Source organism: Rissa tridactyla, chromosome 1, assembly GCF_028500815.1.
Source record: "Rissa tridactyla isolate bRisTri1 chromosome 1, bRisTri1.patW.cur.20221130, whole genome shotgun sequence".
In the NCBI taxonomy this organism is placed as follows: domain Eukaryota; kingdom Metazoa; phylum Chordata; class Aves; order Charadriiformes; family Laridae; genus Rissa; species Rissa tridactyla.
The window spans coordinates 57,936,668-58,965,313 of NC_071466.1; the positions used below are offsets into that span (position 1 = coordinate 57,936,668).

A 1,028,646-nucleotide genomic window follows, 5' to 3' on the forward strand; every position below is an offset into this window, starting at 1 on the left:
CAGAGCAAGTTGCCCAAGGCCGAGTCCAGTCAGTATTTGAATGTCTCCAACAATGGAGACTCTACAGCCTCTTTGGGCAAAGCGTTCCAGTGCTTGAATATGCATTGCAAAAAAAATTTGTTCTTATGTTTAAATGTTATCTATTGCATTTCAGTTTGTGCCCATTGCCTGTTTTCCTGGCACTGGGCACCACTGAGAAGAGTTTGGCTCCATATTATTTACTCCCCTTATCAGGTATTTATACACATTGACAAGACCCCCCCTGCATCTTCTCCAGGCTGAATAGTCTCAGTAGTCTCTGCCTCTCCTATGCATGTATCCCTTAACAATCTTCATGACCCTTTGCAGGACTCTATCCTGTATATCCATGTCTCCCTTGTCCTTGCAAGCCCAGACCTGGACACAGCACTGCAGATATGGTCTCACCAGTGCTGAGAGTGCATTCTGTTGCATTGTCCAGGTCATTAATGAAGAAGTCAAACAGTATCAGCCCCTGGGGTAAACCAAGAGTAACTGCTCTCCATGTGGACTTTGTGCTGCTGTTCACAACCCCACATACAACTGGTAGCAACTAATGAAACTGTTGCTCAGCACTTTATGAGTTTTGCATTTAAAGTCCTGCCTTCCGAGTTGTGATCCCTGTAAAACAGAAAATGTTGAATTTGCCCTTCTCTCTTTCTTCAAAAAGTAAAAAAAAATCCACAGTGTAAACTCAGATAATTTTAGTAGGAATTACTTGTCATAGCTCAGAAAAACTACATATGAAATGCTGTGTATGTATATGCAGATATACATACAACTGCATTTTATCTAGACATAACATCAAGGTTAAGATTCAGTGTTGGATTAAGATATCTCAATCTATATGTCTACATACACATGTTTACCTATGTGCTATATGTCTATTACATATGTGTTATACATCTAAGCTGTCATGCAGTCAGTGGAAATACAGGGTTACATTCAATTGCTAAAATACCAGCAATGAGCGACAGTTGAGATGTTGCAAGAAAATCTACTTGGTGTCCAGCTACTGAAGGGATTCAGGTCTTTCTGTGGGCAAGTGGCCTGAGCCCTTTGTCAACACAGTTAATGAAACTCAGTAAGTTGTCCAGCTCATATGAAAACAGATACCTAAGAAAGCAACTCAGTCACCCAAAAGTAAGTATCTGATGCCACATAAGATTTCTTGGAGTATCCAAGACATCCTCATTGGATTGGCATATATGACACAGGCTTTATGGGAAATTCCAGAGGCTTACTTAAATGGGAACCATCCAGAGTGGCAGCTGGTAGCTAAGTGGGATATTCGTGTGTATCTCAAATAGATCTAGACATGCATATGTGGGCCCATGAATCAAACACCGGGTCTCCGTCATTAATACTGGGAGCTTAGATACCTAGTTAAAGTGGTGACGCATGAATGCAAATCCGAATCACAACATGAATCCCAGCTCAAGTTCTTATGCTTTATATGATGACGCAAGCTCAAGTGTTCCACAGTACTAGTGGTAAATTATATATTATTGTTATAAGGTTTTATTATCCTGTAATGACTAATTCCCATGTCATTTTAATCCAAAAGTATTTAAGAATATTTTGTATTTATTTCTCATTTACAGTCCTTTAAAAGCAAAAAAAAAGGTACAGTATTGTATGCACTCATACTTCACCTATAACTCTTCATAGACTTCAAAAAAAATACTGTAAATATTTGTATTCCCAAATGCATGCATTAGCTGTTAGTGCACACCGTATAACATAGAGGCAAACAGATATAAAATTTAAAAAAGCAACTGAACATTCCTAAGAGCAATTCCATGCCCAGATAAACATCATTAGTAGGCATGTGTGCAAGTGTGCACATTTTATTTGACCTCTTTTTTCTTTTGCAGGTTTTGTAAACCAGTCCTTCAAATTCACTTGTCTTGTTGTCTTAGCATACACTGAAATTACATTGGTAAATCAGGGAACAAAAATCTGATTTTGCTATTTTTCGTTTTCATACCAGCTCAAACCAGAAATTAATCAAGTCCAGCAATGTTTTTTTGAACAATGACCAGTATCAGTCACTTCAAGAAAAACAGACTACAGTTTTGAATAGGAGATTCAGAAATGGAGAAAAAAATCTTCCGATACCCATTACTTAGAATTTGATTTATATCACAAAGTACTTTGTTTTTATTCCTCACTTTTGGGTGTAGTTCAAGACCTTACTCATGGCACCTGGTAGTCAAGGAGATAACAGTTTATTCTATAGCAGCTTGGAAACATAATCCCCATTTTCAAATAGTGATAGTAATTAGGTCCTAAGGCCTCTTCAGATATATGTTAATTAGTCTGTGTTACTCCTCATTTTTTTCATGGCCTGTTCTTCTATTTTCTACACTGCACCTATGCCAAATTCCTTCTGGGGTGGAAAATCAGGTCTTTTCCTCACAGACACATATGAACAATCTAGGTTGAGGGGGCTGCTTCCACAGACAATATGAATACAAGAATGGCAGGTCTGGAGTTTCCTCACTCGCCCCTCAGCCACAAGACCTCATTCATGCTCCTGTCCCGTCCATCTCTAGGCACCTCCACACGCTCCACATCATTGTCTAGACTCATATGTCTGCTAGGCTAGGCTGCATTATGGTTCCTTCATCATGTCTAACATACTATAAAGAAATAGTCTTGTTTCTTAAAGAACTATAAAAAAAAAAACCATTAAAATGTCTCAGAGCAAGGAGACAATACTTGCCTCATAGGAAACCAAGGCTGTTTTGCAATTTGTCTCAAGGTTACTTTTCAAGGGAGGTACCCTTGCAAGAAACTGTGGAACATGGCAGGATGTTGAAGTGTAGCTCCAAGTTTGGCAGATGGAAAAAAGACTTCTCAAACATTGCCGGTATTAAAGCCAGCAATGAAATGAGGAATAGTACAGAGCAGAAAAATGCAGATAAGTTAGAGAAGCCAGGAGAAGAAAAAGAAAAAAGACCCTAAATTGGAAATCACGACAATACAGTGGAAAAACATCTGTATCCACATAAAATGATGGACCGTATGCAGCGTGTATGTGAGCCGCTCTGGGTCAATTGCCTTGGGCTGCAGAGGCTTTTCCCAACAGCGGGTCATACAGGCAGCACAGGGCTGACGCTGGGCTCCCCACATCACCTGAGACGTGGCACCTGGGTCTAGGTTGCTCCGAGTACTATCATTTGGTTTTACTCAGACTCTTTTAACAGTTTAAAACTTCTCTGTCTCTCACAAAACCGTTGTTGAATGCGATTTTTGTTCTGGTTTGTTTTGCTTTCTTTTAAATAAACTTTTTGTGTATAATAGCTGATATGGTTTAAAGTAGGTATGCTTTACTCAACATGTACCATTTTTCAGATGGACACTCATTCAAATGCTGTTTATACTAAAATCGCAATGGATATCACTATTAAAGTTGTGTAATGGTCTCAGCACAATTAAAAAATCAACAAGCATAAGGTGAGAGAGATTTGTAGGGAATAATTTATTAGAGGACAATGTTGTTACTTGTAAAACAATATTTTAGAAAAAAATAGTTCTAAAAATACAACATTTCAAAAATCCATTATATTTTTATTCAGTAAGATCGAGCTATTCTTCTTGAATGTCCATTTTTCATTTTCTGTAGACATACCTGTGTATTTAAATGTACCTTGTATCTCCTAGGAAAAAAAAAAGTACTTTTTCTCATAACTAATGTTCTAGCACTTCAAATAAATATTTTAAGGTGACAACTTTCCTTAGTGTAGCTGGGGAAAGAAAACAAAAAGCATTTTTTTCCTTTGGAAGCAGGTATCACTGTTCCTTTCATGACTAATAAAAGATGAAGCATAACTATAGCCACGGAACAAGTTATCTTTGTCTTTCTGTCTTTCTATAAATAGGTAGGTGCACATATACATTATTTCTCTATACCTGTATTTTTATATGTTTACCAAAATATTGTTCTTGTTCAGATTATAACAGGGTTTAGATTAATCTATCGAAGATTTCAGATTAACCTTAATATTTCCCTAGCATCTTCTCAGGAGCATGAATTAATATGAGGTACTGAAGCGCTCTGCTTTATTTTTTTTAAGTTCAGTTCTACTCTGAAATACTTGTGTAAACAAGAATCTTACTCAACAAATTATTCTTTTTCTTATGTGCTCTGAGTTACAAGTGATTATAATAGGAAGAAAAAAAAAAGTTGTTTCTAACTACATTAGATTAAAAAGCTAATGTAGCTCTAGTAAAATGCAGATTCTAGTCTTGCAAATCTCAGCAAGTTATTAGTAAAGCTTTAACTCTTAGTTCTTTCTTCCTGGTAATGCATGAACAAAAAATCTGGCTTGATAGATTTTGTCAGACAAAATTTGCATGTCTGGCAGTTGGATACTTCATCTTTTACTTTACTTTGGAACTTGTAAATGTGAAACTGTAGAGATAATATACCTGGTACCCTATGGAACTCTTTTACCAGCTCACATTGAAGAGGAATAATATGCTGAGCTTCTCTTGGATGGGAGGACTCAGTCGATGCATGTCATCACCCCTTACAGCGCAGAGGGCTGTGCTAAGATCACCTGCTGTGCATCCCTAATTTAGGTGTCACAACTATGTCGCTCCAGGTTTGTCAGGCAGTCTAAATCAATTGTTAGTCTCTTGAATTTAAGTAACATGGAGGATTTTCTCAGTGGCAGTTTCTGATTTTCCTGCTTCCCTCAATGTCACTGTCTCTCTCATTTGTACTAGTACAAGAGTTTACAGGACCATGCCACAAAACTCCTCAGGGTATTTCTGACCCAAAGGAACTCCTTGATCCAGATCACCTTGCATCACAGATGATGGCATCAGTAGAATGGACGGGGTGGCCATAGTGCTCGTGGCAGTTTAGTCACACATTTGCAGGAAGTGAACATAAGGTTAGGTACAACAAAACATTTTAATATAGTAAACACATCATGCAAAAATTGTTTTCACAGTTGCACCTTGTGCAAAGATTCATAGTTCTGTATCTAAAGCAGGATTCGTCCATTAGAAAACATCGTAGCAAAGTCTGATTTTTATGAAAGACTATAACATCTCTTTTGCCGATGGGCAAAACCATACTGCCTAATGCATACATCAGTATACCTTGCCCTGAGCTGTTTCCTTTTCTTTGTGCACTATAGATGTGTCTGTAGTGCATTGATATTGCATACTAGGAGAACGTGTTTTCCTGTTTACTTGTAGTTTATTTATATGTATAGCTAACACTTTTGTGCTGGCTGTTAAAAATATTTTTCATGTCTATGAAAACATTTCCATTTTTTGGCAGACATAGGTGTTTGTGAAATCCTTACATTTCACCTAATTATTTTCAAAAAGATACCAGGCCTTCAAAAAGGTAAAAAGCAACATAATTCTGAAGAATAAATGTTGCTTGTCATGTGTATCTTTAGTAAGCTATAAAAAATGCCCTACCTGAACTTTCAGAGCATTAGTAGGGCTGGTAATTAGTGCATGGGCCAGGTTCTTCTTTTAAACTTTTGTGATCCTGTGGAATTCAACAGATATAACTACAAACATAGATTGGCTTTGTATTATCTACGTGCAAAACTGAACTGATACATTTAATACAGTAAGATTGTTTTTAGAAAAGCATCACTACATTACAGGTAATAGCAATTTGTATTTCTCTGCTGTGTACCAGTTATATGTATACTATGACAAATAAAAATTTAATTTAGCAAATAAAAATTTATATTGTGAAATCTTACCTATATGAATCTAATGAAAAAATCATGTATTTTCCCATGAAATATATAACTTGATGTTAAAATTTTCAGCATTTTAGTAACCTAAACAGCAAGTGTAAGGGGAAACTACTTGTACTTAAATATCTAAGTAGACTTGCACACAAATACATGGTTAAATGAGAATTTTTGAAATACTGTCTTAATTTCTTTTATTTCAATCTTTTGCCCTGAAAATCCTTTTTCTCTATAACACTTTAGAAAACCACTAAGACTGAGGACAGCTGTTGGCAATGGAATTTCTATGGGAAATGTTGAGCTATACTCTTGACTAGCAAAAAGATTTCTAAACTGTATCACATTAGTTATGGTGTTTTATGAATAAAAAAACCCACAAAAGATCAGCTTTATGGAGGACTGTAAGTATCCATGCAATTCCAAATCCTAGGAAACACTGCAAACCCACTGATCAAAACAGTGATCAAACTGAACAACAGTTCAGTTGATCAAACTGAACAACATAAAGTAAAATTGCTTTAGACTGCTCTGTTTCTTTAGGCAAAGAGGAAAAGTAGTCTAAACTCATGAATCTAGAACTTAGATATGATCGTTTATTCTTTCACACCCCAGGATTCACTTTATTTAATTTTTATACATTTGCTAACACACTTTTATACATTTGCTCTTTCTTCATTCATCTGTTGCTCCTAATTACATCTGAATTTACTATACATAGTGCTATTTAAATATGTTTGATACTATCTCTTGGTTCTATTTTTTACCCTTAAAATGAGTTTTGTCCAGTTCCAGGTCTGCATTTCTTTAACTATTTAGAGCCCTGGGGTACCCAGTACCAACCCTGTGCCCTGTCCGTTACCATCCCATGCCTATGTTCCTCTACATCACAGCCTGTGTCTGCGCTTCTCAAGGCCTCTGCTATCGCACTAAGCCTGTATTTCTCTACATTGCATTATTGTGTTAAAGTCACAATTATCTCATTCCATGCAGAAAAACTGCTTGCTACTGCTATCTGTATAAAACTATGGTTGTCTCACGCAAAGGTAAATTAAAGTAAAGTAAATTTCCCATAGCCACCTGGTCAATTAGGAAAAAACCCAACGTGCTGCCACAGCTAAACCTAGTAAAACAAAGCTGCAGGCAGGTCAAGAAAAGTTCATATAGGGCAAGTGTAACAATCCTCAGTCTGGAGGACTTGAAAATTCAGTAAAAGCTGATGTCCAGCTCCTAGCCATGGCAATGCCATGTTACAAGTCTATGCAGTTACACCAGGACAGCCTGAGACACCCACCCCTTTCTGGTCCTGCAGGGAAGCGGTGGCCTTCTCAGCCATGTCTTGTGTCCTTTCTGCCAGCTGCTGGCAGATGCCTTAGGTCATCTCAAAAGGGATAAAGAGCTTCTGCGTGGCCAGCTGAACTGAGCCCTCTGGATCAATGGAGCACCTTAAAAGAGTGGTTCCTCTAGTGTGAGAAAGGTATGTAGGGTCACATAAGTCTCTTCTGGCAATGAAGAGATTGGTTCAAGGATATCTAATATTTAATATGTGAGGTTTCAAGAGATAAATCTCATTTTTAGCATGGGATTCAATCCTGCTAATTCCTTCCAGCTTCTTCTTTTAGAAGAAAAACACCTTCTAAAGTGTTACCTCTCTTCATTAGCTGCACAAGGAATTTGGATACTTACCCTAGCAGGACTGGTCCTCTATACTACCTGATATTCAGCCACTGACTGGACTTACCGCCTGGTCTTCTACTTCTATAGTAGCACACAACAGGCTGTTGCAGGGAAAGCCAGGGAGAGACACCATTTTTGGTGAATAAAGCCTGTATGTCAGCTCTTCCTAAAAGAAGAAGAGAACATGCACAGTATTGAGAGGTCTGAGCAGAACTGGAAGAGACAAGCAGAGAAGTTGCTGTGGGAGCAAGCAGAGGTAAAGGCAGTACAGGCCTGGCTATCCAAACATGGCCTTGGAGAGTCCTAGGCCAGAGAGGAACTGAGTTAGTTAGGTGGAAAGACTGATACGGAACTTACTGACAATATCTCACATCTAATGAACAGTTAACACTGATCATGTTAGCAAAAGCAGGTACGAGCTGTTCAGGCTGTTACCACCCATGAGATCTCTGCTCAGTGGGAAGACGGGCACAGTAGAAGCTGGTGATTGTAGCAGAGCCCTGTAAACCACCTATTTTAGTGGCAGCGATTGGACCCCTTTGCTTCATGGATGGACTTTGCTAAGAGGAACAGTTGGAGCACGAGGCTGGTCAATAAACTGTGAATAAGACAGAAATGGATTGAGAGAGTAGTGGCTGCCTTCCTTATCCACCATTTATGACTTTGCAAGCATACTTTGAAGAACAGTAACTTTGTCTTTCAAAGGTTTCTGAGGTTTGCCAAACTGATAGGTTATTTAGTTTTCATTTCTACCTCGACCTCATTAAAGTCCTACTTAAGTAAACTCTTTTATATAAGTTATTGCTCTCTAGCAGGCAAACATGGTTCACTGTGCACACAGACAATGCAAATGAGTTTATCATTCTCCCAGGTGGGTTTTTAGTCACACTTTCCTATGAGTTTAAGAAAGAGTACTATAAATTGAATCTGGACCTTTTTGCTTGGAATCTATTTCTGCCAGGATTAATATTGTTATAAACAACATGAGTGCTAAAAAAATTTCCTCCTATTTCACCACTAAATTTCATGTTCACCCCAGTTTCCTAAATATCGTCCTTAGCTAGTTTTGCATTTTGATGACCATCTTCACATCTTTTGCTCTTGAAACCTCATATATGACAGCTTTTGTTGTACAAATCACAGTTCAGTACTCACACAAATGCTTTCTGATGTGTTTTTCTTAAATGTCTTTTTCTCCTTCCAGCAATGATGGACGCCACACATACAGAGATAAAATACATCTAATCCCAGGCATTTACTGCATTAAGAATGAAGCTTTTCAGATACCACGTGCATGACAGCAGGAGGTAGAAAGGCGAACAACCCTATCAATAGAAAGCAAGAGAAAAACCTGCAGATTATTTTGTTCTCTTTTCATACCAAATTTTAAAATTAAGATGAAGTTAAGAAGATTTTGGAAAATAAACATATGGTATTGTTAACTCTACAAAATCTTTACAATTTTTGAGAAAATTTTAGTGGGGGAAAAAAGGCTCCTCCAGAAACAAAGTCATACAATGTATTTGTGACAAAGCTGTAAATCCCACAAAAGCCACCTACTTCTCTGTTTCTGGAAAAATACTGGAATTTCAGATCATATTATTTGAGAGTTTATAATCCCATTAACATAATTACTAATTTGAGCAATGATCATTCCTGTTTCAAATTTAGATAGTGAAATAATAAGGAAAATCAACCATGTCAAATTCTGTGGCATATCAAGTAAATGCAGATAAAATTTTGCTTCTGTCTACTGAGATTTTCTCTTCAGTTTTCCATTAATTTAATACAAAATCTTGAAGTCAAAGACTAAAAAAAAAAAAAAAAGAAAAAAGAGGCACAGCATGTAAGTAGTCCAATAGTTAGAAATCTGTAATGGAAGTCCTGAAAAATTTCATTCCTGTTCCCTAAGTGGTTTATGCATTTTAAATGTAATTGTTCCCAGATAAAATACCAACACAGTCCAGAGAGAACACAACAAGATTTCAGACTGTCTGTCAGTAAACCTTACTGTCTGTGAGCTCTGATGGTGGAGCAGCTTTTTTGTTATGTACCTCTAAAAGATGATGTTGTCCACCTAGAAGGTATCATGTCTCTTCCTGAGTTGCTACATACAGCCTAGCAATTTACAGAAACGCATTAGGGTCTAAATTGCTGCGACAAGGGCAAACGCTCATGTCACTGCTGAAAAGACAGTAATCTCCAGGAGAGAAGAACCAAGACCAGTAATAGTGTTTCCCTGGTCCTAGTAGAAATTGTCTGCTAATGGGAATCAGAATTCTGAGTGCTGAAACCCTAGCCAAGGACCACTTTCTGCAGAAATGAGAAAAGGAAATTTTTCTGCTAATTTACATTAATATATATAAGTATGCATCTGTACATAAACAAGCATGGGCTAATACATCAGCTAAGGATCACCAGCATTACCTTTTATTCTTTTTTTTTTTTTTTTTAACAGTTGTTGTTTCTTTTCGTTTAAGTCATAAGAGGATTTTGGAAGAGCATCTTTCCGTATTAAAAAAAAAAGGCAATATATAACTGAATGAACACTCAGAAAAGAAAGACAATGTAACCATTCACTTTCACATTTTGATCTCTACAGACATAATCATGCTTCATAGCTACCTCTATCAGGTGCCCATGTGCCAGTCTTCAATGAGAAACATTGGTTATCTGTGCATTAAAACATCTGGTTTCAGAGACCATAATTTGACTCTGAAAAAGATCAAATGTCATCAATATCCATTGTTCTTATTTTTCCCAGTTAAACTTAAACCACACTGGGCCAAAATAGTAACTAACATGCAAAACAATGTTACCCTAAATGCTTTCTAAATCCCTGCATAACTATAAACTCTGTCTAGTTGTCTGGCAATACAGATAAAAGCATAGATGTATAACCGTTGACTAGCACAGATAAAGTTCATCCCCACAATTGCATACCGATTTTGTCGTCTCATATTACACCCTGTCACTCCTTTTGCATGCTAAGTTTATTTAGTCTTTTGTATATTTGTCAATTTTAGCATTTTATTTCTAATTTGACTGATGACTTGCAGAGCAGATCTGTTTCTTTGTAGGTTTGTTCATGGCCCACTCAAGGGGAATCCCAATTTTATTCAGGTCTGTAGAGCCTCCTTCAAAAATTTATGCTTAAAAAATATTAATATGAGGCAAAGCCAAGATATCAGGTACGGGATATTAATGCTGGTATGCAAAATTCAGCCTTTGCTTCCAGACACGTACTTTTAATTTGGCATCTGTTCGTAATTTTAACAGACTTCAGGCCAGATATTAGAAGAATCCTCCAAATTCATAAAACTCTGAATTTATTCATCACATTTCCTGATGAGGCAAGTGGAAAAAATAACAAAACCTAAATCCCAAACTTCTTGCTTTTCAGATATGCCTGGATATTTTTAGGGAAGTAACTATGTGATTTGTGTTGCCTGAGATAATGGGTAACTGCATGGCATGAATCAAGAGCTCCCTCCCAGCCCTGTATTCACAGCTGCTTTTCACGCCATGATGCAGCATCCATTTTGCAATTTCTGATTCTCCTACAATGACTGTCGCAAGACATTTTGTTACTCATATGTGCTAAAGAAACTCCATAATTAAATAGGTATCAAACCCACGAGGGCAGGTCAAGTAAGGCCAAGGAATTCCAATGAGTTCAGACACTTTTCAGTCTCAGAAGAAAAATAACCTTTATTCATCCACTACTAAGTGGCTAGATAGATTACACTCTCCATATATCCATCATACATTTTTTTGTAGGCATGTTTGGCATTTCTGTTTATATACACATATATTCTATACATACATACACATTATCTTCTTCATCACAGTCATCTTTTCCACTTTCCCTCTACTTTCATTAATTAGGATGATAAGACATATCTTATCAGAGACCCTACCATCCAGAAGGACAAATTTACTTCTATGATAAGCCAGCCTTTTCCAGGGAATTTAGCCCAATTGTCACAGGAGCTGGATGAGACAAGCAACTGACAAGGTGCTTATGAGATGTTTCAGTTTTAGACTGGTTGTACAACTTTGGGCAAATTAGCAGCAACACCATTTGCTTTATTTGCTAGGGTTTTGCAGGACTGTATTGAAGAACGCTGCAGTTTTAGGCATGTTGCAATGAGTACATTTGATTGGCAGTTTCAGCAAAGAGGCTGAAGTTTGAACAAGCAGAAGGTGAACTGCACCAACCTCTGTCACTGATTCTTCCAAAATGGAGCTGAAGACAATGTTTTGACAAGGCAATGTCAGGAATCTTGCAGTGCTGCTGCGGGTGTTGTTTGTTCAGTGTCTAGATAAAAGATATTAGATTCTTGCGGTGTCACTCTGACACATTTCAGAAACACAAAAATGGCTTGTAAGAACGACCCATAAAGCTATCAAATGTGAAGGCAAAATTAAATCTACATCTCATGAAGGTTAGTAATTATCATTTCTCAAACATTGCTAGCTGGTTTAAATAAAATGTTCTTGAGGATTTGTGATCTATGGTGCATTGTACTGAAATAACTTTACATCAAAGCCTGACACTGGCTTTTCACCAAATTATATCTTTGCTACATGATGTATGTTCATGGACAGTCTCTTAAATTGTGAGGTTAAAAACAAAACTCTTGCTTGCAGACCTAGCTCTGCCCTTTATTTCTCTATCCTTCAGGCTGTATCATTTATCAGCCATTTATTCAAAAAGCTCCAAAACAGCAAGTATCTGAATTAAATAGAATTTCCCAAATTCAAATATCCCATCTAAATGTTGGACTACCCTTTATGACACAATAAGTACATTGGGAAATCTTATATTCTTTCTTTCATAGTGAGAATGAAACGACTCAAAATAGAACATCCATACCCCAGTGTAAGAAATGGCCAATTTCTTGTGCAGAGAACCTCTAGTAGATAAAAATTCCTAAAAGACTCTATCTTATACCCCTCTAAGAGAAAAAACTATCAGGTGTTCACTCTTTGATGTCATGCAGGTAGATGGTCCAGGTTTAGATGATGAAAAGACTTATTTCGGAAATTACTCCAAACAAGCATCCAGACCACACAGAATGTTATAGCAGATTTTTTTTCCACAGGTTGAAAATGGTTGTACCAAAAGCTTGCAATGCGTTGTATAAGGACCTATTAATTTCATGAAGTATGAAATTACTGAAATGTTACATGTGGGATCTGGGATTTTATTTAACTGATTTAGTCTTTAGACATAAGTATGTAATACTTGGTGTTTCCTCCTGTGGAAAGATTGAAAGTGTGTTATTTGTGCCTCTGAAGTGGAGACTGTATTTAATCCTTAAAACTGAGTGCATGTAGTCAGTGTTTGTACCACACATTGTGATCTGGTTTATGTTTCATTCTTTAATTAAATTTTTGAAAGTATGCTAAGGCTTCTCTCTACCTTTGCATACTAATTTACAATTCTGTTAGGACATTGTGAATGACTGACCACTTTAGAATATCAGATTATTCCCCTACTCCCAGCTTCAAGTAAGGTTTTTTTCTTGAATAAAAATAATTTTTAAAAAAAGGTTTATCCACTACTGCCTTTGAAAATAACTTTATAAATAACTTGCAGTAACAGAATCAATGTAAAAAGTTTCTGGTTTCCAGGCCTATGTGCACTAGATCATACTCTAAATCTTTCTAGATATTATTACATCTGAACTTTTCTCCAATGTACAAGGTGAAGCCCAGCTCACTCTGAACCTTCTGTCTGTTCTATCAGCAGTATATATAAATTATCAAAGGCATATGAGTTTCCACCAAAACACATGAAAAATGAATGAGTGAAAAGATACATAGTCACTAATAAGAAATGTGAACTTAAATGATAACTTTTTTCTGTCTTCTCTCCTTTTTCTCAAAGAAGGATTAATGCCCTAGCTAAAATTGAAGTTAAGAAGACTCTTAATTTTGAATTCCTAGGGGAAAAAGTCTCAACCTCTAGCACTGAAGAAATGCCTCTTTCTGGGACAATAAGCTCAAAAAAGATGGGGCATGGGAAATTAGGTAAAAGCTTTTAATTCTTCTAGCTAATCTTCATCATAAAAAAATGGAAATGGCCCGTGAATGAAACAAAGCCTATGTATCTCCAACTCCATGCAGTAGGAGACTGCTATGAACTGGAACATGTAACACTCACAGGCAAATCCCTAAGACTATATCAGAAGAAGTAAGCATAGATCTAGACATTCTTCTAATGTGTTTTCTCGAGTTGCTAAATCTTAATTTAAAGATGCAATCATAATACAAAAGGAATTATCTAATAAATGTAAGACGCAAAACAGACCGATACCAATATTCTATTGGAACCTTAAGGACTCACCTGTTGCACTTCAGCAAGTGCTGGCAGCTGTAAGTACCCACATAAAGGAAATAATGATTTATTTTCAATGACATATCTTCACCAAAAGTATACAGGAAAAGTAGCAACATTTGAGATCAAATTAAACATTTTGCCATCATTTCTAGAAGTAACAGCAGTCTCTGCTTCCCTTGCAGAGAAATTCTAGTGTAGAGATTCAAGCCTTTGTCATCTGTTCTGTCAAAAAACATCTGCAAGAAAGCAAACCTGACTAAATTTTATGAGATTTTCATCAAATAAAACTAAGTGGTATATTGAAATCTATTAGTATCTTGGAAGACAAGTACCATTCCCTGGACAGAAACTTTGAGCTATTGAACAAAAGCTTTGAGAAATCAATTCTAAAACGAAAAGCCATAGTTCTTTTCCACCAAATATCAAAGAAGGCGGTTTAGACTTTTTTTTTTAGGGTACACATATGCTCAAGGAAGCATACCAGTTCATGGAAAACTACCACAATAAACCTTGTATTTTTAAATCTTTGAATGAATACCTAGTCAAAAGACCTTGCTGAAAATGTAAAATAAGTTGAGTTTGTAGGCAGAAGAAGGAGAAGTCATCTATCCACGATCAGTCTTCTAAAAGAAAAAATGTTTAGTCCAAGCCTATGCAGCCACTGATCTGTGAGACATTTGCAGCAAATCTCATTTTAATATAAGTTTCTATGACAGGAAAAAATGAATTGCCCTCTGGAGATACACGTCTTCCTAAATTCTCTGTAAAAAAGAGCTTAGATGACTAAATTACATAAGGTACCTTAGCTTTCAGGTAGCAAATAACAAGACTCATCCTCACCTCAGATGCCCAGCAGGAATGAGATTGCCTTAATCAACTCTTTCCTTCAACTAAACGAGTTCTAAATACAGTTGTGATTCTGAAAATCTTTATTAGAACGCTGATTATTATTATCTAAGGACATTAAATGGAAATTAAATTGATGTGAAATACAAATGTGAAATACAGGTTACAAATTTTTATGCTTTTCCAAGGTTTAGAGACTAAATAAAAAGCATAACCTTAACTGCATCAATACAGCTATTTTTCCAGTGTGTTTATTCCAACCAACAACCACCGCAGCTATATCAACCCCATGGCAGGAATGAACTGGCAATAGGACTTTGGATTGGTTATAGTCATAGGGCCATGATTACACCAGGCAAAGAAAAAAAATCTTAGACAGCAGAAAGTATCATAGGCTGGCCTTTCATCTAATAATTACTATTACTACAAACTTACTTTGGCAGGAGCACATGTAAATTCAGCTTTCTGCCACTAGCTGTAAACTTCAAAAACAATAAAATCATTTCCCAGGGATATTAATGGAGATGGTCTGGACCTAAAAGGAAAGGTTGGTGCTTTTTAGATCTTTGCTAATGAAATCAATGAACAAAGCCGTAACGTCTAATGGATTAAATATTACATTAGCAGTCCATTTCCAAAGGATTGATGAGTTCCTTGTTTGTTTCAGATGATATTTAAAACTGACAAGTAAGATTGACTAGCAATCTGAAGATCTGAATGTCTCTGATTTTGTTTACCAAAATACCGTATGAAAAGCACCAACCACACCACAACCAACAACAACAACAAAACAGCAGTGAGAAAAGGCCTTTGTTGGTAAAGCTCTGGTTGAAGGCAAGACTGCAGAGTAATGTTGCCTCAGGATATGACCCAGTATCACAGATGCTTTATACAAAGGCTAATGAGCCTGTTATCGGTACTGAAAACATTATTTGCCAGTGGCAAAACTAACAGTAACTCTATATTACCACTAATTTGCTGGCTATTTTTCTTCATTCACTAGCTCATAAATTCCAACAATGTTCCTTCTAGGGAAATATCAATTGCTATGGAAAAGGCATGTAAATATGTCATAAGTCTAAGTGCTTTTGTGACAAGATTAATAATATTCACAATTCACATATATCACTGAAGATACGAAAATTAAACTTTTCTAAAATATCGAGTCAAGGAAATGTGTTTGCTTGGATTTAGAAATGAACAGTAAAGAGGACTAAATGGCAATAAACAATCCAAGACTGTCGTAATATCTTCAAGTGATTTCTAGTTTAGTTGCTTGAGAGGAAGAAAAGCTAATGGCTTGCCAACTTGTAAACACGAAGTTTTCCTGAAAGTACTGCTATACAAATATCCTCTAATAATGCTCAAAGGGTAAATAAAATATTTATTTCTGTGGGATGTATTTTTGTCAACAATTATTGTCTTTATTGATGTAGAAACCCTCTTAAAAATGAATATAAAAGTTAATGGCAGGAAGTTTTTACTATATCGAACAATTGTTATTTTACTATGAAGGAATAGAAGTGAGCAAAGGAAGGCTTGTAGTTGTTTGCATTATCTTGAGTTTTATCTCCAAAAATTTTTCTCTGAAAACCGTAAAGATCAGCTTGGATAACAAACATGATGTGAATTTAAGGATACCTAGTCAGGTATATTTTTTCTATTGAAGCAGCTTGTTTTAAGTCTAAATTTAGAAAACCAACTCTGGCAAAGAGTACACTTGACGATGTGATTTCTTCCTTATCATAAAAGTTACTACATCTCTAGGGAAATTTTCTTTGTAACATGTATTAATAGCTGTTGACAAATGAAGGGGGGATGGGAGGGAGCTGAGGGAAGGAGACATGGAGGGAGATGGAGAGAGAGGAAGATTTAGAGAAAGGATGGGGAGAGAATGAAAGAGGGAAAGGGAGGGATGGAGGGAAGGAAGCAAGAAAGGAATGAAGGGAGGAAAAGAGAAAGCAAAAAGAGAAAGAAAAAAGAGAGCGAAAAGAGAGAGAAAAAGAGAAAGAGAGAGAAAGACAAAGACAAAGAAAAAGAAAAAGAAAAAGAAAAAGAAAAAGAAAAAGAAAAAGAAAAAAAAAGAAAAAGAAAAAGAAAAAGAAAAAAAAGAAAAAGAAAAAGAAAAAGAAAAAGAACAAAATAAAAAAAAGAAAAAGAAAAAGAACAAAAGGAAAAAAGAAAAAGAAAAAGAAAAAGAAAAAGAAAAAAAAGAAAAAGAAAAAGAAAAAAGAAAAAGAAAAAGAAAAAGAAAAAGAAAAAGAAAAAGAAAAAGAAAAAGAAAAAGAAAAAGAAAAAGGAAAAGGAAAAGAAAAAGGAAAAGAAAAAGAAAAAGAAAAAGAAAAAGAAAAAGGAAAAGGAAAAGAAAAAGGAAAAGAAAAAGAAAAAGAAAAAGGAAAAGAAAAAGAAAAAGAAAAAGAAAAAGAAAAAGAAAAAGAAAAAGAAAAAGAAAAAGGGAAGGGAAGGGAAAAGGGAGAGAGATAGTGAGAAAGAAAGAAAGTGTAAAAGAAAGAAAGGGTAAAGAAAGAGGGAAAGAGAGAGAGACGGAAAGAAGGAGAGAAAGAAAGAAACAACACATTTATTTCCTCTTGACTCTGGACTTCAGAACTCTGAATATTGTTGTTCATATAAACATGAACTAACGTGGCTTACGTGACAAGACATCAAGCGGTATGGCATTGAGGGGAAATGTCGTAATAAAGTTATTTAAATAATACAAAATAAGTTCCAGCAGTTTGTAGACTGTATTTAATGTGGACTGTAAGACTGTATTTAATATTTTTGAGGATGAATTTATCATGTGTATTACAGGTCATATTCCAAACTCCTGTTTTTAGTAAAAAGCAACTATAAAATCCTATAGTTCCCTAATGAAAGGGAAGTACAAAACTCTGCCAGAAGTCACTGCAATAAAAGCATTTATCCCTGGATGATAGAAAGCTTTAATACGCAAAAAACAACTATATTCACTTATTTTCAGGTAAAAGAAAAATTTCTGATGAGTTGCCCAACACTTTAAACAATGTGTGCTTTGCCTATTTTCCATTTACTTGAATAATGGCTTTTAAAACCTTTGTAAATCCTTCTGTTTGGATTTCCTGCATGAAATATTTTGATACAAGCAAGCTGTGTTAGAAAACGTGATGAATCTTATAAATGCCCTCCATTTCTTTAAACCAAGATGTCTAGAGATTCCTCTAAACAGCAGGCTAAATGGAGATCACTGGTTTGATTGAAAGCATACTGGGTCAAAATGGACTACCTGGAAATGCATCACAAGTGACACTAGTGAAAAATACTGATGAAAGCAGTTCTTTCCCCTGGGTGGTATCAATTTTTCCACTAGTGCTGGTCAGCACACTTCAAGACATTCATCCACAGATCTGTGCTTCTTGGAAGAGCCAAGCTGCCATATGGCATATGAAAGATCTCAGTTAGTAAATCTAGCTAAGAAGACCCTTCCTTCAAATTGTTGGTTTGTTTGTTTTGTAATACAATTTCCTGATTTTGCAAATGTCTGGGTCTGACAATGAGGACAGTGTATGCATTTTGCAAAGAGATTCTGAATCTCTGTTATCTGCATCACTGACTTTCAGTGCTAAGAACTGTATTTTTCTGCTGATACATATCTGTCTTCATGAGAACCTGAAAAAATGAAATATAAACCAAAATGTGTTATTGGCAAGCAATGAAGGTATGTAATGTTTGTTTGCTTTTCTTCCTTTTTTGTTTTATTTGTTTTTTCTCTTTCAAGAGTCACTCATAAGGAAAAATTGCATTTGATTATAAAGGCAGAAGATAAAAGCAAGTGGCAAATTAAAAAGAAAAGGATTATTAGACGGATGTACACTAAGTCTTCCATCAAAACAAAAAACATATCATACTTAGGATTTCCAGGACAGCTGTCCTTTCATGTAACATCTGAAAAATGTTTTTATTTGACTTCAAATATTTTTTTATATGACTTCAAATTTGTCATATATTCAAATGATGTGCATGCACCTGTTTCATAAAACTAAATGGCCTCTAGGCAGTCATATAATGTCCATCTTGTGTAGATAAAACTATAGCTCAACACCTTTGTTGTTACAAGTAAACCTTTATTTCATTGGGATTTCAAAAATAAATGCTATCAATACAATATGAAAAATGAACACTATGTGATTTTATTCTTTAATAAAAGACACAAATCAAGCACAGTAAATCAAATAAAAATGATTTTTAAACAATAATGAAACACAAGGGTCTAGGGTAATAAGAATTCATGGGTCTGGTACAAATACTGCCACATATTTGTGTATCTTGATATTCATAGATTTCCCTACAGTCTGGTTCTGGGTGTCTCTGTTACAGTGTAAAAAAGAATCTCTATTCTCTGGCTTTTATTCACATATCAGAATACAGCAAGGTATACATTTCTGCAGATACTAATCAACTTCTGATGCACAAACATAAAAATCTCTGGATTTTTTTTCTCTGTATGGCTTCCATACTGAAAATTTTCAAGCTATGTGACACTACCTTTTATACTTGCCTCTATTTTCAGCAATACCAGTTGTCCCTGGTAACTATCCGTTCATACCACACGTGCTCCCTCATGTAGTTCTGTTACTCTTCAATAAAGAACAACACAAAATATTTTTGTTAAATATGTTCTTCAAAATACACCAACTTCTAGCATTTGCTTTGTTGTTTTATTTCTGGTTTACTACTTACCTCAGTTCTTCTTTTCTCATTTTCTTTCCCTACTTGTTCAACATGATAAAACATGACATGATCTCTCCCTGTCCCCACTGGCAATGAGGCTTCCTGGGTGCCTCAAGTCCATGTGGGACAGTGCTGTGCTGAGAGTGACAACCTCCCCCCATGTCTGTAACTGCACATTCCCACTGCCTCCTGCATTTCAGCTAACTGTGCAGTGAGGCAGATCAACTTGTCAATCCTGCTGGAAATTTATCCACGAAAAATCAACATTTGTTTTCAGCCTTGCTGCCAATTGGTCTAGCAGCAACTGCTTGCAGGAGCACCACTTCAGGTCAAGAAATGCTCAGGATCCTCATCTTAGAAGTGACTGTAACTTGAAAATTAGGGTGATGAGGATGCTCACCTAGATCTTAAGAAAAGTGAAATTGAACCCTCTTGGCCTGTAGGAATCTTTCACTGATCAGTCATTGTAACCACATCTCTGTCACGTAAGAGCGAACAGGTCTACCAACACCACAGGCTGTTTAGCCAGGTGGTACCCAAAATGCACCTATAATCTGTGGCTTATGAAGAGATAAAAGGGCGTACACACACACAAACGTGTATGCCTGCAGCCCTACCGGGTACTAGTATTTCTGATATATCTCTACCCTCATCATTCCTACCAGACAGTTCCCTGCACAGTGTGTGGGATCTGAGGTTTTCATGTATGGGGAAACTAGCTACTGAACAAAATCTGCAGTCTTAAATATCAGGCCTTATTGAGAACTTTTAAAGCCTTAATTGAGTATTTCACTCCCAGACTCAAGAACTTGGTGTTTTCTTGGACTTGTTTCATTTATTATTCTTCATATCAGTCCCTTACTAGAATGTGATTCGATTTTCTTTAAGAGTTCTTTCAAAACCTGAGGGAGGAAAACCCATCACAGCTAAAGCTTTCGAAGCTGTAGCTATTTTCTGTCTTAAGAATTGTAATCTTTTCATCAGTGCTTGTCTTTTGAAGTATGACATGTTGCCAGTAAAATTATCTTCTGTTTTATTGTTCAGAACTTGTTTTCTACCTTTCTGCAATCTGATCACTGACTCCCCTAATTTAATTTCAAGTTCACTTTCTTTAAAGGACTTTATAGCTCCACCTCTTTGCTATCTCTTATTTTGTTTCTTTCTATTAACAGTAGAAAATCTTCCTCCTGACACAATCTGCCATGTGCTTTTTATTAAATAACCCTCTGTGTTGCAAGAGAAAGCTGATAATCATCTGCTATATGACCTCCTTCTTTGTCAAATTGCTCCCTCAACCGCACTTACACTGTGAGAACTGTTCTCGCAGCTAAGTACATTGTTATGGGTTTCCATTGTCCATTACTTGCATTCATTGCAATGAATGTACCTTAATGTTGTACACAGCAGTACTGCAATAAAGACATTTTTTGCATTTCTTGGCTTTCTTCGTGGTCACTGAAGTCAGTACTTTTTCTTTTTCTTTTTTTTTTCCTCCAGGGATTTCAGTGCTTCAATGGGCTTTGAATTAGGACCCTATATTGAGTTTTCATGAACAGCATCTTTGTCTTTCAGCTGTGACATTTGCACTCAATGTGCTTTTAAACGCTGGTCATGTCACCAATGTAGTAGGGGTAGGTCATCTCAATAGAAGAGAAGGAAAGGGAATGGTTCTCTCCACATTTTGAAAGAAACCCTGTTAAAGAAATGGCTGAACTTGCAGGAGGTTTGTAAAGGTTTTAGAATATGAAAAAGTGCTGCAAGGTTAGTAAGAATGATTGATGATAAAATGTAATATCAGACAAGTTAACAGCAGCCACTTTAGAAGACAACAGTTTCTGTAAAAGTTAAGCATCTTATTGATATACCAGCCCAGTACCACCGGGTATTTTCAGCTGCTCGTTGAAATGATGCTATTATTTTCAGTGTTGGTACTGATGCTATTACTGTAAGTGCTACTGTTTGTAACATTACACCCTGCAAAAGTGAGATGTTCCATCAGGAGAAGACTGAAAGCAGAAAAGCACAGGAAGGGGAAAGAATAGTTATCTAGTGAAAATGTTAATAAATATTCAATAACTAAACAATTAAATTACTGATTTAATCATCATCATGTTCTTGGCTATAACAATTTCTGCATATGTCATCTAGTATTGTCTACAAAATACAGAGGAGTTGAGCCTGGTATCTATTCCTAGCATATACCCATCAATTTTTAATTTATAAATTCTTTTAAGTGCATTTTTGGGAAAGATTTATTTTATATTATGGTTTTGCTTGTTTTCATACACACATTTGAACAAGGCTTGGACTGGGACCTGGTAAACCTTCCTTCCTTGAAATCTTTCTTACTAGAATAAGTGATTTTGATTGATGTTATGTCAGAATATAATTTAAAGTAAACCCCCAAGTGAACTGTACTTAACTTCAGAGCAATTTAAATCAGGCTTACGCACTATCAATACGATAACACAGTTTCTTCCTCATTTACAACAGCAATCATTTATGTAATTGAGTGCAAAGTGAAATTTCTTGTACCATGTGTGCCTATAAGCAATCTCCAGTGAATATGATTTTTTTTATCCAAATCACTTTGTTTTCCTTGTCCATTTTATTTTACATTCTTTTGGAACATTATAGTGGAACAATTTTATTGGAGAGAGATCTAGTTGACATTTTATGAGACAGACAACTTTTAGAATTCCTTTCGAGGTTTGCTAAATTGAACATGTGAAAATAAAGTTTTCAGGTGTAAGAGCAGTGGAGCATTTTGCTAGTCTGGTCTGGAGGACAAAATCACATGGTGCTATCCTGAGAACACTGATTTTTAGGCACTGTGAAGTGCAGCATTATTATTCAGACTGATTGATCAAGGAAAGTATTCACTTCATTTAGATCAAGCAAAGCCACAACCAAATGTCACCACTTGATTATTTTGTACACAGTCAGGTATGTGCCATCTATCTCATCTAAACCAACCTAATACACTTTTCAATTTTGTTACAAAAAGTAGACTGGTTCCAGTAGCTGAGAAGTAGTAAGTGGAAGATAAATAACTCAATGATCGTCAGGCTATATGAGCAGAAGAGACTGAAACAATAAAAAAGAAAGACAACTTTAAAATCTTGTAAGTTACATGGAAGGAAGGACACATTTCAGTTGATTTTATTTGAAATAGTGTTGGTATCAGATAAATTAGATACACCTTCCGCCAAAATGTTCGCACAGTTTTGGAAGCAGATGGAGTATTTTTATATTGTCAGGCTGACTAGGTGAGAAATAGTCCACTCTGACTGTTTGTAAACAACTCTCATTCATTCCATTACTTTATTAGATAACTGTCAAGAAACTTAACATGTCGTGTAATTTGTTTTTGGTTGCGAAGAGGAAATTTCTGAGCTCCTGAAACACTGAAATTAGAGACAGTTGAACTTACAAACGTGCTTTTACAAAAATTTGTTTCATATGTTCTTCAGACTCGGTAAGAGTCTGAAGAGACTTCGGTAAGAAAAACAGATGTATTCTGAGATCTATAATGCTTTATCTTTCATGCTTCACAACAAAGTCTAATTTTCATTTATAGCATTTAAAACAAGGCTAAAATGTGATGATGCCAGTGAGAAAACTTCACCTGGTTGGCACTTGCACATGCATTCCCTGAACTCTGTTTAAAACTCTAGTTTTAAGCCAAAGGGGTAAAACGTAAATAAAACATTATCATTTGTTACATATTGACTCTGTCCTTAGCTATGCATGAAAGAGAGCACGATTCATGCTCTAAGAAGCTTGCATCAATGAGTTAAAGCAGATAATGACCAGAGCCAGTTTCTGAAGAAAAAGAATGCCTTTGTAGATCAATGTGAGATTTGATCCCAGACTTTCATCCACCTATGGCAAGAACAGTATTTGAACCGTTCTATTAGATCATGCAGCCTTTGCTCTTCTGCATCAGTAACTGATATTCCTACGCAGTACAAGGGAGACAGGACTCAACCCCACTTCTTCTTGCACCTCTTTAGGGTTCATCATGGATATTCCACATAAATAGACAATGATGACTCTCAGCTAATGTTTTTCAGTTCTGCATTTTGAGCCAGAGATTATAATATCCCAACTGACAGACTAATAATGAAACAACCACAGAAGTAAATCCTACCGGAAAGTAATTATCCTGTTTTCAGAACAAGATTTAAATAAGTAGTAAATAGGGTATAGGGCACACACTGAAGAACAGTGAGAGTAAAGCAAATTGTCACATGGGCCTTAGAGTTCTGTGGAAGGTTTGTTGCTGTTGCAGTTATACAATCTTGTTCTGACTGTGACAGCTGAGAGGAAATGCCAAGCACAATGAAACCTTTGTAGGTGCTTATCCACAGTGCTGGCATAAACACCTTTGTAAAAATGAGTTTCCTAGCCTAACTCATTAATTTGCTCTGAAAATGTGGTCAATAAAGAAGGATTAAAGGACAGTGATGAACTTTATAAGATTGGAGAAGTCAATCAAGAAATTTGAGGAGATTACTCTTTCTCTCAAACTTCAGTTTTATTCCACATCATCTGCCACCTCAACAACTGAAGTCAAGCCATGGTGGAGTTAGGAGTGCAAGGTTTATAAGCACAGAATAAAATTCAATCCAGAAAGCAACTGATTCTGAGTATCTTGGTCCTGCCTCCAAGGTTGATGTATATTTTATAGTAGACAGTCACTGAATACAACACAGTTATAGCTCAGAATCAAAGACCAAACCTCTGCCTGCCATGCGTGTCCACATTTCTCCAAATAATTTCAAGACCTACTACCTGAACATGAAGATTTGGGGATTTTTACTGTGATTTTGTATTGGAATTTGGGCACTAAATTACATTTTTAAATCCCTATATTTCATCTTAAGCATCTTTGTGAGCAGTAAATTTTCTGAACAGAAGACTCCCCGTATAATCCAACAGTTAAAGTATAAACCACAATTTAGAGGAGCAAATGATGATCCACAGGCAGCTTTAATTTAAACCATTTGTATCTTCTTGAGTTCTTGGTTTTGTAACTTCAGCATTCTTTTAACACAAACATGTAAAATATTTAAAATATGTATTTTTGAGTGGTAAATAAAATTACTAGAATTTAAAAAAAAAAAAAAAAAGATTATAGGAACTACATCCAAGAGGGATTTATTTGATAATCCCACTTTATTAATAAAGGATGGGTCTCTTTTATCCACCCATCATATTATCAATTCTCTTATTAGATAGGAATACAAAATAGTACAAAATAGGGATATTCAAGTCCCCTGTTATTGCAGGCAATTTGCTAGCATGATGGTTCAAAAGGAAACTTCCTAAATAGGTTATTTCTTCACAAAGATTAAGGAAAGTATACTCAATGAAGCAGAGAAATATAGTGAACATTGAGGATGGCAAAAAGACGGAAAGGATTTAGATCTTATAAGAAGGCTTAAAGTGAAAATATCTAGTAGAAATTACTTATGGGAGAAATTGGTAACATAACTTACATTTATGAAAACATGAAGGAATAAACATACATTTTCTCACATATATTTAAGGAAAGAAGGGCTTTTTCATGCTCCCCTGCTTGGTCAGGAATATTGAGAAAAGACTACCTCTGTTTCCACTGTGAGGAAGATGATGAGGGCTTGACAGGGAATGGACAGGAAGGGGTCAATAACCAACCTTATAAATGCTAGAAGATGTAGCTGGTACAACGTTCAGAGAAAGTTAACTAGTCCAGAAAAGGACAACCTCATTTATTCCTGCTCAAAACATCTGGGAAAACTGGGAAGAACAGTGAACAGTACTTTATTCTAGGCAGACAGTAAAGCTAAAATCTATAAACAAACGGCCTACCTGAACAATTAGTTCATGATTAGACAAGATTAGTCAAGAATAACTAGGTGACTGATTTTATTTACTTGTGATATAGTTGCTACCTTTTCCCAACATCAGCTACTGGTTGTGACCCGTACACATAATTAATTTATTTCTTCTAAGGATGTCCTTTAGTAAACCTCATGCCCTACAACTTATCTTAAAAAAAAACCAAAACAGAACAAAACACAAACCAAAAAACCCCCAAGACCAACACAAAAGCACATGTATATAACCTATGTAAAATGCCCCAAAATAAGTAGTTATACAAAACCGACCAAAGATAGACATGGCTTATAAGACATATTGTTTAAAGATTTACAGTCTTTCCACATTTAACATTTCATTTTATCTAGATGAATATGTAAATGACTTCTTGGATTATTTACGTTTTCTTGGTCCTCTGTCATGACATGACTATTGTTAGATATAGAGCTTCTATTAAAGGACTTTTTCATCAGGTTTATCATTTTGCACTTGATGCTGCAACTGTGAGCACTACCAGTGAACAGCGAAATTGAGAACGATACAGCTGATGGGTTTTACCCTTTATCAGCTTCATGCTAATTTAATGCAACACAGAATATTATTTGCATTACTTCGAAAGTAAAAAGATGCTTCCTGTGGGATTACATCACTGTTAGACATTTCTTACGCTATTATGTGTGAGTCAACGCAGCATTCAAAACGGGGTTTGTACAAACTTCATTTGTGATAATAAACTTAATGAGCAGCACTGAGAAATGTCTAAAGAACTGAATTATGATGGCATAGTATTTGCCAAATAGAGCTTTGTATTTTTGTGTGTATTGTTTCATTAAAGACACACTAGCTCTTTTGGCACGCAATTAAAAATGAAAATAGCAAAGTGCATTTTAAACATCTGCCATGCTGGGCAATCACTGGAAGGGAAACAATCTCCAAAGCACATATAAGATGTAAAATTTGAACACTCAAACTTGTTCCTTATGAAATAAGATGGTTATAGTGTTTTGTTATGTTTTCTGTTGCCAAAGCAGTAAAATTCCCCAGTTTTAGTGTACATCACTGACAGGGAAACGGAAGAGGGATCAATATACAAGACCAATTTCATTAAGAAATGCAATTATAGCATCCCAGTTTAGTATCAGAGAGAATGGCTGAAAATGGTGGTACACCAAGGAAAGTGAATGGCACCTAACTTGGTCATTGTATGCAACCACAGAAGAAAACAAAGGAAAAGTCTTGTAAGGCTTCATACCTACAGAATGGATTTTGCCTGGTACCCAATAACTCCTCTGGACCCAAACCTGAGGGGAAGCCTCTTTATTCACTAGCTTCCATGTCTGAGAAATTTAGTATCTGGAAGACACTGTTCTGAAGAGCTACTCTAAACAAAACTTACCCCAGGAAAGAAACACAACACAAACTCTAGAAATGAAAACAAAGGCTTCATAGGAAACAGATTTGCCTGAAAAGAAACATATCACCTTTTGCCCTATAGGTATCTGAGACTTCTATATGGGTGTAAGAGTTATGACAAAAGATCTACAGGAGACTCTTGTCCTTCCAAAGTAGCATTTAAGAGCAGGGAGATACTCCAGAGAATTATGAAAAAAATGAACTAAACTCTTCAATGTAAAATCATGTAGACGGGGGAAAAATAGACACAGAGGCAAGCTATATTAATTCTGCTGTGGACTGCAAGAGTTTCTATTATCTCTCTGGAAAATAATAATGGACATCAGGAACAAGAGAAAAAATAGGATAGATATGCCCCATATTTCAGAATTCATACTGAAACTATCTGAAATTGAAAATTTCAAAATACTTTTGCTGCTATTTTTCATAAATTGAAACATACTTTTAAAAAAAGTCCATTTGATGTTTGGTTTGCAACATGTTTTTTTTGTTTGTTTTGTTTACCATGTCTGACAGTCTTTCTTCTCTCATTTCATTTTCTGTTTTGATATTTTTCACCACTCTCTCGCTGTCCTCATCCTTTTGTTCCCATTTCTGTCAGTCTGCTCTCTATACACATAAGCACATCATCACCTATTTACTCTGAATGAAATAGCCAGCATGGTGGGCCTTGGGCATGTCAATAATTCATATTGCACAGCAAAGAGGATTTGAAAAATACTTGTGATCTCTGTAAATCACCTTGAAAACTGATTATATATAGGATGATAGAGATCAAAATGACCTGTGAAACACTGCATTTGGGGATAGAAAGGTGAGAAGACAGTTTTTCTAGTATGAAGGACAAATATTTATTTATTTATTTAGAAGAAATGTTGGTGCAATTTCACCTGATATGGCTTTTTTTTTCCAACTACTTCCCATGACCAATATTCTTCTATTTCTAAAATAGATTACCCAGTTCAAAAAAAAAAAAAAAAAAAGAAAAAGATAATATGATGGACAATTTCAGACACTTTTCACCTCGGATTTCATTGCTGGGTAGATAGATCTTCATTTTTTCTATTTATGCTACCTTTGCTCCACAGAACTTTGACAAGGCTGTACATGAAGAATCAGTGTCTCCTGTTTGATTCCATATGTTTCTGAAAACTACTTACTAGTTTTCCTTCATTTGTTAAATCCTTTAGGCAATTTTCTTTAAAAACATTGTTCAGTGTCATTTAGAATGTGCTGAAGATAAAAGATCCTTGAGTGGGATGCACACAAGATAGTCTTCTACTGAAACATAGAAGGTCGTAGCAGACATTTGATGGGGAAAACTGTAAAGAAGCAGTGGTTGTGAGTTAATGGAGCTGTGATCTGTATGATCTATAATGACGTTCTACAAAATCCAGAAAGAATATGTGTTATAAAATAACAATCACAATTGACACTATTGATGGTAATCACAAAAGAAAAGCTAAAAGCTAAACAGAATGATGGAATAATTTGGTAAGTTTACTTCTCTGATTCAAGGTTGAGATCATTTGGCAAATGCCCCTTGTTATTTGTATTGTAAATACCTCTGCCTATGTTATAGTGATAAAGGCCTTGAACTACAAATTTTTCATTTATTTCGTCAACAAATTCCATCTATGTCAAGCAAATAGAGGCCATGTGTACACTGCTGTACAAGACAGCTTTTCTGTGGTTCCTATGTCTTGGTGAATGCCAAGTCACATCCCAGCCACACATTAGGACAAGTTATCAGTATTTAATAGCCCTTTACTGTACTCCCAGTTACATAAGAGTGGGCCTTTGGAGCACAGGAGCCATCACTTTTGTTAAATGAGTAGAGGTCTGGATGTCTAGGATACGAGACCCAGGAATGAATCAACAACAAGGCTAGTGACAGCCATAGAAACCTAAAGACAATGCTGAAAAACACAAAGCTTGCTTTTTTTTTTTTTTTTGGATTTCCACACATATTTGAGTCTATTGTAAGAGAGAGTGAGAACAGGAGCTCTTCAAAACTCCAGGTTTAATTAGCTTCAGTCTGAAAATAAACAAGGAATGGATATAGGGTGACAAAGAGCAAAAGTTAATCTACATTACAATGCAGTCAACAACTGTGGGCCAAAGGTCGTCTAGTTAATAAACTGATAATTTAGATGCACTGTGTCAAGAATTTCGGTGGTATTTCTGTAGTGCAGATTTCTTTAGTGAATGTCTCCCAGATCCGTGAAAGTGGAAAATATTCAGATGCTTTTTGTTAAGTAAGAAACCATCTCAAAGAGGACTCACTGTGTATGAATGTCATACCTATACCATTAATTTTGCTGTAACGTGGTGAGCTGAAAAATAGTTGTGTCCTAATCCAAATTTGTCCTATTCAATGAAGTACGGTAGTCATCCTTTTTAACCAAATATTTATCAGCTGTTTAAAAAACATCGGCTGCCAAAATTCTGCTGTTACTTTTTTGTTCTCATATGCCTTGGATTTTATAGTGTTTATATAGAAAAAAATAGTAATTTTTCATCACTGCAGGAATCATGGAAGGAAGTTCCTGCTTGTGCCTAGCTTATTCTAGATTATTTAGGGACTTTCTTTTTATCCTTATAAAAAATCATGTTATTCCAAACACCACTTGTGGTTTAACCCCCGTAGGCAGCTAAGCCCCACAGATCCGCTTACCTACAGCAGGATGGGGGAGAGAATCAAAAGGCTAAAAGTGAGAAAACTCGTGGGTTGAGATAGAGACAGTTCAACAGGGAAAGAAAAATCTGTGTGTGCAAGCAACACAAAATAAAGAATTCGTTCACTTCTCCCCATCGTCAGGCAGACGTTTAGCCATTTGCAGGAAAGCAGGGCTCCATCACGTGTAGTGGTTACTTGTGAAGACAAACACCGTAACTCCGAACATCGTCCATTCCTCCTTCTTCCCCCAGCTTTTGTTGCTGAACACAATGTCATTATTGGACATCTCTTTGGTCAGTTGAGGTCAGCTGTTCCAGCTGTGTCCCCTCCCAACTTCTTGTGCACCCCCAGCCTACTCACTGTCAGGGTGGTGTGAGGACTATAAAAGGCCTAACACTGTGTAAGAACTGCTCCATAATACCTAAAACACCTGTGTGTTATCAACACTGTTTTCATCACAAATCCAAAACATAGCACCGTCTATGAAGAAAATCAACTCTAGCCAAACTTCATCAGCCAACACCAGTTCACCACTGTATGATACCAGTACACAACTGTTAATGATAAGCCCTCAGTGTTTAGGAGGGACCATTAAAATGCTGCATAATTAATAATTTTTACACTGTGCTTATGGACCATTGCTATAGTCTACCAGGAGCTAAGTATTTCAGACTATGTACAATTTATTAACTTCTTGGCCCATCTGCAAACCTGGTTAGGAAAAATATTTACAAGAAAATGTTGTATTGCTTTGCTGCAGTCCACACAGCTCTTTTGAAAGAGCTATTGCCTGTTTTGATGCTGCATTGTGGTGCTAGGAAAGGTGAAAGAGGAAGATGAAAACAAGCAAGGAGTCATAAATCACTTCGAATTAAGCCTGATCTTTTAAAAATGATGTGTAGAAGGGCTGTGAACGCACAGAAAGTTTAAATCTTGTTTGAAAAAATAAATAGGTAATGAAAAAAACTTAAAGGGGGGAAGAGAGAACGTATTTCAAACTACAGTAAAAGATTACGTCAGTAACTCCTGATAAGGTGTTTGAAAGAATCTTACTGAAATGGTATAAGAAATATCATAACAGAAATTTATTTTTCAAATAACTGTAATATCAGAGTTTTTAAATGGAGTGTCTCCCCAAAAAAAGTACAATCTTATTTTCTGCTATGAGTAGAAAATCTGCTATACAATGCTGCTATACAACTGATAAACAAAGGGGTTTTTTTCATGCATTAACATACGTAGAAGTATTTAGGTAATTCTGACATGAATTTTACAACCAAAATTAATGCTGATTTTTTTTTCATTCTTGGCTTTTGTTGAAATAATAATAAAAATTATACCCTGCAATCTTAATACTCAATGTATAAGTTTTTTCTTTCCGGCACATCAACCCATTTTTTGGCCCACAGAAGTATATGAAAACCAAGCTACACTGGCCCAGTACAATGCAATTCTGGGAAGTCATACAAATCTGGGAATGCTGTTTTATGATCAGTACATCAAAAATTGACAGATAACTGATCTCGTAGTCAAGTCAGAAAAGTATACAACCAAGGAGTTTGAAGATGAGGTTTTGTATTTTATAAAAAAAAAATGCAAGAGACTTTCCTGTTTCCTTACTAAGGGTGCCAGAGTTTGTACTCTTTGAAAGACCCTTTTCCATTTACAGTCGTTTTACTAACAGACGATATAGTTGAAATAACCTTTCATGCAGCCAAGATTTCTTCTATGCAAATATTAAAGATTTGCAGACAGAACCACTGCACAGAGTGGTGTTGTCTACTGTTTAAAAACTACCATAGCAAACCTGCAATTAAACAATGTCTCATTGCTTGCAAAACCTTTCCAGTCTAACAGTCTTTCTGCTTCAGTAGTTTACTGGTTTCCTCACCCTGGAATCTGAAGGTTATTTGAAAAGAAACAGACAATTTGTCTTTGCAGGAGGAGTAGATTAGGGAAACAGTTTAGAAAGGATGAACTCTGGAAGTAACAGAGCTGAGTGTCTAAAATAATATTGGAAATTGCTTTCCAGTGCTGTTTATGCTCTCTGGCTTCAAGAACATGCAGTGCGGTATGATGAGTGTCAGCTAATAAACATGACAACTCCAAGAGGGAGTCATGAAATGACAGCAAAAACACCTGGTAAGTACAACAGTACCCAGAAATCCCAGAACTTCAAAATCACAGATTTGTAACCGCTGTGGAAGGTAGCAAGATATTAAACGTGCAGCCATTCTTTCACAGGTCTGTAGCAGGTTACTTGCCATGGGAAATAACCTACAAGTCAGGCTTTCTTGCTGTTGGGCTTTCTGCCTTTGTAATTTGGGGGGCTTGTAGGATACCCAGAACACAGTCCCACGTTTCAGGTTACATTACCATTTATGGAGCCTTTGTCAAAGAATCACCTTAAATAATATACTTAGCTTTAGGTACAATGCACACTGATTGGCAATGGTTCTCTTAAAATATTCTCTTTAACCTTTAAGCTATTTTTTTACAATTAAATGGGTCATTTCAAGGGCAAAGTTCATTATTATATCAGGTGGAAGAAAATTCTTATTTAATCCTCTCAAGTAGAATTTGCTCAGTGCAGATCACCCAAAATGCTGTCAAAAGCTGAAATGCGCCACACAATTTTTATTATTTTTGCTAGACACTGAATTACAAAGTCCAGGCTTAATTACAGAAAATAAAGTCCTCCAGAAGTATAAAGCAGCGAAAGTCACAGGTCATTTATACTCAAATAGGTTGGAACTATAACTTGAGTATAATAAGCACACACACAAATAATTCAGAAAAAAATAACCTCCAATAAAGATAACATCTGAAGTCTTTCTTTGGAGAAGTTTAATAGAATAGCAAGGAACAAACCAGTTGGATGAACTTGATTCAAAACATCCTTCACTCCTTGTCATGGCATTTAAATTAAATTAAAATCAATTTCTGATCTCATCTTCCCATCACATTCTGTGCGGACATTTCGAACCTGAGGCTAAAACTGATGAAACCAATAATTTGTAGAACTTGCCTTACCTTTAAGAAGGCTCGTGCATATCAAAACAATACAAAAAATAGGGCTAGGGCCCCGGCCAGAAAAGAGAAAAGAGGCAGTGGGTCAAAAAGCTGTGTACTTTGCTGTTCTTCAGGAATGTTTTTTTTTTATATTAAATTTTATCTCCCAGAAATAAATGTCATTCAAAATACTGAAATGAGGGACAGATAATGGGAAACCACTCATTTAAAAATATAATATGACTAAAACAAAAGAGGTGAAGTGGGGCAAGGAAGGGAAAGGAAAAGGGAAAGGGAAAAGGGGAAGGGGACGAGGAAGAGGAAGGGGAAACTGGAGGGAAGGCATAGGGGAGGGAAGGGAGCAGGAAGGAAGAGGAAGAGGGAAGGAGATGGGGAGGGAAGGGAAGGGAAGGGAAGGGAAAGGAAGGGGAGGGGAGGGAAGGGGAGGGGAGGGAAGGGGAGGGATGTCTTTTCTAAGTGAGAACACCTATTGCTTTCTAATTCTACTTTGATTGAATTCTGCACGTAACAAGGTACATCTAACGAAGTCATTTCATGTACCGTTTGAGATGATACAAGACACTCTGACCTCATTAGAGAGGAAAAATCATGAATTAGACATCTGTGTGGTGAATTACAAGGTTGAAGAAAACTGTGGCAGATGCTATACAGCATAACACGGATGGAATATCATTTTAGCAATATAATTAAAACTGCAGATATTATAGCCAAACGGAAAATAAAATATGCCAGTTACAATTTAAAAGGGTCAGAAAGAAGCTGAACCTTAAAGACTTTATTTGCACTTTAATTTCTCAGTAGTTATCTATACACTGCAGGGGGTGTGCATGAATACAGGATTCTGAATCCTGTGTTATGAATCATTGCGTGTCCTGATAAGTAAGGTAGAGATGGTGACTAATTATTCTATATAAACACATATATCTTTTTTAGTAATGACAGAAGTAATAAAATGCATGTATTAGTGAAAACATAGGTTGTCATGTGGAAGATACATACATCACTAAAGATAAATGACAATGTAAGTTACAGTACAGAAGGAAGACATGACAAGGTATGTGTATCTCAGATATACACTGCAGAATGAAATAAGCAAGATAGCAACTGAACTGAATATGTTGATGGTAAAGAATATAAGCAACATCCCAGCTGCTACTTTTCATAGAGTCATAGAATCATTTAGGTTGCAAAGGACCTTTAAGATCATTGAATCTAACCATTAACCTACCACTGCCAAGTCCACCACTAAACCAGGTCCCTCAGCACTACATCTACACGTGTTTTAAATACCTCCAAGGGATGGTGACTCAACCACTTCCCTGGGCAGCCTGTTCCAATGCTTGATAACCTTTTCAGTGAGAAATTTTTCCTAATATCCAATCTAAATCTCCCCTGGCAGAACTTGTCCTATCACTTGTTACTTGGGAGAAGAGACTGACATTCATGTCGCTACAACCTCCCTTCCTTTTATGTCAAAATTCCTTTTTCTCTCCCTACCTCTTCCAAACTTGTCTTTATCAAACACTCATATGTATAGTTTCAAGATGCTGAAAGAAGAATTTCAAATTTTTCTTCTGGAAAGAACTTCAAGTTGTAATTACAGTAGTCTGGACTATTAATTTGTGTAAATTAGTGAATGTTCCTGATAAACAAAACAATTTTGTTGCATACTGTGTACTTTGCTGTTCTTCAGGATTTTATTTTTTTTTATATCAAATTTTATCTCCCAGAAATAAATGTTATTCAAAATACTGAAATGAGGGACAGGTGATGAGCAACTTTTCCATTTGAAAGAGCAATATGACTAAAGCAAAAGAGATAAGACCTCTTTTGGCAATTTTGTTGATTTACAGTACCTGAGAATCTGACCCAATATAGAAATTTTTGATCCTTTTGTTTGCATTTATTTGTGCTATGAAGAAAAAAGCATGGCAAACATATGAAAAAAAAATTACAGGCCATCCAGTCTCCCGTTTTCTCCAGATGTGATTCAGGAAGGCAGAAGACAAAGAGAAAGAAATGGTTTGTTAACAGAGGAAACAATTTACAAACAAAAGAGCCAAAACTGCCATTCCTATGTAATCCTGCTGCAGAAGTTTGGCCTGGATACAAACTTCCGAGTAATCTGAGAGTGAACAGTAATTTAGGAAATACAGAAATAAACATCAAAGTATACTTGAGGCCATAGTGTTAATCATGCTACAGATCTCATTTGTATTTGTCTGTTGAAAAGCTTTAATGGGACTGAAGTTATTATATTCTGAGAGACATTTTTTAGGAAATAGATTCAAAAGCAGCTGAGCTTACCAAAAGTCACTACAAAAATGTTTTCTCTTTTTCGGAATGCAGTTAGATTCAATGGGCATACTGTTCCCATGCCTTGAAAAGCATTACAATAACTAGTACTAGCAGACAGAAGGAAATGTGGCTACAGGCAGAAAAGGGAGCTGAATCACTTCTCTCAGTAGGAGCACTGTCTTAGTTCAGCATAAGCTATTTGTGAAACCAAATCCTAGGACAAGTGAGGAGAACTACCTTCTGAAAGTGCTTAAACCAGTCTATCAACTATGGAAGATACGTAAATGCCTAGGTCAAAATTATCTATTTCATGTTTCAGACAAGATTACCTGAGCAAAATTTGGTTTTCAGCCTCAAAATCAAGGCTTAAATGGTTCACAACTGAATTGCATTTTTCCTCTTTCTGTCCTGTTTGTCTTGTCCTCCACACCACAATAAGAGTTCAGAGAGCATTCACAACCCTGAAAAGAAAACAGTTTAAGACATATTATTCCATCAATATTTCCCACTAATTAGTTTGGGCTATACATTTAGCACTCTGGCTGCTGTAAATTTCAGTGCAGGTCACTGATAAAAATGCTCCTCTTTTAAAAACTTTCTTTCTGCTTATTAGAATGGGTTAATGTGATAAAAACTTAATGCAGTCCATTTCATGTTCCTGAGTTAAGTACTACCATACTTGATAAAATTATATTAGGGTAAGCCATGGCGATTCTGACAATCTAACTCTTCTGCCTAGCTCCCCACAGAGTCAATATGCAGAAAATATAGCTTTGATCCCTGACTGTTTTGGGAGCCTAAGCACCTAAGTTAGATTGCTCAAATAGAATGACCTGGATAAACACCTCTAATAAATTAAAAATCAGAAATCAAAAAGTTTATTAAAATCACAAACTGGAATAATGCATTTTGGTAAAAATAGTTTGCTCACTTCTTTATGCTTGCAAAAAAGATTCTTTCATATTACTCTGTAACTAAAGTATCAGCGAGGGACGTGATATTCCTTCATTAAAGGACTGCATCTTGCTCTCTTCCTGACGCTGAAATTTTTACATTTTGAGATACACAATTATGCTTCTTCAGTGCATGGCTTGTAAGGGATACTCTGTTGATTCTGTTGCTCTACAAACTGCTGGTCATGTCATCACCTGAGAAAACCTACATTGCAGTTGACTTGAGTACTTCTTAAAATGCCCCGCAGTGACAAGAGAATTTTCAGGCAGACCAGGCTATGCCTGAAGAGAAGACAGTCTGTATTGTTAGTTAGGGCTTAACCTTCTACATTTGACCTCAGTGCATTCAGAATTAAGTTGCCTGGATCCAGCCTACTGGAGTTAATCCATTTGATGCTGAAGCAATTGACAATTCAGAATTCTGCTAATCTGGAGTGGCTCTGAACATTTTTTAAGATCTCCAGCAACTTACAGGAAATCTGATTTGTATTCTTTATCTTTTGCGAAACTGGAAGGATGGTCAAAAGAGTAGTCAATGCCTCATTTTGGCCTGATATTTCTACAATACATTGTTTTCCTTACTTACCCAGTGCAATAGGAAAGGAAATAAAATTAAAGTCTCTCATGTCTCTGAAGGATTCTCCTTGTAATTAAGATAGAATCACAGACTCATATAGGTCAGAGAAGACCTCCATAGGTCATCTAGTCCAACCTCCTGCTCAGAGCACATCCAGTAGGTTGCTCAAGGCCATGTCCAGTTGATTTTTAAATATCTCTGAAGATCCAGGTTCCATAGGCTCTCTGGGCAGCATGTTACTGTGTTTGACCACCTTTACGGCTTTTTTTTTTTTTTTTTCCCTAAGTAGAAGGATTTTATTTCATTCCCTTATCCTGTATTCCAACTTATGTCTGTTACCTCTCACTTTCCACTCTGCACCTCTGAGAAGTTTGGCTCTGTCTTCTCTACTTTCTTGCATTCGGTGCTCATAGGTAGCAATAAGATCCCCCTTAGTTTCTCTTCTCTGGGCTAAACAAGCCCCATTCTTTCAACATTTCCTCACAGGACATATGGATCAGCCCCCTCAACAATCTCGGTATCCCCATGCTTATCTTGCTCCAAAATGTCTTTCCTTATGCCAGATCTTTGAACAGAACCTGGTATATACCATTGGCCCATTCTATGTGCGCGTCTGCTGTTCTCCTTTCTTAATTCAAGTAGAAAGAAAATATTCACTCTTCTCATATGCATCCTCGATTGTTTACCAGAAAGATACTCTGCTCAGCACTCCCTCAAACAGAAGAGAGGTCACACATGCTTGATTATTATACAATCAACAAATGTCACAGAAAGCTCTTGAAGCAATCGCCCCATAGAGTATTTTGAACAAAATGTGATGAATTAGTAACTTCTCTTAATATTGTATACTTTTAATCCTCCAGTTGCTAGATATATAGAGCAGAATATATTATTCCCTACATACATGCATATATGGATAACTTTAATTTGCATTTTCCTTTATTTCAAGTACAAGTAAGCCAGAATAGCTCAGACTCCTTGGAGCCAGAGTTTAATGAAGGGCTATAGCTTAGGCTATTCTGTTCATTAATTCTAAATTTAGACCTGGTATTAAACTAAACGCTGAAGCAATGGGGTTTTCTTATAACATCACATCTTAACTCTTACAAAATAAATTATTCGCACCAGTCTATTCAGAATGTAAAACAGAGAACAACTAAAAAAGGCTCTTTTTTACAAGTCAGAATTTATTGTAATGACGACATTTCTTTAAATCAAGACTCTACTCCCATTTTGTAACATTTCTGTATTGCAAATGCTTGGTATATTCACTGAGACTTCATAAATACACCTCCCACTAGACCAGGCTGGTCAAAGCCTAATCCAACCTGACCTTGAACGCTTCCAGGGATGGGGCATCCACAACTTCTCTGAGTAACGTGTCCAGTGTCTCACCACCATCATTGTGAGCCCAGCAGTGAGTCTCACTCATTGATAGCTCCCAGGTCCTCTTTTTTACCCTTTAAAAAAATGTGCCTGATATTCCCTTTTCTTCAGTCACTGGGGACTTCTCCGGACTGCCATGGCTTTTGGATTATGATGGAGAGTTGCTTGGCAACTACATCATTCAATTCCCTCAGGACCCTGGGATCCGTCTTGTTGGGTCCTATGAACCTGTGTATGTTTAGTTTCCTCAGGTGGTCTAAACCTGATCTTCTCCTACGATGGACTTCATTCCCCGGGTCCCTGCCTTGAGGTTCAAGGACTTGAGAGATGTGGGAAGAGAGGTTACCAGTGAAAACTGAGGCAAAATTTGTTGAGTACCTCAGCCTTCTCCACATCACTAGGTCTCCTCTCTTATTTATCAGGGTGGTGGGGGGGTTTATTTTCTTTATTCTTTCTTTTCTGAGCAATGTACCTGTAGAAGCCCTTATTATCATACTTCACATTCCTTGCCAAATTCAGCTCCAACTATGCCTTAGCTTTCCTTATCCCATCCCTACACATCTGGGCAGCACCCTTGTATTCTTCCCATGTCCCTGGTTCCACTGCCTATGCATTTCCTTCTTATGCTTTAGTTTGACCAAAAGGTCCTTACTCAGCCATGCTGGTCTCCTGCCTTCCTTACCTGCCTTCCCTACCTGATGATAAACATGTATGTTATTTTGCAACCAGACATTATTTAAAGGAAGAAAGGTCATAGGAAAAGAAGTTCAACAAAATAGAATTCACCAATACAGATAATGCAGTCATCTGTGGGACTGTGATTCTGAATATCAAAACACGGAGTATGCCCAAAATGCTCTTAATTTTAAATGGCAGATTGTTAAATGAAGGAAAAAGATTTCATCAAGCTCAGGAGATTATGTTTAAATTTATTGTATTTCAATATGTTTATAGGAATAATAAACTGATTTGATAGGAACTGAGAGGAAATTTTTTATAGCTCTTATGAGGCTACAAGTTCCATAAAAGTCCCTCTAGGTATTCATAAGATTTTTTAGAAGAAAAAAAGAAAAAGAGTACTGTAAACTCATGTGAAAATCTAATTTCTATTTTGATGACTAAGGATATGGTATGCACAAAATATTGTATTTCTACCCTAGCAGGCATTCTGGGTTAGATTCAGTTGCTTAAACACACGCACCTAGTGTCATCTGAGGTGTCACAGGTATGCAAGTTATGCGAGTAGGACTGGCAGCCAGGTTCATAGACTTCCCAGAGATCCATGCCTTGCTGGAATTGCTGCTGGAGACCAGGTGGGGTGCCTCACAGCCTCTAAAATAACAGGAGACACCTAAATGACTAAAACTCGTCTCCAGGCTTGTTTTCTACTTGCTCTCTTTTAAATATTTTATGTCCTCTTTGAATACATAAATACGTAAATTGCATTAAAAGTCATTCAGATGTTTAACACGTGCAGCGTTACAGGCTTCTAATATAGTTACTTCAGTTAAAGGCCTTAAAGTAAATGCAACGAATCTGACTCTTGCGTTTCTGTCTTTGACACATCTGTCTCTCTATTCACCCCTCTTATCATCTATTGTTCTCGTGACAATTTCAGTGAGTCATATACTTAAACACACACTTGTAAACAAACAGTCCTGTCATATAGTTCTCCTGTACACTTGTATAACTTTCCTACGAACAATATCACAGTTATCCATTACTCCAGTAAAATGCAGCAGGAAATTGAAGTTTTTATAAAATATATTTATATATATATAAAAATATATAATATATTTATTTTTTAAACCTATAGTTAGACTTTAGACTCACATTCATAATACTTTATTTTACTTCTACTGTACAGTTTCTGTTGAAGCTTTTATCTGCAATCTGTTGTGATCAATGTGTTACTGTCTAAAGTGAGGCTTAAAATTTGTTCTGAATTTGCAAGTCTGATCGTTTTTGTCTTTTAATTAACGAAATCTATTTTTTAATTATTATCTGCATGAAAGTTTTTTTTTTTTAAAAAGAACATTATCTTGTTAAAATCTCTTAGCTTTCTCTCAATGTATTAGACATTGTATCAGGCAATGAAGTAGTATCATCAATCCATGAGACCTTCATTGCAATTCTGTATTCCAGATGATACTACATTTTGATCACTGGTTATAATGTAAACCTCTAAGAACTGACTATGAATTAAATATTGTATTGATAATACTAAATGTATCATCTACCATAACAGAAGATCTTCAAGGAGTTCAGACAACTGCAGAAAAAACAAGAGTTTAATTTAGATCTTAGTATTAGTTGAGGGCGGGTATAAGGTTTTACTCCTCAGTAACAGGGAACACAAATGATTCATCAGCAAAATGAAATATTAAAAAAAAAATAAATGCTGAAAACATTGTTTACAAACTACAAAAAAAATTGTGTCTCCCTACCTGGTCAAGCTTTGAATAATCTATAGTGGCAGCATCTTCTTTTTTTTCTATGTTATATTCTTCACTGGACAGAAAGTTGAAGCACTGCCAAGTGAAAACTTGATCATTTTGTGCAAATGAAATATCTATCCAGTCATTCCAGATGGTTAGGCTGGGATACATCCCACCTAATTTTTAGGCAGATAATCAAGGTGTTTCCTCTTTAGTAGATGCTGATGCTTTTTATGACGATACATGAAGGAAGCACAAATCTAGCACAATTCTAACAGAAAATATTAACTAACTTCAGCTCTTCTTCAGTGGTCTAGACAGAGGTGGAGCCCAGAAGAATAAACCCACAACAGTATGGTTTGTAAACAAGATTTGGACAAGAGTGCTCAGGAGAGTTCACTTTCTAGAAAATTAATTTAGAAAAACAATATGAAAAGCAAAATTAAATGTAATGGAAGTCTAGAGACCTGGCAGAAGAGCTTGATGGTCTTGTATACCAAAGGACACCTCAACTCGTCTTCAAAAAATTGTTTCACGAGTATAGTTCAGATAATAAAAGCATGAATCTTCAAATGTTTTACTTGCTCTCAAGGTCAAAATGAAAAATCTCTAATTCAAAAACAAATACAGTATTTCATGAGACCAAGAAATGAAAGAAGGCATGATAATAAATAATGGAATAATTTGGGTACACAGCAGTTTCAAAGCAGTAATTCTCAGACGTGAGTCATAAATCCCTTTGAGAGAAGCAAAACTTTCATTCTTTTTACCACCTGGTTTTTCATGTCAGGTTTAGAAAGGACAAGTCATTAAGTACAGAAGGAAGACATTATATTGCAGCTACTCCATAGAGATTATATTGCAGCTACACCCACCAGAGAATTATCTAAAGCTAGTTGCACAGTACTAAATCTCAGCATTTAATCTTTGAAGACCTTAGTTAATTGAAGTCAATGAGGAAGCTGAATGCTTGATATAACTAAATATTAGGTTACTGAGTCATGGTTGAGCATATATATTTAGTTTGCCAAATACTGTGCACTATATATTATACCTATTAAAACTGTGATAACTGTTACTATGAAGGGGTTTAAATAATTAATATTCATACTGAAATGAGACAAAAAAAATTCCAAATTAATCAGACTGCTTTATTTATGAATAAACTCTTTGTGCTATTTCCACTGTAGTCCTATTTCAGAGATTTCATGGAATTTCAATACATTTTGGTTTATTGACAGGTGTATTTTCAGATATAAAAGTAAAAATAAAGAAAAGCATTTATGATGGCTGGTATTTTATGGAATGTTAATTTTATTTTGATATAATTATGTCAATTTTACTTGATAAAAAATATTTCTCAATGTTAGATCACTTTTTTTATTCTGCAGAAATTGACATCTTATAATTTGAGGAAAATATAAGTAAAGAGAGATAAGCACTAAGATGGAAATTTGTAAAAAGTGATTAGACAAAGGAAGTAGGTGTTTGTTTTTTATTCCTATTTCTGTTTCTGGAAATATCTATGTTTTTTCCAGAGCATTCTATCTCACTACACTACCTGCTTGCTCTTATTTTTCTCAGTCTTACAGTGAAGTAATCATATAGGACTGAAATATTATCTGCAAGGTGGCTATCATGGAACTTACTGTAGACTGCAAATAACACTGGTTAAAATGAGTTTTGTGGGAGGAACAAGAAGGCAGCTTCCTTAAGTATCATATGAACATATCGTCTTCCCATTTTCAGGATCTGTGTGAGACTCCCTAAGCAAATAAGTGTTTCCTAATTGAATACTGAAAACTTGCAAAATAAATCTCTCTATAACTTATCAACTGAAAGTTCATAATTTCAAATTAAATTAATTCAAATTACTTCTACGCAAATTCATGTAAATAGGTATTAGTCTGCAGATTCCATTTGAACAGGACTTTATAAGAATTTGATCCTCACTGACTTAAGTTTTGACAGGACAGAATCACTAAAAGAATATTTTTCCCCCTCAAATGAACATAAGTAGTTCATATAATATTGCTTCCTTTCATCCATTATAAGACCCATACTAAATTCAGTTTTATGATTATTTACTGTTGACGGTGTTGTTTTGTGTGATTTATTCTGTCTTTATTCTTTATTGCTGTCTCTGCAGCAATACCTGTTAAAAGACCAGGTCTGTCAGATCTCCAGAAAATTTGGGGTTTGCAATTGTACATAAAGATCCTGTGACTGGCAGGTAAGAAACCTGTGAATATAAAAGGCAGAATAAAGACAACAAATACTTCTGACTGAGTAAGCAGTCTAGTCATTCAAGCAGTTTATACTGAAGTAAAAAAGATAAAATAGAAATCTGATTTGCAAGCTTATATTTCTGGTTTACAAGGCCCAGTAATCAAAGAGGTCATATTTGAGCTATCTAGGAATGTGTATTGGAAGCCCCTGATGCCCTGTATTGATCACTACTCTAATGTTATAAAGTTCTCCTTTATTAAAACCTTCTAAAAGTTCAGAAGCCATTTCAGATTCTGCAAGAACAAAGCCCTATCAAAAACAGTTTCCAGCTAAAAAAAATCATAAAATGAAAAAGCTTGATTTCCCTCTCTTTTTTTCCTGCAGTGGATAGTAAAGGTGAAAAGAAAGCCTCTCTTTTGTCTGCCTGTTGTTACAAAGTCTCTTACAGTATGATAGTCTTGATGAAACCCTTTTATGCAGAAACATTTTGTGGAAAGGTGCAAAAGAAAATCCCTTCCCTCATTTTCAAGATTAAATATGGATTTGGACAAGAATTAAAAATAGAGATAATTCCTAGCAATCCACATCATTACTTCATTTGTTTCAGCATGTGGTCTATATGTTTTAATATAGCAGGAATTCCTGACACATTTTGTCTGATCTTCAGAGCTAGCTACCGCAAACGCAAAACCAGTGTTTCAGAAAGTTCCACCTTGCTCTGTGAATGAACCATTTCTGGTAACTTAGGAACACATGAACAGAATACAACACGATTAAATTTTGTCCATTAGATGCTGTGGCCAATTAAAAAAAAAAAAAAAGCCAAAAAAGGAAGTATTGGAAAGGAAAGATAGTCTTGTCCTACAAGTTATTTTTCTAATGGACTTTTGGAATAAAAGCATCAGTAACAATTTGGACATCTGCAGATGCATCAGTACATCAGCTCATTGCAAGGACCTCCTCACCTCCATAATGATGCAATCCAGGAGAAATCTCTATTCTACATTTTTACTTTTTAAAGAGCTGCACTAAAATGTATGTACTTATGTAAGAATATACTATATTTTACAGAGAATTTGCATAATGTATTGAAGGAAATGGAATGCTTTTAAATCATATGTCTCAGCAATGCATTCATTAATAGACCTAATTTTTAGAGAAAGTGGCATTACATACATACTCCATCTTTTAGCTATAGACTTGATTTTTTTTAGACTTTATTTCATCTAAGTGCTAAGAATATTTAGCTTGATTGTACGCCTCACTGTATTTCAGGTATAAAAAAAGTTATGCCTCACAGTAACTCCACCAGTAGGTTTTTCATTCTCCACATCTTTTAGGTTGGAAAATAAAAGTGATTTACTTCAGAGAGAACATCTCAAATTGGACTTTGAAGGCAAATTAGTATCTAAAGATTTCATATGTCTCATAGGTTTCTACAGGATGTTTCCTGGCTTTATACCCTTCTCTGTACACAGACCTCTGAACATCTGACACACCCTCCACTGAAACATCTTGATGTAGTTCCACTTCAGCAATACACTCTTATGAGAACTGTTAGCATTCTCATCAGCTTTACAGATAAGCCTGCATTTACTCACCCATCTGTGGTGATGGGGTATTATGTCCAATCATTTTTCCAAAAGGCTTGATTCAGCAAAATCTTGAATCACATGTGTAACTGCAAATATTCATCAATTCCAATTATGGAACTTTTTTTTTTTTTTAAGTTTCCCCAACTTACTGGTTTTTCTTGACATGCATTTTTGAAAGTACAAAAAAAAAAAAGGCATGCTATCCAAGTCACAAACTATCAATAAGTTTACAGCACTCTTACTGAGCACAAGTAAGCTATATTTATAGAAGACCATTTGCAAAAGAGACTAAAATAAAAGTTGGAGCGCCCTAAAAAGGAGATCATCTAAAACGTATTGGGATTTTTGGCTACGCACCAAACTGATATTGCTTGATTTTTTTTACCTTTTACTTCATTTCATTTCATTTATGAACTATGGTTGCAGAAGAAGAAAATGTGGACAACGAGGATAAGAAAATAAGGAAGAGGGAAGAGAAGCAAAGAGGAAAACAAAGAGGAACAGATCTTTGAGTCTCTTCTTTTTCTTAAAAGACACTGAGTACAGGTGAAAATTGAGAAAACAGAAAAAAGAAACATAATTATGGTGCACAAGGAAACGAGAAATACCAAACCATATTTCTTGTTGATCTTATTGACTGCTAATGTGAGCAGTTGCATCAGCATTAAGTGGATTTTCCACAGAATGCATTATTCTCAGCGTCAAGCATTTGTAAGATTGAATTCAGAAATTTCAGTTCCAAAATTTAGTTGCCATTTCACCTTACTGACCTGGTCTGCAGTCACATTTTGGAACTGGCCTTGTGAAGCAACTACTAATTGCAATATTCAATATATAGGTAGCACGATAGCAAGCGAACTAAAAATGCAGTGGAGAGAAACAGTGTCAGTCCTGGATTAGGCTGTAGGGAGATTGTGATTAATGAAGAACGGTGACTATTTTTCATTGCCTGATAAAACACACACTGGAAGCAACTCACCAAAAATTTTCTGTAAGATTTCTAATTGTCTCATCCCCAAGGGGTTTAAATTTTGCAGAATGTAGAGCATAGATACATAGTACACCATAAATTGTTTCTACCTTGTCTGTTTTATTAAAAATAAGTAAAACCTCAAATAACTATCAATACAGAGACCAATAGAAAAAAGGCTCACCACACTCTTAATTTCTTTACGTGCTTTCTACAGCATACCACAAATGTGACGTACTGGAAAATAATTCCCCAGTTCAAGGTCTAAACTGAAGAATCCTCTAAAGTTTGACTGTTATACTTTAAAAAGCAGTGTTGTGTTTAACAAGTATTGTGCATAAACCCCAATAAACATGGAAATACATCATTGTGCCTTGATACGGAAGTTGTGTGTTTCTAAACTATTTATCTTCTTAAATCAAAGGCTGTCAATTTTAATTCCATCTCTTTCCATTACCAAACTACGTTGTTTATATGTCAAACTCCCAACCAAAAAGACACTGGAGAAGAAAATGGGAACTGCATTTAACCTTGCTATAAATATTATGTCTTTTCTTATGCATTTTCACTTCTAATTCTCCACTTTTTTTTCCTTTACAGGAAAGGCATTTCATCTCTATTGTCTAATAGCTTTGGGCAAAAATTCTCCATTTATTCAAATTAAAAAAATTTTTAAAGAATCAGCTCTTAAATGTTTCTCCCTTCTGAAAGCGTCAAAGTCCTGAAATCATCTCAGTTTTACTTTTGACTTTTTCTACGACACATTTAATTTACTGATAAAACTTATTTTTTGTTTGAAAAACTGATTTGTTTGGAACACAAAAAAAATCAGAACACCAAAGCAAATTTTAAAATCCCAACGACATAAAAGAATTATGCAGACACTTTTTGCTTTGGAGGCTTATCAACAATTTGAGATTTTCACATTTGAATTTTCATGTCAACCACGAGTTGTGGTAACAGAAACAGCTGGGTCAGAGAGGAAGGCTGAGTTCAGCTACAGGATTTGACATTGAAAATGTGATTCCTTCACCTAAACACAAATATCTAATTGATTCCAGCAGGTCTTAATATGTTCATACATCCCTATATGGAGTACTTCTACAAGATAGCAGATACATTTATTATCAGACTATAAAAAATGAAGCAGAGAGTGATGTGAAATAGCGTTCTCATTATCTTGGGCAACTTGTAAAAGAATATTATTCACTGAAGAACCTGAAACTGAAGTTACTGCAAGTGAGGGGATTCTTCAGCCATCTGCAGGAATGCTTCAGGGTATCTGCTACACAGTGAGTAGTTTGAACCCGCCTGTTCAGGCTTGCTGAATTCAGCAGCCAAAAGAGGTGGCTGCTGCAGTTCCCTGTCCCCAGGTTCAACCACCAGTGGGGCGGAGTGTGGGTTCTCAACAGGCATGCCTGGATGGACACACAGACTGACACACAAAGTTCACACACACAAGGCCAGTCACCTCATGCTAACTTGGGTGGAAAATAGTGCCTTCAGCAGGACCCACATAAATTCAAACATATGAATAACATGAAAAGCATGATTCTATGCCTCTTCTCCAGCTGATTGGGATTGAAGTCCAGTACTGGACTACACGCACACGCACGCACACACACGCACATATTTATACATACTTATACGCACAAAGCAAAGCATGGATTGGTCCAGAAGCTGGTGTTAGACATTCAGTCTATTTAGCGGCTGGCCCTTGGATTCCCCAGTCTTCCCACTTTCTGGAACTTGGGCCTATGAGCCCCCACGGTTTTTTTGTCTCACTCACCTCTTATACGCTTGTTGGCTAATCCATCTTGAAGTTGGCTAGTGTTCACATATATGCAGTCAGAATAGAGAGCATACCCACACAGAACATAGTTAAAAATATGATTTGATGAGAATATGGGCTAGACTGCAGTGGTGAAGTGCAGGGTGCAGATGACCTGTTTACACTTTTACCATTTATCTCCATTTCTCTCTGTTTTCCCAGGCTTGTTTTATCCCTTTCCCTGCCTTTGGTCATTCCAATAAAGGTCCTGCAATAAGCCTTGTGCATTCTCATAGTCTCCTGAATATATTTCCCAATGAGTTTTAGACAGTCCTAAAATGCTCTTTCCCTGCATCCCATAATTAATCCTATACCCCTCTTCAGCAATATCCCCATTCACTCCACAAGGCATCTGGGGAGGAAGCTTCTTTCCTTGACTTACCTTGGGGGATGAACACCCAGACTCTTGAGCAGCCCTGGGGGAAGCAGAGTCTTCTTGCACTCATGGAGTTACTGGAGCCCTTGGCCTATCATTGTTCCCCTGCTCCTCACCAGGCCTTAGTGGCTGAAAAACGGAAAAATGCATAATATTTAGTACATACTCAGAAATCATGCCACTATTGTAACAAACGGATAAAGCATTTCTAATGGTGACCAGTGTTTCCTTATCCCAGCTGTTAAGGGCTATTTAGATCTTGTACACCAAGTTATTAGAAGTCCCGGGTCTCCTTCTTTGTCTGTATGTTTGGTTTACACCTGAAGAACGGCATGGGACAGTGCACTTTCTCCACGGTTTTCTCCAAGAACTTATGATGTGCTCTTCAGGAACTTAAAACTCTCTTGTACATGTAGTAACTAATCATGTGTCTCATCTTTGAGATATTTTTGGGAGCAAGTAACAGCCATAGTAAGGTTGGGCTCCAGTATTTATTTTTTTTTCTCTGTTAGTGAAAGGGAAAGGATAGGAGGCAAGATAATCTTTCTTCAAACCACAAGCTTGAGACACCAAGACTTTCAAAGGAATGATGGCAATTGTGATGTGTACTGTGAATACATAGACTTGTTTAAATGACTCACTTTCTGGCATGCTGAAAAAATTATTTCCTGTCAAGAAAGATCAAACAACTCGTTATAGGGAACTACAGAAGACAAATATAACAAACTGCCTTGCAAAGGCATATCAGGGAGTTCCTCTGTTCCTCTGCCCACAGTGGTTAGAAAAGCACAGCGGGAAGCCAGGAAGCAAGCGTCTGTTTTTAGGACAAAACCATTTTCTTTGGATAATTAAATAATTTAGTAATAATAATGGCATTCAAAAAATATCATGTTAGCAGTGTATATTTCACACCTACTACACTGAGATTTATGAGAAGCAGCTGACATCCAGGTTAATATAGCATATGCCAACTCAATGAGATAAAAGTTCCTTCTTTGCATTTCATAAAAGTACTGTATGTTGTGACATCTGAAAGAAATGTCATAAATAGAAATAGTCACAAATTTTCATGTGGAATTTTTCAATTTAAAAAGTCATGATTTATTGAAACAATCTCTTAGTAAGAGAGTATCACTGAATTTTCTGGGTAAAAATAAATTTATAACTGTCAAAGCGTTCATAGCTTTTTAAAATCTATTTTCTGATCTTCTGAAGAAAAAGACTTTTAATATTAAAATATAAATAAATTTATAAAGTGAAAAATAAAAGCCAAAACTGAGATTAAATATCTTAGAAATTACTGCAGCAGAATGTTTTATTAATCTTTACAGACTTTTTTCTTTCTCACATTTTCATTGAGATATATTTCTCCTATATTCAGTATTTCCTTCCAACTCAAAAAGAAGCAGTTTAGTTGCTTAAAAATGGGTGTCTAATGACATTATAGATGTTCTAATGTTTTTTCAGAGAGTCGTATGGATTTAGCACATCTGACAAAAATTATGGCAAGTCAGGGACAGCATATGGGTACCTCAGACCTCGTTTAGACAACCTAATCCTGCATTTTGTGACCTCGCAAGCCAAAATTATTTGGTGAACATATGTAAACACATCTTCACATTCAACTACGCTGCTTCTTTTGCTTTTTGTTTGCTTCTTGCCAGAAGCAAAGTGAAAAACTGCTATCCTTAAGTCTAATGCAAAATAAACAAGGGAATTTGAAAAAAAAGATTACCTACATCTACACTGATCATGTAAGTTACAAGGATATTTCAGCTGTTTGTTTGTTTCTAATAAGTTAATGTTATTGATCCCAGGTTTTGATGGGTAGAACTTGCAAATGGAAACTTTAACATCTCACAGTATTGTTCTTCTGAGTGTAAACAGGAATTAAGAAGAAAAAAGAAACTAAACTTTTCTGAAGAGCGTTGCTCTGATTTTATATTTCATATCTATCCATAATTTGATATTATTAAGCACGAAATTGGAATGCACAAGGAAATCAGCTGTTGGACTTTTCTTTGGTGTTTATAGGGAGAAAAAGCAGTAGAAATATTTGCACTGAATCAAGTAAAAAACCAAAATAACTGCCATTTTTTTGTTGAGTGGTTTGCGTTCTGGTATTTGGTTCATAAACTATATTTTCCTTATGAGTATCTGAAACTAAAATTAGGATATTTTCAAAAATTTTGATGTTATGCTTACATTCATACTTGATACCAATCAAGATTGCCTGAGACCAATACTCATATTTCAGCCTTAGCATAATAGAACATACCACAAATACAACAAAAACTGTAGAAATTTTTTTTAATTTTATCCTTAAAGCTACTTTGTTTCTACTAGCTTATCTTTTTAAAGTTTTATCTAAACCTATTTCTAAACATATTCTTTCTTCCTTCTTGGATATATATGTGTCTCAAATACAGGCATAGACACATATATACTGCCTCAGTAAAATATTTACAGCCAGTGCAATTAGAAAGAGTTACAACGGTATCCCCAGGGTATCTGGATCACTCAGAAGAACAATGCAGTTGCAGAGACCAGCACTATAGTGCCTTAGAGCTAGAGAAACTATGAAAACTGTGGACCAAATGTGAAGAATTCATTCATTTTTTTTCTTCTCACTCTTTGGGAAAAAAAAAAAACCAACTAATTTTTTGAACTTTTTTTTTTTTCCTGAGGATGTTCAGGAGATCCAGTGAATTATGCACTATAGATATAAATTTATATAGATATATAAATTCTATTTATAAATATATAAATTTACTTTCACTTTACATCGATTTGCAACATGACAACAGACTTTCTAATCTCCATCATGGTCCAACCCACAGTTCTATCTCAGCTCTTACCAGCTTTGGACACAACTTTGTAGGTCTAACTCCCTTTGCAAACTTTACAATAGAGATATATTCAAAGATCTTCACTAGTTTTCAACTAACAACAAAAAGAAAAACCCATTTTCCAAACAAATAAACTTTTTTTCAAATATAGACACTTTTCTGATCAAAAGAGCATAGTTTCAATCCTACTAGCAGTTGTGACAGTTTTTACGTATTAAAGAAAATAATGAAAAATCTTGACTGTGATCAATAAAAGGGTAAATGCTTGACAATATGCACAGTTACATCTGTTTAATGACACTATAATGACAAACAAATGTTCCTAAAAATGTACCGTAACTGAACTAACTTGTTGAAGGACTTGAAGGTCAGTTTGAGACAAGGGACTTGGTAAATGGAAGAAGTATGTTGCCCACAGAGCTGCCCTGTCATACGAAGTATTTGCTTCCAGAACTGACTCAAAGACATCTGCTTTCCAAGACAATGCATTCTTGATTTGTCAGGAGTGTGACATACTCTATTAAAAGTGTCTTCACAGAGCAAGTTCTTCTGAGCAGCCTGCAGAAGTGTCACATTTTGTTAGAGCTGCTACTGTGTCCTCGTGCCTCATTACGTGTGGACAACTATACTGGAGGGTACCACTTAATGAAATTAATGCTGAAAATGAAAAAAAAAACCCAAGATGACTGCATGACAATGACACAATACACCTGCCCACTTTAAAACATGTTAAAAAATAAAGGTGCAGCCTCACTATTTCGACTGGCTTCATTATGATTGTTTTTGATGTAATTGCAAATTATTTTAAATGGTTGCAGAAGGAACATATCACTTCTGTTGTTTAATTTATGCAAACATGTCTGAGTTTACTACTCTCCTTTCCCTCTCCCTTACATTACTCTGTCTTTTTAACCTCCTGTTATAGCTTGTTAGACACAGATTCCTTTGAGTGTTTGCCTTCCTTAACTTGTCTATGCTGGCTTGAATAATCCGAGTCTAAGGTGCATTGGAACCCACGAGCACTATTCACAATATACATAATAGATAACGACAGATAGCAACTAAGAAAATAATGCAAAATATAGGGATTAAGGGCCCATCGTGCAGTTCTATTGACACTAACGTTGTTTTACTTGAATATTCTACATGGCTATTACGAAGTCTTTCGTTCTGGAAAGAAGGATCTGTCACTGAGGCACCTGCTAGATCATACCTAAGACAACATTCATGCTGTCTTTAGTAAGTAATGCCAGAGTGTTATTAGAGTTCCTGAACAAAGTGGCATTCAGCAGCAATCGCTACTCTTCAGAGCATTTAGGCAAGGATGTGTCTTCCAGCATCTCTAACACAACTGGGATCCTGGAGGAGCATAAGGGAGTCCACTAGTCACACAAAATGGGTTGATTTGTACGGTCTTCCTAAATGGAAGTTCCTACTGCTCTTGGAGAAAAACACTGGGCTAGGCAAACCATTGGTTTGACCTGGGGGGGAATGTCTTGTGTTCTTGTGGTAGGGCGAAACCGAAATCCCCCCATGTAATTTCCTCTTTCCTCTACCCCACTCTTCATTTGGAAAGTTACATGGCAAGGGAAAGACAAGCATACAGAAGAGCTTCCTGTTGAAAACTCAGTGCTCAACCACTAAGTAGTAGAAGAGATTCACAAGATAAGAGGGATCTTGACTTCACAGTCTAGTGCCTAAAGCACTCCATCAGGCTGTGGAGTCCTGGATTATGCTCCCTGTTTTGTGTTTTACATTTAAGAGCCATTGATTTTAAAACACCCGTAGCAGTATAAAGGCTGATTCCCATCTGGGTTTCCTAGACACTAGGATAGTTAATAATGCTTTCGGCCTTTAGCTCTGAAAAGAGGCGATGAAGTATTCTGGGACTGTGGTTAAATAACAGTATAGATTCTTTAAGTTTTAAACTTGGATCCCACATGGTTCAGTCCTACAGAGATAACAATTTATGATAGTCATAATCTTTGTTATCATCATGCAATTCATTTCATTTTCCCCTTAGCTCAGCACTCATGATTATAACTTTTATAAAGTAATTTCAGTCAATATTCTGCAGGACCTTGATTCACAAGGGCATACAGGGATGGAGAAGAGGATGTAATGTATCACATAAAAAACTACAGATATTTTTTTATTATTATTATTTAGCTCACTTCCTTTTCTACTCAGTCAAGATATGCATTCTACTAGATTTTTTTTCTCTCTTTGTGTCAGGTAAAATAGAAGGGAAGTTATTTCACAGTGTACAACGCATTATCACCTGTTATTTCTCAGGTAATGAATTAAGTTATGCACATTTGGCATTTATTTAGCTTTCTCGTATGTTAGACTGTACATTCTTAAATAAATCATTATGCTCTTCACCCTCACGTAGATAAATTAGTACAGGTAAGGGAATCTGGGAGAGAGACATGGAACTGTCTAGGAGTTGCTATCATGTGAGCAGAGGTTATGAAACAAATCTGAACCTCTAGTAAACTAAACATGTAAAAATGGTGCAGAAATGCAAGATATTTCCCATAAAAGCTATACATTGAGGAATTCACAATATAAAGCTTTCAGGATGCAATTCTGAGATTAAAAGATGGCACTACAGAAACACTACACTATAATTATTAGACCAGTGCCTCACAACAACAGCCTTTTTCAATCAGAAAACAATCTACTCTTCTAAAAACGCAAAGGTTATCTTGTGCAGAATGTTGGCAGAATGGTTTTCATCTGCATCCTATTAAAAAACTAAACTAAGCATGGAATGCTCAGTTATTGTTTTTGTATTTTCCCATTTTGTTTATTTCCTTGCCTGTAAGTGAACAGGTATCATTTCATGAACCACTTGCTCAGATCCTACAGATCACTGATAATCCAGACATCACGAGTTGAGAATCAGACCTAGATTTGCCTGCTCCAAGGGCTTCTTTGATTAGTCCTTCTACTCAGATGAAGTGTCATGAGTAACACTAGCTGCTATAAATCTTTCAGAGTTAATTTGCTTTTTGCTAGAAGCTGTCTGAAAAGCAAGGGACCAAGATCGGTGTTATGTTACATCATTAATGTATATACTGTCCATCTTCACACACATACTCAAATACACATGCACATATGCCCATATTTTACAATGCTTTCTCTTGAGGTTTGATGGAAGTTGGTTAGTTGAAAAGGTGTTCTCTGTGTCTTGATCCTAAGATGTTTGTAGTCTCCCTGAAGGTGCTAAGGGCTTAAAAGTTGTAAACCACTTTCGTATTACATGACACCTGATCCTGTGTCTAGAAGTATACTACTGCAGACATGAAATCTGTGATTTTTCCTGCTGATTTCGTAGGAGACTGAACTGTATCTTTACATCGAAGTAAACAGGGTTAGCAGAAAGACTGACATTCATGTGAATTCATAGATGACTAGAAACTAATAATTATTTCATTCTGTATTCAATATATTATGAGATGGGGGTTTGTACTGTTTTAACTAGTATGAAAGAAATGGCACGATATGAGGAAAATATTCCCTGTTAAAATCCCCATGGAACTCATTATAAAGATGAATTGATTACAATACTGAAAAAAGTATGAAAAATTAGGCTGAAAACAAAAGTGGGTATCACATGGGTTTGGGCCTTATATTTTAGGGCTTTTTTTAATATGCTCTTGTTTCATTGCGTTTTGACATTTTTGTTACTTGGCCATCATTGAAAATTTATTTCTGGTGCCAGAGAGGATTTGGAAAACAGCAGAAAGGCTGAAAGAAGTGTAATAGAACTTAACAAGTTGAACTGATATTTTGGGGAAACAAAAGGATTTTCTTGTTGCTCCTTGGCAAAACTTTTATCCAGTAAGTCTAGAATATATGACCCTTATTTCAGCCACAATGTTGAAAAATGGGGAAAAAAATAAGAAAAAGAAATTAAAGGTCCTACAGAATTTTCAAAGCACAAAACTAACTCTCAGGTGATAAGGGTGAAGTATTTATAAGCTTTTTTTTTTTCTGTTTGTAACTTTGATTGGGAAATCTTGGGCAACTGGCTCTAGGTGACCCTCCTTGAGCAGAAGAGTTTCACTAGATGACCTTCAGAGGCCCCTTCCAATCTCACAACTACTCTGTGATGCTGCGATTCCGTGGTTAAAAACTTTATCGTCTGTGTTTAGCACAAGCCAATGAACTACAGAATAAAAAAAAAAATAAAATATTTCTGCCTGTCAACTGCATTAGAGATGGAGTTGGGTAGCATACAAGCATTGCATTTTCACTCTGGTGGAGTAGTGAAGTATTGTTCAGCAAAGTGAAATGGTTTATGAATGCTAGAATCTCCCTGCCCCACTCCTTTGCCTCAAACCCTTATAATGACTTTACATAAAGTGATTCTTGAGTTGCAGCAATGTAGGAGAGATGAAAAACAATCTTACAATGCATGTATGTGATCTTTGGAAGGCAAGCATAACCCTCATCTGCCGCCTTCTTCCTCTAAACTGGTGTCAACTTCTGTTGTCTCAACCAATCCACACACTGTGTTGCTGTTGTTAACATGATTTCTCAAGCTAATGTGATAGTGACTATTTATACTCAGTGCATTTATAACCATTTAATCAACATGTGAAAAAAAGTAAATGTTTTGACTCGAATGATGGGTTTTCTTCTTATGAAGATTACTTTCTCAAATCATCTGTAAGAATATTTTTCTTGATTTTAAATGATTTGTTAATTGCATATAAAATTGTATTTATTACATTGTGTTATATTTATGAAAGTTTTAATATGCTCAGCCATGTCTAAGTGTACTTTTTCTTTTTTATTTACTATAAAAATCAATTCCCTATAATCAACGGTACCAACAGTAAATAAGATCATTTCATACTAACATACTAAGAATACATTCTGTTTAATGTAGTAGAGTATTAACTCTTGTTCTAAATCCAGGTATTGAAAGATTTTATGTAAGTGCAAAACGCATAGTCTTAGGGTCAGATCCAGTTGACCAAACATAGATCTCAAGTGCCATCTGAGCTGCTTTGGGATATTCCTCCTGGTCTACAGCCACTTCTTTAAAAGAGCATGGGCTATCCATAGATCTCATATCAAGTAGCCCTGTGTAGATAGCTCAAATGTCCATGAGTATCCGCAATGGTACTTTGTGCCTATGTACAGGCACTCAAATCTTACTCCAAAGTTATTATTCATCTAAGTGCCTACCTTTCCATCGCAGTCAAATGAGAGCTGGCATTATCAGTTCATCAGTTGCTTCATTCTGTAGACTTTGTTGGCTACAAAGCAGTTGACAAGACATTGGTGACTTGCACCATTTGAAATACCATGTGTTATTCAATTCAGCCCGTACTCTTCCAGAAGGTCATGGGACTTCCATAGTGTAAGATCTGCCAATGTGTGACATCTCAAAAGGCAACAAAAGCCACATGAATCAACTCTAAAGTCTTCCACAAATACAGTGGCATCTTGGACGCTAGCTTAGAAGTGGACACATAAATGTAGGTGTCTAAATTGCTTTGCAACTTGTCCACATTGGCAACTGTTTTGCTTTCAGTATAAAGGAGAGCACACAAAACAGCTCTTTTAAAATTCAGGATATTACATTTAATTTCCCTACAGTGTATGGTGTTTGTGCTACTTTTGTGCAGTTATTGCCTACCAATACCCTCTGAAGTGAAAACAGAGCATCAGCTAACATTGCATGAAATTATCTACAGGGCAAAAATTATAGTAGTATCAAAAATAAAAGATAAACAAAGCTGCTAATAAAAGTATCTCTTTTGCAGAAGAAAGCTTCCTTGTAGTGCAATCTAAATTGAGATACTGTTGATTACAGATCTAAGATTACAAGAAGCATTAAACATAGAGACCTTCTCAATTACTTTGCATTAAACTTCTGAATTGCTTTTCCTTGAAGTCCCTATTTGTAGCTCATGGCATTTGTGCTTAACAATATCTTGTATCTACTGGATTAAAAGCAAAAATACTCGTTTCCTTTTTTATTTTAAATAATTAAAATATAAAATTCATCAATTCACATTTTAAATTTCTTGTGTAAGTGGAAGTAGATAGGAATCCACATTCTTTCTTTCATTATGCTAGACAGTCACCACTTTATATGCACCACAAAAGCTTAAGTATAGTAAGTACTTGCAGCTGGTTTGTAGCAGATGGCTGTAGTCAGCATCTGATTATTTTTTTTTACTGCTATTGAGTGCACAGCACTTGATTCAATGGCCCAACTAAAAAAAGAAAAAAACCACAAAAAAACCCCAACACCCAAAACCCCACTGACCATTTTAGAAGACACAACTTGTCTTTTCTCTCCTTTTGCTTTATAATTGCCATATAGCTTCATCATACTATTTCCTCAGCTTGGTTGAGATTTTTTGGGTTTGGTATTTTTCAAGACTCCTGCTTGATAGCTTTGGAATTAGCATTGTATTGTCATTGAACGCTCTGCAGAGATTCTCTCCTCTGAAGGAAACTTACGCTGATAGTCTCTTAAAACTTCATTTCACAGTTTCAATAAACTTACAAACATTTCAATCTTGTTTGGATCAGAGCTGGTAATCAGGAAGGTAATAATCAGGTGAGATTTTTCCAAGCATGCTATAAACCTAAAAATTATCCATCTGGGCTAAAAGGCCAGAAAATTAGACAAATTAGTCCAAGCTACCCTAGACAACTTCTAGACCATTCCTCTTGGAAAGGAGGAAGGACACAGAGGTTATGAGGGGTTGCTCTACAAATTTCTTAATCTATAGTCTGTAGTCCACTGCTGATCAGTAATGACATTTAAGGCAGATAATAACAATATTGTCCTCATAATTGCTTTTTTCTGCCAATGAAGTTTGATGCAGAACTGTCTATAAAAGTGTATATATTTACACACACATGCAAGTCATTAATAATCTTTAACTGGACAATAAATAACCCTCACACTAGACTGTATTTATTAATTTCTAGCTTCATAATGACCCTGATTTTTTATGTTAAAGCTATAGAGAAATATATTTTTGCTGAAGTTCCTTTATTGTTCTTTACTTAGGTTTTGTAGGCTCTTCATGGAGAAAACTGCTCGAGTCTGTCACTTTGAATTTCTAAAGCTTTGCTGAAGGTCAGTAATTTCTGCACTGCATTGAAGAAGGAACTGTTGGAGGCTTTGCATTCAGGAGTCATATCAACTAAAAGGAGACAACTACTTTTAAAAAGCTAAGTTCTGCCTCTGTAAATTTTAGTACCTTCATACGAGCAAAGTCAGTATATCCAAGGGGACATATTAGTGAATTCTTCATGCACCTCGGATAAACATATAGTTTCTGTTAATCAGAGTTTAGTTCATTGGATGTCCACTTGATTCTAGAATAATTCATTCTATGTTACAATTGAGAATTATCTAAGAAGTGTCTTAGAAGTATCTCAGAAAACATTCATACTTTGCAGGTCGATTGGCAGATACATTAGGCAGCCTTATGTATGGCTGTTGCCACCCTTGCAAACAGTATTTTCCCTTTTCCATTTATACTTTACAACTTGTTCTAATGCAGTCTAAGACAATGTTAGAGTCATGAGAAAGGACAACAAAGGGAGCAACTCCAAATGAAAATTCTACAGCTGTTTTATTCTAGTCTGTATTATACAGAAGTAGAAGGTCTGATAAACACAGAATTAAAAGTGGAAGAAAATCGTAAAAGAGAAGAAGTCATAAAAACTATAAACCATACTAAATAAAATATCAGGTGACGTGCTTGCTTTAATACCAGTTCTCCCATGCAGACTATTAAAGAGAATAATAACTTGATAGCTGGAACCCAAGGTATCTTAATTCTATCTCTCTAGTTTCAACAGCATCTTTTATAGCCATTTTAAAGTTGTTTGGAGAATTGAATTATTCCTCCTCTCTCCCACCCAACAGATGAACTAACCTAACATATGGAGAAATCAAGATCAGGACTCCCTTACGAAAGCTGCTGTAACATAATTTGGGAAGAGCTACTTTAAAAGACAGTTTTCATACTATCACTTTGGAAAACTTGGCCCTGCTTTGAGTAAGGTTTTGGAGAAGATGATTTCCAGAGGTCCCTCCCGAATAAATAATCCTATGAATCCGTGATTCTAAAGCCTGTTTTATCTTTCAGGGAGTTTGTGGCTTAATTGAAGACAGACCACAATAGCCCATCCTGGAAAGAAAGTAACGATCAGAGCAAAACAAAACATACTACCATACTACTATATCATGCAATGGTCCTCATGCAAATCAGGAAAAATGGTTACAAGGAAAGTGAGCTATAAGACTGATTTGTCCAACTGGAAAATTATGTCAATAACTGCCCCCTACTTAATTTAGGGCTTAGGCATAGTTGAAAGTAGTACAGACTTCAGTGCAACATCTTGTGACAGGACTACTGAGAGCAGTCATGATTGTTACTTCACTGATAAATCCACTCAAACACAAGACTACTGCTTCCAAATATGTAACTAGCCTGGTAGATGTCACTGCATTGACTGTCTTTGGTACAGGTTTTTAGTGCTTTCTTTGCTGTTTTGTGGGTTAGAAACCGAGCACAGCAAAGGGAGGTTTTCCCTTCTTTTCATACCTTTCTTTTGTCTTCTTTAATCAAAGGTAAACGGTTCAAAAGTACTTCAGACCCAGAAAGTAAGACCTGAGCTTACATTTTAGTCTGCCATTGGAATTTCAAAACATGATGAATGTAAAAGAATTTTTTGTTTCTTTGAAGTACCTATCGTAGTTATGCTGTTTCAATGTAAAGGACGTAGTTTACTATCTTGCCCAACAGCACTAAACCACACTGATCTGCTTGTATTGTATCTCCCCATCACTGTCTAGTTAAGAGTGCACCGAATAATTTCATTCTGTAGGAACAGACTGTTATTTGAACATGCTTCTCTGAAATTGTTATGGGTGCTTGAGTGATAACTGACTGGATGACCTACCTACACTCTAATAATGAACAGAATATAGAAAGTAATACAGCATATTAAATTGAGGATATAAATCTCTTTCTATTACTACTGTCTTCCACAACACTAATGGAAAGTTCAGCTTTTTATGGCAGCTTAAATAAGAACTGAAAATGATGAAGCAGGCCGGATTAATTGAATGCCCAGGAGACATCACTGTTGCTGGTCTGCCTCCTCTCTGTTGGTCTCCTGCACTCACCCTACAGTATATCTATGCATTCACCCTCCATTTAAATTGCTTATTTGTGACAGATTGGGTTTAAGAGGTTTTTTGCTTTGTTTGATGAGATTAATTTTCTGCAAACCACAGGGGCCATTCTTGTGTTGACGTTACATGTTTGTGCATAAAACTCAAAATTTCCACTTAGGATACTTGCCCGCTCTATAACTATGACAAATCAGTGGTGTCAGACCACAAGCCTTGTTGCTAAAAAGAAAAAGGTTGTGCTGGTTCTGTGTCCAATACAAAAGTGTGACTCAATCATTTCCCTTATCCTCAGGTATATAAAGTCTCTTTGAAACTTAATGTTCTTGGGTTTACCCTGCATAATATCCCATCTGATATGCAAATAAATTAAATTATCTCTGTTAAGAAAAAATCAACTTATGAAAATGAAAAGAAACAAATATATCTGATGTTGACAGTTTACTATTTTATAGAAGTCTTGCAGACCTGGGTTTTTTTTTTTTTTCAGAGTGAATTTGTCATTGGTAATAAGAAAGAGAGGTTTTGGTTGGCTTATTAAACTCTTTTGTCCAAGTATATTGACTTAGGGTTTAACACCAACAGTCAAGATAGAAGTTAATTACTATTCAGTACCTTTAATTGCAAGCTACAGTTCAAATACTTCAGGACAAGGTAAAGAAAATAACACTTGTCACCAGTAATTACAGCCAGTTTTCACCAACCTGCCTTGAAGGCACTGAGCTGCTCCTTTCTTAAGAGGTGACAAAAGATAAATGAGTGAAACGGAGATCACACTTCTAGAACATCTGAATAACAGTTCGAGAATTCTTTTCTTTATCCTCAAATATTGCTTGTGGTTCACTTTTAATGTTGTTTAGACACAAAAAATGCATTTAATTTCTATTATTTTGTTGTTAGCCTTTCCAGGAAGTCTCCATATCATTTACTTTTGCCTACTGTGTGATATTCACAAGGTCTGAGGTTAAGAATGAGTTAATGGTTGTGCTTTTTTTTTTTTAACAAACTCCCAGAAAGACTTAGTAGGCAAAGTACAACCTTGTAAGAAAAACGTGCAAGAGAAATATAAACAGAAAGCTCTATAAAAATGAAATGGTCAAAGGGAGACTGCGATTGCTTCTAAAATTCAGTTACCTCTTTTTCTCCTATGCAGCATGTGTGGAAAACATAAACAAGTAAATGGAAGAAGAAAATTTACATCAAGCTCTTTCTTAATTGAGCTCTAATGGATCCCCTTTGAGACCCATGATAACAGAGAAATTCATATGTAGTCTGATTTGCATTTGTGCATTGAGCTGGCTCACAGGTGTTTACCTTTGCTATCTAGCAATAACAGCCAGTTTTTAGGACTGGCATGTGATCTAAATCCTCCTCTCATCTCTTCTAAGCAGCACAGCCCAGAGCCTCCAAGTAAGTGTGCTGATAAGTCTTTGCGAAACTGTATTTCCCTTAAATACCAGCACCTAAGAAGTACTGTTTGTAACCTTGCCCCACAAAGTTTCTATGATATATCCATGAGTTGCGTAGTTGAGTAGAAGACAGAACGCATGAACCCAAAAAACATCTCTGCTAGACAGTCCTACCATCACCACCAACTTTAGCTGCTTTCTAGTGATTATAAATTGTCATTGGCAGGAGTGAGGTGAATGTGTGGTTTCAAGTCAGTGTCTTGTGAATAATGAAGTATTTCACAAAATTCTCATTTACAGTGTATTCATAATTTTCCTGCATACGTGGGTGTGCCTTCATTGCACACACAGTAATGTAGCCAATTCTCTGAAACCGATTGATCTGGACAATGTTCTGCCTGTTGAGAGGTGAAATACTACAAAGAGTTGAGTAAAGCTTGTACGGCCTGAAACTACTCTATGCCTAAAGAAACTTTTGTTTCGGGTGCTGAGCTTCACTCACTTAGTGACCACAAACTACGTGAACTGCCTGGAATTATTGGCACCTTCCTGTGAGATTCTTCACTGATTTTATTCAGACAACTCGAGTAAGTCATGGTCTGCTAGGATAGGCTTTAAACTGCTGCTGTACATAAAAGGGATCCTAGATTTTGGACTGGTCCTAGCTCATTCTCCTGGGTCGCTTTTTTCCTTGAACTTTCATTGGTCCCTACTGCTCAGCTGTAGTCAGAGAGGAGTTAGTTGCAAGCCAGGTCAATGGACACTTGTTTGTTTTCTTACTGGTCTCCAGAGGGAACTCTTCATGAAGCCTGTATATGCTAGCATGTATGGATTTAAGAGGAGTAACAGGAGAGATTGACAGCTTCAGCATCAAAATATGCTCTTCTTATACGGGATCTTTTGTGCGTTTTTCTTCAAAGTTCATCATCTAACTTTGTTTTGAGATTAATTGAGTACTTGAGATGTTCAAATATGCAGTTAATGCTTTGTTAGAAAGGAACTCATTTCAGTCAGATAAATAATCCCTATGTAAATCCTTTTGACACAAATGTAAATTGAATGTTCAGAAGAATTGCTATCCTCAAATTCATTTCATAAATGTAGGACTAGAGTTATGGTGATTTGAAGTTGTGGAGCTCATCAGATTAATAAATAAATATACATACGTACATATGTGTGTAATCTTATATACACCCTGTATGTATATTATTCTGATTTTATCAAAGTTTCCCATCAAAAAAGAAAAATCATGTACGATTGTCTGGGGACAAATTACGAGGGAAGAACACACATGAAAGTGTGGGGAGAAAGGGAATGTCTGTTTACCTTAGTAGGCATTTCAATTGTGTCATTTTGGGAAATGTGCAGATGATCAGATGCATACATGTCAAGCTTGAAGTATTCAAATGAATCAATTTATTAAAATAGTTGCCTTCAAATTAATTCTCAAAGGCAAATAATAATGTGTTTTAACTTCAGAGGATAATTGGCAGTCATAGTTTCCTGATATGCCTCAGGAACCCAAGTGCTGAATCCCATTAATAGTTTTCATTTAAGTAAAAAAAAAAGATCACAGAAATTGAGATACAAGACAGAAGTTCAGGAAGTAAATAAGGTGTCTGCAAGAATTTTGAGGTCATGTTTTTATCACTAATAAATGAAGGTGATGAAGGTGTTAACCCAAAATCCTAGCAGTAATCAAAGCAGAATGTGTTTTAGATACTGCTAAGGATGTATTATAATGCCTCTGCCAATTCACTGCTTCAATAAAGGCTGTCAGAGTCATTATTTTCCCAATGAGAAAAAGACAACTTTCACCTTCAATAATGTGTACCGTGAACATGCTTTAGAGACCTAAAGGTGTCTTGCATCCTTTCCATTTTCCTGACTTTTTATATAGAGACAATCACGCATAAATTGTCAAGTTCTGGACAATTATCAGATTAAGAGAACAAATAAATCATTGACAACTAAAGGCATTTAAGACGGCAAGCTAATTCAAGACTATGTCTTACTTCGCCTATATCAGTTTTTACACCCTGTAAGTTTCTGTGTGACACCTTAGCTGTGTGAGACTCCTCAGCACCCACAGCAGGGTAAAAACTTGGTGTGACAGTAGCAGTGCATCAAATGTGAGCAGACGACAGACATCTGCATCAAAAGAAGCACGGCCAGCAGGTCAAGGGAGGTGATTCTCCCCCTCTACTCTGCTCTCATGAGATCCTGCCTGGAATACTGTGTCCAGCTCTGGAACCCCCAACACAAGAAGGATATGGACCTGTTGGAGTGAGTCCAGAGAAGCGCCTTGAAGACGCTCGGAGGGTTAGAGCACCTCTCCTATGACACAGTTGGGGTTGTTCAGCCTGGAGAAGAGAAGGCTCCGAGGAGACCCTATAGCAGCCTTCCAGTACCTGAAGGGGGCCTATAAGAAAGCTGGAGAGGGACTTTTTACCAACGCATGTAGTGATAGGATGAGGGGTAATGGCTTCAGACTGGAAGAGAGTAGATTTAGATTAGACACCAGGAAGAAATTTTTCACTATGAACATGGTGAGACACTGGAACAGGTTGCCCAGAGAAGCTGTGGATGCCTCTTCCCTGGAGGTGTTCAAGGCCAGGCTGGATGGGGCTTTGAGCAGCCTGGTCTAGTGGGAGGTGTCCCTGCCCATGGCAGCAGGGTTGGACCTAGATGATCTTTAAGTTCCTTTCCAACCTAAACCATTCTATAATTCTATGATCAGCAAACCTGAGCTGATGTCTTCATCACTGGTTTGTTTATGCCAAGTGCTTTGTCAGCAGTGCCCCTAGTGTATATGCAGAACATGGCAGCAGAAAGTGTTTTTCTGACATTACAGTCTCACTAATTCTCTGAATGACATAAACTAAGTCTGACAAAGACTCTCCTCTATCAGCATAAATGTCTCTGCATAAGGTATTTTTCTGACATAACAATGTCAGCAAGGGGTGAGATTTTTTTCACACCCTTGGCTATGAGAGCTCAACTGATAAAAATTTTGAGTGTAATTTAGACTAAAACTGCAAAACTAGGAAATCAACATTAAAATCCCTAAGAGCCCTCTCTCCTTTACATCTGTGTGGAGGAAAAGCTGAGATGGCAGGAGCAGGATTTGTGAATCACAGAAGGATGACATCAGCATGAGTTTGATGTGGGGCTGTAAAATTAAGTGTTCATGTCACCCTCATTCAAAGATGGTGTCAAGGAGTTTGGGGAGAACTAAGTAGTGTTTGGGGACTGTAGCGATGTTAATCTGTGATGTGGTTATCAAGATGCCACTTTCAGTACAGCGATACACTGAAAAGATGTTTCCAGGAAACAGTCCATATCATGGAGGCTGTTTTCCTCTGCTTTCTATAGGATGCTGCTGGGCCTGTTGCTATTGCTCTTAGTCCAATGTCAGTGACAGTGCTCTGTAGTATAAACCAAATTTATTATAAATAGTGTCAGAAATTATAATATTTCATACCTTTCCCTTCTCAGTTACCAAAAATGTGCTACTCTGATGGATACATAAAAATATAGGCAAATAATGTGCATTATATACTATGCATATATGTACATACACACCTACATCTAGTATATACTGCTATACCATATATAGTATATGTAAACTTATACATATATATATTCATATGGTATCTAACCCATGCCTGGAGATGCAAAGTTTTAGCTGATTTTTTAGATTTATTTAGTGATGCATAAAATGCAATTTTACTGGAAAAGCCCTGATAGTCCACTCCCTCTTGTGCAAGATTCTGAGGCCATTAGATATACTGTAAGATCTGATCCACAGAATTTGTGCATGTCAATTAGTGAAATGTTTTTCATTACCATTATACCATTGTACACAGGTATACAGTCTTGTACATATTCAAGATAGTAGAATTTCTTTTTGAAGGCAAGGCCTACTTTCAGGCCAGCATCTTCTCATATAACTGTTTAATTTTAAACCTACAAGGTATCACTGGAATAATTCTAGCAACGTTCAAACATTTTGCCCTCATTGTTTGAAATTATATTTCATAATTAATGGTACTATTTTAAGGCATTGCTTTATTCATAGCATTCATTCCAAATTCCAATTCTCTTCACTGTTTACTTTTGACTTCAGGTGCCTCCTAGTAACTATTTGTATTTATTTAATTTGGCATGGCTGCTTTATCTGCAATTCACATACACTTTATTACTGCAAGTAGGTAACTGAATTTATGAACTTGAACTTACGATGTGGACAGTAAGTAACTGAGATTTTCTGGCTTGAATGTTTTTTTCTTTGAATGCTTTCTTCTGGACTGCATATTTATTGCCTGAGTAGTTGTTGTCTTCATTGCTATTGTCTTAGGAGTCTTCCATCTCATTCACAGGCAGACCTGGCTTCTGATTAGTGTTCACTAAGCACTCCTCACTTCAGGCAGTGCCCAGTTGTATGGAAGTTTTGTTTACTACTTCTGTTTGAATACCCCAGACAGACCATATAACCAGGTCTTCTCTCCTTGCTGTCCATCCCTCTGCCTCAATGTTTTTGGTATCCCTCTGCTTACACAGGGAAACACATGTTTTCAAAAGTGAAAAAGGAAAGTTCTTTCTCCAAAATACTCTAATACTTAGGGCACTGCCTTACGAGGTGAAAGAAGAAACTCAAACTCCTCTAGGGAAAGTTGTTATTCAAAAGTAGGAATTTAAAAACTTTGTAAGAGTTATTTCAGACACTTACTCTGAAGAGCAGGCCTAATTCTCTAGAGCATGAATGGTGACTTGGGATACTGAATCTGGGACAAGCCTGTGCTCTATCAGTCCTGTCTGTTGGGTATGGGATGCCCTTCCTCAGCTGGAGGGGTTCTAGCATCCTCTGGGGGAGGCTCCCTAGTCTCTCCCTTGACTGTAGATGGGAGCCTAAATACCAAAATTATGAGGTCTAAATCACCACCTAGTGACAGGTTCCTCATGCCTGTGTCTAGTTAGATAAATGAATCTCACCTTTGACTGATGATAGACTATACAATATAGTGTCATATAATGAGACTTAACTGTAGCATTCATGCAGTTAAATTAATATATTGTTGTCAAAAAATTACTGCCTTTCAGGAAAAATGTATGGTGTTAAATACAATACGTGGAAGTCTTGTGTAAAATTTTTATTTTACTGTAACAACTATTCAGTCTGTAACTTTCCTTACATTTTTTTTTCATATTGTATTCCTAGATTAAAAGACATGGCTTTATTATTTTTTTTAAGTTCACATCTATAATTAATTAGTGTAGAAGTGTATAGATGTTTTCCTTTTATTAGGTTTATCGATAATTTTAACATCAATAAAATCTCAAGTGCACGAAGACTAACATTAAGTTGCTGTGGCCTACATTCCAAGTCACAGAATCATAGAATCATAGAATTGTTAGGGTTGGAAGGGACCTTAAAGTTCATCTAGTTCCAACCCCCCTGCTGTGGGCAGGGACATCTCCCACTAGATCAGGTTGCTCAGAGCCCCATCCAGCCTGGCCTTCAAAACTTCCAGGGATGGGGCTTCCACCACCTCTCTGGGTAACCTGTTCCAGTGCCTCACCACCCTCACGGTGAAGAACTTTTTCCTAACATCCAGTCTGAATCATCCCATCTCTAGTTTTAATACATTGCCTCTAGTCCTACCATTACCCGATATCCTAAGAAGTCCCTCACCAGCTTTCTTGTAGGCCCCCTTCAGGTACTGGTAGGCCACTATAAGGTCTCCTCGGAGCCTTCTCTTCTCCAGACTGAACAACCCCAACTCTCTCAGTCTGTCCTTATAGGAGAGGTGCTCCAGCCCTCTGATCATCCTCATGGCCCTTCTCTGGACACGTTCCAGCACATCCATATCTCTTTTGTAGCAGGGGCTCCAGAATTGGACACAGTACTCCAGGTGGGGTCTCACGAGAGTGGAGTAGAGGGGGAGAATCACCTCCCTCGACCTGCTGGCCACGCTTCTCCCGATGCAGCCCAGGATACAATTGGCTTTCTGGGCTGCATGTGCACACTGATGGCTCATGTTGAGCCTCTCGTCTACCAGGACCCCCAAGTCCTTTTCTTCAGGGCTGCTCTCAAGCCAGTCACTGCCCAGCCTATATTGGTGCTTGGGATTGTCCTGACCCAGATGGAGGACCTTGCACTTGGTCTTGTTGAACTTCATGAGGTTGGCATGGGCCCACCTCTCCAGCCTGTCAAGGTCCCTCTGGATGGCATCCCTTCCCTCCAGCATGTCAGCCACCCCACACAGCTTGGTGTCATCAACAAACTTGCTGAGGGTGCACTCTATGCCACTGTCCATGTCGCTGACGAAGATGTTAAACAAGAGCGGTCCCAGTACTGATCCTTGAGGGACTCCACTTGTCACTGGCCTCCACTTGGACATGGAGCCATTGACAGCCACTCTTTGGGTGCGGCCGTCAAGCCAGTTCTTTATCCACTGAATTGTCAGTCCATCAAAGCCATATTTTATCAGCTTGGAGACCAGGATGTCATGCGGGACAGTGTCAAAGGCTTTGCTCAGGTCCAGGTAAATGACGTCAGTTGCTCTCCCCTTGTCTATTGATGTTGTGACCTTCTCATGGAAGGCCATCAGGTTTGTCAGCCACAATTTGCCCTTGGTGAAGCCGTGTTGATTGTACCCAGTCACCCCTTTGTTATTCTTCTGCCTCAGCAGTGCCTCCAGGAGGATCTGCTCCATAATCTTACCAGGCATGGACGTGAGACTGACTGGCCTATAGTTCCCTGGTTCCTCCTTCTTTCCCTTTTTGAAAATGGGGATTATGTTTCCCCTTTTCGAGTCAGCGGGGACTTCACCAGACTGCCATGACTTTTGGAATATAATAGAGAGCGGTTTAGTATCCTCATCCGCCAGTTCCTTCAGTACCCGTGGGTGTATCCTAGTTTTGAATTTACAGGAAAATTAGAGCAGGGTTGAGTTAGTCTTTTCAGAATCTGGGGACAGAAAGAATAGGGAAGGGCTGTTCTTAAATCAGGGGCTCCTAGTGTTTCAAGACTATGGACACTGCTGCTACAGTGTTTAAGCACATGAGCACAAAGGGCATATATTATATATTACTTATCCCCTGAAACAGAGCTGAACATGAGGGTCCTCCTGAAGAGCTCCCTACATGTGAAAATTTGTAATTTATATTTGGGCAGCGCAGCATAGTACAATGCCAGGCAGGGGCTGTGTCCCAGCTAGTTCTGAAACTGGAGGCTCCCTCACACTGTGCCTGTACCTGCCAGGGTTACCTTAGTGTGCTTATGTTGCTTTCAAACTCTAATGGGGCGTGAATTTGCAATTGTAGTATGGTACTGCACTGTGCAGTCACATTGCATCATTTAGAGCTAGCTGAGGTGTTTCTAACAGGCTGTTGTATTACTTCATGTAAGCATGTCCTTAAAGCCGTAAGAGCTTGGACTGAAATCAATTCATCTGAGATACTTGACACCTCTATTGGCTACAATGACAATGTTATGCTATAGTGATTATGATATTGCTGAATGCAATTTCTTCCTAGAAACCAGAAATGGCAGTTCTGTGGATGGACATTGCTCTTTGGTTTCCAAAGGAACATGTGCCACATTAAGATGAATCTTCAAAATCAAGGACTGTCAGTGCAAGAGTGGTTTCCAAAAAGTGCAAGAAGGATTTGAAAAGCAGAACTCAGCTAGTAGCTTCCCTATGACAAAGATAAGGCACATTTTTAAATGCATTTCAGTAATTTCTCAAGAATACATAGATTGTCTCCTCTTTTTGATGTCCCTGCAGCTCTGTGATGTCCATTCTATCAACATCTTTTTTGTTTCTTAAATCTTATAACTATATTAGATTCAGTTATCTATCTGTTCTGGCCGGTTACAATCTCAATATTGCAAGAGTATTTTGATTTGTTTCTTCTAATCACAGTTTTCTGGATGCTGTCCTTGTTACCATCTCTGTATATGAGACAGACAGTATTGTCTTGAATTGCAACAATAAAATTTCAGATCGTTCACTTTCAGTACTCTCTGTCAGGCATCATTTCTTATAACAATTACTTAAACAAAAGTGTTATTCAGTTTCTATAGTTATCTGTGTTTATTTTATTTATTTTCACCCTGATGGACTTTTGTTCTTGTTCCATTAGTATTGGAAACATATTTCATAGCTTTTAGCTCCAGCAGCTGGAATTTCTACATATAATCTAAGAATGTGATACTGATGGTCATGTAATAGATTTTTGTGTGCATAATTTCAGACCATAAATACTTTAGCAGCTACTAAAACCTTTATAAAAGTTTCCCAGTGTTTTCTCAGAATGCCATGCAGTACCATTTTTTAAATTAATGTTTTTCAAGAAGCTGAATCTGTTTCATTATGTCTAAAATTTGACAGCTACTAGCATTTGAGACTAGGTGAAACATTTTCACTGAGCTGGCAGACAGAAGGATGGGAAGGTAGAGGATGTACAGCAGATCTGTACCTCTCTGGAGTGGCAACAACAGGCTGGGCAGCATGTTTTAGGATTATAAACATGGCTCCAGACTCCTATCCTTAAGCACCTGAAACAGTCCCTAATTGAAGTTTTGTAATGCATATAAAATATTTCAATAACTGTAGTTTCCAAATAAGATTTAAAAGTTTCGGTCTCTCATAATCTCATGCATTCAAAAGCATTACCGTAAAAGAAATGTTATGGGCATTTTTTAGGCATTTAATGCTTATTTTTCCTACAGATTTTATTCAAATACGCAGGGCGATGTGTAGTAGGGTCTTGTGTGAGTATATGTGTTAGCCACTTCATGGAAAAACATGCACAGACTATTTCTGCAGAAAAAATATTACATCTGAAAGGACACAGAACTGAGGTCCCTTTGAAAATTAGAGATAAAAATAATGTATCAAACTTAGTAACCATTTAGGTCTGTGCAACTGCACTTGTACAGGGACAAATGAGAATAAAGTCTTTCCTGTGAATATTAGTCAGAAGGTGATGAGATGCATTATGGATTTAATAATTATAATTAAATTTTTCAATCAATTAAAAAGAAGCCTTCAGAACAACAAAATAAAAAAAAATAGTACGGTGGCGATCTTTTTTTTGCCTTTGCTGGCAAAGTACAGCTCTCAGCTCCAACAAGCAGAAATTCCTTGCCATAATAAATTCAGTATTTGATCTTGCTGTCCCAGTACTGAACTGAATTAAACTTATGGGTCACAGCACTTCTGAAATGTACACCATTTGTACCTGCAACAACTGCCTGTAATTAAACTATTCCGTGATCTCTATTATGTGCCTTACAGAAAGGTTCCGGAGAGTAATTAATACTCTTCACTACAGCAAAAAGTGTTATTAACCAACACTAAAATAAACACATGGAAACAATTGTAAATTAATGGCTTTGTAAATTAATAGGTTTGCAATGTGAAGATCAATAAAGTTTAGCAGCCGTTTGAGAACTTACTGTAGAAACAAAGCAGTATTTTTATGTTCCTAACAGCAAAGGTGAACTTTGTCTATCTTGTCTTAGGTAGATAGATAACCACTTCTGACCTAAAAATTTCAACGCAGAGGTGAACATCATTTTGAATTTGCCATCTGATTTGATAGCATTATCTCAGCTGTTTTATTTGCTAATACAGAGGATACTTTTTGAATGGTTCTTACACCTCTCAGTAGTCACATGGGATTTATAGTAATTTTGAACCCACCTATAAGTATAACTGTAGGTATGATGGATATATCAGAGTTCAACTTGTGTCTCGACATGTCAAATTTCTATTATAAAGTTCAATTTTTCAAGATCTTTTTATAAGATCATAGCATTTTTAATCTATGGATTTTTCCTGAGTTTTTTGATCGGGTTTTCTTGGAGATTTGATAGGATGAGGGCCAGAACGTACCTACTGGCCACTTAACTGGTGTTACGTGCCCTTCCTGTTCTTTAATGCTACCTGAAATCCATTTCCCCTTACAGGAATATGCCCCATTGTTTCATTAATGGCATTATTGGACAGAGGCCAACGTTGGCATCATGGGCCTGAATTCACACAGGGGCTCTACAGTCCCTGTCCCTCCTGGAGGTCAGGCTGTCTGCGCTCAATGCCAGTGTTCATGCCACTCTGCCACCTAACCTTGCAACTAACTGCTGGGAAAACAGCTTGGATGGCAAAAGATCTCATGGAGGCCCTGCTGGAGGCCTCTGTCCCATAGCTTTGAGGCTGCATTTATGCTTAGACCCACAGCCCTGGCCCTTGCCTGAGCTATGCTGTAGGTATGGCCATGCCCAACCTGATCCCAACCTGCTGACTCGACTTCTTGGCTTCACCTCAGACTTACTTGCTACTATAGACTTGCCTAGTGATTGCAGGACTCTTGGCTGATCATGGTGACCATCACTGGTCCTGCTCTGCTCTTTTTCTCGCATACTGCAGGGCGATGCCCTTCCAGACAAGAGGCTACTAGTCTGTCCACATCATTGTCACCTTCGGCACCGTGTTGGGAGAGTGGAGACAGTGACATTCAGAGGGAGCCACCACTACTGCTGATCTTCTTCAAGCAGGGCAGCATGGGCAGATCAGGATTCCTCTCCTAGAGCAAAGGGGCTCCTCAGCTGAAGGCTGGGTACAGGCACAACTGCAACATGGCACGGATGAAGAGCAAGGGCAAGAGCTTAAATGCAGCTTCTGAGCAAAGAAACAGGGAGTCCTTGATGGGTTACCTGGCATGTAGCTTATTCACTGTCCAAATCTGGGGATCCCCTTCTCTTTCCATAATGATTTACCAGAGCTACTACTTTTTCTTTTGACCCTTTCTTGAAGATTTGTGCTTGTTTTCTCAGCTTAGGGTGAAAGAATCAGTTATTATTGCTGATGGGAGTTGTCATCCACTGGCACTCAAAAACCATTGTGAATGACAAGATAAATTTCAAACCAGCTCTGTTAGTTCTCCTTTTGCCTTCAGTCTTCTCGACTTATGTATTCAAGCTTTTTTATCTAATAATTTTGTAATTTCATGTTTCTTTGCCTCTTTTTAATTAAAAGTTCACATTGTCAGGTAATGATACAGAAGTTAGGACGTACAAAAAGAAAACAATTGATTTTGTGAAATCTAGTGACTCTGAGCAATGGTTTCATGAGCTGTCGTGTGAACCAGGGTTGTTGGTATAGTGAGTTTGTAAAAATCCTCTACCCGCGGTCGTACAGTGCTTCCCTATCTCCTCTGTGTCATATTATTAACATTATGAACAAAAACCTGAGAAACCTTCAAAAATTATCTCTGAAGTGCTTGGCTCTCCTACATGCAGGCAAATGATTCCTTATGTCTCTGCAACTCATTTTGAAGCCAATTCATTTGAGTAGACCACATTCATGTAGACCAGCTGATGATGTTAGTACAAAGGAACTTATTTTTGCTTTCAACCTCACCTCATACATGAGGTAACAGCAGCTCTGCCAGCCAATACAAATGTATTGGAATGGAGTGTAAAGCTGGCAGTTTTTACAACAAAAGTTGCCTTAAAAATGTCCTTCTCTAAGCACAAAAAGATACACACAGAAATGAGACGTTAAATAGCTTCCATTACATTTATTTGAGCATACAATGTATCAGTTTTATCTCCCTGGAGCAGTATAAAAAGAAAATATAAAATGGTTTTAAAACTCAGGCAAACACTATAGGTATAATTACTCAACGTTGCGAACACTATTGTTATCCACGATGAACTTGTCATCCTGAACAAAGTGTTCACCCCTCATTTTCGTTTTTTATAATGAAGGCATACATACAGTAAATAGACTGATGTTTTCCTAATTGTGTTTTTATGAGAAAATAAATAGTTAAACTTTTACTTGATCATGAAGAGCTAGGAAAATTAATAGGGAAAGCAGCATGTCCCCCACAATATTTAGAAACTTCTCCCTTATCCTAAAAAACACCCAGCAAAAGCAACTGCAACTTTGCTCATTTGTTTGGGACTTTTTTACCAGTAACAGTAATCCAGCATCCTGCTTTGGGAGAGCTGGGTTCAAATATTCAAGCCACACAGGGAGTTCCACACCAAGTCCACACTGAGCAGGAGCTGGACTGAGAGAACGGCGGAGTTTCCCATTACGATCCACTGGTGCACTCATTTTCTGCAACACCATTACAGCGCGTGGCTGCATAAACATTCTCCCATCTTCTCCCCGCTGCATTTAGGTCAAGGCTATATCTGCCTACGTACTATTAAATAGCAGAAATTGAAGCCATATAGAAAGTCACAAAGGACCTATCGTTGATTAAAGGGCATAAATGCATGCAGAAAACAACAACAAAAAAATCAGCAGCTGTAATCCTAAAAAGTAAAGCATTACATATTCATGTGTGCAAATTATACGGATGAAAACAATGTGCCATGATTGAAAATAAAGTATTTGGATTGCCATGTATTCTTTCCATGATTTTTTATCACTGCAGTCCTTTCCAGGCAATACCAAATTTCCACAAACTGTTCCAGATCGCTGAATTTCCTGACCAGAATGGTTTGGGATTTTTTTAAAATGAGAAATAGAAGTCTCCTAGCCTGCTGCCTGTATACCTTTTTCTGAAGTGCAAAAGGTATTCCAGCAAAAGCTCAAAACTGTTTAATTGCTTTTTTTTTCTTTTTCTTCTTTTTTTTAAAAAAACTTTTGGTGTTTGATTTTTTTTTATTATTATTGGGGGGGGCTAGTTTGTTTTGTTGTTGTTGAAAGATCAAAAATAGCTGAATATCAGGGTTACTTATGAAATGTTATCTTTTTTTTTTCTTTACAGGAGATTTTCCATTTTCTAGAGAACTGTTTTTTATTGTATTTTAAACTCTTTTTTTTAATAGAAATTACCAAAAATTATATTATTTATATATAATATATTATATATTATATATATTAATAATATATAATAATATTATATATTATTACCAAAGCAATATAATACTGGTATGGCAGTGCAATTCAGAAAAGATTTGGATATTTATTTCAGATAATTAATGCTTGAACTCTTTTTTCCTTAATACAAACCCATGGTAAGACTCCTAACAAATGTAAATTTGATTTAAATATGAACCAGAAAATTTATGACCCTGTGACTTTTAAAAATGTAATCTTTATGACCAATACTCTTAGGTTTTTTGATCTCTTAAATTTATTTTTGTTACCAGAGAGGTTGCTTTGATATAATATAAAAGTTTAGAGGTAGTTTAATCTCTTATTTTACCTGGAAATCTTTAACGAATGACTCAATTTACCTCCTTACAAATCAGTCGATGACAATAGATACAAATTAAAACCATTAATCTCTGTATAGTGCATGCTGAGTTTGGACTGTATCCAGGAAGTGTGTTACTTAAATATACTGGTCAAGACAAAAATCTTTGAAAATTATTCTGGCTGCAGTTTGGATACAACAAAATAAGAAGCAGCTGTCCCATTTCTACAAGTTAATAGCAAAGATGGATCTTTCAAAAATCTTCATGTTGAAATGCAGGTACAATTATATAATTCCAATGTCTTTGAAATGTCTTTGCCCTGAAAAAAAACCTCTTTTATATAAAAGGGTAATGAGTAAACAGTTAAAATCAGTAGCAACATAGATACAGCAACATAGATGTAGCAACATAGATGATGTTAGGGTTTTGTTCTTATTTCTCTTGCAGCAGTCTAACTCAGACTTACTCCGGGAAATTTATACCTGCACTTGCAACTTTTCTTTCCTAACTAGTATTTTCTTTCTTCCTCCTTCCAAGTTTACTCCTGAAAAACTTACAGTTGATTTTTCATTCAGGAATGGTTATGATGCCTTTCCACAAGATCTTTCCGGTATATTGATCATTTTCTTGAATGCGAAGGAGTCTTGGAATTTCTATGAATCAATACCCTCAGTTCCTCAGCGCAGCGTCACTAATTCCCTAAATTCATTGAAATCTGACCACTTCAAACCAAGAACATTTGTTACAGAACTCCTTTATTTTTTAATGAATTTAAATTGAATGATTTAAGTTATTTCTATTAGATCTTTACAAGGATATCCCGATCAGTATAAACTTAGCACCACTTCTTGTTGATTCATAATGACTTAGCAGAGAAATCTGCCAGCTGTCACAAATCTGAATAGCTGAGGCTATTCAGTACTAATACCATTATTAGTCGCATTTGTTCTCCAACACTGTATTTAAGAAGTTAAATACTTCTGTAATGATACCGTTCCCAATTCGCCATCTGTTGAATGATGATTGGTCTTTATACAACACTTAGAGCAAAATTAATACTGAAGTCTTCTATGATGATTAAAAAATTACTGTTTCTTGAAACATCAGCTATACAGTTTCACAAATGTGTCTTCAGAAAGATAAGAGTGAGAAAACAGCCTGAAACCTTGAAGAAGATTGTAAACAAATTAAAGAGCACAACAAAAAAATGTAAATCAGGAAATGCTGGTGAAAAAAGCTACAAATGAAAACCCAAGAAATTGAGTAGGATCATCCAAAAGCCCAATCATAGAAAACTAGGAATTAAATTCTTATAACAGCAAATTGAAGACCTTAGCTTAGGTATGATAGAAAGGAAAAGAGAGACAGACAGCTTCCCAAGCTAGCTAAGAGACACTGAGGCATTTCAGGAAGTGCTTTAAGGATTATCTGCGTGTAAATTTTCTTGCCCTAAGATTTCTTTTGTAATGTTTTCCTTTAACATAATGATATTTTTTAGTTTTAACCCCTGTCAAGCAAAGATCCATTCTGGGGAGATCTGGCAACAATAACCGGGTAAATAAGGAAAGGTGGCTGCGTAAGCAGTGAACCTGCTTTCCAATATAGGACTGACACATGGCTTGAGAGTCTTCCCAATTTATTTCTTTCTGTGCTTGCAGGCTGACATGAGAAAGGCAGGTTCTAGAGACCTGGCCCATCTGCATACAGCTGCAAAGGCTTATTTTGGGGTGGGAACTCCCAAATGTCTAAGTTGTGGAGCATTTTGACTGCTGCTGTGACAGGCAAAAAGAGTACCAAAGTGACCGTGATGAGCGTGATTGTCATGTTGGTCATCATATCCAGACTGGGCTCAAGGGACAAGAGAAAACTCCCAAAACAAACCAGTAAAATCTCCTTCATTATTTTTTTCTCTTTTGTCCCCAGAAGATTGTCCACTGTCCACACCTTTAGTGTGCTGATATTTCCGTGGCAAGTAGGGTTCCTCCAAGAAAGTTTCTGATAGAAGGGAAAGAAATACTTAACAGAAGCATCAGTTGGAATGGGTGATAAAGGAAAGACCATATTTTCCCGAACTAAATATTTCAAGATTGAGATTCCTGAAGCAAGCTAATTTATCTTCAAGAGATGCATAAAACATAAACCTGTATCTATTTCAGGACTCAACCTCTGTGTCAGACATAGATTTCCCAACCTGCTGTGATAAAGCAATTACCTCAAGTTTTGAAGTCAGCTATAAGAGAAAATATTTAAGGATTCCATAGTCTGGTGGAGACATCTGGCTGGAAGACAGAAATTAGTGCAATTTTATTGCATTATGCGAAGACGCATTCCAGCCAACAGTCTCAACAAGGCATCTGATACTTTTTAAGACTGAAAATATATTTTAGAAAACAGAATGTCTGTAAATACAGTAGATGTTTAGGCCCTAAAAATAAATGAAACTATCCACTTCTTTTGAATTGGCTAGACCATCTTTCAGTGGCAACAAAGCCACTGAAACAAACTTAGTAGAATGTAAGTATTATTTTTTCATTTTAATTATCTTTTACCTGTAAGTAATTGTCTTGTCCTTCACAATTATTAAAAGCAGACCAAATTCTATTAATAACATAGGTGAAAATCCCCATGAAGTATTCAGATTTCCAGATCCCTAGATGGGATACATCATTCTGGATGACTTCTCTCTTTGCATCACTTATGAAAGTAAGCCTTCATATATATAGCTTAAAGGAAATGGATCATTTTCAGGGAGTTAAAACTGAGTGAGATGGATTGCACCTTTACTGATTAATTTGATGTGTGTAAATTTTGCAAGCTTTCCATTTGCATTGCCATTAACATTTTTCAAGATGCCTAAAACAATATGTCTTGATTGCTTTCTTTCAAAGAAAATTAAGAGTCAGATGATGCCATCTGTAAAGGGTAATTTTCAATTTAACCTGTAACTCCCTTACTTATTAAAAACAAATTTCAAACTGTTCAGAAGCACTAAAAAAAACCTAACAACAATCGAACAAAGAAAAACCCCAACAAATAAACCTAAACCAAAAAGAGCCCAAAATTATATTTCAGAAGAGCGAGCTTATACCCATTTACTTAACCTGCAAATACACTTATATGGGAAACTGAAAGGTATTCCTGTCTTCACGAGCACAGACATGAACTGTTTTATCTGAGCAAATGTATGGGAATGATGAGATTAGTAGATGTAACCTGCTGGATCTCCTCTTTCTCTTCAGATTTTGAATCTTCTCCAATCCTTAGCATAATCCTAAAATTATGTCCTTTTAACAGTCACTTTCCATGTATTTTTAACTTGACCCATTTTTTTTTCCTACCATGAATGACTCATAAAATAAATGTTACCTTTTTTTTCATTATCTAACCTGTTTCCCTTCTAAAGCTTCTAGTGACACTCAGTGATTGTGACAGGACTGTACTAGAGCCTTAAAAAAGATCATTTCCTTTGGGTGGTTACCTCTTCAGAAGTAGAATACCTAAATCTTTACTTTTTAATTTAGTGATTAACCTTAGGGTTTTAGATAGCAGGTTTTTTTTAAAGGTTAATTCAAAGTCCTGGAGTTTGTGTACTTCCAATGCACAGAAAATTATTCAGTCACACAGATCTGACAATTTTGATGGAAATTATTTTTTCTTCACACAAAAAATATATTAATTTAATTAAATATCATAATATTTATAAGGTGTGTGTTTAAAAAGTATATTTGGTATGATATACCACCTGGGTGATATTGATATGTTATAAGTGTGCTTCTTTCTTTCTGATAACAAATTATTTAATGAACTTTTCCACTGGAACTTTAGATTATCTATTTTTTTCCTTTGAGCTCCGTTTACATAGTCTTTGCTGTCACAGAGGGCAGTTGATGTGCAAGTTGTTGTTCATTTAGGGCACCTTGAACTTATCACCTTGCTATCTTAACAAGACTTAAACAATAGAATAAGAAAAAACTCAGGTTTTTCCTGCTGTTCATAACACTGGTAACAAGAGAGAAAAACACAATGTTACATCAGTTAAAGAATCCATTTTCAGAAGTGACTGTGTTGATATTGAGTCATGATGAATGGGCTTGATTTCTAAAGAGTGTTATGGACATTTAAAATAAATGTTAATCACTTCTGAATATCTATGCCTTATTAAGAAGAATCTAACGTGCCTTCTTGAAATTAAAACTTTTAATTCTCCACTCCTTTAATTTTCAACTGTGCGTGTATACTATGACTTCTATTACTCTAAGTGATTCAGATTCTACTACAAATAATCTAATATAGTTTGACCTTTCAAAAGCAAAATTCATTTTTAGATTAAGAAGAGTTAGGTATTTTTATCAACTGTAGAGGCAGCATGTTATAAAATTCTTTTGTAACAAAATTGTATTCCTCTGTTTCTGGGAAGACCAGAAATAAGGAACAGTGGTGAGGTACTCGGGCTAGCAAATTGACATGTGGTTTAAACTAAAACTATAGGGTTTAACTCCCCAGTAATTTCTGAAGAGAAACCTTATATAAACATTCTGTACTGACATTGTGGTTTAGTGTTTATATTTTCACTTCACCTGGCATCTAAATCCCGGCAGAAAAGAGTACCTGCTTTGACAATATAAATTGTATATTTACATTTTCATAAAATATGGAACAAGAACAAAGATAAAAATCTTCCCTCCGTTAACTTTTGGATATGATGAAAAATGAAAGCAGATAAAGAAATGGTCAAGGAGGCGAAACTAAGAAGGTTTAGTACTATAAGCTTGCTTACATCAACAGCTGATCCATGTTGTATGAAAATTCTTTTGCCACTATAATTAAGAAGGGGTTGTGAGGGCTAAGACAAGTGACTGAAATTTCCCCATACACACTTACTCTTTTTTTCCCTTAAATGTGGGGTTCTTTTCCCCCTTGATTTCCATAACTTTAAGTGGTACTCTCCAATGAAGAATAGGTGCCTTTTTTGTACTGAAAGGATGATTATGTACAATGATGACACAAGTGACAATGTTACTGTCTACATTGAGGTAATATCTCACAGCGTAAGAGATGAAAAGAGAAAAGCTTGAAGTATATATAAATACTGGAATCAGGGGAAGGTTTTGGACAAGACTCTCATGTATTTTACTGTGTGTTTGCTTTTGTTAAAAGGCAAGTCTTCAGGGAGTATCTCAATGGTGCTAATAAAGTCCCGTCCCTTGTATAATTGATTGAGAAAAAGGCACGATCCTGCCTTGAATCATTCTCTGGAAGAACCTAACTCTATTCACTAAATTAGCAGCTGAGAAGCCTTTGTCTTTCTCCATTGACTATTAAAGAAGCAAATGAAGATTAGCCTCTCTAAGCACAAATTAATCCTTAAGAAGACCTTTCACTTAATTGAATCATGCCTCTAGATGATGTCCCATCGCATCCATAGTTCTTCAATGGTTCCTTAATGCCGGCAGCCCTGGGCAATAGCTGGCTCTAGGGACAGAGCTGCAAAGGCGGAGGGTAAAGGGAGTAGTTGGCAAGCTATACCATAGACAGAAAGCAAGGGAAAAACACAGGATATTTCCAAGTGAGGAGAACAAGAGTTCTTTGGAACATTTATGGACTCATTTAGAAACACAGAAATTTTCTTGCTACAGATTGTCAGGCCTTTCTGCAATTTTATGCCACCTGTGTAGAGAGAAGCAAGACTGTGAAGATATTTTTTCTAAATGACCAGTATTGTACTGAAGAAATACTCAAATTCTATTTCCAATCAAATATAAATTAATTACATAGGCTTATGGACAATATTTGCAAGATAGCCAATACTCTTAAATTTGTGTTCAATAAGATTTTATGAATTTAGAGCTGTGTGGAGGTAGGTTTCTTTTCCCTACATGTTTGGAAAGTTTAAAAAGCTCGGCTTTGCAGGTTGTTTTCTTCTGAGACAGCTGGAATTGGATGCATTTCTAGTCAGTGATACAGGTATTTGTAAAGGAACTGAACATGTAATGCATTGCACAGAGAGGTGAAAGCTGCTTTCAGAGGGAAGCAATTTTTCTCCAGTGGCATGGGATTCTGCATTCATATGTGAATACAGGGGTAAATGCTTGATGTCTGTGACCGGTCTCCTTCATCATCTGTGCCAGAGATAGATACAAAATCTGTTATACATATTGTTCTCTGTTAGTATATCCTGTCAAGACACTCACTGACAACTTACTTTCAGAAAATAAGCGTTTCACTAATAGCAAGGTCACTTGCATAGAATTATCTGTATTTGGTTAGTCAGTGCTGCTGCAGGCAAGCTTTAAAGTAAAACCAATTCACCAGATCATTGTATCCATGATTCACCAACCAAAATGTCCTGTGGAACTGTATCATTACTGGCAAAATTTGGAAAGTTTTGCCTGCCATACAGATACACAAATACTAGGCTATGGCTTCTAGCCAGCCGCTGTGAGAAGCAGAAGAAAAATGTCAAGCCTGCAGCATTTGAGGATCCTGTTTTAGACTCATGGTTGTGCATCAGCTGGGATTCTCCACTCCCCAGAAGTGAGCTTCTCTTTCCGACTGGGAACAGGGTTGCGTTTTGACATCCTGAAGTGCTCCTATTGCTCTTTTCTGCTCAGCTCTATTAGCAATGTAACTTTGTGCCAAGAAAATAAACTCTTACAGTGTAAGTTGCATTCACAGCTATTTAGAACACATTTATACCTGTTTAAACTGTACTTTGGACAGGAGATATATACAGTACATAATGATGATTTATATACTTTTTGATATTAATTAACTAACAAAAGACCAAGTAAATCACACTTCAGTCTCAAAATGTGTAAAGGACATAACTAATGGTGCTAAAATTTAATTATGATTATTTCATCAGTATTTTTATTCACCAGTAGGACAAGCATTGTAGCAAACGAGAAAATTATGATTTTAAAATGAAAGTTGTGGCTGGAATTCAAAACCAGACATCACTGTGTTCTAAAACTGTTTTTTAAATGGGGGGCTGTGTGTGTCTGTGTGTGTCTTGTTTACCCAACATTAACATACTCCTACCACAAATGTCAAGTGAAAATTTCAGTATTAGTAATACTGTCCTGGTTTGAGGCAACGGGCCTTGTCATTGGCCAATCTGGCCCAAACCACAACAAATACTTACGCTTCTTATGGCAATATTGTGAACTTTCCCCATTAATGTCTCAATTTGACATCGATCAGTTGATTAGTTAACCCAAGTGTGTAACCATGGATAAAACTGGGAAGCCTTGCACATCAAAAAATAGTCATCCTCTTAACAGATAATGCTCATGATTAACTGATTAAGATCAATTCATTGAAATTTAGCACAACGACATTTTCTGAGTTTATTTATGGAGGTTGATTTGTTTATCTACTTCAAAAAATCTAATGACCACTCACTTAAGTGATTAAACAGTATTTGAATAAAGGAAGTAATTTTTAGGCTGTGAAATGGAAAACAGTGGGCTAAATTCCCATTTCCTGATAACAGAAGATACTCATTAAATCTGGATATGTTTGTATGAATGTAACTGGGAAAAATTATGACAATAAAGTTGAAAATAATGTACATAGAAAGGAGGAATACAATGTGATATTTGATTCTTGGCTACTTCATGAGATATACCCCTAAGCCAAAGTAAGAGCTGTGACAATGACCATATGAAAAGTAGCAGTCTGTCCCATTTGTAAATTCATCTGTTAACATTAGCATTACAGACAATCACTTTCTTTCTAAATATAAAATGGTTTATAGTATGTCTTTAACAAACTTTAAAAAGACTATATGTCAAAGGTCTTTCTGGACTATCTTCTCTTTTCACAGCAGACACAAAACACTTTTTAAGAATTTATGAGCACAAAAAAAAATAAAAATAAAGATATTAAAAACTGAGCATATCTCAGTGGAGATGAATAAAAGCTAAGCTAATACAACAAACATTACATTGAACTTAACTACAATTTCAAGCGGTCACATGTTGGAAACACTTGGAAATACACATGAGAAGTATTTCAGTCATAGTTCCATCTCTACTGAAATACCTTCAATAACGGCAAAAAGCTCACATTGGTATTACTGTAGGGTACAAATTCTCATAGAACTGGAGTCAAAATAATCAGGACTATTGCCGATATGAAGATAAACCATTTGCAAGCAGCCATTCACACATGCAGCAAGCAACAGAGTTCTTGTAAGGGAAGACAATAATGGCATGAATCTCTCTGTTCCCATCTCCAAGCCATGATTCAATTCATCCTAATACAAATGGCAAAACCATGTGAAGTGAATTCATTCTAAAAGTGTCCAGCTTGGACTTAGACATACAAAATTAGGACAGATGTTTCTCATCCTATTTGATTTTGAAACGAGTTCTGTTCAGGCTGTTCCTCTTGCTGAGTATCTACCAACAGGAACTTTTCCTCAGTAGTGAAACATTTTGGCCTCATGGGTAGGATACATCTCACTTAACTTTAGACAAGTACAATTGAACTAGTTTGCAATGCTCCCTTTAAAGTTAATAGAGATAAATAGGCATCTTGAATCAGACTCATTGTCTATGAAGACAGTCTGGACAACTAATCAAATATAGACATCCTAATTCACTTATTTGAATCCTAAAATACATTGCTAATTCTAGACACAATGTTTTCAGTGACAACCAAACGCATCTCTCCTTTTTCCTTTTTCTCTCCCTTCACAATTCTTATTCCTCAGTATATTATGAAGATACTTTACAGTCCTATTAAGAGTGATTAAATACTAGTTTAAGTAGATAATCAATGTCTGCTAAGACAGATCACCTTATTAAAGAGAAATTTAATTTTAGCTATCTCCAAAAACTGGGACATAGTATATAATAAAAACTCAGGGTAGTTCATCAAGGTCAGGTTCAGAAAGAAATGTATCCGATCAAGCAAGAGCAGAAATAACTACACACAAACAGTCAAACTAAAAGTAAAAATCACAGACATAGGGGTAATTTATGTCTCAACATAGGCAGAGCAAGACTATGTCTTATGAATCTCTTGCTTAACCTTAAATGACCTCCTGACTCTGCACTTAAATTGTCCAGAAAGAAAGTTTACTTCATTATAAGAGGGATTTATTTTGCTATGTTAAGGCCTAATGTTAAGGCTGATGATAAGGCCTGCACTGAGAAATAATCAGCTGTCTGCTTAAATTCCCAGTATTTTCTTCCCTTCTGACTAATGTAGGCTCCACTTCTCTTCCTTTTTTATGACTTCGTATATCGTCTGATCTATTCCTTTAATGATGCCAATTTGATGGGATGTTTTGCCACCTCTGATGTACAGGAGGCTTCGGAAGAAAACTTCCTAATGATCCCTAATCTGTATTTAAAAAGCACACAACAAATGATGGATAAGAATTGGTGCACCGTGAAACTGGACAAAACCTGAATTTCTTTTTGCTCATAATCATTGCGGGTATTAATAACACTACGAAAGGAGACCTCGAGCAGATAAAGAGTGGCTCTAGAGCCTATCATGGAAGGTATAGCTGCCCAAACAGCATCATTCTTGATCCTAATGGTCAAAAAGAAAGGATTGGATCACAGAGGATGCACGAGAAAGTCAACTCCCAGCTGCTCAGCTGAGAGTCACTAGCAGGTCTTTGTTTGCTCTGACCATTAATCCCTCTTCAAAGGATGAGAATTTCTGCAGAGAGGAGAGATAAATTCCACCCAAAGAGGGCAGGAGGTGAGATTATCTTTACCAGCAGGATTGCTGACCTAGCAAAAAGGACTTTAAACTAGACATGGTGGTGATGGAGACCAAAAAATCCCCAGAGAAATGGGGGAACAGGGACGAGTGAAGGTCACTGGGGACAGCATGATGGAAAAGGATCTCACACTGCCCTTGGGAGGGCAAGGTGGCTGTGAACTCATCTCAAGTGCCAGTAGCCTATGAAGTAAACAAAAGAAATCACAGCTGTACACAGCTGCTGACCTCTGATACAATTGGGAAGTGAGAGATGTGGCTGGATAGCTCCATCACCTGGAGCACAGCAATAAATGGACATGGACGGGCTCTTACATGAACATAGGTGGAAAAGACACGTCGTGCAGACTGCTCCAGACACAATGGAGCAACTATGGAGCACAGACATCTGCTATGGAGCAGCCTATTGAGAGCTTATGGTTCGGGATCAGAGAAGAGCCTGTACTGGGTCTACTGGGAAGGAATAACTTCTCTCCATAGCAGCCCTCATAATGCTGTGCTTTATATTTGTAGCCAGAACAGTGTTGATAGCACACCAATACTTTGGCTACTGCTGAGCAGTGCTGGCATAGCATCAAGGCTGTCTCTCCAACAGCCCCACGCCAAAGGCCAGTAGGCTGGGAGTGGTAAGAGACTAGGAGGGTACATAGACAGGAGAGCTGCCCCAAACTGACTAAAGAGAGAATCAGAGAATCATAGAATTGTTAGAGTTGGAAGGGACCTTAAAGATCACCTAGTTCCAACCCCCTGCCATGGGCAGGGACACCTCCCACTAGACCAGGTTGCTCAAAGGCTCATCCAACCTGGCCTTGAACACTTCCAGGGATGGGGCATCCACAGCTTCTCTGGGCAACCTGTTGCAGTGTTTCAGCATCCTCAGAGTAAAGAATTTTTTTCCTAAAATCTAATCTAAATCTACCCTCTTTCAGTTTAAAACTGTTACCGCTCATCCTATCTCTACACTCCCTCATAAAGAGTCCCTCCCCATCTTTCCTGTAGGCTCCCCTTAGGTCCTGGAAGGCTGAGCCCCAGAGAGTTGGACAATCTTCAAGGACAGTTTCCCCAGGGCACAAGAATGGTTTGCAAGCAGAAAGGAAGGCAAAGCAGAAAGCCAGGTTAGCTGACTAGGGAGTTCTTGTCTGAGCCCAAATCAGAGAGAATCCTAGAGGAGGGATGGGCTTCACAGGCAGAGGGTAACAGCATCACTTCTCCCATTTTCTGGGCTTAATAGTGACATCTATGCACAGAATTGAGTGTGCAATTGAACGTAGATGAAAAAATGCAGTACTTCCCATGTGGTATTCTTGTGTCTGCATTGTTTGGTTGCATCTGCCTTAGTAATCTAGCTCACAGTAAGAGTCTCTTTTGATGAAAACGCCCCTATGGCCTTTCTTACTGCAAGTTCAGAGCACTTACATGCACCTCAATGTGGAGAGGCACATTTCCCGTGTGTGTAATGAAGTCATAACTTGTGCATTTCAGTGCCATGTAGCTAGAAGTACTCCTGACAGGGACACAAGGTACAGAAACATGATTGTATCAGTGCTGAGATCCGCCAGCACTGTCTGATGGCACATGATTTTTCTACTGTTCCATAGGACTTAAGATTTTCAAAAGACTAGAAAGGCGATTAGTCTTTTGCCATTGTTTTGGTGAGAAAAAGCATTATATATATCTCTTACAGGTACTTTCTCTGGTTGTATTTTTGGAATTCAAGATCACGCTGCATTCAGCACTGACAAATTTCATTTCTCCAAATTCTCATCTCCTGTATACCTCAAAGCTTTGCAACTTCTGTATCTGCAATTAGATGTGGCAGCAAGTGAAAAAATGAAAATCAGGAGAGGCATTTCTGTGGTGCCATCCGGACAACACTTGAGATTCTCATGCCTGTAAACCCTTGCAAAGAGGGAGCGTTCAGGGGTAGCAGGAGAAGGGAACACAGCTCACAGGGCAGGATGCCAAAAATGCTGAACAACTGACTGCCACAGGTTACCTGGAGACCGACACTGCATAAAATTTAGAATTAAGAAGGCTGTTTTTCTAAAGACAAGGGATGGCATACATGACCAAAAAATTTTAGTCCACAACTTCGCCACATATTTTGGCATAGGTCACCACAGCCTCTGACATTTTTAAATGAACTGAGGCAAAGTCACCAAAAAGCCACCTTTTTATCTCTGACCTTCATATAATCAGTGTTGTCCTAGAACATGGGTAGAAACTTTTAAAAGGTAAGAGGTGGAATAGAAATGGGGTTTTTTTTGTACCTGTCTGCTGTTTCTATAACTTATTTCTATAAGGATATGTACCCTACCTGTGCTTCTACATGCAGAACTACCACCTTTACAAAAATTCCATGATACAGAGCTGTGTTAACTGGTGGACCCGTTTCCTTTCAATCTTACATACAGCTGGGCCAGAAACTTTATTTTGTAAGTTTCATGCTTGGCATAACAATATCTTGTTTGAATCACACCAGATTCACAAAATAACGTGGTCATATACGCACTAGAATACTGGCATCTCCTTCTTCCCCCTCTCCCTGCCCCCAACATGCCTAATTTATCGCTTTATGTCTGTATACATCAGTTATGTTGTCACCAAGAAGCAGACTGTGTCTGCTTTTAGTAGGCAGAGGATGGGATAGGCAGAAAAGACTCCATTTCTACAACAATCATTTTTCATAAAGTTACCAAAAGCAAATATTTGAACACATTTTAGTATCATTTATGAGCAAAAGCATGTTGAGCAATAGACAACTATGGTCTGTTGTCCAACAAGTGAATAAAATAGAAGCAGATGGCAATACATTTAACTCTAACGTGTTTATTCCAAGGCACCCAGTGCCAGCTGCGCTCACCAGAACTTCCCACTATAAACTTCCTCCTCCTTCATTGCCACATGCCACCTAGCGACTTAACGCTGCATCACAACTTAAAAGCTATTAATGACTGGGTGTTACAGCAGATCACGAGGAGAGTCTTGTTTCTCAATGTTTAAGGATGTAAAACTGGCCATGGAAACAGCGCAGCATGAAGCGTAGCTTTACTTCTGAGTGCAGTTTCTCTTGCAGACCTCCAAGGACAAAGCAGCAAAACAAAACAAAACAAATCATATGTCTGAATGATCCAAATTTTGCCTTCCATTATTTGTCTCCATGGAACTGAAATAATAAAAGAGACATCAGATCATTCAGATGCTAAAATAAAAAATAAAATTTTAAGACAGAACGTTTGCTAAAAGATCAACCAATAATTTCAGTTAACGTATACAAAAAACGAAACATTCCCTTCCTCTGACTTAGACTTCTTAAACATTTTTCTTTACTTTCTTATTTAACTCTGCATATTTTCAACTTTTTAAAAGTTATTCTTTTATTCATATGAGTTCTGGGCTTTTATTTTTTATTTTCTAAGAGCACACAGGATGTGGGAGAGAGTGCCTCTTTCTGACTGTGAGCTAAGGAATGTTACAGAAATGCTTCGGTTTTTGAACACAGCATCACATTTCTTACTCACATAGTGAGAGTATGGTCTTTGTCTCAGAAATTAGAGATCTGTAAGACATTATTTTAACAGCTTTACCAGTAACAGCAGCCCTAGAAACTCCCTAAATGATGTAATCATAATAACTTTTGTGCTTGACCAGGTATCTCTAAGAAGAAGAGATGTGGTGATATCTGAGGTTTCTTCCTGCTTAGGAAACAAACAAACAAACAAACAAACAAACAAAAACAGTGGGGTACTCATGATGCTTATCAAAATACTGTGTCTGCTTTCTCTCAAGTGTATTTTGATTGAACACTGTCTGAGAGGTTCTTCATTACACAGGCAGTCCAGATGCTAGAGATTCAGCATGACTTTATGTAATGTAGATCAGAAAGCATTTGATGGCAACTTAGTATTTGAAATGTAATGAATAATTCACTATGTGGATCCAGAACATCATTCTCTAACTTTCTACGTTAATAAAATTAAACTGCAAAGAAATATCGTCTCAAAACAAAACAGGATACCAGAGGAAATCAAAATGACATTTATCATACAAAACTGTTAACAGATCTTGTAAATGAATACTGCAATGTATTCTCCTTTGAGGGAGGGTTAGTGTGGGACTGGTAAGATAATAATTATGCCATCTTTGCCTATAGTATTTTTTTTAATCTGATAACTCTTGACCTGTTTCCCAGGAAGAAACTTCTCCTAATTTGCATCAGGGAAACTGAAGTCAAAAGAAACAAAGAATCTGTTAGTGATTTATCTGTTGCCTTATTCACCTGCAATTGTACAATATTCTACACAGCCTGTCTTTCAACAAGATTTAGGAATTCAAATCTGAAATATGTTTTCCTGCCCTGTGGATTTTTTTTTTAAATTCATACATAGCGTGACTCCACAGTTTTAACGGTACAAAGTATTCCCTTGCCCAGCAGTTGAATGCTCACAGAGATTGCAGGCCTTCAATCAGCAGCAGTATCTATGATTCTATCCTGTGTAAAGATCAAGCGTATGTGCATTTGAGAATTTAATCACTTGACCTGTTTGCACTGGATAGGACCAAACAAAATTTCTTTCATTATAGTATTTAAGCTCCAGTCTTCCTCACTTATAAAGTCTAAGATTTACAGTCATAATTCAGACATGTAATTCTGAGATTAACTGAGAAAGTCCCAAATGCCTAAACAGAGAGCATGTTTGTAATGCTGATCATTACATGAAAACAAACCTAGACTGGTGCTACAGACCTGGGGTAGTGCTTCATCAGTATTAGACAAAAGACAGACTGCAGGAAAGGTAGTTTTAGTAGGCTTAGGCACTCATAGCAAACGTTCAAAATGTTCATTTAATTCGAGGGCTAAGTATTCTTCTATGGCTGCGTTGGTTCTCCTTCAGCTTGTCATGGATATCAGCCTTGATAAATGGGAGGACGGGAGTGATTCATCCTTCCTAATGCTGTGCACTACAGCTGACCTCAGTCCCTCCTGAGAGTTCCCAGCGTCCGCTGAATTTATTGGTATAACCTATGGCTCATAACTGAAATTTTGAAATAATTGTTTACTGCAATTTAAATATATACGTATCTCAGTGAAGTGATACCAGAGACGGTAATGAGGGCAACATACACTGTGTTGCGAAGGGAATCTGCCTTTGAAAGGCTATGTCCTCATTTGGTGTTTAAAAACCGTCTGCTTCACGGGGAAGAAGGGAGAGCAGGCTGTCAGTGTTCTATTTATCAGACAAGGACAACGCCAGTCAAATTTTAACGATAACCTGTTCTGGTTGAACAGCTTCCTCCAGCTTCTTTGCAGGTGTGGCAGTTTGGTGAAAGTCTCTCAGGTTTTGACAAAGTAATAAAGTTGTTAATAGTGTCTTCCAGAAACCTCACAGTGGCAAGGAGAAAGAGGGAGAGAGAAGGAGGAAGAGAAAGAGGAATAGATAGGCTTTGTGATTTCATAGAATCATAGAATGGTTTGGGTTGGAAAAGAACTTAAAGATCATGTAGTTCCAACCCCCTGCCATGGGCAGGGACACCTCCCACTAGACCAGGCTGCTCAAAGCCCCATCCAGCCTGGCCTTGAACACTTCCAGGAATGGGGCATCCACAGCTTTAATGACCAACTCTGGCAACAGAGTAGGATCTGGAGCATCTTCAAGAATATATGCCCAAATATTGGAGAGTTTTTCCCAAATGGTAAAGCAACCGTGGCAGCTATTGCTTGGGATAGATTATTTTTTTGTTCATGACAGTAGCAGTTTGCTGCACTGAATCTGCTAAGCATTCCCTGTGCATCAAGTGTCACACTCTCAGAGGCATGAATGGTAATAATCCTTGTGGTAGTGAGAAAGTGTATGCTAAAGCTATCAAGTAATCACTATGTTGGCCTAAAAGGATTGCAGACCTCTATTCTCCTAAATCCTAAAGAAGAGCTGCATGTTGAGTCTACATTGCAAAACAAAAGGCTAGAGAGCAAAATCGAGCACTGGCCCTTGATTATCACACCACATAACTGTAACTCCCCCACCAGCTCACTATTCAACTGTCCCAGCTAGCTTTTTCCAAGATTAAACCTGAGCTGGATAAGGGATATAGTCGATTCCCAAAAGCATAAGGACAAGACTATACCAGGACTGCTTTCCTCCGCTCTCTGCGTCCTCCAACACAATCCAAGGGCATCTTGCAGTCTCAAACATACCTGAAGACCCTTATCCCTTCTCCAAGGCAGGCAACTAATACCCTTATTTTCACACTAAAACACCATTCCGGTGAGCTGCAACGTGGCCCTAAGTTATTTTAGACACTCCTAATGTAAACAGAAGCAGGGGCAGTGCAGACTGTATGTATAAACTGTAGGACCATATCTCATAGGACAGTCCAGTCTTCTCTTTCATAACACTACCCATGTCTGGAGCACTTAAAACAAATGAACACGCCGTCATGCCACACTTAAGAAAACGGGCTTGCTTGAGCTACGTTGCAGTTCAGTGGCGGAAGTGGAGGAGCCTAAATTACTCTCTAGACTCTGGTAGGGTAAAACTGGCAGACACAAATCACGTTCACACGAAGTCTAGCACAGCCAGGCAGCACAAAAGGCACCAGCGCCTCTGCCAGTCACTGAGTTAAAAGGGTCAGAGCAGCATGAGGAAGACACATCCTGAAGATCTAAACTTTGCTCTGGCAGCAAGCTTGGGGTTAAGGAATAGTTAATTCTACCACTAGTGACCTGCTATGTAGAACTCGTACATGGAACATTATCAGGCTATGCGCTAAAGAAAGAATAAATTGAAAATGCAGGTTGTGTACGATCTAAAGAGTATTAAATTAACTTCTTCTAACCTGACTCATTATTAATAATTAATGTTAAATCACTACCATGTATCATTCTTCATACACATTAGTAATCTAATACTAAACAAGATCAATAATATAAATCAGTTAAGAACTTTAAGTGAAATCAACATAACTCAATCATGAGTGTGTTTTTTTTAGTTTAATGCAGCTCAGCCAGAGAAAATTGAACACTAAAAAGTAAACGGAGAAATAGTCTATTAACTACACATTTACAAACTAAGATGCTTACTATATCAAAATACAGTAGATTTCAAAACACAGTAGATTTCAAAGCACAGTCTAGGGCTGATATAAATGAATAAGTCATTGTAGTGCAACAGCTTCACACACCTCAGCTGATTTGTGGCAGCTGCCTGTATACATGCTCGTAGCTTGTGGTAAAGTAATTTGAGACAGCTTAGCTTCTTTCATTAACTCCTTACCCTGTGGGAACTTTTTCATGTATTTAAACTCTCTGGCTGACACCTAACTTTCAGACTGATGCACAACACTGAAACATCACAGCCAGACTGGTAGGAAAGCCTGTCCAGATTTTGAAAATGTGACCATCATTTTAACCTACACTGTTGGAAAGAAGACTTCGTGGGATCACACAATGTTCTTTGCCTCTGCAGAATGTAATCAAGCCTTACGACAAAGAAACATCCAAAAGAAAATGAAAAAAAAATCAGATGCATGTACTGCACATATTTTGCCAAACCAAGGGATAGCTTAGCAAAAGCAGCGTTCTCTAACACTGTTAAAACTCTGTCACCTTATGAAGCTGTCTTTAAGGACATATCAGCTCTTAATCATTGTCTGTCTGACTGATCTATTGAGAACACTTTCCTTCTGATCCCTCCATAGCCTTTTGTCAAAAATGACTGAAAACAATAATAAACAAAATAATCACCTAAAAATATTCTTAACGTTAGAAGTGGGGAAAAAAAGACATCCTTTTCCCAAATGAACCCGATACCTCTAGTTATATTTGTATTCAATATTTTATACATATTTCTATTTTTTTTTTATATTCCCTCAGAATAACAGTTGTTTCCTGCTCATTTTGTCTCATTTTCAGGGATGACTTACCTATTTTTTCAAGTTTTATTCCTTTTATCCGGTTAATAGAAGAACTAGAAACTACCTCTTCTGAGTCTTGTTAAAGTTATTCACAGTTCTTCTCCACTGTGTGTCATGGGGCAACCAACTTTGGAAGGACTGAAAGCAGAAATGTACTTAGTGAGGAGAAATATCCCACTTTGAAGAATGAGGTGGATGTGCCTACGGGTCTTTATTTTATGAATATGGGTGGAAGATGTGGAGGGAGCAGTATCATTCTCACCTGACTATAGACATCCAAAATGTTATTTAAGTTTATCGTCATCAATTTTTATTGATAGTAGAGAGAAAGCAAGTTTATTGATGGTAGAGAGAAAGCAAGCTCCAAAGAATAATTTAGCTCACCCTAACATAGATGTCTAAGACAGGCCAGATTAATCTGAAGGTGCCTGTTTCTTTCCAAGATCAGCAAAAAGAATTTAGGATGACTACTTCTGACTTAGGTATCTAACTTTCAGACTTCTAAACTCTGAAACAGGCGAATGTTGCCTTTAGAATTATGCAGCCTTATTGAACTGATAATTTCATGCTGCTGAAATTAATGCAACCAAGAAAGAACCACTCCCCTTCATAAGCATTCTGTAATGTATATGCTCCCAGTGCTTTTACTGGGCTTTTTTTTTTCATAATTTATTTAGATAAGCCTCCCAGTTATCTTTTAGACTGATTTCTATAGCTTCCCTTTCTTGCTCCATAAATCCAGTCTTTTTTTTTTTCTACCAGAATACTACATCTGAAATACTTTTTGATATATAGCACCCTCCTCTTAGCATCCCTCAATTAAAATACAATCTGTCTTCATATCCTATTTGAAAAGGGCATTCGTTCTGCAATAATCTTAAACTGGCAAAGAAATTTGGAATTTTCCTATCATAGCTGAAGTATTATAAGATGTCAATTAGCACTAAGTCAACTACTTTAAATGCATATTATTTTAACTACCTCCTCTTATGATATCGAGAACTATTTTTCAAAGATAATAGTGTTTTAGTGTTACCTCTGTAGAACATTTCTGTAGCTGTTCCTTTAAGTAAAATGGACACTGGCCAAATCAAAATATTTATGTGTAAGCAGGACCTCACAAAAATACATATTATATATGACTAGGAAAGGAAAAATGAGCAGGGCTTGGAAGAATAACAGCAACAAGAGATATCACTATCAGAAATAAAATTAAATGTAGACAGGAACATCAAACAAGAATGTTGTATTCTAAATAACCATGTCCCTAACTGAAACCATAAATCAGACTTTACTTCTCTTTAATCTCTCTCTTGAGCATTGTAGATGTAGCTTCAGCCGCCTCACTACAGCCCTGACTGGCGTTCAGTCCCTGGGACAGTCCAGTCAGCCTTGAAGCAATGCATTCCACCTCACAGTAATCCATGACCTGGACCAGATTTAGGCTTCATTTCTACTCTAAGCCATATCTCTTCCCAGGCTGCTTTTGAATGGTTCACCTCAAGGAAAAATTTGGGAATATGGATTCTGTGCAATTCCTAGGCAATTGTCATGCAGGCAGCGTAACGCGCCCTGGCAGCAGCCCATTAAGGCTCCAGTCCTGCCTCCAAGGTCCATCCCTGCCTGTGTCTCGTCTTCAGCTCCCGCTTAGGCCCAACTGCCTCTGCCAGTTCCATGAGCTTTGAAGGTCACCTGGTCAAGAAAAAGATCAAAAGTGAATATTTTAAGACAGGTAAATGTCATGAAGTCTAAATGTACAAAAAGGCAGCGGAAGAAAGCAATGCAATTGTACTGCCGGAAATAAATGACACAACTTTTGCAAGAGAAGTGGATATAGCATCAGTTATGGCTAATAAATATATGACTGCCTTTATGACCTACAGATTTCTTATGCATAACATTTCTAAGTTAAAGCCTCTCCTATCCACCTGCAAAAGAAAACAAGTAAACAACTTGATTTCTTTTTTTTTCACCTATCACTTTGATTAATGGTCTTTTTTTGCCTTGAAAATTGCAATATTGGCCAAAAATATCCATTCAAAATGCTGTTGCAGAGATCATTCTCCTTGTGCTCAGTTTGAGGGACTGTCAGATAAGGGACTGTTTCTCTGAGTCCCTTATCTGACTCCCCGTTCTTAGCTCAACTATACCTACCCATCAATACATTCAGGCAACAGAGACTAAAGTTTTTAAGGGATTTTTGTTTGTTTTTTAACATCATTGAGATTTCAAACTGCTTACAACAATTAATTATTCTTGAAATGCAAAATTCAAAAATGAATAATAAAAACAAAGTAAAACTGAGAGGAGAAGAGGTTAGAAGGCAATATTGCTGAGGAAAAGTCATATCCAAAGATTTGAGCCCCTGTGATGCACTACCTACTATAAAAACAAACAACATCGACATGCCCTTTTTAGATGAAAAAAGTTGAATGCTGCACAACCTTTGGTGTAAAATTATTTGTACTAATTGCACCACAATTTTAATAGTAACAAATCTATAAATAACCACATTGAAATTACACCACAATAAATTAAATATGAAAAAATAATTCTGATTTATAAAGTTGAACTAGTGAACTGCTATAAAGTCATAGAATGGACATAAAGGTCAAGCCAAAAAATACGAACGAAGTAAGTTAGAATTTAAAAGAGAGGAAATCAAGATGAAAAAAGGATTAGATACACTATATCTAGGCTCATAAGTTTTTAATTTAAATTGACAAATATAACATGCATGGATTTGAAACCATAATTTTCCCCAGTAAAACAAAAAATAGTCAGCAAAATCTGGGTGCAAAAAGTAGTTACGTCTATCCTTTTTTAATGACTCCTCTCTACTGTCCCAGCTAATCTGCAACATCGTTGTGATGGGTGAGTCAACAGAAGGTAATATAAAATCAAGGTATTAGTTTTCGAGGAGTGTTGTAAGCAGAAGTCATACGAAGAGTGTGACATGTTGATGGAAGAATTTGAGAAACAAACATAAAGAAGAGTGGCAGTACTTAAAACCTTCAGAGCTTATAATGTTGCGGGACAAAGAAAACAGGATGTACAACACCACTTCAAATGCCTTAGTTTTGTCAGGCCAAGTGCTAATGAGAAAAATGAAACCATGATGGATGCATACTTCAGCTTCGTGTATCAAGAAAGAAATCTAGCAGCAAGATTACGCTGTGGTTTATCATGTGCTATGACCTTCAGGGATTCTATTTGATTTCATTCCAAAGTCAAGTTAGCCATTTGCTTTCCTAAATGAAGCTGTACATGTGTTGTGTGTGTCTTCCATACAACAGAAAAAAAGATGCTCTTTCCCAGTGTGTTCGATTATTCTTAATAACAAACATTTATTCAGTGATCAGTTTTCTGCAATTGTTACTAAAGCAACATAAAGAGAAAGGCTGTTAGTGATTAAAGTACTTCATTAATAGTTGGTTTGAAATAAATCAACACAGAAATAAGGCTTCCAGAACAAAAGCTGTTGATGCAACTGAATGCCCAGGGTTGGACACCATCTAAAAGTGAACTGAAAGAATTATTTCAGGAAATTAAGTGTCCATTAACGACCCTTTGACAGCAGGTATTTGGACGCTTGCTAAATATATAATTAAAATGGATCTTCACTTGTTGCACATTCTATGGAGCAGATGACTTTGTGCCGAAAGACTGAAGATTACATCCGTCACAATAAAATGACCGGTCATCTGCAGATATACTACTATCTTTCATAATTTTTTTTTTTTTTTGCATAAAACACAAGTAGAAAAATATAATCTTTTTTTTTTTTTTACTTTGCTTTATTAGTGCAAAGTCTTGTATTGCTATTTGAGACAACGAACATCAAGAATCTTTGAGCCAAACAAATTGCCACAACAGAGAACCGCATGAGAATTTAATCCCTTTATGAAAAAGCGTATGAAGAATTAAAGAAAGATTTGCACCAAGTTATTTGACAAGTGAACAGCAGTCAACTCCTGAACTTGGAACTCGAGCATTGTAGTTGCTGTCTGGGCCTTAACATCCATGACTGCTGAGTGCTCATTGAGTTCATTTCAGAAAATTCAGGACAAAAGACTAATTCAGTTCTCCTACAAGCACTTTTGACAGTTCAATAGGTTTTATTCTAACATAGACATTGAAATCCACTCAGAAAATTGAAAAGAAGAATGTTTTTGACTGTCATAGAGACAGTTGTTCTCTGATAGCTCCAATGCTAATTTGCAAACTTCCTTATTACAGTCATTCAGTTTCTTTACCATTTTATTTTTACGATTAATTAACAAACACATATGAAAATGAATAATTAATAAATGCATTGGATTTTATGTGACTGTAGGTACAAAATTTGAGGACAAAACCATAAGCTTATTGTAAATGTTATGGAACAAAAGGGTAAGCACATACTTAAATGTCAAAAATGATTCTCAGTGTGTCTCAAGGCAGTTTTAAATGCCTGCTTTTTTGTTAATGTGATTAATGTGCTGCCTTTGAAAAGATATTCACAGAAGAAAAGTGTGGCAATAAATTTGGTTACAAATAACCAGAAATCTTTCAGGTTTTGTTAAGAATTTTCATTGAAATATATGGCAGTTTCTATAAACTCTACCTATAATTCCTGACCAACATACGTCCTTTGAAATTTCCAGAATAGAGATTCTTTAGTCTCTTCAATGTTTAAATTGGGGTATTTTCATAATATATAAAATAAAACTTCCCTTTCTGAAATTAAACCCCACGTACAACTGTGTACTACCCCACATACAACTGTGTACTACCCCACATACACTGTGTGCTTTTTCTTCACATCTAGCATTCACAATTGTACCTTACCATGTTTTCATTGCATTACAGGAGGATTGCATTACACAAGCATTTCATCTGCAACCTTCTGGACACTCTCTAGCTGGTGTTTATGTACCCTGTATCGCAGGTGAAAGCATTTCAGCCAAGTCCGTATAAAAAGGAACTCTACCAAACAAAGCAGAAAGGGGTACATATTGTGTCTTTGAGACGGTGTTCCTATATATATATCCTGATAATAATGATAATAATGATAATTAATGTTTTTTTGCTATTGCATTACATTAATCACTGTTGTTTATCTTTGATCCTGATCCTTTTTCTTGGGTACTGCTACCCAGGCTATCATTCTTTGTGAAGTAATGCAAACCTTCGTAGTGTATTTGGAGAATTTCATCCTGTTCAGACTGAGGATCTTTTTTTAATATTATTTATCCAGTTTACCAAGACAATTTTGAATTTTAATCTTATCCAACAGTGTGCTTGGAGTACCAACTAGGTAATAAGATATATTCTCTTCTATCATCAAGTGTTTCAAGGTATTCTAATATAAACACTTAGGATTTAGAATTTATTTTTCCAAAATGAAATGTTCAGAGAAGATTCTCAATAACAGAGGTGGAAAATAGCTAAAAAGAACTTTGCTGAACTAAAGGATTATTGTGTTGATGTATGAATATTGACAGTGCTAAATGACGTTTTTTTCCAAAATGCTTAATTCAGCAGAAAGTGACATTTTGTAGTAATCAAAATAATTTGCATATTTAATTAAGAGTTTAAATAAAAATATTAAAAGATATATTTTGAGAATGAGTTGTTCTGTCTTCAAAATGAAAAATCATTTCTCTTTGATATTTTTAAATTAAACTCTTCAATATATTGTTTCTTTTGGATATTTATCTTCATTAAAACCAGAAAGGGCTTAATAACTTGGAAATGAAGCAAATATTTTCATATGACAAAAAGAAAGCGTTTGACATTAGTCAGATTGGCAGAGTTTTCATGTTTCAAAAAGAAAAGCGAGGAGGTGTGGTAGTATGACCCACAAGAAATGTGTTTCCCACAGCTATTTGGGGGAACTAATTGGTATTAAACAGAATTATTTTTTTTCGTATCTTATTCTACTTTAGTTGTCAGATCATAATGTTGAAATCACAATATTTCCTTTCACATTTTAAAAATACTAATAATTGTCAAATTAATCTTTTAATAGTTATTTATATACTTATGTTAAAAAATGTGTCAGATACTTTAAATAATATTTTAAATAATACAGTTTGATTCTAGGATCAAAGATTAAACCAGGCATAACTAAAATAATCCTTCATATTCTTCTCCTCAGCTCTCCCAATAAATATTCCACCACGGCTACTCCAGGATAAATGTCATTGTTAATCAAATAAATGTATAAGCAATTGTATTGGAATAAATTGAAAAAAATATAATAAATCAGCCCAGTGTGCAAACACTGCTACACCTTTTCTGGCAAGTCTTATTTAATTGTGGACTGACTATTCAACTCTGGACAGTGATAAACAACAACCAATTCACCACAGCAGTAGTTAATTCCTCTTCATTAGTTCCTTTCATTCCGTTTCCTCTGATCTGAGAACTTAACTGCCTGAACAACCAAACAACTATTTCTCCTTCCACGATCCCTGAGCAAGGGCTCTTTCGGCTGACAAATGACAACAGTGCTTTTCCCTCACCTAAGCACAGTCACACCAGTGACCCAGTCATGTAGGCTATGAACCCGCTGTGAGACCCAAGGGTCCAGCATCTTCCAACCGCATGTCTGGGAGAGAGTTAGGCGCGTCCGTAGTCCCTGGTCCCCACGGTTGCCATTGGAGGACCATCTTTTGCAACCACAGGTGCAAAAAAGAGACTTCAGTGTCCTCTAGCAGTTCTTTTGGAGAAAGACCAGGCCTGCAAAGGGAACTGGGGACCTATGCTACCAAACAGCTCAAAAGCAGTCACAGACTTTGGAGTTGGTCAATGCATTAATTTATGTATCTTAGTTGTATCATTTCAAGACAGCTTTTTGAAATTCCAGCCAAATTTGTCTACATGTAACAGGTTTCAGATGTTTGCAAGATGACTGCAATGTTTCTCTCTGGTGACAGTGAAGAGAGGAGGCTGTAGGAGGACCAGCCAGTACCGCTGCTATCGGCTAGAACTGAAAAATTTACCACAATTGGTTTACAAGAGCAAATGTTTACCAAGATTTTAGAGGACAAGTCCTCACATAACAGCTTGAGGAAAGGCCGCCACTGGAACAACACAGGCTGAGACTTGACCTGGGACTGTACAGTTACTGTATTATAAACAGTAATATTCCCAAGAGGAGCAGTGAGGGAGCTTGGAGACACACTGTACCACTGTGTGACAATAATTTATTCAGCTAGAGTCTTGTCTGAATTGATGTCCTGGGTTTTTTTTGAGTACTGCTGATACTAACTGCTTTAGGTCGTTGTCAGGAAAAAGAAAAAGGACCATTTATAGTTCACTAGTTATGGAAACGAGCATTGTGAAAACATGAATTTAGTTGCTGAATTCCTACATTTCACTTCTCAGATTTCAACAGCACCATCTTTTGAAGCTACCATGAGCTGTGTAAGAATTTGTAGCTATCATCAACAGATCTTATTCCCATATAAAAGGCAGAACTATCTCCCATTATGATTTCCTCCTGGAAATACTCCCTGCAGGAAGATAAACATATGGTAAATGTGAAAAAGTTAATTGGCTATATATTGGCTGTAAAAGTTAATTAGCTGCATAGTGTTCCATATATTGGTATTTTAACAATTTACCTTCAGATGTCAAAACCAGTCCTTTCATTTTCCTAGGTCGGTTACCTCAAAATTAGCTTTGAAAAAAGTTCAATGCAATAACCAGATCTTTCTGTCCAGAAACTGTGTGTACCTTGCAGAGTAGTGTTATACCCTTTTGTTAGTCATCACAGTGAAATGAAGTGCATCCTTGGGATTCTTGCCATCTGAATTTGTGAATGGCCAGTCAAAGGCTAACCTGGCAAATTCAGTGTCTGTCCACGCAAGCACAAGGTCTCAAAAAAAGAGGTAGGAAGATACTGTCAGACATGATTTGTGTGGCCTTAACCTGCCAAGAAACCACAGTTTAACTCTTGTTATATTCTGTCGCTATGACTACTCCACTTTTTAGCCTCCTGTGCTCAAATCTGTCTCATATTCGGGCTTTGAGCAAGCTTCAAAACATGGTGTGTGGGGGAGAGAGGGGAGTTTGAGCTCCAAAGACCCCTTAGGACAGTGCATCAAGGACCTGAGATGTACAGACACCTGGTAATGGCCATAACCATACTCTGTCTATTTCTACATTTCTCATACTGCCTACAAATGCAGTTATGGACGGCTCCAGTCAGCCGCTTCTAAAGCAAACTTGTTGTAGAGACAGATAGAACCAATTACTCTGGAGGCAAGACAGTCTGTGCCACTTGGTTTTGAGGTCCTCTTTAATTATTATAATAACTTATTATAATAATGTAATAATCACTTGTTTCTCTTTTACCTAGTAGAGACTCTGGACCTGACAGCGAGACCACTGAAATCTTCAGCTACCAAGAACTGGACAGCCTTAAGGAAGCCTGGTAAAATTAGATGTATAGGAAGGTTTTTTACTTTTCTGTCTTTTGGGCAAAGGAAAGGTGGCAAAGGGACTATGATTAAAAAATGAAATTATTTTTGCATTTACAGAGGGTCTTTTATGCAAGAACCTTATAGTATTTATGAATTTCATGTACTCATGCAACTTGCTCATGAAAGTTCACTATTCCAGGTGGCTAAGGGCTCAGAAGACAACTAGCTTGTCAGTGGCAGAATATGCACTACATCACCAAAACCACTCTCCCTGATGCCAGTTAATGAATTATTTCAGGAGGAAAAAAATCACTGGAAGGTACAAGTTCTTAATTTGGATTATGGTCTCAACTTTCATCAAAGCTGGAGCTACATTTGTAATAAAATTTGTAAAAATAATTAGAAATTCCCCTCATTATGTCTTCAACTCTTTTTCAACTTCGTGTGTGTCATTTCTTATGCCGCTGATAGATGCTTCTCCAGGTACTTTTCAAATAAAAACATCCTTCCATCTGAATCTGAATTCTCAAAGGCTGAGAATCTTTTTCTTTTCATTATATGTCTTATATGTCAGGAAACTGAGAAAAATAAATGACTATCAGTAAAAGACTACCAAAGACTACCCAGCTCTTCTCACCGTTGCCTCTAGTCTGACTTAATTGCCTAGCAATTCCATTATGAATGTATTTTTTCAGCTTTTAATTCCTTCTTTCTATGCAGATTATTCTCAAAGAAACAGTAGACTTTTCTAAAGCATGTTAACTCTGTTTATTTCTGAATATTTAAAACAATCTCACTGGATTTTATCTACAATTCCAGTAAGCTTTTAAATCCGAATTTACATAGCCCAGAAAATCTGCCTTTTTATGGCTCCATTGGCAAAACTGGAATAGTGTAAAATGATCTCGTGATGGTTAAACAAAGCATTGACCTGTTTGTTCAATCTGTGTTTGTCTTTGCAAAAAAAACCTGAGCTGCTAGACTGAAAACAGTTGAGTAAAAAGACAAATCTGGACCAGCTTCAAGAAAGGCTTATGCTTCTTAAGTCAGTATAAGGCAAATTTTAAATGGTCAGGTGCAAAACTAACAGACGGCCATCTCCACAAGCACTAAATCTGAGCACTTCTTTGTGTACATCAGATGGTTTCACCATCAAGTTTTTTGCAGCAGCAGCACTTTAGATCCCTGCATGCCTGATAAAGTAGGTGTGCTTTAAACACACCTAGCACACAGGCCTTACTAAAGGCAAATTCATTTTTATTTTTTTTTAAATACTGAGGATGAATATGTCCACTATTTTACCAAATAGACTCATAGAATAGTTTAGGTTGGAAAAGACCTTTAAGATCATTGACTCTAACCATTAACCTAGCACTGACAAGTCCACCACTAAACCATGTCACTAAGTGCCACATCTACATGTCTTAAACACCTCCAGGGATGGTGACTCAACCACTTCCCTGGGCAGCCTGTTCCAATGCTTGATAACCCTTTCAGTGAAGAAATTTTTCCTAATATCGAACCTAAACCTCCCCTGGTGCAACTTGAGGCAATTTTCTCTCGTCCTATCACCTGTCCTCGCTACAACCTCCTTTCAGGTAGTTGTAGAGAGTGATAAGGTGTTCCCTCACCCTCCTTTTCTTCAGGCTAAACAACCCCAGCTCCCTCAGTCAGTCCTCATAAGACTTGTGCTCAAGACTCCTCACCAGCTTCGTTGCCCTTCTTTGGACATGCTCCAGCACCTCAATGTCTTTCTTGTAGTGAGCGGCCCAAAAGTGAACCCAGATGTAGGTGGTCTAGATTCCTGTCCCTCTTTAGACTAAGGAGCCATAAATGCACATCTTAAGGCTACTATTAGAGCATCAAGATAGAAACTAGTTTCTTTTCTATGCAATGAGGCTGTGGCAACGTGTGAAAGAATATAAAGTTCCAGGGCCCAGAAAACAAGCAAATCAATGTGACCAATGGCAGATGAGGCTCTGATTTCATTCTAGCTGAGCAGGGAATAGAATCCAGGCTTTTTATTTTGTGGTTGTATGTTTTACTAATTTTCTAAACAAGTCCTGAAAAGTGGAAAGTGTGTCACTGCCATAGAATCACAGAATGGTTTGGGTTGGAAGGGAATTTAAAGATCATCTAGTTGCAACCCCCCTGCCATGGGCAGGCACACCTCCCACTAGACCAGGTTCCTCAAAGCCCCATCCAGCCTGGCCTTGAACACTTCCAGGGATGGGGCATTGACAACTTCCCTGGGCAACCTGTTCCAGTGCCTCACCACCATGTTCTCCTCATGTCCCTCCTCCATGTTCTCCTCATCCTTCACCAGCTCGCTTAAGTCTTTCAGTGCATAGTCATATATGTGGTTTCCAGGATCTGGATCACAAGTGGTGAAGGTGTTTGCACTATTTTCTCTTAATTTTATTTTCCTAAGAAAACAGCAATTCTAAAATAATTAAGATTTCAGGTATGGGTAGCTATTGGCTACCTTTCAGCCTGCCAGTGCATTAAACATTGATTTTTTTCTTCTTTTTTATTTTTCATGGAGTGGACTTTCTCCTCTCAACTGTATTAGGATTCCCCTTCTGAGTTCCTCTCTGTCAGATGAGAGAACAGGCCTTCATGGGGTTTGGCTTCCATCTCCAGGAATGATGAATTCAAGAAGTATTTAGTGTTAATACAGTACCTGAATGTATTACTAATACTCCATCTGAATGGAAGGGAACTTCCCTTTAGCTTGTCTCTGTAACCAATATGCATGTTAAAATCAGCAGGTCACTGCATGCATATCCTTCCCGGTCTGTGAGATTTGGAACCTCTTCCTAGTCCATCCCAGATATATCCTGACCTCATCTCAGACATGCACGCCATCTCCTTTCTCCACAGACTGTGATTATGGGAAGAAGGAGTTGCACTACATTCATGTCAGTCCTCTCATGGGCACAGGGATCAAAACTGTAGCATGCTCAGGGGGGTCATCTGCTTTACCCTCCTGACATAGGGACAAAGTCTGCCAACAGGGAGCCTAGTTAGGATCTTTATAAATCACTGATAAAATAAACAACAATCCAAAATGCAAGGCCCAATAGCCTGAGAATGTATACAATGCTGTATGTAAACACAAACACCCAAACTTTGAGTACAAGCTACCTACCCTACAGATGGGCTGAGAGATCCTGTATGTCACTTTCTTGTGAATCGCTCCTCACAAACCCACTTGGAGGAGTCTTCAAAATGCTAAAAGCTGCCTACAATATTTAGAAATCCTATATTTCTCCTGAATTAGATATCCAATATTTCTCTCACCATTGCTATCCTGAAGAACTGAGGGCTGGTTTTATCCTTCTGGTGAGTGATGTGAAAGATCTTGTGGGTTTGCCAAGTCAACCTGGCCATCTTCAATATAAAGGAAAGCTCTGCCTTTTCAGTCTGGGTGAAGCTCTCAGATACAGTTGTATAGATCTGTGACTGACACCAGGGACCCGAGAGAAGCTTTTTAACACCTCACACAGGTTGTTAGATTTTATCAATCTCTCCACAGCTGGTATACATTTACAGAGGGCAACTGAGCCTCATTACCAAATCAGGCAAGCAGGGCAGATAGCCTCAAGTCTAGCTAATAAGCCCGCTATCAAAACTGATAAAGGACACTAGGCTGGGCAGTAAGAGAAAAAGATGCAGATCAAAAACGTTGCCTGAAGAGGCCAGAAGCTGTTTCATGAGGGAGTTGTTGGTAGACATTTGTACATTGTTTGTTTTCCTGGAACAAAACTGAAGTTAGTAATGTTAGATACAGTTGGACTGGTGCTTGGAGACTTTGATACTGTGAACTTCAGAAAGCTGCCACTGGACGCTAGGTTTGCTATTTCTTTCCTTGCATGTAAGTCTGAGTATAACGTAGCTACTGATCCTTGTTGATTTTGATTATTATCGTGATAATATCAGGATAAACATGATCTTATAAACTTCAGTATGTTTGGCTTTGCTGTTTTTCCAGAGTGGAAGCTGATCTCTGCTGTTTAATGTCCTTTTGCTGTTTATACTTTATATGCTATATGAGTTGGACAATACAACCACATAGGGTTTAGGTTACAGAAAAGCAGTCAAATAGACTCATCCCAAGTCATCCAGATGTAAATCAGAACGTGTAATTTGCATTTATGCTGAGAAACACTTGTATGTTCTTGCATCTGAGAACTTCAATTGCTGAAGTATCATTACTTTTCACGTTTTCTTTTTAACTCCCATTTTTTTTTGTTTTATTGGTAGACACTAGTGAAATGGTTAGCAGTATTGAACAGTGGTTCCTAACGCCTACATCCCACAATCACTCAAAGAAACATATTTAGATTGAATTCTCTTTTTTACTGTCTTTTTGTCTACCTTCTTCAAGGCAGCCACCTTTTCCAAAGACATATATAAACATAATGGCAGTCATATTGATCCTCTGGTCCAAATGCTTAAATCCCATTGTCATTCTAAGAAACATGTTTAGATGGGAAAAGATCTCTGCAACCCCCTGTTTAGATTTGGGAGCAGGTAATCTGGGTTTTTTTCCCAGTTCAAGATGAAAAAAAATAATATTTGAAATATCAACATTTCATAGATGTCTAAATAAAGCACTCATTCTAAAAAAAGAATGTGCATATGCAGAGTGCACAAAAATGAAAGGAAAACATGATTTCAATTCTTGTTAGCTTGACACACCAAAAATAAGACACTCTCACGCAAAAATTGTTTATGTATTAGTTAGGAGTAAAATCAATGCAGAACTGTGAGTAGAAAAAAAAAAACCAGAAGCTCGGAACCAATTTCTTCTCCAGAGTTGAGGAAAATGGAAAACTGAAATAAGTGGTAGCTTATCATAGGCACAAACTTGCTTTTAATTTTTTTTATTTTTCTTTTGCTGGAATACACAACTCTTCCACTCTATTTTAAAGCTGCTGACCTCAGAAGCTCACAGAATTATTACAGCAGACTACTTTTTTTTACGGACACTTTTTGAAGTAACTTTTTGGACAAGAAAATGATTAGACAAGATTGGACAAGACAGTCAAACTAGGGCTGTATTTGGAAACAGAAAGCTGTCAAATGTAGGATTGAACAACTTCATTGTTGGTATACTGCTTTATCCTTCCTTCTGTTTATAGCTAAGTGAAAAATTCTATTTGCTCCTACAAAAATTAAAACAAAATTCCTCAGGCACACCTATGAGACTATATGTGGTTTTGGCCAAATCGGCCAATGACGAGGCAACAGATGCTCTCCCCCCCATCTCTTGCTCCAAGGAGAGGAGGAGGAGAGATAGAGAGATTTACAAGTCTAGAAGGTACTAAACTACTTTAATGAAATATTAATAATAAAATAAAAAGGGAATACTGAAATAGATACAATATATACAAAACCATATCAAGCTTCCAGTATGATGTCACCGGCAGGCACTGGGGAAGTCCCGGACTGAACTCAGTGACAGATGGGAATTGGATTTCGGATCTGGAGTCAGGAACACACCGATTGGTATCAAAGGTATCAAAACATTCAGTGTCCTCCTTGGATGTCGGCCATTGAAGAAAGAGGGCTGACCCTTTGATCCCTCAGCTTTTATACTGAGCATGGGGCAGTTGGGATGGAATACCCTGTTAGTCAATTTTGGGTCACCTGTCCTGTCTGCTCCTCCCCGCAGGCAGGACCCCTCTGCGTTTTTCTGTTTCTGACCCTCCAATGAGGCAAATAATGAAATTAACTGACCTTGGTTGTTATAGCAATAAGTATAAGCAAGAGCCTCTCTGTACACCATTCCTTGGCATTACCAGGTCTTATCACTCTGAGAATGAACAGTTTTCTGCACAACATGCTGTTAATTTCAGAGAGTTAGAAGAAGCCTAGCTAAGAAGTAAAATTGCTGAACAGAAAGTTGGTTCTGTTTTACCTCAAACCAGGACAATCTGAGATGAAGAGGATCAAGGTGTGTCTTGTACTTTTCTTGTTTAAGCATTTTGGAAATTCTCAGAGTTGGGATCAACACTTTTTCCAAAAAAACACAGAACTGATACTGGAACTCAAACTGAATTTTGCAAGTACTTGTGGCACACCGCTGATGCCAGTTTGGGTAGCATTTGGTTGCTTACTGTATTACATATTCTTTTTCATGGTGATTTTTTTTTTCCAGCTCTTTCAAATCATGATGTGATGTATTTACTCCTGTATATTTCATCCTTTTTTTTTTTTTTGGTAAATAAGGAGTTTCATAAAGATAAAATAATAGATATAAGGGAGTAGGACAGTAAGCTTGATTTTGAAAGTCAATCTTATAGTCATTTCAAGTTTCCATAATGTGTCTTGTTGAGTTTTTGATTCAAATCTTCAAAAGAATAAAACTTTAAAAATACTGATTTTCTACGTTCTGAAGTACAATATCAAAATTTTCCTGCATTTTAAAAAGTTCAAGATTCAGCAACTAAAATCATTACTCTATAAAAAATTTAACATGTATGCATAAAAAAATATATTTGAGTAAATTATTATCTCCTAGTTTTTCTGCACTTACAACTAAAGGCAATGCATGAGTAAACAAGCCTGACAAACTTCTGTGAATATTCCCTGATAATATGTTTGTTCTATTAAGCCAGGGATTTAGTTCAATATAGCTATTTTTTCATATTTTTCTTCAGGAAGGAGAATATTGCTACATACTGAACTCAGAGTTCTGATGAGTTTTAGCTGCTCTAAAGATCAGGTTTATTTTACTTAATACAGTAATATGTGTTCATCCCTTCAGAAGACAGGTTCTGTCAAAGAACTTGCATTGATTCATAACCAATTCCAAATGGGAGGAAAATGAAAATTTAAGGTGATGTTAAGATTCATTTTCTGTATATACTATTCCTACACGTTATAAAAGAAAAATAGAAAGTTTTCTCCTATTTTTTAATATACAGTCTTTTCTTTCAATGATTTTTTCTGCTTTCTGCAGATAGACTGAGGCTAATCATTTAGCTGAAGTTGAATTTATAATCTGGTTATATCCATTTTGCATATTTGGATACTATTTGCATAAACAATGCAGCTACTATTATCAGTTTTTCCCAAAAGATTACAAAAATACTAATTGATCTCATTTACATGAGGATAAAGATAGTTACCTGAGCTCATTTTCTATTATTTTTTTCCTTATTTTACCATGGTAAAATGCCCTTTTTTTTTTTTTTTTTTTTTAAGATTCACACTGTACCCTTATAGAACTGTGTCTTTATAAATATTGGTTTTCGAAGTTTTCCAAGACAGGGCTCAGTTCCCTCAAAATGGATTCTTCTGTGATTATATTCCCTGGATATCAACTGCATGATACCATGCACCCATTCAGCTCAAAATGAAATCTTGGAGTCTTGGGCACTCTCGGCACTATAAATAGCCTCTTCTTTACTCATATATTCTCACATGCGTGCTCACAAATGAGGACAGGTTAACCCCACTGCTGTGTTTGCCTTTGAATACTGAACTCCTCTTTTTTTTTTTTTTTTTTTTTTTTTTTTTTAAAATGCTTTGGGCTTCTAGATATCTCTATACTCATGTTTTCTTCTCCAAAAAAAAGAGATGCAAGGCTATTTTAAAATTTGTGTGAGAGGAAAAGCATTTGCTTAGTTGAGTGGCTAGCAGGGTTCGATAGATTTGAATCCCTAGATGATTGACAGGTACGTTCTTTGCACTCAGCATCATTGTAGTCGGTGAGCTAAAGGGTTTCAGAGAGAGTGAAAACAAAGATCATACCCAAAGGACTGCTTCTCCCAGTACCAGCAATAATAACCCTGAGTTTTATCCTTAGGCAGCACACATGAAAAAAAGGAGTACATAAATAATTTACAACTATTAAACATTAAAACAGAAAAGTTTTTTTTGGAGGGTATGATGTGTCAATAAAATAACACAACAGGGAAGTACAGCATACTTTGCTGTACTCTCCTATTGGTATCCAAAATGAAGGGAGGCTGGCAAGGTCAGAATTTCCACAGATTGGCTACAAGTAGTGACTTGAGTTATAAATGTGGGCATAAATTAATATAACTCAATTTTTCTATTTTCTGTGGTATAAATTTTTTCCATGTGGTACAACTTTTTTCCATGTGGTACACAGGTCACATTATCTTGTGGGTTTATGGGATTTGTCATTGCTTTCCTGGTATAGTAGAATTACTATGGCTGAATAAAGGAATTTTCCTGATTTTTTTTGCTATTGCTGCATGTCACAGGTATGCAGGAATCATGGTGTTTTATCACAATGTAGAGGTGGAACAGTTGCACGGGGCTAGCTGCATGCAGTACTATTTATGGTGGCACCAACTAAGCTTCCCTTGGTGTCAGGTTTCCTGCTTTTGCCTGCCAGGACAAAATCTGCCGATTCCCATACTTTTGGGTCAGACCTCGCATACCATCTCGTGTAGTGTACATCCCCATGGTTATCACCATGGTCCCAGTCTGGCACCTGGGATTCTGCAAGGATGCTGGAGCAGACTGATGAAGCAACTCTCCTAGTGCCAGTAGGAACAAGGTTTCCTAAGGTCATGAAAAGAAGGAAAAAGCTTAAAATATCAAAGTGCATGGCTATCTTATCTTCCCTTAAAGGTGAACTTCTTTCTTTAGACAGTGTTCTTGTTTGCCCAAACTAGTTCATGTGGCTTTCTGGGGAATTAAACGTGAATCTCCTCAGTCTTTGGCTTTTCCTTTGCCTTTAAATACATCAAATGTGTTTTCTTGTATGGCTTCCTTCAAGCCACAGCTTATAATTCCTGCTGCTTTCCTGAACTTTCTATGGACTCACTCCAATATCATGTGCAGTGCCACGGCATTTCAGTCTTGGTCCTTCAGAGGTGCTGCATTCTTCTACTTGTTCCCTCCCCTCCCTGACCCAAATCTTCCCAGACCCCTCCCTTTTGTTAGCATATTTTCCAGAAGGAAGGTGATGCAATTAGTTTTCAGTGGGAACAGGTCTCTTATTAAATAGGCATGCTGCATTATTTCTGGTGGACTAATGCACAAAGAGGTAGTAGGTGATGGAAGAATAATCAGGTTTTGGCAATTATGTTGCAAACAAACTAGTTTTCTAATTAATAATTTTTCCATGTGGCATTGTGGAGAATCTCCAGTTTATCAAGCAACTATTCTCTTGTCTTCTCGGTAATAATCATTAATGATTTTTCATTTAGTTTAATGTTGAATGAAAACAGCTAAAATTACTCTGTAGTAGAACAAATATAGGTAATTTAATTAGAATAAAAGCGCAGCAAGGATTTTGAGATGTTTTAAGACTGGATTTATTTATAAACAATGCCTTTTCATGCAACAGATATTTTAAGGTTTATGTGTTGTACACAGACTTATCTCCAAAATGTTATCTCTGCTTGCTTATTTGTCTGTCATTTTTGTGTCTTAAGTGCCTCTGTGAAGTTTCAGCCTGCACTACATGAAAAAACCGCATCATTTGAAGCCAAAACTTTCATAAAATATGAAGATAAATAATACATTGTCAAATACCAACAGGGCAGAATAAGATTCAGCTTCAATAAGATTCATTTTCTCCTGTTCTTTTTAACCATAATCTTCGTCATGCCTTAATTGATTACAGCTTTGAATTTTTGGACCTTTTCTACATTATATGCTAAAATGAAAGAGACAAAAGAAAGAACCCTATGCTTACCATGATTTTTAAATGGCATTATTTGAAAAAAAAAAAACAAACAAACAAACAAGCAAAAGAACCCTCCCATAGCTCCACAACTCTCTGGAGGACCTACAAATGTTGTACTCATGGAATTTTGGTGGGTTTTAATGTTAAATTATAATGCTTTCAGAGTTTTGCCTTCTTTTGAGCCTGAAGGTTGCTGCAGGATAGTGCAGAGCAGCACAGCAACCAAGGCAGGCCAGACCTTCAGCCTCTTCTCTAAAACTCTCCCTGACAATCCTGATGTTGTCAGACATTCCTGAGAACTTGTCATTATCCATGTCAGCTGGGCTGCAAATGCTCTCAAGGATGCATATACGTTACGCTAGCAAATAGCGCGCTGCTTTTGAACGTGGGCAGTACAGCCATGGCTGTCCCTGAGCAGCAGCTGCAAGGAGAATGACGAGAAGGCTTTGACACGCTGAAATTCCCAGGCATGAAACAGGTACTCTGTGGGCTGCAAGCCAGAGAAAATTATTATGGCCCCCGAATAAGAAGCTTAGTCAAAATTAATAAAGCAATAACGACAATGTTAATTATACATTTTATGCTGCCTTAATTTCCATTTCATTTATTTAAAAGAAGAAAAATGAACAAGTGAGAAAAGGTATGAAAACTCCAGATTCAAATGAATTATATAAAGCTTGAAGGCTGCTTAGGCCATGAGAAATGAGGCATATGTAACCTTTTCAAACGCATCTATTAAGTACTGTTTTAAGAGAGAAAGAATAAAGAAATACTGTTCGGTTTATGAATATCTTCTAGTCTTAAAAACATGAGGCACCCATTAGTGCCTCATTTACTGATTTCAGTGTGATAATTTCATGCACACAATGTCTGACTTGTACACATATATTTGCTTGGAAATCAGGCAGAAACCCTGTTGTCAACTGTTGTTGAGAAGTTATTTCTTACAACTCGGTATACGCTGAGGTGGCTGCAAGTTTGGCAGCCAAAGTGAACCTTGAGCCTTAGAGTAAAATCACTGGGATGTTTGATTTACAAAGTTTGAGTGGCTTTTCTTGGTATAATGAGATGATTTAATAATGATTTAATAATGTATGTTTGCAATAATAAGCATGAAAAACATCGCTCTGTGCTCACAGTTTTCCTACCTGTCCCGACGAAAAATCAAGTCCTTGGTTTTACTTACTACAGATCCTGTGTATTTTTACAGAATTTGCGTTATGCAAGTAGGTCACCAATAACCTCAAAGTTTCTGGGCTGTTTGAATGCTGTTGTGTGAATGTAAAATGGAATTGCATTTGAAGATACGCAATTTGCTAAAGGGGAGCAGAGAAAATTAAGAAATTATACTAAACTATTGTGCTATACTGCATCCTTTTTTTTTATACTCCTTGTCCCCTAGTGAATGAAGACCTTGAATGGTCAGCATGTTAAATTATCTGAATCAGATAATACTAAATTTCTGTTGATTAAAGTAATTTGTAACTTCATCTACTTATTTTTATTAAGGCGAGATGATATTTTTTAGTGTTGTTTGATTAATATTCTATCTCCCCACTTATTAAATCAACTCCAAACTGTTGGTAAAACGATGCATTTCAAAGTATTCTGGTTATATCTTTTATATCCCCCCAGTCTGTTTGTTTAACTGAATCCACAATGTATTTTATGTCAAGTGACAGTCTTTACAACCTCACAATACCGTCAAGGATAACAAGTTGCATGGGTATAAAGTAAATTGATTTGAAATATTGTTCTGTTACGGCAAAAATCAGTTACTAGTGTTTCTCTCAAGGGTTTGCTTCTGTGTGTTGCCATATGCTACTGATGTATTTTTACATTACGTACTGCCCAGTGAGCTGTTTTCTTTTCTGTTATCTTTTTATTACTGACTGAAACGTAGCAAGGGCTGAGTTAAAATTTTACCATGTCAGACTGGATCAGGTGAGTGAATAGTCTCTTTGTTGTTTTTGTTGTACTGGCCACATATTTGAGCCCAAAATGGTAAGAAAGAGGATAAAGAAATCCCGATATCAAAGAGTGTGGCATAAAGTCTGAAAACAGTATGGTCTCAAAAAAAGCAGAGAATCTGAGGCTGACAGGGTGGTTTGAATCTGTCTCTTCTCTGCAGACAAAAGGGAAGCAGTACTGTTTAAGATAATAAGAAGTAGGTGTAGAAAAAGTCTTCTGATTTAGGATTATTGGTCACTCTAAAAAAAAATCTTTCCTATAAATTTTTAATATACTATTACACTTCTGTTCAGCTACTGGATCTCTGTAAAACTATACTCCATGAACTAATTAATCTGACAAAATCTGTTTTGTAAAGGATTAAGTACTTTCTCTTTTAACCTGTTATCTTTAACTCTGTAGAGGTTAGTACATTAATATGTGACACATTAATACAATCTGATAGCACAAGCTGCAGCAGCTGAGGTTACAGCAGGGACAGATGCTGCCCTGTGGGGAACAGGTTAGGGAGGTAGGGCATCCGTGTCAAGAGCCCTTTGCCAGACCAGCCAGGGCAGGAGAGGGTAACGTGTGCTATAGAGCTTTGGGTGGGAAGAGGAATTATGCCCTCTCCCGCTATAATGACTACTGTCTATCATGCTTTCCTTCTGCTTGGCATTTGGTGACAAAAGAGGAGCTGAGGCCTCTTGCTGGCTACGTGGAAATCCAGCCTACATCCACTGCAGTGGGGTGTATGCAAGCCCCCATATTTTCAACCAAGGTTTCCTGGACAGAAAAATGGGATGCAGCCCCACCCTCTGCTATCTTAATAGCCCTTTTCCTTGCTCATGCATTGTTGAGTTGCAACCATTTCTTTTCCTAAAGGGTGGTCAACGTTTGGGTCATTTTACTTTTGGTTTGTGATGTTATGGAACTGGAGAAGGACATCAGCGGTGAGGGCAAGTTGTGCTGGTGAGCCACAGAGTGGAAAGAGCATGAGAACAAATGGGGTAGAAGTAATTAAAACTCCCTCTGTTAATCTTCACCTTGAGGAAGAGCGAACAATATGATTACATCATCAGGAAAGATGAAAAAGAGACACTTCAGCCAATATCTAGCAGAGTTTGACCAAGTTCTCTAAAGTGTACACACTTCGACGAAAATAAAAACCGCCTCTTCTAAAGGACACTAAAAAGTGGGACATCTCCCAGAATAAACACTCTGTCTCCCAGGCAAAAGCATGTGAACGGACATGGATTTTTTTTTTTTTTTTTTTTTTTGCATAACAGTTACTTTCATAGAATCACAGAATGGTTCGGGTTGGAAGGGACCTTCAATATCATCTAGTTCCAACTCCCCTGCCATGGGCAAGGACAACTTCCACTACACCAGGTTGCTCAAAGCCCCATCCAGCCTGGTCTTGAACACTTCCAGGGATGGGGCATCCACAGCTTCTCTGGGCAACCTGTTCCAGTGCCTCACCACCCTCACTGTAAAGAATTTCTTCCTAATATCTAATATAAATCTCCCCTCTTTCAGTTTGAAACTGTTACCCTGTGTCCTATCATTACACTCCCTGATAAAAAGTCCCTCCTCATCTCTCCTACAGGCCCCCTTTAGGTACTGGAAGGTCGTCATAAGGTCTCCCCGGAGCCTTCTCTTCTCCAGGCTGAACAACCCCAACTGTTTCAGCCTGTCTTCAGAGGAGAGGTGCTCCAGCTCTCGGATCATCTTCGTGGCCCTCCTCTGGACCCATTCCAACAGGTCCATGTCCTTCTTATGTTGGGACTCCAAAGCTGAACACAGTGCTCCAGGTGGGGTCTCAGGAGAGAGGAACAGAAGGGCAAGAGTGGAGTAGATGGGCGATGTGTCATGCTGGATTGAACAGGTACAAAAAACAATGTCAAGAGCCTTCTGCTGCTGGCAGCATGTTTCCAGTCACTGTTGCTCTCACCTGTTCACGGTGAGCACATCAGAAGACCTCACTGCCAGGAAGTAGATGCATCAGGGAAAGAGAATGGGTTAACATTCAACCTGGTGAATCACATGTATATGACAGATTATGTTTTCTGCATGTAAAGAGAACTGCTAGCTTCACTGACAGTTTCTGCCCTGGCTCAGTTATATGCAAATATATGGTTAAAAATAGGATACACGTTTAAATACCAACATACTGACCCCAGCTTAACCTCATAACTGCATAAGATCCCACCTAATAATCTCTGTATCCAGCCTATGACTTCTATCATATTTTTAAACATATACAACTGATTTAAAGATTTTCAGCGTAACCTCACCATAAAAGAAAAATCTATGCCCTCTGTTTTAGATTTATCCAGCTTCAGTTCCCTAGCACTGTACTTTGTAATGCCTTTGTCTCTTTGAGCAATCGATCTGAAATCTTTTCCTTTATGGGTATAGTTAGACTGTAATTCAACACTCTCTTAACTTTCTCTTAGGTAAACTGAAGAAACGGAGCTTCTAAAATCTCTTATTATGAGAGATTTTTTTTCATGTTCGCCCCGATCATTTAATGATTCCACAGGTATCCTGATGGGTTAATACTCAAATTGCAGATGGTGTTGCAACCAAAGTCACTATTGCCAATAACAGCTCCATTGCATAAGATATGTTTGTAAATGACTGGATCAAGCATTGTAATAAATTACCCTGCATGGTTAGAAAACACAAAAGTTGTTGCTGATGTTTGAAAACTGTAGCCTTGCAGTTCTTCTACAGTCTAGTCACTTTGTGAAAAAAGGCCTTAAAACTTGTGTTAACATATTTTGTATATATTTGCATACTGTCTTAGGGTTTGGGTTTTTTTCAATGCAGTAAAAGTAAGTAGGTGCAGGAGAGCAGGCATAGTGCAGCAAGTGTGGTTTCTGTTTAAATGAAGGATAAGGAATGATTTTCCTGAAAATAGGAATATTTATTTATGCCTTTAGAATCTTCTTCTTTTCCTTTTCTCTACTTTTTTCACGGATGACTTAGAAGACCTTTAAATAGTGGTTAAAGCAGGAAGAGTGATGCCACTGCACAATTTACATATTGTATCTCCTGTGTCACAGAGATGGCATACAATCTTTGAGACTTGTTCCTGTGTTAGAGTTCTAAAGGCTTTGTAAGCTGGGATTCAGTGCATTAAACCATCTCAGATAAGTAATAAAATTGAGATGATTAAATACTATGTACTTTTGTTGGCTTCTTTAAATAGGTAAATATTTGTCAGTAAAACTGTCCTTTCCAGCATCTGGAGAATTATGCTGTAACTCAAATGGCATTATTCTACCACCCACAGAATGTTTTTGCGCAGAGTTCATAGAGAGATTGAGATGATAAAAACATATTCTAGCAATGAATGCGTTAGAGGAACATTTCTATTGTAAGGATGCTAAAAGTTGAATCAAAAGAACATCTACTTTAAGCACGTTTTTTCAAAGAAGATTATTTCCTTCCTTGTTTTCTATAAAGCTGTAGTAAAGAAAAGGATTTATTCTTCCTGTGTAGTATTATTTTTGTGGAATAAATATTCTTTTTCCCATTTTCTTTCAGTTATTCAGGGCTTTGATCGCTTTCTGTGAATATTCATTGCATATATTTTCAATTGTAATATTAAAATGAATATTGCTATTACTCCGTCAACATTTCATTCTATCAGCATACTCCTTAATGAGAAACAGTGACTTGGGTGAATTCAAACCAGTTAGTTTTATAAGGGTTTTTCCTCCCTAAAACGAGCAGCTCACTTTGGTTTCTTTAAGTTGATGTGGATGAAATTTGTATCGGTGTGCTCTGTACCTTATGGTTTGTGGCATTCAGGGAATACTGTACATCGGAAAATCAGAAAGGAGAAAACACTAAGATGATGAGGGGTGGCCCCCAGGAGGAATATTAGTTCCACATATATTACATTCAGTCATTTCCTTCCCAAAGTAGCAGATGGGATAACCAATGCTGGGGGATTCATAGGCTGAAATGGTTTTCAGTTTTGTATTTTGTGTGATCTTTTAGCTGAAAATGTCTGGCTTCACTCATCAACTACAGTCGCCAACGTTCTGGATTTGCCCTTTTGGAGATTTAGATGTATTTAGTGGCTAAACAGATAAGGTAAAGCAGAAATATATGGGGTCACTGAATAGGTCACTAATGTTCTGTTAACAATCGTTTAAGCTGAGGTCACCATCTTTCTATTTAGAGACTTTGTAAACATCATCCTCCCCTGTTGAGCTTAAAGATTCTAGTTCCTTTGGGAAGTAACTATCTTGTAACATTCTCAGGTGTTAATACTTTGGCCAAGATTTGCTAGGTTCAAGAACATCTCGCCTACTGCTGAACTAACACCTCCATAAATATGTCCCTGGTACAGGTCTGATGGTTATTTTACACCGAGAATATTTTTGCAGTGATCACTGTCAGGAGAGGTAGGGTCTGATTAACACTGGTCACCTTTGCTAGCTGTGCCTTTGATCACGGACTCTGCAATAAACAAAGAACTGTAATCAATAAAACTACAGATATAATAAAGAAATATAGATGGGCACTAAAAGTCTATTGATGAAATCTCGTGATTATTTCCCACCAAGACTTTAGGCTGTTATCTTCTTCACCTGTAACACAACCCGGCAGAACTGAGTGGCCAATTATTAATAAACATTGCCAAGAAAAAAAAACACTGAAGGAGTTCCTCTCAGGTATGTTTCGTAGACCTTACTTTTATCTACTTGATGGATTTTTTTTCTTTAAGTATTTCTTACTATGTGATGATTTGGTAGGCAAATCCTTTATGCACACTAATTTGAAGTTTGCATCATTCCTCATTATAACTTTATTGTCACTTAACCTTTCAGGTAACCACATAACTTAAAGCAATTCTAAAAAGTGATCAAATATTTTCATTTAAAAAAAAGGATTACATCTTTTTTTTCTTTTCCAATAAATAGATAAAATTACTGTTATTCTGAATGTTACAATATATAACCTTTTCATAAAACCCCAATCCAACTCCCTTATGTTAAATAAAGCTCTTAAGCCTAATTTTTCTCTTTTTCCCATCATTTTTGGTGAAACTTGGAGGAAAAATACCCCAAACCCAAACAGCAACAGCAAAATCAAAAAAAACTCCCAAGAATTAAATGTGATAAATGAGATTTTGAGTTACAACTATTTTGTTTCTTTTTGTAGAAGTTGCATGCGACTGTCAAGGATCTTCAGGGAAAGAAAAGGGATATTTGTCTTAAGTTTGACGTCTTTATTAGCCATAAATTTAGTAATAAATCTGTCTATGTAACAAATGCCTAAATTTAGGTCATAATACAAAGTATATGTGCATCATATATAGAATACATGTTTGAGAACTCTAAACCTAAAACATCGTTTTAAAGAAGTATGTTTATCATTCGAATCTCCTTTCAAAGTAAGGAATGGCACCATTGCTCTTGGCGGTCAGGGAACAGATCCAATATTTTCTTGGTTTTTTTGATCAAATAGGGTAAAAGCATGATAAATATGTCTGCTATCTCATAAATTCATGATAAACTGTCATTCTTTTCCAAAAACAATTTATCATTGATAAATTTAAGCCAGCAATTTAAGCATACACTTCTTGAGGATGAGCATAGCTTCCATAAAGACACTTATATGCCTATTTAAAGTATTTGGTATCTTGTCATTAATTATCTTTTGAACATTAAACTAGGATAATGTTTTTAAAACCTTACATTCTGCAAGTACGAAGCAGTTTTCTTTCTCATGTTATCAGTGCGTACTTCTACATATACTTTGAAAAATATGAAATAAGTTGTGGTTTTCAAATTCAGATGATCTGCCACTTTTATGAGAGCACATAAACATATTTCTGGAAGCTTTGCAAAGGTATTTTGGGGCTGAACTCAAGATGACAATGGAGTTAGTGAGTGAAATCTTTCTTACCCATCACAGCAGAAAATGTACACTGCACTGTATTCATCCTGCTCTCTTTCACTCCAGTGATCACACTGTATGTCAAAATGCCAGTGTAACTTTATTACAAACTGACAAAAATGAGAAGATCATGTGATGCACAGACTGGATATGGGGTATGGAAATGTGCTCTTTGGCTAAATATTTGCATGTGCCTTACATGTCCCCTGCGTTAAGACTTAAATTATCAAGTCTCCTGCTTAATCCTTGCATTTTTGCAAGATGTGTGTGGTTTAGTATTCAAGTGGTGTTCAGACTTGTAGTTTACAGATACGATGCAGCAAAGCTCTGCCCCAAACTTCTCTGACAGGACTGTGGGAAGTTTTTAAGCTTGCATGCAGATTAAGTCCTTGGGTAGATGCAGAGAGAGGAATTGCTAGGACACGGACAAACAGAACTTCAGGGGCCCCCTTCACTTTTATTCTTCACATATTTTGTTCTACTGTCTGGTTAGATACCTAAGGTGCCTTAGTCCATTCTATACCTGTCAATTGTTCTGGTTGTTAGTATCTATTGTTTGGCAATATGTTTTTCTGTGTTATCAGTGACCTGAGTTGATTTTTCTGCTATTCATCTGCAATTTTTCAACCGCTAGAGTCATAAGACTCCAGTAAATCTAACCTGAAATCCAGACAAAAGGACTCTGCACGTGGATAAACTATGCATGTCTAAATGCAGTCTACTGCATGTGGCTAGGCGGACTATACAACATTTACCATACCCATTTAAACATAAGCAATCTGCATACACCTAGTAAGGTAGCAGCAGGGACAGTATGTGTGAAGAAATCAACTGCGATAGTTCTGCTGATATCAGAGTAATTTAATGTCTTTTTTTTTCTTTTTTGAAACTCATGGTCTTTGAAAGCACTTGGCTTAGTGTTTTGAGCTTTGCATTTAAAAATAAGTACATGATGTAGGAAAGGCATCGAGGGACTATTTTTGTAGCTTTTCTCTGGAAAAAAGGTAAATCAGATTTACAAAAGGATCTGCATAGTGTATGTGCCAAGATATCAATGATCACTTAAATTGACATTATGATACCTGTGGTTTCTAAGAAGGTCTCTAAAAGCACTCCAGGAATTGTGACTTTTATCAGATGTGTGTTTTGTAAATATTTATTGTGTTAGGATTTATACATGTTTTATCTTGAAAACAAGCAGCAGGAGGCCATTTTAGCTGGACAGAAGAATGTGCTAATTAAAGAAACACAGGAAGGGTATGAGCTAATGCTTATTCTTGAGCCAAGATCAGTCCAGTTGCTACACATGCAATGAAAGACAACAGAAGCCAATTAAAATGTCCAGGAAGCAAAGAACAGAGAAGATTGCATTCTAGGCATAGACATTGCAGAGTTGCTGTTCCAGTCAGCCTCAAAGAATTATGTCTCGGTTTCAGTCCTCCCAAGCCACCGTTGTTGTTCCATTTTGACAAGCAGCAAGAAAGGAGTCATGGCTGTCAACAGTCATGCTCATTACATCTATAGCTGAGATCTGTCCTATGGAACCACAAAGAAAGATGGAGCTTTCCACCAAGTTTTTTTCAGAGATGTTTTTGTTTTGTCTTTGTGTAACTTTATGTCTCACCCCAAAATCAGCATATCACGTAGAAGTCAGAGTCATAGAATAATTTATGTTAGAAGGGACCTCAGAAAGTCATCTGGTCCCACCAATACTGAAAATAGCAATATTAATGTGTAAGAATTCCAAGGTTTTTTTCTAGTAATCACAGAGAACAGTACAAATAGGCTTATAAATGACCTCCTGCATATTCAGTGATCTTCATATACAAAACTCCCGCTGGAACTGCAGATAACACAGAAAAGTGTCTTTTATGCTTCTTCTGTTTATTTGAAAGGATATCTGAGTGGATCTGATTCAGCAGAGAAACATATCTTCAAAGATTTGAGGCTGAAAGTGACTCCCTGGCCACTGATTTTCCAGGCTCTCTCTTACCTCAGCACTACCTCTCTTCCAGGGAAGGCAGGGCACAAGACCACTGTCTTCACAAAGACACCACCCTAAGACTTCACCAGAAAACAGAAATGTTTTAGCCAAATATTTGCAGCTTGCCAGGTTAGGAAAATGGTCTTTCAAAGCTGGCCACCTGCCATGCTGCCCTACATGCCCGTGGGATCATTGCTCCTTTGGTACCGCTGGGGAACAAGCCATGCATAAGGAGCAGGTAGATTGCTGGATCCTATATCTTCTGGGTTCCTATGGTCTCTCTCCTGTGTTTTATCTGCGTTGGAGCTGATTTATTTTTAAGGTTTGTAGTTGCTGCAGAGGAAACTGCAAAGTACTTGCAGGCGGAGAAGAAACTGCCCCGCTTATTTTTCTCTTGCTTTCTGCAAATAAACTCCTGCCATTCCTCCTCCTAGCACGTTTTGAAATCCTAACGTTCAGATTGAGCTTTGCAAAAAAAAAAAAAAGAAAGACGGTGATATGATTACACTAATGATAATTTTGCTGACAGAAGTAAAAAGTATCAAAGCAAGATACACTGAAGCATCTTGGTGAAGGGTTCATAAGGGGGTAACGAAAACAATCTCCAGGAGAAAGAGGCATTCTCCTGAAACCTGTGGGCCTGGAAATAAAAATAAAGCATCTGAGCTACTTAACAAATATACATTTTATAATTAAAGCCAGTTACTGTCTGAAGATGGGAGGGAGGCTGAATACGATACCTAACTTTCACAGAAGAGTTAAAGGTAATGCTGGGAACTACAAAGCAGTACTGAAGCAGTACAGGAAAAGCTAGCTGCTGCTAAATTAACCAACAAAGAACTGAGTAAGGACAGATCAATACCCACATCTGATTTTTCTGTATCAAAATTCTAAATCAACAGAACCCCCTGAACGTGAGTATTGACAAAAGAATACAGTCCTTTCTTATGTAATATCTGCAAAAATGTTCCTGAAGGAAGTGGGGTAAACTTCTGATGAAAAAAACTCACCCCCCCCCGCCCCACTCCGCCAAGCTTGGATTTGTAGCTTGCCGAACTTGAACATAAGGCTGAAGCAGACAGGTATTTATCTGAACAGTAGGCAAGTAAATACAGAAGAGAAATTCTGTGAGCTTTCCTCTCCCTGGGAGGAATGATTTTTTTATTCAATTAAATGTGTGGAATTCAGTGTCCTGAGGATAAAAAACCTAAGACTTTTACACTGATACTAATAAAATCTTAGCAGTTTTGCCATTTAAAGGTCAAATGGACATGAGCTGTGTTGAATCAAACTAGAAATTACTGCTGGGACTGAAAAAAACTTCCTTCCCATGGAATATCACCCAGTAGCAAGTCAGGGGGACTTACTGGAAGGGAAGGATGGGAGAGAGGGAGAGTCTGTGCATTCCCGTGAAGCAGAACATACTTTCAGAAGGAAGATTTTGTGTTTGTTCAGGCAGTGGTCTTGCAGAATACGGCAATTCCTGTCAACTGCCTTGACAGTGGGAAGTGGAAAAAAAGCCAGGTTTTGACAATCTCTGTACCACTTGCAGGCTGCGGTTGGTAACCCAGAGGTTTATGAGGGATTTACAAGGCATGCATGTTTATGGGGCATCTGCACTGCTTCCTGCTGGAGGTTTGAATCCATTGAATGCACTTTCAAAACAGTTATGTTTTTCCAAAGCACGTGGTGATGGAAAGTACAGGAAAGGACAAATATATAGACATAATCTGACACCTTGAGCAACTGGTTGCTCAAGTTATTCCTGAGCCAAAAGTCAACAGTAGTTAGTAGTTCTCAGCTAACTTCTTTTCTGTTAGTTGACTAGTTGCCTAGTCTCTCCATGAGCCCATGTAAATCTCTATTAAGTATCCATGGGAAAGAGACCCAATTATCCATTCTTTTACATGCTATACAATATTCTATTTTGATTATTAGGCATGCCACGTCCACCCCATGACAAGAAGACGATGACATCATTCCATGGAAAGTGCCAAGAAAAATGAAGTTATTTAACTGTGCCTGAGGTGTATTTTCCTTTAATCCTCACAAGAGATTTCTTGCTTATCTTTATCTAAGAACCTGGCCTTTCTTTTCTCACCCCCTTCCAGTACACAAGCATGTGCACAGAAATGAATACTCCATTGAAACCTCCTCCTGCACTTCATAGAATCTTAGAATTGTTAGAGTTGGAAGGGACCTTAAAGATCACTTAGTTCCAACCCCCCTGCCCTGGGCAGGGACACCTCCCACTAGATCAGGTTGCTCAGAGCCCCATCCAGCCTGGCCTTGAACACTTCCAGGGATGGGGCTTCCACCACCTTTCTTGGGCAACCTGTTCCAGTGTCTCACCACCCTCATGGTGAAGAACTTCTTCCTAATGTCCAGTCTGAATTGACCCATCTCTAGTTTTAATCCATTCCCTCTAGTCCTACCATTACCCGATATCCTAAGAAGTCCCTCACCAGCTTTCTTGTAGGCCCCCTTAAGATACTGGTAGGCCACTATAAGGTCTCCTCGGAGCCTTCCCTTCTCCAGGCTGAACAACCCCAACTCTCTCAGCCTATCTTCATAGGAGAGGTGCTCCAGCCCTCTGATTGTCCTCGTGGCCCTTCTCTGGACACGTTCCAGCACATCCATATCTCTCTTGTAGTAGGGGCTCCAGAACTGGATGCAGTACTCCAGGTGGGGTCTCACGAGAGTGGAGTAGAGGGGGAGAATCACCTCCCTCGACCTGCTGGCCACGCTTCTCCCGATGCAGCCCAGGATACGATTGGCTTTCTGGGCTGCTAGTGCACACTGACAGCTCATGTTGAGCCTCTCGTCCACCAGCACCTCCAAGTCCTTTTCTTCAGGGCTGCTCTCAAGCCAGTCACTGCCCAGCCTATATTGGTGCTTGGGATTGCCCCGACCCAGATGGAGGACCATGCACTTGGCCTGGTTGAACTTCATGAGGTTGGCATGGGCCCACCTCTCCAGCCTGTCAAGGTCCCTCTGGATGGCATCCCTTCCCTCCAGCATGTCAGCCGCCCCACACAGCTTGGTGTCATCAACAAACTTGCTGAGGGTGCACTCTATGCCACTGTCCATGTCGCTGACGAAGATGTTAAACAAGAGCGGTCCCGGTACTGATCCTTGAGGGACTCCACTTGTCACTGGCCTCCACTTGGACATGGAGCCATTGACAGCCACTCTTTGGGTGCGGCCGTCAAGCCAGTTCTTTATCCACTGAATTGTCAGTCCATCAAAGCCGTATTTTATCAGCTTGGAGACCAGGATGTCATGCGGGACAGTGTCAAAGGCTTTGCTCAGGTCCAGGTAAATGACGTCAGTTGCTCTCCCCTTGTCTGTTGATGTTGTGACTTTCTCATGGAAGGCCATCAGGTTTGTCAGCCACAATTTGCCCTTGGTGAAGCCGTGTTGATTGTACCCAGTCACCCCTTTGTTATTCTTCTGCCTCAGCAGTGCCTCCAGGAGGATCTGCTCCATAATCTTACCAGGCATGGAGGTGATACTGACTGGCCTATAGTTCCCTGGTTCCTCCTTCTTTTCCTTTTTGAAAATGGGGATTATGTTTCCCCTTTTCCAGTCAGCGGGGACTTCACCAGACTGCCATGACTTTTGGAATATAATAGAGAGCGGTTTAGCAACCTCATCCACCAGTTCCTTCAGTACCCGTGGGTGTATCCCATTGGGTCCCATGGACTTGTTCTCTTTCAGGTTCATCAGATGGTCATGAATCTGAGCTTCACCTACGATGGGCAGTTCTTTCCAACCCCTGCCATTGTCTTCTGTGACTCCGGGAGTGTGGCTGGAGCCCTTGCCAGTGAAGACTGAGGAGAAGTCGTTGAGAACCTCGGCCTTCTCCATATCACTTGTCACCAGCTCCCCCATTTCCTTTCTGAGGGGGCCCACACCCTACCTAGTCGTCTTCTAACCATTAATGTACCTATAGAAATTTTTGCTGTTTCCCTTGATCTCCTTGGCTAGATTTAATTCTAATTGAGCTTTAGGTTTTCTCACCAGGTCTCTTGCTGTTCGGACAGCTTCCTTATATGCACCCCATTCCAGCTGTCCTTTCTTCCACCCCTTGTAAGGTTTCTTTTTGTGTGACAGTGTGTCCAGGAGCTCCCTGTTCATCCAGGCAGGTCTCCTAGCATTCTTTCCTGTCTTCCTCTTTGTTGGTATAGTTTGCTCATTCACTGATATTCCTCAAAGATATTTTATTTTGGAAAACTAAAGCACCCAAGAAAGCTGACAAGGTGAGCATGCCAAGAAATGATAAGAAAATTTACTCTCCAATAAAATTTCGACTATTATCATAATGCACATTCCAAGTTGAGTGTAAGATGTTCTGTATTTTTGCTGAATGTATAAGCTTGTGTGATTCGTTAAGCTCCCATTCATTATGAAAATAGACTAGTAAATTACATCTCTTGCAAATGGAATCATTACAGCTGTAATTTACGAAATATATTAAGCCCTTTGATCTTTGTCAGAGAACATATCATATACTTTTAAACATATTTCTTGGAAATTGTAATTTAAAAACTATAAACCTTACATTCACAGCTTTAATGCAGATATTAGACTGTACTTTTCTACTGAAAATAACGTCCATATTCAGTCTATTGCATAACATTGCCTCAACTTTCAGCTGAACAGAAAAAAAAAAAAAAAGATAATGAAAATGGATAAGATATGAATGAAAATTGTCACCAATGGACACCTGTTGGCTTTGGCATTACTCAGGCCTATGATATAAAAAAACCTAGTCTTTTTAATGATAATCTGTTGCATATTGAATATTTTTTAGTCAATAATATTGCTACAATTTACCCTGTAGTTTGGTATCTGATATGTGCATGTCTAAAAATAAGTAATATTTCTCAAAAATATTAATCTACAGTCTAAATGTTGTTTGGAAATTAACATTTTTCTTTGACTTTCTATATGAAGTGCCTTTGTGTTTTAATTGTTACTTCCTAATGACAGTAAGACAGTGCAGGAAAACAAAAATAAAAAGATGCTTAGCCATTTTTAGGAATCTTTAAAGTAATCTCCTTCTACAGTCGAGAACCAGAACAGATGTTGCATCTTATCCATGGATTAACTACACAGCGGATCCATAAAAGTATATGTTTGGAAATGAACCTGATTTTGTACGTATTTATTCTTACGAAAATTGGCATTTGCTCTTGAAAGATCTAGTATAATGTCAAAATCTTGCCTGAGCTGGAGACCAGTCACTTAGAAGGACAACAGCACAAAAGAAGCAGTACCTAATATTTAAAATGCTATTCCCTGGTCAGTGTAAGATCTGCACAAATATATAAGTAGTTGGATTTTGGAGCTTTGCCAACATTTATTCAAGCTTTAAAAATGTTTTGAACTTCAGTGAAATTGAGCATAAGATTGGAACTCATCTATATACGTGCACTTCAGTCTGATGGTTTCATTGTTTATTGTAATGAAAAGTTATGGTTTTAAAAACCATTTCATTTTCCCCCTTTTTTTTTGGAACCAGCTTTTTCTAAGGAAATACAAACTGTAGGTGTTATACTTAAGAGAGAATGTCACTGTGGTCCATAGCTTTTATTAAAAATGGGTAGATCGAATGACACTACCTTAAATAAATAAGTAGAAAAATACAGGTTTTTTAAAAATTGTTATTATGAACAGCAGCCCTGGATTGTTTCCTGTAATCCTCACCTAAAAAGAGCAATGGTTCTGTCCAGCCTTTGCATACTGTTGCTGCAAAGCCCAGGCATTTTGACTTATCCATTCAGTTGCTATGCATAAACTTCTAGCATTTGTTCACAAAAGGTTTCATAAAATGAACAGCTAAAATAAAATGCTGCTATTTGCCCAAAATAGCATAGCCTGCAGATTTTGAGAGCAACCATTACTGCTTATAATTAATATGATATCACTGATTACCACTTATAAACCTTTTTTATGGGAGCTTAAGCCTCCTATATTATGCGTAACTGAGCATATGGAATCTTAGATCATTTTTTTACCTTCTGTCTCTGAAAATATTCAGAGGAGAGAAAGCTAGTTGTATTTCATTATTCTGTGTATTTAGCAGATCTGTTTTCTTGGCCATGAGTCTAAAAACCTTTTCTAAGAGGACTTATCTAGCAGCTGTGTTGCACTATTTTTGAGTGCAACTTCAAGAGCAAGATGAGTTCTTCACACCTGTGCCTCTAGAACTTACTTTTTGGAAAGAACTGGACTTTGCATTAATTTTGCAGCAAATACCTTACCGTGTAAAGAAAAAAAAAAAAGTTTACCCTTCTAGCATAGAATGATAAGGAAGAGCAGTTTGTGCTGTGTGGAGGAAGCTTTTCTATGAAGGCTTTGGACACAACATGAAAAACCAGTTAAAAGGGACCTTTTGGTGCTGCAATATATGCCTTCATTGAACTGGTCTTTGGAAAATTTTATTGGGACAAACTCATAGCTCAGTTTCATTCACAGAGTATCACCTCATTAACATACACTTAATGATTTCTGACCTTTCAAAGAACCACATTGACCTGGAGTGGGCACTGTGTACCTAGAACAAGAACATTTTCTTAATGTAATTTCTTCATATTTGCCCACGCAGTTTTATAGAAAAAGGACCACGTTCAGATTTCCCTGTTGGGATGTACAGCCAGGAGCGTAGTCCACTGTATCTACTTGGTCCTCAATAGCATGTAGTCTAAAAAAAATGCATTGGAAACCTGTGTGGGGATGGATCTTCCCCTAAGATGAAGGCAGGATCCTACCAGCCCTCCTTACTCCAGAAGCTTCAGGGCCTGGTGGTGCAGAGAGGGGCTAATTGCAGAGAAGCAGTCCCCCGCCTGCAGAACTAACTGAAACATCGGAGCTGCTTCACCACCAATAATCCTATTGGACATCTGAGAATCTCACTGATCACCGCCTCAACCCGTGAAACTTTCTTGCTAAAAATCCGTTATGTGAAAGCTGCAAATCTACGGAGCACATAGATTTAACTGTGAATCTAGAAGTCAGCTTCTTTTTAGGGGGGAAGAAGTTGAGTTATAGAGCGTTTTGACATTTGCCAAAGCTTTATTGTCAAGTCCAGTGAAAGATGCTTTTGTCTATGCAGTCCCCTTAATACCCGTGACATCAATGAGAGTTTTTTGATAATACCCGGAAATAAATCAGCATATCTTTCAACATAACATCATTTATCCTGTTTCTAAAGTGAAATAACTCAAAAACATGAAAAAAAATGAGCAAAACTTCCTTGTAAAATCTCAATCTCACACTTCTGTAGTACAAATTATAATGCTTAAAATCCATAATCATGTGTTTTTCCACCATGTCCTTGAATCGTTCAGAGCTCAAGAGGGTGGCTGCTTGGCAAATGCCGCAGCAATTCAATATTTATTTTTGTCCTTATTGTTTAGAGATTCCACAGCTCCTTTACTGCACACCATAAAACTGTCTCAGCCGTGTGGGGCAGAGTGTTCCAGTGGTTGGAGGAATTAATGCTGGCTGCTGCTCCACTTTGTATTGATGGTTCTATTATGATGGGGTGTGAATGATTATTTTTAATCCATTTTTTATAGAAGTGTCTGGAAAAAAGGGTTAAAAACTATTTGTCTTACATATTTTTGGCACAACTTTAGGGAAAAGTTTGCAAAAAAGTCAATCGGTAGAACTTGATACAAATGAACACCTTCTATTTGGAATAATTTGGGGGAAAAAAGCCTGCGTGTGGTAAACTTGGCCAGTATATGCATTGCAAAATTTTAATTTTAAGCAATCACCTATGTTACTGCATTGAATGAGTTTGGTGGAGGGGGCTCTCCAAGAGGGTAAATGATTGATTTTCAGTCTGACTGCCGAACAAGCAAAAATATTAAAAATAATTTTTTTTAAGTGCTATTATTTCTTTCCACAGAAGTGCAAAAGAAGCAAAAAAACATTCCCCAGTGATTAAAATGTTCAATTTAGCTGAAATAAAATGTTTCATTTTGGTGCTTATGCAAATGAATTGAATGTGTTGCTTCCCAAAATTAACGTAGGAAAAGCCAGCCTTTTACCCAACAACTTAGAAGTTTGAGCGCTCACTGATATGTGGCAACTCAGAATCAAGTCCACCTCTGCCAGAGAACACTTAAACCTGGAAGACACTAATCACATCAAGGAGGAGGAAGGAGGACTTTATTCACCATCTTATATACATTAATTTTTTTCTCATTCAGCAACCAGTGGTCTCTTGGGCCTCCTTCTGAGAGAACAACTTAAAGAGGTATTTTCATGAGTTGTGAAATACATGAGTTAACGTGGTTTTTTGGTGAGGTACAGCTGAAAAAGGATGGGCATGGGGTGACCACCTCAAATAGCCTAATAGTGTGGGTCCTGAAACAGGAGAGCTTTCAGCTCGTGCCTATGATGCGTCTGGCAGAAGCTGGTGTGTTTCTAAGGGATTGCTAAAGCCACTGGCTAAGAGCGCGTCCCGACCTGGGCTTTCTTTGGAGCTCTTCCACTTTGTACAAAATTAATTACATATGTACTGAGAACACACAACGATCCTCCCATGTGATGAGTAGGAGATTTGTTGAAGCGGTAGAAATACCTGTGTTTAAATGTGAGCTCTTGGGAGAGTAAGGTGTTCCTTCAACACGCACGACTGCAATGCAACTGGCTGTCTAAGGCCGTTTACATCTGAGGCAGGATTAAAGGGTGGAAATGAGCATGATTTTCCCATGGTTTCCCATGTTATACAAAGGTTACATCATGCTGTTGTCACCTTATGTAGAAGTGCTATCGTACTACCAATGGCATGAATTGAACTGGTATTTGCAAAAAATGCAGCGGTGTCTAAGCCCCATTTTTTTCTAGCAAATTTACAATTTCCTTGAAAAGCAATTACCTAGATGCGCTCCTGAGTTAATCACAGAATCCCTTTTGCTATTTCACAATGATTCCTGCACTTCAAACCAGTTTGCTGATTTTCTCATTTGCATCTTTGAATTCGTGTCAAATAACTTTCTTGTGCGTTGAAGAAACGTTGGAGAAGACTGGATTGTGGGGGAGTCTGTCATGCTTGATATGTGGGAAGCTAATTCTCTGCTTTGACCACAATGTAGAGGGAAGTTGGAGCAACCCAGAAGAAATGAGGTACGTGTAACATTCGTAACACCCTCCTGATCCTATCTTGGGGTGAACTGTATGTATCTTACATACAGTGAGATCTTACATACAGATCTGTCAAAACTTTTCCACACAGTAAAAATACAGACCTTGCCTAATTTTTCATTAATATGGGGTCACTAGCATATAGTAACAGCTTATTATTTGTAGTGGGCTAGTGACACATGGAGTTCTCTATTCATGGGTTGCTAAAGCAGTGACTTCCATCCAGGAGATGAGGCTGGATGGTAGCACTTTGACACTGTTATGATACCTACCCACCAACCTCCCAGTCTCCCAAAACCAGTGCTAGCAAGGATGGTGGTATATAACGAAACCTTTCAAACTAGCGACTCCATGGAGCTTTAAATGGCTTGTGGACTCGGGGAAAGGAAGGAAATCTCTCTCTTTTGCTAACCCCCTTCCCAAACCTTTGCTTTCCAGCGTGACCCCACTGGGGTCTGGCACCTGTCCCCTAGAGACATCTCACCTTAGGGGGAGGTTGTAGGGAGAAGTGCTAACCTCATCTTTCTGACCGGACTGTAGGATTCTTATAAAATCCACGGCTCACTCGCTCCTTCCTGGCCCTCCTTGGCCCTGCACACGCAGGAACTTTGTGAGGAAGAGGGATGACAAGGGCTGCACACACAACTGCTGTGTCCACGAGCAATGTCAGAGCATCATCACTCGGTTGGTGGGGAAAAGGGGAGGGAAGAAGAAGGAATGACAATGTGGGAGAGGAAAAATAGTAAGGGAGGCTAGAGGAACACGCAACGTCAGGTGGGACCAGGCTGCGTACGCTGGCCCAGTCCCAAGACTAACACTGGATTCAATGTGACACTGCAGCAGTATTGGCACCTAATAATTTTGGTCTAATTTGAATGCATCTTGAATTATGATAGTGTCATGATATTGCTCTATGGCTCCTCACTGACAAGTGAGTCTCCAAGTTGATGGTCGTTTATCTCTTCTGTTGGCCTTCTTCACTTCATCCTGGGCCTGACATCTCTGTCTGTATACTTTTGACAAAATATCACACTTCTCTACAGTACTCATAAAAAGCACTGCAATAAATCCTTTAAAACTGTAACTTTGGATTTTACTATCAAATTCTTAAGAACAGAGTATTTTTCTTTCTGCCTAAGGAGAGACTGAATTCACCTTGCAGGAATTTTCTGCACTTCCTTCTTTCAGTTCTTTGCAGATGCTCATTTACAGGAGGGAATTTATGGGTTTGTCCCCTGCTCTCCTTTCCTAGGGTGGCACAAATTACCTGGGTCAAGGACTGCCCTTCTTGTTTCCTTGTTTCCTCCTCATTCTTCTCTGTCTGATGCACAGAAACATCCTTCCCTCGCTCTCCTTTAGGCAATGGACTCTTCCTCATTCTAGCTCTTCAGCTCAGGTTTTTATGTGTGCAACAAATAATAATTAATGAAAAGGGGAAAAAAAAAAAAAAGTATTTACGGGGCTCACTCCAAACTTGTCATTCCAGAGAGCAATACCGCCGAAGAGTATCTTTTTTGACATCTCGCTAGCAGGCAGTTTGTAATTTTGGGGCTAGGAGCGGCTGGATTCGTGGAGAGGATGAAGTTTTCGGGGCTGTGGGTGCTTTTCCTTCCTTCTGCCAGCAAACAGCGATCCACGCCAGGATTTGCTTTCTGCTCCTGTATTTCGGCGATGCAATGTGTAGCACGTTTCCCTCTGTGTGTATATGTGTGTGTGTGTGTGTGTGTGCATGTGTGTGTGTGTGTGTGACACGGCTCTTCCTCGCCGTGTCTGCCTCCAGGATTTCTCCCTGCCTGGCTCCGGAGGCTGCTCCAGCTCTGCGCGGAGCAGAGGTTTCCCCGGATCCCGTAAATACAGGCACACGCATCCAGTGCAGTGCACCACACGCATGCACACACACGCACACCCCCCCCACACCCCCCACCACACACACACAGGCACCGAGGCGCGCACACAGCCGCTGTCCAGTCCATCCCCACGCCGGCTGCTTTTCCCACCACCTCCAGCCTCGCAGAGGCGGCGGGCGCAGCTCCGCGGCGGATCGCGCTGCCTCCCGCCCGGGACTCCGCTCGCAACAACGCGCCCGCGGTTCCAGTCTTCACAACCTACAGCCTGATTTTTACCCTCCCTTTTTTTTTTCCTTTTTCCTCTTTTTTTTTTTCTTTTTTTTTTTTTTTTTGGCGGGGGGCGACACCGCTTTACATTTGGAGAAGGAGCCGGGAGCGGGGTGACGAGGCTGCCGCTCTCCTGCCCCCCCCCCCCCTCCCGCCCCCCCACTCCCGCCTCCGCCGTGCGCGCATGTGTGTGCCTGCGCGCCCATCATCTCCCCCCCGCCTCGCAAAAGTTTGCCTGGGCGGCCGGGGGGCTCCCGAGCCGCCGCCCCCGCAGCCGGGGGGCGCGGCGGCGGCGCGGCGGGGCGGCGGCGGCGCGGGACTTGCGCGCCGCGCCATGCCGGCGGCGCAAGGGGCTGCGCGGCGCTGCGCCCCGGCGGGGCTACCGCTGCTGCTGCTGCTGCTGCTGCTGCCGCCACCAGCCGCGGCCGCGGGGGCCGAGGGCAAGGCGCGGAGCTGCGGCGAGGTGCGGCAGGCGTACAGCGCCAAGGGCTTCAGCCTGGCCAGCGTGCCCTACCAGGAGATCGCAGGTAAGGGGGCGAGCGGAGAGGGGCGGGGGGCCGCGGAGCGAGCGGGGGAGAGGGGGGCTGGGGGGCTGCGCGCCCGCCTGCGCGCACTCTCCGCGGGAGCGGGGCCAGGAAATCGCGGCGCTGTCTGGAGCGGCTCTGCCGGCACGGGTGGCACCCGGGGGCTTCCCGGTGCGGTCTCTGTGTGTGTGTGTGTGTGTGTAAATAGATGAATAGATAAACATAAAAACTAAGAAGGAGGATTAAAAAAAAAATAGGAAAAAAAAAAAAAAAAGGTTCTCAGCCGCGGTTCTGTTCGCCGGCAGAAACTTCTTGAGAGTTGGAGCCGGGCTGCGGGAGGCAGCGAGCGGTTCCGCAGTGGCTGCCGCCCCCGCTCTGCCGCCCTGCGCGGGGGAATAACTTTGCCCTCTGCCAGCGGGGACAGGGCGGAGGAGGAGGAGGAGGGTGGGGAAGGCGGTCCTGTCCCCCCCTCTTTCCCCCCCTAGGACCCCGCCGCTGCCGCGGGGGCCAGCCCAGCCGTGCACCCCCGGGGCCGGGCGGCTCGGCCATCGGAGGGGCAGCCGGGCGGCTCCGCTGCAGCCCAAACGGAGCAGAGGTGTGGGGTGCCGGGGAGAGAAACACACACACACACCCCCGAAACACACACACCCTCCGCGGCCCCGCTCCGCCGCCCCAGACGCCAGGCAGCCCGTTAGCGGGCTCTTCCTTCTGCTGAAACGTGCCTACAACAGGTTATTTCTCAATCTGCCCACGAAGGTGTTCGGGTTGTTGTTGTTTGTTGTGATTTTATTTCCCTGCTTTTCCTTACAACCTTATCCATATTGCGTCTTCGGGACTGAATGAATAAAAATATGTGCAGGGTGGATAATCCTTTAGCAATCAGAGAGCACGACAAAAAGAGAGAAATGAGGTGGGAAGGCATGAGCTTGGGCCACTTAAATTGGGCTGCTCGAGCCCTCGGGAAAGGTTTCTGCTTTGCCACTGGCACTTTGCTGTTAGGTTCTGGTGTTTGTAGAGTGAATTAGATGCCCCTCGGTTTGCTTGCTTCCTTTTTAAAGTTGGGAGCAGTAGATTTATCTTCCGTGAGGTGAAATAAAGCCACAGTTATTCACTGTGCAGTATTTAGCACTTTACATGAGGAATGATAAATGCGGAAAATCTCAGGACAGCGAGGAGGTAGTTTGCAAAAATACAGGGAAGGTTGTTCCACGTTGCCAATGCAGAACAGAGCAGACCTCTGCATAGCCACGTTGCTTCCTTCGGACAACATAGGTCTGAGCCACTGATGTGCTTTAGGACAAAGCAGGAGAGTAAAGGGCCTGTGAGTGTAACTGCTCCACAGGCACCGTCATCCCCCAGGCTCACCAACTCACTGCATCTCTGGTCTTTCTGTGCTCTTTTTTAAAAAAAAAAATCTCTTCAGGTTGCTCATCAGTTATATTAAATCATGAAATATGCCTTTGAATATGCCATCATGCTTTCCCTTCGCATACCGTTACTCCATCTGCTTTGAGACAGGGGGTAAAGATATGCCCTATCCCAGTTAAAAAAATAATGATAATAATTTCCAGGGAATTTCAGACTCCTAGTAACTTCGGGTAAACACTTGTTGCTTTCAGCTCACAGAGAAGTTTTATTGTCTTATTTAATTCTTTAATGTACACTGCAAAGTTGCCATGCATTTTTCAAGGAATCCCGGCATTTGCAACTTTCTGCTAACATGTATCAGTACAGAAAGACTCGTGATAGCTAAATATTTATCAGTAGTTAAATCCAAAGTTACTCTTCAGTTTCCTGCTAGGCTTCATAAGTAATATCTACTTTTACGGTTAAGAAGTGATTTATGCAGAGATGAGTTGTTTTTTCTGAGCTTCCTATTACAAGTTGCTTGTTTTCTTTGTGGTTTATCTGCCTTGTTACTAGTTGGTGCGTCAACTTCTGAGCAGTTCTGTGCGTAGCTATTCAAGCTACTCGGTTGTTGGAAAACTGGGGCTGCTTTAAGGTGTGCTTTGGGGTATGTTCTGCTCGTACGGTGCCAAGAGGCTGCGCAGTAACTGTGCTCTTGTTAATGTGAAAGCTACATATTTGCAACCTGGTGCAATGTTGGAAGTTTAATTAAAGAAATCAATGTGCACGTTTCAGAGTAGTTCTTTGGGGTTTTGTGTGTGTGTGTGTGTGTGGTTTTTTTTTTTCATTCTGCCTTTTTCCACCATACTGACTTGGTTAAGGAAGCAATTTGTTAGTGTTATGAAAGAAGTGTAAGCTGTCAAATGCCCCATGTTTTAAAGAGTTCAAATAACTTTAATTACAGTCATATTTCTGAACAAACATTGTGTCTTCAAAATATTTTGCATCAATGCCCTGATAATATGATGGAAAATAGTAGTACGCAGTATGGTTTATGTATTTTGATTTAGCAGTAGTTGTATGTTTTCATTTGTCACTTGTTTGAAAGCTGCTTTCTAGCTAGGACTGTTGAAACCTGATAAACTGAAGAGGTAGCGTGCACGTACTGATGCAAAGCGTGTATGTACTGATGCAAAGAGCTGAAGAATCTGTTTAAATTGGAGAGGCTATGGACACAGAGGTACCCTTCTGTTGAATTAGTCAGAATTAAGTCAGAATTGTTAGGTAATGTTTGTAAAATTATTTCTACTGGCACTCACTTTTGAATAGAGAAGGTAGAAGTTGCAGATTTAATAAGCTGTCTGGTTTTGCACTGTAAGGCAAGGTTTTCCCACAGCATTTTGTCGCACATGAGATGTGTTGAGGTTGGTAATAACATGATCACTGCTATTGTCTGCTGTGCATTTACAACAATGCTAAATTGAGGAGCGATTGAAGGAGCTGGGACTGTTTATTTTGAGGAAGAGGAGGCTGAGGGGAGACCTCATCACTCTCTACAACTACTTGAAAGGACATTGTAGAGAGGTTGGTGCTGGTCTCTTCTCACAGGTAATTAGCGATAGAACAAGAGGGAATGGGTTCAAGCTGCAACGGGGTAGGTTTAGGCTGGACATTAGGAACAAATTCTTCACAGAAAGAGTGGTCAGACACTGGAATAGGCTGCCCAGGGAGGTGGTGGAGTCACCATCCCTGAATGTGTTTAAGACTCGTTTAGATGTGGTGTTAGGGGATATGGTGTAAGGGAGAACTTTGTAGAGTGGGGCTGATGGTTGGACTCGATGATCCCAAGGGTCTTTTCCAACCTAAATGATTCTATGATTCTATGATTCTAAATTGTTCAATGCAATCGTATAGTACTTATTTGTACTCAGGCTGCTGCGCCTTATGTCTTGCCTGCTCACCGAATTCTGATGCTGTGACCTACATTAGAGTACAGCATATAAAGTTGGCTTCCAACATAGGTGGTCAAAGTAAGTCCTCAATAAAGGAACTTTGGGAATGAGGGAAGGAAGAAAAATTGAAGTACACATAAATACGCTGCCTTGGGCTTGATTCTATGCCCCAGTCACAGGCAGGGTGGGCAGCAGTAGCTTGTGGTGTGCGTTGGGCTGCCCTGGTAAAACCTGCCCTCTCGTAAAGCTGCTGTGGAGTGTCCTGCACGTGAAGAAGAGTTGAACCGTCGGACTCAGGCTGCTGTGCCCCAGCACTCCTGAGCACCGAGAGGAGCTCCTAAGGACTGTGCAGGAAGTGTTTTGGTGTAGGAAAATTTGTCACATGGCAGTCAATACCAAAGAGAAAAGTCACAGCGCTTATCTGTTAGCATCACTTGTTTAACTCCGACCCTGATTGCAATAACTTAACAGCCTCTTAGGGGAAGCCATGAAAATAAAACATCAAAGGTGGAGTGTGTCCTTGCCTCAAAGTTTTTGAATGAAAGTGAACCTCTGATTGTTTAAAACTAACAAAGTAGCAGATGTGTCTGATTTGTGCCTTTCCACTTCCAGTTGATCTAGAGGTTTTGAAAGGTGAAGGGTGTGGGTTTGTTGCGGGTTGTGGTTTTGTTTGCGTTTGGCTTTTTTTTTTTTTATTTTTTTTTACTAGATGCTGAATAATAGTGCATTAAAGAAAGACTAGAAATGTTCCGGTAAAGCATCCAACTGTAAAGATGTTGAATTCTAAATACTGCATAAGAAGTTAGTTAGCTTTGTTCTCCTGTGCAGATGATGAACGAGGTGAGATTCTGGCAACGCAGAGACACTGTAGTGAACGTAACTGAAATGAAAGCAGAAGCAAACCCTCCATTTTGAAGGTCAGGAGTCACTTGAAATTGTGATTTGATGAATGGGCTTCATACTGGCATAATACAGAGGTGTTGACTGAAGAAAGCTAGCAAACATAACACAGTTGCTTGTAGCTCTAAAGTGGCAATAATAATAATAATAAAAACCCCTCAGCAGTCACTCATACAATTGAGCTGTTAGTCCATGTCAGATGTTCCCAAGATACTCCTTCTGAATGTTTTGCTTTCCTTTAAGTAGCTCTAAAATGTAATGATAGATTGACAGCAGAACAGCGGAAAATCCTCCGGACTGAGTCTGTATCAAAGCACTTGTTAATTAATGTCTTCTTTTACTGTTTCTCTGCTGCTGTCACAGAGTTGTGTGAAGAAAATGCCTGTAGACCGGGAGGCAAATGGGGATTCACAGGCCCCTTGTGCAGTTGTCTCAGGAGTGTAAAGCAGGAATAGCCTTACTGAAATCAACAATATAATTGATGCGAATTTGTGAAATTTGAATTGGACTATTGGAGATTAATTCACTCCTGATCTCAGTAAGGGCAATGAAGAGGGACGCCAAATTTCGTGTAAACTTTGCGCTTCTCTTGTTTTGGTGCTGTAGTAGTAGTGCCCTCCACCCTGTGCATTCTTCCTCCTCACCTCTGCGATTTCAGTAACTGCAACATCCAGAGACTCTCTGGTCACCCTCCCTTACGGGCTCCCTTATTTTCCCGTTGTGAATGCATGGTGACGCTAATGAACCTGCGTGTGCATTTAGCTAGGAGTAAATACAGCTTTTCAAATACCTGGCTTTGCTGTCGCTTTTGTACGTATTTATTGGTTTGCATGTGACTGATGCCATTAAAAGGAGTACAACTTACATATGCACCTCTAAACCTAAAGGTGCACTTCGTAAGATCAGGGCCTTTGAAGGGAAATAGCATGTTTTTAATGCTTATAAATAACACATTTTTGACTGAGAATTTTAAATCCCGGCATCTGGAGTTTCCTGATGTGACTTTATGGTAGAGTATCGTGGAAAGAGGGACTTTAAAATAGAAAAGGCGATGCTTTAATAATTAGCGTACTGATGGATTTCAGTGTATTGTACTCTAATAATCTTTTTTCTTTTTGCCGTTGGTCTGATTTATTATCAAAAAGCATACCTAAAGCTATAATATTTTCTACACTTCCAAGTGCTAATGTGTTAAACTGTTCTAGTTCTGTATTAGTACTTATTTCATCATATGCTATTGTGAAATACTCCTGAGATTAGGTGGTGTTCAGACACCAGAGAGGTCAAGCACTATGTTAAAAGCTCAGGCCATTCTTTTTATATTACTGCAATAAAGAATATATTCATTTCATTTATATTACCACTTGGCTCTCATAAAAGGTCAGTTTCAGCTGAATGTACAATTACTTTCAAATGGCAAATCTTATAACAAGTGATCAACAATAAAAGCTTTTTGGGGTAATTTGTCTTTAAAATTACCACCTGCCGTTTCTTTTGAATGACTTGAGCATCTTGCAGTATCACTCGGCGATCTCTGTCTTATTCCCCACGATACATGTAAGAAAACTATGCATACTAATCTTCCTTTCTGCTTAGTAAAGTAAAAATGCGTAATTACATTAAAGTTTCTAGTTGAAATAACAAGCTTGGTGCTTAAAACTCCATTACGGTATCAACGTATCAGCACTCCCATTACTAGCAAAATGAAATTACATTTTCAGTGAACTATGACTGTATGCTCCCCTTCATACCTGGCTAATGGGTGCTATCTCCCTGGGAAGGGAACCTTCATTCTGTGGATTTGACTGTTCATACTACCAGGCGTAATTATTTTAGCAGCTTAAATACGTGTAAAAGAATTAACACTTCTCCACAAATTCCTAAGAACAGTATATAAAGGTTGGTGTTTAAAGGCAGAATAGTTGTTATGCTAAACAGAGAGAATACATTACAAGATGCAAAAGGAATTTAAAATGCGTTGCAGATGGCAGGAAAACATATGCCTGGTGAAATTCTTAGCACTTTATTCCTCCGTATGTAAAAACAGCCTAATACCTACTGAAACTAGGGTTTGCTTTCTTCACGACTCATAGCTACAGCGCTCCTGCGTGCATCCACAAAAGAAGCTTCCCTGAATAAGAACATTTTTAGCTCTCGTGGTAGCAAAACCCACCAGCTCTCTCCGATCAGCTTCTTTCGGCTAACGTGACCTTTTCCATCCAGCAAAGCGAAACAGCGGGACTTCATTCTGTCGGGCGACCGCAAAGCGCCCGACCCCGACAGCGTTTGAAGGCAGGTGCCTCCGCACCTCCCCCCGCGGGGGAGTTCGCCCCCCGGTTCCGCGGGGGCGGCAGCAACGCGGGACCCGCCGCTGCGCCCGGCGGAGCCGCTCTCCCGTCGGCCGGGTCCCGCGTTGTTCATTCGTAGCCCCGGGTTAGTCATAGCCCCCGGGGATGGCGGGGGGGGGTCTGTGGTCCCGCCAGCCCGCTGTAGAACCCCCGCTGCCCGGGAGGAGGCTCCACAGCGCAGCGCCAGCCCCGGGATGGAGACGGGACCCGCCGGCCTGACCCCCCTGGATGGATTTGGGACGAGGGACCGCTTGCGGTCCGTCAAAATGAAACAGCGGTGGGCCGATAGTCCGAACGCAAACAGCAAATTGCTCTCCGACTCGCCCAGCCTGCGAGGTCTGTCACCTTGAGCTTCTAATGGCCTTTTAACCGCATCTCCAGCTGAGCAGCAGATGTAAAGGGTACTGAACATCCCCGAGCTGGGCTTTTTTGAGTTTGTTTTTTTTTTTTTTGCCTCCTGAAAGAAGCATTTCTACAGACGCTCAGCTAAAACAGCGGAGCCTCGGACCTGCTCGCTGACCTGTTGGGTTTAAAATAGCAGGGCAAATCTCCAAAAATAAGTGGAAGTCTCGGCTGCTTTTAACAGGTGCCTTACAGGGCTGTTACATTAAATTAGGTACTCTTGCAGCATAGCACAGTCACATCTGTGCATGTGCACATGTGTGTGTGGGGGGGTAAAATCACAGCTTTTACCTGGAGTGGACACAAAGTTACATTTAAGCACTGAAAAAGCTAGAGAAGCTGCACGGTACCAGGATAGGTACTTGCAAACCAGGTTGAAACTTTGTTTTATGGGCCACATCTGAAAGACACATGTGCAAACACACATGGATGCAAACATATGCAGAATAAAAAGCCACACAAGGTTCAGTTCATACATGTCAGAAAGATCAAAGGCTAAGGCAGCCATGCTAATCCTACTGTTTGGGGAGTCTAATTAGTTCAAGCCTGATGCTTGTCTAAGCAGTAGGTAATACAACCTGCTCTCTAAGTCAAAAGCTAGACCTCTGTTGACAGAAACATATTCTTTGCCAGTCTCTGTAGCTGTAGCTCGTGCCCTGTCTATGATGGTAGCCACATGTTTCTCTGATATTTTTGGCTATGTCTCTCTGACTTATGTGTTGAGTTTCTAACATACTAGAGACTATGGGGACACCCGTCTGACTTTTGTCTGAGTTTGTCTTGGAGGGAAGTCAACGCATGGGATGAAGCTGTTGCACATCTGGGTATCAGACGGTAGTATGGGATAGCGTGAGGATGTGTGTGGGTACTGCCATGGTTGTGAGAACTATGGAGGTATGTAGAAGTACTCCAGATCTGGCAAAATATAGTCCGTGAATGCCTCACTACGGTTCTCAAGTCATATGTCTGTGGTTGGCTTTTGAGTTACGGTATCCCTTATGACCTCAGAGTTTTCCTTCGAGAGTCCATAAGCAGTAATTAATACAAGAAACTGGAATTGCTTTCTTAAACAGATTTTTTTTTTTTTTTTTTAAGAAGTAAAGCATAACATTAGGGAAAGGATCTTTATGCACAGTTATCCTACCAAGTGCTGATTGATGGTCACAGCCAGGGAGGCTCCCGACAGGTCCTGTGTACATCTCCTGTGTGCTCTTTTCAGTTCAGGATTCAGTATCCTCTCTTCAGGAAATGTTTCTCTTTGAGCTGCTCTTCTCTAAATTTCATTTTTCTGATTATATCCATCAAGTAATAGAGGTAACATTTTGGACAAAGTGTTGGTATTTATGGTTGCAGCATTTGAATCTGGAACAACCATTTCTCTTGCCCAGAAGATGCCACATTGGTCTGTGTTTTGGTTTTGGATAGTCTTTTGTGAACATAGCAGTTTGTGGCTTTGGAGTCCAAATATGCAGCTCTAGACAGAGGTAATGAGGCTAGCAAAAACCTGACTCAGGGAACTGGGAAGAGAATATAGGGTAGGATGATTTGTTGGAGAAGGGACTGTTACTGGAAGGTGAATGAAGTATGAATAGGAGTACTTCTTTCTCTCATTGATTGAGTCACTTCGCACTCATTGCATTCATTGTTAAGAGCTTTCATGCAGTTAAAGCCCTCGGAGAAGGGAAAAAGACTGGAAAAGTGCTTTCATGCTTTCATGCAAGTGTTTGGATGAATAGGATGCAAAGAAGGAGGAACAGAGCAGAGATGCTCCATTTCTTTTTTTATTTTTATTTTTATTTTTATTTTTATTTTTATTTTTATTTTTATTTTTATTTTTATTTTTATTTTTATTTTTATTTTTATTTTTATTTTATTTATGCCCCACTTGGTCTTGGTCCGTACAGTTCATAGATTTCTCCTTTTTCTTACCATCTGAGTAGTTCAACATCTCATCTCAAACAGATTGTGGTGACCTGACTGATCATGCTCCAAAATGGAAAAAGTTCTCATCAAGGTCCATTGGCCTTTCTATTGTTGAACAGTTTCTTCAGAGCTTGTTGCTCTGCTAAGTGGGCAGTTCTCAGTATTTCAAGCCCAGTATCTGATACATAATTGTCTTGTTGCAGAGAGAACAATGCAGCTTTTACATGTTTCTGTCTCTCATCGTAATTTTACGTAACTGTGCTCCATAGCCTGAGAGATCAGGCCGTAAGTTCCTGGCTTACACCTTTAAACCTGAACAATTTTATAAAAGGCTTGGGTCCAAACTATTGAAGCACGTTTTCATTTAAACCTCACCCCGTTGCATGGGAGCTAGCTGTCAGCAAAGTTGTGTGTTCCCCGGTCCTGCCTCTGCTTCCCTCGCATCAGGTCTGGCACACTGACCTGCACCAGCAAGCCGATCCCATACCTCACCCACCAAAAAGGGTCTTGAAGTTACTCAAGAGAGTATGTGGGAATGTGTGCCTGAAATCATGATGAGAAAGCGGGGCTCACCATTTGGTGGTGGCTTTCAGGTAGATGCTTCAGAGTTATCATGAAACTGCAAGAGGAAGGCTGTCCGTCTTCTCTCACGTGGCAGCAAAATGCAATGTGCCAGTGGCACAGCACTCTTGTGGTATAACTGAGAAGAAACTACCCGCAGCTGAGCATTCTTGGGTACTATCCCCACTTTTGCACTTGGCTTTCTAACTGCATCACCAAAACTTGCAAAGCCGTACTAGCAAAATCATCTGTTCTCCAAAGCGGAAGGAGCTGAACGTCTGCCTGGGATGAGGGATCACACTGAGAGTGCTTCACTACCTTAGGGAAAGAGTCTGCTTGTTATCATGGCGATGCATGATAGTTAACGGGGCCAGTTTAGCGAGTGTCTGCTGATTTTATTGCATGTTGAAAATTGGGGTTTATGAGGCAAATGGATCGGATTATTAGACCGCAGTTTTATATACTGCTATTTATTGTTGTTTTCATGTTCTCAATCTTTTCTACACCTGAGGGTACCCATTCCCAGCTATATGCAGCCTTGACATATAAAAAAAAAATCTGCACATAGTAGTGCTGAAATAAAAATTGTTAAAAGCAGTGGCAGGGCGCTTCTTTGCATGTCGTAAGTATCCAGTGGGCAGCCATCAGACCTAAGCTGTTGCACCATTTTTAAATATTTTTTTTAATTTCTGAGTACCCTCATTTTTAAACATGTGCTAGTCCCTAAGATATTTAAACAATGCAGTGACAAATCAAAGGCAAGGGATGATGACGCCCCGTATCCAGCGGCTACACCTGAAGTGCTTTCCATCATTTCTCTTAAACTGACATAAAGTTTCACAGAGAAAGGAACTGTAAGTACAAACAGTGACTGCATCTTATTTAGTTACACAAAATTTATTCACAGTGTAAACACATAATATTTATTTCTTTTATATTAGCTTTTGGCTTTACAACTATGAGATAATAGTGTACGAGCAATTTAGATTCCTTGGATGAAAATAGCTATGTATCATTTTGTCTGTCAGTATTATCTGTGTTGTAGTGCAATATGGAAGATACCTTTTGAACAGTTTCAGACTCAGACCACATTCTCGTTAATCCGTTAGAGTCATTGCAATTTACAGAATTCTTATCTCGTCTAAACTTTCCGTTACATGCATGTATTTAAAGCGGTTTCAAAAATGTAATAGAAGATACCAAAGCTGGGCCACAGTAAAAAATTCCGTAATAAAATCTTTTTTTTTAATTTATTTTGTGAAGTAGTCTGTCCTCTACTAGCAGTCCATCTGCAAAAAAAAAAAAAAAAAAGCAGGGAAGACAGATCATGCTGATCAAAATTACAAAGTAGGTTTTGTTGGCTCAACAGAGGTTTTGGTGTTTCTGAGCAGAGAATCAAAATCTAATTTAAAAATGAAGGTATTTAAAAGAATGGTGCAGGGGAGGTTTCTTTATTGAATTGGTGAAAAGCCAGGAGCAATATTCCTTGACTGCTGCTGTTCCAAGATAGTCCATCGTGTTGGCCATGGACTGGAAATGAGCACTGTTAATTGAATACCTGGAACATAACTAATATGAATTGATTAAATACAAACACCTGTCTTTGCAATGTAGCATGGCTGATGAAGTGAAAGGACTCCCAGAAACGGCTTCCTGAAATTGAACGTTGAAACACTGATTAACTTGTTCTTAAAGCTGATCTTCAGAAGTCCCATACCACTCTTTGAAGGAGAACTCCAAAGCCTCTTTCTTCTTTAATTACTGAGACAGCATACTAAAAGCCATGTATAAATTGACTGTAATCAGATTGGTTGTGGGGCACATGCACACTTCTGTTACAAGTTTTTTGAGCTACAGACCCCCAAACATGGTTTCTGCCTATCTCCACAGAATGCAGCTGAGGGCAGAATTTGATTGAGAACCAATTGCAGGTTTTTTTGCAAAAGTAAAGCAGTCAATGATCCAAATTCAAAATCACAATGTAATTGTGTGGAGCACTGAAGAAGTACAAAGAAGGGACAGACCCGTCTGCAAAGAGCTTCTATTTTATATTTATGTCAGTATTTCTTCATGAGATTCAACACAATCATCATGTCATAGTTATGTACATACTGTTTAAACCTTTTTCTGTTACATAAACAACAAATGTAGTCCAAATAAATACGCTGCTTAATTTTTTTAATTGTCCTTTTAAAGGACACCAGCTTCATATCTCACTGAGATTACTACAATAATTGAGGGATCCTTTGTGGAAGCATCTTTGTACCTTGTTAACTAGTAATTTAGAGTCTGAGTTTGCTTTTTAAAGCAACTCCAGCTGGACACTGTAAAATCATTGTTTAGGGCATAATCTATGCTCAGTACAGAAACTGGCCAAACCACAAACTCTTTGCACCTTGGGTACCAAAATCTGGTTGCTGGCAAATACTTGAATATATAAATACAGAGCATTGCTCAAGTGGAGTTTTTCCATATCTGATAAGTGGATTTAAACTGCTCTTCACTTGCATTTTGCCCAAGAGACTAATGCCTTCTCTTCAACTGAGAAGAATGCACAGGGGTATTATGTCCACAGTGTGTAGACAAATGTAAATACATTGTACCAGAACAGCCCCTTACATTCAAAGAACCTGCTGAAATTGTATTGTATACCAGACAGCTTTTTTCAAAGGTGTATTATAAAATTGTAGATAACTTTTGGATTATAAGTGAAGTCCAATTTTCCTTTCAATATTTGAGTAGTCTTCCTTTCATTATTAGTTTTCGCTTCTTTGAGTATCCGTGAGTTATTTCCGTTTTTCTGGTGGCAGGATGGTCATTGCCGTTACCTTCATGCCTCATGGACCTCTCAAGCTTTTGACAGAAGAGGAAACACTACATAATTTCCCTGTGCTTTTTAGCTGAAACACCAGCAAAAGTCAAACTCAAGATGAAGAAAATTATATAGAATCATAGAATGTGTTGGGTTGGAAGGGACCTTTAAAGGTCATCCAGTCCAACGCCCTTGCAGGAAGCAGGGACATCTTTAACTAGATCAGGTTGCTCAGAGCCTCATCAAGCCTGGCCTTGAATGTCTCCAGGGATGGGGCCTCCACCACCTCTCTGGGCAACCTGTTCCAGTGCCTCACCACCCTCATTGTAAAGAACTTCTTCCTAATGTCTAATCTAAACCTACCCTGCTCTGGTTTAAAACCACTGCCTCTTGTCCTATCGCTACATGCCCTTGCAAACAGTCCCTCCTCCTAGTTAAGAGCAGATTCGTCCATTTTAGTCTGTAATGCTGAACAAATCCGGAGCAGGTCCATGAACTCCAGTTGGGCTAAAGAATCATACCTGTAACTTCGCTACTGATTTATATACTTTTAGGATATTTTTTATAGTCCTTTCAACATCGTTGTTGCAGTTATTATACAGCACAGACAATAAACCTTTCTAGAAAGACTAATGGAGTTTGCAAATTAGGATCATCATCATCATTTAAATGGCTGATACATAAGTGCTAATCTTTTTGTTCTGTTCTGGGGCTTGCCTGATGTTGGGAGCTGATCAAACTGTTGCATGCAATGACTGTTCAGATGAGTCGTGTGGAAAGGACTGGTGTAGCAGAATAAAACTTCTCAAAATGGTACTTAGAGTTCCTACACCTTTGTGTTAATTCAATATAGAGATAAAGAGATACAATCTTAATTAGTTTAAATCAGCAAAAAATGAGATGAGTTATTCACGAGTTTCAACAATAAGCGTCTTGGGAAGATGATAGTAACAGCTAGCAGCCACATTTTCTGATTAATAGATATTTATATTTTTGACACTCTCATATGAAAAACAAATTTGTAAACATTACTAATATTTATTCCACAAATATTTGTCTCATTTTTCTTTCACCCTGCTGTGATCTGCAAGCGCTAATCATTTGGGCACCTTTGGAGCAAAGGTACTTGCTAAATTGTGTTAGATACAGCAGGAGCTTGATAGCCAAACAAATTTTTGTTGAAAAAATGTCTCGGTCAGTCTAATTTTACAAGAGAGCTGCACGCATGCCTTTCAACGGTGAGAAGTTAATTTGCAGAGGCAAGCTAAAGAATATATTCTGAATATTTTCTCAGTTGCGTATGGCAGACTCCTTCCTTTTCTTTCTGAATCATTCTTTTCTATTCTGCCCAGATTATTTCATGTTTATGCTACACAGACACGTACACACCTCCGTATTTCAAAAGAATTAAAAATAACAGATAATTCATTTTTCAACATTACTTGCGTTTGCTGGAACACGTATTGCTTCCACAAAGAGTTAGGCCATCGCTGTATTTACCGATACAGTCCCTTATTTTTAGGCAGCTTTCTGCCTTGCAGGGTAAAGTTTTCATAGGGGCCCTCAAGGCGGCAGGGTACAGTGCACGAGGAGAATTAGTCACAGCAACTGAGTAATCAACCAGTGAATCTAACCGGGGTGGTGGTGGGGAAATCCTGCGAGTGATGCTGATGAGTGAGAGGTTTGAGTCCTCACTCCTCACCTTTTGGGAGAACATCTTCAAGGCCCTTTCCGGGGCGATGCGTGCGAGCTTTCCCTTTGAAGCGATTCCACTGTGCACGTTCCCTAAGCCAGAGAGGGTGTTTGGTTTTGCGCCTGTTTGTTAGCACATTGGAGGATGCTGTTTTGTAAGAGATGAAACATTCTTTCAGCCACTGGTCCAATAAATGCATAAATATTTAGCTACTGGAAAACAGACCGAAACCAGAATCCTGGATCTGGAACCCCTCTGTGAGGTAAGGGCAGGCTGCACGCAGCTAGATAGTTTCTTCACTCTCATAATTATTGCATGCAAAGCAAGAGCGTTTTAATAGAAAAGATTGAGAGCAGGCTGTCAAAATTGTTTTTCTTTGCCAAGGAGAACCCTGTCTATAGTAAATCTATTTAAGCATAAGGTAACTTTGAAGTAGGCTGGCATTGCCATTTGATCTTGAAGCTTTTCTTAATAAAAAACTTAATCGACTTGAAAATTGGTCAGCATAAAAGGGTTTTTTTTCCTTTATTTTTTCCCTCTTGAGGAATATTTAAACAATTCCAATTTTCTTCCTGTGCTGATAATGTTACTTAAATTATTAGTAATCGAATGCTAGATTGCAAGCAGTCAGCAATAATATAAAAGATGTTTCACGAATGCATTAGTTTATGGCATAATCTTCCAAGGGATTTAATGGGAAACTCATTGCTTGGTCCGTTTTATCCTAAATTAGACAAAGTACAATGAATTGCGTGTTCCTGTCACCTCATTGTGGTTCGACAGTGGTGGTAGCAGGCCTTTTTTCTTTAAGTACTCCAAAGGAACAAATGACAGTGAAAAGAAGCATCTACACCTTCAACTGTGAGGTTCTGTAGGGGCCAGTTTGGATTAACCTGGTTGCCGGTGTAGGTGACTGCTGGCTCTTTGGCTTATGGATTCCCAGGTGACCCAAGCCCTTTTGATACGTCATATTTTCTCCGAGCAAGTGCACAGCCTCAGAAGGTACTTATGGCCTGCTCCCACTGGGCAGGATCCTCAAAAAGCGATGCTGAGTCAGTGTGAGAGCCTCCACAGAAATACTTTCTGTTTTCTGCAAGAGCGAGTCTTTTGTGAAAAAGCAGTAGGCGTAACTACTGGAAGTGCACATGAATAATGTTAAAGGTGAGTTTTGGGGGGGTTGTATTTCCAAACCTGGGTTGATTCTTCCCCACTCATGTGCATGAAGCAGAAAGCATTCTTGGAAAATGTTTTTATTTTCCTGTTAGTGGGAGTGGGTGGTGGTGCAGAGTGGTTCCTCGTGGACCCTCAATAAAGGGTTTAACATTTTGCATCCTATAAATGTGTTTTTTTAAGAATAACACTATAGAAACAAACAAAAAAAAATATTCCATGGAGAGTCAGTAGCAGAAATGTTAGTGTTCTGTGCTGAAGATGAAGCTATTCTCCTTTTAAGGTGTTCCACTAAGGTTAAGGTAGAAGAGAGAGGTCTTGAACATCCCGTGGGGTCTGTCTGTTTCCACTAGAACTTTTATTTGCTTTCTGAGCCTAGATACAAACTCAGCAGTGGGAAAAACAGCAGCTTAAAATTTTCTCCTGGGGAAATTGCTTGACTTCAGAAGCACCTTAGAAGGTTGCAAAGGTATCGCAGGCCAACAGGCACAAAATAATTTGATATAAAACTGAGCTCTAAGTTGCTGTTGGAAACCACCAAGATAATGAGTCAGTTTCAGAAAAAAAAATAGGTTCATTATTTTTTAATTGGGCTGCTTTTCAAGAAATCCAGGGGCTGCTCATCAAAATGCAAGAGGTGTTCCAAATATCATAAAGGTTAAGGAAATTAAGTTCTGATGAATGCTGTATACCTGACAAGATGGATCTATCGATTGTACACTGCTGACCTTCACTAGTGAGTTTTCCTGCGTCTTCAAAAGTCTTCTCATGTGAAAAACAACACAAACATCAATTTAAGCAATATATAAATATGAACTGAAGTAAGTACTTAAAATGAAACTTTAACAAGACCAAAAACATTTTGGCAAGATTATTTCAGGGAACAGTTAAAATAAATGAGAACAGCTTTCCTTTGTGATTAACATCATTATATTCTCATTCATTCAGGACATTATATTGATTCAGGACTTAGACAGCAATTTTCAGAGGCGTTTTTGTATCAACAAAATGAGAGAAGCAATAAAAGGCATAGAACTAATAGTATATTTGATTTTCAGAGGAAGCAGGATGCCGAGTGGGCTAGGAGGACCGGGGTACATCTTCACTCAGCTTGCTGCAGAACTGTGATGTAGGCAGATGTGGGAACTAAAGAAGCATTTCTTGTGCAGTTACATGTATAAAACCATGACTGAGGAGGTGGATATTTGGTGGAATGCTGAGGGGTTGACTTAAAAGACTTCCAGAGATATTTCTTTGTTTTCACTTTAAGTACGAATTCCCTCCCGATTGCCATCAGTCCCAAAAATAAAACTGGAATCCAACATTTGATGGAAGCTTAGATAATACTAAACTCAAAAATGAACATGGCATTTATCACCTGTCTTGGACTGTGTGTCCCTGAGTGACTAACAACTGCATCAGTCTCTTCCCTTAGTCTCTTCCCTTTCCCTTCCTTAAACATGCCGTAAGTTTTCGAGATCTCCACAGCCCCCTTACCACACCTCAAAATACTCGACACAGTCTCAAAAAGCTCTTCCCTCTGCACCCTTCCTATAAGGAGTCCTGTAGCGAGTTACCCTGTTTCATGGGCACAGCATGGGGGGGGAGAGAGTCTCTTTGCTTGACTGGGGGTTGGACTAGATGATCTCCAGAGGTCCCTTCCAACCCCTGTCGTTCTGTGATTGATTCTGTGTGACTTTTTTTTGGTTTCCTATTAGATGCGACAGTCTCATCAACCCATCATTCTCCTTGGGCAGTCATGGGAGCAGCTGACTCAGTGTCCTCTGGTTTGCACTGACTAGGTTTCTAGAGTTCCTTCACCTATATTGGTTTCGTGCTCCTTGCCAAGATTTTGTATTTAATTTGTGTTGCTTTTATTATAAAGATATATTAGAAAGATTATAAAGATAACCTGACACTAAATACTTCACATACAGTCTTTTGCCTTTTTTTTTTTTTTTTTTGGATAATCTTAATATTCTTCTTCTTCAACTCCAAACTGTAGTTTTACCTGCCAGTTACTCCAAAAGAGATATCACTGAGTGTGGTCTTCTTATATTCATGATTTAACCTCCTTTCAGTGCATTTTCTGTCAGCCTCTGTTGGGAGCACTTTTTTGCCTTGTCAGGCGCAAGTTTGGTTTTATCTGTATTTCAGGAATCATCTCTTCCTGTGAGAATACGATCAATCATTGCAGCTTTTCCCCACTGCTGGTTTTACCAAAGTCTATGTCTATGTCAAAACTCTGTTGGATTTTAGTAGGGCCAGGACTTCTTTCTTAGCCCAGAATTTTCTTTCCTGGACTGCTTGTTTTGGGAATTTTTAGTTATTTGCTCAATAGTTATAGCAATGTGCAACAAACTTTTTATCTTTGGGAAGGGGAATCCCTTCAGTCTTCGCAAAGGAGCGAAGTGTTGAGGAGCAAAAGCACGAGGCACAGAAATTTGCTTTTGAAGAGCTGTGTGAAAGTAGAGGAACACAGTCAAAGTTCAGCAATATATGCAAGAACAAAATAACCTGTAACTAAAGTAATCTTTCGTGACTTTAGTGTGTGTGTTACTATAGTGGTTTTGCTTACATTTTTACAGCACCAGAATCTTGTTTACAAACTCCGGTTTTATGACTGCTCTATACTTAGACCATGACACTTGAAACCAGTGAGTTCCCATCCTTTGTCAAAAGGGATGTGCCAAGCCCTGCAGCCCACTTGCAAATGATGTGGAGTGGCCCCGGCAGGGATGTCCCACCAGACCACGACCCCTAGGCTGGCCAACCTGGCATGCATGCATACATAAGCATGTTTCTGAACTTCAAAGAATGTCAGGAATTTAGCCTTAAAACACCCTTAAACACTCCACTGCAAAATATCTTTACTTAGGTTGAATAATAGCCCCTCTCGCCTTATGCGGTAGTTTGATATGTGAGGACAATAATGCTGTGCTGCGGCGTAGCAGAGGGTATTAGGATTGGCCTGAATTTGGATAGGATGTCAAATGAAAATGTTAGCAATGAGAGGTTTATTACATTATTTTCCTCACTTTTGAAGGAGGGGGAAGTATTAATAGCATCCAGCAGTACAGATGTATTTTTACTTCTCAATAAACAGCACTTCGGGGAGAATATAGACGAAAGACAAAACAAGAAAAAAGCATTAGCAGTGGCGGAATGTGTTAAAAAGGTGCTGCCTTTGTCATCCTGCTGTAGTCAGAAAAGTCAAAATGCACTTCAGAATACAGGAATAAAAAAGGGCAGTCTGCTAGACTGAAGCCTGATGAAATTGCCGTGAAAATAAGCTAGCTCCAAGCAAAACATTGCTCATCTACCATTTACCGTGATATTGACTCTTAAGATACAAAGTATGATACTGTATTTGGGGAGCAGAAAATTAATTTTTTCATTAGCATGACAATTTTTAATCCCATTATTTCATAATTACTCCACCAAGTTTGGAGCAGAGGCGTCTAGTGTTGCCAATAGCTTTTTCATCCTGTTGAATAACACTGAAAAATAATCAGCGTAATCAAATCCAAATGTGAAATTAATATGAAATTGCCATAGCTTTGACTTTTTATGTTCTAAACAGACACATAAGCTTTGAAAAAAGCTTCATTAAAAAAAAAAATAGAAGAAGTATAAATGCTCTCTTTTTGTTACCAAAAGGGAAAAGTGGAGCCTTTGACCCAAAGGAGACAGTTTCAGAATAATGTGTGAAATAAGCCATTGGTGCCTAAAAGTGTGGAACACCAAAGGCAAACCTCAGTCTAAATCAGGATGGTGCAAGCACATAGCGTGTGGCACCACAGGCCTAACTGCTCTGCTTACTGCTACTTTAATCTCGTCTCCTGGCCGGCGCATGGCTAACAGGCGTGAGCTTTATTTGGTGACTTTTTTTATGTTAACTGTGGTTTTAGTAACAGTGAATAAATCCAAATTTTAGGAGAGAAACACCAAAACAGTTTTTTAAAATGTCTTTTAAAGGTGTAAGAAAAAAAAAATAAAAAGACGTGTTTAACACGGTAGCATATTGTGATTATAACCTGAACCCATGTGAATATGAAACGTATTATATCAGCAAAATTACTCTTACAGTATTATATTCTAGGGTTAACATTAAATTGTGATGGTATTTTCCACCACCTTGTTTAACCGTGACTAGTTTGCCTTTATAATCATGATATAAAAGGTACGTGGTCAAGGTACAGCTATTTCACTAACCCAGGCAGAATAGCCTGGAGTTCTGCTTTTTGGAATCATGCTATGTGTCTGTAGAGCAAGGGAACAGTTTATTTAAAAACGAAAAATCCACTTACTTATTCCTTGCAGAAAGTTGTGAGTTATTACCGATTCAGATTCTGGGCACAAACGATACATATACACATACTGAACCAGGTACTGTGATTACTGTTGTTTAAAACTGTTTCTTACACTACAATTCATGAGCAGATATTGGTAGAAAAAAACTTTACTTTGAACAGAAACAGAGCTGGGGAAAAAAAAATGGAGAGGGAAGTCTGTGAATTGGTCTGAGATGATGGTTGAATTTGTGTTTCTGCGTGATGCTAGGGACAAGTAAAAGAGGCAGATCCAAAGACAAATATACTTGGAAGACCACTGGCGATAGGATCAAAAGGAAAGCAAATGGGAAATAAAGAGGATGGGGAAGGAGAGGAGGAGCTCCGCGACAACATGTAGCAGCACGTGAAGGGAAGCGGAAGTGATGGAAGTGGCATGTGGTACCTTCCCTTCAGATATGAGGTTTTAATTTGTTTTTGCATGTTTTGCACATGAATTCTGTAGGATTGTATTTGCTTTCAAAATCTCATCAGGCACAAGTGCTTGTTGGAGTATTTCTGACAGCATTCCTAGGCTCTGAACTTCATAGTTGTGATTAGTTCCTTCAACAAATCTTCCATGCAGTTGCTTTGATTCTCATAATTAATCATTCTTACTCGATCAAGTACATTTTTCAAAGACTGAAATTGTTAAACATAAATTGTTCATGATCCCATAAAGAAAAGGCAATTTTCAAAGTTTTGATTTTCAGTATATGTTCCTGCTATGAAGAGAACGTGACGACCTGAAAAAGAGCCATGTTCCCAGATACTCTCCATTTAAGGATAGTTTGGGGATTTATTTTTTTTTTAACACATTCTTAATGCGTTAAGATGCCAGTTAGTTTCCAAAAACTTGCAAAATCCTGGAATTGATTTAATAAACATGTAATTCTGTATCATATAGCTCTGTATAGGTGGTTAAAGCAAAGCTGTCCATTTGCCGACATTTGTGAAACAACATTTTTCTTACTATGCATGTATGCTCAGGGAGTCTCAGCAGATGAAATGATGTGTGATACTAGCAAACAGAAAAACAAGCAAAACGAAAGGTGGTGTTCCACCTGGAACCGAAGGCTGAAGTGGAGGATGTGCTCTAAATGTTTTATTGCATGCAAATCCCATAGTCCGCTTAGCAGGAACATATGCAGACCCCCTAAACTGTAACTTAAAAGGACTTTATGTGGAATTTTGATACCAAAATCTCAGCAGTTCAGGCAACTTCTTCTCAAGAACCCCATGACTTCTGTAAAAACCTAAAAAACCAGCCCCCCTGGCCCAAACAATTGCATTGTCTGTTTTGGGGCAGAAACTTCAATTTGCTATGTTTATCACCCAAAAAGAAACGTTTGGCACTTTGAATCCCAACTGGATTTCAGCATCTGCTTAATCAGGTTTATGTGCACTAGTGTGTCCAGTGTTTTGGCATATGGATACCTTGTAGTTTCCCTTGGAGATATATAGGTTTCTATGGTCTATACATTTTCTTTTTTCTTTATATAGTATATGAAAAGAAAATATAAAATATTTCTTTTTTTTTCTGTTACAGTTGTTTGTAGTCAATGGAGAAGGGAAGACTTCTAATTAAGATGTTCTGCATCATTCCCTGGAAGCATTCAGAGAATGTACCTGCATTAGCATTTTGGTATGATTTAGGAATGTGCTTTTGTAATAAAGCTCCCCATTGTCTCTACTTGCTGTGCTTGGATTCACATCACAGAGCGATTTTGGAGAACACAAGATGGACCTTTTTTTGGATAACCAGAAGATGTGCTCCAACCAGATATGCAAATCCACAGGCCCAGATCAGAATAGGTCCAAAGCCTTTAACAGGCTGTGTAGCGTGGATGTCAGGTTCTCATCACCAGTGTTTTACCCTAAGGATTTGCTCCTATTGCACTGCGCTGGTTGCTGATGTAGGTACAAGCACAGATTTCTTCAAAGCTTTCTCTCTTTTAGCTACAGGGCGAGTCGGGGTCCCCAGCACAGGCAGTCTGAATCGCTCTGCTGCAGCCAGGGGCCTAAATTAGAGGCACGGAAATGTTCACATTAGCTGTCTAAAAGTAGGTGATATAAATACAGTTCATGGCGTTTGCATCATAAAACAGAGCATGGCAGCGCAGGCAGCAGCTGTGTATCACTTCTTCCTTCAGTCCCCTTCAGCGAGTTATTCTCCCTGGGGGAGAATGCGATGAGGGTTGCACCCCGTCTGTGCTAATCCAGTTCTTGACTGCCTGTTGTTTGAGAGAGACATGATAATATTGCAAAAAAATATGAACCAATAGTTCTTGACTGTTTGTTGTTTGAGAGAGACATGATAATACTGCAAAAACGAATAGATAATAGGCAAAAACCCCCACCTATTTCTTTTGAGACACACCCTTGTAACCACCTGCATTTGGCTGCGTGTAATCACTTGGCTAGCGTGAAACAAATAGTTTGATCTTGTACTAAGGCTATTAAGTAAGTAAAACATCTAAATTGTTACTAGCGTTAACTCCTGTTTCCTAGCTTGTTCTCTCGAAAGCTATTTGGTAAATCTTGTTTCACTGTCGGTTTAGATATTGTTCCTCCCTCCCAGAACACAGACCTCTGAATTCATTCAAAGAATAGTTTACCAGTACACATTTCTCATGTCAAGGCCATAATAAATCAAGTACGGAATGGTACAGGCTTTAGTGATGTACTTTTCTATAACTTACTGATTCTCATAAGCATTTGTATCAAACACTTAAAAATACTACATTAGCTCATATGTAGGACCAAAAAGAAAAAGACAATGTGCTAGCGTATTTTTAGAAATTTGGATTGTAACATCAAGCATTAAAAATTTAGAGAATTAAGATTGTTGCAGGAGCTTCAGTTTAGCTCCCTTGTATGTATGAGTAAAGATAGTTCCAGCAGTATAATCATGCACAAATCCTTGTACACAATCAATGGTGCTTATACAATTAATTATTTTCTTTTTCTTATACTGGATTTTATTCAAAGTTTGTTCTGAAGACAAGACTTTACATATTCTCATAGCCTCTTCTCTTATAACTACCATATCTGGAAACTTAATGAAACCCCTTTTATATTTGCAATACTTTCTGAGATGTTATTTTCCTTTTACAGGTGAGAAAGAAACATATTTTTAAAATTTCAGATGCTCAGCTTGTGTTTTAAGAGTACTCAGCACTTTATATTTTCAGAGCATCACTAACACTTGTTTCAGCTGCAGTCTCGGAGTAGATCTTCTGCTTGTCAGGCTCCATTGTGTCTGGTTTTGGGCATCAGAAAGTGATTAATGTAAATGGGGAATCATTTGTGCAAGTTTGGCTGAGATGCAGGAAACTACAGCAAGAAGAATGGGACGGTGCAGTTCTCCATGGAACTGCTTTTGCCGTCATACTCATGGGATTATCCTTTCTGTAGCTGCAACTCCCATCTCCATTCACTAAACACTTTCCAAGTTTGGCAAAAAATAAAGACTTTTGTCCTACATACTGAATAATACCCAATCTCGCTCATTCTAAAACCAGTTTAGTCCTATGCCATTCACCATTGTGATGCATATGCACGCAGGACAGAAGGTAAAGTTTAATTGTCTGAATGTTTCATTTCCTGACTTTCATAATGATCTTTAAACGGGACCCCTCAGATGTGTATAAAAGTTACAGTGAAGGTGCTTGAATTTAGACTTTCTTACCACCATGTAGACTTTCTGTATAAAATTCACTCCGCATCTGTCTCCCTGCGGTCTTTGTTCTGCCCAAATCACATCTTTGTTCATTAAAAGAAAAGTCCTTTATAAACCCTTTGTGTTGTGATTAATTTCCCTGATATTCATATAGTAGTAGCTTAGCAAGAATTGTATTAAAACGGACAGGGAACAAGGTGACACGATGACATTCTTTGAAAAAGGTGAGATCAGACGCACACTGAAGTGTTCTGGGACTTTGGCCAGTTGATAAGATTAGGAGATTTGCTTCAAATGATACCCAAACCAGGACAACTGGATATACTATGGCACTCTTGCTTTAGAAAGGTTAGGAGGAACCTTAGAAGGACATTTAGGGGGAAAAAATAAACAGGTGGTGTACAACTTTATTCTTTTGAGTGTCTGAGTGGGATTCAGGTCCATACATGCAGGAAGAGGGCGGTCTGGGATTTGACTCACAGGTCCTCTTCTTTGTGATGCCTGTTCTGCTCCAAGACTGTCACCAGGGGACCGAGAGACAACTCATGAGAAAACAGATTTTGCAAGTGGAGCGGACATGTCGGCAGAAAGGCTGGGGAAGTTGAAGAATGAATGTTTGGTTTATGCCTGAGCTCTTCCAGAGACGGAAAACACAGTTTGTTCACATCAAGTGGCAACTGCTAAAGTGCTGCTTTAGCAGTGCTTTAAAGTACTGTTATTGAAGCACCAGGTTCATATGGGACACAAACTTAAACACTCCACAAATATGAGAACAGTTCTTCAAAGCTGAAAGCTAAAGCATTCATTTATTTCAGATGTTTCTCTTAGAATGATTTACTTTTAGTAGACTAGACTTTTCATTTACTATGGAGTAGTTTATTATTGTTTCTGTTTCCTTCTGAGAGTTGCTTTGGATATCGTAACACAAAGTTCAGGACCTCCCTGAAAAGTCCATGAGAGAGAGAAGCCTGGCTTATCTCCTCCTCCTCCTCTCTGGTTAGTGAGTTTACGGCTGCGATTGAATTACATGAGATGAGCAAGTGGCAAGGTTTAGGAGACGTTGTGGCACCCCTCATTCAATGCGTTTCACTTGGTTCAAGCCTCTCCTGTGCTATCAGACCACCACTTCTCCTGTTTCATGTTTCTGCCTTGAGGAGTTTGTTTCCTGTTGTTGTTTCAGCCTCGTGAAGATTTTGTTTTCATAGGTCTCGGGAACATTTTTCACTGTGCTGAAGCTTGCAGCACATAATCCAGCATCTATCTGCAGCCCCGTGACCTTGTACCAGCCAGCAGTATAGTGTCCCTCGTTGGCAAAGAATGCTCCTCCTTCTCCATAATTTTACCTGTCTCCACAGCAACTGACAGCTCAGATGGATTTCCCAGAAGCAGATCTTTCGTGTTGAAGGCTTAATTTCAAGGCTTAATTTTAAATTCTAATTATAAAATGTGTGTGCTGCCCACATCTAATTCCATTTGTGCCTTCCCTGTGTGCTGAAAAAATTTTGTCTTCTCTCTTCTCCCTCTCCTGTCTTCTGACATAATTGTAGTAGCTGGTGCCCTGGTAGATTTCAAGGATCATGCTAGAGGAAAAAACCCAAACAAACAAACAAAGCAAAACAAAAGCAAAAACCCTACCCTAATATGTTTTTTTTTTTTTCCTATTTAACTTCCATCTTCAATCCCTACAATCACATATAACTGAATATAGGCAGAGTCTGCATCATCATCCGGAAAAGGCAGGACTAAATCAGACAGAACTAGATGGTCTAGTCCAAGACACGCATACAGCAGACAGTATTCCTAAAATAAAATCTAAATCTATCTGGTTTTTTTTTTCAAATTAAAGTTTCTTAATCTCTTTAACCTTTTCAGAGATTAAGTACAGAAGCTTTTTCTTATGTTGATTCATTGTGGTCTTCCTTCTCTATACCTTTGCTAAGTATACCACCCTGTTGAAATCGTTCTGCAGATGCTGTGCATCGTAAGGTTGTATAGTAAGTCATTTTCTATTTTGGTCTTGTTTCCTGTTACTTAATAATTCCTAAAATTGCATTTTGTTTTTAACCGCTACTGGGCATGAAGAACCAAAGGGTTTAAATTGACTATTAATACTAATGAAAGTTTTGGGAGTCCATGATCATTTATCTGCAGCTAGGGCTCTCCCTTCTTGCCTTGCATGTGCAGTACTTTGCAAACAGCTACTTTGAATTTCATCTGTCATTTTTTTGCCAAGTGACTCAGTATTGTGAGATCCTTGTACAGCTCTTCAAAGGAAGCTTTCCTTCTTCCTGTTGGGGTTAATTTTCTATCATCAGACTTTCTCTTCACCGATCAACCTCTTTTGTCAAATGCTAAAAAAGGAAGTTCAGCGGCACAAGAACCTGAGAGAGGTTGTTGGGAACTCTTCCTTCTCTGATGTGAATACTGACTATTTCTTTCTAACTTGCTTCCTATCTGCTAAACAGTTATTAAGCCAGGAGAGACTCTTCCCTCTCCTCCCATGATAGTTGAGTGTAAGGCTCCTTGAAGGATGTTATCAGAAAGAAGGCTTTTGCAAATCCAACTATTCGTTGTAAATCAATTGCATCTTATACACACTTTGTTTATTCTTTCAGAGAACTAATAAGTTGTGAGACATAACTTTTCTTGTTATAATGCTTTCAACAATTTTCTATTAATTTGATTTGTTAGACAAACTTCCGTTGATACATCTGATACATAGGTTGGGATTTCTCTTTTGGTGTTTCTTAAATCCTGAGTGAGATAAAAAAACCCCCTCTGTTCCAACTGCAGCCTTCCTCTGGCACAGAGCTTGATTTAACTGACAAAACCAAGTGTGTTAGGGCTTTCCCATGTTCTAGACTAGTTTGGAGTGCAATGCCAGTTATAGGAAGGAGAGAACCAGAGATGCCTGATGAATTATGAAGCCACTGCTTTGTGGACTAACTGGCCATTACCAGAGGTCTCACTCTGCAAAGAGAATTTCTTCATTTAGAGCCATCTTACAGAATCACAGAATGGTAGGGTTGGAAGGGACCTTTGGAGATCATCCAGTCCAACCCCCCTGCCACAGCAGGGTCACCTAGAGCAGGTTGCACAGGAACATGTCCAGGTGGGTTTTGAATGTCTGCAGAGACGGAGACTCCACCACCTCCCTGGGCAGCCTGTTCCAGTGCTCTGCCACCCTCAGGGTAAAGAAGTTCCTCCTCATGTTTAGGTGGAGCTTCCTATGCTCAAGTTTGTGCCCATTACCTCTTGTCCTGTCCCCGGGCACCACTGAAAAGAGCCTGGCCCCATCCTCCTGTCACCCACCCTTTAAGTGTTTATAAGTGTTGATAAGGTCCCCCCTCAGCTGTCTTTTTTCCAGACTGAAGAGACACAAATCCCTCAGCCTTTCTTCATAAGAGAGGCGTTCCAGTCCCCTAATCATCTTGGTAGCCCTTTGCTGCACCCTCTCCAGCAGTTCCCTGTCCCTCTTGAACCGGGGAGCCCAGAACTGGACACAGTACTCCAGGTGCGGCCTCACCAAGGCAGAGCAGAGGGGGAGGATGACCTCCCTCGACCTGCTTGCCAGTTCGAAGAGGAAACTGAACTCATCCTAATAGGCAGTCCTAGAAAGGCAAACCCTTTATAGAAAACCCAGAACCATGCACTAATTGCCACGATAAAAAAACAGAAATGGTTTTTAGAAAACCAGTAAGAAGGGTGTGTTGTGGCTACCTGAGTTAGCACAAAAGCAGCAAGTGAAGTTGTTTTACTGTGTTATCAGCATATTCACAGAAAAGCCTCTTAACTAGAAATGCCAACATTCAGCTCTTTCTTAGAGTTACTTCTTTTATTTCAGACCAGAAAAGTTAAGACCTTGGAACATTATTCTTACAGACCCATGAAGATCAGAGAGAGAGAGCTTTCCAGAGATACCACTGTAAGGAGGCCTTTTTGACTAGAGAAGTATAACCACAATCTTCAAGCAAACATCTTTTTTGAAGCTGGAAACACTTACTGATAAGATATGGGATTGCATTATTAATTCAGACGAGTACTTGTTATAACTCACATAGCATTCATTTTCAAAGTAAATCCAAATAGCAATTCTTCCTTGCAGGTAGGCATCAGAGCTTTTAGAACGGTACTATCAATCTGAGGCAGAGAAGTCATGACTTCTATTTCGAGATCTATAAGAAGGAATGCATGGCTATCAGTACACAAAGGTACCATTTCTGCTATTGGTCATGCAAAGTAGAGGAAAATAAAAATTATATATAATATATAAGGTTTGTTTTGAATTTCCATATTTAGAGCACGGTCTTGCTTTCCAAGCAAGACAGATCTTTCCAAGCTCGTAACTGTGAAAAATTGCGCCGTAGTGGATTTATGGACCTTAATGTGATGGAAGGTAGAAAAGTGTAACCGTGCTTACCTGGAGGTTTCCTTTCTTCAGTGATAAAAGTCCTCAGATCAGAATATTCTAGAAATGCTGTGTAGAAATATGGAGATTTATGTCATTATGGTGAACTCTTTTCCTCTGCAGTACTATAAGTCTTTTTTTTTCCTTTTTGCTCAGTTCATTTGTTTGAAACAGTCTGTTACTTAGAAATGTAACATTGAATTAACTTGGTATGAAAGTTTGCTGATACAGATTGAAACTTCAGGGAAAGAGATGGGGTATCACTTGTTTGATTTTGCCGTCTTGTTGCAGGGACAAACCTGTACCGGTCTTAACAGACCGTGTGATCTTTGTAAGAATGGGAACTTTTAACAGTTTGCTGTGACTTAAGGTCACAAGGATGGGGATTTCTATTCTTTAACCCATTTATTGAAAGAAACCTCAGGTATATATGAGGACCATTAAATACCCCTAGAATATTTTGATTATTTTTTTTTTAAAGTGGCTGAAATTTTGGCACTAGAAGACATATGAAACTTTCAAACATACTTAGATCTGCTTTCTCTGTTCCCATTTCCCCTAACCCCACGCCCGCAACTCAGCTGAGGCGTTTTATTAACAATATCCAATTATGGTGTGTTTGGGTTGTTGAAGTTTTTATGATATGGTTTGCATATATGGTATTTTTTTCCCTGGACTTTCACCTTCTATCCTCACCCCATAATGCAATACGTTAAGCTGTGGGTTTTGTTAGCCAACATTAATGGTAGCCTGCTTTCAGTGTGTTTTTTGTGACCACAGTTGAAGTGCCAATAAAAAGTTATGAGTCCCACAAGATGAGGACATAAAAGATGCAAAATTCAATCTTCTACTTCATAGTCTTTTAACCACAATATTATTTGAATCAAGGACACTATCATTATGTGTTATAAACCCCAGTATTTTTAAAGAGTGTTTCCCAAAGTAATTCTGACAGATGGGACAGACGAATTCCTTTCACCTGGTCATCACCTACCAGGGGTTTTTAAATACCTATAAATGTTTTAAGAAAATAGTAAAAGGGGACTTATCACTGCAGATACTAGAACGACTAACATGGTCGTTTGGGCTCTAGATGAGCCTTCCTCAGGAGTACTTCAGCACAAACCAGTTGAAAAACTACCATGCTTACCAGAGATTGCTGAAAAGTGATAGCTGTGCCTTGCCTGTGTCCTAGTACAACAGTTGGGATGGGTCTTAGGCTAACCTGGAAAGATTTTTCTTGAAGGAGACTAGTTAAGGCAGTTTAAAATACTCTTGGAGCAAGATGCTACTGGTTAAACAGTGTGGACTGTGGTAGAATCTGGTGCTTGAGCTCATTACATGGCCCTCAATTTTTTTTTTTTTTTTTTTTCAATACCAATGTTCAATGCCAAATATTTAGAGAACACTATTAGGTGATTCAGTGGCCTTACCCAAGGTGTCAGCACTGAAAAATATCCTCCTTGCTCAACATCGTGATAATGCTCCCCCTCTATCCCCTGTGACAGTCAGCTGAGCACTCTCTCCCTGGGGAGGAATTCAGTCTCTGGGTTTGCTTCCTGTGGGTATCAGTATTATCTCTTCCCTTGAAGTCTCTTCTTTATTATCAGGTTTCTTTTCTGCCCTCCAGTAAAGATAACCTTCATCAGCATCCAACCAGCCCATTTCTATCGAGAGTTCTCTCAGTCCTCGGCAACTTCTTTAACATCAGCTTCTGACAGCAGCTCATTGTGCCTTCTTTGTAGTCTAAAATCAGTCTAAAATCACTTTCCAGGCACTGTGGAAGAGTTACCCTCATTTCCTCCATATTGTTAGGATAAAAAGGGTCTTGGGGTGGGACCAGATATCCCTAGTGAGTGGAAACTACACACTCACCCCAAACTTAGAGGGTCTTGGGACCACAAGACGGCCCTTGTATAAGCACTTGTCCTGAACCAAAATATCCTAGCCCTAGTCCTAGCTTGTAGGACCACATAACTCTATTGTTAAGATGCTCTGAGGCTTAGGCATAGGTATATATGTGTTTGCATCTGAATAGATAGATATAGCTATGTATATATATACAGAGAGAGGTATATACACCTATATATCTAAGTATATATACTATAGATATATACTTCACCAAAGGATTCTTCTGGCCACAGATCAGATGCATTAGGAAGGTCCCCATCACCAGGCTGAGAAAATAAATGGCTACAAACCATTTTTTTAAGGTAGTGACAGTGTCCCAAGAAATTCCTCATTCTTTCCTGGACCCTCTTTTCCCTAGCTAAACTTTCTTACACGGGGGACTAGTCTGCCTCTTTCTCTGATGCAAGTGCCTTGCAGCTCCTTTAGCAGGCAGTCACGGTTCCTCGCTGATTCCCAAAACCTGCAAACAGTTAGCTTTTGGATCAAAGCCGGCCCTTTCCCAGATTTCGTTGAGGGACGCATGTGCACCGCTGCACTGACCATTACTGAAAGCAAGTTAACTGTGAAGGCTGCAACGTTCTCAGTAATGAAATTACCAATTTTCAAGTACATAAATTCTTTGAGAAAAACCGTTTTAAGCTGCAGTGTTTTTGTGAGCAACATAATTCTTACATGTGATAGGGACTGTGCAGGCAGAGAGAATTTAGCTGCTCTCCGTGGAGCAGCGGGGACGCTACAGCTGGTGAGTATAGAAAAGTGTGAGATGGCGTGAAATGTTTGAGGTCAGGTAATGGGACTGAGGTCAGAAAAGTTAAATCTAGTTAGACCATTTATTATGTTGCTTGCCAAAAGGCTGGTCAGGATTTGAAATTCTTGGCTGGGAAAAAAAAAATGCTGTGAACCTCTCAGAATTTTATTAGTTTGTTTTGGTTTAATCCTTCTGTCATACACTAGCTTAGTTTTCAAGTATGCTCTTTACTGCTATGCAATGTGCCAGAGAGTTTTTCATTGCTATTGACGGGAAACCACTGGAAAATGCTTCTTCATTTCCTGTTGTTTGTTGTGCTTATTATTAAAATATCCCATTATGAAGAAATATATTTGTTATTCCCTGGATGCCCTAGAAATAATCTGTTGAGGGCCTGGGCACTTTTAAGTGTTTCAGTACCTGTGTTTAGAGATTTGCCATGTACTTTCATCAGGAATGTCTTCTTGTCTGTCAGGTCATCCAGGCAGCTTTCCCTGTTTAAGAACTAAATAGCATGTCTTTAAAAGATAAATGTGCGTTAATGGGACCTAAATACAGAATGGTACAACAACAGAATTAAGACTATGCTTAATAATAGTGACCTTCTTTGGCTGCACCAGCCTCTCTGAAAGGTTTCATCTCTCTTGCTTTTCTCTCAAGACAGACTCTCCCTCTATTAATTGAAGCTTGTCTGCAGACCCTTTTTAGTTTGCTTACGCTGAGGAAAATGTCTCCAAGAAAAAGCTAGCGCTTTCCTCCTCTGCCATCCCTGAGCTAGAGTGCTCCCGTATTTTTCCTCGTCATGTAAGAAAGGCCCTTCCTTTTTTCCCCTCTTTTCTGAGCACTCCTGGTGATGACTACCCCTGGCACTGAGGAAGAGCTGAAGGGATTACTTTACTTCCTCCCCAAGGTTCTCGGAGTAATGCTTCAGCCACTGCTTACTTCAAAGTGGTGAACAGAGCAGTGCCTGATGGAGACGTGTGTGCTTAATTCGTCTGAGAACCATTCCTAAGAAGACTTATAAGGATTTGTCTGGGATCAACGGACTTTATAATATGCCTCTCATTTACAGAAAATGTGAATTTTGTGCCTTTTCTTTTGTATTAGAAGTATAATGACTCAACAGGTGTTTCAGGCTTTGGGCGTAATATGTGATTTATATTTTTTAGGTCACTCGGAATATATAGCTTTAGCTTTTATTGCATCTCAGACAACAAAATGTTAAAGCAAGTGCAAAATCTCAGACTGAAAAAAACCAAAAAGTGTAATGTAACAAAAAAAAAGTCTGAAGCATAAAAAGTGTAAAGATTTGTGCAGTGTACACAAATGCAGAAGCAATTTTTAATCTTGGCAAACTGTCAGTGATGCAGGTATCGTATGCGCTGTTTTCCACACCTTATTTCTGAATATCGATAAATCATTTTAGCGATAGGGAACTCTCACCTTCAGCCGCTGTTTTGTTCCTGTGTATTGCTTGGGAGAGATTCAGTAAATGAGGTCATAAAAATTCGTCCATTTTTGTCTCTGGCAACTCTTCAGAAACAGCAAGTCCACAATCACAAGAATACGCGAGGGAGTCCCTGATCACTGATCTTACCAATTTAATTTGTGTCATAATAAGCCATTTAGGAAACCCACCTTGCATCCCCTGCTTATTTATTTAGGTTAGGCAGATGCTGGTATAGTTCAAGTTATCACGCTAGATGCAGAAGAATTGCATGATTGCTGTAAAGGTTTTCAGCCAGTGGGTGTCTAAATGGGAATGCCAGCAGACAAGCAATATTAAAACGAAAAAAACCAAACACTCTTCTCCACTAACAAAAACCATTTAGGAACATAGATTTCTCACAAAATAGGAGTGATGATCTAATGGTAGTTTTTACAAAAAGGCAGGAGATAAAACATACCCTAGAGGTACATTTAGATCCCTTTCAAAACCACTAGAGAGTATGTGTAATTTCAATAGTATTTTCTGCTATTGCTTGTTGGTGAGTAGACTGCACTTCCCTCTTCTAAAATGGGGAGAAACTCTGTCCCTTCATATACATGTGCAGTTCCCAAAGAAAGCGATGGCTCTACATAAAGCGGTTTCTTGAAAAGGTTTTCAGCTGCTAAGAGGCTTAGAAAGAAATGGTTGATGTACCGTCACTGGTGACCTAATGGCTGTACTTTCAGAATGGAGTTTTCTAAAGCCCTTATTGAGGACCTCCATAAAACTCCTGGGAACAACCAAAGATAATTCTGTGCTGTTTTGAAAATTTGCCCTAAACAGGTGAGCTTTCCAGGTGCTACATGAGAATGTGAATTGGGCTGTCCTGTCACCAGGAAAAGCCCCCATGATCACTACGGTGATTCTGTCATGGGGGCATTTCTGCATTCTACAGGCAGTGCAGAAATGGGAGTTGCCATAGCACCCAAGGACTGTCGTAAAATTAAAAACTCGCAATGGAATTCACATGGAATCAACTCCATTTTCCTTTATTTAGTTCAGTTATCTACTTCTGTCTAACAATAAAACATGCTATTCCTTCATGAGAATGTATTTCCACTGTAATTTCTTTAATTAAATGGTACTAGATAGATGCCGATATAGGATAAAACTGCTGCTAAATTAGACATTCAGGGGCATGCAGACATTCCAAAGAGCCTCGGGCAAAAGTTGAAATTGTGGTCTTTTCTAAATTGGGATTTATTATTAGTGTCGTCACACAAAGCTCACTGTGCCTACTGGAAATATTGCAAACTGTCTTTCCTGCTTCCTCAGCCTCATCTCCTGGGCAGCCCTGGGAGTATTTGAGAGATACTTTTTTTTTTACTTTTTTTTTTTTCCTATTTTAAACTCCTCAGAATCCTTTTTTCAAACTTGAAGTGTGGTCATTGCTATAGAGACAGCGGAGTACATAGTGGAATGGTCACTTGTGGTTGGATTTAATAATAACTGGGAGGACAATGTGAGGTCCAGTTATAAATTATAACAGCTTGAAATGCATTGTATGTAATAGCTTGGGAAATACAGCAGATGTACTGCCCAAGTTCAAGAGCAATTGATTAAAATACTATCAAGAGAGACATACTTAGGAGAGCGCAGTATCTCTGAGTCAGTGCTTAAATTCTGTTTTCCTGGCTGCTGGATCCAACTGCTGTCTCTTATTTTCTATACGCATCATAAAAGCTACACGTGTGTGTTACTGTTTCTCCCAGCCTGATGCAGCCCTGTGCCCTGATCAGTCACACTACGTTTTATCAAGATACAGATAATAAATGTTATTGCACAGTGGAAGGAGCAATTGGTAACTGTGGCATAGGTTTCATAGAGGTGGCATCACTTTCGGTGACAGTCAGCCCATTCATTTCGTTGCTAGACAATGCTTCGTGCTTATCTTCTAATTCTTTCTCACACTACCTGTAGTCTTTTATCTCCTGCATTATATATTGGGCTTAAAATACTATATTAATAAGTATTTAAATATTTTATAAAAATTCGAGCTTTACAGTTAATATTGTTCCTGCTGGTTTTGCTAGTTGACACATGTTGCTCATTCTTTCTAGATCTGAGGGCAGTCTGACTCTTAGGATTAGACACCTGGGCTCCAATGCTCAAATGGGATTCACAAAATGCAGAGGATGTTCCCTGGAGCTTAGTAAACCTGTTGCTTAATCCCAAGGAAAATGTAGTGGCTGTGGACATCCCATCGGCACCCATCTCTCACCTCTCCTGCCTTTCTAAGTAAGGTCAAATGGAGCGTGCCGTAAGTACGGTATCTTGCAAACCTCAGTCTCTGTAAAAACCCTGCCTGCAGATTCCTCTTTCGGATGCCATTGTCAATGTCGCCGCTTTTATATCCTTCCCACCCCTGCAAGTATATATTTCATTCCAAGCCTTCTGTACTTTTCATGACTGCTAATTTTGTCTCTCTTATAATGTTGTTATGTCATCTGTTTCTTTGGCTGGCCTTTTTAAGGAGGTTAGAACTAAAGTTGCTTTTGCAATCATGAGAAGAATTTAAAAAAACAAACAAACAAAAAAACCCTAATAAAAATAAGATTTAGCTACTGAATGCTGAGCATAGCCACTGACTAACCTTTAAATGCCCAAATTGGAAATTATGTTAGACATTGCAGCTCTTTATCTCATGCACGAGATATAGGAGATATATGTGCATGTATATATACATATATATAGGCTGCAAGGGTGAGAACCAGATGCGAGACAGCATAACTGCTGAGGGGCAAACAGGGAGTCAAGGGTTTCAAATCTGCCTAAGGAGTGGTCTAGTTCCTTACATTAACCAATTACTGAATAAATTTCATAAACAGCTATAACAGCAGGAACTGGAGCAGAGAGAACTGCTCTCTCACCTGGCTGTTCTGCCCTCGAAGCTACAGAATCATGCTCTTTGCTTCTTCTTTCTCCTCTTGACAAAGGAAATGGCTGGAGGAGGCTCTTCCCCAGACAGAATAATGTACAATGTACTTGTGAAGACACTTTCCGGGGAAGCTGGATGTTGGAGATAAAGCTCCAGCTCTTCCTCCTCAAACAAGCACTGAATCCATTTAGACAAGTGTATATAGGGGAACTGGAAATGTCAGGTGGATTTTTACCGGTGTTGCCTGAAGGAAAAGAATGATCCCAAGTACTTTTTTGAAAGAAGGTGTTTCTTCTTCTTCTTAGGGAAGATTTTAGCCTTGTATATCTCTGCAGAGATCTAGAGAGGGATAGCACTCAAGGTATATATGGGTCCGCTTTGCTAATTGCTGGCTACTTCCAGGCTAGCTTGAGCACTGTTCTCTGAAGTTAACTGGATCCTCCGTCAGCCTGGATTGAGTATCTCACTTCTGTGATAATACTGTACAGCACAAGGAGCTGTGCTGCTGCTACCCGATTTCGTACTCAAGTCACATAGCCGGATGCTTTGCATAACCTGCAGGGCAGTGGGAGACAGGGGCTTGACTTGCAGTAGACGAAGAAAGGGGCTGAGCCGTCGTCTCTTGAAAACATCCTGAGTACATCCTTGACCCACTGAATCAAGAGTCTGAATTTATATTTTTTTGATACTATTTCGGCTGATGTGTGTATCCGTAACAAACTTAAGTCTGTTGATGATAGATGTGCTGCTTTTGGTTATTTTTTATGTATTTTTTATGTCTGTTCTTGTCTAACTCCTGCAGACTACAAATTGAATATAGGTTAAGGTATGTCCAACTAGTGAAAAACAGGGAAAGCTAGCACTTTGTGTCAGGTTTTAAAAGTGCTGGTTAACACTGTAATTCGGAGGTGCTTGATCCTGGTCCAGTGCGTCACAGGAACATCTAATGAATTCAGTTTTTCATGGAAGCTAGGAAGGAGATTATCAACCTAATTTTTGTGTTTGGATTTAGCTAAATGCTGACTTCTCAGTATTGCCAAACATGGAGAAAATTTGTGCATATGCTAAAGGAAAATTTTAGGCACCTAGGAACTTTTCAAACAGTAAAAGTAGATTCCTTGAGTAAACCTTCATCTGAGTTCAGGTCTTCAGGATTACATTCTTGAATACAGGCATCTCTGTTTTTACTGAGCGTACTTTAAGTGCCCAATTTCCTTCTTTGCTTCTTTTAGGTTTTTCCATCTGGACCAACATGGATTAACCTTACAGTGTGCCTACAAATGAGTAGAGTTAATACCCAGGCTATGCTGCTAATGGCATTGCATTTACTGCTGAACTAGGAAGGAGAATAGATACCTTAGCATCTGGCTGGCTGTGATCTGGCACCAAGTTTAATTGGACAACAGCAGCTCCTTGAATTAACGAGTCCTAGTGGCAGCACGCACCTGATTTCCAGCATGAGCAGAGGGGATGCAAGGGAAAAAGGTATCTTACACTAGGAAGGAAAAAAAGAGAGAGGCATTGCCACAAAAATGAGTGAAAGCAAAGCTCATCTTTTAAACTTCTTTTCTTTTTTTTTTTTTTTTGAGAATTAACAGGTAGGGATCAAACATTGGTTATATTTCAGGAACTGCTAGCTGAGAAATACTTTCTAGATTTCTTTGAAATTTTTTGGCTGAGAGTTTCGACTTTGTATCTTCCGTCTTGAGAAATCTTGGAACAGAACAGTCTTATTTATAGTAAATATTGGCAGAATATTGGACATATAATGAAGAATTATGCTACTTCTTTGAGTAACAAATAACTTGTCATACCACTTCCCCTAGTCAAGGCATGCATTTCAACAATGAATCACTAAGTACTGGTGGTATTTTTTCCAAGTGTTTTGAACCAGGCAAGGAGAAATTATGGCACAGATTATTATGGTAGACCATCTCAAACCAATCACCAAAGAGCTGTAAAAATCCGCTTGGTGGGGGAATCTCTGTTCTTTAACTATTATGTTGCTGCTTGGATGTGGAATATAGGAAATGAAAAGAAAATTATTTTCAGCTTTACCTCATGTATCTGCCTGGAAAAGTTGGATCGTTCAACACTTTTAGTTGGTCACAGCTAAAAAGTGAAGCTTGCAATCTCCTATATGTTGGTGTGTGTCTGTGTTTGTGCATAGCAGTTCTGAGCCTGGTAAAATCAGAAAAGGATTTATACGTGCCTTAGTAACAAAACTGTCCATCCTTGTACTATAGTAGCTGATAAACTCCTTATACCACCTATTTACTCTTCTCTTTTGCTGCAGTATGGATTTTGTATGATGTTGGTTCTCATTTAAACTGGTCCTCCTATTTATTTGCTTCATTTTTTCCCCTCACCAACCTGCTGTCTCGGCTGTCTAGTTAAAAAAGAGAAGTGCTAAAAGAACCAGAACTGAAGAGGACCAGTTTCCTATGGATTTATGTCTCTTGGTTAATAATTGAATTATAGAGGTCTTCTTTTATCTCTGAATATGCATATATTCTGGTAATGATATGCAGGCTGCCACACTTGACAGCAGAAAGGGGCTGATAAGATTGTTAGCACCCTGCACGTTAATGCTAGGATCCTGGTCTCTCTTCTATCCAGCAGCTGCCGCTTTCAAAATTTATAAAAGCCTAACTATCTTTGAGATTTCTATCTTCTCAGTCACATTTGGTGGAAATTAGGCTACTTAGTTCAGAAATTAGAAGGAGAGGACACACAGACTGTATTGTATTATACTATTGTGTAGCCTCGTTTCCATAGGAAACCAGGCTAAAACCAGCCTGATAAAAGTCGACTTTATCTTTCGTAAAAACAAAAAACGCTCCCAATTTGTATGCTATAGACCCATAATATAGTTGAGGATACTCTGAAGCAATTACTTTTAAGGAAGATAGCGTGCTAAGCGCACATCTGGAAACGCCAAGTTCTCACCTTCTGTTAGAAAGAACCTTTTCACCTGAGCAGGTGTAGATATGAGTCACTCAACTACGGAGAGCCTTCTCTGCCCAAACCTTCCCCTGCTGTCTCCTTTGGATGAGGGTTGACATCTTGTTCCACCCGTCTGTGAGGAGAAAAAGTCGATGAAGGAACGGAGAAGAGAGAAGAGAGAAAGGTAAATTGTTGTTCCTTCCCTACTTGCTGGTGAAGATCCAGATAAATCTTTTCTTCTGCTTGTACTCCGTCTCTCTGTTCAAAGCTTCATTTCTCTACAGGTGTGCAGGGAACATTATAAAACTGATTGGAAGTACATTATGAAACAAGTTGGAGGTACAACCTTCCAGTTGTATATTGCAGCAAGAAGAAGCCGTGCTCGTAGAATTTAACTGATACATGACAAAGTGAAAGAAAGAATATTTGCCAAAATCGTAGAAGAACTATCAAAACCCAGTATCATGTAGATACATGTAGATACATGATTCAGAAAAGAGGAACTTTCAAGAATAGCTTCGCCTGAAAAAAATACCATATACAGAACACTATTGAATTGTTTAATAACATGACTTCACACATCTCAGAAAATATTACATTGTCGTGAAACAAAATGCCATTTTCCATGATAAAACGCTATTTCAATGATAAAAATTAAACTGTATTAAAGAACAGTCAGACTCTACTCACCAAGTACAACTAAATCAGTAAGTAAGAATAGCTTAACTTGAACACTGCAAAATTTGAAGAATTTTGGCTTGGCAGACTTGTCAGAAACTTAGCTATTTGCTAATTTGTTCTGTATGCTAAAACATTTAACACATATGACAAGGGAAAATATGTCAGCTCTGGACTATTCATGAATTATTGAGCCTTTGATGTAAGTACTGGTCACTCAAGTCTCTTAAAAGTAACAAACATTGTATGTCCAGTACACGTAACAGGCCAGGTATACATATACCAGCTGACTTCCTTCAAAAATATGTGCAAACTAGAGGCTTAGTCAATAGAAAGCATCTGTATATTTTTAGAAATACAAATAATGATTGCTTACATAGTAATATATTTGGAAGTGTAAAATTCTGGAAACGACCCAGTACATATAACTGAAAACTCTCTGAAATTGAATGCAGATAATCCATCTCATTTGTATTAGATGCGCAGAATACAGTAAGTTGTTTAAGATTTAAGCGTCAAGCCTTAAGTTAGTTAGTTCAGGTCCCTCTGTAGTCAGTGGAGAGGAAGGGGCATCTCCAGAGTGTGGTTCATCCCATGCTAAGTGTATAACTGTCATAAATAAAAGTGGGGAAAAATAAAGAAAGGAGATATTCTCATTCTGAAGATAAGGGGTGTTTAAAAAAATTGTCATTGATCTTAATCACAGCATGTCTTTCACCTTTAGAGCAGCACTTCAGGCACATGCTGATTTTTGTTGTGACATTTGCAGCACGTGGCATAAAAGCGTGTTTAGGCAGTGGCATAGGAACTGTGCCAGGTGAGGATTTTTTTTTCTACGGCATTTTGCAGATGGACCAAGGTTATGACAAGATGCAGGTAGGATATCCTTCCAGTTTGCTCAGAGATGCTTTGGCTTATTGAGTTCTAAAAATCCTTTTTTCTCTATTATTATTTAATCAGGCTTAGTACTAGCAAATATATTCAATAGCAGTTTTACCATCTGAGGAGCAGACTGTGATTGCAGATTCCCAGAGTAATGTATCCAAGATATGATGTTATGACAACCGCCATTTTTATTTCATTGATTGAGGACAGTAATGAGGTCAAAACCATACGTCTAAAACTGGTTCATTTAAGCCTCTAATGAGCTGTGTGATATGAAAGCTTTTTTCATGTCTTATAGTATAGACACAAACTGTGCAGTAGGAAAAATACAGAAAAGCAAAACATCTGAAAGAAGTATGTACTTTCTAAAGGCTACAGAAATAGCAAGATCAGAGTAATATGTTTTGGAGTTGTTAATCATTCTAGTAACTTAAAGGAAATTTATGGCCGATTAAGGAGTTGCAGTGCAGTAACTTGAGGCTGCAATGCCACGTTGGCTTGCAGACAGAAATTACTCGCCATCATCACTGGAGGAAGGTACGTACGCTAAAAACCATGTTTATGGAGTTTGTTGCTGCCCACAGGTTGCACCGTGTACGGTCAGGGGTCCGCTGTGTGAAGACCTGGGGAGATGCGGATCAGGAGAACAACACTGATTAGAGTTGCAGTCTAATTTAAAATGCAGTTGAAGAGGTAGGAAATACTGCTTGAAGGACAACTGAGAGCAGGAGGCTTACAGTTCCAGGAGAGCAAAGCCATGGAAACTAACTCTGCGCAACAGTCTCATGTGCATGTTTATATTCATTTATTTATCAGTGTTCTTCTGCCATTTTAAATTATTTTTCAAAATTTACTATAAAACCATAGGCACTTACTTGTTTGTATCCATTACAAGACAAGTATGTTCATATGCCAATACGTGCCGTACGTGTGTGACTTTTCAGGTATATCACTCGTCTTTTACAGGACTGCATTCCTTTGGTTTGCAGCTATCGATACTGTAGAACATACACTTTAGACTGTAGTAGTTTGCAATAGAATCACAGATCTGTGTTCCTGTCTTAAGCGCTTATCTTAAAACAACCCGTCTCATGGTACCGTGCTTCAAACCGCTGAATCTATGGGGTGGAAGACAGCTAAAAGAGCTGCAATTCAGTTTTATTGTGTAGGCCTGAGAAGAGGCCCAGGACGGGTAAGGATGAAGTTGAATGTGCTGGATATGGATGCTGATGGATGTGCTGAAGGAGCAGAGCTACTCAGGAGGCTCCCATGCATCAGTTACCCCCTTTCTTCTCCTTACCTACGTAACATAAGGCTCTTCATCGCTGCCCAATATGTTTAGTTTTCCTCCATCTTCCACTTGTCTTACCCAGTCTTCACGCTCTTTTTTCCACCTTTTTCTTAGGTGTGGTTTCCATTAATAAGCTATCCGTGTTGGCCCTGCATACCTTTCTTCCCTCCCACATCTCTCTCCAGCTTACCAGGTCCATGTCAGCTTTCTTCTAGACTTTCCACCCCAATATAATTTTCATTCCAAGATGAAAGCTGGGCTCAATGATGGATACTTGGATATTTCTTGCAGTGTTGGGCATCTCTCACATTTCTGGGAGGCTGAGTGTGTTCCCCAGAGGATCATAGAATAGTTTGGATTGGAAGGAAGCTTTAAAGGTCATCTCGTCCAACCCCCCTGCAATGAGCAGGGACATCTTCAACTAGATCAGGTTGCTCACAGCCCCATCCAACCTGACCTTGAATGCTTCCAGGGATGGGGCATCTACCACATCTCTGGGCAACCTGTTCCAGTGTTTCACCACCCCCACTGTAAAAAATTTCTTCCTTATATCTAGTCTGAATCCACCTTCTTTTAGTTTAAAACCATTACCTCTTGTCCTGTCACTACAGGGACAGCTAATGCCCTGCTTAACCATGGTAGCTTTGAACCAGGGCGCATTGAGGCACCAAGGGATTTCTTGGAGCATCTAGCTGCCAAATTAATTTCCACAGTGTATGTCAGGAGAGAAGTCTTTCAGAAGAGTTTGTGTTCTGTTCAGAGTCAGTACTTTTTTTCTGGGAACCACAAAAAGCAGCTTTGTTTACACATTTCAGTTTGCTGCTCCAAAGTGTGAAGTGAGAGGTTATCTGATGAGACTGGAGAAGGAATTTGTAAAGCTTTAGCAAAGCAAATCTTTCCCTACCTTCCCTGTCTAATACCCTGTCTGGAATGAAATATCTGAACGATGTTTTGCAAACTTAAACCTCAACCAGATAACAGGTGAAAGAATATCTTATTGAAAAATTATTGGCAAAGTTGGAAATTCCTGAAAGCAGGAAATGTCATAGAAATTTTGAGTAGTACAAGTGCTGAAACTTCCCATCTCCTGCAAATAGCTTCAAGGGTTAGCGTTTAGCAGTGTCTCTAGAAATAATGAGAAACAGAGCAGAAGATTAATGACAGTGCCATTATCATAATGCTGATTATAATTGGATACACATCATAATAGCTTCACACCGTGATTAGCTGTTCAGATTAGGATTATTTTAGGTTTAGAGGTTTTGAATTTTACAGAAATTTACCATGGTAGTTAGTTGCTATCTGTGACAGATTTTTTTATAGCTTTACCAAGATTTAACAGGGAGAATTGAAACAAAAAATGTTCTTCCCTTATGCAGACTGCTATTATTTGGTATTCTGTTTATATACTTATAATAGCGTTAGAGCAATAGACCAAGAAAAAAATCTTTTCTATCTTACATTTTAAAGACATTTGTAAAATTAGTGCATGCCAAATCCCTCTATGTACAAGGCATACCAAGACTATTACAAGGCTACTGTTAATGAGTAGTCCACCTTCCAGCTCCTTTGAACTCGCTTTTAACGTGTGGATGTGCATATAAATTGGCACTAGAAGGATCTTTCCTGTTTTCTAAGAATTGCTGGAGAGAGAGAGGGAATGAGAGAGACAGACAGGCAGGTGGACAGACAGGTGGCTCCAATATTGCACAGTTTATGCTTGAGAGTCACATACCCTCCAGCACGGATCTGGGATATAATTTTTTAATGCATTCAGCATAATAGAGAGTAGATGCTAGAGAGTAGATGCTGTTTAATACACATGGAAATGCTTTTTATGTCCTTTCCTCAGATGTTTTCTTGCGGAATTTTAATTTAGTTATTCATAATCCCCCGAGTTCTCTAGAAACCAGTATATTTTCAGCTCCCATTCATCTCTACCAGTTTGTCTTCAGATTCCTGTGTTTTTCAAGGGAAGTTCAAAAGTTTAGGTTTTTTTTTAGTTATGCTTTTTAAACAGCATAAAGTTTAACAGCCTTATTGAAAAACTAGTACTGTACAATACAATTAATTTTTACGTAGAGACATCTCTACCAAAGTGATTCTTCATATGAACAAGTATAATAAACTGGTAATTCTTTAGTGAGAAGACACCACGTTTCTCATGCAAAACCACTTTTAAATGACAATACAGTCCTTCACGGAGTTTTTGTTGTTAATAGTTTGTTGTAATTTAAAGGAATATAGGGAATGCAAATGGGGAGCAAAGATAATTTTAATCATTTGCTAAAAACACTATTTTACTAGATTATGCCTCCTGAATAGTCATGCCCAGTATCTACCATAGTCAGAAGATCTTGCAGTTCCTTTTGTAAATATACTCAATCATATTTTTTTAAAAAATGAGCGTGTTTTGCCCACTTATGATTTTTATCCTTCTTGCTTACCCCTTTCACCCGTGCATTGTTCCATTTTCACTTCATCTCTCATGGGTATCAGGCAAAAATATTCCAGACAGAGTGCATTACGAAATAGCACAGGCCCTTTTCTCTTTCTTTTCTGGATTTTTGCTCCATATACTTCTAGGATAGCACTGCACTCCCTTCTTGCTTTTTTTTTTTTTGGCTTCATCATCTTGTTGTCACCTCCTAATCTTCTGGGCTGGATTTCATAATGTCTAATCTGAGTCACCTAAAAGGTGAGCATCCAGTCTGAAATAGTTGTTGGAGTGGAGAGAAAAAGACAGGCATCTAGCATGTGTGATTCATCCCACCTAAGATATCAATTTTAGTTCAGTATGAATCATGAGCTAAAGATACTCTCCACTAGCCGCAGAGAAATTCTCGACGATTAGCTTAGACTAGACATCTTTTAGATGTCTGAACTGGGTAAGGTGAATGTGGTACTCTGTGATCGCTTGTACACAAAGACTTTTTCTTGCTTCTCCTGGTAACAAAGAGAGCTCCCTCGTGCCAGAAGGCAATAGACACGCTTGTGTAAAGCATACTGCCAAAGAAAAAGCTATGCATTTGCTATGCTAGTGGTGTCATTGCCTTTATTCTTCCATCTCTCTTCCCTTTTCACAAGGCCATGCGACACCAGCTATGCCGGAATTGTCAGTCCACTGAAAACACGATTACTGTCAGATTTTGAAGTAGTACACTGCTGTTCTAATAAAATGAATTATTCTGTCTACACGGTTTCCCTCCAAAATTAGTCTAGGGATAAAGTGGTGGATTTAACCTAAAATGACAGCCTGCAAGGAGCTACAATGGGAGGATCGAATACTTATATCTCAACAAATCTGAGATGGCAGACTTCTTACTAGGAGAGTTGTGAAGAAATATCAGAAAGAAGTTGTATTAGTAAATACAAAAAGCATAGTTAGAACCCTTCTTGGTATGCATGTTCTGAATAACTGAATTTATTAAGAAGAATCTACATCTAGAACTCTCCAATGGTTATCACATTTTTCAAATTTTTCACTCTTAGTAATACCTTGTGTTGCAGAAACATTGATGAAGTAAAAGCTTAATTTTTCCTAATGCTTTATGTAGTATTACCAACCTCAAATATAGTCTTTTAAACTAAAATAATTGTTAGAGTGTTTAAAATAAAGTTTAACATCAGTAACTATCGAGTAAATTACTGACAATTTTCTTTTTTTTTTACCATTGGAGAGCTCATCCTTGTCCTTATGAGCCTGGCAGCTTGCTTAAACATTGCCAGATGATTAACTAACTTCCCAATTAAAATGAGCATTTGATAGTTAAATGTTGATACCACAGTGATAACCAGATACAACTTGAAATGACCTTGCAGTTTTTATACATAAAACACCTTTCTTTGTACCTGATGATGGCATTATAAAGTATTGCCATTAAAAGCTGCAATATTTTAGAATTTGGGGGGAAGAGTTTCTATCTTAATATTTGAAACATTCTTTAGATGTAGCAAGAATTTCTTGTTGGATAATCCCCAACCATAAACATTCTTCATAATATTGAAGCTGTGAAGACTTCAGAGTTTGTGATACACACCAACAGGAATTACAGAGGGCAAAGTTGAAGTCAGTGCCTACTTTTGTGTTGTGGGGTGTATTATTACAAATAGAAACTGTAAGATTTGAATATAGAATATCATTCTTTGGGGTGATATGATGTACAGGTTATCTGAAAGTTGTACATATACAAATGACTACATCTTAAATGTCAGGTAGCCTTAGGGAAGCTCGTGATAAGGTAAGTTTAGAAGAGAAATCAGTAAAATTCTAATTTTTAGCTGGTTTTCTTGTCATTATATTTGTTATCCATTTTACCACTTACAAGCATCATCTTATTTCTTGCATAGCAGCCAAAGAAAGTCCTATTTACCATGTAGTAGGAAGAGATAATTGTGTGCTGGTATTTCCCTTTAATCCGGGAAATGCTGTCATTCCCAGATTAAAATACTTTCTTATCTATACTATTCTAAATTTCCACAGGTTTACAAATGCTCGCAGATAAGCACACAGCTTAAATAAACCATAGCCATGTTTCTTGAATTTTTTATGCTCAGATGATGACAGGAGATGAAGACACCAAAACTTTATGACTATTGCCTGTCAAACGAGCTATGGGAACTAACAATGACTCTGTAACCACAGCGATTTGCACTTGTGAAGTAAAATACATGAGCTTAAACCAGGGGTGCTCAAGGTTTCTAAATGGGTGGAAGATGCTTATTATAGGGCCCTAGTGACTTCTGTCAAGAAGCACCCATTGGGTGAACAGCATCAGTAGAAACTGGGACAGAAGAAGGCTGAAGTGCTGAAGGCGTCCTGATGGCCATAAAACGTGGTAAATTTTTTGATAAGCCAAGCGTTTGCTTAAATCCCCTTGGAGTAAGTGGTGTCAATTTTAGCTTTTGATACCTCAGTAAATTAATTTCTTCTGACTCCCCAGCAGTTTGCAGGTGCCAGCTTCTACCGCCAGACTTTTACGTGGTATCTTTTACTGTTCACTCAAAGAAATAGTAAAAGAGTCATGCAAACTTTAGTTTTACCAGCGCAGGTAAAATGTGATGGCATGAGTTTCAGTGTGTGCTGCGTGAGACCGGTGGGATCTCTACCTGCTGGGCTTTTCTGCCAGCGCCGATCTCATAGTTACCACGTCTTCACTGCTATTGCTACAGGGTCACCTGGATTAAAGTTAATGTGAGCGCGCCGTTGTCCCAGTTGTAAGTACAGTTTGTGTAGACTGCGTACAAATGCTCTGTTCCCAGTCGTGGGTCATCAGCTTGTCTTTCATAGTACTGTGGTGGGGACAATCGTATGAGTACCTGGTTAGTTGGTATTCATAGGATATGATCATAAACTGTTCTCCAGATTCTACGTCAGAAATTATGTATTTAACTTCTATGCGAGTTTAGATTTTTTCTGTTGTAACTGACCTTTGCCATGTGCAATTAAAAAGCTGTGCCTGTACCTTTTTTTGTTGTTGTTTTGTTTGTATTTTTTTTTTTTTGTAATTTCTTTTCAAAGTCCTAATTCCTTTCATGCTTAGGAAATGAACCGGTGTGTTTTATGTACTAGTGATCTTTTTTATTGTTATTATTTTCATTTTAGACCATGTCCTTAACATTTATTATTCAATAATGTTGTTTCATGGAAACGTGAGAGTACTCGCACTTTGAATTGTCACCTACTCAGTCATCACTCATGTTACACACAGTAAAAGAACTTGATTCAGTTGACTCTGCTTTTTTTTTTTTCTTTTCTTCTTAATCCATTTGAGCCCTTGGGTGAAGCTAGAACCTCCGTAAAGATATGTTGCATGTCTTTTTAGAAAGACGAATATTTAAGTACTGTTGGGACTTTTTCTTTTTAGAGAAAAAATGCAAATAGAACCACAAATTTGTTTACTTAAAAGGTCAGTGTTGGATGTTTTGGATCACCTAGAGTGTCTGCCCAGGTGACGGAGACTAGTCCCAGGAGACCTGTTTGGACCACTTCAAAAACTAACGAAGATGATGAATACTGTACTGATACAGAAAAATACAGAAACAAACCTATAAAGGAAAGTTCTGGACACTGACATTGGTGTAAATGCACATGGTACTTGTTTATGCTTTGCTACCAGTGGATTAGCAGGCAAATTACTGATAAGTGTGATATGGAACTGGGGACACATGGACAAATATAAAATAGTGGAGATCGTTCAGCATGACTTTTGTGAAAGGAACTTATGTCACTGACTGTTAAAAATCTTCTGAAAGAAGTAAAGGACCATATGGACGAAGGCGCAGGTAGTTAGTGTAGTCTGCCTGGATTTACAAAAATCTTTCAGCAAAATTCCTTACCAAGTCTTTAATTAAGCTTCCGTGGAATAAGAGGGAAGACCTTTCCATAGTTTAGTGTTAAAGGATAGGAAGGAAAGAGTAATAATGAAATTAAGGAATAAAAATGGTCAATATTTGCAATAGCAGCATAGTGGAATTCCACAGGTATTTATGCTGATATAGGGAGGTGATAAAATTTTCTAGTGATACTGAACTATTCAGGGTACTATACTCAGAAGTGAACACACGTTTTGATGAAATTCAGAAATGATAAATCCAAAGACAGGCGTGCTCAGGAAAACCAGTTTTACCTATTTGTATATAAGGATTGTCTCTAAAGTGACTGCTAAAACTGTGAAAATGCATTTTCAAGCTTGATAGTTCTATAAAACGTTGGAGAGGGATGACAGGCTTGATCATAGGTATGGAACTGTGTCTGGGCAAGTAGATCTAACTAGACTAAGGCTCCAGTAAGAAAAAAGACTAAAGATGAATAAGGGAGAAGTGTATGAAGTCATGCTGGGGTTGAGGAGAAAAATGATTAGTCACTTTTTCTCATAATTAACATGGATCATTAAATGAAATTATCAGGTAGCAGGTATAAAATGAGGAAAAGGAAATATTTTTCATATAGTGCATAATGAATTCATGGATTTCATTTCCATAGGAAGTTCTGGCACCTGAAAATACACAGAGGATCAAAGAGTGACTGAATTCGTGGAAGAAGATTCCCACAAGGAGTGTCAGACCCTAAGATGCAAAGTTTACAAAGTCCTGAAATCACACATTTCTGGGAAGTGGGAGCAGATGTTGTGGAATTCTTACTGTGGGATTGTTCTGCATTTAGTAGATTTGTAATGATGGTTATATTCATTATACTGTTTCAGGTACAGGATACCTTGAAGGATCTTTGTTCTGGCTCATAACTCCCGCTCATACAATCTTACAGCCTCATCAAGCTGCTTGTATTCCGTGCTTTTAAAAAGTGCGGTAACACTTGGGTACCGGATCAGACCCAGTGTCCACCTGCCCCCGTCTCTTGTGCCAAAAAAGCCCAGCAGGGAATGCTTAGAAAAGGGTTTCAGGTTTGCAGCAGCACACAGTTATCTTTCCACTCCTATACACTCTACAGTCTGCAATCTGTGGCTTGGAGATTTTCTAAACAGGAGCTTTTTTTTTTTTTATTGTTATTATTTTTAATACTACTGTTGGGTTTTCTTAATCTAAGTCCATCTAATGGTTTTTGAACTTACACTTTTGGCATCTATAACCTCATGTTGCTAAAAAAGTTCAACATTGCCCAGATGCTGAGAGAAGTATTTTCTTTTTCTTGTTTTGGGTGAATAACCTGATAATTTCATTTGTTATCCTTCTACTACTTATACTATAGTGCATAGTTCTTCAGGCACAGTGTTTCCTCTTCGCCATCTCTATGATGGTATTGATTTTATATTTTTCTTTTCCAGTTAAGTGTCTTTATTTATCTAATCTCCTCTCAAACAGAAGCTGATCTATACCTTCGCTTATCTTTGCCATCCCCATCTTTGCTGTACATTCCGCAGTTCTTCTGTACCTGCAGAGGCACTTCAGACAGATCTTATGATGGGTTAATATTAGACAAGTTTTTGCAATGCTGGTAATGAACAAAGAGAAGTTTCACAACGCGTCTTGTATCACTTGCAGGCAGGCCCATGGACTTCAGTAGGAGCTCTTCCAGAGCAAAGTAACTAAGTGATGTAAATTAAACCATGTAAAAATGCAGAGATGTCTTTCACTACTCTGGGCAGAGATAAACTGATACATATACAGTACTATCATCATGCCGAGCTTTGTATCAGCCGTAACAGAGAGGAATGCAGGAGGAGAATACAAATAGCTTATCTGTCTTCGTAAAAACACGTATTTTGAAATACTTTTTCTTTCAGTTTTTGCAGTTACTTCTGGTAATATAATTACCATGATTTGAAATGCAAAATGCACGTACAGGTTGATGGAGATAAGGGGCCAAGGAGTGTTCTCCTCTGTCTTCATATGGCAGTGTGCTGGCCAGCCATGGTTTCAGATTTTAGCGAGGTGCAAGTATAGCTGTGTTTTCGGTTCCATAGGCAAAAAGGCAATGGCTTCCAATGCAGCTGAAAGAGATACTGATGAGAAAAAAAAAAATTGATGGAAAAAAAAAAAAAAGAGATTGATGAAAGAGGTCACAGAGGTTTAAGGGCAGAGGTCTTCTACTCTTTTGGTAGCTGCATATGGGTGCCATGGGGAAGGTTACTGGGATCCCTTCTTCTCCACTCCACAGCAGAGAAGCTCCTGTCAGTTGAAGCAAATTCTAGCAGACCTGAGACCATAAATTCAGTGTTTCTCAATCTTAATGTTATAACATATATTAGGTCTTATACCATACCTGAGCTGAGATTAATCTTGGCCAACCTGAAAGATAATCATGTTCCTATCTTTCCAGTGCTCATCTGTATTGTTAACTGTACTTATCTTTATGGAAAAGTAGTATTCTTTCCTCATGTTTTTGTGCCTTCAAACCAGTATCTATGAGGAAAAAGTATTTCTCTTCCTTTACACTGTGCAGTGTCCTTTTCTCTTTAAATTACCTTCTTTAAATCCATTACAAGATTTTTAAGATCTTTCATTGCAACATTAATCCTTTCATGGTTTCTTTTTTTCTGATTTATTCTTCTTTACATTTTTGTATTTTCTTATATTGTAGGTTTGGGGATCAAATAATATAGCCAAAATTGTAAATCAGAATCCCCTAATGATGATTTTAGTAAAAACAACTTTAATGTTTGTAGTAGGCCTTTTTTATACTTGCTTCCTAACATTTTGGGTTTGTTTTTTTTCCTTATAATAAGAGTGGTTCTTTTTACAGAAGAAAGTTGAGCCTTGAATAATTGCGTTTAAATGGATATCTAAGGAAAATACTAAATAATGTAAGACTCCTGATGACACTATATAAGCTTAAACCACTTCTGATATTTCATGATCTGTTTGAAGTATATTTTACATTTGCACTCTGTATGTTCGCCTTATTTACATAACAGAATAAAAACAATGGATACAAGTGGAAGTTTAAGGTTTGCAGACAAGACTCTTCTCTTAATCAAGATCTTTTAAATTTGCGTATTCATAAGAATTCAGATAATGTAAAGATATTCAGCCACCTGAACAATGAAAAAGGGAAAGACCGGACTTCCTCTGTTAGACCAGATTTCCTGACTGACTTAAAATGCTGCTTGTGTATTTTGTCCCTCAAATGCTAGAATGCTTTGTCTTTTCATTTTTGTCCTTTGAGGATCAATGATGTTTATGGTATATAAGGTATACTGGAAAAAAGTAGGCATTTTGATCTGTTAAGGAAAGGGTTAAAGATCTGTTGGTACCAAAGGCCAGTGTTTTCTTAAAGGCTTCTTTGTTCCATATGTGTACTTTTACAGTAATAAGTAAATTCATTTTTGATATTATAAACGGAAGAAGCCAAGGTAAGATTTAAAATTTTAAATCGGTGATTTTCGGGCGTACCATCATCAATTTAATTTCAATAAATTACTGTGAGTATTTTTATATAGGTATAGCATACTTGCTAAAAATGTACTCTCATTATATGCCAGGCTAAATTTGGGATATTTTTGCATAAATAATGCTACTTATAGAAACTGTATACTTACTATATTACTGTAAAATTAAACTTTTTTCTTTTACATTTGATTTACTGCATTTACTCAAACTGACTAGGTACTTTAAGCATGTAATGAAACAGCTTTTTTTATCGTGTGCAATTTAAGCAAAATGTGGAATGACTCCCAGTCCTCTTTGGTAAATGTCTACAAATATTATTTTTTAAAGCATAAATTACAAATCTGAAAAAAATATTTTTTCAAAAGATTTCAAACCTGATATTATGTAGGTGTTATTGCTTTAAATCATATTATCGGTGAAAGCTGAACAAGTAAAATCCAGGAAATCCAGTGTCAAGACTGATGCCCTATATTTATATTTTTGTGGTATTTCCTATTCAATTATATGAAACTGAACTTTTCTTGGAGATTGTACTGATTTTCCAGGAATTTAGACTTCATTCTTTAAGAACCAATTACTCGGAAAGTATCAACCCATTGCACTGGTCCATGCCTTGGTGACCCTTCTATTTATTTTTACCTCAGACTCAATTTGACCTGAACAACACAAAACAGATTTTATGACATGATTAAGAGGAAATGACATTGGGAGAGGAGGAGGATTATATTACCTGGAGTGGTACCAAGGTAAATAAACACACTTCTGGTATTTCTTCCTTTTTTTTTCTCCCATTAGCTTTCACTGCTTCACGATTTGTGTCTTACAGTTTCCAAAACAAAAACCAACCAAACAAAAAAACCACACAAAAAAAACCCCTATCAAGAACAACAAAAAAGCCTATAACTGCAAGTTCAATTACTTTCATTGTGGACTACAATAACAGTAGTTATTGGTTATGGTTAATGCTCTCAGGGAGTACACAGTGATCTGCCAACATCTCTGTCTGTTTGATGTTACTTCAAGTAAGTGGAGGGAAATTAAAACTTCCCTTTCATAATTTCAGTCACTGTGAACTCTATGGAAGGAATTTAACCTCTAAAAAAACCCTTGTTTGGATTGGTTATATAAAAAGAAATTAAACAGTGATTTTCCTGAATTGCTTAAAGTTGTTGCAGCTTTGCCGTTTTCCCGACTGTGAAGAAACACACTTGTTGAAGTGGGCATTGTCCTTTGTGCACAGGGTTTCAAATCATTACGCTTAGCAAAATGATGCACCAAAATGCAGCGCCAAGATGATGTTTTGATGGCTGGTCTCATAAGGTTGGGATGGCTTTGGTGTATAGAAGATACTGAAGCCCACTAGAGGGCTTACAAAGTGAAGACACTGAGTTTTCCTATACTGCCTATTCTTTCCTGCAGGGCCTGGCAGTGGGCCTAGAAAGCACCTGCTAGCATCTGGAATGTAAGTGTAGTGAGTATAAGTAGAGAGCTCTTATATCGTTTTAAGGACTACTATTGTCTACAAATTCCCAATATCTTAGTGTATGTACCAAGCCTCTGTAGTACCCTTGTACAAATGGTGCTCCCTAAGAACCAGATTCTGCACATACTTATGCATATGTGCGTTTTCATTTGCCAGGAGCAGTTCAGTTTTCTACTCTGACTCCTAGCGCATGCTTGAAAATGCAATAAAGATTAGATACAGCTTCAGAATAAACATCTAAACATGTAAGTGTGAACTAGGGGTCCCATACAGACCACATAGGTTTAGGCAAATAAGTCAATGTGGCCAGGAGCACTATTGGGCCCACATTAAAGTTAACACATTGAATATGATTGAGGTGACTGTTAATGGTCACATTTGAGGTGCCCTGCTGGTTTACAGATGCTACTTCATCAAGTTACAGATGTCCTATCTGCCAACCCCATGGGAGTGCTTTGGATGTGCTCTAAAACCTCATATGGCACAAGGCTCCTGTGTAGGCAGCTAAATTAATCACCTTTGGTCAGCTGAGTAACTCTCATCCTAAGTTACAAATTTCTAGACCATTATGATTAGTAGAATGTCTATCTCAGTATGCCTACAGTTTTTAATGAAAGCCAAAGCAATTTCCAATAATTGATTTCTGCCCCCCTATTGCTTTCCACGGAGAATAAATGATACGCGTGCTTAATTTATATGTTTGGTATAATTCAGTCTTCGTGTATTATCAAAGCAAAAATTACTGCTGGTAGGGTTAGAGGACTGGAGCTCCTTATCCCACCTATGTTGGACCATCTTCCCCACAGGACCAGGATGAAGATTAGCAGTTCTTTGGAGAAGACTTACTATGTCATTCATGATGGCTATCCATACTACAGGTGCAGTGGGCTCATCAGGACTGACAATATCCTTGTACCCTTGCATTGTATATCAGCATAATTTGGCTCTCTTGACAAAGAACAAGCTTCTTTTGTAACCAGGAAAAAAAAATATTTTAAAACCAGTATTACCAGAATAAGTCAAGGTCACCAATAATCTTCTGCTTCCATCTGAAAAATTAATTATGAGTGTTTGGAAAAGCTATAAATGTTGATAATCATCTAAACCTTGCTGTATATAGCATCTCATAAGGAAAGGTACTACAAATACAAATATCAAAATGAGACACAATGAGCCATCATTAGTTTGATACTGATTTCATTTTTAAAGCATTTTTTTTTTCCAAGTGGCTACTGTGTACTTAGGAGGAAACACAGCCTACCTGTGTTTCTATATTTTCTCAATAATTTCCACTTGACGAAGGTTTTCCAAGCCCTGAAAAAACATTTTGAAGCACACAGCTCAAACTAGAATGAAGTCAGGGTAATCCTCTGTCCTTTATTATACATCAGGTCGGATTAGAGGATCACAGATATCTTTATGGCTTTATAATCTATGATTAATGTATTAATTTTTAACTATGTGCTTTGGTCCAGTTCTTTGCAACAATGCAGATAAGCATGTCTTTGTTTGGAGCAGGTGGAGCCGAAGCAAGGGGTTAAAATTAGGCAGCTATTGAAGTGCTTTGCAGGCTGGAGCTTGAGTTCTGACATCCTGGGTTCTCCTGGCTTTTCAGAAGGTTTGCAGTGAAATGTCTTTTTTTGGCATAGTAGTCTTCATGCCTTCCACTTTACTTAAAAAAAGAAAAAAAAGGTAAAAGTGTTAAGGTTATAGTACTTTTTCTTTGCCTAAAGAAACAATTTTATTAATTAAGAAATGCATTAAATTAAGTTTTATTTAGATGGAATAATCTGCTTTTCCCTAGATTTGATTTTTTAAAATTTTATGTTTTCATAGAATCATAGAACATCAGGTTGGAAGAGGCCTCAATGATCATCTTTTCCAACCTTTCATAGAATCATAGAATGGTCTTGGTTGGAAGGGACCTTAAAGATTATCTAGTTCCAGCCCCCCTGCCATGGGCAGGGACACCTCCCACTAGACCAAGTTGCTCAAAGCCCCATCCAACCTGGCCTTTCTTGGCAAAAGCATAGTCTAGCCAGGATGTCCCAGCATCCTGTCCAGCCGAATCTCAAAAGGGTCCAATGTTGGGGAATCCACCACTTCCCTGGGGAGGTTATTCCAATGGCTGATTGTTCTCATTGTGAAAAAATGTCCTCTTGTGCCCAATCAGAATCTCCCCAGGAGTAACTTGTACCCACTACCCCTCGTCTTTTCCATGTGACTCCTTGTAAAAAGGGAGTCTCCATCTTCTTTGTAGCCACCCTTTAAACACTGGAATGTGGTGATAAGGTCTCCCCTAAGCCTTCTTTTCTCAAGGCTGAACAAACCCAGTTCTCCCAGCCTTTCCTCATATGGCAGGCTTCCCTGTCCTTTGGTCATCTTTGTGGCCCTTCTCTGGACCCTCTCCAGCCTCTCCACATCTTTTTTGTATAGGAAGGACCAAAACTGAACACAGTATTCCAAGTGTGGCCTGACAATACTGAGTAGAGTGGGACAATGACTTCTTTATCTCTGCTGGTGCTGGCCTTGTTGATGCAACCCAGCATCCCATTGGCTTTCTTTGCTGCAGCAGCACACTGTTCACTCATATTGAGCTTGTTGTCCGCCAGGACAGTCAGGTCCCTTTCCACAGAGCTGCTCGCCAGCTGGGTAGATCCCAGCCTGTGCTGCACTCCTGGATTATGTTTTCCCAGGGGCAAGAACTTACATTTGTCCTTGTTGAACTTCATAAGGTTCTTGTTAGCCCACTCTTCCAGCCTATCCAGGTCTTCCTGCAGGGTGATTCTCCTTTCCAAAGCGTCCACTTCCCCACTTAGTTTGGTATCATCGTCAGACTTCATCAGGGTACACTTGATCCCATCATCCAGATCACTTATAGAGTTGGGCCCAATGCCGATCCCTGGGGGACCCCACATGTGACAGGTTGCCAGTTTGAATGGAAGCTTTTTACCACCACCCTCTGTGTGCAGCCTGTCAGCCAATTCCCCAGCCACCCACCACACAGACCACTTGTCTAGACCATAACACATCAGTTTCTCTAGGAGGAGGCTGTGGGGAGCCATATTGAAAGCCTTGGAGAAATCCAGGTAGACAATGTCCACCGCTTGCCCCTCATCAACTGAACAGATTACTTTGTCATAGAAGGCGAACAGGTTTGTCAAGCACAATTTGGCCTTGGTAAATCGATGCTGGCTTTTCCCAATCACGTGCTTCATTCGACTTCTGATAGCCCCCAGGAGGATTCGTTCCATAACTTTCCCAGGGACTGAAGTAAGACTGCTGGGTCTATAATTTCCTGCATCTTCTTGTAGATGGGGTGACATTAGCCTTCTTCCAGTCTTCTGGGACATCCCCCGATCTCCACAACTTTTCAAAGATTATGGAGTGTGGCCTTGCAATGACATTAGCCAGTTCTTTTAACACCCTCGGGTGGATGTTGTCACGGCCCATCAATTTGTAGGGGTCAAGTTCTTGTTTCTGTACCAACCCTTCACTCTCAGTGCATCTGTGTTTGCATCAACCTGGATTTTTGTTCCCAAGGCCTGGGGCCCAACAGTGCTCGTAAAGACAGAAGTGAAGGAAGCGTTGAGAACATCTGCCTTTTCAGCATTGTTATTGACCCTAATTCACCCTTCCTATTTAACAGTGGGCCAATATTTTCTGTTTCCCTCATTTTCAGACAAAATACATATATCACCTGTAGACATATTTTAAAAGTTCCATTTTTCTTGTGGAGGTACATTAAAATAAGTGTTGGAAAATTAACAGTATCAACCTGAATTCTGTACGTCAGGGTCTGAATTAAATCTATAAACAGTTATAACTGAACTAAATAATATATGTTACATTTCTAATAACCTGTTAAACTTTTGAAAAGTAATAAAACTGAGGATGTTAGTCAGGTTGATATCATTCTTAGTTAATTAAACATCAACAGTAACATTGAACTTAAATATACTGACCCCGAAAGAATATATCTTTGATGGTAGCAACACGAAGTAGCTGGCTTACAAAGTGCGACTAATTCTCCAAATATCTATTGAGGTCATTACTTCCATTATTAAGTGCCTGTGCCAGCAAAAATCAATAAATTTGTAGCAGTGTGGTACATCTTGAAAAGTATCGAGGAGAGAAATAATAAATACATATGCCTATAATAAAAAGGATCTACATCTTTCTGTAGGAGGGATTCATCTTTCCATCTTTCATCCCTGCTCCCTTTGGTACTGTAGTTTATGACTCTCCGAATGTTTCTATTACAAGTAGAGTTGCAAGTGTAATTCATAGACAATGATACGATCAACAAATTTCTTTCCATTCGCAAAGTTTCTGTCAAGTTTTCTTGTATTGACGTTATTCATACACCCAGTACTTCCAATAATGTTTTTGCATTGTCATCAGTGTTCAAGAATCTCAGATGTGTTGGGTTTACTGGTTCTCAGCCAGTTTTCAGCTGCCATTCTAGGCCCTGCCAGTTTTTCAGTTACCCAGATGCTACAAGTTTTGTTGGTAGGATAGCTGCATCTATTGTGTTTCACTGGTGAAATTCAAATGGTGAAATTCAAATGAGGAATTAGGAAAAACACTTGGCAGGTATGCCACACAATATTCTAACACTGCCCACCTGAATCAGCCAGTAGCTACTGGGAACAGTAGTAGTTGTACAATAGCACACCTAAGTAGCAATGGAATTATTTGTGTTGTGTGCCAAATATTTGAATTTGCAGCATATGCCTTGTTGGTGCTCCATCTTCCTTTTACAGTATTAAGTGCAAATATACTGAATAGCAGGGGATTGGTTGAAGGAGGTTGTCAGTGTCGTGAATGATGTATTAAGATCATAGCGGAAGCCCGAGGCTTCCAGTTATTGTCACCTAAATAGAGGTGTTTGCAAGTGAACTTTGTGAGTAAGGGTGGAATTGGAATCCTGTACCTCAGTTTAGGTGTCTAATGCTATTTGACATGTCTGAGCATTTGGCATATCTGAGACAGGCACATAGGGCTGGTGAATGTGACCCAGGCCCAGACGGAGATTGGAAACAGATTCTCCCCTGTGTCTTCAAGAACATCAGAGGCAGAATTTGTTTCCTGAGTGCCATTTGAGGTGGTCTAGTGTATCCTACTGATGGGAAATTAATAAATACCGATGAAGCTTACAGGTCTTACGTAGAGCCTGTGTTGTACCTGAGTTGTACCGTCTCCATGCATGTGTTAGGGGTACCTCACAGCTTCTCAAATGACTTTGTATGCCTGTATTGAAGTAATCAATGCTATGTGTAACTCTCTGTTTACAACAGTTGGGAACTCATTCATATTTAGGCACTTTGATGTATATCAATGAAGAACTGAGCATATCTCACCTTCAGCACTAAGATTCTGTTTCACTGAGAAAAACAGGGTGGCATTTTGTCATCGTGATGGATAACAAAATAGTAATATGGACGATAAAGATCAATGCAATAACAACATGTAAATAAAGGCAGCTTAGGAAAAATATTCTTGTACAAAGGAGAAATTAAGTTCGCGAGGGCTGTTTGATGAGCAGTAGATTCAGAGATAGAGTGGAAACCATACTTCAGTGGTTTCCTTTTAGCTTGCGCCTAATACGCTCATCTGGCTTTCATGTAATGCTTTCTTTTCCCATAATGCTTCTATACTGTTCTGTAATATCTCTAGTGGAAATGTTCTGACCCCGTTATTAAAGAGGGCAGAGCTGCGGTTAACATTGTTAAATCTTCTTTCTTTGATTTTTTAGAGACTTGGGGATATTTTAGTTCAGATTTTGACACTACCAGGTGACCCTGACTATGCATGAACTGGTGGGTTAACCTTGGCCAGCAGCCAGATGCCCATCCTGGCCTCTTGCCGCAGAGGCCACCCCTGCAGCCCCCTCCGTCTACCAAATCCTTGCCACCTACAGCCAATACAGTCAGAAGCACTACTTTCCTTTCTGTGCCAATGAAGGAAATATACATTCTTCCCTTCTACTGCCTGTAGTTGTTTGAAAAGAGTTGTGCTGTCCAGAATTAACCATTTTGCTGCTTTTTCTTATTATTTTATCTCTTCTTATTGTTTGACCTTCCTCTTTTGAGGTGGGGAAGTGTTGTGAGTAAGAAGGGTTTGATGAGCTAAACGAAAGACAGGGAAATTGGAGAGACCGAATGAGATCAGTGGTGATACAACATTTGCAAGAATGGAAGGGAAAGGGACGTCATCGTGACATGTACAGCCCACATAAAGAGGGTAATGAGAATATTCACCAAACAACAGTTAATGTACCTAGCGGTTTCACAGGCAAAAGTGAAAAAAAAAAAAAAATTCCAAGAATCGCACCATCAATTCACAAAAATCAAATCGAACAAAAGAGTTGTTCTTCATTGACAAGGAGGCATAGGAGTTACCCTCAATGGGACACAATTCAGATGAACCAGCAGGCAGATGATGCAATAGTTTCACTAACCCTCTTCTTCCTACAGGGTTTATAAACAGGGAAAAGAGCAAGCTGTATTCCTAGTGTCCTGTGACCCTCCTTACATCAAAAGACCTCCCAGTACTGCACCCCTGGGAAGTCCAGGGATTTTCCGCAGTGTTTTTTTTTTTTTTTTTTTTAAAGCAAAAAGACTAAGTCATAACAATAATTAATTTCAAAATGCTGTCTTTAGAGAGCTTCATGTGAAACGTATACAGTACACTGGAGGAAGTATAGTGAATAAATGGGATGAAATGGTAGTTAACAAGTACACTTCTTTCTCATCGGTGCTTATAAAACATAATTAAACCAATCTTATCTTACAAAACATCATCATTGATAATGCTTCCAATTTCACTTCTGGCAGAAGTTGCCTGACTATAGGCTTTTAGTATACGACAATGACCACATCACTAGATTTTATTACCCTACTTAAAACCCCTGTAACAAAAGATGAAGACAATCCTTACAAGATTCAACACTAGTGTTAAGAGCAAAATTATGTTCAAGTGAGGAAGGATTATAAACATATAACCTTGTAAAGCTACTGATGGGAAAATCCTGCTTGTGTGAAAAGTAAATGACTGAAGTTCCCTGTATTATCTCTGAGAGTATGGAGAAAATGCCAGCTATCACCTGAGACCATAGGCTACAGCCTCAGCTGGTGTAAATGACTCACATACTGATGCTGAAATGCTCTAGTGAAATAAGTAATAAAAAATACGTATTTTAAGGCACAACCATCAAGAATGCAATAGCTGTACTCACGTGTTGTGGTTTTTTTTTCCTCTGGATTCAAATCGAAGTTTTTTATCCCTTTTCCCACATGCACATAAACATACTGTTGTTCTCAGCAAGATAACTTAATGCAGTAAAGATGATTAAATATGAAAACTATCCTAGTACTGTGTTGCATACATATTCAAGTATCTGAAATTTCAAATTTTATACATCTGATTAAAAAAAAATCTAGATTTTTCTTAGTTCCTGGATAACAGCAAGTGTTTGCTAGTTAAAAAATCAGTACAGAAAACACTTGTAGATAATCCAAAGTTGTTGAGGACATAAAGCAATGAAAAAATAAGTCAACTATAAAGAAAACTCAGATTCCTTGGTAATGTGGAATATCTAGACCAGTGTGAATTTCAGAGGCTTAAATTCAAGGTTGCATCTCAAAACAGATAATACAGATTATACTCACACAACAGAAGAATTTCAATGGAAATCAGTAAGGTTGAGAAGGACTTAAGCGTAAATGACTAACTAAACATGTACATCAAATGGGATGCTGCAGGTAAGACAGCAAATATGACTTTTAGATTTATTAAGGCATACTTACAATATTACTGAAATGTTACACTAATTTTGATGTTCACATTTTGGAAAGTAGCTCAAAGTTCGTTTCTTTTTTTTTTTTAATTCAAAAGATTAAAGTTCAAGATTTTACATTCAAAAGTTTAAAGCTCTTTCAAAAGAGGTCATTAATAGTAATTGTTCCCTGCCACACAGGTAACAATACTGATAGAGCAGCATCATACTCTTCTCTCAATGCGAACCTGACTTATGGTTCACACTGCTGCTGAGGCAAGGGCTCAAGAAGACTTGCATTAAGGATATTCCTTGTTATGCTCTTGAGAATCCGAGATGGTTATTACAGCTTTAATTAAGAAGTAGGTTTTCAAAAATGCTGTATTTCTAAGACCCATCATTCTTGTTACCCTCTTTATATTCTACATTGTAAAGTTTGCAATGGAAGGTCTAAAATCCTCAGATAATGTGAAATTTTCTAGTGGGGATAAAAATATACTGGGGACTAACAGTAAAACGAAGCCCTGATGTTAATTTTCATAGCTTAATAAGTGGGTTAAATTTTTAATTCTATCTTTCCAAAATATTCCCAATGTGTTAGTGTTTATACAATGCTCTTCAGAAGTAGAAGAGCCTTTGCCAAAAGCTCACCTTGCATTGGCTAAGGTCTAATGATGACAAAGTAACAGGGACACAAAAAGAGCTCTTCTCACCTGGCTTTAGATGTCCGCATTGTAGATAAACAGGGCAATAACTGTAAACGCCATTTAATGGAAAGAAATGAACACTTCTGAAACACTACTAATCTGGTCAGCATTAGGATGAGATGCCTGCTTCTCTCCAATGATTAGAAAAAGTGCCTAGGATGAATTCCTTAGAGGTAGATGTCAATGGTATAAACATTGAGACAGATAAATTCCCATTCAGAACATCTGACATTTTACACTGATGAAAGCACGCCACTTCATTAATGCTAACTGATATTTTGCATAAATATAGGCAAATATACATAACCTACATTTTTTTGGTATCATTTAAGGAGACATTTTTCTTCTAACTAAAAATGCTATTTAAAGATGAGTGCTTCTGAAAATCAGTTTTAGGCTTGTTTATGGGAGGATTGATTGAGTTGAGCAGATTCTGCATTTAATGACAAAATAACGTAAAGATGTAATATTTTAATTCCAACGTAAGCTTACTTGGTAAAATATTTTAAATATGATTGGAATGCAGAAGGAAGATATTATTAAATGAAATGGAAATGTTTTAGTGACACAGAAGCACCAGTTACTAAGTGATTGAGCATATTTAGGGAACTAAACCAAGATACAAGCTGTTTTTCAGAATATGTAAAACATTACAAGCTCATAATTTCCAAACTTAAATATATTGAGTTAAATGCAGCATGAGTGTAAACAAATCAGCAAAGTTTATATGACTTGCATCTTCTGAAAACTTAAGGCCATATGTCAAGTATTTGCCAAGAAAATGACATATTTAACTTTGAATTTGAAAAATATGTCAGCAGATTGTGATTTGGTTTAAAATCACTTTTCTTTTTGATTATTTTTTTGAGATAAAGGAGCGTTTTGTATATGGAATAATTTTAATTCAGAATGTTTGAATCGAGTACAACAAATTAAATTTCACAATGCCATCTGATACTTACAGAAGGTAGCAATAATACTTTTCAAACAGGGACTATGAACTGAAAAACATGTTTTAGGAAAGCTATTATTCCAACTGATAAGGCCATTCATGTGTAGATAATAGATATCAAAGAGGTCACGTTTTTAAAGTAAGTTTAGTTTAATAGATATGTCCAACAATTTGCAAATTTTTCAATTTAATTTTTTGTTCAGAGTCAACAATTTCTAGAAAAGCAATTTTCAAAGGATCTTCTGGGTAAGTATGAAGTTATGGTGAATCCTCATATATATGAAAAATCATATGCTATTTATAGAATATCTCTATTCTTTCGAGAATAACCAGAACCCCTATTTGGAGGAAAAAAAGTGCACAGCTTCTCCCAGGCCTTTCTGGCTCTCCAGGATAAACAGGGTATGAACCAAAGGCTCTGGACATTACTAGAAGGATTCTCCTATACCTCAGCACCTTGGGTTTGACTTGCTGTCCCTTGACTCTTCTGAACTAGCTCTGTATTTTAATTATAATTTGTTCAACTGCAAGAAACCTTTCTGTGTGATGAAGAAGAGAAAGTAGTAGCATTACTTCTGCAGCAGGGCCTGCTTTGCTGTCCGAATCATACTAAGATATTCATCTTTCAGAAGCTATTTCCAAGCCAAGCAAAATGGTTGTAGTGCTGACAGAGGCATTGATTTTCTTGTCAGACTGTGACATGCATCTGGTTTTGGAAAAAGGGGATAATAGATGAATGTGGAGCCTTCCTTCTCTACTTCCTTTGGACTTTCCTTGGCCTTCTGGCAGCTGACTAGCTTCTGGGTTGGGAAGGAACACAGGCATCTCTTTCAAACCTGACATTGATGGTTTATGTTTGATTTTGTCTTTTTAGAAGCGCAGAATCATACAAAGGCCCAGGTTGGAAGGGATTTCAAAAGACCGCATCAGGTCCAACATTTTTATTAGAATCCCAGATTGCTCCACTTGGTTTCTGTAGACCTGCAATACTGATCCTTATCTAAAACACTGCTACTGACTGATATTTTCTTACCACTTGTTGAAAAGACTGAGGCTGCTTTCTAGGGCAACATCAAGGATCATTTCACAGTCACAGAATCACACCAGAATATGGAAACATGACCCTCTGAAGCCTGTGGTACCCAAGCTGACCCAACAAGAGTTGGTGGCATCATACAAGATTGTGTAGCAGCACGTGGCTGTACTACCTTGGATCTAAAGCCTTCATTGGGTTAGTTTTGTGGCCCAGCTGATGTTAGTTCTACCTTGTTAGTCTCAGCAGGCAGACTGTTGCAGTTGCAGTACTGCAGTAATAAAACCATGCTACTTCTGGCTCTGGACCTTGGGTAACTACTATGGCAGTTGGCTTGCGCTGGCTGCTGCATTTTCCCTGATAGCGGTGCTTTTAGTTCAGATTGTCTACAGCTTTTAGAGATCCCTGCTTTGTGGTATCCTCAAGCATGAGTCAGTCAGTCTGTCTGTCTGTCTGTCTGTCTATCTGTCTATTTATTTTAATTTGCATGTTTTCTTTACTACTGGTGGATGTATCATCTTCTAAGCCACAATTATTTTCATTAGCAATTATGTACTGTAAACTGGCAATTACATACATTGTAACAAGTAATTAGTTGCGAAATGTAACTACACATATTCTAACTTCCTTTAAACAGCACTGGTGGATAGAAATATTGTTTAATTTTAAATACAATGAGCAGAAGTAGGGAAAGATTCAGTGCTTTGTCCAAGATGACATGACACTGAAGGTCTCTGACAGCACTGTGTCTAGGATCCAGTTAACCCAGGAAACAGTTATAATGGATACCAGGTGAGTTTTCTGCTCAAGTGAAAGACCAGAGAAAAACTAAAAGATTTGAAATCCCTTGCTGTATATATATATTAAAGTAGATATAAAACCAAATTGTAGCTAACTATTCCTTTATGACATGCAAACTTTGAAATTATTAAGCTTATGTTTACAATAAAAGTGCAGGATGATGATATAGCAAAAGAAAGTCTGTAGGGTAAATAATGGTCTCTAATCGTGTGGTTTCATATGATTAATGTGACATCCTGTTGGCCATAGTAACTATATTATGTTCTGTACATTGTTTTGGGGAATATTTGTGTAAAATATGTAAAATGCAAAACAGTATCATATGGAAGTAGCTTTCAGAGATTATTCATGTTCTCGTTCTTACATATTGTATTTATTTTTGTGTGCTTTTATATATTGCATAAGAATAAATTTGCTCACATTTGAAAGTATAGTGTATCATTATGCAATCCAAATATTTCTGTAGAATGGATTACAGAATAATAACTAAAAGATAAAAGCAATTTTTTTTTGTTGTGACTAAGCAATGAATAAGAAAGGTGCATTTAACTGCATTGATTAAGTTGCAAATTGAACAATTATTTTAGATTATGAAAAATATCAGATCTTACCAGTATTGTTTACCTAGAAATCGTTGTGGAACACTTATGCCTGCTAAAAATAAAGTTCTCTAAATCCTTAGTACAAATAAAAATATTCAGCCACAAAACTGTATGGGAACTGAAATTAAAAGGCTGGTACTCTCTGATGGAGGAAAAATTTATAGAATATTAAATGTATGTTTACTTTTAATTTTCTTTCTTGATTATGTCATTAATGAAGAGAATACGAATAATATTTTCTTTATGCGGTCTGGGCTAGTGAATGAAAAATGTACCTGCTTAGAGATCATTCTCACACCCTCCTCCAACACCAATAAAAGACTGAACATTTTTTCTAGAGTTAGTATAGTTTTCAGTCAGATGTGCTCCTAATAACAGTCTGTGTGTAGTTATGCATTTTCTCACTTGGTTTGTTTGAAGGTTTCTAGCGTGGATCTTGTTCATATATGGCCTGACAATAAATTGGTTTAAGGAAGGAAAGGGGCATCTGATCTCATTGATAAGAGCTTGTTGGCTTTATTTCAGCCACTTCGGATGAACGCTGCCTTAATCCTTGGGCCATTTTACTAAAATGAATAGGCTTTCCTCCTGAAAGAAGATGACAAATATGTTAGAAGGCAGACCTTAATTTTGCCTAATGAGATGAAAATATATCATTTGTTTTATACTTATTACTCTGATTCTCCAAATGTTTTGTGAAATAGCAATAAGCCATACATCTTTTTACTGATTTTACTGGTGCATATATAAGCTTTGCATGTCTATTTGTGCAATTAGCTGCTGGCGGTGGGCAGTAAAATGGCCATTACATACTCTCTTTTCCATATGGGAATGAATTTCAGAATTAAACTTAGCTTATTACAGAAGAGGTGTGCTCATCCACCAGCAGAAGAATGTCATCTGTACCCGTGATGGTCTGCTCCTCGGGAGAGCCAGGACAGTGGCAATGCTGGCACCGGTGCCCAGCAGATGCTGGTGTGGCAGCCAGAAGCGATGCCTAGGAAACAGGAGGAAAAGGGTGGTCCAGGGAGCACAGAAACAGTATTTATTCCTTTCAAAGTAGTGTGTGTGTGTGTGTGTATGTGAGAGAGAGAGCGCGTGAGTGCTTAGCGTGGGATTTTTTTTAATTATGATTTCACTTCTGAGATCACACATGAGAAGAAAAGTTAAAACGTACTCGACCCTGAGGAGAAGGGAGAAGAGACTCCATTTAGTTGACACCAATCTACAAAGGGACTAGAAAATGGACTTCAAGGACAGCAAGCAGAACCTGCTGGCGTATCAGCATCCAGCCTTTGGTATTGTACAGGTCTCGAGTTCAGTGGCACTTACGAAAACCCATTCGCTTACCTTAATATTGAGTTAGCCTGTACTGCATAAATTTTGGCTATCAAAAGATTTTATACCTTTTTCTGATTGGAGGGAACCTCTCCTGTGACGACAGGCTGAGAGAGTTGGGTTGTTCAGCCTGGGGAAGAGAAGGCTCCAGGGAGACTTTATATTGGCCTTCCAGTACTTAGAGGGGGCTTATAAGAAAGATGGGGACAGAGTTTTTAGTAGGTCCTGTTGCAATAGGAAAGAGGGTAGATTTAGATGAGATTTTAGGAAGAAGTTCTTTACTGTGAGGGTGGTGAGGCACTGGAACAGGTTGCCCAGGGAAGCTGTGGATGCCCCATCCCTGGAAGTGTTCAAGGCCAGGCTGGATGGGGCTTTGAGCAGCCTGGTCTAGTGGGAGGTGTCCCTGCCCATGGCAGGGGGGTTGGAACTACCTGATCTTTAAGGTCCCTTCCAACCCAAACCATTCTATGATTCTGTAATACTCCAGTCTGGTTTGTCAAAAACAAGGTACAAGTTATGCCAGTAACTCCTAAAAAACTTTCCTCCATCAAGAGTCCTCAAGCCACTAACCTCCAGCACTGCTCTCCCTAAATTGAAGGAACTGCATTTCTGCAAATTCCCCATCTTCTTTTTCTTACAGGAATGCATTTGGAATAGGAAAATGTATGGTTTTTATTTGATGCTGGTCTAATGTTTAAGCTACTTCCACAGAAATTCTACATTGAAAAAAACCCATATCACAGTAATGACCAGACGAGATAAAGCACACCAGCTCCAACAATAGGGAGTTGGAGGCTAATCGTTTATTAGCCTTGCATAAGAAACTTGGTAGTGGTGTTATTTTTTTAAATTATGAGTTGAGCGTTTGTGATGACAGCGCTGACAATACTTGTAAGCAGAAATCCTGCTTTGATACATTCACCCAGACATAAGACTGAATGATTCACAGGATTAGAAATGGGATAAAGAACAGTGAGCTTTGCATTCCCAGTTCAGAAATGTTGTGTTACTAGTGCCTGTTAATTGATATCCTAGAATTTGGTCTTGTGGCTAATTTGCAGTAGAAACTATTTTTTATAATCAAATATTCATACCACAACTCATAAGTTTCTCAGAAAGCTGAGATCATTAAATCATGGAAATGTAAACCTTGAATTGACTTGAAGAGATGATCTAATTCATCACCTATACTGAAAGCAAGATCAAGTACATCCATATGTGACAGATGCTGGTGTATATTCTGTTCTTAAAGTGCGAAAGCTTTTCCTAAGATCAGACATAAATCTTCTTTGCTGCAAATGAAGATAATCTCTTCTTATCCGACATGGCCACAAGGAACAATTGATCACCGTGTTTTCTACGCTAGCTTCTGCCTACTTTAGCCAAACGCCTCTCCCCTTGCCCCTTCCCACTGCCGCTTCCTCTCGGCTGCACTTTGTGGACTCCTTTCAGCTTTCCTTCATTAAAATTACATGCTTCAGTCTTTTAGTATCCTCTTGTTTTCATATGGACTGTCTGATTTGTCTAGACTAACTTGCCCCAAAACGCTGACAGTTTGCTGGAAAAAGTCCACTAGTGCAAAGTTGTAGGAAGTAAATACTTCCAGTGTCTCATATAAAATATTTGTTTGTTAACAAATCCAAAGCGATATTGCTTTTTTCCTGCAGCAGGGTCGTGTACAGTTAGCGATGAGGCACATGTATTTAGGGATCCCTTATAAACCCCCAAATCCCTTCCATCGTACTGCCGAGTTTCCAGGCTGTTGGCATTTTTGGTATTATATTTGACCCCCTTTTATAAGTATCACACTTAAGTCTATATCAGTAGATTTCTTTGTCTCACCAGGTTCACGTGGCGTTATGGTTGGCTAGACAATTGTGTAGAAACTTTCCCAGTGATGCCATGCCCTGTGAGCGGTCTAAGCAAAATCTCTTCTGTACCGCACTGCAAACGCTGGGTGAAGCTGGGTCCAGGTCAAACTTTGGTGGAGTGATGGTTGCCCATTGTCCCACAGGTCATTAAAGGAACATCAGCAGCATTTTGTGTGTTATTTTTTCAACATGTTTTGCACCATCCGGGGCTCTCAACTCGCATGTCCTGTGTAGACGTTAGATCTGAGACATCCTGTGTTTCCTGCCTGGCCTCCAGCTGCTAGGTCTTGTGGTCCAGCAGGGTAGGGTGCTCCCAAAATGTCTGTGTCATATGTAAGAGGCTTGTGTCAGACATACATGTGCCTGTATACCTCCCTCGCTTATTCCCCATGGCTTTTCAGATGTTACTGTAGACTACTGCCTTATTCTTCCTTTTGCCTCTGACCTTATTTCAAAAACAAATCTTTGGTATGACCAGACCTTTGATTTCTGACAGTATCAAATTATGCATAAATATGTAAAATTTTCCTGCAGGCCCTTTTTACTGGATTTCTTCAGACCTAGCTGTAGCCTTCTTTATTGAGTTTGGGAGATTTGGCATGTTTTCTTATTTCCCTCAGAAGTGGACAGAGAAAGAATCCTCTGTTCCAGGTTTCTTTTCTTATGCCTTTTATTAAGACCCATCAGGAAAGATTTTCCAAAGACATTATTCCATTAATGTGTTAGAGTCACATTAAGTCAAAATAAAACCAATTTGTTCTAGCAATTAGAAATACACCTTCTATTTTTATCTCCTCAGCTGTAAAGGGAAATCATCGTGTCCAAAACATGACAGTATCCCAACTGGAATATCGTTAGACTGCAATGTCAATATGTTCAGCGATGTCATACATAATAAGTAAAAGATTGGAATCATTGATGTTATATAAATTTCTATTTTTCCAATTTTAATTTTTCTTTACCTTTACAAAGGATCAAGTGCTTTCAGAAGAGATCCTTTCAAACTACATATAAGCCGTGTGTAAAGACAGTCAGCAAAGCTGATAAGGATAATTTTAGAAATGAAGCTGAGTGGCTCAGTTTTTGCTATGAAAGAGATGTGTAACTTCAATAAATGAGAACATTTATATTTGGCTTGCGGGAGGAATCATTTGATTTAGTTGAGGCAGTGGTTGCTGATCTTACAGTTTCATTTTTTAATATAAATGGAAACATTTCCAGTAATGACATATATGTTGATATTAAAGCTTTCACTGAAGATAGTAATCATATTGATATAAATACATTGCACAAGGATAGTAACACTTGGAAGTCGAATATTTTATGTTAATCCAAAACAGATAGCTAGAAATAAGTTGAAAACCCTTCTTGTGTATCATTTTTCAACATTATTTGAAATAATGGGGTTTGTTTGAACCTTTTTTATCAGTATGGCTCCAGAATATATGCATTCATTTCAGTTCCCTTTGAAGATGATTGCCACAGGAAATTAGTCTTTATTATTACAATGGCCTTATGCAGCAGAATGAAGCTTGAAAAAACAAAGTTCAAAAAAGAAAAAAAGCACTTTGCTTACTACATCTTCATTTTTTTCTCCTTCATTTTTTTCAGTGGAAATCACTGGGTAACTTCTGGTTAAATTACTTCCTTCTCACTTGGCAGTGTTTCTAAATTATGTTTGGGATTAAACGAACTAGCTATAGATTGGGTAGATGCTACTGAGACTTAGAAGTTGGATATGGATTCTTTTAAACATTTAAATGGACTCCTGTTATTGAACCTGAGAAATCTTTGTCAAGCACTAGGATTTGCCGTCTTCATAAAGAAATTTTCTTTTGCATTCAAGAATTAAACCGCCATGTAAACTAAGAAAAACAAATCAGTGGAACATCCGAAGGTATTCCTTGGTATGTTTTAAGTGATGGTTGAATTTTGTTTGCAGTACCTTTATCTTTTCTGTTGAAAAATAAATGTTTACAGACATTTTAAAGCCCCTGTACAACAGACACAAACCAACACATCTAGATTGTTGTAAATTAGCAAATTCTGAGGACCTCTCCACAATGTGCCAGGAAAGCCTTCATGAAAAATAGAGGGAGACCAGGTGTAGTTCAAAGGACAACTTCTAGCTGCCTTGGCAGGCTCCAGTCCTGATTGGAACTCTCTGAGCTGCAGTGGAAAAGTGTGATTTATGACTGATGAAAATGGATTAATGCTGCTGTACCCAAGGGTATCCAACAAACATTTTGTCTGTGGAGATACTGGACTGCACAGTCAGACAGCTGCTTGTCGGAGGAGTGGTAGAGAGCTGCTGGGATGCATGTTGTCCTGATGGAGAGTTAAGAAGCCTCACAGGCTGCCTTCAAGTTGCTGGGTCCACCCTCACCCCCCTGTCATTCACTTTGACTTGTGTTCTCTATTCATTTATTTCCAGTAGCTGGCAAAATCCTTGCAAAATATCTAAAGCTGTATATGTATGAGAAAAAAAAACGTAAGTTCACATAATGCTTCCAAAAAAATCCCACTATATCTTGGCCTTATAGACCCTTTATTCTGGTTCTAGCATCAAAGTGAATATTCAGCTTTGCAAAGAAAATAAAACAACTTTTTATAGCAAAGGTAATTATGCATTTTAGGTATGGGTGCCTTAGCTACACATCTTTTGTGTGAGAGTGTGCCATAGAGATTATGTTTCAACAAAGATATTTCAATAGTAAAGTCTTCTTTCTGGTGTTTTACTGTTGGTTTAGGTTTCAGATGAAAGGTAGAAAATCAAGTTTTTCTTTGCCATAACAGGAACATTTTTGTGATTAATCTTTAACATACTAGCCTCTGGCAGGTAATGCAGTTGCCTGGAGGAAATTTCAAAAGGTTTTTAAAGTGCAGTGTTATCAGTAGATGCTTTGCAGTATCCCAGTTTCCCTTTTAAGACTGACTCCGAAACGTATAATGTTCAGTCATTATGCATAAGAATATATGCTAGTTTACCTCTAAAGCAAATGAGGTTATATAGAACGAGTTAAGCAAAAAATTGAAACAGACAACTAGGAACTTTGTAGAAGAGTTTGAAACAGAGAGGGAAAACGAGAATAAAGTAAGAGCAATTTTCTCATAATAGAAACAAACTCGATTAGTCTGAAACAAAGTTTTGTACAGTGAGTTGCAAATAATGGTAGCAAAAATTTCATTAGGTTTACAATTTTAATAGTTACCTGTACATTGAAAATTAGAAGCTGACGAATGTAACCTCCCGGTCTGTGGGGATGAGGACATTTCATGAACAACTTTTTGAATTATCCAAAGCGTAAATTTTCAGCTAATGGCATACTCCAGCCATCTGCTAGGAGAACAACACAGCAAGATGTGGAAGTACTTGCAGCAAAACGAGTATGGCAGCACGGTGATGCAGGGCAGGGAAGAGGCTGGGCTTTTCAGTGTCTTCCTTGTGCTGGATTTGTGCTGGCGAGGCTTATCTCAGGTCTATCAGCTGTAGGAGCAAAGTTTTTGGAGAAAGGTACTGTCCACCATACACAGGGATCAAGGTAAGGACTGTTCAGGCAAGCTGGACAGGCACAAATCCATGGTGGGCAGCTGGCTGATGTTACGGTGAGGTTGCTGTATTTTTGAAAGGTTACAGCAACTGGAGGACATCCCCATGAGAGAAAAGCAAACGTTGCATCCATTTAAGAAAAAAATAATAAGAAAGACTATCTAGGGAGTTATGCACCAGACAGCTTCACCTCAGTCCCTGGAGAAAATATGGGAAAGCCATTTTGGAAACCATTTACAGATACATGAAGACAAGAAGATGATTGGGAGCAGCCGGCATGAATTTGCCAAGCAAAAATCACAATAGATCAGCCTGATTGCCTTGTATGATGAAATAGCTGCCTCTGTGTACAAGAAGAGAGCTACAGTTGTCATTTACTTTAACTTTAGGAAGGCTATCTATGCATTAGCCAAATCAGGACATTGTGGACTGGAGTGGGGTGGGGGAAAATTGCCTGAACCATCAGGCTGCAAGGGCTGCAATTAGCAGTACCAAGTCCTGTCCGCTGTCTGAGGGGCATTTCTCAGGGTTGAGACTGGGGTTGACACAGGTTAACATCCTCATTGGCAGCAGTAGGAAGTGCATAGCCTGCTGGTGACAGGGACTGATCGATCCCTCTGCTTGACACTGGTCAAAATACATCTGGGAAACCGTGTCTGATTTTGGGCCCTACGGTAAGGAATACTGTCAAACTGGACAGTGCCCAGCAGAGGGCCGTTGAGACTGTTGGTAGGCTGGAGAATGATGTAGAAGGAGAAGTAGAGAGAAATCACAGAATCACAGAATGGTCGGGGTTGGAAGGGACCTCTGGAGATCATCCAGTCCAACCCCCCTGCCAGAGCAGGGTCACCTAGAGCAGGTTGCACAGGAACGCGTCCAGGCGGGTTTTGAATGTCTCCAGAGACGGAAGTGGTTTGTTCAGTCTGGACAAAAAAAAAATGCTGAGGGCAATGTAACTGCATTTTGCCACTAGCTGTAGGACATTATAGGGAAAATCGAGTTAGACTCTTTCAGAAGTGCATCAGGGAAGGACAACAACCAACAGTCACAAACTGCAATACAAACCATTTCAACTGAATATAAGGAATAACAATAATTTAGAGCAAAAGTGGTTTATCATAAGAAAAAACTGCCCAGAGAGGTGGTGGAATCAACTTCAACTTCATCCTTGGAGATTTTCAAAAATCCACTGGCTTGAAGCCCTGAGCAATCTGATCCAGCTTTGCAATTAGCCTTATCTTGAGCAGAACCTAGAACTAATTGCCTCCGGAGGGCCCTCCCAACCTCAGTTGCTCAGTGGTTCTTTGAAGGCAGCTAGCAGGAAGCGCCTAGGAAAAATGTGGTTGAAAATACAAAGGGGATTTACTCTCACTTTCTTTAACCTGCTTAGTGAGGACATAAAGTGATTTATTACATCAAGGATCAGAAAGTGCAGATCATAATAAACCCAGTAAATTATAAGAGAACAAACTAGTAGGTCTGATGAGTCAGATCTCATTGCAGATAAATCTAAGGGAAAAACATTTACAAGCACTGGCAGTTCCCCCTAGACATCATATTTAAGGGAAAAGCACAAACCATCTCAATACTTGTGAAGCCTAGGAAGTAGCTCCCTTAAGTAAGCCTTGACTTCGGTGGCCTAAGGCCCAAGAAAAAAAAAATTCTCAGAAAGTGGAAACTAGGTAAAATTACCAAATTAATGTAAATGAAGTAGCACTAATATGAAGGCAGACAAAATTGGAAAGGCCAAGGCACGTGGTGTAAAAAAAGGACATAAAAGGAAATTAAAAGTCATTTTATAAACACATTAACAATAAAAGCAAGAAAACAAAAACTTGATATGCTATCAAAAAGGAAAGGCAAGAAATTGAAAAATGGTATTAAGCCTTCAAAAATGTTTAATATCTTTTTCAGTTTTCCTTAACTGGAGCTACTGGGCTCAGTCAATGCAACTACTAAGCCTAAGAAAGGGCTAAAATGTCAAATTGAAATTATAAAAGAGCTTCTGAAAGAGCACATAGAGAAAATAGATATTTTTAAATGAGCTGGCTTTAATGAAGTTTATTGTACAGTATTTAAGTAACTAGGTGAAGCATTCTCAAGTTCTCTTGAAGAACTTGAAATGAAGCCGTTCTTCATTGTGGACAATGGAGAAAGTTTCAGATAACTCAAAAAGAGCTGACTCCATGCCTGCCTTTATAAAGGAGAGGAAGGAAGAGCTGGGCAATTATAGACCCATAAGCCCAATTTAAACTTCATTAAAAAAAATGCTGGAACAAATAATCAAATCAAATGAACTGTGAGCACATGCAGAGTAGCGGGGAGATGACTAATAGCCAAAATTAATTTATCAAGGAGAAATTGTGTAATACCAGTCTAATATCCTTTTGCAACGGAATAACAGTTCTTGAGAAGAGGATGAACCAGGAGATGTCATCTGTCTTGACAAATAAATCTTGTGACATTATCTCACATGACATTTTCATACGAAAGTATTAAAAAAAAAAAAAAGAAACTACACTACTCTTATGTGAGTGTATAATTAGTAGGGAAACTATGCAGAGTGTATTGTTCCCTGTCAAGCTGACGTGTGTTCTGTAGCAATATGTCTTCGATCTTGTACTATTGCACATTTTTAGTAATGACATGGACAACGGAATAAAGACTAGTCTAGTTAAATTTCCACCAAAATGGATGGGAGGGGAGAACAAGCCGAACCAGCAAGCAGGGTGAGAACTCAAAAATTGATAAGTTAAAAAAACCATCAAACAACACAATTCTGTGATGACAAAGGCAAATTCTTATTTTAGGTGAAGAAACTTCCTGATGCAAATACAAGGAAAAACATGTTTAGAATTGAACCTTAGATAACGTGGGTTTGTCCTTTATGGTCACTGATGTTATTTCCATGATTGTAATTATAATTCTTGGTCTAATTTTTTTAAGAAAAGTTTCAAATAAAGTAAATGAGATACTTTTATGTACATAGTTCATTATGAAGGTAAGTACGTGCAAATTTCATATAGATCTTCCAATATCCTTAACTTGATCTCTTGTTGCTAGAAAGAAGGGTAGAGCTTACACTTTTGAGTTTTAGGAAAACATATTTTACCTCTTTCCAAAACTTAGAATCCAGTACATTTTCATTCTACTTTCATCACTTCTTGATTTCTAGATAGTAATTATAATTTTTCACATGGTCCTCTGCAATAATTGTGCCTGGTTTATGGTCCATGGTCATGAGTTTAGACTACAATGTCATAATGAAATTTTTGGTAACTAATCAAAAAATCATGCAGCTCTTATAATGTTTTCATCCAAGAATTTTCTAATATGTATTCCTGAGAAATGTTACAGGCCCAGTATTTTTATGAAATCCTCACAGATGCCCTAGAAACTCTCTGTAGTGGATGCAAACCCAAATTTTAGGGCATGGATTTCCACCATTAGTAAAAGACTGCATGAGTTACAAACCCATTAGAAAGGAACCAGTATTGAAGTTGTTAAAATGATATTTGTATAGGTGTGGTTATTTTAGACTCTTTATTGTTTACATTCTTATTAACATTGCCTCAATTTTTCCATTTCTACACAGGTAATATCTTTGCACTTTTTTTTCCTAATTTTCATCGTATAACCATCTTCACCATAGGTTAAGAAAACGTATTTCCAAGAGGTGTCTCATGTAAAACTCAAAAGGAAGAGCAAAAATTTTGTATTAAGTTCATCTAGACTGAAAAATGTGCATCAAATAAAATGATACAATTTATTGTTGCTCTTAAATTTTATTGAAGCTAAGCTAACCTTACTGTAAGATCAGTAAACTAAGAAAAATTTCAAACTAAGAATTCTGTGATCTCTGCTCAAAATACAAAGGACTTAATGATAATTTTAGAAAAGAGGCATTATCTCCAGTTCATATTTGTTAGTTACATACCACTGTGTTCTTTAAGAGTAGAACAAAGGCAATAGAGTTCCAAATGCTTTATTTCAGACAAAGCATCCAGCTCTAAATGCTCCAGAGTCGAAGCTGGGCGGGGGGGGGGAGAAAAAAGCAAATTGAGTCAAGACATTTGCCTCTTACTTTACAGTTCCAGAACAAACGTACATACAGATAGTTTAAAATTTTATATCTTTGAGCGGGATATGCAGAGGATGAGGAAGGGAAAGAAGAAGCTCACCGCAGAAGTCAAGAAAAATTTTGCTAGATTAGTGACATTCAGGTTAGACTCTTGGGCCTGGATTTACCTCACCTAATTTTAGACATGTAGGTATCACACCTCATTTACATCAGGCTGTGTCACTGTTGCTGGAAAATACTTAAAGCTCTGGACTTCAGCTACTTCACCTAGATAAGATTCCATTCTTAACACAACTTTTCAGTCATAGAATCATAGAATGGTTTGGGTTGGAAGGGACCTTAAAGTTCAGGTAGTTCCAACCCCCCTGCCATGGGCAGGGACACCTCCCACTAGACCAGGCTGCTCAAAGCCCCATCCAGCCTGGCCTTGAACACCTCCAGGGATGGGGCATCCACAGCTTCCCTGGGCAACCTGTTCCAGTGCCTCACCACCCTCACAGTAAAGAACTTCTTCCTAAAATCTCATCTAAATCTACCCTCTTTCCTATTGCAACAGGACCTACTAAAAAGTCTGTCCCCATCTTTCTTATAAGCCCCCTCTAAGTACTGGAAGGCCAATATAAAGTCTCCCTGGAGCCTTCTCTTCCTCAGGCTGAACAACCCCAACTCTCTCAGCCTGTGTTCATAGGAGAGGTACCCTGGCCCTCTGATCAGAAAAAGGCATAAAACCTTTTGATAGCCAAGATTTATGCAGTATAGGCTAACTCAATATTAAGGTAAGTGAATGGGTTTTCGTATTAATCATGAGGTACTCATTTGGGATTAATGTGGATGAAGTACTTAAAGATCTTCAGTGTTTGTCGACTGTGATTTTGAAATATTCCTACATGAATTTTGAACTCGGGAGCATCACACACTGAAGACAACTTAGTTGCAAGGTAGTTGCAGAGCTACACAAGTATGTTATGTACCAGCGTGTGATTTAGGTTTGGGGATTGTTCTGCATCCTTATTGCACAAACTGAATACTGCATGTAGCATCTTTTGTGATTTGCTTTTGAGCTTTACAGCTAAATTGCCTACATTTTGGATAAATCATCAACCACTGGCTTTTGAATGTTGCTTTGCTTTTAATAACTTTATCTTGGAACTAAGCTGCATAACTTCAGTATAGATTTTTGAACCATTAAAATTGTGGCTTTGGTTCAGGACCAACTTCTTTCATACTGAGCTCTTGTCAATGGGCAGTAAAGTCAAATAATCTGAAATCAAAAGGAACAATGGCAGTAGTAGCTGCAAGTGGTTATCTTTATGGTTGCAGATTGGTTTTCTGCCTACCTCCTTGTTTTTATTATCTCTTTCTCAAAACCTTCTGAAACTATTATCTTTTGGACTGCCCAAATTTAGTTCTTCCTGAAAATATGTTTTCAGTTTCTGTTTTGGAAAATCTTCAGTGAAGTTTGAGGACTTCCTGGGAAGTGACACCTTTGACTCTGAGGTTATCATTCATCTTCTGTCTTTTACAATCTCTACTGAATTGGGAAATGCATGCTTCTGTTCTGAATTCTATCCATTTTTATAAGAATTGCTAAAGATAGATATACACTATGCAGCAGAATACAGAACAAAGGTTGCTAACCTTAGTCTGACTTGCATCTACCATGTGTCATAGTGCAGTACTCTACAGAAGCACTAGCTGGTGTCCCAAAATGCGTATTAACTGAAACAGTTAAAATAGCTACCCATTCTAACAGAGGTATTGAAAGAGAAATGAGTTTTCAAGAACTGATGTTGAAAAAGGGGAAAAAAACAAAATAATTCCCAAAATTCATGCCTGGCAAGTGATTAAGGGGATTGCTGGAGAGTGCTAGAGAAGTAAAGAGAAGAGGTTATCAACCATGTTACTCAAAAGCCAGAAAGGTTATGTGTTACCTCTCTCCATTGTTTGAAAGGAGGTCTACAGTTTGTGTGTGAGCGAGAATATGTATGGTATTCTACGTTTTTGGACTGAAGTAACAGAATTCTGCTTTTGTAAATTAAAAAATCAGAATGTAGACTAAAACCATAAAGCATTGTCATTATTTTGTTTTAAAACCTCTTGGTTTTAATCATGTCCTTTGTGATTGACAACTGAGAACAAACTTGAGCAAAATTCAGCACTTGCAATGTTGTATTTAAAAACAAAATCAGAAGCTGAAAATTACAGTTGCTCAAGTTTCCTCAGTTGTCAAAGTCCACAGGCAGAGCAGACTGACCTGTCCATTTTGACAATGGACAAAACAATAAATGCAAATCTAGTCCAAGTTGGCTAACTCAAGTTTAGAAATTTTAGACAAATAATTCAGGTCAGATATAGTATTAAAAAGAAAATTTCTTATGTTATTTCACTACAGTGTGAAATATTATCTAGGAAAGCAGAGAGAATTATTTATAGTTTTGCAGACTCCCTACTTTACTAATTTTGCTAAACTTCTCTACTGTAACATGCAGCAGTAAGTGTTTCTGGGTAGACTTTATGAAGAAATGAAGCGGTAAATTGCATTATGTTTTGTATTATCTCTGTCTGCTACTAAACAATGCAGCATCAAATTGAGCTCATATGTACAACAGCTTTTACGAGAAAAAACATCAGTTCTGATAAACTCATCATGTAAATAGCAAGTTTTCTCCCTCATGCAATCTCAAGTTGGGTTTTTTTTCTGCACTCTTGGAGTGTGTTGCACAGGATTGTGAGCCCAAGTTCATCGTTTCTTTGAGGTCTGCGAAGATCACAGAATCACAGAATGGTTTGGGTTGGAAGGGACCTTAAAGATCATCTAGTTCCAACACCCTGCCCGGGGTAGGGACACCTCCCACTGGTCATTCCAATTTATTTGGAAATCGTAACACAGCACTTCATTTGTGCTCCACTGCCAGTTCAGAAATAAGTATTTTTACTACACAATTCCAATACCTCAGCTGTTGTTTTACAGATCAAAGCTAACTCTGCTATTTTGTCATGTTTTTTCAGACTCAAGCACTATTTTTAAGAGTTTCAAGCCCAGCAAAGATGCCACAGCTGAGAGCACACATGGTAAATAAGTACCTGGATGTAAGACAAGGCATTACTGATTCAAAATACGCAGTTTTAAGTCTTGTGTATTCAATCAATACACTTCTTTTTAAAAATATTATCTTTCCACTCTTACACCTGTATTTAATACTATATATTATGTACCATGGACTACTCTAGACTTCTTAACCATGACTTTCCGTAGGTTTCCATCCCTCCTGTCCCTATACGTCTCCACTGCCTCCTCGAAACAAGGCTACTACATGTTAGTTCCTTGTCCGTACCTCTAAGATGACACACAGAAGACTCATGTCTCCATGCTGAACTCTTTACGAACGGCAAACAGACAGGAAGACCAATCTCCGTCACCTCTTTCTCACTAAAAAGCCCTTGTGCTTTGTTTTGTGATGCCCCTTTGCAAAAGCTTTCTCTAAAATTCATCCTGTTCTGTCTACCTCTTAAGATTAATTTCAACCATAAAAGCAAGGTATTTCATTTAGTCCGTCAAGGCAGTCATGTCCAATTCCTGGGAGCTGCCTGAGATGGGGAGGGAGGGAGGATGCTGTGGTCCAGCTGAATCGCGCTTGCTGTGGCACCCCACTGAATGCCCTCTTACATATGGGTCCCTCCGCAGCCCGTATATGCGGTGGGTAGCACACACGCGGTCTGGGCATCAGTGCTAACAGCTCCGGTACTGCACATATGCTGCATCCTTGGTCCTGTGTCAGGAAAGGGGCTATAACCCATGGTCCTCAGCTGCAGCTGATACATGGCTCTGAAAGTCAAACCAACTGAACGGCAAGTGAGAATTTAAAATGCATTACCTGGAGAATGCTAAGTCACTATCTGGATATTTTGGTAAATTAAGTGGTCTTTCTACACAAGAAACAGGTCTACATCTGTGTGGTCCCATGCACCCATGTATTTAATATGTATTAAAGATACACCCTTCGTCAACTGGCTTCAGGTCCCGTCTAGAAAAAAAATGTTTCTTGTGGAAAAGGAATGGTATAGAATATCAGACTGCTCAGTGATTTCTTTAAGCTCCTGCAAAGGTCAGAGCAATCATAAAGCAATTTTTTGGAGTTACTCATTTATCTGCCTCTGAGCAGGTCAGTCCCTTCAGAAGTTAAACTGCAGTGGTCATACTGATGGCAGTAAATCTTGAAGAAGATTAGGACATACTCTAGGCAAATAAATAAGAGGAGCTTGAATTAAATACCTGAATGTGATATACTGTTTAATATACAGTCTGTTCGCGGCGAGTCAGAAGTTAGAGCTGACCAATTCCAGTCATCACAGAGTTCATTATTCTTCATTACCACCCATTTAAAGATCATTACAGTGTGAGTAAAAGGCACTTTTGGAAACAAAGAGGGATGAATGAAACTTAAAACGGTAAGCAACCAGAGGTTTTTATGTTTCCCTGCTGGGTTCCACTTTTTAGTGGCACTTGTGGCACTTTTTCTTCCATTAAACAAATAACTTCTTAAAATTTGCTACATCTTTCACCTCTAAAAATGAAGATGCAGTGCTCTGTATCTCTTGGCTCACACAAGAGTACCTTGAAAGCTTTTTCTTGACAAAATTCCTTTCAATCTGTGGGAGAGGAAGAGTATGAGATGAAAATAAATGTTCTGTGTCATTGGTCTTCTGGAATTTGAAGGAAGCGTTCCTTTTTGGCTGACTTTTTGCTGTGTATTTCATTTCAACAACTTTATGCGTGTTTTAGAAACTTCTCTGCTTGAACTGTAAGGACTTTGAAGCTGATTTACTTCTTGTATTGTTTGCAGATAGTTTAAAAATTCTGGGTAAAGATGCCTATCAGAGCAAAAACATTGGCCAGTCATTGTGCAGATATTATTAAATATTATATACAGGATTTTAGAAATGAAAACCTTGTAGCAAAATTGTACTCTGGAAGCTGCAGTACTCGTGTAAAAAAAACCCTACTGATGTGAAACAGTTTAACTATAAAACAGCTGTGTGCTCTGATGGCTGAAGAAATTTCCATTTTAGTGTAATGGCTCATATTGTTGAAAAACTCCACTAAAGATGATGAAAAAAAAGAACAGTAAATGTTTTTTATTATAAAATATGATTAACTTTTCACATGATTGGGCCATATGAAAGAGATGGAAGAGGAAAAGGTAATTTAAAAAATAATTAAAATTGATATTTGGAAAAGGTTTATTACCTTGATTTTTATTAAGGTTTTCTGCTAGCTGCTCTACTCCCTGCTGCTCCAGATCTTTCTGCTAGAAATCAATCATAGATTTTAACAGTAATTCGCCTGTCACCAGGAATTTTAATTGTCAGTGTGATCATTTAGTAAAAACCAGAAGTTGATCTGCCCTCTGCTATGCAGCATGTATTTCCATAGATTCAAATTAAAGCAATTGTGCAAGCATGTGTTATACAATAGAAATAACACCGCAGGAAGAAAAACTGCTGCGTATAGGCAATTTTCTAGTGCTAATAATGCTGAAGGTGTTCAACTTCATAGAAGATACTACTGAGGGGTTTAGTTTTTTGGGCTGTGGTATACGCTAACTTGGAGGAACTTCTTTTGTAACAGTAGGGATAGACATTTGAAGTGTCTTTTCACCGAAGGAGCCTGTGCATTACGAAAAAGGGACTTTTAGAGAAACTGCCCTTCATCCCAGCCCTGCTGCAGGCAGCAATGGAGCAGGAGCTGGGTGGGGACAGCTGCTGCTGTCCTGGAGTGTAGGCGCTTGGGGTTGGAAATGAAAACACGTGATCCTGTCTAAGAGGCCACATGGTTAAATTTGCATAGGTCTTCATCAATAAATGCTGGAACTAAGATATTTTTGCAGCGAGGTAAAAAAGGGATACTCGTAATGAATGGTGAATCGAGATCTGCCTTTCAGGAGTTGTGGTTTCTAGTCTTGTTCTTTAACCATGGGAAAATATCGTTTCTCCTTTGTGTATACGAATTAATATTTAAAAATCTAATTTTGCTCTGAAACCTATATGCATAAAGAAACATGAGCTCTTAATTGTTGGCAACACAGGCCAGACTCATCCTTAACTTTACTTTAGGCACCTGCTTGAGGCACTGGAGCTGAAAGAGTAATTGGCTAAGAGCCCTCTACCATTAGAGCAGTATTAAGACCTGAACTGCTCTGAAGAAGAGTGTCTATAACCTTCTTCATTTGCTCTAGAGGGAACTTCAGGTCATTAAGTTTCAAAATTAAATATTTCAGATTTCATAAATGTTGGACATTGTAGCCACATTTGGGACACTGGACTATGTGGCCCTGTATTGAAACCTAGTCTTCTCTGACATTCCCTGCCTCTTTTCACAAAGTTTTCCTATATACTGATAGGTAATGTTCAGAGAACAAGGAAGAGAATAGAAAGATAAATAGGTGCAGAGGAATCTTATTTACTGATCTCAAGACTATCCATATTTATACACATTGATGACTTAACGAAAACTATGCAAGTAGTCCTGAGTACAAAGTGTCACTTTACTACCACATGAATGGAGAATATAGCATGTACATCCAGCCAAATAAAGACTGGGGTTGACTACGAAATTTGTGAGTCTGCGTATATTGCTGGGCCCCTTTTCACATTCTCCTTACAACAGTCTTACACTGATCTGGTTCTGATAAGCCAAATGAAATTTGGCTAAAGTGAAACTGCAACAGCACTCGTGTAATTCAACACAGTCCTTTGAAATCATACAAAGGTACTTCTTCAAGCAGGTCACTTTTTATTAAACATGCAAATAAACAGGCATCATGATTTAGTGACCAAGAATGGCTTGTTTTTTAGCATAGCTCTCTGCACCTGTGGATGTTGTAGCTTTCTCTGGAAAAGGGTTTCCTCTCACTTTGGGCTTGGAGTTCGTCCTGTGAGCCAGAAATCTGATAGGAGGATGATGCTGGATGTAAAGGATAAAAGCATTCCTGACAAGTTTTCAGAACTGTATATGCCAGGGACAAACAACCTAGACCAGAATTCATTGCATGCCTACGTTGTAAATATCTGGAAGTAGGAAATTACAGGGACAATGCAATGTTAAAGCAGAGATCTCTCTCAGATCTTCTAGGTATGGGAGAAGGCAAAGCTGCAGCCATGCCATCAGTGAGGACAGCTAGCATTCGAGGTCTTTCAACAGACAGGTTACGAAGGAGTTCCACCAGGAAGTTCTTTCAGAGGTTTGCGTTCATCAGAGATCTTCCATCTCTATCAGGGAGGATTACCTAGGCACTAAACTATAACTGCTGTATGAAATAGAGTAAAACTTATTCCCACGTCCTGCATTTACCAGGTTTTGGCTAGTGCGATATTTAAACGGGGGAGTTTAAACATCCCTCCAACAGAGATTTATGTTAGACCGGCAACACTGATACCCAAATAAAAAATACTGCCGTGCAGCATGATGTCTGGAGTCCGCAGAATGCAGAATGAGCGCAAAGAACCGAGGATGTAATTGTCTCTTCTCCTCTGGACACTAACCAGCTTTACATTTCCCTCTCTGTTGGTGGACACTCTTTTCTGTTGTTCTTTTTTATTCTTTTATGCCTCATTAAGGTTTTCTTGCAATGTTTACCGAGGCTGGGTTCCCACACACTTGGATGACTGCCAAAAATTCAGAATTTCACTTAGCACCAAAAATTAATCTAGTTGTGATCAGGAAAAACACTTTATTGATGGAAGTGATAGTCGGGTAAATTCTAAAAGGTAGTGTTTATTAAACCCTCTCCTTTTCAAAGGCTGGTTTTAGATTAAAAACAAACGATAATGTAATCTATTTTATTATTTGTATGGAACATCGCTTCAGTTAAAATTAAAAGGAAATGCTGTTAAAATAAGCAGTAGTCTAAGTCATTTTTATATGACTCCTAGCTCTTAATAAAAAGATAGCTGTTCGTGTAACTTAGTATAAAGCTGGATAGCAATAAAATGTCTTCCTTATTACAATCAATACCTATGAATAGCAAAGACCTGCAGTGTGCCACGGCCTTTCTCAACAGGCAGCCTCACTTGGTGGTAAGGAAAATTACTATCGTCTTGTATGAAACCATTTTAGCATCACCCTGAGCTTAATAGAGCAGTCTTTCATTGCCTGTTAACAAGCTGAGCTATTGCCAGAAAGTGTTTAAACTGACAAATGTTCTCAACTCTCTTTCCGCACAAAGGTCATTTTTTTGGGGTGCATTTAGCGTGTTAACATTTGTTTGAATTCTGTCGAAACATACGTTGATTATTTTATTTAACAAAGCAATCAGTGCATTAGTTCAGGGTGCAGCAAGTCTCTAAATAACAATAGCCAGATATCAACTTACCTGTGGTTGTGTTGGAGCCCGTATGCTTGCAGTTAATTTCATCATGGTTTCAGCTGTGTTTAAATGTGGGGCAGATACGAACATTAAAAGCTGTGGTGTGTAGCCCAACCTCTTGCTCAGTAGTCAGTCGTCATTCCTATGCAATATACAATGCTGTTATAGTGACAACCCACATATATCAAATGTGATGGAATGAGAAATGTCTCGTAAAGGCCAAACGTGCTGACATTCTACAGGCATTTATAGTCATATATGTACTTGCAGCTGTGTATGATGCATGCAAAAAATAGGACAAATGAAGGTACATGATTGTCATGGTTTCGACTGAGGTGGGGTTAACCTCCTTGCTAGGATTTGTGTAAGGTGAATGGTCACATGAAGAAATTCAAGAAAAGGAGCATTCTATTGCTCTGTATTCTGGGAAGGAAAAGTCGAAACCTAAAACTATCCAAGTTTGTTAACAGAAGAAGAATAAAACATGAAGGCTTTTTGGGAACATACATCAATTTTATGATTTCAGCAGTTGGGAGTGTAATAAAGATGCATTATTTGTGCTGCGGTGACTTTCAAATTACACAAATGGTCAAGCTGGCTTTGACGACCTGCCCTCCATCTTTGTAAAGCTTTCACGGGCAGTCAGAGACAGGACGAGGCAAGAGGACACGCTGAAGAAGGAGATGGGCTGGTGTACGCTGCTGTGGGCAGCTTCCTTCCTGCTTTATTTTATTACAACCTCATTTCCATAATTTACCACAAGATAACCCCCTTCATCCCCCATGGCACAAAGCTATACTGTAGCGTTGTACGTATTCAGCTGCCTACTTTGCTGAGTGCACTCCAGGTAGACCTGGTGGATAATATGTATTATTTTTTGAGTGTCATAGAACTAGGAGTGGTTTTGCTTATAAGCCTTATGGTTAGGATTTTACTTTTCAGTAAGCCTGATTGATAAAAGGAAGCCATAGTTTTTATTTTATACAGGAAATGTACTCAATTTATTCTCTGCGCCTCCCTGGGAGCCTGTAACTTCACCGGATTTCCTAGATTGTAAGTGGAGTTGGATGTGAAGGGGAAGGAAGATGCAATTGTTAGTCTGGACCCTCTAATTTCAACTGGCTTTCAGGAAATAATTATCAAATTAATTATGTCTCTTGATTTGAGCTGGAACAAACAGTTAATAGGCTCTGTGGATAAACTCTTCTTTTTTCATCCAATTCGTAAGTGACCAAAAAGACCCTTGAAATAAATTAAGGATCTGTCATTCAGAGTTATTTTTTCATCCCCTTCCTAATATAAACTAAGTTATAGCGTTTCTGCAACATGTGGTTAATGTGTGGGGAAAAGTAATTCTTTAAAGATAATTGTTTTTCTTTATGCTCTGACGAGTGGCTGGAATACTGTAGTGATTAAAAAGGAGGAAAAAAGAACTAATTAAATACCTTTCTTATTGTCAGCTGTGTGTTCAAATCCATATTTCTTGCTACTTTTCTCAAGACATGCAGACCTAGAAATAAGGCTTCAAAGCAAAAAAAAAAAAAGCGCAGCCATAAAGAGATATAGAATCTCACAAAGGGGGGAACTGTCTTCCTTTCATACTTGAAAAAATCACGCAGAGTCGAAAGGAGGACAGAGCAGTGCTATACAGTCCCCTGAGAAACAGTCCTCCTCTATATCCCGAAGAAGGAGGATTGTGCATCAAAATCAGGCTCACACTACAGCAAACCTCAATACAGGCACTGTATCAGTTGAGACAAGGGGAAAATGAGAGGAGGGAGCAATCAAAAGGGACAGATACAGGAAACTCCCACTTCATATAAAACACTGCCAAATTGCTACGTTCCTGAACTAGCGTTTGAGACAACTCTAAAACTTCATGCATTATAATTACATACAGCAAAATAAAATACAGGCTTCTCAAGAATCTGATCTCCGTTTTTCCTTTCCATGGCTGTGAAATGCCAGGGATGGTTGAATGTACAGCCCACTAGGTCGGGGGACTGAGTTAAACTGAGTGTTGTTACTGAATAACTCTGTTCTTTGTAAAATGTTCATTATGTTATGGGCCGGTGTTTTCCTGTTTCCCTGGGCTATGGGTTTTAGCACAGTTGTGTTAGTGCTGAGAATTTTATGCAAAACCCAGTAATTTCCAGTAGCTATGCTTCTGATATCATAGAGATACCAGAAGTTTTAACTAGCTTAACTTTGTGCAGTTTATGAACAAAACTTGGGCATACGTAATTTAATTTCTAGTTCTTCTTTCTAAGTGGTGTTTGAAAGGCACTTTCTAAAATGCCGACGGATTTGTTTTTTGGAAATAAAATATTTTTATTAGTTTGTTCATAACCTCTTAACTGCCATACCTCATTTTGAATGTATAAATGAAAAACGGTTCAAACCACACGATCAAAAATAGCGCCTATGGGTACATCAGGCAGAACAAAAGGTTAGTACACTGTAATAAGTTTGCATACAACTGGGGATGAGACCCAGATTTTTGTCATCTGGGCCTCATGACTATTTAAAAAAAAATGCAGGAAACATTTATATACAGTGTACCATAAAACAGTTTGGAAGCAGAAATCTTTTTCTTCACAATCACATAGTTATACTTCTGTTCCAAAATATGCTTATCCATACTTGGAAGTTTTGGAGTCTCGTTTGTTATAAGTTCTGAATTGGGCTTATAAACATTTACACTTACTTTGAGCAGATTTTAATTTTTGGAGAAGACTCTCAGTGCTAAACAGAAGCATTGAAGATTGCATCTGCTGTAAAGGAACAGCAAATGGGTGTTAATATCGGTGAAGATATTTGCACATGGGGTCTTTTATTGGTTTTTTTTGGTGAAATTTGCATGGAGTCTCTGGAACATTTCTCACCTTATCTTCCTGCACCAATACATTAAAGCCTTTCCAGAACAGCAGGGATACTTTCTTAGAGTTTGTATTGTGTTCATGAAATTATCAGATTCCTTTTGTTCGAGTAGCTCTCACATGATCTTTCTTTCTGAATAGCTACAGAAATAAAATCGAGCAGCTTGCTGGACGCAAAAGGAAAGGATTTCCTGGAAATGTAAGGGTGGCCCGCAAAGAGTAATGCTAAGGTGTCCAGATCCAGATCAAATAACAATCTCAAAAATGGGGGGAATAGGGACAAACACAGGAGCTCTGTCTTCTGAGGACTGGACCGAATCTCTTTATTATAGGCTGCCATGCTAATTGTTGAAGAAATCCTTGTTAGATTGCGTTTGGCTACATGCAGGTGCAACTTCATCATTTAAAAAAAACAAACAAAAAACGTCTGTTGCTGTTTCAGGTACCTGTGATCAGTCTGTGGTTTCTGCTGCTTTATGCATTAAACTATAAGCAGTGTAGTTGGCTGGAGAGAGGAGTATGCAAACAATCTTATGGTTTGGAAGCGGACGACTGAAATCTACAATACACATTTATTTTCCTGCTTCAGTCATTTGGTCTCTTTTGGAGAAATAATTTAACAGCGCTACTACAAGAAAATGTATGCACAATTTCATCTTAACCAAGGTAATGCTGAGGACTGCTAGGAAGGAAGAGGGTTTGTTTGGGCGTCTGTTTATAAAAATGTGCCCTAATTAATATCTCAGGATTGTGTCTGGAATTCGGTTTCCTGTTTTAACTCCCCATTTCACAGGAGCTGCCTGTGTGAGAGCTGCATCTCTCAAAAATGCTGACATTCATTTTTCAGCTTTAAATCCAATTTTGAGGGAAGGTTTTACTGTGGGGAGTTGAATTAGGGCCTGTAAACTGTATAGTATGTGATGACACACCAAAAAGATGCAGTAGATTTCTCTAATCAGGGCTTGTGTTTTCAAATACTTGACACTTTTTGAAGCTTTATAAATGCAGTCTCTTTTTCTAGTTGCCCTCTGAGTTCCTGCTACCCAATGCAAGCAGAATAAAGTTTGGATCCTCTCTCTATCTGGAAATATTGAATGGAAATAGAAGCCCGTGTTACTCATAGGTAAATGTCCAGGCTTTCAAACAGGTTTTGAGGAGAAGCTTAAGGCCCACCCTTGCGCCGACAGTTTAAATTTAGTGCTTTTAAGGAGCGTGCTATCTTGCTGCGTTGCATCTAGAAACAAGGTTGCACTAATAAGCCGCAAAACCTCCGCTGCTTTTCGGTTCATTTTTATCTAAGGATTGCGTTTCGTTGCTATCTCACAGTCTGTAGATTTTGGTTCTCAAGCAGATTTTTGCCCTTCATATAGGCTGCAGTTTAGCTGTGATAGTAGAAGTGTAAGTTAGTAATATGAATACGATACTGAGCAATGATCATGCTGGAAATCCTTGGTGGAGCTATGTGACTTCTGAATTTGCCATCTAAAACAAGAAATTCACAGCTAGTATCTTCAAGGTCAGACACTGTTTTTTTGTTGATGAAATATTGCAGCAGTAGTAGTACATAAACGATGATTAAGTGTTATTGACAGTCATTGGTAAATTATTGGCTTGCTTTTGCTGCTACTGCAAGAAAACTTCAATTTCTGCAGACTTCTTACAGCACAGGTAAGCAATTTTACATAAAAATGCAGTGATCACATAGGGAGCTGCTTACAAATATGTTAATAACAGTTAAATTGTGTGTCATTTATAAAATATGAAAAGGCAGTATTTTTGTGCTGTGAGAGTCATCCTTTTTTCTAGGGATTTGTGGAAATGAATTCACAATGCTATCAGATAGTTCGCTAAACATACCAACAAATATATAGTCTTATTTCAAGCCCAAAAATAAGTCATCCTTTGTCTTGGACAACTGCCTGGTCCAAAGCCTATTAAACTCAATGGGAGTAATTTTATTGACTCTTAACAAAATGGACTTTTGTTTCATGCCTTTTCAGCTTTCTTCCCCAAACCTTCTGCTTTCCAGGCATTACATACCTACCATGTATGCGCTGTGTCTTTGATGATTATGAACAGATTCACGTACTACATAATATAACAAAATATTCTCCACGCCTTTTCTGCCTGTCATCCACTCTTCTTCCGAAATTGTCCGTTTTCTGGTATTTTCTCGGCAGGTCGCATTTGTTCTGGCAGATGTGCTACATCTGTGCTACAAGTTGGTGTGTTGAATCACTTGCATGGTTCACCATGTTTCTTAAATGTAGATGGTGTCAGGAGAATTAAGCAGTCAGAAGTACCAGATATGTTCATTAAACCTATGATCATAGAAATGCAGTGAGCAGATCTTTATCCATCTGTCAAGAAAAAGATCTAAAACCAGTTCCTTGGGAATGCTTTGGATTCCCCAGTGCAAAGCTGTGTTTTATAGTCACCGAAAGACACGTCTTCATCCCTCAACCCTATCATTGAAAGCTCTGAAGCTGATCCAGGTATTTCCTAAAGAGAGAAAGGTTTTCTGCGCTTTGGATATTCTGGAAATTGTGCCAAGGAGATAAAGCACTTGTTAGCATGTCACAGTACTCATTTATAAACCTGCTAAGCAGTCCTGGATGAAAAATCCTGGCAATCACTCCTAGCTCAAATCTGTTGAAAATAAAAATGGAAAAAAAAATAAAAAAATTGTTACCATGCTGTTTCTTTTGCATGTTGGGAATGTTTCTAAAAACTGATCAATAAGTGAAAGAAAAGAAAGTTTTATTTTCTGACATCAGGATTAAAACTGAAAGGTCTCTCTATGGCTGTATGCATTACATAGAGGATTATACTTTCTACATGCCATTCAAGTTCATTTTGGGAAAGAACTGCTTCTTGGCGGGAGTGTTAGCTTTGTAACTAATCTCCTTTCTTGAATGTCAGTAGGACTTTGGACTTGTTCTCCTTCAGTTCTTTCTGCCTTATTAACTTCTACTTTTGTTAGGACTCTGTTCCTCCAACTGAAATAGACATTTTCTTAAGGGAACAAACGTAATGTTGATGGGTCAAGTATCAAGTCCTTCATTTGATGACCACCTCTGAGTGAATGAGGTATGGTGTTACACTGCCTTACTATCTGGTGACCTGCTGGGAAGTGTTTCTATCCAACAAACATCGACTTATGTCTTTTATCACACGCAAACAGGTATAGGAAATAATGTGTGCAGTCATTACTGAGCCAGGAGCGGGTCCTACACACAGTGGTAACTAACCACTTTGAGAAGACCAGGAATTTACAGCCTTGTCGATCTTCACCGTATTTTTTCTAAATATACCACTTCTGAATCCCATCAGCTAGTCATGAATCTAAAACCTATGAGAAAGCTATAAGGTTCGTAACACTGATGTGTGGGTCAGCACAACATATCGCACTTTCCGTACTGCTAATGTGAATAGCCGTAATTCAGTCTAAAGGTGTCACAAATGTTTAGACATGAAGTAAAGCCATAGTTTCACTTAGGTAGTAAAATCGCGAAAAAAAGATCTCTGTAACAAGATAGATGAGGCAGAGTAATGCTGAATGACAGCACAAAATACGGTAAGATTCAGCTGGAGGGTGAAAGAGATTACAGCATCTTTTGTTTCTACTGTCCCTTTTTGCCTTCTTCTCGGCCAGCCAGGTAAAATGGGAGCACCCACGCAGTGCACTGTGCAGCCCTGTATTTCCCACCCAATGCCCCACCCAGCCAGTCCTGTAGCTGGGTAAAATCTGCCGTCTGTAGTCATTCTTTCACGATCTGTTATATGGGAAATGCTGCATTCCAGCCAGTAAAGGCATAAAATTCTAATTAGTGACTTTACTGTTTGTGTTGACAAAATGACCCTCGGATTAATATTTTCAGTAAGATAAAAGTCTTACCAAGGCAAAATGAGATTTTGTATGCCCTCAGACTCCGAAAATGAAGACTACTTTTAAGTACAGTTTTTGAGAAGATAACCCTTAAATTTATTAGGGGTGAAATTTTCTCAAATTTTCCATCTGCTTCCTAACCTTTAGAAAAATTTCATTGGTCAAGAGACTATAATTAATGACCCTACATATGATTCTGAATCCTTGTAATGAGCAGATGGTAACTAATACTTATGTGTGGTAGTAAGTCAAGACTCTTATATTACACTGTTTAAATATATCAGAGAGAAAGTTTTTGGAACTGAAGTCTACTTTAAACTGATTTTCATTGTTTCTCTCTATATGGGTCTGTACCTTGCAATCTTGTGAAAAAAAAGCTTTTTAAAAGTTATGTCTTAACTACGTTGCTGGCATTAATTTTTCTGTAAGTGGTATGAGTGTTAGATCCGGTATTATTTCCATAGTGTTCTTCGATTTGGAGAGAATTTTTTTTGACTTAAGATGTTTTTATTCTATAGCGTGGTCTGTGCTTGGCAGTTGTCATCTGTGCCTCTGACTTTTTCCTGCCCAATACCACTTCTAATTTCATTAAAATGCTTCCTGAAAACAAAACAAACAAAAAAAAAAGCGGTTTGTGGTTCCAAGTTTCCTTCTCAATAAGTCGCCTATTAAATTTTGAGATATTTGGAAGTAGTATGAAACAAAATTGAAAGCATGCATAAAGATAATTGCTTATGTGTCATAAAGTAGTATCTCCAGGATCCAGGAGTTTAACATGGTACGTTCTCAATTAGCGATCAGTTCTGTTAACTGGAAATTGGATAAGGGTTTTGTCTGAAATGATGCAGCCAGTTTGGAATCCAAAATTTTTTTGCCACAGAAGACTACATTACAGAGAGCTGATAACAACTGAAATTAAATGTTTATTTTCTAGTATCATTATAAATAATTCATCAACCACAGCCACATTTTCAAAGTGTAAATATTTTACAATTTTATCTTCTGCTTTGGCCAAAAGATTTACATTCTTCGTGTTTCTCTGGGTTCTTTGTGTGTGTATGTTTTTATATGTTTGTTTTTAATTTTTGTTATTATCATTTTCTCCAGGCTTCTAATAAGCATGCTGAGGTAGATCTCATTTTCTTTCATTATTGTTGCATGTACAAGACACAGTATAAAAATGTGCGTTGATGCAAGGAAGGTAGATGGCTTCAAAGATGTTGAAAAGCAGATACAGAAATGCCATATCATAAAAATAAAAAAAAAGAATATTTTAATTAATAGAAAGGTTAAGAGTTAGTGACAATAATTAGTTAGACTGAATTTTTGGATCAATCTAATGCTTCAATTTAACATGGCTCAGTTGGTAAAATATGTGATAACACAGTTCTGTAAAAATACTCTCCCAACCAACTATGCAGCATCATTTTCCAGATGCCATAGTAACATAATTGTATTTCTAAGGACTCAAGTAACCAAAGAATGCATAACAATGAAGCTCCAATGACCTTGAAAAAGAGATGGTACGTCAGCAAAGTGACTGAAGAAAGATGAGGCTTCCCCAGTTATCTGGAGAATGGAAAAGTCTTACTCCTACTCCTTACTAGCACAGGAGTTAGGCAAGTGTATAGATTTTTTGAATAGTTATCTATCCTGTTTGAAAAGTTAGGTTATAAAAGAAACCGTGGTTGTTTTTTTTTTCACGGAACACTATCCTGTACCCATTCCTAAGTAGCAGATGTGAATTTAATTTGGATTTGCTGAGGGCAATTTGATTATTACCTGTGGGGACTGCAGTCAAAGATCACGTCTAACTACAAGTTTGGGAAGATACCCTTTGTCCTTTGCTACATCTGCATAACCTGGGAAGCTGGGAAGTGATTGAGCTATTCCACAACTAGTTGGAAATGTGATTGCTTCAAATTTATACATGAAAAGAGCAAGGAAGGAATAACACTTCAAGTGATCTGAGGGGGAAAAGTTCACTAAATTCTTAAAGTTAGTTTGAATTCTTATGAATGCCATCAGGTGCCCAAGTACTTAAATTGCATATTTTAGGAAGCCAGTCAATCACATTCCAGCAGTGCTTTCAATCTGTACTTTTCACTTTATGCTCTAAGTAGAGGAATGAAGTTGTACTTAAAGGAAGACTATAAACATTCTGATTGCCTGTAACGGGAGTCATAGATTTTATGTTGTACATCTTTTCAGAGAGTTTTCTCAAGGACCCTTCCCCTCCACAGTATTTTAGGATTTTATGGATAGATTACTAAAGCTAAAAAAAAAAAAAAGAAAAAAGTCTGTTTCAGGACCATTTTTGCTGCATCTTGCTCTTCTGTCAAATTGATATATGGACTTTAGTAAAAGGAACTTTTGAGAAAATGTGAAAAAGGGCTGTTCAGGCTCTTCCTTCCCTAGTGTAAGGTGCATACAATTATTTTAATATCTCTTTGCTTATTATAGAGAAGAGTGTTATATTATAGAGAAGTGAATAATCAGGTAAAACAACATTTATAAAGGATGCAGAAATGGATGATGCACCAGTGAAGACACAGGTTCAGCATGTGGGGAATGCACAGGCTGTGTATTGAAATATGAAAGGCTGTGTCTCTTAAAAGGTTTTCTGAAAGAGTCTGCAAGGTGGAGATATGTCCTGAATATAAGGAAGTGGAGCTACCACTTGGGATAAGTCTTAGGGTTTTCATCTGAGGAAGAGGATGGAATTATTCACAGACATATAGAAAAGAAAGAGTAAAGAGCTCTTAAGCTGAACAGTAAAATTTAGAGTTCTTCTTGAGCCATTATTATCTTAAGCCAATAGTTAAGAACTTCTTGAAACATATCAGAGTGTTATGTTAAAGCAAAATTAGAGAAGTAGGAATAAAAGCAGAAAGGAGTGATCTCAGAAGCTGAGAGATGACTATTTCAAGAAAAAACGTGTGTCAGAAGTATTTGAAAAATAGGAGGGTGAAAATTAAGTCCTGATTCTGTTTTTGGCTAAGAAAAATCATAGGGAATCTTTCTGGGAAAGTTGTGTCAATGGAATACAAGGACAGAAGTCATGCTGAAGCAGAGGAACTCTAGACACAAAGTATAACTAGAGAAAAATACGAACTCAGAGATAACTGTAAGATAACTTGTCTCACTTCCTTTCTAATGGTAGAAAATAGCTTATGAAGTCTTAGTTTTCATTATAGTAATATTGCAGCTCCGGGGCCAACAGCACTATTAAATACACCATTATTTAAAAAATAATAAAAAATATATATCACACCTTATCTGCAATAAGAACGTAAGAGTGGTAGTGCTGGATCAATCCAAAGAGACATGTAGTATAACACTGTACCTCTGAGAGCCACCTGTGTCAGATGCTGAAGGAAGAGTATGAGATCAAGGGAACGTACAGTCGTGTCCCTGACTACTTGCCTGGACTCCAGCAATTTATAGATTTTATGTCTGGTTTTTTTAATAGTTCTTAATTTAGTTTTCTTCTGTGATTTAGGCAACGTTGCATTTCACGTTACAATGAATTTGATGTTGGGGCATAGCCTGACATAATCCTTTCAGTCATTTCTGTATGGAAAAGATAGCTACAGGTAGTGGCTGACATCTACCTCAGTTGTGATCCTACCTAACCTCTCGTTGTAACACAGAACTTTCTCTTACCGATGCTTGACTCGGTTTCTTTTTGCATTATATCCTTGTATAAAATACTGTTCTTTTTTACTTACTATGATGTGCCACCATTAAAAAAGGCGGGAGGGATGATGAGATTGCAACGGGTGACAAAAGATTAGGATTTTGTGTTTTTGTCTTGTGAAAGGTGAGAAAGCAAGGGATAGTTCTTTTTGGAAAAGATTCTATCACCACAAGTTCTTTTTTTTTTATGGTCTTATAGCTTTGAAATTTAATAACTGTGTGGTTACACAGCTAAATATCTCTCAGATTTCAAGGATTTGGTCTGAGAATCAATATTTTAGTCCTGGACTTTCAAACCGATTTCTCAAATCTCGGGTCTTAGTATAAAACCCCTAAACGGTTGCATGACATAAGGCACATCATATTGCTCCTGTCTTGAAATGCTAAGAATCTTTTTTTTTCAAAAAAAAAAAAAAAAAGGATTTTGCTTGTGTCACTGTAACCTTTTTAGGTTTTTATTTAATTAGTTAGTTTTATTTTTGAAAAATCTGTTAAAACTTGAGCTGTGGCATTTCTCACAAGTGACTTTCTGAGTGTTTTTTACAAAAAGCAATGCCATTATTTCTTCTTCAACCGTCTTTCCAAGAATTGGTATTCTACTGTATGATATTCTAATATATAATGCATCTAATGTGTCTTCTGAGAACATGGCACTTGAATATCATGTGACAGCAAATTCTTCCTTCTGTCTTTGGTGCAGTTGATTTTTTTTGACAGGGAAATTCAATGTAGTTCATCGAATATATACTTTATATATTATTGAATATGTATATTGAATATATATATTATATGAATATATTTTTATGTATTTTATATATGTAGTAAAGACTAGGGGAGATGAAGAGTGACGCCTGCTCTTGGAAGTCTGCCGTGTCATCTTTGCTTTGTCATAAAAAGTATGTGTCCATTGCCTGCAAAGTCAGTATTTACTAACAGTCCGACTTAGTATCTTAAGGATTGCTCAGGATCTTCTGCATTTTGTCGCTGAAGGTTGTAGTGGGCTAAATGAAAAAAAGGGAAGTCCATAATACTGCTCAATCTCTTTTGGGCAAGATATGACAGAAACAGCAGTCATGCATGTCATTGATAGCAGATATGCCTGTACTTGAGTCAAGTTCAGACATTTCATTTTGGTATTGATAAACCTAGTCACATTGATTATGAAATATATTTGAAGCCATACACTTGCAATTTTGACTCTGCTCCCACTACTTCAAAGAATCAATATGGCTAATGCAATCAGAAGAAGATTGCATTGGTTTGCTATGGTTCGGTTTGAACTCCCTGAAATACTGATTCAGTCATGGAATAAGAGGGCTGACTTCAGCAGAGTTATACCCATGTATAGACTATTTGGCCCAAGTTAGCTGATGCAGAGAAACACCATGTTGAACTGTAACTCTATTTGAAAAAATAGACCTCTCAACATGCCAAGGACCAAAATGTCAGCTGTAATGTGGAACAGGGAGTCAGAATTAAAGACAAAAATATTACTAAGGCACAAAATCTTAAAATGCTGTGGGACTAATTCTTTTGTGAAAAACCTAAAACCTTCTTTCTGTAATTTTAGTTTAAGAATCTTTATTTCTGGTACAAATATTTCTTAACAGTAGAAGTAAGGAGAAAGCAAACGTAGTGGGGCATGCAGATACCTTAGGGACTAAGGATTACTATATGACTAACAAGACCTTCTTTAAGAGAGCATGAGAAATGTGACTTCCAAATTTTACACTCACTATAATAGGCTCTGTAGCTGCAAAAATACATTCCCAATAGCAGAAGTAAAAACCAGTGCCACAATCTAATGTAACAGTCATTGCAAAATAATTCTTGAAGCTGTCACAAACAAAGGAAGGATAATTTCTAACATGTGCATAAGTTACTTGAAGTGCCTCTAGTAAATGTTCGTACTTACAAGAAAAATGGAATTTGGGCCCATTTATTTCCATATATCTTAAGTTCATTCTTTAGTAATATTGAATCATTTTTCACTTTCACTATATTCAGCCTGTTTCAGGGCATTTTTGTGTTAGCTGCCAGGCAATATTTAAATTAGTTCATGCAATTTTATAATATTTGGTTGTATTTTATTTACAGAATATGATTGATTTATAAATAGCTTTGTTATGAACACTGTGGCAGAGAGACCCTGCATTTATGGTATTTTATTTTTTCTCTTTGAGTTATATTAAACAATTATTTTACTATGCTATGCACAGGATCTATAAAAGTACTAATGTACAATTTGATGAAATCCTGAAATCATTAGAAAACTCCTTGCAGGCATCAGAGAACCTGCCAAAGCCAGTGCAGAGTCTTACCACACCTGGAAGTCATTTCCTCAAGGCAGGCAGCCTTCCAGTTTGGTGAAAATGATCTGCAACTGTAATCGTGATTTAATGTTTGCTCATAACCCTTTTACAATATTTTATAACCTCTGGAGGCCGAAATGGTAATCCGTAGGAGAATACTAGGGTCCCTGGGACATGTTTGCAGACATTTTGCAGGTTCACTAAAAAAGATTTTTATTTTCTCCCCTCCCTCCCTCCCTCTTTCCTTCCGTCCTTCCTTCCTCTTATCTTGTCCCTATGAGAAACAGGGAGCACTGTTGGTGACTGAGTAATTTTCTTCCCTCTTACTTCCTGTTTGTCGATAACATTTTAATATGTACGTATATGTGTATATATATTTTGTACAAACACAACTATATATATGACATTTCATATGCTTGTATAAATAAACATAAACACAGGCATACACACATATATATAAAACATATGTATAAAATGATAAATATATATCCACAAAAAAGTCCTGACTTCAGGCTTCTTTCCCCCATAATTCGTCTTCTAAAAATGAAGTCAACACATTTTGTATACCATAACATGAGGAATATTAAACGTTGGAGCTAATTCCATGGACTTGCTGTGCCATGTGTAGTCTGTACGCTGGAGCCAGGGCAGGTAGGAAAGAGCAGTTAGGTGTGCAGTAACAAGATGCCCTCATCCAGCCATATTTGCGGTTAGTTCAGGAGCTCTTTCCGCAGACTCTAGGAACTACAGCAATCAGACAGGCTGGATGAAGACTGGATTGATTATAAACCGAAGGATAAGACATGGGACTAGGTGGAATCTCCTTCTGTACCATATGTTCAGACTACTATAATGAGAAGTTTTAAGATACCAGGAGTTCTCCTCCATTTTCTAGAATTCTTGGAAAACTCACCTCAAATTCTCTCTTAATGGAAAGTACTTAGTCTAAACTTTCTAGAGGTCATGCCACCATAATCATGGATATCATAAGCAATGATCTGTTTCTTTCCATTGATTGATGAATTTTAGCTTCTGAAATACAAAAAAATCTTCTAAGTAAGTGGTGAGTTCAGTTGCTTCTGTAGATTTGCTGAAAAGTGTAAAATCACATTACTAAAGAGTCAGAGAAGTGTTAGAAATTACTTACATTTCTATATTTCCATCCTAAACCAGAAGATACGCTTGGAGAAAATTCTCTGCCATCTTATAGTTTCTGTTTGAATTTATAAGGTGTGGAATAAATAAGAAAGGAGAAGCATTTAAAGCACTGAAAGTCTTTAAATAGGGATCTAGACAAGCCAAATTCATCTGACCTGCAGCTGTAAAAACTATCAAGTGCTACTAAAACAAATGATCTTAAAAAAATAAGGAAGTATAGGTATGGGACAGGAGACAAGGCATTGAAATTGTCTTGTGAGGTAACTTACTTGAGTTCTAATTTCCGTTAATAAAATGGAGTGATTATTACATTTCTACATATTCCGGAGTTGGTAAATATGTTTACGTATTTTTTCCCAAAGCCATGCAAGAATATCCAACTGAAAAGCATTTTATGCATACCCTCTTATATTCTAGATATAATTTCTTTTTGCTGGATTGATATCTTTAAGGTGAATTAATCAGAACTCAAATAGAAAAGTAAAATAGCTCTGCATTGGATTGGTTTAATAACTAGAATAGAAAAAAGAACTTTTTTTATTCCACTGTAGCTGTGCTGAAATAAATGTCCAGTTTTACAACATCTGCATATATTCACATTTTCTGAATATTTTAAAAGAAGTATATTTCTTGGAATTGCTATTAAGTTTTATTCAGTACAAGGAGCCATTTCAAAATGCAAAGTACTGGTTTAAAAATATTTGCATCAGAGATGAGAATAAGTATTACAGTACCTACAATTTTCATGTTTGTGTAGGTATTTAGATTACTTTAGGGATGTTGTTAGACATGTGCCTAAATTTTATTTCTAGCAATGCTGCTTTCTAATCCGACATGTAGAACACATTCTTAAAAACACTACAAAGATACAAGTCTACAGAAGAATACATTTAATACTATTGTGCATACATGATGAAGCAGATGGTATTTTCAGTAAGTTACTCATCAAGGGTATGCTTTGCATCACCCCTTGAAAGAATTAAGTATCTTGTTTGCTAGTCATATCCTGTTAAAATCTTTTTTCACCCTTTTGTTCTTCGTATAAGTGTCCAATGGGATAAAATTAATCCCCTCAACCATATGTGTTATGCAGCACAGAGATCATAATATGATTTTTTTTTACTTTTTCAAAATAACTTTTATGACTTTTTCTGTATATTATTCATTATTTAGTGATCATATGGTAGTTGAAGTCCTACAACTTTTGTTTTTGACTAGTTTTAAAATTAATGTCATCCTTTTGATCACCAAAAATCTGAGAGATTCTGAGACATATTTGAAAATGCCTTATTCCCTAGCAGTGTTTTCAAAAAAATGCTATAAATTAATTTCACATCTTCTGAACATATTGTTCAAGAGAGTAATATGATAAAGTGAGCTTTGTTGCTAACCTCAATATGTGACTTTTATCAGAAATAACAACAATCTGATGTGGACAGCTAAAGTACTATAGGTTAGGTAATGTGGTAATTTGAGAAAGCGACACTATCTGGGAGGTTTAGCTAAATAGGAACTTATTTTCATAGTTGAAAGAAAGTCTTAGAAAACTTTGGTTAGTGCCTTGGCCAGGTTGTCCTCTGGTTGTGAAGTCCATTAGGTTGCCTCCCACTGCATGAATGAACTCGGGGACTGGAGTGGTTTGCTACCTACAGGTCTATGCCAGAAGCAGATCTCAACCTGCAGGACCTATTACCTGCAGCAGTAACCTAACATAGTCATCATCATTTCCGAGCAGAAATAATGTGCCCTTTCCAGCTGTTTTATTTGGAATGGCAGGTTTCAAGCTCCGTGCCATCCTCCCTAATTAGGAGGCCTTGAAGATCTTAGCCCGGGGGTTGTTCAAGCAAAAGGTATTCTCCAGCACAAACATATTTTATCTCCTATATGAGTATGCTTTTGTGGTCTAACTGCAGTTAGTTATTATAGAGAAATACACAGTTAGCTTTGGGCAAACACTGTGAGCAGCATTTGTATTCAAGACAATAGGCACTCATCAGTGTAAATTCCTGTCTACTATGCAAGGGGCATCTTTTGATCTTTTAGAAAGAGCTGGAAAATTGGATGGTATTTGCAAAAGTCTTTCAGCTGAGAAATGTCAATAAAGTAATCGTGTTGAGACCAGTACATGGAATTGACTTCTTGGAGGGGCCACAGGGATGGTTACAGGTGCAGGAATGAATTGTGTAGCTTTTGATTACACAGACCGAAGTTCACAGATGAGAAATTGCGCACAGGCTCAACGTCTCCAGGCTGTACCACAGTCTCTCATTTGACGTGGCGAATTGGAGTGGAAATACCAGCATCCAGTTTTTCACCTTTTTTTATGCAGTGTGTATGGAAATGCTTTGTAAATACTTCGCCTTCAGCACATTAGTAAATAAATAAAGGCAACAATGAAGTGTGATTGCACTGCTATGGTTGGTGCATGTGAACAAATGGGAGCAAACGCGTAACGTAATTTCTTACTGAAATGTTCTTTCACAGTCTGGTTCCCCACAAACACTCTTCCTCTGCAGATTTTTGCAAATTTGCAGTGTTTAATGTGTCTCTCTGCAGGTCACTGCTCCCTATCCACACTACTTCCATAAATAAATAGAAATAATTGCCAGTAGTTTAAAATTATTATCATTCATCTATTACATGTGTTTGTTGTTAATTCATTAACTTGAAAACATTATTGTTGGTGGTTTTTAAATTTTTTTTTAAATACATCTGGAAGAAGCAGTCTAATGAGTATACGTAAGTCTTTTCTCCTCCTTCTTAGACATCGCTACTTTGAATGCACCATTCTTCAAAGTTTATTCTTTTAATAATCCTATAAAAACATCAGGATGCTTGTGAACTACAAATGCAAGTGCTGTACTCAGTGCAATATTGCAGGATTGCCAGGGTAAGCTGATGGTTCATTAAAAGGCTGGTTTTAATATAGGGGAGGAGTAGTCAAGCAGTGGAAATGAGAAAATAATCCAAATGGAAATACAAGGGAAGGGGGAAAAAAAAGGCTTACGGGAACATGTAATACCAGTGATTTCTTGCTGAGAAGGTGAGCATATCATACGTAGGAAGGAGAAAGTGGTAGACTGATGAGTAGTCCACTGCTAGAAATACAAAATATAGGTTTTCCTGATATCAAATTAAGATCCTTCAGTTTACTGATGTATATGGTGCATCTTTGCTGTTCCTGGAGTAGCCATCTGCATGTAGGAATTTTAACAGTGCTTACTTGAGCTGTGGAGGAGAAATTCAAAATAATCTCTCCGGTTTTTGCCCATTAATATCTTCCTATAATTTTCAGTAAAGTATTTCTCAGGAAAGGTTCCTTATTCAGTCGCCATAGAGGAGAGGAGCTGCTAATGCTACAGCTGCTGAAAATACTCATATCTAAAGATGACATCTTCTAATGCTTGTGACTGATTTTTTTTTTTTTTTGGTAGTACAGGGGGATCTTTTTAGCTATAGGAGGTACCCATTTGCTTTTCGAGATTTTCACATGTGAGTCCTGGAATAGAAATATTTCACATTTTTATTTTGCTTCCTGTAAGTATTAAGCAAAGATAATGGTTAAAAAATAGCAAAAACCAGAAGATATGTATTGTTTTACAGTACTTGGAGATTTCAACGCACAAGACAATGATATAAGAATATATGTAGGGGCATATCAGATTAGACCAAACATTCAGCCACTTTGTATCTTGACTAAAACAGATTAATAATAGGGTATTGACAGTGTAGGGAAAGTGACATCAACACTTTGTGTCACATCAACAAGTGACACAAGCACAGAATTTTTCCCAGGACTTCTTTCACCATAGTGGTAGGTTCGTATTTAATGATTCCCAGATGGGGTTTTTTTCCATTAATTTGTCCCGTCAGTTTTGGAACCTCTGTAAAAAATTTACAAGGAGTTCCTTGCCTTAATTTCATGGTACTTGAGACAAGTTATGTATGCCTGCCTTCCTCCCTTCCTCCCTTCCTCCCTTCCTCCCTCCCTTCCTTCCTTCCTTCCTTCCTTCCTTCCTTCCTTCCTTCCTTCCTTCCTTCCTTCCTTCCTTCCTTCCTTCCTTCCTTCCTTCCTTCCTTCCTTCCTTTTTTTGAGTTGTGGGGTTTTTTTGTCATCATTGTTGTTTGTTTTAATAGTAAGTCATTCCCTCACTCCCTGTATCAGAAAAGAGAATGAACAGTCTATATGCATCTTCTGCACATCACTGAGAATTTAATAGACCTCTATTATATCTCTTTCCTCTTTCCCTCATCCAGACTGGAGCATCCTTGACTGTTTCATAGTTCCAGATACCGAAAACCTGTAAAGAAGCCGAATATATTAAATGCAGTTTAATAACCCAAAAACCCAAACCGCATATTTTAAGCAGATGAATAGAAAGTGGTCTCTGTGGACTTCTAGTGTTCTTCCAGACATTAGCTGGTTTTTCTGATTTGAAGTTTACTCAATACTTTGTTGCTCATTTAGGAAGTGTATACATCTCTGAGGCTATCCTTTATAATTCTTCCTAGAAATATTGGATTGATAATAAGAAATAGCAAATCTAAATTATTTAAATGTGATCTTTGTGGTAATTTAAAATTCAAAAAAATCACAGTCCCTTAACAGTGGTCTTTGACATGCATATATCCAAATAGGGCAAGATCACCTTACATACACTGAAGCTTATTAACTGACATGGTACGCTATTACCAATGACACTTCCAAACCTGATGCTACTGACAGGGGCTTTATTAATTCAATTGTTCAGCCTTGAGTTTTGGAAACTTTTGTCTGAGTTTGTGTGAAAATGTTTGTGTGAAAAAAATGACTTTATTGGCTTTTAAGGTTTGAGGATTTTTTACAAGACAGAGTAAAGCAGAATTAGGGAGATTGCATTTCTTGACAGATGTCGCCCAGGTTTTACCATTTCCCAACTCCTAGCTTTGCGCTGAATCTTGTAGAACAAATACCAGTCAGCTCTCAGTTTGCAATTTTGAGCAGTATTTTAAATATGTTATTGCCAACTCTTTCTATATATGATCTTACAGTTTTATGGATTCTGTGGAAACCCAAACTATGGCAAGGTGAGAAATAGAGTTAGTCATTCTGCAGTTCCTGTGTGTGTGATTCCTTACCCCAACACTTCCTTCATGGGTGTGCAGTGGAAGAAACAGCATTAACAGCCTCCCCGAGGTGTTTGGAGAGCTTAGCCAGATCCACACATTCTCTGAATTATGCTTCTTTGATGCTAAGTAATTTTTGCATGAACAATTATGGACAGACTACTTGTTTAAAAAAACACAACACTTTGGACCTTGGCATATGGTAATACTTTTGTTGGGAATGAAATCACCCAAACAGTTAATTGCTGTCTGGATGGAAATGGGAATCTTCATTGCAAGGGTCTTTGTAATGGTATTGGTAGATTGGACAAGACTCCCTGAACTACTCTTTTACTGGCTTGTGGTGCTACTTGACCACTCCAGTGCATGCATAGTCCATTTTCAGGAGCTATCATAAATGACATAGAAAACATCTCCTAACCGTGATAAAAGTATGTGCAAAAGACTGTCCTACATGAACGTTTCTGCATCTATGGCAAGTTTCTACAGGCTATTTTCAAGGGGCTTACCTGGGTATGATTTGATCAGTTCCCCAGTAGGAGCTGACTGGGACTCTCTATGCAGGACACTAATCAAGACATTTAAGCTCATAAATTAAATGAGGCACAGCAGGAGCTGCCTAGAGGAATCTCTAGAACTCTCTGAAATTCCCACATGGAGAGCTCCTGTAACCGTAGCTCCTCGGTAAAATAATTAATCGTGATGGAAGGTGGCTCGAAGTTCAGCCAGTCACTTAGCTTCAAGCCTTCACTTAGCCTTGTCCCCAGCCAGTCCATTAGCTCATCTGTGCAGAGGACTGGCCCGGAAAGTCCTGGGCCACCCAGTAAATTCATTACTGGGTGTACACACAGGCACAGCCATGATATCCAGCTACACCACAGTTGCAACCGTGGACGAACTTGAGCTTCGTACTTGGAGCTTACCTTCTATAGCCCGTGCCACAGAAAAACAACAGGGGAGGTGTCTCAGCTGGAAGGGACATGGAAAGACGACAGTCATGGGCTTTCCTGCTCCCCCAAATTCTATTACCTCCTGCAAACTTTTACTGAATATTTGCAACCAAATTGCCCCTCCACCCACATAACCAAAATATTTTGCGTTATCCTACTTAATAATGTGACAGTGTTTCTATTCTTAGCGGCTGTAAAAAGTCTCAGTATTCCACCAAATTCTTGCTTTAGGACCCTGTGGCGTAAGGAAAAATTCTGGATACCCGATAATCTTTGCCCTGGCATTACTGGAGGTCTATCTCCAAGTTTAGGGGATTAATTAGGAAATGGCCTGTGGTTCTTTGTGCTAAATTATGGGAGTTTTGCCAGTTATCAGTAGTAGGAGTGGGCCTAGTAGATATAGAAAACTGTGGTATGAGAAACAGCAGTGAAGTCTTTTGCTACTATTAAGTCATTTAGAGCATGTTTTTTTCTTTAAAATAACATTGGGTTAAAATACCCACACAGCATCACTCAGAAAGCTTCATGGTGTACACCTCTTACTAGTGAGAGCTGACAGTGACACAGTTCTCGTGTCAATCACCAGTCTGTTTGTTTTGCTTTCATAAATTGAACATACCCCCAAAGAGCCCTACAACAGTTAGACCTACTCTTCTGTGTCCTCTTGTGTTAGTGAGGATACTTCAACCATCGAATGAAGCTTCGCTTTGAATCATCTGCTTGGACTGACAGCTTGACATCTAAAATGAAAAGTTGTCCAATCAGAATAAATATTTTAAAAATGTATCGTTCAGTTCGCTAATGTCATGATTTTGAAATTAAAGTCAGCACTGTTTCAGAGAGCACTTTCTTTTGCTTTGACTTTTACTAGTCCAGATAGGTCGGCACTAACATTGTCGTTATTATACTTTAGCAATACCGCTGCATGTTTCTTTCCCACCTCTACCATTCCTGAAATAAATAAGAAAATAAAAAAAAATTAAAAATCAGTTTTACTGAAGTGTTATACATTATTTTGTCCTTGCCTGTCAGTCTTTCAGTAATGCAAAAAATGTCAATGTGGCTTCCTTAAAGTTCTTGCGGAGGCAGTGCACTTTGAAATACATTCTTCCAGACAATTGTCTGTCTCCCTACTGAAATTCGAACCCTGTTTTATCTGGGATTTTATTAAAACCTCCAAATTCCCATTTCCTCGAGGATGCTACTTAAAATGACAGTTCTTTAGCTGTTAGATTGGTGACAAGATGCCAAAGATGGAATATTTGGTATCTCAAAAAATATTTTGTAAACCTTTTACCCATCTGGGAACATTAGCTCCTGTTTACCGCACTGAGCTTCAGAAACAGCTAGTAACATGCCACAGCTGAATTATCCTCAGACAGGAACGCTGGTTAAGTGCATGCCTTGCTGTCAACAATTTTAGTTGACACAGTAACTTTTTCTTTTTTTAATCTGAGCAAAATTTAAGTTTAACATAACCTGGAAAGTTGACCCCTTCCTAATTGGCAGATATGCTGTAGCTTGTATGCCAGAGAAAGAACACAAAGACTGCAAGTGGATATGAATACAAATTGATATGAACTACCACACATGTTTGCCTAGATTAAGAGTACGTCTGTGATATATTTAAGCAATTAACTGTGTCTCTCAGTTTCTGGTCCAAAGGCATTTATGGGTTTGTCTTTTTTGCTTTGTTTTCTCTTGTTTTGTCTGACCAGTCTCTCTTCCTATTTTTTTTTAAATAGATGATTCCAGTTTTGCTGCTGTGTCACTAATTGGTTTTGTTGCTGAAGTAGCATGATCTAAAAGTAAAACATTCTGTACTTGAAACAAGGACCTCTCACATATGCTTCACTATTGCTGGGGACATACTCTCTTACATTTTTTTAAACCTGTACAAACCTTTACTTTAATTGCCAAAACCTTTTGAATTAGTGCAAAATATATTCACTGGACTGGGCTTTTTCCATGATTGATTTTTGTCCGTGTGCTCCTAATGACTTGTGCTGTAGAGATACTAAATCTTGGTGGCCCAGTTATACAACATTTTATCCAAAATGTTTCTAGAGTGACCCACATTTCATAACTTGGCTCATAACTTTTCATAAGCAGGTTCAAGCTCACTGCCTGCAGCCAGAACTCCTTGCATTCATTTGCTCCCCTCCTCCTCCCCTACGCCATATCGCTGGGGCCCTCATGTGCCATCCTTCTAACTCACCAGTTTTTTATCCTGCAGAAGGGTTGCAACTGCTCATTTCCCACCTCTGCCTCCTACGTTGGTGGTGTACGTTCCTTCACCAAGGCAAGCAGCTCCATGTATGTATCCATCCCCACTGTGCTATTTAAACCCCTTCCCTTCCCTTTGATTTCCACCCTCCCCACCTCTTTTCAGGGCTCTCCGTTGCATATTGGAGTGTCCACAAAACTTGAATGTGCTTCCTTATGGCAGCTTTCCCTGACACAGATTCCTGAGTCTGCCTTACCCAGGACACCTGGAAATCCATTCCCCGCCTCCCTAGTGATGGTGGCCATGAAGGGTGGGCTTTCAGTGTTCATTCAACAAAAGGAAAAAGGGTTTTCTTCAGACAACTCCTTCTTTTCTGTCACTTTTCCCCTTTTTTTTTTCCCTTGGGAAGGGGAGACCAAACCCCGTGTTAGTTCCTTACAGTTTTAACTAAGACACTGTTTTGCTTACTGGACATAACTTTTTTCTCTAAGCAAAAATCATATACAAGAATCACATTATAGATACAAAATTTAAGATATAACTGATTAATCTATACAGTAACTTCTTAAAAGTCATGGAAATATCAGAAATGTGAGCAAAAATAAGAGCTTTATATTCTGGCTATGCATATTTTAGTTAAGCTATTTTCACTGACTAACATCATGTGAGTAATAATTGAATGAAATGGCGGTTGTTTTTCATAAAGAAATGGAGGAAGTCTGGTCTGGATTGAACAGCCAGAAGAAGAGACAGAATAGATTAAAACTGTATGAAGCAGAAATCCATATAGGGTGTATAGGAATTGATCAGACACTTATTGCCAGAAACATAAACATGAAAATGCCTCCCACAAACACATCTGTACTTGCAAATACACCAAAGCAAATATGTCAGCATATAGTACAGAACAAACTTTTTCTTTTTTTTTTTTTTTTAATGGGTGGAAGGGCAGTTGTTCAGAATACAGATTATCTGAAAGTGCAATAAAGACGTTTTTCCAAGGCTAATCTAATCTTGCCTTGACAGCCCTGTACAACTATACTGTATAATGGTAGCCACTGCAGAAACGCTGAAGCTGGCAACATCTCCCACTGACTCTGGAATCATGGAATATAACTTACAATTAAGTAATTTAGAAGCAATGCAACTGCATTGGTATGATGCCACATCCAAACTGTATTCCTGCTGAGAAATGTTCTCTCTTTGGTGTAATGTTGCATTTTTTGTAAGGTCATGTGTATCAGGCTGAAGTGCCTCATGCAGACGCAGAAGCTTGGTCAGCATTAGCTTCAGGACCTCGGTGATCTGCGGTGAGGTGGTAGGATGCCCTGTGGAGTCCCTGGCTTACACATAAGAAGAGTGCTTTCTCTGACTCTTTAGAAAAAGATGTGTTTATCGAGCGTACCACTGAGAAGTCTGCATGCTAATGACTTCCCTTTACTTTCATGTTTCTGATGAATTATAAGTTATCAATATTCTCAACAGTTAATTGTTGTAAAAAAATCTCTGGTTCATTTAAATCTGCAAAGAAACTTATTTTCTGTGCTCCAGCAGAACATTCATCTTTGGTCAGCAACATTTGGGCAAGACCTCTTGAAGCTGCAAATTGCAGTATTTTTCACTTACAGGATAATGTCCCACTGGGAGACATCAGCAACATAAATACTGTATTGGGGAAAAAAAAAAAGCATAATTGTTGCACCTCTAATGCTCTAATTCAAATTTCTGTGCCTTTCATCAAGCATACGATGTACAGAATCTTGTAACACAACTGGTACGTGAGTCGAGTTGTGCAGAGAGACGGGCTGTTATGCTGGGAGAGCGGTTCCTGAAGGACATACCGAATTGTGCTTTGCGCTTGTATGTAATTCTGCCGTGACTGGACAGATGGGTGGCTATAAATGAAGTATCTTCCTATTCCCTCTGAGACGTATGGGGTAATGTCCTTCTTTAGATGTTCTGTCATGGCAGTGCACACAATTAGCTACAGAATATTAGTTACTCTGCAGGATGCAAATCAACATCTTTCTGTAAGTGCAGTAAAGGCACAAACCTATCAAGTGGTATCAAGATACCAGGTTTTCACATATACCCAGCTTGTATTAGTAATTTGGTTGCACACCAGCTGAGTCAGGGGGAGAGAGTATAATGAATGGCCAGTCTTATGTTTATTTGTAATGAACGACAATTTAATGTTTTCATCTCCTTGCCCATTTAAATGCAAAAGAGCACATTTCACTTTGTAATGAACCACATACACTGATGTACAACTTCACTGAAATATCAATTTCTTACCAAGCTTCTCATTGAGATGTAATAGCTTCACAGTGGAGACTGACATTGCGGTTAAACACCAATAAGGATCTGAGACAGAAGTAGACTCTTCTTTCATGTCCTTTAGATAGAAAAGAGAAATACATCCTGCTGTTCCTGCCGTTAAATTTAATATTTTTTTAACCTGGAGGATTTCCCTGAAATTCTTTGTGACCTTAGCTACACCAATAGGTGTCTGGCTATTTGCTACGAGCTTGCTGGGTAGATTGCTTTAATTGAACAATAGATGGATTTGACTAAACACCTTATTCTGATACGTGCATATAAAGACCTGGTCTCTGCCAAGGATCATCAATAGACTGAAGATCTTTGGTTTTGTTCTTAGACATGAAGTCTAACTAATTTCTCTTGCAAAATCCTGCTTTGAATCTGGACACCCAGTGGGTGCCTTGCATCCCTGAAAAGCAAGCTCTAAACTGGGACCTGAAACCCCAGGACATGATGTAATTTTGGAAAGATGGAAGGCCTTCTATAGCCTCTGTAAAATACCTACCTTTCTCGGTCACTGTGGAAATACAGCAATTCTGTTCACACTTATTTTATTGTGAGCCATGTTGTGGAAAGATCTAGATCACTCTTCCTCAGCCAGTTCTATCTTGAGCAGTTAGTCATCTCACATTGCTCAGGCAGAATAAAATTAATAACCCTCTGGAGGAGCTAATTTCTCTCTATTGATTATAATGTAGCATAGGGATGACAGGCTAGACGAAGGTGTCTGAAAGCTTGTTGTGTAAATTAGTGTTCGATAACCTCATCCTTAAATACAGCAAACCTTTTAATGATTACAGTCTGTGTCTTCATAATCTACTTTCTGTTAGCATTTAACTCAACAGAAAAATACGTTTATTCTAAAGCTTGGGTATGGCTTTTGGAAGGACTAAGTCACCAGCAATTTTTAAATCATAATACAAGTTCATAACTTACTTTGTTCACGTACACTTTTTTCACTGCATTCAGGCAGTACCCATACCCATAAGCACAGCTTCCTGTCGCCTACTGCCAGGTAACAGTTCTGTATGTTCAGATCTGCTTTATTTTAAGCTTTCTCTTGATATGTAATGAAGCACCACAAATTTGCATACAAATCTTACAAGTTATCACATGTTAAGTCCTTAGAGAAGACAGACAATATTATGGCGTTAACAATCCCCTTCTTTCCTATTTCTGCAAGAACTTGCTGATGAGCCTTGATGATACTGTAAAAGTAGGAGAGAGAAAATATAACCATAGCATTTAAAAGGAAAAGGCCTTGGAGAAAATGAGTCTTCAGCATGATCTGCCAGGAATGATCTTGAGTGTTGGTGCAGTATTTCTGGAAAGCCAGAAAACCAATCTCCATATCAAAGTCAGATAGAGACCTTTTACAACAGTGCAAGCCAAATTTTAAGACACTTCAGGGAGTCTGAGAGTGGATTAAGCAACTCGTGTAGCTATCCCTACTATACTCTCTTGTCACAGTTGGAAATGTTTGATTCTGTTACTCACGGTAGACTTCAGAGTGACTGTGTTTCCCAAGTGTTTTTTAAAGTCATTTGCTAACAAAGCTATTAGAGTTTTGGGGGGAATTGTTTTGGTTTTGTTTATTTGTTTGTTTATTTCTTACCATCTTTGCAGCAAACTTGCATTTGTTTTGGAAGAATTTTCTGTTCTGCGATTGTTGAGACAGGTAACCACATCTTCAGAGCACAAATGTTCCTTTCAACGATGAATTATTTGTTCTTCTACTTAGGCCAGTGTTTATGGCTGTCCAGTGGGGGAACTATTGAAGGGTTAAGGCTTTAGCATTACCTTACTTGAAGTCAAGCCTGTTATATTACTGCAACACTGCAAAATTTCAGACCATCTGTTAAGTTCCTCCTGAGATTCATGACTCAAGAGAGTTCTTGAAAGGGAATAAAGCTCACCCTGGCCCCAAGCTTCTTCCAACATAGGTAACACTGAAAGCAGTTTAATAACTTAAGCGTTACCATCATCTTATGTTTGGTTTTCTTCTCTAAAAAAGAAAAAAGAACAGTCAAATCCACATTTTATTGTAAAGAACGGTTGATCATGTTTGGTTTTTTTTTTTTTCATTCTTGTACTTCTCTAGTACATTTGTTCAGCTCTAGAAGTGTCTCAAAAGCAGGAATGCTAAAACGGAAGCACATGCAAGAGTTCTCTTCAGGAATGAATTTTCTCTGCTGATAACAGAAGTGGTTTTTCACTCAGTCTGTGCAGAAATTGATGTAAGTATGGCAGACCCAAATATGCACTAGTATTGCACTAGAATCATAATAAAGCTCATCATTTCTTCAAGGATGCACTGGATCTAGTCATTTTGTATCACCTCAGTGTTCATTTTGTAAATGTAAAGTCAATGTGAGTTACTACTTGTAAACAAATTAGGTTTATTTCCATTCAATTTGAAGATGGGTAAATAGCCCCACATGATTTTTAAACATGTTGCTTCTAGTATAGCTAGTATACATTAGCTAATAACCAGACTAAAAGTAGCAAGTCATCCTGTAATTCTTTGTTAGTTCCTTAAAAGCACATAGGCTAGTAGTGGGCACGCTGAATTTGTCAGTACGGCCTTTGCATTTGTTTCTCTTCCCTGACAGCAGCTTCATTCTCTTGCTTGGGCTTTGGCCAGCTCAAATTAACCACTTAGACTGAAGCATGTATTACAAGGATTGTGCCAAATCTGCATAGTATTGGCAAGTTTTTGGAGAAAGCCTTGTGCCCCAGAGGTCTAACACGTCTAACCAATTTGGATTGACTATTAGGAACCCCATTCCTGTTCCCTACATCCGTTCATTCTGGTTGTAATTCAAAGAAAGATCTTCCTGGAAAAAGAAAAAAAAAAAAAAAAAGAATTTTTGAGTTGGAACAGCCTCATGTCTCTTCTTTTGAGTGTCAGTGTATTATGAATAGATGTCTTATATATATATAATCTGTTAAAGTCTTATGGCAAGCTCAATTTTGTATCCAGATGACTAACTTATACAGTGTTTGTGAAACATGATTTCTGAGCTTTTAACTTCAAGTTTTAGGTCACTTCCATTAGCAAATTCAGAACAAAAGTTTGACTAGCATTGGTTATTTCACAGAAAACTTTTGAAATTATGACAGGCAGGCTGCTGGACACTCCATTAGTTCCTCTGATGCTTTTCTACTGAAGCCTTTGATAACTGCTAATCCAACAAAGGTTTAACATTATTTTTAAAGTCAGCTTCTCGTTTTCTCAGAAACCACCAGATGCTGCTTTGATCCCCTTTTGCACCTCTTGTCTTTTTAGTCTTATTTAAAATTACTGTGTCCGTTTCGGAGTTTTTTTAAACATGCTCGCATCTGTTCTTTTGTGGTTCATCAAGAAAAACCTGCTCACAATTTTATCTTCTTAAAAATAAATTCTGTGTCTCCCACTGGCAATTTCTTTTCTTGATGTGAGAAGTTAGCTAGTAATTAGAGTCCTAAGGATCCTTTGTGTTCGAGGAGAATATGACAATGAGGTTGAATCCCTCTTTGTACTTCCCTTGTGAAATAAATAAGGTTGTGTCAAAGTACTGTTCCTGAAGAACAGTATGGTAAAGAGACGTGCTTTTATTCGCCGATTCAGTACTTCCACCTGGCTGCTTTGTTGCCTGCTGCCTCTGCTTCTCTCTGCATTTTTTTTAATCACTCTGCCTCAGAGATAGGCAGGCCTTTGTACAATTCAATGGAGCTTTCGAAACACCTTGCTCACGTCTGCCTGGTGCCAGCCTTTGTGCAGGGAAGTGGCCTGGGTTTGTTCTGCCCTGAAACTCCTCTTTCAGCAGTCTGCTTCCCTGGAGCTGCTCAGGGGCTGTCCCAGCCATCTGGGAAACGGAGCGTTGGCAACAGCCCCGACTTTCCAAGTCATTTAACCAAAGCATAACCTCTCCGAGAAACTATGTATGAAACACAGTTGGAGTAAGGCAAGATGACCTGAAGAGGTCCCTTCCAACCTCAACCAATCTGTGACTGATTCTGTACAGAAATTCCCAGATGGGAAATGTGGTGGCCCTCAGGTACCCACATAAAGAGAGGAACTAGGTAGGTACACATCTCCAGACAATGACCCACTGAAGATCTGATTGCTGTCTGCAAAATGCTGTCTTCCTCCTTGTTGAGGATAGTGGAAATGTCCCAACTGCCTTTCTCTGTTAACACTTCATTTAGGTTGCATGACACTCCCTTCATCTTCAGGTACAGATGTAGGTATTGGAGCAGAATGATTTGCATGAATTTGAAGGGACATCTGGTTTTAAAAGACACATGTCTGAAGGGTTACAGTTACATTGTGGAATGAAGAACCTTGAAGCTGTCTGTATTAATTCATCTTGTTTGATCTGATGACTAAATAAACATGTCTACATCCCCTCCTTCATAACTGAAATGTCATCTTTTCTGCTAGAACATTTGTTTTCTTCTTGTGTTATTCTACACATCTTTTGGTATTAAGAAATCAGTTTGAGGAACAAAATAAGAGGCAATTATTAAAATCTAAACTGTAGGATAAAGGTATGTTTTATCTTTAATAGACAATTTAGAGTATAAATTTATATAGAGTTAGGATGAACATTGGTAGCATGAATGTCTTTTTCATAATACTCTTATCTGAATAATTTGGGAATAGAAAACAGATTGTAAGTCATATATTTTTTTTTTGTATCTGTAGGCAATATTTAGGTCTTGAAAGCAAAGCAAGAAAGGAAAAAAAGTTTTCACTCTTACGGCACCTCTGGTATTTCAAAGCTTTTCCCAGTACTGTACTGGAGTAAAACCGGTATCCTTTGGGATGAAAACAAGAGTATAAAGATGAAGTTATATGTCTGAATCAGGGAGAACAGCAGTATCAACCTGTCTCTCAAATATCAGATATGAGTTTTGTGACTGCCCACCTATTGGATGTAGGTGTACATGTGCTCCGTTTCACAGATGATGACCAGTAATTCCATTTTTGCTGAAAGCAACACCGTAAGCTCTGTAAAGCTTCAATTCTGCAAGCCAAATGAGAAATTATTTTTGTCTGAAAAATCCAACCACTTTCATCTGCAATATTTGCCTTTGAAATACCAGCCTAATTTATCATAGAAAAATGGAGATCCATGCTTTTATTTTTTGCTGCTTTTAAGTACATTTTAGGTATCGGTTTCACATGTTACTACCTGAAAGAAACACAAAAACAAAAGTATCATCTTGTTCAAGTTCCCGTTTGTAACTGCTGCTCAGTCTTTCGGTATGTTTTTTAGTGAGTTATTCTGTTTCCATGGAGCTGTACGAATTAGTAGACATCTGGGTAGGGAAACAAGACAAAAAGGCACAAAACTAGACTGCATATCTTATCTGACATTTTCAGAAGAAAAACACTGTATTTTCTCTCACTATCAGGAATGTAAAAATGGGCACATTTTGAGTGTTTTGAAAGTTTCGGTTACTCTTCAGGCAGAAGTGTCATTATTGGAGCACTTCGGCAGAGCTCTTTTCTCCCCATTGAATTGCAAGCATTCAGCAGATTATGGCAGCTGCAACAGGGTTTAGATTTCATCCCTTCTTTTGTTGAGAGCAAAAGAATTCCCTTTCAGTGAAAATAGCATTAACAATACTCCTCTGTATTTGTGGGACTTTTGTCATCTTTTCATGGTTGAGGACACTGTTTGTAACACAAGATTTTCCTTATTGTTCAGGTATGCTGTGGCACAATCACATTGAAAAGATTCATCGATCAATCAGTCAATCAATCAATCTATCTCTGTATGCCTATACAATGACTCATCAGTTAATCAGTTTGCTAATTTAATTGCTACTTGCCCCTTGCCAGGTTAGTAAAGATGCCGTTGTGGTCCCCATAAATTAAAAATAGTACTGTGTTAATGTAATAGCAGTTGCAATTAATTATTCATAAATTCTTATTTATGTGATTATTCTTTTGACTGTGATGCAAATGATATTTAAACCCTAGGCTCTATTTTTGGAAAACTTAATAGCAAAGAAAGAATTGCCATTTAATCTGAGGTGAATGGAATCTCTAAAGAATAAAGAGAGAAAATAAAAGGGACTGTGATCCACATCCTATTCTTTTCTTCAGGTCCATGGACCATTACATAGTGAAAAGGTTAACAATTTGCCTGTCAAACAACAAGCTTCAGGTTGTTCTGCTTTAAAAACGCATTTGTTATCTTCTTGAGTGCTGGAAACTACCTAGACAACTTTTCTATCCTTATGGGCCTCAAATAATACTGAGACAATAGTACAAAAAGAAAAAAAAGGTGGGAGCTGTACACATTAAAAATGATTCGGGACAGAAATAACTAACTAGAGGTGACAAAGTAAGACTTTCTGTCTGTGGATGTTTGTACTTTGTGGTGATTTTCTGCTGACTCTTGTACTAGTATCCAGGCTCTCCCTGCTACCCCTACACTCCCACCCCCAGAGGATGCAAAGAGGCTCTGAGGTATTTCAATATTAACACATATATAAAGGAGGGACACATGATCTCTCTGTAATTCTTGGATTTTGGGCAATACCATCTGGCACACTAGAAGGTACCAGAGTTATTCAGGCTTAAAACTAATCAGGATCCTTTGTTAGAGTGGACGGTTTGGATGATTTCTTGAGCAGCCTGACCCTGAATCCCAAGCTGTAGTATAGCTCCTTCCAATTCCCTTCTCCTTTTTCATTATATTCTGCAAGGAAAAATGCCCAAATGTTTAGATAAAAATGTTGTGGCAGCTGCTCAAAGTGGTACGTTGTAATTGCACTCACTTCTTCGGTCTCTCTAGTTTCTTGAGAATTGTATCAGAAATCCAGGTTGGTGGAAAGCACAAGGGGCTTCAGCAGAAGTGTTGACATGATACAAGTAATACAGAAAAATAGCCACTAGATAACGGTAGCCCTAAAGGAGCTAAACAAAGGGAGACGGCAAAAGATTTCCATCTATACTAAATTCTGTTTTGCCAGCTCTCTTAAGATGACTATCCACAACGTTCTCACTACATTAAGATCAGTGAAGACCACATGGTCTGAACCCCAGGAAAATACTTTTTGTAAGAGCTGGCAAATATTCTAACCAATATAATAAAATGGAATCTCTTCAAGGGGAATCACCATACCTAGAATGGGTAAATTATTTTTGTGAAGAATCTGCAACATCCTATTTAATTCTGCTGCTTTGGGTTGCTATGATAAATACATGCTGGTTTTGAAAGAAAATTAGTAATGTAACCAGGTAATAGAAAAAATAGGATTTCACTTTTTGATTAAAAACAATACCTCACATTTGTCCTGCACTGTCCCGAAGTGCAATTACAGGCACTTCACACAGTCTTTTTTGGATTAGAAGCGCTACATCCCTTCCCATGAGCAACATGAGAACAGAGGGGTTTGGGGTTTTCTCCTTATAGCTGTTAAAAAGTGGACAAACTCTTCCCTAGCTGCAATTTAAGGGGAAAAAAATGAGGGATATAATGTAATTACCAGCACTGGAATCTTGCCAGGATGCTGGACCTTATTTCCCTGAATTCCTCAAAAAAAGTGTCATGGGACCCTTTAATTATAAGCAATCAGGACCACAGTTCCATATCTGACATGAAAGGCTCTGCCTCCAGCAACATAGAGCATCAGTCTGGGCATTTGCTCAGTACTGACTCAAAAATGCCATCTAATGACTCATAGTCATATTTTCTGTTGTTTTGGGGTTTTTTTTGTTTTTTTTTTTTAATTTTGCGATGTACTTAGGGCTTGTCACAATATCTTAATAGCCAACATATGTACATTTTACAACACTCTGTTCTACAGTCAGTAAAACAAGATCAGACAGTACATATAATCCAGTCTATACTCCTTAACACCATTTTGTAAGAGAAGTGTGTGGAAAATGTAAAGCAATATTTTTATCTTTGTTCATGTGATTTCATGTGATAGAAAGTAGGATGGAACTGGTATTTTAATAACAAAGAGTTTTAATAACATTTGTGTATGATAAAGAGTTACAAATTCAGCAGAAAAGAACTGTAAATTAGAAAGCAATGTTTCATCATACTATCCTGATCATAAAATATGTCGGAGACTCTTCTACAACTCACTGAGAAAAGATATATCCACACTCCAGTAATGACGCTGATCTACATCTACCAATGAAAAATATTACTTCATGTGAAATCTGAATTTCCTCAGAATGTTGATAAAACAAGTCCTGTTAGTCTTGTGCAAAAAGGAGTCACTGTTATTTTCGAAGAGGAGGATGATAAACTCAAAAAAAAAATGGAAGTGAAAAAGGAAATTTAATGGGCTTGCTCTCATAGAATTATTTTTACAACATACATCAAATAGTTGATGAAGATAGAATAAATGGGTTGTGGTTCAAGTGCCAGTTTAATGAAATAACTTTGTAAATTCCTTGAGTTGAGGTGTGTAGGTGGAAGAAAGCATGTATGTGTAAAAATCTTCCCATCCCAAACTATGAACAGCTCTAGTTTTTACTTTCATAAGGGAGAACCGGTAGTAGAATATCAGTTGTAGAAAGCATAGAAAATATCTTTATTCATATACTAACCACTTAGAAAAAAACCACAAAATTTATTAGGTAGAAAGTATATTTAACTTTTAATTTATCTCATTCCCGTTTATATGCAGAGGATGTGGTAAAATCAATGATCTGCATGGGTAAATGAAATCAACATCAACATGTTGACTTCATCAACATGAAAACAAAATCAACATCAGCGCTGCTTAGTGAAATCATTTTAGAAATTACTTTCATTTCTCAGGTTGTTTTCCACTTTAGAAATCATGCTACTTAGGCTTTCTTTTTCTAAAATTCAATTCAATCAAGCTGTTAACTTTGTAAAATAGAAAAATCCCAGCCAGTGGATGCCTGGAGAGAGGGAGGTGGGCATCGCCATTATTCTCCTGTCTCAAGGAGGAGTGTGCGTAAGGAGGTTTCTTTCTTCAGATGAGGACTCTGTAACGATTTAAAACCTGTATTTATTCTACTTCCTCTAGCACTGAGTTTAGCTTAAGCCTGGATTGTCTTTGATTTACAGTAAGTCAGCTCCTTTGCACTGTAAGGCAATAACAACATAAGGTCGTATAATAACAGTTTTATACAAGAGTTGCACCACTTTTGGACAACTGGTTGAAGTCAGCTGAGGTAAGAAATTGTTGCGTCCAGTGAGATTAAAGGCTGTGTGATTGCCTTGAATAACTCCTGGGTTTTTTGTCTGGTGCTCAGTGCAGTGAGAGCCTTTTTGAAGTGATGTTGAGGCGCAGTGGACATCAGTACCCTTAAAAACTGGTCACATAATCTTTGACCTCAGAAGCGAGGAGGATCAGGCCCCTAGCTTTATTACACACAAGTAACTTTGAAGAAGTTTACGCGTGTGAAAGTGGGATAGAACAAGACAAACTTTCATCCGAATTTCATAGTTATTTTTGACAGGAATTCACCTGTAGCAATGTGGTTATCTAGACAAATTCTTGTCTGTTTGTATCAACTAAATTTAGATTATACTGGTATAATCTATACAGCCCAGATGATCCAAGGGCTGGAGCACCTCTCCTATGAGGACAGGCTGGGAGACTTGGGGTTGTTCAGCCTGGAGAAGAGAAGGCTCCGAGGAGACCTTACAGTGGCCTTCCAGTACCTGAAGGGGGCCTATGAGAAAGCTGGGGAGGGGCTGTTTGCAAGGGCATGTAGAGATAGGACAAGAGGCAGTGGTTTTAAACTAAAGCAGGGTAGGTTTAGATTAGACATTAGGAAGAAGTTCTTTACAATGAGGGTGGTGAGGCACTGGAACAGGTTGCCCAGAAAAGCAGTGGAGGCCCCATCCCTGGAGACATTCGAGGCCAGGCTTGATGAGGCTCTGAGCAACCTGATCTAGTTAAAGATGTCCCTGCTTCCTGCAGGGGGGTTGGACTGGATGACCTTTAAAGGTCCCTTCCAACCCAACACATTCTATGATTCTATGATTCTATACTCCTCTTTGTGGGGATGTCAAGCTGAAAGCAGGTCAGGACAGATGTATTCGCAGATGTAATTGTCAAATTTCCATGATATATGTAGGTGGCCTCTTATGAGGGAGACCAAAATTTAACAAGCTAATAACAGATGAATAGGAAAAGTGGCATTTGACAGAAATACAATTATGTGTTGTGTGAAAAATGTAATAATCTGGAAAAAGAAACCCGAAGGCATGATGTTATAGAGATAGTAATACCAAGTGCCTCGGTAGGCTTACTTGAAGTAAGGGTTGTTGTTATTACCACTTTGCTAACTTTTAAACAAACAAACTATATCCCAGGTCTGGAACATTACCACAGTGGTGCTCCAGGGAATGATTTAAGTGGAATAAAGATATATTAGCCCGTTAATTGTTAGCGATTTAGTTGTAGTTGTGAGATATTACTTCGCTGGACGAGTAAAAGAAAAGGGCAAGTAATGAAAGACATACTTTCACTGGGAGGACCCACCTCCTCATTTAGTCAGTCAAGGGTTGTTATCCCTTTATTACGCTGTAATTTGAGGGCAAGTTCAGTGAACAACTGTGGAGGCCATTAGGAGCTGTCATGGAGAATTTATTTGCCTTTCAATGGAAGGTGGAAGCGGTATGGCAGAGGCTGTGCTGCTTCAAAGTGGATAATTCTCCTTTTGCAAGCTTTTTAATACTGTGTTTATTGTTTCCTAGTATGTCTCCCTAGACTGTTGTTTGTTGCCTTTGCTGCTCTTGTCAGGAATAAAATTTATAGAAGTGTGGCCCAGGAGAACCAATCTTATTTTGTGTAGTGACTACGCTAGCAGCGCACAGTGTGTCTTACTGTAAACTTGCAGAAAACAGTAAAATCCACACCTCTTCAGAAGCTAAGGTCTGGTGACTTTTTTTTTCTTCATTGCTGTAAAATACAGGTAGTTGTGCTAAAATAAACTCTGTCTTGCAGTGTTTTAACTCCAAAGCAAATCTCATCAAAGTTTATAAAAGTAAATTAGGTCAGTTAAGCTGTTACCTCCTAGTTAACGGTGCAAGCATCTCACTTGCTATGAAACCAGTTGTTGCTCTTGTGTTTCCTGAAGGGTAACAGACATCTTGAATACAAGAGCAAAATCCGGTACTGGCTTTAAATAATGCATTATATGAACTTAAAAAGGCATAAGAAGGTATGTTAATTTAGAGAAGAGGCTGACTGCAGTAAGTTCATCCAGTTGCAAAGGTAGGGGAATTTTAACCTGGAAGAACCGGTTCTAATCAAGAAGTGGAAACAACAATTTTGCTCTTAACTGTGTTTTTAGGGTAAGGATGAGAGAGAGGGAGATCCTTTTTTAACAGGCGCTGTATATTAGACATGAAGGATATCTGTAAGTAAAGATACAATTTCCAAAGCTCATGTCACCAGTACTTTATGTAATTCACATGTGGATGTGCTGTATTACAGGAATATTTAAGGAATGTATTTTTTTTATTCTAAATGAAATCAGTCTTTGGGTTTTGAGACACGTCATAGGTATGCGATTTCCTTACCAGGGTTCCTTTTGTAAATGTCTCAGAGAAAGAAAATTAAAAAAAACATAAATGGATATGAAAGATACAAAGTCAGATACAAAGTCAGCCAGTGCGTTCAAAGGCCTTAAATTCATGGTCTTCTAAGGCTAAGTTTGAGACCTGTGTATTTCTCTTCCCAGTTAATGTTGCTTTGGTTACCACTCAGTATTCAAAATGTATGGGTCTCATTCTGGCATTGATATCGTTTATTCAAGTAAACATAAATTGACGGTTGCAGTACGTCTGTGCAGATTTATATGGACTAATTTACCCGTTCTTCTTAATACTTTATCAAGACAGGGATTTTCGAATGGATGTCTGTGCATTCATTATCAGGCTTACTCGCTGATTTTAAACACTGTTTTGTTTTCCTGAAAAGTGCAGTGTTCTTGAAATACTACAGAATTAATCTAAATTCTCTAAAAACTGTAGTTAGTTTAAGTCTGCACTGTCACTCATCTGAAAAAAATGTTTATAGATGTGCAAAATAATTCCTGTTCATAGAGGCTTCCCAGGGAAGTGGTCACGGCACCAATCCTGTCAGACTTCAAGGAGCACCTGGATGACAGTCTTAGTCATATGGTTTAGTTTTAGGTAGTCCTCCAAGGAGCAGGGAGTTGGACTTGATGATCCTTATGGGTCCCTTCCAACTTGAGATAGCCTATGATTCTATCATCTATTTCCTGCCCAGTAATGCACCATAATTAGAGCATGAACTCTTAATAGTGTTGATATAACAAATCTTCTAGTCCAGATGGATGAACAGTCCCAAGTACTTTATTAACTGATCAGCTGCATCCAATTGATTACAAAGATTCTGGCACTGATTATTTTTTCCTCTTAGTTGCTTTATTAAGAAAAAATAATGAGTATGAACTTTTCAATTGGGCATTTCCATGAGGCATGGATTGCTTCCTTTTACAAATACGTAGATGTCATTTAAAGCATTTATTTCAACCACTGGCTTTTAAGGCATGCATTTTCACTCTGCTTTTCTTCTGCTTTTCTTTCCTTCTTTCATCATTTTAAAAAATTTCTAGAGACATTAGCAGGTGTTTCTTGTGATGTTATTGATAGCCTAAAGGGCATTTTATGGAATGGCAATAGTAGATACAAACTAAGGTAGAAAAAAGGTTGGTCCGAAGTTGAAGATGCTAAATATTTCAAAATTAAAATGACAAGATCTTCCAAAGGACAAGTAATAGTCATTTGCTAACCATCAGTTATTGGTGGAAAGGTTGTTTGGCGTTATTTTAATTCTATCCTAAACTCTCTGTAGCAAACAGCTGCAAAAATGTAGCTATGTACCTGTTATCCTCTGGCTTTAGTTCTGGTGAACAGCAATTCCTCAGTGAGCAACGCGCTCGCCTGCTGGTAAATGCTTAAATCAGTAATGGGAGAAGAAAAGAGAAACCTCTAAACGTATGAACAAGCAGTATCTAACACTCCCAAGTCATCACGAGTCTGGGGTTACCTTTTGCGTACTCATTTATTCAGCTGCTGTCATTTGTAGGCTACATCTACAAGGCTAAATGTGTGGGTTCCCGAAGCGTTCCCCGAATCCTGAGTGGAGCGATACAGGGTGTTCTGTCCCACCCTGGTCACGGCTTGCCTCCACCGAAGGGGAGCGATTGTGTGGTGTGACACAGCGCTTGGCTGTGGGGGGTCCTCAGAGCCCCACATAGTGCCTGTGCCATCCTGATATGTTGCTCTTACTGATGTGTGCACGTGGGTGGTGGGAGGGAGGCAAAAGCTCTTTTCAGTTCAAAGGATTATTTTGCATTCCAGTTTTTTCACAGCACGATATGGAAGGTACACCGTTCCCAAAGCCTGGGTTCCCTCTTGTTCCCCATGTTGAAAGTAGAATCCGGTTGCTCATGTGTTATTGCCCATCATGCAAGAGCCAGGAGTATGCTATATCCCTGTTAGAGGCACAGAGCTGCCTTCATGGTCTTTAAGTTTTTAAATAAACAGTACTGGACCTTCGCAGCCATACTTCCCAGTTAGGCTGCTATCCCCAGGGGAAGCAGTACTTTCCTCCCACCCGTCCTCACCGTACTCGCTCCCAGGGCTCACTGCTATCTAGCATGGTAAAGAGCAACAGGAGACTGCACTTCCTCAGTAAGTGTGAGCGGTGTTAGAAGAGCTGCCAGTTGTAGCTCACTTCCATCATTACCAGCAACCACAGCCTTAACTGCCGTGGCACCATTCCTCTGTCGCTGGCCCTGTCCTTAGCTGTGCAACCCTCTGCTCCTACCTTCACAGTTTACAGAACTGCCGGCACACCAGATGTATACTTACAGAACCGGTTCCTGCAGCTTCGGCGGAAAAGACACTTTGGGATGAGTTGGCAATGTCAAATAAATCAGCTGCTTTTTTGTGAAGGAGTAGATATGTTAGTTAATTCCCAGGCTCTCCGGTCAAGCAAACCAAAGTGTTGCCTCCCTCCAAGGTGAACCCAGCTGCAGTTCAGGAGATGCTTCATTCTGAGGACAAATCGTTCCTCATCCAGGACCATGCTAGGTTTGGTTTCTTCTGCCCTACAGTCCTCTACGCTCTCCCGAGGGGCCATGTACTTTCAAACACACCATATGTTCTGACGCCATATCCTTCATTCCCTCAGCAGCATGCTGCGTACACACCACTCCGCACTGACAGACTGCATGACAGCCTTCCGGTTATTCCAGGTATTTGAACTGAAACAACTTTAAAAAAATAATAATCAAACAATTATGTCTAACAGTCACAAAAACGCTATGTGAGGGAATGTGACTGGACCGCAGGCCACGGCCAGTCCGACTGAGAGAGAAGTTGTTCACTGCATGGCCTGGGGCCCAGGGATGATTAGCAGTATAGACATAGTTTTGTCCTTAACTGGCAGATGCAATTAATCTATCTGCTGCAGGATATTTACTTGCACAGTATAGCTGCATTAGCTGAATGACGCGAAAAAGCGTATCGTGTATCACAGGTAGAATAATAACCTTACAGTGGCTTCTTTTTTTCATCTGTCCACATTCCTGTGTAGGTGGCCAGTATCAGAAAGGTCTTCTTAGACCTCCTCACCTCCCTTATATCAGTGTGAAGAAGCAGGACTTGCAATCAAGACCTGAAAGAATAGCTGCTTTGAAGTCGCGCTCACACATTACGCATTTAATTGCCTGATTTTCACAGAATGGGTTGCTCTTGCATGTCCACAGGGCATACCAGTGTCACTTTATGGTGCATCATAGCTTCATAGTGCACTCAGAGGGAAAACCACTCATTAAAAAGATGAACAGTGCCTGCTTTTCAGTGCCTATTACTATCAAGACATGTCTGAAATATGCAATGCACATTCTTAATGGGTACTGACAAAGTACTTTTAAGCACGTTGATGTTTTAAATGTATATTTAGACTAATGAACAAGATGTAGCTGAAGATTAACCTTTTGAGTCTATCAAATCAGTGGGACAGCCTTCTCCACTCCTGAATCCCACTGTTTGCTTTCTTAATGTTTCATCCGTACAGTGATACATTCGGAAGATAGCAAGGCTCCAGCTCTCGTTGAAGCATCCCAGATAGTAGAGAGAAATACTGGTAATTCATCAGGGTAAAAAAGAACTGCATAGTAATGACATAAAGGACAGAGCACAGTCAAGATTATTGAAAGTATGATTTTGACCTCAGCAGTGACTTTGCAAAAATGGCACTGTAGACCTCCATATTTAATGCGTCTCAGATTTTTCAGCTAAAACTTGCTTAGTTGGAGAGTGAAGCAACGTTACTTTTCGAGACCTACCATCCCTACTGACCCTGCCTCAGCTCTAGTGTCACAGCCAAGCTTTCTGTGGAGTAAGCCACTTCAGCAGAAGAGTTCTTCTACTAGTCAACACCCACCCATGTGCAACTTTCATCTAAGCAATTTTCTGCGATTCCTGTGAAAGCCCACCGGAAGGCTATGACCATGCTCTCACTGTGTTTGATGGATAGGTATGAGACCAACAGGTTTTAGTCATGCCATGAGTAGTACTAGCAGGGTCCGGGAATGTATAGATTGAAGGGCAGCCTCAAGGTGATATTAATGGCAACACATGCCGTGAGCAATCTGTCTGGGATTCTTTCCTTCTCTGCAGGTTAGACTGAGGGCATCATTTGGTCTGACCTGGCTTGCAACCCATATGCATCCATTTAATTAGGAAAGAAAACAGAGCTTTGATTACTTGACAGTAAAAACAGGAAGAGACGGATATATTCCCATTCAATCTGGTTGCTGTAGCAGTCAATGTAAGAGCTCAGTGTTAGAGTAATTTTGTCTAAACCCTATTTGGGAAAGAATATTCTAGTTCCCTGATTTCTTTCCCTTGTTGTTGAATGCTCAGTTGTTTCTTGCTAGTTTCTAGATCATGCTTTCTGATACAGTTTGCACTTTCCTGTACTGCTATGTGCATTGTATGTTTGTAAAGTGTGTCATAATGGGACTTCCAGGCAACAGGTTCTAAGTCCTTTGATCACTTGTCATAACTGCAGGATCACCCACCAAGATAAAACAATGTGGGAAGCTCCCTAGATCACAAGTGGTATTGGAGTTCAGAATACCTAGAGATAAGCCTTGAAAATATGTGACTTGGTTTACTTACCTTTCTCCTCGTTTTATTATCTTAGTAGCAATTTTCGTCACACTTAGCTTTAGGAATATTCTTGATGTTCCTAAACTAGCAGGCTATTTGCTGTAGGCTTCCTTAATAATAGCTGAGGGAGACAGGCATTTCTAACCGACTGATCAGGCATCTAAGGTCTTCATGCTGAAATGTAAACATTGAATCTTGTATTTTCTTTTTCACTGCAGAGAAAGAAGTGGTTTTAGACTAAGTATCTATTAAAATGTGTGCCTCAGAGACTCTAATGCTAAGACTCTTTGTGCTGCATCATCTGTGTTTGAATTCCCAAAGACACAGAAATACGAGTCTTCTGACCTAGCTAGATCTCTCCGAATATTAGTAAAATAACTCATGATATAGGAATAGCTCCTTTAACAGTGTGGGGTTTTTACATTCACTGAGATAATGAAAAATAATCACTGTAGTTAAATACTGAAACTCAACATATACCTATATATGTGATGTTCTTAACCATTCTTTTTTTAAAAGTATGTAAACAGTAGGGGCTTCAGTAGCGTTGTATGCATGTTTGGAGCTTACTTGGTGTTTATAGCCAAAAAAAGCCACCTTAATGAACAGTTTTCCTTTATGTAAATTTAGTAAGAAGAAAATATTTATGCCTGCTGGTAATCTCTGTGTTCGTAAGCTTTCCAGACTTCAGCTGAACGTTTTGCGTGACAGCTTGATCTTGTAATAAATGGACCATTCAGCCCAGATTATTTCTTTCCACCTGAAACTATCTTTTTTTCCTTGTACCAATTTTCTACTTAATTACCTGTTTTTACCTTTTACTGTCAATTTTACCTTAGTTACCTGTACTTTTCCAGGTACATGTAGTTCCTCAAGAGTGTGGGATCCAGAAGACTAGAAGTAATGGCAGATACCTGCCCTTTATTTGATGCAGAGTTGATAGCTTCCATGACTGGAACGTCCTTCTGGGACATTCAATGCTTCAAGTTAACTCAATATGAAAGTCTGACAAAACCTTCTTAAAAGGACTTCATAAAAAAATGTGATTTTCCTAATGAAGTGCAGAAGAGAGAAGGGTTTGATTCCAACCCCATTTACCTTATCTTACACTGTTTAGATGAATAAGAACCAAAACAAGCTCCAGAGAAAAGGGACTCAGTGAGCACGAAAATTTCATTGCAATAAAATCCTATTGCAAACAATGTCAGTGAAAGACTTGTTAGTTAGTTACAAATTGGGAGACAAATCAATATGAAATTTGAATCTTTCGGATTTTTCTCTATTGCATTTTTGAAAAATTGTTGAGATCTGAAGTTCCACTGAAGAGTTTTGTATAATAAATAATCATATTATGTAACACTACTTTTCAGTTCCACGAAATAGCCTTTTCTTTTAAATTTACACATATTGTTTACTGATAAGCTTAATGCAAACTCTAGATAAATGTCCTATTTGAAACTAGAAGTCTTAGGCATTTTGTTCCTGATGCAAATGATCATTTGCTTTACCAGAAATTGATGTTTCTCATTCAGTCTCCTAACCTGTGCAAATCTATGTGAAGTTTACCATCTTCCATACTTCATTAACTGAAATGATGACCTGCAGGCTCCAACTATTTAGTCAACATTCTCTTCCAGTACACTAATGAATAGATCTACTTAGCATATTGACGTTAACTGTCTCTCTTTCAGAAAAGCAGTCTTTTATAGAGTATCTTGAGTTAACGTACCACAGGATATTTATCTATCTATCTATCTATCTATCTATCTATCTATCTATCTATCTATCTACTTATTTGATAAGTGACCCTCTCACAAGATTATTGTGATTTTTAATATTTTTTTTCCATGCTAGGCCATATTTTGTTTGCATCCCTCTTTAAAACGAAGCAGATGCTCCAATATGGATTGTATAGTCTACAGTACCGTATATACTGACTGCTACGGAAAAAGGATTTTTTTTCTGGTGCTGAATATATAGACAAAAAAGATTTTCAATGAAATGGGGCCATTAACCCATGGCATTTGCACATGTCAATAAATATGGTTTTGGTTTGGTTTGATTTTTTTTTTTTTTGCAACTGTAAGTGCAAGGACTGCTTTAATTTGGCCGAACGTACTGTTCTGGGAACTGTGGGCAATTGTCCTTTATACTCATGTTGCATGTTTCCATAATTTGTGGCTTCATGGCATAACTGAATATAGTGAATAACCTTTTTACAGAGCTATACAAGTATCTGATCTGCACTCAGTGATTTGCTGCACTTAGAATTCTCCGTAGAGATTTAAATTTCTAAGGATCAGTTCCTGAAAAATGCCTTTAGGAGAGCACGGCAACTCCTCTCTCCCTGTTTAAGACTGACAGGAAAAAAGAAAATTAGCCACTGTGCTTGTTAACTATCTTTTTTTAGTTAGTATTTCTCCTTTTGAATTGCATTTACCGTATTTTCCTAGGTGTAATTTAAAAAAAAAAAATACTTATTTTGTCATTAGTTTCCTTTGTTTGTCTTATTAATACAGTAATATGTGGTGCCCATTCTCTGTTCTCTCCATTGCTCTTGATGAAGCTGTACGTCTGTATACTTTTACTTTCTCCTTTCCACTCCAGGGATCAGTCCACTGATTTCAGTCAGTGCAATAATTTAAAGGTGAAGGAAGTTGGAAGAGTGGCCAGTTCTCCTTATTAAGGCAAGAGCAGAGTAAGGCAAAAGAAAGTGTAGTAGCTGCTGTCTTCATACTTCCATCTGTTTTTGAAGGCATCAGTTGGTTTGGGAAATAATTTCCTTTCATTGGAACGGTACATTCTCATACAATGGAAGAAACACTGAATGTGTACATATTTTGCAATTATTAACTTCCTAATGATCATCAGAAATCTTTAGATGGAAATTACAAGTCCATTGCGCTTATGTTATGAAACAAATTCCCGTGTGCTTTATTTGACTCGCTCCCCCGTTTTTTAGTTTGCAATTTCTATTTGGTGTGTCCTTTCTGGGATGGATAAAGGAGGGGAACTGTATGAAAAATATTGAACAGTTGAATGTCTTCAGCAGTTATTTCTTTCTCTAGCGCACCCCAGTACAATGCTGATCTGATCTGAGACACGCATTTGCATTTCTCAAGTTGATGGAAGTACTGCAGGTTGCACTAATGGTTCTTAGTCTCACCAGGGGAGCAGCCTTAAAACCCGCCTGGGACTACACAGGGATCTCACTTAGGCATGTAGGGAAGAGGCAGTAGGTTGAACCTTTTCTACCAACTCTGGTTCAGTCTCTTTTTGGACTTAGACAAGTCACTAATGGGGCTCATGTGCCTAACGCCTCGCACTGTCTCTCTATGAGAACTTTTGGCAGAGTTCCTGCTGCCAGGGGCCTTTGTTCTGCTGTCACAGAGATTGAAACCTGCCTATAAATGTGACAAATGTCTCCCAGGTGTAATTCCCCTGGCTTCAATAGCGTTACACAAGGGATGGTTTTGGACATTTTCAGCAGTACTTCGTGATTTTAGGACCTGTATGCATACAGTTTGGAGCACGTATTTAATCTGCACAAGCAATTTGATAGCTGTCCCAGAAAGATAAGTCACCTTTTGTCAGAATTATTGCTCCGTATATTCCACAGTTAAGAGTCTATTAAATCATTTACTCTAAAAGCTTAACATTCTCCAACTTTGAGACTTTTCTTTCTTCAAGGAAATATAATGTCTAGTCCAGGCTGATGCAAATTTTTTCCTGTTGTTTTTTAATAAATCCCTGAAGAACTAAATAATTAACAATGCTGCAGTTGGGTTAGGACCTAAGGCAAATACATTTTATTCGGCCAAAGACCAGAAATGTGAAAGCTCTTCTTTTTCTCTTGGAGTGCTGCATTTCCAGGGTATTTTTTAGACTGCAGCCTGACATCCACCGGTCTTGTGACTGAAACCAATTGCTGTATCAAGTCCTCTGTATGTGACCGGAGCCAGGAATGAACTAACAATTAAGCAATTAAGTGGGTGATGAGAGATCCCATGCTTGAGCTTTATCCTTGCCCTCTTTCAGTTTGCAGTATGGATATACTCAATTATTCAATCACAGAAGCTTTTAAGCTAATTGTAACTGGATACGGTCTGCATTTTTAGGTCTATGAGGCCAAATCTCAGGTTCAGAAATCCTTTTGGGGGCTCTTTCTAACTATCGTTGAATAGCACTGCCTCAGCTCTGAAAAATAATGTTTGATGCATCTTGGTACTCCAAGGGGTTGCAGCCAAGCTTCTGGTACTCTGGAAATCCAGTCTGCTTTATCCATTTGAAGGTGATAGGCAGTAAAACAAGGCTCAGCAAAGACCTACTCACCAGGAGTTTGTCCTTAAAACATCAGACACTTCAAAATATCCCATATCCTGCCAGCCCTTGCTTTTTTACACAGCTGTTGGGCACCTAGTAGTGGTTGGCTTCCATCGAGCAGAGGACCTGCCTTTACAGAAGACATCCCTCTTTATGACCATCGGCTTTATATTTGGGAACGTTCTTAACAGTTCCATTTGTAATCTTATCACTCCCCTATGCAGCCACCTATATAGCAGATGCTTTGTGTTGTTTTTTGGTGTTCTTTTCTCCAGGAAAGTTTTAGTAGAGGAAGAACAGTGGTAGCTTTTAAGCTATTCCATGGCCTTTCCATAAGCGACCAACAGGATTTCCAGGGTAGAGAAGGCACTTGAGGTTTCTTCAGGGTTGTGCACGCCTGTAGAGTCACAATGTCCCAACATTTCTAAACTCAGACACAAAAAGAGATTATAAGTCAATTGAGAAGATCTGTTCTGTAACAGGTGTTTCTCTCCATATCGGTGTTACAGCTTCTAAAGCGCTGTGAGCTGGTTGAAAAGTTGAAGGCGCTTCATCCGGATATGGGTGGTGACAAGTGGAAAAAAAATATTTTTTTATTTTATTTTGATATTAGGTCCTAGAAACATGAGAAAGCACTTAATGCACCAGGATGCTTACAAGAAGGCAAAGCTGCCTGAGCAGAAGTAAAGTTTTCGTTACCATCAGCAGCAGCAGTGCAAACTATTCATTAGAATTCTCTGACACACTGGTACACTGTATGAGAACAGTTCATTTTGTATTCTGGGTTTAATTACCACATTAGACCTTAGACCTTTCAGTGAACGAAAGCTTCCTGCCATTCTGACAGCTTATTTGATAGCAGTGATTGTTAACCTTGAAGGCACCTCAAATGACATTTGAATAGTGTTATGGATTTATACCGCACATCATGCTGTTTTGCTCGCTCTCCATTAAACCAAACAAGATGCCTCCAGAAGGCTGTATTGATTCTTGACCACAGATCCTGGCTCTGCAGGATACTAGTCTATTCTTCAGAAAGGTCGTGCTCTCTCAGAAATCTTTTTTTTTGCAGAAAACACATATTGCATTGCAGCCAAGAGCTGTGCAGATGACCACATAACCTAGTTTTAATGAAGGTTACTGCCCTTCTGCTCCTACTACATCAATAGTGCAATACCTTTTGCAAAATATATGCATACACTCTTTTTCAAAGTCAGCTTTATTAGTCTAACAAGTAGCAGACATACTAAACCCATCGTTGTTTTGTGTATGCTCCAGTGAGTTCTAACTGAATTTTAGGAATTGAAATGTCTCATTTGCTTTTAAGGTTTTTCTTCTGTTGCCTTTACCTCTGTCAGGTAATGCCTCCTTCTATGTCTGTAATCTTTTCCTGTTTATGTTCTATTTCTTTGCACGTGAGGAAACACCACACTCTGTTCACTCTTGACTCACCTTGAGCCCTACGTGTACCTTTATATCTTCTTTTGTACTTTGGAGAGGTCTGGAGACTTTTCTGCTTTAAATGGACCCTATAGACTTTTGCATCTAGCTTCCTTTAGACTTTATTTACAATTAGAGGGAAGTCTATGTTCAAGTAAGTGGTTTGCAGAACATGTTTTACCATACAGAAACCTGTAAAAGCAGACAAGGCAAAAGAAAACAGCCAATCAGATTAATGATAAATATCTCTCTGGGGTTTTTATTTCTCTATATTCAAACTACATGCATTTCAGCCTTGTAGCCTCCGACTTTGTTTCCTGTAAGAGGTACTGCATCACCCACTCAGACAGCTCCTAATGTATCATATTCAGTATAAAGCTAACCCCTTGTTTCTACAAAAAGATGTGATTTTGAATACCATTGTAAACTGTCCAGACCCTCCTGATGGACATTTCAAAAGACAGATTCATTTTTGGCTTTCTAGGCTATACTTACCAGTCAAGAAAATGATCTCTTGACTTGCACAGTGTAGATTCTGCTACAGATGTCTAGATAAGGCCATTTGCTAAATGATTTTATAATGCCATTGCAATAAACTAATGTAACTGAGACCTTCCGTCGAAACCAAATTAATATAATTTTCAAAAGAACATACTAGTCCTTGAAGGATTTGTCCTGATTGACTCTTCAAGTTGATGGTACTTGTTAGTTTGTATATATACTCCTGAATTGGGTTTGCAGTTGCTGGAATATTATCTAGATGATTAGAATTAGTAATTGTTACAGGAACATGGTAGTCTGATAAACAAAGACAGGTGAGAAGTGGACTGACTTTTGGTTACAAAGCCAAGGAGAAAAAAGCCACTGACTCTGCACTGCTGTTTAAAATAGGATCAGAGGATTAGTAGCAGTACCCAGGCCGTTAAAGGCTGATCTTCAGCATGATTGCTAACTCCTGACTTCTGCCAGTGTTTTTCATTAGGTATTATCAGTATTTTTAGTTATGATGTTAATGACAGTACTAAGCTAATGATTTGTGAAACACTTTATTTTCTTTAGTGATGTACCAGCAATTTTTCAACTACTAGGCAGCAGTGGGCTACAAGCTGTTGTGTTATATTTTTCTGAAAATTGTGGGTGGTCCTTTGCTAAAGGAATACCTTGGAAAAGCTCTCCTGTGGATGATGAGTGTTGTTTAATGTGGGATTTTAGAGCCATTGAGGACACATACATTTGTAGTTCTCTTGTGATAGCCAGTAATGACCTCTGGACTTTTTAATTGTGTTTATATAACTAAGTCACAGAATCACAGAATAGTAGGGCTGGAAGGGACCTCTGGAGATCATCCAGTCCAACCCCCCTGCCAGAGCAGGGTCACCTAGAGCAGGTTGCACAGGAACGCGTCCAGGCGGGTTTTGAATGTCTCCAGAGACGGAGACTCCACCACCTCTCTGGGCAGCCTGTTCCAGTGCTCTGCCACCCTCAGGGTAAAGAAGTGCCTCCTCATGTTTAGGTGGAACTTCCTATGCTCAAGTTTGTGCCTGTTACCTCTTGTCCTGTTGCTGGGCACCACTGAAAAAAGACTGGCCTGAAGTTTTGGTGTAAAACAGCTATTAAGAATGAAGGCAATGAACAGAAGCATGTGGGTGCTGATGCAGAGAACAAAAAGTTGTCTACTAGGCAAAAAAAAAAACAACAGAAGAGCATTTTGTAGAGCATGTTCAGATTAGTTTTCTTATATTGATGTTATAGTCAACAGAAAAACTAAAAAGATGCTTCATCTCTGAATACACAAGTTCATGAAGCTTAATGGAAAACAAAGCAAGAAACTAGAAACCTTCTAAGGTTACTTCTTCTTTAAAAAGATATTCCAAAGCAAATTATTTTTGGACTGCAGTCTTTATCTTTTGCATCTGCTATGCATTTAAATATGTGTTCTTTTGCTTTGATGCTAATGACATCATTTCCCTATTTATAATAATCTAACGTGATAAGTCTAGTGAATCACAGACTTTATTTCCCCAAGCTCTGGAGTCCTTTGTATGTAAACTGAAGCAGTTGCTGATATAAACAGAATAATCAAAGCTGCTAATCTGAACATCAGGCCTGAATTAAGGCCATTAAGTAAAACAATGACATTAGAGAGCTGAACTATAATTTACTTTAAATTAAATTAAATTGACAATGTTAGCATTATTATACTGTGAGAAATTAAATACTTCTACCTTCTAGACATGCACAAATACTGGTGAATTTTCCTAATTGGTTTTTATTGTTATTGTTTTAGGAAAAACGCAGTGCAACATGCATTATTTTTTGGCTCACTGAGTATAAAGGTTTCAAAAAGCAAACATTGGAAGTGACTTTCTACCAACTGAATAATGATATTATAAAAACATGTAAGAAATGGGGAATAGTATTAGATTACAAATTGTTTAAATAAAATATTCTTAGAATAAAAAGATAATTGACTGTATTCCTTTTCTACATAGTGCTACTAATTACTGCCTAACGCTAACCAGAGATCGTTAGAAAATCCATCTTTTCGTCCTCAATTTGAATTTTTTTGCATTTCTCAGATATCTCTTTGAGGGGTTTTATACTTCGGGGTTAAACTTCTAATTCTAATTTTATTAGCTGACTATTTGTAAAAGAAAAATATTTCCACGCAGAATTCAGAACCAGCCGTTTTACCACTAGTCCTTCCCAGGTTCTCCCTAGTGGTAGTGCCAGGGTAAGCCAGCCTTCCCTCCACCACTTCTGTGCTGAGAAAAATCAGCGTAACTGTCGTGTCAAAAGGACTGACCCTTCTGCCTCAGAATTTGGCCGTGCAGCGGACAAACTGTTTATGCGAGTTTGGGACAAAAATCTGTGGAGACTGTGTTAAAACAAAAGGACTATTCAGCTGCCATCACAGGCTGCTTCTGCCCTCCCACTGCTTTTCCTGCTGACAAATTTATTTGTTTGAGGCACCCAGTGGTTTATAAAATTCCTCTGGTCTCTTCTTGGCTCTTCACAGCTCTTTCCGAATACGCATGCAGACTCATTTACACGCTGAAGAGATGTCTGAGAATTACAAAACTACATTCATCCAGAAATATCCGTTTTGGGGGGGGGGGAAAAAGCTCACCTCTGTTCATGGAGTCTGTGGTAGTGCATAGAGACAGGGCTTGCACACTGCTCAGTTGAACGGCAAGTTAAGATTGAAGACACACGTACCGATTTTCCTCTCGTTGCTATCTTTACTGCAGTTTATGTAATGAGCCTACTTCCAATGTTTCAGAAACTGCTAGCATCATCATATTAAAAGGTACAGGTAATACTTATCTGGAAACACTGCGTATATATCATAAATGTGGTGGTTATATCCTGAAAGCAGATAAAGGCAAATTCGCTGAGCTGAGACAGTAGTTCATTGTTAACAAATGCCTTATTGAGTTGAATCTAAGTAAGGATATTTGCTCCTTTGTGTGAGGAAGGTATAATCAGTAAACGAAGTATCGACTTGCGATATTGAAGCTACCATGCGTTGGGTGTAATAAGTAGTAGATATAATGGTTAAAATGGTATACATAACAAAGAATAAGGAATAAGGAAGTATCTTATTCTAATATCTAAGCATCCAGGTATTCATTACTATGGTATACTATGTGTTTCTTAGAGGAAACTGAATTGTTCTGGCCAGTTAGAAATCAGTCCTCTGCTGGAAAAGAAACACAAAACCCACAACACCTTGTCTTAAAGAAGATTTCATTTATTTATTTATTTATTTATTTATTTATTCATTCATTACGTTGTTTATTACTCTTTCAAAGGAGGGAGGCAGCTATTGCTGCCATTGTCCGTGCTGGCTGAGCTCTCGCTCCCCATGCAGGGTCATGGTGCTCCACACACACCCTTCCCGCACACGCCTTGCACACCCAGTGGTCCCAGCTCATCTTTGGAACTGTTTGGAGTCGGTCTGGTTGCCTACCCGAAGTTTTTGGACTTCATGTGCAACACTTTGTAGTCCTGAAGATACAACTTGGACTTTTAGGGAAGTCTCTGGTGACATTAGAAGATCCAGCTCTTCTGGGATTAGTAGCTGGAGGCCATGAGGGGTTGGGTCGCTGGGACATCTCAGATGGTACCAGTCACATACTTGCAAGCAAGTACATTGAACACTTATTAATACTGAGGAAAAAGAAAGACCCGTGAGGCCTGGGAGTGCTCACCTTGTGGCCGACATGGCTTTGGGCAGGATGTTGGACCGGAGACCTCTGATGTTCCTTCCAAACTGAATTATCATGGGAACTTATGAAAATAAGTGAAACTTTGCTTTTGCACTGGTTTCTGATTACAAAATGTTTCTTGGCTGGAGATGCTCCTGAGATGTGGGTGTCAGTGTTGAGTTCAGATTCCTAGAGGAGACTGTCCTTCATCCTGACTGTCTTATTTTAGTACTCGTGTTTATGCATAAGTGAAATTAGTTACTCTGAGAGTATGCATGGATTCTACATCACTCATATCCACTCTTCTGGGAAACTGAAACGAAGGGTTGGTTCTTTTCCACTCAGATCAGAATTATGCATTACAATCCTTCCTGTCACTGTTGGAAAGCCCACCCAGGCACCATAGAAAATGCGAGCAAGACCTGCTGGTCAGCCAGTATGTTTTCCTCACAGTGCCATAGAAAGTTATCTCAGATAAGCAGCTTGCTAACTCAATTTCTTTTAAGTGTCTAGAGAAAGACTGCAGACACACAGCTGAAAAACTACTTGGAACAAAACCACAATAAACTGAATTGAACTGTGTTCCTATCGTGAAAAAGCAGCCAATATAAGCAGTCAAATATACTTGGATAATTAATCATCACTTGATGAATAGCATCCTTCTGTTCCTTTCTTTTTAGCTGAGCAATAACTTCATCAATAGAAGATTAATAATATCTCCGTGAAAAAAAATACCTCATATCACTACAAATAATTGAGCTAATAAAAGCAGCAAGAACGCTGCAACTGTAAAAATTGTTACACGAAGTAGCACATTGCGCAAGAAGGCAGTAAAAAGTCAGCAGAAACAAAGAGGCTATACTTAAGCGTTTACAGAGTAGAGATATTTCACACTCCTGGTCATTTCTTATGTCAGCGATTCAGACAAGACATGCACGGAAAGGCGGTATAGGGACTGCCATGCAAAGATCTCAGGAGGCTGAGAAGATGAGCTGGCGTCATTTTAATGCCATGGCTACTGCCTTCAGAGATTCCTTCTCATTTCTAGGGAATGATGAATTATGAAATAAATAATTGCCATCACCATTAAAACCAAACTTTAAAACAGTGTTATGGAAATCTGTGATTAGATTCTTGACTATTCATGTAGAGGAATGCCAAGAAAAATACAAGCTCTAAACCTCTGCTTGTTATATTTGAGATTATAGACCTTGATGAAAACATTCTCATAACTTGCAAGAAAAATTTAAAATATTTATTTAATTAAATAGACGTTCTCAGCTTTCAAATAATTTAGAGATAAATATTCCATTTTATTGGCAGTTCTTAAGGAACTGTATTAATAATTTGTGTTTTCGCAGTGGTGGCAGAACTACCTGTCCAGAATCATACAGCTTTACTACCGTATTCTAAAAGTTTAAGATAAGAGTGCAATATGATCCTCGTATAATATTTGCTACTCTAGGAAATTTCATGCAATGGTGTAAGACGAAAGACATTCATGTTGGAACACCCATAAAAAAATACAGAAAGTAACATACCCATTCTAGCAAATATTGACAATTTTTATTCATACCTTATTATTTATCAGGCACTTATTTTGAGCTTAGTTTTTGTTTTATTCTATCAAGTAAGCTTTCTCATTACATTAATGATAAGAATATGTCTGGGTTAATTTGAAATAGTTAATTGTTAATATAAACCTGTTCTCGTGTGCTTCAGGGTTTTGCTATACCATAAAAAATAGATTTAAACAGAAAATTATTTTAGTAAAGGTAAATAGTTATAATAGCTGAAGCGAAGCCAAACTTTCTTGGGTGGTAAAATCGTTTTTTTGCAATATGCAATTTTGAGCTCAATTAAAGGATTCATGGATTTGGGCCAAAACTGGTGAAGAGATAAAAACATAAAGGAAAATTAAAAAACCCTCTCTTTTTCTAGAGACACCTTGAATTCCCATATCAAAATACTTTGAGCCACTAACTAGCCACTAACTAAATAATCTTTACACAAAGCTTTTTAGGGAAATCGATTACAGCAGATGTTAATTGGAAATGAAATATGCGGGAAAGAATTTCAGCTGTGAAACTGAAGAAAAAGCTATCCCCATGCTGCAATGAAAATTAAACAACGCTTGTTTACCTTTTTTTTCCTAGTTTTAAAATCAGAATATTTAGTAACATTGAGCTCTTACGCAGAATGTTCAGTTAGCAGATCTCAAAGCATCTGGAGAGGATTTAATTGCAATTATATTCATTGCACCCAAGACCTTTGAAAATAATCAAGTATTAAAAATCTGAAAAGACAAAAGAAAGCAAGGAAATGTCTAATGAGACATTAGGTCTACCTCCTGAGGGAAATTTCTGCCTGTGACAAGTTTCGTGCAGAGCTTTTTTCAAAACTCTGTGAAGCAAAAAAAAAAAAAAAAAGTATTTTGTCTTTTTAAAACCTGTTTTATCCGTGTCTTCAGGAAAAAAAGCCTGTACACTAGAAGATCTGGGACCAGACATTTAGTCTTTAAGACGTTGATCTGATCAGAAGTTACATAGGTACCGTTAACCCACTGCCCACATTGCACTGCTGAATGTTCTCAGTTCTCTGCTGGAGATACTGCACAGTTTACTTTCCATACTTCTAAGTGTAAACTGTTATTCATCCTATTTCCAATTATACTTGATACTTGTAAATAAAAACTCTCATTTATCTTATCACTTAAGGCACTCTGCTTGACTATGTGGTCTGTCAGCACACCATGTTGGCAAAGGCGAGAGAGCAAATTGACTCCAAGAGTATAACACATACAAAATATTGCTGCAGGGTTAAAGAAACTTGTCACTTGTGTTCTACTACAAGAATAATTTGGATAAGCAAACTGTATTTCTGCTTGTAAATGTTGTTTCTAGAGATCTTTCATCCAACTGTCACGTAGGGGAGAAAACAATTAAATCATCTCCTCTGTTGTCATGTTCTGGACCATGGTAGTGAGTGAAGACTAAGGCAAATAAAGATAATGGGAAACATTCAGTTTATGGTTAATATTTATTTTTGTTTTAGGCCACCCAAAAGCTAACTTATGTTTATTCTTAAAGTTTTTTCTGACCCACATCTTTGAGTAATATCCACAGTGCACTATTTAGGTATTCAGGATAACTGTTGGGTGTTATTACACATCAGTGAGCTAATTTGTTCCTTTGTTTCACTACAAATAACAAAAAAATTGCAAATCAATATCTAGATAGAGATTCTTTCACAATATTCTTGGGATATTAGTACCAACAGTATTTTTTGTGTGTTAGAAGCCTCAGATAATCACCTTCAAAATACCTAACTCTGCGATGCATTTGTTGCTTCTTTGTAGTAAAATCGTGGTGGTTTTGTTTTAAGATAAGCTGATTTTAGAGAACTCTGAGCAGAGGTTTATGCAATCACACAGTCTTTCCACTTATGCCTGTTTGGAGCCCCTGGGCTAATTTTCATCCGAGCTTAAAGGACAGTAGAAATCTCACAGACAAATTCACAAACTTGGGGGAAAATCAGTGGTAAAGAAAAGAAGCAAACACAAAATCTATTTTCTTGATGCAACAGTCAAGAGAATTCAGCTTGGCAGTGTCTGGCTGTGTAATTTTGTGATCACCGCAGCACCAGTCTTCCTTGCTAGTGGACATAGAGAAGGAGGTGACGCTTACTGTGGTGAGGGAAAAAAGAAAAGAACAAATATTCTTTAGTTCCTAGTGCTTTCAGACAGCATGTTGCTCTTCCGCTGCTCTTTTTCAGATGTATCAGAGAGGTGAAGCAGGCACCTGTCTCTAATATTTATGTGGATTATGTTAACTGTATGATGTATGTGGAATGTTAACTGTATGATGGGCATAGAGCAGTCCCGATTGAAGAATGCATTTGGCAGAAGTTTATTACTTCAGGACTGGGCAATTCGGGAAGATCAATAGGTTCCTGACCGCGTCATTGATTGTGGGAGCACCAAAACACTATGTTCAAATACTATTTTTGTTATCATCTGCCAATTTTAACAGCCTCTCTGGGCAGTTGACTGAAGGCTTCTTTAAAAACAATGTATAGGTTGCATTCTGCAGGTCTTCCACAGGTGAGCATCAGCTAAAATCAATAGTAAGGACAGAAACACATTTCCTCCAAGGAAAAAAGGCTAATGAAGAAATGAGCAAGAAAATAAATGCATTTCTTTTACAGTGGTGTTTTATATGCAATAAAAACTGTGGCATGGCTGGGGATGAAACAACCTTCTTACACAAATATATCCACAATTGTTCCGATAGCTAGTTCATGTTATTTAATGTGCTGTAGAGGTAAGAAAACAATGAAGAAGTGCCTGTGCCTCTGTCGATTAGTGGAGATATACCTATTGTGCTATTCATAAAGCAAGCATTATTGGTGAAAGAGGTAGTCATATATTAGGGAGCTCATAGCCTGAAGACGTGGTGTAGAACTGTCATTAAAGTGAATACTAAATGAAGTTCATTCAGCTTAGTTTGTACATGATGCCGATGATTGATTTTCGCACTCAGGCTAATAGAGCAGCTTTCTTCAGTCCTGCAATTACATTACTGTTAGAGCGTTCTTAGGGTTTGTTTTTTTTTTTCCTCTGGTATTATGGTTTTAATAGAATTTTTGAGTCTCTTTTGTTGCTCATAAACTTAGATTTAATTGGATCTTGAAATCTCAATATTGAAAATTTCACCCTTTATTCTTCGGAATAAAAACTGCTTTTTTGTATTCCCACCCCCTCAACTGACTGACCTCAAAAGGATAATCAATGCTTTCATGGTGGCAGATATTTCAATAAAGAAAATGCATGGGTGGCTTAAACTCAGTGATATAATTTATCAATGGAAATTCTTTCTGAAGAAAAAATTAAGATAATATCTCTCTATCACTTAAAATGAGGTTAGAAGTCTGCATGTTTATATCACAATTTATAATGAGAACATATGTTGTCGTCTATTTAAGTGAACCACAGACATTGAACAAATAGTGTTTAACGGTTTTCCTGAAAAAGCTTTTCTTTTAAATAGCACAGTTCAGATTGGTCCCTAAAAGAAGGATACAAGAGTCCAAACAAAAAGAAATCATTTCAGACTGATTTAAAAAATAACAATGCTGCATGTGATGTTGTTAGCTCTGAAAAATCAGACATAGGCGAATGGCAAAAGAAGAGAGCAAGGCTGACCAGTCAATCATGTTGTATCATCAGGTACGTGCAGTTGGACAAGTGCTTGCGTATTTGCACACTGAAAAAGTGGCAGAAAACATTCTGATGTTACATAGCTATTTCATATATTGTATTCTTATTAAGACTCAGTCAATGCTGACAGCTTTTAATACTTTGTATTAAAAGAGTTCTCTAAGTGATGTGTAGTAATTAATTCACTAAAATAATATTGAAACAGCACTTTGATTTTCTTTTTCTGCTCCTACTTGAAGACCAATTCTAGGTGAAATTGAAGGCGTGTGGGTCAATGCATAGGCGTCGGGAAGCAAAGCCAGATCTAGAAGCACTATCTGTAATGTCATCACGATCCAAAGCACAATTGCTACACCCTGCATGGTGAAAGAACAGAGTGTCTCCTTTGGAGTTGCTTGATCTCTGTGGTTTATAATCCGTGAAAGCCAATAAAATGCTGAATGAGAGGGGAATATGAGTATGCATTGAAGACAAACTCTTCAGAGGGAATACAGATTATGGACTCATTTGTGCAAGAAGTACAAATGATCACCAAAGAAAAGATTTTCATATACTAAAGCAAAAGTCTTTTGTGCTTCACATTATTGACCCTGACACAATTAAGAAGGTAAAAACAAAACAAAACAAAAGATTGTGTTTTACATGGTAATTTTTACAATAGCTGGAAGTGGCTCCTATTTTCTTTTCAGGTGGTTGGACAGAAATAGATCCCAGGATGATTGTAAGAAGAAGCCATGTAAATACACTGGGGCATAGTTGGTATCATGTAAGTTATGTGCCTGGTGCAAAAGACTAATAATCAGATGCACATTTGCCAAAAGAAGCAGCATGACCTTTTCAAAAAGCATTTGGGGCTGCTCCCCAGCTGCTAAATCTCACAAGACCAACTTCGTGCATGTTTACACATTGTATTTGAAGGTGTTTAAAATTACAAGAAGGTCATTTTTTTGAAAATTAATTAAGGTAAAGGAATTCAATCTTTTAATGAAAAAAGTTGTATCTGCATGATGAAATTTCAGAAGGCTTAGTGTGAACAAAAAATATCAAAAGCAAAAAAGCCCATGCATTTTTTTAGTGATTGTGTGTCAGTCAAACCTAGAAATGATTGGGGTTCCTTGTCCAAAAAATATCTGTAAAGTGATGAGAGAGGGCACAGGAGTTCAACACGATAGGTAAAAGGGAAAGCACTTCTTAGCCTGTTTGTATTTTCTGTGAGTTCCCTTATAGCCCTCTCTCCATTTCTATGGATGTCTGGCCAAGGGATGCAGAGAGCCTTTGTGTGCGCACTGAGCGCGACCGGGAGGATTGTGTTACTGCTGCAGAAGGAGGAACTGCGCGCTGGAACCTCTGTCCTCTGGCGCCATGACTGTCGCATGGGTGTTTCGCAAAGTCCCTGAAATAAAGTGAGGGCTGAATAGCAGCCCAGCAAAGTGATATTTTCTTAGCAGGATGGTCAGCGTTGCCTTGCCTATCTTGGGATGTGGCCTGAGAAGGGCAGTGGTTCAAGGTCTGATGATACAATGTCAAAATGCAATCTATAAAGCGAGGGAGACGCAGCTCTACTTCCAAGAGGAAGCTCTCCGCCTAAGTGAAGAATACCAAGGATGGTGCCTGGGCTTTGGTTTTGGAGGGAGTTAGTTGGTTCGCTATAAAAATACAGAATACATTTAGACTGCTAATTACCACATGCGAAGAATCCAAAAGTGAATTGAAGAGTGAAATTATTTGACCCAGTGGATCCTCACAGTGCTTAGGACAGTGAGATCACCGTTAGTACTAAGTCATAATTTCACAGGTGATGTGTTGTGAAGGGCTCTAACACTTCAGTCTTCATCTCCCCTCTCTTTCTGTTTCTCTTATCTGATCTGGAAAATTTCCCTGCACCCCGGAAGAGGAGAATCTAAGAAGATTTTTCTTTATGAGGGCTTGTTTTTGCAAACTGATAAATATTTTGGGGGATCCAGCAAAAGTTCAAAGAATAATTTTAACATTAAATGCATGACATCATAGCATTACAGCTTATGCTAATCCCTAAAAACCATTCAGATTCAAATATAGACCATTAGTACAAGATGTTATTGTCAGACTCAGTGATTTATTATAAACCAATTACACAAAAATAATTTTGGGGGGGGGGGTCTGATTGAGATGGAGTGTGTGTGTCTGACATTTATGACCAATAAAGTTGAAAGAACAAAATGGAAATGTGTTTTGTAGTGCAAACTCTGGTTTTTATATTTCAAGACCGTAGAAAATCAGAGGCTAGTCTGAATTGCTTTTAAGGGCTTTGATAAATTTATATTTGGCAATGACACCTGAAATTATTCCAATTCCTGAAAGATTAATAAAAGTTTAATTTGATGCGTAGGAGGGAAGTTCCACATAAAACTACTTTAAAACATTGCCAATACGCATCCCTGGTTTTGTAATTATATTGAATTGTTAACCCCAGTGATGCTAGGATGCTGTCAGTTGACAATGTACAGGTCGGATTCACTTGAGCAAAATACTGTTATCATGAATGTCTGCTGTTTGCAGCAGAAAGAGGAGACATGAACTTGACACACTGATCCCAGTCAATAGCCTGTGGAATAAAGAGGAGCCGCCTGCTTCCCTTTCTTCTCAGCTGTATCTCTCTTCAGGTGTGTTGCCTGTTTAGATATTTTTTATGCGGCTCAATGTCACTGTTACTTCTGAGAACAGCGGATAGGTGATGGGTGATGAGCTGCTTTGCACTGACGAGAAATGCTGCTGTGCAGTGGCGCTGTGGGTATTTCTGAGGACACTGGACCAGGTGTGGCGTCCAGTTCTGCTCTGATGCTGATGAAAAACAAGAATGACTTCACCAGTTTATGTAAGTGCATTAATTTAAAATTTGGGCAAGTACATCATAGGCGGCCTTCCGAGTTTTCTATTATGCTTTTCTTAACAGTCTTCTTGATGTGCCAGGTGTGGACATTTGTGGTAGTAACATCTGAATATTCTAAAATGAGAAGGTATTTTTATATGCAAGGAAAAAATAGCACTGCAGGAGTTATAAGAGTTTTCAAGCAATCAGGTATTGTTTTTCGTAGTATGAGACAGATAACTCATTGATTTGCTGTCAGATACTTTATTATTCTTATGCCTACGCACTGCTAGAATATAATTCTCTCCCTTTTAGGATAAATATTCAATACAACAGTAAACCAACATTTGAACAACTGGGTGGATTTTTAAAAATTCAGTTAGTAAAACAATCAGACATTGTGTGTAGACAGTCTTTCAACTACATGAAATAACATCCGCCTGACTTCCTGACTAAGAATGGACGTCATAAACAACTCAGTGTGAGGTTCTAATCTATTCTGTAAGAAACCTTTTTAAAATAAATGGGCGCACATCACATTTTGTAGAAGGACCTTGCCTGTGTGTGTTGAATGTTAGTGATTGTAAAAAGCAAAACCAATCATGAAGCCAGACCAGGGCTACAAAGAAAATTCACACTTTAATTAAAAATGATCCAAACACCCACTGTTAAGAGCTTTTCTCAAAGGGAGCTCAGTGGGAGTTAAAGTCCTTGACATGCAAGTTATCTACCCTTAAATAGAATGAAGAACTATTTGTCATTTTTCACTTGTCAGTACTTTTTCTCCTTTGAGTTTTTAGCAGTCTAATAACTACAAGAATTATCGTCAGAACTTTTGAGATCAAATTTTATTTCCGTTAGTGAATCTTTCCATGACTCAGTCTCTTTGTCTCTAAAATGGAATTGGGATTTACCAAGCAAGGATAATAGAAATAAATTTACTTTTTTAAGCCCAGTAAGAATAAAATGCATTAGAATATGTAATCAGTATTTTGAACATTTTCTTACATTGCAGTAATATGCTCGATTTCCTCTGAAAATCTTCTTCAATATAATTTGAAAGTCCTATGGGTAATTTTGGGCATTCTGGGACCTTTAAACACTGATTACACCTAAACTGGCATAAATGATTTTGCATCGGTAAATGCCTGCAAGTTGGGTACCGCTGAGTATGTGGTCTTCAATGGGTACAACTTTGAAAAACAAGAAAGAAAGGAAAAAAAAGACAACGTGCTTCATCAGTGAGCCCAAAGTCTTGGTTCCTTGATATGTAACATCCTTGCAGCCCAGCTGTGGAAGAACTAAGTATTCACTGTCTCCAAGTGTACCCTGATTTTCTTAGAATCATAGAATCGTGTAGGTTGGAAGGGACCTTTAATATCATCGAGTCCAACTGTTAACCTAACGCTCCCAAAACCACCACTAAACCAAGTCTCTAAGCACCACGACTAACCGTCTTTTAAATGCCTCCAGGGACAGTGTCTCAACCACTTCCCTGGGCAGCCTGTTCCAATGTTTGATAACACTTTCAGTGAAGAAGTTTTTCCTAATATCCAACCTAAACCTCCCCTGGCGCAACTTGAGGATGTTTCCTCTTGTCCTATTGCTTGTTACCTGGGAGAAGAGCTTGACCCCTACCTCTCTACACCCTCCTTTCAGGTAGTTGTAGAGAGCGATAAGGTCTCCCCTCAGCCTCTTTTTCTCCAGGCTAAACTAGCCCAATTTCCTCAGCCTCTCCTTATAAGATTTGTGCTCTAGACCCCTCACCAGCTTTGTAGCCCTTCTCCGGGCTCACTCCAGCACCTCAATATATTTCTTGTAGCGAGGGTCCAAAACTGGACACAGTATACAAGATGTAGCCTCACCACTGCTGAGTACAGGGGGAAGATCACTTCCCTAATCCTGCTGGCCACGCTTTTCCTGTTACAGACCAGGATGCTGTTGGCCTTCTTGGCCACCTAGGCACACTGCTGGCTCTACAGAGGTCTGTGGCGTGTGGGAGTGAGGGAGTGGGGTGGGTGTCTGTCGGGGTGCCGCTGCTCCCTGTGGGACGCAGCGAGCCAGTAAGCGTGCAGCAGGGGGGTTCGTGGCACAGGCAGCGTGTGCCTCCAGCCTGTCTAGCTGCAAACAGGGTACTCACCCACCTTCATCCGATGTAAATTCTTCGTGAAGGCTAAACAGGCCTGTAATTTTTCTGTCAGCTGGCTAATGTAGTTAAGCCCTTGGCTTCTGTTGCTCCTTTCCCATATCAGAGGTTTCTGGCAGAGCTGAACATGCTCTTCTTGAAACATTACCATCCCTTGGCCGCTGTGGAGCCTACGTCCAGTTCTTTGGAGGATCCCAATCATCCTTCCTCCAGGAATGGAGGAAGGGAGATTCCACTGACTTCACTGGCAATAAGAGCCTCAGTGGAACTTAAAGATTTAAAAAAAAAAAAAAAAATCAAATAAAAGGTCAATATAAAAAAAATCATATAAAACATCAACAGAAAAAAAGAAAGAGGTTGTTTTTTGTGGATTACTTTATAACCTGTAAAACTGTTTCCAATAGGCCATTGTGGATACCAAAACTGTAGAGGCGTGCAAGGGGCAATCCCAAAAGTTAAAGAAATAATGCTATCAAGAGTTCCTAAATTCAGAGGTGTCATCCCTAAATCAGGAACTCTGTGTGCTGCAGAAACGCAAGGAATGACTGAGTGTTACAAGTGTGTCCCTATATGCTTGCCTTATTCATATATTTTGATTTTGCTCACTACTGGAAACAGGTTATAGGGCTAAATAGAGTGGTTTACGGTTTTGTGCTCAACAGAGCCTAGGGTTCCTCCTATGCCTTTTGGTTCTCCAGCTGAAAGTTCCCTGTGTTACCTGTGTTCATTATTTGCTGTCTTTAAGAGGAATTTACTCATCTACATCATCAAGAGGACGGTACCACAGTTATTATTTAGGAACAAAGGCAAGCCTGATGGCTGTAGTAAAAGGGGTACTCATTTTTCACTGGCAACGAAGAGGTGTTTAAATTAGTCAAAATATGCTTCTGCGGGGACTTAAGCAAGGAGCAGAAGCTGTGAAAGCAACAATTGGTCAGTAACAATTCTCATAAGCCTTTGGGGCGACATCAGTGAAAATCTGCTTTTGCCCGAGATAGAAAGAAAGTGTCGAGAAGAAGAGAGTTAAAGGGACAGGAATTGCACAGAACGTGGAACAAGAAGCAATCTTATTCTTTCTACTGAATTTCAAGAAATGTTGTCTCTGTATGTAATTTGTTTTAAATCAAGTGTTTCAAATGCAAGGTGAGAAGTACAGGACGTCCTTTAACTCAAAATATTTGCTAACGAACTTATATTTTATTTACATTCATTGTGGTAGTAGTTGTAGATTTAAATGGTACTTGTAGTTTTACATAATGATCAATAATGATTAAAATGTAAAAATGAAATAAGTTTATAGGTAAGACACGTTTGCAACAATAGACCTTTGGAAGGAATTTTTGAAGGTATTTTTGAAGCCATCTAAAAAGAAAGTTAAGATTAAAAAAAAAAAGACAAAGTACCTTATATCCATGAATTCTCAACTATCCTGAGTAATTACTATTTTCCATAACACTGTGGGAATATTATGAGTGCACAATGCACCTGAAAATCAAGTGTTTTATTCAAGACATAATTATTTTGAATTTTTTCAGCAAGGGACATGTACAGCTATTTATTTATTTATTTTTTAATGTGGCAGAACTCACTTCAGGAAGATTGGTGAAATAATTTTATTAAAAGTTTTCCATACTAGTTATGTACAGTTATGTATAAAAACATATCTAGATATGTTTTTATAGCTACAATTGGCCACTACAGCACCAATAAAATAATCATAACAGTCTTCCTACGTAAAATTCTTTGAAGTACTCCTGAGAGTTAAAGAAATCACGATGTAAGTGTAAAGTAATCCATATGGTCACAGTACAAACATTTTCAACAAACTGTGATAACAATTGACATTTCACGTGTCCACAATGGAAACATACAGTCTTGCTTTTTGAAGGCCTGTTCAAAAGTGGTAGTCATGGGAGCTGTGAAAACAATGGAGGAAAAAGAGAAAAAGAAACTTTCAGATTATAATTCCACGAATACGTTTCATGCAGCGGAGATTTCTGAGAAAGCTGCTTCACTAGAAACCAGAAGGTAGAAGATGATGGCAACAGACAACAAGATGAATAGACACAAGTAGCTGGGAGATAATAGATACAATTTACTGGGAGACAGTAAAGTGAGGGTATATGTGCAGTTTCCAGAGCATAACAGTAAACACCGAATAGGCTGTCGGGGGAGTACATGCTCTGAAAAACCTGAACCGAGAAGGGCTGGAACTAACTTTAATTTACTGCCTCACAAAATGCGCTGCTGCTTTGCTTTTAATATGAAGAGGATATAGTTATAGCTCACTTTAGGTAATGTAGATGTTCAGATAAATTAATATAATTTTATCGAAGCTTTACCAAAATGATAAACCATAGCGCTTTTGATGTAGCCGTTTATTTGTGTATTTAAAAGCAAAACATAGATGTATAAAGGGCAACTGATTATTGTGTAATTTAAATATAATAGCACATATTTATTTAGGAGAATTTTTTTTTTTTTTTTTTTTAAAACTGGCTTCTGAGAATACATTTCTAAGTACAGGTCAGGAGAGCTCTTTGCAAGCAACTCTGCCGAGCCTTTTAATCAGTTCCAGTCTTTGACTCTTTCTTAGGAGAAGCTGCATTTTTTTAATTTTTAATGTTGTTCTTCAGTAAATAATGAAAATGTGCATTTGAAAATGAGAAGATAGGGTGTGCAAGAAAGATGCTCTGAGGCAGTGGGACAGAGCACCAAAACTGGCTGTGCACGATTCCCTGTGCTGTCAAGTTTCACTGGCCATTGAAGCAATTTATCTAAGGTTGTTTTCATGTTTCCATTTTGCTTTATTTTGAGTAATATAATTTAAAATCCATCCAGATAGTTTTTCTCTGACATCAGAAGAGGAAAGGCTAGGTAATCATTTCATATAGCAGAGGCTGATATCATAAATTACCGGCTTTGGTGAGGTCAGATAAACCCCCTCACATTTAGACGCAGGTTTTGCATCTTCCTTCTGGCACTGCAATGCAGATGAATTTGGGATGTGCCTGCCTGAAAAAGACATAGAAGTTAGTGTATATGAAATGTCCATTTGTTCTTACAACATGTCAAACCCTCTGTTGGTGTCTCCCCAAACCGGGGTTTTCCCACCCAGCCTTATGAAGGCTCCAAAGGTGGAAAGTCTGTTGGGATGGAAAAGATCTCATGATACCAGTACATTAAGGTGTAGGCTTCACTTTTTCCCTTCCACCTTTGCTTTGGAGCAGTCATCTCTGTCCTTAAAGCCTGGCAGTTTGGATATTTTAGGTGAAATTGCTACTCATTTAGTGTTTTAAGGTAGTTAGTGAAGTTTCTTTGCTCATTCAGCAAGTGTTTGTTCAAAATCGTTGTTTTCTGGAAATTGTTATTCACAGAAGTCCAAGAAACCTTTTTTTCCTTCCTGAAAACCTGTTGGGAAACTTGACCTTGTTCTCTAAGACTATTTAATATAACATATTTGTTATCTGTATCTTCACAGTGCTAAATAGCATGAACTGAATGAACATCATGATCCAATTTTACTTGGTGCTGTAAAAACACAGATGGAAAGATAAGGTCCCCAAAACATGCAGAAGATAAGAACTACCAGATGGACAAATTTCAGTGGAGGAATACAGGGAATGAATTAGCCAATGCAAGTACATATTGCTGGCATTGGCTTCAGTGCACTCTTGGATTACACAGTTAATTCAGATGAAAGTTTGTTTCTAATCGGGAAGTGCAGTTGATTGGGTTTTGGTGAGTCTGAGGGTTAGCCCAGTGAATCTGGATGCAATTTTACTGTTCAAAGATTGTGCGTATGTGCTGTTTTTAAATTTCTGCTTTCTAAGTTCCTGTGGTCTTTCTAATTGTTTAAACAGGTCCCTTGCTCAAGTCTTTGTATTCAATTTACCACGTGGCAGGAATTAGTACTAAATAGAAGAAAGGTGCAGGTTGCCCGAGTATTCTGAAAGCAAAATGAAGTAGAAAATTAAAGATATTTATCTCCATTATTCTCTTCTAAACTTGTTATTAACAAATCCAAAACACAAAGAAAATGATAAATTATTATTCAGACTCTGAGAGCAATATATATTTTAATGGGAGGAAAAATAGCCTGCCGCTTGCATATTTTGCTCCTTCCTGTCTTTTCTGGAATAAATGAGGTTGCAACTGTTCTGTGGACATCCCTGCCTATTCTAAGCAGTTTTTAGATTATCTGATGTGCTTTCGTGGCAGACCGTACCAATTGGTACCAGTAGAGAGGTCAGTAATAACCAAAGCAGATTATCAGTGACAAGAAAACATGAATTGCATCTCAAGATCAAACATTCAATGGCGTTAAATTAATCCATAAATTTTTCAATATTGGTAAATGATAGATAAATTTTAAAGGAAAAAAGTCGGAGATACCTTAAAAATTACAGTCCTGAATGTGTGATATGTTGGATGTTATGCTTTTAGCTTGCATTCGGTGCTGCTTGTCTCGTAAGCTTCACTCGGTGAAGAGCTTTCTCTCATTCGGTTGCCAGCTTTTTCTCTGCCTCAGAAGAAAAGTTATAGGCCGTTTCTCTGAAATTTGTATCTTTAAGTCGCATTTGCTGGATAAGTTTTATAAACACATGCTACGCCAGCCGGCATACCAGCCTGTCCCCATACCCTGACACCCGGGCTGTCCTGGCAGGACCACCAGAGCCCTGGCGATGCCTCCAGTCCCGCAGGGAGGTCAGAGGGAGCTGGATGTTAGGGAGGAGCCTCCAGGGCATGAAAACAGGCCCCAAATCTCCTTTCTTGCACTTGCTGATTCCTGTTATTAACTGCAGCAGGATGCAGTATGTGGGCAAGTATTCGGTCCTCCAGTAATCCCCAGGAAAAAAGTTTTCCCTGAAGGATCGTAGTTATGTGGATTAGAAATGCTTTGAGCTCCCTGGGGGCAGGTAGCCACTCGACTCTCTTCTGTCTCCCTGGGCTGCACGCTACTCAAACAGGGAAACTGGAGTAAATAAATAAATATAACATAAATAACTGGAACTTAGTGCCATGTTTTACCAGCAGCAATGCTACTCCTTTCTCTGAAAAAGAGAATTAGTAGTAGCCGTCCTTAAAATAAACTTGCTTGTTGTCAGTTCAGCCGTCTCAGACGGCGTGCTTTTTTCAGTGATTACTGTACATCAACTGCCCGGCTGCAAACATTTATTTTTTTTTGTCAAAACAGCTGTAGGAGTAAGCCCTAAAAATTGCTTCAGCTCGTATTGTTCCCATTAGATTACTGCATATTGTATGTTTAAATGTTCTTTGCTAACCTCATTTGTAATGCTCCATATTGCTACTTTAAAAATATTCTAAACAAATTGTCGGTCGTCCAGGAACATTGGACTATCAGGTAATCCTGATGGATTAGCATGTTTGCTATAAGTGTAATGAAGTGTATTTTACCTGAAAAGGTTTTAATTAGGAAAGCATCAGAGATTTGTATAACACCAAACCATTAATCTGAAAATGGAATTATAGCAAAACCAGATGAACACACCTCATCAACTAAAAACAAATTTGCTATAATTATAGAAAATGACATAGTCTGTTTAATACATAAATTGCAAGATAATGAAATTAGGGGTCATGTAGTTGAATAATAGTGATTGTTTTTTGGAAAAAAAAAAAACAACACACTACTGCACATAATGGAGTGGAAAAAGGGTTATGATAAAAGCTTTCCAGACAGTCTCTTATAATGATTATAAGCTGAAAAAGACAAACGTGATCTTGAAGAATATTTCTAGAAACATGGGCATTAAATCATAACGATTTTATAATATACTGTTGTGCTCACAATTTGATATATTTAAGAAGTTTTGGTAATTCTGAGACAAAGAAATACTAAAAAAGGTCCCAAACTTCATATTCTGCAAATTTATTTGTGCTCTTTTTTAACTTATTTCCATTATAAAATGTATAATAGAAGGGCAAAAACATCCCTAACAGAAGGAGTGACTTAGTCGCAAAAGTAGCTCTATAAGTAACTGACTTTAAAAAGAGAAAGGCTGAATGTATTCATGATAACATGATAAGTCTGTCTGTTCTATAAACTCAGTATTGTTTACTTATTTAATGAAAACCATGTCTGTGAATATCCAAGTAGATCACAAAACAGTTACCATTATGTATAACCAAGAGAGTTCAAAAGATCTGAGATGATTTTTAACTTCGTATTATCAGGGCTTATCTGTTCATTAACTTTGTTTTGTAGTTTTCATACAACTTGTATTGGTTTCAGAAAACTTGGGGTATTTTTCCCCAAGCATCTAGCATAGATCTTTAAAAAGTAATAGCACATTTTATCACTTTTGCCTTGGTACAGTGTCCTAGGTAAGACAAATGATTCAGCTGATGGCCTCATACAAGGTTTTGGATCATCCAGCTATGGACTTTCGGTAATTCTGATGCAGACCCAGACTCTGAACCATCGTTTCCTTTTTGCACTAACCTAATGGTCAGTGCCCAAATCCAGATGTTCAACACCTTTACATCTGTTCTGCTAACATAATCAGATTTGTATTTTATTTTGGAGGATGAAAATAGAATATAGTATCTGTCACTGTGGACTAACTATTGTCAGCATTGCCTAAATTTGGCAGTTTAACAAAAAGCTTAGCAAGAAGCAAAGACTCTTACTAGGTTTTGGCCAGGTTAATGACAAATTCTGACTGTAGCTGTATTACCAGCTGGAATCCAGCTACATGATAAAGAAATGTGCAACACATTTGAGATCACTAAATATCTAATACTGATACTACATTCCTTTTATAAGTCATAAAGTGATACTGTAACAAGATATACAGCAAGCAAATCCTTGAAAAGAATAAATATAACTTGAAAGGTTTAGGTATCCTTTTATATTATGATAGATTGCTGGATCACCTTCTGAAAGCACATGTTGTTCATTAGGAAAAAAAAAAAACAAAAAGAGCAATGTGATATCAGAATTCAATCTTTATACAGAATTTTTTCCACTTTTAAAATACGTGAGAAATACACACACGCACATGCTTACCTAGATTAAGAAATACAACTCATGTAAGACTCATTAAATGGAAGGTGACATGTTTTGAGATCACAGTTGATTGATCAGGTAAAATACAAGCATGATGTAGGTTTCATGCTTATAGACATTGGGAAATGTTCTAACCTATGCAGTCCGGTTTCACAGAAATCACAGTATCTCTGCAAACTTAATTGCATTAAAATCCATTGATACAAAAAAACGCCATTTCAGCTATTAATATTTCTTTATGAAGACCTCTTGCCTTGTAGTATTGTTACAGAACTGCCGATGCAATATGTTCGTTGAAAACACCTTCCTTCGATATTTTGTGTGCCTCAGTGATTCATATTTCAAATGAAATTACATGCACATGCTGTGACATAACATCAAATATTGTGTTCATACAACTTTTTGTGACAATGAATGATTAACAATATTTCTTTTCAATCGCTAATATTTTTGCTTTCCTTGGTCTGTTCAAACCAAAAATTCAAGCTTAATTAACTAAACTAAAATGACTAATAGAAAGACACATTAAAATAATTCTATACATGTATAAAATATATAAATATTTTAATATGTGTAAAATATATACATATACATATGTATAAAATATACATATATAAGTATAATGTGTGTGTGTGTGTGTGTGTGTGTAAAAGATAGTTTGAATACTGCAGTAAATATCTCACAACATGCCAGGGTTAGAAATGTCTGGGTTTTGTTTATCAAAAAGGAAATCTCATAAGTAAAACTTGTGCGCACTGGAAACTGACAGACGTTTCTTGCCTTTGTCTTTGATAGAGCCAAAATATTATCCCAGAGTTCTGTTGGATAGATAGTTCCAATTCTAAACTGAAAAGAAACGGTAATCAAGAACTAAGTATTTTTTCTATGACAGACAGGAAACACAAACCTGTTTTGTTAGTACCTCTTTTTAAAGTGCTGCCTCTTTTTTTTTTTTTTTTAGATTTACTGAAATATTTACTTCTGACACAATTAATAAATGAAACCAACACAAAATTGGTTCCAAATTTAATCCTGTCACTGTAAAAATAAGATGAATGTGTTTTTGTTTTGGTTTGACCCTGGTAGGCAACTGAGCCCTGTGGAACCACTCTCTCGCTCCCCCGCAGTGGGAGAGAATTGGAAGGGTAAAGGTGCAAAAACTCGTGGGTTGAGATAAAGACAGTTTAACAGGGAAAGCAAAAGCTGCACACGCCAGCAAACCGAATTGCTTTGATGATGACCTGAGGTTGTTTAGATAACATTACAAAATTGTATGTCTTAATCTTTCTTTTTCGGGCTTAATGTGTTAGAAGTATTAATCACATGGCTACAAAGCCTAAGTTGCTTTTTTTATTTCCAAATATTTTAATAGTCATAGATATCATCAGTAAAGATCAGTATGAAAAAACATGTTTTCCAGCTACAGAAGTGGAGACATGAATCTCAGATATAAGTATATTAACTCACAGGCCTGTATCAGCCTTAACCTAGTTTCTTTCTGAGTCACGCTAATGTTATGTCCAGTTCAAACTACCAACGTCCAGTTCAAACTGCCATCGTAGATCTACTGTTGTTATAATGGCCCTTGGTATTGATGTATCCGTGATATATGTCATGTACATATCTAAACTGTAGCAGATACATAGGATTGCCTACATAAGCTGTACCAAAATATTATTTCTGCATGCTGTATTGATAAAATATGTACAATTTAGCAGCACTGTGTGTTCGTATCAAAGCAGAAAAAATATAACACCCACAAAGAATTCTAGTTTTCCCTTCAAGCGTTGTTATATTCCTGTATTAGAAACGGGGTTCCGAGACAGATCAGAGCTCCCTGTGTAGAGTTGTCGTCTTTGGAGTAAGCCGAATAGCTCTCCAGTCTCCTCCGAGTATGGTGATCAGTCGCCCAACTGAGCAGACAGTAGTCTAATGCCATTTTGATTTCCTGCGACATCACAGCTGGCCTCCAGCTGCCAGTCCAGAATGTCTCGGTGCTCACTTTGCACCTCTGTCATATTTGTGGCTGGCTCAGGTACTCCAGGGTCTCTATATTTAGGTAGATGAGTCAAACAGTAGGCTTTGTAAGCTGGAGCTGAATTGCACCCAAGATGGTATTAATTTGACACATACTGCATTAGTCTTTACCAGGAGCAGATCTGTGGTCAGGCTTTCTGCCTCAGGCAGAGATACAGTTTTATATTGGTTTTTCTGTATTGTTTGGATTGGTTTTTATATAACACGACTTTTCCCACAGTAATATGCGTGGTGTAAGGACTTAAGCAGGTAAGGAAAGGGAATACAGTTACATCGTGCTTGGGAAAACTAATAAAAAAATTGTAAGGCAGCTAATCTACAGAAACATTGAATAGACGCAACTGCTTTGAAAAGACATGGGGCTTCTTGTTACTCAACGGAGGAAACAGCTGCGTTCATTCAGGTTACCTATTTTAGGCCTGTAGTGATTATAACAGCTTTAGTTTACTTCATCCTGATGAGCCTGAGTTTTAAACATGAACAGTAATATTGTTTCTGTTTAGACGTTACTAATTGCAGCATCTGAGAGACAGAGGTGTTTAGCCTCACCATTGTGATTTTGGAGGAATTCTTATTCCTCCAGTCATTAACGGAAATATCAAGGAACCTCAAAGGTCACTGAAAACTGATCCAGAATATCCAGTTGCTGTCTTTTTTTTGTCTATTTAGGAAAATCAGGTACCTTTAAATAGTGATTCATTTCTCCTGAGTAACAAAAAATGGGCCAGCTAAGGTCATACAGAAAAAAATTCAGACATATATTGGTAAGGAAAAGAGACGGAAGTAATATTTAAATTATGTGAATTATGTGAATGTGAATTATCAGATTTTCTAAGAATATTTTTTCTTCCTTATAATAAATGGCATAAATATTAAAAGAACTCTTAAATGTAGAGAGCTGCTTCAGAACTTCACTGTGTGTTTGTCCCTAAGACCTTCTAGCCACAGTGTTAATCAAATGAACTAATGTTTATTGCTGCTTTAGGTTTTTCTCATCTCATTTATGTAAGGAGATGTCTACTGCTCGCTTGCGCAGTCTAGCACCTCTAGGCTAGTGACATGTTGGAGTCACTACAGAAGTGCAATAGAACATATGGGTCCACAACAGCTGGGTACTCTGGTATTAGACAAATTGATTTCATACTAATTTATTTTTTTTTTTTTCAAATCAGCCAGAGGTTGTTTATTTCATTATCTTTCCTTGAAAGTTACATAAACAGAGAGATTTTCAGTCTCAGCTCCCCAAAATGGGTCTGTCCTTTTCTTTTCTTTTTCCTTATTTTGTTTTATTCTAGACTATAATAAAAAAAAGGTTATTTTTAAAAAGTCTGTCTTGCTAGATGGTAATTCTATACTTCTCATCTTAGATGAAATTTGTATTTTTTATTCCTGTGTATTTCTGATGTTACTTTTTTTCATTAGAAGCAGGATTTTATGTTAACATTAGAGAAGACTACGCACCATGAACTATTGCATGATGAAAACTTTTGGGTCATCTTAATCTTGTCCTCGGCAATGACAAGCTTAGCACAGGTTGCAAAACTTGACTGAGAAGCGGGTAGACTCTTCATAATGCGCTGTGCATAACCTCATGTCATCATGGATAGATTTGAATACAAATGTGAGCTACACCTTGGACTGCAAACCGTATACCTTTATATTTCTTTACCACTCCATTCAGTTCCATTTTCAACCATCTGGAACTGTGTGCAAATTCATACCTTTTATGAGTTAAAATTTGACAGAAAACATTATCTCTGTTATGAGAGAAGTTTTGCGTACTATGCGCTGTTCCTCAATTAGCCTTCTGTACACCAGTTTCCTCCAGTAATTTGTTAGGGATTTGCGTATGTAAATGCCAGCCTCCAGTAAGGGCTACAAAAGCACTGTGCATGGGTCAACCGGATACGCATGCTCAGCTTTTCCCATCGATCAAATCTGGGATAACTGAAACCTCCAAATGCATGACTGAGTGCTTCATGGATGCCAATATTTGTTCATACCTTTTCTACCATAAAGTTAGTTGGTCTTCACAACAGTAATTGAAAACGTGTCCCAGGAACAGCAGCTAAAAAGAACACGTAATCAAATAGCAACATTTTAGAGTTTTCTCTCAAGCAAGAATATTCTCATGTCTTTAATCTTCTCCAAATGCCCTCCCCACTTTTTCCTTTCATGACATTTTGTGAAAGAGAACCAGACACAAAAAAAAGGGAGAAAAGAATCAGACAAAGCCTACATTCAAGGTCTTCAAATTTAAACCATTTGTGAATATGCATATAGAAAACTTCATAGCAAATGCAAAGGGTATAAAATACAGAACTGGATAATAATTAATATAACTGCTTACAGATATTACACAAAGTGAGGAATTTACGGCCCGTTTGAGGTCATTTTAGAGCACACCTTAATTACAGAGTAGCTATCAATCAAGAAAAACAGATGAAACAGCACAAATCTTTAAGCAGTCTAAAATTATACAGTATACATCAAAATGGGACACTCATCATCATTTATTTTGTTGTATTCATGGCCGTGGTTAAAGAAAAGAAAAACAGAGTTTATATTGACAAAAAAGATTTTATTTCTTCTTATTTCAGTGAGTAAAATATAAATAACAGCTCCAGCAATCCTAACCTTAAATCTCTTCATATATATGAAGTCTTTACATAATGGTGAAGTCTCAAAACTTTTGTTTATACATAGTATAGACTGATTTTATACTAAAATACACCAACACTAAGCGTTCATTGTTAAAGGAATGTAACGTGAGGCAAAATTTCACAGAACGGTTCTGTATAATATTAATAGTGAAATAAAATTATTCAGAATGACAGGATGAGGCTGGAAGGCATGAAAATTGCGTGCAGTCTGGTACGTAAAAATGTGAGTGTCCATAAATTTGTTTTTATTTTCTCCCCTGATGTTTTTCATTGAAGAACAGTTCTAAGATGCCTGAAGTGTTGTCAAATGTAACTCACAACATTTGAAAGGATCACCACATGCTATTTTTTTCACTTTGTCTCTTGAAGCTTCAGAAAATGCTATGGATGCCGGTAGACAACCATTATAATACTCTTCCATCCTGCAGGACTGAAATAAGCATAGTTACTAACAAGAGTAGACCACATGTAGTCATAATGATGCTTTGCTGCCAAAGGAAAGTGTAAGGGCAAAGGGAGCTGTTGGATACACAGACTTGGCAGTCTCCTGGATGTCAGCACTAGAAATATCTTTTGTGATGTATGTCAGGCCTTTCAGACTATCCTGAATATTCCAGATTAACTGAGAAGACATTTGGGTTTCACACTTTCACTGGAAGAGGTATTTTTAAAGTCTTATGCTAGCATTTTATTAAGGCTTTTTGTCTACTCACCTGAGCCTGGAGAAGTTCTCCAATCTGTCACTCATGAGACTCTACTCTGAAGGCATGATTAGATAGTGCCTAGAAATGAAAGATGTAAGCAGTGTCATAAATAACTACTGTCTCCCAAGACATCCTCATTTTGCCAGAGGAGTAGAATATTGCAACTGGACAAATGTGTTCTTGATTTCAACTGGGATGACTTACAAATACAGGGAATAGGTAAACATGCTGTGTCTGGAGGGCACATAAATATGACCTAGTAATAATGAGCAGCAAATCTCATTCACTATACCTCAGAAATACAGTTTTTCTTTATAAAAATTCATGGTGAGATAACAAGTGGTAAAATGCCTGTAGCATGCTTAAGGATGGTACAGTATTTTCTGGTTTTCCATTTGCTGGATCTACTAACACAGACTTCTAAATTTACAGATTTGCTGTGTCCTTGGTCAAAATTAGAGATCATATGGCCTGTAAACTATGATAATCGTTCATTAAATATTTTCTTTCTTCATTTCTCAAACACGTCACTTAAGTGACATTGTATCTTTTCCAAAATCAATGTAACTGCTAGAGATTAAAGATAAAGTCCCAGCCAACACAAAATTTTCAGTGACTTCAGTGCATCTAGGATTCACATCAACTCACTGAGTCTTTCTGTCGGGACGTAAGGGCAGATTCTGAAGCAATTCATAGAGCACTGCTAGATATTATAAAATTATTTATTGTTAGTACAAAACTTGAACGCTGTTAAATGCACCAGAGAGAAAAAACATTCAAATGTTACATTTCTCACCCTAGGTAACTTGAAGTATGGAGTTCTTTTTACCTTAGAGGTTTTTGTTGGTTTTTTTGTTTGTTTGTTTTGTTTACTTTTTAGCCTTTTATTTGAATGGATTCAGCACGTCTTTAACAATTCGGAGATCATGATTACTGTGTCTGTGATTACTGTTATGAAGAAAGGCTGAAGGGTTTGGGTCTCTTCAGTCTGGAAAAAAGACGGCTGAGGGGGGACCTTATCAACACTTATAAACACTTTAAGGGTGGGTGACAGGAGGATGGGGCCAGGCTCTTCTCAGTGGTGCCCCATGACAGGACAAGAGGTAATGGGCACAAACGTGAACATAGGAAGTTCCACCTAAACATGAGGAGGAACTTCTTTACTTTGAGGGTGGCAGAGCACTGGAACAGGCTGCCCAGGGAGGTGGTGGAGTCTCCCTCTCTGGAGACATTCAAAACCTGCCTGGATGTGTTCCTGTGCAACCTGCTCTAGGTGACCCTGCTCTGGCAGGGGCGTTGGACTAGATGATCTCCAGAGGTCCCTTCCAACCCTACCGTTCTGTGATTCTGTGATTCTGTGTCTGTTGCATTCAGCACTTAAAAGTAAGTTGCTTTAATGTCATTCAGATAGAATGGAAACCAAAGCAAGTTAATCATTCTGTAATAATATTCCTAGGAAATCTGTGACCTATCAAAAATACTGACATTGGACTCACTATAGCAGACAGATTCTGAAAACCATCAAGAAAGATTGTTTAACAGATAGTTTTAAGAGAGTGTCTTCTGACAAAATATGAGTAAGAAGCAACCGAGCCTTAAACAACGATAATTTGATTCTATAAAAAAATTATTTATACAGTTGATATTGTACTTTAATGGTTCATTTAAAAATCTCAGTTTGGTTCCTGTAGAAATACACTTGGAATTGAAATATAGTCTTGTTGGCTTCATAATATGAGAGAAGTCTATGAGGTTGAACACTTTTCTAGGAGCAAACATAGTATTTTCTAGTTTTATTTTTAAAATTGTAGTTGAATTTAACAGTTCTGAATTTCGAGAGATTAATAAATAGCACAGCCTTGAAATGGTCCTTCCAGATCTCCCCATCAGCTTTGACAGTGTTTCTGTAACTACTATTCTGAAGCGCTTTGGAGCGAAGACTGGTTATGGAAGTGGTAGTTTGTGTTCTGTGAAACTTAAATCAACCAGAGCACCATCAAAGGCATTTTTGCCTTTTTCCTCAAGGCCTAAATTTCTCATCCAGGAGGGTGAATCTGGTATTCTCACTCTGCGGGTCTCAGTTATAATGACAGGAGACCATTCAGTGGTGGAGATTCTGCTTCCTAATGGCTGGGTCCTCCTATGGAAGTTGAGGCTTTATATTGTTTTTTACTCAGCCACAGAAGTAAATAATCAAACTAGTTTTCTGTGTTGAAGGATGGGTAGAAAGAGATCTAAGAAGAACTGCGTATACATACAGTGCATGCAAGTGTCCTCACATGACAGTTACAGATATCAAAAAGTTTTAAGAGTTATAATTTTACTTGGAAAAAAAAAAATCACTGCAAATCCCATACAATTGCATACAGATGAAGAGACGTCAAATGAGAGAAGTTAGTCGATACACACATGAGGAAAATTACTCAGGACACTATCAGCTCAGAAAAATGAGCTAGACTTGGCTATTTACATGCTGAAGTCAAGTGTAAGTTTTTTAGCCAGTAGCCTCCAACCCATCTCTTGAACCAAATCACTCAGCAATATTTTGGGTTGGCATTTATTCCATCTTCCCTGCTTTTCTTATATTACTCTCTACTGAGAATAGAAAAGAACAAATATGGAACAGTTACTTTCCATAACACTGAACAGTTGATTTTTGCTCCATTTTCTATTATATTCTCTTTTTTCTACTATATTGACCACTATAGTGATATATAAATAAAAAATACTGTCTTCTAGCAAAGCCAGAATTTAAGAAAACAGTAAAGGAACTTCGCTCAAATGAATGATGAAAATGTCCTTTTTGTCTGTAGATTTTAATGCTAAATCTTCTTTCTCTTCTTCTTTCTCTGTTCTTTGACATTTAGCTGTTACATTCAATAGCTATCATTAGGACAAAGGTACTATTTCTGAAGAAGAATGTGACTCTTACTTTCCTTTTGCCTTAAAATTTGGCACTGGCATTATTTATACTTTTATCCAATAAAGAGAAGCTTTCTAGAAAGTGATTGATGTTCTGTCTGTTTAAAGAATGCAGAGGCATATACTCCATTCAAAGAAAAAAAAAGATTTTTAGGCCTTTTTTTATGTCATGTCTATCCTCTTTATATCATTTTAATGTTTCCTTCAGTTTTTATGGAATGGAGGCTTTATTGACTAGTCAGGCTAATATACAGTGGTAAATATTATATATGAGCTAAGTAAGTTGATTGTTATTTTGCCAGCTAGATGTCTGAAAAATATGAAACTCCCCATTGTGATCATCTAAAGAGAAAGCTCATTTAGTCTGGGAAGAAACTATAGCAATGTTACTTCTTGGTATTGTTTGCATTTATTGCCAGAAGTCAACTGAATAAGTAAAAAAAATTACATGTGGGGAGAAAAAGCAACATTTTAGGAAAAATATTTGTTACTTTGATTGAAATAATAGTTAATTCCTTCCACTTTGTAAGCAGTTTTTTAGATGACCCTTCCACCAGGAATCTGAAATAGACATTGGACTGCAGAAGGAAAATCCATTCTTCCTTAGTATACATCCTCATGGTGTAGCAAGAATTAATATTGACTGTTTCCATGTTGTTTTCCTTCTCCAAAAACATCCTTTATTTAAACCAGATAGCTACTTGCCAATGCTTAGGGAATAAAAGCAGCCTCCAGGTGCCTGACATGCTAAGTGTGTTCTAACCCTTAAACTGTATTTCTAGAGTCGTAACAACTGTAATTGCCCTTAGGACAGCACAGTGAGGAAGAGACTTTCCAACTAAGGAGGGGGAACTCATGATAAAAGACTGAAAGCTACTGTAAATAATTTTACCTGCAGATGGAAATTAGGTGCTCCTTATGTGCAGGAGGATATATTTTGAAATCTTTGAAGGTCTCGCTAGAAGAGTTTACAGCTGCAGTGTTCCAGTGTTGGTGAAACTTGGCTTCTGTCTCCACAATCAGAAATACCAGGAAAATAGTAAGATATTTGAAAGTTGCATCATTAAGAGAAATTTTTACTTATTAGGCATTTAAAATTCATGTTATCAAGTTTTGTATACAGTTGGGTTGACAGATCTTTTTTTCAAGGAAAGCTGTGCAGTGATTATGGAGTCACCTGACTGCATGTATCAGTGGGTCTAAGGAAAACATTAAATACTATAAAACTCCTGATAAACCCACAACAGCAACTGCCCTACAGCTGAGACTGTGAGGCTGGAGTTACATTGCTGCAAATAAGGATTATCAATCAAAATGATTTCCTGCGCCAGAACATGCCTTATTCTGCTGAAGAAGGAAAAATTGCACCCATTTGCAAGATAAAGGAATGGAGGGAGAGAGAAATGGCCAAAGTTCACATGAATACAGTAGCTTCTTTAGGAAATTACATTTGAGATTGGAAAGCACTTCTGGAGATAGTCTAGTCCAACCCCACTATTCAAACCAGAGTCAGCTACAGCAGGTTGCTCATGTCCATGTCCAGTTGTGTTCTGAATATCTCTGAGGATGAAGACACCAGTCCCATCATCATTTTTGTGGTCTTTTTCTGGCCTCACAGCTTTCAAACTGCTGTGTTTTTCAAGGGTTTTTTGTACAAATAATAGTCAGAGTTACTCTATAAACCCTCCCGTAATAGGAATAAGGCAAATTACAAGCACGCACTTCTTCAGAAATCAAATGATATCTTCATTAAGTTTTAAGGTACGAATAGATTTTGGGTGCTATTAACCAGTCTCATCACTTGGAAGACCAAAAGAATGACTGGGGGAAATTTGTCTGAGAATCTTTTGTCACTGGGATGACGAAAACAAGATCATTAACTCATCTGTTTAGTTACAAAAGAACGCAGGGTCCAGACTTACACGTTTGAAGCTATTTCAAATTAATTTTTCCTTCCTTTTTGAGTAGTACTGAATCTTCTTGCATCTTTTAAGGGCCTTGAGAAAGGTCAAGTTGAAGAATGACTGCATGCAATGTCTCAACAACAGGCACATCTATATTAGCATTTTATTTAGGATGAAAAGTACTATTTTGAAGGAGGTGTTCTGACCATCCCACCTATCACTGTTTTCATTACGATCATAGAAACAGCTGGAGCGGGGAAAGTGAAGGTTTTTTGGATGAAACTGAACCATATGCATTTCCACAAATCTCATATGCACCACAAGAATGAACTAGGATGAGCCTGTAGTAAAAAATCCCCAAAACTCAGCAGGAAGTACTTTGTTCCACAGAACCCCCTGTTGTGGTGCATTACTTGCTGACGTAAAGATAACTCACAATGCAAGCAGAGATACAAGCCCAGGAACTGATTTTCTTTCGGGAAAGACCCATCTTTTTAAGAGAGAAGTTGACAACATGAAGGATCATTTGTAGTAACAGCTTCTCCGTAGCTGAACCCATGCAAAGTGTTTAGATGAACTTTCCAAGTTGGAGTTCAGCCAGCACAGGAGCTACCTTCGCAGCATCTGGGCAGATGTTTGATTTCTTTCAGTGCTGGTTTTGTATGTATGGGGATATGATTTGTTTTCTTTGCAAATGTTGACAGGGTTAAACTAAAGATCTGAGCAAACTTATTGTGCCATATTTATGTGTATGTGTACACACTCACATGCACACACTAACACACACACGCGCACTGCATTTACTGTAGTGTTTGCAAAGCCCTGTGCTCTAACTGCCTTCCTTCAAGTTGTTTGTCACAGAAATCTTGCTGAAGGAACTTCTGAAAAAAATGTGTCTTCAAACAGCTGATTCTATGTAAAATACATTCATGCAGTTAATTAGTATTGACCTTTTAGAATATTCATCATGCCATTGCTTTATTATCCTGAAAGTTCACTTTAAAGGAGGTATAGCTGGTCCTGCAGGGAGAGGCTAAAATAAATCTCAGTTGGGTTTTATTTTTATGCTAATGTTAGAAAAAAGTATATGGTTTCTGCTGGGTAGCCTTAATTTGCAACATCGTTACACATACCATATTTATTTCATGTTATTTTAAACTTTCTTAGATTATAGTATTCATCAGATGATTACTTGGGTAGAACATGAAAGTTATTTGTACTGAAACTGCTTAATAGTCATGGCTTAGCCTATTTTGTTATGGAAAAAAAAAGTGTCTTTACCCAAATAAGCAAAGCATTAACAATGCCTCAAATACCATCACAAGTCTATTGGAGATTAATAATTGTGAGTAGTATTAGGGCTCTTTAAATACAGTATATGAATGACTCCTTATAAGTCTTCAGTCAGTTTCTGTAAAGATACATAAGATTATTGTTGTTTACTTGAGTTTCCGTGTTTTCTGGTAATATTTTTCTGGAGCTCTACAGCACAGACTTCATCTGCTGTTTTATGAAGAAACTCAAACATGATTTTTGATAGTAAGTGTATTAAAAAAAAGAGCTGGTGCAGGTCATAGCCATGGCTGGTTGTTTTTGTACTCCCCCATTTAGTCTTCCCACATCAAAAAGAAATAGCAATCTCTTGAGATAGAGTTTCTGTATCTTCAGTATCCAAGTTACACACACAGGTACCAAGAAACAAACTTAAAATCTACATGGCTTCTTATACACATATTATTGTTTTCAGAGTTTTCAGAGTGCTAAGACGTGCTTCCCACTGCACGTAAGGCTTGCACCTTGCAAAACTCTAGTCTGGATTTCTACAGTTCAGAATTTCTTTCAAATTCCCGCTGCTATATTTGGGTTATTCCCGTGTTTCTGACTTAACTAGGTGCTGGCACTACTGTATTTTCTAGTTTACAAGTTACTGTGGTACCTACCAAAGATAGGTTCAGGGGACAGTCACTCCAAAACAGCTGCCATCTCAGTGGGGTTAATGCAAGTGTTCGATATTTATCAGTGAGGCCATGTAATGAGCTAAACGCATTTATGTCATTTTCATATTAGTATCAAGTATATTTGATAATGTGCAAGTCACCATAAAAAATGCATCTGATTTTATAAACGGAGTCACTGAAGTTTCTGCTCTGACATTTTTACACAGGCTGGAAAAGGCTGAAAAAATCATAAATGAGAGAGATTGTAGTTGGTCAGCCAGCAGCAGTGCTTCCCTCTCTACAGCAGCAGCAGGACAACCTTCCTTCTGATGGGAGGGCTGTCTAAATCATCTCCCCAATAAGCCAAAGACGTAAATAAATTTGAGAATTGGGAAGAATTGAATGTGTGTATAACTCCCAGAGAGCACCTAAAGAAAGAGTCTATAAAACCCAGTATGTTTCAGTAGGAACAGATGCTCATTAAGGACGTGCAACAGGAATGCAGGACAGCAGGATTCCTGAGGGTATCTCTGGGAGCTGGATATATAGAGAAATCTTGTAGGTTTGATGTTCACACATCTAGTTTAAGTATAGATTACTATAAACATTTGCAAATGTTTTCTATTTTACGTTTTCTTTTAAGGGCTTTTTATTCTACTCTAACTGAGTTAAAGGAAATGTTAAGGTACATCAAAACACTCCTCACCCATTTAGTGGAGAAAGAAGGTTTGAATGCAAAACCTGGGAGAATACAAAACCTAGGGGAGAAAGAAGGCTTGCATACAAAATTGGACTGCTGGAGACACTTTTACAATCATCTAGCTTTGCAACACCTTATTTTCAGGCTTGACGCATAGAAGTAACTTGTCCCGGTCTGAAAGTTAGCCCACAGAAGCCAGGAAAGGCACTTTCCCATTCAAAGATGAGTGACATTTAGGAAGGCTCCTTAGGGTGAAAGTAGTAGAAAGTTCACATGAACATCCCAAGTCCCAAAGGCTTACAGTTGTACACACTTGAAAATAGAAACACAGCCCTTTACTAAGCATATTTTCAAAACTTACCACAGAGGGGCTGCACTTTGTCCCAAGTCTGTCCGTGCTGCTGTTCTGCTGTATAAAACCATTTCTGCTGGATCACACAAGAGTGACAGTGGGTGATTTGGGCAGAGCTAGGCTGGTAAATAACAGATGTACTGAGATACCTGCGTTCCCCTGGACTAGTTTGTTCTTCAGTGTCTGGTGGAGGTTCCAGGAGCAGGCATCCAATAAAGCATAATTAAAACTCCTAATATGATTTTTCCACTGCTGTTGTTTCTGCTGCTGCCATTCATATTGTCAAAGGACAATTACTCTCATTAGCCAAACAAAAGTACTGTTTAGGGGAATGCAAATTCAATGAATATTGCTCAGCGCTTGGCCTGTCATAAAGGTAAGCAATCTCTGACTGTCTGCTAAAACTTTACACTTCCCATGGGCAGTGAAGCGGTGAATTTTTAACCAGTGTCATGCTTCTTTCTATACCCGATGATTAATGTGCTGGTAAAAACTTTATGCACACTTAATCATTCATAACCAAACATATCTGATTCTGTGCTGCTAAAAGCTTCAGCATTTATAATTAAATGACATCAGCAGAAAGAAACCATCTAAATCTGGAACTAGGCAGTCTGAAAGCTTAATGATAATGTTTAAATCTTCCTCCATATTGCACTGTGGCATTTGAGGGGTATTCTTGGTGTTTTGTATCATGAGGGAAGGAAGAGATAATAGCAGCTTCTTCACAGTGTTTTCTTGGGTGAACTGTTTTCTTGGCAAGGGAGAAAAAAATTGGGCAGTGCAAGAGTAGCCTAAACATTTCTACAGGATTATATATTAAAAAGTATGTTTGAAGCCATGGGCATGAATTTTCAGCATGTAAGCTTGAAGAAAATACTCAAGACAACTGTTGGCTGTGAAGTTGCAAAGAAGAGGGGAGGGAAAGCCTTTGGATTCTACTTTCTCATCTAGGGACTCTCTTTCACTAAATCAGGATGTCCACCAGAAATAAATTAATGCCAAAATTACAAGACAGTCCCATCCGCTGTACCTTAACCTGCCTTCCCTTAGAAGAGAAGGAAATTGAACTTTAATCTCCCAGCCTGTCAGAGCGGGCTTGAACCTCTGAAGGACGGGGTAAAAGTTGCGGCATTCACGCCTCCATGTCAGGCTCTGCTTTTAATGGCAACCAGGGGCTGTGCAGCCAGAGGGGTGTGCATCGTCTCAGGTCACACCCTGAGTGCCAGCTCAGTTTAGAAATAACACAATTCATGAATTTTGACTAGATTTAAATTGAACTGTCATTTCTCATAGAGTAAATTCAGGAACACAGCCTCATAATTTCTCATATTGCTTCTTCCTACAATTTTTATGATTCATCATAACTCATCAAATTTACCATATCTTAGATTTTTTAAAAACGTGTTATATAAAACACATGTGTATATTTAAGACAAATTACCTGTGGATACTTATGGATTACTTTCCGTAACTGTTTGGAAGCAGATTTTTCTATTTTCATGTAATCCACTAAATAAATACATAAACAAACCCAATTTTAAATCCTTTTTTTTTAATTGGATTTTTCACTGTTTTTTCAGTTGGAAAGATGTTATATAATAATATGCTATAGTAAAGGAGAATAAATTACAAGATGAAATGTTTCCACCCTGTTCTTTTTTTTTTCTTTTTTTGTGGTCCCCCGAAGCAGGTGTAATAGTCAGATCAGTGGTCTAATTTATTAATTCCCTGAAGCTTGAAAGAGATATCTTAGGGCAAAAGAATGTTGAAGCTGTCTGAAGCAATGCAGTGTTAAATTATTTATTTGCCTTTCTCCTTAAAGACTGCTTCAGTTCCAGATCTTCACAGTTCTTCTATATAATTAATGGGAAGTATAAAACACAGCTCACAGAAACTTGGCTGGATCTGGAAGCACGTATGTATGTCATTTCTTTCAGTTGTCATAGGGGGTACATAGACACATGTGTGTAGTTTCTGCTTATTTGTTCAGCGGATACATGACACGTCATGTGTTTCATTATGTGCCAGAAGTGAAGACACCTGTTTTTCCAGACAGGTTACTTGTAATTATAATTTGCAGGAAGATATCTGCATAGATGTATAAACTGGATTTATAAATTTGTAAGTGGATGATTTACTTTTTTTTTAGGCCTAAACTGTTATTTTCACTTAGTAGTACTGAGATGCACAGAGCTCAGAAACCTACATATTCCTATTCATTTACTCACCATATATCATGTTTTACAACAGAAACAGAAATCTTCACTCTAAATTACAGAAGGGATTAGAGCACGTTCTTGGAAGCTAAAAGGTTTAGATATATTATTGTGACAGAGGAGAATACTGAACCCAGACCTTCCATTTAAAGGGTAGGCTCTAAGGTGAGAACCAGCACTGCATTCTTCAGCTGCTTCTTTGCTTCTGTTTCTTGAAAGAAAACTAAGAAAACAACGGATTGCCTCAAATGTGATGTGCAAAATGATTGCTATGTCATTGAGGAGATTCGAAATTGTTCATCCCAGTCCTTCATAAATCCCCAAATAGATTCCAGATCCTCTTCTGCTTTTGGTTTTTGTTAGCTTGGCATAATCAACCAGTCAACAGATGCCCTATTCCTAGACACTCTCTTTTCCCCACCAAGAGAAATGCCCAGATGGGAATAGATAGCTACCAGCTCCCACTGCCCAAGCTCTGAACCAACTTGGCATCAAACTCGTGAAACTAAAACTCAGAAATCAGGGGCTAGACTTTTAAAGGTATGTACGTGCCAAAGAGTATTTTAGATACCAGGCTTTGCACAGCTGAGGATCTGAAACTTCACTGTTTCGTGCCTGTGGAACTTTGGCACCTAAATACACAGGTGGTTTTGAAATCCATTGACTGCTACATCCATTCATCGCAGATAGTTGTTAGATTATAATAAAAATAAGCCTGGGTGTCAAGCAAGATTTTCAAGATATAACAAATGTGGCTTTGTTATTTTAAAGCTGATTTTTGAGACAGATAAATGGGATAAAGAATATTTCAAACATTATAATTAGATTCTTTACTCCTGGCTGTCACAATTATTATTAGCCATGTTGAGGAAAAGTGTGTGTGTGTATTAAAATAATGAGATGATTTGTAAAATAAGATTTCTGCAAGAAATATAAAAACTGAGTTATATAGTTGAACACAGGCTATGCTTTGTATTTGGATTCCCTGTGTAGTTTCTAGATAAATAAAATCCAGTAAGCATAGCATTTCACTACTGATGAAGTCTTCAGCTTCTAGAAATCACCCATTTCCAGTAACTGAAGACTGGCCAGTCTTGTTGGGGACACTTCTATATATTGTTTTCCACAACAAATATTTTAAAATGTAGCCCATACTTTTTTGCTTCTATCTCGAAACCTACGATATAAAAGAATGTGCCAATGGATAAATGCATTCTCTTTCAGTGCAGCCATCGCCCAGGTTTCTTAGACTGATCTGCATAACTCACAAGATTCTCTGTAAGGAGACAAATGTTCTATTGAACTCGCAAGCACCACTGTTTTCTTAAAATTCGGATCCTGTTTTACACTCTGATGTACTAATCTGAGCCTTTCAAAAGGAGAAAACGGATTCAAAAACCATACTATTAAGTGTGGTAAATATAGTGCTTTGTAGAATTCAGCCCTTGCAAGCTTTTTATACAGAGGTTAACAGAATTATTTATTTCTCTGTGTCTGGAGCTGATTTAGCACTAGAAACCTTAAAGACTGTTTGCCCTTGAATAGTGGTATAGTTTAGGAACTTAAGGCAGTTTCTTTATTTTGAAAACTGTGTGAGTTGTGTGGATAACAGGTTTCTTAATTTGCACACATTAAGTAGACCTTTCATGTTTTTCATGTTTAGTTTACAGTAACCCAGGTCATGGTGTGTGATGCTGGAAGCAGGGTGAATGAAAGCACAACCTTTCCCTCCCGGTTATGAGAAAAGAAAGAGTGGGGAGGAGGATAAGTGTCTTAACAGCTGTCATTGCCAAAGATTATTTAAAAGCTGTAAAAGCCTTCATTTGCCTTCAGGAGTTGTGACATATGGTCAGAAATGGTTTGAAGATTTATTGTCATCTTTGTTGGATGAGATTCAAAGTGTTCTTTAACAAGGATCTTGTCCCTCATCATCCTTGGAAAAATCCTTCAGAAACTGTAAAGCATACAGAAAGCAGACAGAGAATAACGAGCCTCAGATTTTTTTCATTTTTTTTTTCTTTTTTTGAAGGAAGGCAGTAAGGAGGGTTTCCAGACGAAATAAGCAAATATTCACCATAAAATTGTACCTTATTTTTTACTTGCAAGTTTTTTTACATGAAACCATTTCATCATATGCATCAATGACAGATTGTTCCTTATCCAATTAATTCAAATTTCAGGTGCAAACTGTGCACGCTACACATCACAGGGTGATAGAGTTGCGATTTGGAGGCATAAAGCTTCTCCATGAAATTACAGCTATCCAATTTATCTGGACCTCCCTCCCCCCGTAGTTAGCAGATGTGGATTTCACATTTTGAGGGCATGATGAGACCTTTCCACTCATAAAAGCCCATCAAAACTTGCGAGGCCAAGAAAGCGTCAGGAAGGTACCAAACGACAAGCTGCCTGATCAGGCAAAGTAAAGGCTAATGGCAAAGGGAAGACGGTTGCCTGAGCGTAGAAATGCTTAGAACCAAAAATAGCCCCAGCTGTGCATCTTAAAATGGTAATGGACGAATCTTCTCTGGCTTCATTTTCCAAGATGAAGCTACGTGGAAGAATACTGTGGCTGCTCTCACTCCCACTGACTGCTGCACCTGTGGGAATGTAGAATAAAGCCCACCGTGATGAATATTGAAAGGCACGTTGATCTCAAGGTATACGAGGTACCAGTGAGATATGGCAAAGGGCACCTTTCTTATCCCTCTTAAATTTTGCATAAGTCAGACTGATTTAAGCTTTAGCTGAATAGAATCCGCCAATTTTAGCAGGCTTGACAAGAATTTATTGTGTTCCAGTAAGAAAATAACACAGAAACATAATACTCCAATCATATTTTTAAAGGCAGCTTCACAGTATAAAGTTATGGCGCTTGCATGGTAGAATTATAGTTACTTTCAGATTCAGTGTCCTTGGTTGTTTCCTGAATAACAATAATATATCACATAAGTGGGAAATGAATCATGTACATATGTAGAATTTCTCACTGTCTCCTAGCTGGGTTTAGAGCAGAGGCATCGCAAGCAGGATGGGGACAGGAGGTGGCCGCCACGTTAGAGCTCCTCTGGCTTATGGTGGGAGGTGGCGAAAGGTGTTGTGCGAGCGCTGTACTTGAGGAAGGTGATCCAGCAGTTGTGACAGCCGGAGAAGTCCTGTAAATGCATTTTCACCCGGGCTTCTTGGAGCACAAGGAATCAAGTGACGAGCATTAAGGGGGAGACAGACTTTGCCAGTGAGTGTTATCACTCCCTTGACTTTGTTGCTGTTGTCACTGAAATTTTCTGCTCCTTTAGGGAGGAGGAAGAGTATCCAAATAACTTTCTGCTTCCAGGCTGGAGGAAAGCTCAGCCAGGGTTACATAATAATAAAACTACTTGTTCCAGCGTCTGTTTACCATCTGAGACAAAACAATAGCTACTTCATCAGACCTGCTGGAAGGTTCTGGCTACACAAGTGGTAGCAAACTGGACCTGTCCAGAGCCATCCTTTAATAGTGGGGCAGGGAGAACTGTCTTTACCTGTCTTTACCTCCAGGTGTTTCTCCATGCAGCATGCACAGTGGCTGCTATGTGCCACTCTTAACTGATTTTTTCCATACCTGCCACTGCAGGAAGGAAAATGGGCCATAACTCCCCCACTTCAGGGTTCTTCTTCTGATAATGTTTTTACCTGTTTTATTCTTTCTTCAAATGCCCCAAACTTTCTGCAGAGCATCATTCGTCCTGGTGGGAGCTTTGTTTTTCTGACAGCAAGACCTTCCTAACCCTCAGGTTGTCTTTTTAGTATTTGATTTGCATAAATTTGCATAAACCCACCAATACAGGGCCTCCCATCTGTTTGTACTATTATTGCTGAGTGATAGGAACAACACAAATGTTTGAAACAGAGCTGTCAAACCAGCTTGAGATGCTCTCCTCTGTCATAGAGGAGCTGCTGTGGTGCAGCAACTTGAAACCAAACTTCCAGGAGTGAACACCACCCAATGCAGTGAAAAACGCCCCCTTGCAGTCTATCCAAGGGTTCGGACTGGCAAATAACGTTCCTAGAGGAGCACAGAGGTGGTGGGAACGTCACTGGTGAGGAGAAGTCAAGCAGGATAGATCCTCACGTACTGCCCTGGTACTCCTAGTTGTGCCAGCAGGGAATCCTCTGCTGTTGGAGAGGCAGAGCTGTGCCAAATACTTGATCAGCAAAGCACCACTTCTGTGCCCCTGGAGAGGGCTCTCTTCCTGGTGGCCACCTCCATGTCAGGACTATGGAATGGAAATAAGAAAAGAGTGCATAAAACAGAGATGTCTGCTGAAGAGTGGAAGGGAAGCCAGCCTTGATAAGGAGGAAAAAAAGATATCCTTTTCTCTCCACACCTATATCCTGAATAACCAAGATGAGTTATCCAAGATGCTAGTGAAGCAGTCTTGGCCTTTTGTGAGAGATGAATCAATGCAGGCCCATGTATGGTGCCTCAGAAATTGCTCCAACAGGATACACTTCACACTATTATTCATAGTTTCTGAGATGCAGAACTAAGCCCTAACAGTTTTCTGAATCACTTGAGATTTGCTCCTTATTAATGCTAATTTAAATCTTCTTGAGGGAGTCAGTAGCAAATTTGTCACAGGCAGAAATTCTCCCTTTTTATTTTTATTTTTTAGAGAAGGAAAGATTATACTTGGAAGAAAATCTTAGTCATGTTCATTTGATTTTTACGTGAATCACTGAGGTACCGCTCCATGACTTATATTAACCTTGTAATACAGCTATATAGAAATTCACACTCTCCAGTGGCCTTTAATTCCTAGTCTTTCTTCAAGCACCTGTTTTTGAAGACAGAGCCAAGGTATATATATGACATATAAGGATGCAAATATATTACTAGGGACTTCAAATATCCTGTCCCATGGATACTTATTGTCTCACTAAATAACTTGTGAAAAGGAGTTTGAATTATCCACATTAAATGATAGCTGGGAGAACTGTGTTATGAATTCATAAGTTTATCCTAATCAAATGCTGTTTTCCAGATACAAATTCTTGACTGAGCCCTGGGCTAAGGACAGCTGAGTGGGAGGCTAATTATAGTGGTGCTACTCGTATGAAAAATACTTGCTTTCCCTTATGGGAAAGTTTCTGTAGACTACTAGGTCAAGAAAATGAAGCAGTGATCGGCAGTCTGGAAAACTGCAAATAACAGTTGCTTTTCTTGGAAGGCGATTTAGATGATTTTGATGAAATCTGTGAAATTCTGTGAAATACTTGCTATTGCTTTCAGAGAGTAATTACAGTGAGTAGGACAAATAGGTTACTGTACTTTATTTAAGATATTACATTACAGATGTCAGCATGCATGAGAATAACGCATCATGTGGGTGAAGGAACCATTGCTTCTAAAAAGAAATCAATATATAATAACCACTAATATCAAGCCTCTATTCAGTATAATAGGGGATAACATTTTCAAAGGGCCTGCAATATGCTTGCAAAGAACACTCACTTAGCATTCCAAGAACAGGTGCTATAACTGATCTTGCCATTCATGCATCATAGTACTCATTTGTCTCTAACATTTTTGGCTTTACACAGTGAGCTGTAACTGTAGATACAGAAGAAAGTGGAACTTTTTTTGCAGATGTACAAAAATAGACATTAATTTTACTGTTGTGCATACATTGCAAGAAAGGAGCAGAAAAACAGAGTTAGAATCTCTGGATCTAGGGTAATAAGCATGTTGGAGAAACCTGAATTATACAGATTACAGAATATTAGGACAGTCTGGCTTTTGGCTTAGGCTTTAACTGCTACGCAGCTATTAGCATGTTGCATACCAAGGTCAGGGAAGATTTTCTCTTACTTCTTTTTCTGGAATGAACACGTATATTTATGTGGTTTCAAAGGAGGAAGAGGCAAACAGATCTGTGTTTGAATTCTAAGGTATTGATTAAAGTCTCTGAGGCTGGGTTCTGAAATTATTTTGCATGTTTTTTGTCACCATTGCATCTAGTCTGGTTTTGTTTTAGTTTAGGGAATAGCTCAATATAGTGCTCTCAGTGAAGCATTTGTTTCCCATTAAACGTTTCCAGAATTTTCAATACAGAGTGTAAAGTTGAAAAATTACTGGTATGTGGTTTTCTAGCATCATTTCTAGCAGTTCATTGTAGTTCTGCAACTATGGTGTCTACACAGTGGATGAATGAATGTGCATGGTTTATAATGGGATTAGGTCACATGGATCTTTTTTAGCATCTTTTATATTAAAGCTCTACCCTTACCTCTAAGAAATTTAAGAAATCAATAAAAAACTGTGCAAAACCAGCATTAAACACTGTGGGAAAACAGCATTATCTTCCCAATATGCAAAAAGTATTGGAATATTCTTTCTTACTATTGGTTTGGTTCTGATAGAATCACTCATATTTATTTTTTTTATTACACCTTTTGTCATTAATAACTATTTCTTAGACCAAGTTCATAGAATCATAGAATGTGTTGGTTTGGAAGGGACCTTTAAAGATCATCCGGTCCAACCCCCTGCAGTAAGCAGGGACATCTTCAACTAGATCAGGTTGCTCAGAGCCTCATCAAGCCTGGTCTCGAATGTCTCCAGGGATGGGGCCTCCACTGCTTTTCTGGGCAACCTGTTCCAGTGCCTCACCACCCTCATTGTAAAGAACTTCTTCCTAATGTCTAATCTAAACCTACCCTGCTTTAGTTTAAAACCACTGCCTCTTGTCCTATCGCTACATGCCCTTGCAAACAGACCCTCCCCAGCTTTCTTATAGGTCCCCCTTCAGGTACTGGAAGGCCGCTATAAGGTCTCCCTGGAGCCTTCTCTTCTCCAGGCTGAACAACCCCAACTCTCCCAGCCTGTCCTCATAGGAGAGGTGCTCCAGCCCTCTGATCATCTTTGTGTCCCTCCTCTGGACCCGCTCCAACAGGTCCATGTCCTTCTTGTGCTGAGGGTTCCAGAGCTTCATACAGTACTCCAGGTGGGGTCTCACGAGAGCAGAGTAAAGGGGGAGAATCACCTCTCTCGCCCTGCTGGCCACAGTTCTTTTGATGCAGCCCAGGATGTGGTTGGCCTTCTGGGCTGCAAGCGCACACTGTTGGCTCATGTCCAGCTTTTCATCCACCAGTACACCGAAGAGCTTTTCCGCAGGGCTACTCTCTATCACGTCATCCCCAGCCTGTATTGATAACGAGGATTGTCCCTACCCAAGTGTAGGACCTTGCACGTGGCCTTGTTGAATTTCATAAGGTTTGCTCGGGCCCACCTCTCTAGCTCATCCAGGTCCCTCTGGATGACATCCCATCCCTCTGGCCTGTCAACCGCACCACTCAGCTAGGTGTCATCGGCAAACTTGATGAGGGTGCACTTGATCCCACTGTCTATATCATTGATGAAGATGTTGAACAGCACTGGTCCCAGTACAGATCTCTGAGGGACACCACTTGGCACCCCTCTCCATCTGGACATTGAGCCATTGACCGCTACCCTCTGGATGTCACCATCCAGCCAGTTCCTTATCCATAGAACAGTCCACCCATCAAATCCGTATCTCTCCAACTTAGAGAGAAGGATGTTGTGGGGGACCATGTCAAAGGCCTTGCAGAAGTCCAGGTAGCTGACATCCGTAGCTCTTCCCTTGTCCACTGATGCAGTCACTCCATTGTAGAAAGTCACCAGGTTGATCAGACAGGACCTGCCCCTGGTGAAGCCATGCTGGCTGTCTCTAATCACCTCCCTGTCCTCCATGTGCATAGCTTCTAGGAGGATCTGTTCCATGATCTTCCCAGGCACAGTGGTGAGGCTGACAGGGCAGTAGTTCCTAAGGTCCTCCTTTCTACCCTTTTTAAAAATGGGTGCGATGTTTCCCTTTTTCCAGTCACCAGGGACTTCACCTGACTGCCATGACTTTTCAAATATCATAAGAGAGTGGCTTGGCAACTACATCAGCCATTCCCTCAGGACTCTGGGGTGCATCTCATCAGGTCCTGTAGACTTGTATACGTTCAGGTTCCTCAGGTGGTCACGAACCCTGTCTTCACTTACAGTGGGAGGGACTTTGTCCTGCAGGTCCCTGTCTTGCAATCCTTCAAACTGGGAGACGTAAGCAGAGAGGCTGGCAGTGAAGACTGAGGCAAAGAAGTTGTTGAAAACCTCAGCCTTCTCCTCGTCTGTTGTTACTAGTTTGCCATTCTTGGTCATCAGGGAGGGTACACTTTCTTAAACCTTCCTTTTCTGGTTGACATACCTGTAGAAGCCCTTCCTGTTATTCTTAGCATCCCTTGCCAAGTTCAGCTCCAGCCACACCTTCGCCTTCCTGACCTCATCCCTACATAACTGGGTAGCATCCTTATACTCTTCCCAGGACACCTGATCCTGCTTGAACTGCCTGTGCAGTTCCTTTCTGACTTTTAGTTTGACCAGCAGGTCCCATCTCAGCCATGCTGTTCTCTTGCCTTTCTTGCTTGATTGCTTACACCTGGGTATTGAGAGCTCTTGTGCTCTATGGAAAGCATCCTTGGAGATCTGCCAGCTCTGTTCTGCCCCCTTGTCCCTGAGGATTGTTTCCCAGGGGGTCCCTTTGACTAAATCCTTGAAGAGCCGGAGGTTTGCTTTCCTAAAATTCAGGGTCCTGACTAGGCTTCTTGTCTGGCACGTATCCCTCAGGACCGTTAACTCCACCAGTGTGTGGTCACTGCAGCCCAGGCTGCCTCCAATCTTGACATCCCCGACAAGCTCACTCGCATTGGTGACTATGAGGTCCAGTATGGCATCCCCTCAGGTAGGGCTGTCTCTTTCCTGTCTTAGGAAGTTATGGTCAAGGCACTCCAGGAAGCTCTTGGATTGTCTACAGCTCGCAGTGTTACTTTTCCAGCATATGTCAGGGTGGTTGAAATCCTCCAGCAGGATGAGAGCCTTTAAGCGCGATGCTTCCTGTAGCTGGAGAAAGAAGGCTTCATCAGTAGCTTCCCCTTGATCAGGCGGCCTGTAGTAGACATGAACCACAAGGTTCCCCTTATTGCCTCGATCTCTAACTCCTAACCATAAGTTTTTGACTTCTTCTTGGCTGTTCTTTAGGGACATCTCTTCACACTCTATCCCTTCCTTAACATAGAGGGCAACACCTCCTTCCTCGCCTGTCCTTTCTGAACAGCCTGTAGCCATCGATAGCCACGTTCGAGTCGTAGGATTTGTCCCACCAGGTTTCAGTAATGGCCACTATGTCATAGCTTTCCAGCTGCACAGTAGCTTCCAGCTCCTCCTGTTTATTGCCCATGCTGCGTGCATTTGTGTAGAGGCACTTCAGCTGGGCTGTTGGCTGTGATGCCTTCTTAGAGGAGCACCCCTTGGGGTGTTTCACAGGTGTTTTTCTGTTGGCTTGGACTACCTCAGGAGCCCCTGGCTCATCTACGTAAGACTTTGGCTGTCATGTAGTATCCCAGCAAGCCTCGGGGAAACAGGTCAAAGGTCCTTATTAGCACCCCATCCCTCTATCCCTGACGTGTTGTCCCACTGCTTGTCACAGACAAGACTAATATTATCATCCCCCTCCCGCTTTGCATCTAGTTTAAAGCCCTGTCAATCAGCCCTGTAATCTCTTGGGCAAAGACTTTCTTCCTGCTTTGAGACAGGTGTTTCCCATTTGATGCTAATAAGCCCAGTGCCATGTAGGCCATCCCATTGTCAAGAAAACCAAAATTGTGGCAGCGACACCAGCCATGGAGCCACATATTAATGGACTGGATGCGTCCGTTCCTTCTAATGTCACTGCCTGCACTGGCATCCACATCCTCATTTGACCGGCCTTCCTCATCCAGTACCTCATATCTGTTGTTCAGAGGTACTGGGGGGGTGAGGTGTGCAAGGAGAGAGTTCGCCCGCTGCCCCGACTGTGACCTCGCCTCCTTTAGGCTTCTGCCTTCTGCCTGACAGGAGCAGGGGACAGCCCTTCATCCTGACTACTTTCTGCCAGGTGCTCCTGTTTCTGCATCAAGGAGAGCAGAGCCTGGCTCCACCAGTCTATTTCTTCTTCAGCCTCCCTGATGCTTCTTAGCCATTCAACTTCCTCTCTTCGCAACATACACAGCTGCCTCCCGTTGCCGGTGAAAGGCCCTGCCACTCTCTGCAGCCCACGGCCCGGACAGCTGCGTGTCTCTGTGGGAGCTCCATCCCACATCCATTCTGGCTGAGGCTGAGCACACAACCTCCTTCCAGGTGGATGCCATAGCTAAGCTCCTTGGCTCCTTAAAGAGTGGGATGACTACCCTTGTGATGCTCTCAGGCAACACCCGCTCGCTGCTTGTTTACTCAAGTGCTCCCGAAAGGCTCCTTTTATGGGGGGGGCGGGGAGGGGAATTTAGGCCTCGTTTAGATCTGCTGCCGGGGGTGCTGGCTCTTCCTGCGCCCCCTCAGCTGTCTCCGCCCCCCCTCCAGAAGTGCCGGGTACAGGCCCGGGCTGGCCGCTTTGCCCGGCTTCGAAAAGCCTCAAAAACGAGCGCCTTGCTGGCCTTTTTTTGCCGCTATTCCCTTCCCCAGTGCGGACTTACCCACACTGGAGTGGGTCTCCTCGGCGAGTTCTCTCACTTAACCTCTCTAATAATTATAGATGGCTTGAGAAGTTTTGACTTTCCTTTGTCTCACGAAACGTTGCAAAATTGGGCCTTTGGGATGTATGTATTTCTATCTCTTTTACTTATGGGAGGGTTTAAAGAGAAAAGGGCTGATAAAATATGAGGTTGATAAAATGCACAGGTTGGAATGAATGCTTTTCAGAATGCAATGCATAACCTGAAGTGCATATGAGGAGAAAAAATGCAACAACAATGGGAAACCACAAAAATACAGTGTACAATATTTATAATCTCAGATTCCCTGTTTTACCTTAAGAATGCTATGAATAGTAATTTTTTGCTTCTGTTTTTTAATCAATAAAACATTCCCAATCCTTACTAGGGACAGACAAAAATGTCAGGAAAAAATTATTAGTCTATTTACGCATATGTAAGTACGTATTTTCTACTATGATGGAAACATTGACAATGAAGTAATTTATGTTAGACATGAGGATAAAATAAAGAAAGGGTTGGTCTTTGTTTTAGTGTTGTTGAAAATATTCCTAAGACTTCGCGAAGCAGCTCTAAGGGTTTCTTTTTTTCTGCAAATTTTAGACCATATGCAATTTTGAAGAATTGATAATGGATTTAAATGCCAGTAAGGCCAGTGGTGATTTAGCATTTGACAGTCTAGTTTAAAGAAATTTGAAGGTAAGAGGTGTATGTTTTTTGTCCTTGGTGCCCAGGCATAGCTGTGATGAGCTTTGGAGATACTGAGTTTTGAAGCAAACCCATTTCCTTTCAAAAGTATGAAAAAAACCAAACTGATATGCAGGTCTCTACAGTATATGCAAGGGATGACTAACCCTGTCAGATTTACTCTTTCAGCATTCAGCAGACTACTTAAGGAAAGAGATATTAATTCATTTTTAATGTTAGGAAAATACAGTCATTAAAAAGCAGATAACATAAAATGCCAGAAATGCTTTTAACATTACACGAAGTGCACTACTTGCCTAAATAGCTTGCTACTTTTGGAGATCTAGATATGCTGAGGTATTAAATATTAAAATAGAGGTTGCTTTTTAAAATGCAGTGTTTCTTATCAGAAAAACAGTTTGAACAAGCAGCACTGTTGTATAATGCATGATGTTGCTAATAAGAGAGTCTCGGAAAATCATTTTTCACGCTATAAGAGTGACTAGTGTTTTGAATAAGAAAGATTCTCTCTCTGTTCATGTTCTCTTAACACACATATAACAGTGTTGTCAAGCTGTATGTGATTATGAATTTGCAATACATTCTGAGTCACCTGAGGTCCATTCTGGGCTTTTATCCTATTTTTGTATATTTACTGGTTATCAATTCTGTTAGCAGGCTACCCATAACCTTGATTAGAAAGTCATACTCAAAGAATAGTTATCAGAGCTTCAGTGTTGGTTTAGATGAATGTGTTGGAATGGTTCTGCGGGCTCTGTTCTATGTCTAGTGTTATTTAATATTCATGATATTGATTTGGATGAGACAATAGGAACAATGCTTATTCAGTTTTCCAATGACACTAACCTGTTCATGGCTGAACCTGCAACATTAAAGGAAAAGATTCTGATATGTCGGAGAAATCATTGGGAAGAAAATAGGGTGGATTTAAATGAAAAAGAAAAAAAAGGGAACCTGGGAGAAATAGCATTTTAAGTAAAGCCTAAGAAATGGCTGATTATGGAACATTTTAAAGAAAAACATTTCTATGTCCACAAGGCATCACAAACTGAGCAGAAGTCAAAAATGACAAAACAACCCCAAAGTATACAGCCAGATGGATGGGCAGGAGCATTTTCACAAATATATGTAAATACACTCTGTGCTGTCATGCAGGAGCATTTTGTCCAGGTTTGGACACAACTGAGAAAGAACAATTGCAGACAATCCGGCCACAGTAATAAGAATTAGAAGACAATATGACTCCTGAGAAAAGGTGGAGGAAACTGAAGTTTTCCAATTAAGAAAAAGCCTTGAAACTTGAAAAAAAGTAGCTGATAAAAAATAAAAATTAAATTATAAGTTCTCCAGATTTATGGAAAAAAAAAAAGAAATAGGTCTTTGACATCATAAAATTTCTAACACTAAGGCTATTGAAGCACTGGAATGAGAATTCAAAAGCAGATTAGACAAAAGTCTTTCAATGACGGCAGAGACATTAGAAGTGGGAGATGGGCAAGAGCTGTGTGTTTGGTTCTGGGAGATTTCCTCATCACAAAGAGCAGTTTTTGTCCAGTCCAGATACCATTTTTCAGCCTGCATAAGACAATAAACCATGGCCTCACTTCAGGATGGACTTGAGATTGATTAGAGCACCCAAACCTTTGACCTTATAAATCAGTGATATTTAAACTTTGCTATGATTTTTTCATGGTAGAAGTTATGTGTCGGTAAGAACTAAGTAGTGTAGCTGGGAGGGCTTTTGGAGCGTGACTTTGAATTTGTATTCAAATGAAGAGACTAACATACTTTTTATCTATGTAAGAATTTCTTCTATGCAAATTCCCAAGGCATTGGAAAAATTTCGCACCAAATAATTACGGATATGAAGCAGATGGGAATAACACATTTGTTGTTGTGTGGTCAAGACTATATGTGAAAGTGTGGTTTTTATTTGGTTGGTTTGGTTTGTCTCGGTGATAGCATGCAATACACGCAGTACAATAACATTTTCACTCAATATTAAATAATAAATGATCACTACTGTGGGAAAGTGAGAAACTTCAAATAAGGCCAAACGACAACTTGGAGCAAAATGATTTGAGAGCAAGGGACATAAGTCTGGAAGGACCTGGATTCAGTTTTTGCCCTTGACTTGCCACTGACTGAGCAAATCACTTTGTCTCTTCCTTCCTTTCCCCTTGGCCCCACTTGCCTTACCTAAGATAATTCTTTGGAAAGGAGTGCAGTGCATGCCTCTCACTGTGTGTTTAACAACACGGCCACCCTTGTTCCACTGGGTACTTTAAGGAACTATTATTATTTAATAACAACAACAATGTAAGACAGAAAAGGAAAGGTTCTAAGTGAGGTTCATATGCACAGCACACTTCTAGTCTGGTTAGAGACATGAGGCATTGCAGCGAGAGATTAGTACTATTCAGCCAGAATCTGCTTTGCTGCTTATTCCCTTTAAAATATTAATATTCATCACTTTCTGTGTTATTCACAGCAACAACAATAAAAGGAACTGGGTAAAAAATGTTAATAAATCACCCCAGTAGTCTGTGTATGTTCCTTGCTTCCAATCCTGTTGTCTCTCATCTCTTCTAGTATTATAAAAGGCTTTTTCAATAAGTACTTTAATTAAGAGATATACTTAACGCTATAAATATTAACATTGGACATTGTGTGTGATAGCTCAAAGAAGGTAGACATATTATGCCCAGACCATTTTATGCATACAGGTTTATACTTACATCTTGCATGCATTTTTGTTCTGAGTCAGAAGTGTTGATGTGGTAATTTTGTAACCCATTGATTTTAAAGTCTACAATTCATAATAAATGTAAACTTTCCAGCAATCCATTATTTGCAAGCACTGTAAGTGAAATTTTTGGCTGCCTGCGAAAGGGATTAGGTCCCTTGAGGCAATTTTTGGGTAGCAGAGTTCCCTCAGTGTCAGGTAGAATAGCTTTTCTGAATTATTTCAGTAAATTAATGCCTCCAACCTAATCAGTTTTGCTGATTTAAGTGGTCTACTCTGAAGCCTATTGTGAGTCACAGCCAGGATTTTCAGATTCAACAACACTATGACTTTATGGGAATCAAAAATATTCTGGATTCTGATGCATTCTTGACCAGTAGCTGGACTGAGGGTGGGGGATACAGCTAGGAGGACTCCAGAAGAATAAATTGTAACTTTCAGTACTTACTTGTAAATTATTCAGTCTGTTTTCATTTGTTTCAGTCCAAAAATTAATAATATTGATACATGGGATGATGATGAATGTAAAGCCTGAGATCTTTACTAACACTGGAATGAGTATTACTAGGGATAATACATCAGCACCTGGAGATCTAAAATCCTGTCTAGGCCTAGTTTCTGTCGCAATGTTCAGTCTGCTCATGACTTCTTATGAATAAGATAGGGGCTGACCTGCAAGTTTCATTTCAGCCTTAGACTGACTTTTTCGATATCAATGAAAAAAGCAGTGACTGAGGAAAGCCAGATTTGGCCGCCTTTGAGATACAGAGGAGCAGCATGTTCTCTAAACAGACCCATTGACACTGCATTCTGTTGGACTATATCAATGTGGTAACAAAGCAATGCCAGACTGAAAGACTTCAAAAATTGGCAGATTTTTTGAGGGGAAATGTATGAAATATATTTTTATAACATTTTGATCTACTTTTAAGATTTAAATGCTACTCATCTGATGTTTTTGTAGAACAGGCTCACTCAATGTTTTAGCCATTGATAATTTAAATTATTCTCAAACATTTTAATACATTTTTCTTTCTCAGAAAGATTTCTTGGTTACAATTCTAAAGATTAATGTTTACTTTCTGTGATAGCCATGTACTATAGACTGTTTCAACTTGGTACTTTTACATTCACATCGAGTATCAGTTGTTTGAACAGTCTTTTGTATCTTGCAGTCACCATGGGTAGTTTAAACCATAATTTAAGTAGTTGAAGCTTCAGTCTCCAAGCTTGAACTCCCAGTTTCCCTTTACTGTCAAGGAAGAGAGAGAGGTATTTCCAGACAGCAATTCATCTCATTCTGAAATAGGTATCTACATGGGTCAAAAAAATTTCCTTCTAGTGGAGTCTGGTTTTTCTCCACCATTGTATGTATCTAACACTTAGATTTAGACATTTAATTTTTAGATGTCTGAAATTAGAGGACATAAATCTTATCCCATTAGACAATCAGTACAGCACATAGAAAAATCTCTCTTTAACAGAAAAGTGTTACTTGGAATTACAAATGTTATTCTTGATTAATTTGATAACTCATTGGTTGAATTTCCAATGAGATGTGTTTATATTTGTCACATACTTTGTACTGGGAGCAGCCTGCAGTATTCAGCAGCTGAGAAACATTTTGATTTCCTGCTTTGAAGAATCTGAAGTCACCGGTTCCAAAGATGATATTGTATGCCCGTGTTGGTGAAAATCATACAGACATTTTTCACAGCCAATTTCTAAAGGTGAGAAATTCGTACTTTTGTTTCGTGTCAACAAAGGAAATAGGATTTGATTTTTGTACTGTCTTTCAATTGGTAATCATTTACATACATGCCAAGAACAAAACTTTAGCAAGTCAAAATAGTTGGCTTTATGTAATTGAGATCTGTCAAATCTCATGCGCTGAACATGAGATTCCTGCCCTTCTCCCCTTTTGATTCCTGTCTCACGCTTCTTTACCACTGCACTTGTATATTTGCTCTACAGTGCCATGGTCTCTCTCCTATTCCATGAATCCCTGGGCAAGAAGTGTTGCATTGCCTGGTCTGGGACCTGCTAACCGGCTGCGTATGCAATATGAAGTCAAGAAAAAAATAAAATATCAACAGTGCTGTACTGCTGCCAGGGCATTTCTTGTAGCCTGGTCTTGTTTCAAAGGACCAATAAGAAGGCATTTTCCATTTTTGCAGCTCTGTGTGCAGACGTGTAGCTGTTGTGATAACTAATAGAACACGCAATCAGAAGTTTTCTACGATAGTATGGGAGAATGCTAAGAGAGATGTACATTTGTCTTTACTGCAGAGATGAAAATGGCAACTAAAGGTATAAGACCCTTGTGACTCAGATCCAACTAATTTTCTGAGGTTCTAGGCAATACAGATATAAAGCAAATCCGAAGCAGAATTCTTTCATTCTCTAGGAAATAGCACATTCAATATATTTTGTGATATGTAAGTAGCAGTGTGTGGCTAAAAGGGGCAATGTGATCTATGACAATATAACAAAAAGAACTTGGTAAAGAGAAATTATTATGGCGTAATCCAAAGCGAAACTACTGTGTAATCACCCACGACCTGAAAACAAAACAGTAAGAAAGAGAAATCAGTGAAGCCATTGCCTATCTCTTTCAGGGAGTGAAATCTACCCGCAAGAAGCATTTCTTTTCCTGTATGTATGAAAAAGAAATAAATGAGACATTCAAATAATGGAAGAATCTGCATATTCATCACTTAGACGGAAATGAAATTTGCTATGCGGACATGATAAGAGTTGCATTTCAGTAGCATTGATAAGTGAATGTCAAAGCATACATTTTTAGGAGACAATCTGGTTACTTTGGCAACTCAAGCATTATTAGTCACTTCTGATAAGGCATCCTTCTTTCATTACCACCTGTGGCCTTTGCCGCTCTGTTTCCTAGTAACATCAAATTGTTTTGATAAAAAGTAATTAACATATTCAGTTGTAACAGGACTATACATAAATTTGATCACTCTTTATTGTTTCTTCTTGAGGCAGCATAACAAAATTTAAAAGTAAGCTTTGTTTCTTTCTCTTTTCTTTATTTCTAACTAAGCCTGAGAGAATTACGCTAAATTACTGAAGCATCTGTATATCCAAGCCCATTAAAATAATACAATTAGGTTTAAAAATGCCAGTTAGAATAGCTGCTTTATATCAGGGGATATTTGATTAGGGGAAAAAATAGACTTGAGTTATAATAAAACAGAAAATTATTATTGTGAGAGCGTTGAGAAAATTGCAACAATTCAGGGGTACAAAAAATAGTTAAAACCCCTTTCAAAATATGATTGTGAATGATTTCTGTTGTGAAGTACCTTGATTTATTTAACCACGTCTTAAAGTCCTGATAGTCCTGTCAGGAAAAACACTAACTTTTAAAAAGTTTTATACAAGGAATGTTGTTAGGTTTTATTCAGATGATTACTCATGTTAATATACAGAAAAAAATACATGTTCATATGTATGTATGCATGCAGGTGCTAGGGACTTTGTTTTTCAGGTTGTAAGATTCTTTTCTTGCTGATGCACTTACTATGACAAAGAAGGCAAGGCATGGAAACTATGCGGCTGGTGGCAGCAGCAATTCCCTGATTTAAACTACTGATTACTTCAATATATTACAGAATTGCAGAATGGTTGAGGTTGGAAGGAGTCTCTGAAGACCATCTAATCCAACCCCTCTGCCCAAATCAGAGTCAATGATAGCAAGATGCCAAGGATGGAGTCCAACTGGGTTTTGAATAACTCCAAAGTTGGAGTCTCCATAACCTCTCTGGGCAACCTCTGCCAGTGTTCAATCACCCTTACAGTAAAAAAGATTTTTCTTATGTTTAAATAGAATTTCCTGTGTATCAGTTTGTGTCCATTGCCTCTTGTCCTGCCACTGTACACCATTGAAAATGTCTGGCTCAAGCTTCTTTAATCTTATCAAGTACACACTGAGAAGATGACCCTGAGCCTTCTCCCATTGAACAGTCCTGGCTCTCTCAGCCTCTCCTCATACGAGAGATGCTACAGTGCCTTAATCATCTTTGTGGTCATTTGCTGGACTCTCTCTGGTATTTGCATGTGTCTCTTGTACTGGGTAGCCCAGAACTGGACACAGCACTCCAGGTGTGGCCTCACCAGTGCTGAGCAGAGGAAAAGGATCACCTCCCTCAGCCTGCTGGCAACACTGCTAAGGCAGCCCAGGAAGCTGTGGGGTTTTTGTGCTGCAATGGCACATTGCTGGTTCCCCTGGGTTGAGGAGGATGGAGTGAGGGATCAGTTAGGTCAATTAGATATTCACAAGTCCATGGGACCCAATGGGATGCACCCGAGAGTGCTGAGGGAGCTGGTGGAAGTCATTGCTGGGCCACTCTCCATCATCTTTGAAAGGTCCTGGAGAACAGGCGAGGTGCCTGAGGACTGGATGAAAGCAAATGTCACTCCAGTCTTCAAAAAAGGCAAGAAAGAGCAAGAAAGACTACAGGACGGTTAGCCTCACCTCCATCCCTGGAATGATGGAACAGCTCGTTCTGGGCGTCATCTCAAGGCATGTGGAGGAAAAGAAAGCTATCAGTAGTACTCAACATGGATTCACCAAGGGGAAATAATGTCTGACTAATCCAATAGCCTTCTATGATGGCATGACTGGATGGATAGATGAGGGGAGGGCGGTAGATGTGGTCTACCTTGACTTTAGCAAGGCGTTCGACATGGTCTGCTTCCTAAGCATCCTCATAGGGAAGCTTAGGAAGAGTGGGCTTGATGAATGGACAGTAAGGTGGATAGATAACTGGTTGAAAGACAGAGCTCAGAGGGTCGTGATTAGGGGCACAGAGTCTAGTTGTAGGTCAGTGACAAGTGGTGTTCCCCAGGGGTCAGTACTGCATCCAGTCCTCTTCAATATATTCATCAATGACCTGGATGAGGGGAGAGAGTGCACCCTCAGCAAGTTTGCTGATGACACAAAGCTGGGGGGGAGTGGCTGACACACCGGAAGGCTGTGCTGCCATACAGAGAGACCTGGACAGGTTGGAGATTTGGGCAGAGAGGGACCTTATGAAATTCAACAAGGGCAAGTGTAGGGTGCTGCACCTGGGGAGGAATAACCCCATGCACCAGTACAGGTTGGGGACTGACCTGCTGGAGAGCAGCTCAGCTGAAAGAGACCTGGGAGTCCTGGTGGACAACAGGATGACCATGAGCCAGCAGTGTGCCCTCGTTGCCAAGAAGGCCACTGGCATCCTGGGGTGCATCAAGAAGAATGTGGCCAGCAGGTCGAGGGAGGTCATCCTCCCCCTCTACTCTGCCTTGGTGAGGCCGCACCTGGAGTACTGTGTCCAGTTCGGGGCTCCCCAGTTCAAGAGGGACAGGGAACTGCTGGAGAGGGTGCAGCAAAGGGCTACCAAGATGATTAGGGGACTGGAACACCTCTCTTATGAAGACTGAGGGATTTGTGTCTCTTCAGTCTGGAAAAAGGACGGCTGAGGGGGATCTTATCAACACTTATAAATACTTAAAGGGTGGGTGTCAGGAGGATGGGGCCAGGATCTTTTCAGTGCTGCCCGGGGACAGGACAAGAGGTAATGGGCACAAACTTGAGCATAGAAAGTTTTGCCTAAACATGAGGAGGAACGTCTTTATTTTGAGGGTGGCAGAGCACTGGAACAGGCTGCCCAGGGAGGTGGTGGAGTCTCCGTCTCTGCAGACATTCAAAACTCACCTGGACGCGTTCCTGTGCAACCTGCTCTAGGTGACCCTGCTCTGGCAGGGGGGTTGGACTGGATGATCTCCAGAGGTCCCTTCCAACCCTATGATTCTATGATTCAACTTCTTGTCCACCAGGTCCTTGTCTGCAAAGCCGCTTTCTGGCCAGTCAGCCCCCAGGCTGGACTGGTGCATTCCAGATGCAGGAGGAATTCCTCCCCATTTCCCTTTGTTGAACTTCATGAGGTTCCTGTTAGTCCATTTCTCCATCCTGTTGAGGTCCCTCAGGATGGCAGAACAACACTCTGGTGTATCAGCCACTCCTTTCTGCTTTATATAATTTGCAAATTTGCTGAGGGTGCATTCTGTCCCATCATCCAGGTCATGCCTTTATTGAAGTCAAGATAAAATACATCCACTGTTCTTCCCTCATCTACCAAGCTAGTCATTCACAGTAGAAAGCTATTGGTTTGGTCAAGCATGCTTTCCCCTCCATAAATCCATGCTGACTACACCAAATCACCTTCTTGTCCTTCATACATTTAGAAATAACTTTCATGATTATTTGCTTTATCACCCTCCCAGGGACGGAGGTGAGTCTGATAGGCCTGTAGCTCCCTAGGTCCTTCTTGCACTTCTTGAAGATAGAAGTGACATTTGCTTTCTTTCAGGCCTCAGAAACCTCCCTGGCTTTCCATGACCTTTCAAAGATATTTGAAAGAGGCGTTGCAATGATGGCAGCTCCCTCAGCACCCATGGGTGCATCCCATGCAGATCCAGATTGTGTATGTCCATTTAGTTTCAATGCTCCCTAACCTGATCCTCCTCCACCGGGGTACAAGTATTCCTTGTTCCAGGCTGTCTCGCAGGTCTCAAGGCAGGGATTGCTGAAGGCTGGTCTTGCCAGTAAAGATCAAAGTGAGAAGGTGTTTAGCACCTCAGCCTTTTCCGTGTCTTATGTCACTAGGTCCACATTCCCATTCAGCAGCAGGCCCCCACTTTCCCTAGTTTTCCATTTGCTGTCGATATACTTGTAGAAGTCCTTCTTACTGCCTTTCCTGCCCGTTGCCAGATTCAGCTTCAGGTGGGCTTTGGCTTTCCTAGCCGAACATGCCTTAATTTTAGACCAGCTAAAATTTTTAGGGGAAAAAAAATCATGCAAACTCTGTTAGTGTACGTGTGGGTGTGTATTCATTTGTGTAGTAGTGTGTATATACATACGTGCCCGTATATATTTATGTTGGTAAATTCTATTGACCATTCTAACAGACTCAAAAGAAATGTGATCCTGTTCCGTATATGTAACAGATTTCAGGGGCCTAAAAGAAGAGAAACCCTAAAAAACAGTGCAGATAGCAGAACGAAGCATTTGGCTGCCTGCCATATTGCTGGAATAGCAAGAAGTAACCACTCCTTGTCCTCAAAATAGGACCTCCCTGCTCTTGAGAAATAGGTGTCATGGAGGGAGTTACTCATGGAATTAATTTTAAATTTTAATAGGTGTAATTCAATTTAGAATGTGGAAACAGCAACTCAGCAACTGATTAGTCAACACCTTATACAACATTACATACTATACTCATGAAACACACAATATAGAAAATTTGTGTCTGTATATGAGTGTGAGTTTGCACTCTGGAGTGGTTTGTGTTAGAGTGTTGGCAGTATCAATCCCATTGATTACGGTCTAATAGCACCAATAAAGAGCAATTTACAGAGAGATGAGAGGAATACATTTTCAATAGCTATAATTAAAGGCAGAGAAATTAGAGAATATTTTTTCTGTTGCAATGCAGACAGATATATTAAATATTTCCAGTTTGCAGGGTTTTCTGTTTTGTGAAAAGTGAGAAATTCTGAATATGTTCATTCACAAAATAAAGCACTCTCTTAAAACATTGTCAAAATATTTAGAATTTTACGATGTCCCATAAAGCTTTTTGTTTTTCTTTTTTCTTTTCTGTAGATATATATAGCTGCTAGAAGGTCCTGCGCATTGTGATCGTGGCATTTTCTGACTGACTCTCCTTTTTTTATTAACACTCTGTGATTTTATTTAAGTGTCGAGAAATGTGTCAGTAAGTTCCAAATGAGAATCAGCACTTGCTGAATATTGATATCGATTACTCTGGCATTTTTTTGGTGTGCAATCTAGTTCTCAAAGATTGCAAAAGTTTAGAAAACAACTTGGAGGATTCCTGTGACTATTCTATGTGAACTTCAGTCCTCTGTGAAGTTCTCTGCAAGACGATGGCATAGAGTAAAGTAAGAGTTGTTACAGAAATTGCCATCGAGTAGTATTCATTTTTAAGTACCATTTATTGCTTCACTTTCATGATGAAATAATTTTCAGAAGCCTGATTATGAATTTCTGTGACTTTGTACTATTTTTTTCTGATTAGCTTTGCAAACAAAACTCTCCATATTATTTGGAAGGAATGGAAGTAAACAGCTCATTTTATGTTATAATATAGGAATGAGAGGGTTGCTTGCCATTGTCAGATTTATTCCATGTTGTTAATAACTGGGAGTAGATTACAATCATATTTATAATATTTATTTTTAAATAACAAAACAAAAAACATTTTTTCTAACTAGATATTTCTCATATTGGACTATTGCCACAGCTGAATTGGAAAGAATCTTAATGTAAATTATGAATTGTGTACATGTGTTACATCGCATTTGCAGAAAACAAAAGAATGCAATTTTTATTTTTTTCACAAACTATTCCCTTCACTCATAAAATATAATGTAAAATTCTAGTTAAAATTTCCTCAAAACAGAAATACTAAAATATCAAATGAGTCACATTTTTTTCAGAGCACAAAGAAAAATGTATTATTAATTTTCTGTTGCTCAGTCTTGACTGTTACCTTTGAGAAGAGTCTGAAGTCTTCATGACCAGAGAAAAGGACAAAATTCATCAGATAAATTATTCATTAAAAATGATTGCCCATCTATAGTGACATCATGGAGAGTAATGGTCTCTTTTTACATTATACTGTTCAGGCCAAACTTAATCCACAAGTGCATTAATATTTGAATTTGGTATTCTGAACTAATTGAGTCAGCATTAGGAAGTTTAATGGAAACAACAATTTTAGACCTTTATATTGCTATCTTGTTCTTAGAAATAGGCTCTTTGCATTCCTCATACTAGATTCTTCCCAGCCTAAGTCACTACAGGAAAGATTGGTGAAAATTCAGAGTAATGTCGAAGCTGTGATAAACATGGGAACAACTTCCATGCAGCAATTGAATCCAAAATTATTATTTCATTTTACACAGTAAAAACCCACGGTTCAAATATCAGTGAGATCAGCTGAGGTCCTTAGTGTTTGTCGCAGTATTGAATTTGTGCCTGGACCTGTTGGGAATGATTCAAACACACACTAGAATATGTTCAAAAAGACATTTTTTTCTCAGCTTAGCTAGAAATGAGCACTAAAATACATCTTATCTAATTTCTAAGCCATTTAAATTAGACATTTCTTCTCAGTTGTCAGCTAGGATGTATTTGCAGGTAGGAGAGACAGTCAAGAATTTCTAGAAGGCAGCTAAATTAGCTCCATTAACTACAGAGAAATGACAGTGGTGAGTGCACATACATGTCCATCTGATAGAAGAGAAACAAGAGATGCAATCGAATGTGACTTGGAAGACCGGCAACGTTTCTTTCAGTAATGTCATGATCATATTTATTTTACCCCGTGTAGACTTCTCTACGTCAGATGAATCCCCCTCCCCACCGTCACTTATTAACTCCTCTGACTTTGAAAGTATCGTAGTTTAGGTGTAGATATGGCTAGCAGAAATGTAGACACCTACATCGTAACGAGATATATATACTTGGAGTAGATAAATCTTGCTTTCCTTGTCTCTGAAGTTGAATTGTATTTACAAGAAGGGCCACTGATTATGTTCTGGTAGAGTGAGTCAGAAGTTCGGTGCCGAGTTGCTTGACTGCCTGGTAGAAGGCACTTGATGCAAAATCTCTGGACTGTCAGCAGCTGGTTTTTCAGTCTCTCTAAATGGCAAGGGACATTTTACTGTGACTTTGCCTTGAAAAAGATATCTGCGATTATATTATAGAGAAATACTTGTTACTTTGGGGACAAGAAAAGCCAAAACCAGAATAAATTTTAGCTTAATTCTTGATCCTTTTTCAGCTCTTTCAGTTTTGAATAGTGTAGGAAATTAATTTACTCACTATCTTCTGAAACACTGCAGCTTTGTGGAATGAAAAAAGAACTGTAAGCTTATAAATGAATTTGCATATATATTTCTGTCTAAATCTTGACCTGAAAATCATATGTCCGCAGCCAAATCCTATATACAAATTATATATACTAACTATAACTGTACTCCCTTCCATATGAGATGTGTTGGAATTGAAGGGCTGTAGGCCTAGTGCAATTTTAGGGATATAATTATGGATTAGGACATATAACTGGAAGGAAAAATAAAACAAACTTGTTGAGCTCAAGCTCAATCTCAGTATTCAAAAGATGCTTAACAAGGAATTCCGTCCTTTTAGGCTGAGAGGTGTTGGAAAAATCTTTCTCTAACAGTTTTGTGTCAATAAATTCAGGTGCACTTTTAATCCAGAAAATAAATTACTTGGATAAAGTAGTAACTGCAGTGCCTCCCTTTCCAAGGTGTAAAGAGATGGGGACAGAACTGAATATTTATGTATGTGAGGGGGAGTGTTGCTAATATTCCATAATTTAATTTTGCTTTCTGTAACCTGAAGCCTGATTTTGGAGTTATGTCAATGTTAATAATTCCTATGTTTATCCATTTGAAAATGATAATTTCTACATGTTTCTACAGAGAGCTGATTAACTTATCTTGTATGTTTCTAAGTCATTTCTTTAAAGGAAGTCTGTTCAAATGCCGTTGTGTGTTGAGGTGGAAATTTGATTTAAATGCTACATCTACTAACAGTATTCGGATTTTCAGCACTAAAAATAGGTTATCAGAAAGAACTTTTATACTTTGAAATTATTTTTTTCTCTGTAACAATTTTTCATTTTTATTTGAAGCTTGTTTAAATAAGTGGAAGTATTTCAGAGACAACATTTCCATAATAAGAGCTGAAGGCAGTGGTGATACCAACATCACAAGAAAACAGTTGCAGTACAGTTAATGCAGCAATATCACCTTGAGATTGGGAAGCTGTGTTCAGGGGACAGCAGGATATTAGGAAACCTGAGCTATGACTATGAGCAGTTGTTTAGAAAGAATGAGGACTATGGTAGGAAAACAGATATTCAGCTTTATCCTCCTGTGTGCCTAGGAGTTGATGTAGTGGAACAGAGTACTCTGCTGGGATCAAGGAGAGATGGCATGGCCGTCATCAGTAAGATGAGATGCAGCTGACTCAAGAAATTCCCTTTGCAAATAAATCAGACTTCCAGCCTAAGAACAGGAAAATAATTTTGCTAATAGTACAGTACTGCAAGAACACAATGCTCCTGTCTCATCTGTGGGTATGATCAAACTCTTTGATGGGCAGGAAGTTCATTTAGCTCTACTGACTGATAAGCAGGTGGTTGCAGCTTCAAATAGAGGCCCAACAGATGAAAAAGAGCAAGGAAACAAGAAGTAAAAGGTGAATAAGCTTTATGTTTAGAATTGGATATATTATGGTTTTACTGCTTTCTGCATACTCTGCTTTGGAGTACTTCTCCACACAGTTTTGAAAAATACTCCAGAGGGAAATAAAACCAAAAGTGTGAGAACTTGAATTGCAACTGAGTGGTGACTTATTAAAAAAAAAAAAAAAAAGAAACGGAATGCAGGTAAAATAGAGCACAGGCAAAGCCAGTACTGGGCTAAATGACTCTCCATTTTATTTAATTTTACTGCTTTCTTTCTGGGGATGGAGTTGGAAGGAATTTCCTTTAAATGTATATGCCAGCAAAAAGTACTGTTAAAAATTAATAGCAATTGTATACCCTGTTGCTTAAATTTCCTCAGTTTCAGAGTAATGGGAGATGACAACTGCAAAATGACTCTTTAAAGGTGACCTTAAAAGACTGAGGGGAATATAGACTTGTTATAAAGGTGTTGAATATACTTGATTTTCAAAAAGAAACTTTACTCAGTCATTCTCAGGTTTTGTAGGTAGTAATAACTGTTTAAAGAATAGGAGACTAAAGTTAGGAATAAATGGTCAGTATCTCCAAAGGAGAAAGGTTCCGCTCAAGCGTGAGATGAAACTTGTGCTCTTTAACCTCTTTATGAATAACCTAAAGAAAAAAAAAGTAACAGAGGGGAGATAAAACTGAAGTGATTAAGTTCTTCATCCTATCAAATTCTTAAGGGCAATGAAATTAAAATAAACCTAACTAATCTATATTGTAGTTATAGCTGTAGGTAATAATAAGTATGTGGGTGCACAATGATGATCTATAAATTAGATGTTATTTTTCAGGAGAGTTCTTAGAGGGCAGTTATTAAATCTCACTTCTGAACAACTGTACAAAAGACAAATCAAACTTCAGGAGTTTTTAGAAATGGCCGGTGAAAAAGAAGCATTGTTATACTAATGTCCAAATAAATGTTTTGCCTTCGTCTTGACATTGCATTCAGTTCTGCTCACCTCTAACAGAAAAGATTAGAAGAGCCCGAAAATCTGCAAAGGATCATCAGAAATACAGACTTCCATGCAACCATAGGAAGGATTATTAAATAGACTAAGAGTGTTCAACAGTGAAAGGAGATGATTAATTGAAGTCAAAGGAGATGCTGGAGATCTCCATAACATATGGAGAAAATGTCCAGGTCATGATGGGTCACCATGTTTTATTGTACAAGGAAAACTTATTGGCATTCAATTAAATCGTCAGGAAGCAAGTTTAAGAGAAACATAATTAAGCACTTTTCTCACATGACCCACAATTATGGAACAAGTGTGGGACTTTCAGGACGTTGCTGTGGCCAGATGTATAAAAGCATTCAAAGAGCAATTGCATCAGTTATGAGCAAAAAGTCTGTTAAAGCTGTAGCAAGGCTGTTAAATGCAGTTTTACAGAGAGGATCAGGTTATCCTTAAACCACAGACTGCTGGCAGTTGGAAACATGTCGAAGGAAAAGTATCACAGTCCTATTCCCCTTTTCTCATACTTCCTCTCTAGGTATCTGCTATTTACTCTAATTGTTATATGGCAGAGGTCTATGGCCCTTAGAGTCTGGAGTTTAAGTAGCTCATGGACTTGCTCCTTTCCATTTTCGCATTAGCCCTTGCAGAGCAGACACAATCCCGTATTGTGTCATGGAAAAGTTCATTAGTGTATTCCTATTCTTTGTGCCAAAATCACTAATGAAAAGAGTCTGAAGGAATTCCATGAGTAACTTAGTTCCAGCAAAATATGTTGCCTTCTTCCCTTTTGTCTCCACCTCAATTATTGTACTAAAAAATGTTAAACATTTTTATCTAAACTAAAAACTTTTCAAGTGTTATCATATCTAATGTTAGGGGAAGTCTGAAAAAAAAAATATCCATGATACTTCATATTTTCTGAATAATTTATTTTCTAGATATAAAACTGGTCTGGCACCTATGTTTAGTGCATATCTTTGTATCATTTTCCCCCTATCAGCATTATTTTAAAATATTATTTCTTTCAAAAATTGCTCTAAAACATATATTTTTTTTAACATTCATCCTAAACGAATGTACATTTTTGTAAGTCTTGCTTTCTCTTCCTCATATGTTTTACATTTGCTAATGTCTAGTCATATGAAACCCCGTGAAAGACACTGATGTTTCTTGCTAGACAAGTGAGAGCATCACAGAAACCTAGACAATTACAAAGTACCTTTCTACAAAAAATGAGATTGGACAGGACGAAATCAGTGGGGCAGCTTGTCCCAGATAGCATCGACGAAAGGAGGCAAGTGTCCTCCCAGTCAGCAGACATGTCAGATCTGTTGAGGATACCTGGCTTGTTTTCACTTGCCTTGGAAGGCTGAGGACTATCCTGCCTCCTTTGAACCTGTGTGATGGATGCATCTATTTGCCAGACCTCAGAACAGATTTAGGGGAAAGAGAGAATATGAAGGAAGGTCTAGCTTTTCCCATGGATGCTTCCAAATATAGCATGGTAGTGTATTGTGGTTGCAGCTACACAGCTGCAGGGTACAAACTGTGACTGTACCCATCACGGAGAGATTGCAGGTACAACGGCCCTCACAAGGCGGGTAGAATCACAGAGGAGAAGAGAGGTGTTGTATAGCAAATTTGTGGTCTGGAGGGATGCCTGGGGTATCTTGCTGAAGCTCAACATCTGCAGTTTAACAGGATCTTGACCCACACTTGGCCAAACTAACTAGATTATTTGGCGTCCCGTATATAACATGGCTAAGCAGCAAAAACCATGGTGCAGGTGCAGGTATACTAGCAATAGCATTTTGTCCTTCATTAAATCAGTGTGAGTTTTACCGTTCAATTCAGCAGCTAAAAGATGGTGTGATTTTGAAAAACTCAAATATTAACACCTTCATTTTCTGAAACTATTAATCAAGAATCATTAAAAGGTGATGAATAGAAGATGTACGAAAGAATTACCTTGACCACACTTCCCATATGTCTTTATTCATTTTCACTTATAAAGAAAACCAGAAAAAATATCAAAACATTTTCCTGTGCCTAAAAGAGTGTTGTCTTGCTTTCCATTCAAACAAAATACTAGCTTATAACATTTACATTCAAACAGTGTTCAGATCAGTGAAGTGGAAGTAAAAGTAACAGGGTTGTTGGGTTCTTTTATAGCTGCGTGAAAGGAGCAATCACGTCACTTTATGAACAGCAAGTTCTTAGGTCAGGGAGCATTCAGAGACAAGCCATAAAATAAAGAATAATACAGTGAGGATATCAGTAAAATAGTAGAATCAGCACTTCTTCCTCTATTTAACTGGAAAAGGATAAGGCCTGCCATGGGAACTAATGCTTCTTAACAGTATTTGGGCAGAGGGCCAAAAGGAAAATGCATTTCAGAAAGAGAAAGACAGGCTGGTAGGACAGGTAATCACGGCAAGCCACCCTAAAGCAGCTAAATCCAGGATTTTAAATTGAGCATGAATCAGACCTTCAAGTCCTTGTGGGTGAAACTAGAAGTCAGTGGTGCATTTATCAAATTACTACTGAAACAGAAGCTTGAAGTTTAGATATTTCCTTACTGTCCAATCCAAATTTTAATTTATGTAAGCAACCTAACTGGTTACATAAATATGTTTTTATAAAAATACTGAGTTTGATATTCAGTTAGGTCTGCGTGGGCTTTGCAAGATGCAACTGGAAGATATATCACCTTGTGTCCATCTTTGAATAGTCCGTGTAGAGTTCCCAAAATCTAGTTTTTCAGTTTGTTACTGCTTAATTTTATTGTGTACTTCATTTATTTGAGATTTATTAGGAAGGACAATCAATTCAAATAGTCTAAATGCAAATGCAGACTACTGCCCCTTCATCCTTTTCTTCCTCAAGTTGCTTTCAACTTTAATCCAAGATTATAAGCGCTTTCATAAAAAGCAGCAAACATAACTCTTTAGGTATATACTAGGGATTTTATTTTTTTTTTTTTCTCAAAAGTAACCACATTCTCAAGTTCACATACATATGAAGAGCTGCTGGAACAGAAATCTGTTTTCATGTTGATGAAAAATCTTACTATAGTAGCAGTAAGTGCTCTTGTGATACGTAAATAGCACAGGTAAGACCTGAAAACTGCTATAGAAAGAGTGATAATTAAGGTAGAGATGATTTTGAATATTTATTTCCTTTTAAGAAATATTTGATGCTGCTTTTAATTTTACTCCTAAATAGTGTTAGGCATTAATTAGCTTTGGCATCAAGACCAATTTTGGCTCTGACAGGTTAGTCTTTTTAAGTAGAATATGTCTTGTATGTCCTTATGATTATTCATATGAATATTAGCAGCATACAGAAGAAGAAATCTAAGGGTCTGAGTATAAATCCATCCTAATATTATAAAGGTTAGCAACCTGCCAAACTTGTTAACTTTCATACCTTTCTGTCAACTAACAACCCCCCCCCAATCCGTTGCCCATTCCTCTTCAAAAACAGTTTAATGAGATTTTAGAAGTATACGATTTTGCTGTTTTGAGCCAAAAGATTTCTCTCACCATTGAAAAACTCTACATTTTTTTTTAAATATGATTTTTTAGACATTCAGGTTGTATTCATTTATCCTAAAAACATATAATTATAATTTTCTTCCACAGCAGGGTCGTAACAGTCCTTCAGTCTACTACCAATAGTTCTCTTGTCGGAGAGATACTCAGAAAAATACTGAATGCTGCATATCCCCCCCAGCACCCTGCAACCCCCTTAAAGCTCAAAACTGCATTGTATCTTATGATCTAATGTGCTACCAGACTATTATGGAATTTCTCATTTTGAAGAGAGAAAAAAACCCACAAAACCAGCAGCCAGCATTGAAAATTTCACAGCAACTATAATTTTTCTTCAGCACGAAGGTGCAGTTTTCCTTGTCATTGAAAGTGATCTTGTAACCATAGATGTCATGAATAACTAGAAATAAATAGGCATATCTGTCATCAGTTGGTCTTTAGAGTTGAAAGATTCACAATACTGAGAATTACTAGTGATGTTTTTAAATATAATAATCATTGAGTTTTGATTTTAGAACTTGTCCTTTGTTCATTTAAGTTGACAGCAATAGATATAGCAAAATATATGCAAGCAGACTTTCTTTTTTGAATAAGTTCTTGTGGGTACATTTTGTTCTTCTAGGATGGTAATTGCCATAGTAAATTGATTTTAATCTTTCTGCAACTTAATATCCGTCTTACCCAAGTCTAAACACTGTTCCTTCGATACCACTCTTGTGTGTAAACCTGCACAAGCAGGGAGAAGCTGACACACAGCTGTGTCAAATACATGTGGTCCATAATGGGGAAACTTAAATTTCTTACGGTTCTCTCTTATGAACGGTGGAGGCATTGTGCTCTTCAGTTTTCCCATAAGTAACCAAACAGAAAAACTGAGCAACTATCTGGGAATTTTCAGATCTAATGTAAAGATCTAATGTGAAAGTAGGGAATTACGACAGGATCTTTGTCCCTCTGCCCGCACTAAAAGAATCCTGAGTATTTTCTAATAAATATTCTGAAGGATTGAAAAAAATTTTAAGCACGTTATCCTCATATTTACTTTTATTTGTCTCATGGCTTATAAAGACTAACAAGACTTGAACTGTGCTTCGTTTTGGGAAAAGTATCAAAAAACCTGCTAATCCAGATCTTAAGGAAAGGTCTTAAGGGATAAATATACTTAACTCTTCTGATTTATATCGTAAGTATTCTATAACCTCTCTGCTGAGATCAACTCTTCTACAGGTTCATTTTTCATTCTTTTCCTAAGTAAACCAGTAATGAAGTAATTGATTATGAGAGAGTGTATAAACATAGTTAAATTTTGAACTTTTTTGCCACCACTTCAGATGAGTTGTGCATATTATGCTTCTAGAACAATACTGAAAAAGAACCAAGTTTAACAATCCTTTTTCCTCATTTTAGCAGCATCAAAATGAGTTATGTGGCTTAATTGCCAATGTTTCTTTTGCTTTTAAATTATTTTAAAGGATATCCAGTAGGCACAGCAGCAGCATGCAAAAATACAGTTATGTGTAAAAGGCAGAAATTGATTTCACAGCAATTTTTTGTATGCACCTGTGGAAGAAATAAAACAACACTTTGCACATGAGAGAAATTATGTGTATTGCCCATAAACACTTACTTAAACAAAAACTCTAATCTTCTAAAATTCTCTAAATATTTTCAAGTCAATAGCCTTTTCCCCATAGGATTGCCTGTGTATTATAAACGCACAATTGCTGAGGCAGCACAAATACTGATCTTCTAAACTATAGAATCATGCTGTCAGTATCCATCTTACGTAAGATATTTAAAATGTCTGATGTATCTTAAGCTATTCCAAAGAAAATGGAATAGTTGCAGGAGGAAAGACTGAATCAACTTTTGGCATTAAATACCCTGTCTGGAATTCATCTCACAAAACTTTGGGTGCTAAAGAACTATTAAAGATTTGATCTGAAGCAGGAATTTGCTTAAGAGAAAGAGTTAGGCGATGGGAAATAAAATGGAAATAGCCATAAGTTAAGTGACTCCATCCTAAAATGGTCATCAAGAATAGATTGCTGTTGTATGTACTGACACTGACAACTAATGACATTTATACAGCTAAATGTAGGTGACGTGTATCCAGAATGGAGTACCAGAGGAATTTGGACCAGGTTCCCTCAGGCATAGGTAGAGAATTGAACTTGGTTCTCTTTCATCTGGAGTAAAGTCTTTATCTAGTGAAATACTGGCAGAAAAACATGCCAGGCACCACAGCTCTTGCTCTTCCAAATTGTCTCTGCACCACATGAACCCCGACGTCTTTTAAAGCACCTACTTGCTTTAGTTATTTAAGGAAGATAAGTGGAGGAACACTCAGTTTGTGAGCCCAACAGTCGTTAGATGTGTGCCAGAAACCTGCCTGCTTACTTTGGTCAGTATGCATGCAGTCTGGGTGTGCTCAAAAAGGGAGACTTTGGTGCTGGGTCTACTACTACCTGTAGTAGTTTAGGTACCCTAGGAAATCACGTACTTCCAGTGTTAGACAACAGTGCTGTGGGGGTTTTGAGGAGCTTAATTTTCGATGTAGGCATCTGAAAATGGCAACTGAACACTTCCCATTGGGGAATTTAATGTAAATGAAATAAATCTGTTCTAGTTCTTTCCTAAGTCAAGTGGGAATACAAAGTCGTTGTTTTGCATATTATTTCTTATTTTCTTGGGGGGATTCTTGACGTAACTTACTGTGTTCCCAAAGAATGATCGTAAGAAACTATGCGCTTTAGTCCCTGGGAAAAAGAGGAAGTATATCCGTAGACTATGAGTATATTTACGTACATCCTTAGAAAAACCCACACGCAACAGGACAGCTCTTTGCTTTGGTCACTAAAAGCAACAATAGTGTTTTAGTCATCGAAATTGTGCTAATATATCTCATATACTGTATCCTTCTGTGTACTTTATGCAGTTACCTTTATGCTCTGAGGTATATAAGTGTTTCTGCATGGTACAGGAAACCTAAGATCCTAATTTTGGATGGTGCATTTGAATTAGTCACCTGAAAATTAGAACATATCAGCTTAACACTTACTATCGCACCTCTTATTCTTTAGTTCTTAGCGATAGTTTTGGAGAAGAGAGTCTTGGAACAGTTGTTTAACATAGATTCTCTATCATCAAATTTACAGAATGTCATAACAGCCTTATTAATGATCCATACCTTTTCTTCTCCCCTCAAATCATTTCATACCGAGTAGTCAGAAAGATAGAAATTCCCCAGCTGATTCTGATCTCTGACATTAATTTTGGTCTCTTTTGCCAAACCAAAGACTGTTTTCCTTGGCTACATTTTCTTTAGTCCTAGACCCTAGTAGCCAATAATAATAAAAAAGTACATATGGGAGGGTGAATGATAAAGAACAAAATAGCATACAGAAAACTAATATCTAGTGGAGCAGTTCAGATGTCAATATTTGATGCCATTATCTTCTCTCTCAGATCATTAAACAGCTGATGATACTGAAATGGAGCAGAGAACTGCTTTGGCAGTATTTTGCGTGTAACATTATGCTTCCCTTCCTAGGCTAACTATCTGCAGAAGCATTGGGTGGAGTTCTTATTTGCTCCAAGGAAAACTTCCTTTACAATTTCATCAATAGCTGCTGAATTAAATGCTCAATAATTTTCAAACTTTCTGGATATTTATGGGCTGAGTCATTTTTCTCAAAGCTTTACAAATGTACAGACATTTGAATAAAATACAGCTAGTCCCCTGTTTTTTCCATATTTTCTTCCAGAGGAGAGAGTAAATGGGAAGTAACAAATAAATACTCAATAAAGCATCTAACATTTAACTGGGAAATGTGAAAACACTAAAGTAAAATGGCAGTAACAAGAAAAGTAACACTATACCTGGTAACTGTAGTAGTACAATAACTAATTGAAACTCCATTTGTACAACTGTGATTTAATAAATAGACGTGAAAATATTTTAAAATGGGCTTTCAAAAGAGATCTGAGATACACAATATAAAATATTTTGCTACCTGTATGTTCCAGAAGGAGGAAGCAGAATTATGGCAGGAATTTAAATAACATGCCAGTGCATTTTGGGGTTGGATTTAGAACCGGTGCAGGGACGGATTATAAGTATGCAGCAAAGTCTTAGAATATAAGTAAGTGAGGTGAAAGGATGATAGGATTTCTGCCATACGAACATGGCGTTGTCATATAAATTTCTCAAACTGTCAGTGGGACTGCAATGGTTTTGTATTCTCATGTGTCCTTCCCATTTTCAGTAAATGATATCAGTTCCATCAAATTCTGCTCATCTCTTTCTCTGTCCCATAAGGTGCTTCAGAAAATATCAGCTACTTTGTTTCTTAGAGGCCTTTTATCCCAGTGCAAGCCACAGGTGATGCACTACATATTCTTCTAAGGCCATACTTACAGCCTTGAGACCGTACCAAACTGATGCTATCAGCAAGAAAGAAAATACTAATAAACTAAACTACCAGATAAAATTTGGAGTAAAAAAAAACCAAAACCAAAATCCTTTCAAAATTCAAAATAGGGAACTGATATTATAAAAGTGCAGGTCCTTACTTTCCAGCTGTTGGGCTGAAGAGATAAAGATCAAAAGAATCAGAAAAAGTCCTAGAAGGAACTTCAAAGGTTCATGTTCCCCATTTTGATCCAAGACAGAATCCTATAGCTACAGCATTGCAGATTTAACCTTTTATTGAGGATGACTATTTCACAGTTTCCACTGACAAACTATTTCTGTATTCAGTTAACTTTACTATTAGAGAATATTCATGTTTCTTAACTAAATTTTCCTTGTTGGAATGTAATACCCTTTTTGTTTTGTTTTGTTTTCTTATATACAGAGGGCAGGGAAAGTGGCTTATTTCCTTTCTCTTTACAACTGCTTCTTAATATTGGAGACCATTCTTATATTCCAGCTTCAGTCATTTTTCTCCTATGAACAATACATTTGGCTCTTTCTGTAGGTTATGATTATTAGACATCTGGTTGCTCCCCTGTAGGATCTCTCTAATTGACCAATTTTTCTTTGAAATGCAAGGCCCAAAACTAGACTCAGTAGACAGTGAAAGCTTCGCCAATCCCAAAGAATTATTTAATGTGGCTTGCAAAAAAATATTTCTCTTTATACATCTCAGTATGATAGCCTTTTTTCAGTCACCTGGCACTGACAGCTTACTATCAGCTGAGAATTCAACATATGCCTTAGACTTTTCCTTTTTGGCTGCCACCCTGCCAGTTGTTTCACACCTACTATTTTCTCAGCTGATTATTCTGCCTCGCTGAAGAACATTGTGGGTTGGGTTTTTTTCCATAATGAATCCCGTCCTGTTTCTTTCAGACCATTTTGTCAGTTTGTTGGTCCTGTTTTCTAAACCATTTTTTTTGGTTTGCTGTCTGTGAATTCAATAGATATAATCTCTGTCCTGTCAGCCAGGTTGTCAATGAAATATGAAGATTATTGATGTATTGCTGGATCTCCATCTATTGATTGTCAATATCCTTCCAGTCTTACAATGAACTATTGATAACTACTCCCTGAGTGCAGTTCTTAAACTAGTATTGTCTTAGAATAGTTTCATTTGTAACATTGCCCACTTATAATTTTTTTTTAAGTTAGTGTATCTTCTGCCACTCTGTTTTTCATAAGCCCTTACTCTTAGAAGAAAATGGAATTGGATTTGTTCTTGACAAATATATGTTTGCTGATATTCATCTTCATGTTATCTTTCAAGTTGCTGAAATTCTTAATTTCTTCCAGTATTGTTTCAGGAACTAAATGTAAGCAGAGCAGTTTATAATTCGTTGTCTCTTCCTTTTCCCACTTCCTAGAGATAAAGGTTGTGTTTGACCTTTTTAAATCTTCTGATATGTCATCATCCTCTCCAAATTCTGAAAGATAACCACGAATGCTTCTGACATTGTTGTAGTCAGTGTTTCATGTACTCTAAGGCAAATTTCCCGAGATCCAGTAGATTTGACAACATCTAATTAAGCCAGATATTCCCTCCTCAGTTCTTTCTCTGTTCTCACCTCTCTTCTTACCTCTCTTTTAAAAATGTTGGCTGCCTGATACCTGCCTGACAAATGCAGTAACGGCCCTCTGATTTCTCCAATACTAGTGAGATAGGCATGTGCTTAGGAAATCAATGCAGACCGATCATCAATATTCTTGTATCTTCTTAAACCAAATTTGAACCTCTGCTTACAGATACTTTTCATGCTCAGACAGAACTAATCCTTCTCCAGGCAGCCATCACAAAGTTTTCTACAGGCAGGCAGAAACTTTCGTATTATCCCTGATACGAAGAGTTGTTGGTTTTGTCGGGGTTTTTTCCTCTTCTTTTTTTACTGAAATTCCATCACAGAAATAGAACATAAATTGCCATCTTTGTAGGATTTGGACTGTTATTCAGACACCTCATTGTAGGGGCTCAACACACCTGTCTAAACATAAATGCTCAGGTCTTTCTGATAACACACTGTAATATCCAGAACATCCTTATGACACAGGGCTGGCACAACACGGTCTTTGTATGTAAGTTCAGTTCAGGTGTCTGGTACCATCTGAAATGTCCTACAACATCCTGCTTGACCTTCAGCTGCAAATTCAGAAGGTCACCTGTCTCCTGTGTGTCTTCTGCCTTATCTGATATCTCCTGGAGATATCCCAAGTGCACCAGAATGTCTGAGATGCAACTTGGCACCTATATTTAGGCAACTGATTCCACCCCACACCATTATATATATATATATGTCTATATATATATATAGAGAGAGACACCTATACACTATAAATCAGATGTCTCATGTACAACTAAATCCCACCCCAGATTTCAGAATAATAGAATTGTTACTGGTTGGAAATAATCCTGTTTCTCATGAGAAGTGCTTGCATGCTGTTTACTTCAGAAACAGTTCCGTGCTTATATGTATTTGATTCTTTTCCTGTATTCTTTAGTACTAGGGAAATTAAATGAGAATATCCCTCCCCCGGGCTGTTTCTAAGAGTTAATCTTCTTGCTGCTCTTCTGTATACTGAAGTCATAATCCTCTGATTGTGACACCAAAACTGGTTGCTGTAGAAATAATTGCACTGCTACCAAATCTGATTAAGAGTTCAGGTAGAGAAGCAGCTGGAGAAATAAACAAATTCTTAGAAATAAATTTTCTGCTTTAACATTAATATTTTTTTAATGCATAGAGTATTAAAGCAAAATTGTTTCTAAACAGAATTTTTTTCCAAAATTCTCCAAGATGTATGACTACTTTTTCAGCCATCATAAAAATTCTTTTTTTCCCTATATTTCTATGTAAAGATCTTTACTAAGAGAAAAAGAAACAAAACAGAGTGTATATATATAATACAGTGAACAAAAGTGTTTCTAATATATATTCTCAAGTGGCAGAAAAAAATCCATGAGGTACGGTTGCTGCTGGCATGCATTATTGCTGCTTCTCTTGCTGCAGATTAAAACATCCAAAAATATTTTTTCTCTTAATCCCTTTTTTCAGGTTAGCGACTTTTTTTTTTTTTTTTTTTTGAGAAAGCATATGGTTTTCATTCATGTATGATAAGCCTAAAATTAATCGGGGGTGAAGGGGGGGGAAGTGAAACAAAGTAAAACTAGATCATTTTAATAGAAAACTGCAATAGAGAAAAAGATTTCTTAAATAGCATCCCAAAAGCACTGCTTACTTCGGGGTAAAGTGAGTAATGTTGCTCATTTATCATCATATGTAAATAATATTGGCAAGCCTATCTCTTGTATGCTGAGAGCACCACTAAACATTCAGTCACAGAGGTTTACGCTAAAACACTTTGACAGCTTGCAGACATTTTTACCCAGAGACAAGTATCTCTGTGTGACCGCTAATGATTCCCATGCATGAAAAGCAACGATTGAGCTGAAACAGTAGGAGAAGGAGACAAAGCTACTAAATTAAATGTAACTATCAGATACTTGAAAGCATTGCTGATAGTTTCTGTAGTAGGTGTACATAATTGCGAAGCCCAAGATCCAGACTCCTAAGTGCATATGATTTATTTGTACTTATAAAGTAAATCACGTTGATGTTCCATGCATTACTTTGGCTAAATGGGTAAGTCAAGAGGAGATAAAAGTCTGAGGTTTTGTTTGATTCCATGTGCTTAGCAAACAAACGTTAGGGAATTACAGCTGGCAGTAACAATCTCCAACACTTAGCTGAACTGGCTGATCAAGTGTAATTAACATGTGTCATAGGTGGAGTACAGATTTAAACATATTGCATCCTCTAGCTGTAAAGCAATATTACATTTGTTATTTGAGAGATAACTATATTCATATCTCCACTGAACAGCAAAAGGAGTCTGTTCCTGACACGGAGGGATTTACATTGCGGTCAGGTTAACTTGTTCCCATGTCTTTGTTCCTTTCAGTTGTCAGTATCTTTGCTCCTCTGTACCGCTGTCACTGTCTCCCACTTCTATGTCAGTACCGCTCCAGCGGTACACAGGAGATGTTTTGCAGACACGCACAAAGAACGAGTCCCAGGGATCCGAGAATACAAAGAAAAAGCAAAACGTGAAGGCAGGGAAAAGAGACAGAATCTAAAAAGTGTGGAAGAAAGAGGGCTGTTATGAACCATCTGTATTTCATCTGTGTGAATTCATATTCTGGACAAGGCTTTAAAGACAAACTTCCCAAAATCATAGCAACTCTTAAGCCATGCTGGACTCCCTTCCCCGTTGCTGGCCGCACCGCAAGCACCAGGCTGTTGTTCTAGAATCCACCTGCAACAGAGTTTGAGTAGCAGCACCTAATCACTATAAATCTGCACCCTTAAGCCCAAATTATCTTAAAATATCTCTCCAAGTTCCAGTATAAATCATAAATTTTGTAGATTTATTTAGGAGGAATGAACCTCAGTGTTCCTATCTATGCACACCAGCAATGCAACATTTCTAAAAGTCAGGAAGCAATAGTGGCCAGTCTCCCGTCCTCAAACTTTGTAGCAGTGCCATGAAAACGTCTCTAATGGTGGCATGGAAGAACTCAAGTTTTAACAGGTTTCTGCGTGCAATTGATTAAGGAAGTTAAAATGTAGAACAAATTTCAGCCTATTGACTGCATTGGCAGTCAATATTGCCACACCTTTATTAGGACTGTGTTTTGACTGTGGAACACTTACAGAGAAGTAATAATCTTAACTCATTTTGATTTGAAAAGTGTAAAATCCTGAGCCCACAGTAGATCTTAACTTCTCACTTCCTGGTACAACAACATGAAATTTTTAGGTCAAACCTTAACACATATTGAAATGAATTAAATTGAATTTGTACAGATGAAATAAAATATTTTATTTTTAAAGTTCTACTCTAAACTTTCTTTAGAGTTAAGAAATGCTTGGTCATTCCAGCCAACTTGTTCGCACATACTTTAATTGCTCCCTGGAGATCCTGTAGGGTGTCTTTAATTTGCAATTGCTGGCCCTGACAGTCAGCAGAGCCTTTTAAATTTGTGACTTCTAGCACTGCCAAGAGAACATTTATCATTACCTTTCCTATCACTGCCTTCATTTTGAGCCTTCTGTTAGTTTCTCTTTTTTTTTCATTTAATTTTATCAAAGTCAAACTGAAACAAAACAGCTCATCAGTGATTGTGAAATAAGGGTTATGGCTAGGTTAGCAAATAGCGCAGTCCAGTAAAAGTAGATCTGTAGAGTGAAAGAGCTGCTGCTGAGGACGTGATGTCTGTATTATATGTATTTCAGGATGTTTGTTTCATTCTAGCTGTAATGGCCCTGTGGACTGTGTTTCTGTCAGATGCTGGGATACCTGAGGTAAAGTCCTGGAGTGCGTCTTTGCACTTGCTGCAGTTTAATTGGGAAGCAGCGCGGTTTGTGCCTGCTGCCTGAGACATGACATCAACCAAAGCACCGCAGGTGCAGCCACTGCAAGATTCACTTCAAAAAATCTCACTCCTGATCCAAACCAAAGTGCTAAAGCAGCACACTCAAGGATTAAATACATACAGGACCACTGTGAGGCAAAAATACATGGGGAAAATGTTCTTTTTTTTTTTTTCAGGAGACAAAATGTCCCATGATTCTTGATCAAACAGTAGCAACTCCAAAATGTCCAGCCTGTGTTCAAGGCGCCATTCAGCTGTGTGTGGAGGCACACAACAGTTCTGAGAAACTTGCTTAACTTGGTATTTGGTAGATGGTGTTTTGCCCTGCCTTGAGGTTATTAGTTGATGTTTGCTAGGCACCACCAGAAAGCCATCCTGCACGATATAGTTATTAAGCAAACCAAGCAACTAGGGAACTCTGAACGTCCAAGATCTATCGAAACTGAATTCAGGGTACTCAGCTTGAAATAGAAAATGACTTTGTGTTGTGCTTGACAAAAAAGGTACGATAATGTGACAGGCATGGAATGACCTGTCCACTGGTTTGATTTTCTGATAATCTGCGGTCTGGGTACTTTCTGAGCAGGAAATTGCATCTGTGTCAATATATTCTGTAGACATCTTATTTGTCCAGTAACTCCTGAACCCATTTAGGGTTTTACTACCCAAATGGAATATGTGGCAATGAGTCAAATGTTGAACAAAAGTCACTACTTGATTTGATTCCTTCAGGTTTTTGCAACATGGGATATGCCTACCGTAGCAAGTAATGCAGTGCTATGGAAGTGAACGTGTAGAATGAAACAGTTTGTGACCTGATAGCCTATAATATGTATTTGAAAGGTGTTTACTTCAAGCTAAATGCAGTCTGGTTCCATGAACACCTGTTAGTGGTTGGATCCTTCTAGGTGAGTATCTGGAGTGCATTTTTCGTTTGTTTTCCTTCTAAAGGAATCTATTTCATGTGTATGAAGCTGCTGCATAGTGTGAACCTAAGTATTGGGTGGGTTTTTTTGCTTCAGGTGTTCTCCAGATCGAAACAAAACACTGACGTGGATTCACATTGCTACTAAGGGTTCCCTACTCTTCTTTCCGCTATTCATCATTTTACAGATAGATCTCCTTCATTTTTCCTCAGTAATCTGTTTTCCTAGAGCCCTAGTTTATCTATTTCCTCCTTGTACAAAAGTATTCCATACTTTTTATCATCCATGTTGCCTTCTTAAGTTTATTATCTCCTTGGGAACTGAACTGCAAAATTCAAATCCTCCACTGCTAAGAGAGCTCTCTCACTCTGCTATAGCAGGGATAAATGAGGAAATTCCTCTGCCCTACTGCCCGGGGGTCAGTCCCTGGAACTGGGACTCATCATGTCATGGCTCATCATGTTCTTGTTCCTTAGGTTGGCATGGCCACTGTGAAGGGTAAGACTCATACAAATACGTGGACAAAGTTGAGGAGAAGTGGAAGGAGGCAGTCAGGAAACTGGCAATTTGCAGGACTAAAGAAATAAAAAAACTGGCAAGGTGAAATTTGAGTAAATTAAAAATAAGGGAAATGCAAAAGACAGAGCAGGGAGGTCTAAGTCACACCTTTCCTTCAGAATTTGGAGGAAAAGTCAGGATTCCTCTGCAAATATCTCTCAAATAGACTGGCAAAATAACATCCTGCTTGCACCACTGGTTCCGTCAGGTTGTGTCTACATTCATTGTACGCTTTGAGGCAGAGCTGAAGCTTTGTGCAGAGCCCTCAGATCATCCTCACTTGCTGCACATCAGAGAGGTGGGTCACAGAGCTGTCTGCATTTTCAGAGGAAACCGGTAAAATCTTCAAAACGTAACCCCCTCCAAAACACACTCTGACGCTTCATGGAGAGTTAAGGGCCCTTACCAATCACCGGTCCTTTGGATTAATCTGTTCCCACGTGCCTGGCAGGAACACTCAGTCCAGGGGACTCGGTTAAATCTCATCTGAGGTAAAGCTCCTGTACCAGATAACGTATACGTAGCCTGCAAAACTAACTGATAATTAGCTTGAACATCCAGTGCGTCTAACATTTAGTGCAGAGCTCATTACAGTTTCACAAAGAGTCTGTGACATTTACTTTCCTTTGTTTATATACAGCAAAAAAAGTGACTTTTGAAAGAGCGATAGACCCCCATAAACAGGTTCTGGAAAGGCCGCAAAGCCACATGTTCAAATGTTAGGAAATGTCAGCGTTATGGTTGCAGAGGTGCCCAGCAGTCACAACTGCAAGTCAAGTCAATTAGAGCAGTATGACATATATTAAGTGTTAATGCTATTAAAACTCGGGTTCTAGGTAGCTTTAAGAAAAATGTAGTGGATAATTTGCATGGTTTTCTGTTTAACAAAGTGGTTATTACTGTTAGGTCTTTAGCACTTCAGCAACAAGTCTGCTGTTGGGGCTGTGTGCATATACTGTGGCATAGACATATACGTATACCTCTATGAGTTTTACCATCTTAGTCACCCGTAACGTATACCGAATTGCAACCAGAGCGTTTTTGAATTACAGCCAAACTATTGCAGGACTGAAAATAGTCCTAAATAGAAAGCAAGCTCTACTGGCTGTCCTCCTGTGATGGTGTCTGCCTTTCAAACGGAGCGCTGCGCTAACAGCGGGAGCACATTGCTGCTGGGTCACGGTTTTGCTGTTCTTCTGCAGCACCGGACACAGACTCCGCTGGCACTTCCCACACCCAGGCTGTCATTTCTGTTTCAGTAAAAACACACCTTTTAGAGGGACTCACAAACTTTGTCTGTTATGTCCGTGCTTAAAAATGTGATCTTCCTTTCAGATGGATTTGTCTAATTTCATATTCTAGCTGGGACAAGGGGGAGAGAAGACAGGAATGGATATAGACCTTATATTCTCCGAATCACTCTTATGTCCTGATATTTTTTCCAGCAGTAATATTAGCTGAACTGACAGTATCATCATGTCAAGTTTTCAATCTGTGTTTACAGACATAACGTGGAATTCTTCTTAATGTTGCCTAGCACTGAGATTAAACATGGCTAAGTGAGTCAAAAGGTATTGGCTTGCAATTGTCCTGTTGTCAGTAATTTGCTATTTGCTCTAATGTTCCCGTGACTGACTGTGCTATAGTGAACACAAATTGAAAATATGCACACCCACATTTAACTAAGTACTTATTTGGCTCTAATGGCTTTTTGGGGTAGAAAAATACAATGTAAGTCAGGTTAGGAAAGGTCTTTTGATGAGAATTTTAAAACAGTGAAGAAAGATAATGTGCTTTTTCGGAGACACTTCTAAAAAGATTTTTATATAGATCTGCTTTTAGGTAGGTTTTACCTGTTTATGCAGTTTTGGAACAGAAATATAAATCAAATTATTCTGATTACCTTTGTAAGTCAAGTAAAAGACATCTAAATACTTTTTGTGTAGAGGAGATGCTTTCAAATATACAAGAAACGTCTGCTATCCCATCTTAATTTGCCTTAGTAAATTGACTCTTTTGTTATGTGTTTCTGGTTTGTATAGCAGTTATTTCTTCTCAAACTGTTCTCCACTTCTAAGGAGGTTTTGCAGCTCACATAAGCATATCGATTTTTTGATGATATAAACTGAATTCCTTTCAGAAAAAGGTAACTTAAAGATAACATTGTGGTAAACGCAGTCACAGTAAAATATCAGGTTTCTTTGGAAGATATAGCAGTCTTCATTGCCTTGTCATTGTGAATGTTCAGCTATAATCTTATAAAATGATATTTCGATTTTGGGGGTTTCTTCCCATTTTAATCCACTATGTGAATAAGTTCAGCAACGCATATTGAAGGCAATCAAATTCATAGAAAAATATGTTACATGTGTTGGCATAACAATACATAATACAAGTGTCAGATTGTATTGTAACGAGGGTACAAGAAGTTATCTCTAAAAAGAAATACTTGGTATGTCAAGAATTACACAAATATTCTTGGACAAGTGTTTTCTATCTTCTTTTTTGTTTGCTTTGAAATATTTCTTTATTTATTCGAAAGATACCTGATTAAAAATCTTCTATACATTCTCTTGCCAGTTTGGCTTTCACATAAATCTCAAGCCATGCCACCACAGTTTCATCAGTGACGCCAGTCCTAAAGCCCAGCTGCTCTTCTGTCACTTTTGTTGTTTCTTTGCATGCCTCTGCAAAGGCCCTGAATATGTTCCCAATGAAACACATCAAGTACAGCCATCTGCCTACGCTAACACAACAGGAAAACCTCTCTTGTCTTCTTGTCGCTTGAAGCAAATCTCCTACTAGATCACTGCTTCTTGGTTTGTGCAAAAAGTGAGTTGCAAAGGAACAAAATATCCCCAAGTTATGTCCTCCTAGCTTTTTTCAAACTTGTGCATTCTTGATTCAAAGATTTCATGTCCCCAGCGTGGAGAGTCCTCTTGCCACCAGGAACTACTCTGCCACTTGAATAGCAAATTATTATTACCTTGAGTGATTGTGTACTACGTGTAATTCTAAATCAACCTCTTAATCTTCACAACAGCTGTATATGCGAAAGTTTACCAACAGGCCCTGAAATAGGTGATGCGTATTATCCAAGTCACGTCATATTTTGGTGAGCGTTGCTTCTTCTCATACTCTCAAGATCAGTAACAACCAACCCATACCAATAAAACAAGTCATGTACTGTTATACAGTGGACAGAATCACCTGTATTTATGTTATAAAGACTCAGTAGTTCTCTAGTAGAATTAATTGAAGGACTATTATTATCTGAGACTGGGAAATCTCCCCAAAACAGAGAAGCGGGATGTCAAATTAGGCCCAAATAGGTAGCTATTCAGGAAGACAGAGCTCAGGAGGTAGACCTCATTTGTTTTCAATTTGTTTGTGGCTATGGAACATCTGGAAAAAATATATGTGTTAGGTAAGGAGAAAATTTAGATTTGAGGGAGCAGTAGGAGTAGATAGATGTCTTGGAGAAGATCTACAGAGGCACTAGCTATCCAGCTGCCACCAAGACATCCACAGCTGTCACCACTTTAGGATATAGAACAACTCACCATTAGGGACAGACCCCTTCAACAATGGACACAAGTTCACTGTCCAAAACTGGCACATAGAGAAGAGCAGTATTTGCTGTTGCAGTGCATAAATGTCCACATAACAGAGTGGCACGGAGACTAGGCCTTTGTCTGCCTTTGAAATGCATGCCTCAAGGGGGCCTGTTCGCAACAGCTGCCTTTGATCTCTGCTTTTGTAACCGGAAAAATCTACTTGTAATAGTCAGGCTATCGTCTTAGATGGATAGCTGGAGCATTTTGAGAGATAGGGTATGGCAACAGAGAAGGGGGTCAATGAGGGGATAGCCTGACTTCATCGGATCCAAAGAAGAAAAGTTCATGCTATGATGAAGGAATTATCTCACTGTATAAAAAAAATTCCATTAAATACATGCTACAGCATACATTCTATGTAAATCTTAAACTAACCGCTGAAACTATTCTTTTTCAAAAAGCAGTACAGTTTCAAATAAGTATTTCAATTTTTATTTTATTTTATCCAGTTTTCAGCATTAATCTATTTTTTTCCGTTTCTGATATTTTATATAGTCAATTGTATTACATCTAATTAAGTGTCAAGTGCCAGTAATCAGAGGAGTAGACCTTTTAATTAAAAAGTAATTAGAAAGTTATTGTGTTGTACAATTACATTATCATGCTCGTTAAAACTACCACACGGTGTATACGTAAGCAAAATTTCTTTTCAAGTTCAGTATTTCATAATTTCAAAATGCCAAGAATAATTAGTCTAAATTGTAGTTTTCATTGCCTTGGAAATACAAAACACTTACAAAATCTGGGTGTGAAACTATAGATGAGTGTAATTTTGATTTCCTACTGATTCTGTAAGCAGAAAGACCCTTGACGCAGCTTCAGTTTTTTTGTCTTTTTAAACTTCTGGGTTTATACAACTGTTTGAAAAATCTCTTTCAGGAGGGTCAAATTTGCAGCACAACTCGAAGCAATGCCAGTGCTCAAAATCATGACACAGTTTACTGTTACTATAGGATTTTATTTAGAAAAAAAGCTGCACCGAACTTCAAGACAAAGCGGAGTGATACATATCTGGTCGTTCACCCTTGCTTTGGAAGTGCAGGAATGCAATGCAATCCTCAGAGTAGGTGTAACCAGCAGCTTCAAAGAGCAGTTCCCAACCAGCCCACTACCAGATGGGCTTGTTGACTTGTTTTGCAGACAAACCTCAAATCCCTGCAGTCACATCTTGCTTTGTTCCTACTGACTACTATATTTCATACCATGATCACAGTTGACAAAAATTTACAGCAAGTGATTAGTGTTTGTGTATGTTTCTTACTCCCAATACTTTGTTGAACAGTCTTATTACATCTCCATTGTGGTGATTCAAGCAATCTTTTTAATTAAAGATTCAAAAGGAAATTATGATTTGGACTGAAATCTCCATTTTATAATACATACGAGATTTGAAACACACAGGGTTGTAACTTGTTCTAAATGTGTGAGCAGCAGAAAGTTGAAAATTTGATGATAATAGGTCTCTCAAAAATCTAAGATCTAAGCAATAACTAAAAGGATTTCTCAAACTCTAATCCAAACAGCCCCAATATAGCTGTAATTAGTAATGTTTTTAATTGTCACTGTAATTTACCTGTGATGAAAATCTCAGTTTAATTTTTCTGCTTGCTTTATTGATGGCAATTTTCAGAAGGGTACCCCTTCAGGTACCGTTTTAAATGAGTATTTCAGTACAAACCTCAGGGAACAGTCTCATTCCTTGAGACTTTCAGAGGGAGTTAACTTGCACGACGTATTGCGCGAAGAGATAAATCCCCTCGTTAAGGATAATAAACCCTATCACCATGTTCCTATTTCTCCGTATACCAATACAAACTTCTCATATAAGACCTGTGTTAGGAACCTTATAATTCGCAGATAGCTGGAGAAGAGTTATTGATGAGTTGTTGATCACTGGAAATGAAGAAAAAAATTTTTTAATGCATGCTCCTATGAATGAGATACGTAAAAATGAGCTGCGCCATACAAATACCACAATATTGATGTGACAGGACATCTATATTTCCTGTTTTCAGTGGCAAAGAACGACAAATGAAAGGTTCACAAGTGCCAAAGAGAGTCCACTGAAACTTAGGCTGGGTAACAATCTGTCCAACACCTAAATTACGATTATGATTATGATTATGATTATTGTTGTTGTCAAACATTTACTTCAGGAAAAGTAGATATGTATGTCAGAGCAAACTGTATGACAGATTTGATCTAAACTGGGAATCATTTCTGCTGTGAAAAAAAAAAAAAAAGAAAATTAGAGTGGTGAAATGAAGGAAGGAAGGAAAATTATTATTTTTCTCATTGGCTACCAAATAAAAAAATCCAGTGTTCCCACATTAAAGCATGATCTTTGATATATCTGATATACTTTAGACTGATATAATGGTAAACTCGCAGCAGCTTGTTTTTCCATTTAAATGGAATAAAGTCTGGTTGGGAACCTGCCCTGCAGAGTTTTCTGGTTAATATACTGCTAACGAGAAAGGGAGAGTAGATAGTTTGGCCTTTACCATTTTTGCATAACATGTTTCGTTCTTGAAGACAAAACTATTTCTTTCAGCAGTCTTACAATGGAAGTTCAAAGAACTAGGAAGGAGAGAAAAAGTGAAAGCAAATCCTTTATGTGAAAAAAAAAATAAATGCCATAGCAGAAATGTTTTGAGTAATTTGCTGGAGATGTCAGTCAAGAACTATAAAACAAACCAATCTGCACTAATTGTTTTCCACTACTTGAGAAATACATTATTTGGAAAAAACACAAAATTGCAATAGTGAAAGATGCTGCCAGTACCTTGGGAAGTTGTTTCTTCTGTGAAAAAGTTGAAAATGAAGGACCTATTTTTTTTAATTAGCAGACACCTTTTTTGTTCTATTTTGGCTGAAATCTTTTTAAATTTAAAGTTATTGAATCTCACTAAAGAAACAACCCAAAAGCTTTAATCAGTCTTTTGAAAGGTAAGCCACATTTCAATAGCATGAAACTTGGGTTTCATTTAGTTTGACAAAGCCCACTGACAGTTACAGCTGATAAGTTAAAGGGCAGATATTGTTTAAATTTTGCATTTTAAGATGAGGACTAAAATATTACCCGTAGAGATTTTTTTTGGGTAGGGAGATATATTTTGAGTAATAAGCAATCAAGTTCTTTTAAATATAGTTCATTTCGTTATGTTTGTCTCTTGGGTACTTTGAGTCTTCAATACTCTTACTAAATCTTTTTGATACTCAAAGTGCTGTAACTTAAATTGACTTTTGACAGTATAAATACAGAAAAATAATTGTTAACGTGCTTGAATGCTTTGTGGAATTGTATTTTATTCTTTTAGTAGTGTGTAAGAAACATATAATAAGAAAGTATTTTTTAGCGTGCTTATTATTGCCCTAATTAGACCTACAAACTTCTAATGGTGGAGATGAGAAATTGATGATTCCATGAACTGTTTAACCTTTGGAATCAGTGTTTAATGGACTGGTTTTGCTTCGGTTTTGTGCCTCCTTCTACTAGAAAACTTACTCATTTCAGACTGCCTTAAAACCCATGATTGCAGAATTCCCAGAAACTTAAGTATCAACGTCTACTTTAATGAGAGCGTATACCCATATACATGTGTACACACAGACATACAGACACAGAGGCTCACACACGCATATATGTACACACCCACACACCCCTCAACACACACATATAACTGTGATGAAAGAGGAAAAACATGAAGAATTTAGATTACATTTATGATAGCGCCACCAGCTGAAGTTGCATATTATAATAATGCAAATGAAATTGTGCTTACAGTATACAAACTGGTTTGGATATTGATGAAAGCAAAATTCCCATTTTTCGGAAGAGCACTTCATATTGAGGGGAAGAGTTAAATGACTGTGCCAATGTATTGGCTTTAGTTCAGCATCCTCAAAGCAGCAAGATGCATGTAGGAAAAATCTAATGGAAAATTTATAAATAAAGGCAAAACAATTAGCTCACAATCTATTAAATCCCTGAAATCCATATGAGGCACTCAGAAGTGAGATTTACTGTATAGTTCAAAGATGCCATAAAGTTGGAACACCATTAGCTCAACCTCTGCTAAACTCCCCCAAACCTCAAGGTTCCTCTTCTGCTTGCTAATATCAGGGTGGCAGATAATGATATTCCATAAATAAAGACTAGTCTTTTGCAATGGGGAATAAATTACACAGAAAAGTATTGTTGTTAAATACATTTTTAAAAGCTTAAAATATTGTGCAAGCTCTGTTTGTAGGCTCGGCCACAGTATGTGTGGAGCTCAGGTTGAAAACTAGATGAGAATTTCCTGGCTATGAATAAGAACAATAAATAAAGTTGAAGTCCACTGAATTTGCGTCAGTGGAGAATATACACATCACAGGTAGTGAGCGATCCATGTAAAAATGCATTTGAGCCGGCCTACACATTTTTGTGGCTCCTCCTTGACCTCTCCAGCCCAAAAGTGATGTGTGTTTTAAAAACACCATTAAAAACAGCAAACCCTAGCACTTGCAACTTCATGGATTTCTGAAGAGCGGAGATCAGGCTTGCAACTAAACTTCAATTGTCCTGCTCCTGGAGAAATGCTGAAAGCACGAGCAAAGCGTATTGGAGAAATATTAGCTGTTCATAGGTCCAATTAATAACTAGGGAAAGGTCTCTTAAAGACGGACACTGATTCTGCAATACCATTTTAAGGACATCAGCACAGATAGTGAGATTGCCAACAACGCTCCTGTTTTCTCTGTTTCAACTGATGCTGGCTGCTTCCCTGCTATTCATAAAAGGCTATCTTTATTTTCTTCATTTATAACTATTCCTGTGCCCTGTGCAATTAAAAAAAAAAAAGAAATTCTTTGAGTTGATAACTTATATCCTTCAATATAATGGAAACAAGAAAGGGAAAGTTGCACATAACTGCTACTTGCAGGTTTAGCTTGCTCTTGGGGTTCGGGGGGTTTTTGAAGAGACATCACTTGTGTCTTGATGAAAGCTGAGCACATCCGTGCACTAATTGCAGCTGGTATGGCAATTTTGGCGTTCCGAGGAAGAATCTATCTACATGCCATTATTCTCAGAAATATGTATCTAATGGGTCACAAAGATACAGAAAATAATCTGAAGAATCTGTTAAAGTGCACATGAGGCTTAATATGATAATCATGCATAAGTATTCTGCACCCTTGCCACAGACCATGGAGGAAAGCATTGTTCAGGTGTAGTTCCGAGAAGGGAATTTTTAATTTGTCCTGTTTCTACGTGCACTTAGAACTGGATGAGGAAAAGAAAAAAAGTATTTTGCAATTTGTTTGTTTGTTTGTTTGTTTTAGTGCCCCCATATGAAACTAATGGCACTATTTACTGGTGACTTCTATTTAAAACACAAAATTGGGCAAGTGTGAAATAGAGAGTTCAAATCCCAAGCATGTAGAACATTCTCTTTTAGCTGAAAAATCAAAGCAAAATCCTGATAGATGCAAAAATGGGCTTTCTATGTTTATGACACATAAAAAGACACTTAGTTAACTTTTTAAAGACAGCATAGATATGCATGCTTTATAAAGAGAAAATATCACATCGCAAAGACAGTATTAAATATGCAGATCCTAGAGACTGTTTCTGAGATAAGAGAAATATTTTATTTCCCAAGGTAAAAACCAGAGCCGCTTGATGACATATGTAGTAAAAGGTGTAAAATCCCAGTTTTTTATATTGTCCAAAGTACTTTTTTCCTCGCTCAATGGAGAATTAGTTTTATCTCGTATTCAACACAGACACATTTGGGAGTTTGCTTTTTTCTTTTTCTGCTCTTAAATCTCACAGTCTTTTTTTAAAACTCTTTTATCCTATGTTGCATTTCATGATTTTTTTGTAACTAATAAGCAATTATTAGGATGAACACTGTTGTGTGATACCTTTGGCTAACATGGATGTTATCTGAGTGCTTAGCAGGCAGAGGAGAAGGACGTTTTAGAAGGTAACTGATAGTTATATAAAAATAGCTTCAGAATGTGTGTAGAGTTTTTAGTTGTAAAATATTGTTGCAGTAACCTTGATATTTCACAAACTTTTTGATGACGAGTCCTCTAATTATTCAGAAGTCAATTGTACAGTTAGTCATAAATTTTCAAAGCATTCTGAGGAAAAAAAAAACAACAAAGTTCCTCTAGCATTTTGCAGAAAGTGTGGCTATGAAGCTCCATCATCTATACTCAAATCAAAGTCCTTATCTATTACACTGGGATCCAATGGCTTATGTTAGGATAGGACAAATTTATAGATAAGAACATTTAAACAATTAATATTCAATCAAGTACTGAGCACAGACTGCTCTGCACTGATCTAGCATAAGAACTTCTTATTATATATAAGAAAATACAGTTTTATTTATATATTTAGGTAGTACTGACAGGGAGATGCACTAACAAACTAAGAGAATTTTAACGTATCGTCATGCATACTACTTTAAGCCAGAGCTTAAAAAAAAGTAAAATTTTACATGGGGCTGTTTTTTCTCTGTGTAATACTGTGAGTACACATTTTATAGGTTGACATTTTTTACATAAATTAAGAGGGAGATGTTAAGGTTTGAAAAAGAAATGAGAAGTTTCATGGGGGAAAAATGACCGAGAAATTACAAAACATAAAGAATTTCAAATGGCTCACAACAGCTGCTTTCACATCTGTAAAAGAAATACAAGTTATTTAGAATAAATTAAATAATATCGATAAGAGATCTGCCTTTGGAGTAAGGTTGTACCAAGCAGAAGAAATTTTCCTACAAAAAAATCGAGGCAAACATAGAGATGTTTGATTTTTTTTTTTTTGCTGTAAAATCAGAGAGATAACTGTTGAAACCAGAAGACGGAATATACTCAGAAGATACAGGAAACCCAAGGAGAAAGCTATAGCACCTTTGAAACAAAGAGAAAGGTGTAATTCATAGGCCTAGTTTTAATAGGTTCCTTTAAAAATATCTGCAGCTGATCATAATACTGCTCTCTTATAGATGCATGCTGAACAAACTTGTCTTAATTGTTTTCCCTTCAGGCAATCTGAATTGTGAAGGTTTAGATTAATATTGAAAACTGCAATAAGTATATGGAGGCATGCATTCCTTAGGAATGATCACACAACATGAATATTTAAGGTTGGTGGTGACTAGCAGTAACTATTGCACAATTTGGCATGATCTGTAACTTGTAGTTGCTATTGTAACTACGTAGCGTGGTAGGCTTGAGTTACTGACCTGGGAGACAGTATCGTCATGTATCTGACAAACAGGTACTGCAGTCTGTAATTAAACATATGTATTGGAACAGTGTACGAGGGTCCAATATACCATCACAGTTATGGCTTTTCCTTCTGCTTTCTAATGAGAGGTAAAACAGAGGCAGGTACAGATGCACATATACTATGGGATAAAAGTAAGAAGTGCTGTTTAATATTGATTTTAACTATCTTAACTAACTTATTTAACCAGATTAACTAATTTAACAAAATAAATAAAACCACTTAAAATTATTTATAGTGAAACTTATAGCAGATGAGTGAAGGCAAAAAAAAATTCTCCCCTCATTTTTATGTCTCAAGAGGATTTGTTCACATTTCCATTGGTTTAGCAGACAGTAATAGGCGTCTGCCTTAAAATTATTTCTTTGGGAGGAATGATCTTTTTGGGTTTTTTCCCATGTGTCTTAATTTCCTTTCAGCATTTTCATTTATACAATTTATCCTATATTGTCAAAACAGTGAGTGCATCCTTCAGGACCAAAATATAAACATGTCAGTACAGTGCTATTTATCGCCACAAATATATTTGCCTTATGGCGTTATCTCTTTCCTTTTTTATCATCTACTGAATAAATGAATAAATAGATCTTTGGCCTTCCTTGTTTCTGTGCTCTTAGATGATGAGCCAGCTATGCACCACTGTGCCTAGGAAACGTCAGCAGTTTGCCACTGATAGAATTTTCTGTTCTTCTGAGCATTTCCAAGTTTGCATGTAAACACTTATGAACTGAAAGAAGAGCATATGTAGGTTTCTCCCAGCTGACAATTCTTTTCATTTGTAGTGCAAATTTACTCACATTAAATTTTGACCTTTGTAATGCTGTAGTCTTACAATGCCAATATAAATAAATGATGAACAATCACCTAATTTCTGAAAAAGCACGGCATAAATGTTACTATTTCGGTGTAACTCTTAACTGCAAGTTTATACTTTTCTACTAAACTTTAGATCAACATATTTAATTTACAGGGAGAAACAAATTAAAAGACGAATTTTGCCTAACTTTGAGATTTGTTACAAAATTGGTTGCCAGAATGACAACGCGAATGTATCTTTTCTCTATAGTCGCTGAGACAAAATTTAGTAATTAGGCAGTAACTGGTGATCTACAAGGATTCGTGTAGGGGGTTCCCAAAAGTACTCTCGCTGTTGTGCTTTGGGAGATGTTCTTGCTCATCTTGCAACTAGTAGAAGTTGCATCTGTTTGAGTCTAAGTTGAGAGTGTTCCTGGATGAAAATTGTAATTTAGCATGTCCCAGATTGCATAGGCTCCCAAACCACAGTGAAATGAATTCATAGACTTCTAAAGCAATGTGTATTCAAACTGTGCAATATATGTTTCTTTTGATACATATTTTAAATTAAGTAAAATGAATAGTCCCCCAACAAGCTTCCTTTTCGATAGCATGTTTCGCATTTTTAAAATTGAAGTTGGCATATATTTAGGGGCGTTTTTTTCCTACCGTTCCTTCCTTCCTGCTTTTTTATCTAACTCCTCCCACCAAGAAAGGAATTTGCATTAAATATGCAATAAAAAAACTTTATTATAATGCATTTAAGTGCCTGAAGGAAATTATATTGAAAAATTATGGGTTTTTTTTATTTTACAAAAAAAGAAGATCATTTAAATACTCATTTTATACACTGTGAACTGTAAATACTTTAGACTTTCTAATTATTTTTTTTAATTAAGTTTGGACGAGTATTAACCTGTACTCTCTTGCATTTCTGTCCTCGACATAAATGCTTTGATATGACTCTTTGCTCTTTGCTCTGCAGAGATGTAAGTCCTCACAGATGTAAATTTATAGTTTAAGACTGATTCCAGCAAAATGATTAGCCTTTTGTCTTCACATTTGTGAGGATTATCTGTCAAAAAATTGAAACCATACAGATCTTGTACTGTGTAGTAAATATGATACTGTATGTAGATAATATGTGAAAACTTCTTTCCAAGTACTGTGCTCTCTTTTCTTTGTTTTCAAGGACAGTGACATAACACAAAAACAATAAAATAATTTGCAACATCAAAACAAGTTTCTGAATATTTATAGGAGATGTAACATAGGGAGAGGTGAACCCAGTAGACTTTAATAGACAGTTTATTTTAGTCAGATGTAAAAAAGTTGAAAAAGAATTGAAAATGATCATATCTTCCTATTATTTAAGTGTATTACTTTTAGACTGAATTAAAGGCTGTTCCCAAGTGAATATACAAACTGTTGGCTATTTTCCGAACGAGAAGGGGAAGCAGCGGACTAGGAGTCAGAAAGACAGCTTTTCTAACATGCCATAAGAAGTAAAACGTATGTGGAAAATATTTGTACAGAAGAGTTTTCATAAAGTCATAGGTCTTGAAAACTGGTAAAAGAAAAAGATTTTCAGTCAGATGAATCATGCCAATCATTGTATCTGCCGCCTGTTCTACAGAATTGAACTGAAGATACAGACCAGAAAACCGTTTTCTTTCTGTTTGCATTAAATATTACTTAGTAAAAAAAGTCCATGTTCTGAGAAGAAAAATATCTTTTTATTTTCCCCTCATCAATCCATGAAGAAAAAGAAAAGCATCTCAGTTTATTTTGTGGGTGAAGCGTCCTAGGTAAATTTGTCCCTGGAAGGCATCTACAACAACATAATACACTCAGCATGTAAATCTTTGTATCTTGACAAGACACTATCCTGACCATGGTTTGACAATGAAAAATCTTGTCCTCATTTTAATTTCTTAAAGGTATAAGTTTATGATCATGGAAAAACATTTTTAGCTTGCAGCGGTATTTAAGTGTATTATTTTAAAATACTGTATGATGAACTGCAGTGTTTTTACCCACAGCTTTCACGAAGCCCTAGTTGCCTTAGTTTTAGTTTAACATCAGAGTTGCTTGGTTTTTTTGTTGTTTTATTGGTTTTTTTCCAAGTTTCTCTCTAAAACTGAACTTTAATTCATAGTTCTAAAGTTTCAGCCTGTTGCCCTTAGATAATTTATAATTTTAAAAGACTGATTGTCCCTGAACCTAGCCCACGTAGGTTTCAGTGAGACCAAATAGTCCGTTGTGAAGACTGAAGACATATTTGTGTAGGACCTTATGAATAAGGAAGAGTGTATACATGAAGACCTTGTATGTGTCGTGTATGTTTGGTTTTGTTCCTGTGGTACGCTGACAAATAGCAGTGTAGTTGTAAGTGCAACTTTAAGGCAGAAACATCAGTCAGTAAAGTAAAAAGATCTGAATGAGATTGTTTAAACAAATTCCAGGAGTCTGGAATGCTACAGAATGCATCTGGAAAAATAGCACCACATTTTTTACTTTTCAGTGTTTCAAAAAAAGGCTAAACTTCGTATAAAGAATTATATGCTAGCTCTTCTTCAATGATTTCACTTTTCTTTTTCACACTCCATATGTTTGATTTGTCACATATGAAAAAAATATGCTAATCAACATAACCTCCTCAAAGTTACTGTGGAAACAAGGGTTCTGTGAAAAGATATTAAGGTATTGCATTCACAGCAAAGCTATACAACATTGGGCAAAATCTTGAAAGCAGAACAGAATTACCAGCTGCAGTATGTGTGTTGCAGAGTGGACCTTCAGGAAGAATGACTGCTGCTTCCTGGAGACCAGCAACTGTAAAGGTTCCTCTAGATCCGAACCAGTCTGACACTGGATCTCGCTTTCTTAAGAACCATGTCTGAATTAGGAAGATGTAGAAGACCTGGAGATGCTTTCTGCTTGCAAGCCTGGCTTAACCAGAAAGCTGCTAACAGAAGGGGCTGATCTGTAGCCCCAAATGATATGGCATAGTGAAGCTCATACCTACATTGCCCTCCCTTTTTTGGAGCAGAAGCTACCTACCTGATCCCACGCTTCATTTTCCTCAACCTTGGGTTCTCCTATTCAACCTAAGGGATTCTCCTATGATCCCATAATAGGGTAATTCTGTGGCATTATTGGTACATTCATTCAGTTCAAAGCATATGAAATAATGTTAGGTTTTCTTCTGTATAAAGAGTTAGTGTGATTCGCTTTTATATTCTACTTTAGTTGAGTGGTTATGAAAATTAAAATAGCAATGACATGTTTCTTTCTGGACAAATGTTACATTATTTATACCCTCAATTATTAATATTCCCTGTCCGTCTCTCTCTCTCTCTTCTTTTCCCTTTCTTTCAGTCCCCCTTTCCTTCTCATATTTCATAAGCATTAAGCTTTTATTTGACAATTTAATTACACTATCTGAAATCAAACTGAGACTATACAAGGGTTGTGGTCTGATCCTGGGTCACAGCTGAGCCTCATAGTTATGCAAACTTATGCACTGAGTAAGCGGGTAAGTAAGGAAAATATGACAAGTTTGACTGAATTTCCTTTTTGAGGTTTGTGGGTTCATTCAAACTTGGAAAAGGGCAACCTAGGCAGATCAAACCTGAAGATGATATTGGCTTGACTCTGTGAAAGGAAATGGGTGAACTTTGTTCAGTTCTGAGCTGCAGAATTTAAAGTGTGAAACGATCATGCAATGCTCTGGGAGCATTTAATAACCGAAGATGTAGTCACTCGTGTGACAGCGTGATTCCGTTGTATTCCTTTGATCAATCACACTTTCACCTGTGTGGATGTCGCTCACTGTATTACTTCCATTTTTCATGTAATTAATCTGTTATGATGATATAGCCCCTTGTAAAGGAAATTCTGCACCGTTCAGGAATCTGATTTGCTCATAAAATAACTGACACAGTTTCAGTTTGATCATTTTGTACTTTGACTGTGTCTTGTCAAACAAGTCTTAGATGGTGTCTTGACTCTGAATGATGCATCAAATCAGCATTAAACCACTGCTTGCTGATTCTCTTTTCAAAGTCTGTACTCACAGATCTGCAGTTTGACATGAAGTATGCAGTATCTGCCTTCAAAAATGCAGGGAGCTCAGTTCATATCTTTACTCTAGAATTGATTCCTGAAGGAGACAGTTTGTCTGAAGCTTTGAATCTCTTTTTGTATTGCTTATTTAATCTTTGTAGCTATAGTAAACTGCAAATCAACTTAGACTAATTGTTGTGGGACCTTACAAGATTCTGTCAATAGCACACATGCATAAGTCTTATTACTATATGATTACTAACTTTTTAAACATTTTCACAGAATTTGATCTTAATGGTAAGAGTAATAATGGTTCCTGGTTATTATAGTATCTTAAACTCTTTATTGCAGAGTATTTCCAGATTCTTGCACTGGAAGCTTCCTTTAAGTATCACTGGAAAGAAAAGGAGAGTTCGGGTGCTTGATCTGGTGTTTGCTTGGATATCTAAGATAGCAGTAGATTAAGATTTTCTCGGCTGAATTTATCACCATATTATGTATAAATGGTCGTTTAAGTGTGACCACACATTTATAGGTTATAATAAGGAAAGAACTGAAGCAAGGATTTTGATAACATTCATACATGCATCATTCTAGTTAATTGTATCCCAAATAAAACTTTGCCTAAAAACCAGTCGGTTTGATTTATTTTAGATGCTGTTTGGCCAAACCTAAGGAGAGTCTCAGATTCTAACATGGATCACCCCTGGAGCTTCCTGTATTTCCTATTTATCAATACTATTTTCCTATATATCAATAAGTCATCAATAATAATTCAATTATAAATTTTAAACCCAGAGATCAATAAAAGTTATGCAATCCAGCAGCTTGTACTGATGAATTTTACTTCTGGCAGTATTTATGTATGAGTAACTTCAGATGTATAAGTCACCCCATAGAGCTTAGTGGAACTTTCAGGTGCAGAAACTATTGTAGAATAATAATAACCATCGTCATCATTTCAGAAGCTTATTTTGAATGTTGTGGGTAGCGTTTCACACTTTAGGAAGTGATGTTAACCTGGGGTAGACAGTTATTCTACGAGTTGTCAGATAATAGTGAATTGTGGAATGCCAGCAAGAAGTAGCCTAGATGGCTGTTTTATGACTTGGTTTGAATAGTTTTTGTGTAAAGTTTTAGAACTTTTTCATGAGAGTATGCAGTATTAATTTTGGATGATAACTCCATTAACCTACAATTTTAGCTTTAGATACTTTGTTTATAACCATATTGTGAAAAGGCTAAAGCTACTCAACCATGCTGTTGTTTTTAAAAAGCATGCTGTCCAAGGGGAAGGGGATTGAGAGTGTTCCTAAAGTGATGTTAAAAGAATGCAAGTAGTAATCTGATTCTCCCTTTAGGGCATTAATCTTTTAACAGTAGTATCAGCTAAAATTGGCATTGATAATTCACTCAAGAAGTGAATTTGCATTTGGCAGAAAACGGTTGGAAACATTTGCAACAAGTGCTCAAAACTGCCGTTCTGCTGCACGGATGTAGAAAATAGCCATAAACTTTCAGAGAATATTCACTAAACATAGTACTCGTTAAGCAATTTGTGAACTCCACCAAATTAATTACACTACTTAGAAGTCACCTCGAAATACAGACTTTTTTTCTTAGGAAAGAGTACACAAGGAAAACCTTTAACAAAATGCATTTGTATTTTCTATTTAATGAAAGACGTAAAGCATTTTCTTTTCCTTTTTTATGCATAGCTTTTAGTGAAGTTAATAGCACCTGCACTATAATGTTCCTCATTATAAACCTATAAATCTCTTTCAAAACCATAAAATGCAGTGAGAGCTATTAACCAGTAGTAGATTGTATTTATTAGGATCATGAATCCCTAATTTGTAATTTAGAAAAGTGCTAACTCAGTGAAGAGGTTATTTACTGGCAGGTGTGTATATTTTGTATAAGTCTTTTTCAGAAACCATTCTGACTTGTTTCGCTGGTGACTGAGTCTTAGCTTTTACAGAACATGATTTGTTGCCTTATCTCAAAACCCACTATAAGCAGACCAATCTTGATATTTTTCATCACAGAAGCAGCCAGACTTCGCTCCAGTTTTCCAGCGAATGGTTTTCAAGTGTTTCACGAGAAAAAAAAAAGGTTTTTTTTTCACGCCATGCATTTAATTACATATGTAGTTTTGTGCCAATGTTCATCATTTGTACATACTATTTCCAGAACGATTGTTTAAATCGACGCCCCAGAGCAAAGTCCCATCTCCTGGTATCTCCTTATTGGCAATAAATCAAACCAGGAAGGAGAGACTACAAAGGTTGACATTCAAGAGATGTGACAGAGCTGTGCAGTAACTTAAAGTCATATAGAAATAGAAGGGCCGTTCCTGTGACAGTCAGTGGAGACCTTCCTTTAGATGCTTTACACAGTTTACCAGATAACTTAGGCTTTTATTTTTTTTTTTTTTTTCTCTGTAATTACAGACGTTACCTTTACTTGCCAAGGAGACAGATACTCTGGAAAGACTGGAAAAGACAATTTAATGATGTTCACACACACAGTTTACTAGATGCATTCCTTGACTGAAACTTGTCAGTCATCTTTTATAGCTGTATTTGTGAAATACAAGGAAAATAAAATGTATATGGCCCCCTTTTGATATTCAGTAAAGACAGTAATAAGGAAAAGCATAATGTGAGTTTTATTAGGACATTTTCTATTAAAAATAATTTTAATGACAGTAAAAGTCAATACCGTTGACTGAAAATATCGACATTATTAGAATTTAGCTATTACTAGTAAATCATATTTAAAGAAAAACTTCAGGGGTATTGCCTAGTACTATTTTTTCTTCTTTTCAAGTTTTTTGCCAAGGTGAAAAAAGAAATATGTTCCAATCAAAAGATTTTAGGCATGCCTTAGTCCAACACAGCACCAGAAAGTACCATAATGTATTTACTATTGCTGCGGTTGGGCCCAGAGTAGAACTATATAATTCATCCAGAAAAAAGATAAATCCCAAAATATTACTCATTCCTAAATATATATGATTCATATTGGAATTATGTGCACGTTGACCTGGCTCTTATTTTACGGATTTATTCTTGCTTTTTGCAGAGATTTCTATAGGTAACCACAGTCATTCCCTGTTGCGGGTGTAAATGATCACTGCTTTAGCTTTAATGCTTTAGCTCGGAAAGCACTTCTACTTTGGGAAAGGGCCAGCAGCACACCGCTGCACAGCCCCACCTTGGTAGTGAGGGCCACAGGGCTCCCTCCAAGGACAGCCTGGCAGGAGCAGAGGGGAGGGAGGGCAGGAAAGCAGGCAAATTCACACTGTTTAACCCGAGGCACTCAGGGAAGGCGATAGGCACTTCCACAGGGAATGAAAAGCCCTTAGATTTAGACCTTCGGAGACAATAATAAAACCTGGAAGCACTGTAGCTGCATCTGCAGTGCAGTCTTGCACATTTTTAGGAGTTTTACAGCTGTTGATTTTTTGGAATTTTGGGGGTAAGGCGGGGAAAAATCATTTGAGCTTTGTACAGACATGCCCGGAGATTTCTTTAAATTTCTACCTGTCATTAAAGCGATACATCTTACTGTGGCACCATCCATGCAGCAGAGGCCAGGGAATACCTTTTTCTGAGAAGTTTCTGAGAGAAGGAACCAAGAGAGAAACGTATTCAATGGGCTTTGAATTTAGACAGGTGCCTTAGAGTCTTCCTTATCCTAAAGAGAATAAGCACAAACAACTATGACATAGTCTTTGCCGACTTTGTTCCTGGCTCCATCTGCTATAGATCTGCAGAGAGTTTCCTCCATGAGACAAATATTCTCTTTGGATGATATCTGTCCATATTATGTGAGCTGAAGTGCACAGAGTAAATAGGACTAGAAAGTCCCTTGCCATCTTTCTAGGAAATAGCCCGTTTAGCCGTAACGAAGAACGATTATCCAGCATCTTCAAGGAGAATGCAGTGCTTATCAGATCCTGAATATAGTGTTCTTTCAATAAATAACTAAAGAAAAAAATTGGTTATTGTTTTGTTTTTTTTTTCATAAAAGTCTGGGCTGCAACATATTCACAACAAGTTAACCAGAGGTCACTGTTATAAGCAGCCAGTCAAAAGCTGTGATCGTACTGGACAAATGTGCCAAAAAGGCATATTAATAAGGTAACTAATTCTCTAAAGAACTGATAGAACCTGTCTAGCTTATTACTGTATCCTTCTATATTTAAATGCTTTGATTAATTCTGTAAGAATGCACAGAAGCCTTTTATCTTTGCAGTCAAAAATGTCCGTTCAACAATATGGTTACATAAGAGAGGACTTCAGACACAGATAGCTTCCTTTCAGGCTGCTCTTTAATCATAAAGGTCAAACCTTTAACATTAAAACACTTGAAGGGCAAGAAACTCTGTTACATTCAGTTATTGATTTTGAAGACCCTGGCCCTTGCCAAGTATCACAGGCCACAGAGGGCACTGACAAAAGCACATTAATAAAAGGAGCTGAAAAACTGGTTGTCTTGTTTGTGTCTAAATCCAATAAAAAAAAACAAAGAAAAAAACCAAAGAAAAAACAATAAATCAAAACCAACCAAAAATAAAAAAAAAAAAAAAAAAACAAAAAAAAAAACCCCACACAAAACAAAACCCCACTGTGGAGGACTAACAATAGAGTCAGATCTGAAGCACTATTGGGAATATTGGAAATCTGAAATTTTTGCAGCTAAGCTACTATCCTCTTCTCTAAAAAGCTTTGCTTTTCCATTTGGCAGTGATTATTATGGCTGGCTGATATTATGGAAACATAGCTTCTGTTAATTAGAGTGAGATAAAAGTTTTCAGGTCAAACGCTGTTCTGTTAGAAAGTGTTGACTTAAAGAAATATCATGACAGGGGTTTGTCAGACTGCAGGACTGCCTGCACTCCCAAGCTTCCAGCATCAGCGGTGCAAGGCGCATCTGGCCTGTGTCCTCCTTCAAGCCAGGAGACCTCTTCAAGTCAAGGACAATGTCATGCCTGCTCTGCCAGGCTCCCCAAATCCAGAGCCCTCTGGTCTCTGAAAAATCTTGCTCTAATTGATTGTTAGAATCATAGAACTGTAGGATCATTTAGGTTGGAAGAGACCCTTAAGATCATCAAGTCCAACTGTTAACCTAGCACTGCGAAGTCCACCACCAAACCATGTCCCCAAGCACCACATCTATACATCTTTTACTTACCTCCAGGGATGGCGACCCAACCACTTCCCTGGGCAGCCTGTTCCAATGCTTGACAACACTTTTGGTGAAGAAATTTTTCCCAATATCCAGTCTAAACCTCCTCTGGCACAACATGAGGCTCTTTCCTCTTGTCCTATCACTTGTTACTTGGAAAAGAGACTGACCCCCACCTCCCTACAACCTCCTTTCAGCTAGTTGTAGAGAGTGATAATATCTGCTTTGAGCCTCCTTTTCCCCAGACTAAACAACCCCAGTTCCTTGAGCCCCTCCTCATAAGACTTGTTCTCAAGACCCTTCACCAGCTTCATTGTCCTTCTTTGGACACGGTCCAGCACCTCAATGTCCCTCCTGTAGTGAGGGGCCCAAAACTGAACATGGTATTTGAGGTGGGGCCTCACCAGTGCCAAGTACAGGGGACATGCACCTGGACACCCTAGCCTAGGCTCTAGGAGATCTGACAGCTGATCATTAAAACTGAGAATCTGATAGCAGCAATGAACAAAGGATTTCAAGAATGTCAGTCTGCATTGCTGAATCCTGAGATCCCTAGGGAAATATAGTTTATTGAAAATGTTTCAGAATTTCCTGATTATTCATCAAAAGTTTGTCTATCCATGGTGTTAATAATAGAATGTCTAGTCTCATGCTGTAGCTGACAATATCCACAGAGAAGCTTTAGATTCATATTGTTAATTAGAAGCCTTGCAATTCAGAATATTTTTATTCATACTTTAATGCATGGGTTTTTTTTTTCAGTTCATTGAAGCTATATTTGTCACGAAAGTGAATCAAAACAGCCTAAAAATAGTCAAAGAAAGTCAATAGAAGAAATATTGCATAAGAGAACTTTCCATTGGCACATTCTCCATGGAAATCTGTACCTACACTTCCTCCTGTGTCAGCTAGTATCCCCTGTCACTGAAGGAGAATCATTTCTGCAGCGTGAATTTTGGTAGGAGCAGGAAGAAAAAGGTCTGAGTTCCTTAACTACGTAAGATTTACTGTGGGAAGTCACAGAATATTCCCTTTTGCACCTTTAGGAAAGAACTAAATGCTTATTTCAGTAGTTCTATGGCCCTTCCACCAGAAGGAGATGCCACTGGCAATGAGCAACTTGCGGAAAAAAAGGCACCTCCCTTCTATGGTATCTTCTCCCACCTGGCCCATCAGGAGGAGCAGCTGGGGAAGTTTTTCCCCTAGCCCCTGGGATTCAACTCTCTCTTGAGTCAATGCAGAATATGCACAACTGCAGAATATGTACAAGAGAACAAAGCAGTCATTTCCTGGTTACTACACATGATAGAGAACTAGGACTAATGAGCTATAAGGCTAAGCAATAGAATGATTGCCATCAATGATAAGACACCCAATAATTCTCTGGTGCCCACACAGTCATCAGTCAGGTTTGGAATGGGCTGATCTTCCTTATTGCTGGGTTGCCAACATCCATTTTTTCACTTTTTTTCATAGACTTTTATACCTTCCTGTGTTGGTAGTTTTTCACTTGAATCCTTTAACTCTGACAATTCTGTAAGTGATTTTGCTTCCAGCAACTTACTTGGCTTTAGCATGGACCTTCTCACACTGTAAGAACAATGAGATCTTGTCGTGGTAAAATTACTGAACTGAAAATTGTTTCTCTTTTACCTCAAACCAGGACAGATCTGTAAAACCAGGATGCACAAACTTGCACCAAACTTGGCTTACAGATGGTGAAACTCCTTCACGGGGGTAACAGGACATTATTTTTTGCATGTCTCTGGGCTCTCTTGCATTGAGTGATTTATCTGTGTGTTTTACTTGTGGTCATATTCTTAGCACGCTTCTCAGGAAAAAAAGGAAGGGTTTTTTTTGCCCTAAAATTCAAAGACACACAAACTTGGAGAAAGCGTTTTGCTTTTTGCATTATGACTTGTGTCACAGTAAGGTTGATACTTAGGAGCTGGTAGGGGCAGTTTGTTCTTTACAGTGGTTGGTTCCAAACAGAATTGAAAGGACAGATACCAGCGCTTCTGGCCGTGAAATTTCATGGGTAGACCTTCTGCCAGTATGATAACAGGACTATGAGGTCTTCATAAATTGTAGCCTCCCTTTTTGTACCCTCTTTTCCTTAAGTGACTAGGAAGGGCATTAGGCTGAAGAGTATCTCAATAAAGAGCTTATGGCAGAAGCACCAAAATCTTACCACTGATGTTCCCATTATAGCCTTGATGTAAAGCCAACACAATGTATAACGGGATTGTCTTAGTGCGCTGTTCCTACAACTGGCATTGCAAGACAGCATGCCATTATCAATCGGAAGATGGGAAGGTAGATTCCTCTGTTTAATGGTAGCATGAAAAGGTTTCCTTGGACTGACTGAAGCCATGTGAATAAGACAAGAGCACCATGATTAAGGACTTTTAAACAGTTGTTCCTAAGTTTAGTATTTTAGAAACATGGATTTTATACGTAAGAATACAGTGATTGCAAGCAAGGGATCTGCACGGCTTTTAAGTGTGTTTGACAGTGCAATCAAATGGCACGATTATATCTCATGCAGTTTTAACTTTTGCTGCATGTATATTAGTAACGGTGTAACTATCTTAAGGACTTGTTTTGGCAGTATAGCATATCCAGTTAGCCCCAGGCAACTAGCTCCGCTCCATCCTATTGTGATTGTACTTCTGTGGGTACATGAACTAAGTGGTGTAAACCTGTCCCTGATGTATCGTGTGTTGCAATCACATTTTTGGATTTCAGTGTTATGTGACAAATGTTGATGAAAATCTTTATAAATGCATGAATGTGTGCAATCTCATCCTGTCATTTTAATAATAAAATTGTTCTGAGAGCAGCTGCAGTACAAAACCTTCTTGCACTGTGTTTTATGGTCATGGTAAAGGGATGTGCTGTCTGCATTCTGCTTCTCACTCTAATGCTATGTAAGATATTTCTGTTATTATAGTAGGGGACATAATAAATGGCAAAAATCAGTTGTGGGGGAGAAGTAGTTGGCTGCCGTTCCCAGGTGGAAGCATGCTTTGAAATCAGAAAATTGCAGCCATGTAGCCAGCGAGATGATGAAACTGTACGGTGCTGAATCACAGCCTTACCATTTGCTTTCCACAAGGCACTGAGCACAGCGCCAGTAGTACACCCCCCAAGAGGTAACTAAAGTTCCTTCTCACAAACTGTGCTATCAAAAACCGATTGTCTGACTGTGTATGCTTGGAAAATGAAATGAACCTTAGTGTTGGAGTAGCAGCACTGCTTCTAGTAGTTTAGTTAGGAAGACTCTAGGGACTTCAGCTCTTTCTTTAGCATCTGTGTAGTCCTAGTCTGAACAGGTTTGCCTTGGCCTCCGCTTCTGTAACTTATTACTGAGGTCTTCCCAAGGACAACAGGGTCGGGGCTCCTTGTAAATGAATGTTCCCTGTGGGACCCATAATGAAGAGACTGTTAACTAATTATGAGTCTGTTTGGAAGGCGTTCATTTTTTAATTGACCTCAAAGCACTCAAGGAACAAAAGGAATCTGAGAAAAGATGATTTGGGTACAAGGCAAACAAATGAGTCATTTTCTTTCATGAGGTAGTTGCACAGGTTTATTGGAGTCCACTGGACATACAAGTTATTCAAGTTCAATATTCCGTTGATTGAAATTTGGAGAGTTGTATCTAATGACATAGCTGTATGTTACAGACAGTTTTCCCCCCTTTCCTTCAGCTGTTGTTTTCTGTGCAAATATTGCTCCCACCACCACTTGTCAGGCCAATATTACAGTGGAATTCATTTAAAACGTAATCTGTTTCCTTTTAGTTTGAGTAGGAAAGTTCAATTCTGAGACTTGAATGTCAGGTGCAGTTTTACAGAGGCTGCTTGCAGGGTCGTTATACCCCACAGAGAAGATAATTACAAAGTCAGAAGGAGCCTTAGGACTTTTTGGTTAGCGAACAGGTTTTGTCCAACAAAATGATATTTTAATTTTCACTATGTGAGTATTGGATGAAATTATGAAACTCACATTTCTAATCTAGTTTTAACTGCTAAATAAGTCAATGATAAATAAGTTAATACTGCTATTTGGGATTTGTCTTGGTTTCAGCTGGGACAGGGTTATTTTTTTTGTCTAGTGGTTGTTGTGTTTCAGGTCTGGTATGAAAAGAATGTCAATAATACATATTGTTTTAGTTGTTGCCAGGCAATGTTGACAGTTTTCAAGGACTTTTTTTTCAGTTTCCCATCAAAGCTGAGACGAAACCTAGACAGAACAATGGAATGGCCAATGGAATATTCTGCACCATAGATGTCATGCTCAGTATATAAATGGATGTTGGCCAGGGGGTGGGTACTCGCAATCACTGCTCATGACAGTGCCAATTCACCAGGTGGTGAGAGTTACTTGTGTCATTATTATTATTGTTGTTATTATTATTATTATTTTCCTTTTCTGATATTGTTCTATTAAATTGTCTTTATCTCAGCCCATGAGGTTTTTTTTTCCTTTCCTCTCCTTTTCTGCCTCTTCTCCCTACCATTTTGGGGGGAAGGAGAAGGGGTGAGCAAGCAGCTGTGTGGTCTTAGCTGCTGGCTGGGGTTAAACCACACAACAGGGGTTTTTTTTAAGTTAAAGATGATTGTGAGGCAAATGCTTCTACAGCACTGTTTTCTCTTTGCCTATATGAGTGACAGAAGGGTGTAAGTGTATTGTAGGAGAACAGTTTTCTATAATAGAAAATTAATAATGTGATCATGAAGAGTTCTTCCGTTCTCCTGATTTCACCAATAGAGCACTTGAATTGAAAACTTCAAAAAGCAGATGTTCAGAAATACCAGCACCAATACAGAAAAATGATCCAAATCTCAAAATAGTAGGGAAGGGTTAAAGCTGAACGAGGTTTTTGTTTTAACTATATTCATGATAATTTTAAAATAATTTTAAATAATTTTTAAAATATAGAAAATTAGGTGGAAAATGTTAATTTAGAAGCAAAGCTCCATCTGTTCCAGTCCTGTAAAATTCTGAGAGGAAGGAAGCTCTGAAATGCCTAATTGCAGAACCATAGAACCGCCCAGGTTGGAAGGGACCCGACCCCAACAGATCATCTGGTCCAAGGCATAGTGGCAAAGGGAGCCTAAATGAGATTATCTAGCACCCTGTCCAATCGCATCTTGAAAACCTCCAGTGATGGAGGAACTACATCCCTGTGGGGGTTGTTCCAGTGATTGATTGTTCTCACTGTAAAAAATCTCTTTCTTGTGGTGAGATGAAACCTCTCCTGGTACAACTTCTAGTTGATGCCCCTTGTCTTCTTCATGTGGCTCCTTGTGAAGAGAGAGCCTTTGTCCTCTTTGTAGCTACTCTTTAAGTACTGGAATGTTGTGATGAGGTGCCCCTGAGCCTTCTCTTCTCCAGGGAGAAAAGACCTAACTCCTTCAGTCTTTCCCAATAGGGTACGTTCTCCAGCCCTTTGATCATCTTCATATCCCTCCTTTGGATCCTCTCCAGTCTGTCTGCATCTTTCTTGAATTGTGGGGACTAGAATGGGATACAGTGCTCCAAGTGCAGCATGACAAGCACTAAGTGGGATGATCATGTCTCTGTCTCTGCTAGTAATGCCCCTGCTGATGCAGCCCAGTATCTGATTTGCCCTTGCTGCTCCTGCAGTGCACTACTGATTCGTGTTCAGCTTATTGTCCACCAGGAGCCCAAGTGCTTTTCAGCAAGGCTGCTCCCCAGGCATGCAGATCCTAACCTGTACTGGGCTGTTTGGTTATTCCATCCCAGGTGCAGGACTTTGTTCTCGACTTTGTTAAACTGCATACTGTTATTAAACTACACTGCCTTCTCCACAAGCGGCTGAATATGAGCAGGTTTCAAGCAGGTATTTCTAATTTTAAAGAATATGGTTAAAGGCAAAGCCCAATCACATTAATCTAATCTGCAGGCTGAAGAATGCAGAGCTATCTTCTTTTCCTTTAGGCTCTGTTGATTAATACAGGCCGACCAAGTTTGAAAGCACACCTTGGATTTGCCCCTTTTATTTATTAATATTTATTCATTGCTTGATTTATGAAGCAGTGCGGTGACTGTACGTTCCTATTCTCACCAGTCATACAGTTAGTCCTACCATTCTGTCAACAGAACAATATCAGGTTTTTTTAATTTATGATTAGGATAGAAACTATAAAATATTGACTGCCTCAGAAAGAAATGTTTCTGAAATTGTTAAACTTGCAGCATGACTCATAAAAAATTCTGGCTATGTAAAATATTTTATGTGATCATGCTCCCAGTTCTAACAATGTGACCAATGCTGGCATCAGGCGTTCAGGAAATCTGACGGTGAAATTGTTAAGGGTAATGTTATATTCCATAGGATTTATTGCTCCTTCAGATTGTATCTTCTGTGAGTAGTTACAATGCTCAAATCAGTTCTGGCACTTTGATACACTGTAGAAGCATTTGTTCAGCTTGAGAGTTGCGAGTTGCAAATTTTTAAGGAATCTTGTGAGGTTTGTAGCATGTTACGGGGACACCAAACTGCAATATATCTGAATATAAAACAAGTGCCTTATAAATTGTTTTATCACACTTCAAAGCAACATGCTAGCAGGATTGCCAAATTTAACTGCAAAACTTGCCAATTTGGATCATGTGAAGGCAGGTGTGAGATTACAGCTGTAATAGAACTGAAACTGAATACTGGTAGCTGAATTTGTAGTAGGCAATTGATTTGATTTATATAACATGAGCCACATGAGGAGAGATATGTAGGTCAGCATCTTCAGCTGGAAATGGTGGTTAGAAGAGTTGTGGTAGGTCTCTGGGAACTGCTGAGTTAATACTCACTGGCAAAATGCTGGTGCAGCGTAACTACATTCTGTCAAACTTGTCTGGGGAGACACCATTTACAACAAGGAAAAACTAGTCAGTTATATCCAATGCTACTTGTGCCGTAAAAATCTTTGCTAAAATTAGCATAAGAACGTAGACCATATGGAGTTTCCCAGGGCAAGAATTGGTACATTAGCTGCGAACACATTTTCAGCCTGCAAAATACTGAAGGTGTGTAAATACACAAATCGGTGATTAAACTCCTTTTAGAGTAACAGAACAATATATTACAAAAAGCAAATGGTAAATGATCCTGTTCAGGGAAATAGAGGAAACACAATCAAATATAGCCTGCAGGGTTATTTCCAAGCAGTCTGTTATATCACAGATTTGCACAAAAGAAAAAAAAAAAAAAGACAAAAATAAAGTACACACCCCTTAATAATAATAATAATAATAATAATAATAATAATAATGATAATGATAATAATTAAAAAAAAAAGCCTCTACTTTCCCTTTAAGAAAGTCTTATCTGCTTTATTTGTCCAGGAGTGAACTAACGACCTGGCAATTCTAACATGAGTTGGAAGTTTAATAAGAACAAACACAACATGGTAATTGCTGCTTTTAAAACAGGAAATTAAGATTAAGCGTACAGAAATGACTGTTTGTCAGAGAGTTTCCATTCAGCATTCCCGGGAAAGGGCACAAGTGTTTGTCCAAGTTGTGAGCCTTTGGAGACTGCAGCCAGTCATGGCCATTACAAACATGCTAGGGCTTATGAGCCACAATTTCTAAAGACTTCATCTTTGCAAACTGTACTTGAACATTTTAGGCCTACAAACACTGCATTAGACTGGAGCAATGGAAAATGCTTTTACTTTATCTATAATCTGACCTGAGCCTCCAGTGCAGGAAAGAGGAGGAGGAAAAAAATCTTGACGCACAATATGACGAATAGCACAATATTTACATTATTATTTCTTTCTACCAAAAGGCAGGGGAAGAGAGAAGAACGAGAAATGTTGTTTTTAAAAAGCTGATTATAGTTTAGCAAAGTTTTTGTGATGAAGGTGGGTGGTTAGTATAGATGATTGAGGAAGATACATCGTTAGGAGAGGAAAGCAATGAGGTAGTGTAGAAGTTGTGAGCATTTCTGATAAAGGTAACTTTCATATTTCAGCAAAGAGCCTCATGAATGAATGAAGATCCAGTGCATTAAAAAGAAGAAACTTAATGAAAATACATGTATAAGAAATAAGTGCAGTAGGAATGTGAAAGAGTTTGTAGCAGCCGAGGTGGGAAGTTGTTTCTGTAGCAAAGAGAAAATAAGACCATAAATAAATAAGTGAAAGAAAAATTAATATTGCTACAAAAATGACTGCTATACTGAGTTCAATATGCTTTAATTTTTCAAAATACTCAGTATAACATAATGTCTTAAAAATATAAACCTGTGGCTGTTACTCACTAAGCACAGTGCCTTGATTGGCATGAAATGGTCAAGTTTTCAATTCGTAGCGATGTAAGGAGGGGGGTTAGCAAAACCTCCACCTTGGAATTCCGGAGGGCAGACTTTGACTTGTTCAGGACACTGGTTGAGACGGTCCCATGGGAGATAGTCCTGAAGGGCAAAGGGGTCCAGGAAGGCTGGATGCATTTCAAGAAGGAAATCTTAAAGGCCCAGGAGCAGGCTGTCCCCAAGTCTCACAAGTCTAAAGGGCAGTGAAAATGGCCAGTCTGGATGAATAAGGAACTTCTGATGGGATTTAGGAATAAAAGGAGGGTTTACCACCTTTGGAAGAAGGGACAGGCAACTCAGGAGGAGTACAGAGATCTCGTTAGGTTATAGAGAGAGAAAATTAGGAAGGCAAAAGCCCAGCTGGAGATCAACTTGGCCAGTAACATTAAAGACAACAAAAAAAGTTTTTACAAATACATCAACAAAAAGAGAGCCAGGGGGAATCTCCATCCCTTACTGGATGCTGGGGGGAAAGTTGCAACCAAGGACGAGGAGAAGGCTGCGATACTTAATGCCGCCTTTGCCTCCGTCTTCAATAGTCAGACCAGCTATCCCCAGGGTGTTCAGCCTCCTGAGCTGGAAGATAAGGATGGAGAGCAGAACAACCGACCCGTAATCCAGGAGGAAGCAGTCAATGATCTGCTTCTGCACCTAGACACACATAAGTCTATGGGGCTGAATGGGATTCACCCAAGAGTACTCAGGGAGCTGGCGGGAGAGCTCACCAAGCCTCTCTCCATCATTTATCAACAATCCTGGTCAACAGGGGAGGTGCCAGATGACTGGAGGGTGGCTAATGTGGCGTCCATCTAAAGAACAGTCGGAAGGAGGATCCGGGGAGCTACAGGCCTGTCACCCTGACCTTGGTACCAGGAAAGATCATGGAGAGGATCATCTTGAGCAAGCTCTCAGAGCAAGTGCAGGGCGGCCAAGGGATCAGGGCCAGCCAGCATGGGATTAGGAAAGGGAGGTCCTGCTTAACCAACCTGATCTCTTTCTGTGACCATGTGACCCACCTTCTGGATGTGGGGAAGGCTGTGGACGTTGTCTATCTGGACTTTGGTAAGGCCTTTGACACTGTCCCTGTCCCCCACAGCATTCTCCTGGAGAAGCTGGCAAATCATGGCATAGACAAGTGTACTCTTTGCTGGGTTAAAAACTGGCTGGGTGGCCGTGCCCAGAGAGTTGTGATTAATGGGGTGAAATCGTCTTGGCGGCCGGTCACCAGTGGTGTCCCTCAGGGCTCAGTTTTGGGGCCAGTTTTCTTTAATATCTTTATCAATGATCTGGATGAGGGGATTGAGTGCACCCTCAGTAAGTTTGCAGCTGACACCAAACTAGGTGGGACAGTTGATCTGCTTGAGGGTAGGAAGGCTCTACAGAGGGACCTGGACAGGCTGGATCGATGGGCCAAGGCCAACTGTGTGAGGTTTAATAAGGCCAAGTGCCGGGTCCTGCCTTTCGGTCAAAACAACCCCAAGCAACGCTACAGGCTTGGGGAAGAGTGGCTGGAAAGCTGCCCAGCAGAAAAGGACCTGGGGGTGCTGGTAGACAGACAGCTTAACAGGAGCCAGCAGTGTGTCCAGGTGGCCAAGGCGGCCAACAGTATTCTGGCTTATATCAGGAATAGCGTGGCCAGCAGGAGTAGGGAAGTCATCATGCCTCTGTACTCGGCACTGGTGAGGCCTCACCTCGAGTACTGTGTTCAGTCTGGGCTCCTCTGTACAAGAGGGACACTGAAGTGCTGGAGCGTGTCCAGAGGAGAGCTACCAGGCTGGTGAGGGGTCTGGAGAGCAGGTCATATGAGGAGAGGCTGAGGGAGCTGGGCATGTTTAGCTGGGAGAAGAGGAGGCTGAGGGGAGACCCCATTGTCCTCTACAGCTACCTGAAAGGAGGTTGGAGAGAGGTGGGTGTTGGCCTCTTCTCCCAGGTGAATAATGACAGGACCAGAGGAAATGGTCTGAAGTTGCATCAGGGGAGGTTTAGATTAGATATTAGGAAGAATTACTTTACTGAAAGAGTGGTCAGGCACTGGAACAGGCTGCCCAGGGAGGTGGTTGAGTCACCATCCCTAGAGGTATTTAAGAAACGTCTAGATGTGGCACTTCAGGGCATGCTCTATGTAGGGGTTTTTTTTGTGTGTGTATGGTTGGACTCGATGATCTCAAAGGCCCTTTCCAACCATGAAGATTCTATGATTCTATGATTCTATTAGTTCAGTTGATATCTGGCAATTACAAAAAAAAGAGCCAGACAGAAGAGAAAAAAAAACAAACTTGAAATTAACAGAGGAAGGAAAACTGAATTTTATAAAAATTCTCGACTGCAATAGCACTAGAGGACATTATCATTATTGAAAGCATAAAATACCACTGTAGCTGAAACTGGGACAGTAGCTCTACCCAGTGCTTTCCATTGAGCAAAACCCCGTGGGGTTTATTGAGGAAGGGGGTTACAAACTTTACGGACAGGGTATGGTTTTTTAATTTAATCAAGCACACAGCACTGCTTCTTATAACAGAATATGTCAGCTTTCCTTGTCTTTCTGACATCTAATAAAAACTCAGAACATTACTGTTACTAAAATAGTGTTTGCTGTGTTTTATTATGATACCTCCGCAGTCACGTTACCTGTTGAATAGTTTCAGTTTAATGTGACAGCGATGTAGAGGGTAAGGCAACAATTATTTTGCTGCTATCATTTATGTTTGACAGCAGCCGGCTCACCAGTCCCTGTATGTGTTGTTTATGGCTTAGATGCGCAATTTTGAGAATGGAGAGGAATTAATTTATTGTGTTGGGAGGGTGTAGTAGACACAGGAAACAATCCTTGCAATATTTTGATGGTCATGGGGCATGTCCTTTTCCAGGTTTATACAGTGTTTTATATCATGGTGGTTTTGGACATGACTGGGACTTGTAGGTAGTACTGCCTAAAAGTAACTGATAATAATGAAATGATCTTTCCTGGAGATGTATAGCTGTGAGCTTTTAGAAAGTCTTGAGACTGCTAAAAGAAATCTCACGGCATTATAGTTCACATATTATGAACTCTTGCAGAAATAACAAATTAAGATGAAGGTGACGGGTCAGGGTTGAAATTTCAAATTAAAAGACTTCATTCAAAAACTGAAACAAAAAATAGAATAAGAGGAGGGCAAACTGAGGACAATGTTTATTCTAAGCACGTGCAAACCTCTTTTTGATGCTGTTTTCAAAATGATGTAGCAGCTACATATATTATGCCCCTGGGAAGCATAAACCTTAGGGCCTGATTCTCCTCACTACATAATAAGAATGGTGAAAAGTAGCCTTAAAGTAGGTATAAATTGCATTTAAATCTTCTTTACGGCTCAGCAGTGGTAGAAAGGAGCCTCGGTATAAATGAGAATCAGGTCCCCAGTATTTATTTAACCCTTGGGCTTTGTATATCATTTTATTTGCACCTTTAAGAGATTTGCAGAGGGATTTTTAATCAGGATTCGGTGTACAGAAAGCTAACTGTTTTCATTGCCTTACAAGTAACTTCAATCACAGAGGCAGATCATTCTTTTTATTTCTCAAGAGGGGATGGTAGAATTTCCTGCCTTAGTACAAACTGAGCTAAATGTTTCTGACACTCATAGTACAGTGTCAATTGGAAATTCACATTTCATGTAATAACAGCCCATTTTAATTTCATGAGCTAAAGAATTGGTTTCCACTTGCAAATTGTACCGAAGAAAGCAATATTGTCAGAAGAACTGGCACAGTGCTTCAAGAGATAAATCTATTGAATTAAATAAGAGGCTTTCATTACCTTTTACATTGCATTTCCATATAACACAAGCATTAATTAAACTCTTCATTGCCTTCTCCTACTCAGCAGAGCACTTGCTCGGTCTGACAAGAAATGCTGCCCAAGAAAACATTGGGCACCCAAACACAGTCATTAAAATGCACTTACTCAAGCAGAAGGGAAGGAAGAGTAGAAGGGGAGAATGTTTTGGCGCATTTGGGAAAGTGGGACCTATCTACAGAAATACATAATTTGTGTATTTTGCGTTTTGACAGCAAGACAGCTCTGATAACTTGTAACAGGTCATCTCACTGGGTATTTGTCCAGGCATTTTGAAGACAAACAGAAAGCAAGCAATTGTCTTTGAATTTTTAAGTGTACGTCTGCTTATGAGGAAGGCTCTTTCAGCATGAGGAAACACTTTTGGTGTGAGACAGTTCCATTTTTTTGAAGTATCAAAACAACTCTGCAAAGTGCGTCTCCCCTCCTGTGTGAGGAATGCCCAGCTATGGCAAACTTGCTGATACAGATTCGAAGTCTTCACAATCAAGTAGTCAATCCTTAAAGAGCCCTTTGGGCAACCCACCTTCCTGATCTGAAAAGACATCACGTATATTTGATTCTGACACATTTCTCTCTGTGTTCGTATATTTCTAATTCCTTTTTTCTTGTGATTCCAGGGGAACATTTGAGAATCTGCCCTCAGGAATATACATGTTGCACCTCAGAAATGGAGGACAAGTTAAGCCAACAAAGCAAACTGGAGTTTGAAAACTTAGTGGAGGAGACAAGTCACTTTGTACGCACAACTTTTGTATCCCGGCACAAGAAGTTTGACGGTAGGCTGGATATAATTTACTTATTTTCAAGGTTATGGGATTTAAAAGTCAGTAATCCAAAATAAATTCCAATGTTCTTTTCTTTACAATTAGATACCACATTTGCAGTTGTCAGTTTGGCTAAGATAAGGGTTAACTTACAGCTGGTATGCTTATCAGCCTTGTGAGTATTGCCTTTAATTACAATGACATCAAGAATCCGACTGTTAAGCGCCTGCAGGCTTGGCTAATGTTGAAAAAAGAGATTAGATATGCACAGAGAGGTTTATAATTTTTGTCCCCTAGTTTCAAATGCAAAATTTAGGTTTGCAATTATGTTCACTGTTGCAAGATGAACTGTGTATCTCCCATGATTTTTGTTATTGCAAAGCAGGTTTTTTTGTAGTCTGCCTTCTTGTAGCCTTATAGCTGTAGTTTTTTCCTGTATGATTTTCTTGTGATGTACAGAGTCTCTTAGAGAGCTTCTGCCTTGCAAACACTAAGTCTTCAGTTGCATTTGAGAGAGATTGTCATGCAAGCCACTTAAGCAGTATTGAACACATCTTTTATACCTAGAAAGAATTGACAAGGACAGTTTGGGGTTTTTATTTGTTTCTAATCAGTACTCCAATCTCTTCTGGTCCTCAGCCTTTGAAAGATCTTTGTAAGATCAAGGGTTCATTGTCACAATTTGCTAAATGCTTGTCTTTAATAATGAACATTAAGCAGTTTTTATGCTTGTGTCTGTATTTAGGAGTCACACTGTATTGAGCTTTTCTCATAAACTGCAGATTAGCAAAGAGTAAAAGAGCTTCAGATTATTCAGGCATGGCTTTATCTAAATGCAAAATCTGTATTTGTGTTGAAAGTGTCCCCCTGAGCATTTCTGCATGTGTGTAAGGTGAAAAGGGTCTGGCATGAAGAGGTGTAAATCGGCATTGCAAAGAGGATTGCAGAGCCTCATCTTTGCATGTAGGTAGAAAGCCTGCAAACAGGTGCAGTAAAGCTGCCTGACCCCAGGTAACAGGGCACAATTCACACGTGTAGGAGAATGGTGAAAAGGTTATCCCTGACTTCTTTGGAAGCTTACTTCGAAACTCTGAGGTTGCATTCGGAAAAAAGTGAAGATGTCTCTTAACGCCTTAGGGTAATTCTGTATCATTTTCATTATCCAATTAAAGATTTTTTTTTTTTCTAATATTGATTCTTGCAATATGACAAAGAAGGGAAGATGATGTTAAGGGATATGGTGTAAGGGAGAACTTTGTAGAGTGGGGTTGATGGTTGGACTCGATGATCCCAGGGGTCTTTTCCAACCTACATGATTCTACGATTCTATGATTCTATGAATTATAAAAGGAAGGTAATGGGAGATGTATAATATGAAGAGGAACTGAAGAAAAGTCCCCAGCAGAAGATCAGATGCTGATATAATTTATAAAGTGTTAGTCCTTGGAAGCACTGCGCTGTGGCTGACTGTGTAGCGCTCTGCATTGTGATGGCTTCCCTTTTCAATGTGAATTTGGAACCTCTGTGTAGTGGACTTGAAAGACCTAAAAAAAAAAAATCCAGAAGTTGTGTGCAGTATTGCAAGATGAGTATGCAAGCAGAAATTTCAAAACATTTCAAACCATCTATGACACGTACAGGTTTTTTCTCTTTTTCTAGAAGGAAACCAGGATGATCACTGGTGTTCCGCGAGCAGCGCAGTTGACTGAAAACACTGGGCTCATTGACCACAGAGCTCAGGTGGCACCTTACTAATTCTTTGGCAACTTGAGGCCTTTTTCTATTGCGAAGAACTTAAGCACATTATGGCTTTTTCAGCAACCTGAAATTCTGCATCTTAATATTGATGGTAAGGGATATAGCTGAAAGTTACTGACCTGTTGCAAATGCTGCATTCTGGCATTCTTATGGATCTGCTCTGCAGGATGTTGGATTAAATGACTAAGTGGTTTCTTCTGGCTTATCATTGAGGTTTTAAAGGGAATTTGCAATGTGAAGTCCTGTCAGAGTGTTGTATGCTTTCAGTATTTTAATGCTATTCTAAAACTATTCAAAAGTTGTTAGCTTATATGGAAAAAACTGCTTAGTCTTTCTAGAAGGGCAAATAAACTAATGGAAAAATATATTCACCTAGTAGGCTGTCTTTCAGTATAAAACCAGCCAGATTTGTTGTCATTTAAAATGGGATGATGCTTTTCGGTATAAAGCAAGTATTGGATTGTTAGATTGTTAGTTTTAACTCTTTCAGAATAATCTTTTTGTTTTGTTTTGTTTTAATTTGGTACTTCGGTTGCACGAGGGAGTTCTGATACATGATTCTGCCATTTGATGCTAGTACAACACAAATAACAAAACAAATACAGCCAATTGTGGTGATTTTATGGAAGCTGTGTGCAGGACCTGCGTTTATCAAGAGCAGCATATCTAAGCAATAACAGAATGTATGAACACTTAAGTAATGTTGAGATAGAAAGTATACAAGCATTGCTCCCCTGAGGAGTTAATTTAAACTAGTGTTGCTGCCAGCCTCTTTGTTTGTGCAGACATTTATGTAATTTTGCAAACTCTTGAAAAGGGCATGGAAGGTCTTGTAGATTTTTTGCGATATTTTTTCTGCCGTACCAGGCATGTCTTAGGGTAATGCGACATTAGACTTTCTAGGGGTATGTGAACTCTTTGTTGAATTATGATCTGACCTTTATATGCCTTGCCATTCTTATCTTATTTGCTCTCTGTCCCACAACCGTACACTTAAGCATAGATGGAATGATTTTATGAGTTCCATTTTGGGAGGTAATTTGAGGCCTGTTTTCCTTTACAGGATTTTGCCCCAGATTCCTATTCATGATGTAATCTACAAGGAAACTCAATCTGCTGTAATTTAAAAATTGTTTCTTTAGCCTCTGGTAAGACACACATTCTTACACAGAATCACAGACTCAGAGTATGGCTGAGAAGTGAAAGCACCTCTGGAGATGGCCTAGTCATCCCCCCTGTTCAAAGCAGGGTCAGCTACCGCAGGTTGCCCAGGAGCGTATGCAGCCACAATTTAAATGTCTCCATGAGTGGAGACCACAGCCTCTTTGGGCAACTTGTGCCAGTGTTTGACCATCCTCACAGTAAAAAAGTGTTTTCTTGTGTTTAGGTGGAATTTCCTGGTCTTTTTTTTTAATTTGTGCCCATTGCTTCTTGTCCTGCCACTGGGCTCTATTGTGAAGAGCCTGGCTCCATATTTAGTCTCCCCAGCAGATATTTATACACATCATCGAGATCCCCCTGAGCCTTCTCTTCTCCGGGTTGAACAGTCCCAGCTCTCTCAGGTTCTGCTCACATGAGAGATGTGTCCTTACACACATGATGTAAGGTCCAGTCCTTACATCATTTTACTGCCCTTTGCTGGACTTGCACTGGTATGTCCCTCTCTCTCTTGTACTGGGAAGCCCAGACCTGAACCCAGCACTCCAAATGTGGCCTTACCAATGCTGAGCTGAGAGGAAGGGGAGCTGAGAGGAAGGTTCACCTCCCTCAGGCTACTGGCAGTGTTCCTACATCATTTCTATGTCAATTTTATATTTCATTTTACCTGAAGTGCAGTACTTTCCAAATCTCTACAAGAACTAATTTCTGTAATAACTGTAAGCAGGAGAAGCCAAATATGAAATTCATAACAGAGAACTTTAGAAATTATTAAACATATTTGAACCAGCTGTGATCAGAGGAAAAGATGCCTTCTTTTAACTGGCAATCAGTTCTTGCATCCTAAAGCACTGTACAACCTTACTCATTTCTTATTCGTTGGTCCTCCACATTTTTAAGGGTCTGTCACTGTGTTGGGACTTTTAACTTCTCCATTCTTCTAGATTCACTGTTTCCTAAGTGTTTTAATCCTCATAATATGTTAGGTTCAAAGATGTCTCAGAACCAGAGGTCTGACAGTAGTATTTTTTCATTTTGTTTCCGTATTCTAGACAATCACTGTGAATTAGCACGAGTCACTACACAACATAATACCAGCTGCCAGTTATTTCTTGGCTGAGCCTTATGTGCAGATGTTTACATCTGTATTGCCCCCATCTGTATATTTGCCATTGCATTGCCATACTGGCCGGTCATTTTTAAATATCAGTGTCTGGAATTTCACTAATGGGTGCGTGAGAATCCAGAGAATCTTCTCTTGAGAATCTTGCCTAAGAAAGCAAGCCTTAAAATGAGAAAAAATCCTTTGAAACAGTAGGTTCACAATGTTCCTAGCAAAGAATGCAATACCTGTTTCAGCAACGGGACTCACAAACCCTTCCAAAATCTAGGAAAAGGAATAAAAACCCCTTCCGGCAGACAGGAAAAACACAGGAAGTGAAGAGTTCCAGCAGATACAGATTTTTCTTTTAGTTCAAGGCTTTAGGTAGGACTAATCCAAATAAGCAGATGTGTAATGATCAGCTGTTTCCTGTTCCTAGCAATGGACAAGCTATCATACTTTAATACTTGGGCCCCCGCTGTATACCTCAAAGCAGCTTGAAATATATTATGCTCAGAGTGTAGCTGTTATAGTATCATCTTATTATCACCGATTCCCTTGCATAGTGGCATTGCTGAGCAGCTGTTTCACAGACAAGCCAATTTCTTTTAAGTATCGCTCCATCAGCAGCCGAAACCAGCCCTACCGGAAAGTTTTGTCATGAATGTTAATGAAGAGACAAGTAGCTGTTCCGTGACGTTTTCTCACTAATCCTGTGAATAACTATAGGAAAATTATATCAAATAATTTTAATTTAAGCTAAATAGGTCTGAACCTAACAAAAGGGACACTGTCTCCTCATTCTCATTAAAAAAGTACAGTAGTAGTCTTGGTAATGGTGTTGAAAATGAAAGAATGTCTAAGAATAGCTGTTATGAACTCGAATGGATGTGGATAGCCTTCAGCGGAATGTGTGAGGCATGATGCCTTTTAAGGAAAATAACCTGAGTAGCGTAAGAACCAATCTGCAGCTGCATTAATCTCTCTTACAGGGTCATCATTCCCCATGCTCCTTTTTTTCCAGTCTAGGAGAACAGTGATCCATACCCATTAGTGCTGCTTATATTTCTTACAGTCATTACCAGCAGTAGCAGCGTAAATTACAGGGCAGGGAAGAAAGTTTCAAAGATAATCCCCCGAAACAATACCTTCAAGAATAGCTAGCATCACAGACACCCTGTGTTCCCTTTTCTTTTCTCGCACAATTTATGAAAGAACTTGGAGAAAAATAGTGGTTTTGAATCGTTCCTTGGTATTAGAGCTGACAAAAATGTGTTTTGTGAAGCTGCTTTCCAGCAAAGTAAGAAGTCTTCAATGAGATGCACTCGTGTAGCCAGGTATATCTCATTAAACTTGGCAAAAAAAACCCCGTGGAAAGTGAAATAAGGGAGATGCTGGAAGTCAGAATGCACTGAGATTCAGTTGCATGGCCAGTGCAAGTCTTCTGCCCTCTGCTTTCCCCTCCTCCCACCCTTGCTGCCCAGCCTGATAGCCCAGCTGGAGCCCACAGCTCGTACCTGGAGCTGCACTGACCTCCGTGGACTTCTGCAGAAGAGGGGGAGTGCAACAGCAGAGGAGCCCATTTGCACACTGGTGCTGTCATGGGCAGCAGGTGAAGGATGGACTTTCAGCAGGATGTTTTTTTGTGTGTTTTGCTTACTTTGAATGTGAAAGGGCACGGTTTTCACAGCAAGATTTTTGTTCTGTTTCTTTGGTTTTCAGAAGCAGGGAATCAGAAAGGTCTGCCTTTTCCACAGAGCTGTTTGGGAGGCAGGAGGCTTCTAAGGAGTGTGAGAAAGTCAAACAGATACAGCATAATCTGTGTACCTTATGCAACTACTCATATTATTCTAGTGCTGCCATGTCTGTGACAGAACATAGGTTCCACTATAGGAAAACTATGATAACAGATATTTTGGGTTTTAGTTCTGGGCAAGGTGGTGGTGTCTTGTTTTGTTTTCTTTGTTTGTGTTACAAGATTTCAGTGTCACTTTGCAATGTGTTTCCCATCAAATGCAAAATCCGTTGCTGGACAGGTGGATTTTTAAAACTCCACAACTGTTCGGCTGTAACAGCGCTAGCAGGACCACAGTTTCCGTATAATTCATCTACTGTTTTAACACACTACGTAACTTCTGCACTTGCCGAAATACAGGCCTTAGAGCAGTTAGAAGCCTTAAAAAGAGGTAACATCTGCTGGCTTGTAGTATGTAACTGCTTGCAAGCCTTCATTGGACATCTGGTGCGAGTTTCTAAACTTTACAGAGTTTATTGACAAAAGATTCCTTACCTTACATTTGACAGGAAACATTAATTTGAAGACAAAATATTCTATACCTGCTCCACGTCCTATCAGAACTGATAATAGCCTAAGAGGAATCTCTACTGCCTACAAACTATTTCAGGGTCTAATCCCGTAAAATTTGCACTGAGATTACTGCTTATCATTGTTTCTCATATTATTTAAAAATTTTTTTGTAAATTACGTTAGATAAAAAATAAATTATTTTAAAAAAAAATAACCGAAAGAGGAGAAGCAGCAAGCCTACAAGCTTGGAAAGGAAGAGCTGGACGAGTAGTAAGAACAGTTTCCAGACAGAGGTGCAAATTCCTGTAACCTAGTCAAGTCCCGTACTGAAAGGCACCGCTGCGGGAACTGGTGTCTTCTGCACGCTCCCTGCAGCTGGAAGTGCACTTTGTACATTTGGATGGCTTGCTCTCTCTGCTCTTCCGTAGCTTCATTTTCTAAGTGCAGCTGGTCAGTGGAGCATGTAAACTTCTAACCAGCTGCATCAGGTTTATGAAGCTGCAAAGCAAAGGAGAAACTGCTACCGTGTGCTGGAACAGGTGGACACGACCCACTCTCAAATGAATCTCGTTGGAAAGCATGTTGTCCAGGTATAGCCAAATCCAAACAGGCTTTGAGGAAAGGCAGGGATCCAGTGTTTTTCCTTTTAAACAGAAAGCAGAATTTGCCTTGCTGAACTACGTGAAAGGGGGTTGTAAAGACGTGGAGGTCGGTCTCTTCTCCCACGTGATGAACGATAGGGCAAGAGGAAATGGCCTTAAGTTGTGCTAGGGGAGGTTTAGACTGGATATTAGGAAAAATTTTTACACTGAAAGGGTTATTAAGCATTGGAACAGGCTGCCCAGGGAAGCGGTTGGGTCACCATCCCTGGAGGTATTTAAAAGATGGGTAGACACAGTGCTTAGAGATATGGTTTAGTGATGGTTTTTGTCAGAGTTAGGTTGATGGCTGGACTCGATGATCTGAAAGGTCCCTTCCAACCTAGGTGATTCTATGAATTCTATGATTCTATGATTAGATTTCCACGGTGTAGGGCACTCCTGTATGTTCCCTTGGTAGCTGATAGGGAATGATAGGTGCAAGTCATGCTAGTCTAAAGTTTATACCTCAAATAGGTCAGGAAAAATCTCTCCCTGAAGTCCTTATTTCTCTATATTGATTAGAGAGGGTGTTTAGTTCAGACATAGATGCCTATACTGTGGACTTACTTAAACATTAGTTCGGATAAATTCCACCCCAAGGAAGGGAATAAAGGAGTGAAACATCTAAAATACGCTTGATGGCCTCTTTGTGCTTTATTTGTCTCCTTTGCAAAAGTTATCCTTTGTTTTTTTCTGTAGCATTTTGTTGGGAAAAAGACATTAAAAATATTAAGGCAAGTAAGCACTGTGATGCTTAGTTATTGTCTTATGCTGGTTGAAAAAAACACTGTCCTGTTGAATTCAAATGACATTTAATCTTCACTGAAGCTCTGAATAGTCCTTTTAATATTTTATGATGAAAATTGTTTTCTGAATGTAAGTGTCCAAGCCTTAAAAATACTAACCCATAAGTAAAATTACTGATTTACAAATACTAAAAATCCTGTGATTGCAGATGCTTATATGCATATGGACAAGAATAGGATTAATAAGGACTCAGTCTCAAGTCCATAACATTGATGAAAGACGTCAGTCTTCTGACGATCAGCTTTCAGAGGCTCTGTTACCCAAACCTGATTCTTACTGTGAAGGCAAGTGCTCACCTGACACAGAGCAAGGACAAAACCATGCTGTAAGAATCAACAATAGGGACTGTATTTAAAACCAAGCTACAAAACAAGGATATTCATGCGCAGTGTCAGCACCCTGGGAACTGTAGCCTTATCATTTCTCATTTGTTGTCCTCGACCCTCATTACATGCAGATATACTATTTTTTAGATTAATCTCTCGGCTGCAATACACAGGCATTGTTGTCTTTTTTGCTGCCCTTCTTTTCTTAGTTCTTTTGCCTGTGTGTCCGAACAACTGGCAAATTAAAAGCAAACTTAAAATAGTATATCATGAAAAGGATCCTGGAATATTTGAAAAATTATTTAGTGGATCTCTACTTACCTAAAAGAGTTTTTAGTTTCCTTTTTTCCTTTACCTCTGCTCTGTGGTTTATCATAAAAATATGGAAATTACTCTTCTGGGATGAATGTCACAGGAATGTCTCTCTTAGCAGTAGGATCTTTTAGGGAGAGAAGGGAACTATATGCCTACGTGCCATAAGAAAACTTTTAGAGATAGTTTAAAAATAGGCATATTAAGGTCAACTTGCACTATACTTAGTGGTAATTATGAACATTGCATATATAAATCAGAGCTACTTGATCTTCAGGGAGAAGATAGGAAAGATGTGGCACATGGGTATTGCTTCTGAAGTCTTCCCCGCTTGCTATACATTAGCTCTCATTCTACACCCGTAGCTGAGAGGTAAAAATAAAGACACGCTGCCCACACTCCCATAGTGCAATCTAGCTGCTTGTCTGTGTAGGTGTTGGGAGAAAGGAGTAGCAACTGGTGTCTGTGTGGGCAGCCCCACTTGATGCTGGTGAGGGATGACAAATGCTGTGCGGGCAAGCTGGTTAGAGTAACACCACGCTTGCAACCCAACTGTTGTTAGATGTGACACCGCTGTGACTAGTGCAGTTGCTGCTGGCCAAACTGCTACAGACGAAATAAAAGCAGACCCGCAAGCTGTAAGCCCTACTAGATTATGCGTATTGCAGGGTTTTTTGCTTGTTGGTACTGTGCATGAACATTCAGGTATCGTTTCTGAAATCTTGGGCTCAATAGGTAGAGGCACCTATATAATTGAAACGTTCCACTTTTCCTAAATATATTGGAACACTAAATTTCACTGATTCTCCATAAATGTTTTGATGGATTCTTTTTCTGCATATTACTGATACAGTTTCCACTCTTTCACTTCTTGGGATATTTACATAAATCGGGATCTTTATTTTCAACTTGCCCATCTTTTCCAAGTTAAACTGAAATGGTTTTGATTAATGTGTTTACTGTATATGCATCACATGCTCACTTTACTCTAGGGTACGTATAGATTAATTTATGAGTTTTATCAGAAATATACTCCCATCTTCTTCTAGTTGTAACCTGAGTGCTTTATGCATTTAGGATGATTTATCACTGAAATGTCAGCTGAATATTTCAGCAATGTGCAGGTCCGTTGCCTATCATTAGCAGCAGTGATATTGTAAGGGCAATGCATAAAGCAGGAGATTAGCTGAGAAAAGGAGAGAGAGGTAAGACCAAAAATACTGTGCCATCAGCTATCTCTTATATGACAATGATCATGTAAAGAACAGCATATGTCTTACAAGAGCGATCTTAGGTGGGTAACTTGGTGCACCTTTTGTGGAAGCTACTTTCACATAAGCGGAGAGACAGATGGTGGACACCATTGCTACTTGAAGTGTGCTTTGAAGGTATACCGACAATTTTAATAAAATTAACAACAAACCTTAAGGCCTGAAACATATCTTCTTTAATATATGTCAGGTTATTAATTTAACATCCTTTGGTGACATTTTTTACTGTGAATTGATACTTTTTTTGCGGTGTCATGGGAACATCTAGAAGCCATTTGCTATTTCTGAGTTAGAAAATTAATCAACACACAGCTAAAAGGCTGTCCTTGCTCTTGAAGAGCTACTCTTCCAGTGAAAAAATTAGACATATGTGAAGCAGGAAGGAGGTGAAAACAGCTCATTTCAGTAATGTAGGGTATTTTCAGTCAATGAAATCTCAGCAAAATCATGGCCAAAAAAAGGCAACAGGAGGTAGCTGTTGAGTACTAACTTCAGTGAGTGGGTACAATGTATGTGATTTTTTTTTTTTACTCTTATAAGAGCAACTTGACTAAGCCAGTACTAAAACTGCGCTGTGGAAATAAATTCGGTTGTTGTCTGCTTTTTCCTTCTTCTCACATGGAAGCATTTTCATAGGGGTGTGCAGCTTAAGCAAGGCATCAATTTTTACATTCTTGTATAAAAGTTGAATCAAAGTTTGGTAACATCAGGGAGTAACCATGGGAAGATGAGGTGATCTCTACTTGGTGTGAACTAGGTTTTGGAGCATGTAAAATCTCTAGAGAGGAGAAATATGACAAACTTGCATGTGAAGGAATACAGACTAGGAAATCTACTATTTCCTAAGGGCAATTAAGACTAAGCAAATAATGAATGTTTGGGTTGTTTAATTTTCAGAAACTGGGAGCGAATGCTTGAAGAAAACACTTTGTTTCAATCACCACACAAAGCAAGAAGCAAGACTTGAAGTTGAAATAGTAGAAAAGTAGTGTTTTTTTGGTGTCTACTTTTTATATCTCCATAACTTTCCTGGCACTTCTACAAGTAAATAACATATTCATTTAAGCTCTCATTAAATAACTTGCAGGGGGACCTGCCTCACCTCCTCTGGTTCCTAATGAAGTTTCAGTACTGGCTATGAGCTGAAGGTATTTCTAGGCTGTGAGGAGTGGATCCCGGAGTCTCAGACATCTCAGGATAGTTTTTGGGCTCTAGCCAAACCGAAGTAGCTGAGATCTACTGCCTGGTGAAAAGAGCTACAGCTAGTGGAGAGCTACAGCCGTGAAATTAGTCTTGCTTTCAGGGCGATGCCCAGAAGCCATCTTTTCCCTGTATGTAGTCTATCTTTGAGATTCAGCTTCCTATTTTGACAACAAAACATACATGATCCGATATTTTAAAAGGCCACTGTGCACCTGTAAGCATGTTGGTATTCAGCCCTAAAAGTTACGATTTATTTATTCACACATTGGATTTTAAGTCTAATTAAAGTTATACAGGCTTGATCATTCTCACATAATTTTTATCATCAGGAGAGGAGATTCTTTTTGTTTGTTTCTACTAGCTGGAAACTTGAACCAGTGAAAATCCCATGTTTAGTGAGATTCATCACATTATCACATGGTCCAGTTTTGCCACATTAACCCGGAATCTGATAATTCTTGGAGTTTACTTTTTAGATTCTTCTTCTAGCAATGCAATCAATGGGAATGGTGACATCCGAGATAGAGGCAACCTTCTGCTAAATCAACCAACCTTCTTAACTACTCTCCATTTGTATAGTGCACCCTATACCACATGTGGCATTTTTCTGTGCCAATGTGGAGCTTGAAGTGCCATGTGTGAAAAATCACAGCGTCATGAGAACCATTTGGAGATAGGAAAGATTAAATGGAGAGTTTAGTGACGCTAGTAACAGCTTTCCAAATAGGCTATTGAGGTATACCCAACATCACACATCCCTGTCTCTAGCATGCTTCCTGGGATTTGGTCTCGAAATGCCATTAAGAAATGGAATCCTCCAACACATCCCTCCTTAACCACTCTTCTAAAGTTTTGGCATAGCCATCATTTTATCAATGCCAATTATTAAGACATTGTAAAGATCCAATTTCATTCTATTCGTTCTATTGACTTAAAGACATTATTTATCAGATACACAGTTGTACTATTTAATTATCAATCAATCCATGCCTATGTCACACTGTTTACACTGATCATAGGTATATCTCCAAATGCCAATAAGTGGACTGAAACAAATAAATTAGTATTCTGTGGAAGCTTGCATCCAAACTGAAGTTATTTTAGTGTGCTACATTTTTTTTCAGCAGTCCACTGCCAGAGACTAGCTTCTCAAGCAAGCTGTATGGTGACATAATTAAAGATAGGGATAAAATAAAATGCCTTGCAGCATAGGGATCCCTACATGACAGCTTCTGTGTTAAATAAAAATGAGATGTTAAATATCAAGTGATCATTAAGGAAATTTAAATTAAGAATTTATACAGCTCTCATACTGGAAATCGCCCTACAACAGACTTTTCTTCCCCCCACAGTTTATAGTCATGATATCACACTTCTTGAATAACTACGGGCATATCTTTAGAATTTTTAGCAGTTTCAGTGTCATGCAATCTCTGTATAGATGTGATCATTGGATCAGGACCTGCCTTATTAAATCTGCATACCTTTGTATAAGTACTTCTTTCCATTCCAAAGCAAAATGTCAGGAAAATAGGAGAGGCTTTGGAAAGTGAAAGAGAAACAGAAAAAAGTTTTCAAATGGCCCTTTAATGATGCTTCTTGTGGAAGGAAAGTACTGCTGGTCTGAGGAGTCTGAGTATACCTGAATTTTATTTTTATTTGATTTTATATAGTTCTTTAAAAGGAAAAATATATTAGTGTTAGTTTAAAGTAATAATTGACCAGTTCTAACAACAGACCCAGAGAGACACTACTATTCTTGCCAGGATAATATCATGCTTAACTGTTCACAGGAAAGCCTAAAAGCATAGGGATTTATTTGGATTTTCTAGCATCTTACATTCCTACGTTCTCTTCCTTAATGTGACTGGTTTTTTGAACTCCTGTCTTTCATATGCACTGAAATCCATAACTGGAAAAATCCCTGTTCAATTCTTAGCCCAAGGATAAGTATGTGCTGGACCCAAATATACACAGGCTTAATGCCAGACCTTTGCATGGGGATCAATTGCATTTCCAGCTAATGCATAAGATAAAATGCGGCAAGCCAAAGCAACGTTGTGCCCACCACTTTTAAAAAAGCACTTGGAAATAAAACTCCTTATCCTCACCTTCACCTGGGCTACGCTCATGATTTATGTAGTTACATTGCTGAGAGATGTGTTTCTCTAGCGAGATCTGGTTTTCTACTTACGCATCAGTAGGTTGCTTGCTGAAACTTTGTCACTGTTGTAGCGGTGTGCCTAGGAGGAAATGGTTTTGTTCATCTGTTCCTAAATAAGTGCATGGAAGAGTGATGGGGAAGAGGAAGGGAAGATTAGAGGTGAGAGAAGGACAGATCAGAACTGACTACACTTTTATGGTGGCCTTAGTCCTATGAAAAGATGGGTAAGCATTGAAAACTGGTGGCCTGAGGAAAGACACCTCAGCAAAGGTCTCTCACTGGGCAACCGGCAGGGCTTTGTTGCCATTGCCGTCAATGGATTTATTTGTCAAATGTTGCAGGATCTGGTAAATCATCTCAAGGCATGAGCAGGAGAAGGCGGCTGTTACCTGAGGATTGTTTACCAGCAGGAAGTTTTTGTTGTTGTTGAGTATTATGTAGTATGTAAATCTGCCCTCCTCCTGGCACCAGCTTTTCCGCTTCAACTCCAAAGAGACTTCAGAATGCAAGGAGTATCTGTAATTAGGCCTTCAAATGCACAGCTTGAAAGGAAGCAATCTTAGCACAGCATAAAAACAATAGCATTTTTCCGGTTTGATTAAAATTTCTAAATGTCTTAATCTCTTTAATTAGCTTCTCTAATGCTACTTTTTACAAATTCCCTAAATAGAAAATGTGTTACTATGCAGACTCACAATGTCCTTATCAATAATCTATGTTGTATATATTTATTTTTACTACTTTAAGCATACCCAGAAAAAGTATAATCCATATTTAAGTTAGGACTAACAACAATGTGAGAGGCTTTTTATGTAATCTTTGGAATAAAAATGAAAGCAGCATTAGGAGGAAAAAGCACAGACCCAGTGACCGTTTGCAGGGATGATTTGTGCATCCCTAATGCAGCACTGTAGGGGTGCAAAAGGTATCCCTGGGCGTTCTATTGGCAGGTCTCAAACTGAGCCTCAGGTGATAATATTGCTTGTGAGTTTGTGCGGTGCTGTTCATGTCCATGTGAAATTAAAAAGTTAATGCTGTGGCCGTGTGTTATCAGTATGTTTGCTTGTGGCCTACAGAATTTATTTATTTTTTTAAATTTTTTATTTTTTTTACATAAGAAGATGAATATCGATCTTGCATTCTAAGTGTTGTATCATTGCTAGACATACTGGTAGCAAGATAATTTTCTGGTGGCTATAGGGTGCGCGGATAAAAAGGCAAAACAAGGTGTCTTTATAACAAGTACATTTTTAGATGAAAATATTAAAAATCAGTTCAAAGAATAAATTGACAATGAAAAGGGAAAAATTTAAATTTAAAATTTAAATGTGAATTACTTCTGCTTTCCTGAAGTTACTCATGTTTGAATGAGTGACCTTTGTTTCTCTTACATACAACTTGTATACAGGACCTTAATGTTCTTAGGTGTGGGTTCTTTCCTTCTATCTTTTCTAAAATCTCCTTTTGCTATTCAGACCTTACATATCCTTTTCACTTGAAATTTCCTTCATTAATATGATGAACATGTTTAGGCTGGTTGTAGTTAAACTTGTATTGTTCAAGAATTTTTGATGTCGAAGCTTAGGATCAACCACAAGGTCACCTTACTGTGGTAGTCATGCATAGCATCAGCCAACTTTAAACCAAGTAAACTGGTTTAGCGTGTTAAATCAGAAAAAATGTTCTGTGGTTTCTTCAGATGAAAAAAAAAGGAAGGGAGGGGTAGAAAGAGAGAGAGGTGAAAATTCAGTGGTCTGCCCATGTAGTATGGCAAGTAATTCTTGGAGATAAGAACAAAATACTGTCAAGAGAGTAACAAAATTAGGAAGTGGAAATTTTGAGGAAGAACTTAAAAATCTAGTGCTTAGCTGTCTCCTTGTTTTCAGCTGTGACATAAAAACATTCAAGTACCAATGCAGCTTTCAAACTCATAGGAAAGGGCCAGACCCTGCTCCCACCAATGCCTTACCACTTAGTCTATTTAAAAGACTTTATTAGACTACCCAGTGAAACAGCACACTATCAAATTCACTAATAGACCATCTACAAACAAGTTCAGCAAGTTCTGCAACAGCTAAAAGGTTTCTTCTCAGCTTCTGTTTGCAAAACATGCGTGAGTTAATGGAGTATCACATTTATATAGTGCTGGGGCATTGACCTGAAGTCCTTTCAGGAAATAGATCCACGTTTTACCTAGATGTACTGTGCTTTACAGTGGAAACAGCCCACGTTTTCTAATAATATGATAGTGTTATTTTTTCATTAAATGATAAAGGTGGATAGATAGTAAAGTATAGATGGTAAAGATTCAGGGAATCTTTCCACCCCTGAATCTTTACCACCTATACTTTACTATGTTGTTTCTTCTTGGACGGAAATTATCTTCCAAATAAGTCTCATTTCTCTGTGTTTGCCAACTTAATTATTAAGTAAACCAGGGCAGCTCAAAGTTTACAGTAATGATCCCAGTTTGTATTAGTAGGGGAAGGAAAATAATCTAGTTTCATTTCCAAGAGCTCAGTACCATTTTGGAAGGAATTTGGGGAACGGTTTAAAAATGTCTACAGAGTAGAGCACTTCTAAGGCCACATTCCTTGTTAAAGCATGATTCCGAGATTAGTCGCACAGATTATTAATAAATAGAACTATTTCTGATGCTGGTGTCAATCTATCTGTCATATTTAAACTGTTGAACATAGAACACGCTTAGGGATTGTCAGGCTTTCCTGTTAATGTTGATATCTCTTCTTAGGTAAGGCACGAAGAAAGGCTGAAAACAGATTTATCAATTAGAATTCAGTAGATAAATAAACATGGTATAAAAAATACCACCCTTATGCCATCCACTACCAAAAAAAAGACAATTATGAATTGCATATTCATTCTCCGAATTACAGGGCTTGTTTTCAAATCTGCATCTGCTTCAAACATTTCTGAAGTTAGACTTTGCTGAAAAGAAAATTTTGTAGTCAGATTTTGCAGAGTTGTCCTGCATTGTCATATTTTAACCAAATACATAATTCTAGCCACATGGAAAGACTTCACACATATTATTCACAGAGGGATGAATATGCAAAGGATCGTTGTCCCAAAATCACAGAGATGGAAATCGTAGGTGTTAAATGAGAATGTAAATCACATAATCCTAAACCTTTGAACCACAAGGATGCTAACTCCTTCTCTCAAGCAGTTTAACCTATCCAGTTCTTGATAGTTCTTCTGTATGTGAAAGTATCTCAGACATATTTTGTTTCTCATGCCATGTATTTTCATTCTACTATTTATATTTCCTCTTAATTTTTAAAAACAACTTAAATCAAGATTGGTTAATTGAAGTCTTGCAACTTACCTGTGAACTAAGAAAATATTCTTATAATATTCATATACCTATAAAGATGATGAAGAAACTGAGGCACATAAAGGCAATGTGACTTTCCTGAGGTCACAGAATTTGGTAGTGATAAAATTGCAGATGTAACAAAGGCTGCTTTTCATCTGCGTTGCCTCAGACTTTTAGGTATAACCTGACCTTTCTTGATACTAATGCCATAAAGTTTATAGAGAAAGTCACAGTTTTTCTTGATTTTCATTAATCCAAGCAAGGATTCTTTTGATTTTCTCTCATAAGTTTATTTTACTCTCATAGTCAGTTTTATTACTTTTTTGTAAATTTCTTTCAGTTCAGGTTTTTTGGTGTAGAAGTGTCCAGACCCATACATGATATTCAGTGAGTGCACCGTGTTGCCATAGAAGGGGTTTCTGGTTTACAATGTCCTTTGCCTTATGAAATGCAACTGATTTTTTTTCCTTGCTGCAACTCTCTGGTACACATTCACATTACATTTATTACCCACAGGTCATTTTTTTCCCCAGGTATTCCTGATAAATTTTTTCGTATTTGTCTTAAATGCATGCACTTGTTTTTTTCTAGATGGAACCTATTTCACTACTGACTGTCAATTTTTATTTTCAATCACTACAGGTTTTTTGTCTTACCTCTATATTAGTTGTTGCAGCACCTCCCATTTTGGAATTATCTGCAAATTTAATTAATGTGCTGTTTACTCCTTCTTCCAGGTGATTAATAGATGATTCATTTGAAAAGAACACCCATTCTTTATCTGACACAAGCTCTTGGGATATACTACTAATGTAACTAATTAAACTGCTGAAATTCTGCCATAACCTCCTCTCATCATTGATCTTTCAAAACAACAGTGCTCACATTGTATCGAATTTCTACAGTGCAACTTCATGCCAGTTCCCCACAGCTAGAGCGGATCATTGAACCTCACTTATTTATCAAACAAAGCAAGCCATTTTCTTCAGCTCTGTTACCAAATTGCGTCCTTCTTAGATTCAGTGTTCATAAAAATGGTTAAGTTTGGCTGGCACTAGAATTGTTTACATGGGTACCATTACTGCATTGACCACTCCATTTGCTGTGTCTCACTGGGTATTAAGGTGCCTAGTATCTCTCTGAAATATCAAATAACTACTCATCCTTGATTTCCTCAAATTGTCTGCAAAATGAAGAACAAATAAATATTAGGCCTGGCCGGGGTTTTGATTTTAGCCAGTAAATTCTGTCCAAGGCACCATTCTCTAGTGAGCTGACTATAAATTATGAATATAAACTTCAGCATATTTTGCGGCACTTCTTAGATGTTAAGCAGGACATCCTCACTATAGGCTCTGTAGGTAAGGACTTCAAATAGAATTTCATTATTAGAAATTTTGTTTCAGCTGCCAAATTCTTTATATTTACCATATTTCTATACAGAACTGGAGAACTAAAGTTATCCTCATGTCATACATAACAGTAAACAACCAGTCAGCTCAGTGATAACTACTTATTCCTCCTCTTAAAACATCTTCTTAAGATGTCTTCTTCGTAAAGGCACACAATGCTGCCTTTTAGACTGGAGAGAGATTTTATGCTGTTTTCTTCTGGCATGTGATGATTTCCAAGAGCCAGCTTTGCTCATAACTTCCAGAAGAGTAAGAAGGGTACTGCTTAAGAACACATGCATTTGATAAAGCGCAAATTCGTTTCGTGGCAGGTTCTGGCTTTTACTCTTTCTTCCTCCTCTCTGGCTATCCCACATTACTTGTCCTTCAGGAACATGTTATGATATCCCAGGTAGTGGAAAGTGGCAGCTGTTGCTAAATAATGGTGTTTGAATGAACTGGTAGAATTAACTAACTGTAGAACTAAGTACTACAATCACTGTTTACCTATTGTGATATAAATAGTTGTGACTTCATACCCAGAGTGTCAGCATACTGGTATAAAATAAACAAACAAAGAAAGAAACAAGCAAACAAAAATATGTAGAGGTAAAACACAATAGAAAAGGAGAAAGTAACCATTGCATCTCCTCAGGACCCAAAGGGAGTCCAGAGGTGAAAGCGCAGGTGTACCTAGCAGAGTCCTATGGTCAGAAGTATTTAGGAAGAAAAAATACAAACGACCAGAAAGCTGGCAAGAGATGTATTCGATGTCTTCAACAGATGACAAGATGACAGGAGATTTGTTTGCGTATACTACAAATACACTTAGATGTCCATTCCTTCAACTGACAGCGTACGACACATGTAATTAGTTTGCTGGCTGGCCCAGCACCCGCCTGCAACAGCACTTCGTTCTGAGCAACCCGGCATCTTAAAGCTCTGTTCTCAGACGACTGATGGGAATCAGGATGTCATCTTGAGCTTTTTTTCTTGAAATATCTGCGCAGAGAATGCCAAGCGAAATGCTCTTCTATTCCTTCTACAGCGATTGCTTGAAGATGGCTTATTAGTGAAATGATTGATTTATGCTTTGACCTTTACTGTTCGGTAACTGATCTGTTTGTCTTTGCCTCTGAAAGACAGAAATGCGTGTCTTATAAGGTAGCCCTGCCACCATTTCAAAACATGCTATTTTAAATGGAAACAATGAAACCTGGTATTTGTAAATGCTGCATGTGGAATATCCTAATAGAGATGATGGTATCAACAAAAATAGTAATTACTGTGAATATACCTTTATGTGACCTGAAAACCTGTCTAAGATGTATGTGTATTGTCTATAGCTGTACAACAGTGTAAACATGAATAGATGTTATCATGTATTCACAGAAGATTGCAGTAAAAAATGCTTTTAATCTGATGTCTCGTAACTAATGCTTAGAACATCTGAATGGCTCTGAAAACATTTTCTCTGTTTATTACTCAGTAGTTTCAAGTTAATTTGATTTAGTTTTAAGGCTTGATTTGGGAAATAAAAGACACCCCCAAAGAATGAGATGTAGAGGTATTTAGGAATTTAATATTTCTATTATTGCTTGTTAATTTGCAAGTATGATTTTACAGAGTCTATTGCCATCCCTAGAAACGGCGCTCTGAAAAAATGAATACAAATCTATGATGTCCTGAAGTGCAGCAGGTGCTGGCTGTGTCATTTCAACATCAGCTTGGGGTTCAACAGCCTTGCAGGACTGAGATTGTCGGTTTGCAGGTGTTAAAATTAAAAGACTGTGAGGCCAGCTGCATTCAGGCGCTGCAAGTGTTCACAGCAGGCATTCAAGGGCAAATCATGCTTGAACAACATGATTGCCTCTCCAACAAAATGACTGGCTCTGCAGATCAGAGAAGAGCCGTGGAGGTAATATACCTTGACTTTGGTAAGGCTTTTGACACCGTCTCCCACAGTGTTCTCATTTGGTAGCTGAGGAGCCCCCGGTTGCCTAATCTGACTGCTACGTGGGTAGAAAATTGTCTGAGCTGTCAGGCTCAAAGGGCAGTGATCAGTGGCTAGATGCCCAGCGGGCAGCTGCTGAAGAGAGCGTACCCAGCACCCTAGGGGACGAGTGCTGGGGCCCATCGTGTCCAGCATCATCGTCTGTGACCTCGATGGTGACACAGAACAAACTTTTTACACGGCATAAAGTCTGGGGAAATGGCTGAGGTGACGAATGTGAACTTTGGTCCAGAGGCTTATCAAGGCAAACCTGGACCGACTTGAGGACTGAGTCAACAGGAACCTCATGAAGTTCAATGAGGAGTAGGCAAAAGCTCTGCACCTAGGAATTACAAGCCACATGTAGACTGTAAAGCAATTGCCTGAGAATTAGCCCTACTGAAAAGACCTAGGGGTCAATGTGGATGCCCGGCTGAATATGAACCCTTTGCTTTTTGCCTTATTGCAACAAACACGCGTACTGGAATATATGAGGAGAAGCACAGTCAGCGTAGACAAAGTATAACCCTGCTTTGCTTGGTGCTTCTGAGGCCACAACTAGAATACTGCATGCATTTTAGGCTCACACTTCAAAAGAGGTGTGGGGAAACAGGAGACGATTGCGTAGAGGGTTACAGAATGGTCAGGGACCTATAGTACAAGTTATATAAAGGAAATCAGGGAGAATTTGGCTTGTTTAGTCTGACAAAGAGGAGAAAAAGGGGAGCTGGAGTAGCTGCTTATAATTCCTTTAAGGATATCTAGTACCAAACATAATAGAACTAAACTCTCTTCAGAAGTGCCAGATGATATAACAAAGGGCAATGGCCACAAATTGCAGCTTGAAAGCTTCAGGTAAGAAAAAAAATGTAATTCCCTAGGAGGCAGCACAAGCCTAGTGCAGGTTGCCCAGAGAGGCTGTGGGATTTCCATCCATGGTGGTTTTCCTGGTGTGGCTAGACAAAGCCCCAGTTGGCCATGCTTTGAGTGGGAGGTTGGGTTAAAGGACCTCAGAGATCCCTTACAACCAGCATTTCTGAGATTCTCTGGTTTGTCTTGTGGCAATATCTGGAGTAGGCAGAAGAACAAAAACTTCAGATATTTTAAAGATTTTAAAATCTTAAATAGGAGCAACAGCAAATGGTGTGCATATATTAAAAAGAAAGCAGGATATTCTCAAATAAATATGTAGCAGAGCTCTATGGGCCCAGAAGAGTTAGCCTTGCGTAGAAAGATGGGAAAGTTTTCCTTCTTGTTGTATTCTAGCTTCAGTGCTCTGTGCGCATTTCTTGCTTTCCTCAGGCTTGGTAATATAGTTATTCAGAGTATTTTCCTCTGTAATATCCAAGGTGATATTCATCACCTTGTTTTGTTCTGAATTACGTCCCAATGTCAATGTGGCCATACTTTTTCCACTAGCATTTCAAACACTTCCTATTGATTGAGATATTTATGTCGGTTGGTTGCTGTTTTTCCCAGTTCCTGATGATTCTCATTGTTTACATAGGACTTAACTGTTAAAGGTTAGTCACCCTCCTGATCCTAGGCCTTTTCCTTTTAGCTTGGTTCCTTGTGCTCTGCATCTTTGGTACTTCTCCCTCTCACTCTCTCTCTCTCCCTCTCTTTCTCTCTCCCTCTCTCTTTTTTGAATGGGGATGTCAGCCAGTGTGTGGATGACTTCATCTAAGCAAATTGTCTCAACTCCCTTGATAGTCAGTGGAAAGAAATAGGAACTCTCAGAGCACAACATATTTCCTACCTAAGAATAGGGTAGATGAATACATCTTATATGTGGCTCCTTTTCTCTATTGACTATACGAGAAATGAAGATTAAGCCTCTCAGGTGCATGTCACAGGTATCTAAAGTTAGGTAAGATGATATCACAATAAATCAGAGTGATCACAGGCAGAAAGAACAATGCTGCCACTATCCCATGGTAATAGGAGCTATTCCTTCTTCATCTTCTAAGCACTTGTCATTCCTTCTATGTTCAAATTCCTCTACCTAAATTTCTGTGCTGGCTTTTGCATTTCTCCATATTTTTAAGTTTTAATTTACAGACACAGCGTATGGAAACATTACTCTGCTCCTTTTTGTGCAGCATCTTGTGTGTGCACCTATCAGATTTTAGGCTCTCAAATTACTTTTCACACTCACAAAAATGATTCAAGGATCACAGTACTGGGTACCTCACTGTTTGATTTGCAGATGCAGATATTACCCAACAGAAACACAATAGATTAAGTACTTTTTTCAGTTATTTCTTTTCCATCTTTTACATTCCGGTTAACCTATTGGCCTCTGTTATGTTGAACACCATCAACGTTCCCCAGTCTGAGAAATATTATAATGTTACTGGCTGGCACAAAATGCTTCTGCTGTGTTTTAAGTATAGCAATATATGGCCAATGAGATTTTAATGGCTCTTTATCACAGCTGGGCTATAGTAATAAATGCATCAAGACTTCAGACGCTTACGTTCTCCTTATATGTGACTGAGGACATTGAGGAATCCAAATACATGGGAAATATAATTAGAATATTTTGATTTGCAATAAAGTAGCCAATGCTGTAGCACTGTGTTCAGTCTCCTCAGATTTAAACTTGGCTCACTTCAGATTTTAATGCAGCAGAAAATCAATATTAGCTAATTTTATAGACATAGCAGCAAACTTCCAAATTTTTTATTTCCAGATATTCGTGAAATCTCTGGTGACTCTTACAAGATGAGCTTTTCCAATCGCAAACGATAATGAAGCCATCTGCTTTAGAGATGTAAGATCATCAGGTATCAGGTTTCCTACTCTTCCAGACTTCATTAAAACTATGATTTAAAAGAGGAAAGGTTGACCTAAAATTTGTTTATTAATTCAGTGACCAAATTTTTTTTCTCCTTTCTTATTACAGGCATGTTTTAATCCTTTGATAACCCTTCTTGTAGCAAAAAATACAGTGCAAGCAATTTGCATGCGTATGTGAGCATAAACATGTATATTACTAAGTAATATGGTACAAATATGGACACATTTGTCTTTCATTTGTATAGAAAAGTATAGAATTGAAAAGGTAAACTTGGAGCAATTATTGTATGTTTTAGATTACTGAATGTTTATGCAAATTATAGCATGTCTTAGATCACTGAAATTAAAGTCACTTTCAGTGACAGTGTAAACAAAGCCAAATGTGAAGTCAAATGTGAAGGAGCAACTTTTATCTCTCTTCACACTGCATTTTACAAAACAGCCTGATAAAAGCAGGGTTTTTTCTGCTTTTTATGAATTTCATGTGAGCAGCACAGTCAGGAGCAATTGCAAGTCCAGGAAAACAAAAGACAATCTCCCGTAATGGAAAATTTCTCATCGTTTTTCGGAAATAACTTTACCTCTGAGACGACACCTTTCTCAATGTCCCATTCCTGTTTCTCTCACCGAGATATTAGGACTAAAGGGTCTGACGTTACTCATTCTGCCACAAGACTCCCTATTTCCCACTTGGTTACTTGATCAAAAAGTTTGAGTGTGACAGTGGAAAGAATGTAATACTGTAACGCTGCTCTAGCGTAATGCTGGATGAGCCATATTTGAACTGCATCTTTCTCAGGAGCAAAGATGCCATCGTATATTTGGGCTAGCACGGTATTTTGGTTTGGGATTGTCAGGAAGTGTCTACATTCATATTGTCTTTGATTTTCACTGCAGAGAAACATCCCTCTTCACTGAGTCCCTATCTGCAGCATGCATGCATGAATCCATGAACCCCTGTCCATCTCTCTTCTGCATGGCAGTGTTGTCTAGATTAATAATTTCTGAGTTGTGGGTTTTTTTGCATGTACAACTGGTTCTGTAAAATCCACAGAAAAAGCCTGTTTTATGGTATTTAAACTTTTCTGCTTCAGTCGAATGTGATGCCCCCAAGCAGTGGCGGTGGGAAGCGTTGCAGAGTTTAGACATTATTATTGTGGTTTCTCCAGCCCCCTCTGTCTAGGAGGGCTTCCTCGTTCATTATAAGGGTGGTCTGCATGGTGGTAATGGCAGGGCAATGCTGCGCGAGCTTTGTGCTCCAGAACAGACACTGAATATTTCAAAGTCCACATTATAGTAGACAAAGTAATAATGGAGTATTTTGTAATAGGCAAAGTGATAAGTCACTATTTATAACAAAGACATTATGACTTGAGTTAACTGAGATGTGGTTTCCTTACCATGTCTTAAATAGCTGAGGTGCTTTATATGACTAACACCCCAGTTTGAAGCCCATTTTCCCTTCCCTTTCTCACTATTAGAGACTGTTGTAGGCATTTTCACTAGAAGTTATTGCTTAACCACAGTCAGGTGTTCCTTCGCAGCACATGCAAATGCGGGGGTTGGCATATTTTTGAAAATGGTACTTTTGCCTCTTTCCCCTTGAAAAGCAGAAGGAAAAGTCTTGGCCCTGGTCTCTCAGCCCTCACTTTTTTCTTTTCAATATATAAAAATGTGATTAAAAACAAATCACTACGTTGTTTCTGCCTTCAGCCAAAATGCCTTTGCAGCATACTCACCATGGGTGGAGACGAGTTTGGTCGTTTCAAAAATATGTACTTGCAGGCCAAGCATCTGCTCTTAGATAGATTAGACTTTGCTGTGAACATATCCCGGTAACATCTCACAACAGTCAGTCGTAGTCTGCTTTACATGGCTCGTTATGGCATCACATGTGATTGTTCGCCTTCGAGAAGAATGATATGCTGATGAAGAATGAATTAAATTTATGAGGGAGCGAAATTTGCTTAAGGGCAGAGATAATATGTTTACCTATGATTATATTCACCACTTATTCCTTTGTGATTATGGGGTTAGAGGAGTTTATTGATTACCTCTCTTCTCCAAAATTAACATAACGAGTTTTTGTCCTAATAAAATTGAAAACAAGCGTATGCTATTTGAACTCATTTGAGCCTCAAAAATCCTTTTTTTTTTTTAAATTTTTATTAATACATTGGAAATGTAAGTTACTTGGCCTTAACGCAAAATTCTTGGGGTATTTTTATGGAAATGCGGATTTAGGAACTATACATTGTAATAACATTTTCGTGTCATCTGCTGTTTTGTGTTATTCTAAATGGTTATCAAAGTTAATCAAATCTGTTTAAACTATTTTGTTGACAAAAATGTGTCTGTGGTTAGCTTTTGTTCATTCAGACTCTCAGGGCGGTATTTCACCTCCAGATTGCACACACCAAATTACAAGAGTGGGATTGACTCACCTGAACATAGCCATGTTTGCAATTTGAGATGTTTTAGGGTTCCTAAGACGCATGCAGAATTTTGCCAAATATGATTCAGTGTGTGGGGGAGACCTGGAGGGGCAGCTGGGCGCCAGAAGGACCCATCTCCCAGTGTTCAAAATAATAGCACACCCTTTTATTTCAACAACTGATTCACATGCTGAATGCCTGCTTGTGAGCAACATTTCATCCTAAATACACCTAATGCCCTATGAAATGCCCCCAGTTGTCCTGTCGGGCCTTCTGCTGCCCCTTCAAAAGGGCATGGTTCATCCAGAGGTGGTATGCCGGCCTTGTTAGCTCTGTGAGGACATCTTGTGTACCCTAAACCACCTCAAATGGTACCAGATCCTTCTATGTGGATAACGGAAGTGAGCCACCAGCTTTTTCAAGTGCAGTATAAGGCATGGAGATAAGGACTGGAAACCTAGGAACGATGGTTTTCCTTAAGAGAAATGGAAAAGGCATAGTTTCTATGGTCAAATGAGAAAAGAAAAGACACAGCAGCTCCAAACACAGTAGAAAGGGTTTGTGAGTGTCCATGGAGCAGTTAGGTGTGTCAGGTCACTCTACCAGTGCATGGCAGACACAGCACCATAGAAGCTGATTGACGTTTATATTTCGAATTGTTGAGCGTGAAAGATGTGATAGTTTCGGCTGATGTCTGCTTATGTGAATACCAAGGAGGCAGGTGACGAGGATGTTACAGTGAATCAAAGCTGGAGTCATCTAGGCTACGGTTAAGAGCTGGGCAGCCAGGGACATTTCACCTCCTGCTATATTGTGGAGGATGGAGAGGGAAAAATTAGATACCATTTTTAAATATGGAGAGAGTAAAGTATGATCTCAAAGTCACAAACCTTAGAGGTCAGGAGGATACATGGCTTAGAGGAATAAGCAATAGTGATGAGACAGAGAGGTAGTCATGAGAAGACGACAATTTGGATGTTTTGAGGCTTTTTTGCATATCAGTTAAAAAATAACAATAAAAGAAATCCTCTTGAGAAGGTGGGGTTGCTCATCAGTAGGAATCGAATTCATGCTTGATTAGAGCTAGCGTTTTTTCTTCCTGAGACTTTTTTTTTAAAGCAATGTTTATTTCCTGCTCTTATTTCAAAGAATGCATTTTCACTGAGGTAAAAGTCAGAATCTGCATATAAATGGAAATCCTTCAACACCATCACAGGAAAATTTCATTTTCTTGTGCAGGGATAATATTGTTATATACAGTTCTTAATACCGAATGAGGTGTAAAACAGTATATTTTATTTAAATGTAAATTTTGAAAGATGAATGCAAGGGTATCCCTAACTTCATTCAGCATCAAAATGCTGTTATTGGGTAAAATGAATAAACACTTAAGCAAACTATACTTCAGCTTCTCTATATATATCTTTAATATAACATTTTTGAATGAGTCTGAAAGCAATGCTACCCAAGACAGTTTTATTTATGAAAAGTGAATTGTGACAGATAAGGCATAAGCCTGTAACTCTTTAGTTTGCTTCTGGTTTGTGTTTGGAAAAAAAAGCAAGAACTTTCACTGTCCTTCTCATATAAGATATTTACCAAGGAAATTGCTATTGCTGTGGCTGCCAGTATGGTTCAAGGACTCTCCTTGTCTTAATCCAAATTTCCCTCCAATTAAGTATTACTACATACTTTCCCTGTTCCAGACATCTGCTATTGTATACTTGCTGTTGGAGACAATACATTGACCTAGACAAACCTTTTCTGTTTGTTGGTTTGTTTTGTGGTTTTTTTCTTACATTTTTATTGAAAGAAAGAACTGCTCTGGCTTGTTGAATCCAGAAGAGGATTCGCCCAAGAGCAATAAAATAGTAGTGCCCCACACTCTTTTTTATTTCCCTTTGCCATAAAAAAAATATGATTCAATAATACGTTCTGGAATATTAAAATCAAAGTAAGGTTCTCTTTTCAGGATTCTGTCTTCCTGCATCCAAAGAAAAGCAATGAAGCTGGTGAAGAGTCTTGAGCACAAGTCTTATGAGGAGCGGCTGAGAAAACTGGGGTTTTTTAGCCTGGAGAAAAGGAGGCTGAGGGGAGACCTTATCGCTCTCTACAACTACCTGAAAGGAGGGTGTAGAGAGGTGGGGGTCGGTCTCTTCTCCCAAGTAATAAGCAATAGGACAAGAGGAAACAGCCTCAAGTTGTGCCAGGGGAGGTTTAGACTGGATATTAGGAAAAATTTCTTTACCGAAACGGTTATCAAACATTGGAAGAGGTTGCCCAGGGAAGTCACCATCCCTGGAGGTATGTAAAAGACATGTAGATGTGGTGCTAATGGACATGGTTTAGTGGTGGACTTGGCAGTGCTAGGTTGATGGTTGGACTTGATGATCTTATGGGTCTTTTCCAAATGTTTTTATGATTCTGTTCTTAGTAAAGATACACATTCAGTGTGATGTTCATGGTCATACCTGTCAGTTTCTATTTGCCATTTATAAATTGGGGTAGTATTTAGTAACTTTGTTAAGCTCATGACACACCTGGTCTGAAAGAGACTGCTAAGTATTGCCAATACCTTTTTCCTGGTTTTAGCAATTCAAAAAACACACTTTTTGATCACTACTGAGACCCAAGTTGCTAAAATGTGATATTTTACATCTGTAAACAGTAACTAAACATCTGTGAATAATTGTGCATTAACAGACTAGCATAGAATTTAAAAAATACAAAAGTGCCATTAAAACACAAACTGTAGCAATACACAATTATAAAATTCATCACTGTTGTAAAATAACAATAACTAAAACCAGCTGCCTTTCAGATGGATTAGTCTTGATGCCATTACAGCTTTCTCACTTTCTCTATTTGCAGTGACATATGATGTTCCACTCTCTTAAACTCTTCATTTATCTGCAGTACTGGAATCTGTCATACACCAAACTTGATTAATGCAAATCCTTTTAATGTAAAATCAGTAAATCACCAGGACAACCACCCATTCCTACAAGTAGAGACGCATTTTATTTAGGAAACAGAGCCTTCAATAGGTGGCTTTGAGAGCCTGGAGACTCTTTTGAGAGACACTTTTGAGAGACTGTAGTCTGAGAGCATCCTCCAGTTCTTCCATATTCTTCACAGGTAGGAGGATCAGCATTAGATATCTGAGAATATCCATTATTATACTTAGGTCCATTCTCTAGAGAGTCCTTGTGGAAGAAAGATGAATAAATGTCTCATTGGACCATGAGGGAAGTTTTACAAAACCAAAAAAATAAAGTTAGACAAACACAATGCCTAACATGGTGAATATTGTATGACAAATGTTCATCTTCTTACTAGCAATCTTTTGGAGAACTGCAGTGTCATACGGCTCCCTCCTTTTAATTTTTTTTCCTTTCCTTGTCTTTTCTTCCTTTTGAAAATCTAAAACAGGGTTTGGATCAAATAATGAACGAATATATTTGAATAGCACTATTTTCCTGACAACAATTTTCAAGTATCAGGTAGTCTTGACATATTACATTTCCTAGAAGCCTATTGTAACACAAAAAGTGAGCAGAAATTAACAGAAATAGCAAATCTGCAGTGAAAAAAATCATATAAATTGGCATTAATGGATGTCTTTGGATTTAAGTAGTCTTCTTGTTGAAAATTTGAGTCCAATAGTTTTACAGTCAACGGGAACCTTTCCACAGACTGCAGTGAGCTTTGATTTATTTCTTGCTATGCAGGTATGAAGATATAATATTAAAGACATCTATGCTTAGAAAGGTACCTTTCAAATCCACAGGTTTTGCTTTCAGATTATTGGGATAACACAGATTAATATTTTAGCCAATTGTAAACTGCTAACAGCATCCGTGTTATAAAAAGTTCGGCAATTTATTCTTGAAAAACTCCAAGCTTCATAAGCTCTACTTAGGGAGCTCCCCTTCTCCTGTTATAAATTACCAACTCCAGTATTATTGCAAATCCAAATAAACTCCCTGGTGATTACAGATTATAGTCACAAATCCAAAAGGCACAACACAATATACTTTTCTTAGCTAAATTAATTATTTCGGTTCTGGGCAACTCAATAGTAAGAACTGAACCACCAGCTGGCTAATATGTACAGTCAAAACATTTAGCAGCAGGTTTTTACATTAGTAACAGCAAGAATCCATTTCACGGAAGACAACAGAGAATAAATGATTCTCATTTTAAGAGTCCTTAAGGCTAAAGTGCTTTATCCTCCTTAAATGTTCTGACTAACTAGCTCCACATGATGTCATCAAGATTAATTTTATGTACGTAGTTTCTACTGCAGAAATACAGTAGAAATGTGTACAAGGCTATGGGAATTAGGGGAGACAGAGCAGAATAATTCATGTATAACAAAATTGTCCTGTTTCATAACCAAGTATAAGTCTTGGTTCTCTTTAGAGTGTGAGGGAATCTCCTTTTTCCAGTTGCTGATGTCGTGATTGTAAGCTCAAAGATGGACTGTACTAAACTTCTCCCTACTCTCAGAAGTTTTCTTTGCCATGAGGCAAGTGTAGGCTGTACTTTTTTTAGAGACTAATTTGCAAAGAAGTGGTGCCAACATTCTTCTGGAAAGCATGCAAAAGACAATATATCTAGGAATGTGCAATGTGCAATGTTAGTTTCTTGTTCAACTGGGCCAGCCAAGATGTATGGTAGGTTGGGATTTGGGGAGGCTTTTTGGTGTGGTTTTTTTTTCCTTCCTAAAAAACACTTTTTATCATGCAGTTTGAGGAAACTATGTTAGTTGTTAAAACACATCTTATTCAACAACACAACCAGTAGTGCTTTAGCTATCTAGATGGCTTCTGTTAACATCAAAGGAGGCACAAGTCAGTTATGTAAGCATCAGTGTCTGGTTTCACTGGAGAAAACCCAGAATACCCAAAATGTATCTAGCAGAATAGCAGGTATGACACAAGACTTGTTAGAGTCATTTATGAGTCTGCTTTGTTTTATGTTGGTCTTTTTCATGAGAACTCTGATCCAGGGTTGTTGCAATTGACAAGAATTTGTCCATTAATTGCAATAGAAAGATATGACACAGGACATTTTGGAGACCCACATTCTTCTGGTGTGACAGTTCGAGGCCAGGGAGATAACAGTAATGCATTTCAAATGACACTAGATGCCCATGATAAAGAAGTTGAACTGAGTGCTTGCAATCTAGCCAAAATCATCAGTGGATGCTGGCATTTCTTCAGGTATCCAGGAGAATAAACTGAGTAGCTCTCCAGAGCCACTGATTCATTTGCTTGAACATAGTTATCTAAGCACGCATACAAACATTAAACTATTATCTAGTTGCTTATGTCAAATTCTGTGAGATTACCTGTATGATCCAAGATGCATCCTCAGTTATCTCAATGGCATTAGTTTTTAGCAGCTGCTTTTCAGCAATTAAATTGAGACCCGTCAGCTTCCCAGATCTTCAGTCAATATAATAGGAGGCTTTCCCATTTCCAGAAGATGTTTCAGGTATGTTGTGATGTTTTCAATTAGACACTATACTAAACACTTGCTGTTGAGGCACCTATATTTAGACTTTGACTGTCTGAAGCTAATGCCTGGAGCGGGCACCGAGAAATGCATTTGGTGACCTAATCTAGGAACTTAATGCAGGACTTGATGTTCCCTAAAATTCAACATAGTTGGCAAGGAAAGTAGAATCTTTCAAAGGGAATTTCACTGTAGGAGCATTAAATAGATGTTTTTCCCTCCATGTTATGCAGGTAAACTACAGCTAGGATGGGCAAAATCAGTTGCCCATTTGGGCCATTTGAAATTCCCTGGATTTTCTGCCACGTCATCATGGGACTGGCAGACAAATCCCAGATACACTGGAGATAAACAGCATTCTGGCAAAGCAGATGGAAGCCAGGAATAATATTTTGAGACATCTCAAGGTGCTCCAGATGCTATGTCCAGGCATCATTTCTTCTTGTGTGGGAATATTCTGTTGTGCGCAGAGAGACTCAGCAAAGAACAACAGACACAGCTTACGAAGGCAAAGCAGTTATTTGCTCGCTAATACACACAACAGGTAACTGGGACTAATGAGCTAAGAGGCTAAACATTAATATGAAAGTGCAATGAGATACCCAAAACGTCTCAACTGGTTGACCACTCAACAGTCAGGTGAGGAACAAGCTGATGCTCAGTATTTCTGGGTTTCCATTTCTGCTTTTTTCCTTTGGGTTTTATACCTTCCTGTGTCAGTGTTCTTCTAGAATCCTTGATCTGCTAACCAACTGCCGAGCAATTGCTCAGCTGTCTCTGTTTTTGCTTTCCTCATATTGCATGATGTAGCTAACGGACTTTCTCACACCTTCATAACAATTTCCTCCATCAGACTGAGTCAAACCAACTTGGCTCACAGTGAGCAGACTGCCTGGCTGAGGGTTACAGAACTGAGCACAAGGTCTCCAGAAGACGTGCATCCTTCTGGGGAGGTAGCTGGAGGCCAGGAAGAACACCACGATGCCTGAAATAATGCTGAGTTTGGGCAACTAAGTCCACCACAGGTCAATATTTCTCCATATGCTAACTCCTTGATAAGTAAGTGCAGTCCTAGTGAAGTCACCAGAATTGTGTCCAGCCTAAAACTGAAATGGACAAATTGTGTCTAGAAATCCTAATTTTACAAGACATCAATAAATTAATTGTGCAGTTGTGCTTAGTGAAAATAGTTGCAGGAATGAATATTTTTTTTTCTTTTTTTTCTGAAGAATACTATGTATGTTTTAAAACCAAGAAGCGTCACAGTGAGAAACAGTGACAAAGAAGAAAATAGAAATATTTCGGTGGCACACAAATGCACAGACATCTGGAAGAGTATGTTAGAAACAATATTCTCAACATGTAACTCATGTTTCACATAACCCACATCCCTCTAACTATTCATGAAATATCTCTACAGATATTTTTTCTAGACAGGGGAGGAGTCTGCTTTGTCTGTTGAAAGAAAGGTCTGGGAAGATCCCACCAAATGCCAACATATAGGATTACATTCTTGCTAGGAATAGCAAGCACTAATATATTATCTGTTCATTTCTTATAAACTTGCCTGTGTATTACCTGCATATAAGCAGATTAAAAACACTGCCAAATTAGAAGTTTTCCCAAAAGTAACCCACTGGCTATGAAATTATAATAAATGAGTGTATTAAATAACTTTCATACGGAAAATTAGAACATTTTCAGAATCTGATGAAAGCATTTATTAAAATATTTTTCTGGCCTACTTCTTTAATGTTTTGATGCTCTTTTTTTTCTTTCATCGCTGGGAGAGGATATTCTTCCACTCCATAAAGAGTGGAAAGGAAATTAATAGAAATTTCATACTTTACCATAGTGGAAATAATTTTTAATATTATCATGATAGTGATGATATTATGATAATTCTTTTTTTGTTTGTTTGTTTGTAATCCACAGATATAGACTATTTTATATAGACATACAGACAGCCTTCAGAGTTGGGAAAATGAGGACGCTTAAAGATGTTTTGGTTTGCACAGGGACAAAAGGATCTAGGATTGAATGCATCTGTGTTTATTTCTTAAGCATGCACTTTTATCTCACCGGAATCAGTGAGATATAGAAAGGTGGTTGAAGTTAAAGTACTGCTTGAGTGCATTCCTTAAAGAGGAAAGATATAATTCTTGTCTTGTTCTGTCCTATTGTAATGAAGTTTATCATTTTCCTTTTATTTGAAAGTTGATTAGGCAAATCAGAATAGGTGAAGGGAGGATGTATCAGTTGAGCACACAGTATGTTTTCTGCCAATTTTTAATAAATCTGAGAATTGATAGCTTCAGAATGAAAAATTTGATGAAAATTAAACATTTTGTGGACAATTTGGGCACTTTAAAATGTTACAAATAGCATTTTAGAGAAATGACAAAGCACAAAGTAATCTCAACTTAAAAAAAAATCCCACTTCATCTGATTTTTTTTTCTTTCTGAATCAACTCTGTTACATTGCCTGAAATTCACAAAATGTTTTGGTTTGGGTGAACACTATAATTTTCACAAAAGAAGCTGAATCCAGTGTATGTATTTTGCCACTTTTAGACAGGGATATCAAGTAAGCAAACACTGAACTGGTTTGCTGATGGGTCAGTGTTTCAAATATCTCAGGTATTGAATCTCAGAGTCAATTTTCCAGATATTTGGGCAATAAGACATTGTGAAGGAAATTCTGAGTTTCTGGTAAAGAAACAAAAGTTAAAATGAGTGTTGTTGTTGCATGTAAAATATTTCCAAAAGTTGAAATAGAACACAGATGAGCACCAGAACAAGTTGGTGCAGAAAATTATAGGACAAAGAGGTTTAAAGCAAGAGAATAACAGTAATTGTATAGTCAATTTGCCCAATCATAGATGGTTTATTTGATATGATTTCTCATTTGCAGATAAATCAGCCATCAGAAACCCTGGCTGGAAAGAAAGATATAAAACAGTGAAGTATAATTCTAATAGCAAAAATAGTAGTGCCAAATATAAGGATATCTAACTATTTATATGGAAATTAATATGGGTGTTGAAATAATGTAATATAGATTCATCTTTGGAATATACAATTAGGAATACTTTGCAATTATAAAAATAATTAAAGGTAATCACCTTTTCCAATAACGATCATAGTTAAGGATCTGTTTTCAGTTTGTTTTGGTAGGGCAACATCTTAGTGGGTGTTTGAAAAAAACTTATGGAAGGATACCCTGTCTACCCCAAATCCTATGTGAACATCATTATTCTTTAAAAGTGAACTTACAGCCTTTCGCAGAATGGCAGCTCAGGGCTGTTATTACCTTTAAACATATGCAGTGTTGCATGCAAAATTTTCTTATGGTCAAAGAAGGAATACACCTTTTACACAAAGGCAAAAGTATATTGTGAGTGTAGTACAAATCTTACCAGTCTAATCAAATATTTTTGTTAGTCCAGGTCTAATTACAGAAAAGAACAGAATCATGGAAAAATGAGTAATACGTTAGTATTACAATAGTAATACAATCTAAAATGTCACACTCCCACACCCAGTATGTGTACGTGTGTAACTGTGCCTCTTTTCCCTGGGGTTATGCTCCCCGTTCCGCTGCTTCTCTGGTTCTTATTGCCATCAGCACTCATCTTCCTCAAGAAAGAGGTGGTGGAAGGAATGTTGTGAGGAGATCTCTGTACTAGCAGAAGGACACAGCTGATACTGGGCTATTCTTCTTTCCTGCTCCTGGCTTTGCTTGGAAGCATTTGCTTGCAGATTTTCCTAAATCTCCTGTCAAGTCTGCTTGCTAAGAGAACTAAGAGCAGATGTTGGAAAAAATGCTTTCAGAGATAGAGAGAGGTCTGTTTTTGGAGTTGGTCTTTACTAGATCAAGGTGGTGAAGTCAGAGCATGAAGTTAGATTGTTTTAAGGAAGACTTGAAAGAATATGACGATTTTGCCCTACACGTATCTTACATAAATACCGAAGATTTGTAGTTTGGCTTCTCTCTCCTTCATATAATTGGACTCAAGTCTTTTACATGATGAATATGTCTTTGTTTCTTGCTGTCATGTGGCCCTATGTGACACAATAAGATGATGATCACATGGCTTCCTACAAAAAGTAAAAAAGAAAATTGAAAAATTCTAAGTAAGTAAAACAAAATTAAACCGTATGGAGTAATTTTTAAAAATGCCACAGGGGTTGGTAGAGAAAAGTTTTTTTCTTAGAAAAAAATGGTTGAAGACAAAATGAGAAAGGCAAAGACATGCACTATTTCAGATACTGGATTTTGGTTCTTTTCCCATTACTTAACTCAAGTTTTTCATTATTTAGACTCACATTTGAACAGTCTCACTTTTGGATAAGAGTAGGAGGAAAGCATGGATTTAATATTGAGGAAATAAATTTCACAAACATACGAAGTTTACAAAGTAAAATACTTTAATCTCTTTCAAAGGGCCATAGTACTTCGAACTTCAAGAAGTTTAAGCTTTCGGATAGTTTTGACCTTTTGGTTGTATTTCTCCAGAGTGTTATCCCAATGTAGTTTGTTTTAAGAAGAATAAAGGAAAACAGGAACCTGACGTAGTTCAACAAATGGGAGTGCAAAGTCCTGCACCTGGGGAGGAACAACCCCAGGCACCGACTGTCTGGAAAACAGCTTTGCAGAAAAACACCTTGAAGTATAAGTCATGGGCATACTGGAACAAGTCCAGTGAAAAGTCACTAAAATGATTAAAGGACTGGAGCATTAGAGATGTGGGGAGAAGCTGAGAGGGCTGGGACTATTTGGCCTGGAGCAGGCAAGGCTCAGTCGGGGGCAGAGTGGGAGGATCTTACACACAAGTATAAATACCCAGAGGGATGCTGCAACGAGGATGGAACCGGGCTCTTCTCAGCAACAGGACAAGAGCCCATGGGCACAAACTGAAACACAGGAGATAGATACCCTCTCAACATCAGGAAACACTTTTTCATTGTGAGGGTGACCAAGCACTGACACAGGTTCCCCAGAGAGATTGTGGAGTCTTCATCCTTGGAGATATTCAAAAGCTGTCTGGACACAGTCCTGGACAACCTGCTCTAGGTGACCGTTCTTGAGCAGGGGGGGCTGGACCAATTGACCTCCAGAGGTCCCTTCCAGCCTTAACCATTCTCTGGTCTTGTGAAAAAAAAAAAAAACAAAAAAACCCACATAAGATTCAATAAAGTTCATGGTGCTTTGGTGTTGGTGATTTGTGCAACTGTTTAAGAACTGAAGAACAATTGGGAAGAATACTGAGATAACTCCATTTTTACTATCAACTAGGGCTTTAGGACAGTCTGCAGAACATCCGTTGACTTTAACTAGTCCTGTCTCTGCTATTGTTTCTTAATCTGGGGAGAGTAAAGTTCATAAATTGTAGACTAAAATAGTAATGAAGCGAAAGACAGCTGAATAAAGGGGAACGCCTCCCTCCCACAGATGAAACATTCTTATAATCACAGAACAGTACGTATAAAAGTAGGTTCACTTTAAATACTTAGTGAACCTGTTGTGAGAATATTAATGTAAATAATGTAAAATAGGTAAATGTGTGATTTATTTTCTAGTACTGCAATAAATCTATGTGAAAACCTTCTGTCTGACATCACTGAAGCAACCTCTTCCTTCATTTGAGAAAAAGCAGTAAAATTTCTGAAGAGTTTTCAAAAGGCTTTGTAAGAAGTCTTTGACAACTGTAGGCTCCTGATTTAGAATAAAATTCACACATCCAGGCAAGAAACTGGAAGGTATTTTGTGAGATAACTTTAAACATAAAATATTATTATCTCCACAAGTAAAACTTTTTGCTACTTGTTTACAAAAATGCTCTGTGATTGTGAAAGTAAGAAAAAAGTTTGCTGTAAGAGACACAAAATTCCAAGTATAGCTCTACACAGATGGGAGTGTGCAATCATCTAATGGCCTTTCAGTTCTTAGAAGACCAAGTGAGTTTCATCAGCATTTTCAATTTAAACAGGCAACTTAGGAAAATGCAGTTGTATGGATAGCAGAGAAAATTGCTGAGCACTATTTTGTAATACAATTGTCATTTTGTACTGTTGTTTTCTAATAGCTGAGATTTTTGTCCATTTAATTTGAATGAAATAGCTGTACTGGGTCAGAACAAGCAAAGTCAGAAACTGAACCAGGTCCCTTCCATCACACTGTGAAATACAGGTATTCTCTTTTATCTCGTGATTTAAATTCTTGTGAGAAAAATTCCAGGGAAGTAAGAAATAAATGTACTTCTACAGAAGTACAAAACAGGTACATTTAACTTTGAATGGCATGCAGCAAAAATGCTTTTCAGTGTGCCTTTCAATTCGTGCCAATTTGCATTAGAAAAGTGTCTAAGTAGTTAACATATTTAAATAAGAGCTTTGAAGAGAAGCTTTATATTCGGCATAAAAGATAGGTATTCAGCAGTGTTTACTGAATTTTTTAAAGCTTTGAGTGTTAAAGAGAGTATCTTTCAAAAAGAAAATCTATTTCTTCACGTACATGTTTGAAGGTTTTTTATGGAGACACTACGCTAAAAGCTCAAGTTTGAGTTGATAATTTACAGAGACAATCGAATGGCATAAAAGTAATTTTTTAAAAAGCTCATGTAATTAAGCTTGTCAAATGCAACCTCAGTAGTATTTGGGGTTATATTTGTAGTTGTGTAGTTGTGTTTATTCGTGGAAATGTTGCTGAGAAACTGCAAGTATTCTAGATTTTAAAATTAAATTATTAATCTGAACAGTTGTTGGAAGAATATCTCTGAGACACCAACTTGAATTTCAAAAAGATAATTAGCAGCACCCCACCAATGTATATAAAATATCTCTGTTACAGCATCTACTTTGAATCTAAATACTATTTTGAAGAAAAGCTTGCACACTATGAGTAAATGATATACACATGTTTGATTGTATCCTGTTGACCCCATTTTGACGGGACATTAACTTCCATTATGCAGTTCACTTGTATTTCACCTGATATGTCAAGCACAGTCTATAGTACAGACTCAAGGCTTCACAGAGTGTTCAGATAATATAGCCAAGATTTGCTGGGAGATCAAGACCAAGTATTTGCTCTAAAGCACATAGCAGAATGGTTTTAGTGTAAATAAAGTTGTGCAAGGAAGCATGAAATTGAGAGAGTTCTTGAAGCCGTTGGGAATGGAGGGAGCTAGTGCTTCTGCTACATTTGACACTCTTGGTTGGGTGATTTGTCTTCAAAATGGGGTGAAATGGGATAAGAAATCAAGAAGTGCCCATTACGCAGACCCTTTAACTTCTTAGAAGGTTATAATGTAGGGGGCCAGTAAAATGCATAACCAAGGGAGAAACTATTCTATCGGTAAAAGGTTATGGTGATGTGAAGTGAGTGTATTGAAAACTTTAGTTTTAACTGGTGGGGTTTTTTTTTTTATTTTTTTTAATAGATTAACTTCTATTACTAGCAAAATTCTTCACTATAGTTAGTGCTGCCTTGCCTTAATTATTTAAAGCAGCTCAAAAGTAGTACTTATAAATTGTTGTACAGAACTTTGAATAGGTTCCTTGCCTACTAGACATATCACTGCAGCTCAGCTAGAGCATGCAAGAAAATTAATTAACCCATGTTTTCTGAAAGAAGCAATTTTAGAGTGTCTGAACAAAATACATCCGTGTGAAATGATACAAGTTAGGAAATTGGCAGGGTGATAGTTGGAGAGAGCTCGTCCAACTGTAGATTTAATCTCAATAGGTGTTTACAATGAGGTCCTAACATTTCATTCAGAATGGATAATCAGTGATTGTAGATCAATTAATTTATAATAAATGGAGATTTTTGAGGTTCTGTATTTTGAGGTTTTGTGTTTTAATAAACTGAGCTTATATTCTTAAAGTAGTTTTGTCTGAAAGTATCAGATAGAGAAAATATTAATTTCTTTGCTAGTCTTCTCTATGGACTTTCTCTCTTTGGTTTGGAACCTTTGGCTTCTCAGCATTTAGCCATGTATGATTTAGGGGGCAGTTCTGTGATCACACTGAAAAAAAATTGTAGATGGCTTACTTAAAGTGCCTATATATAGTGCCATTTGAAATGCCATGGGGTACTGTTTTTGACCTCCAGCTGCCATTTCAGAAAAGCACAGGCCTTGATATATCCCATCCTCATGTCTTGAGTATCCTAGAACATCCCAAGTAACACTATATGTCTTTGTTTAGGCACTTGAATTTTCGACACCAAAGTTAGTTAGATCACACTCTTGGAGAAGGATACGGTTGCACATAGGTGCTTAATGTCATTCAAGGTGCATGGTACTGTATATACAAGGTCACTAGAAACTTATGTTTGAGGAAGAGTGTTCTCTGGATGAGACTCAGTTTGAAACTAGAATGGTTATGTATACTTGTATACTATGTAGGTGCTTACAAGTGAGTCAAGTGTCTAAATTCCTATCATAGTCACTGGAGGTCTAGTAAATACAGACAACGGAGTCTAACAACCTATTTATTGGTCTTAAATCAATGTCCGTGCTTGTCATCTCAGAAGGAAGTAGACACTGCTTAAGTAATTGAACAAAGATCAGAGATCAGCTCTCGAGGCCCTGACTGAATTGGCCAAGGACACTGTCTGGTTCCTGCACATAGGTGCTTAGTGCTGCCTGAGCCACTGCAGGCATTCTGGGACAATTTTCCAGGGCTGGCAGATATGAGACATCACATATGTCACATCTGAAGTAGCAGCTGAAGGGCAGGCAGGATACCCTAGAGAATGTCAAATGGTGTTAGATACTTACTTTCAGGCAAATGAACTAAAATTTGCATCCCTGATGATGACAGTGGTAGCCGAGGCATGAAAATAAATGTAGGTATCTTTACCTGAGAGTTGAATCGCATCCTTCACGTCTGGTTTTTTTTGCCCTAACATAGTTTTCTGTGCCATTTGAGGTGCCTGTAATATTCTGCCTGTCCTCTAGCCGTGAGCCCAGAAGGGCATGAATCTCTCATAGATCTTGCATCGCATCGACCAGGATCATGCCAATATCTCAGATAAAATAAGGCGTGTCAAAGGGCCCTAGACACTTTAGGTTAGGTAGCTGTGGGAAATCCTTAATATATATGTCAATGAAGTGATAGCAGTTCAAGAGCTTCAGAATCTGAAAGTGACCCTGAATTGAAGCATAATGGCAAGAAATTTATAAATGTAAGAAAGATTGTTAAGACCTCAGAGCATTTGGAAACAGGAGGGAAAAAAATAATATCAGTCTTACATATCTGTACATAAAAAATAATAATTAAAATTTTTTAAAGTGTTATCCTTACAATAGATTAGATAAGTCAGGTATCCCCTAAGATTTATTAAGATTTGCACAATGAAAATAGGCATACCATGTAAGATATGTGCAGTACACATAGTTGTTTATTATAAACCCACGATTTTATGGGATCCGGGAAACAATCAAGTCAAAACACTAAGGACCGAAAGGAAAGAATGTGCTATTCATCACAGAGATGCTACTATTTTAAAAGTTGAGTGATAATCTAGAATACTTAAAGAGGTTTCATCTCATCTCAAGGTGAGAAGTGGAAGAATAGGTAATTGTTTTCCCACCAGCTGAGGCGTCGAATGCTGCCAGCTTCATTCTCGGCTGTATTTGCTGTAGCATTCTCCATCAAATTAAGGAATGACTTGAATCTCCTCTGGGAACATATGAGAAATGAACCGTAACTTTCTTGGTAGGTATTAAAACTGAAGAGCATTGATACTATTAAGATTTATAGAGAAAAGAAAAGAACTTGTGTTTGTACTCAACACTGACACCCATGCATACTTTTTAGTGCACGTGCTTTTTTTTTTTCATGTGTTTCCTGTGATACGGTGTAGCCCTTGGAGTAGCATTATCAGTGGTATGGTGTCAACTAACCAAGAATAGCTCTTTTTTGCCAGTTAGAGAGGGCAAACAAACTGGCAAAGAGGTGCTTCTGGCTTTAAAAGTAGAAGAATAGATAGACCCTTTGTGGAAGGAGAAAAAAAAAAAACATCAGATGATGATCTGCATAAAAATAGATTAGAGTATAAGGACATTGGTCTGTTATGCTTCAGAGGTCTACATCTTTTACTTCGCAAATACTTGCTGCCATGAAGGACCAACAGGCTGCCACGCCTCTGGCAGCATCATTTCTAGCCTCAGATGCTCTTTTCCTTTTTTGCCTTGGGAAATTCTTGAGCACAACCTGTTACTCCCAGTAAGCCAGACAAGTCCTGTCCGATCTCTAGTCCTCTCTGCTGCTTGGAAGAGTCCACCGTTTCATTACATTCTAGTGTAGAGCTACTGGAATGCTTTTGTAACCTATCCATTACTCATCATTTCAAATTGCTGCCTATTTCACTGCAATTAACCTGGCACTAAGTGCCGTAGGTTCTCAACAGTCTCTTGCCTTTGCCATGCTTCTTGGCTTTGATTGATTTGCTAAATGTTTTTTGTAATCCCTTGTCCCTGTAAGTTTTGTTTCTTTGGGTCTGCTGTGTTCTTATGGACTGCCTCAGTAGTAATGATTTGGATTTTTTATTTTTATGGTCTGTCCTGAGGTTTCGGGCACTCGGCATTTACCTTGGTGCGACAGCTTGGTTCTAACTACGGCTGCCTCCATTATATAGATAGGATGCAGTTATACATAACTGCTTATCTGTAGGTGACTTTAGGCTCTGACTGACTGACATTCATAATCAACCATAAGCTGGAACAGAAAATTGCCTGGTTCTACAAACTGTACTTCTGTCTTTAGACAGAAATATCATTTTTATAATTAGATCACAACTCATATGCTTTAGTAATAGCAAAGTTTTGGTTATACAAATGAGCAAAAAGAAATACTGTATTTGACTACTGAGGGATGAAAATAAATCCACAGTGTTTGGCTCTGATCTGATAATTTTCTGGGTTTTTTGCTTTGTTTTGTTTTTATTCTCCTAAATTGGCTCCGTTTAATACTGAATTAATGTGCTGTCTCTCCCTCGGTCCTAATTTCTGCATCAGAAATGCTGCTTCTAATACCACAGCAGTTTGTATTTCCAAACTGCTGCTGTTCTGGGCAATGTGATTTGATACCATGTGTGAAGGACTTAGACCAAAGTAGACTTTTATTTATACAAGGCTAGGAGATTATATCCAGTGAGACCCAGAGGCTTATTCTTATTCATTTATTTTTAGTTAAAAAATTATGCTTTGATAAACATTCTTTGAGACCCTTTATTTTTAAGTGGGAATTTAGAAAGCCATGCCTAGGCAACTATGCATTACATGCATTTTCTGCTTTTTCTTTACCTATACTGCTTAGGAACAACCTATCACCCAGTTATTATAGATACTGGTTGTTCTAATAATAGAACAACCCTATTACCTATGGCTGTAGTCTCATTGTTTGGCGACTTCTGCTCCACTGCTACAGAAAGACTGATTCCTCCGTCCGCTAGTTTTCCATTACATGGATTCTCAGGAAGTATAAGCTGTGATTATACTTAACTTTCTTGAGCTCTTTCATGCAGGGGATGACTAAACAAAAGAGTATGTGAGCACCGGGAGATGACAGAAACCTGTAACCCCTTCCAGTAGGTTTAACTCTGTGGTAACACAATAGAGCTGCTGCTGAAGAGGGCCTGGTGGTCGTCTGCTAGCTCTGTGTCCTTTCGTAACTCACCTACACTTGAACGCACGGGTCTCGCAGTTTTAAGTACATGGGGATATCTATTCTAAGCTGTAACGAACTTCAAAACGTTACCTCTAATCCTTTACAATTGTTTTGCTTTGCTTTGTTTTGCTTTGCTTTGCTTTGAATGGTATTTTTTAAAGCGGTGCAACCCGGTTGCTTGCAAGGTAGAGAGACACAGATGGCTGTGAACTGATCTTGTTAGAGTTTGTTAAAACAAAATGACAGATGTACCTTAGAAATTGAATACAGGTGCTGCAGAGAGAAAGTTATTACTTCGTATCTGCCTTTGTCTGGAGACAGCTGGTGCTACATCGTTTTTTCTTTTTTTTTTTTTTTGATAATGGGGATGCAGTCATTTTATTTGTTCTCATCTGATATATCACTTTCAAAACATAGTTAAATGGTTCTAAAGATGACTACCAACTATAATAAATAAAGAAGGACTTGGTTTTCACAGTTGCCAAGTATCCACAACTCCCACAGATTTCAGCACGTTTTTTCAAACTGAGACCTTTAATCAAAAAAATTAAATTGAAATATTTTGTTTCAAATATATTTCTGTATTTGCACCTGAGTCCAGGCTAATCAATATAAACATAGTTTGGCATAGTGCCTACATGTTTTGCAAAGCAGTTGACTTTTGAGACATCAAAATACTGAAAATTAGGTAGTTCTGTACTTCCTGCACGGTACTTCACGTCATATCTTCAGCTCCCGTTTACTCTTTACTCTGAACAAAGATAACTGCAGGTCATACCTTATATTGTTAAATCAGGAAGATTCTTTGGGACTGCGTGTACATATATCATAAGAATTTACAAACCAGGAAAAAAAAAAGGAAATTATTGTCTTTTGACTGACTGAGCTGAAGAGAAACAGGCCACTAAAGCACATTGTTTAGATGTGGACCCGAAAGAGAAAAGTGAAAAATTAGCTACCGGTTAGAAACAGTTGTGTTTCACTCTGCTAATCAGTAAAGCAATTTGAGAGAAAAGGTTGGTTGGCAGTTGGTGAAAGAGGAGGATGTTAATAAAGCAGAGGTGGGAAGATCGTTATTCTGCACGGAGCTGACAGAAGCGGGTGGTGAATGCCTGTGAAATGTTCAGGGGTAGTTGGCAGGGTGTCACAGGGAAAAATGGAATGTGCAATATCTTTATTCAGTCCATAACTTCTACTGTCCAGTATAATAATGTGTTTTAGTTTCCAGGCTCTTCTGTTGAAGGTATTTTATAGGTCTCACTTGAGGCTTGGGATAGAGAGAACAGTGATAGAGAGACTGTTCTGTGAAAAATGGTTTCCTCTGACTACTGGATGTTTCTGTCCTCTGCCAATTGGCTTCTTTTTTTTTTTGAGATGCCGCATTCATTTGGTTTCAACTATGTGGCTTCTACTAGGACATTCTGTGCGGTGGGATAAATGGCTGTAGGACATGTAGCTTTTGATGATTTAGTTGTCCAACTAATTAACCATGATAACTGAGGAGAAAAATTGAAAAGTTTTACACTCGTTGGTCTCATGTCATTGAGGTTGGTTAATTTTGGGCAAATGTCCCTCTAATAATGTTAGGTGAAGTTAGAAGATGCTTTCTATGCTAGGAAAAAGCAGAGGGCCAGGAAATTTTCGTCTGTTAGGTGATCTTTTTTTCTGTATAGATTGCAACAGGTTAATTATTTTTGAAAAATAGATTTCAGAGTAGAATGATATGTAACACTAAAAATGCTCGGTTAAGCAAGGTTGGAAGGTCTTTTTTGTGGCAGGGGTCAGTGGTGTAATAAGGATACACAGAATTCATGTATAATTCATGTCTGTTCTAAGATACGATCCTGTTTTGCCAGAGTTCTGAGTGGAGGTCATCTTTCAGTTATTAAGGTAGTGTTCTCCTCAGATCAAATGCTCTTGTGTTTAAGAACCTAATTGTATGCTACTTTTTCTTTGATTTGTCTGTGTAGTTGCTGGTGCTATACATGCATAATACTCCGAGAGAGGCTTACAGGCATTCAGCTGGGCATTGAATTTTAGAAACTTTCAAACATCCTACTAATGCTGAAGAAAGTCTTCATGACACATACTTAATTTGGAGCCTTAAAATGAAGGCATTTAAAACCATAAGTCCTCTTTGAAACACAACAGCTTGGTCATCATTAATTTACACAATTTTTTTTAGAAATTAATTTATAGAAATGCAGTGTGAAATTATTCTTTCGTGTTCTAAATTTGCTTATATTTTATCCCTTGGGAGAAATCAACATTGCTTACATTACAAAATGAAATACCTTTTCTGTGAAATAGTAAAGTTTTTTAATAAGTAGACAAAATATATTCTGGTGTACTGATATATCTCTGATAATGATGCTGGCGGCTCAGTGCAAAATCATGCCTTCTGGATAGTACTGTGAATCACTGGGTATTTTGATTAACCACTGGAATAAGCAGAGCTCTTTGAAGCATCATTAATGCAATGCCTATATTCATATAGCCTGATAGATATAAAGACCCCAGAAATTATCTTCAATTTTCTACCTAGATTTTGTGTAAGTGGTACAGAGGAAGACATACTAGGATGGGAGGGTGCTGATCAGATGGATAATTTTTTTTTAAATTCGCAGTGATGCATTGGTAGTATCCAAAATCTGTAATTGTTAGGCATAAATACATGGCTTTTGACATTATTTAATTTAACCATATTTTTCCATCCTGATTCATATTTTTTATGCTAGGAATATTTCCAACTAGAACTACATACAAAAGTTTGCTTTGAAGTTTGTTACATTAGGCCCTCTGAATATTGTTGATTAGTTCTGCTTTTTGAAGTGATAGCATAAAATCTATTCCCCGTAAGGATTATAAGTAAAAAGAATGAAACTGATTTTTCAGTAGTCTTACACTGTACTTAGCATGTGTCTGAATTACACTGTATCAGCATCTGAAGATTTGCTCTGCTTCGCACTTGCTGTCATGTTTCCCACTGGCCACAACCGTTTTAAAGGATTTAAGGGACTGAATGAGTGTATTATTACCAAAAGCATGAAAAGTAGTTTAATTATTAAAAAATAATAATAAAAAAAAAAAAACACCACATATTTGGACCCTAAAATGAACACAACGAATATTTCAATATGACAAATCTACTATGGTAAAGGTGCTGGAAATGAAGAGAGAACCAATGCAATATTCAAAAGTAAGCAAATTAATGAGAAGCTGCAAGGCGTGCTCTAGGAGGTTACAGCCAGATGCATGTTCGGTAACTAGCAACCAGGGTACTTAAGGCACTGGGTCTCTGTAAACGATTGAATTGGTGATAAAGGCCCGATATAAGCCTTTGAAAATTATGATTATAATAATTCTTTAAACGCAATAGATAAATGGCTAGGGAAAAGGCAGGACTGCATAAAAAAGTATCTTGCATTTTTGAGTTTGTAAAATTGTAAAATTTTCAGCAGTTGAACTGCAGGTCAACAGCACCAGTTTAGTCATTCTAGTCCCAGGAAAGCTTAGCTAATTGAACAGGTATCACACTTTCCCTTCCTCTTACATTCTAGTACAAGGAGGGGTTTAACATTGCATTCTTGCCTCATGAACTGCATTTAAAAAAAAAAAGAGATTCTTATACTTGAAGAGAATTGTCCATAGCATTGAGATGATGCCGGTATCATTGTAACAGTTTATATCCTTCTCTTGTTTTATATGTATGTAATTTTCCTAGCTGGGAAAGTCCCTTCAGTTCCTTAATAACTGAGGCACTCCTGAGACTGTGGCTTCAGGACTCCCGAGGATGCTAGTTCCTACGGCTTGATCCAGAGTCCTCTGGAGTTACTGGAAGCCCATTGACTTCAGTGCAATTTCCACCTGACTTGTATGCAATTATGAGCCCCCGTGTAACAAAATTAGAACAAACAGTTATCTATCACTTTTGCAAGTGTAATGACTGTTGGCATGCTCAGCTTCATTATAAGGGAAGACTGCTTTGGTAGAGAGAGTTGAGAAAACCAGATGGATTTACTCAGGTATTGGCAAGGAGAAGTGGTCTTGAACGTTATTCTTTCCCTTCTTTAACTCAGCAAGAATCATTTATCATCTATTGCTCTGTCTTTCAGGAATATTATAGCATGACCATAATGCCAAAAACTCTGTTTGCGTACTGTTCCAGACCTTGACTGTTGGCAAATCCGTCTTGTTTCTGCAGAATTTGAAGATTACTTCGGAGGCAAATATGTCTTCACTCATACTTTTCAAAGTGTTTTCTTCCTTTTTCTTTTTCGTTTTCTTTTTTCTTTTTACCTTTTTCTTCCTCTGCTCTGTTATGCAGAGCCAGAAATTTTTTTTTTTTTTGGTCCCTTCATACTTCATTACTTGTGACAGAGTGTGCCTTGGGAGTCTGCATCACTCCAGGTAATTTCATCAGTGTCGAAATGGATGTTAGCCAGTGGCCTTGACACTGCAAGTTAGTCTTTTATGAAAAATTTAAACAGACAACAATAAGGTGTAGGGTGGTATCTTTAAACTAGACCGTGGAGAACTCAAATGTCAAAAGCATACAGTATTCTCTGTAGTGTTTTTCAAATTTTCTTGAAGGTTTTACGTTTGCAACAAGACACATACTTTGAAAAATCAAAGCAGTAGTGGTAATTTCAAATGAGTTGTCAAATTTACATTTCAGAATCTCTCTTTCTCTCCTCTTGCTGGGATGTAATAAAATGCCGTAAAGCCTGACAGTCACCCACATATACTAATATATTAAGTCCCTGTGAAATAAACCCACAAACTTTAAAGTGCTGACTTTTAGCTCCTGCAAGTGCTGGGTAGTAATCACACAAACACAGTATTTTATTTGTACAGTAAAAAAGTTAACTTAGTATATGGAATATGGCAATACTGAAAACAATTCTGAGTCTTTAAGATATTTAAACTGAAGTGTTGTTAAATTTTAATCAAGTTATCTCATTAATACACAGGATAAAAAGACTTCTACAACTGAGAAGCTTATGAGGTATGTTGTGGGTATTTTGTATTTCCCATTTTGTAATAAACATGAGTCCAATATTTGGCTTATTATGTAACAATTCAGAACATATTCAGTAATAATATGATTTTTTTTGCATGTACTGATTTTTTTTTGCATAATCAAACAAACAAATGATCAGAGAATTTCTTCTACACTAGAGTAATTTTGTTCCATTTGTGAAGTCATTTGTCCATTATAATTTCCATATAGTCCATTAATGATAAAATATCTGGGTGCATAAATAAGGACTTATGCAAGTTGATCTTGTTAAAAGCTGAAACTTCAATTTTTTTTTTCTTAAAAGGAGTTCCGAGTAATAAGTTAGTTTGCCTCTTTATTAGGGATCAGCAAATAAGGGGGATGCAGTCTTGCCTGATTAGGGCCGCAGATGCAGAAAAATAAGTTCAGGTAGATTCAGGAAAAGATTTTGATTAAGGAACAAATGCAGATTTTTGGTCTCCAAACGAGATTTTATTTGCACAACTTAACATTATATCAAGGACTAAGTTTGAAAATAGTAATTATAAACTAACAAATGATAGGAGAGCAGTCCAGATAAACAAAACCTATGTTACTTACACAATTGGTTTCTGAGAAGACTTCAGAAGAAGAGACAGCATGGTGGCTGAAGGGGCACATCTTCCAAAGTATCATCTTTTGTATCTGCTGTCTTACTTCATGTTTTGCCAACTTGTTTACTTAAAAAGAATTTTCTTTTTATCAGTTTTGATTATAAGCCTAACTTCATTTTAGGGTTGCTATTTTTGACAAGTTAATAATCCTCCATCTGTTAGAACTATTAATGTTACATTAGTTGGTTACCATGGAATTCTCTACAGTCTGGCTAGGCTTAAAGAGTAGTATGTGCCCATTTTTTATCTGAACAGATCCCTTCTTTGTATTCATTACCCACAGCACTCCATAACACTTGGAAGAATGCTGAGATCTTGCATTTTGTTATTTTGGTTATTTATCCAGTACTGGTTTCGGTTATTTACCCAGTAATTCTGTAGTTCCCTGTTACACGTTCATGTACAGTTATGCTATACTTATATTATTACTATTCTTACTGTAACATCATCTTTAGATAATTATATCAGTGTGAAGTGTATCAATGTCCAATGATTATCATCTCTTGTAAAAAGAACTTTTTTTGGTTTTGAAGGCCACAGAAAGAGAGCTTTAAAATGTGCCATATCTGCATCGAAAAGCAAAGCATACCTGTATTTAGCCCTTCCAACATCATGACTTGTACCAGAAGTGTGCAAGAATACAGCAAGTGACACACCACACTGAAACCCATATCAAACTCGTCCATTGAGCAATGGAGCCTGTTGACTGACAGACGAGTGACAGTAGTGAGCAGAGAGGCTTTGTGTAATCAAGCCGTTGCTGAGGAAATCTTTTCCTCTGTGAGTCTGTTTTATTATTAGAGCCACAAAAAAAAAATGGACCCAACAAGATGCTATCACAATCGCATCTTCCTTGGAATTACTTAATTTCTGATGCAGGCAGAGGCATATCACTTGTTAATATGTAATATGTATGCACTTACAGGCTGTTTCGTGTTCTTCTGGGTGAAAGACATGCCAGTTAAGCCCATCTCTGTATGAGTTGGTATAACAATATCAAGCATATATTAAAAATAATTAACAATTAAAAACAAGAAAAAGGGAAGAGGAAAAATCAGTAATTTAAAATTATATGGAGGTATCTGGAGATTTCCCTTAAGAGGAAGTTTTCAATTTACGCATTGCTGACACCACGTAGACCAAAAATGATTCTACCTTCCCATGAAGAGTGCCAGGCTCGTCAAGAAAGGGCTATCAAAGAAGGTTTTTCTCTACACTCCTTTTTTGCGTTTCTTATATTGGGCTCTTAACTTTTCATTGTTGTGATTTATCCATTTAGCATATTTGTGTGTGACAAGAGGACTCTCTCAGCCACTGGAAATATATAATATATTTACATTTTACATATATTGTAATGATGGAAAAATACAGGGAAAAAAGATACTCTAAGGATATATATGATTCAGCAGCAAAAATTGAAACACTTCCTTATGTTTTTAAACACAAACTCGGGGGGGGCGGGGAGGGACACCAAAAAAACCCCACCCAAACAAACCAAACTTGAAAAGAGAGATTAATCTGCTCAGCCTTGACACATCCAAAGCATAGATGTGTAAATCTCAACCATTTCCTTAGGCTTCTTTTAAAGTCAGCAGAGAGTAATTCATTCTACTCTTCTTAGATGCCTTTCTTAGCATGAGATTAATTTCCCTTCGTGGATTGTAAAGGGAGCCTAAAATAACTAGTTGAGATTTAAATGCCCAATCTGGAGATGCCTAAGCTAGGGCTGCCTAATCTGTCCCATCATTTAAGGCGGAAGGCACTGTTACACCATTTAGCCTGGATTTCTATGTAACACATTTCACCCGGTGGCTGAGTGCAGTATCTTCAGCTAAAGCTGACATGAAGCTGACCCGATAGTGAGGTCGGCTTTAGCTCATCTGTCGCAGAGGTTCTTGTCATCTCGTACCAATTTGAATTCCAAAACCCTATTGGAACACGCGCCTGTGCAAGAAAGCGGATGAGTGAACTCTCAGCCTCCTGTTTTTCCCTTTCTGATGCTGAGTTTCGACAAAATCTCTTTCCTCTGCAAGTGAGTTGGGTTTTCTAATTGTAAATGATGAATACAGAGAATTATTCTATTCCAGCTACTAAGACGCTGTTTCATTCTATTTGATTGTCTTGCCTACCTGTGGCCTGGTTCCAGACATGAAATAATTGTTGCAAATCATTGCTCTGCTTCAAACTGCTTTTTGTTCATTGCACATGCAGTAACTTTGTTCCCTCCCAGGCAATAACTTTCAATATCCTCTCAAAACACCATTTCCATGTATTAGGTGTAAAAAAGTCCCTGTGAATGCTATGGTTTCCAATCTATTTTTGCGAATCTGATGCTTGCTGTGTCTTAAGTTTCGTTTTCCCACCTTCAAAATATTGCCATATTGAGTCTCAGTTAATATCAAATACAGCAGCTTAAATCCTCTCTGATTCCAGTCTGTCTCATTACATTACACCTGTTCAAAAAATCTCTTTACTAACCTTCTATAAAATTTCTTATAGATTTCAAAGTGGCTTTTTTTTCCCCCCTTGCAAATGCTTCCACAATAGTGGTCCAGTATGCTGTGGCTCTCCGACCACATTTTATCACATATGTCAGTAGTTCTCCATCTAGGCGTGTATGCATCAGATTGTTATTTGAAATGTCCTCGTTATCAGCTGGATTTAGGCTTTGACAGCTATAGCTCTGACTGTAGAGTTAGCCTATGATCCAAATTCAGCAAACTGACACCATCCTGTCTTTCAAGTCCACATTTAAGGAACACAGGTATGCTGGAGATTTTTAATGAGTTTTTAGCCTGTCAAGCACATAGTGTCTACTGTGAAGAAAGCCCTTGATGTCTTTGATTTTAGTACTGAGAACATCTAGGATTTAATTTATGATGTAATAGTTAGCATTCACCAGAGGAAACCACATGCCATGTTTTGACATACAATATACTCCTGCTTTGCCTAACCGGGATTTACATGCACTTGTTTAACCTCCTCCTCCTCTGGCTTGCTCACCTTTCACAGAGCAGCTTAATCTTTCACAGCCTCATCAACCATCACTATCACACGTATACGAAATAATACAGTGGTGTTTACAGCCCTTTCACCCCTGGATGCTATCCCCCTTGATAGATATCAGCAGCTAAACACACTTGGAGTCACAGGGTTCATCACGGCTCAGATTTCTGCCAAACTTGAGCGCTGCAGATGATATTTATGTGAGTATTGCAGGACAAAAAGGAAACATTTAATGAAGAAAGCCCCCTCCTCTTCAACCTTTGCCATATTTTAATGCTAGTTATTGTTTTTTCCTCTTTGCCTTCAAGCTCTGGTCTATTTATTCTGACATAAAATAAGAATTACATCAGTCCATCAGCAGTCACATTAGCAACCTGTGCCGTGGGGGGAGAGGCAATTTCCCATGGCACCTGGGAGTAGAAGGTTCTCGACTTGGGCAGCAGTTCGTCCTTCCCACCAGCAGTGTCTGGGGCACCAGTGGAAAAAGTACATCCTTCCAAGTAAAAACTTCTCCATGGTTATGGAGAAGAAACATGGATCTGCAGATGACTTAATGAGAAATGTAGAAGTTTGAATCTACCAGGCCTTCAGAAGTCTAAGAAGTTCGAACAGCTACATATACAGCAGAATCACAAGTAAGCGGGGGAAGGTTGGGGTGGGGGGTAGCAAATAACGCATAAATTCAGGTGAAAGTTAGCAGGAGGTTGACTGTCAGCTCATCTAGTTAGTTCTTATTTATCAGAAATACAAGTACCTGGTACAAGCTGAAAGCCCGGTTATTTTCTTTGACACAGCAGTTCCCTGTTCCTACCAGTCAGTGTATTTTGACTTACTTTCTAGCTTAATTAATTTGCTATTTATCTACTTATATGAATTTGAAAGACAACGTGCTAGATACTAACCAAAGGGCATGACAATACTAAAATATATTTTAAAATATACTTTCAGATGATTCAGTGAGATTTGCTTATGTTCATAGCTAGACAATGTATAAATGAGAGTATAGGTGTATATATACTTTGTGATATATATGTTTTACATGTAAATATGCAAACACTTTTAAAAAAATATAGTAGGAGACATAACTGCATTTTTACTTAGAATACGTAGCATTAGGGAATGCTAAAATCAAGGTCTGCACACATGAGTGATAACATAGTCTTTGCTTTTATGATCACATGCATTTTTAACAGAAGCTTGAACCTAATGCCTCGTTCTCTCAGGCTGCACTGAAAGAAAACGCTGTCTGTAGGTTGCCTGATTCACTTGTTTGAAAATGTGTAATACCAGAGATGGAACTGATAGCTGTGAAACAGGATGACACCATCATTAATACAGCCACATTAAAAGTAGTATCTTTATAAGTGGAAAAATGAGCCAAGCTTTCAGGAACCTATGCTCTTTTTCCATTCTTAAATCGAAGCAACAGATTTCAAAGTTGAATACCCCTGTTGAGAACATTTACTCAGATATCTAACAGTTAGACCATCTCTGGTTGGAAGAGGTGGCCTACAGAGCAGAGAGCCACAAGAGGTGAAAGTGAGAGGTGATAGAATAGTTACCTCCTGGGGGAGAGCTGTAAAGCACGGTAGAGTCTGGAGGGAAGGAAAAGGAAATTCCTGGAACCTACACCTGAATTTCAAAAATATATCTTTCATCTAGTGCATGAAATACTCTTGTAACAATGTTTCTTACTTTCTGAATACACCGTGAAAAATGTGGGGTCAGACTTGCAGAACTGTTGTGTTTTCCGATTGTAAATAAAATCAATTAAGACTGCTCTGAATGAGGACAGTGTTATAAATTGGTGTATGAAGAAGTCAGGTCTCAAGCAATCAAACCTGCGTACCCAAAACCAGTGGGCATCTTAGTACAACTGTGATTAATTTTCAAACTGAAAAATGGCCGTAATAAATTGAATCTTATGCATTTTTATTTATGCAGTATTCATTCACTATAGCAAAACCACCATGGAAATGGTGATGAAGAAAAAAATTTTACGTTCAATACAAAGTTTGAATAATGTGTGCTAAATAAGGTATGGATCCAAACACTGAATGAGGAAAACAACAAAAAATACCACCTTGCATAACAATAAACACAACTAAAAGCTTTGAGGAAGAACTGTAATGAGTCAGGTAACTAAAATATTATGACGGATTTGTCAAAGGAGCTATAAAGTTGCATATGCATAGGTATTTTTTCTGACAAACTTCTGAGTGCTTGAATACGTAACCGTGACATTCTGCTCACAAAGAGGTGTGCGTACTCCAGATTAATAGGATTCTGCGTATTTCTAACTACTTAGAAAACAATCTGCTATAAGTGTGTTGATAATGAATTAGGGATCATCAGCATTTTTGCAATCAGTGCCATGAACTGCTTCAGCTTCAGGCAGTGGAGTAACAAGTAGCGGTAGCAGACTATGCATCATCTATGTACCAGCTGCTATGGATAACGCGACATAAGGAATCCAAAGTATAAAAATATTAAGGACTTTGAAGTTCAATTAGAATTTCTTTAAGGAAATGTAGCTTACTGATTAGAGGCACTTCTGCCCATGTAACATCAGCTAATCTAGCCCCTATTTCTATATGCCAGCATATCATTTATTCCCTGTCACGACTATTGCTTCTGCAGAGTATTCAGGCAATTGCCTCTACTCTCATTTCACATTTATGCCAGGGAGTTATGATAAATAATTTTAGATTAATAGCTGAGCTCCCAGCCACAGCCAGTCTTCTCATCGTGGAGCACCCTCAGGTTGGTCAGACACAACTCACCCTTGGTGATCCAGAGACGGCTGTTGCCAGACCCCTTCTTGTCCTTCGTGTACTTGGAAATGGCTTCCAGGAGGATTTGCTCCATAACCTCCTCAAATAATGAAAGACGCCGACCAGCCTGTTGTTTCCCAGGTACTCGCTGTTTTGGAAGGTAGATGTGGCACTTTCTGCCCTGTGGGTACTGCTTCTCTCCCACAGTGACACCTGAGAGCAAGCCTGGCCAATGGAAACTGACAAAAACAAGTCACTGAGTACCTTGATCTGTTCCATGTCTTTTGTCACTAGTTTTCCTGCTTCATTCAGATGTGGACCTCCATTTCCTTTAGCCTTCCTTTTGCTGCCACTATATGAATACAGACACCCTTCAACTCCAACTGAGCTCTGCCTTTCCTAACACCATCCTTTCATGCTTGGGCAGGGCCCTTGTGTTCTTCCTGCGTAGCCCATCCCCACTCGCACCTTCTCTGTATTTTGTTTTTTGCTTTTGAGCTTATTCAGATGTTTCCTGACCATCCATACTAGCCTTCTGCACATTGGAATGGACCATTCTTGTGCTCTGAGGAGGTTGTCCTTGAAGATGAACCAGCTGTCCTGAGCACTTTCTCAGATCCCTGAGCAAGACAAATTATTTTGAAGTTCAGTATTGTAATTATTTGTTTTGCTTACTCCTGTGATCATTTTAAGCTCTTCAATCTCATCGTTACTGCAGTCAAGGCTATCCTTGACCACCCCATCTTTAAGCATTTCCTGCTTGCTTTTGAGTATCCATTCCAATGGACCATCTTCCCTAGTCAGGTTGTCCATCACCTGTGTCAGAAGCTTGCCATCAGCACATTTCAGGAGTCTCAAGAGTCCACTTAATGTGCACAACTATTCTATTCTATTCTATTCTATTCTATTCTATTCTATTCTATTCTATTCTATTCTATTCTATTCTATTCCATTCCATTCCATTCCATTCCATTCCACTCCATATTTGTCTTTCCACCAAATATGAGAGCTGTTACATACCATATGTAAGGGGGCCTGTTATCATGAGGCTTCCTCCAGCTTTCTAAAGCTTCATCTGTTCCCTCTGCTCAGTCAGGTGGGCTGTAGCAGAAGCATACCATGGTGTCAGCTGTGTCAGGTCTGTCCTCTGATCTTTATCTGTAAGCTTTGGACCGGCTCATCACCAGTCCCAAGGCCAAGCTCTAGGCATTCAGTGCCCTCCTTTGCACAGAGCTCACCTCTCCTCCTCGCTTTCCCAGCTGGTCTTTCTGAGTAGCCTGTGTCCAACCATTGCAGCTCCCATCTGCTGGTACAAACTCCCCTGGCACCCGTCCTCGTTGCATGTGGTATCATTTCAGCGGCAATTCCAATAAATAACACAGCCTTTTCAGATTACTTTCGCAACTCAGTTGCTGTTAGGGTAGCCATGCAATCAAGGCCAGGCTTGCTGAGGCTCTGAACAATCTGACCTAGTTGATGTCCCTGCTTACTGCAGGGGGGTTGGACTAGGTGACCTTTAAAGGTACCTTCCAACCCAACACATTTTATGATTCTATGATTCTATGTTTCTATTTCCTGTAATGAAAAATTTACAGTACTCTGAGGAGTCAGCAGCCATTTGGGAAAGCCAGGGAGCGATGGGGACCTCAGTCAGTCTCTTAGTTTTCCAATTGATCAACAGTATAGGATTAAAGATTTGAACATTCTTAAAAGTGAGAACGCGCTTAATGGTAATTGAAAGCCTCTTTCTAAATAAATAAAAAATCAGTCTTCACATCTAATTAAAAAAACTCTAATGAATTAGCATATAACTAGTGGGGCAGAAGACTAGCTATAAATATTGGACCTCTGAGGTGCCATAAACACCCCCAACAAGGAAATTAACAGATAAGATTTAAACTGACATATTATTACTAGTATAAATTATGTTGAGTAGTATCTACTTTGTATGCAGCTTGAATGTATGTATTCATTCATTTTACTTCAAAATAGAGCATCTGTCAGTTAAATCACACACTATATTGTAACATGTTGTGAAGGCTGATAATATATATAATATGAGAAGCTTGCTATTAAAACTTTCCTAATATTATCACATAATACAACATAAATCTGTGGATTAAGGAAAATCAGAGGAGATAAGACCAAGAAAAAATTTGTCTCATCTGATAATTTATGTGTATTCTGCAGTTATACCATATAGATTTGGTGTATTTTTTCACTTAAGAGAAATATTTGCCAGACTCCATCCTAGTGGACACAGGAAGTAGGGGTGGTGAAGAAGAAAAAGAATTGGAATTTAGTATCTTTATGTAATCAAAAATTCTGAGATAGCAAGATCACAGAATCACAGAATCTTCATGGTTGGAAAGGACCCTTAAGATCACCGAGTCCAACCAAACAACCTACAATCTCTGCCCTTCAAAGCATGCCCTGAAGTGCCACATCTAGACGTTTCTTAAACACCTCTAGGGATGGTGACTCAACCACCTCCCTGGGCAGCCTGTTCCAGTGCCTGACCATTCTTTCAGTAAAGTAATTCTTCCTAATACCTAAACTAAACCTCCCCTGCCACAACTTCAGGCCATTTCGTCTGGTCCTGTCATTATTCACTTGGGAGAAGAGGCCAACATCCACCTCTCTCCAACCACCTTTCAGGTAGTTGTAGAGGGCAATGAGGTCTCCCCTCAGCCTCCTCTTCTCCAAACTAAACATGCCCAGCTCCCTCAGCCTCTCCTCATATGACCTGGTCTCCAGACCCCTCACCAGCCTGGTAGCTCTCCTCTGGACACGCTCCAGCCCTTCAATGTCCCTCTTGTACAGAGGGGCCCAGAACTGAACACAGTACTCGAGGTGAGGCCTCACCAGTGCCGAGTACAGAGACACGATCACTTCCCTACTCCTGCTGGCCACGCTATTCCTGATACAAGCCAGAATGCTGTTGGCCTTCTTGGCCACCAGGGCACACTGCTGGCTCCTGTTAAGCTGTCTGTCCACCAGCACCCCCAGGTCCTTTTCTGCTGGGCAGCTTTCCAGCCACTCTTCCCCAAGCCTGTAGCGTTGCTTGGGGTTGTTTTGACCGAAAGGCAGGACCCGGCACTTGGCCTTATTAAACCTCACACAGTTGGCCTTGGCCCATCGATCCAGCCTGTCCAGGTCCCTCTGTAGAGCCTTCCTACCCTCAAGCAGATCAACTGTCCCACCTAGTTTGGTGTCAGCTGCAAACTTATGGAGGGTGCACTCAATCCCCTCATCCAGATCATTGATAAAGATATTAAAGAAAACTGGCCCCAAAACTGAGCCCTGAGAGACACCACTGGTGACCGGCCGCCAAGACGATTTCACCCCATTAATCACAACTCTCTGGGCACGGCCATCCAGCCAGTTTTAACTCAGCGAAGAGTACACTTGTCTATGCCACGATTCGCCAGCTTCTCCAGGAGAATGCTGTGGGGGACAGGGACAGTGTCAAAGGCCTTACCAAAGTCCAGATAGACAACGTCCACAGATTTCCCCGCATCCAGAAGGTGGGTCACATGGTCACAGAAAGAGATCAGGTTGGTTAAGCAGGACCTCCCTTTCCTAATCCCATGCTGGCTGGCCCTGATCCCTTGGCCGCCCTGCACTTGCCATGAGAGCTCGCTCAAGATGATCCTCTCCATGATCTTTCCTGGTACCAAGGTCAGGGTGACAGGCCTGTAGTTCCCCGGATCCTCCTTCCGACTGTTCTTTAGATGGACGCCACATTAGCCACCCTCCAGTCATCTGGCACCTCCCCTGTTGACCAGGATTGTTGATAAATGATGGAGAGAGGCTTGGTGAGCTCTCCCGCCAGTTCCCTGAGTACTCTTGGGTGAATCCCATCCGGCCCCATAGACTTATGTACGTCTAGGTGCAGAAGCAGATCATCGACTACTTCCTCCTGGATTATGGGTGGGTTGTTCTGCTCTCCATCCTTATCTTCCAGCTCAGGAGGCTAAGCACCCTGGGGATAGCTGGTCTGACTATTGAAGACGGAGGCAAAGAAGGCTTTAAGTATCTCAGCCTTCTCCTCGTCCTTGGTTGCAACTTTCCCCCCAGCATCCAGGAAGGGATGGAGATTCTCCCTGGCTCTCTTTTTGTTGATGTATTTATAAAAGCTTTTTTTGTTGTCCTTAATGTTAGTGGCCAAGTTGAGCTCCAGCTGGGCTTTTGCCTTCCTAATTTTCTCTCTGTGTAACCTACAACCTATAACGATGTCATCATTTTCATGACCATTCTCTTACCTCAGGCTTAGCAATATGGTAGTTGATTAAAGCATATGAGAAAGTGCGGGAAGAGAAAATTAAGAAAGGTGTGTTCTGAATTCCATGTCATCATGGCAATGTCATCCTGTTTTGGTAACAAGAATAGTGTGTATCTGGGGCAGGGCATAAAAGTATTCCTAGGATTGTAATGGCATGCAGCTGCCCAGTCATCATATATGGCAGTATTCTTTTATCACTATCACAATTAAAGTCCGTTCATATTGGACAGTCAATTAAGATACCTTGAATTAGAATGCCATTTAGATCTTGGAAGCACTGTACTTTTTATCATAGTTTTATCATTGTTCCAAATGTCATCATTGCTTAGATGCATCAGAATAAAGACTGACCCACTGACAATATATGGTCCTTTATACCCTATAGAAAAAAAAAAAATTTATGCTTTTACCTTGTTGTGATACTCTTAAAAAAAAACAGTTGAAAGACAATGCATTGCTCAGAAACCGTGCTTTATTTTCCATTCTTTCATACTTCCCTTTTTAAAGAAATAGTTTATAAGTACTCAAAGCAACATTATAAATTCTTAAGTAATTTTAAAACTAACTACTGGTGATCCTGCAGGTTGTGTTGTGCCCATGTATTTCACACCTCTTGTCAACCAAAATCAGGTACTACATTGTGTTCATCCTGCTGAAACACCTGGTAGGCTAAATTATTGCTCTGAAGCCCTGATTTTTGACTCCTGAGTATGGGATATATTAGGATATTTCTGTTACTATTTATAAGTCTTGGAACACTGCACATTTTATTTTACATAATATTTAGTACTATCCAATTATTCTGGGAAATCTTTTTTTTTTTTTTTCCTTTTTAATCACAGAAACCATCTCTCTCTCTTCCCTTAATGCAGGAGATAAATATGGATTCATAAGCATTTTGTTTGGCTTGTTTTATGGGAGGAGGAAGTTGTACTCCATTAAGTTTCTTCCCACTCCCTTTAAATCCAATTTGCATTTGTTTCACTATATGTAAGCAGGGAATTTGTTAATGCATTTATTTTTTTACTCTGTGTGCTGAGCTGTATCCCCTATATGTTGAAATGTAAGTCTCAATAGAATCAAACAGAGACAGAATTTAATTCAGAGAGTTATTAAATATACCAAGTTGCCTAAAGTAATTCTCCAATTTTTGTCGTATTTGAGTTACATCTTCTGCAGTGATACACTCTTGATTCAGGGAGTTATTATAAGGAGGGAAAGTAACCAACAGGACTAAGATATCTGGAGGAAATATTACATAAAAAAATAAAAAAAAAAATTAGAGTAACTATATATTACAAATCCACTTTTAAAGCAACTGTTATGTCTTTCAATAACAAGGCAACATGTGAACATTAGTTAAGGGCTTCTTAACTGACTCCTACAATAGGTCTGTTTCCGTCAGCTTAGCAAAGGGCCACAAATCCCTAAAGTATCACAGAGCTTGAGCCCAGACAGCACAATACAATACACAATCTAGCCTCTAGGTCTTTGTCTTGGCAGTATCTGAGCCTTGAGCAGGTCTCAAGACCTCAAATGCCATGCAGATATTCATCTATAAAGCTATATGTGACGATATAATACCTATGCAAGACATCACTTAGGTAAAACCACTCGAACCTTAAGGAGACTTGGCAGCATGCCAGAGGAAGAAAACCGTGCAATCAGAAAGACAGCAAAAGAAGAAGATTATTTAGATGAGATGTGCCAGATTTGAGTGTGGCAAATCTTGCCTTTTGGAAAAAAGGGTGCAGAAAAAAAAATAATATCTGAATTCTTTGCCTAAAGAGGGGAAGAAATTCCTTCCAGACCCCAGATTAGCAATCAGTATGATCTTTAGTTTTTAGGGTGTTTATATGAAGTGTCAAGTATCCTATTTACGATAAGCCAGAAATACTCTATTGAATAACTCTTCCTTTGGCGATTGCTGATAACAGCCACCCAATATTTCCAAAAAGAACCTGAGGCCTCCCTCTGCGTACCTAGCATGAGGAGCAGGTGGTAGCAGGATGTTCCTGAATGTTGTACTGAAATGAACTTTGCATACATGCATTAAATCTGCACGCCTGCTCCGGACCTCCCATGCTGCATTCATTTTCGTGTACTGTTATGTTCTACTGGATGAAACTAGTCGTGTTAGGGACCATAGTTACTCAATAGGAGAGGGAATTTTAAAAATTAAGGAATTGCTCCTCCAGGTTAGAAAGTAACTGTTCAGGGAACTTGTGTGTGGTGGAGAATTAAACAAAGGAGGTTACATATGTGATTTCACACAGCTCTTCAGTACTTTTATGAACCTCTCATGTTTTCATTTAATTTCAGAACTGTAAAGTTGGGTAAGTCTGATGAGGTTTCAGGAAGGTTTCCAAACCCCTGACATTTACTGCTATGGTCTCTGAATCCAGGTGTAAATGTGCTAGGGTACGTTAGCTCATCTGGACTTTTGTCAAGGTCTGGGACTAATTCAGTGCCCCCTCCTATGTGTATTCTGGCAATGCCAGGGGGCTGGGCAGCCATATGCTTCTATATTAATTTTGGCAAGGCTAGCATTGCTTCAGTGCACATTCCACAACACATTCATAATGTAAAACCTACTGTTGTCCCAGTGGTGCTGCTGGTGACAATACTTTGAAATCCTAGAGGTAAGGTCAGGCAACAGGGTTTTTTTTTGTTGTTGGAAGAGGGGTTATGATTTTTATTATTTTTTTTTTTAGTTTTAAATGTTGCAAGTAAGCAAGGGAAAGATGTCACTTGTAAAATACTCCATATTTCTATAGGACATGAGAAATCAAAGTCTTAGTTTTGCCTTTCAGGGCAGTTGAAGCTAGACCTTGACAGTCTGAGACAGTTTAGAATGATATTAGTAAATTTCCTGTGTTTTAAGATAAAAATGGCTTAAAGTTTTAGCATTAATTCTTGTTCCTGATAAAGCTGAAACTCTTATTTTGCTTAAACACCCTTCAACACGAGACAGGCTTCTGTCCATGTACTTTTGCTAACTGAACTGAGTCAGCTGTTGTTCACATAAAATAATATGAATAAAATAGAAAAATGTATTTTTGATTTTTCATTATTTTACAACTAAAAAAGGTGTATGAACAGGTCAAACAGATCAAAATAAAATTTTTGATTGACAAAAAGCCGATATATAAATGAGACAGAAAGGTTCCTCGTCAAAGTATAATTTTGATTCTTTTGGCAAAATAAGAATAATTTATGAAAGCAAGCTATATGTCAGAGTAGGGATAAACATAATGGAATTTAAGTTCTTGCAGATTTCTACTTTTACTGAACAATGCATCATAAAAACAAATTCAGATTGACTGTGGGAACTGTGGTTTATGGCTTCTTGGTCTCTAGGTGTTCATAAAAAGTGTTTTAAGAGAGCACTTTATTTTAAAGGCATTTCATTCTTAGCATGTCTACTTGCAAGGCAGTTTCTATTTAAATGAGAACTGTCTATTTTATTTTATCATACATGCACTTAAGAAAAAGGTAGGGTTTTAATGCTGTATGACAAATAATGCTACTGAGAAGCTGAACATATAGTTGAAAAAATTATAAAAATCTAGTTACTGAATCATTATCATTTTACCTATTGTCTTGGCTTTTACTGGTATGTGAAGAAACCAGCAGCGCATCTTAAAACACTGTGGAGCAATAAGGGACGTTTTACAAGTTACTCTACTCTACAGATTCCCACTCTTTGCCAGAATTATATAACATTAATGTAAACATTTTCATGGCTGCCCTAGTCACTTCTTTCTCACTAATTCAAGTTACAGGACTGTAGCAATCAAGTTGGTCCACCAGTTAGTATGACCACCGTGGCAAAATGTAGACCATAGAGAAGAAGAAGCATATTCTTTCTGTTGAAGGAAGATATTCAATTACATGATTTAGTATCCAAAGCAGTGAAGAATATTTAAAGAATCTTTCTGAAGTTTCAGAAAAATAAAATCTACACTGCATTTTTTCAATATTCTTTGTTTATTTCTTCAACACAAAGCATTTGCTTTTAATTTATGCGTAATACCATGGAAGGAAATTCACTCATCAATCCTCTGTTGAAATTGATCCAAACTGTTTGATTCATGAATGGTTTGGAGACGAAAATCTACCTGATGTTTGTCTTTGCAAATTAATGCAAGTTTTAGTGTAGTCAGATAAAGTCCAGTTTCCATATATGCCTCATTAAACCAAGAGGAACTGTAGAACTATTTTCAAAAGTGTAAAAGTGTCAAAGCAGAAGTGTGGAACTGTTCAGAGAAGAATATATAGGTCTATCATCCATGAGAAATATCTGGGGTGTTATATTAATTTTCCTTCTTCAGAATTTTGCACCACAGACTTCCAGCTGATATTTCCTTGTATTCCTTAAGTTCTTGCTGTTAAATGTGTACTGGCTCAAGACCTCTAAGAAGTGAGGTTGAGAGGGTCATTGGATCTTCCATTTTGGGCACAACAGCTGGAGGTGTATGGTTAGTCTTTCTCTATTTCTTCCCTTGCAAAATCCCACATCTTTTGGTTGATCATTTTTGGTTTTCAACAAGTAGCAATGACAAGGACTAATGGCAAGTTCATTCAGAGGTATGTGCTAGGCTGGGTGAATATTTGCAAGAAAGGCTTTGGAATCAGAGCTAAACCAGTACTTTCCTATTATACTTGAATTTTGGTTTATATTATAAAGTAAATTTGCCACTGAGCATTGAAAATGAGGTTGCAGAGGAAAAAATTTGCTAAGATATATGTCTATTTTCACTGTAGTACTGAGAGCAAAATCAAGGTAAAACCTCTTCTCCATGGCTGGGTAGGACTGACCAATCTAAATGGGTTTGCAATTTACAAAGACAATCATGACACTGAGGAATGAAGAAATATAAAACATGTTATCACAAATCAAATGGAGTTCACCAAAGGAAGAACAGACTCCACAGAATTCTGTGACTTTACAGAGTGGAAAGGCAACGTCTAGGTGACAGTTGCTTGTCTGTAATGTTATATATATTATTCAGTAAGCTAAATCAGAACGGTACTCTGTAAATTGTGTTGAATGTGTATCTGGTGTGTAGCTTATGAAGAGTAAAATGCCCCACAGTCAGGCTTCTTGCAAATCATTTAAGGTTATTGTTGAATTGCCCAATTCCTAAATGTGAAGCAGTTTAAAAGGGAATATGTTAGATACAACATTCCCTTGACATTTTCTTTGTCATTGATTCTGTCCTTATAATGCTACTGTTGACATTCCTTCTTTGACATTTATTTCACTCCCTTCAGTAGTTTTGTAATTCTCTGAGAAATTAACAGATTAACAGATTCCCCTTCTTAATTTCATTCAGTATTATGTTTTTATTGGCAATACTGTTTATTATTTGGATGGAGTAATTTTATCTTGTTTCCTGACCAGAAAAGTGTTAAATGATGGAAACCCAGTGGGATAAGCTAGTCTAATTCTCAAATGTTTATATTAATCCAAACAGGTAAATTTGCTTAACCGCAGTGATGCATCCAAAGCCTTAAGTTAGGAAGAGTTTGGACCTTTCTCTAATGAACAATGACCTTAAATTTCTTTATGTTTAAAAATGGATTAAAGATAATGCAGCACTGCACTCAGTAAGACAGATTCTGTTCATGATAACTCAGAATAAAAATGAGGGTGATATATAATACATTTTTCTGTAGTTGGTTTAATAACATTGAACATACAGCTTTCACAACTTAATTGGGAGATCTGGAGTACATAAGACCATTTTTATTTCCAGAGGTTTGACTGAACTGGATTACCATTTTTTTGTTTTAAATAATATATGTGATTATATATGGACTGCCCCGTGGGCTTTTAATTTTAAAAAAATATTTGTTTTTCTTTATTTAATTTTGCTATGGTTTAATCTTAGCACTGATTTTTGGAAGGCATAATTTTTACTTCCAAACCTCAGCAGACGGGAAGGGAAGGGAAGGGAAGGGAAGGGAAGGGAAGGGAAAGGGAAGCCCTCTTATGGACTGTAAAATACAGATATTCTAGTATTTGCAAGAAGTTCAATAAAATATTTTTTATTTATGTTCAGTTTTCTCTATATCTTAATACATAAATACATCAATGGAAAGATTCATTTTTCCACAGTCACCCCAAAAAATTTAGAAAGTTATGCTCCTTTAGCTTAATTTCAAAGGAAGATGAGTTATTGGAAGATTTATTATCTTTCTGAGATCTACCTTCCTGAGAGATTCTGATGTTTTTGGTACCGTAGACATATGGGAGAGCTACTGATCAAATACAGCAAATTGAAGGAAACTCAGTGTCAGTGACCAGAAAGCCCTCTTTCAGCTTCCTGCCTAGTCTGAAACTGTTTAATCTGCTTCAGTTTCTTACAGCTTGTGTAGAGGTAGAACTTTGTAGGCACAGATCTCCACCATATCTACCTAGATCTGCTCCATAAATGCTGTCCACCTCTAGGTGTGATGTAGAAGAAAAACGTTTTTCAGACACTCTATACTCCTGCCCTTAGAAATTCTCAGCATATGTTTCAAACACAGATATGTATGATTAGTGAGGTATAATGTGTGGCAGCACCTTTTCTATAACATAGTGAAGTTTACCCAGGAATAAGAGTATCACAGGGTGTACAGTACTCAGGAGGGAACAAAAGGTGATGGGGATGTAGGCTGGAAGTGGAAATTTTCCACTCCTTCTCATAAAGTACTTCTATTGTATAAAAAATTTCTTCAAGTGTTGTTAAGCTAAAGAAAGTGTATAAAAGGAAATATGAACCTGTGACCCAGTAATTAAGGAATGCATCAATAAGAAGTGACCTTTAGTGGTGCCTGGTGCAAGGATTAACTTTTGTACTTTACATAAAACAGTCACAGGAAAAAATATAAAAAGGGATAACCTTTTCTGACTCATTTAAAAGAAAAATAAGTTCTCTGAAAGATTTGCCAAAGATATATCTGTAGACTGGTGGTAGCAAACGAACAGGCAGTTTTGCCTAAAGCCCCATGATATCTGAGTGCCATGTAGAAAAGGATGAGAAAGGATGGCAGAGATGCCCACTGCACAGTGTTTCCTACAGGCTGGCTCAGGTTGAGCTTCAGTATGCTGGTTGGTTTGGATCTCCTTGGCTCTTGCTACTCTAATAACAGGAATTAAAGCTCCTAAAATTCTCCTCTGGGAATAAGACATAATGACAGCTAATATATAGGTACCAAAATCTTCTGTTAGACTGTTATCATTCTTTGATACCTAACATTTCCTAGAGCACATGTCTAGAAAGTTCTGCCTGCAGACAAAAGAATCACTTTGTTAATTTCTCTTTGTGGAAGGGCCTCCAAAAGTCTGGAGATCAGAGGTTTACAAAAAAAGCCAAGAAAAAACAAAAAATAAGAAATAAATAGTGGAATTGGACCATAATCCTGGTGTCAGATTTTCATGGCTATGTAGATCCCCTTTTACTGACGCTGCTGCACAAACAATGATTTGGCACGTAAAAGGTGTCAACATATTTTTTAGATAAACAAAGTTTCTCCTTAATTAGACAAACTGTTCAAACGTAACAAAATAGATCTTAGTCCCATTGAAAATGACCATTCGAAAAATTAAAAAAATAATAAATGAATATGGTTATAAAGAGCCTGAAATGTTACCTAGTTCTTTAAAAAACAGGAGTCAGAAAGACTATGAGGCATAGCCTTAGTTCCCCTAAGAAGAAATTAGTGGTATTTCCACCAGATTAATTGAAGACTAATATACTTAACTGTTTATATTCATTTTGAATCTGTCATCTATATCTGGTCTCTCAAATACCACTCAAACCATCAGATGGGAAAAATGTCTCCTTTCCCTGAACTTGCGGGGGGGGAATGTTCTTCTAAAATTGTCTTGCCCTGACGGGTTTCATATGTGGAATCGGTGAGGACGAAGAATGCTTCCAGTTCTTTTTGCTGTTGAAGTGCCCTTCCTACATTTATGGGAGATTGAGGTCGCTGTGGCTTGTGGCTTCTTCCATGGCAGGAGAAGGTATTGCAGTAGCAGGACAGTTTCTGGGTGAAGATAGTACTCCTCCTAAAAAGGCAGCTTATTTTAAAAACCAACAACATTTTTTGTATTGATAAATTGTTGATTAGAAGTCAGATGACCGCGAAGTTACAAGTGGTGTATTATAAAATGAGACATGTGTGACTCTACAGTATTCAATACCTTTTACTAACCTGAAAGAAAATGAAACAGAAAAAAAAATAGAAAATACCAAAAAAAGGAGAAAAAAATAACCATAGAACGGTCGGTTATCTTTGATCTCTTAAAACTGCAGTTTAATTTGAGGAGTATCTGCTGTAGTACAGTTAACTATAAAAATATATTTATTGAAATTAACACTGAATGTACCTGCTAGACGTATCCTCAAGTGCTATGACACTGAAAAGGATCTTGAGGTCAAGGTTGAACATGAGTTATCTGTGCAGGTTTACAGATAACAGATGGACTGTACTAGGAGTGATTTCCAGTAACCGGGACAATAAACTGGACTCGGCAAGAAGTATTACTTAGTATGCAGCATCAGTGATATTGTTACTCAAGTACTGCATTCAGTTTTGGTGATGATGCTTTAAAGCTGTTGATGGAGATGAATTACTAGAGGAATAAAAGAATGGTTAAATTCAGATTTATCTCTCATATTATGAATTTAAAGTAGTTCTCTAGTTTAACAAGTAGAAAGCAAAGGGTGGCTCATTCTAAGGCTGCAAATGAATAAAGGATTTCTGGCAATAAACAGCTCTATAATATAGCAGAAGTAAAAATAACCTGTACATGGGAACTGAAACTAGATAAAAGATCAGCCTAGATGAAGGCACTATACTTTCATATATAGTCATTGGGAAAATGTGTTCAGTGATATGGTAGTTGCTCCGTGACTTTAAATTCAAGCCACTGCATTTCTCTCAGACACATATGATAACCCTAAAAGAAACGAAGGGCTTAATTCCTGAATTATTGCATGACTTTTTTATAGCCTGTGTTATGAAAAGACCAGATGACAGTAAGAGTTCCTTCTGGCCTTTAAATCTAAACCTCTGCAAAGAGGCCACTGAAAAAAGAGCTCACTGAAATTGGAGCTGACACTGGAATCTAAACCCCATGAAACAAAGTGAATGAAATATTGGTCCAGTGGAGAAGATGAACATTCCCTTGTATTAGCTAATTTTATCCCACATGCCCAAGCTTTTCAGTTTTACAAAGGCTGATTTTTGCTGATTGACAGAGAGTAGCAGTATGTAATATTGTCACCCAATTAAATCAGTTTCTAGATCTGCCTTTATTACTCGTGTTCATTACAAAAAATATTGGATTCATACTTGTAAGAAAATAGCATAACCAAAATTATCAGGTGTTAGATGTGTTTTGTTAAGTTGAATTAAATTATTTCGTGTTGAAAATTTCGAAGGAAGATGAGCTGGGATATTTGAAGGTTTCATCAGAAAGCCATAGCTGTCTGCTCAAACTTGCACTTTTCAGATGGTTTTGTGTGTCTAGCCATGGTTTGTCTAGGAACAATAATTAGATGTTTTAGAATTACGTTGCTCATGATCCATCCAAGCTGAAGTTAGATGCTGTGAATTGACAGTACTAGTTCTTATGTAAAAATAGACAAGCGCAGTAGTATTTATTTTGCTAATTTATATATATGACTAAGCTACATAAATACTTAAAGCATTAAGTAAGTCTTATGAAGATGAACTATAGCTCCTCCAGTAGCATCATAAGCACTGATGGAAACCAGGAGAGAGACTCCCATTTTATGTTAATTAAAAATCACTTTGACAACTGAAGAAATCCCTTTATAGACTTCTTAGAATTCATTTACATGTAATTAATCAAAATGTTATTTGAGAAGACTTAAATTCATTTCAAGGAAATGTACAAGTGTTATTTCCTGTTTTAAAAGTATATTTGAAGCATTGTATGAAATGCAAATTTTTTGCTAGTGACGCAGGTTTCCAAAAGTTCTTTGCTGTGAGCAAATGAAAAAATAGTAGGACATTTTTGTCAATGATTTTTTAAAAATCTTGCTAATTAATAGCTTTTTTTCTCTTTTATGAAATACTTTTAACATCTTTAAGGACAGAAACGAATGTACAGGACCATCCTAAAGATCATCCTATTTGGATGACCACACTTTAAAAGAACAATTAAAACTATTGTTTCCTACAACAGGAATTACGTTCTATGCCACTTGTTGTCTTTCCACAAGCCCACAATCCACAAGATTGCAAAATCTATTCAGAGTCACATGTGAGTGAACCCACTAGCCTTTAATGTGCAAAAATAGTCACCAGTCATTTTTCTAGCCCCTCTTTGTTCTAGTTTGACTCACCAACTGGGAGTGGAGGCTGCATGAGTATTATTATATATAGGATTACCTCTTTCAGTGGCTGAACCCCTTAATACTGCTCTGTGAAACCTGTGCAATACAAACCCTTTTGCAGTTTTACAGTTTCACATGTTCAAAGTAATTTGTGTCCATCCCAGCTTAATTGTGTGTGATAATCCAAGAAATTTTCATAAAGCCTAACTAATTTTTTTGTTGGATATAGAATTAGTCTTCTGTTGTTCTGTAGATGCAGTACGCATATCCCTTTATAAGCAAGGCAGGCTTCACTGTCATAAACAGTTTGCAAGTCTAAATCACAAAGGTGTAATATAAACAAATAAGACGAGTCAAGAAAGTGGGACTACAGCTTGTTGGAGAGAACATAATTTCACGTTCCCTTTAAGGTATCAAATGCATTAAAGAGAACATGAAATTATATTCTGTAGTGGGCCAAAGCAAAGCTCTACCTAGCAGTGGTCAACTGGATGTTCAGGGAAGAACACAAGTAGTCTTAAACTCTTTTAAATCAAGCTTTTGCAATACTGCTTATTGGTTTCCAATAACCCTGTGATCCATAATCAGGTACTTCGTGAGCCAGTGGTATTGTCTTTCCATTAAGTCGCTCGGTAGATTTTCATTTCCACTACTAGGGCCCTTTTTGTCCCTATGCATGTCATTCACAGCTTTCAGATGATAGAAAGGTAAAAAGAGGAAAATGGGTTTTAAAGGAGGTAGTGAGCATCAATTAGTGCAAATGAAGGAGAAGGATCTCTCGAGTGCAGGAAGCAGGATTTAGGAAAAATATATTAACAGTGCTTTGTATGTGTAGCCCTTCTGTATCTACACAACATTTATGAGCTCTCAAAATAAAGTAAACATATAAATATAACCATCTATAGTACCTTTCCTGAAATGCAGGTATTCCAGCAGCCCACGTTATCAGTAGAAAAGGATTAACATATTGAGCTGCAACCGAGTGTATTTTCAATTACCAAAGGGTAAATTTCTGTATTTGTCTAAGATAAAAGAATTGATGCCTTTAAATGAAAAGATGTAGTGGAATTTCACTAAGTAAGCTTGGCCAGGACTGGGATTGTATTTCACACCTGAAATATGATGTCCCCCGCATCACCATCCTGATGCCGCTTTCTGCATCTGACAGGTGTTTTGTCAAAACAGAGGAGCAGCCATACCGGCTGAGCGCAGAGGTCCGTCTAGCCCTAAATTTGTCCCTGACAGTTGCCAGTAATGGATGATTATAAAAGCGGGGCAAATAGTGATCAATCACTACCTTGTTTAGGTTTTAGCCTACCATAGAAAATAGCAGTACTGCAGACTAACGTGCTGCATTTTGACATATTTTAAAGCTAGCACTTCGTGATATTTAGAAACCACAGGTATTGCTTCAGCTGTTTTCTTGAGCGGAAGGAATGCTGACAGCAGCTGTACAATGACACCTGATATAAACCTTGTGCATTCCCCATATTTCATAGAATCATAAAATCACAGAATGGTTTGGGTCGGAAGGGACCTTAAAGATCATCTAGTTCCACCCCCCTGCCATGGGCAGGGACACCTCCCACTAGACCAGGCTGCTCAAAGCCCCATCCAGCCTGGCCTTGAACACTTCCAGGGATGGGGCATCCACAGCTTCTCTGGGCAACCTGTTCCAGTGTCTCACCACGCTCAGTGAAAAATTTCTTCCTAATATCTAATTTAAATCTCCGCTCTTTCAGTTTGAAACCAATCCCCCTCGTCCTATTGCTCCACTCCCTGATAAAGAGTCCCTTCCCATCTCTCCTGTAGGCCCCCTTTAGGTACTGGAAGGCCGCTATAAGGTCTCCCCGGAGCCTTCTCTTCTCCAGGCTGAACAACCCCAACTCTCTCAGCCTGTCCTTACAGGAGAAGTGCTCCAGCCTTCTGATCATCCTCGTGGTCCTATAGTTTGTTGAAGTGCTAGCTGCTGGTATTTAGGGACTCCTCATTTCTATTTATTTTTTATTCAAACTGCTTTTTTAAGTGGGCTAGTAATTTTCCCCCCACAGCTTCTGGTGATAAACAGCAGCTGTCAACAGTGAATGCAGTGACATGAGAAGCATACCATGATTTTCAAGACAAGGTCAAATGACAAGGTAGTTAAATAATGTAGAAAGGATAATCTTCTGAACAAGCAAAAATCTGAGGTTGGCGCAGTGTTTTTCACTAAATTTACAATCAGCAGATGGCAATGCAGAGGTCAAGCTCCCAGACAGAATATATCATGTACCTGAATAAATAATTTGTGTATAAATGATACTCTATGAAAACTAATTTTTGCTATTGAGATACCTACCTGACCTTGTGATGCTATTGTTAACACTCTTCAAATTGTTGTCTGAATTGCATTATGAGGTAGTGCTTGAAATCGTATGTTGCTACTATAGTCACATTTGTATTGTTATACACATATGTTTAAGGGTCTAATGATTATGAAAGCTTGAAGGTTGGATTTTCTGTGTTGCATAACCTGCTGTGTATCCTTAAAAGTGTCTTATGATGAGAACATGACAGAAATCATATTCTTCTGAATTTAAGCTAAACTTAGCTGGTTCTGGCATTTTGTCTAGTCAGTCTAGTGCCTTTCCTTGCATATTCCTTTTTCACGTATGTCTGGCTTCCTGTGTTTCATAGTGTCTCTTGAGAGACGTTCCTTTACATTGTCCAAAAGTCTACATTTAACTGTTATAAAATTAGCAAGGTGTTTTATACTACTTTCAGAGCTAAATTTCAACTCTCCCATAAGCAAGAGGTTCTCAGAATTTTTTTAAATTAAGAGCGTCACATGCGCTTATTATGCAAAAGTTAAAACTGAACTCAGTAAAGACCTTCTTGCTACGCTTTTAGAACAAAAACAGATTAATGTTTTTTTTAAAAAAAATGGGCCTCTTATGTACATTGAAAAAATGCAGTAAAGCGATAATCTAAAATCAGTATGTAACCATAGAACCCACAGTGAGCTGTCAAAGACATAATAATATAACACTAGTGGAAGATTTTTTAATGGAAATGTCAAATACAATTGTATTAATAGGAAGTTAGCTCCCTATGACAATGTAAGTACGGTTTCATTGTCAGTTGGGAGCTTAAAAGATTCCTTTCTTTTTCTATATTAAATTTTAATAAAGGAAATTAAAATATCAATCAAAATCTATGCTAAAATCATGTTAAAGGTTTTAAGGACCTAGGCAATGTAGGAAAATTCACAGATAAGGCTGCCACAATATCTAGAGATTAAAAGTAGTGAAACAGCCCCCAGGAATTGCTTGCCTTCCATGAATTGTCAGTTGATGATGAGCTGATAGCAAAGTGAAATATTTCTTCCCAGTGAGCTGAAGGTGTGATATTGACTTTTGAAGGTGCAAAGATAACTTGATTAGACTGAATTTATTCTGAATTTGCTTTCTAGTTTTAAAGAGACAATCTCCCTTTGAGTTAATGGAATACTAGGAAACAGAACCTCATACATTATATTGTTTATAACACCCAGGACATTCTCCAAAAGTAAAGAAGCATTTATAAATTAGTGCTATACACTGATTTTAAAGACCACAAAATCTTCTTTGACCATTGTGACAGAGAAGACAGTTTTGAAGATGGTATTTACAGCTACCCTACCTACTGTTCTGAAAAGAATCTTATGACCTTGGTTTTGAAAAAGAAGTTAATAAAGAAGAAGAAGGAGTGGGGGAATTTTTCTCAGTAACCAAAAAATAAACGATGCTGTGTTTTTTTCTCTCTGCAGTCACTTTGTGCTCATCACTTTCTATCACTGAGTCAAAGTGTCAATAAACTCTAGGGTTCATATCCAGCAAAACAAGAAAAAATGTTATTGACAGGTTGAAGATTATAAAACTTGCTAGCTATGAAAGTCAAGTGTTTATGTAGCTCAGAGGAAACCCTTTGCTAAAATGGCATTATACTCCGTGTCTACAAAACCTTTTTGCAACACCACTGTCAGTAGCCGCAATTTGTTCAAAGGCAATTAATTATTATTTTCCTTTTTATAACACTCAAATAAGAAGACCGAGATCCATCTCGCTGAAATAATAAGGATGAATTATATTGTAATATTACATACACCAGGAGAAGCACAGAGGATATCATCAGGTTCTAATATTGCTGTTTCTGGCATTTGAAGATGACCTCCATGGGTTTCGCACATGATATTTTTATGAGCATCTCTAGCTGGAAGCAGAGCAAAATTTTTAAACCAGTCTCTCTCTGGCTTAGCTGAGAAGGTGTGGGTCTTGGATTGGTGTTTTTGCTCTTTAATTCACACTTTTATTGTCTTTGAAGTTGTTGCACAATACTTAACAAGCTGACATTTCAAATAACCTAACAGCAGTATGATAATCATTTGGTACTGGACATGCATTTCCGCTGACAACATCGATGCTTTTGAAGGATCTGGTTATTAGCATAGGTTGGAAATTATTGAAAAGATTGAAAATCATAGCTGTTGTAGTGAGAAGAGGGTCTATCTGCAAGCAAGAGGGTTCGATGTAAATGTTAGTTCTCTTGGGATATTTTACCTTTTGTGATGTAAAATTACCAGCTGACACAACTTGTGCATCACTGACAAACCTGAGCTGGTAAAAAGCAGCTGAGAAGTGAACGAAGAGATTCAGGTTGTGTATTCCGTAACTTGACTTTCTGAATAGAAGGCATTTTTTAACTGTATATCCTCCACTGTTACATAAAATATGCTCAGATCACATTTTAAGCCCTAATAGAAGTAAGGAATCATTATCTTATTTTTTATCTGAGTCCTATGCATTCACATCTGTTCTCCGACTGAATTTAGCAGTGATTATTGAAACAAAGGACAGGAGATCAGGATGCATTTGTAGCTACATCAGAAGTGAAATTCACAGTGAATTTAATTACTGTGTGAGTATTCTCCCCCATTTACAAAATTTTGGTGAACGTGGTGCTCCTGAGGCCTTAAGTGATCGTCTTAAAGGATTAAGTCTTCTATTTAACTGCAAAATAGTTATAACACAGAAGCAAAAAACCACGTGATGCATAATTATTGAAAGTGTCTTTAAATAATGGAAGCAGGAGTTTCTCTTCATTGCAGTACCTGCTAGGAGCAGTGAGAGAAAGCAGTAATAAGGAACATTTAACACAACAGCATATCATGCTTAGTGTGGCTGAGTATAATTTCAGTTTGATGCAATGCATGCTTTTAGGAATTGTTAGCTTTTGTAAACCTTTCTTGTATAGAAAAGTGACTAGGGGGATACTTACCAGCAATTTTGCCAATTATGTTTTATATGAGGAACATTTCAGCGTCAGATTGTCATAGACATTTAATCAAGTGAATTGGTGGGGAAAGATCAAGAAAAGATTTTGATCTGAGATGTCAGGGAATTCTTCCAATCCCACTGCCTTAAAAATAAACACTAAATATTGTTAAAGCCTTTCTGTTGCTCCAAAACAGACTCTCTAATGCTGCCAATAGCATAAAATGTAGTGCAGGTGGGGTGCCATTACAGGAAACCATGGTTCTCCTGTCACCCAACTTATCCTTATCTTTCATCTATCCCACCAGAACTATGCCTTGGCCAATAGTCATTTTATATGATCCATAGCACAGTTTTATATAATTTTCTGATCATAATTTTTATCCATATCCATTGTATTTTTACTGACTTGTCTTCTGATCGAGTGTACTCTAGCATAAAAACAGTAATGTATATGTTTTAGAATTAAAGTACTCTAGAGGTGTCAGTCTTTCTCAGTTGACTGAAAATGGAGCCTATATGATCAGTTTTGGGTGACTACTGCCAGTCACAGGACAAGTATAATTAGCAAACATGAATCCAAACCTGTGGCGTTAATCAATGTGCAACAATGTGTTTCCTTTGAAAACTGAATCTCACGTGGAACTGAAGTTTTGAAAGGAGTGATTTATATCAGTATAAACATATCCAAATATGAGATCTTTAGTTAAGATATTATTAGAATATTTTACAGCTCTGTTTTTAAGGGTAATTTAATTATAGAGAATATTTATCTCCTACCATTTATGATAATGTTCATATTTGAGTTTCACCGAGGTTCTTTTAAGGTATTTTTTCTTTGGATTTTTTTTTTTCTTTCATAGAGCTACACATTTAGTTTGAACATAATGGTTCATTATCATTCTGTATATTGAAGAGGTAGCCTTCTACTGCTGTTTAAGCGTTTTGAGGTTTTACATCTTGCAAAAGAAGATCAGAGCAAGAAAAATATTTTACTGTTGCATGATGAGTTTAATAGCTATGTGACTTCCCGAATAATGAAGAACACAAAAATGTGAGTTCCAACCTGCTATACATAGGATGAATCTACAAAGAGCTAGGTTGTGTCCTGTCTTATCAGCTCAGAAATAGAAGATCACAAACAGCCAGTTTGACAGTGAAATCAGGCTGATTAACAAAGCTAAGGGTAACCAAAATAAAAATAGTAGTTTCATATGAAAAATGTCACATGAATCATGCGTAGGCAGGAAAAAGTGATGCGTTTCTAGATGTGCTTATTGGAAAAAATATTTTGCAAGATGAAATTAAAAAAGGAAAATATTTTTTATGGGTTTTGTTTCTTGTTATTAACACATATTCAAATGAAACTGAATATAAATTAACTTGAAAACAACTGAAAACCAACAACAAAACACCCATAAAAAGAACATACCCCAGAATCAAACAGTTTGGAAACAAAATCACAACACTCTTCTATAATCCTGTAATGCAGGAAAGGTGAATGAACCCAGTGGCATCATACTGAAGTTGGAAGGGAATGCTCAGTTCAAACTATAATACAGTAAAGCATACACTGGAGATTATCAGAAGAAGTCGTTCACCCTCAGAGAAGTGTTCTTTTACCATTTCACTGTTTTTCAGGAACAGCAATCCTGCCACAGTAATGATTCAGCTCTCAGAAATGTTTGCACTATGTGCTGGAAGGGATGTGGTCAAGGCTGCGCAGAAAGGCAGTGATTAGGATCACACTTCTTGTGTTTTCCACAGAAGGAGACACTGTACAGTCAAGCTACAGTTTCCATCTTCATTTTCCTCTATGGCAAAATCCCAAAGAAAATGGGGCTAGTATTTTACTTTATCTTTCACTCTGGGACTACTATTTGGAATGTAGGAGGTCGCATGGGAGGAGATGTACATAATTTGTGCCGGATATGATTCTGTATTTCAAGACAGTCTATAAGGAGAGACAAAAGGGTGCAAGGAGGAAGTCTCAACTCATTTCATACACAAAGCTCCTTCTTCTTCACATTTCTTCTTCAGAATAAAAAAGTTTTTATCTACTTTTCTACCTTTAGCACCAATTAGTGGTTAAACGTGCTAAAATTATAACACATGCATGAGCTCACCTCTGACTGAGTACATTCTGTTCAGCAAGCTGCCTTCACATCCTTTCCAGTCACATTTTTTCTATGCCTTAAGTGTTTTTAGTTGTGCATGGAGAACAAAGATATCCTTGTAAAATGGATAGCGCTGTCTTCTATTTTTATTCCTTTAAAACACTCTAAATATAAATACGTAAAAAATAGAAGTAAAAAGGCGCAAGGAGAAGAGAAAGCAAGTTAAAAATACTCCAGCACCAAAGAAGATATTCAGTCAGCAAAGTGGAAGTTATACTTCTTGTCATACTTCACTTTGAATCTTTGGAGAATACTCAGAAACCATCATGATGGGCATTAGTGTAAGAATATGAATATAATTGTTGTTAAAATGCATCAGTGTGGGCAGGACTCCATTTCACTTACATAGAGAACTATGGAATAACCCATGAGAAGTTTCTGGGGTGATAAGGATGTAAGAGAATAGAGAAAAACCTATTTCTGTCGGTCGGGATTGTAGTTGTTCGAGGCAACTGGGCGAAGACACACATTTTGTTCTCATTGACATTTGTAAATATGTAATTACACATTCTTTATATTGCAGTTGTTGGTGATATCCAGTTAATTAAATGGTGTATGCATCTGAGAAAATCAGAGCATCTAAGAGCATACTGGCTAAACAGTTACAAGAAGCTCGCAGGGCACAGATCTAGGATGTGATACAAGTGAAATGTATGATGAAAGTGTATAATCATATGTTATGAATCCAAAACAAAGTAATTGCCATCAGATATGTAAATCATAGCTTTCTTCATGTGATTTTTATATGTTCACATGGATTGCATGCAATTAGTGAAAGCCCTATACTTTACATGTTGGTTTGAATGTATTAGTCTGAAATTGAGTCACTGCCCCTGGTGCATTTACACTGCACAAAGCAGCATGTACCGGAAAAACTGCAAACTTTATCTAGGACGCCTTCAGGAAGTGATGAATGAGGTCAGTGATGGTGTAGCCCCAATTCTTTTCCCATGGGTGTGATTGGCTCCCTTGGAAACATTTGCTGGCTGGTTTTAGAATAAGCAAGGTTTTCTACTGAATATCTGCGGACTCATAGCTTTTATAGTGCTTCTGAAATGTTTCCTCGTCAATCAGGAGGGATCAGTGTTATGCAGCAGTGTACTGTTTTCAACAAGCTATGTAGTAATATATGTCATTAATAAAGGTGGAAAGAGTTGGTTTTCGATGTATGAATGTGTACAGACTCTCTCAACTATCAACTTTAAAAACTAGCATTTGCATTACAGTAAATCAGAAGTTTGACATTTGAATAATTTTTAAGCAGTCTGCTGTCCTGCCTCTCAGGACTTTTTAAAATACCAACTTTATGCTGGAATCAATCGAGATATGGTAAAAATCACAGAGAGTAACTGATACAGCAAATTCCCTGTAATGTTACCCAATGTACATTTTTCTCAGCTGTGAAAGGTAGCAATTAACTGTCATATTTTCTATTTGATTTGTGAATTCCCGTTTGATACCAAGAGGCTGTATTTGTGCAGTGGTATAGATGGACTACAGACTAATGTTAAATTAAGGTTTAGTTTGAATTTTGCCAATAGTCAGATCAGAGTTTAAAAGAACTAATAAGTGAGATTTTAGGACCTTAGGGCCTTAAATATAACGGTCCTTTGTTGTGGTGATCTCAGATCAGTGTAATTCTCTCAGTGAAATGGGTGCTTGTCTCCAGAAGAGGCCAGGAGATAAAGGACTCTGTTCTCTGACAAGTCCTAAATTGGACTAATGTATTTTGTATTAATACAATTTTCTTCCACATAATGTCTTTAAAAACCATCACTAGTGTATATAAACATAAGGAAAATATGTGATGTAGATGTATGTTCGCCTATACCAAACACATCTAAATTCTTGTGATACTCAGCTTTGCATTTACCGATGAATACTGATGCTCACTAATTGTGCCCTACTGCTAGGAACGTTTTTATGATTGCCAAAACCATTGCTTTACAAGAAGAAAAAACAAATCAGATGATAAAAAATTAATGCATTCATTATAGTGGCTTTTTTTTTCTCCCTACTGAAGAAATCCAGCACCTGTTAATAATACTTAGACAAAGAGGAAGAGGGAGAGAAAATGTAGTTTCACTGCACTATCCATTAACAGCAGCTTTTAGATCATCAGCAGAAAGATGATGGTATCCTTTGATTTCCTCCATGCCTATGGAGGAAACGTAAGAAGTTTACAGTGAAATCAATATCTCTGATTATATTGTGATGATCTAGTTTTTTAAAAGGAGGTACCCTTACCCACTTCACTCCAAATAAGAAAAAAAAAAAAAAACACCCAACAATACGAAGAAAACCCAATTAAACAAAATATGGAAGTCAAAAGTGATAAGAAAAAAAAGGACTTACTTTTAACAAGCTGGAAAAGGGCAAAAGTAAGTTGCTCTAAAGTTATGTCAAAAGGCACATTGCATTTTAGTTCCTACTTCCTTATTTTGTAAATTTTTTGCCTTGTAGAAAAGAATTAAAAAATAAGAAACAGGAGAAAGGAGGTAGAGATGGCTGACTGCAGGCCTGGGCTAAGTACTGTGTTTCGGAAGCCCTTCTGGCTTATTCTGCTCATTAATGACATGAATTCTCTGTCCAGATCACAGCTATCTTCAGCAGTTAAAAAACTAGCATTCTCTGGTAGTCTCATACTCTGTAATGCATAAGGCCAAGCGTGATCACACTGTTGTCAGTATCAGCGTCAGCAGATTTAGATGTTAAGTGCAAGAAGTACACTGAAGCCACAGCAGAGTAACAAGAGGTAGCAGCATCCTTTATCGATGCTCAAAGCCACATCTTACCACCAAGCTCTAGTAAATTCTGATCTACTATTCAAAATCATTAACAGCTTTTTTCCCCAACTCCCCTTCTGTCGGTCTCAGTTTCTTTTGTGAAAAAGTAATAACATGCCCTACGCTTACTTTACAGGAAGTTTTTAGGTCTTGGCGATGTCAAGACAACTTTCACGTTGGTCTGTGTTGTAAGAGATCTTAACATTACATATTCTGACAGCTAGAAAGATTTTCAGTTCCATTATTTGTTGCAGATGTGGCCTGATAATTTGAAATCACTCTTAACGTTTTTTCCTTCTAACTCTCTTTTTTTAATGTATCTCTCTCTCTCTTCCTGTACTCAGCCCTTTTGCACCAATAATCCCCTGAGTCAGAGAGAACCAACGTGACCTTCAGCACAGATCAACGCCGATGTAGTAAATTTACATAGTATCATGCAGTTTTCCTGGAAAATATATCACCTAGTGGAAAATGGGGACGTGCATATGCCTAGACAACATGAAATGAAGGATAGCTTTGACCAGAGGTCTTTGACATATTAAACTGTTCTTTATGAAAAATTAAAAACTTTACAACTTTTTTTTCCCCTCTGAAACTCTGAAATTAAAGGCAGTGGGTTGGTATACTGAAAAAGTGGTGCTGAGGGAGACTTAGTCACACAAGGAGGGACCACAGGGGTTTTGCGCATCTGTGTACTATTTGTCCCCATGAATTTAAAAATCAAGTGACTTAAAGCACTCCCTTCTTCCAATTCCTGCCGCTTTGCCCTTAGTCCAACATGCACACACCAGCTCCAAAATGTTTTTCATGTTTTTTTTTTTCATGTTCTCTTTAATTAGATGCAGCTCTTCTCTTTAATTAGATGCCTGCTGACCAAGAATGGCATCAGCAGACTGGCAGCATGGAGTGTGCTGGTGCCTACCAGTTGGGTGATAACAGTCCTTGTGAAACAAGCTATGAAAAACCCTACATATTTTCTGTGTTAACCCCACTACAGCGCGTGTCTTATATACGGTAGTCAGTATGGAATCTTGCTGGTGGCAGAGGTGTAAGAAGAAAACAAGTCTCTTCTGGCATCCCAGAAGTACCTCTGAAATCCACTTGTGTTTTGAAGGTTCAGATTGGTTGAGCTGACTGAAGTCTAACTGCTGTTAGTACTACTAGTAGCAAGTGTCAGGCCATGGAGATTTCCCGCATGGTCTGGTCCCCATAGTTCATCAGATGTCTGGGGAGAAGAAGAAAACCTGAAGGTGTGTGTTAGAAAATCTCACAGGTGGATGAACAGGGTTAGATGCCGCTGAATCAATTAAAGGAAGAATGCTAGCTCTAATGCAGTGCGGTTGTGTGTTACGCCAGTGCAATGAGTCAGTCAGTAGAAAGCGTAGTTGACAGAAGATAACAAAAATCAAACATCTACACTAGGTTTTTTATTCCTGTGCTTTGACTATAATGATAAGAAAACAGGAATAGGAAACTATTCAGTAGCTGAATTGTGTGCATGCTAAGCAACAGAGTTAAGCACTGACCTTCATTTTGGATGTCATTTTTTCCCCCTGTGGGCTGAATAGAGCCTATCATTTTGCAAAATGGAGTTTGGAAACTGTTCTTTATACTTCAGGTCTTAAAAAGTGAAAAGCTGGTATGTTAATGCTATAGGTCAGTGGATGCTGTCAAGATTTGTGAGAGCCAGTACCATTTACAGATATCTTGCTTCTGTCTTTGCATTGTTCTTTGCTATTCTTTTATACTATATTCCTGAAATACTAGGCAACCAAGCATAGTAGAGAGCTCAGACTTTTAGCCAACTGAGTTATATTTGCCTAGCAAGCATATTGATCTCTAGTAGGGTATTCCTGCAGGAGGCAAAGAAGATAAAAATTAATGTCCCTCTTGAAATAGAGTGGTACAGATGTTTCTGTGTTATAGCTACCTTCAAACACCAAATGCCAAACTCTTTTGAAGCCAACAAAAGACACAGTGAAAGTTTAAATACAATCTCCTCCTGGAATACGTAAGATTACTAAACGTTTCCTGAAAGCTTTATAGCCCTTGTTGTTGAAATTATATGTCAAGGAAATTGTACGCTGATGGAAGTAACATGACAAGAGTCTGGGGAATATTAACATACATGAAAAATCATCTCATGTTCCAACATATTTAACTGTGATGCAGTGTTGTGTTGGGCAATTTCTGAAGTAGATTAACTTGGCCTAGAAACACTGGGTTTTTTTTGAAAATATCCTCCATACTCAGTTTATCTTTAGCATTTGGAAACACAGGTAGGGGCTTGAAAAATACATTTAAAATGTTATGTAGGTTAACACTAAACGGCTATTTATTTGACACAGAGAATAAGTTGGTGCTGACTAATCAGATATGACCTATATATGTGGCATATGTTTATTTTAAACATGTAATCCTGTATTATTTTATAATCTGGTACTTTAAAATGGTTTATTCTGGTGACTGTATTGGATTAGTCTTTATTCGTTAAGGATCTGATCCAACGCCCATTGAAGAGAAGGATCAGGTACTAAAAGAAAACTGGTTAGCTCCCCCAGGACTCAATTTATGTAAGAAGCATCTGAAAAAATGAACCTGAATTTATGTTCATTGTTCCGAGGGAAAAAAAGTGCTTGGGAATTAAAAAAGAAGAAAAAAAGGAAATTTAATTTGTGTCTTATTAGAACTCTGCTGCAGAAAGAATTTAAAACAAGAATCCGTAACAATTCAAAGATTTCTAAACTTCATAGAGATATTGGAAATTGCTACTCTTTAGCAGTTTCATGAATTTTTCATGTTAATTAGTCCCTGTGATAGGTTCCTTTTCTGATGAGCTGTACCCGCTCTTCACATAACTATTACTCTTTACATAACTATTTTTCTAGTTTATTTATCTGCGAGCTGTTCTTTTTATTACAGTCACAGGCTTCTGAGGAGCTGAACTTCTATGGTAAACTAAGCTCTCATAGAGGCAATATACTTTTATATTTGTCTTTTTTTTTCCCTATCTAACGCAACTCTCCCCCTAGCATAAGAATTCTCCACACTTAACTAGAGAAACCTTTAAAACAGGCAGTGCTGGCCAAAGAGTTGTGGGGGTTTGTTTTTGACTTAAAAGCAAAGTGGTCATTTAGACAAAATTTATCTTCATCCTTAGGAAAGATGTGAAGACAGATCCGACAGGTTTCTTATTGCAGGTAATGACTGTATGAAGAACTCTGAGCTTCACTGCTGCTTGTAGTGGAGGAGAATAGGAGGAAGAGCCATTCTAGCAGCTTTATTCATTGGTTTCCAACAGTGAATCATACGTTCCCTCACAAGCTGTTTGGAAACATAAGTAATCCTGCACTGATGTCTTCTTAAAGCTGTAAAATGAAAACCAAATGAGAAGTTGGTCAACTTTCAGTCAAAGTCACACTGAGACCCTTCTACATCGGCCTCATGGCCATAACAACACGCCTCAGAGCCAGACCATGATGAGTAGTGCACTAGCGGGAAATGACAGGGTATGGGCCACCACCAGGTATCACCCTGTCCTGGGGAAGAGCTAGACTAGGCCTCATGGACAGGCCAATACTGCCAAATCAAAGAGGACCACTTTTTCAAGACATTGCTGTCTTGAAAAAATCTGTTTGTGGCAGCCCGAAATGGAATCAGAAAGTAGACTAACAATGGCAAGACAATGAGAAAATGGACCAGTGAAGCAGACCTGCTAGTTTCGTTTAAGGGAAAGAGAAAAGAAATCTGGTTATTACAAAGCAAAGGGAAATTTCTGCAACAAAGTCTGACACTGGGAGTATACATATGCTTATGGTCTACTATCCTTTTCTTTGAAAATACTTTAAATTGCACAAGACTGCATACATTAGTTCACATTAGTAGAACGTTAGTGACAAGAACCATTTTTGCGTTGAACGTTCTATCATGCTCTATCTGAGCATATTCTCATTCAGTATAATTCACTACCTTTCTATGTAGATATAATTTTTGACCTATGCTATTTACATATCTGATTGTCTGATATGTATACTATAAGATAAATCTTGTAGACTGCCTCTTCTCCATTTCCTGCAGCTACAAGTTTATGTATGTTCTCCGTTGTTGACAATGAGGGCCTGTATGAACACCTTGCTTTGCCTCACAGATTTTCTCAATCATCAATGGCAAAAAGATTACAATAAAGCATCAGGGCAGAATCAAGTGTTTCCATCTAGGAGAAATCTCATGATGTGGATCTGTCTGCAAAAGTACCTTCTGCAACTTCAGTAGCAACACTAGCCTTATTTTATTACCTCCAGCCACACACATGTAAAAAAAAAATTCCTCCCTCTACTACATCTCTTCCTCGGATACAGGAGATGAACTCTTAAGCTTTAAACATTGCCATTGCCCTTTATTCTTTTGTGTTGATAACATGTGCTCATCTTAGCAGTGAATGTACTGTGCTTGGAACAACATGCGCCCTAGGAAATTCTTGCAGGTAGCATCACTGTTCCTGATCTCTCCTTTGTAACCTGGGACAGAAAAGTCATGGTGCAGTTGATTAATCTGTGGGGTTTAGAGTCTCTCTTATGGACAGCTTTGTAGCTGTGAATGACACCAAAAGACCCTAGATATGGCCAAGGTAGAATTTTTTTGGGAAATCACAGCTGTGCAGTCAGAAAACCGGCCGGCATTCTTCCTGCCTATGGGGTAATGGTGGCATGTAGGGCAGTATGTATGACCAGAAACATCCAAGTTTCGGAGTCTTCATCTAAAGAGTCTTCAGTTTCATGAGGATTTCTGCAACTTAAGGGTTTACGCAACAGTCTATATTTCTTTTATGGGTACTGTAGCCAATTTGTGTTGGCTAGTAAATCAAGAAACTTCCAACAGTTCTCTCTTATTTCCATCCATTTCATTTTCCAGCACTGAGCTCATGTACCAGTAAAACCTCTCGCCCACGAAATCTGAACAAGTACATTTGTTTGCTTGTTGGTTTTTTGTGTTGGTTTTTTTTTCCTGAGAACTCAGTGAAAATACACTGAATGTTTTTAGGCAAACATAATAATGAGTATACATATAAATTAATTACATGATCTTTCTGAATAGGATACTACAAGATTAAAATGTAATTATGAAGTCAAATATAATTTTCAGTATATAGATCAAGCTTTAACTGCTAGACTAATTACAGAAAGACAAGAGACCTTTGAAATGATTTGACTGAACAATTTATCTAATGTAGGATTTGTATTTTTTCCTCTCCTCTCCCTGTTCCTTTGCAAGTAATACCAGTCTTCACGTAGTCATGTAATAAAAGCTTTTTATTTAGTCATTTAGAAGTTCAACTTCTAGGATAAGACCAATGAACCATTGCATTAATATGCTAATTGGTACTTGAAGGGGTCTGGAAATTATTAAAGTCTTAAAATATTTATTGCTGTTTTTCTTTCATCCAATGTAGGAAGTGAGCACACAGTCTAAGTTTAAAGATTTGTTTGTGAAACTATTCTAAAATGGAAAGGACTTTTAATAGTATTAAGAAAAATATTTCTGATTTGGATATTTCAGCCCCCTGAATTAACTGAAATAAGACATTCCCTGTTGGGTATAATTTCATTCTTTTGGGATGTTTTTTAAGCCAGATAAAATGTGAGACGGTGTCATTCAGCAGCTCAGACTTTTTCTCCAACTATGAAAAATAATACAGAATCTTAAGGAATGACAAGATCTATTCTAATAACAGACTTTTCCGTCATTCCAGGAATGAGGGTCTATGGGACTCTGCTACAACTCATGAACATTGTAGAGTATCAACATGTAACATTATACAGAAGGGTTTATAATAAAATTACAGAGATTAATTTGAACCTACGGTATTTTACAGCTACAGAAAAAGTAGCTGCCTTATAAAAATCAGGATTAAATTGAGTTTTGAACTTCTTAAAAAAGAGAAAAACAGATTTATTTTCTGATATATTTTCAATAATCTGTGACTTAATGGTATGTTCTCTAAAACAGGAAATAAGTATTTAAAATAGGCACTGTAGGATTCATTTTTATTAAAAGGTACAGTATAACGTCCACTAATCTGGTTACATAAAACTATCCCTACAGACCTGCGTGCTTTCTGAACCTGTTTGAAATAGTACACATAACACACAAGGAGCATGCTGCATCTCTCTGTGAAGGTGCTTTGCAGGAGGAGGTGTCTGGTTTTTTGGAAGGAAAAACAGGTGCGGTGATATTCAAAGAGGGAAATACAAGAGACAGATGTTGACTATGATAAGGAGATGATGATGTATATATGATTAATCTATCACTAAGTATGTTTTAGGACAGTTCTGTATGACCTCTTTATTCAGATTAAAAGCATGTGCTCTAAATAACAGTAGGCTTTTAATTTAATCAGCATTTGCCTTTATACTGCCAGGACTTATATGGAAATGTCATGGACATTTAGGTTGATGAGACCTTGCAGCTACTATATCATTCTTGTTAAGGACAGTAAATGACTACATATTTGACCTTTCCTGTTATATCCAGTTACACTGTAGATTGAAAAATTATAGGAGCTATAAATGTTGTCATTATGTGCTTTGCTAATACAGATCAAATCCCATTTCGTGAATACCCACCTCATTGTTATTCTTGAATACTATCATTTGTTGTTCACATGGAATCATAGCCCACCCTGGTTTCACAAGACTAAATTTAAATGTATATGAAATATATTGTTTAACATAAATGCTGCATACCAATTCTGAATAAAGCCACATATTAGAAGTTTGATATCACAATGACAGATTGTTCATAAATGCAGCAGAAATTCCATGCCTTGGAAATTAAATTCTATGACTGCAAATTAAAGCCTTGAGTTTTATTGAAACACAACATAAAAAGAAATCCAAAATATATGTTTTCCATCAGACTTTACCTTACCTCAAAACGCATATAAAAGCATGTTGTACAAAACTACATTTTGGGGTTATTTTTTTTTCTTATTCAAGGGTCATTCAAAATCTGTCTTGATAAGCAGGAAAAGTCCAGTGAACATTGTTATATGTTCTGTGAGTTGTATTATGTGATATTGATACATAATGTAAGGAAGAAAAATGCTTTTCAGAGGCAAAACATACTGATAGAGCTCTGTGCTCTAGTGGAAGGCAGCTCTGTAAGCACCTCTATGACAACACAGCCTGCTTTTAACAACCTGAATAACAACTTTGGCAGTCTTGCGATGAATCACTACCCTGGGCTGGATGGAGATGTCTAAAGGTAAATGCAAACGTTTGAATGAAGTGTCTAAATTGAGTCCTAGTTAATGAAAATCCAGGGTCAATTCAGTTGCCTAACCACAAGATCCAATGCCGCATGATTTGTCCTCTGATACCCACTCTCACACTGGATATCTCTCTGTGGTGTTTTTATAGATCTGTCATCATATCTACTAGTCCCATATGACTATTCCGGGCATGGCAGGGCTTCTCATACAGCCTCAGAAACCTGTGTGCTGCCTTTATAATCAAGAGAGTGACTCATCTGCTTGATAATGTGAGAAATGATCCCTGGAAATACTTCTAAAATCAATGGCAAGAGATGGGTAACGTACATGACAAGCCTACACACGGACCTACATTCTGGAAAGATCAAATTTGAGGAGGTGTATCCTATCCCTTTTGCTTTTTTCTCTGCCTTAAATATTTTCATAACAGTAGACAACATGACACTGACCTAATATTTGTTTTCCACCTAGTGTTACAGAAAAAATTATGATTCTTGAAAAAATTGAGTTCACGTCAAGTGAAATTTGTTATACAGATAAATAAGTAATACAATCATGATGCACTGTTGTGAAATTCCAATAAGAAAAAAAAAGTCAAAGGGAATTTAGAATTGGACCACCAACCATAAGACATTTAGCTACTGAGAATACAAACTGAATGATTGCAAAGAGAGAGAAGGGGACAAATCGCTTCTCTGAGCTAAGAGTTTCCCTTTTTCTGATCTAAAGTTCTTAGAGGTAAGAACAGGGGGGTGGTTTTCCCTGGCCTTTCTGCAAATAAAGATATTACTTTATTGGTAAAACACGCAATTTTAGCACTCAAACTATTTTCCTAAAGCAGGCTCTCCTAGGAGTCTTCTGGTCTGCTTTTTCTCTTGAGATGATGTACAAAGTCACTGAGGGTAAAGGGACTGTCAAGTGGCTGTGTGTCTGACAAATTAAAGTATAGGAAAATAGACTTACTCTTGAAATATCTGAATAAATTTAATAAAGTTTTCAAAAGAAACCAGAAAATATACGAGAAGTAATTGAAGCCTTTAAACAGTCTTATAATGAAGTTCATGCAGGCCTTAATTATATAATCCTTCTGTGAGTATTTCCAGGCTAAATACCCACTACAATAGGAGTTAGGTTTTTTAAAATGTAATGACATTTGGAAGAAAAATCTTTTTAATAAAATATAAAAGCATGTGTTTATGAATTTCAATTCATTTCTACTTGTCAAAATTATTTTGTGTTATTTATTCTGAGAAAATAGTCTTCCTAATTGCTCTGATGTATAGACTTTACAGTAGGTTTTAAGAGCACAGACCTCTCTGTAAATCTGCTTATGCAGAATGCTCAGTTCAAATTAAATTTGGAATTGTGTAATATAGAGAAAACTTCAGTGGTTTTGTCAAAATACAATAGAACAAATGCAATTTAGATACAGACCTGCTGTAAATCATGAAAATATTGTCTGAAAAGACAAAGAATACTATATAAGTCTGTATCAGCAATTTGAACTGAAGTTGTTCCTTTTAAAAAACCTCATTATAAGAACATCTTTCATTTTATTACTGTTTACAACATTTAGCTTTTCATTTACTGAGGGAAATCTCGTCATTTCTTTCTCATTCCATGCTTTTGAGTTGTGATAGACATGAGCATGAGTATGTGCCCTAGTGTGAAAAAGTGATTATCTGCATGAATAAGAGATAGGTCAGGCTTAGCATAGTAACGGCTGGCTTGTGTATGTTGTATCTGTATAGATGTAGAATGCATACATACCTTCATAATAATAAGTGAAGAGCAAAGCAGAGTAGCTACTCCCTTTCCCCTTACTCAAACCATGCCCTTTCCCTCTTCCGTGGCACATCCTATCTGACCCTTTGTCCTCCATCCATCCACAACTGAGCTTTCTAGAGCTATACCGTAATTCTATCAACTGATGGTTTCGTAATCACAGAATCACAGAATCACAGAATGGTAGGGTTGGAAGGGACCTCTGGAGATCATCTAGTCCAACCCCCCTGCCAGAGCAGGGTCACCTAGAATACATAATAACAATAATACAATAATAACATATAAAACCATAATAACATAATACAATAACAGAGGAATCATTTTTTCTCCCTTTTGGTTAACTTTCTTTAGACAGATCTCGACTCACAGCAATAGAAATTTTCTAGCTGAAGAACTTCCAGTTGAAAACGTGTTCTCTCAGTCATTTCCAAGATGAAATAACTATGGGAGATATAAAAGTATAGGACTACGATGTGCAAGTTTTTAGTTTAAGACCGTAGAAAGGTTTGATGAAAGTGGACTGTAGCATCTGAAATACTCGTCTGTTGCTAGGTTTCAGTGCAGCGAGACCTGTTTTGCTATGCCTGTCACTAAGCTTTCTTCTGCCATACAATTAAGTATGGAGCGGGGAACTGCAAAGTAGCACTGAACTCGTTCCACAACTGGAAGCAAAACAGACATACCAGTATGGAACTGAATTCGAACTCATCAAAACTCCTTCTAGGCAGCAAAGTTAATTAGGACCACACTAATGAATTTAGACTGCTTTTGAGACCTCAGGTGGTTGTTTTGGCCTGATGCTGCACCAACTTTATATAATCTGTTTCCTTTAGGGATGTTCTGCATGCTTCTATGCAATGCTCCATTGAAAAATACAGATATGTTAAAGAAAACTGTATGAATTGGGTGCTCACAAATATGTTTGTCATAGATTAGAATATCAATGCATGAGGAAATATTGCTTTAAGAAAAGTAACAAGAGCTCCCTCTCTTCATTAAATAAGACATGAAATGGTTTTGTCTGATTTATGCAGGTTTCTGGAATAATATCCAGATGTGTAAATATGTATGGGCACAATTTGTGGTTGAATTCATGTAACTGAACACAGATATCTAAAATATAGATGTCTTCATCTGACTTAATCATACTTACTTCCACTTATAATCAGTGAAGAACAGCAGAACTTCTAGAGTGTGATTCACTGCATCCTAAAATAGGCTTCTAAATCTGACTACAGGATTACAGTGCCTGTTTCTCCCCATTGACTATACAAGGATCCTGCAGTGACTAGCACAGATATAAACTACATTGCAGATATCTTAGGTCAGAAATTCCATGCTGAATGACCAAAATAAAATCTCTCTTAGCCCGTATTAAAAGGATCTGAGTTTCCCTGGAAATACCATGATAATGAATAATCAGTGTAGGCATTAAAATACTTAATTAACTCTATAATGATAACATCCCTACTGCATGTTTGTCAAAGTGCTTGTGAAAATGATAAATACTTTTCACATTTTCTTAAAATACATGGTAGGTTTTCTTCTAATTGTGTTAAGGAGTTTCAAAGCAAAATGGCTGCACCACGTTGCGTCAACATGTTGCTGCATTCAAAAAATTCCAGTGGCTCAGGTCAGGTGAATCTGAGTGGCTACAATGAAAATACTAATGATATTATAAAAAAGTAATAATAGATAATAAAATTAGAGGAATTGTTATACAAATGTGTGGTAATGGACTGCGCAATTTTTTCTATTTATCTGCTAAGTGGATGGACCAAAGGATGGCTTCTCTGTTAGCAAGAGAGATTTCTGGCTATACTAAAACAACGCAGCATTAGGCCATTTCCTATTCTTTTTTCAATGTTTTGTCTCTCACATACCTTTCTAGTCTTGAGGTGCTCAATTCAGGGGATCATCTTTATGAATAACGACACATTTTCATCAGAAGAGACCAAGGAAGACTCTCCCCAAATTACCTAATAGTGTTTATGACTGTACTGATCATTTTTCCAGTATGCAGAATTATCTGACTTGAAGGCACTGTTCCAAATTTGTGGGAGAATTAGGCTTTGGAAGAAAACTCGACGTCTACAGTCTCAATTCTTAACACCTGTTTCTGGTCCAAATAATATACAAGTACAATATGTAAGTACACACAAATATAAAATGTCCTGTAAAAAATGTGCTGCATAAGGGTGGTAGAGAGCAAGGCAGCCACTGTGTGGGGAGTGTTCAAGGGTATTTCTATAGATCCAACAGTAGCAGTCAGCAACCCGAACAGATGCCTGAGTGTTTGATGTCTGAACTTCAGCTAATGACCGTAAGTTTTAAGGTAGGCATCTCCGAAAGACTTCCACCGTTTGGACTCTGATTTTAGAATAAATTAATTGCCTTTTAGATCAATCTATTTGTCTTCAAAGACTATGAGGACAGTTGGGGTTACTAGTTCAGTTTCAAGTGGTTAGCTTACATGTCCCCGCATGTTGGAAATAGCATGCCCAGAATGGACTTCAGGTGCCTAAGGGCCACTCAATGAGTAGGAGTCAGGTCTGGACTCATTTTCAGATGTATTATCACTTTCCTCTCCAAAACTGAGTTGGGCCGCTGCAAAAATTGTGCCAAGAGCAAAGTGATCAGACCCATAGCAGTCACGGTTATAAATTAGCCAGAATAGAGCATGGGCTGACCCTTGAAGCTATTGCTGATATTAGAGAGTTCCTTCTGCTCCTCCATCATAGGATCGAGGCCTTATTCTTTCTTTCTCCTTTCTGTGCCCTTTTCAAGCTTAGAATTATCTGCCTACGTCTTGCTGTGAGCTACTTTCCTTTTGTTGTGCTGAGCGTAGTTATCATCATTTCCTGGGATCCTTTTCTGCGAAGGAAAATTACATTGCTATTCAATATACAGTCTAGTAGTGATTTTTTTACTTTTGAATTTAAATATCTTGATATCTTATATCACTGTCTGTCATGAGAATTTTTTGGTAGATAAAGCATAAATGGGAATTTTAAGCATTGCTCAACGTACTGGTGAAATCATTAACACTGAAAATATAAACAGGCTGTGGTGAATGTAAATCTCAGGGGGTTGAACGAGAACTACGACATGTTATCATAATCATTGCACAAAAGGGAAAGATTATAATAATGACGATAAAAGAAGCCTCTGGAATAAATAATAGCTGAAATGATTTTCATCTCTGATGTTAAGTACTCTCTCAAACCCTCTTTTTAACACTCTTTTCCATAAATTCTACACACCATATTGGTGCAGTGAGGCAAGAGCATTTTAAAAAAAGAATAAAAACCCTTCTGTTGTAACTGATAATGTAATAAACAGTGACAGAGATTTTCTCTTATTCCTGTCCAATCTCAAAATATAATATTTACATTGCTTAGTGCCCAAGCAGTGGGCATGTCAGTTCAGTGAATCTTCAGCAGAAACCAATAGCTGCTTATGTACACAAAGGTAAATATAAAGAGGTTACATATAAATAACCTGAGTACTAGGCATTATATGGTTGCTGGCTGCTTTTATTGTAGACAGAGCTGACACTGGTGCTAAAGGTTCCTATTACCATCAGTGTTTTCAGTAGGCTGTATAGCTGTGAGACATCAACAATTTGGTTTCTGCTAAAGGCAGATATAAGTCTTCGTAAAGTTTTATTCAGCTTTGTTTGTGGCACTTTCTAAGCCTTACATTCTTGAAGTATTACTCTCCTTATAAGAAGGTTGGCAGTTTTCTCATTTTGTATAGCAACATAATTCAATAAGCAGAAAAATACCTCGTTAGAGATAGCTATCAAAATATGTGCAATGTTTACCATACACTTTCCTACCGCAATACCTAGAAGACTCGCACACTTGATTTCAAAAGAAAAACAAAATAACAAAAATATTGTTATAAAGAAATTTGTAGTGTCAGAATATTTTGCTGTATTTTTTGGACTTTTTCATGAAGATTTGTGAAGTAGCATTGTTAAGACATTTAATCAAATGCAAAATTTTCACTTTTCTTACTAAAACCACTTGGTATACGTTGCACCTCTCTTGCACTCTCTTTAAATGCTTATCTTCGGTGTATAGAGTCTATGGACTTATTTAGATTTCTCTCCGTACATCAGGCTCTATCTTTGCAGCTTGGAAGGATGACTTTGCAAGTGGCACGCTGCATTGCTACTACCACTCACAGCCTTGGAAACCTCCTTCTCTAATATTGGGTTTTCATTATTTATTGTAGCTCATATATGACTGCATAATGATGCAGTAATAGAAATGCATAAATAGAAAGATCTTTTTTGCCCGGCAAGAGATGGAAATTTTGAAAGAAGTAAGGCTTGCCTTTTTGTGTTGGAATAAAATACCTTACTGCTTCACAAAAACGCCTGTAATTGTTATATGTGGTAGCATTTGAAGGATAAGAAGACATTTCTTCTGGATATTTTATCAAAGGGACTTTGCTGATATAGTAAGTGAAAAGGAAAGGAAAATTACAGTGAAATATTAGAAATGCTAAATTTATTCTGAGAAGTATAAAATCAGCTTACTCATCTAGTGTTACTTGTGGTTAACCTTGGGAAGAGAAACAAATTAACAAATAGCAAATTCTTCTGTAAACTGAAATGTCCCAGAAATAAGTACTTTCTTGTGGATAGATCTCATTCTTGCACTGGGAAGAGGGAAAGAACTAATTCTGTTGTATAGAGATGCCTTTTCTGCCTAAGGGGCCAGAGTATCATGTTTCTCTCGTTCACTCTTACCACTGTTCAGACATAATCCCTGCGCGAGGCACAGAAAATTAGGTAACCTATTTTCGAAATTTTATTTGTTCTTTCATTGTTTTTGTGATACCCTTCTGATTTCAACAGTCATACTAAGTACTGATTTTTTAGGGAATGAAGGAGAAATCAAACAGATTATCTTCTCATACCAACCACAGGCAAGCCAGACTAAAATATGAAGTGGTTTATGGAGCACTAAATTGAAAACATCTTGGTTAAAATACAGTCAAATGACAGTGCACAGGCGTGCTTTACTTTACTTCATTTCCAGCCTGTCAGGAAAAATTGGGGATATCAGTCCTCCTCTCTGTTTGATTATTCTATTATCGAAAGAATGGGGAGTGCCAGAAACATACATGTTGATTTAGTGTTGGGCTGATGAAACCATTCTGTTTGTGTGATGTGTCATTTTTCATTGCTTTCTTATCAAGGTGGTTCAGCTGCACCCAACCCAGGTCCTGTAATTGCTTCGGTTGCTTGTGGCAAAGTTATGTCAATGTCAATCGCTAAATAACTTTTGACTGCTTCATGTTGGATCAGTTAGAAAAGAAAGACAATGCAGAATGGACTTTTGCATACTGATGGTGTGTCACTCCGGATTGTAAAAGAACGCTTCCTACCAAAGAATGTGGCTGCTAGTAAATATATTAAAGTATTAAACACAAACCCCTGATATAGGGTTTAGAGGAGGGGAAAAATAAAAAAATACATTTATATTACAAAGAACTATAATGCCATTAGGAGATCGGATGAGACACCCATAAAATATCAAGTAGAAATCTAAAGGCAAACCCTGTTATCCATAAGAGGAGGTAAAGGTCCTGAATTTCAGCAAAAGATACATCCCCAGCTGAGAAGTATCTTTTGCTGAGACTCAGTGGACATGCAATACTCACCCAAAGGCAGAGATAACACCGCTTTGGGTACCATCCGCAGCCATTCCCGCATTTCATTGAGAAGAGGTGGTGGTGCGGTAAGGAAGCCTGTGCATCAGTGGTAATTAGCAGTTACTGGAATGTGGAAGCTTGTTCCTCCTGCTGAGTAGACAGCTGCTGAAGCAGATTCAGGAAGACACCACGATTTTTCCTGATGCCCATTAGGTATAGGACATGAGAATTTCAGATGCTTGTATCAGCCCTACATTTTTTTAATATCATATATCAAAATGAAAAAGGAGCAAGTCTGAAAACCAAATGTGCCATGTGTCAGAGGAATCACTGCAATGTAGTATTTCTCTCTTGAAATAGTCATCTTAACTATTTAACTTATTACAACACAGGGTCATATGTGCACAAGTAAAACATAAGAAAGAGACAGGCACAATGAGCTGTTTTGCTGTGTTACATGTTTGGAACAAAAAGTTAACCATCACATCTCAAATTGCATTTTTCAGTGACTCTATGTTAGAAAACCAACTGGAGCATATTTCTAAAAATAATACTACCTTTTTACCACTCTGAATTTTTCATATCTATGACATTCACAAACTGCTGTAGCTCAGGTAAGAACATGCTCAGCTTAAAGTAATTATGTTTAGGAGCCAAGAAGCTCTGACATGCCAGGAACCGGGATCTCAGGCTGTCGTGAAGACATGCAGCAGAAACAGATATAGGAAATCTCGGGGAAAAATATAGGAAAAAAAGGAAGGGGCAACGGCAGACTGGTTTTCAGTATCTGTCTTTGCTTTGAAGCTTTCAAAGTACCTTGGGTGGTCTGAAGTCAGAATAGGGTCCAGGCCAGAAAGAGAAACAGATTTGTTGACATGATGACCATTGGTGAGACCATCTAGCACCAATCAGTGACCTTTGCCTGTAACCATCCAGGCTTTCTCTACCTCCTTTTGGCATGTCTTAGGAATGAAAGACACTCAGTCTTTGTTTCAGAGAACCTGAGGACCGTGAAAGATAAATCACTGAGTTTCCAGGCTGATAAAAATAATAAAAAGATCTTAACGTAGGATTTCTAGGTGGCTTGAACAGGAGTGAGCTCCTATGTGATGGAACCTGCTTCCTGGCCTTCCTGAATACTACTCATCCGTGTGTTCTTCAGGTCTGCTGGGAGACATTACATTTACAAAATAGCTCTTGTGTCCTTATATTTGCTGTGAACTTTGGAACTGATTAAAGCAATATGACTCATTAACATGTGCAAGTGAGATCACAGCTAATATTTAAAGAGGAATAGAAAAGTGGTTTCCACTACACAAACTGGACAACACATTCTGGTAGAAGCAATATTTTTTGTCTCTGTTTTGTTCTCTGAGACTGAAATAACTTCAAGTGTTTAGTTTCGCAGAATCTGGTCTTTAACTCAAAAATAATGTTCTTCCTACACACACACACACACACACACACACACACAGAGAGGGCACTAGAATGGAGTCTACCTCCACCTGCTTGCCTATCTTCTGAGGGAGGCAATTATGAAGGTACTGTATCTACTCCATCAGGCTCTGTGATCCATCCTTTGATGGCACACACAAGAGCTATCTAGAGGTACTGCCTAGAGGAGAATAATTCCTATGACACAGACTTTCTTTCAGTCAGGTAAGGAACAGTAAAGATAGAGAATATAATTTTTTCCAGATAGGGTGCCTATATGAAGACATCAGTGCTCCCAAGCCATTCAAGTCCTCTGTCAATATGACAGCACTGCATTCTGTGTCTCTATTTAGCAGCCCAGTTCTGCTGCATAGGGCAGGACAAATGGCCTGATTTCAATTTCCTGACCCCACCAGACACGTATTCTTCTTGATTCCCCCAAATCGAGTTAAGCATCTTCCAGAATCCATTAGCTTTTTTTGTTGTTGTTGTCGTCATAAATTATTATTGCATATGTATTATACCATCCCCTAAAGTAAAACCAGTAAAGCAACTGAAGATACTAACATAAAGATTTTGATGGTATTCAAGATCCTTGGGTAAGGATCCATGTTTGTGCTCTTTTGAAAAAAAAAGGAAACATTCCAACTTCTCCACATTGGAACAACATTAGAGATCCAGTTGCTGTACAAAATAGTGACATTTACTACTTAGATGATTTGTATTTGCCAAATTCACATTAAAAGGGCCCAGAGTTTCTATTGCCAACTTGTCAGAAAGGTCGTCTCAACTTTAATCACAGGAAGACATTTCTAAATTCTTTTGAATCTTTTTTAAATTGTCCTGAATTATAGTTGTGTTATTTCGTTCCAGAGATGTGGTTTTAGAAAGGATATTCTTCAGGATTTAACTGAACAGAAAATAAGCATTTCAGGCCGCCTCCTTTGGCAGGATTTCATGTCTCTCTGTTCATTTAGCATTTCTTCTTAAGTCTTCAAAAGTCTGTCATTTCTGATCCACAAGATGAGCATAGAAACAAAGCAAGCTATGTCTCAGTTGGATCAAAGCAACAGAATATTTCCTTCTTGGTTTTCAAAGTTTCTGTTAAATAACGATATTCTTGTAGTCCCAGACTTTCATGATAACCCTTCTTTTCAGATTTTAGAGCATTTTGTATCTTTCAGTGACTTCCAGACTATTTTTGTGTGCTCTGTTTTCTTTTGATTGCTTTTGATACTTTTGTGTTCACTTAAGTCCAGCTAATTGCATTGATTTTTTGGGCCAACAATTTTAGAAGAACCCATTTTCAGTTCTTTGCCTGAATAGACTCTTTTTTTTTCCCCTGCTGATTTTTAAATGCTACCTTTACTATGATGTGCAAAAATTTGTGCACGCCCCAAGATGTTTATAAAGCTGTTGGGGACCAAGAGAAAATGGGAGGTATAAACATCTCTTTCTAATCTGTTACTGCTTCTAAGCTAAAGAAGCTGTCAGGACAATTTAATTAACCTTACAGGTTGTTTCTTAGTCACATTTCACTGTGCACTATCAGTAGTTTACACACACAGGCAGTGGAAACAGTTCAACGTTTCAAAAGTGTCGATAATATTTTATTTTCGTTGCCAGTCTTTTACTTAATACGCGCTGCTCAGCTGCTCAGAGTGGTTGCTGTGTATTTCCACGGCAGATGCCTGAATTCCTCTTCCCTTCTCCTGGTTACTCCACAGTTCCAGTTTGTCATTATCCTGCTCCCGAGATGGAAATGTTTAGAAAGGTGTAAAGTGCTTGACTACTGTGGACATTGATGTACCTTGAAGAACCATAACGGAAAGAATAAAACTCTGTTAGAAATTAAATATTAACACTCATTTACGAGATGGACGTCATCTATTGTTGTAACTATATTTATAGCAGCATATTTTTAAAAAAGGGCTAGTTAATTTTCAGATGTTGTGTCTATCACTATAGATTCTATAGGAGAGGATCTTGTAATTGTTGCAAACAGCAAGACAATGATAGCTAAACACATACTTATAATGCATATTCTAATGAAGTCTTGAGGAGAACTTTACACCATTTTAATTCTGATTGGAGTCACGCGTTACAGCCTTCCTTCGAGCTCGGACAGGAGTGATGTGTGATGAAAGTGTTATGCCACTTATGCCACTGTGTTATGCCAGTGCTATGGATTTATGCTGCTCTCGCAAAGGCTGCACCTACGCTGTCAGTTTGAATCATTCAATTTTTCAGTCCAGAAACCTGTTCTTCCTGATTGTTCGCACTTCATGCATGCAGAATCACCCCTGGAATCCCTTTTGGAGTGGACCAACTGTGTCTGCCTGCAGATAAGAGTCAGGAGGGGCTCGGTGCAGCCCGGTCCAAGGATTGCTCCAACAGGCGGGAAGGTTGCCATGCCTTTCAGCACACAGCACATGCTTTCATTTTCCTGCCATCGAGACAAAAACTTGACAGGCACCAAGGAAGCCATTTAGCTCGTCCGTTTCGTATAGAAATATTAATTTTTAAAGAATTGTAAAAATACTGCTACGATGCTTCATACCCTAAAATTAAAGTGACCTCCCTTAAGAACTTGATGAGAGCTGGTGTCACACGGTGAGAGAAATGCTACGTGTGGTGTGCTGAGGATGTTGAAGAGGCTTGTGAAATACCTATTACACCCAAATTATATATAGCCTGAAGTTGCATCCAGAATAATTTAGAAAGTGCAGAATGGGCTTGAATCATCCAGGACTCATTTAGGAAAGGGAAGCGGATCACAAAGACCACATAACGCAAATGTGTACATAAATCTATCTATATTGTATATGCATAGAGACAGAAAGGCAAAGTTTCATTTTGAAAATATAAAAATGTGGCCTAGATGCAGGCATGAGGCAGTGAATGGTTCTTTTTCTTTCAGTAGAACCGATGTGTCAGTTTTAGAGACATCTATAAAAGTCATAATAATCTAAATGTGAATTACCTTCTTAGAGAGCTTTAAGATACTTTCCCTTTTACCTGTGATTTTGCTGTTAATAGTGTTCATTTGCTTATCAAAGGTAACAGCGGAAGTTACACCAGAGTCATTAACTTAATTTATAATGACATACCTGTTTTATCTATGTAAGCTGGACCAGAACCAGCCCTCAGACATCTAGAGAGAAAATAGTCTCTCTGGGAATGAGAACATTGGACTCGTTATTGGATGTAGAATGTCAGGGTTGTGGCAAAATCTTCAAAATTCATGTAAAAATATACACTTCTTTTTAAGTAATGAAAGCTATCACTAGAGCTCCAGTGAAACTTAGAAGACTATTAGCGCTGCTCTTTAGAACACAGTGCGAAGCAACAGCACTGTGTATCATTTCTGCATAAGACAAAACTGTTTTAACATTCAGTACTAACAATTAAAAGCCATTGTATAGAAAAAACTTTTTAAAATTTGGAGGGAAACAATGAGGGGAAGGCTGCATAGACTTTCCTTAAAACGTGCCTGGGACAGTAGCTGCCTAGCTCTGATTGCAATATTATCTATTGGTGTATATCCTTATGTTACCACATATGTACTTATGCCTATCTTAGTGCCCTGACTGAAATGGCTTATTTATTGTCATTCTTTAAATTTCCCTAGGCAAAGCATGAGCTCACAAAATAAACATCTTCCTGAGCTTACTAACTGTAACACGGCGTATTCTTTTTCCTGTTTTATATGTATGCAGGTCTTTTCTATGTCAAAAAAGATTTCTTTCATAAAATTTTATATATGGACCATGTGGGTTTTTTCTGGGAACATTAGTGAATCTTAATTAAGCACCAGTCAAATAGCTGAAATGCTAATGGATAGCGAAAACAGGAAAAAGATTAACACTGTACTGTGGTGTGCTACCAGTAGTGTGTAGAGAAAAACAAAACCAAACATTCTCTCAATTCTTATTTAAAGGCCTTTAATAGATTAAAGTGGTGGGCGAAGAGAAACTTGATGGCATAATCCATTTTCACTTTGAAAGAGACTCCTGAAGTCCTTCACAAGTGGCTGTTAGCAGTAGGGTGTCAAGGACAAGATTCAGAAGTAAGCTCAGTGATGTCTGACTAGTAACTTAGAAGAAAAAATTCCATATTTGAAGGTGATACAAAATTATTCAGGTTATTCAAGAAAAAAATAAATGGGCAGAACCTCAAAGAAAGCTAGACAGATTAAGAAAATGGGATCATGGTTTCAGATAAATTCACTGTTGAGAAATACTAGGAAACCTATTTAAAGAATATGTGAGGTGTTTAACTGGCTCAGATTTAATTGCTTAGATTCAGGAGAAAGACGAGACCAAAAAGTCTTAATAACTTCTGTGAAGAAATCAGAGAGAATAATGGAATGGGCAAGAGCTGATAAAGCTGTAAAAAAAAAAAGAAAAAAAATTAATAAGACTTCTCACTTGAAACATATAAATGAAAGGATTAAAACTCTGCAAAGGGAAGGGGAGAAGATATAAAGACAGGCAGGATACAAAAAGTTGATCAGACACTGTGGAAAAGGTACAATGATCTGTCCTATACTTCAGAAGTTGCAAGCAAGAAAATAGTAACACTCAGTACAAGAAAAAGTAAAGATTATACCAACCTATAAGCTAGACAGGTGCGTTTTTTTTCAAGTTCTCCCAAGGAAGTCGAATTTGCAACTGCAAAAAAATGTGTGCAAATGCTTGCAGAAATCATCATACCAGAAGCGGTTTACCTAAATTCTTCTCTCTGCCTCTTTTGTTTGCCAGCCTGGGAACTGTAGCAATCTCTTGCCATGTTCATGATCAAACAAGGAGAAACAACAGCAGACTTTTGTTGCATGCCACAGAATCTAGTAGGCAGAGATATTTTTTTCCATAAATGTCCAAGAACATGATACATATGTCAGCTTAGAAAGATGAACTTTCTTTGCGGATAAATGCGAAGTGAAAGAGGAGTTACATTTGTTAAATAACTTGGGCATTTTTAAATGAGAAGACTGCAGTAACAGTAAATAACTTTCCTAGTACGTATTGACTGAAATTGCACATGAACTGAAAATATTTTTATATGAGTGGGAAATTGATAAAATTTCCTGCTTCACAATTATGGGTTTTATGTCTGTGCAGTTACCATATCATATTACCCTTCTTCTGTTTCTGTCTTCCCATGTCCACAGAGGAAGAAAGGCTTGAGCACACCATCAGTAAATGTGGAATGTGGTGATATTTTCTATCCTTATTTTAATAACTCTGAAGAAAAAAAATGTACCAAACAATGGTTATTGGTTCTTTGAATAATTCCTGGCTTTTATGTCACTTAAAAGAAAACCTTAAAGTATGTGCAAGAGCACAAGTAAATTTATAAATATCTAAAATCATACAAAGGAAGTTTGCATAAATCTGTATATCAGTTTATACTAATTGATTTATTTTTAAGTTTCCACTGGGACTTTAACAATAATAAGAATAAAGAAAGATAAAAAGTTGAGTCCACAGCTTTGCTTTTTACCCCCTACTTCAGTCATGCCTGAGTTGAATTGCTTTATTATTTCTGTTTTAGGAAGATGTACCAGTCTCTGTGATTGGTAAAGGACAAAAGACTGTATTTTTAAAAGTTCAAATAAGGAGTTAGGATAAAGTAGGTTTATTCTGTCTATGAACAGAAAAATGTTTATAGTTATGAATACCTTCATCAGGTTGTGTTTTAAGTTATTAGTTCCCTTTTCTTTTATACGTAAGCATGAAAACTGTTGCCATGATGCGCCCATTCTTTCTGTTGTCTTCCTCGTGAATCAGGATGGACTATAAGAATGTACTCACGAAGAAATACCCTCTTCCTGGTATATTATTTATTTGGGAGCACAGATTTACTTTCCTATTAAACACCTTGGACCCTGGAGGGGCGGCCTGGGGTGCAGTTTGCCCTTGTAGAACCAGCACCAAACACCCACCTCTTCACTCGAAATGGCATTTGCACCCTTTGCTGCTCCCTGTCAAGTTCCGTGCGCTAGTACAGAGCCAGCTGCCGGGGCACCCTGCATCCGCCCTGCAGCTGGGTATCATGGGGCCTCAGCCTGGCTTTCCACCAGCAGGGAAAACCCTTTAATAAATCAGGTTTGTGTGCAAGCATGCGCTGCAAGGCTATACACCACCTGCAGACACAAGGGAAATTTTTGCCAGAAATGAACTCTTCGTGTACCTTGTTCATAACCCCTAAAACCTTATTCATAACCCCTAACCCCTTCATAACCCCTGCAGTTCTGGGAGCAGAATCCAGCTATGAACTGGGATGCCATGTGTGATAATAATCTACCAGTAGAATTACAAAGTTTACTATATATAATGTAACCTCATTCAGATGGAGTTTATATGTTCTATGTACAGGTCCATGGTGCCTATCACTGGGCTGGGAATTTTGGATTTATACTCTAATCATATGAAGGGATATACAAAAGAAATACATTTTATATACAGAGATAGTCAGGTTTTTAAAGATTACAGTGTTCTGGTATTGTAATGTCTCTCCAGCTGGACTGAACTTTTATTTAGAAATGTTTATTTTGCATTGTTTCATTGTGGTTTAAGAACTGTAAAGCTAGATACAGAGTAACTTCTTTCTTTTTTTTTTTCAGAAAAAACTGGAAGACATTTACATTTTATTAATTTTAATGGGAGATGTGTTTAATTTTATGAGGGATGGATTTGTTTAAAATAAGCCTTTACAGATAGGAGGAACTAAAGCTAAGGTCATATCTGAAGATTTACACGTATTGTTCTCTACATTCATTTCGTAGAAATAACAGAAGACTTCATGTCTCACTGATTTATGTTCTGCAAATTTGCCTAACACACACCCTCTAAGCCTTTGATTTCCTCTTCATTGTAAGGCACAAAGTGGAGAAAAAGTCATAAGAAAGTGATAGAAAGATCACTGCAAACATCAAAAAGTTAGAGGTGTCAAAAGCCAGGTCCACATAGGGACCAAAAGTTTTTATGGAGAGAGAGATTTTTTTTAGGACAAAAAAGCTTAATATTTCTTTCTTGTGAAAAATAGGATTTAGAATTGATAGTTACACTGTCATAAAATTTCTTTTGTTATGATGAGGGCTTGTCTGAACCAAACTTGTGAGAGGCTGAACTAAAAATAACAGGGTTTTTTGTCGTTAGATATAGAACATTTACAGGTAAACGTTAATTAACAGAATAATTTCTCATGTAACACCAGTAAGAAATTCTTCAGCGTTTACCTCCACTTTAGACATCAGAAAAGCTAAGTATAATAAGGGTGGTTCACCGAATGTGGGAAAATGAGCTTTCATTATTGTTGTCTATAGTGTTTTTTTTCAAAACTGGACTACGTTTATTTTTAAAGAAAGGTCATCAATGCCTAGTAAACCCTATTTATGTTTAGTGTTTCCTTTAATTGTTCTGATTGGTTCAACATCTAATAATCTTTTTAACATTAAAATATTTCATTCCTACTGTATTTTCCAGGCTTTATACATGACATAGACTTCTTATGAATGACACTACTGGAATTGTATCTCATCAACAATTAAAAAAAACCCAAACACCTATTTTTCAAGAGTTTATTTGTTAGATAAATATTCGTTTACTGGGTCCATCTGCTGTATGCACCGTACAACACAAAGTTCTTTTTAGATTCATTACACAATTATTTTTCTTTATGCTGTAGATACTAGTGGTTTTGTGAACTACTTTATTAAAATAGGGAATGTCTAGGAAAAAAGCTTTCTTGTCATTATTAAAATTTATATTCAAAAATGTTAATCTTATGCTGTTAATATTCTAATAGCTGAGTCTGAGGTATTTTTGTCTGTGAAAATGTATTCAAAAGCATGCAGCGGTTTGCTGCTAGGCTTAGGGTAAAAGAGATTCTGAACATTCTGTAATTAGAATGTAATCCAGGAAAATTATTCATTCTTAAGCATAGGTTCCTTAATACAGTTTTGTAACCTACTGAATGTGGTGAGTGTACTTGAAAGGACAGAAATCATAATTTCCCAGAGATAAAAATGTTTCTCTGGCTGAGACTGGGAAAACTTTGAGTAATTGGAGATTAATGGAATAGATGGGAAAATCATAAACTCATCTTTTATACACAGCTTAATTTGCAGAATATGTTTATAAACTACCTGGAATAACTTTGTGAAAAGGACACATTTTAGAAGTTAAAAGTTTATATTAGCAGATGACCATTTTATATATGAGCTGGAAGCACCTTATTTATAAATACCCTGACATATGTCCTGATTAAGAAAAATATTCCCCCTGAAGAAAGCATATGCAAAGATGCTTAAAGTAGAGCTGACTCTGAAGTTCAATTAGAAGTCATTTAAGTGGAAGCATGTCAGTAAATTCTTTTCTGTTTTAGGGAAACATGTGCACTGCTGCTTTACACTCAAATATACCATTAAGTTCTTTCCCAAATAGCATATGTGAGCTGTCGTGTGTCTGAACAAGGGACTTCTGTCCATACACACACCATTGCATATGGCATTATACATATAAATTAACTAAATTTATTTTGCTGCTGTTTTTTAGGACTGAAACTACGCCTGAAAATGACCTAACTTTCCAAAAGGTGTAAAGGCCTCAGATGTGCCTTTCAACAGGGTAGCACTAAATTCAGTTCCAAACCATGTTATGCCATCAGAGACTCTATCATGATTTAAGGAGTGTTTCTCTTTTCCTTGATGAAACTTGTTCCATTTCCCTTTTCAGTCCTGAAGCTTGCCAAATGCTTCATGTTCAATTAGGTAATCCTACAAAAAAAGAAGTTACTACCTTATGGATTCTGGAAGGTCATTTGACTTTCATAAACGTTTATACCTTCAAATATTGCTCCCAAACGAGTACTCCCAAATATACTCCCAAATGGGGAGCTGTCCTGACAGCCATGAAAAAGTTTTGATAGAGATGATAGAACAAGTGATCCTCAGTTAAATCAAAGAGATTTTTTTCTTAGACCAGCTTTGAAGGTTACTGAGAAAACAAATTGTTGAAAGGTGAGAGATGTGCTCATCAAGCTGGCACACTCAGAATGTGACGTTTTATGTAGTTGATGCCGTGTCCACTGCCTTTGATTGTGCACATCAGATGGCTTACCTCTTTGCTGCTGAGTCAATATGAAGTGGCATTTGGGAGGCTTCTGGATCCATTTCTACTTTGTCATTTCAACCTTGATTTGAATTTAACAGTGCATTGTTTTGAAGCAAGCAATCAAGACAAGTATGAGGACATAGTAAAAGGTGATTGTTAACATTTAAGAGAGTATTTAACATCTCTGAAGTGCCACTACAAAGTCTTCTAAAAATTTATCTACCCAGCATAGCACTGGCACTATAAAGCTAATAAATAAACCTTAAATTTAAGGTATGATTAGAGAGAGTTGAACAGATAATTTATTTAGAGGCTTTGGGGATGGATAGATGACAGGCAGACAGACAGATAGGCAGAGAGGTGTGTATACACGTGCCTACATATGCAAGCCCATGAATTCTCCTTGGTGTCCACTTGTGTATTTCATCATGGCAGTTTGTGCATAGCTGTCACGTCCTCTTCATGTGTCAGGATCTTTTGGAGAAATTAACTGCATGGAGACCAAAGAAGCACCAGTATTTCCTGTTAGAAAAAGAAGTTTTTAAGCTGCTCTTGTCTTGAGAATTTGTACTTTCCGATTCTTCGGGGATTCCCATGCAAGGGGGTCTCTAAGCCTGCTGTTCACAGGTCTGTCGCTGATGGTAATAGAGAAGGGGACTGCTAAGGAAGCAGGTCAGCAATGCTTAAAGCTGAAAATAAGTGTAATCTTTAATATGTTATTTCTTCGTATTTTTTTGACTTTTAATATATTTAGGGTCTTGATTCTTCATATTTGAAAATATGCAGTCAATTTTGTTCCACATGCAAGATTCTTATTACTGTGTAAACTAGAAAAAATCAAAACAAACCAAAATCACACCAAAATGTAAAAAAAAAAAAAAAAAAAAAAAAAGTGCCCCATCTACTAGGATTTCCATTTAACCAAAAAGGGACAGTGGTTTCTAATCTCGTATCTGTTTCCAAATTTTTCAGGATGTCGTACAGGAAAAACATTGATATCAGACACTAACTTAACCAGCATCTTCAAGCAATAAAGACTGAGGATAGGACTGACACATTATTATAAAAAATAATAAAGTCTGATCCAAACCACTGTCTGCATTTCAAAACATTACAAATGCTAGGGATAGTGCACATGCGGACCTTGTGTCTTTTTCAAGTAAATGAGTTGGTCGCACACTTCTTTATTATGCATTCCACGTGTGAGGCTCTCACAGAAGAGATAAATTGATTTGGAGAGTCTTGATTAATGTTGTGAGTCGATTTATTGGCTTTGCATATGTTTTCCTAAATATGTCTGCCTTTTTATTTCATTCTTTGTCTTCATGCATCCCATATTTACTTGTTTCTCAGAAAAGTTCTAATTTCTTCCTGCTTTTCTTTTTCATTGAGCCATCAGATTTAGCCAGGTATCTATTTTTGACCCAGCCACTGGCTACGTTTGCACTGCTTAAAAAGCATGGCCATAGGGTGGGCTTGAGAACAGGAGTGTTGCTCATCCTTACCTCACATTCCTGGCATGGTTTTGGCCCATGCCACCTAGTCCTTTCTTTGCAAGACAGTGCCCAAGAGTTGTTGGTGGAGGATATCTGGGGGGCCGTTCCCAATATGGGATGTGGAAAGGACTGAACCAGCCTTGGCTGTCTGTAGCCTACAAAGTTCCTGAGCCCTACGGCAATGCCAGTAATCATAGAATCATATAACTGTAATGCTCTCATGCTTCCCTCATGCTGCCTTCTGGCACTTGTGGAAAAAAAATAAATTCCTCCATCTCGTGTTATCAAAATGTCACTCTAGTGGGCTGCGCCACAGTGCTATAGCAGACAGTTTGAAATGAAACAAACACACCCTACAAATAGCAGTAACGTATAAGGACCAGCAAGATAACAAGGAGATCCAAAGGAAACCAGTAACCTGAGCCACTCCTTTAATGGAATTAGTCTCAATCTACTGTAAAAGTCTAATTTGGATTAGCTGAAATCTGCTGTAGGAGGGGCTATTAGTTAAGTTTAGGTGAGATCAGTCCCCGTGCCAGGCGCTCCAGTTCTGTTGCTATACACTCTTTTGTGTTGTTTTGGGTTTTTTTTTTGGTGGGAGGTGAAATTCCTAGGGGCTTTTACACATAGTCTTTTACGATGGCTAGCTGCATCTCCCCTGTTGGGAGAACTGTGCTGGTTTGAGAGTGTTCCTTCTAACTGAGAGTCCGTTGGTGACTGTTGTATTTCAGTGTTTGTGCAGCAGAAGAGAGTTTGCCCTTGCTTGAGAAAGGGAAATTCAGCAAACAAATTTCAAATTGCACTGCCACAGGTGTTGAATCTTATCTTATTGGAACAAATGTACAGATAAACCCCTACAGTGTGATCTCAGGTTCAATAAACAGCTTAGTTATTAAGGTTAAACGGTGCTCCTGAGAGATATGCTAATGTCCACTTTATTTTTAACAAACATAGTTTGAATGGTTTTGCAGTCTGAAGGGACACTGGGTTGGAATGGCTCCACAGGGATAATTAACAACTGGATCTAGCACTGGAAAGTAGTAGCATCTTTTGAGAAATTATTTTTTTAAAATGGTTTATGTGGCAAATATCATTTAAGCAAATTGTTAAAAAACAACTGCATTTTACTTGATAATTAAAATATCTCTTATTTTTTTCTTAGTCTAAATAAATACTGAAAAATGTACAGCTTCATTTGAAGTGATTCTTTGCAAGGACTACATTTCCGACCAAAGAAAAAAGTAATTTTTCCTCTAGTATTGAAAATGTAATACAGTTAAATACTGGCATAAGTTCAAAGTATGATTGAATTAACAGTTAATGTATTTTAAATAATGCATTGATTTAAAATTGAAAAGATTTAAATACTGAATCTGTTGTAAAAAGTAAAGGTTTCCTAATGCTTCTGCTATGTCAGTGGTGGTGTATAAACCCAGAGTAAAACTATTGCAGCAGGTAAAAGACAAGCATTTAAAAGCTTTTAACATAATGTTATGGTGTACCTTATTATAGAAAACACATCAATACCCTTAACAAATATTCATAATTTCAATACTTAAATAGCATTCTTTCAAGTAGTAAATCTTTCTGTAAAATATTCTTGGCTAAAGGGAATAATATCGCAGATTTTTAATGTCTAATGAAGCAAGTCAGTCTTCTGGCCTGGAGAAATGGGAGAGTAAATCACTGAAGTGCAAACAAATCTTCAATTGTGTAAAGACTGGGTATATAAGTTGAAAAGTAGTTTGCAAAAACAGCATGAGGGGGTTCAGCAATCGCCATGTCTTGCTGCTTTTCTAGGCGAATTGGTCTTTTTGCATAAAAAAAAAAAAAAAAAAAAAAAGAGGTGACTTTGTAATTGTCAGATACCTGCAGAGTGAATCCAGGCTCTGGTCATCAAGGTGAACTGTCTTCCTGCCAAGCACCTGTTGCCAGAAGGCAGCAGAGCACTTGCACAAGTTTCACCAGGGACATGTGTTGAAGACAAGGGTTGCTTAGCTTAAAGTTAGGCATCATGAAACTGAAAATTCCCTCCTGCTGGAAAGATGGATGGGATGAAAAATGTCAGATTTGGTTCTTAGATCACACGGGAACCAGGGAATGAGGTAATATGCTGCATTTTCATTTGTAAACGGTGCAACTTTTCTGGAGAATGAGAAACCTCAATGTCCAGAAAGCAAGAGAAAGTTAATTTTAAGGTTCAAAACTCCATATAAGATTTGTGTCCCCAGAACCTGTCTTTAAATCTCAGTGCTCAGACCTGGGAAACATAATGAAACTGGTTCTCACTTGGTGTAAATCAAAGTGACAATATTGAAACCGATAAAGACAGAAGCATAAAGATAAGATTATGCTGTCTTATTTCAATTGATGATCATCCTTAGGTATCCACTTGTGCAAAGTGTATTTTGCCCTAAACGATCAGGCTGCTAAGCAGAGACATTAATTCATTTGTTCTGATGATGGTAACATCAGATCAAGGATGCAAGGATGCAACTGTAGCAGCAGCTCTTTCCAAATCTGTAAGTGGTGCTAGCATCGCTCTTAGGGGAGCAAGTATCCACCACATGCTACGCAAGATATCATGGCTTTGGAACTCTCACACCAATATAGACATGAACACTATAAATCAGAGTTATTTAAGGCTGTAATTCCACACAAAAAGACAAAACTAACAGAAAGAGTTGTTCAGATAACTTCAATATCCCGATATTCTGTCTTTTTACATGTATATTCTCTTACCATGTGTATTGGAATTTCATAAGGATGGATATTCCATACAGTTCAACATATTTAGGTTAGTTCTATAAATAATCTCACCATTCTGTGATTATTATTATCATTCTGTGAAGGTGTGACACTGTAGTTGTGGAAATAAGAAAATATTTTCTTGAAATAGAGGTTTACTATTCTGATTGTCAGTGTGAAATTTATAGCACGTATTTGTTTCCAAAGCACTTGAATACTTTATGAATGTAACTAAGTAAATTAAACGATATATTGCAGCAGCTTCTCTATAAATGATGTTAAACACAAGTAATAAACACAAAGTAAGCAAAGTGAGAATAATCCCAGTACAGATTTATACTTTGCTTATCAGAAGTTTCTTCCTAAATCCGTCAAGGTGATTTCTTTCTCCTCCCAGTGGAATGAGAAGAGTAGATACATCTTTTCTCTCCATTTGCAAACAATCATCATCTCAGAGCAGAGCTTTTCGTCTTTCTGTTTGCAACAATCAAGAAAGGACAAAGCTTTGGGTGTAAGGATGTGTATTGATGCATATATGTGTAAGAACAGGGTTTGTCTGTATGAATACAGCTTCTTTTTTTAACATGACAGTCACTGAAAATAGACAGAAAACACATAAGACACAAAATGCTTGAGATAGAGCAGGCAATGTTATATAATTTATGTATAAAGGAAAAAGAAACTATGAATCCTTCCCTTAAATTTAAAAAAGGCCAGAATTCTTTTGTAAAATGCCATCATCATGGAAAAATTTAGAGAATACAAATGTCCTGCACCCAGCTGGAAAATCTTGGGATGCTTTCATAATGAAGTCGACTGCTTTAATTAGGCCTGTAGACTCTAATTTCAGGAATTCAAAATGTTCATCATCTGATATTTTATTTAATGAATGGTATTTTTTGTTTGTTTTTAATTAAAAAATTATATACATAAGACCCTGATGTATGAAGGTAAAAGAGGATGAAAACTAAAACAACTGCGTACATGTTGGTTCTAATCACAACTTGTGTCCTGATTGTGTTTTCATTGATAAGTTCTTTTCTTTAGGTGGGTATGTGGTGATCCTTAGGTCCTCTGGCATGTCGCTTCAGATCCTGACTAATCCTTGAGAAGGCCTTCTTAGCTGCCCAGAATACCTTTATGCTTGTCTCTGACACTTCTAGAGGAATCAAAGTTTGACTACAGACTTTGTCTAAGAGTTTGAAGTGATTTACTTACAATTGCCCAGATCATTCGGGATTCTGAAGTCAGGAATTGAGGCTTTAAACTTTATTTCATAGATAAAATGAGGAAGGTACGAGAGATCTGTTTTATTGTTCTTGAGTAAATGACCGTGCTGGGTACATGACCTGCCACTTTTTCATTCTTGATGGATTTGCTTAAGTGATGGAGGCTGATGATGTCAGGTCATCATCTACCAAGAACAGAATCGGTTCTTCTCATCAATGAAGAGGACATTCTTCATTCATTTACAGCATCTTACCAATAAGTAGTCTAAGAGTTTTCCTAAACTGTGGATCAAGTTGACCAGTTGTGGACATGTGCTTTAAAAGAAAGGTAATGATTCTACAGCTAATTTCTTTCCCTACATCTTTCCTTGGCAGGTTTCTCACAGTGTGCATACCATTCTTTCCCTGATAACATGATCTTTTCCTTGGAGCTTTTGTTAATTTAATTCAGTCCCATAAGAAATGGGGCGCGGGGGTGTGGAGAAAGACTTTAAACTAAAAAGTACAGTTGAAGGTATATGACTCCTTAATCTCATAAAGTATTTATTTATGGTGCTTAGCTGTGCACTGGAACAAACCATGCGTTTTATCGATGCAGTTTTTAAGAATGCTTGAGAACAGCTACCAAATATTTGCAGAAGGAGTACACAGGTTTCAGAACAATATCTTAGCTTTGTATGCTTTGGGATGCTGAAAAGGACACCTGAGCAGGAAGGGCTGTTAGCTACTTCAGGGTAGCAGCCATATTTCCTTCAGGTTTATTCTATCAAAGGAGAACACTCATGCAGGCAAAGCTTAGAAGAAACACTTGTAGGAGAGATTAATGAAATAAATCAGTCAATAGCGTTAATTGGAATTTAAGAGAATGAACAGATGGTCTTTATGTGACTGGAAGTATCAGGATAAAAATCAGCACATGTGTTTGCTAAGACAGCTCTGCTCCAAGAAAACACACCTGTTTGCTTTTCTGATAACAAAAATATTGTTAATACAATTTTTATTTACAGTTATCTTTGCAGTTAAATTACTCTGTGGTGTTTTAGTCCCTTTTGTAATCAGACAGATAATCAGCTTTAAACTACTTAATATTATTCATCTAAGTGTTTTTCCCCATGGGTCCAATAACATTAATCATAACATCAAAATAGCAAGGTGATCTTTCCAGTTTCCTTAATCCTATTTACACCATATGGCAAACACAGTCCAACTAGAAATAGAACAAATGTTGTGTCCTCACAACTGGGAAGCAGAGTTTCTTCCAAGCAATAACAAATGAAATTCCAGATTTTGCTGGAATGTATTGATAGTAGATCTCCATATTGCTTATCTCCCTAACCGCATGGGAATCAACATGTAGCTACAGCAAACTTTTACCACATTGCCTAAAAAGAGAATGGGCATTTTTTTCCTCAACTTAGCCAAGACACAAGTGGTGCTGTGACAAAAGTGTTCACACTGCGTCACCCTTTGACTGCCCCTTCCTAAAAAGTGTCATCAAAGGATTTGCTATGGCAAGACCTCAAATCAGTTCTTGGAGTTTAGTGGAAAAGAAGACCCAATTCCAAGGATTCCCGAGATAATTTTGTTTCAGAAATCCAAGCGGTGTGGCTGCAACATGGCTTTATTTGGAATCTGAGGAAACAGGTTCCTTCTGTGTTCAGATGGCCTTGTGCACTCATTGAACAAATTTACTGAAGTGAAAACAAACTTGACTATAAAGCAAATATCTAAGTATTTAACTGCTAAGTTTGGAATGCAATCCTAAAGAGGAAAATAACATGAGTCTCTGTGTGTTCTCACTGAACTCAATGAAGATCTTCCTTTGCTGCTTTCACATTCCTGATACTTTTAAGAAAATTGGCACCTACAGGGTTTTCTGAAACTGCATTTTCTTACTGAAATTGTTCAGGATATAAACTTCTACTATCTTACGCATGACTTTTAAGAAATTTCTTCCCGTTCATCTTTATTCTATAATTCAATCAGAATTTAACATTACTAGACCAGACCTCTTAAATAAGTATAATTCAAAGTTTTCCCAACTCTGGGACTGGTCTTTAAAAGGGAAAATGCAAATGTATCATTCCCCTCTGACTAGGGAACTTCCTTGAAGGTACCTTTAATCATATCTCTTAATTAGCCTTTGCATGCTAAGCTGTGTTCATACTACTCAGTACATTTTCAAATGTAATAAAGAGCAAATAATAATAAATAATAAGTAATAATAGCAAAAATAAATAAATTGTATATTTTCATGAGTTTCCTGTACGTATTTCATAATAAAATAAAGTCCTAGTCATTAATGATGAGAATTAGATGAGAACGATATCTGGTAGCCATAGAATTAACCAATTAGGCATGAAAGCACTCTTTCCCTGCCTTCTTCCATCCCTTTTACTATTTTTAAAATCCCTAATGTCATGAGAAACACTTGTTGTCTTTTAGTCCAGCTCACTTAAATTCAGGGGCACTGTTTCTGCTTGCCAAAAGGATATACGTGATAGCTAGCTCTGGATATAAGATAGCTTGGCTGTGCAGCTCTACTTTTCGCCTTGTTAGTGATGAAGAGTCATTAATCACTTGTAAGCTTTCTTTTATATGTCATAATTTAAAAAAAAAACAAAAACAAAAACAATTAAGCACAATGTTTTTTAAAGTAAAAGATGGTGATGTACAGCTTCAGCTTTTAAATTTGCAACAGAGTGAGTGCTGGAGAAAAACAACTGGTACAAGTCCTACATTCATAACGATTCTCTGATTCAGGATCAATCAGAGACCTAATTCCGACCAAACCCAAAAATTATGTTCTTTGATCCAAAACTCAGTAGATAGCTCAAGGGACAGGGCTGGTTCTTATATTTTACATTTTAAATGACAGCCTTTGCAGGCATGGTAGCTGGCAATGACAAAAGGGAATGGCTCCAAAGGAAAACAATACCTGGTGAACCGTTAAGTAGCCTGTGAAATAAAAGGAATCATAGAATCATTTAGGTTGGAAAAGACCATTAAGATCATCAAGTCCAACAGTAAACCTAACACTGCCAAGTCCACCAAAACATTGTGTAATGTTGTTACTGGGTCTGACCGGTACTGAAAGATCTTAAAGAATCTCTGGGTCTCTAAGGTATTTTTATACTTGGCTTATCAATATTGTATTGAAATTCAGTAATTCAATTGATAAAATTCAATAAATAATGATATTAAAACCTTTTCATGCAGACTAGCTTTTACTACAAAGAACGTGCCAATGCACCTGTAGTCATTTTATTTTATTTATGATTGCATATGAATCATATAAAAAGCAAAGCTGATGATTATATGCAAAAGTAGTATGAAAATGGAATTTTAATTTTTTTTTAATGGCAATTTAATACTGAGAAATGAAAGAACAAAGCAACTGTCTACAGGATGCCCTGTAGACTAGGGATTTGAGAATCTACAATGCCCACAACCGGGATGCATTCTTGGTTCAGGTCTGAGCTCTTATGCACGTTACAATGAATGGAAGAAACTTGAATCGTAATACAAATTTTTTTTCTGAGATGGTGTATATTTTAAAAAAATTATGAAAACACAGTAGTTTCCAGCTGCTAGAAATTCTTCAGTAAGAAAGCAGTTAAAGCTAGTTTATAATTAGATAATAGCAATTAACACAGCAAAACTTCACGGTTTCTTGCATAGTTGTTCCCATTTCAGGTAAACAGTTCAGAAATCAGGTCAGAAGCAAATCAAAAATACATGTCATGCCCTCAAGCCAAGAAACATGTTGGCTATATCATTTACAAAACCTCATTAAGCTACTTACAAACCATGGGTAGCAAGTTATAGCAAAAAAAAGGTAGAATAGAACAAAAGTAATTAGAAGATAATTTAGCCCCACATATGCCCCACAGAGTTTAGCAGTTGGAGATCAGCCCACACTGTGAGTGAATTTCATTTAAGCTTCCTTGTCTTGCTTTGGAAATTAGAGAGTGACAAAAATATACCTTATTAATAGACATCAGACTACATTTCACCCCACTGAAAATTTTCCTTATCGTGTGCTAAATCTTATTATCCATATGGTTGTCATTTAGGCCACAGCTACCCCATTTATCTTTTATTGTTCTTTAATTTTATCTATAAATAACAGAATTTCAGAAAACTTAGTTCTTGTCATCTATCACTATATGTAACGAGCATAAAATTAACTAAAGACAACCATAGCTTTGCACAGATGGCCAAGTGCTGTCTGATAATGGCTCACATGACGTCTTTCATCACCACCTGGATATATATTGCTGCTTAAGTAAAATATACGTACATATACCCCTTCTCATTGAAATGTTCTTATCTGCCTGGCATGAAGCCTGATTCTAATACCCAGATCAGCTTCGTTTTATTCTCTACCATAACCACAGTTCTACAAGGCACTTAGGCCAGGGATAAAATTAACAATGTGAGCATCATTTGAGGCTATGGGATTCCATAAAGGCAGGTGGCAAAATATTTTCCAAATCAGAAGCTTTCCTTTGAAAGGGTTTGGATCTTAATATTAAAAATACCCTGAGCCTTTTGCTGAATCAGAGCTGCTTGGGAGAAGTTCAGAGGGTGAAGAAGTGATTACCTCCATCTTCTAAATTTGATATCATACCATTCTCTTCTACACAGCAATTGTGATGGCTTGAAGAAATTCTTGATAGATAGATAACCCATTTAATCAATTAAGTAGTTATCGCCTCATCACTCTTTGTTTCACTTAAGGTTCATTTTAGAAAAGAAGTTTGTATTTTCAGTCTCTTTAAATGCTTTTAGAAGTGCTCAAAAGATGTTCTTTAGCAATTTCCCATGGGAGTAATTTGTACTTTAGGTATTATTTCCATGGTAACTTCAGAGAACAGGAACAGGGTTGTATGCTGCGTTACATCCATCTTAATTTAGTTTAGGACATGTTGGGGTTTTTTTTCCAGGGTCAGTTTTTATTTAACAAAATATTAAACGGCCTGTAAAATGAAGATTGAGAAGGCAAATGTTCTTTAATATAATACTGTACTGAAGTCCTTTTTTCACAGTACATTAGTTTTCATCTTTGAATAAAATACCAGGGATCTTTTTATTATTATTATTTTTAGCAAAGCAGCAACTGAAAACTGTTGTTAAGTTTTCTGTGACAACAATGTGGAATTTATCCTGAATCACTTGGAAACTTGCTCCCTGACCTTGTCACTGTGCTGTTCCTAGTTAATGAAAGTACTACTCATGGACAGAGGCAAATTTTTCAAGTGAATCCAAGCAGTTGGTTGGTTTGATACATCCTCAGGAGACATCCTTAGGTGCTTCTGTCTTTGCTTCTTTTTAAATTACAGGGTTGAAGCACTTTTCTCCATTCCTACCTGGCTCCCCAGCCCACACATTCTGCCAGTGTAATTAACAATTTTTGCACTCTGTATCCTCTTTAAACCAACCAAACGTGCTTTGATTAACCACAACACTTTTTTAATCTTTTGGCTCTGAATTCTGTGAATAATTACTTATGAATATGTATATATGTATAAATATATATCTATATCTATCTCACTAAATGGGACTTTCTATTCAACTAGTGTTGGTACTTATATTGTTGCACAGGTAATGTAATTCTCTCCAGACTCAGACTTTTTTATTGGTTGTCTTCCTATTTATATCCTTTGGCCAAATATGTATCCATTTCTAAGTAGATTACATGAGAAGTACTGAGATAATGAAGGATCTGTAATAAATGAAGCTACGAGAAATGAAAACAGCAAGTACTACTGTTGGGGATAGTGGCGTGCTAGCAAGAGATGTTTCTTAAAAGATTAGGTTTCATTTCTCTATTTGCGCGTGTGTCCTCCTAAACGTTGAGAAATACTATGTAAGACACCATACAACTTCATCATGAAGCTGTCAGGGTGCAAAAGCACGCTTTCCAGATGCTGAAATATACTGGGTGGAAGGTATTTTTACAAAATATCAATAGAAAATATACTTCAGGGAACAGTTGTGCCGTGTAGAGACTGAATTACATTATAGTCGTCTCCATTAAGATGTCAGCAGTCACCAATTGATTCCGTGAAGTCATTTCCTGTTTGCAGCAGGGGGAATAGCGATCAGCTGTGTGATGGAAACAATTGCATTTAATTATACATAATGTTAACTTATCAGCAGTTTAATGACAATCACTGTATCTCAAGTACAACTTCAGAATATTTCCATGTTTACTTCACAGTGGGGGCATTTTTTCACTGGAAAACCTTGGGGGTCTTAATATAAAATAACTCTTCATTTTGAAATTCTAAGTGATTTAGACTAGAAATTTTCAAGAAGGGTAGAAAGGTGAAAAATGAAATAGCATTTCGACAAAATGTTTCAAAACTGAATGTTCCTACTCTTATTTTTCTAATTTCTGTAGGGAGACTGACTTGAATTTCATGTTTCGTTAATTCTTTTTTTTTTCCATCTTTGAAATGTTCCTAGATGTTTTGCATTCACTTCTGGTTTAGAACGCATTGATTTGGGCACATGGCTTCAAGTTTGTGAAAGAAATTGCGTGCATTAAGTTTTGGCGGAAGCAGATAGATAGAATTTTGTAGGAAGGGTATTCTGTAGCAAGTGACACCTTCATCTGCAAAGATACTTTTGGCTCTCCTCAGGTCCCTTCTCCTACTCCTCACAGCCTCTTCTCACTTCTTACGGTTGCTCCCACTGTTTGCTCAACTTGGTGCCCATAAGGGGACAATGAAAAGGCTTGAACACGTTTTTGCTCATTACTTGCCCTTTATTGTGTGTTGCCTTCTTATACTGTATTTGGGATTTAAAAAGGGATAGAAAACCACAGCTGACATCCTGGCTCGCTTTCCTATGGAAAAATGATCACTCCTGAGTAACTTTGAGAGAGGGCATTGAAAGCAAGGTCATTACATCTCTACTCTATAACTGTGTTTTCAAAAAAGGAGAGAAAATTGAGATAGTTGGTTACCACAGGAGGCACCAATTTCCTATATTGTGCATATATTGCAAATCCCACAGGACCCACAAGGTTTCGATGTTGTGGTAAAACAAAACTATTAATAACAAACACCGTAGCAGAATCTCAAGGGGTTTTATATCTTTTTCTGAATCCTTGTGAATAATTTTACTGTCTATCCAGAAATAATGTCTTCATTAACTAAAAGAAAACCTCAAATAAGACTGAAATTAACAGAAGGGTAATATTTTGGCTTTTTAAGTATAAAGTTTGACTTAGCTATTTCTTTGAAATTCATGTTTTGTTGTTCGAGTGCAGGCAGACCAAGAATCTAAGTTAACTTTCCTCAGTTTTGTGAAACACAATTTTTGTTTGTCTTGAGGGTTTTTTTGTGAAATCATTGTTAGATAATAATTATTAAATGTTAACAAAGGTGGCATTAAAGCAAAATGTAGGATCACATTTTGTTTGCAGTAAATGCAAGCTGAGTACAGACATCTGACAAAGATCATTTAATTGGACATAATTTTTGCCTGTCAAAATGAATACCTCACTCTTTTCTTTCAAAAAGTTGTTATATCAGAGGAGGCATCCTATCTCTTTTATCATAGAAACCCAGAATCATTTAGGTTGGAAAAGACCCTTGAGATCATCGAGTCCAACAATCTCGCACTTGGGATGTATGCCAAAAAGTAGCAAACCTGGGTTCTCTGCCCTGCTTATTCTATGGTCATTTAATTTCATACTTCACAGGTCCGGGGTAAATTCTTCTTGAAGCTGGGTCTTTGTATTGCCAGAAATGTAGGGCACATGGGGCCATGAAGTGAAGTCTCAGGAAGCCTGACTTGGTAGCACTGTATGCAGGTACCAAGATTGCCTTTCAGTCTGTGAACCTCCACAGAAAAGAAAAAGGGAAGCCTGCGGTGCAGATCATAACACAGCATGGCATTTCTCCATGGGACCCTTTCATTCTCATAGCTTATCCCTTTTGGTGCATGGGTTCTGTGAAAAATGGTGTGTCTGCACGTTTAGTCATTCTTGTAAAATGTAGAGGCAAACCTTAACCAGCATGTTACCACACGATTCAGAACATTAGGCAGAGGAGACCTCTGAAGTCAACCTGACCTACCCACAGCAACCCTGAACTTCAGCTGGAGAAAAAGCCCTGAGGAACTTTGCATGGTACCATGCCATTCTAGACAAAATCTTCTGAGAATTTAGGAGTCAAAACCTAAGCATCTGCTTAATATACGAGAAATGTAATTTTTCAAATCCCTCTAATTTTGACTGACTGGCTGTGGGCAGATGTGTGTTAGGAGTGACAGAAATTATGCACTGGCACAGAGGCTATGCTGATGACACTCCGTATTCTGCTTGCACTGGGTTGTGGAAGTGGGGTTAGTGTCTCAAGTTTCAATTTTTTCTTCTAACTTTTAAAATGATTTCTGCTCTTGAATATTTTGTGTTCTAAATCTGCTTTTGGGGCCATTCTTACCTGCAGTGCAGTGACTGTCTGCCAACTCTCATTAAGGTATATTTACTATCATTTGGAAAAGTAAAACTAGGCTATTAATCCTCCCTTATGAGTGTAACCTCATTGTATATTGAGATGGTGCTGCTGCTGCTGTTGCCAGTATCAGTGTTTTCCTCCTGAAGGTGACAAAATGCCTTGAAGACGCTAATGAAGTAGGAGTCCCAATACCCCTGCAAGATAATTAGGTAACTTTATTCTGCATTATAGATGCAAGAAATTCAGGTGCACAGAGGAGTGATGATTTTCTCCAACGGGCATGATATTTTGAGACATAATAATTTATAGGGCCAGACTTGAACTAAGGCTTCTGTATATTCACTCCTATCGTAAAAAGATATTACGGTGGTGTATTTTCAGTGTGAGAATGTTTGCTTTCTGCTTTTCCAGTCATCCCCTGCAAATTCAAATGTATTTCACAGAATCACAGAATCTTCATGATTGGAAAGGACCCTTAAGATCACCGAGTCCAACCAAACAACCTACAATCTCTGCCCTTCAAAGCATGCCCTGAAGCGCCACATCTAGACGTTTCTTAAACACCTCTAGGGATGGTGACTCAACCACCTCCCTGGGCAGGCTGTTCCAGTGCCTGACCACTCTTTCGGTAAAGTAATTCCTCCTAATATCTAACCTAAACCTCCCCTGCCACAACTTCAGACCGTTTCTTCTGGTCCTGTCATTATTCACTTGGGAGAAGAGGCCAACACCCACCTCTCTCCAACCTCCTTTCAGGTAGCTGTAGAGGACAATGAGGTCTCCCCTCAGCCTCCTCTTCTCCAAACTAAACATGCCCAGCTCCCTCAGCCTCTCCTCATATGACCTGGTCTCCAGACCCCTCACCAGCCTGGTAGCTCTCCTCTGGACACGCTCCAGCACTTCAATGTCCCTCTTGTACAGAGGAGCCCAGACTGAACACAGTACTCGAGGTGAGGCCTCACCAGTGCCGGGTACAGAGGCACGATCACTTCCCTGCTCCTGCTGGCCACGCTATTCCTGATACAAGCCAGAATGCTGTTGGCCGCCTTGGCCACCTGGACACACTGCTGGCTCCTGTTAAGCTGTCTGTCCACCAGCACCCCCAGGTCCTTTTCTGCTGGGCAGCTTTCCAGCCACTCTTCCCCAAGAAGGTGTTTTGAATTGTCAAAAAATTAAGCCTACTTCCATAATTCTTCTTGGGTCTAACTTAAAATTAAATGAATCTAGGTAGCATGTCATCTGTGCAGATTTTCAAAACCAGACTGGATAAAGCCCAGAGCCCAGAACTTTGCCTGACCTCATGGCTGACCCTGTTTTGAAAAGGAGGTTTAACTAGAGACTTCCTGAATTTCCCTGTACATCAACATTTTTATGCTGTTTACTGCTAGAAACTGCATGTCCGTGACATTGCATGCATGTATCATTAGCATATTATTGTGTGTTGGTACTGAATATTCAAAATAAGATTAATGGTGAATGCATTCTATTTATTGTAATGTAATACCATAACACGAGAAATTCTGAGCATTAAAGGAACGATGGCATCTTGTAGAACCTCTCCTGCATTAAATAAGCAAATGACTTAATTATAACTAAAACGCTTCCTAATAGAAACAGATAATAGTCATGGAAGATGGACGCAGAAGATGCAAAATGTAAATGGATCAGAAATTATTCTGGGTGACTGTAGTGCACATTTTCAAATTGATTTAAAAGATATTAAAAATCTGATATCAAATTATGATTCATCTATTGCTTACATAATAATTGTTAAATATGTTTTACCTGTGAAGTTACGCAAAGTTATGCATAACATTTATACAATGAGTGTAAATGAGTTTACACTGAGTATAAATTTATCATTAGCTTGCACCATCCAAGCCCTAGAAGCCTAGGGACCGCAGCCTAAATACCCTATCCTTTCTGCAGATTAATGCATTAATTGGCACACAGTGTACGTAAGCTTGTTTATTTAATGAAGTTCATGATGGTCTCTGTGGGTGAACGCACACATTAAAATATTGCAAAGCACGCCTAACACTTTTTCTTCCTTTAGTTCCTGGAACGTTTTTGTGTTAATTCATGATTATTTTCTAGACTCTTCAAGCTTAAGGCAGAGGTAATCTGTAATTAGGGAAATCTAGGGAACCCCTGAAATATGGGTTGTGCTCTCTGTCTCTCAGCTTGACTTGCACTGTGTCGATAGGGAACTGAGAAGAAGCTGTCGTGACGCTTGGTGGAGCTTTGGCAGACGAGAATGCTGCCCTTTGTATTTGAAAGATTATTTCACCTCCTGCCTGTGAAGGCAAGCTATCTTAAAAGTCGACCGTCCGAGGGTGAATAACTAGATCCAGGCTCTTTTGCAAAGTCTCTTCACAGACAGAAAGACAAAGAAAAAGACCTAATGCCCCCATTTGAATGTGCAGTTCAGAGTGCAAAAACTGCAGCCTGTCAATCTAGTAAGAAAATTCTGCCAGTGAAGGCTGCTACAGAAATCAGTACAAAGAGACTGCCAGAAAAGTGTTTTACTTCGGAAAGTAAGAATAAAGAAGAAATTAAAGAAACAAAAATGTTGCACTAAGACAAGCATTTGTTGCCAGCTGCAGTAGCACATTACTTGTAAAGCTTGATCCAGAGGTCAAATCCGTTTAGGGGTGACTGCCTATAGGTAGTGTCAGGCTCTGTTCTTCAGTGAATGACTGTAAGCACAGCATCTAAGAAGGCTTTTTAAGGGAAAAAATAGTTTGTCGCTGATATATCTGAACTTTATCATCTTTTCTCAATTGTCCAAATAAAACCACAGAGCACGATCTGATTTTGCTTCCACCAAAGACAATGTGTCTGGAAGAGGTAAAAGAGAATAACAGAATGCAAAACAACTGCCTCCTTTGATTTTACTTGCATGAAATATTTATAACTTGCGTTCACTTTTTCTTTTCCACTCATGTTGAAAGCATGCAACTTACTAGTCGTTTGGAAAGCATACATCTTAATATTTGACATCTTGTGAATAGACCACAGTAGCAATCTGAAATTTTACCTTCTGTCTGTTGTCTGGCTACTTAATTGGAGCTGCTGTGGGACAGCTCTGCATATGGAAAAATGCCTGAAGTACTCTGTTTTTCCCAGGTATTATGCATATTTGATTATTATAGTATAGGCAAGATTGTAAATACAGTGTATAAGCACAGTCCAGATCATGGCCATACAGCTATGGCCAACTGGAAGCTTCTTTTCCTAAAGGGAGACCTTTGGGTGCTATTCACTCCCCCGATCATCACATGCTTCGTGACAGAAGGGACACGGCGCTCAGGCAATACTTTGGCTGCCCAGCTCATGATACTGAGGTATCCTGTCCTGCTCATTAGCTATTCTCTGAGTACATCTGGACAATTATGGATATTAGACCTGCAAAGAGCACGTACATGTTTAACACTTAGCAGACTTTCAGGGTCAGCTCCAATTAACTTAAAACCATGGCAGCAGCTAGCGAGAAACCTGTGCTGGGGCATTGACTTCCACCATTGATAACACCAGTGGACCAGAACCAGAATCATCAAGGAAGGCTAATCTTAAAGAAATGGTCTATAAACATGACCTTGAAGCAGCTTGCCACACAGTGGGACTTACTGGTTTTTTTATTTTTTTATTTTTCAAGAAAAAGCAAGATAACAGGAGGTGAATACAATTACTGACAAAATTAATCTGTAGCGCAGATTCTCTTTCACATTTCTCCTGACACAGCTGCACTAGCCAAAAAACCTTTTTCTCCTGCCACCACTACTCTTGCTCAGCTCCCAGGTACAGCTCCGGCTACCGTGACCTTCTGCCTTCCCCAATTTACCTCTTTTGCCTTCCCCTGTGTGTGGGGAGCGCGCATAGCAAGTTGGGTCAGTCTGCTTGTCCCTTATTCCTAATTCCTTCAGAAGTGGCACCCTTGAAACAAATCATATAGTGGGCTTTTCTTCCTCTGAGTGATAATGGGAGCCCTCTTGGTTTGGATTATGCAGCCTGAGGACCTCCTGAGTCTTGGTTGTTTGCTAGGTCTTCAGAGAGCAGACCAAGAGGGAGCAAAAGGCAGCAGAAAGCTCCAGGCGTCGTACTTTCTTCTTGCAACGTATTTGGTCACCAGGCTTTGGTCATCCCCTCAGTCTTGGGGATTAGAGGATTTTGTCAGGATAGCCATGACTTAAGTCCCTTCACGGACCTGATGCGAAGGCTTTGCAAGTCACATGTGGGGATTCTGTGGCGGTGCCTGAATCTCTTGCTTTCTTTCTGTAGCAGCCAGCACTCTCAATACAGATCAATAAATTTCAATTAGCTACAGAGGCTTAAAATAACTAGGTTTAAAATCTGTAGAGCAGCTTTTAGCACTTTCCTTTGTCATTTTTTATCTTAAAAAACCAGTGAAAGTGAGGTAGGGGATATTAGTATCATGCAGTTAGATCAAAAATTTCTTCATTTGGGTTCTTTCAGTCTTTTTAACTGGTATGTTTTTGATTTAGCAAGACGCAAGTGAGTTCCTGTAGAAAAACAGAATGTGACAAGCAAGCTATTCTTTGCAAGCTGTTGGGCTTGGTGGGTGCTTTTTTGTTCTCTCTTGGGATTTAACTTGAGGTCAGCCCATATATGGGCTAAGCTGATCCTTCATATACAATACTCTTGGACTTTTTGCTATATGAAAAACAGCTGATAGGGAAGGTTTAGCAGGAAAATTGTGTATGTGTTTCTGAAAAAAAAAAAATCTAGAGAAAAAGAAAATAAGAAATAACCAAAGTCCAACATTTACTGATACTGTGGGTGACCTAAATTCAATTCTTTTATTTCCTGAATATTGGGAGCTTGTATTTATATTTCCCTATACCTGGTCATACCCCTGACTTTATGGACATTCTTATAAAAGACTCTCTCATTCCTCTTTTGGAAATATCTGTATTAATTATGAAGTATTTCTTAAAGCACCAATTTTGTAGCTGGGCCTCCTGCTTTTCATAAAACTTCCCTCACCGTGGGGAACTGTCTATCTAGGAACTCTCAAAGGACATAGGTTTCAGCACAATGGAGAAAAAGAACCTGGGGGGAGAGGGGGAAGTTGTTTTTTTGCTTTTCTGTAGGATGAGAAACTTTTCCTTCTCAGGATTTATCTTGAATGGGATCTTTCTTCATTGTTGGATATCCCACTTGAATTAGAAAGGCAGAAACTTAAATAACCTATAGTGGCAACACTATACTAAATGTTTCCATTCCTACTTTTTCCTCTTGAATATATTTCAAAGTTCATATAAGATTACCATTAGTCTAAGTAAATTTTGGTATATAGAACATTGGATCAGTTTCTCTCCCTTCCAAGTTCTCATTACGATCCTGTAAATTCAAAGGGAACCCTTGGATTGAGTATTTTTTGGCATACATAAAAAATAGGAACCAATTTGTCAACATGAAAGGAGTGCATTATACTGGTAAAACTTCCCATATTAGCTGGCATAATTTGACATCAGCAAGTCACACATCCATTCTGATCTCAGGTGGGTGGGAGAATATGGGTGACATGATGTCCTTTCCTATCTCCATTGCATATTTTCAATGGCTGTATCTATTAGTACTGTGGCACAATTTCTGTAGCATTGGTTTCAGTAACTTTAGTTTCAGTTTTTAATAACCCACGGTTAACTGAATCGCCAATCTGTCTTCTGATGCTCCCTGATCTTTGTTAAAAAACACGGACACTGATTTGCTATTTCTAGTATGCGCTAATATGTTATTTCTGAGATGCTTTGATTTCCCATGCTGGGTGAAGCGCCAATTGTTTAGAAAACAATCTCTGCCTCCCATTGCAAAAAACCACTCGCATAAAGAACTGCCTGCAGTGTGTGGATAGGTGAGCAGTGACCAAGACAGACTATACATCAAATTTATGTCTCAGGAACTTTACTATTAATAATTTTTACTGTCAACTTTTAATATCAAAGAAGAAAGTACAGCACAGTGTTTTAACACACTCCAGAACACTTTATTAAATAGCATAGCGGTATGTTGTTGTAAATTGAGGTCAGGAGGAAGGGTAGCAGTACTTTACAGGCTTAGGAACTCGATACTCTGGTATACCACTGGGATAAGAGTCTCTCTTCCAAGGCTGTTTGCAGCTGACAGTGCTATCAACAACTCCTGCTCATTAAGACAACAATAACAATAACAGGGTGGGGAAAAAAAAAAAAGAAGTAAGTATCAGAGATATAGGTTAAAACAATGATTTTGTTTATCTCAAGCAAAAAAGGCAACTAAAAGGGGCCCCTGGGACACCTGAGGGAAGAAACTGTAATGCTAATTGACGTGATTTAAAAAGATGACTCTGTTATTGCCAACAGTCTAATTTAGTCATTAGCTCCCCAGTGTTGAGGCAATCAAACCAGTTGTTATAATTTTAGTAGATGGATAACAAGGTATGCCTCAGTGTACAGATGTATATGCTAGAAGGTAGGCTAAAAGAGTGTGAAAAGAGCTTTCTAATAAATACATTTTGTATATCTTTTTATGAAACACCAGTCAATGTTATTTGTCTGCTGAATGAGGTTCATTAGAGTGCGTGCAAATATCTAGTATTAAGTTGTCGTGAGGCCACAGAAAAACAGCAAAACCATACAAAAGTATCTACATCTCCTTAATTTCACCATTTCTCAAATTAAAAGCTTTACATTTTTACATAAAAATAAATATTCGTTAGAGAGCAAATGTTTTGTGGGTTTTTTCCCTCCCTATGCTGTATGCTTGCTTTGCAGCAAATAGTCCTGTGTTAAAGATCTCTAGCATTTGCCTGGAAGTTGTCAAGGGTGTAAGAATTAAAAAGCAGTTGTATTTACCTCCATGGCAGATGTAACTGGCTATCTTAGCTCAAAGGCTTGCTGCAATACTGTCTTCATATCTGTTTCCTGAGTACACTTCCCACTCTGAAAGTGTCCTACCAATATCATGCATTTTTATTAAATGATGTGACAATGTCCTGTAATGGCTTACACCTGCTCTAAACAGGCTCTTTGCTAAATCATATGTGGTTCAAATGAAAAGTGAAGGGGGGGAAAAAGATATATATATAGAGAGAGATATATACGTATAAAGATATATATATAGAGAGAGAGAGATATAAAGATACATGTATATATAAAGATATATATGTCTCTTTTCAGTCCTCCCTGCTGCCCAGAAAAGCTCTCTGCGCCTGTCGTATAAAGTCATCGTCCTCTCTTGACTTTTCCCTTTAAACTTGCTATAAACTTTTACCTTTTTCTGTAAGCTTGCTGAAACACAAAATGCCTGGTTTTCTAAGAGCAGGCTTCGAGAGATGATGCTGATGCTTTGAAATCAAGACTCTGTCTCAGTAATGGGATTGTGTTAGTCAAGAAACAAGTGTCTGAGTGAGAAGGGGAGCAGCCAAAAGCTCCAAAGATAAGATGTCCTTATGCCATGTGCAGATAAGAGATTCAGTCTTTACTTTGAGTCAAGCAAGGTATGAACAAACAGAGGTACAAATCTCCCTGTTTCCAGATCCTTTAAATGTAAAATTTTGAAAGGTCTATTTCAGAAGTTCTGGGTGGTCTTTTTAAAGTAAAGGAAAAAAAATAAGTATAACCCTCAAAAAAGATGAAGTTTGAAACTAAATGTTTAACACCAATAACAGGTTATTTTTGCTTACACTTTGTTTTGGGGAGAGCAACATAAAAACACTGAACATGAGCTTTTGAAAAAAATTCCTTTGTTTGCTTAGCTGGTATCTGCCAAGAGTTCTAGCAAATTCGACAGAATTAATGACATTACTACACTTTATCCCTGGATGGTATAAATGGGCCTTAGAAAATGACACTGCCAGGAATGGATTAAGAGAATTAACTTGCATAAGGAGTCAAATCTCTGACCTCTACTTTGATTCACCTCTCATGAGTGAGTGCCGCAATCCACTGGGAGAAAGATGGAAGTGATAGCCTTTGCAGAGCAGAGCAGATGAGTGCTCTTGTAGGCAGAAGGGCTTTTGAGGAGTTGCATTGCGTGTGGGTCAGCCCCGTCACAATCTACCGCTGTCTAACGCTACGGCAATTTGCATAGGGGAGATTTTTATACAGCTTGTTAAAACAAGTGTAAGGGAATCATTGTCAGACAGGAGACTACACAACGGGAATATTAACAAGCCAGCAACCTGTCATTTCGGGTCTGATTTTTTTTTTTCCCCTAATAATATTTTAAAGTATAAACTAGTCACAACCTACAGCGTATAGAACGGGCAAGTGCCAGACGATCCCTCCTTCCACACAAATACCTCCAGCTGCGTTTGGGAAAAGAATAGCTTCACAGCAAAAAGGAGCCAGTATGGCAAAAGCCATGCCCAAACGGTAGTAGTTCTCCGCTTCACTAAGAACACTCGTGCCAGTGCGCTTTGCTGGTGCCTCCAAAGGGAGAAGGAGAAGGAGTAAGGACAGGAGGAGAGTTCTGCAACTGCAAGCACAGTCATGACTCAGGGTTGAATTTCTGTGGGGTTCGCAGTTCTGGAAGTGTAAAAACATGCACGATGTGGATGAAATGACAGTCATTTTAGCATGAGTTAAAAAGCAGCACAATTCACAACTGGATGTCAGCAAAGCATTTTTACCCCTGGATGTTAATATATTTTCTGTAGATGGCATGTGTGTAATGGAGGGCTGCAAGCAATTAAGCATATGCTTTCTGACATTTGAACCATGCAACACTGTGCCTGATAAGGGAAATGTGTCTGTACCTCAGGTAGAAGGAGATTTGTAAAGATTTCTCTTGTGTAAGGTTGTAATGAATTACAATTTTATTCAGTATTGAAAAGGAATTGAGCTAGGACTTGAATCTAACACTTCTGTTATTTGTAGTTGTATATCACAACCACAGCTGAATTTTGACTCCAGGAAACAGTTTCTCAGTTTATTCAGAACAGAAATCTGTGCTGCAGCGAGGAAACGTGTGTTCCCTAGGCAGGGGAAGGAGCCCTTGGTGGTGCTGCAAGTTACCAGCCAAGTGGACCCTTGGTGGCCCTAGAGCGCACCTACCCTGCTATAGTTTAGCTTATACACCTCCTATGTAGGAAAACGCTGTTGCTTTGGTGAGCTTGTTACTTTCTTTGTCTACTCAGAGCGGAGCAATTTTCACGTGTTAGTGCTGTCCCTGCTCACTGGCCCCATGGCTGGTGTTCCCAGCCCTAACCTCCGACTGATGCAATGCATGCCTTGGGCTACAAAAATAGCTGCACACACTTCTAAACCTAAATCAGCTAGCATTTACTATGAATGGCCACAATACAGAAATGAAACACTTCCCACCACCAAACAAATTTCTAAACTTGTGATTCAAAGCTAAGCCATCTTTGCACGTAAACTATGTCTTTTAGTAGCTCTCTTTCACTTAGAAAGGTGACAGAAAGGTCCCATAGATCAAGAATCTTGGGCTTGTTGAGAAAGGAAGGATATGAAACCACGTTAACTTGTAACTGTGAACTTTTTCAACAGCTTTCAGCTTTCTGGTATAGGCTGTACCATTCCTGTAGAGTATCACACATCTCACCAATTTCCTAGAAAATCAACACAGTTCTGCACTGCTTAGCACCTTTGTCTTTTCCTAATTGCGCTTTGGGATTTAAATATGATGTGCAAACACGGAGAACAGGTCACTCATTCACTTTTCATAAGTGATCTAATCCAATAAAGCCGCCATAATGAAACACCGGGTACACCAGTCCCATTATTGTCATACAGAGTTAGGGGATTGTATGAAAATATGACCTTCTATAAAAATCTGTCCAAATCATCTTCTGGGAGCTTGTATGGTATTACTGATGATGAAATAGGCGAAGGAGTGTTTTTGAGGCTTTTTTTTTTTCATAAGAGTGCTTAATCAGAAAAGAATTAGAGCTCATGCTTATGTTATTCTTTATTCGGTAAAGCCTGTAGGAAAACACTCATATCCTAGACCATAATTTTGAAGGAGAAAATTTCTTCAAAATAAGACTTTAGAAAACACTTTTTTCTGGGACTGATAATAAACAATAGAAATAGATCTTGCCTGTTTTTGATAAAGGGACGTATTTTAGCCACTACCAAGAAGACATCAGTGTTTAGTATAATTTAGTCCTCAAAGTCTCCAGTGATTTACATTTTAGCATAACATTTGTATATTTGTATAACGCCTTCAAAGTATGTGAGGGTCTATGTAGGCATGCAGTAATGATTCTGCCTTGGGAAGTTACAAATCCATCTGGACGGAACAAGGACAGAACAATACACTGCGCTCAAGGATGTAGGTACTTATATGTATTTTTACAATTTAAAGTTACAAAAATTTTAATACACTTTAAAGATCTTTAGTATACCTCTAAAATGATATTTCTTAGAATATATAAGCTAATACAATTAAGTCTCACAGATACAATACAGGTCTCCTTCTGAAAGAAGTCTACTTCTGACAGTGACCTAACCCTTAAATTAGGTTTTTTCTCAGCTACTAATATTTCAGCTGTCACCATTTGTACGGTGTCTAGAACAGTCAGGGCTCTTACTCCGTAGGTCTTTAAGCACCGCAAGAATTAACGTAATTAGTCATAATTATAGAAGGTGTATGCTGCTTAAACACAGTGCAACAATTGCACAACGTGTGACACGGGGACTGCTGGTGGTAAAGCAGTAAGCAAACAAATGGGGCAACAGCCTTGTTTTAATGTACTACATTACGAGATGAGAAAGATAAGCCTGAGTGCAAGTAGATAAACAATCCAATACTCCTGCGGGATGTTGTGGATCGGAGACAGAATACAGTGCGGATCCTCTGAGAGAAGAGTCATCTGATCATATTTCTTGACTCTCAGCAGAAAACAAAGAGCAGCACATATAAGCATGCAGATTGATATGCTGATTTTAGGAACTGGGATGAATGTCAGCAAGAAATGGGTAAGGTAGAAATATAAAAGTAGGGAAAACATGACATTCTTATGTTCTCCAACCCATGAGCATTAAGGTAGAAGAAAGTCTGACCCTATGGCTATATTCATCTGAGAAATGTGTTTATTAAGATAAAATGCAGTCTTCCGTATATGTGAAATTCTACAAATAATCACAGACCAACTGCACCATTTTAGTGTATGGTAAATTAAACCATATCTTTAATCATTAACATTTTCAAATATTTTATTTAAACAATGAATTGCAATACCATTTATGAGATATATTTGGGGGAAAAAAAAACCCACCAGTTATACCTTGGTAGGCCTTTGAATTCTTAGCTGAAATCTGTGCTAATGCAATACAACGGCAGAATGTTTCTATGGTTTGATGAAGTGCAAGGCAAAATGACAAAAGAAAGTAATGACATTTCTTCACATTTTCCTTGTCATTTCCTCCATAAGAGGAAATTTGTGACCATTAGCTGTTAAAGTGACCTACATATCTTTTTAGAACATCATCATATCCATAGGACCTGATACTTATTGCCAGTAAGACACTGCAGATTATTCTCACATAAAAGGTTAATCATGTGCATAAGTGTTTGCAGGAAGAAGCTATTAAAATGTGCACTGTACGTGCCCCCGTAGCAAGGCAAACCTTGAAGAAAAATGAGAGAGAAAAATTCCATTCTTTAGACCTTACTGCTTGTCTGGCAATTTTTAGCCTTCAACTGACAAAGACACAGTCTGGAGGAACATTAAGCAAAGGGAGAGAAATCAGCATTACAATTATTTGGAATATTTCATATCAAAGCTTATAAAATGACTAAGAAGCAATCAGGACCAATGTCTCACTGCTAATACTTTGAGTTGGCTTTTCAAGGTTGAACGCCCTTTACTCTCAGTGATATCAGAAACAGGATACTGAATTACCTGCCTTTTGCCATAGGTTTGGAGAACAATCGCTCTGCATCAGCTAATACACTGTTAACATTCTTGCATGCTAAAACCTTCAGATGCTGTTTTCAACCCACTGTCCAACAGAAGTGATCAGGCAGTCCATTCCCCCCTGCAACTAGCATTTCTCTCACCTTTATTCCCCTCCTAAAATGTTTTTAGAATCCTCAAACCCACCAAGCAAAATATCTTTCATTTTATATTTTGAAATTACATAGAGAAATTCAAAACCACGTGTAGAAGCATGAGCCACAAAAGCTAGGCACAGGTTGCCTTTAATTCTAGTAGGTATGACAGGATTTTATATAATAATAAACATGGTCGTTGCTGCTTTCCTTACAGTCAGATCATAAGTAGAGGCTGGACCCTATGTCCTACATTTCTACCCTTGGAGTTCTCATCTGAGGAATGCCACGATAGCAGGCCACAGTAGCATATGTCAGGCTAAAATGTTTGATTTCTTAATTGCTATGAAAAATCTGCCTCTCTTGGTACATTGTACACAAAGCATTCCAGCCTTCAAGTATTTTCTGAATACCTCTATGTCCTGGTTTTATTAGTTGGTTTGGTCTGGTTTGGCTTTGAAACCAGTCTCATGAAATATTTTTTTTTTCCGGATTAAGCTATGACTATCTCTCTCCACATCCATGCTTGACGGAGGAAGGTAAGCATGTTAGTTGATTTATATAATGAAATATCTAGGCAACACTGTGCAAATCTTTCAAAACACTTCTCGTGAATCTGCATTTGCCAGATGAGGTTTGCTTTCCCTTTTGGGTGCTCTGCCTGAAGCACCACACATACAGGAGCGCAACTCGTCTGTGGACTCCAGGCAGAAACTAGCCCAGGTGAGGCTGCAGGGTCTCACCATAAAAAGCCTAAGCCCAGCGCAGCCGGTGGGGATTTTCCTAAGCCATTTACAGTCCTCGTCGTGCTAATATGTTGCAGGACACTGAATAGCATTAGAGGCAGCACGCTTGTCTTTACACAGAGAGCAGAAGCCCCCAGTACAAGAGAAGAAGCCATAGACATTCCCCTGACAGCGGGAATGGGCTCAGCATCAAACTTTTTTTACACAGCTGTGCCCATGCAACTAAGCAGCTACGCACACTTCAGATTCAAATACCAAGACCCAAATCTGCGCGATAAGCTGCCACCATGGAAACCACCTTTTCCCTTTTATTAAACGTGCAAAAAAGGAAAGAAAAAAACTCAAGTGGCTGAAAAATGCACGATATTCAATACGTCTTACAAGTCTAATGACCTCAAGAGTTTCTAGAAAAAAAAAAACACAAACACATTTCTGCTCCACAGTTTTTTAGATGGCAATGCTGATAGCCATTCCTGGAAAAGGTTACCTGAGAAGGACTGCAACTTTCTCTGTCCTGTTTCCCTGAAGACAAAATAAATCAAACACATGCAGAAGTGAGAGGAACAGACAGCCAGAACAGAAAATTCAGCATCAGTGACAAGGGCTGAATTGCGCGTCGTTGCTTTTGAAAAAAAGACAGGTATTACACACAATCTAGTCAGCTAGTCTGACACTCAGCAAACTTGTGGCAGTGTCAAGCTGTTTGAGATGTTATCATTAGCTGCCTTTCTAGTGATAAGCTTATTGCAATCGAACAAAAATAGAACATTTTGAGCAGCCAAGGATAGCAGACTTGCAATGAAATGGATTAGAAGTCATAATCTGCTAAACACATCTGTTTTGACATTCCCTGGTAACAAAGTGTGACCACTCATCGTGTAGCTGCGGCAGCTGAAAAAGAGGTATTTCACCCATTAGCAAGAACCAAAACCTAATATGTTGAGTGTTTCTAGCCCCCAAGTCTATGAAGTAGATCCCTACTCTGGGGTACAGTTCATCACATCAATAAGTCACTGAGCTGGTGGAGGCAGTTGTACAAACACAGCTCTGGTCATCTGATCATCTCTATCTGCCTGTTTTACTTGCACTTAATTTTAGGTCTGTTTTCCACTGCAGTGTTTTTCATGTTGATAGAAAACACGTTTGGGGTCCCTGGCATGGCTCTGCAACTGGTTTGAAGAGCAGAAATATGAAGTGAATATGAAACGGATACCTCAAAGCAAGTGATTTTAGGAACATAAGTGTCACATTTCAAACAAAGCTTGAGATCTGACCGAGGCCAGGGAAAGTGACGGTATCCTCCATATGCCTTTTTTGTTTTGGACTGGCCAGGTCATTTCTAAGGGTCAGGATGAGGAAGAGTGGTGTTAGGTTGTGAGGGAGGAAAGAGAGGAGAAGCAACTCCAGGAGGTAGCATAGTCTGTGGGTAATTCTTATTCTATTACTGCCAGACTATGGATCCTGATGACTGGTACGCTCCCTCCTCCTTTTTATTGTGTTCACTAGTTAGATCCCATGATTTTATCAATTTAAAGTAAATAACTTGTGATCCATAGTATATGTGTTCCATAGTTACTAGGTGATAGATGTAGAAAATTTAGCTTTGAAATGTTCTGGTTTCGTATTGTAATTGCTGACTGACTTTATAAATCACTTTATGCAAGTGCATGAGTTGGATTTTTTGTTACCTTGGACAACTGAAATAATAAATTTACAAAAATGTGGTCTCCGTTAGCTCTCCGCTGTGAATTTCTCTACAGCTTCATTGGAGTACAGTTAGACTAGACACCATTTCCTCTGTAGCCTCTCAGAAAGACTCTGGGAAAGCAAATATAACTACTGGACAAAAGATAAGCTCAAGTTTAGCGTTAATTAGGTTAATGTAAAATTGACGCAAACCCAGCATAATGGCAGCCCCTAGATATTGAATTCAAGGTGGAGAAGTACGCCAACAGAAAAATGATTTGTAAAGCTGAGAGAAAGGGGAGAAGACAACTAGAAGAATATCCTGATTGTACTCCAAGGCACCTAGCCATCAAGTCCTGCAGTAGGTCTTGGTGTCTTGACAGGTGAAAAGCTCAGGAAAAAATGCTGCCATTACAATTCCCCTGCTGAACATACCAGTGAATTCTCCTCAAAGAAGGTGAGCGAAGACCCAATGTCAATGTATACTGATGAAAAAGAGTGCAACATCTCAACATCTTCCAGAGAAGTAAAAAAGCTAATAGAAATCTGTTAAGAGTTATAAAGAGACAATCAGATGGAGAATTATAATTGTAGTGTAGAAGAAGCAGGTTAATTGCTATTCCCTTCCAACTAATAGGCAATGAGAGGGACTGAAATTGAGCATCAACATGCTTAATTTATTTTTTTAAATTATTATGGCATTTTCACTATTACTTGTAAATGTTTAATGAAGTGGGTCTTGGGTATATGTTATTGTCCTAGTCATTATGTCAGTACATGTAATATTAAGAAAAGAAAAAAAGTCAATTATCCCTGGACACGACATTTCATGACCTGTCTAAGAACCTCTTAAGAGTAACAGTCTGACTGGATTAAATGTGGCTTTTACCTCTTCCCCAAACAGACCCTAGGCCTCTTCTGTTTCAAACCCCAGTTGAACAAATTCCTCTCTAGTCAAGCCTGAGGAATATACTTGCTTAGGAATATACCTGATCTTTCTCCTCTCCTTGATATTACATCTCCTAACTGCAAGCTGTATTCAATTCCCTTTTTAAAATCAATAATCATAAAGGAAGCATGCAAAATTCTATCGTCCAAGTTTCACTCCATTGAAGCACCCTATCCTTCTCTTTTCCTGTACTTTGCTGCCTTAAATCTCAACAACTTGAAGTGCCTTGTCATTACGGTACCTGACTCCTTCCTTTTTTTGAAGACATGTAAGATCTGTGAACAAAGAGATGAGATCTATAAGCAGAGAATTCTTCATATCAAAGTCCAAGAAATCTTTCTGTTAACAATGATAGATAGGGATTCTTAACTGTTTAAAAAAAAATGAATTGATGGGATTTTGAGAGAGAAAATTATCTCTATTAATGAAAAAAAAAGTTTGAGAATCCTCAAGGCTGAAAATTAAAGAGTCAGAAGTCAGGTCATAGAGAACAAGGTTTAGCATTAAATTGAATATTAATTCCAGATTTTCTAATCACGGAGAAATTAATGAAATAATTTAATCCCTACAAGTTTTGTTACCCCAGTAAACAGACAAAAGCAGACTTGGGGAAAAAAAGTAAAAATCGGTAATAGCTTGTTCCTATTTCTAGAAGAGCCACTGGAGAAGCTGTCAGTTCTGTGTCCACTAGTGAAAGGAATGTATAATTAATTTGCTCTTTTTGCGTGGAAGAGATCATCTCTTTCTGTGACAGTTTTGATCAGAACAAACCATCAGACCTCTAAATCACCTCCTGCTGTGAATGATTAACACTCAGAATTATAATACAGAAAAAAAATATTTAGCATATGTTTTTCATAGCTCTAGCTTAGCATACTAGCCTCAGCTTATGTCTTCTGTCATATGAAGGGCTATATTTTTACGCTTATAAGTGTCTCACAATTTTGACAGAATCATAACATCCGTAAGACATAATTTACTTTTCATTGTCAATTTTAAACACTTTGCAAAGGTGTCAAAGACTTATATTTGATCCCTGTTCAGTGTTATAAATAGATGGAAAATGAACCTCAACAATTTTAATGTTTCTATGATTTTTTCAAAACAATTGTATTGTGCATGATTGGTGTAAAGAGGTATCTAGTTGTATAAATGCACAACTACTCATAGTTAGCATAATGGCTTTTTGCTACTTTTTCTTTTTTTTTTTCTTTTTTTTTTTTGGAAGGATAGTATCTTGGTATTGACCTCATATCGCGAATACAAGTAATGTAAAAAAAGTCCGATATAAGAATACTGTGTCTGTAAGACCACTTTTTTTAAAAAAAGAAATCTTTCAAATCATACATTTTCAGTAGTTTTTTGTTATTTGTCAGTAATTTACAAACACTCATGTATTTGTGAATATTAAATTATTCTCAGCTGGGAGTTAGACTCATCAGAACTATGTTATTCTACTTCACTTTAGCAGCTAGACCAGTATTACCTTCTTTAAAATTCTATTAAATTTTTTGGGGCATTAAAAATTACACACATTTTGTCACTGAGATAAACCAAGACAAATAAATGTGCATTAACGGAAACTGACTCCCAATAGAGTCTATCCATATTGTTTCATTAATTGAATAAAGTATTAAAAACTGCAAATTGTGATGGATTTTAAAAGCTACCTTAAAATAGAAGTATTATATTGCAAATGGTGACATCTGTCCTTTGGACTTTAACTAATGTGTGTAATCTCTAATGCCCCAAAAAATTTAATTGAATTCAGATCAGCTACCCACACGTACAAATTCTGTATCGGCTGAAGTGCTTGCTGGATCAAACCGTTGTTTGGATTGAATTACATACCCAAATATTTGTCATTTTGTTGCCAATTCGTTTTCCCCAGTTCCTATCAAGGTACACCCCTGACATACCAACTTTATTTACAGGCCTCTTGCCATTTTGTCTATTTCACATAAAATAAAGTGTTGTTTACATGAGTGTACAATATTTGCACTCCTTGAAATTGAATTTTACCATATGATGTGACTTTCTAGAACTGCATGCAGTGAATAAAATTGTAATGCTCAAAGTTACGATAGCGTACATGAGGGTACTCCTAGCATGAGGCTTGGTGTTTGTTCTTGTAGAGGAATAACAGTAATTCTGTTTTCTAACTTGTGTTTGAGTCACTACTGTGACTATCAATAGGGAGCTTGTCTAATTATTCTCTGAATTGACACGAGGCTTGAGTTTCCATTATACAGCTGATGGAAATTCACTATGTTAGCATCGTAAAATAGAGGCGCTATTTCTAGTAATTAGTTCTAATCAGATGTTTGTTCCCTAAACCACATCTACCTGCTTCTTACAATATAGAATTCCAGTTTCTGAAAGACAAAATTCTGTTTGCTTTTGACTTGTTTACCTGGTCTCATCATCCTGATTTTTTGTAAATATTTGTGAACCAATGGATTCCTTGTTTATAGGCTGTCCTAGAGCTTGAGTGTAAATCTTCTTATGTGATTCAGATCTTCCGTAAATTATCACACATTATGATAAGCATAAAGAATTGACTAATGTTCATTTACACTGCAGTCATCTTACATTCTATCAGACATATATTAAAAATCTCACTTGGGCGCTCTTTGAGAAAGTCAAGGCTGTAAGGTCACAGATTTCATGTTGAACAAACCCCACGTTAGTCACAAAAGAGACGGCCTGTAGCTGTGCAAGATCTTGGGAGGGGTTCTTTTTGAGTAGACCAACCACTAACATACAGTATTTGCATCTTGAAACTTCATTCTAGCAATTGTATCTTAAGGTTAGTCTATACTGAAACTGAGTTTTCTTCAGCTAATTGATATTCAGTGAATGGCCTGACTTGCACTGCTGAAGAATTCCTAATAGAGTAGTTTTTTTCATTCCAAGTCTTGATGTTGTGAAAAAGAACCCATCAGTTTTGAAAAGGAATTTTAGGTTGTTTTCTCTCTCTTCTCAGGACCCATAATAGAAAGACTGGTTGTTCCCAATCCCATCAAGGACCACAACAATTACTGGCTAGATACACACTTGCAGTGCCACAGTTATTGGGGTAATGTTACCGCATGACTGAGCAACGTACCTGTCAAACGTACTTCTCAAGTTTGTGAATTAATGCTCAAATCAATTCAGCAAACTGTAATATATTAACTTGCAACTGGTCTTAATGTTAGAGGTGGAATTGGTCCAGGAGCTGTTTTGTGCATATTAGAAGTGGCCAAGAACTTCCTGACAATGTTTTGTTTGTTTTATTTTAGTTGGAAAATCCAATTAATTGAAACAGAAGCTCATTATTGGTTTGTGCCAGTATAAGATGGCTTTTGCTGGCAAAGCCTTCTCAGCTCCCTAATGGAGTTCCTGGCCAAAACCAGTAGTGAGAGAGAAATTGGATTTAGTGTGAAGGGTTGTGGTCACCAGCATGAGAGGAGAGTGCCATGATGAACAGGATATTCGGTATTCTAGATTGCCTTTTTTCAGGTTTTCCTGCTGGAGCTGTTCCACTTCATGTGACTAATTATATATTAATTGAAGAATCAGTTTCAGCAATGCCCCAAGTAACTCCCCTGTCTACTAAATTTACCCTAGATAACTTTATGCAAGGTAGAACTTCTTCAAAAAGGGATAGGCTTAATAAATAAGATGCAAATCCAGTAACTTCATCAAACGAAGCATCTGTGAATGGGGAAACAAAAATGGACACGAGCCAGCCAGAGCCCACAGGAAACGCTGGTTGAGCATGTTGAAGGCCGGACATCGCGCGTCCTCCAGTCGTCAAAGCAGTGATGGCAGTAGGACTGAAGCAGAAAAGTTAACTCAGTGGAGATAATACTGTATGACACCTGGGACAGCAAAGAATTAAACTCAACTCAATTTGACACTATCCAAAATTAGTCCATTTAGTAAGGATCCCTAGGCACCACCCTGCTAGCCTTCAGCGATCACTCCTCCACTGAGGCTTGCTGGATTGCTGGCGTGTATTAAGCCCCCAACTTTATTTCTCTTCCTTCCTTTCTCAAGATTTTGTGGAATTTTTGCTGCCATGCACTGATCAAGATTTTTACTCTGCTCTTATGCAACCAAATGCAAGAGAATTTGAATTTCTGGGAACTACAGCTCGAGGTAATCTGCTAAGTGGGCTTAGCAGAACAACTGCAGGATGCTGGCTGAGCTGCTTCCCCGAATAATGACTATAGATTAGATGTCATAATAACAGCTGTCAACAAGTAGCGTGCAAAAGAGTTTTTTTGAAGTCACAATTACTCGACAACCTCTGCTCCCCTCGCATACCAGGAGCGTGTTTGATGTGCCGTCTGTTGCCCCCCCACCCAGCGTTACCACTGCTTTGGGCACCGTACAAGATGAGTCACGCAGCTCAGCAAAGCGTACGCTTCAGCCGTGGAAAATGAATAAAAGTGACACCAGCATGCTGGCTACATAAGATGTACTTAAACCAGTGCCTTTTCAGTTCAGCGGGAAACTATTTCCCCTTGCATTTGGGATTGGTGTTGGCAGGAGGTTGGAAGTGCCCGCTCCGCGATAGCTTTTGTCTGTAATTGGCCTTTGCTATCTTGACAGAGTTGATCTCGGTGGGAAAAATTAATCTTTCACCCACTCAGGATATTGACTGGGTATTTGGAGCTTGGAGAGATCAGCTAGAATTGTTCTGAGTCACCAAAAAACTGGCACAGGGAGAGGCGGGATGAGGAAGGATAGAGGTCTTCTACAGTCACGAATGTAAGACCATGCAGGGAAAGAAAATAGTGCATTTCTTTGCTTTCCTTACAGAGTAGCCGATCAAAGTGTTTTCTAAATAACAATCTAAAATATTGGATTGATTAAGATCTACTCTATGGAGAAAAATACTATTTGTTGTGTTTAGAAGGCAGATATCTAATACTGAAAGGAGAAACATGATTTTCCTGCCTCAAAATTGATAAGATGGTTACCTAAAAATAGGTTCCCTGTAAGATGATTTTTAAAGAAAAATATACAGAACCTGTTACAGCTCCAGTAATGTATTTTTTTTGCTGTTGCTTCTCTCTGCATTTAAATTCCATCATTTCAAGTCTCCTAAATGGTATATAAATCAAGAAATCCAGTATTCTGAGAATGCCTAATCTGCATGAGGATACACATTTTGACAGTGCAGAAAGCAATATTGATTCAGCCAATTCTTCACAAAAAGCAAGTGCAAGAGGAAAAGTCTCTCAAGTGTTGTTTCTTGTGCTGCCCGTGTTTCAGTCTTACACGAGGAAAGCCATTTGGGGGTGCGGGAATTACTGTTTTGCCCCTGTTACAATTCCTCACATGCTGTAAGTAGCCAGAGGTGACTAAAAAGAGAAAAGGTGGGTCTTTTTTTAACCTTTAGCTACTGTTGTATCCCAAGGATGACGCTAACTACCCCTTCAAGCGTGCTCGTGGTGAGTGGCAGATCTTTTGCACTCTCTGAAAGTTTTAGGAGGATTTTGGAAATCAGACCCCCCATTCCTCTGTCCTGAGTGCATCAGGACACACTGTCCTGACCATCTTACGTTAAAATTCCCTTTAGCTCTTCATAAGCCAGTGGGACTTCCGTGCGGATTTAAATTCGTAGAATTTAAATGCATCCGTCAGTTCTGCTTGTGCCGACAGGAATTTGGACAGAAATTTAGTCAAATGTTTTCTAAACCAACCCTCCTGTCTGAGTAAATAGGATTTTCCACACATAGAGTCTCAGGACAAGCACTACAACCAATAAAATAACATAAAATAAATAATAAAATAAAAGTAAATATCATTCAGCCTATCATACATGGCAGAAAATGAATTGATTTAGTTCCCTTTTTTTGTAGATAATACACTATTAAATTGACTTAGAAGCTGAGGCTGGTCCTAAATTGTGAATTTTCATTTTAATGGTTTTCAGTTCTCTTTTCCAGATTATTTTTTATTTTAAATTTCTTTTATTTTTATTAACTGAAAATCTGGGGGGGGGGGGTTCCCAAATAAGATATTGCTTTCAACATGAATTTTTTTTTTTTTACTTGATTAAAAAGTCATAAAATATTTGGTCTAAACTGATTTTTCATTTTTTCCCATGATTTGCCACCAAAGCACAAAAATGTTGTTTGCCAGGTGTCGGCCACAAAATATTTAGTGCATCTTGCAGAAAGAGTACAATGTGATTTTTACTTTTTCATAAATTTGGTTCTGAATGCATTAATCTTTATATTTCCAGGGGTGCAGCTCCAGCAGCTTAAGTGCATGTAAAATACTCTTAAAAGGAATAGATATTTTTATCTTTTTTTTTCCCCTCATTCAAATTTCATGATCTTGCTAGCTGTTCTAATGCTAACAAATTAGCAGGCATTGATGGGTTGGGTTGGGGAGGCTGGGGGGAGGAGGAAAGGTTTGCTTCTCAGACCTTAGACACCTATACATTTAATATTTTTTTATTTTATTTTAAACAATTAAAAGATTATAGTTAGTGGAATGATCAAATGGTTAAACCTTCTGGATTAACTCTTTCAACAAGGCAAGTATGGATCACATATAGGGGCAGTCGCATAGTGGATTCATTTTCTATGTGAAAGCCTTACAGTCTTCATAAAGTAATAGGTGATCGTAAGGTAGCAGATAACAATAGGTAATTGTAAAAAAAATCGACTAAAGTCATAATGACAAAAGAAAATACAGTGGTATACAGAATTCAGTTATTTCAATTTATAGCATCTTCTTCTGTTCTACTTTTCTAAGTTCTGATTAATAGAGCTTCTAAAAAACATTGGACATTTTAAGACTGTCCTTCCACTAAGAAAAGACGTTTTGTTGAGAACTCAGAATTTGGCCAGGTTATCCAGGGTTCAGATGAAGTTCATGAAAGTAAAACTTGACCTCAGCTATTTTTTTTAAGTTTTAGCAACATCATTTCTTTGCCTTTTTTTTGTCTAAGCTTCCTTGGAGATCTTGTTAAAGTTTCACAACTTGCTCCTTCATCCCTGCTGAGGTTTATTATTTCTCTGTGCATTTAACAAACAAGGTTTTGAAACTTTGGGGTTTGGGATTTCTCTAGGGTATGAATTAAAGAAGTTGCATTTCTTTCCAAAATCTGCTTCATGGACTTCCGGCAACTCGTTGCTATTGCAGTTTCAGGTCTTCCTTTACTTTAAAAAGCAAAAATTTGAGTTTTATAGCTGCACACTATTAAGGTAAAGAAAAGAACGTGCTGGAAGATAAAAGTTAGAAAAGAGAAATGCCTTATGGCCATGTCAAAACTATTAAATCTCCATCATAAAATTGATCTTCTGCTATTTTTCCCCTGAAGCAATAGGCTGTGATCTCATTGTGCTTCATAAGGCAGGAAAGGTCAGGCCAGCCTCCTCAGTCTTTGGGCGAACAAAATCTTAAGACCTCTTCTGCACTTAGGATGATGCTGATTAAGTTAGTGCAGAGACAAACAAGATCTGGCTAGAACAGTTTGAATTTACTTTTCACAGCTGTTTATTGCCGCTTCTCTAGGTAATCATTACAGCCCCCGCAGCTGAGGCCCAATAACAGCTTGTGGGGGTCCTCCCACTCTGTTTCAGTGCAAACCAGCTGCATTAATTTAAGTCACTGTGGAAGACGGCTCAGGCTAACCCAAATGCTGACTTATTAGTGCAGCTCAATATGGGGATGATGAGGAACAACTGTTAATGCTAAGACCTAAAGCTACTATTGCTACCTTCAAAGTGAGTACTTTGTCGTTCTCTTAGTTGCACTGCTATGGAAAGGTGATGGTTGCAGGTTGTTTTGGGAGATACGTTTCTTATTTTTCAGAGCTTTGGACCTTTAAAACACCACGCTGGAGACTTGCTGTGTAGTTGATAGTGTCAGTCTCGAAGAATTTCAAGTAGTTTCATACTCTTCTTTGTGTTGTAAAAATGGGTTCTCTCTTTCTCTTGACTCCAAAAAAAAAAAATTAAGTGAAAAAGAAAACATTTTTCAAGTTAAATTAAAACTTCTTAATTCGTATTATATGGGATCGTTTGGTTTTTTTCTCCATGCAAGTGCAAAGCAATGCTGTTTAATAAAAATAAGGAACAGAGGTCATTTCTTTAAAAATAATTTAAGTTTCTCTTACATATTTTTTTTGTCTATGGCTAATGTTAATTTTATGGTCAGATTTGGACTAAAATACAGTTTGGTGGGTTTTTTTGGGGGGGAGAAATATCAACTTTCTATAAATGGGCAATATTATTTAGTATTTCTGTTCCACGCTACTGCATACTGTTGATAAATGCTGCTAGACATAGCCCTCCTGATCAAAGATAACAATGTTGTTAAATAAAAGAGACCCAGGAAATCAGCTTGAGTTTTCAACCCCTGCTCATCCACTTTTTAGGTCAGCCTTTCGATCTGTTTTGGAGCTAGCTCTCTCTGATAACCCTAAGCATTGTGAACACAAGCCTCATGGGCAAGAACTGGTTTCTTTTTCTTTTCTTTTTGAACACTGATTTTAGGATGTTAACTGATGGAAATTTATTAAACTATTTGTGCATCTGTTTACTAAAGTTCTGCTGTGCCCTGTCCTACAATTTCTAATCATCTCTTTTCCTGAAGTTCCCCGAAAATAATCTCTTTCCTGTGACATCTCTTGCATCTATATATGGAATTAATACTTATGGAGAACACAAAGGAGGAGGTAAAGCTCCATTTGTGTGGAATCAGGAACAGGTGACAGCTCTTTTGACTCTCATGGATGACTAAGTATATGCAGTCTTTGCAGTAATATCATTACTTGTTATTTATTACCTGAGAGAGGCAAGAATCCTCTGGGAAATGAGGGATTGAGTTGCTGCCAGTACCATCTTTCTGCTGGCCATTACTGAGGGACACAAAATATTTCCCCCCGGGCTATTTTTGTCGCTGCTTCCTATGCAAGGAAACCAGATATCAGGTATGTTTCTCCCATATGATCTCAAAGAGCCCTACAATGAGACCCTTGGAGAGATTCTTAATTCTGTTTATAATGACTGAATTGCAATTTCTGAATTACTAAATATATACATACATAACTGTGTGTATATATATACGCATATTCATATCCACGCATATATCAGACAAGCTGCGTTGATGCCAGGGAAATAAATTTTGTAATAGATACTGTCCGTTTTCTCCTAAACAAGTTTTAAAATAACTATCAACAGTAGCATATGATTAGCACTGCCATTTGATTAATGCTGCAGTTTAGAGACGGGTTTCCACTAAAACTGTGTTAATTTATTCTTATTTCTCCCAGACTGGGGAGAAGGCCTGCAACACTCTGTGGATCATTTTTTTACTTCAGTTTGGGGCACTGATGAACAGCAACTCCATGATCCACCCGCGTGGAAAGGACCATGCTAATTGTGATTCATAAATATCATCCCCCCTGTTGTGCTATTTTAGAGCAACACTCAATCCACGTAATTATGGTCCGTTGCCTCCTCTGCAAGCAGACACCATATAAATCCTTCAGCCAAGGTGGGCTTGTCAGGCTGAGAATAATGTGCAGGTCCTCAGAAAGGATTTATGTTCAAGGTCCATTTGGTAGGTGTGTTTCCCAGTTTTTCATTTCTCAGACCTGACAACGAGCTCAACTAGTTGGTTGTTCCCCACCGATGCTGTTCTAGTGATAGGATGATCGATAATCTGTGATTAATTTAGAGTCACTCATATGTTAGTACTAGGCGGTTTCGACAGCCTTACTTGAAGTATCGATTTCTTGTGCAATTTACAAAAGAGAGGCTTTGGCAATTGTTTGCATCCTTCTTGTAGACACACACACACGCGCACACACACACACCCCTCATCAGAAACCCAAAGTATAAAGTTTATTTCAGTCAAATAGTCTTACCCCTGTTCAGGAACAAACTTACGTTGTTTCCTCTGTCTTTCATTGATGATGGATTTTAATTCCGTTTATAAGTAAATAAATAAATAAATCTTTCAGCAGTTTATTAACAAGAGCCTGTACCAGCAATGTAATGTACTAGTCCCTTGTTACTGCATGTTTTCTGGTTTTACAAGGCTTTGCTGTCTCAAGGGCTGAGAGATCAAAGCATGTTTTACGTTGTTATCCTTTGAAACAAAAGCCCTTTTTGGTCAGCATAACTAAGAAGTACATAATGCCACTTGACAAAATAAATGCACATTGTGGTCATATTTTAGAAATAGTAGTGTTCTCTTTTCCTGGGAAAAGACAGTGTGTTCCATTCAGTTTTCTTTTTTAAAAAGTGCAATTTCCATTTAATTCACTAACATCATTATGGCTGAAAAAAGGTATATTGGTAGTACATCATGGTGTGCAGTTGGAAGACATGGAAGTTCATCTGATGAGAATGAAGGATAATAACAGTTGTAGTGGAAAATCCAGAATTTTTACCCAGTGAAACACCATTTTGGATAATACTTTATATTTGGAAACACCAAACAAACAGTTTGGAAGGTTTAATGAGGCCTAAGGCCTTTAGTACATGGAAAAAAAATAGTGAGACAGTTATAGCAAGAAAATGTTCTTCTCTGTTAATTGTGATAAATGACTGTTTTAATAGTGAGTTAATCTTCCCTGACATCTTGAAAACTGTGAAGATTTTTTTTAAGCAAACAGAATAGGTTTGTGGTGAAAATGAAACTAACTCACTTCCTTTTCTTACTACTGAAATCATCAAACTGTAAGATATGTTAATCATACAATCACAGAATTGTTAGGGTTGGAAGGGACCTTAAAGATCACCTAGTTCCAACCCCCCTGCCATGGGCAGGGACATCTCCCACTAGATCAGGTTGCTCAGAGCCCCATCCAGCCTGGCCTTGAACACTTCCAGGGATGGGACTTCCACCACCTCTCTGGGCAACCTGTTCCAGTGTCTCACCACCCTCGTGGTGAAGAACTTCTTCCTAACGTCCAGTTTGAATCGTCCCATCTCTAGTTTTAATCCATTCCCTCTAGTCCTACCATTACCGGATATCCTAAGAAGTCCCTCACCAGCTTTCTTGTAGGCCCCCTTAAGATACTGGTAGGCCACTAGAAGGTCTCCTCGGAGCCTTCTTTTCTCCAGGATGAAAAACCCCAACTCCCTCAGTCTGTCTTCATAGGAGAGGTGCTCCAGCCCTCTGATCATCCTTTTGGCCCTTCTCTGGGCACGTTCCAGCACGTCCATATCTCTCTTGTCGTAGGGGCTCCAGAATTGGATGCAGTACTCCAGGTGGGGTCTCACGAGAGTGGAGTAGAGGGGGAGAATCACCTTCCTCGACCTGCTGGCCACGCTTCTCTCGATGCAGCCCAGGATACAATTGGCTTTCTGGGCTGCTAGTGCACACTGACAGCTCATGTTGAGCCTCTCGTCCACCCGCACCCCCAAGTCCTTTTCTTCAGGGCTGCTCTCAAGCCAGTCACTGCCCAGCCTATATTGGTGCTTGGGATTGCCCCGACCCAGATGGAGGACCTTGCATTTGGTCTTGTTGAACTTCATGAAAGATGTTAAACAAGACCGGTCCCGGTACCAATCCTTGAGGGACTCCACTTGTCACTGGCCTCCACTTGGACATGGAGCCATTGACAGACACTCTTTGGGTGCGGCCGTCAAGCCAGTTCTTTATCCACTGAATTGTCAGTCCATCAAAGCCATATTTTATCAGCTTGGAGACCAGGATGTCATGTGGGACAGTGTCAAAGGCTTTGCTCAGGTCCAGGTAAATGACGCCAGTTGCTCTCCCCTTGTCTATTGATGCTGTGACCTTCTCATAGAAGGCCACCAGGTTTGTCAGGCACGATTTGCCCTTGGTGAAGCCGTGTTGATTGTACCCAGTCACCCCTTTGTTATTCTTCTGCCTCAGCAGTGCCTCCAGGAGGATCTGCTCCATAATCTTCCCAGGCATGGAGGTGAGACTGACTGGCCTATAGTTCCCCGGTTCCTCCTCCTTTCCCTTTTTGAAAATGGGGATTATGTTTCCCCTTTTCGAGTCAGCGGGGACTTCACCAGACTGCCATGACTTTTGGAATATAATAGAGAGTGGTTTAGCAACCTCGTCCGCCAGTTCCTTCAGTACCCGTGGGTGTATCCTATCAGGTCCCATGGACTTGTTCTCTTTCAGGTTCATCAGATGGTCACCCCTGGGGAAATTTGCTAAAATATAGTTATTTAATTATTCAATTTTATTTAAATAATGAAATTATTTATGTGAAATCAAATCATAACAAAGCAAAGACCCCTGTAACATTATATGAAAAAAATGGGCATGAGTTTAACTGAAGATCAAACAAATGTGCTGCTGATACTATTAAAAAGAATGAGTTAATTTTCTGGGGGTTTTTTGATCAACAAACTGTCCTGTGGGACATGAAAAGAATACAGGAATAAACTAGTTTAGGATTGGTTTGATTGTTGTTTGTTTGTCCAGGTTTTTTATCAGGCTGAATGCACTAGTACCTGTACCATGCTGTTTTGCTAATATGTGTCAAACTAGTTATATTCCATATAGGACAATGCACAATATCACACAAACAGCAGGTAAAAATGCAGCTGTATATACAAGATGAAATCAGAATGCAGTATGCAAAGCAGCCGTCCAAACCCATCGAGAGCAGAGACGTGTTTAACGTGACCTGTAGAGCTGGTATTTTCAGCAGGAAAAGTGGTACATTTTCAGCACAGATGCAGTATGTGCAAAAATACCCACCTCACGTTGGCTACACCTTGTGACTGGTTTTGATTAAATTTTCTGTTGCCCGCTCCTGACCAAACTGAAGGCATCAGCCGCTCAGCCTCGCTGAGAAGGCCTGCTGCCTGGTACGGAGGCTGCTGTATGTCGCTGCAGAAACAGAAAGGTCCCTCCATCAGCAGCTGGTGGCAGGAGGGTGGTAAGAGAGTTTACCATATAGTTTTGTGATTACGGTGCTCTCACGCGTACAGCAGGTTTAATTCTTTCCTAGGTAAGAATTTACCCTCTGCTCTGACAAACATGCGCATCTCGGGCTACCAAGGCTGTGCCTTGTGTCTGTCTTGTACGAAGCGGGCGCCCACGCGCGCACTCGAGTATTACTCGCTTCTTTTAAAAATACTGTGACATGAATTCCTGTGTTATAATGGTAAGTCAGGCCATCGCTTATGCACGTTTTGCTGTTCAATATGTATGATATCAACTCTAAGGCTCTGATCCCACCACCATTTGCTGTCTAACACAGCGATAATATAAAGCGGCACTGCAAGATATTACAAACAATATGGAAAGTTTTCAAAGTGCTTGTCTCGGGCCGTTATTTATTTTAGGACTTTACTAATAGGAATCCTTATCCTCTCCATTGTGGCACTGAAGCCTAGGATTATTCCACGTAATTTAGGCTTATGACCAAAATCTCTAAGTCAGAAAACATTTTCACTAGAATGCCACAAAGTCAACGAGGAAAAAGAGATGCATTTACAGAGATTCAGATCTTGAATTTCAACAGATTGCAGAAAACTCCATATTGTACAAGAAGTCTACAGAAGATATGCTCTTCATTTAAACTCCTAAAAGGAAGATACGTGAATCTGGTACCAGTGTACATTGATCTATTTTGAAGATCCATACTTGTATCACTTGCGATAACTGGAATAATTTGTAGGAATTAACCAAAGGAATTGTTATCTCGAAACACATTAAATGTAAGATTTGTGTCAAAATTCCGAAGAAGCAGGCATATTCCTATGCCCCACAAATTATCCTGCAGAAAGAAGATTAAACTCTCTTTTTAATTTACATGTGTGCTCAGCCAAGCAATGTACGGTGGCCTTGGTCTGCGAAACAGGCGTATGTCAAATTTTGCAGAACAAGTGGATTAAATTGTCAGTGAAGTTGTACTTTATGTTGTGGGAGGGTTCATGGAATTCATGAAGAAATGAGGGACCTGATTGTTGATTTATGTCACACACCTAATATTTTTCTAGTTATTATCTGCCACACTGGCAGCTGCCTTTGGCTTTCTTCACAGCCTGCTTCCGAGGGTTGTGCAGCTGCGTAAGGGATTTGCACAGGCAAAGGAAAGGAAGCTAAGGGTTATGGCAGCAACATTCAAAACCCGCCTGGACGTGTTCCTGTGCAACCTGCCTTGGGTGACCCTGCTCTGGCAGGGGGGTTGGACCAGATGATCTCCAGAGGTGCCTTCCAACCCCGACCATCCTGTGATTCTGTGATCATAACAGCGTGAACATCCCAGGCAGGGAATTTCATTATAATGTTAGATCATATTTAGTGCCATTCCAGAATGTTTTTATTTTAGTTATTCCTGCTTTTTTTCATCCTAAACCAGAGGGAGGCATGGGATTCGTTTGTTTATTTGTTGGTTTGCTTAGTCTGCAGAAAATACAGTTAGTGAAAGGGAAATGACAACATTTAAAAGGAAGATGGGAATGATGGGGAGGTTAAGGAGGCTTTTATCTTCAACGTGGGTCCAGCAGACAAGGTACTCATGGGTTAACACATTACCGGAGTATGCAAGTGGAAGTCCATCTGATGGCTCAGTAATGAAATGACATGCAATATTCTATGATTGCCCTCAATTACCCTATGCAAAGCAAGAATTAATTACTAGCATTGAAAAAGTTCACCTTTGTCCCTCATTTCAGGCTCTCATTTATACTGAGTGTTTCTTAGGCGATATTAATAGAGGTCCAAGTACTTGATAGCTGTTTTTTCTCTTCTTTTTTCTTGTAATGGGGCTGATCCTTTTACATGATAACTGTAGTCTAATCAGTCAATGGCTGGAGTAAGCATTAAAGTATATACAGAGCATTTTAAAAGTGCTGAACCCACCCGTGTACTGTTTGGCACTTTGTTGTCCAGAATTGTAGTACACGGGATGGTTAATTTGATCCATTTGTTTTGCAACAAAGACTGCCACCACCAAGTTATTTTAATGCAATGCTATAAATCAACTTGAAGGCTGCATAAAAAAAATAAATAAGCCAAATAAAAACACCTAGAGATTCGTCACATTTTGTCTGTTTTTCCTTGTCGAATCAAGAGATGCATTTCCAAAAGAAAAACAATGCTAAATGACGATTATCTTAGGCTCCCTTCGATTCCCAAGTTGCCGGTATGGTATTATATTGGTGGAATGAACTGGCTGCTTGCATGTGATTTTAGCATACCTTCTGTTTGTGTGTGTTTAGTACAAGTCTAGACATACATGCAGAGCCAGAACCAGAAATTTAAACAGAAATGATTAAAAAAAAATTAAGTTATGAGAATAGTCATATTCCCCCATGTCATGTTTATTTTATAGTGAGGTTGACCCTTTATTCAGGTCTAATTCAGCAGGTAGAAGTGATGCTGTAATAATAAAAGAGAGCGTAGTGATACAGGAGAATAGACACTAACATCTTTATTTGTTTCTAGGCATTTTCTTGCAAATAATAAAGGCTTAGGAGGTATGTATCCAGACAGTTATGGATGATACTGAGGTGCAGTAAGATTTTTTGCATACACTGGTATAACTTTCAGGTGCATGCTTAGGCTGAAGACAAGTCCTTGAAGAGTAAAGGTGTAGCGGACGAGAAATCAATTTCAGAGCCTCAGTAACTTTGAAAATCTACACTCCTCTGTGTCATCTGGGGAGAGCTGTAAGCGAACTGCTAGTGAAGTGAGAGCAGCTTCCGAAATCAGTTGTTCAAATTAACCTGCTTGACTCTGCTGTGAAAGGTACTGTAAATACTCATTCACTCAGGAACGAGTGGGAGGAAGTTTCAAAAGCCCTCTCTCTTCTTTCAGCAAAAATCCATGGAAGGAGGCCTCTCATCGCTGTAGACATCTATAGAGTGCTGGCAGTATCTGAAGTGGTCATTCAAGCTGCCTTTATAGGAAAATAATAGGCATTTCTAGACTGCCGTTTCCCTCGTTTCCTAGGTAGAGATCCGATACAGACCACTTGAATTGCTCTCTAAAAGTTCCTACTTCTCGTTGCCTCTAAAAAAGGAGCTCTAGAAAACGAAATCTGTTGTAGGTGTCTACAGAGATCTATAGCTGGATTAGATAAATCCCATCTCCAGTAGGTGACTTACGGGTGCTTCAGTCTCATTTGGTGCTAAGTCAAACTGCTTATTTTGTGTGGTAACAGAAGATTTAGGAAGCCGATCCTAGCCATTTCCAATAGTTAGAGGATTTCAACTGAAAACCATTTAAAATAAGCCGTTTGCCTTTCCACAGAAGGGGACTGGAATATATTACGCACCAGCTATAATCAAGAAATATTTCATAAAGCATCTCCCCTCGAGAAAGTGGTATTTGACTGTAACAGAGTGGGTGTGCATCCAGGTCAGTTTGGTATATTAACCAGCATATTGTGAAGGAGTTTGGGATAGACAGCCAAGTCACCTAATCATGTAAATGTATTCTTAATTGCTTTCTAAATAAACGGTAGCAACAGAGGTGCTCAGGCAACAGAGAAACATGATCAGACACTAGTCACAATAAAGGTTCACTCACTGAAGATTAGTTTCATTTTATATATGTACTGCACTTTATCTCTTCTTTAGCATTTTTTAGTTTGTTGGTAGCAAAAGATAACATAAAATTTTGAGGATTTTCTTTTTCCAATAACTCAATATTTTCTTCAAACTTTATCTTCTTCCCACTTTCTTATGTTCCAACTTAAGGAATTTTTTACAGGATTTTTTTGTGTGTGTGTGTGTGAAGAAGAATATTTATTTATTTATTTTTTAGAAAAGTTGAAGGGTATAAAACCAAAGGATTACAGAAGTTAGGCCACGGCTCTGGAGCTGAGGTTGCATTTTCACAGAAAGGAGGATTAAAACCCTTCTCTTTCACACATTACAAATTGAAGTAAGTTTTTAACCTAACCTGCAGCCTTCACAGAAACATGATCCAGCTGAAGAAAAAGACAAGCTCAGAAGTCACGCATGTATTTTTGTTGTTGTTGTTGTTGTCTGCCCTTGTTTTCTACCTGTATTACTACGAAGCTAAATGGAAAAATAAACACCCAAGGCTGCGTTAGTTGTTTTATTGAGCTGCAATCTCTGCAGTAACTGCACTGACCACCTTCACAGTTAGACACACTAGAAGCTTTGCTGATCTGCAGCATTTTCATTGAAGCACAGGCTCAGAAAAATAAAAAGATTAACAGAAAGAACTTAAATCCTTGGGGTTTGGATGCGTGTGACTGAATATCCCCAACGCAGTAAATTGTCAATCTCTACAAGAAAGTCATGGGTCTATGTTTTGTTCCTGACTTTACTTAATAGAGAAAATTTATAATAGCACTGCACTGGGCTTGGTGAGAGAAGCAGGCTGTCACACTGGTTGACTTAAGGATATGTGTAAGAGTAGTGCTAGCAAAGAGACTTCTAACAGAGGAGATAACAGCAGGTATCAGCAGAGCGTCGTGTAAGAACGCTGGTGCTGAATGAGTCAAAACCACAGTGTTTTTCCCACAGGAAATACATAGCGTTAAAAGCTTCTTGGGTAATCCGTAGAGCCAGGTGAGAGAAAGGAGTGAAAGGGGAGCAACTGCACGTATTCACAAAAGCACGTAAAATTTCTTAGCTCTTTTAAACATAGTAAATCTACAGTGTGGCACAGGAAGAAGTAATGTGGTTTGGCACATGTTCTTCAAGTGAGGCTACGGAAAGATTATGTTCTCCAGTAAGGGAAATAAAGGGGTTGCTAGTCTGTTGGATATTGCTTCTTTATTTCTCAAGGAACAGAGGACTGGTGCTCAGATATCAGTTTTTCTGTACCATACCCTCTGCCCCAGGTTCTGTATTTCACAAGACTTTATTTGACAAAGACGCAATCAATATCCCTAAATACAGAAATGTTTTGGAAAACGCCAACAAAAAAATGAGTTTGAGCTTTGTTTTTGAGTTGGCACCCTATCAAGAACATGTATATTAAACATTATCATGTACTATAAAAGGAAAGAGTGGTCCTAAAACTTCACAGAAAACAAAATGCTATTCACTGCAAATTTCACCAGTATTAAAATATCTTCCTTACAGTTCCCAAAAACTCACACACAAGAAAGTCTCTGAACTTTTACTTTTGTCAGAGTTCTGAAACTTGAGGCCTACTGTTTTAACAACTACTTTTTGAGTCGTTTATGGAAACACGTCTTTCCAAATGTCTTTTTTTTTAATAATTTCATTTTTTATAATTTAATTTTCGAGTTTGCTCAGCAGTCAACAAAATATAATTTGCATTATGCCTCTTCCTTCCCTTAAATCCCTGAAAGCTAACCCTTTCCTTTAAAAAAAAATCAATTTATATGTAAATTATCACATATCTTTTTATAGCCCTAAATATTTCTCCATGCAAATCTTTTCAGCACAGTTCCTCAGTGTACCTAAACCCACTCAGTGTGCATTGTTTTTGGTAATTCCAGTTTTCTTCCTTTCACCAATTGCAAGACTTCCTGAGGGAAACCAGTAAAGTTACCAAGGCAAAAAAAAAAACCACTCAACGTTTTCTCTTTAATGTGAAAACTGCTGAAATGCATGTACATAAAGAAGTGAAATGGACACTAAGCCCTTCTAGCTGTTGATACTAGAATCCTATGAAATAGGCAGCAGAAAAGGATCCCCAGTTGCACATCATATCCCATATCAAATGCTGAATGACAATCAAACTTGATAGCATGCCATCTAACCAAGTTATCCTGAAATGAGCTCCCATGGCAGTGTATCCGGAGATGCTCTCTTCTTTTACTGTGAGTAAAAGTGTTGATTTCTTTGACTGAAACTGTTCAGATTCTGGTTTCTAAGGATATTTGAAAACTTGCAGGGATAGAATGCTGAGTTGTGGTAAATCACTGAAAGTCCACTTCAAGATAAGATATAAGATTAGAATGATATGTTTTGTTAAAAATATCACCTGCAACAAGAGTACGACATTTACAAAAATACAAAATAATGAAGTACATTACAAAGAACATAATAATATAGATTTTCTTTAGTTCTGCTATACTTCAAGTAGCTCTTGAGACTGACTAATTTTGATTTTATGTGTTTTGTTATCTCATCTTTTGCTGAACTCTTGAAGCTTAAATGCTTCGCTCCTATTGCTCAGTTGTAGACACAACCACCCATAAGCAATTTCTACTTCTATCAGGAATCATTTTATTTTTCTGTTGGTATTTATCTGCCCCTAATTTAAGAATCATGGAATCATAGAATACCAGGTTGGAAGGGACCTCAAGGATCATCTGGTCCAACCTTTCTTGGCAAACTCGTGGTCTAGACAGGATGGTCCAGCACCCTGTCCATCTGACTCTTAAAAGTTTCCAACATTGGAGAATACATCACTTCCCTGGGGAGGTTATTCCAATGGCTGATTGTTCTCATTGTGAAAAATTGTCCTCTTGTGCCCAATCAGAATCTCCCCAGGAGTAACTTGTATCGATTACCACTCGTCTTTTCCATGTCACTCTTTAAAAATGGAGTCTCCATTTTCTTTGTAGCCGCCCTTTAAATACTGGAAAGTGATGATAAGGTTTCCCCTAAGCCGCCTTTTTTCAAGGCTGAAAAAACCCAGTTCTCCCAGCCTTTCCTCATATGGCAGGCTTCCCCGTCCTTTGATCATCTTTGTTGCCCTTCTCTGGACCCTGTTCAGCATCTCCACATCTTTTTTGTGTAGCGGGGACCAAAACTGAACACAGTATTCCAAGTGTGGCCTGACAAGTGCTGAGTAGAGTGGGACAATGACTTCTTTATCTCTGCTGGTGCTGGCCTTGTTGATGCAACCCAGCATCCCATTGGCTTTCTTTGCCGCAGCAGCACACTGTTCACTCATATTGAGCTTGTTGTCCGCCAGGACAGTCAGGTCCCTTTCCACAGAGCTGCTCGCCAGCTGGGTAGATCCCAGCCTGTGATGCACTCCTGGATTATGCTTTTCCAGATGCAGGAACTTAAATTTGTCCTTGTTGAATTTCATAAGGTTCTTGTGAGCCCACTCTTCCAGCCTATCCAGGTCTTCCTGCAGGGTGGCTCTCTCTTCCAAATGCATGACTGTAGCTGAACCACATACTATTTCATATTAGCTACTTACTACTGTAATTATGTACATGAATTATAGGTCACAGCTACTGTGCTATACATAGCTCTAGCTATTCTGTCACATCTGCCAATCTTGTAGGTACCCTAAGGCACCTCAAAAGGGTACAAATGGACAAGAAGGGCAACTGAATCAAGGTCCAGCTCTCTCCTGACTAAAATGGGGCCATAGATACAATATCACATCTAGACACCTACAGTCTGGGACTGAAGACTGTCACAAGAACATCTGAAACTGTCTCAAATTGCTCTAGGGTAGGGAAGGTCTCTTCTAGCTCATGTAAAGACTGTGCTACATACAGCTCAAGCAGTAAATGATGGTCAGAGTTGTGATGTCCATTAAGACCCTGAAGTCGCCACTGATATTTTTCTATTATTAATGTAATCAGTTAAGCTCAATTAGTCCCTTCCATCAATTATCTTGTTATTATTTGAAACATCTCTGTAAACCTGTGACACCCATCAAAAAAATACAAAGCTATCATTATTACATGAAAAAAAAAATCAGTGAAGATGCATATTATAACATGTGCTTATGAACTGTGTTCCTTTCCTTTCTTTTCACAAAGGCAGGCCCAACTTTTGTTTCCCTTAGTCATGATGATTATAGAGCAAAAGCCATAGACAGCAGTATCATTGATGCTAAAGGGATTTTGTAGGGAATAAGGTATTATTTTTCAAGTGCTCTGTGGTCTTCCTTTACTAAAGACACTATAGTAGTTATTAAAAAAAAAAGAAGGTCTATATTCTATGGTTTTCTTACTTAGGATTTCCTGCTTAGAAACCAACCTGATTTGCATTGTTCTTAAGTTGATCTCCGTTTTGATATAAGTCTCCACAATGCTTCAACCCCAAGTCTTCTCTCTTCTTTTAGACACATTTACAGAAGGTCTGGGCCAGCAATGATAATAATGCACAAATTCTGAACCCTTGATGCTGGTGGAGTAGCAAGTTATTTGAAATTTGTGTAAGCTGGGTGGTTAGGACTTGAGATAAACCCCCTGTTCTCACAGACCCAGCCATGCATTCCCAGCCTCAGGATTTCCCTGGGTGACAAGAGCCTCAGAAGAGGAGGAGTATCTCTTGGCTTCTGGTGGAGAGAAAGGAGATCAACGAAAAAAATCTAGGATGTGGTCATTTTGTATGCCCCTTTCAAAGAATTAGAATAAAGTATTTGTAAAAAGGGAGATGAGACATATACTGTTGCTCTTACCTTGTGGAAAGATTACGACTACGAAGGAGGAAAATTTGAAATTACCAGCACATGATCTTCGTCAGCTGGAGGTGAGTGGTCAGCCTAGCCTAAGACAGTAGTGTTCAGCACTAGAGTGCAAAGTTTAGAAAGAAATAGGAGTGAGACAGAAGTTGCTAAAGATGTTTCTATAACCTGAGAAACTGACTGATTTTCCATGCTACGTACACTCTTAAAAGAGCTGTCGCAACACAAAGTGCTAGCTCAGTTGCCAGAGTTTGCTGGTGCAGGCAGAAGAGCAAGAGAGGCAGAGCAAGGCACAGCCAACACACCAAGGAAAGTAGTGCAGGGCAGCATGAGGAACCACCAGGGACAACTCGTGGAGGGATGAGCAGTGCAAGGCATGGCAAGTGGGACCCACCAATGAACAGATGGGAAGGGCTAGCAAAACCAGATCACACCAAAACATCTATTTAGTTTAAACTGTGATTTGCTAATCAGCAAAACTGAAAAAATTTAAACTGTGAGTGAAGGTTGCAACGAGAAAGGGAATGCAACCAGCTAGCTCAGAGGGAAGGACTTAACAACTGTCACAGTTCTGCATTAAGGGCTAATTCTTGTTACCCTTTCTATTGATCTCATTAGATCTCCTTCTTTAATGAAAATATTGTCTTTTAAGCCACTTCGTTGATATTTCTGAGTGGGCAAAAGTATTTCATCTGTCACCAAGAAATTTATGGCTGCAAGCTGATGTTTTAAGGAGGTACTTGTCAATTCGAATGTTTCCCTCACCACTGTGAATCAAGCCTCAGCAGAGAGGAGTTCATAGATGCAAGATGCTTTGTACAGGCAAGAACTGATATAAGCTGCAAGAGCAACATCCATTTCTATTATATTAACATTAATGTTATGTGACATCCTGTTGTAAGTATATTAATTTAATGGGTTCAGTCTTGGATGTCATTGTGTTTGTCTGCCCTAGAGTATTCAAATAACTTAAATATTCCTCCTTGATACATGCTTGGCAACATTGGAAAACATTTATAATGCCAAAAGGTAAAGATACAGAACAATATTTCCTCTTTTCAAGGTTCAAACCAACTGTTCTAAAGGAGAACATGATAACAGAAAGTGCTTGGCAGTGACCTTTTTCAGTTCGCATCTTCATTTCATATTCGTCCCCTTAAAAATGAGGGGGAAGCACAGTGAAATGAACTTTGAAGAGATCCTTAAGAACAAAAGGAAGGTGTTTTATCCGGAAGCATTTCCTTGTACAGTCTTCCCTGTGATTGGTTCTTTACTATCGACATATAAAAAGGTTTTTAGCACCAAAGCTAGCGAGATCTACATCCAAAAGTAACACTGAGTTGCCTCTACCTTGAAAAATCTAAGCAATCAGCAGAATATCTCCAAGTCAACAGAGTTTTTCGTATGCTGATCGGTAAAGTGGACAAGAGAGGAAGAAATTATTTTTAGTAACAAGTTTTCACATCTGAATAAATATATGATGTTAAAACACAACACACTGAAATATTCAGAAATAGTATTCAAATTAAAGAATACTTCTTGTATGTTTATCGCGGCAAAGCATTTTTGAAAGATAAGAAAGGGTGCTAAATACTACTTTTGGTTACAGTGTGGTCAGGTTTCTCTCAGTACAAAGCAGGTTTATTTCTAGTGCCTTATTTGAAAAGGATGACAGCTATTCAGGTTCAAGTGTAATTAACTTTAAAATATACTTATCAAGCAGAAGCCACTACCCTTTCTCAAAAAAAAAAAAAAAAGCCTTTACAAGGATCCCCAATGTAGGCAAATTGATGATAATGGGCACTGCTGTTCTTTAGACCTGTGGAATATAGACGGAACTAAATAGAGGGTTTCCAGACCCAAGAGCTGGGTCCTGGAAGGTTTGTAGGGAGATCCAAAATCCAGCTACCCACAGTGGGAGAAGTCACACCTTTGCAAAATGTTATGCAAAATGCTATATAAGCGAGGGTCTGAGATACCTTACTCATTGTCAGATTAATCAGCGACAAATCCAATGGGCAGTATTTATCTGTTGTTTGAGACATCTGAGCCAAGTGCAGCAACTCGAGCACAAGAATTATGGAGACCAAGTGGGATATGTCACAGCACTAAAAATTACATGAAGAGCCTGTAGTTAGGCAAATGTTTCCCACTGTTGAAAACATTGAGGACCAAAGGCAGGCTGAAATTTCAGTCCTTTCTTGGACTTAGGCCCCCTATACATAGGTTCACCCTCTGACTCTTTGTAGCCATGCAGCTTCAAGAGGAGAAGCATCAGTACTCTGGTATTGAAACACCACTGTCCTCATGACCTAAGTGATCCAGAGCTGCACCCATGAGCCCAAAGCGGATACAGAAGCTAGGTTCTTCTGAGAGAGTGCTTCAGCTACAAACATCTACAGCAAGAGCACTGCTATGGCGACTACCACTGCTCCTGCCTTCCATAACATGAAAGGAAACAGAAATCACCATTGCATTTTGTGGGGAATCCCATTTTACAGGTTGTGTTAGGGATGCTCCACGAATAACCATTAGCTGCAACTTCTGGTGAGTTGGAGGAGTGCCTACACTTTGTGATTCTGACTTAGTCTATGCTATTCTGATGGTGCGGAAGTGCAAAAGTTTAAGGTCAGAAAGCAAGGTGCATGTGACAGGATCTCCATTTCTGCAAGTACAGGGCATTAAAATCATGCAAAACTTCAGAATCACAATTTTGCATGAACATGCTTAAATACTGTCCAAATGCTACTTGGGTCTTTTATTGGATCTTGCTTTAAAACAGGCAGCTTGAAATAACAACATCAAGACTTTGCATTCAGGGACTGTGGCAATTCATATCTTTTATAAGTAGGCACAGGACCATGGTCTAATGCACTTTCACCAGTGGGTTGGTGTCCTCAAGAGAAAATCACTTTGGCTTGCTCTCCTTATTTCATAAGACACCATCAGTTTCTAAAAAGGACTTGTGCAAAACAGTATTAAGAGAGTCTTCAAAAGGCATAGCTGTTATTCATGAGTGAAATTGTTTTTAGCAAACTTACGGAGCTTCTTATGCCTTTGAGACCCTCTTGACCTGTAGCACAGCCAGTGGAAATTTTAGCACAGGGATTAAATACAGTTTTGTATTTCAAAAGTCTGCTGCCAAACTCCAGCATCTTCTCTTTGTTCTCTTTTGGAATGGCTTTAACAGGCACTGCTTGTCTGCTCATACGCATTCCTGAAACACCACGTTCAGCACAGGAGATGAGACAATTTTTAATGAAAAATTAAAATCTAGCGACTTTTACGTTTAACAATATAATCTGTAGAATCTCTTTCCTCTATTAACAGGCCTGTCCAGCACCCTCTCCCACATCGTTGTAACCTATCCAAAGATTGAAATGAATACTTTAGTTTACATAAAGACTTCTATAATAGAAGAATCATTTTTATATGATCAGTTGTTATTTACAAATCTGAAAGCACCTTTCAGTACTTCCTAACAATGTACCACAGCGGGAAGTTGATTTGCTGAATTGAAAATATTTTACCTGGACTCAGTCCAAATGGCTCAGAGGCATTTCAGAGCCTGAGAAGATACACATTTCAGAAGCTATCCAGGATGAAAGCAATACTCTGCTTCTGCACAAAAGGTAGTTTTGAAATGCCACCCATGAACACCAAGTACGGGTAAGATTCCCTTCTGCATAAGCTGTTTCACCAGCTAACAGTTAATTGCTAGCTGCAGACTAATTCCTAGCTGTGATTCATACCCCAAACTGAGGGTTTAAATCCCTGAATTCTCATATGTGAAAATAATTTGCTACCTTGAAATGTTTTATGCATTTTCGTGCTTTACACTACACATAAGTGCAATATATATATGCATGTATGTATAAGTATAAAGTAACATATTTACTGTTTTATGGCTCTATAACTTTTCAGAGAGGGATGGAAAAGAACTATTTAAGCTTACGTTCCATATTGGCGCAAAACCAGGCTAGTATCAACTGGACATAAACCGATCTGGAAACAAAAACACAGTTAATAGCAAATGCAACCAAGGAGTGAGGTTCTGTAAGAGTCTTCCATCATTACTGGGAGTGGTGAAGGGAAGGGGACATCCTGCCAGCAGCTGCTGAAACAGCTGTTTGCTGGAGACTGTAGTTCAGGCCCTGGGCCTCAAGCTTTTGCCTGTCTTAGGATGTGGCCGTGAGAAGACAAGATGAATTCTTTTAGTAAATGTTCGTGTAGCAAGAAGTATTTTTCTTTTTAATTCAGTGGAAAATTTTCCTCCCACAGTGGAAAATATTAAGAAGCATTAACGAAAACTTGCAGTTCTTTGCTATCAGCATCAGTGTAGGGAAAAAAGCAACACTAAAATAATTTCCATTGTGGTCTAGTCGTGTCTTCTAGAGAAAAGAAGTGGCGTTTTTTTTTTTCCCTTACCATGGGAATACTCCCATACCATTCCTCACTAACTGGTTTTGAATTCCCGATAGAGCTACTGTTCTTTTGGCACTTAGAGCTCTCACTTAGTTTAGTTCTAAATAAAATAACACTGGCTTGTCTTTACCTCAATATTATACTTTGCATCTGATACGTGATAGTTACTCCACGACAGTGAAGCCCTAAATTATGTTTACAACCTCTTCTAGAAAGAATCTGAGTACGAAACTAGCCCTAAATGTCCTTTCCCACGAAATCAGTGGGATTTTGTAATGCAGCGGGATTTTCCATGCATTAAATGTGCTGTGTGTCTCAAGAATCACTACTGCTTTCTGCACAGGAAAAAATTCTCTCATTGAGATACAGCATTCCATGCTCAATTTTAGTTTTATTTTTTCCTTCTCTCACCTTCCTCAGAAATTCCTGAAGTCTAATTTCCTACAATTAAAAGTGAAGACTGAAAAATACTGACAGCATGTAATTTTGTCACGGCTCACATCTTAAGTCACTGATGCAAACGACAGGCTATTTTCATAGAAGCTAAACAGACATAGGAAAAGAGATGGCTCTGAGCAGCCAGATCCAAATTTGTTATTTGCGGTACGAAGATCAACCCAAAAGCTTCCTATCTTCCTATCTGTTTGAGTGGGATCTTTAAAAACACACTGTTCACATTATTCCCTCCCTTCCCTAGGAAGAAAAAAACAAAAACAAAAACAAACCCAAACGACTACTGCTGCCTTGGAAGGAACGTAACTGCTTCTCCTGAAAAATTAATCATTCATACAAAATTTTGCTTTCTGCCTTGATATCGGTTTGGTTTTTTTCCTTTGTTTCAGTCTTCTCTACATCCTGATCTACATCCTTTATGTACAGAACTCTTGTGTCAGTGATAAACAGACTATGCAAGCCTATTAACTGGAGGGATCCTGACTTTTCACTGAGAGGGTTGAATTTTTAATTCCTTCCTCTATCGTCACCCAAAGAATTTAAAAAACAAGTAATTACTCATTTTCTGGACAATTTCGTTTTTAATACTATGTTTTCAGCATCTTAGCTACTACGTCAAACAGTGAAAGTTGCCTGGACATAATGTAATTTTGCAATATTTGAAGAGCTGCTTTAACTGTCCCTTCCAAGTCAAAGGTCACCTCCAAAAGATGCCTCTGAAAGGAGATTCTGAAAGCTTCCTCTCAATTATTTCAAACTGAAATCGGAGAACTGGAAAGCAAAAGACTCTGTGGGTAACCTCAATGTGAAAAAGTTACTGTCTTTGCAGGTCAGAAAATCAATGTAGCCCACAATTTACTGCTCAGAGCTTTTACTCATTTAACTGTTTTGTGTTGAGATTGGACATTCATTAGCGATGTTTCACTGCATATAAAGGTTCCTGAAAACCAACAGAAAACAAATCTGTTCTTTCAGCAGCTCCTGGTTTTACTAGTTGTTTATGCAAAACATGTTCATTTACAGGTGAAATATAGTCAGATATTATCAGTGCTCTAACGACACATTTAATTTCTCCTTAAAGTTTCATCTTAGCGTCATCCTGAAGGGCAGAGAAACATTTATTGCTTACAGTTTCAGGACCAGACGTTAAATTTGCTCCTTATCCTGCAAACCATAACGATGCCATAACCAAAATAGGCAAAAACTTACTTCCCATTTGAATCCGACAAAGCCTCCTACCATTCCACCAGCATATACGGTCTTAAAAAAAAAGAATAATTCAGCACTAACATGATAAGATTTTCTGTGCAAGTTGCTGCTGGCTTCCACATTGCCGGACTCCTAGGCAGTGTGAAAGCAACCAAAAGGCTTCCACTGACCTACCACAGCAAGAGAGAGCTTTAAAAAAAAGCTCTCACTGCACCAATAACATTTCTCAGGCTTAACCACTAGGAAAAGCCTTTTCTCCCCTCCTTTGTCTCTCCTTAGAGTAATCATCTTGTTTCCAAATGGCAGTGATTAAGGATTTAGCGAATGCTGGGTGGCTTTTTGACCTGGCCAGAAGTTCAGTTCTCAGTGAACTGTTAAGTGCCTTCGAATGGGCATTGAGCAAATTTTGCTGCTTAATGATCGCTGAGAGCAAACGATGACTTCCCTCAAGGATTTTCTGTCCCACAAGGGAGGGAAGCAGAACCCAGCTCCAGCAAGCGAGGAGCGGCCAAGAAGCCCCTCTGCTGGCAGGCTCAGAGAAGATTACCCATCGCAGGGGTCTCGAGTGAAATGCACCAGCGAAGCTGCTTTGTCCGGGCCTTTTCTTCTTCACCTGAAAGGAGGGAGACAGCTCCGAAGCATCCCATGTCAATTAAGGGGTTAATGCCTATTTTTAAAAGAAATACTTTTAATATTTTGCTGACCTTTGTTACTAGGACTTAAATTTCCTGCAATTCTTGCTTCTTTTCGTCAACCTCTTTTCCTACATGGCATATCGCCCTTCCAGTTCTCTCCTTCTTCTCTCCTGCTGTCTCCCTCTCTCCTTCCTTTCTTTTTCATATCCTTCATATGATGCCCTCATGGGAAAGGCTTGATGCCTCTGCCTAGTAACTGGAGAACTTGAGCAAACAGCCAAAGTCAGATACCAAAATGGGAATGGGGGTAGTTTTCCCAGGTAATATCAACACAAGAAACCAGGTCCTGCTGCCTTCTGCCACCACTGCCCTGTCCAGAGAGAGGGCACCTTTTTTTTTTTTTTTTTACTGCTTCTTTTTTCTTTACTGCTGCTAGCCCATGTTTCAGTTCTTCACATCAATTTCTGGCCAGCAAGTACCAGAGAAGCACTTGGTTTTTTGCAAGACTGATCTGATCCATCACTGGAAGCAATATGATTCTCGCTAATGCTTGATAATAACCCAGTTCAGACGATCCTTGTAGATGGGTCTGCAGTTGGGCTCCCTAGCTCACCCCTTAAAACTTTATAGTTTCTTTCAACTTCACAATAACATTATAAGAATTTATTAGTGAAAACCTGGGACAGAACCTTACCCAGTATTTATACTCCTAAATCAGAAGGATTAATATTCTGCATATTTAAGAGCTAAGAGTTAGTGTTCAAATTGTACTTAAGAGGGAATCGGGCTGGGATCAGTTACCTATTCAAACTTGGAAGTGGAAGTAGGAATGCCCATTTTATACCAATCACGAGCTGTTTGCAACACAGTGCTTTTCAGAGGTGTTGGAAAGTCCTTGCAGGACAGTGTATTGATTTGGAAAATTATGTATTTTAAAACAGATTCACTCAGAAAAGGTAGTGCTAAGATCTAGCTAAGCTAGATAAGGCAACGTTTAGCAAGGACCAAAGAAAAAGATGAGAAAGACACTTTCAGGTGGAGATGGTGACAGGATAAAGGCACCTAGCTCCGTAAGCAAAGTGATTTTCTGTGCTTTTTGAGCCCTGTGGTGCTTGCAGAAGCTTCTGGGGTTTTGATAAATAAACAGGACTCTTGAAAGAAGCACTAGTTATGTCTTTCTTTTGCTAATGCAAACAATCCCCCCACCTCTGAGAGGCAGTTAACACCCTTTATTAAGAACAAAAGTCATAAATAACTGCTTTCAGCTTCTGATTTCTGAGTAGGAGTAGAATGAAAAAAATAAGATTCACTACCAAGACAGGGCTGTTATTTCCCCACAGTAATTTCAACTAGCATTTCAGAAAATACAGGGCTGAGTACTCTATTCTCCCTCAGTTATCTCACCTGAACCTTAGGATCCGTCTGTTATTGTTGTACACATCTAATTCCACGCAGGACAGCTTAAATTCCTAATTACTTGTTCAATTCTCAGTTTTTAATTGCACAAATAGCATGTAACGTTTCCCAGTGTGTAGCCACATAGGTCTTCCTGAACATGACAGGAATGAATACTTACGCAGACTGCTGATCTCAATGGCTACGCTGCAGATTTCATTTCCTCTCCCTCCTTCAAAGCTATGAAGTTTAGAATCACCGTTAAGGATAAGAGCTTTAAATCCTTTAAAATCAGGTCAAGCAACCAACACCTTGTAAAACTAAGATTAAACAGCAAGTGATAATGTTTAATCCAATTCTGTTAGATTTTGCATCAGAAGAGACAGGTGAGCAATATAAATGTCGTGCTGCCTTTTACTCCAGGGTCCAAATTTGTTTCCTGTTCCTTCCCCAAGCTATATTAAAAATATTAAAGTTTGGCTAAATTAAATGTTTGCTTCGTGCTTAACATTTATCTTTCTGAAATATACTTTATGATTTCTGTCACTATAATTTGTAAATACTCCATATATTGGTTGGGTATTGTCCCGGTTTCAGCTGGGAAAGAGTTAATTTTCTTTCTAATAATTGCTGTGAAAGGAAATTCAATAATACCTATTGTTTTTAGTTGACGTTAAATGATATTTACACTATTCAAGGACTTTTTTCAGCTTCACATAGAAGCATAGAAAGAACGATGGAATGGCCAAAGAAATATTCCATACCATAGATGTCATGCTCCATGTATAAATGAGGGTTAGCTGGGGGGCAGGAATCTGTGATCACTGCGTGGGACGCTGCCAATTCACTGGGCGGTGAGAGTGACCCATGCCATTATTATTACTGTTATTATTATTGTTATTTTTCCTTTTCTATTATTGTTTCTATTAAACTGTCTTTATCTCAGCCCACAAGTCTTTTTTTCTCCCTTTCCCCTCCCTTTTTTTTTTTTTTCCTCTTCCGCCCTCCCTTGGTGGGGAGAAAGAGGAGAGGTGATCTAGCAGCTGAGTGGTTTTAGTTGCTGGCTGGGGTTAAATCACAACAGGTATTTTGTTAAGGCTTTCAAATCCTCTCTGAGGCACGCGGCCTGATTAGCCCCATTTTTTCTGATGAGAAACTAAAGCATAGATTTATGTCTAGCTCTTGCAAGCAGACACCTCACTCCGCTGGACCTACAAATAACGTTCTTTGGTGGGTTCTTTAGGAAAAGTTAATGTAGTTCGCTTCTACTGCACCTGCTGAACCAGAAAGCAGACAGACATCACTTGACCCTGCTTGCAGGAGGTTGTGTGCTCCTATCTTTAAATAATCCCAACTGCAAAGAATATCAGAACGAGAGCTATGATTTCAGCCTTGAGCGCCCACATTTGAGGCTGCCACATGAACGTCTAACATTGTTTTTCTCTGATGTTTCTTAAAATGAGACAGGGGTATTTACTCCCTCCTGCACATGCCGTAGGACCAATTGTCGTTTAGTCCTGAGGGGCAGCAATGTGAAATGTTGCATATAATGGGATTCCCATAGCTATATCCATTGAAGAAATGCGTCGTGACTTTTCATGGTCAATACGTGCTCTGGAAGTGTGCAGAAACATCCTTTTCCTATCCAGCTACTGTGATTTCACTCACACTTGTAATGTAGCAAGTTACTGTCTTCTCCGAAGACAGTGACCCAATGGTAATTGAAATAACGTATGGAATTCCAGCATAAAAGGCCTTCCCATAGCTACAGCTTATTTCTCAGACAAAATCAGTAGTCATCACCATTTCCTTAAATTTTAAACTACCATTGCTTACATGGGCTGCCTAAGTGCTTCTGGTTTTAACCACACAGTCAGAGATCCGGGCTTTTTGGCTTCTCATGGTAGCACATCAGAGATATTTAGTAATGATAAAGAGGTATCTGTAACATGCATCACGAAGCTTAAAAATATATAAAAAGAGAGAAAATTTGTATAGTGTTAGACAGTTCTTGTGTTAAGCTTTGACTTTGCGCTGTAGAAGAAAAAAACATAAACCTCCAAAAAAATGTAGAATTCAGGAACTAATCCATGTTTCTTTTCCTTCTTGTTCATTGCTATTCTGTCTACATTTTGGTTCTGAGTAGCTTTTCTTTAGGGATGTATGTCTTTAGAAGAACCAGATGTTGCATCACAATTGCTGTTGATTTCTCGTAGGGTATCACACTGTTGTAAAATCCTAATTACACGTGGTTTTCACTGTTCCTGAAGCTAAATGATAATTTTTCCTACTGCAACTTCTTTGTATCTTTCTTTCTCGCATGCTGTGGTAACTTAGCATCTTCCAGCAAAAAATGTGCTTGAAATATACAAATTTAGTTGCATACCTAAAAAATGTAAAAGGCTGTTTTCTTGGCGGAGGTGCCATTACCAGTTGGAGCACATTGTCTATGCTTGCAGACAACATCTTCTGGTTTGGTTTCATTTCAAAGGAATCTAGTCGCACAGTCCAAGACCATCCTGCCGTGTGAAAGTTAAGCATGGATGAGTGCACCAAAAGTGCATGCCTGATCCAAACTAAAACGTCTAATGTAGATTCAGCCGTGAAAAGTAACGAATAGTGTCCCCCGACAGACAGAAACTTCCTCCTTGTGGAATTTGCTAGCTTATCAGAAGTATTAACTCTTACAAATAATGATGGGTTTGGATGGATGGAAAAGTAAGTGAGATCCCTAGGTCGCCTACCAGATATGGATGAGATCATTTGAGCGTGCTGTCGATATGCTCAGTGTTACGGCAGACGGTGCCTTAGCTAAACACTGTAGGGCAGAAAAGGAGGGGGTTCACCTGCAAAAGAGATTAGAAAAAAAAATGGTGATGATGCCTAATTGAAAAACTAATTGATACTGACACAGAATATTTTATGAAATGGTAAACTTTCTCAAGTACATTTTGCCTCGCTTATACTTACAAAAATGTGGGTTTATTTCTTTTAAGTTATTTTATCTGTAAACCAAAGATGTGAAATATGTTTTGTAAAATAAGGGCAATTCAGTGTAAATAAAATCTGTGTTAACATCATAAGTAACAAGTTAGAAAACTGGCTCCATTTTATTCTGTACCTATTTCTTGTCATAGAAAAATCTTCCATTTTTTATTTTTTTATAAATATTTACAGAAATATAAAAAATATTTTAGTGCTATCTGTTACAATTTAAGGAGTGAAAAAAAAATCTGTTTTTTCTGCTAGGGGTTCACTGTCTTCTACTAGCTCAAGGAAAGGTAACTGGACTCCAGAATAGCCTTTCTTGTGTGTGTGTAAGTTTTTAGTGTTGCCTGCATTTTCAAATCATCACAATACTAATGAGTGAGGACAATTTTTTGTAGTAATTTTTAATAGATTATTTTGTATAGATAATATTCCTCAATTTTCAATGTAAATCGAACGAGCGCAGATCTTCCATGTCTACATAGCATACTTATCTATTTAAAAGCCTTCCTCAGCTTTATTGCCCAGTTACCTTTTTTTGGAAATTTGTTGCAGAAACTCTGTTCTGTCTAACAGAAATCACCTCATTCCTAGACAGGCTGTATTAATGTCCTTTTTTTCTTATGCCTATTTTATCCGTCATCTTAAATAGCTCTCTTTTCTCCCTGGGGTTTAACACTCATGTACTAGAGAGTAATCATATCTGGCCCCGGCCCAACCTTCATAATCTTAGGTTAAGCATGCCAAGCTCTTTTAGTGTCGTGTGGTATGATGGGTTCTCTGTTCTTTTGATTATCCTAATGGCCACATTAAAATGACCAACAAATGTTGGTATGTTTGATTTGTTATTATATTTCTTGTCAAAGTGCTGAGAAGATAACCATAAATAAATGAAATCCGTTCATTGCATGTTCCTTCCAATGGTCCTTTCTGCCTGTCCTCATTTTAATAGAAAACCAGATTCCTTAACTAGCAAATAACCCCTAAACGCAATTACGACATTCGTAAGTGGTGGTTATAATCAAATGAACATCAGGAGACAGCTATGATTCACCAGCTTGTTGCTGCCCACTGGGACTCTTTTCTCTTTATCAGCCCTCAAATCAGCAATTACAAGAGTGGTTCAAACGAATGTAACTCAAATGCACTAAGTTCCACGTTATTTTAAGCCAGCCCCAGCACAACACTTGCTTGACAGGTTTTTTTTCCAAAATTGCTGTCATGCTTTTCCAGATGCAGGTCAACAAGGTCTGTTCCATGGAAAATCCCAAAACTAATAGTTACCCTGAGGTTAGAAGTAATGTTTCTGTTCCCTGGAGGGAATGGCTCACATCATAGAAGACGACTGGCTGGTCAATCAAACCAATTAGCAAGTGCCTTCTTGCCTTTCTCATCTCACAGGGTTTGCAGTCTGTCCTGTCATCTTTAGACATATTTACCAGGAATGTGATTGCCAAAATCAAACTGCAATGGTAATGGCATAAAAACAGAACTGCCAGAGCTACCGATTTGGGTTGGGTTGGTTTTTTGGTTTTTTTTTCCCTTTATAGAAACTCTTCAGAAGCTCACATAGTTGAAAATAGCTTATAAAGTTATTTAAGACCTCTGGATAAAGAACAGTAAATAAATGCAAAGTTGCTTTTCTTCAGGCTACCATCATGTATGAAAGTATTTTACTTATTTACGAGGTGGAGTAAGAACTTCAGTACAATACTCAGACTAAATATCATAGAAATACTGTGGGACTGAAATAGATGAGAAGAAATGACAATGTATGGAAAAAAACAGTGGTTTAGTAGCCCAATATTTTTTTTCTGCTCTAATTTATATAAATGGCATGAATCTCCAGAACCCTCTTAGAGGGGAAAATTTGGGAATTGGCCCCTTAATTGGCCACTTGGCCTCTTAACATCAGTCCAAGTTTTATCTGAGCAATCTGGGTAGATCAAATGATTAAAAGGGCTGAACAACCTAGCTGGATTAACTTTTCCAATAGGGAGAGCAAACACTGAGTGCAGTTCACGTGACGTTGTATGTTGTGGACATCTTCATCTGTATTAGTCACTCTTGATATTTTTATAGTCAATGAAGAGAAATAAGCACTTCAGGGTGCAGTTTATGTTATGCACTCCACATTATGTCAAACCAACAGTATTCTAAGAAGCACTAATCCTATTCCCTAACTAAAAAGGGACCCTACTGTGACCAATTTGGATGCAGTTATCAGCACTGACAGCATACAAAGCTGTGACATGAATCCAAACTTCTAAATAATTAAGTAATGAATCGAACTGGTTGGAGTGTTTGCTCCCCGGTTCAAGAAGGACAGGGAACTGCTGGAGAGGGTGCAGCAAAGGGCTACCAAGATGATTAGGGGACTGGAACACCTCTCTTATGAAGAAAGACTGAGGGACTTGGGTCTCTTCAGTCTGGAAAAAGGACGGCTGAGGGGCGACCTTATCAACACTTATAAGTACTTCAAGGGTCGGTGTCAGCAGGATGAGGCCAGGATCTTTTCAGTGGTGCCCTGTGACAGGACAAGAGGTAATGGGCACAAACTTGAGCATAGGAAGCTCCACCTAAACATGAGGAGGAACTTCTTTACCCTGAGGGTGGCAGAGCACTGGAACAGGCTGCCCAGGGAGGTGGTGGAGTCTCCGTCTCTGGAGACATTCAAAACCTGCCTGGACGCGTTCCTGTGCAACCTGCTCTAGGTGACCCTGCTGTGGCAGGGGGCTTGGACTGGATGATCTCCAGAGGTCCCTTCCAACCCTATGATTCTATGATTCTATGAGGCTGCTGCGTATCTGTCTCTGTTACCAAATCACTTTTTATCTTGCAGTATAAACATAGATTTGTGAGAGTACTCTATTAAGTGTGCTTCTGTGTCATGAATTGTGACAAAGTAGTGAAAACAGTATTTCCAGACCAGTCAGAGAGCAACCATGTCCTTAATGAGCTGTAAATTAGCACACGTATCACCCATCTTTATACCTTGTCAGTGAAGGGGTGCAAACATGCACACCCATGAAGACTTCTTTCCCATGCAGCACACTTTACACTAGCTGAACATGCCTGACCATGGGTAAATTCTACTATGAAAGGAAAAAAATAAGTTTTATCAGTAAAAAAGTATGGTTTACTAGTTTTTACCCGTACTTGCTTTATCAGGGTTTTTTCCTTGTTTACAAGCTGGTCATTGTAACCTGGATGCTTTTTAACGGTAATAGAGAGCAGTTTAGGGAAGTGCTCCACTCTATCACACTCATTAAGTATTTCTCCAGAGACAATTTAGAAGTGCTGTATTAGGGAAATAAACATTTAGAACAAAAAAGGAAAAGAGAGTCATAAGAGGTTAAGAACTCAATAAAAATGTAACATTCAGTCACTGACTATAAATATTTAAAGTGCCACCGATGGTGATGAATGAAGAAAAAATGGCTATCATGAAATAATGGATCAGTCAGAAATTCTGACTACGTGTTTGTAGAAATAAACATTTTCTTGCCAACTATGAACGTCTCTGGAAAGGAATGTATTTTTAAATTTTTTAGTCTATACAGTTAGAAGAGGTTTTACAATGCATATTATTTCACGGCAGTGAGTTTAAGTCAAGATTTTTGCCATTATTTTTATTGTGCCATGAATAGATTTGCACTTAAAGCTTACAAGTGTGAATCTAAGTAATGGTAGTCTTAAAAGATGGCAGTGAATCAGCAATCGTGTCTATTTGTAACAGTCATAGATTTATTGCTTTCTGAGTTTTTTATGAGAAAGATCTAGAAATATTCTGATTGATGCACAGTTCTGTATTTTATGCACACGTACTAAATATTGCTCTGGCTGAGTACATTAGTGTGTATGAAGATGTGTAATACTGACTTTAAGAGGTACATCTCTAGCACGTGCATAAACATGCATACAAGAGAGACAGCATAACATGGAAAGCATGTAATAATGTCAGGGTGGTCAGTAGCTTATTATCTGTTTTCCCCAAAGTTTTAGAGCCGCATGATCTTATACCACTGGCTTCTTTAATGGTGTGGTATGTCAGAAGTCATGCGGAGAGGGAAATGAGAAAGAATCAACTGTTTTGATTTCTATTACTCAATCTGCACAGTTCAGGTTGATCTGGATATCTTCCTCAGTTCCTGGTTTTTGTTTGGTTTTTTTGACATTTTTTGTGTGTGTGTGGAAAGGGTCAGTCATGCTTATTTAAAATACTAAGCATCATCCTTCTTACTTCATGATGATCTTCACTGTTTTGGACAGTGATGGGTGTAACCTCTCTGTCAAGGTTCCACACCTCCAGCTCCAAATGGACTGTATGAATTATCTTCTTGCTACAACTTGTTGTAAACATTTGCATTTTATTTTCTTTCTGCTTTCCTTTTTCCTCCGGTCTGTGCACATCTTGCACTGTAAATATTTTAGCAGACTTTCATGGAAAAGAAAACTGTGTGCTCTACACAAAATTGAGAGAATCTGATTTTTATATCACATTTGAAAGTGATCATGCTAGTAATACAAGCAGTTAAGAAAGTTTTACAAGAATTGCCTACTAAAGTATGTGTTTGTTCTCACCTTTCAGGCACTAACAAGCAGACACTGCCTTTAGAGCTTGCTGGAACAGGTTATAATAAATAGGAACAGGAAAGAGAATGATATTAGTTCTGTGAGGAGTCACAAGTTGCTAACACAATCCGACTTTTTTAAAAGGTTATCTATAGTGTGTATTATTACTTATATTTCATTAATGGCCCAATGTGAAAAACTAGTAAAACTGCTAAGAAAACTCAAGGTTGCGGATAAATGTATCCAAGTATTGGGTTTTGGTACTTTTTAAAATCTCTTTTGATGCGTGATGGGTTTTTTTATCCATAGGCTCAGTAAGTTCACCTTTTGGGACAGTTGATTCTCCCCACACTTTTGTTGACCTATGTCTTCAATGTGGAGTCTAATTAGATAACAAAAGGGTCAGCCTTTGATACCAACAGCTACATCCCCGGCCTATATCTGAGCAGTCATGCTTGCATTGCTACACTATATGCATATGTGGGTTACTGTGGCCTCAGTAATACCCATATAACTGTTCTGTCATTTCTGGTGAAGAAGCATAGGGAACTGAAACTTTGTCTTGCTAGGTATATGGAGAATACATCTTGGCAGAGGTCTATAATGGTTGTTTTGTGCCCACATGGCAAAGTGAAGAGACTGCTGAGGTTTTAGATTGTATTGCTGACCTTGTAGCATGTGCATTAAAGATAACAAAACTTAGGCCACGGGACTTCATGTGCAAATGAGAAGCAGAATGAGACAGCAGATGAGTAAGACCTGATAAATTCGAAGGGTAGGAAACATTTCTGGCACTTTCAAGTACCATCAGCTTCCTTTTTCCCTTCTGTGGTCCTTCAGAGCCTCCCTGTCCTCCCCAAACTAATCCTCAAGGTGCATTAGAGACAGTCTCCCACATCACATCATTAAGACTCATCTCAGGAATTTAAAAGCCTGTCATTAGCAGTTTCCTGAAATAGTGGATAAAAAATAAAATAAAAATCAATTGAACTGCCAAGGTCAATGCCTTCTTGGACAATGTAGGGAAGAAAAGAAAATAGTTTTCTGGATGCTTTTTTTTTTTTTCCCCAGAGAATGATATGACAGTTTACAATGGTGAAAGCACTCACGTAGTTTATTTTCCAAGCTTTCTAAACCTGTGTTTAAAATCCTCTTTAATAACAGCTGCTACACTTACTGGTTATCGTAATGAATTGTTGTCATTTTGTAGTTCAATCTAGGATAGACATATAATTTGAGGGGCAGCAATTTGTCATCAAATCCATGTTTGTTCATTTGTTTGCTTATTTTCTTAAATTATGCATTTACTAGTTTAAGAAATCTGTATTTGGTTCTTGGTATTGTTGATGCTATTTGAGCAGCCGAAGTTTTATCAGATGTGTGAGCCTAAGGTGATACATTCCTTAAGCACAGGTTTACTGCTAATGTGCATTTTGGTTCAGCAAAACTTTTTCCAGCATTTGCTCAAATGCCTGTGGCCAAACAAAAAATTGATGTCAGAATATTGTGCTAACAAGAAGCATTGCCAAATGATAAAATATTAATTCTTTTACTTTATATGCAGATATGAGAGAAGAAGCAATTACCCCTACTTTAATTGTTTCATAGATGAGTACAATTATGATGTTATTCATTCTGTTTGCAGACTGAATGTAAAAAATAACAACCACATCATATAGTCAGGGTTTCATTTTAAAGTAAACCTTACCAATGTTAGATATATTAAAGCAATAAACCAAGAGATTAAACTTTCATAAACAGTAAGAGCTCATTGTTTTGTAAATGGATGCACAGTTACGTCTTTGTAGCTCAAATGAAACCATAAAACTGACTGGGCGCTTTAGTCTTTCTGCAAACTTTTGATTTATCTTTTTAATCACTTGTTAGCTTTTTGTATGGCAATTAAACATTGAAAATGGGCTCCAGTCTTCTTGCCGCATTACTCTTCTCTTATTGAACTGCTGTCATTTCTTTATGATGACAAGCAATTTAGAGGTGCAGAAAAACAATTAAAGTGTATGTGGATCCCACTGCTACAGGTGTTTGTTACTAATGAATGAAGCGATAGCTGCTGTTGGAATGTGAGATTTATTTTTCTTTTTTTTTTTTTTTTTTTTTTTTTGTGACTTGTGCATCAGAGAGTGGGTGGGATACCTTTGAAAGGCTGGTATAAACAGCCCACAATCGCCGAAAGGCTGCAGCTGGAGTTTATATCCAGAATACCAGAGTTAATGTAAGGGCAAGGTTAACTAGATCAGTTAACTAGATTGTGATTCTGAAGCTTACTGTGGCTACATGTAAAAAAATGTATTACAACAGGTGTTATGGTCCATCCGTTACAGGTACCTGCTAGCGTTCCCAACACTTTTTTTTAAAAACCGAGCTAATACTTAGATATACATCATTATGAAAATGCAAAATCATGAATGATAAATACCGTAACTGTTCTAAAAGAATTAAACTCTCTATAAAACTGCTCGCACGTGTACTGTGACAGCCATTGGTAGCAGTAGCCATACCTAAGATTGGGAAGCAGTTTCTGGAAATGCCCGATTATTTTCAAGTTCTCCATGTCTTATGATCAACCATCTTCTTTTTTCTTTTTTCGTTTTTTTCTTTTTTTTTAAGAGAGAGAGGGAGACTGTTCATGCCTAACAAAAGATACTAGGGACCCTCTCTGCCCCCCTCTGTCATGTTATTGCTTCAGGGCTAACAGGACTAAAGAGTGCTAAGAACATATTTTGTCATTGAACAAATCTGTTGACTCAAACTGCCATTTTTTATGTGGCGACTTCTGAGAGTCAAACAGCACCCTAGAGAAAACTGCTCTCTGAAAGAAGAAAAGTAATAACAACAGCAGAAATTCACTTCTCATTTCCCACTGCCGGTCCAGCTACTTGGAAATATTATCCATCTTTGTACCCAGTCCACAGCGAGGAGAGAATTGTAACCTGGGAATGTTTCAGTGCTGATAGGATCGAGTCTATCATATTTTTAAAGGCTAAATGCCCTCAGTGACTTTTTGTTACTTCCTTTGCTTTTAATTTCCAACATCCTGTCTTCATATTTTTTATTAAAGCATTTATTGAATTTCACATTCATGTATTTAAAATGCATTATTCTAGTCTATCACATCAATTACTACCTGCATCCACTAATGATTTTTTCTGACAAATATAATCAGTGTGGCTCTGCAAATATGCCTGAACTAAAAATAAACTAGAGAATCAACATCTAGACATCAACATCTAGAGATCATGGAAGAAGGCAGTAAATCCTGAAATAGCATCGGCTTCCAATTCTGCCATTTTAGATGACTTTCCATCCACAACTCACGCCAGTCGGTCTGTGCGTTGCTAGGGTATCCCTGCTACATGGTATTCATTTAAATACTTTTAGTCGTGTGTTGTTTATGTAAAGTGGAGTGAACAAAGGAGAATTTCAGGGCTGAGTCTGAGATTTTTTCCTTTCATTTGTTTAAGCTACAGACACTATTTGCATGTAGCTTTTGTGGTATAATTGTTTGGGTTTAGTTCTGCTGACATTGTGGTGGGTTACCAGTGCAGATAATAACAGATGACAGTTCCTTTTGTGGAAGTTAAGAACTAGCTGATTAATTGTTATTATGTTACACTCTAGAGAAAACCTTGTAATTAAACCACAAAAAGCTGCATTAACATAATGTTAAGGGTCTGACTTAATCCCACGAAAGCAAGAAAATTCAAAGTTAACGATGAAGAGCGTAATGTTACGTGTTTTAGGCCAAGTGCTGTTCTTCGGAAAAGAGCTTAGTCTGACAGTTGTGGTTGTTTCTGTGTGTGATTAGGGCAGCTGCATTTAAATCAAATTAAGTCTTTTGACTTTTCTTTGTGTGTGCTTGCAGATCAGGCTTTATATGAAAGATTATTGAGTGCTCAGCCCAGCAGTTATATTTGGAGCTAGCTCTGATGCTGGACTTCATGCTTCCAGGTACCTAGTCTTGGCTTTAAACCAGAGGATGAGCTCCTCAGTAATTCTTTTATTTGCAAGTATATTTCCTGAAAGCCTACCAGACTAGTACCAGTATATTTACATGGCATATATTGATTTGCAGTAATATGCCGTTTCTTTACTCGTACAATTTGGAAGCAGCACCTGGTTTCTTTGAAGGGGTGCTTTTTTAGAAGCCGAAATCTTCCAGGTTTTTATACACACCTGTTCTGGAGACAATTTTAAGTTATTTCCATGGTCACACTTCCCTGTCTTGTTTCATGTTGTCTTCAGCTTTTTTATCTCATCTGTATATACTGACTGAAACCCTGTAGAAAAGTCTATGCAGACATACTATTGTGATGAAACGTACCACAAAAGTTTGTGTAGTTAAACGTTTGAGCTAAATTGGTGATTAATCTGATAGGCTGACCACAGTGACTGCTTCCCCACCTCTCCTTCCTCCATCCCAGCCCTTGACTCTTGGAGCATCTGCCTGCAGCCCGGGTTGTTAGTTGTCATAGCCTTCTCCAAGGCAGCTGATTGGGAGCTTTGATATTCATGAAAGGGCTTGATTTGATGCATTCCCTTTTTGTGTGAACAATTTAGGTAACACAGACCTTAATTCTCTGTTCTCTAGCCTGTACGATCCCGTGGCAATTTCACAGCCTGTTTTGCGTCTGTCATGGGTAGAAAATTACACATGGGTTGATAGAGCTGGCAGTGAAGTGGCAAAGACAGATGATTATCTGAAAAATTCACATCCTCTAACAAAAAGACTTAACTCCTCAGGTATGGGCATCCTCCCACCTTGTATGCCTAAAGATTACTTTCACACATATTTACAGAAAATTAATGTCCAGTGCTTAGTACTTAAAGCAGAGAAAGAAACAGAGAAGTGCAGAATTCCTGAATTTATCGCAAGTCAAGTGTAGCGAGTTATTTCTTGGCATTTTTAAAAACATGCACCATAAAATTAGTTCAAGAGCTTCTTACTATAAAGGACAATAACAACAAGTGAACTGTGTATATTAAAGCTTCATGAAAACAGAAACAGTTTTTGAAATATTAAGATCTTACTCAATTATGAAATTTAAACAATGTAAATGGACTCCAGAGGTATGATTGCAATTCTAGGAACAGACTAGTTCATGAGCTGTCACAGCTAAAACATTGAAAATGAGAATGTAGTTTTCATGTAATTCTAAGGCTTGCAAAACAGTTAAAAAATCTTTAACTTTACTTTCCAGTTTCCAGATTTCAGACTTAGTCCAGTACACATTTTAGGTGGATATTCCATCATTAGTTATCATGAGAACTCATCAACCACTGAATTTTAAATAAGATGTAGTCGCCCTTGTTTTGGGAAGCTAGAAGAACGCAATCTTACCTCCAAAGGGATTGTCATTCTGAACTCTCACTCCTATAAATACGCAAGAAGCAAGTTCTGTATAAGAAAGACAGGGTTGAATATTTCTAAGCAATTATTTTTTTTCACAATTTCTGGAGCATACTCTTTTTCAGCACTGTCTTGGATCTGAGCATACAACATCCCTCTGACTTTTTGTGAGCTTTCCTGGCTTCTTTTATATGTGCTTTTGAAGTGCTTCATTTGCTTTTTGTCCCCTCTCTCCCTCTTTCTCATGGAGAGGAGTCCAGCTGCTAGCATCCACGCACACAAGCCAGCCCCCAGCCTCCAGCCTCCTGGCTAACTCATGGAAGTGCCGTAGTTTGCGTGCAACTGATACACCTGCAGCTTTAGCTGTCTGGTTTATATGGCCTTTTAATTATTTTTACCCTTCCCCTAAATGAAGGCCAGACATTATATTCACTGGTTTAAATCATATTTGTACTTAAAGCAGGCTATGTATAATCATTTAACCTTGCTTTATTAAACCACAGAGCTAGGTCAATTGGTATTTTTTAATAGGTGCAAGCTACAACCTTAGAGGTTGCAGGAGATTTTACTTATTTTTTCCGCCTGGGATCCAAATTGATGTATATGACAACAAACACCGAAACTGTCATCTAGAGGAGTCTTCTTTCAGCACCTGTAAGAGCCTTATCTTCATGCTTGTAGATACCTGACTTAAATATTTGATTTGTAAACACTTTTGCATAGTTGTGCTTGGCAAGCACATTAAAAATGGTCGCTCATGAGCTACAAATCTCATAACTTACAGCTACTGCATATATTGCACAGCTGGCTGTCATGATGCTAGCAAGATTTTTGCTCCATGATCAAACAGGAGTTTAAAATTCAAAGCTTTCGAGACACTTATCATTATTGCCATTTCTATGCCTTCCTGAAAATTGCTAAGAAAAACTTTTCCACCACCCAAGCACCACCCACCTAAGATGCACTTTTAGCGAAGTTGCCAGCTCCACGCTGAATAAGTACCTTGCTATTTTCACTGAAGCTAGACCCTTGCCGAACTCTGCCTGTTGGGGCCCACTTAATTTGAAATAGTCGGAGCACTGCACAGAAGCCAGACGCAGAAGGACACAAAAACTACATTGGCAAATGATCTGTCAAGTGACCCATGAACAAAATCGAGATTGAGTTGCCCTTTGAAATAAACCTATTTGAATTTTATTATCTCTAGAGCACCTTGTGTCTCTAATCTTGTGAAAGGTTAGTATTCCATCCATCAGAGCAAGATTAGAGCTCTAGTTGATGCCTGTGCTTGATGATAACTGAATGCAGCAGTTGGGGCTGGAGGAAGGAGATTCATTACCATCAGCAGTTCAAGAAAGATTGGGTAAACAGACGCTCAGGGAAGCAGGTTCGCAATATAGACCACATATATTCCAGGTCAGGATAGCAGAAATCAAAGGAGCAGAATGTCAGCGAAGATTTAAACCTTTTAACAATAATCCAAGCAAAGCAACGTTACTTTATTCCCATCCTTTTATTTCGTGTCGCAGATTAGCAGACCCAAATGACTGCTGCCTACTAGGCTGAAATGCTAATCACTTCCTCGGTATAGCTATCAAGAAAAGGCTAATACTGAAGGGATAAATGAGAAAATAAATGAGAAAATAATAAAAGAAAAAAAATCTAGTACTCATAACCAGCTTAATATCCACCTGATATGCATAGACAGAAGCAAAGAATGCAAATTCTGTGATGTTAAAAATAATGCTCTGTTTTTATTAATTCAGAAGTTGTCCCTCTCCTACCTCAGGTAAAAATCATTTCTCCTGTGTTATGCCTTTTTAAAACTTACCTGACATTTTGAAAAAAGCTTTAGTGAGTGAACAGGCATCGTTTTTCCATGTCCTTGTTTGCCTGAACTTTCTAAATTTTATATTATGCTCTGAATTATATGTATGATTAAGTTAATAACAGTGATGACCTTACTTCTTGTTTTAAAAACAGGAAGATGATTAAGTTTTTCATTGTTCTGTGGCACTGTCAGCTCCAGCCCTATTCATTGCTTCAAGAATACAGAAGTAATCCAAAGGATTAAAATGTGTATATTTTTCTAATCCTTTAGTTCCTCCTGGTGGGTCTGGATTTGTGCCTCTGGCTTTTCCATCCGTCCAGAGCAGACCATGTATTTATGATCTCACATTTGGCTTTGAAGGATAACAAGAGGCCCTTCGGACCTGATGCCAATGTATCAGCCAGCAGCAAAATAACACGAGACTGATTTTTTTTTTTTTATTTGCTGCCAAACTTCATAACATCACAAAGGAAAAAGAAATAGAGGGTAGGTCTGAGTTTTTCCAGAGGCAAAGGTATGTAAAAGCAGTAGAAATGGTTGTATGCAAAGTAGGAATCTGTGTAGTTCTTAGATAGTACGCAGAGCGTAGTCACAAAATTAAAAAAAAATAAAAAAGCAACAAAAAAAACCAAAAAAAAACCCAAAAAAAAACCAAACAAAAAAACCCCCAAACCAGAGTAAAATAATGTCAAAATAAATTTCAGTTTGTAATAAATTATACTGCTGCTCAGAGTGTAAGAAATCATGACTTTCAGCTAAACCAGATTAAATCAGAGCCTGTGACAGAATGTGCAAACTTTGATGGCTCCTCAGAATAAGTAAAAATGTTTAGAAAAGACCAATTTTAAAGAAAAAAAGGGTAGTAACAACCACAACCAAATCCAGGGTATTTATGGAATATTATGAAATATTTCTGTACAACTTTTGATTCCAGAGGCAAAAGCTGCTGCTTCTGTGTAATGAACATACAAGATTTTTCAGTACTTTCTACAATTACATTTTCAGCTACTTAACTAATTTTTACTGTATTAAGGGACTAACACTACAAACTATACATGGGTGCGTAACACTAATTAAAGTGCTTAGTGACTAAATACATATTAGGTAGGCTTTATGGCACCTATTGCAATTATCATGACATTAAACATAAAAATTTCAATTGAAATGTATTATATATGCACATATTATGGGCAAATCTGAAGGAACATGTGGTCTTTACAAGAGAGGAACGTGTGACTAATAAAAAAATGCTTCTTCGGTGAACATGGAGAATATTTTCTAGATAATGGGTTGAATGAGCAATATAATTTAATGCTGAACCCTACTGTAAAAGTCACCTATTGGAAACACATTTCTAATTACGTGGTTTGTAAATGTGGAAGCACTTAAAGTATAAGGCCACCTAGGCTACATAAAATTATAATGTACTTATGAAGTTTGTTATTATGGAAAAGAAGCAGTGTAATTAATGTCACCTAATATGTAACATACCTAATGTTTCCATTTTTCAGAACTTATCACTGTTTTAGGATGGGTTTGAAAGTCTTCTCACAATTATTTAGGGCCTCATTCAAGGAAGTATATTGTCTCAATTAAAAAATGGAAGGTGTGTTCTCGCTTGTGTCCTTTTCAAAGAAATCCTTACTTTTTCTCGATGTACTGAGATATCTGCCCCTTATTGTGTCATATGTCTGAGTGTTTCTCTCAGATGACTATATATACATTTGAAAAACATAAATAACGAACTTACTGGATAAAAAAAAATTACAGTAATCTCTTAGAATATGTATTCATTTTACTTCCCTACCTCACCAGACTGCTGAAAACTTTATTCTTCCAGGTAATGCAGTAGTGGAAGCCCTAAAATCACCTTATCAAGCAATAATACATATACTCATATGTGTATTAAGTGAAAATACTAGCACTGTTCCAGTGGGGTCAATGTGAAGAGATAGGCTCCTGTAGGGTGTGAAAGGGAGCCCCCATTTTTGAGGCCAGGCCGGACTTTCTGATTTAAAGCCTTCGTTCTCTCCCCATGGACAATATAAAGGCAGAGCAAGAGCAAGGCTTCACGCCGAGGTTCCTTGGTCAGGAATCTGGAGTGAAGAAGTGTGTAGCCTGGACTGCAGGTCCTCCTGTGCTTGATAAGATATACAGTTTTCAGGACCCTTATTCTGCCCGTGTGTTCACAGGAGATGGTTTTAGTGGCATCAATAGACTGTATCTGAGGAACCGCTGGAAAACTGAAGTTTAGCTCTCTTCTTATCACTTTCTCCCTTTTGTTCAGCTGCCATTTCTCTGTTTTTCTATCTTCTCTCCAACTATTTTTGTCCTCTGTAGTTTTTGCTTTCCAGCTTCACCTGTACTGCCTCATTTACACTTGTTTATCCTCCCATAATTTAATGCTTCTGCAGTAGCATAGTGCAGGAAACAAATATAAGGCCTCTAGTCAGCATGGGTCATAGAATCATAGACTCATAGAATCATAGAATCATAGAATCATAGAATGTGTTGGGTTGGAAGGGACCTTCAAAGGTCATCTAGTCCAACACCCCTGCAGTAAGCGGGGACATCTTCAACTAGATCACCCTGGACCCTTCACTGCCTGCTGGTCAGTAAGAATGATCAGCTTTTCAGCTTGTTCCTCAAATCCCATCTCAGATGTTTGTCACTCTCAGATGGCAAAACTTATGTAAGAACAGTTAGTGAGAGTTTCATCTCAAACATGACACAGCATTAACGTTATAGCCAAAAAAGCTGGAGAAATACCATAATATTACACAAGGAGTCTAGCACTGAATTCTGGGCACTAGTGCTAGACCACCAAAAGTGACCCAGACTCTCCACTCCTCTAGTCTCGGGAGGAAGCATTGGGCACCAATGAGGAACACATGGCCTATGCCTATATTCCCCCATCAAGCTGTCAGATAAAAATAATGTAATGTGAGGAATCTAATATGTCTGAAAGAGCGGCTTGAAGATTGTATAATAGGGAGGGCAGACAATTGGGTCTCAAGATTGAAGAGAAGATGGAAGAAGCAGTAAATGGCAGAAAGCCTGGAAGTCCAGTGACTTCTGTGGGGCAAAAAAACCCAACCAGAACAACCAAAAAACAACAAACACACAAAATAAAACCCCATACAAAAATACAGACATGAGTTCTAGATCTCCTAGCTCCTACTGAGCCACACCACTTCATTTCATCTCAGGACCGTAGGAAGGAGTCAAAGCTATTGTTTGTTTGCTTGGAGCGTCAACAGCATGTGGGTTCATTGAAATATTCTTGTCAATATGTTCAATAGATTCAGTAACTAATCAGCAGACCAGCATAGAAGCACAAAACTTTGGTATCACTACATGACATATCCATTTAGATGGAAACATTATATGCAAAACAGCAGTTAATAAATGGGAACGATTCTCCAAATAAACTTGTCCTAGGAGTTTTAAAGCCACTCGTGTGTAGTTCCATCAATGAAAAATTAGATTATACTGTTTGAAATTTAATATAAGCCTAAATCTATACTAATCTTTCAAAGAGAGTTTTTCAGTTCATTGTACCGTATTTTACCTCTAAGTTTCCTTCCGAGTGAAAAACTTTCCCAGTAGACACACTCTTAGGAGAAAAAAAGGTTCCTGTTGAGAAGTTAGGTCAGGTAAAAATCAATCATGCAGCATCTTGATCCACTGAACTGATGTCTGCAGATGAAGATTTTTGTTGACTTTAAAGCTCTTCAAATACAAACTTTGTTTTTTAATCCCTGATCTTTGAAACATCCAGGTAGTAAAGTTTATTGACTTCACAAAGCCCCGCAGGGGACCCAAGCTCTTTCTACCAGCACATGAATGCAGATCCAGGATCTGAAAGACTGTTTTCTTCAAAAGTAATAGACCTTTTCCTGTATTTGTAGCTTCTTTGAAGCCAACTGTATTATCCTTAACTTTAATCCTTAACTTTATCCTTAATCTATGATTTTATGCATTGCCTTGTTTTAAGTCACTGATTGGCCAAGTCTGATCTCTAGGACCATTGTTGCTCCTTAACTTTCCTAGAACCTTAGAACCTTAGAACAAAAAAATTCATCCCTCTAACAAACTGAGAACATTTAAGTTGACTTCCTGACATTAAAGTTAACTTAGTTTGATGTCGCAAAAAAAAAAAAATGTTTGTCGCTCCAGTGAAGTTTGACTATGTAGCTCAATTTACAAGGAAGACATTCAATCATACCTCTGTATTATTACAGTAACAAATAGTACTATGCACAGTGTCCAAATAGTCAAGAAACAACTGGGAAACCAGCCTGGATTTAATACTGCTTGTCCTTAATGGTGCATGGGGTTCCTTTGAGTGTCGATGTAGGGAAATTGGATAGGTTCAAAAATAAGTAAATTATCTTGGAGGTAGTTTTATCTTTCTTGTTAGTGCTGTTAAACCATAACAGAAGTTATTAGCTGCATTCAAAAGTGTCTGGAAAACCCATCAACATGACTTCATTACCTCTTAAACTGCAGACTTATATACAAAATTGATTTTATGTATACAATAATTTCAATAGGAAATCAAACTTCAAACTGCTCTTACAGCAGGCTTCTGCCGGTTAGCTCAAATAGAAGTCTTTTCAGTTATTGCAGTAGTATCTGTCTCAGGTCTCACATCTTAGAGGGTTTGGAGTTTTTTTGATGTAATATACTGATTTCTTTAAAAATACTAAAATGAGCTTATTTCAGAGAGAGAAAGGTGAAATGAGATGGAAAACTGTAATGGATTTACAGCAGTTACATTAAATAAATACAACTGTGCAAATACGTCTTAGCTCTCTGCACTTGCAAATGTGATGTGAAAGTAGCTGCAGTCCTAATTTTAAACATATCTTCATGCACGCAGTCTGATCTGTTTGATGCCTGTCTTTCCACATTGGGATTCAGAAACTGTGCTTCCTACTGGGTACTTCTCCAAATGGATGTGATCCAGTAGGTGCTTCAGAAAACACCACCTTCTTGAAGCTGAATAGAGCCCAAGAACCGGTTTTCAAACTCCTCATTGACAGCTCTTCACATTAGTCTATTTTGTTTAAGATGGGAGGAAGAAACCAAAAAAAGGCACTATTCTAAAAGAGGCAAAGAAGCCCTCCTCAATCCCATACATGCCTGAATCCAGGTTGAGATTTCTGCCTCCGAAGCCCAGTTCCAAAGTGTCGCTACTGTCAGGTTGTGGTTAATCACCACGTTGTAAATAAGTCAGTGAAGATTTCAGTGGTTTTCTCTGGCCAGCCAGAGCCTCCTTCCAGATGAATGACTCCTGTCCTTAGCCAAGTCAAGCTGTCTACTCTGAGAACAGGCGTGAAGGTGTGCAGTGACTTCAGTGCCACATTCCTCCTCAGCACAACACCCGACCTTGGAACCCCACAGGACTGCATCTAATGGTAGCAAATACTGCCTCTTGTTTGGGACCTGCTTGTCAAAAAAATTGCCTACCTTCTTTTTTTTCTTCTTCAGACAGAATATATAATTTTTTCTGGCTTAAATCAATTTTATCTGGCTTGTAGCAAGGCAATTTGTTGTTAATTTCCCCCTCTGTCTTCTGGTCCACCTTATACTCCCTGTATTAGAAGACAACCAACTTTTAATATGTTTAAAAGATTGTTGTAGATTACAGGCATGGCAAAGAATTCTCATACAAAATGTTAGATGGTAAATCTCCTTAACTATTGAACTGGATATTTAATAGCCTCTAGTGATGCGTAGAGAAAAACAGAAGTGTCTCTATATTTCAAAACAATTGTTGCACTGAGTCCCATAGTTTATATATTGTTAATATCATTTTCATGAAAGCTTTAAATGTTTTTCAGAAGAAACTGTGGTGACTCATGAATTTTTCATGAGGCATTATGCATTTTTATGAACATATGATGTAAAATTCATCATTCTGAAATTCACAGAAACCCATGAAATGCTACATGTCTCTCCTTGGTCATGGATATTCATGACAGTACTACTGCTGTAAGCATTTAAATGACCATTCATAAATATTCTAGAATGTTGCCTTCTGATGCCATGTAACATTTTGCTTATGCTTTATGAGTGCTTCACTTGGGCATTTTCCACTTGATAATGAAAGTAAGACCTTCAGGGACAGTTATTAGTGTATATATAAGTTATGTGTAAAGCTATCTCATTGCTTTGCTTTTATTCCTAGCATTTTCTTTCTTGGTTATTGTTATGAGTTCAATGAGTTCTTTGAGGGGATTTTAGGAATTTCAGGTTTCATATTTATAATCAAGGATACATCATCAGTATAAAGTACCAGATGCTACAGAATATGAGCTGAGATTCTAGAGAGGAGTTAAGATTTCAAAAAGTATGTGTTAATATCTAATTTAGTAGTTCTCATGTGAAAGTGATGTGTTTCACCTAGTTGCAGGATTGTCTGTATAGAATCAATGTCAGGATCAAGTTTCCCTCTTAGACATACTGAAGTGTTAGTAAATGACCTTTTGCAGAGAAGAAACAGTAAGTTTAGCATTTAAAGGTTGCACCTGCATCCCCTGAAGTTGTTGATAATGTTTTCATTTTTTTCAGTGTTGCAGAACAAAGACTTATAGACCTTTGTCAATACATGTAATCAACTCTGAGTAGACGAGAAATCCTTTAACTCTATATTAATGTTCAATTGTGCAATAACTTCTTTGTACAACGGCATTAAATAATGCTTTAAATTCATTGTCAGATTAGGTTCCGAATGTGATGATGACATTTGATGCATAAATAACAGCCTACCTTTTTTTTTCATTTGCCTGCACCTGATCTAATCTGTCCAGCCCGAACATGATACACATGTTTGCGTTTCCTCCCCATCCTTATGCCCCCCTCAGTTTAGTGGTCTGTCTCCACTAAGGATGGAGCCTCAGTGGTCTCACCTTCCCCTGAGTCTCCTTCCATCCTTGCGACAGCCTGACCCATACAGGGGAAGAAGTCATGGCCTCTGGACAGGAGGCAGGGAAGACGGCGGCAGTGAATTGTCTTCTATTATCAGGTCTTGCAGTATGAGAAAGGGAGGCATTAAAAAGGGGAGAGAGACCCTCATCTTTACTCACAGCTTTTGAGACTGCATTAGCTTTTAAGAAACTTAGTCGCATCCAAAAGGTAGAGGACATTCTAGAAAGGTATTGATAACCATAAATAATTTTACCCATAGGTGATTTTACCTGAGGCAAAAGTAAAGGATGTAAATCACCTATTCTGAAATTTGTAATTATAGGACACATTTAATTATCTGACTTGCATTTCTTGGCTTTAAATGCAATGTGTATATATTCAAAATGAGTTAAAAAAGGAGAGCAATTTTCAACAGACCTCATCACACTTCAGCTTTTGTTGTTCCTAATGGGAGCTGAAATTCGTTTTCCAGTTGTGACTGTTGAGCATTTCTAGAGGTCAAAACTATAAGGGAATTTTAAAATTAGTTATTCAGGCTCACTAAAAAAGTAATACAAATGCACTGGTAGCCTTATGCATATGATTTGTTCACTCTTGAATATAAATACAAATGTAATGTCAAAAATAGGGGAAAAAAATCATCTCCTGTAAGTATTCTCCTTACAGCAATTTTTTCTCAATCAGGAAATTAAATTGAGTTCTTTTTGTTTTGTAAGGTTAGTTATTGTTAGAAGAAAGTCTCTGGAAGTCTTAAATAAAGTAGTTTGGAAATGGAAAAGCATAGAAACTACAGAGGTTAATTTCAGTTGAATTTCCTTGACATAAATCACAGCTTTCACTAATTGATACAATTGTGGAATAAAAAAAAAAAAAAAGAAAAAGAAAGAAAAAGAAGAAAAAAAAAAGCCTTTGCAAGAATCCTGCAAAAAAAGATGAAGAGTTCACCAAAACATGTTTTTTCATGAATGACTTCATGAACAAAGACAGACAGACAGAAATAGGGAAGTGGAAAAAAAAAAAAGGCTGCCATTGATGTATGACATGAATTTAAGTATCTGTACCTAAAGAACCCACAAAGAACCTTTCTGCCCAAAACCATAGCCAGCTTACATGAATTCTAATATTCTTCTTAATTTCAGCCTTATCCGGACTGGGAAGTTCAAAGATGTGAAGTTAGGTACCTAAAGTCCACATAGGATGTAGATGCATGCATATCTTCACAGGAAATGGTAGATCACTAGAATTTGTACGTCTAAATCCTCAGAGCTCTTTGAAAATCAATGCCCACAAGCAGGAAAGCAAGGCTATAATGGGAAACTGCCTGTATGTTTTGGATGGTGTTAGTCAATGAAGGATGGAATCCATATGCCCCCATGAACCAGAACCTCTGAAGAGCTCTGTGCATCTGTGCTGTTTTTTCTCCGATAGCAGTGAGAGCTGTGAGATTTTTCTCGGGTCCATGTCCAGTGTATCAGATGCACCATAGTACAACATTCAGATCACAGGTTGTGCTAAAAAGGAAAGCTGATGAGAATATATGGTAATTAAATTAAATTTCCTTTTGGTCTTTTCAGTCTTAAAGTTGTGGATATCTTTTTGGTTTTGGGAATCGGACAACAAACTGTGTCTACCTTCGCATCTTCTCCTACACTCAGATGTTGGTTTTACTTAAATTACAGGTGGAAAAGAAGTTAAAAGGGAGTTTATTAGGATGGGAATGATCATAGAACATCAGCTCCAACATAATAAAACTTTGCTTTCTCTAATAATTGCATCTAGATGGTTGTGATTATATTTTGTTGAAGGCAGTTATTACATCATGTTGTGCTGCCATATTATCCCCAATCCCGTTAGACTGACATATGGTGACAACGAGTCTTCATGTTGGAATTAGGCTAGCTCCCATCTTGAATACATTATGACTACCTGTGTTAAAATAGAGTGAGAAAGTCGGCTTTCAATTGATCAAGGTAGTGTGAGAGCTAACAAGACCTTATTTTTAATCTAGGAGCAGCACCTACCATTCAGTAAGAGATGCTAGCAATGCATTTTGTCCTTTCACTTTTTAACTGAGTTGTTTTACCATAGATAAAATGTTTAATAGCAATTCAGACTTCATTTGCAGAGACTGTTACTATCAATCTTGCATCCTAAATTTACAAATAATGTTTAAAAATGAAAACTAGCTTAAGTGTTCTCCATTGACTGGAAACCCATCATTTAAACCTACATAGAGCATGTGATGGTTTGAAATAGCAATCATCTTTCCCTCTTTTGGGTAGCTCAGTGTGCCTTAGACCATATCCTTTCCAACTACCTCATAGGAAGAACTGAACAGGCTTCCTGAGACCCTCTGGCTATATAAATGAAAGCTGTATAAAACCGTGCTTGCAACGTAAGACATACCCAGGACATATTCTGTCATATAAATGAATCACCACTTAAAATTAAGAAAAATTATTTCCAGCATTAACACTGCTCATGACAGCCTATTTTGGCAGCAAAAAAAATCACAAGACATGTATTTTAAAACACTGCACAGCTCTGTCTTATATAGCTTGTCCTCTCCCACCCTAGTACTTGAGGGCCTTCCAGAAGCACATTAAGCAACATGACTAATGTCTGTCTCATCTTCGGTCTTTAACTTTGAGCTGAAATATTACATTATTTTTCAAAAGCTACCTGCAAGTTGATGAAATATCATCTTTGCAATGAACATAAAATCTTTAAATTGCTGTGAAGACCGTGGAAAAAAATCAACCTTTGCCGAAGGAAGTACAGTTTCTCTTGATGTCACTGAACAAGTTATGCCAGGACACAGCTTCTGTACATAAGCATTGCAAAGCAGTCTATCTCCTCGATATATGGAAGATTTGCAGACTGAAAAAGCAAGTGATTCTTCACAGCAGCATTCATTTTGCGGGACAGGAGTTGATTGAGAATTTTTCTAATTATTACAACAGGGGAGATCTCTTTCTCTCTGGAACTGAAAAGATATCCAATTTTGTAGTTGTTGCTGCTTTAGTATCCTGATCCTGCCTAGGTTTACTGTCGCAGATAACTCTCTTAAACTAACTGTCTTTTGTATCAAAATGTGCAGAAAACCATCAGTCTAGGTTTTTAATGGCATGATAACTAACTCTAAGCAATAGCTTTCAAAGACTAGAGACCTATGAATTAGGTCTGAAATTAAGTCTGAAATGAATTAAGTCTGAAAATTAAATAAATGTACCGCTGTTTAGAGGACATGAGCTTTCCCACTGAATGCATATGTATGATGTCACGTTTGGACTAGCATGAAATTTAAGCTTGTGAAGTTACTGATAGTGTTTGTACCGCAGTATAACTAAAGGTTGCGACCAGCATGGACCACATGGTGCCAGATGCTGTACCAGCACGGCATAAATGTCTACCCCTCCCTGAAAAGTTTTGTTAGCTTCCAACAAATTGGCTGTGAGATTGCTACGTAATACCTCCGCACAAAGGAATAATAGTCTAGCAATCTCAGACGAGATTCTGTCAGCAGACTCGGCTATGCTTTGCTGTGACTGGCATGATCTTTTAAGATAAACAGTGGGATTCCCAGTATAGCTATGGATTGGGAGGAGCCAGCACGTGAATTGCTTACAGCAGCCCCCCAGCATACAGAGCCTTATGGGAAGAAGAATCCAGGGCCTGGATTCACTGCTTTCATGATTGTCTTTCCCAGTTGTCATTCCCAATTGCACCGGTCTGAAAGCCTGGCTTCAGCCTTAAAACAGATTTTAATTTGAGCCCCAAGTTCCCTGCCATTGTTTTGCCTTCCTAGATTGTGTGCCTAGAGAGCTAGATGTATTCAGCAGTACAGCCAGTATACATCAATTCTTAGAAGAAGAAATGCTGAGCGTATAAAATAGTAATCAGGATGATTCAGACATCAAGGATACCACCAGGTCATGGTTAGGGGTGAACAACAGCTTTGTTTTGCTTTTTTTCTAAAACCGCTTTGTCAGAATTAGTGGATGATTTGGAGAAACAACAGAGAAGACTGTGCGCTGCGGACACAAAGTTACTCTATTTGGCAACAAAGAATAACAAGGGTTTATTTTTGGTTGTGGGTGTTGTGTTGTGGTTTTTTTTGCTTTTCCCTACATAAGCTAATTGTCAAAAGCATATTCTTTTCCAGATGGAATTTATTCCATATGAAGAACTGTGGTTTTAATGACAGTTTAGACTTTGGTGCGTTTGTTAGAATATATTTTCCCCTTAATAAGTGCTTTGATGTAGCGAGTATGTTCTCGGTGTTCTGTGTATACATTTTCATTACAACCCCTTTGCAGTTATCTGGGAGATCAAAGACTCTAGCTCTGCACAATTTCTGCCAAAAAGAAGAGGCTCTTTATTACTGAGTCCTTGTAGACCGATCCACAGTGTTCAGTGGATCCTGCTTTGAGCTGATCACAGTTGCGAATCCTCAAATTTGGTGTAGATTTTTTCTTACATAGTCTTAGTTGCCATCCTGTCTTTAGCATTGCAGTGATTCTGCATTTTTATGAGTCACTGTAGCCACAGCAGGGCCCTATGTTAAAAGAGCGTGCCCATTATAGCGTTAGCCAAGACTGTAGGAAGGCAGCAGGTCCCTGCAGTTAGCACACGCAGATGCGTCTATGGGCAATGACCACATATTTAGAATATGGTATCCCAGAGCTGGCTGCGTGATGATTGCTGCATCAGTGCAAATCGTTTAATCGCAGCAAATATACGCGTTTTGCCAAAGGTGTTGCCATCTCCGCCTTGCTGTCTGCAATGCCCCATTTACAGGCCACAGTAGTCATTGAACTCTTTTCCAAAGGAGGTTTAAGAAGATTGGCAAGTGGACTCTGTAGGAAGATGGGATCTTCTAAAAACCATGAGAAGCTATGCCTGCTTTTGTCAGCTGTGTTTAAAGAAATACTGTACATGCTCAGTGAATATCTTGAGAAAATATAAGCATCATATGGGAGTTAAAGGATCTTAACAGAAGAGATGATTACGTGTTTCCACTGCGCTCGTTTTCCAGTAAGAACAAATTCCACAAGCCAAAATTACAAATAGGTCATGGTTTGGGTCTGGGTAGATAAAGGCACAGAAACAGTAAGTCTGAAACCATAGAATGGTTTGAGTTGGAAGGGACCTTAAAGACCATCTAGTTCCACCCCCCTGCCATGGGCAGGGACACCTCCCACTAGACCAGGCTGCTCAAAGCCCCATCCAGCCTGGTCTTGAACACTTCCAGGGTTGGGACATTGACAGCTTCTCTGTGCAAACTGTTCCAGTGTATCACCACTCTCAAAGTGAGAAATTTCTTCCTGCTATCTAACCTAAATCTACCCTTTTCTGGTTTGAAGCCATTACCTCGTCCTATCACTACATGCCCTTATAAAAAGTCCCTCTCCATCTTTCTTGTAGGCCCCAATCTTAGAAGAATTTTTTTATTTTAATCCTTTCAAAAAAGCATAAGGTCTGGTGTTTCAAAACCAACAACTAGCACAAACTGGCATTAATAGGCTGGCTGTGACGTGACTGGTGGAGGGTTTCTAGTACTGTTCTTCAGTGGAGTAGGAAATTATTGAAAATGCTAACATTTTCTTAGTATTAGACATGCAATACTTTTATGAGGGAATCTGCTCATTTCCACTCAGATCTCTTTCAAGTTCTCTTCAAAGATATTTGCAAACAAGTTTTCAGATTTATTTCCATGGTGTTCTTCTACATTTTAAAAACTTCAGCCAAATGGAACTTATCATTATCTAGCTATTCTAAAATCGTTAAATTTTCAGTTAAATCATCATATTAATAACTACTTTTAGCTCAGAAGATTTAGTATGCCGGCTATGGAGGCTATTGCAAAGGATAGGGATTGCTGTGTTCAAATAGTACATGAAGAAGTGGAACTACCCTCACTGAAGTTCTTTTAAATGGGTTTTTCATGTTCAGCTTTATAGGTCCTACATCTTTCTACCTTGTTGTGGAATTCAGGTTATACTCTATTTTTTCTTACCTCTAAATAAAGCTATTTCCTATACAAATAGATGAATTTCACTAGTACAGCGCTGGGGTAACAACATATTAAGACAAGCTTTACTAATGGTAACATAGGAATGCAATCAGAAAACCCTTCATACCCTACTAATATATCCATTAACAGCTGCTTGTTTTCCCTGCAGAATTTTTCCGAGAACTTCTGGAGAACGCAGAAAGATCCTTAAACGACATGTTTGTCCGGACGTATGGCATGCTGTACATGCAGAACTCGGAGGTGTTCCAGGACCTCTTCACAGAGCTGAAGCGGTATTACACAGGAGGCAACGTGAACTTGGAGGAAATGCTGAACGATTTCTGGGCTCGGCTGCTGGAGCGGATGTTCCAGCTCATAAACCCCCAGTACCATTTCACGGAGGACTACTTGGAGTGTGTAAGCAAGTACACAGACCAGCTGAAGCCATTTGGAGATGTACCCAGGAAGCTGAAGGTTCAAGTGACTAGAGCGTTCATTGCAGCACGGACCTTTGTTCAGGGGCTGACAGTAGGCAGAGAGGTTGCAAACAGAGTATCCAAGGTAATCTAAAACCAGGGGTTTTTTTAAGCTTGAATTTCTTTCAAACTTTCTAGGCAATCGAAATCTGATTGTGCCTTTTTTAATATGCTGGGAGGGGGCTTGTTTGGTTGGTTGTTTTTTGTGTCTACCGGTATACCCATCCTAAGATTATAAATAGGGGCAACAGTTGTTTTTAGTTCCTTCTGGAGATACTCAGTCGATACTGACTGGAAAGCATTTCTCTTTGCTTAGGACACAATGAAATACCGATATACATCAATGTTGTAGCATGGTAGTGATTGTCATTAGTACTTCAAAACTGGCTACATATATAAAAGATGATGATTATGATCAGAATTTAAATGTTTCAAGGAAATTTACACTGCTCTTCGTTAGGGCAGTACAGCCTTCACAGCATTCATTCATCATGCAACTGGGTGAAGGGTTTTGTTAGAAATGTCTAGTCACGCTTTTGATGAGAAAATAGATGAATAGTGACACCTCTGGAGCCCGAGCTTTCCCAAAGGATGGTTTGACTCGCATTTATTTTAGTTTAAATTATTTATCTACGAAAATATTTATGACAATTCTTATCCTTGAGGGCTGCACGTAATTAAAGCTATGTAAGAAAAAAAACAACAAACCAAAACCAAAACCAAACACACACAAAAATAAGCCATCTGGGTACTAGAAATGTGCCTGAATGACTTTCCCTTATACACTATTTCAAACTCAGGTGTACTTTTCTGAATTTCTGTTCCAACTAGATACTTGTCCTCTGATCTGGCTGTTTCTCAGTCCTGGTCTGTAGTGTATTTGGACCTTAACTACATTCTGAATTCTGAAGCGCTCTAGTGAGATCCACTGTGAAATGCCCCAATACTCGATATTCTGGACATTAAGGGTATGCTTGATTTTGATGCTTGCCCCTTGCTTAAGCCATTCCTCTTCATTAAGAGGACTGTCTCTCTCCCTTCATTTAAACCACAGCCAGAAGGTGAGGTAGAGGTACAGCTGATACAATGCACAGTAGACTGCAATTCAAGCACATGACAAGATGCAGCGTCCAAACCTTTCTTATCGCCTATCATGTGATATTTTGCAATTACGAATTCAGAAGCCATGAAGCCAGGGAGATAGTCAACAAGAAAGAGCCTGATTTTATGCCTAGAAGACTGCATGGGAGGAAAGGGTCATTTTGCGCTTAAAAGTCAGTGAATGTAATACACAATCCTGGTTACCCAGCTAAAAGCAAGGTCTCTTCCTCCTAAGTGCCTTCCTGGTCTACCAGGTTGCCTTCTCTTTTTTTCTGGCACTGTCAATTCTTGCAGTCCTTTCTGAACAGTGACAGGGCGTTGCCATGAAATGCCAGCCCTCCTAGTCTGGTTGGGGGCAGATACAGCTGTTTAACCCTCGAGTGTGCAGAACGCGTATATCTGCCGCCCCAAATTTCCTCTGAAGAGCGGTGATGTCCCCGTGAGTCAGGTTTCAAGTGAAAATGCTGAGCTCTGATGTCACTGATGCATTAGGTCTCATTGCATCGACTGGATCAGACTGCAGGGAGTACGTTATGTAATTCATGTAACAGATAGTAATTTGTGAATCCCGAACAGATTAAGGTATGAATTGTCTGCTGAGACGTCGCTTTCCCTGTGCATGTCCATGAATGTACAGAATGTGCAGGTGTCTCCCCTCTCACATACCTGTGAAATGTTTTCTTCTCACCTGCTGGGTTTTCGGCACATAAGCCCCTTCAAGAATAGGGCTTACCACAAGATCACTAAATGATCCTATGATCCTATAATGAGAACTACTAGCTCGGTAATCATAAAATGAGCCTTTTTGTAGTGTCACTTGAAGATGATAACAATAGCTCAATAACACTTCTGTTTTTTTTCTTTTAACATGAAGGCAACACTTTAAAATCTTTAAAAGTGCTTGGTGGTTGGTGCAAGGTATAGCACAGTTTCTTTGCTTTATATATACGTAAATAGTGACATGCTATTAGACTACATCTAAAACACCGTGTTCAGGTTTGGGACCTTCCCACACAAGAAAGACATAGGCAAATTGAAGTGAGTTCAATGGAGGCCAGCAGCGTGGTACAGGAGTACTTGCCCTGTGAGAAGAGACTGTGGGACTGGGGCTTGTTCAGCCTGGAGAAAAGGTGACTTCAGGAGCACCTAGCAGCAGCTCCTGGTGCCTGTAGGGAGGTCATTGAGGAGATGCAGCAAATCTCCTCACAGCGGGGCACGGTGAGATGTAATGGGCATGAGCTGAAACAGTTCAGACTAGATTTAAGGAGAACCTTCACCATAAGGACGACCAAGCAGTGGATTGGTTGCGCAGAGAGCCTGCACAGGCTCCATCCATGGCGGTCCTGGTTGTACAGAGCCCTTTGAGATGACCAGGTCATGCTAGTCTGAGTTCAGAGCTGAAGCAGGGTGGACTGGGGATTACCTGAGCACCCTTCCAACTCAAATTATCCTATGATCCTATTAAAAGATTAATGAAATGAACAATTTTACTTAAATGTAGAGTATGCTTTGATTGCAAGACTGACTTTGGTATGAAAATCTCAGTGGCTAAATTCGTACCCACAGCAAAAACGATTGCTGGTTTTAGGGACTTTGTGTCATCTGCAGCCTGGTGAGGCAGATGTGAAGAACCCCAAGAGACGCCAAATGTTCAAGATTAATAAGTATCCTGTGGAAAGGCTGTGATTACTCTGAGATCCAAGTTTTCGTGATCGTATCATTACTGTGGATTGTTATGCTGGTCTATCTACTGTAGAAAATGACAAACCCTTTTCTTTAAACATCATTTTAAAAGACTGCAACCATTCCTTAGAGTTAGCACATAACTTTGCAACCAAAAAGGAGGCAGGTAAATATTTTTTGTTGCTGTTTTGGAAGTCATCCAGATTCATCATGGATTTCATTTTCATTGTACTCTTAATATTGAGAGATTCTGTGATAAGAATGCCACATCTGGGTAAGTCAGCAGAAATGAAAAAAAGAGAAAATGGAAAGAAGACCTGTTGCAGTTCTTTTACAGAAATCTTTGTCCATTGTCTGCACTGGCTGGGAACAGGGGGGCATCTCCTATCTGCAACATCACAAGCTAAAAAGATTTTTTGCTTTCTATTTGTGGACCCATTATCTCACTGACCTGCCGCTGTCAAAGGCCACTCATGTAGCAAAAAGTTGAGCCTACACCTTAAACACCACGAGAAAGAGATTTATTAATGAGAAATTTGGTACCAACATCTCCTTTGGGCCTTTAATTCACTTTCTCAGCCTCTTCTGCCCCATTTCTGTAAAGGAGTTGGTGGGTCACACACTCAGAAGGATTTGTTCCCTATCTAACGTCAGGGGCACACCCTTTCTGAAGATTTCTCTTCAGAGAGGGTGCAATGTTCGTACTGACTGAAAATGATGCGGTCAGTGTATTCCTTGCAAAAGAGCTGTACTCCCCTCTTTTTCCAACAAAGTACACACTCAAGCACACTCAAAATAGGCAACACATACCATAAATATTTCCGTCGTACAATAGTATTTTGCTCGTTGCTTATGTCAGTGAGATTATAATTTGGATAAATCCCATTTAGATAAATAGGGAGGGAAGGCAGTTAGGACATGTCTTTTTTTGTAATTTTTCTAATTTTTCTAATATTATATTTCAATAGTTGGTTCGATCTACATGAAGTTGTGTAGTTTTAGCTGAACAGTGTTTTCATAATCTTAAAGTCCAATTACACTTTTTTAATTTTCAGAGATTTTAAAATAATTTTATTTCTCATACGAACGCATTAAAAATTTGTCAGTCTGTGTTTGCTAAGGGCTTGTTAAATCTCCACTCAATGCAGTGTATTTCCACTGGCTTGAGTAGACTTCAGCTCGCTAAATTCTGTATATGCTTTACAAAACTGCGTAGGCGTATGAACAAAATGTAATTACAGTCTTTCTTAAAGTGAGAAAATGAAAACTATTTATTCATTAATATAGAAGAATCATAGAGTCATAGACTATCTCAAGTTGGAAGGGATCCATAAGGATCATCGAGTCCAACTCCCTGCTCCTCGCAGGACTACCTAAAACTAAACCATATGACTAAGAGCGTTGACGAGACGCTCCTCAAACTCTGACCGGCTTGCTGCTGTGACCACTTCCCTGGGGAGCCTGTTCCAGTGACCAACCACCCTCAGTGAAGAACCTTTTCCTAATGTCCCATCTGAACTTCCCCTGACACAGCTTCGGTATGTAATATTCAATATATAACATAAGAACTGCCATTTTTGGCACAGCAAAGGTCTGTTTAGCTGATTTTTACCTCAGTGCCCAGTAGTTTAAAGGTCAGTACAGGAGCAGAGCTTCTCACCCAGTATACTTTCTTAACCTATAGCTAGTAGATGTTTATGGACAGGTGTTTCTACCACCTGTTTTTTTACTAATTTTTCAGATCCTAAAAGCCTGTACAATAGGCTTTTCTACTATGTTAACATTTTGTGGGGGAAAATTTGCTATTCTTTTCCTTTCCCCCATAAAAATATAACATATTTAAATGTCAATGTTTTTAAATGTCTTTATTTATTTTTTTCTCAACTTATTCCTGGAGAAATAACAAAAGAAAACAAAAACACAAAACCAAACTTCCTGAACAGCTGTGATCTTGTATTTAAGGTTAAACTGGAGAAACCACTGGAAATATTTCTGAATTGTTCTGGAGATTTTTTTTCATTAAATAAGGAACAGTTCTGTACCAAACACGGAATGTAGAAAATAGAACTAGTTCCCAAGAAAAGATTATGACTGAAACTAAGGATATTTCAAAAAGCAGTTTAAATCCCTAACTGGAACCAAAATTTGCCAAGAATACCATACTAGTTGGTACAGGCAGCACTGTTTCACTAACAGGGTGTTATCCCATCGGGATAGCGTTCCACCCAAAGAAAATTTTTCCTGGAAACATTTTCTTTCCATATACTTTTCATTGAAACTTACAGAAAACAAGAGAAAAAAAAAAAGCATTTTTTTTTTTTTTATGTTTCATGAGCATAGCTTCTCAAGCCTGACTTGTGCCGATTTCATGCTTTAACCTGGGTGAATTCACATTGAGAACGTATGAGTTTCGCAGAAAAAAATAAATAATGAACTATGACTGGTCGGTCCTACCCAAAAGCACAGTCGTTAGCCAGCTGTCATTACCCTACTGCTGCTCGGAGCTCTAATTTAATCCCAGGCAGACAGTTACATCTTCATTGGTTCTTGCACTGAATCTGGCTGACCAGGAACAGCGAGTGAGCGCGGAGTACTTTTATTCACAGAGATCTGTGTTTTTAGTTATTGTTTGCTAGTTTCGCTTTTCTCTAAGTTTGGCTGGTTTGTGAGAGTTTTTTTTTCCAGTGGGAGGTGTCCCCGCCTATGGCAGTGGGGATAGAACTAGATGATGTTTGGGGTCCCTTCTAACCCAAACCATTCTATGATTCTAAGATTCTGAATTTGACGACTTTCTTCCCATTATATACTGGGATAAGGACAAGAAAAATTTTTCTTAGTTTGATTTTGCCTTTCACACTTGCAAATTCATGCTACCGGCAATGAAAGTGGATTTTATACCAGGAGTAAAGTGAAGCTTAGCTCAGGGGCATCATTAGGAGCAGTTAGTGATTTTGTTAGTGGCATAAACATCAAAGATTCGTCACCCGGACACTAAGAACTTATTTCATTAATGTATTTAAATATTAATTATCATTTATTGCAAAATAAAAAAGGCTGTTACAATACTTTTCTCATTGCGTGGCATAGGCTATAAGTCTCCCTCTTTTTAAACCAATTAAAACCATTCTTCCCCTGAATATTATTAAATTATGTTAATATCAGACTTCTTATTAGGAACCTGATGATATATGGGCAAAGTGAAACAAATTCAGTAATACAATTATAAGGTTAAACCCAAGATTAGTAGTGAAAAGCAGTCTCTAGTAATTGCCTGTGATTACTTCTACTCAGAGAATGCCAGGCCATTGCTTTTCTAATACGCTGAATCAATATTCTTACAAACGCTACTTTTCATGGTTTATAAATAAACAGTTTGTGAGAGCCATAAATAAAGGTCAATATTGAATGTCACACTGATTCAGAATGTAATTATTGCAGGGAGGGGGGGAGAAATATGACATGCTGATAAGTCAGGTAATTAAAAGCCAAAACGAATAGTACTTTAATGCTGGAAAATGTGATTTGCAGGGTGTGACAGATAAAGAGCTACGTGACCTGTGTATTTTAACTTCATTGGCTGAAGAGATTTGGCTTGTTAAAGTCACAGAGGGAAAGGAGATCTAAAAAGGACTATGGTTCAGTAAACTTTAATCCTTAGTTCAAATTGTTAGTTTAGGAACAGCCCAGCTGAGTAAGCATAGCTTTTGTGGTCGCTTCTGTGTCTATTGTTCTAAGGTTTTTTCAATCATTTGTTCTTTGAGTTTTAATTGAATTAATATATCTCTCCAAGAACTGGATCATACCTTGCCATGCATGGGCCACATTCTTTTTTCCTCTTCTTGTCCCTTGGTGTTCCTGAGCCAGGGAGTCCAGGGATTATCCATCCAGTTCAAGGCTCAGAGATGTCTTTGGCATAGAAGCAAGAGCAAGGGGTATCTACACTGGAGTGCTTTGTGGGAAGTATCCTTTGAATTGGGGTTCTCCAGCTATGCGTGAAATCTTTCCTCCTTTCTTGGAAAGAAAAGGGACATCAACTGATCCAGTTAATTTGCAGACATTTCACGGGAAAATAGATCAGATGCCTTCCAGATATCCCAGACTTACTGCAGGTGCACTGATCTGTTTTCCACTTTGTGTGCACTGGATCATCAAATGTCCCGGAAGAGTAGCTCAGGAGAAAAGGCCTAAAATGAAACAGTGCCTCCAACAAAAGGAAAATGGAGGTAGGAGGTCTGCAAAAGCTGTGGTCCGTGTCCTGTCTATTAGAATTGTCAGATATAATCCAGCCCGGCCTCTCCATTTCTTAGGTCCTTAAATTTCATTCAGCTAGCTTTGTGCTGACCTTAATAACCCAAGTTTAACTGAGTCGTACTGCTCAGAAAGACATACAATCTTATTCAATATCCCTTAAGCAGGTCTACCAGTCTGGTTTGTTCCTACTCTGTACCACTTCGTATCACAAAATTTGCAGTAGTCGTCTCTTCCTGGATTCTTTGTACCATTCATATGCAAAGATCTTCTCATTATAGTACTTTTGCTCAGTACATGCTTTTTTTAAAATGCCTATGGCACAGAAAATACCCTTTAGTTCAACTTTACATGAGAGTTCTACCTATATATTAAGTGCCAAAATGAAAGTGTTTTAGTTTAATAATGTTATTAAACACTGTCATGAGACATTAGAAAAATAATTATTCAAATCAAGGTTTTCTTTAGGATTGCTGAAAAGCACATTTTACACACAGTCCTATGAAGTTTTCATACCAGTTGTATTTCTGACCTATAAAAGATGTTGAAATGGAACCTGCAGAATCTATGTAAAGAGAAAATGTAGAACTTTTTCAGAGGAATTCCTGGAACAAAGGATGTATCCTAATGCATGTCATGATACACAGCCAAGTCATGATAAAAATAACAGTGAAGAAGCATAGCTCACCTAGGAGCTTGCTGACCCTCTTAGATTTAGACCTTCTCTGTAATTAATCTTACAGCAGGTTTTACATTTGTGCTGTTTTAGCACAGGGGAGTAAAAGAAAATTCAGAAGAATCAAACGGAAATAAGAAGGAGATTAAAAAGTCTGAAGGTTAAGCAATGCAAGGAGATCTATAGCATCTTGCAACATTGCTGACTTTTTAGAATTACTCTTTTTACAGATTGTCTTCATCCTTTTTTGAAGGCAGCCTATGGAAGCACTGTTTTCCAATCACTATTTGATAAAAGCAATTAATTTTATTCTCATGTGAGCCAGAAGCACAAAAACTAATAGGTTCTTCTGCCTTCAGGTTTCTACAGAAAACATTAGTCAAGGAAATATCTGATTTACTTAAAACTCATCAGAAATACTGGAATTTAAATGCATATCTGCTTAAGCCTTATAGTCAACAAAGTCATCAGCAACACATTGAAAAAGTCAAATTTCTTTGAGACTTTAGAATAATGAAATCTGAAATCAACGATGTGGATCTAAGTTCAATTCTTAGTTATTCAGAGGTCAGTGACTGTTGGCTTCATTGTCTGCTGAAGTCTTGCATTTCAAAATATATCTCAAAAAAAAAGAAAGATAGTATGAACATAGGAATACAAAATGAAGCATTTCATTGTCAGGAAAACAACAGTTCTGGTCATCTGTAAAATTTTAAACTTATCCCCATCCTCCAGTGTCTGATTCTTTTTGTAGATTTTTTTTTTTTTTTGCCACAAGCTTGCTGAGTTTTTTCCATAATCTTTTCTGAAGAGAAAATGTCATTTTTCTTCAGTCCACCTCTAAGGTTATCATTGCTCTTTCTTCTTTGTCCCTTTTTTTTTTTTTTTTGTCCTTAGGAAGAATTCATTTCTTGAGTAAAAACTAAGTGTATCAGACAAAACAGAGGAAAAGTAGAGTTTTGAATAAGATCAGGAAGGTTTAGTTGACCTCAGCTACACACATCTGTCACCATTACATGGCCAAGAGCAGAAACTAAGCTTATACAGAGAGGATTTTAATCTAGAAGTGCCTGCCTGCTTATCCTTCATAATGGTTTGCCATCCTTTGGCAGCTGGTATACAAGATTTTGCCTTTCCCCAACAACTCAGCACAGTTTTAGCCTGCAAACAACTTCCCCATTCTTGAAAATGTGTTTTCTTTTAAAACTGACAGAAATGTTTTGAAGTTCAGGTTCTGTCCTGGCACTGTGCAAGTTTGACTTCTGGTCTTTGATTTCAGAATGTTTGTCAATTTTGCATGAACGCACCACTGGAGAAATTACTGGATTTGTTCAGGAAGCATGTACAGACTCCTCACGTCACCCCCCGCTGACGTGATTTTCAGTATCACCAAGCAACAGAATTGAATTACATCTACACTTGCCTTTTGTACTTTTCATCCATGATACTTTCATTCACGTCCATATGTTGGCATTATCCGTGGATCCAAAAGCGAATGTGTATAAGGCAATATCTGGCAAGCTGACAAAGCTAAGGAGGGATAGTACACTTAATTCACATTTCCTGAGTAAGTGCTCTGCATGCAGAGTTGTTATGCCGAAGCACCAGCCGTTGTCTCCACAACAGAAGACCCTGATCTAATTGTTCTATTTTAAATGGAGGTTTTATGCAGCCAGTTGGTAGAGGGAAGCCTGAGCCACCAAAGATAGGGATTTGCATTTCACATAAGTAGCCTTCAGTGTTTAAGGACAAGAAAGAGAGAAATTACAAACTGCATTCTTCTCTTCAGCAATTTGCTGGCTCAACGGTAGTGCCACTCACTGAAATGTGGTGGCACGCTGTGGCGGCTGTTATGAACCCTTTTATTCAGCCATGACCCAAAGCCAGTGAATACCTGTGTATCTAAGCACTTAGTCTTCTCTGTCTGGGGAATGCAATAATTGACTGACTTTGGTCTGTGGCATCTAAGCTGTATGAACTCAAACCAGCTCAGGCCTAGGAGCCATGGAAAGGCATAAGGAAAAGCTCCTCAGCTCAAGCACCGCCTTCTTTTAGCTCTATGGTCTTCAGTGTTGACGGAACAGGGAATTAGGTTAGAGCAAGTCTGACTTAATTTGTCACCCATACAGATGTTGTCATCAGTGCCTAACATTCCCCCTTCCTATGCTGGAAACCAAACCCATATTAGATGACAAACTCCTCCTTGTGAACTCCACACACAAAACTGGTATCCTCTTGCCATGTTTGCAATTTCCCCTGTCAGATCGCTATGTTCTTTTTATACCTGCCTGCAGTGCCTTTGTACTTGCCTATTTCCCAGTGGAATAGGGAACTGTTAGAGGCATTTATGCATCTAGTTTCTTCGTGCTAAATCTTTTCTTTTGTTGTTGTTGTTGTTGGCTTTGCCTGGTTATATCAGTATTAGAGTGCCAGTGAATTCATTGCTTATTTGAAACATCAATTTAATTTTGTACACTAGTGTGCAAAAGATAGTCTGAATGAAAAAAAAAAAACACATCAGTTTTCTTCCAATCTAAGTGTTAGTTTTGAATTTTCGCTGACGATTTCTTTGGATAAGGGGTGGCTATTTCAACAGTTAGCTTGAAATCCAGCATAAAGACAGCTCAAGTCACACTGCAGCCTTTAGTCCTGGAGATCTTAAGGTAAACTTCAAGGGAATAACCAGGTACCACATAGAGTATAGGAAGACAGAACCGAAAGATGTTTAGAAAGCTCCTGGCAACCTACCTGTCATGCGTAAGATGTAGTTTTGTAGGAGAGATAAGCACCTGTGTATCTTTCATCATCACACATCTGTTTGTAAAGAACAGTGCATGCTTGCTTTTCAAGAAAATCATATAGAAACCAAACCCCAGGAAAAACTGCCGTCAGAAACTTCCACACTGATCCTCGAAACTGAAGTTCTTCTGTGAGCCCTCGGGATGTTTCCTGGCCATAAGTATGAGGTTAAAGAAATCTCTTAATTCAATACAACTTTTTACCGTTACCTAATTCATTGTATGTAGCATACAGCATTCAAAAGTAAGACAGAATGTACCAACTAGAAACGAATGCAATTCAGGCTTTCACTTAAATCAGAGTTGAAATTTTGGGTGAAGAATGTTTGCAGATTAATTTATGCTCTGGAGTCTCCAAAGCTAACAGAGGAAGCTGGCTGCCAATCTCTACTACCATACTTTTCCCTCCATTTTATTTTACAGTCTTGTATATATAGTTACAGGAATATTTTAAAAGTGTCAAAAATGTGGAAAAAATAAATTATACAATAAAGTTTATTGAAAATTAATAAAAACAAAGAGGGGGCAGGGAGCAGGAGAGGTAAATTGTAAACCCAAAATGTTTTGACTGTCCTATTTTTACCCTGACCCCAAAGAAGCCAACCTATGGCCATATCTTATTTTCAGTCTGATTCCCCAAAACTGCTTCTTCCAGATGTCTTCCAGATTTAGCATAGTACTGAAGCACTGTGAATGAAAGTCTATCAGTACAGCGCACATTTTTATATATAAAAGTCAATTCTCTATTTAAGATTCAGTCTGTGCCTCCCTCTCCCTCCTCCCACTTTCCCTCTTGAATCAGTAAAAAGTACCTTAGCTATTGACTTCAATCTGAACTTGATTAGGGTCTGATTGTTCAGATCTGTATAAAATCAGGTAGAAAACGAAGTTTATTAAGGCAAAGGCCTTTACAAAGAGACTGAAGAACTTACTGATGGAGACTTATTGCTGAGGAAATTTGGGTCGAATAACAGATTTTCAATCAGGAAATGACCATTTAAAGGCGTAAGAACAGCACTATGAGTTAACATAGATAAAATGTTTGTAGGCTGTCAGTATATGTAGTTAAATTCACATAAAATCATCAGTAAAATTTCACTCATGGGATTTAATTTAAACATGCTGTAAAAGTTTAATACATTTCTGAGGCGTGTAGCATCACGTGTTCCAAACTGGGGAGCACAGTGTTTGCAGTCCCTAAGGGCAACTCCTGTGCCCTGTAGAAATTTATTACAAAAAGCAAAGCAGAAGAGATTACATACCTGAAGAAGAAATGAACAAAATTTATTTCTCCAACTGACTTGGTAAATTTTTGCTCACTCTAGTGAGTGAACTGGCTGCCAGGGTTTCTTTGCTACCTGAGGCTACCTGTACATGCACAGCATGTATACAAAGCACTGAAAAGTGTATATCTATGAAAATGGATTGAGATCCAACATCTTTTTTTTAATCCATCAATTATTTATTTGTAAGAAAGTTGTTTTTTTCTATGAGTTAAAATGTTCTATAAACCATTTTTGGAACAATAGCTATAGATTGAGAACAAAAAACACTATTCAAAAGAGGTGTTGGAAGAGAAAGCTCTGCTAGAGACTGAACTTTTTTAAAGTTTTGGACATTTGTCTTTTACCATCCCATTTGCAGAGATTCAGTGCTACAAGGACGTTCCCTTAGGCAATATCAATACAGTGTGGAGGTTTATGAGCCAAGATACACATCAAAAAGAATTTTAATAAGCCTTGACAGATATATTGTATTAATAGTGCTGATGTAGTGAGGTAGGACCTTCGCAGTGGGGTGTGTAAAACACTAAGGTATTCTCACTGCTGGCTAAGATATGACATAGAACGGACTGTCAATTGGTGGAAGAAAGAAATGTGTTAACTAAATGTATTGAATTATTTTCTTTTTTCACGATCAAAATTCTTTTCCTGATGACCATGCATTGCTCCTTAGTAGGAGGAGTAAGTACTTATCAAGGAAAGATTAGATTTCCATAAAGTGAATGAGCTTACTGCTTAACCAGCTGATGGTCCATTTCAACGTGTTTCTCTTTTGTCCTCTCTTCACACTCATTCATACACGCGTGCACACACAGACACACATACAGATTCACAGAGTGCCATGATGGCAATGAAAGTATTCGGAGAACTCAGTGTGTTAGATGAGAGGTGAATTGGACTGTCTTCCTTTGCACAAATTAACGGCTGTTGAGGCCCGCTCACCTGTGTTCATGCCTCACTCACCTGCGTTTCAGCATACAAATAGAAAGAGAGGACTAGAGAGTGTATATGCATATGGGCACACAATCTAACTGCAGGTAATAGCATACAAATTTTGCTATTTGGTATTGTAAGAGCTACGCGTTGTTAGCGTCCAATGGATATTTATTGCGCTGCGTGAAATGTTGATCTGTATGTACATAGATCACAGAAAGCACTCTTTGGTCCATTATCTTTGAAGGCAATCCGAATACAGAGGAAAGCACTCAGTCAACAAGTACAGAAAATTTCTTTAGGTTTTCTGTACTATGTAGATTTAATTTTTGTAGCTTTAGTTTTTTTTTCTTTTTGGGTGAAAGCTGAAGCAATGCTTTTCTTTTTCTTGCTCATTTTTATCAGTAAGAACTCGCATCTGCTATGCTGTCAAGTTGACATCCTTTAAAAACAGTCAGAATAAACAAATGCACTCTAATGGAGCCATTTTTCACTAACATGCTTTTACCTACATGTATTTGCAGCATGATCCAAAAAGCTTCACAAGTAAAATGTTTCCTAAATGCTGTAAGATACTCAAATATAATGCTATGTTTAATGTGAAAGTGGCAAATGGACAGGCGCGAGAAGAAGAATGGAAGTTTTGGCAGATGAAAATGCTTAGAAATGTGTTTATTAGCAAGAAAAGTTAAGGTCTTACAGTGCAGAGAATATTAAACAACGAGTCGAGAAGTTGTTAAGAAGCAGAATGCTTGATGTGGAAAAAGCAGAGGAAAGGTGTTCTTGGAAGCTAAGATCAAGACTGATATTTAATAACAAGAAATTTATATTGCCTAGGATAGGCACTTTCCTGAAGTAACTAAGTCAAAAATAGAGTGACCTGATGCTCTTTCTACAATCCCTGGAGAAAAATAGGCACCTCTAGGGGGTATTCACACGTTGTGCATGTTGAATTGTGTTCTAGAGCTGACAGTCTCTCTCCAGCAAAGGAGAGGGAAGAGAGAGAACCAGGAGTGGCCATTCAATGCATGGACCAGCCTGTAACTAGTCAAAGATAAAACTGCCTGATAATGGGAACATCCCATGAACTTAATGAAACTTCCTCTACACTCAAAGATGGGAATTACCTGAAGTGTTCTTGACAATATTTGTAATAAGTCTTACATTCTTTCCTTTTTGCTCAACTGCAGAAAACACACCTGTACATTTTGTTGGAATGTTTGGGGTTTTTTTAAATGAACTTCTAGTTCACATTTTTAAATGGCTTTTAAACTTGATATTTATTTATCATTGTTAGGATTTCAACAGAGAAGTCAAGAATAGTGATGGTGAGCCCAGAAGGTTAATTTTTGCCTCCATATAGATCTATACTAGTTATTTCTTACCAAAAAAAAAAAAAAAAATAATTAAACTCACACTTATAGTTTCTGCTTGTATAACCTGTATTCATCCTAATGTACAATATCCCAGTGATCAGAAGCTAATTTTGCAGATGATGGATAAAGATTAAAATAAGACAGAATCAACCTTAATTTCCTTTATATGTAAGATGTGGTGCTTCATAATTCATTTTCCTGAAGTTAGACTATAAAAAGTGGGACTGCTGTTGAATTGAAATGGAAAATGTCCTCTTTAGTCTGGTGCTCCAGGTGTAAGTAGATTATTCATTTTTAGACTAAGAAGACCCCGTAAATTAAAGAACAGGTGACAGGACAAAAGAGGAGAGGAAGTCTATGGCTTATAGAGCTCAGCTGCTATGCATACTTAGAATTGCAATTTGATTTTCTTAGCTATCATTAGGAAAAGAACCTTTAAATTAGCGACATTACAACATAACTACAAATGTATTAGGTAAGAAATTTACAGCTGGCGGTTAGTACCTTCTGAGACAAGAAATGCCTGATTATAGAAATTTCAGTCTGCCTGTTTAAATTTTTGTCAGCATTAATATTATTGACTTACTCTTTTCCCAAGATAGGAATCTAGATCCCAGTACAACTAATTTTGCTCTGATTGCTGTCAAAGGTATTTCCTGATTTTTTGGCATGAGGCAAAGGTGAGGGTTTTTGAGCAGTTACCTCAAATGAAATGGTGGTCAGAGAGCAATAAGGGGGGGGAAACAAGTGGAGTGGGTCAGAAGTAGACATTGGCAGGTACCAGGTGTAAAGCATCCAAGAACTGCTTCTGTCAATATTCAAATGGTAGGGTTTGCTGCTGGTGGGATCTGAAAAAAAAGGATCTGAAAATTCAGGAGAATAACGCTGAGCTATTTGTAAAAGAGGTTTTTTTCCTGAGTGTCAGATTATTTAAAGCAAATATCCCCACTAAAAAAAAAATGTGCAGATAAATGTGTTACTTGAATATCAATACAGTTCTGCCTTCAGATTTTGTAGTTCCCAAATAGTTAGGTTCCATTTAGCCAGGTAGATTTGCCTTTGAATATTATTAATTTGGAGAAGGGGAGCGGTTTTTTTTTTACACTGGGACCATAATTTTCATTAGGGCTTTTGGGGGGTGTTTTTTGGGGTTTTTTTTTTGGTTTTAGTTTTGTGGGGGGTTTTTTGAGAGTTGATAGATTGCTGGATTTTCCTGTTTGTTACAGAGCATGAAATGAACCTGGCAAAGGAGTTACTGCCTCAGTAAATATGAACAGCCATTTTCGGGATGTGCCTGAGCGTTTTAATGGGTCTCATCTCAAAGCATGTGGTTTAGCTAATGAGAGCATTGACTTCAGATTGTTCCATAAATTGTATTCTGGTGTAGTCAGAAAGGTATAAAGTGATTTACTGTGAGGGAAATCTCTTCTGCCTCAGGAAGCTGTGGAGATGGTAGGCTGCGTAATTTCAGCCCCGCTTTCACGAGGCTTAAAGGGGAGCTGTAGTTGGAAGTAGCAGCCTACACTAGCCTGGCCATACTGCGAGGGGAAAAGAGCTGTTTGATCATATACTCTCTTCTCTGCACCTTTATCAGTCACCCTACTTCATGACCTGGTGGTCTTAAGAGTACTTTAAAAAAGTTTTATCAGTCTGATAATACACAAGTCCAGTAAAAGAGTTTCAACCATGCAGCCAAGAGAATAAAACTTTAAGTTGTGTCAAAAATTACTTTCTGAGCTAGAGATAATTACACAAATTGAAAGATTTCTTACTTCTTTGTTTCCCTAACAGGAATAAAAATCCTGCATTCCTGTTTCTCTTATGCAAGTTTTCTACTCTTTGCACAAGTTTTAGTGTATATTTCTCGTCAGAGGAAAAACATCTCGGAAGCCTTACTAAACTAAGTTAAGAATCATAGATGAAAGCTGACCTTTACTAACTTATTTATTTTTATAGAGGTTTTATCAGAATCACATTTCTCCAAGCGTGCAGCCCCCTTGGATTAGCTCAGCTAGTCTGGTTCATTAAGCAAGGGAATGTTACTTTCTTCAATAGAATTTCAGATGATCATAACTTTAGGTTAACCAAGGTATGTAGGTTTGGAGTATATTTATCATAGTTGTCTTAAATAAGCAATGAAAAATGATAAACATCTCCAGAAATCAGTTCCATCCCTAATCGCAACAATTGACCTCAAGATGTGTCTTTCTTTACCAGTTGTAGAGGAGAAAATAACTCTTAAAAGTTCTATTTTCTTCCTTTAGATTTTTGTCCGCGTGCGTGACATTAGGTGGGAAAAAACCCAGCCTGTCTATATTAATATGTAATATAGTATTTTGTAACTATTAAGTTAGAGATTGTTAGGATTTTATCATGGATTCTTACATTTAGTTACTCCCTCTTAATTAAATAACTTAAATACAATTGTTATTGACATTTTATTCAGTATTTATTAGTTAGTCATTGCGGAAATTATTTCTGAAAGGAGAACAGACCAAGATAATGATTTTCTGTAAAAATCAGCTGGTTTAAAGGCAACAAATACACCATTTTAATGCAGTTCAGTGTTCTGATGCATTAGCAGAGTTGACTGAATATTAAGAAAATATATCATTGAATATGTTTGAGTAAAAGTAGACCAATTTTGCTGTATTGGAAGGAGTATTTGAAACCCTCCATTTTGTAAATTGTAAATGAATTAATCGCGGTATTTATGTGAGGGACCTGCTGTTAGTTGGTCAGCAGCTGAAGAATTTTGCTTTTAAATAAAGGATCTAAATAAATGGCTAACTAGTCAGGCATACAATTACCCAATTAAAATACACGGTCTGTAAATAAGTCAATGGTAAACATCATTTCTTAAACTGTGGTGTGCAAACACTATTGAATAATGAAAACATCAACATAAACAGAAATTGATCAGCATTAGAAAAACATCCTGAATCTCCTAACCTATACAACTCGCAATGATATTTCATCAGATATACTGATTGGGGTTATGACATAGAGTGCCTATGTGATTCTAGCCATGAAACTCATTGGGTAATGTATTTTCTGTTTTTAGCATGATCTGTATGTCACATTCTCCTTGTTTCTCCCCCACGTCCCAGATAACTGAAACATTGATTACTAAATTAAGCAGCTTTTTTTTTTTTTTTTTAATAAAGAACTTGTTGACTCCACCAAATTTAGATGGTTTATTGGCTAGGAGCTCAGTTACTTCCAATCAGCAGTGTAGATTATATAAAAAACATATATCAATGTTGGAGGAGCAGTTGCAAAAAAGTAATGAAACGGATCAAGCTCAAGACATGGGTTTATGCAGTATTACTGCAGTACCCCACTTGTTGATCACATTGGAGGTGCTGAGATTTTATTTGTCTTTTTACTGCTGGCTTTTGGTGTGTTCGTGGCTAACATCCTGCAATTAGTACAGAGGGCTCTGTAGCACTTACATTAAAAGCATAACATTAGCATGAGTGTTAAATATCCTGGGAATGCAATTCGTGTCCGTACAGCTTAAGAATTTGTATTGCTGGGAAGGTTTTTAAAACACAACTTTAAAGAGTTATATAAAAAGTTATGTAAGTACATAAAAGGATACATAACTTTGGTTGGCAGAAAAAGTCGTGACCAGCAGGAACTGGAAATATGACTACGGTCTGAATAAAGTACCTGTTGAAGTGGCTTTTTTTATGCCTAGTATCCCATAATCAGTCACAGCATATGCTTGGACTAACTCTTGCTGCATACCCTGGACACCTGTGTTCTTCATGGGCTGCCCAGGGTACCTACACCACTTCAACCTCTCTCTGGCAGAGTCCAGTGCCTGAAACCACCACGTCATCCTCTCTTCTGTGGTTCGTGTAGCTCATTTTGGCTTGGACATTTGGCACTGCTATGCCACTCTCTCAAAAAAACATTGCTCTTCGTGCAGATGGAATGGCCTTGGAAGTGCAATATACTCTCCCCACCTCAGCCCACAGTTGACTGGCAGCTGTGTCCCAGAAAACTGGCATATTACCTTGCAAGGGGCATATTGCCATCCATAGACAATCAGGAACCTCTGCAGCAAAATGATCACAAATGAATATCAGCTGTTAACGTTCAAGAGCTGATTCCAAGTCATTGGGGTTGGCTAGAAGCGTGAAGTCTTTATTCTCTTTATTGCTAAATGCAGAAGTCTCTACTGCACACAGCCTGCTGTCTTTCACATAAATAAGTCAAGATTGAAGAATAATTCTCCATACAATATTTGCAGCACAGATATCCGTGCTCTTTTACGAGTAGATGGAGATACGCAGTTTTCAGGAATATTTTAAATTGAAAAATCAGAAAATATGTTAAACATGTTTGCTTTGGTGTCTTATCTTACCCATGCTTCTGAGAAGTCGTCTGTGGTCAGTAGTGAAAATAGGCTGTTATCAGAGTTAATAAGTTAATGTTTCATACCACTGTCTTTTCAGAACAAAAGATAGGAAAGAAATCAGTGATCTGAATCTTTCCCATAGTCATGTGTGCAGACCATTCCTTCTTAATCAGGAAATCAAATAATGGAATAAAATAATGCAATAAAAAGCATATGTCAGGCAAATTTAGCTACCACTTAAAAACTTGATTTTCATCAGAAAAAAATATGTCTGGAGCCATTTTGAATTAATTTTTCCTCACACATTTTTTTATCATACTTAGTCCCCTTTAACAGATTTCTTTAAAAAAAAAAAAACCACAGAAGGAACTTTGAATTAGTAAACCTGAATGTTAAAATAGGCTCAGTTTGGCTCTTACAAGGTTTCACTGAGCCCTACATAGTTATGTTCTGTCTCCAGCCGGATGGGACATTCGTGCTGGGGAGTTGTGGAGACCCAGAAGCAAGAACAAAATTGAGTTCATTCTCCCATAATTCTGAGCACTTTATAGTGCTAAGAAGAGTGAAAAATATTGGTCTTTGATTTTTCTTACCAGACAAATATGATACTGGATGCATGAAGCTGGCTAGAATGTTAATAACATGATGACATTTTTGCATACTGTATTCTCAGGCTGGAAATTAATTTTGATTTATCTCACAGTTTTTAGGGCAATTTTATTTGACCTTTTCTAAATACTACTTGCATTTATCCCTGGGCAGCTGACAAAGTCTCTTTTTTCTGTGACACGGTATTTGTTAGAAAATATGAAAGTCAAGGTTGGTTTTAAATTACTGGCCTCACACATTTAGTTATATTATGAAAAATATGGCTCAGCCTCAGCCTTGTTAAGCAGGCTGATGAACTGCCCCCCCCCCCCCAATTTGTTCCAATATTGTTGGACTATTTTAATTACCTATCACTTTTCCCGGGTACTTTTAGCCAGTCAGCCCCAGCTACACAGATAGGGGACTGAACCCTGGCTTCGAGGTTAAGTGACACAGATTAATTCACAATTGCGTGCCTCTGCCACTGTGTAGAGTGAACGGTGTCTTCCACATTCATACACAAACTAAAATCCTTTTTTCTAACAGGGCGGAGTAAGCTTGCATCCTGGAGGGAAAAAAAAAAAAAAAAGGGAATGTTAAGTGCTGGTTTTCAGCATCTCTCCCTCCTTTCACAGGAAAGTGTGTTATCATGATCAGCGCATCAAGTTTCATCTGGGCTTTGTGCTGCAATTGCTGGCAGAGCAGTGATACAGAATAAGCTGGCTGCCAACTGGGCTGAGAAAACTCACAGCAGGGTGGGCAAGTACGCAAGAACCCCTCGTGGAAGGATGTATCCGAAACACGGCTCTGGTCCAGCCGCTCTGAGGGTCTCTGGAGCGCAGTCTCTCCAGCTGCAGGTTTCTCACAAACGCAGCGCAAACAGTATGAAATCCTTGGGCGTTCCAGCAAGTGACAAATTTACAGGAGGGAAAGAATATGCTGTCAGCACTTTGCTCACAGCCCATTGTAAGGTTATAAGAATTCAGCCTTAAATAGCGTGGAACCGGCATTTTCTGAAAATAACTGGAATGTCAGTAGGTAGAGGTGTCCGAGTTTATGCCCCTTTGTTTTATAAAGTCAGCCCACATTACTAAGCTGACAAGGTGAACTCGCTCTGAGAATTAGCATTCACTGTGTGCCGAGTTTTCCAGGCCTTTATTTCAGGGAGTGGAGATGGTGCTAATCGCAGGGAGGAGGCCACGCTCCCAGCACAGTGTGGGAGTGATATTATGCGCGGGTACCTATTCCACACACTAATGGCAAGCTTAAACTTTCTCTGCTCCCATCATGATGAATCCATGTCTGTCTGGGACACTGAGCGGCTCCTCCAAGAGAGACGGCAAGCCTATGAATAATTCTGGCAACATTTTAAAACAAATTAGAGTTTGGCTTTATGGTGTTTTCCACCCTGTCCTCACACAGAAAGGGCTGTAGGTGTCAATTATTTTATCTTTTAAAGTGAGATATGAGATTTTTCCCTACATTTCTTGATCCACTGCATAGATGGGAATGCCGTTACCATGAGTTTACAAGACCTCTAAGGCTGACTAACTGCACATAAAATAGTAATATGAGAGAGCGCATCCTGTTAAGAACAAAGAAACTATAAAATGATCCAGATGCAGCTGCATCTCAGAATTACTTCATATGCTGGCTGTTAAACATCTTGCAAATGCTGTTGACTCCTCTTGAATGCAGTTCTTGTTAAACTGTACACTAATCCTATTTGTATGCAGTGGCTATGTAAATTTCTTTTTATAAGGTTTTTTTTTTTCCCCTGGCAAATTGGACTTGTATACAAGAGATCTTGATGATGTTATGATTCATAGGAGGAACCAATATATTACACACAGAGAGGCATGACAATCAATGCGAAATAGTATTATGAATCTCAGGTGGATGTCTGAGACATTCTTCTAGCTTGGAAGAAACAGAAAAATTTCTTCATAAACTTTTTCTCTGACTATGAAATTCAGAAGCATCTTTTATTGCTCTGTCTAATGAGCATTCCATGTGCTTGTATTTGCTGCTCTGTTACTGTTGGTAACATATCTCAGTATGTTGACTTTGTACATTGGTCCTAGCCTGGCAAAAGACCCAAAAACATACTCAGCTTTAAATTTGAGGTACTAATTCAAAACTAAGGACATCACAAATACTCTTCTAAGTCAGGGCCATGAGCTCCACAAATAAAATGTAATACGAATATTAAATTTGGAGAAATGTCTTTTTCTCTTGTTAAAGTGAATAAGCTTTTTGATTTTGGCTACTATTCATGAGAAAAGATGTAGAAAGAATATGTCTTTTTTCTACAACAGTGATTCAAGGCTTATAGCACACCAGAACAAGATGACATCCTTATCAGAATTAATATTAAATAATTACTTATGAGAGAGTACTGTCACGGTCTTTCCTATGGCAGCATTAGTAGGGATTAAAGATAATTTTTTTTTTTTTTTAAAGAAAAAGAAAAAAAAAGATTGCTAAGGTTAAATCTTTCCTATTTTAAATACAACAATGGTTCTTTTTGAGACTAATATGCTCTAGAATTGGGACTCATATGATATTTACAATAAACTGATTGAAAAAAAGATGACTGAATTATGTAGACTTTTGTTTTGCTAAAATGAAATTATTATAATTTTTGAGAGAAGCTTGAATGTCTCTCATGCAAGTTGTTGCGCTTTCATTACAATCACTAAATTAAGATTCACTTTTGCATATTACATAGATGCCATTAAGGCTAAGAGTTTTAAAAGCAGCTAGAGATTTGGGGAGTTCAATCTGAGACACCACAGAAGGGAGATTCCCTGAATTCTGAACCTACTCAGCAGTTCCTAAAAATCTGGACTCTGAAATGTTCATTGTCTGGGCATCTGGATCTCCTAATTACTTTTCAAAATCTTGGTTTAATCTTTAATAGAAATCAGGCATCTCAGAAATTGCTCTAAATTACTAGCTTGAGAGAGAGGTGATTTTTTTTCCAGACTATTTAAATCTTGTTTCAGGAAACTCCAGGCTATCTAGAGCCTAGGCATGCCTAGACTTCTGATCTATATTTGTTTCACTAGGCTTTGCAAGCTGACCTAACAGTTTTGGGAAGTCCTCTTACTTCTTAATTTGAAAACATTTGCATGTTTACACATAACAGTCTCAGAGCATATGTTTTTTTCCAGAACAGTTTGGTAGCATGAGCACCAGGTTGGGGTGTTTTGAGAATCAGCAGCTTGGCGATTAGAAGGGGAGGATCTTAGAATAAAGCTTGTTTCTACTGATTTTTCCTTTCCGGTTTCTTCTTCTTTGTTTGTTTGGTTTTGTTTGGTTGGTTTTTTTCTCCTACATAAGCCCAAGCGAAAAACATTGAGTTATGATTGATTAATTATCAGTTTTCCTGTCTGTAAAAATTGGACTAGTGGCCTTAGAAGAAGAGAGTCACATCTCTCTAAAATAGAAATTTTGTGATACCGCAGACATAGTGCTAGTAACATGGCTTTTCAAATGGTTTTCTCTAAAACACAGGGGAAAATAAACAAGGAGCTTAGGGGACTCCTCTGAAACATACGAAAAGTGCAGAAATAAGTATTTTATTTCCAAAGAATAGCAGATAGCAACTTCCTGACTCAAAAAGGTTGCACTGGATGAAAAAGGATTGAATATTGACAAATAAACATGAATTGATCATAAAATGAAAGGCTCAAACGGCTCAGATTCAAATGCGTGTAACTGGGTTGTATTTAGTTCAATCTGAAAAAGATTTGACCACAGCTGGTTTTCAATTGAAAAAGCACTCCCGGTGTCCATGTGTGAACAGTTCAAGAAAGGCAGCGAAACAGTGATGAAGTCTCAGGACTGTCATAATAATATTTAGAAGTAATTAAAGTATACCCCTGTAGGAAGACACTGAAGGAGTGAAGTCTATTTCTTTAAGCAAAAAACTGTGTAAAAGGTGATTTAATCATGGCTTTTACACACATATGTGTAGAACAGCAGTTTGATAATCAAAGAGGCTTGCTTTTAATTGACTAAGATACATGAAGATCCTCTGGCTGGAAGCTGAAACCAGGCAAATTCAGGCTCTATTCAGTACACACATTTTTAATTGCGAGGGTAATTATCCATAGAAACAGCTATTCAAAGGTTATGATGGACTCCCTAGCACTTGAAATTTTGAATATTAAATTGGATCCTTTTTGAAATAGCTTTTTCAAAAAGCTCTGTTGCATTTTTAACCTAGTTATTTATTTGACTTGAAGTAGAAATTCATTCCAAGAAGACTTATTGGCTGTGTTTTGCTTGTCTTTAAAATAGATGACTGCAATGGCCCTTTCTGAGTTTAAAATGCTATCGATAAAAAGGGAAAGAACTGAACAGCACTGCTTTAGTAAGCTTATGTGAAAACTTAGCCTGATCACACTCATTTACCAAATATTGTGGCCGCACTTTGAGCACCCAGATAAGACAGTACAGAACAGGTTCAGTGAGGGAGACTTGCTTGAAGTAATTTTTGTAGTATTTTTATCCTACGCTCAAGGGAACTAAAAGACCCCCACATAATAGTTTAACAGTCTTTAATTTAGTGGAAGCTATGTGACCTGTGTGGGGTCCCCGATACTATTATTAATGCTGATAATAATAATAATTTGTAATTTTATCACATATACAAGCCCGCAATCGTTAGACTACAGACATCATGTGGTGGTTGCTATACAAGTGCAGATTTTCCTTTTACAAACTGTGTGCGTGAAGGGACAAATCTCCATCTTGCTTTGTCCACTTAACTATACCAGGACAAACCAAGTCTCTGCAAAGCAAAGCCCACGCCTCGTATTGTTTCTAATTCAGGGATGTTGTCTCCCATCCAGGCTAAGTGGATTTCATCAGCTGTGTCCAGGGTACGTGAAAGAGAAAATCCCTTCCTACTGCTTTTAATTTCATAATGTAAAGTAGATCACGGAGGGCACGATCTCCAGGACCTCATCTCCAGAATAAGCCCGGTGATAAAAGGTAGCGCCTTCTTGCTTACCAAACAGGAGCTGTGGAGATGTACCGCAGAGTCCGACCTAGATTATTGCAGCAGGATACGCTGTAGGAAGTTTCAAAGCATACACAAGTTTGGAAATAGGATTTGGGAAAGCATACCATCCAGGATGTGAGGCGTGCGAGGTACGCCTCTGTATTCACAAAGAAAGCATTAGAAAAAGAAGCTCTTCTTGACTTTGATATGACCTTTGCTTGAATGAAAGGTAGAACAACTTCTTCTCCTCTTACAGTTCATCTAAACCTTTTCAACAGTTTAATCAAATGGGAAATGTCTTTATTCAAATCCTAACACCCCTCTCCCCCCTTCCCCTTCAAGGAGACTATTTAATAACCTTTCTTTGGAAAAAAATCACCTTGCTACTTTAAAAAAAAACCTGTGTTGTCTAGGGAGGTACACATATTTCTTGTTCAGTGAGTTAGTCCTTGCAATGTTAGGTACACAAACGGCATGTTGGACTTAAAAAGGAGACGTTATTAAGGACTGAACTAAGCTAGAAAGATGTCCCCACGCAGCGCAGAGCAGTTTAAAAGGTATTTTAAATCTGCATTTAGCATTAGCAACTGGGCAAACACAGATACTGGAATCAGAGGAACAATTTGTTATTTATGAATGTCAGATTACATAAATAATTTGAATATCATTTATGACACTAAGATTTAAACAAACATCAACCTAAACATATGCCCAAAAGTCCTTATGATCATTTAAATAAATGACATCATCCTTGGTAGTTCAAAAAATCAGGTCAGTTATTTCAGCACCAATAATGATATAGGAGATTTGAGTGAGGCATTCGTTATTAAAAATCTTGCATAGGATATTAAAAATACTTATGTAAATGGCATTTGCAACTACATCTGGATATTAAAGCAATGTAATCCATACGGTACTGTGTGATCTTGTATCATGTTGAACATCTTGATGCATTTGCCTCTGAGTGGGAAGCATGTAAAACTTTCAGTCTTTGCTTATCCTTTTTAGCACAAAAGGTATATCATAATAAGCAATGATTGTATTTGGATTGTTTGCCAAGCAGCAGGATTTTTTTCATGTTGAAAGCAAGAGGAAGACAGAGACAAGTCTCTGTGGGAGACTGCAGACACTGAATTATCATATATTTGGAAATACCCAATAATCACTTGTGTGCAGGCTTCTATAAAGCTTTTGTGAATGCTCTAGGTGCAACACAAAACAGCATTTTCAGTTCTCTGCTCATTATATAAGGAATAAAAGGGTGAAATTGTTGAAAAACGTGCAGTCGGCTTCGTAGCAGTTACTCTTCCATGCATTTAAAAGCCAAGTGTTTGAAAAGTCATTAAATATTAGCAAAGTAAAAATTCAGCTGTTCCTTACAGGGCCTTTGTTAAGTAATCCAAAGAGAAACAAGATAAGAGAAAAAGGCAAATTGGTAACTATGTTTAAGTAAACAGATAAATTCAGAAGCGTTCATAGTTGTTGTATATGTATTTATTTTCTTCTGCATTTGTAAGCTGGAAAAATAGTGCTACTGAAATAAATGCTAATGCAGGGTACATTGCTGAGGGAAGAGACACTGGCTGATCTGATCTAAATCCCTCCCAGCTCTTTGTGATAAAGCTGACAATTTTGACCTGTACTTTTCACAGAGCCTGGGCTATTTCCAAGCTGTGGAAGCGCATGTTCAACACTAGCACCTTAAAAGGCAGAATTACAATGTGCTGTCATCTTGTCCACTGCAGGAAGAGGAAACGGTTATCAGATAACCTTTAGTACTGCAAGATGCGATTGCAGCCTTCCTTCACCGAGGCGCAGGCTGAACTTCTTATACGTGTTTGGGGCCCTCCACTCCCAAGCTGCCTCTGGACAGGAGCACCAATTTTGTTTCATTACCCTAATATGTGGCTCTGTTTACATCCTGCTTTTGAGCAAAGGTTCAGCTGTGGGCTGTGGCCCTACCAGGTGGAAACGCATCCAAAGTCAGCAGGGAGGCAGATGGCAGCAGATTCTCCAGGTTGTGGCAGCCATTAGTAACTGTCACTTTTCAGCCCAGACCTGCATAGTTTTCTGGTTCCAGATGGCTTCATTTAAGCATTTGGGTTGAGCTTTTATTCTTGATCACCGAGGTTGCTCGTTTGTTCTCAGGAGCAGTGTGGGAACCAGGGCTTTGCACAACGGGGTCAGCCTGGATGCTGTAAAGTGAGTTCCCAGCCGGGACAGGAGACAGATGACACTCGTTCTCTTCCTCTGCTTTGTGCCTGAAAGGCCCTTCTGTTTCAGCAATGGCCTCAGATTAGACAAGAGGCAACTAGCAATTGTCTCCCGTGAACAGAAAGGATGGAAAGTGCTCCTGTATCCACATCCTCTTTCTTCTGGGAAAGGACAGATGAGAGCTGGGACTTTCCACCCACCTTGTGCATCAGAGCTCAACACAGATGGCAGGCTTGCCTTGGTTGCTCCAGAGGTTTCAAAATAGATGTTTAAGAGCTTAGAATTGAACAGTGTCTATACTTAACAAATTAAGATTTAAATCCAAGATGTGGCCCACTGTAGATATATTATACTGTGGCAAATATTATAAAACTATACACATATATATGCATAATTACCCATATTATAACACTGCAACAGCCAGATAACATTTAGTTTTAAACCAAGAATTTTCTCCATTAGAACGTGATTTACTTTTTTTATTGCTACCCGCCCCCCATCCTTCACATTTTTAATTCCTCTTATGTGAGTTTTATGGGACATTGAATCCTCTAAGTTTTGCTTTTCCCTTACCCGACTTATCAACCACAACTCCAGCCTTATCTCCTGCTCTGGTTTTTTTACTAGTTTTGTTCATCTGTTATTTTCTCTGCCACTGCATTCTTCTCTCTCGACCTTAACTGCAAACCCTCTGTTTGCAAATGAAGAGGATTTTGGAAAGTAGCTTTCACACTTAGAATAAGCTGTCTTGCAAGAATTATTTTTCCAATTTAATGTCCTTTGACATTGGGATTATTTTATATACCTCGAGTGCTTCCTTGCCCAGGCCTCTGGTTCCTTTCTGCTATGATACCATCCCTCTTTAATTAAGATTTTATGCCCTTTATCCTGTTTGTTTCTTTCCATCTGGCATTTGATCATTGTTGCATTTATTCAAATAAATAACAGTGTGGCCTGTATGACAAGTAGGACATCCTAAAGTCCGTGACAGATTCTCTGATTTCTGTTCTTCCACTGTCTATACCATTGGCATCATCCTTAAATTAAAGTTTCCACATCCGATTAACAAGCTATGAATATTATTCTCTTTCCTGTTGTCTACATATACTTTCATTTTGAGAAGTTAGACTCTTAGTTCTTAGACTTCTCAGGAATTACCGTACTGTCAAGTGCTGGATTCTGCTCTTAGTTTCAAACACCAGAAATCACTTCAGAGTTCAAATCAGTATCACTTTTCTGTCCTCCACATGCATCCTCCTCGTACTGTAGAGACTGGCAGGGTGTCTTTAAAGAAATCATAAGCAATTGCTATTATCCATGGACACACTGTGCACTTCGCTTCTTTGAATTTCATCTGGTCAATTTGCAATAGATTCTCTTTCCAGAAAACTAGTTGTACAGTCCTCACTGATCATTTTGCGCAAGTGTTTTGAGAGGGGCTATTCTTCGCGGTTCTCCTGTGTTGAAAACCACTCCGCTATTTACGGGTTTCTTTCTAGTGTTATTTTAAGGTTGACAAAACTGGAGCTACTACATTTCAGTCAGAAGCATGGTGAAGATAATTTTTCTTAACTTCAAGATAAAACTGTTTGTACAGTATCAGTGTGAAACACTTTTGGTCCCACTTCATCATTTTCTGCCTTTCTTCGCTGGGAGAAAAGGCAAGTAACATAGTATTGCCATCCCATTGTTCCTTCCTCCTATGAAACATCTATTTCTACTGTAGGTGGCAGTTAATATTGTTTGTCCCACTTTATCTCGATTAAAGTAGTGGGAGGAAATCTTGTGTCCTGGGGAGCTGCTGTGTATATAGCCTCTTTCTCTATTAGGCTAGTGAGCGGGTTGCTCTCGAAGTTATAACATGTTTTCTTTCCTCCACTTGAAGGTCAATGGGACTGCCTGATTGTTAGATAATGTCTCTGTCCTCTACCCTCACGCAGGTCAAAATCCCACTTCTCAGAAGGAAAGAAAATCAGGGGCAATTGAGTCTGCTTGTCTTTTTTTTTTTTTTTTTGTCTGTGTTTTTGATGAAGAACAGTTAATTATTATAGTAAAATTCCGCCACTCTTAGTTAAACTATTAGTGCTACTTGCAAAGCATTTGACACTGTCCCACATTACATCCTCGTCTCTAAAATAGATGAACATCATCTATTAGATAGATAAGGTCGATAATGGCAGTGGCTCTTCCCTGGTCCACCAAGGCTGTGACGCCATTGTAGAAGGCTACCAAATTTGTCAGGCATGATTTGCCTTTAGTGAAGCCATGTTCTCTGTTACCTATCACCTCCTCATTTTCCATGTGCATTAGCAGAGTTTCTAGGAGGACCTGCTCCATGATCTTGAGAGGTATAGAGGTTAGACTGAGTGGCCTGTAGTTACCTGGGTCTTCCTTTTTTCCCTTTGTAAGAATGGCAGTTATATTTCCCCTTTTCCAGTCAGTGGTAATTTCAGCAGTTTGCCATGACTTTTCAAATATGATGGACAGCGGTTCGGCGGCTTCATCTGCCAGTTCCCTCGGGATCCTCAGATGCATCTCATCAAGCCCCATGGACCTGTGCACCTTCAGGTTCCTTAGATGGTCTCAAACCTGGTCCTTTCTTGCGGTGAGCCAGTCCCTGCCTTTGGATTCTTCGAGCTGGGTGGCTAGAGCACTTTCCAGTGAAGACCAAGGCAAAAATATTGTTGAGTCGACTTTGTTAACGTGCACAGTAGACATTAAATATCTCTAGGGATAGTTTCCTTCAACATATGTGTATTGTCACTCATATTTCTACTCACCGAATGTCAAACTTCTGCAGTCTGGGGTGGGGGGGATGGGGGAGAACGGAGGACAGGCGACAGACTCACTCACCAACTTCTAAAGAACATTTTGAAAATTTTTGCTGAAATAATGTGTTGATTGGATCCTGTGTTATGACATCTGGAACACTAGCCTCAGCTGTCTTTGGAACCAGTGTTCATGTGGCATCAAAATTAAGCAAAGCAAGCTTACTCATTTACATATTTTGCATATTTATAAAAACACCATTTTCCTGTATCAGTAAAAATCTGGGTGCAGAGACAAAGCATCCCAGCTCCATTGATTTTAAAGGACTTGATATGATTGACACCAGCTGAGATTTTGTCCTGCTGTGTTTAACTGTGTTTTACATTGAATCACATAAAGACAGGAAACATGATGTGGTGAATACGTAGAAGTGTTTTAAATCTTCTCCTGAGAAACTTCTGCACAACAGTACTAATTTTAAATCCATGAAACTTTACAAGCAAAAGAGCTGGGATAAAACAAAAGCAGCATTGGACCCATGCAGTAAGTCTGAAAATTATTTCTAGCAGCAAGTATTGGGATGTAACAAGTAAAAGTTGCCACAGTATCTGAAGTTAAGCTGCCGTGGCCACCACAGAGGTGGAATGGTACCTCCAAGATACATTTCAGCTGGAATATCATTTCTTGATTTACTTTTCAGCTTCCCCTGCAGCTGGAGATTCTCCCTCAGTTTTAATGAAAATAAAAACACAGCTGGGTAGAAACATCATCTCCTGGAAAACAATGAATACTTCACACTTCGCGAAATAACATAAATAAAGAAAATCCGCAGTAGGGTGTCAAAGATTACACAGAGGAGTCAGTGACTGGCATAAATAAAGGAAGGAGCTCCAGCTGAAAACACAATCTCGGGGAAACATGGTCTCCGGGGAGTGTTTTGCTGAGGAATAAGGGGCGGCTCCAAGCGCGGTTTGCCGGGGAGGGGATGAGGTGTACAACTGCAGCTGCACCGACGTGCAGGCTCACGTTGGTCTGGTCACCTGCAAAAGCCAGGACACACCTGCAGCATTTGAGAAAGCTGTTGGTAACCATATAATTAATCCTAATGGACTTTACTGCAGATGTTTCCCTATACCCACATGCATGTGTGTGCATGTACACATGTATTATGTACAAACATGCACGCGTGTATCCACTAAGATTATTGATATGATTACCAAAAGTTTAACGGTGTTATGTTAAATAGGTGGAAGTACGGTGCTACTGACACAACTGCTTGATATGTTAATAGATTTGAATATTGTTTTTATAGGAGGACATCATCAACTTGAAATCTCACTTGCATCTGAAAGTATTTTTGTTGTCTCAAGGCATACATAAAGTTATGAGAACTGTAAGCTAATAGAAGTTAAAGTATTTCACCTGTTGTTCTGTTTATTTAGCATGTTTGCCACCATTTCGCATATGGGTTTTCCCCAGCTAGTCGCTGTCACCTTTAGTTGTAGAGATCTTGTTGAAAACAAAGAGAAAAATCATTCTCAAGGGGAAAAATTTTCTGCCTTTCTCACTTTACTACCTGTCCCAGAAACAGGAATATTTTTAAACATGTCTCTAAAGGTAAGCATGAAAAAAGGCTGAGGAAAATGGTATTATTTGTGTGCTTCAAAAAAACCCCACTTCTGTAAATTTCTCCACTAGATCAGGCCCACTGCCAGGGTGGGCAGATGTAGTCCTTAAAACTACTTTTAACTCATCTATGAAACTGATTCAATTTTAATTTGATAATTTCCCTTTAATGGTGCTTATTGTACAGTCAGTGCTAGTTAATAAGAATATTCACTTCTTTGCCAGGAAGTGGTTTCATGTAAGGTATTTAATGGATATTTCAGACCTTGTGCCAGATATTATGGATACCTGAGAATTTATTATTACCTTCATATAAGCAGTAGTCCCTTGAATAATATCTTTGAAATTTGAAGAAATATCGCATTATTTTTCAAATATGTGGAGATGTCACAGGAGGAAATAGTGTCATCATTACAGATTTAACAATGCAGCTTACATTTCTTCCATTTTTACAGCTGAAAATGAGCCCTGTTCTGCGATTAGGATATCTTCTGATCCTTTTTATGTGGCAGAAGGGCGTGTTTACATTTTATCCATCATGATGAACTCAAAGTAAGCCTCAGGAAATGCTTGCATTTGCTAGAGACGACCTTTGGTTTACAGGCTTAGGTGCTCCAAGGATGGATTGCCTTTTGTAAGCGGGGCTGTCTCCATACAGCCGTGTGTGAGACCTGGTTTGAGCACGGTAATGATTAAAAAATGTAGAGGAAAGGAGGCAAGTGATTCTGAGAAGGAAATGGACTGAAGTTTATTTTTTCTTGAAGCAGTGTGAGATTTGGCTCTGCTCTGTACCTCCACAACAGAACCTTTATTATACTCTCAGGAATGGCGGTTTTACCATCAACTTCCCACACTTAGTTTTCCAGCAACATCTCTTGTTAGTTTTTGTCTTCTTTCTTATTTTTAATCACCCTTTAAAAGAAGACTGCCAATGCTTTCTAGTCGTATTTAAAATTGGCAGGTCAAGGAAACAGAAGAAATAATTTATTTTAATTTTATCTCTCATACTGAATTTTCGGCTCAGTTTAGGCAAAGTCTTCCCCAAATGATGGAATATTACTACCGTTACTTGTAAATGGAGCCATTGCAGTTTTTCAACCAATTAGTTGCAAGCAATTTGTTCCATAAGATTGTGGGAGGAATGACGAGGGAGTGAATGAGCTGCGCGGAAGAGAGCAGTGGCTGCAGTGGGAATGAGCTATGAATTACTTTGTTGTGAACAGAAAGGCTTCTGTTAATCTGTACAGAAAAAAGAGCAAAGCTGCCTGTTTGCGACTTCCTATATGGTTTATTTCCTTTTTTATTTGAGGCATAGTTCAGATCTCAGAGACTGTTTGCCCTCTTGGCTTTATTTAATGTCTGTCTCTATTTTATCTCCATTATTTAAATAATTTACAAGTCTGCAGAGTTCAGGATAGTTAGGAAGGGGCATGAATTGCTTCTTGGTTTCAGTTTGGTTTCAAAATAATAATAAAAAAGTGCAGTGTTTCATTAGTTACATAGCAAAGTACTGTCAGACAAAATAAGAACTTAGTGTACCAGCATCAACTTACATAATAAAAAAAAAAGGACAAAACAGGAAATACATATTTTATTAATTTGTTATTTAAATGGAACATCTTAAAAGGCTGCTTGCTTCAGTGGGTCCAAAATATAATTTATACATTATGTTCGCTTTATAGCATTAGGCTGCCTAAAGCAATAACACCCAACAGCTGAAGTAAAATGTGTTGTCAAGCAAATAGTGAAAGAGGGAATTAAGAGGAGCACCTGTGTCTTGTTATTAGAAATCATATCCATGCCGGACTTGTGATAGCCTAAATAATACAGATTTAGCTAGAAGTAACAAAGCAGATGGAAACATCTGTATATTGTATGCGGTGACAGTAATTGGATGGTAGAGTATCTGGCCCTGGTTTTCCCCTCACTAAACATTATTTGCGTAGTAGTTTTCATCCTTCACATCTTTAACCCTTGAAAAACTTTGATGTCTGGTGAAGATAGCATAGTTTATATTAGAAGTTAAGTACAGGGAGTCAGTCTGGTCCTGATATAAATACACAGGTACAGATGTAAGTCATGTAAATGTCTAGTACGTAAGTATAACGCACATACTGATTGATGTAAGTGGAAAATAAAACATTAAAACCTCCATTTTCTCAATAAGTGAAAAACTCAGAGGAAAAGGTGGTGTGATGTCCGCTATGACTGAGATAACAAACAGCACATCAAATGCAGCCAGATTGCCACATCATCATAAGTCAAGGCTTAAGTCAAAGGGATTTATCTCTTCAGGTGTCTACCCTGGAGGCACAGAGCATACAAGCAAGCTGTCCCATTTTAGTCATTGCGGTCAAAGGAACGGGGAAACCATTCAGCTGGGCAGGTGTCAGAATCTATTTCAGTGTGAGCTGAATATCTCTGCAGCCTCCATCAGCCGTATTGACTAGGTCCTCCTCTGACTGTCATAGGAGCTTGGACATTGATCTCGCTCACCAGACACTTAGGCTGTAAGACATCTTAAGCTGAGTGTCTGCAACCCAAAGCTGAATCCCACTTTTGCAGTTTCCTTACGCACAGGTTCCTTTCCCAACGTCACAGCATTGGCAGTACATCAGTCACCCTAACTCTGTCTTAACCTTTAAGAGCACTCTCTTAGACGCTGCCTGACCATGGTGGGAAAAGATTTTTTTCTGTTAGAGTCACACATTTTTGTATGTAATGTCTTCTTCAGCCAACATTTCCTTGCAGAATGGAAAGAAACCCAAAAGCAGCAATAACAACAATCCTATGCAATGTGTGAAGCATTCAGGACCTTAAAATGAAATATATGACGCTTTGTAAGATGAATTTGAGTGAAGATTCTGCAAAGGAGAATTCTTAATCTTTATAAAATACTAAAAGGAACCCAGTGTGATAAAACTCTTAGATCCAGATTTTCTTTTTCATCCTTCTAAGATATATAATTAAATATGAATTTCAGCTGGAAGATGTTCTGTACTTTGTCAGCAGGCTGAGATGGTTGCACACTTAGAGCCAGAATAGCTCTAAGATGATACAATGGCAGATGCTAAACCAAACCTTAAGGTATATGAAGTTAATAATACATAGGATGATGAAAAAAACTTTTCTGGGAGTGCTTAATGACATGCATTATGCTTTTTGAGACATGAAATTGTTCCAAGAGGATATATTTGGAGTGTGACTAAGAACTGACTTCTTGCCTATACGGACAAGTGAAGCTTCTAAACGGCTGTTCTGCTTTACTCTGTGGTTTACATCTAATGCTTCCAAAAAAATTGTTGCCCAATGCACCTATCTGATTGTGGAACTTCCTCTGACAAAAGAATTTCTTCCTCAGACCATCTATGCAATCCATGATTGCATTCATGTTTCTGAATCCATTTTTGTAACTTTTTGAAATAGGTATAATGGCTTTAGATGTTACTGTTGTTCGCATAAAAACAGAATCCTTTTTAAATTCTCCCAGTGTAGTTGTCTCAATGATTTCATACAGATGATCCACAGACGTCCCATTTTGCTTAACTTGATGGCTTTGATTTGCTTTCTGGGGATAGCTAGGGCTAAGTACACTCATTGTTAAGAGATTCTTCTGATGCAAAAAGAACAGTTGTCATAATTGCAGAAACAGTAATTTATTTTTCTCTAGCTTTTCCCTTCATTCCGCTGAATTTATTAGTAAGAAAGTAAGAGTCATGCACATTTCTATTCTTCATACAGCTATTGAGCATTTAATATAATAAAAAGGAAACATACTACTAATGAAATTACATTTCTTAATGTATTATTCACCAATCTCCAGGGTTTTAATGTTATTTTGTACTGCTAAACACTTACTATATTCATTATTTAACATGCAACAAAAATGCAGATAAACCAGGCCATTTGGGTGGTAGATCAGAAGGCAGAGAATGTGAATTAGCCAAGGAATGTCTTTTCATATCAAATCTTATTATGCTCTACCACCCAATTTTCAGAAACACTGCAAAGACCAAATCTCTATTTTTAAAAAATGCCCTGCAGACCAGCTTTCCGTAAAATAAAATTGATCTCTTGTATTCTCACCTGTTTATCTTCCTCCTTATTTGGAAGGCAGCCATGGCTCTGTCCCATCTTCTGGCTCAGAGACCACCTCGCTGTTTTCTGACCTTCCTTGCTCTGCATTTCCAAGATACTAAACACCTTCTTAGATCTCTTAGTCTCTACTTATGAATTGCCCGTACATATCAATGACAGTTGTTGTCTTGTTCTGTGGCATCATGCTGCCTGGTGTACTTTGTTTGCAGATTCTGCTTGTGAGACTTTGTGTACTGTTCTTTAAATCCTTGGTGGCAACCAACCTGGTAAAGCTGATGAAGGCAGGAGAACTATAGAAAAGGAAAGAGAATGAAGGGGAAAAAATAGTAGTGCTTTCTCTAATCCAGTGAAGTTGACTGTTTAAAAAGGGAAATTTAATGTCTTCTGTGTTTTGTGCCACTTATGTATGGCAGAACCCAGGTTTCATACCTCACATACTGCCTAAATGTCTCTGGTAATGACACTGTCCAGTTACCCCTTTTGTAGAAACTTGGGGTTTCGTCTAGGTCTTGTGCCACTGGTTATGGGTGGGCTTACTTATGGCTTTAATAACCAATCTTTGTATTTCAGTTAGGGTGTAGCATTCCTTTGAGGACTTTAGTCCTCCAAAGCTTCACGATACATTGAGACGTCCATGGTAACTCTTGTCCTAGACATTGGTATGATGTTTTTTATTCAGTCAAGATTCAAGATATTTCTTTATGAAGTCACTATAAAACCTAAAATTTTCCACCTGAAAACTCTTTCCACATGAAATGGTCTGGCTGAGGCTACCATGTTCCTTTGTCTTCGGAAAACCTCAGGGCAGAGTGCCATGCCATTCCTGTATCCACTTTCTTTCTGCCTCAGCTTGTGCCTCCATTATTTGTTCATGATCATGTTCCTATAGTGCTCTGAATTATATTTTACTCTGGTGTGTGCCCTTTCCTGAACTTGGTGTGTGCTCTAAAAATCTAGTGGTCATTGACCTGTGTGTCAGAATATTAGATTTCATCTAAAAATAATATATTTTTTAAATTTTTAATATAATAATATATTTTTATACATAGTTAATGGAGAGGAGGGAGGGAAAACAAAACTGTAGCCCACCTAAGCCTCAGAGACTCCCAAAGTTGAAGAGAAAGGCTCCAAAGCCATCAGTGTATTAGCCAAATGTGAAATTTAAAAAGCTGTTGAATAAAAATGAGCCTGATTTTGGAGGAGCAGAGTCATGATTGCTGAACGCTCCTGCCTGGCAAGGCAGCAGTGGGAGCACCTGCACTGGAGCCCCTGCTGTGGAGTTAGCCTCCTGCCAGCTCTTCCCCATGCGGTGGTAGCAGCAGAACCTGCAAATGTTCCACTGGGATCCCTGCTAGGTAAGTGTCAATGTATTTCATTTTACAGGTGAGCCCCAGAGCAAATTATACTAATGAGGATTCCCAAAATGGATATTTGGGAAGGACAGCATTAGAACATAATGATGGATATTGCAATGGATATGTTAATACTTAATTAGATAACCTCCTTACAGACATCTCTATAGCGCTCATTACCAGAGCAGCTGTGATCTGATTATATCAGCAATCTGAACTTTATCAAATCATTAACTTACGGCATTAACAGTTGGGAAGACAATCACAATGTGAAATGGCTGGCATTGCTGTTATTGTAATACTTGACATAGCACAGTTGCAACTGATAATTAACCGTGTGATCAATCCTTATTAAGATTAATACCTGTATGTTTGTCAACCATGGAGCATTATAGTTTTAAACAACACGATGCTAAGGATGTGATACTCTGGCTGAAATATAATCACAGAATCACACACTGAATCGTTCAGATTGAAAGGGACCTTAAAGATAACCCAGTTCTAACCCCCTGCCATGGCAGGGACACCTCCCACTAGACCAGGCTGCTCAACGCCCCATCCAGCCTGGCCTTGAACACTTCCAGGGATGGGACAGCCACGGCTTCCCTGGGCAACCTGTTCCACTGCCTCAGCATCCTCAGAGTGAAAAATTTCTTCCTGATATCTAATATAAATCTCCCCCCTTCCAGTCTGAAGCCATTACCCCTCATCCTATCACTACACTCCCTGGTAAAGAGTCCCTCCCCATCTCTCCTGTAGGCCCCCTTTAGGTACCGGAAGGCCGCTATAAGGTCTCCCCGGAGCCTTCTCTTCTCCAGGCTGAACAACCCCAACTCTCTCAGCCTGTCCTCATAGCAGAGGTGCTCCAGCCCTCTCATCATCTTTGTGGCCCTCCTCTGGACCCATTCCAACAGGTCCATGTCCTTCTTGTGCTGAGGACTCCAGAGCTGGAGGCAGTACTCCAGGTGAAGTGTCACCAGAGTGGAGTAGGGGGGCAGAATCCCCTCGCTCAACCTGCTGGCCACGCTGCTTTTGATGCAGCCCAGGATGCGGTTGGCTTTCTGGGCTGCAAGTCCACATTGCCTGCTCATGTTGAGCTTCTCATCCACCAGCACCCCCAAGTCCTTCTCCTCAGGGCTGCTCTTAAGCCATTCTCCACCCAGCCTGTACCTGTGCCTGGGATTGCCATGACCCAGGTGAGGACCTTGCACTTGGCCTGGTTGAACTTCATGAGGTCTGCACAGGCCCACCTCTCAAGCCTGTCCAGGTCCCTCTGGACGGCACCCCTTCCCTCCAGTGTGTCGACCGTGCCACACACCTTGATGTCATCAGCAAACTTGTGAAGAAGCTTTATAACTATGAGTAGCCTTACACTCTTTTGGAAGCAAAGTGCAGCGCATGTGCTACCCTGTACCTTGTGACACAGTTGCACGCTGTACATGAAATAACAGGGCCCCCGTCTGACAATGCCACCTGGAATAGGCGCCAGAAAATGCGTGCTTAGCAGTGTGTGAAAGAACTCACGCAAACCAGGCGGGACCCGAGCGTTCCTGAAAACAACTAAAACGTGTCCAACATTGCTATAATTTAGGAAGTGTGGAAAGATGTGGATTGAAAAACGCACTTCTTTCACCCTCTGTCAGCTGCTGTGAAGAACTCACTTTTTGCCGTGCTGACGGATAGTGCACTGGACTGGCACATTAGAAATCCCAGTTTGTACCTCCCTGCATCAGGTCCGGAGGGCAGCACTCACGTTAGGTAGAGCGGAAATCTGGATAGCGTTCGTTTTTCAAAATCAGTTGTGTAGTTATTCAAGAACATTTTTTTTCTCACTCACTAGAATGGCCTCATTTAGGGTTGCAGATTGAGTCAGCTTTCGGCTAACGTTCCTTGAGTGAAATGTCCTGCTTCTGAAAGGGTGTTAGACTGACAGCAGTAAAAGCTGAAGTCATTTGCTTATCCACAAAACAGGTTCTGTGGAACCAGTGCCACAACATGTTTGCTAACAAATATATCTAGTCATGGTTTGGTTTTGTTTTTTCTGTACATGGAAAGCGTGATGTCTAAAGTGAATGGAGTTTTTCAGCATGACCCAGAACCTGCTGGTCATTCAACTTTGAATCTGCAGCAGTCTGCACCTCTATTTTTTTTGTGTGTGAAACAAAAGAAGCTGATTCATTGAACTCAGACCATCAGCTCATGTTATTTATGCCCCCAAACAAGCCTTGCTCACAAATATCATGAGCGAACTAACACTGTGAAGGCATAAGTCACAACATTCTTTATTATTCTCTTTCAGCAGATCCAATATTTTTCATGTTGTTCTGTTTGTAACCTTTCCAAAAGAAGAATCTGAAAAGGACAGCATGATCGTTAACATATTCCCAATCTACATCCGGATTCAGCTCTTTTTTATTTCATCTTTAATATCTATCCTTTTAATCCAGAAAGAGACTGTCTTTCCTGTCTGCCCTTCCCAAAAGATATTAATTCAAAATCAAGTTAAGGTAAGGCCTCTATGTCACCCAACAGGAATAAAGCTACAAAATCCCAGTAGCTGCATTCTCTCTTCCCAGCACTGTTGTCCCCCACTGAAATGGAAAGAAAAGGACATCCCACTGGGTTCCCTTATACTGTGTTAACATTACAGAATCCCAAAGGCACAGGAGAATGTGATAAAACTGTAACATAAAACCTTTGTTTTATCTGTTCGTGAGAAACCCATAGGTGCCTGTGACTCTCGGGCTTTTATCCCATGCTCCAAAATACTTCTCTTCTTGGAAACCAGCACAATTCTGACCATCATTTGGATACCTCAGTATCCAGCTGAAAAGAAGACTTCCTTACATATCTCAGACTGACAGACCTTGGTTTGTGTGTGACCGTGCAAAAATGGTGTCATTTGTTATTTTCCTATCTGATATTTTTGTTTGGTAACATGTGGGGGGTTTGCAATTCTGTTATTTTGAGTGAGTGTTTTGTGATCATGCTTCGGTTTAAATGAACCAAAGGCAGTCACTGCTCAGTGGATGTTGTGCTGCTTGCAATGGCACTGGCAGGTTTTCGTGATTGGGTGGCATAAGCATGCATATTAATGAAAATCCTGCTGGTTCTGATCCAATAAAATGTTAATGGGAGTCTCATAGTAAGAGCCAACATTGTCTTACTGATTTCAGTAAGATACTGCAAAGATTCATTGTTTTCTGGATTGAGACTGCAGTGGATTGCTGCATTTGGCGCATAGATTGGACTGAGATACATTCTCCATACTTAACATTATTTAAAAAAAAAAATATTAACTTTTTTGTGTTCTTATCCGGGGAGCGAAGAACATTTCTAGATGCCTATGCAAAAATTTTGTTTTGCCTAAGATATTTTCTAAGAAAGGAAAAAAGATCAAAACTACCACACCCCAAATTAAATTTTCAGTTTTCATTCAAAAGATGAAAATGTATGATTTTGGTGCTTTTATCACTAAACTAAAAGCTAAGCCCTCCTCTGCCCTGTGAAAAAAACACTATCTCCTCATGTGAAGTAGGTGACTAAATCAATAAATGGGAGGAAAGCCATTCAAAAAAGAAGGAGGGTGGTAGATAGCCTGAGATCCAGATTCTTGGTTCCATTCAGCTGCTATAAACACAAAGAGAAAGAATATGGATCCTTAGGCAGAATATCTCTCAGTTTACACTCATAAAAGAGAGACCAGGTTCCTCTTTAAGAATTCATTTTCATTTAAAAACAGAGAAAGTCAACTTTTAGCACCACTAGGGACAGAGGTTTTGTTTTTTTGATGGTGTCCAACTCCAGGCTCAGTCCAGAGAATATTTTGTGCATTCTTTTATTCCCATTAGAAGGACTAAATGAGCTCTTTAAGTTGACGGGTTTAATACAATGCTAAGTAATTTATTAGTTCGAGTCAAAATGGAGAATGTCTGAGGAGCTCTTGAGCAGAATATAGGCAAGAAAGTTTTGTGGGCGCCCTGCCTCCCGTACATGTTCATGGCTCTGAGATCATTAAGGGACACCATAGAAGAAGTAACCATCCTAGGTATGTTTGAGCATTGATGTGGAGGCGTGCATGGAAACTCAACGCCCTTCTACGCTGATTGGCTTCAAATTCACTGTACTTTACAGCTATGATAGGAAGAGCACTCAACTCATACAGCCACAGCAACTGATTGGCTTAGTTTGTATTCTTTACTCCAAAGAATAAAGGAGATGAATCATCTTGGAGTAAAAATGACAGTTGAGGGGGTGAGCTCTCTATAAAGATGCCAAGATACATGGAACACTTTGCACCCTTACATGGCACCAGGCTTTGTGCGTTTGTTTTCCTTCTAGCACTTGCATTTGTGTTGTTAGTTTGCCATCCACCCCAGGTGCTGCTGCAGAAATGAGCAGTTTGTGAGTGAAGAAAAAAGAAAATTTACCATCAGGGAGATGGCACAGAAATCCAAAAATATGGAATGAAATAAATGGCAAAATCTTCTCTTTGTTTACATGCCAAATTCTAGCTAAAGAAAACTGCAGCTTGAAAAGGGTCCTGCCAGAATTTCTCTGCAATCAAATCAAAATTCAAACTTTGTCTTGGAGAACCTATGATTTTATTGCCACTCACGCGCATCCCAAGTAAGCCACCAGTGTCTAAACATTTCATACACTGGGCAATTTGTCAGATTCTGAAGATGACACCATAATTCCTACAGCATATTTTTGTACTGAGTAATGTTTTCTGCACCTTATTCAGAACCGTGTGTTCTGCATACAGATAAGCTCCAACATTAAATGCTTCAGTGAAGTGCTTTTCACATTATTTGTAAATAACTTCAGAACAATAGGGACAGATGGGGGTGAGTAAGGGAAATATCCTCTTTTTTCAGTAACTAACATAGGAAAAATGCAATAACCTTCAGGGTTTCTGCAGACAAACTTATTTCCTTTCCTGTTCACTGAATACCAGCTTTGAGCGATACTGGTGCTGGATGTTACAGAAGGCAAACCAGAAGCCCCCAAACAGTAGATAGGAGGAGACATACCCTCAAAGCTCTATGGGAAGTGTTTTCCTATACAGAGGAGGAACGGATGCATCTTAAACATCATAGCACTGCTATGTATTCATTCCTTTGATTGATTCTCAAGCTTTCATTCAATTGAAATACGGCCTTTAAAACAGCTCAGCGTTGATGTGAATGGAAGACAATTACAGCACCTTTTTGAGTCTGTTGCAGACATCTTTGGGTTTGGTGGGTTTTTTATATTTCTCCAATTAGGAACCAAGTTTTAGAAATACAAAGAGATTCATGAACAAGTCTGGTTTCATAATGACCTTCTTCAACATCTCTTTCAAAGGATGTCATAACTCTGAGTTACCTCTGTTAAAATGAAATGATTTAGCTTCCCAGCTGACCCACAAGATGGGTCTTTGCGTTTTATCATGTTTCCGGCAATTTACCCTTCCACCTTGGTGTGCGGCAGTTGCAGGACTCGCACACACCTACTTCCTCCTTCCTTTAAGTAAGTGGAGTAAAAGTTGCAATTTTTTCAGGACATAGAAGTAAATTGAGGAATTATTATTCTTTCAATTGTGGGTATGCTTACCTGCAAGACTACAATAAAATTGTAGGACGGAATGTAGTCTTCTGAAGTTTACAAAAATGCTTACTGGAATTGAATGAACTCAGATTTTCCTAAGCAAAATTGTTTTCCTGTATTCTTGTATCAGAAACTGCAAGGAGCTTTAGTTGCTAGGAACATACACATCTAGATATAGTATTCCAGTGTTATTTTGTGCCTTTAAAGAATGGAACATCCAAATATGGTTAGGTATTTGGTACGAAACAGCTGGCAGCCATCTTACAAACTTTTGCATTCCCTTGAAAAGTTATGGTCAATTTTGAAACAACTCTGCTCCAAACTTTGCACATGTAAGTAGAAATTAAAAACAGAGTACTTACAGAAAAACGCTTAGTGCAAAAATTGAAAAATATAAGGTTGATCTTGTTTCCATACGAGAAGGTTAAAAAGTGCTGAAGTTCGGTTGAGCAAAAATGTTCCATTTCTATTAACCTGCATATTTTAACAAAAAGTCCTCTAAGGACTGCAGTTTGGTAAATTGTATATAAAACTATTCACAATGAAAATTACCGTAGTATATGTTACTATGGCAATCACTTGAGGAAAGAGGTACAAAATTATAGCTTCTTTCTTTTAGGAATTGAAAAAATGGTTTTGAAAACCTTCAAAGGAATTTGTTCAATTGCAATATTTAAAAGAATAAAGTAACGGAAAACATGTATCTACTTATTCACAGAATTTCACAAAGTGAGGAGATCTTGACGAGTGAGTTATGTTTTTGTTGATGGGAAAAGTAGGCATCTTTTCTTTTTCTAGTTGAAATTGATGGGAGATACTGTTAGTCCACAGCAGTGGAGTATTCAAAAACAATTCATAGGGAGAGGTTTGCCAATCCAAATACCGCTTACAGGAAACTGTATCTGGGGCTATTTTCAAAGCTCATTTATTTGCTGGATATTTATGACTGCTATATGTATTCTGAGAAATTATTCTAAATGGAAAAACCCAGTTCAAATAGGACAGTAGTAGATACGCATTTTTTTTTAAGGGTGTTCTAAGTAAATAATTTGTAGGTTTAGTTTGTTCGTATTCAGTGGCAGGCTGCAAGTAGCATAAAGTTATGTCACTTTACATTTTAGTTTTCTCTTTAGGCATGGTAGAGAAATAACTCACTGTTCACTGGGAACAAAGTGTGGGAACCAGTGAGTGGTGTAACGAAGGGATACACATCTGAAATTAACACATGCCAATATGAAATGCAAAGGTGCGAGAAGGGAATTTGGAGCAAAAATAAAAGTAAAAAAGAGGAGTTAGAAGAAATTTATAAAAAGATGGAAGAGTGAAATCAAAAAAAAAGGCAAAGTAAAGGGAAAATAAAAGATACGGTTTTATTGAAAGCTATTTCAAGTCTTCACTTCTGCAACGATCATTTCTAGTCTTCTTTTGGCTTTGATGCTTTTTTCAATGGACTTTCTCTGTGCCTGTTCTCCTTCTTGACTGTTCAAATAGCTCAGAGATGCTTCTCTCCGTTTTTCTTATTCCCTTCACATTTGTCATTTCTTTTCTGAAGAAAAAATGTGGCTCCTGAGGGTATTTCTTCACTTGTTTTTCAGGATTCTGCTAATGAAAGGGTGGTTTCTTAGAAGCTCTGATAACCAAACTAATTGTTTCCGTGCCTAGTTTTCTACCCCATTTCCAAATGGGGTAGATACTTTTACTTTGGATGTTTTCTGGGGCCTCAGTTGGTGCCACTATGGCACATTTTTTTGTGTTCAGGCTAGTTTAAGGTTATAGTCTTTCCAATTCTACTGGTCTTAGCAATTTCAAAGAGTACTTAGGATAAGAGTACCAACCTTCCTTCTTTGGAAGCCACATACTGAAAAGGTTAAAGCCTGTCTTCTGGTTCAGACATAGTTAAAAACCATGGGCACAGCCTGCACAGGGCAGTTGGGCAGGGAAAAGAGGGCTCCAGAAGCATTTCTAAGCCAGGGAGGACAGTGATGCTCGTCTCATCATACCACGAAACCGCAACAGGGGCTGAGGGCTGAGCAGGGGCTCTTTGGTTCCCAGGTTGACCAACCCATAATGCCATCATTAGAAGCCCTCACTGTCTCCTGTTCTCCCACAGGTGTGACTGATTTTACCCAGCAGCACACAGCATAATGAGAGTATGGGGGCTACACTTCGACATCTTTGTGAGAAGGAAAGAAGAGCACCTATGAAAAGCTTTATACTTTGGCCAAAGTTTCATCAGTTTAAGATGCTTCTTGCCCACTTGGTAGTTCAACAGAGATGAATTAACCTTTACTCAAACCAAGCTTTGTATTTGCTAGGTATCAAGACTACACGCATGCACATGGGCGCGCGTGCACACACACATACACGCGTGCGCGCGCACGCTGAATGATAGTGATTCAGCTGAAAGAGCAATCTAATTTTCCTTATTTTAAAAGTCATTTATTTTGCATTAAGTTCAGCTTTTCCCTTGTCATAAATTGAAACAAATTCAGTTGAAGCCAAATTTATCCCCGTAGCTTCTTTGTTTATAATCTTTAATATAATTGGGGTAGTTCAGCTTTCTTCTGAGAACAAAATGGTAGTCAAAGAAAGAATGAATCCTGAGGCACTTGAGAGGGAAATAACTGAAACTATCTATCAAAAGCATAGAAAAGGAAATGCAGTGCAGATGAGTGAGGTACTTTACATTCAAAGGAGAGATGAAAGCATTGTGAATTTAAATTAGTATAATGACCTACAGAAACTACGGCAAGGTCTCCGAAATTATTCAGCCCCGGCAACCAGAACATGTTCAGGTTTTGTTTTATTTAGAGTTCAAGTTAAGCACAAGCACTGCTAGCAATCATTTCACCCTTTGCGTGGAGGAACCACTGCAGAGAACTTTGATTTTCTGAGCAGTGCCTGTTGCAGCACTCCACATTGCGGTGTTGGAAAATATTGTTGCTCTGGTTTTTCCTCTTTGTTTTTCCTTTTTTCCTTTTTCTTTCTTTTTTTTTCCCTTTTCCTCTCTCTTTCATCTTTCTTAGAATCATAGAATCAATCACAGAACCGCCCAGGTTGGAAGGGAACACAACAGATCATCTGGTCCAGACTTTTGCAGGAAAGGGAGCCTACATGAGATTGTCTAGCACCCTGTCCAGTCGCTTCTTGAAAGTCTCCAGTGATGGAGACTCTACCATGTCCCTCTGGAGGTTGTTCTGGTGAATGATTGTTCTCACTGTAAAAAATTTATTTCTTACGTTGAGATGAAACCACTCCTAGCGCAACTTGTACCTGTTGCCCCTTGTCTTCTCCATGTGCTCCGTGGGAAGAGAGAGCCTCTGTCCTCTTTGGAGTTGCCCTTTAAGTACTGGAATACTGTGATGAAGTCCCAAGTGACCATTCTCCACGGAGAACAGACCTAACTCCTTCAGTCTTTTCTCACAGGGCAGGTTCTCCACCCCTTTGATCATCTTTGTGGCCCTACTTTGGACCCTCTCCACATCTTTTTTGAATTGTGGGGACCAGAACCGGACACAGTGCTCCAGGTACACTCCTCTTTCTTCTTTCCTCTTTCCTTTTTCTTCATTTTATTACTTTATTAAAGAGCTCTGCTTAATTCTCATTCTTTAGTTTTATCTTCTGGTGCTTTTCTTAGTCTCCTCTTTTTTCTTTCTTTCTTTTCTTCTTTTTTTACAAAAAAGAGTGAAAACTTGAACTTTTAAGGCATCTGAAGGTGGATAATAAGTAAGGCCATCCACTCACTATTTCAGCAGTCTGTTGAAGTCTTGTTAAGAGTCTTGCTTTTTTTTTCATGAGAGTTGTGAGTCTTTGGAGCCTAGTTCACAAAGTTTAAATTGATAAGGTTGGCAATACTGGGAATCAAGTTTTTGAAATGTTTCAAAGAGGATGATTCTTCATTTCTTCATTTCTTAAGGTGTATCCTTCAAACAATAGGACAGATTTTTTTTCAAGATAAAGCAAAATGAATCAGACTGTTATGATAAAATAATTATACTTGCTTTTTTGTAAGCCTAAAAAGTACAAACACATTTTGCATTGAAACCGAAAAAGACATCTCGTCTGGGAAAAAGTTCAGGACTTAGATTTGCTTCTTTCCCAAGAAGATTGTATCGCTGGATAACCAACCCATAATTAACAGCATTAAGGGTCACAGTACCCAAATGAGTACATAAAAGCTGTTTAGAAATGACATTTACACTATTTGTACATGTGATTAAGTTCTGAATTAGCTATAATCTCTCAAGGGGGAAAAAAAAAAAAAGATATAAATGTCACCGTGGACAGTCCAATGAAGACATCTGTTCAGTGCACACCTGCAGCCAAAGGGAAAATGTTATGTGCCTTTTATTTCAGTGGAAGCCTTACACAAGAGAATGACAGGAGCGGACTCAGGGTGCTGAATGCCTGCTTGAGATGGCTTGTCTTTGGCCCTGAAAAGAGAGAGGATATGAGACTAGGTGACCCATTGTTTTGTCCCAGTATGACAATTTCTGTGTTCCCATAATGAAAGGAACAAAATCTTATGTGCAAGAAAGAACAGAGAGATCTGCAGATAATAGCCAATTAGTGGATCAAAGGCTAATTAGGTAAGTTCTAAAATAAAGTTTTGAAGGTGATACAGGCAGCTAAGCAGGGAATTGTCATAGGAGGGGATAATGATGCTCTCTGTACAGGAAAGGACAACCAAAGAGCTCAGTGATGCTTGAAATGGTAAGGAAAATAAATATGCTTAAATAAAAGTACCAAAAAGAAATTCCTTAAACGAGTTGTTCAGGAAGTCACTGGACCAAATGAATGATGAGACTGATGTATTCCATTTTCAAATATCTCATATTCTATTGTTTATTTCTTAGATTTGAGAAAAACCAACAAACAGTAGAACATGAGCTACTTTATCAATATACAGAGATAGATACGCACCCGTAGATACGTGCACATACTCACATACACACCTTGACTGTAGTTATTCTGAAGTAGATTATTTGAGACTGAAGGTGTAAGGCTGAGTTTGCTCCTGAATTAATAGTTAAGTGTTTCTATACCGTTTAGAGAGATGCTCCACTCAAACGGGAAGGTAACTTGCAGATTGATTTATTCAACTTTTACAGAATCTTACTAGTTTTATGATGATTTATCTACTGGAGGGTACGAATTTTGAAAGAAAGGAAAGAAAGAGGGATGATTATGCCATGTGCAACTGCAAGCGTTAAACATCCAGGCATGTATAAAAGTTGTTAGAGACAAGTAGTGCCTAAATCAATAACGAAGCTACAGAAAGGACTTCTGTATGTATGCATTGCCTTCTTTCATCTATGTAAGTACACCCTCTGCTAGCAAACGCTGGCATGCTTCTTTAGGGAGAACCAGTCCTCGCCACATGCCTTGGGCTGCCCTTCTCTCACTCCCTGGCTGCTCAAAGCCACTCGTGTTCCTCTCGGGTCCTGCTGCGTTAGTGGTAGCACTTGCGAGGCTGCACTGCGTGCCAGAGCAGGGAGCAGACCCACGTGAAAACCCAGCTTTTACGAGCTTTTCCACAGGACTGCTTTTCAGAGTAGCTCTGTGGTCATGCAGTCATGTCAGCTATGATGCCAGCACAAAGGAAATGATGGGAATCGGCCACCAAGGCAGGTGTTGCTTTCTGCTGGTGTATGAGTTGTCTTCAGCAAATCATTAAATGTCACTTCTGTGTGTTCCTCCTTCTTTAGTCTCCCAAATCTACAAACTGGTTGCTTTTGCATACTGTGATTCCTTTTCCCTAAATGCAGCCAATATTTGGGTTTCCATGTGGTAATCCCCTTTATAAGAAGCAAATAATGGGATATATAATATTTATGAGTTATTATAGTCTGGCTCCAGAAGTCACCATGTGAATTAATGTCCTCCCTGGATCAGTGCTACAGTCTAAACTACCAAACAGCTTAGCTGCTAACACGCATCAGCTTTCCATCAGACTAATAACCAGAGGTACCGAGCAAGATAAACCACATTCAAACAAGCGGAATGTTTCCCTCACTGGGTATTATCTTCTGAAAACTTCGGGTGTTCTAAGACTTTGCAAAATTGGGTTTGTGAATTTTCTCTTTGCTGCTGTGTTTTGTGGCTCACACCACTATTAAGCTCATTCCTTACTAAACAGCCTGTGACATTGCAGAGTGTGTGGAATCGCTCTTCTTTCTAGGCAAGGGAAAGACTTAGTAATGTGGTCCTGGGGTCACCAAGGACAGACAGTGCTTTCAAGATGTGACCCCCTGCATCTTGCCTGAAGGTCCTTGTGACTTGCAAAAAAAGCTGTTTAAAATATACTATGCAGATGGAGTCTTCCTACATGTGTTTTTTTTCACATTCAAACATAGGAAAATATTCAGCATTAGGGAAAATGTACTGTGTAAGCTCCATACTTGGCAAATTCGACATGCTCAGAAATATATCTGTCACCAACACAGTGTTTATTTTTATTGAAATTACCCAATTTCTATCACAAAGTGCAGGCTTCATCTCACTTAACTGTAGTAATCTAGAAATCAGGCATTTGGTTGGGTACGCTAGTTATCTATGCGTGCTGCCTCGGTGATCAGAGCAAGGTGGAACCTCCAAAAGGAGTTTGGTTAATCCTAGTACAGGTGTCTAACAAACAGAGGTGGAAAGAGTTGCTCTCTGGGACCGTGTGCCTCTCAGAGGGCTTACATTAATTGAGATGAAGCACACCACTCACAGTTAACTGTCTTTTCATGTGAAATGTTCTACGGTCAATGGAAAATAGTAAAAACAGGATTTATTTGGAAAAAAAAGGGAAAAGCTGTATACTTTTCACAATGAATTAAGGTATATTAAATAGGGATAGGACAATACCAATGAATCTGTTTTTCCTTTGTTTCATAAAAATGTTGACAGATTTTTTTTACATTTTAAATACAACCGGTGTGTGTTCATTGTATATGTATGTTGATTGTTAGTTTTTGCAGACCACTACACTAGTTCCTTAGACGTACTTTGTATTCTCTTAAGGGAGACAGAGGGAGACAGATGATTCATATTATCTAATTAACTAACATCTCTGGCATTTTTTTTTTATGTATTTTTTGCAAAATAAGCTCCGAGATGATGTCTGGAAAGCAGATATGTACTAGCGGTAGCTGAAAATGTTTTTTACTTTCTTGAAATCTAGATCCCTGAAAGTGTGGTTTAGGAGAAAACTTACGTGCTGTATGTCATACCACTGCAGGGATTCTTTCCATAAATTTTTATCCTACAAATTGCTCATGAACATAGCAAGTACATATTCAGGTGTGCATTCAGGAGACGTAGCCCAAAGTATATGAGCAAAGTTATTCATGTAAGATAAAGCCTAAAGGTGTTTAATGCTTTTCATTCTGTGCATGCTAAGAAACCCCCTAACATCTGTTTCCAGCTTTTTAAGGCGTAATAGAACTCCTCCATAACAAGTTCAGATGGTTCTAGCCTCATCCAGTAAAGCTAAAAATTATTTGTGTGCCCCTCTCAGAATGACGACAGCTGCACCACACTTGTTATCAGTTTTTCAAGGCCCTGGATGCTGCACACACTTTTGAAAGTGAATTCGTGCACTTTTGAAGATGACGGAACGGTGTGCACCAAGGTTGTATCGTAAAAGATGCCATTATCCTGAAAAGTAAGTCAGATGCATTTTCTTGTCATGAGAAAAAGAGATACGTGGCATTCTCAATGTGTTGCTCAATTCCAGTGATTTTCTGTGGCATTGCAACTGTTTCAGTGTAGTGCTTTTTCATTCTGAAATATTATTTTCTTCTTTATAAATACACCATTGATGGCCTTTCCACTGCCATCCTCTTTTCTGGACCAGCCATAATTACAACTCTCTTTTATGGAATGATTTCAACTATTATTGAGATGCTTTCATCTTTTAAAGCTGTTTCTCATTTTCTTAACCAAACGTTTAGCCCTCCTACTTTTATATGCACAGTTTGAGAAAAAATAGGGAAGTGACAACTCTTATTTAAAAGCAGATCTCTTCTCTTTTCTACTGTTCTGGGTTAAGCAGCTTCACCAGAAAAAAGACCAGAAACAAATACCCTGAAATCAAAATGAACATTTAAGAAGCTCAGGAAATATGGAAAAACTGAAGAAATTTTAGAGATAGAGATACTGTGCTAAGTTTATGTAGCAAAAAACAGCTTTTAAATTACTTAAAGGGGTCATGGTTTCCCTCAGTCTTCTACTTTAGAGAAAAAATAAAGGTGAGCTCTTACTTTTGATTTTTTTTTTTTTTTAATAAGAACATAAAGTCTGTTGTAAAGCTCTGTTGGCAGAGGGGAAAAATAAAAAAAAATTAAAAAAAGAGAATAATTATTTTTTTTTAAGACAGAAGACTGTTTAACTGAAATAGAGGAGAACAAGGCAATTTTGAATCTGCATCTTGGAGAAAAATCAGTGATGTAGCGGAGGTCAGTACTGAGTAACCTTTAGGCTAGTGATCTGGATGAGAAAGTAGCCAATGAGTCGGATGTTTATTAATAACAGTGCTGTAAATTGTTTTACTTAATTAACATGACTGGGCAATTAAAAAAAAAAAAAAAGCTGTACAGATGTAGACACCTCTGTCCCTGAGCAGCATGATGCCTATGAAATTCAACCAAGCTGAGTATAACGCTCATGGGTGAAAATAACTGAAATAACTGATTTTTTTTTATTTTTTTTTTAATCTGAAAGATGAGAAGTCATGAGAGGAGTATGGAGAGAATGGCTCTTCAAACGAAAAAGTTTTCTTGTGGGAGTTTTCTGTTTGACTTTATTTGTGCTGTTTGTGACAGTTTAGTGAAAAAATAACCCACTGAGGATCCTCTCAAATACAAAAATAAAAAAAAAGCCAGAAAGCGATAAAGTCATAATGACGACACTGTGAATCAAGTAAAGTTACTCTCTTGCTTCATTATGTCTTATACCTTTGATCCTATGACTTTAAGGCACAGGTTGCAAAGATGTATATGAAATAAACAGCATCACCTAGGAAGAATGTGGCTGTCTAATGAGGAGCTGTTATATAGCTAAAAAAAAAACAAACCAAAAACAAACCAAACCAAACCAAAACAAACAAAAAAACCCAAACAAAACAAAAAAAAAAAACAGAAAACAAAACCAATCAACCAACCAAAAAAGCCCCTCACATAATAAAAGCAGTCAGAGTTATGGAAAAGGAGGCGGGGGGGAAAGAATCTGTCTTGTCTTCTCGAGTGGGAGGTGGGGTTGTCACACTACTGAAAGAACAAGAAAGCCTTTGGTAAACTTGGCTGGGAAGACTAGGACGCACTGAAGGCTACAGAAGAAGACATGATGACAGTTTGACCCGGACTGTCCTCAGATCCTGCACTCATTGATATGAGCGGTTTTGATTTCTGTGAAATCAAGCATTTATGCATGAGGCACTTTGCGACACGTGTTTCCACAGCGGGAAAGAAGAGTCAAGTTGAATAAAGAACATGCGTCTGGTTTTACATATAAGTAATCCTGACCTGATATCCATTACTTCTCTAGTTAAAGAAGCGAAAGCAAAGTCATAATAAAATCTTAAGCTTCAGGGAGATAATCCATCACCTACGGAGGTCAGGAAGGAATTTTCTCTCCCCTACGAAGAATATTGCCTTGGGTGCACTAGGCATATTTTGTCTTGCTCAGGAGCATGAAGTGTTTGATCATTGCCAGTGGCAGGCAGGGCACTGTGATAGACCAGTTGTCTGATCCAGTCTGACAAATGCTGTGTTTCTAGCTTTAATTTATTCAGGTTTAAAGTTTACTTATGAAGTTGATAGGGGCATAGCAACTAGCAACACAATATCATTTAACTTGTCCTGGAGAAACAGTTACAGTTTCAGAACGCACAGCCTCTAATTAGAGTAAATTACTCCTGGTGGAATAAGCAATCTGCGAAAAGGGAGAAGAAAAAGTGAGTTTAATTTCTAATGCCACAGGGAGGTCTTGACTGTTCAAAAACTGTCTTTAAATCTTAGGAGGTCTGCTTTGAAGCAATAGCTAATAGCACTGGGCAGGAAATAAGCCTGATTAACATTTTGTTAGTAACTATGAGAACAAAAGATGTACTAACAACAATAGCCAAGACTTATCATCTTCAACTGAACTTGACATTTAAGAAAAAAGTAAATCGAAGCCATTAAGATGACATTAAATAAATTAGAATATTCATTTTGTACATTGCCTATCACTTTCTCATTTAAAACCATATGTTTGCAGATCTCCGGACCTAAGGGAGGAGGGTTAACACTGATTCAAATGGGTTATGACACATTTATATACATGTTATTCACCAGTTAACATTAATTCATATCACAACAATCTCTGCTGCCCTTTAATACAGCAAATCAATCAGCAATGTCTACAATAAAAAGACTGAGAGAGCTATATTACGTTTATTGCAAACAATTTACATCTGTAACCCTAAGGCCTTATTCCACAGGGTTGATTTGAATTGTTTTCGATACATGAGGCAGTAGTTATGGGGGGGGTTGCCCTACAGAGTAATTCAATGTAAAGCTTGGATGGGACACATCTTTTTCTCTTTGGATTCTCGTGGTACCATTACAGCTAGTAATTGTAAATGGATTTGGAAAGGGAAAGAAGTTTTCTTGTTGCTGTTGATTTGACTTTTGATTTCCATATTTTTAATGAAAGCATTTCAGAGCAATTGCTCTTCTGCTTGCATTTTTTGTGTTGTTGTTCAATATCTGTTAGCTCAATTTTGCGTGGAACAAAGAAGACAATTAGGGAAAGCTCATGATAGTGAAGGGAAGCAATATTTGCCCCTGCATACAGAACAGAACAATCCCTTCAAAACCTATAATCGGTATATCCAAAAGGCATACACTTTTTGTGAGCACACTGCTTAGTTATAGACCAAGGATTTTCAAACATTTGGGAAAAAAAGAGAGACAAAATTTAATTCAAGAATATACTTTGTAGACTTTGGTAGGTGACTCACTTTCCCGTAAAGAAAAAAAAAGGGGGGGTGAGTTGGGGAGGGGGGGCAGGAAATAAAATGAGGAAGTTGAGAAAGAGATGGAAATGAAAGTAAGTAAAAACTGTGGAGGTGGATGAATACAAAGTCATTCATCAGTGTGAGGTTTTCTTTCTGGGTGTTGTTTTTTTTCCTCACTGCTTTACAGTTTCTGTGGTTGTTTTGCTGTCACGTGGGGTTTGCTCTCAGGTGTTTTCAGTAGACTGAATGTGATTAGCAGGATCCCCTCAGCATCCCCAATTCCCCTGGCTGCCCTTGGACCATCCATTTCTGTCTGGAGGAGGCTTCTGTAGGCTGAGTGGCAGGAGCAAGAAGTCTGTTGTTGCACTCAGAAACAGGCAGCTACGTGCTGGTAACAACAGATACATATTCCTTTTTAACATGGATTTCACAAGTTTTATATTTTATTTCTACCTTTACATATAAGTACTAGCATATAAACTTCTCCAGGAATTTCTTTCCTAAGATTTGTTGTGGCTCAGGTGTGCAATGTGCTGACTCTGTTCAAGTCCTCTGTACCCCAGAGACAGGTTTGTTTAACCTAATCCTCCCGTGCTCAAACATGAGCTTTCCTAGCCAGATGTTCAAATCATTGGCTTGAAACACTTAGAGGACCTTAGAAACTCTTGTTTTTCTCCAAGTATTAGCATTCCTTTTATTTAAAATTAGTGCCAGGTGGTTTGTAAAAACACTGACTCCTTCTGTTTCAAGTCATTAATTATTCAAGTTTCATCCATTTACTTTATATTTCAGTCGAAAGGAGTTCTGATTCCTCAATGAGGAAAGGGACCACAGAAAAACAAAACTGTTGGTATAAACCCAGTAATTTTTAGTACTCAGTATTGCAATCTGTTCAGAGAAGTGCGTGCAACTGTGCAACCTTCCTCCTCCTAAAAGAATTCAGAAAGCATGCAGTGAGTTAACTGCTGAAATTTAACTTTTTGTGATTCAGTGTTTTTCAACACGGAAGAAATAACGTTCAGAAAGTACATATCTGGGGATATAATTAATAGCTTGCATGTGTACAGTATACGTGTGGTGCCCTAGGGCCAGTGAAAGTTTGGTCTGAGTCCCACAAGGATGCTTTTAAGTAAACTTTCCAACTGGTCTGTAGTCTCAGTCAATGTCAGTTTTGCTGTTATATTAAGAATTACCAGTATAAATAAGGATTTGCTCTACTTTCATATATCCTTATTTAAAAGATCAATATAGAGCTGGAAAGCCAATAAAATTGAGTCGTTTTGACTTGGTCATGGTCTAGAAAATTATACCTCCAGACATAGACCAAGGACTGTTTTCTTAGATGCCCAGTTTTAGATTTAACCTGACATATTGCTCCCTTGCCAAAAATAGCATGCTCATTCCCCAATATGCGAATAATTTCACACAGCGCTATATGTAAGGGCGTCTGTATGCAGACTCTAAAAGTTATATTAAGTTCTTAAGGGGAAATAAATCTTAAATTGTTCTAATGGATATCATCAAATCATGTGGGGTTTTATTGCGAAACAAACAATAATCCTGTATTCTGTCCTCGTCTTGAGACGCTTGAGATGCTTGAAGGGAATCAAATTTCTCCTTCTGACACTTCTCTTATCTCCAGATTCTGAAAAAATATTTTTCCTCAGAATATTTTGCCTCTTGCTCCCAGCTTAGTAATAAAAAGAAAATAAGACCATGATTGCAAACAGTCAAAGCTGACCCAGAATCTTCAAGAATGCTGGAAGTGTTATATTGTAGAATACCTGCAGCCTAACTTGAAGCTAAAACCTGCCCTGGATGAGATGATAGGCACTAGCTGTACCAGGGGAGCAGTGCGGATACAGCCTCTGCAGACTTTGGCCCCTGCATTAACATTACTTATTGCAAAGATTCTCTCTCTCTCTATGCCTGCCCCAAAAGGATGTACCATAGACCTCAGGGCAGATTAATTCACAGATTTTCTTCTTGGATCTCTGTACCCCAGGGCATGAAAATATATATCCATTGCAGGCAAAACATATTTTCTCTTTTCAGAAGGTATCTATTACACTACCCTACCCATAAAGGAAGAAATATCCCTCAAAAAAGAAAGTGTGCAGATGCAAGTTCAGCTTTAAACTGCAGCATTTAAATTCATACCTGGTGATACCACTGAATGAGTGATTCTCTCAATAATTTTAAATGCTCAAACAAGAGGATTCCTCTTTGGGGCTATTTGTAGACCCTTTGGATCAAGAATGCTTAAAGTTTTTTTCACAGAATCACAGAATTGTACACACTGGTCCTAATTTGCAGATATTCTCTCCGGTTCAGACGTGCCCTGGGGTCAGAGTAGAGTGAAGGGAATGGTTTTTTTCTAACACTTTAGAAAACTAGGAGCTGGATTTGTTTCTGAGTTTGACCTTTCAGAAAAAGAAATTGGCTGTCCTCGTTACTGACTGTAGGATTTTCTTAACAGACATGGATCAGTCAGGTGAAAAGGTGAGAGATACTGAGGCATATAGAACATGAATGAGAATCAAATACCATCATCGGCTGCTTTTCTCTGTTCTCTTGCCTTGAACAAAGAAATCAGTCAGCAGAGAGTCTCTGCAGTGCACAGAGCTGTCAAATTCTGGGGCTATGCCCTTTTTATTAAACCACGCATGGGAAATATGAGAGAACAGGGAATCCAGAATCACTTTAGTTGCTGTCTTGTTTTTCCATCTCAGACACAGTAGTGTCACCTAATATGTGCCTTAAATAGTTTAACCATTCTATTGTATCTGCTTGGATAGTCCATCACATTCCCAGATAAGCGAATTGTGATTATTTCTCTCATATATCAAAGTCAAAATATCTTTTCTCATGTATTGTAAATGCACTCTAGGATTGTGACTACCCTGTAAATTGTCTGGATTGGCTCTCTGGGTAAAGCAAGAAAGAGTAAAAGCAGGTGTTAAGTCCGCATCACGCGATGAAGCTTGAAGCAGAGTCCTGCAAGCTGGAGTCATCCGAGTTACCTCCAGAGCCAGGAGCTGCACAGATGTAGCTGCACCCCATTCTGAGGCAATTAACCTGAGAGAAAGGAGACCTTGTTGGAGAAGAAGGCATAGCATCAATTAGGGAAACTGCTGGGTTTGTTTGTGTCAGTGTCTCATATATACATATATATCTCTCTATATAATTTTCTCTATGTATAAGATATTGAAAGGGTATCTTTTTTTAACTTAGCCAGGCACTAATTTGTTAGTGCTTATATATGCAGTTCCACAAGGGCTGGAGTTGATTCCCCATTGTATTCTCTATATCATAGCTCCAGTAAAAGGTTTGGGAAAGCTTTTCTGTTCTGTTTGCCTCTCTTGGTGTTAATAAGATCGATATTTTCCTTACTCTCACTGCATCTCAACCGTTCGGTGAGCAGCAATAAGAGCAGGGAGAGAAAGAGGACAGTCTTAAAGGCATGGATCGTTTCCTTCACAGATGCCTGTGGACAGACAAGCTTTCTCTTGATGACCTGGAAGGTCTAATTACACTGGAGTACAGTGAACAAATGCAGAAGATACCAAAAAAATTTAAGAATTATCCTTAACACTCTGTCATTAAAAAAAATATCTTGTAATTCAAAACTAGTAGGGGTCTCCCTACTAAAAAGTTACTTCACTCTCCAATCACAAGCTAACAACTGATGCACCTTTCAGTGGAAGAAGAGGGTTCACAAATCCAATCTATGGAAGTGAGAAGCAGATTTCAAAGAAGTCGAGCAGGAAGTCTTCTATAACTGCTGTCACTAAACTATAACGCTACATTTGTAAGGATCTGTTTATGAAACAATTTATTCTTGTGAATGTTTGCACAAGCTTGTGTGGTAGTGAATAAGTGTCATGCCTAAACAACAAAACAATACAAAGATTAAATAATAATAATACTGCTCTATGAGTGGAGATTGAGGTTGCTTCCTCAAAGACTGCTGTTATTTGCAAGCTTTCATTTGCAAAATTTGCTCATAGGTAACTAAACAAAGTATACAATACTTAATAGGATTTTCAATTTTTAGTTTAGAATTTTCCATTTAAATTTCCTTATACTTCTGTCTTAGTAGTGTTTTCTATTTTATTTTTCTCTCTTATTGTTCCTCCTAAAAGGAAATCTCAGCACTGCGGTTTAGTTTGGATGATCTTATTTCACTTCTCTTGTTGACATACATCTACTGAGGGGATGCTACTTTTGCTAGAGGTATAAAAGCCAGATCATTTAACCTCCTATCCAATTGTAACACAAATCCAAGAGAAGCTCAAATGCTTTCTTACCTTCTTGAAGAAGCACATGGAGGGGATGCCAGAAATCTTTCCACTATTAGTCCTAGCCTGTATATGGTGGTCATACTGGAAGCTTCTAACTGGTCATTGACCCATTTATTGAACCCCTTGATCATGTCAGTGCTGACTTATATGTATCCAGTAAAGGTCATGTACCATCTGACAGGTTGCTCTGGATGAAAAAAGAAAAAAAAAAACCACAAAAGAACACTTTCATTTCCTCCCTGTCAAGCCAGCACTGATATGATCAGTGGCTAGACCAAGGAGATAAAAATAAAAGAGTTACAGTGCCTTTAAATTATTCACAAGCATTTTAGAGTGCCAATTAAAAAAATTTTTATAATTTTTTTTTGTATTGCAATTTATCCTTGAATAAAGAAAAACATATGAGTAGGAGTAAAGTGACTGGATCTAAAAGCAGTATTGAGTATACAAGATTAGTAGACAGTAAAGGATTTCTGCGTATTTTTGAAGTTTTTAATCTTCTTCACCATTGAAGATCACTTAGAAGACAAATTTGATTCTGAAGTTGCTTATGGTGTTATATTTTCTGTATCAGGCATACAAGGAAGAGTAGTTTGCCTGCTGATCACTTTTTAATCCATGAGTGCATAGCAGTAAATAAACATTTTTTTCACCTTTTTATGCATCTATTTCACCCAGCTATGTTTGTTCATATAAGAATGGTGTTTGTTCAAGCTCAAGAAGAGAGGGCTTTTCAGGGATCCTACTTCTCCCTACAAATGCCCGATGGGTGGCTGCAGGAGGGAGCCAAACTCTTCTTAAAGGTGCACAGTAGGACAAGAGGCAACAAACCACAGTTGCAACACTGGAAATTTTAATTAGATGTTAGGAGTTATTTTTTTTCCCCATGTGGGTGGTCAGGCACCAGGACAGGTTGCCTTGGGAGGCTGTGGAATCTCCAACCTTGGAAATCTTCAGAATTTTTTAAAAAATGATATTTCAATTGAATAATAATACCCTTAGTGACATAACAGCTGTTTCTTCAGTTCTCTGGGCAGTATTTTATAGCTGTCAGCTATATTTTTGGCACAGATTGTCCTACGTGAGATAGTTAAAGTAGCTGAATTTCAAAATTATCATTATATTAGTTGAGAAGGTGTGGAACTGAGCTAACTTAGGCTTTATTTAGAGGTGCTCTGGAAATCAAGTATTTTACCGGTTGCTGCTGGGTGATTATCTTCAGGCCACTGTAAATAAACAAACAGTACGCTGTGATTAAATCATACCTTTTATGCATTATCTCCTCTAGACTTCAAGTACTTAGTTTACAGAAAAGGTGAGGGACTGTAACTTGCCAGCAAAGTCAGGAGTCGTGGAGCATGCTCAGCAACTTTGCACATCACTAACAGAAGACCTAGTGCAATACAGCACAGACACTGTTAGTGGGGTTTCTCTGGATGCGTAATGCGAATTTTAAGGGGTCCTCATAACCTGATAGACAAGAAGCAGAGAGCTCCAACGGCAGCTCTGCTCTTTGTGCGGAAGTGAACTGAGCTTAAGAACTGGCATTATTTTATTGTTTCTCTGGCTGCTGCCTATTTTAAAACTGTGCCTGAAGTAACCAAGGAATTTTTGTTCTGTAATACCAATGGCACCGGTCTCAAACGCTTTGCTGAAGACTATCTCTGAGAATCCAAATCTGCTTGCTCTGGCCGGCAGATCCAGCAGACCTGACCCCGGTGTGTTACGCTTGCCCCTGTGTGGCTTGCGCTGATCCTGCATCGGTACTGACTGCAGGGGGTTCTGCAATGAAGTCTTTCAAACCTTTCCTCCTCTTCCCCTATGCCATCTGTCTGATCCTGAAGTAGGTGGTTCAAGCAGAAAACCATGCAGCGTCGCAGAGTTGCCTTGGACTTTCCGTTGACTAGTCCAGATGCAGACGTCTACAGTGGAGACATCAGAAATGAGGAGCGATGGCCTGGCAATCAAGGGAAACAAATAGATAAATGCTTAATCAACTCTAGAAACTGCAGTCAAATATTGCTGTGTCCAGCAGCCTGTTTCACTCCATGAAGCAAACCAAAAAGGGGTTGGAGGGAGAGGACAGGGGTAGGGGAGAACAGAATTAAAACTACAGGAGCAAAGAGTGAAAAGTGATATATATCACAAGCTCCACAGGCCACAAGCACGGACAAGTATTAAAAATAAGCTAGAAGAGGACTCAGATTTATATTTTACAATGCAAGGAAATACAAGCAGGCTGTAGAGCCATTCTGCACAAATCTTCGTAGCTGTCTCATATGTTTTAACCATATCTTATTTTGGAAAATGTTATGCCTTACATCCAAATAAAACCAACATTTATTTTTTTCTAATTAGCTACAATGACTTGACTTGAATGAGAACAGAAAGAACACAGGATGACTGCTGAAATGAATCATTCTGCCCAAACGCCTCCAGTAAGGTGCCGCTGGTGCACTTCAATCCGAAGGCAGTCTGCAGCTAAGCAGAGGCTGCCCCTAATGACGTGGTTTTCGTCTCTGCCGCAGAAAGCCCTGCAACAGTTGCCACATTTCAGGCAGCTACAGCGGAGAAAGAGCCTCCAAGGAATCGTTGCAAATCATCGTTATTTTCACGTTAAGGCAGGTAGAAGCAAAAGTGGCCCATCATTTTCAGCCGCACTTTGGCTGCGGCCCTGGGAGCGTGGGCTCCTGAGTGCCCGTGCCCTGAACAGACGCCCCATGAACACTTAGTCCTTAAGTATCCTTTCCTTTCGGTGAGACTCCTTTTCTTGAAATGTTCTTAATGCATTATACATTATCAGTGCTATTTTTGTTTAGGCACATCAGGAATCATCCCACAGCGATTAAAAATCATTATTCCATTAACTTTCCTGCCTAAAAAGAATTAATGACTCCATGAATCATAATTAAGGCTTCCACTTCTTTTGGCAAGCAGAAAGCCAGACATTCAACAGACCTTCTTGTTATCTATTTTGGCTGTTCTAATGCTTCATTTTTCATCTTGCTTTCACGCTAACTGAGATCTCCACGCTTTTCCTTCACGTTTCTTTACTGTGTTTGGTTGTAAAGTTGTTGAGCAGCAGAGCAAAACTGATGAAGGAAAAGCTGACCGTATGGATAGGCAGCACACTTTGGGTATTTTTCTAGTATTTACCAGGAAATCTTAGAAATGAAAGGTGTGGTTTGTGGGTTTCTGGGGATTCTGGTTGGTTGGTTGGTTTTTTGGGTTGTTTTTTTTCTGTTGTTGTTGGTTTGTTTGGGGGTTTTAGTTTTTTGGTTTTTTAATTTTATCTTTAAATGTTGAGTTGGGAAACGTTCACTGTATTTTCCCAAATGACAAAACTGGTAATTTGCCATACTGTTACCCTGCTGGTTTTCCCCAGCAATCTGCGTTTTATCAAATATATTCATTAGCAAGTTCATAGTTATGCCCAATGCAAAAAAAGGGCTACCGGTTGTGCATGAGCAGGTAACCAGTCATCTTAAAGCGGCCTTCAAGTTTATTGGCTTAAAATATTTGCAGGTGTTAATACATTCTTGTAAATTAATTAGGTGAATCGTCAATTAAATGTTAATCAAAAACTTTCTTGAAAATATTTTCAGGAAAATCAGCTATGGCCCAATGCCGTGACATGTTTGGAATTTCAGAGGAAAAAGCATGTATATTCTATCCAAAAAAAGTAAAGGGATATTTCTTTTTTTCATAACAGTCCAGGGAAAAGGCTAATAAATATCAACGTGTATAATTACTTAATTTGCCACAAATCGGATATTCTTGAGAAATGAATGTAACTTGTTGGCTTTCACACAGTCAACTCGTGCAATGACCTTTTGCTTTTGAAACCTGACCCTTCTTTCCTCTTCAGTCACTGTTGTGTTCACGTTCTGCATCTTCCTCCATTTTCTGGTAGTCCTGTGAGCCCAGCCGTGTCAGCCTTCTTTCGGGTAATCACTGGCGAAAATCAAGCACTAATAATGCAACGTCGACCACAAAGGAGGCCAAGATCTGTAGTTGCTTGTAAATAGTAGTGCTGTGCTTCTGAAACAATGGTAATAAACACAGAGCCTGAAACTGAAAGAGCTTCCACGCAGAGGAGGCACCAGGCTCCTACCCGCTGAAGATCAACTTGCAGTTGGATTTCTTGCATTTTCCAGTTGCAGTGTAGGGCTTTTTTTTTTTTTTTTTTTCCCCTAAAGCAATGTTAATTATAATGCACATGCATTTATAATTAAAATTATGTTTATGTAATATTTACCAAAAATGATTAGTTATAATAAGGCACTGGTTATCCTAGCAGAGGTGGGGTTTCTTCCTTGTGATTGTCAGGAATCACTCATTTATCTCAAGTAACACCTCTTGCTACGTTTTTTACCCAGCATAACAGACCAAGCCTTGCAGCACGGCAGAGCTACGCCACTGCCCTCTGCTTGCTAATTGTCTACTTCTTCCTCTTTTTAGCTCTTTTCTTTCACTATTTGAAAGAGGCTATTTTGAAGGTAGTCCTGCCTTCCTTGATTCGTTCGTCAGCTCTGTCGCTCTGGCAGCAAATAGTACCCCCAGTGTCACGGATCCTCATATCTGAGACTTTTTTTTTTTTTCAAACTGGCAACAGAAAGCGTCCTGTGAAGAGAATTCCTTGTGCTGAAGAAGGGTTTGCAGGTTAGCAGGACCTCCTCTTCGCTGCTGATACAAATCCAATTTCCACATTCATTCTGAAGGAGGAGGCTACTGAAAGAACTGTTTGTTAAAGAGTAGCTCTTTGTCATTGTTATTTTAGTTGGTGGTGAGGGAGGCTTTTTTCCCGCAGTGGTCTAAGATGCGAATACAAATGTTTTGTGTTCTTTTTCCCAGATGCCCAGTGAATTGACAGTAACAAAGTCACTTTGTCTGGTCAACCAGGAATTTACAGACCTACCTTTGCCGCACCATAGTGAGAGCTGTCCGTGTCCCGGGTGATGTTCAAAGATGTCTATAATTCTTAAAAGTCCAGTTGAGGGTTTTTACAGAGACATTCAACACCTCATCTGTGAGTCTTAGCTCCTGAGTGACAAAACACATAAAAGAGTTTGATTCGCTTACCAACTGAGAATACTTTTTATTGGCAAGCTAAACAAGCCTTGCCAAAATGTAGAAGAGATCAAACCACTCCAGTGTCTGGGTGGGGGTAAAGTCTGGTCACAATATGGTTTCCCAGGATGTTTGGATTTTGTCCTGTGCCCATTTGTCACTGGCAGCTTTTACCATTTTGGTGGGAAGCTGCCACAAGGCTTGGCATCTTCATCCCTATTCCTGTTTTTCTCAGACTTATAAAAAATGTTTATAGTGATGTTCACTGAAAATTTAGTGCCAAAATTTTCTGTAGACTTAGCGAGAGAAATCTAAATTTAAACAGAGATAAGAAACAATAATTTATTATGTCAAGTGTGGAAGCTAGTTGTTAGCATAGTCGAATATTTTGTTTATTATCTAGCGTTGCGGAGAGAACTTTTTTCAGCAGTAACTTGAATAAATATTATGAGCAGCAAGTTGCAGTCTCTTTCCCTTGGGGACAGAAAAATCGTGTAAAGAACCTACCATATGTATTCCTATAAGCTGCTATTCAGAAGGGAACAATACACTCTAAATTCTTTGGAAGATATAACAATGCCACAAAATAAAAACGAATAGTAGGACATTGAAAGATCCCCAACACCCCGCCTTTTCTCCCTCCCCCCGTAAAGCAGAACATTTTCTAAGTTTCATCACAGCAGCTTTCAGCAGAGATGATTTCTTGCCCAAAGGCACAGGAAGATTAACCAAGTATATCCAACTGCTCAACCAATAACTCATCTGAAAAAGAGTCTAAAGAGCAAATTGTAAGCTTCACAAATGCAATCAGTTTATCAAGGTCAGATAAGGACAAGAGCCTGAATAGATATGATTCAGGATAAAAATTGAATAGATACTGATACTGTATGATTAGAGCGAAAATGAGGCCACCTGCTGAATCGCAGGGGTGAAATATCACATTCTGCAAAAATGCACTGTCACTAGAGCATACACAGACTGAAATCCCTGCTGATGATGAGAAATTAGCTTTGTAGTCAACAAATTTATTGATGCTTTCGTTTTACAAATGTACAGTGGAATTAGAGGCGAGATTAGGAGGAAATTCGTAACGCATAAATGAAGAGCTTTTATGAGCATTTTCTACTGTGTCAGTGCAATGACAGTGAGCCTCTGACAATGACCTCTGGTATAATCATCATTAGTGATGGGGCACGATGGCATCTGCTGAGAGGCTGGCACCTGACAGGTGAAATATGGGTACCTTTTATGTAATTGAGGGCAATGTTTTAATGGAAAAATGCTGCATAAATAAAATAAAGCCAGCAAATCAAATTGCTGTACAATCTTGAATGTGTAAAACTGGGAAACAAGTGGCCTATTCTCCAGATGATGTGAAGGAAGAAAGTAAGTCAGAGGAGAGAGATTTGTCCCAGGATACAACCTCAGAAGAAAGACCTTCTTGTGGGAAATGTGCCATTCAGCAGCAGTAGAAAACAACAAACAGGCCAAGGCAAGTTAAAAATATTTCTAATCTTTGCAAATCTTACCAGTAGAAACCAACTGCTTCATTTTTGTTGTCACTTTTTAATTTACAACTGACAAGAATGGATGGCCTGTTATTTCCTGAATAAAGATCCTTATACTTAGATAATATTTGTGCTATAGAGTTGATAGTCCCTTGGGATAGTTGTGAATGAGCACTTAGGCTGTCAATTTACTGTGGTACCGTGTTCATACATGTGAGTCACTATGACTTCAGGGCTCAAATTGCTCATTTCTTGCCATCACAAAAAAAAAAAAAAATATCCCTAGGAATCTTTCCCTGAGAGTTTTTTTGTATTCTTGAACATGTGGGTGGATTGTAGAACTGCATGAGAGAAGCTGACTCAACATTTGAGTCAACATTGTCTTTCTTCCACCCTGCTGCCTGTGTGGATAACCACTTGTATTCCCCAAAGCGTTTCATGTTTTGGTGGGAGAACACAGCAGAAGTCATCTTTATGTGGTGGCATAAAGGTATCTTGTCCACAGATGTGAGACTTTGACACCACTGAGATTACTGTGAAAGAAACCTGTCGTCAGCCTCGTATTTTGGTTAAAGCTTACAGGGTTTTAAAAAGTAGAGGTGAGGTAACTGCTAGCCAGTGCCTCTTACTGTTTCACATTAGCACTGCCCACTCATATACAGACAAAAAATTACCATCTTAAGACTGTTTTAAAATAATGTAATATGTTCTTACTACTAAATCCTGAGAGCCAGCTGTCACTTTAGATGCCTATGTAGAGAGATAGACATTGAGTATGATCAACACCTTTTTTATTGCTTACCTACTAAGTTTCCCTAGTTTTCTGGAAGCACTGGTAGTAAACCTATGGTTAACTTTTCTGTTACAAGTTTGATCTTTCCATACAATGTGCTCTCAGTCTCCCAAAAAAAAAATTTGCTATATGAAACCATTCTTGAGTGCTCTTCAGCCAGAAACGTTTGTGTGTACGTATACATTGCACATACAGTACAGGGAGGCTGAGATTAGTCAGAGATTAGTTTGACAAAAGGTTGTAGAAATCAAAGGCATAGAAGAAAAATATTTCCTTTCAGCTGTTGTTTGGTTCACATGCTTGGTTTCCTTTCCCTGTTGGAAAAATGTAGGTGATTGCAACATTTTAGAAAGCATTCCTGTTTTCATTTATATATCAACTGCAGAAAATTTGATAGTTCTCCATTCACAATGAAGCATACCAATCTTACAAATACAACATTAAACCATGTGAAATATGTCTTTATTCTGTACCTCTTACTTGAGAAAAATGATAGCTTGCCAATGTGTAGATGCCCAGTCCACTGCGGTTCTTTGCAATGGTTCCTCCAACCACACCCTCCAGAAATAGTCCTGCTCCATCATAGAATCATGGAATGGTTAGAGTTGGAAGGGATCTTAAAGATCATGTAGTTCCAACCCCCCAGCCATGGGCAGGGACACCTCCCACTAGACCAGGCTGCTCAAAGCCCCATCCAACCTGGTCTTGAACATCTCCAGGGATGGGGCATCCATAACTTCCCTGGGCAACCTGTTCCAGTGTCTCACCACCCTCACAGTAAAGAATTTCTTCCTAATACCCAATCTAAATGTCCCCTCTTTCATTTTAAAACCGTTATGCCTCGTTCTATCATTACAGTCCCTGATAAAGAGTCCCTCCCCATCTCTCCTGTAGGCCCCCTTTAGGTACTGGAAGGCTGCTATAAGGTGTCCTCGGAGCCTTCTCTTCTCCAGGCTGAACAACCCCAGCTCTCTCAGCCTGTCCTCATAGGAGAGGTGCTCCAGCCCTCTCATCATCTTTGTGGCCCTTCTCTGGACCCATTCCAATGGGTCCATGTCCTTCCTGAGCTGAGGACTCTAAAGCTGGATACAGTACTCCAGGTAGGGTCTCATCAGAGCGGAGTAGAGGGGTAGAATCACCTCCCTCGACTTGTACTGTATTTATACACAAAATTGTCACTTAAGCAAAAAACCATAGTTAAACAAATACATAGAGCATTTGTTTGGGTGAAGCTTCTGTTGCTCTTATTCTACTAATGGATAAAATACAATGCCACAAGTGAAAAGAGTACACTGAATATGAGCAAACGAACAGACTTAGGATTTACCTATTTAATTTTTACCTATATACTTTTTACCTATAATTTTACAAATAAGTTTCAAATAGCTTTGTGCTTTTAGTGTACCCAAACATTTTCAAATACTTTGCTTTGTGTTTAAGAAGGATTAAAGGATAGTAAATGTCAATCAGTTAGTTTGCTCTTCATAAAACATAATAAGGACTGGAGCACATACAAAGTATGTAGAGACAGAAAACAAAATGTCAAACTTGGATTATATTGTTGCAAGAAAAAAAAACATAAACTGAGCTTAAAAGATCCAGAAGTAGAATTATATATCTGAACTCTGAGAAGACAGAAACAGTGAAAAATCAAATGTCATGATTTAAAAGTGGTTTGGTTTGGGTTTGTTTTTTTTCCCTAAAGTCCTGAAATAGTGCTGCAAATTATTTTTTGTGTCAGTCAAATATGGAATATGGAAGAAATCTCAAAAATGACTTTAGGAGAACACCAGGAAAAAGAACCGTATATGGAGTTTAAAATGAAAGAAATGAGATTCTCCAGCTCTTTACCAAAAGATACAGTCATAATGAGAAAGAAACTTTAACTTTAAAGACTGCATAGTTCAGTCAGAGGTTTGCAGGTATATCTCAGCTACATCTTGATAGCCTTCACATTTCAAAGTACTCTGAAAACTTCCTTGGAAGTGAGGTTGGTTCAAACACTTGATAACAGAAGTGGTATCAATGAGTAGTTGAATCAATGTAACCTACCACTGCTGTTAAGTTTTCATAGTTTGGCATGAGTCACTTTCTGACTAAACTTGATGATTTTTGGAAAAATACAAGGGCAATAGTTTCTTGTTCATTGGAGTCAAATACTTTCAAACGTGTACGGAAACTGTCATATCCATAAGTAAGTTAATTTTTCTGTTTAATTTTGTTTTGAAAATTCTAGTTTGACTAAATGAAACAAAGATAGATGTTTGGTTGGATGAAGATCTGGTGCTATAAACAAAATAATAGGAATGTATTATACCATAACGAACAAAAATTGTTAGAACAGAAATACACTACTTAAAAAAAAAAAAAAAAAAAAAACCCTACTTTTTAAAAAGATGCAAATGTTTGAATGTTTTTTCATTCATGTGGACCAACCCTTCAGCAGAACCAGGAATAGGAACACTGAAGCTTAGCAACAGGGGCAACGGTCGTGCCTTTTTTTTTCTTTTTGTACAGGTGCATATTGTGTATCAGGCAGAGATAAAAGCAGAACAGATATGACAGTTTCAGTTAAGAATAGAAGGTGATGCACAGTGGACTGATGCTGATATGGTGGTAATCAGGTGTCAGACTTGTGCTTTGCTAGTAAAATCATTGCAGTCCTGTATAAAAATGGTATATAATGAAAAAATAACGTATGAAACACACTCTAAGTGCATAAGACATTTGCAGGCACTGCAACAGCTGATGCTCATGGTGCTGTGCACAGCAAGGGTGCTTTGGGTGTGCAAAACAAATCAGATCAGTGCACCCAAAGCACACTTGTGTGAATTTTGTAGCAACAGCTGATCAGATAGTTTTTTTAAATAAAAGATATTAGTTTAACATAGATGTTGTTAAGACTTCTCTTTTTTTTTTTTTTCAGGATTTAAACTTTTTTCTTGCCCACAACAAACATTTCATCCTTCTGCCCTGTAGTCTTAGATGTAATATTCTTATATGAAGAGGAGAGGCAGGTAAAAAATACTGTGAAAGGTTTGTGGGGAGGTGGACCAATGGTGTAGAAACAGATAATGTAGCTATTAAGACCTGTGCTTAATCTGGTGGAAAAAAAAGAAAAATTTCTATTACCGAAAAGAAATGAACAGTCCTTGATCCTCTTCCCGTAGTTTAGTCAAAGCGAAGTCATGGAAGAGCATAAAAGAGGAGAGAACAATGACCTGAAGCCAGATTTACACAGATCTTTGTGATAGGATTTCTGCCTTAATTTGTGCATATAATTGCTCTGTGTCTAAATCCCCCTTCAAGTCAATTGAAGCTCCTTCCAGAGTTTGATTCATCATCTCTTAAAATAGATTGGATAAATTAGCAAGAAAGAGAGTGTAAGGTGACTCGCTCACACTTAGGTGTCTAATTTTTGACCAGTTAAACCTCACTTTGTGTTGCCAGTGAGGTAAGATCACAGAGTACACACTTTGCAATTGCCACGCTGAGCTATTTGCCAATTCTTTCCTGTAACCTCTAATCCCACTCTAATGAAACAGCCCTCATGAGAATGATCCTTCAGAGCTGAATTACACTACAAGGACTTTATTTTTACCTTCTTCTATCTTTTCCTCACTTTCAGCACCTCTGTCTTCTTCTTCTTGAAATCTTTTCAATCTCTGCTCCCAGGCCTCTGTTCTTTTCTGACTCTCTGCTTCTTTATTTCCCTTCCAATATACTAGTTTTAGCTGAAGGCCCTCTGGGGTCTGTCCTGGTGCATTCCCTCATTCCACTATGCCATACCTCGGGATAATCTCATCTAGCAGCAATCTAATTTACTATTTTTTTCTACTGGGAGGGTATGTAATTTACTATCAATACCAGTCCTGTTTCCTTCCTCTCAAGATAAAACCTTGTTTCTCTGATACCTCCAGGTTACCTGTTCTTAAATTTACCTGGAAAATCTTTCTCTATTGCCTTTCTCTGTAGCGTTTTGAACAGGAGCACCGTCTTTCCTACCAGAAGGTTTTGTATGAACTGCAGATTTTAGTCTCCATTTGGAATTTCCTCCAGATTACACCCAAGTATTGTAGAGTAATTGCACTTTATATCAAATATACTCCTTTTTCCTGCATTGACAGGCTTTTAGCTAGGCTCCCAGCATCATGTGTCATCCTTTTCTGGCCTTGACCAATGCAGTCTTGCTTTTGTTCAACAATCTTGCTAATGTTTCCAGAATGCTGTAAAGATTGTTCTTCCAACCTGTTGCTTTGTGGGTTGTTTTTTTTTGTTCTGTTTTGGCTTGGTTTGGTTTGGTTTGTTTTCATTTCCCTTTGCAGTCCTCCATTGGATCCCATTTTTTATTAAATTAAACATAAGCTTTCTGCTACCTTCACAGCTTATCCCCTCCTCTCATCAGGTCACATCAAACATGCAACTGGGTCACCACCAGCCTCCTTCATTGGTCTGCCCCTGATTCTTATTAGGAGTATCCTGCAGTAAAACTCTTTCAAATCCAGTGAAATGATGTCCACAAATTAACAGCAAAATTGGCATCATCTGTGCTATCTATGTGCTACATATTTCTATTGCCTATTATGCTTATCAATTTTTGGTTCACTCGTGAACAACAGTTTCTCTCCACTCTCCTATTACGGTCAGTCTGTATGCTTTCTTTTGTCCTGATTTTTTTCTCACAGCCTTTTTTCACAACAGGGTCTTCATTTATGGCTAGATTTCATGGTAGTAATAGTAATTAAAGAGAGAAAAATAAGGGACGACTGCAGGATTTGACGTAATATAAATCAATACATGGCTAACAGGGTACAACTTTTTGCAGGAAGTAATAAAAACCTAATTTGTATTTATTTTACATAATAACTTACAATGATGTACTTTTGATAGCCAAGGAATATTTAAATGATATTGCAATATTGTAGTTTCATTTTTCTCAATGAAATAATCTGTTGAAACATTTTACTGCCAGGAAAAACAAAATAATACAAAAATGAGTATATGCAGATCCATAATCTTGAAAATGAGCATACAAGGCTAGAAGTGATCATATGTTCCTTTGAACATGGTATTTTGATGGGCGCCAGAAATTTATCGTGTCCCTCATAGCTCCTGAAGGGGCAGTATCTACTGGTTTCACGATTTTCTTCTATACAGCTCAGCCGTATTCTGTTATATTATTAGTAACTAAGATTATAGGAGATCTTTGTGTGCATTAGTGTATCATGCAGCAAGAACTCCTTCAGTCAAGAAAAGAGTTATTTCTGAATTACCATTCTCCAATAACAGAATTCAGCAACCATGCTTATTAAATCAAAACTTTAGAAAAGAAAGCATAAAACCAATAGTCCATACAGATGAGAAATATGTTTCTGAAGATTTGAATTGCTCAGATGTGAAAATCAGTGCAAGCTATACAATCACTCTTATATTGTGCTTATAAAGGTATTTTCATAACAATATGATCTTACCAATTGCATGTTTTATTTCTTCAGGGTAACTGTACAGTCTAATTTCAAATCATTTGTAGAAGCTGAAGATATAAATCCAAAAATCTTACGTTGTGTGAAGCACTGGGAAGGACTGCATAACTGAAGCTGCTTTACAGCAATGGGCTAGTCTATCAAATTAGAGAGGGTTTTTTTCACCCCTCAAAATTTGGACAGGAAGACGTCAAACTAAATTGACGTTTTGGCACACAAGCCTGTGAGACTTAGATACCCAGATCATATTTTGATCATTGTTTGGAATGGACAAACTGTTTTTCTCTGCATCTGATTTAAAAGCATAATTCAACTTCCAATTGTCTTTTTTTTTTTTTCTAGTTTGAAAAAGGTAAATTCCTACAGATGACATCTCCTTGCTGTATTAGCTTTTGATTAGAATTCCTTCTTTCCCACTACTTTTTTTCCACAGACATTTTTAACACCCGTGAAAAGTCACTTTGCATTGGAGTCAAGTTGACAAACAAAAGAATTCAGATGGCCTTGAAAGAAGGCAACAAAAGCTAATTCCTTTTGCAAACTGCCTATGAACAATAATTCGAGCAGATGCAAACTGAAAGATCTAACGGGCTATGAAGGCAGGCAATTCTTGAAATCTAGGAATAAAGTAACTGATTTAGTCATGCTCTAAATAAAATCTTAAAAACGATTTTAAGCATTTGTTTTATTAAATCTTTTTTTATATACTACATTTAAGCTATAGGCTTGTTTACATAAAGCCATATCTCACAGTCAGAATATTGCAATGTCTAATTCAATATATTAGAAAGAGATGTCAATGAAATAACTCTTGTCATCTCCTTACTGCACTCTTTGGTAAATACAGCTGAATTCCGTGCTACGATCATGGTTTTTTGCCCATCTGAATATTTCTTTGCACTTCCCCCTCTCTGATATCTGAGGATTCTTTAAATAAAAACACATGCAGCTGCATTCTCTAGGGAAAAATTCGTATGCTAAAAATTAAAAGTCCTCATTGGTAGCGTATGTCCAATGTATGATTCTGGATTACCATTTCCTAACATATCTTCTCATTCCAAGCACTTTATAGCAATTAGAGTTAACTTGTCCACCTAAACGTTCAATAATGAGCTAGCAACACAATGCAAGGAAAAAGCGCGTGTGCTAAAGGCGATGTTCTTGCAGACGCCCCATTCCAGTGGGCCTCTTTCCTTCCTGCCTCCCCCAGCTCCCTGCCCTCAGTCTCCCCAGCTGCAGGCTGGGGTCCGCGAAAGATGCTCATCCTGAGAGAAGTCTTTGTCAGGGAGTTGGGAAGATAACTGCAGCTACTGGCCTTCTGGAAGATCAATCCTTAGCCTTCTTTTATTACACGAACCAGAGAGCTTGGGTGGCTCTGCTCTTGTGGCACAGCTGATCAGCTTTTCGGGGGCAGGGAACATTTTCAGTAAGCGTGTCGTGGCGTGAAGTGGAAATGGGGAGGGCAGATGAAGCGCTGAGAACTGCAGGGACAGCAGTTTTGCCCTGTTGGTGCATAAATAGCTTAAGAGGCTTCACATATACTCTATTTTTCGGCTGCTGTGGGCCTGTTAAACACCAGGAATATGACCTGTCCCCTCAATGACACATTAGCCTATTGCAAACAGTAACGAGCAAACATGTTGGGAGGAATACTCCAAGCAAATATAAAAATAGAGATCTTTCTTACAATTGGGGTAGGATCTTTGCTTTAGAGAAGCTTCAGGTTTAATTAATTCCGATACCCCGAAAGCAGGCAGGAAATCACAAAATATCGACTTTGGTATGTTTTGTGTATTTAGTCTGCCTGAGGCTTATGCCTAGGGTTTTTAAAGACGCATGGAAATGTTAAACCACAAACCAGCAAAAGCAGTGAAAAAATAATTTTAAAGAACATATGTGTTCTGTCTTTTTCTTTCCCAATGAGAGAGGTATTTTAAATTGAACTTTCTATACTTGAGTTCTGCAATTCCTACCATAACAACTAACCACTGCTAACAATACTGAATATTCAAGGACATTCCTCTGCTTTGAAGACTAGTTTTGGTAGTTATAAGCTTAGATTGTTCATATTTTATAGAACAAATGTTATAGGGAAAAAAATAAAGTAATGAAACCAAAAGAACAAAAACCCAGTCTTAATTCAAACCGATTCTTATTATGAATATCTTTTAGTTATAATTTTTCTTCTTTTAATTGAAAATGTTTCCTTTTTTTCAGTTAATTTAAAATGAGTTTCCAATCAAAAAACCCCATAAACACCCTATGCTAAAATGCAGAAGGGAACCCCAAATTCTGGAATTTTCTAAAATCTTTCCATATTGGACTATTGGTATTATTTACTAAATTGCATGCATAGAAATTATGAACCTACCTCCTAATGAAAAAGTAGGTTTTTGAATATTGTACAAAGGTATAAATAAAAGGAGGCTAATATGATGTTTCTGCCAGCTATCTTGCCCAGGGATCAAGCAATCATGGGAAGTGAAACCATTTTAAGGAGGAATTACCACAGTTGCTATATGTTCCATAAGAATAAGGACAACTGTCCCTTTCTGACATTGCCCTGCTGAGTGACAGAATATTACACGATCCTGAAATGCTGCTACTATTAAACTCTACAATCCTATTCTTACAGGTCACTGAAAACCCTTTGAGATGTTTTGTTATATTTCAGCCACAGATAAATGAAGCAGAAAATGATTGTGTAAGAGACTTGTCAATTAAAGAAGAAAAAAGTCTTCTTTGCCTTTTCTGCCCTTGTTTTGACAGATTTATATTTGTTTCTCTAATAGAGGATTATTTTTTTTTCTGAATTTAAAAGACTGAAGAAAAAGCTTGTATGTGGAAATGAAATCCTCAGTTTTGAACAAGGGAATAGAATTTCTGCTTAGTACAAGCATGTGACATTTGTTAAAATGTTTTTTCAGTCCTCTCAGCGGTAGTGTTTTACCTCTAAATTGCGTTGCCTGATGCATTAAGGAGTAAGGTACGTGTGCTCTGCACAGTTGCTTTGAAACTTTGACATACAAATAAGCATTTTAAACAATGTACCTTGGGCCATTATCTATCCACTGCTTATCTTATTGGGACATGCACAGCACTAAACTACAACCCATACATGAACTGCAAACCAAAAATATTTGTATACATGGAGAAAAATACTCCTCTCCCCTCCTCTCCCTTCCTCTCCCCTCCTCTCCCCTCCTCTCCCCTCCTCTCCCTTCCTCTCCTCTCCTCTCCTCTCCTCTCCTCTCCTCTCCTCTCCTCTCCTCTCCTCTCCTCTCCTCTCCTCTCCTCTCCTCTCCTCTCCTCTTTCAAAGTTTCCAAGTCACTAATTTTTAAAGCATTATAAGCTATTTTTAGTAAAAATACCCCAACAAAACAGATATTGCTAGTGTAACATATTCCCATGAACTCCACAAGTAGCTCACAGTTCATTATTCCTGAGGGAACTGGCAGATGAAGTTGCCAAACCACTATCCATCATATTTGAAAAGTTGTGGCAGTCTGGTGAAGTTCCCACTGACTGGAAAAAGGGAAATATAACCCCCATTTTCAAAAAGGGGAAAAAAGGAAGACTCAGGGTACTACAGACCAGTCAGTCTTACCTCTGTGTCCAGCAAGATCATGTAGAAGATCCTCCTGGAAACTCTGCTAAGGCACATGGAAAATAAAGAGGTGGCCAACATGGCTTCACTAAAGGCAAATCATACCTGACAAATTCGGTGGCCTTCTACAATGGGATTACAGTGTTTGTAGATAAGGGAAGAGCAGCTGACATCGTCTACCAGGACTTGTGCAAAGCATTTGACACTGTCCCACACGACTTCCCTGTCTCTAACTCGTAGAGACATGTATTTGATGGATGGACCACTCATTGAATAAGGAATTGGCTGAACGGCTGCACTGAAATGGTTGCAGTCAATGGCTCAATATCCAAGTGGTGAGCAGTGACAAGTGACGTTCCTCAGGGGTCAGTATTAGGACCAGTGCTGCTTAACATCTTTGTCCGCAACATGGACAGTGGGACTGAGTGCACCCTCAGCAAGTTTGCTGACTACACCAAGCTGTGTGGTGTGGTCAACACACTGGAGGCAAGGGATGCCATCCAGAGGGACCTTGACAGGCTTGAGAAGTGGGCCTGTGTTAACCTCATGAAGTTCAACCAGGCCAAGTGCAAGGTCCTGCACCTGGGTCATGGCAATCCCAAGCACAGGTACAGGCTGGGCAGAGAATGGCTTGAGAGCAGCCCTGAGGAGAAGGACTTGGTGGTGTTGGTGGATGAGAAGGTCAACATGAGCCAGCAATGTGCGCTCACAGCCCAGAAAGCCAACCACATCCTGGGCTGCATCAAAAGACATATTGCCAGCAGGGCAAGGGAAGTGATTCTCCCCCTCTACTCCACTCTGGTACCTCCACTATCCCACCTGGAGTACAGCGTGCAGCTCTGGAGTCCTCAACACAAGAAGGACATGGACCTGTTGGAACAGGTCCAGCGGAGGGCCACAAAGATGATGAGAGGGCTGGAGCACCTCTCCTATGAGGACAGGCTGAGAGAGTTGGGGTTGTTCAGCCTGGAGAAGAGAAGGCTCCGAGGACACCTTATAGCAGCCTTCCAGTACCTAAAGGGGGCCTACAGGAGAGACGGGGAGGGACTCTTTATCAGGGAGTGTAATGATAGGACAACGGGTAAGGTAACAGTTTCAAACTGAAGGAGAGTAGATTTAGATTGGGTATCAGGAAGAAATTCTTTACTGTGAGGGTGGTGAGACACTGGAACAGGTTGCCCAGGGAAGTTGTGGCTGCCCCATCCCTGGAAGTGTTCAAGGCCAGGCTGGATGGGGCTTTGAGCAATCTGATCTGATGGGAGATGTCCCTGCCCATGGCAGGGGGGTTGGAACTAGGTGATCTTTAAGGTCCCTTCCGACTCTAACCATTCTATGATTCTATTATTTATGAGAGTCATAGAATCTTCATGGTTGGAAAGGACCTTTGTTCTCTTGTTAATGTGTAAAACACCTAAGCTTTCCAGATTTCCAGCTTGGATGCATGGACTTGGTACATAAGACCTAATGACTGAGGTTAAGGTAGAACTTCCTTCCTGATGTTGAGCATGGGCTGAATATGATCTGTGTGATATCTTTACACTGCTAAGTGCCATGAGATCGGATGGTTTAGCGGTTCCCTTTAGAGTGAAGAGGATTTTTGGCCTCAAGTTCACTCTTACTTGCCATGTTTAAAGAATATTGCTGGAAGTATTTCTAAGTCATCTTCTCGCTAGATAATACTGCAGTCACACAACCATGTGCAAGAAATTTCGCACAAAAGCTTGGGGGATATTAAAAACAACTGCTCTAAGGTCAAATTTCCATAGTTGCCTACCTGCTCAGACGTCTATGGTGTGTGTCATGCACCAGTGCACCAAAACTCTGTCTAACAGGAACCTGTAGGATTCATCAAGAGGAAAAAGTATTCTTTTCCATGTCTGATCATGTGTATTTTCTTATATATGTTTGAAGATACTGTGATACTTTGCAGGATTTCAAGATGAAAGTCTCACTTGAGGAGTTCTACTGAAAACATGAAATACACATGACAGATTTTAGTCTATTTTCAAGAAATTGAAAATAACTATAAGCGAGAATTACATACAGTTTTCTGTTTTCTTTCAAAAACCAGAATGGCAGAAAGAAATTAAGTTTCTTGCAACAGGCAACTATCTGTTTCTCCTCACTTCAGCCCATTTCTGTCACACTGAGGTTATGCGGGCCCATTATCTATACATATTCTGTATAAAGATATCTGTGTTCTGCATGTTTTTCTATCAAAGAGTGAGGAAATCATTTAATAATACTGCCTAGAGCTTTCCATTTAAATTTTCATTGCACCTGGGAAAGCTGCTAAGTGAACGAACATTGACTTTCTGAGATAAAAATAAACCTATAGTGCTTTAATTTTTTTGGCAAAGAACCAGCGTTTCATAATTTCATCCCTTTGGTTTGTTATGGGCTATAACTCAACTTTAATGATCTGATTCAATGAAATGATAAAATCCCAGCTTCGCTTCAGCTTTTTTGCTTTTTAATAGCCAGATTTATTGGTTCATACACAGGTTTTCCCATCTGCAGGTCAGACACTGTCAAATTACTTAGACCCCGGTATATATTTGTTATTTGGGCACAAGTGAACACATAGATTTCTGCATTTGAATTATCAAAAGACCAATGATTGTATCACTAGTGACATAGCAAGGTTCATGATTTTGTCATTTGCAAAAGACAGCGATATGGTCATCTGACAGGGTTTTTATTTACTTACTTATTAGGTACTGACACCTATATGTTTAGCACAGAAGAAAACAGTTTTATCAGAACCAAAATTGACAGTCTGGGAGTGGTGTTTGAGGAACTGATGAACATTTACGCACATGTGAGGAAGGTGAAGGAGATAACTCATTGAATATTATAGCTAGCTTGAATTATGCTTGTTTAGTAAATGTGATAAAATAATAGAAATGCCTTATATTTCAATCCAATAGAAAAAACAGTAAAGAGAAAGGCAGAGAATAAACCTGTTTTGCACTCAGACTTCAGAGGGAAAGTGTCGTTGTCAAACTTTACTTGCTTCTTTGTTCATTTTTTTCCTTTTCATCAAATTAGGGATAGAGGGGAAGGGTAGGCTTAGAGGGGAAGGGTCACTTCCCTCATCCTGCTGGCAATGATCTTCCTAATGAAGCCCAGAATTCTGTTGGCCATCTTTGCCACAGGGGCACATTGCTGTCTCATGTCCAACTTAGTGTCCAGCAGAACCCCCAGAGTTGCCACTCGTTGCAACCCTTTGAGCCCAACAGTTCAGTCAGTTTTATTCCATTTCACCATCCGCTTATCTAGTCTTTACCTCTAATCTGTTTTTTCAAGCATAATCAAAAGTGGTGTCACAATTACATCGGCCAGCTCTCTCAGCACCCATGGGTGCAACCCATCAGGTCCCTTGGATTTGTGTAAATTGAGTTTATTTAAATGTTGCCTGTCCTGATCCTTCTCTGCTGCAGGTAAGTTCTTCCTTGCTCCAGATTTTCCCACTGATCTCAAAGGCCTGGGATCCCTTAAGGCTGCTCTTACCAGTAAAAACAATGCAAAAAAGCACTTTTCTAGGGCTTTTGTTTCCATCTCCCATTCCCATTCATCAGTGGTCACTCAGATTTCCTTTAGCTGCTGTAGACAACCTTTCTATTGCCCTTGACATCCCTTGCTGTGTTCAACTCCAGACGGGCTTCACCTTTCCTAACCTCATCCCTGCCTGCTCAGAGGTATATGCCTCCATATGCCTCCTGAATCATCTGTCTCTGCTTCTATTTTTTGAATGCTTTCCTTTGAGGTTTTGAGTATAGTCAGGAGCTCCTTGTTCAGCCATGCAGGCCCCCTGACACCTTTGCTTGACTTCCTGAACGTGGGAATGGACCAATCTTGAGCTCAGGGAAGGTGACCCTTGAAAATTTACCAGTTCTCCAGGATCCATCCTCTTTCCAAGTCTATATTCCCTGTGATTTTTCCAAGCAGGTCTCTAAACAGGCCAAAGTCTGCTACTCATCTAGTTGAAATTTCCTTTTTTTTGCAGCTTGTGTCCATTTTCTCCTTTCTTGTCATTATCCGTGTGCAAGAAGAGTCTGGTCCATCTTCTCTACAGTTTCCAATAGGTAGTTGTTGACCGCTCTCTCTTCTCCAGGCTGAACAAGCCCACTTCCCTCACCTCAGCCTTTCCTTGTACATTGTATAATTCAGCCCCCTCACCCTGTTGATGGCCTACCTCAGAGCTCACTCCAGTATGTCAATATCTTTCTTGTAGGGAGGAACACCAAACTGGACACAGCAGTCCAGATGTAGTCTCACAAGTGTCAAACAGAGAAGGAAAATCATCTACCTCAACCTGCAAGCTACACAGCCCCGTATGCACTTACCATTCCTTACTGCAAAGCAAAGTATGAAGGCAAGTGAAGCGGTCCACTCGGCAATATCCTTCCTCAGTAACTGCTGTTATTAATAGTGAAATAGGTAAAATAGTCAGGCTCCAAGTAGAGAAAATTACCCTTTTGCTTTAGTATTTTTAAACTAAGAGAGACCTAGACCATAGTTCCATGAGGGCAACATCAGACAGACCAAATGCTAATATCAGAGTGACATAACTGTAGTCAATTTGTCATAATGGGCTCTGGATCAGGAGCTGCTCATAGGTCTCTGATCAGGAAAGACTTGTATAAAACAAGGGCAGGGCATCCTGTATTCTGGCAGATCAGCTAAGGCTGTCATCAGGAAGAGGTTTGTGGTGACCTCCAATGGCCTGCAGCACGACTACACTTTGTCTCTCTGGGTGGAGAGTTTCCCAGTGTTTACCTTTCTGGATGTGTTCCCACATTAAGGCAACTGCTAACAACCAGTGTGGTTTGCCAACTTTTAGAGGCCGTTGGATGTGGTAGACATCAGGATGCAGGGGATTTCTCCGACATCAATCAATTAGAACTGACTCTGATGGTCTCCAAGGCACAGGGGGCAATTTGGGGTGTTTCAGACTAATTAGGCAAAAATGTGGTTGGTTGGTTGGTTGGTTGGTTGGTTGGTTGGTTGGATCATGCCTGGTCCAGACCTATGTTATGCTATCCTAGTGATTCAGCAACGCTCAGGCTTGGTATTAATGTGCACAGAACCATAACCTTAACCTCATCAGTGCTTCCCCTGACCCTTTCCAGTGGGAAAATCATCTTTCCTGGAGCTCTATGAGCTAAAAATGTTTGCTCCTAATAGACACTTCTCTTTAGGCTTATCACCTTGCTCCACCTATCTCATATGAAGAAACTCTTTTGTACTATGCTGAAGACTAATTCATCATATGTCAAGAGATCGGGTCATACTTGCATTCCCAAGGAAAAAAAAAAGCTATGAAAGAAAAAGCTTAATGCGACATTTTGTAATCATATAGTCAATACAGACAGGGGCTATGTTGCTTCTGTTCTTTCAGTGAAGCACTCCACTCTCCTGTAATTTTTGCTTCACAATATCCTGGTACTAAAAATTTCATAAACAAGGACTGACAGGTTTTGCCCTTGACCTGTAAGTAACCTTTCACCGGTGAGGTTGTCTGCAGGAGCAAGGACTGTACGCCATTGACTGTGTTCAATCTTCAGACGACAGAGTTAAATCCTAAAATCTATGTTTCTGCAGCCAGTGGAAATTATGCATTCAGCCCTGGCAGTCAGCACCTGCATTCTCAAAATTAGCAAACATTTTGAGATAGCTACACGGATATCAACAACTTGCGTGTCTAATATCTGTCTTTCATTGAGTGGTATTTTATTTTTAGCAGGCTATTCTTTTCTCTTTTCAGAAATAGAATTTCAACACAGAAGTCATAAAGAGTCCCCATCTGACAGGTGCAGACACCTGTGCACTTATGCATGAATGCATACATGCGCTTAACACACACTATGCACACAGCATACAGATTTTTGTCATTCAAATATGAAACAGAGAAGAACATCAGCAGGGATGTCTCTCAATAGTTAGCTATTATTGAACACAGTATTAGGCTTTCCCAGAGCTTGCTCATGGATAATTCTCATCTACTTTGCAAGTGTACAAGTTCCCCAGTAATTTCCCTCTATGTTTTCGTTGTTTAAAATACGGGAAGAAACCGGCTTTTTGGGGTCCATTTAGCAGATTCATATTTGAGGAATCAAGTGATTGCAAGTCAGAATGGTTGACAGGTTCAATTTCCATTTCAAATTCAAAATCAGCTTCATTCTTATTAAATAAGTATTGACTTTCTGCAGAGAAATTCTAATCAGAACGCTCCTGACAAAGGAAAGGAAATTGAATGCAGAAGAGAGACTGTGTGAAAGAAGATAGGATATTTAGTGCCTCCTCTTTTTCTGAGGAGGAATACGTGTTTTGGAGCTTTGAGCTTGATGCGCGAGACTCTCTTCAAAGCAATGTCTGTGAAAATAAACACTGAAATTTTGGACACTTTTCTAGCTATCTAGGTTTTGTAGTAGTGACATACTTCAAACTACAGTGACTATGATACCTGTTGGAGTCACAAATGCTTTTGTGAGATTTAAAGCCAATCCTTAAATCTAACTTTTTTCCAGGAGCTTTGCATAAGACCTGGAAGGTAACTGGGAATTCTTGTTTAATACTGGAAGAAGATATAGGCAATCCGCAGAGGTCAGAGTGAGAAGGGACCACTAAGATCAATGGGGTCTGGTCACGGAGTCAGGCTGGTGTAGATCTTGGACCTTGTGACAGACAGAGTCCTGATCAGCCTCAACCTATCTGCTTAGAGCAGGGCATTATTTCAGGTGACTTCCAGAGGTCTCTCCAAACCTAAATTTTTCCTTGATACTATGATAAGCAGTGTAAATAAATCTAGAGTACAGAAGTCAGCAGGTTCCAACTCGGCACACCTGGTCTGCATCCTGGCTCCATATCACGGTAAATTTTGTACATGCTTTACTCCTTCCTTCATTTCCTCCCTTTCCAGTTTCCATTTATAAAGACCTGGTGAAAGCAGCAGCGTGATCCAACAAGTTCCAGCTTGTCAGGAGCACAGAACTAAATGGTGTGTTTAGTAGAACCAGATTTGTCTGTTGACTGTTGCTTTAATGTAATATATTTCAGTCATTTTATCTAAAAAATAGGACAAATCACCTTCCCGGCGGAAAATACCATGGCTACGTGGTATTTGTAATCATGGTCAGCAGCAAAGAAGTTAAAAGACCAGAAAAATGCAAACTGTCACCCCACCTCCACCCCCCACCAGAGGGCTTTATGAATGGACTTTTATGAATGTTGTTAGCTTTCCAGCTACAAGACATTTTAAATGATGGATGAACAAAAGCATCATCTGTGCAAACACTGGGATGTTTGAACCCAGAGGAAGGTTCAGTAATTAGTCATGCAGAATATTAGTAACGCCCTTTGGTCATATTCCAAGTTCCTCCTGGATTACAACACAATGTCACAAATCATCAGCTGCTGCGACTGGTATTTCACAGAGGGAAAACTTCCTGGTGTTAGTACAGAACCTTGGAACAATATTTAACTCTGCTTCTTCCCTAAGACCTGATAGCATACAGTGAGCATTTTATTCAGCAAACAGCTTTTTCTGCTTATACCTCTGGAAAATTAACTATTTTTTTTTCCTCTTTCCTCTCAAATCCAGTCACCCCTACAGAACTGACTGTTGCAGTTGAAAGTGGGATAGTTTTCTACCTTTTATGTTATCAGTGTAACTATGAACAGTTAAATATGCAGTTCCCTCTCTGCTATAGCTTCAAATGAATACTAAGATGCACCTTTCCAGCCCCACTGCGGGCCCCAGGCTACATGGGGGGAGGTAAATGAGGGCAGGATTTGAAAGCAATGCTTTGCCTTTCCCAGTTGTACCCGAAGGAAGCATTTTGCCAGCAGAAAGGTTTTCGGTTGATATTGTGCACGGAAGAAACAGTATAGTTTACTTTCCAGACTCCAGGAAGGTTTGTAGAACAGATGCACAGATAAAAATGACATTTCAGTCAGCAAGCTAAGAAAATTTGTTCTGGAAATCATTGGGATACAACTAACGTGGAACTTCATGCTACCATTTTTTGCAAAAGCACTTTTAAAGTAGGACTGCACTTTGAGTCATTCAGTCTCAAATAGAATTGGACTGTAGGGACAGCGTGGAGATAGAGATTATGTAAAGAGCAGTAGAAAAAATAAAACACCTTTTTCTTCAGGTTTAAGGTTCTTCAGTAACTAGCAGATTTCGCAGTTATTGTTATTGACAGCAAAGGCCCGTATGGCATTAAAGACACCAACACACTGCTGCACAGTACTCAAAAAAAAAAAAAAATCCCGTTCACCGAACATTCTACCTTTAAACTGGCTCATTGTGCACTTAGTATCACTTCAAGATAAAAAAAGCAGTTTGGGCAGACAGGTTTAAAATGGAACGCAGTCAAGCACGCTTTCCTGGATAAATCAGGCTACCTTCAATGCGCACATAGCTGAAACCTCCTGTGATTAAATATTGGCTCTGTATGGCAAAGCACGCTGGCTGTGACTTCAATTGTCTGTTTTAAAACACAAGCCTCCTGCAGAAAAAAAGATTATTTAGTTAGCTAAATAAAGTGCTTGTTGAAAATCCAAAGAAATCATTTGTGTGATAAATAAGGTTGCTTATTACCAAGCTAGGATGATTATAGCTATTTTATGAAATTTTAATTACATTATGTGGCTGCTCAAATATTGGTTTTGAACATTAATCAAGTTACTTGGGAAGCATTTCACAGAAGGGAAAATAAAAATGAAATGGCTTATTTACTTATCCCAATGTATTAAAAACAAAATTCAGTGGGGAAATCATGAAAAAGCCATCAGGGAGAAAGTACTGCCTAAGAGTGTTCTCAGTCAATAGAACTCTGAAACAAATTTTCACTTGAATGATTCACCAGCACTGACTCGATAGTATCTCCATGCTCCAGACAACACAGTATACTTGAAAATCCATGTGTATAATTTTATAGGTAAATTTATAGCTTGAAGCATTCAGCTATTTCACATGTTTAGGAAACCATGAGATATTCTCATGTTACTAGATAAACAAGATGTCCACCAATTTTTGTATTCGAAATGTAAAGCTGTTTATGGGTTCTGAAAAGTCAATAAAAATTCTTGGTCAGAAAGAGAGTTTGCAGTGAGGAAAGGTGAATATAAGTCTGCATTAACTAGACAGATACGGATTGATGCTAAACTGATGTGACAGGTCCCATGTTTTGCCATCGCGTATGTTTCCCGTCTCAGTGATTTATTTCCTCTGGTAAATTGCACAGGACAGAGACATCACCAGAAGTCTGCTGCATTATTTCATTTTATGTTTTTATTAGCCTTCAGAAACGTTCCAGATTCGTATTAACATTGCTGTGTGGAATAGCAGTTCCAGGGCATTATCTGTGCATACGATTTTACTATGTACAGATCAGCACTGATGGTGGCAAAAGCCTCCTGGTGGTTCTTCGTCATTTACGTCCATGAACTCACAGCTGTACTCAACAGAGCCCACTAAAGAAAGGCAGGCAAGCATCCCTTCTGTACTGTGTGATGAAAGAGAGCGCTAAATCTGCAAATGGAATGACGTGGAAAAAAGAAGCCTTTTCCCTTCCTTTTCTCCCTCATAGAAGCTGAATGAAGAAGGCCCAGCAGACTTTTGCCCAGTCAGGCCAGGGGCTGGAGCTTACTGGTTTCCTCAGGCCCGGAAGGAACAGGGAAAGGACAAAAACAAGACAGCAGATGCTGTTTTGCATTTCTGTCCAGCTGCAAGAAAAAAACATGTCTTGCACCTTGAGGTGATGCTGTGGTACACATGGTATTCACTCATCAGAAGCCCCAAAAGCTGTTGCTTCACTCAGTTACCTTCACATCACAGCCTTGGACATCCTTTTCCAGCCCAGGACTCCATTTAGGAACTCTACAGTACGATATTGTTTATCCTAAAGGGATGGGATAATGCAAAGTGCAGTCAGAAACACAGCCAGTCACTTTACAGTATTTTGACTTTAACTTAAAAGGGCAGTGTTTAGCTTTCCTCTAACTAGTTACGCAAAGGTGATTGTGGGTCTCCAAAGATGATCAGAAAAATAATAATAATGCGGAAAACATCATAACTTTTCTTATGAAAAACATCATAACTTTTCTTAGAGAAAATAACTTTTCTTAGAGAAAATCTAAACTTTAAGAATATCAAAGTTATTTCTTAAGGCATATCTATAGTTTTATTTCAAAATAGTTGATATTTGTATGCATATAGCATGTTTCAGTAAAGAAATTATAGCACTACATTAGGTTGTTTGGCCATGAGAATTCCCCATTATTACAAGCACTGTTCTCAAGCCCTTTAAATGTAATTCAGTGTTCTTCCAAAAACATTTTACTTGTGTTGTACGCTATATGCCCTATGAAGATAAAATATTTCAATTTATTGATAGTAATTTGATATGATTTGTGGTATTTCTTTTCTCTTCTGACAAGACGAAATATCTGAGAAGAGAAAAAAAACAAAGTAGAACAATCTGGAGTTCAGATAATCAGATAAAATTTTGAATATGAATATTTTTCTTGCAACGAAGGATAAGATAGCATGAAAAACCAAGGGAGAAGCTAGGTACACTTAACATGCTTTACACAACCATTAAACCCAGAAAACCCTGACTATTTAATCTCTATCCAAAGGCTGACTGTCAGCTGTCTGTTTATGTAGATCAAAATATTGTTTAGATCACTTTGAAACTGCTGCCCAAGGTTGCATTTTCATTAAATATCATCTCAGATCTACTTTTCTGTTAAAGATAGTGGTATTCAGGATTGGACGTTTGTATCACCAAAGCATGAATATAGTCTAAATGTACAGCAGGGATAGCATATATATGACTCTCCAAAGACATAAATTAATTTTGCATCTAATTTATACAAATTGCCTTAAACTGATTTTGTGATCACAAATATTCATCCTTCCTAAGAAGCCTTACCTAGCTTTAGCAACAAAGAAAACCTATTTTGTACCCATCCGCGTAAGTCTGTCTCCTTAGTGGAATTCTAACTCCCAAAACGGAAGTTTTGATTCAGTGAGATCCAATAAAAACGTTCTTGCTTTTGTTGGTTTATTTTTAGTCTGAATTGATTACTTGGGTATATGTCAAGCAAACTTCCTATATTTACCTGAATTCTTAGCATCCATATTTTTGATTCCAAGAGGAGAAAAAGTTTTGAGTTATGTGTGTGTGTGTTTTTCGGCTTTTCAGCTACCTATTTAACCAAAATTAAACATGGTAAATCTTACAAGAAACACGGTAAAATAGAGTTGCTGAAGACTGCTGAAGGTTATGCAGCATTTCATAACTTCTGAAGACACCATTAGAGATCCTACTTGTTCCATTAAATATTACCCAGATATGTCTCAAATTAACTTTGAATACTGGAAGAGTTTGAGGGAAAAGAGAGACTTTCAAAGAAAATTAACTTTTCAGTGCAACGACCATCCAGGTCCAAGGACATCCACATTTCTGTCTTTTGCACTTTTTAAAGTTCAACTGAGTAAGAGTTGAGTAAGAATATTTTCTGTTCTTATAATTATGTAATTCTTTTGCTTTATAATACCTTTCATTCTAAAGAATTCCATGAAACTTCTATATCCCTGAAAAGGAACTGGGAGATATTTTGCTGAAGGATACCAGGGTATAGCTGGAGAGAAAATTGCTTTTTGTCAAGTCAAAATTTCAGGATTTAAAAAGCTGTTTCTCCAGGCTTTTCATCTCATTAGGATAGTGAGCAGTGAACTGATATGAATGAGAAAGGCTCTGTTTGATTCATGTTATGTGTACTTCAGCATAAATCTTCTTCATCCTAAAAAAATTCATAACCAAATGTTTATTTAGTACTCTGAGAGGAAAGGAGTTTGCAGCCTCCCCTGTTGGAACTATTCTACCTTGGATAAGTAGTGAACCTTTCCTTTGAAAAGGCACTTGAGCCTTTGCTTCCACTAGTAGCTCAGGACAAGGCTGTAGCTGCTGAGTTAGAATTAACGTATCTTATGCTTTCTCTGCACTATTGAGTGTTTAACTGTACATATTAACTAGAAAAAAAGTCAACAAGAGAGAGATTGCCAGAACTGATTGGAAAAGGAGGAATCCCTCGCTCCCTTCTCTTGCTCTTATTTTGATATAAAACCTAATCTTTGACTTCAAAATGGTCTTACTATAACTAGCTTATCCCTGTGGTGGGTTGATCCTGGCCAGCAAATAATCACCCACCCAGTCTCTCATCCACTTGACCCCAAACAGAATGGGGGAGACAGTCCAAAGAACAAAAGCAAGAAAACCTTTAGGTCGAGATAAAGACAAGTTAATAAGTGAAGGAAAGAGAAAAAACCCACAGAGGTTGAAAAGGCAATCACTCCCCACGCCCACAAGCAGAATGACGCCCAGCCAGTCTCTAAATACCTCTAAATACCCAGCTGTTCTGGCCGTGTCCCCTCCCACTCTCTTGCCCACCCCAAGCCTATTCTCTGGGGAGGCAGCATGGAAAACAGAGAAAGTCTCAAAGCTGTGCAGGCACTGTTCAGCAATAGCTGAAACTGGTGCGTTATCAACAGTGTTTTGGTCTCAAATCCAAAACACGGCACTATATGGGCCGCTGTGAAGGATGTTAACTCCATCCCAGACAGACCCTGTATAATCAGTTAAAGCAAGAGATTTCAATTTTGATAATTCAGCTTTTCCCAGTAGAAAAGCTGGTTTACTGGAGAAATTCTCAAATTCCAAACCATCTGTATACTAACACAACTGTTCTAAAAAGTTTCATGTACACGAGAACACACCTTGATTTCTTTCCAAGGAAACCACATAAAGTAAAGTGTGTGGAACTTAATTTATTTACTTTGAAGTGGCGAAATTGCTCAGTTGAGTTCACTTAGGTTGAAAATCATCATTCCCTAGAATATTGGTTTCCAAAATTTGTAGGCCATGCTGCTAAACTATGTCCTTCAGGATGTTTATCATAATGTATTCTCAATAAACGGACAGGAAAACTAAGAAAAAAATTAGGAAAATATAAAACCTCATATTTAGAAGAAATACATTTAAATTAATAGGTTTATCACCTTGCCAGGGTATTTTGATTATTTCCTATCCTTCTGTTATTTGTTGATATATTCTTCACTATATAACTCAGTGTTCTGCAGACTCAGTATGATCATCATGTTCTTTTAGTAGAAGTATCAGAGGAGAAAATATTTTTTTAAAGAAAACAAAAAAGAAAAAAAAAATCCCTCATGCACAAACACCTCTGGGAGGTTACAAAGGGAATATATTATAAATAAGAAATAAGCACCAGATGTAGAAATGAAGTTGGAAACAGCATTTTCAAATAAGTGATTTGGAGCTATGTACAGAGAGATAACGTACCACAATACCTAAACTGGAATTAAAATTGAAGGAGCTACAGTAACATTCAGAACTAGAAAAAGGTCAAATGTATAGCTGCTCTTTGGCCTGTGCTTAGGGGTTTGGAAGCAGGTAGAGTTACACTCTTGTAAAACCAATGTGAAAGGGAATCAAATTGCACAGAATATGTAACTAATGCAGCATCCATCAACAGCAAAACAGAGCAGGACGTCTGTCCTCCTTAATTTAAAAGCTGGTCTTTTCCTCACAAATAGTTACACTGTGGATCCACCTTCTCCATCTCTTCCCTTCACCTGGGACATTCCCTACATTTAATTTGAATTTCACGAGAGCTCTGTGAATTTGCTGAAAGACACGACTTGTTTCAGTTGTTCAGGTGTTTGAATCACAGAGGACCTTTCTATGGCACCTTCAAATCTTACTCTTCATACAAGAGAAACTTATCTCTGATAGCCTTCTTTGTAACATTTGCCTCATTTTTTATTCTTTTTTCCTTGAGTCTAATGCAATTATGCTGCTTGCTTTACCTCCCTCTAGATTTTGAATAAGATCTCCAAACATTCCCAAACAACTTGGTAAGGTCTCAGTCCCACTGAAATTCAGTAGAAGGTAAGCACTTCAGTATCTAAAGATGTTTTCTAAGTAGTATTCCCTTTTGAGCTATTTTCAAAAATAGTCTGATGCCTCTGAGATGCGAGCGCTTTGAGCCATGGTGACTTACTTCCTAGGCTAGATTTTTATCATTAGGCTAATGAAATATGCTAATGCAACAACAAAAGCCAGGAGAAGTTTTCAAACACTTTTAAGTCCTATATCATAGAGAGAAATAAATTGCTAATCTGAAATAGTGCTTAGCCTGGAGAAGATTCTTCTCTGAGATTTTCTATCAGTTAGTTTAGGTGTCCTAACACCCCACTGGTGTCCACAAACCTGGACATCTCCCTCTCTCACGTTTCACGTTTAGAAGGTCTCAGATGCCTAAATCAACATTTTGAATTCTGCTCCAGAATCAGCACATCGGTTTCACAAAGTGACATTCAAATCACTTCCACTTTGTTCTCCTGTGGAATAGCCTGATTTACAGCTTTAAATTGCTTACTCTGAAGTATCTGTTTCAACTATCTGTACCTATCTGTTTCAACATCTCCTCCAAGCTGCTTTTCAAGCAGAAAAGTCATTGTATTTCCTTAAACCATTTTTTTCAACAGAAATTGCTTTTAAGTTTTCCTTGATTATTCTGAGAAACTGTTGACAAAAATAAACATTGACTTAGTGTATCAAAAACACTTGGCTTTGAACATATTTTAGCTGAAAATGAACAAATTAAAAGAATGAAAGGGAGGAAAAGGGAGACTTGTAAGTATAGAGAGGATTAATTGAGATTCATAGTAAAGTAGATGTCCTAATTAATAATTCCATTCCACATTGTGTTTCTTGAAGAATGTCACTAGTTTTCATCTGTCATTGTATTTGCTCCATTTGTCTAAACAAGAAGGTAAAAGGAAATGAAAATAGGATTATAGCTTATGATAAAGCAGAAAAAAATACAAGACATTGCGCTCGATCACATGTTAAAGATTCATATTTGGTCCTGCGAGTTAGGTGGAGTCTTGACAGCTATTAGACAGCTTTATTTCAAGAAAATGACAAAAAGGTTGAATAAAATGCTCTTAATAGCTTTTTGTGTTTTGTGTTACCCTAAACTTCCAAACACCTTCCAATATTCTGTCATGGTGAGTTCTTATGGCTTCAAATTCAAAGGGGTTGCACTTGTTGCCTTCTAAATTTCCTTGCATGAGCTAGCGCTCAAGACATGGTATTTATTGGGGTAGTGGATATTTTTCCAACAGCACTACTTTATTGTGTCTCCAGTGTGATAGCCATTCTCTTTGTATAAGAGAAAGAGAAAATACTCTGATCACTCTATGAAATGGAAAGGGAACCTTCTTTATTTAAGTTCTCTAGGTAACATGGGATGGTTACACTCATTGTAACTTAGAAAGAGCAAACAGCACCAGTGATTAACTGTATGCTTCTCTTAATCATGTAACTTATCACTCTTGCAGTAGTTAGATGTTAAACCAGTGTCACTTCCCAATCCTCAAAGACAACATGAAGGCTTGTCTCTTATATTACATTACTTTGTTGAAAGGACATCCATTTTCTGTATAAGAATGATGATTTTTCAGAAATCATGATTGTCTTTAAGTTGAGCTCCTTACATACACATGCATCGCTTTTGATACGCATTCACTGTATCTCTACTGAGCAGTTGATTTAACAAACATTTTTTGTTTTCTTAAGAAACCAGAGAAAGCAAAGCCCTTTAAAGAGTTGCTTAGCTTTCCGCAGCATGCCGTAGAAGCAAAATGCCAGACCATCTATAACTCCTATCAACTCTACTGTATCAAACCGTTGTGGGCAAGCATTCAATTCTTTAGGCAGAGTCACTTTGGCAGCTACTGAATGGACCTGTTGATACTACTTTTACTGGGAAATTCAGTCTGATCACGTATTATAGGGAGGTAGAAGGTCAGATCTCATGTGGCTATCTCTAGCATTTCAATTCCTTTTATTGTGATTCAGTTTAAATCACGTGCTTAATTCCATACTCCTTGTTATTTCAGTTTTTAATTGTGTTCTCTGTTGTAACTTGTAGGGCCTCTTACTGATAATAAGGACCTATTCCACCTAGATTTAATATGAGAATCAATTCAGTGTGTTATTAGTTATTCAATTGCTGATGAAACCAGAATTAAAAGAATCTTGGCTTATACAATAACAACTTTCTTGTACGCTCTTCCAAAATAAGATTTACTGCGAAGATAAAAGAATAGCATTTTATGACACAAGGATTTCTACGTAAAACTTAGTGTTTCAGCAGATTTTCCACATAGTAAGGGTTTTCTTTGTTTTCCTACATTCCTCTTTTTTCTGTTACAGGTTCCTCATTTTTTCTTCTGTCATAACTTCACTCATTCCTACAGCTCAGTTCAGGGATGTGTTCAGTATTTATAGCTATATTTCTTATTGTGTGTTAAATTTAAATGTTATTTTCTATAAATCCCCAAGCTCTTTACAGGTTTGTTCAGATTATTTACATTCTTGTCTGGACAGTCTTCTTACTTTTTGCAGGGCTTATGTTTAAATGGATAATGAAGAGATAAAAATACATGCATAGCCTTTCAAAGATGCTGAGGAGTCAAAGTTTCTATTGCCTTCAATAGGAGTTTTGTGCAGGGTCTTCAAAAATACATCAATAGAGTCCTAGTTGAAGCAGTGTTTTAGTACAAGTTATTTAAATTTTCAAGACTGTACAGGTGTAGTGTCTGAATATTAAGATATTCAGATAAGTGACTCTTGTAGTTTGAGAAGGTGAGTGAAGCAGTAAATGTCTTCTGCAACTATAGTAACCCCTAGGAATGGAATGGTATTTTATTTACGTGAAGTTGGAAGTTGGATGGGTTTTTACTGTGTATGTGTAAAATAAGTTAGTGTTATTGATAGACCTATTCTTGACATCTTTTTCTTGTTTCTCTCCATTTTGTGGCAGCCCTTGACAACCAAAATTGGTTTTACTTCATCCATCCTTCATATCAGAGAAATAAAATAGCGAGTACTGACATGTCCAAGACAAGTTTATCTATGTGATATCACTACTCTTTCATTTTGATCTGTCATTTTGTTTTCATTCCACACTCATCTTCACTCCCAATGAAGAGATACACATAATGCAATAGTTCTGCTGACTGAATGCAGAAAACTGTTTTGTCGCCAGTTATGCCCCATCTAGCTGGAATGATGAAACACGTTTGAAAACGTGATTTGAACTCCATTTTAAAATATGTTTTTTCTAAATGTGTTTCTTTTCCAGTGTGTTTACTTAAAGACGACTCATTCATGGGGTTTTGGCTTTGATGTCGGTCTGTTTATGTCAGGTGAAGTGTTAAAGTTTTTGCCTATTGTTGAAGACATTGTTATATGTATGAAAGAATTGTTATATAAATCATTGTACCTATGGCTATTTCTTTGTTATACCTACAGTCTTTTAGGATGAATTTTGAGAATGGAACAATGGCTAACTGCATGTTTGTGAGAGTGTTTGGTCGGAGGGGAGAGAGAGACAGAGTAAGGGATGGAAATCTGGCGTACTGTATACTATACCTGACTGATTATAAATTAACTATTCCAGTTGAATTTCTCATCAGTGAAGATCTTTTTTTTTTATGACACTGACATCACCATGATCATCAGTATTGTTCATAGGAAACTTTGCAGAGAATTCAGCAAGAACAAGTGAGACTTAGATACCATTTAGAAATAGGCCTAAATTTTGCCATTTGTTCCTACTGCACACATTCACAGAGATCCGAAGTGACTGTTTTATCTTTTTATTTATTAATGTGGGGACATACAAAATGAAACAAGTCATCACAAAATCATCAGGTATATTCTCAAAATTTAGATTGCATCAGTATCAGTCATTAGTGATCAGTCTGTATTAGTGAAAATCATTATACTAGATGCAAAATGAGTAGTTTGTGGCATTATATTATATTATATTAGTAATTCATAGCCTGGCATAATATTATCATATCATATCAGCCAGGAAAAAATTGAAATGTTTCATCAGAAGTGGCCTAAAGAGAAGTTGACCAAGTTACAATATTAAGGGTAGAGCATGACATACAGGAAGAAGGTTCCTTTGCAACACATTGAGTTTTCTTGATTTTTTTCAATGGAGTTGAACTTTCTGCTATAATTTAATGTGGGCATGTAAGTTTGTATTTCATTTTACAATCAAGTGGAAGCAAGTATAATTTTTCCACTTGTGTGCCACAGATCACTTGAATTCTAGAAGAAAGACAGAAAAGTAGACAGATGTGTTAGGCAATTTAAGCAGAAAAGAGTAGCGTTTATTTCCTGCTGTATGAGAACATAATCATGGAAACACAGTAAATGTTTAAGCAAAACTTTTTAATCCCTGGTCTTATGCATATTTAAGATTTATATTTAAATATAAGCACAGTGGTTAAATAAAATATTGATGATTATTGTATCATCATTAGACCACTCCACTTGGAATTTTGGCTGTTGGATGAACTCCTTTTGGCTCTACAGATGCATTATCTAAGTCATTTACACTATATTTTTACCTTCTAAGGTAGGCAAAAGAATGGACACATGATCTAAACATTAGTCAAGCAGAGAAGGTAGCTGTCTGCATGCTTCTGGAGTTACTTCATGAGGTCCACTGTGGCAACCTATAATGGGTAGCAGACTGAGTATGTGTAAAAGACAAAGCAACATTTATGTTACCTGATGACCATTATTTTTCATTACACTTTGTTTTAAAAGGTCTGGATGCTGCAAATGAAAGAAAAATAAGTTTAAGCCTCTGTCTGAACACTAGATTGTATTGCTGTTCATTTATTGTATCAATTAACTTTTTTTAAACTAGTTTAACTAATGTGATATACTTCTATGATAAGGTCACCTGTCTAGTGGATGAAGGGAAGGCAGTGGATGTAGTTTTTTCTGGATTTTAGTAAGGCTTTTGTTAATGTCCCTCGCAGCATCCTCTGGACAAGTTGTCCAACTGTGGGATAAGTGGGTCCATGGTGCGCTGGATGAAGAACTGGCTGAAGGGCAGGGCTCAAAGGGTTGCAGTGAATGGGGCTGCACCTGGCTGGTGACCAGTCAGCAGTGGTGTTCCTCAGGGCTCAGCCCTAGGGTCAATTCTTTTCAATATATTTATCAACAATCTGGATGCAGGAGTAGAACGCATCATTATCAGGTTTGCTGATGATACCAGCTGGGAGGTGCTGTTGACTCTCTGAAGGAACAAAAGGCCTTACAGAGGGATCTAGATAGAATGGAGCATTGAGCTGTGGTTAATGGGATGAAATTTAACAAGTCCAAATGCCGGATCCTGCACCTAGGAGGGGGTAACACCAGGCACAAGTATAAATTGGGAGAGGAGTGGCTGCAGAGGAGCCCTGCAGAAAGGGATCTGGGGGTGCTGGTCAACAGCAGGATCAATAGGAGTCATCAGTGTGCCGTGGCAGCCAAGAGGGCAAACTGCATCCTGGGGGGCATCACACAGTGTAAATAGCTGATCGATAGAGGTGATTATCCCTCTGTATTCAATGTTGGTGCAGCCTCACCTTGAGCACTGTGTGCAGTTCTGGGCCCCACAGTATAAGAAGGATGTGAAGGTCCTTGAATGTGTCCAGAGGAGGGCAACAAAGCTGGTGAAAGGGCTGGAAGGAATGTCCTAAGAGGGGCTGTTAAGGACTTTGGCCTTGTCTATTTTGGAGAACAGGAGGCTGAGAGGTGATCTCATTGCTCTCTACAGCTTCCTGAGGAGGGGAAGCAGAGAGGGAGGTGCTGAGCTCTTCTCCCTGGGATCCAGTGACAGCACATGTGGGAACGGTTCAAAGCGGCACCAGGGGAGGTTTAGACTGGACATTAGGAATCATTTTTTTACTGAGAGGGTGGTCAAACACTGTAACAGCCTTCCTAGAGAGGCAGTTGATGCCCCAAGCCTGTCAGTGTTTAAGGGGCATTTGGACAACGCCCTTAATAACATACTTTAACTTTTGGTGAGCCCTGAATTTGGTCAGGCAGTTGGACCAGATGATCGTTGTAAGTCCCTTCCAACTGAAATATTCTATTCTATTCTATTCTATTCTATTCTATTCTATTCTATTCTATTCTATTCTATTCTATTCTATTCCATTCTAATCTATGATTCAGGGAGCTATATTGGCAGCTGTATTGTCAGTTCTCCCTTTTTGCCTCTTTAATAATAATCTTTTCATTGTTAATATTTTCATGAATTGCAATGCAAATGTTTCCTTGAGCTTTATTTTGCTTTTTGGAAAGTATTGTTGACTTCTTTTTTCCAATTTATTCATTGTCATGTTTACTTTGGAAAATGCATCAGAGATGTTTTTCTATCACACAAGAACTATACGGATCAAAATTTTACATTTGTGGGCATTTACAATTACTGCCATGTTTGAAAAGGAGAACTAGTTTGTTTTGGTTTTGGTTTTTTGGGTTTTTTATATTTTTTTTTTACCAGGGTTTGTTTGCTTTTTTTAATGGAACAAGGACTTCCACATGCATACAGTTTGAAAAAGAATAAAATGAAAAAGTCATCTAGATGAGTCCTATTGCAGTAGTCATCCTGTACTCCATTTGCTGGGGGTGTTCTTGGCAATGCAGAGCTATGCATTGTGCGTGGTTTTCTTAAAAATACTTTGAAAGAAATGGAGGCATTCTAATCATTAAAGCCTAATTTCTGCAAGCACCAGGTGTGAGAGGCACCATGTGATGAAAAGCATATTCCATATTTCCAAATGTCATGAGCTCCCATGATACAAAGTTCAAGTAATATCATCTGTGACTTTAGCTGATGATAGAAATCCATACAGGAAATTCTGTAATTGCTACTATCTGGGTGTTTTGATAACATGTCAGGAATTACAGAAATAATACGTACGTATGCGAGCCCACACCCTTGTGTGTGTGTGTGTGTGTAGTTTTTTGTGCTGATGAATTTTATGTTTAGAAAGATACATGTTTGATTTTGGATCATCTGCCTTAAACAGATGGTATCTTTGTGATTGTTGTGACTCTTCATTGTTGCTGCCGGCTGATGACTCACTGAAGGAAAATCCCAGCACACTCAGTAGGAGAAAATAAGGCTGTTTGGTGTTCTTTGCTACATCTAATTTTCTAAGAGAATTTCGACAGATGTGACAATTTTGCTGAAATGTTGTCAAAATAATAGCAACAAGTTGACAAATCAAATCTGGCTCATGTTCAGTCCCCTGCTATTATACTGGTTCATCTGCAATAACAAGGGAATTTGTATCAGTGTCATCCTTGACAACTTGATCATTTTAGATGGCACATTATCAATTTTTTGTCCTTCCCCATGCCTTGCTTTTTTGTGCTGTGTGCTATTCTCTCTGGCATTTTTTACAAATAAATATTACCAAAGGTAAAATAGTGTTCCCTGATTCCCAACTGGCAAGAAAAAAATTAGGAAATTGTAAGCATAGGCATTTTAAATCTGGGGTCAAGATATGAAGGAAACTAAGCTTTAGTAAGGAATTTTCCTGGTTTTGGCTATTTGCCAAAGTAAAACCAGGAATAGCAAGAACAAAAAACCCAATACATGCAGCACTGGAGTCTCACGCTTGAAAAATACTGGAGATCTTTAGGAATAGAGTCTGGCTATGGCATCTAATGAAATATGGTAAATACGCTTTTTGAGAGAAGTTATTTTGCTCACTCTACCAAGCATTCCTATGTAAAGACATTCTGGTAGTTCCACAATGAGACTTTTTTAATTAACCTTTTTCCTGCCTTTGCTGAATAGGACTGATTTTGACAAAGATTTTGTTGAAATCACAGAAGGGAAGAGAGAGAAACCAAAAGGCTGAGTGTCCTTTTTGAAGAATAAGTATAAAAATCCCTGTTGTGTCTGATTCTGAACACAGAAGCACAAAAACCTCACTGACCAAATTAGAGATTTGCAATACGTTCACTGCTTATATAGTGTACTTCTCGGCTTTGTAGCTGTTCTGTTTTATATGGAAGACTAAACAGTCATTAGGCAGAGGCGAAAACCCCCTTACTTAACAAAATCAATGGTCATGCAGAAGAGGGATTTGAACCTTATCCTTTCAGGCTCTGTCTCTCTGCATCTCAGGGAGCTCTTCAGTATTTTACAGGCTCAGTTACTCTCTGTTGCGTTGTGCAATGGCAGACTTCTCTAGATCATCATCAGTGTGAATTCAAGAGTCGTAAATGCCCTGTGTGAATGTGCAAGTTCACAACAGATAGCGTGTTTAAGCGACAAAGGATATAAATCAAACAAAGCTCCCCACATAATGTACTGTTAATTAATCAATAAGGCATTTCAAAGTATGAAGCTCGATCTTTAAGTTGGAACGGTAACAGAACTTCTCTTCATTTTTTTCTTTTCTCAGCAAGTGTAGTTTTAAGATACCAGTGTGAAATTAGTTATTTGTAGCTAAAATGATCCAAACATGAGCCTGAAGCCTGATGTGTTGCCTGGATTCGGTGCCCCATGCAATTTACTTTTTGAAAGAGATTGCTATATTTACAATATTTTGCAATTTAGTAAACTCAGTAAGTATTTTTATGAATTCATTCTGTTAGGCTATAAACTATCCGGCTGTCAGTCCCGGTCTCAGTGCATAAACATCGAGATCAGAAATGACACTAATTGTTACGCTTGTTGCCACACTCTGTAGAAAGGTTAAGGGCTAAATAGTCATTCTTATATCACAACCATAGCACTAGCCTGATTTTCAGGGCATTTTGACTGAGTCACCAGTTTGCAGCAGTGAAAACTGAATGCAAAATTTTAAAGAAAGCTGAAATTGACAATTTAAAGAAAAAAACTGACAACTTTGAATGAGACAAAAAGGATGCTATGGAGAGGGACCGTGAATTTTAACATCAATGTTCTGCACTCAGATGACATAAGATGGGAATGTGAAAAAAAATGTAGGCAAGTAGAGAAAATGACCATCGATATCAAGAGTGGAAAGGAGTGTGAACTTGTTTAAGATGCTGCATACTTTCTGTAAACAAATAAAAAGCTAGTCCTCATAGCTCACAATTTATTACTTTGTAAAAGAACTGTTTTGTCTATAAAATACTAATGAAGAATTAAAACAGATCTGATACTTGCCTTTCTACAGCACACTGGTTAACATCAAAAATGTCATTCACAGTGGTCTGGCACCTCTAAATGTCATTAAAGTGTACCATTTTCTGTAGAACATCTGACTAACTGAAGTCAGTGTAATCATGACTCTGTCGTGAGACGGCAGTCAGCTAGGGGTAGCATACTAATGAAATTGAGGGAGAAAAGAAAAGAATTAAATTAGGAAGAAAATATATTATTCTGAAATAATTGTTCTGATCCAAAATAAAGATTTTAACTTTTTACGTATTCAGCCCCGTTCCCTTCGTTTTTAGTATTAATTTGAAAATGTAATTTGAAACATGTCAGATATACTGATTAAAATATTTATAAATGAAATATTATTTTATTAAAAAAAAAAAAAGAGAAGAAGAACAAGTTTGGATTAATATTAGATCCCGAATTCAAGTTGGATTAGATGTTTACCACAGTCATAGATGGCACTGTGTGAGCATTATTACCCCTGCCTCCAAGCGCTTCCAAAATCTGGAAAGAAGCGCAAGCCCGGCACCGGAGTCTCGTGCTGTTTGTGCTGTCTTGCAGCAGCAGCTTTATGGAGAATCTGGAAATAGCCTGGTGCTGGGGAAGATGCTCAAGCCTTGAATAAAATTTCCAAAAATGTTCCCGTGAGTTGAAGCTTAATCTATCAAAACTCAGTGGGCTTTAGATTTCTAAATTACTTTCAGCCAGAACGGTTAAACTGCTGAATGGCTTTGTAGATTTTCTCATTGGACACTTTTGAGCATTTTCTCCTTTTTTTTTTTTTTCCCTTGCTCATCACCCCCTTTGTCCATGTAGACAGCGAGATCACAGACAAGCCATTAACAGCAACTTAATAGCAATTGCAGTGAGGGTGCACCTTCATCTGAGTTCAAGGACTAGAACCTCAGCTTTTGTAAAGAAACATTTTGATCATTCCAATCAGCTGAGGATACTGCTGCATTAGTTCTGCAAAATGCCTGAAAAAATGCCAAACTAAAAGAATTACATGTGCATAGCCTATAGACCGTTACAGAGTTAACAAAAAACATTTTATCTTGGGAGCAATGGGTTTGGGGTTTATATTCTTTATATCTTGGGGTTTATATTCTTTAGAGGAAAATAAAGATATGTAGAATGAAAGGCACTTCCTCCCAGCAAGAGTCCCTTTTTTTACTTCTGAATTTGGTATGGTTTAGAGCTGGATTCCTTCTCCCCTTCCTCTCCAGGTGCAGATTATCACTCTTTAGATCTCGACACCCTTCCTTCATTGCAGAAGAGAAGAGATTTTCCTCTAAACGTAGATTATCTGATTACAGGTGATTGGAAATAGTGGGGGGTTTCTTCTATTATGAGGCATCTGAGGAAGTATATTTGTGCAATACAATGAGAGGATTTATTTTCCTTCTCTGTTTTCAAATGACCTTTTCACAAATAATTTCCAAAATACAGTAATTTGCAGAGGGTCTCCCAGTTACATAGTGTAACAGTGATTTGCATTATGTGTAGTTTTATGGTACTTTACATTAAAGAAATCTTATAAACCAAATAGTCTAGCATTTTATCTGATAAGTGTATCCTGGCTCAGGATAGTTAAGAATTCGTACGTCTGCAGGGTCGAAATTTTCATTGTGCTTCAGTGTAGCTGATGCAGTGGCCAAATGCAGTGGATTGTGGCATTTTGAAAGCTTCAATCATTATTAAAAAGAAGGACCTGTGTGAATCACTTTGACTCACAGAACCTGCTGTTCTGGTCTCATGAAGCACAGAGGAAAGTCTGTGTTGTTTTCCCTCTAGAAAAAAATAAATATTTTGTTTTTAAAATCATTCTTTAAAGATCTGCAGGAAACCATCAGGCTTCGTGTATCGGTTTTCCTTTTCCTTTTTCTTTTCCTTTTCCTTTTCCTTTTCCTTTTCCTTTTCATTTTCCTTTTTCTCTTTTTCAGGAAGCAGCAGTTGCTGCCTATATTTATATCTAGGGCTTTTTGAATTACCATTTTTAACTAAATCTTCTAGCTTATTCATGATCATCATCATTTAATTGCAAGGTGATGCAATATGGCAGAAGGTAATGTTTAAACAGAAAGCTAAGGCAAACATCGTGCACGATCTCTTGAATTTCATTTATGTCGGAAGGAAAATCTTCATAATAGAGACGGTGCTCTGAGACCAGCTGAGGATGCTCTTTCCCGACAGGGTAGAGCTGGGAGGAGGGAGGAGGAAAGTGGCTGGATCATGACCTCTCCTCCTCGGGGTGCTGACTGTGTGAAATTAGAAGTCTTCGCTTGTTGGCTAATCCTTGAAGTAACTATGATTGCTCAGAACAAAGCGGAACAGGTCAGAGCGTTGGTGACATTGAGGGAGGAACTTTGACTGACTCCTGATTGGCCTTCGGGCCCCACCGCAGAGCAGGGCTCAAATCTGACGGTGAATAGTTCTGTCTTTTGCCGTATACCTAAAACACAAGGTTGCTCCGTAAAGGTAACATTTACATTAATAGACATCCCAAAGGGATATATTTGCCAAAGCCAGGGGCAATGAACTTACCTGCCTTTTTCTAGTTCTTTAGTAATCTGTATGTAAGCAGTCAGCGCAGTATGAGACATGCAGACTCATGGACAGGAAAACCACACCGGGAGCACCGTGTGATTAGTAGCTTTCCACCTTAAATCGGAAAATTTAGATGAAATGAAGACTGAGATACGTTAAAAGCAAACATACAAAATGCAGGTTTGCACTGACTGAGAGTTTGAAATAAAGCAGGATTTCAATACCGAATGCTAGTCATTGCAATTATTATTATTTTTACGATATTTTGCGATATGCTAGGCACCTTACTGTCCTCACAATAAGCCATAGTCCCTGATCCTCTAAAACTTTAAAACAAATTTCAGCTATTACTCAATGAAAAGATGGAAGGAATGAGGTAGAGATAGGTAGGTTGCAGTAAGGAATGTAAAGGAAAGAAGAATGCATCAGTCTGCATTTTTTCCATTCCATTCATATTATAAGTCCTAAAAAAATCCAGGACTGATTTAGGAATAGCTGCCTTTAGTGACTCAATATTTCTGTGCATAAGCCCACTCAGAAAACTCAAGATCTAAAAATATATGTATCCTAGTTCTACGCTGCTTATGTTGTAAATGTGTGTAAATTAGATGCAGGCATATCCTTGACCACATTATAAGTGTACAATATCTTTCAGAAGGCTGTTTAGCATAGATGATAGTACTACACTAAGTAGTTCCAGAGTTTAATTATCTTCCAGCTTAAGGAAGAGTTTAATTATCTTCCAGCTTAAACCATGTTATGCTTTAGTGTTTACTTCAAGCATATACCTAAGCAATCTTCATACATTAACAAAAGTAGAATTGCAAGTTCAGTGGATTGCCAAGCCATAGGAGAAGACGCAGCCCTTTGGAGTACACTATTCATGAAGATCTATCCAAGAAGTGCTAAAAATAAATTGCTTTAAAACCAGCTACTAAATTCTGCTCTCCACACGAAAGCTTAGCTTGTTTATAACCAGTTATGAGTTTTAGATCCCGTAAAGATCAAGTGAACAATTCCTGATATATCTCCCTAGATTGATTTCACTAAACACGAGGAACCTTTGCAATGGTCTGCACGTTATCGTGAACTTGCTGTGAATTTCATCACATGTTACATCGCCTTTCTCCTCTCCTGAATTTCTCTCACCACCAAAACCTCTGTTTACTTTTCAGCCCTGTATTAAGCTGGCTTGTGTTTGATCTTAAAATGTAATAAAAATTTTCTTATTCCTTTATCTTAAAATACAAAGAAAGAAGCAGTAATTTAAAAGCGTGTGAGAAAATTAGTCTAACTGGGAAATAAGGAAGGGTTGAGCATGCCAATATTATGATTTGTTTTATTCCGCATGTGCCTGGAAAGTGCAAGAGTGATCATTTTCAGTCAATAATGACCTTGTTTGAATAACCTGTAAGACAAACTGATGGGTTATTCAGAGCACCATTTCCATCTCTTTGTCTCTTCTTTTTTTTTCTTTTTTCTTTTTTTTTTTTTTTTTTAAATTGACATTTCACAGCAACAAGTGACTAAAAGCTGCTCGCGAGCCTCCCAGTGCAATAGATCCATAAAATCAGGACACCTTCAGACACCAAATCAGAGGAAACAGCTCATGCAGCCCTCCCACCATAGCACCTACGTTCCCTCTTGAGGACAAACACCAAGCAGAATGTGATATGTCCCTGAAATGGTACCCAACATACAAAACCAGACACCGCTGGCAGTCGCCTGCCGGTGCCTGGAGTCGGGAGCTGTCACAGGCATCCCTCTTCCCCCTCTCACTGCACCAGGGGATGCCACCACGAGGGATGCTCGCTGGCTGCCAGGAGCTGCTACCGATGGCCCCAGCCCGCTCCCTACAGCCAGGGCCCCATAGGACCGGACCCCTGGGTGACAAGTTTTCCAAAGAAGCAGCCATTTCCCTTCCCACGCTTGAGCTTGGCCCAGGAGGTAGCGCAAAACAATTCGATTTAAGAGTGCAGCGCTGCAGAGTTTGCTTCTCTTATTCAGGTGACACCATTCAGGTGATTTGCAAAGGTCTAGAAATGCCCTTTGGGGAGGTCATAAACCAAGGGAGCAGACTAGTTGATGATGGGAAAATAAAATTTAAGTGGGACTGATGGCATGATTAGCCTCAGAGTAAGGGAGCCAGGATCTGGCCGTCTGTTGTTATGACTGGTGAAACGTGCCCGTGCTGTTGGAGTGGTCTAAGCAGCTTGTGCAAGTGGTGTGTTTTGAAAACGACATTTCAAAAGAGGCACGGAGGAAGCGGAGGGAACAAATTTGGTTTTCATTTGACATTACTATAAAGATGAGAAAGAACTGGATAAAGAATAAACCGCATACTTCAAGATAAAAATTCTGACCTTTCACATCTGGAAGCTCTTTTAAGGGGACACGGTCTGGTGTCATACTGAGTTAGGAAGGATAATTGGTAAAAACGCTTTGGAAGTTTTTCATCAAAATGCCTCATCCATATACAAGTAATATGCTCTGTTAGACAGTGTCGCCTGACCTTGTTATGTCTTATTCATTCCTAATTAGAAATGAGGCATCCAGATGTGAAAGGTCATTACACTAGTCTCTGTGACACCTATCATGGCGTATTTGTGTCACCTAGAATTTTATTAGAAATGCACTGAACAAGCGCAGCTCTCTCTGCCATATGCTTATTGCCGTGTTCAAGGACCCACAGGTAAAAAGAATATTTTGTCTACCCAGATGGTTATTGCCACATTTGGTTTTTAACTTCCACAGCGTCTCATAGTGCTAATTGGTTCACACTCTGATGCCAGATTACAGAGATATTATTTTTGGTAATAACACCATTAATAGCAATTCCTATGTAAAGAACACCTCTGTAAGGAATGAAAGAAAATATTTAGGGACTTTCCCAGGGAAAAGCAAAGGTCAGTTATTGTTTTTAAAATCCTAATTCAGATGAAGTGTATTTTGAGTGTACCCTTACTTAAGAATGTAAGTTGTGGGGTTTGGTTTTTTACCTTTTTTCCTATTGCAGCTTTTTGAAAAATCATTTTGTATATGTTTATTGAAGTGTTCAGAAGAAAAAAGCAACAAAATGACAAAAAGGCTCCTTTATAAAAAAATCAATTTGTCTTTACACAAGAGTATTTACGTTCTAAAAAAACCTTCATTTTCTATTTCAGCATATATGAAATGTCTAGAATTCATCATATTTTTCATTTTCAGTTATGGAAAGTGACTTCTGATACCCTGTTTAGTCTGAATAGTTTCTTATTTGGCAACTAACACCATTAAAATCAATTGTGCCACTTGCTAAAAAAAGGCACCGTTCTACCTGAATCCAGGATAACAGAATCTGGCTCAGAATTGATACTGTCAAAATTGATTGATTGTACTTTTGTCTCAAACTCACTTGAATACCAAAAAATCTGTGGGTTTTCAAAGTACTGGAAAATATGCGTATAATGGCTTCATCACTCTCCAGTAATGACATTTGTAAGGGGTATTTTTTGTACGTTTGGAAGGAAAGAGCTATGATCCAAAACACATACTATTGCGTGAGCACCAATGCACATCAGCAAGTCAGCAAATTACTTATCCAAAGTTAATATAAGGGCATTCTATTACCTACGTTCTAGAATTAAGTTCTCCCTTTTCCTTGAAAGCAAAGATAGACTGCGACATCTGTAAGGATTATCATGTATACATCTCTTTTTTCCAAAGGAACAAAATGTGATTTGTGACTGAATTTCCAGGTAACTTTCTTAAGTATTTCTTAAGGTTTCAATATGCAAGGAAATGACAATACATGTTAATCTTTATTAAGGTAGACCAGAGAATTTCCGTTAAGACATGCAGGATCTTGCTGTAATAAAGTTTATGTGTTAGATGTATCCTACATATGTGTGGCAACAGAAGTCTCAATGGCACTGAACATGTCTCATTCAAACAGCATGTTCATGATTTCTATCTCTGGTAAGTTTAGCAAGCTCTTCTGAGGATGGCATAAATGGTAACATTGCCCTATTCGTCGTGCAGTCAAATCTGAACAGATTTTCCCAAGGATAGCCACAGACATTTGTCTAATCTCTTCCAAATTTCAGCTATTATCCACAAGTGATAGAAGTCTGCTAAAGACTGCTTTGAAGATTTTTAAAAGCCAAAAATATATTTTCAATGTCAAGGGTTGGGTAACCTCAAAAGGAGGTCATTTGACTGTCTGTTCTAAAGATTAGCCTGTAAAACCAATGTCATTTTCCTATCAGACCATATAAGATGGTTTGATTGTTTTTTCCTAAATGGTTAAATAACTTGCTTTTCATATTAATTTATTGGCAAGTCTTCTGAAATGGCCAACAGACATAGGAAAGACTACATATATACCAGGAAACAGGTTCAGGGACCATTCTCTAGAACATAGAGGATGGTGGCATGGGATAGCTCATGCCGTAAGGCCTAAACTCTTTTCCGCCCTGAAGCAGGCTGGCGTTTTCAAAGGTGCCTTTTGGGAACAGATATTGTCTGGTAAAGCTCCGGGCAATACAAGCCATAGTTATGTTTGCCACACAGCAACTGTGTTACCAGTGGGCATATTGACCCTTGTGCCAGCCCTCACCCTGGTCAGGCTCAGGTTGCAGGACAGACTGTGATGCTCTGCCAGAACCCTCCCTGGGATGTGCTGGGATAATGTGCTGAGGAGACCGCATCTCCCAAGCATCCAGACCCCCTTCCTATCCCCACGCATGGGTTTCTTCAGAAACTGGAAGCGCTCCTGTAATCAGTGATAGATATGTCAAATAAATGGCAAATGTTTGTGATATTAATGGTCAAAGACTGCACCAAAGAAAAAGTTCTGGATTTTTTTTCAATGGACAGTACAATAAATTGAGAGGACTTTTATATGTCAGTAACTAAAAGAACCCATGTACATTAAAACAAAGGGGGAAAGGTGATATAAATCTTAAGGTTATCATTTAAAAATAAAACCAGATGTGATGGTAAGGCAGAAACACTCCAGCGTTGTAAATGACTTCTTCACAGAACCTTAGGTTAATGACTAAGATCAACAATTTCTTACCCGTATAAAGTGAAATTTTAAAATATAAAAGCTTCAACCATGCATTTTATTCTTAGCAACAGGAATTGCTCACTCAAATTCATTATTTCTGATATCAAACATCAGTTGAAGATGAAACCTCGTGGTCTTCTGTCTTTAGGCCCACCCTCAGAGAAAAACTGGACACAAAGACTTACATGCCACTTAGCTTCGTATTAAGTCAGTGATTATAATGAATAGAAATTATGTTAACTCTTCAAACAATGAAAATTTTCAGGAACATTGTGCTATGTAGTTAGTCTGTGAGAAATTACATTTTACTACAAATGTGAAAAGTAGATCCGAGCACACACTATTTACATTAGTCTAATTTCTGAGTTTGAGGATTTTTCACATTTCTTAGCGTTTATTTCAAACTACTCATTTATTTTTAACAAAACCTGTTCAAGAAATCTCTCAGATGTTTGAAGAACTTCTGTACAAATTTTAAGTTATTGACTACAGTAGCTTCAGGGGTTTTTTAGTTCATTTTCAAACATCAGTTGGGTTTTCTAAGGACATCAAAATGTTGATCATTCTGACTGAAGTTTTCCTTTGCATTTCCTATTCCCCTGGGTTTTGGGGGGAAGAAAAAAAAAAGAAAAGAAAAAAGAAGAAAAAAAAAGAAAGAAAGAAAAAGAAAAAGGAAACATTACTTGAATTTTTATGTTACATAGTGGGGTCAAAACTACCATTATTTGTGGAGACTGACATAGCACTTCTAGGTAGCTGATGTGTTACAACCACAGGTCAATTTTTTGTGGGTCAGATGTGGGTCAGAAGTTTCTTATTTAAACATAACATTAAAAATGAGAAGGGGAGAGGAATTACTGTCTCATTTGTTTGCTTGGAGATTGTGAGACAATTGATGAAATAAAAAAAGCAATTGCTTTTTTGTTGCCACTAAGCAAAAAATACCCAGCTATATGGCAGGTATTTCCTGTGGTGTGCATCAGTTTGGTCTAAAGCAAATGCTCAGACAGAGTGGAAGATCAGAGGGGCAAGACAGAACAAAGTCAGTATTGTTCCAAGATGTATGGCAGCCTGGATTCGCTTAGAAAAGGAAATTGCAGTTCCCCTTCTCTCCTAGCTCCATTCATCTTCACTTAAAAGAAAGTTATGTTAGTATTGGAACTGGAACATAGTCAAAATATTGGATCTAGAAGCAGTAGGAACACTAGATCTCTGTGTTGGCAAATATGTGACTTGAGCCAGAGGAAATTATTTCTTTTAAAGCAAGTTTAACAGCCCCTAAATTATTGTGTTTTGTATAAAATATGCATTTGTACAACTTGGAGGTTGAGACATATGCACTCTCTTGCTGGTTTTCCCACAACCCACCTCCTCAGTAATGTTATGACAACAATCAGGGAGAGACTGGTCTTGTCAAACAGCACAAGCTTTACCGTCTGCTGACTTTGCATAGAGCAAAGTTTGTTATGCCGTATACAGAGACCTTAAAGTTTCCAGAAGTCGGCACTGTAATCTGTAATCTTTCCTTTTTCAGGCTCCTTGCTCTTAGAAAATAATTTTTTTGCTTGGGTTTTCCATGGGTAGAAGCATGAGCAGTCCTCATTGCCCAAGGAAAATGTGAAGATGTAGAGTACAAGGCAAGATTTTCTTTTTCACTCCTGGTGAATTCATCTTTTGTTTTCACAGATTCAGCTTTTGGATTCTTAAGGTAACTCTTGGAAAGCTCCATCCAGAATTTGTACAAAATCCCATTTCCCATTTCTGTGGGGATTTTTTTCAGAAGTGGTAGAAATGCTAACATTGAAGGTGATTAAAATTCTTTCAGTTTTCCATAGCCGGGATTAGGACAGCAAAACACTTCGTAAGTGTGGAAAAGATACTTAATGTTATGAGACACATCAGCCTCTGTGGGCTTTTTGTTATTAATCATTATTAATTTTTGTTATAAATGGTCATATTTTGACTCCATCTGTAAAAGGGGACAGCTTTCACAATTTGCTCTGTAATTCCTAGTCAAGTGACCTGAAAGTGCCATTTTAATGCTTCTTAATCCTTTCCTGTCGAATCTCTAGCAACTTGAGACAAAAAAAAATATTGATTGAAATGCATTATAGGAGACTTGGTATGTTCAGCTGCTCTGCAAACTAACTTTGAAAACATTAGCATATGACATAGTGCACCTTCTCTCATTCAAGATTTAGCCATGCTCCTGCTTATCTACACGAGGTGGCTAACCCATCATCTGATACTCGGCATAACTGTAGATGGAGAACATTAGAATCTTCTTCGCAAACAGCTGAGCAAGCTGAATATAGAAATTATTAAAGGAGTATTGACTGGAAGGAACGTATGTAGTAAAAACTTGGCAAGCATTTTATCTCATTTTCTTTTCTGGTTGCAAGCCGTCCAGTAGTTGCAGCAACCGTAGTTTTCTGTCCAGGTTTCAATGTGAAAAGAGAAGATGCGGTGGGAAGGAAGAAGGGGAAGGGTGTTGCTCCCATTGTTGCACAAATGCTATTTCAGCTCTCTTTGCAAATAAAGTTTAGGATATGTAAGATAGTTTTTGGATAAGTAGGCCACTGGCATTCAGTGGCATTTCTATTCCATGAGGTCTTGATTATCTTTACTGATTTGAAGTCAGATGAAGAAATTGTATTTTGGTGGCAGTCATCCACACTGGTTCCATGTTTGCTCAGCAAGAGTGAGTTACATGAAGTTTACCTGCTGATTCACAAAGATTTTACCTGTGTATGTTCATTTTTCTCTGCTCCCAAGTATAAGCATTCTGTTCCCATGTTGGAAGATGGACATGCTTGGGGAAGCAAGCAACAGATCCATATTTAACAGTGGACCATTGCTTCCTGTTGTCCGTCTGCATAGAAGAGAAAAAAACTCCATGTCATTATCCCCAACATTAGAACAGTAAAATACATACATACAGAATTAAAATATAGTTAATGTTTAGCAGTTTTCCCATGGTATATCCTTCCCCTTTTTACATTTGAAACTGTGCATAAGTATCCACTGCTTGATGAAATTGTCTGCTTTCACCAGAATTTGAAATTATGAGCTTTTGAGCTGATATGCTGCAAACTTAAAAATTTACAGTATTTATTTAGCACTTTGTCTTCTTAACTTCTTGGAGTTTTGCTTCAAATATTTGGCAAGCATTTCTCTATGATGGTAAATGCTATGGAATTGGGGCCAAGATGTTAAGGAACAACAATCGCTGACATGCTATATGGGTGCTTATTCCTAGTTATATTCTCATCACATCAGTTTTGATTTAGGACCTCATTAAATATTAATCTGAATGAATTTGCTCTTAAGTTTCTAGCTAGTTTAAGTAATAAGTGGACCTCATTTTTCTTTATGTGTTTAAATTAGCTGATATACATTTATCTATGCAAATAAATTTCATTGCAAATGGATGTTTTGTGAAATCCTATGAGCAAGTATTAAAAGCAGCATTAGGATCCTAAAGAGGCTGTGGCAATCTTAATTAGTTTTATAGACTGAATCCAATTATTCTTTATTGGAAGCCATGCTGTGTAATTCCAGTACTTGCTCTTGGTAAATAGTCTACTTCACCACTGTAAAAGAGAAAGATTTTTAAGAGGTTATCAGAATATTCTTTATGGAACTGGAGAAACGTTTGCGTGAATGTGATGCTTGTCATTTTGACAAAAGGCCAGGGACCTCCAGGACTGAAAACCACAAACTTTTACGGTTTGAAAAGAAGAGCCAGGGCCGTAACACTGAGGACAGTCATGCCCTGTACCCCATGCGGACCAACCCACAGCAGCAGCGCAGGCTCCCCAGTGGGACTTCTTTTTGGCAGCTCAAGCAGCATTTTCTCAGCACTTGAGACCTACCTCTCACCTAATCCCAGGTGATCTCCCACTCAGGAGACTGCCTGATGGCCAGCAGTAGGGGCTGAAGCACGGATCTCCAAAGGTGGCAGCACAGGTCACTGCTCTTGGGTGTAAAACATGCTGAGGGAAAGAAGGGGTGAGAATTAGTATCTACTCCTGTCATCTGTTGAGTAGCAAAACCAGTGGTTTACACAAATGTTTGCAATTCTAATGAAGAAGGTATGATTGCATGTGATTTAACAGAGACCTGATCAGACTTGTTGTCCCTGGGTAGCGAGAATTCAATCTTTTGCTATTCAAATACTAATTAAAAAAGTCTTCCACCGATTCCAGTGATAATAAGTTGACTATATCTTTTTTTTTTTTTTTTTACAGGGCTGAATGTCTTAACATTTAATTACTGTTAACAAGACCTTTATGGGCAGAATAGAAAATTTCATGTACTGTGATAGCATTAGCATATTAAATGTAATTGTCAGGTGGCCCTCTTAGGATTGCTGTGCCTGATTGAAGCCTATTCAGCTTTTTCTTCATTGTCATTTAAACTTCATTAAATATAGAAATTCGTTCCTTTTACTCCTTTCCATGGCAGACTTGCAGTCGAAGTTGTGTAAGCAGATAATTCATTTTGTTTTATCGATAGAAATTTGATCTGATTGCATTCTGATTTGGAATGGTCTGAAAGACAAGTTAGATTTTTCAAAGTCAAAATAACCTTAGAAATAGTTGTTCTATGTAGAAGCGAATAAATTAAAACCTATCAAATGCTTTTTTTTACCCCTTTCAAGACATTCATATTTATAGAAATTTGCTCTTAAGTGGCTGGAGTTTAACATTGCTTCAAATTTCTAATAATCTGCTTGTGTTTTGGAAGAGCAGCCTTAATTCGTATAAGGAAGCAAATTTTTAAAAAGTCATTCTTAAGGTCATAAAGCATGACCAAAGTTGATATTTTACTGCATCAATGCTCCTGTTTCTAAGTGAGCACAGTTCAGCCTTCCAGAGGTAGTGTAGTAGAGAATCTCACTGGCCCTCTAGTTAAAGTAGCAAAAATAGGGTGAGAAGTTGTTTTCTTAAAAACAGTGTGTAATATTCCCCGCACTGCAGTACTGTCAAGAAGCGTCGGACACATGGAAGAGAACAAAGCATTGCTAGCACTGACCTTTATAACAATAGGTTACTTTTCAGTTGTTCTGCCACTAATTAGGATTAACATCTAGACATTACTTTACATTGTTTTAATTGGCAGTTCTACTAAGATTAGGACAAAAAGCAGGTGATGTTGCCATGCATAGCTGCTTTGCTATCATTTTTCCCTATGCTATTATTTGCTTTGTCAAAGAATAACATGTATGTTCCCTTGGCCTTGCGATACAAGCACAGAAACTCACATTTTTCAGGTGGCACAACACGTGCTGGTTTAGAGCAATGGAATATACACATCTTTTTTACATCTGATTTGATTTGCACAGTTCATGATGATCCTTAAGGAAGCAGTGAATGCTTTGCTTTCAGGAGATGGCAGCTTTGGAGCACAAGGTCATGTTTGTATCAGGGAAGCATTCATATGGGGCAGTGCCGATGTACCAGCCTGCAAAAGCATTGCATGCTCAGACAAAAGGTCTTGCCTTTGGTGTCACAAAAAGAAAGCCCAAGACGATACAACACATGCTATAACTTGATAACAATAAAGCTTCCTTTTTTTTCCCCTCAGTCTTAAGGATTTGTTATTTAAGCTTATTTTCTTTAGTGCTTTTTGTAAAGAAGCCTTTTCTTTATGCAATTCAATTTGACTTTGTCATGTGCATCTTTGCACTATAGGGAAGAAACATTTTTTAATCCAAATTTATATATTTGACTGTGTGGGGGGCACCAGCTTGTTACTTTTTCCTCTCTTTCCTATATAAACTTTTCAAGATGTGTCAGTTTGAATAAACATGACAAAAAACTTTGATGGATAAAATAGGTTACCTTAATTATATAACAAGTGTCCTATTCTGATACAATATGGTTGAATAAGAAGGCGGCAAAGATTGCCATGAAAACACTATTTTCTTTCATGTGGAGAAGATAGAGATTATTATTATCTAGTTATTTTTCATGACATGCCATCAAGACATTGCAGAGCTGTTTCCCTCTGTATGCACTGGTGTCTGCAGCTCAGCCGGGCACTCATGAACACCAGCGGGACCTTTCCCAACAAGGCAGAGTTGGCACCTCAGCCTTGGCATGGACACCACGGTGGATGTGGCATTTCACATTTTCATCATCTTCACTAGAGTTGGTGAAAGTGGACAAAGGAAGTAATCACCTGAAACTACAAATTTGGATTCACCCTGCCTTTTTCACCTACGCTAAGGGCACTAGTCATAAAAGTGGATGTGATCCACTGGACCATCGGCCAACAGCCTTTGTCCTGGAACTATCCAAAGCCTTTTTCCTGCATAGTAAGTGAATAAAACTCAGCAAGGTGTATTTGTCTACAGACAGAACACACACAACTGCCCTCACCATGACAGCGCAAAGAAACAATGTCCAAAACTGCCTGATTTATGAACATGCCCAAGTCTACTTGGCAAAACAGTCAGATTTGCTTCACCTCTTTCACTGTAGCAGGAATTTGCCTACATGGATCATTCTGGAAACTTCCTCATCTCTGAGATCCTTAAATGATGATGCCAAGAAATGTTGTTAGGAGGAAAGTTTGAGGTTAAATTTTGAGAGACCTGAAAACAACCAGTGTAATGTAGCGTTGTCCTGAATGAGCACAGGAAAAGGGAGCACCAAATCCATGTATGATCACTAGTGCTTCAGATCAATATCTTACATTGTAAATGGACAGAAGCACAGAGGACTGGCTCTGTTTTGAGTGTGGGCTGTGGTTACTGAATGACACTAAAAACTTCCAGGACCAATACATTATTGAAGATGGGAAGAATTTATTTATTAGCTCATAGACATCTTAGTAATGATCACTTCATAGACTGGAGGTGAAGAAGGGATGGACCAGGGGAGACTATTATGAAAACAAAGTCAGTTCTATTACAAAAGCATTTTTCCAAATTATCTCAGAGATACAGTTAACACTGTGTTAGTAAAATCTGTAGGAGTCATAGCCTGGGAGAAAGACTAAGAAATGATTAGAGGGAATAGGAAGAGATTGAAAACATGGGAAAACAGTTCTCTTCTAAAAGTTCATAAGGAAAATGAACAATCACGCACCTGAAGGAAACAAAGAAATCAAATTCCCAGGCAAAAATGTTGACATTAGAATTATTTAATTAATAGAAAGATATAAAGTAATATATATTAAAGAAAGTAGAGCAAGCTAAATGAACATGAGTTTACTAAAGTTTAATGTGGAGAGCTAAATTTCAAGCAGAAAGAGGAGATATTTCATAATTGTCTAAAGGGTATAAGAAATAGGTAGAAAAATATAATTCAGAAAGGAAAATTTGTTTCACACTTTAAGTAAATCTTCATGTCTAGCTTTCTGCTAGCCTTCCAAACATGATGAGGAAATAAATTCTTCCTCCAGGAAAGGGATGAAGGGGATTTGCACTAAGGAGAAAAATCTAGATTTTCAAGAATATGCACTAGATGGCCAAATTGTTTTTGTCTTTAGCTTTAGTACTTTTCATTCAAAAATATGTTTTCAATAAAATACCCAAAATATATATTCAGTAAGCTGTAATTTGGCAACAGCAGAAAACAACTATCTGTCAATAAATTTCTACTTTACAGAGAAGGTTAATCTGTAGTTTCTTTTATTTTATGTTACGGTTATTGTAAAAAGCTATCCAGAAACTTCAAAGCAGGAAAGATTCATTTCACCATCCCAGAATCCTTTGCTATTTTTTTTCCCAACAAATTGAGTTGTAAGTCATTTTCAGGTGGTTTCGCCGATAAGCTTAGGCAAGTGTAATTTCATGCAGTGCAATTCAGACTTACATTCCCACTGTGAAAGAGAGCTCATCAGTCTGTCTTCTGGACAGAAAGGCAAAACCCTTCAGAATTACTTAGTGTCAGTTATATTTTCCTTGCAGTGCAACATAACTCTTTCCTGGGAATGGAATGTACCTGGTGCTTGTTTCCATTTATGGCCAAGAACAGCTAACATATTTTTAAAAAAGCTTTTATAAGTGTTTAGAGGACAACATACTTACGAATAGTGTCATATTAACATCATGGAGAATTAAATGCTCTGTTTAGCCAAAGAATAAAGGCAGCAGTGAAAGTTTGTATCCTTTTTTCTTGAGATTGGCACGGGTAGCAGTCTGAATCAGCATCCACAATATAGCTTTTCAGTTTAGTTTCCAGCAAGAACACTTAATGCAAAACATGATGGTGGTGGTGTGATGGACGGAGCTCTCTAACTTGTCTCACACCGGCCACCAAAGAGCCATCAGATGGTATGAACAGAAGCCAGGATCCTGCAGTGATCTCTGCATGGAGAGAATACTTTGTAGGACTGGGGCCGTAATACAGCCGTTATCAGTCTGCCTTCAGATTGGAGACTGAAAATGAAATAGTTTTTGTTTGCTTGTCCAAGCCAAATGTGTCAAGGCTGCTTGCGGGAAGATTTTGTTTGTTCCTTGTAAATTGTACAAGAATGAGGAAAAAATAAGTTGATCACTTGATTAGTCTTTGAAATGGTCAATGTTTGGGGAATTTTGTCAAGCTCCTAGTGTGTTATTGCCTAAGAAGTACGAGTCTTTTGTAACTCTTAAAGGTAAAAAGAGAGTTCATTCCATATTATTTTCACATTGCTACCTTATTTTTAATTATTTTAATGATCCTCATTTCATTGAATTACTTCATCTTTTATTCTAAAGTCTCCATTTTTAGAAGAAGGGCCATAATATCATAGAACTTCAAGGTAGAAGAAAAGAATGAGAAATGATGGCAGAGGCTTTTCATTTTGTTTTTCAATATTATTTTGATTACTGTATGACATATATAAAGTGACAAACATGTATTTGAAGATTAATTGCCTTTCAGCCCATAGTCTTGTAAAGACACAAAACTGCCAAAATCTTGAGAGGAAAAAATTGTTGTCATGGATCAATCATCCTGATTTTGTTCTCAGACTATTAATAACAACAGATGTGTGTTGAGTGAGTTACCATAGATTCTTCCAGTACTGAATTATGAAATGGAATTTCAGTTTATGAAAATGATATTAATATAAAAAAATTGCCTGTTAAAAAATGAATTCTTTGAAGTTAAGAAAGTTGATTAAGTGGTTTATTTTGCATAAGGCGTTGGCAGGAATGAGCAAATCCTTCAAATTGCAGGAACAAAAATGTAACAAAAGTGAAGAGACAAAGCAAACACAGAAAGAGATGCTTGGTAGGAGATACTGTGGGTTCAAACTACGAAGACTGCTATTTGCACTAATATTGGCATTTGGGTTTAATTTCTTTGTGGACAGGAAAATATTTTGATACAGTTGGATGGTCTGCTTGAAAATAATTCTAAAAATGCATGCAGTATGAGGCAAGTTCTATATGTTTAATTGTTCCCTAGTCCATTTTCTGGTGCCTAATGGGCCTACCACTACCTTAAACCATAATAAGCACTAACTTCCCCATTCAAGACCCCAAAACCTTCTTATATATGCACAGAATGTGTGAAAACAGCAAGGAAAGAGTTGTCAAATGAGCATTCAGAAGTTTCAGTTCTGCTACTGGACTTGAAGAGGGCTTTTCAGAGGAGATCCTCTTGGCTTCAGGGACCGGGATGGGGATGGTAGGATTCTTTAATTTGGACAAAGATAAATGAAAGACGTTCTAGACAAAAACAGCTAAGTGTGTAAGTCTGCACACACTGCAGCCAAACTACTCACCCCTACAACTATATAACGGTTTCACTTCTCTGCAAGCAATTTTTTTACTTCTTGTTTCATTCCCATGCTATTGTCATTGATCACTTACCTCCTACATACGCAATCATTTCTTCTACTGCTTTATTTCTCTCCTTTTTCAGGGAATTTTTATGAAATTTGTGGCATCACAAGTGGTTATATCACTCTCAAAAACGCTTTGCCTTTGTGCATTATAGTAGCCTCTATTATATTACAGTTCATTGCACTCTAAAAGCATAAAAGCTTTCAAGGCAGTTGACTCTGTTAAGGTTACATTTGCCTATTGCACTAGGCATTGTACACATACAGCATAAAGCACCAGATATATCTTTAGACTGAAGTGGTCTTCCTCTTTCTCTAACTTTATGTGATACTTTTGTTGAATGTTTTCTCAGTTGCCTAGAGGAGATTTTATGTATTGTTGTTCTTTGTTGTGATTTTCTTGCATCTTTAAATAATAGACCTATTTTGAAATTTTATAAAGCATATAAATTTATTTTTCAATGGATAAAAATTACTCACTGGAAATTTTTTTTCTTCTCTAGTTTGTTTGTTTGTTTGTTTCATTATAAGAGCCTGATGATAAGGTCTTAACGCCGTATTTAGATTCTTAATTTTAACCACCTAGTTTTCAGAAAGGCTGAGCGGACAGTCTCTCCCATGCAAGTTAACGGGATTTGTTAGATGCTTGGTTGTTCTGAAATTACCCAAAGACTCAACTTTGTTACAGATTCTTAGTTGGGTGGTTTTTTTAAACCTTGGCCCACATACCTAGCTGATTTTTTCATATAAATTAAGAATTGTAATTTTATGGATTGCTTGTAATTTATCACCTGTTTCTCTTAACACCCACCTTGTGCTCATCATTTACAAATGATAACAAAAAAAGCACAAAACTTGGCATCAAGTTTAAAGAAAATCAAATTTAAATTAAATAACACTAGAGGGAAACTGTTATCGTGCCAAAATATTCAAAGAAATTAGGCCTGTTAAATGAGATGAACTAAATATATACAGTAACGCTCTCCAGACAAAGCTCAAAATTTGCAAATCCCTTTTCACTTCTTTGAAATATAAATGTATTTCACTTCAACAGAGATACACCTTTTTATCTTCTTTATGAGGTGTCATATGCATTGTCTAATGTAAATGAAAAATTGCACCATGTGGGTTCAAAATTCCTTTTCCTTTCCTGCACAGGACGTCTTCGCTTCTAAAATCTGATGGAAATAAATCATGATATCAATGAAAAATAGCAGTCAGCACACACAAAAGAAAAAAAGGTGAGGGATGGGGGGGAGGGGTGTAGGTGGTTAGAACGTGTATGAGAAAAGGCATCTTCGTGACTTTAAGAAACAACAGGACTGCTTTATTCAATACTGAGGAGCTATTCCCCTCTGACTCAGGAGGGACTTCTTCTGCTTTAATTATTTATCTTCATAGGTCTTTTTTAAGAGCTTAGGTGAATTTTCAAATCGAGATGTGTATAGTATAGCTGTTAGTTTAATGGCTTGGAAGGTATTGTCACTTGGGAATCTAATACTTCTAACCCATGAAAGGGCTGGGTGGGTCAACTATTAGGTTTTTTTCTAATTCTTCTCTTAGGATTCCTCAATTATTTTTGCAATGGTTTCTAGGTTGATTATCTCTGAATCAAGAAATATTACTAGATGTTGAAGGTGTGATTTCAGTCACATGTCTTTTAGCTTCCATACCCAATGAAGACTTCCGTTGCATTGCCACTCTTGGTATTAACTTCTATCTATGCTCAACCTCAAGCTTTCGGCAATAGTTCATGCCAATCCTAGAAAAAGGGCTCACTCAAAACAGTGGTCTGTTGCCACCAAAGCAGACTGCCTGATGACTCTGCCACAGAGACACCTCGACTGGGGCAGATTTCTTTGAGCACAACTGCTTCAGTCTCAGTGATCTCCCTAAGTGCAAATAGAATATTGACTTGTATTAAGAACTAGCCTCATTTTTCACTGCAGGTGTGAAAAGTCCAGCCTTATTGCTAATCTTCCTGTTTGAGCGTGGTCATCAAATTCATGTCATAAACCTAGAGCAAATCAATCGCTGCCAGCTGTGTGCAAGGTGAGCCGGCTGTGCATTTGGGGCATTTCAATGTCTGGCAGAGTTTGCCCTAGGTTTTCTGTCATGGCCTTGCAGCTTTTCAAAATCTGCTGTTGTGATGTGTTAGCCTGCTTATACAGCCACTGCATTTTCTTCAGAGGGAAACCTCTCATTACATAGCTTCCAGGCATTGTAACTGCACGTTGGCTATCAAGAGAGCTCTAGCTCTTGTAAGGAAACCCAGAGGTACATAAGCCCTGTGAAGAGAGCGGTGTATTTATTTCTGTGAACCTGATCTTCAGGCCACACGCAAAAAGGCGTTGCAGGAGGGGAAGATTTTCAGTCACTGAAAATCAAGCCCTCCCTTAATGTTTCCTGAAAAAGAGCAGACTTACAGTGTATTGTCTTCAGTGAGCAGTTCACTTTTGTATCTGCAGAATTAGGATAATGGAGATAACGGAGTGAATTTTAATTTAGAGTTTGTGAGGCAGAAGTTATAGTGCTGAATTCCACATAAACGCTTGGATGAAAATGAAAAGCATGTAGCAAAGAGAGAATGTATATTTCCATATATGGTAATCAGGAAGTTCTTGTAGCCAGGTTTCTGCTGTTCATCTTTCAGAAAATCTTTTACCAGCTGAAAGTTTATATCAGAAGAATTATTATATGCTTAGAAAATCTTGTCTGACATGAAATCTCATTTGGGAGAATAAATCTTGTCTCTAAAATTACAGTTGAATGTCATGTAAATCTCATGGATTTTTCTATTATGATTATCTTCATTTACTTTTTATGGAGTTAGTGTGTACATAACGGTGGGAAAAGAGACTCTGGCACCTATCAGTGATAGGAGAAATGCACTTACAGGAGACAATAACGAAGATTTATAATGGTTTGCAGTAACACATATTATACAAATGGTCTTTTCCATAAATTTTTTGCTTCTTGCTGAATAGCAGTCATTAACTGCAAGACATGGCTGGCTTCGTGAAGAGGTCTAAGAAGGCTTGATTCATTGTTGTGACTTTATTAATAAGAAATCGTGAACCTGAATTAACCAACCAATTTAGATAAGACCATCTGTTGTCTAATAAGATGTGACTGTAATTTGAATACTGGTTTGGTAATAAGTGTATTATGGGATGAAGGACAAGCAGATATTAGCTTTGTCTCATTAGCTTCCAGGAAAAAAAAAGTAGTTAGTTTTCCAGTATGGAACATGGAATATTTTTTTTCTTTAACTCTTAGCTCCTCCTGCGTGCAAGTAGAACCCCAGGCTGTATCTTCTCTACAATATAATAACATCAAAACCAAAAAGAAAATGGGGTATGATGCACCTTTTGGAACACCCTTGTGGTCACTCACCAGTGGCAATAAATCTATTTTGTTCTTGCTTGATTCTCCTTGGTGCTACTGGATACCCTGACTGCTGTGAAGACGAAATGGCAAGCAGTAGCTTATCAACATCATGTCAATGTTACTTGGGTTTGCTTTGTTTAGTTGCCCTCTCTGGGCTAATACAAGAAACTAATGTCAGCTAAGTACCGAGAGTGCTGGAAAATGGTCCTTTTATGTTTGGATGCTTGGCAATAAGAAAATGGACAAAGCACATGTAATGCTTCCTTGTCAGCTCAAACTCTCCCAACAGCTCTCTCAGGTTTTTTTTATATGGATGTTAAATAATACTGTAGAGTAGATTAAGCTTTACTACTCACTATCATGCTTTTATTAAAACTCTAAAACTGAATTTTATAGAAGCATTGTCCAGTTAAGTAACAAGGATAAATCTTTTCTTTGGTCAGACAAAACCAGGCATTAATCCATATGCATGAAGATTAAGACAGAAATAAAAGCAGATCTGTATGGCAGTGACTTGTCTAAAAACACATTCAGAAGAGGGAGGTTGTGTATTTTGTACCAGTTTCTTATTAAGCTGTCGCCTCCTCTTGTATCTGAGTGTCCTTGAATACAGGAAAGCAAAAGAAATGGTTAACAAGGAATGTAGTACTACTAATTAGAAGATTGTATTAAAAATGTAAATTATGCTGGATGAAACATAGCCTTTCAAAAACTTGTTCATATGCCCTTAGGACTCTGTGTCAGTTGGAGTATTCAGTGGAACCTGTCCAGCTGAGTGCCTACTTGCTTAGTTTTGCAGGTTTATATTTAGAAAACAAAATGAATGAGTATTGGGAAACTGCGCAAAATAAAACAGACTGGCGTGTAATGGTTAGTATGACATTGGCTTGTGTGAGATACTGTGGGTGTTGGGTGTCAACACAACGGTGCACCCTGGAGCGGTCATGGCTAGGAATACCTGAGTATCACCAAGTTCTTGAGTGTCTTAATAAGTGCTGTTCCTTCATTTATTTATACTGGTATTTATACTGCCTGAAACAGTAGGACAATATATTACAAGATAAAACTGCCATGAAAAAAAGCTCAAGAAGGAAGCCTAAACATACGAGATACTAAACTTCCTTTTGCTCCTCATAACTGAGTTCCTTGCTATTAGTATTATGATGTGAAAAATTACATCAACATGTTTTGCGCTTCCATGTTTCATAACACATAGATACAGGCTGGCGATAGGCTATAATATGTAGGTCAGGGCCCTCCATGGACCTCAGACCGAGCAGAAGGTGTGGGCACATTGCGCTCCGAAGGCCAGAGTGCTTCTAAGTCTCCAGGAAGGAAAAGAATCTGAAACAGGTCCCTTTACTAAAAAAGATTCCATTATTGTATTGACTTTTTTGGAGAGGGAGGATAATGAGTTTTCTGTGCAACTTAACGAAGTATCACCAGAGAAGAAATTACATAATATGAAATCTTTAGACAGGATTGAAAGAGCACGTTTTGTATTTCCAGAACAGTAAAGATTCATTGTGGCTTCTCATTTCTTAACAAACCCTGAAGTGAAAATACCATCTCTCCATAAATCCAGGTCTATCAGTCTGGATGGGGAGCTGCTTTAAGTTTGCATTCACATGGTTTGAAAGCAGTAAAATAGTATCCAAAAAAAATTCTGAAGCAATTCATTTTTTAGTAAATCTGTAAAGAGGCGTGAGGAGCAGGGAGACTTTTGTATTTGCAGGAGCACAAAGTATATGCCAGCAAATACAACCCAGGCAAAATGAAAATATATTGCGGGTGCTGATCATCAGCTTGCAGAAGATCAGAAGGTTCTTTGCACATGAGAAAAAAAAAAAAAAAAAAGATAGACATCAACAGTAGGCCCAAAAACTTATAAATAGTATTGCAGCACTTTAGTCATGTTCTGTTTGTTTTCTTTGTGTGTTGTTGTTTCTAACACATTTTTGGCTTTATGACTAAGATCAAAATGCAGTGTTTACTTCCAAGGATTATGCAAGGCTTAAAGTAAAAGAGAACTGGTTTTCAGCAAAGGCTCAGATAAGTTAAACATGTAACAGTTTTCATTATGTTGTGGATGACATTTTTGGGCAAGGATTGTTACACCTGTTACACATTTTAGAACTGAAGATCATGTCTTGTATATGGGAATTCTGCTGAATATGATTAACCCCAGAAAGCAGCCATTGAAGCCTTTGGAGTGGGGAAGAAAAAAAAAAGTTTCTATTTTAAAGCCAAGGTTATAGTCAAGGTTAATTCAGGGTGTCTTGAAAGTGTGTCTGTGACAAGATTTAGTGACGATGTAAGGGCAAATTAATGCAAGATCAGTGGCCTGACTATTGATTCTTATCATGGGATCCTGCTGAAATGAAGTCATTATTTAATTACACTTTTACTTACGCTATAAACGGTTCCCAGAATAGACTGCACTCGATTTTGATGTCTGCAGCTCCGTCTTTCACTTTTCTTTTGTGTTAATAAGTGAGTAGGGAATGGCAATCAGCACTCCAGAAATTTTTTATTTATTATACTTCACATGCTGTCATTTTTCCCACAAAAAGCAAGCCAGCAAATGTTTTCATTCTTCCATTCAGGATAGTCTGCGTTCTCAAATAATTCTGAGTACAGGAAACATGTCTTGAAACCTCTGAAGATATTCAGATCAAAATTTCTCCAAATTTCATTCAAACAAATCAAAGTTGGAATGGTTTTCCCGCTCTTCTTCAGTGGTTTAAAAAACTTTTTTTCACTATCTCTAGAAGTAGACTCTAAAGTTACTACTTATGCTAAAGCAAGTAACTTAATTGGGACCAACAAGAAGTTAATAAGTGCTTTATTGGGACTTAGGATACAACACCAAGGGCATTGCTACAGAAGTCTGTTAGGAAAGCTCAAGCATCTATACAACTATACCAACATTCACTGAACAACCAAAATTACATTGTTTCCCTATTATATCCTTGATTCTCTTGATTCTGAATCAGATCTATTGTTAAATTTGTGACTAATAAGAAGTTACCATTAATTCAGGTTTAATTTGTCTTGTGGACCAAGCCCCACATGTTGTCGAATTACACAGATTTGAAGACTCAACAATTAAGAAAATGTGACTGGTTATCATTATATGTATATTTCAGTACATTTCAGACAATGCTATTGCCTGAAAAATTATATGTAAAAATGGGCAGAATTCACATTTTAAATGCAGGATTATGTTTGTCTTTTTGAACATGAAAGCATCTAATTCTGTGCTTGTATAATATATCGCACAGTGCAAACAGTCTTGCTCAGGACAAGAATCTTAAATAAATAATAATTTTATTGAGGGAAAAATCACAGCTCAGTGGAACTCAAGTTTCATCAAAAGTTGATGAGAGATTTAGATTCCAGTTAATTAAATAGAGGGAGTAAATTTAACTTTTTTTTTTGATTGGAGTAACAAGTAAAACCAGTCTTCAGAGTTCAATTTGATCCTCTGTAACCCACCGTATTTATAAGAGCTTCATCTCCACAGCCTCTTTTTTTGTCTTGTATACTATATTTTTACATAGATGTCAAGGGTCTTTTCCAACCTAACTGATTCTCTGATTCTGTGACTAGAAATAAATTTTACGCTTGCTAGACTAAGTCAGAAAGAATGTTTAGCCTTTCAACTAATAGCAACCATTCCTTCCCCATGCTTCTCGTTTTAAGTATTGTTTTATAAGATCTAAAAACTAATGAAGTTCATGTTTCTTTTTCTTTAGCCTGTTTCTTTTTTAATTTCACTTATTTAAGGTCCATCGAGATAGTAGAACGATGTCCGTCAAACAAAACTTTTGACAAATCTCAGTTTATTTAATGTGATTATTTGTCTGTGGGCTATCCGTGGTATAGGTTTGTGGGACTGTGGATTGAGATGCAGAGTGGTGGTGTCGAAATTAGATGTAAAATAAGCAATGACAGTGAAAAATGACTACTTTTATATGATGATTTTTCTCTGTGAATTGGAAAACTGCCTTTTGATGAGAGAGGAGCAAACTGCACGTACCCTGTTGAAACTGACCTCAGTAATTAATTTTGAGGCCACCCATCAAATGGCATTTTACTGATATGGTGAATCAGCAGGTAATCCCAGTTTGCTTCTTGGGCCAGAGACACTCATGCTGCAGAATCCAGCTATTGTTGGCTTTAATTGGCTGTTATAGTTAAAGTATCTTGTGTAGGGATTCTGAAAGTCAAGTAAGCATAAGGAAATTTACCCTTTCTCTTGCTCTGGAAGAAATCCTTTAAATCCAGGCAGTGGATGGGATGTCCAGGAGACCTTGCACAGCTTTGAACCTCACTACATTTGCCCATGTAAATAAAAACTTGAACCTTGGTAGCTGTCAGTGCAGCATCTATTCCGTTCACTCCTCTGCTGTTTAAGAAAGAAAACCAGGTATCTTCTACCCTCTAATTTTTCATCCGAACAGTTTCAGCAGCCTTATAAGATCTTTAAGAACTAATATTTTACTTAAGACATTTATTTCTAGAAGTACTGTTGGAAATTATGTACTCTCTGCTGAATGGACAGGCACAGTGAAATTGTACTTTTTTGCGATGGTTTGTGGTACCTGGACCAAAGTTGTCACGTTCAGAATCTGTTCCAATATCCACCTTTACATATAAAGGACACTATCAAGGACACTGGAAAATTTGGCCTCTCTGTCAAATGTTTACAATAGTGCTAATTTCACAGTGATTTACCTGTTTCTTCTTCATTGAAGGTGAATGATATTACTGCATTGATGAGGAAATCTCTCCCTATGTGTGAAATACCTTTGTGTTTTCGACATGACTGAGACTTTCCTTACTTTTAAAGGGTTTGGAAAGAGGTTGTGGTAGTGGAGCTGACAGTTCATCCATACCGGAGATGGTAATGATGAGACATCTTTCAGCAGGTATTATAAATGGATATCTGGCATGCAGAGTGCCTTTACGGTTTGAGCATGTTTATCCTTGTGGTTCTGGAAACCAGACCACTAGGTGGATTATATTGCTGTATATAAATTGTATTGCAGCATGTTTTATAAATCAGGTGGCTTAATCAGATAAAGACAAATGGCAATGAAATAACTTAAATACAAATTTACTACCAGGTAGACATTACACAGTGCTGTATTTTACTTTTACTGGATTTTCCAACTTAGCTGGCAGTAATTTTAGTCATTTACCACTGGGACACATGGGTCAAATTGTCATTCAGTCCAGTCTGTGTGGTCCTTTCAGGTTCAACATGAATGGGGGTTGTGCCATCTAGCCATCTAGCAAGGACGTCTTATTTACCAAGATATAGAACATCTTTCACTTTGTTACAGGAGAACCTGGCATGATGGGGGAGCCCTCCCCAGCTTGACACGCAGTCACGATGAGGCCACGGTACCTGGAAGCACTGCAGTTTCAAGTTGATGCATGGGGTGGATGGAGGAAGCGGTTGCTCCTTCCCGTGCCCTCCAAATCCATTTAATATAAAATCTTCAAGCTGAGGATGTATCAGATATTAAAGTGATAAGAAAAGATGATGCACTTGATCTTAGCCAGCGGCTGGGAAGTGTGCATCTGGGACAGGGGCTTCAGTGCACACTGCAAAGCACTTCCATCCCACTGAGGATGATATAGGATCAGTGCTTTCAAGGCCTGTTGACAGATCTAAACCTTAACACATAAATGAGTGATTTCTGCACTTGGAAAAAGTGAGAACTGTAAATCAAGACAATTACAGTAGTTTGTAGTGATAATTGAAATTGCTGGGTTTTAAATTACTATGGCAAATTGTGTGATGAAAAGAAAATAATCTTAGGCTGTATTTTTTTCCCAGTTTAATATCTTTTTAATTTTCACATTTATAGAACTGTTGCTGTTTAGGTCCTAGTCAATCCAATACAGAATGCATTTTCTTGCTCAGTTGTGGATAAAGAAAAAAAAAAATTATACAATAGCTTCCCTTCTGAGAATTTATGAAGAAGAAAATATTAAAAGGAATGTTTTCATATGCGTGTAGACTCTGCTTGTCTTTTGTACGTCAACCTAAAATTCACAGTAGTTTAAACGAAGATTTAATACTAAATATCCCATTTAGTCTATCTCTACATAAAAGCAAAAAGCAAATCTGACTATCAGACATATTTTTATAGTGTAGGTTTTGATCTGCTTCCTGCAAGTGTGAACACATAATCAATTTAAACTCAACAAATTTTGTTTCATTGGGTACTTGCTCATTTCAAACCAATGCTACAACATCCTTACTTTCCATCAGAATATTTTCTGAAAATTACAGCACCTAAGCTATAATTTTTTAACACTAGGTATATTAGAGGCATTTTGCTGCTGCAGTTTACTCCTCTGTTAACTATCAGGGAACAAGACAATGCATCTAATTTTAGTGTATTTGTATACGATTTTAGGTTTTATATGTTTATGCGGATATAAGTGTGAAGGAGGACGAAAGCTCAGGACTAGTTTGTTTTAATATGATCCAGCAAAACATTCTCAGGGAAATGATACACTTGACTTTATATCATATACTCATGCAGTGCTAGTACTTTGGACCATGTTTTTCTTTAGCACAGAACTGGGAGACAAAACACTGAGAAGAATCTGTGTTCTTGCGGTAGAGACGTTAGTTCCCCTAACTATTCTCAATTTAATCACCTTCTTGTGTTTCTCTTATAATGACTTGGAAGTCGGACATGCAGACAGTAGTGAGGACCCTTCTGTTGTTACGTTTTGTGTCTATAGAGAAGGAGTTATCAGGAAGTGATTTAAGATAAAATACAATAATGCTTAAATGATGGGATGAAGATGCAAGTTTACTTTCTGCTATTCAGTTCCAAAAACTGCAAGTGCAATACTCAGCAGAAATGCAGGCACACATCCCATAAACAGGTCATTCCAGACCATAGTCATCATCCCAAGGTGCACTTGAGCATCTGTTAAATATTTTATATATGGTATTTATATTTATAAGTAGCCTTGTGAAAATCTAACAAGAGCATCTGAAAGACCATAAAAGAGGAAACGTTAACATGGAGCTATAAGGTAATCTCACATGATTTGGGCCCACATAATGCAGTGGGCATTTATGGATCCTATAAATAGATGGTGAGCTATTTATAAAGCATCCCTCTGCTTCCGTGCTACCCTGAATATATTACCAAGCATTGTGTATTGTATTGAGGAGCCTGTGGTTGATTATTAGAACACAGCAATGTATCTGACTAGACCCTTGCTGGGATACCTTAAAGATCTGACACCCTTCTTCATTTTAGAAGTCAGGAAAATAGTTTTAAGATGTTGCCTTTTGATCTCTGTATTTGCAGATGATCCACACAGTGTTTGTTTTACCGTCCTGTCTATTGTACTCCATCTTGTGCTTCATTCACATCATGATATGAAACAGGAGCGTAAGCAAAACATTATATTCTGTTGTGTCCCAGATAACCAACATCTTGCTTTCTAATGGGCTGGAGGGTCTTCAGCAAATACTCAGTCTTTAAAGCAGGCTTTGTGTTCCTTGCTGAAGTGATGACTGTATTTTTGTACCCATCTTGTCTCTGACAAAGTGTGACAGCATATTTCTAATAATCAGATTTTCAAAACCTTTTTCAAAAACCAACATGCTCTGTTATCTGGCCTTTTGGATTTCTTGGAGAAGGACCAAGAATGTGGGAGCTTGAAAAATCATGGGGTTTTTTTATGGAGATTCCTTTGGGTTTTTTTCCAAATAGCCCAGAGCAGTTTACCCTTCCAAGCCATTTGAAAAATGTTCAATGTAGGAATAAAATGAGGCTTATCAAGTAAACAAAGTTATCAACCTTGGAGTTGCCTGCTTTGCTATCCCTACAATTTTATTTCTCTCTAGTAGAATACTCTCCTTTAAGTCCTAGTCCACCCAGTCCCTACCTTTTAGTTGCTGCCAATATGCAGCCCAGACAATTCATCAGTCATGCAGGAAGGCACCGGTAAGGAACCTCCATATCCTCACTTGCTGTGTCTAGGAGATTGCCATTGTCAGCAAATTCATTTAGTGATCACCTTACTATGAACTTTAAAGTGTCTTTTACATCATGACCCCATCCATGTTTCTCAGAGCAGCAAGCAGCTGGAACATGTTGGGTCAATCTGTTGTCACTTGTCACCTCAAATTATTGCGTAACTTATCATTGACCAAGACTGCCAATATTATGCATGCATTTATTTCTTTCTCATCAGGGTTAGCGTGTTCTTGCTGACACCGCACAGCTAAGACATCCCACAGCCCTCTGCGCCACTCTGAGCTTCATGCCCTTTTTAAGTCAGTAAAACAATTCACAGGTCAGTGGGCACCAAGCAAGGCTTACTTGTGAGTACTCGTGAGCACTTGGGAGCGATCACAACAGTTTTGCTGCTTTCTCTCTCTGTTTGAGAGAACTGAATCTCTTCTCAGGTGCTTTTCTGTTTTGCACTGTGAATCACAGATAGGCAGTCAGCAAGACTGCTCTCAGGTATGTAGTCTGCATTTCAAGCTTCTTGGGTATGTAAGTAGGACTGACTTTGACCGTTCTTCACATCATTTTCTTATCCAGGCACTGCTGCACAACATGCCTAACTGCTCGATTTGATCGCAGTCTCCTGCTGTGGCAGCTCTTCTCTGTTTTTATCTCAACCCTTTCTCAGAGTTTTCCCTCCTGCTTATCTGCGGGTTTGATTTCCAGATTATCAAGGACTTCCCCTTCTATTTCTGATTTATATCTGGGCAATACTTAACCTACTTCTCTGCAACATTTTTTTTTTCCTCTTACTGAGCGCAAAGACACTTTTGCTTGATTATGCAGAGCCTAATCTGACATTTTTTCCTCACCATTCTTTCTTAATGCCTCTTTCAACTTGGCACTTTTTCTGACTGTTTCGCAAGGCAACTGAACATCATGGCTCAGTAACATCCTCCTGCTTTTCTGATTGGAAAAAACAGTGGATTCATCTTGCTTAACTTACACAAGAAGGTATTTGCACATTGATTAGTCAGTAGAGCACCACAAGAGAGAGCAATAAGCATCTCTCTTTCAGATGCCCGTTTTTAGGTTGAAATGAATCTGTTTTGTAAAGGAGCATAGGTCAGATTTTGGTACCAGTGTCTAGTCCAGCACATCATACTAAGGAACTCTTCTAAGATGCTGGACTTTATGGATTTTCTTTTTGCTCCCCAAATTATTTGAAGTAACTAGTTTTAGGGGGTTTCTGTCTCTGTTGCTTCCAGTCATGGCCTATTCTATTTTCAGCCCAGGAAAATTTAGCACATGCTTTCCTCTTAAACCAAGGCCCTCTTATGTGGAGGCCACAGACGTTTCTACCCAAGGCTGGAAGAAATGAGCATGCCTCCCTTTAAGTGAGATGCACTGGGTTTTTTTCTCTGGGAAGAAAGCAGAGGAACTGCTTTTTATTGAGAGAGTGTCTTAAGGTTTATGTTCCACGTGAGATGGTGGGGTTTGAAAAGCTGTGAGATTCCTTACTTATTTCTGTGTAGCAGAAATTTTCTCAACTCCTGGGAGTGAAATGAAGAAATTATTTCAAAGGTTTTTCACCTTAGCTTTGCCTTTGATATGCTGGGAAAATAGCTGATGGAATCCATACCTCAAATTCTGTTTGATGTGGGCTTACTCTAATGACAGATGAGAAAAATAAATATGTTTTCCAGAAAATTTGCAGGGCAGATTTTTTAGCTCAATAATAATATCTCATGGGATATAAACCCCCATATCCTGGAGTATTTTTTCAGCTTGCACTATTTTCAGTCTAAGAATTTCTCTTTTTAATCATATTTGTAATCAAACAGCATTTTTCCAACCAATTTGTTTGAAATTGATTATTCCCCTGATAGATAGGTAAAATGGGATTTAAGAAGAACATTTTAATATTTACATCTGAGCATTCAAACATGGTTTTTGTAAAAACTTAAATTGTAAAAAACCTTGCTTTAACACTCAGAATTGATTCAAGAGATTAAAAAAATAACTTTATAAAAAATATCCTTGTGACTGCAGCTTTTCAAGTGGTTTTCTAAATTTGGACTTTCTGTATTCAGATAATCTGATAAGTAATTCTCCTAGTTTCCTAAAAATGGGAGAAGTTATTCTTTTCATCTGTAAATAGAGGATCAGTCTCACCCATGTAAACATCTGAACATTTTGTCCTTGTGGTTCTTTGCCCTTGATTTCTGTGGGGAAATTGTGAAATTCCACAATTCATCTCTCCAACAATGATTTATTATTTGACGTACAACCCCCTGATGTACAACCCACTTAGAGACTTGCAGCCCATATTTTCCTATAGCTAGTTTCAGGATGACATGTTATGATAACTTAGTCAAATACTTATGAACAGTGTTGAAAAATTCTGGTGCGATACTTTTAGGATTCTATCCATCTAAATACCCTTAAGATTGCTTGTGATGTTTCATTTTTTTCATCTGTAAAATGAAGGAATGATATTTGTCCACCTTCCAAAATCATATGCATACCGAAACACAACTGTAGACAAACTGAGATGACCAAGTAAGTATGGAAAAAGCCTCAAATTTTAATAAGCATTGGAAAGAAATACAGTTGCCATAATTATCACCATTTCAAAATCATAGATAATGGAAAAGGACATCTCAGTTAGACAAGAACAATAGCTAAATGTTCCTCTTCTTTTAGAAGACAATAAGGTGGTTCCTCTAAGTTGCAGAGGGGTAAGTGCTTAATGCTGCACAGTTTGTATCATGTAGTAAATGTGCGATTCCTTTTTTTACATTATAAAACTTTTCTAAAGTTCAACTATATTGCCCTGAAACTGTTTATAACAGTTTAATGAGCATATTGAACCATAAATTGTATATTCTCTTGAAAAATATTTTATTGGATAAAAAAATATTAAAATTAAATTTACCATGTTCTATCTCACCATATTCTCCAGATAGACTATCCCAGAGTTGTGGGAATCTTGTAGCTGTTTTTCAGGCTGCTGTGTTGTACTTTTATTTTGGTATAATTCAAGCACCAAGTCAAAGACACCAGTACAAAGCTGTAGACTCAAACCAGGTATTCTGCCTTTCAGTCATCTGGGATGCTATGAATTGTTAAAAAAGATAGCTATTTTTATCTTCAGGAGGTTAGTATTAGACTAGATTTTTGGTTGATATAAGCAAGTATTCTCAAATTGACCTTCTACAATATAAATTCACAGTTGAGTATGGCTGATGCAGTATTTCCATTTTTATATCATATTGTGGTATAAAGGCAATGACCTGAGAGCTTAGCATCTACGAGCCTGACTGAAACAATGAGAAGTACTTCAATAAAGCATTCAAATATCTTATGACTATTTCTATGTAATTCTAATTGCATACATGCAGTCATATTTTCAGCCGAAATCTGCTGAAAAGAACTTGCTTGGTATCTAGATTACTAAATGAAATCAGCAGTAACACAGTGCTCATGAAAGTAGTCAAACGTTGGAGAAGGAGAAAAGTTAATCACTTGGATCCAACAGTGAGCAAATCTTGTCTGAAGCAAAGAAAGAGCAAAAGGCAGAAAAACACCATTGCCAACTAAGCTTTACCTGCTTTCCCCGCTTTCCCCAATATTAAAAACAAACAACAGCAAAAATCAATAGGGAGTAATTGTAACACAGTGAGAAGGTAGTGTCAAAGATATATCACGAAAAGCAGTGAGTGATTGGACTGAAGTTAAGTCTTTGTACTGCAGTTAATTAAAGATGAAAGGAAAGAAAAAAGGACCTGTACCTCTTAGGAAAAGGGATCAAAAAGTTGGTGGCAATCCATTGTACCCTGTGAAGTGTCCTTCAGGATACATCTCAGTCTGATCCCAATTACATCACTGTTACAATGGCATTCCACCTATTTCATGCGTTCAGAAATTATTTTTTTGTGATTAGGAAAAGTTTCCTTCGTTCTAGCATGTTGAATGCCATAATCAGCAATTCTTAATTAAAAGTTTTTCTTCTTCCTTTTCTTCTGAAATCACAAGCATGAACTTCTAATCCTTACATTCCATTTGATTTTAAATATAATTTTGGATAGAAATACTAGAATTATACTTCGGAGATTTTTGGACAGGAAGTGCTAGAATCGGACTATGGAGTTGTCTGCAGATTTACTAACTTCTTGGTGGAAGAATTTGGGAGGACAGCTACTCTTAGTGGAGTTTGTATTTCTCTTGGAGTTGGTCGAGATATGCCAATGTATTCAAGATCAAACTCTGACCTGGTCACATATGTAAGCATTTTATTATTATTGCCCTAGTCCTATTTGAAACTCTGGAGATAATTAGGCTAAGAACAAAATTATGCTTGGGAAACTTAGCTGCATCATTAAGTTATAGGTGGACTACACAGAGATCCAAAAAGTGACTTAAGGATGTCAGTGCCCCAGTTTTCTCAGCACGTCCTGCCTGCGCAGGACACACGACATCAGCTTGCTAAGCCAGGAGCTGGGTGATTTAACCAATGTCACAAACGTAGATTTAAGAGCCCGCATGACTTTGAGGTAGCAGCAATTTAAGTTTTATTAACACAGGATTAGGTTGCATGATTTTTAACAATACTTAGTCATCAGACAATTATCAGAGTAATTTAATAAAATTTACTATAAGCAACACAGCGATTTAGCTAAGGAATCGAAAACAGCAAGGTTCACATGAGACTTACGATAGAGTTACCTAAATCAAATCGCACACACAAACACACACAAACGAATATACAGGTTAACCTATATAATTAAGATTTTTCTCCTTTTGCAAAAAGTAGTAAATTATTGTTACCAAACGATCTTTGAAACCTTGAAAAATCAAATAGCAGTGAATTACTCACTCTTTTTCCTTCATTGGCATTTGTCAGCAGATGATCTCTGAAATCTTCACAAAATCTACCCTTTGAAATCCTCGGGAAATCTAATCTTCAAAATCTACCCTTTGGTATCCTTGTGAGATCTCTCAGGGAGAGATACTGGGTCACAGTGTGCTGTGATCCCGGAGAGCTCAAAGGGTCTCACTTAGGATCACTTTTTGTTGGATTGTGAGACAATTGACTTTGGTCCATATTTTTCCATTTTAGCCACAATTCTTGTCAGGTAATTCTGGTATCTTTCAGAGCAGGGTTTCCTGGGTAACAGGAGCTTCAGGTTAGGGAGCGCAATCATCCTAACTCACTGTACTTGTAAGTAGGACAAGAAAGTACCTGATTGCAACCAAGAAAGTGCCAGATCGTTCCAGCCACTGCACTTGTAGTCAAGACAAGAACACAATGTTGGCTGGTCCTGACCTTGACACGTGGCCCACGGGTGTCTGCACCACCACAACCAACACACAAGTGCTGAAGACAGGGATTCATTTCAAAGCTCTCTCCAGTTGTGGACCATTTACAGGGGTTGCAGGAATACACCTCACCCTCTTGTATAAAGCAAAGCATTTGATACCTCTTCTTGAACACCAAATGGGAAGGAAGTAGAATTTTCCACTTTTTATCCAGCAGCCTGGTTGTTAATACATTTGTACAGCTGGTGAGAAATAAAATGCAATCCTCTTCTCCTTCCCAGACTATGGGTTGTTCTAGTGTAGAGGCATTTTAAAAGAGTATCTGCTTCCTGGGCTAGTTCTCTAGAAATTGACTGATTCCTCCCAGCAGTTTCCTCCCAAGGTCTTCAGGCTCAGGAGTGACCCTGTGGTTCCAAATGGGACCAGTCGCTTTGGGTGCATAGGCAATGTAGGAAGGAGTTGTGTCCCCTGTTGTGGTCCCTGGCACGACACTCAGTTTTGATTCATTTTGCTCGTATTTGACAGATTTTATTATATGCCAAGAAATGACAGGTTGAGACCACCTGGCTTTTTGCTGTGAGTTCAGGTACGTTCAATGTTCTTTTGGAAGAATGCCCCTACTTTACACCTGTTACTTCAGTAAGATATCTCCTATAAATATAAGTAGGAAAACTGTATGTCGGTGCGCTGGATCCTTCTAAAGGTGACCAGTTGTTTAATCAGTTTGTCTGATGTTTTGTAGGGGGAAAAAAGATTTATGTTTGTGTACCTGACAAAGCCAAGGCTTTTGATTATAAAAACAGGTCAAATACATAACAAAGCAGTCTTGCAAATGCAGTGTTACAAGAGAGTACAATTTCATGGCTTTTACCCAAAGAAGTTCTCTCCTCAATTATTTATATTTGCAAGTCCACCATTGCAAAATCTGTCTTCTAGATGAAATAATATTCCTCCTAGAATTTCTGAAGGGGGAAAACAAGTGCTCAGTAATGAAGCCCTTATGAATTTTCCTTTTCATTTTTTTTGCATGTATGCAAAAACATGCACTTAGATAAAGCTGAAGCTGTCAGAAAGCATTACAAAATGCAGTAATGTAACATGTCCTGCAGCTACTAGGCTCAATCAAAGCTCAGAAAGGCACTCTTCTGATGTGCTGCATTCCACGTAGGGTTATACAAAAATGAAGATGTCCTAGTCAGTGAGGGTGACAGCATGATATAATTACTGACTTCTCTATACGAGTTTTACCAGTTATGTCATTCAGTGTGATCCGATTGATTTATAATATATGATTTACATAAGGACTAGTTATTTCTAAACCTTGAAGTCTATGCAAATTTTTTATGCAGCGATTAGCATAGTCAATTGCAACGTATTTAAAAAAGAAAAAAGAAAAAAAAAACAAGCCATATCCATCCACAAATGCTAGTTACAGAAAAACCGCTGAAACCCCTGAGCTGAGGATCAGCCCTCCTCAGCAAATGCAGGTTTTGAATATTTCTGAATGAAATGAATATGTGCCTTTTTGACTGGTCTGCAGAAAAGTATTATTAGGTGTGAGAGACCCTGAATACCTTTTTTTGAAGATGGGAATGAGAAGTAGGCTTTGAAAATACATTTCATAGAATTTGCCAGCAGCAAGAAGTAGCAAGCCAATTATAGATGGTTGAAAATCAACTTCCTGTGATAATCTCCATATTTCACGTTTTCATAGCTTTCTGAAATACTTACACTCCAAGCTGAATATTTTTTATGTTTGTTTTTTTAAAAGGATTTCGGAATGTTAGAGCAAAATTTGATTATTTTTTGCACGAAAGACACTTCAGCTGGTATTGAGAGAGGAAAAAGACCTGACTGCATTCTCTGAAAATAAAGGTACAGAAAAAACAGCTGAACCTGAGAACTGAAACTTGGCTGCTCACTGGAGGCTAGATTCACAAAGGCACTTAACTGCTGACACACAGCATTTAACTTCTAGCCTTCAGATTTCCAAAGCACCTGAGTTACTTCAATGTAACTGTGCCACAATCGGGAAGGGTTGGTCACCTAAAGGTACATCAGTGCTGCTAAGTGACAGGGGAATACGGAGCAAGCTTGAGAACGGGACTCGTCATGTGCTCAGGTCACCGCTTCATTGTTAGCCCTCCTCCTAGATCAGTTTTGGACCTCTCCGTCTGGCTCTCTCCATGCAGTGCCTGTGCGCTGTTTGGAGGACAGAGGCTGCCTCCAGAAAGCTGCGTGAAGATCCCTGTCTTGTTTTGGTCCCCTCCCTTCTTCCCAAAGCTAACCCAAGTGTAGCCTACCTAAACGTAACCTCACTTCAGAACATGCAACTATTGTTTTTAGCTTCCTTTTACTCCCATTGCCTGCAGTACTGCCTCCTGTAATTTCAAACACTTTGAGCTGAAAAATAAACACACAAAATAATTATTATGTATTTTAGTCACTCAGGCACCAGGTGGGACCCAGAGGCGATGTAATGCCAAGTAGTCGGTAGTAGTATAGGATGTATCCAGCTTGGAGCAGCAGGTGACAGCAGTAAGCAGGGTGGATGTAAGCCAGACCCTGCCACTTGGCCTCAGAGTGAGCTTGTATTTTATTTCACCAGCATAACATCTTCTGAAACAGAGATCTGCAACATCCAGCTTGATCAGCCAGGAGCTGCTTGTGTTGGTCTTTTTCAGAGGCTGATATAGATACGTCAGTGGCTTCCGTAGGAACTTTCTCCATCTGCTTTCTGCTTAGAGTCACAGATTGACCTCTTATCTTAAAAATTGTGTTGCTTCTCTCTTAACAAAAGGAGGGCACCTTCCTTTCTTGTAAATCGCTGCCGATGATGCCACCATTTTGTACAGGGGGTATTAAAATATTCAGACAAGACATGAGACACCTGGGTCCCATTCATTCTTTTTGAGTGGTAAGAATTATTACTACCAAGTAAGTGGTAAGAATTTGTCCTGACTACTTCACTGGGAGTCCTCTGGCTAAAGCTGCTCTGTAATCAGCAAGAATTCAATATTCACTGTGCCAGTGTAAGTAAATATTCTAGACTGGCCTTTAGGGTCATGTCCTAGCAGATCGAGGATATGGTCTGGACCTCTGGCAGAGAAATGCATGTTAGCTAGTTACCTCTCAGACTAAACTTCTGAAAAAATAAGACTCACATAAATATTTATTATATTTGATTGATATTGATATAAATATAATATAAAGACTGTGAGTGTCGTTTGTCCTCTAGCTGTGCTTTCAAGAAGGAAATTTCCAGGAAGCTTTTGTGCAAGGTCAAGATCCTGTAGGTATAGGTGCTGTCAGCACGAGTACCACAGCAGGCTTGGGAAGGCAAGGATGGGAGAACATGTGTATTCCAGCTGAACTTAGGGGTCAACTAGGTGCTGACAACTATGCATTGAGAAGACTTATGGGTCTGGGAAGAAGCATAATTATAGGCATGAAAGGAAATTTGCTGATAAAAGTGCCCACAGATAGAAATATCTCTAGCTTTAAGCAACAATTTCAAAGTAATTTTGAAGGTTCCGTTGTTGACCATAAGTACACAAATATTGCTTATGTCCCACGTTTGGTGCTAATATTTTTGTAAAAATGGGCCTCTTCTAAGTATGGAGTTATAAAGGTAAAAAAGTGACTCAAGAAAGTAGTTCTGAGCAATGGAAATAATGAAGTCCTGCGTTCCTTGGGTTTGTACCTTTTATTTGAATTTTCTGCTGTTTAATAAGGTGAAAGTACCACCTAGTGGTTTTTTTTTAACCCATGGATCATTCATAGCATCATTCCTCCACGTGAATTCTTTGATATCTGTGAGGAACTGACCTCGTGCTTCAGCTTTTTCCTTGATAAAGACAGTAATAGAGCCCCTCTCCTTTTCTTCTCCCAACTCTCTGTTTTCAAAAAACTTGTAGGATCTGGAAGTACTGAGGCCTGAAGTCTTCAGTCAAATTTGGTTGAAATTGGCTGGCAGGTTCAAAAGCTATTGGAAAAGGATGGATAAATATACCTTCACACAGACCATCAGCGCTGTGCAAGTGCATTTCCCTAGGAAACCAAGGCAAAAATCACCTCTGAGCATACTCAGAAGCATCTGCTATAACTCTGAGCAGAGCCATTTTCATGTAAAAATGTCCAACGTAAAGAGTATGTTCTATATAGTTCTCTAAGTATCAGTGATTTAGCATCAAAAAGGAAGAAAGACATTCCAGAGAAAAAGAAGTGCCGTTTTAGGACAATCCTGACAATACAAACCACATGAGTCAGTTTAGCAAGTACTGTTATAGTGCAAAGTCAGATTCATGCTCTCTGCACAAGTCACCATGAATATAGAAAAACAGCTTAATCCCTTCAAATTCATATTAGAAATGTTGCATTTATTCATAAACCAACAGAATGAGTGAAAGGAGTGCCATTGCTTTACACTCTTCTACCCAGGAATTTTGAAATCACTGAGGAACCTCTAGCCTTTTGTCATGGCTCTGGATTGTCACTCCTGCATGAGAAACTTATGCTCCGCTGCACCATGACAAGATGCTATTGCAAGGAGTATCTAAGAGGCACTTTTAGTCCAAGACAGAGTTTCTGGCCTGAAAATGTGCATTACAATAGTACATACTATTTTAAAAGTCTGAGATGAAACAATTAAATAACGAAATGAGAGGGTCAGGGAAATCATATTCACCCAAGGAACTCCACATGGTTATCAAATGTGACCAATTTGTGCAGTTTAAATTTAGATATGGAGGGTTCAGCGGATGTCCTCCAGAACATGACTTATCCTACCCTTCAATAGGTGGGATAAAGAAAATGAACCAAAAAGGACCTAGTTGTCTCCATTGAAAGTGGCAGGCACATTGCTGAATAGATGCCCAGAATTTTGGTGACTTAAAAAGATGAGGTGAAGGATCATCACAAATAATGGAGAAGCCTCATGCAAAAACCTTTCCCTAACCACAGTGCTCCCTCCCCAGGAAACCCATACCCTGCTAGTGCAAACTGTAACATATGTCACTAAAAGTTTATATCTACACACCAATTCCTTCTGTCAGCCATGCCCAGTGTTAATGACTTTGACTGGAAATCCTAAACTCATTGGGTGTCTTTTCATTGACTCCGGTGGCTGCTTTAAGTTCACCTTGTGGAGCCATGTTGTGCCATACTGGTACGTAAATTGAAATGCATTAGACTGTTGTCTATAATGCTTTTTGTCACTCGAGATGTTGAAAGCATACCAAAAAAAAAAAACAAACCAAAAACTAAACCCTGTCTGATCTCTTTATAAAATTGTCTGAGAAGACAGAAGGGTATTTTTGTCTGAAAACAAGACGATATCCCTTTGTCATGGTGCAGTTCTGAATAATTATCGTCAAGATTATCCTGGCTTTACTGTGCTTTAATAAAGAGGAGAATCTGATCCAGTGACGGTGTGACTGGCAGTTCTGCCTTGAGTAGGAAGAACATGGGGTCTCTTCAGGATGCTCTGTGTTAGGATCAGTCAGGATCACTCCAGCTGATTCCCTGGATGTTTTTCCTTCACGTTCCAGTAGAATTTGTGTGGGAGGGCTGGGGAGGCAAGCACTGCCATCAGCAGGGGAGTGTTGATTTTTGCATTCCTGCAAATCGCTGCTGGCTGTGCTAAATGAAGATAATTGGCAGGAATCAATTCGTCTCATAGGAGGGTGTTATTAAGGGTTGAGCTTTTTTCACAAATTGCCCCTTCTGCGCTTATTGCTTGAGAGGCATAATCTCAGTGATCCCGAAATTCTCGGAACAGGAGATTGATTTCCTCCTTTTTCTTTTTCTTTCCCCCCCTTAAACTCTGCAGGTCAGTCCCACCCCAGGGTGCATCCGGGCGTTAATGAAGATGTTGTACTGCCCTTACTGCAGAGGACTTCCCACTGTGAAACCTTGCAACAACTATTGCCTCAATGTAATGAAGGGCTGCCTAGCAAATCAGGCTGATTTGGATACTGAGTGGAATCTGTTCATAGGTAAGAAGAGTTTAAATATTAGTGGAAGGAAATGCTGGTAATAGCAAACATCTGCAGAGTTTTGTGAGGTTAGAAGACACTGTTGGTCAATATTCGCAATGAAACAACTGCAGATGCCTCTCACTTTCTAATTCACCTTCCTGGCTTGCAGTAAGAAATCAACTCTTCCCACACTGAGCCAGTCACCTTCTGTATTTCATATTCCAATAGGAATGGTGTGGTATTACGGCTTCTGAGCTGAACTATTACATGGTACGTGAAACGTTGAGAAAGCTTTGGTTGAGGATTTGATAACAAGCTTAACATGGCAGAAATAGTATGTATTATAACTGAAAACTAGGCTCCTGCAAGCTGAGAAGATAGTAATATTGTATAACATCCAGTCAACATAAATCATAACAGCTGCTGTTCTTAATTCCGGTAGTATATAGGCAAAAAAACTTAAAATTTACTTACATGAGAAATTATTAATTCCTTGTTCTTGATTAAAATATATTAATATCTCCCTTTCATCCTGCTGAATAGAAAATCCCAAACATGCAATCGAATTGTTAGAATGGAACATAGAATATGTATTTCGGGAAAACTGCTATTAAAGTTTTATCCACATAATTCTTCACTCAAGTAAACTAAGAAAAAAAAAAACCAAATCAAGCAAGAAATATCCTTTAAACAGCTGTTCAGATATCCTGTAGCAAAAAAAAAAGTCCCAGAAGAGTAATATTTAACAAGAAATAAGAGCTTCAAGTTGCTTTTGATGATACACCTGATAGGATAAGGAATTAGATAAGGCTGATGATAATATAGAAAGAACAGAAACAGGTAGTTGCACCAGTCATTAATGAGCATCATAGCCTAGCCTGGATTTCAGGAAAATAAAAGCAGCTGGAAAACATTGGATAAAGCTCTCTGTGTTGCAATCAAAGCAAGGAAATATTATTTTCTACTTTTGGAAATACAAAATACAAGCAATCTCATTTTGCTTCATTTCAAACCTCACTGACCAATGTGACTTTGAAAACTTGACTCTGACTCATTCATGGATTTTCACTTTACTCAGCACAGAGGTGGTGCAAGATGAATAGGGAGAAGGAAACAGGATGAAAAATGAATCAGAGGATGAAAAGTGAAAAACAGCATTGAGTGTGCAATAAAAATAGCATAAGCCAAAAATGCAAACAACAATAACAAACAAATGATGCAAATTACAAACAAATGATGCAAATAAACATGCCTTCTCACTCCCTTGTACTGCTTGAAGGAGCTGACGTCGGAAGCAGCGCTATATGGAGGGGTACCCATGAGATTGCTGGTGTGAAAGAGGCCAGTTTATCGTCAGAAAGCTGATGGGAGAACAATGCCGACCTGTTAAAGACATTGCATAAGATACTCTCCCTTTGTCATTAAAGAGTAAACAAGAGCTGAATTGCCACTAATTCAGATCAAAGAAAATAATGTAGGCTAGGAAAAAAAAAAAAAAAACCAAAACATTTTACCCCAAATAAACAGCAGAGTTTTTATTAAGGCAAGCACCTGTTCAAATCGAAAGCTGGAAGGTAAGATTTCAGGTCTTCAGAGAAGATTTCCTTTTCTGGTGGTTTAAATTCAGTGAGAGTGCCGGGCAGGGTGAGGTGTGTGTTGGAAAGTGTGGAAATGCCTACAGATTCAGACTTTGAGGGTCTTTGATGCAAAGCCCTTGTCTTCATCGACGTCTTTCACATTTTGATTGTTCCTGCTCTCAGAAAAGAAAAAATGCATGAAAGCTTGTACATTATGTTAAACACAGGGCTAATTTATTAAATGCTATGTAATATACTGTGTGCTTCCTTAAAGGAAAGCAGGCTGCTATGAAATTATCCCATCAGGTCAGCGATGACAAGGCAGTATAAAGTACAAATACATCAAGACATATTTTCTCTTTCTTCTACCTATACAACTCTCCCTGTACAACTTGATGGGGAGGGAACAAAGGACAGATAAGAGATTTTCCTGTATTTGCAAAAGGTATTCTGTTTTATCCCATTTTTGAGGCCTCCAACATCTGTGCTGAAGATGAGGGTCCTTAGCCCTCCCTTTATGAAAGATTGAAACGCGGCAAGTTGTCTCTGCCTCTGACAGCTGTCAGAGACTTTCGAATAACACGTGCAATTCCCTTAGTACTAAACACAACAAAACTTCTACTCACTGAATTAAAACGAACAGCAGCACTTTACAGCACCGCTGAGCTATGAAAGATTGGAAATTATGCATGAGCAGTTTTTATCCCTGTTCTGATACTAGGAACCATGCACTAGGAAAAAAGAAAAAAAAAAAAAAAAAGAAGATAATTTTGTGCACCAACAGTCTCTGCCTAGGCAGGAGTCCCAAATGTTAGTGCATATTCATACTCAACAAGATAGTTTTGCTTAGCTCATAATCTGTGTATTGCAAGGTCGTTTCGGTAAAAGTTGGTATTAGGAGAAAACTCTCAGATGTGTTTGTCAGTGACTAAGCAAACGCTGTCGTTCGGACTGCATGTTCTGGTGTTTTTCTGTAGTTACTCTAATAGTCCAGCAACACCCAAGATCTACAAGTGAGGAGGAGCAGAGGAAAGTAAATGGGCTCTCTGACAACAGGGTGTGTTACGTGTTCCACCAAGTTTATAAATATAAAAGTCAGGGCTGAAATCGCATTTATATAGCACTAATAAATCTTGCATCTACTTTCAAAGCTAGGGAGAGTGGGACAGCTTCCCCTAAACATCTGGTGCTTTCCAAGATTTTATAGACTGTGAAAATTGGTAAGAGGTGAAACAGCTGCAGCAGCATGACACATGGTTTATTATATTTTTCCTGTTTGTGTCACCTTAAGGTCTGTGTCCTTTTTGTGTAACGTTTCATTATAGGCTTTTTGTGTTTTGTTGCCTTCATTATTGCACAATAAAAGCCAAATGTAGCACATCTCATTCTAGCAGAGTTCCTCTGAAACTCAGAATTCTACCCGAGAAAGAAAGACAGTCTTTAATAATTACATTATAATAATAAAATTATAATGAATAAATGCTTCTTCCAGGTATGTGTATAAAAAATTAAGGGGTATTTTAAAGTAAAGCAGCCACACTGACTTTGAAAATGTGCATTTTGACAAAGCTTGCTTCCGATGCCTGTTTTGCTGCCTGTTAGTTACCCCTCATAATCTCCTTTGCACCAGTCTCAAGCAAAGTTAGCAAATGCAAGATAAAAAGAATGAGTAGAGGAACTGAACTGCTGAGGAAGGAGATTGCCTCCGGGGAGGAGCTGGCTGATTCTGTGGAATGGGGAAAAGGGGATTTTCTCTGTCTCATGGCGTAACAGAGATAGTCAAAATTACGCTTCTCTCCATGGAGCTATACCAATTAACAGCGATAAGGATCAGGGATCCCACTGTTCATTCTGTCATGGAAACACAGAAGAGATGGAGAAAACTATTCCCACTTGCAGAGACTCAAACCCCATCTATCTTAGGGAATTACGTTCAATTTTAGCAATACTGTTGCTCCTCTTTCTCTAGCTCCCCCGTATTTCAGTCCTTGTTTCTACCTTGAGATTCTTTGACTTTCCCTAACATTAGCCCTCTCTACAACTGATCATTTAATTCCCTTGAACTGCTCTTTTTCTCAAGCAGGAATGTCAGGAGAGGAATGAGCTCCCCTTAATGGGCACCACACTTCCCCTCGGTGCCCTCATTCAGCTGCAGAAAAAACACCTGCAAAATGATGATTTCCCCATAAGCATGTACCTCTCATTCTGAGATTCAGGATGGCAAAGTGTCCATAACCCATTTGTGTTTTGCACAATATCTTTCACGCTTAGTCCTGGGGTTAACTTTCTTCTGTCTTGAGACAAAAACATAGATGATGTTTTTGCCTAAATCTGAATGTCAAGCAAGATTGTGCGCCAAATGTGATACTCCTTACTTAAATAATTTGGAACAACAGAAGAGTGGAAATCCAAGTAGTTGCTTAAATCACAGCAATGACTGTAGCTGGGCTTTTTTGTGGACATCTAAAGTAAATCACAAATGCTTTGTTGCTGTATTTAGTGACAGACTGTACACGAGTGTAGTGCCTGTGTAGTAGTAGAGTCCATGGATTGCTTTGCTGCAGTCCATGGAGGTTTGCCACTGCATGGCTATTTATAGCAGCAGAAATTACAAGTAATTTTTCTTTTCCTAGGAATTATTCAATGGTAAATCAGACACAGCTGGACCTTAGTCCTGTGTTTTAATAGGTGGGAGATTGCAGAAAGCACTTTAGAAGTTGTGCGGTGAGAGAGATGTGCGAGTGATCATGATTATGACGGCTCGGGATCGCATCCCTGTCTGGGAAAAGGAGCCAAGGGGCTCCTGCACTAGTTCATGTCCACAGCCATCCTTCTGCTCAGGCTGGAGAGCATGCGGCTTTGCTAGCAGCGTATTCAATGTTTGACAAGCTCTGCAGTGTAGCAAGGCAGATCAGCATGTGGTGTGTTCACACCGCAGCATTCAAGGCCAGCAAAGCTGGCATCCAGGCGCAGCGCACCAGAGCCACCTCTTGCTGACAGCGCCCTTCTAGACTTCAGCCACAGGAGAAAATCGTATCTGCAGGGTTTTGGCAAAAGCTTCTCCTGCCAGTCTTGAAATTATTTCATTTACTGTCAGTGCAGCAGCTCTGAATGACTAATAAACTTTCTCGTTATTGTGCTTTAAGAATCCCTCTTTCTTCTTCCCATCAGTATGACTCAGACACTTATCTTAGGAGACCTCTTGAGGTAGAGCGTACCGTGCAGTCTCACTTATAGCAACTCAATCATTTTAAGTGAAAATCCCCATCAAAACCGTAACTACTTACTCCTAATGAAAGCTTTAGGGTAATGAAAATATGCAATCAGTTTTATTTACTGCTTAAAAAAACCTTCAGGTCTCTGTGTTTTCTGCAAGCACAAGGATAAACATTTTCCTTTGAAAGCTTTGAGAGACCACCTAGATTTATCTTTTTTCACTGGCTTATTACAAGAGTAACTGTGCTCTTCAAGACTCACTTTGGTTCATGGAAAAATCAGTCTATGGCTGTAATAGGAATCCTTTACGTTTTTCTTGTTCCTGTGTCTACAGCTACTGTAAATAAACACAGCCTTATCTGTGTAGGCAGCTACATCTTAGGTTCATGAAAATAGGGAACCTCTGAAGTGTATTGAGATAACATTAAAAACAGATTGTGTTTTTTGCCCCTTCTTTCTCTGCAGTGTACAGCATCTGTCACTTCTTTTTACCCTTACACACTACAGACCAAAGGCTGGCAATCTGTTGTAACTCTCAGTAGGCAAAAATCTTGCTCATGCTTGATCACGGTAAGTGAGAGCTAAGAACAGGGATTTTAGCAACCTCGGTTACCTGGCACTTGAATTTCTTCCCTCCGCCACCCTCCTCCTTAATCGTTATATGAAAATATGCTGTGATATTTATTATATGTTAGCCTCTCTTAAGGACTCTGGGAGAAAAAGTGATATTATTCCCTCCATGGAGGCACTGCAGAAGGTTCCTGCAGACCTGGGGTGCCATTACTTCAAATCCAGAGTTTCTGGTAGAGATTCCTGAATTTTGGATTGACGAGCATAAAATGGGTACTTGAATGCAAACACTAAAATATCATAAGGTGTATCTTGTGCTCATATGAAAACTGACAGCATTCATAGTTAAGGCAGCCTAAAAATCAAAACCTGTATATAAAGCCTTATTTTCAGTTAGTGGCAACTTAGCGAACATTTAATTGTTCAGGCTAAATTAATTCTTTCTTGCTTTCTTCCTGAATGAAATGCATCTTGTTGCCTCTAGTGAAACTATCTTTGCAACCCGTCAGAATGAGAACAGGGAAAAATATCTTAACCTAATGCTTTTCATCTTTTCTACTCATTTATTGGAGAAACTTCAGTGCGTCCAGAGTTTGGAGAAGCAATATTTTCTTTAAATCTCTTGTCCGTACAGACTGTAGTAGCTATTGTTATACACCAATCTCTGTTCCCTTAGTTAAAGTGGCAGGGTTTCATAGATGGCTTTATGGGCTGTGGGGCCCAATTCTGATTATACATGAAAAAATAGAATCTATAGGTTAGAATTCTTTTTTCCCACTTTAGCTTATGTTTCACAAAACCAAGGGAAAATGGATAGAGTACTCTATTGTGTGATACAACTGATGCTTCAGTTGCTCAGAAGTTAAGAATGACCAGATTTGTGGATGTAAATCCAATGTTCTTTTTGCAAAAATCTTTAGAGTGCTTCAGGTCCACCAGTCTCCACAATGCATAGGTAGCTTACTTGAAGGAATTTGCAGTGCTATTAAAAAACAGACTTATCACAATTATGGCAGTTCAGGATAAACATACGTAGTTGCACAAATGAATGGTGAACCCAACTTGACAATACCTAATTAAAAGATTACAGTACTAAAATTTTAAAATTCTCTAATAAGCAGTAGCCTCCATGATTCCATATTTTCCCTTTGTTTTAGAGAAACAGTAGAATCACCGCCTACGTCTTAAATATGGTATGAAGGACTGATGGCTAATGCTTAGTCAAAGTATGTAGGAGCACCCCTGAAATAAAGGGATCATCATCATCATTGAGCAAAATAACTTGTAGAAGAGGGGAACTGTATTTGCTCGTTCCCTACTGTTTCTCTTCCCTCAGAAGTATAAAGAATACACAACCTGGGCTTGTAATTCCTCAGATGGCAATGACTTCAGCCTGAGAGAAGCTCTCTGAAGTTGTTGGATTGCCAGCAGCATGTAAATAGCTTGCACTTGCCTGCTTAAACTCTACTTACCCTGCTAAATCTCGGTGCCTCCCCCTGGGGCAACAGAGTTTCTTGCAAGCAGCTTGCAGCATCCATTGCCCTGTATATTTTCTTTAGGATGTGCCACTGAAGAAGGAGGTTCCCTTCTGTGGGACTATGGGGATCTTCTGCTCCAGTTACTGGCTCAAGAGGGCTGGGACTCATCTGGCCTGATCTTGCTGTTCGCTGACAGGAACAGCAGCTCGTTACTAGGAGGATGCATCTTGGAAGCATGCTAATGGCTTCACGCAGGGTGACTCTTGAAAACTGCAGCTCCTGAAGAGGGGCTGTGGATTTCTGAAGATGCAGATGCTTCATTGAATGATAGCAGCAAGCTTCTTGGGCTCCTGAGCTTTGGCATGACTTGTGGAAATGAAGTATGGTGAGTAACTATGCCAGTTTTGTTAAGGATAGAATGACAGTGCACGTGAAACATATCACAGTTACAAACACAGAATCAAATTCAGCAATTCTAGAATTCTACCTTTGCCATCCATACACAATAGTCTCAAACAGTATGATTTCTGCATTTGCTTCTCATAACTTGAAGTGCTATGAGAGCCACATACTTGGCATTTTCACCTGGCACAACAGAGCCACAAGCTGACCGCAGCATTTAGATGCTACAGCATCTTTGGAAAATAGCAAGGCTGATCAGCATTGTCAAAAAGAGTTTAAAAGATTTTATAATGAAACTATTGGACCCAAATGATGACTTTTCAGTTCCATCTTCACTCCTCATCTCCAATTCCTTCACGTCATTTTACATTAAAGTGAAATGACTGGCTAGTACACATGAGCGTAGTTTGGAAGTTGCGTAGAATAGCAAATTTCTCTGTATTTACATTCAAGGGAAGTGCTGGGGAAGTTGTTTTGACACTGCCCTTCAAAATGCTACGAATAAACAGAGGGGTGTTAAATGAGACATGTCTAGAAACAGGACAATATGTTATTTATTACTCAAATACTACATGAATCAAGTACTATTATTTTGTACTTTTCCAAGTCCACAGCTATGCTCTCTCAAGGAACTTCTTGCTTCCAGGAGTGCAGTAAACAGTACTGCTCTGTCTGTCCTAGGTTACCACATATATTGACACCTCAAAAGTGTTTTCAATGGAGGAATTAATCTCTCAATTAATTGTGCTTATGTGGGGCTGGATCTCTGTTTACCTCTAGGGGCATCCCTCAGGCACTTCACTGTGCTGATCTCCTTGTTTCACAGGCCAGGGACCAGCTGCAAAAAATGTTGTGCCTCTTGCCTGGTCTGGTTTCCCTTCTGGTTTGGAGGGTTTGGGGCACCCAGTCTCTCCATTACATGAAATAAGGAGGTGAATGGAGTACACAACCAGACTCCGAAATTTCGCCATGCTCTTACAGTTCAGTTACCTGAAAGAACTATTTCAATGCAGTTATTTTTGCAAGGAGTACAAATCCAAATGAAGAACATGTGACTTTTTTCATTTTTCCCAAACAGAAATAAAAAGAAGTCCACTTTAAGAAAAGTTTGGTTAACCTCTAATGTGCATTGATTGAAGAATGTAAAGAGATTCCTTTCAAATCTCTTTGTTTCAAATGTTGCAAGCAGGAGTGGTTAAATATCATTTTAATTGGTTTAACTTGCTACTTTGTCTGTATTCAATTGAGGCAATGTTGTATTACACTAGGACGCATGAAAATTATGTTATCTCAATAACCATATCTTCAGTTACCTCACCTTTTGGCTTGGTCAGTATCGATAAATCTCAGATGAACTGAATTTTATGTTTTGCAGACACTCCTATTTTTAAGGGAAAACATAATGATGCAATAATTTGAATTTTGCTCGGAGGACTACTGAGGGTTACGCTTCGACTTTTGTCTCTGTGTCCATTTTTCTGCATTTTATTTCTGCTTGTATTCAGCTGTATTTAAGACCACATGTCTGAGAAAAGTATTTTGTTGCACTGTGACACCATTTTATACTTTTAAAATATTTTGTCTTGGAATCTGCACCTATTTTAGAAAACTGCATAAATAAAGATCAGTTTTCACGCACTGAAAGTAGAACTGGAAACTGTGTAATATTTTAAATGATCTGTTCTTTCTGATAGATTGATTTACAAACTATTTCAGATTCTCTAAACTTCATATTAGACACAAATGCTCTCTGTGTGTCAAATTATGTTCTCCATTATTCAGGTAAATGTAATGGGGAGATGCATGTAATTTCAAGCAAACTCGTTCTACAGCAAGAAACCTCCCTATCTTACTACTATCAAAGCACTTGGTTGTACGTGAAAATACTTTGCCAAGGTTATTATACAATATCAATAAAAGGTGATAGGTGCAAATCCCTTACTGCAATGATGTCAAAGCAAAATTGACATCGATTTGCTTTGTATTATAATTTTGAGCCAGTGCCTGATGAAGGCTAATCCGTTTATGATAATATCTCAGGTAGTATATTATCTTTTTCCGATCTTGTCCCATGACCTTAAAAGGAAACTGCACATATTTTTTTTTGACATATAGAAACAAAGTAGTGTTGGCAACCAGCCTTGATTTCTCCTTACACATAAATCTTAATGCTGTACATGAACAATACAGAAAAAAAGAGATTTGGGGTTGTACATAATCTGCCAACTTCTATTAATGAGACACTTGGGGGTTTCTTAGTATCATTTCCTTATGCTTTTTCAGTCCTTGAATTTCAGAGCAAGTTTCAATTTGATGTTTCTTGAAGAATAAAAACTCAACGCAAAACTCAGTAAAAGAATTAAAATGTGTAGACAATCTCAGTCTAAATCACTACATTTTCTTTACTTTTTAACTGCTTATGCAGGTCTTTTATGAGTCATACAGAAATGACCCCATATTGCCAAAAAGCTCCAAATATATAATTTTGTTTAGACTCAGTCAACATTCGCATTTCAGAAAGACTTTTTAAGGATAAGCTGATAAAAATCGGTGAAGAGTGTTTGACTAAGCTACAAATTTCTCATGACTTGGCAAAGAGACTATGCTAAAGATCCCTACACAGTACCCCTTATCAGTGCCAGCTTTAGTGGAGCGAAAGCGGAGCGAAAACTTAAAACCATTAGAGAGATCAGAATTTTAGTAAAAAAAAAAACCAAAAGATTCAGGAAATAATTATTTATTTCTGGCAAGGGCCTTAACTATTCCCTTCTTGCAATATGTCAACTCTCCCTTTCTTCTTGTAAATAATTTTTTTTTCAGATGCAGTCATTATTGTGAAAAACATTTTTTCCCTCCTTTCTCTCTGCCTTACTAACAGAAAGTCTTACCATTTCTATAGTCAAGAGAACTAGTGTGGCCCAGAGTGCTACGACGGAACTGGTATGGCCAAAATCCATTGAGCATTTTTGCAACAGTGGAATCTAAAAGTGTTCTGATGCATTTGGGAGATTCTGATGTGTTTAGAAGGTAATATGAAGGTAATATGAAAAACTCAGCTCTTATATTTCATATTTCTCTGAGTTACTCAGTGTCGCCTGCCCTGTAATATAACATTCAACATCCCTTAATGTCATTTATATTGCAAGTTAACCTATGGGAGTCTAAAATCCCATGACATGTATTTTTCATTTAGCCACCAGAAGCATATACTGAACTTTCCATGTCAGGAGGAACTCACCTTCATAATATCACACTTCAATTTACAGCAGCAGTAAAGAGCTTTTCTATCTGTCTTGTCTTGCTCACTCTTAAAATAGAGATAACTATGTAGGAAAAAAATATCAGCTTGAAAAATAAAGAATGCCGTTTTGGTTCCATTGGATATTTATTGCTGACCTCAAAAAAGAATCAAATTTTTCAACCAAGTTTTGTGTCTCACTATGACGTTGTGAAATGAGATGAAGGTCAGTCTTCACTTTCAGTATGCAGGTTACAACAGTGTCTCGCATTTAGCTTAACTGTAGGATGAGATGAAACCCATCACTAAACCAAATGATGCGCCACAGTAAACGGACGCTGCCAAAAAGGCAAGAAGTTATCCTGAGCATGAGCCAATAAAACATAGAGCACTCACAAGTTGCTAACTTGAATTTCATGGATTAAGAGGTACAGAAACTCTTCCGGTAGATTTCGCTCCTCTAATAAAAGATGTAGGATCATACCCACTGACATTTAGTTGTACTTCAGCATCCTTATTTTAATACATTGGTTAAAGGAAGCTGATAAACAGGATAGACTGTCTCTGCTATAGGATAAGATTGACAGTTCTGGCACACATAGCTACAGTTTGTGATTTGTGTTTCATTTATACACTCAAAAGAAGGGGTTTATGTATTTCTTATGACAAACTAAAAATGAATCCATGAATATTTTGTTAGTTGAAACTTTGCTGATATCTGCAGTGCTGGAAACATACTCTAAATCAAGTTCTCCTCTTTTGCTGCACTTACTCTTCGGTTAGTTTTTCATACCAATTAGAAAATGAAATGGTTGTGTTTCCTTTCTACATTATCCTAGGAGATTTTCTGTCAGGAAAACCTTTCTGTGGGAGGCATGCGAGTTGGCTGCTCCAAGCTATGCTGATGGCTGAAAACATATTTTAGTAATATGGAAATCTTCTATTCCAGATAGTAATGACTGACATTCTCATTTTAGCACATTGACTGCACTCAGATAAATCACTTTTAAATTATTAGACAGTTTTGCATGTATTCATAATATTTAGTTATACTGTCTTCTCCTTATACAGTTAACATATTCTTCCAGTATTCTTCAATCTTTTATTGATATGTGTATATTAGATCTGATTTGTTCAAATGCAGCTGCCAGAGAAATACGTATAAAAAGTAGTTGTCTGACTGATGCGTGTTTTGAAGAGTGTATATATAAATTAATGTTAAAAAAAATTACGAGGAAGCAAAACTACGGTAATGATATGTTGGTACCTTTATAAGAAGCCTGTGACATTTCAGTTGTGATCAAAGTTTTATATAAGAAGAAATTAGGAACAAATTCTTTACTGTGAGGGTGGTGAGGCACTGGAACAGGTTGCCCAGGGAAGCTGTGGCTGCCCCATCCCTGGAAGTGTTCAAGGCCAGGCTGGATGGGGCTTTGAGCAGCCTGGTCTAGTGGGAGGTGTCCCTGCCCATGGCAGGGGGGATGGAACTAGGTGAACTTTAAGGTCCCTTCCAACCCGAACCATTCTATGATTCTATAAAAGATTTAAAAAATACTTAATAATTTACTCATATTGAAATTGGGAGGGACAGCATGGTGGAGCTTTAGCTAATGTGAAAAATTTAGTAATAGAAATATGGCAGTGAACAATACGTGAAGGTCTAATTCCATTGATGTTGAATGTAACTCTAAAACAATTCCAAAATGAATTCATCTTGTCAAGTTAATTGTTACTGACAGATAAGGAAAGCAAATACTTATTTTTCGTTACATGAAAGCACTTTCAAGCTCCCCAGCCCCCATTCAGTTCAGGACATTTCAGGACAACTCACATTTGTTTGAAATATGGCAATATTAAACCCAATCATAAATCCAGATAAGAGGTACACGAACATACTTCAGTTCCAATCTGCCTTGTTGCTGTTTTTCAAGCTGAACTGGCTATAAGGTGCGACCTCTAGGCAGCTGTTCTTTACAGGGAAAGAAACCATCAAGTAGACATAACTTACACTTTTTGAAGAACTAACAGTCTCAGAGTGAAACAACAGGTTACAGATAGCTTTTTCCAAAGTGCATGACACTGAATTATAATTTCCATTTTCATTTCATTTTCATTTACTCCTCGTTTTATGCTCATCTCATTTGACCCAAATGGTCATATAGGTCCAAATTGTGTAAAGTCTTGTGACTTTATAGTACTTCGTAAGTGGCGAGAATGCGGCTCTTTTCAGCTGATGCCAGTATATGTAGTTTCACTGTTGTCTGGGGCGGGGGGGTTCCCAGTTGTGCTCACCTCTTAGATTTTCAGTGTTCCATATAAATATGCAAAGCATGTTGCATGCAGGAGTCTTGTACTGTAGCTTAATCAGTGCCATAGGAAATGTGTTTCTACTTGCTTCAATTCTGTTTTGTTGTAGTTTTCACCTCTGCGGACTTCTGAAACAAGTGTTTAAACTGAAAAACGTTGTGTTTGTTATGGATTAAAATAATACGCATTTATGAAGAAGAATAATCTCTCTTTTCATTTTTAACGTGGTCACAAAATCTACGTGTTATAAGCAGTCTTTTTTGTTCCATTTTGTTTAATGCTTGTCAATAAAACTACACGAAGTTTGCGAGATCTGGGAATACCATACAAAGTACATAGTTGTGCCTAAAATTAGTCTTCCTTTATCTCATGCGGTGTTTTAGTATTCCAGCCCAGTTTATTTGCAGGTGTTACTTACCGTAACATCTTTTTCTTGGAAGATCTGCCTCTCAATATATCCTACACATATTTGCTAAGCTATTGTAAGAAAGATGAAAGACATTCAGATCTCTGATTTACCGTGTTTCAGGAGATGATTTTTTGAGGGGAGGAGGGTAGATTTTCTGAAATTTTTCCCTCCAGTTCAGAGTAGAGCTCAGGGTAGACTGCAAGACCTTCAGGCATAAAAGTATTATTCCAAGCACTGAAGATCCCTAATGTGAACATGAAAAAAATAATTATCTTTTCCTGTAGATGAAATTGCTTCTCAATACTTATAAAAATATACTCTTTAAAGTAGAAAGTAAAAATGGTATTGAATTAGTAGTTACTGGATGTGCACTCTCCACTTTTCATTACTTTTTACTGAAATTCTATTGAAATTAATAGAATAAATAGCTATTATATTGCCATAGAATTCCTTGCAGAAGAGTTAGAATTCAAGGCAAATGAGTTAGTTATGAAATACCATTATTTTCAATGGAAACTGGGTAGCTATTGAATTTCCTTCATTTCGGTCTGAATTCCATAGCTATTCATCTATAAAGAACTTTGGTTATCTATCAGATTCCTTTAATTTAAATAGATACAGATAAGATAGAAAATTCCTTTTGTTTAATTTCTATTTGGTTAGTGGATATTTTGCTGAAACGGATAAAACAAGCACACCAGATCCAAACTGTCGTAGGTGACCTCATTAGAGACAAAATTGGAGGAGCTAGGTAATGTATGTGAAAGATAAGAGAAAAGATGTACAGTTGTGCTATTCCATATTATATGCACGGATGCATTTTATTTATTGTTCTTATTTAGCAAATGAAAGGGTAAGGGAGCTGAGTGAGTTCCAAGGAGTATGTTACTGCCCTTACATTAATGTTCTTACATTACAAAGCTGTATTTAAGCAGAGGCAACATGCTGCTGCTTGAAAAACAGCAGCTGTAGTTTGTTTATTTGGGGAAAATGGAGCAAATTGCCTTCATAGGCTTTAGAGAAGTGCCAAGAATATGCATGGGCACCATCCCAACCAAAACATCATTTCACAATACTACTATTTGAAAGAAATAACGATTCAACACTCTGCAAATGTACGTGTCACCTTCCCGTGAGTTAAAGAAACAGAGAGAGATAAAAAAACAGGCCTTTGGGAATCACAGATTTTTCTTTGCTTGACCATGGACCAGCAGAACAACAGGTTTCCCCCTGTCTGTCTAATATGTAAACTAGAAAATTTTCACAGCATTCGTGGAGTCACGTGGATGATCAGTAACCCAAACGGAGCACCTGGATTGACACGAACTATTTTCAAATTAATGCAGTAAATTGTGGGGTGAATTGCTGTCATTTGGGGCACCTAGGGGCACACTGATGACCTACACATCCTTGCCCACTATTTGAACAATTACTTGTCATCTTTAAATGCAAGATTGCCTGTCTCATGAGAGTGACCCTTTTTTATATCAATATGTGTCTATTCCCACAACAGCGTGCTGGAGTAGGGAAGTTTATATGGGCTGGAAATTCAGGTCACACGAAAAAAATGTTTTTACTACCTGAGCAGTAAAACACAGATATCAAGAAGATGCTGTGCTACACGTTTTTACTTTAGTTAAGGCGCAACCTGAGCTTTATTTAGTTTAGATACTAACGTCTGGTTTACATGCTAATTACAATATAAAATAGCAGCACAGAATTAAGCCTAGGCATGCTGTCTGTATTTCCCTGCGCTCCCAACTGAGTCTTGTAACCTGTATTGAGCCACATCTGTTGGTACCTGTGAAGCTAGAGTGAGTATTCCCAAGTAGAATACCATCTTCCGCCTTGCTACAGCGACTGAAGGAATGGGTTAATTGCCTTTTTTTGAGGAAAGAAATGCACAGGCAAGAAGAGGTGTTGAATAACAGTCTTAATCTGTTTGATTTCCAATACGTACAATTCCTGCAGGGACAAACCTGAAAAGAGATTAATTATCACAGTTTAGGGCTTGTGTACTCATAAACTCCTACGAAGGCATCTCAAAATTCCCAGAATGATTCAGACTCTCTCTCTACATCACTGACTTTCAATCTGAAAAGGTTTATTCAATTCCCAGGTTTTAAGGCCATAATTTTTAGATTTCAATGTACGTTGGGATAAGTTATCATGACTATCTGAAATTTCACATAAATGTGGAGAATGGTGCCTTTAGGAAGCTCTAACCTAAGACAGCTGAAATTATTTGTTTCTCTGCGGAGGCTCAGTGTGTACGTAATATATGTAGCAGTGATGCATGAGAGCACAGGAAACAAACAGTACAGATCTCATGGGCTCTGAGCAGCTGCTGACCAATGCAGATTGCACCCAGCCGTTGGAGTAGGTGTGCATTTTATGTGCTTTTTATGCAGAATTCTGAATGTTGCCTGAAGGTGTGGCTTCGTTATTAGCTGACCTAAGTTGATCTGAGTCGATGCTGCTTCAGAAAAGAGTGATGCCAGGCGCACATCCTTGCGCTTTCCCACGTTCCAGTCCCAGCACTAGGAGCCAGGGAGCTGACCTCTATGAAAATCGCTATTTTCTTTCTTGCTTTTTTTTTTCCATTTTATGTTAGTGAGTGTGTTTAGCTGGGCTTGTTCTCTTATTTATCTCTTCCTGTCACCCAGTGAGTTCTGGCACCATGGCAAGGGAGGGGATGTGTGGTGAGCTAGGAGACCTCAATAAGCAGTGAAACAACACCCTAAGGTGCTCTCTGTTCTAATTTCTTTGTGTTAGTTATCCTAGTTTATAACAAAAAAAAAAAAAAAAGCTTAGGTTTTTAATTTAAAACATTTTAATCCTTTTTCCTCACAATAGCAAAAGGTTTAGCCAGACCCTCCTCAGGGATTCGCTAGGGTGTCATAGCCCAGTCACCTTTTGACATTCAGGTTGCAATACAATAACTGAAAACTAATGACTGATCTGCCTCCTCTTCCCCAGAGCAGACAAGGAGAGCCTGAAAGCCTCCTCCTGTGGGTCCTCCTGTCTGAAGGAGCGAGGATCTGCCGCTGCTGTTACTACTGTCTTGTATGGGAGAGGGGATTGGGGCCAGTGTCATGTTTTCTCCTAAGCATATGGCCTGGCACAGAGTGGGAAGGTGTGAGAGAAAACACTTCTATCCCTGTGAAGGCGGCATCTGAGCAAACCACATTTGGGAATCTCTGTCTGGCCACGATTTCACATTTGGCACCCGTCCTGCTTAAGCCAGTTGAGGCAGTCCCCACTCGGCAGCCAGCTGTGTGTTTGTACCACTGCATCATCAGTGGTCCCCTGATCTGGTGGTCCTCCACACAGACGTACAGCACTGCCGACGGAGAGCAGGGACAGGCAGCACGGTGGGAATGAACCGGTGGGAGAAGAGCGTGGCAGGGAGCAAAAAAGAGCTCCCTAGACCAGTGTTATCAATAGAAACACCAGCCAGATTGTGATTTAGGAGGCTAGTTTGGTGTTACAGAAAGATGAAGCTATGGGCAACTGCCGAGAACAGGTCAGTCACATTGCTGTCCTCGCCATGTGTTTCTGCCATGTCTTTTCCAGCAGCAGCGGAGTGCTCAGCCTGAGGAGAGCTTACTGGGAGGAGAACCAGCAGGAAGATAACCCGGTCACACAACTGGGATAGGCTTTCTGCTGCCTCAGCTCCCTGAATTAACTCATATGCCACAATGTCACCTTATGGTGGAAGGAAATAATTCAGGACAAGAGGTGGAATGCTAATTTCATCTTCATCAATAAGTCTTTAGGTGCATTTAGCAGTAACATCCCTAAGGTGAAGCATCCCAAGAAGGCTGGGTCCGTGTGAGAGCTGGAAGCTACCAAAAGAAGAGAACCCATTCCAGCCATGTGTTCTTTCTGCTTCCCTTCTCCTGGCCTTCTTTCCAAGCTTTCTCCAACCTACAAACCTGGTAGAAAATGAACCATGAGGGGAAAAATTGTTTGAAAATCTCAGCAAGAATAATGAGCAGCATCAGCTCAAGGAGTGGCCATCTCAAGTAGACGTGTAAATTGTAACTTTACATGAGATGGCTGGGGTCACCATTGCTGAAAAGGTGTCTTGTCACTTATTTCTTCTCTAGCCCTGTGACCTCTACAACTGTGCATTTGCACTGATTCCTTTGCACTCGCCTTGATGCTGATAGGATGGTTCTGTGAACAGGACCATTGCCAAGCATGAAATAATCCCTCCACCTAATCTTTTCCTTGTTTTGTTTTTTTTTTAACCTGTTTAGTTTTCTGGTTGATTACTAAGATGTCTTTGCTTATTAACCCATTGGGGGCATCCAATGCATGTCAGAGTCATTGCAAAATAAGCTGTGGGTGCTCAGAACAAGGAGCACAGATGAGATGTGGGGTGAGAGAGTGGGATTTCCCTCTATCTTTTTAAAACTACCAGGTTGGTAAAAGATCTTACCTGTTGCTCCGCCTCAAGCGTCTGCTTTCAATTCTTCATCAGGGTTATATGCAGCACAGTTCTGAAAAAAAACCTGTGTCTCCTTAAGGAAAATAAACTGTCAATTACTTTATATGCTTGCCATATCTGCCAGTTTATTATTCTAGTTTTAATGATTGCTAAATAATTCTTGGTTTGCAAGTTCCCTTTTAAATAGGAGAAAATTAGTTATGTATAATTTTCTACTTTTGCATTTCTGCTGTTTGTACTATTTCATGCGCTGGTATGAGGAGATTGTAATTTTGTTTTATTTTAATTTTCAAGTAATCTTATAAAAGATATCTCACAGTATCATACTGATACATGCAGTTGTGATGTATACTTCGTCATCCTACATGCAATGGACCAAAATGTTTTAGGTGTTTAAATGTTTTTAGGAACTGGAAATAATGAAGAAATAGGTGATAAAAAGAGCTATTAAAATAGTGGGAAAATATTAAAAAGATGATTTCTGATGTGATTTAGAGTGCTGCTAAGCAGGGATATGTAAGAAAGCTGACAGAGATGGCAAAAGCTTTATTTAAGAAGGTTCCTGCAAGAATAACAGTAACAAAATGAAAAACGACAGAGAAGAAGATGGTATTAGACAGAAGGAATGGCGAAATATGAAGCACAGACAAAGTCTGGGTGGTACCTTGCAGCAAACGTGTCAGAGTATTACAGGAGGTCAGCTTTAATCTGAATTCTGAAATTAATACCATTTTTAATATATTTGCGTTGCATTGTATCCATGAGAAAATAGCCAAGTAGTTGTGAGTACAGGCCAACAGTGCAGAAAGCTCTGAGAAAGACTACTTCAGCCCATCTCAGAATTGTATTGACATTCCTCCTCTTTCCTTGTGTTTTTGAGGTACTTTAATGAGGAAATTAGAACTGCAATAGCAGGTTTGGGTAATCAGCACTGACAGGAAAACTCAGAGAAGGCATTTCTAAAGGAGCTGAAGATGAAAACTATGATTAAATTAACTGAAAAAAGTTATAATTTAGGATGAAGAAGTCCTTCCAGGTTATAAGTATTTCAGGTAAAGTAACATAATTTCCACACAGCTGTGTCTCAAATAATTTCTGTGCTTTTTGCATAGATATTAGCAAGAACTAGAACACAATAAAAAGAGTTTATGCACATGAGGAAACATCACCTCAGATGAAACTTACCCAAGAAGCGTAAAAAATAATTTCTTGACAAAGCATCAAATGCACAGTCCCAAGTCATTACAAGAACTGTCTCTTCAGAGATGGTCAAGCAAGAAATAGGGACTTCCCATGTTCTGTAGGAATGACCTAGACTATATTGGTGCCACATATTTTTTTCTCTTACTATTATATCTTTTCTCTTTACATAATAAAACCATGGTTTCAACCTGATTTTAATAGGAAAATTTTTAACACTTTGAGGTTTCATTGAGCTATACATTGTCTTTAAAAGCTTTTTGTGTGGCTGGTATGTTGGTACAGCCTTTTAAATCACAGTAATATCACATTACGTTAACTACAGAGAGCTTCCCAAACAGATATTTTAGTTAACAGAGTGTTCTATGTTATCTCCTAAATAAACATGAGGTTTTCTGTTACCAGAACGTTCAACAGTAGCACAGTTCTGTGATAAGAGTAAGCACATGAGGAGGACTGTAATTACAGCAATTATGGAAAAGTAATTTACTGGTTGTATAAACTGAACAGCTTTGAAAGAAAGTGGATCAACCATAAAAAGAAGTTCAATATTGAAAATAAATATTTTGGGATCTGTGAAATGGTTGTTATGTGGGTAAGCAAAGTGTAAACATTTTGCCTAAAATGCATGTATTTTCATTTTGGAGGCCTTTATAAATATAAGTTTGTGTTTTTATAAAAAGACTTAAAGATGACAGAATTATAGAGAGATATGCAGATCTGTCATTTCCCATCTGGTATATACCCAGGGCTTACTAAAGAAACAAATAAATACAGCTGAATTTACATGGCTTTGGGGAAAAAGAACAAAACCCAAGCTCTTACATTTCGAAACAGGTAAAACGATTGTTTATTTAAAAGGAAATTAATAAGTTAATGCCAAAGCATGCAATAAAGAATAGAGCTACCTAGAGAGAAATGTGATCCAAATACTTCTCCCAAAATGGAGATGCAGCCTTAGTCTACATTTAGATGGCTTGGAAGCCAAACCTACATGTAAACAGTATGTTCTAGACCAAGAATATTCATTCAACCTTAGGTTTTCAATGCTTCGTCAAGAGAACAGCTGGGGTTTGTCAGCTGTTTCTGAAGACTCCACAAAATGGGATTAAGGAAAGTCCATATATCCCATATGAAATTTCTGAAGAGTTTTGCACCTTCACCACATGAAGTACACATATTTTAAAGAGTATATAAATAGAAGGATGAAAATAATGTTTTAGCAGAGATTTTTACCAAACCAGGCCCATTTTTGCCATGGCAAAAGCGAGGGCCATGCTGCGGGTAGCTGTGCTCTGCAGCACACCCCAGCATCTTCCCCTCCTGACCAGACTGCCCTGTACGTCTCTGTGCCTCCATCCTTCCCGTGAAAGTCAGAAATCAGGGGGGGAGAGCTTTATACCTCAACTTCATCCCAGATGGTGATGGGACATGGCCTGGATGCACTCCCAGGGTCTGAGGGACCCTTCAGTATCTCATGTTTAAACAAAGCTCGAATGGTTTACTTGTGGTGAGAATGGCAGCATTTAGATCTTGCTTACCCATCAAGCTAGAGCAGCTCAAATCTTAACATAATTGATTAGATAATGATAATAATCTTTCTTTGATCTGATGCCTGAAAATGGATGGTCTGATTATCAGTTGCCTATTACTTGCACATTGTGATTTTACATTCACATTTGTCTCTGATTAATAGCATCCATTACGAGCACTGGCTTTATTCTGCAGTCAAACTAAACCACATGGCAATTGCATATTCCATTGCTTTGTAGTAAGTCACAGCATTTAATTGCATTATCACAATACTAAGCCGTTACAAGCAAGTCAGAAGCAAATAACAAGGCCTGAATAACTATTTACAGTCATTCAAGCTTTGAGGACTGTTACATAAGAAACTGACAGTTATGCTTTGCGGGGAGAAAATTAAGATTTCTGTCTACGAGTTAAATGCTATTGAAAACTAAAGGGCTGGGCCAAAAGCATTATAGAAAATAAACTGCTTTGAAAACAACCCTGCTGCTGTAAACGCTTCTTTTTATATGAAGCATTTGACTTAAATGGATTGCAGTTACTCTTGACTGTATGAAGAAAGGCACCCTGGAACATTTTTAAAAAAGCTCTTGTATTCCACCTTTAAAGCTTTGGTGTATTAACTCGGCAGAAAATGGCTTATAAGAAAACCTTACTTACATGAATGACAAAGCTGAAGAGGTCTGTATGCTCTGTGAAGAATACATCACTTTGTCAGTGGGAAAGAACACAGGTACCAGTGGGGGCTCATAAAATGAAGACAGAGTTTGCAAAGGGATGAAACACCATAACCCTTGGTCTTTTATTTTCTAGCATGTCCAGAATTTTTCACCCCTGTCTATAACCCATGCTTTTAAAATCCATGAAGCTGACCAAAAGGGGAAAAAGTAAAAAGGATACCTATTTGTACCTTGCTAACAATTCTCATTCAATGCATCTGATTTCTTAATTATGTTTTTCTCATGTAGTCCTGAAGAACTGTGTAGATGTGGAAGTACCAGGGCTCTGCAGAAATCTGCCAGGTATTTGTATACAATTCTGCAAGATCATACTTAATGAAATCTGCAATATAATGTCACTGACTTTAACTATCTAGCTTTAACTAGAATTAAATTCTACACTGTGAAAGGTGTAAACAAGGTTTTAAAATATGTAGGATGGCTCAAAGCATTTATGATTATTCCAGAATGGAAATTCTAGTATTGTCTTTAATTTATATTTGTCTTCTTTAGATTATTTGCTTTAAAGTAACTTTATTCAAATAAAACCTACTCTCCTACAAATATAGTCTTCTAGTCAAACAAAACATAACTCAAATAAAAATATACATCAGGAAGATAAGCCCTCCTCTATAGTAGAAATGATCTTATGCTTTCAGAAAACACAAAAGCATAAACAAATCTCCTTTCATATCCCCAAATTTTATTATTCTTTTAAGACTACCCTCCCCAAATATTATGAAAACAGCACTGAACTTTTTCCAAATATCTAGGGCTCAACAGGCCAAAAGTATCCATAATACAACAGAGCTTGAATTCCATTTGAGGAACCTTAAAAACAATCTCTCTCTCGGCAGCCTCTTCTAATGTTGTCCATGTTTTCAGATTACTGCGATGGAAGCAAATGGATTGCTATGTGTTGCTTTTGAAAACTATGTTCTTGCATAAAACCCTGATGTATCTTAAGTCAACTGAAAAATAAGACACAAGTTCTTACAGTGGAGAATTAGAAAATATGTTATTCCGATTTTCTATTTCCTCTCTGAGCAGGAAACTCATTCTGTAAAATCTTATTAAAACAACCATTAAAATAAAGATAATTTTACAAAGAGCAAGTAATATGGCTTTGTATCATTTTAAATTCAACCTTATAAAAAAAAAAAAAAAGGATTTTCTTAGCAATGCAGAAAAGTATGTACCAAAAATTGCAGAAAGCTGTTGCAGAATTAGTTTGGGGTGAGTAAACAAACATTCATTTGTAGGATAAATTATAAGGAGTAAATTGAGTCGGGATATTAGGAAGCATGTATGGAGGGGAAAAAAGTCTGATGAGGTTTACAAAGGTATGAAGTGGATGAGATGGAGAAATGCAGAATACTGTGGTAAATGCTATCAGGTAGAGATGGGGACATGCTCTGAATGCTGGTGTAAAGTGAGAGAAATACAGTCTGATTTGGTTAATGGGAGAAAAATAACAGAAACTAAAAGCAAGCATTTTAGCTTAGTGTTTAATAACCTGTCACCAGGCTGAGTAGCTGTAAAAGAGTAGCTGTGATTCTGAAGGTCACAGTTCATCTGGGATAAAGGAACTCACTGCTTTGGTTGGAATTAACTCTGCTTATTTCCATCTATTGTAGGCAAAACAGGCAAAACAAAAACTCTACTCTTTCTCCCAGGCAGAATTTTTTAAGAGCAAAAAGTCTGCTACTTTTTTTTTCATATGGGAAAGACTACTAAATGAGCTTCACTTGTCTCACTGTGACAAAGAAAAGCAATAATGCAGCAACCAAGAAGCCTAGTGGGGTGCACTTTTACCTTTGCGTATCTCTTGTCTTGGGCTGCAACACAGCCCTGAGAGAGTCAACTGGGCAAAGTAGAGCAAGTTCATATAGAGCAGCCTCGCCTTCGGCTTGAAACGCATCCAGAGATGGGATCCCTGTTCAGTGACAGTGAAAATCTTTGCTTTCTTTGTGCATCTTAAGATGATCAATGTCTTTGTCTGGCACATGGGAAAAGAAGAGAGGAGGTAAACTAAGGGACTGAGTAACAACCCCACGCACCAGTACAGGTCGGGGGCTGACCTGCTGCAGAGCAGCTCTGTGGAGAGAGACCTGGGAGTCCTGGTGGACAACAGGATGACCATGAGCCGGCAATGTGCCCTTGTGGCCAAGAAGGCCAATGGCATCCTGGGATGCATCAAGAAGAGTGTGGCCAGCAGGTCGAGGGAGGTCATCCTCCCCCTCTGCTCTGCCTTGGTGAGACCCCACCTGGAGTACTGTGTCCAGTTCTGGGCTCCCTGGTTCAAGAGGGACAGGGAACTGCTGGAGAGGGTACAGCAAAGGGCTACCAAGATGATTAGGGGACTGGAACACCTCTCTGATGAAGAAAGGCTGAGGGATTTGGGTCTTTTTAGTCTGGAAAAAAAGAAGACTCGGGGGGATCCTATCAATGCTTATAAATACTTAAAGGGTGGGTGTCAGGAGGATGGGGCCAGGCTCTTTTCAGTGGTGCCTGGCAACAGGACAAGAGGTAATGGGCACAAACGTGAACATAGGAAGTTGAACCTAAACATGAGGAGGAACTTCTTCATTTTGAGGGTGGCAGAGCACTGGGACAGGCTGCCCAGAGAGGTGGTGGAGTCTCCATCTCTGGAGACATTAAAAACCCTTCTGGACGCGTTGCTGTGCAACCTGCTCTAGGTGACCCTGCTCTGGCAGGGGGGTTGGACTAGATGATCTCCAGAGGCCCCTTCCTACCCCTACCATTCTGTGAGTGTATGTCTATGTTGTGGGAGGATGAATACACCCGTGTCCCACAGCCAGGAGGCCTCAAGCAGCCTGGGAAGCAGATCAGAGCGCGTGTCTCTGAGGGTGAGGGGGGAACAGTGCAGCAAGCCCAGGTTACATCCCATCACAGTGTTAGCAACTAAGTCACACACCTGGAGATGATAAGCATTTCCAGTCCAAGACTATAGACAAAGCCAAAATGCAGATATCGGCTAAGACATGTAAAAATTTCAAAATGCAGGTGAGATCAAAGCTTATACAGAATGGGTGGACGGACCTAAGAAATGCAGAGTCTCTGCAAACTGAAAACAGGAGCAGAGTAAGTAGCATGAGGAGGATGACATCCATCTGATACAGTAAAGAGGCAAATTAAAGGGAGAATAGTATTTCTAAACTGTTTAGACAGTAAACACATTGGGGAAAGATTGTGCCCTCTAATGGATTTATGAATTATCTTCCCTATCATAGAATTATCTGCTTGTGGAACAAATTTGTTACAAAAAATGAATAATAAGAACATCAGCATTTACAAGATGATTAAAATACTCCAGTGGCATATCAACAACCAACCAAAAGCCGTTCTTTCTAAAGTGTCACGGTAGCAAATTTGAATATATAGATAACTCATGGTGAGAGAAAAGAGATTTCTTATACGTTTCAGAATTGGTCAAGTTCATAAGAGTCACGAGCAGTTTTCTCAAGGGCTTATATCTCTCTAATGGAATTTTACTGAAGATTGATTATACTACCTTAATAATTAGAAGGTCTTAATAAGCGGTTTACCTTTGATAAATAGTATTGTTAGAAACTATGGTACTCTTGTTGTAAGCTAATAAGGTTGAAGTGTCAGGTTTTAGAATGCATTTTAATCTTGGTGTTACGTGGTAATTAAAGGTAATTAATAATGCAGAAATAATCGCTAATCAAATTGTTTAAGAAATTCCATACTGAGCACAGATGAGGTGTTCACATAACAGAAAAAATTCATAAAAGGGAAAAGACAGTTTTACTCATTTTGAATTTGAGTGGGGCGGGGGGAAACTGATCAATAGGACCAGAAGCTGTGGCCAAGGGCTGAACACAGAAAGCTCTCTGGAGGACCAGAAGTCTGCAGTGAGATCCAGAGATAGCAGGGTCATAGGCTGAATTCTCATGCTCACACATGTAAGGGCTGTGGTTCCATGGACCACCTGCACATCTACGCGGTGTAACTGAGCTGCTGACTCCTGGGCTGGATGAAACCCCATGTCTGATGTGCAGACTGTGTTACAGATTCTCAGCTTCTTCCTAAGGTGATATATCTGCCTTTCTAGGAATGACTGTGGACCGTCTTTTCTGTCCAGCATTCACCACGTAAGATCCCTGCAAAAGCAAATAGGCAGATGCTGCTCAGTGCTCTGGGATCGCCCTCGTACTTACTGAGTGTGTTTTTCAAGTGGTATGTGAACTCTTTTGCGAGAACTATCCCAGTTATTCCAAAGGCAGCCCTGAAGACACTGCCACAGAACAAAATGTGGAGAGGAGGTGAATTTGGTCACGGTCCTGGCTTTTCTTCTGCACACCTTCATAGGTGCGGACAGAGAGGCATCACTGAAACAGTTGCAGCTTTACCGAAAATCCAAATAGGGGTTGGACTGGGGGGGGGGGATAACACTGGAAGCCTGCAACTGAGTTCCTAAGACTGTGCTCATTCCTTGATGAGCACATTCCTTCCTTGCATCTCGTTGCCTACTAGTGACAATGTATTTTCAGACATGCTTCCACTTGAAGTGCATAATCTAGGTATCAGGAGTTTTGAACAAGGTTTTTTGAACTTAGGTTTTTGAACAAGTAGAAGAAAATATCATTATCCTGTAGCAACGTGAAATAAAAGTAATCCACCTCCTCACAGGAAGACAGGGATTCCTGTGCAGTTCACAAAGCAGGTAGTCACCTTTTGCGGTAATACAATATGTCTTAAGAATTAAGCGAGTGAAAAAAGAATCCATCGCAGGGTAATTAAATATGTTAATTCCCCTCACTATCCCAAAAGGATTGATCATGACTCTTAAGCGGGCAAATTTCGTTTGCTTTATTTAAAAGCAGACGCAGTATAATCAATGTTAAATTTCCTGATTAACCATAAAAGCCCTGTTTGAATAAGTGATCCCTGGCATTTTAATAGGTTTTGATATAACTACGGTGTGTAAGCAGGGTTTATTAATACCATAGGACCAGAAGCTTAGTGTGATATGGGTAGAATTGGTTCCTGTCTTGTGTAAATGTTAATATCGTGTGTAGATGACCTTGCACCTCCTTTCACATATATTTTAGCTCAAGGCAGCAAGTGAAATTTAGAGCCTAACTACAAATAACAGTGTGGCAGAAAAGGTAATTTTGATTTGTGAGGAATCAAAGTAGAATTTTCTCTCGTTAAGAATATGGATAAATAATTACACATCTTAAAAGCTAAACTGTGCAACAAAGATAAGGTAGTGAACATAAAAAGTAGACAGAATTATAGTTTCACTAAATATGTGCATAGTGTAACCAAGGCAAAGAGTTCCCTAAATCTTTGGGATTTATGGACAACCAAGGCAACTCACTTTGCAGGTGGAGGGTCACATAAAAACAGTTTCAATAACAACATTTTATTTTAAAAGCTTGCTAAATTTGTTTCTTTAACGCTGTTGCTGTGATATACTCTGTGTGGCATGACTGAAATATAACAGCGCACATTGCTGTAAAAGTTGTTTTGCCTCTTGTTTGGGATGACCCGCATAACTCACAAGTGGCATACTGGCAATAAACCTTCACAGCACTCTACACGATTACTGATTCTAACCGTATGTTGATACAAACACTTATGTATATCATAAAGCACAGGCTGTGCTGTAGCATACCTCTTAATAGGACAAATGTCAACGTGACTTAACAATAGCAACAAACTTTACCGGCATAAAATCTGTAAGCTTTAGTTTAACAGTGTAAAACAAGTAGGAAAACTGGCTGAGAACAAATAACTTAAATCAGTCTGGCCCTTGCATGGAATGGAAGATTTAGGTAGGCTATCTTAAGAAAATTTTATCTGCACTTGTTTCTCTTGTAAAGCCTTATGCCCCTGCAGATAGATTATTTATTTTAAAATAAAAGATTTCAAATATTAGCAGTCCTGTTTCCATTCTCATGGCGAAACTGATACCAGAAAGATCAGGCACTAGAAGCAATGACCTAAAGCTAGGCTTGTGCACATACTGAGGAGCAAGGAGCTTTGATTCTCCATCCCTACCACAGAAGGGACTGCAGGAAAAAGACTCACCTTCCCCACAAAGTGAATCTGCGGTGGGGCAGAACACATGCAAACCCATGTTGTCCATCGTTGCACTCCATAGCCTCATTTATCACTACGCACACTTGAGGAATGGGTGGAAAATGCATACAGCTTGAACATAGGTTTTGGGTTTTTTTATAATCAAGCTATGTAAGTTCATTACAACTGAAATCTTTTGCGGGAAGATGCGAGCTTCCGTGAAACCTTACCAGTATCTATTCTGGTAAGGGCACTCACATCAGGTGTCAGGGGCTGAACTGAAGCCCACAATTTGTAAGAGGCACTTAATAACTTGGTGGTTTTGTTCTTTTTCTCTGTTGGTGAAAAGTGACACAAAATTTCAGGATGATCCCAATATGGAGTGATGAAATTTATGAAATCATTAAAATTAAAAACACCTGATGAAGAAATAACTGTTCTCCTCAAATTTTCCCAAGAGGAATTGATTAGTGAGGGTACAGTTCTCACAGTGAGGGATTTCCATGCCAGTAGCATGATGATCACGATGACAAATGTCCTTATAAGTGGATGCATCTTTAATTAAAAGTAAATATGTGAAGGAAATAACTGTTTCTGGAGCACTTAAAATGGCATGTTTCAATGCTCGTGTGTTTATACTATAAAGTACATCTTAGGTAGCACAATGCTGTCACTTGTTATTCATACTTAATGAGACAGACAATCAGAGGAATGTAGCAGAGATGATATGTTTCATCAAGGTTATCAAGAAAAGTTAGAGAAAGGAAACATGACTAGATTAATTGTGCTTCCGTTAACACACCACAGTTCCAAAGACACTGTGCCTTTTATGTTGTACAAATATTGGTAGAAGAGCATATATCATTACTAAAGGGAAAACAAAGACAGCTAATTTGGAAACCTGCACAGCAACAGTGACCTAGACTATAGCTAGGGTCTTTTTTTGGCTTTCCAGCCTTCTTGATTTAAGTCTGTGGTTACATTAGTCATCTTTGATGTCCTACTGTTTCAGTCTTAGTTATTTAGACTGTTAAATTTCAAGGCCAGCATGTATTCTAAGTAGAATGTGCCCAACCATATCACAAACTCATTTTTGGCTTCTTCTGCTAATGTGCTATAACTAAGGTTTATGTACTAGTAGTCAGAATCATGTTTTTTGAAACAATTCAAACTCAGCTTTGGTCTATGGCATATCTGATGTTCAGTGGAATGTCACAAGAAGGGATTTAATGGAAAACATGATCTCTTATCAGAAGTAAAGGATTGCTGTATTTCCTGTGTGTAGTTAAATCAGAAATAATAGTAAATGATGCAGTGCATGACTTAGTCTTAGGCACAGAGCTTTTCTTTTCAGACACATAATGCAAATACTTCTCATAAATTGGATGCTGGCATACCTGAACTTCCCCATTTCCAACTTGATCTCATCTCTTTCAAGTTTAGGTACTGTAGCAGGTTGACCTTGTCCAGCAGCCAGACCCCCACCCAGCCACTCTCTCACTCCATCCCCCCCCCCCCCCGCCCCCCACCCCGCCTCCTCAGCAGGACGGGGAGAAAAAAGGATGAGGAAGCTCATGGGTCGAGATAGAGACAGGGAGATCACTTATCAGTTACCATCATGGGCAAACCAGACTCAACTTGTGGAAAATTAATTCAATTTGTTGACAGTTAAAATAGATTTGAGTTGCAAGAAATGAAGACAAACATTAAAACAACACATTTCTTTCCCCCTTTCCCATGTTCGGCTTCCTTCCAGACTCCAAACTCCTCTATTCTCCCCTGAGCAGTGCAGGGGAAGTGGAGACGGGGTATGGTTCATGCAAAACAATATGTCTGTCCCTACTTCCCTCTCACGTGTTGCCCCTGCTCCAGCATGGGCTCTCCATGAGCTGCAGTCCTTCAGGAAAAAACGTGCTCCAGCACTGGTCCCCCACAGGCAGCAGCGGACTCTCTGCTCCAGCTCCTGGAACACCTCCTCCCCATCCTCCTTCTCTGGCCTTGGCTGTTTCTCACTCTGTTTTTCCCTCCTCCTCTGCCTGTCTGTCATTCTTAGCCTTTCTTAAACATGCTTTCCCCAAGGTGCTACCTCATGGCTGAGGCTGAGGTGCAGCAGTGGCCTGCGGTGGGTCGGTTGAAGACAGCTGTGTCTGGCACGGAGCATCCCCTGGCCACTTCCCACAGAGGCCACCCCTGCCACCCCCCACCACCAACACCATCTTGACACCTACTTCCAATATAGATACAAAGTTGATGAGTCTATTTTAGCTTGTATTCTTCCTAAATGTTCTGCATAATCAGTGGAAATAGATGGGCACCTCTGAGGGGCAATTCAAGACTCAGGGAATTACCCACCAGGGTTGTCCATGTCTCTCCAGTTTTTCTATAATATTGCAATTGTTTCTGTTAAATTGAACAAAATAGAGCTCTAGAGTAGAGCACACAGCACCCTCTGAGATCTATTTATCCCGTGTACATCCTTCACTGAAACTGAAAAAAAAATCATAGACACCAAACTGGATGGCACAAATATACCACCGAGCTACCTTAATCAAACAAAATGATATCTTTTTATTTGCTTTAAATTTGCCTACAGGTGCAATAAAATAAAAGCATATATGCAACGGAGGACATTTGTAATACTAGCAGGGATGGCAAGTGGGCTGTAAAAAACATAATCGTTTTCAAAGCACTGAACCAGATTAGCATGGATTAACGCATTTGTTTGAAAAACCATGGCAGGAAGCATTATAAGTGCTTGGCACATCATCCCTTAATATGTTGGTTATTTTTTCAGCAGTACAAAATAAGTATTGCATGAAAATAAAAACATTTTGTTGCATGTTTCAGTTTCCCACAAAAGGAAACCCGTAAACGAGAGGAGATCATTGTCTGCAATACTGAAAATACAATAGTGACAGGTCCGTGGCTTGCAGTCCAAACGCGTTTTCACTGGCACACAATGGAATGCTGTTGTGGTTGAACATAAGAGAGTTTACATTCACCATTGTTCTTCTTATTTGAAAAGGAAGCGACTAACTATAAAAAACATGAAAGACATTTTGCAAGTTGAAAAATCAGAAGTATCAGGTGCCAGTTGTCAGAATGTACGTGATTCGTATTCGTACCACTTGAATTTTCCCACCTTTTTTCATCACGTTTTGTTTCCAAAGGAGCGCCTCTTGCTTTTCAGAGGATGGGTGGTGCTCCAGGAAAGAGGGAGATTCTGAGAGCCAGTGTGACCCGTGACAGTCTGTAGCAGCCCTGCTTCATTTGCTTTAGCAGTTGGGAAAAGTTCGATAGGAAACTCAGTAAGTAATTTAGAGGAAAGAATCTCTGCGCTGAAGGCATTAGTGCTGCAACAGTTGCCCTAACTCAGGGATTTTGATGTACGAGAGCTGTTGTGGGAGGATTAAACCAGTTAATTTGAAACACAGTGGCTGCATTCATGTGATGGCAGTAATTTGCATTCAGTAACTTCCCGGCTAATAACCCCCAACCAAACTCATGACTTGATGCTGAATGAGTGTTGATACCTAACGTCCAAGCCCAAACTGGTCTCATGGTGCCAGATAAAGAAGCACCAAATGACGGAAAGAAAGCAATGACGACAACAACAAAAATAAGTACAGAGTCTAGATTGGTCCCCTTTTTAGGTGTTTGTTTCTATGCCAGTAACTTTAGCTGCATGTTCCCTGTGCAAGCTGCCAGAACATTGGATCAAGTTTATCATTTAAAAACTATTCATCACACGTGGGTTTGTAGTTGATACAGAGTTTGATCTCAGGTTCACCAAGGTCTGTCTTTCCAGTCAGCTCTGGAAACCCACTGAAAATTTTCATTTATGTGCAGGTGACATTTCCCCCATCATCCTGCCCTGAAATCATGGAAACCAGCATTTTTACAGGTTGCCACATTGTGTCCTCAGCTCCCAGGCACTTATTTTGATACCTCCAGGGTTTTACAACAGAAATAAAGAGGACGCACAAACTCAGCTCGCCTTACTACAGCCTAAGATATTGCATGTTACCAAAAAAACCACCTGGATCAAATCATAGAAGAAAATTCATGGCTATTAAGTAAAAAAAAAACAGCACTTATAGATCAGGAAGTCCCAGAGTCAGGTGTCACTTGAGGCTGAAGGATTGTCCAGAAAATATTACAATACTTACTTACCAATAAGATGTATTTATATCACTACAGGCTTGTCCTGTCCTCACAGACTTCCCTGTTGGCTCCCCAAGGTCAGAGACAGGCTGCCTGCTTATAGTCTGACCTGGTTTGAACATCCTTGTGTTCATCACATTTGAAAGAAATGTATCATGTCTGAACACATGTCTGGCAGTCAGGTGATCCTAAATTATAACCCTTCATTTACTGCTGAGCCCATATGTTGCCCTCAAAAGGCTTTGTTTCTCCAGCTGTGAAAAACATAATGTAATGTTGGAGATGAAATGATTGGTCACAGGCTTCCAGGTCCTTGAGTGATGGACTGAAAAGCTTGTAAAAAGACTGAATTAAAATTTCACAAAACTATTAAACCACTTCCTGAGGGAATATCTCGAGCATTATCCATTGTGCACATTAGATGAAACAGGCCTCCTTTGGGAAAAATAGTATGTGGGCATGGCATTAAAAGCGGTCATACCACAGGTGCACAGGGGGCAGCAGTAGATGTAAAGTTTTATGTGTAACCCAAATTATGACATTTCCTGATTTTCAAGTTCTTGCCTTTGGAGCTTTAATATTTTATAACTTAGTTCTACATAAGCATAAAATAAACACATAGAGCCGAGCCTTTGGAGAGCTGCAGAGAGATTTTAGAATCAACGCACATAAATGTGAATACTCTGCAGAAAGGAGAACTTTTTTTTTTCACTCAAGGTAGTGCAGGTAAGTACATCACAACTTGAGTTGATGATATACTTTCATTCATCCTTTTCAACCATTTGTGTGAAAGCTACAAATATATCTTATATCCTGCAGATGCTTGACACTATGTCTAGAATAAGTAAGGAAAACTAAAATGAAATGATGGTATAAGCAAAAGCTGACTCACACCAAGCTGTTTTCCCTGGTGCTATCAACAAATGACAGGCAGTAAAGTGGGAAGGAGTGCTAATCATAAAGAGGAAGCACTAAGAAGTGATAGACACAAATGTGGGTGGAAGGGCTCAGAAAAAGAAAGGCAAAAGGATTTTGCTACTTGGGATTGCGCTGCTACTTGATGCAGCTTGAGAAGGGGCTGGATTCTTCAGATGCTACCACTTCCCTAGGTCCAGCATAGACCTGCGCAGTAAACATAACTGTCCTTCTAGCAAGGTCTTAAAGCTGGCCCTTATGTTTAAAAAGTAAGCAAATTGTTTGTTAGATCAAGCTGCTCTTTTTTTTTGGGATGGAGCTTCTCTGGATCATTTGTCTTCATTCCTCTGGAAAGTTGTAAACTGCACTTTCTAGTACTGCTGGTGTCGCATACCTCCTTTGCATCTCTACTCATTCTCTATCTTCTGTCCTTCCATGTCCTTTCATTTCTCTTTTTTTTCCTTTTTCTTTCTTTTTTTCTCATTTTTACTTTGCTTGCTGATGTACTCTGACTGTCTCCATTTGCCCCTTTCATATCTGTAAAACAAAATCAATTTTGAATACATTTCTGGAAGGGGCTGATGAGTTATGGAACCACTCTCCTACAACCACTGGCAAACAAAGCTCATATTTCCTCCCATAGTCACAGAAATTAACAGCATTGTCCAAGATAAATTCTTGGATTGTCTCAGTGTGGAGAAACTGAAGAAAGAAAAGTTTTTTGGTGGAAAATTCCTATCTTTTCACTGGCTGTAAAACACTCCTGGGCTCTAGGTGACAAACTTGGAATAGGTTTCTAATATTCAGTTGCTTAAAGACAAGCATTGGGAGAGACTCTGTATTTAATCAAGGTGGGTCCAAAGAATACTTCCTTCAGTTGCAAATATCTCTATAATGGCTTCACAGATTAAAATTGTGTTTGTTTACATGTGCTAATCAACTTCACTTCAAATTGGAAAACAAAGTTTTACTCTTGGAGGAGGGCTGACGCTTCTAGGTTTTCTAAAAGCAAACAGGGTTTTTCAACATAGAAAAGTGGCCAGTATGTCAACCAGTACTTTCTTCAAACTAAGTTGTAGCTGTGACTGTGCACGTTATTTTGAAGTGCCGGTAGTCATAAATGTTTCCAAATTGCTGGAAAATGCAGGAGTACTGGCAACACCAAAAGTCTATACAGACAAACTGTCGAAACCAAAATCAAAGCTCTGGTAACATCTGGCGCTTCATGACCGTCAACTAACACTTGCTAGGGGCCTCAGACCAACATGCAGAGGTTTGTTTAAAAGTACAGTCCAAAATGAAATAAAGTGTTGTAATGTTTATAAAGTTCCTAGTAACATGACACGACCTTCTAACAGTATAAACTGTAATACTTATTTTTCCAGTAGGAATAAACCAACTCTAGCACAGAGAGTTGGACTGAAGGGAGTAGATTTGTTAGGTTACTGTGATTGCAACACAGTGTAGCTTTGGCAACATTTGTCTTCCCACTCCGCCTCCCTTTCCTTAGTTTTAATACATATTTATTCTCTCACACGTAAGTTAACCCTTTTCAAAGGTATACCTTGAGCACTCCATGAACTCTTCCCAGTACAGCTTTCATTTAGTGTTGAAATGCCCATTTTAATTAAAAAAAGAAGTGGTTTCATGGGTCCAGTATTGCAAATTCTGAATGATTTGTCAAACTGAACCTGAACTTTTAAATGCGTTTACTGTTCTCAAGGTGCAAGAGTTTTACCTGTATTTGTTTAACCTTTAGAGTCCTAACATTTATAGGTCAAATGTGTTTGAAAAAAAGAGCTATCCCCTAAGAAACTTTGTGATTCCATTAAAAACCACAATTTTTATTTATTGGATCCATAGCTTAATATTATTTGGTGTTGTGGGTTGAACCCAGCCAGCAGCTAAGCACCCACACAGCAGCTCACTCATTTCCCCCCACCAGTGTGGCGGGAGAGAGAATTGGAAGAGCAAAAGTGAGAAAATTTGGGGGTCAACTTAAAGACAGTGAAGGAACTAGGAACTCTAGGTGATCCTGCTCTGGCAGGGGGGTTGGACTAGATGATCTCCAGAGGTCCCTTCCAACCCTGACCATTCTGTGATTCTGTAAAAGAGGGGAAAAAGACACAAGTGTTGCGAAGACAATCACTCACGACCTCGTATCGCTCACCAGTCTCATATATATATATGCACTGTTTTAAATCACTTCATGTCCATGCATTAATCACAGACGTAAAAGACATATCTTTAACACACTTGGAAAATCATACAATGTTTTAAAGACACGAGACAGCAAAATGCTCAGGGGTATCTTTTTTCTGACACATGCACTATTTACACTTTCATATGGTTTGCATTAATTGAGAGGGAAGAGCTATACTGGAGCTCTCATTTAAAAACACAACTTCTTAATGTCTTTGATGCTGTATTAGCATGGCTGGTGGAAGTAAAAAGAGAACCCAGAAGTACCATAGGAAAAGAGCAAATTCAGCCTAGCAACATGAAAGCACATGAGGTTTTATTATGCAACTAAGTAATCCTGTCCTGACTTAGTATAAGACTTTGCAGATGAATAACTGGAGACAAAGTTCCATCACAAAGATCATTTCTATTACTAGTTGTGATCATTTGCCTCTCTTTCATTCTTTTAGTCTAAATTGTGGCAGTATTCTTAAGAATAGTACAGAATTCAAAAGGACAAATAGCACTGAATAGTAGAAAAGTTAAATCAGTTCATACACAATAAGCTATCCTAATCGTATGCCAGATAAAGGATTTGAATGGATTTCTCTTCTTTTAAGAGGGACCTATAGGGCTAAGGCACTCATCCTCTGGGAACTCTTTTAGAAATCAAGATATCTAGCATAATTTTCTTTCTTCAGGGTTAGTGCAATCATCCAGTCCCTGGAAGTGTTCGAGGCCAGGCTGGATGGGGCTTTGAGCAGCCTGGTCTAGTGGGAGGTGTCCCTGCCCATGGCAGGGGGGTTGGAACTAGGTGATCTTTAAGGTCCCTTCCAAGCAAAACCATTATATGACCCTGTGATCTAAATCCATCCTTCATAACAGTTTCAACAGTACTGAGGTGATTGCCACTGGTCCTGCTTTGCAGTTGAAGCAAACCTCCATGACATCCATTTGCAATGGACCCTCGCAGATCTCTCAGTGGGAATGGGGATATTGCCACTCAGCCCATGAAATGTGTTTGCATGGCTACAAATGTGATGGACAGCTGTGTTGACTGTGACCTAGTTACACAGTCCTCCCAGGTTTCACTTGTGTCAGATTGGCAGATTGTCTTTCTCCTCCACATTCTGAATTATCTACCAATCTTCACATGAGTCTTAACCCTTTAGAAGTTATGCAGCATGAGCAGAATAAACACCAGGCACACCACAAAGAGAATTAGAAAAGTGTTTCATCTTAAGCATATTGATAAAATATTAAATACATGCCCACGTTTTTCTTCTTGTAGGAAGCTTTTTTGAAGGTAAAAAAAAAAAAATAGAAGGAAAGGATGAAGAAAATTTTCAGTGCACGTAAAAGTACCTCTGAATGACAGGCAATAAGAAAATAAGACCTTTCCATGCAGAACTCCACAAATATTGTCTGGACTAATGGTGTCTAAAATTACTTTGAATACATTGTAACTTTTAATTCATGTTTAAAACACAGTCACCATAAAAACTTCTTGGACCATGCAGACTATCCTAAAATGAGTGCTTTTTCTCTGGTATTTTCCCAGAGAGATTTTGTCATCAAGCAACCTGGAGGCATTATAAATTCTGACATGGTCCCCCTGTTTTCAGTGTCGTTTTAAGGTTTATATAATGCAACAGTCTGATTCATAAGGTTAAGAGGTATTTAGGACAGTCCTGGTCTTGTTAAAGTACACAAATAAGTGGCCAGGTTTTCAACAGTACTCTGCATGTGGTTCTTAACAGTCTCTTTAGGACGCACCTAGTGAATTGAAATGATAGCAATTCTAAAGGTGACGAGTTCATGTGGATGGAAGGGCTGGGCAAATTTTGGTACCTGCTTAGCTACCAGGACGTGCATCCAGTACCTGCATCAGCAGCCTAGTTTTCTGGAAAGACCGACATTTCCGCCCTCTGTCAGGTCCCTCTGACAGCTTTCAGACAGCTTGCCACTTCCACGCATCGCGGCTGTGGCAGTGGGTCAGAGGGGTCCTTCTCTTTTTAACGTCTGTAAGTGGCATATGTTTATCCATTCAAGCTTTTACTTTTTCCTCTCCCCTCCAAACCAAGCAATTGTTTTTTAACTTGGGCTAACGGGGCTGTACTTGGGATACAAAGTTTAATCAACGGACAGATTCTGTTTCTCCCACTAGACAACAAAGGAGGTACCTCCTGTTCTTCATCCAAACTTCAGCCTGATGAATATTAGTGCATTTTATTCTTCTCGTTACAAAGTACCAGTGAAGTGCAATCGCTGTGTAACAAAATAGCAGGAGGAACAAAAGGTGACAGAGCCCTGGAACAGGCTGCCCAGGGGGGCTGTGGGGTCCCCTTCTCTGGAGACTTTCAAGACCCGCCTGGATGCAGCCCTGAGTAACGTGCTCTAGGCAATCCTGCTTTAGCAGGGGAGTTGGACTAGATGATCTCTAGAGGTCCCTTCCAACTCTGAAAAATTCCGTGATCTGCCCGTTGCAAATAAGTTATTTCAGAACAGAGATTTTTGTGGCATGCTTTTTCTGTAAAAACACTGGATAAAATTTCTCCTTGTTAGATAACGGTAGATGAATCAGAATCTGTTCTAATTCGCTTTTAAAAATAACATCAAAAAATAAATACATTATTTTAATGCTAGCAGCTGCTTCTGTAAAGGGTGATGCATGTGACGTTGGTACTTACACACTATTGCTAAACTGTTTTGAAAATTCAAGAAGAGGACTCTACATTCAAGCCTAATTATACCAAAAGCAGTGTCAATGACATCAGAGTAATCTTGAACAGAACACTCACAAAAAATGGAGGTGTTCTTCTGGGACCTTCGATGGTATTAATAAGGGTTTCATCAAATCAAGAGATCTTATTAAAGAGATGTGCTGTATATATCTTAATGACAGACTATTTAAGAGCTTATCAGGATCCCAAATGAGAATGGTAATTACCCTAATGGGATGCTGATTCTTTCCAGACATAGGACACTAGCTGTTGGAAGTAATGTCTTTGCTTCCTAATTTTTTTTACTTACAGTAATAATATAAGAAATGCAATTCCTGTTATAAAAACAAAAATAATCACTCCTTTAAAGTTTAATCACTGTAGACCTCCATTAAAATATCTGTACTAAACTGCTATTTACCTTTTTTATTAAGTCTGTGTTGAGTTTAAATGGAATTTATTGGATGGGATATACTGCTAAATTGGTAGGGACAGGGGCTATTGCCTCTGCTTAAATCTTCTTGATTCTTTTAGAAGCACCTTCTGTTGCACTCAAGAAAATTCCAGTTTTATCCTAGGAGTCTGTTTTTTTTCCGATCACATATAATGTATCTAGCAAAGTTTAGGTCAGTTGAGGAAACGGCAACTAAATCTGTGCTAGAACGATACTATAAGAGTATTTGCAGAAAACAGTCTGAAAAGAAAAACAGGGAATATGGCTGTCTGTCTGTGCAGATATCTGTGTTTAAACATCCTTTACAAGCTATCATGCTTCTTGATTCACCAGGTAACAGTTGTCTTGATAAAATTGTTTCACTGTTAAGATCCAATCATGAGAATTATGGAAAAAGCGAGAATAACAGCAAGCCCCTTCATTTTTTTTACTCTCTGACTTGAACAAAGCTGTACCTGACCTCCACATCAAGAAACACCCAGAAGAGGAAAGCTGCATGAGTAAACCATTGATGGTAAACCTCTCCCGGCTGCAGGTGACAGGTCTGCTGCTTCAGAGAAACGTACTTGCAAAGTTCTCCTAAGAAAGTACCTTTAAGAATGAAAACAGGAGAGGTTGAGCTGATCAGCTTTTACTTGTGGTTTTGACTGGGGCTGTGTTGTTGCTCGTTAAGCAACCTCCAACTATTAAAATCAGGGCAGAGTTATCTCAGGCATCACTGCCAAATAAAAGAAGGCCAAGTGGCATGGATTGGCTTGGGTTTTCCCTGCTGAAGAGTAGCTGTAGAAGACAGACTTTGTCTGCACAACATACTATTAGGCTCTGGACTCCATTTGATGCTCCTCTGACCTTAGGATAAATATTGTCCCTGCCCAGGGACTAGATGATCTTTAAGGTCCCTTCCAACCCGAACCATTCTGTGATTCTGTGAGCATCTCTTAATTCCAAGTGTCTGATATGATTTGAGGACTCTATATATCACTGTGATATTTCTATAGCATAAAAAAAAGATTGCTTTGTGTGTCCAGTGGCATATCAACTGATGTATGGGGATGTTGGAGGGCATAAAACTTGCTGGAGGAGTGCTGCATGGAGGAAACCAAATATGGTGCAGTTTTGTCTCAAAAAGTATTGGCTTACAGAAGGGATATCAAAATGAAATGCCATTCAGGTAGTGCTCCAGCAGTGTCTTAGGGACAGCTTGTTGGAGTAATCCAGATTATAAATAAGGAATTGAACTATCAGTTGGGTAATATAGGTGATAAAATGGTTCATATTATCATTGCTGTATGTGTTGCTCTTAACAAAACTTATTAAGCTCCTAGAAAATGAAGAGCTATACCTAGCTACACCAGAAATACCATGGCAGCTGCCATACAGCAGGAGAAGAAGAGAATGTTTTTTGAAATCCAGTTCACTGTTACAATCCCTTCCTCTGATGTATCATTTTCTGAAGCCATTGCAGTCTTCCCAGCATTCAAGCAGCTTTAAAAAAGTCCTTTGCAGCCCCGTGAATGTGCTTGGGACAAATGAGGAAAAAATGACAACTTCTATTATGATGGTAAACACACAGTAACTTTGTTAAGACCATGTTTATCCAAGACATCTTCACGTTTAACCTTTAATTCAGAAAAGGTACTTATTTTTTCATTCTTCCTCTTTGTCATTTCTGAAGACCTGAAAATTTGTGGAATGAGCACTAGCGAATGAGAACTTGCAGTGTAAAGCTACGTATTAAACTAAATTATCTTCAGCAGCTGGTGGCGGATGAGAAGACCAAAAAGAGCTGGAAATTATGTCTTGTATGGAAGACTAGGTTCCTTTACATAATGCTGCATAGCAGTACAGTGTCTGAGACTGCCAAAAAAGCTGTTCTTAAAATACTTGTGATAAGGCTATGGAACTACTAATTCAAGAATATGTAAGGTAAAGGTGCAGCAGCATTTTAACTGACCTCAAAAATACCCTCATTTAGTTCAAACATTAGTAGTCAAGCAATTCATGATTTATTTTTTTTTCCCATGCCCATGAAGCTATCGACCTGTGACTTGGTTTTTATTAGAACACCATTTACATTTCATCCTCAAAATTTCATGTAGTCATTAGTCATTCAAACATGAAAGCAAAGATGATGATGAGAAGGAAGAGCTGCCTGTGTGCATGTGTTTCTAATCTAGGTATTGACCAGCTGAAATGAACTGAAGCCGTTTCCTCCTAATCCCGGTGCTTACATATTCTGCAAGGAGTTGCTGAATTTCTAAGAGGGAAAAACCCCACAATTCCTTTAAAAAGTGTCTTTGCAGAGGAATGTTCAAAGTTGCAAAGAAAAGTGCCGCTTGTTCAGGGTGGTGTTGCTTCTGCACTGTTCCAGAGAAGCAGAGTATTGTGGGACAGACTCAGGCTTACTTCTCACTGCAAGTTGTCACTCAGCCCAAGGAAGTGAAAAACTGAGACAATAAAAGTGTGTGCGGTCCCCAGCTTCTTCAACTTCCTCCTTTACACTGCTAGAGCTCCGCTTCCCTCTTCCCTCAACCTTTTTCTCAGTATGTTTTATGGATCGTGTACTTTTTATCAGCTTCTCATTTGACTTCACTAGCTCTACTGTTTTCTGGTGTGGTATGGTGGTTGGGGTTTTTTTCTGGAGTCACCATGCATTTATTCTGAAGTAATGCAGAAAACAATTTGATGTGACCGATTTTCCTTCGCTCTCTTCTCAGTGTACATTGACAACGATGGGCAAAATAACTTTTATCTGAGCTGGGGGGTTGGTTGGTCCATTTGTTAGTTTTTCTGATGCAACAGGCACCCGTGTATTGATGTATTCACAGCCCTTCTCAAGCCTTGTACAGCCAGTAGTGCAGGCAAGATGACAGGCTGCATTTTTGCATTCAGATAAACTATTGAGCTAAGCACCTATTACTTATCTGCAGGCTAAGAGTATTTCAGAAGCGCCGACTTGTTTATACTAAAGGCCATATTGGAAGTTTTCTGCTCCCTTATTTACTGCACGCTCACTGACTGACAGAATGATCACTTACGCGTATGTAACGGGTACCCCTAACCTCATCCTGTAAACCTCGTGCACCCTTTCATGACCTTTACACATCATGACTACCTGCAGCCTCTTGTTACAGACAGAATTTTCACATATGCACAGGTTTAGATCAGTCTCTTTCATGACCATCAGATGGGAACGACATTCTTCTAGAAGTTACTATTTTAAATTATTTTTTTTTCAGTTTTGTAACATTTTCTAAATGGGCAGAAGTAATTGGATGAATGGATAATTATCTGTAAAATACTCCCAGCTTGCTCAGACCTTTGGAGCGGGTAACTAAACCAGAGTTATAATAAAAACGTGATCAGTCTCTCAAGTCTCCCTCATCTGACAAGTGGAAAAGAGACAATCATTCTGATGCCGAGCTATGATTAATCAAGTCAAAAGAAAAGTTAAAGACAAACAAGACATGATAAAAGTCTAGCTGGAATATGTCACTCTTCTGAAAGCATTAGGACAGGTCTGTGGTCAGATTTTGATCAGGTGGATTTGCACAATTTCTGGCCAGAATGGCTGTTTTTCCATCTTCCATGCATCAGGGGTTTTTGCACTTTTAACCATAACTGTATGTGGATAATATTTTTTTTTTTTGGTGAAGCCCCCCTTGATTTCACACAGATCGTATGATATCAACAATCATGTCATTTTTCTTAACTGCCGTTAAAAGATTCTGAAAAACAAAGAAGAAAACTTGGTCATACTAACCCATAAGGCGTTTGATTATTCATCTTTATTTTCACCTATCTTAGGAACTGCTAGAGCTTTCCTGGAGTACGTTTTTTGCTTATTTGCAGTGGAGGATACAATTACAGAGCAATTTTATTCTTAGGCAGTAGAAAGATGTTGTGTAAGCAGAAGGCGACGACAGCTGAAGGTTTTTTATGTGGTTCTGTAATTCACTAATTAAAAAAGATCATTCTAGCAAACAGAACTGCCTCTTGAGATAATGCTTAATGAACATTTCAGTGACTGGATACCTTTAAACTCTGGTCAAGATTGCTACAGTTCATAAGATTGCATTCAACAAGACTGCATATTATAGCACACAAATTAGTTTTAGCTTTCATCAAAGAATTTTGAACTGTTTAGCATATTTATATCTCTTGTGTTTACATTTGCTGAAATAATTGAATCTGTAACAATTATAAGCCTGCACAGATCTCTCTAACTGTGTGTATTGATTGTTACACAACATCATTTTTACCTCATTTATAATAGAGTCCTTTGACAGAACGCCTCCATACAGGCACCATTATCATTCTTTCGGGAATCATCTGGTTTGGGAGATATATACCCAGGACTCCTTACAGTGTGACATGTACAATGATGACTGACTGAAGCTTAATAAAACTAACTTTCAGTGAGCGCAGCCTGCGGCTTTGGGAAGACTCCTTGCAGAAAACTCCTGCAAGAAGTTTGATGAGGTTAAAAAAGAATTCCTCAGGAGGCCTCATGAAGATGACTAAACTTTCTTGATGATCTTCATAGATTCCTCTGTCTCTTGGAGGGGAATTAAGAACAATACACTACGCAAATTAAAAACACAATGATATAAAGCCAGTGGCCATTAAAAAGCCAAAGCAGCTGTTCTTCTCATCTTCTGGGATGCAGTCTGGAGCTCAGCGGCTAATTGCTGATATTCACTGACAGAAAAGGCAGGGGATTTCTGTTTGTTCGGATTGTAGAATCCCTATTTAGGACACAAGGATCTTTAACACTGAGGAGTTGAGGATTTTAATGTATCGTGGGCTGGTAGTTGTTGTCACGGTGGAGCCTCACCACGTGCTCTGTCTTAGCAACAGGCTCTGTAGGATGGTATATATAGCAAGCCTCCAGTGAAACAATTGTGGTGTGATTTACACTTCATCTAGGGGGTTGGAAAAAACCAAAACAGGCTTATTAGGTGCAATATATGTAGAAATTTGTCAGATCAGAAGTGACTGAAGATAACTGTTATGGAAATAATATGATACTAATGTAGCTGTTCTTTCTTTTATCGTCAGGATAATTGAAATACTTTAAAGAAAAAGCAATCTCATGGGTATGGAAGCAATGCAGCAATGCTCCACTCTATTTTAACACTCTATTATGCTTCATCTCTTTTTCCTTTTTTTCTTTTTTTTTTTTCTTTTTCCAGAGCCCTTTATGTCTGTGCCTAGAAGGGTTGATACAAACTTGGTATTCAGTCAGTAAAGTAGCACATTTGAGATAATTTCCTTTCTAATTCATTTTTTACTACTTTTCATGATCAAGATTGCCATATTCCTGCAAATCTTTGGTAATGGTTCTTCTCATTCACAGAAGTTTTGTAATAGAGGGCCGTGTTCACCATATTTTGGGAACCTGACAGTGAGTCCCACCAAAGCACACAGGCACCAATAAGTTAAGATCCTCAGTGTTTTTCACTTGAGCATACGGAATTTAAGATGCGTAAATAACTTAAATGCAGGGAGTATCATTATATCTGATTTTCAGTTGTCTGGTTCCCAGGGTGCCACTGCCTACACAGAGTATATAGAAAAAGACACACGGAAATGTGCTCCTCATCATCCAGCATGCCATTAGCTAGATATCTGAATAGCTTGAGAGAAGATTCCTCTCTTTATGGATAGTGCTCCAGCATTGCATCAGACTTGAGATTCCTCCTTCCTTTGGTTTAAATGAACCATTAATCTCAATCGGATACAGGCATCCGATTTTTGGACTTAGGCCTAAGTGCAAGACTGTTGTTTCATGCTGCATGTTTTGTGAGATGTAAAGTGATGGCAGCATGAAAACTATTTGCCTCTGCAGTTTGGCTTTGACGGTTGCATGGAACTAACATTTGGCTTTGGAGCCCCCATTTGTACTGGTGGGTTTGTTTTGTTTTGTTTTGTTTTCCTGTCACGTCACATTAAATCACACTCTTTTAGCTTGTTCTGCTTTTCTTTATCCACATATTCTCTACCTTAATCCTGGGGGCTTAATATTTACAAAAAAACTGCTGATTCTAGGTTTGAAAAAAATATTTAGGGTAAAGCTTCACATTTTCTTTAGTTTCACACATGCTTTTAATTAATAACTGTTTTAACATGAATAATTTCACCAAAGCTGGAGATTAAACAGAAGAAGTATCAATTAAAATGGTATCAAATATAGATGCGTAATGTCCCCTTATAAAACAAAAAGGCTGAAATACTAAGGAAAGATAAAAATTGGAAATTATTCTGTCGTCTGTCAAATGAAATTATGTCCATTTTAATAAAACCTGTATGAAAACAGCAGCAAACTATGTGAAACAGTGAGCAGCACTAACTAAGCGAGAAGCACTAACAGTGAGAAGCACTAACAGTGAGAAGCACTAACTAGTTCTTCAAATACGTTTACGCTGTCGAAGACTGGTGCTGCCTTTTTTTTTTCTGCCTTTGCAGATTGCGTGTTATCTGGGGCAGCCAATTCTTCCTTGGGTGGGATATTCTGCTTTTCACTCAAGGCTGAAGCTGACCTATTTGAAGCGGAGGCTGAACTGAAAAGGGACAGGAGCTGCCCTTATGACTGCACTTTAGGAGCACGCAGACCCTGATTTTCTGCCTTCCTTCTCGGGCTGACGCTTGACACGTGGGCAAAGCAGGTCGAAACCCAAGGTGCATCACTTTACAGTCTTTCACACTTGCTTTATATAGCTGCCCAAGCATAGATCAGCGGACATCCAGTCCTGGTCTTCATGTGACAGGGTGAGTGATAAAAGAGCCTGCACAAAGTGAAAAATCTTGCCTGCGTTTTGCTGGCTGGGCTCAGGTCTGTGTCCCCTCTGCTGCCTCGGAGCACCTCTCCCAGAGCTTCCCCAGGCCGGAAGCTTTCCGTGGCGGTGGCTGGTAGACAAATAATCCACACAAGCTCCTCATGCCACTTTTTATTCCTTCTGTGAATCATTTTTGGTTCTCTGCTTTGCTGGTTTATCTTGCCGCCCTGAATGGCAAATTTGCATTTTTACCTTTTGCTCCCTTTTACAGAGAAGGAGGAGGGGAAAAAATGCGTTTCCACCTTTAACTGGCCTCCTGAACGTGCCTCCTGTGTAGACAGGGTGGTCATTAAGGTTAATGACTCTTCATTGTGCCTAATCTGGTGAGTGGTCCAGAGCTTTTCAGAAAATGACAAAATTCCCCATCCATAGATTGAAATAAAAAAACACAGACTTTTCACAATAATTTTATACAGCTGACTAGATCTCATAAATTGTACGTTGGCAGAATTCCAAATCATGAAAGCAAAGAAATCCGAAAGTATTTCTCCAACATAAAAAGATGCAAGTGCTTTCTGCATTTTAGTTTTCCGGGAGATTTTGGGTCCCTGGTTGTTTCCTGTGTTTCCCGCTGCTGTTTCTAGACACTGTGTCTGTAAAATTCCACGAAACATATTTTGGGTCCTGAGCATAAAACAGTGGAATTAAGAGAGCACAGCTGGATTGATTCCCTCTTGTGACAGGGCACCGAATATAATTATGTACAGTGAACTTGAACTCAACATATATGAAGAAGAAGACTGAAAATTATCTTGGAGATTCAGTTTAAACTTACAGGGTCTTGAGGGAATATACTGAGAAGCACTTGTCATTCTCACAACATCTGCAGCAAGGATGCCTGAGCAGAAGGGCAAATTACCATATCTTCGGAGAGTGCGTATATATCTCAAAGTAGCCAAAGACGTATAGTCTTAAGAAATGCCTAATAAAATTCAATCTAAATGTGTGTAATCCATTAATCATCACGATTTTACTTAGGTCAGGATGAGCTCTGAAGAAGAGTTTACTGTCTTTGACTCGAAATTAAGATTACGCGCCAGTGATCCAAATCAGGCCAACAAACAAAAAGTCCTTAGTGAGCAATGTCCAAAGATAAGTACTTTGGATTCTGCTTACAATTTGGCAGCTTTGAAAGTTCAGATCCTTTGCCGTTTGGAACAATATAAAAGAGCTGCCATTTGTGCTTAAAAAAAAAAATCTCATGAGAGAGAACTGCAGGCACTGCGAGACAGTCTTATCGATTACCTACCCTCATCAGAGGCATGGCATGGGGGATCCCTGCCCCAGCTGCTGCTCTGGGGAAATAAGCCACGAGAAGGGATTGGGCTAACGCTACTCCCCGGAGCTGTGAGTAAGGCAGCTCCTGGTGGGTCTGTGCTGGCCCATGCGTGGGTCAGCCCCACTCAGTGCTCCCACGTGCTGGGACTGCAATGCAGAGTACTGGAGAGACACAGACATACTGGAGGGAGTCCGGCAAAGGGCTGCTAAGATGGTTAGGAGACTGGAGGAGAGGCTGAGAGAACTGGGACCGTTCAGCCTGGAGAAGGGGAGGCTCAGGGGAGAACTCATCAATGTATATCAATACCTGATGTGCGGGGAGTGAATAAGATGGAGCCAAGCTCTTCATGCTGCTGCCCAGTGAGAGAGGAAACAGGCACAAACCCAAATAAAGTAAGGTCGTTTAAGAATGAGAAAAAACAAATTAACCGTGAGGGTGGTCAAACACTGGTACAGGTTTGTACCATTTCCATCCTTGGAGATATGCTCAAAACCCAACTGGGCAAGGTGCTGGGCAGCCTGCAGCAGCTGATCCTGCCCTGAGCAGGGGCTTGGACGAGGGCATGTCCAGATACACCTTCCTGCCAGAGAGATCCTGATTCAGTGCCATGGGGACCACGCTCCCCTTCAAACACGGGACTTCTGCAGGAAGGCAGCCAGCCTTCCCCCTCTGCTGTGTTGCAGACAGGCTTCAATAGGAGGTGTGAATAAACATGTAGCAGCAAGGAAAGAAAGGTAATGGATACACAGGGCACATATCCCAGATGCCGCAAGTGGTGTGGTTTGAACTGAAGAGCAAGACCTGCAGATGTGGTCCAAGAAAGCACCGATCTGCTGTTTCCCAGACAAAGGCTCTTCACAGAGAGAAATAGTCTGTAAATATTTCATGCCAGGAAGAAAGCAGTGCGATGGGATACTCTCTTTCCGTCTTTCTACTCCAAATCTCTGCCCCAGAGGAAAAACACTACATGTGTAGATGTTCTGCACAGACACGCATTCTTCAGGTTGTAAAAAGCAGACACATTTTTGTTACAGCAAGCAGGTAACGGTGAAATCTTTAAGAAATTGCCTCTTAGAGAGATAGATGGCACAGCAGGATCCAGAAAAATCCTAAAAGGATAATTCAGCAATAAACATGCTGGGGCATGAGAGTTGTTTAATTTTTAAATTGCTATCACAAATTTTTCTAACGAAAAAAAAGCTTTCAGATTTTCAAGCCTGTTAAATAAACCTTTCCTGTGTCTCAGCTGTGTGTGCTGGAAGTGTTTGGGAGATTTTTTCGAATATTCCGTATGGATTTACCTGTTCCCTGGTAGAAATCTCAGTGATGGGACACTGAAGCCTTCGGTCATGCAAGCTGTCGTACTGCTACAAGCAGAGCTATCTGTGTGTCAAAGGCATTGAGCTGAGGGTAAGGGTTTGCAGAACAGAGCCTCCTGAGACCCATGAAAAGCAATCCTTCCAGAATGATGTACGGAAAACTTCTCAATAACCTTTATTTTATTGAAATATTTCCGATTTGACATAACCATGGTAATCTCATCCTCTGAAACAAAATCACTGACAAGATTTTATCTGTGACGGGGAAATTAATTTAGCAATGAATAGTTCAGTGCTGTTCCAGGTGTGTATGAGGGCAGGAGTATGACCCTCTTTTCCAGTTCATGGCACTGTTTACAAAGATATATTTAGTAAGACAAATGATCCAATGTTATTTCTGAGAACTCATTATTATTTACAAAGTAATTGGCTTGTGGCAGGTTGTTTATATAATGAGCAAACCAAGAAAGGAGAGGCATTTAATCCACCCACTCTGCAACCTCATCCTGGCCTTTCCAGGCCACTTTTTGACCTTTGCTGTTGGGTCTTCTCATTTACCAACAACAGGAGTCTTCTTCATTTGCCTCTCCTGTATCTACCTTCTTCATGATTTATCCCTGGCTTCTTGCTGCAAAGGAAATGCTGCCCCCGCTGTGCTTTGCACCCCAGGGCAGAATCACATATAACAACACCTAAAAAAGCAGCATTCATAGGTATTTGGTAGTGTCATAAAATAACCTGAACATCATTTTGCCTACAAATCCTGAGTAAAATCCTAGCACTACTGAATCAAAGGAATTTTTCCCATTTACTTCAGCTGAGCCAAGACTATAGCCCGGATACCCCCATACCCATTGGTTAGACTGATTACTCACATCGGGTCCACAACTATTTAAATCCATTAAAAAAAAATGAGGCATTGACTATTTTGCCAAAGAAGAATATGAAATAAATAACAAAGACATCATAGAAAATGTCGATGGAATACTAGACTTCCAAGTTCACAACAGTATCTTTAGAACACATTCTTGTTTTGTTAGGTTTGGAGGGGAGGTGTTAAAACATTCTGGCTTCTGGTACTCTGATTTCTTTATGCATTTGATTATACAGGTCTAAATAGAGGGTGCTATTTGACAATAGGTGTCAAGGTGCCATAAAACAAAAACAGTACTTGTTTTACACAGGATACTTTTGTATAAAAGAGTGCATCTTTGTAATGCCTTCTTCTTATACAGTATGTCAAATCAGTTTAATTTTCTTATAATTAATCATATTTCAGTTCGGCAGTTCGTCTGTGGATTCTGAGTATCGTTACCGAATACAGAAAAACCTGTTTTTTTATGATTAATGTTGACTAATCAAAGCAAAACCAGTTCTGCTCAGAAATAACCCAAAGTTAACAAGCAATGGTTAACTTTGTACTCCCCAGCAGCAGGGGAAGTATACTTTTAAAAGAGTACTATAATCTAGTTTTAGTGAAATCACTTTGGAAATTAATCACTGTTCTCAATCTTCTTTTAAAGAACTGCTTTCCCCTTGCCCCAGTATACTGTGCTCAATTGCCTTTTGGTTTTGAAGGCGTTTTTCCTATCAGCTTGTGTATCCGGTTGAAGAAGCTTAACCATGTCTGTACTCAGAAAGGATGTTTCATATATTGCCTTTTTACTCACCGTAAGTAGACCATTGCGGTGATCTGGCATTTGAATTTGGACAAATTATGCTGAATAACAAATATAGCAATTAATCAGAGGCTTCATTAGGGAGCAAAAAAATGAGGATAATCAATCTTCAAACGTTCTACCTTACCTTGCAGTTTTGCACTTTTGATTAACAAATGCACTGCAAACCCCTGTTGTGCCTAGCAAATCTCTATTTCCAAGGCTGTTCAGCAGAAACGGGACAAAATCTCGAAGGGTCCTACAGACTGGCTCCAATTCTCTCCATAAATTTAGTCGCAATGAATTTGGAACCAACTGTCTTGAGTTACATTTGCAAATCCTAGCTAGTCTCTGAGTTTCAGAAAGTCACTTTAAAATTCAAAAACATGGAGACTGACCCCTGTTGTGATCTACACTCCATTCCTCCTCCTCCAAGTCTGGAGAGATAACTTTATTAAAATTTCAGGTAGCTTTCTTAAATCAGACTCACACATCCAAAATTGCCACAGCCAACACTTCTGTTCTGCATTGTAGTTTTTACTTGGAAATTATGTGAACTGAAGAAGCAACATATTTAGGAAAAATTTTCATCACGATGTGAAAATTCATGCAAAGTGACTTGTGAGAAAGAAACTCACGAAAGCATGATAGTTCTGTTTTAACTTAATCCCAGCCTTCTCTGAACTTCAAACATATACTTTAAGTTTTATCCTGCATTTAATTTGTTAATTCAAATTATACCGGCTTTTTATTTATCTCTGCCTATAAAATGTTTATGAAATAACTAATTTATATATATCCAGTTACTCAAATATGATTCATGCTTTTTGTTTTCTAATTTGCATATTACCCTCTTTCAAACCAGATTTCCCTTCTAGCAGTTGAGTCAGATTCCAAAAGAAAATTCAGATTACTGATTTAAGATTTAGCAGCCTTATCATTCTTTCCTTTAATTAAAGTACCAAGATAATAATGATTCTCCCGTCAGGCAGCTGTGACCTCAGGTTTTGTTAGCACCGTGTGATTTTGCTGAAATGGAATTGAATCTTTGGCAGTAAATAATGACCTTCACTCAAGAACACCCCAAAGTCTTTGTTAATGAGGTTCTACAACTTATTCCTCATGTTAGTTGGACAATTTTATGTCTTTATTTTCCATGCCCCACAGTTTTCTTTCTTAGAATGTGAGCTCTTGTGCTTTCTTCGTATAAAATTTTGGGGGTTGATTTCTACCGCTAGCCTTTGCTCTTTATGTTATTTATGAAAAGACATTTGAAATAAAAGAAGTACATAAAGCAACAGCTCTTCACTGGTGTGAAGAGAGTGGGTGACTGACAATAATGCAGGAAAAATACAGCGTTGTGACCCTCACATCGTGTTTTTAGTCTCCAGCTCACATATCTTGTACCAATTTGTCCTGACTGAATAATAATGGAATCACAGAACCATAGAATGGTTAGAGTTGGAAGAGATCCTCAAAGATCATCTAGTCAAACCCCCCTGCCATGGGAAGGGACATCTTTCACTAGGTCAGGTTCCTCAAAGCCCCATCCAACCTGGCCTTGAACGATTCCAATGATGGAGCATCCACAACTTCTCTAGGCAACCTGTTTGTGTCTCACCCCCCTCGTTGTAAAAAATTTCTTTTTTATGTCAAATCTAAACCTACCCTCTTTCAGTTTAAAACCATCATCCCTTGTCCTTTTGATACAGGCCCTAGTAAAACATCTTTCTCCATCTTTCTTACATGTTTCTGTTCTATATTGAAAGATCTTCTGGGAGCCTTCTCTTCTAAACAACTCCAATTCTCTCAGCCTTTCTTCATAGGAGAGTGGTTCCAGAACTCTGATAATTTTCGTCACTCTCCTCTGGACCTGGTCTAACATGTCTGTGTTTTTCTAGTACTAGGGGCCCCAGAACTGGATGCAGTGCTCCACATGGGGTCTCACAAGAGCAGAGTAAAGGGGGAGAATCACTTTCCTCGACCTACTAGCCATACCTTTTAGGTATCTCAGAATATGATTGGTTTTCTGGGCTGCAAGCACACATTGCTAGCTCATGTCTAATTTTTCATCCACCAGTATCCCGAAGTCCTTCTCCCCAGAGCTGCTCTCAATCCATTCATACTACAGTCTGTATTGATATTTGGAATTGCCCCAGCCCAGATGCAGGATCATGCTGAACTTCCCTTAGGCACATTAACTGCACCACTCAGCTTGGTGTCACCTGCAAACTTGCTGAGGATGCACTCAATCCCACTGCCTATGCCATCAGCAAAGATATGAAATAGTATTCATCTCAGTCTGGACCTCTGAGGGACACCATTCGTTCCTGATTTCCACGTGGACACTGAGCCATTGATTGTAACTCTTGGATGCGGACACCCAGCCAATTCCTTAGCCATCTAACAGTCCATCCATCAAGCCTGTATCTCTCCAATTTAAAGGTAAGAATGTAGTGGGGACTGTATCAAAGGCCCTACAGAATTCCAGGCAGATGACATTCATAGCTCTTCCCTTGTCCACTGATGCAGTCACTCCATTGTAGAAGGCCACTAGATTAGTCAGGCGCGATTTGCCCTCAGTGAAGCCATGTTGGCTGTCTCATACCACTTCCTTGTATTCCATGTTTTGATGTGTCTCCCAGGAGTATCTGCTCCATGATATTACCGGGCACAGAGGTGAGGCTGACTGGTCAGTTGTTCCCACGGTCCTTCTTTTTACCCTTTTTTAAAAATAGGTGTGATGTTTCCCTTTTTCCAGTCAGTGGGGACTTTGCCCGATTGCCGTGAATCTTCAAATATGATGCAGCGTGGCTTGGCAACTACATCAGCCAATTCCCTCAGGACCATGGGATGTATCCTATCAGGTCCCATGGACTTATGCATGTTCAGGTTCCTCAGACATCTTTGAACCTGATCTTCCTTTCCCGATTCCTCGCCTTCAGGTTCAGGGGCTTGAGAGATTTGGGAAGAGAGATTACTATTGAAAAGTGAGGCATAAAAATTGTTGAGTGTCTCAGCCTTCTCCATGTTGGTGGTCACTTGTTCTTATTTATCAGAGGGGGTATTTCTTTAATCTTCCTTTTCTGACCAATGTGCCTTTATTATTCTTCATATCCCTTGCCAAATCCAGCTCCAACTGTGCCTTGGCTTTCCTGGCACTCAGAACATATTAATATGTCCTTGGATATTTTCTGCTGAGAGGTGTTTTTTAATCAGCCTCCTGCACTACCTGTTTACCTTGATTTCGCTTCAACTCTCCCTCAGACTCTTCTCATTGGACTCTTATGTCTTTTTTATCACTTCACACCCTCTCTGCATCTGTCCACTTGTGTATACCATCCTCACACAAGAATGTTTTTAAAAGAAATTCATAAAATTATTTTTCCTTTCAAAATACTACATTCTGCTAGTGGACTGTATGATTGACCCCTTCCTGCCTTCACCAACGTTTTCTTTATCAAATCTCCTTAGAGAGTAGTAGCCAAGAAGTCTGGATTGACATTTTTTTCTGTTTTCTTTGCACAGTGTAGTGAGACTGGGGTTCAAATGACTGCCATGATAATATTATTACTGTTAATAAAAAACATTTTAAGTATTCATTAGAATTTAATTCTCTTTCCTTTCTTCTTACTACTCCTAGTCCCAAATTCTTCCTTCTATTTCCATTCCCTTTCAACCTGGGCTGTTCTATGGTTCCGTCATTCTATTATTTGATTCTGAATTGCTACATTATTTTTTTCCTTACATAATTAAAACTTTAAAAAAGCACAAACATTGGCTTAACTTAGTGTTGCCTTATTCCCTTGAGGGTCCTTACTGTGGTATTATCAAATGAGGGTCAGGCCTCAATGGCACTTGGATGGAAAATCCATTGACCAATTTCAACTAAATTCAGCAGACGGGTAGTGGTGGGAAAAGAAGAGAGACGGAGACTGAAGGATGTGGAACACAGCAGCAAGACGCACTGGTGTACAGAGGAATGACAGAAAGTAACTGATAGACGCACTGGACATCATTAGTTCTGCTACTCATGAAACAACTGTTGATAGCTAATATTTTACAGTAGTGTATTGCTGCTGGGTTAAATAGCTACACAAGAAACTCCTTGTTTATTTGGAATTATATGGTGAATTAATGAGTTGCAAACTGTAAACCAATCCAGCTTCAATAAATATCATTACAAACAGCACTAGGTTTACCTACACAAATGTTCAAAGCAAAATTATTCTGTGACTACCATAAGATTTAGAGCACAGTTATGCTCCCTAAAATATAAGTACTTAAAGAGAAGTTTACCATATGTTTAAAATTATCTGTAGTTGCATTTATGATCTGTGATAACAGTGCATATATTTTCTGGATTGCAGCACTTTAGAGGTTTTCCATTTTATTTTTATAGTGTTAGTGTACAATTCGCCTCTAGCAATTTATAGTAAGGCTTTAAAAATTCAAATAATAAAGAGTTTCTTTCTATGGCTGTGAGTAGTAATTTAACTTTACATTAAAATGTTCACTACAGAGAAGGCAAAAATAGCTGTTGCTGACAAGTTTAATAAACTGTATTTGCACTTCAGTGCAATGCCAAATTCCAAGTAGTGAATCCTGTTCTAGGATTATCATTGATGTTATTGAAAGAAGGGAATTTATGGTAACATGTTTACTCATGTACAGTATGCGACTTCATTTTCTTGTCTGAAATCAACAGAGAAATATAAGGCGCTGGTAATCTGCACTTTGGAAAAGTGTGTGCCTGTTCACTGCAACACACTACCTGAGCCATGAAGTTAGAGAAACCTCTCTCTGAGTTTGCGACTCAATAGACTAAACTATGCTGTACAAACCCAACCACTTAGTATTCAAAAATGAGGTGCAAAATCACTTTAAGAGATTTAAAAAAAAATGATTGCGTCAGTCAGGGCAATGCTCTTTCTCTGGGGATCCAGTGCGAAATATTGGATCATTGAGATGTAGTGTTGTCAGATGCCTGTATTGCTAATTAGCTGCTTCACAGCAGTTTGTATTTGTGGATGGTTTGGGAAGCAGTCCCAAAGAATAGAAGGAAGCCCTGCAGGCACTGCTAGAGATCTTTAATACCAACTGATTGTTATAACAGAAAGGAATCATCCTTTGTAACCTCTTGGTCTCGAAGGCAGATCATTATGTTCAAAGTAGTCATTTGTCTTTCCTGTCAATGGAGATAAACAGATAGCTTCAGAGGGTTGTTAAATTCTTCTTGAGATAGAGGTCTGAGGTAGGTCAGAAGAATCCCTTTTAGGAAGCGTTTATTTCTTTCTGTCATCGATCATGAAAGAAATCCAAGTTTTGTAACTCACACATGATACCCAATGCTTACAGATCTAGAAAGAAGAGGAGCTTAATCCCACCTGAAATCTCTGTTGAAGGCAGCCGGAGTTTGGTGACAGTCATTAATTACATTGGTATACCCATGTTGTAGACATGTACTTATATATGAATCCCACCTAAGGCATCGAAGAGTGTGCCTCAATGGTACAGACCAACAATATAAGGAAAGGTATCTTCAATGCTAGGGTTGTTTCAGTGAAATTAGGTATTTTAAGACATCTGTCGTGGTTACCAGCCTGTGTTCCACACTGCCTCATTCATATCTGCTTTTTGCAACCATTCAAGAAAGATTCTGATCATTTAAAAACAGGAATATGCAATATTGGGGAATTATAAAACCATTAGATTCTGGATTTGCTATATTGTCTCTTACCGAAAAATATTGCTTCCATTTGTATTGATAGCTGAATTTTTAAATAATGTATTATTTTCTGCCTTTGATTCATGCGCTGCTAGACTGAAAATGGCACTCTGGCTTCTGACTGAAAAGAGAGAAAGGATATTTCTGACAAAACTAAAAAATTCAGCGTTTTTTCTCGAAAAGAATCTGATAAAGAATATGTAGTGAATTGACGTGGCAAGAAACTTGTATACTTATTTGTTTGAGATGAGTTTGCAATGTGGTCCTGAGTTCCCCCTTAGGAACTGTGCACCCATGGATAAACTCATGATAACTGAACAGATTACACCTATATTATATGATATATCACATAAATATGGACATTGAGCACAGAGCCATGCAGATTAGACATGTATTTATGGGCACACCTTAGTGTTCAGAGGCAAAGACTTTAATTCTTGCGGAGACAGCCAGGGGTTCTTTATTCTGTAAATTAAATAACTGTATAAACTAAGAGTGAATTATTTTATCATTACTAATGAATAAGATAAAAAGACGTCACTGTCCACCCATGGAGCAGTCTGTCTTCTCCGCTTTTTACGATCACTGAAATTCTATTCAGCACCCAGATAGAAAGTTTCCCCCAGAGTCTATGACTGGGAAAGACAGTATTCTGCCAAAGTGCTGTTTAAATTCTCTGTTTCAACTTTATTATGTGAGATCAGGCAACTTCAGAAATCTTTAACACCCAGTTTAACACTTCATAATTGTTCTCTGTGAGTTTGAGCATTTTTGTAGTTCTCTCCACAGGAATTCCTCAGACTTCCCAAGGGCCAGATTAACACATGTATTGAAGGAACTCTTCACCTGCCATGGTGTTTAATAGTGCCCCATCAAAATCAGAATGTGTAGTGGGATATTTAGGAGACTATAAATCTTTATGCCCTTAGGATACAATACTCACTTAATGTATCTTTGACTGTACTGTTATGTCCCTTCATTATCTCAACTACCTAATCCCTTTCTGTGAGCAACGGGTTTTTGCTGTTTGTGTTGGAACTGCACTAACTACAGAATCATGATACTCTGGACTTGCAAAACTGTTTTATTGTACTTCAATTCTAATATTTGCATTGGTCTTTTTTTTTTCTTTTACTTTTCCCCTTGCTTTATTCTTCATTTCAGAAACTGTCACACATAAGAAATTCTGCTGGCACCTAAAAGGCTGGATGACTTTAACGAAATTAATTTCATAAGAGGGCCTGTGCCTTCCAGCCCCTATGATAAATCCAAAGTACAGAGAGATATGTTAGTTTTCTGATGAACAAATACTGTTTTATATCAAGAAAATCAGAGTGCTGGGGAAAAAAAAAACAAAAAAGTAAGCTTCATTCTCAATCCTTTGTGAATCAGAGTAGGTATAACAGTTTAACTGTTGTGAAACAGGGTCCTGATCTTAAGTCACATTAAATTCCTGCCGCTTCAGTGGATTAAGCTCTCTATTAAGGCAGATATTCACACAGGCGTAGTTCTATTGGTGTGTATAACTACTGCATGGACCAGGGTCCTCAGCTAGCCAACTAAATAAAGCTAATACTTTCAAAATCAGGTCCAAAGTGACCTGTTCCCAAAATAAGTGGTAAAATAGGAAGGAGCTTCCAGGAGTCCCACCTTAATATGCTCTGTAAAGTTGCTGCTATTGTTTTGCAGGATCTAAATAGTAGACTTTATTTGTTGGTCACCTTTCCTACCCCTCTGCATTCTTCTTCCCCAGAGAATCTGAAAGCTCAGATATACCTCCACATTCCTCCCCCACTGAAATTAAGAGAAGGTTTGCCGTTAGCTTCAGTGGGACTCGACCTTTGCTTTGTGGCATCCAGATTTAGGTATGTCGTCAGTCTTTGAAACATGACCCTGTTTTTCTGCATTGATGATCCCTTTCTTCCACAGTGCTGATTGCAGTCTGTTTTAGTGGCATTTCATTACAGAGTCAGAAGGACAACTCCTTTGAGAGGCTCTTTTTTTGTGTGTCTTGATGTTCCAGAGTGGACGGTGTAAAGATAAAGCCGCAGAAAGCAGACGAAGGCTAGCTTGAACTGAATATTCCTGAAAGTCCCATCCACCCTTGCCCGAGCCAACACAAGCATCTTTTTTTCAAGCAAAAGAAAGTTCTTAAAACTTTAACCTGGCACTGATAATGAAAAAAAAAAAAAAAGGATTTCTTGAAGAAAAATGTGAATGCATTAGCATAATAATGTCTAAAAGGAATGCTGCAAACCAAAGGTGTCCGTCTGCTTTCAAAAGCAGGTGAAAGTGTTTGGACGGTCACACCAGGTAAGGAGCCTGCTGCAGCAGCTGCTTTTATGGCTCCTGCTGCTGCTCCTTGGAGAAGCCATTATGTAAAACTTGCTTCGTACTCCTTGTCTACTCCTTTTTCAGCTGAAATGTAGTGCTGACATCTTTTCTATTTATACTTTTTCTTTGTTTCTGCTAAGACGATCAGCTCTGCTGGTTTTCTTGAATTTGTTTTCCCAGGCACATTGGTACCTAAACAGAATGCAAGGGACAAGGTTGAATTGGATCACAACATGACTATTTAATTAATTTTCAGTCCATCAAGCAATAAATTTTCCAGTGCAGTTCCTTTCTGACTGGCTTCCAGCTGGTGGAGCTCAGATGTCTGCTCACAGCTGACTGCCCTGTGTCCTTTCACATCTAGCCTGTTCTGAAAGCACCTTACCTTATTCCAATTTTAAGGTTAACAGCCTGAGGAAAGAAGATTATATCAGCCAATAAGAGCTCATATCCTTTCTTGCCTTCTCTAGGGGATGCATTCTCCCAAACCCGCTTCTGTCAGCTAACAAAGTCTCTCATATCTAAGGCCTCTCAGACTTGGGTGATGACCTTGAGCTCCCCTATGGCTCATTACAGCTTGTGGCTTCTGCTCTCTCCTGCTGTATAGATTTATAGATTTATAATAGGGCGTTTGTAAGGATTCTGAGGTTGTGGTTTGGAAGGTAAATGGAGTTGATGTATTACAGCATTGTCTTAATCAGGGCTTGGAGTAGGGGGGGGGGGGTGGGGGGCGCAGCACGGGAGGCTTCAGTGGCCCAAGAAATGCCTTTCCAGCTGAACACACCTCTATCCGCTAACCACCTGTCACCTGCAATAAACCAGCCAGGACAACAGGGATCTCAATTTAAGTTACCACAGTTTAGCTGCTCTTCGGTGCTTGTTATAGAGTGATAAAATGGAAAAATCGGTTCTTTATTATCAGGAAAACCTGTTGTGATCAAGAAAACATTACTGTGCAGTAATGTCCCTTAGGACAATAAATACTTCAGTGTACAGAATGTTGTGAGAATTGTTAGAGTTTCTCTGCTGCCTTAGCATCCTGATGCTTCTTTAAGTGTGTTTTATCAAATGTTCTCAAAGAGTTTTTCATACGGGAACTCCTATCACTCAAGAAAGCACAGAAAGGAAGATGATTAAATCAGTCAAATATCTCTGTATCGACTCAGAGCTCATGATCTTCTGCAGACGGAATCACAAGAACACAGAATCATAAAATAATATCCGTACATAAACTGGTACAAATAGCAGTTCCAATAGCAGGACTGTTTTCTACCAGCTTTGCTAGTTATCTCAGATATTCCAATAATGGACCATTTGACTTAATGCTTAGTGAACACTAAATATCATTCCTGGGTTTTGCCTTTCGAAAGCAGAAATTATTCACTTAGTCAGAAACAAAGCTATGATCTCTCAGAAATCCCCTGGCTGATACATCCCTAGCAAAAGCTGCTTTATTCCAGATGTTACGGAACATATGTGTATATGCACAGCACAGCAGAGAAGATTTGTACAATATGTCACAAATTACCAGGAAAGACTTAAAATGTCATTCCAGGATATCTTTTGACCTTTCTGATTTCATCATTAAATTATTTTACATGTCTTCTTAGAAGGCTTTTGATACAAAGTCAACCCAGATATTTTATTTTGGTTTTATGCACGTACCTCTGTATTTGCCAAAAAGACTGGTTTTTTAGATTTACGAATTCTATTAGAAACCTTTAAGACTCATTAGCCTCATGGCATTTAAGCACACTAGGAAATCCATCACACATTCTCCAAAAGGGACAGCTGTCTGTGCTTTTCAAGCACACCTGACTTCATTTACATCTCGCCATATCATGGCACTCTAAAATACCAAAAGCAGCATCATCATTGAGTAGAACTCCAAACCAGCAAATAAATCTAACCCTGGTTTGGTTTTTCCTCAGTTACAAACGCCTAGGACACCAGCAATGCTTTGCAACATGATGGAAGGTCAGTCTATCAGTGTTTCATATGATGCTAAGCAACAGGTGCTGTAGCTAGTACATATAATCCGGCATTTTGGTCTGTAAAAGGTGAGAAAGATTTAGGTGAGCTAACTTTCACTTAGTAACTAAAACGAACTGACCTATTTTCTGAGATATCTGTAACGTTATGAGAAACAGAAATTGTCCTAAAACACACCAGCTCGAACTGGGAACTGTATCCATCTCATTAGGTAAGAGCCTCTGTTGTGGTTTTCCATGCGTACGTATGATCTTCCAAGAAAATGTATTAGTAACATGAGTCATAGATCCTGATCTAAAGATGAGGTTACAGAGCATACTGAGGGACACTTGTGGAAAGGGAATGCAGTGTGTGCTATTAGAAAATGCTAAGGTAATTTAAATTGTAAACACTGACAACAAAAGTTCAGAAATAGTCATGAGTTAAATCTATTCTTACTTGGGGTTTTTTCAGGATTTTTTAATTTTTTTTAAAGAAAGCTAACAACAGGAACATAACGGTGTTGTTACAGACTTCACTCTTGTTAGGGCTCTGTTTGCAGTCTCTTTGTGTTCGTGGCAGCACCTAGATAGACTTAATGGCTTTGGATCTGGTGATCTGGCCCAAAAATTACAGGGATATTTGATTACCTACAGGCCTGCTTATGTAACTGTGCAGTCCCAATGCTTTTTGGCTGAGTTTACAATCCCATTCGCTGCCTGTGTTAAGCGGCCCAAGTGTGCAGACACCTCTGAGCCCTTTCCTCTAGGGATCAACAGCTAATTAGAACAGTGACTGAAAATTGCATCTTCAAAGCAGCATGTGATTTTTGAAAGGGAATTTTCTATACACAAAACAGTCACCTTTCCCCAACCACCCCAACCATGATAGATGTATTTCTAATGCGGAGAAGCCCAGTGTCCTACAGCTTCTTCTCATTTTGTCTGTCCTTGCCAATCAACTCCCAATGACAGCAATTGCCTTTCTGCCGAGTCACTGTAGTAAGTTTAGGTTTAACATCTCCTAATTGCTCCTAAGAGTGAACCATTTTTAACCAGATGAAAGTAAATGTAGAGTCTTCTCAATTAACAGGAAAAGCTTTATAATGTTTCTTCAAAAAAGAATTCCATTGTTTTTATTTTCTTACTTGCTCTTTTAACAAACACTATGATCTAAGTGTAGGCATTCATCCTAGAAGGTGTAGCATGGATAAACTGGAACATTTATGAAATTTATTTTAAAAAATACATCCCTATTTTATATGTTTATTGAGCTTAGAAAAAAGGAAATCCAGACATCTAAGACTGGGTATTTTATACTTTTCTGATTATGTAAATGAGCTTAATAGTTTGTGAACCTATTCCCTGAATATTAGCAAATGAAATATATAGTGTACTTCTGGGTCTGATTTTGATCCCATTTTGATGTGAAAGAAGTGAGCCTATTGAAGCCAGTGAAGTGTCACAAAAGGAAAGCTAGTGCAGATGAAATCAGTTTAGTTTTGCTAGACAGTTCTCCACATTCACTTTAGAATCAGTTCATGCTAAATTGCATCAGTAATCTCCATGAGATAAAACTTTAAATTTAAGAAAAGGAAGCTTCACATGAATAACATCTGGAAAACTTTAACGACTCCTTGAATCTCAATTAAAAAGTGAAGCTTCATATAAAGCAGTTTATCTCAGCTGAGTTGACTTGCTGCTTAAGCTTCGTGAGTGAAACACGTTTTTCTACAAGCATGAACTTGAAAGTGATTTCCCTAACCATGGCGTATATATTGCCAACTACTGTGCACAATATTGGCCACTGTCCAGACATCTTAATATTTACATTTAAGGCTTTTTCCCTTGCAATGATAAAGAGATTACTCTAAATTAAATTTTATGGACCAGGCTCTAAATTGTTTACACACAGAATCTGACTTTCTTGGAGCAGCTACCTTTACTGACATATGGAAGAAATTGGCTTAATTTTGGTAATCAAACCAGTCATATTTCAAATATGGTTACTGGCCATTAGCACAAATTACCCTGGACTGGGTACATCTACATAATACATTTTTTTGCCAGGAAAACCCATTACAAGAAACATCTTGTTTACTAGGTTATTTAGGGTACGAAAAGCAGCATCAAAATGTTACTTTATATAAAAGAAACAAAATTTAGTTAATATATGTGTAGTGACCAATAAACCAATAGACTAGTAATGTGCAGATGAGTCACAATTCCAATCTGAACCCAGTTGTTGCAGCAAGTTAAGTGATTACTCTGTAAACATGAGATGATTTGAAAACTGTGCACTGAAGCTGAAAAGGTCAATAAGGAAGAGCTTGCTCTGAGATTTTATTTGTTAACAGATTGTTCTAGATTTCTATCTGCAGTGCAAATATCTTTTAAAGACTATTGTATTATTAGGCTTCAAGTAATGCTAAGTTTCTACAGGTCTTCAAGAAAGCTTTCTAGTAATGACAGAATTTTGGAAAGCAAACCTAATGCAGATAAAAAGGCGTGAGTCTTACCAAAGGACTTCTCAAATCATGCCAAACAGGACGCCCTAATAAATGATACGAACAGTGGAACAGCTCCAGTACCAGCCAGAGCCACTGTGAACATTTCCATTCAATTTAGTGGGTGTTGGAGCAAGCTCATTTGCAATTTGTGAGCAATGTTAGACAGTAGTAGCGTTAAATCAGTCAAGGCAGTTAACAAATTTTAACTAAGCCGGCTAGGCCCCTGGGATGATAGGAAAAAATTCAAAAACAAACAAGGAAAGGAACCATTGAAACATAGATCAGATCACCAATCTCAGTGTGCGTCTATTTTCCTGTGAAATTTGTATTTCATTCACATCTCAAAACTGATAAAGTCGCATTTTATTCGGGAAACTGAATGGACTAGCTGAATGCTTCCTACAGAGACATTTCAGGGTTTCATTCACTTTTTAGTTCTGATGCAAATATAATATGAAATGCTTGACCTGGCCCTTTAGCTCTTTTCTTGTCTAGATTATACGTTATATGGCATCAAGTTGTCTTTGTTCTTGCATGATTAAGTAACATAATTTGAGACACTTAGAGGTCAGGACACATTACTGGAAAGATTAAGATACAGCATTATAAATGAATAACATAACTATAAAAATAGCTTAGTTTTGCTCAATCTTTTGGACCAAAACTATAAATCATAATATTTTGGCAGAGCTAGCATAGCTAGATTAATTTAATTAGTAATCGTTGTATTTCAATTATCCTTGTGAAGAGAGATGTGTTAACAAAATTAGCAGTGTTTCCCTTCCACGAGAGGCAGAACGGTATTAGAGCATAACAGCTTCTTTCTTGTAACTAATCAATTCTATGAAAATTTACAGACCTAATGCAGTAAAAGGCCAAAGGTAAGAAAAAAGATCATAAAGTAATGAAACTAATAATATTAACAAAGTATTAAAGCAATCAATTATTAAAGAGACATAAAGGTTAACTGCCCATGAAATGAACATACTAATTCAATGTTATTTTATGATGTACTCACAATTTGTTTCTAAATTTACTTGAGTGGCTCAAGAGAAAATCTACTTATTTGTAGTTGTGTTATATTAAAAAATACCCACCTACAGGTCAGATTTGTGGTAAGCACATAAGCTGGTGATTCTGACAGCCCTCTCCATTTGTCAGGGTAGGAGCATATCCATATTACTACCTCAAGGTCTGATTTGCTTCCCTCTCCCTTTGATATCCAGGCAGCACAAGTCAATTTTGCTCTTATTTAGGTACCTAGCTTTGCGTGAGGTGGATCCAGGCCGAAGCTCCAAAAGCTTCAAACACCTCCGCTTCAGAACTGTGCTGACAGTGAGTTGATTGCCTTCCTCACAGCAATGAACAGACTGAGATACTTGTAAATATGACAAAAGGGTCGTTAAATAAACTTATTCTGCTGGGCGAAAACTGAAATTGCTTACAAAACTATTCATCCAGGTTAATATTGTGTTTGGGACAAGAATGACGACATACTTGACTGGCTGATTGTGGTTTGGTTCATTTTCATTGAGATTCCGTTATCTCAGCTTTATGAAGATTGATTCAAGGAGAGGTAATGACAATACATACTAAATTTGAAAAGCAGAAATTATAAAATATCCTTGCTGAATTAATGAGGTATTGAAAGATATGAACAACCCTGCTGTCTTCTGTCTGGTTTCACAGGATGACCCAGACTGGGAAGGATCTCAGAAGGTTTAGTCCAGGCTCCTGCTCAAAGCATGGTCAGCTGTGAGAATACGCTAGATTGATTAGGGCTTTATAGTGCTTCCTTATACGTGTGTGTAATATAACAAACATATCTCTGTCTTTCAAATGCACTTCAGCTGTGAATTCCCTTTTTTAAAATGAAATATGTGTTGCAAAATAAGTGTGTTATGGATTAATGAAGAAAAAAAAAGTGTGCACTTTTATATAATTAGCATACCTGTAATAGATGGATAGATATATACGTCAATCTATGCAGAGATATGCAATCAATGCAGAGGCAGTTTGAGGTTTTGATTTTGATCAATAGTCAACTGCCCTCGTCCTAGAGCCTGGCCTTGCACATCGAGTTTTTTCCACTGAGGACAAAGTATGTCTGAGAGTGCTGCCTGAAGGAAAAGAGTGTGTTGGGCACACATTTAATAAATCACGGTGGGTGAAAGGATGCAAAAAGGCAGGAACAGTTGCTATGTTCAGTGTGAAAGGTAAGACTGTCATCCCTGACCAGGGAAAATGTTTATCTGCCATGCCTTCTCTGTTCTCTGTGGTTGTTTAGCTGGGCACTTAAGAAAATTAAGGCTTACCTACACCTGTTTTCCCCAAAGATCTGTGGTGTTACATTTTTTGATAGCTTGCATCCAATCTTTTCTTTCTCAAAAATGAGATAAATACTGCCAAGGTTGGTGCTTAGAGAGGGCCCAAGTGACTAGTGTACCTTTGCCATATAATAAACTAAATGATTACTTTGGCTTGCCTGTGGTTTTTTAGGTACTTAAGAAACAGAAAAGCAATGAGCGCTTGCGTCTTGGGGCCGAGTGGAGCGAAAATACTACAGATTAGTGACAACTCTGGGAGGCCCGTGATTGCAAGTGGACTTAGTTTTTGAGTATCGCCCATTAACAGCACATAGACACTGCTGGTTTCATTTGCTGTTTCATTACAGGCGGTGGCCAAGAGGTGCACCCTCCCAATAGCCGTGGGTCTGGCAGCATAACTGTTTTGATTGGTTTTGTCTCACTCTGGCTCTCATATAACGGTACAAATTCCCAGCTTGTAACCAGCTTTCCTGTTTCAACTCTTCCTCTGACTCCTCTCCCTCCGTGACGGAGTGAGCTGCCGCCGTCTGCCTCAGGGAACATACAGGCAGCGTTTCTCTTTGTCCTTACCTTCCTTTCTCTCTCCCTTTTTATTGAGAGGGATTGGACCTGGAAACTATCTCATGTCTCGGCTTGTTCACCTCTGTGCTTCCTGATTTGTGAGCATTTTCTCGCTCAGGTCTGGCAGCAAGAGACACTTGTTCAGCCGAGGGGAGAGGCACAGTGTATCGCTGTGCTGTTCCTAGAGTGTAATGGTAGGACATTCACCCCAGGGTGACGTTCCCCCTTACCAGCTCTCTGCTGTGAGAAATTACTCGATTCGTATCCCATCGCAGGATAACTCCGCTACTATAAGCTACTTACCACTCCACCAGTGTCATTTTGTTTCCTGAGGGGATTATCACAGAAGGTGCTTCTCCCTTCACCTCTCTCACTGCCCAGCTCTCATTATTCACTTGGTCCAAACCACATCCCCGAGTTGCACTTCTTGACCATGAGGGGGGGGGGGGGAAAAGATAAAAAGAAGAGTTACTTACATGAAATAAGGATAAACTAGTTCCTGGCAGGATTTAGCATCTTTTCCGGCAGACAGCCTGCACTAATAACCGCATAATTCCCTTCCTATTGAGAAATCACTAGGTCTGTGAAAGCTGATTTGCAAGATTTCATATTCAGCCAGTTGCCTCCCTGTTGGTCATTACGTGCAAATAGATTAACAAATCTGATGATACCCTTCCCCAGTTTACAGTAGCGGGAGACCAGCACTGGATCCTCGCTCTCTAAACCTTTTAGGTCCTCACCTAAAGCAGAACCTGCAGGTTCTCTGATGCAAGCACACAGAGTGAGAACAATGGTGAGTGCTTCTCTTCCTTTGCAAGCCCTTGCAGCCATACTTTCTCACAATTTAACTAAGACATTTTTAATGTACCAGTAGACCTGCTGAAGACAGAGAAACAGTCAAGTCACTTAGTACTTTCCACCAGACATTGCATTTCCAATTTTCCCGTTATCCTTTTTTCTGCAGCAGAGACAGGTGGATTGCACAGGTGTCTGGCATCTGGCTTCAAATGTGCTCATCTATTCACACCTGAGTGAGCAATACAACCCAATGAATTGGGTTTGAAAAGAGCAACTCTAAACGGAAAGATTGGCATTTCCTCCCATTTCATACTGCTACTGCGGAGACCACTGATTTGTACCTAACACCAAGGAGGTGGCACAGGCACATTCTGGGTGGCAGAGTTTGGATCTACAGCCTCCTAAACAAGACTCCCGGGGGAGAAAATCAGTGAGTCTCTCCAGTCTCCCAAATCAGCAAAAACAGAACAATAATTTAATGACAAGAGGATGGATCCTTTGAAAGTAAGCATCTCTTATCTAACAAACCTCTAAAATAATCTGGCAAGTGACCTCTGAAAGATTGTGAGCCGTTAGTCTTCTTGGGTTAGCTGTGGAAATTGCATACTTTGTCCAATAGTTTAGAGGGTTGGTTGTTCTGGGTTTTTTCATGTACTAAGGAAAGCCTTTTCATTTGAAGTTGGGGGATTCTATAAAAAGTCTGAAATTCATTTTTTCTCAACAGGTTTTTGACCTGTTCAACCAGAAAGCCCTTGAATGACAAGTAAAAGCTTGATCAAAATGAAGGCATTTCCACTGTCATCAAAATGTCTTAGAGGGAGAAAAATAAAACTTACCCACATCTCTTCCATTTGTTTACTTCACACAGAATGTTTTAACTTTCCCATGGGGTACTTCAAGAAAGTATGGCATAGGCCTTTTGTAGTCATTTCAGAAACAAATCCACAAAGTTGTCTACTTAATTTCCAGCTGATAAAAAGGTATACTTGTTATTACAGTGGAGAATGACTGCAAAACCTAAGTGAAAGCTATTTCACAATGGTCAGCAAGTATATGTTTACATTTCATAGCAGAATTTTTTTTTAATTAAACAAATGAGCAAGAAAAATGTCCGATGTAATTCCCTCAGTAGAATAAAATTAATACAAGCGGATAGTTTTTAGGTGTCACAGGCAAAGCTGATTAACTTCGCAGGTCAGTCACAGTATATGTCCCAGATACCTCATAAGAAGGGACTCAGACTAACACTGTGAAAAAGCGCACAGGTACAGGCACTGCAGCTGCACAGGGTTTGTGAAAGAGAATATTAGTTTTGAGATGGTACATAGCATCTTTTGACAGTGACTGCAGAGCCACCCAAACATTCGACTTCTCCCCTAGACCAGGAACTGGGGCAATAAATATCCCAAGAGGAGGAGCTCTGCCCTTTATCTCACCCACTGTTTGAATAGCAGATGCTACTTCTCCATCCTTTGCCTCAGACCTGAGGAAAAGCTAGCACCACCTAGAGGACGATTTATCTCCTTAAACTTCTTCAGACATCTAAAACCTGGATATCTAGTGTGAGGTGGCCATCCTGGATGCCTTCATAGTAAACAGAGATAGATGAGCGTGCAAGACTGCTGAGATGGGTCGTCCTCTGGAAGTGCCTGCACCTCTGCTTCTTCATTGTCTGCAGAGCGAGAGCTTAAATGATGTTTTTATACTAGACACAACTTTTAGAAAATTAAAGTTAACCTTACCAGAAAGAGTAGACAGTTAATATGCACAGCACCAAATAAGCAGTTGTTATAACCAGGGTTCTTTTTAAGTATTACAAATATAAGATTGCCCTAAAAGATTTTCCTCAATATCCTTTGCAGTTGGAGCCAGGGGAGATTTATATGACAGTATGTTCTGTATTTTCCCATAAGAAGAAGAGTTTATACCTGCCAATATTCTAATGAAGAAAATGGTAGGGATCCAAAGTGTCCATAAAACCATCTGTACATCTGCTGCCAGCCTGGTCTATGCTGTACATGCACAGATCAGCTCTTGCGTGTAAGTCCCAAATGAGGCTAATCTTCATGTGGGCTGATGTCGTACCGACACTGAATTCAAGGTGTCCACTTCGTGTTTGATTTGCTGCACGCAGAACATGGAGTTACTTTGGGTGCAGATAGTGACTACTTGTTTCCCATTTGTGGATGACCAGAAATCCAGTGTGTTGCATAGCCAGAAATCTGCCTAAGTCAGGTTGCTGCTGCAAGTCGTCAGATGGTACATTATTGCTAAATGTAATGAAACTGACAGTGTATGTTGAAGATAAATTTCTATCATCAAATGAGAGAACTGTTCGAGTAAAAAAACTGTGAAAAGCAACTACTTTGCAATAGTAGAGTACTGGAAAAAATGTTCAGCTGTGTACTGAAAGTGTATACAGTTTGGGAAGAGTGGCATCCCATTGAGATGCATGAAGAATGGGGACATTGAACCTTGATGGGTTTTTACGACTCCACGTGGAATAAATACACAACACGAGCCAGGAGGTATAAAAAAATCTTAGCAAAATCTGAGTGGAGTTTAGATGCCGGCTAGGCACAGAAGATAAAATATATTCTTTTTGCAAAAGAACTGCTTCCTATTAGTCCAGTGCAAGTCCAGTATGTCAAAACCAAAGGTCACTCTCTAACACTGGGTGAAATGCACAGTACTTAAGTCAGTCCATGGTCTCCTTTCTCAAATACACTAATGTCAACAGTTAACACCCATTCAATACATAGTAAGTCCCAGGAGAGATGACTTGTCCTAAAACGATTACTGTAGATTGCTTGGTGGTCGCTCCTGGCATTTGCCAGCTGACTGCAGCCATCTGAGGCAATTCATATTACTGAGATGGGAAAGCATATTGAACGAGGAAGCAAAGAAATACTCATGCACTGGAGTTCAGCGTGCTAGCCTGCTATCCGCCCGCCCAGCAAGTCACATGAAGCAGGTTAGGAGTGCAAAGCAGATGGCACGGGAAGTTACAACTCAGTGGACCTCTGCACTCAACAGATGGCATCAGCAGGATGCAAGAAAATCATCAGCGTCCTTGTGGATTCGGGAGCACAACAGGAAGGTTTCCAGACATAGCTACCGGGGGTCGTGCCACCGTATTAATAACCAGCACATGTCATGGCAATTCAGCACCAGCTGAATAACTTTCAGAAAACAGTTCTGTATACATTCCCCCTTTATTTGATCTAAACCTTGAAGGGCAGATGTCCCTGTTCTTTTGGAAAGATGGATCCAGATTCAAATGTACAGCTTAAGATGGTCATCACAAGCTGTTCCCTTGACTTTTTTCAGCTTACTACAAATGGTATGTCGGTATTTCTAGCCATAGAATAATATTTTTCCACGTAATTCCTAGTCACTTCTTGACAAGATCTTAGTTTTTTCCTTTTTATTGACAGTTATGCTGAACTGCAATAGTTGCTTTTTCATTTGCAAAAGTTAGTTTTTGTCATAACCTGACAAAAAGAAGTGCAATGTGAGGTCACATTGTTGAAGAGTGAGATTGGTATATTTTCATTAATTATATTCACCAGGAGGCATAACCAAGATGTTCTAGATGGTTTGTAGGGCAGTAGTTCTTAACTGGTTTCAAGGGAAGGGCCAGTTAATCTTTTCTGAAAACACATTCTGAGACCATCTTCCTGTGATTCATGGGAGGGAGTGAAAGGAGAGATAATAAATAAAATAATGAGAAATTAACTAAATGCAAATTAATTTATAAAAACATGGTGTTCTAATTACAAAGATTTTAATTGCGAGTATTGATAATAAGAAAAATAATTAGTGATGGAAATATGCCTGAGGGTAGACACCAACAGCAGTCAGAAGTCATCTCATGACACTGTGAGTACAAAAGATAAGACTTAGGATAAATATTAGATGCTTAGCAATTATTATATCTTCTCACTTTTTGCCTTCCTTGCTTGTGGGGTGTTAAAGCAACCATATTTGCAGTCAAACCATATAACATCTACTGACGCAATTTGATGTGCAGATTGAGAGGATAAAGATACAATCCCTGCCTCAATAAATATAAGATCTATATTCCGGTCATGTAGCAAGGAGAAGGGTATGAGGCTTTGTGTGCTTGGTAAATACCTTGAAATTACCTTTTGGGCACACTATTATCTGCATAACAAATTTCTGAAATTATTTCTCATAGATACATACTCACAGCTCCTCCCATCTAAACTAGTTCAGTAGGACGTGTGGGTGTTCTTGGTGTATGAAGTTTGGATGCTTGCATTGTAAATACTGCACAGATAGATTTTATTCAGATTTTTAGATTCTTATGACAAAGGTTTTCTATCGCAATGTGTTCATTGTGATAGGTGCTTAGCACATTGTGAATGTGCTTAGCAAAGCGGCGCTCCCATCTCACATTGGACCAATCTCTACAACTATAATATCAGGAATAATTTATGCAGATAGTCAAATACGTACTTTTCACTGAAAGTTTTCAGAGGTTGATACACACTTCTAACTTTGACGTTTGTTTCTTACAATTGGTTGTATTCACGTTCTTCACCATATGCTTGGTTATATCAGACTTTGTACCAGTATCTCTGGAGATACTTGACACTCCCTATGATGAGGGAATTAGGCAATCTGCAAACTGGAACATTCTTGTAAGATTATATTTTACTAAATTTATGCTAATCCATAGCTGGATTAGAACCACTGGGGCTAAAATTATGAAGTTTTCAGAAACACAGTATCTTAAAAATTACAGTGATTTCATCAAACTTTAAAGTCACCACATAAAACGTTTTCACCAAATTAGATGGCCGAAGTGTTTGAGCCTCAGTTTGTACTTTTGCCAAATATACTGAAGGCCAGATGTACCTCACCTAATTAGAGGCTCCTGAGTCAAGACCATAATTGCTTTTGGTTCTCAGTAAAGCAAACCCAGCAAGAATGAGTCTTTTGCGAAGTCTAGGAGTAATGATTCTGCTCTTGGAAGTCTCTGTCTTTCACTCAATGACCAGTTTCAGGTGGATAAAGTCAGCATGGGATGAACCTAGGCTTTTCAATGTTTCTCATATCTGTTAACTACTAACCTTCATGCTACCACTCTTTTTTGTAGGCGGTTTGGGGGGGGGGGGAGGTTCTACAAATAGTAAGAGTAATAAGTAAGTAATAAGAGTAAAAGCCAAGGTGTATTTAACACAGCCTGAAAAGATTTTGAAGTATTCTAATCAAAGACCCAAAAGAAGGCAGAATATAAGGTTTCATGGTTGATGCAAACACCTATGAAGATGGAGCGTCCTCAGTCTTTCCATGGCATTGGGAGGGAGGTACCACTCCAGCCACTACAATAACACTTCTAACTCTGAGGCACTTGAGACCTGCAAGTCAGGTTGTTAGCAGTGGTCCGCATTCAAAGGGGAAAACAGGGTGGTCATCTGCTGCTTTTAGTAATCCATGCATGCGTCTTGTTTTTCTCTGGAGTTCATTCTAAAATGCAAGATGCATCATCAGGTTTATGATTTTTACAACATCTGCCTTGACAAAAATACGGCTGAAATGAGAATAATATGGTCATGGTGCCAGAACAGTGAGAATAGTAATAATAATAGCCTCTCTGTTTATTATGATCATCATTTTATTCTCACTATTACACCAAACAGTATAATTTATTGCAGTAATATGACCTGGCTATGAATGATTATACAAATACATATTTTATATAGTTCAGGGGGTTTACATATTCATGCTGTCCTGATGAAAATATATTATGTACCAGCAAGAAGAAGGTCTTAGACAAAAAATAAAGAAAATTTCTTCTGCTTGGCAGCTATCCATTTGAGATCCAAGCAGGGTATGAGAAATGCATGCAAATGTGACACCTGCCTGTTAATACTGGGATTTCTATGGATCATCTATTAAAGCGGCACTTTGTTATCATCTTCTGCATCCTGATCCTGAACTATGTGAATTTAACTTAAGAACAGATGAGTCTAACTTTAAAATATATCCAGCTGCTAAAGATAGAAAATAATCCCTCGGATAACGCATCTCCAGTAATCTCTGATTTCAGAGTAAAAAGAACCTGTGTTCATTTACCACCTAAACAGACTTTAAACTACTGAGCCTCAGTGGTCTTTCTTAGAGCTTTGAGACTTCCTTTCTAGAAAGAAAAACAGAAATTAAGAAAAATAAAATTAAAAAAAAAAAAAGCCGCTTAACGTTGTAACTGAAAAATATCTTCACATAGCAACCTCTGCTTGGTCTCCATTTCGCCAAAGATGGACCTAATCCTGAGAACATTTGAGCATACAAGTAATTCTATTTATATTAAAACTGTCTGCAGTACTCAGTGACACTACTTATACGAGTCTGAAGTGAGCTTTTTCACTTGATTGAGCACTTACAAGACCAAAGTGTCTAAATTGCAAAGTACCTTAACATAGTATAGATTTTCATTTTGTCTTTTGGAAGAAGTCAATTCTGATATTGTTTTGTAGACCAGATTTTTACAAATTCATTTTCCGTTTAAGAAAACAAATCTGAAGGGAGCAAATAAGCCTTGCAGAGCCTTTATAGCAATCTATAGTGCAATCATTTTTTATAAGGAAGAATAAGGTACATGGTGACCTCAGTCATAATTCATGTTAATGCAGTACATATTCTAAGCTCCTCAAACAGACAAAACATTAAATTGCTTAGACCAAAAGGGTCTGGCATCCAAAGGCAAGATTTAAAATATTTCTGAAAGCTATCTATACTTATATTGGACACTAATGTATCAATGTATTGTAAGGCTTCTGTAACACAGTTATAAATTAAAAGTAAACTAACAAAGTTAAACATGTTAATCAGGCTTCTAAATAAATAATTAAGCTTAAACCAGAGCTAATGCTTTATATATATGTGACTGATTAATTTCTCTTGATGAATTTCACACTTAGATCTGTCACTCTAGCAGGGCATGTGTATTTCTTTCCAAAGAGAAAATTGTTAGATTTTTTTGTTGTTGTTTTGTGGGGGTTTTTTAAACCCTGAGAATACAATTATGAACTTCTTAGAAATAACACAGCTTTGCTGCAAGCATAATTTTCAGGTGTACTCAGCCAGTTTTAACCTGATTGTGCTCTCGTTGTTGGCAATTGTGAAGCTTTCACTGCAGCAGCACTGTGCTAGTCCTGAGAACATTTGAAATATCACCTGAGAGCTGTTTTCTGCTGAAAGAGAACAGTCTCTAAGTGATGAAAGAGAAAGGAATCAACTCTTTTCATAGTTCTACTGAAATCCTTCATGAGGCTCACGAGAAGAAAGAGATGTGGCCCATGTGTTAATTCGTTAATACGCCGACTGTCAATTACGCCAACATGCTTCTGGACTGTCACGTGTGCAAGTTATATCAGTTCGCTGGTAGCATGGAGTTTGTGCTCTGTTTTTGACTGAAACCGGAGGCGCACCTTTTCCACGAGGCAGGTGGACACGGTTCATCACCTGGCGGTGTGTGGTCCCTGACCCAGGTCTGAGACGACGAGCATCCTAGCAGAAGGGATGGTGTCCAAAATCACAGCGATGTGAGAGGGACCAGCACCTGCTCCCAGGACATCAGGGCCCCGCAGAGCAACGTGCCGCAGAGGCACACAGCAGGGCTGGGACACACGGTTCGGCTTTCCAGAGGTCAAAATCTTTCTTGGCCCCCATAGACAATGAAGGATGGTTTAACACATCCTTTATTATATCATAAAGTTGAACCAAAGTATTTACAGTAACTGTTGTGTTTCTAATAGTGGTTCTCTGTGATATTTTCTGTCACAACTCTCTCTCTTACAGAATCCCTGACAAAATTTTTTTTATTGGTGAACATGTTCCCTGACAAGTTCCTAAACACCGAAAAGGAAAAAATGACAGTAGCAATTTAGAAGTAAAAGAATGACAGACACATTAACTGATATCTCTTTGGCTTTGAACACTCAAAGATACTTCCAACTGCAATTTACATCAGGCCTCCTTTTGGTCTTTAACTTTCTGCGCTTTATTGACTTAGTTTAAGATAACAACAAAAGTATTATGAGATGTAGAGCATTATTGGTTGTGTTGAGAATAAAGAAAAACTGGGGAATACAAGTATCTGAAAAAAATGGCATTCCACAATGCTTTCTCTTTAAAAATATTGTTGGTTTTTTAAGTATAAGATTAACTTTTGAGAAGCTATGCACACAGCTGAGAAAAGCTACCACGTGCTTAACACACTGATCGTAAGTGCTGATGTTCACATAAACTGAGCTTTGCTAATTTAGAGTCATCATCCTTATTTCCGTGTTAATTACATAATTGCAAATATCGGAAAATCAAGAAACACAGAGGTAATGTTCTGTCATAAACCCTGCTATGTGTCCATTACACTCTTTAATGTCTCCATTCAGAACTGTGTAGGCTGTTCCCATAGAGAAATGCTATACATCCTTTCCCTTCTTTTTTAAGCCAGCACTGCGCTAACAAGGTGTTCATTCTAATTACTCTTCTTTAGTGGACAGAAGTCACAAAAGGGGAAAAAAAAAAAAAAAAAAGGAAGTCAGCCTCCAAAGAGATGTAGAGATGTACAGCAGTACCTTTCCAGGAATCAAACCTGTCAGAGCCTGTTTCTCTTCTGCAAAATGGTGACAATGTTTTTGTCATAAGCAAAATTCACAGATAAAATGGACAGCATCAGACACTTGCAGTCTCATGTTTCTAACAAACAAGGAAGGCAAGCAGGTGGCTTGAAATGCTTTATGGCCTGACAAGATTTTCAGAGGACTGGGACCCTGGAGGATGTACTACAGATGGGTACAGAGCTGGTTGTGATTGAGAACCCAAACAAAAGCTCAAAGTACTATCTTTGAACTGAAACAAATTGCTTTTCAACAAAGAGAGCTTGAGTTTTTCACTCTAATTCAAGCTTTCTTGTGGCTTTCTGGGACATTTCCATTTTATCTTTCTTACTAAATTGCAGACCAAAAAAAAAGACAAAGTATGTCAATACTATACATGCCAATAACAAATGTGGAAGCAAATGACTTTTATACACTTCAGCCTTCTTTTCATATATCTGTCCCATGGGCTGGAGAGTGGATCTGTCTTGCAAATGCCAATTGTTTTGGCTTTGGGTCTCTGGTACCTCCAGTCCTGATCAGGCGTAGGATTTTCTAAGTAAGAGTTGCGAAACACAAATGCATTTCATTTAAACCAGGGCTTTTAGGACTCTTCCCCTGTTTCTAGCTGTTGCTTTACACCCTAGCCGCGCAGGTTAGGAGGAAAAATCATTTTTCCTTTCTGCTGCTTGGCTTTCGGTAGAAGAAAAGGCTCTCCGGGTGACTGAGCAAGTCCCTTGGCCCTTGGGAGTCCAAGACTGTGGGAAGTGCCAGAGCACATCCAGCCCTGCGGCTGTTCCTTTCTTGTGTGACAAGTCCCAGACAGCTGCATCTGGGAGTTAGCCTCTTCCCTTTTTATCACTCACCCTGTCCCTGTGTCTTCCTTGCACAATACCAGTCATAATTTTACTGCTTCTTACAGATCTTGGATAAATACATGTATCTGAGTGCCAAGAACCAGTCCCTGAGGGAGTTCACTGAAAGGATTTGATGATGAACAAGAACGATTTCAATTTACAATGACATTTTGAGACCTATCTGTTAGCCATCTTTAATCGCTTTAAAATATCCCTTGCAGAGCTTTAAAATAATTTTAATTTGTTAATTAAAGTGCCGTGTAACATCAAGTCAAATGCCTTCCGTAAGTTTAATTCAACACTTTTACCATCTCCACTGATGTTATTACTCATAAAGAAACCATTTAAATTTGATCTCCATGAACTTGCACTGACTGAACAATTACTGTTCCATATTTTAGTTTTTAAGTTACTTGGTCTGTAGCACCCAGACCATTGTTTTGCCAGCAATATTTCTCAAACTAACTTTCTTCATGTGTTTTCTCTAACTTAAAAACTGCTTACATTTAAATAGAAGTGTCAAAGAAGAAAGTACTTCTTTCCTTCTTCCTTCATTATCCTTTTATAGCCTTATTTATTTTACATTCCTAGTTTAAATGTTTTCAATTTCCTAACAAAAATTTCATGTAAAGTATCTATAAAATTAGGCAAAACACATTATACTATTATAATTATTAAAAGTTGGTTGTGAAGACTACCAATGTTTTCTGCTTAGAAATGGGAAAAGCAAAACTTTACAATTTTTCAGGTCAGTTGCGATCCTTAAATAAGCGTACACAAGCAATTGCTCTTTTTAAAAAAGGGGCTGCTCTGAAAAATGTTCAAACAAGTCTTTATGGTAGAGAAATGAAGTTATGTCTGCACCGGATAAATTTTTTGCACACAGGAAGTTGAATTATACGGACTGTTAACAGTGAAACAAAACCTATTCATTACCAATAAAACACAGTTTTGAAAGGATTATCTGGACTTACCTTTGGCATCAAGTCTTGTGGTTGTATTTTATTTTTTAAAAGTTGCAGCTTTTCAAATAAATCATCTTCAACTTTGTGATCAAATTTACATTGTGCTGTCTTTTCCCTTCTTGGACGGAGATCATAACTGAATTTTTGTCTTGGAGCACCTGCATTTTAAATCTGGAGATTAATATAGTGCAGGAAGAATTAAAAAAAAAATAGGGATATATATTCCCAATCTATGTTTAATTTATAGATGCCATTAACAGTAATAAGACCTTGATTTTCACACTCAAAATAGAACAAACCGTGTGCTTATGTGCTTTCAGTTCTGACTGGTGCGTAAATAGAAAATAACAAATTAACCTAACATAGTAGATAATGAATATCATTAAGAATGGGGGGGAAAAAAACCCTCTCTCTCTTACATCCTAGTTAATTTTACACTTAAACCAGTATACCCACTGGGGGTATACTGAAATGATAGAAGATACAGTACTATCCAACCACCTAAACTCGGTCTAGTGAATGAAAGTTTCATAGCAGGACTGTTTAAGCATTTCACAAAATGGCTTCTCTCTCACTGCCATCCCCCGATGACTTACACGCACCAACTTTAACATATCAGGTTTTGAAAAAAAGCCAGGTCAGGATTTGTCATAGCACTTCTGAGGAAGGAAAAAAATGTTGTTTGAGAAGTGGCATGTGAAATTTCAGGGAATGTTACAGCGGAATGCACAAAAAAAATCAACTTATAATAGAAAAGTAGCTCTACTACTATTTGTAAAATGATTGCCTGTGTTTCTGTAGCTGAATGGTGTGAGAAAGTGGGTAGATTTTCCGAAGGAATCTTAGAAGATAGGCTTAGAGATAGGATGCAGAAATGCTCTTTCAAATCAGCTATTTAAATTGTAGATAAAAGATCATTTGTCAATGTCAGCTCAACAAAAGTCTTAACATATTCTTAGATATTGTAGTAATAATAACAAGAAATTTTTGTAGATTGTGTTTTCTTCTACGAAAGCATAAACAAATTACCTTTTAAGACATGAAACAAGCAGGAATAAAAAGAGTATTAAGAGGCAGAATAAATCTTATTGATAGACTTACCAATATATCTCTCTTAACATACCAAGGCTAGGTAAATCAGTTTCTCTCCCTTTCACATAAAGGATTATTGTAATTTACTCTACCTAAATCTTTAAAGGCATATTAATTAAAAGACATTAGCTTGAATGACTGTTTTCTGAAACAGATTTGTCCTATCTAAATTTAGACCCTGAAGTGGAGAACCTAACCACTCAAGACATGTGGCAGGTACTTCCAATGGGCAATCCAGACCATGGCTCGGCTAACTGGTCTTCTGGAGTATCTGTTTCTCCACACTGAGAACTTCTGTTTCCTCCTTTGACTACTCCCCTGAACGAATCCAGGTCTAAACCCCAGCCTACCAAAACTGATAGAAAGGCAGACAAGCGCTTGCATCTTTGAAAATTTTTATCTATGGGTGATTTCCCGATAAGGCATCCTGGTCAGGATGGGGAGTGGGTGGGTGATGGCAGCCTGCTGAGGTGCTCCTGGTCATGCCTTGGCACCCTGGGGCTGCAGCAGCACGCTGCTCCCTAAGGACAGAGCCTGACTGGTGCTCCAGTGTTGGAAAAGGAATTAAAAAGACTGTTTGGAGGTAAGAAGAGAGGATAAAAACTGAGGAAAACGTGGAAATATTGATCATTTCACTGCACCATCTTGGTCTTAGTCGCATAACTGTTAACGCTTGGCATGAGCGGATCGCTTTAGCTGAATTTGTGTGACTTTGCTTGTACGCAGATACTGTAGTTGCATATTGTATAGACATAACTTTGACGATGCCTGAAGACTTTTGTAAAACAGGGAGCTTTGGAGGCACAGTCCTAATAGCATTGAGCAAATGAGAATTCTTTGGCTAATCAGCAGATATCCTCTTGTGGACACCTTGCTACTGTTGGGTTAATTAGAAAACAGCTGGCACTGGCTGGGGGGAAGAGGGAGGTGTAGAGAGATGGAGTTTGCCGAATCCCTATGATGTTTTATTATCTTTCTCTAACCTTTTAGCCTTAATTGCCATTTTAGGAAGTCTAACACGACTTAATGAGATGCATGTTTTCAGAGCTATACCCCTCGAGTGGTAGGAATTGGGTTTGCTTGGGTAAGTGTGTTTAATCCTCTGGGTTTTCCTGCGAACTGTTCAATTTAATTGGATTACACCAGGGGTCTGACTGGGTGTGTCGAGGGCCCTCTTCGCAGGCCCTTGATTGCTTCATATTTTGTTCATCCACTTTTACTTCAACCTGGTGGGTTGTAAAATGTGAAAGACCGTATGTCTTAAGACTTAGTAAAACATAGAGTTTGCAACTAGGGCAGGATGTGCTGATTTCTGAGGGAAGACAGTTAAGGAGAAATGTGGATACATACGGTATCTACAACATTAACCAAAGTATCTGACAGCAGTGTATTTTTTTGAGCTTACAAACTGAGTTACTGCATTGCCTGGTGTTTATATCAAGTACTTCATAGCAAGGATACCTGGGAAAGATGAGCACAGCAATAATAAGATCAAGAGCACCTGGGTTCAAAGCTATTAAGAGAGGACAGCGTAAAAGAAAAAGAGGGAAGACACTGAGGAAAGAAGAACCTAATAGATGCCAAGCCACACAGAGAAACTTTCAACCACCTGTCAATTTGGTGGTGGAAGAGGAGCTCCTTGGGGAGAGAAACCTGAAGAGGTAAAGAATTAAAGCCTTCTAGAAACAACCACAAATGAAACATTATGAGGATCATGAAGTCATGCAAGAAATGTATGTGAGGTGTGGGTTTTCTAGCCTAACTCACGTGCAATCATAAGAGGTTTAAATGCTTTAGAACATGGTGCAGAAACAGCTGCACTGAGGCACTGGGATCATGAATGGGGGGAGCTGATACGTGCTGTGGTGTGGGCAGATGACATCCTAATTCCGGGAGCACGATTTCAAGGAGGAAGTCACACACACATACATCATATTCGTTTATTCCCTTTCTATCTCCCAATGCTACCCCATTTTCCTGTAGGAGGTCACTGCACAAGTAGCCGTAGTCACACACACACAGACCCCAGGGCTATTGCAGCAGTTGCTAAAGAGAAATAAAGACAACAAGGCTGTTCCTGAAAAGAAAAAATAGTAGTATTTTACACCGTGGGACTGGATTGGATTTTGAAATGAAGAAGCTACAGGATTTCAAACCATGCCCAGTATTTTCTGGTAATGCAATGAAGTTTCAGGTGAACAGTTTTGAAGTTCCTACACCATTACCTGTAAGGTTAAAGGCAGTGTCCATCGGATAAAGGCAATCTGACCTTTTATCTCAGGATCTATGGGTCTTGGTGTCTATAAAGCAATTTGAAGAAAAATGCAATAGGATAATTTTCTAAGAAATAAAATAATTTTCTGAACATACAGTCAGAAATATGATGGAGATATGAAATCATAAAATCTTGAGTCTCTTTAAGTGCTTTCTGGTCCTCAAAAATATTATAGGTGAAAGAACTGACAACCCAGTAGGTTAAATGCATTAGCCAGAAATAACAGTCGGAAGGAGCTGAACAGCAAAAAAGAGAGCATGCTTGTGGAAACCACCTACTGTAAGCAGGGAAAAGTTGATTAAATGAGGAGGCAGAAACAAATACAAAGACAAAACAATGTGGGAGGTTTTTTTGCTGTTGCCACACATAAGTTCTCATAGAAGCATCAAGTATTTGGATCTACCTACTCCTACTATTCAAGTGACTCCAACTTGAATATTCATTACGCTGAAGCTGTACAATAGCCTACTACATTCCTGAAAAATTTTAATTTTGTCCTGTACATGGCAATTACAGTGACATTGTCACCATGGCAAAGACTGCCAGGCAAACACAAATAAAAAAGACGTGTGATACAATTAATTCAAGACAGATCAGATGAATGCTCTGAAAGTCTACAAAGGAGTGATACAAAAACCTGAGATAAATTAGAAATTCAAAGGAGGAGGAGAGGAGAAAAATTTCATGCAGGTGTCATTTGGAACAAAGAGCAAATTTTGAATAACAATTTAAGGCAAAATAAAAAAAAAATGAAAAGGAAGATAGCATTGTAACCTTTTTCTTAAGTAAAGTGTAAACATAGTTTGTATTTGAAAATATGACAGTAGAGGTCATTTATCATGTTTTGAAATGAGACCGGAGTAAAAGAAAAAAAAGGAAAAACAAACAAACCGGTAGCCTCTGGTTGAAAAAACATATAGCAACATATAGGAGTTGTGAACACAAAATTAGATGAGAAGAGATAAGTAATATAAAGCAAATTGTCAAAGTTCTGAATTAGTAATTTAGGCTTATTACATAAGAGAAATAAATCAAGAGATTTATTAGTTCAGTGGTTAAGGCACAGCATTATACTATATATCCAATAGGGGAAAAGGCAGAATTTAGAGAAAAAAATCAATCCTTGGGTAGGTCTGTGTGTGGTAAATATAACGGGATTGCAGATGTGAGTAGGGCTCTTTGCAATTGTGTTCATAACCTAATTAGGGTGGTAATTAGGACACAGGTAAAACCACAAAAGGAAAAAAAAAGGATGTTAAATTTCAAAGAGTGAGTTTTAGAAGAATGTAAAAGCACAGGATGAAATCAAGTAGGATAAATCAATAGAGATAAAGGACACAGAGGGAAATGGAAAACATTCAAAGATAAATTAATGTATGCCCAAGGGTTATGCATGTAATCTAGCTAAAAATACACCAGAAATAAAGAAGGCTAATGTTGATGAACAAAGAAGCACAAACTTGAGAATATATACACTGGCTATATGCAAGGGACTGTGTAAAATGAATACCGCTGAAAAACAAAAGCTCAGAGATGAAGCTGATAGTGCATTTAACAAATAGCAAGAATACGTTTTCAATTAAAAAATATATCTATTTCTCAAGGCAGAAAATAGAATATTCTTGGGTGTGGAAATAATCAGAAGATGAAAATAATTACAGGGATTGGGATATTAAGTGTAAGATGCTGAAAGAAATAACAAAAATTGTCGAAGATATTTTGGACTCAGAGCAGAAACTGTTGTGCTTGAGGACTGCAACTCTGATGTTTACTTTTTACAGTACTTCATTTGCATTGCGAGGGGCTATATGAAAATCCTGAAATTAGTTCTAAATGCCTCTTGTATAAATTCAGCCATTTAAACAGCCACTTTATGGTTGCTTTTATAGGTAGTGCATACAGTATTAGGAGATTGACCTCTTGTTGTTGATTTCTGTCCTGGTTTTGGATCCAACACCTCCTGAGGAAGATAGCAAAAGAAAAACGCAAATAGCCTGAATCCTCAGAGATTCACTGTGTACCTGCTGTGTACGTAATGCTGACTGATATCAGGAGAAGTTACAAAAGCTCAAAGTCTTCCAAAGTTTCAAGTTAGCAGATTGAGAAAAACTTTAGAAAAAAATTAAGCTACATTTCAAGCAAGCGCGTTAAAGGAAAACAGTACCAGATTTGACAGAACCATACTGGAGTTCAAAACAGGGCATCAGTTACCTCTCTGTGTGGTAACAAGCATAGCCAAAACCCAACCTGCCTGATTCAAATTTTTCAGGGAGGCCGCTTAAGATCTTAATTTCCCTGAGAGCCCCTTTTGTCCTTTCACCAAACATAAATGGAGCATCCGTACCTGGAAGGCTAAAAAGGATCACAACTTACACACTTAACTGAGGTGCCTAAAGTTGTGGTAGAGTAAATCAGGTCCAAATACAGTTTATTACCATAATTACAAAAACAATTGCTCTCTATACATAATAATGAAATGAGAAAATCGAATGACTAACTGCCTGAATTAAGTTGATAAATGCACTACAATATAGTAGGTAGAATGGATCCAGTGAGATAGCTGGTTGAAAATGAGTAATTGATAATCATTTTACACCAGTAGTTCTTACTTGCTACAGCCCATAAACTGTCTTTCTGTAATTTTCGCAAGTATACAACCCTCTCTTTTTTTTTTAACCAAGTCAGAAAATATCTTGGCTTGACAGAAATTCTGTTCATCCTTGATAAAAAATAATTAAAAAGCTAAAATATAGGGCAAGAAAACTTAATGTGCCAGGAAGCAAGTGTTCAGAAATCTCTTTAGCTTGAGGAAGGAGGAGAGGGAATTAAGTTTATGTTTCCATTTTGAGCCTGATCCTCTTGGTCTTTGCACTTCTTTTGTCATTTCATGTTAATGAATCAAAAAAAAATCAGATTTCTCTTCAGAGCTGAAAAGAAACTAAATTAAGCTCATAAAATTATCTAATGAAACTCAGAAAAAAGTAAGGTGGAAATAGAGGGTATTTAGGAAAACCTTCCCAGATGACAAAAGAATGCAAAACAAGTACTCATATCATCTAATGTTAAGAGCACCTTGCATTGGGGTGAGATGAATTCTGCCTTACGGGGGAAGGCAGGAAAGGGGGGAAAGGATGACAAAATAAATCTGCATTTTGTCAGAGGTATCTCAACTGTAACTCTTTGTGAGATGACGTAACCAAGCCAATTTCTTATGGGCAGGGCAAGTGTTCAGACCCACTGACTGAGCAACTGTTTTTCGTCTTGTTACCCATAACTGCCACGTGACTCTCTTCCTTTTATTGTAAGATGTGTATTACACACTCTAAGCTTAATATTTTTCAGAAAATTTGACATGGTTGGAAATCTGTTTTTGACTTAAAACCATAGTTTAAGAGATCATACTTTACTCTCCCCAAAGTACCACTAATGCTTTGTAGATATGAATCCTGACTTTACTGTACAGGTCTTTAAAAAGAGTGTGAGCAGGTGCAAATGTTTTCCTTGAGTAATGTATGCCATTATAATAGGTAATAATAGTAACTTGTGGTTTGACTTGTTTTAGTAGTGTAAACACACCTCTGACGACGTGGACAATCAACATTTTCCTTTTCTTTGAGCTGTGCTGGTCAGAAAAGAAATGGTTAGTGAATATTATTCACAGTCACAGGATGAAATAATCAGAAACTTAGTGTACCAGTGTGATACATTAGTGCAAGGAAAAAGAAAACTACATCCTGGGATGCACCAGTAGAAATATTTTCATTGCGGGGGAGGGGCAGGGGGGAGTGGGGGGTGGGTGAAGGGAGGTGGGGGGAGTGTGGAATAGCCAAGTCAGGAAAAAGAGTCCAAAATGAAACCGGTAGGGAATGGATGTGAGTAGGCTCCATCATGTGAGAGCTACAAAAATGAAGCATGGAAGAGAGTAAGAAAACACCATCGTTCTCTGTATCGGTGGTGCGTTGACCCCGGCCAGCAGCTAAATACCTACCCAGTCACTCGCTCGCTCTCTCCCAGCAGGATGGGGGAGAGAATTGGAAGAGGAAAAGCTGACAGCCTGTGGGTGGAGATAAAAACAGTTTAATAGGTGAAGCAAAGCTGCATGTGAGGCAAAGTAAAATCAGTTATTAATTCACTACTTTCCATCAGCAGACAGATGGTCAGCCATTGCCAGGAAAGCAGAGTCTCAGCAAGTGTAATGGTTACTTGTGAAGACAAACACCATAACCATGAATGTCAATCCCTTCTTCCTCCTTTCCTTGAGCTTTTGTTGCTGAGCATTACGTTATATGGGCCAGAATGTCCCTCTGGACAGTTTGGGTCCACTGTGTCCCCTCCCAGCTTCTTGCCCACCTCCAGCCTGCTCGTCGAGGGGACAGAGAAACAGAGAAAGCCTCGATGCTGTGCAGGCACTGTAGCCTAAATATTGGTGTGTTATCAACACTGTTTTAGTCTCAGTTTTAGTCTCGGATCCAAAGCACAGCATCATATGGGCCTCTGTGAAGAAATTTAACTCCATCTCAGACAGGCCCAGTGCAGTATCTGAGAAAAAAAAAAAAGGCATAAGGAAAGAAAAGAGAAATCTAAGTTAAAAGGTGTTGGCACAAGAATTTATTTTTTTCTGGGACTTAAGAAAGGCTTTGCAAAATTAGAGCGGTGAGGTTCTGGAATTGCTTTCCATTCAAAAAGATTAATTGCTTTTTAGGTGCAGCCTGATAATTTTATGAAAAGCATTGTATCATAAGAGTCTTGAAATACTGAATCTCAGTGACCCATATCTCATCTAGTCCTTTGTTGTTTGGTGTTTGGAGACGTTTTTTAAGAAATATATTAACACCCAAAAATTGCTTTTACTCCCTTTTCTCTTCAAGAATGATAAACAAACAGTAAATCTCAAGGACAATGTCTGCAGGTGATTTGGAATTAACTAAGCTACTTTATATCTGCTATCTCAGACACTGGTAGCTGTTTAGCTGCGGTAGCACAGCACGGAAAAGACACCCATCAAGAAAAGTAAAATATTCTGTCAGTTAGCATGCACTGAGCTCCCTGCTGCTGCAGTCTGCCAATAATTTAAAACGTGTTTAGCTATATCTGCAAGGGCTGCAGGTCAGATATCATCGGAAGGCAAAATAGCAAAGGAACTTCCTTCCCCGCCAGTGCATGAGCAAAGTCCACTTCCAGGCAGCTGAGGCATAAATAGTGTGGAGCAAGATGCTCCTCGAGATAGTCCACCCAGTCACATCTCCTCATTGATTTCCAGCTCAAAGCAGGGACAGAAACCAGCTTCTTTTATCTTCTGACATGTACAAATTGTCTCCAGTGGTTCTAGAAAACTTCGTCTGTGCACTCGAACTATTTGCAATAGTTGTAGTAGGCTGAAGCAATTTAGAGTATTTTCTATGGAAGGTGGAAATACTTGGTCCTCGCTGCAGAAAGAGACACTTCTAAACAGATCCTTAAGCTCTCTGAGAGTGTCCTCACTCTTCAGCGACTCCTCTCCATCTTTTCAAAGGGAGATGGTAAGGGATATCATTTATAATTTGTCCTGGTGGGGTATTACACTGTTTTTAAGAGGACATTTGGAGGAAGATAAACTACTAGGGCTGTTTTGTGAGTAAACCTGACAGCTAAACTGAACTCACCCCCACAAATGAGGACACATGAAAATATCCATATTTTTCATGTTTTCTATATTTTTAGAAAGCAAAATTTAAAAAAAAATAATTTGCAAAGTCAAAAAAAAGGCGGTATAGCTCTTCATCCCCTTGTTTTTGAGAGCTGAGTTAAAGTGAGGTGGGAATTTCCTATGAAGTCTGGCTTCTGTCAAAGGACTTCATTAATATTCCTCAAACAAAACTTACTGCTGCTTCCTTAGAAAACGGCATTGTAATACCAAGACAAAATGTATTCCTACCATACTCAAAAACAGGACAATAAGATCATCACTCTGATTGAAACTGAATACAACAGCCTTTGGCCTGGGATTCTCTTCTGCCTGATAAGCACTCACAATAAATATTTCTTAAAAAAAAAAGCTACATATAATCTTTCTGATTTAGATTCTCCTAGCAGCTTTTCCCAGATTAATACTTCTCTATGCTCTGAGGTGCTACCTATCTTCCCAGCTTTGGAAAGTCTGTGCTGGAAGGAATGAGAGATACTGGAATTTGCACCATGGTACTCTTCCAGAGATGTTGGTGCCCCCCTTTGCAGAGCACAAAGACTGGCTGAAGCTTCAGGCAGAAGAATCAATCCAGTCCTCTCTTCATTGAGAGCACCTTGAGCAGGTGTTCCCTTTGATTTTGCTACTTCTTCCCAACCAGCATGAAGATTACATGCTAAGAGGGGATCACTCTTTCCTTTGCTGACAGATGGAAGAACAAGGCTGAAAAATCAGTCACAAAGGCACTTGTTAATTTTGGGGTTTTTTCATGAATCTCCTTTTCTCTAAAAAAGATAATTCCAGAAACCTGGAAATACCAGACGTGGATAATGCTTCTAAAAGTCTTTTCTTTGCACTAGGATGCATCAGTTTCAGTTTTAGGGCTATAAGTTTTACTCCAAAGAAAAGTTAAGATATACCCACAACGAAGGAAAAAGTCTGCTATGCGTATCATGAATGAATGCAATAGAAACTTTTCTCAAAAAAGTTACAAAAATAAGGTTCCTCTTAAACAGAGATATTTTGTAAGGTCAAATATATGTGGTACAAAGAGAAATAATGTCATGCAGCATCATTTTAGATCTCAGATCTCTCAACAAATCTGTAGGAGTTCAGTGTTGTATACAGAAATACCTAAAATTCATCATTATAGGATCAGATTCCCAAAGCTTCATGTTCCCTTGCATATGCATGTGAGAGATACCCCAGCTTCTATTGCATTAAAAGCATTTAAATTCAGGGTGAGGTTTGGTTTATGTAAACTTTTCCCTTGAAGGGTGTCATTTCGCTTTCTCAACATCTTATGTGGGACCTGTCATTCACTGATTGCACCTTTGGAAACCTAGTTTTGAATAAACTGGTGTTTGTTGATGCTCTCTCAACATTTCAGTACCCAGAAGAATCTATCAGAAAACAGACAATATAAGAAAAATGAGGCACAAAAATGAGGCCCAACACAAAAGCTCAAGAAGTCCACTCAGGAGCTAAGCCAGATCCCTGGCCCAATTGAATGCTGTATCAAATTCAGAATTAACATACTCATGGCTGTTGATGTGGAGTTTGATAAAAGGGTTGCATGCAATAAGATGTAATCTTTAAGATTCTTTTCAAGTATGTGCAGTAAATAATTTAGTTTGTCTTTTGTTCCTGTACTCCTAAATGGGCAGCAATGCTCATTGGTAGTCAGAGAGCACCAGGTTACATTCTGCTCTCTCTGGATCTCCTCTGGTATGACCCTTTCATCTCTAGAGACAGCATAAAGGGAGGACCTCCTGTCATGCTCCTCCTCAAAACCATTTAAAGCTCATTGTCGAAAAAAAACAGTATAATGTAGAGATGTTTCAACGGCTTTGGAGCAGCCTTGCGGTACAGCATTTTTGGGATGGAAGAATGAAGACTGCCCGCTATGGAGCTGGGGATTGGGAGGCTCCCTTTGTAGAGACTCCAGACCAGTAATGACTAGCTCCCCTGGAAGCCAGATATTTTATCTAACCCTTCTCCAGTCACCCCTATGCTAGGCAAATATTCCCAGGCAAGAAATGTCACTGTCTATAGCAGTAAGTCCGGATCCTGTGGTCTGCACTAAACAAGCACTCTCCCACTCAATTCCCTGGCACAATTTGGCTGATAAACTCCAGAAACTTTTCCCAATTTGCATGCAAACACAGAGGAAAGCCTTGACGCATCTCATACCGCTCTGGCTTGTCCCACTGCCCAGTTATGTATAGATTGTCTTTCAACGTCCTGACAGCTGGATCCTTAGAAAGGAACTGGCATTCTCAGTACCTGCTGTCTCCCACATAGTACGTCAGGAGTCCAAGAGTTTGGGGAAAATCAGACCCCTTAATAATATGGTTTAACTTTTGGTCAGCCCTGAATTGGCCAGGCAGTTGGACCAGATGATTGTTGTAGGTCCCTTCCAACTGAAATATTCTATTCTACAGACAGGACAAGAGGTAATGGGCACAAACGTGAACATAGGAAGTTCCACCTAAACATGAGGAGGAACTTCTTTCCTTTGAGGGTGGCAGAGCACTGGAACAGGCTGCCCAGAGAGGTGGTGGAGTCTCCGTCTCTGGAGACATTCAAAACCCTTCTGGACGTGTTCCTGTGCAACCTGCTCTGGGTGACCCTGCTCTGGCAGGGGGGTTGGACTGCATGATCTCCAGAGGTCCCTTCCAACCCTACCATTCTGTGATTCTGTTCTATTCTATTCTAGTCTAGTCTAATCTAGTCTAGTCTAATCTAGTCTATTCTGTTCTACATCAGATGGAATGGAAATTCATAACATGATTAAAAGCAGTTTTAAGAAAAACTAAATGGTCTTGTTATTCTTACACCAGAAGAAAACTTCCATTGAGAAAACATACATATTTTAACCAGAAATTGGGTTTTTCACTGAAAAAAAGGCATTTCTTTCCCAAACACTACTCGATATGTATCCCCAAAACCCAGCCTTATTTCAGAAAGGAATTTAGTGTCAGCTGGCCACAGGTAAGGAAGATGGGGATATCTGAGATACCCAAAAGAATTAAATGGGCATGGGACAAAGACAGTCAATGGCCAGCGTGGCTGGCAGAGCCAACAAAGCAGGTAGACCCCAGCTGTCTTTAGCAGAGCCATTGTTGTCTCTGTCCCAGAATCCCGCTCTAGCAGTGTGTATCAGCTCAGGCACAGCACCAGACCCACGCTGGGCCCGTACATCAGTTTCATGCTGCTTCTTAGCAATAATCCCTTGGACCAGGAGCACTGCTGAAAAACAGCACACAGGCATGGAGAAAGAAAGCTCTGTGAGCTATCACGTTGTGCCAGTCAAACTCTTTACCTCCTCTCCAAGCCAGCTGTGCCAGACGTGGACCAGGTCCATGCAGAGCCATTTGGTTGACTCTGCATGGTGCAGGGAGACCAAGTGGTATTAGTTTAGGCTGTGTAAAGTGTCTGAACCGCTTCTGGGCCAATTTGACCCTGGAAACTATAGAGTCACCTTCCCACAGCATTGTATATTAGCGCACAAGCCCTGCCAGACCAGACCTGGCTCTGCAAGGAGCCAGCTCAATGTCCCTGCATCTGCAGTTCAACTAACCCACAACTTGTAAACCACCTACAAATAATTGAGAGTTGACGGGGTAGAATTCATCTCATCCATGCAAATTCTCATTAATCTGCAATTTCTAAGCAGGAACCTGGGGGGAGGGAGGGAGAGTAAAGGCCATTTTACTGAAGTGAATCCAAGTGAAACATTAAGAAAGCCATTACGTTGAATTGCAGGAATAATACATGAAGCAGGATGGTTTTGGAAATTAAACAAGACTCTGTTCTCATAGGCTGTGGTATGAATTATATCCGGTCATTTTTGTGTGGCTTCTTTGGTTGGGATAAGTGGAGGAAACTTACTACAAGGACTGGAACAAAGTGGATTCCTTATCACAACTGTCAAACCAAAAATAATCCGGCCAAATGCTGCCACTCATTTAACAACAGAAGTTCTGAAAATAATTCTTGAATTTGTTATTGAACAGCCTTCTCTGCTCAACAGAGCTGCTTTACACAATCACTCAGTTATGTCATTTTTGCATATACATGAAAATAACCATTCAGTCTTCAGTGGTCTTATTATTCATTCTGTACAGTGTATTTAAGTGCTTTGCAGTGTCTTTCATCTTAGAACAGGGAATATAAATACTTTTCATAGTACCCACTGGCAAGCCCTACTTGGTGTGGCATAACTAGCAAACCGATTTTTAAGAGGTGGTGGTTGGGCAGCTGTTCTCAAAAACACTCAATAAATGGCAGTGTAATTCCTGTTTCCATGGGGATATGGCGTCGAAATAAAAACATTATCTTATATGTGTCAGGCAACAGACCTCAAAGGGAACAGAAGAGAGCTTCTGGTATGTTAAGATGTAGAAAAGGATTGACTGGAAAGGCAAAGCTGCTAATTATAAATAAGAAAAAAAATGCTTAGGTCTGCTGATCCTTTATGAGAAATAGCTCAGTTGCTAAGAATATATCTGACATTTCATAGGGGCTTGGTCTGTTTATTCAGCATAAAAGGGAACAAATATGTCGTTTATACTTGAAAGCATCCAAACGGCAACACCTTTGTGCCCTGAAGAAATTCTGGAGAAAGCTAAAGAAAACAAATGTATTCTTTTCTCATTTTGCCATGCTACTTAAAAACATCTGTCCTGAAAAGAAGTGATAAAGTTGCAATGAGCATTCAATTGCATTAAATTTCTGGACACTATCCATTCTAACAAGCCACTGTTACCAGGGGGGAGAGGAGTTGGGTGCATTCTTATGCCAGCAAGGTGTTGTCCTATGAAGGTGCCAATAAAAAGGAAAACAAAAAACCCAAGTAGAGCTTTGCCAGTATTTAAGGTATAACTTTGAAAAGCAACCTCCAGAGTTTATTTTGGAAGTGTCTGCAGGACACAAATTGCATACTTTAAAGTACATCCAATCCATAAGAGGTCACCTAAAAAAAATTACTAATTTTAGGTCCAGTATTTCTATTCCTAGTGAAGTCAATGGTTGGGCTCATTTGTTGGCAGCAGATAATATAAGCTTATTTATGAAGAAAAAGTAGGTATTTTAGAAATACATATAGAAATAGCTACAGAACTAACGATACGTGCCTTGATATCTCTGAACGGACTAAACCACCTGCTGTGGGTTATTTGTGGGGCACTCATTTTCCTCTCTCTCCCGAAGGAAGTCTGCTGACATAGGGCTTGAGTGCTAATGAGTTCCTGCAATTCCCATAACTGATATAACAGATGCAAAACCCCATCCGAATCAAACATTTGGCTGCAGGAGGAGCAGGAAGAAGCATCTGTTTTTTGGCAAATGAAGCACTGCTCAGCATTTCAGTGCAGGAGGGGAAAAAACCACAGCGAAACCCAGTATTAATGTACAAAAGATGTAGTTATTTTAAAGCAATAATGAACAAGCAAAGGCATATCTCTTAAGAAATACGACTCAGAGCAACTGTGAAAATCCTCTTTCTCATGCATGCTGACACTAAAAGCAAAACCTTTGGATTCTGTGTACAAGACAGCAGCATGATGCGGCTTTGTGTTTAGACAATGCTGCTAGTGGCTGGAAACATTTCTGTGAAAACATACAAAATTAGAGATAATTGGAAAAAGCAAGTTTGACCATCCAGACAATTATTTTTCAGTTTGAATATGACAACCAGGAAAGGGCCATTTTTTAACCTAGCAATTCCTCTAGCAAAGGCGTCACAACTTTCATATGAGCTCTGGGAAATGTATCATTTATGTATTGCTCTTAGCACTTTTTCACTCGCTGGTGGTATTGTTATTGATATCCTGGTGATCTGGAAGAACAGAACACCATGCAGCCCTGAATTACTATAAATTTAGATCTGATGAGTTGCTTTACTAACTTATAACACTTTACAACATGATCCTTGCCGTTGTGCAGTTTTACTTGATCAGAAACAAAGTCCGTGCTTGAAAGGAGGCATATGAATTAAGGCAAGTGACTTAAAGAGGTCTTTGGTTTGCATTAGGAGAAAGGATTTGAAAAAGAAAGCTGTATTTGTAGCCTTAATATTTGATTTGTAAGAACTTCTACGTACTTCTTGAAGAGTTTTCCTAAACCCTTATTGAGTTCAGTTGCTGTTATTTTTTCCAAACTCCTTTGGGCTCTTAAATTCCTCCTGCTTCAAACAGAAACTTGAATTATTCTCAGTTGAGAGTGGATATTAAATTTGCCATTTACTATTCATTTCTAAAGACGCTGCTTTTAATAGGTCGTCCTTTGTAATTTATTTTCTAAAGGAAGCGATTTAATTTAATCTTCTGTGAATTCTTGATACTGGCTTAAATTGAACAGAAACTATAAGAGAAGGCAGTAGAAACAGAGTAGGGGGAACAGGGGATGAAGGATGATACACACACAGGGGATATATTTTCTTCCTTGGTTCTAAACAATCCTCTCATTCTTTATAAATTATCTTGTGCTTCAGTTTAATTTTCATCTCTTATTTTTCTGTATTTGCATTTTCCTGTACTTTAGGACCATTATTCAGGAGTTTATCTCTCAGCCCTTCTACAGGGATGTCATCCCAGGATCTGTTGATTACTCCAGCTCACAGCATGATGGAGACCTGGTCTCACATCCTATCCTCATAGGACAGAAAAAAAATATATTCTTACATATGGTCTAAAATGATGCGGAGATGAGAGAAAAGTTTACAGGGGTCCCACACTTTTTAAACACAGCATAATTAGCTGCCTCCCCACCATCTTGACAGGTTGCCTGAAGCCCATCTTCAACCTGACAGCTCCATGGCCTTTGTCCTTTCTAGCATCTTGACCCAGGACCCCACATCCACACACTTCCTTCACTTTTCCTCACTTTCTCCAGTCCAGGAAACCAACCTTCTTTCTGTTTTCCCCTCTGCTTCCACCTCTGTCTCCTCCCTGTGCTCCAAACCCGATTCCCACGCTCCCCAACATTGCACCATGCACTTGCCAGCAGGTGAGGCAGGGTCTCTCCCCAATCCCAGAGCCGCCAACTCCTTGACAGCCACCGATAACTGCTGTCTGCAGCTTCTGTTCATGACTCTGTCACTGGAAATACACAATTTCCAGCTCCAGAAATACCGGTCCTCAAGCAGGTCCCTTGACTGCCAGGCCAAGATCTGTTCCACCTCTTCCTGTTACTCTAGGTATCTCTCGTGCAGGTAGTAGTGCTGCTTTTCCTGTGCTGCCTTTATGTTCATGGAAGAGAAATACACACTTCAGGGGTGTGATGCATCATGTCCTAACATTGGTATCTAAAATAGATGAGATGGTCCTGTGCAAGCAGGACGCCTTCAGTAATCTTTACAGCGTGTGCATTCCTGTGTAATGGGGGTCACTGGCTCCAACATAGGACCGTTCTGCTCTCCCTACAGCATCTAATCACCTTAAAGCTGTAACTGTTCAAACTGCTTCTTATGAGCTAAAAGGAGAGGGGAAATGATGCAGACAGACATCTACCGCTATTTGGTGTCTTTATTTCACTCTTCTGAAAGGGGCAGTTACAAGGTTCAGTTGCCTTAATGAAGGTTAAATCCTTTTGGTTTGATTTGTTTGCTGGCAATATTACCTGCCCTAGTAAACCCATGCTTAACTGCCCTAATTTTCACTTCAGAATATATAGCAGAAAGCAAGAGCTGCAACGAACCATTCTACTGTACAGAATGAAGAGATGACTGTATCTATACCCACTAGCTTGGCTATAGTTTTGATGATACTGCAAAAATGTTTCCTGCTCCTGAATTATATATATCAACGTTGCTTTTGCAGCACTTTTGCAACCCTATTCTGACTATTTGGCATAATTTGAAATTGTCCATAACATATATAATAGAAAGTACATGTTCGCGTGTCTCATTCATTCTTCCAACAATAAAGACTTGTGAGCGAGTACCGGCAGCAGTTCAAGGGCACACAGCATTACAATGCAGAAGGAGGGAACTGAGAAATGACATTTCATTAGTTAATTAATTCAGTCAGTGATTTTATGCTTACAATGTCTGTAATTTCTTTGAGGCTGTTCCAGATGCGCAGCTAAGCCACAATTCCTCATTCTTTCCTGTTCTTTCACTTGCAATGCAGTCATCTTCTATGAAATCAAGATCAACTACAGCTATAGTAATCAGGGTGGTTTAAAATCGAGCTGGCGACATCCAGAATAGAGAGCATATCTGTCTATAACCTGAGCTGTTAGCTATCTCTAGCAACCGTTTGTCAATTAGGCATAATTGAGCACACATAACACCCATTGCTCAGTAGATTATTTTAGCAAAAAGAGACTGTAGCCTCTTTTGTCCTCAGGTTTCTTTAAAGAAGAAATCTCTTCTTTTTTTGCCTCTTTTTTCTTTACAGAGGAGAACTGCAAAAACTAAATATATTATCACATTGAATCAAACTAAGTAGTTTATGAAACTACGCCAAGGAAATAATTATCAAGTTGTTGGGTTTCTCTCTAACTAATGTACATACATGCTTCTTCTCCTTCTTTTTCATGTTGAATGCTACTTATTAAATGAAGGACTGCAGAATATCTTTGCTAACAGCAATGTTATTGCTTTTACACCACATTTTGTAACATTTGCAGATGCAAAGGTTTTTTTACATTTTCAGGAAAAAAAAAATCACAGAGGATGGTCAACATTGGAACAGGTGGCCCAGAGAGGCTGTGGATTCTCCTTTCTTGGAGATATTCAGAACTCAACTGGCCTCAGCCCTAAGCAACCTGAGCTAACTTTGAAATTGAATCTGTCCTCAAAGTTAGCCCTAATGACCTCCAGAAGTCCCTTCAAATCTATCGTTAGGACTACCAGGTGACATTCTTAACCTAATTTATGTAGCTTGTGCTTTAAGCAAATTATTCTGCAAAGTTGGTTCACTAAAACTCTCAAATTTGAGGGAAAGTCAGGCTATTCAGGATGATTCTTAGATATGCTGTGCTTGGGTGTGTTTTGATTTTATGTTTTTTTTAAATATGATCTGTGGGCTTTAACTTTTAGTGTACGTAATGGTGAGATGCTGATGAAGTAGACTTGAGAAGTTCTTGATTTTACCTGTTCCTTTGTGTCATTCCTTCAGGTATGTAACTTGTGGTCTTTTGCACTTCTTGAACTTTGTTTTATGGAGGGAAATTAATCAAACTACAATCTAAGCTAGGCATCTTAGGCTTATTTTTAATATTTATATTGCAATGTAGTTCACCTCATTCTGGTAGAGACGGTTGAAATGTGTCAAACGAATTATGCTTTCAAAGCGTCTGCTTCTGTCAAACGACAACAGAAGTTGCTTAGATTAATTGGTTAGCTCAGTTCTAAACATCTACATCACAGATGCCTGAACTTAGGTGGGACAGATTCCATCTAAGATTTTGGGTAAAGTTTGGCTTGGGGAAAACATGTATTCTGTGGACATTTCTAAGACTCTATTGCTTAGCTTTCTGTAACTGCCAGGATGATTCATTCTCAGTTCAGAAAGTCTTTGGTCAGAGTCCATAGCAAATCATGTCCAGGAGCAATTTTGCTGAAAAATTCTATTTCCTATTCTCTCCCCTGGGGCATAAGGGTTGTTGCATGTTTTAAGAAAAATTCTTGATTTAGAGGTGCTGAAGAGTGAACACACTCTTGAAGAATAGAGACTTTTTTTTTTCTTTATTTAAAGGAAAAATATTCTGCACTCTGCATTCCAGGCTCCTGATGGAGCTTTTCAGCAGGAATTTAGGAAAGGACTCTGTGTTTGACCCACTTTATTGGTTCCATCTGCTATCTATTAGAAAAGCAAGATGTCCAGGTATGAATTGCCTGGTCATCATGCACGTAGTTGCGAAAGTCCTTAGAGAACCTTAATGTGACAGTGAAAGCCTTAGAAACTGGCTGTCTTCCAAAATGATACTGTCCCTGACGTGTCTTTGACAGCACCATCAGATACATCCGCCGTCTTTTCCATTGTTGTTCTTAAATGGTTGTTATTTCTATAAATGTGAATACAGTCAAACCCTTGAACGCAGGAAAGCTGCGAGTGTAGCTCAAGGTCTTGCTGTATTTTGGGGAGGTGACAAGATACGTAGTTCATCTGCAGATAGTTGTTGCTTCATTTTAGCTTTGCCTCCCTTTCAGAAGATATCGTTATGTCCTTCTCCTATTTCTTTGCTTTTTCCATGCTGCCAAGACTGAAGCTATGCAAATTCTTCACTGTAAAATGAAGAAATAAAGGCAGCTTTCTTCACTTCACATTTCCTTAAATAACTGAAAATTGAACCCAGACAAATCAAAAGGAATGAATCTCCCTTCTCAGTAAGGATTTAGGTTGAAAATCATGTGGAGAGCAGCAGTACAGGTGTGAAAAGAAACCAGACTTATTCATTCTGCTCAGCTCAATATTAAAAGAGAAAAAAGTGGGATGTCTCTGTTCGGGAACGCAGAATGAAACAAAACAACTGTCTAACTTACTGGAAACTGAATCCACTGAGTGGTAGGAAGCTCTGATATTCATCCTTCTTCCTTTCAACTGCTCATCAATTTTATGTTTCTATCAAGAAACATGTAAACAGCAGAAAAGAAACATTTCATTTAGAATTTTCAATCCTAAATAAAGTTGCATTTACTTCACCTCTTAACTTTTTGTCCCGCTTCAATTTTCTTTCTGTTGTGACAGTAACAGCCGTAACATTAATACATAATTAGATGGGTAGGAATGTGCTCAGAGTCAATAGCTTGTAATAGCTCCTTTGGAGCCATAGTAAAGTATCTCATATAGCAAATACATGGTTATGGACTTGTTAAAACAGACATTAGTTACCCAGTAGTCCATTATGGCTCCTTATAGTCTACCATTTGAGTAGATCTATATTTAGGGTCTTATTGATCAGTAATTAAGAGATAACATGGTGGCAAAATGGAAATATATCATAAACATTCTTAAAGAAGTAATTTATAGAAATGGTAAAAACATCAGGAACTGGCAAATGTCTTTTGCACTATTTTTGCTTTCATACAGAAACCAATAAACTCAATAAAATTATAACTGATATTATAAGATTCCCTTGTGTAGGCTGAGGAGCTTACTTCATACAGAATTAATTTTTAAAACAGACCTATTAAAGCTAGGAAGGAGTCAGGCAAGTCACCACCATGCATACAGTCTTCATCTACTCATTGTAAAAAAATTAACTTTATCAGTGGTGAAAGTAAGCACTGGTAAAGGGAATTCAGCCACTTTTAATTTGAGCCATCTGGAGCTTTCTCATCTCTCATTAGTCTATAATGCTATACAGGTGAGTTTATCCACTTTTCTACTTTACAACTATATTCACTGAAATACAATTATAATAATTAATTGCAAATAGTTAAAAGTCTCTATTAGAATGTGCCTAGAAAAGATGTTCAGGCACGATAATCTTTTAGACTTTCGAAGTGCCACAGTAGCACGATCCCTTATGATTTTCACATGATACTCAAGATATTAGGACGTGATTAAATGTAAACCCAGAAAGAAGAGCTATTCCTCACTTGGTTAAAATTTCCTTCCACAAGGGGACTGCAATATTATTACTTGTGTTGTGTCTAATGCAATTGTACAGTTCACAATAGGTCTTGAAAATGTAAAGATTTAGTTACCATGCTTGTACTCACTGCATAAAAGAGGGATGTGAGCCTGTTATTCTAATTGTTCCAATCTCTGCATTAACATTAATTAGCAAATTTGTCTTCCAGTCTCTCCCACATGGGGCATGTTCAGTCAGGGTTGGGTCAGTAGGGAATTTAATTAATTTATCAGCAAATTGGATTTTTCATTAGGTGTCCTTGCTTTGTTTTTTCCTTTTTTTTTTTTTCCCCAGAAATTTTTGGTGGTTTATGTAACTATAGGGTTTTTCATCTACAATTCTCTAATGCAGAGGTTGTTAATGGAATGATATTGAACAGAAATACCTCATTTATAAAGGGTATCAAAAGAGAGGTTCTGTATGTCTCACTGATCATTTGTAAGCAGGTACTTTTGTTAGTGGGAACTTTTTCCTGTGTAGGCTTGTGGTCTAGTGGGAATATTACTTTACAGTAAACCTGCCAATAGCTGGATGTATAAATGCCTGATATTTATGGCTTAAGTACAAAGGGTATCAGTGTGTGAGAATTCAATTCAACGAGGCTAATCTCAAATGCAATTAATGTTCACATTCTTTATGTGCCCCTATGGTAGCCTGTTTGCCCAAGGAATTTATTGGAAGTGATACATTTAATTAAACTTCTTGAAACACTTGGGCAATGATATCATTTAGGTGATAAGGCATCGCTTTTGGAAAGAGGAACAGTACAACTGCTGTATTCATTCTGTGCTGCTTTACCTTTAACGGAGGGTACGTGTGGTTCTGTGGAGGGTGCATGTCAAGTGCTGCTCAGAAAAGGTGATTTCCTCATGTTCTACCAAGCTGCTAAATAAAAGTCAAATGTTTTGATCTTGTGTCAATTTTGATTTAGTTTCTGTAGAGTAGTTGCTATATGTACTGTGCAAACAAAGGTGAATAAGCAAGAAAATTTGCTAAGCTGCTCATAGGAAAAACTGTGGCTTGCTATATTTCATTGGGGATTATTATTTTGCTAATAGAAATCATTTTTTCTGCCTATTTAGCATCCATTCTTTATAATTTGTTAACCATATAACTTTAATTAAAGGGATATCCCCTTCCTTCCTACTAAGACATCTTCCATCTGTTGTTAAAATGTGTGTCATTACAGAAATGATAATATGAATTCTCATTAAAATTTCATTTTTACATTTTTCTTGTGCTTTTTTTTGGTAAAGCCGGTCTGTGCTACCCTCACTGTGCTGATTCTGCTCAAGACTGATATTCTAAGATAAATTATACGATGTATTAAATCACTGTCAGTGTTTGTCTTTAACAGCCCTGTTTTCACAGTGTTCTCCAAACAGCTCAGCACTGCATGTGAAATCAGTGAAGGCTAGCTGGGTGACTGAGTAAAAATTTCCTTTGTGTACTGTATGTCTAAAAGGGAATTCAGGAGGGTAGCCAATGAAAGTTTAAATCCCCATAGTCTGGGTTTTGGCTTCCACTGTTTAAAAGTTACTTATGGCAGGAGAAAGTGAAGATAAAAATACACATGTAGATGGGTCTCAGTAGGGTGAGAAAGGCAAGAGGAATTTTGGTTAACTGCTTGCATAGAATCATAGAATCATTTAGGTTGGAAAAGACCCTTAAGATCATTGAGTCCAATGGTAAACCTAGCACTGTCAAGTCCACCACTAAACCACGTCCCTAAGTGCTACATCTACATGTCTTTTAAATACCTCCAGGAATGATGATTCCCCCACTTCCCTGAGCAGCCTGTTCAAGTGCTTGACAACCCTTTTGGAGAAGAAATTTTTCCTAATGTCCAACCTAAATCTCCCCTGGCGCAAGTTGAGGCTATTTCCTCTTGTCCTATCACTTCCTCCCTGGGAGAAGAAACCAACCCCCACCTCGCTACACCCTCCTTTCAGGTAGTTGTAGAGAGCGATAAGTCTCCCCTCAGCCTCCTTTTCTCCAGGCTGGACAACAACCCCAGTTCCCTCAGCTGCTCCTCATAAGACTTGTGCTCCAGACCCCTCACCAGATTTGTTGTCCTTCTCTGCACATGCTCCAGCACCCCAGTGCCTTTCTTGTAGTGAGGGGCCTAAAACTGGACAGACAGGATTTGAGGTGCAGCCTCACCAGTGCCAAATACAGGGGGGCGATCACTTCCCTAGTCCTGCTGGCCACACTGTTTCTGATACAAGCCAGGATGCTGTTGGCCTTGGCCACCTGGGCACACTGCTGGCCCATATTCAGCTGGCTATTGACCAACACCCCCAGATCCTTTTCCATGGGGCGGCTTTCTAGCCACTCCTCTCCAAGCCTGTTGCATTGCATGAGGTTGTTGTGACCCAAGTGCAGGACTGGGAGCTTAGACTTGTTGAACCTGGTACAATTGGCCTCAGCCCATTGATCCAGCCTGTCTAGATCGCTCTGTAAAGCCTTCCTACCCTCAGGCAGATTAACATTCCTGCCCAATTTGGTGTTGTCTGCAAACTTATTGAGGGTACAACCACTTCCCTCATCCAGATTGTTGATAAAAATATTAAACAGAACTGGCCCCCGTACTGAGCCCTAGGGGACACCACTTGTGACTGCCTGCCAACTGGATTTATCTCATCACAACTCTTTGGGCCCAGCTATCCAGCCAGTTTTTTACCCAGAGAAATTATGCCCGTCAAAGACATGAGCAGCCAGTTTCTCCAGAATAGTGCGATGGGAAATGGTGTCAAAGACTTTCCTAAAGTCCAAGTAAACAATGTCCACAGCCTTTCATCCACTAAGGATGTCACCTTGTCATGGAAGGAGATCAAGTTAGTGAGGCATGACCTGCCTTTCATGAACCTGTGCTGACTGGGCGTGATCACCTTTTTGTCCTGCATGCGCCACGTGATGGCACTCAAGATGATCTGCTCCATGAGCCTTACAGATTCTGAATTATTTCAGAAATTTTCTACAACTACTCAAATATCTGGTGAGATGACTAAGAAAGTTTGCTTTGAGCCTGTAACCCCTTGTATAAACTCAATTCTTATGTCAAGATTATCGTCACAGTGAAATTTCCTCCTGAAGTCTCTTTAAAAAAAAAAACAAAGCACAAACAAACCACACCAAAAAAAAAGAAAAACACAAATGAAAAACACAAACAGAAAACAACCTAAATAGCCCCCAAAACATTAATGATGACATTCACAAGCACAGTTCCAAGACAAGCAGCGTATTCTGTAGTGACACCGGTGTCCCAGATGTGCTTCTTCTTTCAGAGAACAGAAGAATAAGGATCATGATATGTTGGTTACATTTTTGTTATAGAAGCAATTAGACTAGACTTTTAAAAGATAGATAAATATACAATCACAAAATCGTAGCCATTAGACTTGCTTTGGAAAGAATCATGAAAAAGCTCAATCTCCTGAGTAAACATAATCATTCTCCACCATCTTATGTGTGTATGTCATTCAAAGAAATATTAAAAACATTAAATATATTTAATGAAAAAATCTGCTGATTTTATATGTACATATCAGGAAAAAATTCAAGCAAGGTTTTTCCTAGGATGCTGTAGAGATAACTTTTATAATAGTCATGGGAATCGCTTCAAATGGCAAAACGGATAAACAAACAATACTGAAGTACTGCTGAACATGCGGTGCTTTCATGTTTCTTCAAATCTGTTCAGGCTCAGTTGGAGGAGAAGGTAGATGCTTCTTGAATAATATGAATGCTTTTTCTTCTTTTGCTTATGTACTGACACTGTTTCCATGATACAGAATACCATGGAGAGCTTATTCATGTCTTAGAAATGCCATATTTCTCCTGAATTTAAACACAAGTTACTGTTGGGGGCTTATTTTCATCTGTAGGGAAATAAACATAGAGAAAATTTTCATCTTTGAGAAAGTCTTCTAATACTTGATTAAAAAAAAAAAGGAAAGGGGATTAAAGCGACAATAACGAATGAGAATGTATGTGCTAATTGCAACCCAGCATGAGCCCATGCATCTCACCAGGTGTGAGTGTGAAAGTCTTCAATCAATCTGCAGAGCTTCACTGACAGTAAGGTTATAAGGTGTCCTTCAGTCTCATTAGTTAGACTGTCTGTTCATCACACAGAGATGTTGAATGCTGAATTCGAATGAAAGATTTCAGACATCCCGGTAGGGATCTGCTGAAATTACTTCGGCAGCATTTTGGTCTTAAGCATTATTTTCATCTATGCAAAGTCCTGAAAATTTGCAAAGCATAACATGCAGTCAGTCAGATTAACCATTCCTTCGATTTCAAGAAGGCAGAGCACATATTGGACCTGTGCTTGGACCGTCATTGGGCCTCCTTAGTTGCATTTCTGGCCCATGCAACTCACAGCTATTTAGCACTCCTAAACATTTCACAAATTCTGTGTGATTTCTGCAGGCATAGGACAGAGAAAAATTATCTCTCACCGACTTGATGAGGACTTTTCATTTAGTGTAGGGTCTTGGGAAGGACAGGGATAATAACGTAATAATATTTTAATAATAGTAATATTTTGGGAGAGCTGTTTAAAGCCACTTGTTCAACCTGCATAGTCACTGGAATGGTAAAAGATCGCTATATTACATGAAAGAGCCAAGTCTGAAAAGTCTTATTGTTCTTTCTTTTTTTCTTAAATAAATACAGATACATCTCACTGCCTCTTAGAAATTCATGAAAAAACAATACCATTTATTGCAGACTGGTAATGAAGCTTAGCACTTGCTTCTACAGTTAAATGTAGAAGCGTAATTATACTGCCATTGTAGGAAGACCATAACTCACCGAGCGGGAGAAATTCAGATATTACTCAGAAATAAGAGCATTCATGCAAAGAAATGTATTGGTAAAACTATCCTAGTAAATATCATCAGAATGACAAGTCATACTGTCAGGGAGGCAGGAATCTCAATTTCAGGAGAGTAACATGATAATTTCGAGATAAGCTTGAATCAAGCCCTAGGATTCAAGTACTCAGGAACACAGTCCAACTGAGACCAGCATCTGAATGTTGCATTTCATGATGGCCTCTACTTGGAGAGTGGAACGTCATATATAAAAGTAATGACTGGTTCTTAAAAAGAGAGTGAGAAATAGCTATTATGAAAGTTAAATTATACTGGCAGATAAAATAGAGGAACATGAGTTTATAGTCTGAATTTTCTGCAGCTGTATGTTAAGAACAAGTAGATAAATGCTCAATTTAAGTAAATAAATATGGTAATGTGAAGCATGTGAGTCTGAGGAACTTGGGTGGTAAATCAGTCTCAGTTAATCGTAATTGTGTCTGATACCACTGAGCATCATTTAATGATATTTTAAGCTTCATTTTATATGAATAATAAATAGGATAATAAGATGCATATGCATCTTGAAACAATTTTACTTTAAAAATTCAATGCCACTTTTTTATTATATGCCTATTTTGGAGCAGAAGCTCTAACTCAGACCTCCACTTTTTTTTTTTTTTAAAACAGGTGTGAGTATCAAACCTATTCATCATTGCTATTTTTAGTCTAACACCAGTTACAGAAATGTTAATAAAAATAGTTGCTACCTGCTTCTTCGATCAGTCAGTTTAAAGCCTGGGACATCGGTCACCTCGGCTGTGGCATGCATCCTCCCAGTTCCCACTCCCCATGCAAGCAAGCTGACCCTCTTCTGTGCTTTAATTGTTCTTGCACTCTCCCGGGCACTCAGACAAGCTGAAAGAACTAGGGATGTGACCTGAGCACTGAAAACACTCCCTGGTGCTTACATCGAGGGTCTTTCAGTCTAAATGGTCTAGCTCTTCTCATGGCTATTCTAGTGCCAAGGAGACAGAGGGCATACAAGGTGTTGATAGGCATACATGGCATTGGAACATGTATAAATCAGAATCAATTTCAACAGAAAGCTCCTATAACTGCCAAGAAAATGGTGTAATTCATTCCTGGTGAACATCATTGCTGTAGAATGGAAGACCATTTAAATTTACATGGAAGAGGTAAACCTGCAAACACTATTTTTGTTGGACCCAGATAATTTTTTGGTTTGCTCTTCTGCAGTGCAGCCTCAAGTTGAAATGTTGCAGGTGAGATGAGCCAAGCTCTCTGGACAGAAGAGAGCTTAAGGAGAAACACAAAGTAGCGTATCACTTGCAAAACAATCCCTCAGCATCTCATTGGAGAAAATCGAGCTGTCATATGCCACCAGAAGTTATTTATTCAAATTGTCCGTATTCTTGCTGTCTCTGTAGTCATAGAATCACTAAGATCCTTTAGAGCATTCAGACTAACTGTCCCTAGGTTTAAACATCAGAGAGAATCAAATATAGTTGTGCTTTTATCACACTTATATCCCTTCACATTCAAGGATGACCCAAAAAAATGAGATTTGTGCTTTCCAATGTCATGTGAAGGATCTTCTGAAAAAATCCGAGTAATGGCCATACATTTCCTGAACAAGTCTGTCATCTCCGTCTTATGAACCAGGATAATAGAATATCTTTTCAGAGTATAAACAGCTAGTGTTAAGAGTTCTTCCACGCAAGAGAAAATCTTTTGGATAATATGTAGTTAAGTAAAACACCGACAGTATAAAATATGGAGCCACGCTCAAGGTGTGATGTATTTTATGAAACCTATAATTCACCACACAGGCAGCAAAAAGCTTTAGATGCAACCTGCAGCTACTCACATAAATTGGCCCTAAGGTCTATAATGCTACTGAAATGCAAGAAATAATTATGCTGTGTCTATATACACTATATGCTAAAGCAGATACTTGATTATAAGCCTGTGTGTTATCACTCAGCTCTGCATCTAAACTGTAATATTAGCTGGTGTTAAATACTCTGTAAAGCTTTGGCTTCTTCATCTTGAAAAAGCTTAACTAAAACTAAGTGTGATACAAAACAGAACAAAGGGGATGAACAAAGAAATAGAAATTCTTCCACACTAGGAATGACTCTGTGGACCAGGACTCTTCAGCTTAGAACAGAGACACCTCCAGGGATACATTGCAGTGATCTATAAAACCCCGAGAAGCAAAGGGAATGTGCACAGAGAATTTATTTCCTGTCTCTCATAGTACAAGAGAAATATCTGATTAAATCAGCGGAAGGAAGTGCTTTTCCACACATGGCATGATTAAACCTCACGTCTTAGTGCCAGATGATGCTATAGTTGCCAAAGAAGTTTACCTGGGTTTAGAAAAGGGGTTAAGCGAAGACGTTAAAGAAAAATCAGGTAAGGGCTTTCAAATACAAAGATGCTCCTCTGCAGGTACAGCGCTTCAGGAGCATTTCAGTATGTGCCTGACCTGCTCTTCCATGCTTTCTTAGCCATCTGCTACCAGCCACTGTCAGAGACTAGTGAACTATGTAAACCTAGGTCTGAGCTGATACAGCCATTTACAGCTACTAAAACTAACTTAAGCATCCACAAAACTTAAGCCACCTACTTATTTTTTTAATGCTACATAAATCAGTGTAGCAATTTTATATTTGTTGTATATAGTGATACACAATATTTCTATATCAGCTTTCACTTGCGTGAAACTTAGTAACTCTCTTCCGTTACATCCCATCCTGTTTTCTATTTCTATGTTATTTGAATAGTGTGGCTGCTTCCATTAATAATAGTGGAAAACAATGATGTAAATCCCTATGTACACGTCCAGAAGAATAGGGCCCCACAGCCTATTATTGTGAAGAACAATATGGCATTACCAAACTGTGAAGTAAACCGATAAAATATTAATTACAGATTGATTTAGTCTGGCTGGAATTCAGCATTAATGGTTTCACTTAGTGTTATCTAGTTTTTCAAAATTATGGCAGAAGGAGAGGGTAGGGGAAGTCACAAATGGAGCTGTGGAATGTGCTTTAACCCTTCACCTCTAGAAACCTGGGTTCAAATTCCGATTGTCCCATGCAGACATGACTTAGCAGTGTCAACCTGTGCAGTAATGAATGTTAGTGTGGATCATAAAACTACTACAGAACCTTGATGGAAAGGCTGAAGTCTGCTGCAGGTCAAGACTGCAGTGCACCAAGGAGAGCTTTTAAACTCTCTATTTTAACAGTGGCTCTCAAATGAGTCTGAAAACTGAGAGCTTCTTAAAGTGACAGAATTGAGGTGAAACACAGCCAACTCCATCAGCATCCCATGTTGTCATTTTAGGGAATTACCAACAGAAGCAAGCAATACAGAACTTCATATACTACTTTTTTTTTTTTCTTGCTGGACTTTGTGCCGTGAAATGGACAGCCATGTTAATATTACAACATTGTATTTCTGTTAGCAACCATTGAAATATAACAGACCCCCAAGTCCTATTTTCTAGGTATTTGGCTGAAATACATTTTGTAGAACGGCTGTTCTACCTTGTTCTCTCTAAAGACATTCTTGGTAGTTTCAGTGTCAAGCAGACACACTGGGCAGCATACAGGAGCTTCATGCTGTGAAACAGCCCTTGAACAAATCCATACCATACCAGTGCAAGCAGATGTCTCAGATCCTCTGTCATCCCAATTGGGGACCTGTGGGAATGCACTGTGGCTCTCATTCAACCACGTCTTTGATTTCCTTTTCATGTAAACCAGGCAATAGAGGAGGGCCAAATACAAGCCTGAGGTTTCTCCTGGTGTACAGCCATGGGATGCAATCGCAAAATTACAGAAGCAAGATATGGAACCTGAGAAATATTTTGGTTTCAGGCTAGGCTTACTCTTCAATCATAAGAATTAGAGATACTGGAAAGGAGCCAGGAGGCACAAGCATACACCTCAGTGAGGGAGCACTGCACAACCGATTGTGAAATGCTTGGGTCGAGCAGAATCTATGCAACAAGAGTCCACCTGCAGGCATGCCTACCCTGATGGGTGCAGACTGACCAGAGAGCTCACCCATCCTGGAGCTGCATGCCTGTGTTAACATGGCACTGCATGGAGCTAGTTTGCCTTGTCTTCGTTCGGTAGTTCTGGCAGAGGGAGCCTGGGTCTGCCCATATCAGACCTGTGGGGATGCCCTAGATCTCCCTCTAAGCAAAACTACATGATCTCCATTTTCACAGGCACCAGGGATGAAAGACATTTTATTTTTTCGTATTCTTGTGTAAGTTCAAGGGATTTTTTTTCCTTTTTTTGCTTATTTGGAAATGTCTTTGTACACATGTAAAGACCGCACTGTGATTGTCAGTATAAATTTAAACACTCTAGAGAGGATCTGGGTTGAGAAGTGAGGAAAGACACTAAATAAAGAGTTATAAATTTCACATTATGAAATTTGTATGTCAGTTCCTTTTGCAGATCTTGTTCTTTGTTATTTTAGTTCATCATTTTTACTATATATCTGAAGCGCTTAGTTTTCTTTCTTACACTGGCAACATGATTCCCTTTTTTTCCAGTACAGAAGTAAAGTGCTGTAGGAAAACACATCTGATTTACAGCCAGTGAAAGAAACTTTAATGCTTTTCTCCATTACCCAACTGAAGTCAATGTACTGTTTTTAAAGCTTTGCCAAGGTCAAAAGGTTTGGCTTTATAATAAAGTTAAAGCATTTACATAGAAGGAAAACTTGATGGGGAGTTTGTGGGTCCAAATTATCTCAAGTATTCCTGTAGGAAAGCAAGCTGTGCAATGAGTAAAGAATCTGAGAATTTTTTTTTAAGACATTCGTATTTCATCTGCCACTTAACATGACATCTGCAAGGAAGAATTGAAAGAGGAGGTATCTGAGGTAGCCCAAGCCCATGGACATCAGAATGTGAGTTCTTTCCTCAAAGAAAATATACTTTACATAAAAGTTTAGTATGACATTTATTGGACGTTTAACTTTCAATTACCTAGATACTATTAAAGTAAAATTTGTTGTCATGCCTTCTCTTATAATTAGCATCAGTCTTCTCTGAATGTAACAGTTATCTTTCAGTCAAAGATGAAGTAGCAAATCTTTTAGGCAAGTAGCTTCAACATGAATTGAGTGGCCAAACTGAGACTTTCAGAATGTGTATACTTGATAATAGGAGAGACAGGGAAAAAAGATTTTCAAAAAACAATTTTTAAAAGTAGTAAAGTAGAAATTCTCTGCTTCAGTTTTGCCATTGGAAAAGAATATTTTCAAAAAGCTTTTAATCCCATGTCTGGAAAGCAATATATGAAAGCATTATTATTTTAATATATATGAGTCTATAGAGTGTTCATCCTTTCCCCTAAAATGTTTGTTGGGATTTTTTTTAAATCCTAGAAAAAATACTGTGGAACAAAATGAAAGCAGCGATACATTTTATATGTATTCAATGAAATACTTCTTTTAATCTTACTTGTTGATTTGTTTTTATTATGAACTCTTTATTAAAAGAAACAAAGGACAACTTAAAATACTTTAGGTAATTAAAAAACTGTACTCAGTGTCATTTTTTATCTTTGTTTTTTGCTTATCTTGCTCTTACAAAATGCATACTGTTATGTTACTTAACATTGTAGTATTTTTAAATGGCTTGTGATAAGTAAATTGCAAGATAAACAAAGTAATAATATATGATTTCATTATTTTAATTAGTAGTTTTTAATCTCATAAAACAAGCAAGGGCTACAGGATAACGAACATTTTGGTTTACTCTTTTTTTTTTTCCCCCTATTTATACAAGTTATCTTAGATTATCTGGCATACAACCCAGGATCACAAAATAAACAAAAATAGTCGTATGTGGTTAATTGTGATATACAGATAACAATCTCTTACTCTTATTACAAACTTACATTATCCAGAATTGAAACATGGGCTTTCTTGAAATCAACAGGAGCTTAGCTATTTGTTTCAGCAGAGGCAGATTTCATTCTGGGAGTGTATCTGCAGATGCAGCTGCCCTTTTGTGATGTAAATGTACAGCAGGTTAGAACGCGCATCCCCGAAAACTGTTTTCCTGTTCTTGCTTTACTACTTCTCACAGTCAAAAGTAACTCCCACGAAATCTCTTCTCAGAATTGTTTTCCTTGTTTTCAGACCTTAGCAAATCCCATCCAAGCTATCTTAACTGCTCACTTGCTCCGTACACAATATTATTAATCTCTTTTCATACGAGTCTTCCCAGAACTGTTACAAGAACTTTCTCCTTTTCCTCTCCAGCCATGCAGAACAGCCCTTTGCCTCACCTCCTTTACAGCTTATTTCTGATATCGGTTTGAAACTTGTCTCTTCTCCTGTGTTCTTGGTGTTCTGTCATTGTGCCACTTGTAATTTTGACACTTTATAAGAAATTCTCTATACCAAACAAAGTGACAGGATTTATTATTATTAAGTCACCATGACTTATTCAAGTAAAGTTCGCCTGTCTTTATCATAAGGTGCTGGTTCTAATAAGAAGTCCTTGCTAGCTCCTTTTCATTAAAAAGAACTTTTAAAAGTGTTTTTCAAAGTGAAAGAATCAAAAACATTTGCATGCAAATATTTCAGTAGAAAAACACGATTTCATGCTTACACAAATTATTATTTTTGCTTATGAGTGAGTACACAGAGGGGAAGTAGAGCCAAGCAGTTCAAATAAGCGTATGTAAAAGAGCTTCGAACAGCATCATTTTAAAGACAGAAAAATATCTCTAGTGCAGGCAGATTCCTTTGGTTGGATAGACCAGCTTTTTTCAAATTAGCCTCTTTTTTATAGAGGACTGACCGTTTCATTCAACCTTCAAAAACCTCTTTCGTAAGACAATGTTTAGTTTAGACCTCAATTTAAATTATAATAGGAACGAGCAGAATTTCTCCCTGTTTATTTTCTTGCATTCCGACTAAAATAAAATAAGTTTCCAACCTGTGTTGTACATTCACACGCACATCACCAATTCCTGTCACATCATCCAATATATATCGGCATTTACAATCTCCCTCCCAGAAGTCAATGTTGTGAGTCTCTAAATACGTTGGCATTGACACTAAGATTAACAACAGGACTTTTTTTCCAGTAGTGGTGGCCTGAGAGAGCTTGTAAAGCATTTTTTAATGACACAAAAATCCATATTTTGCAGAGAAATTGCCTATCTTTAAAAGTTGTATGCACCCCTAGCTTGTAAAAGTCTGAGGAACACTAGTGCAATGCATTCAAATAATCAGTGAGAAATTAAACATAGATTCAAAACATTGCAAGCACTACTTCTTTTTTTTGCATTTAAAAAGCAAATTTAAAGTACTTGCAAGTTACTTCTTTATCAGAAAGACTGTTTTAATAATGAAATAACATATGAACATAACATATAACCACCTATTTTATAGGTTAGAATCTGAAGTTATCAAAATGCTTCTGCCTAATACTGTAAAAGATGACTTGCAGCCAGATTAAACTGGGGTCTCAACTGTTTGTGTATGGTCAGTGGTACTGTAAATTGTCAACAGCATGTCTGAATCAAAATCTGAAATAGCTATCATATATACTTTCAAAACCTGAACTTCAAAATCTTGATACATATTGAACAAACAATCAAAGAGTATTGGCAATGCACGCTCTGCCAGCTCAAGAGATAACTCAGGAAACATACATATAACATTAATTCCCTGTTTTTAGGAGGAGTTACAACAGTAGCATCACATACATTTTTCCCCATTAAAAGATAAAACCAACTTCAGTATAAAAAGCCACCAAGAGTGGCTTGTTTCACCCAGAAGTTTAAAAGGATTAAAAAGGAGTTTGTTCGGCTTCTAATGTTATACTAAAATATTCAAAGTATTCCATTTTGAAAGGCTGTTTCCATTTGTCTCTGTGCCAAAATAAGGATATGGTGATAAGATTTTTTGTTTAAAAGGAAAATGTTCATTCTTTCCCTGAACCAGCTTGTGTTTCTGATGGACTCCTGCAGAGTCAGTTGATGGAAAATTCAAATTTAAGTAACATGTGAGTTGACCATGGAATAAATACTCACTTAATTTATTACAGTGACGATTTCTTTTTATGTGCCCTACTTTTGGGGGCACCTCTCTGACAGTGAAGTGTCAAACTTCTCCAGGTCTTTAGAGGAAACAGTTGGTACTGCACAGGGAAAAGAGAGACTGAATTACCCTCAGGGTAGCTCCTTGGGTGAGAACCAGAAAAGAGATACGCTTACTGTTTATAAAGAAAAGAAATATGTGTTTGATCACGTATTACCTTAGACCATTTTTTATTGAAATGCCAGGAGCTTAGAAGTTGGCTTGCAAGCCCCCATCGTTCTCTGATAGAAGTAGGAGCAACACAGATCTGCACTCCTAAGATTCACCAGCTTGAAAGACTTTTTAATGTGCAGAATGAAAGGTCACCATCTCTTGATTAAAAGGCTGAGGAAGAGTAAGACAATGTCCCTTTCAATGGATATTTATTCTCTTTAATCGTGTATAAACACTATTTGGCTGCACGCTGTTTTCTTCTTGCAAGGCTTCCCTGGTTAAGTACAGTTATCATCCTAGAACAGTAACTATGTTTTGGACTGCATGTAAGTAACTCACTTCAATACGTAGAGGTAAGTCCTCCAGTTTTGAATGCCCACTTTGATGTTAATAGAATTATTTTATGAACAGAAGTTAGGGAATAATATGATCCATTCTGTTTCATCTTCTGCCTTTTTAGCGGATAGCAACTTTACCAGACCATCTGTTTTCTATAAAATATTTATATGTACATATAAAAAAGAGAGAGATCTACAGATAGAGAAGTAGGACACTACAGAAATAGAAAGAGAGTATCTGAGGACAACTTTAAAAATGCAACATATTTAAAACTTTTTGGATAAAACATAAGTATAAATCAAAAGTCAGATCTGAAACCCTTTGAAAAGGGTTTTATAAGCATCGATATATGTTAAAGGAAGTTTAGTTTGTGGCTTTTTCATTTAGAAAGGAGGAGAATCTTGGTAGTAATATTGATCTGTTGTACACGTAAAAGAAAAGTTAGGGGGCAAATCAACATATTAATATTTTTAAGAAAATGATCAATCTACATGTCTGCTCAAAATAATTAATTGATTAAAGAGAGTACAAAAGCAGGGCTGCCAGCATTCGGTCAGTAAGGACGCTGAACTCTACTTCATTACAACTTGTACCCAAACTTCAGGTATTGATTTAGCTCCTGGTGTAAACAATTATATTCCTCATCTAGACAGTGAAGAGGTGGCTCTGAAAACCTCCCAGGAGAAAACTTGCCAGAGTGGTTATGGTGCCTTGGCTTTGACAGGCAGGAATCTCCTTCTGGAGGCCTCCACTGACACCTCTCCCCTTTGGCTAAAGAAGGAATTATGTGTATGTTAGCCAGAAGCATGGGCCCATAGGGGAAGATTTGCAAAGCAAACCAGTTGGTGCTGAGGACCTGACATCCGCAGGGTACGCTTTTCAGAGCTCTCCCCTGGTCCTGAGCACCAACGCCCAGTGGTGCTGGGAATGCAACAGGTGCAATCCTGAAGTACATCTTCCCATGCAGCTTCCACTTCAAAGGGATGCAGTCTGTGTGCCCTGAGCCCACGCTACAAGGTGAACCAAAGCACATTTAGTGAGGACAGGCAAGGTACACACTTAAAAAGAGTAATCTTGCTCTGAACTAAAATGCTAATATAAATGCACCCACTGTAGTGGAACTGTTTTGTTGGACAACTAAACTTTCCATGCAAGCTGGATACCTATCTTCAGATGACATTTCATTTATGTGTTCAAAACAAAACTTGTTGTGATTGAAATTTCAAATCTTAAAAAGAGCTAAAGAGATTGGGCTTTACCTTAATTTTATTTTTTTTTTTCTTAGAATATAATCTGCTGGGGTTTTGTGTCATTTTTCAGATGCCTTTATTTCATTGTCTAAGGAAAGAAGTATCAAAATTGCCTGTAGTGTCTGATCAAACAAAATTACCTTCAGTCAGCAATAGAACAATTTCCATGCCCATTTTACCGCAACTAAAATGACTAACAAAGCTTGCTGTTATATGGATGCACATCCTCGAGCTTTGTTCTTGGGTATCTTGGATAAAGCCCTTACAGTCCTGAGACTCTCTCTCCTCTATATTTCATTGTGGAGTAAATTTAACAAAGACTCTTCAAAGGGCTACTGAGTGGTTTTCTGTATTTTTTTAGAAATTATCTCCTACATTTTGCAGTACACCCATTTTGAAAGGAGACATCCTTGTATTATATTGTCCTTACTCTCCCTCTATTTCTTCTAGTCAAAGCCTCTGTTCCTTATATCCTCCTTCAGAAACAATCATTCTAATGACATGTCCAAGAAAGGCCAATTTTACTCTTTTAAAGATAATCATATATGATGTTTGTCCTTGTGCTGGGGACAACACCAAAAAAAAGCCAGAAGCTTTATCCCTTTCAAGGAGTTTCAGGAGGCAGCTGAATCTACAGCAGAAAAGTGTGGTGGTATGTGACAAATTAGTTTGCAGCACTTTTTCTTTATTCATTCTCTACCTCACCTCTGTTTAATTAACAGATCATAGAATAAGAGAAAAAGGAAGGAGAGAGAGCTAAATCAGAAATTATCAGAAACCCAGAGGCTGCAGCTCTTCCACAGGAACAGCTGTTTCTTCTGGAAGAAAAAAAAAAAGAGGGGGGGGGAACTAATGTGAAGAAAGAAGGAGGGCACATAACTATTTTCAAGCTGGGGGCTCACTTGACAATTTGCAGAACAGATGAACAGATTAGGCTATGAGTAAAGATGTGATTTTATAGGAAAAGTCAAGAAGGCAGCTGACACTCTGCTTGCGACTGCCTTCCTGAGCAGCCCATTCTCACAGCACTCCTGCTGTACTTCTCTCCAGCTAACGTAGCTCAAATAGGCATAGAACTTGGTTTATTTGTAGAGTCAGGCATGAGTGCTAAATGATGACCACTAAAATAAAAGGAAATAGCTCCACACCATCATTGATGTAAGTGTTTTTCTAATGTATGTGATGATTTAGTCCAGCTTCAAACCTGGGTAGTTCAGTTCAGTGCCTAAGTTTAAGCAGGATAAATCAAAGCAGAGCAGAAAGCCAGAGATGAGACGGGGGTGGACGAGGGAGAGGTGTAATGGGTCTGGGCTTACCAGGAGTTTGCAGGAAGGTACGACGTGTCAGCTATCATTACAGGACTTGTGGAGGGTCCCCCTGACCTCTCCACGCGGTGAGTGAGCTTGAGCTGCTGGGACCCCAGGAGGGTCAAAAGCCGAGCGTGAGAAACGTCGAGCGGTTCCTGTGCGCCTGGCAGGGAAATGCCAGGGTCTCGCTGCACCCAGCCCTCCGGGAGAGCTGCGGCAGCTTGACACTCGTGGGAAGCGCAATGAGGGAGAAGAGGGCATGAAGAAATGCCTGACATTATGCACATTGTCCACTGGCAGCAGGAAGCCACTTGCTTTTCAGGTCAATGGGTAGTATTAGTCAGAAGTAACTAATGCACAGGGCTCCTGGCTTTTTGGATGTTCCTCTGGAGCTAGGCTCCTAGGCTGGTGCGTCAGAGAAACATCCAGCAGCAGATTGTACTGGCCCAAGTTACTAATTCTCACTTCATTACTAAAGAAAGTCTACTTGCTCTGCGCCTACACCATCATAGCATTGGAAGAAAACACATATTTATTTAATATTAGTGACTTCAAAGTGCAAATAGAAGAAACCTCGTATTACCAATGGATCATTCTGCATTTGTGTTGGTGACACTGATCTCCTTCTGACTTCCTTCCCATTGTACATGGGTCACAATTTCAGCTCCTGCGCCCATTGTCTTCTGCCTGCATTTAATGATGTGCCTGGTTGGAAAAGTGTTGTGGAGTGGTCATTTAATTCATTTTCATCAAAGTCTGCACCTTGTATCTTCAATCAGAATGAAAGTACTTATCCAGATGCAGTGTTCAGTAATCAGTAGGGATAACGTGCAAGCAATCCATCAGTGCTTGAAGCTATTCTGTATGGGCCCTCTCAGGGCCCTGAATTGCTTATCATAGGCAGAATTGATGCATTACACTTTGTCTCCAACTTTTCTAAAAAAAAATTATGGAGTAATTTCTGGAGCTATTCCGATGTACCAGACCTATAACCAGTTTTGAATCAAGGTCATATTGTATAGTTAGGGTACTGATATTTTGCTATTGCATAAAACAACCGCTGCATTCCCTCTGCAGCCTTGGTTGGAGACAAATGTACACCCATCCGTCCAAGGTTCTGCATGCACTGGTACACACCAGAGCTCAGCTGCAGGGGCTGTCATTGCTCAACTCACCACTTACATTACAGTATGTTTTTCGTTGAAAACCCACTGAAGGAGAAAAAATGCAGAACTCTGCATCCTGAAAACCTCTATGAGCAGGAGAATTTAGGTGAGGACTTCTTGCTTCCCTGCCAGTGTGCCTACTGATTAACTTCCATAAGGACTAAAGGAGTGTGTTAATTTTTATGCACATGCGGATGTGGTCTTTCAAGAGCTATGCGCTGGGAAGCAGAGCATCGATCAGCTCCCAACTGGACTGAGTCACAAAAGTGCTGACAAAAAGGTCTTCCACAGAAAAACACTAGTTTGTCAAACAAAACCATTTAATCAGATGTTTCACATCATTCATTCACATCCGAGGAACCTGAAAGTGAACAAGTCCATGGGACTTGATGGGATACACCCATGGGTACTGAAGGAACTGGCGGATGAGGTTGCTAAACCACTCTCTATTATATTCCAAAAGTCATGGCAGTCTGGTGAGGTCCCCACTGACTGGAAAAGGGGAAACATAATCCCCATTTTCAAAAAGGGAAAGAAGGAGGAACCAGGGAACTATAGGCCAGTCCGTCTCACCTCCATGCCTGGTAAGATTATGGAGCAGATCCTCCTGGAGGCACTGCTGAGGCAGAAGAATAACAAAGGGGTGATTGGGTACAATCAACACGGCTTCACCAAGGGCAAATTGTAGCTGACAAACCTGGTGGCCTTCCATGAGAAAGTCACAGCATCAATAGACAAGGGGAGAGCAACTGACGTCATTTACCTGGACCTGAGCAAAGATTTTGACACTGTCCCACATGATATCCTGGTCTCCAAGCTGATAAAATATGGCTTTGATGGACAGACAATTCAGTGGATAAAGAACTGGCTTGATGGCCGCACCCAAAGAGTGGCTGTCAATGGCTCCATGTCCAAGTGGAGGCCAGTGACAAATGGAGTCCCTCAAGGATCGGTACCGGGACCACTCTTGTTTAACATCTTCGTCAGTGACATGGACAGTGGCATAGAGTGCACCCTCAGCAAGTTTGCCGATGACCCGAAGCTGTGTGGGGTGGCTGACATGATGGAGGGAAGGGATGCCATCCAGACGGACCTTGACAGGCTGGAGAGGCAGGCCCATGCCAACCTCATGAAGTTCAACAAGACCAAGTGCATGGTCCTCCATCTGGGTCGGGGCAATCCCAAGCACCAATATAGGCTGGGCAGTGACTGGCTTGAGAGCAGCCCTGAAGAAAAGGACTTGGGGGTGCGGGTGGACAAGAGGCTCACCATGAGCTGTCAGTGTGCACTAGCAGCCCAGAAAGCCAATCGTATCCTGGGCTGCATCAGGAGAAGCGTGGCCAGCAGGTTGAGGGAGGTGATTCTCCCCCTCTACTTCACTTTCATGAGACCCCACCTGGAGTACTGCATCCAATTCTGGAGCCCCTACGACAAGAGAGATATGGACGTGCTGGAACGTGTCCAGAGAAGGCCCAAAAGGATGATCAGAGGGCTGGAGCACCTCTCCTATGAGGACAGACTGAGAGAGTTGGGGTTGTTCAGCCTGGAGAAAAGAAGGCTCCAAGGAGACCTTATAGTGGCCTACCAGTATCTTAAGGTGGCCTACAAGAAAGCTGGTGAGGGACTTTTTAAGATATCGGGTAATGGTAGGACTAGAGGGAATGGATTAAAACTAGAGATGGGACGATTCAAACTGGACGTTAGGAAGAAGTTCTTCACCATGAGGGTGGTGAGACACTGGAACAGGTTGCCCAGAGAGGTGGTGGAAGCCCCATCCCTGGAAGTTTTTAAGGCCAGGCTGGAGGGGGCTCTGAGCAACCTGATCTAATGGGAGATGTCCCTGCCCATGGCAGGGGGGTTGGAACTAGACGATCTTTAAGGTCCCTTCCAACCCTAACAATTCTGTGATTCTATGATTTCATCTCCATTTTGAAGTTTTACCCATTCGTATGTAAATGCACATGCATTTCATTCTGTGTGGCTCTGCTTTACATGTGTGGGCCTGTGTTCATACGCACGTACATACACACACACACCCCCCTGCATACATTCACCGGCATAAATCTCATATGACTTATTTGGCTCAGCCCTGCCATGCTGAGTACCTGCACAGAGATCCCCGTGCTCCTCCAGCTCCTGCTCCACACTCAGGACCAGACACCTCAGGATCTCCCAGCTCTAAGCGGATGGTTGATAAGATACTGCAGCTTCTCCATCATGAGGCAGCGGATGTCCTGCCACCCAGCTGGAGAGGTTTTCAACTACTCTGTCCTGTAGCATGTGGAGTCCCTAGGAACTAGAGCAGATAATTGCTCCATTTTACAAATTATGAAGCTCTAACCATTAAATAATTTATCTCGTTATTTTCTGCAGTGTTTTCCCCTTTCTCTGGATAGTAGCTGTAAATCATAATAATGTGCAAGCAAAAAATGCATTGCAAAATGCTTGCATTTTCCAGGGATGGAAACGCTGTCTTTTCACAGAATCACGGAATGGTCGGGGTCAGAAGGGACCTCTGGAGATCATCCAGGCCAACCCCCCTGCCAGAGCAGGGTCACCTAGAGCAGGTTGCACAGGAATGTGTCCAGGCGGGTTTTGAATGTCTCCAGAGATGGAGACTCCACCACCTCTCTGGGCAGCCTGTTCCAGTGCTCTGCCACCCTCAGGGTAAAGAAGTTCCTCCTCATGTTTAGGTGGAACTTAACTTTCTATGTTCCGGTTTGTGCCTGTTACCCCTTGTCCTGTCATTGGGCACCACTGAAAAGATGATTTTTGCCTGAAAAGAGATTTTGCCCAGTTCTCTACCCAGTTTCTTTGCTGGACTCACGTGCTGGTCAGTTTTAAGCAGCATGAACAATCAGGCCCTGCAAATGTACGGAATATACCAATAACATTTCATGTGGATAAAACTGCCTTTTCCTGTCCTTCATCCCTGAACCCATCCAGTCTCTATTATAAATTTAGCAAACGAATGGAAGAAAAAATTTCATTCGACTTCCTGTGTTAAATAGATCCAAGCCAAATGGTGAACAACAACAAAAAGTCACCAAATGGCTTTTGGGGCTTGTATTTTTACAGGGCTGTAAGTTTCTGCTAAAATTCATAACTGTACTGTGGCTTTTGAGTTTATTTGCCATAACTTGGTACTAGCAACTAGGCAACAGCTACTGGTGTTTGTGGCCAGATATGCACTTGCGCGTCTAAAAGGTTTATTTACTTGCACTTTCAATTATGAAATTGAAACACGCTGGCAGTGTATGTGTGTGTGCACATGTGTATGTATACAGTTACACATAAAGCACAGCCCAACAAAATACAAGTGCATCTACATCCAAATGGGTAAAACTCCAATCTTTTCTATAGAAATAGTTAGTATAAATAGCCAAATCCTCAGTAATCTAAACAATAAAAATAGGTCTCACCAAAGTTAATATAAAGAAGGAATTATTTTATCACCCTTTGCTGCGCATGTCAACATTAAGTAACAGATGAATCAGAGCAGGCTTTGCAATTAAAATTCTTTGATCTTTTTCTTTAAAACAAATAATGACAGCTGGAGGAAGGATTTCATGATACGTGCCATTAACAGTGCATTGCGACAGCATGAAACATGACATAAGAAAAGCTTTCAAACAAAAGCATTAAGTTTTTTAATACTGTTAGAAGATGACAGATGGATGATCGTTACTTGGGCAAAGCCCTCTGCTCTGCAGCTCTGTGCTGCAGGTTCCATCAGCTCTGGCTAGAAAGATTCCTTAACAGCTGCAAGACATTTATCCCCACAACGTAGCCCTACTCCATGTTCTCATTTAGTCCGCTCCATTTTCCAGAAGAGTCCTGGCTCCTCTGCTGGCAATACTAACAACAGTGGAATGACTCTTTTCCAGGAGATGAAGCTGATGTGAAGCACTTTGGGTGGCCCTCCCTCTCTTGGATGTACTTTTCTCCTGGTTTATCTGCAATAGAGAAAGATTTGTCATCCACATGCCTTGGAGTGCACTGTAAAGAGGCCTTTTTTATAAAGCTTAAGCATTGGAAGACACCTGTCTCTTCTGACAATTTGGTATGAAAACAAACACGTTAACCTAGAAATTCAATAGCCTTGGATATGTGGTCTCTTATACTTCTACACTATCTGGAATACAAGAAGTGTCTATTTATTCCCTTGCTTCAAACTCAGTTAAACTCTTGGTAAATAAAATGTCTTTCTAGTGACTGCATCCAATTTGTGCATGATATTTCAGGGAAAATGGGACGTGAAGGAAATTACAGTTAATTTTCTAACAAAATTAAATGCATTGTAAACCTACCAGTGATAGCTGGGAATTTTTTCAATGCGTGACCCAAGAGGAAAAAATGCAAGCACCATCAGAGACTTTTTTCTGTCCCCTAAATCATGCTTGTACAATCTCTTGCTTACTGCAGGGAACCACGGGAACAGGCAAGGTGCTGTACATTTCAGATTGGGCTGTCGTTATCTTCTTTCCCATGCCATCAAGCAGACTTTTGAGTAAGATGGGATTGGAGATATCCATACACAATACCTTTGAGAGAAAGGAAAGAAACACAAGGCGTGCAAAGCCCCGTGGTTTTTTATTGATGATTCATCCAAGAGTTCATGGAGAATGTGAGCAAGTGATTGATGTAAACTGACTAGCTAAGTGTGAAACAGCTAAGCTGAATGTGAACAAGGGTATTTTATCTGATTGTCAAGAACGTGCACAACACAGTGCAATCTCTTTTGTAAGCAAATCCATAAAACTACTAATCAAAGAGGATGCCCTAATGATAAAGGGACAAATAACTGTGTAATGACAGTATTAATCTGAGAGATGAGGTTCTTTCAAACAACATGAAGCTCTACAAAAGCAACCACGCTTCAGAAACCCTTAGATGTACCATAAATGACAATAAAAATAAAAATCCAGCTTTAAATGAACAAAAAAGAAGTTCAGAACAAATGTGTCTTTAGTGGCCTCTCTCCCCATGAATAATTGTTTAGTTCTTCAGTATGGAAAGGACTGAGATTACCCCTTTCTTCCCCTCTATTGCGGATTTTTTTTTTTTCTAATCAGCCAGAAGAGCCCATCAATTTGCTATCACAACCTGCTCACCATTTCCTCAGCCACACAAAGTCTGTTGGGGAGCTGGAATGAACACGAGCTAGTGGTAACTCGTTACACCCTTCCTGATCAGCATTTATTGTTACACCTTCCTGCTTCTCCACAAAATACAAAGGACTAAAAACCATTTACTGTTTAAAACAAGATTGATTTATGGACACTTTTCTTTGTTTTAGGAACAATTAATTTTCACATCAGACATTCACTGAAAGGTATATGTATCTTGGCGTGTCAAGATGTTATTTTACTTTGATGTTCTCTCTTTAATTTATTCTGCGGAGGCATTCAAATCTTCCTAAGTGCTTTCCAAGCACACAGTGGTTACTGTAGAATAATAAAGGTCTAAGAACAGCAGATGCAGGAAAGGAGCCCAACTGAGAAAACTGGGCAGAACTTTGTTCTTGGCACTGTTTGCGCAGTGTCCTGGTGCCATTCTGCCAAACGTTTGCTGTGACCCATCTTTTGCCACTGATTCACATCGCTGTAACAGTTTTGGCTTTGGCTACAGCTTCCAGCAGCATGGCAGTCCCCTATTTCAACTTCAGCAAAGCAGCATCTCTCCAATAAGCTGTTCCCACTCCATCCTTCTGGAAATATTTTTCCCTGCAGTGCGCACATCATGTCCTGGAGCTGCTGTTGCTGCTACAGAGGAGGTCTGGTACCTCCTGGCCATAGTCACAACCTTCCAACCCACACACCGAGCCTCGGGGTGCACCCATCATCTAGCCCTGCAGTCACCTCTTCCTGCAAACACCTGGGATGGTGGACACCACTTGAGATCCTGAAGCAGACGGCAGCACCAGTTTGAGTACCTGTAAAAGCCACCTTAAGGCAAGCTGTCTTTTGAAAGGCAACCTCCTTCCCAGTCTCGTCATCTCTTTGGCTGCTCTGCAGTAGGTCATACCCTGCTAAAAATTAACCCGCTTGAAAAAGGGATTCTGTTACAACCAGCTCCATGCCTCCCTGCAGCTGTCTCCACACTCCTTGAGCATCAGGGCTGGCACAGGGCAGGATGAGATTTTTGTCCTCAGTGGCATGAGGGAGAATCAGTGACTTTTCCAGTTGGCTTAAATAGGTTGTGTGACTGCACCCTGAGCTGGGCGGTCACAGTTGGCCAGTCTTCTGCCACAGCTTTCTCATTTCTAGACTGTCTCTTGGAAGTGATCTCCTCCGTGCATAACATCCAAGTCCTCTTTTTCACTACTGCACGTTGATTTCCAGGCTGTATCATGCATCCAGGATAGCAGAAGGACAGGAAAAAGTGGCTGAGGTGACACATGAGCCCTGTTGTGTCCCCCATTGTTCCTTCAGGCAGGTCTCCAGAAGCATGCAGCAATACCATGACTGCAGTCATTATTCACTGCATTTTAAAGAACAGATTTTATAAACATAAGTGGATTTTCGGTTCCACTGAACCATTCGTACTAAAGGAAACCACAAGTATCAGTCTGGCATGCGTTTTTTTGCAACTGGCCCCTCAGTTCACAGCAAATGGATTTCCGGTCCTTGATTAGATATTCTAACCTTCCCACAGGAAAGAACCAGGGAAAAGCTTTGTAGTAAGAGGCCTAATAGAGGTATGGAAGTATTTCATATTCTTTCCTTGCCAGAACCTCTTTCATTCTAAATTAGTGAGATTCCTTCTTATCAAAGGAAAGAGAAAAATAAGAACTGTCTTTTCACGTGCCATCTTTTTACATCTAAGTGACTGATGTTTTAGTGAAACTTTTCTGTGTCATATTTCTGTCAAGCAGTTGTGGGCTGGGATGTGTGACAAGGCTGAACAAACTCATCTGAAACACAGACATAATCGTTTGTTCGTGAATAAAAACTCCTCCACAGACATTTGTGTAAAATAACACCAAACACACAAATATTTGCAGAAAAATGAACAAATGAAAAATGGCAAGCAACATACTCAGTGCAAGCGGTGAGTTTAATTTAATGGCTGTTATGTTTCCTCATATATATATATATATAAAGAGAGAGAGAGAGAGAGAGAAATGTTTGAAATAATCAAAACAAATATTTCTGTTCCATGGTTTGAGTGAACATCACCAAAAGGACAGACTTGTTCCAGTTCCATTTATGCAACTCACCTGCAGAGCAGGTTGCTTAACCTGCTTTTCTAAAAGAAAATATGGATGGTATCTCTCTGCTTTCAGAAAAAGGATGTTGCTAGACTGATGTATTATCAAAGCCTTTTGGTATTCGTTCCTGGTTGGGAGACCAACATAATGGTACCAAGTTAGTCATCATTATTTATGTTATTAACTGTTATCTTTCTGTATAGAGCTTGTGGGAAACAGTGAGGACAAAAAATGTTTCTTAAATTTTCCTTTTACTGAAGTGGAACACAGTTGATGCGCCTTTGGAAGCCTTTTTTTACTTACTGAATATCGCAATGTTAAGTGCCTGTGAAAAGGTCTCTCCTCTAACCGGATAGGATCCACTGATGTGCAGCACATCAGTGTCAGATGATGTCATTTTTCCTATTTTTTTACTTGAAAAGATATATGACAACTATAAGCAGTGTTTTAAGAAAGCAGACAATGCTGTATCAATGTTTAGAATAGTGTTTGCTGTTCTTTTTCTCTCTCTTTTCTCTTTTGCTTTCTCTTTCTCTCTTTTGCTCTCTTTGGAGAATGTGAAAAACAATTTCCCCCATAGGTGCTGTCCTATTCCATTTGACAAACATTGATTTTTCTCCGCCGTCTTTTGAGAGGAGCCAAAACCGGCATGGCTTATTGTGTTTAATAGGAACAAAAATATCAACTTAATCACCACCTAGTCCTGTCATGCCAAAAGAGGTTTGTTTCTGTATAGCACTGTCCACAGATACCAGCACAGCACAGGGAATAATAGCTGCTCATTTGCTGCCGTGCACTCAGCCAAGGGGAAACAAAATCGGATCTTTTCTGCAAAACCTGAGAATAGGAATGAACATCCTCCCCCAAACCAAATTGTTGAAAAGATGCCTTGTGACTTTACCGTGCCTCGCGTCGCGTCCCATTTGCTTGGCAGACATAAGTATTTATAATAATCCTAATATCTTCATCGAAAGGTATAATGTTTAAAGAGTATGTCTTTGTTTTTACACTTTTGCATTCAGAAAGTCTGAAATCAGTGGGGGTTTTTTGATAGCAATAAACCATGGGTACAAGAGCATAGGATGGGGCCTAACAATTCTTCCTTTCCGTGTTAGTGGTTCCGCACCCTGTTCTTGCTCATGCCCGTACGGATCTGGAAGAGCTGCAATGAAATCAGTGTTAGTATCCCAGAGCTATAGCCAGGTTGGTGACAGCAGAACTTCCCCCTTTGTTGTTCTGGTAAGCAGAGGAGCTGGATCAAGAGGGTGTGCAGAAAGTTTAGGAATTGCATGAAAACTGTCCTCAAGCACAGGTCAGGGGCAGAGGAGGAGCTCAGGTGAGCAAGGAGGGTGGGACAGAGCTGTGCAGAGGCTTCAATGCAGAGGCACGAACCTGATGCTCTTGGGGCAGCTGCTAAAGAGGGGATTCCATGTGAGTAAACGCACAATGAATTTAATCCCTAAATAAACTGGTTGGATGGGATCTCCCTCCGGAAGTCTCCAGAGCTGTCTACATCTCCTCATTTGGTCTGCAGGAAATCAGGGAGGACTTTTTCACTAAGTGCTTAGAATTGTAAGAACAGGTTACAACTCAAAAGTTACAGAGAACTGATCCCAAAACTTCCCTGTACCTCCATAGATTCCCTAGTCTGTTTTTGCAACATTCAGCAGTCTTATGAGGAAACACAGTTAATTCATATTCATAAATCTCTCTTGGATGAAACTGGAGCTGATGGGATGATTGGTTTTTATGTTGGAAAATGGTCATTTTTGAAAATCAAAAATTTTTTGACGGAGAATTAATACGATAGTTCCCTGGCCACTGGCCTGGAAGCCTTGCCAATGTGCAGCCAGCCAGCAATCTTTCTGTGAAAAATGCTCCATTTTTAAATTCTTCACCCTCAGTTAAAACAATTTTTTTCCTGCTGTGAAAGTTTTAGTGGGAATAGATCTGTTCTTTTCTGGCCAACACTGTCTGTGTGTTGTTATTAATATTTATGATGATTACAACACATCAGGCAAGTGGCCTTGTGTGATGAACATTAGCTTTTATATTACTTTGACCTTCTGCAGACTGGATGAACATTTTTACTCTTGGTCTCCCAATCATTTAAAAGATCAGGACACAGATAATTTAGAAGAATTAAGGAGCTCGAGTGTACGATTTTACAACATTGTCCCTATCCTATTGATTAGTTCTGTTTCATCCCCATAATATAGTTAGTGCAGCTAGGCAAACATACAGAAATTGCTCTTTCCTTTCAAGAGGAATGTCAAAACAATAAATAGATTAGTCATACCAGCTGTATTGATTTGTGACAACCTTGATGTACGCAATCGTTTGGGATTCAAACATTTATCTGGGGCGAAAAATATCCTACCATTTTTATTTACTGCATTGGAGCTCATTGGGAGAAAATGCTGTTAGGCATCTCAAAATTCCGTGCATAGTGGCAAGCTTTTAAACGCAATGAGATATCCGCAGTACATTACCATATTAATCAATAAGATGAAAGGCAAAAATCAATTTTGTCTGTGCAACTGTGTGTGACACCTCCCTAAGAGCCATACCGTTGGGATGGATTCATGCCAGCAAAGCTGGCCATAGTTGATTGTTTATTTATGGCAAGGAAAGGCATAAAGTCATTTAGTGACAAAGTAGCAGGAAAGGTGTTGCTCATGGCCTGTCTGTTCAAAAATCTGCCATTGGTACCTGAGAAATATGTATTTCAGATCTTAATAGCAATTGTGGTTTCCCACATAAAACAAGGGCAAAAATTTTCTTTGCTTCAGGAGAAAAAAAAAGGCTAAATTTACCAAAGGAACTGAGTAGCATCCAGCCGTGGCAACACTAAGGAATTTGCCACATAGTCTTGGGATTAGCAAGGTATCATTATTGTAATATAAAGAAATGTATAAAGCGTGACCCTCTAGTTTCATAGTCTACATCCTCCTTCCTGTGTTGGAAGAGACAACGAGTCTTAACACCTCCCCATGTCACCCACAGTTTGGTGGTGGGCCTAAGCCTTCTCTTTTCAAGGCTGTAGAATGTTAGATTACGACTTGTGTCACATTTGAAAGCTTAAGTTTATGACTTTTTCTGCAATGGGGTATCCAAGATGTTATTTCACTGTAGATTTATTCATAAATACAAATATATTTTCTTTGTGCTCTGTTCCTTCCCTAGTTATTCACAATATTCAGTATGCTAAGCTGATGTTATGATAGTATGAACTAAGATGTTGGTTTTGAGTGATAATAGTAATCTCAGAGCCCATCATTGCCTAAAAAAATGTTAGAATTGATGTCTTTTTCTTATACTCATCACTTGATTCCATTTTACTGCTCAGTCATTCAGTATCATGAGTTCTTTCTCAGGTTTTCTGGGAAAGTCTTAATTTTTACTATCTTGAATAGTAATATCAGTGTACTTTTCCACCTCACTATTTACCCTTATTCCCAGTTCATTTCTGAAAATGTTACAACTGCAAAGTCATAGAATCATAGAACCACAGAACAGTTCAGTTGGAAGGGACCTTTAAAGGTCGTCCAGTCTGACCCCCCCTGCAACAAACAGGGGCATCTTCAACTAGATCAGGTTGATCAGAGCCCCGTCCAACCTGACCTTGAACATTTCCAGAGATAGGGCATCTACCGCCTCCCTGGGCAACCTGTTCCAGTGTCTCACTGCCCTCAGTGTAAAAATTTTCTCCCTTGTATCTAGTCTGAATCCACCCTCTTTTAGTTTAAAGCCATTACCCCTTGTCCTATAGCAACAGGGCCTGGTAAAAAGTCTGTCCCCATCTTTCTTATTAGCCCCTTTAAGTATTGAAAGGTCACAATAAGGTCTCCCCGGAGCCTTCTCTTCTCCAGGCTGAACAACCCCAACTCTCTCAGCCTGTCCTCAGAGGAGAGGTGCTCCATCTCTGACCATTTTTGTGGCCTTCCTCTGAGCCTGCTCCATCAGGTCTGTGTCTTTCCTGTACTGAGAGCCCCAGAGCTGGACACGGTCCTCCAGGTGGGATCTCACCAGAGTGGAGCACAGGAGCAGAATCACATCCCTTGACCTGCTGGCCACACTTCTTTTGATGCAGCCCAGGATACGGTTGTCTTTCTGCACTGCAAGTGCACATTGCTGGCTCATGTGCAGCTTTTTACCCACCAGTATCCCCAAGTCCTTCTCAGCAGGGTTGCTCTCAATCCCTTCATCCCCCAGGCTGTATTGATACCACAGGTTGCCCCAACCCAGGTGCAGGACCCTGCGGCACTTGGCCTTGTTCATGAGGTTCTCATGAACTCATGAGGTTCACACAGGCCACTTCTTGAGCTTGTCCAGGTCCCTCTGAATGGCATCCTGTCCCTCAGGTGTGTCAGCCGCCCCACACAGCTTGGTGTCATCCTCAAATTTGCTGAGGGTGCACTTGACCCCACTGTCCGTGTCATTGATGAAGATATTAAACAGTAGTAGTCCCAATACAGACCAAATCTTAAGCATAGGGCCTTAGATTAGGTTTTTCAGGACTCTACCAAGCCAAATCTGAATATTTTCAGTGAGAGAGATTGCACCCCATCCCTGGCCAACCTACTTCAGGTTTTAACTGTTCATGTGGTGATTTTTTTTCTTCTTATAGACAAACAGAAACCTGTGCCTATTGTGTCTTGTCTTGTCACTACACATCCCTATGAAGACAGTTCCTCCATCTTCTCCGTACCTACTTTTTTAGGCACTTTAGGCTGATAAGATCTCCCGTGAGCCTGTTCTTTGTAGACTGAACAAACCATTTCATTCAGCCTTTCTTTATCTGTCAACTCCTCCAACCCTCTCATCATCTAGGTGACCACCCACTGGACCCTCCGAAATCAAACAAGGGCTAAAAAATCATTGATAATCAATGCAGCCCTAAAGATACACTACATCCAGCAGTAGACAGAGACTATGGAACAGAAAAAGTATTCAAGGCAAAGAAAAACTAGAATGAGGACAAATGTCTTTCCATAAGTAATTTTTAGTAATCTGCCAATAAGAATGGCAAGTCTGATTGTTAGGTTTAAATTGTGGTTTTTTACAAAAGAAAACATTAAAGTCATAGATGACACCACACTTAGTAGTAGTGGTGGTTATGTAGATTATATGTAGACTAGATGTTGTTAAAAGGTGAAGTTATTTTTGAAATAACCAAAGAGCTTCTTGAAACAAAGTGCTTATAAAAGTGAAATATGAATAACTTCTTAAGAAGAGACAATGGACAGCTCATTAATTCAGTTTTCAAAAGTGTACCATAAATTCTGTCTAGCTTGGAAAAAAGTTCTACTGCAGAAAATTTAGAAATATAAGTAGGGAATGAAATAAAAACCAGTGTAGAAAATATAATCACGGTAAATTCTGAATACTAGGAGACACTGTCAGGATTGACATGGGAAATATGAATTATAAATCAGTTGTGATGAAGAAGATAAGGAAACCAAATGCATCAAGGGAATCGAGCCAATTTTCTGAGTCAGACATATGGGCCAAAAAGGGCCTCTGCAAAACAACACTAATGAGATCCAACTTTAGAAGTTTAATTAGTTCTAGACACCACAATACCAGCGAGCTCTTTTAAGGGAAATAAAGAAAACAGCAAAAGACCTGAAGAAATCACTTATGAAAACAGACTGAAAAAAATTAGCATGGAAAGTGTGACCTAGCACAAATTAAAGAAATGATAGATGTCTACAAATATCTGAGGAATGTAAAACCCAAGAAAAGAATAGGACTGCTTAAGATGATATGAGGTAACTTATTAGAAAGAGTTGAGAGAAATTAAGTAGCAGAAAAAATACACCACATTGCTGGATGAATATTCTAATAGTGATGTAGAGTAGAAAATGAAATAGCTTTCTTTAAAAGAGTGGGAAGAACATACCTAAGCTATTTTAAAATTGGACTGGACAAATTGCTAGGGAATGTATACCATGGGTAGTAACCCTGCATGGGTAATGGAATAGCTGAAAAGATCTTCGAGGTTCTAACGTCTGTGACTGTACCAAGATAATGTGAATTATATACTCAGGAGACTTTTACTTAAGAAAGGATACAATAAATACAAAATTTCAGGCTATGATTTGCTGTCTTCAACCACTTGAGCCCACCTCATCCAAGAAGAGTCAGAAAGATGGACTTTTTCCAGTGTTCCGAACCCCACATATCTTGAAAGAATTTAGCGTACTAGTCCATGTTAATACAAATTTAAAGAAGCAACTGTAGCAGGTAGCATACAGGCATGCATCAATGAGGGTTATTTTATTTACTAACAGCATTTTCTGTGACTGGTGATGAGACTATTTAAACACCTCTTGGCATATGAAAAAAGCAACAAGACAAGGACTTTTTAAATGTATTACATTTTATTAATTGATTTCTGTCAAACATCCAGACAGAATCCTCAAAAACATTTGGGAATAACATTTTTTAGAAGTCCAGTTCAGAAGAAAATCTTGCATTCAACTCTCATAGGGTAGTAGAAGAATAATAATAGTAGACAAGGATTACCATTTTGCCTAGTCTTTGCTACTTTCTTTTTGCATACGTGAAAAAAATAAGATATAATCTAATAACAGTGCACAAAACTATTTAGAATTGCTCAGAGTTATAGAAAAACAAAGAAACAAAATCATTTCAATATGGTCGTTTTTTTCAATATATGGAAGAAAAATGTATGTTATGTGAAATGCTAAAGAAAGTCTAGTGAACCTGCAGTTCACCCTACAAAATTCATTTTGTTGCTATCAGCTGCAATAAGATGACAACTGCCTGTCAATAACTTTTTCATACATATATTGTACATGATATTAAACTGGTTTCTTGAGCTACTCTACATAAAAGAGATGGTTAGAGACAAACCGAGCAGCAGTGATAAATAATTCTACATTATTACAGAATTGGATATGGAAAACTTTAGCTTATTCATACTGTTGACAATTCTTTTTAGAGGGAAGAGTAAGTGATATTGTCATCAATCAACATGATTACATAGCTGATCAGAAATACCAAAAACATATGACAATTCTTAAATCTGCAAATTTTTATAACTGAAATTTAACATAGAAAATAAATAACTAGATGTGATTACCTGCGCACATGTTTAGTTTGCCTTATTAGTTAATTGATAATTGGCAGGGACAATTCTGGATTCCAGTCCCTCCTGTAAGAACTTATGATGTACTTTTCATTACATCAGCCTTTGGACATCAGCCTACAAGCATAAGCCAGAAAACTGGATTCACCCCTTCACAACTGTGTGCCTTAAATGCAATGATAGAGACTTTCTGTCCAGGTAAATAGCTAAGTATTCCATTGAAACAGGTTTGAAAGGAGAACTATCGGGCACATGAGAATAGTAGAGGTGGTTAGGGTGTTTTTCCAGCAGGTAAAATTTTGAGCCTACTTACAGCAGGGAAAAAAATTGAAATGGAGTCTCCCACATCTTGGTTGCACTGTGTAAAGGTAGGCACCTTTAGGCCTGCGTTCTTCTTCACTACTCTTCACTACTCCTTTGAAGAACTCCATGGTCTAGGAAGAGCTGCAGAAACGATCAGCTCAGAAGGGCTGGCAGGTTGATCGGATCCCTGTCAGAATGCCATGAAGTGTTATTAAGCTTTAGAAAGCATTTAAGACTGACCTGAAGTTTGTATAGGGTCCAACTTTTGCCTCGTGCACTGCCAATATTTTCTCAGAAAACAGCTCCATCACACAAAGGAGGATGTGATTCTGGCTGCTATGGCAGGTCACTAGGGAAATGCATGCAGACCCCTCTATCCACACATGCACACACATCTTGAACCAACTCCCTTAAACCGTAGCCTGGACTTCAAGACAATGCAGACTCTCCACCCGGACCTGGACCCTTCACCAAGAGCCCAGCTTAGGCCTTGGGTCTTTCAGGCTGCTGGTCTCCTCCTACTCGCCAGGTAGTCCAGCTTGAAGTTTGATAGCAGGACATTATGCGCACGCACAAAGAGAATACACTGCACACCTACACTATTATTCTCAATGAGAAAATCGTTAGAAATGGAGTTTAGTAAGAATACAGAGCAGACTGCAGTATGATTCTATGATTTTGTGATCAGGCAGCCAACAAGTTTGCTGACCAGCCGTGCTTCCACATGGATGGTCTCTTTCATATGTCCTCTTCTCCCCATTTTCCCATGCTTGTTCCCCAGCTCGCCTTAATCCATCTCTTCCTTTGTTCTTGTTTTCTCCCCTGTAAACAACCCACCCCAGGTACTTTTCCCACGTTTTCCCTGGTTTGCTAACTGTCTGTGAAATCCTGCCATCCCTCACAGCGTTGACTGTGGCTTGTGTTCAGCTGCCTTCTCTGTTACTTGCTACCTCCAGGAAAATCTCACGCCATATCGAGCGGTTTCTCATGTTTTGCTCACTTACCTAAACCTCAGGCAAGGACCAGTCATTTGTCTGCATGCCTTAATAGATAAGCTTAAGTGGATATTGATAACTGAATATGCAAATAAGGAATATTGAGATCCCCTTTACACAGGTGCAAACATGAGTTTTAAGAAAAGTACCTTCCCCCCACAAAAGAAAAGAGCAGGATGTAGAGAATTATGTTATTATGCCGATATACGTGTGGAGCTTAATGATAGTCAGAAAGGAAATCTGTCAATTAATCCTCATCAGAAAAGAACCGTACAGTGTTCTCATATGAATAATAATGTGAAAGGCGGACTGCGGACCCTAAGAAAAACAGCAGGTTTTGCATCACTGCCATGCCTTACTCTGATTTCCTGAGGAAAAGAGTTCTTAGCACCTCATTAAATGTGAGGTGGAGTTTTACTTTCCTCTTCTTGAATTTTTTTAGTAAATCATAATCTAGCAGTAAAAGTTTTGGCAGAGTATTACAGGGATGTATTTCCACTGTTATTATATTTCTAAAAAGTCAATATGTGCCCGTATTTCACTTTTCAATTTTTATTTTTTATTTTGTTTCATTAATTTACCATCTAACGCTCTAGAGATTTTATGAGCACTATTTATATTTAGTGTCATGATGGAAGACTCACCGAGTTTTGCCTACATGACATAGTAAACACAACCCAAAACCCCCCCTCCCCTTACCCTTGGTCAGAAGGTTGGGAAGCTATCAAATGAGTACTGCTTTGCAGCCCAACATGTTAACAGTTATATCCTTTTCCAAAATAGTCATTGCCACTCTCAGGGTCATAGTCAACCACAGTAAGTTGCTCGGTCTGTTTACAACTGATACATCTCTCTTCTTCTGCAACCCATGAATTTGTCCATGGACTAATCCTTTGAAGCTTCCCAAATAAAAATTTATCCTTACATTCTTCCACAAGCAACAATATGAAGAAACTCTTCCCAGTTCTTCATAAATAAGTGTTACACCACGTACATGGGACTAGAAAAAAAAGAAACCTCCCGATAGGGAATTTAATACAAGATCTTCCTCCCTTTTTTCCCAAAACAAAATACACCTGCCAATCTTGTGAAAGACGTGCAATTTGGTATTTTACCATTCTTTGTCTCCCTGAAGAAACAACATTTTTAGAGACTTCATCCACAGATGCTTTTCTGAATTTCCCTGGGGAAAGCTCAGCCACTGATGGAATCTCACTGATAATTTAAAAGTAGAAGAACAACAGTGTGCGTGAAAGGAAAAACTGATGTTACAGACAAACTAACACAGACTCAAAAAATGCCTTCCCTTATCAGCTCCCTGAGTTTTCCTTATCAGACCCTCCTTACGTTTTCTTAATGATAGAAAGGTAGCAAGAAAAAGGAGGCACTGATTGTTTTTACAGGAACTTCATATTTCAGTCTAGTTTGGGGTTTTTTTTCACTTGTCAGATGTCTCATAAATCAGTGTCCTTGTCCCTGCTCCTTTTGTTTCAATCTGGGATTTACCTGCCCTGAAGGAAATGCACCATAAACAGGAAGACATTTTGGTATCAAGATAAGTCAAAAAGACTGGCTTGATGCAGTTCCTAGGAAACAGAGGCAGGTTCTTGTCTATTTATGTTATTAGTCTATCCATTATTTCGCCTGGAGATGATCAGGGCTCACAAAACATCACCGTATCTTGAAAATCGCAAACGGCCTTCTGAGTTTTTAAGTTATACAGTAAATCACTTAGCATGGTAATCAGCTTTGTCCTGTGCATTTCATTAAAATGGCACCCATAAAACTTAAAAAAAAAAATAATCTGTGAAATAAACCTAAAATTTCCGCAGGTTCTCTTTCTTATACGTTGCTTAAAATGAAACAATGTCCTTCTAAGATCCACTGTCAAATATCTATGGTATTTCTTTGCTTGGATAAGGGAATATAAAACAGTTAAACAGAGCTGCTGCGCTCAGCCAGCAGAGACATTTTGGGGCCCCTGAGACTACATCGTGAGGCTCCAGGAGACCTGGGCTTTTTACTGCATCAGAAAGGTCCCCACTCCTGTTTTGAACAACACGCCTCTAGCAGGAGAGGTCGAGAGCAGTGGCACTGACAAGTGAACCTAGTGTGCCATATGCTCTGCACTTTCTCAGGACTGTTTCGCAAGCCTGTGTCCTCAAGTGAGCAATTAGTCATGTTTATTGTTTCCGAGTCACTAACAAACCCGCAACGCAAGAATGACTTACCTAAACTGAGTTCTTGATCCACTCACCTGTCTATTAGATGCCAGCTTTTTGCCAAGTGCTGCCGCATATGCAGAGGGAAAACATGTACTTAGCCCAAGCAAAGCAGATTTTGAAAAATGTAAAAGAGGCAAAAATAAAGAACATATATATAATTGAACAATACAGTTCAAGTGTACCAACAACATAAAAAACAGGTAGTCAATTAATCAAAACTAGTTTTCAGGTTTTTATAGCACGAACAATAATTAAGCTCCCAATACCTGACTGAGCTGACTGAGAAATTATTAAACCCACACAGAGTCCCACTGAACTGAATTAGGCTTTCTTTGAGTTCCAGGGTTTGTTCTTGAGAATTATGAGTTCAAGACTGAGGCATATAGATTTTCTTAACTTCATTTTGAAAGCTTTCCAGATTCTCCTGTAATAACATTCACAACATTTTAGGAGAAAAAAGGAGACTTGGGACAACAGAGTGTTGTATTTGCTGTTACATGATTATAGATTTGAAGGGCTACAGCCTGGGAAGGACCATTACATCACTGTGACTGCCCTGTCATAAATCTCATAACATTAAATTTCATCTGATTTTCAGTACTTTCAACCTAACAGCTTTTATGTCATTCAATTGCATAGGATACCTGCTGTGTATATATTGTATATGTTCATGTAGAATTGTGAGAGTGAATAGGGTTTAGCACTGGAGTGAGGGTTAGGGTCGGCAAACAAGAGGATGCAACCTACTGAGCTGAGGGAAGGTTTTCCAAGGCAGGAATTCACCTTAAGACAACACACTGTGGGTTGTTTTATTCTAGAGATCAATGTTAAGGAGTGGAAATTCAGTCTGAATTTTAATCTGAGGGCTACCTCAAAAAATCAGTAGATAGAAGCTAGTCAACTACAGTAGCGATTATGTTCCCAAGGGGCCTGCACACTTACAATAATATGGCTGCCTTGCTCTTCAAGGCTTCTCTCGGTCTAGGGCTGTCAGATATCATCTGGATAGGTTTGACATAGTATTAGGGACAACATAATGGTTAGAGAAAGGGGAGAAGAAAGAGCTCCGTCAGGCAGAGGCTAAGAAAATCATTTTGGAGTTCACAGAAGTGGCGCTTGCTCATCCTCTTTGGCTTGACTGAGCTTGTGGTACTCCTACCAGAAGGACGCAGGAGTAACCCAGCAGTCCAGTCACTGCTAAATCAGCCACGGCCCCACACACCTACTGAAACTGAAGAAGATAAAGTGTGTCTTCAAACAACATTAGTTTTCCGTTTGTGTAGGAGCTCATCTGAACTGTGCAATTGCCCAAGACTTCTAGTCTGAGCTGAGCCCTAAATGAGCCTTAACTGGAAGCACAACTTGTGTTAGCCTCAGAAATAATGTTGCAGGAGGAATTTGTTTTAACTTATCCCTTCAAGGCTCTCCCATCCCAGCATTTAATCCATTTCTCAGCCTCCGCCTCTTCAGATACATCCCTGTATAGGCCTCTAGTATAACACTGGTCTTGTCCCACATTCTAACTCCAAAATAAAAATACAGACTGCTAATATAAAGATGTACCTGTCATCAGTAAAGGTGTGGATATTTCAAGTTAAAATTTTCCCTTAAACCATTGGTCCCTAGCCATATCCCTACAATGCTAACTAAATAAAAGATTGCTGGGCTCCACAGTCAAGTGATACTGTTGGCTCACAGCCTTAGTGCTTCAGGCTAGCTTCTCCACAGAGTTGTGTTGTGAATAGCTGCCTGGAGTGGTCCAGAGTCATTCCAAGCCAGCGACGAGATGGCAATTAAAGAATATGGACAATCTGGGATCTACTGCTTGATTTTGCTCTCTGTTATTTTTCTTTTCTTTCCCATTTTTTTTTGTTTTTAGCATAAAGCTGTAGCCTATGTGACTGAAACATAAACTTGACTCTCACCTTAACTTGAACCCAAGCTCATGAACCCACCATCAGACCTATACCATACTATATGAAAGAAGGAAGCTCAACATAGCAAAAAAGCTCACAGAGATCTTTGGCATCCAGGAATTACCCACATTTCCCAGCCTCTGCCCACTTCCAGTGCAAAAACTAAGGAAAGACTAAGCCTATGGATAGTGTTAAGGTTCAGAAAATAGGAGCTGATGAACTAGAAGATGTTTTTTTCTAAAGATACAAACTGTCTAAGCCAGGAACAGATCTTTAAATCCTAGAACTATTAATTTTGAAGTTGAAGGTCCTTTGCTTGAGGAAAGGCTGTTCTTACAATTAAAGCTGTGGTTGTCTTTCAGTTAAGGATGATGCACTTGTCACGTGCCACCTAGATCCCACTTCAAGATTTAATTCAGAACTAGTGCCCCATGCCATCAGAAGAAATGGCAAGCGAACTCAAGCCATTCTCATGAAGGGTCTCCAGCAACTACCTATTTACCAAACTCCAACACAGTCCATTATCCCAAACATGTACTTGAGCTTAGCACTAGACTTGTCCAACCTGCTAGTTCCCAAACTAAAGTGTGCTCATACAAGTAGGTACCCTGTCATTAACTTAAGCTGTGGGCTACTTCTACCATAAAAAAAAAAAAACAACTCGTGACTGTTTTATGCATTAACCCAAATCTCAACCCTAACCTGAACTAAACCACCAAAATCCATCCACCAAGACCTGTGCCCTAACACTGCTTAGTACTCCTTGTGGCAGCTGGGATTTAGGCTGAGCCCATTACTCACAAAGCGCAAAGGCATAAACGTGTTACACAAGTCATTCCAAACCTGTGAGGAAGAAAATCCTTTATGCTAGACCACACTTACAAATCCTCTTTGCATGTGGAAAAATTGCTAACTTTAAGTGTGTGCGTGTACGTGTGCATATGTGTGTGTGTGTATCTGTGTCTGTGTATGAAAACTGTTTTGTTGCCTTTATCAGAGCTAGGTGCTGTTTTCACTGAGTTTCCCACTAGAAAGGCTTTAAACTAAAGAATTTTAAAATAATGTACAGCCAAAATAATACCTCTGTTTGTGACTGAATTCCGTTCGTCTCACCATTTCTCACAGTTAGCAGCAAGTGCTATGCACCCCGCTCCAAATAACTGGCATTACATTCCTTCCAGCCTAAAAGTACTGCGAAATATTAGACCTGAATTTGCACAAGTGCTGCGGTGGTACTACATGGCAAGTGATTTCGCTTTCAGTGGGATTTTTAAGCATGCGCTGACTGTATATAACATCTTGTCGCCTCCAGGGTCAGGCTGTGGCACAGGTGTCTGTCTCTCAACTGTTAGGGTGAGACACCAGCCTCTTCTTCCCATACATCCATGCACGCGTGCTCCTGTGGGGAGGGAGAAGATGGCCACGCAGGCTGGAAAGAAGTCCTGGGACTACCCAGACAAGTGTCGTCAAGGCTATGGGGTGCTCCATGCCTTCTCCACATAGCTGCCGTGGGACTCGTGCTTACAACAGCAAAGCATCCATGGTGTCTGTTTTGGTGGAAGTCCGATTAATATCTTTTGGAGCCTAAGTCCGAGGGATAAAGAAAAGAGCACGTGGCGATTTTTGTTTAGCATATTAAAATTGCAAGTGGCATCTGTTCAAAGGTAATTAGATGCTGAAAATTTTAAATTACAACATATGAGAAAAGCATCAAATATGGTGTTCAAAAGTATGGTATAAATCCAGTTTATCACATGGCTATTGACATAGACACTGTGATGAATCTGTGTCTGTGCGTAGACAAACATATGTGCTGTACGGCTAATTTCTATTCAGTTGCTTGTTTTTTTCCTGTCAATGAACACAAAAAGATAAAATTATTTTGGAGAGGGGCTCTAATGGAAATTAAGCAAACGACTGTTTTTAAAATCCAAAACATACAAAGAATATATTTTTCTGCATACAACTTTCTACCATGTTTTGAAAATGTAACAAGGCAAACATGGTTTATACCTATACGCTATGGCAGAAATCCAATATTCATCTGCTGTTCATATTGCAAGAAAATGAGATCGTTAAGGTCAGAAAGAACAGCTGCTTTAATTATAACACCCTGATATATCATATCAAAGTTTTCATCATTTCACACAAACTCTAAGAACATACCCCAGGGATTCATTTCTATCACCCTGCTTTTTCTCGGGAAGCACATAAGCACGCTCCAGAGCACTGGCTGCTTCGAGTGGTGTGACGCTGTGTAAAATAATTTTACCCCAAGCTCGATAATGCTATGGCAACTATTATTAATCCAACTTTTACAGCCTTTATTCCTGTTTCTGCAGTGGCAGTGGTAGGGGAAGATATTTTTGACAGCCGGGAAACTGCACTGCAGGCTTCACGGTCCTGGTGCCATGTGTCCCCATGGGAGGACTCAATACCCACACCTCTGGCTGACAATGCTGGTCTGTCTGAGGCACCCAAAAGTATCCCTTCTTTAAGGGAATGGCTCCTTTGTGTTTTAACAGATGCTATGCTTCTGGTAGCGGAGAGATTAGAGGGACCATTCAACATTGAATCAGTCATGGATCCTATTGATGTCAAGATTTCCGAAGCCATCATGAACATGCAAGAAAACAGCATGCAGGTGTCGGCAAAGGTACTGTGTGAGTCGCGCCTTCTCTGTTGCTGAGTGTCACAAGCAGGTGACATTCACACACCATTTTTCTGTCCAGACTTTAAGAAAGATTATCCAGACCACTAGGAATTGCTTTTTGCTTGTTCAACGGTTCACCAGGCTGCCTTTGAATCCTTCATGTAGTGAAACAAGCTAGAAGTTTTCAAAAGGGAGTGGCAGGGAGAAAGGCACTGTTTAGTAAACTCCAAATTAATAGCTGTAAGAGATTTAAGATCTAAAGATGTAAGATTTAAGGAAAACAGAGTGCTGAAAATAAGCGGTAACTCTGTAAGCGATATCGTGCAGAGCACCTTTGGTAACTTCTGCCTGTGTCTCATCTGTGATTCTCCATATTAACTTCCAAACACATTTTGATCTGTCTAGGTCAGACTGAAGTACAACGTGTTTGAGGTGAATACACAAAATGTTCCCTTTAACCTCCTTTAATAGCCACTCAAGGGAAATATCATTACATTGGACAGTCTCCGATTACTAGACCTCAGTTTGATAGAGTTTCGTCTGGATTCTGACATGAAGATAAACAGAGTTAATGATACCAGCTTCCTCTTTTCCATTTTGTGTGTGTGTGTGTATACACGGGTCACCACCACCTCTGAACCCCATGTTAATAAGATCCTTTGAATTCAGTAGCAGGTGCTGTTGAGCCAATAGTCCACAATTAATGGCTTTTCCTTAATATTCGTCAGTGCACTGCGGCTCAGAATCTAAAGTCAACAGTTTGCCAGGTTCTCTGCATTAGAAGTTTCTACCTTCCATTGATCTCCCAGTAGACAGTCAGGTGCTGGCTAGACTGCCATCTGAGCCAGTGAATTTCCATTGCTTGGAAAGAAGCTGCCACAGCTGGGAAAAATGTGAGGACAAAAGGCAGGAGGCTGAGGTTAATATTCTTCCTGCCAACCCAAAATTAGATGTTTTTTATGGCCCCAGCGCTGCAGGTTGCTAAAGATTTCCTTCAAGATGCTTTTTACTTTCAACCTACATGAAGTTACTCGGATTTTAAAAGCAGTCTACATCCTGCGAGATGAGACTTTGTTCTGGCAGCAGCGATCAAGGCGTTTAACAGCCAAATTCTCTCAAATATTTTGGGAATTAAAAGCTAGCTTCAGCAAACTCAGCCCTTACCTCAAAAAAAGAAAGACAAAATATTTTCACTGAAAACTCACCCAAGGCTCGGGTGTATTTCATTTTCCTTTTTACTTGCTCGGCTCTCACAGTTTTTACATTAGTCAGGAAGCTGCATCCCCTGCCAGAGTCCAACGACATGACCTTGGCACAAGCTCATCTCACGACTCATTTGTAGGAGAGGAGACTGATTCTCCTGTCCCTCAGAAATATTTTACTTGCTCTGAAGATTAATAAATCACCACAATTCCATTTGCAATGTAAAGTTTTCCTTCTAAGAGAAACCTTAGCCAATATTTTTTAAAATATTGAGAAATAGAAACCAAATTATAACAGTGAAATTTATTTTATTATCTTTTCATAGACAACAGAGCTGTCTACCCTTGAGGAGCTTTTGTGGATGTCTGTGTATACTATTACTCTCCTGAAACATGATTCCCTTGTTTTCCTAGGTTATATCCATCTTTTTTTCAGGTCCTAACACATGGAAATGCTTTATTCTTAAAGACAAGTATAAGAAGGCAAAGACTTTGGGTTTGGTGCTGTGTTCTCCTATGTCATGTCAGATCTGTAGAGATGATATATGAGCGGACTTCGAATCAGTCATCTGTCGTCTAATTTTTCCCCCTTATACATACTGACCGCTTAGAGCTTCAGTGAAAATGACAGATACCTTGCCGGATGTAATGGGGTGCATGGAATGCAATTGCAGACCTAATGTAGGAGAAAAGCCACACTTGTCGATTATTCTGAGACACTGCTCAGAAAGCTTCAGGCAGGGTGCCAAAATCACACTATTTTCTCTTTCTTCCAAAGATTTTGTATCTTGCATTTGACTGTACCCACCGAAAATGTGGTGACTAGGAATCACAGCTATTTTTCCACAAGTCAGTCAGTGCATTTTTACAATGAGAAAATGATGATGCACTAATAATGGTATGCCTGCAACACCCACATACACATAGATTATTCTTCACCACTGACATACAGCTTCTTCTACCTAAAAATCTGGCTCACGTCTGGGAGGAGGCTCTCTGCTGTATTCAGAATAATTTTGGCACATTTTGTATAATGTTGTTTCGCTTTTAAAAGGAATGAAACGAATGAAAATGAACAGTTTCTTTCTTAAGGACCTCTCACTAATCTCATCCTCCTTGCAGCAGAAGACTCAAGAGTTCATCTAATCCAAAGTCCATCCCTCTCCTGTTTCAAAAATTTATATAAAATTGCCCGATTCCAAAAGTCTTTTGTATTAAATTGCACTATCAATTTGTCTTTGTATCACAAAATGATGTTTGGTATTATACCAGCTGCAATTATATATTGACATTTATTTGAGAAAAATAGAAGTATGTTTGATATAACACATTGACTCTACATTACTGCGCATATGGAGGCAAAATTAAGTGAGCAACGATGTACGGTTTCCAACATAATAAGTGTATAAAAATAAGTAAGAACGCACGCTTTTATGTGAATTATGAAGTTTTCTGGTTTAGACATCACCAGAAAAATACATCGTGAACTTCTTAAGTCTCTACTTTTATGGTTTGTCCCTCCATTCTTCACTTGATGTAGCACTGAAGGTTTTGTCCAATATCTTTTTCCTATAAATATGCACCTCCTATTCAGCACTATTCTTCTGAGAAATAGTCTTTATGGTTACAGTTATACTAATAAATAAAAGGGGGACAAGGACCAGTGCCTGATCTTGAGGCCAAAGAGTCACAGCCTGATTCATTTCTATACTGCTGAGAGCTACTTCCTCTGGAGCCGTTTCATTCTGCAAAGAGAAAGTTGGAGCAGTCCAAGAAAAAGCCAATGAGTTAACAATTAATCAGTGCAGACAGTCAGGGCTTATTGCTTGAGTTCACGTCTTGTCTTTCAGTTCCTTAGGACACACAAACCCTCTGTCTTCCACTCTTGAAGGGTGCACATCAATATCGAGACAGAGAATTATAGAGGTGCCACATGTACCTCTTCTATCTTTGTACTTCCAGCCAAGGACGTACAGACGCAGCCATATCCAGCCCCTGTCACTGCATAAAATGGAGCGTCTCTGTTCCCAGGCCATTAACTTTTCTTGTATGTGTACTGATTGTGGTTGATTCTTTTAGCACAGTTCACATTAACCAGGTACTACTATTAGGTTTAGATCCTCCAGTTCAACCTGAGGCTGGAATCTTTCCCTGTTTTCTTGATATTTCACTGCAGTCTATATTCATTACTGGCTGTCTAGAAAGTCTGACCACAAATCTCGAAGCTTCATATGCTTGCTCACCTTGTGTGGCTGTCATGTCCCTGAACGACAGCCACACGAGGTCCTTATTTTGCCTCGGGGAAAGTCACATTCCTGACAGATGCAATATCTGGAGACGCTTTTCAAAAAGGAGCAATGGTCTAGAAAGTCAGACCCCAACGCCTTTCTGCTAGAGGAATCTACGTGCTCTGAATCAGACCTGAGTTTCTCTTCTCCAAAAAAATGTAAGGACCGAAGATCATCTAGACCAGCTTCCATAGCTTCATCATCTAACACCTGCAGCCATTCTGACAGAGTACCTTCTGCAAACCAAACCACACAAAGTGCAAAACCAATCAGTCTGGACTGCCTGAGATGCCTCCCAAGACATCAGCGCTTTTTAAGTGTAGGCTTTGCAAGCTGGGCCTACCCAGACTTCAGCGGTGTTATCTGAAGTAGAAGTGTTCCCTCTGGTAAAAGTCGGGTTGCAATAGATTTACCTTGGGTTTCTCCTGATAATGTCTGAGACATGTTATCTTCATTATTGAAATCTCTTTGTTATTCACCAGGGATGACTCTTTGGTGTTTGAACATTATACTGCCAAACTCAGTGCTCAGCAACAGCTTGATTATTTCTCAGGTAAAAGTTTCGTATTCTGTATATTGTTTCCCATGGCTCAGTTCATATCCAAGACTTAGTCATAGCACACATTTACCTTATTCTTATTCTCATCCTCCCTGAGGTAATTCAGGGAGTCGTATTCAGAGAGTCGTAACATATAAATGCTTATTTCAATCCTGGCCAAAACAAATATATTTTGGATCTTTCACAATCTTCCCACAAGGGTGTCAGTACCATTACCTTTGATTCCTACTTCAAGTCAAAGAGTAAATCCTACATCTGTTCCATTTTAGCAATATGAATGTTTACTAGTTGACATCTGCAGAGATTGCTCGTTCACAAGAAGTGGAGAAAAACTCAAAAAACAGCAGAAAAGATGTTATAACATCCATTTTTCTTCAAAATTGAAACAATTCCTAATCTGGTTGCATCAGCATACTTTTGTCTTCATTGCTACTCAAAATACGATGTACTGGACTATTTTCTGCATTTTAAAGAGTCTGTTTCTGTACAGATATGTTCAGCTGCTGTAAGTGTCATTTGACTGCCATGCCAAGATTTTTCCACTTTCATAAAGGCTATCCCATAACTGAGTCTCCCATTAGTAAGTCTTAAATCTACTTTTGTCTGAGCTGATGGATGTGCCATTTTAACCTATAGATATATGTTCCTTTTCAGCAATTACTTCAGCTAAAAAGATGAATGAGTTCCATGACATAGCAGACTACCTATGTATTATTTATAAGGAGGAAATCTTCATAAAACTACATCCAAGGTTCTTCTTAAAATAGCCCCCGAGTTTCACATTAACAAAACCTCTTCATTTATCCGTGTTCTTTCCAGAGCCCTGTGCAGGAAAAATATAATGGCACTTCAGGAAAAAATCAATGCTATTCTATCTGAAGATGAGAGAGTCAGTGGAGCAGAGTCATATAGAGACACTCAATAGGAAACACTGAGCACTAGCACATGTCTAAATAACAGTATGACTCAAGGCTTCAGAGAGAACAAATTCTATCTGCTGGGATTCAAAACCTTGAGTTCTCCTGGGAAAAGGACTCTTTCTTTACAGTATCTACTTCCTAGTCCTGAAGTAGATACCTCCATTTAGTCAGCTCCAGAGGTGTAATTCTTTACTGGCTCTGCTGACTTATCTCATGGATTCGTTCATATCCCTGACCTTAGAGGTCTGGTGCTCTTTGTGACACCCTAGGATATCCCATTTGAGCTTTAGCTGCAGTTCAGTGGGGAATGGTCTTGAGTTAATACAGTCTTACAGATGTTTCGGGTATCTCAGGACATCACAAACTATTATAAATACTGATGTGAGAGCAACTGAAGGGAGCTTTTGATCTCCACTGTCTAAAATGGGAGCTTAGATGTTTAGCTTAAATATAAACACCTACGCGTCCACGCCTAAATTTAGGTTTCTTAATTTCAAATGGAATCCCTTCTCTAAATTCAGATGAGACAGGCTATACCAATCATATATAAAGTGCAATTTTTTTAAAAGAGTGGATTTAGGCTGCCAATTCACAGCATGCATAATGAAACGTGAATATGTTTCCAGAAATTGCTCAGTATCTCTGAGCAGCATTGTGAAGAAAGTATTTCTGAAAGCCGCTTCTTAGGAAGCATTTGTTAATTTCAGGTACCAGCTTTACACTTTCTCTTCTGTCAGTTAATAGCTGGACGCGAGTTAGAAAATGTCTCTTTTGCACTCAAAATTTAGTTACTGAATATTGTATCCTTACTGCATTTTTGCTAGGTCATTTACAAAGTAAATTATTTCTTCTTCTGTGATGTAAAAATCGCTATCTAATTTCCTTCTCTATTATTGTCTGGCTGTATGTAAATTTGTTCATACAAAACTGCTTGCTACAACTATTTGTATGAAGCTAAATGCCACAAAGTCTATGTTGGGTTTTTTTCAGTATGTCATAAGAAAAATTAAAGATAGATTACGTAGACTCACAGTTACTCCACATGGTCATACAAGCAGCCTAACAGTCACACACTTTGAAATTTAAGAAGATTCAGTGCCCTCACTTTCCCTTGAAAGCCAAGTTGCTTGTTTTGGATAATTGTCACTTGTTTTTGTAAGAAAATACCTGATTACTTAATTGGCTTAATGGGACTTCACAGATATCTAAATAAAGGGTTATGTTTTCTGCACATAGTTTATCTTCAGTCAGAAGAAATATGAGTAAAATTTTGTAAGTATAACTGATGCCCCTGACAGATATATATTTAGCCCTTTAAATTGTACAGTATCATACACAATCGTGTATAAATCCTGAACATTAATCTCTAATTGAATTCTTTCCTGCTGAAAAATTTAGAATTTTACAAGCTAAGATAATCTTTCCTGCTTGATTAAATTAATTTATTGTCCAATAGTCCTCATGACTAGGGAGGCTAGAAACTATTTCAAAAATCTTACAGATATTCTCAAACCAGACCAAGCGGTATTCTACTCTTAAATTAAAAATCCCAATGGCCATACAACAGCTGACTTGCTGGACTTGGAGCCAAAGCAGACGTGATGATTGGACATAAATTTAGTATGAATCCATTTCTTTCAGCAAATTCTGAATCATTTGGGACCTCTAAATATAACATCAGGAAACCTAGCTAAGAGCCAATTGTAATGTATCCTGAAAGCAACAAAAGTCCCAACATCCATGGCTACTTCAGAGAGAACCACTCAAGGCAGAAAATCTAAAAGTCTAAAAGTGAAATGAGTCTTTTTGATCACTGGCTCACAACATAGCTATTATTTTATCTGCCACACAAAAAGGAATAATCCGGTCCTACAAACAAAACACAGCAACTGCATGAGAGTTTTCACCCCCACAAAGCTCATTCAGACAGATAGTTTGTTTCTGGCATTAGGGTTTTGTAAAATATACCTTAAATAAATTCTGACTTTTTTATTTTTCTTCTGAATGGAGGCAAAATGTTGAAAGAGCCAAAATGCGATGAGCACAAGAAAAGAAAGATGATTCCAGAACTGAAAAAGTTGGTATGGAGGCAAACACTAGGATCCTACTTCATCAGAGCACTTGGAAAATTTAACTCTCTGAATATTCTACCTTCTTTCAGCCAAGCAACTTCTGTGAGAGTTCCTCTGGGATATATACTTCATATCGAGTAGTCAAAAGTGTCCTCCGTGTCCTTTAGTACCTACAAGATAAATGCTACTGAAACTTTTTTCCAAATGGAAGCATATGAAAAATTTCATAACCCTGAACATTATATTTTATACCTAGAAAACAAACACAGTCGCAGAAAATAATTCCCACTATTGCCCACTTTATATGCCTCACCCCTCTTCTAGGGAGAGATTGGCAGGGAATAAGAAAGTAATCCAGTTATAAGACTAGTTCATCATTGACCTTTTCTCTGAGACTACAAACAAAATTACAAGGTAGGAAGAACTGTGGGTAGGGATTATGAATGAGCTGTGATTCTGGGTAAATACCACATTTTAACTAAAACTAAAACAATTATCAACTGATTCCTGCCCCAAAGGACCTCTTTTTGCTCATTTCTCTTCCTGGAAAGACAGCAATTAAAATGCTTTCAGATATTAACTTCTTACAATAATCACCTTCCTAAATTAAGGGGGTTTTAAGGTCTCTATATGTTTTTATACCTTCACTGAGTAATAATGCTTAATTATTAATCTGAGTTTTAATGCGGGGCGAGTGTTCAATTCACTATTATCAAAATGTCAATCAAAGCTGGTTCCAAATGTATGAAAGAGAGAATAAAGAGGCTATAAAATACCAGCTTCCCTTTTTTAATGATTTTCATATAATCTACAATGTCTTTTTCAGGTTTTCCAAGGATGTGGCCAACCTAAACCAGCACCTGCCCTGAGATCTTCCCGTTCTGTCCCTGAAAACTTCAATACCCGGTTTAGACCATATAACCCAGAGGAACGACCTACAACTGCTGCTGGCACAAGTTTGGATAGGCTGGTAAGGCGAAATATATTCCAATTTCGAATTAGTAGAAATGGCTCGATAATATAGCAGAGGACTGGTAATCTTCTCACAACTTTTTTTAATAATTTCATAATGACTCTACATTTTCTATGCCAGCTGTTCTAGCATTCCGTAAATCTTTTTTTCTCCATTGGAAATGGTACAGAATTGCATTGCAGGAGAACAATATGACTCATTTTTTATGTATTAGAAATGTTAAAGAGAATAAACTTTCCTGCAGATGAGCCACAACAGGTACTTTGCAATATAAATTCTCTTTGAAAAGTGATTTACAGCAATATTTTATGGCATTTTTATTTGTTTAAAACTGGTTTTATGTATTAAGGCAATTTTTAGCAGCTAGTTCTTGAACATATACACTTGCAAAGGCACATTGATTTGTTCTACTTCTTTACTTAATTATAAAATTACCACTGTTTTATTTCCATCCATCTCAAAAATTTACTTTTATCAGCTAAAACTTCAATGATTTAAAACTTCAGTGATCATTAATCTTGCTTTATTTATTCAATCATTTTGAAAACAAGATTTTAGCATAAGATTTTTCCTTTACTACCAGTCATTGGATTCACATTTCAGACTTCGATGTTCCTGCTATTTATACATCTATAGATTTACAGGGGGCTAATTATTATAGCTGCTAATACTGTCTCAGCAATCATCTCGAGGTAAAGCCAATGAGCAAAATTAAAGAGTTGTAAAGCACCTGAATTAAACCAGACAGTATCTCATACCCTCCGCTTGCTGAGCTTATTGCTGAACACTTGCCCAGCACTGGTCTGTCTTGCCGAAGAGAGTCGTGCCCAGGGCCGGAGCAAGAGTAAGGGGAGAGGAGCGCCCAGCTGGAAACAGCCCCCGTTATTTGGGAGTATGACTTCTTGGTGAGCTGCGCTCCCGCTGGGCACCAGGCAGGGGCTGGCTGCACCAGGGCACCAAAATATCTTGCTACGGTTCTGAGTGTGAGCCTAAAATGTCTAGAGGTTTCTGCGATATGCAGCTTAAATCGCTGAGCAGGAACCCAAATATACTAATTCCGACAAGGACCTGGGTATCTCCCTGACACCACCGTTCAGCAAATTCCTTTGTCGATCACTGTAGTCTTCCACAGTGCCAAGTCTTTCCAGTTGCTTCTATCTATTCTGTATTCTATCTATGTACTGTATTCTGTCAATCTTCATTGCAATTCAACTGAAAAAAAATACCATGACATTTCTAGTCAGGACATAGAGTTACCCTGCAGCAAAAAGCAATGTTTATTAGTTCTCTGCTCTCCTGGTTATCCTAAAAGGAGAAGCAGAAAATAAGGTGTTTACCTCTATTGTAGACTTCGGTCTTTCTACCATAGCAGATCCATAACCCTGTGTAGGATCTCAGGGTAAAAATCTAGCTGGTAATGCTCAATCCATATCTGACAGGTTCTTAATTTTACCCTTTCACTTTAGATTGAAAGAACCAGCCCTTGTGTATTGCTCAGTGCAGAGGCTTGGATCTCGATCTAGAATTGGTCAAGATAAAGTGAAAGGTCACCAAAGCCTGTAGGTTTCCATCATGCTCCGGACAAAGCTGAAGGCTGCAAACAGAGGAAGTGGGAGGGAGCACATAAAAAGGAATGCTGGTAGCACAGTTCAGCTTCGATTACTCTTATGTTGTAAGGATAGTTCAAGAATTTGTGCAATGAAAAAGACAGATTTAAGAAACATTCTGTATTCACATAAGGAGAATACTTTTAAACACATTAATATCTTTTCTAAACTTCAAGCTTCCAAAATACTAAGCAGCACCCCGAATACAGCAGAGACGTGTCATATGCTGCTGGCCTTTAAAGACTGTAGCTAATGAAAATTGACAATGCAGATAATCTTTTACAACTGATAATAACTTAGAGACTTTCAAAAGGGAACTTGTCTCCGTATGATTTAACTAGGTTTGTTCACACATTATTTCAGAAAAAAACCAAAGAGCTTAGCATTGCTTCTCTTACTTTAAAAAGTGTTCAAGCCAAATACCTATTTGTTTTTCTTGCTGGTGATATCAAAAATGATTACTATTCATGGCCTGTTGAAAACGAGTGTTGGTATCAAATCCATCTCCAAATGGCAGTGGTGCACATGTTATCTCCTTTTGGGTTGAGACCAACAATCCCTCGAGTTAGAGATGGCCACTGACCTCAGCTGGAGCAAAGAAAGGCTGTTTACGTGGATTAGGGCAGAAGGCCTTGTTTCAGAGCTGTAATCCCTTAGCAGCACTTGGGAAAGGTCACTGCCTGCATCTCACACCAACGTGGGTAATTTTATCCAGAAGGATATAAGTGCTGCACTCCTGCCTCGCGGGGACACCATTCAGCCTGCCTACATTAGATCCTTAGCGTTTAATGTGCTGAATCATTCTCTGAATCACGTATCTCTCTTCATTAACCACAGACAGAGCCTGGAGGACAAGCTTCAGTCAGATCCTCCTAACCTTTGCAACGCTAACAGGACACAAGGAGAATCCCACTCACAGCAGTTTTCCAGTCTGCACGCAGATCGCCTTCTATTGCTTGCTTGATACAACTGTACAGTAATATTAGTGTTTTGATAGTAGCACCAAACAGTTAAAGCCCCTTTTGATTATTATGGATACAAGAAACAAATCTTTCCTTGTGAGTCAGCTGACTGTTCAGTCTTACATTAGCGCTTTTAGAAGTCTGTTCTGGAGTTTGTATTCATAAAACACTGTCAGACCACTTAACTTTAAACTGTCATCGCAAAGTCCAAACATGCAGCTATGTAAGCCTCAAAAGAAATGACAAACAGTTTTGCTTTTATCTGTCTTTGACAGCATGTCCTCAGAAGAGAACAAGTTTAGAAAATATTTCTTCTGCATCTCAATCTTATACGAACATGTATCATATCTGAACCATTTTTTTAACTCCTGCTCATATCCCTCATAACCTGCTCATATTTATAAGCTTAATTCAGGTGAGCATATTTTACCAGGTAAATCGCACAAAGCAGCCCTCATAAGAAGCCTACATTGAAATCACCGGGCACTGAACCCTTCTGAGAAAGTGCTCCTTCATCCTCGCCTGAACTTGTGTGATTAATCCAGTTATTCCATTCCAAGGAGAGCAGTTTCCCTGTGTTATTGCCATAGCTGCAACCAGTAAGGCTTAATAAACAAGAAATAGATCAAAATAACTTGCAAGAAATGTGAAGAATAAAAATAAATAAATAAATATCCCACAAAAGCGGTGGTACAGAAGGTTTAAAAGGCATCAGATGTATTTAGGAAGTTACATCGAACTTGCGAGAGCCGTCTAAGCAGAGATGTAAAGCACCATCTGAGACGCCCCAGAGTATCTGAAACGTGGGACTGGCAGATATGGCACAGGACTAGAGGAGACCAATATAACTCTGGAGCAGCAGTGGGGAGCCAGGTAGAATAACACTGCAGCATCTCAAGCAATTCAAGATACCTACGCTCAGGCAATTCAATCACATCTTCACAGCACAGGGCCTAAAAGTCAGGCTCTTTCTGAAGTCAATGGAGAGAGACACATCTTTGGAGAATGATTCACCCACAGACACCTCTCACAGACTGGGAAATGAAAAGCTCAACCGAGATATCCACATATAGTTATGCAACACTGAGATGCCTCGGAGTATCTTAGACATCTAGTTGAGTTGGCAGATAGGACAATCCTTTGGGATGCCCATGCCTTCCTGGACTGGCAGTTGAGGGCCAGGTAGGACACCCTAGAGGATGCCTGCTATGTGGCATCAAAGAGGTAGAACAGAACTGAGCCCCAGCTTTTCTCTGCAGGTCCCTCTGGGTGGAATTCAGCTACATAAACATAGTCACCTAATGCTATTTGAGATGCCTAAGATGTCCAAATGTGAAAACAAAGTTGCAGGAGACCTGGCTGGAAGTAAGATGGAATACCTCAGAGCTACTAAATTCACTTTCTATGCCCATATTTACGTAGCTGGATTCCATTCTATTTCTCTGCTGACTGTAACAGAAGCAAAAATGAGGACTTTCCTGATTCAATACAGAGATCCATAGTATAGATACTGATAACCAGCTATCTAAATCTGAAGTCTAGATGATTGTAGTTTTTACTGTTAACAGAGAGAAATACAGGTCTTTGTTCAGTTGTCTAAACATAGGTTTAGGCAACTGAACTGAGATCAAATATTTGTAAAGCATGATTCATCTCAACCCAAAGTATACATTTAAACAGCTCAGAGAAATTATTCCCTGTCCCTCTACTACAAAGTGCTAAAAAATAACAACCTTAGGCTAGGCATCGAGCAATTGCATCTGGAGTTCACTAAGATAAATATTGTCAGAAGCTAAATAATTTTAACCACTGAGGTCAGATGCTTCTGTAGAGCATGATCTAAGATTTCTCATTTAAAATCAACTGCTTATAAAGACTCGTTATCTTCTCTGTGGTTGCCTGTTTGGTATAACCTGTGGTTTATTTTGTTTTGTTTTGTTTTGTTTTTCTGTTCCCTGAATCTGTTTCCCTCTTGCTTCCCAGAGGACTATCTGGAGGACAATGCAACATGGTGTAAGCTCTGGTATTCTTATTCTTCACCTTCATTCCCATTTGTCTTTGTACAATGCTGGGCAAAACACTTCTTTAAGTTTCATCTTCACCATCTTTACTTTGTGTGTGTCTCATAGGTTAAAATGCTGCCAGTTCTTTCTGTACTTTTGCATTCTGGATGATTCAATTCTGCCCCAGTGCCCAGAGCTACCGGTTGTTCCCAGTATTTTTCTCCCATTTCAGGGATGATGTCTGACCCCCAGAAAGGAGTGTATGTATTCCCACAGTGAGCTAAAAGTTTGTGTAAGTGTCCCCATGGTCTCAGACCTCACATATGCATGTGCAGCTATGCGAACACCATGGTGGCATCCAGCTCTGCGGCCTGTGCCTTGAGATAGCACTGGAGAAAGAGAAACAAGCTCCCAGGCCTTCCTGGGCTCTCTCCCTAGGATAGCCCATCTTACTGTCCAGTCTTGGGCAAACCACTGAGCTTCTCTGTGGGAACCTGATAAAGGAGATTCCCTTATGCTTTCCAGCTTGTGAATGTTAGAGGTCCCTGGGTTTCAGACAGAAGGTCTCCTCGGCAGGGTTCAGGGACAGCCCAAGGGGAAGGCAGGAACCATGCAGCTGTGTATCGTCTCACTTGTGAAGTACCTCAAAGCATTTAGCTTGGAGTGTTATATCCTGCTTCTTAGCAGGACTAATTAGTCTACAGAGAGCACCGTGCTGATATAGCCGTACTACCTCCTGCGTTCGAGCTGCCTCGAGTACCTCTGTATCCACCGCATGCAGCACAGTGCTGCCTTAATTCAGCTGGAATTTCTCCCGAGAACATGCTGCAGCCTGACCTGGCTGGACGTGGATAAAATAATTCCACATTTTATTTCAGGAGGACATGGAAGCTTTCTTGATTTTCCACAAGGGAGCCGATGCACTATTAACCATATAATACATAATGCGCAGGCATACTATGGAGACAGGCAACTGAGAAATTGGCCGTGGCATTTTGCAAGTGATTTACATTCAAGTACAGTATAGTGGCTGCATAGATAAGTGAACGAGCATGCACCCAGGCTGAAAAAGAAAATCTTTATGCTCTTCACCCTGGGGAGGGGAACCCATTGTGTCACACTTTGTAGGAAAATGTTCATTTAACTTCCCTCCTGCTTTCCTTAAAATAAAAGTAAATAAAGTCTCAATTTCCATGAGAAAAAGACCCTGAATCATTTTTTTAGGACTAAAATGGGATGTATTTTAAGTGTCCATTCAGTCATATTCTTAATTATTTTTTTTTATTCCATTGTGTAATGATTTTTGTTACAATAAAAACAATGCAATAGTAACCTAAAAAAAAAATCTGTTGTGAACAATTCCTTCACAGTGTTCCAAAACTACATGAATTAGAAAATACGATTTAAAAAAAAAAAAAAAAAAATCTGCTTTGCATTTTAACTATAAAAGACTAAAATTAACAAGACAGTATACTACGAAGACATTGATCTGAATTGCCCAGGGAATGAGCTCCTGAAAGTGGAGTTTATGTTAGAATACATCTAGTTCGGAGTCTAGAAATATTAAATATATGCAGTGATAGCACAATTTCCCTGAGACAGGATGTTTATTCTCAACAGTTTACTTCTCAAGAGGTCCTAGAATAAAATCCAGTAGGTATAAATCTCAGAGGGTTTAAAATACTGAGACGCATTTTTTGAACACCTTCTGCATACGGAGACCATAGGGAAAGATACAAACAATGAGCCTCCTGCGTAGCTCAGGAGGTATTGGTCACACTCTTAAGAGTGAAGAAGACAGGCTCACACAGGTGTTTTAGAAGGCCACTGACTTCCCACAGGCTACTCCCCCCGAAACCCTTGGATGTGGTGCTGTCGGACCTGCCATTTCACCCTGCGTGATGTTAATCAGCAGATAACTCCTGTACAACGTAAGGTGTACGGCTCCTCCAGTTTCAGGGTTTGTGTGTTTAAACAGAGTCCTGTTTCTTATTAGCTGTCTGGCCACAATGCGCACAATGAATAAATGTATTTTACAACATTTGTCGTGGTCATTTGGTGTCAGATTTAGGATTCGTTTCGTTCTCCAAAAATAGGTGTTTGCTCAGTGTCAGGTCTTGTTTATTCTCAGTTTCTGTCTCACAGCAATATCTAAGTAAGTTTAAGTCTGTGTGAACACTTTTTCCCTCATGGTTAATACCAGTTTCAGGTGGCAAAGGCGGATGAATGATGGTGGCTGTCAGAACTCTCCTGGGAGACCTGCCAGCGTCCTGTTTTTAAAAACGGCAATGTTATTCCATCCCCCAGCTGAGTGGTTCTGCATGCTGCGATGCCTGATGTGTTGCATTCCTAATGCGCGGGAGGCGGTTACGAAGAGCTTTAGTGTAGTGGTTGCCTCTGTGTTCAGGTGGAATGGGTCTGCCTGCTGTTTGGACCCTGCTCAGCATGAGCAAGGAATGACCGTCTTCCAACAGCAGCAGGAAAGACAGCTCTCTACCTTAATTAGTTGTCCAAAAAACGCAGTCTTGATTACCATGCAGTGACTGCCTTGCCTGAATATTGATGCGTTGCCTGTCTCATTGAACACAGTGCCTTCTTGAACATCTTCCAAAAATGTAGTCGTTACTACCGGTTGAACTTCCTTTACCTGGTGGGTGTGAAGACCCACTGAGAGTCATCATCTCACTTCCAGGAATGTCTTAGGGGTATGAACGGTATTATGTATCCCTGTTACAGAGAAGGAGAATATGAAATGTGTTAGCAGAATCCTCTCCTGATTACTGGATTTGTCTGCACACAATAAGATGAAGAAATGGCATAGTCACAGGTCTTCAGCTGCTGTACACTGAGGCATTATGTGGTTCCTGAGCTCAGCTATCAGGGTACAGAAAACCAGGATGTGAAAGCTAAAGATTGCACATCTGTGCCATATCAAACCAGACTAAGATGAAGTGGGATTTATTTGCCCTAGCTTTTCATGTTTCTAGTGTTGATATCAAAGTCTGACCTATCACCTCACTCCTTTATTAATTGATGGAGAGAATTAGGCACATCCAGACCTTGCATAAGATACTCATTTGGAGATGACAAGAATCTGAATTACCCTCTGAATTACCCATTTCTCCCCACTGAGTATAAAGAGAATCTGGATGATTAGCTCAGACATCCAATTTGTAGGTGTCTAAATGTAACTTGGGAGTTAGGGCTTTGGAGTTAGGCTTTATGAATCAAATGCACACAAAGGAGATTTTGGTCTATAAAATATATTGATAGATGGTTCTAATCATACTTCTAATCACACTCATTGTTGTGGTATCATCAGGTACCTAGAAGGATGGCTAGTCTCCAACAAAAACAATTCATTCCAGAGGCTGCACAAGTTTTACTCAACGGCAATTTCCCCTTGTAAATCTGGATTAAAATCCTCTTCTTTCCATTTGATGTTTTAGCCTCTGCTCAAAAAAGACATGGGTTTTTTCCCCAATATACAGAAAGTTTGTATTATCAGCCTCTGGAAGATGAATCTAAGCAGGAAATACATCAACACTGTTCTCGCAGCTGAAAGATCACATTTCGTTTCACGTGCCTGTGCATGAATCTGTGCAGAAGGAAAAGTGAGTTCTTAATGTTCTTGTTAATGCTAAAGAAGGATAGTGACTATATAAACATCCTCTGCACTTTAGCATTTTGACGTGATATTAAAAGAAAAATATGGTTTAAAAATTGGTAGCAGGGCCTGTGTCCCCATTTGCAGTGCATAAACCATGCTCACTTAGATGCTTTCAAGTAATGTGACGGTAACAACGGTGACTGACTACCTGCCTGAAAGGTGTGTTACACTGTGATGAATTCTTGTATTGTTAATATGAGGACAACCAACAAGTTCTAAGTTTCCATAAAAAATGGATTTTGTAATATATCACCAGAGCGTTTACCACTAGAGAATTAGAGGGTCCTTTTGTGCAAGTGACTACAGACCACAGAATGTCTTTTCAGCAACAAAGTTAGTTGTGCGCAAGTGGAGACGCCAACAGAGAAATTAAAGCTCTGATAATTTCTGAATTAATTGCGAATAGTGATTCTCACTCTACAAAGAAAAATGTCTTATACTTTGCTGGCAATTAGTTCTTTCCAGCCTTTTGCAGCTATTTTTATTTTGCTGGACTGCAGCACGCACATATATTGTGGACTCATAACAGGAGTGTGCAACGCTGGATTCCACTTGTAACAAACAGTAGGTTACAGCAGACTGAAAACTGATTTCCCAAGACAAATATCTCATACATTTTTCTTTGGTTGTAATAGACTGAAATTGACAATTTTATGGACTTTTATGTGTATTACTAGTGGTTAGAGAGGTGGTAAAATACAAGGAGTAAAAAGGTTTACCTTCATACAGATAGTGACCCTTTTGTGAACTTTCTTTAGTCAAAACGAAATATTTTACATTAGGAAAGATTTCCTATATTTTCCTCCTGCTTTTATCTCCCATCCCCCAGTCATATCAGTGTATGAGTCTAGGTTGTTGGGACAGCAATACAGGGTGCTCCTATGATGCAGCTGTCTGTAAACAGCAAAGGTTGAGTGGCCAGTTACAGATACTCATTGATGGGAAAACCAAGACCTTTCATAATTCTGGAGAAGGAAAAGATTATTCTTATCAAATTGTATCCATCATCAACTAAGAAGTCTAAGGTTGTGCGTCTCTTAGGAGACCCAGCAGCAGTTTTTGGATCCTCAGCCTGGGTGTAGGCCCTAGCAGCATCACAGCTTCCCACTAGGGCAAAATGCATAATCCCCCCGCCCCACCCCGTATTACCACTGCAGGTACTTAGTCACTGTGGAAAGTGGAAGAATTCCTGCAAGATACTTCAGCAGATCCCACTCTGGACACTGGAATATGCTGAGGTACACAGTAATAGAGAACTCCAGCCACAGGATTAGGATTTAGTAGCACGGAATCCGTCCCCAGTTGGTTAAGAAAATAGGCGTTTTCAGCACTTAATTCCCAGTCTGATGTAAACACCTGCCAGGAATTGCATTAATAGTTCCCTGGAAGTGCCGTTGTTTCTCTGTCAACTGTGAAGAACTTTAGGCTTGACAAGATATTTAGCTTACAGAGGGCTAAAGCTGAGTTAGATTAACCCCTGCTCAGCAGTCCATACCTGACCTCCACAAATAGCCCTACTGAAGTGAATGTGACTGAGGCTATTAGAATTTAGGATTTAGGTGCACTCACTGAGGACTGGGTAGATGTTCACAAGTTCATCATGTTCTGATGGCTTTGCAGTCTGTTGGCAGCAATCATAAATGACCATCGTGTACATGTCTTCGTTGGTTTTCTTGGGTTTTGCTTCTTCTGCACTGAATGTATGTCATGTGTATGTCATTTCTGGTACATAAGAAATGGAATTCACTGTGTCTTATTCAATGTCTATAGTACGGATGTTATGTGGAGCTGAGTTTGTTAATCTCCCGTGGTAGCAATGGAGAGGTCATCAAGGTGGTCAATATAAGGCAGAATTCACTTGCTAAAACACAAGTGCCCCATGCTAAGTGAGATGCCCTGAACTATCCAGGCATCTTCAAGGAGCTAACAGATGTCATAAGGGCTTTACAGCAGTTCTTTAGTCTTCTAGGTGCTCCAGAGAACTCCAAAATGGCATTAGCTTCATTTATTTCTGTATTGAATGAAGGATCTAGAAGCTACTCATAAGATTCTACATTAGACCACAACAAGACAGCTAGCCACCTGAATAACTCCCTAGACTCCACTGACTCAGAGGTCAATTGGCTGTCCAGAGAGGTATCTAGGGTCTTCACATGAGGGTCTCAGCTATGGTGCAGAACCTACTGGAGAACTGTTCTGGCATGTGGAAGAGAGAGAAGGCCTCCAATGGCTGTGTACAGGCAACTGCATCCCACTCCAAGTCTCCATTGTCTGTGGTGGGGTTTGAAACACGACAACACCCACATTGAGAGCTTTTAAATTCAAGCAAGGCTAACTCACTGCCAGAGCCTGAGGGAAAACCAGCTGGCAGTGCTATTCATTTCTATGGGAGCAAACGACATTGCTGATACACAACCAGCTCTTAACAGTCTGTAGTATAATTGCACTTTATATTTCGCTTTAAAGTGCTGGGAATTTTGCTTTCCTATTATATATTTGTACAGCTTAAATACCATATAGGAACCCAAATGAAAACAGACTGGAATGGAAGTTGTTTTTCTCCTTAAACATTCAAGGCCGTAAAAATTTACAGTACATAATAATAACTGTGTTACCTAAGTAACTGCTGCAGTGACTAATGTAAAAAGCTAATTGCTTGAAGTGCATTGCCTTTTTAATATAACATACCTACAGTGCTCATATATTAGATGCATGATACATACGCAGAAATAACAGGAATTTGAGAAATGCATTTCTTCTGCTGAAAAAAGTAGCAATCACTGATAGAAAAAAACTCCCTGCATGTTAAATGAACCTGAAAGAAGCTTTCTTTTTCCATGATCTCACAATGATTTTTAATGGGCTTAAAAATCAGAGAACATTCATAATCTTAGAAATAGTATGTACATAAAAATCCTTTCATCTGTTATTCATTCATTCAGATGAAATCCAGTTGACCAAATGGAGGTATCTAACCCTAGAGCTAGCCAAATAAAGTAACCTTTACTGTCAGCTGAGAGAAATAGACATTTTCAGGGCACAGTTGATGAGAGCTGCTTTAAAAATCTCTATTGAATTAAGATGCACTTGCACCCTTCAGCTCCTGTTTCTCAGCATCGACTGCAGAAAAAGAGTTTGTAGCTCAGACAGGGACACTGGTGTCCTATGAGATGAATTTCATTCTCAGGCTCTGTCTTTTGTAGCTTACGGTCTACAAACCCGGATAGACTGTGAAATTACTATCATACACCTTGACGGTATTTCTACTTCACTTGTTTTGGCAACAAGGGGTCACCCTGTGCTGCATTGAACACGTATTAAAAATATGTTCCTGTCTTGGACACCTTAATGAGATCTCCCTTTCAGGTGTTCTTTTCTTCTGAAGTAGAAGACGCAGGGTTCCCAGTCATTCCCAGCCTCTGTACGATTTTCTAACCACCCATTTGCACTATGGGAATGGAGTGATCCAGAAAAATTAATCAGCTGTTTCTGTAAAGCATGATCTTCATAATTTCCAAGTGAACAAGTCAGAAGTGGTAGCCACAGTTTGCCCCACGACGGAAAGACGAGAAAGCTGACATAGTCTTCCCCTTGTCACTTGTGCTCAGGCAATGCAGTCCAGATTACACCTCCAAGCACAGAGTAGTAGAGAAGCAATGCTGTATAGGGTAGGGGTCTCCTGGAGACTGTGAGTACCCTCCTCTTCGTGAGGTATGGAGCACTCTATGAAGTAGTGGTGGGACTGGGAAACCATGGCTGGCTGTATTTGCAACCCAACTCTCCCAGGTTGCAATGCCCCCATTTGGGGGAAAGAAGAGGACAGGTCCTGTCTCAATCCCACCCGGCTGTCACAAAGGTCATCCACGGACTAGCACAGCTCCCTATTCCCAGCTAGAGTTCACCCAGGTAAAGAACTTTGTTGTTAGATGGAAAATGGTGAACTCAGCTCCTCTCTGCCTGCAGGGAGAGGCCCAGCTTCAGCACGCTTTTCATCAAGCCACCCCTTGCTTGGTAAAAATCAGTGTGCCAAAACTGAGGCCCTTAAAAATCTCTTTTATCATGAAACCAGCTGGATGTAGACAGATAGGAGAGGGATTGATTGGAGAAAAAATAACTGCCTGTGAAATGTGCAGGAATGTGACCAGCTGCAAATTGACTTGGTAATGTCCTGGGACAAAACCCCTGAAATTCTCAAGCTAGTCGTGGAAGCACTTTTTAAAAATCCTATTTCCCACAGGTTGTAATGCTGATTTATTTCTGTGCTAAAATGCGAAATAACATGGCTGGCAAACACTCTTTCAGAAATCTAGAAAATAGTTAATGATATATAGGGACATATTCTTCAATGTCATTTGTTCCTTAATGTCTCCCCATGGCAAAGGCACCATAATCACTTCAAGGCTGCTCGTATCCATGCTAAAACACTCTCCTGCCTCTCTCAGCCATTCACTCTAACAGAGAGAAAACAGAGATTAAAAGGGCGTCATTGTAAGAAAGATGTGACCAGGATATTTCCATGGCTTATAACTACCTAAGGATTTCACTCTGGCCTCCTGGACCAAATGACCACGGCTGCCCTCTCCCTCCAGGATAAGAGCCGTACTCTGTCAGTAGTCAGTGGATGCTAAGGACATGCACAAGTTACTGAACTTTGCACCCCGACAGCTGCCCACACACACTTGTGACAGCCACTCCGGAAGCTCTCCAGAAGATGCAAGTCAATTTACTGGGTTTTCAGGAAGGGCTCAGCCACTGCATGTTTACCAGACAGCTGAGTTTAGACCCCCACCTACATATTTTTTCCCCGTTGGAAGCACTGGAGTGTCCGATACTTAAAAAATCCAAATGTGCTTTGCACTTGTTCAGGAAGCCATGCCCTAAGACAGCCAGGAATGTTTTGCCATTTTTCACTATTACTAGTGATAAATAGCAGGATTAACACACTAAGGTTCTCTTCAGGGTTTATTGCACTTCTGAATGCAATGTTATCTGATTCTGAGACCTTATTCTGCTAGATGTTGGCTTGCTGAAGTGCTTTCTAACAAAGAAAGAAATACTCACCCTATAATCCAGGCTAATGACAAACTACCAGCAAGGAGTCCAAGGCTCAGCCTTCATTTCCACAATTCACCATTTAATTTTAATGGATTAGATTGCATAGTGAGGGGAAACGTGCACTGATAAGAACACACCTGTGAATGCTTCATTCTTGCTGCACTGGTGGAAGTTGCCATAGTAACTTATCAGGATAAGTTAATCGAGCTTTGCCTGTTATCAGAAACCAGACGGAGCAAAGAATCCCAACTATGGATCTTTAGGCAGCTGTTAAAAGTCAGATTGAAGTTCAGCTAGAGGTAAATAGGGAAAGGGTCTGACAGACAGAAATCATAGGTGTAATATGTTGGTATGAAGGAATTACAGAGGTAAATGGGGAGGTGAGGCAGAGCAAGGAGTGTTTTAAATTTTTATTGCTAACATTTAAATGTTCTTCTGGCTTAGAAAGTATGTTTATTTAAATAAGATTCTGATATTCCATATGGTTTGCTCCATTCCTTATGTGACTACCATCTCATATTTGCTTAGTCGAAGCAATTTTTCTTCTCTACTTAGTCTTATAGGGGCCAGCCCAGCATCGGAAAATCGAATTGTCCTAATTCTCTTTCACATGCTATCATTTATAACCTCCAGGAACCTACACTCATTTTCTTTTACGGTACCTGTCTATGGCTGGGTGGTGATTTGCGAAGGAGAAAGGCAACATGATTTTCATGGGCCAGTGTGGGGATCCACGCTAGACTAGTAAAACACTTGTTTCATGGAGTATGACAGCAACCAAGAAAGTGATGCAGGGAAAGGTGCTGGATTTTCCACCGAGGGTGCTCTGGAGCACAGGGAGGAGGGGAACAGTACGGAGAGGTCTGAACAGGTTTCCCTGTGTTGTGAATATGCCGGCAGGGAGGTTCCAGGTGGCCAGGAATTTCTGCTCTGGGAACTGGCTGTACATATATGTGCAGGTTCAGGGAACATCAAAGTTCTTGAGGCCTTTGCTTGGGAACACAAAGCGTCTTCTTGTCTCCTTCTATCCCCAGCAGCCAAAGAGGGCAAGCAGTAAAGTTTCTTATTTTTTTCTGTATGTATAGTTTTTAATTTACCTGTAGGCTTTGGGTGTGAAATGCCATGACGATATGGCCAGCGCAAGAATGTGCCTGGTGCCCTACGCCTACTGGCCTATATGATAAGGGGCAGCAGCACAGCGCTGCAGCCTGGTACAGATATCTTACAGCTTTGAGCGTGGAGCACGCCATGCCGGCTGCCACCATGGGAGTAAGCTGCAACTCCGCGCTGCAAATTCAGGGGGAGGAGGCCAAAGTCATGAGCCTTGGGTAGCCCACTTATGAACATAAAAGGAAAGCCGAGAGGTGCTTTTCACCACCATAATCACCAGCTTTTAGCCTTTGGGGTGCATCGTGCAAGACAGCTTGAGCTAACTTTGCTTTTCATCAGAAGAAGTACTAATCCTGAAAGGATCCACAGGCATCAAGTGAATTTGAATTTCAGCAAGATAATCAGAAAGCCCAAGGTTAGCCCGGCTTGGGAAGGTACTAAGCATCTATCTAGTTTCCATGAAGAGCTCTCATCTGCACATTTTCCTTTTGATATTTTGCCAGGTTTTGCTAAGTAGCAAAATAAAATGAGATAAAATTGCTAAAACCACCTTGAAAGGCAATGTAAACATGGCAGAGATTTGGCTTGCATAGTACATTTCTTAAAGGGCTGGAAGCCATCTGTGGGATAATGTGAAGGCAAGTTATATCTTCTGAAAATAATTGAACCCAAGAAGCATGTCAACATAAAAGGAGGATGGGTAAGCCAGTTCAGATAAAATAAAAAGTGACTCTACCTTTTCTCCCACACCGGATTGAATTCAAATATTTTATGCGTTGAAAAAAATCATGAGTCTTTTTCTTATTTATTTTTATGGGTACAGTCCTTTTTAGGATTCCTGACAAAATGAAGGATCTATTAATCTAAGAACTCTACAAACATATCTTTTGCACTGAGAACCTGAGTCAGAAATTAATTCAAATCCTGACCACCCCAGACCTTGGCCATCAAATCATGTTTCCTTTGGAAAGCAGGCACGCAATATGAATAAGGCAGATAATTCTTGTATGTTTCTTCATTATCTGGTTTTGGTCAGGACTAGAAACAGAAATAAGCAAATAAATGAAGTGCAGTAAGCTTCTGACCTGGTCTGCTATCTCAGGTCGAAGCAGAATTGCAGCTGAATTTTACAGATTTCAAAGGTTCAGAAAAATGAAGTACTCCAGTTTTGGGATGGTTCTGAACTGCATTCTGAAGTGCAGCTTTAAAAAAAAAATTAAAAAATCGTAGCTGGGTATCTCCTTGCTTTGATGCCTAACACTGCAGAAGCTGGAACACATCTGTAGGTCTGCATAATCCAGGCCAGAGTCCTGGAGAACATCACTCCCAGTTAGAGACAAGCTTGCAGAAGCATTGCTCTGAGAGCGGTCTGCTGATTGCTGTGCTGCTTTGCACCTTGCCAGTTCTTCTGTATTTCTGCTGTTTGAATAACAGCTTTCGGCTCGTCTCCTTGCATGTGGTAAGCCAAGTCTTAAAGAAGTTATAGTCACAATGGTAAAGTTCTCCTGGATTTTAATGATGTAACCTGTGGTCTCCTTTGCTGTTTGGGTTTTTTTTTTTTCTTTTTGTATCTCTTTTGCCACAGCTCTGCCTTCCTTTTGAACCTGTAGTGGAGCTGGACCCCTTTGCATCCCAGGCTATGCATACGGTGGCAGAGTCATAAATTCCGCTTCATGAGCAGTTGTACTGTAGAATAAAATAAGACAGGCAAAGCATCTGTAACAAACAAAACTTGTTTAGATATAAGTGCCTTTGATCAGCAAATGTGGCAAGGGCACGGGGAAAACAAATAGGCTTATCTTAAAATAGGACATAGTTTAAAGTCATTCCCAGTCTGAAAGTATTCTCTTTGCACAGCTGAAACAAAAATGATGTAGGATCGATGCTAGATGCTGGCTAGGCTATTCTAAAAAGGAGCCTGTAGAAACTGCGCTAACCCATCACCGCCAATGAGTTTACTTGCTGTATGCCTCAAGATAGAGAAACCGAAAGAGCATGTAAAACTGGGGGCAAGTTGATGAAGAAATTGAACTACAAAATGACAGGAAGACAGGAAATACAATGACCAGTATAGGCCGGTTCAACTGGTTGTTTGGATTAAAATGATTATATATGCAGCCTCAGGAAACAAAAGCTCCCGTTCCCTTCCACACAGTTTATAAAGTTTTGCTCCAGTAATGAAAAATGGAAATGAGCCTCTCCAATGAATTATAGCAATTATCCCTCTGCTGGGGCAAGGCAACTCTGAATCCTCTCACATTCCCCCAAGAAAAGGAGCTCCGTGTGCCGTTATTCACCACACTCCTCGAGAAATTCAACAGCATTTTCTTATTATTTTTTCTCTGAAGCACAAGGGTGTTCAATCGCCAGCCCGCGGCACTTCTGCGTTTCACGCTGTGAGTAGCCGTTGACTTCACTGGGGTGTGTTTGCACAGGGAGCGCTCCGCGTATGAGCAACTGGTTGACACAGAATTAGATTGATTTCTTACACTGTTACAAGGCGGTAATTTATTCAAGGATTATGAATCTGGTTAAAGTAAAATCTAAATTGTTTCTCACTTAGGGACCTTAGCTGACTTGTGCAAAAGGAAACTGGTGCAAATCATATTTTAAATGAAAACATTTCTTTCCTCTGCCACCTGCTGTGGAATGTAAGAAAAGTAATGCCAGCATTTCCATGTTAGTAGGACCTTATCTAGATTTCCTGGCTGTTGTTATACAGCTGGAGTAAGTGATGTGTCAAGGTGAAAGGACTAGTACTAAGATTAAATTCATCTGTACTCATTCTTCTGCCGATAGGAAAGCTGTGAGTACTTCATTTTATCATGCATGAACATTTTTTCACACACAAAGCATTTACATTCAAACTGGCCCAAATGCATTTTTGTTCAAAACCATTATCTAAAAATTGAGTGATTCTCCCGTTAAATTATACTTGAATTGCGCAAAAAGTGAACAAGTGTGGGTAAATAGCATTCATTGCAGGCCAAAAAGTCTGTTATCTCTTGGACTTTTTTCCGAAGAAAAAGCATATTTAATGTGTCCCCCCTGCAAAATTAAGTTGGTGTCTACCTATATTAATAAAAACTGAAATATGTTGTCTGGGAGATCACTGTCGAGGGATTAATACAGGCTCTTCATTTGTAATGCACCACACCTATGCCGGAGCATTATTTTTATGCAAGATGTTAAATTAAATCAAAGGCATCTGGAGCATCTGGGATGCCTTTATCTGAATGTTTTCATGTGATAAAAGTATACATTTATTTGTATATTTGTATCATATAGGTATATCACATATACATATGGCTGAGTTTTTTGCACTGGTAGACTCAAAACTTCACAGTCTAAACAGAGATGTTCTGAGCACCCAGGAAAGAAAATTTTGAACATCTCACGTCTGTATCTCCGCTCGACAGAGAGCAACCTCTACAATTAACTGTTTAAAATGGACAGAGCCTGTTTTCTCTCCTTCCTTTGACAGTGATAAACTCTTTGCATCATGAACAGCCCTCGCCGTAAATCTCACTTAAGGCCAAAGCTGTGTATCATCTCACTGTCAGTATTCAGCCACACCGCCCTGCACTTGTGGGCTCGAATCCCAGCATTCATAGGCACTCATAAAAATTGCATCAGGAGCTTTTGTCTCGACACACCCGGATGACCCTGATTTCTGAAGGCAAGGCAGGCTTCACCCTTCAGGGTGTGTGTTCCCAAATGGCTGCGGCCACCAGCTAATCAAGAGGCTTATAATTGCCAGGGAGCAAAAAACAACAAGCAGAAGAGTTGTCTGCCTCAGGAGTTTGCACAGCTCATTGTACTGTGAAACGGGGAGAGCTGAGAAGAATGAATGAGGCTGGCTAATTTCCAGTTCATTTCCATGATACCTTATTGAAATGAAAATATGCCTAAAAGCTGCTCGGTGTAGAAGAGGGGCAGACTCCTGAGGCTTTCATATGAGGAAAGCGGAGTCTTTGTAGGACAAGGCTTCATCCTGTGGCTGCTGTTTTATCCCTGTGGCTCTACTTGTTATTACTGCCCACAAGTAACCTAGTGGCAAATTGCCATCTCATTCAGGTGTGGTGGGTTTTTTTTCCCCCCCTCCCCTTACGCAAAGTCCGCAATGGTTTCTGATCACTCAGGGAGATATCGCTATCCTTTTCCCTCCAGGTTTGAACTTTACAATTAAAACGTGTCGTGGGTCAGCTCTGCGCACCGCGGTGACACAGACTAAAAATTCAGAAGCCAGCTCTCAGGAGCTGGTCTATCTCTGGACCCAGCACCGCACCGCACCGTGGGAAGCTGCCAGCTTGGATCCTAGAGGCAATAAAGATATTTTAGCACTGTTCTGCACCTCTTGACCTGCCTCTCCACAGGACTAACCGGTTCAGCTGAAATGGCACTGCCATCCGGTCCCCAGATTTGTAATGAGCTTGGCTGGGGTTAGCTCGAGGATCTCCTGACTGCCATGCCGTAGCTGCGCCCCTTGTTTGTCCTCTTCCCCATTCATTCATTCCTCTCCAAAGTGCGCAGGCCTTTCTGTGTAATTTATGGCTTTTGTATCTTCTAGAGACATCGCATTTTTCATGCTGCTGAGGTTACCTGTTAGCGGGCAGTTCTGCGCCACAATCTGTGTTGTCCGGGGCCTAGCTTTCATGTGTCGTTTGATGTGTAAAATACAAATGAACTCACGTAACTTCAGCAGCCTAAAACATAAAGATGAGCCCAAGCTGGGCATCCAGGCTCCCTGTAAAGTCAGCGGTGTCATATCGCACAGCCATCCAGTCCACGTACTTTCGCTGGTTAGGTTGAACTGGCCTCTAGAAATTATGTCAGTGGGAATCCAGGCAACTAGGCTAGCCTAAATTTTTATTTTTCTAGGTGACTAGACTTAGGTGAGATGAATGCTGCTTGTAGTGAATAGCAACAGCATACAACAAGTATTGGTTCTTTAAATGCCTTAGTCCTCTAAACAGTGCCTTTAGAGGTAGTATGGCCGTGGCTATGTTGCCATCTGAATTACAGTTGGGACTCTTCACTGGTGCTGCAGCCAAATGCTTCCACTTGCCGTGGTGTGGGCATCACCAACAGGTTGGCTCTTTCCATAGTCTGAGATAGGATGACAGAGTTGCTAGCTCAAAAAGAGCTCTGGAGAACTGGGAACAACCACGGTTTGCTAAATCTCTTAGCTTGCTAACTCTGTTATCTTCCCAAGCTTGGTGGCCTCGCAAAAAGTATTTTTGGGCATGGTGCCTGACCTGTAATAATTCCTGAACCGTGCCAGAAAAATGACCTGAGGAACTGGCCCATGCCGAAACTATTCCCCAGACAGAACTCACAGTTTAGCTGTATGGACGATCAATTTCCAGTGGGTCCAGGAGGGTTACTGGTACTCTTGTCTTACTGAAAAAAAAAAATAATAAGCTAGGGCACAGAACATGGGTGCAAGCAAGCAAGCAAACAAAAGCAAGAAAACCACCATCTGTAGATGAAGGCAGTATCCAGGGAACTTAGTCCACAGATGCAGTGAAATGGAGAGAGAGCAGCAATGATCTCCCTAGTGTAAATAGTGTAGGAGTCACTAGAAAAATAAAATTGCATAGGGACAGATATCTGGTGATTTTGAAAAAATAGATTTAGCCTGGTTATATCAAAGTACTGAAGAGCATAAAATAGGTCACCAGATAAAGAGTGAGAAAAGAAAATGTACTGGGAGCTTGTGAAAATACTACAGAATTTTCTCCCAAGCTAAAGTAGACAACTAGGAGTTTTGACTGCTAAAATCAAAAATAAAATGAAATTCTTTCAGAATATATGGCTCAATTATGTACATCAAAAGACCATTGACAGGGACAAGAAACTAAAATTACAATATTAAACATATGAAATGAAGCAACCCAAAATAGTTATTGACAGCAGCTGATTTGACATTAAAATATATACTATATATTCTGAAAAAGAAGTACAGCGGCAGTGTGATGCTGTTTAAGCAATAGTTACTTTCATAGCCAGAATCCCTATACAGAATTTACGGTTCAAGGACAACCTTGTAGAACCTTGTCCTTACTAGCTGGCTGACTAATCTCAGCAAATAGAGGGAATCACCATCAAAATGTTATGTTTCCACACAACTGCGGTCCTCTACATAACCATATCTTCCTGTGGGACTCTGCATACCGGTGATAGGTCTTGCATCATTCAGTGTTTTTATTGGTAGAATTCAGTATAAGTTTTGCAGGTGGCACAGACTGGTGACATAATTTTTTTTATAGAATAGGACAACCTGAGAGTGATCTAAGACACTCACGATTTTAGTCCATTTAGATAAAACATGTTTTGATAGACCCAAATACAAGGTCATGTATCTGGAACAATGACCACTGGCCAGACCTAAAAAATGTGAGACTACCCTGCAAAGGAAAGACTTAAGACAACTGAGGAGATAGCAGGAAAAGGCAAGGTAGACACTTCCAGCTGCTGTGGTAAAAAAAAGGCTAACCATCACACATACAATGGTGACGAGTACTAAGAATTTACATCTTTGTCTGAACATGGAGCTGATTGGTCCACTTACATCACTAAATAAGAAAGGGCTGGAGTATGATCAATGGCTGGACCATTCATTGCCCACATTGCTTATGCATTAATTTATTCCCCATCACAGTTTTGGCCCACACCAATAAATCCCCTCCAAGACATGGACATAGTTTGAGGGATATCAGGATCCACTCCCAAAAGCCAGCAGTTGGGGAAAAAAATCAACCCACTTTTGACTTCCTGAATCCAGCATATTCATCCAACATTATCTTAGCATCTGCTATCCCAGTATGACCCTCAGAATACTTTGCCCAGGTATCTGGCACATCTCAGGGCATGTAACACATGGACCATGGGAAACTCTGGGCCAAGTGCTGTATAGAACAGATGCAGGGAGTTTCTGCCACTGGGCACTAGGGCCAAACTCCTGAGATCATTTCTAGAAAGAGACACGTATTTTTTAAGCGCAGACTTGAACAAGGACAGTGAAAAATCAGAACAGTATGAGCCATACTTAAAGGGCAGAAAAATGCCTTACAACAAAAGATTTAAACCTTCCCTTCTTAGATTATCAGAAAAGGTCAAGAGGTGACTTGGTGGTTGTGCATATGTACTTCCAAATGGAAAAAGTTAAAGTACTAAAAAACTTAATCTAAACAGGAAATAATATGTGCCTATGGTTGGATGCTGACATTAGAAAAATGTACCTTTGAAATAAGGCATTTGCTTTAACAGTGAGGGTGAATACCACAGGAGCAGACTCCATCAGGGAATAGTAGGTTCTTCCTCTGTCATCTTCTGGTCATTTTCCAGTCATTTTCCATCTTTAATCAAATCCAGGGGCAATGGGTAAAAGTTCTTTTGCAAGAGGTTAAGACTGGGTTCTGACTGTCTGCAACACCAACAAATGCACGGCTGTTAATTCAGAAGATAAAGAGTTAACGGGGCATATTCTTTCCAGCAGAATGGATAAAACTTGAAATAGATCTTGATAAAGTTTCACTACTTATATATTAGTACAGCAGATCCTAAAGCCATGCGTAGTGTGTTCTTGGCAGAGTGTACAGCTTAGTAAGCAGTGAAGCAGTGGCTATGTTCCGTGATTACTCCATTTTCCTCGTGAATTCAGTGGGTCACTCCAGAGAGAGTGCATTACAGTAATCCGGTCCTGAGTTGGCAAAGGTATGTGTCAAGGTTTTATTGGAGTGAAAAGGTTGTGTTTGCCTTTTCAGGCATAGATGGAAATATTATTTGGGGCTATAATTGCAAACGAGGCATGCAGGAGATTCGTAAGATCTTATAACACACCGGAATGGCCACCTGCCACCTCCCAGAGTGCAGTCGCACTCTTTCAATTTTGATGCTGATATAATATTTGATAGCATTCACACCTGCTCTTCCCAGTTCACCCAAGTTGTCTCAGGTGATCTGTAATACATCTGCAGACAGCTAATCGTCTTACGGCCGTCTCGCTCATGAGGGTATTCAGTTGGCTCATTGCACCAGCTGGAACCGATGGGACAGATACGTAAACTTTCATCAACATGCCGCGTGCAGGCGCCCCTTGCCATCCACAGCCTCCCCCAGTTCCATTTGGAGCTAACTCAGTTGTCTCTTTATTGTGCCTATAATGCAATTCATTCAGAGCTGGAAATAATCCCCAAGCTAGAAACAAAGTGCTTGACTTTCATACATCAAGGGAGGGCTGCTAATTAGGTAAAAATCTCACACCATTTTATTTATATAGAAAGCAAATTCAGTTTTGAAACCACTGAAAAGCAATAACCGCAGAACTTTATGATGTCACTGTTAAAGAGATGTTTTTCATGCATTATTTATGGCCTAATTTTATACAAAACACCTGCAGTGCTGTGGGGGTATAGGAACACCAACTAAGTTCAGAGAAAGCAGATGCCACCTAAAAAAGTCATCTGCTCTGTGGTCACCAAGGGTTGGTTCCAATAGAGGACTTCAGTACTTGCAAGATATGTTGCGCAACACCAAACTTTCAAGCCGCTGGATCCCAGTGTTGAGTCCAAAAAATGGAGGGAAATGAGTTGGCATGGGAAGCCAAAGAAGCTCAGCAGTATGATTTAAAATATGTGTGCTGAGTAGGCAGTGAAAGTGCATTGACAGGTAGCAGAAAATTTAAGCACTGGAGTATATCCAAGCCTACCTTACTTTTGGAGCCAAGCTGCCTTCTGAGGGCAGAAATATACATCAGGGCTCACTTTTTCTGCTTGAAATACAAGTGCCACCTTGCCATAGCGACCACACGCCTCAGTATATAAAAATATACTAACAACTGCTCAAGCACTGCCTTGCAGGCTGGGGGATATACCCACTCTGCCCACGTTTCTAGTTGGCTAGGTTTAGGTGGCTCCACCTTCCACAGATGGGATTTTAGGGTAGCCTTTGAGACACACCTGACTTTCTTTGCTGGTTTGTGCACTGCAATCACGACACCTCAGTCCCGCTCTCTCACCTTCTGGGGCCAGGCAGCTACCAGACTTTGTAATGTTACACTGGAAACAGCAAGGCAGCCACACCACTTCTCATCCAGATGCCTTTAAAAATTCCTTTTAGGTTGACTATGCGTCTTTTTAACCAGACCTTGAATTATTTCTGAATGGCAGCACTAAGCAATAGAAGACAGACTAGTATCTTGCTGAAGATTATTCTCCCTCACACCCCAACACCAAGCCCAGGATCCACTTTCCATTCACCCATTAGCAGCAGAAGGGATATAAGGGCAGGAGATACAGCTCGGCAGGGTGGTTGTACTGTACCTCACAGCGTATTTTGGCCATCAGTAGCATTCTGATGCCCCACACAAATTCAGCTTTCCTCTGTGTAAGGTCCCAGTCTGGGCAATGAGATAAACTTCTCACAGTTACAGCATGCTGTAACACCTTGGAACCATCCAAAACCTTCTTTGGATTTTTAAGGGCTTTACTTGTGAAGCTATTGAGGTTATTTGGAGCCTGAAAGGTAGACACTGTTTCCAGACACTTCTTTTCCGGCAACACGAAAAATTCCTTGTCCCAGGAGGGAGAACAAGCCATCGCCCCCATCCCCACTCAGGGCAATGTTCAAAAGTTTTATTTATATATACATCAGCTTAAATCTCAGTTTCAAGTGGTATGACCTAGCTACAAAACCTGCCGGCTCCCAGATGTTCTTTGTCTCCTGCTGTATACTTATCTCTCGGAAGACTACCCTGGGTCAGCGGATGCCAGTGATTACCCATATTTCTTTCCTACGTTCAAAGCAATCATTTTAAAGCTGCATGGTCTTTCTCACAAGCCCTTGTCTGGGTCTTGTCTAGGTCATATATTACTACTCAGTATGAAAACTGCAGAGTCTTGCTAGATTGACTATAAAATATCCGCAGGTTGCTGCAGGTTTTTGATTTGTTGCACAGCACTAGATGAAAATCCTTTCAGTTAGATACGAATGAAGACTCAGGGTTTATACAGCAGCCATCCGAGAAGAGAAGGTCATCATAACTCTACCCTCTGAAAAGAAAATGAGGGCTAAAGGAGTATAATTAAGAATTTCTTCTGCAAGTAGTAGGATACCATTTAGTAAGCTCTGTATTTGAACAGTTTAGGGTAGTGATGGCAACCACTGACATTTATGCCACATTTGCGGCTGACAGGTATTTGGGCTGGTCCCAGCAGTAATGAGCCACGGTGCTTTTTAAAAATAAATTTGTCACCAGCTGCCAAAAAAAGGTGCGCTATCAGTGCTTTAGGAGAAAGGGAATGGGTACAAATCTTTATCTTTGTAAACCTGAGAGAGAGTCTGTGCTCTTTGAGGATTTATCATCAGAATCAAACACGATGCTTAGACTACATTGTGAAAAACACCAAACAAGATATGAAGATCCATCACGTTGGTAACACCCACAGGTAACTAGGGCGAAGCTATTCCTTCCCCGACCAATTGGCAGCACGTGTCAGAAGAGGCAGGAAAAAAAACAGGATAGGCAGGAGGAGTCCTACCCAGCTGCAGTCCGACGGCCCCCATACAGAGGCAGTGGAGGGTTTCCGCCTGAGCTGCTCCTCAGGACCCATGGCACCTAGGCTTCCGCGTGGGCACACGGACTTTTTCTACTAGAGAGATTTTTTCCCAGTTCTTTACCCCCTACCTAGTCCCAACACTCTTCTTACACATCCAGACAATCTCCAGTACATCACGGAAGAATAAATATTGCAGATTTTGGCTGGATTTATTTTTTATAGCTGCTGCCACCAGCTGTGTTTGCTGTACAATCTGCTGGCCTCAACTACCACCCTGCTGAGCTATCTCTACCCAGCAACTCCCCCACAGGGCTTCAGTTCTCTTAGAACAGGATCATTAGCAACAGGATTTTTTTTATAAGCTTCGCAACAAAAAAGAAATTTCCTTTGCCCTTCTTAACAAAAATAAAACAGCTGCAAACTCTGAACCCTTCTAACAATGACTATCTCATCCTACCGATTAATGCAGGATAGGGCAGATATTAAGGTGCAGTTGTCTTGGTTTGGCTGCCAACATTTTTCTAAATCATAGAATCGTGGAATCACAGAATGGTTAGAGTTGGAAAGGATCTTAAAGATCATCTAGTTCCAACGTCCTGCCGTTGGCAGGGACACCTCCCACTAGACCAGGTTGCTCAAAGCCTCATCCAGCCTGGTCTTGAACACCTCCAGGGATGGGGCATCCACAGCTTCCCTGGGCAACCTGTTCCAGTGTCTCACCTCCCTCACAGTAAAGAATTTCTTCCTGATATCCAATCTAAATCTACAGTCTTTCAGTTTAAAACTGTTACCCTGTGTCTTATCACTACACTCCCTGATAAAGAGTCCCTCCTTATCTCTCCTGTAGGCCCCCTTTAGGTACTGTAAGGCTGCTAGAAGGTCTCCCCAGAGCCTTCTCTTCTCCAGGCTGAACTACCCCGACTCTGTCAGCCTGTCCTTGTAGGAGAGGTTCACCAGCCCTCTCATCATCTTCATGTCCCTCCTCTGGACCCGCTCCAACAGGTCCATGTCCTTCTTGTGGTGAGGACTCCAGAACTGGATGCAGTACTCCAGGTGGGGTCTCACCAGAGCAGAGTAGAGGGGCAGAATCCCCTCCCTCGACCTGCTTTTGATGTCGCCCAGATGTGATTGGTTTTCTGGGCTGCCAGCACACTTGCTGGCTCATGTTGAGCTTCTCATCCACCAAATACATGTACTGCAGCTCTGTTTCTGCCCCTAAATACCTCAGTTGCCACTAAAGCATTGACACACTTTGTCTAGTCTAGTCAGAAGCCTACAGTCGCAGTAAAAGTTCTCAGGGAGCTCTTTCCCATCCCTGCAAGCAGTGCTGCCACCCAGCCTCTTCACTTTTCCAAGGCTTCTAAAAAATACCTTACACAGAGAGTAGAAAATAGTCAACTTCTCATGTTTATATTCTCCAGAAGGCATTACCCACACACGTGAAATTCATTTCATTCAGGGATCCAGTTGAAAAATAGAGAATAAATTAGATTAATTTTTTTCTTTTCAGATTTAATTTCTAGGCGGGGGCAAAAGACAAGATGATCATTATTATAGTATTATTATTCCCACATCAACGAAAATTCCATGTGAGCACATAAAGCCTCTGCACACTCCTTCCATATAGTATTTCTTATCATCATGGTGCCTACATACAGATATAGGAAGTATAAGTACCACTCAAACATGATAATCTAGCAAGAAATCAAGTAATTAGATTGCTTTGGAAACAAATATGACTTGTTAGCGCATTTTCGAGTTTCTATTTCAAATTACCAATTGCTCATGGCCAAATGTAAATTCATTAAGTATGACAAATTAACGGAGTTCAGTGATAAACAGCCTTAGGAGATCAGTGAACAAAATCATCACAATCACACAGAAAACTGTTGGTGAGATCTTCATGCCAAATAGCTTTGAATGTCCTCAACACTAATTTGTCACCTACATAGACTGCATAAGTGACAGTATCTTCCTGGCTACAATTTTCAGACATGACTAGAAGTGTAGGTAACAATGAAGAGACACTATTGCCAACAGCAGATCTTTTCAGAGGGAAGTCAGACATGTTAAAAACTACATTTTTAGGAGGATTCTATGTCTATAAGAAAAATTAAGTCAGGTAGTGTATGATCACGCTGGTGACAGAAAACTCTTTACTCTGTGATTTCCCTCTGACTCTCACGCATTAACATGAAAATGTCAGGAAATGCAAGAGATAGATGGTCTTTAATGGTTATCCAGCTCTTCTGGCATTGCAAACTCAGGTACTGGACCTCTCTGTTGTCAGAATCCCTTCAGAATTTTGTCAGAAAAAAATTGTCAAAAAAAATCTGAGATACAGCTTTCATTCCCTGCATTTTCACTGCATAAGTAAGTACACTTGCATGAAATTTTATCAAGAAATATCAAGCAATATCTATTCCTTTTATTGTCCTATGCACATTTTAGGTTTCTCACAAGGAGAGATGGTCCTTTCTCTAAAAGTATATAACAAAACTATATCCTTCTCATCTGTCCCCGTTACCCATCCTGTCCAATTTCCTTCTCCTCAGGAAGAAAGAAGAATTGAGGCCCCAAGACTCATTGTCCCACCCCAGCATTTCAGTACCTGACACAAGCAGTTTTCCCTCCTCATCCACCAAAATTCTTACCTTAACACTGGACAGCATGGAAATAGCCTATTGGTAAGCAAAAGGAAAAAACAGTCTCCTTAGTTTTACACCAAAGCCAACACTTTGATAACAGCGTATGCACTGTAAGAGCACTCTACAGTGGTGCACATGCTGCCCACGGAGAATATCAGCTGGAAATCTCCACAAGCATTTCCTCCACAGATCATGAATGGGAGCTCTGAAGTTTGGTTATCCTGTTCATTTCTCAGATATGGGGTTGTCTAGCCATGAACCCCTCAGTAGACAGCACAAGCAAGACATGCCAAATTTTGCTTAAGGGACACCAGAGGCAGAACGCCTTTCTAATGCCTTGTCAGGTCAATTAATGTCTGCATCCCTGGTGGTTTCCGCACTGATGAGAGCTCTGAGGAAAACCAAATGAGACAGAACAATTTGTTCCTCCACCGTGGAACTCAAAACCATCTTGTCCACAATGCACCTGACCCCTCAGTGGGTCCTGTGGGGCCCCAAAATATGCCTTCCCTGCTTCTGAATGGGTATGCAGGGGAGCCAACTCCCATTCAAATCAGTTGTTTCCTGCTTAAAACAAGAAGAACTTGACATCCACTTCACTTACTGGTATTTGTACGTCACTACTACTGTTGCTGTCCCCTGCCAAGCTGGCACTGCTGGGAAGGAGTCTCCAGTGAGTTAAGTGCATGCAAACCCCTCATGCAGAGCAAAAGGCACACAGAGATAACGCATGTCAAAGAGCTCCAATTACTGAACAGGTAAGTAACTTTCCTCTTAGCACACCACATGATTGAGTCCTAATTGAGCATCGCATTCCTCCTGGATGCAAAAGCAAACCATTATGGACAAATGAGTCAAAAAGCCAAAATAAAAATCAGTCAAATAGCTCAAGCACACCTGACAGAGCTATTTGAAGGATTCTGACAATTAACGAACACTTGAATGATATCACTTTTCATACTGACATGAAAGGTGGCAGAGGAGCTGTTTTCTCAGTCTCTTGCTTCTTCACCAAAGGAGGCAAACATCAGGCACGTAACGTTCTGAAAACCGTTAGCTGTCTTTATCATCACATCTTCACTTGTCTCTAACTTTAGTGTTGGGTTTGGGAGTGGGGAGGGTACATGTCTGAATAGCCAAATAGTATTTTTAAGACTTTCAAAGTATAGTCTGTATATGAAAAAGATGCATCTACGTACGGATGTTAAACTGATTTTAATGTGTGGGTCCCATACAGATTTTGCTGATGTAATAAAAAGACTTAGACCCAGGTATTTAAATGTTTGGGTTTTATGATACAGTTGCCAGCAAGACTGGGATCTGCACAGGTTTTCTTCCTTTGCTGTTATCCAAAAAAAGTGCTGTTTCTCAAACCGCTGGTACCCAGTTTACTTTGATGCCTAGTTTTATGAAAAGTTAGACAACACAGTTTGAGGTTGGTTTTATTTAAAATTAAGCCATTCCTCAGCGTATCTTGTTATCTCAGTCTTCCTTTACACACATACATACAAAAATTCTTCATAGTAATGCCTTTTCTTTTAACTAAAAAGATGGCAAATACAGCAAGTCTTGAAAACAAATCACTTCTCTTATTTGACTCCCGGCTGAAACTCCTCCTTTACTGGGGTTATGTCCCCTCTCTCCCAATTTATATTCTTTCTTTTCTTCTCAAACAATGAGTATTGAAGTCTTCTGCTATGAAAAGTAAATGTTTATTCTTTTTGCAATTTATCTCATCAGTGCCGTTCAATGGAAACACAAGTGATACAAATTTGAATGACAGTTTTGGGCTATGTGTATCTATCTCTTCATTAGGACATGGCCCAGTGTCAATAAAAACCTTCCCACCTCTGTCAGCGAATTTTGGATCGTGTCTTTTAGGGCTAGATGCAAAAAGGACGGATGCATTGAGAGCTGAATCCAAATCTTTGAGTCAGGCATTAGCGCTACTTGTATCATATCTGGGGACAGTTCTGTGCCTCCTTGTGAGAGGCAAAACAAATTCCAGGACTTAAACGAACAGTCTGCAGGCTTGGTCTTGGAAACATATACAGCTGTGCTATTTATAGTGCTGTCAGTAAAGTGTTTCTGAGGAAGCAAAGGCACCCGGGGAAAGTTTAAAAGTTAGCCATGATTTTTTGGCTGAAAACGTTTGGGAGTCACTAGCCGAGAGATAGCAAGTCACTGCTTTGGGCAGGCTGACATTTTAGATCCTGACTTTCTTGATGTCTTTGGTACTTCACTCTTCAGTTCCAGGAAGCACCTCCACACATAGCCTGGATCATATATCTTTGTATGTTCAGCATAGCTATCACCTTGAACCACTCAGCAGAGGTCGTCTTCCAGAATGGACATCAAGCGTGACAGAGCTCATTATCACAGCATTTACCGGCACATGGGATGTCTGGGTTTAATTCCTTTCCCTGGCTGAAGAGACTCCAACCTCCCACCTTCCTAGAAGAGGCCTCATCCATCCTGGTACAAGAACATCCTCCCAGCTGAATTTGGTACCGTGCAGGAAAGACACCAATGTCTTAGGGCATAGTTTGAGAACGCGGCTGAGCCTGGCTGTGAAGTGCAGTGATTAGAAATCTCACGGCCCTCCCAGTACCTGTTAGTGTGTCGCTGAGGTGACTTCCCCTCATTTCAATTTACGGCTTTACATTGGTTGTTGGTCTCTGTGCCAACAGCTTTGTTTGGACTTGGTGTAAGAACTGATGGCTTGAGCATAGAGGCAATCCTTAGGAGCAGATTACACATACTTTACTACCACCCCTTTTAGATGCAGTATGGAAAAATACAGTACAGCAAGAGAGACAAATCTGAACAATTCACTGCAGAGTTTCAGAGGCAACATGAACCCTTGGACAGAGATTGTTCCTCTCTCTGAACTGGTGCCTCTTCCCCAGTGAGCCTCACCTCAGGGTATTTGGGCAGCTGTTCTTCTCCACTGAAGGTTTATTTCTGTTTTTTTCTTCCACATCCCTGGGTAAAGAACCTTTCAGTCTCACATGGCAAGTCCTGCTTTGACTGCCAACACAGCAATCTTTTACTTTTTATCAGTGGAACACCTATCATTCCAGTCTTGAAATTAAAGGATATTAAATCTTGCCTATAAGGTTTCTGATTTGTTTGGGCTTGAAGGAAACCTGAAATATGTTACTAAATTGTGACTGCATTTTCAGTGTTGTCTATTCTATTAGAACTAATGATAGGCAGAAAAGATACAGGAGTGTAGCATAAAAATTATATCATCTATTTTCGACAAATTGTAATTTTATGGTACCTGTAATTTTGGAATGCCTTCAATTTTGAGGAACACTAAGATGAGGTCATTTAGACTATTATTGATTCTGCCATTATGGCATCACTCATAAGTATTTAAAGCATTTAACCCTCCATGAGGAGCTTTGAACTATAAATGACTTTCTGTAATAAGGACAGCCTGCTGTTTTATAGCGGTGACACCAGATGTGTGGCCTCTTTCACGGCTGCCTCTAGATGATGCAGTAACTTCTCTGATTCTCATGTTGCTTGGAACAGTAGTTGCATTGAAGACAATGAAACCACTCATGTTAGAGATATAGCAAGCACCTCTTTTTTTCTATATACTTGAAATATTTTCAGATAGATTGGACTGGTTTTTCTGGAGTGATGTTAGCTGAGTTTGGAATCACAGTGAGCAAACTAACAAACTCTTGTCCCAGGTAAACAGAAGGTACGGAATAAGTATTAATGCAAGACACCATGGTCCTTTCCTAGAGCCCACACTTAGGCTAGTAACACCATACTAAGCTTTTTCAGCAAGTAGCCTTGCTTTTCAGCAGGTCTGTGCACTGACTGTTGCAGTGATTTTGCAGGAAGAATCTGCTCATTCCTCCAAAGAGCGTAAGTGTGGACATAACAGACTCACTCAGGGTCGTAAATCAAACCTGGGCATAATGTTCACAAATCAAACTGTATATAGAAAAGAAAATCTAGAGCCTAATACTAAGTCCAGTGAAGTCAATGGGAAAATTTCTCTTTATTTTGTTAGGTCTAGGGTAAGACTCACAACGCAAATTCTGTAGTTGTTCACAGGATAAAGTCACAGCTTAAAACTAGTTCTGGTCTAAATGTGAACCCCCAAACCACAAACAAAAATAATCAATGAATTCAGTTCACAGATACTTTTTTCCCTACCACTAGCCTTTTCAATTTAAAATACACCAACAATCACATTTTCATCCAATTTTGCCTTAAGTAAGCATGATTTTTGTACCATTTACAATTTCCAACTCTCTGTGAACTCCATGGCTGTGTGGCGATAAAGGTCTCCTAAGTGTGCATATCTGTAGTCCGTATCCAGCCTGCAGACCATCTCTTCCGAGTTTCTAGAAAAGAAGCACCTCCCAGATGCTGTTTGTCAATGTCAGATAAGCGTGAGATACGTAGGTTCAATTCTTCTTCGAACTACAAAGGGATGTTCTAGCATTTAATATGCACCTAATATTTTAGCTGTCAGAGCTCAACACATTTGCCTAGATATGGTACCTACTGCCATTTGAAATGCCGTAGGTTGTGTGAGGCACCTGCATGGGGCTAGCACATGTGACACAAGATACACGTCACAGCATGACAGCAGGCACACACCCTTTGGAAACGACAGCTGAAAGCCAGGTAGGGTTCTCCAAGGCATCTCCAACATCAATGGCAGCCTACATTTAGGCAATAGGACCACGTCCATCAAGTTAGGCAAACGAGTTTCCACAGGTAGTGGAAATGGCAACCTGGCCTATAAGGTTGATACTACTGAATAGGAAGAGAGCTAGGATATGATCCTGGCATCTTGAGGCTATACCAAGTAAACTGTGCCTTGCTGACATTGCTGAGGACCAGTTTCCACAGAAGCAAACTGCCCGCACCCACAGACCACACCACTTGGTCTTGGATCTCCTGTGGGTCTCACACTGTGTTGTGGTAGTCTTAGAAAATACTGTGTGTGTGAGTGTGTGTGTGTTTGTGTGTGTGTGTGTGTTTCCAGTTCAAACAATCTGGAATAATTTGAGAGCCGTGCTGCAGTCCACTAGTGTGGTAGCACGAAACTGAGCATATGTGCCATGACCACGGCATGCAGGTATATGGTTGTGCAAGAGAAGGCAAAGCCTGCCCAGGATGGTGTTAGAGAGCCGCACAGGGCAGAGGGTACCACAAATAAGCAGTCTCACGTGCATTGCCTGCTGGGAGCAGTCCCTGGAATGAAGTCTTCCCAAGCCATGCTTGGACATTGTGATGGAGAAAGCACTTGGAGGGGTCCAACACAGTACCAGGGAACAAGTTAACAATTTAGCTCTGTGAACCTTTCGAGGTCCCATGGTTGTGCCTTCTCCTACTTTTATTTAGCAGTGTAGGTCTACCTTCAGTGTCTAGCAGTTAATATTATTAATGCTAGTTTAAAAATGCATGCCTTCACAAATACACTAATTTATAAGTTTTCAAATACAGGAGAAATATAAAGTAGAGTGTGATTGAAAATTTGGTATTATTTTGTGCTAGAATGACTGTGTCCGTCTTGGACAAAAGGACTCATATGAGCAATTCCGCTCAGTCTTCCTGGAACTTCACATGCCAGCTCCCTTAGCACACCATAGAAAGCACCGCGACCTATAGCATTCCTGCCTAAGACATGCCAAGAAAGCCATCCTGGCTTGTATCAGAAATAGTGTGACCAGCAGAAGTAGGGTGGTGACTGCCCCCCTGTACTCAACACTGGTGAGGCCACACCTTGAGTATTGTGTCCAGTTCTGGGCACCTCAATACGAGAGAGATATCGAGGTGCTGGAGCGAGTGCAGAGGAGGGCAACGGAGCTGGTGAAGGGCCTGCAGAATGAATCTCATGAGGAGTGATTAAGGGAGCTGGGACTGTTTAGTTTGAGGAAGAGGAGGCTGAGGGGAGACCTCATCACTCTCTACAGCTACTTGAAAGGACATTGTAGAGAGGTTGGTGCTGGTCTCTTCTCACAGGTAATTAACGATAGAACAAGAGGGAATGGGTTCAAGCTGCAGCAGGGTAGGTTTAGGCTGGACATTAGGAAAAAATTCTTCACAGAAAGAGTGGTCAGACACTGGAATAGGCTGCCCAGGGAGGTGGTGGAGTCACCATCCCTGGATGTGTTTAAGACTCGTTTAGATGTGGTGTTAGGGGATATGGTATAAGGGAGAACTTTGTAGAGTGGAGTTGATGGTTGGACTCGATGATCCCAAGGGTCTTTTCCAACCTAAATGATTCTATGATTCTATGCAAGATCAGTATATTCATTGATGTAACCTACATCCCACGGAGAGTAGATGGCCTGAGGATAATGCACATCCCCCCAGAAATGAAAGTCAATGAGAATTAAACACTAAATACTGGCTAAAATCTGTTCCTGGCTACAATAAAACTAATCCAAATTAGTACTGTAATGCACTACTACTTTAAGTTTCAGTGGCTTTCCTGTTGTGGGGAGTGAGAGGGCTCTGGGGAAGCAAATGATCAGGACATTGATTTAATATCAGTTCTGATTTAAGTTTCCTGCAACAAAGGGGGTTATGTTGACTCAGCCTGTGTGTGTTGTTATTTGGACTTGAGATAAACAAAACAATGGTTCATTAGAAAGACATTAGCACATTTGTTTTTACTTCTCAGGGTGGGAGGAGGGGGGGAAAATGCCTTTCATTTGCTGTTACTTTGAAAATTTAAAACATCGAAAATCCTACGTAATTTATATATGATGTATTTCCACACCAGCTCAAAATACACTTGATGAATATTACTGCTGGTAGAGGAGCCATGCTTTCACATGGCGCTGCTGTTCGTAAGCAAATTTTCTCTTTACAAGTGGACACACGGATCATTTTGTGACTACTGTACTGCAAGCTCCCATCAGCAAACCTGCGTGTTTGTGGCTTTCACAGTGTCATTACTTTTGTATGTGAAGCATCTCATCAACCGCAAATGTCTGCAGGACTTCAGTCTGCATTGTGGGTATTTTGCACGTGTTATGGGGGAAGATCTCCTGGATTTTCTAGGATGCTTTAGTCCCCAAATACGGATTATTATTTTTTTCAGGAGTACTTTTGCTTTGCTGAGGTAAACACGTAGAAATCATCCGTCTGCTGAGAGAAAGTAGGTTAGCTTGCTGCCCCTAAGGATGACAACCAGAGCTATCTGCTACCAGTCCTGTATTGGCAAAATTCTGTTTGTGATGAAAATAAGGTTGGTGAGAACCATAACGCAGGCTACTGCTCACCATGTTCCAGCAAGACCAGCTCTTGGTGTCTGGAGTCAAACTGATGTAAGGAGTCATTTCATCATGCTGTGAACTTAGTTTACACAAAATATTTTTTTTTTTTATTCATTGTAGAGGAATACATGTATCCATTGTACATTCATCAAAAGGAAATTTTAATTCTATTCCTAGAGTTACCAGGCATGTCTTTTTTTCTACAATTGAATCTATTTTTGGTTTATCCGATGGGCTCACTTGACTTGTCCCTGTGCATTATTTTCCCCCTCCCCATTATTATAACCTCTTGTTTCTATTTCTGGTAAGAATAATTTGTGGATTTTTCATACATGTGTGCTACCCTTAAGGGGGTTTGTTCTGTTTACTTTTCTGTGATTTTTTTGGTACTTTCTACCTACTGAATTCCTTTCGAATCTCAGAGAAAAATAAGATCCTAGCACTGATATCTGCTGTCGTCTGATTTTGAAGGTAAAATGAAATCATCTACAAACTGTCCCTAGAATCTGAATCCAGCCTGGGAGGCATCACTGAATCTAACTTGTCGGGTCTTTAAAAAAAATGAAATTATAGAAATTTCATACGGCTTTGTTTTGAAATGAAGATATTTTTCAGAAAGTTATTCGAAAGCAGCAACTGCCATAACCACGGTATTTTAGAACAGTTAACAGAAGTTAACAGAAATATCACCAAGATTACCTTGCTCTGAAATTCTGGTTCCACTCATTTTTTATGAATACAGTGTGATCTTCCAATGGACTGATACAAGAAGAGACTTTTAAAAAAATTATTTTGTGCACAAAGGTTTGTGTTGCTCCTGGAACAGTTTAAAAGTAGGATTTTCAGTGCCTCTATCTTCAAGCCATATTCAAGGGCACCTTGATATAAGCTGCAACCAGTGCCCTGGTGTATAGTCACAGGGTTATTTCTGTTCTTTGGGGAGAAAATCAGGCTGCCGATGCACATGTCCTTCATGGCAGAATATCTGTCTAGAGAGAGGAAAGCAGATGTACGTAGAAGTCTAAAAATCCCAAATATAGCCTCTAATAGGTGTGATAATTATTTTCAGGAAAAAGTGATAAGATGCAGTTTAAATCCTTGGAGCACATTGTTCCAACGAATGTGTGGTGTATTTATTAGGGTACTCATAGGATTTATAGCTGCTCCAAAGAAGTACATCTGCTCTATGACTACAGGCAACATTAGTTTCTAGGCAAAGTTTCTTGAAATTTTTTTTAATATGCTTTAACCTCTTGCATGCTGACTTGATATATCTAAAAGTGAGTTGCTCCACTTAGTCCTCACCAGCAAAGGCTAGATGACAGCTCCCAGCTGCTCTGGATGCTCAGGCTGGGGTAACTCCTCTGGCTCGATTCCCAGCTCCAGACTGTCAACACTCAAGTACACATCACCCAAAACCTGTGTAATTCCTGGTTTCTGGGAAAGGAAATCTGGGTGTAAAGACTGGATGGGAAGCACAGGCCTCCAGTAGTACCTGATTTATTCAACCAGGGGTTTCATGACACATCATGGCATGCAGCAACAGTTAAGTGTAAGGGAGTATGTGTCTATGGACATGTATAGAATGACCTGCTGGTCCTGAGAAATGGGTATGCTGAAAGACTAGCCCAACAAAACCTCATGTCTATGCTGCACACTTGGCTTAGCCTGATAGGTACTTAGTGCTTTGACCCATTTGACCCATAATCTCCTGCCCCATAGCTGTGCTTACCCTGGCAGGCTCATAGCTTGGAGGTGCCAAGGAAGAGCTTCTTAAACCACCTCCTATCTCTGTGTGACTGCACGAACACTTCTCCCCTGTTCGCTGTCAGTCAGGTATTGAGACAACCTGTTTAACATCTCACGGGGACAGGGGGAGCACGCACAGGCGGCTGGGTACGAGTAGGAGGCAGGAAGGGTAGTTGGTGGAAGTTGCTCCTGTTCCCCATCTCCCGTGCCTGGCCGTGGTGCACCGTGCTCCACGCTCAGAGTGTGGGAGGCTGTCAAGCCTCATCCAGAGGGGCCAGCTCCCCTGCAAGTGTTTACAGACCAAAGCTGGAGCTATCATAACCCTGGGAGATGGTTATCAAGCTGGACCACAACCTCAGCATTCTCCAACCATGCAGGACAGACAGAGCCAACTCTGAGACAGCTGAAGAGGGAGATTCTGCTCTGCGCAAGGGAAAAAGGAGAGGAGAGAGAGAAGGAAAAAAAGGGGAAAGGGAAAGGGAAAGGGAAAGGGAAAGGGAAAGGGAAAGGGAAAGGGAAAGGAAAAGGAAAAGGAAAAGGAAAAGGAAAAGGAAAAGGAAAAGGAAAAGGAAAAGGAAAGGAAAAGGAAAGGAAAAAAGGAAAGGAAAAAGAAAAGGAAAGGAAAAAGGAAAAGGAAAAGGAAAAGGAAAAGGAAAAGGAAAAGGAAAAGGAAAAGGAAAAGGAAAAGGAAAAGGAAAAGGAAAAGGGCCCAATGAAATAAGAAGGAATGAACCTCATCATCAGAAGCTGAACCTCATCACCCTTCCCTGAAGCTTCTGAATTCATATGACCAACGCTGCATGACCATTCCTCCTCGCATGTGCCCATTTGTGGCCGAAGATGTGAACTAGCGAGACTGTAACTACCTGCTTGATATTTAGGGCAGAGTCATCAACAACTGTTAGTCCTGATGGCAAAAGACCAGTAGGTCAGGCTGTTACTCAGAAATACCACAGGACGATGCTGCCATTCAGAGTGCTGACTAAGGAGAGGAGGAATGCCAAATGAACGAGCAATCATCACAGTGTATTGCTTAGGATGGAAATCTCAATTAGGATTCTGTACTTCTCCTGCTTCTTGTTCTTCCTCGTGGCAATCATTTTACACAACAGCAAGATGTTAACAGTGCAGAATAAAAGGCATGCTAATAAGTATAATTTTACTTTTTTTTTTATTCCTTGAACACCATATTTGCTTCGTGTTCTTTTTTCCATTGTACGTAGGAATTAAAGAAAAAACCGTGATGGGCTGTTTCTTTCCACAGGGCTTTTAAATTTTTTTCAAGCCTCCCCTCTCTAAGCATTTGTACATTTGAGACAAACTGTACGTTTGCTCCCTTTTCTCCCCAGATACCAGGTCCCCTCTAGGAACCTGCTGTTCTCGTATGCAAAGATGTAAGAGCAGTGGATAACGGCAGAACAGTCTGTCTGAAACCCATTCTCACCTTTTTTTTTTTTTTTTTAATCCCAAGCATTCTCACTGATTATAAAAGAACTCTGTTCCTCTACATTTTTTACTTTTCTTTTTTTTTTTTTAAATTCCCTGTGTCTACTATTATTGGCTTTGATGGACAGATGAAGTATGATAGCCTGAGACACATTTGACAGAGCATGACTTTGGCCTGCATAAATTACTGTCAAGGAGTTTTCAGGGAAGTACTGAAGTAAATTTGCAGCGACTAAAAAATGAGTTATAAATTATAGCATAATCACTGCTGCTGAACAATTTGATGGGTAAAACAATTAACTGAGTTGATACTTTAGGTGAGTCCTCATAATTTTTCCTTATATGAGGTGAGTCCGCATATAATTTTCCTTAACCTCTCAAACTGCTCTGAGCCCTTTGGAGGAAAATATTTTAGAAGGGGCATTTTCCCACTCCCTTGCCAAAAATCATATTTCTTTTCTGTCAGTATCGTGTCTTTCCTTTCACAGATAATTCAGAGATGGCAGTTTTTGGTCTTTCCTCACATATCCACATCAGCTCCTATGGGGGCACAGCTAGGACCCTTCCACACTGTGCTGAAATCTTCCCGGTCTTTTTCTACTCCATGTCGCCAAATCCCAGGCTTTTCAAATGACATCCTTGAAATACTCCAATTAAGAGGATAAGAAAGGAAAGAGTTTGTGAAGCTCAGGATCCTTATGGGATGCTCCTGAAAATATACTTCAGGCAACGGCCTATATTTTATGCATTCAGTAGCAGCTGTAGCTTTGACTCAGTGAGGGTAAACTCCTCTGGCTGGTGAAGAGCTCCTGACTGGAAAATATCACTGGTTTTATAGCTAAAATAGACAGAAAATGTGAATGATTCTATTATTATCTTTGCCTCATTTGTGACACTACCCTTTGTGAGGCTGCCTTTTTTTCCATTTTGATTTTTTTCTACGCTGTGAAGAAGTCTGAGCTTAGTTTTTATAGACAAAATTGCAAATTTTCTAGATTTTTCACCCCGTGTCTTGTGAAACTGCTTTTCCTAAAATCTGCGGTCTTCACTATTATGGTAAAACAAATCCAATTTTCCGGCCTTTGTGACTATTACTCAGTCCCCTAAAACACGAATTCTAGAGCTTCTAGATTTTTGAAGGCAAATAAACTGCAGCACTTGCTACTTGGATAATGTCATCATTTCCGTGATAGGCTCAGGACCAGGGCAACGCAGCTTGTGATCCCCGAATGCCTGGCGCGGCCTCGCAGGAATCCTCGCGGAAATGCAGCAGCGGGCTGAGGCGGGGAAGGCACTTTGAAAAAGAGACAAATAAATAACCAGCGTGCGGCCGCCTCAGTCCTGAGGGGGTTGGCACGGAGGCTGGCCTGCTTTTAAGCTGCCTGCGCGCGAGGAGCAAGCATCGATCTCCTGTCCGGCTACTCGCTCCCATCAAGAGGGGCAGCCGACGGGATGCTGCCTGCCAGCTGTAGGCAGCTCCGCGGCAGGCAACGCTCGGATTATACCTGTTTGTGCTCACAGATGTCTGTGAAGAGCAGGCAGGGGATTGCCCGGGCTTTGAGGGAAGAACAAGACAAGAATATTTTGCCCTTCTTTGTGAAGTGACTCCCCAGCTATCCATCGCAGGTCAATTGCTTCGGGTCCTGTAGCTTTGCTGTCACCACCCACCCTGCCCTCACCAGATGATGCAGAGCACCCTCTTCCTGCATCCCATTTGGACCCCACCGTGTCCCAGGGACGGCATCCTTGTCACCGCGGAGCCGTGCAGCCTGCCCTCCCTCTCTATCCCCTGCGATGCAGACGTCTCTTGCATTAGCACCAAAGGGAAGGGGAAGGGGCAGGCACAGCGAGATGGTCGGTGCCTGGTACCACTCGTGCCTGTGGCAGAAGGCAAGGCTCGACGCCGCTGCTGTCACTGCCCAGCACATGTGGGGCAGCAGTCAGAGCTGCCTCCCCTTTCGCAGGCCCTCAGGAGCAGCGGCCACAGCTCCACCTCCTCCAGCTCTTCCCAGCTCAGTCCTGCTTGCCTTCCCATCCGCACCCTGGGTTGGTGCTTGCCCTTGGTTCTTGGGAGACAAAATCAACCAACTCAGGTCTCTTCACTCGGCAGCATCCGGAAAGTGGCGTGTCCCCCTCAGCAGTGTGGTGACATAAAGTGCCCAGGTGCCAGCGGCACGCTTGCAGTGGCAGGGAGATGGATGGCAACCTACAAAGCCTGCCCAAGAGCCGCAATAAATACTCGAGCAGCAACACCAAGTCTAGTTGCCTGCTGTATTTACCTGCTTGATTTAAATACAGCTTGAGCTATGCTATGCTGTCATGACTGTTAGGTAGACACATCCTTGGAGGAATGGGGAGGCTTATTACCTAAAGCAGTACCCAAGGAGGGAAAATAGGCTTTTCATTACGAAGAAGGTGTTAGAGATGTAGGAGTAATGCTTTGCGTATCCAGTGACTCCCTGTTTGATTTCAAGTCATTTTCTTCCCATATAATTATGTTTCATATATATACATATGTACAAAGTAGGGTTATTCCTTTCTGCTCTGCCTTTTTGTATTTGGAATGAAAGCTCTTTGGGACAGACACCTTCTCATTTAAATTCACACAGTATGCCTCGAATGCTTGCTGCTGTGCCCATTCTTCTCCATACAAAATTTCTCCATCGGTGTTTGCTCTTTAAATTGTCCAGATTAGATTCCACAAATGGTCTTGCAGAGTGTATTGAATTTATGGCAGAGGTGAGCGTTGCACCTTGAATTCATACTGCTCACTGAGTCACGAGGCTCGGACTCCAGATATAAGCATGTCCTAACTCTTTTAACTTCAAAGTGAACTAAAACCTAGGAGGGGTTCATTTCCTGATCCACGATTAGATTGAACACTAATCTTGTAATATCTAAATTCATGACTTTCCACCCGGCCATGGCAGAAAACTGGAAATCGATTAGTCTCGTTAGATTTTTTACTGCTTTAGGACAAAATCTTTTGAGAACACCTCATTGCTTTGCTGTACTTCAAACTGGGCTTAAATTTCCTCTCTCCTTTTGGAGTCATCCTTAAGCAGTAGTGGTAGCTGGACCTATACCCAACCTCTTCATCTCCTGCCTACCTCTGCCTGAGTCCCCGGCAGCCCTGAGGAAGCTGAGTGCAGTTGTTCTGTTAGGATCCAGTAATTGGAGCGTTTAACCCTATCATGAAAGGACAAGAGAGTGCAACTTCACATCAGCGGAGGATAAGCCACTCTCTCCTCAGTAGGAAGGCAATGAAAGTCATTAGTATATTGACACAGTAGATTTACAGTACAAGGCGCTCTCTGGCTCTGATTGTTTTCCTGATAAACGCTTTTCCTGCTGAGCCTACTTGCCTTGCCAGAAATGGCCTTTGATAAACATTTCTGTCTCTAAAAGTATTATTCTTTGCATTCTAAATCTTTTGTGGCTTTCATTTTGGACTTAGAAATTTTAACAAATTATATTTGCATGTGATATAGCACCAACTTGTTGAATCTTCTCTCATCTCTGAAGCACCTCTGAAAATGAAATTGCGCATCTTCCTTGGAGAGTCTGGAAAGAAAATTTGGCAAAAAAATAAATGCAGAACTCCGCATCACCAAAATGAGCATGTGCAATGCCACAAAGCCTTTATGCTGACTTCTAATTCTTTCCTGACTACATATATTCACCACTTGTAATAATACAGGTTTGTATATTTGGATTAAAATAATCCAGAATGCAAATATCCAGGCTATTGAAATCAAGCTCTAGTTTCAGTAAAGCTGAATGACTGGCAACCAGAAGTACTAGGGGAGGGAAATCTACCATGCACTAATTCTGGAAGAAATTAAAATGCAGTATTGGAGGCAGGAGTCTGCATGCTGTGGCTGCAAGTTCGGGGTGTTCCGGTAAAACTTTTCTACAGGTTACGATGCGGAGAAACCCATTTCACCATCTCTCACTTCTTACTCCTCGCAATCGCCCTCCCTTGGGCTTAGCCTGCGGGGCCTGACCTTCCCCCCAGGATGTGAGAGTGGGTTTAAACCTTGATGAGCGCCGGGCCGGGTCGCCCAGCCCTCCATGCCCGCCTGCCTGCCCGCTGCCTTCTGCCCGCTGCCTTCTGCCCGCCTGCCCGGGAATCGCCTCTCAGCATCCCCGAGCAGCATCCCCGCTCCACATCCCCCCGCAGCATCCTCCCACAGCATCCCCCCGCAGCATCCCTGCTCCGCATCCCCGCGCAGCATCCCCGCGCAGCATCCCCCCGCAGCATCCCTGCTCCGCATCCCCGCGCAGCATCCCCGCGCAGCATCCTCCCGCAGCATCCCCGCGCAGCATCCCCCCGCAGCATCCCTGCTCCGCATCCCCGCGCCGCATCCCCCCGCAGCATCCCCCCGCAGCATCCCCCCGCAGCATCCCCGCGCAGCATCCCCGCGCAGCATCCCCCCACAGCATCCCCCCGCAGCATCCCCGCGCAGCATCCCCGCGCAGCATCCCCCCACAGCAGCCCCCCGCAGCATCCCCGCGCAGCATCCCCTCCTCACCCCCCGCCCTTGGCTCCTCGCTCCCCTTTTTTCCCCCCCAATTTTCCTCCGCTTTTCAAGGCGGAGAGGAGGCCGACACCTACTGACGAGCCGGCAAAACCGCACCCGAAGAGTAGTGGGAAGGTTCGGGACCTGCCCGGTGCCCCGAGGGGTTCCTCCGGGGGGCCCGTCCCCCCACCGCCCACCCTCCGGGATGAGGGCGGGCAGGGGTTTGCACCCCTCGGCTGCACAGGACGTGCTCAGGGGGAAGGAGGTTTGTATACCTAGGAGAGCACATGGAAAAAGAGGGAACAGATTTCCAGTAGTCTTAAAATTAGTGTTTAATGGGCCAAGAAAGGTGCTATAGTCTGATTAGCTAATTAATTAATCACTTTGCAGCATAAGAACGCCTGTCATGGAAGAGCGGGTGCTTCTACACCTAAACTCCCTCAAAAAAGAGGTAGTTGGGCACAGAAAAATGGACAATGCCAAAAGATCCCTGAAGTCCATAGGGAAAATTGTACTGGTTCTGATATTGTATGGAAGACATCTCAAATATTTTACGACAGTGTACAGTGATTTCAAAATCTTAAAGTGGATCCTTCATCAAAATTCTCACTTGCATACTCTGGCATTTCATATTTCTTTGCTTTCCTTATTTTCGGCTACATCAGCACAGCCTTTTCTCCACGGCTCTGCCTACTTTTGGCAAACAGCTGGATGTGCCACTCGTGGTTGAGGGAGAGGAAGGTCAGAAGTCTAGAAGTTTCTGCCAGGGTAGCCTTCATCTTATAGCTGAATCTTGAGTTATTTCAAGGCGTTGAGTGTCCACTGAGAGCTGCTTCAGTTTGGAAGGCAACGGAGCTATGTCAAGAAGTAACCACTAGAAGAAATGAAGTTAAATGTAAGGCTACTTCAAGAATGAAGTACAATTATCCTTCTTGCTCTGCCGTGAAAGGATGTATCCCAGCTCTCGCTGCCCTTAGAAATCATACGCTTCCCACAGCTGCTGGGTGGCTCAAACTACTTGTCTGTTATAGCACACGCAGTTCCCTGTAAACCCGTGAGTTTTAAGACGAGGAACAGCCACTTCACTACTGATACCAGATGAACATTTCCAGGACAAATGAAAGTTTGTATAAGCTTGAAATACTCCATCAGTAATCGTTTATGTAAGCTATTAACATTTTTTCTTGGAGAGATGAAGGACTGTTGACAAAGAATCCATGCTTAATGGCTAAGCCTTGCCATAGAAAAGCCTCTGGCATTTTATCTTTAAGATGCCAGCGTATTTCTGGTGCTACTTTTATACTTAGCTGCAATAAAAACCCGATTCCTCCAAGCACTTTGGATTTGCTTGAATCAGATTTACAGACCAGCTTGTTAGCACCGCTCCCAGGTATTTTAGGAAAGGGGAAAGCTGCTTCAAGTTCCTACAGATTTCCATTTCAGGGCGCTGATGTTTCCAGTAGCTTCCACTTTCCAAAAGCAATGTTTTTATTTACCGGGGAGCCAAGTGCAGTGAACTTCGCCTGACATATACCTACTTAAGGAGGCAGGCTGGTTGTACAAACCAAGTCAAGAGCAAGGGCCAGGGTATATGGGCACATTTATGGGAAGGAGGAAAAGTTTAGTCGGGGTTGTTCCACCATTTGACAGGCTCCTCCCCTTCCTCTCTCCCCAGCCAAAATGAAGGTTAAATGTGGGAAGAGTTTAGTGGCAGACTCTATCTGCCTGTGAGCAATAATGTCAGTGTTTTTATTAAAAAAAAAGGTCTTCATTTGATGATGTGAGGCAGTGTTAAGCTCTTTGCAGAGCTGTGGAGACTGCTGGAGGTAGGGTCTTCAGATGAGGGTTAAGACACAAAAAGATAGTGCCGTAAGGCACATGCCCACTTTGCTTGTACTATTTTTGAGCACGGGGCTGTCAGCTCTGTGTGGTGACAGTGTAGTCCCTTACACAGGCAATGGCACCTGCCCCTGCAGCCAGCTAACATCCAGCGTTGTAGCACAAGTATTGCCAGGCCACAGCCGGCAAGGAGACTTCTGCAAGCGCATGTCGGCATTCGTGCAGACCTGTAAATTATTTTCCTTAAGAAAAACATGCAATAGGCAACTGGGATTGCTTTAAAATGCCCATTTCAGATCAAAGATGAATGCAACAAAATGCAACTAGGTCATCCAAGACAGTACACCGGGCAGTCACATACACCGGGCAGTCGCATACACTGGGCAGCCGCGTAAAACTCAAAACCTATAGGAGATGGGCCCAGGTCGCCGCAGGCATCTCAAATGGTGCTAGAAACTTGAGTGAGTCGGCGACTATACTGCAAATGTAGATACATAACATAGCATTATTAGTATGGGAGCTGAATCCACCCTAACTCTTTAAAATTACGTATCTGTTAGTTTGAGAATTCAATAGGGCCAATAGTCATTCTTTACTTACTGTTATTAAAGCCCTTAACTTTTTTCTTGTCAAAGACGTGGATAACCCTTAGAGACAATGAGAGGAAAAAAATCTTTTCATTTCACTTTAAAATACCCTGGTGAGAAAAGTCTTGCTTTGGAAAGTCGCCTAGCTCACTTGTTTTATTTCACGAATTACCCAAGCGCCCATTTGTGCTTTATAACCGGGATTCGGCGTCAGTTTTTGATTAGAAGAGCTGTCATCTGCTTTTCTGTGCAGAAACATGAATCATGAGCAGGCAGTTATCGGCAAAGCTCCGGAACATTTAAAGTTACAAAGTCCAATTTAATAAAAAAAAAAAAAAGAAAAAAAAGAGGTGGAAAAACAAGCATTTGTTGCACAAGGAGGCCTGAGTGAAATTCTCAGAACTTATCCGCGCTGAGAAAGTATCAATAACCGTAAAAATTCACAGCCCCCTTTTTAGAACCGCAGCCTTAACGTTTTGTAGGGGAAATAAAGCTTTGGTTAACCTTGGCACTGGGAGACCTCATTAAAATAACAGCCTGTCACTTTCGAGTTTAAAATAACAGGGCTGTCAGTTTTATATTCAGCGGAACAATCTACGGTCTTATTCTCTGGGAAACACCGCGGGCGTGCATGGTGGGGGGGGGGGGCTGGTGGCAGCCCAAAGCCTGGGCAACACTGCCATCTCCAGGAACCCCCACATCCAGGGTGCTCCCCGGCAGCCGGGGCGAGGCGATGCTCCATCCCCGCCTGAATCTGTGCCCCACGCACTTCGCTGCTTTTTTTCCAAAAAAAGGCTGAAAAGCAATCCGCGGTGGAGCGCGTGGGGGGTTCGGCAGCGGCTGGGCATTTGAATTTGTTTTAGCGAGAAAGTGTGGGAATGCATAATGTATGAAAAGGTAATCTCCGTACAGAGCAAATAAAGTTCTGCTTCGCTTGTTCCGAAGCGAAGCAGGTCGCCCTCGCTGAGGTACCTAAAGTGCATTGAAATTTTGGCTACCTAATGAGCTATTCTGAACAAAAATACGTGTCTAAGCTCCCTACATCTCATCGGTGGAGAAAAGAATGTGCCTTAAAAAAACCTCTGAGAGAAAGAGCCTCTTTAGCTAAATTCAAACACCTGGCTGAGATAGAGGGAGCCCATTTCGGTTGCTTATACATAAGTACCTAGTGCTTCATATATATAGTTCTTCATCTATATGAAGATGGCAGATGTAGTAAAGGACATACAGGAGACACATCATTCTCAAGGGGCAGCCCCTAAAGCTTAGGGGTCTGAGTTAACCACTTTTCATTAAACCCAGTTTATGAGGAAAACTGCATGTCAATTAAAATACCCAGCTGTCCTATACTAACCTGCTTCTGAGATGATTCTTGCCCGGACTGTGACCCCCATGTGTAGCAGAGAGATAAACACAACAACCGGTTAGAGACGGTTTATAATATGTGCTTGCTGACCCAGTCCTTTTAAACAAATTGTTGGCCATTAGTCTTAGAATGCTTTCAGATTAAATCCCTAATGGACAGAAATACTGATCGATGTATGAAAGTCCAGCGCAGTTTCCTGCTGGCACGGCATAACACAAATCAGGTCGCGATGACCTGTTCCTTCTTCCTACCTGGCCGTGCCCATGCCGAAGGGCATGCTCTTCACCATCCCACACGCGGCTCAGGTGGTCAAGCGCCATATCCATAAATCTGTTACCAAGCTGCCTGTCATTACCCAAGCTCCGCATCATTTTTAATACAGACTGCAAGGGTGCTGGGCGCGTGTGGCTGGGTATGTTAGGCACGTCTAGGGGAAAGCAAGCAGCAGGCAGTGGAAAACTGTCTGGTTTTTCACCTGGAAATAACGTGGCATGAAGAAGTGGCATTAGTTAAATGTTGCTTGTGAATTAAAGGGCAAAGGAGTACGTGACTAAAGAAACTACACAGACGTGAACATGGCTTGTGATGGCTACTTTCATGTCTGTTCTCTAAGACAAAACCCCAGGCCTCTTTCTACTCGCTGCCTATAGCTGTTCTGTTCGTGCAATGCATCAGGAGGATACGCTTTACATATCGTCCTTGAACTTACAGCACCTCATCACAAACATCCACTTGAAACACCTTCCACGAGGCTACGCCAGCCACGTACTGACCCCCCGTACGTCATCCAGAGTGGCATCCTGCTACACCAGAGAATCAACGTTCAGTGAGCAGCCAGAAACATGTGTACATTTTTCCAGGGCATAAAGGCTTAACTCCCAATGGGACTTTGCATTGAGGTGTTTCTGAGCGACCCCAGGGAGAAGGTATCGGCAGAAAGGCAAGCTGAGTATTCTGCTTGCATTTCAGAAGGAAAATCTTCCCAAATTGCAGAATAAACAAGAAAAAAAATGCAATGCAAAAACATCAGGAAAAAGAAAAGAAGGTTAATGAGAACCATTTCTTCTTAACACAAGCAAGATTCCACACTGTTATATTTAATTTATTGCCTTGAACCTGGGCCAATTTTGGATGCATTCCACCATCTTTGAACAGTATTTTAGCATCTTCTGATATTCCTCTATCTGCAGGAGCAGGGATTGTATTGGCGGGGGTGATAAATCTGGAAGAATTATGAGATGGACTTGGCAGGGGAGGAGGAGGAAAAAAGGGAATTTACTTTTTAAAAATTATTTTCGGGCCCCCACCTTTAAAATATGCTTTTTGGCCCCCGCTGCTTCTAAGTGCACATTATCCCCCTGCCAAAGGATTGCATTTCCATTGGAAATTAAACCAAAGTGGATTCCATGGGCAATTGGCTGCCCACTTCACAAGCAAGTGTCTTTCTGGGATCTTCCATGCCTCGTAAAATGCTGCAGTCGTCTCCCTTTTAGTTTTGCATGGCATTTTCAATGCTCTTTTGAGTTATCCTGGCGAGTCTTTCAATTTATCCAGATGTCCCGAATTAAAACAAGGAATGCTAAGGTCTGATTCCTGCTAAAATGATGGGCTTGCTTTTTAGCTCGCTTCATTACTTTGGAGTGCGAGGTGAGTAAAGACAACAGAAACATTGGTCAGCCTTATTTACCTGCTTATAACTGAGCCCGTGCTGGTAGGACTGGAAATGAGCTCATGGATGCTGTTCCAAGTTCTGCTGAGGAATTGCATGACATACCTGACTGCCTCGGTCACATAGGAAATCAGTGGCAGAAATAAGAAATGAACGGTATTTCTCAATGTAGGGCATGTCACTATACCATTTGCATAACCCTGGATGTGAATTTCTCCTTGGAAATGATGCAAATATTTAACTTTTCTCACCTACACAGTAATGCCTTTCTTCTGTTAGCAGTTATAGATGAAGGCCAGGCTATTTTAACATCCATTTCTATATGTCCCCCAATAAATTAAAAATGTAACGCTTTACGTGGCTCTTGCTATATCCTTTTCCTCATGAGAGAGAAAGTATTGCAATTCAAAACAAATTTAGTACCTTCAAAGCAACTGAAAAAAAAAGTAGTTCAATATAATATCAGGGCTACGTCAGGAAGATAGCTAGGGAAAGTCAGGCTCACTACAGCCACAGGGATCCATCTGTCTTAATCCAAATAAATCTCTGCTAGAGAAAGTGGAAAGGAAATATGTAAAATATCAGAATTGCATACGTCTCGTGTTTAAATGTTTCCACAGAAGTCTAACCGAGCTTGAAAGTTAATCTTTAATTCAAAGAATAGGAAATACCAAGGAATCATTTACAAGGCCACAGATCACTAGGGGGATACAGTAGTCTGACTTTGTAAATCACAAGCAAGCAATGTTAACTGAATCCTTAGTGGCTTTTATCTCATTTTCAAGGGACTGTACATCTGTTACATATTTTTTAAATGCTGGCAGTGATCAAAACGATGTAGAGAGGAACACACGTAACCATGGGGACTAATAAGAGGCTTTCTGCGGTCATGCTTGAAGAAATCCCAGAACTGAAGCCACCGAAACCCACAGGCAAAAGTTTTACATGCTATGGCAGGCGTTACATCAACTAATTCTATTCTCCATTTAAAGTTACATTAAAAGTACTCCAAAGTCGTTGCCTGCCTGAACGTTCATGATGCAGAAGTGAACGTGGCCATCAGGTTACTCCCTGAAAGAGAAGGTGAATCAATGAGTGTTGGTAATTCCTCTTTCAAGGCCATCAGAAACCACACTGAAGTTCCAGAAAGCCGGTTTCAGGCTGAGGTTCAAGGAACTTTTTAGGTAGAGGTGTGAACTCCACTGCCAAAACCTGAGAGGGTTAACAGAGGTCCAGTCACACAGCGGGAAAGAGCAAGACTTCTCAGGCTGAGTCCACAAGTTGTTTAAAGGTCGACGGTGAAATGATGTAATGGGGAGGGGGGGGATAGCTATGAAGGGAAATATCCGAGGGGAACAAAAAGTGTTAAAATGCACCTGAATTGGAGGCATCTAGAGAGGTCTGCAAATGGTAACCTTTCCCTAAGCTGTAGTCATTTTTGCTATTGCTGCTTTTCGTGAGTTATGTAAATGTCTCCCTCTCCCGCAGGCTCTACAATGGGAATGACACCTCAGGGGGACGTCTGTGAGATTTAATTAGCTGTCATTTACCAACAATCTCTGGTGAAGTAAGACCATCTTACTTTACCAGGTGCACTTCTGAAATGCAAAAAAAAAAAAAAAAAATCTTTATTGTTAGGAAATTTAATGATCTTTTGTCTATTTACAGTACACACATAGAGTATGTAAACATCATTTAATATCTTCGGAAGTGATTGGGGAATGGGAGTTCTCATTTTGATATTCAGGGAGTATCTGGGGAGCGTGTGCCGCGTGAGAGCTGTGAGAACCTCTCTCCATTCTTTTGCTGACTTCTATGAAAATACAAGGTTTGTACTCCAAATTATAGCCCTTGCAAGGGCCAAGGGAGGAAATCCCTTTCTAATGGGTGTTGACCCATTTGTGGTTCAAAACAGAAGTCTGCAAGTCCTAGAGCAGCAGCTCTAATTTGATTACAGTGGAAATCTGAATATAATTCTAAACATCTGAGTTATGCATAGCTTAAAATAACTTCCAGATAACAACAAAGTTACTGCTCTGAAAACTAATTACTCGCCACCGATATCAATCAGATTGCTCGTGTAGTTATCCAGGCACAGGCAATAAATGAGAAAATCTGCCCCCTGGGCTCTCGTGTTCCCCAAGGTTATATGAACGGACCCTTCTCCCTACAAACTCTTTTTCCTATATTTTCTATGGGATTTCTCTATCTGATTTACTGCACTGTGGCCTAACAGGAGTTTACACACCTCTCATGAATGCTAGCCACTTTACCTGAGTTGCTCGTGGTGGTTCCCTGCACCAGTGGGGACCTTGGGATTTCTACTATGGTTCACCCAAAGACCCCGGTCCCATGGACCAAAGACATCATATAGGACAGGCATCCTGAGACCATCCCCACTGCTGCTGAAGGCTTGCCCACGGTCTGTAAACTGGAATTTAATTTTTGGCTTGACAGGGCTCCCCCGTTGAGACTTTAAAGGCTTGTGAATCCTGCTAGCATCTCACATGAAAACAGAGCAACCAGGGCTTGGCAAGGGGATGGGGAGGAGATTTATAAGGTGTCTGTCATGGCAAGAAACACCATCAACAACTCGTGCAGCCAAATACCATCCTACTTTTCTTTCTCACAGATGAAAATGCGGACGATGCTTCTGAAATAACATCCTTGGCTGTTTCTCTCTCCTGGCTTATAAAGTTACATTCCACAGAGTTTAAGCACTGCAAAGCAGCGTGGGCCATTTGCTCGGAGAGCTATCATGTCTTCAGAACAAAAGATAAAAGAGATAAATAGCCAAGTACAATATTGTACCTCAACAACCTAAAAGCCAATCTCAAAACTGAATGGAAGAGTGGAGAGCTTTTATTTCTTGGGTTTTAAAAGAATAAAGCTCAGCGATTTCCTCTGAAAGCTATTCAACAAGCTCCCCTAAATTCTATTACAACTACAAGTGAAATGGATCTGTTTCCATAAGAACAACAGTGGCACCATTCATCCTTTGTAGTCCGTCCTTTGTTGTGTTTTCTATCTGTTCTTGTAGATTTTTCCACTTTAGTAAACCAAACGCAAAACAAGAACGGATAACATTTTAGCCAGAGCATTTATTTATTAAGCTGACGCTGGAAATTCAGTTTGTTCCTGCTTGCTGTCTGAATCATGCCAAATTAAGTTCTTCTTCAAGGAGTTTGTAACGTGAAGAAACTGCTTCGATGCTGTCCCAACATTTCTTGAACGTGAAGTCTGTATCCAGCTGCAGATATTTCTCTACACCTAGCAGCGAAGATGGATATAGTCTCTGCATGCGTGTGCATACACAGACTTCTCGCTGTTAGTGAGATCCAAATGTACTGCAATGTATTCAGCCTGTGTATCTTAAATCTGTTCAACATCAGCTCTGCACTGCATGATTTTTTTAGAACCTGCGCATGTAGCTCTAAATATAATATTTATCTAAGGCATGACCAAGTTGGTGGGTGAGACATTTTATCTGGTGTTCACTGTTTAACTGAATTTACATTCAGCAGACTGTGAGGCACATTAATTCTTTGAAAGATGTATATTTAGAAAACCTTAGACAAATGGAGACTAGAAAGAGCAAGATGTAACATGCTTTTATTAATGTCTTGCCGGTGGAAAAAGGTGACTTTGATTATTTGTACTCTCCAAACCCAAATGCTGAGTGCCTTGCTCATAAATACAGGAATTTAAGTTTTAGCACCTTCAGCCCTTTTAACCTTCACCATCATCACCATTACGGAATTAAACAAGCTGTTATTTGACACGATAGTTGGCATGGCTGACGTTTTTAACCTGTTTTCCCTCTCGCTGTCTCTTAATCAGGTAACAGACATTAAAGAAAAGCTAAAGCTCTCTAAAAAGTTCTGGTCAACATTACCCTACACAATCTGCAAGGATGAGCGAGTGACAGCCGGTCCGTCAATCGAGGAGGACTGCTGGAACGGCCACACCAAGGCCAGGTGAGGTGGACCCCTCTCCACCGCTCTCTGTCCAAATCCCCATCCCATCCCGAGGCAACCACAAAACAACCGTTCATACAAGTGAAACGGGAATGGGGACAACACATCATTTTCCACACGCAGCTTGTAGCCGAGGTTACGTGTTGTCAAGGTGCCATTAAAGCCGGAGTGTGAGCCAGGGTAAATGTGCACAGCGTGTCAGCGTGTGAACACAGAAAACGTTCGTTGGTTCAGCTCCAGAAGGGTAATTTATACCGAGATTTCAAAGAGCTCTTTAGCTCCATTTAGCATCCTTGTGTTGGGACTGACAGCTTGTGAAGCAATTGCACTCTCGGGATATCATACTGGGATGAAACAGAAATTGGAATTTCGGCTCTGTTTGCTATTGGCTGGCAAAGCTTAGGGCTATTTGCTGCGGGAAAAAAAAAAAACAAAAAAAAAACAAAAAAAAAACCCTGACAAATAGCCAGCAGAGAATAAATGTAACACTCCTACTTATCTTGTGTAGAAGGCTTGACCTTATGTTATTTCATCAGAGATACTGTGGTCATCTGCCCTTGTTTGTGATGAGTTTTCTGTGAGTTTTAATTTTGAAGTTTGCTTGGCTCTGGCTGTGGCAGGGCTGGAGCTGGCAGATGAGCAGGTGTCCCCAAAGGTCCCACTGTGGATTCATCAGCTGACAGAGGAGAGGATCTCATTATCCCTGCTGAGAAAGAGAGAGAGGGATTGGCTCAGGGTGCACACCTGGGGCAGTCGGGTTCCAGGTCTGTAGCAGTGGCTTGTGCTTTTTTGGGGACAGGAGGAGCTGAGAGGTTTGAGTGTCTGGTGAGTGCTGGAGAGCAGTGATACTCTCTGGTACTCAGGGATTGGAATCTTTATTTTCCTTTTACCTGATGATACAAATGAAGCCAGAATACAAAAATGAGCCAATAACACGTTAAAAAAAAAAAAAAAAAGGAAAAAAAAAAGAAAAAAAAAGGGGAGGGGGGAAGTGAGACAAGCACATAAAATATAAAAACTCAGTGAAAATAAGACAACATAGGAAAAACCTGTTAAATGCCGTTTTGCATGGATGGATGGATGGATGGGCGGATGGACAGATGCATAGGTAGATTGCACCCACTCCAGCATCTAATAATTTTTATAAGAAGCACACTTTACAGGGGGAGGTTTTGCACTGAACCCACTCCCTTTTTCCTAGCCTTACTACATAATGCTCGAAAGAATTCATTTCACAGACGAGAGCAGAGGGCTGGTTGGGATGCTGCTAGTCCATTGAACCCAATTTGAGACACACGTGAACAAATCCGTCCAAAAGCGTAACTTCTCCGTTCCTAAGCCCCAGATCCAGAGAAAGCCCCTGGGAACCCTGAGGAAGACAGCTAGGAGGAGTGTCTGGCTATTACAGGACTCATCACAGAGGAACAGTGCGAAGAGAGAAATAAAAATGTGTTGTTATCTTACCCTATTATATCTCTTCTTGTCGGTGGGCTTTCTAAGATATGACCCTAGGCCGGTGTGCTGCAGTGCTTAAATGGAGTTTCCAGGCCTCCCAGCTGGATGCTATACATCACATCAGGATGCATGCATTAATAAGAGATATATGCTACTCTTTCTACAAAAGAGCAGTCAAACCTGCTGATATCCCTCCTGGTTTCCATGACCAACGCGAGTGTTTGTACCACGGCTGGCTGATACTCTTCAGCTCGCTTCTGCTCCTGTCCTGAAGGGTCTGGCACAACTTCCCCGTTTGTGGGGAGTTACGGAGATGCATTTTACGCATGTAGTTTTTCACCCTCCTTTTGCAGTATTCATCTTATGAGAAGCCTGGTTATTTTCATGATGCCTTCTGAGATTAATGTTCAGGAGCCTTTGAGAAAAGCTATCATCTGCTGATAATCTCCTTGATTAATTTAACACAGGTATTTCACTGGATGTGGAATCACAGCTTCAAAGCGTCACCTGAAAATAATGGTTTCAGCCACTGCTCCTCTGTCCAGTTTCTATTTCATATCCATTCACAGAGGAAATGTACAGTCATAGTCTTAATAACAGAGTGCAATAAAATCTTCAGGTGGAGAGAATAGTAATAAATCAGAAAGATACCATAGAATGCCATGGCCTGTATATGAAATAATATAGAAAATATTATTGAAAATAACTAGCTTTAGATGCAAGATCACCTCTTGGCTGGTGAACAAGGACATTTACTGCAGCATAAAGAGAAAACATAAAAGTTTCCTTGGTCATACTGATTAGTATCTGATATCGAATGCTGGTTCAACAAGAACAAGGGTGGCAAAATCTGGCCAACATGCATATATCTATTTGTGTTCACTGTGTCACCCATCATAACACTCTTCACTGTGCTATATGAAGAGTTACATTTTGAATTCCAGAGAACATGACAACAGTCCATTACAAAAAAAAGGAAATTTAGCCACCTCCTGCTACCCTAGACATCAATGCTAAAGACAATATGGTGTTGGCTACTGTTGGGAAAGGAGGTTGTTGCTGGTTTTTGATCAGATTTTGTGGTGGGATAAAGAATGAGAAACTTTGAATTGCCAGATGGATATTATGCCTCATGTTTCATTTTACACATCACTTTTCGATGCTGCTTTTACAGGGGAAAAAAGGTTACGAACCCGAGATCACAGAAAATGAGAGCTAGGCTTTCTCCTGAGAGAGGCATTACACCAAGGTCACTTGTGGCTATTACACTCCCCAGACATCACTTTGCTACCATGATTAAATTACAGGGACACCAGGTCGCCAAATGAAGGTCACCAATTCTCATATAATCATGGGGTAACGGAGTCATCCATTTGGCGTTCTGGAAGGGTGCACTTGGCTTGCTGCTGATCCTGTACGAAGAATGGTTTTAATCAGGCCACATCAGGCAGAAACCAAGTGCTGCGGACATGGGAAAATATTTGTTAGGTGGATGAATCTCTTTTTTTGAAAAATCCACGTTAAAAAAGAAATAATAGCTACTTCAGACAAAGTGCCTTCTTTTAAAAGAGACGCCCAACAGAACTTCCCCATCATATCTGTATTCACGAAAGAACGTGAACATAATTTTATGTTTAAAGAATTAATGCCTGCTGCCAGAGGCACAGAGACAGATTTTTTAGAGATATTTAGGATCATTGATCCTATTTTAGGATCATTTATCCTATTTATCCTATTTTAGAGATATTTAGGAATATTAACACCAAACTTTCAAAGTTTAGCTCCTTCCCTATATATGCAGATAAAGTGTTAAAAACAGCTTATAACCTCTTCACAAATAGATATTCTTCAGAAATTAAGGAATTTTCCCAAGAACGGTGGAATTCAGGCTTTAGGACTTAAACCAAACCCAAGTTATTAGCCCTCGAATAAGTGACCGTTACTGAAGTGAGAACAGTAACCAGCAAGGCTTGCAAGGAGAATGAGTTGAATGGCCTTTACCTGGAGGTAGGCAAAGATAACCGTTTAGCGCCACTAGCAAAATTGTGAATAAACCACTTCTCAGTAAGTGCAAAAACTGCCTATTCGTAATTGATGTCTCCAGTTTATTTTTTTCAGCTTCTTCCTTCCAACAAACTGTCAGGCGAGCCATTTTCTCCCTTTCCTTCTTGTCTCCTCAAGCTTTTCTCCAAGACGGAGAAAAAAAAAAAAAAACAAAAAACAACACCACACAACCTGAAAATATCCTGTGGGGACTGTGGGGATTACCTCCTGAGCAAACAGAATCAGACGAGGTGATCTGGTTAGCCAAACAAGCCAATTTTCCACTGCACTTATCTTTCTGGACCAGATGTGACTGCCTACCCCCAGCCCAGCCGGAGCGAGCCTGTGCTGTATTTTGTACTCTGTTGCCTACAATTCTGTGTACCTGGAAAAACTCCGGTACTGCCTAGGTGGGATGCTCCAGCCGTACTGTAAGCAGCTGCTGCAGCAGCAAAATATGGAGGATGCTGCCCTTTAAGGCAGATGTCTTTTAAAAACCAGAAGATTCCTCCTTTCGTTTGTTGTTGTTTTTTTCATCACCACAGCCTGTATATAAATGACCTGAAAGATTCATCGGTCATTTTTAGACTTGAAAAGGAAGTAGATACCCTGGAACATTAACTGGATATTAAAAAAAAAAAAAAAGTGGTTTTAAATAGGCTTTGTGGCGCTTGGCTATGATGTGCCAAAACACAACTTTGTTGTCTCTGCTGAGACAAGCAAGAACTGTGGAAAGGCTAAGAGGAACAGAAAGCATTAATATTTTAGAAAACAATGTAAATTACACTAAAATCCTGACACAGCTGAGCAAGGAACAAACAGCAGAAAACTAACAGTATTGTTCAGCTTCTCTATACTCAGAGGGCTAAGAAAGTTAATTTTTTTTTTTTTTTTTTTTTTTTTTACCGGGAGAATGCAAAGGACAGACACTGATTCAGGTTGGCACTTCTTCTTTTCATTTATAATGGGCATACAGTTCTTGTAACGGCCAGGCGTACAAAGAGATCATTAACGTGAGCAGAAGCAGCAGCAAAGCCTAAAATTCGCAGGGGTGTCTCCACTTACAGCACTGCAGCGAAAGCAGCTGTGTTCAACAACTTTGCCTAGCCAGCAACAAATCTTCTGTCAAAAAGTGGTCCCAAGACATGGCTTCCTATTCGGTGTGATTTAACCCTATCCCTCGCCCTCCTTCCCCATCAAAATGCTTTTGTCAGAACATGTGCCGGGCTGCCTCTCAGAGGCTGTCACTCACGAAACACCTTGGGCTGTGTGTTCCCGTATTTGTACCAGTCCTTTCAAGAAGGGAAAACAATTCAAGGATATTTACATTCAGTATGGGCTTTTCTGCCTTTCTTTTCTCCCCCTGAGGAAGCAGGTGAACTGGTACAGTAATGAGGGCAGAATCCAGCTTCACATTCAGACATGTAAATTCATGCATTTAAACATAGATGCCTGCGGGTGAGACAACAAGGAGTCATTTGGGTTGCCCAAGCAAGAGTAGTGTCATTTGAGACTCTCCGGTACATCTGAGATGAGTATGACACAGGACAATACCTCCCACCTGAGGAGGACCAGACCCTGGGCAAGAACTGCTAGAGCATTTTAAAAATCACCAATGTCAAGGTGCCTGAAGAGAGCCCCAATATCTGGTCAGTGAGGCAGTTTTCAACTGCCAAAACGCTCTTATCTGCTGATACGTGAGATAGTCTGAATGGTCAAGGCATCTTCATGAAGCTGGCAAATAAGACACTGGACCTATGGGATATTCAAACCTTACTGGAGGGGCAGCAGGATGCCAAGCAGCATATCCCTCAGTGGCTGAAGTGGCATTCAGGATTCAAGTCAGCTGCCTAAAGAAAGACACCTAATATAATTTTAGATGCCCCGGATGTACAAGATCTCCACCTCAAGCCTGTAGATACGATGCAGGACCTATGGGAAAGCCACACCTTTCAGGGCTAGTAACGAGAGGAGGAGGAATAACAGAGAGCATTCAAATGGCACCAGATGTCTATGTTTGTGCAACTAAATCCCAGCAGATGAAATCTAACAAACTAGTCATCTGGCCAGAGGCACGTGGGACTCCAACAGCTGTCCCTGCTCCATTGACGAATAAACTGGCTATTTTTGACTGGATCTTGTGTTGACTAGATCTGGCGAGAGTGGGACTCTGCTCATAGGCAGACACTCGCATTTAGACATACAAGTTTTGGCATCTGTATAAACCTAAAGATGAATCCTCAGCCTCTCTCATTCTTTTGCTTTTATGCCCTAATGCCAAGAGGCTCATTCGCCTGGTTAGGTTATTCACCTAAACTTTAGGCAATCATAGGGTAATGAATTTCTTGTGACCCACATCCAGTCCGGCTCCCTTACACATCTAGGTGAGGTGCACTGGACTGTTCTCCTGAGAAGTTAACCCCTCCAGGCCAGGAGTGCTTTGGGGATCACCAGATCCTGAGGCAGGTACTGGGGGGGGGTGGTGGGGGTGGTGACAGATCGACTGAGTCACTTCCTATGACTGAATGGGCTGGCCCGTTTGCAGTTAGGTGGTCTTCAGAAGGACACCAGATCTACGCTGATCACAGCACAGAACATGAACCTCGATAAAAAGCACACACCAGAGCACTCTCTAACTGCTTTAAATCTCCAAACTAACTCATATTCTCTCCACATGAAAAGCTTACTAAGAAGTCAGTACATTCTTCTTTTATTATTGACGATAAGACAAGCTGAAATCAAACATAAATCAGTCAAAGAACGCCTGTGAACCGCCGTTCAGAGCTAGCCATAGCTTCTCATGGATGGCTTGCAATAAAGAGCAGCTAACCCTTCATAAACAAGGGAAGCAATCCACCACTCAGCGATTCCAAATCACTTCTAGCTGCTAACATCTATGGCCATTGTCATGGACAAGGTACCAGGCAAGATGGACATCCTCTCTGAGCCGGCAGGGCAATTCTTACAGTCTTACTTTTTTTAATCAACTGCACCTTGAAATCGCTGATTTACTTCTAGGCTGAGCAATTTATCTACAGCAGCCATTTCATTTGTAGAGACGTGTGACAGATGGAGGTGCTGTTCCTTTGCAGCCCAGAGCTTCCCTGCGTGCCAAGGTCTCCGTCCTGCTGCCTCCAGGCAGCTCTGCAGAATTATTTCCAACAGCTATCTTTGGTGATTCATAACGCTGCGGTCTGCGGTCCTCCGTACTAGGGGGGGTGGCTCTGAATTCTCACCGTAGTTAAGCCTGTACCACAGGAGTCTGGATGGGATCCCTACAGGATTGTTGTTTCTTGTTATGGCACTAGTGAAACAACAGGAGCCACAGTTTGAGGCTGGGTATTTTGTGACAGTCATGTTTTGTTCTTATATGTTCACAGTCCCCCAGGATTATTCTCATGTAAGCTTTCAAAGGCCACTGATGACAAATGAGTCTCTTCTTGCAAAGCGAGTACCAATTAGGATGAGACTAAACCCTTCCCTGGTGCAGCAAAGCAGTCATCAGTTTGTGAACCTCCACAAGCAGTGCAAAACTTATTTTCCCTTAACCATAACTTCAGCAGAGAAAGTCCTCTCTTCTCCCTTGCTTTTGAAGCAATTTTCACATTTATTTTGAAGGGATATATTTATTTCCCAGACCAATATGACCGTAACGCTGGCGCCAGCGCCAAATTTGAATATTGGTAGAGAATTGGGCTGTCACAAAGGAGAGTGAAGTGAAATACTCTTAAACTGTATTTGGCACCAGGCATCACGAAAGTTTGCCGTTAGTAAGCTGGACTGTGCTGTCATTACTGGGTGAGCACTTACCCACGCGAGGAGTCCCACAAGCACCAGTAGGATAGCCTGGTACCCAAACTAATTGCAAAATAGATCATGCCGTGATAAAGAACAGGAACGAAGGGTAGCTCTGCCCCAAATCTGTTGCAGCCTAAATGTGACACAAAGATAGTAGGTACATAAAGACAGATGAGGGAGAACGGGGAAGCGGTGATATGCTATTTTCTCAGGATACCATGCCAGCGCAGAGAAATAACGTCAGCCCTTTATCAGCCTAGCAGCTGTAAAACGCACAGATAATTTTTAACAGAGATTCAAAGCAGGAAAAAAGATAGCTTTGCAGATGCCTATCAGGAGAGTTTCATGAGGGCAAAGAGCAGGAGGGGACAAAGCGTGCATATTTAACAAAAGGTGATGAAGACTTGTACCGTGGGGTGATTGGAGGCACGGGCTGATTTTTGCAGGGGAGAGATACCTGCAAAAGCACGCTTGCTGCCTGTGAGCCGCCTAAGACTGCGTTTGCCAAGGTCAGAGAAGGAAATGCTGCAGTAATCAAGAAGTGATAAGCTAAGAGCCTGAATAAAAAATTCAGATGTGCGGATGGATAGGAAATGCCATACTTTGAACATGTTATGCGCAAAGCCAGTGGAAGATCTAAGTTGAGCCTGTTTGAAAGGAATCAAAGAGAATACCGGAGTCTGGTAAACTCACAATGCCGTTTATGGGCCTGGATGTCAGATAGGCTGGAGATGTTGTTCACGGTGGTCAAAAAAGGGATGCAAGGAAGAACTGGAGAAGAAAATTAATGAAGTGCTTCCTTTAAACAAGGAGAGCCATAATGCCTCAAGATAGCCACCTAAACTGTCTCAGAACAACAAATGTGCTATAAATAACAGAGGAGTTCATAACTTTTAAGGAAAAAGAAATAAAAACAGAAGAAGGCACTGTTAGATGCTTAATTTAGAGTGCAACCATTCAGTTGAGGATCTGACCATGCAGTGACTTACTGCTGACTGGTGAACCTCTTCACGTGCTGAGGAGTATGTGGAGAGGGAGGAGGTTGCAGACCTTAAATCCTTTCTGCTCTCCATACAGCTGAGCTACTAACAAAAAAGCCTTTATAGTCTGTAAAATTAAAAACCTTATTTTTAAAATCAGTTCACAGGTGCTGTTTAAGAACTGTGTAGTTGTTATCACTGTCAAATTACTTAGCATGGCATTTACTGTCCAGTCTTTTATTTCTGAAACTCAGTGCATTTAAAACTAATCATTTATCCTGCTGTATAGATACTTGCCTGAGATAATGAACGATGGCTTGACCAACCAGATCAACAATCCAGAAGTAGACGTGGACATCACAAGGCCAGACACTTTCATTCGACAACAAATCATGGCCTTACGTGTCATGACTAACAAGCTGAAGAATGCATATAACGGAAATGATGTCAACTTCCAGGATACAAGTAAGAAACCACTAACTGTCATTAAATAAGTATATTCTTGGAACATGTTTGTAAATCGGTTCCGTCGGAACGGCTCTCCTTGGGGTTTGTGCTCTGTGCTGCTGACAACATGAACAGTCTTTTTCTGTCCCATGAAATTCCTGTTATATATTTATGTCTTTTGCTTCTCTTTCTTATCTTCATGTCATATGCATCAGGACACTGAGGGCTTTCCCTAATGCCAGCAGCCAGCACCTTTTTCAGAGAGGCATTTAAGCACCTAATTAAATCCATTGGAATGGCTTTCATTTGGATGCTGTACTGAATAAAAGTTAGCACCACCAACACATTCCCATTCCCAAGGTGTTCATCCCCACCAGGGTGCTGGGTGGAACGGGAACGGAGAAAAGGGACGAGTGCTGTAACCCCTGGCTCTCATGTTGTTTCCTTCGCTCCCTTGTGCCAGGTGACGAAACCAGCGGCTCCGGCAGCGGAAGCGGCTGTACAGATGACATCTGTCCCACCGAGTTTGACTTCGTCACCACCGAAGCGCCACCGGTCGACTCTGACAGGAGGGAGGTGGAGGCTTCAGCCACGCAGCCTGGCCGGTCACTGCAGATGTTGCTCATCGTCTTCATCAGTCTCGTACTGCAGAGACAGTGGAGATAATCCTGGATCTGGTCGGAGAAACTGTGTTTTAGCTACAGAAACAGCCAACTTGCATCTTTTCTTATACTCTTGGACAACGGACCATGCCACAAACACTTGCAGTTTTCTATGAGAAGAGAGCAGTACTGCAACCTGCTTCCCTTTTTTGTTTTCCCAAAGAGTACCAGGTGCCAGACTGAACTGCTTTCTTTTTTCAGATATCTCTGAAGACGATATCCACTCTTGAGAGAATTCTTTCTCAAACCTTTATTACAGGAGACTTTCTGAGCTTCATTTCCTTTTATGCTGCAAAAGTAAAAGGATCTTACAGTGTGTGTTTTCCCTAACGAGAAAAAAAGAAAGGGGGGAGAAACGAAGAAAACAGTTTTCTTTCTGAATCAGGCCCGACTCGAGGCTGCTGCATTTCAACAGAATATCAACAAAACAAAAAAAAACACAAGAAAGGAACAACAAAAAAAAAACCCGCAACCGTTCTTCACTGACAGCCAGGTTTCCTTTAGGATGATTCAGGTCATCAGAATGATCATTGCTATAGGGAGGAAGTCTGGATTTTTTTTTTTTCCAACACAAAAGTATGTCTCAACGGTGAATGTCACGCACTCCATCTGCCAACCACATCAGATTGGTATGAACGTAGAGAAGCTGAAAAATAAGTTTATCTTTTAGTATGATAGTAACTCCACTAGCTTCAGAATATCATGTTACAATTGTTTAGGATTTAAATCTTAACGCCCAGTAAAAAATTGAGTAGTAGCACGATTTCACCTAGCTTCTTTTAGTATTTATCCATGTTTTACAATTGGCACAGATTTCCACTTAGCTCACCATCAGCCGTGGTGGTAGTGCTAAACAACGCTCCTGACAAATCTCCCCTCAAGGGTTCGGACAGAAAATAATCTCTTGTGATATAATCTCTTTCCTTTTGTCACTGTTCTGACATCTATTAGGACTTTCTGCTACTATGTTCATTATCCTACCAAGGCGGCAATTCTCTAACGGACTAACAACGACCGGATCAATAGTATGTTTCACATATAACTACATCTTTCATATCAGTTAATTTCAGTATCACAAGGATTTCTTCTACAAAATTGCATAACAAACAAATATATAGTACTGACATGGAGATTTCTTTCACTTTTTTAGTCTTAGTATGATCATCTATTTTTATATATATAAATATATATAAATCACAGATTTTAACTTCTTAATTACAAGCTCAGGGTTGACACTTCTTTGTAAGAAAAAAAATGTTTGGTCAACCAGCTCTTCTTTTTTTGTGCTGCTCTGAAAAGTAACCCTTTAATGACTGGTGAGCACGAAAATCAAAGAAGAGAATTTTTTACATGTCCAGTTGTCCATTTCTTAACAGGTTCGCAGGGTGGGGGAGAAAACCTCTCTCATATGTGTGTATTTGTGGGGGGCATGTGAGTTTGTGTGACAGGCCTAGAGAAGGACACGGATGTTATTTGTGATGGCAGTTGTACTCTCAGATTCTTCAAGGATACATTGCTTTAATAATCATTGCCTAAATGACCATGGTCCTGGATAGACTTTCCCTAATTTGCATCTGGTCGTAAGACCCGAGGTGGAAGCTGTTTAAATCCTGGGCAAACGAGTGTCAACAATTAGACATCAAAACCTTCCCTCTTCCATCAGCCACAGACAAAGGGCTTCTGGGACAATTCTGCGTGGTGTTGAAATGATTGACCAGAAAATTATTTCCTGATTCTTTACAGTGACTCTGGAAATGGTACAGACAAATTGTGGAAGCACTGTAAAGCCAGCCAACTACATTACAATTTAACAGCAGAGCAGGTAGATCATACCCATTGCAATCCCTTTTTCTTGTCAAATTATAATTAGGTATCGATTTAGGCATGAAATTAAAGTAGAAAACACACAGCACGTTAGGATAAAGTATACTTAGGCACTTTTACCAAAAAGTACTTTCAAACTATCTATATAGTATGTCTAATAACAAAAGGCGTAGGTTTTGAGCCACTTGTATTCCATTCTTTTTTTTCCCATTTTTTTTGCTTACTTCGAAGGATAATGATCTATTCTGCTGGGCCCAGCCCAGTGTGCAGGAGTCACTGGTCAGGTTTGCAGATCACACGCGTCTTACACCAGCCGTGGCAGTGCTTCCTGCTGCTCTGATGGTTCACTCTAGAGAGGATCTCGCAATGTGGCATTTAATGCCTTCAGGAAATTAATCAGCACGGTTCGAGTCAATTCTCACAGGCTTTTTCGTTGTCCTCGGTACAGCAGCTACCTAGCAGAGGGCTTTTTATTTGAATTTTTTTCCCTGAATTTGCATATGCAAGAGCCCTTTAAAACCCTCCCCGGCCCACCTCTTTCTGCTGATATACACACCCTTTTTATGCTCCTCCTCCTCAGCAACCTTGTTTCAGAACAAGTTGAGTATCATTTTGATTTATCTCGTTATGCATTTATTCAGTGGTAACTGATACTATTTCCACCTAATTATTCTGGATCTGAAAGCTTATTGGCAGTTAACAAAGTCCAAGCCCTCTGAGGCAGGTCCCCTCTTGTACCTGCTCCACAGTTCCAGTAAAGGAGCTGAGGGGCTCCTAGGGTCTTTGTGTTAGCCTCAGCCCACATTTAGATGATCTGATGACTGTTTTCAGCTGGTGCAGCCAAGCTGGGTGTCTGGGGTACTCTCAGCTATTCGTAGACCTCCGTGGACTCGTAGGCAAGGAGTAAGAGGGATGTCTAAGAACTAGGGGGTTTGCTGAAGGCTGTTCTCACTCGGGGAGCTTGCAGGAGGGACCCTGCTCTACTTGGACTGGGTCTTGCAAAATGATGGCGAAACAACGAACCAGACTAATCTTTGCCAAAGTGTGATTGTCTTGTGCGAGTTCTGCCAGAAATTTATGTCTTCCTTATTATTTCTCCCCGTATTTTCCTACTGTGCATGGTGATACCTTGTCAGGAGATGGAGATGCCTTTGCATGAGGTATTAGGCATACATTTCTTTAATAGTCCCTAAAGGTTGAATAGTCTCTTTATACACTGCATTTTTCTGAGATTAAGGGAGCTATTAAATCTACAGAGCAAATGAAATTGGGAATGAAGGAAAGGAAAGAAAGAGCATTTGTGTGCATAAATGCGAGAATCTACATAATTTACAATGCTTCTATTTGCACATCCTTTATGTCCAATAACTCTTCTTCTAAGGCAATTTTTTGGTGTGCCGCAATTTAAATATTTCTCTTTTGTTAGCAGCTGGTAAGGTAAGAAATTATAAAGAAGACAATTACCTGCTCAAGAGAGAGGACCTAAGTCCTAAGGAAAAAAATCCTTTGATTGTGTAAACCCTTTATGCTCAGCAATTCAGAAGTTCTTGCTATTTCATGTCCTTTTACAGTGGAGGCTCTTAAAAAATTAGGTGCAATGAATAATATAACCAGTGCTGTAGACCCTTGTGAGGTTTTCCATTTTAATATTAATTAAATTCATATTACTTTGTCCCCAAATTTTTAGCGTTCACTGTACTGCAGATTTTTCTAGTGATGACTCAGTGCACGCTACTGTAACTGCAGCGCAGATTACCTGAACCCTGGCTAAGTTTGGGCATTTAAAAAAAAAAAAAAGACAATCAGAAATAATTGAGAAGAGACGGTAGAGATTTCCTGCTGAAGAGGAAGAGCAGAGGAACATGTGCCTTGGGGTTCTGGTAAGGGCTGATCTATCCCAATTCCCTAAGGGGCATCGCAGAGCTCTGTCCATGGAAAGCTCCCAAAATGTGGGTCTCACTCATACAAATCACCCCAGTCCTGCATGATTTTTAGGAAGGACAACTACGGCGGTGCATTCCCACAGCTGTGTGAACCAGTTTGAGCTGCTGCCATGCAAAATGGCTGTGCGCTAGGGCCGTTCCTGAGAGGTGGACTGTCCGTGCAGTGTCTCGGCAGACAGCAGTTGCCGTCAGTTTACTAACCAACCCTGAATCGTTATCAAATGTAACCGTACTTATTCAGCGAGACTTTTTTATTACTTCAATATGAAAAATAAATTACAGCACTGATGCAAGTTGTGGTTTTTGTTTTTAATTTCCTTCCAAAGATAATCCATTGAAATTGAATACAGAAAGGTATAGAATGATTCTACCAGGAAAATCAGGTTTCTGCAGATTTCATTATGGAAACAAATGGCTGGACAGACTTCAGTATTAAGAAGAAATCACCATTTCAAAGGCCACAAAGCTATATTTACTATATTTATTATAGTAAATATATTTACTGACTTTACCAATAAACCCGCTGGGTGGGAATGAATAGAGTTAACAGCAGTGGAAATTCACATAGAATTGCAAAAACCCTAATTTCAAAGGGAAATTCAACAGTCAAAGGCTAAGACTTATCTGTGAGGCTGAGAACATGTTGTCAAAACACAATAGACACAGAAATGCGTACTTCCAAGAAAATTAGGGCAGGTGATGACTGGACAGGGCAATGTTCCCATTATAGCTACTCACATGGACTGTGAGGATCACATTAATGTGTGCAATTATGACTCTCTTTTGATAAAACAATGATAAAGATCAGAGTACCATGGTAATAGGGTACATGAAAGATAAACAATCTGATAGTAACCATTTTCTCATCTGTTAAACAGCATAGGAGACATGATGGAGAACCAAGAACGTTGAAACTGATTTTAAAAGTACACTTCTATCACCTAGCAAGAGAGGCGGTCTCAAATTCATTCAGTCAGAACATTTTCCAGCAGCCTATTCTAATTAAGTCCTTTTTGCTAGAAGCTGTTCATATTGGATTTCTTTCTGACTCTCAATAAAACAGCAATGTTCTCCATAAAAGAGGTGACATTAGCATCCTCGCCTGTAAGTTTCCAAACTTTACTCTAAAGCAGTCGCAGTCGTTCTGCCTGGCTTCCCCACAGCCAAGGTCTCTGGACTATCCCAAAGTTGAAGAAAGTCGCATAGGTTTGTCCATAGTTTAAAAACTACACAGTTAAATCAAACCATTTCAAGAAAGCAGGTCAGTATTTCAATCAGCTCTCATTTCACCTTTATTTTTAATTATGTAGCATTGATACTTAACAACATAACATGCATGAAAGGCTTTTGTCTCATGATGCACTGGAAAAAAAAATTTCTTCTTGCTTTTCTTCCTTTTTTCTGGCACCAGGAAACCTGTGAGGCTTAATAATTTAAGGACTAGGTAGCATCCAGTGGTGTAGTTTGCTTATTTGACTAAGAACAGCTGTATAACCAAAAAAGAAGCTGTCTTTTTTCTTGAGAGGGATTAGGGAAAGAGGTACAGAATGGCAACTATTTATCTCACATATAATGGCATACCACCTGTCAGTATCTCTGAAGATATTTTAAAGCCAAACTTCCAGGGAAGACAAATCTACTTCCTCTAAAATAGAAATCAGTATGATTTTCTTCCTTGAAAAAAAGATACAAAGTGTGTGGCTTTCAGTGCCAGTTGTTGAGGAAGTTGGAAAGAAATTTACCTTCTGCAAAATAAGAGGCTAGCCGTTTAGACAGTTTTGCTGCTCTCGATTCCTGGGGCTGTTTTTTGTACCTCTCCAGGGCTCTGCCGAGCTCCCACGCAGATCACCTGAAACAAGGAGCATCCTGAACATGCAAGTTGTCCCTGCCGATGGTGGAGTTTGCTCTTCCAAGATGAGAGACAACTGAGGAATGAGGTGAGGGGAGCAGCCACTTCAGAGTGACTCTCGGCAGATATGTGAGCGTGGGGGATTAACAGTAAACACACGTGAGGGACAGCCGCTGCTCTCACTGCTGCCCAGCTCTTCCTTTCAACCTACTGTCTGTGCATTTGCTGCATAATCCAATTATAACCACCCACTCGTGTACACAACAAAGACACAGACATTGTGTGTCAGTGGTGTTTCTGTGGTCCGCTGCAAGGTTTTTCTCTCACTTCTCAGATTCCAGGTACTCTGGCCAATTCTGTATCTTTCAGTGTGTGAGGAAGAACTCACTACCTAAAACAGACTTCTCTGTGTCAATAGTCCTTTTTCCTAAAAAATATACATTATTTAGGCATGAAAGTCCTCCACATCTCTCACAGAAATTACTTGATTCCACTGTATATCTAGTGAGTTTTCATCTCCGGCCTGAAGGGGTCACTCATGGGGACTTCGGAGAATGCCCAAACTCTAGTCATTCAGCCAAGGTTTCACAGAGGTCTCCCACATCCCACTAAATACCCCAAACACCAGGTTACAGGTGGGCTGTGCTCTTTCTCCACCGCTCCTTCTCACCCCAAAGTTTCATCCTGGGCCTGAAAAATCTTCCAAAATCAAAGTTTCATCAAAGCTAGTGCATTCGGGGGGGGGAATCATTTTTGGCAAATCCGTGTTTCCTGATCATACACATTTCTAACTAAAGCTTTCTGTGTGGCTCTCCTCCTCCTGCACGCTACACATCCCATCTGTCTTTGAGTCTCCAGTGTCCCTGTGACCATTTTCTTCTCCAGGCTGAACTGCCTTTCCAGTCATTTTTAGCTCACCCGGTTTTCTGTCTCCCTTTCTCTGCGCATTTGATAGCACTTAATCCTTCTCTTTTCAGAGGATGTAGCAACAAAGAGATTTGGTCCACTTATTTTTTGTTTTTCTCCAGGTCTTATCAGACCCCACCTTCAGTTTTTATTCTCTATTCTAAACATGTTCTGATGGGTGTATGTTCTTGGTCACCTGAAAAAAAAAATCCTGATGACTCTTTCTTTTAATCTAGGGCATTAATAGACCTCATTCTCATTATTGACTCATTCATTCAGTTGCAGAAAAATTCTGTTTCTTCCTTGTAAGTATAGTATACAGTTTGTGCTTTGTTATCATCTGCTGTGCTGATGAGCCAGCGAGGCCAATGGCAAAGAATTTGTGGATTTTCTATAGCAAGATTAACTGGACAGGTAACAACATCAGGAAACATTTCACACCAGTTCTATAATACATCATTTTAAGGTTTGGTGTTGGATTTTTTTTTTCCTTTTATTTTATTTTAACATTCTGGGCTTCGTTAGATTTACCTCCACATCGACTATGTGTATATTACATTATATGCGTATAACATGATTACAGATGCACTCATTCAGTCTTTAGACAACACAGATTTATTTTGAGTAGTCCTTCAATCTTAATCTGCTTCTAAGAGCTATGGAGTGATGATCATCCTTAAAAATCTGCCCCAAGAGAAGTCAGAGGAGTTCAGATTTCAGCTTTATGCTATTAGTTGTGTTTGAGGCTGGAAGAATATTTTGTAAATAATTTGTGAATATGTGAGTGTACTCAAGGGGGGAGAAGGGAACACTCACATCTCCAAAATATTCTGAAGCTTCTTTTCAGCTTTTACCTAATCCGAACGCAAATTTACAATTTGCGTTCAAGGACGTCAAACTACATAAGTTGATGGACATTTATATACCGACTCCTCCTAGGTTACTTTGTTTCATTGGTAAGCAACAACATTTAATTTCCAATAGCAATTTTATTACATTTAGCAAATTCAAAGAAAATGTGTTGTTTAAGTAGATCAGATGTCTTGATTTGGGTATCAATTGACATTTATACTTGCTTGTTAAACTTTTATGACTCCAGGCGTACGAACATTGCTTGAAAGCATGCAAATTGTTAGCTCTGGTTTTGATGCTGTAATTCTAGATTAGTATTTAACATAGCTAAATGTGAATTGATAGGGGCGATGTTTGAATGCAAGGCAAGTTTAGAATAAAATTGGTTTTAGATAGAAATAGGGTTGGGTTGAAAAAATCTCATTAAACCTGCCAGATCTGATTTTAATATTTCAGCCTAATCTGACACAAAAAAAAAAAACCCTAGAGATCCTGTCCATAGATCATACTTGAAACTAAATGGTACAGCTTCATTTTGGGGAGAGTTCCCATCAAAATGAAAGTTAAAGAAAAATCCCAAATTCTCTGATCTCCAAATGCTACTTACAAAGACACAGTATTTAGTAGCATATAGCAGTGTGTGCGTATATATACGGTAGTGTAGCAAGGCAGAGTTTGAACTTTTAAGGAAAAGATTCTTTACGGCTTTGTAACTTCAGAGAAGTAATGTACCAAGGACAGAAATAGAAAAATGTATACAAACATTTTGATACGTTTGTGAAATAGGTTTCACAGAGCCCAATATTTTTTGTGTAAAATGCCTTAAATCACTTTCTGTAGGGCTAATGCAATTGAATTTGTTGCTGTATATAGCCTTTTATAATAATTACTTCGGATGCAACACTAGATTTTTCTTTCCACTACAATCATATACAGCCTTATGATTGCTAACTACAGTAGACAGACTATGAAAGCTCTGCTTTATTAGCTGTAAATGCACTTTTGGTCCACTTGTAGACTTAGAGCTTGGACGCAAGATGAGGTGACAGTGCCAAGAGCACTGAGGCCTTCTTGATGGGCAATCCCTACGTTCTCTCAGGCTTGAAATCCTTTCCCACCAACTTTTTTTGCCTCTCACCCCATCTGTCTTCATGAAAACCAGCTGTGTCTTAGGGCCTTGGGTCATCCCACCAAGCACTAGACGCTTCAGGGAGCGCATTGCTCAGCAGGGTTGTCTTTCTAGGTCTCTGCAGTTAGTCAAAAGAGACAGGCACCTCCATATGTGAGAAGGGGCTTACCCTTCTTCCCTGCACAGGCAGCCTGGGATGACAAGGCTTGTCATTTACGCACCTCGCTTAAGTGCCTGGAGGTAGATGCCACTGGTAAGACTTGGGGGATCCAGGCTTTGCCCAGACTCTCTCCTGTCCTTCTCCTTATCGGCACAGCGATGCCTCTTCTTCATGCCAGTGCTGGACTGAGGAGCCTGGAGAGGGATCCCACCTGGGGAAGCCATGGTATAAGGGCTTCGTTTCTGGGCCAAAACCAACCCTGATGTAACCAGACATACAACCAACGTGCATTCATTGTTCTGAATGCTGCCTAATGCTGTTATGTTTATGTCCTTCCTCATACGACATTTGAACCTGTCAACTCCCCTAGCTACAAACATGCAGCGCGACTGCCTTCAATGCACATATGCACAAAGGATGGAGCTCAAAGAGGTCTCTCCTGAAATCCCAGATGCCTTTGCAAGGCTGGTGAAAGCAGTGCGAAGGGCTCAAGCCCGCTCAGAGAGGTAGTGAGGAGCAAGGTGCACATCGCCGAAGGGCAGAAAGCAGATTAATACAGTGCCTCAAGAGTGAGAACTCCGGTAAAGATCCCCTTCATGTTTAATCATTAATGCACTTGGTTGATTGTCAGTCTCAGCACCTACCACATCAATGCAAGGAAAATACATGTTTTCTAAGCGCTCAGTAGAGAAAGCCGGGTTAATATACACAGGCTAAAGCTGACAAACCGCTAACACACCTCTTGCAAAACAGCCGGTTGTTGTGACAGAAATCAACTTTTTAAAAGCTGAAAATAATCAAGTGCAGCTTCTTCTGTATCCCCTGCCATCTCTTGGGAGTCCATAATGAGGAAATCCTTTTTTTCTCTCCCCAGATAACTTTTGCGGGGTTGGTACTCAAAACGTGGCAGAAACCAAAAGTCCTAGTTGTGAAGCACCCATTCAGTGCCCGATTTTCTAGGTCTCCTGCTCTTCTGCTTTGTTTTCCTTTTCACATTTCTGAGAATGGCACACTTACATAGCGTATGTGAGCGTGCATCTCTCTCCTCGATACACATTTATTTAGACACATACACACATATATGTATCTATAAATACAGCCACAAGCCAGAAAATTTCAAGTGCATGTGCTATAAAAGAGTATTGGAAGGACTCCATTTACCACAATACTTGACACAGACCTTGAAAAGGAGAGTCCCAGACTCTCCAGAGGCAGTGGACTTCTGCTTTGGACATGATTGTAGCTTGTGTCTCTACGAGTGCAATTTTCTGAAATGACTGTGGAAAAGAGTGAGTCTGCAGATATTATTTGGCAACATTTGCTGGCATTAGTAAGGAAAATGTCAAAGATGACAACTATCCAGATAAAAACAGCAACGTAGCTGGTATCTCGTTCACAGTATTTTGGGGCTTTACTGATAGGAATTTCATTATTTCTTGGTTTTTATTTGAACACAAAAAAAAACTTGCAAGAGCTCACTGAGCTTTTCAGAACCCCTACCTCCTTCCTTTCAGGCGACAGTAATCTTTAAATGATGATTTTTCTATATTTATGAAAATGTGTTCTTCAAAAATGAATTGGGTAAAATACTGATGATCAAAACTGGGATCCTATTCGGTGTTTCTGTTAAAAATTAAATTCATAATCCGCAGAAAGTGGCTCTTACTTCCAATGGTATCATCTGACACCCCTCCCCCCTTAACTGAATTACGGATTTATAACCATACCGCCACTGTCCATCACCCAAGAATGACATGACACAACAATCCCCATTGGGTTACCCCCACAGCCACTGGGTCTTTTTCATCACATCTTTCCTTTCCACACACTTTACTCCACAAAGTTTTGATTAGTAGAAATGCATTCAGATTTCCCTGGGGATAAAAAGAAGGGAAGTGTTTGACATTTCCAAGGCAATCATCTCAGACGGTACTGTTTGGCCCACTGCTTTTTCCATTTCCCCTTGAGTCTTTACCAAGTCCAATGCACAACAGTTAATGTGGTTTTCACAAAGCAGTGATCAGTAATGTAAATACCATTTCTTCCCTCAAGACTTGTAACAAATTCTGTGTTTCTTGAGCTTGTTTCTTTCACAATTTGTCATGTCAAGGATGTTAAAGATGATATTTGGAAATCACAGAACAGCTAAACCATAAACTGCTGTGTTCCTGTCCATTAGTAAGAAAAGTTTGACTGCAGGGATATTTTGTTGGAAGGGTTGCATTAACAGTCATTTACATATATATATATATATATTCGTAGTGCTGCGCCTGCTTCTTTCACATACCTTAAAATTCCTGCCAGATAATGAATGACCTCCTATTAAACTCTTTTTTCGTAACGCATCTTCCTGAAATATAGGCATTAGAAGACCTTGCTGCTCAGCCAAGGCAATTTTGCCTGGTGCAATATTACGTTACTAGACAAAGGCATTTGAAGAAGACTATACATTTTATTTTCTAAATCAATACTTTCTTTTGCTGCCTACTGAAAAATCCTTTTTTAGTGCTTACAACACACTTGAGAGTTAAGATAGGATTGTAATATTCAGTAACAGACTGAGACAATAACTAGCGTTCTTAAAGATTAATTTTATTTGCCCTGCCTTTTGCCTGCAAACGTTATCCACATAATGCTTTTCAGACAGATTGTACCTTGTTAGTTTCCCTGCTTCATAGTATACATATATTAATGAATACGTATTTTCATTGATGACAGTGTAAGGCAAGTTATTTCTCTCATAGTGTTATTCTACTGTTTATTCATGTGCATATTTTAAATTTGCCATGGCTTGTTGGAAAGTCTAATTGATTGTCACTGATTACTAGCCAAAGTTTCGCTTTTGTTAAGACACCATTACATAAAATTCTGATCATTACATGAAGGTTTAATTCTGATTATTAGATCTTAAGGATATTCTTTTCAAAATTGCAGCAAACTATTTATCGGTGAATCTCCACAAAAACACTGTGTTAAAAATGTTAGATAATACAATTTTGCCAGTTGTCTTTATAAAGAGAAATAAAGAGACTTTTCTCAGTTAAACAAGAAGATATATTGACCTTTATATTAATCTTGCCATGATTGGACTGGTAAAGCTTTAGAATATGGAATCCTCAATTAACTAATTCTGTGTGCAGAAAGAGCAATATCTCAGCTAACAAATACCAGAACACTTGTCAGGAAAGTCTTACTGATGCAACACACAAAGTCATATGCAGACCATCTACTATAGGTATCCAGTTGCAGCAGCTACTGTGGCATGCAATGTCAAGAAAGACAACGAGGGAGTCAAACTATCTGGCACCCAACGCCACAAGATCTCGACTGTCTACACTATCAACAGACAGAAATAGGGAAACATATTATTCTCTCCACCTGCTGTAGATGCATATATTATATGTTGCTCCTACTTCTCTCCGTTGACAGTAGAGAGGGTCCTTAGTCTGGCATTACAGTATAATAAGCCATGTGAATGATTCATGACCATCTTCAGCTTAGAAACCATTATAGACATGCACAGTGCCATAGTAGGTGGCTCGCATACAGCCCGTTAATCCAAGTATTAAAGACAGGTGATCAGAAACAGTCATTTATGGTGAGGTAACCACTCCCAAGGTGTATGGATCAGGACTCCCCAATGTAACTTCTTTCAATCCAAAGTTGAAAAGTGTTAGAGCAGTCTGGACAATGTAATTTACGCTGTGCGAGGACTATGCAATGGAGGATCAGAAACGCCTTCCCCAGCCTCTCTGGTCTTCCTTCCACTGAAGCTAGTGAGAGTTTGCCATCGGCTCCAGTACCAGGAGAAGCATATCTAACAAGTTTGATACTAACCATTCAAATTTGCGTTTGTATCCTCGGTGTCTCTCTCTCAAACAACACTGACGACACCTACTTTACTAGTTCATAATTACAACAGTAATAAAGTGTGGGGCGATCTTTTACACTGTTGCTTAATATTCAGTACTGTATGTATATATATATACTTGACACCTCAGTGAAGACTTTGACATGCCTTATTCATTCTAGTTATTTTTATGGTATTGGTTTTGTTAGATTGCTTTACCATATAAAGAATAAAATTATAACTGCTCTGACTTAAAATTGTCCAATGCATTTTTATCCAAGATGTGTTAAAAAAATCTAAACCATGTTCATCAGTTCTTCTCATTCTCATCACCCTTCGCTCACACCATGAAGGCAATGTATATTGGTGGTTTGAAAACAGGGATTTGATATTCTCTGATGGACTACAATAAATATCTGAAGTAAGTACCTGCCTCGTGTCTTGTGGTTTCTTGGCTGTAAAATGAAAAGTGCTCTCTGCAGGCCAGCAATGTTAATCCCATGATTGTCAGCTACTGCAGAATCATGAGGTAAAATGAATCTTTAAAATAATTTATGAGGAGTTCATTCTACGGCATTCTTTTCCCAGCTATATTTATGTGTCAGGCACATTCCTCTAAAATCTGTCAGTGAAGCAAAGAACATTGTGGAAGTGTCAAATGTCATGACATCTAAGGATGAAATTTCAGGCAGAAGTTATTTATTTATTCTCTTGCGAAAGATGAGAGCTTTCTCTGACTATATGTAAGACATTTTTTTTAAATTATACTCAATTGTTATTTTGACTTACTCGTTAGTTCTAAGTCAATCCGATTGGGAGCTAATTTAGAGTTAGCATTTTATTGCAATTGTAGAACGCCAAATTTTTTTACATAATACTGCCCATGATACAGGAGTCTTAACATGAAAATCAATCTTCTTTAAGAAATGTGGGATCTGGCAAATTAGAGGGATCTGTTTCTCCATCTTAATTTGACTTATTCTAATTCCTGTAGTGAAGTCTAAGATTTCATACTATGTTTTTAAACTGTCAATACAGCCTCCTTAAAATTCTTCTGTTGATTTGGTTCTAAGGTTAAGAGTTTTGTTCAGATGCCTACATATTGCTGTCTGGTGTCACTTGAAACATCTTAGGCTAACCAAGACATCTGCCCAGAGCCAGCAGACGTGACACAGGACCTGAAGAGGCCCTGCAGCCTTCCATATTGGCAGCTGGACATCCAGGTGGGATGGTCTCGAGAACCTCAAATGAAACTAAAGGCCTAAGTATAGGCAACAGACTCAATTTCCTAAATTTGGGTGAGCTGAATCCCACCCTAACCTGGTGCAAACCTAGATTTGGGCAAACTGAATCTCACTGTGAGGCAGGGTTTTGTTGTCTAAATAGAGGCATCATTGCCATTCTGGGTACTGCAGGGTTCGGTTCAGCTGTCCACTGGATCTGTTGGGTATCCTGTGTCCACATCTTCTAGTCCCACTCACTATGCCTTGGATTTTCTAGGATATCTCAAATGGCACTGCACACTTTTGTGGGGGTTGTTGAGTCATGGCTTGTGTTACAGAATCACAGAATCACAGAATGTTCGGGGTTGGAAGGGACCTCTGGAGATCATCTAGTCCAACCCCCCTGCCAGAGCAGGGTCACCTAGAGCAGGTTGCACAGGAACATGTCCAGGTGGGTTTTGAATGTCTCCAGAGACGGAGACTCCACCACCTCTCTGGGCAGCCTGTCCCAGTGCTCTGCCACCCTCAAAGGAAAGAAGTTCCTCCTCATGTTTAGGTGGAACTTCCTATGCTCAAGTTTGTGCCTGTTACCTCTTGTCCTGTCACGGGGCACCACTGAAAAGAGGCTGGCCCCATCCTCCTGACACCCACCCTTTAAGTATTTATAAGTGTTGATAAGGTCCCCCCTGAGTCTTCTTTTTTTCCAGACTAAAAAGACCCAAGTCCCTCAGCCTTTCTTCATAAGAGAGGTGTTCCAGTCCCCTAATCATCTTGGTAGCCCTTTGCTGCACCCTCTCCAGCAGTTCCCTGTCCTATTGCATCTGAGATATCCGTGTGCAGCTGGCAAACACGCAGAGCAGCAAGCAGCCCATGCCTTTCTGGGGCAGGGGCTGGAGCCAACGCGTGGCACTGCAGAGCATCTCCAATGGCACTGTGTTACCCACCTCTGGGCACCCATGCTAGGTCTCTAAGACAGTTGAAGTCTGCTGCCTTCTGGGAGCGTCTGTCACTGAATTGAAAGAGAACAGCTCATTTTAAAACAGTATTTGTGTTTCAAGCTACACAAGGAGGAAAAAACCAATTGCTTATCATAGAAGAACTTAGTGGAAGCATCAATTTAAAATTCTGCTACTTGCCCGAAGAGACGTTACCTGCAACGAGGCATAGAGTCTTCTGTGAATCATGGAAAATCTGACAATTAAGAACTCCTTTTAATTATTATGCTTTTCTCTGGCACCTACTACAAGGTTCTAGTAATTAATGGTGCCTTGCTTTAAATTCTGCTGGAACAGAATGAAAATGTGAATTGCTAGAGATTTGATTCAGTTAAGCGTCCAAAATCTAGCTGCCTATTCAAACACCGCTGAATCCCTTTAGTCTAGAAATACCATGATGACCATTTTCTCTGCCAGATTTCTGGTATTTGTTTCATGACTGCAGGAAACATTGCAAGTCTATTATGATTTTTTTGTCTCATCAGAATGCAAATAAAATTCAAGGAGAATGAAACGTGAGAAAGTATTTTAAAAAGTGAAAATACAACCAGCTAACTGTTTGAAAACAACAGATGCTTTTATTTGAATGACAAGTAAAGGTTCTGGTCTATTCTTTTACATTTTAAAGATGTTATTTGAAAACCAGCCTTACCACTGAAATTATATCGATATACTAAATTCTGGGGCTTTGCTAAATTTATTAGCACAGTCTTGTTTTAATACACTATCGAACGTTATATCATATTTGCATCTGTGAAATGCATATCCATTCACTTGAATGTTTGGGTAATATAGATGGCAAACATTAATAAATCCAATCGACTGTTGTCACTAATCCAGGAAAAGATGTGGCCCAAGAAAATGTTTTCCGATGCATTGCTAAGCTCAGACATACCAGAGAGTCATCAAATACAGATGCCAGGCCAATATAAAGAATGTGCAGGTGTCAAGTATTTGCGATATGATGTAAAAGCAAGAAAAAACTCCCCTGGGAATTGGGATCTGCATGAGGAATGATACTGTCTTATAAGCAGAGAGACGATGGCCAGTTTTTGTGCTGCTGCAGGTGATGGATGGTGCTCACTTCATCACCTTCGGCGAGATCAGCTTCACCTGCCCAAGCCCAACCCACGGGAGGGAGCGCAGGGCTGGGCTCTGGGGACGGGGCAATGAGGGAGCATGAAAAATACGAGGGGCTTGGAGAAGGGACTAGCCTACTGCAACAATCTAGCTTCGATGCTTGTAATTACCATAAATACATTATTTGATGAGACGGTGAGTAGGTGAGAGAGGGGAGAGGAAAACAGGAGAAGTCCGGGAGCCACAGGATAATAGAGTTAAGGAGAAAACTGAGCTGAGTATCGGTAAAAATGTCCTTAAAGTGAAACAGATAAAGATGCCAAACGTGACCTCCGATTTGGGCTTTTGGAATGAAGTTTCTCTTTCTTGGCTTTTTTTTTTTTTTCTGGTTAATGGTTTTCTTCAGTTATGTATTTATTCAGTTGTAGCACAGACATTAATTAATGCAAATCCATCAATAAAATTTTGTAAATACAGAAACTTTTTACAAACTCTTCATTAGGCATTAAAAACATCCATCTGTAACCCTGACTACACGTAACCGAGTACATACAATACAAATAGTTAATAAATGTGAGACTTATTTGTGCTACACATTTAATACCACTTCTTAAAAATACAGCTAGGTTTAAGCCTCATTCTACGTTCTCCCACTGTTACGAATATTAATAGGTAAGTTAGAGGAGGGTTAAATGGATACATTTGTAAAGTAAGGCAGAAAGAAAGAACCAAAAGGACAAGGCAAGCAACGTGGAAGAGAGGAGGGAGGCTGGAGAAGTCTCCAGAGGAAGCAGCAGAGATGAAATCTCTGGGCACCTCCCAGCAGAAAATACAGAGCTGGGTCAACCCTGCACTGCAATGGAAACACACTAGAAATTCAAACAGGCTTTGCTTTTTTCTTTTTTTCTTTTTCTTTTCACAAAACTGTTGTGAAGCTCGGAAAACTTTGTTTCCCAATCCAGTAATTTTCGCTGCATGTGCAGTTACAGCACCATGAAATATTGAAGTGCTTGGGGGACCCCTCCCTAAAACAATTTCAAAGATCCTTAACCATGCCAAAGCCACAACTGAACACTGAGGGCTTTCTATTCTAGAGCAAGCTGCTCCGCTACACGCTGCATGAAATAGGGAAGGAAAAAGTTTCACATTCCCCGGCTGCAAAATGAATTTACTGGAACTTGTCAGGCGAAGGCAATATTCCAAGCAGACATTTTTTTGTTCAATTGCTTCGCTCTGTAAAACCTGCCCTTACTTTACTTCTAAATTAAATAAATTGTGGCATATTAGAGAAAAACAGAGGGAGCAATTTTGTGCGGTGCTGCTAGAGATGTGCTTTCCAGGTAGCGACTACACTGCTATTGAATGACTGACGGCAACTAAGGCAAAAAGGAGCATGATACAAGCTGTTGTGACGAGCTGACACAAATTCCTCTGCCTGAATAACACAATTAAGTATACATCAGAAAAACATGGCTAGGCAATCCCCAGACCAAGCTAAAAAATTCAGATACAGGCGAGACTGAAATGAAAAGTACCACTTTTTTTCCTCCCTTTCCAGTCTTAAGTAGAAATATACCTTTTTTTCTCTCTGTTTTTCTGTCCTAGCACAGCCACCGGGGTATACTTCTTTCTCACTAGCAGACAAACATAGTGTAAATGAACACTGCGCTCTGTCATCTCTCCGTATGTCATGTCCCCGATCAGATATAGAATCATAGAATCATAGAATCATAGAATATTTTTAGCTGGGGGGTTGCATTTAAAAACAACAAATTCTACAGTAGAAACAAATGCTTTCATTGTTTCTGCAAAATCACGAGACTTATCCTAAGATTATACATGGAAAGTGTTGGAGGGAAAAGAGAAGGAGGTAGGAAAGAGTGTACTTGGCCTGAATAAAAGGATGATTTTTCCTTCCGTTAAAAATCCAGCTTTTTCTTTTCTCAGGAAGGATTGTGCTTTGCCTTCACAAGTGGTATTTTTCAAAGCTCTGGGCTGAATTCTAAATCCATAGGGTTTGGCACACCGAGTAAGTTTGCACATCTGCAGAAGAAGAGGGCTTTCTACGTTTCATCGAAGCTCCCGTCTCCAGGCTCAGGGAGGAGATGCAGCCGCCGTGGGATGTGACACGAATCCGAACAGTCTGAGAGCTGCTCTAAATGAAGCCATTTGTTCGCATCCCTGCCAGACAGCTATCGCTAACGACGCAGCCAGTTGTTGACGCAGGTCCTAAGGACTGTCAGTAAACCAACGTGCACCTGCAAGGGCTGAGGGCAGCAGCTCTCCTCACCGTGCTCTGGCCGGGCACAGACAACCGGAGCAAGACAGAATGAAGCAGCTCTTTGGCAAGGTCTCCCCACCCTGAGCAGCTGCTGACCAGGGTCAAGGGAGGTGATTCTTCCCCTCTACTCCACTCTGGTGAGACCCCACCTGGAGTACTGCGTCCAGTTCTGGAGTCCTCAGCACAAGGAGGACATGGACCTCTTGGAGCGGGTCCAGAGGAGGGCCATGAAGATGATGAGAGGGCTGGAGCACCTCTCCTACGAGGACAGGCTGAGAGAGTTGGGGTTGTTCAGCCTGGAGAAGAGAAGGCTCCGGGGAGACCTTATAGCAGCCTTCCAGTACCTGAAGGGGGCCTACAGGAGAGATGGGGAGGGACTCTTTGTCAGGGAGTGGAGGGATAGGACGAGGACTAATGGTTTTAAACTGGAAGAGGGTAGATTTAGATTGGATATTAGGAAGAAATTCTTTACTGTGAGGGTGGTGAGGCACTGGAACAGGTTGCCCAGAGAAGAGAAGCTGTGGATGCCCCATCCCTGGAAGTGTTCAAGGCCAGGCTGGATGGGCTTTGAGCAGCCTGGTCTAGTGGGAGGTGTCCCTGCCCATGGCAGGGAGTTGGAACTAGATGATCTTGAAGGTCCCTTCCAACCTGAACCATTCTATGATTCTGTGAGATGGTGGGATGTGGCAGCACGAAAGAAAAGTGGAAGAATTTGTTGATAAAAGCCAGGCTGGAGTTTGAAAGTCCCTGGTTAAAATAGAAAAGAAAAAACAGCGAAGGAGGTTTAGTAAGCACTTCAGGCAACCAGCCCAAAAGAAGCCAGTCATTAGCCTTACTCCTGACAGTAACAGCTTCTGAGCATTTGATGCATTTAGTAGCTTTTCATTTAACTCAAGCAGGGGAGGCAACTGTGAAACTGTTTCAGATATTTGAGCAATAACACCTCCACATAAAAATGAAACTGCTGAAAGATGTTTTCAACCAAAAGACACAAAAAAAAAAAAAATAAAGGCAAGTGAAACCTCAGGACACTTCCCTCTAAGGCAGAAATGAAAAAATCTGCTAAGAGACTGGTGGACCAAACCCTCAGAGATGGATGGCAGGGAAACAGGCCTGGAAGCAGCCTGGGACACAAGAGTGAAATCGCCAATTGCTGGAATCAGCAAGAGGGGACTTTGTGGCCACACCACTGAAAATTTAAGCACCTGTCTCCCATGCATCAGTCCACATAATGCAATTCACCATATCCGAAACAGGTAGTTGAGCTCTCCGCTACATGGCCAAAGAAAATCAGGAACCACAGAAGGAGACCCACCAGAGGCAGAACCACAGTGCAGAAAAAGGAGCTTTTTAATCTAGTCTGTGAGAAAGCCTGGGGGCAGAGATAAGGATTGAAAAGACTTTATCTGAGCTGGAGAGCAAGTGACTGCCTCCTTTATTCAGGCACTTGGAAGTGCTGTGAAGGGCAATGGTTGGAGTCATCCCGTACTTTCTTTCCATCCTGCCTGTTGAAGTTGCTCCAGGGTTCGTGCGTTTATCAACAGGCCAGAGACAGCAAGGCAGTGAAGGGAGGAAAGATGAGCAGAGAGGGTTCATCTGCTGTGGAAGAGACCTGACCGCTTATTCTCTCTCTACTGAATAGCTTGGTATGATCAGCGTTAGCTGTTCTGCAAGCTGACTCTCAAATCCAGGTCTCTCACTCTCATCATGACACTAGCTTAGTTGCTGTCTTTGCACATGGGCGCCCTCAGGACCCTTTGAAGGCGGAACACATGGCAATGGTAACACCATCATGAGTGCAGACAGGATTGGTGAAGAAGATCAGGACAGGCAAAATGAACCCAACCTGCAGACTGTACAGTTAGGTGCATACCTGGAGCTTGCTTTTCATGTTTCATCCTCGGAGGGCACTCTGCTAGTATCAGAGGATCTACTGGATCTGTACAGTGCAATGGCTTATACATTGGCTTAATCGGAAACCCAGTGTAAAGGTAACTTTTGATGTCCATGGTCTTTCAGCCTTTAGGAGAGGAGGTGGATGCCCCCTCACAAGAAGAGAGAGCTGGTATGTAAAAAGATGGCCAGCACTGGTACTATTTCTTCTGGCCACCCAGGTCATGGCAAGCCTACTTTTAGTGAAGAGCTCTGGATAATGAATCACAGAATCACAGAATGGTAGGGGTTGGACGGGACCTCTGGAGATCATCTAGTCCAACCCCCTGCCAGAGCAGGGTCACCCAGGGCAGGTTGCACAGGAACGCGTCCAGAAGGGTTTTGAATGTCTCCAGAGAAGGAGACTCCACCATATCTCCCCATAGCTGTGTCTCAGCTGCAGGATCATAGATGCAGCCTTGTTCATAACCTGACTTTCACCTGGCAGCTCTACGCAGGGCACTCAGCTGGCTGCATGCACTGCATAAAGGGCCAAAGCAGGTACTTGAGGAAACTAAGTTTTCTTCCTGGTTGCCATCAGCCTCCATACCAGGCTTTGCGAGTGTGCATCTTCACTACTAAATTTAGCTGATAGTCTTTGAATCTGCTTCTCTTCTTTCCCTTTTCTTCCCGTCACCAGCACAGGCACAAAACATCTCTCCCAAAAGCAGTTAATAGAAGCAGAAGGTCAGTAATAGCGTTGCAACTTCCAATTTTACAATAATAGCCATGAAATGTAGTTGCTTTGCATTGCTCCTTTCCTAAATCAGGGGCAGAATCGGAACAGATTCTTTTTCAAGCATTCAGCTAAACAGCCAGCAATGAGTTTTAACGTAATTCAGAAAAGTGGTCCTGACTAATTCCTTCAGAGGATTTTCATGATAACCTTTTGCACAAAGGCATAGGCCGTGACTGACAGAGATGATGTGGCTGCCACCAGCTTACTACAGTCAAAAAATTAGGCACCTGACCCACTGGATGACTCAGAAAGAGTCATTAGCTGCCCACGGATCCAGTACAGCCAATTGAGAGAGCAATTAGCTAGTGACTGGAGAGAATTAAACTCCTCAGAAAGATAATCCACACGAAAGCCCGACGCACAGAGCTGGAAGCTGCATAGGTCTAGCTAACAAAAAGGCTGAGAAAGGGATGTTTTTGAACACTTCTCCCCCTCTGGAGCTTAAACATCTCATTTGCAGCTGCGTGTTACTTGCTCCTGTGTGATTCAGAGCTTTTCATGAGAAGAAAGCAGCAATTCAGCAGGAATTATTTTAAAGGGGAGGGATGGTGATGATTACACCCATCTCAGCTGGAAGTCATTCGGGAGTGCGCCTCCCATCTGCCAGCAAAGTGTCTTGAGTAAAAAGCGACCACAAAGATGGATGTGCTGGTCCCTCAACCTTCCTCCCTGGGCTGGGTCACAGCTCAGTTATGAAAGTGAGAGGGAAAAAGTGATGGGCAGAGGTGGTCCGTGGGCATCCGCTGAGGTCACACTTTGCACTGATTTGTAGGACCAAAATCCCAGGGTGTCCTGGGCTCTGTGGAGATTGGGGATGGTGTGTTTTCAGCATTGTTTCCCTCAGCTTCGAAAGCTATGGAAGTCTTTCCTCCAGTCATGGGACAGAGAGTCCCCTTTCATCCCACCCCATCAGTAATCGCTTCAGTATAATTTATGCAACAAGACATGGCAGGTATTTACTAACACCTGTATAAACCAGCAACAAAAAAATGCTTTTTCTGTAGTATGGGGTGAATGGAACATTAAAACATGTAAAACCAACCTTTACACTCAGACTTGCTACAGGATTTCCTCCATCTGTTTTGTAATGTGCCTATGCTAAACCTTCTTTTTTTTTTAAGCATTTCATATAAAGTTTACCTGCACTTCTTCCTTTCACCGGGGACGCAACTTTCCCTGGTTGGCTAGACCGAGATTGTACTTTTTAAAAAGAGAAAACAGCTTTCTGGTGTCACCAGGTAATATTCCAGTAAGCCGCAAGAGGGCAGGTTGTGCTCTCTGTACAGCCAGATTTTTACAAGGAACTCTGGAGACCAGTCACAGTTTTAAAGCCGTAATTATTAAAGTAAGGCCAACGAGTGGAAAGAGTAAGGCACGGATCCTTGATCCTAGCACTTTTTATGTGCATAGGATCAACCTAATGCCCTCATTGCTTTTCTTCTGGAAAGGAAAATACCTCTGCACCCAATTTACAAGTGAGAACTGAGCAACTTTCTCATGTTTTACCCACCTGCTCTTAGGCAAAATCAGTTCTAACAGATTAGCTGCTGTGCTACATTTTTTATATTTCTCTCCTGTTTCTCTCCTTCCTCTCCCACTGCCACTGTCACTTGCCAATAACCAGGGCGGCTTGCAAAGCGAACACTTGGGACAGCAGGATCCAAAACTCCAAGGTGGTGAAGCTAGTTAGGCACAAACTATGACCCCAAGGAAAAATCTCACTCACCCTTGGAAATAACAGCCCGGCCTGTCTCCTAAATTTTGGCATTCACATCACATCCAGGACAAAAAGGTGTCAATCGGCATCCAGCAGCATCTCTCTAAATCGGTATTTAGCACGAACTGGTACATGTTCTGGGTTGTTCAGCCTGAAGAAGAGAAGGCTCCAAGGAGACCTTATTGTGGCCTTTCAGCACTTAAAGGTCTTATAAGAAAGATGGGGATGAACTTTTTAGTAGGGCCTGTTGCAATAGGACAAGGGGTAACGGTTTTGAACTAAAACAGGGTAGATTTAGACTAGATATAAGGAAGAAATTTTTTACAATGAGGGTGGTGAAACACTGGCACAGGTTGCCCAGAAAGGTGGTAGATGCCCCATCCCTGGAAACATTCAAGCTCAGGTTGGACGGGGCTCTGAGCAACCTTGTCTAGTTGAAGATGTCCCTGCTCACTGCAGGAGGGGTTGGACTAGATAGCCTTTAAGGGTCCCTTCCGGCCCAAACCATTCTATGATTCTTTGTGAAGACTCAGTCTTGTAGTGCTAGAAAGTGGCTGACACCTCATCCTTGAGAAGGGCACGTGGATGCTTCAGACCTAGCTACAAACTGACACTGATCAGGATCCAACCGATGTGACACATGCCCAAGCCAGGTCTCCGGAGACCTCATTTGATGTCCTCAGCACCAAGTAACACCACTCCCTACATGGTAAAATATCCCAAAGGCATCCTGAATTGGGGGCTATGGTACTGGGCTGAGCAGCTGCACCTCCAACCATTGACATCTTGGGCATGAACCAGGAATAAGCATGCTGGGATCCCCCAAAGGCACCACAGAACAGCAGAAACTGCAGCAGATTGTTGTCCACCTGATGCTATCTGAGCATGTGGTGAGAAAATCACAACTTTTCTTTGCCCCAAAAAGTCTGCATTTTTGAGGTAAGTTTTGTGAGTTACACATACTCAAAGCTAAGTATTTGTGAAGACCTACTGAGATCATCTTTCTCGTCCACTTGGCTAGTACTGAGCAGGCCTACAAGAAATACCATAAATCATTACTAACTGGAATTTTTTATTCAAGGCTACAAAAGCAGAGTTTTTCTAAGATTCAGGACCTTACGAAATGCAAAATCTGAACATTCCCCTAATGTAATATGTTAAGCACCAAAGCTGACACGATCTGTTCAGGACTTCATTTGTCGTGTAAAAACCCTGTCTCAAGATAACATAGGAGAGACACCCAAATCTGGAGTCTAAGATGGGGTCTAGGGAGTGCCACATCCAAGCCTGATCCCCCACCTGCAGACCTGGGTAATGTGAGCTATCTTAGTCTTCTTACTTTGAGTCCTGGGTCACAGACTTTGGAAATTTAAATCTAGATCCATGAAACAGTGCAGCAGAGCCAAAACAGAAAAGGACGAGCACCATTTTCAACTACCGTCACAGGTCCCTAACACAGAGGTAAAACACAAGTGTATACCTAGCAGTCAGGGAACTCCTGCCCTTAAATTTTAGGAGACTTTGAGTTTGGAGGTTTACCTATTGCTAACATCAACTTGATTGGAAATAACATATATGATGAAATAAACTATACCCATGGGGGTCCTACAGTATTTTGTCAAAGAGCATGAAACATTTTGAACCTTAAAAAAAAGACTATTTCATTCAGAATATTTATTGGTAATTGTAAAACAATATGTTATTCAAATATATATGTAAAGTTAATAACTTTCAGCACATCTTAGAGCTGCTAAATGAAATCAAAAGCACATTGGGGTGAAAAATTATCTCGGTTATTCAAGTTGTTTTTCTTCTACTTGGATTCTTAGCTGTCTTGATCTGAATCTATAGAGGATGTCTTACAAGTGTAACACACTCCAGATAACGTTTGGTAATGAGAAAAGGCTGGCCTGTCTTGGGCCTTGCACATACGTACCCAGAGACTTCATATATTACAATTCACAAGATAACGGGAAAACCTGAATGAGAACAATGTAGTTAGCTGCCGAAGGAGTGTGTGATAAACTCTCAGCTAAACTCTCAGTGAGGCAATCAAGGTCACTTCCTACAAGAATCAGCAAAGAAGTAAAGCAAGGGCACTAGGCCTCTTCCATGTACTTTTTGGGGCTGAAGCTCACATTCATCAGTGGTTCAAAACCTCTTCTCTGCCTTCGGTGCTGGAAAAGTACAAGCAGCAGAACGAGCATGGCCAGAGCTATAAGCGCCCCTCCGACTGTGGATCCAACCGTGACAGCCCACATTTGGGTTTCTTCAAGTGAACCTGGAAATACGGAATGCCTGAAGTGAGGACAGCACATACTTTAATTTCCCAAATCACATGGAAGAAAGAAAATATCCCACAGCCTGGTAATTATGATTACTTATGTGGCCTAGAGACCCACTGGCCACAGGGGCAGCTGGTAATGCACCGTGTAACCAACATGCATACCAGAGCCAGAGATGTTTCCTGCCACAGAAGCCTACAGCTGAATTTAACCTTCAACCTTTCATATAAATTTCAAGTGTTGAGAACAGGAAAGATTAACAGTTACAAGACAAAAAGATCATTCTCATATCTAATTCAGCCAAAATTTTGAATTATCTAAGCAATTCTTTCTATAATGACATTTCGGCATAGCTGTTTCAAACTATGTCAGTCAACAGAAAACCCTCAAATTCTCCAACAGACCACAAAGCAGCCCATTGTCAAACTTTTAACTGAAAACACTACTCAGTGTGGTTCTGCCGACCGGCTCCAGGTCTCATCTTCTGATTTTGAACTACTTTTGGGGAACCACTTCTGTCTTCTAAGATAATATTGCCCATTCTCATAATAACCCTGCTCCACTTGGCCGAATAACTTTATTTTCTGTTTTCATTATGCTTTCAGAAGCAAAAACCGCCTGCTGTCCTGTCCTGGAAAAGTGCTACATATACTGAGACGGCAATAACTACATTTGACTAAATATTCACAAAAACCTCTCAAAAGGACTTCAAGTATTTAGAAGTTACTCAGACATATGGGCTTAATGAGACAGATGGCTCAAGGAGATGTCACACTGAATATAAAAGCGACTGAAAGTTGTGTGCCCCAATCCACAGTCGCCATCAACAAAAGAGTTGAGGGCAATCATGGCCAAGTTCAGTAAGGCCCCAAAATGAATTGTTTACTGCTTTACCATCTCTCAATAAGAGCCAGCAATGTGTTACATATGTTGATTTCTAATGCGGCTCCATGAAGTAGAATTAGCAACTTACATATTTAGATAAAAGGGAAGGGTTTGGATGTAAAAACTGTATTGTCTGAACACAGACCATGCAGACAGGGATAGATAGGCTGCTTCACAGTGAGCTAAATATTTAGGTGGGAGTTGAGAAGCAGCACAATCACAAGCTGCCTTTTTTCCTCCCTGGGTACCTCGTGCCCAAGGAGGAGCAGCATATCCAAAGCAGGAGTGGGGACGGTAGTCCAAGGGGAGGAAAAATTAAACTCCGTAAATGGGGAAGTTTAAATTCTCAGGGGAAATTCTGGGGACACCCCTGAGAAAAGCACCGCAGAGGCAGCTAGCGTGACTCCACAAGTCGGGGCTCTCCTGCACAACCGCAGCCTGAGGACAAGGGTTTCAATCTTTTGCAGTGTATAGACCTTTAAACAGTCTCCACAGATTAAAACCACCGATACATGGTAAGCATTTAAAACCACAGATACATGGTAAGCATTTAGAAGAAATTTCTGGCCACACAGGTTAGATAAGCACCTACTGCCTCTCAAAGGAATAGAGAGGGAGAGAAAGAAACTGCTCGGATTTAATCTTGGGGAAAGCATCTGAGGCCTGGTTTTCGTGCATTCCTTACACTTGTGCCTTTTACAAACATTTGTAACTCGTGTTGCAGATTTTGGATTTTGTACATTTTGCTTTCTTGTTTTTTGTCTTTGTCTGATTTGTGTCAAGGGTAATTTCAAACGAATATAGACAAACCTGTAGACAAACATATGACACCCACGGGCACAGAAAATCTTCAAAATTGGGGTTTTATAATACAAAACACTCAGGTGCATCGCTCCAGTGTATCCAAAGATTAATGGAGTTCACCTCTAACGAGATTCACGGCACGGTACTATTCAGGGCTCTGTGCTCCCTGGCAGAGTGCCTGACCTCTGACAGGTTAAAGGATCCCGTAACAGGCACAAACAGCTCTGGGAGCAGGAGCCAAAATCAAAGACTCCTCAACCCCAAAGGAGCACGTCGTCGATGCCGGAGCCGCTCAAGTTGATGCATTTTGCAGCAGAGCAAACTAAGGGTGTGCACGCTTGTCATTACCACAGCTTACCCGGTGAGTTTTAACTACCTCCGCTACCGTATGGGATTGGTAGTCAGCAGGTGAATAGACCCAAGTGCTTTGTGAAAGGTGCCTTATTTTTCATGTCACTGAAAACATGAGCTCTCATCTCGTGGCCTGGAACAGCCTCCGCACTTCCGAGACGTACCTGGCAGGTCAATGGCGTAGGTGTAGCCGAGCTGCTCCGCAGTTTGGAAGAGCTCCTCGTTGGTCACAGGGGGGAAAAAAGGGACCATGTTATACAGTCTGTTGTGACCAATGGGGGCCAGCTCCTCCGGCCAGGCATTGTCAGGGGGGTTAAACCGCTTCATCCACTCGTCAAAGATGGCATCGGTAAAGGAGTGAAGAACCTGCAAATCCAGGCATAGGCACACACACCAACTAAAGCTCTTTCTGAAGTTTTCAAACACTTTTTAAAACACTTTAAAACACGCTTAAAACAGTCTCGTCTAAGGTGGCAGCAGCTTTTGAGAGAGAAGAGGGTAATGTAATTTAGGTGGGATTTACAGAATGGGAAACCAGGAAAGCTCATGAGAATGGAGTAAATTGATCTCCTGCATGGGATATTTTGCTGTATGTGTCCTTGTTGCCGCTTGTTCATAATAAGCTCTTTCTCCAGACAGTTTAATATCAGCTGGCAATGAATAGGGAGGTCCGTCCTCTCAGGTGAGGGCCCACTGAGCTCATTCAGGTGAATGTACCTCTCAAAAGTATTTTATTCTTCTCGTGTTTGAAGAGGTACAGAAAATTGTGGGAAATTTGATTCCTTCATGCTCATTTGATCCTCCACAGCTCTGGGGACCCATGAATTTGATCAGGTCTCGCCTAGTGAGCCTATAGGTCTATAAAGCACTAATACAGGAACATTGTTTCCCAGCTGAGTTCAGTTTTTTAATTACCACCCTTGAAAAAAATTAGAAAATATTGCATGGAAAATAACATTGCATTTAAAATTACAGCCTAGTGAAATTAAGATTTCATTGTGTAAGAAAGGAATTCATGGAGGAATTCAAGAATTATTAAGAAAATAAGCTGGAGAACCACTATGTAAGTACTTGGGCTAACTTTTTCAACAAAAGATTGCAAACTTAAAATAAAGCTAAGAAATAAATTAATTGTGTTAGAATTCCTCTGTATAATCACTGTGGTTTAATCTAACAAAGGGGAAAAGAAATTGGCATGAATTTATTAGGAAAGATGTGTAAGCAGAGTCAATGGTTGGCTTTTTATTTGCACATTGCTTTTCGTGCTGCTCATTGCAATGCAGCACTCTACCAACGCACCAGTGAAATCACATTTCTGTTCCCCAAAAGACCGTGAAATTAGATGTGCTTCCTTTTAGCCTGTGAAGTTTTAAACAAAAGCAGCTCTTCTCCCTAGAAACTTATTTTATATTTCACAAATCACCCTGAGATTCCTTCCCTCTTTATTTGACCATTATGCAGGCGTGGCAATGTTCAAGAAAAGAGAAATCTCCTTTTCTATTTTAAGGACTTATTTTTAGGGAATTGACTTTACTTGTTTTGCCAGTCTCTGGTGAGCCAGCTTCTCTGAGCCACTGCCACCCAGACTGGGGGAAAAAGACATACCACAAAGATGGGATCATTGGCGGCTGCGTGAGGGAGAACGCTGGTCCCATTCAAGAAAGAGTGAGCCAGATTATGAAGGCTCAGCATCGGCGAGTTAAGGGCTCCGCCGGGTTTATCGAAGCCCTCCAGCGCATTCCTGTGGATGGGTAAAAGCATCAACAAGTGAGCATATTGTGCCGACAAACACACGCGTAAAGAAAACCCATGACCCAGCGGGCTCTGGAGGAGCCGAAGGCCAAACCTGAAACTGAAACTGGAATTGCGGAAAAAGGGGGGGCTGTCGAACTCCTGCAGGGAAAGGCACCTCCTGACGTCCTCCGCAGTGGGCAGCTGCTCCCCGGAGCCCCCAGGCGGCCACCGCCGCAGAGGCCCTTCGTCACTCCCATTGCACAAGGTGACCAGGCGGTTGTAGTCATCCAAGCTGAGCATGGAACAGAAAGAGGCACAAGTCAGAAGATGGCGATGACACCCCCTGCTTGTTGGCTTTTTCTCCCGTAGTATAAAAGAGGCCTCAGCTGGACATGGGAGAGAGCAGGGGTTAGGGACTGGCACCTCTTGGGGCATCTGGGTTCACCTCCCATGGCCTGGGAGCTGAAGTTATCGCAGGACTGCCTCTATGCTATGACATTCCGTGGCTCTGCGGCCTCTGTGGACCACCAGTCATTTGGACCAAGACTCACCAGTCTCATCCTCCACAGAGAGAGGACGCTTTAGAAAAGGCAAACACAGCTCCCTTCACACCTATTCCCCTCCCGAGGGCTTTGCAAGAACAGTTTTTGCCAGACAATCTGAAAGAGTCTTTTGAATTTTGAATTGAAAAACTTTCAGTCCTGGGTAAGCACTAGGTTTTTAACTCTTAACAAAGAGGAAAATAAACAGGGAAGTCCCACTGCAGGGTGGGCTAAGAAAATGCAAGGAATGATGGAAAACAGGATTTCACTTCCTACCCCTCGTCCTCTATTGATTTCACTTTCCACCCCTCCAGGATGCACTACATCCTCTTTTTCAGGGCCTGTAGGACATCCTGCTGTTGCAGGGTTTGCCTACTAGCAAGGGAGAGCAAGTCGTTTATATCATGGAGAGAAAGAGCGAAGAAGGAGGAGAAAAACCGTGTAACACTTGTGGAAAAAATTCTGCGCTATTCAGTATAAAATGAGACTGCATTTTCAGAAACTCCTGAAGTAAACAAAAGCCCTTCTTTCTTTAACCTTAGCAAGGCAAAAGTTCAGTCACTTCAGTTTTCGAGAAAAAACAAAACCCTATTTATCTTGGAGAAAAAGTAGGGGCAAGATTTAAAGCCAACTGGTGCCTAAAGCTAGAATTTCAAGTAGTTCTTTAGGTAGCCAGAGAAAGAGACTCTTTTCAAAAACCCTGAGCACTTGGTACCTCCATCTGACCGACTGCATGCTACCTCGGAGCTTACAGAGGAAAGTTTTATGAGAATTGTAACCATCAGCATCTTGTCGTAGCGCCCCGATCCTGCACATCGGAGCCCTGCCCTCACCCCCATCAGTATATGCCTATAGAGAGCTGGCAGCAAGCTCCTGGCTGTCTCCGTGTTGCTTTCCATGTGAAATCTCAGTCACTTTGAAGTCAATCCCCAAACTGCACTAAATATATCAGGTATATAAAAATATATATTTATATAGATATACATATATATTTTTTTATATTTATTTTATATATATATATTTATACATATAAATTAAAGATATATATATATATAAAGGTATATATATAAACTAAAGATCTCACCCAACACAAGGGAACAGATTTTTCAGCCTGTCTCTGGCTTTCTCTTTCTGCCACCAAAAACCAGTGTTCGTTACAGAGAACCAATACCAGGCATTTCTTCTTCAAAAAGATACTTGCCAATGTGCAAACTCTTCAGACTTTTGGCAGCCTCGAATTGGCTGAATCGACTAAAATCCTGTAGCAAAAGAATCATCTTAAAAAATACATTTCCCTAATACCAGGGTGGCAAGTTTACACAGCACCATCTACACACAAAACGATGGTGATTCCCAGTTTTAAAAAAGATGTCTTGGCTCTTTTCCTGCCGCTCACTCACACTGAGAGTGCAGCCCACGCTCTCAACACTGACTGAAAGCAAGGGTTAATCGGTAGGCGAGCTTGCCCTAGATATTCTCATACCTGTTGCAAACTATTTGCCACCGGGAGAACCTGGAGCTCGGGCTGATCATGCCCGGGTCATCTGGCCACGATGCTCCAAAGAGCTGGTCGGTGCAGACGTCACACTCGTTTCTACCCGTGGCGAAGTTCCAGTAGGGCAGCGCGAAGGAGTCGTTGCCCATCAGTCGCTGCAATGGACAGAAACACGTTAGCAGGAGACCACCTTCAATGGCAAGAGAAAGAAAGGGACACCTGCAAGTTGTTTCACTGTGTATTCGCTGGATATTTCACTGGATATTCTGCTTTTCATTCTGCATTGCACCTACACGCTCTTCACAGAGCTGCTCCAACTCCTTTTTTGAAAAGATTGGGGGGTTAAGTCAGTCCTAGCAAAGACATTGTCACCAGTTACTCTACTGTTGGCTGTGCTGCTTCTGGCCATGTTAGGCTTTCTACCAACGCAGAGACCAGGCAGAGGCAGAGATGAATCGAGCCTTAAGCAACTAAGAATCTTTCTGAGTGATGTAAGTGGGTAACGGGTAAAATCGCGCATATTGTTTGTTTTGGCTCCAGAAAGGCTGGCCCTGGGGAAGGATCTGAACTTGCAGTAACAGAGGAATACAGCACATTTGCTCATGCTTGCTTGTAAGATATGATTTCATGCAAGCAAGATCCTGCAGCTATTTTGATAGCAACTGTTTTCATTGGAGATCTGCAAGGTTAAAATACAGTAACATTGCCAATGTAGCAGTAATGCAAATGGAAATGAGTCAATGCTTCGACAACTGACTGTCAGGCACATTAACATATATTTCGTTAAAAGATATATTGCTAAATATATGCATGTATTAAATGTATAGCATGGCACATTTAAAGGGGGTAATATTTAGAGTTGCTTTAATTAGGAGGGTACCTTCAATATCAGCAGACAACATCTATTACGAAGTTTTACGTGTAGGTGTTGCTTTGATTTTATTAATAAGTACTGTTAATTCACATCTTCTGTCCCCTGTTGGGGAGATGAAGAAAAAAGTCTCCATGATAACCTTCACATCATTGTTCACAGTGAGAAACTGTTCGGTCCTCGGTATCTTGAAAGCAGTAATTTCACTTTAAACAAAAAAAGATCAGTGAGCAAACGCTCCTGGGAGTTTGGGTAAGAATCTGTCCTACGAAATAGCTTACCCTCGGCTGGCTCAACAGAGTCAGGTAGCAAAAGAGAGAAGCTGCATGAGGAAAGGGAAAGGGAAAGGGAAAGGGAAAGGGAAAGGGAAAGGGAAAGGGAAAGGGAAAGGGAAAAAGCTCACCCACCTGCAGGTCTCTCTCCAGCAGAAGCAAATGGTACCTGTGCCAAGTAACAAAGGCAGGTCCTTGATGGGAGAAATCGATACCTGTGAAGGGGCGGCCGGGTCCTACAAAGAGAAGATAAAATAAGAGCTTAGGCACCAGATGAGGCTCAAGAGAAAGACAGCACCTTCTTCTATTGCCCGGAGGGGAGTTAAACAAAAACCTGCAGCTCTGCACCTTTGGAAAGAACGCACGCATCAGAAGCTACAACACTCACATGGGGACAAGTGAAACTCCTCTGTGGATATTCACTTCAGTGCTTCTCAACACTTCACATTCCCCCAGAAGTTGGATATTGTGAAGATTTCCTATGCTTTTAGTGAATTTTGGTTTTAAGAAGCAATCTTCTTGTCTAAAATCTTAGCTCCTCGCTAATATGTATCAAATTATCTCATTCTTTTGCTCAGTGGCAGGACTTACACTGTGTATCTATCAAGATAACCTCAGTATTTTCCATAACTTGCCAACAGTAATTCAACATTTCCTTTGCCAATTTTCTTCAAATTGTGCTTGTTATTTCTTGTATTGTGCTCTTATTCTTACACATGAGAACACAGGCACTCAAAGGCTAGAGGCTTCAAACAACATATGGATATGTTTATCACTGAAGCAAGCTTTAACCCAGATAAGAATTTATTTATCACTGCAGCAGCGCTGAAGTTGCCTCTTTCCCTTTCCACGTGACCGCCCAGTCCCCTGAAGGACCTTTGCTCATGCTAGGACAGAGACTGCTTCCTTCAGCCCTGCAAAATGGAACCGTGTCAGAACACGAGACTGAAGAAAACCCACTGCAGGGTAGCAGACACCTTCTAGCAAGGAGGTAGATATGGGCTGTTCAGGTTGCACGTAGAACTGCTGGGTGGAAAAGCCATACTGCTGCCTCCTCCTGTGAGAGCTGGGCTTTGTGAAATGGGGCTGGCACGGGTACTTCCGTCTAGAAGAGCAAGAAGGACTAGGAATCCTGACTTGGGAGAAAGCATGGAGTTAGATACCCAAACTTCTAACATGGTCTGGTTTTAAAAGCCACCTGTGGTTAGTCAGGCAAATCCCACCCTTAGTGACTTGCTGAAGGCCACAGAAAGTAGTAGCACCTGGTCCCCAACGTCTCTGCATGGTCGCTGCCTTCACCACTGCAGAGCCCCTTTCCCACTGCTGCTGCATCTACCTTGTCCTGTGGACTAGGAACATCTTTTTGAAGTCAGTCACTGCCTGACCACACTTCAGTTCACCCAACGGTGAAGCCTGTGACCCGCTCCCCTGTCAGACGGAAGGTGCACCAGAAGTGTGGTTGGTGTGCTCCAGCCACCACAGGGTGTTCGGTTGCAGGGACCAGACTGCAGCAAGTCTGAAGGTCCTTTAACTGCGGGTGGCCACCAGCTTCTTACCACCATTTCACTCTACAGATCTGCTCCTACTGGGACTCACTGCTCACTAAAGTAATGCAGCTGTGGTAAGCATACTTACCTTTGTTCAGCAATGACACTTTTCCCCCTTTCTTTTACCTGCAGAGCCCCTTGGATAAGAAAAGCACTAACCTAAGAGCGTGTCTCTGACTGAGTAGTAATGGAGCCAAACAAAGTAGTTATAAATACTGCAGTTGGCAATTTGCGGTTCCTCTCCGGTGGGACCAAGCAGACTCATCCAGTGCTGAGTTGCAATTACATAGTCTGGGTGAATGGTTGTCTTTGCACGGTCTAGAGCATCAAAGAACTGCGCTCTCTCCTCTGCCGTCAGGGAGTGGACATCCTTCCTGACAACTGGTGGCTTCTTCACGTTGCAGTCAGGGCCGGTCCAGCCAAACTTGCAGTCACCACAGTTATAGCCAGCAAAGTTTCCTGAATCAAGAGGGAAAGAGCAGTCATGACATTATGAATCAGGGAAAACTAACAATGAAATGCAAAAGATTCGTAGAATTGTCTAGATTGGAAGGGACCTTTCAGCTCATGGAGTCTAACCATCAACCTAACACTGACAAAACCACCACTAAACCATGTCCCACCACGTCTACCCATCTTTTAAATACCTCCAGGGATGATGATTCCACCACTTCCCTGGGCAGCCTGTTTCAATGCTTGATAACCCTTTTGGTGAATAATTTTTTCCTAATATCCAACCTAACCCCCCCGCCCCGGCGTAGCTTGAGGCCATTTCCTCTTGTCCTGTCGCTTGCTATTTGGGAGAAGAGACCGATCCCCACCTCTCTACACCCTCCTTTCAGGTAGTTGTAGAGAGCGATAAGGTCTCCCCTCAGCCTCCTTTTCTCCAACCTAAACAACCTCAGCTCCTTCAGCCACTCCTTATAAGACTTGTGCTCTAGACCCCTAACCAGTTTCAATGAATTAAGGATTAGCACTCTTTTTCCCCAGAGACACCAGTTCCTGGAAGGGACAGCATCTGAGCAGACTGGCAGCTTTGCCAGTTGCCTAACCAGAAGGTCGGATCACTTCCCACAGCCACAGAAGAGTCAAGAATCACACTCAGCCAGCTGGGGAGCTGAAGTGCTGGGTAATGGGTTTGGCACCGCAAGGTGCTCAGAGTTCTGCGGAGCCCTCAGGCACGTGAGGAGTCTCACCGAGGAGAGGGCCAAGCATTTCAGGTTAAGCACATGGTGAAGTGCTTTGCTCAATTGGCTCTCAAGTACTCCCAGACTTCCAGGATCAAACCCAAAAAAGGGTCAGCTCACGTGGGTCCTTAAGCACAGGAACAAATCCCCAACCAAAACAGTTCTCTTAAGGACAAAACTCAGGAAGGAACTAACGTCTGTTAACAGTATATCTGGGACCCAACACAATCCAGGACAAGCACCAGGGGTGTGGCAGGTCATGCTTTAAGCATAATTAAATAGTGCTGCAATAAGAGCTTGAGAAACACTGCAGTACCGTCATTCCCTGCTGGCATCCTTCCGAAGGCAAGTCATCGGGTTCCCTCCAGGCTATTAGCTCAGACCCCCTCGTGTGGTGGAAGAGCCCAGGAAAGCAGAGCTTGCTTTAAGTGTGGCCTCTCGCCACCGTGGCAGGCTGCCAGTAGCAGCAGAAAGGTCCCCCTGCAGCTTGCTTTGCCTTTGCCAGGGGAGACGGGGAAGGGACCATTCCTGCAGCGGACATCTGTCTCCTGCCCACACGCAGGTGGGCTGCTGGCCTAGCAGGGATGCAGGACAAGCATTGCTGCCAGGGGAAGGAAGGAGTACTGGGGCAACCAGGGTTCCTCTGGGATCTGCACTCTTGGGACCCCTCACATGCTCCAGCCTGTACTGACCAGATGACAAATATCAGGAATATCTTGCCACATTGCCTAATTAGGCTGCATATATTGCACAAGTTTCAGTACACGGAACATGAACTTCTGGAAAGCAGATGTTGTCCCCTCACACCCAAAGGTACAATTCAGTCCTTTTTAAGAGAAGAGGGGCAAAGCAGGAATTAACCACGAAAAGATCTTTCAACAACCTTTTTTGAGATTGGTGGCCACACTTCAGTAATTCAAATGACCCATCTACTCACAGCGTAGGATAAGCGTCACTTTGAAATATAGCACTAACGGAACAAAAATTAGTGCAGGCCAGGTTTGTCTGGTCTTGGTATCAGAACAAGACTCCAACAGACATTTGCTGAGGCTCTGAAGGTGCCTATTTCTCTCTCTGGGGCCCTTTGACTATACGCAGCTCTTGAAGCCCGAGATCATTTTATGAGACAATACCCATATTTTAGGTATACTTTATGCGCCTCCTCAGGCTATGAAAAGAAATTTGCAAAAGCCTGAAATGTTGAGTCATCTTTGTAGGAAAAAATGCTCTTCTCCACTTCTATGGCATTTGAAGTCAGATAAACCAGTGACTCCTCACTCATTTCACCCTTTACAGGTGCTAATTATATCCAATTGACGCTCTACAGGATTTTCTTCCTTAACTGCCTAATCTGTGAAGTAATCCAAGGGGTCTATTCTTTCCACCACTTCACCAGGCACTTTTCAATGGGATATGAGCTTTTACTGAGTAAGAAGGAGGACAGCAGTGAAGAAGAGACTGGCAAACAGGAGGAGCCAATTCCCAGGCAAAGTGGTATTTCCCACGGCAGTATTACTTCACTGCTGATTGCGTTGAACATTTTTGTAGCATCCTGTGGAATAAATACTAAATTGGCTAAAAAATACAAAAGTACAGCATTGTTCACACCTTAAGGAAAAGTATAAAATCAAGAGGCTTCTGAGGTAGAAAATAGCCGCAGCTGGCATGAAGGACACAACATCTGTGGTTCCCTGATAAGCTACATGAGGTACAGGACGGGATGCAATTATTCCGTGGCTTTACCTTATGATGTATAGCGGATACGGGAATGGGATGATACCATGAAACAGATAAGCTGCCAATTAGCTGCCCGCTAGATGCTCAGAGCCAACATTTTGTCAAATTTTGATGAAATGCTGTCCTTTGTGCGAACTTTGCTCATTATAATGTCATTATAATACCAAAACACACCTCCATCCCGAAGGCTACCCACCTCCGAGGTAGGACCACTCCTTCTTGAGTCTGCGCCCTGAATTTCTCGTAAACTATACCTTTAATTGTGAAGCGAGAGAAATTTACACCAATCATGATAAAACTATGTATGACTAAAGTCACTCAAACTCCACCTTGAAGATAACAAATAGTATAAAAATAGCCCGAGAGAGGGGGGATGCCCAGGGAAGACACCATCATAAAGAATTACATCACTGACTTCTGGGAGCAGTCGACGGGCTGAGCCTTTCTTCCCCCCCATAGGGACGCCTTTGGGTAAGACTTAGATTATACCGAGTGCTTTCTCGGGAAACTTAGAGATTTCTCTAGAGACTCTTTTTTCTACATTTAGAGCCAGGCTGTATCGTTTATAACTTTGTCGTGCGTTTTGTATATGTAACAATACTTTCATTTGCACGTGCTTTGCAGACAGTGTATTTATCACCGGCAATCCTAAGAACCTATATATCTGTTGTTTAAATAAACTGCACTTTTTTAAGTAGCTAGTCGTTTTGGTTTCTCACTGAACACGACCAAAGACTCAAGAGTGGCCATGCTAGTTCATGAACACGACTAGACTGAAGGTGCAGTCCACTATTAGTGTATCCAAATCGTAATAGTTTAATACATATTAAACGCGATTGGACTGATAGTGCTGAATTGGGCATCACTCAGGATTTAAACCTAGCCGCACCTGGCCTCCCACCTCGGTGAGGAGTGTTAGAACGCAAGGGGGTTTATCTTCTGCCAAAACCGCTTTGCCCCTTTTCACGCAACACATCCTCAGGTCTATTTGGCAATGTTCTCTTGTCAGAAAAGCACACGACAACAACGCTTCATGAAATCGAAAGTTGCTTTTTGTCATTTTCTTTCAGTAGGCTCCATGCATCACCGGACTGTTGTTATGCAGCAGCTGAAATAGCGAGAAGCTGATGGAAGTCTGTGGGATTTCCCATATTGCAAACAGGAATGACTGCAGTACACAGACACAGGTTTACGTCCCACCCAAACCACTTTTTCAGTGTTTGTTTCTAAAGCCAGGCCACTGGTCTGGAAATGATGCATTGCTCTTTTCAGAAAGTTCATTTACTGCCTTCTGGACTTCCCACATGATAGCACTGTGAAACGTATGTCCCAGTCTCTTACAACTTAACTTCAACATCTGCTACGCTGGTGATGGTGGACTGATGGTGGACTAGAGATGGTACAGCTCTAGGGGAGCTGGCAAAGTAATCTCATATTATCAGGATATAGCACACATTAGTAGACATTTTCAGTAAGACACTGAGACCCTTTCAATGGAGTCCAGGTGGCCAAGAAAGCCAATGGCATCCTGGCTTGTATTAGAAATAGTGTGACCAGCAGAAGTAGGGTGGTGACTGCCCCCCTGTACTCAACACTGGTGAGGCCACACCTTGAGTATTGTGTCCAGTTCTGGGCACCTCAATACGAGAGAGATATCGAGGTGCTGGAGCGAGTGCAGAGGAGGGCAACGAAGCTGGTGAAGGGCCTGCAGAATAAATCTTATAAGGAGCGATTGAAGGAGCTGGGACTGTTTAGTTTGAGGAAGAGGAGGCTGAGGGGAGACCTCATCACTCTCTACAACTACTTGAAAGGACATTGTAGAGAGGTTGGTGCTGGTCTCTTCTCACAGGTAATTAGCGATAGAACAAGAGGAAATGGGTTCAAGCTGCAGCAGGGTAGGTTTAGGCTGGACATTAGGAAAAAATTCTTCACAGAAAGAGTGGTCAGACACTGGAATAGGCTGCCCAGGGAGGTGGTGGAGTCACCATCCCTGAATGTGTTTAAGACTCGTTTAGATGTGGTGTTAGGGGATATGGTGTAAGGGAGAACTTTGTAGAGTGGAGTTGATGGTTGGACTCGATGATCCCAAGGGTCTTTTCCAACCTAAATGATTCTATGATTCTATGATTCTAATATCCTTTTGAACACAGGGACCATAGGAACATGCAAGGATTCATGCCTTTAGCATTTTTTTGCCTTTAGTGACTAATATGTAGCAACTCAGTGTACTACCTCTCTGAAGCTATGCCAGAGACAACAGAGATTATTGTCACCTCTTCTGGTTCCTAAAGAATATAGTGTGGGAGGTCATTCTGGAACACAGACGGGAGATCACGTCACAGATGGGGTCCAGATACTCCCTGCTTGTTCCACTACTTTCAGGTGCTCTATCCCAGTCAAGTTGGGTTAATCTGGCTATTTCTGTAGGCACTATGGCCATGCAGCCTCTCCCAGTGGGTCAGTCCATGGGCATGACACCGAGAAAAAGATACTTCTTATGACACGACACTTGGTATGTGTTAATACGCATCACTGGTGTATGCCAACACCAGTTATCACATAGCACTGTAGTCTGCTTCTCAACCCCACTGGTTGCCTGAGTTCACAGACAGGGACTTTTCTACCTCTGAGCAGTCATAGCACATGGTTGGCCTTCAGACGTTGAGCATAACATGCGTTAATAAATCCACCAACGCAGAGTCTTGTCTTCAGTAAAAAGGAACCCATCCAACACTCACCATCTTCTGCCTTGCTTTATTACGAAATCTGAGCAGCTGCCATGCCTCTTCCTTCCACGGACACCAGCTTAATACACATTTTCTATTGGATGGGGAGAAAGGACTCCTTTTCAGACTTCTTTAGCCATTGCATTACAACAGGGGTTACATTAGATTTGAAACACCAGCATACTGCAGTACCCCAAGGGTAGGATCCAGATTGCCACCATGTGAGATAAATGGTTAGTTCTTCTGTCTCCTCTAGCTCTTCATTTGGATGTCCTGTTAGGCTGTAGGATGTGGAAGATCTGTACCTAGTACAGGCTTTAACGGGATCATCAAGGTAAGGTTCTAATTCAGTATTATCCCACAGCTACATTGCCCTACAACAAGTAAATAAGTCTATTTTATAACTACTTCAAAAGCTCATTTTTTTCCTAGTGGGAGGGCCATCATATCAACTACGTGGCTTAACTGGCAATTTGCTTACAGCTAAACAATAGAATTTAAACCCTCTGTCACCAGCTTGATTAAATATTGCACAGGAATGTGAAAAGATTTTTTTTTCCCTCAAAAAACTTCTATGGAAAAAAAATAATGTTCAGCACATGTCCACACGTCAACTGTAGAAAGTGGCAGGAAAAGAAATGAATGATAATTATGTTTAACTCCTCAGTGAACTCAAAGCACGTCATTGTTTAATCACTGTCACAATCTGTACTAGCGACCACATGACTGACTGCAGTGGTTTTTTCACAATAATCTGTACTGAGTTTTTAAAATGCTGTGCCACTAGTACAGTTTTCTCCTTTAGAACTCAAAATAGCATTTAGTTCATAAGTCTTCTAAAACAGTATTCTTCTAAACTAAATTTAACTATCCCACTGAAATACTGCTTTGTGGTGTAATTAGTTACAAGTGTCAGTTTTCAGGGTTAGACTAGTGCATCCAACATTTTGTCTAATGCAACACATGCACCTTATTGAAAAACAAATTACCACATTCCCCTTCACGTAGTACTGCACGCTGTCAGGAACTGTCATCAGGTCACTTCAGTTTAAGAATTTATATAAATTGAATTAATATTAGGTGCACCCAAACCAATTGTAGAACGCATACAATAGATTGAAAACTGAAATTAGACAGGAACTAAAACCTCTTTGCTACCTCCCAGGTACATTCATAGAATCACAGAATGGTTTGGGTTGGAAGGGACCTTCAAGATCATCTAGTTCCAACCCCCTGCCATGGGCAGGGACACCTCCCACTAGACCAGGCTGCTCAAAGCCCCATCCAGCCTGGCCTTGAACACTTCCAGGGATGGGGCAGCCACAACTTCCCTGAGCAACTTGTTCCAGTGCCTCACCACCCTCACAGTAAAGAATTTTTTCCTAATATCCAATCTGAATCTCCCCTCTTTCAGTTTAAAACCGTTACCCCTCATCCTATCTCTACACTCCCTGATAAAGAGTCCCTCCCCATCTCTCCTGTAGGCCCCCTTCAGGTACTGGAAGGCTGCTATAAGGTCTCCTTGGAGCCTTCTCTTCTCCAGGCTGAACAACCCCAGCTCTCTCAGCCTGTCCTCATAGCAGAGGTGCCCCAGCCCTCTGACCATCTTCGTGGCCCTCCGCTGGACCCATTCCAATAGGTCCATGTCCTTCTTGCGCTGAGGACTCCAGAGCTGGACACAGTGCTCCATAACCACATCTTTTTTCTAGAGATGATATTTTTGCTGCCGACAACACACTGAGTGAAACGCGCAGCAAGCAGCATCCTGACAACAGACTTACAATTGCTTTTTTGACCATAGCTCTTTGTACAAAATGTGGGAAGTAAAACTGGGTCTTTCCGTCATAATAATCTTATTCTGTTATATTTGTCCCCGGTTAAAGAAAGACTAATGCATGCTACCTGCTAATGCCTAGAAATGGAAATGTTCTTTTTTAATTTTCCTTAGAAAATCAACATTAATATGAGAAAAAATATAAAAATAATCTGACCCCACAATAACCGCTCATCAATATTTCTTTGTGTTTGGGATTTTCTTCGTTTCTTTTTTTTTCTTCTCCCAGAAATATTCAGCACCCAGACCTGGATGGAAATGGTTTTAAGATATTTTTCCTCAATTAACAGCTACAACAAATGGTCAAATTTTCAGAGTTCCTTTTATCCTTAGCTATTAAGTTTTAAGCAGAATGCTCACATGGATTAATTTATTGTGAGAACTCCAGAATCCCTGACTTTGGAAAATCCTGGCCAGCTCCTCCAGGTTTCCTACAGTACAGCCATCAGCTATGTGACAGGTTTAAATGGCTCTGTCTATCCAAATATAATCAGCTACATGGCAGTTGGAGTTCCCATAGCTTATCGTTTACACCATGTCTAAACTATAAATTAAACAGTGCCAAGATGGCACTGGAACATGACCGTTTATATTGTTAAAATGCTAGAAAGAGCCTCACCATGGGTTGGAGTTTGCATGAGCCAGGAACCATTTCTAATAGGCAGTTTGCACACAACATTCATTTGGAAAGTAAGATACCTTAATAGTAGAGATGTGCGCTGTTCCACGTGCCTTTGAATGAGCACATTTAATTTATGTTCCCTACCATGGGTACCATAGCCCTGGATGCCTAACAAAGACCACACATCACATTACTTAGAACTCTGGTGAGCAGACAGCCAACCAGTGTATAAAACAGAGTGAAAAAAAATACAACAAAATATTAATAGACACAGAGACACAATCACCAGCATTATAAAAGCGTCACATCTAATTCAAATCCCGTGCAGTTGTGAACTTCTTAGCCTTCTCCTAGAAATGCCTTTGCCTGCAGCACCAGAGTAGAGCCCAGGCAACCTTTCTGAAAATCATCCTTAAGGATGCCTTCCACCTTAAGGTTTTATCACTGGTATATTTAGATGATAAAGGAGAAAGAGGAATACAAGCAAAATAAAAACACAGTGAGAGAAACCAGATTTAGAGGCGAGGAGAGAGGACAGCTCAGCAGAAGTGAGGCTGAACGACAGGACACTATATTCCAGTCACGTAACTTGGGACCCAGCCCTGCAAATATCAAATACCGGTGCTTACCTCTACTTGGACAAGCAAATGAACGTCTGCCTACGCAGACCATGTCTGTCTACACTGCTCTTCAACTTACTCCCAGGTTTTGATTAACCTAATTGCTCAGGCTGTGTAAATGTTGGTGTGGGCTCTTCTGACTCAGGGTCTGTGCCTGTGTGTGGTACCTGACTTTAGTTTTGGAGGTATGTAAGAACCTTTAACATGAAAAAACCCTTTACTTTTTGTGAAGTGTCTGGAAAAGTACTTCCACACAAGCATTTGAAATCTAGTCAAAGGAAGAGATAAAAACCAATTTATCCTCTAAAGTCTGTTATTATTTTGAGGACCTTTGGTAACTTAATAATTTAAGCCCCTACGTCTCTGCTTTCAGTTGATAAAAGCATTGCAAAACTTAACCTCATGGGGTGAAATTTTCTATAGTGCTTCTTTCTCAGATTGATCTGGGCTTTTTTCATAGTGAGAGCCCGGATGTATTTTAGACAAAACAGTTCAGCTAGTTCTAAGAATCAGGTTGAAGGAAAACAGGCTATTCTCCCCATGTTAGAAAACTCAAATAACTTTATGTTTCCAACAAAAGACCCCAGGCTGCCTGTGAAACCTGCCCAGCAGGTGATTTCAGTGCTTGAGACGTGCCCTTTGCCTGACTGCTGGTTCCATCTCCTGCCACCCCTGCCACCCAGCCTGGGCTGAGGCTACGGTTCCTCCTCATTTTAACCCTGCTTCAACCAGGGCTGCTGCTGAAAAAGAGTCCCGGCACCTTATCCTGTCCTGACCTCACCTTTCTATTCCCTCCCTCCTGCCAGTACTCGTGAACTGGTCTTATTAAAACCTGATCCTTTTGGCCAGGTGAGCCTTCAAGCACATCAGCTCCCTGACCTGTTTTGCTTCCAGCATGTGAACATGGAAGCCCATGTAAAAGCACGGGTGGGAAGGAGCGGCTGGAGATGGGGAGGAAAAGGGCAGGATGGCCTCTTCGGTGGTTGTACAGACCCACATTGGATCAGAGTGAGTTGTAGACTTAGTTAATGATCCTGGGAAAGACCGCAGCCAGGTATCTACCTGTTTTCAGTGCGCAGGGGTATATTGTGCTGCAAAGTACTACTCCAAAAGGAATAAATCTCTGATCAATGCACACCGATACAAGTTCACCGAGCCATGATTAGCAGTGACAGAGGTCTCGATGCAGCACTGAAACATCCAAAACTCTGTGGAGAAAGGTGATGGGCGGCTACAGGGTCAACTCCAGGGGGAGAGAAGAAAACCCAAAGTTTGCATGAGAGAGAACACTTTTTCAACTCTGTTGCTCTGAAAAAGTGCTGATAGTACCATGAACTTGGCAGTGTTTTTAGGAAACTGATAATATTTGAAGCTTTCTTGATGCCTTTCGCACCAGGAATGTTTCTGGCCTTCAGACCCATCTGTCCCCGTCTCCTCACCCCTGCACCCCTCTCACCTGTGCACCGGCAGCTCTGGTTGAAGAACTTGAGGGGCCACCGCTCCCGGTCATCCACATTTCGAAGGGTGTAGGGTCCACTCCAGGGCTGAGTGTCCACCTGCACCCCCTGACACTGTCCCCTGCCCTGCAGGGACCCGCAGACATTGCCTGGCTCTGTCCCCAAGGCGGGGCAGCAGCGCTTCAAGCGAAGGGCATCCACCGTCATGCAGGCACGGGGGAACTGTGCCTGCGCCCGGGGCGGCCAGCAGCAGCTCAGGTAGCCCAGCCCAGCCCAGAAAAGCCACCTCAGGGCGCCCATTACGGCTGGGTGGAGGTTCTGCCTCTCCGCTGGACCTGAGTGAGCGGAGCGGGGAGATCTCCGCCGTGGGACAGCCTGGCCTGGCTGCGGCTCCATGCCCCAGCCAACCAGGATAATCCCTCTCGCTACTGAGGATGCTGGTGTCGGGTGTTTGTTTAATCCCGGTCTCTAATTGCCTTGAATGCAGTTCAAAAGATGGGCGCTTTGGCTCTGCGGTGCCTGCCCGGCAGCCACGGCTTTGAGCAAGGTTTATATAGAGGTTGGGAGAAGCCCTCATTAGAGGGATTAGCACAGCAGAAATCCTCGTGTTTTGCACATGACATCAAGAGCAGAAAAGATGCCAGCGTGAGAGCAAGTTCTGCGGGCTCTGGCAGTCTGTCAGGAGGGTGAATGCCTCAGATTTATTTCTCCATGTCTTTCATGAGAAATTGATGGTCTTGTTTTAGCTGAGGTGGCTGGAGAAACAAGTTTATTCTTTTCATGAGAACCTTGTAAAGAGAGGATAAACAGAAGAGGAAAACCCTTCTCTTTTCAGTTCATTTGCTGCAAAATAACACTTGCCACTAAAACAGCGGCAGTAGAAAATGAACTGGAAGCACAAGAGGACAAAGGTGTGTCATTAACGGAAATTAATAAACTTGGTAGTAACAGCTTGGGATGGAGACTCCACCTGCTGACTGCGGAGCTCCAGTGCTTGCAGTGTAAACATCTGAGTGGCAAGTGGAGAAGGGTTCCCTTATTAATAGCCTTTTCGCATGCAAAATAAATTATTTAATTGGTTTTAAAGGGTCCTTGTTTGCTCTCTAATCCTTTCCCCATCATTACACCAGAGGTTGTTTTGGGGGCGGTCAGGCTGCTAGGCTTTCAGTACTGTCACAGCTGAGCATTTATTACCCACCTGGCAGAAGACAGGCTGTAAGATCAATACGCGCACCAGGCATGCAGACAAGTGGTTTCGTTCAAGACACCGACAAAAATTACTTTAAAAAGCTGCTAGCACGCAGCAGTTCTTGCCCACAATGCAACCCCTATGTGCTAGAGGAATAAAATGAATAAATCAAAATAAAGTAGTGATAAGTCATGAGGTGAGTCTGAAGCAATAGCTATTTGTTCAGCTCCACCATACTGAATAAAAACTGGCGACTCCCTCTGCTTCACTGAAAGCTTTCTCTACCTCCCCCCTCCACGCTAAAATTGTTTAGGCATTTTTGTAAGTACGTAGAATGAAAACAGCTGTGGTTATGTCTGTACTATTCAATATTTCCATGGATGTTCAGCCACACCATTCTGGCACAAGAAGTCTATTATCCGTGCAGCAAACTTACTGCCATCGTGCAGCTAAGGAGTTCATCCGCACTGCAGATGCTGTCCTCAGCACTTTCAGGTTCTCCAATCTTTATATAAAAAATTTACTACTTGCCAGACAAACTAAAATATGATTCCACTTAATTTTTGGAAGTACAAAGCAAATTAGCAATACCACATAGGAGTTTCAACTCATCTCCCTTAGGGTTCAGTTTACCCGGAACTGGCTTTTGCCTGGTGCTCTCAACACAACATGCGAAAAAGACAGAAAACAGGACTAGTTGCTGGAAAAATAGGCTGAAGAAGCTCGGGAGTTGTACACGGAGGCACTAACTCAAAACCACCTCCCCATACTACTCAGCACCTGAACACACCCCTCGGATGTGGGAAAGATCAGTCTTTGAATCTAAGTTAGACAATGTCCTGAACCAAAGTTACCAACATACCACCTGAGAGCAATTAAAGTGAACACACATTTATCAGCATCACCAAAAAAAAAAAAATCAAAAAACATGGATAGGATTCAGCTAGCTGATTAAACCCCTGAACTGAAGTGTCTGCACATAAAATACGTGTGCAAGCAGCCATTCTAATCAAAGCTGGCTCAGTTCAGACACCCGTAGGGAGGTGCCTGCTGCCATTTGAGAGCCTGTATGAGGCAGAAAGAGTAAGCGCAGAGAAAGGCGAGGGACTGAGGCAGGCAAGGCAAGGGAAGGCAACAAGTGCTTCTAATGTAGTACACAAGGAAGGAGAAATGTGTCATTTTCAGAGAAGTTAGGGTGTGGAGAAGAGGAATAGCAGAGAGATGATAGCATGGAGACTACTTAGTGAGCAGGGGAAAGAAAACTGTGAGTGGAAGAGCGGCACATCCATAGCTTTTCTTGTGATTACTTCCCCCCATCACAACTACATGATTTTACAGAATTGTGAGCATGCTACAGCATGCCGTGCTAGTATAGATGTAGCGCTAGCCTCTGGTCCTCCCTCATTCACCAATGCTTTAGGAATGCCCTCCCTAATTCACCAACACTTTAGGAGCACCCTCCCTGGCTGGGGAGGGAGCACCCGGACAGACAGAAAAAGGATGGACAGATCGCGCATCCTGGCATCACCGTGTCGGTGCCCGTTGCAGGCTTGCCGGCATCAGCAGCCACACGCGGCTGCATGACACGCCGTGCGGAAGACACCGAGCAAAATGACAAAAAGACGGTTGTCTTTCAATTAGTCAGCGGGAAAACGGCAGGGACTGTCCGTTTCTTAGTGCTTCACTGTTGAGAAGGTTCTGCAGCCTCCCCGCAGCTATTGCACTTAAATAAAGGAGCCGTTGTTCGGGCTGCACGATATCAGCACTATACCAGTTTACAAAATAGCATGCTGAATGATTTTTTATTTACTACGAGGTTTCGCTAGCTCTTGAAAAATGAGTAGCACTCTGCGTTGACACCGCTGCCCAGAGCTGCTTGCCTGCAGCTATCAAGACTTTTCAGGCAGTGAATCTGAGCGCATGAGCGGTGGCCAAAGCCCCCTTGACCCAAACTGTGATCGCGCTACCATGTCCACAATTCTGAGCTACGGGGTCAGGCTACCACACCTGAAACTGTGTTGAATTTATTAGTTAAAGTACTTAGGCTTTACTCTGGAAGTAGAAGAACACAGCACTTCAGCTACTTTGTAGTATGGATTCATGCCCAGGTTCACCCCCAACATCAAACTTCCCAGCATATCATCAAAGGGTGGCAAACAAATACACCCATACAGATGCCAACGCATCTTCAGGATTAATACATTCACTTTTTTTTTTTTTGGCAAGAGACAGAATAAAGAAAAAGAATGCTCCAAGGAACAGGCAAAGAAATCACTAAACACAACTCACCCGAGTAATGCAGAATTCCTGAGCAGTAAGTAGGCAGCGGGTTCACATTTGTTTTCTCAATGACAGTATTGTTTCACAGGCTCCTTCTACTCTACTCAAGCACAGATTAGCATCAAGCCAGAAAAGGACTTAGCCTTTGGAATTTTGGAAAGAATTTTGGCCAAAATACAACATTCTACATATAAATATATGTGGAAATGTGGAAATCAATAGAAGGAATAAACCACATGATAATTCATAGCAGCAGCTGATAATTCTGGAGACAACAAGAAGAAAGGTAATTCTACGAGGAAAACTGCAAACAAGAAAAAGATCACGGTCCAAGTGGAAAGAAAAGAGACAGGATGAGGAACACCAAAGCATCTGCTCCACAGACAGAAGAATTTCCAAAACAAAACAAAAAAAAAAAAAAACAAAACAAAAAAAAAAACAAAAAAAAACAAAAAACAAAACAAAACAAAACAAAACAAAACAACCCCACCATATGATAGAATAGAATAGAATCGACTAGGTTGGAAAGGACCTTTCAGATCATCGAGTACAACCATCAACCTAACTCTGACAGAAACCATCACTAAACCATGTCACTAAGCACTACTTCTACCTGTCTTTTAAACCTCCAGGGATGATGATTCCACCACTTCCCTGGGCAGCTTTTTCCAGTGTTTGATAACTCTTTCAGTGTAAATATTTTTCCTAATATCCAGTCTAAACCTCCCCTGGTGCAACCTGAGGCCGTTTCCTCTTGTCCTATCGCCTGTTACTTTGGAGAAGAGACTGACCCCCACCTCTCCACACCCTCCTTTCAGGTGATAAGAAGCAAACTCACACAGTCAAGTGAATCCATGGTATCTCAAGCTGAGCAGCCAAAACCGATGAGCACTTCTGGAAATTTTGGCCCTTGTGAATATTTTTCTTTCTTTGAAGAAAATAGTACATCTCTGATTCCTTGTTCTGCCAAACCACCTTTACATTGGCTTAGGGGTATTTACATTGTCATAAACCTCACCTGAGAAAGAACAGACTCTACATCTGTCAAGCAAAATTTAGAGACTGGACAAAAAGGACTTAGCAAGAAACTCAAATTATATACCTTTGTACATTTTTCATTGCTCCAAAGATCACGTAACATAACTTTATCTTATGCATGACATGAAACTGGCCAGAATAAGAATGTTTTGAATGGAAATGAACCCATGCTAATCTTTACCCAAAGCTTACATCAAATCCACCTTTCTGTTCCTATTTTAAGTGACAGATAAATATTTTGGCTACTGATTTTAACTGTTGTGGATTTACGTGCTCCAGATTTCATAGAGTAAGAAGCATGATCTAAGGTATGTTTTTCCAACACTGCGACCAAGAATGCATTACTTGAACACTTATGAAAAACTTTCATTGGAAAATGTGTGAAGCAAAGCTATTCATTATACAAGGTGGAAGTCGATTCAAGACTAAGATACCCTCATTATGCATCTACCATGTATGCATCTGTCTAGGAGCTACGTGCATTTAAGTTCCCATTATGGCAAACAGACATCTTAATCGTTATAGTCGATGGAGCGTAAAGCATAACTCACGCAGGAGAAACAGATCTCAAAGACATAAATTTCCTAGGAGATTCAGGAGACCTAGAATATGCTAGATGGCAAGTAGAAGAGAGAGCTGTTAAGTGCTCCAGTAGAAGTAAAGACTTCAGTTTGAGATTATACATTACTAGACAACAGAGACTACACAAGTAAGCCATCTGACTCCACAATGAGCCATTTTAAGTGACCTGACAAAATAAAAAGCTTGCACTTGAAAAAAAAACTCCTCCTAAAAACTAAAAACAGCCACCAAACAGAAATCCATGGGAAGAAAGGCTTCCCTACATCTGTTGATCTTGTTTTCTATTTGACTCTCTGAGTTACCCAAGTGCAAGCAGATCTACACAAAATCTTGTAAGTCATTAGATGTGGGAAAAAAACAACTCAGCACTTGCAGAAGCAATCTCTTAGGCTTATGTCTCAAAGCAGTGCATCTCAGAAAAATCGTTTAATATTTCAAAATTTCCAATAAACTGCAATAAATTGTAATAAGGGTTGACCTAAGAAGAAGAGTAGTTGCCATTCTGTTGCCACATTTGTTCATTCACTACCCATGTAGGTTTCTTTATGTTTGCAAGATTAGCTTTCCTTTCTAGTAAGTGTGATGATAATTCTTCAAACTTTGGCATCATTTCACTTAGGCCTTTTGATTCCTATCTCTATGCTGGAATTTTCTTCCCTTTTACTTTGCTACTTACCTGCTCATCTCTGTTCTCTCCCACCCTCCTTAAAAGTAGACACCCTTGAATCTTTTCTCCCTTCTTTCTATTCCCATTCCGTTCTGCTTTTTTCTTCTTACACAGGTTCTTATTCATTCATGTCTTCTCTCTTCCTTCCTCCAATGCAGACCACTGCCTTTTCAGCACCTTACCCTTTGTCTCTCTGTCCTGTGGCTGGGAGAATGAGGCCAAGGTTTGGGCATGCAGAGCAGCTCTGGAGATCTCGTGATCCATTCCTTGCACAAAATCCCTCTTCATATGAACAGTCTCATCAGCTCCCGCCTTCTCACATTTACGTTATTTATCCAGTTCCTTTCTAATCTGTGGACTTCTTTTCCTGAAAACCAATTTACGTGTTGCAACATAATCGCTTTGTTAGGATAGAAGAGCAGCTCAGAAATGAGTCATCTGGTCAGTTCTCTCAGAAAATACACAAGACTGCAGCCAAGAATCGTCAGCTGATTTTTTTTTTCTTTTTAAATGCTTTTCTTTCCCAGAAAGTTGAAAAACACAATTCTAGTTCTTCTACAGGACCAGAAACCAGATAGACAATAACCACGGTTTGTTATTAAAAATATACAAAAATCATAAAAACTAAACGCGAGTCCTGACTCATGTCTTCTAAATCCCTTGCATTGATCACACTGCGTAACTAAATGAGATTTACTGGATGTCTGTAAACAGCACAGGCAACAAAGTCAGAAATCTTTTAGTCAAGAGACAGAAACAAATCTTTTCTATCAAACCAACCCAATTTTCAACACAAAAAGAAGGAAATTTTACTGCATGTGAGTAACATTTACTCACTGCCGAGAGGCAGAGAAGACAGTAACAAATATCAGGTGCAGAAATTGGCCGCAGGGACAAGGAGGGGACTTTTTAAATCCAGTAGATGTGCAAGTCTGGGAAGATGGAGGAGGAGGACGTGCATCTCATCCAAGGAACACCTGAACTTAATAAAACCCTAAGGAAGGCTATGGAAAACACCATGCATAGCAATTTAGTCCCACCACTGTCATAAATACCAAATAGAGGTATTTCAAAGTAAAGCTTCTCCATCACTTGTCATGTTCTGTGGCTGTGAGTTGTTGAAGCTTGCAGCAGAGCTAGGGTGTGGGGTGCACCTCTCACCGAGCTGCTCCTTCTGCTGCAGTTTTCATTCACTTAAAAGAGCGACGCAGTAGCCAAGGATGGTCATGGAAAAAGCACATGGGCCAAATCAAATCCACCAGATTTTGAATATTTCAGTAAGGCTGAAACAACATTGTAAAAAGTGATTTTTGTCCTCTGCGAGGTATCGACTTCAGTCTTTGATGGTCATTTAAAAAAGCACATGTAACCGCATCTGTAGGGGCAGAGAAGTTTCCCAGTTGCAGAGAAGGAGCCTTGTGACTGAAACGTAAAGACTTAGTTAGACATGAAAGTAGCCTGGATCTGCTTCCTAGCCGGGGGTTCATCTTGAGGGAACATGCTAACAGAAAAATAAACGGAAAAGATGTTTGCTGGCAAGAAGAAACCTAGAAAGCAGCAATGTTAACAAAAAGATGGTGTAAAGGAGATAAAGCTGAATGAAAAATGCCTGAATATTGTGTGACATAAAAGCAATAAAGCAACAACACTCGGGGTTATTTTCCCAGAACCTGCCAAATCCCATTAGAAACCTGCATCAAGCCTGCAAAATCAAACAGACAGCAGTTTAAAAAATACCAGAATTAAGGTTATCTCTTAATTTTATCCTCTTCTTCCACATAAGACCCAAGGCCTTATTCAGTGCGTGCTATCCAAATCCCATACCGAACAAAAATTAGATTTTCTCCTCAGTGTCCCCATGGCGATCACCCTTAGTATTTCAGTGCTCCACAAAATTTCTGCTTAACGTCACAAAACCTCTGAGGAGGGAATTGCTGTTACAGAGAATATTATCCTTCATTTAAAAATAGAAATTACAGACACTACCACAGCATCCATGTGCCCGGGTATCCCAATTGAAAATCAGACACTTGGAGAGGGCAAGAGTGACCCTCACCTTTCCTGGCCCTCGGGGAACTCAGTGGCAGAGGGGACCCAACCTCTGGTGCAGCACTGATGGGGTATGGCCAGACCCCTGCCTAAAAGCAGTCTTGGGGCCCCATGCTGGCCCCCTCAGCGAGTGGCACTGGCTGGCCAGTGTCCGGAAAGAGCTGGCTGTCTTGGAAAGAGCTGGCTATCAGGGTGCTAGAGCACAAGCCAAGCAGACATTCAAGAGGTCCTGACGTCCAAGCTTGCTCCGTGACTCTCTTTTATTCAGCAGTATGGAAAAGGCCAAAAAGTAAACAGTCATTCTCTCTTTTGCCTCTTTGATTACAAGTCTGCAGGAAACTAATACCTTCCTAACTCATTCCCAAAGCACTGTTAAAGTCTTTGCTGAATCATTAAAAGGTTTTTGCAAAAAAAAAAAAAAAGTATTTATTTCTGATATCACATGCGCAAAAGTACAGATGAGAGGTGACAAGTTATCTTCATTTTAACTTTTCCTTCTATCCCTGAGTACTCGAGTGTGCAGTATTAACATTCTTTCAAAAGCTTAAAAAATCTTTAAGAAAAATAGTAATATAAGCAGTTATACTGTCCCTTACCTGTCTTATTAGTAGGCGCCTAAGTAAGATTTCTCCTTTTTGTACTAATAGGATATTCATCAGCAGTGAGTGCTGATGCAATTCAGCAGCAATGCTTGATGTGATGCTGTGATTAAAAAAGACCAGCGATACCTTTTCATTAATAGATGAAAGATGCTGAACAGAGGCAAGGAGCTGACTTACTGCTGAGTTTTGCACGTGTGACATCAATACTGAGAGACCTTTTTTCTGTGCGTTGTTCTGGTGTCAGTGTATTTAAAAGGTTACCAAAAATTACCTGAAAGCAGGACAAAGTGTCTTTAAATGAGAGACTCAAAGGCTTTAATTTCTTTGGTTTATCAAAACAAAGCTGGGTGTTGACTTTACTGCTTCGTGATGACTAATGCCAGGTACTGAGAAGATCTTCCATCTAACAAAGAAAAGCTTTAACAGAAATAATAGCTAGAATATAACAGAGGGCAGATCCAAACTAAAGGAATATATTTGGAACAGTTGCAACAAATTACCAAGAGAACAAGTGAATTTTATGCCTCTTCATGTCTTCAAACCGAAACCAGAACCCCTTCTTAAAAATATGCTTCAGAAAAATCCAAGTGATTTTTCCCAACTTTAAAGTTAAGTAAGAATCAGGGGTAAATATATAAGTGGTAAAGGCTAAATAACATTAATTACCAGATTTTCTGGCCTTGAAGTTATTCCTTAGCCTTTCTGTGAACCAGAAGTAGTTTCAGCTATCTGTTGACAGCAGAGGAATTGTGAGGTCCCGGAATCTTGCCAGATTTTGGCAAGAAGCAATCTCTAATCTTTCTGCCTCCGTCTCTGTCCTCCCAAAAGCATCTCTCCGTCCCTGTCCCTACCGTTCCTTACCATCCCACTCCTCTCTAGCATCCCTAATCTATAGTGGGAGGCAGTGGAGGGCAGAGAGGGGACTGGGAATGAAACTTTTTGCTTTCAGTTCTTCCATCCTAAGTAAAAAGCTTAAACTTAGAAGAGCTATAAACTGAAAAAAGGAAAAAAAGAAAAAAGGAAAAAAGGAAAGGGTTGGAGCACCTCTGCTATGAGGACAGGCTGAGAGAGTTGGGGTTGTTCAGCCTGGAGAAGAGAAGGCTCCGGGGAGGCCTTATAGTGGCCTTCCAGAACTTAAAGGGGGCCTACAGGAGAGATGGGGAGGGACTCTTTATCAGGGAGTGTAGAGATAGGATGAGGGGTAACGGTTCTAAAATGAAAGAGGGGAGATTTAGGTTCGACATTAGGAAGAAATTCTTTCCTGTGAGGGTGGTGAGGCGCTGGAACAGGTTGCCCAGGGAAGTTGTGGCTGCCCCATCCCTGGAAGTGTTCAAGGCCAGGCTGGATGGGGCTTTGAGCAGCCTGGTCTAGTGGGAGGTGTCCCTGCCTATGGCAGGGGGGTTGGAACTAGATGACCTTCAAGGTCCCTTCCAACTCTCACCATTCTATGACTCTGATTCTATGAAACTGGAAGGCAAACCCTCCCAGACACTGCATTTCCAGTTGCCAGGGAGGACACAGGCCCATGGAGTGTTGGGTAGACGTGAGCTGCGGAGCATTTCTGTGACTTCGTGGCTTGCTTTGCAGCGTGTCCTCCCCTCTTCTGCGGCACAAAGCACTGGGAGGAGAGGACAGGGAGGCTCAACAGCTCATTCCTCCTCCACCTCCTTCCCAAACCGCCTCTGCGTGGGTTTTTCACACATGACACACACACAGGCACACCAAAGGTTGCCACTTTGTCGAGCTGCTATAGATTGTTTGTACAGGGGGCTCTGCAGAGCGGTACCTGCCCATCCCTGCCGTCGTCTGGCAAGCGTCAACGCGCACACTTAACAGAGGTAAAATGGCATCAGAATCACAGAATGGTCAGGGTCGGAAGGGACCTCTGGAGATCATCCAGTACAACCCCCCTGCCAGAGCAGGGTCACCTAGAGCAGGTTGCACAGGAACGTGTGCAGGTGGGTTTTGAATGTCTCCAGAGACGGAGACTCCACCACCTCTCTGGGCAGCCTGTTCCAGTGCTCTGCCACCCTCAGGGTAAAGAAGTTCCTCCTCAGGTTGAGATGGAATTTCCTGTGTTCCAGTTTGTGCCTGTTGCCCCTCGTCCTGTCGCCGGGCTCCACTGAGAAGAGCCTGACCCCATCCTCCTGACACCCACCCTTTAGATATTGATAAGCGTTGATGGGATCCCCTCTGTCTTCTCTTCTCCAGGCTGAACAGACCCAGGTCCCTTGGCCTTTCCTCATAAGAGAGGGGCTCCAGGCCCTTCATCATCTTCATAGACCTCTGCTGGACTCTCTCCGGTATCATCATTTCACTGATTTCCACCTATGGAAAAACAGCTTTTTTTAAAATTAAAAAAAAAAAAAGCCAACTGAGGAAAGCAATAGGGATTCTCAGGCCCTGCAGCCGAAATCCCCGGCAGGGCGGTGCGGGTGGGCCCCGCCACCGAGAGCGCTGCTACCGGCACAAATGACATTGGTACGACGTGACGTAGAACGGCGACACACAACGTGTCGTGAGCGACACGACACTGTGGCTACCAGCCCAACAGAACAGCTGCCCCGGCCGGGAGCCTGGGGCCCCGCTCCGGCGCCGGGAACGGCCGTTCCGGATCGGGCCGGGGCTGGCAAGAACGGTCCGATCCGGGCCGGGGCGCGGTTTGAATGCTCCCAGAGCCCGTGGGGCGGCGACATCAGGGGCAGCCGCCCGCCACATCGCGAGAAAGAGAAAGAAAAGGCTTCTGCCGAAACCCGGGATCGAACCAGGGACCTTTAGATCTTCAGTCTAACGCTCTCCCAACTGAGCTATTTCGGCTGCTGTTTCGCCCCCCTCTCAAGGGGTAATACTAAGGGATTTTTCTCCACCCATCACCTGGGCGATATTTGTGGGGCATGATTTAAATAAGGCAGATGTTCTTCGTCCGACATTGCCGGATACCGCCAACGCCGCAAACGAGTTGATGACGGGTCTTTGCAAATAAAATTATGCCTTAAGGCAAAGACAAATGCTGCAATAACACAAAGCTATATGCATACGCCTATGCACACTACATAACCTGCATGCATTTAGTACCAGGATAAAGGTGTTTTGGCTGTGGCTCCCTGGATTATTTCAGGGGTAACAGGAACTCGAAGATACTGTGGGATTCAAGAGTGTTAAATTGGCAGTATTTTTGCTTCAGTTTTCAGAGACTTCATTTTGAAGTCCGGCAAATTCCGTACCGAGCTGACGGAGCATGAGTAAACACAAATAGAAAGGGCACATCCATCCTCATCCTCCATCCCCCTTCCACAGGGAAACGTTGTAACTCTGCATAAATCACAAAGCCGGTCAAAGCACAGTTACAAGAAAAATAGTTTATTCTCACAAACTTTCGGTTAGGCCTTTATTTCAACAGGCGACTGTTACCACGCTCTTGTGGCTGCAGCTCGAAGGCAGCGGGTGTACCCCAGAGCACACATTACATCAGCACACGCGGCACTGCTGCTGGACACTCACGTCTCAAATTTGTGTTTATTTGCACATCCCACAGCTCTAGAAAAAGCTACCTGCAAGACCATCCCCTATTCACACTCCCAGAAATGGCACTTTGCAAGATTGTCCGCTGCTTCTCCCTCCCGTTAGTCAAAAAAAGACAAATCAACCTCTCCCTCTTCCACAGTAGTAGAGGAGTTTAACAAATCCCTCCTTTTTTGAGGGTGGAAGAAGCAGCCTTTTCCCAAACTGTCCCTATGAATAGTTGGTGACACACATCCGCTATTTTCTCTTACTTTCAAATAGCGTATATTTTTTCCTCAAGTTGTCCCACTTAGAATCACAGAATGGTTTGGATTGGAAGGCACCTTAAAGATCATCTAGTTCCAACCCCCTGCCATGGGCAGGGACACCTCCCACTAGACCAGGCTGCTCAAAGCCCCATCCAGCTTGGCCTTGAACACTTCCAGGGATGGGGCATCCACAGCCTCCCTGGGCAACCTGTGCCAGTGTCTCACCACCCTCACAGTGAAGAATTTCTTCCTAATGTCTAACCTAAATCTCCCCTCTTTCATTTTAGAACCGTTACCCCTCATCCTATCTCTACACTCCCTGATAAAAGAGTCCCTCCCCATCTCTCCTGTAGGCCCCCTTCAGGTACTGGAAAGCCGCTATAAGGCCTCCCTGGAGCCTTCTCTTCTCCAGGCTGAACAACGCCAGCTCTCTCAGCCTGTCCTCATAGCAGAGGTGCCCCAGCCCTCTCATCATGTTCGTGGCTCCCCTCTTGGTCTTCTTATGGAAGTCTTCTGTGAGCAACCACCCTTCTTCAGGAGCTGCAAATTGAAGACGAGGCACAAGATGTACTTTCAGAAGTTGAAATGCTGAGGACAAGGCCAGCAGTTACTCAGTGACTGAAAACAAAAACTCTTTAACAAAAAATTTCAGTTAGGGAGAGGTTAAAAAAAAAACCAAACCCACACACCGTTGTACTAAAAATGTGTGCTAACAACATACTGATATAAAATCTCATATTCTCATGATTTTCCATTGCCACTGGCAATGATTGTTTTGCTGAGAAATGGTGAATGTAATCACTTAATGAGCGTGTCTCCTACTGATGCAGCTAACATAGTCTTGTGATTTTTGGTGCAGATAAACTCCAAACGTGCAATGACATATGTCGAAGTCAAAATACTATTGACTGTAGAGTTTTCATACGTTACCACAAAAATCAGGGCTACTCCGGACCAACAGGCTATTCTAATTTTTACTATTTTTAGAAACCTTTCTTTTGTCAGGTGAAATGGAAATAAAAGTAATGCAAAACAAAATGAAAGAGAAACAAAAGAAAAGGACAACTCATTCTCAGATATAGTACTTTTAATAAAACAGCCCCTTTTTCCTCCAACAAAATTTGGGGTTTTTTACAAAAGTTGCTCTTACTGAAAAGTAGACACATATTAGCATTTCATAGCTATGTAAAGAGTGAAAGAACACAGTTTTAGCAAAATGGAGCATTCCAAGTCCACACGAAGCCATTCCCAACTTTCTCCTAACGGGAAACCAAATTTGTGCTATTTTGTACCCCTCCACAACCAAGATTGGAAGGGGGGGGGGGAAAAAAACAAAAACCAACCAAACAAAAAAAAAAACCCCTACATTTTTTTTCTCCCATAATCTCCTGCTAGATCAAGTGAAGGACAGGGTGGAGGACAAAGAAAAACTATTTCATAGTCCATCATATTGCGACAACGTAAACCAGCCTCAACCACAGCCGGCACCCCTTAATGCCAAGCAGCATGGAAAGGTAAGCAGGTTGCCAAGGCGTGGAATTTGGATACTGAGGCGAAGTCTCTGTGCTCAAAGAGCAATTAAGACTGGCTTTGCTATCTCTTGTGCAACCCAGCGGAGTGAAGGCTTGTCTGACTATCACAGGATACATAAATAATGGGGTAGTCTTGGGGAGCCAGGACAGCCCTGCTTTTCGTCAACAAAGACAGTAAAATCAAGATAACAGAGACTTTGTGTAGTTTTTTGTTTCCTGGAGAGGCCACCATGCCTGATAATTGACCTTTGCCTCATTACCTGTGAAATGCATATTAAAGTTGACACCCCTGTATAGGCTAATGAAGATTTTAGAGAGCACGCTAAACATATATGACTATAGCACTCATTTCTCCAGCCAAATCATACTACACGTCACCTAGGGGAGGGAAACCTCATAATTTTGAGGATAAAAGGGTGGAGAGAATGACTGTTAAACTGGGAGAGAAGAAACTTGATACCCAACGGACCAGTCAACGGGTTGCGCTCTCTTCCTCCATCCCAGGCAGGGACGCCTTTCTGCATACGCGCTGCGCCTTTCACCCTCTACTGAATGTTACCCCAGCTTCTTGTACTACCAGTATTTTTGCTAGCAATATTAACCTTAATTAATTAGCGCTATCGTAGTTAGCGAATTTATAAACTGCAATCTCGAATCTGTTTCTGTCGCTCTCAATAAAATAACTGATTTCCATTATTTGTGAATCTGATTCAGTGAAAGTCCTTTGGTGGGACTCTGACAGACAAATATCGGAACTGTTATTATTTTTGCTAGCCTAGTTTCGATTATTTGTGAATCTAACTCAGGGAAAGTCCTTTGCTGGGACTCTGATTATTAATTAGTGAAAGTCCTGGGACTCTGACAGACAAATATCGAAACTACAGTCCTTTTAAATGTGACACAAGGTCAAAGCAGAGAAACCCTTGGAGAAGGCAAGGACTATCTCCACCACACAAGCTGGGACCAATACACACACAAAGGCCCCATGGGCTACAACTTGCAGGGCAGGCGGGCTGCCCACAGCCCTGCTTCAGCACTTCCCCATCTTCCAAATTCTTGCTGCTGGCAAGTGACGTGCTGAAGGGCAGGCATGGTACACCCCGATAACGGGGTAGCAATGTTGGTTTTCCCCAATGCACATGGGATTTCAGGAGCTGATTCCTGAAGATCTGAGCCAACCCATAATGGTAACCCCCAAAAGAGATGCAGACCTGGCAGCTATCCACAAGTAATTTCCCAAGTGTGAGCCAGATAGAAACCCTTCACCGAAGGCCAGCTCTTCTTTAGAAAGCTTTAGCAATTTAAGCTACAGCCACATTTCCTCCATTTATTTTCTTATTTTTATTTTCTTTCTCAATTTGTTCTGTGACACAAGCCTTGAGAAAAGCAGACTGAAAGATTGCTGCATTCACAGTGTTTTACATTACTACCTTTGCCTCCCGCGGAAATGCTTCTTCGTATCTTCCATGTAAAAACAGAGAGAAATAAAAACCTGACAGCATCACACTTATCCACATTAACAGTTCACTACTTGATCCTCTGTCCTTTTCTTTCTACAGAAGCCAGAAGGTTAATGGCAAAATAAGATGTTTAACAATAAAAAGACTTCTCCCTGTGAAAGGAATGCTCCCACCAGAGCACTCACCTGCCAAGGCAGCCTGATATACAGCAAAGTAGCTCAGAGCAAAAGCCTCCTAGATTATTTTTTAAAAAAAAATATATACTTATATATTTTAAAAATATGCATGTACGTATTTATTTTTATGTATACATAAATAAAAGTGGGAACACTGAGCCAAAAATCTCAAACACTCAGAAGGATTAAATCAAGAACATTTAAATAAACTACAACAGCTTCCACTAAAAATTAACAAATCCTTTTGAAAAATCCACTCCCGGTAATATCCCTTGTTTGGATAGTCACATGAATGTCAAAACTTGCATCTTCAGCATCTAAACATTCAAAACAACTTTCAAAAGATCTAATCAATAATCCAGTCACACACTACTGCTTTCTTCTGTGTAGTTCTGAGCTGAAACAGTACCACAAGTTAATTGATTTTTAATGTTCCAAAAACACTGTACCTATTTGTAAAGTTTAAAATAATAATTTAGTGATCCATACTCTCTTTTCCTAAAGACATATCACATAATCAGTATTCCAGCATAAGCAGTTGTGAAAGACACATACTTTCATGCAGCTCACCCAGAGCAGCTGCCACAGTAAGCAGAAACACAGCTAAAACAGATCTTTGCAGTACTTCAGCTATTTCTGGTATTGACTTTTGTAAACACAAAACAGTAAGACAGAGAAGTAACTCTGCATATTATAAGGAAGCTGTATCTCAAGAAAACATAAAAATTAAGAAAATATTTTAATATTACCAGCAATGTGTGTTTGACAATGAAATGTAAGCGATTGATCGGTAGAAGCTTAACCTTAAGTATCTGGTAAGCCAAGTATTCTAACAGACTAGTACACATTAAGTCCTGTAACTTCTGTCCTTCACAAATTAGTTTTGACGACCCAACTATCAGAAACCCAAAAAATACAAGTTCAACGCAATTCTAGTATAGTATTACTATCCCACTTCATCACAGAAAGCTCACTTTCAGTAACACATTCCTAGGCTTTAGAACACATGCGTGGTGCTAACTTAAGCTGAGATGCTTACTCTTTAGCCACCTTTTAAGACAACTCTCACCAACCGAGCGTGGCATTTTATCGTCAGCACCATGCAGCACACAAGAGGTGCGATGACGTTGGGAGCACTGTGGGTCCAGAGGCAGCCTAGAGGTAGTGCCGTCTGGGTCAGTACTATGAAGCTTTACATTCAGTTACTACCAAAACTTTAGCAGGGGGCAAAGCTAAAGCAAACGCTCGAAACTCCATTCTTCCTGCCCTTAGGGTGATGAGGAAAGGGCTTCTGCACGTACTTGTGTTTTGAGGGTTAACTCCCAATTTCTGGGAGACCTTAGAAGTCACAGCAATTTCCACATACGTGCAAATACGCATCCTAGTCCTATGCTTCTCCAGCTCTACCCAGGGGCAAGAGAAGGGTCTAGGACTGTGCCATGTACAGAAGCTAAAGTGATAAAACTAAGGTGAACCTTCCCTTCAATGTCTGCCACCTCAAAGCCAAAACTGTGACGGTAATTTTTTCAGAATACAGGAAAAACTAAGAAATACTAGAAAAACCTGCACCATCTACATTTCCAGCATGCTTACTTAATCAAGAGAAACCAGTGACACCGTAACTTTTATTACTAAATCACTTTGAAAAAGATTAATTGATGCATTTCTAGAAATGAAGTTTCCTCCCAAACTTTAGATTAAAACTCAAATATTGTTTCATCTTTAAAATGTTTGTCACAAAAAAAATAAAAAATTGTGAAACGCTGCATTGAATGAAGCCTGCCAAATCACAATTCTCAGGAGAAGTGTTTAAATTTTTTCTCCATAAATAGCCTTCATATCACAGGAAATAACATAACGGGAATGTTAACCGTGTTACAGTATTTCAAGTTTGTTACAATTACAGTTAAGAAAAGGAAATTAACATGTAAAAGAGAGTAATACAGTAAAAAGATGACAGTTAAAACAGAGCAACGTTTAAGAAAATGCCTCTGGAAATCTAAGCAAGAACACCTGCTACTTCTTGATGCTTTTCCCCCCACCCCTCCCTTAAAAAGGGCATTTAAAGTTATAGAGTAGGTAACAGTTCAGTAATCAGTCATCTGCAGAAGGTAATACTGCACCAACAGAGAAAAGGACTGAAATGTATGGGTGCCATATCTAGCTTTTTATCAACTGATTTATACTTTCCAGAAAATACAGCATTTTTCCCCTTGATTAAAAATAAAACACAACCCTTTAGAGTGACAAAAATAATATATTACACTGTAAAAACAAACTAATACAGAACTAAAACAAATTTCACTGAAAGGCCCAAAAGCTGTAATCACAATTATTATTAAGGCAGATTTGACTTGTTACACTAATTTATAGCATTATAAATATTCTTCACCCTGTACAGTTCTTTAAAAATCAACACCTAGTGAGAATATAGTATTGCACCAAAGGCTGAAATTAACAGTTTCAACTTCTAAAGTGCCGAAACCCTTCCAAAGTTGTGCCGTACTGTAGCTCTGTATTCATCATGATTCATGTATCCTGAATACATGAAGAGTTCAGTGTGGCCACTTGATTGCAGGCTTCGAAGAAACAACTGCGTGAGGTAGAGTAAACTCCTTCAGGTTCTCTGCCACCCTACGGACCACTGAGCTGTGCAAATGGCTCTGTCACAGGAAAGGGCTCCAAAGCTTTCTCAGAGTTTTTCCAGTTGTGAAAGTTTTCTTTGTACCATTCAACTAGTATGAAGAGAATGCTGATGAGTCAACTTGACCAGAGATAACAGGGAAATGCAAATATTCCACAGATATCATAAGACTAACAACAGGCAAATGGTTCTTTATGCAAAATTTTAATCTGTAATATTAGAAAAGTCTAGTTCAGATTTTATAAATTCTTTATGCAACACTTATTCTAGCATTAAAAAGTAATTCATTCTAGTACCTGATGCTACTTTATTGTGATTAACCTTTTATTTTTTTTAAATCAGGTAAATTCAGTACTTAAAAAGCAGACAATTTCATGTAAAATTAAAAGTGTTACATTCATTCTCTTTAGCCTCTCATTAACTAACCTATATACCCATTCCCCTCTTTCCCTCTTCCTATCACTTCTAAATCAATTAGTGTAAAAGCCATCAGTCCTACTTGTTTTCTTTATTCCTTCTTTCCAAGGCACTTTCGGTCTCCATCCCAAGTTGTGCATTTTTTCTGAATTCATTGGGTATCTCAGGTCATTGGTAGGTCTGAAGAAGTATGAAATGCACACGGAAAACAATTTGATTAGGACTTTTTCATTAATTAGAGATGCAGTACTTCACATTGTCTTCAAACCAACATTAGGCATGCTTCAATTTTGAAAATTCCCATCAACATGAACAGATTATATTGCCTTCAAAAAACTACATGGCAGTTGAGTGCAGCTACAACACCACAATTCAGTTTGTACAGTCAACTACTTGGAATTGACTGGAATAAATATGAATTAGTATCTTATTGGCACAAAAATGAATGCAAAACTCAAATCACTGCCAATGCAATTGTGCAAATCAGCGCATTTGCAACTCTTTAAACAGTCACTACGCAAGCCAGTGTTTCCTAATATCAGCATTCACATTTTTCATCCTGAAAGCCCGCAACTTTTCACATACTTCAGATTTGAAATACATAGACTTCCAAAGCATTGTCACTACAGCGCCTCATTAGCTACACAGACTTAGTAATACTGAATATTAGAATCCCAGGCTGCACGATTCAACACAGGAAGAGATTCCCTACATTTAAGCATGGCACAAATTTTCACTTCCACAATCTGGCAGTTAGGTAGTCTAGTCCGGCATTCCTGCATTACTGGCACTAGCAATATTGAATAGTTAAGCTACACGTGCAGATGGAAACCAGATACTTATCACCGTTACTAAAACATGCTAATCTCAAGCAGGAGCAGAACCAATTTTTCTATGGCAAGTAACCCTCATGACCTTAAGTCACTCATTATAAAATTAAATTATCATTAGTTACGTATCTTAAGAATCTTTTATGACTTCAACGTTCCTTGAAACATGTACTCCTATGTGGTTAGTTTTCCCAAGCCCGTTTATGTTTAAACATTAGCAAACAGGGCCCAACACACATGAAGAAACATCTCAATCTGAATTACACTGAGACCTACTGAACACTCACATCATGTGAGCCAAAGGCAATTTGTTCAAAGTCCTGCGACACACTCAGATAGGATTCTGAAGAACACTTCCTTTTAAAAAACAAGAATTACTACAATTAAAGACACTTCATTTGCCATGATAACAATCCAAATGTGAACAGAAAGTGAGAATTCTAAAGGCCATAGTAATACTTAACTGCTATCAGCAGATACGTCATTTCTAATCACTCTGGAGAAAGAGAGTGATATCTAAAGTAAGCAGAGACTCATTGTTGCTGCAGAAAGAAATGAAGATAAAAGAAAAGAGCCAAACCAAACCTGAAATTAACAACAGAAACACACAGCAAAAGCATATTTATAAAAGCTATCCATTTTTGCCACTGCTCTAACTTTGGCACCTCAGAGTTTTGTATCTACTTTTGAGATAGCAGTTTCAGCTTAAGATAGGAATCTAAAATTAACTACACTCTGTGGGTGCATATTTCTGCCTGTAGAGAGTGGGTCTTGCCTGTAAAGCACATCTAAGTGTGAACTAGTCACATTAACATCAAAATACTAAAGCTAAATGAGACACCATGGGATTCATCTCACTCCAGTGATGCTGAATACAAAGTACTGAATAAACTATCTAAACCACCCTTAAGATTTAGCTACTATGTAAAGCCTGTCCTCTTCCCAGAGCAGACTTCAGTAGTGAGAAGTCTACAGAAAGTTTGAAGACAGATTAGCATTACACGTTCCCCTTCAAGACATATACTCTGACCTAAAGATCCAAATAATAAACGGAAATCCTGTTTTTATATACAGTGTTCTATACAGATCGTAGATGTCAAATCCACTAGAAAAAAAAAATTAAGAAAGCAAAACAGCACTTACTCCCCTCAAAAGTTTTCCCTCCTGCAGAGCAGAAACACTTTCACGAAAAGCTATTTGGCAGGAGTCCCAGAAACCTCCAGGAGAAAGCTATCCTGAATGTGCTTTGTTGTTTTCTTACCTGTCTTTGACATAATCCATCCAGTGCTCCATTTCAGATTCCGAACTGGTCTTCTTTATCTGTCAAGAAGAGAAACAAAAGTCACCCCCACACATCTTGCACTGTCTTATCATACACTTAAAACCAGAATTTTTGTTTGACAAGAGTTAAGTCCATTAAAAAAAACACACACAAACAGAAATGCTCTTTCCTCTCAACTGAGTTTTCGAACTACTGAAATTATCAAAATTATCTAGAATAATTCCAATACTTGTTGTTCATCTAAGCACTGCCTAACCATTCATAACCAAATTGTTAGATTTTAATAGCGCCACATTGTCAGACCAAAACTGAAACAGACAGCATGAAAACACCCTACCAAATGGTATTTAATCATTATGCCAGTTATGCGCCAGTCGGGATAACTGATGCGGCAGTGCAAAGCATGATAGCCCGTACTGCAAACTTACACAGCACAGCTGCCTCAGGAAGGGTAGCACATCGTTCTGCTACAATTATCTTCCAAGACCCATCACAAGCCTATAAGCTCTCTCAGAGCTACAAAAGGTTTATAGTGGAACTGCTCATACGTGCAAAGATTGGTAAAGAAAAGCATCGTAACTGTTTACTCACCAAATGGATTAACTCTTTAGCAAGCTGGGCAATGGACATCTCAAAGTTAGTTCCAATGTTATATATTTCACCTGGCTTTCCCTCCTTCAGGACAGTAAGGAATGCTTCTACCACATCAGCTGCGTAAAGGAAATTCCTTCTTTGAAGTCCAGAACCATGAATACAGCTTAAAACCAGGAAAAGGCAAGAAAGTTTTGTTAATCCTCAAGTAGAAGCATTCAATTTATTAGACTGTGTTTTAAGCAGTTTTGCCGTTAGCTGGTACCTGAAGGTACCTTAAGTAGCTGACATGCAACCAATCCTTTAGTTTAAGGAAATCCTATTATTAAAATAAGCAATTCATAACTCAGTTATGAAATTATGATTTTGCAAACTATACCACGTATTTATAACTGTAATTACAATTTTGTAACAAATACCACAAACAAAAAAGCAAACTACATACCATTTTCTGTTCTGTTGCAACAAAGATATAAACTTTGGAATAACCTAAGGAATTGAACAAAGAAAAAAAAAAACACACATTACTCCGCTATTTTAGAAGCTGTTATTCTGCAAAGAACATGGTGCTTCACCAGTAAGTATCATTAAGTATTTTAATAAGACCCTCTAAATACTTTTAAGTTTTCTTAAGTCTAATCAAAGAAACTGCAAGGATTTTGGGTGGGGGTGGGGGGGTTAAGCCTAGATGTCTCTATTGTGTTGTAAAGCTTATCTTTCTGGTCAACCATTACAAATCAGTAGTTACAAGCCACTAGCTTGCAGCGTAAAGATTTACAGTATTATGTTTAGCTACAAGCTTAGATCCATTCATAATGTTCCAGAAACTTCAGAACAGTTGGCCCTGCTATTAAAGTTTTTAAACTGAAACCATTAGAAAGCTGTTCCAATCCTTTGAGTTTTGTTAACTTACTTCTCTAAACATAGGAACATACTAGGTAAAACGAAAGATCCATATAGCCTAGTATTGTGTTCTTAGCAGTAAGTAAAAGTGAATACTTGAGGAAGAATATAGATAAGCTGAAAGCAAGTAAATAGTGATACATCCCCTGAATATACTCCCAACATCATGCAACCTGTAGCCAGATATTTCCCAAGCCACAGATCAGTGAAAAACATATTTTTAAAAACCCTTGTTTATCCACCTGCAATAATGTAGGGAAATACAAATTTATTTGGAAAAAAATAAAACAAACACAAACACATAAAAATCAATTCAAATTAAGAAATACCTCACTAGAACTACAAAATATAGCTGCATTTCACACCAACTCCGAACTCCAAAGAGTACATACGATTATCACTGTCATTCCATCAGTGTATTTCCATTCACTAGCATAGCAGATCTTGGTATTGCTTACAAAGGCAATTCCCTCTCACTTACAACCATTTTAAATAGTTGCCCCACAAGGTATGTGTGGATACACGCAAAGAATAAGTCACTTTGCGCTATTTCTCACCATATATCTGATTGTTATAGCTTTATCTTACCTATTTTCCGTAGAGGTTGGAACTTCTCTTTCTATACCAGACATATTGCTCTCTCAGTTTACTGTTTGAAATGTTTACCTTAGTTATTAAACATTCCTAATTACACACATGACATGTGAGTTAGTATAATTTGTAGGGGAACCCTGCCAAACATAGGGAAGTTAAACATCCTTTGAAAACTAAAAAAATTAAAAAACAAAGGTATTGTAATAAAATTCATGTAAATAAATAGAAATCTCTAACTGATGCTTTACTGACAACCAAAAAATACATGTTCATTGTGTTGATGGTGAGATGTTAGTATGAGATCAAAATATATAATCACAGGTATGTGTGGACAAATATACTTGCAAGACAGTGCTTTTTTCAAAAGTCAGTCCATTCTTACAAAAGTAACATCACTACAACCCTAAATTATGGTATACTGAACCTAAGAGTAAAGCACTGGCGCGAAGAGGAGCCCAAGACAGCTGGTTAGTATTCAAGGATCACCTCCTCCAAGCTCAGGAGTGGTGCATCCCAAGAATGAAGAAGTCAGGCAAAAGTGCCAGGAGGCCTGCGTGGATTAACAAAGAGCTCCTGGACAAGCTCAAGAGCAAAAAGGAGGCCTACAGAGGGTGGAAGCAAGGACGGGTTGACTGGGTGGAATACAGAGAAACTGTCCAAGTGACCAGGAACCAGATTAGGCAAGCTAAAACCCAGATAGAATTAAATCTGTCTAGGGGCATCAAGGATAACAAGAAAAACTTCTCTAAGTACGTCAGGGGTAAAGGCAAGACTAGGGAAGATGTGGGCCCTCTCAGGAAGGAGACAGGAGACCTGGTCACCCAGGATATGGAGAAGGCTGAGGTGCTGAATGACTTTTTTGCCTCAGTCTTCACCAGCAAGGACTCCAACCTCACCACCCAAGTTGCAGGATGCAAAGGCAGGGTCTATGAGAATGAAGAACCACCCACTGTAGGAGATGATCAGGTTCGGGACCATCTGAAGAACCTGATGGTGTGTAAGTCCATGGGACTGGATGAAATCCATCCACAGGTCCTGAGGGAGCTGGCAGATGAAGCCACCAAGCCGCTTTCCATTATATTTGAAAAGTCGTGGCGGTCTGGTGAAGGTCCCGCTGATTGGAAAAGGGGAAACATAACCCCTATTTTCAAAAAGGGAAAAAGGGATGACCCAGGGAGCTACAGGCCGGTCAGTCTCACCTCTGTGCCTGGCAAGATCATGGAGCAGATCCTCCTGGAAACTCTGGTAAGGCACATGATAAATAAGAGGTGACTGGTGACAGCCAACATGGCTTCACCAAAGGCAAATCGTATTGTGCCTGACAAACTTGGTGGCCTTCTATGAGGTTGCCACAGCACTGGTAGATAAGGGGAGAGCAACTGACATCATCTACCTGGACTTATGCAAAGCGTTTGACACTGTCCCGCACGACATCCTGGTCTCTAAATTGGAAAAGCATGGATTTGATGGATGGACCACTCGGTGGATGGCTAGACAGCCACACTCAAAGGGTTGCAGTCAATGTCTCATTGTCCACATGGAAACTGGTGATGAGTGGCATTCCTCAGGGGTCAGTACTGGGACCAGTGCTGTTTAACATCTTTGTTGGTGACATGGACAGTGGAATTGAGTGCACCCTCAGCAAATTTGCTGACGACAACAAGCTGTGTGGCACGGTCGACACGCTGGAGGGAAGGGATGCCATCCAGAGGGACATGGACAGGCTTGAGAGGTGGACCTGGGTGAACCTAATGAAGTTCAACCAGGCCAAGTGCAAGGCCCTGCACCTGGGTCATGGCAATCCCAGGCACAAATACAGGTTGGGCAGAGAATGGCTTGAGTGCAGCCCTGCTGAGGAGGACTCGGGAGTGCTGGTGGACAAGAAGCTCAACATGAGCAGGCAATGAGGACTTGCAGCCCAGAAAGCCAACCGCATCCTGGGCTGCATCAAAAGAAGTGTGGCCAGCAGGTCAAGGGAGGGGATTCTGTCCCCCTACTCCACTCTGGTGACACTTCACCTGGAGTACTGCGTCCAGCTCTGGAGTCCTCAGCACAAGAAGGACATGGACCTGTCGGAACAGGTCCAGCAGAGGGCCACAAAGATGGTCAGAGGGCTGGAGCACCTCTACTATGAGGACAGGCTGAGAGAGTTGGGGTTGTTCAGCCTGGAGAAGGCTCCAAGGAGACCTTATAGTGGCTTTCCAGTACCTAAAGGGGGTCTACAGGAAGGATGGGGAGGGACTCTTTATCAGGGAGTGGAGTGATAGGACACGGGGTAATGGCCTCAAGTTGAGAGAGGGTAGATTTAGATTGGATATCAGGAAGGAATTCTTTACTGTGAGGGTAGTGAGGCACTGGAACAGGTTGCCCGGGGAAGCTGTCAATGCCCCATCCCTGGAGGTGTTCAAGGCCAGGCTGGATGAGGTTTTGAGCAGCCTGGTCTAGTGGGAGGTGTTCCTGCCCATGGCAGGGGGTTGGAACTAGATGATCTTGACAGTCCCTTCCAACCCGAATCATTCTGTGATTCTGTTTAGCTTACTTTTTCTGGATACTGGTGTGGTCCATAAACGTTACTGCTCCTTGTGATAACAACTGGGAACTGAAAAGCATTAAATATGCACATGATTAAATAAGAAAATACATACCAGTAAAAGCTGTAGGCTTCTTGCTCATCAATAAATAGTAAATTGACACACCCACAGCGCTTATCCAAAAATCTGCAAGCCCTTACAAACATTAATGAATTAAGCTATCCCTACTTCTGTCAAATAGGCAAGGGCCTCCAGCCTCCTCCGTCTGTTAGAAGCACAAGTGACAAATGTTTGTGATCTCTCAGTCTTGCTATGGAACCACAATAGGACCTTACATACATATATCTGGTCAACTGAAGACTGGCTTATTACTTATTCCAAGAAAACGTTTCAGACATTAACATCTTATTCAAGTCAACTTTACATCAAAAACAACATTGCAGAAGACCATGTGAAGAAGAAAAGACTAAAGTATTCAAAATTTTAAATATTTTGCTTAAACAAATCTGAGTAATAGGGTGGTTTTTTCCTTTCTTTTTTTTTTCTTTCACTATAAGCCTAGTGCTAATACAATTTGAACTTTGTATATTCTACTTCTCTATAAACAGATTTCCTTCAAGCTTAACACTTCTTTTAAGTTGCTAATGTTCTCTTTGACCATTTTATCAAAGAACATTTTTAGACATTACAGTTCAGATTTGAGACAATTTTAAAACATCTGACCTTTCCCCGCTACCTTGCGGTGTATCTCCACCAATTAAGGGGTGGACATCCTCTGACACATCGAAACTACAAGACTAGCAATCAGGAAAGAGGTATCACTGTGTGGACTAGTACTGATTTTTCTTTTATACTCTTAGATACATAATACAGACACTCAAGTATGAGCTTCAGAGTTTTTGAAGCTTGCATCAACTTACTTGGTACCTTTCCCAATAAGACTGGACAAAACACTCTGCAGCTGCTTTAGAGGAGGCATAGGGATTTGTTGGACGTTTTGGTGAGGATTCATCAAACTCCTAAAATTAAAAGAAAAATTTGCATTACTCAATTTCTTTTGCCCAGAGAAGTCACAAAAGCTGCAGTTGCAACCGAAATAAAAATCCCTAAATATCCAAGCACACCAGTCTGAGACAGTCACCCTTCAACTTACAGCAGAAGACCAGTAACAAAAGACTGATTTTGTACTTCTAGCAGAGTACCTCACAGTAGCAGGTCCTTAGAGTATCTTGTAAAATAATCACTGTTCCCATAGGGAGGTTCAATCCTTTTCAGGCTCATATTGCCTCAGAGTGCCATTGCACCAGAGCTAGCAAATTAACCTTTCAGTCCTAAATAACAGGAGTCCATTCTCCCTTTCCCACAAACATTATTTCTATAAGAAAAGTAGATTTCAAAATAAAGCCCTCCAAAGCAAGGCTTCAACAATTCTGACCTGTTCCAGAACAGGTAGCTTCATGGCTACCGTGCCGCTTCTATCTACTTCTTGCTTGGGGAAGGGAGGGGTAGGGGGAGATGCAATAATGAACCAAAGAAAGGAGGACTCTACACTGCCTGAGGTGGAATCCATAACAATCACGTGATTGTTATATTCATAATATAACACATGATTAAAAGTCTCGCTGTTCTTGTCTGACCTTTGCCTCTGAAACTAATTGACTCCGATTTACTTTTTGACCTTCCTCCTCCCCCTTCCCCCCGCTCCCCCCCCCCCAAAAAAACTCTTCAAGAACTACTATGATTCACAAAGAGAACAAAAAACAGATGAAATCAAAGTGCTCTTTTCAAGGCCCAGAGGCAGAAAAAGTTCACTTGAAGTTGTCTCAGCCAAAAAACACTGATTTGCAGGAGAACATCCTTGGATATCATAAAAGGCTACAAATTGAACTTCTGTTGAAGGAACTGAGGAAGACATTGCAACAAGAAGAAAGTGTACCTGATTTTTCTGAAATACAGTAGTATTTTCATGGATTATGGCACAAGACTCCTTGGTCGTTATTTACGCCTTTTAGAAAGACGGGCATGCATGCTTTGTCTTTTTACAGAGCTAAATTACAATTCCTGAATTAAGGTCAGGCATAAATCGGCAAGAATCGAAAAGATTTCCATAGAACAATAAGAAACATCTGCATATTTCTTCCAGTAATACAGGAATACTGTTCAAATTGTTGGTACTTACAGTTCTGTTAGTATTTTATCTAGAGTATAACACAGTTCCCTGCCTGTCAAGTTCATAGTCAAGGCAGGGCAGGAAAAAATTTAAAAAATAAAATAAAAGAACAACATACTGTGCACAATACTGAAGCCTCAAAAATGCTCCAAAGCAAAATTTATATAATACATTCCTTTGATACTATCTCTGAGGAGTATTCACATGTCATGAATGACTCCAATCTAACTGCTTTAGGTAATATACGTTCAATATAAAACATACTACAGAAAAAAAAGATTCAGGACAATTTTGATACTTAGCATTCTAAAAACAACCAGTGCTTGTTTACAAGTTCCAGTATTATCAGAAATAGCTCAAAAGTCATACATTTACAGAGGCCAAGGAAAGTTAGACTGATCTTTTTTTTTTTTCACTATTAAAAGCAACTAAAGCTAGAAAAACCCTAATGCACTTTCAAACTCACCTCATCGGTGCTACCTCCATATACTTCATCTGTACTAACATAGACAAACTTCTCCACATTGGCTTCATGCGCAGCAGCAACCAGCACATTCGTGCCATAAACGTTCACATAGGTGAATTCCAGGGCATGCCAAAATGAAAGATCTATATAAAAAAAAAAAAATCAAACAATTCTGATTAAATTTAGGCTTCCTATTGAACTGTAACATTAGAGGCTGCAATACAGACCAGGACTTTATCACCAGTTCATTGATTGTCAGATTGCAAGGTCATTATTAAATGAAGACACTTTCTACACTTACTTGAAGACAAAACCCTTGCTCTCAACAGGAGGCTGGAATTGGGAGCAAAAGCTTGTTGGCTATGGACGGTTCCATTTGAAATAGCATTATCTAACTTTACTTAAGTGGCAGCATAACTACTTCCTCCCTGCATAGGAAGGGACAAGCTCAGTAAGAAAAGTATCATTCAAAGACAGTTGTAAGATACAGTATTATATACTGTTAATTAACCAGCACCTGTTTTAATTCTTAGAATTGTTCCACTGACCTAATGACCTTGTGCATGTCAAATCTGACAATTTTGAGAAGTATTTTCCTGGAGAATTCTGTGAGGATTTCTTCTCATAATGAAAGGAGTATGGTAGAGATAGTCCTCATTAAAAGTGTTAGTGAAGAGTGGTAGTCTGAAATAGGTACTTTTAAATGTAATTCATTCTCTCTTTTTAGAATCCAGGCAGGATTCTGAAGGGAGCTATGCCTAATCCTTCAGCTTACACACTGTGTTTTTTCCTGCAAGTCTGGAGCCAATCAAGTAAAAACTTAAGACGATGTACAAATTCTTTTTCCGTTGTCTTCACAACTCCACCAGTACACTGTCAGTTACCTGTGTGTCTAGATGGAATTTAGAACTGTGATGCAAAACAAAATAAAAAGGGCATTACCATTTATGCGCAATGAAAATAAACAACAGTCAGACAAAATACTTTTTAAATTAAGGCTATGAACCCCTTTAAGTTAAAAAGGCCACCAGACATTGAATCATGTAGTGTGTAGAGACAAACTGTATCCTTGTTGTATACAAAGGGAAAAGACAAAAATATCAGTATATATTTCAAACGAATATATTAATGGAAAACAATACCAAAACATGCAACAATGCTCACCTACATGTGTTTGGGCTGCAAAATGAAGGACTATATCTATTTTCTCAGTTTCAAAGAGCTGCTTTATAAAATCAGGTTCACAAATATCTCCCTAAACAGAAAAAAAAAATCATTAACAAATTATTTTCGACAGAAAATATCAAAAGCTTTCATTTGTACCAAGCGCCACATAACAAACCATTACAAAGGAAGCACAGGACACAAACAGCTCTGCCAACTGAGCTTTGGGCAACTTATGTCTAAAATAAGACCAGATATAAAACTTTCACATATTCTGAGCAACAGCCTCAACGAAATTTATATTACCATTTAACATTAGAAGCAGCATCGCCCCCAAAACATACACAACAGAAGTACACTGCACAGGTTGCTGAGGTTGAAATGACAAGTTCCACAACAAATAAAGTTACTGGAGTCTGGCTAACGGACAGTGACACCTAGTGGCATCATAAAAGGTGACGTGGATTTCCACTTCTGTTAAAATAGATTGTTGAATGTCTTGCAAGGATTTTGGGTTTTGTTGTTTGTTCTGCTAATTTATTTTTTTTTAATTGATATATTTAGAAATTAGTCAGGTATCAACACACTAGCCATTCTTTAGTTTGACACAGAAGCAACAGCAGCTTTTAAAAGTAAACGCAAACTGAGAAAGAGCTTTTGATATTTATCTGTTGGCTCAACTTAAACAAAATAGTACCTGAGAAGAATGGGTGTCTTTTGTATGTTCAATAACAAGGCAATTAACTAAAAATAGTTCAAATGCACCTATGTTTTAAGAAGTTCCCAAGCAACAATTCTGAACAACTGTCTCAAGAAGTACTATAAGTCAGAAACAGGAGGAAGATGAACTGATTTTCCTATTTCTCATCCCTGAATACAACTGAAACACTCCAGTAAATACACTCATACATTATTTTGAACTAAATGGTTACAATTACTGACTTTTTTTTAAAACTGAAATTCAAACTTGATACATCTGTGCTGAGCAACAACAGAAACTGTGATAAATCTACATCTTTCACACAGCCCCTTATGCAAATTCTCTAAACTTCTCTACCTTCCGAAACAGGCTTCTCTTCTACAGCACCACTAGAGCTTTCACCCCTCCATCTCTCTCCTAAGGCCAGTAATAGTGTTACAATTCTAACGGTAAGGCCTGTCCATCACAGAGTAATTTTTCCCATGCTTTTTTGTCATATCAGTGTAAACTGCTTGACTGCATACCAGCTGCATACAAGCTCTGATCAACCTTCTTTCAAAAAAGAAAAAAAAAAAACAAACCAAAAAACACACAACACAAAACCCCCACAAAACAAAAGGAAAAACAACCAACAATTGAGAAGTTGGAATGAATTATACTCGTGTAAATTCTGTGGCAACATGCTCCTACTCTAGTTCAGAAGCAGTATAGCTACGTCATTCCTTGTTACTATTCCCCGAGAGATCTAGCTATTTGCAGGATGCCTTCTGGAACTCCATGCTACCCCCAGCAATTAAATGTTAATATATATCCAGGTAACAAGGCTTTTCTACAGCATTCATACGTTTCATATCACATACTGGAAACTGTTGAAAACATTAGGAATAATAACCAAGAACTCAGTTTGGGCATGCTGGAACTGCCTATATATGCTTAGTAGACATCCCCTTCCCCCTCATGCAACTTTTATCCCAATAGTTCAGAGAGAATCACTTACTAATACAAAGAGACAGGTTCACAAAAATGTAAATACCCATGGGGGGTCACCAAACAAGTGAGGACAAGTTCAATTCCCAACCTTGCCTAAATCTAAGAGGTATGTTTAACTTACATCTACTACCTCTGACAAAATTGCCCCAAAGTTGCCACTTCAGAAAATTAAACTATATGCATTTCTCTGATGTCCTGCAATCTCAGACAGCCCAGCTAGAGAGACCACCATCAGTACTGACTTTTATAGAGGGGAAGAACCTCAGCATAAAACCCTAGCAGCCAATGTTTATCTGAACAATAAATCAAAATCCTTCTCCTATCTGAAGATAAAACTGTGGAACCAGTAAAATAATTTAACTGGCAAACTTTTAAAAAGAAGTGGCATACCTTGAATGTTCCCATGAGACCCTGTTCCAAAACAACTATGAACTACACAGCATCAACAGCAGCAAAGGCAAGAATGTAGCCTGATGCCTAGTGCTAACAGAACGAGTGTGTTGCATACCACAGAATATGACAAGTGACAGTGTTTAAAGGTGCAAAATCTAAGACAGCATTAGAGAAGCAGGGAGGATCCAAATCTGAGTCCATCTTGTCCATAGCAGCTATCAAAAGTGAAACAATCATCCCTAAAACCACTCATCTCCATAATCAGGCTTTTACCAATTCTGTACCTCTATTATACAATAAAATATATCAACTTTCAAAAGACTAATTCATATAAGAGACAGAAGATACCTCATATTCTCATAGACTTCTACAGATGAAATATGAAGTCTATTAATAAGGTAAATAGATGAAGTGAATGCTGTTATGCCCACCTGATTGTCACATACATTGTCATATTACATACAGGGACTCATCCTTGACAATGAATTAGTAGTAATTTCAACTTTACCATAAATGAAAGCAGTGGATTCTAGTTTGGGGAGCTCTGCAGACCACATTACCTTGATATGGAGGCATTAAAAAAAAAAAATCAGTAAAAAGTCAAGTTTCCTAGAAGAGAAGGCTATATCACCTGGATAAACTTGTAGTTTTCCTTCTCAGAGACAGTTTCAAGATTCTTCAAGCTTGCACAGTAGTCGAGCTAAAGAAAAATACCCACACAGTATGATTAAATGGGCTTCATGAAAGTAAATAAGCTAACTCAGATCAAACTTGATCACTAGAAAGTTTGAGAACAACACAAAAACTTCTTTCAAAAGAAAAGATATTTTGCAAGCAGACATGATGAAGCTTTAAAAAACAGAAAACTCTGAAAGGTAACTGCAAAAATTCTTAAACAGAAGTTTAGGACTTCAAAAGCTTACTCCTGTTTTATTTTTTTTGGCAAATAATTATCTGTGGTGGGCACATGAACAGAAGTGGATTTTTTTTTTTTTACATAGGTACAAATGGACAGTCAAGCAAAAAATTAATAAATAACACTAATACATATAAATTTCAACATGCTATGGATTGCATTAAAAATAATTTAAAACAGTTTTCCATATCAAGAAAGAATACATGCTACTTACCTTATCTAGATTTATAATCAGATAGTTTGGATAGTTTTTCACGAGAGAGACAACTACATGTGAAGCACTGCAGGATAGAAGAAAAACATATTTTACAATTAGACAGTTAGCTTTAAGGTAACAAAGAGATGATAAATTACAAGTAAGTTCATCAATATCAAAATACTTCGGGAAAAGAGCAGGCTGTACTCAAGACAGGCAAAAGAGGAATTCACAGATATATTTTATGATATGTCAATGTTATTCTATTGATAATACCCATAACTGCATAGTTCAGGAACTACAAATCAGATTAAAAGTTCATGCTACAACAAAAGAAAGCAGCATTGCTCACAGACACCTAAAAAGAAAAAAAACACAAACTGTTATACGTTCCATTCAATTGCCATTCTAAAATAAAATTCTAAAAAAAAAAAACTCTTAAGTTCATACATTAGGTATTAGGAAGTACTAAACAGTAAACTCTCCTAACCCACAATACTGACTGAGAGTCAACTCAACTCTCCAACACTGCTGTTAGGTGTAACAAGAAATGACAGCCTGACTACCAGGTGGCATTTCTCTTTGGTACAGTCTTGTGTACAAGAAGCTCACCCTGAGAGATCAGGTTTAGCAGGGCTTATTCACATAGAATGGTTTAGGCTGGAAGGGACCTTACAGATCATCTAGTTCCATCCCCCTACCATGGGCAGGGACACCTCCCACTAGACCAGGCTGCTCAAAACCTCATCCAGCCTGGCCTTGAACACTTCCAGGGATGGGGAATCCACAACTTCCCTGGGCAACTTGTTCCAGTGTCTCACCACCCTCAGAGTGAAGTATTTCTTCCTAATGTCCAATCTAAATCTACCCTCTTCCAGTTTGAAGCCACTACCCCTGGTCCTATCACTACATGCCCTTGTAAAAAGTCCCTCTCCAGCTTTCTTGTGGGCCCCCTTCAGATACTAAAAGGCCGCTATAAGGTCTCCTCGGAGCCTTCTTTTCTCCAGGCTGAACAATCCCAACTCTCTCACCCTCTCTTCATAGGACAGGTGCTCCAGCCCTCTGATCATCTTCATGGCCCTCCTCTGGACTTGCTCTAACAGGTCCATGTCTTGTACTGAGGGGCCCAGAGCTGCACGCAGTACTCCAGGTGAGGTCTCACCAGAGTGGAGTAGAGGGGCAGAATCACCTCCCTCGACCCCCTGGCCACGCTGCTTTTGATGCAGCCCAGGATACAGTTGGCTTTCTGGGTTGCAAGCACACATTGCTGGCTCATGTTGAGCTTCTTATGCACCAGCACCCCCCAGTCCTTCTCCTGCTTCCAATCTATTCTCTACCCTCCCTGTATTTGTGCCTGGGATTGCCCCAACCCACACGTGGGACCTTGCACTTGGCCTGGTTGAACTTCATGAGGTTGCCAAGGGCCCACCTGTCAAGCCTATCCAGGTCCCTCTGGATGGTATCCCTCCCCTCCAGCACGTTGACTGCACCACACAGCTTGGTGTGATCGGCAAACATGCTGAGGGTGCACTCAATCCCACTGTCTTCAGCCCCCCCCAAGCTGAGGGGTACACACAGAAATCTAGTTCTCTCACAGCTTCAGACTCAGCACGCTGACAGCCTCAAACTTAAGATGGACCTCAACTTCCTCTGCTTCGAGGAAAGCCCAGAGCACTGGGGAGTGGAGGTGAGAAACAGCAGCTGGCTCAGAGCACAGCCACCCCCTACCCCATCCCGGTTGAGGCTGTGCACCGTCAGCGCTGGACGGCCCCCCCTTGACCGAGCACCTTCTGACTGGCCGTGGGCAGAGGGCAGCAGGGCACCAGCCCCGCTGGCTCCCCAGCACTCACCACCTCAAAGTCCACCACACGGCAGAGCCACAGGCAGCCGCCAAGGCGAACCCGGTCCTACAGAAACAGCTGCGCCCACCACAGCCTGCCCCTGAGGGAACGCCAACTCGGAACAGGACCAAGGGACAGCCACCCCCCCGCCCCCCGGCCTGCTCCCCACGCCCCCAGGAAGGAAGCCAGCAGCCCCCACCCAGCCTGGCGGTGAGACGAGGCCGGGCTCGGGTCTCCGCGGCCGCCACTCACATGAACCCCGCGCCGCCTGTCACCAGCAGCCGCTTCTCGAAGACCGGCAGCTCCGCAGAACCCGGCGGATCCGACATCGTCCGCGCTTTACGGCGGCGGGGGGGGGGGAAGGAAGGGGGAACGACACCTTACCGCAGCGCATGCGCAACACGGGACAGAAGCTGTAGTTCGGCAGCCTCACCGGCAAGAGCCGACGTGAAAAAAACGCCTTCCCCGCTCCCCGAGCGCCCGAACAACAGAGCTCGCCGCCTCTGAAGCGAGCGGCGCAGGCACGCCGTGTGAAGAGGCCAAGGCTTTACCCTCCGCTATCCATCAACGGCGACGGCCGCCTTTTACGACGCTGGGTGTCTCAACTTACGGCCGAACCCAGTAACGGACACGTCGCCGCGCTGGGGAGGCGCGGTGGCGGGGGGGGCGCTGCCTCGCGCGCGGCTCCTATTGGTTCTCTTCCCCCCCACCGCCCTCCCGCGCCCGCTTGTAACCTGGGGGGGTCACGTGGTCACGGGAGCCGTTGCGGTACGGGCGGGGGGGGCGGGCGGCAGTGAACGGCGGTCGCCGGCGGCGGGGTGCGGAGGATGAGGTGGCGGTTGCTGTGGCTGCTCTGCGCCGCTGGCTGGGGGGGCGCCGGCGGCAAGACGCTGCGGGGCGGCTTCGGCAGCGCTGCCGCCCGGCTGGAGCCCTGGCGGCCCGTGGCGCGGTTCCAGTTCCACGGTGGGTGCCCGAGGGGAAAGGGAAAGGCCGCGCCGGCCGGCCCGCTCCGCCGTTAGGGCGCCTCAGAGCAGCGCGGGGGTGAGGGGAGCGAGCCGTTAGGGCGGCCTGAGGGGAGCAGCGGGGGCAGCCCGGCAGCTCTTCTGCCCCCGCTGGGGACGTGCGACAAGGCTGATCCTCTGTGGGTGAGGAGCTGGGGTGGGCGGTGGGAAGCTCGTCCAGACGCGGGACCCTGCCGGAGCGAGGCGGGGGTGAAGCACGGCGGTGGGAAGAGGAGCTGGTAACGGCATGATGGGCGTCGGAATTTGTCAGAGCGCTGTTGTGGGCTCTCGGCGCTGTGCCTCCCTTCGTGTCCCACTGCCTGACGTGGCGGGGGTGTCTGGGACAGCAGAGGCATCTTAACTCTCACCCGCATCTCTCCTTCCCTCCTGGAACTCCACCGAATGAGAACGATGGTTAACATTGCACCTGTCTGTTTCACATCACTGGGTGTTTTCAGTGTCACCGTGCATCAGAGTGTAAATTCTCACCTTATTATTCCCAATGGCTTTTCTTTCCTGTGTTATTAACTCCTTGTTAGTAATAATTCCTGAACTGTTAGTTAAGAGGCCTAGCAATGAGGTGGAATCCTATTAGAGTGGCCACTGCAGAAATACAGGTTGGAAATGACTCTCTTTGCTACAGAAGTTTTACTTTGCAAAAAGAGTTATATGCAAGCATGGTGAATGCCATATACAACAAGGCTGTGCTGGTCAGCATGCTTTTCCTGTAAGCTCAGCATTTCAGTAGCTTAGGCTATTTTTTTTCTCAGTTAGCTTCATGGCAGAAGAGTTCTGCGGAATGCTTTGAAAGACAACCACGAAGATAAGGCTTACGCAGGGCGTCCTCCCAGACTGGAGGAGTAGTGTGAGAGGAAAACAAAAATGTTTGCAAGAAAAAAAATAAATCTAATGGGATGAAGGAAAATGTGACATAAGAAGAGTTGGAATGTGACCTTCCAGTGCTGAATGAGAGATGATAGATAGGGTGGGGATAGCTTGGGGAGTGACTTGAAAGCAGTTAATTATCACTGTCCTAGAAGATAATTGTAGAAGTGATCTAAATAGATATAAAGGAAAAAAAAATGCACTGATTAAATCTGAGAAAAGAACATTAAGATTCAAGATGAGTGGTTTAGGGGTTCCGATATAATTTATTCTATAAGTTATTGCATATTTCCTTAGAAGTAGTCATCTTTCTACATGTATACCCACAAGGATATGTATTTTGGGTCTTAGTGAAGCTATGTGGGCTTTTTTTAGAACCTTCTGTTAATTTTTCAAAATCTTGTATTAGCAACTTACGTAAACTGTAGTCCATATAATATTTTACAGATCAGAAGATCACCTTTTTTGAGGTTTTATTGCAGGACTGCTGTCTGGCAGCTATCTCTGAGCAGGAAAACCTTCCTGGCAAAGCGTTATTTGAAGCTGGTAGTAGTGTGTTGACTCACATCCAGCTGGTGCCTAGGTTAGGTGGGAAAGAAAATTGCTCTGACAGTTTAAAAAACACACAAAGCTTGCTAAAATTTGGATGAATTTGTACTTTTGCAGTACTCACTGATTTTTCTTTTGTGTTAAATCCTGTCTTTTAGTTACTTTAAAGAAGTCTATGGCAATATATAATGAAAGAATTTATCAAAATAAGTTTGAGGATTGTAGAATTTCCCAAACAAGATAAATTGTGTCAAATGAGCTGGTTCTAAAATGACTAAAATATTTCTCTATGTCAATAGACAGCCTATAGGTAGACTGACACATTAAAGAACACTTTTGAAGTTTGTTTTTCTTTGTATCAACTTGACAATTGTCATCTATAACTAAGTATTTTGGCTCTTACCAGTCTACAACATGAATGTCAGTTTACATAAGTTCTGGTATTAGACCCAAGAGCTACCCTATGATGCTCCTAAGTGTGCTACAAAGATTATATAATGCTAGATTGTATAATACTAGACTTGGAACCAGCTATTAAGACTGATTGAGACACTGTCTTTACTGGAACTTGAAAAAATAAAATTTGGAGTGGTAGGAAGGAACAACAGACTATCTGGAAGCCTGTTTAAAAAAAAAAAAAAGAGGAGGAAGGAAGGCTGTTTGTAGTAGGGAAGGTTAGTGTTAACATTTGGGTTATGGTAGAGGTCTGTTTAGGTACCATCATAGAGAATCCTGCATGCAGTGTTGTGTTAGTAAGTTGCGTATGACTTTGCATAAAGATGAAAGAGTGTAAAGAGTTTTATGGAAAGTAGTGGTAAAAGTTTAAGAAATAAACTGAAGCTTTAGTGCTGCTACTTACAAAAAAAAAAAATCTATGCCATGCTAGCGTTTTGTTTGTAACTGACATCAAGGCAGAGTAGTTGATTTTATTTTTTAAATATCAAGGTGACCATGCTGTTCTGTGTGTCAGAATCAAGAACGTAGCGGTAGCTGTGACAAAAGAAGCTAGACTTCACCTGTTCCAAGCACAGGAATGGCAGAAGCTGCAGAACAGTATCGAAGATCACAGCTGTACAGAGAAGTTCTCTAAAGCTCAACTGACAAGTGAGTTGCTACTTTTTTTTTTCCTTACAAATTAAGTTATCTGTGTATTTAGAACCCTGCTAAGTTATCTGTATATTTAGAATATTTATTTCAGTGAATTTGGACTTTGCATCAATTTAAGTAAAAGCAGGACTTTGGCCTTCTGTAATTAAAAATGATTACAAGGAAATGTAATTGCTTTGTTTGCATTGCTTCAGAAGACTTTGTGAGTTATGATTTAGTATACTGCTGGAAAATGATCAATCCTTGACAAATAATGACTTTAATGCAAACAGCCAAACTTTATGACTAGTTCTAGTCTCGTGCTCTCACTTGTACACAACTCAGAAAGGATACGTGTTTGGCTGAAGTCTTCATTTACTCATTCAGTACAGAGATTTTCTTTAACTTTGCTTGGAGTAAAAATCTCTTTTTTTCTTTTTTTTTTTTTAGCTCAAACTTTTCCATAGAAAAATATGTTAAGTATGTGAAAGAATTTACAAAGAATACCATAGTAAGATGAAACTGAAGAAATTAGAAAATGTAAATGTTTGAGACAGTCAAATGTATAGTTTGAATGTGACTTTTACTGCAGTGGAATGAAAAAAAATTAGAGGCAAACTGATGCAGCCTGCTGCAGTTACCTCTAAACTTCTGAAGTGAATGCTTGTAGGGTGGGAGTATGTAGACAAAGTACACAGTAAAAGGGTAATTTTGTACCTGAAAACCTTTTTTCTCTGTTCTTTTTTTCTTCTTTTTTTTTGTCTTTCACAACCTCATAATCATTAGCTTTCCCATGGATCTGTAAGGTCATCTGCAAAAATTAGAATCATAGAATTGTTAGGGTTGGAAGGGACCTTAAAGGTCATCTAGTTCCAACCCCCTGCCATGGGCAGGGACATCTCCCATTAGATCAGGTTGCTCAGAGCCCCCTCCAGCCTGGCCTTAAAAACTTCCAGGGATGGGGCTTCCACCACCTCTCTGGGCAACCTGTTCCAGAGTCTCACCACCCTCATGGTGAAGAACTTCTTCCTAACGTCCAGTTTGAATCGTCCCATCTCTAGTTTTAATCCATTCCCTCTAGTCCTACCATTACCCGATATCCTAAGAAGTCCCTCACCAGCTTTCTTGTAGGCCCCCTTAAGATACTGGTAGGCCACTATAAGATCTCCTTGGAGCCTTCTTTTCTCCAGGCTGAACAACCCCAACTCTCTCAGTCTGTCCTCATAGGAGGGGTGCTCCAGCCCTCTCATCATCCTTTTGGGCCTTCTCTGGACACGTTCCAGCACGTCCATATCTCTCTTGTCGTAGGGGCTCCAGAACTGGACGCAGTACTCCAGGTGGGGTCTCACGAAAGTGAAGTAGAGGGGGAGAATCACCTCCCTCAACCTGCTGGCCACGCTTCTCCTGATGCAGCCCAGGATACGATTGGCTTTCTGGGCTGCTAGTGCACACTGACAGCTCATGTTGAGCCTCTCGTCCACCCGCACCCCCAAGTCCTTTTCTTCAGGGCTGCTCTCAAGCCAGTCACTGCCCAGCCTATATTGGTGCTTGGGATTGCCCCGACCCAGATGGAGGACCATGCACTTGGTCTTGTTGAACTTCATGAGGTTGGCATGGGCCTGCCTCTCCAGCCTGTCAAGGTCCCTCTGGATGGCATCCCTTCCCTCCATCGTGTCAGCCACCCCACACAGCTTGGGGTCATCGGCAAACTTGCTGAGGGTGCACTCTATGCCACTGTCCATGTCACTGACGAAGATGTTAAACAAGAGTGGTCCCAGTACTGATCCTTGAGGGACTCCATTTGTCACTGGCCTCCACTTGGACATGGACCCATTGACAGACACTCTTTGGGTGCGGCCATCAAGCCAGTTCTTTATCCACTGAATTGTCAGTCCATCAAAGCCATATTTTATCAGCTTGGAGACCAGGATGTCATGTGGGACAGTGTCAAAGGCTTTGCTCAGGTCCAGGTAATCTGGGTTATGCTGCTTTATTTATCATTTAAAGTTCTTTCACCTTTTAATTTTGTAATTTTGTATTCCTCACTGAATCTCCCATTCAAATGTTTTTAATATTTGAGCTGATAATTATACCGGTACAGAACATACAGGTTAACTTGTTGTCTTGTTTATGGAGGAAGATTTCTCATTCCTTAGGAGACTCCTGTTCTCCAATTCCATGGAAATGACATTTTTCTAAGACAAGAAAACAAAAATATAAAATATTTTCATTGTCATGATAGCACAAACCTGTCACGCATTGATGTATGAAACATGTTAGAAAATTTTTAATACAGTATCAAAGATGAGCTAATCAGGATAAAGCTTAACTCGAGTATCCATATAAATTTAAATTTAAAAGAACAGTAAAACACTGAAACATTCAATTACGTAACTGGAAGACAAACATACTGAAGTAATAATTTTTGCACCATTTATTGATCGTAATATTATAAAGCCTACTTAAAGCATAAATTTTCCTTTAAGAAATTAAATTAAGATGAGAGACTTTGTTCAAATATATCTTAAGTGAATACAGCTTCTTTTTAAAATAAATTTCTGTGTAGACAGAATCCCTAGAGTAACAAGTTGATCTCCTGGAACATTGTCATAATGAAATCTTATACAGATGTCACTTCTAAGGATGTAGTTCCCTTACACTTGATCTGAGCTGAACATGCAGTGCTGCTGAAATGACTAGCAGTTGGTCCGTCACTCCTGTCTGTCCCAGCACTGTACTCGCTGTTTTCTACTGTGTTTAGGAATCGTATGACTACAGGGTGAGTTGGATCTGTTTGCTGATCTTGGGCAAAATCAATTACATTTCTATTTTATCTTACTTCATTTCTTGTGAGTTAGCTTGTAGATTTGATGGAAAACTGATGAAACATACTTTGTGTGATCCGTAGTCTTGGTGCAAATGACGCTGTATCAGAACTCAGCTGAGAGTTGCGATGGAGAGTCAAGCCACCCCTGTCAGCTGCAGTTTGTTTTTCGTTTGATTAAGCACCATATGAAATCCTAGAAGTGTGTTTTAAAAATCTTGGGGTTTTTTTTAAGGGAGCTGTTTCACTTTGTATATTTGATTGATAAGATACGTAGCTCCAGAGCGGAATACACACTTAACATTAGCTGCACAAGACAAATTGCCTGTGTTAGAGCACTTTTCTGGTTCATGTGTTGTCCGAATTTGTACTTCATGAAAATTGCTGCAAAGATGCATGTCATATATTTCTTCCTGGATCCTAATGTTGATCAGTTCATGCCTTTGGAGAACAGAAAATAACTTCTTTAAGTTGAGATGAGTTTATTTAAATTACATAAATGTTTTTCACAGGTAGACTTCAAGTTAGAAATCAGTTCTAAATTTTGTCTGCAAAATATTTAGGGATAATGAGCTTGCTAAGGATTTAATATGTATGTTTGCAGCTTTTTCATTTAGAAAGGCCTTTGCATAAAACCCAGAAATACCTTGTTTTGTAGGTTATTTTTTTATGAATTTTTTGTCTTTCCTCATCCTTAACCATTGTCATCTTAAACTATTAAGGTGAATTAATCTACAGTCCAGTCGTTATATTGTTATTTCTTCTACAGATGCCATCTACAGATGGCTTCCATTTATGGTTGAGCTGATTAGCACTCTAGTTCAGTCATCAGTGTAACAGTACTTAGAATTCTTGCAGTTTCACCCAAACATGTAGAGCCACAGCAAATGTTTATTTTGGAGAGATTGTGCTTGGTTAACAGTTATGTTTAGGAAAAATAGTGGTAAGATCAGCGAGCAGAAGAAACATCAGTCTCTTACATAGTTGATTTTAAACGTAATCTGATTTGAAATATGCAGTTTCATTGGATGATGGTCTAAGCCCATAGCTGTCAATTGAAATTCAGTCTATTACAGTTTGGGGAAGATGTAATAAAATATGCTAAATTGTACCTTCAAAGTATGAATACTGTTTACCAAGCTCGCATGTGGCTGTTTGGTACTCTAAATATCTTTGAAAATAGAGTGGAATAAATTTCACAAAGGTATTTTTCATACTGCAGAAGTATCTGTTGGCTAATACAGAATAGCTAGTTCTGTCAATACTGTATTAGAGGATGGAAATGTGCTAAGCATGGGAGACACAGTTTGCAGTTGCTGGCTTCTATCAGAAGGGAGCCCTCCCAGCAAACCTAAAAGCTGAGAGGTGGAATGTGCGACATATCCTCACTAACCCTTGCCTGCACCTATTTGAAACAAAAGATCAAGTTGGAAGTCTGGTCTCTGATGTTATGGCTGGCTTTCAAACCAAAGACTGCTTTGTACTGTATGTAGTTTATAACCTGTATATGATGTTGTGGATTTAAATTTTATCTTCATTCAAAGATGACTTGTCTAAAAACGAACTAATCAAGTACTTAATCATGTTTGTGTTTGTTTTCTTCCAAAGTGACTGTGAACCACACAGAGCAAAATCTGACAGTCTCACAGATTCCTTATCCGGAAACATGGTATGTGTTTTATGTAGACAAGTTTACCTGCGAGGAGAATTATTCTGAATCCGAGGATATTCAGTTTGAAATGGTCTTACTAAACCCAGATGCAGAAGGGAATCCATTAGATCACTTTAGCGCAGGGGAATCTGGTAAGATTTTTTTTTCTTAAAATTGGATTTGTAAGTTAAGGCTCTGATCACCCAAACAAATCTGTACTTGCTATGCTTGGAAAAGTACGGGGAATAGATAGCAGTCTCTCTTATATTTCATATTCTACTTTTTCACGGAGAGTAAACTTTAATTCATTTTCTGGCATTACTGAAAAATCCTTCCCTTTCTCTAGACTGATTTTCCAAAACTTGCCTAACTGGAAGTATAGATGCATAAGGAAAGTTAGTGTTAATATCTTTGCTGATAGGTATTTTCCCCATGTTGAAATTGTAAGCTTCCACTTGAATGTGAATTTAATCTCTGATTTTAATGAATTCATAAAGTTCCTTAGCTGTGAAAAGCTTGGTTCTGTGGAACAGGAGTACATGCATGATAAAACATTTTGCCAGTACAATTTTAGTTCAATGTTTAGGTCTTTCTTAAGTACCTTAGTTGTAGACCACAGATTAGATATTTGTTAGTCCTAATTTTATTTTATTTAAGAAATGCAATTTTAAATCTTTAAACATGCAAAGAAAAACTTCTAGAAATGATTCAAGACAGTCGCTAAAGAAGCGCCCAGGTAAAATTGTATGCTTTGGACAATCCAAACCAACCTAATGTATGCTTCATTGCAGTGCTTAGCTTCCCTGCTCTGGGAGGCCTCATCAGCGTTATCACTGACCTAGGGAAGAGCCCAATAGGCTTAGTCTGCCTTCATACACAGATTTAACCTACCTGCCTACGCAGAGTGAGCCTAATCACTGTGCTCGGAATCATATGCCATGCTGTCATTCTTGGTCTCAAGAAGTTATAGAGGGAACAAGGCCAGCTGCCTTTTTGAAGGGAAGAAAATATTCACTGAAATATTTACCAGATGTAAGAAAGTAGCACTGTTAATCATCCATTTTTCAAGGCTTATCAGTTGACTTACCTGTCTCTTCAACTTCTTAACTTTGCTTTTTAGTCTACAAACTTGATTGTCAGTTTTTATTTGGTGAATTTTGTATCCAGAGGTGAATTCTAGGTTAACTTATTTTTATTCTCAAAAAGCAGTAGTAGCATTCTTTTGCTAAATCAAGGGGCAAAGCAACTACAAGACATCATGTGGCCCTTAAAAGTGGTGTACAGACCTCCTAGAGAGGCATCTCAGCTCTATATTTCTTTTGTAGGAAGACTTTGAGCACTTTGAAGCAGAACTCTGAACAGCTTGCGTGTTGAGTATGGAGGTGTGTAAATGTGTTGGATGCATATATTTAGATCTAATAAGAAACAGGGTGAGCTGCACATGGCATGTCTTCCACAGTTGCACAGGAATACCTCTGTTCATTCAGATTTAAAACTTGCATCACTGCCATGAATCCTGAAGTTACATGCTGGTGTCTACTTTCAATGAACTGAAGATGATTTCATATCTCTCTAGCTCTTTTTTTTTTCTTTTTTTTTAAATACATCTTTAGGGAACAATGCTTGTCATTTTTCCACAGAGGCGTGCATAGAACATTAGGGTATCAGAGAGAAGATCCAGCTTCATTCCTTGGTTTTCTCTTTGAGGTGACTACAAGCGATGTAGTTGCAAATGGTTCTGGTTAGGTCATCCTTCACTTTAGTTGCTAAAGTTGTGGCCTGACACAGGAGATATCAAAATTAAATTAACTATAAGGAAAGTACAGGAAAGAACTTGACACTCTAACCTTGTGATTAAGATGTTTGCCTTGAGAGGGGAGGAGGCCTGGCTTCTGATCCCTGGCAAGTAATCTCTTATCACTTTATGTGGTAGGATTTTTTTACATAAGACATAATACCAGTAGAATCTGGGATTTCTAAAGGCAGCTGACCAGGTAGACAGCATTTTGAAGATCTTTGAAGTTAGGTATTTCAAATTAAGGTACTTATGTTTTATTTTCTCTGTTAACTCTAGGTTACTTGAAAATCAGGAAACTTTAAAAAGACAGGTTGAAAGTTACTCTGATTTTTGTAGTTATATTTCAGTGCAAATTTCTCTTCAGTCCTCTTGGTCTCAAGCCAATCATCCACAATCTGTCTTTTGTTGGAAGGAACTTTCTATCCTAAATGTTTAGTGTTTATTAAAAGCTAGTTCATTTTCCTGAAGAGTTTTCCATGTGTATCCATTCATCATGGTGAGAAATAACTTACCTATGGAATCCTTGCCAACTTCGGTGGGTGTCTTTTGAAGCGGAAAGATAAAGAGTGAAAGAAAGAGTAAGAGATTGATCTAAAATGCATATTTTTGTCATTCACAAATCATGCTTTTGTATAGGTATACAAGAGAAACAGAGTGGACCTGAAGTTTTTGTTTTATGAGTCTTTATTACCTTATGCTCTTTCTCGCATTTCACTGTATGTACGTCCGAAGTGATTAATTTTAGCCATAGAAGTTACTGTATTAGGAACTGTTCAGAACGCATCCAGTTCAAACGTTTTTCAACTTAGATACTGAAATGTGTATAATTGCTCTGTTTTTAATCTTTGGTTGGAGCTGTTTGGAAGTTTTTAGCAGAGTTGTTTCGCTGCTGGAGTCAAAACTTTGCTCAGAATCTGATTCTGTGGGCACCACTTGCTTTCAAGGAAGGCTGGAGAAGGAAAACATAAGTTTTCTGTGAGAAACGTCTGTTTACCCACTTTTGCTTATAGCTTGCTGGCTTCGACCCTTTATGTGCTCATATGATGGGTTCCAAAGCTTCTGGACAATAGAAAAGATTTCCAGGATCCAGGTCGTTAGGAAAGCATTTTACCAGACTACTGCCAGACTGAAAATTAGAGCAATTCTGTTTTGTAAATCGTATCAGAAACTCTGGGCATTTTTTCAGATTGGTGCAAAAAAAATCCACTCTATGAACTTAGTATTGTTCTTTGTGCTGTTTTTCTTTATAAAGTTTTCTGTCTTGGTTAACTGTGGTTCTTGGAGTTAACGGCTTTGTGTAGAGGAACAGTGACACCCAGTGGTGAAACAGGTTCAACAGAAGTCTGTGCTAGGTTTCTCTCCTCTCAGATTGTGCCTTTAAAAATTGAAGCAAAAAAAAGAGCTAAAAATGAGTTCTTTAATAAATGTTTCTGTCTGATCAAATTGGTACAATTATATTCTGTTTATCATGAAACTGTATGCCACTTTATACTATTTCAGTAATTGCTACAAAGCTTTGTGTATTTGAACAGAACCTCTCCTACGCTCAGAAATGGTATCATTGAATAAAAAATATTTTGTCAGATCAAATAATAATCAGCTCTCTGAAAGAATTCACTGAGTTTCTTGGATAAAATAGGCTAGAATTTACTAATTTTATCTGTACTACCACTTTTGGGTGACAGGTACTAAGTATTTCCTAGTGCTTATAAAAAAAACATATTTTGTTTTAGTTATTTACTGCTGGTAGCAACGTTTCTTTATAAAAAAACTAAGCTGTATTTCTTTTTTTCACAGGATTACATGAATTCTTTTTCCTGCTTGTCCTAGCGTACTTCGTAACTGCTTGCATATATGCACAGTCCTTATGGCAAACTATTAAGAAGCGTGGACCTATGCATACTGTGTTAAAGGTGTTGACAATTGCATTACTGTTGCAGGCTGGTTCAGCTTTTGCCAACTACCTGCATTTCTCAAGGTATCTTTGCTTATTTTTGCTTTCAGTCTTAAGACTTGAAGAACATTGTGTTATAAAGATCGGTATGTGATCTTTTCTGTGTTGATTATGACAAAACATAGGATTGACTTTTTAGAACCACATCATTGCCTAAATGTACATTTAGAGAAAACACACATCTAAGACTCACTCACTTAAAAATACCATCTTTTTATTCTTTTATCAGTTATTCTAAAGATGGAATAGGAGCACCTTTTATGGGAAGTCTGGCAGAATGTGAGTATGCTTGTCTACTGTTTCTTATGTATCGCTATACATGAATCTGTAGAATAGATTAGCAAGTGCTTTTGTTGGACTGTATTATGAATTTCAACCATACCATTGGATTTTTGAATATAAAATAGTAAAAGTTGCTCTTCTGAAAAACAGATTTTATTCTGGATGTTTACAATAACTGCATTTGAAGTTATACAATTGTGATACTGTTTTGGATTTTTTAAAGGATTTTCTGGTCTGAAGATTCCTTCGTACAAACACTTAAATACATGCCTGTCACATGAATAAATGTTTCAGTACATTGAAGAGTTTTGCAGAGTTTGCATGATTTAGAGTAGCAAAGCTTTTTAGGAAGCTTAACGTTTTATGGAGTGTGTCATTTCACTAGCAAATTTAACATTGATTATAATTAAACAGTTAAATGTGTTACAGCAGGTGATATGATTAGAATGATGCAAAAAAAATGCTTATGTAAAGAATTGATGTTAACAAAGCATTTTTCTCCACTCTAAACAGATATTCTGAGTTCTTACTGGAACTGAATTTCTTTAAAATCCCTTCCCAAAATGCCCTGATTTACTCTTGCTGGATTCTTCAGGGTTACATGTTGTTTGGTGTGTTTTTTTTCCTGTAGTTTATATTTGAAGCACTGGGGTGTTCTTTCTAAGCAAATATATTGCATTTTGATTGGCTTGATGAAGCACCCCAAAGAAGTGATACTGTGGCAGTGAAATAGCATTGGAGAGTAACAGCCTATATAAAAAAAATATTTCCTGTCCTAGAGTTCGTTTAGAAGCTTGCAGTTGGAATTAACAGCCTCTTGATGGCACTTGGCACCACAGTAATTGCCTCTTGTTTTAACCATTTGAGCTAGCAGCTCCTTGCAGCCTCTCCAGCAACTGTATTATTAAACTTTCCAACTCATCTCCTGAAGTGAAATTAAATAGAGAATATGGAGGTAGTCATAACTCCTTCCCTATAAAAAAACCCCAGTGTTAACTACCCAGACAGAACTTCAGAGAGAATTGCTGCTTATTAGATATTTTTTTTGTATATGTATTGTAGCGAAGAGTCGACTTTTATTTGCTTAAAGCAAAGTGTATTAAGAATAATAAAATAGTATTTTTTAATCAATAACTGAATTTAAGAAATTCAGCTCAGAGGGTTGTCCTTTCTACTGTTTTAAAGGTTTGTGGTTCCCAAAACAATAAAAGAGCACAAGTAATAGAAATGTGGAAAGCTTCAGTGTCAGTTACAATTCTGAAGAATGGCTGATAGCAATTACTATAGTTTGAAGATGGAATGTGCTACCATTTTACCTATATCAGAACAGAAATCCAAGCTAAAAGTAAATGGTAAAATTTCTGTTGACTGCCATGGGGCGAGAATTTCTTTCTAGAAACCTGTTCAGATACTATCCCACACAATTATTCTTTTCCCACCACCATTTAGCCTTTACCATGAATAAAGACCTGACCCTCAGTATAATTTTTCGCCTAAGTTAATTGCATGAAGCACACAAATCTGTGATGCTTCACTCAAAAGTATCACAAATAGTGATCTTTTTACCTTTTGGTAAAACCAGAATTTGAAAAGTCAAATAATATTACTATGGCTGTTGAACAGCCATAAAATTTTTTAATTGTGATGAAATCAGACAAATAAAGTATCAGCTCAGTAGCATGTGACTTTACACTGACCCTGGATGTTGTGGGATTATTGTAATTTTAGAAATTTCTCTCAACCTCCTTACTTTCTGGCACAGTATATGAGATGTCAAAGATTAAAGCTGGTACTGAAGTTTTGTCTTATGCCATTTTGTCGGGGAACCCACTTGAATTGTTGCCACACTGAAGCAGAGCAATATCTATATCCAGGATGTGATTGAGAGATGATGTCTGGCTAAAAGTTACAGGGCAAGCTATCTTAAGGAGTGACAGAAAATAAAATGTTCTCTAGAACATCCAGATTTGTTCAGTCATTTCTCTAGCTTGCAGTTGTGATACTGGTTTGGCGTGCCTTAGGTTTGTGTAACAGTTTTTTCTAGTAAGTACTATGTCTCCATAGCTAGCACTGTAAAATAATTCCAAGGTCATTTTGCCCAAGATCAGTGCCAGTTCATTTTATTACAGAATAAGGAAGTTTGTGTTTACTAAAAGCTCTTGACATTTCTTAAACAGCAAAGGTGTCTGAATACATTTAGAAGCATTTAAGCATATAAACTGTGAGAATACCAATATATCCCAGGAATAACATGTTGAAGTCTGGTTTATATCCATATTTTGCTAATATTACTGAGTGTCAGGGAAATATTATAGCTGATCTTCATTTGACATGCTTCCCTTGCGTGCATATTGATCTCTGTACGGTGGCAACGTTTTCTGTGCCAATATTTTTAGTAAACGTGGAAGTGCATTTATCTTTTATAATACAGTCCAGTTGTATAAAACTAAAAGTTTGCTTTTGTGACACAGAAATATTTTTCTTGTACCTGATAGTGTAAGTGAAAATTACAAATAAGGAACAGGTTTAATTGAACTAAAAGATTAATCAAGTGAAAAAGAAAGTATTGTTGCGTGTAGTGCCCGATCTCTAGTTTCTGAACTAAATTTGCAATTTACATAATATACGAATCAATCTTTCTTGTACATCTCTTGTACGTACAATGAGCCAGTTTACTCTCAAATCCAAACACTAACTTAAAAATTGCTCAATAAATTTCAGTCAAAAACTTACCATGTCTAAAGCTAGCAATCACCCAGAAATAAATCTTCAGTTCTTTCTCCTGTCAGTAGTACTTCAGCAAGGCTAACAAGTAAAGGCTTTAATATATTCCAGCTTGAAGTTTTCTTTATTCAGATACAGCTTCAAACACACGTTTGAGATGCTGATTAAGAATGTTAACTTTATGGAGTATGTGTTAATTGTTCCCAAACAGAGGAAAAAAATGGACATAGTAAAATGAGGCAAAGGTAGTTTGCATTTAATAAAATGAAATACAGACAAGTTTTTGCTCCAGATGAAGTTCGTGTTAGGGTTATTAATTATATTTTCCCCTTTAAGTATCTGAGAGTGGAATTTGTCCTAAATATTTGTGCTTTCTGTTGCAAGCTACTGCATCCTTAAGACAAAGTGCAGTTAATTTAAAGTACAATGCAACTATCTGCTTTTTGAACAAAAGTTTGTCAGAGCAAAGAAAGGAGTTCATTTCATCGTGTTTCATATTTGCAGTGTGATTAACATATATATGATTTTAGTTCTTTAGCATTTGTAAATCTATTTATGCAGACAGGCTCCTGAGCCCAGACTTCTTTGACACAAGAGTGGGATTTGGAAGGATGTGGCGCTGTGCCCGTGTTGTTGCAGAACTGCAGCATAACTACAGGAAAGCTGATAGTGATCTGTTTGGTCACTGGAAACTACCCAAAATATCCAGATTTTGTGGCAAAGCAGCCTCAGCTAGTCAAACTGTCATCAAAATTATGACTAAAGGTGATACAAAGGTGTGAATGTCCATCCTTCATTTGTGGGTATATAGAAATATATATTTTTGCTTTAGAAAAAACTATTTTTATTGTGACTCTACTTCTTTTTCTTTTATTTTCAATAGTGTGTGACATAATCTCACAGATACAAATGTTGTATTTATTGTTGAGTCTGTGTATGGGTTGGACGATAGGCAGAATGAAGAAATCTCAGGGCAGACCTCTTCAGTGGGATTCCACTCCAACATCTACTGGCATTGCTGTAGTAGTTGTTGTTACACAGGTTTGTATTTTATATTCATTCTTATACTGAAATATACAGCTGCTATTAAGTATGACAGAACCATGAACCAACTAATTTCAATATTTTATGAGGGAGGGAGTATCAAGACTGGAAAAAAACCCACAGCATAATGTGCACCTAGTATGTCTAATAGGTAACAACACCTTCTCTTTACTTTAACAATTTAAGGTGTAGCTCCACAGTATGTTTTTGTTCAGCAGTAAAACCACTTAAGAAGTTCCCACAGTTTTCCAAACTCCTGGTTGTGCCAATTGTTCGTAGCATTATACTGTAAACCAGATCAGTGGAATGATCTAGATTGGGGGGGGGGGGGGGGGGGCGGGGAAGAGAGATTTCAGCACAGTCATTTTACTGATCTGATTTATAATGTGGTACTATAAATAGTTGTAAACACTACCACTGAGGGGTTGTGAACTACATTGTGGGGGGTGACAACAAGCAGCATGAGAGGAAAGACAAGAAAAACCGCTGTGAGAAATTCTTTCTGTCGCCAAAAAAAATTTAAATCCTCAGTGTGCTCCTCTTAAAACCACTCAAATAGGATATCTAATGGTCTTTTCAATCAATATAAGGGAATTCTTAAAAGGTTCATGTGCAGGATTGGTCTTGCAAATATACAAATGGTCTGACACATAATTTCATTCAAATATTTTCCATTAGTATAAATTAGAAAGTCAAGTAAACCCATACCTTAAAAGTAAATTGTAATGGAGATCATCCAACCCTGGCGGTGCCTTTTGTAAACAAATTTTTTTAAATCACAACATAAAGACAAGAGAGTCTGAAAGCCATTGAGAAAGAGAAGAACAGGGAGAAACTGGAGACAGTAATGAGGAAGAGATTATAGTGAAAATTTTGTGCCGTTTGAGTAGTATCTGTAATTAGTGCTGCTTCCAAACTAAATAAGTGGACTGCTAAAACATTAAGAGTAGCTGGGAGCTGACATTTCTTGCTAATTAAGAATATAAACCAAAGGCTATTAAGGTCAATGGGACTGTTGAAATTTAAAGACAGGTTCATTCCACCTTACTTTGACACCCATCTAGAACCAGAAATTTTACATGCTGGTAGTAAAGACAACTTCTAAAAGTATTTAATTTTATTCATACCTTTCCACTTGTACATACATATGGGTGTGTTAATACTCTGTCACTTGAGACTGGAAAGTTGTTTGTTTGTTTCCTTTTTACTATAAGTAGAAAGGACACTCAGTATCATCAGCTTCTTTTTTTCTTTTTTTTTTGGTTGTTACTTGTGGTAAAAATTGGGGCAGGTACCATACATATCTGCTGCTTCCTCCCGTACTGGTCCATTACATATTTGTGTTGGCTCTTTGAGCGCCACTGAGGCATTGACACAAAGTTGGCCGTCTTACTTTTCACCATGAAGGCACAATTCTACCACATCTCTCCTCCTGGTACCATTGGGAATGTCAGGTTTGGCAGCAGTCTTATAGGAACAGAATATGGGTATCAGAGTATGTCATTGCCTGGGTGGTCTCAGGGTCCCCATCTCAGGGTCTGCTGTCTCCAGAAAAAGTTCCCTGACACCAAGAGTATCCTTGTCCCTTCTGGAGAAGATGTTTTTCATCTCATGGTTCAGTACATAGGAGATACACCTTCTGCCATGTTTCTTCTTCTTAATACAGAATGCGGATGTTGAGCTCAGGGGAGCAGGATCCAGAATGCATCATTTCTATCAAAGGTTCTTCATTCTCTGCATTAGTCTGTTGTTCACTGGTCTGTCTAGATTGATGTGGATCTTAGACCTGCAGTAATAGGGCAATTAATGAGCATTTTTAATGATTAAAAACCTAGAATAACTTCCTTTCTGTCCTGCTCTTTCCCAGAGATTCTTATGGGAGAGCTAGTTTCCTCCCGTGCCATAGATTGGACGGAGTTACGTGGATAATTAGAGATGTTCTGAGAACTTGGTGTGAAGGGTGCAGGAGACCACATGCATTACCCTAATGCCCTAACGCAGCAGATGAAGATTGAACCATGTTAGTTTTATTGACGTTCTACATTTCCTGTCCTCCCCTCATCTTCAGGGAAGTCAAGCAAGTGGACAGTCTGGGAAAACATGTTGTTCTTCAACTTAACTGCAGTTTTGACTGGCAAACTGTCTGACCCTGTTTGCCTGCTACTAGTTCAAATTACTCAGCAAATTTTCAGGGGTTTTTCTCCTCTTTGTACTGATGCTGTGGATTCTTTCTTTTTGTTCTTTCAGAAACAGCAGTGATTTCCCAGGCTGTGTTTACAGGTTACCATCAGTGTAGGGTGGATACAACCTCCTAGTCAGCAAATCTTTTGTGGTCTTTGCGGCTGCAAAGAGGTAGCATCTCAAAGGAGGGACAAGTCTGCCATTCGGCATCTCCGTTTGCCTTAACTTGTTCTCTATTTCAGCCTCAGAACAAAAGATTCCCAGGCCACTCTCCATTCATTAAAGATTACACTCTCTGCTGCTGACACACAAACCTTGTTCAAAACTTTCTTGATGGCAGGCCTTTCCCATCACATAGACCTGAGGAGTTTCAGCTTTCAGGGCTGATCAGAGTGGAAGCAATGATTCTAAAAAGATAGCTGACCACTGTGAATGTGACCAAAATGACATAGAATCTTACTGCATTAGACATCATGCTTCACAGGGGTAGGTACGCCCCAAAGGTGTGCTCAGAATGAGCTATACCTCTGACCTTGGATCTAAAACCATTTTTTACTGTACTGGCATTGCATGATATCAGATATCCAAGTACTATATACGGTTATAAACAGCTAGTTAATCCACTTTGCCTTGCTGCTACTTTTAATTTCCCTTTTGCTTCCGCCTTCCCCGTGCCTCTCAGAAATGAGAACCTGCGTTTACTGGAGACTGATATGTTATCTTGGCTTGCCATAAAGTCAGTGTTGGCAAAGTGAAGGGGAGGATGGGTTCTACCATAATTGTTCCCTCATGTGAAAAAATAAGAGTGTCTGGTTCTTCATTATATGGATGTGGAGGTTCAGCTTGTATATCTGGAACATCAGGACGATGTCCGTGGCAAACATTCTTCTAGCATTTGAAGAGGAAGGCCGGTACTGGACAGTGGTTCATGTCCAGTACGGCTGCAGTCTCCTTCTCTGGAGATATTCAAAACCTGCCTGGATGCATTCCTGTCCAGCCTGCTCTAGGTGAACCTGCTTTGGCAGCGGGGTTGAACTAGATGATCATCAGAGGTTCCTTCCAACCTTTACCATTCTGTGGTTCCACCATGAACCAAGATAGGTCGGAAGCATGTGCAGATGAAGTCAGGCATTTTGAGCAGTGTGTTATGTAAACAAGGAGGTGGTCATTCTTCTTTACTTCAGAAAGAAGGAATATAGCTAGGGTGAATCAGCTCTTCAGCTGCCTAGCTCATCCAGTTCTTTTGTCTACAGCCTAAGCAGAGTTGTTCTGGATAACAATTAGAATTTCCCCGCATTTTCTTCTCAGAGCTCATAGTTCTGCTCACTGTCAACAAGAAAAATGTCTCTGATACCCATTTCAGCAGGTTGGTGTCTGGATGTTTTTTCAGCTTGTTCCTGATATTGCTGCTAGGTGAGCTGATATGTGCCTTTCTGTAGTCAAGGTGAGGAACTTCAGGGTTTATTGACCTTAATTTCTCAGGCATAGCCAGCCAAAAAGATCTTGTCTTCAAGATCATGCTTGTCTATGAAAGCTCTTCCTTCATTGAGAACAGATTGCCTAATGCATAGTAACCTAGAAACTCTCCATGGCACAGATTTCTCTTTTATAGGATCCTGCTTTTCTCTGGTGAGTGAGAACAGTTCCGGCTCATAGTAAGACCAACGACACACGTTCACCCTGTCCAAGCTTCCAGTGTGTTGCACTGACGGTTCCATCTCTGCCTCTAATGCCTCTGCCTTCTGCTTATTTTGTAATAATCTAATGAAACTGAAGGAAGATGAACTTCTGTGATCTTACATTGCTGTCACTACACACAGTCTTTGATCAACTGATTCCTGTGTTGTTTACACTCTTTAAAGGGCTGGTCCAGAGCATACCCTGCTGTCAGACGCTGTTTTCCCATAGGGATTTGGACTTTGTTCTCATGATTCCTTTATTCCAGCTCTTTGTCATCTTCTCATGAAAGTGGCTTCCTTCACTGCTGTTGCTATTGTTGTAGGTTAAAGGAAAATCCAAACCCTTATGAGCTCTGTTTTTTTAAGTTTAAGCCATCCCTGGGATCTACCTAAAGTTTCTTGGTAAAACAGTATCACAGTTCCATCTCCATCAGCCTGTATTTCTTCCCCCCAGACATATGCTTTAGTCAGGAAGATTCTATACATAGGGGGTGGTTGGGTTTTTTTATTTTCTCAGACAGTGTATGTCCAGTCCAGGGAAGTTACACCTGGGAGTAGCCAAGGTATTTAAATATCACAAGGGAAAATGCTGTGTACAAGACTGTGGTGATTCTGTAACTGGTAGAAGCCTTGTTTGTTGCCTGAGCATGTTCTACCTGGACTGAAATAACTTCTGTGATAGGAATTCATCAATTTCATGCCAAAACTAGTGCTGTAGACACAACTTTATCAAACATTGTGTGGTATCTCAGGGTTTCAGGAGCCATTTAGTCTTATTTCAGTCTTACTCCTTGACAGAGTTCTCAGTCAAGTAATTTGATCATTTGAAGATGTTTGCTTGAAGTTATTCAGAGTGTTATGGTGGGAACATTGAAGCCTGATGGTCAGATTGTTTACTAGTAATCAGTGGTGTTCAAGACGTTCATCCTTCATGTCTGTCCCTCTCCCATCCTTCCATTTTCCACCCAGGTAGTTGAGGAGTGGCTGAAACGACAGCAGTCATGCTTGCCATGTCATTGCCTCGGTAAGGGAGGGGAAAAGCGTATGAGTACTCTCTGAGGATATTCTAAGTAAAAATTATCCTGTCCTGACTGATGAGACTCAAGGACAGCCACCTTTGGAAGGGACAGGTGGATTGCACTTTTTTTTTTTTTAAAAGTTAATGTCAGTAAGCTTTTTGTCTTTATGTAGTTAGTGTAGTGAGCCTTTGAATGTGTTCAGAAAGGAATCTGACTAATTTAGGTTTCTAAATTGAGGCATACAGTGTCTGCTTCTGAAGGCCTTCAGAGCTACATCACTCACATAAATCAAATTTGCCTACCTTTCTTCAGAAAGCCTGCTTCATTAGGCATCTGAAACCTAAGTGCAAGTTAGATTCATGCAGTAGGTGGACTGGATTCCAGTGTATATTAAGTTCTTAAAATGCCATTCAGCTGCTACAAGATGCTGGGAGAGTCTAAACTTTATGGGTATTCTAATTTATAACGTTAACATTCCCAAAGTCTTAAAAAGGTATTCTTCAGCAAGACCCATTTTTTATGCAACATGTAGACGTCTGCCTTGTACTCAACTAAGATTCAGAAACTAGGCACTTCTTTAATCTGTTTTTCCTTAGAGAATTTATCAATATTCTTTCTCACAGTGCTCCTACAAAATTGGATTCTGCAGCAGATGTGTACAGTGCTGAGATTTAAGGAGGATTGCTATCTTCATGCAGTTATCTGTTGGCTAGAGCGTTTGTCCAGATGTTGGGACGGCATTTAGAACCTGTGATGCTCCCTTTCCAAGACCCTAGGAGGTTTCTGAGACGGTTGCTTGCAGAGTCAGGCTCGCTCGCAGTTTCTGACCTAGCTGGTGTTGAATTCTTTTCTCCACAATGGCACAGCTTCAATAGAAGGGGTGGAGAGTGGCCCACCCAAGAACAGCCTATAGCCTGGCAGTTGGGGCACTCTCCAAGGAGGTGGGAGATGCGAGTTGGATATCCTTTAGGCAAAGAAGGGAATTGTGGGAGATCCAAGTTCAACCTGGGTGAATGCTTGAGCCTTTAGGCTATTGTATAAAAGGGGCAGCAGCACCACCCTCTTACTTCCCCATCTTTGAAAAGAAAAGTGAATCCTGTTAGGATTTTGAAAGAAAAGGCGTAGTCGCCTGCCTTTGAAACAAGCTTTACAGGTTGTGGATCCCAAGTGGAAGGAGACACCTCCCTGTAGCTCTATGGAATCATTTCAGTGGGCTTCCTGCTTAGTAGGCCGACTGTTTAACTAGATGATTATTTTGGATCTTATGCCAAGGTGCCACATTCCTTCTATCCAAATTAGAGGAAACTTTAACTTGTAAAACTTTCTAAAAGTTATAGAGCGCAAGAAGTGAGACTCTGCTCCTGCCAGTTACGCTTGGAGTAATAGGTGGTGACAAAAAGCAGCTCGGGTTCGGGTTTTTTTGTGTAACATGGCAGTCTCCAGCAAGCAGAACGGAGCATGACCAGTTGTGCGGATAATGTAATCTGTGATGGGAAGATTAATTGAGGTTTAGTGTAACCTTGTTTACTCTAAATGTACTTTGCTGTTTGTGTTCTTTCTCCAGAGCTTTTTGTTAATTTGGGAACAGTTTGAAGATACAAATCACCACAGCTACCATTCACACCATGGTTTAGCAAGCGGACTGCTTATTGGCCTCAGAGTTTGCCTAGCTTTGTCACTGGCTGCTGGTCTTTACCAGATCATCACGGTGGAGAGAAGCACGCTGAAAAGGGAGTTCTATATCACCTTTGCCAAAGTATGGGTTACATCAGGGAAACTGATCCCTTCTGCTGTAAATATAATTGTGGCGTGCAGTTGACTGAAGCACTAAACTCTCTTCCTCCATAAGAAAGTTAATGTTTAACTGTCTGATTTGATTAAATTGCACCCTGTCATCATACTCTGAGTAGTCATTTTAATTTGACAAGGAGTATATAGAGCTTTTTTTAAACAGAAATCCCACCTTTCATTGTGTGGTTTTCGTTCTGTTGATTGAAAATTAAACAATGGGCTCATAAAATAGAGAGAAATGTAAATGCAGTTCCTCTAACTGTCATCTCTTTCTTCTAAGCTGGCATGTAGTCATTTTATAACTTATACTCATCTTCTCTTTTAGGCCTGCATTCTCTGGTTTTTGTGCCACCCATGTCTTGCAACCATTGCTATATTATTCAGAGAATATCAAAGAGAAAAGGTATGTACAGGCAAGATAAAAGAGATGGAATTTGAATAGTAGTTGTTCTTCATATTCAGTGTTTGTTAGCAAACTCATGCTCTTAGGCTGTTAATCTTATGACCCCAAAGCAACTTGAAAAGTCTTAGTCACACAGCTCTCATTGATGCTAATGTGAGTCATATTTTACAAAGGCATACAGGGCTTGAATCATCTAAGGGTAATCATTTCTAGGTTAAGGGAGGGATAGGGGGAGATTGTAAAGTCAAAGGAAAATGTGGAGGGGGTGTTTTGTTTTATTGTTTGCTCGTTTGCTTTTTAATTAAAACCACCTTGGGGATTCATTTAACAAAGCTAGTAGAAAGATAAACCAGTGGATTTTTTTTGTGTTGTTGTTTGCTTTTCAGTTTTCGTCCTTTAAAAGCTTTATGTGGTTAAATAGGTCAGGGAACCTGTAGCTGAACTGTACTTTTTAGATTAAGAAATATTTCTAAATATGTAGTTTGGTTTGTAAGCTCTAAATAGTTAAAAACAAAGGTGGACTCACAGGGTTTCTCGGTTGCTTAAACATATTGGGAACTAGAGAACTAGTGTGTGGAGCCTGCCATGTTCAGATAAAGTGCACTACTGTGCTCAGGTGATTGACTACCTCATTCCAGGGTAGAGTTTGCCTCTTTTCTTTATGGTTATAACCATCTGTGCATTTCTATGCAAATATTTTCAGAAATTGAGCTTTTATTTGTGTAGAGGCTATGTAAGGGGAAGAAAAAGGTTCCACTAAAAATACATAGTAAATGAAATACTGCATTTGATTATTTAAAAAAAAAAATCTAGGGAGAAAAAAAAAGACTCCTCTAGAGCTACTAATGAAGTGACGAGACTTTGTTGTTGTTGCTTGATGAAAACATCATCAGGGCAGGAGGACAATCTCTAGCAGTAGGATCAGTAAAGGAAATTTTTGCAATATTTTGAGATTTCGAGCTTACTGAAGGGAGAGTACAGCTGCTGTGCTCTTACATTTGAGGAAGCTTAACCATCGTGTGCAGCTGCAGTTCTGACATGATAATTTAGCTGTTTCCTTATTTAAATACACTTCAATACAATGAAGAAACGTATGATCAATAAATACCATAGTTATTTAAGAAAAGCATGTATTTTAAAAGACCCTTTGTACATAAACTTAGACTTTCGTTTTCTTGGAAACAGTGGTTACCATTATGCCTTTGATAAATACTGCCTTACACAACTTTTACAGATGAAGAGACTTGCACTGCAAAGAGGTCTGGCTAAATGAGACTGATAAATCACTATCCTCACAGCTCCATGATTGTGCTAGTGCAAAGTGTTTCCAAGCTTCTTTTTTTTCCACTCTGTTTGTTGTAAGAATAGAATATCTAAACATCACCTCTGCTTGTGAAACTGCATGGGTGGTGAATTGCAAGTCTGAAATTCCCCAGAACAGAGACTGCCAGAAGGGTTCTTTGACTTGCCCAGGGCTATCTACTGATTTAAAAACACCCAGGTGTGAGAGTCTGAATCCTGGACTAGAGATTCATGTTCAAATCTTCTGTAACTGCAGCATGTTAAAAGGTTTGAAGTTAAACCTCAAGCACTTACACAGTATGCTGATAGAAATTTATTGTGGTTTGTTTGGTGATTTTATTTTTTTTTTTTTACTTTTTCCTTTTCTCTCTTTTTTTGTCTCTAGATTATTACCATAGGTGTTATCCTCTGTCAGTGCATCTCCATGGTTATCCTCTACAGACTCTTTCTATCTCATAGTCTATATTGGGAAGTATCTTCACTGTCATCAGTGACATTGCCACTAACAGTATCCTCTGGACATAAAAATCGACATCACTTCTGAGATGTTTAGGAAGAATAAATTATGTAATGAATGTGCAATAATGACTTAAATATACAGGTATTTTTGTCACAGGTATGTGATACGTTGGTTTCACTGTAAAACTGAATGATAATATCAGAGCACTTCACAGACCTTTGGTCTGACAAACTCCCTAGATTAATCTGTTAAAAGCATTGTGGGGTGGAAAAATCCATAATTTGAATAATTTTATAAATATTCTGTATGTCTGGCATGTGGTGCTGAGCTGTATCACAGGAAAGTACAACGAATCTTTTCTCTCCCATTCGCAGACACAAAAAAATGTCCTTACTTTGTATCAATACTAGGTTTGAAGGTCTTATAAAATGCAGTTCTTAAAACATCTACAAGCTCAAACAAGTCTGAAATAGGCCAGTTGTGAAATTGGTGTGATGCGTAACGTTGAATACAAGTTCTTTTATTTTCATGCTTTAGAGAAAATGCATTTTATGTGTAAGTATAAAAGAAGGGGAAATAAAAGAAGAGTCCTCTAGAAAACACATGTAAAATGTTCACAGCTGACTGAGAGAAACTTTCCTTTATTATTACTGTAAAAGAAAAGCCTTTTTTGCAACTAATATTCATACTGGTTAAAATTCTAATGGGAATGAAAATAGGGTTTATATCTGCCTTTTTTTTTTTTTTTAAATAAATGTAACAAAATTTCATCCAGTAATGAAGGTCTAAACAGTATTTGAGGCTTAGAATACATAGCAACATAAAGGTAATTAAAACAGCAGGCTTGCATTTTTTAAAGAAAAAAAAAAGGCAAAGAAAATGGAATGGGTGATGTGGTACTAGAATTTTAATCCTGATATAATTCATTTCTGTTACATTGAGGATTCAATCATAATTAAGCCATATACACAGATTAAATTAACAGAAGCATTTCAAATAAATGTTGGTTTCAGTCATCAACTACCCATGAATTCCTGCCCAAGGATACTTAATCAGGATTAAATTTTCTATGAATAATTGAAAAACAAAATACTCACTGGATTTGTTATAATCCATGTTGGCACTGGGTTCTAAGTAGTTGCCATCTTCCATCCATTGTAATAAAGCCATACTACTTTGTGATGCCCTAGCATTCAGAAAGCCAGTGTAAATATATACTTTGTTGAAGTGCCTATTTATTGAGTGTGATTAAATCATGCTGACATTTTTTTCATTCATAATAACAACATAACCTATTGCCATTGTGACTGAAATAGTTCTTTTTGGATTTAGTTTAGTGTTTGTCAAATTTTAGGCTTCCTTTCATATGTGTGTGTTTCTCCACAACATGGATTCTGTTTTCTAGTAAATGAACGTGTGTTTCTTCTTAACAGTGTGTATTTAATTATGTCTCCATGAAAATATGAAGACACTGGGGTTCTAGCTTTAAAATAGCCCTAACTTTTCTCTTCATGTTTGCCTCAGTTGTGAGCATAGTTGAAACATAAGTCTATTACGTTTTAGTTTAGAGGCAAAACTAGACATTTGCCTTTCACTAAGGCAAAATGGCAACATGACAAAGTTGCTCATTAAATCATCTCCTTTCTTATTGTTTGTAATTCAGATCAAGAATGGCAGGTTGAGGCTGGAAAAGATGAGATATTATGATTTCACACAATCTTCAGAATGATTAAAAGATTAATTATTACATTCCTCTGATAACCACACAAAAATATTATTGGTTAAAACTTCAGTCTTTATTTCCCTGCTTATCTCTGTACTTTTCATCTTCTCAAGAAAAAAGCATCCTGTTTTTGATAAGTCTCCAATAATGCAGTAGAAGAGTTCTATCAGTCCTCATGTACAAGACACGAAATTCACACATAAAATAGAAGTTTCTGGTAGACGCAAGAACTACTTTACAGTTTATGATCCATCATGATAAAAGTTTTAATCTATGCAGAAATACCTGTATGTGACTTTCAGAAGAGGCACTCTATTTGTTTTCTGCTCCAGAAGTATTTTCTGAATTCCTGTAGTCCTTCTGACTTCAGTCGGCCAGTATTAAGGTAAACGGTATCTTAATTTCACCTTATAAATGTACCCTACGACAATTCATAAAATTAATTCATAGTTAATCTGAGTATGAATATGAAGCATAAGATGTCGTCTCTTAATCTTTTCCGGTTTGCCCCATAAATCAACAGGTAACTCTATCCTCCCTAAGTTTGGCATTGAATCCAACAATTTGAAAATAAAATCTTTAATTTGCTGTTAATGTAACTGTAGCAATTAAGTATCACTTTCTCATGGTAAGCGGTACAAAGGACATGTGTTTCTGCCCAGGACTATTAGTATCTCTCATAACCAACACTCAGCAATTTTTTTGTTACTAAATCATGAATGCATACTGTAACAGTAGGTCAGTATGACTGCAGTAATATTCAAGACGTCAGTTAATTTGGTACAGGATATCTTTGGGGGGAGTCTTCAAGTATGACTAATTTGCAAAGCTTCATACTTAACCTGTACTCTAGCTTGAAGCTTACTGCCTCTGGATCATGCCTGAAGAGTGGTTTGAGTATGGGAAAGCCTATCTCCGCCTCCTAACTTACATCTTCTGAGAGACCAGCTGATAAGACCTTGCTTTTTTCATGCTTGTTCACACAGTAAACCCATTTTATCAATCTGGTTTCATAACCTCATCTTGAAAGAGTAGCTTCCAGCCTTCTTTCAGTTGTCTTCAATCAGTGCATCCTCACTGGAAAACTTCTTTTACTAAAACGTGCTTCCTGTCACAAAAGAAAAAAGGAAGTTTTCTGTTACAAACTGGGGCTGTTGCATAGGTCTGAGGAACCCATAACGCACCCTACGTTGGCTATGCATGAGGTGACCGCAGCAGACAAGAGCACACCTTCGGTAGGTGTGCCTGTAGCCCCCATATGTGAGTGGTGCGGGTTTGTGCCCGCTGAAAGCTGCCGCCTCCCCGGGGAATTCTTGGGTAGAGCTACGGCAGCTCCCGGCCGCTGTGAGGGGCTGAGGCATGTTCCTCCAGAGGCAGCGCTGCCACTGTTGGCCGTGGTGACCAGCACTGTTCAGTTGAGGTCAACTGATGACATCTCGCTTGAGAGATTCTGTTTTAAATAAAGCTCTAGTTACAGCGTATACTCATTCTATTACCCACACGTTTCGGTGCTCGGAAAAGATACGTGTATATTGACTCGACTGCAAACTGAAATCCATTTCTGTGTGTGAGAGGGCATCTCCTTGGTAGCTGTCACCTTTTCTACTGGCGCACACGCCAGTTTGTGTCAATTATGATTTGTCGGTCGGGGGGGGGGGGGATTGCGGTTGCGGAGAAATAAAGGTGAGATCACCCACTGGGTCTACGAGACCCCCCCACAAGCTGTGAGGAGGGATCATTTTGCGTTGTTCCCGATCAGCGAGGGGGAGGCTGGAGCAGTTCTAGGGCTGGTCACGAGTCCCCAAAGCTCTTTGCTCCCCTTCTGTGTAGAATGTGTTTATTGTACATTTATTTAAAGTGCTTCAGGTAGGAAAACGAATATTTACAATTAAATATATGTAAATGCAAGTGGAAAGGCTTGATTGGAAAAATATCAAGTTTCTAATACATATTACTATACTAAGACCTCCCACACAAGACAAACATATAGTCAGATCTAATGAATATTCCTTTCTGGTTCCTGTGCCAATGGAGAGCCATGGAAGTATCAAAATCTTTTTGTTTGCATCTCGATCCTCTGCAGAACTGGAAGAATATTTTATTTGATTTGGCTCTAGTTTAATCCGTGCGATGTTATGCCTCTAGTTGATACAATAAATCTTTATTTGGCTGGCCAAAGCTGATGTTACCCTGTACCTTTTAACTCTTTTTTTGTGTGACTATGCACTGTACAAAGAGCAGGTGATCCTTGCAAATGTCAAACATTAAAAGAGAAAGTATTAAGCTGTTTTTCAAAGGATTGTTCTTTTCTAAGCACGCTGATGCAACTAGACGGTAATTTTTCCAGGAACAGCAAGTTCCGATTCCAGTTTTTCTTAAACCATTATTTTCTGCAAATTTTTTTCCCGTCTTGCGAATTCCATCTCACCCCCCCCCACGCTCTGGCTCTGCCCTCCCTTCTCCCCCTCTCTCACACGTGTGATTTTGAGTGTAATGGGTGTCATTTCTCTCGCTATCTCTCCATCTGTTCCCACGATCAACGCTCACAGTCCAGCCCCTACTTTGCATCTAGTATGCCTATTCCCTTTATCCTTGGTCTGGTTTGATTTCACGCTTTTCCTGTCTCTCCTTTGCCCTCTCTACCGTGTCTTTAGTCTCCCGAGCCATCAGAGACCTGGCGGTGTGGGTTGACATCGCAGCTAACTGCTAGTAGCCAAAAAAAAAAGCGTCCCTGTTCCCCTGGCCGCATGCTGCTCTTGACACTGACTGTCACCTGGCAGTTTAAGTGAGGTGGAGTTGAGGAGTTAAACTGGTAGAAAACTCAGCCTTTAGCAGCAGCAGAAAAAAGGGAAAACAAATTAGTTCTCGGTGGTTTGAGCTCACCGAACCAGGTCGTCAGGATTTGATGGGTACCGGTGGCACTGCCGGGGACAGGGTGGAAAAGGCACGTTGAAGAGGGGCAAGATCCCCTTTAGAAGGGCAGCTGCAAGGTCAGTCAAGTCCTTTGCAAACTATCAGCCATCTCTCCCTCCCGCACGTCTTCTGCGGCGTTTTGAGTGGTAAGGACTGGCCCAACCCGTCCTTTAACGGCTCGCTTCCAACAGTAGCATCAGGGTGGGTTTTTTTCCAGCGAAAGGAAAACCGTTCAACTGCTTTAAAGTATTTGAAAATGAAGAGGTGGTGCCTTTGGGGCCTTACAAAAGGGGCTGGGAGGCGTCAACGAGCAGACCCCGGTTTGAGGAAGGAGTTTTGAAGGGGAGAAAAGACAAGCGCCATGAAAGCCATGACTCCAGCACGTGCCAGCTTTTTCAAGAGAGGGCAGCACTGTGGGAGGACACCGGCATGGCCACACGGCTCTTCACAAGGTCTGCCCGTGGGCAGGGAGAGACTTGATCTGAGCAACTGCAACCCAAAGAGCGAAGGTTTCCCACGGCGGCTACTCTGGAAGGCTACTCTTATCTTGTCAGTCTGCTGAGATGGGTGACTTGGTGAGGCCGTGGTGGGACGGCGAGGATCTGTCTCGCCTGGTGGTCAAGTGCTGACGAGTTTGCCCAGGCTGGCGAGCGAGTTTGGCTTTTAATGCTGCAGCAGCGACAACCCCCCCCCCACCACCCCCCCCAAAAAAAAATCGATTCATGGAGACTGCAAATGAGCAATTTCAGGAATCTCTCCTTTTTTGGTACAGCAGTTAGAGCTGAAAGACTGTACGTGTGCCTTGTTAGAGCAGGTGGGTTTTTTGCCTGGTTTCTGACCCTTTGAGCCTCTTTTAAAACGATGGCATTATTTTCAAATCAAATTTTACAAAACGAACATTGGAATTGTTAAGAAGAGATCAAAATTTACATAAGACTTCTGTTTAACCTATTACCTATGAAAATTTACTTCAGGCTGAAACTTGTTTTGCAAAGTTTACAGCATACGAAACAAATGGTTTGTAAAATTTCCTTACTTATGAGTACCTTAAATTGTGTTTTCTAAAAGGGAAAAAAAAAAAAAAAATAAACGTTGGAACCTTCCCAGTTTAATTTGCATTTTGGCTCTGATGTAACTCAAAATAGATTAGATTAAAAAAGGAAATTTGGCAAGTGATTACTCAATTACATGATTTTACTGCTTTGGTATTTTGAAAATAAAAATGAACAGATCTGTTTTACTTTGAAAAGTGCCTGGTGCACGTGTGCTGTAACCACTTTTCAGAAACCATATGGAAGGTTCCCTACGCTGCATATGGCAATGCTACCCGGGGCTCAGATACCTGTTCCTGCGACAGACTACACGGGATCCGGCCGGGTCAGGGATTTTGACATATACCTGCAGATCACACCGTATCGAAGCGATGCAGGGTGATGAGTTCGGTGTGTAAAACACGGGCAGTTCACAGTGAGGGGGCTGCGTTGCTGCTTTTGCGTAGAAAAGAACTAAAATTGCTGGGAGGTAATGCCGGGCCAGGAAGTTAAGAGGAATTTGGGGAAGGGATACAATTTATATAGCGTCCATATCGTGCAAGATACAAAGGTGAGAAGTATCAGCACATGCTTTTAAAATAGTTCATCATCCAGAGCTATGGATATTTGGTCTTCTCTGTGCCTTCCTTGTTACCCTTGAATCCCATGAGTCACATCTCCAGCGCTTCCCCGGTAGCTGCTCAGCTCTAGCCTTCGTGCCAAGGGGAGGAAGCCTCTGCTGACTCCTGGGAGACAAAGCAAGTGGTGACAAACTCCCTAGAGTAACTTAGCATTGATCCTCCATGTGGTGAGGGATGGGGTAGTGCTATGCCTTAAACTGAAAACCATCGGGGCCATCTGTTATTTCCATCACGCTGGTTCCATAAGGAAAGTGCTAGGAGGGGAGGGAGCATCTGTCCCTCTGTCACTGATACGTCCCCTTGGAGTGCCTGGGGCTGTATTTGTGGCTTTCAGGTCTCCAATAAGTGCAGCAGTTTTGCAAATGTATGTTCGTGACCATGATCTGGAACAGGCTGCCCAGAGAGGTGGTGGAGTCTCCTCTGGAGATGTTCAAAAGCCACTTGGATGCGTTCCTGTGCAACCTGCTTTAGGTGACCCTGCTCTGGCAGGGAGGTTGGACTAGGTGATCCCTAGAAGTCCCTCCCAACCCCGACCATTCTGTGATTCTGTGATCTGGTCATGCACCTGTCCTTCTCTGTAGAGCCACTTTGGGTCTTGAGAGTTCCTCCACACACGTGTGTGCAGCTGTCCCTTCAGTGCAAAGTGCCACGATCTGCAGCTGTTCCTCCAGCCCAAAGCCAGCTTGTGTGATGGTGAATTGGATCAAAATAACAGCAACTTCAAATAACAGAAATCTTAGTGCCATCCCTGCCCTGGCCAACTGTAGCTCTTCCAGTAGGTTTTAGTGGGGATTAAGACTCTCAGAACACTAATCTTGGTGTACTAATGATGGTGCAGACCCAGAGTCCTGATGCATGAAGAGCAGAATATGCCAGGAAGTTGTTAGAAATTAATAAATGCCTTTTTGACACAGTGGCGTGGCACAGAGGTGATGGATGGCAGGATTTCACTTGACTATCAAGCTTGTGGAGCTTCATCAAACTGGACCTGTCTGAAGAGGGGCCGCTGCCCGGATGTCCCTCACACGTCTCTTGTTGCAGAGGGGCAAGAGTACTGCTGTCACAGCAGGGACTATCGCACTGTTTTAAGGGTTAACGTTGCTCATGAGACTTGGTTGCCCTCTGTACATCTTGGTTTCATGCTGCTACCTCTCACAAGGTTTTGGCTACTACATGCCTGTCAGTTGGCAGACCTGTTTCTGAGAAGTCTGTGAGATCAACCTTTGCTGTCCAAAATAAAGCTCTTCTCAAGATGGTCTTAATTTCTCTCGTGCCTTTATTTTTCTCCTATTTAAATGCGAAGGGATGGCCTTCAGGAATCTCCACTGCCATGCCGTTGTCACTGATGTCATCGGCACATGAGGATCATTGCTGCTTCTCCTCAAGAAGAATTGAATACATTTGATTTTTCCTTCCTTTGTGGGGACAAGGGACGAGCTCAGACCCTGCTCTCCATCCCTCCAAGGCAGCAAGTGGTGCTGGCACTCTGTCAATGGCCCGAGTCACCCCGTGACTGACAAAGGGAGAAAGCACGAAGCCTTTATTGGACGACAGGAGAGGAGCTGACAGCTGCCATCAGCCCGATGTATTTCTGCAAGGGGGGAACTGCTGTGCACTTACCAGAAGAGCTGACCACCTTCAAAGAAAAAAAAGGAGAGTTTTCCACCACTGGGTTTGCGATGTGTAGACTGTGAGTTTCGATTTCTTATCTCTGAGTTCTGTTACCAGAGACCAAAACGTGCAGCGGTGTGTATATACGGATGGCGCCGTTGCAAGTGACTTTGTCGCGTCATGCGACAACATGTTTCTTTGTTGGGGGGGAGCAGCAAGTCTAGGGCTTCTCTTCTGGAGATGAAAATAGGATGATAGGACTGGAGTGGGGAGGAAAAATCACTTCCCGGGCACCATATCCCGCTGGAATCGTTGCAATTCATGTATTATTCAAAGCCTAGATTTTGCAGCTAAGTCTTGAATTAACCTTGAAGTTATCTGAAAAGTCTCTTCTTCCCTATGGAGCGTGCGGTTATCCCAAGCAAGTGCCCTCACTACTTACACCCCTCACCCCCCAAGTCGTGGCTGTTGCATGTGCCGGAGGAAGGAACCGCCACGCACAGTCTTCAGAGGCGGTTTTGGGAATTGCTTCGGGTCAACTCCGTGAAGTTGGATGGCGACAGCGAGCACCTTCACACCCCTCCTCGGCGTTTGGGGCGACAGCCGCAGGTCTCTCCGTGGGGGCCGCCGGCCCACGCTTCCTTTCCATGGGCTGGGGAAGGAGAAAGAGGAGGAGGGGGACACCTCGCCGAGACACCTCGGGGGCCGGGGCTGCTCCGGTTTCCCGTGGCCGGGCGTCGCCGCCGCCGCCGGGGGGAGCCCTTGGGCCGCTCCGCACCGCCCCGGGGGACCGGCTGCGGGCTGTCCCGGGCGGGGGGACGGGTTCCCCGGACAGAGAGGTGCCGGCACGACCCGGACCCCTCTCCCCCCGTTCACCGCCTCAGAAGGAGCGACCCTCCCCGGTACGGGCAGGGCAGGGCGGGCGGGGAGCGAGCGCGACCTCCCGGCCTCCCTACCCACCTGCCGGGGCGGGAGAAGTGGGGGGGACACACACAGGAGGGACATTTCCCTTCGCATCGCTTAGCGAGGCGAAAAGGGAGAGGGGTCGGAAGAGGCCAAAGCCCCGGCGCGGCTCCTCCGGCAGCAGCCATGGGAGGGGGACGAGCCGCCGAAGGAAGGAACGGCGGCGGCGGCGCCGGGGCGGCGTGTGCGGGGCTGGGGGCACGGCCCGGACGGGAGGGCAGCCCCCCCTCCACCCCTGCGGGTGCCTTGTCCTCTACCGTGGGATTTGGGTGATTTATTGGGTTTTGGGGTTGTTTTGCCTTTTTTTTCCCCAGCCTGCCATTGTTTTACTCCACCTGCCCCGCTATTTCACACGCTCGGGGAAACCCGGAGCGCGGCGGATTCCGCGTCCCGGCGAATGGGACTAGGGAGAGGAAGGGAGACGGAGAAGTTTAGGAAGAAAAGTGTGAAATACCAAAATAAAAAAAAAAGAATAAAACCACCAAACCCAAAAACCCAACCCACGAGTCTTTAGAAAAATCCTGAATGTCTGAACGTGCGTGTGTGTGTGTGTGTATGTGTTTTCCTTCCTGCCAAAGCAGGATGTCAAATACTGTCCTTTCCCCCTCTTTTTTAACGCAGGCTAAAAGGAAAATTCTTCACAGAATCTTAAAGAACTTTTTGACACAACAGCTGCAAAATCTATTTTCTAAACAAAGATTTATACATATTTATATGAGCTTAATCCAGATTTTTTTTTAATAAATCATTCTCAGAACTGCAGAGGTAAACTATATGTAAATACCTCAAGTAATAGGCTTGTAGTGCAAATCACATCATTTTATCTTCAATTTTGCATTCGTTTTTCTGGCTTAAAGGTGCATCAGAGATATGCATTTTAGCATATTCAGAACACGGGGCGTGAAATTAAATGTTTGACAGAGTGAGAAAAATATACAGACTTTGGAGATGCCTTAAAAATAGTAATTTATGCAGATCTAGAGGAGTGAAATCATTTGCAATGGAGTGACCCTCTCTCCAGGAATTTTTTGCTCAGTGTTCTTCTCTAATCTCCTGCTGTATCTTCATTTTTCATTGAACTAGCCAGTTTTCTGCGAAGCAGTCTTGTAGATAAGGGAAGTGCTAAAAGAAGAAGAAAGAAGAAGCTCAGTGGGTCCGTTTCCATTGCACTTTTACCCAAGGCAATGGGCAGAATTTAACGGATTCCTTCCAACATATGTTTTTGCCAGATAAGTAAACAGTGTGTGTCGGAAATGAAAAAGCATTTGCAATTTAATGACATTACAGCTCTCAGCTTAGGCTGGCGTGCTGCGAGGCGAAAAGCAGAAAGAGAGAGGAGAGTAGAAAGAGAAAAAGAACAAAGTTCATCTTCCCTTTTGTGCATTTTTATCAAGGAAAATATTACTTCTTTCCCCCTCTTGTTCTCTTTTCTTTTTCTCTTTGCTTTTTTGTCTCACTCATTTACATTTTTTTCTCTTCTCTCCTTTTCTCTCCTCTGTTCACTTTTACCTTTTTCTTCCACTGCCACCGACTCCTTTCCTTTCACCATCCCCCCCGCTCCCATTGTGTCACCTTATTCATCTATTTGGCCCATTCAGTTTTTTACCTATAAGGAGCTGTTTATCCAACAATGTATCTTTTTTTCTTTTTTTCTTTTTTTTTTTTTTTTTTTTTTTTGCCGTGTTGTACTCCCGGCGCTAGAGCTCACAGTCAACAGGATTGTTGGAGGGATTATAACGTTTCATTTCAAAGCGCGACAAATCTCCTCGCCTCCCCTCCGTCCCCGCTCGCCCCAGCCTCGCCGGTCCCTCGCCCGGGCGCGGCACCCCCGGGGGCCGCCACCGTCCCATCGTGTCTCCTGTGTGCCCCCCCCCCACCCCACACGGGGCCACCCCGCTCCGCTCCGAGCAGGGGGACACGCTCCCCCCGGGGCGGGGGCAGGGGATGGCCGGGCCGGGCCGCCCTCTTCTCCCGCCGTCGGATGCGCCTTCATCTCGTCCTTGTGTCACCCTCCCATCGTTTCCCCTGTCACTGGGTGTCGAGGAGAGCGCAGCAAAGTCAGGGGGTTCCCACCCGAGGGTCGCCCTGGAGGTGGGGTGTAATTGAAAAACATCTCCAGGCAGTGGCGAGTCCCGTCGTACAGGCACATGTCTGAAAAGATGTTTAAAGAAAAAAAAATTAAAAAAAGTACTTGTCTGAAGACCCGAGCATGGGTGGTTGTTGTTGTTTGTTGGGTTTTTTTGGTTGTGGGTTTTTTTTGGTTTGGGTTTTTTTTTTTCTTTTTCTTTTTACCATGAAATTACATCTTCCACATCTCCCAGATCCGGTACTTGGTAAGTAAAAAGGGAAATCTGTTTGGACATAAGGAGGTAAAGTAGCTAGAGGTGGTAATTTAATCAACCAAGGATATATTTCAATGTTTTTTCTGGTCTTCTAGGCATTAGCACTTTAAATTCATTATGTCTGTTTGACAGATATATGCAGCCTTAAGGATCTAAAAATGAAATCCAAGAAGTATAGCCTGCTAGAGGACATATATTGAAGTTAAGAGATTAAAACGGTCTAACCATTGCAAACAGAATGGAACATCTCGCATTTCTCATTCCTTATAAGCATGACTATTTTGCAGATGTTAAATACGGTCTGCTCTAATTATGAACGAGGGGAGGGGGGGGACCCGCTCAAGAGCCCAGGCTTTCTAACTTTTCCATTGATGAAGTGGATATTAGAAAGACAATATTAGCTCCTGCGCCGTCTCGGGCTGGGGAAGTTTTACATGGGGGATTTTCTCTATCAATAATTTAATAAGGAGGGTGCAGCAGCAGCAGCCTCTCCTACATGCTTTAAAGACTCAAGAATCGTGCACGAATTTCCTATAAGGCAAATAACAAAAGAGCCAAATGAGAAGAGCGGGTCTTTTTTTCCATCTAACTGGGACACTGAGGACTCTGTGTCATTACAGTAATTTAGCAATGTTAATGATCTGTAATATTAATACATCATACTCGAAAATGGGGAAGAGTTGTCATAATTAAACGCATTAGAGCCACAATTAAAAAGTCATCTGAGCAGTTGTAAAGATACCAGCGACGATAAGGGCTGTTCATTACACTGCGAACCTCTCCGCCCGTGGAAGTCCTTCCCTGGCAGGGTGGCTCTCGCCAGCCCTGGCCCCGCCGCAGACGTGGCGGCAGCAGCAACAGCAGCAGCACATCAAGGCAGCGGCGGGCACGCGCTGCGAAGCCTTATCAGCCCATCGCCCTTATCAGCCCATCACTGCTATCAGCCCATCGCCAGCTGCTCTGCAGCGCTTCCCACGGGGACGGGGATGGGGATGGGGGACGCGGAGCGGGGGGGGGGGGGCCGGGGGGGGAGCTTTATCAGCGACCCCTTTGGCCGGTCTCCTCTAGTTTTTAAGGGGGGCGGGGGGGAACAAAAGGACAATCTGGCTCCGGACACGCGTGTCCGCGCAGGCGGGTCGTCTTTTCCGATCAGGTCTCCGGCCGCACCGAAACGCACCTTTCGGTATTCTTCCCCACCGCAGGGCCGGTGCAAACGCGTGAGCATCAACCCCGCCGCGGGTTGCCCCCCGCCCGGCGGCTGATAGCCCCCGCCGTCCCCTCCCCGCCCGACACGGACACGCAGGGCCCTGGTCGGAGCCGGGCGGACCCGCGGCACACGGGCAGCGGCCATCGGGGCAGCTCCTGGACAGGCCTTTGCCCCACCGAGCTTCCCATCCCCGGGGGTGGCTGGTGCTCAGCCCCTCCATCCCGGCACCCCCGGCATCTTCCCTGTGTGGCTGGACTGGGGGGGTGAATCCCTGAGCCATGGGACTGAGTCCCCAAGCAGTGAGGCTCAGTCCTCCACCTGTGGGACTGAGTCCCCAAGCCGTGGGGCTGAGCCTTCCCATACTCTGCTATGGCCAGCTGGCTTCCCAAGAAGCCAACGTGCCCCCGGTAGCATTTCTGTGAAACCACGTGGACATCTGGGTTTGAAGCGCAAGCAGACACGGTCTGGTAGTGCAAGATGCAGGGCCTTGGTCCTCAAGTTACCTGATGCTGCCAACCACCCCGTGGGGGCAACAGCCCCACGCATTTCCTGGTGAAACTCATGAAAAGCTCATCCCTAGCCTGGTTCTGTCAAAATGATCCAGCTGTAAAACAACCCATCACAAAAAAAAAAAAAAGTCCAAGGTCAACCAGATGACCGCTGGGTGTTTCTTCTTCCATCCCTGGCAGATCTTTCAGCCCATGGACACGCATGGTGATTTTCAGGCTGGATTCCTAATGGAGAAAAGGTTGCATTACCAGGCAGTGTGGTCCCCTTCTGAAAACTGCTTATCTCTTTGGCCAAATTCAGGCAAATCTGGCTGAGGGAAGATGGTCTGCAGCCTTTTATTGTGGAAATGGGTGGCTGGGTATAGGAAGAAAAACCCAGTCTGGTGATTCCAGAGGGAAAGACTCCAACACAAGCTCAAGCATATGATTCAGACATAGAGATGATGAGCATCCCAACCATCCCAAGGAAAAGTTTCAGACATATCTTGAACATAAATCCAAAAATGAGGCCTATTTCCAGCCATAACCCACAACTCCATGCAAATATAGGCTTTCTTAGCCTGTAACTGCTTGGGGAGCTACAACACACAGACATCGCCGCCTATATGGGGTCCCGAGAGGAGCACTGAGCATTTCAATGGCTTATATTTTTCCCACTCCTGTTGATGTCAATGATTGTGATTGCTAAAAATAATAGCAGTGCAAATAACATAGTAAGAAGTAATAAGAAGTAATGATAAATAAATGGATAAGAGTAAAGTATATGGAGTAAAAGTAACACAATTTGCTCAGTCTTCAGAGATGATATTTAGGTAATGTCAATGCTTTTGTATTATGTTTTATATTGCTGTTGTATTCAAACATACCCTAGAAATATCCCTGACATTAATATCCTAGCAGGACATTGCTATTTACACCAATATTTTAATGAAAATAATTTAGATACTATTCACATATAGAAGTTCAACTTTCATATATGGTGCGTGTGTGTTATATCGGAGGTCCCTGCCTTCCATGGGAATGTTGCTCCTTTGAATAACAGCATGACGACGAGAGCTCACTACTCTATTTTGCTGTGGAGAGAGCCTTCATTTGGATTTCTTAAAATCTACAGGTAGAAAATGGATGTATCCTGCAGAACCACCAAGGTGGAAGATGTGATAAACCAGGGGGACCAAGTAAAATGACAATGTCAAAGTGATGGAGTGTTTGCTTATGTGGTGTGGATTTCTTAAAGGGCTGAGGGGAGCCTCCCCTTCCCCTCCAGCATCCATCAACGCCTTACATATTCCCAAACTACGTGATAGGATCACAGCTGCATGACTACAGGGCCTCCCATTCAGATCAGGTCCATCAGAAGAATCTCATGCACTGTGAGCGTTCTGTCTCACTGCTTTCTTGAGTTTGCCTAAAGCCCATGCTCCATCCCAGCATTTGTATCCAAACAGATGGATGCAAAATAACCTTGGACTTGAGCTGATACTTAGGTCCATGATCAGAATTCCTTGAAACCACTCAAAATAATCTTAAGTCAGGAAGCAGCTGTTACCTGTTACCCTTGGAAATGGGAATGGACTTTTGAAGGATAGGGCAACCAAGATGATTATGGGACTGGAGCACCTCCTTTATGAGGAAAGGCTGAAAGAGCTGGGACTCTTTAGCCTGGAGAAGAGAAGGTTGAGGGGGGACCTGATTAATGTTTACAAGTATCTAAAGGGTGGGTTTAAGGAGGACGGAGCCAGGCTCTTTTCAATGGTTCCCAGCGACAGGACAAGGGGCAATGGGCACAAGCTGGAACACAGGAAGTTCCGTTCAAATACACGGAAAAACTTCTTTACAGTGAGGGTGACGGAGCACTGGAACAGGCTGCCCAGGGAGGTTGTGGAGTCCCCTTCTCTGGAGATTTTCAAGACCCGCCTGGATGCAGCCCTGAGGGATGTGCTTTAGGCAATCCTGCTCTAGCAGGGGAGTTGGACTAGATGGTCTCTAGAGGTCCCTTCCAACTCTGAAGATTCCGTGATTCCGTGATTCCATGACTTCTCATGGTCTGCAGCAAACATTGCACTTCAGAACCTCATTTGTGGTCCACTGGTCCAAACCTGCTAGAAGCATGTTTCATACTGTATCTTCATACAGAAGGTGAATGTTTGCCCCACAGAGCTTATGTGGTGTCCTGGGGAAGAGTTGCCCCCAGTGTGAAATCCTAGAAGATATCTATAGTGGACCTTCCCTGGAATTCATCCCTAAAAACACTGATCTGAACCCAGGCTCCCTCTAAATGGTCTTTATGAGCTTCCCCACTGCCTGCTGCAGGGCTGGGATTCGGAGGCCAAGTTCTAGGGTGATGTCTTGGGGACCATAGTCCTGGACCAGTTTGGGTGTTGGAAATGTCTTACATCCTCATGTTCTGGGAGGTTACACAGATGCCTGGTGACAGTGCCTTGTAGAAGACCCATGAAAGAACAGCGGTTACCTCATCAAGCATAAGATGCAAGGTGTGCATTTTATTTGGAAATGTTACATTTTGGTATTCTAAAAGGAATTTATTTCTCTAAAAATATCCAGGCTGTAGAAAAACATTTTTTAATGAAATGAAAGGTATATAAATATAAACGTATATATAAAATGAATTGTGTGCATGCGTGAGTGTATGTTTGTTTTAAGTCTTGGCAAATGAAAACTGTGCTCTTCAGCCAGCTCTGCTGTGCCTGCAGCCTGAGATGCATTCCTGGGACTGAAGTGTGAACAAACCCAGTGTGTGATGCAAGACGACAGATAATCCAACGCGCAAACAGGATGAGGAAAGGGTAGAATCATCGCTCATATCAGAAGAAGTAGCCATCCAGCCCACCAACTGCCTCAATTTTGTTGAGCGTTTTGATGGTGCAATTGGAGACGTCAACTTTAAAGAGAGATTAGGAGGAGTACGCTATACAACTCACCTCATAGGAAGCTCCTTACACACAGAACTGGGCAAAGCTGGAGATGCTTCAGAGGGAAGCTGAATCAATGGACCATGAAGATGGTATTAAAAGCACAAGAAAGGCAGAAACACATATAGCAACACTATAGTTAAGAAATAAGATGGGGTAAGACAGGCAGTTGTCGATGCCAGCACAACAGTTGTGTTGAAACTGGTGAAAGCTGTGTGGAGGAAAGGGGCGCAGAGGAGGAAAGCATGTCAGGAGGTGGTCACCTGGGTGAAGGAGAACCATGCACTCTTCTAAAAGGGTAGAAGGAAGACGGACAAATGATATTTGTCAAAGGAATTTACATTAAGCTAAATTATGTAAGACTTGACCGGGATTTGCTTTGAAGGACAGTAAGGGAAGGTCAAGGCTCAGAGATGCTGGTAGGACTATTTGGCAAGGGAGGAGAGTGGAAGAAAATACTTGAAGCCTGAGAAACTACAGTCTCACTCTGAGCTATGCTGAATTAATGCTGGAATGTTAAAAACTATGAAGATAAGACATTTTGAAAACAACTACAAAGATGGAACCTGAGCAAAGAGGTATATTCTGTGCTGCCACAGTGAGGGTGATAGATGAAGCCATCTTCTTCTCTGGAGTCAACAGGGAAGGGAGGGGTAAGGGAAAGAGGCAAGTCTTTGGGACTTGGCTAAAAGACAGTGTGAGTCGCCACATTCCTGAGGTGGAAGAAATAGATCTGGAAAAGATGGTCTCAAAAGAAAAAAACCAAAAAGAAACCTGAAAGAAATGATTACTGAAGAGTGTGTGGCTGCAGGTGTCAGAGGCAGCTGAGAGTTTGAGGAGGATGAAAACAAGCCATGGGCCAGAACTTGAAAGAGCTGGATGGAGAACCTTGAGAGAGTGAGCACAGGTGGCATTACCAAAGGAGGAGGTTAGTTGGAATATCTTCTGCCGTCAACAGGAGGTGTTTAGCGAGGTGGGATATTGGTTCGTCTTGCAGCTGCAACTAACATTAGTTTGCTACTAGATGTTCAGCTCTGTCAGAGCTTTGCGGTGTGCTCCCAGGTGACAGGCGTATTTGTCAGAAGCATTATAATACCTGGCTAAGGCGGACTTGCTCTGAGGTTATCATTATTTCTCCACAGCTGATCATAAATAAATATTTTAGTAGGTGACTTAACTCCCCTCCTTTCAATTTATGGAAAGGTAGCACAAGAGAGAATTAACGTTTTAAGTGTGGCTTTTGGAGACTGACAAAAACTTCATCATTCATATGGCAGCAATACCTACAAAACCTTTGCCTCATAAAGAGTAGCCTTTCCCTAAAACCTCGCAATCTCATACCTGTATCCTTCAAAAGTGAGAGATCTTTTTCTTCGTTACAAGCTAGAGGTAAAATATTCTGCTCATTTAGAGGGAACTTGCCTTGGGTACATCTTATTTGATGTAATAAAAATTGCTATTGAGGATTTCAGAGCAAATAAATCAGAAAAAAACCCCACCTGTAAATACGTCTTCAGCAATTGCTGATTAGTAATCTTTAAATAACGTGTCCTAGTCGGTCATCCGGGAGCTAAGTTTGTCATTAGCTCGTGTCAGAAAAAGGACATTCTCAAGAATACTTATGAAATGTAAATGAAAAACTAAATTTTCATGTAATCCGCTATCCTCTTCAACTTTTCACTTTATTAAGCAGAAAGGAACTTTTACATGAATTTAAAAAAATGTTCCTATAAGTGATCCAGGTGCAACTTCAAGAGGGAGCATGTTTTCATCAGGATTTATGACTCTCTGAAGAGTTTGGAGCCCAGAAACTAATTAATTAATTGCAAAACATCAACAACAACAAAAAAAATGTTGGGTAAAAGCCTGGTCCTAGTGAAACCCATGGTAGAGATGTCGTTCTCCTTAGCATGGTCTGGATTTTCCCCGGTGTCTTTTATCTGTGACCAATATAAACCTGACGCTGTTGCTTTCTGATTACTTTCACATTTGGGACTTTTTCTATTAGAATTGCCGAGATTATGTTCGAAATATCCATATTAATATTGCTGATTTAAAATAAAATAATCTGGGCGTGACAATATGGTTTGATTTGCGCAGATATGTATGAATGGACGTTGTTTATACAAAATGTTTTGGTAAATATTGGCCAGCAATACTGGTTCCTGGGCTATTTGAATGCTGCCTTGCTAATTGTTAAATTTAGCTGACGAGATGCAAGAGCAAGTATTATTTATCCTGTATGCAGAATATTCAGGCCATAAAAACAAATTTCAAACATACCTTTATTCTTCAGTAATTACAGTAACAAGGTCAAGAAAGGCTGGTCAAGAACCGACCACAGCCCAACCACCATCCGGACTTGGGCAATTACAGCAGGTTTTAATGAAATGTCATTGCCGAGTGACACCCGAGAACATGCATTCCAGAAATTGGCTCAGCAGTACACAAAAATCAGGGGCCGAAACTGGCGATGGAGTCCCACGGGGGTGACCATGAAGATGCACAAACCACGCTGGATGCCCACGCTGGATGCCCACGCTGGGGTTTGCAAAGGAGGCTTCCAAGAAAAAGATGTGTCTGCTGTCCACCTCCTGTAGTTGTCCCTGGGCTGTAACTAGGCATCTTTTTGAAGCTGAGCATCAGAGCCTGAAATCACTTGCCTCACCCAGATCTGAGGTTTCCACCGGAGCTCTGCATGCTGAACAGCGTCTGCCCTTAAACCTAGAAGTATCTAATACGAGATATTTAAGTAAAGCACCCGCGGAGCAGAATTCCAGGGCACCCCTCCAACCTCTCTAAGCTTTTCCATCTCCTGTCTCTAGGGTTCTCACCCTCCAGCCCACAAAGTGCCCCGGCGAGAGCAGACCCCTTACCTCCACCTCCCCATGGCCAGGTAGGTCCGACCAGGAGCAGGAGGTGGAAATCCTTCCTAGGAGACGCACGGCCGGGAGCTGGAGACCCATCTCCTGGGCGAGAGGTGCTCTGCCAGGCAGGAGCAAAGGCGGGGGAGCACACGGGCTACGGGGTAAGCCTCGGGGTCTCCCGATTTGGGGTCCCAAGTGCCTGGGGGCAGGCGAGAGGCTGTCGGTGCGGGGGTCGGGTCTGGGGGGAGCCGCAGCAGGTCCAAGCAACCGCGGTCAGGCTGCCGTAGCGGGGTTTTCCTGACCCGTTCCCCCCGGTTTTAGGTTGCCACGTTGACTTTAGCTATTAAAATCAATCGTCGACAGGTCCCGAGGGGGAGCGAGCCCACAGGTGTGTGTCCTCCCTTCCAGGGTTGGGGGTTTTTGATTTTGGGTTTGTTTTGGGTGGGGTTTTTTTGGGTTTGGTTTTTTTTTTTCTGAGAAAATAAATCAAACCCATCCTGGTTACAGCCCCCGAAGGAGAAGGGGTCCGTCTGTTCCAGCTCAGGGCAGCGCGGCACCCCTGGTGGGAAGTGGGAGGGGGTCAGCACCCCGGCACGACACGGCGCCGGGAAGGAGGGACCCCCGGGGACTCTGAGCGGTCCCCACAGCGGGTGGTGGAGCGATGCGAAGCCCCACGGATCTCTGTCCTCGGCTTTCCCCGATGCCTCCCGTATTCCCGGGTCCGCACCGTCTGTCCCCGGGGTGCCCTTCGCGGGGCCGGGGCTGGCACGGAGGCACCGGGGAGACACGGGAGGGGGCAAACATGGGGGAAACAGGGGGACGCACCGGGGCGCTGGCATAGCGTCGGGCCAGGGAGGAGCCGGGAAAGGCTCGGGCAGGGGTCGGGGGGGAGGCTGCCAGCCCCGACCGGGCTGGGGACCGGCCCGCAGCCGCCCCGCCGGGCTGCCCGGAGAAAGGCAGGCAGAGGGGGATGCCCCCGGCCCTGCCGTGCCGCGGGGCTATTTCACCTGCTCCCGAGCGAACGGTGCCGGGAACCGCGGCGAGGAGCGGCTGGCAGGTCCCCCAGCCCCGGCGGGGAGGGCAGCCGGCGGCCGCGGGTGAGCCCGCCTCCCCCGCTCCGGGACGCCCACCCGGGGCACGGGTGGGATGCGGAAGGGTATGTAGCCCAGACCAACCCCGCTGCTCGCCCCAACCGGTGGATCGCGTGGGATTTCCTCGGCAGGTGTGGATGGGGTGGTGGGGTGATGGGGATGGGGACGGGGACTTCGCCTAACGTGAGCCAGCTGGCGGGTGTCTGCGCCTCGTCATGCTGAAATGTTTGAACATAAGAAGAAACAGGATCGGCGCTACCGATTAACTCCCGAAGTATGTTGAAAATGCGGTGTCACTTGTCTTAAGAAGGGCTTGGTTTTGTCTGCGGTGCTAATTGATTTCTGTTCAGGCTGATCCCTCTTAAAACATGAACAGATTTAATGGTTCTTACTCCCGAGCGCTATGCTATGGAGATAATTTGGGTTATTAAGACGCATTAATAAACAGTTAATAGACACCCTTTTTTTTTTTTTTTTTTTTTTTTTTTTTTTCCCGGAGAGGTAAGCTCTTCTGCAGTCCGAAATAAATGAGCAGCCTCTACCGAAGCTCTCCCGCACTCGGGATCAGCATTTACTGCCCACGCGTGTCACAAATACGCTACATCTAGGGAAGCGGAGGTGGCTTCTGCCGTAGAGCCCAGGGAAGTCCTTCTCCAGCGTCTCACGGGAGTAAGACGGACTGCAGCATCTAAACAAAGGAGCGGTGACTAATTCGGTCTCTGACTCCGGCGATGAGAAAATAGCTCCCAACGAGAGCAGAGAGCTCGGCTTCAGCCCCTGAGCAAAAGAGGGCGAGTCAAATTCCTCGAGTCAAAGTCTGGGCTGTGCTAGAAAGCCGCCTCGCTCTGCTAAGGCCAGGAGGATGAATTCATATTGTAAGGAACCTGAATGAGAGCCGGGGTAGATAACTTGTCATTTCCCTGGCTCCAGCCTCCGCTCCCGCCTCCTTCCCCACCAAAAAAAAAAAAAAAAAAAAAAAAAAAAAAAAAAAAAGGGCTTATAAGAATTTGCTCTGGCCTTCCTTTACTTTCTATCTGGTACGTCTCATATTTCATTTCTGGCAGCCAAAGAAATCTTAATAAAAAGAACGTGTAGAAGCATTTCCAGGGGAATAATTTGATCAGGAATCATTGCCGGTTTTGGAATTAGTCCTAAAACTTATTAAAAGTTGAACAATCCCAGCACATATTCTTCTCTTCCCGGGATCCTTTTTCTGCGTTAATAGCTTTCCCCCCCTCCCCCGCGCCTCTTTCCCCTGCTGCTCCGCGTGGATACCATCGATAGGAGTGTGCGAGTGGGGGTGTTTTACCCACCCCGAGCTGTTTGATGGTACTTAGCAGGCTGCTGCTGCCATTTTGCCCCATCGGCAGCAGCCACCGGGCTCCTTCCCCTTTTATCTCGTTATCGCGGGCTTCCAACGCTCCTGCGAGCAGGTGGGAACCGTCGCTCCCGGCGGGGAAGCGGCCCCCGTCCCGGGGCTGGGCCGGCTGGCCCCCGCCGCAGGCACACCCGCCCTCCCCCGGCGAAGAGCTAGGGCCGGCGGGCTACCAGCGCCGGGGCCGCCCTCGCCCCCGACGGCTTCGGCCCGGCCTCGCTCCCCGACGGGACCACCCCGACACCGGCCGGTGCCCGGCGGGAGGAGGGCGCCGGAGAGGGGCTGCCCTGCGCCTGTCCCCCACCCCTAACCCCGGTGTCCTTCCCGGGGGGAAGTCCAGCTGTCGGGGCAGGAGCACGGGGCTGCGTGTTTTACCAACGCCTTCAGGATCTCAAAGCTTCAGCCGTAAATGGCTAATTACTTTTTGGTGGGGTTGGGGGGGGGAGAAAAGGGAAATGCTGGATTGGAATTGACAT

General features: G+C 39.2%; 4 protein-coding genes and 2 non-coding genes across 14 annotated transcripts; 2 read left to right on the plus strand and 4 right to left on the minus strand.

Moving 5' to 3' along the window:
* The first annotated feature begins 130,722 nt into the window (after positions 1-130,722).
* On the plus strand, positions 130,723-905,498 carry GPC6 (glypican 6). Its single transcript, XM_054216702.1, has 10 exons — positions 130,723-131,065; positions 372,244-372,402; positions 562,863-563,254; positions 699,683-699,848; positions 835,345-835,475; positions 843,340-843,483; positions 848,039-848,068; positions 895,388-895,524; positions 904,090-904,265; positions 904,711-905,498. The coding sequence occupies exons 1-10, from the start codon at positions 130,723-130,725 to the stop codon at positions 904,911-904,913; spliced, it is 1,881 nt and encodes a 626-aa protein (XP_054072677.1). The 3' UTR covers positions 904,914-905,498.
* LOC128904671 (U2 spliceosomal RNA) lies at positions 685,931-686,119 on the minus strand. The gene has a single exon (XR_008464587.1). It is a non-coding gene; the product is annotated as a U2 spliceosomal RNA (small nuclear RNA).
* Positions 905,499-929,488: 23,990 nt separating the features above from the next.
* Positions 929,489-948,754, minus strand: DCT (dopachrome tautomerase). Its single transcript, XM_054217003.1, has 8 exons — positions 948,358-948,754; positions 938,335-938,634; positions 936,764-936,864; positions 935,474-935,640; positions 933,561-933,740; positions 933,320-933,455; positions 931,879-932,080; positions 929,489-929,670 (listed from the first exon to the last, which is right to left on the minus strand). The coding sequence occupies exons 1-8, from the start codon at positions 948,752-948,754 to the stop codon at positions 929,489-929,491; spliced, it is 1,665 nt and encodes a 554-aa protein (XP_054072978.1).
* Positions 948,755-959,509: 10,755 nt separating this feature from the next.
* Positions 959,510-959,582, minus strand: TRNAF-GAA (transfer RNA phenylalanine (anticodon GAA)). Its single transcript has one exon. It is a non-coding gene; the product is annotated as a tRNA-Phe (tRNA).
* A 5,732-nt stretch (positions 959,583-965,314) lies between these two features.
* Positions 965,315-982,872, minus strand: TGDS (TDP-glucose 4,6-dehydratase). Of its 4 annotated transcripts, XR_008464944.1 has the most exons (13): positions 982,584-982,872; positions 980,509-980,575; positions 980,010-980,078; positions 977,296-977,386; positions 976,132-976,274; positions 974,416-974,514; positions 973,504-973,563; positions 969,913-969,956; positions 969,468-969,633; positions 968,856-968,914; positions 967,882-967,951; positions 966,847-966,944; positions 965,315-966,438 (listed from the first exon to the last, which is right to left on the minus strand). XR_008464944.1 is itself a non-coding variant. In XM_054192087.1 (12 exons), the coding sequence occupies exons 1-12, from the start codon at positions 982,658-982,660 to the stop codon at positions 966,338-966,340; spliced, it is 1,074 nt and encodes a 357-aa protein (XP_054048062.1). In that variant the 5' UTR covers positions 982,661-982,861; the 3' UTR covers positions 965,315-966,337. The 4 variants fall into 4 exon arrangements, 3 of the variants coding, with proteins under 3 accessions (XP_054048062.1, XP_054048068.1, XP_054048080.1); XM_054192087.1 differs by lacking the exon at positions 967,882-967,951 and having other exon boundaries at positions 982,584-982,861; XM_054192093.1 differs by lacking the exons at positions 967,882-967,951; positions 973,504-973,563 and having other exon boundaries at positions 982,584-982,863.
* Positions 982,873-983,124: 252 nt separating this feature from the next.
* Positions 983,125-1,010,970, plus strand: GPR180 (G protein-coupled receptor 180). 6 transcript variants are annotated; one of them, XR_008464926.1, is made up of 11 exons: positions 983,125-983,294; positions 985,712-985,870; positions 990,285-990,479; positions 993,923-994,103; positions 994,309-994,358; positions 997,647-997,850; positions 997,969-998,126; positions 1,004,573-1,004,764; positions 1,005,125-1,005,202; positions 1,006,890-1,007,120; positions 1,009,020-1,010,970. XR_008464926.1 is itself a non-coding variant. In XM_054192040.1 (10 exons), exons 1-10 carry the CDS (start codon positions 983,159-983,161, stop codon positions 1,007,046-1,007,048), a joined length of 1,512 nt encoding a protein of 503 aa, XP_054048015.1. In that variant the 5' UTR covers positions 983,125-983,158; the 3' UTR covers positions 1,007,049-1,010,970. The 6 variants fall into 6 exon arrangements, 5 of the variants coding, with proteins under 5 accessions (XP_054048015.1, XP_054048027.1, XP_054048051.1 ...); XM_054192040.1 differs by having other exon boundaries at positions 1,006,890-1,010,970; XM_054192056.1 differs by lacking the exon at positions 983,125-983,294 and adding an exon at positions 983,321-983,809 and having other exon boundaries at positions 1,006,890-1,010,970.
* Positions 1,010,971-1,028,646: the final 17,676 nt, after the last annotated feature.

Excerpts from the sequence above, each read along its gene's own strand:
- GPC6 (XM_054216702.1), top strand. The coding sequence starts at position 130,723 with ATGTGTGTGCCTGCGCGCCCATCATCTCCCCCCCGCCTCGCAAAAGTT. Across the intron at positions 835,476-843,339 it reads GCATGCAGGTGTCGGCAAAG|GTTTTCCAAGGATGTGGCCA; the intron begins GTACTGTGTGAG and ends TGTCTTTTTCAG. Across the intron at positions 843,484-848,038 it reads GCACAAGTTTGGATAGGCTG|AGGACTATCTGGAGGACAAT; the intron begins GTAAGGCGAAAT and ends CTTGCTTCCCAG.
- DCT (XM_054217003.1), bottom strand. The coding sequence starts at position 948,754 with ATGGAGCCGCAGCCAGGCCAGGCTGTCCCACGGCGGAGATCTCCCCGC. Across the intron at positions 938,635-948,357 it reads CCAGAGCTGCCGGTGCACAG|GAAACTTTGCTGGCTATAAC; the intron begins GTGAGAGGGGTG and ends CTCTTGATTCAG. Across the intron at positions 936,865-938,334 it reads AGTCAGAGACACGCTCTTAG|GACCCGGCCGCCCCTTCACA; the intron begins GTTAGTGCTTTT and ends TTCTCTTTGTAG.
- TGDS (XM_054192087.1), bottom strand. The coding sequence starts at position 982,660 with ATGTCGGATCCGCCGGGTTCTGCGGAGCTGCCGGTCTTCGAGAAGCGG. Across the intron at positions 980,079-980,508 it reads TGATTATAAATCTAGATAAG|CTCGACTACTGTGCAAGCTT; the intron begins GTAAGTAGCATG and ends ATTTTTCTTTAG. Across the intron at positions 969,957-973,503 it reads CACACCAGTATCCAGAAAAA|GTTATTCCAAAGTTTATATC; the intron begins GTAAGCTAAACA and ends TCAATTCCTTAG.
- GPR180 (XM_054192040.1), top strand. The coding sequence starts at position 983,159 with ATGAGGTGGCGGTTGCTGTGGCTGCTCTGCGCCGCTGGCTGGGGGGGC. Across the intron at positions 998,127-1,004,572 it reads TAGTAGTTGTTGTTACACAG|AGCTTTTTGTTAATTTGGGA; the intron begins GTTTGTATTTTA and ends TTCTTTCTCCAG. Across the intron at positions 1,005,203-1,006,889 it reads GAGAATATCAAAGAGAAAAG|ATTATTACCATAGGTGTTAT; the intron begins GTATGTACAGGC and ends TTTTGTCTCTAG.